The sequence below is a fragment of the Tursiops truncatus genome, chromosome 18 (genome assembly GCF_011762595.2).
Source record: "Tursiops truncatus isolate mTurTru1 chromosome 18, mTurTru1.mat.Y, whole genome shotgun sequence".
NCBI lineage: Eukaryota > Metazoa > Chordata > Mammalia > Artiodactyla > Delphinidae > Tursiops > Tursiops truncatus.
This window is the reverse complement of record NC_047051.1, coordinates 64052087-65205519: the sequence shown is the minus strand read 5'-3', so window position 1 is coordinate 65205519 and position 1153433 is coordinate 64052087. Positions and strand designations below refer to the sequence as shown.

Sequence of the window (1153433 nt, the reverse complement as noted above, 5' to 3'; positions counted from 1 at the left end):
AATACCAATCAAACGCTAATCAAACCCACTTAGTCAGAGGCGGCCAAGTTGCAGTCAGAGATGGTATCTGGCAGAGTTTCCAGACTGAGAGCACATGCCAAGCATAATTGAACGTGAGTATGATAAACAATGATGGGCCTCTGACAGACTGCTATGCTGTCAGGACAATGTTCCCAGCCGTTCTGGAGTTACGGTGAGATGCAGGGAGGTCCAGCTGCAACGCCCCAAATGCTGTCATCCCAGCTTAGAGAAAACTCCCGCTCCTATTTCCTTAAAAATAAATACATAAGTCACCACTCCATTCTGGTTTTCTGTTTGTTTATTGCGTGTTTTTTTGTCCCATGCACTATTTTCCCTATTAACACTGAATTTCTGTGGCTTGTCTTTTATTTCATACCAGGTGGAGAAACAAAACTATACAGGAATGCACAGCCCCTGCAGGGTGCTTGGAAGCGAGGGGGCGGGGCAGGGGCATTCTTGAAGCCCCAGGATGAACTTGGCCTACGTTCCAGGAACATATTTATAACTCACAGCTTTTATTTTTTGTGGGGGAAGGAGAAAGAGATGACACTGATGCATTACGGAGTAGCGAGTACATTTTACATGGATTTTTAAAGCACAAGATTTTAAGGAAATTCCTCGTTTGTAGCTGATGGCTTCTAGCTCTTGACCCCCTGAGCTCTTGGGGGACCACGTATGAAAAATATAAGATTAGACATTTCGTTCCATCTACAGTTTTTGCCTTGGAGATATGCTTATTACTACTGCTACCAGGACTGCTTCTACTACTTACTAGTCTTACTACTAGTACAACTACTGCTTCTACTACTACAACTACTTCTCCAACTACTACTACTGCTCATAATAACATGCACGCCCATTTTCTTCTATTTTAGAATTTGGAGAAATCCCAGGTCTCCAAGAGGATGGGACTGCTGCTAGGTTCTGTAGAGCCTGAAAATACGATGCTTCCTTAGATTTCCCTCCTAAAGACACGTCTACATAAGAACTAATAATGGCTAAAAATAATAATTAGTCATACAGGCCAATCTGCCAACATAGTGGCCATGAGTGCTTGCAAGCTTGTTCAAACCCACCATAGACGTCCCATGCTAATGTTTGCGTGACACACTGGGGTAAGTAGATGAGGCTGTGCACGGCCGGCAACCTTGGGCAGGGGTCCAGCTGCCCCAGGCCTTCTCACGCTGAACTGAAGGGGCCAACGTCACACCTGTAATCCATCTGTGGCACACCAGAGCATGATCTAATTTACCCTCCTCGTGACAGCAAACAATTTTAACAGTTTTTCAGTTAAGAAAACAGAAGACTTCGCTTTGGACTGATTAATCACAGATGTGAAGGCACTTTTATTGGGAGAAGTCTGCACGTGACAGTGATCACACAGAAGTCCGGGAGAGGTCTGCATGTGACGGCGATCACACAGAAGTCCGTTGTTTTCTCTTCTGGGTCCTGAGATGCCACTTGCTGGTGTTTCCAAAGGGCTCAGGCTGGGTCTGCTCTTTACTGGAAAAGAACGTCATTTGTTCATTCATTCAGCAAACACTTATTGAATTCCCCCCACGTGAGTGAACAACCAGGACATGTTTCCTCCCTCCGTGGAGCTTTTCACTTAGAGAAGGACACGAATACACAAGCGATTTGAAGTAGAAGAAATAAAGAGGGATACGTGGCACGTGAAAACAGTGGAGGCCTGACTTTGGGAATCAGGAAAGACTTCTGGAAGGAAGTACCGCGCCCAACCCAAGAGCTGGCAGCATTAGGCAAGTTAGATGAGCTTGGTGGCGAGAAGGGTGCAGGCAAAGATGGCAGGGGTTGGAAACCACTGGGGATGCTAAGGGCGGGAGGTCAGGAAGACAGCGGAAAGAGGTAAAGACTGGGGTTCTGGCAAGGGTGGGAACCAGAACCTGCATCATCAGTGTCACCCCAGCCCAGAGCAGCAGGGTCCGTCCTCGCTGTTCTCGGCTGGATAGGCCAGGCCCACCTCGCTGCTGGCACTTAATTTAACCAGGGGCTGTTCTACAGATACACTCCCAGTTGTTGGGATCAGGAGACTTCATGTGAATAAATAGGTCTACTGGTAGCTGGACTAATGTTGGCCACTTTCCCCCCGAGCCAGCCATCCAGGCGAAGCCCAGGTCCAGGTTGTCACCCAGGCTAGACCAAGGGGAGGGGAAGGTGTGCTATCCAAGCAGAAACACGCTTCCAGAGCAGCAATGCACGTGGATAGGGCTACGGTGCTCCCTTTTTTGCTTTCTAAAACGTATTTCTAGATCTTCATGATCTCAAAAACTTTATCACAAAGTGGATATATGCGTGCGTGTGTGCGCGCACGTGTGCGTGTGTGTGTGTACATTTATGTGACGTGGCCTTCCAGTGATGGGAAGTATTAGGACCAGAGTCTCAAGAAGTCTGAACATCCCTGCTCCTGTAGATTCAGATTTGACTCCATGAAATCAAAACAGAAACCTGAAGGCTAAATAGAGAACATCCAGCTTGAACTGGAGGGGCTGCGTGCCCAAAGCCATCCAGACATCGGTAGACTCTGGGTGCCGTAGCCTGGCCCCTGCCTGATGCTGGAAGAGCCACAGTCACACTCTTCTCTAAATTCAACTTTTTCACAGCCAACACGAACTTCTATATGAATGCCCGTTTCCCTTTTCTTCTGGTCTTCCATACATATTTTTTGAGAACATCCTGTGCACCAGATACTACGTGGGCAGCTGGAGACCACCTCATACATGGCTGGTGGGGATGTTCACAGTGGTGCAGCTGCTGTGGAAAGGGTCTCGCAGGCGGTAAGTTTGACTACATTAGAATGAAGAACTATTGTTCACCAAAAAACTCTACAGAGACCGAGACAAACCACTAGCTGGCACACATACACACACACTCACACACAAACCTACCTATAACTGGAGAAAGACTTTGTATCCAGAAAATACAAAAAACACACATGAATCAATACGAAAATGACAAATAATGAAGCAAAATGGACACAGGATTTTGACCAAAGGGGAAACATGAATATCCAATTAAAATCTGAAAAAAATGACAAGCTTTTTAGTAATAATGGAAATGTAAATTAAAACCACAATGAACTACATTTTCCTGCTATCAGATTGGTAAATATTCAAATGCCTGATCAATGCCAAGTGTTGGTGAGGACGGTGGGCTGGCAAGAGTTCATGGTACAAACAATCTGGGAAACAATTTGACATTATCTAGGCATCTGGAGACATATATCCCCTAAAATCCAGCCTTTTCACCCCCATATGTGAGAGGTAAGAAAAATTCTTGAATACTTGCATGAAGGACACATAAAAATAGTCATAGAAGCCTTTTCTGTAATAGGTAACACTAGAAACACCAAAACCAACGGTGGAATGAGTAAATAAGCGTGATGTATTCTTACAGTAGAATATTAGACAGCAGTGAAAAATTATAGCTACACGCATCGACATAAATGGATCTTAAAACTTAATGTTGATTTCCAACACCAAATAATAAAGAAATATATGCAGTTGATTCAATTTATATAAAGGTCAAAAATAGGCAAACCTAAAGAATTTATGCAACATAGATGGTGATACAGAAAGGCAGCATAAATGGATCCTCTTTTTATTCTTTTCCGCACTTGGAGGTCCTAAAATGGGCATTCATTACCTACACAATAAGAAAAACGATGTTTGATGGATATTCCTCCAGAGGTGTCACTAGTAGGAGGACTTGGTCCTTCTGCTGTTCCACTTCTCAGGGCCCCTCTTCTGCCCCTGACCCTGGATGCCATACTAAGACCTCTCGCCCTCCGTGAAGTTTCTTTCTTTTGGCCTCTACGCGAGGCTTTAGGGTCTTGGGGAAATCTCAGTTTACACAGGACTTAACTGAGAGGAAGTGAGAAAAGACATGTGAAGTCACTCGTTCCTCTGATTTGGGGAATGTTGTAGCAATGAGCAAGGAGATCTCTTCCTGGCACAGAAACATGGATACATTCAGCGGTTAAGTTCAAGAGGACCCCAGTGGTTTCTGAAACTCATGCATCTGAAACACAAGAGAACACTTTGAAAATGGGGACACTGCTTGTTCTTCCAACTACACTTTCCATTTTTTCTGGTTCTATTAGGGTCTGTTTTGCATATCAAAAGCTTGTCCTGTTGCTTCAGAGGCAGGAACTCTAGGAAGCTTAAACTAATCTTGCCTTGAAACCTAACAGTTTGATTCTTTACTTAGCACTGATATAAATCCACATCAGCTCATAATGAAAGTTGTTTCATTATATAAGAAATGGGAACCCTTCACCCTTCTGTATCTTTGATCTTGATATAGTTTTGGAGTGTTTTTCAGATATTTAAATACATTTATTTTTAGTTATTTTAAGCACATCTTAAGGAATGCCTTTAATTTTTTAAAAAACATTTTTTATTATTGCAGAAGTTAAAGTATTAAGGAAATGTGTGTGTGTAGATTAGGGGTTCGCAATTGGGAGTGAACATGCTCCCCAGGGAACATTGGTAATGTCTGGAGACAATTTTGGTGGTCCCCACCGGGGAAGGAGTGCTACTGGCATCTAGTGGGTAAAAACTAGAGATGCTGCTAAACATCTGACAATGCACATAACGGGTCCTTGCAACAAAGAATATTCCAGCCACAAATATCAGTAGGACAGATGTTGAGAATCGCTGGTCTGTTTTGTTTTGTGACCGTACCGCACACCTTGCAAGATCTTTAGTTCCCTGACCAGGGATTGCACCTGAGCCCTCGACAGTGAAAGTGTGGAGCCCTAACCACTGGCCAACCAAGGAATTCCCTGAGAATCTCTGGTCTTGATAGAGCTGATTGGTGTGCATGAGTTTTTTTGGGTTTTTTTTTCTTCCTGTTTTTATTGTTTGTAAGAGACCCATTTTATTTAACACCTTTATTGGAGTATAATTGCTTTACAATGTTGTGTTAGTTTCTGCTGTATAACAAAATGAATCAGCTATATGTATACATATATCCCCATATCTCCTCCCTTTAGCGTCTCCCTCCCACCCTCCCTATCCCACCCCTTTAGGTGGTCACAAAGCACCAAGATGATCTCCCTGTGCTATGCGACTGCTTCCCACTAGCTATCTGTTTTACATTTGGTGGTATATATATGTCCATGCCACTCTCTCACTTTGTCCCAGCTTACCCTTCCCCTGCCCGGGTCCTCAAGTCCATTCTCTAGTGGGTCAGTGTCTTTGCTCCCGTCCTGCCCCTAGGTTCTTCATAACTCTTTTCTTTTCTTTTCTTTTCTTTTTACATTCCATATGTGTGTGTAAGCATATGGTATTTGTTTTTCTCTTTCTGACTTACTTCACTGTGTATGACAGACTCTAGGTCCATCCACCTCACTACAAATAACTCAATTTTGTTTCTTCTTATGGTTGAGTAATATTCCATTGTATATATGTGCCACATCTTCTTTATCCATTCATCTGTCAATGGACACTCAATTTGCTTCCATGTCCTGGCTATTGTAAATAGTGCTGCAATGAACATTGTGGTACATGACTCTTTTTGAATTATGGTTTGCTCAGGGTATATGCGCAGTAGTGGGATTGCTGGGTCCTATGGTAGTTCTATTTTTACTTTCTTAAGGAACCTCCATACTGTTCTCCATAGTGGCTGTATCCATTTACATTCCCAGCAACAGTGCAAGAGGGTTCCCTTTTCTCCACACCTTCTCCAGCATTTATCGTTTGTAGATATTTTGATGATGGCCAGTCTCACTGGTGTGAGATGATACCTCACTGTAGTTTTGATTTACATTTCTCTGATGATTAGTGATGTTGAGCATCCTTTCATGTGTTTGTTGGCAGCCTGTATATCTTCTTTGGAGAAATGTCTATTTAGGTCTTCTGCCCATTTTTGGATTGGGTTGTTTGTTTTTTGATATTGAGCTGCATGAACTGCTTGTAATATTTGGAGATTAATCCTTTGTCAGTTGCTTCATTTGCAAAAATTTTCTCCCATTTTGAGGGTTGTCTTTTCATCTTGTTTATGGTTTCCTTTGCTGTGCAAAAGCTTTTAAGTTTCATTAGGTCCCATTTGTTTATTTTTGTTTTTATTTCCACTTCTCTAGGAGGTGGGTCAAAAAGGATCTTGCTGTGATTTATGTCATAGAGTGTTCTGCCTATGTTTTCCTCTAAGAGTTTGATAGTGTCTGGCCTTACATTTAGGTCTTTAATCCATTTTGAGTTTATTTTTGTGTATGGTGTTAGGAAGTGTTCTAATTTCATTCTTTGACATACAGCTGTCCAGTTTTCCCAGCACTACTTATTGAAGAGACTGTCTTTTCTCCATTGTATATTCTTGCCTCCTTTATCAAAGATGAGGTGACCATATGTGGGTGGGTTTATCTCTGGGCTTCCTATCCTGTTCCATTGATCTATATTTCTGTTTTTGTGCCAGTACCATACTGTCTTGATTACTGTAGCTTTGTAGTATAGTCTGAAGTCAGGGAGCCTGATTCCTCCAGCTCCATTTTTCTTTCTCAAGATTGCTTTTGCTATTCAGGGTGTTTTGTGGTTCCATACAAATTGTGACTTTTTTTGTTCTAGTTCTGTGAAAATTGCCATTGGTAGTTTGACAGGGATTTCATTGAATCTGTAGATTGCTTGGGGTAGTATAGTCATTTTCACAATGTTGATTCTTCCATTCCAAGAACATAGTATATCTCTCCATCTGTTTGTATCATCTTCAATTTCTTTCATCAGTGCCTTATAATTTTCTGCATACAGGTCTTTTGTCTCCTTAGGTAGGTTTATTCTTAGATATTTTATTCTTTTTGTTGCAATGGCAAATGGGAGTGTTTTCTTAATTTCACTTTCAGATTTTTCATCATTAGTGTATAGGAATGCCAGAGATTTCTGTGCATTAATTTTGTACCCTGCTACTTTACCAAATTCATTGATTAGCTCTAGTAGTTTTCTGGTAGCATCTTTAGGTTTCTTTATGTATCGTATCATGTCATCTGCTAACAGTGACAGTTTTACTTCTTCTTTTCCATTTTGGATCCCTTTTATTTCTTTTTCTTCTCTGACTGTTGTAGCTAAAACTTCCAAAACTATGTTGACAATAGTGGTGAGAGTGGGCAACCTTGTCTTGTTCCTGATCTTAGTGGAAATGGTTTCATGTTTTCAACACTGAGAATGATGTTTGCTGTGGGTTTGTCATATATGGGCTTTATTATATTGAGGTAATTTCCCTCTATGCCTATGTTCTGGAGAGTTTTTATCATTAATGGGTGTTGAATTTTGTCAAAAGCGTTTTCTGCATCTATTGAGATGATCATCTGGTTTTTATCCTTCAGTTTGTTAATATGGTTTATCACATTGATTGATTTGCGTATAATGAGGAATCCTTGCATTCCTGGGATAAACCCCACTTGATCATGGTGTATGATCCATTTAATGTGCTGTTGGATTCTGTTTGCTAGTATTTTATTGAGGGATTTTGCATCTATGTTGATACGTGATATTGGTCTGTAGTTTCCTTTTTTTGTGATATCTTTGCCTGGTTTTGGTATCAGGGTGATGGTGGCCTCATTTAATGAGTTTGGGAGTGTTCCTGCCTCTGCTATATTTTGGAAGAGTTTGCAAAGGATAGGTGTTAGCTCTTCTCTAAATGTTTGATAGAATTTGCCTGTGAAGCCATCTGGTCCTGGGTTTTTGTTTCTTGGAAGATTTTTAATCACAGTTTCAATTTCAGTGCTTGTCATTGGTCTGTTTATATTTTCTATTTCTTCCTGGTTCAGTCTCAGAATGTTGTGCTTTTCTAAGAATTTGTCCATTTCTTCCAGGTTGTCCATTTTATTGGCATAGAGCTGCTTGTAGTAATCTCTCATGATCTTTTGTATTTCTGCAGTGTCAGTTGTTACTTCTTCTTTTTCATTTCTAATTCTGTTGATTTGAGTCTTTTCCCTTTTTTTCTTGATGAGTCTTGTTAATGATTTATCAATTTTGTTTATCTTCTCAAAGAACCAGCTTCTAGTTTTATTGATTTTTGCCATTGCGCCCTTCATTTCTTTTTCATTTATTTCTGATCTGATTTTTACGATTTCTTTCTTTCTACTAACTTTGGGTTATTTTGTTCTTCTTTCTCTAATTGCTTTAGGTGTAAGGTTAGATGGTTTATTTGAGATTTTTCTTGTTTCTTGAGGTAGGATTGTATTGCTAATAACTTTCCTCTTAGAACTGCTTTTGCTGCATCCCATAGGTTTTGGGTCATCACGCTTTCATTGCCATTTGTTTCTAGGTATTTTTTGATTTCCTCTTTGATTTCTTCAGTGATCTCTTGGTTATTTAGTAGTGTATTGTTTAGCCTCTATGTGTTTGTATTTTTTACAGTTTTTTTTTCCTGTAATTGATACCTAGTGTCATAGCGTTGTGTTCGGAAATGATACTTGATAAGATTTCAATTTTCTTAAATTTCCCAAGGCTTGATTTGTGATCCAAGATATGCTCTATCCTGGAGAATGTTCCATAAGCACTTGAGAAGAAAGTGTATTCTGTTGTTTTTGGATGGAATGTCCTATAAATATAAATTAAGTCCACGTTGTTTAATGTGTCATTTAAAGCTTGTTTTTCCTTATTTATTTTCATTGTGGATGATCTGTCCATTGGTGAAAGTGGGGTGTTAAAGTCCCCTACTATTATTTTGTTACTGTTGATTTCCCCTTTTATGGCTGTTAGCATTTGCCTTATGTATTGAGGTGCTCCTATGTTGGGTGCATAAATATTTACAACTGTTATATCTTCTTCTTGGATTGATCCCTTGATCATTATGTAGTGTCCTCCTTTGTCTTGAAATAGTCTTTATTTTAAAGTCTATTTTGCCTTTTGCCTTATATGAGAGTTGCTAGTCCAGCTTTCATTTGATTTCCATTTGCATGGAATATCTTTTTCCATTCCCTCACTTTCAGTCTGTATGTGTCCCTAAGTCTGAAGTGGGTTTCTTAGAGACACCATACATATGGGTCTTGTTTTTGTATCCCTTCAGCCAGTCTGTGTCTTTTGGTGGGAGCATTTAATCCATTTACATTTAAGGTAATTATCAATATGTATGTTCCTATTACCATTTTTTAAATTGTTTTGGGTTTGTTATTGTAGGTCTTTTCCTTCTCTTGTGTTTCCTGCCTAGAGAAGTTCCTTTAGCATTTGTTGTAAAGCTGGTTTGGTGGTGCTGAATTCTCTCAGCTTTTGCTTGTCTGTAAAGGTTTTAATTTCTCCATCAAATCTGAATGAGATCCTGCCAGGTAGAGTAATCTTGTAGTTTTTCCCCTTTTATCACTTTAAATATGTCCTGCCACTCCCTTCTGGCTTGCAGAGTTTCTGCTGAAAGATCAGCTTTTAACCTTAAAGGGATTCCCTTGTATGTTATTTGTTGCTTTTCCCTTGCTGCTTTTAATTTTTTTTCTTTGTATTTAATTTTTGATAGTTTGACTAATATGTGTGTTAACATGTTTCTCCTTGGATTTATCCTGTATGGGACTCTCTGCAGTTCCTGGACTTGGTTGACTATTTCCTTTTCCATGTTGGGGAAGTTTTCAACTATAATCTCTTCAAATATTTTCTCAGTCCCTTTCTTTTTCTCTTCTTCTTCTGTGACCCCTATAATTCGAATGTTGGTGCATTTAATGTTGTCCCAGAAGTCTCTGAGACTGTCCTCAATTCTTTTCTTTCTTTTTTCTTTATTCTGCTCTGCAGTAGTTTTTTCCACTATTTTATCTTCCAAGTCACTTATCAATTCTTCTGCCTCTGTTATTCTGCTATTGATTCCTTCTAGAGAATTTTTAATTTCACTTATTATGTTGTTCATCATTGTTTGTTTGGTCTTTAGTTCTTCTAGGTCCTTGTTAAATGTTTCTTGTATTTTCTCCATTCTATTTTCAAGATTTTGGATCATCTTTACTATCATTATTCTGAATTATTTTTCAGGTAGACTGCCTGTTTCCTCTTCATTATCTTGGTCTGGTGGGTTTTTACCTTGCTTCCATCTGCTTCATATTTGTGTGTCTTCTCATTTTGCTTAACTTACTGTGTTTGTGGTCTCCTTTTCACAGGCTGCAGGTTCGTAGTTCCTGTTGTTTTTGGTGTCGCCCCCAGTGGCTAAGCTTGGTTCAGTGGGCTGTGTAGGATTTCTGGTGGAGGGGACTGGTGCTTGTGTTCTGGTGGATGAGGCTGGATCTTGTCTTTCTGGTAGGCAGGACCGTGTCCAGTGGTGTGTTTTTAGGTGTCTGTGAACTTATTATGATTTTAGGCAGCATCTCTGCTAACAAGTGGGATTGTGTTCCTGTCTTGCTAGTTGTTTGTCATGGGGTGTCCAGCACTGGAGCTTCTGGTTGTTGAGTGGAGCTTGCTGGTTGTTGAGTGGAGCTGGGTCTTAGCATTGAGACTGAGATCTCTGGGACAGCTCTCACTTATTGATATTACATGGGGCCGGGAGGTCTCCAGTGGTCCAGTGTCCTGAACTCAGCTCTCCCACCTCAGAGGCTTAGGCCTGACACCCAGACAGAGCACCAAGACCCTGTCAGCCACATGGCTGCTAGTATTGGAGGGTCTACTGCAGAGGCGGAGGTGGGTGTGGCTCACCACGGTGACAAAGACACTGGCAGCAGAATTTCTGGGAATTACTCCTTGGCGTGAGCCCCTCCAGAGTCCCTTTTGGTTTGTTTTGAATATTGGAGTCTGTTTTATGCTTTTAGGTTCCCTTCTACATAATAGACCTTTTGTTATGGTGGTGGTTAGTCAAGTGGTTCAAGACTATGTTTCTGAACAACCAAGATATCTCTTTACCTAGTAGAACACCCTATTTGAGAATTTTTCCTTTTGTCCTACACTACTTCACCTGTTGTCTTAGCTGCGTAACCAAATTTAGCTGCATTAACTCTCTAGGAGTCATAGAGCTAAATGTGTTTCATTTTATGTCACTGATGAAATTTAATTCAAAGACCTAGTGTGTATCAATGTCCCAGTGATTAAGGATTTCTCCTTTTTCCTTCAAAATCTAAGCATTTCCATTTCCCAAAGCAATCTAGTTGTGTTAATTTTGGATAATGCATGGAAAATATTCCAATTAAAAATAACCCAAAATCCATGTGAGTGTTAGTACTCAGGCTATAAGTAAACTAATCAGAGACCACAGCCGCTTCAGAAAGACAGTTATACTCTATGTAGCCTAAAATCAATTCTTTTATTTTGATTAACTCTTTTAGGGGGTCTGGTAGAATAGTCACCTGGGTCTCAGTGAGTTGAATAATGCAGATCATGGAAAATAGCACCAGAAGGACTTTAAGACGTTGTTTTGGACCACAGCCTCCATGTTAATCCTGATAAAAATAGTCTATGAAAGATTCACGGGACAGCTTTTTAAAACAGTGCAGATTTCCAGGCTTCACCTTGAGAGCCTCAGATTAGTAGGTCTGGGATGGGAGCCCAGAATACATAACAAGCCCCCCAAGGTGCTCCGAAGCAGGGTGAGAAGCCATGGTTTAGAACAGCGTGCTTAGGCTTCCTTTTTTTCCTGTCAGTAAGTTATTAAAGGCATTTCTCTTTCATGTCTGTCCTTTACTGCAGAGATATGTAATAATGATTTAAAAGAAGTAACCTTGATTAACCACTGCTGTGGGAATGTTTGGCCTCAGCACCACCTTTTTTGCCAAGGTAAAATAAAATTAGATGCTGCGTGTGAAAATGCTTTATAAATGGTAAAGGGGAAAATAAGCTATTTTCATGCACTCAGCAAATAGCTTATATGTTGCCTCTCACAAGACAAGGTGTGTAGAGGCATGACTAAGCAGAGCAAGCTACAGGGTATCGGGAGGTGACTCTGCATTGTTCTCTCTCATTTGAACCTTCGGAAACAAGGAGCGGTCACAAGAGACTGACTGTTGACATTCAACAGCATGAAAGGAGCCCCCAGTTGAAAGAAGTTTTGAATCCTTGCAGTCTGTCAAAGTGGAAGGTCATCATTCTGCAGAAGACTCAGCAGAAATATGCAACCTTGCTAAGAGCACAACGGCAGATTTTTCCAGGAAGACTCACACATTTGGATTTAGAATGTTCTAGAAGGCTTAGGGGCCTGGCCTGGCCACTTACTCTCTTCAGTTCCACTCAGAAAATTACTACATGTCTGACCTTGACAAGATCCTTAAATCCTCTAATATTACTTCCCCCTTTTGTGGCAATGAGGACGATTGTTTTTACCTGAGACAGTTGCTATGAGGATTAAAAGAAATAATGTGTGATAAGAAACATCTACACAATACAGCACCTGTTTCCCTCTGCTTGAGACTATGTACCAGTGCATAGAATCGAGCAAGGCTCAAAAAGGACTGGGAAGCCATATAGTACCTCAAATCCAATTTATTATTACACATCATAGCCAACTGTCATGGGAGCTTGACAGAGGGGTACTGAGTATATGTAGTGCTAAAGGTCTAAGTGTCGTACTTGAAGTCATACTCAATCCACCTAGTCCATCTCGGTGAGGTCTCCTGCTCTACCCTTCAACACCCACAAACACACACACACACACACACACACGCACACGCACACGCACACGCACACGCACACACGCACACGTGGGGGGAGAAAGGAGAGAGAGGGAGAGGGCTTTGGTCTCATTCTCCCCAGCAAAGTCATTCCACCTTTGCAGTAGTGTTCATTCTACCTCTGAAGTCTTGATTACCATCTTTTATCATCTTTTAGCTTCACCGAGAGGTCACAGCATCCTAAAACTTGTCAATAAAAACCTGAACAGGGCTATCCCAGAGGTCAGCTTCACTCATTCAGTCAATTAGCATAGCTGCCCTGGAATTAGCAAGGCTTCATGTGTGTTGTAAATCACACATTTTTCTTGCCTTTATTGGCAAAGGACAGTGGGAGTAAAGTGAAGAGTGGCACAAAGCAGCACACGAGCTGGATGAAGATTCCCATAGAAATCTTGCGATTAATCTTGCCAATTAATATGTGTCCGTGAGCTCTGCCTGTGTAGGAGGGGGCTCTTCCCACCAGGAATCAGAACTGTAGCATTTATTTAAAACTACCTTCAGAAATAGCTTAAAATCAATAGGAAAATTGAGTCTCCTGATTCTACTTGCACCTTTTTTTTTTTTTTTTTTTTTTGCGGTACACGGACCTCCCACCGCCGTGGCCTCTCCCGCTGCGGAGCACAGGCTCCGGACGCGTAGGCTCAGCGGCCATGGCTCACGGGCCCAGCCGCTCCGCGGCACGTGGGATCTTCCCGGACTGGGGCACGAACCTGCGCCCCCTGCATCGCCAGGCGGACTCTCAACCACTGCGCCACCAGGGAAGCCCTATTTATACATTTTAATGCACTGACATTCCCCTAAAATGGTTTACCCACAGTTGGTAAAGAAGAAAATCAAAAATCATTTATGTTGACTAAATCAGAAGAATTTTTAAAAATCTTAATGAGAAATAAGTTAGGGGAGATGGTCAAAGGTTATCTCCCAATTTTCTAACCTAGGAGCTTAAAATAACAATGATATACTTCGAAAATGGTTTGTTGTAGGGAAAGTTGATGAGTTATGTTTTAGCTGTGTTGATAAGTGTAGAAATATGATATGTAGAAATATCATGTCAGCTTTTGGAAACAAAGAATATTAGTGAGAAATCATCCCACTATACTTTTACTTATCACTGTCTCTTCTTATGACATCATCCTATTATGACATTATTGATTACCTAGTCTGTTTCAAACAAATGTTGTATCTCTGTAAATATGGTGAATGCAGGATCCATGTCTAGTTTACCTTTGTAAATAAAGTACTACTTTATCTTCCTCAAAATATTAGCATAGTGAATTGTACATGATAGATTTTCAATAAACATTAGTTCTATGAATGAGCAGATTGACAAATGTTTATCAGGGTTTCTCGACCTCAGCTGTACTAACATTTTGGGCTGGTTAGTTCTTTGTTGTGGTGCTGACCTGTGTATTGTAGGTCGTTTAGCACCATCTCTAGCTCCTGTCCACTAGATGCCAATCCTATCCTCACTCCCCAGGTTCTGACAATTAAAAATGTATCCAGACATTGATAAATGTTGTCCCCTGGGGGGTGACATTGGCCCTGGTTGGAGAACCCCTGGTTGAGATAGATGCTGGATTACATATATCAATTTAGGAGTCAACTGATTAAAGATTATGCTTCGAGTCTTGGTTCCAATAAGAAATGGAACATTGAGAAGAAATGGCTGGTGGCTAAGAACAAAGCTTTGTAATGAGTATGAAATTAGGTTTGGGGGCTCGTAAGGGGGTTTCCAAACAAATTGCTAATTCCATGATCCATCTACCTATACCTTGTACTCAGTGTCAGCCAGCACTGTCCAATAGAAATATGTGAGCCACAAATGTAATTTTAAATTTCGTAGTAGTTCTATTTTAAAAAGTAAAAATAAACCGATGAAATTAATTTTAATGATTAGTCATTTCATTTATTTATGTATGTCCAGAATATTACTACGTCAACATGTAATCAATATGTAAAAACTATTAATGAGCTACTTTGCATTTTTTTGTATGAAGTCTTTGAGATGTGGTGTGTACTTTACACTTACAGCACACAATTTGATTGTCTGTTCAAGTGCTCTACGGCCACATGTGACTACGGGCTACCACACTGGATGGATCAGGACAATTCAGTCAATTTAAATAAATGTTTATTTGTCCCTTTAATTTACATTATTATCCTTTTCATAGAGGAAGCTACAAGGGCTAGTGATGTATCTGAAAATTTTTATAAATTTACTTTGTAAACAGCAGGTGTTACTTTTTTGGCATAAAGTTCTGTGAATTTTGATAAACACATGGAAGCATGTGACCATCCCCACAGTCATATACCGAACAATTTTCTTACCCCAATAATTCCCTTGTGCTGTTCTTTTGTAGTCAATTTCTCCCCCACCCTTACTTCCAATTTTTTCTTTTCTTTTCTTTTCTTTTTTTAGGAGTAAGATTTCCCCCTATTACCACCAACAACTATATGTATGTATATATGGAAGAAAAAACAGAGGGGAAACAGAAACACACGAGAGAAGATAGAACCCCACTCCCCCGGGCATTGGGAGCATACCGTTTCCAAAGCTCATTGCTCAAAGTACAATAAGCCCTGCTTTACTTGTGGTCACAGGAGCCTCCTCAGACTGGGGGCCATGTGTGCTCCCTTCCCCCACCTTCATCTGTCATTCCTCTGCAGGTTACTGGAATAGGAAGTTCTCTTCCAGAATACTGCATGACACATGACAGATTACTCCAGGACAGACCCAGAGGAGGAACACAGGCAAGCCCTCCACAGGTCGGGGGAGACCCCCATTGCCAGCTAGATATTCCTGACACTCCAGTTTATGGATTCTCAGCTATCTCCATCTTTCCATGGCCTCTTTGCTTTACTAAGGAGAGAAACTCATGAAAAATAGCCCTTTAGTGCAGGTGCAGCTCCTGTAGTGGACAGGCCTGGGCTGCTGCTCTCATCAAAGCATAGATGACCTGGGTTGTGCCAGACACCATGAGAGCAGGTAACCTTGGGCCAACTGACAGCAGTGGCCCTGGCTTTGCCATGCCTCTCAGCAGTCCATTCTGTTCACAAAGCCCAGGGAGCAGATGGGAAGAGGCATGAGGAAGCACCTCCCTCACATGTATGTCACCATTGGCATCCAGGTTGGGAAGGAGAACGTTGCCTGCTTGCTTGATGTCATTCCAGGAGCACATGCCTACTGTGCCGTCCTTAGAATCATGCTACAGAAATTGAGTTCTGCAAGCCACTCACACACCCACAAACACACACAGACACACAATACACACATGCAGGCACATTGCCGTAGTTCATGTGGTTGAACACTTTGCAATTTGCGATTGTAACAATGCAATTATGGTTCTTAGGGTACCTATTCTTGGACAGCTCTTTAGTATTATCCATATTTTATATACTTCTCCTATTGCTTCTTTTTATCTCCCACCCTCCCTCACATAAAATTTTGAAAAAAAAATCAAGAGATTGCACTCACCCTTCCTCATATAAACATAAAGTTTTGAAAAAAAATCAAGAGATTGCAATGAAATAAAGGAAGGCACTGACCTAAATGTATATGCATTAATTGGCCAAGTTCTTTGAGTAATTATCTTGTAAAATTTAAGTAGGAAAGCATTTCTATCAGAACCAAAAAATCCTTTTAACCTCATATCTCATCCCTTCCACAATCCTCCAGTCACATGCTTATACTGGAAAACCTGGGGACCGTCTGAAAGCATGCTGTGTTCAGTGGATGGCTATCCACTAGTTTATCCAAGTCATTTCAGGTTTACCATGCAGTTCAGCAAAGTCAAGCATCCTCTTTGGCATGTACTTAAAAGGGGGGAATGTCGTGTGGTCGCTGGGACTTTGTAGACCAAGAAGAAAAAGAGGGAAGTAGTGGCAGAGGGAAGAAAGACTATGTGTTCACAGATTCTCATTTCATTTTCCTGCTGGGCATGTGGGAAGGCCACATTTTCCCAGTCTGCCCTGACAACTGAATTCTGGCTAGGACATGTGGACTGGAAGTGACCCATGTCCCATCCAGATCTAGCCCAGAAAACCACCTACCAAAATCTCCATGCACTCTCCTTGTGGGCCGGCCAGACACAAGACATACCATGAAGTCTCAGAGGCCCCTGGAGATGGTGGAGCCATTCAATGGAAGGAGCCTGGATTTCTGCTTAAGCAGAGCCTCTACCTCTAGTCCTCAAACCACACTGGACTGTGAGATGGGCAAGAAATAAAACTCTGTGAGTCACTGAGCTTCTGGAGTTGTCTGTAACAGCGTTTTTTGTTTCCTACAGTTACCAAACACCTGACTCCCAGCTGTCCTCACCTCTGGTCTCAAGATAGGTTCATTGTGCCAGGTGCTCCTTCACTGGGATGTAGCTATGAAGGATATGATGTTTATGACTCTTCAGGGACTAGGGCTTGTCTACTGCCCCATCCAATTTTACTACTGTTCAATTTACTACTGTCTACTGTTCAACTTTTATTTGCTTAGTCCGGTCTCCAGGGGAAATCACTAGTGACAAGCTGGGTCTCCTAACATCACCGGGGTAAACAGCAGTTACACACTTGTTGGAGCCTGATTGGTGGTGAGCTGTCAATGTTTAACAATTGGTTCTCTGGAAAAAATCACAGGCATATATATATATATATATATATACATACACACTATATATATATATATATATATACACAAACTATATATATATATACACACACCATATATATATGTGTGTGTATATATATATATATATACTAGTCTATTATTAATTTTACCGATAATAATTTGTAGCACACAATTTACAAAAAATAAAATGTATAATACTTTTTAGTGTACGTTTTGTGTAGCCAATTGATTCTCATGGAATGCTTTCATCGCTTTTTGCCAAACTCTTGCATCCGTGGCAACCTATTATTGCAATTCAATCATGATTTGACAAAGTTATGTACCAATCTGCTAATTCTTTTCCTGATACATAGTCTACTACTTCTCAGACTTGAACAAATTACATTCACTAAAATGAAACTTCTTTCAACTTCAGCACTGCCTATATGGGAACTTCACTCATTTGTCAATTACTGAGCAACTTTTTTTGCTGAATTGGTTCATAGTTTTTGACTCCAAGAATATTTTTACAAGTTTTTATGCTAGTCACAATGTCATGGCTGTATGTTTGACCTATATTATTGTCTCCATTAGTTTCTTTTCTTTTTTTTTTTTAAAATTATTTATTTATTTATGGCTGTGTTGGGTCTTCGTTTCTGTGCGAGGGCTTTCTCTAGTTGTGGCAAGTGGGGGGCCACTCTTCATCGCGGTGCGCGGGCCTCTCACTATCGCGGCCTCTCTTGTTGTGGAGCACTGGCTCCAGATGCGCAGGCTCAGTAATTGTGACGCACGGGCCTAGTTGCTCCGCGGCATGTGGGATCTTCCCAGACCAGGGCTCGAACCCGTGTCCCCTGCATTGGCAGGCAGATTCTCAACCACTGCGCCACCAGGGAAGCCCTCCATTAGTTTCTTAAATCTAGATTAGGGGTTGGCAAAAATTTTCTGTAAAGGGCCAGATAGTTAAAATTTTAGGATTTGTGGGCCAGATGGTCACTCTCACCACTACTCAATTCTGTCACTGTACAAAAGTAGTTGTAGACAACACGTAAACACCTGGGCATGGCTGTTTTCCAATAAAACTTTATAAAAACAGACCATAGGCTGAATTTGCCCCACTGGCTGTAGTTTGCCAAACCCTCAATCAGTGCTTGATATATAGCGTTTGCCAGTTTGTTTGGAGTAAGTACTCCCACCATGGTCAATTTCAGACTACTGCTATGACGTCACTGAATGCAGAGCTGTGAAGAGAGGCACAGTAGCAGAACACTGTGGGATATTTCCACCAAACAGATACAGTAGAGATAACAAGACCATCAATAATACTAAAGTGTAATAAAATAATTAGGAAGTGACACTGGGTATTTATCACCTTTGTTTTTAATGCAATTAAACTGTAAGACTATATAATTTGATTTTTAATAATGGCTGCATTTAACAACTCGCTTACAAAATTCCTGAATATTTATTAATCAGATCTCACAAGACAGTATGAAATGTTTCCAACACAGCAGTTGATCCTGAACAGTTTCTCTTCTCCATGGCTGCTGGATCAGAGTAGGGGCATATCTCCCACTGATTTATTTTCTCCTGAGGCACAGTTAGAGTTGTTGGCAAGTAACTATTATTGAAACAGTTAACCTGCTCAAAAGATAACCTTGTCAACACTTAAAACTCAAAGCACCCATCAGTTCTTACTCACATCTTCAAAATTATTACAGATTCGTTGCACATTTTAAACCAAAACATGCTCAATGTTTTCCTTAAACACAGTGTGACTTTAACCTATCTGTACTTAAAAGCGTAGATACGATAGATTATGACATTGCATGAAAAATCCTTATGCACAGCCTTTTACCCTTTCTATACATCCATCTCAAGGTGAGGAAATCAAAAACTCAAATGTAAATTCACTACAGCAAAAGAGATCCTTACACTGAAGGTCTATGCATGAGGCAACATGGCTAACTTGAAAAGGATACCATTAGAATCAGAAAAACATAGGTTCAAATCCCTGCTTTGATATGTGCTCACAATGTGATCTAAAGTAAAATTTCTAACCATTTTAAAGTCTCATTCTCCTATTCTGTAAAGTTGATCATGAGATTGTTACGCGGCTTAAATAAGGAAAAAAATGATGTGAAGTACCCCAGTGTTCATGTCTTACAAAGCACTCAGTAAATGGTAGCTATTACTGTTGTTCACTGAAATGTTCATCCCACCCCATTCTGTTTTCTAATCATGAAGTTGATGATCACAATAGCTACTTAAATGCCAATGATTATTCACACTTTTAATTGTTCAAAATTTGGATGGGGGGCCCTGTATTTCAGACACATCTGCATCCATCATGCATTGGGTACCAGCAGTTGTGCTGAATGTTCACAGTTTTTCAGATCTGCAAGGCTGAATTGGCAGTTACCAATTACCCATGTGGTACACTGAGCTTCTTCTGCTTTTCAGCTATATATAAGAAGCCCAAAGTGGCATGCTACCATTGAAAAGAACGTAGTGGCTTACCATCGCAATGATTTGTCCCTACTTGGTAAGGCTTTCTAAGGTGGCTGGCCATAGCTGAGTGGAGGCATTCAGCTTCGAATTAGCTTTACCTTTCCCATTCTGTCTCATGAATGGGTCACACTAGATATTAAGATTGAAGTCTCTGTTGCCTTTTGCACTTCTAAACTATCTCCACAAATGTTCACATAATTCTTTAGGAAGATTTCTCTTACTAACTCCAATATGGGGAAAACATGATGCCATCATATGCACTTGAGGGTTCTAACCCAGTACTTAAGGAGCAGATAGGCATCTGTTGGTATTGCCCAGTATTGTCTTTCCCCAATAATCTCTTTATCTCCTACAGCTCTTAACGGTGATGACACAGCCACATTAAAATTTTGATTCACTATTGCACTTCGAATCTTCCCAAGTTCCCACTGAAATGTCCAAAAGTATAGAGGTGATCCCGGACTTCCAACACAATCATCTGATCTTATTAATTTAGACAACCCTGCAGTGAGCAAAACTCATATTCTTGGCCATTTAAGAGTGGCTGGTGACATCAAGCTTATGTCATCATAGCGATCAACTCGATACATTTGGTGAAAGTATTTTCTTCACCATACTTAGCACCCATAGTTGAGAAATAACTGTGTGCTCATTTGCTTTGATTTCTTTTAACAGGCTAAATAAAACAGTCACCAGGCCCAATATTCGTCTAAGAGCTTTCTGAAAGGAAGGCATAAGTGACTTTCTTTCTTTATGATTCTTTTCTTATTTCCTTTTTCCTTTCAAGCAATATGTACTTAAACATGACCTCTATTAGCTATATTTTGATAATCACATACCTTAAAGCAAAATATCTTTATTAAGCTGAGTTGTATTTTGCTCTCTGTATATTTTAATTCTCCAGCTTCAAGCACATAGCAAAGCCCTGCCCTCAGCTCTTCCTGCACTGCGTGAAAACCTAAACACACAGAAGAGGTTATACTGGGCTTCCCAGAGGGAACTGGAGGAAATGCAGTACTTAAGAGAGAACATGGGTGAGCTGAACAGGGGAAATATTCTTTAGCAATGGGCTTTGTGAGACATAATCAGAAATGTTTAGTGTGGGCAAAACTGGGTTGGCAGTTTGAGGAAGACTGGTTTTCTTTCTTTCTTTTTTTTTTTTAACATCTTTATAGAAGTATAATTGCTTTACAATGGTGTGTTAGTTTCTGCTTTATAACAAAGTGAATCAGCTACACATATACATATATCCCCATATATCCTCCCTCTTGAGTCTCCCTCCCACCCTCCCTATCCTACCCCTCTAGGTGGTCACAAAGCACCGAGCTGATCTCCCTGTGAGAAGACTGGTATTCATAGCCCCAGAGATGATTAGGCTGGAGCAAGGGCTCCACTAAGTCGCAGGGGTCCCTAATGAGAGCAGGGCAGTGGCAAACACAGACAAGAAACTCCTCAACAAGCAGTGGAATTCTCTTCTGAACAGCTCTCTTCACAGGCAGATGAAACTCTACCTAGGCAAAAAGATAGATGATAGATGATAGATAGATAAGATAGATAGATAGATAGGCAGATTTCCCCCCTTCTTTAAGGATAAAAAGATTTGAATATATAAATACATATTCAATATATTCAATACATATTCATTTTCAAGACAACTTGTTTAAGCTCCACATACTTGATGTATATAAGCATCTGAAAGGATAGGAAAACAAAGAAAACATTATACAGAAAAAAAAATCCTGTAGTTCAAAAGAAGGCATGCATCTGAGTTATCAGAGGAAACAGCCTATGATGAAACAGATTATGCACCAGGCAAAATCCAGGAGAAAACTGTTTTTAAAATCTAATTTATATTCTCAATATGATTCCCTAAGATATTATATAAATGAAAAAAAATTGAGAGCAGGGAAGATTACTTTTGGAGGGAAATTGTTATACTAAAAGTGACAAATATAGCAGATGCCCTAAAGAACAGAATGAATAGTAAATCAAGAAATTAGATAAATAGCTCAAAAAATCCTCCTAGGGCTTCCCTGGTGGCGCCGTGGTTGAGAGTCCGCCTGCCGATGCAGGGGACACGGGTTCGTGCCCCGGTCCGGGAAGATCCCACATGCCACAGAGCAACTAAGCCCGTGTGCCACAACTCCTGAGCCTGTGCTCTAGAGCCCACGAGCTACAACTACTGAACCCACACGCCGCAGCTACCAAAGCCTGCGTGCTCTAGGGCCCACGTGCCACAGCTACTGAGCCCGCGTGCTGCAACTACTGAAGCCTGCACCCCTAGAGCCCGTGCTCTGCAACAAGAGAAGCCCGCGCACCGCAAGGAAACGTAGCCCCCGCTCACCGCAACTAGAGAAAGCCCATGCGCAGCAACAAAGACCCAACGCAGCCAAAAATAAATAAATATTAAAAAAGGACTGTTGGTAATATTTTAATAAACCTGCTGCTTCTGCACAAAGCAGTCCCCTGTGTAACCTAGAGACTCTCAAGATAAGCCTTGCTAGCCATTGACTAGATAAATCCCCTTTGCTTCTGAGCTGTTACATGAGTTGCTAACAAGAAGCTGCTCAGTTCCAGGTGTTGTCACCTCCACCAGCGACCTTGATTTGGGGCCTGTGTCTGAAGACGCTGTTGTTTACCTGATCCATGGCCTCTCTAATTACCCTGGCCTGACTTGGCCAGTTGGTAGTCACATCACTTGCTTTTTGCCTCACATCAATTGCAAATCTCTCTGCTATGCTCCACCCCAGCCCCAAACTCTAATAATGTGAATTTTGAGTATATTCAAGACCTATATTTTAAGTTAAATCAGCCCACTGCTATCTCCCAATTTTTATAAAATTTAGTAGCAGGTAGAAAATTGTATTTATAGAGAATTTTCCCATTAAACATGTTTCTCCATTAAACATTTTGAAAAGAGTAAAAAGAAATACCCCCTGATATGATAAAATGGGTAATATCTGAGTGATAAAATTACAGATGGTGACTCCAGATTTTATTAAATGTTAGATTATTTTAGTAATGGTAAGTTTGAATAAGTAAGAAAGCAACCTGGTTCTTTCACAGAAAGTTTTATGATTGTTAATAAATGAATCTTAAGATTATATTTTTATATATGCTTATACACACAAAAATGTGTTATATGTATGTGAGTATGTGTATGTCTGCAAGTGTACATATTGATATATATGTGCTTATATATACATCATATATACATACCAAGTCTTAGAGCTAGAAGGACCTTAAAAATAATCTTGCTTCCTTCACAAAATCTAAAATTATCTGCTGTGGCCTGTGGTCATTTTAAACCTATTTATATTTTAATTTTTATATTAATCAGCTGGTTTGCTGGGAATTGCAGAGAAGCAGGGAGTCATTGGATATTAGAGCCAGAGGAAACTTAATAGCCTCAATTCAGGCCCCTGCCAGGAAAATGATGAATTTATAATCATTAACAAGAGGTGACTAAGGAAATCAAGCCCAATTTCATTAACAGGTGTATCTTGGGAATAATTATGTCTGGGCCAGAAGCCCATTTCAAGATTACTCTCTTCTTCTAAGTAGAGTTTCACGTTCAGTCCCTCGCTATGTTTTTGCCAAACTGACAACTGAACCATTTCAGTCCAAATGTCAAAATATCATTCATTTCGTTGGTCAACGTGATACCAAACCATCACATTAAGAGATTTGTTTGCCCTAAATTGAACATGTTTTGGTATCTACTGGCATAGTCTTTCTACGTGAAGATTTAGGACTTTCTCCTTCAGATGGCCTACGCTCCAAAGTATTATCCAGGTCAGTTTTAACTCATATAGATACGCCACTCAAAAGTCAATTAGTCAATCAATTAGTCAGTTTTAACTCATATAGATACGCCACTCAAAAATCAATTAGTCAATTTCAGATAGATTGAAGACTGACTTAACTGTCAGAGATAAAATAGTGAAGCTTCCGAAAGATAATATGGGGGAATATTTTCATGACCCAGAGATAGGCAAAGATTTCTCAACAGTACACAAAAAAGCACTGATCGGAAGGTAAAGATGAATACATTGAAAATTTCTCATCTAAAGACATCATTTGGAGTGAAAAGGCAAAGCCACAACAAGGAAGAGACAATTATTTTCAGTGACAGAGAGCTCATATCCAAAATATTTGTCACTTCTATGTATTAGTGAGAAATGAATAGATGACTTGAACAAAATACAGACGAAAGATTTGAACAGATACCTCACAAAGAAGGATATCCAAAAGGCCAATAAACATGGAAAGTTATTCAGCATCATTAATCATCAGACAAATGCAAGTTAAAAACTAAAACACTGTAGCATCGCACATGTAGCAGACCGGCTATAATAATTGGATGACCTGACATTACCAGGTGTTGGTAAGAATGTGGAACAACAGGAATTCAGGCACACTGTGCACGGTGGGGGGGGGGGGTAAATTGATACAGTGCCTTTTAGCAGCACCTAGTAAAGCTGCATATCGGTACACCCTATAACCCAGCAATCCCACTCTTATATAGGCTGACACATATACCAAAAAACGACACTTACAAAAATCACCATAGCAACAATATTCATGATAACCATCAACTGGAAATAATACAAATGTCCAGGAGTAGTAAAACGGATAGATGAATTGTGGCATATTCATATAATGTAATACTACAAGGCAATGAAAGAATAAATGACAGCTATACACAGTGTCTGGATAAATCTCACAAAGATGTTGAGAAAATAAACCAAACACACACAAAAATACAGTACGGTTCCACTTATATAAAGTTCAATTCTACATCAATAAGCAATATTTACAAACAAACTAACACGAGCAATATGCCCAGGTATGTTATAGGCTTGGTCTCAACACAAACCACTTAAAAAGCATGGGTCGTATAAATACAGAACAAACGTATTACTTAGATCTATAACTCATTAATGAGGGAACCAGCTAAAAGGTAAAGCTGGCTCAAATAAGAACTAGAAGAACAGATTATACAATCCACCAGGAAAGACATACTGAGATAACTTTCTGAGTTGCAGACAAATCATTCAACGTCCAACAGGGTAATAAAACTAACGTTTATGATGATCAGCTCCATCAGACTGAAATATGCTCCAGTATGACACTGAAGCACCCCGAGCTATCCTTTGTGGGTATCGGTGCTATTACGCATTTGATTGATCATGTTGAAGGACTGTATGAAAGGAAGTCAAGACTGAAGAAATAGATATTTTAAATATTTGGAACTACTATAGGTAGTCAAAAATAAAGTTGAAATTTGGTAAACATGGATTCACATTCCAAATTTTCTACAATTCCTCCTGGGCCATCTGCTTGTATATCTGAATGAGTGATATACCAGTAGAAAATGGTACTTGATAAGGGGGTAGAGAAAAATAGGAACTTCTTGCTTTGCTGAGAAAGAAACATGAACTAAGTGGGCTATGTGATTTTTGTGGAGACAAGTGTCTGATGAGTATAAAAGCCATGCAGACCCCTCACCTCTCTGCATCCACATATAACTTCCGTGAAATGTCTGAGGATGTCCTGTCACTTAAATTGTTTTTAATTTATAAAATTAAGTTACCCTTTCTGTGTGGTCTCAAGTCATTCAGTACTCAACAGACAGAGAATTCTTTCAACGTGGCAGGCACTGTTCAAACGCTGGGTGGCAGGAGTCAATGCGTAAGAAGTGAGTGGATACAGTTTGGATATATTTTGATGGTAGAGGCCCAGGTCAACGTATAAGGAAACGTCATCCAGGTGGAGGACTTGGTGGGGTCTGATACGTGGGCATTCAAGATGAAAGGGGGGGGATGGTCTGAAAGCAACAGTGAAGAGGCCAGGCCCAGGGCTGAGAGGACAGAGGAAGAGGAAACCACCAGAGGGGCTGTGGGCAATGCACCATCCTCAGGGGAGACTGTCGCATCTCCTTAGAATGACAGCTTGAGAACACAGTGGCTTTTGCTACTGAGGGCATAGTGGAGCGCAGGGGTCTGTGATGGGGTCAGGTTAGGGGGCCCCATAGGAATGGGGGTCCAGGTGCTGAAGAAGGACATGTGACCTTGGGGCTCAGGACACAATGGGCTTGGTGCTGGGCTCTGCCCCTCTTTGGTGAGGCTGAGGGCTTGAGAGGGGCATCGAGTTAGAAGGCTCTGGGCCCTTCTTCACTCTGCCCGGGGCAGGGCTGCAGGCTAACGGAGCAGTGGAGTTAGAGGAATTGACTATTGATTATCCCTTCCTCTACAGAGAAGTAAAAATAGGCCTACTAAGTTTTCGAAAGAAGCATTAAGAGCTGAGAAAGAGGAAGAGCAGGTATCCGCCCCAAACTCTACCACTGTCGCTAACATTTCTAGATCAGGTGGAAGTTTAAGCAGCTCGCAGCACAATAAGCCCATGTCGTCAGTGACTAGAATGGCCATCAGGCAATAAAAGAGACGAGACTCCTTTCTGCTGGGGGCTGAGAATAGGGATGGGAATTTTAAACCTTCCCTGTTTGTATGAAAAATCAGGGCACTGGCGAAGAGGACTTTGGACACTGACCGTTGGTCAAGGGGCGGCCATTGGCAAATGGGTCCACCTGTTGTGTTTTCAACACATCACGAGACACGTGGAGAATAAATATCTTGCTTATGCAGAAGCCAGGGCGTTCTTATGGATGGCGAGGAAGAAAGGACACCAAATTCAGGTGTGCCCGTGGCTGCTGGTACGGAAAGTAAAACAGTCTGAAGCGTAATGGGAAGTGGTGAAGAATGGAAACCCAGCCAAGAACAGAAAACTGCACTTTAAGTGGATAATGGATAATGGAGACCACTACTGTCCTAAGATGCTCTCCTACAAACAGAGGCACCTTTTAAGTGATTTGATTTCACCACTAAATTGTTTGCCCGTAAGATAAGTGGTCAATTAAGGCAGAGAGGGAGCTGCATTTGAAGAGATTAATGTTTCAGGCTCTTAGATGCCATGCAGAAAAGAAAAAAATTAGGAACCAACTGTTTCTTTTACCTGCCAGAATGATGCTTCCTTTCCTCCAAGTAATTGCTGCTGAGAGAGTCCAGCCTCCCTGCATTAGCATTCAACCTGGACCACTTTCCTTAAAGATAATTACTGGTAGGGCAGCTTTGGAGAAGGCCTGAAATGGATTCACAGTGTTGCCTTACATGGAAGGCACACTTTGCCCCAGATAAATCAGAGGGTAATTTGTCTATAATACTTCTTGGCTGGCTGGAAATGTCTACTTGGTTTTTAAACCATAGGTCAGGTTCCCCAGGTCCTGGCATCTCATCTCTAGAAAGCAAGGTCAGTTTTAATGGTGGAAATTAGAATGAGGGAGAGAGGATGTGCTTCAAGGTGACAGGAAGTAGCTGTTTAAATATCTACAATGTTTACCTTCCCCTGATGGTTTCCCAGGCATTCCTGTTTATTCTGGGGAGTGGGCTGGAAATAGTCCCCCTGGCAGGGGGAATTGGAAGACACCGCTGCACACAAGAGTGAAGATATTAAATTCCACTTAAACACTGGCTGCATTAGTCTCCAGGTTGTTCTGGGCACGGCTACCCCTGCTCCCTTGTCTGGGGAGCTCATTTTGTGGAAGGTCCCAAAGAACCATTGATTGTAGTGGCTTTCCTTGTGCTCATCCCTTGTCAAGGTGAAAGGTCAAAAGCAAACTGAACATTAGTGATGCTATGCCCCACCCACCAGGTTTCTTCAGTGCTGGAGGAGGGCGAGTGGGCACGATGAACACATGTTCTGAGAACTGTCCAGATGCTGAGTGAGCAGGTGATTTACTCCTGCAGAAAGCCAAGAAGAGATGACTAAAGCGAGCAGGACCCAGGAGATCGGTGACTAAATGATTTCCTAATGACCTGAGACAGTGCCTTCCTCCGTACCTAACGTAATAGCAGGGATGTCCTTTGGACCGGGGAGAGAATCTGGATCATTAACCCTAGCTGGATGACATTTTTTTCCCTAGTTAGATGACTTTTAAGAGGAAAGAGGATGGAAGCTACGGGGAACTGCAGATGGTTGGGAAATTCATTTGTACCGATACGGATGCATCACTAATTTATATTTGTGGTTTCTTTTTTTTTTTTTTTTTGCGGTACGCGGGCCTCTCACTGTTGTGGCCTCTCCCGTTGTGGAGCACAGGCTGCGGACGCGCAGGCTCAGCGGCCATGGCTCACGGGCCCAGTCGCTCCGCAGCATGTGGGATCTTCCCGGACCGGGGCACGAACCCGTGTCCCCTGCATCGGCAGGCGGACTCTCAACCACTGCGCCACCAGGGAAGCCCTATATTTGTGGTTTCTTGAATCATGGAACACCTCCTTGCAAAACATAACGTCTTGGACTCGCTCACACTCCAAGGGATGTGCATGTGTGTACATATACACATATCAGACTTGACATACAATTTCAGAGAATTTTTGTGCTCCTAAACTTACCCATTAAGCCCAGTTTAGGAAATTCTGCCTTATATAGAGTATGAGGGAAATGCTCTAAGAACAAAATTCCCCTTTTCAGAAAGTTTAAATATATTTAATTAAGGGGGGGATGGAGTGAGTATTCCTCATGAAAACAAATAGGTAAATATGAGTTTTTAATCTCTGAAGTTAAATTCCTTAATATTTGCTTTTAGTTTCTCTTCCAGGCTTCCCTTGTCAATTTGTCACTTTCATAATTAAATATGGGTAAAACTTAGACATCTATTAACAAAGTATGTATTTAGCATTTATAATATTCAAACAAATACGCTAAGAGTCCTGCCAGGTGTGTAGAGATGAACACGGCACATTCTAGATGCTCAAAGAGAATCTGAAAATGCTGTAGAAATGAGATATTTTCAAAAGCAGCTCTGATACTACATAGAATGTGGCTACAAGACAGGAATCCAAGAAGATCAAAGGGGGAGGTTCATTTCTGGATGACATAAGCTGGGAAAGTTTCATAAATGACATGCAATTTAAACTGATGTTAAAAGTTGTTTTCAAACTCTTTTATCCTGAAACTTCAATGAGAAATACATTTCATATCACAATGTAGTGCACATAGTCATATATCTATCTGAAATTAAAATTTCACAAAGAGATATTTTCTCTTATTGTGGGTCAGTATACTCTGTTATGTCCTGTTCTCTATTCTACTGTTCTCCACTTATTTTAGTTTAGCCAAAAATCACGATTGGAACCCGTGAAGTTTATTTCACAACCCAACTGTTGTCAACAATTTGATAAACACTGCCTTAATGGATAGAAGGGGTGGGGATACTTTGATTGATTAATTGATTGATTAATATCAATTGATATTTTCAGAAATCCTATGCTGGGTACGATTATCATCCCTAATGAGGAAACTGGGATTTGGAGAGATTAAGTAACGTGTTGGAGATCATGCAGCTCTTTGGTAAGTGCAATAGGAACTGAACCCAGCTCAGTCTGACTGTGTCAAAGCCCGAGATCATGAAAAGGCCCAGAGGGAGGAAACAGTGTTTGGGGCAATGTTCATTTTGGCTGTAGTGCAGGGGTTAAGTAGGAAAGTTGGGAGAGATGATTATAAAAAGGAATCAGAGTATTATTTTTTAAAAATAATTTAAGTAAAATTCTTCTTTGTCTTTAATTCCTTGTCTCATTCTCAAAATCCTCCTGGAAAATCTCCCTGCAGCCTTAGTTTAATTTTCCCATGCTTGATTTGTAGTTACATCCGTTAAGAAAGACAATTGGACTCATAGGAGATAGTTGAAAACTTATGTGCTTTAATGCTAGGAAAACAGAAGAAGAAAATATGACAAGAAGCCTGTTCTCAAAAAGTCTTACTGGGCAGACAGAACTTACAAAGGTGAAACAAATATAGGTATATTAAACATACGCACATAAAGTGAAACATTATTTTTAAAAATAAAATGTATACGCTCTATCACAGGTACAGTCTGGTGTCAAGAAAGGGAGAAAACATTTTTAGCTGGCTGTTGGAAGGCTTTCGGAAGTAGATGGGATTTAGAAGGGCAATATAGGAGGAAGGCATTCCAGGTAAGGTGATGACAAGGTGAAGCCCAGAGAGCGCTTGGGTAACGGGCAGGGGTAGGGGTGGCAGGCAGAGCGGGAAAGGGGGTGAGAGGTGGAAGGAACTGCAAGCGATTAGAAGGGTGGTGAAGAGAGTCGAGGCTGGGCCCAGGCTGCTGAGGACCGCCAATGCCGTCTTCATTAAATTATCATCTTCTGTAACTAATAGTCAACGTAGACTCTACACCTGATATATCTAAAGTGAGAATTTCATCCTTATAACAGTAGAGACAAAAAGTCGAGGATTAAAATCAAACCCCAAAACCTAACTTGTGTTCATCGTTTGAAACGTTATGTATTGCATCTTTTAAGTTATCATTAGTATTATTTAGATGAGAGCACCCACATCTTGAACTGATCTGGGGACACTTCAGAGTTAATATACAGTGATTGCTGTATTTACAATCTGAAGAAATAATGAAACCCTCTCATTTTCCCCCCCAATGTTTCACCAAATACCTTCTAAAGTAACGGAAGGCATATATAATACTTTCAAAAGAAAGCACAGGACTTTGGATAGCTGGCCTTGGGTTCTTAATTATGACTATTACTGCAACGTTCATGATACCACAGATAACAACCCCCTTTCTACTCCAAAAGTAAGCATTTTGTTCTGTGTTAAAATGTGCTGGATTATTTGCCTTTTTAAAAATATATTGCCTGCTCAATAGAAAATAGATCTCAACATATCCTTTCTGATTATTTGTGCTTTACATTCAACATCAATATCATAGAAAGAATAATTCATGAAATAGATTCCACTTTGGCTGGCTATTTGCAGAAAGCAAAGGAATTCCAAAAGGTATCTTTAATATCATCCAAATTCTAAGACAACATCCTCAGTTTCAATTGGAAATATGTTTCCAATAGCCCAGTACTCTCCTTCCAGAACTGGTCCAGTAGAAAAGAGGCAAAGAGGTTCTTAGCTAATATTAAAGCACTAATTTGGTTACCAGTTGGGGAGAGGGGTGTGTGTGTGTGTGTGTGTGTGTGTGTGTGTGCACGCGCGTGTGTGTGTGATTTTGAAGAAAGTAACTACTCAGACCTTATTTTATCTATTTTATATGAATACAGCTAAAAATGGTTGACCATCAAGTATTATACTTGTTCTCAAAATCTGCACCTGTCTGAAACACAATCAGTTCTTGTTTTATGGTAGTTATGATTTACAAAGTCCCTGTGAATACTGAATTAGTGAATACTGAATCATTGTTCCTAGGAGAAATACAGGGTTATGTTCCTTTGAGCCTTTGGTAACATTTTTTTTTAATAGTTTCCAATTTATTTTTTCTCTTCATATATAAGTTAAGCTTTATGGGCTAAGGTGTACGTCTCCTTTGTGTCTATAGCAGATACCCCAAAGTCATATAGACAGGGTAACTTAATAAGTATTGCTGAAGACTGACCAGATTTTATTAAAGAAAGCTATATTAAGCCTCTGGTAACATTTTTGTCAACTGATTAATATATAACTGTGTTTTATGTGTGTTTCTGTTTAAAGACATCTTTTTTTTTTTTTTTTGCGGTACGCAGGCCTCTCACTGTTGTGGCCTCTCCCATTGCGGAGCACAGGCTCCGGATGTGCAGGCTCAGTGGCCATGGCTCACGGGCCCAGCCGCTCTGCGGCACGTGGGATCTTCCCGGACCGGGGCACGAACCCGTGTCCCCTGCATCGGCAGGCGGACTCTCAACCACTGCACCACCAGGGAAGCCCAAGACATCTTGTTTTAATATATATTACTGATTCATTAACATTGAACTTAGCCAATAGCACTATCACGCATGCCTAAACAAAGATTACTAACTTGAAGGGGTGTCCAATATACCTAAATACTGAAAACTGGAAGTTAAAGAATAATGTGTTTAGTGTATCCTTTTCTTGTAAAAACAAAAATATGTGCATATATGTGTGTGTTTGTGTTTGCACAAGCATGCAGAACAGAGTTGAAATATAATAGCACCAGGCTGTTAGCATTATCTTAGGGCAGTAAAGGGGGAAATGGGGAGAAGAGTATTAACTTTTTCTTTATGCATTTTATATTTTTTACATGACACATAAAATAAACAGGTTTTACTAATGTGTTTAAAATAAATTAAAATGTGTTTTATAAAATTTAATTCCAATTTATTTATTTGTAAAGAATAAGAGTGTTAATAAAATTAATAAACCGCTGGCTCTCTTTAGTTAGGCAGAAGAAACCATAAATTAATCTGAGGAGGCATTATATCTGTGACTACTAACGAGGGGTTTTAATGGTCAAATTAGAATTAGACTAAAATAACGCTAACAGATTTGCAAATCTTGGTAAAAGTTCGGTTTTACAGAAAATATAAATGATCAAAATGACTTGAGAAAAAATAGAAAACCTGGAAAAATAGTAACTTAAAAAATGAAAAAATTATCAAAGAATTACTTCTCCAAAGGGACTAGGCTCTGATGATTTTAGCAGCCAATGCTTTTAAACACATGATTTCAATACCATAAAAACAGTAGAGGGAAGGAAAAATCTATAAAACTACTTTATTCATTCCATTGAAATAGAAATACATATGTGTGTGTCAAACACACACACACACACACACACACACACACACACACACACACACATTATAAAAAAGAATGCATCTATCACCTTGCTGGGAAAGAAGTGTGAAACTAGAGAGCTGGAAGCATTGAACATTTGGAAGAAAAAGCAGACTGGATCGGTAGGGCATGGAAACCAGAGAAAGAAATATATCACACACGGAAAAGAAATGTATAGACTAAAACCATACTTTCCCCCCTTGAAGCCCTCAGGCTACTTAAACTTGGAAGGGTTCATGCAATTCACAGAGCAAAATTTGACTTTGAGTTCCAACCTGAAAAATGCAACAATTTTAATCCTGTATGCATTGAATAATATACATTAATAAAATTTATAGAACTAATAATAAATAATAAAATAAATAAATAAATACTAATAAAAGTGACAGAAGTATAAGGAGAGATTGACGAAACTGCCAAAACAATGGAAAACTTTTCACCTCAAATAATGGATAGACCGCAGACCAAAAAACAAAGCAAAACAAAAAATCCGAAAAGACACACAGGATTTAAACAACACAACTAAGAAATGCAATCTAATGGATATTTTGATATTACTAAAATACTCACCCACATATCTGTCAGTCAGGAGCCAATCAAGAAAAGAGAAGCCACATTAAGTCTTTAAAACAGGGGTGAGGGGATTTAGTGCAAGAAATGGGTAACATATGTGATGGAAGAGTCGCAGTGACAGATGTGTGTAGTTGAGCCAAGAGATGAGCAACACCAGGAAGCCACCACCACGCCAAAGCCGGGATCAGTAATAACACACAGCTTTGTCAAGCAGCTTTACCGTAATTATTTGGAGAAGGATTTGGGGTCAGGGTTTGGTTTGCTTTTGCTTTTTTAAGGGATCTCTTCCCTTGCCCCTGGAGGAAGAGGTTTTAGGGCTCCTCTTCACAGCTGCTGGAGGCTGAGGTCCAAGGAGAGAGCAACTTAATAAAGAGCACGTGGTGGTCCAAGTCCGCTTCTTCACTTTCTCAGAAAACAAAAATGCCTAAATATATTATATAAGGATCATTCTCCGAAACAAATCTGCAGACTGAAGCAGCAACATACTGTGTTCCAAAAACACTGTCATGCAGAAAGCTTAACACAGAGGCACATCCTGGTGAAGTGGCTGAACTTCAAAGATGAAGGATTTCTTCAGGCATCCAGACAACAGTATCATACCACCAAAACAGAGAAAGCTGTCAGGCTGGCCTCCAGCTCTCCATGATGATGCTGAATGCCAGAAGATGTCGGTGCTGTGTTCTCAAGGAAGGAGTAACTAAGAACAAGCATCGCAACATGGATGGACCTAGAGAGTGTCACGCTGAGTGAAGTAAGTCGGACAGAGAAAGACAAATATCGTATGATATCTCTTATACGTGGAATCTTTAAAAATGGTACAAATGAACCTATTTACAAAACAGAGATAGAGTCACAGATGTGGAAGACAAACTTATGGTTACCAAGAGGGAAAGTGCGGGGCGGGGGGATAAATTGGGAGATTGGGATTGACACATACACACTACTGTCCGTACATAGAATAGATAACTAATGAGAACCTACTGTAGAGCACAGGGAACTCTACTCAGTACTCTGTAATGACCTATATGGGAATAGAATCTAAAAAAGAGTGGATCTATGTGTATGTATAACTGATTCACTTTGCTGTACTGCAGAAACTAACACAACACTGTAAAGCAACTACACTCCAATCAAAAATTAATAATAATAAAAAAAATAACTAGCATCACCAAATACCTTGTCTTTCAAGCCAACAGCTACATAATTTGAGGGGTCCCAAAGCAAAATGAAAATGTGGGGTCCCTTATTTAAAAGCATATTAAGAACTTCAAGACTGTGACAGCACAGCGTTAAGACAAGCACGGGGTCCTTCTCAGGGCAGGACCCTTACAGGCCCTGCTTTCCAGCATAGAGGAAACACTCAGGCCTACATACAAAGTACAGTGCGAACACTCTTCAGCAAATTCCAGAGTGAAGTAAAACAAAGAAGTTAGAGATGAAGAGACTGCACTGGCGGGGAGCACTGACTTTATCTCTATGTAAAGCAAATACTAAACAGCTTTGGGAATTATGGTTACAGAATATAAATATTTGACAATTAGAGGAAGGAGAAAGTGGCTAATGCACTTATCTAGCCCTGCAGGTAATCAGCCGATACTGCCTAAAATTGTATTATGTATTTAATGAGACATAATGACTCCACACTCTCAAGATTTTCTTTAGTACCTTTGCTTAATTTTAGAGGGATCTTTTGTTGGGAAATATCTCATGGAATGAAGAAACGTTTAGGTAAAGCTTAAGGGATCTCCCTTGTTTTATTCAGTTTCTTTTTCTTCTCTTAAATTCAGATAAATTACATTTAATATTGTTTATTGAAAAATATATGACTGTTTTATGAAAGTCCAAGTGTTAATGATTATTCATAGATGATGGGATCTGAGTATTTAACTTTCATCTTTGCCTTTTCTGCAATAATTGAATTCTTTGTAAGTGGCATGTGTAAACAAAAGCTAAATGTATTTTGATTTTATTTAAAAGATTTAGTCAGGGCTTCCCTGGTGGCACAGTGGTTGAGAGTCCGCCTGCTGATGCAGGGGACACGGGTTCATGCCCCGGTCCGGGAGGATCCCACATGCCGTGGAGCAGCTAGGCCCGTGAGCCATGGCCGCTGAGCCTGTGCGTCCGGAGCCTGTGCTCTGCAATGGGAAGAGGCCACAACACTGAGAGGCCCACGTACCACAAAAAATAAATAAATAAAATAAATAAATAATAAACAAATTTAAAATGTAGTCAAATATTCTTCCAACAAAAATCTCCAGGCCAGAGGATTTTATTGGTAAGGTCTAAAACTTCAAGAAACAGAACTGCTATATTTAGGTTGTTTCAAAGCACAGAGAGCTAGAAAATTTCCGACTCGTTCTACAATATATCACTGACACCAAAACAAGACAATCTATTACAAAAAACTATACAGCAATCATTTTGAATATAAATATAAATTGCTTGGAATATAAATGAATATAATAATGCTAAATAAAATACTTCCAGCAGGCTGGACCCCTTCTGACCTGTGTGTGCATGTGTGGTTGTGTGTAACTGAGAGCTATGCCACTAAGTTGGATGTTGAGACCGAAGCCTCCTTTGGCCTGGAAGTGATGTGATGGAGGTGTTCTCTGCACCCACCTGACCCACTGAAGGACATGGAGAGGGACATGAGGGACATGGAGAGCCATGAGCAACAAAGAAATCTCAGAGATGAGCAGAGCCTAGATTGGGTTCAAACTGTGGAGTCTTAATTATCACAGTGCTTCTTCAGAGAGGGGATACTGTCCTGCGTTCCTGAAGATGGTGAATCAAGGAGAGGGGGTGGGAGCAATCCACCCAGAGTGCAGGCAAATAAGAGAGTGCGTTCTGCAGACTGTTTGAAAAACTATAAGAAAAACAGCTTCAGCTACAGGTTAGTCTGCTTTGTATTATCACCATGTGTTTCCAGTTCTACACAATGTCAGCGATCAAATGCTCGTTTGTGAAAAAATCAGCTCCTTTCGGAACTAATTTTATACATATGTACATTTTAATTACCCTTCATTTAATAAACATAGCATTTTACATGGAATTTAAGTCAGAGATCTCTAAGTCAGCCATAAACATGCAGAATTAGCTACCTAGGACTTTTTCAGAGTAAGTTTCTAATGGTCTGGAAACTTTGAGCTTGTTTCAGGAACAAGCTGTATTAACAACCCCGTTAGTGATATAGATCCCTATGTTTAAACAGCAAATTATAAATAAATAATGATACACAATGATTATGAAGACAAAGAAACAAAATGCTATTTCAATTCTATCAATCATGTGATCTCTTGGATTTTTGTTTGGTTTTAAAACTGTGTGAAACAGAGAACTCATTGAAAGGTGTAATATCTTTGGTAAGTGCACATTTTAATTCACATCTGAAATAAACGCATTTTTCTTCGTGATTATTACTAAAGATAATTTTCTAGTACAGAGATGGGGTGATAAAAAGGAATCTCTCTCAGTGTGAAACACTTGCCTGATACCGAAACCCCTGTTACAATGGTGACATGACGGAGAAATTACAGCAGCAGCAGGGGAAGAGAGGGGAGGAGAAACGTCTCCAAGGCATGGAGCACATTTCCTGTTCTTCATATCTCAGGTGACAGAAGTCAGTACTGAGCCCTCTGGACTGAATAAGAGCCCCAGATTATTATAAGAAGGGGATCCCAGGGAAAAAAGAATGAATTTCTCTTGATTAGTTGGGTAGAGGCTGGTGTTCTTGTTAATTGGATTTTCTGTGAAGGCTTCTGCTTCAGCCATAATACAGGAACTGGAAATGAACTTGCTTTCCCACTATAACCAAGTAGAAAACCAGACAAAATGAGTAAGGCAACTATGTTCAGAGACTGGACAGCAGGCAGTGCAGAACTGCGATTCCTGCAATTAGGGAAACAAATGACGTGAGCCTCAGCTTTCTTCTCGGAAAGACTTTCTGAATAACAATGCAGAGAGCGAGGACTGGGAGGCTGGTTCTAAACGAGAGCGCCAGGGTCCCTCTGAGGTGAGGCAACAGAGACGGGAGTTTGGGAAAGAAGAAGCATCTGGAATTTGTGGGGAAAGTACGGAGAGGAAAGGGCTACATAGAATAAAAGCCCATGCGGAGGTTTTTCCCAGTGTCTGAGGATGAATATGAAGTTTTGGATGCATCGAAAATGCTATGAATTGACCAAAGAACTACCAGGGAGCTTTAATCTGAAGAAGTCTCAGAGCTCACAGAGTGAGAGAACTTCCGGTGCCAACCAGCTAGGGTGGAAATCTGCACACCCAGGCATTCAATAAAGACACCAGAAGAGTCAAGCCTTAGTGGTGGGACTTAGCTGGACCAAGAGGAAAGACTGCTTTAAATGTATGGAAAAAATTGCAAATTCTATATCTGTTAAGGGATTTGTATCTAGTTTATATAAATAACTAACGACTCAGTAATAAAAAGACAACTCAACCTTTGCTAAAGGATGAGCAAAGGATCTGAATAGTCATTTCTCCAAAGAAAAAAAATGCAAATAACCAATAAGCACATGAAAAATGTTCAGCATTATTAGTCACTAGGAAAAAGAAAATCAAAACCGTATTGAGATACCACTTCACACCCTCTAGGGTGGATATAATTAAAAAGTTAAATAATAACAAGTGTTGGTGAGGACGTGGAGAAATCAGAACAAAACTATTACACTTGGGCTTCCCTGGTGGCGCAGCGGTTGGGAGTCCGCCGGCCGATGCAGGGGATGCGGGTTCGTGTCCTGGTCCGGGAGGATCCCACATGCCGCGGAGCGGCTGGGCCCGTGAGCCGTGGCCGCTGAGCCTGCGCGTCCGGAGCCTGTGCTCCGCAACAGGAGAGGCAACAGCAGTGAGAGACCCGCCTACCGCAAAAAACAAAAAAACAACAAAAAAGCTATTACACTTATACTTTATACCCTGCTGTGGGAATGTAAAATGCTGCAGGCACTTTGAAAAACAGTCTGGCAGTTCCCCAAAAGGTTAAAGACAGCCTATCATTTGACCCAGCAGTTCCATTTCTAGGTATATGCCCAAGAGAAATTAATGCATATGTTCACAAAAAATCTTGTATACAAATGTTTATAGGAGCATTATTCATAATATCCAAGAAGGTAGAAACACCCAAACGTCCATCAACTAATGAATAAGATCAACCAAATATGGTAAACTTATACAGTTGAATTTTGGAGGGTACACTCATGTTCACAGCAGCATTTATTCATAACAGTCAAAAAGTGGAAACAATGCAAACATCCATCAATGAATGAATGAATAAACAAAATGTAGTCTCTTCATACGATGGATTTGGCCAAGAAAAGGGACTAAGTAGTTACATGCCACCACCTGGATGAACCCTGAAAACGTGACGCCAGTCACAAAAGGGTACACATTGTATGATTCTGTTCAGATGAAAGTCCAGAGCAGGGAAATCTTTAGAGAAGGTGGATTAGTCGTTGCTTAGGGCTGGGGGAGGGAATGAGGGGATGGTGGGTTAGTGGGGTGATAGCTAAAGGGTATGGGGTTTCTTTTTGAGGTGATGAAAATGTTCTAAAACTGACTGTGGCGATGGCTGCATATCTGTGAAAATAGTAAAAACCACTGAATTGTACACTTTAAAGAGGTGAACTGTATGGTATATGAAATTCTATCTCAGTAAAGCTGTTTTTTAAAAAGTCTGTTTTCTGAAGTCTGTTATTGGAACCGAGGCATGTGTTGTCAGAGAAATAACACTCTACCTGCAAGTGTCAGGTTCCTACACCACCTGCAAAGGACTCTGGCCAAGAAACAGCTGTGCCCCTGAGAAGCCAACATTGTACCCTGAACTGCAGCCTAAATCCTTGTTTTTATGAGAAATCATGTGAGGTCAGAAGTCAAGAAGCTGGGGACACCCTGACCTAGACTCCTTCCCAGGACAACAGCTGCCTGTATAGATGGGCACTGGGGGCTCAGAGGTGCCCCAGGAGGTGGCCTGGGTGAGATTCTGGGCCTGCAGTGCCCCCCTCCCTCACTGGGCAGCCTCCCAGAAGCTGGAACCAGGAGCCTCAAGGGCACCTCCGACGGTGTGGCCGGGCCACAACTGACCTCTGGAAGGCCACACTGCGAGTGTCCAGTTGGGTGGAGACAATGGACGGTGAAATTACTGGCCACGTGCTCCTCTCTGGGCCTCAGGGCAGCGAGCAGTGCTTGTAGCACCTGCGGGGGAGGGGGGAGCCCAAGCATCTCTGTGGGTCACTTCCTGGGTCATATCCAACCCCCAGGCTCCTGCCTCCTGGCCCTTGAAGGAGAAGCTTCTCAGCCTGAGCTGCCAGGTCTCGTGCTCAGAGCCCAGGAGACTGGGGGAAGGATATGACCCAGTGGTCACATCCACACATGGTCCACGTCACCGGGCACACCCTGGACAGGAGGGGCACCCAGCTGGTGAACCTGCATTTCATCTCCTCCTAGCAATCTGGGGTCTGGAGGAGTCTGTTGAGTAATTCTAGAATTCCAGCCGGCCTCTGCGCGGTCCTCTAAGTCTCATTACTAGAGCACCAGATGCAGCATCTCAGGGTCCCCAGGGCTGACCACCTCCTGCAGGAACGCCCGGACACATTGCCACGTGTCCAAGTGAAACTGAGGGTAATTCTCAGTTAAATCCATCATGTCACCGCCAAAGCCCACTAAGGATGCAGAGGGAGGGTGGTAAACAAATACGATAGGTCTAACCTCTTCTTTTGAGCTTAGCCTAGTTTCACTTGCTTCTAGGGGGCTGGGTGCAGAGGCCTTGCACCTAACATGTCAGATTAGAGTTCCCAAAACAGAACCGCTGCACCCATCACCTCGGCCCAGGGGGCATGTGCAAGAGCGCTGAGCATGACACCTCAATTCAAGATGGTGGCAGCGGCAGACCACGTGCAGAGATGCTGTGCACGACACTGCGATCTGAAGCTTGAGCGGCACAGCTCCGCCCAGCCCGCAAGATCTCCGCCCCCTCCCCGGCTGATGAGGCCCCTATAACGCAGCCCTGCGCTGGCCTGAGGCGGAGAGCCTGTGCGCTAGAGCGGGAGCTCCTACCTCCATTCTTTGATCACAGACTAAAGCTTTCCTTTGCTTCTGAACCGAACTGGGTCTCATTCTATTGGCGCCAGCGACACCGGCAGAAGTACACTTGTTGGGGCCTGACTCTGCAGGGTAGGTAACAATTAGACTTTAACCTGCCTTCCCTGATCAAGCTCGCTTTAATTGTGGCTACAAAAGACTTGCAAGTTCTCCAAGCCTCGTGCAGCCTAGGCAATGTTTGCCTGAGTTGTTTTCTAGGAACTTGGAGTTTTCTGTGTCCAGTTCGAGCTGGAGCCCCTTAAGACTGGTTAGGACCACCCACCCTCCAACTGGGCACGTGTGAGTGTCCAGTGACCTTTTGACATCAGAGGGCCCCAAACTCCACCCTCAGCAAACGGGGCCATTTTCATCAACCCCTCCTGCCCAAAAGACTCATACCCTTTCGCTATCCAGTGTCCTTGCTTGGCTGCCTCGTGAACAAACGTTTTCTCTACCTCAGGAGTCTCAGCGCTGGGCTTGCTGTGGGTCAAGCAGACCAACCCGGCTCCGTAATGGAAGGAGGACTCTCAGGGACTCCAGGCTCCCCAGGACACAGCCAGCCCAGGAAGGTAGGCCCCCGGGGCCCTCTAGTTAAATGTCACACTGGCAGGCAGCTGTGCAGCACTGCCTCCAGCCCACAGTGCCGGTTAACCCATACCAGGAGGTGCAGCGGGAAGGCGGCCCCAGGGCTGGGCAAGCAGGGGAAGCTCGGCTCCCAGTGGAATATTATTTGACTGTAAAAGGAGTGAAGTAATGACACATACTACGACCTGGATGACTCTTGTAGATGTTACAACTAAGTGAAAGAAAGCAGTCACGAAAGACGACATACCCTATGAGTCTGTGTATATGAAATGTCCAGAACGGGCAAATCTGTGAAGACAGAAAGTAAATTAGTGGTTGAGTAGGGATTGGGGGAATGAGATGGTTGGGGTAGGCGTGATAGCTAAAAGGTATGGGTTTTTGGGGGGATGGTGACGAAAATATTCTAAAATGGATTGCGGTGATAGTTGCATAACTGTGAATATAGTAAAAACCACTGACTTGTACAGTTTAAATGGGTGAATTGTGTGGTATGTGAATTATATCTCAGTCAAGATGTAATAAACAAATATCAAAAAAAGAGTGGGTAAGAGTGTGAAAAAAAACGAGACGTTTCAGATGCTCTGTGTGTAAATTGGGACAGTTTCGTAGCACATAGTAAATTGAAAAACCACATACTCTATGACCCAGAAATTCCACTTGTATGTGTGTCGTCTGCAGCACTACTCAATCTGTGTTTAGATAAAGGGCTTTGCACCAGAATATAAATCAATGCATCACTTCCGTTCTCTCAGAAGTCTTGTTGTGAAATGTCAAATGAACTAAAAAGTGTGCTTTGTGACATAGATGACCTTTTCTGTCACAGACTCCCTATCTTGCCAAGGACTCTAATAATTTGTGGGTGAATGGCCAGGGTGTGGACACACTTTAAGCAGCACCAGTCTGGAGACACTTGCTCATGTGCACAAAGAAATATTACAAACAATTACAGCAGTTATGGTAGTGAAAAACTAGAAACCATCTAATAATCAATAGTGAATGAATAAATAAATTGTGGAATATTGATTCAATTAAATACCATATAGTTACCGAAGGAGTTTAATACATACTTATATACGAATAGGTCTCAAAGTGTGGAATTTTGAATATATAAAGAGTATAATGTCATTTATATTAATAAAAAAGTCCCACACAAATCAATGCTCTTTTATGTTCCTGGAAGCTTAAAATCATTTTTTTGATGGATGAGAAGATAGATAGTAAATTCATGACAACAGCTACCTTTGGAGAGGAAAGGAGAGAATTCAGGCTGTGAATAGAGAGCAAAATGACTTCAATTTTATCCATACTTTATTATATTTACTTTTTTAAAAAAAGATTCAAATCAAATGTGTCAAAAATATTAACAACTTTCAATATTGGGTGGTAGGTTCATGGATACTTGATATGTGTTATTTGTACCTTTCTGTATTTTTAAATTTCTCAAGAAAAGCAACACAATAAGGTGGCTATACTTTAGTAAATTACGGCTGCATGTTACCCAGATATCTGCTCCAGTTATATTGAGAAACTGGAAGTGTGAAACCCCACCATCTGTTAAAGAAAGCTTGACATCCACGAAAAGCATGGAAACGTCAAAGGCTGACGTTTAAGCCAGGTAACAGAGCAGATATAGTTGAGGACATTTGGACAACTGTAACCATTTGGGCAACAAATCCGGGAAACAGAAATCAGATTCCGTCACAGAACCGGAAAGGAGCATTTAGATCTTCAAGATGAAATTATCAATGATATCGATTAAGGTTTCATTTATGACTTTTCATTAATTTTCTGGCTGGGCGGGACTGAAGAGCTTTCTTTAGTGGAATTAAACTTGTTCAAAGTGCAAGCCCTTCCAAGGAATCCTTATGTCTATTCCAGTCTGTTATTACGGGATTAAAGTGTTAAGTGTGGGGAAGAGCCCAGCGCCGTTTGAAGAATCACAGCTTAAGCCCAGCAGCCCCCCTCCACTAGAAGTGAATTGTCTCTCTGACTCATCTTTGTGCAGACAAATGCGTTAAAAGGCACTTGCATGACTGTGAGGTTATTTCCTCGCTGAACTTTTGACCTGGAGACCTGCTAAGTACTGACCATGGTGCTTGCTAAGTACTTCCTTTGGTAAATAATGCCCCAGTTAAGAAGTATTTGTTCAATCGTGACGTCTTCTTTTTCCATTAAAAATATCCGATGCACTTATGTTCCAATTCCATCCATTGGTTTAAGGCAGACACATCTACAAATTATAAGTCACACTATTGTTCTCCATGAGCTCATAGATCTTAGAAATTTTAGATAAAGTAAAGCTTTGGACTTTATTTACTAATTCAGTTCAACCAACTTTTATGTAGTGTTTACTGAGTCTCAGGTACTGTGTAAGGCACTGAAAATAAATAAATGAAAATTACATTCCCTACCTTATACTGGTTGTCAAATAGTAAGGAAAACAGGTATGTAAACATATAGTTATAGTTCAATGAGATGCTAAAAGATAACTGTGAAGACTTTTAAGCCCCATAAGGACCACCTTTTCCTTTTTCACAGCTATATTCTCAGAACTTATCTTAACACCTAAAGCATTGAATATACTGAATGAATGTCTTATTTATTAAGGAGAAAAAGTACTGCAGAAGAGAAAGTGATTATGATAAAAGCTCTCTTTTTTTAATCAGATGTTATCAAAGACAGTTGGCTAATCAAAAAGTTTGGACAAAGTGAGTACTTAAGAAAAGAACACCTAACGAAACTCAAGCATTTTATTTGAAACAAAACATCCCTTTGGGGGTTGCTGTTGTTTTTTCTTTGTCAATCTTCTGAGAAAGAGTCAAGCCTTTTTCGTGTCTAAGCCCACAGTTTGGAAAACTGAGGCCTCCTTCTTGTGTCAAACCATGTTTCTAATGAATCTTCGATGATTCCAAGTTTCAGTGTTTTTACAGACCAGTGAACCCGAAATGACTCGTATGAAACATCCAAGTTCCCTATCCCTCTAGATTTTTTATTGTTTTCCAAAGATGCACTTTTTCACACTCCTTTTGCCTATTAGTTTTTGCATACTTTTTGTATTTTTGAAGACTTACCCTCAACGAGTCTTCTCAACAGGGCATCCAAATTGTTTTTCGGAGAGATATATCTTTCCCTATTTACATTCTCTTGGTTTGTGTAAGCTTTAATTAAATTACATGATTACAATAATGTGCACAACTGGTACAAGTGGTTTGAAGTGACTCTTGGTGAGCACATGCTGAGATGAAGGGAGAAACCAGCTGGAGCATCGAAGAGCATCCGGAAAGAAGGCTGCCCTGAGTGTGCTGTGGGCATTTTACAGAGCAAGGGACATGCTAGTTAATATGAAAAGCTAGGGATTGGAGAATGTTTAGAGAGACTAGCTAATGTCAGGTGAGTTGATGCCGCAGCCAAATTTAAAAGATGATTAAGATTTGCTAGACTAGGAAGAAAACCGTCCCAGACAAGGAGACGAGTCATGAGAAGATACAAAGTTCGTAAATAGGACTATGCTTAGGGGGAATCTGGTTGATTGGGATGTATCCTAATAAGAGCTTTTCTGAACCAGGAATTGCTTTTCCAAGAGAGCTACAACCAGGATTATCAAACACTCTTTATTAAGGTGATTCACTGAGATAATTAATATATCTGCTATCTGTATGATCCTATTATCAGACATACCCTCTCTGCAGAGTTAACATTTGACTTTGCATGGGGATAAAAGGGAGGAAAAAAGAGAAGAAGTAGGGGGAGGTAGGGAGGGAGTATATATAAATTGATTCAAAACAAAAACTTTCTACAAGAAAATTTCTGACTTTTCATTATGTCAGAACCTTACCCTGGTATCTTTATCTAGGGGGTCTTTCATTTCACTAAAATTGAAAGAGCAGCTTCCCAACATACACACACATTCATACATACATACTCAATCCCTTTTTAAAATATTATTTTATTTTAAAATATGACCGTAAGATCTATCATAACCTCATAATTTCAATATTATAGTATTGTAACAAATGATCATTATATTCCAATACCATATGTAAATTTCCGTGAAGAGCCTTTCCCTCAGAAAAATGGTATTTCATTATGAGGGCTCGTGAGATTTGTAGAATTATTATCGTCCAGTCGTTAAAGAGCTATACAAGAGTGGAGATCATCCCTTAGTTGAAAGTTTTTCTTTCACTGAGAAGTTATAATTTTGTATTCCAAAATAGGAAGGTACATGAGATGACTGAAAGCTGACTGTACAGGTTGCTAGATTTTTTAAAGGTTTTTCCGGCAAATTCTTCTCTTACGGTGCTTAAATTCTCCTGTCACAAACCTCTCTCATGTTTCAAAACACCTAGTTTTTGTAGTGGGTTTTAACAGGCTCATTTCAAACTGTACAGAAATATTTTCTCAACAACCATGGAAACAAGCAAATAGAAAATAGAAAAAAATATCATTTTTGCTTTTAGAATTCCTTTATTGCAGCTAGAGAGGGTCTATCTTAATGCTTTCCTCAATTTTTTATGGATAAATATGTATTTTAGTTTCATTGTTACCAAAGTAAGACACACACATGCTTTTAAAAGTTAAAATTTCCATTGAGAGAAAACAGCTCTTCTGTCCATTTTTTCCCCTTCATTTAGAAATCGTATAGGCATTTTTTTCAGGGATTTACCTCATGTTGTTTGTTTTTTTTCTTTGAAGTATAGTTGATTTACAATGTTGTGTTCATTTCAGGTGCACAGCAAAGTGATTCAGTTATACATATATATGTATCTATTCATGTTCAGATCCTTTTCCTTTATAGGTTATTACAAAATATTCTGTACAGTTCCCTGTGCTATACAGTAGGTCTGTGTTGTTTATTTTAAATGTTGTAGTGTGTGTATGTTCATCCTAAACTCCTAATTCACGCCTCCTTACCCCTTTGGTAACCATAAGTTTGTTTTCTATGTCTGTGGGTCTATTTCTGTTTTGTATATAAGTTCATTTGTATCATTTTTTAAGATTCCACATCTAAGCAATATCATATTTGTGTTTTTCTGTGTGGCTAAGTTCACTTCGTATGATATTCTCTAGGTCCATCCATGTTGCTGCAAATGTCATTATTTCATTCTTTTTTATGGCTGCATAGTATTCCAGTGGGGTGTGTGTGTGTGTGTGTGTGTGTGTGTGTGTGTGTGTGTGTGTATCACATCTTCTTTTATTTGTTGATGGACATTTAGGTTGTTTCTGTGTCTTGGTTATTGTAAATAGTGATTTTCAAAAATATATGCTTTCTTTGACAAACGTATTTTCTGACTGGATATGTAGTCAAAGTTACCGTTAAATTCTAAGGGAAAACAGGGAGGAAACCTCTTACGAGCCTGGAAATAATCACGTCACGTTAAAACCGGCTCTTTTTCAAGTTTTCTACTTGTAAGCAGCATGAGAAAGGAAGATTATGTTGTATCCCCACCTTGTGGCTATAATATGTACCATGAGGCATAAAGAGCTAAAATCCATGCTGGAGATATATATTTTTTCCATTGACTCAGTCTAAAATGTGTCACCCAAATCATCCCCCTTCACCAGACCCCTCATCTGCATACACTACACCACACTCACACACACACACAAACACACACACACACACAAACAGCCTTAATTCTTGTTAATGACCTCACCGATTTATAGCTTTTCCAATTTTCAGTGGGCTAATATTTATACTTCACACAGATTGCAATTTGGAATATAAAATTCAAAAGGTTACCTTAAGACACTCCTCTTTTCCACAAGCTTTTTTCCACCCCTCTCCCCACCCCCAATCTCCTATTTTTGAAAGCTTAGGATTTAACCAGTTGAGTTTTGGAGTGTTTGAAACTTTCACCTTCTCAAAAATTGAATCTCCGACTTAATAGGTAGCTATCACAGGATAACGTAAATTTCAATCCTCCTCTATTCAGCGTTGATCAACTACTGTGCAAATCGGGAAACCCTCACTTTGTCATCCCTGAGCCTCCCACCATCACCAGGATGGGAATGGAAAAAACAGAGGGTCAGGCACCATCTGGCAGACAAATCTTAAAGGCTGTAGTCATGTACCTACCAAGCCCATTGATCAATATACTGAATAAAAATAAACATAGCATAGACTGTGTTTCTTTGAGAGAGATGTCGGAGATTTGGAGGTGCCTATCGTGCATGATACCCAAGAATGTGCAGGTTATTTGGCTTAGAACTGTTCATAGCACCTCCTGAGGTCAGCAAGCGCAGAGAGATCTGTAGCTAATGAAACCATAATTTTAAATCAATCTGAGTGATATGCTTTGGGTTGTGTGGAAGTGGGGAGGGTCAGGGGTAGGTAAGACAAGAATCAGTACAGTTTTGTATTTAAAAAAGAGAAAGGAGATTATTGTTTTGTCAAAGTAGAGCTTGAAAGGAAACTCTTTCTGGATGGCAGCTGTGAATCTCTAGGAAGGACTATAGATTTTGAGACGTTCATGTTTATCAAATTGAGCCAAGGATTAAAACTGTAATGAAACACTTGTCTAAGCGTGGGGAACCCGCTCCTTACTTTAGGTTCCCTATTCAAAACATTCATTAGATTGGATAGATATTAGAAAGTGGGTTGCTGCCAGGTTCAAAAAGAGTTATTGGACAATAAACATGATCTCTTATTCATATTTACCAACTGCACAAGAAATAATTTAATGTTTACATGGCTTCCTCTGTGTTATGACATGTCTTATTTTAAGTCTTAAAACGCCTCTATGGCAAAGGTTTTGTGGGACAGACCTCCTTAAGACCAAAGCTGTTATAAAAAGTTATTTAAACAAATATTTTCCATTTCACTTTTTCACAATGAAGGTAATAAGTACTTAGTATAAACAAATAAATTCAAACATTGATAAAGAGGAAAGTGAATGTCCTCTTTATGTAGGGTGAAGATGAGACATGCAATGAGGCTCAGGGCCTGGAGGTCAGAACACTCCCTACCACCATACACAAAAATAAACTCAAAATGGATCAAAGACCTAAATGTAAGGCCAGAAACTATCAAACTCTTAGAGGAAAACATAGGCAGAAACTCTATGCCATAAATCACAGCAAGGTCCTGTTTGACCCACCTCCTAGAGAAATGGAAATAAAAACAAAAATAAACAAATGGGACCTAATGAAACTTAAAAGCTTCTGCACAGCAAAGGAAACTATGAACAAGACCAAAAGACAGCCCTCAGAATGGGAGAAAATATTTGCAAATGAAGCAACTGACAAAGGATTAATCTCCAAAATTTACAAGCAGCTCAATAACAAAAAAACAAACAACCCAATCCAAAAAAGGGCAGAAGACCTAAATAGACATTTCTCCAAAGAAGATATACAGATTGCCAAAAAACACATGAAAGAATGCTCAACATCATTAATCATTAGAGAAATGCAAATCAAAACTACAATGAGATATCATCTCACACCAGTCAGAATGGCCATCATCAAAAAATCTAGAAACAATAAATGCTGGAGAGGGTGTGGAGAAAAGGGAACCCTCTTGCACTGTTGGTGGGAATGTAAATTGATACAGCCACTATGCAGAACAGTATGGAGATTCCTTAAAAAAACTACAAATAGAACTACCATACGACCCAGCAATCCCACTACTGGGCATATACCCTGAGCAAACCATAATTCAAAAAGAGTCATGTACCAATATGTTCATTGCAGCTCTATTTACAGTAGCCAGGACATGGAAGCAACCTAAGATGAATGGATAAAGAAGATGTGGCACATATATACAATGGAATATTACTCAGCCATAAAAAGAAACAAAATTGAATTATTTGTAGTGAGGCAGATGGACCTAGAGTCTGTCATACAGAGTGAAGCAAGTCAGAAAGAGAAAAACAAATACCGTATGCTAACACATATATATGGAATCTAAGAAAAAAAAAGAACAGGTCATGAAGAACCTAGGGGTAAGACAGGAATAAAGACACAGACCTACTAGAGGATGGACTTGAGGATATGGGGACGGGGAAGGGTAAGCTGTGACAAAGTGAGAGAGTGGCATGGACATATATACACTACCAAACATAAAATAGATAGCTAGTGGGAATCAGCCGCATAGCACAGGGAGATCAGCTCGGTGCTTTGTGACCACCTAGAGGGGTGGGATAGGGAGGGTGGGAGGGAGGGAGACGCGAGAGGGAAGAGATATGGAAACATATGTATATGTATAACTGATTCACTTTGTTATAAAGCAGAAACTAACACACCATTATAAAGCAATTATACTCCAATAAAGATGTTAAAACAAACAAACAAAAAAACACCCAGGAGTTTCACACTCCGACAGGACGGTTTTGTGGCAACTCCAACAGAAAGCCAGTGTACAAATATTCACAAGGCCTGCCACTAGGGGGCAGAGAAGACTAACTTTGTGGTTGAGTCTTCCCTGTGCCTACTTTCAGGAGAGTTTTTATCATAAATGGGTGTTGAAATTTGTTGAAACATTTTTCTGCATCTATTGAGATGATCATATGGTTTTTATCCTTCACTTTGTTAATATGGTGTATCTCATTGATTGATTTGCGTATATTGAAGCATCCTTGCATTCCTGGGATAACCCCACTTGATCACGGTGTATGATCCTTTTAATGTGCTGTTGGATTCTGTTTGCTAGTATTTTGCTGAGGATTTTTGCATCTATGTACATCAGTGATACTGGCCTGTAGTTTGCTTTTTCTGTGACATCTTTGTCTGCTTTTGGTATCAGGGTGATGGTGGCCTCGTAGAATGAGTTTGGGAGTGTTCCTCCCTCTGTTATATTTTGGAAGAGTTTGAGAAGGATAGGTGTTAGCTCTTCTCTAAATGTTTGATAGAATTTGCCTGTGAAGCCATCTGGTCCTGGGCTTTTGTTTGTTGGAAGATTTTTAATCACAGTTTCAATTTCAGTGCTTGTGATTGGTCTGTTGATATTTTCTATTTCTTCCTGGTTCAGTCTCGGAAGGTTGTGCTTTTCTAAGAATTTGTCCATTCCTTCCAGGTTGTCCATTTTATTGGCATACAGTTGCTTGTAGTAATCTCTCATGATCCTTTGTATTTCTGCAGTGTCAGTTGTTACTTCTCCTTTTTCATTTCTAATTCTATTGATTTGAGTCTTCTCCCTTTTCTTCTTGATGAGTCTGGCTAATGGTTTATCAATTTTGTTTATCTCCTCAAAGGACCATCTTTTAGTTTTATTGATCTTTGCTATCGTTTCCTTCATTTCTTTTTCATTTATTTCTATTCTGATCTTTATGATTTCTTTCCTTCTGCTAACTTTGGGGTTTTTAAAAATTCTTCTTTCTCTAATTGCTTTAGGTGCAAGGTTAGGTTTTTTAGTTGAGATTTTTCTTGTTTCTTGAGGTAGGATTGATTGCAATAAACTTCCCTCTTAGAACTGCTTTTGCTGCATCCCATAGGTTTTGGGTTGTCGTGTTTTCATTGTCATCTGTTTCTAGGTAATTTTTGATTTCCTCGTTGATTTCTTCAGTGATCTCTTGGTTATTTAGTAGTGTATTGTTTAGCCTCTATGTGTTTGTATTTTTTACAGTTTTTTTCCCTGTAATTGATACCTAGTGTCATAGCGTTGTGTTCGGAAATTATACTTGGTAAGATTTCAATTTTCTTAAATTTCCCAAGGCTTGATTTGTGATCCAAGATATGCTCTATCCTGGAGAATGTTCCGTAAGCACTTGAGAAGAAAGTGTATTCTGTTGTTTTTGGATGGAATGTACTATAAATATCAATTAAGTCCACGTTGTTTAATGTGTCCTTTAAAGCTTGTGTTTCCTTATTTATTTTCATTGTGGATGATCTGTCCATTGGTGAAAGTGGGGTGTTAAAGTCCCCGACTATGATTGTGTTATTGTCGATTTCCCCTTTTATGGCTGTTAGTATTTGCCTTATGTATTGAGGTGCTCCTATGTTGGGTGCATAAATATTTACAACTGTTATATCTTCTTCTTGGATTGATCCCTTGATCATTATGTAATGTCCTTCTTTGTCTCTTGTAATAGTCTTTATTTTAAAGTCTATTTTGTCTGATATGAGAATTGCTACTCCAGCTTTCTTTTGATTTCCATTTGCATGGAATATCTTTTTCCATCCCCTCACTTTCAGTCTGTATGTGTCCCTAGGTCTGAAGTGAGTCTCTTGTAGAGAGAGTATATATGGGCCTTGTTTTTGTATCCATTCAGCCAGTCTATGTCTTTTGGTTGGGACACGTAATCCATTTACATTTTAGGTAATTATCCATATTTATGTTCCTATTACCATTTTTTAATTGTTTTGGGTTTGTTATTGTAGGTCTTTTCCTTCTCTTGTGTTTCCTGCCTAGAGAAGTTCCTTTAGCATTTACTGTAGAGCTGGTTTGGTGGTGCTGAATTTACTTAGCTTTTGCTTGTCTGTAAAGGTTTTAATTTCTCCGTCGAATCTGAATGAGATCCTTGCTGGGTAGAGTAATCTTGGTTGTAGGTTTTTCCCTTTCATCACTTTAAATGTGTCCTGCCAGTCCCTGCTGGCTTGCAGAGTTTCAGCTGAAAGATCAGCTGTTAACCTTACGGGGATTCCCTTACATGTTATTTGTTGCTTTTCCCTTGCTGCTTTTAATATTTTTTCTTTGTATTTAATTTTTGATAGTTTGATTAATATGAGTCTTAGCATGTTTCTCCTTGGATTTATCCTGTATGGGATTCTCTGCACTTCCTGGACTTGGCTGACTATTTCCTTTCCTATATTAGGGAATTTTTCAACTATAATCTCTTCAAATATTTCTCAGTCCCTTTCTTTCTTTCTTCTTCCTCTGGGACCCCTATAATTTGAATGTTGGTGCATTTAATGTTGTCCCAGAGGTCTCTGAGCCTGTCCTCATTTCTTTTCATTCGTTTTCTTTATTCTGCTTGTGGTAGTTATTTCTACTCTTTTATCTTCCAGGTCACTTATCCTCAGTTATTCTGCTATTGATTCCTTCTAGAGAATTTTTACTTTCATTTATTGTGTTGTTCATCATTGGTTGTTTGCTCTTTAGTTCTTCTAGGTCCTTGTTAAACATTTCTTGTATTTTCTCCATTCTGTTTCGAAGATTTTGGACCATCTTTACTATCATTACTCTGAATTCTTTTTCAGGTAGACTGCCTATTTCCTCTTCATTTGTTTGGTCTGGTGGGTTTTTACCTTGCTCCTTCATCTGCTGCATATTTCTCTGTCTTCTCATTTCACTTAACTTATTGTCTTTGGGGTCATTTTTTCGCAGGCTGCAGGTTCATAGTTTCCATTGTTTTTGGTGTCTGCCCCCAGTGGGTAAAGTTGGTTCAGTGGGTTGTGTAGGCTTCCTGGTGGAGGGGACTGGTGCCTGTGTTCTGGTGGATGAGGCTGGATTTTGTCTTTCTGTTGGGCAGGACCACGTTTGGTGGTGTGCTTTGAGGTGTCTGTGAACTTATTATGATTTTAGGCAGCCTCTCTGCTAATGCATGTGTTTGTGTTACTGTCTTGCTAGTCATTTGGCGTGGAGCATCCAGCACTGTAGCTTGCTGGTCATTGAGTGGAGCTGGGTCTTAGCGTTGAGATGGAGATCTCTGGGAGAGCTCTCATTGATTGATATTACATGGGGCCAGGAGGTCTCTGGTGGTCCAATGTCCTGAACGCGGCTCTCTCACCTCAGAGGTTCAGGCCTGACACCCGGCTGGAGCACCAAGACCCTGTCAGCCACACAGCCAGGTATGTGGTGATTTTCTTGCCTTTTGAGAAGTCTGAGGTCTTCTGCCAGCATTCAGTTGGTATTCTGTCAGAGTTGTTCCATCTGTAGATGTATTTTTGATGTATTTGTGGTGAGGAAGGTGATCTGTACATCTTACTCCTCCACCATCTTGAAGGTCCTCTGGTAATTTATTAAAATAAAAGATAAATAAACAAAGGAAAGCTGTGCTGTGTATTTTCATTCATTTCATTAAAAACACTGACAGCTGTGCATTTTTACATGTATGCAGAAGAGCAAAACACACTAGTGAAATAGTGTCTAAGAGTGGAGATCCCAGGACAGCCCAGGGGGTTGTTTCTAGGACCCCTGTGCATACCAAAATTCAAGGATGTGCAAGTCCCTTATATAGAATGTGGTAGTATTTGCATATAACCTATGCACACCCTCCTGCATACTTTTAATCATCTCTAGATGACTTATACTATCTAATGCAATGTAAATGCTATGTAGATCATTGTAAATATCATGTAAATACTTGCCAGTATGCAGCAGCAAGTTCAAGTTTTGCTCTTTGGAACTTTCTGGATTTTTTTTTTTCTGAACATTTTTGATCCATGGTTGGTTGAATCCAAGGCTGTGGAACCTGCAGATACAAAGGGCCAACTGTATAGGATGAGCGAGGTGAAAGAGTCAGGCAGCAGGGCACTGAGGACACTGTTGGAAGACAGTGTGTTGGTGTGAGCGGCCACGTGAGGTTGGAGAGGTAGTTGCCTTGCAAGATCTTGTAATACAATGTGACTAACAGTCCCTGTAATGTCCAGGTATTCCCCTTTCCCGCTGTATTGTTACCTTTGTAAATGGCAGTAGGCTCCTTTGGGAAAGGACAGGGGTGATATTGCTACTGACAGGAAGCATTGTCACAGCCCCTGCTGGAGTGAGAACACATAGGAGGACTTAAATGGAGTCCTGGTACAGGGCCAGCTCTCAGTGGCCCATGGACCACACAGCGACAGTTTCCTCAGTCCCAAATTGTAATGGGAGTGGACACAGGTAGGTTGAAAGAAAAGATATGGGGAAAGTTATACCATGAAAATGCTAAGGGACTTCCCTGGCAGTCCAGTGGTTAAGACTCTATGCTTCCACTGCAAGGGACATGGGTTTGATCCCTGGTCGGCGAACTAAGATCTTGCATGCTGTGCAGCGTGGCCAAAAAAAAGAGAAAAATGCTAAGAATAGGAACGCTGGTGTGACTACGTTAATGCCAGACAAAGTAGACTTGGAGACAAGGAGTAATGTCAGAGGTATGCAAGGAAATGTCATGAAGATGAAAGAGTCATTTCATCAGAACATAAAAATCATACGCGTATATGCCTCAATAACAGAGCTTCAAAGTACATGAAACAAAAAGTGACAGAATTAAAAGGAGAATAGAGACCATACAATCAAATTTCGGGACTTAACACACTCTCTCAGAAGTTGATGAAACCAGACAAAAAAAATTGGTAAGGATGTTGAAGATTTTAACAACATTACTAACCTTGCCTTATACTCACAATGGCAGAATATTCAATCTTTTCAAGACAACATAAAATATTCCCCCAAATAGACCACATGCTGGTTATTAGATACATTTTAATACATTTCAAAAGATTGCAGAGTATGTTCTCTGACCACAACACAACTAAATTAAAAATCAGTGACAGGGCTTCCCTGGTGGTGCAGTGGTTGAGAGTGTGCCTGCTAATGCAGGGGACACAGGTTCGAGCCCTGGTCTGGGAAGATCCCACATGCCGCGGAGCAACTAGGCCTGTGAGCCACAACTACTGAGCCTGCGCGTCTGGAGCCTGTGCTCCGCAACAAGAGAGGCCGTGATAGTGAGAGGCCCGCGCAGCGCGATGAAGAGTGGCCCCCGCTTGCCACAACTAGAGAAAGCCCTCGCACACAAACGAAGACCCAGCACAGCAAAATAAATAAATTAATTAATAAACTCCTACCCCCAACATCTTCTTTAAAAAAAAAAAAAATCAGTGACAATAATATATGTTAAAAAGCCCCAAATATTTGGACCCTATTGGTCAAAGAAGAAATCTCAAGGGAAATCAGAATATTTCAAACTGAATAATGATAGAAGTACAGTATATAAAAAATTGAGGGATGCAACTAAAGTAGTGTTAAGTGGGAAATGCTTATATTAGATAATGAGGTAAATTTAAAACCAGTGATGTAAATGCATCTTACGAGACTAGAAACAGAATAGCATCTTAAACCTAAATCATAAGAAATGAAATAGTAAAGATAAGAGCAGAAATCACAGAAAAAAGAAAAGGGCAACAATAGAGAAAATTAAAGCCAGAAAATAGTTCTCTGAACAGATTAACAAAGTTGAGAAATAGTAATACTCAGGACAAAAAAGAGAAAACAAAAATTGTAAACATCGAGAATGAAAGAGCATGTTACTACAGATCCTACAATAATGAAAAGGATAGAAAGGGAACAATATGAATACCTTTATGCCAATACGTTTTAAAAACTCAGATGAAAAATAAAATCTCCCAAACCTGGTACAAAAGAAATAGAAAATTTTATTAAGGATATTGGATTTGCTATCAAAAACTTTCTCACAAAGAAAACCTCAGGTCCAGATCATTTCGCTGGTGAATTCTATTAAACATTTAAAGATGAAATCGTGCCAATCTTACATGCTCTTTTAGAAAGTAGAAGGAATACTTCCTAACTCATTTTATGAGGCCACCATCACCTAGATATCAAAACCCTAAAAAAAAAAAGAGCTTGCAAGAAAAAGAAGTTACAGGGCAAAATCCCCGAAGAACATACAAGTGAAAATCCTTAACATAATGTTAGCAAATTGAATCCAACAGTATAAAATAAGAATACTTATGAAGTATATATGCTTATACTCAAAAGTTTTCTTTGTTATCTGAAATCCAATTTTAACTGGGCATTACTGTAGTCTAAAGACCAAGGCAGGGCAGTCACAGTGAATTTTAAAATTTTGCTAGAAAATCATTCCACAAGGGAGGCATCACCCTCTCGTTTCAAACTATTTGTGACCTAGGAATTAGTGTTCCTTAGGAGATATAATTGTGAATCTCAGCTTGAGTTGAAGGGGTCCTTTTGCTTCCCTCACAGCACTGAGGGTCAGCCTTTAGCTGTCTTCTCATTACCAACCAGACTGACCAAAGCATAGCCCACATCCAGAAGCAAAGGCTGACGTCATATCCTTTTTGTCAATGAGCTTCCAAAATCATCGGACCAAGTTAGAAGAATGTGCAGATTGATCGTAGAAAAGTTTTCCATAATGACCTCCAAAACAAAATCTTAAAATTTAGCTAGAATATATTTCCCGACTACCACAGGCAAGAGAATTTACTAGAGTACGGTTGACCCTTGAACAATAAGGGTTTGAATTGCACAGGTCTACTTACACACGGGTACTTTTCAATAAATATGATACCTGTATTTTCATTTTACGATCTATATATTAACTAGGTGTAGGGGAAGGTTTGTGTTTGATTAGAGATTGCAATATGTGGAATCAAAAGAACTAGCGTTTGAGTCCTGATTGTATCCAAACTGTTTTAGCTTTCTGCCCTTGGATTTGTTTTTTTTTTTTTTTTTTTTTTGCCCTTGGATTTTTGACACAGAGAATGCAGTACCTGGATTTTGGACTGCATGGGAGGTCGGTATCTCTAACCCCCAAGTTTGTTCAAGGGTCACCTGTATAAGTAAACCTTTTTGAGGAGCAGATATTTTTAGCACCCCAAATAATTGATACAGCTGTAGACAATTACAATTTAAAAGGTATCATATTACTTGATTATGGAATCATTCAAATGGCTAATGATTTTATCCTAATGTTACTGAAAGCAATGATCATGGCAATTTTTCAGAGTAGTGGGATATTTTTGGGGCACGGGGGAATGCACAAAAGTCACAGCCATACTTTCTGGTTTGCCAGGATTGTTCGTGCTTTCCTGCTACCTTCAGGGTGAAGGCAGGGTGCAGAGCAGTGTTTGGTTACTTCTGCATCCCCAGACCCAGCAGAGGTGCTCAGAATGTCTTTATGCGAGCCTCTTGTGAGCCTCATTTCCATTGGTTTGCACACACACACACACACACACACACACACACACACCCCGCCCCCCGCCAATGCAGTACCTCCAGCCTCTTCAAATTCTCTCCCAATTATTTCTAGGCATTGCTAGAGAGTGCCTTAGCATGTGCTCACCAACAAGTTCTGTTTACCACCGCCCTGTGACTCTGGCTTTCTGTTTCCTAGAACTCGGGCTTCGCTTGAATCCTACTGGCCACGTGGAATGAGAATGGCTCTGTGCTGACTGCACAGGAATTCCTTCCACGTATGCCCAGCCTCCCTCCAGGTGCTGCTGCCTGAGGTAGCAGAGGGGGACCAGGTTGTCTGAAATCCACTGGGCTCTCTGTAAAAGTGTGGAAACACACTCCCTCCATCTTTTGTATAATTCTTTGTCTTCATGCCAAAGCAATATTGGCTTGTATCCAAAGACTTACAGAGATTTTAGTAAAATAGCTCTCATCTTCTCCATCAAGTTGATCGCCAGTGGATGGTAAACGTTCCATGCTAAGAGGCAACAGAGACATCTGCTGGTGAAGGGAAACATTTTCAGCCACATCTAATTTTTTTTCCCCTTTTTCAGCGTTTATGAAACTTTGTACTCTGGTCAAGACAACACTGACAAATACGAACAGGTCTAATCTCTGATTGGCCAGAAATATTTTATTTTTAAAGTGTTGTTCTGTATATTTCTTTTTTTTTTTAAGATTTGTTTTTGATGTGGACCTTTTCAAAGTCTTTATTGAATTTGTTACAATATTGCTTCTGTTTTATGTTTTGGTTTTTTGGCCGTGAGGCCTGTGGGATCTTAGTTCCCCAACCAGAGATCGAACCCACACCCCCTGCACTGGAAAGTGAAGTCTTAACCACTAGACCGCCAGGGAAGTCCTGTGATCTGTGTATTTTCAGTGCTGAGTATATGATATTTACTATTTAAGTAACTTTAGGAGATTCTAACCTAAATGGGTGAGCAGGTCAGGGAATGGTCTAGAAGACCTCTCCTTTCTAGGATTTTTTAACATGGAGAAATATTAATTTGCCAGCTGTTCTCATACTCTGGAGAGCAAATTTCCACCTCCAGTTCTACAAAGGCACAAAATAAACAAATGGACAACAAACCTGTATCACACTGAACCACGGTGATATAGAATCATGATTCGACATGGGACCTTTAGAGCTATGGAGCGTGGGTTCGAATCGCAACTCTGCCACTAGCAGCCATAACCTTGGGCAAGTAACTGAATTTCTCTGTGGCTCACTTTTCTTATCTATAAAGTGGGAATAAAGATAATAAAACCTATCGCATAAGAGGCAGTCTTGAGCTAGTGTGTGTCAATATGAGCAAATATGGTCTCTGGAATTTAGTAAACACTCTGAGTTTTTGTTTGTTTGTTTGTTTGTTTGTTTTTTTGCGGTACGCGGGCCTCTCACTGTTGTGGCCTCTCCCGTTGCGGAGCACAGGCTCCGGACGCGCAGGCTCAGCGGCCATGGCTCACGGGCCCAGCCGCTCCGCGGCATGTGGGATCTTCCCAGACCGGGGCACGAACCCGCGTCCCCTGCATCGGTAGGCGGACTCTCAACCACTGCGCCACCAGGGAAGCCCAACACTCTGAGTTTTAAGGATTATTTTGCTATTTAAGTAGTGTTATGAAATGCTTCATATTAATCCTGAATGATTTTCTGGAGAAGACTCGGGAGTGAAAGAAATAAAACAAAGAACTTCAAACATGTCAGATATTTCATCATAATCAATATGAAAGCAAAATGAATCCGTCAGGTAATCCTAAAATTTACAAACCTTCCTGCAAATTTAAAGCAAGAAATTTTTTGCTGTTTTAAAAGTTTTACCAATTGTTTTATTTTCACTAGCCATTGAATATACTGAAAAAAAAAATCAAGAGAAAAAATAGAAAGTCATCTTCGCGTTAAGATAGAGTTCTCTTTCTTTTAGAATTCCAAATGAATGGTTTTATTTTAGAGTTTAAAAATAGCTTTATGTTTTAAGTATTCATGGATATTAAATCCTAAATGAAATATAAGCAGATCCTGCGTGAGGACTCACATGTGACTCACACGGTTGCAGATCCTGAATTACAATTGTCTACTTCTCCAGGAAAATAAATAAATATAAGCAGATCCCCAAGACTAGCATATTACATGGCATTACTTAAGCAGCATTAATTGAAACTTTACCTAATACTAACAACCACTACAAGAGTGTTTCTTGATTAAGAATATTTTGTTCCCTATATTAAGAGGCAAAAAATAAATAACAATGACAACATAATACAAAGAGTTGCCCTGTGGTCAGTACAGATTCAGCCTATACCTCTTTACTGTTTTAAAACAGAGGTTTGGGGCTTCCCTGGTGGCACAGTGGTTAAGAATCTGCCTGCCAATATACGAGACACGGGTTCGATCCCTGGTCCTGGAAGATCCCACATGCCGCAAAGCAACTAATCCTATGCGCCATAACTACTGAAGCCCACACGCCCTAGAGAGAACAAGAGAAGTGCACTCTGCAACAAGAGAAGCCACAGCAATGAGAAGCCTGCGCACCACAATGAAGAGTAGCCCCCGCTCGCTGCAACTAGAGAAAGCCCGCGTGCAGCAATGAAGACCCAACACAGCCAAAAATAGATAAATAAAATTAATTTTAAAAATTAAAAAAAATATAAAACAGAGGTTTGCACATCTTCTAGGGCCAGAACTATGTTGGAGGGACACAGACTCACAGGAAAACAAAGCGACATTAACAATTGGGGGAAAATTTTTTTTCGTGTTTTTTTAATCATTAAATTATTATATAATTTAGACAGTAAATATGGTCTATTTTTGCTTCTTTCCAATAGAATACATTTGATCACTTATTTTTTTATATACAGCATGTTCTTATTAGTCATCAATTTTGTACACATCAGTGTATAAGTTTTTGTTTTGTTTTGTTTGTTTTGCGGTACACGGGCCTCTCACTGTTGTGGCCTCTCCCGTTGTGGAGCACAGGCTCCGGACGCGCAGGCTCAGCGGCCATGGCTCACGGGCCCAGCCGCTCCACGGCACGTGGGATCTTCCCGGACCGGGGCATGAACCCGTGTCCCCTGCATCGGCAGGCGGACTCTCAACCACTGCTCCACCAGGGAAGCCCAGTGTGTAAGTTTTTATCAAAAATATGCACAAGTAAAATTAGCAGAATTCCACATCTACACGTTTTCTAATGGAGTAATTCAGGTCAGTTTCAGAATTACTTTGAAAGACAAACTAACATAAGAGAGCAAGCATTGACGAAAGTTTGTATTAAAGTGCCTTCAAATCTGTTTCAGGTCAAAAAGAGGCGGCCTATCAAAAAAAAAAAACTTGTCCTATAAAAAACCTTAAATTTTAATGCGCTGCAAGGACATACTTGAACATCTGACTGATAAACTGAGGTTAATTCAATTTTTACAATATTTGGATGAGAGCAGGGGAATGAAGTACTAAGTGCTTTGCTGATTTTTGTTTTACATGTGAAACAGTTTTGATCCATTTGCAGGGAATTTCATGGTAAAATACCCAAATATGTGAGTTGGTTGCCTGTTTCTAATTAAACTCATTTTCAAATGAGAAAAACGTAAGAGAGATTTGCAGATGGGGCCTACCTTGCATCAACACAGTCTACCTATCATTGCTTTCTCCATCAGAAAATGTCTCTCTTGATTTTTTTGGTAAATTCAATGGCTAGTAAAAACAGAAAAATTCATAAAACGTTTTGAAAGCAACTAAAAATATCTCTGGTTGAGATGCTCAACTAAGGCTGTAAGTTCTCCTGCACATTCAGCCCAGCCCTGAAGATGCCTGAAGAGAGATGGGAGGTTGATGGAAGATACAGCCACACAAAATGCAGAATCAAAGAGTGAAATAAAGTAAAATATAACAGAAACTCTCTCTAGATATATACTTATCTATAAGAGAGATGAAATCACTATAACCTTGAAAATCAAGATGAAAAAGATAAATTTCTAGCAAAAATGTTTTTTTTTAATTGGCATAAGAAGAAATAGAAAATAAAAGTGGACTAAAAACCATGTTATATATTGATGCTGTAGTAACTAAAAAAAGCTCCAGGCCAAAAAGGTTGTACAGGTACATCCCACCAAGCTTTTAAGAGGCAGAGAGTCATTGTCTTCTACGGTGTTCTTTTCACTGTGCCATGCAGCCATCTTTGAATCTCAAATAGACATAACAAACAAAATAAATTATAACTTATATTGAAGGATTATCCCAATTTTCTCGACAACTGGTCTCTTAATGTCTGACTGATGTACCCTATCTGAGTGCCTACCACCAGCCTGGGCTTATGTCTCCTTTACTCAATCCTGGTCCACTTGAAGCACTGAGTCCTTGGCCACTCCCTGAACTGAGCTGCTGACCCAACTAAAGCCGATTAGATGAGACCACAACCTTCTGCCTCTATCAACTTTTATTCAGGCACGGTTATTGATCTGCAGACAGACATGCTGAGAAGTTTCTTAGCAGGAGGATTTTATGGAATCCTAATTATTTCAGAAAACTGCACTTATGTACTATACCAGCTCAGCCTAACTTTCACAATACACTTGTGAAACCTTGGAACTGTGGGCTGAGTTCTTGCTAATTCATAGGTGGATCAATACAGACAATTTTCAAGTGGTCTTTGATATAAAACACATTATCTAAACCACTTACAGCTGTGGCCCACAAAAGACATGTGCTAAAATATTGCCTGAACCAAGCAATTTTCTTTGTGCAGAACTGCCCGTGGCCCTAATTCATCTAGATATGTAAGATAGTACTGTGCTATTACTAGCCATTAAAATGCCTTTGAAGTTATAAACATTTACTCACTCATTCCACAGTCCTTTATTTGACCAGCTATAGACTAGATGGAGTTCAAGGTGCCAGGGAGAAACTGATGAACAAGACAGACAAGGTCCTTGCCTTTATGGAATTTGTATTCTAATGGAAGGAGACAAACAAGTAGCAAATAACACAGTTTCATATAACAAAAAAAATGTAGAAAAGAAGCAGGGTGATGAGATTTATTGGGCTTGGGGGGAAGTTTAGTAGAGTGATATGGGAAGACTTCTTGGACAAGGCACTTGGACCAAACAGAATATGTAGATGAATTGGGAGATTGGGATTGACATTATACACTAATATGTGTAAAATGGATAACTAATAAGAACCTGCTGTATAAAAAAATAAATAAAATAAAATTCAAAAAAAAAGATGCCCCCCCCCCCCCAAAAAAAAGAATGTGTAGTACTTGAGTCATGGGAAGATCAGGGAACATTTCAGGCAGAACAAGACCTACTATATAGACAGGGAACTCTACTCAATATTCTGTAGTAACCTATACCGGAAAAGCATCTGAAAAAGAATGGATGCATGTGTATTTGTGTAACTGGATCACTTTGCTGTACACCTGAAACTAACACAATGTTGTAAATCAACTATACTCCAATATAAAATAAAAAGTTTAAAAAGAAGTTTAGGAAACATTAACAAAAGCATAAGGTCGAAATTATCAACATATTGAATAAATCTGAAAAGGCCAAATATTTATGAGGGATGCTTACAAGTTTGTGGTGATTAGTTAACAAATTTAAGCCTGTTGTTAAAAGATGCTAAAATATCCCAGAAAAAAAAATCAAAAACCAAAAAACCACCAAGCCTAACGGGCCTAAGATTGGAATGAGCTTGCAGTGTTCTAGAAACAACAAGGCCAAAGTACCTGGAGATAGTGGATGAGGAAACAGGAAAAAAGGACAGAGAGGTAGATGGTGGTCCAGTCACATAGGGCCTTGGAAGCCAAGGTAGGGAATACTGTGAAAGAGACACTAAGTAATGCTTTTTAATGAACACTTATTTTAAAACAATCTATTATTACTTACAAATTATTACAAGGAAGAAATGCTTCTTAAATTTCTTCCTAGGTTGAAAAGAATCTGCAATAGTCGTTTTATATGAGTTGGTTTTATTAGAGATGGATGAGGGAGGTCAGAGTGAAATGATTATCCCAAGATTGTAGGTGAAAATCAATCTCCCATGACAAAACTAGTTAACACCTTAGGTGAACAAACATTTTTTTTTTTACAACAAAATAATCTTATAAGTGTGACATCTTATAGTAGACATTTTTAATCTTTTAAGAACACACGCCAACAGTCTCGGAACTTTTAAGAATCCTTTTAAGATTACAGGAAAGTTCTTTGACCTCCTCAGTAAAAAGACAAATGCAGATTCACCCATGAGTTTGTAGGTAGCTAGTATGTGTATATACTAGCTACAGTTTCCTCTTACTTACCTGACAACAAGTAATGAGAGTTGAACAATTTGTCTTCTCAAGCGCCCAAATCAACAGTCTCCCATTCTTGTAAGATTTCTTACGACACTCTGAAAGGAGGCCTGTGGCTTCTGACTTCAGTTACATTTTCTAAATGAACAGCTATGGGGTTTATAATTTACCTTTTCTACAGGTGTTTGATTGTATTCTAAGTGTAGCAGAAAGCCTTTGGAGGTTACCAAAGTAGAGGAGCAATAGGATGTAATTCATATTTTAAAAAGAATACTATAGCTGCTGTGTGGAAAATGGATGTGAGTAGTCTAAGAGTGAAAGCAGAAAGATCAGTTAAGAGGTTGCAGTTTACTAGTTCTCAGATTGGTGACTCTGACGACGGGGCAGAAGCGGTGATAAGCAGTCAGATTTGGTAAAAGTTTGGGGACCGGAGCCAGTAGGACCTAGTGATGGATTGCGTGGGGACCTGGTAGAGAGAACAGAATCAGAAATGACTTCCAGGTTTGAAGTTTGAGCGATTGGATGAATGCTGGTATGATTATTTGAGATGGAGAAGATTTCCTGTGGGTGTGGAGCAGAATCAAACTTTCTGTTAGGTATCTGAAATTTAAAGTGGTCCATGAGACGTCAAGAGGGAGATGATTACAAGGTAGTTCATGATATGTGTTTGGTAATTAGGGCCAATTTCTGGGCAGATATAAATTTATTCCATGGGATGGAATGAGATTTTTCTAGGGCGAGAGTATAAATAGAAGAGAAAAGAGGACTGAAGTTACAGCCCTGATGCACCTTAGCATTTCCAGAAGAGCGTGGCAGAAGGACCCAGCAAAGCTGCAACGAAGGAGACACCCATGGGGGTGAAGGAATACCAGGCAAGCACAAAGTCCCAGGAGACAAATGAATAAACTATCAAAAATGTATGAGCTTAAGAGATTGCCCCTAGACACAGGAATCTGTGTGAACTAAACAGGACAGGCTCTGGCGTGCTGCAGGGACGAATGGTCCAACAAACCTTTATTTCTCTCTCATGCTGCATGTGCAGCTCACGTTGGCTGGGTGCTTTGTTCATTGTGGTCACCCAGGGACATGGGCTTGTAGAAGTTCTGTTTTGAGATATGGTTCCATGACTGACAGGGCGGGGGATAGGAACATAGTGCTCATGCATTGACCCTTAAAGCCCAACTTGGAAATGACACAGGCCACTCCCCTTCACATTTCACTGGCCAGAGGAAGACATGGCCACGGCTAACTTCAAAAGAGGTAAACAAAGGCAATGTCATCGTGTGCCCAGAAGGAGATGAAAACGGGGTACCTATAAACAGCCCTAATGATTCCCATGCAGTGGGGTGCTGGTAATAAGTAGGAGTAGGACAGTAGTGAATGTCCATGACTCGTGGACATTTAGAGATCAGAGCAGACTTTAAAGATGGTTCTAAGATTGCTTTGCCCTTTCACTGGCTTCAAAACTAACTAGGATAGGTGACTTTCATCCATGTCATTTCACAATGACAGTAGAAAATTGAGGATTGGGGAAAGATGCCAGTGCTTTCTCCTAAGACGTAACTCAGATGCAACAGGACACTGGCTTAAGTGTGAGTTCCCCGTCCATCACCCATGTCAAGGTCCAGTAAGGAAACCAATATCTGAACAGAGAGAATTTAATAGGAAGAATTGTTGACTAAGTACAAGATGATTAACTACAAGAAGAAGCAAAATAGAACTTTAAGGTTTAACAGGGCTAGCACCTGAAGACGGCAGTTACGAGCACGAGGGCTGAGGAAAAGTGACCAAGGAAGGGATTTGGAAGCATTGAGGAGGGCCCGGCAGGGCTGAAGGAATGGTGGGTAGAGGAACATGCTGCCCGAGCCTGAGAGACAAAAAAAGGGTCTGGAGACTATGTGCTTTGGAATCTTTAGAACCACGGCCACCGCAGTGAATTCTGCGGCTCTGCTAGGACCACCACTTGCCTCGTAAGTGAATCCTACAAGGAAAACAAAAACAGCAGAAGAAGACTAGTCCTGTTGCGGGTAGAACTGTATCCCCCCAAAAGATGTATTAAAGTCGTAACCCCTGGTTCCTGTGAATGTGATCTTATTTGGAAATAGGGTTTCTGCAGATTCATTAAGGTGTGAGATTAGATGAGGTCCTACTGGCGTAGGGTGGCCCCTTATTCCAATAGGACTGGTGTCCCTAGAGAAGAGAAGGGACACAGAGTCAGACGCACACAAAGCGAATGCCATGTGAAGATGGCCATGCAGTGATGGAGACAGAGACTGGGTGACGCATGTGCAAACCAAGACATGCCAAGGACTGCCGGCAATACCAGAAGCCAAGAGAAAGGCATGGGACAGACTGTCTTCTAGACCCTTCGTTGACAGTGGGCCCTGCCGACACCTTGAGTTCAGACTTCTATGCGAGAGACTACTTTTCTGTTGTGTTAAGCTACCGGGTGTGTGGGACTTGATTAAGACAGTCTTTCGTAACTAATACAAGTCGCTGCTGCCTCTTGCAGCCTTGCTGCTCCCCTCCAGGGCTACCTGTTGGAAGGCAAAGGGGAAATGAGGCTTGTGGCGACCTCAGCTCACAAAGCAGGACAAAAAAAGTGTGAGCTAAGAAACACGAAAATAATAACTGGTACAGCCTCTGAGACCTTGGATAAGTTGAAAAATTTCTGTGATGCTCAGTTTCCCCACATATAAGCTAGGAGAATAATATTCTGGGACCTCGCGAGGATGTCCTGAAAATAAATGCAAAAATGCATATAGCTGACTTAGTTTAGTACCTGCAAAAAGAAAGCACTTAATAAGATACTTCTTAATATACTGAACATTTTCAACATGAGTTGAAATGGAAAGAAAATGTGCTTTATTTCCTGAGGAGGTTTATGTTATGCCCACCCTTCTTTTGGAGAAATAACAGCATGATAAAATTTCAAGTCTCATGACAATTTAAAACCCTTACATTTGGAGATGCCGGAGAACACATTTGTAACCCCTAAAAATCTATCCAACCAAAAGATACTACCTTTGAAATAACTTCGCAAATATCCAAATTACCGTAAATCCTTAATCTTTTCAGCATCCCTACTAACAACCTGAAACTGAGGAGGAAAACAGAGCAGTCAATTAAAAAAAGAGAGAATTGGGACTTCCCTGGTGGTGCAGTGGTTAAGAATCCGCCTGCCAATGCAGGGGACATGGGTTCGAGCCCTGGTCTGGGAAGATCCTGCATGCCGCAGAGCAACGAAGCCCAGCCACCACAACTACTGAGCCTGCGCTCTAGAGCCCGCGAGCCACAACTACTGAGCCCACGTGCCACAACTACTGAGCCCACGTGCCTAGAACCCATGCTCTGCAACAAGAGAAGCCACCACAATGAGAAGCTCGCGCACCGCAATGAAGAGTAGCCCCTGCTCGCAACTAGAGAAAGCCCGCGTGCAGCAACGAAGACCCAACACAAACAAAAATTAAATAAATAAAATAAATAAATTTTAAAAATAATAATGTTATATAACAAACATCAACAATGCCAATACCAAAAACACTGGGCTGCTTTAGTTCTTCAAGGAAGTGCCTTCTGCTGCCTCTAACTTGTCTGGGTTGGAATTTTTTATTGCTCCCTGGTCACACAGCACATTTCTTACAAAGCTAAGGGTCATTGCTGAATCCATTTCATTCTCTTCTATTTATGTTAACAAGCTAAGTTTTAAAATGAAAAATAAAAAGTTGAAAACAAATTTGGACTTATTCTAGGAGACAGCTGGAGCAAGTTTGCTCAAGGGAACAACTTTAAAGAGGCTACAGAAATACAGATTCATCTGTGTTTTTCTTAAGCATGTCCATGTTCAGAATTCACAAGGGTTGACTCCAAGGAGAGGGGCAGCATGAAAATTTGGGATCTACTAATGTACTATGTATATTACAGGGCAATTGCTGGGTCCTGATGATGCCTCACTTGGTCAGGTCCCATAGCTTGATCCCTAAAGACCCCACCTCCCGGCCCCCAAAATAATAACTCTGACTTGTTCAGTGGCTGCTGTGCACCAGACCCTGTACCAGGCATAGGGAAAACAATGGTTAACACAGACTTATAGCCTAGTGGGGAAGACATGTGATGATTCTTTAGGACTTCCAGAAAGCACTTGTGTTCAGGTCATCCTGGGACTGGCCTCTGGTTACTTGTTAGAGCCTTTAAGGGTTTTCCTTAGTCCAAACTTATTCTTGTGGAGCACAGACATCCAAGACTTGGCGTGCACAGCATGGCTATATGCTGCAGAGTGTCTGGCTTCTGCTGGCCTCTAGGGGCTCTGTGACCAAATCCCTGGCTGGATGTCACATGTTGAGTTGCTCCAAATCTATTAGAAATTTACCCAAGAAAATGTTCTGCAAACGTCTGATTCTGAGTCATCCGGCTGTGATGCCTGGGGTTCTGAAGGAGAACTCTGCCAAAAGCAAAAATCTCTTAGGGATCTCTTAGAAGTCTAATGGTGAATGTCCACCAACACGTGGCCACCCAAACACACCAAGTTCAGCTGCACAGGACTGGTGTCCAGTGAGGAGTGCTGGGAGCCTGGTTGAACTGTCCACTCACTCTTCAACACTTAAACATCAAATGAAAACTCATGAGCAAACTTATGAAAAAAGCCATTCAGAGAAAAATACCCCATTTTCTGATATCAAGCGGAGATCTGTAGGGTTTCAGCCTTACTATCTCAAACTCTTAGACTATGGCCTCTTTGTTGCACGTGGCCATGTTGGGGGGGAGTCAGCTGAAATGAATCCAAGATAGTCATTAGCAGAGGCAGAAATAGGGGCAGGCACGTTAAGATTCTATTATTTTTGGATAGAAGTGTCAAAAGACATAAGGGAAGATTCACGAACCAGTGAGTTCTATCAGATTCGAAGAAGGAATAAGTTTGTCATTTTCTTCTCCAGAGCAGCCTTCTCACTAAGACCTCATCTTTTATTTTTCAATTGTGCTGCCCCTTGGTGTGTTTAAATTGCTCTTTATCATCTGACATATACTTTTGACCCTGCAAGAGCCAGAAATGCTATTAGATTCTATTTCATTTATGGGACCGGCATTGTTTCAAAGGAATGATGCAAAGTTCGGTTGTTTAGAGCAAGGGGCCATGAGGAAAGAGAGACATAAACTATACTAGCAAATATGGTGTCCTTGGCAGAATCAGTCCCATGTGTGGGCAGAGCTATTGGCATCTGTAGGACCTGCTTTGAGATTTCCTGAAAGACACCTTCTCCACTAGGCATCCAAGTCTCCAGTCCTGAGTGTTCCATAAAGACTTTCCTAAGGAGCTCTTCAATTTAAATAGACTGACGGATTTTGAGAACTTCAGAGGTGGGAGCACATTAAGGAGGCTTAGTTTTTATATTTAGACTATTACTATGGCTTTTCATAAAGTTAAAAATAGAGCTCTGAGGGAAAGATACTCACAGAGGATCTTTGAAAGGATTACTATATTGATCTCTTCCATAACTAATTCTACATAATTATTGTCTGTACTAGATATTTGGTACCAGTAAAAGGAGATGGCATGGTGTCAAAGTGAAGTTTGGGCTCTGAAGTTAGACTTCAAGGGTTTCATATTTTGGGGTTTCTTTGTATTTTTTTTAATTGAAGTATAGTTGATTGACAATGTTGTGTTAATTTCTACTGTACAGCAAAGTGATTCAGTTATACATATGTATACATTCTTTTTTATATTCTTTTCCATTCTGGTTTATCACAGGGTGTTGAATATAGTTCCCTGTGCTATACAGTAGGACCTTGTTGTTTATCCATTCTATATGTAATAGTTCACATCTACTAACTCCAAACTCCCACTCCATCCCCCCCGCCCTCTGGCAACCACAAGTCTGTTCTCTATATCTGTGAGTCTGTTTCTGTTTCATAGATAGGTTCAGTTTTTAAATAGATCTTTATTGGAGTATAATTGCTTCACAATACTGTGTTAGTTTCTGTTGTACAACAAAGTGAATTAGCTACATGTATACATCTATCCCCATATCCCCTCCCTCTTGAGCCTCCCTCCCACCCTCCCTATCCCACCCCTCTAGGTGGTCACAGAGCACCGAGCTGATCTCCTTGTGCTATGCTGCTGCTTCCAACTAGCTATCTATTTTACATTTGGTGGTGTACATATGTCGATGCTATTCTCACTTCACCCCAGCTTCCCCGCCCCCTGCCGTATCCTCAAGTCCATTCTCTATGTCTATGTCTTTATTCCTGCCCTGCCACCAGGTTCATCAGTACCTTTTTTTTTTTTTTTTTTAGATTCCATATATATGTGTTAGCATATGGTATTTGTTTTTCTCTTTCTGACTTACTTCACTCTGTATGACAGACTCTAGGTCCATCCACTCACTACAAATAACTCAATTTCGTTTCTTTCTATGGCTGAGTAATATTCCATTGTATATACGTGCCACAGCTTCCTTATCCATTCATCTGTTGATGGACACTTAGGTTGCTTCCATGTCCTGGCTATTGTAAATAGTGCTGCAATGAACATTGTGCTACATGACTCTTATTGAATTATGATTTTCTCAGGGTAAATGCCCAGTAGTGGGATTGCTGGGTCATAAGGTAATTCTATTTTTAGATTTTAAGGAACCTCCATACTGTTCTCCATAGTTGCTGTATCAATTTACATTCCCACCAACAGTGCAGGAGGGTTCCCTTTTCTCCACACCCTCTCCAGCATTTATTGTTTCTGGTTTTTTTGATAATGGCCATTCTGACGTGTGAGGTGATATCTCACTGTAGTTTTGATTTGCATTGTTCTAATAATTAGTGATGTTGAACATCTTTTCATGTGCCTCTTGGCTGTCTGTATGTCTTCTTCAATAAGTGGTGCTGGGAAAACTGGACAGCTACATGTCAAAGAATGAAATTAGAACACTCCCTAACACCGTACACAAAAATAAACTCCAAATGGGTTAAAGACCTGAATGTAAGAGCAGACACTATAAAACTCTTAGAAGAAAACATAGGAAAAACACTCTATGACATAAACCACAGCAAGCTCCTTTATGACCTGCCTCCTAGAGTGTTGGAAATAAAAACAAAAATAAACAAATGGGACCTAATGAAACTTCAAAGCTTTTGCACAGTGAAGGAAACCATAAAGAGGATGAAAAGACAGCCCTCAGAATGGGAGAAACTATCTGCAAATGAAATAATGGAAAAAGGATTAATCTCCAAAATATACAAATAGCTCATGGAGCTCGATATCGAAAAAACAAACAATCCAATTAAAAAAATCGGTGGAAGACCTAAATAGATAGGTTCATTAGTGTCATCTTTTATATTTCACATATAAGTGATATATGGTATTTGTCTTTCTCTTTCTGACTTACTTCACCTAGTATGATAGTCTCTAGGCCCATCCATGTTGCTGCAAGTGACATTATTTCATTCTTTTTTATGGCTGAGTAGTATTCCATTGTATATATGTACCACATCTTTATCTGTTCATCCGTCAATGGACATTTAGGTTGTTTCCATGTCTTGGCTATTGTGAATAGTGCTGCTATGCACACAGGGGTACATGTATGTTTTTGAATTACAGTTTTGTCCAGATGGGTTTCATAGTTTTGACCTGCCATTTCCCCACTTTCCTACAGCTATATGACCTACAGAATTATTCAAGATCCCTGCATTTCATTACCTCATACGTAAAATGGAAAGATGAACAGAACCAACTTTCTAGCGTGAAGTGTTGTTTGTCCTTAGCAATGTATAATGTGGGGACCTAAAAGAGCATATTTGTACCATGTACAGCGTCTTTCCTCCCCACTAGGCTGTGAGCTTACTTCTGATAGGCATGACATCTTAGATACTGTGATTCCACATTGCCTGGCATGGTATTAGGCACTTGCGGGTAATGCCTGACTTTTCAATAGCCCTAAATAGTTTCTTTTAGGGCATATTATTATATGTGCAGTTTTAAAACTTGTTCAGTTTCCCCACGAACCATGAGGTAGGCAAGGAGGTATTTTCGTCTCTAATTTATTATTGAGAAAACAGTAGCCTCCGGAATTAAGTAACTTGTCTCAGCTCATCCAGTTAAAATATGCATAGTCAAATGCTGAACTATGGTTGTTGTTTCAAACTCAGTGGTGCCCTGTCCGTGTCACCGGGATGTTTTTAGGAGGCTCCCTGTGAATATCTGTGGCCTGGTTTGGTTGATGGATGGGGTCACAGGTCATAGTGAAAGCTGGGCGCCTGGGGAGGTCCCGTAAAGAGAATTTGCAAGACACTGAGGGTGTAGTGCCTTTCTACTATGTTCTAGACGCAACCGTGCCCACTGGACTCACTCAGCTTCAGGCACGATGCCTCTGGCACATGCTCCAGCCGAAGGGAGGAGAGACAGCAGAGAGAGACTGATGGCGAGAGCAGAGGCACAGCCAAACTGGTCTTTGTTTACCCTGGCACACGTGTGGTGCCGAGGTCAGCGCCCAAGGACAAGGAGAGGAGGAGGGTCCTTACTGATCGCACTTAAGAACCGGCATACTGCGCCCCTGCGGGCAGCAGACTCGCTCTCATTCCTTGCTGCTAGAAAAGCGGCAGGGCGGTGAGGGTTCATTTCCTCAGCCCTCCACAGTACACAAAGAGAAAAATGTGACTGGAATGCTGTTTGCTAGAGAAACAGGTGCATTTGGCCCCAAGGTTATTTCTGTTGATATGCAGGTTCGCTCTCTGAAATAAGTTAGAGAAATAAGGAGTGGTTGGCAACTTTCCTATTAAGTCTGAGGGGTCCAGATTATTGGCAAAGTCCTTGTCTCCAGTAACTTAATAAGATAAAAGTCTGAAGTGTGCACAGAGTCAGCTTAAAAAATGTCACTTACAAACAGACAACTTGCCATCTTCGTCCTTGAGGTGGGAAACCATGTTACTGCTTCCTCTCCCTCCTTGTGTGTGTGTGTGTGTGTGTGTGTGTGTGTGTGTGTGTGTGTGTGTGTTTGTACTCAATGCTGCATGGCTCCTTTTAGGCAAATTTGTAAAGGTCTTTCTCCAGTTCCCCTTTTGCCTCTCACAGCATTATTATCTGTGTATTATCCCCGTTGTGGATGGAAGGCCATCACTGAAAACCTCTGATACATCACATATGTACAAATGCCATGTGCAAAAGACGGCATCACTCAAGGCTCTGAGCTAGAATGACCCAGCATAAATCAGAGGTGGAGGTTCTGTAGCCTGAGACTCATTGAGTTGAGAAGGTTAGGTGCGTGCAGTCGTTCAGACAGAAAACTCTACTAGAAGCTAGAGATAATCCAGCGCGTTCAGAGTTTATGAAATTATTTTGTGACATAGAACAGGGAGCAGTTCATCCTGATTAGCTCAATCAAGAAACCAAATTTTGAAGTCTCCCATGGTTTATAAACACGGGGAATAATAACTATGTTTCTTCCCAACTGACACTTCTGAAAACTTCACATAACTTTTCCAAGGTTGAGTCTGTGTCAGTCAAACTAGTGATTTCCTAGTTCAACGGCAGGGCTGACTTCATGGGCATGTGACTCGTGTGGTAGCCCAGGGCCCATGCTCCAAAGACCCCCTCTTTGGGCTTCATGTTCGCTCTTCCTGTCTTGAAAATCTCCACAATGTTACCTTTGAGTTCATGCTTTGTGAGTGAAATACGACGGACAATGGAGTAGTTGTCTGAGCAGGGGAGTTAGATGCGATGCGTGTCCATTGTCACTCCTTGCAGCCCATGAAACAGCATTCACGATGCTCGATAATCAAGGAACACTGGGGGACCTATGGGGCATAGGAGTTCAGTGATTCAAAGCAAGTGCAAGGTCAGTGTTACATCTATGACTAAGTAAGAGGGGGCATTGACAGCCCCTAGAGGCTATGCTTTCTGTTTGAGCCAGAACTTGCTTTGCACCCAGAAAGAAGGCACTGGTGCTCTAATAAACACTAATGAGCAAGGAACCATAACATGTTATTTTTTTAACTTGTGTTATTTCCCTGAGTGAGCCAGTGAATTATACTGAAAACGATGGCATAGGAAGAAAGGAAAAAATAGGACGGCCCATGATTACTTTCCTTTCAGTCTTCCCTTACTCATCAATATCTGCAGATAGAGTACATAGAAGGTGTGTGTGGAAAAGAATAAAGTAAAACAGCTGGGTTGGTTTTGTGTCATGCTTCCACGGTTACGGTAAAACCAAAATACACATCCATGTAGGTATGAGCTTTGGAATATGGCTTGTGTAATTTTTTTTTTTTTTTGCGGTACGCGGGCCTCTTACTGTTGCGGACTCTCCCATTGCGGAGCACAGGCTCCGGACGCGCAGGCTCAGCGGCCATGGCTCACGGGCCCAGCCGCTCCGCGGCATGTGGGATCTTCCCGGACCGGGGCATGAACCCGCGTCCCCTGCATCGGCTGGCGGACTCTCAACCACTGCGCCACCAGGGAAGCCCGGCTTGTGTAATTTTGAGGGTGCTTCATGTAAGTTGGATGCTCTTATATTTGCATTTAAAACTAACACTGCATCATATAAAGACGAATGGTACATTTCATGCTAATAATTTAACATGTTAATTTTTTCTTTACTTAGAATGACATTAAATAGCAACAACAACAAAAAACACCATGACATCAAGAGAGACTGTGGAAGAAAGGAAAAAGATTTATATTTTAAAACCTTTAAAGACATTTTTCTCCCGTTTTTTAAGCACGGAGCCCACATTTTCCTTTTGCAATGGCCCTGCGAATTATAGAGCTGGCCATGCTCAAGGGCTAATAAGTGCGTCATCCATGGTAAAAAAAAGAGGCTGCATTAAGTGTCCACTCCAGGGAATAAAATCAGGCAAGAACACTGTTCAAGAGCTCAGCCTTTAAAGGGCAAGTGACTACAATCGCTGGGTACATGTGTGATAAAGCCTAGGCATCCCTGGAGCTGTTCCTTTATCATGACTGGTCTGCAAGGTTGCCTTTAGGAGGAAAGTCTACCAGCACTCACATCCCTCTCACAGCCCCTCACACCCCCTGCTTTCCCCCCACCTGGGCATCACTCTGCTATGACCTCAGAGACCAAAGGTAATCAGGTTGGAAAGCGGTCATGAGGCAACAAAGTGGCAATATTTCTTTTTCAAATAAATGCATAATAACATAACCAAATGCAGATGTATTTCTTCAAAGAATATCACTGAGATTTGGGCAACCTATTTGCCCCTGGTTAAAAATAAAATAAAACAGAAAGCTCAGATATAAGGGCTCAAAGGACATCTAAAACCACAGAACCAGCGATCAGTATATTTTGACATGGGGAGGGTTAAGGGAAGCTTGCAAAGGTCAGGAATAAACCACCTTTGAAGATGGGGTAGAGGTGAGTGAGTCACTTTTTCTCCAAGTATAGGTTACCCAAATGGAGCTTACACTGTCTCTTCAGTTATCAATGGACAATTGTAAGAATTTCACAAAAGTCTGGGTACAGTTAAACTCACAGTTGGGATTAAAGCAGGATTTACAATTAAAGAGGTTAAAAATTTTTCCAATTTAATGAAATATCAGTTTGGTATAATTAGGAAGGGAGGAACAATAAACAGCTTAACGATTTTAACTAACAAGCATACATCAGACACAAAGCAGGAAGGGCAGACTCTGGAGGACTGTCTATGAAAAATGGAAGAAGGAAGACACAGCTGTTATCATTAAATTACTTATGTTTTCATTTTCTCCCTGAAAGTGAGCATGAAGACCAGCCACTCTAAGATTAGACACAATGCTAACTTTCCATTTTAGTTGCATTGCACTGCATTTCAATCTCCTTTTCTTCGTACCAACTCCTCCACACACAGAGCCTGTCCATCACGGAGATGAACTTGTCTGCCCTATTGTTCATAAAGCCCAGGCTAGCCGAAAAATATTTTGGTTCCCTTACTCAAGTCAGATTTCAACTTTGATTTTTCAAAGGTTAATAGGTTAGTACAGTGGTCTGTTGTGTCAACAGGGCCCTGGAAAAAAATTAATCGTGAAAGCAATACCAAAAGGTCAAAAGGAAGAGATTGAAAATGCTATAATAAAGAAATTACAGAGCCTGTTATGGTTTTTTTTTTTTTTGAGGCATTTTAATTCAAATGCAGAAGCATGACAGATATAATAAGATAGTATTGTGCAATGTGGTCGCTGAAGGGGAAAAGTGACATAAGACTTTAGCAGGGTAGAGAAACAAATTTCAAAAAATGTGAACAATCATTACTTCAGCACCAAAGAATTTGAATCCCTGGACTTCCATCAGCGTGTAAGAGGGATTAATCTTCTGTTCACATGGTGAATAGAACAAGGTGAGGTACAGAAGTCGAGGGCAATCCTGAAACAATTTTCTCCTATCTGCTTCAGACTTAACCATTCTGTCCTTAGTCATGTCATTGGGGCTCACAAAAGTCACAAGTAGCCTTATGGGGACCTCAGCAAAGGAGAGGGTATGGCGGTATTTTACATGGTGAATGGCCGTGTGTGTGCATTATGGCGATGGAGGGGTGCATTCCTTCATGGTCTTAAGAGGTAAAGACAAAGATAATGTTTGTGTGGCATGCTGGTATAATAAAGTTTCCCTTATGCTGGCAAGAGACTTGGCATTGACCCCTGAATCTACTTGTCTTTCATAAAACAAGAAGATAGCTTAAGGAACCATGTGATTCTGGTCCAACATTCTTTTTATAATTTCAAAGGTTCCAAAGAAAAAAATGAGGTAATAAAACCTTAACCACAAGAGTAAACAGCAGAAGATGAAAACCTAAAAACCTAAAATATAATATATAATAAATATAACTTGATACATAAATAATATAAGAAATATGAATGACTAACCCTTTAAAGTAAAAAAAAGGACAAAAAACACAAAGTTGGTTCTTTTTTTCACAGTTTCCTGGGATTTCCTTTTTTCTTGGTGGAAACTTGCTGATCAACAATTGAACTGAACACCTGCCCAAGAGAAAAAATAGTAGATGATAAGGTGCTGAGCACGTTTACTCCACTTCCCAGCTCAAACACTTCTCATGGCTCCCCACTGCCTGTGTAATTAGATAAAGACAGCTTACCAAAATCTACATCCTTTCCCTGTTGCTGTATAACAAATGACCACATCTTAGTGGCTTAGAACAACACATGTTTATTATCTTATAGTTTCTGTGAGTCCGGGGTTAGGAGTCCAAGCACAGCTTAGCTGGTTCTCTGCTCAGGGTCTCACCAGGCTGCAATGAAGCTGTTGTCCAGGGCTGAGTTCTTACCAGAGGCTCAGCATGGAAGGACCTACTTCCATTCTCCCTGGGCTGTTAGCAGAAATGGCTTCCTTGGAGGCTGCTGGACTCATGATTCATGGCAGCTTGCTTCTTCAGAGCCAGGGCTGGAGAAAGCGAATTTAGTCTCACCAAAATGTGCTCCCATTCTACTTTTTAGGACTTACCTGTCCCTGCCACTACTCTTCTAGATGTAGTTTTTATTTAATATTTCAGGAGAACTGGACCTCAGGTTATTACCTGAACACTTCCTTCAATCCTCAGCCACCGTGTTTTTATATAGACTGACCTCTCTTCCTGAAAATCCTCCTTAAAAACATCTACCTTCTTATTTGGCTGCACTGCAGGGCTTGTATCATCTCAGTTCCCCTACTAGGGATTGAACCCGGGCCACGGCAGTGAAAGCATCGAATCCTACCACTAGACCACCAGGAAGCTTCTCTGACATCTACCTTGGTCTAAATCCTACCCAAAGTCCTTCTCAAATGTGTGCTGTATTCCTTTTTGAAATGTTAACACTTTGCTAATACCTCCCATGAAAATTGTCAATCCAGACATATATTTTTGGTTCATTTCAGAGGAATCAACTTTAAGAAGCTCTGGCTGCTGTCCAAAAGGTACATCCCAAGAGGATCATTGGTCCAAGGGCTGAGCCTCAGACTCCAGAGCAGATCCATACTTTACTACTCCTTTTGTTTCTCTTGGTTTTCCAGGCTTGTTTTGTTTTTGCGTTACAGCTGCACATCACCTCCTCAACTTTATGTGGGTACCTGGCAGTCCAGATTGTCATGTGATTGGTTTTCCAAATACTTTCTCTGCTGTGAGTTAAGGCTGCCCTCCCCTGCTAGGAATTGCTCTCCATCCAATCCTCCTCTCCAGTGAAATGCTGGTCCCTTTATTCAGGAATTGCTGTAACTTTAGAGTATAAAAATCACCCGGAGAAAACTTGTTAATATGCAAAACCCTGGAACTTACTCCCAAAGTATGTATCAGTACATCTGTTGTGGGCCCCAGGAATGAACATTTTTTCAAGCACCGTAGGGGTCTCTGATGCAGATAGTCCACGGGCATACCCTGAGAACAAAGGTTGTACCCATTCAACCCACTTTCTAATTTCAAACTTTTCTCAAGGTCGCTTCTTCACAATCTCAGTCTCAATCTCAGCAGATGATTTAGCCCGGTGGTTCTCAAACTTTTCTTTATATTATAATCGCCAGGGCAGCTTATAAAAATCCCAATTTCCAATCCACTTCCCATACCAATTAAATCAAATCTTCCTTTGGGGTTAATTATTTTTTAATCAAAGTATAAATACATAGAGTATTTTTACACAGATTTTAAGTATCCAGTTCAGTGAGTTTTAACAAATGTATTCATCTCAGTAACCAACATCCTAATCAAGATATAGGACATCTACATCAACCTGGAAAGTTTTTTCTTTGCCCATTTGGGTCAACCCTCGTCTCCTTCCAGAAGCAACTACTACTGTAATTTTTATCCTCATAGATGTTGATGATGATGATGATGATGATGATGATGATGATTTTTGCCTGATCTTGATGGAATCATACAAAGTGCGTTCATTGTTTCTGGCTTTTTTTTTTTTTCTCAATGTAATGCTTTTGAAATTCAGCCATGGTTGGCATGAGTATTTTTAAACTTTTTAAAGTATTTACAATGTATAGTCAACTTTGAGAATCAAAATTTATCCTAATCATTTTCAACTTTGTATGGTGTGTTAACAAGTTTGACAAATGAACAAAATGAGGTTTAAAGAAAGAAATTATACAGCTTATAAAGGTAGGAGCCAGAATTCAAACACGTTTATTATTTGCTGAGTCATACCTCACAGCCAGTATTATCGTGTCATGTTCTTGTCCATTAATTATACCACCTCAATCTTTTCTTCACCATTGGCTTTCTTATTTCCCTCACTCTACAATAATGCTTAGGGTTTCTCTAACCTAAAAATAAATAAATAAATAAAATCTTTCCTTTAAACATGTCAGCCTTCAAGCTACATCCTTGCTTCTTTCTTCCCATCCCTCCTAATTCACTTGTAACTTCCCGCTTTACTGCTCTACCCACTGCACAAACGAGCTTCAGCCCCTACCACGTGACTGAACTGTTCTCGGGCCAGCAGTGATTTCCTAATTGCCCCATTCAGTCTTTCAGCTTAGTGTTCATTCTGTTAAATTCTTGGCTACTCTTTCCCCACGTCCTTTTTCATATGTTCAACTGACTGGACAGAGGCCAGTGGGAGACAGCTTAGTCTCAACTAGTAACTAAAACCTATTTTAGTATTAATCAAGGTCAAATGAGGAATCAGATTCATGGTTATAGTAATAATTGCCTAACAACAGTAGGCAGTTGTAATAGTCTACTATACACAGATTGATCGTGCGGCAATATCCAAAGAGGAGAATATAAACTCCTCTCTCAAGATAGAGACAATTTTGTTGATTAGACAAGACTCAAGTTTTAAAACCATTGTAGTTTATCATACTATTAAACAGTTTCAAATGAATACATGCTAGACTGTATGGTACATACTATAAGTACAGTAAGTATTCAGAGAAGAAAATATATTTCTGGGCAAAGATAGTCACAGACTAGTGGTGTATTTTGTTAAGATTCAAGCCAGAAAGATGAGATGGGAAGGATGGTCCAAGCAGAGGACCAGCACCACCAAAAAGAGGACTTTGCACCAGCAAAGGCAAAGCGCTCATTTTCTTGATAATGGTTTTCTCCATTCCTTGGCTTTTCTATATGACATTTTCCTTAGTCTCGAATCTCCATTTCTCCCTGCTTCCATTGGTTACCATACTTCACATTAAAGCTCCTCCTGGGAAGACTGGGAGCCCTGCTTGGCTGTGCCCATCCACTAGCTCTACTGACCGCCTGGCTCTTTACCCACCTAGAAGACCCATGCCATCTTCCAGATTATACTGGGATTGGGTCTAAGGTTGGACGACCTAGGCCACCCCTTTCCTAATAGTTCTCTAAATTCCCCAGAAGAGCCTCTTTTCAAAGAACATATCATTGTGAAAACATTTAAAAATCATCAAAAGATGTTCACATAGAAGCATAGCGGGGACTCACGTTAGCACAGCAATACCATACAAGTCGTCTAAGCAACGAAGCTTGGAGTTTCTCTTAAGTTTTCAAAACTGAGATCCCTTTAATCTGGAACTGACCTGCCCAACGTCTGCTTTTCCTAGATGGAGAACTAGAAAGGGAATTTCCTCTCCCACCTAATTGAGTTGCTTTCCGAACACTACAATTCAGGTCTCAAACTTCGGGGACTCTCTCTGCTGTACCATAAAGTCTTCCTCCGCACTGAAGAAATATTGCAGGCATCTGGAAGGCATTGCAATAGCTGAATTTGTTGCCTAGTATAGATCAAAACCTTGCTTTAGGGCTTCCCTGGTGGCGCAGTGGTTGGGAGTCCGCCTGCAGATGCGGGGGATGCTGGTTCGTGCCCCGGTCCGGGAAGATCCCACATGCTGTGGAGCGGCTGGGCCCGTGAGCCATGGCCGCTGAACCTGCGCGTCTGGAGCCTGTGCTCCGCAATGGGAGAGGCCACAGCAGTGAGAGGCCCGCATACCGCAAAAAAAAAACCAAAAAAAACCCTTGCTTTATCTAAATGACGCATCTTCACTGAGCAATCCATTTTAAAGGCATTAGAAAAAAAGTTAACCTTTTTTCTTTTTTAAGTCAAGACAATTCATCTCATGAGAGTACTGCTATCCTACCAAGACGTATCATATTGTGGCCAAAGTTACAAAAAAGCCTGACGAGGCCATGAACAGTGTTTCAAAATATAAGTTTTATTATCATTCAGGTGTGGTGAGACCAAGATACCAGGGGATGATTGCCATTGAAAAGGTAGTTTGTTATACTCGCAGATCCCAAGAGGAGGGGGTACACCACACCTCAGGAGGTCACACAGGGAAGCACCAGTGTGGGTCAGGAGGCAGAAGGAGAGGGGGAAATACGGCAAGAACCTTTACTGTGGTTTCTGTGGGAAGGACCAGGCAAGGCAGGGAATCAGGCTTAGGACTGGCTAGTTTGGATAATTTCAGCAGGCTCTGGGGAATAGGGGCTGACCCTAGTTGTCTGGTACCTGGTCCTGGGATGATTAGGGCAGGGGGATGGTGGACCAGAGTGTGACAGCCCAATAAAGAAGGTGGTTGGGCTATGGGCTCTGGACTGGTTGGTTTGCATTTGAGAGTACACTCTCTGATGAGTTTACTAACTCTAGGAATTGGCTAACTCTGGGAGAGGCAGTCTCTCCCCATCCGCAAAGCCCCACATATCAAAGCATCAGAATAAAAGAACAGAAATGGTTAATACAAATGGTCGGGAATGATGGGGAATGATAACCAGGGGAGAGAGAAACTGTAGGGCCCACATTATCACCAATGACTTTTTCCTTTCTCACTCAACCCTGAAGAAGAGGATAGTTGTAATATGTTACTCCTTCTTCTTCCTCCTGCCTTTGGAGGATGCTCCTTGAATCTGCCTTCTCTGCAGAGTCTCACAGGGCTTTTGGAGGTGCTTCCTAATTAGAGAAATTCTGAGTAGCCAGATTATCGTGGAGCTAAACCCCGTCCCCTGCTTCAGAGGACCAATTGCAGCACACTGCAGGTGGCACCTGTACTGCTCAAATAGCTATGAATCTAAGTGCTGGAATTCTGTTCTATTGGGTGCTCATTTTAAAGAAGGAAAAGCATTTCTGAATCTGGGCAAGAGACCAATTTTAAAGGGAAGTTGAATTCTACCCTTATATGAGTCTTTGACTTAGGGTTGGTAAAAGACTACTTCCAGATCCAAAATTTGAAGTTTAAAACATAGTCTAAATTAGTGATATCATTTTTCTAAGGCAAGTTGTTTTGAAGACGTATAAACTATATCATTCTCTTTAATCAGAGATGTTTAAGATCTATCAGTTAGTATTTTATTTTATTTTCTATTTTCCTGGAAATGACTACTTTATTGGTGAGGACTTCAAATTGTAGTAAGAAACAATATTTATAGATAAATATTAAAAGATAAAAAAGACAATTGCTCATGATCACCTTGTTGATGGAGCCATTTTAGAGTGTTGGGTTGAAGCACATTGTTTTCTGACAGAGCAATGGCTTCCATCAAGTGGTCCAGCTACCAACAGCACGGTGCAGTGAGAACAGAGGGCTGATGCCTTGGTCTTCCACAGGCCTCCCTGGCTGTGTGCTCAGGCTTGTCACCTGGACGTCTCTAATTCTCAGTGACCTCCTTTGTAAAGTGAGACCGTAACTATGGGCTTGTTAACAGAATTTTAAAAATTGTGGTAAAATACACATGACATAAAAGCTACCGTCTTAACCATTTTTAGACGTACAGTTGAGCGGCATTAAGTACATTCATGTGTCATGCTCCCACATTATCGTCATCCTCTGGGCGTGAAGACCTATGCCATCTTCAGAGAGTTTCACACAGAACTGTTTTCATCTTTCAAAACTGAACTCTATGCCCATTAAACAAACACTTCCCATTCCTTCTACTTCCAGCCTCTGGCCAACACCAGTCTATTTTCTGTCTCTATAAATTTGACTACTCTCAACACCCCATGTAAACAGAATCCTACAGTATTTGTCCTTTTAAGACTGGCCTATTTTACTGAATGTAATGTCCTCAAGGTTCATCCATGTTGTAGCATGTGTCAGAACCTCCTTCTTCTCTAAAGCCTGAATAAGGGTCCCTTGTAGGTACATGCTACATCTTATTTATCCATTCATCCACCTGTGGACATTTGAGTTGCTTCCCCATTTTGGCTCTTGTGAATGAGGCTGCTATGAACATGAGTGTACAAATATCTCTTTGAATCTCTGACCTTGATTCATTGGGGAATATACCCAGAGTGGAATTGCTGGATCATACGGTAATTTTATTTTTAATTTTTTGAGGAGCAATCGTACTGTTTTCCATAGTAGCTGCACCATTTTACATTCCCAGGACTGGATATTTTTAAACGTCCTTTCCACATCTAAAATGCTAGGACCCAATACCTGTTTTCAAATAATCCCTCTAAGCCATTTCCTCTTTATATGGACATCTTGATCACCAAGGGAAAATGCTCAAACATCTTTTACTCTGAAAGCTTCTTGCGATCTCTCTCTCTCTCTCTCTCTTACAACTGACTTATATTCCCTCATAGCACCCTTATTTTCCAGGGTCAAACCCTAATCACTTTTTAAATTAACTGTTTATTTTTTTCAGGAATACGAGCTCCTGGAAGGCAGAGATCAAGTTTTATTCTTCTTCAGCTCCCCAGTGCCTGATACAGAATAATTGAGCAGCAAATGTCTGTTGAATGAATGTGTGGATGGATTGGAAATAAATAGGATCAAATAATTCCAAATGAGGAATTGAGGAAGTGATTAAAGATAGTAAAATTGGAGAATAATTTTTCTCTGATGCAAAATATTTCCTGGGAGAGTCTGGGACTCAAATAATGATAAGCATACTAATAAAAATACCTAATATAGTACTGTCCCAACCATCAGCAAGGGAGGATCTTCTCACTTGGGCTCTGGGATGCCTAGTTTAACATTTTTGCTCCTGCAGGCTGGCCCGCCCAGAGGATGGACTGGTTGCTTTAATGCCCATCAACATGATAGTGCAAAAGGGGCATTCAGTGCCCATTCACGGTGGAGCGGAGAGGGGGCTTTCTCCACGCGTCCCCATCAGGCAATACAGAAAACTTGTCTCTGATGCTGTCAGGGACCCCAGGATCCAATGATTCAGAGCCCGGTTCTCTTGGATGGCGTAGCCGGGTTTCAGAGAAGGGAGAATGCTGTTCTCAGGTTATGGCAACAGGGCTGCGTCCTAGATCTGGAGATTCCGACAGGTGCTCTCCCCACACAGTTACAAACTATTTTTACACCACTTTGCTGAGCTGTGGAGGGCAGGCCTGTAATTGCATACAGTGAAAAGACCCTCTGGCGGAGGTCTTCAATTTAGAGAGCCGGAATTTAAGTTGCTTCCACTCTATACTAAATGAAAGGCCGTGAACTGTGGACAAGCAGGTGATAGTTCTGGACCCAGACGACAGGACCCAGGACCGCAACTGTCCTGGTGCAAGAGCCCTCCTGCCAGGCTGTGTTTGCTCCTGGGAATACTGCCCAAAGGGAATACTCCCTTTGGCCAGTTTCGCGCAAAACAGACATGGAGGATGTCCAGCGATCCCCGGGAGAGGAAGCTGCTATTCCTGTGTTGGCCATGAAAGTGAGCGAGGGAGGATGCTGTCCTCTGACTGCTGGGCGGGACCGGGGCGCACCTGCTGCGTGGGCTCCGAGCGGTGGGAGGGGCAGGGGCGGCGCGCTGGCCTCTGCTCCTGACTGTCCGGCCGCCAGGGCGCAGCCGCGCTCCGACGGCCACTCGGGGCGCACGGCGGCCGCGCCTGGGGTGCCAGGTGAGCCGCGATCTGGGGGAAGCGGGCCCCGCGGGGGGGAGGGAGCCGGGTATGGGGGACCTGCGCTGATCCGGGAGCGGGGACCCAGGGTGCGGGACGCCCTGAGCCAGCGGGAACAGAGCCTCCCGTCCCCAGCTTCTTATCTCGGGGCAGCAGTAGCAACCCCGCATCCTGGCAGGGGGCAGGGGCGCATCTGGGCAAAATAAAAGCCTAGAATGGCCAGAGATTTGTCTGAGGAAGGCCTGGAGAAGTGCCAGACTATGGATTTCTCCTACCTTTTTCACGACCAAGCGTGGGGACTTTGGGGGCAGAGAGTTCATCTCTGACATCGATTGATTCCGCCCTCCGGATGCGTACTTAGATCACACCGTATGCTTCTGGGCTTCATGGTGTTAGCAAAACCCAGAGACGCTGCCCCACAAACCCCTCAGCAAGCACACCAAAAAAACATTTCCCTTTATTATGCCTTTATTGTATCTTGTTTTGTGTCTTTGCTATAGATTAAGCAAACAAGTTTAGGATTGTCTCTAAACCTCCAAATTGGATGTAAAACTTTTGTGTGTCTGTGTGTGCATTTCCATAGATTTTATTTGATTGGAGAATGTCAAAGATCGAATAGCTAAAATCATACCTTTGGGCCCCATCAATGTGGCAGGTCCTAAGACTCGTCAGGGTACCTGAGTTGCAGATTCTTATTTGAAATTTGGGTCTGAGGGAAGAGTTGGGGAGAGGGGTCCTTCAGGGTCCAGGGAGGACAACGTTCACTCTCTTCACAAGTATGTCTGGGCTGAGAACTGGTCTGCTTTCCACAAGTACGAAATTAAATTAGTTTACAAATAGGTAGATGAGGAAACCAAGATGAATCTTTGTGAATGAAAGGTCTATCCAAGGTTCTTCTTGGTAACCACATGCAACCCTAGCTGCGGGGTTTCCAAGGCCTCTGAGGGAGGGCGAGAGGAGCAGTGTTCCAAGTTTATCCCTCCCTGGTCCACTGGAAATTTGGGAAAAGGAGGAGAGAACGGGTGTTAACTTAGCCTTGGGTTTTCAGCACCAGAAGAGCCCAGGGTGTGGCAGGGGGAGCTGCAGAGCAGTTGGGGGCTGTTGGATAAGGAGTTTATTACAAAATTATCAGATACCCTAGAAAAATCACATTGCTTCATTAATCCCACCTGACTTGTTCCCACCAAGTGGGCAAGAATCCTCTATGGACACAAAGTAGCATCTGCTGCACCTGAATAGATACCACGTCCCGCGTCCTGCCATCTTTATCCTCAGAAGCTTGCAATCCCAGTCTGTGAGGTTCATATGCGGGCTGGCCTTAGGATGACGGTCCTGAGCTGTGCATCCCCAAAACACTGACATCCTGCAGCTAGGCTCAAACACTCCCAATGTCTTCCCAATTTCAGAGAAAAAAGTAGAGGCTAAAATGATGGAGTTTTTTTTCCATCATAAAAAATTCCCAAATCTTTGGTCCTTGCTTTTATTTGTGTGGCATCTACTTTAGTGCAAATGTATCCATCTGGCTATGTTGAAGCTTCATAGATCATTCTTTCGAGTTCATACAGTAGTCCTTGGGGGTCTGTAACTGCCCTATGACTGAGATCCACAGTGGGGAATACAGCACATCATTCCACAGTGTCCTCTGAATGGAAATGGTGCCTTTGTGGTCAGCCGGTGCTCTGGTGGCAGCAGTGAATTGCACAGGACTCTGGAACTGTCGAGGAAAGAAACTGCCTCGTTCTACTTCGCTCACAGCCCTGACCAGTTTTTGTCTCCTGTTCTTAACTTCACACGTATTTTGTAAACTCAAACCATTCTTTCAGTGAGATTTAGGGGGAGGGGTGACTCTTCTTGGTCAACCCCGGCTCCCTTACAAGTGGTCAGTCATTGTTCAGTAAATCCCAAGCTGCTGTTGTTTTTCAAAACAATAAGGTGGTTGTTTCTACCTACAGCCTGCCTTTTCCTGATACGATTACGGTTTAAAATGGCCCCATAACATGCCAGGCGTTTATTTGCAATGACAGAAATTAATTTTGCACCTTATTTTAAAATCCAGGAAAGAATCAAACTTTTTTTTTTTTTGAATAACCATTGCTGCTTTACTAGCTTTGCGGCACAAGATATATATTTGGTTCTTTTATTCAACAATATTTATTGAGGCCCACACAATAAATATGTGTGTCGGCCCCTGGGGTACGAGGTGACTTCCTGCTTCTGCTTTCAAGGAGCTGACGGATAAGCAGTCTTGAATCTTGACTTGCTAAGAACAGACTTCAGAAAGTGCTACTTCAGTGACTCCCTGACCCTGACCATTTTCTTTTGGGTTTAAATGACTGCCTTCTCTCCATGCATAAGCCCATTATGGCTTTTGGTCAAGGGAAAAGCTCTCCACTGTGGTTTTCTGGCTTCACAGCACCCTTGCTGGTCAGCAGTGCCTAACTCCTGTCACCCTTAGTTCTGTGTCTGTGGTAGTTCTACAAATAGCGATACCAGTGAGAGTAAATTAACTGAACCAGGAGAGAAACATTCGCTTTTGATTGGTAATACTTGGTCCCAGGGAGCGCTGGCCTCTCACGTGTGGGTCCTGACAGCTGCCCTCTCGGACTCTGTCACACCTCAGTGCCTGGCAGGCTTCCTATCCCTGAACTATTCTTTCCCCAATTCATTCAGAATAAAAGTAATAAATGTTTAAATGCATTCTGAGATTTCTCTTGAAACCTCTTGAACTCTGTCACACCTCAGTGCCTTTGCACACGCTATTCCCTTTGCCTGGAAGGCCTTTCCTCTCTTCTTGCTAGTTTCAGATGAAATGTTCCCTCCTAAATGATGTTCCTTTAGTGCCCTCTCCTATTCTCTAAGTAGCTGTTCCCTCCCTTCTTTGTAATATCAGTAGCCTTGTACTATTCATCTATCAAAGGACTTAGTGATTAACACCTAACATTTATTGAGCACTTATTATGTGCCCAGTAGTGTTCCAAGTGTTTTTCGTGTCTTTTTTGGGGGGGATATATTGACAGTTCCATGAGATAGCGTTGTATTTTGTTAAAATAATTTCTCTGTCCATCTCCCCGAGTAGACTGAGATAGTGGCTTGTACATCTGTGCATGTTATTCATTTGGTATCTGTAGGACCTGGCAGAGTGCCTAACTAATACACAGTGGGTGCTTCATAAATATGTAAGTGGATGCATTTTACCAACAGCGTTTACATCCGAATAATAACCTAATCGTAAGTCATTCTTCTTTTAAATGATCTTCATGCAGAAATTCACAGTCAAAATTTTAGAAAACACTGAGAAGCAAGAAGAAGAAAGGTTAAAATCCCACTCCTCTCAGCCCTGGAGAGTTAGCAACTTGCTTAGGGACACACAACTACTCTTTGGCTAAACAGAGTCAAGGTCAGGGCCTCTGGCGATAGCACCCTAGCTCTTAACACTGCATGAAGCTATTGTTCCTCTTCCCCCTGCAAACACCCCCCCCACAACGTGAGCAAATTATGTTGCCTGTTAAAATGGGTTGGAAGAGCTGAAATTTGAAAATGAAATCTACCAGACATATGATGTTGGAATGCACGAAATCTACATTTTAGAAATGTCTGGTATTCAGTCCCGTCGTGCCTTTGCACTTCCCATTGCATCCCTCATTTAGGGTCATCCAGATGGACAGGCAGCACAGTGAGGCAGTTTGGAAAGAGAATGGGTTCTAAGTCAGACAAACATAGGTTCAAATCCCAGCTGTGCCACTAGTTGTGTTACCAGGAACAGGTCGCGGTTTTAGTCTCTTCTGTAAAATAGAGATAAGAAGAAATGTCCTCAGCGTTTTGTCAAGTTTAGAGGTAACACATTGGTGAGGTGCCTCACACGTGATTAGTGGTAGAGATTGCTGTGGTCAAGTCTCTAATGGTGACACTCTAGGGCATACCTCAACAGCAACCTGGCCAAGTCGTCTTCTACAGCTACAACGTGGGGTTTTCCACCCCAGTCCTTCATTTTACTTCTCATAGTATTTAACTTTTATATTATTGTTAGATGTCTTTAGTAACTTGCCTTACAGTCATTTTCTTTGAAATTCAATTTCTTCCTCAGGGTCTCTTTGGAGATTAAAGAGAAAGAGTGGCAAATTTAGGCTGTTAGAGCAATTTTCATTGAAAAGTGGATCATTGTTTTCATTACCCTACCAGTAATGTTTTCTATTTTCCTTTATCAGCGAGTTACTTTCTCTCGATTCGTATCGCCAAACTGCACTCTCTTGTTTTCTTGCAAAATGAAAGGAGACAACCATGAATGAGCCACTAGATGATGTTGCAAATGCTTCTGATTTCCCCAATTATGCAGCTGCTCTTGGAAACTGCACTGATGAAAAGATCCCACTCAAGACGCACTACCTCCCAGTTATTTATAGCATCATCTTCCTGGTGGGCTTTCCCGGGAACGCAGTAGCAATTTCCACGTACATCTTCAAGATGCGGCCCTGGAGAAGCAGTACGATCATCATGCTGAACCTGGCCTGCACGGACCTGCTGTACCTCACCAGCCTGCCCTTCCTGATTCACTACTACGCCAGCGGAGAAAACTGGATCTTTGGGGATTTCATGTGCAAGTTCATCCGCTTCGGCTTCCATTTTAACCTGTATAGCAGCATCCTCTTTCTCACCTGTTTCAGCATCTTCCGCTACTTTGTCATTATTCACCCGATGAGCTGCTTTTCCATCCATAAAACTCGATGGGCCGTGGTGGCCTGTGGGGTGGTGTGGACCATTTCACTGGTGGCCGTCATGCCCATAACCTTTCTGATCACATCAACCACCAGGACCAACAGATCCGCCTGCCTCGACCTCACCAGTTCAGATGACCTCACGACCATCAAATGGTACAATCTAATTTTGACGGCGACCACCTTCTGCCTCCCCTTGGTAATTGTGACACTTTGCTATACGATGATTATCTACACCCTAACACAAGGACCTCAGACGCACAGCTGCCTTAAGCAGAAAGCTCGAAGACTAACCATTCTGCTGCTCCTCGTGTTTTATATATGCTTTTTGCCTTTCCATATCTTGAGGGTCATTCGGATTGAATCTCGCCTGCTTTCAATCAGCTGCTCCATTGAGAATCAGATCCACGAGGCGTACATCGTTTCTAGACCGCTGGCTGCCCTGAACACCTTTGGCAACCTGTTACTGTATGTGGTGGTCAGCAACAACTTCCAGCAGGCCGTCTGCTCGATGGTGAGATGCAAAGCAGGTGGGGACCTAGAGCAAGGGAAGAAAGTCAGTCACTCAAACAACCCTTGAAACGTTTCACATGCTCAGCCAAAAAGAAATGCTGGTATTTCACCTATAACTTCTACGAAGTCCAGACTATCTCCCTCGGTGGAACTCTTAGGACATACTGTGCACTCAGGTAATGACGTGCCGGAGCCAGGGCAGGGCTGCTGCGAGTTCTTTGCAACCTGTCTATTGAGATCCTCAATACTGATACATGCGTATCAGTAAAGAATTCAGATTCAGAATTGGAACTGTGGGAGGAAATCTAGTCTCACCATCTTTATATATATAAATTTATAAAATTATATATAGTGTATATATATATAAATTGATGTTCACCTCCTTGCCCTAAATCTCTCAGTATTTAATGCCACAACAAGAGAAAGCCAATCTTTTCATTCACAGTTTCTTGCTTCTTTATACACAGGTCTATTTGTATTGAGGCCCTACACTACTCAAGGCATTATTTGTATATTTTTCAATATTCGCTTTTAAAAAAATTTCATATCTTTAATTTTTTTTCAAACTTTGCTTTGAGATTATTAAACTGTGTTTTTCACTAGGCTTTAGTCAGTTGTGTAGATGAAAGCAACCCAGTTACAACACCCTTGAGACAATTCAAAGATGTCCATACAGATAGCTGTCCCTACATAATTATGTATGGACATAATGGATGTCCATCCGTAATTCCCAAATAGGGGAATTATGTCTTTATTGTTGTAGATCATTTTTAAAATTGTTATTGAATTTATAAAAATGATCAAGTTGTACTAGTAATTATCAACATGTCCTGGGGAAGGAAGGAGCACTTTTAGGGGAACAGAAGTACTTTTCATGTATTTATTGGGTATTAAATAAAATCTAACATTGTTTTGATTTCTGTGGGAAAATATTCCAGGAAACACTAATTCTCTTTAGCTACCTTCTCTTTTGTGCCTCTCTTGAAAATATGTTCTCTACTATAACAGCCAGAGCTATTTTTGAACTGTGTGTATTTAATTATCATTGAATGTAAATATTTGAGAAAATGCCTAGTGTGGATATTCAAAACCCTGGTAAATATGTTGATACAATTAATAAACTAATTTAAAATCACCGAATAGGCTGGTAATAGTTTTCTCTGAAAATGTAGCTTTACCGCTATTATACTTACTGGAAGCTTATGTTCTCCATGTTTACAGAATAAAAATAATTTTAAGAATCAGTTATGGAATAAGGCCGGAAGAGATGATTTAAACAAAGAAAAGGGTATCATAGGAACTCTTCATGATTTTCAGGCTTTTCTAGGACTTAACATCTGACTTAGACCTAAGTGAGGATGCTTGGAGCCAGGAGACCCCAGGCGTGTGGAGGAGAAAGAGGAAAGCCAGCGGCTCTGTGCATGAACTTCTCTGGATGATGGCATTCTCTCTACCCACTACCTTCTGAGCCATCTTTTCCTGGGCTTTCTCTTCTTTTTTATTTTTGGCCGCAATGCAAGGCCTGTGGGATCTTAGTTCCCTGACCAGGGATTGAACCCAGGTCCGGGACAGTAGAAGCGTGGAGTCCTATCCGAGGCTTTTTTATAGCATGTAGAATGAGCTCTTTCACTAGAGGGCCCAACTTGGCCCTCTGTGCAGGTGCACAGTGTGGAACTGCGTTCAAAATTCCACTTGGAACCGAGAAGCTGGGTAGCTCTCCTCCCCACACCCACACCCCTGATGCGCAGCTCAGCTCTTGGGCCATCACCAAAGCGTGGCCAGAATAGCCTTTATAGTAATACCACTGTTTTTATTCTAGCCCTTTCCTTTCTGTCTCTCCCTCTCTCTCTTTCTTATTCCAAAGATTTCACCCACCAGAGAAAAGCTGCCTCAATCTCCTTCATCCCAATCTCAACTTGTCGCTATAGATTCTTTTATCCTTTTCCTTCTTCCCTCCAGTTTACAGACCAACAAATCATCTCTTTCTTTTTTTTAAGAATTTATTTATTTATTTGTTTGTTTATTTATTTATGGCTGCGTTGAGTCTTCGTTGCTGCACGCGGGCTTTCTCTAGTTGCGGCGAGAGGGGGCTACTCTTCGTTGCGGTGTGCGGGCTTCTCACTGCGGTGGCTTCTCTTGTTGCAGAGCGCGGGCTCTAGGCGCGCGGACTTCAGGAGTTGTGATTCTTCCCACCGTGTTTTAGGTCCTTATTCTGCTCTCTTAGGGACTTGCTCCAACACTCAATCCTACTTTCTCAAATTTTTAACGTTTCTCTTACCCTGGATAGTTGACCTTAGTTTGGGAGCATGCATCATTTTCCTTTATCCTCAGAATACCCTCCCTTGACTCAGCAGTTCTGTCATTCTCTTATCTGACTGGTTCCCTGCACTCATGGGTCAGGTGCAGATGACTGTCTGCCCTCCTGCGTTCTGCTGATAGAATATAATAACAAAGATCCAAGCTAAATTAGATTCCAAGGGTCAGTTTCCTTTTCCAAAGTAAAGACTTTTGGGCTAATTGTGCTGGAGGATGCAGTTTGGAACTGAGGCCAAAAAAGAGATTGATGATACTTCTGAGAATAGAGTGGGACCTGAACGCCCTTTGCCCAGTTCTCCCAGGTGTAGGCAGAGAAAGTACGAGAACAAAAGAGCAGAGCTCTGACTGTCTGCCAGAGAGGGACCTGCCTGTTCTGCTCGCAGCCTAGGAATGAGAAGCAAGTCAGATTCCCTGAACCTGCAGGCGGGGAACCCAGACACACCTGCTCTGACAGTAATCCCCCCACTTCATTTTTAACTTTATATCATGGAAGTTTTCAAATAATTACAAAATTAGAGAAATTAGCAAATGACCTCACATACCCATGGCTTAATTTCATCTATAATCAACACCTTACCATTCTTGTTTCCTCTATCCCTTCACACAGTTTTTTCTAGAATATTCAAAAGCAAATCCTGGAAAACATAGTAGTTTCACCAATAAATGCTTCAACATTGATCTCTTTCAAAACATACGTAACCAAAACAAAATAAAACATGGTTCCCTCACATTATTTAATATCTAATCCATATTTTCTTTCCACTGGTTGCCTCAGAAGTGCCTTTTACAGTTGCTTTTTTTTTTTTTTTCCTGAAATCAAGATCCAAACAAGGTCTATGTGTTACATTTGGTTGATATGTCGGTTAAATTTCTTTTAATCTATTAGAACTACCCCTCCCTTTATGTATCACTGTTTATTTACTGAAGAAATCAAGCTGTTTGTCCTGTGCAATTTCCCACATTGTGGGTGTGGCTGTTTGCATTCCATTTTGTTGTTTATCATGATCCTCCACACCTTGTATTTGCTGTAACTTGGAAGGCAGAGCTAGAGGTTAGATTAGATACAGATTAGATACTTCCTCCCTCCCTCTCTTCCTCCCTCCCTCCATCATCAGATTCTCCAGCCATTTTTGCTTTCATAGTTTTCCAGTCGTTGCTTCTTGTTGTCATGACCCACTAGGCTTTTCCCAATGGTGACTTTGAAAATGCTAACGTTCTTCTGCTTTTGTTAGTCATGGCTTTTCTGTAAAGATCTTTGACTCGTCAACGACCTTTACCCGTTCCACTCTGAACATAGCTCCCACTCCTCCACCTTTGGGAAGACACAAGGAAGGGATAGAAAGAGATATGGAAGCTGCCTCTCCATTATTTCCTCCATGAGACAGAAATTTCGACAGAATTTCCTTTTAATATGAGACAAAGTTTTGTCCTTTAACTCTCTGGGGTTGACAGCCATGCCTGTGATCTACAGGGTTGGAGCTGCCCCCTTGGGGAAGGAGGTTATCAGGGGAGCTTTCTTGCTGCTGCCAGGTTTCTCCTCCGTACCACCTGAGTGCCTTTGTGTGTCCTCTTGGGCCAGTGCAGGCCGTTTCGGTCTTCCCCCAGAGGTTCTGAGAAGGAGTAGAACAAGACATTAATAACTGCAAGGCCATGTAACGTTTGGGGTCAAGCTTCCTTTCCTGTTCTAATTTTATTCTTAAATTTTACCCAGCAACATCACTCAATATAATCCACCTGATATTAGATATTAGATGAGCCCAAGTGATATCAAGTGATAGAAGAATAACAACATAAAAATGCCTGAAGGGTGAGAGCCCCTTGTGTTACTGAGTTCCCAGGAAGAACTTAAATCATAATACGCACTGATCTTTTTTTTTTTTTTTCAATTCTATTTTCTTTTCTGTGCTTCTAGCTGAACATTTTCTATTGATCCTGCCTTGTACTGTATGCAGTTTGCTACTAAGCCTATCCATTGAATTCCTAGTGTGACATATTGCATTGTTTTCATTTATAGGATGTACATTAGGTTCCCTTTATTAATTCTACCATGTCAGTGAATTGCTTTGTCTTTTAATCTATGTTGTCCACCTATTCCAATATTTTCTAGAACTGAATAATCGTAGTTATTTTAATGTCCTCATCTTTCCATATCTGGATAACCTTCAGGTCTGCTTCCACTGACTGCCATCTTCCCCGTATTTATTGGTCACATGATCCTGTCTCCTGGCATATCTATTAATTTTGACTAAATGACAGAAATTGCATGTGAAAGAATCAAAGAGGCTTCCCTGAGAGGTTTTTCTTTCAGTTGTTTTACTTTTCAATTGTCAAATTTCTATTTCTCTCCACTGCTCTCTGAAGTTTGGCTACTCTTTTATTCACTAAATAAATCATTTTTTCCTTTAATTCTTTGAACATATTTAAATAGCTGCTTTAACATCTTTGTCTATTAAGTCCAGCATCTGGCTTGTATTACTTTCCTCTGGATGCTATAACAGTTACCACAAATTTAGTGGCTTCAGGCCACACAAGCCTACTCCCTTTCAGAGGTCAGAAGTCTGAAACCAGTTTCACTGGGCTAACGTCTAGGAGCTGGCAGTCCTGCCTCACTTCTGGAAACTCCACAGGGGAAACCATTTCCTTGTGCTTTCCGTCTTCTATAAGCTACCCGCATTCCTTGGTTCATGGCCCCTCTTTCCTCTTCAAAGCCAACAGCGTATCATCTTCAAATCTCTCTGACCTGGGCTTTTACCTGAATATCTCCTCTCTCTGACTCTGATTCTCTTGCCTTCTTTTTCATTGTAACTTTTGCAGTTATGCAGGTAATTCAGAATAATCTCCTCATCTCAAAGTTTGTAATTGAATCACGTCTGCAAAGTCCATTTTACTATGGCATGTAACATGTTTACAGGTTCTGGGGATTAAGATGAGGACGTTTTGGAAAGGTTATCGTGCAGCCTATCACAGTGGTTTCTTAAGGGACAACAAGTTAAAACAACAATAATAACAATATAAAGTGACCTAGAGGTCAGTTTCTAATTGCTTTTTCTTCCTTTGGCTGTGGGACACAATTTTGTTTTGTGTGTCTATCAATTTTTTACTGAATACTGGATATTGTGAATAAATCATTGTAGAGACTCTATATTCTATTATTGTCCTTTGAAGACTGTTGACTTTTCCTCTAACAGACACATCAATTACTTGCTAAGCACCTTGAAATTGTGTTGACTTGTTTTTACAATTTAAGGACAGATTTGTGAAAAGCCCAAGATGTTTTCCAAGCCCTTTTTTTTTTTTTTTTTTTTGCGGTACGCGGGCCTCTCACGGTTGTGGCCTCTCCCGTTGTGGAGCACAGGCTCAGGACGCACAGGTCCAGCGGCCATGGCTCACGGGCCCAGCCACTCCACTGCATGTGGGGTCTTCCCGGACCGGGGCACGAACCTGCGTCCCCTGCATCGGCAGGCGGACTCTCAACCATTGCACCACCAGGGAAGCCCTTCCAAGCCCTTTTAAGAAGCAGGACCCAATTGCCAAATTCTGTTTTTCCTATGGTTTTGTCCAGACCTGGTTTTAGAGTTTTTTTCAAAGCATGTCTAGAGTAGACCTTACTCTAGGGTGTGGTCTTTATTCCTAAGGTACAGTTTTCTGTTGTCTCTGCAAAATGAATTCACGGGGCGTTAGGAGGTTTTTCCTCTCTAGTTGGGCATGAACACCAATGTTGACCACTAGTATCTCTGATGCCATAACAGCCTCTTTGTGGTTAATCTCAAGAAGGTTCTCCATGCAAGCATGGCCCTTGGTCCAGGAGTCACAGGGAACCTCCGTATATCTCTGCCCCTTCTCTCTCTATCACTGGTGCTCTGCTTCAAACATTTTAGACACGCTGGCAATGTCAGACTGTGCCCTCTGCCTCCTCGGCTCAGTGGGACCACTGTGCTCTGGTTAGACTCCAGATCTCTACACCACGGTCAGGAAATTCAGCCTAAACAGCACGCTGGGGTGATTGTGGGGCTCACAGTCTTGCTTTGTCTGTTGTCCCACGCCTGAAAACCCTGAGTGCATATACTTTGCCCAGTTGTATTTTGTCAACAGCAAGAGAACCTCTCCCTTATGTCCTACTATAGTCTACAGCAGCTGAGGGAGCAGGACCCACATGGAACACTTCCTGCCTTTTCCACACCAAGAGAATGCTAAGCATTTGAGGTTGAACCAGAAAGATTCTTGACACGAGGACAATGTCAAAAAACCTATAATTAATACTCTCAGAAACATCCTTGAAACAAGCCAGGAGGTTCTAAAGGAATGATCATTCAAAGAACAAAAAAGAGCTCTTGTATACTAAGCTGAAGGAGATGAGCGAGGTTATTCCAAATGCCCTTCACTAACTGCCTACAACTTGATACGTCCTTTGCACCTTTGCACGGGGAGTTGGGGGTATTCCTGGCATCTTCTTTCAATCTATCCTAACTGTTGGATATCTAGAAGAAAGTCTTAGAGGCTGGTAGTATGATGCCAGAGTTGTTTCCTGATTTCAGGGCAGGTGAAGCATTCTCTGATTTTTATTATTTTGTGTGCATTTGAGTTTAGGAAAGTGGGATTTTTCAAGGTGCACTTAAACCACTGAGTTTTCTTGGAGTTGCTCTGTTTCCTTATTCTTATTTTGTCTCTATGATTGCATATTATATGACACGTATAGGAGTATATGTTATATGATAACATAATAGCATATAATTTGTTCTCCATGATCTGGGAATGTGCCCATAGCCTGATCATATTGTTTTTCTTTTTGGAAATGCTTGCTAACACTACATTAATACTCCTAAATGAGGCTTTTTGGATTAATCACAGTACCTTCCACAAACATTTGAAAAGTAAATATAGATGCATAAAATATTCTCTATTCAGTTTATATCTTTGCTCGTTGAATGCAGGGATTTAAAGAACAGAGGAATGCACAGCCTACTTGTTTAGGATTATTTTAAATTTCTATTCAGGTTAACTAACACCAGCATCTTCTAAAGCCCTACTATGTTCAAAGTACTGTGCTATGCCCTGGATATATAAACCTTAGTAATAAACAATTCTGCTTTCAAAGATACTACAATCTTGCAAACTAACTGTGTTATTCATATGTGCCTTTTAGGTTGAGTATTTATGTCATGCTGCAAGCAAATCTCAATGAAAAGTTTATCAAGTTCTTTTCACCATTATAGTTTATCATTATTCCAGTTATATCTAAAGAGCTCAACCCAAAAGGAGCATTTCAGGAACATATATGATTATCTAAATCCCTCTCACCAATAACCCTAAAGTGTGTTCTAAGTGGCAAATCCACAGAAATTTCCTAGGGTGCTAATTGTACATGGTTAAATGTCCCATTTATCTGTTTAAATCCACCTAGGAGATGAACAACACCACAGTATTTGGTATTAAATACTTAATGTTATCCCATTATCGGAGGCAACATTTTTTAGGGGGGGGGAAGGCAACATTTTAAATATCTTAATCTCACATCACAAAGCCAAGAAAAAAATCTACATGTGCACCACAAATGATGCCCTTGGTATCTAATAAGCTACCTCCATCTTGCAAAACATTTCTGATTCACATAACCCACCTAACAGTTTGAATAATCGTGCTGGTTTTTTCTCTAAACTCCGGGGCAAATCTGAATATTATTCATATTAAAGAATTCAGACAAGGCCAATCTTAAAGCTTCTATTCAAATTTTAACCATTCACTGTATATATGTACCACATCTTCTTTATCTGTTCATCTGTCAATGGACATTTAGGTTGCTTCCATGTCCTAGCTATTGTAAATACTGCTGCAATGAACATTGGTATATATATACAATAGAATATTACTCAGCCATAAAAAGGAATGACATTGGGTCATTTGTAGAGATGTGGATGGACCTAGAGTCTGTCATACAGAGTGAAGTAAGTCAGAAAGAGAAAAACAAATATTGTATGTTAAATATTTGTGGAATCTAGAAAAATGGTACAGATGAACCAATCTGCAGGGAAGGAATAGAGATGCAGACACAGAAAATGGACGTGTGGACACAGGAGGGGAAGCGGGGATGGGATGAATTGGGAGATTACGTTTGACATATCTACACTACCAGGTGTAAAACAGATAGCTAGTGGGACCGTGCTATATAGCACAGGGAGCTCAGCTCGGTGCTCTGTGATGACCTAGATGAGTGGGATGGGGGGGTGGGAGGGAGGTCCAAGAGGCAGGGGATGTCTGTATACATAGAGTTGATTTGTTTCGTTGTATAGCAGGAACTGACACAGCATCGTAAAGCAACTATACTCCAATTAAAAAATATTTCTTCTAACCATTCATGAAAGGACTGCTGAAGTTCAGCTTTCGTGAATTTTTCTCTAACCACTCATTCTAAGATAGTCAGTCCTGCAAATTCTTTTTCTTATTCATGAAGCCCTTTGGGCACTTTGTCTTATAGGACTTGGATTATCACTCTTCCGTGTCCATGTGTTCTTTTTCTCCCCAGTGAGATTATTAACTCCTCCAGCGCAAGGTCACATCGCGTTTCCAGCTCTTAGCAATATGCTAGAAGGCATGAATATAGAACAACAACAAGCGCAAGCCTCTTTTAGAATGTGAAATACCTGCTTTTTAATCCCTATTCTTACTCAACCAATTTCTGGATATAGGAAATTCATGCTTAAATTGAGCCTTTGGGTTGCCTTTGAAGGCAAAGGGAAAAGACTTCTGTTTCTGGTAACACAGTAGATTAAATCTACTGCACAACCTTCCAATTGGAACTGGTGAAAATGGCTAAATAAAATATTTTCATAAACACCTATAAAATGCTCACTGAGCTGGTACGAAACTAAAGAAAAATTAAATATAAAAATGGAAAACTAGAAGTTGGCAGGCAGCAAAAGCAGCAATTTTCCAAATAGTATCTGCTTTTGAGTCTAAGTTTTTGAGCCTAAGAAATCCGTGTCGGGAAGAGTAGGGTGATCAGACCTCCTGATTTACCCAGGACAGTACTAGTTAACTTCTGCTGCTCAGGTGTAATCATTCACTGAACCCACTTTCATTCTTAAAAGTGTATGGAATGATACATGCTCATCCTAAGTATAAAAGACAGGACATAATGTATGGAGCTCAAAAAGGTAGGGGTTCTAATAGGAGAGCTTTGCAAAATTCTGCACATCAGTGTTAGGGGGAATATTAAATAAGACTACAGGGCTTCCCTGGTGGCGCAGTGGTTGAGACTCCGCCTGCCGATGCAGGGGACGCGGGTTCGTGCCCCGGTCTGGGGGGATCCCACATGCCGCGGAGCGGCTGCGCCCGTGGGCCGTGGCCGCTGAGCATGCGCGTTCGGAGCCTGTGCTCTGCAACGGGAGAGGCCACAGCAGTGAGAGTCCCGCGTACCGCGAAAATAAATAAATAAATAAAATGAATAAATAAATAAATAAGACTACAAAGCAGAAAGGAACAGCATGTAAAATAGTCTGCATTTACTTTGACACTGGATGGAAGGAAAATGAATTTGCCCCTGAGAAATCATCGTCAGCATCAAGCGCTCATGTAAATTTGTTACCTGCATGTTAAAACTGAAGTTCAAGGGGAGAATTAAATTTAAAGTAATTTCCAGATGGGTAGGACTACCAGGCAACTGGCAGAAGCATATGCAACAACTCTCTGAGGGAACACGACTTTAACCTAGGTCTCCAAGAATTCCTATTGGTAAAATTTCCAAGGAAAATGAGAAGCACATGTAAAAATAAATCACAGGAAGTGTCAACAAAAAGGCACAATGGGCGAAATACATCAGAATTAGAGGACAGAAGAAGCAGACTGTCAAAGATTTCATATGTGGGAAATATCAGACATTAATTGCAAGATGGAATGTTTATTTTCTGTAAAAAATTGAGTCTTGAGAAGAAGAGAGATGGAAGTGAGACTATAATATTATTAAGCAAAAACCCCCCAGACCTCTAGAACTAACAAACATAATCAATTAAAATAAAAATTTTAGGGCTTCCCTGGTGGTGCAGTGGTTGAGAGTCCGCCTGCCGATGCAGGGGATACGGGTTCATGCCCCAGTCCGGGAAGATCCCACATACCACGGAGCGGCTGGGCCCGTGAGACGTGGCCGCTGAGCCTGCGCGTCCGGAGCTTGTGCTCCGCAACGGGAGAGGCCACAGCAGTGAGAGGCCCGCGTACCGCAAAAAATAAATAAATAAAAATAAAAATTTGGATGGATAGGTAAAACAGGAGACCTGACACAGAAAAAGAAAATTAATAAATTGGACATGAAATAAGAAAAAAACTATCTGGAATGCAACCCAAAGCAGCAAGGAAATGAAAAATTTGAAAGAGTTTGGCCTCGAGGAGAAGGTGAGAAGGCCCAGTGTGTATCTGAGCAGATTTTCAGAAGGTGATGCCAAAGAGGCTGGGGAAAATAACAAAAGCAGTTGGGTAATGAGGTCACATGTTTATTGTATTAATTGACAAGCAAACCAATAGATTACAGAAAGGAAGGCTTTGTATAGAACAGCGATGACAACCTAAATCATATCCTTCTAAAGCAAGGATATGATTAATTCAATTCTGTTCACCTGGGAGTTATAAAAGATGATAGATAGATATCAATTAATCCAAATGAAATCAAGAAAGAGGAAGGAAGAAGAAACAGAAAAGGGGGACAAATAAGGCCATAAAATACAATGGAAAAACAAATATGTCAATAATCACAATAAATGTGAAAAAACGACATATTCCAATCTAATGTGTAGATTTTCAGACCACACTTTAGTATAATCTATTCTCTTTTATTTATTTATTTTATTTTAATTAATAAGTTAATTTATTTGGCCATGCCGTGCAGCATGTGGGATCTTAGTTCCCTGACCAAGGATCAAACCCATGCCCCCTGCGTTGGAATCACAGAGTCTTAACCACTGGACTGCCAGGGATGTCCCTCTCTGCTCTTTTAAAGAGACACATCTACAATATAAAACAACTTACTAACTTACAAAGGAATGAAAAAATGAAACATACTTGTAACAATGAAAGCAATAGAAATTGTCCCAATACAATAGAAGTTCATTACTCATGTAAAAATTCATTATAGGTGTTCCTGGTCAGCTAATGTCCACACAGTGATTCAGGGACCCAAATGCCTTTCAACTCATTACTTCTGCACTGCCTAGGGCTTTGGGGTCTTCTTCTTAACTCCCCTTTTCTAACCACCTTTCTCACATTCCATTGGCAGTAACTGATCACAGCTCTTTTCCAAATGGTCTGGTTGTAGATCCTCATTATCTATTTAGGAATTAAAAGGCTAGTTATCTGGCAACTGTCCCAACCTTAATATGTAAAGACAGAGCAAATGAAAGATAACTTCAACATAAAAACTCCTTCAGAAAAAGGAAAGGATAGAGACAATAGTCATAAGAATTCTGAAATCCTGCCGTGGATGCGTTGTAAAGGCCCTGTGCCTTCACTGTGGTGGACACTGCTTGATGAAAACTCAATTCTTCTCTTTAGAAGCAACTTCCTTTCCACTGTTCCCCACTGTCCTGGAAATTCTATTTGATTCTCCTCTAAGGCAGTGGTTTCCAGGTTTAGCAAGCATCAGAGTCCCCTGGAGGGCTTGTTACAACACAGATTGGTGGGCACCATCCTTAGAATTTCCGGATAATTTGTATTTCTAACAAGTTCCTGGGTGATGGCGAGGCTGCTTGTTTGGGGACCACACTTTGGGAGAAACCAGTGCCCTAAGTCTCCATCTGAAACGGGCTGAGGAATATGTCCTCTTTGAGGGCACACCCTCTTCACTACCAGCTTCCCACTGGGACAAGTTTGGACACATGAGGGCTATTTCATAGTCCCAGGCTTTTTAAAGCCAGACTGCATTTTATTTAGCAAAACAGTTCTCACAGATGCTTAGCAGGCTTCCAGTAAATCCCATGTGTGGATAACCACGTTAGTGCTTTCCCAGACACAATTCTCACCCTGATTCGTATGTTTGCTTTCTGCTCCCCACCTCCCATGATTGTGTCTTTCACTGCAGTGGGAGGTGCCTTGGGGCCGTCTCATAAAAGAACCAACCTTGAGTCGGAAAAAAGTAACCTTAATCAGTTCTGTGGCACGAGATCAAATCCCTTCATGTAACTGAGAATTCCTAGTGGACTTTTGTTGCTCAAAGTTCTTTTCATTCTAATTTTTAAATCCTGGTTTAAAGTGCAGAAACAGTCAGCTTTGCCAATTCTTGTAACTCTATAGTTCTGGACTCTTTCCATTCCTTTCCATCTCTGCTCCCAAGCCAACCACTTCTTGCTGGGACTCATCTTTTCCTTTTTACACCTTGCTATAAGCAGTGAGTAGAAACCAACACATACACTAACATTTCTAGCTCTTTCCAGATAGTTCTTGCAGAGCTATACATCCGCTAGGCACTTAATCTGCTTTAAAAATTACAGCAGGCAAATTTTTATGCTGCCATAAAAAAAAGCTCTGTACGTCTGTCTTGCTTTATTTTTCCTTGCTGCCTGCCACCCGTCCACAGTGCCAATGCTGCACATTTTAGAATTTTTTAAGGCAACTTCCCACTTCAAGATACTAATTTCCGGATCAGTTAGGGTAACAGCAGCCGATGAAACAAAATGGCCCCTCAGCGTAGCGGCTCGCGGAATAGAATTCTTTTCTTGCTCAAGCGACTGCCCAACATAGGGGTTCCTGGTTGGCAGGCTATTTACCTACGTGCAGTGATTCAAACATCTATGTTCTTTCCACCTGTGGCTTCACCAAATCCAGAGTCCTTGCATCTCTGTGGATGAGGAAAGAGAGAAGGCACACACTGGTTTTTTTTGCGATACGCGGACCTCTCACTGTTGTGGCCTCTCCCGTTGCGGAGCACAGGCTCCGGACGCGCAGGCTCAGCGGCCATGGCTCACGGGCCCAGCCGCTCCGCGGCATGTGGGATCTTCCCGGACCGGGGCACAAACCCGCGTCCCCTGCATCGGCAGGCGGACTCTCAACCACTGCGCCACCAGGGAAGCCCGGCACACACTTCTTATGTAAGTACCACACCACTTCTACACACAGTCCATTGGCAAGAACTAGTCATGTGGATCCTTCTATCACTGGTTCTTTTTTTTTTTTTTCCTTTGGCCATACTGCTCAGCTCGTGGGATCTTAGTTCCCCAGCCAGGGTTCGAACCCAGACTCTCTGCAGTGGAAACGTGGAGTCTTAACCACTGGACTGTCAGGGAAGTCCCATATGGCTCCATCTAGATGCAGAAATGGATTAACCAATTGCTGACTGAGCAGCTGTTTCCCAACAACAATTCTATCCTCTGGAGAGGGGCAGGGGCATGGAATCTTGGCCGGCAGTTAACTTTCTTTGCCACAAATATGAAAGACAATACAGAAACACCTTAGCAGATTTAGGAGCCTATCTTTAAAATTTGAGGAAGAGCAGGATTTTTAAATAAGCCACAAAAAAATACAAACCATAAATAAAATGATAAATTCAACTACATACAAAATTAAGAGCTTCTGTTCATCAAGATACACCATAAAGAGAGCAAAAAGACAAGTCTCAAACTGTCTTTGAAGGCTGTCTGCCAAAGATTTTGGCTATATTAACAGCTGACCCTACATATCCAAAATATATTAAAAACTCTTACAAGTGAATAAAAGATAATTCAGTAGAAACAATAAGTAAAAATGCATAGATAGCTATTTCCAGAAGACATAGCATGAATGGCCAACAGATATATGGAAAGCTCTTTAACTCGCTAGAACTCAGAGGAATGCAAAATTGAACTGCAGTGAGTTGCCATCTTACTTCTATCAGATGGGTAAGTGTTTAAAAGTTGGATAATAAGAAGTATCAGTAAGGAGATGTAGTGAAGTGAATTCTCTGACAGTACTGTTAGGAAAGGACATTTACACACTAATTTGTAAAACAGTTTGGCATTACATCTTAAAGGTAGTGCGTACAAGGGTGTTTGCTTTTTCATTATTCAATAGTAAACTCTGTGTGTGTGTGTGTGTGTGTGTGTGTGAGAGAGAGAGAGAGAGAGAGAGAGAGAGAGAGATCTATTTCACAATTAAACATTTTAAACAATAATCTTTTGAAATTACACTGTAAGAATTATGGAAAAGATGGTCTTGGTGGTCCCACCTTAATCGCATTGGACACATTCTGTAACATATTATCTTGCTTCTTCCTCCTGCCCACATATTTAGAAATGGTCTTCTGTTTCATCACTGTACAAGCAGTGGATAGCATTACTTCTTAGATTAACGTGAAATGCCAATCTGAACAAATCCACCTCATTATTTTAATCTTTTGAGGATTGGTAGATAAAGGGGTGTGAGGGTAGAGCAATGAAATCTTTTCCATCCCTACATGCTATCCTCTGGAGGAAACTCACAGAGGAAGCATACCTTCTGTTTATGTCAGAGGGGTTAATTAAGAAGAGTTGGTGTCATTTCTAATAATTACTAGGGATCAAAATTTACAGAAGGCATGATGAGGGCCTGGCAGCTCTACCAAAAATAAATCTTCCTTGAACCACACAGCCGCAGCTGTTACCTCTCAGAACATATTTTCCAAATCACCTTGGCTTTCTGAAAGCCCAACCATGAGAATAGCCTCATTTCTACAGGGTTCACTGGACAGGAAGAAGGGCCCCAGCAAATGCCATACGGCTCTACCCAGTGGCTTTAAAAACTGACATGACTCTTCCCATTTCTCCAGGAGTGAATTCTGAAGCTTCTTCTCTAGGATCCAGAATTTAAGGACAGAAATAGGCTCTTCTTTGTTAACTTTCAAAAGAAATAACCAATTCTCATAATAAACTATCAAGCATACTGTAAATGGGACAGAACTTCAAAGAGCTCCATGTTGGGAAGCACAGGAAAAGAGGTTGGAAAAATAAAGCAAAGTCTGAAACTGTCTTTGTGGAATGGGAGGTAACGTCGTCCGAGAATCCCCCTCTCTCAGAGAAGACATCCCCAGAAACCACTTCCAGTACTACAGTGAGTGCACAGCAATCCCCCTCAGGTGAAATTTTGCTACCTAATTGCACATGACCTTGCTTCCAATGCCAGAAACAAAACACTAACCACTAGAGGGCATAGAAAACCTTATTAGAAATAAAAGTGCCTCAGAGAAAACAATCAGTACCTGAAAACATGAAACGCTTGAAATGTTCTCTTAGCCAGGTACAGCTGGGAAAGGCAAAGTGAGGATGCATTTTTAAAAAGCAATCCCTTCTGGACTTCCCTGGTGGCGCAGTGGCTAAGAAACCGCCTGCCAATGCAGGGGACACGGGTTCGAGCCCTGGTCTGGGAAAATCCCACATGATGCAGAGCAACTAAGCCCGTGCACCACAACTACTGAGCCCGCGTGCCACAACTACTGAAGCCGGCGTGCCTAGAGCCCATGCTCCGCAACAAGAGAAGCCACCGCAGTGAGAAGCCTGTGCACCGCAAGGAAGAGTAGCTCCGGCTCGCCACAACCAGAGAAAGCCCGCGCGCAGTAACGAAGACCCAGTGCAGCCAAAAATAAATAAATAAATAATTTTTTAAAAGATCCAATCTCTTCCTATAAAATCTGATTCTCCTTTTGGAATATGAATTAAATAAGCAAAATCAGTACATGTACCTATTTTCCCATTGATGTGAAGCAATTTCTAACCTACCTTACAATTTAGATTAACCCACAGACATCAGTGTCTTTTTCAAAAGAATTTCATCCAGAAAGGTCCTTTGTAAAAAGTAATGTAGTGGCTATTAAAGATTAATTTGATTGTGCCCTGCGCTCACTGGGCTATAAGGTCATGATCATGTGGCTGGCTAATCCTTCCACTGGTTGGTTTTTGGCCCTGGTTTGCGTTGTGATGCATAGGTGATGGTGGCTGTTGGTGATGTTTGTCTTGTCTGTGGGTCTCTCTCCAGAATGTAAGAAATGCATATCAGCTTTGGAGTCCTGCTTTGCGATAAAAATGAATTATTAGGTCACACTACAACTTCCTTTGCCAGCCACATTCCTCCTGTGTCTGCTGAAGTACCAATTATCTCCATATTACCAAAACCACTGGGGACTACCAGCTAACTCTTAATAAACATTGATGCACAAGGAAGACGTGAGCCTTCCCGGGGACCACACCTGCCTGGGAAAGGATGGAGAAGAGTACGTGGGCTGGAAGGAGACGCGGAAGGAAATTTTGTTTATTCCAACAGAACGTCATTAGTTTTAAACCTGCAGGAAGAAGTCAAGGGAGAGTAAAAAATTAACTTGTGAGTTATTTGGTTAACTTGTGAGTTATTTGGTTAAATGGAGCTTGTGGCAGATTCGAAGGAAAAGGAAGAGTGAAGAATGAACCAAATGAGATAACTCATTGTAATAGAGCTTATGTTGATAACGTTTCAACATGGACACTGCTGTTCTCTTTTATCTTTGTGAAAAGAGATGTAGATGAAGGGCCAATGGGAGCTTTTGGGTGACACGCTCATCTCTAGCAACAGGTACAGTTTCTAGACCAAAGAATTCAGTGGAATCTCACCCAAATTCCCTTAGGGGTCATAGGGATCCCGAGTTAGCAGAAACTGTGAGAATTAAGCTCTCTCCTTGCGAGGCAGTCCTCACACTTATCTACTGTATACTTGCCTTGGCTGTGCTATGGTGGAGACATTTCAAACCAGAATTAAGAGAAACCATTAAACCATATGATAATGATGATGGCAATGATGATGATGATGGTGATGGTGACAGCAAACTCTTTATAATGCTTGATTGTAAGCACCTTACATATATTAACTCATTTATTCCTTACAATAACCCTGTGAATTAGTAATTATTATCAACGTCCCCATTTTATAGATAGAGTTGAAGCACAGAGAGTTTAGGAGACTCATCCAAGGTCATAGAAGTAGTAAATGGTGGAAATGGAGTGGAACTCAAATAATTCATCTCAGAATCTACAAATGTTAACCACTGGTCGAACTGGATAAATGGATAAATATGTTTTGCTAGCATTTTTATCGCCCATTATTTTATTTTATTATATTCTACAATTATATTACTTTATTGCCCATTAGCACTTATTATTGTACGAATGAAATGTAGAAATGAAGTGGTCTGTACACCCTTGTCATTCAGGTGTCCCATGCTAGCTACTTGGATCCCTGGTTAAGAAGATTTCCTCATATCACAGTGAGTGCTACAATCATGTTAGCTCTTGTTATCTGTACACTTTTCATCCAGATTGGATATCTTAAAATATACTGTAGTACTTCAAATAGTTAATTTCAAGGAAACAAATCTCAACAGTGTTCTTCATGTGAAAAGGAAATCTTCCATGATTTTTCAGGTTCCTGGTCACCTGGGTGGAGTTGTTTGGAGCGATAGGAAGAAGGCAAGTTCAGCCACTGGTGTCTCCAGCTTAACAGCTCACCTCCTCCTTTCTCTCATTCCCCCTTTTTCCTTTTCCTTTTCTAGGCCTTTCCTCATACATAGGACTGTATAAAATTTGCTCTCACCAGGAAGTTCAGAAACCGTAATAGGACTGATACCGTGCAGTGTTGACTCTTTCTCTAAAGGTAAGTTTCCTCCCATTAAGAATTTTTATTAGCACTTTTATTTAATAGTTTTTATTAATTTAATTAATTTTAATGAAGAATTCTATGACTTTGATCAAACCTAAAGAAACTCCTCAACCGGAAAATACTGAGGACGTGCTCACGCAGCACTGCTTGAATTGGCATAATTTGCCTATTTATGTACATCCTGCCACGAGTGAAATAGTTTAAAATGTAGGTTTTATATTTAGTCACATCATGAATTCAGGCCATTTGCTTACCAAGTGTATCTGAGCAACAGCCTGAAATTTTTAAATCATTTCTTTCAGGTAATACTTTAGACATTAAGTATTAAGGAGGTCAGAAAAAAACTGTAAAGAAAAAAAACTGTAAAACAATGCCACTCTTCTCACAAATATTTTCTGCTTTGGTAAACATAGTTATTTTTCAGAAATATACATTATCTGTGTCAACATGTGATGGGTTTATTGTTGTCATTTTAAATTAATAAATAAAATGTTTTTCAGCTTTAATTTCTAATCTTCTACGTATTGAAAGATATTATCTACATAACCAAAGCTCTTTAAGTACTCAGTACTTTTTTTATGAGTGTAAAATGGTCCTGAGACCAAAGAGTTTAAAGGCCTCTGCTTTGAACAGCTGGCCTTAGTGGCCACAACCTTCATGTCTGCTTTTAGGCAGGTGCCCTGCTGTAGTGCAAAGACCACAGGGTGGTCCCATCGTGACTCACCCATTTCTGAGCTCTGTGCTCTCCGCTAAGTAACTTAACATCCCTGAGCCCCCCGTCACTTCACCTGTAAGTTGCAGATAATAATAACTATTTCCCCGATTGTTAGAAGGCTTATATGAGTTGCCACAGGTAAGGTGCCTAGCCTGGTGTCTAGAATATAGTAGGCAAGAAATATGTAGTAGCTTCTCTGTTTACCCAGGTGCCTTGTGTCCATCCTACCATTGCATCATATTGTCTCTAATTGTGTAACAAAGAACACTTGCTTATCTCTTTCCTAATCAATACTCTTTCTAAATTTCTCCCCGTGACAAAATCTTCTAACAAAAATTATAGCTTACATTTATGTAGTGCTTGCTATGTGTTAGGCATTGGTCTACATACTTCATCTGTATTAATTCATGTAATCCCCACAACAAACCCAAGAGTTAGGAGTTATATATTATATATATATAGTTATAATAATATTATAATATATAGCTATATATATTATATTATATATATAATTTTTCATATTAATAAACTGAAGTGCAGATAGCAACTGAGATCACACAACCAATAAATGTTGGAGTCCAGGCTTGAACCCAGTGTCTGTGGGCTTAACTTCTACACATGGTGCCAAAGATTCTATGATGGTTCCTAAGGAACTCTGTCCAGGACTCCACTGGTTCTATGTGCATCCAGTTAATATATGACTAATGGCAAATTGACTTAAAGGCATCAATATTTGCTCATTTTAGAAGTAACAACCATGCCTTCTCTCACCTTGCCTCAGTCTCCCCACTTCAAAACAGGCAGAGCTACCATCGTTTAAATAGGTTCGAAACAACCAACCCACTCCTGTTCTTCAAAAAGATAGCTCTTCGTGACTGGAGTTTCTTAAACACAATCAGATAATCACCTCTAGCAGATAAACAGAAACAATTTAATATTTTCCTTCCAAATAATCGCATTTTAATCAATTGATTGGACTGAGCCTTCATTGTCATTTGCTACTCGATAGCTCGTGTTGACCACCTTTAAAGTGCCAGATATGGAGAGAATGGGATGTTGATATTTTTTGCTTATATTGGCATGTTTGTGTCCACAGACACTGGAAAGTTTTTTTAATCACATAATTACATAAATGTCTGCACACATTGTATATACCCCCAAGTAGTAATTTCAAAACACATCATAATTTTTAGAACAGATGCAACACAACTGCCAGATGAATCAGAACAAGCCATTGTTTGGTGCCATGAGCATATGTCTCTTAATTTGCTTTTTTTTCTCACCTAGGCATTAAACGACTGTCATTATTTGTGTCGTCTCCAGAGCCTAAACAAGCTCATCACAGCACGCAATATCCTTCCACAACAGGACATAACTTTTATTAATTTCCGTAAGCTTGGTGAAAAGCTTAGATTCATAGAATATTAAAGCTGGAGAGGCCCGGAGGGACCACCTAGTTTATCCCCCTAATTTTACAGGTGGGGAAATTACTGGTATATGGTTCACAGTGGGGAAGGGAGGCAAGGATCTGGAATGGGGGAAAGACGGTATTTCTATTTCTTTTTCTAAATTTCCTTGCCAATTCTGGTAACTCACTTTCTCTGGAATTCTTTTTTCTTCTATCTTCTTTGATCTCCATCCCTTTCTCTCAATCTTGGCATCAACTGAAATACGGGTCACAGATCTGTCTCCTTCATACTCCAAAAGTTCCAATCATATGATGCTCCCACGAGAGGGAAGAGATTTTCACTGGGGAGAAGTGGAGAATGCCATGGTGGGGTTACGTCTCCTGACCACACGGTAGATGAATTTAAATTGAACCTAAGATTCCTCTTTCATAAGAGTCTCTCTGCCGATTCTGGCGATGTCCATCTCCACTTCCCACCATACTCCCTTTATCTCTTCAGCCCACTTTTGACCTCTCTCCCCTCTGTTCTCTCCCAGCTCTATATGTCTTTTTAGGGTCACTGTCTCTGTGTTGCTTTTGCTAACCCGTCCCCTCCGGGGCCTTACTTTCTGTTAGCTTCAGCTTTTCAGTGCATTTTCCTAAATAAAAACACTTCTTTCCCAAACAGAAACTCTGGTGCCAACAGCAAAGCAATAATAATTTTTTTTTTACCCTGTTGTATCATAACTGAAATATATTTAACAGGCCTTTTGAATAACTAGGTGAAAGTGCTTAACTCTACTAAGGAAAGCTGGGTAAGGCAACATTTACCCTGGAAAATGAAGGAGGCAAGACTGGGGAGGAAATCATACCAGGCAAATAGAGCCATCTGGAGGTGAATACATACAGAACAAGTGGAAAACTGTAGGGCATGGAGGGTGCCTGGATTTCACATTTCCTGCGACAGTGCGAGAAAGTGATGCAGGAGCAGATAGCACAGGGTCTTTTATATCATTGTAAAGTATTTAGATGGGTACCAGGATCTGTTCTTCTGGTTCTTTAACCCCTTTCTTAAGCATACTCACTCTCCATCCACTCTTGTACCACCATAGTCCAGGCTTCCATATCTTTTTCTTGGACTATTACACTGTTTTGAGGTACAGATACAAGTGAGAACATGATACATTAAGAAAATGAATTGTAAACTCAGAGTAAAAATGTGTGGAGGAGTGAGAGTAGATAAGCTGAAGAGATAAACAGGCACCAAGAGTATTTCCAAGGTCAACTTTGCATCTACTCAACTCTCTTTTAGATCCCAGCTAACTAATGATCTACCCAAATCTATCTATTCAACCTCTAGGAGGGAGCATTCCACCACAAAATCTTTTTCCCATGCCCCTCTGAAAAATACACGAATGAATAAAGATTCTAGTAAATTTCCAGTGTAGCATAAAGTTTATTACAAAAACAAATATCAAAATTACAATATTGCATTGATAGAGATCAAAGAAACTAGTAGAGACGCTCCATGTTTACGAGAACGGGTCGTAATGACGTTTAGTTATTCCAGGCCATCTGTGCAAACATGGAAATAGCCTCATTACATGTAAACACACAATAATAGTAGTTATTAAAATTTGATTCTCTTTGTAGTGTACTCAAACAAAATGAGAAACAGAGATGTTAAGGTACATTTTCTATGAATGCAGAATCAGGGAAATAATTAAATGCAAAAAACCCAAACCAAAACAAAAAACCTAGAGTTTGAAAATTCTTTCTAGGATATCTGAAATTTTTATTAGAAAATCCAAGATGCCCCATAGTTTAACCTAACTATTGGCCTAAACTTCATCACCCAGAGTTGACCATGTCTTACACAAGAAGGTCCACAGTCACTGAAATCAGCAGGCTGTCTTTGGAAGGGTTCTCTCCATACCTTGCTGTGCTGTTGTACTGATTGAGTGAGTCTGTCAAAGACCCTGACACTAAGCCCCTAATAAGTGGTAGCTTCCTGCCCTCGATTGGGTGGGGAAAGGGCTCTACTACCTCCACTGGATTTTTACTATTGCATGTTATGTTTTGATTCTCTTGTGGTTGTGTTAAAATATAGCAACACTTTTTTGGGTCCCTAGTCTCTGCCAGATACTCTGCACAGTATTTTTCATATTCAATTTCAATAACCCCAGCTATTGAATGAGTGCTCAGGACTATAGAATTAATAAGATAAAGAGCCAACATTTAGTTCAGCTTTCTGGTTCTCCAAAGCTAGCATCCTTCTCACACCTTCCTGTTCTCATGCTGTCAGGTTTTCCCATGGGACTCATAAGGTAGTTGGAGCCTGAAAGACTTTTCTTTGACATACATTGAAAAAAGATGCCCAATAGTTTGAATCATCTAAGTTTCAGTTTCGTGGTTGAAGCACCCTTCCTACTCACTCATTCACACTTGAAATTCCTATGAATACAGGTAGTCCTCATTTTGCAGATGCAAACTGAAACCATGAAAAGTGATTTTAATAATCAGAGAGGTGAACAGAAAGTCTCCTGTTCCCAGGAGACACACAAGGTCCTGCTCGGTTTCAGTACTCATTTTTTACAGAGGTCCAACTGGTGATAGGATTTGGAGAAAAGGAGAATATACAGACCAGAGGACCTAGCAAGCTGTGAGGATGCAGGGTCTTGGTGCTCCGGCCAGGTGTCAGGCCTGAGCCTCTGAGATGGGAGAGCCAAGTTCAGGACATTGGACCACCAGAAACCTCCCAGCCCCATGTAATATCAATTGGCGAGAGCTCTCACAGAGATCACTGTCTCAATACTAAGACCCAGCTCCACTAACGACCAGCAAACTCCAGTGCTGGACACTCCATGCCAAACAACTAGCAAGACAGGAATACAACCCCACCCATTAGCAGAGAGGCTGCCTAAAATCATAATAAGTTCACAGACACACCAAAACACAGCACCGGAGGCGGTGCTGACCACCAGAAAGACAAGATCCAGCCTCATCCACCAGAACACAGGCACCAGTCCCCTCCAGCAGGAAGCCTACACAACCCACCAAACCAACCTTACCCACTGGGGCAGACACCAAAAACAACAAAAACTACAAACCTGCAGCCTGCAAAGAAGAGACCCCAAAGACAGTAAGTTAAGTGAAATGAGAAGACAGAGAAATATGCAACAGATGAAGGAGCAAGGTAAAAACCCACCAGACCAAACAAATGAAGAGGAAATAGGCAGTCTACCTGAAAAAGACTTCAGAGTAATGATAGTAAAGATGATCCAAAATCTTGGAAATAAAATGGAGAAAATACAAGAAACATTTAACAAGGACCTAGAAGAACTAAAGAGCAAACAACCAATGATGAACAACACAATAAATGAAAGTAAAAATTCTCTAGAAGGAATCAATAGCAGAATAACTGGGGCAGAAGAATGGATAAGTGACCTGGAAGATAAAATAGTGGAAATAACTATCACAGAGCAGAATAAAGAAAAAAGAATGTAAAGACTGGAAGACAGGCTCAGAGACCTCTGGGACAACACAAAATGCACCAAGATTCGAATTATAGGGGTCCCAGATGAAGAAAAAAAAAATAAAGGGACTGAGAAATATTTGAAGAGATTATAGTGGAAAACTTCCCTAATATGGGAAAGGAAATAGTCAACCAAGTCCAGGAAGCGCAGAGAATCCAATACAGGATAAATCCAAGGAGAAACATGCTAAGACACATATTAATCAAACTGTCAAAAATTAAATACAAAGAAAAAATATTAAAAGCAGCAAGGGAAGAGCAACAAATAACATGTAAGGGAATCCCCATAAGGTTAACAACTGATCTTTAAGTCAAAACTCTGCAAGTCAGAAGAGTGGCAGGACATATTTAAAGTGATGAAAGGGAAAAACCTACAGCCAAGATTACTCTACCCAGCAAGGATCTCATTCAGATTCGAAAGAGAGATTAAAACCTTTACTGACAAGCAAAACCTAAGAAAATTCAGCACCACAAAACCAGCTTTACAACAAACGCTAAAGGAACTTCTCTAGGCATGAAACACAAGAGAAGGAAAAGACCTACAAAAACAAACCCCAAACAATTAAGAAAATGGTAATAGGAACATACATATTGATAATTACCTAAAATGTAAATGCATTACGTGCTCCATCCAAAAGGCATAGACTGGCTGAATGGACACAAAAACAAGGCCCATATATATGCTGTCTACAAGAGACCCACTTCAGACCTAGGGACACATACAGACTGCAAGTAAGGGGATGGAAAAAGATATTCCATGCAAATGGAAATCAAAAGAAAGCAGGAGCAGCAGTTCTCATATCAGGCAAAATAGACTTTAAAATAAAGACTCTTACAAGAGACAAAGAAGGATACTACATAATGATCAAGGGATAAATCCAAGATGATATGATCATCTCAATAGATACAGAAAAATGTTTCAACAAATTTCAACACCGATTTATGATTAAAAACCCTCCAGAAAGTAGGCATAGAGGGAACTTACCTCAGCATAATAAATGCCATATATGACAAACCCACAGCCAACATCATTCTCAATGGTGAAAAACTGAAACCATTTCTACTAAGATCAGGAGCAAGACAAGGTTGCCCACTCTCACCACTATTATTCAGCAGAGTTTGGATATTTTAGCCACAGCAATCAGAGAAGAAAAAGAAATAAAAGAAATCCAATTCAGAACAGAAGAAGTAAAACTGTCACTGTTTGCAGATGACATGATACTATACATAGAGAATCCTAAAGAGGCTACCAGAAAACTACTAAAGCTAATCCATGAATTTGGTAAAGTAGCAGGATACAAAATTAATGCACAGAAATCTCTTGCATTCCTATACACTAATGATGAAAATTCTGAAAGAGAAATTAAGGAAACACTCCCATTTACCATTGCAACAAAAAGAATAGAATACCTAGGTATAAACCTACCTAAGGAGACAAAAGACCTCTAGGCAGAAAACTATATGACACTTATGAAAGAAAGATGACACAAACATATGGAGAGATATACCATGTTCTTGGATTGGAAGAGTCAGCATTGTGAAAATGACTGTACTACCCAAAGACATCTACAGATCCAATGCAATCCCTATCAAACTACCAATGGCATTTTTCACAGAACTAGAACAAAAAATTGCACAATTTGTATAGAAACACAAAAGACCCTGAATAGCCAATGCAATCTTGAGAAAGAAAAATGGAGCTGGAGGAAACAGGCTGCCTGACTGCAGACTATACTACAAAGCTACAGTAATCAAGACACTATGATACTGGTACAAAAACAGAAATATAGATCAATGGAACAGGATAGGAAGCCCAGAGATAAACCCACCCACATATGGTCACCTCATCTTTGATAAAGGAAGCAAGAATATACAATGGAGAAAAGACAGCCTCTTCAATAAATGGTGCTGGGAAAACTGGACAGCTACATGTAAAAGAATGAAATTAGAACACTTCCTAACACCATACACAAAAATAAACTCAAAATGGATTAAAGACATAAATGGAAGGCCAGACACTATCAAACTCTTAGAAGAAAACATAGGCAGAACACTCTATGACATAAATCACAGCAAGATCCTTTTTGACCCACCTCCTAGAGAAATGGAAATAAAAACAAAAATAAACAAATGGGACCTCATGAAACTTCAAAGCTTTTGCACAGTAAAGGAAACCATAAACAAGAAGAAAAGGCAACCCTCGGAACGGGAGAAAATATTTGCAAGTGAAGCAACTGACAAAGGATTAATCCCCAAAATATACAAGCAGCTCATGCAGCTCAATATCTAAAAAACAAACAACCTGATCCAATAATGGGCAGGAGACCTAAATCGACATTTCTCCAAAGAAGATATGCAAACTGCCAAAAAACACATGAAAGGATGCCAACAACATTAATCATTAGAGAAATGCAAATCAAACCTGCCATGAGGTATCACCTCACACTGGTCAGAATGGCCAGCATCAAAAAATCTAGAAACAATAAATGCTGGAGAGGGTGTGGAGAAAAGGGAACCCTCTTGCACTGTTGGTAGAAATGTAAATTGGTACAGTCGCTATGGAGAACAGTATGGAGGGTCCTTAAAAAACTAAAAATAGAACTACCATCTGACCCAGCAATCCCACTACTGGGCATATACCCTGAGAAAACATAATTCAAAAAGAGTCATGTACCACAATGTTCGTTGCAGCACTATTTACAGTAGCCAGGACATGGAAGCAACCTAAGTGTCCATCGACCGATGAATGGATAAAGAAGATGTGGCACATATATACAATGGAATGTTACTCAGCCATAAAAGGAAATGAACTTGAATTATTTGTAGTGAGGTGGATGGACCTAGAGACTGTCATATGGAGTGAAGTAAGCCAGAAAGAGAAAAACAAATACAGTATGGTAACACATATATATTGAATCTAAAAAAAAAAAAAACCAAAATGGTTTTGAACAACCTAGGGACAGGACAGGAATAAAGACACAGACATAGAGAATGGACTTGAGGACAGAGAGAGGGGGAAGGGTAAGCTGGGAAGACGTGAGAGAGTGGCATGGACATATACACACTGCCAAACGTAAGGTCGATAGCTAGTGGGAAGCAGCCGCATAGCACAGGGAGATCAGCTCGGTGCTTTGTGACCACCTAGAGGGGTGGGATAGGGAAGGCGGGAGGGAGACGCAGGAGGGAGGGGATATGGAGATATATGTGTACATATAGCTGATTCACTTTGTTATACAGTAGAAACTAACACAATATTGTAAAGCAATTATACTCCAATAAAGATGTTAAAAAATAATCAATGGGGAAAATTATGATTGCTTCTTGATCTTTAATACTTTTTGTTGAAACATTAAAACCTCTCCATGTCACTTGTAAACATAAAGGGAAGTAGTGAAAATATGAATAGTAAAATAGTATGAATTTAGTATACTATAAATGAAAACACTAGACACATTGACAATGAAAATTTTTCATGTTTTTGTAAAAACGTATCAAGAGCAATTTGAACAGAGCTTACTTTCTTCTCATTGTAGAAGTTACAACATGCATGGAGAAAACGTCTTTTCCATACCTTGTTGAATTGTCATACTCCTTTCTAAGACTGGTTCACTTTTCAACATTGTGTTCTTTGTGCCTTCAGTGTCATGAAATATCACTGGGTTTTCCTTTAACGTGAAGGTTTTTTTTTTTTTTTTTTGCCAGCTTCACTTCCTCTGGGACATCTTTATCTTCAAAGAGTTAAAAATAGAACTACCATACGATCCAGCATCCCCATTTGGGGTATATACCAAAAAGAATTGAAATCAGGATCTCTAAGCCATACCTGCATTCTTGTGTCACTGCAGTACTGTTCACAATAGCCAAGTTATGGAAATAGCCAACATTCCCGTCAACATATGAATGGGTACAAAAAAATGTGGTATATATACACACAACGGAATATTTCTCAGCCTTAAAAATAAGGAAACCCTGCCAGTTGTGACAACATGGATGAACCTGGAATAAGATAAGGCAGTCACAAAAGGATACATACTGTATGATTCCACTTCTATAAAGTAGCTACGTAAGTCAAATTCAAAGAAGCAGAGAATAGAATGGCGGTTACCAGGGGCCAGGAAGAAAGGGAAATGGGGAATAGTTGTTCAGTTGGTATAAAGTTTCAATTATGCAAGATGAATAGTTCTAAAGATCTGCTGTACAGCACAGTGCCCATAGTCAACAACACGGTACAATACATGTAACAATTTGTTAAGTTGATAGATTTTATGGTGAGTGTTCTTACCAAAAAAATCCCCAAAGGTACATGAGGAATCTTCGGAGGAGTGGGTTGTATCTATTACCTTGACTGTGGTGATGGTTTTATGGGTATATACAGATATCCAGACTCATCAAGTTGTACATGTTAAATATGTAGTTTACTGTATATCAATTATACAGTTAATATTGTACACCAATTATACAGTTAAAAATTGTTTCTTTTTTTTTTTATATAAAATCTTCTAAGTTCAGAAAAGGAAAAATGAATTTTCTGGGGAATCTCAAAGCTTTGCTCCTGCTTTCAGTACCATGTGGAAGACTCACTTTTAGTCTTTCTCAACACAAATCTTTAAATCTGTTCTTCAGAGAATTATTTCCATGATCATGTATTTGCCCGTTCTTGAAGTCAATGAGAAAACTGCTTTCCCTAATATGTACTTACTACTGTTAACAGATCTAACTGTTGAATGGCAGCTGGCCACCTCAGTATCCACTGGGAGTTTATCTTCTTTTAGAAATGAATTTGTTTGACTATATCATGCCAGACTTTCTTTATGATAAATCAAGATATTTGCTCACATAAATATTTTAGAAAGCAATACAAGGAGCTTCGGAAAGATTTCTTGAAGAGGAGATAGGTTTCAGTCCAGATTCTCCCTGTAAGGCAATTAAACTCTTTCTTCCTGTTCTTTAAACACTGTTCCAAAAAATACTTCAGCAGTGCACTATCTCCAGATTTGAAGTATCTTCTAGAAAGGGTGTAAAATGTGCCCTACCCAGGGAAGACAGAATAGCTGTCCTTTCTGTACAATGTGGCATGACTTTCATTGTCGTGCAAGACTATGCTGTGATGGAACATGGGAGGAAGCATTCAAAATGATTATCTTGGGGTTTTGAAGAGCCTTAATTATGATAAAAGTGGTATTTTGAGGGCTTCCCTGGTGGCGCAGTGGTTGAGAGTCCGCCTGCCGATGCAGGGGACACAGGTTCATGCCCCGGTCCGGGAAGATCCCACATGCCGCAGAGCGACTGGGCCCGTGAGCCATGGCCGCTGAGCCTGCGCATCCGGAGCCTGTGCTCCGCAACGGGAGAGACCACAACAGTGAGAGGCCCGTGTACGCAAAAAAAAAAAAAAAAAGTGGTATTTTGACAATACTTTCAACAATGTGGGAAAAAAAGGAGGCTTTGTACTTAAATGACTTATTGCCTTAATTATTCTAAAGCTTCGCTGTACGTGAAGAGGGTCAACCCAACTCCCAGACAGTTTTGAGTTCCACAAGGCAGATTAGACACAAGGACGTGCTTTAATAAAAGAAACAGTGGAGCTCAAGCTGCACAGTTGTGATTGTAAACTTTATGCTTCCAAATTTCCCCACACTTTAGAATAGATGAAGTTCAGGGCCTGCTATCTGCACAACAAACAGTAATGGTTCCAGCTGTGTCCTCTCCTATACTACCCACTTATTTCTTCAAAGAGCTGAGAACAGGAGTCATAAAAAGCACATGTCCTCTTTCGATAGATTGGGGCATCTTGGTGTGGTGGAGTAAGCCGTGTGCCTTCCCAAATGAAGTTATACAGCAAGCCTGAATTTGTTGTTTGGCAAATGTCAGTATAACCATCTTCAGGGAATTTCATTGTTAAAGGATGCTCTAAAACACTAAAAAGAAAATGTAAAGAGAAAAAGAGGATTAGCAGTAAAACTATCAGTAAGTAAATGTCAAAACCAGGGATAATTAATATTAATTCAACAGCTGTTTAATGAGCAAATACTTTATGCCAGGCAGGGCTGCTACTCGTGCAGTGTGTAGACTGCACAAAAGTACCTGGATACACACAAAGAAACCATGTGGGCTAGAGTCCGGAAAGGTTTTCGACTCTGGGGATAACATGGTGAGCCAAAAAGACAAAGTCTCTCTCCTAACAGAGCTTACATTTCAGCGGAGAATGCAGACACATTAGGAGGCAATTACATACATACCAGTGTGTTGGTTGTTACGTGTATGGAGTGCCATGGGCACACGCAAGAGGACCCTGATTCAGGTAGACGATTCCTGGAGATGGTGGCGAATAGGTTGATACCAGATGGTGAGTAGGATTTAGACAGACCCACACACAGACTCTGGGCAATGGGAGTGTTTCAGACACAGGGAATGAGATTGGCAAAGGCCCAGAAGTGCTACTGAGTTTGGTACTTTCAAGACTGTGAATGAATTCCATTTTAGTTGGAGCATGAGGCTGGAGAGGTGGGCAAAGCCTCGCTCATGCAGAGGCCAGCTGACCTTTGTGAAGCGGCTGGAGCAGTGAGCAAATGTTCTCAAGCAGGAGGGGAGGGGGGCAGGGTGACAGCATTTGTATTTTGAAGAGACCATTCTGAGTACAAGGGCCAGACTGATTTAAGGGGAACGAGAGGAGAGGGAACATATAAGTGAGACTGCTTTGAACATATCTCACGTTGTAGTTTTTACTTTGGAGCCATGTAAATAGTGTGTTTCAACAACATTTAAATAAATTAAAAGGTAATCACTTAGAATTGAAAGTAAAATAAAATGGACCACCTTAACTGTGTATCTATTTGGTGACAAAACCACACCGAGAAGAGTTATTCCAAGTGACTTTAAAGAACAATAGAATGATTGGCCCTAGTGGGATAGATGCAGAGGCAAAAGCACTGTGGAAAAAAACTCTTACACTGTTTTCAGCAATTGTTTTGTTAGAGGAAATGTTAATATGATTATTCCGAGATTTTTCTGTATGTTTTGTGAACAATATCAAATAAGTAATTATGTGAGATTTTCAGCAGAGTTGAAAGGATATACAAATATAAAATTGACGAGGTTAAATGAAAACTTTATAGGCTTAGATTTGAACTATAACTGTATTATGCTGTATTTTTTTGTCCTGAACATAGTATTTATTTAGTTATTTATCTTTTATTTAAGGAAAATATATTATTTCCTACTGTGTCCACTGAAAAGGTTAGAAACAATGCCCAGCCCATTTGCCACGATACAATTATACCCAGAATGTTGTCTGTAAATACTGAAGGGGATCAGGGGATCTTTTTCACACTGAAAGAGCCTGTCTGAACTGGCTCCTACCAGCCAAAGGTGAGAAAATTTGTCCATTAATAAGTACAAAGGATTAAAACACAGTACCTTAGTACGTCTCGGCTGCTGTAACAGAAATACCATAGACTGGGCATCTTATAAACAACAGAAATTTCTCACCGCTCTGGAGGCTGGAAATCCAAAATTGGGGGGTCAGCATGGGCAGGTCTGGAGAGCCTCTTCAGGGTTGCAAACAGCTAACTTTTCCTTGTGTCTTAACACAGTGGAGGACAGAGAGAGGAAGCAAGCTCTCTTGTGAGTCATAAAAGGGCACAAATCCCACTCATTAGGGTTCTACCCTCATGACCTTATCTAGTCCTAATTACCCTCCAAAGGCTCCACCTCTTAATACTATCACATTAGGGGGTAGGATTTCAACATATGAATGTTGGGGAAACACATTCAGTCCATAACACGCTGTAAATATGTTTAAATCCATGAATTCACAATGATACCAGAAATAAACCAATATGGAAACAAACGAAACAAAACCATCATTGGTCAGTATTAGAGGATGAGAATGACCGGCCTAGTGACCAAGTGTCCTTGAAGGTTTTAGCCATATCTAAACTCTTAGAGCCATACAGTGAGTCCCTGGATACAGGGTCAGACCTCAGATTTAAGCAGTATAACAGGTCTATGTGGTTTCTGTTTTGCAATGCTTAAAAATCCCTTTTACACTATGGGCCCGAGAGAAAACTCATTATTACTTAAAGCAATAGGCCTCACTCACCAACGTGATACCACCTTTCCCATTATAAATGGAGCTCTCTTTGGGCTGCTACCAAAAATTTTGTCAGGCACATCCAACACATAAAAGAAATTTCCTAATCGTTTACACACATTCTAAAGAAACTGATTCCTTTAAGTTTAAATAAGTAAATGTGTCTTTTAAAAAATATATAAACAGTGACAGCTACAGAAGTAAATATCAAACACAAAAAGGCATTTCTTCCATTAAGTAACTTCCAAAGATTGCCATTTTCTTAAAGGCAAAACAAACAAACAAAAGAGACTTATACAAATTTTAGCTAACTGGGAAAATCTCAAATTTTGCTAATTTATGACACCATTGTTTCTTTTTTTCCTCTAAAAAATGACAGCAAAAATAAATAAAATTGTGGAGTTCTGCAAGATAAAATAAAAGTTACCATGGAGAAACATATACAGAGTTGCAAATTCTATGCATTTCGTTTGGTTAATTGATTGCTTTTATTATATTTTTAAATGCAGGAAGAGTGACACTAACTTGGGGATACCATAAGACATCGGGTGGTAAACCTTAAAAGTGACCCAGTTTGTATCCAAAACCTCACATCTCCTATCAACCTTTGCTCTCTCTGGTTTAAGAGAATTAGCTACTTGCAACCTAAGCAGAAAAAGGACATCAACTTGCATTCTTAGTGCAAGAGAATATCGTCAATAATATTGTGATAACTTTGTATAGGACAGACGGTAACTAGACTCATAATGGTGATCATTTTGCAATGTTTAGAAATATCGAATCACTGCTGTGTACCTGGAACTAAAGTGGTGTTGCAGGTCAGCTTTACTTCAATAAAAAAAGGCAATAGAATCATTTTTAAAATGCTGGAAGAAAAGCAAGATGAAAAGTAATTTGTGCACTTGGTAAAAAAAAATTAAACTGTGAATAGTAATGAAAAGTCAGTCTCTACCTGATTGCATGATCATGTTATATAGATTGGAGCACTCATCTTGCTTGACTTTCTTGCTCTCTTGCTGGCTTTGAGGAAGCAAACAGCCATACTAGGGAACCCCATGTGGCAAAAAAAACTGCAGGCAGCCTCCAGGAGCTGAGAGTGGCCCCCAACCCCCAATAGTCATTGAGAAATAAAGCCCTCACTCCTACAACCACAAGGACGTGAATTCTGCCAACAGTCATGTGAGTTTGAAAGCAGACCCTTCTCCAGTCACACCTTCAGATGAGAACACAGTCCTGCCTGCCACCTGGGTTGTAGCTTTAGAGAGAGCCTAGCAAAGCCAAGCCCTGATGCCTGACCCACAAAAACTGTGAGATGATAAATGTGCATTGTTCTAGTCACTAAGTGTGTGATAACATTGTTACACAGTGACATAAAATTAATACAGTACCCTCCCACAAATAGGGTACATATGCAAATGACTTATACTTATTTTCCTCCAGTCTTGGAAATTATTCAACATAGTCGTATATATACATCTGTTATCTTAGTTTTTAAGTCTGTCCTATATTCTAGAGTTTCCAAATTTTATTTAACTAGCCCCCATTTAATGGACTTCTAGGTTATTTTCTTGGACCTTCAAAAGATCCCATCCCGTCACCAGGAAAAATATAAAAGTGGCTTCAAATGCCTAAGGACAGTAAACCAATTTTTAACAAACCTCTGCTTGAGTTCCTGGTTACCAGCCCTTTTTGTCTTTCTATCACTGCTTCCAGCTGAGGTTTTAACTAGGGTTACTTAACTTTTGGTTTGCTCAGGACTGATGTTTTTTTCTGGAATGCAGGACTTTTCAGTGTTAAAACTGGGAGAGTCCCAAGGGGAAAAAAAAATGGGATAGTTGATCACCCTGTAACCCCTAAACACCAACCAGTGCCAACAATTGCAGGTGACTTCCACAAACTCAGCCAACAGCGAAGGAAGGACTTGGAAGATGGGCCTGCTCATCTCAGCTTGGAATTCCCTCTGAGGCTTCCGCTAAAAATGATAATGCAGTGTCTTTATCTAATGCAAGAATGAAAAGAAGCCTTTGAATTTTCCGAATAATAGTCTACCTCTTATTATCAGAGCAATAAACCACTCAACCTGAAAGCACAGTATCCACACAAGGGCTTGGATTCACCCCTCACAGAACAGCAGGGTTACAGCTGCGACAAACAGGCCAGGCAGAAAGAGCCTCTGAAAAAGGATAGTCTGTGAATTTCAAAGGCTTCAGAAATGCGCTGCAGAGGGTTTGGAGTCAGGCTGGCTAGAGGCCTTGAGCAAATTACGTCCTGGCTCTGAATCTCAGTTTTCTCATCTGTAGGGCCTTGTATGTAGCAGGAGTTAATGCGTATAGGTCCCAGCCCTCTCCCTCTCCCTCTCCCTCTCCTTGGAGGGGACACCTAGGTCGTGCTGGGTGGACAGAGGTGGGTGTGAATTCCAGGAGGAACAGACAAGCACATTGTGACTTGATGCTGCCCCGCATATCAAGTGCCCTGGGAAGGAGGTGCTGAGGCTGAGGTGCTGACGTGGCCGTGCTCCCTGCACACAGAACGGTGAAGAGCGAGGTTCACTGAGCACCTATATACGATAGACCCAGGGACAGAGACATGGCTGATCTGTTCAGGAGCACATCTGGGTGTTTCCACAAGGAAAATTAGTTAGGAGATGCTTTCTCATGCCCACGGGAAAGATTCCCTGCTCTAAGTTTACTACTTCGTGTTTTGTTGTAGGCATTCAAAGCCATCCTTCTGCTTAGGAGGGAAAAAAAAAACCACTTTCAGATGCTAGAAGACTGTAAATTCAAGCACCTTTTAGTCTTCTCTTTCTTGGACTCAAAAAACGCAATTCACATACCATTTCCTCAGGAACAGCAGACGCATTTGTGCAGCAGCTTCGGGCCCTCCAACCACAGCTGTCATCACGCAGTCACTGTGCTCGAAGGCTCTGAGAGGAAGCTGTTGCCTGCGCTTTTGCCAGTTTAGCAGTCGGGCTAAGGGGAAGGAAAAGGGGCCCCAGGCAACCGGCACCCTCCTTTCACTCACGATACTTCTAAACAGAGACACTGATGCCTATGTGTTTGCTATTATTTATTTGCAAGGGTCCTATCTGCAGAAGGGCATTTACAAACAAACAAACAGGGACTTCCCTGGTGACGCAGTGGTTAAGAATCCGCCTGCCAATGCAGGGGACACGGGTTTGAGCCCTGGTCCGGGAAGATCCCACATGCAGCGGAGCAACTAAACCCGTGTGCCACAACTACTGAGCCTGTGCTCTAGTGCTGGCGAGCCACAACTACTGAGCCCGTGAGCCACAGCTACTGAAGCCCGCGCGCCTAGAGCCCGTGCTCTGCAACAGGAGAAGCCACAGCAATGAGAAGCCTGCACACCACAACGAAGACCCGACGCAGCTAAAAATAAATAAATAAGTTTATAAAAAATAAAATAAAATAAAATGTATCCCTATCTCAGGAGCCCTTGGGGCCCCTCTAATGAAGGCAAAAATAAAAAACAAACAAACAAACATCTGTTGGGGAAGGAAAACAAAACTAGTAGTTGAGAGTAATGAAAGTTCCTGATGGTTTTTAGAATTGACAGGAATCTGGCATCTCACTCATTTCACGTAAGAAGGTGTTATCAAAAAGGGAGATTGTTGGGGACTTCCCTGGTGGTCCAGTGGTTAAGACTTCACCTTCCAATGCAGGGGGTGTGGGTTCGATCCCTGGTCAGGGAGCTAAGATCCCACACGCCTCACAGCCAAAAAACCAAAAACCAAAAACAGAAGCAATATTGTAACAAATTCAATAAAGACTTTAAAAATGGTCCACAGGCAAAAAAAAAAAAACTTTAAAAAAAAGATAGAAGAGAGCTGTCATTAAACCACTGTGCCTGGGCTTCCCTGGTGGCGCAGTGGTTGAGAGTCTGCCTGCCGATGCAGGGGACACGGGTTCGTGCCCCGGTCCGGGAAGATCCCACATGCCGCGGAGCGGCTGGGCCCGTGAGCCATGGCCGCTGAGCCTGCGCGTCCGGAGCCTGTGCTCCGCAACGGGAGAGGCCACAACAGTGAGAGGCCCGCGTACCGCAAAAAAAAAAACCACTGTGCCTGGGCCATGGGGCCAAGGAAAGGAGACAGAAAACTTGGGAAGAGCAGCAGATGAACTTCCATTTGGCCGTTAAGGCAGCAAAGAAGAAACAAAGTGGGGGAGGTGGTCCATTCTGATCCTTCTCTACATTTTGTCCTCTTAGGTCGCTCGTTCTCCACTCTCACACTCTGCCTCTGAGACCTTTTCGTGATGGGCTTCCTGACCCTGCAAACCTATAATTTATAAAGCCGTTTAAGAAGAAGCTAAGATTGCATCCCTGAAAATGTCATTCAAGGTTTTTGCAAGAATCATTCCCGTCTCCTTGGTTACTTCAACCCATCCAGATGACGTGTGCTTCTTTCACAAGTACGTGCAGAGAAGGGGCACTTGAGAACTCCAAGCTTCAGGCAACATTCAATAGCAATCACAGTAGAAAACGCAAACATGTAGAGTTGATAAGTAACCCACTAATGACGCATGTTTCCACTTTTGAAGTTTTTTCTGTCCTAAGTCATTCATTCATTTACAGACATTTCTTCAGCCCTAGCCGTCTTCCCCCTCATGTGCCTGATTTTTGCACAGACACCTTAATTCTCTTGCTCCTCTGCACCATCCTGGTCAATACAATCCTGGAGAAATGAAACATCCACTTATTTCTTTCCTGCAGCTGAGTAGCCAAATATTGGCTTAGCAAAGCACACAGTTTCATGTGTTTGTCTCACTCTAACGCATACATTTCCAATGGGCATACAATGCTGCTTGCTAATCTCATTATAGATCCTTAGCATTCCCTTTCCCACTCCCTAAAGTGACTTTTCAACACATTGCCCTCTCTGCTCAAACGCCTTGCTTCCTCTATGCCCCCTTCACTGTCAACAGATGACCTTGCCCTAAAGCGCTAAGAGAAATTAGGTACAACGAGATAGGTACTCCTTCCCCTTTCCTCCACTAAATTCACCAACCTACAGGATATCAATCTAAATTCTTTACCTGCCCTTCAGCTGGATGAATAATCTATCCCTGCTTCTATCAATCACATATCAACCATCCTCTTTTTCTTTCTCAAGAAGAACCTTACTCTCTGGGTAAGTCACTATCAGAAAACAGGAGTAATTCAATGATTGGGAATGTTTTTTTTTTTTGCGGTCCCTTCTCTCTCCTACATCATTAATTTCTGCTTTGTACCAGATCATACCAACGTGAAACAAGTGGCTCCAGCCTTTAATACGATACAAAACAGAACCATAAAGACCTCTCTTGACAATTTCCCTATAGCTACCAATTCCTTACTCTTTCTTACCCTCCCCAAGCAAACATCCTTGAAGAGTTGTCCTGAGTTCCTATCTTCACTGTACCTTGACATCCAGCTAACACTGCTCATCAAAGTTCCCAGCGACCCTCACTTTGTCACATTCCTTTTCTCTTGTTGCCTCACTTGATTTCTAGGTAGTATTTGGGGCAAATGGATGTTCCTTCCTTCTTCAAACACTTTTTCTCCTTGGCTTCTGTGATATCACTTTCTCGTGATTTTGCCTCTCCTTCACTGGGGCCACTCACTCATGCCCATCACTCCCAGTCTCTTGTTAACTCTTGCTTTTCTGTTTGGCTCTTAAATGTTGGAATGTTCCCAGGGATATGTCCCGGGACCCTTTCTCCTCCCAAACTATACTCTCCCTCGGTAGTTCCTTGTACCCCGTTTAAATGTCACTTATAGGATGAAAAGTCTTGCAACATACCTTCTAGTCTTTCCCATACCAGTAAGTGACACTTGGAACTGAAGGTCAAAAAGGGGATGGAGTCCTTTTTGTTTTCTCTCTTTCCCTTATGTCTCATATCCAATCCATTAGAAGGTTCTGAGGACTCTTCCTCCAGAAGACGTCCTGAATCAATCTGCTTCTCTGAATGCAATCCGCCATCACTACTTCTCTGGATTATTCCATAGCCCCTTAATGTTCTCCCTGCTTCCATGCAGGTATTATCTTTATTTTATGCATGAGGAAACTAAAGCTCAAAGGGCTGAAATGACTTTCTATGTTCATTCAAAAATATTTCTGAGCACCTGCTTTGTCCTGCTGGATGCTTGCCTAAGTTGCATGATGAATAAATGGCAGCTCTAGTTCTATCTGACACTAAAGCCCTATTCTCGGTCTCATATGCTGTACTGCTATCAGGAATGTTCCAGAACATTCTCTCCACTGCAAGAAAGAAATACATAGAAAACAATCCCAGTACATCGTATAGAAATACACTGGTATGTAAATATATCATGTGTTTCCTAAAAGTGAGAACAGACCAACTCAGCCTGAGGGCTTTGGGAAGTTTTCTCAAGGGAGTCAAATTGATCTATGTAAATTTCTCCCAAGGAGCTTGACCATTTTTCCTTTACCAATGTGGCTTCCTCTACAGGGAATACCTTGCAGGTCACATGCCTATCTAATAACTACTCAACTCTGCAGAAGCATCACCTTACCTGGGAAGTCTTCCTTAACCTCAACAAAGGGAACAAAGGGAGGGAACAAAGATTCCCTCCCTTTGTGCTCCTTAGTTGTCTGAGTTCGCTGCTCTCATGATACTTATTGCATTGCATTGCATTTTGGGTTTATACCTGCAAATGACTTGGTCAAATGCTTTTAAAAATATTAGGTACAAATGATAAATCTAGATATAGATACTTGAAAAATCCATAGGGAAATCAGTCACTATACCAGGGTGGAAAACAAATACAATCGCTTTCCTTTGGTTTTTCCAACGAATCACTTAAGACTCCTTTGCCTTTCTTAGCAAAATGGCTGTAGGGTGGTGGTGGTGACATTCCTAAGGGCAAAAGATAAATCTGAAACACTTCTTCCATCCCTTCTGGGAAGTGGAGTCTCTGTAATTGTATTGCTAAACACAGAGCCATCTCAACCCTCAACGGAAGCGGGAACGAGGTGTTTTGTTCTCACATATGGATATACAGACGTATTTTTTTTTATTCAGAATGACTTGAGGTTTAGTTTTAATGGCTGTTGAAACTCTTAATTCAAGGCTCTTCATCTGGAACGCATCTGCATCCTAAGCTGTTTACGGATGCTTGGAGTAGCAAGGGGGACTACACACCATAGGGAACCGTGGGCTATCTCAGTAAGAGAGCGTTAGGAAGACTCCGTTACAGGATTTGGGCTTCTGTGAAGTGATTTGGGGAGATTCAAGGAAATAAGGTTACTCTCTGGGTAAATCACTGTCAGAAAACAGGGGTAATTCAATGATTGGGAATCTTAATAACTTTTATCTAGAAGCAAAAGAATGGAGTTAGGTTAAAATTTTAACTGATAAAGAAGAGGTAGTCACTCAAGTTTGCCAGGAGAAACAGATTGCAATATTGCAATTTATAAGAAATATATGTATCTGGTCACTCAGATAACCAAAATATTTCTCATATATACTTGGTGTTCATCTATAGTTCCTTGGATCCCTGCAGGATGGCGAGGAGGGACCCATCCCACACCTGAACTTAGTGGTTAGGTTTGGAGAACCACTGACTGAAACCACACGCCCTGGCCAGACCGGATAGTAACCGTTTGCATAAGGTATCTTGTAACAGGAGACGCTGGCAAGGAATGCGGAACTAACGAGCTATCACTGACCAGCCGGGAAGAATTCAGGAAATATCAAAAGGAGAAAGGAGACACCAGTCCATAAGTCCTACCAACCTCCCAGAATCCTCCTCGCTGGAATCCATCTCGGCTGAGCGATGCGCCCACCACCAGGAAGGACCCTGAGTCAGAATGTTTGGCCAGAGACGACCCGGAAACTATCCCCATGTCCATAAAACCCGAGAATGTGAGCCCCGTGGCAGAGCAGTTCTCCTGGGTTCCCTCACGCTGCTGCTCTCCTCCCCCAGGCGCCCCTTCCCCATAAAGTCTCCTGCTTTGTCAGCACGTGTGCCTCCTCGGGCAGTTCATTTCCGAGCGTTAGACAAAAGCCCACTCCTGGGCCCTGGAAGGGGTCCCCTTCCTGCAACAGTGAGACAAACCCAGTTAGAGCTCCTGGGGTCGGTCTATTATGTAGTAGCTGTGGACCATGCAGGGAGCAGAGTCTGAATTGGTCCTTCCAGTCCCCCGGGCCCTGCAAGGGGCTGCCTCTAGGGCAGAGGTCTTGGGCCAAATGCAGATAAACACACTCTTGGACGTAGTGTACTGGAAGTACCATTTTCCCATGCCTCTTTCTCTCAAATGTGTACTTTCACACACAATAGATCCCAATATATCCTGCAAAACTACCACGATTTTCCTGTTTTAAGGAGGACCAGCTTCCAATTACAGGGAAGGGCTGTGCACAGCAAGCACTAATGCTGTAACTCACGAGGATGGGCTGCACATACAGGGACTCCTTGCCTATGAGCTTTTAATGTCTTCTTCCGTCACTGAGGAATATGTTCTTTATACTCTCTGCCAGAGCTTTGCCTTCTGCCCTTCCACTGACCATAAAAGTAATAGCCACTGTTTGCACACGATGACAAATCAGACAAGGCAAATATTATACCTATGGAGTACAAACCCACCTGAACTCTTCTTGATCCCTTCTCACGAGGTTATTTGGATGTGTCAGGGTAAGAGGATTTGGTTCTCTTTCCTTATCAGTGCAAATCCTACAAGCGGGTAGAGCAACTAGGCAAATAGAGTTTGATTTGAGAGGCATAGAGAATGGCCTTTGTCCAACTCCCCATCCTCCACAAAGTCTATCTCCCCCATTGCTCTCTTCCCTAATTTCAAATGCTTCCCTTCGTGGGTATTTGCATTCAAGTCTCGACAAGAGTTTAAGTTGAAGGAATACATTCTTGGTTGTGTAATTCTACATCAGTTAGCCTGTGGTGGAGGTACTCGCTTCCGCATGGCTGGTTGAAGTCCAAGGGTATTGAGCTACAATTTACTCTGCATGTGATAGTAGGTTAGGGTCCACTTGGATCTAATAATATAGAAAATTCCTTTTACACCATATGTTCCACTGTGGCCATTGCATTCTACTTTGGCTCCGTTGCCTGCTTATGATTCTATATTATGAGCAAAGAGCTACCAACATGGATCATGATGAAAATAACTTAATTAGCAGCTTGATAAAAAGTCAGAAATTCTAACATCCCACCTCTGAAGAACCTGTGGTCGTTCCTAGGAGCACATCCCCAAGTGGGTAGAATATCTAGGAGGTTGGAGATAGTTTCTCTAGGGCTATGTTCTAAAGGGAAGCCCATGCTCTTGGGAAAGAAACCATGGATCAAGGTCAACTAGTAACCATAGCTTTAACTCCAGGTGCAAGTGATTGCTTCACCATAGAGTACACAGTCTGCAGGCGGTCAGCTGGCTTTATTTGGAAAACGACACATTTCGGAAGCAGCTACTACATGTATTTCCAACAGCCAAACCTCAAGCGAGCTACCCTGTGTTCATTTGCATACTGAATGTCAGAGAAGGGTGTTTATCGGTGAAAAGTATTGATTTGTTGGCTAGTGTGAGGACTGTTAGGAATGGCATCTCATTGGTAAAATCGCAGTTTCTAAGATATATTAGAAATATTTTAGAGACCCCCCTCCCCACCTACCTCTCACAAGGCCACGGTATAAAACCTAGCAATGTCTGTAGCCTGCTTGTATAGGCAAAGCGCCTGAGGTCCCTAAATGTCCCTCGGCCTAGCCATTAGTTAGGAGGGTTTCTGAACGTCTGACTACAGAGCCCGGAATACCATCTCTGCAAAGCTGTTGTGTTTGGCTCAAGAGAAACGTTCCTGCAAAGTAAGGCCAGAAAGCTTAAAAAGACCGAAAGTCAGCACTTCACTGAGCTACTGAATATTTTGTGCAAATAATTGTTGCCTCCTTGCTGATGTTGATTTAATGGATGTCTTGCATGTGCATTAGCGTTTGTGACATGCTTCTTTAGAATCTGGTAGTGAGGTGAGTCACTATTCCTTATGTATCTGAGTCATTTTTGGTAGCCGCTATTCTCTAACAAGCAAACAAAAACACAAAGAGTTGTATATGACCTTTTTTTTTTATAACTGTTCAAGATGTAGTTTGAAATCATTTTCTAGAAGTCTAATTACATAATATGTAAATATCTTTCTAAATATAGGATCTGTGGGAAATTTCTCTAGAGATGTGGGGAACAGGCAAGTGATTACAAAATGGAATAAGAAGGAGCTTTGAGTCCTTGAAGTGGAGATGGCATTCAAAGCAAAAAGACTGCTGGAAGGAGTCAGAGAAACAGATTTTTCCTTTGGTTCAGCCACCAGTTACCTGTGGTTGGATTCTCCTCTCGGACTTCATTATTCTCAGCCGCAAAATAAGGAAGATGAATAGCGAAACTTCAAGGGTTCTCAAGTTCTATGACTCTCATTTCCAGGAGTCCCACAGGGCAGAAGCAAGCAGGCTTCCCTACTTCTCTGGCAAGTCAGCAGGAGGTGATTCTATCCCAAGCAGACTCACCCTTCTGCTTGAAGTTCAGCTAACTGGACCCACATGGAGACAAACAACCCTCCTCTTCAATATGGTATTATTGGAGGAGAGTGGGAAATTTCAAATATTCGCAGCTTAGTGGGAATGAATTTAACTGAATTGCTTTCTTTCTGATGATTGATAGTTCATGAACAAGAACGTGGGTTGCTTTTCCCTGAGGGGGAGGAGAGGTGAGAAGGAAAAGAAGTGAGAGGTCATTTTGATCTATGGTACAGAACTCGTGATGGGAATGAGGGAGGGGGTGTGTGCTGAGAAGTGTGTAGGGCATATGTGAGCAGGAGTGGTGATTAGTCAAAGCTTGGACATCCAAAATTCACAGGTGTTTGGCAAGTGAGAAGGAAAACTCAGGAAAGGAGGGATAACAAAGGCACATGTAATTGATTAGGGGTCCCGTCTCCTTTCACGGGTCCAGGTCCGATGAACCTTGGACCTTGAGTTCTTAGGTTTTAGAGCAGAGAACACTGTCCAGGAGGGAAGTCTTCCCCAACCTTCCAGAAGCTGCTGCTTCTGCCCTCTCTACACTTTATGAGCTGACTCAAAGGGAAGGCCCACCCAGGTTGGTCCTCACCCACTATGCGTGCAGAGCCATTTTTTGTTGAGATCCTCTTCCCTTGTCTGCAGTTCAGGGGGAGCCTTGCTATCTCACGTAGGCACCTCCAACAGAAGCTGACATGGTGTCTTTCTTGACCTGCCAGTGCTTGTGCAAAACTCCAAACACAATTCACAAATCTCGCTCAGAGAGCATGGGTTGACACCGTCTTGGAAACCCAAGTCACTGGAAAATCTTACAGTCCGGGGAGGGCAGCAGCTGTCTTGTTTTCTTACTGATCATCCAACCGGTTGCCTATCACCTTTGCTGAGAACATCTTCCAGCATTTCTCCAAAAAAGGGAGTATGGGAGGGAAAGGAGAAACTTTGCCTGTCTGCGTTTTCTATTATGTTCCCTACTCACTCTTTATTGATCACCTAGTGGGTATAGAATTCTGGATTGAAAATCGTTTCCTGATAGAAATTTCAAGGGGATGTGCCACTCTCTGCTGGCTTGTAATGGCAGTGTTGAGAGTCTAAAGCCCTTCTGACTCCTCACCCTTTGCTGTTTGTCCCTGGAGCATTTCGGGGTGTTGAATGACACTGTGGTGCTTTGAAATTTGGCAAAGATACACACTGGTGTTCTTGTTTTAATTATGCTGGATACTCATTTTCTTCATTGCTTGGAAATTTATCATATTTCATTGATAACTTCTCCCTTTTCTCTATCCTCCCTTTCTAAAAGGTATTTTTAGTTGGTTGTGGTTATGTGCTGGCTTGATTATCTAATTGCTTTTTCCTTCCATTTTTCCAACTTTGTTTTGTTGTTCTGTTTGGCGTTTTGTCAAGAGTATGTTTTCAAAATTCTTTATTAAGTTATGTTTTTATTCTCCTCAAAATACCTCATTTTAGAGTTTACTCCTCACTTTTCTACCTTAGTCTCTGCATTTTTCTTTTCAGTAGCATCATTTCAATCAAGAGTCTTCAGGAGGATCAACAAACTAACCAAGCAGACAAAACCCACAAGACTACAAAAGTGTCTTAAAACTGTTGAAATAAAGATGACACTCTTCTTCTTCAGTCCCCCCTCTGTGGCCACGTGGGTTGAGGTATTCTTGTGGCTCTAGTGGCCCATGTTTAAGGTTTTTATCGTACCTCTAAGATTCTGATTCAACCAGAAGTTTCGGGAAAGAACTGAGTTGTCACTGAATCCTTAAATAGAAGTACACAATCCTTGTAGCCAAATCAATGAGCAAAGCCTTATAGTAACACCTTCAAAATCTAGATTCAGACTGTAGAAAATCAGCATTCCAGAGTGGGAAATTAAACCACCATGATTCTTCTGCTCAGTTCCAGAACTATAAGCCAGGCTGCCTCACTTTCACCAACTCCAGAGGACCAGAAAGGCCATTTAGAATTATCCTTGCTATCAAAAACTTTCTGGCCACTCAAGGTCAAAGTCTAATTGTACCCATGTCTCTGTACCTATACGCTGTTGAGATTAATTTTCACAAGGAAAATTTTTTTTCTGGCTTTTGTTTTCCTTTTGGGTATTAAGATCTGAAATTCCACAGTAACAGAGTAGACAACGCTAAAGTTTTTTTTTTTTTAGCACAGGCTGTTCCCTAATAGGAAAGATATATTAAAAGATACATTCCTAATTTGCATTTATCTCCAGTTCCAGAGCTGGGGAGTGGGTAGCAGCATGTAAGTGCCCCCCTGCCGAAAGCAAAGGGTTCCTCGGGTCCAGGAGACCAGGAGAGATCAAGGACAGAGACTGGCAGTTCGGCTGAGATTTATGGAGTTTTAAATATGCACTTTTCTGTCCTCGTAGATGCAATGGTAAAAGAAGAAGTGTTGGAAAGGCCTCATTCTCTCCGAGTGGGAGGACTCTTCATGGATCGTGACTCTGTCCACTGGGAAATCTGATTCTAGCGGATAAATCGAGTAGGAGGTGTCTTGACAACACTTTCTCATCCATTCTTTAACTTTACCCCAGAGATACAAACTTATTAATTCCATCAAGATTAAATATTTCCATCAGGATGATAATCTCCAGATCCCAGAACTGTGTTATCCCACTTCTGGAATTTAAGGAAATAATTCTAGGCAAGAAAATATAATGTTACCTGTCCTTTATAGAAAATTATTTATAATTGCAGGACCATTGAGCTCAACCTTAGTATCATACAAGAGAAATGATATGGAAACTGTGCTACTTCCCTGGTGGATCATTGATAGTAATAATTATTAAACCCATGTAACAGTAAGAAAAAGGATTTACAGTTAAATTTTAGTAAGAAAACAAGAATAAAAAATATTATATATTATATTATAATTTATATTTATATTATAATTTATATATTATATATTATCATATATAATATATAAATATATTATATTATAATTTATATATTATAATTTATATTATATTATATATTTATAATACATTTATATGTATATTTATAATATAAATATAATATATATTTATAATTTATATAATATAATTTATATTATATTATATATTTATAATACATCTGTAGCCATGCAGATGTATAAATTATATTTATATTATATTAATAATATATATTTATATTATATTATAATATAATTTATATTTATATTATAATTTATATTATAGCTTTATAATATAAAGCTATATTATAACTGCAAATTTTAAAATGTATTAATATGGACCAAGATGAGAAAAAAAAAAGCCCAAACAAAACTATTTATCAGCAGTTGTTGTTGAATGTTTGGTTGACTTTCTTTGCTTTTTATTTGTGCTGTGTGCTTACCGTGTAGTCTAATTCTGGAGCAGCTGCTCTATAGAGAAGCAGCTGAGAACCTCTGACCTCTAACAGGGCTCCCTAGGTGTGTTTCATGGTACACTAGTTAGGTCCGGGATGTTAAGGCATTCCATGAAAACAACACAAAGCAAAATAAAAAAGGCTTTTGACCAAATGCATGTTAAATCTATTTGTTCTGGAAACTGTCACCATAGGGCTCCTTAGAGCCTTTGATATGCAGAATATTTCGCAGGAGTGGCCGTTCCTTAAGGTTGAGAGCAACAGTGAGGTATGGGATTGAAGCAAAACAGAAAACTAATCTTGGTAGGCACCAGAGGTCTTGTCATTCTTCCTCGTGTTCCACAACCTGACCTTTTTTGTTCCTTTTCCCCTCATCTCGTGGACGCTCTGGTATCACATAGAATGAATCTCGCAGAAGGGAAATAAATATGCAGCTTTTTCAAGACACCTCAGGCCACAGATGACGTCCCCCTGCCCCTCCACAGTGTACACGCAGAGGTGTCCTGTATGACCCGGGTCCTGTCGAGAAAGCTGTGGGTAATTTCTGGTTCTGACTTGAGTTGTCTCTGCTTTGACAGAACGAAGCAAACAGTGCCGCAGTGTTCATAGCGTACTGTGGTAGCCTAGCAATTTCTTTTCCTCTTTTGAGGTCTCTCTTAAGTGTCGCATCTTCTGCGAAAACCTTCCCAACCCCTCCAGGCCAACTAATCCTACTTCTACTTTGTTCCCTTTCCACGTTGCCTTTTGCGAGAGCGCACTGTCCTCTTGGACAATTCTTTGTGTCTGCTCTTCAGCTAGGAGAGCGATTTTCCGTCCTCATTTGTGCCTCAGAATCAACTGGGAACCTTAACACAATACAGATGCCCACAGTACTGTTCCCAGAGTTTCAGTTTCACTGGGTCTGGGGTGACACCTCGGCAAGATCTGTTTGGTGACCAGAGAGAGCGCGTCAACTCCTCAAGGCCACGTGCAAGTTTTACTTACTGCTGCATTACTAGTGTCTGTCATTAGTGGGCGGGCACAGACTTTTGCTAAATGCCATCGAGAGAAAAAAGAAACACTTGTAATGCTTTTGCTTAAGCACTGATTGTCTAATTCCTCCTCGTGAGCTAGATTCCTTCATCTGCCATTTTGGTGATGGAAAGATGGCTACCAGAGCATCCACAAGATGGGGGGAAAAGGAACACAAAAGGTCAGCTTGTGGAACACAAGGAAGAATGACAAGTCTGGTGCCTACCAAGATTAGTTTTCTGTTTTGCTTCAATCCCATACCTCACTGTTGCTCTCAACCTTAAGGAACGGCCACTCCTGCGAAATATTCTGCAGTTCAACAGGCCAGGGCCTGGGCTGAGCTGGCCGTCCAATTACTACCCAAAAGGAAGATAGATCAGAGCTTGAATTAGGGCAAGGTGAATGTGGTACTCACCTCAGGGGCCAAAAAAAAAAAAAATCAGTAATCAAGATAAATACTATTTTAATGCAATATTTTAAAAAAACTGAAATGAAAACCAAAAAATCTATGATAAAAAGAATCAACACTTTAACCATATCAGAACTTGAGACAAAAGAAAAAATCGGTCATACTGATTCTTCCTTTATTTAAAACTTGGAAAAGAATGTCTATATGTATATAACGGAGTCACTTTGCTGTACAGCAGAGATTGGCGAAACATTGTAAATCAACCAGACTTCCATTAAATAAAATAAAATAACATTTAAATAAAATCAAAACTGGAGTATTAAGTTCATCATTTTTGCATTAATTTTGATTAACAGGTTGTGTGCGTGCAAACTTTGACTATACGACCAAAAGTAAGGAGAAAAAAATCCACTGTTGTGTTTTCCTATCAGAGAGATCATCGAAAAGGGAACTACAACAGGACTGTCAGATATAGAAGTGGAACTAAAGATTGCTGAAACTATTGTATGTGAAACATTTTGGAATAAAATGAACTAGGGTGGCACAAGAGATTTACAGGCATTCCTGAAGTATTCCTACCAGTGAAGTTAAACTAGGATGAGGGCGTTTGGGAGGCGGTATTGGCCGTTTTTAGGAAAAATCCAAAACAGCTGAGTCAGCGCTAAAGGCCCAAAGCGCCATAGGAGGTAGACGTCATGGTGGGTAAGATCCAGCGACAGGAGACTGTGTTCCAGACACGGCGGGAAGAGGGGCTATGGTGATCTCGACCTCCAGTCAGGGCACTGTCCACTCTCCGCCAGACCTATGAGGCCAATGGACAGGATAGTTGTAACTCACTGGGGCCTCCCTCCTCTCCTACTTAGGAACCCAAGTCTGCACGCAGTAGAAAAATATATGGGAGCATGAGGACAGGGCTACCCAAAGCCTGGGGACTCAGCGTGGCGCCAGAGCTGGTGGGTTAGGGCTCCAGGTATGGAGAGAGCATGCAGAGCTCTGATGCAGAATGCTGGCCTGGCAGAGCACCAGAGTACCAAGAGAACTGTCCTGCTCTCAAGGGGAGTCAAGGAGAGCTTCCTGTAGAGAGGGAGTTGGCCTCTCTCCGCGTGAGGAATGCTCTTGGCTCCGAGCCCCACCTCCAAGTGGGGGCTGAACACCCAGCCTTCCCTCCCAGAGAACCTGCTGGAAACTCCCATTCAGTCTGAAACTAGGACTCCTGAGAAAGAAAGAGAATAAGAGCTGCGATAGAGGAGATCTTGCTTGGGGAGCGTGAGAAATTCGCTTCCTTAAATGCCCTGCTTGTTACGCTTAAATGCACTGCTCATGGTCTACAAAATATGGGTGATGCGTAGACATTGCTTGATGTGTGTAGACCATTTTCTCTTGGGGATCAATGTGAAGCATCATTCAAGTTCCCCAAATAAATGATATGGTCCTGTCTTTCCTCCATTCCCACATATCACATCAGGATGAAAATGTGAGCAGTATTAGATGCCCTTGCAGGGGCTGCAGAGATTCTGCTGAGAGAAGTATGTAGCAGAAAAGGAAAAAAACAAACAGCTATTGGTGGTACATCGTCTGGTGGCAAACTTCCTTCCTAGTGGGATGAGGAAATTTTTTTTCTTGTATCCAGATACTTTGACAAGCTGTTCACGGCCTCGATAGTCAGGGCAAACCAGAGGGACCCACTTTGCTCTGCCTTCTGAAGTGGGAGATGCTGTGGGTTTCAGAAGTCGCTGTGATGGATGAGATGCCCTCGCTGGAGAATGGAGATGAAAGGAGATGTGATAGGGGAGGTTGAAGCAGGGTGAGTGGCTGTGGGGCTTGGGGAGAGAAACCTACCAGGCAGAAACTCGCTCTAGAATCGGGCTGTCCGATGCTCTATTCACAGTTACCTGCTGCAGGGGCTTTGCTGTCACCTACAGCCCCACCCTCACTCGTCCCACCACCAACTTTGTCAGCAAAAGTCTCTCTAACCGCAAGTGGCTTTCACAAATGGTGCTGTGAAGGAAAAGCACAGCAAACCAGGAGGGTTAGTGTTCTGTATTTTGGGTTGAAATACAGTGGGGTGAAAGGGAAATGAAATGAATAGTCACAGAACGGGAGCTACAGGGGAAATTGAGAATGAAACTGAAATAAAACAAGGAAGCAAAAAAGAGAGGAGAAGAAACAAAAGCCCTTGAAATCCCTTGGCCCATGGGAGGTGGGAGATGGAGGATCAGGAATGAAGTTCCTTCCTCCTGTGCGGGTGGAGCTCCAGCCACCTCATTTCACTATTACAGTAAAAGGTGCCCCCGTAAGGCTGGCTGAGGTGAGGACTTCCAGGTGACTGACGTTCAAATGAGAGCTTAAACGCCATCGCGTGTCACATAATGGCATAATAGTTTCTTTTCCCAGAATAATAATAATGCATTTGACAAAAAGCTTTTACATGAGTAAAGAGAACATAATTTCTGAATATTTCATGCAAAATGGCCATAGAATAAAATGATCATTAAATATGTAAATGCTATTAACACATGCTTATTACACTCATAACTCGTCTCTTATATAATCCGATCTCTGTGCCCTCATTTGTCACTTGGTCCTGGGCTCCACGAATCAAAATGTGGTGCAGCGTCTCACAAGGAAGCAAGTTGATGAAATGCACAAAAAATATCTCTTTGTCCACTAACAGGAGGTTTCTACGTTTGGCTTTGTTGGTCTTGAGCAGAGGAGGAAAGACGGCGATCAGCCCCCTACAGAGGATTGATGTGATGCCAGGTGGTAAAGAGCCGTCTAGATGAAAGATAAGCCCAAGTATCCGATCTCAAGTAGAGACCGGTGGTCTCCACAGGCTCCTTTAATGTAGTACTAAGAAAAGATTAAGAAAAAATTTTAAATTACCCTTTGTTCATCATAAGTGAGCCGGTTTGCTAGTTTCTCGTGAGGGCTTCCAACGTGGTATTTATTACTTTAAAAATAAAATAAAATGAACCTGGCAAGAGCAGTCTCCCTTATTCTAACCCTCATTACTGTGCCTTTTTTCCCACTTTCATTAGAGGAACCAAGGCCTGCTGCTCAAAGCGCAGTCTGTGGACCCACAGCCGTGGCATCACACAGAGTATATTCAAGATGCAGAATCTCAGGCCCCACCCAGAGCTACTGCATCAGAGTCTACATCTAAAATTTTTTAAAATTTTATATTGGAGTATAGTTGATTGACAATGTTGCATTAGTTTCAGGTGTACAGCAAAGTGATTTAGATATACATATACATGTATCTATTCTTTTTCAGATTCTTTTCCCATAGAGGTTATTACAGAGTATTGAATAGAGTTCCCTGTGCTATACAGTTGGTCCTTGTTGATTATCTATTTTTTGTATAGTAGTGTGTATATGTTCATTTTAACAGCGTCCACAGGTGTGTTGTATGCACATCGGTGGTGGTTCTACAACAGTGTCAATTTGGATAAGCTCGAAAGACATTGCTCCTGGAGGGCCCCCAGTTAGAGTGGCCAGAGAGGAATTTGCAGGAACTGGACAAGATGGAAGTGGAGCAGTTTCCCTCGCTCTCTGAGAATCCTCGTAGCCGCCGCGAGACACACAAGTGTATGTTGCTGGGTCCAGGTTTTCCTCACTCTCCCCCATTCCACACACAGCTCTCCTTTCTGACTGTCAGCTCTGCTAACCAAAGGAACTCCAAGCCCACATCCCGACACAGAGGCAACAGCCTCCCATAGATTCACCAGCATCCCTTCTCCTTCCCGCTGGCATCTGAGATATTCCTGAAAGCTCTGACTTGTCCACACAGACCAAATCTTCGGGAAGTTTCCTCAGTGACTTTCCTTTGATTCTTCAATTCCACTTACTGGACTTACTTCCCAGATCATCTCATGATTATAATAGGTTCAATTCCTAGACTAGACCCCTTGCTCCATATTATTCAGGGTGGTCCTGCTTCCCTGGTGGCACTCTCATTAATGACACATTAAAGTTTGGGAAGCCCTCGTCTACGTTGCATGTATGATTAACAAGGAACACTGCAAGTTATTCATTTTAAGCAAGCCCACTGGCCCTATTCCTTAGAGGGTTTATCTGAATGAATTATGTGCTTTTCAAGCAGTGATGTAGGGAGCTTTTGGAGTCTCTGGTTACTGTGTGTGAGTGCCCTTTAGTTGCATTATTACAATTAGTTAAGTGGGGACAGTGCAGCCTGGGGAACCTACTGAAGTCCCTTCAGCTTGGTTGAATGTTTTAGCTCAAAAGAGGTAGAAGGTAGGAGTGAGAAGTTCCCACTTTGGACACCTCCTTATTTGATTCTTATGAGTTTTCCTGGTGCATTTCTGAGTGATCAACTGTGAGTTCTTTGAGTTCTGTATTGACTCCTTCTCTTTCATTTGCAAACAATAGAAACTGACTCAAAACCAGCCTAAGATGGTTAAAACTACTGTTTTTTCTCACTTGACCGATTCTTTATTTTCTTTTTGGTTAGGGGGAGGAATCAATCTAGTTTCAGGTGTGACTTGATCCAGGGACTTAGTGATGTCATGAGGACTGAGTTTCTTTCCATCCTTCTGCTCTGTATCCTGTGTTGGCCTCATTTCTGGCAGGATTTCTTTCAGTGGCTGCTAGAGAGACTTCATAGCTCTAAGTCCATAGCTCTAAGTCCAATGGAACAAACAAAGAGAACGCCTTCTTTCTGGTCACCTGGGCAAAGATTCTGAGATTAGCCTGATGGGACAAGATGGACTGGCTTGTGTCCCCTGCTTACGCATGACCCATCCACTTGGCCAGGAGAAGGGATGCTCTGATGGTCCAGGCCTAGGTCATAGGCATCGGGCCACCCTAGCAGCTGCAGCTGGAATATCGCCACCTGAAGTACCTTACAGTCTTGGGGATTGAGTACCAGTATGGCACAAGGCAGTTCTTTGCAGGGAGAATAGGGAATAGCTATAGGCAGGCACAAATAACCACCACTACTGTACGGAAACTAATAGATAGCTACTTCAGGTCTGTGCTGTAAAACACTTCGGATTTTTTTGTATTAGGTTTTCAGAAAGCAAATATAATAGGATATCATGGTTTCTAAATTTTTAATTCACTAAGTGTTCATTGTTGAAATTTTAGAAAGTGCAGGAAAGCATAAAATAGGGAGAAAAAAATCACAATAATCTCACCACCAAGAGAAAATCATTGTAATCAGGTAGGTGTGTAAACTTTTTTCCAAGTAACTTACTAAAGAGTATTTTCCATATCATTAAATGTACTTCTACACTGTGTTTTTCAATAGTTGCATAGTTTTCCATTGTATTTTTATATTATTCCACAAGTCTCATATTGTTAGACCTTTTTTATTGTTTCTAAATTATGAACACTGTGTTTAAAATACTTACTATAAATCTTTGTGACCATCTATAATGATTTCCACAGGATAAATGCCATGCAAAGAACTTGCTGGGTTAAAAGACATGGACGTTTTCCAAATTTCCACCATTTTGCCATCCACAAATGTGTATCAATTTATGTTTCTATCAGATATGCATTTTTCTGCTTCCTCCATGATGATTATTAAAAATATATTTTAAGCTTGCCAATTTGATAAGCAAAAACATGGTCATTGTTTCCTTAGTACCGTTCCATGAAGCTAACACACATTTTTTTGTGAATATTGGTGCTTTTATATCTTTTTTGCTAAACTACTTCTTTAGGTCGCTTGCCCATTCTAAAAACTGGAGTATTTATGTTCCTGATTGTTCTGTTGGACACTTTCTATCCTAGGGATATTACTTCTTTATAATATATGTTAGAAATATATTTCGCAGTTTAACACATACTTTTTAATTATTTTTAATTGAAATTCAGATTTTTCTTTTTCTTTTTTAGACCAAACAATCTTTCTATTTATATAACTTGCCTTTAATACCATTCTTAAAAATGTCTCCTTCACTCCAATAAACAGAAAAAAACAGAAGGAAAAAAAAAAAGGAAATTCCAAAGTCTCTTCCAGGTATTCTGTGCTTTTAAAGAGATATTTAGTTACCGACTGGTACGAATTATACCAGTTCTGCTGCTGTCTCTCCCAATCTCCTTACCCGTGAAGGGGTAAGTTGTTGACAACCATTTCTGATGTAAATAATGTTATTTTGCACTGCATTTCCCATATGAATTTGGGTTTCTTTTCATTTGGATCATTCGTTTCCAATGATATGTGTGTCCTAGTCCCAGAAACACAATGTTTAATAACCACTACTTGGTAGTGTATTGTATTTTCTGCAAGTGCAAGTCACCTCTTATTATTTTGATTATGTAAAATTTGACTATTTTATCATTTTTTGGGATACTTTGTGGGATAATTTCATCCCACAAGTTCTTCTGAGATTTTTATTGAAATTGCTTTAAATTTATGAATTAACTTGGGGAAAAATATTTCTTCCCATCCAATAGAATTGCATGTCCCTTTTTTTTTTCTCCAAGAGCATCATCCCCCATTTTAAGCCCCACAAAACCAGGACACCCTTTGCTCTGACATTTGGAAATCTCATGCCTGGGGCTGTCAGTAGTGCAAAGGCTCATCTTTCTTCTTCCTGGATGACCCAACGATCCCTCTGGCATTGCCAAGGCCTTCCAGTGGAGACTGGGGGCTCCCTGGAAAAGTCTTTGCAGCCAAATGAGATCTGAACTTGGAACTCCAGCCCTGCCATGAGAAAGAGAGAGGATTAATAGGCCCCTCCTATGGTCTTCGCCTTACAGAAAAGAAGACAATTTGCAGACACTCAGCCGGCAGCATTTTCCTCAAGGAAAACTGGCTAGAACTCACAGTGGCAGAACCAGTCATTTTCTTCCACCTCAGAGCAAATTCTTTTAGAGCAGCAGGAAGTGAAATGGTACTCACACTATCAATTACCCCAGCTGTTTACCTAACGGACTCAGCTGCAGAGACAGCCATTTTCAAGACCAAAGGGATATAATAAGCCCATAGTAACCCTGCAGTAACAAGCACCTCGGCAAACTCATGGTCTGAATTCAGGCGATTATGGTCTAGCTGCCAGGAAGATGCCATCCCATTATTGACTTATAATGCCATATTATTTATTGGGATAATTATGCTTTTCTACCCCTCAGGGGCCCAGAATCAGAGAGAGTAAGCAATTTATTCTTATTCATTCAGCATGTGAACCAATTTCAATTTAGAATAGATTTCTCCAAGATCTAGTACACTATGAGGGGGCATCCTGCAGGCTTTCGTCCCTACCCCTAAAGATTACAGGGCCTTAGAAGGCATTGTGTGAATCAGTGGGAACTTGGTTCTCCTAAGTTCAGTGAAACAAATTTCTGTTTTGACAGAGCAACTGTGCCGGAACGCTCACTCCCCACACCCAAATGTTAGCATCTTGTTCCTGCTCTCTGAGCTCCTTTATAATATTGTATGTATATAAATGAAAGTTAAAAGAGCACTGCAGGGCTTCCCTGGTGGCGCAATGGTTAAGAGTCCGCCTGCCGATGCACGGGACACGGGTTTGTGCCCCGGTCCGGGAAGATCCCACATGCCGCGGAGCGGCTGCCCCCGTGAGCCATGGCCGCTGAGCCTGCGCGTCCGGAGCCTGTGCTCCCCAACGCGAGAGGCCACAACAGTAAGAGGCCCGCGTACCGCAAAAAAAAGAGCATTGCATATATTCCACAGGACCCTGCCCAGGCATTATTATTGCAGCTGAGGAAAGAGAGGCTCAGAGTAGTTAAATGACTTCTTTGGTCTACACAAGTGAATAATTTTCTTTTCACTGAACATAATTCAATTATTTATTTATTTAATTTCCTACCAGGCTCCCATGTCCTTGAAATCAGACATCTTCTAGTTAGATCTCAAATGCCCCAGGCTCTGGTATAGTCCTGATATACAATGGGAGTTTAATAATTGTCTGCTGAATAGGGAGAAAATATTGGGCTCGAAGTCAGTAAAATGCTGGGATCCAATCTCAGTTCTAATAAATATTAGCCTTGTGAACTTGGGTCTATCACTTTTCTCTGACCTTCTCTTTCCTCATCTCTAAAGTGGAGGTAATGACACCAAATCCTACTAAACTTTTCTTCCTCTCCTACAGATTTGTTGTAAGAATTAAACGAAATTTAGTGTAGGAAAGGGTTTGAAATAAATGATGAAGTATAGATAAAATAAAATCCATCTTATTAAATACTTGTTAATGGGAACTGATTAGATAAGAAGAGACCTTGATGACTCATTGCTTTCATCCCTCTTAGCGTGCAGATCAGAGCTGTTTTCATGACGTCAGTGTTTACTGAGTCTATCCCAGTGGATCTTTCTTTCTGACCATCTGATCTCTATGCTCTGGACCACTTTGAGTGATGCAGAAGGAAGATCTGTGAATACAAAGGCAAAATATTCAGGTTTGATCGTTGTTTTTCCAGCAATAAGCCATGTGATCAAGTTACTTAAACCCTGGGCTTCAGTTTTTATTTTCTTTCCTATAACGTAGTGATGGTGATGGGGTTGCTGATGGTATATTTGGAGGGAGAGAGTGGGATGGGAGGAAGTTGACTCGATTAGCTCTAAATTATGCTGTAGCTTTATTATTCTGTGATTCTATGATATGTGTGCTTTGAGGTTTCATTGTTACGATCAAACTAGAGTTTAGAGAAAGTGGTGCGAATAAGATGGGATGCAAGGGTTGGAGTCGTATGTATAAGCACACAGGGTCACTGATAAAGAATGAATCCAGAATATCAGCTCACCTTCTGCCCCTACAAGAAGGCATTTTACATATGGCAGTAGGATGTGAATCCTGACCCAGCTTTGGATCTACTTTCCCTGGGGTTAGACTCCGAATCTATCATTAAGTACCATCTAATTGGATGGCTTCCTCCCTAAGGATCCACTGGTGCTTGGGCGGCCAGGCCAGACTATCAGGACTTGAGATGTTGACTTCTTCAATGGGGGGGCGTGATACCCACGGGGATGTTGTCACAGGCATCTGATGGGACGTTCTGTGACCAGCACACACTGTTAGCCCACTGCTGTTTTTGTCCTGCTCTGTCCATTACTCCGGCTCTTTCTCCTCCTGGAGGTGTCCCCAGCTCCGACCTTCTCCTCCATGTCTCTAATGAGCATTGTCCAGAAGTTGCAATTCTCCTGCCATATCTCTGAGAAATTCATCACCTTTTTCTGGCAGGCTTTGAACTTTGCTGCTTATTCAGAGGATGGGATCTAAAATAAAACTGGCTTGCTTAGCAGTGAGAATAATACAAATTTCATAAAAATCGAAGTCCCATTTTCTCTGTTGTATTTCACGTGAGTTTCATGTGATTCACACGAGTTGCCATATTTTACGCAAAGAAATTGATGCTTCGTGTGGGGAATAAAAAAACCATGCGTTCACAAAGTTTTCAATGTCAGCTTTTCCTGTATCAACCATGTTACTGCACCTCCTCAGGACTAGCGAGTTACAGATCCTGCTGAGGCCTGATTCATATTCATGGAAAGAGAAAGCAAGCCTCTTAAGACATCCTTGAACTTTAGAGTGAAGAAAAATACCTTGGGGAGACATTTCAGCACCGGAGTACAGCTCAGAGGCACCAAATCTATGAGAAAGCTGATGATGAAAGACAAAAACATTTTCTAGTCATGGATTTTATAAATTAAACCCTGGGGATTAGTCCTTGGTGCTGGAAGGCTGTGAGAAGCACATGGGCAAACAGAGCGATGAGCAACGTTAATGACCTTTCCTATGAATAAAAGAGTTTTATTACTTTGTACCTTTGCTAAGGACAGGGGCCTAAGAAAAGGCAGGTAGGGCAGAGAAAGAGAGTTAGCTGTGACTTCCCTGGTGGAAAATATATTCCCAAAATAATTGCGCTGGGTGCTGGCATGCCACTGGAAGGGACTATGTTTTAAAACTTGTAAAATACTGAGATCCAGACTCAACTGGGGTCTCAGTACTGCCCAGCAGCCTTCTATGTTTTTTTAGACTGCTGTCTTCCATTGTTCAGAGTGGTTATTTCAAGGTTTCTCTACTTATCTCCAAGCACCCCATGCCACCTCCTCCACAGATGCCCCAAAGATGACATTGGGTCCAAGTTCATAGTAAAAGGTAACAACCATCGTGTCAGAACTCCCTTGACTTCTTGCCTGTCACGTTCAGATTTACTGCCACTGGTACCCTATTAGCCAGCTAGGGCTGCTGTAACAAAATGCCACAAACTGAGTGGCTTCAGTGGCACAAACATATTGCCTCGCAGTGCTGGAGGCCAGAAGTCCAAGATCAAGGCTTGCTTCCGTCTGAAGTTGCTAGTGAGGGACCTGCTCCAGGCTTCTCTCCTGACTCCTGGTGGTTTGCTGGGCATCTTTTTTTTTTTTTTTTTTTGTGGTACGCGGGCCTCTCACTGTTGTGGCCTCTCCCGTTGCGGAGCACAGGCTCCGGACGCGCAGGCTCAGCGGGCATGGCTCACGGGCCCAGCCGCTCTGCAGCACGTGGGATCTTCCCGGACCGGGGCACGAACCCAAGTCCCCTGCATCGGCAGGCGGACTCTCAACCACTGCGCCACCAGGGAAGCCCTGCTGGGAATCTTTGATGGCTTCTGCTGCATCGCCTTGATCTCTGCCTTCATATTCACATGGTGTACTCCTTGTACGTGCATGTCTGTGTCCAAATGCCCCTTTTTTATAAGGACGCCAGACATATTGGATTGGGGCCCACCATACTCCAGTATGACCTCACCTTAACTAATTACATCTGCAATGACCTGTTTCTAAATTATGTCACATTCCGAGGTACTGGGGGGTGGGGTGTTAGGACTTCAATATATGAATTTTAGGGAGATGCAATTTAACTCATAACAGGTACCCTGCCTCATCGTTTCAGAAGTTCTGTTCCTATTCTGTGTGGCTACTCCTTCCACAGCTATTATGACGTCCAACCATTCCTGTCTTTATAGAAACATGGCCCAAGGAGGTATCATTTTTATTTCCAATAACTACAATTGCTCCGTCTATACCAGCTCTTCCCAATCAACATACAAACAAGTTCACTGCTCTCCCAGTTCAAGAAACAAGTGCAACAACACAAGCTCCCCATGGTCTTGCATCCCACGTCAGCTTTGATCCTGCATTCTTTTCCCTGCAGCCTACTTCAGCTCTCTCCATTGCTAGCTCCTATATATTCAGCTCACTCCAACCTGGCCGCCGTTCTCACCTCTTCACTGAAACTGTTCTTGCTAAGAACTGTGAATGACTTCCTTTTTCCTCCATACAATGGCCTCAACAGGCTTCATCTCACCTGACTCTTCATCATGACTTAATATCAGTGACCTACACTGACCCTGGAAGTGATCACCTATTTCAGCCTCCACAGCTCCCCGTTCTCCTGACACGGTGTTGACTTGGTTTTTTTCCTACCTCATGGGCTGCTACATCACAGTCTTGCTTGCTGCCTCATCTTTCTTTGTCAATCCCTTAAAATGTCAGCATTTCTCAGAGTCCCATCCTCAATACTCTGGACTCAAACTCCTCCAAACTCCAGTGCCCATGTGTATGCTGTGACTCTCAAATATAGTTCAAGCTTGGATGGCTCTCCTGAGCTCCAGACCTACATATCTAATATCTATGGTCATCTTCAGGTGAATATCCGCAGCCAGCTCAAACTCGGGTTGTTCCAAATTGAATTCATCACTGATTATTCAGATCTATTTTTCTATCTAAGCCCAATATCTCAATCCATGGTCCTGCAATTTTTCACAGTGTCTAATCCAGAGGCCTTGGATTCTTCTTTACTTTCTTCTTTCCCACACACCACCTCCAACCACACCTATTCTTTAGATTCTCTTTTGTTACCTTTTGGATTCTCCAGTTCTGCTTCTGGCAGTAACTTATTTCAGGCTGAAAGCTAATGATTGAGATAACTGGAATACCACCCTGTGACTTCCTCAACCAATCAGAGGAGGGTTACACACCCTGAAGCCCTCCTCCCAAATTTTGCATATACAAACTTCTTCCCTGAAACCCACTGGAGTGTTCGAGTCTTTTGAGCGTGAGCCACCCATTCTCCTTGCTTAGCCCTTGCAATAAACCATTCTCTGCTGTAAACTCTGACATTTCAGCTTGGCCTCACCATGCATCAGGCACACAAGCTTGGGCTTGATGAAAAAACTACATTTAAAAGCTGTGCATTTTGTTGTGTACCTTTTGTATACCTCTATAATTTTAAAATATTTTTAAAGAAATGCCCCCTCCCCCCATCAATGAGGATGTGAAGTCATAAGATCATGAACTTGAAGCCACAGCATAAGAGGAACATGACGGGTGTGAATCAGGTTCATAGAAATCAGATAGATGATTATCCTGTCTAGATATGTGAACATCTTCCCTCTGGTACATATAAGAAAATGCACACAAGTTGTGAAGATTACTAATTATTGCCCAACGGGAAACACTGACATTTTTAAAGTTTCTAGGGGTTCTTACGTATAGGTTCTACACTTTGTATCCAAGAAAGAAGGGCTTGGGGCTGGGCAGACACTTGCCCAGCTGAGGATTTGATGAAAAATTAAGTGTCAAGCACTTCTTAGATGAGATATATATTCTGCAGCCATTTACTCTACAAGTATTGGCTAAATGACTACCGTCCTCTCGTAGGAGAAAGGGTAAGGTGTCCCTGAAGTAAAAGGAGACAGGTAGGATTTTTGAAACATGATGGTTACATGAGTCTAATATTAGCCTTACATGTGTCCATGTGCCTTAAGTGCAAACAAGAGCACCGGCCACCAATTTTCAATAGTTCTCTGGAGGTTAATGCACTGGCTTTCAGCAAGATCGGACACAGCACAGAACAAGGTGTAGTGTTATTAAATACTCGATAATCACAAATAGGTTTATGGTAGAGAAGATCTGATTTGGAAACTACATAGAATGGAATGATCTGTAACTCGCATTAAAAACAGATATTAAGAAAACACTGCATTTGCCTATAGGCTTTGTCCCGAAGGTCAAATATATCGAATGCTTATTATCCCAGCTCTACCTCTGAAGCCCTGGGCCTTCTGTAGTCAGTGAGTCTCCTATGTTCTGTAGTTAATGGGTGTCAAACACAGGCAGAGGTAAGATGGAGAAATGAGCTGAGATGCAGAGCAGAGGGAATTCTCTGGGCTTCCCTGCTGAGAGGAGATAGTCAGTCTTTTGCGGGTGCGGTGGGGGAGACATGGCAACCAGCCTGCAGAGTTCTGTGGTTCCAATGCAAAAGCATTCTCTGAAGCTCCTCCCCTGTTTACAGCTATACTCTTGCAGATGCCCAGCAGTATTCTCAAAATCCAATGTTCTCCAGCACTCACAGAAGACAAGCCCCAAACAGCTGCCGCCTTTCCCAGTATTAGAATTATCACCAATACGCCAGAGATAAGGAACACAGTATAATACAAACACTATTTACATAAACTCTTGTGAATCAACTATATAACACAAGTAGTTCAGAGAAGCTGGACAAAGAATGCAGACAGATAATTGGCAAAAGAAGAAATGCTAGTCTCTAATTTACATGAACTAGATCCAAGGGTCACTAGTGAGCAATTTAAAGCAACATGAGCTAGGGCTTTTCAGGTCTGGCTGGTGATGATTTGGAAAACAGTCGTGGGAGTACTGCAAGACAAGCCTCGCAGGACATTTCGTCCTGTCCAAAACATCCATAAGACCTTTGGTCCATGCCAAAATATCCTTGATATTTGTTCCTATCCAAAATATCCCTGAGCATATGTAGTCCATGCCAAGTTGTAGAAACAGACAGTGGTGGTGATTGTACATTTTGAATATAATTAATGGCACACTCAAAATGGTTAAAATGGCAAATTTTGTGTTATGTATATTTTAAGACAATACAAATTTTTTTTTAAGTCTGTAGACAAAATATGTAGAAAAGGGTGTTACGAAGTTGTGTCACAGAGTTAATATTAATATTGTGTTATTGTTTTCCTGGTTTTTGTGATGTTTGAGGTAAATTTTAGCTTTTCTATTTTGTACTTTGTTGTGATTTCTCAATTTGAATAAATTTTCATATTGTTAAAAAAAAAAACCTAGATAGAGCCAACGAGTAGCTGATATAGTTGTGGCCCATATGATATACTTGAGGAATAGCTAACTGTTCGACCTCCCTCTGTCTTGTTTAATCCTGCAGCATCCTTGGGCCGTGGGTACCAGTATCCTTTCTCAGTGATTAGGAACGTGAGCTCAGGAGATGAAGGGCCTTGCATCCAGTTCCCTCTGATTCAGAAGCTTGTGCCAATAATCTCTGCATGACACTGCCTCTCATTTGAAAACTAGTTTAGGGCATAATATGGTTGAAGAAAACAAGCTCTGTGCACATTCTATAGTTTTATTTTAAGCAAACATATGCAAATAACTGAACGTTTTAGACTGAAAACAATGAGCTTTCCCTCTGAAAGAAAAAGCTGCTGTCCTGTCCTGGCTTAGTCACTGACAAGTCGGGGAGCGCAGGCAAAGCCATTTAGCCACTTTGGGCCTCAGTGACGGCATCTGTAAAAGCCAAGTCGATAATATTTATTGAGTGGCCACAAGGCTCAAGACCCCGAGTGAAGGTCTGAAGGATGCAGAGGCAGCGTCCACAGCTCTGCTCCCGGCGAACTCAGGATCTAGTTGAAAAGACAGGATCTAGTTGAGCAGAACAGAAACACCCATGAAAGCTGCCGGGAGCCGGAGGACAGACCATCAATTCTGTCCGGCGAGGCAATGCTTGACGAAGTGTGAGAAGGCAATTGATAGGATGTAACTGAGTCACCAGCCTTTGTTTCTTGGGGGCTCGGGGTGAGGGTTCCCAGAAGCAGTCACTGAAATCGGTTTTTCTGGTTAGCTGTTTGGGTGAACCCCTGCTTTGCCCTCTTTAGTTCTCATTATCTGCGTTGAACGATCTCAAGTGCCTGGAGGTGATTTACAAGGGACGGGCGAGGGGAAGGTCTACTCTCCATTCTTATGCACAGTCCAGGGTGGCACACACTCGTGCGCGTGCACACACACATACACACACACTCCAGAAAAGGTGAAGTGCTTTGCTTTCATTTCTCAGTAGAGGAATGGCACTGTACAGCGCATGAGAAAAGTAGGAGGCTAGCAGGGAGACCCTCATGCACACTCAGGTCTGTGCGTGTCCTAACCCAGAGCCTCCCTGCCCCCCGCTACCCCGCTGCTTGCACCGACAGACCAGCATGTGGACTTTCTCTCACTTACAGGCTCCAGGGAGTAACTATCAGACTCTCTCTCTCTCCTCCCCTCTCTCCCTTTCTCCCTCCCTCTTTCCCCTTCATGGCCCCGCCCCTAAAACTTGCTTGCTTCTTCCTTTAAATCCCCTCGTCCCTTGCAGTCTTGACCTCCAGCATTCTCGGGCTGGCCCTCCCTCACTGTTTCTCCTTGGTCTCAGAAAGCTTAGAGTGAGCTGTGAGTCACTCGCTTCCCTTTGCCCTTCGTTTCTGCTGTTGGTTTGGTGGAGGTAGTTGTGAGGGAACTTTGGGTCCTAAGAATGCACGAAGTTACAAGGTCATTTTTAAAGAAAGGGATTCTGAATGGTACCCTTTTTGTCTTTCCCTAACCTTTAATTACACCCCACGTTACGTTATCTTTATTTGTCTGTTATTAATTCTTGACTTTTTTCCAAACTTGACAGCTCAAAGGACCACAGATAAAAGACCGTCCCAGCTCAGATACAAAGGAGAGAAAGGTTTTTTGGCAGAGAGAATAGACATGGCAAAGATGAAGAGATGGGAATGTACACAGTACATTAAAGGTATGGAAATAGTCTAGTCTCTGCAGTGAGTGGGGTCCTGGCGGATGGTGGTAGGAAATGAGTTCTCAGAAATACAGTAGGGACACCCCGCGAGAGATCTTGAGTATTTCAAGTCAACATGGTGGCTTTCACTCTGTAGCAAATGGGAGGTGACCATGAAAAGTTTCTGGACAACTGATGATATGACTGTGTCTTTGTTTTGCTTAATTCTGATGGTTTTGTAGAATGAATTAAAGGGGAGAGAATCTAGGAAAATAGTGTTTTCAGTAATTCAGCAAATATTTATAAATTGCCTACAGTCTGCCAGGTACTGTGCTAAGTGCTGAAATAGATGGTGAACAAAATGGACAAAAATTCCTGCCCTCACAGAGTTGAAGGGTTATGGGTTAGAATACTGTGGGGCTGTTGTGGCCTAAATGTGCCCGGAGTTTGGGAGACAGGCGAGAACTACAGAGCTGAGAGACATCAGAATACAGGTGATAATGAAAACCATTAGTAGAGTCATCCAGAAAGAATATGTAGGGTGAGAAGAAGAGAAAATGAAGCTCAGAACTTTGGAGGAAATACACCTTTAGCATCAAAAAACAAGAAATGAATGAAGGACCGAGAAAGAGTCATCAAAGAAGTAACAGGAGAAGCAGGAGAGGTGGATGCTTTGGAACTCAGAGGAGGCAAGTGTTTCAGGAAGGGATGAGTAGACGTAAGTATAGGAGGGAGCTCAAGGCGGCTCAAGAGAAGGTCGAGCCAGGATAGAAGCCCTGAGCACGCCGCTTCATTAGGGGAGAAAGGGGCAGTGGGGATGCCTGATTGCATGAAAGGAGCAAAATAGATGGGAGGCGAAGAAGTACTATAGGGCATTCACGAACTCTGTACTTCTTGAGTTTAGGTGTATTAGAAAGAGTAGTTTTTAGGTGTTCTGTGACTGACTCTGTGACACGTATTTGACAAAGTTCCTTTTCTATAATTTGCCCCATGAACCCCAAGAGACTAAATGTAGGGGATGCAGAAGAATCGAACCTCTTCCCAAGGCCAGCAGGGAATGTTCGAGAGACGTCTAGCTCTCACTCCTCACTGAGTTGAGCCTGAATCGCTTCCCCACTGTCCACAGAAAGGATTTGAGAACTGCGGTCCCAGCATCTTAGGACATGGCATGGATGTGTTTCCTCTTTCATAGCGCTACAAGGACGTGGCTTCAGATGAAAGACAACATTCCAATAAAGGCTCCTTTGTGGTCAAGACGTCTAGAGGCTCTTGAACATCCTACAGAAAACAGGGACCCTTGGACATTTCAGCATCAGTATTTCTGAGGCATCAGAAATCAGTAAATAATCTTCTTTGGATCATGGTAAACTGAGTGAACCTCAGCGGAGAGTTCTTACTTGGACCAGATTTAAGGGATCAATAACTCAACCTTCCTCCCGTCCACAGGCTGACACAGCTTGATGCTGTCATAGGAACACCCAGCACCCCTTTTTGTTTATTGGCTTCAAATTGCCTCTTCTTTCCTCCCATGGCAGTTTTCAGTGAGGTTTGTGGCCAGCTCACACTAATTTATTTGTTCAAGTCTGTCCCCTTCAGTTTTCCACAGAGGCTGCAAAATTAAATGGTTCTGAAGAACGTAGGGGCAGGACAGGAATAAAGATGCAGACGTAGAGAATGGACTTGAGGACACGGGGAGGGGACAGGGTAAGCTGGGATGAAGTGAGAGAGTGGCATGGACACATATACACTACCAAATGTAAAATAGATAGCTAGTGGGAAGCAGTGGCATAGCACAGGGAGATCAGCTTGGTGCTTTGTGACCACCCAGAGGAGTGGGATAGGGAGGGTGGGAGGGAGACACAAGAGGGAGGGGATATGGGGATATATGTGTACGTATAGTTGATTCACTTTGCTATACAGCAGAAACTGACACAACAATGTAAAGCAATTAGTCTCCAATAAAGATGTTAAAAAAAAAATGTCAGTACCCATAACCGCCTGACCTTTTCAAGTGGAAAAGTTCAGAGACTGGCTGATTGGGACTCAGAGGTAATTCTGCCAGGATCAACTCTGGCCTCAAACAGTCAAGGTAAATATTTCAATAGCTAAATCATCAGTCAGAGAGCTTGGGCCAAAAAACTACAAATGAGGAGCAAGACACAGGATGTCACAGGTAGAGTAAATTTAACAGGAAAGTTACAGAAATGACATTTCTTAAGAATACAACTTTGGGGGCTTCCCTGGTGGCGCAGTGGTTGAGAGTCTGCCTGCCGATGCAAGGGATACGGGTTCGTGCCCCGGTCCGGGAAGATCCCACATGCCGCGGAGCGGCTGCGCCCGTGAGCCATGGCCGCTGAGCCTGCGCGTCCGGAGCCTGTGCTCCGCAACGGGAGAGGCCCACGTACCGCAAAAAAAAAAAAAAAAAAGAATACAACTTTGTCAGAAGAGGAGCTTTGAAGTAGAATAATCTAAGACCCAATAAATGACTGTTTTCAAGGGAACTCAGGAGGATGAATGCAAGAATGTGTGAGGGCTTCCATTCATCCTGGACTTTGCACTGTAAGTGCTACATCATCACAAGGGTCCAATTTATTATTTAAAAATTACTCAAAAAGTTTTTTTCAGTCTTATTGGATTGTTCGGTAGCACCAGTAGAAAACAGGCCAAGAAATGCTTTAGTGGATGAGAAAGGAGAAATAAAGTCCTAATCATATGGCTTGAAAAGCCCTCAAAATTCTAGTATCCAAGAGAAATAAACAAACTGGAACCGACTGTAGCTGAAATCTCCATCGTGAAAGTTCTATAAATATAGAAGGGTATGAGAATAGAGAGTGAAAAATATTCCCATACATCCATGGCCAACTGATCTCAACAAGGGTGCCAAGACCACTCAATAAAGAATAAAAGGGTCTCTTCAAGAAATGGTGCTGGGACAGCTGAACACCCACATGGAGAAAAATGAAGTTGAACACTCACCTCACATCATATACAAAAGTTAACTTCAAATGGATTGATGACCTAAATAGAAGAGCTAAAACACTTTAAAAAAAAACATAGGGGTAAATCTTCATAACCTTGGATTTGGCAATGGAGTCTTAGATATGATACTAAAAGCACAGGAAAAAAGAAAAAAGAAAAAAGAGGTAGATTGGACTTCACCAAAATTGACAACAAAGGACATTATCAAGAAAGTGAAAAGACAACTTACACATGGGAGAAAATATTTGCAAATCATATATTTGATAAGGGTCTAGTTATGCAGAATATATAAAGAAACTTTACAGCTCAAGAGTAAGAAGATAAACAACACAATTTTGTAAACGGCCAAAGGACTTGAATAGATATTTCTCAAAAGAAGCGATCCAAATGGCCAGTAAGCATGTGAAAAACTGCTCAACAACATTAGTCATTAGGTAAATTCAAGTCAAAACCACAGCGAGAGACCACTTTTCATTCACTAGGATGGCTATAATCAGAAACAAGAAAATAACAACTGCTGTTGAGGATGTGGAGACAGAGAAACCCTTGTACATTTGCTGCTGGAAATGTAAAGTGGTACAGCTGCTGTGGAAAGCAATTTGGGCCTCCTCAAAATATTAAGCATAGGGGCTTCCCTGCTGGCGCAGTGGTTAAGAATCCGCCTGCCAATGCAGGGGACACGGGTTCGAGCCCTGGTCTGGGAAGATCCCACATGCCGCGGAGCAACTAAGCCCATGCGCCACAACTACTGAGCATGTGCTCTAGAGCCCACGAGCCACAACTACTGAGCCTGCGTGCCACAACTACTGAAGCCCGTGTGCCTAGAGCCCGTGTTCTGCAACAAGAGAAGCCACAGCAATGAGAAGCCCGCGCGCAGCAATGAAGACCCAATGCAGCCAAAAATTAATTAATTAAATTTAAAAAGTTAAGCATAGAATTATCATATGGCCCAGCAATTTTACTCCTAGGTATCGATATATACCCCAAAGAATTAAAAACAGATACTCACAAATACAGGTACATGCACATTCACAGCAGCACTATTGACAGTAGCCAAAAGTAGCCCAAAATTTGGGAAACAACCCAAATGTCCATCGACGGATGAGTGGATAAACAAACTGTGGTGTATACGTATAATGGAATATTATTCAGCCATAAAAAGGAATGAAGTATGAACACAGGCTACAACATGGATGAACCTTGAAAACATTATGCTAAGGGAAAGAAGTCGGGCACAAAAAGTTACATATTGTATGATTCCGATTATATAAAATATTCAGAATAGGTGAATCTATAGATGCAGAAACTAGTCCAGTAGTTGCCTGGGGCTTGGAGGAGGGGAGATTGGGGAGTAACTGTTGACTGAGTACGAGGTTTCCTTTTGAGTGATGACAATATTTTGGAACTAGATAGAGGTCGTGGTTGCACCATGTTGTGAATGTATTAAATGCCACTGAGTTGTTCACTTTAAATTGTTCATTTTATTTTGTGTGAAGTTCACCTCGAAAAAAAGTTTTTAATAGAGAGGTATGGTTCATAAAATTGAAGTCATGAATTCTATACAAAACGACTTGGACTTTCTCTTTCAGGAAGCATTCAAGCCTTGTAATGTAAAGAAACATGTTCTCATAAAGCTTGGCCCAGGGAAATATGTGAAGTAGCTTTTGAGACTTTTTCCTCTCCATTCCGTCCCACAGAGGCTCTGGGTGGTTTCCAGGACAGTCTTCCCCTCAGTTTCGTCCCCTCAGGAAATCTCACGCGTCTTCCGTGCTTTTAACTTGGGATTCCACGGAGGGACAGCGGATAGTAAAGGGCTCATGAAGTACAGCAGTAAATGCATTCCCACTATAGCCATGTGCTTCTTCAAGGAGTTTATTCAGACCCATTCTTCAAGGCTCTGTTACCCTTCTGGGAAGCCTGTCCAGTGTCCTTGGGCAGAATTCCTCCTTCTCTGAACTAGCTTGGCTTGTTCATGCCATTAGCCTCACTGCTCTAGGCCACCTGTCAAAGCTCAGTGTCTAGCCGAGTGCCTGATATACAAGTCATACCAATGCAATGCACTTAGATGGAACTATCCCTGTCGGATAATAACATGTCTCAAACTCAGTACAAATGCACTTGTTCCATAGTAATATATGCATCAGTGCGAGTGTGTGCATATGTGTGTGTGCATGTGTGTTTGTGTAGGTGGTGAGCTGGGCAGACTATATTGGGTTGGCCAAAAAGTTCATTCGGGTTCTCTGTAGCATCCTGTGGGAAAACCCTGGGAAAACCCGAACAAACTTTTTGGCCACCCCAATATTTGCTTGTGGAAACCTCTTCAAGAACATGGGTCATCTCACCAGAGGACCTCCTGTCAATGCCTGTGGGCATATCAGTCTTGCTGCCACAGAATTTCTGTCCTTCAAAGAGTAAATGTATCATTCAGAAACCAATGAATTTAACCTAATTCTGCCTTCGAAATCAATGGGGAGCTGCTTCACCTGAGGCTGGCTCTCTGAGATGGAGATGGGGAGGGACTGGAGAAAGGTGCTGGACGCATATCCAGTCACTGGTTTCTGGGGGACTGTGGTGACCAGGAGGCAAAGAAAACCACCTACCGCTACCGGAGAGGCTTGGGAGCCATCAGTCTCTGGCAGCATCTGAGAGGGGGAACAGAGAGAGGGAGTGGGGAAATGCAAGAGAGGAAATGCAATCACTAAAGCAGAAATATCTTTTCCTGCCCAGATCCAGAGTCAACCCAGTTACTTCAATTTTTTCATCGTATCAACTCTCTCTGAAAATGTCTGTTCTGAAGGTGAATTCAGAACCTTGTGTGGAAGGTAGCTTGGTGGTGATGGGACTGGAAGAGTCTGAGGAGTGAGCTGGGCCATTAGAGCGTGCGTTCCCAGCACCCAGACGCCATGCTCCACAGGGGAGAGCAAGGGCTAATTTATTTAACCTAAAATTCCAGAAGTGATACATTCCTATTTCACCGAACACTACTGCTGCTGCTACTGCCCACAGCACACTTTGCTTCTAACAGCTTCCAAGGACCTTGTAGTTTATCTCTTCCACTAAACCCTCAGGGGAGGAGTCATCTATCTTGTGTGTGTGTTTTGTTAATATGTTTGCAATTGTTTTCACTCAATTCTTGTGATGGGTCTTACCAGCTCAGACCACTGGAAATCATTTCTTTTTTTTTTTTCTAACATCTTTATTGGAGTATAATTGCTTTACAATGGTGTGTTAGTTTCTGCTGTATAACAAAGTGAATCAGCTATACATATACATATGTTCCCATATCTCCTCCCTTTTGAGTCTCCTTCCCACCCTCCCTATCCCACCCCACTGTAGCTTCCTCTTACCTCATCTAGGTGACTCTTCTGAGGAAAGCTGAGATGAAAAAACTTGACTCAAGTTTGTGATTTTCGTAAGAAAAGATGAGAAGAAGTTGGCGTCTGGGGCATGGGCCACACAGGGTGGTGGGAGCTGCCAGAAAGTGGGTACATTGTTGCTACACAATTTTAAAACTATAGTAAAATCAACACAAAGTCAATTTATTACCACCATGTAGCTGCAATTCTCAATCATGTCAGTGTTATAATACTCCTTCCTGCCAGGGCAAACCCAACAATTGGCTTGGGTGTATGACCACGTTTAGCGTGTTCCTGAACTCCTCACTGTAAAATATTTTTGAATGTAGAAACATAGAGTATTAAGTCCAAAAGGCAGCTTAGGTATTCTTTCATTCTTCTTTCATTACCTTCTTTCATTATTATGTCCACAGGTAGAGATCATGTTTACTAAGACCTGCCCCTGCCCTTGAGAAGCTTGTACGTCAAAGAAAGAGCAGCTAATGACTTTCTCAAGGTCACCTGAATGCTGAAAGGCGGAGACAAAGCAGGATCATGATATTTTCAAATGACCTTCCTTCCTTGAGGCGTTTAGAGAAAGTAGAACCACAGCAATGGCAGGGCCTTGAAACACCTTCCAACTTGGACCCAACAAAAAAAGTTTAAAACTCTTGATATTCTTAATGAAGAATGTGTTCTGCGTTTTGCTTTCCCCCTTAGTATACAGATATTTCCGGAACCTGGCAACGGCTCCTCCGAACACTTAGTATAGGGAGATTTCTCCAGCAGCACAATTGCATTTTGACGTTTCTGCCTCAAAGTTAGTACTAACAGTTGTCTCCCCAGGTGCCTGAGCTGAGGCAAGTCCCATCACAACACCGCCTCCAATGACTTTTAATTAAACCGAACTCAGTCGGTGGTGACTTACGCTTTTTGTGCTTCTGTTTTCTACAACCGAGGTTCTATTTGTAAACCAGCTAGTCATATGGGCCACTGGATTTGGGACCTGATTAGAGCTGTGCATTACGGCAGGTTAATTCATTGCCTGTGAAGTGCAGGCTGCACTTGCCTCTCCAGGTTTGTCTGTTGATTCCATCTTGGGATGCATTTCCTCCAAAAGCCCCAAACCACACACCACTCTGAGGCCATTTCTCTTCGCTTAATGGTCAAAGTGTGTGTTGTGATCCAGGTAGGTGACGACAGCTCCCACACGCCAGCCAGCAGCCATCAGTGACTCGAGATGGGCTTTGGGAAGGTCCCCGGTCAGCACGCCGGGCTCTGATAACCGTACAGCCTGCTGGTGCTAACAGTCTTCAAGGTTAAGGCCCATTCCTCCTCCCATTTTGGATGGAAGCCAGGATTTAAATGAAAGAAAGAAAGAATAGGAAAAAGAAATCCAATAGAAATTCAACCGCGGGAGCCAAGGGCAAGTGAAACTGATTTTAAAGAGCTGGCTTCCAGCCACAGAAACAGAGTTGAGGCGGAAACTGGTCAAATCGCGGCCACTGCTGAGGAGAAGTCTGTAATGAGAACGTGGACAAAAATGCTTCATTTTTAGCTTGCCAGTGTCCTGAAGACTAAGGCAGTGACGCATCCTTTGAAATTAAACATTGCTCCCAGAGTAGTTCTGTCTGCCTGAAATGTAAGAAAGAGGCACTAAAATCAGGGCAAAGTGGGAGGGTGGTGGGAAGAAAAGCACAGCTTGAATTTTATAACTCCACATTACTCTTTAGTATTTGATTTCTCTAAAGTCATATACTTTGCACTGTGTAAATAGGATATCCAAATTTAGACATTATAACCCCACTTACGTAACTGACTGCAAACAATGTAAGATTTATTGAGAGGTGACATTGCCTTGTGATTAAGGGGGTGGTGCTAAAGCCAGAATGCCTGAGTTTGAGTGTTGGCTTTACCACTTCCTAGCTATGTGATTTCAGGCAAATTGCTTGACCTCTCTGAGCCCCAATTTGTTCATCTGTAAAATGGGAATCATACTAATAGTACCTATGTCATAGTGCATAAAATGACTGACATATGTAAGTGGCCTAAGGCAATATTTGAGCATAATAAGTCCTATATAAAGTGTTTTCTTTTTGGTATTAAGTGTTAATAACATTTTCTGCCACCTCTTCTAGTTATCTATTTAATTTTCCTCAAAAATCATCAACACAAAATATCCATGTGGGAAAAAATGAATTTTGAGCCATATTAATATTATATACAAAAATTAATTCCAGGGCTTCCCTGGTGGCGCAGTGGTTGAGGGTCCGCCTGCCGATGCAGGGGACACGGGTTCGTGCCGCGGTCCGGGAAGATCCCGCATGCCGCGGAGCGGCTGGGCCCGTGAGCCATGGCCGCTGGGCCTGTGTGTCCGGAGCCTGTGCTCTGCAACGGGAGAGGCCACAACAGTGAGAGGCCCGTGTACCGCAAAAAAAAAAAAAAAAAAATTAATTCCAGGTAAATTGTAACTATAAATGCTAAAGTTTCCACATAAATCTCTTCTAAAGGAAGTTGAAAAATAAGATCTTCAGGACTGTGGTAAGGGAAAAACAATTTTAAGCAGGACATAAAAACACTAGCTATAAGAAGAAAAAAAAAAACACCAGAAAATTAGACTACTTTAAAATGAAGAACTTCCGTTCGTCAAAAAATATATTGAAAGAGGAAAATACAAGCTGCAGAGTGAGAAAAGAAAGATGCAAAGACAGTTACACAGATTCATATCCAGAATATACAAAGAACTACAATTCAACAAGAAAATATCAGACAATGCAATAGAAAATTGGACAAAAGACTTGCAGAGACACCTTACAGAACATAATATCCAAATGCCCCAGATAAAAAGATGTTCAATGTCACCAGACAAATTTAAATGTTAACCACATTAGGAAATTCCTTAGAACATTCTACAAACATGCTAACGTTATTTTCAAATAAAGTTTTATTCTTCTTTTCAAAAAAAAAAAAAAGTTAACCACATTAAAATCCTTTATATACCTAACCAGAATGGCTAAAAAAAACGCAAAACGCTGAGTGCTGGTGAGGGTATAGAGCAATTGGGACTCTTACACACTACTGGTAGGAGTGTACACGGGAACAACCATTGTGGGAAACTGTTCAGCAGTATCTACTAAAACTGACCCTCTGTATATCCTACGACACAGAAATTTCACTTTTAGATTTTTAGTCACAGGTATATGCCCCAAAATGTATGTATAAAAATGTTTCTATCATTATTATTATTAATAGCCTCAAACTAGAAATAACTCAAATTCCAACAGTAGAAAGAATGAATAAATTATGACATAGTCCTAAAATGAAATACTACAAAATAGCAACAAAAATGAACAAACTATTGTATGCAAAAATGGGGAGAAATCTCAAAAAACCAAACTTGAATGAAATAAGCCAGACATACAAAATAGCGCTTGTTGTATGGTTCCATTTATATAAAGTGTAAAAAACCCCTAAGTTATGATGCTGAAAGTTAGGATGGTGGATATCTTTAGGGAGAGGGGTTCGTTATCAGAGGAGACAAAGAGTGGGGCAGCACTGAGAGGCTAGTAGTGTTTTATATTTATTCAGTGATGGTTTCAATGACGTGTTCTTGAGAAAATTCATTGAAGTATACACTTACATTTTGTGTATTTCTTTTACATATGTTATACTTCATTAAAGAAATTTTACTTGAAATTATTAAGGCTATAGAATTCTAACAAGTAAATGTGTTAAACAACAAATTTAACCCTTCAGGTCTTAACATTTGGTTATAATCTATTTACCTCTAAACTGAGCTGAGCATGTGTATGTATGTGTGTGTGCATTGCGAGAATGTAAATTCCGCGAAGACAGAGGTTTTTGACTGATGATTTGCTTCTCCTGTCTCTGGCTGCTTCAATAGTGTCCGATACGTAGTAGGCACTCAATAAATATTTGGTGAATGCATGAATGAAAAAAATACCTTGCATTTGATAAATTAAAAGAAAGTTCATTTAATACTGTATTTGTGGGCCTGGAAAATAGAATGGGTTACTTCCCAGGAGGTATAAGTATTATGATTGATCTACTTTTATGTTTCCTCCAGCCATTTTTTCTCAAGCAGCATTCATAATTGGAGAGAGTGATATATGAGGAACAGTCAAGAGTGGGAACCAGTGTGCAAGGCCATGAAACATGAAGGAAATTAATTTCTGAGCCCACCAATATATCTCAGTATCCATCATTTAACAGAATACATACATTCCAGTAAAGACAACTCTAAAGCAATTTCTTTGGTAAAAGGAAATCTATTTTCCTATCGGAACTCTCAGAAGAAGTTGAACGGGTGTTTTTACAGGAAAAAATCCTACAAGAAATGAGAGTTAAGAAAAGTCTTCTAGTGGGAAAAGGTACAAGATAGCGGGCAGTCAGCTTCAAGACATACTAGAGTAGACATTGTGGCTGCTGTCAGTCTCACCTTGTTTATTATTTGTTTGCGTAGGTTTCCCAGACTCAGCATTCTCTATACCCAATCAGGGAACACATTTCTGCGAAATTCTGGCTTCTCGATCTTCTCTTTGGGTTTGGGTATTTTCCATATATAATGAAGCTGGGCTGTAGTAGCATGCTTCCCCTGTATCAATAATGATGTCGCATTTTAGCTTTAAAATCCCTCGAGTTTGAAGTTAAGGGTTGTGTGAAAGAAATGTCTAATTTGGTAAATTCAAAATCAGGTAAATCAACCTCAATTTTCCTACTGGCTCAACTTGTACAATTCGTACACATAGATTCTAAAGCAATTGAGTCAGAGCGCCTGAGGGAGCCACGTGGTCCACAATGGTCTTAGCCTCTTAGGAGAGCGGGGGAGTCAAGCCAGAGTCTGAACCCATGTCTGCGGCTCTTGTTTAGGGAGTGACCATAAGCCTCAGTTTCCTCATTTGTAAAAAAGAGATTAAATTTCCTAGCTTGATGCTTTAATGAGTTAGTGTATGTGCCCCACAGATTAGAAGCTCAGTGAGTGGTACCAGCTTCTTCTTCATCATCATCATCACCATTTGCATCCAAACAGTCAGAAAGTAGCCAAGTCCTGTGAACCCCATGAACCAGCAGTTACTGCTGGTTGCAGTCTGGATGGCAGAGAACTTGAATTTAGCTTCGTTCTAGCTGAGTTAGTTTAGCAGCCTGGCCTGAGACGTTACTCAACAGGAGAGACCAGCTATTAGAAAGGCTGTTTCTGGTTCTGTTTTTGAAGAGCAACTCATCACCATGCTTCATCTGCAAAATGGGGATGAGAACCCACCTCCACTCACCCCAGGAAGCATTTCAACACTGCCCATCTTGGAAACTGGCTGTGGACTAAGCAGAATTAGCAAAGCAGGCTGCAGGGAAGTAGGAAGGCCCTTGGGTTGCTTGTTGGAAGCTGAGAGCTGGAAATAATTTTCTCTGATCTATTGCCTAGAGAGCACCATGAGCCAGCTGGCCCGAGAAGATAAGGGAACTGTTCTTCTCCAGCCTGGGTGGTACCATTACCTAACAAGGAGTTGGGAAAGATGCTTAGGGAGCGGTACTTTCACTGTGTGCCAAAGTCTGCCCGCGTTTCATCTGGATTCCAATTTTTATCCTTTGCCATGTTTTAAAAATTATTTTAGATCCTCCCTGGAGGAAGGAACCACAATTTCTCCAGCTCTTCTCGGACAATTTGTTCTAAGTGTAAAGGACTGGAGATGGGGGTGGGAACAGACATGGAATTAGCCAAATTTGAGAATTTAAAAAAATGCCTGTATTTTAAAAAATGACTTGGAATCACTTTGGAAATCACAGTAGCTTTGCATAAATGCTATAATGCCCTGCATCCCCTCCTTGTTCTGTTTGCATGCTTGCTCTTGCAGCCATATTCTGCCCTAATACAAGCAGTGTCTGGAAAACTGAGAGGAAAAAGAGGAAGCAATTGGTTTCCACCTCTGTAGGATGGCGGCATAAGAATGGAATTGAACATTGTGATGGGCAATTTTGGGTCAACTTGACTAGGGCGTGGTGTCCATTTGTTTGTTTTAAGACCGATCTAGATGTTGCTGTGAAGATATTTTTTTAGATGTGATTAACATTTAAATCAGTAGGTACAATTCTGACACCAGTTCCAATGTGTGGGTTTTCCAGCACCACCAAGCAATTCTCCAACACCAGCTGGGTGTCCTACAACTGAACTCAATTCTGATATTATCTACCAGGAGAGAGCAGCAGATCCCACAGGTTAAGGGCTTAGTCCCACAAGATGGCTCCCCGCACCTCCCCAGATGCCAACTGCAAGTTCAGGTTGTTACCTGTGCTTCTGACGACCCACTTATAGATTGGACGTTTCCACGACACCCTTCTTTAATACATTTGCTAGAATGTCTCATAGAACTCAGAGAAACACTTTACTTACTAGATTACTGGTTTATTATAAAAGAATACAATTCAGGGGCTTCCCTGGTGGCGCAGTGGTTGGGAGTCCGCCTGCCGATTCAGGGGACGCGGGTTCGGGCCCCGGCCCGGGAGGATCCCGCGTGCCGCTGGGCCCGTGGGCCACGGCCGCTGAGCCTGTGCGTCCGGAGCCTGTGCGTCCGGAGCCTGTGCTCCGCAATGGGAGAGTCCACAGCAGTGAGAGGCCCGCGTACCGTAAAAAAAAAAAAAAAAAAAGAATATAATTCAGGAACAGCCAGATGGGGAAGAGATGTTTAGGAAAAGGTAAGGGGAAAGGGTGTGGAGCGTCCATGCCCTCTCCTGCTGCTCCACTTTACCCAGATCTCCACGAGTTCACCAACCCGGAAGCTCTCAGAACCACGCCCTTTTGGGTGTTTATGGAAGCTTCATTACACAGGCAAAATTGATTAAACCATTGGCCATTGATGGTTGAACTCAATCTCTAGCCCTTCTCCCTTCACCAGAGGTCAGGGGGTGGGACTGAAAGTTCCAACCCTTTAATCACACGATTGCTTCCTCCGGGGTCACAAGCCCCCATGACAAGCCCCCACCACCATTAGGTGGCATTCAAAAAGCTACCTCATCAACATAACAAAAGATACCTCTATTGTTCTCCTCACTTACAGAAATCCCAAGGGTTATAGCAGCTCTGTGCCAGGAAGGGGTTGAAAATCAAATATGTATTTCTTATTATAAATCACACCTCCTAGGGACCAGCATGTCCCCCTTTTGCTGTAAGAGTGAGATGCTAGTATTAGTCAGTATTCTCCAGAGAAACAGAACTGATAGGAGATGATATATAAATAAGAGTTGATGTTACAGTTTCAAGTCCAAAATCTGCAGGGTAACAGGGAGAACTCTTTGCTTACTAATACCAGCATCTCACTCTTATAGCAAAAGGGGGACATGCTGGTCCCCAGGAGTTGTGATTGAAGGGCTGACATAAGATGGCTCATCCCCAAACATCCCCCCTCCTCTCTTTACCCCCAAGTCTACCAGTCAGCCTGCAAATTCATTTTGGAAAGTCGCCAAGAGGGACAACATTACCTATAGAAGGCCATAGAATTTTCCTTACTATTAGCTTGGCAAATTGCTCAGATTAGCTAGCTGGGCATTGGACCCTGGAAAGAGAGACATAATAATAATATTGACTCCTGAAAATGGAGTCCTATTCTGATACTCACAAACCCTGAGGGTCTGGGGCAGATAAGGTAAGTCTAAAGAGTGGGAACTGGAGCTGGAAGGGATGCTGAGAAGGAAGGTGAAGAGATTCGAGGGAGACCATTTGTTATGTTTAGTAATATTATGAATCATCAGCATTATAATACTGATAAACCCCAGCCCGGGCATCTTGTCACTGGAGACAAATCTCGACGTTCACACCTCCGCAGGCAGCAGTGGCCAGCGGGGCACGAAAATGGCGAAGTGAAGGCCCTCGTCCCTGACCCTTCCGGCCCCCACTGCTCAGCTAAGCAAGGAGCCAGATAACCCCACCCCGTCAGCCACGCCCAAGGACTTCGCTTTCTTGATGTGGGAAAAGGCAGCTCAGAATCTTTCAACTCAACCATTTCTCCTCCCCAAGATCTCATCCCTGTGAACCTAGACCCTATACTGCAGTCGGTCCTTTGCTTGGCAGTAAAACTTTTCCTCTCCCTACTCAATCTTTGGTCTCTTAATGTTCTTTTTCTCCTTAAAAATAATCACCATTGATTCAGTTCCTATTCTCTTATCCTCATTTATAGCCCTTTGGTGTAAATATTGCTCCATCTTGCAAAGGAGGCAACTGAGGCTGAAAGAGCTTTCCCAAGTGTCAGAGGGCAGATTCGAGTCCAGCTTGGTTGAGGGCTGGTACTTAAGCTGACCCACAAGAGATTCCAGAAATGATGGTGACATGCTACAGCTGAGGCACCTTGGAACTGAAAGGGACTCCATGGTCAGGCTCTATGCACAACGGGAAGCAACAGGAGAAAGGAGTTATTTAAAATGAAAATTAAGGGCTCTTTATTCTCTGAATTTAAATGCAGACATGACATTTACAGCATGATAACCCAGGAATACTAACACGCTGCTCGTAATTAGACCTGGCGCGTCTTTACTCTTTGACAGATGCAAAGGATTTCAAAATGTAATTAAACCTTCCAGTACCCTTGTGAGGAGGCGGCATCATATTCATTTTACAGATGGGTGAACTGAGGCCAACAGAAGACAAGTCTCTGAAAGTTAACTCAGGAATTTGTAAGAAAACATTAAGGAAACCCCATGGTTCTCTGCTCCACTGTGCTTCAGCTCCAACCAGCCCAGAGCAGTGGTCTAGAATTTTTAAGGAAGGAATCAAGATTACATGTTGTCAGGAAAACTTTTCACCCATACTTATCCATCAAAATATCTAAAGCAACTAAGTGAGGCAATAGAATGAAAATCAGTTCATAAGTGCTTTAAGCCATTATGTTAGTTGCAGTGGATTTATCCAGGATTTCTGCAAACATGCTTGGTCATAGGATTCTCTCATGGTGTTTGTTAATGATCTAGGTTTTCTGGATTCTTTCTTAGAGAAAGAATGGTCTGGGGTGGATCCTAGGAATCTATATTTTTTAGAAGTTTCCAGGTAACTTTTTATAAGCAGGCAAGTGTGGGAAATGCTGGATTAACCATTCTGTAAGTACTTTGCAAGCCTATAATATGCATGCCTGGAACTGTGTTAGGTTCTGTCAGAGAGACTCAGAGTATAAGAAACAACTTAAAAGCTCCCTTCTTCCCCTTACTCAATGTAATGGAGAAGGCAACAAATGTTTATTGCACATCTATTCTACTGAAAGCCTTAGTTCCCGTTTACGTTGTTATATAACATTGAGCAGAGTTCCCTGTGCTATACAGTAGGTCCTTGTTGGTTGTCCATCTTAAATATAGCAGTGTGTACCTGTCAATCCCAAACTCCCTAACTATCCCTTCGCCGCACCTTTCCCCCCTGTAACCATAAGTTCATTCTCTAAGTCTGTGAGTCTGTTGCTGTTTTGTAAATAAGTTCATTTGTATTATTTCTTTATCTTTGCATTTTTAAAGCATGAAATGGGGATCTTCAGAGAAATCCCCAAATGGGTCTTGAAGTCCTATGAGCCATATGGCATTATTTTTTTCCCATTGTGCTTATAAGATCAGAGGCTATTAATATTGTAAATGTTTTTTTGGTCAAGGTAGGCCAAAATTCAGTGCCCCTTTTCCTATATCTGTGGGTTTACACTGGAGATAAATGAATAATAGATACAAAGTCTTCCTTTGAAGTTGCTTTGTTTGGGAAGCTTGTCCCCTTAATTTGCCTACAGACTTGTCCCTTGTTTCCCAAATGAACCAGAAGAAACACCTAATGGAAAGTTGCTGTGAGCCTCACAGGATTAAGCCATGGGGGAGGTTATTAATAGAGTTCATTGTGGGCAGCAACCTTTGCCCAGGAAAGTTTATTAGAAAAGATCGAGACATGCCCCCAGTTTATGGGAAGAATTCCCCATCGTTCCAGTGATGTGATGGTTGGAGATAAAACTTAGCTACACCCACTCTGGAGTCCAGATCAGTTCAAAGTCGCCAAGAATTTGACCTTTGTTAGAGAGCTGAAAACTGTACGTCATATCTAAAGAGTGAAATTTTCGTCATAGTATAATTAAAAGAATCTAAGCCACTCTAGCCCGGAAAGGGGAGACATCCTTAATTTCGGCAGTCCTAAAACAGTCATCTTCACTCATTTGGAAGCTTTCGCATCACTGACCCATGTGATCCCCTCCCCCCCCCCCCCCGCCAGGATCCGGAAGCAGGACAGTGGGCAGGACTGCAATGCGTTCTGGTGACCTGAGGATCCTGAGGAAGGAAAGGGAACACGGGCTTCAGTCCTGGCTCTGTCACCAGGGCCCTCAAGGAAAATAATCTCAGTGGGGTCTGTAAGCAATAGGGCTACTCTCTCTCACTCCCAGGATTAGAGGAAGGGCAAAGTAAGAAAGTATATCCAAAATCATTTGAAAAGGAATAGTGTCCTTTGATGTTTTCTCAAAGGGGAAAAGAAGAAGATTTTGCTGATAATATTTGGGAGGTAAGGGAGGGTGGAACTAGCTGCAGAATAGGGGAAGTTTTGTGCCCAGAGGGAAATACAGATACATTCAAAGCCAGCAGGCCTGGCTAAATGTGACATGTGACCATCTACAATGCTTTCCGATGGCCCCTCCCTTGATTGGTGACTTGCTTCTAATGACAAAAGATGGCCAAAGTGATGGGACGTCACTTCTGCGATGAGGCTCTATAACACTGTGACTTCCATCTTGCTGGCACTTTCTCACCCCACCTGCTCACGCTGATGAAGCCAGCTGCCCTTCAGAGCGGCTCATGTAGCAAGACCCGGGGTGGCCTCTGGCCAACAGCTCAGGAGGAGCTGAGACCTGGAGTCCAACAGCTCATCAGAAACTGAAGCCTGCCTACCACTGTTGAGTGAGCTTGGAAGCAGATCCTGCCCAGTTGAGCCTGGAGATAACTCCATCCCCCAGGAGAGATACTGATGGCAGAGGCAAGAGTCTCTTGTGAGAGACTGGGGGCAGAGGCACCCAGATCGGCCATGCCCAGATTCCTGACCCGCAGAAATGGTAAGGTAATAAGTGGGTACTGTATTAAGCTGCTAAAACGTGGGATAATTTTCTACTTTTTTTTTTTTTTTGCGGTACGCGGGCCTCTCACTGTTGTGGCCTCTCCCGTCGCGGAGCACAGGCTCCGGACGCGCAGGCTCAGCGGCCATGGCTCACGAGCCCAGCCTCTCTGCGGCATGTGGGATCTTCCCGGACCGCGACACGAACCCGTGTGCCCTGCATTGGCAGGCGGACTCTCAACCGCTGCGCCACCAGGGAAGCACAATGTGGGATAATTTTTTACACTCTAGGTAAGTAATTTACCAGTTAACCTAGGATTACCTGGAATGGTTCTGGAGGAAAAGAAACGAAACCTCTGACATAATGAACCTGTGAAGTTGTTAAACCCTGACATGGAAGAAAAGGGGGAAAAAATGCTCCAGGAAGAACCGGGGCAGAGAGGAGAGAGAGAGGGAAACGTAGAAATAAACAAAGAGCAACCAAATGAGAGAAGCAGAGACTATTGATTCAGCGCCTGCTGTAGCAGGGAGTCAGCCACCATCATTTGTGTTTGGCAGAGACTCAAGGGCAGGCAGGGCAGGGGGAGAGCTTCATACAGGAGAGAAGGGAAGGCTCCACCTGGGCCCTGATTGGAGGCTATTGGCCTGCGGAAGCTGGGGGGCGGGACAACTAGGAAGAGGGCCTCTATGTGATTGGTTGGGGGGCATGTTTGGCTTTCTCTGATTGGCCCCAAGTTGGAAGTGAGGATGGAAATTAGGGAAGCTGGCAGTTATTAAGCAAGTCCCGGCCATTTTTGCCCAAATGCTAGAAGAGTTATTGTTTAGCTTCCTGGACTGTTGCTGGAGATAGTAGTCTGACTTTCCACAAGCCTGACTTAGAGCTGGCTGGCCTCTGGGGCTGCTTAGCCTGGATAATGGGCTGTTCAATGCAGATTGTGGTTCAGGGCTCTATTTTTATATATGGTCTAGCCATTGTCCATTTGTATATTCAATCTCTCAGAAGGAAGAGTAGTTATGAAGAAATGAGGTGCTTGAACTAAATTGAGGGGATTCCAGAAATGGACTTCAGATATCCCTAGTCACAGAAGGGAAAAGTATCAGAGGCATCCTGCTGCTTTTTCACAGACTTATAGATAAATCCATGATGAACACCACAGAGAAAGGTTCGTCCATAACATGCTTCAGAAATGTGGACACATGACAAGTCACTGGTCCAGTTCAGGTTCCTTGTGACCATGTTTAAGCCACACCTGTTTTTACTTTCATTACCTGGATCTGAAAGCAGGTTTGCAAAGCCACTTCTACGGTACGATTTAGAGTCTTTTATATAGTTTGCTTTGCTCTCTGTCACGCTTCCCTCCATAGAGCCAGCATTAAAGTGGACTCTTACATTCCAGGTTTTTTTTAGAACCAACCCCCCCTGCCGGAGAGTCTTTACCTCCATGATCCTGAGTTACAGCCTAGCTTTCTCTGCTGAACTCCTTTTAATACAATCTTTTTCACAGTCAGACTTCGGAGACGGGTTTTTTTTTTCTTTTTTTTTCTTCTTTTGGCTTTGCCTTTTTACCTGCTGTTTAACCAGAAAATTACCCTCCACATAGGAAGGTAAATGCTTTCTTCTCCTGTTGTTAGAATAAAAAATTCTCTTGTAACTTTGCACTGTCGGGCAAAACTACATTCAATCAACACTCCCTCTTAGCAAGCAGTGACTTTCAGAAGGGGGACCGGGGCCTGGATAATAACAGCAGAGCTTGTAATCTTCCGTGTGCTAATGAGGGTCACCTCCTACCTGACTTGCAGGCCTTCTGCAGAAGTTAAAGCTTCTCCTTGCTCTAATTAGCGATGGCCGATGGAGGGGGGAGCCTGCACCTTTAAAGGTACCCATCCTGGCAATTTGAACAATGCAGAGAACAATTATCTGCAGGCCCAATGGCAAAGATGGTTAATTAAAATAGTGATGATGCTGGTAAGAAGAATGACAAACAGGGGTCCCTCGTTAATGAGCGTGGTCGCATTCTCCGCTCCCTTCTCCCCTTGCTCATCAGGAAATAGCAGAGTGGAGCCCCCAGGAGACTCGTGCTCAATTAGGCCCTGCAGGCAGGGGAAGCTGCCACAGGCCCTGTGAAGAGAAAATTGAACCACCTAATTTGGGAGGGAAGGAGGGAGGGCATGGGCTTTAATGGAATATGCCACGGGCACTTCCAGGCTCACAGCGGATGGGACTGCCACTTGAAATCGTTCCCGAAAAGGCAGACGTGTGGCAGGAGGGAGAGACAGGGGTTTTGAAGTCACACAGGCCTGAGTTGGAATCCTGGTTCTAGAGATGTTACTCTACCACTCAAAGCCTGTTTTCCCCATCGAGTGTTGTGTGAGATTATGTGTGTATGTGTGGGAGGATGGCGGGGGGGTGGGGGGTGGGGGAAGGGTGCAGAGCACCCGGATCACACAGGTGAAAACTGGAAGCCTCCCTTCCCACCTTCCCCTGGCCCAACACACCTGCCCCGATGGACCTCATCCATCTGCCATCTCTGTTGCCCTTCACGGCTGATAGGACCTGTGTATCGTGGGCTACACTTTGCCCCATTCAGTGTTAGCTGGAAGGTTGTCCTAAAAACCTTTCTTGGGCATTATGTGTTATTCCGTCTAGGAGTCAGCCTTCTAAGAACAGGCCCTGTTCCTTCTCTGTCTTTGTCATCTTCCCACCATCAGTGCTCAGCAGACCACAGCGGTGGCACATGAGTTGAAACATCTCCCCCTCCCTACACTGCCCCTAACAAGGGAGGGTCCTTGGAGGGACTCAGGGAGCTAAAGAACCCGAAATCTCGCGCTTTCAGGTTGAGGGAAACCCTCCCTGGTGCTAACACCTACATTTGTAGAGCAGAATCGTCTTGCTATATCGATTTTGTTCTTTCCAATGACCCTGTGAAATTGATGGGCTGGGCAGAGATTCCCAGAGTTTAATTGACTTGGCAAAGATCTAACTTTTAGGGAGACGCAGACGTAAAAGCCAGATATTCTGAGGAAAAGCTGGAATATACTTTCCATTCTTCAGGAAGTAACCAACATTGATTGGACTCTGTATCACTCAGGATAGGTTAGGAAACTCTCAGTGGCCTTGGACAACCCAGCTTGATTTCTCTCCCAGGGTGCATGTCCATCCCAGGCCACTTGGGGTCCTCCTCGCTCAGTCACCCCCTGTGGTCGTCTGTACTCTGAGGGCCAGGCCGATGGAGCAGGCACTCCTCGGAGCGTCGCTCATGGCGGGCGCAGAGGGCAAGTCGGGAAGGCTTAAGGACCTGCTTGTTCCTAAAGCATCAGCCTGGGAGGTGACACCCTTCACTGCACTCAGTCTCAGTGACCAGGCCTGAGTTCGGCAGGGCAGGGTGTTGTGACCCTCGCAGAGTGAGGGTTGGACACTTCTGAGGAGCAACACAGTCTCCCATCCACCTCATTGAGCTTTGTCTCCACTCCTGAGTGCTGTTGGAATGAGAGCCGGCTGGGGGAGCTACTCAGCCTGGATAGTCACGGGATACTAGACGGAGGATTGTGGACCCCTCTTCCTGCCCTTTCTTGGAAGCAGAGACCCGGGAAAGATATCTACAATAGTGTTTACTTTGGAGGAGATAATTTAGAAGGTAATGTTTAAGCTTGACCATCAATAACATGCTTAAATCCTGGACCAAAAGTTAATATCTTAGCAATTGCACAGGGAGAGGCTGTATGCCCTCTGTACCCACCTTGGCCTCTCATCACAGGGAGTCAAGCAGGTGTGAGGTGTGAGGTTGCTTCAAAGCCTCAGGCAAAGGTTTACGCTTTTCTCTAAAATGTCCCACATTTTTGTTTGTTTGCTGAAAAGAAAGAGAACAAAGTAACTTGAAAAGAAAGAGAACAAAGTAACTTGCTGGTGACAAAGGCAACATTTCCGCCCTAAGAACAGTAGGAATAGCCTTTCCAGGGTGTTTAGTATTGCCACACAGAACATGGCCAGGGACCTCAAGCAAAGGACCCAGTGACTGGGCTCTCCAGGGCTGGAGCGCTCCCGGGACAGACCACACAGCCTCTCCACTTGTATTTGCAGTGCACAGTTCGTCTTCATCCTATAAAAATGGCTTGTTTGCAAAGAAACAAAAAATAAGAACCCACAGATTCTCCTTCTGGTTCATGCAGCCGGTTCCGTGTGGATAAACATCAAATACATTAACTTACTGACTGAGACTTCCTTTTTCACCTACTTCCGGGAGGGTTTGTGGCAGGGTCAGCTTTAAACTTTGTGTGAACTAGGACAGCCAGAACTGAAACCAGAGCAGACACTGCGGGGTGGGAGCAGAGCAAGTAGAAGTGTCCACATCCCAGAATAGCTAGCGACCTGTCAAGCACCGACTTGCCTCCGTTAAGTTCTGGGCGCTGAGGCACCAAAGGACCACATCAGCCTCCTTGGAAGGGTCGTGCCTCTGACAGCGCAGGTGATTATGCAGGTGAAGTGTCACTTTGAGCGCTGGCCTCTCCTGCGTAGCTGCACGCGACTACCGGTCCCCTGTCTGGAGGCCTAGAAGGCTGGTTTATGACTAGGATAGATGTGCCGTGAAATCTTAGCGCCAGCCTACCCACCAGCAGTGTCCACAGCCCTCTCTCCACTCCGGCCCTGCCTTCCCTCCCAGCTACCTTTCTCGGGAAGAAAAAGTCTGATCCATCTCTGTGTTCGGATGTTAGCTGAGAAGACCTTAAGATATGACCTGACCCAAGGATTTTTGTTCAATTACCTGTATCTAAAATCAATTTATTGATTAGCTATCAGAGCCGGGAAGTACAGAGATGAAGAGGACAGAGGGTCTGAGCATGAAAACCCTCGGGCCCAGGCCACCAGGGCTCCCAGGCTTAGAGGACCCACTCTGCTCCTCCTCCAATCCTGCCCCTCCCAGGCCCAGGAGGGATGTGCCAACTGAAGCTCGTGAACTTCCCTCCTTCTGCTCCACGTTCTGGAGACCCAGCACCCCAGATTCCTTGCCCAAACAACCCGCAACAGCAGGCGGGGCCTGTGCAAGCCCCTCCCCAAAGTCCCACCAGGTCTGGTAGGAGTCCATCCAAGGGGTGAACGTTGGGGGAGAGATGACCACGGCTTGGACTTTCGGCCTGAGCTGTCCACAGACTTGAGACCATCTCCGTCTCAGTGTGGGATGGAACAAGGGGTGGGAGGGGGAGTGGGCTGGTCAGCAGGGCAGGGCCTCTACCAGAATGCTTGTCTTGGTCCTGAAAACGCGGGGATGGCCTCGTGATTGGGCAATCTGGGAGGCGATGGTAGAGCAAAGGTTAGATGCCAGCAGATCCCAAATCTAGAATGGGTTTCTTTCTGCCAGCAAGGGGTTAATCCACGACCGTTACCTATTTCTGATTGTTTACGGGAAGACTTGATCATGAACGGCCAGTGAAAATGTTCAAGAGTCTGATTCTTCTTGTCTATCTAAATTACTATCTCAGGAGGTAAAGCAAACCAATTTACCTCGAGGCTTTCATCAAAGAAATCCATAGACAGTCCCGGAACCACGTGCTAACAAGATAGTGAGTCCTAAAGCAGGAAAACGAACCAAAAAGCCAAGCTCAAACTAAAAGATATTGCTTCATGATAAACTCCCACTTGTTCAGGCTAAAGAATCCAAGGATAGCAGTATCAGGGAACATGCAAATATTCTGGTTAACTGAATGTTAAGTTAGAATTATCTGTCCTCACAGAATTAACTAGGACAACATTAAACGTATACATAATACGTCCCTCTTTCTGTCACTGAGTCAGGAATTTTGACAGATTGCCTTCCCCACCTCCCACCCTACCTCCAACTTTCTTTTCCTTTTTCCTTTTTTTTTTTTAATTGCCAATATGTATTTAGGGTCTCTCCTTCAAAGATTGGCTAGGAAGTAGAAGTAGAACAAGAGGGTCCCAGTTGTCCCATCCTTGTTATGACCAAAGACAGACCCACAAGAACTTTTCCTTAGGGGCCATCAGCAATGTCCCTACAGTCATGGCCTCCTGTATATAGTTTATGGCTTGACTGCTGTGGTGATGCCTCAATATTAGACAGGACTCTTCTCAACTGTTGTCATCAGAGAGAGTGGCACTCACCAGAGAATTCCCTTTAATTAGAGAATTCAGTCTTCTCCACTCTCCCTTCTGCACTGGGGGAAGAACAATAGTTGCCTACTTAGCCAAAATGGCCGTCTTGCTATATGAGGTCCTCCGCCTACAGAACGTGCAAATCCCTGTTGGCATTTAATTTCTTCCTTTACCTTCTTGGTTAACTCCATCCTTATCCACTTGATGATCCCCCTCAGGCATTTTTCCCCCAGACCATTTGAGAGATTTCTCCAGGAATCTACATGACTGTAGAATATAGGACAGATTTGATAGAGATCAAGATGACAGCAAAGAGTGTATGTGGTGGGGATGATGGACTCTAAATGCCCCGCTACAGAGAATGTACTTTGACCTTAAAGTCAACAGATCACTATTCACAAGATTGAACGAGTAAGGGACATGACCTTGTGTTTGAAAAGGCAGAGTCAGGCCAACAGGGAAGGTTTTAGAGGTGGGGGGAGAATTCTTGCACGTAGAACTTGGGCTTTGTGTTGAAGTAAAGCTGACTTCAAATCCTACTTCCAGGGACTTCCCTGGTGGTGCAGTGGTTAAGAATCCTCCTGCCAAAGCAGGGGACACGGGTTCGAGTCCTGGTCCGGGAAGATCCCACATGTCGCAGAGCAGCTAAGCGCATGTGCCACAACCACTGAGCCTGCGCACCACAACTACTGAACTCACGCGCCTAGAGCCCATGCTCTGCAACAAGAGAAGACACCACAATGAGAAGCCCACGCACCGCACCCCCACTCTCTGCAACTAGAGAAAGCCCACGCACAGCAACAGAGACCCAACGCAGCCAAGATAAATAAATAAGTAAATTTCTTTTTAAAAATCCTATTTCCAATATTTATCAACTATGTATCCATTAGGTGCTTGTTATTCACTTTCTCTCTATTTCCTAATTGGAAAAAGTCACAATGCCTCGCAGTATTGCTGTGAAGATTAAATAGGTATAAGGAGCTCCTACCGGCAAACAGGATGAGACAGGAGGCAGGTCTAAACCAGGGCAGTGGTGGTGGGCATGGAGAGGAGGAGATGGGCTTTGGAGACAGCGTCACCGGGATGGGTAAGAGGAATCGAGGGTGGCTAGGTGTTGCATCTTGAGTGACCCGACAAATTGTACACCTCATGGCTAAGTGGGGGTTAAGGAAGGACAGAAGAAGGACAGATCTTTTTCAGATGGAAAAAGGGCAGACAATGAGTTTCATCTTGGACAGTTAAATTGAGAGAGTGAGTGGAAGACATCTAGGTGCCGGTGGTGATTAGTTCACTAAAAACAGGGCTATCCAGAGAGCACTGCCTATTCGGGACTCATCAGAATGTAGGCCCTTATGGTCACTATGGAATTTGCTTGGCTGGCCCAAGAGGACAAGTTGGATCCATTCTCTCATTGATTCTTTCACCTACTAATTCATCAAACATACGCTGGGTGTCTCTTATAAGCCATGCTCAGTGATGTTAAACAATGGTGAACAGGCAGAAGTTGTCCCTGACCCTCAGAAACTTATCCTATCCTAGGGTAGAGGATCTGAGATGGCCACAGATGCCCCAGCCCTTCAATCCTGGGTGACCAGGACCCCAAGCCTGTGTGTGGACTGGATGCCAGGTTGCTGAGTGGGGCACAGAGTGGAGTATCACTTGTCTGTGGTTGTGAGTCATGGCACAAGGAGGAGGGAAGACAGTCTTGGCAAGAGTGTCTGAGAACAGAGCAAAATGCAGATCTGGAATAAACAAGGTACAACACAGGACCAGAAAGGTGGAACGTGCAGGTTGAGAGGGTTGAGGGTGAAGAGATTCCCTGATGTATTTCCAGTGAGGGGAGGCAACAGTCTTTTCTGGGGAACCTGTCACTTAGCTATAGGTGCTAAAGTGATTGCTGAAAACAATCGGAAATTAGTATTTTGGATCAGAAGGACCTTATTCTTTTAAGTACCTAGCATTGTGCCTGGTAGAACATGCTTAGCGAATGTTTTATAGAATGGAAAGAAAAAGGAATAATACAATGAAAGAAAGGAAGGAAACATTGGAAAGAGTTAAATTATGAGTTTTAGAGTTAGAAGGTAATAAAGATATTGTAGAATCTCTACTGACACTATACTGAGTCATAGAAATTTTTATGGGGGTAAAAACTTGATAATCTGAGTTTGGGGACTGCTGAAAATTAATGAAACCATACTCTGATGACTTTGAGTAAAACTGGTCACTAGTAACTCTGTGATGGGCAGCATCAGAATACTATGAGTTAATTGTGTACTTTTCTAAATTTCAGAATCTCACCTAGGGGTGGCTTTGTCTCCTAGAGAGCAAAGAAAATGACATTAGCAGAAGATCATGACTCTTCAGCGGTGACTGAGCTAATACATCGTCCTCAGTGGCTTCCACCTTCACGTGGGGAGTAGTGAGAAGGTGGCTGGGGGGTTACTGCTTAAGACTTAACTGGCAGGCTTCCTGGCAGAGCTTCTGGCAGTGATGCCCTGATTTGCCAGGACTTAATGACTTGTCATTTAATACCTGCAGGTACAGAGACAAGAGGGGAGGGTATTTGTACCTGCCAGTGTCCCCAGAGAGAGTGAGCACCATGGATTTGTGAAGGCACTGTCTTGCCTTTCCAGAAAAGAATTCTTTATGCTATGTTTATTCAATAACTGTTACTTTGATATCAACATTCAGTGTTCTTACTCAGAAATATTTAAAAATGCTATTCTTCAATTTCAAAACTCCTGCTATGTACTACAGAAGATCATTTTCTTTCCTCTCCCCTCTTTTGTGTATATTATGATGGGTTTAGTTAGTCATGAGATAAACTTGAAAACAGTTGTACTTCTAGAGTTCTGATAAAATTTTCACTCCTTTAATTTTCTTTTTTTTCCTCATTGAACGAACATATTATTCACAGGAACAGATGACATCCTGAAAGCTAGATGTCCCCATGGCTTTCAAACACCAAGATGGGAGGTCCCGATTTCCTCTTCATCGTCATATCTTCTTTTCCCACATGCAACAACTGTTTGAATAATTTAAATGATCAGATATGCAAGCATCACCCAGAAGTGTGAGGACTTTGAGTTTGAAATAGCTCAGTATTTCCAGACTAGGATAAGAATAACAGTGTGCCTAATTTACATTTTCTTATCTCTTTTTGATATAGTTATAATGGTAACTGTAGTAATGGTTTAACAGCAGCAATGAAAATGTAAATCTCAAGCCCCAGAGACAATGTAAATCTAAACCCCAGATTACCTCTAATCCAGGGTTCTCACTTCAGGTAATTAAAGCCAACAACTGGAAGTAGGAAGAGGGAAGCATTTAAATGTAAACGACTTCAAATCACACAAAGGAAAGTCAAATAAATATGGTTGGATTCTTAATATTGGTTCCAAGGAAATCATAGCTTATCAGGACAATAGAACATAAAACAGAAAAGAAGCATAAGTAGTAGAAATCATAAAATGAGAACATCAGAGGATAGCAATCTAAAAGTCATAACAATTCTCAAACTAAAAGACAAAGACTCAGACCATGTGAAGAAAAATGAAGCTACACGTTAACTGCAAATTACAAAAATTTGAAAATAATGTTAAAATGAAAGGAAAATTTAAAACAAAAAGTATTACATGACACAAAGGGGTCATTTTATATTGGAAATGGTAGCCCCCTCAGTAAAAATATGGAAGTCGTAAACACTAAATAACAAGTCACAAAAATATATAAACTAAAACTTATGAAAGGATACAAGCACAGTTATAGTGGGAGATTTTAGCAGGCACTCTGTCTTTGATAAATTAAATATTTATATATATGTGTATATACACATATATCATAATTTAAATGATTACATACAAGGATATATATGCAATATATAGTTACCGTATACCTTACATATATTTTTCTATTATATATAGAGAGATTTCTATAGCTATATAATTTAATAATGCAGTACATATTCTTTTCAGGTATCCATGAAATTTTTACAAAAATTGTGTACATACAAAGCCCCCAGAGAACCTCAGTACAGTTCAGAAAGTAGAAATTGTGCAGGCAGAACTACCTGACCACATGTTGATTAAGAAAAACAGGAATAGAACCAGTACCCACCTCTTTGCCCTGGAAGTGCACTTGTAACCTGTTTCTCCAGGACATCCATCCTTTCTTTCCTCCAGAACTGTTCTCAGGCCTTCAGATTTGGGTCTTGGACTGGAACTACACCACCAGCTTTCCTGGGACTTCAGCTTGCAGAGGGACTTCTCAGCCTCCAAAATTGACCATGTGGCTGACAGGGTCTTAGTGCTCCAGTTGGGTGTCAGGCATGAGCCTCTGAGGTGGGAGAGCCAAGTTCAGGACATTGGACCACCAGAGACTTCCTGGGCCCACGTAATATCAATTGGTGAGAGCTCTCCCAGAGATCTCTGTCTCAATGCTAAGACCCACCTCTGCTCAACCACCAACAAGCTCCAGTGCTTGACGCCCCATGCCAAACAACCAACAAGACAGGAACACAACCCCATCCATTAGTAGAGAGGCTGCCTAAAATCATACTAAGTTCACAGAAACCCCAAAATACACCACCGGACGTGGTCCAGCCCATTAGAAAGACAAGAGCCAGCCTCATCCACCAGAACACAGGCACCAGTTCCCTCCACCAGGAAGCCTACAAAATCCACTGAACCAACCTTATCCACTGGGGGCAGACACCAAAAACAACAGGAACTATGAACATGCAACCTGCGGAAAGGAGACCCCAAACACAGTAAGTTAAACAAAATAAGAAGACAGAGAAATATGCAGCAGATGAAGGAGGAAGGTAAAAACCCACCAGACCAAACAAATGAAGAGGAAATAGGCAGTCTACCTGAAAAAGAATTCAGAGTAATGATAGTAAAGATGATCCAAAATCTTGGAAATAAAATGGAGAAAATACAAGAAACATTTAACAAGGACCTAGAAGAACTAAAGAGCAAACAAACAATGATGAACAACACAATAAATGAAAGTAAAAATTCTCTAGAAGGAATCAATAGCAGAATAACTGAGGCAGAAGAACAGGTAAGTGACATGGAACATAAAAATAGTGGAAATAACTACCACAGAGCAGAATAAAGAAAAAAGAATGAAAAGAATTGAGGACAGGCTCAGAGACTTCTGGGACGACATTAAATGTTCCAACATTTGAATTATAGGGGTCCCAAAAGAAGAAGAGAAAAAGAAAGGGACTGAGAAAATATTTGAAGAGATTATAGTTGAAAACATCCCTAATATGGGAAAGGAAATAGTCAGTCAAATCCAGGAAGCGCAGAGAGTCACATACAGGATAAATCCAAAGAGAAATATGCCAAGACACATATTAATCAAACTGTCAAAAATTAAACACAAAGAAAAAAAAAAAGCAGCAAGGGAAAAGCAACAAATAACATACAAGGAAATCCCCATAAACTTAACAGCTGATCTTTCAGCAGAAAATCTGCAAGCCAGAAGGGAGTGGTAGGACATACTTAAAATGATGAAAGGGAAAAACGTACAAATAAGTTTACTCTACCCAGCAAGGATCTCATTCAGATTCGATGGAGAAATTTAAAACTTTACAGACAAGCAAAACCTAAGAGAATTCAGCACCACCAAACCAGCTTTACAACAAATGCTAAAGGAACTTCTCTAGGTAGGAAACACAAGAGAAGGAAAAGACCTACAATAACAAACCCAAAACAATTAAGAAAACGGTAATAGGAACATACATATAGATAATTACCTAAAGTGTAAATGGATTAAATGCTCCTACCAAAAGACATAGACTGGCTGAATGGATGCTGTCTACAAGAGACCCGCTTCAGACCTAGGGACACATACAGACTGAAAGTGAGGGGATGGAAAAAGATATTCCATACAAGTGGAAATGAAAAGGAAGCTGGAGTAGCAATTCTCATATCAGACAAAATGGACTTTAAAATAAAGAATCTTACAAGAGACAAAGAAGGACACTACATAATGCTCAAGGGATCGATCCAAGAAGAAGATATAACAATTGTAAATATTTATGCACCCAATATAAGAGCACCTCAATTCATAGGGCAAATGCTAACAACCATAAAAGGGGAAATCGACAGTAACACAGTAATAGTAGGGGACTTTAACACCCCACTTTCATAAATGGACAGATCATCCACAATGAAAATAAATAAGGAAACACAAGCTTTAAAGGACACATTAAACAAGATGGACTTAATTGATATTTATACGATGTTCCATCCAAAAACAACAGAATACACATTCTTCTCAAGTGCTCATGGAACATTCTCCAGGATAGATCATATCTTGGGTCACAAATCAAGCCTTGGGAAATTTAAGAAAATTGAAATTGTATCAAGTATCTTTTCCGACCACAACGCTATGAGGCTAGATATCAATTACAGGAAAAAACTTGTAAAAAATACAAACAAATGGAGGCTAAACAATATACTACTAAATAACCAAGAGATCACTGAAGAAATCAAAGAGGAAATCAAAAAATACCTAGAAACAAATGACAGTGAAAACACGACAACCCAAAACCTATGGGATGCAACAAAAGCAGTTCTAAGAGGGAAGTTTATAACAATACAGTCCTACCTCAAGAAACAAGAAAAATCTCAACTAAACAATCTAACCTTACACCTAAAACAATTAGAGAAAGAAGAATTAAAAAAACCCCAAAGTTAGCAGAAGGAAAGAAATCATAAATATCAGATCAGAAATAAATGAAAAAGAAATGAAGGAAACGATAGCAAAGATCAATAAAACTAAAAGCTGGTTCTTTGAGGAGATAAACAAAATTGATAAGCTATTAGTCAGACTCATCAAGAAAAAAAGGGAGAAGACTCAAATCGACAGAAATAGAAATGAAAAAGAAGTGGCAACTGACACTGCAGAAATACAAAGGATTATGAGAGATTACTACAAGCAACTATATGCCAATAAAATGGACAAAGTGGAAGAAATGGACAAATCTTAGAAAAGCACAACCTTCCAAGACTGAACCAGGAAGAAACAGAAAATATCAACAGACAAATCACAAGCACTGAAATTAAAACTGTGATTAAAAATCTTCCAACAAACGAAAGCCCAGGACCAGATGACTTCACAGGCGAATCCTATCAAACGTTTAGAGCAGAGCTAACACCTATCCTTCTCAAACTCTTCCAAAATATAGCTGAGGGAGGAACACTCCCAAACTAATTCTACAAGGCCACCGTCACCCTCATTCCAAAACTAGGCAAAGATGTCACAAAAAGCAAACTACAGGCCAATATCACTGATGAACATGGATGCAAAAATCCTCAGCAAAATACTAGCAAACAGAATCCAACAGCACATTAAAAGGACCATACACCCTGATCAAGTGAGGTTTATCCCAGGAATGCAAGGATTCTTCAATATACACAAATCACCCAATGTGATACACCATATTAACAAACTGAAGGATAAAAACCAGATGATCATCTCAATAGATGCAGAAAAATCTTTCGACAAAATTCAACACCCATTTATGATAAAAATCCTAAACAATATACTAAACAGAAAGTAGTCATAGAGGGAACTTGCCTCAACACAATAAAGGCCATATTTGACATCCAACAGCAAACATCATTCTCAATGGTGAAAACCTGAAACCGTTTCCACTAAGATCAGGAACAAGAACAAGTTCCCCACTCTCACCACTACTATTCAACATAGTTTAGGAGTTTTAGCTACAGCAATCAGAGAAGGAAAAGAAATAAAAGGAATCCAGATTGGAAAAGAAGAAGTAAAACTCTCACTGTTTGCAGATGACTTGATACTATACACAGAGAATCCTAATGCTACCAGAAAACTAATAGAGCTAATCAATGAATTTGGTAACGTAGCAGGGTACAAAATTAATGTACAGAAATCTCTTGCATTCCTATACACTAATGATGAAAAATCTGAAAGAGAAATTAAGGAAACACTCCCATTTACCATTACAACAAAAAGAATAAAATACCTAGGAATAAACCTACTTAAGGAGACAAAAGAACTGTATGCAGAAAACTATAATACCCTGCTGAAAGAAATTAAAGATGATACAAATAGATGGAGAGATATATCATGTTCTTGGATTGGAAGAATCAGCATTGTGAAAATGACTATACTACCCAAAGCAATCTACAGATTCAATGCAATCCCTATGAAACTACAAATGGCATTTTTCACAGAACTAGAACAAAAAATTTCACAATTTGTATGGACACATGAGACCCTGAATAGCCAAAGCAATCTTGAGAAAGAAAAACAGAGCTGGAGGAATTAGGCTCGCTGACTTCAGACTATACTACAAAGCTGCAGTAATGAAGACAGTATGATACTGGTACAAAAACAGAAGTATAGATCAATGGAACAGTATAGAAAGCCCAGATATAAACTCATGCACATATGGTCACCTTATCTTTGATAAAGGAGGCAAGAATATACAATGGAGAAAAGACAGTCTCTTCAATAAGTGGTGCTGGGAAAACTGGACAGCTACATGTCAAAGAATGAAATTAGAACACTTCCTAACACCGTACACAAAAATAAACTCAAAATGGATTAAAGATCTAAATGTAGGGCCAGACACTATAAATCTCTTAGAGGAAAACATAGGCAGAACACTCTATGACATAAATCACAGCAAGATGTTTTTGACCCACCTCCTATAGAAATGGAAATAAAAACAAAAATAAACAAATGGGACCTAATGAAACGTAAAAGCTTTTGCACAGCAAAGGAAACCATAAACAAGAAGAAAACACAGTCCTCAGAATGGGAGAAAATATTTGCAAATGAAGCAACTGACAAAGGATTAATCTCCAAAATTTATAAGCAGCTCATGCAGCTCAATATCTAAAAAACAAACAACCCAATCCAAAAATGGGCAGGAGACCTAAATCGACATTTCTCCAAAGAAGATATACAGATTGCCAACAAAGACATGAAAGGATGCTGAACATCACTAATCATTAGAGAAATGCAAATCAAAACTATAGTGAGGTATCACCTGACACCAGTCAGAATGGCCATCATCAAAAAATGCACAAACAATAAATGCTGGAGAGGGTGTGGAGAAAAGGGAACCCTGTTGCACTGTTGGTGGGAACGTAAATTGATACAGCCACTATGGAGAACAGTATGGAGGTTCCTTAAAAAACTACAAATAGAACTACCATATGACCCAGCAATCCCACTACTGGGCATATACCCTGAGAAAACCATAATTCAGAAAGAGTCATGTACCACAATGTTCATTGCAGCACTATTTACATAACCAGGACATGGAAGCAACCTAAGTGTCCATCAACAGATGAATGGATAAAGAAGATGTGGCACATATATACAATATTACTGAATATTACTCAGCCATAAAAAGAACCGAAATTGAGTTATTTGTAGTGAGGTGGATGGACCTAGAGTCTATCATACGGAGTGAAGTAAGTCAGAAAGAGAAAAACAAATACCATATACTAACACATATATGTGGAATCTAAAAAAAAAAGTCATGAAGAACCTAGGGGCAAGACGGGAATAAAGACACAGACCTACTAGAGAATGGACTTGAGGATACGGGGAGGGGGAAGGGTAAGCTTGGACGAAGTGAGAGAGTGGCATGGACATATATACACTACCAACTGTAAAATAGATAGCTAGTCGGAAGCAGCTGCATAGCACAGGGAGATCAGCTCAGTGCTTTGTGACCACCTAGAGGGGTGGGATAGGGAGGGTGGGAGGGAGGGAGACGCAAGAGGGAAGAGATATGGGGATATATGTATATGTATAACTGATTCACTTTGTTATACAGCAGAAACTAACACGCCATTGTAAAGCAGTTATACTCCAATACAGATGCTTAGAAAAAAAAAAAGAAAATTAAGATTAAAAATTCAAGCATAAATGTAAGATTAATAACTGACAACAAACATTAAAAGTGGAAAGGTAAAGTAAAATATATAAAATACATGTGTAAGTGGGAAAATAAATATATTATTGAAGGGAATGAATACAAACAGGTTTTGGAGGAGATAAGCAAACAGAGGGCAAATTCCCTCTGAATAGAAAAGGAGTGAAAGTTAATTGTGAAAATCTGGAGGCTCAAAATAGAAAATGTGATGAAGGGCCGAATAATGGAGAAGCAGTAGAAGCACAGACTCAAAGGAGATTTCAACACTTAAAAGCAGACTCGTTTCTAGAAGCTTGACAGACTGAGCCAGCACAGATTCCTCTTACATCTACAAACAAGTAGAAACGTTGGATCAAATATGCCAAAATAACCTTCCAAAACATAGCTGAGCTCAAAAGATAGGAAGTCTGCAGGTGGCAGAACAAAGAAGAAACACAGCAGAAGGCTGTGGAGGCTAAAACTCGGGGGTCCGTGGCAAGTCTAGGTCCCCGGAGAGCAGAGTCCATGGTAAGATGTGTGTCAAAGCCTGACTGAGGTCACACCTGTGGGGAGAAAGGGCCACAGGATGGGTTGGAAGCAGCCCGTGAACTGAGATGCTTTGCAGTGCTGTCCTCAGCTGAGCCTACAGGGCGTTCTGGAGCTGAGATGTCGCCAGTCAAAAGACCTGACCTTTAGCTCCACAGAAGAGTCATTCTATATGACCTGTTCCCAAAAGGTGGCATGACCCTGGGGGAGGGCAGGTCCTTGAGAGACTCAGCTGGGAGCTGTCAGCCTGCCGCCAGCACCCCCAGCATCTTGGGGAACGAGAGCTTCACTCCAGGGCCAGGAGGGTGGTTTTGGAGACATGCATATAATTTCCTTTGATGCTATGGATAATTTTTATTTATTTCTTTTATTAACCATTCATTTAGCTCCATCTATATAATTTTGACAATCTTGAATAATTTTTCTTTCCGAGTTCTTGGGAAGATACAATCAAGTGGCCCACTGTCCTCTCGCCAATGGGTGTACAATGACACTTAAATCGATGCCACTTATGTACAAATTCACTTCAGTGTTATTTACATTAGTGGAAAAATTGAAAATGAGCAGAATGCCCGCAAATATGGGAATGATAAAATTATATGCAGCTATTAAAATTATGTTTTCAAAGAATGGGTACTAAGATGTTAACCTATGTATTTACATTGCACAGATTGTATGATTCTCATTTTCTAAAACATTTGTTATTTTAAATGTTACTCTAATTGCTGATGCATAAAAAATAGGAAAGAAAATAGATCGAAATAATGTCAGAGTTCGGCTCTATAATTTATGGACATTTCAATGCCTTGTATTTCCCAAATTATCTAAGATCGTATATTACTTTATAATCATAAAAAACAAGTTGTTTATAAAATAAAGAAATAATTATGCTGAATTAGACTCCATTAATTTGCAAATATATATTTGATAGGAAAAGTGATCTCTGAGAGTGAAACAGTACTATATTGTGAGCAGATTTTCAATAATATTTTTGACATTTTTTTCAGTCTTATTTTCAACGATATTTTCAAGGTGAATGAGAGAAAGAAGTAAATCTTGAGTATTCCTCAGTCCTACTCTAACCTGTGTGAGGATTTTCTTGGAAAAGTCCCCCATATGTCTCCATGTGTGTGTGTGTGCGTGTGTGTATTTAACTTCTGCTGTCTTTTGGAGCCTTTCGTAAGACGACTCCAATTGCATTAAAGTCAAGTTCCCTTTGCGTATGATTCTCACTAGATAGAGGAACGTGGTCGAATGACATTTTTCTAAGGCTCCAAATCTCACTAACCCACAAGCAAGGAAGGAATCCGCAGTTCCCGCTTTCACAGAACAAAAAGAAAATGATAAATTGTTTCAATCAAGGGATTTTTGAATGAACGAACTTCTCTCCTAGAAGTTAATTTTGTTTCTTTGCTTGTATTATAGGAGCTAGTCATTAAAAACAATCTGCAAACCATGCACACTGAAACTGTGGAGAGACCCATATTAGATTTCATTATTGCTTGTGTTTTCTTCCTCTCTGTCTCTCTCTCTCTGCCTTTCCTCCCTTCCTCTTTCCTCCTTTCTGTTACCTTGAATTCCAAACTCCTTTCCTCTAATTCCTGTTGTTTTCTTCCATCGCTCTTAAATCGTTCCCCCCTCATCATCTCCAGGTTGTTTCCTGCATTTCACAGTGAATTTCCTTGTGCCGGGTGGGCAGTGACCAAGGAGACTCACTGAGAACCATGGTTTTAGAAGCTCATGTGTTTGAGAGCCTGTGAAATCCTGCCTGGCCTCAGAGATTTGAAATTGCTTCAATCTATATTTTCTCTGTCTTTTATGCTTTTAAAGAAGTTTCACATTTTTATCCAAAGCATGGATTCTGAGAATTTGACAAAGCTGATCCCCTGTCTGCAATTTCCATAAATCCCTTAAAGTATTTAACCCGCTCTTCTCCTTTTGTAAAAAATGTCTAACAAAATCACAGGGGAAAACAGTCGTTCTCGACATCACAACAGTTTAATACATTAACTTGTTCATTAAATTGTGCTTCACATCAATGGGAATCCTCAGTTCTACAAACTATCATCTTTAAACAGCAATAAAGGTTGATAATGTCACAATACAATCTCTGAGTACCCAAGTTCATACATATTATGGCACAGAAACAAAAAGAAATATCTCTTAGGAGAAATCATTTACTATCTATTGGATAACTATCTTTACGTCTAAAATGGGGCACCAGATAAAAGTCCAGATGCTTCTTTCCAGATGCTTTTTCATTTTGGATACGTTAAATGAAAAATGATGCAAGCAAAACCCAGAAAGTACTTCTGGGGAGGGAGGTGGGGAGAAGAAAGGAAAAGAAAATGACAAGTTGGTGGAAGACAAATGTGGCAATGACTAGATCATACACATTCTGCTCCCTCAGACAGTTCCCCAGCAAGAACTGAAGCTTTTCAGCACTGACATCTGGCCCTTTGATGAATTCCCACAGTGCAACAGAACGTGCGACCACAGAGGTTCCACTTAATGTGCCAAAGGATGACAGTTGCAGTCTCGTCCATAAACGACTCAGAACACAGGCTCAAGAAACATCTGTGCTTCTGTGTTCTCAGATCCATAGTTTTGTTAGATGACCTCGAGTCCTGGCTTGGAAGTTCAGGGGCTTTTGTCTTGCAGATGTTGCTGGTGTTCATAGCGAGGCCAGTCCTCAGGAAATCTCAGCACCTCTCCAGGGTAGGTTGGTTCTGTAGATGTGTTGTGAAGATGGGTCCATGTGCATTCTGGTTACAAAACACACAGGTCTCAGAACCCGCCCACTTGCCCAGAAGGGCTAATTCAAAGTTTTATGGAGTTCGTTCAGATGCGTCCAGCTGAATGTGGTGAGGGAAAGCAGGCTTACGTCCAGTAGCGATGGAGGGAGGGGGTTAGAAGAAAAGCCGAAAGTGCTTTGGAGAAAGAACCGTTGCATGCTTCCCAGAGGTGGCACTATTGGGTAGAGTCGTCAGACTCAGCCAGCCCCAATACCCACCTGCAGGCTTTCAGCTGGAGCTCTGCTGACCGGTGGACGTATAGTAACTATGGAAAAGAAAAACCTTAGAGACACAGCTGTGATCAGATCACAGTGCTCTGCCTAAGTCTGCCCCAGCTTTCTCTTTGCTCCAACTCCAATTCAGTCCCTAAAACCATCGCAATGCTCTGGTCCTGTCTCACGAGCCTCATGCCTTTTCCTGCTGTTTTCAGTGGCCCAAAGAATCAGTCCACATGGCTCCAGACTGCCCTTGACCCTGAGGATAGAAACTACATTAAGTTACTTTTCTGTGTTTCCGTATTCCCTGGCACTTACTTAATTCCTCATCTTTCCACCTTTGAAAGACCTGCCCCCTTTTAGAAGGCCTACTTTCCTCCACAGTTACCCCTACTCTCCCAAACCCCACCTCTGCATGATCCCATCCTACGGGCGCTGCTTCTCAGCTAGAGGTCAGGGATGGAGAGGAATCAGATGAAACCTCTGTGCGAAGATGTTAGCTCATGACGACTTAAAGCATTTCCTTTCCCGGGCAAATGTGCAAAGGGACTCATTTAACACCAAATAAAATCAAGAACCCAAACAGTATGTTGCTGATAAAATTCCACGGACCTGGGGAAGAAGTAGAGAAGAAGGGAGAATTTTTGAGCAGGAGTTCTATTGATCTCCCATGAAGCTTCTCTATTCAGGCTGCAGGTGCTTGAGTGGTCGTGCTTCGAGATCTCCCTGCAACACTGTCCATCTCTTGGACATTTCACTCCTAATAAGAGGGTCTCTCCCTGGAGGCAGGGGGTTGAGAGCCAACTCTACCCCCTCCTTAGCACTTTCTAAGTCGCTGCAGCTCCATGAGAAGGTCAGAGAAGATATAAATCAATAAAGATTTAGATTTCATATTCTTGCTATTCTCGATCCCAATACTGATGATGAGCATGAAGTAGTAGAAAATACGAAGTCAGAAGACTGGGGCTCTGAGCACCTGTCTTGTTAGTAAGCTAGACGCTTTAGGAAATCGTTCATCATCCCTGAATCTCCACGTCAAACTGTTGAATGGGATTAATGAATAGAGGTCCTATTTTACATGCAAGAATGTAGTAAAGATCAAATGAGATACTAGATGTAGAAATGTTTTGAAAAGCATTAAATACTATACAAAGTTACAAATTTCAATCTTAGCCTTTGCAAAATAGATGACGAAATAGATGACATTGAAAAGCACTTGAAATATTTTTCAATTTCCTTTTGTGTCAGAGACTGATAGTTTTGATCAGTATTAATTTTCACATTGTTTCTTTAATAACAGAACCCTTATATGTATCAAGGCACATCGCAACCAATAATGATGACATTTCCTGGCCTTCTTTGCAGCTAGATGTATCTAATGGCTAGGTTCTAGCCAACGAGATGTGACTGGAACTGATATGTACAACTTCTCTCCACTTCCTCTCGGCTGTCTTAAATAAAATTGAGATGGCAGGAACTGCAGTAGCCATGTCGGACCTTGAGCTGGAAGCTGCACATTAGTATGAAAGAGCAATGAGAGGGCCTGGGATTCTGGTAAGATCACACACGAGACCAGTTTGTCTTTAAAGCAAGCAATTGCTTCAATCTTTTGAAGTCACTATTATTTTGAGTTTCTCTGTTAAAGCAGCCAAGTAGGAATCCTACTTAATGGACTTGTATTTATTTTTTAATGATCTTTGCTCACCTCCTTGCTAGGTCTATCTGGTAGATCTTCTCCCCCATATTCATATGACCTCCAGTCAGACTTATGAACAAATCCTTATATTTCAAACCCTTGATCAAACCATTTCTGACACAGTTACCTCCTTTAGAGGATAAGGAACAGATTTTTATAATTTTTAATAACATACGTGATAACCTTAACTGTTGCCTAACACTGATTGCTCATGTTAGCAATTATTAGAAAGAGCATTCAGATAATTCTCAGGGCAGGTTTTCTCTATTTGTCAGAAGTAGATTGCCAAAAAGTTAAAAGGAGACAGAATATATAGTATGTACCTCAGACCTTAATAATAATTTAAACACACACACACACAGACATCTTATCCCAGTGTGGTTACTGGAGTTGCCATTGCCAGAGGAGGAAAGGAAGGTCTGTCTGGGAATTGTAGGAGCTGGTAGGACACGGAACTTAGGGATGATTGATTGATTGCCTCTTCTTGGCTTTTAACACTAATGTATCTGGAATTGCTTTGGTTTGGGGTCTTAAGGCTGCTGGCTTCCCATGGTTAGGCCCAGAGGCCTCCTGCTGACTGACATCCCTTCCCTGAGCTGAGCATCACTTGGCATGTAGGTGTGCAGCTGACTTTCAGAGAACAAACTGCATCCCCACCTCTTCATTTCTATCAACGTAGGACCCCAGGGAGAGGATGAGTGTGCTGCTTTAGAATGAAATGATACGAGGGAGGAAGCTCGTGTCTGTCTTTTTAATTTGCTCAGCACTGGCCTCGGGCCAATACAAAGAGAAGGTTTCTCCTCTGAACATCCTGATATCGGGTCTCCAGTGGAGCCCCATACATCACACCTTCAGCAGCAAGGCCGAGGAAAGCCTTTTGATATAAATCCCGAGGTGCCTAAGGAACGGCGTGAAGTTAGCAGAGGCGGCCGCCAAGTCTCAGCTATGTGTGAATTCCCTGCCAAAAATGGAAAGTGAGTTTAAAGGAAACAGTCTAAACGCTTTCTAACTTGTTTGATTTTCCACATGACAAAACACTGGACTGTTACTGTGCACGTGTGTATGCATGTGTGTGTATTCGTGTGTCTCTTTCACAGTGACAGTCAGAACGGTAACGTGCAGCCCTGCCGTTCTAAGCAGCACTAGATCCTAGCATGGAAATGGGAAGACAGAGAAAAGGCTGATCGTGAACCCCAGCTGCAGTCCTCCTTCCCCCACTACCTTAGGAAGAAGTCATCTGGAAGGGAAACGCTAATACTCTGTGAGCCTCATCTCTACCAACTAACAAGCGATAGTTACTCGGCCCCTTTAACTCACCCCATCTACGGCTCAAAAAGTACAATTGCCTATGACGTCATCAGTGTCTCGGCTCCTTGATGGGTCAGTGATCTGGAAGGGGCTGGACTCACCCAAGGCGACACGGCTCTGGGTCCCTGCTGGCTTGGTGCTGTCACACCCACGTGGGTTAGAGACAAACCCTTCTGGGCAAGAACAGGTGGCTTCGAGCATGATTGGCAGGAAGCTTTTATCCCATATGGAAAACATGATGGAGAAAAAAAAGAGCTTGCCCTTTGCAGTCTGCCAGACGTAGCTCACAACCCTTGAGGGAGCTATTTATTGTCTGTGGGCTCACTTTCCTCACCTTATTGGGACTAATATGATCTACCTTCTTGTGACTAGATCTGAGGTATAAAAAGGGTCTCCCAAAGTTTCTGGCACAAGGGAGGCCCCAGGGATGCCTTTTCCCCCAAGACAGATGAAGCCAAGGGTCATGTAAGAAGAAACTAAGCCTCTTCTCCAGATCTCTCTTTGATGGAGATACTGGGCTCCCCTCTGTGCAGGCGAGCACTCCGCGAACGCTTGTGAGCTGATTAACTCTCAACCCCAGAGAGAGTATTCTGGAGGCTGAGACGAGGCTTATGTAAAGCTGGCTTAAACATCAAACATGTTAGATATCAATGAAATAGGCTTTTCAATCTCATTTAGGGGTTTCACTCATTTTGCCTTCGGCTCCTTGAAGGGATTGATCAGATCAATCTGTTCTGAAACTTTCTGCTCACTCTGATCTCCTACTAAATGCTGGGCAAGGATTTTCTATTCCCTCTGCCATAGGTCTCCCCTTATTACTCGAAAATTTTGTTATTGTAGTTGCGATTGGGAAAAGGTGAGCATAAGAAGCGCTTAAGCAATGCAGCATATTTTCCGGTCCTGTTGTAGCCACACTCTCACAACAGATAGAGATCATGTGAGGAGAAAGTGTTATCAGGCCAGAGATATTCGAGCTATCGGGAGGTAGAGTCTTTCTAAACTCCTGGGATAACCACTCCACTGTGTTCCATGTCTCATGGCCTAAATCCGTTATTTTTTAATTTAGTGATCTTGACTATATTTTGTATACATGCTAGCTGAGTTCCTATTCTTCAGGCCACATTCTTTTTAAACGTCTTTTCCTCTGTGACAGCAGTGTTTCAAACGTGGTGGTCCTGTACCAAAGAAGATGACTGCTCCACAGAGGTAAAACTCTGAAAGAGTCCTTAGAAAACTAAGGCTCTGTAGCCAGATTGGAAATGCTAGACATGTAGTTATCCTCCTGCTTTCCCTGCCCCCGTTAATTTATCATTCATTCCTTACGCTGAAAATAAAAATTGGTAAATGGTGATCTCCGTAGGCATTCGTTAATAAGCACGTTTTCTCCCGAATGCCCCTACCAATGTTCATTTCTCTGAGGCATGCCTGTCCTGAATCTACTAGCCTTTCCTTAAAAGATGGGGAAGGAAGCATGGCTCAGGGCTAAGATGCAGGGGATGTGAGTCTCCAGTGATGGTCAGTAGCAGGGTAATCTTGCTGAAAAACAACCGTAACAACAAAACATGTTTACACTATTTATGATTTAACCCACATTCAAATAGAGTCCAAAGATGACAGCCAAGTGCCAAGAGAGAGTTGGCGTTAAACCTCATCTAAAGGCTGAGAAAGCCTTCTCTTCCTCTCTCTTTAAACAGCAGTATTTCCATTAAAGAGGCAGTACGAACAGATCAGTTTCAGCAGAACATCCAAGCCATAATTTGGCTTTTCACGTGTGCCTTGGTGGGTTCCAGTTGCCCAAACTATAACCTATGCCGCCGCCGCAAAAATAAAAGATCCCAAGGGCTCTTTCCTTTTTGGTGCTTCTCCCCTTGACCTTCTAAAGCGGTCTATTATTGGATGCATTCCTACCCTACTTAACATCACAGACTGAAAAATGTCAGGAGAAAAAGAAGACGACGGATCATCTCCAGCTGGATAAAGGTGAAGACAAAGAGGAAGCAGGGGACCCAATCAAGCCACCTACAGCCAGCCAGACGTCCTCAGCATGGTCCCACATTCTCCAAGGTAGGGCAGTGCCCCGGTTAATGCTCCCCCTCCCGTGGAGAGAAGGGGAGGGCAGGGGGTCACCATCTCACCACCTGGCTGTTGTAGTCCTCCGTGACTGCCCCCTCTGGGTTCCCGTCCTGCCTGGGCCACCGGCGGCCCCTGTGCTCCCGCTGCAGCCTCCGCTCCCCGCGCCTCTTTTGCCGGTCCCTCTGGCGCTCCAGCTGCTTGGTACGGTGGTAGCGCTGCTGGAAGAGATCCTTCGCGTACGCGTACAGCTGCACGTCCAAGAAGTTGAGCTCCTCGATGCGCTGGCGGGCGCCCTCGTTGATCTCCACGTTGGAAGCCCGCGTGACGTTGAACTGCGTGAAGGGGGAGATGAACTTGAGGTTGAATGTCCTCTCAAAGAGAAATTGCGTCTTCCGCTGGAACTCCGTGAGCCCGAAGAAAGCCATGTTCTTCAGGTTGCTCTTGGCGCTCTGCAGCAGGATGGCGTTCCTCTCGCTCTCGTTCATGAAAGTCAAGTTGTAGCAGCCCACCAGGCTGAGGTCGGCCAGCATGCGCACCTGGCGGTTGTTAGCCAGGTTGTAGGTGCAATCCATGAATTCCCGTAGGCTGACCCCAGACCAGTCGTCCCCGGGGTAGCAGGTAGGCAGCTCATCGGGGGTGGGGCTCCTCCCATCGCACACGTGGAGGGAGGTTTTCCACGTGGCCCCTCTCTGGACGTGTTTCCACTCGCTCAGGTACCGGGACACCGGATCCCGCAACATGGTGATGTAATAGAAATTCCTGGAAGAGATTAGACGAAGAGCGTCAGTCCGCCGTAACTATAACCCTGGGACCCCGCGCCTCTGTAGCGTCTGTATCAGCATTGACTCAATGGGTTTTTCTGCCAGATGGTCACGTGAGAATATCTGCCTGGATTTGCACCTGTCGGGCCATGTTCCCCTATGTGCGTGTTTCTACGATACAAACACGCATGAATCGGTTTTCAGTACTATTTGCTGGGTTTTTTCTTTCTGCTCCAGGGTGGGGAGGGGCGGGGTTGGGAGAATCGATCAGCAATAATTCATTCAGCAATCATTCACTGTTCAATCGCTACCAGCAATAACAATACCTTACATTAAGAGAACACGCCACGTTTATTGAACGGTATCACCCATCTGATATTTTATTTGATCCTTAAAAGGAACTTTGGTAGTAGACACGGGGGACTATTTGATAGGGAAACAGTGCAAGGGGGTTAGGATGATTTCCCCAAAGTCATGTGACTAGAAAGAGCAAAGCTGGAAGCCAAGTCTCCTTAATCTTTCCTGTTCACAGGGGCGTTCTGGGTTAAGAGGTGGGTGGGGTAGGGGAAGGATGTGTTGTGTGTAGAGACTAATATTTACCGAGCAGTTACTGTGTGCTAGAAACTGGGCTGGGTACTTTATGGACACTGGCACAGATCACCTTCAACATAACTTTGTAAAATGGGTTTTATCATGACTTTTTAAAAAAAAGCTGAGAACACAGAGACTGAGAAAGGTGAAAAATACAGCCCAAGATCCTAGAGCAAATTAATACTTGATGCAAGAAATTTAGGCCTATTTGATTTCAAAGCTTCTGTGCTTTCCTGGGCACCATATTGATATTTTAAAAACAAAAATGTAACTAATATTTATTGAATGCCTACGAGTTGTCAGGTGTGGTGGTTATTATAATCACGGGTCTCATCTCATCTAATGACATCTATTGGAACATTGAGAAGAGATACATTTTATAAATGGCTAGTTTCAGAATGATCAGGTAAAGATTAGGGCACCACTGGCTCAAAAGGGCAAGAGAGGTGTGAAGAGGCCAGAAGAGATGTGGAAAAGTCGACAGATAAAGACACAGCAGTATACATGTGTTAGCATACGGTATTTGTTTTTCTCTTTCTGACTTACTTCACTCTGTATGACAGACTCTAGGTCCATCCACCTCACTACAAATGACTCAATTTTGTTTCTTTTTATGGCTGAGTACTATTCCATTGTACATACGTGCCACATTTTCTTTATCCATTTGTCTGTCAACGGACACTTAGGTTGCTTCCATGTCCTGGCTATTGTAAATAGAGCTGCAGTGAACATTGTGGTACATGACTCTTTTTGAATTATGGTTTTCTCAGGGTGTATGCCCAGTAGTGGGATTGCTGGGCCATATGGTAGTTCTATTTTTAGTTTTTTAAGGAACCTCCATACTCTTCTCCATAGTGGCTGTATCAATTTACATTCCCACCAGCAGTGCAGGAATGTTCCCTTTTCTCCACACCCTCTCCAGCATTTACTGTTTGTAGATTTTTTGACGATGGCCATTCTGACTGGTGTGAGGTGATGCCTCATTTTGCTAGCACATATATATGGAATCTAAAAAAAAAAAAATGTTCTGAAGAACCAGGGGCAGGACAGGAATAAAGATGCAGACGTAGAGAATGGACTTGAGGACACGGGGAGGGGGAAGGGTAAGCTGGGATGAAGTGAGAGAGTGGCATGGACATATATACACTACCAAACGTAAAATAGATAGCTAGTGGGAAGCAGCCGCATAGCACAGGGAGATCAGCTCGGTGCTTTGTGACCACCTAGAGGGGTGGGATAGGGAGGGTGGGAGGGAGACGCACGAGGGAGGGGATATGGGGATATATGTGTACGTATAGCTGATTCACTTTGTTATACAGCAGAAACTAACACAACAATGTAAAGCAATTATACTCCAATAAAGATGTTTTTTTTTTTTTTTTTAAAAAAAAGACACAGCAGTAGGCGTTAGAGGAAAGCAAACATTGATTCCAAGTAAGGAAAATCTTTCTCGTCCTTTGAGCAGCCGCCAATGGAATGGGCTGCCCACTCCACCTTCATCACCAGGGTGACACTCAGGGTGCCCCTGGGCAGACTAAAACTGTGCCACCAGGGAAGCCCCAGACAGATTTTTGAATGCTCAAATAAGATCACAGATGGGGGGGCTGCCCTGGTGGTGCAGTGGTTGAGAGTCCGCCTGCCGATGCAGGGCACACGGGTTCGTGCCCCGGTCCGGGAAGATCCCACATGCCGCGGAGCGGCTGGGCCCGTGAGCCATGGCCGCTGAGCCTGCGCGTCCGGAGCCTGTGCTCCGCAACGGGAGAGGCCACAACAGTGAGGGGCCCGCGTACCGCAGAGAAAACAAAAAAGATCACAGATGGGAAATCTGTAAGTTCCCTTGTTAATTGGACAAAACGGAAAACACAAAAGAGGATTTAAACAAGAAAGATGATGACTATCGATCGATAAGACTCAACCCCATTTATGTGTCTCAAATTTAGACATAATCCAGATTTTTAAAATAATCATAAGAGCTGGAGGATTTTAGGGCTGAGAAGTATAACAGTTTGTGACATAAATGGTTAACTGGAACTTGCTGCTGGAACCTGAGAGGCTTTGGTTTCACTTGGGAAAATTAACTGGCCATACAGTTCCCTGTGCTTTCTTTGCATTGGACCCCACATGGTCTCAAAGCTAACTGAAACTAGCTTACACTTTAAAATGATCTTGGTTTCAAATTTAACTTTATTCAAGGTAACACTGCATTTAACAAAGACTAGCTAAGCTGTAGAGTGCTGTTTACATGAGTAAAATAAGCCCCAAATGTCTGCAAGTTCTACTAGCCAAATAGGACAGAGGTCCATTTGTAATGAAAACAAACTCTGACATCAAGACACAAAAATGGACTAGGGCAACATTCATATTGATGAAGTACAAAGTTGTCCCATCTCATGGTTCTGGAACCAAGTGCCTAATAGCATTTGGGTATTGCTTTAGTCAGACATATTCTCATGTATGTTTTATTTGTTTGTCTCAATCTTGCAAAGCAGTCAAAATAGAAAGCTAGAATAATAGTAAAAAGAAACTAGGGTTGAAGAACACCTAATTATTGAAGAAGAAAACACAATTTGATTCATTAAAAGCATTTTTTTCTCATCTCTATTTTTTTCTCTACTTTCATTTGCTCCTCTACTATCAGACAGAAAACTGCAAAAGTCATTGATGAAATGATGTCTACCTCCAGGCCACACGCCCAACCTTCATTGTGTACAAGCTTCAGTCCAGTTTCATGACTCTCTTCCCTGCTCCCTAACAACGGAAACTCATTTTCTTCTGCTCCCATAACTCCCAATTTAGTTTCTAAGAAAATTCTTTTTTTTTTTTTAGAAAATACAAAATATTTTATTAAAAAATTTTTTATTTTACATTGGGTTATAGTTGATTAACAGTGTTGTGTTAGTTTCAGGTATACGGCAAAGTGATCCGGTTATACATATACATGTGTCTATTCTTTTTCAAATTCTTTTCCCATTTAGGTAATTACAGAATATTGAACAGAGTTCCCTGTGCTATACAGTCCTTGTTGATTATCTGTTTTGAATACAGCAGTGTGTACATGTCAATCCCAAACTTCCAATCTATCCCAAACTAAGGAAAATTCTTAAAATACTCTGAAATCTGCAACTTTCCTTTTCAAACGTTAATTGTTCAACAGCACAATGGAGGGTAAAACAGAGAAGACCAGAGAAGGAGAAGCAGCTCCCAAGCAAAGGCCATGTGGCCACATGCAGAGGCTCTCATCAACACCCGTCCCTTTTTTTTTTTTTTTTTTGCGGTACGCGGGCATCTCACCGCTGCGGCCCCTCCTGCCGCGGAGCGCAGGCTCCGGACGTGCAGGCCCAGCGGCCATGGCTCATGGGCCCAGCCGCTCTGCGGCATGTGGGATCCTCCCAGACCGGGGCACGAACCCGTGTCCCCTGCATCAGCAGGCGGACTCCCAACCACTGCACCACCAGGGAAGCCCAACACCCGTCCCTTTTAACTCAACCTCCTAAGCTGAGGCAGAGTCTCATCTGTTCCAACAATTGTCCTGGCAGTTAAACTTTCCCCAGATTTTGGAAACATTAATAAGCAAACTATTATTTCCTCCTTTCATCCATCCATTCACTCACCTGGTAATTCTCCAAACATTGATTGAGCCCCTGGTATTTGCCACACACTGGGGCTAGGCAGTGGGGACCCCGAGATCACTAAGACATTGTCCTCGAGGAGATCTCAGGCACCCAGTGATTCTGGTAAAGTGGGAGAAATGCTAACCAACAAGTTAAGGGACTATTCTGCATGGATCTGAACGATCCCAAAGACGATAACTTTTTCTGTCTCAGGGACAGCGTGCTACAGCACATCTTCCATTTGCCACCTGCTTCATTGAGAGTTTGGGCGAATTCATTTACGAATGTCTGAAACACAATTACAACTCTTTAGAATTGTTATTCTTGTGGCCTCAGGGTAATGATGGCAAAGCCCTGTGTACTCAGGGGCATTAGGGGACGGGGCACCTTAGGTAGTTCAATGATTATTTTGTTTTGTTTTGTTTTGTTTTGTTTTCGGTACGCGGGCCTCCCGCCGCTGCGGCCTCTCCCGCCGCGGAGCACAGGCTCCAGACGCACAGGCTCAGCGGCCATGGCTCACGGGCCCAGCCGCTCCGCGGCACGTAGGATCCTCCCGGACCGGGGCACGAACCCGTGTGCCCTGCATCGGCAGGCGGACTCTCAACCACTGCGCCACCAGGGAAGCCCAGTTCAATAATTATTTTAACTGATGATTATCACAGGGACCATCATGGCTTACAAAAGCACAAATACACGGAACACACACTTTTCAGTCTCTTGCTCTGCAGTAAGGTAATCCTATTAAAAAATTCTAAACACAGCACAAGGACATGACTGCCTTCCCTCAGTCTTTGCCTTTTCCTTCACTCATCTGCATCCTGCTCGTCTTTCCTGGCCCAGCTCAAGCCTCATTTCCATCTCCTCTGACCTTTCTGGCCTCGAGGATTTACTGCATCACTTACTGTGCTTTTAACGTGCGTATGGAAGTCTTGGTCACATCTACCCTTTAAGTTCCTCTTTGACCACTGGACCTTAGGCCTGGTGTCCCATGACACCTCCACAAATCCTGCTCTCTGCAGGCATTCAATAAACGATGCTGTGGAAAAGAAGTGACCTTCATACAAGATAAGTGTATTTTAATGACTAAGGTTAATATTGCCTTTGATAAATAGACCCTTCTTTTCTCCCCTAAAAAGTAATCTGACATTATTTTTGAATGTCCAAAATGTGTGAAAAGAATAAAAATGCATATAATCTTCTAATACATCCATCATTCGATTGTGATGGTTGATAGGCAGAGAGAGAGAGAGAGAGAGAGAGATAGGGAGAGAGAGAGACAGTCAATACAGACTTTGGGTAAAAAGCAGAATATTTCATACACCAGATAATTAATAGAAATGAGTTTTTTTAATGTTAAACTTAGTAGTTTTCTTCCCCTCTGCTTCAAGAACCTGTATTTCCACAAGCAGTTTATTGTATAATTGCTCATTTCTTTAATTAGCAAGTCATTTAATTAACACATGCTTATTGAGGGTTTGTTGTATGTAAGGAGCTGCTCTAGGAAATGTGGAGAATAAAAAAAAAATAGAACGCACTCAAGTATTGTAGGTGTAAAAGTGGTAGATTAGAAAAAGAGGCATGGATTAGCAAGTCATGGAGGTAAGCAGTAGACAAAGAGTATTTAAGAGAATATTTCAGAAGGTACAGAGAGCAGAGTGGCCTAACGAGACCAGGAAGTTCATGTTGTGCATTTCACTGAAGGTTTGGTCAATAAATGAATGAATGAAAAGAGGGACATAAGCTAGAACAGGAGGCTGAGGCCCAATTGTCATGGGCTCTACATGCACCTGTGAATTGCTAAAATAGGAAAAGTGTTGATTTAGGAAGACGCACGGAGCAACAGAGTTTGGGATGGATAAAAGTAGGCAGAGACCAGGACAGACATTGGACAGCCACGGAGAGAGGCCAGCAGGGAAGAACCCAGAACCGTGGGTACTGATGAGAAAGAATCAGAACTGAAGAACTATCACACACCCAACCTTCACCATTTGTTCCTCTTCCTCAGCTTCCTCTAAACTACCTTTTCCTCCTCCGTATTCCCTTCTTCCTTCTATCTAATCCTTCCCTTTCAAGTCTGTGATGTAAAACAGGCAGTGCTGGCATGTGCATCATAGAAGCCCCTGGAATCACTGTGCCTGTGGTGATTAAAAGATATTCACTTCCATGAGGCTAGGACATGCCTGTCCAGTGAGAACATATTTGAAGGAAGCTACAAGATGCCAGGTTCACAAGGAGGGTTAATAAGTATATCCCTTCCACCACCAGCTTACCTCTTGTAAAATCAAGTAACACAGTTCATCTCCACAATCCACAGTTCGAGGCATTCCTAAAAACCAGTTCAACTAGAAACTCCTCCCATCAGCCTCCTTTGATGTCCTCAGCAGAAGGGATCCTCTCCCTCATCCCCACCTGCTGAAACATGTGCCGCTCATGCTTTTATCTTCATTCCGGGACCAGTGAATATCTTATCCCTTGAACTGGCTTTATGTCTTACTCATCCTTCAGCCTCCAGAGCATATGATACATCACCTTGTACATCATGGATGTTCAGTTGTCCAATGTTCATGGAATTAAAAAATAGATACATTTTATCAGCCACTGTTTTAGGAATTCTCATGGTGATTGTCCCCGGGAAACTTCTGTTGGTGCCTTAGCCAACAGAATTAGCCCAGGCTAATGATTTCCCTTAGCTTAGACCTTGTGAAATGTATAGGAAATAATCTTTCCTCCTTCCTCTTGCCCTGCAGACTTTGAGTTGAGTTTTCTCTACATATAATCAAGTTTTGCCAAAGTTCAGCGTCTCACAAAAGAACACCACGAGTGACTGTAAGGTGGCCTTGGGGGCATCTGAAGGAGCTCTTTGGTCCTCACCAGGGAGTAGGCACAGACAACCAGTCCATCTTAAACTCAAGCTGATGTGTGCATTTTTAAAAAGTGAAACTTAGCTCTCCCTCCACCCTGCTGTATTGTGTGCAGGAGTCATTTTCCAAATTCTCAGAATGGAATTAATTTCTTGACTCTCTTTAGAGCTGCACACTCATTATGGGCTGCCCATTCTTCATTATCTCAGTAGAGTATTATCTGCACTATTCTGTATCTGATAGGGGGAATCACGGCACTTAGAGCTTGGCAATCAGACTGCCCTGTGACAGAGCGATGAAAGGGCCTTTTATTAGAGCCTTGAAAACAAATTAAGGAATTTAAGAATGATGTTCTAAGCAAATGGGAAATTGGGGACGATGATTGTTAAGTGTTGTAATAAAGAACTTTCGGGGGCTGACAATGGTGTGTGTCAGAGCAATTGGTCCCAAGAATGTCGGGCATTGTGATGAGAAAATGGAAACATTCACATGTTCTTATCTTACTTCATCCAGAAACCCTGCATCCCCTACCAAGCTGCCGTCGTCACCTCCTCCCTGACAGTGACTGACTTACAAAGCAGCCAGACCCTTTTGACTAAGGCATGTTTTATCTTACTTATTACCCAGAGATCTTGACACTTTTCAGTTGGTAAGATATTGGGGAGAGGAAAGCCCATTGTGCTTCCCTCAGGAGGGGAGGGGCTCTGCATCCCTTTTCTTCCCTGTGTATCTGGTAACATTAAAGGGAGAATACTTTGGTTGTAGCTGGTCTTTTTTTTTAAATCATTAATCCCCACCCCTAAACCCCAGTGACAATTAATGCAACACACTGTCATTATGGAAAGTATGAGCAATGCAGAACCATAAAAAAAGAAGAAGATGAAAATTACTTATAATTACTTCAATTGGATATAACCACAGTTAAATATCTATTTCTTTCTTTTACAGATTTGAGATCATACTGTACATTATATTTTTAACATGTATTTTAAACTCAAAAATACAAGGAGGATATATTTTCTATTTTATTTAATGTTCTTCCTTAAGAGCATACTATTCCAATTATGGATGTCCCGGAATCTATGTGACCCATCTCCCAGTTTTGGACAATTTAGCTGATTCTGTTTGCAGTGGGGGCTACTATAAACAATAATCTGATGAATCATCCTAAACCATAAGTATTTGTGCAGTGACTAAATTGCTAGGAACAGAATTTCTGAGCCGAGAGAATTGCCCTCATTTCATCATTACAATGCCGAAATATAGCCGACCACGGTCAGTATAGGTGAAGACAGGGCCCTTCCATGAGGTCTGACCTCTCCGGGTGCCAGGAAACAAGTCTACTTGAAAGTCAAGGGAAGGTCATGAAACAGGCTCCTGGCTCTCCCTCCTCCCAGCTGGACCAGGAAGATGCCCTGTTCAGATCATGAGCCTAAGATGGACATTCCAGGACAGCCAGGCGGGGTTTGTGACGTGGTGGTGAGGAAACATACTTCCTAAAAGATTTATTTTACACTTAATGAGTAGCTGGAATATCAAATTAGAGGCTAAACATTTGTGGAATCAAATCCCACTCATCAACACTGCAGCTATATTAAAGCCGACATCTAGATCAGAAAGAGGGAAGTGCATCACCTGATGATGTTCAGGGCCGGTCCTCACAGAAACAGCCTCTTGAGATGGAGCTTTTCTGCAAGTCTAGGTATCAGCTAACTTTAATAATGGGAAGCTGCACACGTTACTAAACCAACCACACAAAAGCAAGAAATAGAGGTTTCCGGACGATACTGGTCATTTCTCCACGAGGATCAGTCCACCCCCCAAATTCCCCAGAGGAAGAAGTGGTATTTATCAATAAGATAACATTTTAAATCTTGTCACATTGCTTCTTAATATTGACACAAATCCTAGGGGCCTCAGACAGAAATGCCATGATTTTCGTTGTCATGTTTGCTTTCAGTTTCCCCCAAGTGGCTGCTACAAGAATAAATTTCAGGAAATGCATGTTCCAGGGACGTGTTTCTGCTAGCTTGCTGAGCACAGTTCCTCCCAGTACAGTTTCAAATGTGCCAGGGAGGGTCCTGCTCTCATGCATTATTCAGGGACTTCTGTGATTATTTGGTTCAGAGGCGCCCTGCTTTGCGTTGCCGCACTGGGACTTGGGCACGAGGACGTTTCCAGGCGCTCTGCTCTGCAAAGCTGTGGTTTATGCATGCGGGCATCCACCTGAAGCCTGGAGCCGCCCCAGAGTGAGATAAGGCCTAATTCAATCTCACTCACAGCTCTACTCCCAGCCAGGCAAAGCAGAACACCAGATAGTACACTCAGATTGTGTTATTAGGCCGCGCGTGTTCAGTCGTGCTCGCTCTTTAGCTAATTTCTCAGGCGCTGCTTTTCAGGAATGTGAGAATTGCAGGGTAGAAGCGAGGAGGTGTCTTCATTGCCATTGTTTTGTAGCAGCCAAGTTGGAAAGGAAAAGTAGTCAATCAGGACATTCAAGGACAAGGCACATGTTTTGACATTTAGGTTTATACCTGGAGCTTTGATACAGGTGTTCCTAAAACATCACAAACCTGAAAAATAAATCTTCTGTGTCCAGATTTTGCCATATTCTTCCATGAGAGATCCTTTTGGGTTAGGATTTTCCTAGATTCTGCTGTCAGGACTGGGCAATCATTTTAGCATATTCAACAAAATACTTAAGAGATTCCCCACCTGATTCCATCCCTTGCCAGTTCTCAAAGAAAGAGTGCCTTGAAGGTCATCCCCAAGCAATGATTAAAAGCAAGCTAACTTAAAATACGGAAAGTTCCGTGTGAAAGAAAAATGGATATTAATAGCAATAATAATAATGGCTAACATTTATTGAGTACCTACTGTGTCCATGTACAGTTCTAAATGCTTTAGGTATTAAAACAAAAATGGAAATTTTTATTGAATTTTTAAATTCAGTGTATCTATTGAAAGAAAAATTGGTACTAATAGCAATAATAATAATTGGCTAACATTTACCGAGTGCATACTATGTCCAAGTACAGTTCTAAGGACTTCCACTAATCAATTTGGTCATCAAAATAACCCTTGAGTTACACAGGCTTTTAGATGATATCTGAAATTTCACAAAGTGATGAGAGTTCCCACAGTCTCTTCCATCGTCTTGTAAGTGGCAGGCTGTCTTAGAGATACTTTGCGACTTACTGCTGCAGGGGTCCAGGCTTTGGTTGAAGTCAAAGCTCCGGAAGCAAAATAAGCAACTCAGAGTGAGGGATTTGTGTTTGCCTGTGGGTCGATGGGAGCGAGGCAGCACATGGCAGGGGCCGGGGAGGCAGGCGTACCTGTCCCCTCTCAGGGTCAGAGGCTCTCTTAGATGCTTAGAACTTGGCAAAAGTCCTAAACACAGTTTTCCTGAGCTCCCTCACAACTACATAACAAATTCACACTTGAGGGAAGGGTGTTAGAGACAAGTGGGAATTACTGCAGTTCTATGCGTTTTTAACACTCCCAGGTAACCTGGAAGCCCAAAGCTGCAGTCGTATCAGGACAGTAAAGGGTATCAGGACAGTAAAGGGTGGTTAGAAATAGCGATGCAAGGGAATTCGGATACAGCCAAACCTCACGCAACGCCATCATTCTGTTCCTGGTTTTAAAATAGGTCTTTTTAAACACAATGCTACAAAGACTCAGAACTGTGTCCCAGAAAGGTTACTGGATCCTGAAGTTGGCTGTTCTGATGCCTTTATTCAGGAAGAGAAGATTCGAGGAAAATGCAAGTCAAGCTCTACCATTCGAACGGAGCATGAACACAAAATTTCAGACATGTTGGGAGCATCACCTAAGGCGCTGTGGAAGGAAAATAAGTTTAAAGTTAGAAAGATCTGGTTTCTATGTCAGGTCCATCTCACGTTTGGGGTGAGCTGGTTAGCTTATATGACCTCTGGGGGCCTTAGTTTCCTCATCTAAATAGCCAGGGTATAAATGCTTACTTCATAGGGTTGTGGGACTTAATGACTAAACTAATGACCATAAAGGGTCCAGCAGTAGCTGAGAAGCAGACTCTCAGCATAGTGCACACCCTCCACTTCAAAAATTTCCCTTTCTCGGGCGTCCCTGGTGGCGCAGTGGTTGAGAGTCCGCCTGCCGATGCAGGGGACGAGGGTTCGTGCCCCGGTCTGGGAAGATCCCACGTGCCGCAGAGTGGCTGGGCCCGTGAGCCATGGCCACTGAGCCTGCGCGTCCGGAGCCTGTGCTACGCAATGGGAGAGGCCACGACAGTGAGAGGCCCGCGTACCGCCAAAAAAAAAAAAAAAAATTTCCCTTTTTCCATGAATGTCAGAGCCTCAGAAACTACCCAATACAGTGAAATTTTAAATATTGAACAAGCTGTGTTAATAATTAAAAAAACCAGCTGATAGCGCTTTTCTATTTGTATAACATACTTATGGTTTTCAAAACACTTTCCTCATCCATTATTTCACTTGGTTCTCAGTACAAAATCATATCAGAGGCAGAATTTACAGATGAAGGAACTGATGCTCACAGATATGAAAGGATGTTCCTGAGATCAAACAACTAGTGAAGCTGAGACTTTCCTTTTTCTTCTTCAGCTACTAGACTAGCTTATTTGTTTATCTAAAAATACCTGTTGATTATGTATTTGATGCCAAACACTATGTTAGATTCTCGGGGTGTAACGGTGCACAAGACACAGCCTGATCGCAAGAGCTGACTGTGGAGTCGTCTTATTTTGCCCAAATGTAGTTAAGAGTTAGAAAGAGAACATGTCATGAGCTCATTATTCTACATTTGGGGTTTCACTGGTTTGTACAATAGCTCATTTTCTCCTTGAAACCCACTGAAAAGGGGGACCCAGAAGAAACAGCCAGAAATGCCAAGACATGGATACACCCTCAGGTAGCATTTAAAGTTGTGGAAGATAATCATTCTGAAATAACAAGCTCGTGCTTCTACAGAGGCAGTGCTGTGCACTTCAATCTGGAGGCACTAATACCTGGTGGTCTGCCCTTTTGTGGTACCACAGCCATTGGTGATCATCCGTTAGAGGACTGCAAATGGTGACAGTCAGAACATCCTTTCTTCTTCAGTTATCAGCTGCCACGCTTCTATGAAGACAAACTTCCCCCATCAACTATCTGATACCCCAAGGCAGTGAATGTTTGACTCATTCTATGTACTGGTTTTCAAAATAACAGTTTGCTTTCCTAGAATCCTCCAAAGGGGTTTTTGTCGAGGTTGGTTTGTTTGTTTGTTTTAATATCATTACGAGCTCATGCATCTAAACATATAGAATGAGTTTCAATACACTGCAGTCATTATTCAATACATTCAATACATTATCCCTACTGATGTTCAAATTATCTAATTTTGGGCCAGTAGGAGCTTATTTAGATGGAACCTTGGTCCTTCTGATGCAATCCTTGTAGATTTATGCATATTCTTCTTCTTATTATTTTTTCTTTTGTGGTACACGGGCCTCTCACTGTTGTGGCCTCTCCCGTTGCGGAGCACAGGCTCCGGACGTGCAGGCTCAGTGGCCATGGCTCACGAGCCCAGCCGCTCTGCGGCATGTGGGATCTTCCCGGACCAGGGCATGAACCCGTGTCCCCTGCATCAGCAGGCGGACTCTCAACCGCTGCACCACCAGGGAAGCCCGATTTATGCATATTCTTAAAGGATCTTGCCCAAAAGATCAAGAAAGATGGTGTTAGAGCTTGAAATTTTCTTCAGTTCCTGAAGAATAAAGTGATTCCTTGGCCAGTGTTACCTGCACACCACAGTCTTCTTTTTCACTCCTACAAAGCCACGTAACTGCAGTTTGTGCTAATTACACCTGTGCATCGAAGGGGAAATAGACTAGACACCATCTTTAACTTTCATAGGTTCTATCGAGGCCCAAACACCAGAGGTTTTCCCTTTCATTTTTCCTTTTCTTTTTCTTCTTAAGCTCACATGCATGACATTTTCCTTGGTGGTAGGAATAAAAGGCAGGGCTAGTGATTCATCTGTGACCAGATGCCAATGCCACTCCACAAACTAATCTAGGAGAAACCAAATTATGCTGGAAGTAACTCGGAGCCCTAATCAGGTTCTCTCCAAAATCCACTTATTCACAATAAGAGCCCGAGTTCCTTCCAGAAGCCCAGCTTACCACATGGACACTCAATGACATCTTTCAGCTGCAGTGGGTTCCGAAGTACAGCTGTAATTCTGCCTAATTAATAATGCAATGACAGAAATTTAGAAAAATATATGCACCATAGTTTAAATCTCCCAGAAAAGAAAATCAATCGGTTCTGTCTCAACTTTGCCTTGGGTGTTCCCTTCGCCAATTCAAGTGTGGAGCACAGTGACCTGAAGTTGCAAATATTTTTCTTGAGGCGTGATTGAAGCATCAGAGAAATAATAGCTTTCAGTATTCACAGAGATTTTAAAACACTCAAACAAGGATACTTATTTTCCCACTTTGCTCTGCTATATGTAAATCAGAGATAATAAGCTTTAAGATGTTCAAAATAATGTAGCTTGGGGCTGTGCTAGAGATGGCATCTCCCTTTGGGCGATCAATACCTGGATTAAAAATAAAGAGGAGGGGCTTCCCTGGTGGCGCAGCGGTTGAGAGTCCGCCTGCCGACGCAGGGGACACGGGTTTCTGCCCCGGTCCGGGAAGATCCCACATGCCGCGGAGCGGCTGGGCCCGTGAGCCATGGCCGCTGAGCCTGCGCGTCCGGAGCCTGTGCTCCGCAACGGGAGAGGCCACAACAGTGAGAGGCCCGCGTACCGCAAAAAAATAAAATAAATAAAATAAAGAGGAGGCATCCCTTAAGAAATGGAATAATGCAACTGCAATTCCCTTGTTTTGTGAACTTTCCCAAACATGTCCCCTCTGCATTTATTATTTCTCTTGGTGATAAGAATCTAAGTTTAATAATCATAAAAGAGAAGTAGCCTGTCCTTTTAAAATTGACACCAGCTACCATCTCTGAGTCCTCCATTGAAATGATGTGGAATATGCTGATGTTAATCTAAAATTTAAAAAATTCAAAACCCTAAAGCAAGCAAACAAATGTAACCGAGAAGAAAGGGGAAAAAATGAACAAAAATGGCAACAAAAAACCAGCTCAAAGCTTCTTTTCATCTGTTTTCAGGTCAGGTTTATGCTAGCCACAAGGGGGACCTCAAATCTTTCCAAACACAAGGTAAGGGCAAGAGCTGTTTTCCTAGTAATTAATTTCCACCAATCAATATTACCTATTAATGTACATTACAGAGACAAGCTATCGACTTCTGACACTTTACACTCAAGTTAAAGAGACTTTCTTATAAAAATTCTACGTGCCCCGCAGTGATCGTAAGTCAAAACCAAAATGAGTTGCACCTGTGATTTCCTGCGTCTGCTCTAGCATAAAAATTTCCAACACTGCAAATTTCATCAAAGGTTAAAACTGAATCTGAAGCACTATGTATAGAATGGAATACATTGACCTCCAATGGATTTTAAAGGCTATTCTGCCTCCTTCTGCCACATCACACCCCCCCAAAACAGCCATGGAGGCTGACACACAGAAGTTAAAATGCAGACCCTCTCTTGGGGCAGAAGTTAAAATGCAGACCCTCTCTTGGGGCAGTGGGAAGTTGCTGGAGCCATTAGCTCTGGAGGTTTTCAACTCACGCTGAGAGCTTGACGGTGTTGACGGTGTTTACAGCCTGTACCACAAAAGACACTTGGAAGAAAGAAGGGATTTTAATTTTCTGTTCAAGCTAGAAGATAGGGCAGAATAGTATAGTATATATAATAGATAGTGCTGCACACAGGCAGAATGGAAGGTTTCAGCAATTAAGGACAGACTGGAAACGTAGCTTTCTCCAAAGCTCCAGCAGAAGACAGAATACCACCTGTCACCCCCTACCACAGGGAAACTACGGGAACAGAAGCACTCCCAGAACATTCCATCAGGTTAGCTAGCTATCAAAATCACCTTGTACAAACCCAGAAAGCCCCTCTGAGCTTTGACATGAAATGACTCTTTGCTGACTGCCTTTTCTCTAATGGTAAAATAATCCCAAAGAAAGGTAAGGATTGCTAACCCTTCTGTTGTCATAGGGCAGGAGTGCTCCCGTGGAATTGCGGGGATGTGGTCTTTCTTTTAGACAGCTCGCTGTCCTGGACCTCAGCACCAGGGGGAGGGCTGAGGAAGACGAGGGACACCGGCTCGGGCAGTGCAATTGTCACTCCTGATCAGAGTCCCCGTACATCATGCTCTCACATTCACTCGTTTCTGAAATTAAGAATTAGCATAGAGTAAACTCCTGGTTCAGAAAGGTCAGTGTTCTGCCTCTGACTCAGGCACCCGGGAGAGGTGTTCTGGAAAATGAAGTTCTCTCTTACGACACCCTACCCTGCTTGACACGTGCCCCCAGTACAAATGGAACCCAACCTTGGTGCAAACTGCGTGGATGTTTAACTTACAGTTTTAGAGCTGGTGCTTCCCCAAGTTTAATTTTCCATTTGAAAAGCAGTAGTCCCTCTTAATGTGCCTTAATCTTTCTTTTCTGAGAATTTCAAAGGGCGCCTTCTAGGAAGCATCGTGTTGTTTTCAGATCTAATCCAGACTTCCGCTTAAATTCTTCCTCTTCGATACTCTGCAAGTTACTTTTGTGCTTTCCCGCATTCACCCCATCTGCCCCATATACTTTTGCTCATTCGTGTACCCCTGGAATAGTGCCCTTCTAGTGGGACAACCCTTGTGAAAGCATTCCGGCCATGACCTGGGATTTACGTTTAGTCTAGGGATTCTGTGCACAGACAAGAGCCCTCAGCTGGGTCCTGACTCAGAGTCCTGCCCTGCCAGAAGGGCAGGTAGGACTGAGGCAGATCCTATGGAGGAGGGGGCATCAAGCATCGAGCAGGTAGAAACATCCAGATCCTTAACAAATCACGGGGCATTTTGGTTTTGGACAAAGCACATCTAGTCAAGTTTATATACGTATCTTTGAAATACATTTTGATTTGTGTGCTTAAAATAACTCAAATAAAGAGAAGGAATTTCCCACCTCTAAAAGGAAGCCAAAAAATGTTATAGGCTGCATGTTTGTGTCCCCCCCCCCAAATTCATATGTTGAAACCCTAACTCGTAATGGATGGTATTAGGACATGGGTCCCTTGGGAGGTGATTAGGTTTATATGAGGTCTTAAGGGTGGAGCCCCACGTTGGGATTAGTGTTTTCACAAGAAGAAAAAGAGACCAGATCTTACTCTCTCTGCCATGTGAGGAAACCAGAAGACAGCTGTCTGCAAACCAGGAGGAAGGTCCTCACCACACACGGAATCTGCTGGCCCCCTGACCTTGAGCTTCCCAGACTCTAGAACTATGAGAAATACATTCCTGTCGTTTAGCTACCCAGTATGTGGTATCTTGTTATAACACCTGAATTGATTATGATAGCAAAGGTGGGTGTTTTAGAGAAAATACGGGAACCCCTTCTCCACCATCCTTCCTCTCTCATCTGGTTACAACAGTATGTGACCACCAGCTCTCTAAAGAAATTAAATGACTAAATAATCCGCTGAGATGAGGGAGGTTGGGAGTGAGGCTTTGGAGGACTAGTTCTTCTCAACTAGTCTTTCTCAATTTACCAGATCAACTGCCAATCTTTACTAATCAACACAAAACCCGTTATTGATCTCCCACCGAGAGATGTTATGGGTTGAATTGTTTCCCCAAAAGATGCTGGAGTCTTAGCTCCCAGTACTTGTGAATATGTCTCATTTGGAAATTGGATCTTTGTAGAGAATCAGGTTAAGGTGAGGTCATTAGGGTGGGCCCTAATCGAATATGACTGGTGTCCTTATACAGAGGGTAAATTTGGACACAGAGACAGACGGTGTGAAGACACAAGAAGATGGCCATCTACAAGCCAGTGAGGTCATTAGGGTGGGCCCTAATCGAATATGACTGGTGTCCTTATACAGAGGGTAAATTTGGACACAGAGACAGACGGTGTGAAGACACAAGAAGATGGCCATCTACAAGCCAAGGCATGTCTGAGACTACCAAAAGCTAGGAGAGAGGCGTGGAATAGATTCTCCCTCGAAGCCCTCAGAAGAACCAACCTTGCCTGCACCTTGCTGTGGACGTCTAGCCTCCAGAGGTGTGAGAGAATCAATTTCTGTTATTTAAGTTTTGTGGTACTTTAACCACAGCAGCCCTGGGAAACTAATGCAAAGGGAGATACTTATTGGAGAAACAGATGAACAGAATGGCAGAGGAATTCTCCCTAGCTGCCTGCATTAATAAGACTAGTTTTTGTCTATAAATATGAATGGAACATTAAGGATTATTAAACATTTGAGAAAAAAATGAATAAACAGAATAACTGCCTAGAAGAAATCCACAATTTAAGAAACAAAAATATTATTACGACTATCCTGAGAAGTTACCATATCCATTAAATAAGAATAGGATTGGGCTTCCCTGGTGGCGCAGTGGTTGAGAGTCTGCCTGCTAATGCAGGAGACACGGGTTTGAGCCCTGGTCTGGGAGGATCCCACATGCCGCTGAGCAGCTAGGCCCATGAGCCACAACTACTGAGCCTGCGTATCTGGAGCCTGTGCTCTGCAACAAGAGAGGCCACGATAGTGAGAGGCCCGTGCACCGCGATGAAGAGTGGCCCCTGCTTGCCACTAGAGAAAGCCCTCGCACAGAAACGAAGAGCCAATACAGCAAAAATAAAATAAATTAATTAATAAACTCCTCCCCCCAACATCTAAAAAAAAAAAAAAAGAATAGGATAGTAGGAAACAAAACATGGAATTCTTAGAAATTAATTTATATTCATATATATGTTGGGCCTGAAAAAAATCAGTAGTCGGAATAAACCTGCCAGATATGATGGGGAGGGGAAGATGTGGAAAATATGAGAAATTCAGTTAAGACAGAAGGAGATGGATTCTATAAGTCTAATGCCCATTTAGAAAAGATTCCCAACAGAGAGTAGAGAAAAACAAGAAATCACCGGGGAAAAATAATAAAAGTAAAAATAGAATATTTCCTAAGCCTGAAAATACATGACTTTTCAAATTGAAAAAGCCTGTGAAATTCAAAGAGTGTGGATAAAATTTTAGAACTTTAAAGATAAAGACCAAAAAGCATCCAGAGAGGAGGGACCTGAAAAGAGTTAAGATGGAATAAAAAGCAAACTGCAAACAATTTTTTTTGTTGTTGTTCTTTCGCGGTACACGGGCCTCTCACTGTTGCGGCCTCTCCCGTTGCGGAACCCAGGCTCCGGACACGCAGGCTCAGCAGCCATGGCTCACGGGTGCAGCTGCTCCGCGACATGTGGGATCTTCCTGGACCGGGGCACGAACCCATGTCCCCTGCATCGGCAGGCGGACTCTCAACCACTGCGCCACCAGGGAAGCCTGCCAACAATCTTTAAAATCAGAACTCTGAAAGCTAGAAACATGGGATCAGTGACTTCAAACTCCTGTGGGAAAATGATTTTAAACGCTGAATTTTCTACCTAGTCAAATTATCAATTAAGGGTAGAATCAAAAATATTGATAGGCTCAGAAAATCTACCTCCTCTACATTTTCTGGAGAAAGAGAATTGTAGTCGAGAGAACATCCCAACATAAGTAAAAAGGAATCCATGAAAAAAGGGTGGGCTCTAAGACACTGGTGTTAATGTCTGCAAGGGAAAGATTTACAAGGATGACAACTGAGATATCTCCAAGAGGAACTTACGTGAGAGAAAAGGGGTTCACTCTCAACAAATACCAGGATTCTTAAATTGAATATTTTGGATAACAGTGATGAAAGAGGCATAGAATTCTTCTCTCCACAAGATAAAAGAAAGGCAATTAGCAATTCCAAGAGAAAAAAGCTGAAAGAGAAAGTTACAAACAGGGGTGAAGCAAACAAAATGTGCATGAATTCCATCTTCCATAGTGGAGAGTCAGGACATCTCTGGGTGATGGAGAAATCGATAAGGCATTTATTCCTTGCATACAAGTACTTGTTGAGCCCTAGAGAGCAGAGGCAAGGGTAGAAGCAGCACACTAGGAAACAGGCTGTGGTTCAGGGGTCTCATTCCTCACCGGACAGTGACAATATCCGTGACAGTCTAGATGGAGTAGATCCTTCTCAAGATGGAAGGTTGCAGGTTGATGCCTTTTACTACCCTTGCATTCAGCCCAAATTACACGACATGGGACAGACTCTCCTAATGCTGAATGTAGAGTTCACACCATCCCCCTCTTCTGTATTTTTAACACTTTTTTACACTTCTGTATTTTTAACACTTATTTTTGCTTTTATTCCTGTTTATCAGATCCTAGAATGGCTGTGGGGCAGGTAAACCTGCACTTATGCTTCAATCTTCCTGGAAGTAAATTGCAAAATTTATCTTGAGACCCAACCAGCCTCAGAAGCAAGGAATTTATATATAGCTGCGCTGCCGGACCAGAAATAAGATAAAAGAGCTGGCAGAGCTGATCTCACAGGCGCTGAGATCAGAGAAGAGGGACAGAAGGAATCAGGCCCCGCTATCACCTGAATCCTAAGAAGCTGAGCACCCTATATCAGATTCCTTCAGGCTCCAATCTGCAGGAGTCCCTGACAACGTGGAACCTTCCAGCAAACCCTAAGTCAGATATCAAAGATATATCTCCAGTGTCCAACACCGATATCTCCCGGGTGTGTGTGTGTGTGTGTGTGTGTGTGTTCATTTTTAAATACAAAGGTAAGTTCTCATATTCAGAAGGAGAAAAGACACCATGATTGGTTGACAACTTTATAATGATCAGAGCTTCAGCTAATAGTTGGAGGAAGCAGTATCTCAAAGCTTCAAGAATGAAATGGGAAGGTTAGCAAGCTAATTAGCAGGAAAACCGCCCTTCGGTGTAGATCTTCATTGTTTTCATGTGCTCTCGAGGAGGGAAAACAATGTCGAAAGGTTGTCTTAAGGGTCAACTTCAGAATTCTTTTCAGGAGAACTGAATTTGCCGAGCAACTTACCTGCATTGGCATGTATTTTTATATAGCAGAAGCTCTGTGCTCAGCATGGAGGGGCTGGGGCCAGATCAAGTGAGGACTCGGACACTTTCTAGAAGCAGCTAACTTGAATTTGGAGTGAGGGGAAGTAGGAAGGAAAAAGAAGTTTCAAGAAAGAGAAAGACAGTGATGGGTCACGCATCAAGGTGGAGGCATGTGGGGAAATGTTAGCCAGCAGGAAGCTTCTGGGGGCACAGTGCTTGAAAGATTTGCAGAAGAGATGACTAATATTAACTTCTGAATTTATTTGTGTGTGATTCTGCCTTGGAAGTCCTCTTTGCTACCCCAAACCATCAGTAAATGCTGCTATACTAACATCTTGCGTGGGTGGTAGATTGGGGCAATCAAAGAAAAGAATGTTTGATCTGGGCCAGAGCTGGGATGCCACTGAATTCCGACTGTCCGCCAAAGGTGACCTCGAAAAGGAATGCAGTCCGCCCTCACAGGGCATAGAAAATCTGGAGAAGGATAGGTGTGCCCCTGCCTGTCCCCCAGGTCCTGATTCCAACTCTAAGACCCCAGCCCATCTGGTCGACCCCAGCCTCACCCCAGCAGGTACATGCACTCTCTGGCCAAGACTCCTCCATTACCTAAGTCTGTTCTAAACATGTTCTTTGATCTAATAAAAATATCTTGAGACCCAGATATTCCTGGTTCTTTCATACCTCCATCGTGAGTTTCAAGCCTCAATATTCTTTGTATTTTAAACAAGGCTTTCTTTCGGTGGTAAAAGACTAAATCACAAAGGTAGGTACAAATGTTATTCATTATATGTGTTCAACTTTCTAATTTGTTTTTAATGAGGTCTCCTAGTCATAGTTTTTATTCATTAATTCATTCAACAGATACTTAGAAACCTACTATGTTGCAGCCAGTGTATGTTCTATTCCATGAAGTAATTCCACCTTTTTTGTACACTGTAATAAATGTATTTGCTTCCTAATACAGAAAAAGTTGAATAATATTAAGCTTTTCTTTGATATCCTTTTTACAAATAACTTCATTTTTCCTGTTTACATAGAGCTCAAGACATTTATTGAACATTTTCCAAAGATTCTTTAACACTCCAGCCAAGTGGGGAAAAAAAGAATTGCTATTCTGACTCAAAGATGATTTAGGAAAAGGGCCCAAATTGTATCAGAAGTAGAAAAGCCGTTTAAAAATAGGACCATTTCTTCTGGGTCTCTGTGCCAAGGCAGCACAGGGCACGTCTCCTGACGAGGCCTTATCACTTCCTAGCTCACACACTGAACGGATATTTCCTTTGCAGCACGGAGGTCAGTAACAAAAATGGCTTTTCATTTCTGCTGTTGGTCTTACGCGAGTAAAAATGTTCACTTTATTTCATTAACCAGAAAAAAGATTCACACTGTCTAGGAACCTGCTGCTCCTTCATATAGAGCATTGTTTTCTTATCACTTGTCCTAAACAGACCCCAGCGAGTTGGGAGGTCTCTAGAGAATGGGGTTCTGGACGGTCCCTATTATTAGTACTTAGTGTACTGTGCACAGCACAGAGGCTATAATTAAGCCGCAGGAGAACCTGAATTGTAATTTCTTCTTTGTGAGTAACACAAGTCACAGAAAAATTAACTAAGCTCTTCAGCTCTATTTTTTGTTGCTGTTTTGTTGTGCGTCTCATGGACCGTTTTTCGTTAGACAAAGGCAAAGCAGATTCTCTCACCCCATGACGTACACCCAAGCTTTAAGTTGGGAGCAAATTCCCCAAATTCAGGGAAACTCAAGTTTTCCTTCTATTTCAATTTAATTACTAATGCATGTTTAACATTGTCCTACATTTGCTCATTAGACAGAACCCAAGTTTTGACACCATTTACTTGAACAAATTATTTAACCTCTCCAAGCGTTACTTTCCCTGTGTCCAAATGGTGATAAAAATAGTACCAACCGGGCTTCCCTGGTGGCTCAGCGGTTGAGAGTCCGCCTGCCGATGCAGGGGACACGGGTTCGCGCCCCGGTTCGGGAAGATCCCACATGCCACGGAGCGGCTGGGCCCGTGAGCCATGGGCGCTGAGCCTGCGCGTCTGGAGCCTGTGCTCCGCAACGGGAGAGGCCACAACAGTGAGAGGCCTGTGTACCGCAAAAAATAAATAAATAAATAAATAAAAAAAAAATAGTACCAACCTCTCAGGGCTTCCTGTGAGGATTTGGTGAGACACAATAGGAAGAAATCTCAGCGCGGTCGACCACACAGTAAGCACTAAATAAAGATCAGCTACTCTCATCATTCACAAAGTTTTATGACAATGATAATAATAAATGATAACAACCCAAATAAATACCTTTGATGGGGAGGGGTCCTTCCATTGTGCCTGGTGAGGGGAGGAGATTGGTCTGCTTCCTCCTTCTCTCTTTACCTCTTTGTCTCCCTTCCTCATGGAAGGAAGAAGAAGGGATTTCTAATAATACTGGATAGAGTCCAGAACGTGACGGAGCTACATTTTTTTGATAGGAAAGGCTACCAAACTGTCAAAGTAAGCCTCCATGGTAAGACCACCTTGTATTTGCTTTTCTCGTGTTAAGGAGTCAGGATGCCTCACTGGGTCATCCAGGTCTATACCACTTTCTCCGAATTAGTCCTTGCCTGATTTCAGCCCTGTGGTGTACTGGATGCAGTCTCAGCCCTGGATGAAGAGGAACTTTGATTCTATTTGGCAGTTCTTCCTTGGTCAGGAACCCCAATGGTAGCAGTTTTGTATGCTGGTCATAATAGCATCATTACAGTACCAAGATCTCACTCCAAATCCCTTGCCCCAGGCACTGTGCCAAGCTCTGTGGAAACATAGCCTCACTGAAGCTCCGTAATCCTTAGGGAGGCAGGTGTCATTGTATTCAACATTCAGAGGACCAAGCCAGGTCTAGAGAGGTTACAGCCCCTATCCCAGAGCTAATAAGTCTTGCAGCCAGCATGTAAATCCAGGTCTATCCGACTGCAAAGCCGGTGTCTGTAAGTCTTATATAGCTCTGTCCTGAATGTGCTAGGAATTATAATAAGTTCAGGGATACCAAGATAATGAAAACACAGCCCTCCCTTCATAGAACTCAAGGATCAATATTGTGTCCCTCCAAGTGAGGTCTGCAGATGCCCTGAACATAAGGCCTGAGCTATTTCTTAATATGTAGGCTCCTAACTCCCTTGTCTTAGACTATTAGGGCTGCTGTAACAACAATAACAACAAAAACAACATAGACTTGGTGGCTTAAACAGCAAGCATTTATTTCTCACAGTTCTGGAGGCTGGCAAGTCCAAGATGAAGGTGCTGGCAGCTTTGGTGTCTGGTGAGGACCCACTTCCTGGTTCATAGAGGGCCATCTTCTTGATGAGTCATCACATAGTAGAAGGGGTGAGAGAACTCTCTGGGGTCTCTCTTATGAAGGCACTAATCCCATTCATGAGTGTTCCACCCTCATGACCTACTCACCTCCCAAAGGCTCTACCCATACCATTCCCATTCAAGATTAGGATTTCAACAAATGAACTTGGCGGGACTCAGGCATTTAGTCTGTAACACCCTTCTTCCCCTATTTATGCTAAATCAGAATCCTTCTGGGGTGGGCCTGAGAATTCTGCATTTTTAATGTGTCTTCAGGTGATTCTTAAAGTAATTAAAAGTTGACAACTACTAGTTTCAAGTTTAAAAGTAAAAGACAAGACAGAATAAGGTATATTCTCAGGAGATCCTCCTAAAACATTAATCTATAACAGTGCTCTTTTCACCAAACGTATCTTTCTAAAATCTTAGCCTGAATATTTTTCTGAGGCTGCTTAAATCCACCAAACATAATTCTTAGAAAGAATCATGTTAGCATTGGAGTACAATAAAAATTTTATTACTACACTTAACTTTAGAAAAAAAGAGGACATTATTATAGGGCTAAAAAGAAGCATTACTCAACTGTGACGAACGCAAAATCAGAGGTCCAAGAGCTCTTTCCTTGAGTCTAAAATATTAAGCCAATAGCTCAAATGGTTAGAGGTGAATCTATAAATTCTCCCCATATTAGCATGTATTTTGCTTTTTTTAAGTATTTAAAAATTTTTTTAATTTATTTTATTTTTGGCTGCTTTGGGTCTTCGTTGCTGTACACTGGCTTTCTCTGGTTGCGGCAAGCGGGGGCTACCCTTATTTGTGGTGCGCGGGCTTCTCATTGCGGTAGCTTCTCTTGTTGCAGAGCTTGGGCTCTAGGCGCACAGGCTTCAGTAGCTGTGGCACACAGGCTCAGTAGTTGTGGCACATGGGCTCAGCAGTTGTGGCTCGTGGGCTCCGGAGCGCAGGCTCAATAGTTGTGGTGCACGGGCTTAGGTGCTCTGTGGCATGTGGGGTCTTCCCAGACCAGGGATCGAACTCTTGTCCCCTGCACTGGCAGGTGGATTCTTAACCACTGCACCACCAGGGAAGCCCTAGCATGTATTTGGTTTTGTTCTTTTTTGTGACTTGAAGGAGAGTAATGCCACCAATTTAGGAAAACTTTTATCTACTCACATCTCATCTGCACCCTGCAGTAGTCAGACTGGGCTCCCTTCTTTAATTCCCATGGACCACTGCCTTGCTATGAATCATCAAATTAACTTCTCACATCTAGCCTCTATTCAAAACGAGTAATAGACTCCTGAAAGAAGTCCCCGCTTCTTACTCTGACATACAAAATTCTCTGCAATCTGGGCTCTCTTTTCTTTATTTTAGAATCCACTTCTTTTCAAAATTAAGTTTTTTCAAAGAGTTAACCTACTTAAGATTCTACATTCCCATATCTACGCTTTCTCTTTTGCCTTTTCTCCTACAAGTTCTGAATCAGTAAGAATAGGCTGGGTTATCTGTAGTAACAAAACAACCCCTTACTCTCAATGGCTCAAAACGACAAAGGCTTATTTTTTGCTTAGGTCGCACGTCTGTTGTAAGTTAGCACGGGCTGGTCTCATCTGTCACACTACAGACTCAGGGGATGAAGCAGCCATTTTGGACATCGCTGGTTGCCATAGCAGAGAATGAAGACAGCTCAGCAAGATTCAGACTGGCAATAAATGCTTTGACCTGGAAGAGGCACATGTCACTTTCACTGTCCACTCACTCATCATAAATAGCCACGGGGCCCCACCCAACTACAATAGAGTCAGGATGTACAATGCCACCAGTGGCTGAAATGGGAAAAAATAGTGGTATATAGCATTTATGAGAGTACTGGTTCAAATTCTATCAGTACTAAAGGCTAAGGTAAAAACTCTCTCCTCTGTTGCTTTTCCCACAGAGCCCAGGTGGATGGCAGTGGTGTTTTTTCCCCTTCACTTTTAGAAACTTTATTTTTTGTTCCATTTATTTAGCGCTATCATATTTAAACATATTTTAAGTTATTATTTCATGCACACGTCTTATCTCCTCTGAGACCAGAAACTCTGTCATTTTGGAAATCATTCACCTGATCTACCACGGTTAAGAGCACATGATAGATGTTTAGTAGCATACTGAGGTATTGATTACCTTTCCAAATTCCATTGAAAATACAGCACCTATCACACTGCACTTTGATTTTGTACCACTATACATTAGAGCTTTGAACTCCTTGTTTAGCCAGTTTAATTTTTACGATAATCATTTCAAATACTATTTCCTTAGTTGTTTTATCAAGCACTTATATTTTATCAAACACTTATTAAGTATTTTTGATGTTTTACATTGTATCCCAAACACATAGGATAGTGCCTGACAAATAATAATCACCCAATAAATATCTCATTGAATAATTCATCCTGTGTTCAAAATGACCCTATGAGAGGGCTTCCCTGGTGGCGCAGTGGTTGAGAGTCCGCCTGCCGATGCAGGGGACGCGGGTTCGTGCCCTGGTCCGGGAAGATCCCACATGCCGCAGAGCGGCTGGGCCCGTGAGCCATGGCCGCTGAGCCTGCGCGTCCGGAGCCTGTGCTCCGCAGCGGGAGAGGCCACAACAGTGAGAGGCCCGCGTACCGCAAAAAAAAAAAAAAAAAAAAAATGACCCTATGAGAAACTGTCCTCATTTTACAGATGAAGAAACTGATTGAGGTTTAGGGATGTCTGGCAGATAAGGCAGGATAGTTTCTGATACAAAATAAAATTTGCGAGCTTTGTTCTTGATGGCAATGGGGAGAAGCCATCTTAGCTAACTTAGGCAGAAAAGGCATTTTGGGGGGCGGTGGTAAAGGAGAGCTTGTAGACTTGATGAACTGGTTAAATAATGGGTTGGGAAAGGAAAAGCAGGATTTAAGAGCAGCAAGGCCCAGTGGTACTTCCACAGCAGGAAGTCTGTTGAGGAAGCCCGCCCTGGTGCCCTTCCCACTGGCCCCTGGCTCCACTACTGCGGGACTTGACACTCTGCTGTAACCCTCTGTCCGTCTTCCACTCACCTTGAACCTGTGAGCCACTTCCTCAAGAACTGAGGGGCTGGTACAAGCCTGGTGGAGCCTTTGTACATGTTTGTACCATAGATGCTCAATTATGCAAGACGGGGCCCTACCTCTCTGCCATCTTGGGAGAGATAAGGACAGCAGCACACGAACCAAGATGGCAAATTTCCAATGAGTTATGTGGGGTTAATTAGACCCCATGAGCCGGATTGGCATTTCTGATCTCAAACCAAAAACTACAATCATCACACTACAGATAAACAACAAGGACCTTACTGTATAGCATAGGAAACTATATTCAATATCCTACAATAACCTATAATGAAAAAGAATCTGTAAAAGAATATATATATTCTGTGTGTTTGCATATATATATATATATATATATATATATATATATATATATATACACACACACACAACATATATATGTATATGTATAACTTCCCATATAGATAGATAGATCTATATATATATCTGATTCACTTTGCTGTACACCTGAAACTAACACAACATTGTAAATCAACAAGAAAAAACAAAAAACTATGACAAACCCTTGTATCAGACATGAGAGTGCGGAAAGTGTTTCCACATAAATGATCCCTTAGGGGTAGGGAGAACTGCTGTTCTCGTGTCACAGTGGGAAAACCGAGACATCCTAGGTTGCCTGACTAGAACAACAGCACAGTAAGTTAGTGGAGGCTGAGCCTAAGCTTATGTCTTCCTCTACCCAGACACTGTGTTCATTTTACCACATAAGACTATGCTTCAATCTATACTGGAATTCAGGGAAGATAAAATGTTTATTTATAAGAAATAGAACCAAATTTTCTTTAGTGAGAACACTGCTCCCCAATTCCTTCATGTAACGGCACATGTAGAAGACAAGCCTTATGATACAGCCCTCTGGGATAAATGGACGAGGCTGCTCGGAGCTGACTCCAGTGAAATCCAGACCCTATCCGGCTCCACAGAAAGCTGAGGGCATCGATATTTTAGATTATACAATGTGGGAAGCTCTGATTTATAAAAGAGCTACATGAAAACAACTGGAGAAAGCATTTTCTAACCAAGGTACCTGGGAGTATAACATTAAATGATACGGCCCATGACCAGGGATAATCCCCCAAACACTGATTTCATATCTAACTATGGGCGAAACTGAGTGGTCAGGGCAGAGAAGACAGGTTCACACACAGGAAGAGCTCAGATTTTCAAAGGAAGCAGAAAATTTCTGTGCAGTGTGGAGGGGCCACAAGCCAAGGAATGCTGGCAGCCACCAGAAACTGGAAGAGGCAACGAACAGATCCTCCCCTGGAGCCTCTAGAAGGAGCATGGCCCTGCCAACACCTTGATTTTGACCCAGGGATACTGATTTCAGACTTCTGCCCTCTAGATCTGCCAGTGAATTAGGCAAGCTAACTAGGAGCAGAGGTAGACTTTGAACCGAGATATTCAGATCCAGAACCCTTGCTCTTAAACTTTATGACATTCCTTCTGCAGGGAAGTCCACGTAAGAGGGGATCTAATAGGCAATTGTATCAGGTGAACATACAGATCTGGCAAATATCAGCTTAGAAGAAGTGTGGACATCCTAGAGTCTGTCCAAATCTAAGAATATATGAAACTCACCTGCAATTAAATAGTCAACGTTAACCTGATTCATGGTTATCTTACCCTATGTGTACATCAACCCACCCAATTAAGACCACACTTCACAGCCTGATAACCAGGAAGACTGAAGGTGCAGTGGGTGCTTTGCTGGCACTGATTATGTTTTTGGTAAAGAATTTCATAATATTTACTTTAATATGTTTCCTCCTAAACTGAGATGGTGTGCCCGTAAGCTGACTAAATCCTAATATTCTCTTCAATTTCAGCTGAAATGCCATTTCCTCAGGAAAGTCTTCTCTCACCTGCTCCCACAATAAAGCAAACACCTGTTAAGGATGCTCCCAGTTTGTGCACCACAAATCTATCTGATCACGGTTCTACTGGGCTTTATTTTAATCATTAATTTCGTTATCAGTATCTGTTAGTAGACGTACGCTCAGTGATGAGAAAGGCTGGATCATTTTGTTTGCATGATGTCTCTAATACCTGCACATCTCAATAAAATTTCTATGAGTGCATGAATACATGAATTGATTGAACTTTGATTATTCATTATTCTGGGACTTGGAAAAATTTCAAAGTTGTTTAATGAGGTACGTTCTAGTTCCACCCACGGATATTCTCTGGGGGAATTTACAGTGACCTTGCTTATGTGTCTGTGTTGGTCTCTACCACATTTATAAGATGGAATCAATCCCACCTCTAGCGATGGGTGGGATTTAACAAGTGTTATAGATATCTACTATTCCAGGTGCTTGTCAGGGAGCATATTTTAAAAAGCTTGAAATAGAATTTGTGGAACATTGCTTTGATGCTAGAACTATTCATACTTCTAGGTACCCTAAAATATATCCTTGGGTTAGACAAAAGCATTAGAGCCCTGTGTACCTGAACAAAGGTGTGTAGTTTTCTTACAGAACTTCTTTAACAAACTTGCACTTGGATAACTGTAGCACTGTAGCAACTTTATAGCTTTTCTAATGCTATCGAACTCGTTTAGATTCACCAGCAGAATATATTTGAGGAAACTGGTCACTACAGTTCATTGTGACTGCTTGTTGACTCAAGTTCCATACTCTACTTCCGTTGGAAAATCTGTTTATTTTGATCATCTCATCAAGTCTTGGTTTCCTTACCTGAAAGATGAGGACAATAGTAGTATCTACCTCAGAGAGTTTGGGACAAGATAAAATGGGGTAACACCAACAAAATGCCTACTTAGCCCAGTACTGGGTGCGTGGTAAGCGATTAATAAGTATTGTCATCATCATCATTGCCGTCATCCCGCTCACCATCACCATCACACTACTTTCTTGGCATCTATGATTGGAAAGCACCAACTCAACCAAGTGAAATTTACTTCACGGACAAAATAACCCTTAACTTCATTCTTCCAGTCCTACTTTTCCCTTGAACTACCTTTTCATTTACATATTTCTAAGTGCATTTTTGTTCATACTCTTAGATGCTGGCTTACAATCTTTGCGGAACAAAGTGAGTTTTTAGTACATACAGACGTACACATAGTGGTTTTCGAAGGGCAATGATGTACCACAGAGAGGTGAAATGACTTGATTCAAAGTAGCAAAACAGGAAGAAGTCCTGTGTTCCAAATCTTAGCTTTAGGTCTTTTTTGGCTAGAAGGACACAAGTTTCCCAATGGCTGAATTTCCACGCAATCCCTTCAAAGAGTTTGATGTGGTTTTTGCCACATTCCAGGCTACTTATTGTTGAAATGAGAGCTTTCCCTCTTATTTGGTGCAGAAACTGCATAGAGAAGGACCTTGAGAGAACGGATCACAATAGCTGGAAAGGAAGAAAGGATTTCTGGAGTGTTGTGTACTGCCTAGGTAACCTAAATATCAACTAGTGAACTGATATAAGCAGGGATGTTCATATTATTAACATGAATCCAGCCAGACACAGAGCCCTTGAGGATTTATGGCTATGTGCATGTGATGAACATAAGTTTATAAATACATTTGTAATCCCCAAGCTCTACCTTTCAATACTGAAAGCATCGCCCACTTCCCTCTTGATACCACGTGGCCTTGTAAGCCGCATAAAGGACATTGGGGGCTGCCACCTGCCCTAAGTTTCTTTACAGAGATTGACTTTGTTCTGACCACTTCAGCTGCGTAGCTGTCCTCCCTCCACCGCTATCACTCCCATCTCTGGCCTTTATGCTTGTATCTTCTCCATGTGGATTTGGTAACTTGACTCCAAAGCATTTGCCTTGGCACAGAGAACCAGAAACCCCACGCGGAACGCTGACACAAGCAACTGCTCCAGTGCCCAGCCTTCAAGTTTATAATCCCAGGTTCCCAGGATTTGCCAGTAAGCATGTCCAGTCTCCTGCAGAGTCAGAGGGAGAGATGGTCCTAGATGTGTTTCCTTCAGATAAACGGCAGCTTTTTGAAGGCGGGGCCCACTTCACTCCCACAGTCTGTAGGTTCTGCAGAGCAGGAATCTTGTTAGAATACCTTTTTCTTTTGGTACGTTCTGCCCCCCACAAAGCCATTTAGGGTTATATTCCACATGATCTGGAAGTGTTTATTTAAGCAGATCATAGGCTAGAAACAAAATCACAATTTCCCACTCCTGTTGTCAAAGGCTCCAGATACTAGAATTACACTCCACCTACCAACACACACAAAACTTCTTGTCTATCCACTCTCAACTGTAAACAAATAAACAAATTCTGGCAAGAGTTCAAATTTGAATATAGGCTGTATGCCAGAAAATACTGAGTTCCAATCTTGGTTTTAACTCAGCGTCTCTTTTTGGTCTTAAAAGAGAAAAACAAAACAAAACACATTTTCTCATCAATTTGTGCAAAGTCATTCTCACCTGCCCCTCCCGGCACAGTGAGGATTAATGACTTCTATTTCCTAACAATACCCCAGACCCTCCCTGGTAGTAACTTAGGGATATGGACCCATTAACTGCAAATGTCGCTCTAGTGGCCTTAAAGGATTAATGTACCTCCCAAAGCCCTTAACTCACTGGGACAAATCTGGCTCGATGAGTTAATGGGCTAATTCGTTAATTGTCAACTCTGCAAAGATGAGAAGTATTGTTATTTTGCACTTTATTAAATTCTCAAGGATTAACAAGTATGGGGGGGAGATGTTAAGAGGATTTGAAAGAGGCTGGATGATCGTGACACACCACAAACTCTTTCCAGCCTCTACTGGGGGAGGGAGGGGACAACGCCTTTAATTATATCCCAGAGTGGCTGCAAAGAGATTGGAATCCACCAAATAAAAATCCTGTTGATGTGAGAATGCCTCTCCTAAAGTAAAACGAAGCATCAGGGTGGTAGAATAATTGTAAGCTTCTATGCTGTTGACTGAGAGAGACATTATGGAGTGATGTGTCAAGAGAGGCAAAGTCTGGCCTGCAGCATAACTGGATGCGCAGAATGGTGAGGTACTTTATAGGGGGGCTTTTTCATGCCCCTTGAAAATATGGTTTACTTTAGAGCCAAAGAAAAGAGCATGGGGAAAGTATTTGAAAATGTGAATATTCCCTAAATAAGAATGAGGTGAGACCAGCACAGGGCATCTGAGTCACAGATACTATTAACAAGGGAAAGCCACCGGAAGACGTTCAAATGGTTAGTTATGACCAGAGATTATATATAGCTCAGGTGACTTGTTTCCAAGGAGAAAACTTTAAAATTGCATGAGCCTCTGGAAGATTTGGGAATGTGTTCAATCCTTTTGCATACCAGTACATCTTGAAAAATTGGAAGTCCTACACATAACAGTCACAGACCAAATGATGGATCATTAAGCATTCCTGGTACCATGGGAAGCATGTTTTATTTAAGGTTCTTGCCAAAAAAGTAGCTCATTAGACGTTTGGAACAGAAGTATGTACAAAGAACAGCTGAAAATTTCTTCTTATCAAAGTGAAGTTTTGTTCAAAGGGAAAAAGGCTTCAAAATGGAACATACAGAAACACAAATGTGCAGTCACAGACACTGTGCCTGAAACGCTCCTTGAGGGATGGAGTAGGTTGTCGGTGCAGTAGCCATCTTCCCTCTTTCGTGATGCCCAAGCCCTGATCTTCTGGTTTGCAATCCAATCCCCTTACCCATGAATCAGGTAGATTTAGATAAGTCTAAGGCATTAGTGATGGTTCCACTGCTACAAAGGTGGGCAGTTTATAGGTAGACATGTAGGCAGTTTTGTCAACAAGATGTGAGAAGATGTATACTGGAGAGCTTCTGAAAGTTTTCCTTCATAACAAATTCCGTAGGTGAAAATTATCTCCTTTTCTACTGCTGGATGGTGTTGTATGTTGGTGTGATTCTGTAACTACTTCAGCCATCTTGCAGTTATAAGAAAAAACAGCCTTTAGACGAAACCAACACAGAGAACAGCAAAACAGAGAGCTGGAAAGAGCTTGGAGGCTCCTTTTGAGCTCTGATCTCACTGTGACATAAGTAATAAGTGCATTGAGATGATAAGTTCCATTATTTATTCTAGTTAACCTTTCTCTGTAGCTTACAGCCAAAGGCACTCTACAAATCCAAAAGGAAGTACCACCTCCTGTCCCCAAATTCCCGTTTGCTCTAGAAATGCTAAATGTAACATTGTACGTGTATTGAGAGTACCAGCAATAGAGTCAGACGCAGGGATGGATCCTGACTCTGCCAGTGACTGTATGAACTTGGATAAGTCACTTAAACTCTCTACACCTCAAGTTTCTGTCAATGAAACTATGTTGAAGAGCACTTGGAAAGATTATGTAAGAGAAGTCCTGCGAAGTGTACTCAAGAAATAATAACCAACCTCCCAACACACATGCATTCTAAAGGTAACTCTGACGGCTGTTGTCAAATAGGAAACATATCAAGTGAGAAAATAAACACCATTCAAGCAGCAGGATTAAATAAAACTAGAAAGGCATATGGGATTATCAGACAGCATATGAGTATAGGACTTAAAGCCTATATATATATATATTTTTATCAGACAGCATATGAGTATAGGACTTAAAGCCTATATATATATATATTTTTTGTGTGGTACGCGGGCCTCTCACTGCTGTGGCCTCTCCCGTTGCGGAGCACAGGCTCTGGACGCGCAGGCTCAGCGGCCATGGCTCACGGGCCCAGCCGCTCCGCGGCATGTGGGATCCTCCCGGATCGGGACACGAACCCGTGTCCCCTGCATCGGCAGGCGGACTCTCAACCACTGTGCCACCAGGGAAGCCCAAAGCCTATTTTTCTGACACCTCGTGCAAGATGAAGTACAAAAATATTTGTATTTTTTTCTGATCTCTTAGGAACCTAGAATCTGATGGGAGGATCCCTTAGGAACATGGGGTCTGAGAGGTACTCAGTGTTTTAGGGCTTTGAGATTGTCAGAGAAGGATCACACAACGAGGCTGAGACGGAGTAGCCAGTGATATAAGTAGGGCAAAAAAAATTGAACATACTGATGCAGAAGCCAAGAAAAGACAGTGTTCCTAAAAGATGGAGTGGACAACGGTGTGGAATGCGGCTAAGACACCAAGTACAGTAAGAATACAGAAGGGAACATAGGGATTTCCAAGGAGGAAGATGATGAAGAGATGAGTGGAGTGGATTGAGGAACCCACGAGGGTTGAGAGTTTGGAGACAATGACCATACATACCTTTTGTATCATATTAGGGCAGGATAAAAAGAAATAGGGCAGTAACTGCAGGCCACCAAAGGTGTTTTTCCTTTCTTTCTTTTAGGGTGAGAGACGCTAGGACCTGCCTGTATGCTGACGCAAATGGTGCACTAAAGGGGGAGAAACTGTCAGAGCCAAGAGAAGAGGGGTGATCACAAGGATAAAGTTCTTGAGGAAAGATAACGATGAAAAATCTGGCCTTAAGTAGGAGCTGGGAAACTGTATACGTTACAATGAGGTAGGAGGTATGACGTGTGCAGAGGGATGCAGGTTCTTTGGTGGATTGGGGAAGATGTCCATCTGTTGGCTTCTATCTTAGACAATGGACAACATGATATAAAAGTCAAAAGATAAAGAACTTTCCAAAAACAGAAAAGTGTTACACATTTACCTTGTTCTGCATTTCAAAGATTTGACCTTGGGTTAAAATTCAGAATTCTGAGAAAGGAGAATCTGCCTCTAACTGGAGACCACTCTAATGATTCAGACGCTGAGCTGCCTGGATGAAGAGCTTCTTTGGAGTAGGTACAGTGCAAATGCTTTGGGACAGGGTAGTCATGCATTTAACAGGAAACCTATTTCTCTGACTGTTGTCCAGCTACTTGGTGGCAGCACAAAGTAGTAGAAAGAAAACAATCTGGGGTCAGAAGAAATGAGGGGCACTCCCAGCATTAAATCTAACACACATCGAATAATACTGGGCTAGTGTTTTACCTTCTCTGCGCTTCAGTTTCTCTAACTACATAGAAAATTATTATGATGATAATTTGCCTCTGATGGATTTGATATGAAAATAAAATTATATGAAAATAATACGAACAATGTCCCTAATAGTAATAGGGACTATTACTTATTGAGCACCTACTATGATGCAGTAATTCTAAACTCTGCTCTCTCTATACATACTGTTATGGACTGAATCCTGTCCCCCGCAAATTCATTTGTTAACAACCTAATGCCCAGTGTCTCAGAATGTGACTGTATTTGGACATAAGGCCTTTACGGAGGTGATTAAGTTAAGATAAGGCTGTTAGGGTGGACCCTAATCCAATCTGTCCATTCTGACTGGTGTTCTCATAAGAAGAGAAAATTGGACATGCAGAGATATGCCAGGCATGCACACGCACAGAGAAAAAGCCATGTGAAGATACAGTGAGAAGGTGGTCATCTGCAAGCCAAGGAGAGAGGCCTCAGAGGAAACCCATTCTGTGGACACCTTGACCTTGACCTTCCAGCCTCCACAACTGTGAGAAAATAAATTTCTGTTGTTTAAGCCACCTAGTCTGTGGTATTTTGTTATATCAGCCCTAGCAAACTAATACATAGTATAGATAGATAGATAGACAGATAGATAGATAGATAGATATAGATATATGTATATATATGTATAATCTCTTAGCCTCACCTTAACTCTACTAGGTTGGCATTATTATCCTCATGTTATAAATGAAGACACTGAATATACTATGATAAAGCATAATGGAAAAGAATATGAAAAAGAATGTTTATATATGTATAACTGAATCATTTTGCTGTACAGCAGGAATTAACACAAACTTGTAAATCAACTATACATCAATAAAATAAGTTCAAAAAATAAATGAAGACACGGAGATTTAGAGAGATTAAGTGACTTCCTCAAGGCCACATATGACAGGTAATTTCTTACAAAGTGCATATTGACTATAGGATCCCTCTTAAAGGTAACTATAAAAACTGAAGTCATAGAAACAGAAATTAAAAAAAAAACCTTTTTATCTGTTTCCCATAACCACTCTCTTAGATTCCTGGCTTATATGCTACGATTTCATAGCTTTTTTTCCGTCGTTATTTTCAGAGGTCCAACTCCACTATCTCTTCAAGGTTATTAGAATTTTTAAACATCCTTCTTATTGCACCTTTTATTGGCCCCTTGCTGCAATTCTATCACTCAAACTCAATCAACCAGATTGTTTATTCCCTCGGCCTTTGTTCCCATCTCAGCTGGATCACTCCAGGGGATTGCAGCTTGCCAGTTCTGAAATGAGGTGCTTAGATCAGAACTCTGAGCTGGACCCCATTTTCTGGGACAGCGTTGCAATCAGATGGCGCCTATGTCAGTGCAGCCTGGGACCTCGTAGCTTGGCCAAACATCTGCGCTCTCTGCTCTCCCCTGCAGCATTTTACTCCCATTAAAAGTGGAGCTTCAAATCTCCCTTGTGCATCCAGGCCTGGGCACTGGGTGACTTCCAGTTAAAGGGTCAATAAATATAATTAAAAGGCTCATCCAACTGGATCTCATGCTCTGAATATCTTCCCTTGGAGGGCCAACTCTCTCCCTCTCATAAATGGATTTTTCAAAAACTGGAGGGCTGTGAAATGTTGCAGATGTCCTCAGCCTACGGAGCTGCATGGCTTTGTGTCTGGCAAGTTGTCTTCGGGGTCCTCAGACTCATAAGAACACATCCGTATGTGCAGAGAGTTAACAGACAGTGTTTACTGCGTTATTGCCTGTCCAATGGTCCCCTGATGAAGAAATGGTCATCCACTCAGATCTCCTCATAGACAGACAAGTAATAATGCCATGACCCACCAGGAACTATCAGTGAGACAATAATGGTCACAGCCAGTTTCTTGAGCAACTAATGTATGACAGAGCATTTCTTCGTATTCTGATATACCTTAGTCCTATTCCTTGCCATAACCAGGCAAGCTGTCAATCATTACTTCTCTCTCATTAATAAGGAGACCAGGGGGAATTCCCCCCTGGTGGTCCAGTGGTAAAGAATCCACCTTCCAATGCAAGGGAGGAGGGTTCAATCCCTGGTCACGGAACTAAGGTACCACATGCCACGGGGCAACTAAGCCCACATGCCACAACTACAGAGCCCACACGCCCTGGAGAGAGAAAACCCGCATGCCACAACTAGAGAGAAGCCCGCACACCACAACGAAGAGCCCGCATGACTCAACGAAGATCCTGCGTGCTGCAACTAAGACCCGACGCGGCCAAAAATAAATAAAATAAATAAATAATAAGTAAATCTTAAAAAAAAAATAAGGAGACCAAAGCTTGGCGAATATAAGTAATGTATCCAAGGCCTCATAATTATGTGTCTGAGATGGTCTCTCCATCTCCAAAGCTCACGTCTTTTCACTCTATTAAACTTTCTCTCAGCCAATCATCACTGGCACTCCCCAAATATGAGTTTTCTTTAAAAAGTTACCCTTTGAAAATTCATTAAGTTGAATGGTGCTTTCTTATACCAACTGTCTGAGCTGCTCTCCCGTTTTAGAAGTCTAGATGTTCAGTGATCCTTTGAATTATTGGTTTATTGCCGTATCATTCAAAAGAAATGACAGTAAGGTTCATTGAAAAAATTTCTTTTACATCTGAGGTTTTGCCAAGATCTGTTTATTGCTGTCATGTGGAAGAGGAAAATACGATGAGGCTTGAGATGTTCAGATGTGAAGTTTTCCTTTTTCCATTCAAATAAGGGCAAGCAACAAATCAAAAGGCGAGGTTTCATTTTCAGTGACTGACTCAGACAAACTAAAGGCGGAATACATGTCAGATGAATTAGACGTGATGACTGCTGCTTAAAATCGTGAATCTTGATACTTTTGAAAGGTAACAGACAGATTGGAAATAGATCTTCTATCAATACTAATGGTGACATCAAGGATCATAATGACGGTAATTTGGGTTTGTGTTACTTTTTCCTTTGCACCATCTCAAAGCTGTCAACAGATGTATCAGGAAGCCCAGACCACAACTGGCCATGTAGAGTGAGCACCCCTGGGCTGGATTACTATGCCTCGTCTCCAACAAACGACAGCCCCTCTAGGATGTGCGGCTCCTTGCCATTTGACGGAGATTGCAAAGGAGAATTCAATCAGATATTTGTTGCTATGGGGATAAGAGTTAGGAAATGAGCTTTTCAATGAAAACTCGTCTCCCAACATAAAACCCTTCCCTTTAGATATGATTCTCTTTGGGTTGTCTGGGGGCCAAGCTGAAAATAATTTGCAAAAAACTCAGAAACTTGAAGGAGTAACAGCATAATCTTTAAAAATATTTTTTATACTTAACATTTCTATTGCATTTTTAAAAACTTTTAATTTTATATTGGAGTCTAGTTGATTACTAATGTTGTAATAGTTTCAGGTGTACAGCAAAGTGATTCAGTTATACATATACATGTACCTATTCTTTTTCAAATTCTTTTCCCATTTAGGTTGTTATATAATATTGGGCAGAGTTCCCTGTGCTATAGAGTAGGTCCTTGTTGGCTATCCATTTTAAATATAGCAGTGCGTACCTGTCAATCCCAAACTCCCTAACTATCCCTTCCCCGCACTCTTCCCCCAGGTAACCATAAGTTCGTTGCATTTTTGTTTGAAGAATGTAAGGCAGATATTAATGAATGAGGAACAGAATCATCGTTTATACAATTTTGATAGCTTAGCAGTCAAGATAATGAGATTGGGATTCAAAGAGACTAGCTTCAAATCCTGCTTCTGCCACATGTTAGTTATGTGGCCTTGGAGAATTTCCTTAACGCCTCTTGTCTTTAGTCTTCTCAACTATGTGAGGGAAACAATGTTTTACTTATAGAGCTGGTGGAAGACTTAAGAGGCAGAATGAATATCCAGCATATTTCAAGTACCTGGCACAAAGATATTAAAAATAGCAGATTTTAATATTAAAATTGATTATTAATATCATTATAGTACTGTGATGACAAGACTGGGTGGTAATGTCATCAGTTAGTTAAAAAGGTAGGTTTATAATATGCATTTCCAAAGCTAAGAAAGAGGATGAAAAAGAGTGAAGGGTTTGAGAGATAATAAAAGGACTTGGGCTTGAATGACTTCGCTATAAATAGATTTCTTTGGAGGGTAGGCTATTTTAAAAGAAACTAAGCTGCACATTTTAAAAAACCACACAGTAGGGTACTAAGGTGGAAATCACAGGAGAAAATCAATATTCTTTGCCAAAATATAAATAAGAAAATTCATCAGCTGGAAGAAGCATTGCTACAATGTGCATGTTGCTTCCATCTGAAAGAGAAATGCCAGAAAGAAACTTAATATTCATGACTGACACATTTTCTTTGTACTGTCAGTCAGCTGGAACCAACATACACAGCTGGTTAGAAAGCCCATCTCTACTTCATGTTTCATCTGATGACCTTATACATCAAATCAAGAATTGTGGGCTGAAACAACGCTCTTCATTCTCATTTATTTTTTTCAGAGGATGGTACAGTGACCAAAATCTGCCACAATGTAGCCTGTTTCCTTTCTTCACCTTTCAAGTTCTTATCAGAAATCAACACCAGAATTCAAAAATAGATGTCCACTTAATAAACCCCTAAAATAAGTGAGAAAAAAATACACACTTGGTCAAATATCTTCTTCACAGGCAAAGTAATTTGTCAAATAGAAGATTCATTTTTGTTTTCAGAGCACTGAAGTTATGTAGTGATATCTTAAATACATTTTTTTGGGAAACTTGGCCATAAATATTCAGGAAATCTACATGTTGGAAAGATCCGATTGTTAAAATACGTCTATGTTTTTTTGTTGTTGTGTTGTTTTTGCGGTACGCGGGCCTCTCACTGTTGTGGCCTCTCCCGTTGCGGAGCACAGGCTCCGGACGCGCAGGCTCAGCGGCCATGGCTCACGAGCCCAGCCACTCCGTGGCACGTGGGATCTTCCCGGACCGGGACACGAACCCGTGTCCCCTGCATCGGCAGGCGGACTCTCAACCACTGCGCCACCAGGGAAGCCCCGTCTATATTTTATAGACTGTAAATTTCTGGCATCAAATTCAACCTTTTATTACACAATTTCCTGGATCTGTAATCTGCATGGAGTATTTATCAGAGAACTTTGCACGAAGTACAAATAACTCATTTACCAAATTATATAAGTTCAGGGCTATACATTTTCGCATTGAAAGGGAGTGTCAAAAGTGTTACTGTTTAATCTGTCATCAGGGATGGAAAGAAGCAAATTGACACATAAAGGATGACACTGAAGCATCTGGTCTCCTCAGAAGAAAATCACTGCCATTTGTCTGAGTGGAAGATGTCATAATTGCAAAATCAGTAGAAACAAAAGCAGTCCGCTAAACGCGCACCTAAGTCTTCCTCCAGAATTCCATTCTTTCTTAGCACGTCACTGTAACCGATCAATAAGAAGATATTTGGGTGATGATGAAAAACTAAAATACGTTATTATCTTTAAACAATATTTTAGGTGGGAGGTAATTCTTAGAACCATAATAATATCCTTATTCCCTTTCCAGGGATTACTTAGCATAGAAGTCCCAGAGCACTGTCGTGGAAATAAATTCCTAGCACTCTGGCCTTCTGAGAATTTACTGCAGATTTATATATATTTTTGCTTGCAGATTTATATATATTTTGCTGCAGATTTATATATATTTTTGCTTGGAGCAGACTGTAAATTCCCAAGATGACAGAGTGTGGTTGTGATTCTGCGGTCCGAGAGATTTAGTCATCAAATGTGCATTGTCTAATGATGGTTGTTTAAATTATCAAGGCACACACTGTAATTCTCATGCCCACATGCCGGAAGATGCATGAGGTAAAAATCCAGTGAATTCCCCTTTGACATAATGGGATGCAGGGAAATACCATGTTACCACCGGCAGGCTCACAGCTCACCAACTTTCCTTCGCTAACGTCTGGGCTGTTTTGTATTTCACAGGTGATTGCTGCTTATTGTCTGTCTCCCAACTACCATGTTTGCTCACCATCACATGGAGCAATTTCGTACCTTGGCTAATTTCACCCTAGAATAATGGTTCTGTTTATGGAAGCCTAGCTTCTGTGGGAAGCAACAACTACTCAGGAGTTTCCAGGGAAGCAATGATAACAGATGCTGGAATGATGAGGAGAGCCTCCCCAATCAGAAACCAGCCCCCACTTGTACGCCCTGTCAGTCCTCACCATCCATCGGGAAGTGGTGATTAGAACCCTGCTGTGCGCAGCTGTACTTCTCAGTACAGCCTGTCGGAGAGTGGGTACAGAGAGGGCACCTCATTACCACGACTTTCAGACTGTAAGGTAAAGAATAATGTAAAATGAATCATTTCAGCTAAAGGTCAGGCGAGGCACAAACTCACTTACTTCTCAGGACTAAGCAATGTGCTTTATTTCCCTCCATCCCTCTCATGTAGAAGGCATGGACCACACGTGACGGAAGAGAAGCGACGCTTGGCCATCGCAATAAACTGGTGTCGTGCCAGGAGGGAAGGAATACTTGATGATCAGAGAAGGATTGATGACTGCAAGTGTTTTCCAGCCATAAACCATCTAGCCAGGTGTCTTTTTTTTTTTTTTTTTTTTGTGATACACGGGCCTCTCACTGTTGTGGCCTCTCCCGTTGCGGAGCACAGGCTCCGGACGCGCAGGCTCAGCGGCCATGGCTCACGGGCCCAGCCGCTCCGCGGCATGTGGGATCTTCCCGGACCGGGGCACGAACCCGTGTCCCCTGCATCGGCAGGCGGACTCTCAACCACTGCGTCACCAGGGAAGCCCTAGGCAGGTGTCTTTTAACTAAGATTAATAAACATATGTCACCAGCAAATGTCTCATTACAAGATGCATGATAATGGAGAATCAAAATTTTCAAGTTGCCAAGCTGCCACAGAGTAAAATCTCTCCAGATAAACAAAGCCGTGCCAGCTCGAATAGGAAGAACTGCCTTTCTACACCTGGAATATTTTATGCCCAAGGTAAATAGTCCCCTTTCTTTCTGGAAATTGAACTTGGACCAGAGGTCTCTCTGTTCAGGCCACAACACAGGTTATAAAATTTCCTCTCAACTGGCAGTCTCTGCTCATAGGGACCCAGGCAACATCCTGGCCTCTAAGTTAATGCCTGAAGCCAAGTAAGGGACTATGTTAGAGACTGTCATCGAAATTGGTAGCCAGGGGGCTGGAGAGAGCAACAATTTCACAGGACAGCTACACAAATATGAAGATGATGGTGACAGGTGTAGGAAACGTTCCATGGAACACCAAAGGGGAACACAAGTGGCCAACTCAAAATTTAGTTTCTCTCGGAATGTCAAAATGGGCCAGGGCTGTGAGTTCTCAGGGAGCCATCTGAGCCATGGTTTGTGTTACAGATTCAGGATCAAAGTGTATTTCCATTCCATAGCTCATGTGTGTAAATCTATCAGTGAACATTAGTTTGAATCTTGCTGTGAAACTCTGGGCAAACTCTTTTCAGAGAGGTAGTTAAGTGCTTTGAAAACAGAGTATCTAAGCTTCTTATCCACAAAAGATAATTTTGCATTCTTCCACTTCCTTGAACTTGTAGTGGGATGGCAATCCATTTTTCACTTGAGACTCAGGGTAAGGTGTATATAATATATAGTATAATATATTATGTAATATATAATAATACTAATATATATTCACATGTATATATGTATATAAAATATCTGTATACATATACATGTACATATATAAATGCAATATATATGTTACCATATACATGGTGAAGTATATATGTGTATACTATTTATGTATAAAAATATATACATAGAGAAATAATAACCATATTATTTTGTCTATAAAACTATTTTGTTGATGAGAAGTAGACAGGCAAGCCCTTAACAAAAACTTATGGGAATTCATCCTTAATTTAAAAGTTATCTTGTTACCTTCCCAGATTACACACATTATTGCTTTTTCTAGCCTGGCATAGTTATGGCAACTAAATTTCACTGCATGCATCAAGTCTGATGGCTTGCTATGGCTGCCTGGACCCCCTGTGTTGAGAAGGATTCTGAAGCTGCATCTGGGCTCAAGAAGACAAGGGATAATCAATAAATAATATCTGCTCTGGCAGATGGTGAGTACATAACATATACTTGTCATGATTCACTCCGTACCTACCAGGTGCTTGTTAAATGTTTATTACTGATAACAAAGAATGGAATGTTAGCATGCAAGATGCCCAAACACCAAAGGTCAGAAGTTAGAGGATGGTGAAAATCAACACAGCAAGGAGAAGCTTCCTCATGAAATTGAGGTTCAACAAGGTTCAATAACTTGAAGAAATGGACTGCTGCCTGAGGAAGTCATCTTCCAATGTAAAAAGAATCTATTTCACATTGCAAAACTTGAGGACCTGGTACTAGAAACAGTTACCAGGAGCTAAATGAAGAAGCTTCTTCAGAACTGCATCTAATATCAGTGGGAATAGCAGGGAGGAAAAGACCTTTAAAAACACTCTTTCATAATAACAATTATGATATTGTTACCTGAATAACAATTCAGGTAATCAAAATGTATATGTACTTTTGTAATATTACAGAAATGTGTTTAAGGGGAGGAAATGGTACATTCAAGGGAAAGTTAGATAATCATTTATCAGAATTTTGTGAGGGAATTAATTCATGAGATAGCCAAAGTCACTCTGAATCAAGGTGGGGCACCAGAACCACCTGTGGAGACAGCTATCGAGCCATATTATACAAACCTCAATGCCTGGGACCCAGGAATGTGTGTTTTATGATGTCCTCAAGAGATTCTGACACATCCTAAATTTGGTAGAAAATAAACTTACAGATTTAAGAAGCTCATAAATCCCAAACAACATAAACTCAAAGAAGTCCATACCCAGACACATCATAATCAAACTGCTGGAAACTAAAGGCAAAGCAACCAGGGGAAAGTGTTGTACTATATACAGAGGCTATGAGTTTCTCATCAGAAACCAAGGAGGCCAGGGGGCAGTGCATTGTTTATTTAATATTGAAAGAAAAGAACCGTCAACTTAGAATTCTATATCCAGCAAAATTATGCTTGAGGAATAAAGGGGAAATGAAGACATTCTCAGAAGGAAAACTAAGAGACTCCATCAGCAGCAGCAGACCTGCTCTAAAAGACAAAAGTTCTTCAAAAGAAAGAGAAATGATATCGGTGGGAAACGTGGAACTTCAGGAATGAAGAAAAACAGAAATGGTAGATATTTGGTTGATATGGTAGACTATTTTTTCTCATATTAGTCTTTAAATATGAATGATGGTTGAAGGCAAAAATTATAATATTGTCTGACTGGGGCTTCAAGGTATAGAGATTATGACTACAATGCAATCAATAATGATGATAACATAAAGGGAGAAGGACTAAAGGACTCCTTTAGGTAAAGTTTCCACATTCCACTAGAAGTGATAAAACATTAATTATAACTAGACTACAAAAAGGGAAGTATGTACGTTATAATCTCTAGCCAAGCACTAAACATTAATGCAAATAGAAATATTAAAAAATTCAATAGATAAACTAAAATGGAATAATAAAAAATTCAAACAATCTAGAATAAGGCAAGACTATGGGGAAAGAGAAGAATGTGAAACCAAGGGAACAAATGAACCAAAGCAAATAATAAAAACGGCAGACCTAAATCTGAGCATATCAATAATTACATCAAATGTAAACAGTTCATGCAGCAATTAAAAGTGAAAGATTATCAGAATGGCCAAAAACAAAAGACTGAATTATATGCTGTCTAAAACGACCTACTTTAAATATTACCAGGGATAAAGAAGGAATTACAGAATGATATGTGGGTCAATTCATCAAAAATATATAACAATCTTCAGGGTGTATGCACCCAACAGTAGAACTTCAAAAATCATGAAGCAAAAAAACTGATAGAGCTGAAAGGAAAAATGGACAATCCACAATTAAACTCTTTTTTTTTTTTTTTTTTTTTTTTTGCGGTACGCGGGCCCCTTACTGTTGTGGCCCCACCCGCTGTGGAGCACAGGCTCCGGACGCGCAGGCTCAGCGGCCATGGCTCACGGGCGCAGGCGCTCCGCAGCATGTGGGATCTTCGCGGACCGGGGCACGAACCCCTGTCCCCTGCATCGGCAGGCGGACTCTCAACCACTGCGCCACCAGGGAAGCCCTAACTCTTTTGAATAGAACTGAACAACATCATCAACCAATGGATCTAAGTGACATTTAAAGAACACTCCAAAAAGAGCAGCAAAACTATATGTGAAAACTACAAAAGGCTGATGAAAGAAATCAAAGAACTAATAATTGACCTGACATACCATGTTCACAGATTAGATGACTCAATATAGTTAAGATACAAATTCTCCTCAAACTGATCTATGCATTTAATGCAATTCTAATCAAAATCCCAGGAGGACGTCTTACAGATATAAGCAGGCTGATTCTAAAATTTAAATGGAAAGGCAAAATAGTATAACCAAAACAATTTGGAAAAAGAAGATTAATGTTGGAGGGATCACACTATTTAAGACATTATAAAGCTATATTAATCAAAACCGTGTAATTTTGGCAAAGGGATAGACATATAGATCAACGGAACAGAAAAGAGCCCAGAAATAGACCCATACAAGTATACTAAACTGAATTTTGACAAAGCTACAAAAGCTTGTCAAAAGTGTTTTCAACAAATGGTGCTGGAGCAATTGGATACCTATAGGCAAAAAAAGAAACTTGACCTCAACCTGACTCCTTATGCAAAAATTAAAACTGGATCATCAACCTAAACATAAATGTAAAGCTAGAAATTTATAGGAGAAAACATAGGTGAAAGCCTTTCTGACGTTGGGTTAGGTAAAGAGTTCTCAGATAAAATACCGAAAGCATGATCCATAAGAGAAAATTGGAAAACATCAAAACTGAAAAATTTTGACAGCGCAAACAACACTGCCAAGAGAAAGAATGGACAAGCTACCATCTGGGAGAAAATATTTGCAAATGACATGCCATAAAAAGAACTTGATTACAAAATATATAAAGAACTCTTACAATGCAATCATAAGACACAGAACTCCATTTTTAAAATGGGCAAAAATATTTGAACAGGCATTTCTGTGAAGAAGATATACAGACGAAAATAAGCATATGAAAAGATTCCCAACATTATTACCCATTGAGGAAATGCAAATTAAAGCCAAATGAGATACCACTACACACCTGGTAGAATGGCTAAAATAAATTAGTATAAATAAATATGTATGTACATACACTGATACATAAATGATAAAGCCAAGAGCTTTAAGAATGAGGAAGCACTGTAATTCTCATGCACTGATGGTGAGAATGAAAACTGGTACAGCCACTCTGGGAAACACTTTAGCAGTTTCTTAAGCTAAACATGCATTTTCCACTCTTGTGGTAAGAATGACCTGACCCAGCCATCCTACTGCTGGGTATTTATGCCAGAGAAATAAAAACTTATCTCCACAAAGAAGACTGCGCACCATGTTTATAGCTGCTCAATCTATAATTGTCAAAAAATTGGAAACAACCCAAATGTCATCAACAGGCGAAGAGATAAACTGTGTTACTGTCATACAATGGAATATTGCTCATTAACAACACAGAACAAACAATCAATACATACAACAAATTGGGCGGCTCTCCGTGGAGTTATGCTAGGTGAATAAACGCCCATCTTAAAAGGTTACACATTGTATGATTCCATTTATGACATTCTGAAAAGACAAAACTCTAGTGATGGAGAACAGATGAGTAGTTATCAGTGGTTGAAGCAGGGGAGGATTTAACTGAGAAAGAGCGCCATGAGGATATTTTCATTCTGTGCCCTAGCTGTAGAGATTGTTTCAAGAATCTACACATGTGCTAAAACTCACAGAATTGCACATCTAAAAAAAGTTAATTTTACTATATGTAAATTTAAAAAATAAAAAAATTAGAAGTCTCTTTTGATCATATGTCAAATGTTCCTGTTTGTAACGTTTTCATGCAAGTGTGTGTGTGTTTTATTGTGTGTTTTGCCTCTGTGTGTAACTCTCTATTTATCTACGTATCCACCAACTGGAGATCCTTTCAGTCTAATGGAAGAAACACGTGCTTTAGGGGCAAATCTGACTTTAAATTCTTGCCCCCAAACTTTATCCATATATATACTGAGCACCTACTGTATGCCAGGTATGTGTTGCGTTCTTGGAATTGAAGGATAAATAAAACAGAGGTTTAGATATCAAGGAACTTACAGTCTTGTGGGGGAAACAAACAGTAAGCAGAAAAACACTAGAATAGGTACTTCAAGATGATTATAGACTGTGGTGAGTGCTACCCAGAAAATAAACAGGCCGATGAGCTGCAGCAGAATGAAGGAGGGGCCGAGGGGACATTTGAGATCTGAAGGATGACAATGAACTGCCCACGGAAAGGGCTAGGAGAAGAGGCACTGCTGCTGCAGGGAACAGCAAGGCTAAGGGAGCAGAGGTAGGGAAGGGCTGGTGCATTCTGGGAACAACAAAGATGCTGATGGGGCTGGAGTGTTGTGAGGGGAAAAGAAAGAGATGAAGTAGCCACATCACAGAGGCTCGTAAGCCATGGCATGAAGTCTGGTTGATGTGAAGAGCAATGGGAAGCCACTGGGTTTTGTTGTGTTTTTGTTTTTTTTTAAGGGAGTGGCCATGGTCTTCTTTATATTATCAGTGTGACCTTTGGAAAGTTCTTTTAACTTTGCATCTCAGTCTCCACATATGCTAAGTGGCGACCATCACACAACAAGCAAAATTTTTGCGAGAATTACATATATTGGCGTCTAGAATTGTGCGGGTTATACTGGGTGCTCAATAAAATTTGAGTTTCTCTTCTTCCATTGTGTGTGTGTGTGTGTGTGTGTCCTTTTATTGCTTTTGTTTGTGTGAACCTCTCAGTTCTGTCTCTTCTTTCTGCCACTCCATCTTTTGCTTTTCTGTCTGACCTCCAGCACAAGCACAGCCAAAGCCTCTGGCTTCTGCTGTCACTGCCCACTTGCGAGAGTGGGCGGGGAGACAGGCAGCTTTGATTCTGTGTGGTTGAACCATACGAAATGGCTATTTCGTAGATCACAACTGATTAAATTAGGGTGAGCCAATTTCACATGATTCAGCTTCGTAGCACACTTAAATGTGACCGTCACCGTTCCGAGGTGTTTCTTCATCTGCTACAAATTAGATGATTTTTGAGATCCATTATTGTCCTAAATTCTGTGATTCTAATCAAGCCCATGTTCATCAAAGACATACCCTATCAGGAGCCTCAGAGGCCAGATGGCATGGGTCGATCTACTTGAAGTGTTGAAGGAAAGAAGCTGTTAACCAAGAATCCTGTATTTAGCAAAACTGTCCTTCAAAAATGAGGGAGAAATTAAGACATTCCCAGTTAATAGAGAGTTGAGAGAGTTCTTAACCACCAGAACTGCCTGCAGCGGGGAGTCCTTCAGGCTGGAGTGAGGGACCCTGCACAGTAACTCAAAGCCTTATGAAGAAATAAAGATCTCTGGTAAAAGTAGACAGACGGGTGATTAGAAAAGCTAGTACGATTGTAACTTTGGTTTGTAGCTCCACTTTCTGGTTTCTGTTTGATTTAAGAGACTAATATATAATTAAAAACAACAAAAAGACATACCCTTTCTCACTAGTATAAGTGAGCATCCTTCTCTCTGGCTCACTGTCTTGGTGACCAACAGATTGCTGGGTTCTCTTTACAGTCAAAACATTAATATACAAAAGAGTTTTCCCAAGCACTGCCTTCTGTGTCAGAAGTGTTCAATCCTTGTCATCTTTTTATTAGGCAAACTTCACGGTTTCATTGCACGAAACGTTATTGCCATCACTTCCTTGAGGATGACCCTGATAGAAGGTACAATAAAATTAGAAAATCAAGACTAATACAGTCAGCTGATAAGTCCTAGTTTGCATGTTCTCTGTGAGGCACCCAATTTATAATTCCTTGAGGATGATATGTAACATCTGTAAAATGCATTTTGTACAATGCTTCTTAAGCTAATCTTCGTTTGAAATAGGAATCCATTCTCTACTGCTTTTTAAACAAAGCCAAGTCATTTTATCTGTCCACAAGCAGGAATAGCATTATGACCCTTACCCGAACACTGCCCTACAAGACGATGTGTGTGCCACATGTTAGATTTCAGCATAGGACATTTTATCCAGCTCTCTGCCTCTCCCTTGACAAAAATAAATAGATAAACATTTAAAAGTTACAAATCCTACAAGCTCATTTCCTGAAAAGCAGATTGCAACTCCTTCCCTTTTCTGCCCTTTGCTGCATCTGCTGACTCCACTTTTGAAACACTGGCTTTCACCAGACTGGTCGGTTACGCAGGTCATATTAATTTCCGTAAGGGTTTTCATTCCCACCTTTAATCTTTCCCCAGATCCTCATGAGGAGATAAAGCAGATATTGATACAAATAAACATGCAACTTATTTATTCGTATCAGATCTCCTCTCTTCTCAGCAGGAAGTGAATTTCAGCCTCAGTCTCCAATCTCCCAATAGTGATGAATCAAAAGCCTACAGCCAGAAGAACTTGAAAATATCAAGATGAAGAGAGGCCTTCAGGGTCTGGTTCTCCTCTGCTCGCTCTTTCTACTGAGTCTTTCTTCGGGGTGTTGTCATTAAGATCCTTGGTAAGTGCTGAGAAGCAGCGTGGTGGGAGTTTCTGAAGATCAATGATGTACCACATATGATGGTTTTAAGGCACCCTCTTCTCGACCCAATCAATAACAGCTTTGATGTGATCCCGTGATGCAAAGTTCTTACACACATTGCTGCCAGGTTCCTCCTAATCACATCTCATGTTGCTATTCAAGAGCTCCTACTGCTGAGAACTGCATTGCTCATCTCCCAGTAAAAGGAATTGGTTTATACTGGCTCAAATTGCCCGACAAAACTTCATTGGTTCCATCCTGTCCATAAATCAAGGTACTGACGCCTAAGCCTCTGGAAGACTTTTTTTTTCTTTTCACAAGAGAGAAGAAATACCTTTATTTTTCTAATACCTCATAGTTGTGGGTGGCGGTGGTGGAATTTACAATTTCTTAATAGAAAAAAAAAACTATTTTGGATTTCAAACTCAGAGACAGAAAGGGAGACAGGTGGAAAATAACAGAGATTGCTACAGCCTGCGGCACGCTAAAATTGGATAAAAAATGAAAACTTCAGGCAGCCTTCTTGATGTTTAGCTGGTAGGCTATCAACGCCCTAATGGGACAAGAAGTAAAGAAAACAGAGTCATGACCCAGTATGGGGGCAAATAGCCAAGTTCGGGAGTACAAAGACCAGCTAAGGCTGTTGATGCCCAAGGAATGGTCCCGACACAAAGCCTTCCTGCGCTAAGCGTACGGGCTCATTCAGCGCCATATATTCTGTTTTTATATTCTGGGGGTCATATCCACGTATCCACCTAAGACTCTTCATTCCTGAGACTCTTCGTTCCTTCAATAAATAATATGCTCCGTTTCATTTGATCACATGGTCTGAAATAACTTACTCAACTTATGAATCATTTCAGGTCTGGCCTCTGCCTATTCTTACAGACCAGAATTCCTGGCCTCTCAGAGTTCATCTTTCCTGCCATACACAGTACCTGGCCATTTATTCTCTCCCTTCCTAACAGGGAACAGAAATTCCAGCTGGAGTTATTTGGAGGGCTTCTCCTCTACTTAAAAATGACTGATTTTAAATGAACATCAGATAAGCCTGTTTAAAGAAGCCTCTCAAATTCTAAAATTCCCTTTGTATGTTCACCATTTTAGAACTGGCTTATGGCCACTTAGCGATTCACTGCCACACATCCATGTGCAAGGAAAGACACGAAAGCTGAATAGGAACAAAGAAAATTCATTCTATCTGGCAATGATGTGACATGTTCATGGCAACCATTCTGGAGACTCTGGAGAAAACTGGCAATGCTTAACTCTGGGATAATTTTACTGTCTTCAGTTTCCTAAATAAATCAATGGCCTTCTTTGCTTGACCATTAACATATATAACCCGTGGAAACTGGGGGCAGCATCAGAGCTAGACGGGTAAATTGATTATATTCTCTGAAGAGAAGCATCAGACTCTGGGAAAAAAAGAAAGAGTAGCTGAGACAAGCTTGAAATTTCGTAATCAATACGGATGCTAATATATCACAAAATATTTCTATGCATTTTCTTAATAGATTTCTAAGTTACCTACAACCATTCCTGTTTCACAGGAAAAATCTATATGAAGGCTAAGTGGCTATTGGACATGAGATAATTATTTGGGAATGTATTTATGAAAATAAGATTACTTTTTCAGGGTTTCAGTCCGTGATTTTTCCTTCAAGGTTTGACAACTAACGAACAATAAGGCCAATGAACACCAGCAGTAACATATTTGTCATTCCACTATAATAGCTAAGTGGAAGCAATTTTAGCTAAACACGATCATCTCTTGCAAACAAGATTTGCATTCACAAGAAGTGAAAAAAGGGTTCATGTTTTCCATAATAATGGAAAAGAGATGATTTTTGAGGCCCAAAGACAACAGAAGTTGTTCTGAATTGGGCTTCATCTCATTATTGATATATTTTCATTTGTTGAACTGCAGCAGAGTTATGATCTGCCCTGGTTTCCTGTTGAGAGTTTTATCTTTCAATTTTTACAGTACATGCTTTTTCAAAAGAGTAAACTTCCAGAGCAATTTATTTAAGAAGATACAGCTACTGAATTTCAAGATCACTGAGCAACTGTCATGAATACACTACAGCTTTTCCTGAGAACAAAGCTTTGTCCTTGGCTCTTCACCTCTGATAGTATTTTAAAAAGACTTGGCTCCAGGCTGCTGTGTAGAGTTGGGCAGGTTGTTCACTGCACAAGAGCATCTAGCCAAGGGGCGAGTGGACTGAAATTCAGCCCATGCTCTGCTTGTTCAGTCGTGTGCCCTGGCATTGGGCTGCCTCCACTTGGAAGAAGGAGGGCCTTTTACTAATCTTCACAGAGGCATTTACATGCTAGTGGAGGCCCTTATTTAGCCTGGCAGCTGACATCGAATAGGAAAACTCCAACATGTTAAGATTAATGTTTGCTCTGAGAAGGGCAGAAGGGAGGGTCTCCACAAGCAAGATGGAGGAATCGGAGATATGGAAGGAAGAATTCCTCAGAGTCAGAAAGATATAGTTATCTGCCTCTGGATAAGTCAAAGCTAACTCCTTCTAGCCTCAGTTTCCTCATCAGTCAATCAGGTGTAATAATGTATACGTGGCAAGGTAAAGTGGACCATATAGTGGCTGCCATTAATAGGCCTGCCTTGCTTGGTGGTAGCTGTTGCCACTGCTACTATTTTATTGTGCTATGATTAATATCTCTTCCTTCCCCCTACTCCTAGGAAGACTATCTCTCCACCAGGATCAGCTCATTCATACTTAAAGTGTGCAACAAGGAATAACCAAGAGGTAAGGACATAGCTCAGCTCTACTCTGTCTTCTGCCTGCCCCCCACATATAAGGGGTAGGCAGAGCCTTTAACTTTGCTCCAGAAGGATGCGCTGCAGGGGAGCTGACTTCTCATCCTGGACTAGCATTCTTAGCAGAGGGCGAGAGCAGTCTATGAATCCTATAATTATAGGAAAACATCTGAGGGTCCGTGAGTCCTAGCAAGTCTCTGCTGAGTGAGTCTGTAGCATTCACTCAATTCCGAAAGTGCCTTCAACACAAAGTTTAAGGAGCTCTAGACTGAGGAAAGAGAGAGGGAAGGAATTAAGGAAGATTATCTCTCCCTTTCTCCAGGAAATAGAGTTCTTCTCTGGAATGAATGTGTCAAGAACTGCCTTGTCTAGCTCTTTGCATCCTGTTTATCTCTTTCTATAAGACTTGGCTGTTCACTGAAGGCTGCTGGTTCTTACTAACGCAGGACAATCACTCCTAACTTGAGCTGAAGCAAATACTTGGCATAGTATCAAGGGTCTATCCTCTTGCTTTCTATAGATGCTGTCAGTCTCTCTGCAGGGATCCTTACTCCCAACTATCCACCTGCTCTTGCCAGCTTCTTAGTTCTCGATGCCTACTTCTGTTTTCTTGCGGTATTCCATTCTCCCCAGTTCTAACTTTCACCGTTCCAGATCTGAGTCCCGCCTTAGGGATTGAGTTCCATGCCTGCCGCTGAGACCAATCTCCCCCATGCTTGCCTTCTACCTGCTCTGCTTTTCGATCTCCTGGTCCTAGTTCCCTGCCCTAGTGTCCTGTTCTACTCACACTGATCGAATCAAGCACAGACTTTTAAAATTAATCATGTTATTCAGCAATACATTCCAATAACTGCATTTCCACTCTGGGATTGAACAAAAGGTCGCTGAGCTCTGCAATTTATGATTCATCTTGGCTTCTTTCCAGACCCTCAACTTGAATCACATTCTTGGTGAGCCAGACAAGAAGGATTCAAATTCCCCTGCAAGAAGCAGTGTAAGTAAGATCAGAAGTTTTAATAAAGCAAATATACCTGCTTGATCTTGGGGCAAGTCCAAAAGTCAAAGAGTCATGAGTTATCTCACCTGTGTTCACTGATCTGACCCCATGTTTACTCTTGCACGGTGTGTGGCCCACTCCACAACTTTGTATTTTCATCTATTCTCTTTTTGCATCCTGTATTTTCAACAACTATCACATCCATCCACACAGGGATGTTCTGTTAGCGCCTCCATACTCAAAATGTCCAAACCCTCAATCCACTGTTTTCCCCCCAAATGACCTCCAAACTCAGATGCATTTTTAACACTATAGTCATAATGATCTTTCCAACATGCAGCTCTGAGGTAGTTGTTGGCTACCTCAGAAAGTTCCATGAACATCCCATTCCCATAGAACAAATTCCAATAGGGGGAATCTATGAGGAATTCTCATAGAACAGATTCCAAACTTCTTCCATTCCTATAGGACAAATTCCAAAGATGACATTCAAGACTATAGTCTATATGAGGGGGAAGGACCATGCTTTAATCAACATTACAGTAACTTGGAAGGGATGCTCTTCTTATTGAATGTTCATTCTGCACCCACTTGTAAACATTGATATACCTACATAACTTGACCTGTATAACTTGGTGCCCCTGATGCTATGCCTGACTCAGTGAAGATGCTTAATAAATATTGTTTTATTTCCTCATACCTGTTCTCTTAGGACAAGAAATATTTAACTCTAATATTTCTCCCTATATAATGTTTATTATAAACATATTTATATTACAATATTCTGAGTATTTGATGACCACGGCCCAACAACCAGATGGCTTTTTTGTTCTGGCGTCCATTTTCTTCCTCTGTCCAACATAACATTGCTCTTTTTGTTTTTCTTTAACTGGATGTGCTTAAGAGTATAGAATAGTGCTGCAGTCTACCATCCATGTTCCTGGTATGCACTGAAATTAGGCATATCACAAACTCTATTAAAATAAGGTAAACCTTTACCTCTGGAAGGTAAACTGGGGATTGGCAGGGAACCAGCAACTGGTAGTCTCAGTAGCACCAATTCTGACAGCCTTGTTGAGTTTCACGTCCCCCTTGGGTCTCGCCCACCTTGGTCAGTATAGGCTGCGCCAACATCTTGGCCGCAAATGTGTGCTATTGTCCATATAAACGCTGTCCTATGCATGAACCCAAATACCTTCCCTCATTATCCCTTAGCAAAGCTGGAACACCGTGGAATAAAAAAAGAAAAAACAGACTTCGCCAAATACGAAAGCAGAACACAAAAACAACAAAGAAAGAATAAGGAGTGTAAACTCGGTCATGAGTATACCATATAGATTTGTAATATTTCATAGCTAGTATTTCACTGTCACTATCCATTGCTCATGCTTGTCAGAACTAGAAGCTCGGGGAAGACGGTCTCCTTGCAAAACACTATATATATTTAGTATCTCCTGGTAGTCTTGCTTCAAGTTGATGCCTGATCAGTTGAGGATTTTTTCTGTCAGAATGTGATTATGAGTATCAAAAGCAGGCATGCCAAGATCTTCTCTAACTGCCTGGGAGAGAATGGAACACCTGCTGTGTAACAGGACACAGCTGCCAAAACCTTGGAAGGCTTGGCACCTTGATGGAGGAAACAATGAACATTTGTTTACTGCAACCTTCCTGAAATGTACATATGCTCTTCGACTGGGGGCTGGAATGACTAGGCTTCTCCTCTTGTAACCCCTCAGCCATTTGTGATCTGCTTATGTTATAGCTCTATGAATAGTTGAGCCATTACATCATTAGAATGCTTATTGAGATTTCCTGAATTATTTCAAAAGATGACTTGCTTTCGACATATCATCAAATTTGCTGATCCAGCAAAAGTCGTCCTGCCAATGGATTAATTACCTATTACAGCACTACCCTCCTTTCAGAGACAATAACTGTTGAAACATGTGTAACCTCATCAAGGCTACTTTTGATACGGTGCCCTGAACACCCCAAAAGTCCCCTAAAGGATGACCACAGACCTCAGATCCCAATTCAAGCTTGATAAAAGTTAGTACTGTTTCAAACTCTTCTATCGACTTCTCACAATTACTACCCAATAATTAATCAATCCATAATTTAATACCAATCTATTGAGTACTCACAGTGCCATAAAATCTACTATTTTTTTCCTCAACATCTCCTTCTATTTCATCCCCACCAAGAAATTCAAGTATGCTTTGTTCTGCCTCACGGTTTTCTATATATTGCGGCAAACAAATTTTTGCCTTACGAAACCACTATTCATATGATATATAATATTCAATTAAGAATCACTTGGTTCTTTAAGGCAGGCATGTACATAAAACATGAAAGTGTTAGGTCTCACTTATATTTGCCTAAGTTTCTGGTCATTTAAAAAATGAGAACATGTCTGCATTAAAGCTACACTCAAGAGAAATGATTGGAGAAGTGCTAAATGGTCAAAATAACAACCAGCATCCACTTTCAATTCAGCTCATCCACGGGAGCTCCAGTCTGGTGTCTATAAATAACTGAACCGCATTGGGCAAGGAAGCCAATATTTAGAGCCAATAGCTGTGCACACACATAGTTCTGGATAATTTATTATTCTGTACAGTAAATGGCTGGCCCATAATTCACAAGCTGAGAGTTAATGAGAATATCTGTCCCTAATACCCATAAGAAAGATAAGGACTGGTATAATGCGGTTTATCCGGGACTTCTGAGCCTTTCAAGGGCAGAAATGAAAGCCTCTGACAGCAAAATGCAACAAGAAATATTGCACTAACCTACATCCTTCCTGTTCTTCCATCAAACCAATCCATGTGTACATGCATTAAGGAGTAATTCATTCTGAATAACTCTTCCCAAATAACTTGATCCCTTTTAATCACTGGTATAATTAACTTAATGATATAATTGTGTAGCTCCAAATAAGAAAGGGGTAGAATAGGGATAGTAATTTATTTCTTCCTCATAACTCAGCTAGCAAAACTAGAATATATATATATATATACACACACACACATATATACACACACATATATATAATACATATTATATACATTTAAAACTATATATAAAATACATATATTCTCTCTCTATATATATATTCATTCAAAACTATCTATCTAATCTACATGGAGGTATATAGGGGTGAGAAACAAATTAAACAGGGAAAAAGTCCCCCAAATGACTAATTGTTTATCAGTATAAGTGCTTTTATTACAAACTTTTAGAAAGTAAATATATGCTGGGGGTTTCATCAGAGTGGTAATAAATATTAATAATTACCAATTGGCTAGAGGTTTTAAATGGCCCTGCTAAAGCAATGTGTCAGTAATGCTGTGTTCCTAGGAAACACAGAATGGATGTCTGCATTCATGGCTTCTCCTCTGTTTGGGGTTTTAAAGTCAGGGATGTGCTCAGCGGTCTATCCTAATGGCCTTCTAACTCTTTCTGCTATTTCCTTGAAGGTAGTTGAAATGTAAAGAAGATGTGTTACCACTCTATCCTGAAATGAACCTACCAAATCCCCTGCCTTAAATAAAAGCAGATTGTGTGTGTGTTTGCGTGTGTTGTCTTAGGTGCTAACAGTAAGGGGTTCTCAGTGTGGGCCCTTTGGCCAGGATCAGTGCTCCCCCAAGTGGCTCATGGGCCAGCAGTATCAGCATCACCTCAGAAACTGTTCGAGCTGAAAATTCTCAGGCCCCTCCCACGGCCCCTCTATTACATTTCTGGAGCAGAGCCCAGGGATCTGTGTTTACAAGCTCTGCAGGTGATGGGTTCGCTCACTAGAGTTTCTGAAGTATTGGTCTAGAATTTTCCTGTGCTGTGAATGAAGTGGGTATAAGCAAGCAGATATTAGAGACTAAATAACGGGACTGCTGGCATTTTAGATTTTATATAAATAGCTCATAGGCTCCATGGCGTTGCTTGTACGTTCACGGAAGAGTGTGGAGGTTGCTTTTTTATGAAGGGCATGTTTCTGGGATCCAAAAAAGTCGTATTAAAAATCTTTTTTCCCCCACCTGTATTGTGGCTTACGTAGCAGGAAAGAATCCATTTTATTCTGAGTTTAAACATGCTTCAGTCAGAATAGAAGAAATGGCGTTTGAGTATTTATGTTAAAATTCTAGCCCCTTGAACAACTGTGTCTGAGGAGAAATGAAGGAAAAGCTAGAGAAGAATGCAAAACTGACATAGTTGGAATTCGGGATCATTTGCTAAGAAAGTCTTGCGTATGTACTCAAATGTTCTGCTTGCAGAAGGCAGGTCCCGAATCACTGTTGGCAATTGCTTTGCTACGTGGTCAACTAGCTGAGGGAGTGACGCTAAGCATCTCTCTTTCATAGACAGTGTTCATTCCCCTTTCCCCTTAATCTATTGCCTCTAAGGCAGTTAAGAGTGGTGTCTGTATGCTGAGCCAGTGTGACCTACCTTCCAAGCATAAGCGAGGTAAACAAAGAGAGGAGGAAGCCCCCGCTAGTGATTGGAAAAATAATGAAAGCATTCTTCTTCCCAGGCCCTCAGAAAGACTGTGAGTCTCTAAGGCTCTACTGTGCCTGCCTGAATGAGAAGCGAAAAAAGAAAACAAGGTATAGGATGACCTCCAGGCTGTTTTCCTTTCCAGGCCCTGGCCTCTTTCTTCTTAGCTAAAACAAGAAAGCAAAAATACTATGGCTTCCAATGGGGGCAGAAGAACAAGGAATTTACCTGATTTTCATATTAGCTCCTTCCAAGGACTCAAGGCATTCCTGGCCCTTAACCAGGCCAGGGTGATGGGTATCTCATTCGATAAAGTTGTGTTGATGCTTTTTTTTTTTTTTTCACTTTTAATTCAGGGCATGTCCAATTTTTTGACCACTTAATAATTAATTTCTAGGCTGATTGAGATTTGGGCAATATATGAAACTGGCTGGCTTCATGCCTCAGCCTGCATTCCTCAATTCCCAGACTAATTTCTTCATCCTGATCCATTTCACATGGCTTTAGGCACTATTTATCACCAAATACCACCCAGACCTCCCACAAGCAGAAATTCTGTCAAAATCCTATCTGCCACCACGTGCATACACCCAGCTTTATTTCAGGGTTGCAATTCAAGAGGTTCTCAGACAAACACGGAAGCAGTGTACAAGATGTGTAACAGGTTACACAAACAGGCAACATTTTTAATGTTTTTGTATTCCCTCCCGCATTTCCCCCCCAAAGTCATAATTTCTCAATATCACACACAGATTGAGACACATGTGACCTTCATTTTCTTAAACCTTACCGTGGGGTGCATGTGTGTTAGTGTGTGCATATACGCATGTGTGTTAATCACAGTGTGTCACATGTCCTGCAGTAGATGTGAAACAAAAGGCCATGGAGAGGATTTTGATGTGGGTCTGAGGATTCCAGGCCTGATGGCCTCACTGCAAGTTTCATAACTAATGGTTATTTATTAACTACAACATAGGAAACTAGCTCAAAGAGTTTGATGGATAGATTGCTGAAAAAATGCAGGGTAATAATTATACTCTGCACAAAAATACACTAAAGTTACAAATACTTGAGACACTCCACTCAGAGAATGGCTCAATTCAAAAGCAAGAGACCCGTTGTGCGACATTATGCCTAGGTTAACAACATTGCTTTGTACATTTAATTTGCTAAGAGGGTAGATCTCATGTTAAGTGTTCTTACGACACTAAATAAAAATAAATACATGAATAAATGTATGTTATTCATAACAATCATTTTTTTTTAAAGCAAGCTATCCCCAGAGTAAATTTGTTAAGAACGTTAATCCTTTCAGATTAGTAGGGTTCTGACAGGACAAAGTGAGTGCTATGTAATTTCTTGTATGAATCAGAAGAAGTCTCAAACAATCTTGTTGAAGGGCAAACATCCTAGCTGGGGATGGTCTTATAGCTATAAACTATATTTTGGTGACAAAGGGGGGATTGTTTTCATCAGAAAATAAACAGACTGAAGCTAACGCAAGGTTCCTCAGAAATATTTCTCTGTGACACCCCAAAGGAAGTTTATCCTTAGAGAAAACTGCAGTTCTTTTGCTGGGCTGCAAGTGAAAGGATTCCTTTTAAAGATGCTAGAGAGTCTCCAAGTCCCTCAAACAGTGAGCTGCAATCACATCATCAGTCATCTCCAAGTGTTATCCCACCTATAGGCGCATAAAACTTCTACTTAATGATTTTCTCAGGCACCTCCCTCCCAAGGGAACTTCTGCCTGAGGGAAGGAGGGGGAAAAATAGACATATGCTAAGAATCTTCCTAGTTAAGGGGTTGAAATAACAAGCAAAAGACAATTAGCACAGATAATCAGCACATAGGAAATTGGCTGCGCTCAAGGTTTTAAAATTCCCCCTTTTATGATGATTAACGCCATATTGTCACAGTTACGTTTCCAAGGGATGTAAACAGAAACTCTGTCTTACATGATTTTTTTAATCATTTGCTTTAGTTTATAAACCGAGGTTCATAAATGTTTCTCACTGGATAATTAAATGTTGCCCTTTCATTGGAAGTCCTGAGGAAAAAAAGGGAAATTCTAGTCTCTACTATTTTAACCCTCTATTTTTCTTGCTTTTTTTCTTTACTACCTCAGGGTGACAAAGAAGAATGGAACAGGGACCAACTTGTGGTTCTGATGGATTGACAACAGGCTCTACTGCCAGTTTATGCTCAGAAGGTATACATGGAAATTTGGAAGAATTTGCCTTGTACAATCAAATAAAAATCAGCTCTACCCTGATTTCATTAACTGTAATAGCGTTTATTACAGTGTCATTGCTACATCTCAGATGAAGCTTTTATCTCAAAATAGAAGGTGTCCTCATCTCTTCCTGAGACCTGTTTCATAGTAAAACAGCTGCCTACACTCAAAAGAAAAAAAAAAAAGCTCTTTAAAACTCTGAGGCTATATTTAGTACACAAAGCTTTTGTTGAATACATTACCATATTCTTTGTCAAGCACTTGGTTCCAACATACAAGGTGAATATAAGAGAGGTGCATTTTGCAAAATGGAGAGAGAGAGAGAGAGAGAGAGAGAGAGATTGGGAGGGAGAGGCTCTGCTCACAGAATCCAAGGCAGTACTGCCAAACCCAAGAAAAGTCCCTGGAAAAATCACAGAACGCTAGTGCCAGAGGGATCTTACCGTCATCTAATCCAATCTCTCCACTCTAGAGATGCGTAGGCTGAGGCTGAAGCTGCGGGAGATAAAGGTAGTGCCTGAAGCAAGGCTAGTGCAACTCAGGGACTGAATTTTTAATTTTGTTTAGTTTGAGTTCCGGCTTCAATTTCAATAGGCTCTTATGGCTAGCGGCCACCCTATTGGACGACCCTATACTGGCTATTCCTATGTCCTTCTCTACAACTAGGTTTAAAGACATGGACGACGGGTTAAAACGCGAAAGAATTAAAAAGACAAAAGTCACTCACAATTAATGAAATCCCCAAAGCTTTCTGAAATCAACCACAAACGTGACAGGCATTCCAAGCGGAAGTGGTCCATAAAACAAAGACCCACGAAAACCAAAACACTCGTGAGGACTTACAAGCTTCCTCCAGAGCTGAAAGGATGAGAAAGTGTGAAAGTGGCACAAGGGAACAGGCAGGGCACACACGTGTCCCTCTCACTTCTTAACTAGCAAGAATCCTGCCTGAACAGAAGTGGTGTGAAGGAAAGCTTGCAGAGATGCAATCAATGATTAATAAGAGGGGAGCCACTAAGCAAGATGGCAGGGCTGGAAAGACGGAGAAGATCATCTTGCCCATCTCCTCTCCCCGTCATGCGCAAACTCGATGCCAAGAGGATGAGCAGGCGGCGGACACGAATCAAGTATATTGGATTTTTATCGCTATGTTAGCAAGTTGGAGTGTGACCTTAGGAATCACACTTAACTGGCTATCTCCCTTGCTTCACCTATTTAAAGAAATGATAATGAGACTTGGTTTCAGGTGCCTTGGGAAGCCTAAGATGAAAGTGTAAGATATAATCATCACTTGTTCCTTTTCCATCAGGCCATACTTCTCTCTCCAGTTAATAAGACCAATCACTTTCAAACCACAGTCCTAGTTTCTTGTTATAAAAGCCTTCTTTGAAAACAGTCAGGCTTCACACTTTTTTAAGCTTTTTTTAAAATATAACAATCGGGGCTAAAATTAGTGTTGTTCATGTACTCAATAGAAAAGACTTTAAAATATTTAAGGATGGAGCAAAACCATGTGAGGAAATCCCTAGACTCTAAAGAAGTGGATGTGAGTAAACATTGTTCTTACACTAGGAACTATTTTTAATTAAAGGACAAATGGTTGTGATTCTGTAGGTATAACTGCCTGTCGTAATTTCTTTCATTTCTACTGTTTTCCTGCATACCACATTTTCCTTTGGAAATCAGCTTATTTTCTAACTTCAAGGTTATCCAAGAATAACTGTCTTCAAAAAAGCATATCGATGCAATAACGCTTGTAACCCTCTTGTCCAATTTTTTCCCATTTATTTATTTTTTATTTTATCTACTGAGGAAACTATATAGTGCTTGCTATATGTCCAACATTATTCTAAGCACTTTACAAATATTACCTCATTTAATCAAGTTACCACTATTACCTCCAATTTATAGAGGAGAAAAATGATGCAAAAGGAGGTTAAAAATCTTGTCCAAGCCATGCAGCTCCTAAAGGTGGAGCCAGAGTTTGAACCCTGCCAGTCTGGGTCTCTTAACCTTTAGGTCGTGTTACTTCATTTTAGATATATACTTATGTCAAATTTTAAAATAACCTTGGTAAAATTAACTGGCTTGGAAAACTTTTTAGTAAGCCACTCCCCCCCCTGCCCCCCACAATGCTGTTTACCCACACCCTGTTTCCTCACTTACACTTTACTTCCAAAGAATCTAAATGGGCAATGTGCTACATCGTCTCACATTTGCAAATCATTTCTCTCGAAAGGAACTAAATCACCACTTGGACAAGGGCGGTGTTAGGACAGAACATCTATTCCTGTATCTCGTTTTTTTGTGTGTGTTGTTGTTGTTTTTTAAGTTTATTGTATTTTTTCTAAAACTTAAAGGACTGAAATGGAGAGAAGGCAGTCTAATGGAAAAGAAAGAGGTGGAGGGATAAGTAAAATACAAGAAAGAACAGTGGAAGGAATGAGGGGACATAGGAAAGATGCAAAACCTCTCAGCTTTGCCAAGCCTTGTAAAATGTTCAGTTCACACAAGATAAATATAGTAAGTGCTAATTCTTTACAATCAGTGACTTGAGTGGTTAAAGAACAGGTTGGACTTCAAATAAAAATATCTTATTCTCCCAGAAAGAAGCAGTCTTGAAGAAGGCCGTTGAGCCAATGAATAATTCTTTGTTAATTTTATTCACAGGGCGACAAGAACAACCTGAAGAGAGAGAATAAGGTTCCAGTTGGAGTCTATACAGACCAGCTTGCAAGAGAGATCAACACGACTGTAAACATCACCTTCTATTGCTAAGTAAACGCAAGGTGAAAGGTTTAGAATTTGTGTCCTAACAACTCTCAATATTTAGAACATTTATAAGTAACTCTTCTCTGACTTGATGGTATATATTTAAATATCTACATATTTCAATTCAAGCAATGTTACTTTAACCTCATATATACACACACCTTATTTTTTCCAGTTTAATTGAGATATAACTGATATACATTACTGTATAAGCTTAAGGTGTACAGCATAACAGTTTAACTTACATATATTGTGAAATGATTACCACGATAAGTTTATTTAGCAACCAGCAACTCATATAGATGCAATAAAAAAGAAAAAAACAAGAAAAAGGAACAAAATTTTTCTTCCTTGTGATGAGAAATCTTAGCGTTTACTATCTTAACAGCTTTCCTATATATCATACAGCAGTGTTAACTATAATCATTGTGTCATACATTAACATCCCTAGTACTTATTTATCTTATAACTGGAAGTCTGTGCCTTTTGACCACCTTCCTCCAATTCCCCAACTCCCCTGCCCCCATCCTTTGCCTCTCTCTGGTAACCACAAATCTGATCTCTCTTTCTATGAGCTTGGTTTTTTGCTGCTGTCATTGTTTTTTGCTTTGTTTTCATTTTAGACTCCAAATATAAGTGATAGTGACTCTGATATATATAAAAAAAGATAATACATCATGGGCACATATGGTTTGTCAGGGAATGGAAGATTTGTTTAGCATGTGAAAATGAATCAATATAATCACACTATTCACTAAAGAAAGAGAAAAATTATATTATCTCAGGTGAAGAAAAGAATTGACAGTATTTAGTACCATTCATCATTTAAAAATTCCCAAAATTACAAAGGGGTTTGACAGTAGAAGTCTCTGCAGACAATTCACCACCTTAATAGATAAAAGGAGAAAAAAAAGTCATATATCCTCTCAGTACATGAAGAAAAATTCATGATAAAATTGCTTTACTCCTAATAAATATCATGAGTAAGCTGGAAATAAAAAAGAACTTCTTGGACCCAGTAAAGAGTAGTTCCAACAACCTAGATCCAAAACATCCTTTAGAGTAAAATGTTAGAAGCAATCACTTTAAAATCAAGAGCAAGAGAAGTATGTCCACTATCTGCTTCTATGCAAGTTGTATTATGGGTCCTTGCTTGCATACTCACACAGGAAAACTAAATTTTAAAATATAATAACTAGAATGGAAAAAACAAAAATGTCATTTCTCACAGTTGATATAATTATATACACAGAAAATCCAAATTAATTATTAAATTAATAAGAGAGTTTAGCAATCTGGCTAGAAATAAGATGAATACACAATCGCTATACCATCAATAACAATTTTAAAAATGTAGTTTTTTTAAGATATCATTTAAAATAGCAACAGAAATATAAAGTACCTAAAAAATCTAACAAAAGATTTGTAAGACCACTATGGACATATTTTTACAGCTTTACTGAAAGACATTAAAGAAGTCATAACTAAATAAAGAGAGTTAGCATCTTCAGGGGAAGGAAGGCTTACCATCATAAAAGGTACATTCCTCTCCAAATTTATCTAAAGATCCAAATCCCATCAGGGTTGTTTTTTGTTTGTTTGTTTTTAAGAAATTTGCCCAGGTGACTGTAACATGTATATTAAAAAGCAAAATGGCAAAGGCTATTGAAAAAGATAAATAGGTGGTGAAGACTTGCCCTATAAGATCAATTTAAGGCTCCAGCAATTAAAACACTGTAGGATAATTACAGGGATAGACTAGGGGAAAAAAAACCAACAATAAAACTGAATAGACACAACAGACTTATGACAGAGATGGCAACACAAATCTCTCGGAAAACAAGTGCTTCTTCAAGAATGTGCCCTGGGACAACTGGTGAGTGACATGAGAAAGAGATTAAATTTGAACACTACCTCTCACACCATTCACAAAAATCAATGTGAAATATTTTAACTATAAAAGGCAAAATTTTGCAGCTTTTTGAAGAAAATATAAGAAAACATCTTTATATCCCTGGAGGTTAGAAACAGTTTTAAAAGGACACGAACAAAAAATTTAAAAATTAATAGGTGCATTGAATTCCATTACATTAAGCTTTCATCATCAAGAGATATTATAAAGATGGTGAAAGACAAGGCACAAACTGAGAGAAGATATTTACAACATATGTAACTGACAATATATCTAGAATACGTATAGAAATCTTAAATATCAATATGAAAAGACATGATTCAGTAGAAAAATGAGCAAAAGATATGAATAAATATCTCACACAGTGGGAAACACAAATGGTCTAAAAACTTATTTTAACATGCTCAACCAATTATCAATCAAAAAAATGCAAAATAAGATCATAAGATCCCATTCTGCGTTTACTAGATTGGCAAAATAAAAGAGTTACACTACCAAGTTTTGGAAAGTACGTGGAGCAACAGAAAACATTCCTACACCACTGGCAGGAGTGTTAATTGGTGTCAACACATTGGAAAACCAATTTGGCATCATTTTCTACACCTAAACTTGTGCACATCCTGAGAATGTGCAAGTCCAGTACGCAGTGGTACATGCACAGGCATGTTACTTAATAGCAAATACTAGCAAATGCTGCATACAGCTCCAGTATGCATCAGTAGAAAAACAGATACACAAACAATGAATGTAGCACATGGATCAATTGTAGAAATGTTCATTGAGTGATGAAAGCATCTCTGAAATGACTACATTGACTGTTATACCATTACATAAACTCAAAAGAAAAACAATATAGTATTTAGGGAAACCTGGCTTTAAAACTTTAAAACACAAGAAGTGATTATTATTTATTTATTTATTTTTTTGCGGTACGCGGGCCTCTCACCGTTGCGGAACACAGACTCCGGACGCGCAGGCTCAGCGGCCATGGCTCACGGGCCCAGCCGCTCCGCAGCATGTGGGATCTTCCCGGACCGGGGCACGAACCCGCGTCCCCTGCATCGGCAGGCGGACTCTCAACCACTGCGCCGCCAGGGAGGCCCAAGAAGTGATTTTTTTAAAGTCAGAGTAGTTACATCTGTAGGCTATTCAGGGGCATGAGGGAGCCAGAAGACCACATAAGGAGCTTCATCTGTATTAGTAATAATCCTGTTCTTAAATTTGACGGTCAGTTAATGAGTCTTTGCTTTTAAAGTATTTGCTTTAAAATTTTTCTGTTTGCATGAATTCCCTGGCCGTCCAGTGGTTAGGACTCAGCGCTTCCACTGTCGGGGCCTGGTTTCACTCCCTGGTCGGGGAACTAAGATCCCGCAAGCCGCTCGGCGCAGTCAAAAATAAATTCTATTTGCAAGTTATGCAAATGATTATAATCTAAATAATTATATATAATTCAATATGTATCTTAGATTATGTGTGTATATATGCAGTATATGTATGTATTATATGTATTATGTATATACCTCACATTTTTTTAAGAGGGGACTTACAGTATACTCTCTCTCTCTCTCTCTCTCTCTCTATATATATATATATATATATATACCCACACACAATATACAATTATACAATATATATCTCTGTCCTGGAAATCAGCTTTCCTTTTTTTTAAACACCATATTCAAGAGAAATCATTGCATTAGCTATGATTAGTTATATACTTACTCTTTTTGAACTATTGGAAATCCAGGCTCCACTTAAACATGTATCCAAATGTATCAATTTCCATGTGTACACAGGTATATTCATTTTCTAGGGCTGATATAACAAATTACCACAAATGTGTTGGCTTAAAACAACAGAAATTCATTCTCTCACAGCGGTGGTGGTCAGAGCCCCAAATCAAGGTGGTGCTGGGTCTATGCTCTTCCTAGGGACTCTGGGGCAGGTCCTGTCCTTTTCCTCTTCAGCTTCCAGGGGTTCCTTGTCAGCTTTCCTGGGCTACATCACTCCAATCTCCACCTCTATCTCATCCAGCCCTCTCTCTGTGTCTTTTTCATTTCCCTCTGCATTCCTGGTATAATGACAAAATTGGATTTATGGCCTACCCAGATAGGCTAGGATGACCTCATCTCAACATCTTTAACTTAATCACATCTGCAAAGACCTTATTTCCAAATAAAGTTATAGTCATAGGTTCCAATGGGTATATCTTGTGGGGAGGGGCATCATTCAACCCACGACAGTAGGTATATCCACATACATTTTATTTTAAATATTATTTATAAATCTGAGATAATATTCACAACATATTATGAGGGGGAAAAATGTTATATGATTCCCTTAATACAAATATACATAGACAGATATCTGAAAAAGTTATGGGCCAGATTATGATTCTCTCCAGGTGGTAGATAATAGGCAATTTTAATTTTACATTTTTCTATATTGTTTGAAAAGGTGTTTCAATGAACCTGTAATTTTTTGTAAACAAAAAAGTAAGCTCTTTTCACTTTGGAACTAAAATGCTATTGACATGTTTCTTTTTTATATTTTAAAACCTTCACCTACATTTCAACTTAGGTTGACAGAATTTTAAAGGAAGCTAATGATATTTCACAGTAGGCTATGTCATGGCTGATCTCCTGCCTGTTGGGCAAAGTTTCCAGTGTCTCTTGAATGTCTTCATGGTTAATCGCTTTCTCTCAACAGAAGGCACACGGGTCAGACTCAGATCTGAGTTCAAGGCCAGCAGAGCAATTCTTCTTTTAAAAATAGCTTCTTCTTCTTCTTCTTCTTTTTTCTTTTTTTTTTGTCAAAGGCATACAAAGCATTTTGAAAGCATTATCTCATTAACAATAACACTCCTGTTGATATAATGAAAGAGTTATAGGAAGGAGGTATGTGGCATGTACCTTTATCTTCACTTCACTGTCAAAGACAGACGGGCTTGTTGAAGATGGGATGTGGCTTCCCAGGGAGGAAGGGGAGGTCTAGGACTGCACCCGGGGTCATGGTACCATTCCTGTATAGGCTGTAGCTGTAGAATATTGCATCTCTTATAATCCCTGATTTTCCCCAGGGCTGGTACAGAGCTAGGCAGCATGTATAGAAGCAATTTCAAAAGATGGTAGTTTTATTTGGGCCATGTAACTATCACTGTGTTATTTATATTTTTACCGACTGCCTGCCTTGCAATGCCTGGTAACTGGTACAAGTCTCTTCAATGGTACCAGGGTAACCTAAATATGTAATTGAGGGAATTTGGAACATCTGATTATTGTCTTCTAGTTATTATGGGCAGAACACTTGTGGGAGATTTCTGCAGCTATTAAGAACCCTTTACACAAAATAATATCTTCTTCCATTTAATTCTAGAAGAGTAGACTGAGAGCCAAGAATTTTAAGTTTGATTTGTTCTTATGCCCATGGAGTAGGGTAATTGATAAATCCATTTAGTTATTAACTCTGGATTATGATACCTAGGGATATTTTGAATTAAATGATAAGTAAAATAAAGCTGAAGAGAGCATAGAGGTAAACTTATAAAAGATAAAAGTAGAAATTAGTTAACTAAAAAACTAAGAGACAGTAGAGCTTAGTAAATATAAGTGTGAGATACACAAAGTTTTGACCAATCTGATAAAGCGGGAAATAAAGATAACATTAGAAAAGGGGCATTTCTGCAGACACAAAGATGATCTTAAAAGTTATGCGAGAGTACTAAGTACAAACGTACTCAACGACTTTTGAAAATATACATGAGAGGAGCAATATTTAAAGAAAATATAAATTACCAAAATTGACTCAAAAAGATTTAAAATTCTTCATTGGACAAATGACCAGAGATGAGATAAAAATTTAGTTAAATTTCTATCCCTAATTTAAAGTACCAACCCAGATTATTTTACACATGAATACCAAAAAAGAAAATAATGGCAATGAAGAATACCGTCTTATTTAAACTATTCCAAAGCTTAGAAAAGGCTGGGAAGTTTCATGCTCATTCTACAATGATCATATAATATTGACCCAAAACTATAAACTAAACGTGAGAATATTAACAAATTAAATCTAGTGGTGTATTGGAAACTTAATATACACATGCATTTATACATATATTTGCCTATATGTATAATTATATATAATTACATATTTATATATAAAACAAGACAGATTATATATTGTGCTTTTTTCACTTAAAATGTAAAAGAAAAATCTTGACTTCTTATCATCTTCAACAATGGTACTTCATCAGTTGCACAGAATTCCATTAAAATCACCATTTTAAGGCAAAATAAAGAAATAATGTACTCGTGTTAATCACAGAGCATTTTTGCAGTGATACTAGGGAAAAAACAAACACCTGACAGTTACTCATTTTATGCTAGTCTCAGGAACTCCCCAAGTAACTGTGGCATCAACTGTTAATTTTCTATTTTAGTGAGAGATTAACACGGCAGAAAGAGAAGGTGGGCAGTGAGAGGTAATTCTAAAGATCTAGTGAACTAAAAGTAGTTCAATGTCTGGGCTATTTATTTCCTAAACTAAAAGGTAATAAGGGAGCCAGGGGGTAGGAGAGAGAAGGATTTTCAGGGAGGCTACCAAGTGCCAACTCAAATAAAGGCAATTTGAAAACGGCAAGAACTTACACTGTTACACAGCACCTAGTGCCAGACTCTACCAGTCTCTCTACAAAGGGAAGAAAAAAGCATGATAATTCATTTCGCAGACATTTCTGAGGTTCTACTATGAGCCAGGCAGAGCAATATGCAAGACACAATCACTTAATGAAGCCTGAAAATGTACATTGTAATGGATGAGACCAGGCAAAAGATTTATGAAAAGAAGGCAGGCATACAAGGAGAGTGTGTAAGGATTGCACGTGAGACCTTTGCAAGCTAGCTCAGCTCTGAGTAGCTAAATATAACAGCATGAGCTATATTGCTCGATTCTGCATAGGATTAGTCATGGTTAATTAATTCACCAGGACCAAGAGCTTTTCCTCTGTATTAATTGAGGACTTTTGCTTTTGGCTTGCGGTCTTCTTTTCCAGCCGTATTAGAAGCTTTTGCCCCAATTACTTCCCTTTTCATAAGACCTCACACCTCCAGGTCACAGGGGTGCACAACCCTGACCCAAGCAAGCAATGCATCTTTATTTCTCCATCCATAGTTATTGAACCAAGAGAGGATACAAGATCCAAGCAGGGCTACAGAAAATCTTGTCCTGGGAGTTGTATATGGGCTTTGTAAGACACAAGTTCTCTTTATTCTTCTTTGCTGAACAAGGAAGTTAGAAATCTGGGGATACCCATGGCCATCTTTCATGCCATATGGAGAACACATGTTTGCAACAGCAGAGGATGAAGTAAACATAAGGGTGAGAGAGACAAGCTAAGATGAGAGATAGGTCAAGAAAAATGACCTACATGTATGAAGTGAGATTCACCTCCAGCCTTCCCACTTGTATGAGCTAACGAATTTGTTTTTTACATTAGTTAAAATTTCTGACACGTAAAATTAAATGCTTCCTGAATGTATCTTCCTAATATCTGCCCTGCTTCTAAGAGATTTCCATATGTGAGTGATTCTGGTGATACCCCCAGCATCACCATGTTTTGATTATACTGTCTCCATGGCCCTGAATCTTAATCTACTTCAAACACCACTGGGCCCTTGTCATTACTCAGAACTGCCACACTATGAAGGGCTATCCTCTAATAATTAGAGAGATACACATATTCATTAGTATCTGGATTACGAAAAATCAGTAGTGACAGATTGCTTAATATAATTAGGTGCTATAAAGTTTTTAAAAGATTCTTTCCTATTTGGGGTAGTAATATTAAAAAAAAAGCTCAAGTGTTCTATCTAATTTCTAGCTAAGCATATGGCACATAAAAGAATAGATCTTGTTAATGATTTTCATGGCCCCTATTTTAAAACACATGGTATTCTTATATATTGATTGGTCTTTAACCAAAATAGACAAAAAGAGAAAACTGTATCATTCCAATCCTGCTGAAAGCTAAATATAATTGATCTTTTTTTTCTTCACATTTCTTTTAGCCTTATGCTGCATTTTTAGAAAGCATATAGAATTAATTGAATGTGATGAGCGACTGAAGTGTTCTGAGATAGCATTAGGATAATAGAGAGGTAAGGAGCTGGGCTACGGTTAATCATAACAACATCCCACTTAAAAACTGGAATGCATCAGCAATCTGCGGTTGCCATATTGATTTCACTTAGCCCTTCTGGATGGAATATCAGGGAGATTTTTCCAATGCAGAATCAAGACAGATGGTAGGGAGGTTGGGGAAAAAAATAGTCTCGCAGTGTAATGGGAGTCAAAGTAAAGCTTTCTGAAAAATATTATTATAATTCCTTGACAAACAACTACATCAAACTAAAAACATCTATTAGTACCATGGCAAGAATCGATGGTGTAAGAACCTTCCAGTCTTCAGCGATGTTCACTAGCTTTTTACTTTTTATCAGTGAAGTTAGACTTTGCAGGGCTATCAGTATGACACTCTTATAGATGAGCTCCTCAGATCATTTTAAAAACCAAATGACATAATGCCATTAATTAGACTGGAGTTTCAGGGGAAATCTTGACCTGAAAATGGAATTTTCAAAATGACATTTAATTACAGAGCAAGTGTTTAAATGTTATATCTTTAATAAAAAGATCATATTCATGAATGAAACATTAATGTTGATGGCTCATGATTTCCTATGAGATCAATATAGAAGCCCAAATCATGTTACTCTTGTGATGCAAAAAAGATGGAAGTCCACTCTTATGTAGGAAGTGCCCAGTTTTCTTCATGTTATCCAAAGCTTTGGAAGTGACTACTTTAAACTAGTTACCTCTATATAGTTACTATACTCTACCTTCCTCAGGTATATCTTTCACCTACTATCATTTTTTTGATCTTTAGAATTTGAGAGGAACCAAGGTAATTATTATTCTATGTACTTGCAAAAAGAGATAGCCTGGTGAAAATAAATAGAATTTTGAGGTCAAGGGTTTTAATCCAATCCTACCACATATTAAGTTTTTGACCTTGGACAGTTTACTTAACCTTTTAAACCTTCAATTCCTCAATGCAAAATTGGAATGATATCAAATAATGTTAAACGTTATTAAGAAGATTAAATACATAATTATATAAAAGTGCCTGGATTAGTCCCCTTACTTTCCCTCATTCTTGGCAAGAAAATCCACTCTCTCTTTAAAGTGGGAGTGGGGCTGGATAATTTTCAAGTGGAATTTCTTGCCTCTTCAATGAGTCTAACGCATTGCTTGGGTCTAGTTGTGATATTGGGGACTGACTCCCTACTTTTTTCTAGAGCTGCCAATTTATGCTGTAAGGAAAGCCAGTTCAACCAGAAATTGCTGCTCCAACTCATTGCTTGGGCTTCGTCTTTCTGCAGCAGTGGAAAGAGCTGAAGATAAAAGTGAGGCACCAGGACCAAGGCCAAAGGAGTAGAAGCCAAGTTTCAAGGGACGCCTGCTTCTGCATCAGGCCAACTGCCAGGGGGCTGCAAGAGCAATCCTGGAGTCAAAGCAGAAAGTTCCAGGGGTGCGTATCCAATGACCTCAAGTGTTGGTCAAGCCAGAGACCTAACTAACTGAATGCACTGCAATCAGTTCTGAGAGATTAAATATACGCTAACTGTAGCAGACCTGCGCTGGAAACTCTTTGCTCTCCACAGGGAGGTGGCCTTGCCCTCGGCCTCCAAGCCAAAGCCAGTTCACTGAAGGAACTAAGATGACTTGCACCACTTTTGGTGCATTGCCAAAACATAGCTGTCTCCAGCTCTGCTCTAATACCCGGCTCCTAGAGAGGTTTGACTCATCTTTTTGAAAGGCCCTGGAGTCACGCATGTCTCCTGAGACGAGGTCATCACTTTTATGACTCGGCTGGGCACTGCCTTAAACCCTAGCACGTGTTGTCACGACCACTGTTTTGCAGTTTATTTGTTCTCTTTTCGCCTTTTGATCTCCTCCTACTTCCCTAGAGGTAGGAAAGGCAAGTTCAATTAAGTTAATCGAGGACATAATGCTTGAGCTGGAAGGTGCATTAGAAAATATTTATTTAAATGTCCTCATTTTTACAAAGGCCAGGAGGTCAGGTGACTTGCAGTGGTCATATGATGAGTGGTAGAGACGAGAGTAGAACTCAGATGTTTGGAGTGATGTTTTGTTCTTATGAAACAACGTATCTTCTCTTGGATACAAATCATGGAATTTGTCGGATGCTTAGTAGGCCTTCAACTATAAATGTTGAATAAGTAGTTGCTTAACAGGTAATTGCCATGTAAGACATGTGATCAGTAACTAGATTCCTCTGTGAAGTTGACGTAAAGTAGAAAATCTGATTTATGTGTCTCCATTTTCTCCCTGTTTCTTTAGATTTGAGAATTGTAAAACACAGCACGAGTGAGTGGAAAGAGCTTAAGTAAACCGTGCTGGCAGATGCACGGGCAACAGATTTGGTTTCGATGGGCAAATGTGGTCGTGTTTTCCCCTGTCATCTTGGCTACCTCGCTGCCTCCGAAAGTTCTGCCCTCTGGACTACAGTGCATTTGCTTATGCGAAGTTGATGTTAAAAATCTGGTTCATCAAAAGAGGAAAAAAAGATGATTGTCACAAGGGGAAGGCTTTTTAGAACTGAAGACAAGCTGCTCCTTTCCAACTGAAAATGTCAAACACTTATTCATATGGTTCTTACCAGACTTGATTTATATGAGCAACTGCCAATCCTCAACTTCCCCCTCATGCAAGTGCAAGTAGGAAGGCTGTTCATTCAGCCATTAATATCACGTTAGTTTTGTTTGATATCCTGAATAGAAAATCACTTTTCTCCTCCATGTAGGAGTTATTGATTTACCCTGTCATTCGCTTTAAAACTCTCGTAGTTTCTAAATATGTTTGTTGTTTACCTGCAGTGTTGTAAAAAAACAGGATTATTTTTCTTATAGTTTTCTAGAAGTTTGGCTTTAAAAAAATAAATGTTGCTTACAACATGACTTGTAAGTGAAATTCATATTCTCCAAGCCCAGTGAAAATTATACTCTTTATAGGAAGAGAAAAAAATCAAAAGAAGATAAAATTTAATTTATACCAAGTTTCCCAGCAATAATATGGCTTGTATACTGAAATCTATGCATTTTCTTAAGGACTCAAATATTTTAAATTTTTTACTTCTTGCATTTCTTAGATGAGATATGACTTTTATAGAAATATTCTTTAAATGAACATTCCCAGATAGTGAGAGAATTAACAGGAAAAATGACATGTACACGATTGGGATAGATGAAAACAAGGTTTTCAGTGAAAATAATAAAGAAATAAAAAGAAAAAGGAGCAAGCTTGGCCCTATAGAATGAGGCACTTATTTCAGAAGGAGAAGAGGGAATCAGAAAGCATGATTTATAGTACCATGGTCCAATAAATCACAGCCAGGAAAAAGAGTTGTAAGGTACAAAACATTTCCTGTGATATGCCTCTTCGAGCACCAGACTGACAAATCTTCAAAAATTAGTCCCTACCCCCAAATGTATATTACAACAGAGAACTCTCTTGAAATCTCCCGATTCACAACATCCTCATTGTCAAACTAACAAAGACAGGACCACAAGCTGTGTTTTGGTTTTATTTCATACAGCACAAGGACTACGAGCTCCAGAAAAACTGTAAAGAAACATGCCCCCATTTCCCCACTTCAAAAAGAATAGAAAGATCAGTTATTCACTGAGCAGGATTTCCACTATTATGGGATTTTACTCACAGTATGTAGCGCTCCTACAAGAGAAGAACAGAGGGTGTTTAATGGCCATGTTCTCCAGGGAAAGCTGGGTCATCACAGAAGCTTTCTCTCCCAGCACAAATGCTCAGTCCAAAGGCTGCCAAAGAGGCGTCAATATCAGAATCACCCGAGTGACTGTTCGATCTCCTTGATATTTTTTTGTTTTTTTGTTTTTTTTTGTGTGTGGTACGCGGGCCTCTCACTCTTGTGGCCTCTCCCGTTGTGGAGCACAGGCTCCAGACGCGCAGGCTCAGCGGCCATGGTTCACGGGCCCAGCCGCTCCGCGGCATGTGGGATCTTCCCGGACCGGGGCACGAACCCGTGTCCCCTGCATCGGCAGGCAGACTCTCAACCACTGCGCCACCAGGGAAGCCCTCCTTGATATTTTTAAAGCACGAATTTTGAGCCTCTCCACTTTTTTCAAACTCACTTTTTCCACATTAAATGACTTTCTTTTGAGACATGCCTGATGTATAACTCAGAACAAAGAATGACTTGAGACAGCATAACTTAACCACTGGTTGGACCATAAGGAAATAAACCACCTCCTATAGGATTAACGAAATCAGACCCGATCATCTAAGGTTGGCAATGAAGCATGGGAAGGATTGGAGGTCTCTTTGGACATCTCGTACTCATTACTGCAGCCCTATGAGGAAATGTATTACCACGTAAAAAACCAACCATGCTTCTCTGTAAGTCCTGGAGGATAAGAAAAAGGTTAAGGGGGACACTACGTATTTCCCGAAGAGATTCTCCCTCCACCCCAACATTGGCAATCTGAACTGGGTTTTATCAAGGATATTGAAAGTCATTCCTTCAATTAGCAAGACAGGATGCAATTTCCTACTGCAATCTCTTTCATATTGAGCGTGTCTTCTTCTTTATCTATAGCATTATAATAAGAAAATGAAATGAATATCGCCAACCATAGGAATGTAACTCTATTTTATGAACATAAACTTAGAAATTGGCATTTTCTAGGAAAAAATAACCCAGAATTTAAAACAAGCCTGGATACTCAGCTGAAATATCATGCACCTGAAACTGTGGTATTTAACTATGTGTTAAATTCCTTCAAGATGTGTAGGAGCTGGAAATCTTACAGCTACAGGTAACAGAATTATATGACTGCAGTGGCCTCAAATACATTTATTGTTAACATCCACCTGGTATATCTTTTTTCCTCCTTTCACTTGCAATCTTTCTCTGTCCTTATATTTTCTCTGTGTCATTTTATGTGTGTCACTTATAAACAGAATATAGTGAATTTCGGTTTTCTTTTATTCAAACTAATATCTCTGCATTTCAAACTAGAGAGTTTGTTCCTCTTATATCAACTGAGACTACTGATACATTTGGAATGAGTTCTAATCATCTTATTTTATTGTTCCCATTTGTCCTGATTTTATCTAGGTTTATTTTTTTCTCTTTTCTGCCATATTTTGGAATCAAATTTTAAAATTTCACTCACCTGCTTTCTGCCACTGGCTAGGACGTGACACACTATTTCCATTCTCTAGTAGCCATTTATATTAACTAGGATTCGTTCAGAGTAAGTGAAGCCCGTTGTACTTTTTTTTTTTTCTTTTTTTTTTTTTTTGCGGTACACGTGCCTCTCACTGTTGTGGCCTTTCCCGTTGCGGAGCATAGGCTCCGGACGCGCAGGCTCAGCGGCCATGGCTCACGGGCCCAGCCGCTCCGCGGCATATGGGATCCTCCCGGACCGGGGCACGAACCCGTATCCCCTGCATCGGCAGGCAGACTCTCAACCACTGCGCCACCAGGGAAGCCCGCCCTTTATACTTTTTAACATTATCATAACTACTGGCTTCATACACCCTCTTTTAGTGGGATGTTGGTATAACTTCAAAGCTGACAAGACCTAATCTTGCTTACAGTGACATGGGATATTTTGTTAAACTTGTGAACCACAGAATCACATGAAGGCAGAGAAGCACAGGAGAAAACCAAGTATATCCACCGCGCTCCCACACTTGGTCTGTGCTGAATTCATTCATCCACTCAGCCACGTACGTAGTCAAAGAGCAGATCTTTGTTGCATGCCCTCATACTGTTGGTATATTACTTGATAATAAAACCAAATCGCTTTATATGCAAGGAGTTTGTCTTCACTGGCTATATTGTGCATTTCAAAGAAACAAAGACACGGTCTTCTATTCATTTTCCATCTTTTCATTCAGTAGTTCTCAAACCTCAGTGAGCATCAGACCCACAGGGGAAGTTTGACAGTCATGGGGGAGATCTGGGGGTCTGCATTTTTAACAAGCACTTTCTCAGATGGAGATGAAGCACAGTCACATGGTCTGTCCAGTCAATTCTGCACTTAGTGGTGATCCATAAATGTTTGCCACTGGGAGGTAGATTGTTGCACTAGAATTGGGGGAGGTAGGAGTCTACATTTCTATAAAGCAGTAGTTCAGGTATTAGTTGACAAGGTCTTGATAGTGTGGTGTGCAGACTAAAAGTTAATCAAGAGTAATAATAACCATGGTTACATTTTATCTTTATATTAGTCTGACCCATTTAATCCTCTAAAGTTGTACCAAGAACCTGATTCTTTCAAAACCATCCTTGGCTGAGAAGCTTGCAAAATAGATGGGGCCGAGTGAGATGGCAAGGGAATCTTTGGGATTGCGAACATGTTGCTCTGTGGCCAGAAAAAAAAAATGCACATTAAGAGAACTTCAAGACTTTAATAATGCCACGTAATGTCAAATGGCAGCCAATTATATGCTTTTCTAAAAGAAGACATATTTCCGGCGGCAGTGAATTGTTTTCCAGACCAAAAGTTACTTTGAAAAATAATAAAGGATGGATTTTTCCCCTTGTAAGTGTATATTTCAGTTGAAGGGGAAAATGCTTAACGTTAACAAGGTGACTTTGCTTAGCAGCATCATAATCATAAGCACTACTTCTAACTCTTTACAGTTACGTGCTAGCTGGTATCTGGCAACGGTTTGATCAAGCATCGTTTCCGTCCCAGTCTTGTTGCCAGAGACACTGGGTGAGCCCATTTTGTGAGCAGCTATCCATCTGCCACCCTAAGGTTGGTCTTTGTCTTCCTCTTAGAAGAGAAGAAGATATAATTTTGCTGTGGCTCGAGCTAATTTGATTTTGATCTCAAGAGCTCTGGCAAGTTCTCTTAAAAAGTGGGGCAATGAAACGAGAAAGAAGGAACTAGGGATGGAGAATATCACCAACACTCCTCCTTACTGACTTCTATTAAAGTACCACGTAACTAGCCCAGAGCAAAAAGAGCGATGCGTGACCCCAAATGGGGAGGGACTATTTCACACTCCTGGCTCAAAATCTGTTACTCCACCCCAACTTGCAGTTGAGATCAGAGCCTTTATCTAGTATTTTACAATTGTTTGTAAATGATCTAGTTTGATTGTTTTAAATATGTAACGAGGCATACAATTCAAAGTTTGAAAATAAATAGATTGTCCATTTGTCCCCCAGAAATCCAATTCCCTTCCACAGAGAAGCCTTTGTCATCATTTGCTTGTGTATGCTTCCAGAACTATGCAATGCCCATATAAGGAATTAATAACCCTTTCAGTAAATATTTACTGAGCACTGAATATATGTCAGGCATTGAATATGTGCATATATAAATGAACAAAAGAGTCAATATTCCTTGCCTTCAAGGAGTCTACATTCTAGTGTGGGGAGACAGGCAATCAAATAAGATAAATGTGCTAATTTTGTAGCCTATTGGAACATGATAAATTGCTATGGAGAAAATTCAAACAGGGAATGGGGGAAGAAAGTCTTGGGAAGATGTAGAAATGGGTGGTCAGAATAAAGCTTTATAGAGTGACACTTGAGCAGACTTAAAGGAGGACAGATAGTGAGTTCTGTGGTTATCAGGGAAGAGCATCCAGGAAGAGTGAGTTTGGAAGCAAAGAATGAGAAATGAGATCAAGGTACCCAGTGGACTACATCAGGCTGAGATGTGTCACTATAATAAACTTGGCTTTGATTCTGAAGGAAATAGGGAGCGAATGGTGGGGGAGGGGAGTTTGAGCAAGGAGTGACATGATCTGACTTACATTTTAACAGGATATCCTGGATGCTCTGTTGAGAAGAGCCTGAAGAGATGCAAGACTTATGAGGGCGCTAAGAAGGACTTGACAAGAATACAGTCAAAAGATGATGACTGGTGGCTTGGACTAGAAGGCAGCAATGGAGGTGGTGAGAAAAGGTCAGATTCTGGATAGACTTTGAAGGCAGAGTCAACAAGAATAGACTATGGCTTGGAAGTGGGCTGAGAAAGGAAGTCGAGAATCAAGCGCGAGTCTAGGGATTTTAGCCAGAACAACTGAGAAAACGGTGGTGTCATTACTGAGATAGGAAGCCTGAAGGGGGAGTAGGCTTTGAGGGGAAAATGAGAAGTGCAGTCTTAGCTACCCTAAGCCCAAGATGCTTATTAGACATCAAACTGGAGATGCTAAGCAAACAGTTGGATATATGAGTATGAAATCGCAGAACAGACCTGAGCTGGAGATACAAATTTGAAAGTCAAGGGCAAATTGATGGTGTTCAAAGCTGTGAGTTTGGAGGAGACCCCGACAGAAGTGAATGCAGGGAAGAAGGGAACAGGGTGGAGCCTTGGGATTCTCCCACAGTTCGTAGTGAAAACGATAAGGAGGAAAAAGCAAGCTGACTGAGAAGAAGCAGCAACGGAGAGGAGGAAAGCAGTGTAAGATGTCCTGGAAGCCAAGGGAAGGAACATATTTCAAGAAGGAGGCATGACAATTGTACCTAATGCTGCTAAACAATTTATCAAGACCAAGGTCAATGGCAATATTGATGAGAAGAGTTTTAGTGGGATCAAAACAAATTAGAATGGATTTAGGAGTTAGGAGCAGAAGAGAAACTTGAGAAAATGTGTATAGATTAAGTCTCTTGAGGAGATTTGCTGTAAAAGGAAGCCAAGAAGAGAGGTAATAACTAGAGGGAGAAAATGTGATCAAAAGGAGATTTTTTTTTAATGGGAGAAATAAAAATTTGTTTGAATGCTGATGGGAATGATCTAATAACAAGGGGAAGTGTGTGCGTGTCTACACACATTCATTCTGTTACACATGATATTGGGTTGGCCAAAAAGTTCCTTTAAACCCGAACAAACTTTTTGGCCAATCCAATACATAGTTACACACAAATCTGAACTATTTTTTCCCCACTTAATGACAGTATTCCATCAAGTTCAAGTTCTCACTGACCAGAACACACACCATTATTATTTTACCGCTCTGAAAGAAACAAATATTCTGCCATTTAAATATGACAGGCCATTATTTGAAAGACACATCCTGATTCCAGAGATGTTAAAATGGGAAAAAAGAAAAAGCACCTCTCATAAACAATGACATATGATCTGCATTTTGGTGATTTTTTCCATCTCAATTCAAAGAGAAAGGCATCTTTCATGAAAGCCTGAAGAATATTCCTTTTAATCAGTGTACCCTAGCTTATTTAACCAGTTCTTTTGGATGATGACTGACTTATTTTCAATTCTTTGATATCATAAAAATGCTGCAGTGAGTATCCTAATATATACAGTCTTCTTTACCCTGTCTAGGTGAATCTGTTAAAGAAATTTCTGGAAGTGCAATTGTCATCTTATGGAGAATCCAAATGGCTGTGCGTAAAGGTTTTACCAGCCTTCAGCAATGTCTGAGCGTGCTTTCTGACCCACCACCAGCCAACATATGGTGCTGTCAAATATATTAATCTTTGGCAATATTGTGTGGGAGACAGAATAGTGGCCTCCCAAAGATGCCTACATACGAATCTACAGAACCTATGACTATATTCCCTTACATGGCAAAGGCGACTTGGTAATTAATTTAAGGATCTTAAAATGGGGAGATTATCCTGGATTATTTTTGTGGGTCCCACGTAATCACAGCGGTTCTTATAAGTGAAGGAGGGAAGCAGGAGAGCCAGAGAAAGGATGTGAAGACATGTCAGAAAAGCAGAGGCAAGCAATATGATTGGTGGCTTTTTGAAGACGGAAGGGGCCACAGGACAAAGATGAATTCCTCTGGAAACTGGAAAGACAAGGAAACAGGCTCTCCCTTAGAAATGAGAGCTTCATTAAAATAACCTAGAAACTTTCCTCCACGGTTCTATACTCTGAAACAGAACAGCATTGGAGTTATCTATTATTTAACATTTCAGTAGAATGGTGCTTTGAAATAATTTGTTATAGAAGTTGGTCTGTATAAAATTTCTATATATTCTATTCTATTTACAAAGTCATCCTCTTCATCCATATTCTTTATTATGTTTGTATAGAGCTGAGCAAAATAGACTGTTATGATTCTTTCAGTTTCTACTGCACTTGTACTCGTCAAATTTTTTTTTTTGTATTTTGCTTTCTCCCTTTTCTCTAAGTCAGCTAATAATTTATCTTTTTTTCTGTTACCTAGCTTTTAGATTTATTTATTAGTTCTATAATTTTTCAATTGTCCCATTCATTAAAATCTGTTTTTATCGTTCTTCACTATTCCTTTGCTTTTCTAAGTTGGAAGTTTAAATTATTTTTCTTGTTCATTATTAAAGTATCTAGTGCTATGACTTTCTCTGAGCATGACTTTAGATGTATGCTATAAGTTCTGGCATGTCATGCTTTCATCAATTCTTCTAGATGTATTACAATTTGAGTTTTGATTTCTTTACGTCTCAAGGATTAAGAGAAAAATTTGAAATTTCCATATGACTGTTTTTGGTTGTTTTTAAATAGTTATATTTTCAAATTTCTCCTTTTATTGCAATTGATCAAAAAATGGTTCTGATTCTATTCCAGCTTTGGTGAATTTGCTGAAGTTACATTAATGGCCAATATATAAATTTTTGCAAAATTAATTAACTTAATTACATTTCCTGAGCAGCTAAGAAAGAAGTATTCTCTATTTTCAGGGTAGTGTGTCTGATATATATATGTGTGTGTGTGTGTGTGTGTGTGTGTATATATATATATATATATATATATACACACACACACATATATATGTATATATATTCCATCTTATAAACTGTTATTTAGGCTTTCTATACCCTTAATCCCTTAATTATTTTTTGTCCATTTGGTCTATTGATGACTGCAATAAGTAACTTAAAGTCTCCAATTTTGCCTTATATTTCTGGTGATTCTTATAATGATCTTGATGTTATATTATTTGGTGACTGGATAGTCACATTGTTTGAGCTTCATTGTGAGCTATACTCTATATCCTTATTAAGGGCCATTCTTTGTCTAGATTTTCTCCGGATTCAGATTCATCTGATAACAACACTGCAGTCAATGCTTTCTTTTTGTTCCTATCTGCCTGGGATGTCCTTGTCTATCCTGTGAGTTCCTCCCCTTGTTGGTCACTTGGTTTTAGGAGTCTGCCTTTTAAACAGAATATAGGTGGGTTCTGAGAGTTGCATGTCTGAGAGTCTTTCTCTTAGATGAGTTTGACCAGTTTAAATTTAATTATATGATAGATATAATTATTTCATCGTTTACAGCTTTTACTTTTTAAAAAATTACTCGGAATATGGTAGGAGAGAATACAGGTTCCATTTATTTAGTGCAGAGAATTTAGGAAGTCTGGAGAAAGGGAGACTCTTAAATGCCAGAAATGAAGGTCTTGGTTTTGTCTACCATTTGTTCCTCAGATACAAGGCAGTGATCTGACTCAACATCCTTTCTATGTTCTGAATACAGTTTTCACATTTTGTATTTAATATCCTTCTTCATATATGTCAACACTTCTTTTATAGTGAATGCTTACAATGTATAAGAATTATTTAATTGGCAATAAGTATAGGTAATACCTATGATGACTTATCGATGTGTTTCTTGATAACTTTCCATTGATTCTCAGCATTTCTAAACCTGCATGGTTTCCTTCCCATAGCTGTGTCCCACCTCTAACACACAAGACACGTCAACCATTCTCTGATGTTTTAAAATAAAAATAAATTTGCCTTTAGAGATCCTGTGTGTTCCTCTGTTTTCTTCTGTAGGTGATTTTCATCATGCATTATCCTGGCCTCTTAAAAAGAATTGTGCAGGTAAATATCGGCTAATGAAATGCACCCAGCTAAGCACTCTACTGAGTTGTTCAACTGAAAGCCCGATGACTTTACTTTCTTTGTCAATTTAATATATTATCTTCCTAACTGGACTGAGTAATAAATGGCAAAATCCTACATCCAAAATAGCCCTGCAGCATCTCAACCTTCAGCTTTTGGGGAGAATGCCAGAGTTTGTTCTATAAGATGATTCTTAACTGCTAATGATTAACACCTCAAAGCCTGGAGGCACTCATGACTCCTCACTGGAAAAAAATACCCAATAGCAGAAGCTGCACGGGTGTGTGTGAACGAAGAAAAACAAATTTCTCCAGACACAGTGTCCTGAAGAGAGAATCAAATGGTGGGTGAGCTGTCACTTGATCATCCTCTGTGTTAATGCTGCTGCAGGCATTGCACATTTTAGTTTTCCGTTAGCAAATAATCTTATTAAAAAGATGGTCATGATAATGCTGACTGATGGACAGGAAGCATGCCTGGTTTAAAATACTCACAATTTATAATCAACTGCGCTTTAACAATGTAAAAATGTCATTTTAAGTGCTGTGTATATTTAATCTACTTCTGAGGGAGCAATTACATCTATACGAAATTCTAATGATTTGAATGTAATGTAATGAATGCAATGTTCATCAAAGGATTCTCCGTTTTCATTCCAGTCCCCTTCTCTTTAACAAATAGTTACTTTCATCTATAAGAACTGCATTCTTGAATACTCAATGATTATGAAATGTCAGTGTCTGGGTAATGAAGGTGGGACCAACGTAGGAGCAATCATAGTTTCACCATTTCTCACAGCTAGATGTCTGAGCAGTCTATTTTAGAACACTGACTTAGAAGTGAAGGATATGATCAAGTTGGGAGAAAAGTCTTTTTCCCTTGCAGCAACGGTACAGAGTATTCCTTCATCCAGCAAATATTTGTGAGTGCCCCCTGTATATTAGGTAATGTGCCAGACACTACCAGGTATGTATTGAAATGACTGGTTGGTCCCTGTCCTCTTAGAGCTTGTGGTCTGAGGGAAGCAGTCAGATCATAAGTAAATAAGGGGGTTGCCTCCTTAGGTAGGTTTATTCCTAGGTATTTTATTCTTTTTGTTGCAATGGTAAATGGGAGTGCTTCCTTAATTTCTCTTTCTGATTTTTCATCATTAGTGTATAAGAATGCAAGAGATTTCTGTGCATTAGTTTTGTATCCTGCTACTTTACCAAATTCATTGATTAGCTCTAGTAGTTTTCTGGTGGCATCTTTAGGATTTTCGATGTATAGTATCATGTCATCTTCAAACAGTGACAGTTTTACTTCTTCTTTTCCAATTTGGATTCCTTTTATTTTTTTTTCTTCTCTGATTGCCACGGCTAAAACTTCCAAAACTATGTTGAATAATAGTGGTGAGAGTGGGCACCCTTCCTAATCTTAGAGGAAATGGTTTCAGTTTTTCACCATTGAGAATGATGTTGGCTGTGGGTGTGTCATATATAGCTTTTACTATGTTGAGGTAGGTTCCCTCTATGCCCACTTTCTGGAGAGTTTTTGTGTAAATGGGTGTTGAATTTTGTCAAAAGCTTTTTCTGCATCTATTGAGATTATCATATGTTTTTTATCCTACAGTTTGTTAATATGGTGTATCACACTGATTGATTTGCATATAGTGAAGATTCCTTGCATTCCTGGGATGAAAGAAATCAAAGACAATACAAACAGATGGAAAGATATACGATGTTCTTGGATTGGAAGAATCAACATTGTGAAAATGACTATACTACCCAAATCAATCTACAGATTCAATGCAATCCCTATCAAATCACCAATGGCATTTTTCACAGAACTAGAACAAAAAATTTACACTTTGTATGGAAACACAAAAGACCCTGAATAGCCAAAGCAAACGTGAGAAAGAAAAATGGAGCGGGAGGAATCAGGCTCCCTGACTGCAGACTATACTACAAAGCTACAGTAACCAAGACAGTATGGTACTGGAACAAAAACAGAAATATAGATCAATGGAACAGGATAGAAAGCCCAGAGATAAACCCATGCACATATGGTTACCCTATCTTTGATAAAGGAGGCAAGAGTATACAATGGAGAAAAGACAGCCTCTTCAATAAGTGGTGCTGGGAAAACTGGACAGCTACATGTGAAAGAATGAAATTAGAACACTCCCTAACACTGTACACAAAAATAAACTCAAAATGGATCAAAGACCTAAAGGTAAGGCCAGACACTCTAAAACTCTTAGAGGAAAACATACACAGAACACTCTATGACATAAATCACAGCAAGATTCTTTTTGACCCACCTCCTAGAGAAATGGAAATAAAAGCAAAAATAAACAACTGGGACCTAATGAAACTTAAAAGTTTTTGCACAGCAAAGGAAACCATAAACAAAACGAAAAGACAACCCTCAGAATGGGAGAAAATATTTGCAAACACGTAAACAGACAAAGGATTAATCTCCAAAATATACAAGCAGCTCATGCAGCTCAATATCAAAAAAACAAACAACCCAATCCAAAAATGGGTGGAAGATCTAAATAGACACTTCTCCAAAGTAGACATACAGATTGCCAACAAACACATGAAAAGATGCTCAACATCACTAATCATTAGAGAAATGCAAATCAAAACTATAGTGAGGTATCACCTGACACCAGTCAGAATGGCCATCATCAAAAAATGCACAAACAATAAATGCTGGAGAGGGTGTGGAGAAAAGGGAACCCTCTTGCACTGTTGGTGGGAATGTAAATTGATACAGCCACTATGGAGAATAGTATGGAGGTTCCTTAAAAGACTAAACATAGAACTACCATATGACCCAGCAATCCCACTACTGGGCATATACCCTGAGAAAACCATAATTCAAAAAGAGTCATGTACCAAAATGTTCATTGCAGCTCTATTTACAATAGCCAGGACATGGAAGCAACCTAAATGTCCATCGACAGATGAATGGATAAAGAAGATGTGGCACATATATACAATGGAATATTACTCATCCATGAAAAGGAATGAAATTGAGTTATTTGTAATGAGGTGGATGGACCTAGATTCTGTCATACAGAGTGAAGTAAGTCAGAAAGAGAAAAGCAAATAACGTATGCTAATGCACATATAGGGAATCTAAAAAAACGGTATGATGAACCTAGTGGCAGGGCAGAAATAAAGACGCAGACATAAAGAATGGACTCGAGGACACAAGGGGGTGAAGGGGAAGCTGGGATGAAGTGAGAGAGTAGCATTGACATATATACACTACCAAATGTAAAATGGATGGCTGGTGGGAAGCTGCCGTATAGCACAGGGAGATCAGCTCGATTCTTTGTGATGACCTACAGGGGTGGGATACGGAGGGTGGAAAGGAGGCTCAAGAGGGAGGGGATATGGGGATATAAGTATACATATAGCTGATTCACTTTGTTGTACAGCAACAAACAGAAACCAACACAACATTGTAAAGCAATTATATGCCAATAAAGCTATAAAAAAATAAATAAAAATTTTTTTTAAATTGGACTAAAAATAAATAAACAGGGAGTTGGATTTTATTTCAAGTCAGGGAGAAGTCCCTGCAAGGTTTAAGCAATGGAGTGTCAGGATCTGACTTGCACTTTTAAAAGGTTAAATCCAGCTTCAGCGTTAACTAAAGGAAGGCTGAGTTGAACCAAGGAGACTTCAAGTCCTTTGCAGTGACCAGGGGCCCGATAGTGAGGTGGCAGTGGGTAAATCTGAGAAAGTGGTAGTGGGACTAGCTATTGTTTGGATGCAGAGGTGAAAGAGGAGGCCTATCACAGGTCTCTTCTAAATTTCATGCTTGTGCTATGCGGCAGAGGGACCATATACTGCAATCAGGGAAAGGGGGTGGGGATAGGTCCAGAGCCCAACATATGCCAAGAGTTTTCCTAGTGCCTTATTATATTCACAAAACCTCATATGGTTAAACATGATCATCCCCATATCCTTGATGAAGACACCGAGGCTGAAAGGGGTCACATTACTTGCTTGAAGCCACTTATCTCATGAGTAATGGAGTCAGAATTCAACCTTATTCTAGCTTCTCCTCTCTTCTCTCTCCTGCCACTCTTGACATAGTTTAGAAGAACTTTAAAGGTATGTTTTCTTCCTTTCTTTCTCTTTTAATTGTGTCCTCTTTTGTCCTATGATGATTTGTTTTCGTCTTACAGTAAATCCAGATTTATTATAAGCTATCTCAAATCTCATTAGAGGAATTCAGTCCAGCTACAAGGACTTCTTTAACACTGATTAATGGTAAACTGACTATAGAATATATATATATGTATATATACATGTGTATAAATATATACATATATGCACATATGTATATGGTATTTGGATATCTCCCTTGTTAATTATCTATATCAGTACCTGGATTAAGATAGCATCTAAACTATAAAAAGAAATGGAGCATTCTTAATTATTTAAAAGGACTAGAAAAGTGCTAAAAGCTGTCTTAAAAAATCTGTTAAAAAAAGATTTATGTTCTTTTTTTTTTCCTTGGTAGGGGTGGGGAGACCCAAACACACGGAATAAATCAAAGAGCTGGCCTAGTGACCCAATTTACTTCTACTAATGTTTATCTAGTGCTTATTTTCTGCAAGGTACTCTACTAGATTCTGAAACAGTCACAAAATTAATTTAAAATGACTGGCTATAAGCAATATCTGGAGGATTGGAAAGTGGCTGGTGAATCCTCAAAAAAAAAAAACCCAGAAAAAACACTGATAAAAGGCAACATAATGAACTGCAAAAAGATGACCGGGGGAGCCAGGGAAGTGAATGTCTGCTGCAGTTCGACCTACAACTTTATTAATCCTCTGGAAGGCGACGAACATTAATGAAATTTCCAGATGATGCTAAATAGGGAATTGTCAAACACACCAGTGAAAACAGAGAAAGACTATTATGTGCAAAGGCTAATAAGAGCAAGAAATAAAGGTCAGGCATACAGAAAAGATGTCACTGCATGTCATTCTACATTAAGAACCACTGTATTCCATATAAAGAGCAAAGATTCAAATAAATAAATAAATAAATGCTAATTGGATTGAGAATGTACCAGAGGTGACAGAGACAAGTAAAACAATAAAATCCAAGGAGAGCAAGGTGTTATATACACAGAAGATGACGAGGCAGCTGGAAAAGCAATTGCTAACCAAATAGACTAAAAATATTTTGGATGTTTTGAATATAGAAAGTATAAACGATTTTTATTTTATTTATTTATTTTGCGGTACGCGGGCCTCTCACTGTTGTGGCCTCTCCCGCTGCGGAGCACAGGCTCCGGATGCGCAGGCCCAGCGGCCATGGCTCACGGGCCCAGCCGCTCCGCGGCATGTGGGATCCTCCCGGACCGGGGCACAAACCCGTGTCCCCTGCATCGGCAGGCAGGCTCTCAACCACTGCACCACCAGGGAAGCCCTAAACGATTTTTAAAAGCCTCAAACAAGCAGTGAAGCAAAAGGCAACCCTGAAAAAGTTTACTGTCTGGAGCATCTTAGGCCATGCAGGTTCTGCCTCCAGCCTCTTGCTGTTCCTAGTTCAGGGTGCAGGATGGCCCACACCTTCTCTCTACTTCTTTGAAGGCAGAGCCTCTTTTTGCATCCTATCAGCTGAAATGATGGAAGAATAGCACTACTTTTTTAAGTCAGTGAAGGCTCTGTGTTCAAAGCACCTCTGGAGGGCTTCCCTGGTGGCGCAGTGGTTAAGAATCCACCTGCCAATGCAGGGGACACGGGTTCGAGCCCTGGTCCGGGAAGATCTCACATGCCGTGGAGCAACTAAGCCCGTGCGCCACAACTACTGAGCCTGCGCTCTAGAGCCCGCAAGGCACAGCTACTGAAGCCCGTGCGCCGAGAGCCTGTGCTCTGCAGCAAGAGAAGCCACTGCAATGAGAAGCCCGCACACCGCAATGAAGAGTAGATCCCGCTCACCACAACTAGAGAAAGCCCGCACATAGCAACAAAGACCCAATGCAGCCAAAAATAAATAAATAAAATAAATAAATTTTTTAAAAAAGAAGCACCTCTGGAGGTTGGTATTCTAGCCCAGAGTGTGCATTCTATTCATTACCCTAGAGGAGAGATGCCCTGCCACACCTCACCCCACCATGGACACTGTCATTAACTACTAAAACTAGAAACCTCTTCTTGTTATCTCCTTCTCGTTCTCAGATATACCAATTTTATCTAAGGTTGTCTTTGGATTAGACAGTGAAAGGAGACCTCAAGCCTTGTTCCTCAAGCACCCAATGTGCATTCTCACAAATGAGTCACAGTGCTTAATAAGACATGTATCGCTCAGCTAAAGATGAAAACTCGCAAGTTGATATTAAGCAAATTATCTAGCTCTTTTGCTCTCTCTCTTTCCATTTATACCAAATGAAGGAGGTAACTTCCACTACCACTACTACTCCGTTTTATAGTTTGGTTGTAGGTTGAATGGCACAAAATACTTTTTCTGAAAGCAGAACTAGCTTTCATTTGGCAATAACTATATGCCAGGCTGCTGGCACACATTAGCTCTTTTATGCTCCATAACAATCCTATGACCTAAAGATCACCAGCTCCATTTTTAGAAAGCACTTCTTTTAGCAAGATCCAGAAAAAAATGTGGCTCTTCTTTGAACATGATTATTTTTCATGTATCTGACCAGGAATGGTTGATTAAAATCATGATTGTAGAAAGGTGCAAGTTTCATTAGGTTCCCAGATAAAACTTTTCAACATTTGAGCCTGTCATACTGTGAATATGGTGACAAAAAAGGTGAAATCATCAACTCTATAACACTGAAAAGGACTCACTATTATATTCATATTTAGCATAATTCAGTAGCTAGAAAAATACTCAAGCAATGGGTGGCCTCCTCCTTCCAGGAGAAGACAATGTTAAATATTAGAAAAAAGACCATTGTCTTTATAAATATTTAAGGCATTCCCTGAGTTACATTTAATCTCAATTCTAGGGTATCTATTTTATCTACATTTTAGGAATACAGAATGATGCCATGGAAACATGAACAGTGAATTTTAGACATAAGCCTAACACAAATTTGGTAAATAGATATAACATTGGGCTTCCTTATTTTTTCAGTAAATATTTATTGAGCACCAACTGGAAGTAATCTCTCTCACATCGGAATTTATATACTGAAAGTATATCTCAGTTATTTATCTTGTATTTTCGGTATTTATGTCCTTGTCCTTTCTACTTTATTTATTTATTCAACAAGTATTTATTGAGTGGGTAAATTTTGTTAGGCTAAGTGCTATGTGGGACTGTTTTTGCCTTCAAGAAGTTTACAATCAGTGGAAGAGACAGAGAAGAAAATAGACAATTACACAACTGGAGTTACGGAGAGGACAATATATGTAAGGAAACTGTCCAAGACCAAGGAGACAGCCACTCTACAAGATTAGAGAAGACATCATTTGGCTTCTCACTCAGGGCTGGGGATTGTACCTGTTCCAGTAGTCAAACTAGATAAACTTAAAATTCACAGGCTATTGAATAAAGTACTATTTTTCTGGCCCCACTTCAAAAAATTAGATGAAAGACTTAATGAATCTATTTCCAAGTAATGTAACTGAATCCAGGTAGAAGGTTTAAGAATATTTATAGGAATACAAAAATATCCAGTCCAACAAAGTAAAAATGACAATGCCTGGAAGACACTCAAAAATTATCAGACATGCAAAGAAGTAACAAAATACCACCCATAATGAGGAGGAAAATCAATCTAACAGAACCAATACTGAGCCAGATATTAGGATTAGCAGACAAGTATACTAAAACTATATTCAGGATACTATCACTGTATTAACATGTTCAAAAACTTAAGTAGAGACATTGAAATTATAAAAATAACCCCAAATGAAAACAATTTACTGGATGAGATTAATCACAACTGATAAAATATATACTGGATGGGATTAACCACAGATTAGAGACTGCAAAAAAAAAAAAAAAAGAAGAAGAAGAAAGAAAGAAAGATTAGCAAACTGGAAGATACAGTAATGGAAACTATCTAAATAAAACAATCCTTCCTTTTTGTTTTTTTCTTTATTTCAGTGAGAAGAGTACCATTGAGCTATGAGACAACCTCAGGAGGCTTAACATGTATGTAATTACAGAGCCTCAAGGAGAAGGCGGAGAAGGGGGAACAAAACATATATTTGAAGAAATATGGGCTGAAACTTTAAACACAGAGATCCAAGAAGCTTGAGGAGTACCAACCAAAACAAAACAAAACAAAAACAAAAACAGAAACAAAATGAAGAAAATGACACCAAAGCATATCACAATCAAATTGCTCAAAGCAAATGATAAAGAAGAAATCTTAAAAGAAAAAAAAAATCACATAAAGCATACAGAGGGTAAAGAAAACAATGACCCTAGATTTCTCTTTGGAAACTATGCAAATGAGAATATAATGGAACTGCAACCTTAAGGTACTGAAAGGAAAATAAATAAATAAATAAAAGTGAAATTTTTTTCAGTCATTCTAAAGGTACAATAATTCATCACCAGCAGACCCTCACTCCAAGAAATGTTAAAGGATGTCTTCCAGACATAACGAAAATGATACTAGAGGGCAATACGGATTAAGAATTAAGACTTAGGAAGTAAATCTGTCTTTATTCTCAGATGACATTATTGTCTACACAGAAAATCTAATAGATTTCCTAATGGATCCAATGGAATCTGAAAGAAAAGCTACAAGAATAATTGAGCTTAGCAAGGTTACCTGATAAAAGTTCAATATTCAAAAATTCATTACTATCCATATATTAGCAACAAACACTGAGGATTCGAAATTTTAAAACATCACCATTTACAATAATATCAAAATATGAAATACTTGGGCACAAATCTGACCAAAGATGTGCAAGACTAGTACCCTGAAAACTGCCAAGTATTTATCAGAGAAATTAAATGAGAGTTATACCATGTTCATGAATAAGAATAATCAGTATTATTAAGATTTCAATTCTCCCCCAACTGAGCTATAGATTTAAAACAATTCAAATTAAAATTCCAGCAGGAATTTTTGTAGACATTTTAAAGTTTTCTAAAATTCATATGGAAATGCAGTGGACCTAGAATAGCCAAAACAGTTTTAGATTAAAAAGAAGTTTGAAAGAGTAGCATCACTTGAACTAACAATGTATGAATCTCAAAATAATTATGCTCAGAAATAGAAACCAGACCAAAAAAAAAAAGAAACATCTATAGTTACAGATAGCAGATCAGTATTTTGTCTGGATGAGAGTGGCAGGGAGGGGTGGAGTTAGGGCCAATGGAAGAATTTACAAAAGGGCACAAGGAGACTCTTGGAGTGAGGAATATGCTCACTATCTTGATTGTGGTGATGGGTTCATGATGCATACATATGTCAACATTTGTCAAATTGTATACTTTAAATATGTATAGTTTATTGTATGTCAATTACATCTCAATTAAACTGCCTAAAAAGTTACAGATGGAACCAAAGTCTCCTATCTTATGCCATTTCCCTCCCTGCTCCCATATATGTAATCACTACTAAAGTCAATTTCTTATGTACTCAGTGCATTTTTTCTTACTTTTTCCACATTGCTGTGTACCCATACAATGTATACTACTGTTCTGTGTGTTTTAAGCGTACATAAATGTTAATATAGTGTGCACATTATATTTTATTGGCTTTAATCTCTCCAGAGTGTTGTGAAGGATATATGAGCTTCACTTCTGAAGCTGTACTGCCTTCTGGGAAGAAACCAATATAATTCCGAGAGGAATAAAGCAATGAAGAGGAAACTTTTTCTGAAATGGAAAAATGAGACTGAAAACAAAACAAAACAAAGAAAAGATGTGATGAAAAGTTTTGGAAGAGAAGAGGCAAAGAGAAAGCCGAAAAAAAGTATTTCACGATGAAACACCAAAAGAGTTCTAGAATCGTAAAATAGGAATTAAAGAAATTTAAGATGAAACCATTAAAAAGATCTTTAAGAGCCTGCAGGAAATGAAAGTAGGATAAAGCAGAAATGGCATGGAAAATGCCTTATGTAACAAACTGCTGGTTAAATCAAGATCCCATTGAAGTGTTGGGGAAAGAAGGCACCTGACAGCCCAGGATATGGGGAGGAGGGACCCACAGCTGGGCTGTGAATGCACTGTAGGAATTAACCAGTAAGCCCAAACTGGTAGGTTCCAAAGACCTGCAAAGAGAGTTTATGAGTGCCAGTAAAAAGCGGACTGAGGGTACAGCTCAAGAGAACCAACATCTATTGAAAGCTTTATCAGTTAGAGTTAGGTTCAGCTGTGTCAGAAATTCCACAATAATTCCATATTAAGCAGAAGAGAACAGGGGGACTGGGCACACAGTTAGCAGTCTTTATCACAAACTCCTTTAGGCTAAGTGCTTTTATACACATAGATTTTTAACTTTCATATAAACGCTACAAGATAAATATTATTACTCCCACTTTACAGGTGAATAAAATGAGGAATCAAGAGTTCAAGTAGTGCGTCCGGAGCCTGTGCTCCGCAACAGGAGAGGCCACAGCAGTGAGAGGCCCGCATACAGCAAAAAAAAAAAAAAAATTTTTTAAATTAAAAAAATAGAAAGAGTTCAAGTAAATTATAGAAAAGTCACAATAGGATTAAAATCTAGATCCATCTGGCTCCACAGCATCTTTTCACGGTTAAAAATGGGAAATTTAAGAGTCAATCCTGAGGATATGGGGAGGGGGAAGGGTGAGCTGTGACAGGGCGAGAGAGAGGCATGGACATATATACACTACCAAACGTAAGGTAGATAGCTAGTGGGAAGCAGCTGCATGGCACAGGGATATCGGCTCGGTGCTTTGTGACCACCTAGAGGGGTGGGATAGGGAGGGTGAGAGGGAGGGAGACACAAGAGGGAAGAGATATAGAACATATGTATATGTCTAACTGATTCACTTTGCTATTAAGCAGAAACTAACACACCAATGTAAAGCAATTATACCCCAATAAAGATGTTAAAAAAAAAAGAGTCAATCCTGAGGGAAAGATTCTTGGGAAAAGCACAAATGTACATGCAAAAATGAGGCAGAAGACCCAAGCAGAATGATTAAAATTTTATAACAAACAGGACAATGTATTGATAATTTGGGGAAATTGTCCTATGTGATGTCTACGGAACATTTTTTGTTTTTGTTAGCGAAAACTTGGGCCTTTAACGTATATTTTGTATAGGTTCACAATCTCTTATTTATATGCCAAATCCTCAATTTCTGAAAACCAAATTTTTTCCCCCAAATCATTTATTGGCAAAATCTGACTTAAACTGATGTGAGTTATTTTGTGTGACTATTCATAAGTTTCACTGCAGCAGTATCAATGAGCTTGACTATAGGGACTGCTATACATCCCTGGGTAATAATGGTATATGTACAATATTACCTTTCAAAGTCTGAAACTTTGTGTAAGAAATATACCCGGCCCCTAGGGTTCAGCTAAGGGAATATAGACTCTATAAAAACCTTTCTAACTATTGAAAATCAGATAAGGTAACATCTGTGAAAGTGCATGGGGATGACTTGAGAAATTCATAAACGTGTAATATATTATTATTAGCTCATGGCCAGACTGGCTCATTTACCTTTGGCTCGGCAGGTCAATACCTGAGGTATATTTTCCTCCATAGAAAAGAATGTGTCTGTAAATTTACTTTGAATATAAATTTCTTAGACATTATTATTATTAGATAAATATTGTGATTTATGCTAATATTCTAATTAGCCTGGTTCAATTTGGTTGTGGAAATATCTTCCTCAGAGACAGCACTTTATGTGAGGTTAATCCCTGAAGGCTCCTGACTAGAACACAAATCAGCTGCAGAGGCAAATATGGGGTCATTAAGTCGAAAAAGATATAAAAACGCCGTGTCATGTTCTAAAATAACATGTCTGAGAACCTTGCACTCAGGTGACATGCACCAGAAAAACACATAAACAGCTCGTTTTTCAACAAGAGGAATTATCATGAGCCTCAGAACACAGGCAATCAGCATGAGAGGGTTTTGAAGAATTTAAAACTTTGCTGCAGTCTGCTTGTTAATTCGCAGCTTCTAGATCCCTACTCTCTGCTCACCATGTGTCTTTCTACAAATGGTATGACTTTTCTTCAGTTTCCTCAGTGGTTATCATTACGTTGTCTTTCACTGAGTGCTTCTGAAGAGATGCAATGAAGACAACAGGAAGATGTGCTAATGTGGATTGTTCTTTTAATGACAACCTTAAACATGTGAGACGAATGACATAAATACTATTTCCTAAGTGAGCAGCGAACTTCCAGATACCACAAGGCATATCCACGTCATCAACTTAGGAGCCAGAGGCCTATCAGGATACAGGGATTATGAATAAAGGGAGAAAATCTTTATTTCCATAGGCTTTTCATCAGTAGAAGAGATTTCCTTTTGCAGCAGATATTGCCTTTTTTTTTTTTTTTTTGCCATTTCAGGATGAGGATAAAAGCAAAGGATAGTGAAATAGCAACAAAACAGGAATAGCAGTGGTTCAGTCAGGTTCGAGAACCATAGCTAACCAGCTATGTTAGCTCACCTAAAAGTCAATTAGCGAGTACACAGAAGACCATGTCACTGAAAATCTTTCTTAGTTCATTCTTTTCCTGACCCCCCCTAAACTCCAAGAGGTAAAAGAAGGCTAGTGGCAAACCCTCGGAAGGTAGAAGAATGGACAGTTGCTTCTCCAGGCCAAGCAGAAGCATCCTGCAGGGTTACTCTCTTCTTTCTGTATTTCATTACCACCTACTATCATGAGTAACACAAAACGAAGGAAGATCACCGTAGACCTTGTGACACTCATAACCTATTTTTCTGAGATAAAAGTACAAGAACAAAACAAATTCTATGGAAGGCAGTGCCCGTAAGTGACGTCTGGGTCTTAGAACCACTATACACTCTAGGCATTGAGAGGAGAGAGAGATTATTTAGGACTTCCCCAGAAGCCAAGTGACTTCTTTTATCATTGTCTCCAGTGTCCCGGTGACCTAAAGAGGCAGGCAGGAAGGAGGAGGGGTGGGGAGAAACAGGTGATCCAGAACGAATGCTTTGGCATCTGGGGCCCCAAGGACACACACCTCCAATTTGTCAGCACCTTGTCAGTGAGGATGAGAGAGCGTCTCCTTGAATGCAAGGAGAAATGTGGCTGCCCGTGGAGGTATGAGGTCAGCAGCAGAGAGGGGAGAAGAAATAGAGAGAGAGGATGTTAGGAAGACTGGGATCTCGAGGTAGTGAGGGTTGCGTGGGTACTCTTGTTCTGGGCTTAACCAAAGACTCTCGAGAACAACTTTGTGGACGTAGGTTCACAGTAATAGGTAACGGCGTAGGTGCTAAATTATTTAACCACATTTTCTTTAGTCCTGCAAGCAAGAGCACCAGTAAACCTGTAGAAAAACTGATTCACCAAAAAAGCCGAGTGCAGATCGCATAATGTAAAACAGTAATTATGCTGGTAATTACTCATTTTAAAGTCTAAGCAAGCTGGCTTCAATAAACCACACACCACGTATCACCAATATTCTCCTTTTTATTACAATAAAATAGCACTTTCAAGCTTGTAATTGCTTTATAGACCTAGGAATAGAATGTTGATGAGATTATTTCCACAGGGTTCAACTAGTTATGAAAATCCTAATAATTTTAAAAGTCAAAACACAAACATTACCAAAAAAAAAGAAAAAAACCTCATAAAATAAAACAGCCTCTCTGTTGCATTTTCTGTTGTCTTTAAACCAAGAATTAACATTGGTCTCACACTTTCTGGCTTCTCCAAGTAGGAGCTTCTTAGTTATCATTTCAAAGAAAAGGTTTCATAGAGAAATTTGGATGGTATATGTCTGGGTTATTTCTAAAGGAACAAGCTTCTTTATAAAGGTGCACCTTTACTAAAGCTTTTTACTGAAAAGCTTTATTACTTAAAGAAAGGTTTATAGGTAAGAGAAAAGAGGGGATAAAAAGCGAAAGACAGAGGAGGTCCAGAGATGGCCGATGAGTGAAGTGGAAATTAATGGCCATAATTGCTAATGTGGGCATTTACCAAATGGGCTGTTATAAGAAACTGCCAGAGACTGGGTGGCTTATAAATAGCAGACAACTATTTTTCATAGATCTGGAGGCTGGAAGTTCAACACCAGGGTCAGGTGCAGCTACTAAACTCTGCTTATGTCCTCAAATGGTAGAGAGCAGAGAGGAAGCAAGCTCTCATGACTTTTATAAGGGCACTAATCCCATTCATTAGGGCTCCACCCTCATGACCTCATCTAACCCTAAATATCTCCCAAAGGCCCCACCTCCCAATACCATCACACTGGGCCCTGAGTTTCAACATTTGAATTTTAGAGGATGCACAGATATTCGGTCCATAATACCAAATATAGCATTCATTCATTCATTTGTTCACTCACTTAATTCACCTAATTAAAAGAGGTTTTAATTAGGGCCTCTTCTGTTACCAGCACTATTTTTTGGAAGTTATATCCGTAGTTATTCAATATTTTTTCAAATTAAATCTCACATTACGTCTTATTATACAAAATAGATTGAAGAGGTATTTTATGAAGCTGGATTGTCATGTCATGAACTCAAGTTTATAATCTTTATTTTCTATGGCTAATCACCAAATACTATGGCTATTTTGATAAGCCCCCCAATTTGACATTGGCAGTTATAGCAGTCAGCATCCAATTTATTTTTTGTCCTTCCCTTTTTGTTGTTGTTGGTTCCATTAAAAATCTTGATTCATGCCAGAAAGGAGTCACAGTTGGTAAGAGTTCCTTAACAGCATGACAGCATGTGTCCTGTAATCTCAGGGTACTCTTCAATTAAATAGAGAGGAAAGGAAGTCTTTGATCTGAGGTCTGCACAAAAATGACTTAACCTGGTATTTATTTATAGACTCAATAAGTCACTGCTAGGGACATAGTGGTGAGAAACTATCTTTGTCAGTCTTGTGAAATTTAAATCCGGCAGGGGAGGTAGACATTAAACAAAATTAATTACACAAGTCATTATTTAATAATCATTGTAATAAATGCTACAGAGTGCTATCTGAGTATGTGGCTGGGATGCTCACTCTGACTGGGGATCCAGGAAATCTCAGGACTGGATGATTGGTTGGGTGTGGAAGGCTGGAATGAGGGAGGTACCAAGGACTGTTGAGTGGAATCTGAGTCAGGGAACTCCAAGGTGGAGCAGGTGTGTTACTCTCATTTTATTTTGCAGGGCAGGGGGAGTCATACGTGGTGATCTCCAATGTGTTAAAATTTGGATATCTTACCTCTGAGTGTATTTTATTATATTTTTAATATACATCTGCCCCCCACACATGTGGAACATAGAAAGCACCTCTCTAGGATCCTCATGCCGCCCTCCCATCAGAGTAGTTTTGAGGACATAACGCCAGGATTAAGTCCAAGTTCACCACCTCTAGCTTGACACCTGGAAAGTTCTGTCCCATTTCTGAGTGTTGATTTCCTCAGCTGTGAAATGAAAGCAATAGGCCTACCTTATGGGGTTGTGAGGAATAAATAAATGTAAATATGAAGGGCCCCTTGAACAGTCCTTAGTAACTAATAGCCATGTAACATATGTCAATATCAATTTCTTTCTCTCTCTCTTCTTTATACCCCTGCAAAACAGGAATGAGGATACACACTTACCAGGGTTAGTGTGAGGATTAAATGCCATGCTCTATGTGGAAGCATGTGGTACACAGTATACGCTCAAAAAGTATCAGGAAGGAAAAAAAAAAACGGGAAAAAGCATGAGAAATACAGTACTTCACACTTGGGACTAGACACTGTTACTCTTCCCAGAACCTACTCCCTCTCAGCACATAACCTATCAGCTATAGAAGAGCCAATACGTTCCCCGTCACCTCCCTAAACACTAGTCCCTGCGATGCATCCTTGGAGATCTGCTTCATGCAAGTGGACGGCAAAAATCATACGATCTGCCACACGAGTATCCCTACTCTACAAAACTACACTTTTTTTTCCCCTTTCTGGACTACATCTCGTTCAGATTTATGGGTTAAAAAACTGAGCGATGTACACTGTTCACAAATTACTCCTGGAAGTTTACTGACATCCCAGACACAGAGACTAGAGGTCCTCAGGCTGCCCGGCTTCCGCGCAATTTCCCATCCGAGCTCCACACTTCGGACTTCGTGATTTGAGGCTGGACCCCAACGTCCGGCTCGCCCGTATGGAGGTAAGTGACACCAGGTATTCTTCCATCACGGTCTGTGTTAGTTCGCTAGTTTAGAGGCTAATGGCTGCTCCTCTGTGTGGCCCACTTACCTGCATTAATGAGGGAGTCAGAGCATATTCTATCTTTACGCATGCTCTTCTCCTTTTGCTTGACTTTTACTGTATGCTGTTTTTTAAAAGTCTGAAAACCCCAGGAACAGAAATAAATGGCATAGATATAGGCATATATTTAGATAGATGGATGGCTAGATAGGTGTTAGATGGAGAGATGAAAAATAGATTAGGTAGGTAGGTAGATAGCTAGAGAGATAGATAGGAAGGAAGGTGAGAGAGCTGTGGACAGAATTCTAAAGGTGCCCCCACCTCCAAGAGTCCCCAAACCTCGTTTATTCAATCAAGCACTAATCTAGGTGCTGCTTTGAAGGAATTTTTACAGACGTAATGAAAGCCCCAGGTGGGTCTGATCTTATCAATGAAGCTCTTCAAAGCAGAGAGCTTTCTTTAGCTGGTAGCAGAAGTCAGAGTTTTGAAGTTGGAAGATGGGCAGACATGCAGGCAGCCACTAGGAGCAGAGAGCAACCCTGGCTGACAAGCAGCAGGGAAATGGGACCTCATTCCTAAAACCGCTGGAAAGAATTCTGTCGACCATCTGAATGACTTGGAAGCAGATTCTTTCTCAGAGCCTCTAGACAACAGCCCAGCCCAGCTCACATCCTAATTTAGGTCTTGTGAGACCCCAAGTTGATAACCCATCTAAGTCCACCCATGCTTCTGACCTACAAATCTATGAGCTAAATTTGTGGTAATTTGTTATGCAGTAACATAGAAATAATGCAGATAGGCAGACAAATAGATATCACTGCCAGCATATTGCATTAATTAAAATATTGGAGAGTTGAAATTACTCAGTGACATGTCATAGGAGGATTATTTGGTGGTGAGTCTAGATCAAGTATACCCTGTTGGTTATTACTAGATCACAGAATTGACATTGTGCCCTTGGTTGCTATTTCTTCCAGAAAGATTTTAACCCCAGTTTAATATAAAACCAAAGATTCAAAAATTCATTTAACATGTCATTTAACAATTATGGGTTATGCTTTCAAGTAGTAAGCTTTAGATTTCTAGTAGGCTACTTCAGTCATCTGTCCAGATTCACTTTTACTTAAAAAAAACTTTCCTAATGGTATCAGCCCCTCACATGGAATGCTTGATATTATGGGACATTTGAACAATTTTCAGAAACAATAATGGTAGCTAATTCAAGAAATAAAGGCAATTAAAATTCCAAGGAAAAGCAAAAAGCAATATGAGAAAAGAAATAAAACCATGATTCACTGTTTGGATCTATTTTAAACTGCATAAAATAATCACAATAATATAAATATTCCTTTTTGATTTTGATCTTTTAGAATTAGCTCAAAGCATGGAGATTTAATTATGATTGTGAAACAGAATGCAGATGTTATTAATCTGAATAGTGTTAAAGCACAAAAGAAAAAGTCTCAAAGGTGGAAGGGGAGGAAAACAGTAAGAAGAACCCATGTTAGGAAGGAAAGGAGCAAGAAACACCATCTGTAATTGATGGAACATGAAATGTAAGATTTAAGTATACACATTTCTTAAAACTCAATATGAACCAATAAAGGAACTAAACATCTTGATATAAATATGTTTAAAAATTGTGGAGGGAAGGTAGGAAGTGGTATAAGTTAGTACAATCATTAACTTTCATCATGGAAAATAGGTAATGTTTCAACTGGTAGGATTTTCATCTTAACTAGAGATAGAGCAGTAACTGCTAGAAGAAATAGCTAAAGGTAGTTAATAACAGTTGCCTCTGGGAAGTGGCACAAGGAATGGAAGGGAGTCTGGATGAGAACCATTGTGTGTGTGTGTTTTGTTGTTGTTGTTTGTTATTTTGTTTTGTTTTTGGCCACACTGTGCGGCATGCGGGACCTTAGTTCCCCAACCAGGGATTGAACCCACGCCCCCTGCATTGGAAGCGCAGAGTCTTAACCACTGGACTGTCAGGGAAGTCCTGTGTATGTGTTTTAATTAGAAATAGTTCAAGAATTCAAAAAAAGGAATAGATAATAACAGAATAAACATCAAAGTAAACACAGTTTTATCAAATTCAGTATTTTCCCACATTTGCTCCAGATTTTTTCTAATTTAAAAAGTGTTTGATTTTTTAAAAAAGTAAAATATAATCAAAGAACCTGATGTACCTCTCTAATCTGTCATCTACCTTCCCTCCCCAGAGTTAAAAACTAATTGGAGGTGAGTGTTTTATTCCCTTGAATGTTTTGTTTTTCCCTTCATATGAATAAATCCATAGCATACACAGTACTATTTCGCGTGTTTTGAAACTTGAAATTTCCAGTTTGCCATTTTTCTCTCCAACGTTACTTCTTGAAGATGCACCCATGTTTTCCATGCTCTACTGCATTCAAGATGTTTGTTTTTGCTATTTAGTATATTTAGCATAATGCTATTTGCATTTTATGACTGCTCTACAATTTTTAAATTAATCCTTCCATCAACGGACAGTTGGGCTGTTTCCAAATCCTCACCATTATAAGCAATCATGAATATCCTTACACATCCACTTGTGTGTTGATTCACCCATGCAAGGGCTCTTCTAGGCTGTGTAGCTAGCAGTGAGTCCTTAGAGAGCAGGGAAGGCACTCTTTCAACATTATCACATCTAGCCAAATTAATACATCAAAAGTAGTGATGCCAATTAAAATTTCTACCATCAATGCATGAGTGTTCCTGTTGCTTCACAATCTTTCCGACTATTGGTATTCCCAAACATTTCAATTTTGCATCCTTGATAAAGTAAAATGGCATTGCTTTGCTTCATTCTGCCTTTACCTGGTCATTAGTGAGGGAGAGCATCATTTTTTTTTTTAATTGGGATATAGTTGCTTTACAATGTTGTGTTAGCTTCTGTTATACAATGAAGTGAGTCAGCTATATGTATACATGTATCCCCTCCGCTTGGACCTCCCTCCCCCGCCATCCCACCCATCTAGGTCACCCCAGAGCACTGAGCTGAGGTCCCTGTACTATACAGCAGGTTCCCACTAGCCATCTGTTTTACACATGGTAGTGTATATATGTCAATCCCAATCTCCCAATTCATCCCATCCCCCCCTTAAAAGGAGAGCATCTTTTGACATATTTGTTGGACATTTGGGTTTCCTCCTTTGTGACTATCCTATTCTACCCTTTTCCCAATTTTCCATTCCATTGTTTGTTTTTTCTTGGTAATATGTAGAAGTGACCTATAGACTCAGGATGCTAACCCTCTGTTATACCTTACAGATATATTTTTATAGATAGTCTTTCTACTTCGTATATGGTGCATTTTATATAGATGTTACACATTTTAATATAGCTTAATTTATCCATCTTTTCCTTTAAAGTTCGTGGGGTTTTGTACCTTAAGAAATCTCTCCCTGAGGCAAGTTCAGGACATTGGACCACCAGAGACTTCTCGGCCCCACCTAATATCAATCAGCGAGAGCTCTCCCAGAGATCTCCGTCTCAATGTTAAGACCCAGCTCCACTCAACGACCAGCAAGCTCCAGTACTGGACACCCCATGCCAAACAACTAGCAAGGCAGGAACACAACCCCACCCATTAGCAGAGAGGCTGCCTAAAATCATAATAAGTTCACAGACACCCCAAAACACACCACAGAATGCCCACCAGAAAGACAAGATACAGCCTCATCCACCAGAACACAGGCACCAGTTCCCTCTACCAGGAAGCCTACACAACCCACTGAACCAACCTTACCCATGTGGGGCAGACACCAAAAACAACAGGAACTATGAACCTACAGCCTGCAAAAAGGAGACCCCAAACACAGTAAGTTAAGCAAACTGAGAAGACAGAGAAATACGCAGCAGATGAAGGAGCAAGGTGAAAACCCACCAGACCAAACAAATGAAGAGGAAATAGGCAGTCTACCTGAAAAAGAATTCAGAGTAAAGATGGTCCAAAATCTTGGAAACAGATAGTAAAGATGGTCCAAAATCTTGGAAACAGAATGGAGAAAGTAAAGATGGTCCAAAATCTTGGAAAGATAGTAGTCCAAAATAGTAGTAAAGATGGTCCAAAATCTTGGAAACAGAATGGAGAAAATACAGTAAATAGTAAAGATGGTCCAAAATCTTGGTAGTAAAGATGGTCCAAAATCTTGGAAACAGAATGGAGAAAATACAAGAAACGTTTAACAAGGACCTAGAAGAACTAAAGAGCAAACAAACAATGATGAACAACACAATAAATGAAAGTAAAATTTCTCTAGAAGGAATCAATAGCAAAATAACTGAGGCAGAAGAATGGATAAGTGACCTGGAAGATAAAAGAGTGGGAATAACTACTGCAGAGCAGAATAAAGAAAAAAGAATGAAAAGAATTGAGGACAGTCTCAGAGACCTCTGGGACATTAAACACACGAACATTTGAATTATAGGGGTCTCAGAAGAAGAAGAGAAAAAGAAAGGGATGGAGAAAATATTTGAAGAGATTATCGTAGAAAACTTCCCTAATTTGGGAAAGGAAATAGTCAATCAAGTCCAAGAAGCACAGAGAGTCCCATACAGGATAAATCCAAAGAGAAACACGCCAAGAAACATATTAATCAAACTATCAAAAATTAGATACAAAGAAAAAATATTAAACACAGCAAGACAAAAGCAACAAATAACATACAAGGGAATTCCCATAAGGTAAACAGCTGATCTTTCAGCAGAAACTCTGCAAGCCAGAAGGGTGTGGCAGGACATATTTAAAGTGATGAAAGGGAAAAACCTACAACCAAGATTACTTTACCCCGCAAGGATGTCATTCAGATTCGATGGAGAAATTAAAACCTTCAGAGACAAGCAAACGCTAAGAGAATCCAGCACCACCAAACAAGCTTTACAACAAGTGCTAAAGGAACCTCCCTAGGCAGGAATCACAAGAGAAGGAAAAGAGCTACAATAACAAACCCAAAACAATTAAATGGATTAAATGCTCCAACCAAAAGACATAGACTGGCTGAATGGATACAAAAACAAGACCTGTATATATGCTGTCTACAAGAGACCCACTTCAGACCTAGGGACACATACAGACTAAAAGTGAGGGGATGGAAAATGATATTCCATACAAATGGAAATCAAAAGAAAGCTGCAGTAGCAATTCTCATATCAGACAAAATAGACTTTAAATAAAGACTATTACAAGACACAAAGAAGGACACTACATAATGATCAAGGGATCAATCCAAGAAGAAGATATAACAATTGTAAATATTTATGCACCCAACCTAAGAGCACCTAATACATAAGGCAAATACTAACAGCCATAAAAGGGGAAATCGACAGTAACACAATAACAGTAGGGAACTTAAATACCCCACTTTCACCAATGGACAGATCAAGCAAAATGAAAATAAATAGGGAAATAAAAGCTTTAAAAGACACATTAAACAAGATGGACTTAACTGATATTTATAGGACATTCCATACAAAAACAGCAGAATAAACTTTCTTCTCAAGTACTCATGGAACATTCTCCAGGATAGATCATATCTTGGGTCACAAATCAAGCCTTGGGAAATTTAAGAAAATTGAAATCTTATCAGGTATCTTTTCTGACCACAACGCTATGAGACTAGATATCAATTACAGCAAAAAAACTGTAAAAAATACAAAAACATGGAGGCTAAGCAATACGCTACTAAATAACCAAGAGATCACTGAAGAAATCAAAGAGGAAATAAAAAAAAAACCCTAGAAACAAATGACAATGAAAACACAACAACCCAAAACCTATGGGATGCAGCAAAAATAGTTCTAAGAGGGAGGTGTATAGAAATACAGTCCTACCTCAAGAAACAAGAAAACTCAAATGAACAACTTAACCTTCCACCTAAAGCAATTAAAGAAAGAAGAATTTAAAAAAACCCAGAGTTAGCAAAGAAGAATTTAAAAAACCCCAAAGTTAGCAGAAGGAAAGAAATCATAAAATCAGATCAGAAATAAATGAAAAAGAAATGAAGGAAATGATTGCAAATATCAATAAAACTAAAAGTTGGTTCTTTGAGAAGCTAACAAAATTGATAAACCATTAGCCAGACTCATGAAGAAAAAAAGGGAGATGACTCAAATCAACAGAATTAGAAATGAAAAAGGAGAAGTAACAACTGACACTGCAGAAATACGAAGGATCATGAGAGATTACTACAAGCAACTATATGCCAATAAAATGGACAACCTGGAAGAAATGGACAAATTCGTAGAAAAGCACAACCTTCCGAGACTGAACCAGGATGAAATAGAAAACATAAAGAAACCAATCACAAACAATGAAATTGAAATTGTGATCAAAAACCTTCCAACAAAAAAAAGCCCAGGACTAGATGGCTTCACAGACAAATTCTATCAAATATTTAGAGAAGAGCTAACACCTATCCTTCTCAAACTCTTCCAAAATATAGTACAGGGAGGAACACACCCAAACTCATTCTATGAGGCCACCATCACCCTGATACCAAAACCAGACAAAGATGTCACAAAGAAAGAAAATTACAGGCCCATATCACTGATGAACATAGATGCAAAAATCCTCAGCAAAATACTAGCAAACAGAATCCAAGAGCACTTTAAAAGGATCATACACCATGATAACCCCAAGTGGGGTTATCCCAGGAATGCAAGGATTCTTCAATATACGCAGATCAATCAATGTGATACACCATATTAACAAATTGAAGGAGAAAAACCATATGATCATTTCAATAGACGCAGAAAAAGCTTTTGACAAAATTCAACACCAATTATAATAAAAACTCTCCATAAAGTAGGTATAGATGGAACCTACCTCAACATAATAAAGCCCATATATGACAAACCCACAGCAAACATCATTCTCAATGGTGAAAAACTGAAACCATTTCCACAAAGATCAGGAACAAGACAAGGTTACCCACTCTCACCACTATTATTCAATAAAGTTTTGGAAGTTTTAGCCACAGCAATCAGAGAAGAAAAGGAAATAAAAGGAATCCAAATTGGAAAGGAAGAAATAAAATAGTCACTGTTTGCAGATGACATGACACTATACATAGAGAATCCTAAAGAGGTAACCAGAAAACTACTAGAGCTAATCAATGAATTTGGTAAAGTAGTAGGATACAAAATTAATGTACAGAAATCTCTTGCATTCCTATACACCTATGATGTAAATTCTGAAAGAGAAATTAAGGAAACACTCTCATTTACCATTGCAACAAAAAGAATAAAATTCCTAGGAATAAACCTACCTAAGGAGACAAAAACCTGTACTCAGAAAACTATAAGACACTGATGAAAGAAATTAAAGATGAGACAAATAGATGGAGAGATATACCATGTTCTTGGATTGGAAGAATCAGCATTGTGAAAATGACTATACTACCCAAAGCAATCTACAGATTCAATGCAATCCTTATGAAACTACCAATGGCATTTTTCACAGAACTAGAACAAAAAATGTCACAATTTGTATGGAAACACAAAAGACCCCGAATAGCCAAAGCAATCTTGAGAAAGAAAAACGTAGCTGGAGGAATCAGGCTCCCTGACTTCTGACTATACTACAAAGCTACAGTAGTCAAGACAGTATGGTACTGGCACAAAAACAGAAAGATAGATCAACGGAACAGGATAGAAAGCCCACAGATAAACCCACGCACATATGGTCACCTTATCTTTGATAAAGGAGGCAAGAGTATACAATGTAGAAAAGACAGCCCCTTCAATGAGTGGTGCTGGGAAAACTGGACAGCTACATGTGAAAGAATGAAATTAGAACACTTCCTAACACCATACACAAAATAAACTCAAAATGGATTAAAGACCTAAATGTAAGGCTAGACACTCTAAAACTCTTAGAGGAAAACATACACAGAACACTCTGTGACATAAATCATAGCAAGATCCTTTCTAACCCACCTCCCAGAGAAACGGAAATAAAAACAAAAATAAACACATGGGACCTAATGAAACTTAAAAAGCTTTTGCACAGCAAAGGAAACCATAAACAAGACAAAAAGACGACCCTCAGAATGGGAGAAAATATTTGCAAAGGAGTCGATGGACAAAGGATTAATCTCCAAAATATACAAGCAGCTCATGCAGCTCAATATGAAAAAAGCAAACAACCCAATCCAAAAATGTGCAGAAGACCTAAATCAACATTTCTCCAAAGAAGATATACAGATAGCCAACAAACACATGAAAGGATGCTCAACATCACTAATCGTTAGAGAAATGCAAATCAAAACTACAATGAGGTATCACTTCACACTGGTCAGAATGGCCATCATCAAAAAATCTACAAAGAATAAATGCTGGAGAGGGTGTGGAGAAAAGTGAACCCTCTTGCACTGTTGGTGGGGATGTAAATTGATAGTCACTATGGAGAACAGTATGGAGGGTCCTTAAAAAACTAAAAATAGAACTACCATATGACCCAGCAATCCCACTCCTGGGCATATACCCTGAGAAAACCATAATCCAAAGAGTCATGTACCACAATGTTCATTGCAGCACTATTTACAGTAGCCAGGACATGGAAGCAACCTAAGTGTCCATCAACAGATGAATGGATAAAGAAGATGTGGCACATATATACAATGGAATATTACTCAGCTATAAAAAGAAATGAAATTGAGTTATTTGTAGTGAAGGGGATGGACCTAGAGTCTGTCATACAGAGTGAAGTAAGTCAGAAAGAGAAAAACAAATTCTATATGCTAACACATATATATGGAGTCTAAAAAACCAATATATATATATGGTTCTGATGAATCTAAGGGCAGTACAGGAATAAAGACGCAAATGTAGAGAATGGACTTGAGGACACGGGGAGGGGGAAGGGTAAGCTGAGATGAAGTGAGAGAGTGGCATGGATATATATACACTACCAAATGTAAAATAGCTAGTGGGAAGCAGCTGCCTCACATGGGGTGATCAGCTAGGTGCTTTGTGACCACCTAGAGGGGTGGGATAGGGAGGGTGGGAGGGAGACGCAAGAGGGAGGGGATACAGGGATATATGTATACGTATAGCTGATTCACTTTGTTATACGGCATGAAACTGACACAACAATGTAAAGCAATTATACTCCAATAAAGATGTTAAAAAATTTTTTTTAATTAAAAATAAATTTAAAAAGGAATCTCTTCCTACCAAGGGGTCATAATATATTCTCTGAGATTTTCTTCTAAAATTTTAAAAGTTTTTTTCATTTTCACATTTAATTCTTTAGCCCGCACGGAAGCTGTTTGGAGTCTAGCGTAAGGTAAGGGTACGATTATCTCCTTGTGGATAACCAGTTATCCCAGCATCATTTGTTGACATGTCCATTCTTTCTCCACTGATTTATATGCTACTCCGTCTTACCACATTTCCACACATGTGTAGGAGCTTTCTAAGGAGCTTTGTTCTGTTCCAGGGATCATCTGTGTTTCATCATCAGGTCTTCTGAAATATTTATTTTAACCATATATGTATATTAACTTCAAAATAATAAATATTAATAAAATAGAAAATCTAAGGGTTTTTTTTTACTGTAAAGGTAGAGAATTTTCCCTTTTCTTTGAGCCTCTATTTTTTTTTAAAGTGCTTTCAGTAAAACCATGGATGGCTGCTTCTATCAAAGCACCACTCAAAGCAAATTACTTTTACAAATAGTCACAAAATTGTTGAACGCACGTGCTTTGGAAAATATATTTTATTTAAAACATTGGCTAAATTACTCAGCAGTGTAATCTCCTCTCTTGGTATAAAATAAACTTCATATATGGGAGGTGTTCAGGACCTACTCTTGGAGAGGAGTTATAAACTGTCTCTAATGCATCTTCTGGAGCCATTAAGCCTCGCCAGGTAAATACTGTGTGTTTTAAACATCCCCGAATCTATATTTACAGTCATATGATAAATGGTAATGGCTCCAAAGAGAAACCTTAAGATCTAACGGGCATTTAAAACAGCCCTTCAATATGTATTTATGCAGGGGATTCAAAGAGACTCAAAAGTGGTTTAGTTCTATTTGATCAATGGCGATCAATGGTTTTGAAAGATGTAGAATGTTTAGAGTCCATATTTAAAACTTCTATAACAAGCAGGCCTACAAGCGTATGGTTATAAATCCTTCTTTGTAGCTTGGGGCAGATGTGGAATTTTGAAAATATCCCAGTAACATCACACCAAAAAAAGGCCAAGAAAATTTAGCACAGAAAAAGATGACATTTCACAATAGTGAAGTTGTAGTACCAAACAAGAAGAGCTGGCTCATCCTTTTTATATCCTCAATTGGATTTTCATTTGAGGTTACTCAGTAGGAGTCATTTTGAAGACAATTTCTCCTGAAAATAAACTTTGAAGCTTTACTGTTTTTAAAAATCTCATTTGATTCAGTTTGCACAGGCCTTGGTTTCTATTTCCATTCTCTTCTCCCTTTAGAATCACTTACTTTTCCATTGTATTGTTTGAATCACACTTACTGAATCCTTTCAATGCACTGGATGTGTGGGGGAGGAAGAGGATGTCCCAGAAAGAGAATTTGCATCATATTCTTAGAAAGCCTTTATCGGCTAAATAAAGAGTGTCAGGAAAATGTGAGGGACATTCGGAAGCTACCCAACAGTTGCTTATCAACATATCACCTTGATTGACTTGGATGGTAAGCCAACACTTCTCACTCTAGAAAAATGGCTATTTGACATCTGTAAAGCGTTAAGGTGCCGTCCTGGCGGCTAGCTCATTCTTTCATTGTCTCACCACACACCACCCCTCAACCCTCACCCTGGAGTAACAGAAACTGTATGCTTTTGCTTGCGTGAGTTTGATATCTCATTGAGTTCAACATACGGAATTCCAATCCAACCCAGCCTATCACCATGGAACTCGAATCCCACAGCTCCAATCATCAGGTGATGCCCATGGAACTCGAATCCCACAGCTCCAATCATCAGGTGATGCCCAACCCACCTGTTCCCTGCTTTATTGGTATTCCAGGTTCTTACAAGGCCGTCACATCAGGAAGTATCTACAGAAATCCTGGTGCCAAGAAAGATATATTTGTACTTCTTAGTGTTCATGCCCTAAAACTGTTTAATTCTACCATTCACCTTAGTTCAATTGTGTTCAATTTAGCCATTTTTCACATATCTCGGCAGCCCTTACACAGTCCCTAAGCTATAGGTCATGGAAGGAAAATCTGAACTGGTTCACACAATAGACAAGAAATGAACTCAGACCACTCCTGGCCTGTAACTTTTGACAAATATTCCATATTAGAGTAAAGCATCTGTTATCCCAGAAAACTAGAGTTCCACCTAAGTTATATATTTTATATTCTACTGGGGCAGAGAATCACAATAAAAAAATCTTAGCTTCACATATAGAATACTAACTGGTCTGCTCAATCTATTACAATTATATTAGATACCATTCTTGATAATAGATATAACTGAGATGATAAAAAATTCAGATTGATCACAATCTGGATTATAAAATCACAAGGTAGGGATATAAATAAGTATGAAGTCATAAAGAAAACCCACAGAGAGAGCGTGGCACAAAATATATTGGGAAACACATGGAAAGTCTGGAATGAGACACGCAACGACACATAAATAGAAAATATGTGGGAAGGCAGCCCCTGAAAAAAGTCCTATGGATATGCAGGTGCTTAACTGATGCTTTAGATGGTGGCTTCATAAGGAGACATCCTTAGAAGTTAGGAGAAAAAAGATACGGATGCAAAGTAGAAACTAAGAGGTTCATGCGAAGTAGAAGCTAAGAGGTTCATAGAAGGACATGAAGTAACAAAAGCCAGAGAGAACGAAGACAGGCAAAAGCGTATCTTGTCTAATTGCTCATATTCTATTTTCATACAGAGAATTACTGAATGAACTTATGTATTTCTCACATAAAAAGGATTCATCTCAATGTTAAAGAGTTTATTTCTTCTTATTTTATTACTACTTATTACTTTATTAATAAATGATATACATATTTGGGAATCATCAGAGTGCCCAGTTACTTTATTTTCACCATGTAATTATATGACTGACAGGTGCTCTGGCTGGTCAGGCTCTGAGAACTTGAGAGAGTGGGTCATTCAGCCTGGGTTATGAGGGGATATAGGCTGAGGTGTGGCCAACCAGGGGGAAGACAGGTCAGCCTGAGTTTACTGGCCTGTGCAGGTAACGGTCAAAGAAAGATGCCCAAGCTGAGAACGGAAAAGCTCAGTTTCTACAGTTTGCTCACCTCCCTTTGGACTGGGCAGTTTACACACAAGGCAGGTTAAGATGTAGGACAGACTCAGGACAAAAGGTAGATTTTTGTTGATGAGACCAGCGAACGACGGAAGTGTGGAATTATTGAGAAGTCTGAGAGAAACGTGCTATTCTGATACCAGCATAGTTCATTCAGGTCCCGCTGGCTACAAACTCCCATTTCATCTTCAAGGGTTGGGACAGGTCTCTAGGCCTGGTTTCCCGAGGGCACAGATAGATTCAGCTTCCATCTAGAATTCTCCAGCAGGTCCTCCTCGCCCCTGGGAGAGACATTTCTCTGCACACAGAGAGCATCTTATGCCTCATCAGGGGTCTCTCAGTCTGAATTTGGGAGGGGCAGTTGCCTGGGAGGCAGTGCCTGCCAGGAGATGGAAAGATGATGCAGGACCCGCTGCAGCGGGGTCAGCCTGGCAAGACGAGGCTGGGGGCTGGGACTGTGCCTGGCTTGGTAGGTATTTGATGGACATGTGTTGCGTAACCAAGGAAAGAATGAGTTATCTGCCTAATCTGTGCATTTGCTTACAGAGAGCATTCCCTCTGTTATTTGCATTCACCTACTAAATGCCAAGACCTCCCAGAGCCCAGTTTTATCACTTTAGTCTCTGGGACCTGAAGCAGCCAGCTCTGGGTGAGCTGTGCCCCCAAAGCCTTGCTGGTGGGTGTGGGGTTCTGGGGAACCCAGAGTCAGCTGCCTTCAGGCAGAACGCTGCTGAGTCAGCCCCCAAATGAACGTGGCCAGTTCAGGCTGGGACCTGCACTGTGGTTTAATTTCTCAATTTATTGTTAAATGATACTGCTTAATATTTCATCCTGTATCTTTTGGCTGTCTTCTTAGCCTTTTTCAAAATCTTAAGCTGTACACTTAGGAGGCTAATTATATATAGCAGGAGCACTAGAATAATAGTCATTACAATAGACATGAATAGCACAAAGTGATTATTTACTCTGTACCAGAACTGTTTCAGCTACTGTGCCTCCCTTATATCTTGCAGTGATTGAGAAAGGGCACAGAGTTGCATTTAAGGACAGGGACTGCAGACACAGGTTCAAATATAGCTCTGCCACTTAGAGCCCTTTGTCTGAATTCTAAATTATTTTCTTTACATCTTCTCCAAGTTACAAAATGGTAATCATAATAAGGAAGATGGAGCTGTTTCAATTTACCACTTCACACAGATATTAAAATTAAACAGTATCTTAAAATGCTTCACCTTGAGTCATCTATTTGACATTTATTTATTGCTTACTATCTTAGCTCAGGCTGCTATAACAAAATACCATAGAGTGGGTGGCTTAAACAACAAACATTTATTTCTCACAGTTCTGGAGGCTGGAAGTCTGAGATCAGGGTGCCAGCATGGTCAGGGTCTTGGTGAGGACCCTCGTCTTAGTTTACAAACAGCCAGCTTCTTGCTGTATGTTTACATAAAATCCATCTCTCTCCTTTCTCTTCTTATAAGGGCACAAATTCCATTCCTGAGGGTTCCACCCTCATGACCTATTTAACTCCCAGAAACCCCATCTCCAAATACCATCACACTGGGGGTTAAGCCCTCAACAAACAAAATTTAGGGGAATCACAAACATCTAGTCTATAGCACTTACCATTGGGAAAGTTTCCAGGGATACAAAGATGAATAAGATAAAATGCTTTCAGCAAAAGAAACTGTACACACGTGCATGTGTGCTCGTATGTGTGAGTTTGAGAAAGAGAGAAAGTAAGAGGGAGACACACAGAAAGAGGGTGGTGATGAAAAGACAGTTTTTAGGAAAAGGGTGGGGGGATGGGTAGTCAAACATTATTTTTTCTCCTATCCTTTCTTTCATCCTATCAACAACTGAACAGCATCTACTTTGTAAAATTTCCTTTCCATTCCCTTGTGCCTCATTGATAGGCATATCATTTTGCATCTTTGTGGCAATGCTGGAGAACTGCTCCACAAATGAGTTGAAGGAGTGATCACATTCCCCCAGCTCAGTTGGCGTGGTCTGACCAGGACCCTTGGGTCCCACACCACTGGGTATTCTCCCTTGGAGACCCACAACTCTCTGAAGAGAATCAGTCTCTGGGCTGTGTATGAGAGCTGCTTAGTTAAATAAAAGCCTGACCTATGTGTATAGAGAGGACAGGGGCCGTCTGAAGAAGGAAAAGAGAGAGGATAGTATTATTGGCGATAAGAAAATAAGTGAAGGATATATTAGCAAATTGAACATTACTGCATCATTATTTTTCTGACCTTCCTCAGTGAGACAATTAGCCTAAGAGAGGCCAGAGAAAGACATTGCATTCTCAAATTAGACTGACCATGCCTTGGGAAGTCAGAATACTATTATTGAAAATTTCATGTTACGTGCTGCGAATATGAGGTCCAGACTTTTACATGGCCTCATGGTTTTCAGAAACTTAATCCAGTCATGAGCTGGTCTCAGATAATTATGGGCAAAAAATGTAAAGTGACTTCTAAGTGCAATGTTTATTCATTTGCCACAAACATACTGTGAAGTAGGGAACGGGTCAATGATTTCTGACTGCTGTTTTCTTGAACTCATGACACCAGCGCTTAGTGTTTTTCTGCAGGCTGGCTGAAAGGTTCACAAATCCAATATCCCCAGGAGTTATTTCATTAGATTTCCGAACTTTAAAGCCCATCTGGAATGCCCTTGTTCCTTTGCAGCTCTTATCGACTGACGTTGATTATGCCATCAGCAAACCTCACTAACTCAGCTTCTTCATTTAGATCATTAATGGTCAATAGAGGGCCTGAGCTGGTTTACTATCAACTGTTTTGCATTCAGAGGACCTTTCATTCAGAGGACTTTCCTTTGTTTTTCACTGCCTGCTTAGGTTGGCTCTCTATAGGGAGAGGAGAAGAGAATGAAATGAACAAATCCTGGATTCTTCCTACATCCTTCCTATGTGGACATGAGCCCTGGGATTGTCAGGGCTCCTCATACGAGCTGAACATGCAAAGGAGGAAGCATCAGGGTGTCTGGCTCCCAGTGCATGTATGTAGAAGCCAGAGGAGGCACGGCCAACATGCAGCACTGCCACAGTCGGCTGCAGTAGTTCTCCAGTGTCAGCTTTTTGGCTCAGGCCTGGCTGGATGCATCTCAATGTCATGGGAAGGCTTGAAAACTGCAGATTCCTGGGTCCCACCTCTAGAGATACTGATACAGTAGAACTGAAGTGGAGCTCAGGAATCTTTTTTTTTTTTTTTACCTTAAAGCTACTCTGGTGGTTCTAATGCAAAGTGAAGTTTGGGAACTGCTGTTCAGGGAAGCTTTCAGCATCTCTCCACTGCCCAAAAGCGGCAAGGGTGGGAGAGAGAAGGAAGATTATCTGTTGGCACTGCCAGAACTACACAGCCACGTGGGTACTCTGAGCAGGTTAATCATTTGCTACTCCTCTAAACTAACTTAAAGCCCGTCTGGAATGCCCTTCATTGGGCATTGCCCCCAAAACTGCCCCAAGAAAACAAATTAAAAAATATTTTGGGGCTTCCCTGGTGGTGCAATGGTTGGGAGTCCGCCTGCCGATGCAGGGGACACGGGTTTGTGCCCCGGTCCGGGAGGATCCCACATGCTGCGGAGTGGCTGGGCCCGTGAGCCATGGCTGCTGGGCCTGCGCGTCCAGAGCCTGTGCTCCGCAACGGGAGAGGCCACAGCAGTGAGAGGCCCACATACCACACACACAAAAAATAAATAATAATAAAACACATCCAATAGTTGATTAAAAAAAAAAATATTTTGTGTGTGTGGGAGAGACAGACTGTTGCGTAAGGAGTGGCAGGATTCTTGGAAACCGTCTTTGTCGTCCTGAGGCTTCAGCTCTGGTCCTAGACTCATAGCATCCCCCCCCAGCCCTGGAAAACAAAAGCCCTCCAGTCACATGGACCCCCTGTCCTGAGAAGAAATGTACTTGACCACTAGTTGTTATCAAAGCCTGCCTTTTGAGAGCCTCAGTATCACCCCATTTAACTCAGCACCTATATTTCTTAACCTACACAGCATTTTGCCTGCTAAATATAAGATATTTCCTTGCTATTATATTTGCACTGATGTTTTAGCTCCCAGAGATTTTTTTTTTCCACACCTTTTTGTTTGAAGACCCAGGCCGCTAACAGTTCTGCCTGTCCCTCAGTCCAGCTCTGGGTGTAACACACGACCCGAACACAGCTTCCAGGGGCTGCCTGCTCAGTTTCTGGGGGGATGATCCTGGGTGAAGAGAAACGTGCTCATTTCCTTTTTGCTCTTTGGGGACGGATGTACTACAAAGAAGTCAATTTCCTTATTTGTAAAGAGTTAAAAAGACGACTCATTATATTTTGTGGAAAAGTGACACAAGGAAAGGAACCCATGGATTATTCCAAAAAGAAAAAAGATACCTAGATGAGCCTGGATTTGGCAAACACCTGTACTAAAAGTAGAGAACTAACCAGATATCTATGAATAAAAGAGGAAAAAGAGGCAGGAGCCAGTGAGAAGTTACCGTCATCTTCCTTTGGGTGAAGTAAGCAAGAGTTTAATGGCCCCTCCAGCTGGAGATCTGATGAGATCGTGGTCACCTGGGCAGGTGTGCAGGTGACCCTTTTCTGCCCACCTGTTAGGTTCCTCATGTGCTGCAGGCAAAGGCTTGCTTTGGGGAAAGAATGCACAAAGCTGATCCCTGAGGACGTGAGTCATGGAGAGGATCCTGAGGCTTCAGCCAGAAGCCACCCACCTTTGGGTTTCAGACGTGGGCCCGTGGGAGGGTCATCAAGATCTGGGTGCAAGAGAGGAGCTGTGAGAGGCGGGGATGGCCAAGCGGGCTCTCTTTTTGTGGCACCCTTATGGAACTTCTGATTCCAGACATGGAAAATTTGCTAAACTGCACAGGAGTCCATGAGTGATATCACCTGGAGGAATTTGAGTAAAAAAAATCACACTGACAGAAGAGTTAACCTGAGTCATTATTTTGGCTACTTTTGTCTTTCTAAAAGTTATACTTACATTGGTTCATAGGCAATTTTAAAAAATCCTAAGAAGTTAGGGGGAGAGGCGGGATAAATAGGCAAAGCACAGAGGATTTTAGGGCAGTGAGACTATTGTATGATACTGTAATAGTGGGTACACGACATTATACATTTGTCCAAACTCATAGAATGTACAACACCAAGACTGAATGCTAATGTAAACCACGGACTTCAGGGGATAATGACATGATGACGTAGGTTCATCTGTCATAATAAACGTCCCGCCCTGGTGGGTGATGCTGATAGTGGAGGGAGCTATGCATGTGTGTGGGCAGGGGTTACATAGGAAATCTCTGTTCTTTTCACTTAATTTTTTTATGAACCTAAAATTGTTTTTAAAACATAACGTCTATTTTATAATGCCGTAACAGAGTCTTTTAACAAATTTATTTGCATTAACAGTTTCTGAAAAAAGGTCAGACAGCACCCCTATGGGATCCCAGGCAACCTGGACCCTTAACAGCTCCCTTCCCATCTCTGATAGAGACCTCAGGGTGCCTATCAGGTTCAGATATTTAGGAACTCGGGAGAATTTCTCACTCGTCCAGTCCTGTGACTCAAGTCTCCCTGAGGCCTGGTGTCCCAGTTCTCAGTGTCCATCCTGCTTCCTCATACCTGGCTGCTTCTCTGCAAAGCGCCACGAGGTTGACTCTTCAGATGGCCTGGGTCTGCTTTCCTTCTCAGCCTGCTTGTAAGCCCAGGCCCCAGAGCATTCAACTCAGGAGCACCATCTTAATTCTAATACAGGCATTTAAGTTTACCGCTTCTAGAGAGATCCAATAATTTTATTTTCTGGTCTTTGCTCTTGATCAAACGATAGCATTAATCTATAATTATCTTTCCACTTGAGACGTCCACATCCATTTGCCCCATCTAACTGCTGACGTTTGTCCTTGGCAAGGTGACTAGGGCAGGCCAGCTTGGGAATGAGTCCTGTAAACCATCCAGACAAGATCCAGATCATTCCTAGAGAACCAAAAGCCTTCCAGGTTGGGATTTCGTCTCGAAAATACCTGGTGCGGAATCCCATCTGATCTGTGTGATACTGACCAGAGACAGAGCTTGCTGTCTGCTGCACTGACCTCTCTTTGCTTCAGGGCAGGTTGTAGAGTTGCCTGAGATACTCAGGGCTAATTAGAAGTACCACCTTAGAGCTACTCAGTCCTGGAGGACAAGAACTGACACCAACACGTTTAAGCCAAGTTGTTTGTTTGTTTGTTTGTTTTAATAACAGAAGACGTCTAGCATCCTTTGTTAAGTGCCCCAGGAGTGAAGTAAGTAATCCCAACAAATGCAGCAAACAGAACGTAAGAGAGAGATGATCAGTAAGTAGTGCTAACACTGATGTCTATGAATTTGCTGCATTTTCTCTGTTACCCCCATTCAGACACATGAAAATATTTGCAGCAATTTTATGCGGAACAAAAAGCAAGCGCTCGAGCAGGCTAAGTGCCTCTGATGAGAGCACACCATTATTTTCATTCTCCATTTTTAATTAGGATGCACCAGAAAATTACAGGTTGGTTACTCTTCTCACAACCTTAACAAATGCCGAGGAGCAGAGCTGCTTCCCGGGTTAATGCTAAAAGTTCTCAATGCCATTTGTTAAATACAGTTCTTAAGCCCAGGGAAAGCCTCAATGATAGGCAATGCCGATGTCAACAGATCATTTAGGAAAGTTAGTGTTTAGTGGAAGCTATCTCATAGGTATACATCGTTTGCTATTTGGAAGCAGAAACTCTTCCTGGTAACAGAATTATGCCCAGTATTAGAATTTGATTTTAACATTAATGGAAGCAATTCAGAGAGCAAATATGTCCAATGTACATGAATGTTTTAAATCAGGACTTGGAGATCCTCAGTTCAACCATTTTATTGGACAAAGAAAGAAGTCTCAGGATAGTTGAATGGGGTAGCTCAAAGAGCAGAAAACCCACAAAATAGCACCTAATGCTTTATTAAATTTTATAGTTTAAAAACACTTTCCAGTATACCATTCCTACTGTGCAAACTGAGGCTCACAGAATTTGATCGACTTGCCCCGGTCACTTACCCCCTTCATCTCCCAGTCCCTTTGTTCCGTGTCCAGCTAGCAAGTCTTGTGAACTCAAATATTCATGGTAATTCTTGGGAGGTATTTCAAAGCCCCTTAAAGAGACGTAAATCCAATGATCTTAGTATTTTTTCTCTTGGGACACTTTTCTGAAATTAAAACGCTGAACCCTCCAAAGTTTCTTTTTTCTGTATATATAAGCAAGTGATTTGTTTTGTAGGTTTTCAGTAGAGAATTGGGCAGTAGGTTTGATACTACCATGCTGATGCCCAAGCTGGTATCAGCAAGAAAGGCGTGGGCGATTCTCATTGCACCCTGACGGTTCCAACATTCGACTTTAAAAGTAAGGTAGGAATATGGCTAATTGTTAATATTATCGATTTGGCTCATTTGTACATACATTGACAGTATTTCCTTTAAAAAGTGCCAACTGAACTACATGGGAATATTGTCCCCAAAGGGCCATTCTGGATCTGAAAACACCAGAACAGTCTGTCTAAAAGGCCCTAAAGACTCTGAATAAAGGCAGAAAAATCCCTATCAGATGCCTTTTGCATCATCTTACTGGGATGACTGCAGACAGCTTTTGCCCAAAGAAGAAGGGACCACATGTTCTTCAATGGTCTCATCTGCAACTATGATTCCTCCCCACAACTAACGTGGAGCAAACAACAGATATTGCCTCTAATTGACTTCACCTAGATATTGAATTCCACAGATTCTGCACAGCCATGCTTACTGTTCCTCTCATCTCCCTCATCACATCCTCTTTCCGTCCCCTGTGAATTCCATTGATCACCTTGATCCAGCCTCTTCCCTTCCATCCATTGTCTATGCTATGTATTGTTTTCTTAATACCCTTTTGCTTATACGTAATTCTTACATTTTTTTGTCTTCCTCATTAAATTATAAACAATTGGATCATGAAGACTCCTTTTTAAGTCCACCAAGTACCCAGAATACAGTAACGTGCTTTGAGTATTAAATTTTGACTAACTTTTCTTCCCAGCTCTGGGAGTTCTGTACTGTTGGATTTTATTTTTGTGCCCAGAAAAAAAAAAAAATTAAGGCCAGTTAAATATGTTTATTTAACCACTTCCAATAGTTATTTAAAATCCAGCCTCTTCTAATTTTATTCTTAACTACCATCATTGGGATTTGTCTAGACATAATGTAGAATCTCAGTGAGCTACGATGGTATTTGATGAGTCATTCTCTACATCTTCAGACCAGTAATTAACATTTCACCTGTCTCTAATTGCGCAAGTGTCGTAGATGAAATGAAAACAAAGTGAAAGGCTGGCTTTAACAATACGCCATGCCAGTTGTCATAATAGAAATGTTGTGACTTTGGTAACTAAGGCTCCAGAATTTAATTGACAAAAGAAGAATAGTACTTCTTTTGTTAGATGGTAATTTTGATTGATAGATCAACCAGCTATTTAAAACAGCTGATGATTATCCAACATGTTTCTTCTCCCCAAATCAGCTAAAATAAAATTGTTCTGCTTATTATGATGATCAAAACAACTCTGTGAGTAAACAATTCCCCCCTTAGATCGTGACCATGTTATTCCAGGAGGTAAATTTCCATTGGTTGGATTGTTTCTTTGGATGAACTAAATGAGACCTGGATGTCCCAGGGCCCCTGCCATATACAAATAAGGAGTTTACACGCATTAAGTCATTATCTAGCCTAACGATCAAACCCAATGAAATAATAGTGAACCATTAGCTCTACGGGAAGTATGTCACCTATTTTAGGCCAAAAAGAAACGATTTTGCAAATGACCTTTTCCAGTGTGACAAGCAGTGCCTATGGAGCCAGGAAGAAGCCAAAAGAAGGCTTCTTGTTCTCTACAGTGGATAATTTTTCCTCCTCTCCTACACAGACCCAGATATAGTAGGACGACAAGCAAAATATTCAAGTTCTTTCTTTAGCTTTAGGAATAACAGATTTATTAGTTTAGGTTTCATAGGTTAAGATAAAAATCAGCATCTGCAAACATGTTGACAACGTACATGATGGGCTTGTTCGAATAAAAAGAATTGAAAAGGGATAATGCAAAGCTTTGGACACAACTACAAACAAACAAATAAGAAAAAATGCTGAGGTCCTGAGCGAGGGAGATATGTTTTAAGGATACAGAAAGGAAAAATAGTTTAGGGGCTTAAACTGCCAATAAGTTCGATAGGATTCCACAAAAGCTATTGTCACCAAAAGGGCTAATGCAATCTTAATCCACTGCTCAGGAGAAGCAAAGTATTTAAAAGGAGTTATGTAATAAACCTGCACTATTAATCAATGATTAGTCTGTATCTGGTATTTTGTGTTTGCTTCTGTGAATCACATTTTTTAATGTATAAAAATATATTATGCCGGTCTCTGGAGAATATTAGAGTAGAATATAAAAATACTCCAAAAAAGAATGAGATAACCCATCACTCCACCATCCAAAAATAACCCCTGGCTGGTAGAATTCTGTGATCCAAACTATTTCCCCTTACAGTTTTAATTTAAAGGCACTATACCATTGTCTTCAAGCATGCATTGCTGCTGAGGAGACCCCTTTCAGAGGTTAGATTTATTTTGTTTAAATTTTCTCTTTTTCTGGAAACTTGAAGGATATTTTCTTTACTGTTGGTGTACTAAAATTTCACATGGATGTGTCTAACTCTGGTGTTATCTCATTTGTCCTAGTCAACACTCAGTGGAAACTTTTAAATGGAAGAAACTTGTCTTCCATTAGCTCTAAAAATGTTCTTGCACTGGCTCTTTCCCAGTTTCTCTGGCTGTATTTTCTCTTCTCTTTGGGTGGACCTTTTACTTGTCATATGTTGGAATGCATGGGTCGATTTTAATGTCTCTAATATTTTAGCTCATACTTTCCTGTTACTATTACTTTTATTATTGTTGCCGTATATTTTCCTTTTTTACACACATACTAATTTCTGAGGGACTGTTTTTGGTCCCTTTATCTTCTTCTTGTTTTATGAATGCATCATCTTCTCAAATCTCTCTGAATATAATAGCTGTACATTATCATCTGTTTCTTGAATATTATGTTTTTTTCTGGGGCAGTTTTTCCATTGTGTTTTCTTCCCTTTTCTCTTTTTTTAAATGCTGCATTCTCCTTCAAGTGCCTAAAGATTTTGACTGGTCATTTATATTTAAGGACGAGGAAACAGAGGGGCTGCCTGAGAGGTGTGTCTGCGTCCGTGGACTGCACTTGTTCATTGTGTTTTGGTTTGATGTGAGCAGATCTTGAGCTCACTGTCAGGCTAGGGGCCTCTTCTCAACGCCAAATGATGCAGGCTTTACCCTCGTCTGCCAACACCTATGTCCTAATTCTTCCCAGATGTTAGTTCTGCTTCCTTAGAGAAAAACTCTGCAATTTTCCACTCGGCTTTAAAGGTTAGTTGTATGATATAGCACAAGAGCACAAGGAAGAAAGATGTGGGGAAATCAATAGGTGTTCAGTAAATATCTACTTTTCTGCCTCACTTCCCAGTCCTGCCTAAAAACTGTCCCTGGGGTTCTGCCAGGCTCCCTCCTCTGCTGTCGCCCTGTCAGTGTATTATACATGCTGCGACTTCCTCCTCTCTGATTTATCAGAAGACATTCTGCCGTGCATTGCCTATCTTCTGGTGTGACAGTCAGCTTTATGTGTCAATGTGGCTTGACTACGCTTCCCAGTTATTCAATCAAACACTAATAGAGCAGTTGCTTCTGAAGGTGTTTGTAGATGAGATTTAAAGTCCCCAATCAGTTGACTTTAAATAAGGCAGATTATCCCAGATAATCTGGGTGGTCCCAATTCAATTAGTTGAAAGGCCTATGGCAAAGCTGGGGCTTCTTTGAGAAAGAAGGTATTCCACCTGTTGACAGCGGCTCAGCCCCTACCTGAGAGCTCCATCCGCCCTTCCTGGCAGCCTGGCCTGTGGATTTTGCAGCGGCCTAGTGAGCCCGGACAGTCATGTAAGCCAATTCCTTGCACTAAAGCTCTTAATATATACTTCCTACTATTTCTCTGTTTGGACCCTGATGGATACATTTAGCAATTTGTTAAGCTCTTCCAACCATTCAGAGACTCCTCCCTACTGTATAGTTCTGCTGTTATGGATTTATATTTTAATAAATTATTATGAAGAAGGTATGAACATATATTCTCAGTCTACCCCTTGGTGCCATTAACCCCTGAAGATTTAATTCACTCGTTAGTTTTGGATAATTCCCTTTTTCCAAGTTTTCATTATTATTATTATTGGTGTTATTATTAATGTTGTGTTCCGTATCATGTGTATGAACCTTGTACCTCTCAATATTTTTCTGCACTAAGTTCCTATAAGAGAAATTGCTGAATCAAAGACTAAGCACATTTTAAAATCTTTTTGTTATATATTGCCGAATTGTCCTGCAGGAATTTTATGCCTATTTCCCTATCCCACCTGCAGCGTGTGAGAGTGACTATCAAACTTTCTGAGGGGCCATGGAACTGGAAAACCTTCAAAGGAGATTGTCCATTACAAAGGAGAGAATCAGACGTTGTCTTATATTCAAAAGAACTAGGGATGATTGACCTAGAGAAGACTGCGACGGTACAGGAGAACCGTCAATATCTTGTCTCAAAGGAGTAAACTAGGATCAATGAGTAGAATTTAAAAGAGAGAGATTTTTTTTTTTTTCTGGGCAACATTCGAAAGAACATTAAATTAAAAAATTTAAAAATGATAATAATTAAAAAATAATTTTAAAAAGGACTACAATAGTACCCTTAGATGAAATGGGTTTTCTCATCACCCATCCTGTTCAAGCACCTAGATGGATGCTATCAGTCATCACATAGCTGGGACTTTGAACCGAAAGATTTTTAAGGATACTTTTAAGCTGGAGTTTCTAGGTGTCTGTGTTTCTGGGCAGATGCATGTGTGTGTGTGTGTGTGCGTGTGTGTGTGTGCGCGCGCGCGTGTGTGTGTGTGTGTATGTGTGTCCCTTATTTTGACACATCAAGTTGGTTTTATTTTCATAAGATTTAATACTATGGACAGGGAAAGAAGAATAGCGGCCTGCAGAGGAGAGAAGGATATTACTGCTTAAGCTCGGTTGCTTTTAGAATGTTACGTCTGTAGGTTACAAACCATTGCTGAGAACAGCATGAATTTAAGGGTCAAATCGGGGCCTGTGTTACTTTAATTTAAAGAGGAGTCTCTGTGACAGGGCTAGAGCCAATTTCCAAATGAAAGATGTTTAGAGATTGAGAAGGTGAATATGAAAGCAGTCACTCTGGCTTCAACCTTCCTGAGGGATGGTCTCACACTAGCTCTGCCTAATTCCCCCCAAATTGTGCTTAGAGCCAATCATCATTTTACCATGAGACTAAATAGCTGAAACAGTTTGGATTATGCAGTAACTCCAATACAACTCTGAAGAATCTAGCTAAATTTTTTTAAATGGCAGAACAAAGTCACATATATCTGACATTAGAGAAGGCTGTTCTATATTCAATAATGAGGATGGGATCTGTTTTCATAATTTTATTTATTTATTTTAATTTTTTGGCCGCGCTGTGTGGCTTGCGGGATCTTAGTTCCTCAACCAGGGATCGAACCTGGGCTCCCTGCAGTGAAAGTGTGGAGTCCTAACCACTGGACCACCAAGGAATTCCCCATATTTTTATTAAAAACAGGTGAAACAGGACAATAAGCTTTCTGTCTGTAACCTGTAGAGAAAGCAGCCTTACCTGCATAAAAGCAGATAATAGATGAAGGGTGAATTCCATCTTAGAGAACTAAAATGAAATTGTAAATTGGGACTGTAGATGGACATCTACCTTTGGGAGTCACTGCAACTGAATATGAAGCTTAATTTTTCCAGTGGGGATTATCATTTGGCCACAAATGCCCTTTTCAAGCAAAAATTCCAAGATGAGCTTGGTAAAATATAGACCAGACCATATTCTTCAAATAGCACGTTAAAAAATGCACCAGGGCTTCCCTGGTGGCGCAGTGGTTAAGAGTCCGCCTGCCGATGCAGGGGACACGGGTTCGTGCCGCGGTCCGGGAAGATCCCACATGCCGCGGAGCGGCTGGGCCCGTGTGCCATGGCCGCTGAGCCAGCGCGTCCGGAGCCTGTGCTGCGCAACGGGAGAGGCCACAACAGTGAGAGGCCCAAGTAACGCAAAAAAAAAAAAAAAAAAAAAAAAAAAAAATGCACCAAACAACAACATATTTTCTCTTACACAGTGATTTTTGAGAATAGTAATTGGATTTGTATAATTCTGAATACAAGATATAGATAAATAAAACACAAAAGAATTAACAGGAGACCAAAATTAGTAAATAAGCAAATGGAAAACTATACATTTTTGTTTACTAATTTGACCAATAATAACTATGCCAGAAAAAGAAAAGATGTGAAAAAGGAACATCTGTTATTCCATGAAACATTATTAATATTCATATAGAAATAGATGCTGCTGAGTCATTCAGTATGGAATCTTAATGCAGTTTAATTATTTTCATCTTCAGGATTTGTACAAGCTCCCTGAAAGCAATCTGTGATTAAAGTTCCCAACAGATTCGGGAATCTGTAGCTGCCTTATAGTACCAAGTGTCCTTGAATATACTATGAAATCAGTGAGGCCCCCAAGGCTACATAATTCTGAAGAAATATGATTTCCCAGAAATATCTGTTGTTTGAATGAGTCTGAAAATTTCAATCTGAGCTGATTACTGAATGATCAATTTTCATTGTTCTAATTATTAGTCTTTCTCTGACTCACAGTAAACATGATTTAGTTCAGTTAGGGCAGTTGTAGTAAAAGGACACTGTATTTGCTCAAGTTTGAATGCCATTTCTCTCAAGTGCAAATTGATCTTGAACATACATTGTTTAACTTCTGCCACTGCTTTCTCTTCTGTAGAGTTGGAATATTAATATGTACCTAATGGTGATTAATGGGGGTAAGAGTTAAATGAGACGAAATAGTGCCTTGATTAAGAATTAGTTAAGAGTTAATTTCTTTAGGGCACACATCCACCAAATTTGCTATTTTTCTTTAAACCCTTCTCTCGGCTGAGTTAGTGTTCAGGTTGTTTTAATGATATAGGATGAGGAAAAAGAAAAAGAAAAGAAAAGAGAAAAGAACTTTTTAAAAAGCATAAAAAAAAAAGAAAGATAAAAGGAAAGAGAAAGAAAAACTCAGCAGAGTTACCTGAGCTGGCTGTCAAACTCTCAGAAGACCAAATCTGCCATCCTACAAAGTCAAAAACTTAAACTATAATATGTTTATTTAAATTCCAACTAATTGTTCCTTTCTTCAGTTCTTTCTATATGACTACCAGTAGTGAGAAAAGATACAACGGGCTTCTTTCATTGGCCAACAAGTTGAGAGATTATGAAGATCAAATGAGCCAGGAGAGGGGCACAGGGAAGCTGGCTACCGGTCTTAGATTTAACAGCCCACTTTAAATCCCTTATCTTCAGTAGCCTGTCACCGGCGCAATCATTTACACATGGCCCTCTGACAACGTATCAATCATGAGACGGCTGCAAATTAAATATTTTGGCTGAAAACACCCCCTCCTTATGTCAGGACACATTAATTTGAAATAAACATTTTGCTGAGATGTGAAATGAAGCAGATCCAGTAAAGGCGACTAGTCACGTGTTTTGATTTATTACTTTCTGATGTAGGAGTTGCTGTTGTGCAGACACAGTTACTGTTGATCAGTGTGATGGACTTTCCATGGGACAGGAAGGGAACTGCAAATTACAGGAGGCATGCTGCATGCCAAGGACAGTGTTAGACACTTTATTTTCCTATTTCCCGATAATAGTCTATTAGGTAGGCACTTATTCCCAATTTAGGAGTTGAAACATTTGAAACCTATCACAGCTGAACAGTGACAATAAGAAGAATAAAAGCCTTATTCAGATTTTTTTTCTTATATCTCTTGTGGGCATTCATTTCACAAGGTATAAGACCTTCCCATGTGCTCTGAATGGATTTTCTCGTTTCCCTATCCCTGAGAGTTTCCATGCAGAGTAATGGTCTCTACACAGAGGCACTTTGAAAGTGATCCAAACACGCATTTCCACGATTTCAGAAGTCCTTGACAGTGCTTGAAGGGTAATCTCTATCCAGGTAAACGGAGGTAAAGGTTACCAGATGCCAAAGGCAAGAGTACTTCTTCGTCACTCCCTCCTGGCCTGGGAGATGACTTTCATTTCAGATGATGCATGAAGGTCCCCAGGTGCACACTAGAGAAGTCTGTGTTGTATTTATAAGATATCCCACTTTCTGGTTTCAAATACCAAGTCGGAAGGGAGCCATGCATTAGTCTAGAAAAGCTTTTGTTATGAAAACGCAAAATACCAATCTATCAAACAAAGATGACTGGATTGCGTTTCGAATAGTAAACCATACACAGTGTACTGGCTGCATATAAATGATAACCTAAGTAATGAAATGCTCTAGTATTCTTGTACTTTAGCCCAATACTTGGAGTTCGTCTATTCTTTGTTTCCAGTTTTTTTAAAGGCTAATTCTCTCCTTTGAATTTCTATTTCATTTAATTCAAAGGTTCATTCATGATTTTAAATCTAATATTTGAAAATGGGATGGTATGAACTTCCTTTGTAAGGACTGAGTCAAATATCTGAAATCTAGGATGCAACAAAGAGGTGATTTCTGTCCATAGATCCGTCACAGGTTTTCTTCACTGTAATTCAAAACGTGAGCAATGAAAGGGCACCCAGGGCCTTTCTCAAAATGGGCCAATTTTCCCTGCTTATACCTTCTCCTCTGTGAATCTTTAAGCTATCAGTTTATGATATGGCTAAATTATTAACATTGAAACAAAACCCAAACTGGAAGCTGCATATTATAATAAAGAAGAAGGTGTCTGTGGCCAGCATGATCTGAAGTTAATAATATATTTCTCGATAAACATCTATTGACAAATACACTCGTGGATGCTAAATAAAGAAGAATAACCAAGGAAGCAGCCTTCTTCTTTCTAGGAGGAAGGTAAACCAAAATTTCTACTGCATTTCTTTCATACTTATAAAGTAGGTGTATTTATATATTTATTTCTATATGTCAGTCAACCACACAGTTACCAAAAAAACCCAAAACAAACAAACAAAAAACCCTACAAACACAAATCCTGCTGACTAAGCAACAAATGAATTCATTTTGTTGGAGACCCTTTTACTAGGTATAAACTACAAAATTGTGCCTATTCTTACATCACTGGGGATACGGGGCATACATGTAAATTACACCAGAATATAGTTTAGAATAAAGCTACATTTGCTACAGATCAGTATTTTAGGAACTTAGATGAGGGAAAGATATGGGAAATAAAGAAGAGCCTGGATTTTATTGCCCAACAAATTTCAATCTAATTTCCAGTTCCTCCACTTACGAGCTGACAAAGACAGTAGTGATTCCTACCTTCCAGGGACCCCTCCGAGGACTGGGAGTGATAAGCGTGTGCCTGGGGCTGACTGTGTACACTCGGCAAACCCTTACAGATGCCATTTCATTTAACCCTCAGAACAGTTCTAAAGGGTTGTAGAAGGTTGTATTTTGATTATCTCCATTGTACATAAGATAAAACTAGGACTCAGAGAAAGTAAATAACTTGCCCAGTCAGACTCATGAATCGATATCCACTGCTCTATACTGTCTCATCACCAGCTTACTTGCAGGGAGTACAAGGACCTCACGCAGGTGGAGATTACTGGCATTCTCTAAACGGTGGCTCTATGGACCAGAGTGAGAGGAAAGGCTTCAAGGACAGAATTTCAGCTGGACTTCGAAGCATAAGTAGGGTTCAAATAAACAGGCAGCAATAGGAGGATGCTTAAAATGGGGGGGGGGTCTTGCTAATAAGGACCTACTGTATAGCACAGGGAACTCTACTCAATACTCTGTAATGTCTTATATGGGAAACAAATCTTAAAAAGATATATGTACATACATAACTGATTCACTTTACTGTACAGCATAAACTAATACAACATTGTAAATCAACTATACTGCAATAAAATTAATTTAAAAAATGGGGGGTCTTGGGTAAATAAGAATTGGCAAATCATCCTTGGTAGGTCCTACGCTGACCACCGTGGCCAGGCAAAAGATATATGCCAGGGACTAGTGGGGCCCTTTACATGGTGACGGACAACTCATTTAATGAAGATTATACATATATTTTATCACACTAAATAGGTCACTGCAGAAGAGAGAGAGTTCACAGACAACTGACAGATTCACAGGTTCAAGAAAAACTCATGAACAAAAGCACACTTAAATTCCGAGGTTGTGAATTTGACAGCTGAGAGGGTTAGAATAAACCTCTCTGTCAAGTGAGCATCTCTTCTCTATTACTCCTTCAGCCATATCCTTCAAGATCTGAAAAGGTGGGGCAGTAATTAAAAACAGAAGGAAGGAAATGCCTTCGATCTACCATCCTTTGGATCCGCACCAAACTAATCCTACCTCTTCATGCTACCAGCTGAAGGAAGTTACATCAATCACAAAGAACAAAATCCATTAAAAAATAAAAGCAAATTTTATTTGCACATAAAAGCATAGCGTCCAGCTGAGCTCCGCAGCCTAGCTTAGTACCACCAGAGGGAGAACCGAAAGGTTTTGGTTGACAAAATTGGAGCCAGAGAGAGTCAATTCATTTCAGAGGTCTATTATCCAAATGACGCAAATGAGGACTAAGCCGGTGTTTGACTGTCTCGTTCATTGTTTTAGCCAATTTTTAATGAGAAATTGCACTGTGTCAGTCACTGTGCCTCACCGGCTTCTTCTTCTTCATCCATTGCCCATCCCCCTAAAAAGACCCTGGGCCTCAATCCTTCCCAGCTTTCCTAACCTTTTACTACTCTGTTTCCAGGGCCACCAATCAACAAGCCTGCCCTCATCCAGGATAATATTTAGACCCATCCAGCCCATTGTGGGAACTCCCTCTTGGATTGACATACACACTACAAGATCATTTTAGAGATAGAAAGTGTTTCACATTTTTCAGAGATTGGCTGATACGTGAGTTGGAAATATATAATCATTTCTGCCCTTCATTTCCTGCAAATCTAAAATACCAAAGTGAGCTCAACTGTGAGCATGTTTAGAGACATTCTGCATATTGTAGTCATTCTTAAAATTCACCCTGTCTAGATGTGTTACAAACATAAGTTGCCTAAATTCAAAGTAATTGACTTTCAGCCAACTGTGACCAAATCAAAAAAAAGAACACGCTGTGTGTTACACCACGAAAACCCACCCCAGACTCAGAACTTTCCACCCCAAAGGAAACTTTTAATAGTCTGCCTTGAAATCACACACATATTCTACAGTGAATAAAAATAATGTGTTCGCTGGGGGTGGAGCATGTAAATTTGTCTCACTGCACAGATTATTTTTTAACAGATTATTTTGTCTATTTGTTATACCGAAAATATTCACAAAAGGAACATTTTACCGTCATGTTTGTAAAAAAAGAAAAAAGATAAATAAAGCCTCTTCTGGCTGTTTCAGAATAAATTTGGTATTTACTCCATGTTTCTTTAACGAAAAGGAGAAAAGAGCCTGGAGGACAGAAAGCAGTAAGCATGCATAAATTAAATTGCACTTTTATCTCTGGTGAATATTAAATACCAAACCCACATTTTAATATATCTGATTATCACATGCATTGGACTCCACAATGGGAAACAGTGTAAAAAGTACCTATAGACAATAGATACCAAATCAAATGTATCTAAACATATGGCTATGAATCCCATTCCTCAACACCAATGTTATACACAGTCATCTTCTAAGTTGGTTTCCACCACGGAAAAATTGAGCGCTGGAGCTATAATTTTACATAGGGACAATGGTTAGAGGACTGGAACAAACATATGGCATTTTAACTTTCCTTGACTGTAAGCATGCTTGCTTTATCAAGGAGCCTTTTCTATTTTACTATTTAGTTGCACAGATCACGAGCTTCTTGATGGAAGGGGCTGTCTTGTACATTCAGTGTCTAAGGAATGGGAGTTATTAGATGTACTAAATTAAAACAACAACAAAGCAATAAAAATGACTATCAATCCTTCTCAGATGTGCCTAGACAACAGAAGATAGAACATTAAACCTGAATAGGTTCAGTTCCTTGTATTCGTTTGAAAACTACAATAACTCAAGACACGTTTTTAGATGGCTTTGGTCTCTGAGCTGGATGTACTGAGCACCATTTCAGCACTATTTACACAGGTAATAAACTATAATTATTAAAAGGGAAGAAACGCAGTGCTGTGGGCTAAACCACAATCTGGTCTTCACATCAATAAAAATGCCTTTTCACTGTGACAGTTATTTTCTTGGCTCGAAAGGTCATCATTTGCTGGAATAAATAGGCGAAGAGGAAGGTTTTCAAGCTGTGTTTGTAAGGAAAATGAGACCCCGAATTGGAGGAGACGTGTATGGTAATGAGAAAGTGTGATGATGAGTTGTGTGTAACTGCAGGCAAACACTTTCCTCCTTGTATGAAAATTTAATGATGGGTTACTTTTCCAATGGGAAAGTAATAACTTAGGTGAGTAACGTTGTACACTCCAAAAATGAAATTATTTTCAGTTTTAAAATATAACCCCAATGCCATATACCTGCAACTTTGTCTGCTACTGTCATTAACCGAGAATCTAAAATGAACGTCTCATTCTCTGAATTCCCTCTGGATCTGGCGGGGGGTTAGGTAACATGACATGGATCACGTCTCTCAGCTCCTTGGAAGTTCTGGGAAATTATTCTGGGCAAATGAGTGAAAACAGGAATGAAATGCAGTCGTTGCCATCTTTCCCATGGTGTGTCTGTGTTTAAGAGGCGATATTTTATGTACTTGGGGTGTAATTCTACTTCTTTTCCCTTCGAACCCCATCATGGAGCAAGCACACTGTAGGATGGGAAGGGGACAAAATTCACCCATGGCACACACCTACGGAGCGGAAGATTTCAACTGCATAATAATACCTCAAATACTGCCTGACGTTCAGCATACGTCGATTGAATTAGTGAATGACCGCCACGTTTATTCTCTACGCAGTATCTAACGCAAATACTATGTGCCTGTTGTATGGAACTCACCACATAAAACGATTAGAAACGTACATTTGTGACGATGTAAACTTGTGTAAAGATACAAAATACAATATGGCCTTTGCTCTTCCACAGTCTTATGCCAGATATTTAAGAATTGACATTCTTTCCACAACCACAAGCATCTGTCCTATTTCCATCTCTTTTATGACCAAAAAAAACCCCCAAAAGAATGAGGTAATGAGAAGTACACTAGCCACATAGAAACCCTATTGACCGAAGTAAAATAATCAATTTCTGGTCTACTTAGTGCCAAAGTGATCGCTTTGACCTGCCTTATCTTTTCATTGGATTGTTTTGGAATCACGGCAGAGAGAATAATGGTTAAATGATATTTCTCTATTAAAAATAGAAGACTGTCAGATGAAGAGAAACAGTCCCCTGCCAAATAGATCGATTCCGTGTGCTGTGTGCTGAATGCTCATTTTATGTATTGATCAGTCTTTTTCACCCATATGTTTTTGTTGAAAGCTAAAGGACCAAATAAAAAATGCCGTATAAGCATGTTTTTGTTGCATATGTGCGTAATACACACACATATGTACATATATATGTATATACACACATATATACACACACACACAGAGCATGTTTCTACGGTAACTGTCCTGGTAAGCAGCTCCTAAATGCACCTGGTAACTTCTTGCTTAGCTGGGTCTTCTGCTAGCGTCCTTGCTGTCATGTGCCACTGTGGAGTGCATTGTAATTAGCTGTACATTTCATGTCATGGAGCTGCACTATCAAGTGATAACAGGTTAGGGCTGTCAGTTCAAGCATCAGGAGTATGAAAGGATATTAAGTGCAGAGATGACAACACAATACGAAGATTTCAAATCCAGGAGTCACTCAACATTTAGGCCTCTATCGATCAACAGGCTACCTTTGCAACAGCATTTATTTGTAGCATCAACTGGTCCTTTTCACGCCCCTCACCAATATGTGCATACGGAGAACTTTAATCTCTGGCTTGAGTTTTGAAGAAGCCTCTAAAATTATACACACAAGTCTCCCAGTCCTATTTCCACTTATATTTCTGACTGCAAGTAAAAACTTCATTGCACAAGTATTGGCTGCTATCAAATATTAACAGCAACAGTTAACTCAACTCCTTAAGATAGCTCAAAAATTAGAAATCCATTGGTCCTGCACATGGTGTCTCTGGATATACAGAAATGCAGTTTAAAACAGACCACCTTTTGGAGCATCCATGTAGAAACAAACAAAAAGGTACATTAAGGGAAAAAAAACTACACAAGAGAGATGAAGAGAAAAGATAATTATTTTACCCAGGTTCCTAGAAATTTTATATCATAGAAAATACAGAACTTTTTACTCTGAGCAAAATAGTTTATAGTTATTGGGACAACAAATGTATGTGTGAGTTCAGTGTTTAACCTGTGCTACCGAGACCTATTGTCTCCAAAACCACACCTGCTTAACTATTTCTAGGTAAGTAAATATTAACGGGCTTGTAGAAAGTGACTTAGCTCTCTGCTTAACCTTTCAGATTCCCCAGTATACAAAGATTGTTTCAATTAGAGAGGTATGCAGAGTAATGTGGCAGAGAAATGCCTATTTCTGTTAAAAACAAACACTAGGGGCTTCCCTGGTGGCGCAGTGGTAGGGGGTCCGCCTGCCGATGCGGGGGACACAGGTTCGTGCCCTGGTCCGGGAGGATCCCACATGCCGCGGAGCGGCTGGAGGGGCCGCAGCAGTGGGAGGCCCGCGTACCGCAAAACAAACAAACAAACAAAACACTAGGTTTCAAATCCATCCACCCACATTTCAGTTGTTTTCAGAGTCTGTGTGGTCGATAATTCTTACACTACAAAGTTTTTATAAACTGAAGATAGCACTAAGTGTGTTCTGTTATGCTAAACGACTTGGAAATTGTTTACATCTTGTTATTATTATTACTGAAGATTTTTCCCCTACAGAAAAATGTTGACTCTTTCTTATGCAAGCAAATAATAGTCCAGTAACACCAACAGAAATGACACATATGATACGAGGGTATTTCCCCCAAACTGAAGACTGTTTAACAACAGTGCAATGACTTCGCCAAATAAACCAAAACCTATAGGTACGAATGGCTACCAATCTTTTTTCCGCAGTGCTTTGGCTAGTACTTGCTTCGAACAAAGTGATGACAATAAAGGAATTATGAACATACTAAGCCAATGATGAAATATCTGCTAGGATTCATGCTCCTACAATGTCTTAATGAACATGCAATAAAAAGGAGAGTGCTTTAGGCAACTGTCTCCATCAGTAAAAATTCTGCTAAGGCACACCAAGGTTTAATTAAAACATCAAGATGCACGGGAGAAACAATTTGACAGATAAATGTGAATATCATGGCATTGTCACTGAGCTTTTCTAATGAGATTAGATTCTTCTTTAATTGACATTTCCGACTGAGGCACAGATAAAACAGATTTAATGGGAGCAGTTATATATATAGCTGGACTCTAGCTGGATGAACAAGTGTTTGACATTTAAATACTGTAAACGATATATTATACGCTCCCCTCACTAACACACTGTCAATATTAAGAAGGATGAAGAGATATGTTAAATACATAAGGCACAGAGAAGAGCACAAGTGATGCAAATAAACCTATGATGACACCGTTGCATCAAACAAACTTGCGTGAAATCAATTTCATTCCGCGCATGTAGGGTCTTCTGTAAGAAATGAAAAAGCCTCGCAAAGAATCACTAAAAGTAATTTAATTTTGTGTTTATAAAAAGGAATGGGAGGATATAAAGTTTCTTCTGAAAGTGTATCAAGGATTTGTTTTTTAAAAGAACGCTTTTCTGGAATTGTTTTCATTTAGTACGAACAAAAGACTGGGCAAAATCCATCAACTAATGCAAGGTTGCATCATGATCAAGACAAAAGAAATAAACCTGTCGTTTATTTTAAAATATCAATACAAGAGCTTCTTCCTCTATTGGCCTTTAAGCAGCGTTCCACCATGAATGCACCTGAAGTACTTTAGCTTAATGAAGGAAATGTGCGCTTATGAGGTCTCTTTTGTACCAGGCCTAGTGTCCAAGTACTGCAGCTCCAGAATCTATGTGTGATCCACTACACTCAGTTCTCCAAGCGTCACTGGTGGCCTCTGGAGTCAAAGCCGTTCTCCTCCATTTGCCCAATTTCTAGCTGGAGTTCCTCTGATAACTCAGCATGCATCAAAGCATCACTGTGTTTCTACAAATCCTTAACCATAACTACACGAGACCAAATGATAGACTGAACATAGAAGACGAAAAAAACATTCAGCCACAGGACGCAAGGTTTTCCTAAGCACAGTGAATAGAAAGAGAATATAAATGATATGAAGGTTGTAAAAAAGTTATTATGCCACCTAAATATTTATGCACAAGCACGATTTCAGTGAGCTTAATACGTATCTGTGAATATGAAGAGGTCATATATTCATGTATAAAGACATACATGTTTGCATATGGACAGGTATCCTGAACATCCAGGCTAAGCCTTGTGTATTAATTAATGTTCTTGGAGAGGAATAATAATAATTACGTTTATACATTTTAGTTTTTTAGTTCCCCAAATATTTATGAAGCACACACTATGGTCTAGACACACAGATGAACAATACATGTCATTGGTCTCCAGAAGCTCAGTCTATGGACTAGATAAGGATATATACCCAAACAAATATAAGAAACAGACCCTTGGTTTTGCTCGGGTAGTCAGCACAGGCTCTGCGGAGGTGGGGGAGGATGCCAGACGGAACCCTGTACTAATGGATGAGGAGGTATTTTTCACACAAAAGGAGATTTCTCGATGAGGCGTGAGAACAAGGATTATTCAACAGAAGGCCACAAGTTAGCAAGCCTAGACGGAGATGGTGTTTAAAAAGTGGGCTACACAGAATCTCTTGCTGCAGGAGGAAAGGAAGAGGGGAGCACATGGAAGAATGAGTGTGGGGGGCTCTTGACCTCGACCCACAGATCAAATAAAGCAGTCTCGTTTCATTCATTTTTCATATCATGCTTGAAATTGGATTTCCTTTGAAGAAGTAGTCTGCTGCTAAGAAAATATATTTGAAAATTAATTCATTAAAAGTACATGTCCACAGTGGGATGTACAGGGGGAATACTAAAAAGAATCTAGGTTAATGAAGCGCCTTGCATGAACATCCAAGGGGTTTGGACTTTAATCTTGACAATGAAGAAAATGAATGCTGTAATAGGGTTACTGATAGGATCACTTTTGCTTTTTTTGGAAGGTAAGTGTAGCGGCAACAGGATGGAGAATAGTTCCTAGTGGGGGTAGAATTACAGAAGCTAAGAGACCGACCCATGAGAGTCTACAGCAAAGGAAACTGGGGTGGAGAAAAGGTATTGTCAAGCATTGTGTAGATGAAAGAACAGTCTACACCAATATCCCAGATTTGACAAAGGTGACTGGTTGAAAACAGGTGTCATAATTCCTTATTTCACAAAATATTCTTACCTTGGACAACATAAAACATACTTTTTGTGTCTAGTTTTATTTCAAATAGTCATACATCTAATCGATTCAAACAAAATGTATATAGTCAAGTGTTATTATTCTTGCTGGGGCCAAAATTGTGGAGAATCCTATAAAGTGGAGCCCAGTATCCCAACTAGGTGAAGGATGCAACTACTTTCATGGCACCTTTTGACGATTTTAGGGAAAAAAAACTAATGATGGCAAGTAGTTTCCCCCCATTTTACAGATTTTAAACTGAGGCCCAGAAAACTTAAATGCGTTACCCAAAGTCATATAGCTAGTTAGTGGTGAAGCCAGCATTCCAAATCACAGTTACGTAGCTCCAAATTCATCACACACTCTCTCTACCTTCTCCCACCCTACATGTTCCCAACTCTTTGCTATTATTTTTTTATGATGCCTGGGATTCCAGTGATGACTTTTATGAAGTACGGAATCTTCTAGAAATTTACATATCCCTGGAGTGGGAAGAAAAGTATGCCCAGGCCTGGAGGAGGGGACAGTTGAACCAAGATGATGGGTCATCTCCTGGTGCAAGAGTCTTCTTGACAAGTTGGCCACGACAGCCCATGCAGATATGACCAAGAACTGTGGTCTAACCTCTTAGGAGAATGGTGGTGCTGGAACCTTCCTCAGCAGTGCTAGCATACTCTCTATACCTCTGCAGAAAGACATTTTACTGCATCTACATAAAGGGAAGTGTCTTCTTCCCTGTGTCTCCAAACTGGTGTGCACTAAAGGGGTCTTATTTCATCACAGGGTAGGGGTCCTTAAGCGTTCCACTGCCTGGCTTCTAATAGCATTTAGTCCAAACCCACTCTCCCTACCCTCTCACAAACCTTAAAAATGTGCAGGAGATTTGCCAGGTTACACTCATCCATATTGTAGGGCTCTAACGTGGTGCCATATCTCTTGGGTTCAAGGAGGGGTTGCTGACCCAATGTGGTGAAGAGACGACAAGATTCAGGGATGCCATCAAGAAGTGCAGAAATCACTCAGAGGTCAAGGGCTGTGTGGCAGCCTGCTTGGGTCAGTTGTCCTTCAGAAAGAGATGCTAAGATGGGCCTAGGGCCTTTCATAGAAATTTTTCCCATCCATAAACACTGGCATCTCACAGGCAGCAAATCCATCCTGGAGGTCTGTGCTGGGATGGGCTCAGGGTGTCTTTCTTCACAACCCAGGGCTGTATTCTATTTCCCTTTCTTGTACTCCTTCCCCATGTTTTTACCACCTCTGCTTTCAAGCTAAGAATAGGGCCTTTGGGGTCTCAGGAACCCCATTTCTTATTATGCCCAAACTATCCCCATGAATTCTAATGCTCTCTAGGCCAGGACCTAGTTTCTTGGACCTTTTGATCCCGTTATTGGATCCCAGTAAATACTAGATCCTTAAATGTTTGATGAATGAATGTCTGACAACTACCTCAAAGAAAGAAATGGCAAAAAAAAACAATCTGCTGCGTACAGCACGGTTGCCACAGTAACCAGTGGTTGATCTCCATGAAAGAAGGGGTCTGTGGAGGCAGAAAACTAGGGGAGAGCAACATTTCAAGTGTGCTACTCACAGGAGAACAAAAAGAAATCACACTACAGAGACTAGTGAGCTGCATAAGCTAAAGGATTAACTGCCTTTGGCTGTGTCTTGCAGCGACTGCTGGGACAGGCTGGGGTCTGAAGGTTGCAGTGGGCGTGGGTGGTAGGCGGGATGAAGAATGGGGGAGTAAATAAAGCTGTCCAAATATACACGTGTGAATGTGTCTGCGCAATTGTTTTCCATTAAGCATTTGTGTGGTTGCTGGGGGGCAGGGTGATAAGGAGTCCCAGGTCCTATCTCCTGGGGTGAGGTAGGCAGAGATGCTGCTGTGGGCCTTAACAAACCTGCTCAGGGCTTTTTAAGGAGATGCTCGTGTTTCTCATCATTCATTGATTAATTAGTTACCTAGTTCAGCCATCAGTCAACTTTTGACTCTTATGTTAAGATGCTGGAATGTGAGCATCTTGTAGATAATATTAAGATGCTCAGAACCCAGAGATAAGTGCTGGTCCTACCCAATAGTCTAATATGGGAACAGGTTGATATCTGAAGATGATGTTGCCTCGTGGAAGTGAAATAAGCACGGAGGAACCTGCCAGATGGATGAGGGTCCTGCATTAACTCCCTTTGTCCTAACAGGAGTGACTTCTTTGTCCTATGACCAGTTGAGAAAATACTTTTCCGATCTTCTCTGCACTCAGGGTGAATTTTTGGGTTGACATTTTAATAAATTGTTTTATAAATAATAAAAGCACCCATTTGAAATTCTGCTTTCTTTGTTCCTTCTTCCTAATGCTGTGCAGGCTGCATGAATAGCTGAATTGATAAGAAAAGTAAATAAATGACGAAGTGCATAGTGTGGTAATTAGTAGGTGCACAGTTCATGAGGTAAATCAGAATCTGAATCAAAAAGACTTGATTCAGAATTATTGTCGATTCTTCACATTGCTTTTGAGTTCAGAAGACCAATCTTGCTTTTATCTGGTTTTCAATATTAGCCAGAAAGCTATAATAATGTATTATATAAATAGGAGTATTACCAAATATTGTAGGCCCAAGTCCTAAAAAATATTTCTCTACATTAAAGAACTCAGTATGAAACAATAAATAAATAAACGTTTTGACCAAGTACAATATTCACTTAAATTTGAAATGAGATTTATGTGAGTCTAGTAGGACTCAAGTTCCCGAGGAGAGGAAAGAGATGTAATCAAATATTTACAACACAATGTCATAAGACATATAAGAGAATTGAGTGCAAAGTGATATGGGCCCAGATTTGCTAATAATATCCCGAAAATAAATCTCTTTTAAAAAGAAATATAGCGTGGGGAATGAAAATGATATGTAACCTTCTCTTTCACTTTAATTTTTCTTGAACAACAACAAAATATGTTCGATACATATGCGCGTACACACACACACGCACACACACGTATATGCCTAAGTGAAATTTAAAATGCTGAGAAACACTCATGACCATTGTAGGAGGACCAGCCCACTCACATCCTATTTAATAGAGAGGATTTCAATCCATCTAGATGCCACAGCTGCTGGCAAAAGTAGGGGGAGACACAAAGCCAGCCAAATGTAATCAACAGAAATCAGACTCATTCACCTCCCCTTTAAATGGTATTTCTCATTTTACATTTTATTTCATCTTTATTTATAGAGAACAGGTATACTATCATAATGCAAACCAACCCAAACAACCTGCTTTAGTACAGAAAACTCTGACCCTCAAGACAAGAACGTAGATAGATGTTCTTGTACTTTACCTCCATATAATGTAATTTAAGACTCAGTTAATGTGATGAGCAATTTTTTCCTTTAATTTGAAAATGTATCCGACCATCCATAAAGATGACCCATGCTCTACCTCAGAGATCTCCTGCACATATCACGATGCAGTATTTGACAAAAGGCAAATAGAAAGCCACCCGGTCTCTACTGACAATGACCATGACCCCTCTTCCATTTCTAGTTCACTTGGAGAGATTTTCTAACTAAAAATACCTGCTGATCACCACCCCCAAGGAGAGGGTGCTGGAAGAACCAAAATAACTTTCTGAGGAACAAATCACAGCCATCTAAATTACTCCTCTGACAGAGTAATGGATCTTACAGATGAAAGGGGAACAGAAGGTGTCATTTATCTTGACTTCACAAGACTTGTCAAATTTTCTTGGTCTTTCCTGAAGAACACAATCATAAATAATTTAGAAAATTATGACTTAGACCTCAAAAACTTTGAGCTAGACAACCACAACCTGGGAATGGGGACTTTCAAAAACATAGTTGTCTGCATCTCTGAGGGGAGGAATGGGAAACATGAAGCAATTTATCAGGGAAATGTATTTAGCCTGGCACTACCTACAATTGATAGGAGGGACTCCTGTCTTGGATAATTCAACTTCATTTAATTCAGTAAGCATACATTTGTTTAATGGAGCTGTGATGAAGTTGAACATCGCACCGGGCATGTCAGTTATAGCGTCTGCACCTTAAGAGGTGGTTTCTGGTTCAAGCAGCTCTGCCCCCATAGACCCTGTTAAGAGTTGAATTCTGTCCCCCGAAAAGTTCAGGATTTGAATGCCTAACCCCCAGTAGCTAAGAATGTGACTATACTTTGGAGATAAGAGTCTTTAAAGAAGTAATTAAAGTATAATGAGTTGCACTCTAATCCAATATTACTGTTGTCCTTCTAGGAAATTAGAACACAGACACAGAGGGAAGATGATGTGAAAACAAAAGGAGAAGATGGCCATCTACAAGCCAAGGAGAGAGGCCTGGAATAGATCCATTTCCTTACAGTTCTCTGAAGGAACTAACCTTACCAACACCTTGGTCTTAGATTTCTAGCCTCTACAATTGTGAGGAAATAAATTTCTGTCATTTAAGCCACCCAGTCTGTGGTACTTTATTACAGCAGCCCTAGCAAATTAATACAAAGGAAGACCTATACTCAGTGAGGAAGACCTACACTCTGTGAAATAACCCAAATGCCCTTTTTTTAGAATGAAATAAAAATGTATCTTTTAGTATTGGAAATTGAGTATAGAGAATATATATAATATTTATTTATAATAGCATATATATATATAATATAATGATGAATTATTCCCCCTCAAAATTAGAAAATACTGCTCTTGATTTTCTCAAATCTGGATTTAGCTTTAGCTTTAGGAAGACCTAAATTTATAGAATTACATTTATACTTAAATTTTCAATTTATACCAGTGTGTGTGTATGTGTGTTGATCTTTTGTTTGCATTCTTGTCCAAGCACTGGCTTCCAAAGATCAGGAGTGGAAACTGAACTCCTGCAGGAAAGGCATGCAAGCCTGAACTTCTCTCCATCTTACCTTGGAAGAAAGGCTGGGCAGGTGCAGCCAAAGCTGGAATAGATTACGCGGATGCTACATTTACTGTGATTTTTGCACTAAGGTTAAACATGGTAAGCTGAATGCATGCATTTATATTTGCCTTCTCCTGAATCATGACTTTTTAAATTAAAAAAGAAAAAAAGGGCATAAATTCACAAGGATATTTCTCTTGAGAATGGAAGAGGAGACAGAATCAAGTAAGAGACGTCAAGAAAAATGTGTAAAGCAGAGCTGAAATAGAAGTCTACAGTGCGTGGGGCTCGGGGAGGGATGGAGATGGGGGCTGGACCGAGAAGAAATGAGCCAGTGAGCACTTCTGAACCCAGGCTCAGAAAACTGGAAGCCATGTGCTTCCAAGGCTCTCCCCCATCTTGAAGAAGGACTGTTTACTTCTGCTGAGGCGAAATCAGAGTGTGAACTCAGGAACAGTGAGTCCACTTGAGGATCGTGGAAGACAGGCCGAATGGAGGGACTCAGTGAAAGTCTGTTCATGAGTGGTGAGAAGCCTGGGTCCTTTCCCCACTCAGCTCCCACAATGCTAGCAGCCTGGCTTAACCCCCTCAGGAGGACGTTAGAGGGTTTCTCTCTAAGAAAAAGGACTACCTATATGAAAAAAAAAAAGAGAGAGAAATTGACACTTGGAAGTCACCCAGCAAAAAAAGCTGACACACTTGGGGATCATCTTATAAAATTTTATTCCCTCACTATTAAGTATGAGCAAATGTCCAGACATTTGGAAAAAATCCTCCCATGTGAAAGAGGGAGGTAAAAGCAGACCATTATTTTTAAAGCACTTGGAAGGAAAAGAGATGATACAAGAAGTTTAAAAAAAACAAATGGAAAAATTCTAAGGGATGAGAAAATACCGTGATCATGAAACAAGAATTGGATGCTATAAAGAGGAGGAACATGATACTAGATATTAAAATTTTAATATCAGACATGTAAAATATTAATAGGAGAATCAGAAGACACAAGTTGAAGAAATCTCTCAGGAACTGGAAGAAAAAGTTCAAGAAACAGAAAACACAAGGGAAAATATAAGTAACTCGGAGGATTCACCTAGAAGGACTTAGGAGTGTCAACAATTGAGAAGTAAGGATTCTTGAAAAAAATAGGTAGGATATAGGAGAAATACATTCAAAGAATCAATAAAGAAAATATTCCTGTAATAAAGGACATGAGTTTCTAGATGAAATTGCCCACAAAGTGCCTACAAAGCAAGATAATTGACAAAAACTAACACCAAAACTCATCAGAAGTGAATTCCCGTTGTTTAAATCACCCAGTCTGTGGTTCTTTGTTATGGCAACTCTAACAGACTAATACGCTTGGGAACTGCGTCATGTCACTTGTTCTATCAAGGGCATGAATCCAGGACACATCCTTGCAGCTAGGCAGAGATTCAGTTGAAGGGAATTGCCACTGTCAGTCATCTTGGGAAGAAGGTAAATCCTGGTGCAGGCAACGAGCAGCCCTTGAAACACATAAGGGAGAAGAGACTTCTTCTGATTTGAGTTCTAAAGGATTTGGGAGACGGGGGAAATGATGGCATTCGGGCCTGGACTCTTACGTTCTGAAAACACTTGCAGTATTCCTAGTAACAAAGTGAGCTACCTGCCGTCAGTGCATGTGGAAGCAGAAAGGGAGCTGACCCAGTAGAAATTCTCAGATTTGGAGAGAGGGGGTCCCTTCTTTTCAAAGTTACAAGCTACTCTCTGGTGGTGTACTTTCATTTTCCCTAAGCATTCAGTAAACTGCTCCTGAAGTTCATAGCTGTTCTTGTTGCAAACAGAGATCTGCTCCCAGGTATAGTAGGCCCAGCCAAGGGACAGTCAAAGAGTGGTCGACCCCCAAGGAAGACAGCTGTGCTCAGCAGAAAGCACTTATAAGATCTTTGGCTGCATAAACGACACAACATTTTCCATTTCTGTTAGCTGAGCTTTACCCACTTGGTACAACAGACTTTCAAGCATCAGTGGATTATTCAAAGGCTTGAGAAAATATTTGATTACCTGAAACAAAAATCTGATTCAAATGTAGAAATAGAACAGTTCAATATTTTATTTAATGAGCCAAATCTCTAAACCTCCTCCATCTGTACCCATATATGCGACTTCTACCCAGCAACCATAGACAGCTCTCCCTACATGGATCTAGGATCAATGCTCCACTTGTGTACTGGATACTATTCCCTGTCTGGAAGTTCCTTTCTCTCTAGGATCACCATTTCTCTCACTTCCCTCTTCTACGGAATTATTTCCACTAGTATAGTCTTGTTGTAAGACCTCATTGCTTAAAAAAATGTACTCTTGATATCACAGTCCCCTCTGCTATCACCCAGCTCTCTGTTCCCCTTTATATTAAACTCCCAGAAAAAGATGTCTATATTCACTCATTTGGCTTTTCATCCACCATTCTCTCTTGAATTTACCTCAAATAGACCTTGTCCCTATTACACCACTAAAAATGACTTTGCCAGGGTCAACAAGGACGTCTTTTTGCTCAACCTCTAAGCAGCATTAAACACAGCTGGCGGCTCCCATGTTTTTAAAGCATTTTCTTTATTTGGTTTCCAGGACACCACATTCTCCCAATATTTTCTATTTCGTCTCTGACCTCACTTCTTCTGAGTCTTCTTTGCTGGCTCATTCCCCTCTTTTCAGACCTCAAAATGCCAGAGTGCCCCAAGGGCTCAGTTCTTTCTATATTAACTTCACTTGCTACATTTACTCCTTAGTTGATCTCATACAATCCCATAGCTTTGAAAATAATCCCTAAAGTGATGGCTCTCAAATTTAAATTTCTAGCCTCAATTTGTCTTCCCAACCCCACAATGGTGTACTCTATGACACTTAAGGCTCAAATCTCTATCCCTCCTCTCAGCCCCACTCCACTCCCCTATCTTAAGTTACTGCAGCACCATTGGCTGAGTCAATAGAACGGCTACGATGACAATTTCCTACTACTTTTGTCTTAAAACGAAAGGTCTTTATTATGTACCTCTCTTATTAGAGAATTTTTAATATTTTTAAAATAATATCACTTTCAGGGCAGGATCCAGAACAAAATAGTGATATGAATATCATTTTTTTAAGTGTTTTTAAAGTGACACTTAAAAAAGTTTTTAAACTTTTTTAAAGTTTTTAAAGTGTTTTTAAAGTGACAAATTAAGTGTTTTTAAAGTGACACATTTCTTTAAGTGACAAAAGGTTACTTCTATCCAAGTAGAACAAAGTTGGAGAGCCATCAAATCATGCATGTCCTCTGGTTACCAACTCTCCAGAGACGGAATAAGAAGATACAGGCTTAAACTACCGCTGGAGAGACGAAGAGAGGCATGAGAGGGAGCTTTCTGGATGTGACCCCAGAGGGGTCCTGGCTAGAAATGGGCCACTAGAGAAGGGAGACACGTTATCCCTCCAGGTCCCCATCTGGAGCTTTCCTGGCGTAGGCAAACTCAGTAGCCATACAGGGTTTACACCCAAGGAGGTTTTCACATATGTATGCCTCCAGCTTATTTTATTTTATTTTATTTTAATACATAATGCCCTTCAAGTTTCCTTGGAAGTCTACTGCAAATAACAGGTTTTAGCACATCAGGTGATATGTTGCTTCCTGAAGCATTTAAATTAATTTTCTATTACCAGTGCAAACGTGTACCTTCCAATTTACCCACTGCACAATAACACCTAATTTAAAGCAATTAATGTTCATTAATGGCCCCATCTGCATGCTTATCGCTTTATCCTTAAATACTTGAGACACGGTATCCGTATTTTAGAGCTCCCTTCTTATCAGCAAGCATTCTTATCCTCGAGGGTAAATGTAAGACTAGTGTACCAGTATCTCATATCTTTATAAGAAAACCACATTGCCTTTTTTTTTCCCCTGGAAAAAGCTAGATGATCAAGGTAAATATGCATTATACCAAATGTAGCTAATAAAAAAAAAAAAGAAAAAGAGGGTTTGTAATGGTGTGCTTAGCTCCCTCCACTATGTTTTCTTTTTTTTCCCTAGAACTGGTGTGGCACAGCAGTACAGGAAGTGCTCTCCGGCCAGTCCTGACAGGATTTTGCCAGGAATGGGTGGAATGCAGCAGCAGCGCCATGAGGTTTTCCTGCCTCGCCCCCTTCAGTAGATCAATGCCTTGTAGGGAAAGGGCAGGTAGGGGGATCTTCTGACATCACAGGGCATTCTGAGCATGCGCGTTAGCAGCTGCCAGGCCTTGCTTTACCACTTGTTAGTTGCTTTAGTTGTGTAACTGGAGGACACTAGCTAAACTTTCTGAACATCTGTTTTCTCAGCCTGACTGATCAGGTTTTTCTCAGGATTGAAGAAGAGAGTATGCTAAAAGATAAAATCATATCGTGATTAAGAGGGTAGTCTCCACCGGTCCAGACTTCCTGAGTTCAGCTACCGGCTTTACCTCTCTCCTGCCTCGGTTTTCTCATCTACAAAATGGGCATCATAACAGTATCTATCTTAAAGGGTTCCTGTAAAAATTAAGATGAGTTAATATCTATAAATAGCTTAAAATAGAGCTTGGCAAATAGTAAAGTCTTGGTGAACATTGGGAAAAAACAAAAACTGTAGATACTTTGGAAACCACAGCTATTTTTATTAAAGGCTTTTCCCTAAAGTCACAGTCTGTGGTGCTAAAATGTGACTTCTGGGCTTAGAGACAAGAATCCTGGCACAAGGGAACATGCAGGTGGCTGGTCTCACACCCCACCCCGTCTTAGAGGAAGGCAGAGTAAGTACCTCTTCTGTGACACTATTATGTCTTAAAGTCCTGACAGCCAATTGCATATGTAATTCTTGAAAGAGAGAGAGAAGGCAAAAACAGAAAAAAAGTTAAAAGTAAATAATATGTTTACACCATTGTAAGAAAAAAAGCAAATGAGTTTGGATGGGATTATTTTTTAATCCTGTTGCTTAACCAAGATAACCCATCTGATTTCTCTACTCCTAAAAAAAAAAAAAAAGAAAGAAAACTTAATAAACGTTCCCACACATGTGATTTCAATGCAGTTTACATTTACGAGTCATTATCATTTTGGTGGAAGGCAAAAAAACGATGTTCAGCTTCTACTGGAGGGGCAGATGGAGATGGAGTTTAGGAAGTTGACACACTAGCTGACAGAGATGAGTAAAATTTACGTTCCAACCCACCTAATGGCAAGCAATTATCTCTGAACTAGGATAACAAATGCGCTTTTTTATCCTCAAAAAGTTGACATGCATTATAGAAATTTCCAGAAGGCGTATTTTCTGTAAAGAAGCAACTGCTTCTGTATTCGGCATTTAGTACAAGAGTTTAATTGGATGCTGACCCTTTCAGAAGATTTTATGACAAGTTAAAGTTAGATATTAAGAGAATAGAAAAATCTACCTGAAGTTGTCTGCTACTTTCTATTATCTATTCCTCTGTTTAAATATTGCCTTACAAATGTACTTTTACTACATATTCAATACGATTGACAGATTTTGCCTTTAGCAAAATACAAATTGCTTTATGCACAACTATTTTATGAGTATCACAAATAAAGGTGGGAATTCGGTGTTTATCGTGGTTTAAAAGACCATCTTAGCATGAGAAAGACATTTTTGATTCCATGATTAGTTGACATCCTACATAACAAAAAAATTGGCAAATACAGTGGTGTAAGTTATCATAGGTGACATTATAGAATTAAAATGTATTGATATAAACGTTAAGACAATTTAAATGTCTTATAGTGTGAATTTTGACTCCTAAGTTTATTCTACATAAAAAAGCAACCAAAGTAGATGCAGTGTCCTATCTACAAATTACATACCCTGAAACAGGATGAAATGACTTTCGTTTACTTATTTTCATGAAGGCATAAAATATAGCTACTACATGATAAAAAGTAAGATTTTGAAAATTAAGTTACACAGAAAGACCAGAAATATGCATCCACAGACTGTGAGAAATGGAAATGACCATAGTTATTGTCTAGTTCAAATCCCTTATATTAGAAATAAGGGAGCTGAAGCTAAAAATATTGCCGTAACATTATAACTGTGGTGATGGTAAAGAAAAAATGAAAATATCTTCAGCCCTTTGAAAATTAACCATAGCTCTATTTTAACAGTATTAAAATCTTAATTTAGCAAATATACTGGAAAGAAAGGCATACCAGAAAAAAAAATCAGCATGAAGGTGATCTAGTCCAATGAATTGATGATAGTCCTGTCAGATCAAAGGAAAGTGTGAAAGAAAGGAATAGGAAGAAAAGAAATAACATTGAGTACCTGCTATATAACAATATCACATTAACATAACTTATTCAAAAGACTGAGTTTAAAATGTCTTAACACTTACTAGTCAGTGTCCTTGAGTGATTCAAGCCCTATCAATCTCTGATCCCACATTTCAAAGCGAAGGAAATAATGCCTAGAACGATGTGAGGACTACACAAGAGATGTCTGTTAAGCATTAAATTATCCATGCAGAATAGAAAGACCATCCTGTACTCTTGGATTCTCAGAATGGTTCTATCACTTAATGCTCATAACCATACCATGGCATAAAGTTAGTGGCAGAACTGGGATTCAAATCAGGCCTGTCTAGTCCCAAAGCCAAGCAATACTCATGTATTTGGCCTCAAGATATCTGTACATTTCTCTGCTGGGAATTCTTCCTCCACTCCCCTCTCCTAAATCTTCAACTGCCTGTTAAATCCTATTCATCCTTTACAGTTCATTTTAAATATAACTTTTTCAGTAAACTTTGCCTGGAGCTTCTATTACATGTTCTCTTAGTATTCTCTCATTTTTCCTTGGTTGTATTAATTAATAATTAAAGTTGTTAATTCATCTTCCAATTATTTTTAACTACTGTTTCTCTACTAGACCGTCAGCTCAAGCAGGGGCCATTTCTTTCTTTCCGACCATCATGTCTCCCATCCCTAGGAGGGCACCTGACACAATGCAGGCATTCAATAAAAATTTGTTGGATACATCAATTAATGGTAAGTGAAGACTGAAAAAGAGTTTTGGGTTGGCAAATAGTTTTGTTTGGTTTTATTTATGGCCGTGCTTCACGGCTTGCAGAATCTCAGTTCCCTGATCAGGGACTGAACCCGGGCCACAGCGATGAAAGCCCGGAATCCTAACCACTAGGCCGCCAGAGATCTCCCTGGTTTTATTTGTTAATGACAGAATGTTAATAAGATCCCTGAGGATTTCAAAGAACTTGATCCAGGGCACGGAAGCAAGAGCTGCCCGAGAAAAGGAGGAGGAACAGTTCTGACACTGTGATAGGAAAGACAACTGTAAGATCATTGTAGATGCAGAAATATTTTCAAAGGAGATCCCTTCATAGACATTCTACTCGGTAGAGGGTGGTATTTACATGTGAGAATGAGTGACTGAAAGGAGATGGGGTTCTGAAGAGCTTAGTGAAGAGAACGGAAGAAGGTAATAAATGAGAGTCCAGAGCTGCCAGAAAGCATCGAGCATTCAGCCAAAGTTAGATTATGAAGGCTTAGCCTTGCCAATCTACACTGACTCGGGTGGCATTTCCTGCTGCATGGCTCAGCAACCAGGGTCTTGAAGACAGATGGTTAGACTCAGTGTAAAGATGATGATGATGGTGTTGACAACATTGATTCACTGTTAACTCCGTCAAGCACTGTGTAAAGCAGTTTCTATGAATTGCTTCATTTCTTACACACACAAAGAATGCTGTGTACATCCATTTGTTTACAAATGAGAATGCTGAGACTTCTTTTTTACACAGTTTTATTAAGGTATTTTTACATGCTATAAAATTCACCCATTGCATATGTAGAATTAAATGATTTTTTATACATTTATACAGTTGGCAATTATCACCACAAGGCAGTTTTAGACCATTTCCATAACTCTAAAAAATTCCCTTGAGCCTGTTTGCACTCAATCCTGCTTTAACCCCCAAACACAGGCAACCACTGATGCACTATCTGTCTCAATAAATTTGCCTTTTCTGGACATCTTATATAAACGGAATCAAAGAATATAGAGATTTGGTTTTTTGTGTGGCTTCTTTCACTTAGGATAATGATTTTGTGGTTCATTCATGCTGTAGTATGTACTGGTATTTTGTTCCTTTTTTATTGCTGAATAGCAATTATATGGCTACACCACATTTTGAAATTCACAGGCATTTTAATTGTTTCCAGTTTTGGACCATTATGAGTAATACTGCTGTGAACATTCACTTACAATTCTTTGTGTGAACATATATTTTTACTTCTCTTGTGTAGATTCCCAGGAGTGGAATTTGGAATTACAACGCTGTGTGATAAGGTTACGTAAGTTTTTAGGAAACTGTCAAAACGTTGTTCAAAGTAGATGTACCATTGTGTATCCCCACCAGAAAGGCATGTGTCAAATGTGCTTTCTGTGTCTATTGAGATGGTCACGTGGTTTCTGCTGTTGATTCTATTTATGTGGTTATTACATTGGTTGATATTCAGATGTAAAACCAACTTTGCATTCCTACGATAAATCCCACATGCTCATGGTACATAATCCTTTTTATATGCTGCTGAATTTGTTTTGTTAATATTTGTTAAGGAGTTTGCATGTATCTTTTTTTTTTTTGTGGTACGCGGGCCTCTCGCTGTTGTGGCCTCTCCCGCTGTGGAGCACAGGCTCTGGACGCGCAGGCTCAGCGGCCATGGCTCACAGGCCCAGCCGCTCTGCGGCATGTGGGATCCTCCTGAACTGGGGCACGAACCCGTGTCCCCTGCGTCGGCAGGCGGACTCTCAACCACTGCGCCACCAGGGAAGCCCAGAGTGCATCTAACTTTACAAGGGATGTTGGTCTGTCGTTTTCTTGTGATGTTTTTATATGGCTTTGGTATTAGGGTAATTCTGGCCCGAAAAAAAAATGAGAAGTGTTCCCTCTTCATCCATTTTCTCAGTTTATAAAAACTGATATTTCTTCTTTAAATATTTGATAGAATGCACTAATTAAGACATGAGAGAACATGGGCTTTTGTTTGTGGGAAGATTTTAAATTACTAATTAGATTTCTTGTTCTGGTCTCAAGATTTTCTATTTCTTCTTGAGTCCATTTTGGTAATTTGTAAACACAATTTTCTGCTCTAATCGTTATTATTTCCTTCCTTCTGATTACTTTGGATTTGGTTTGCTCTTTTCTAGTTTTTTAAAGGTGAAAGCTTAGGTTATTGGGATTGGAAACTCTTTTTTGGTGTCATAAGCATTTAGAGTTATAAATTTCCCTCTATGCATTGCTTTAGTTGCAGTCCATAATTTTCATCTGTTTTTTTTTTAGTTTTCATTCAACTCAGAACAACTTTTGATCCCCTTTTGGTTTCTTCTTTGACCCATGGGTTATTTAGAAGTGTATTTGTACCCAAATATTCGGCACAGATTCCCTTCTATTGTGGATCTCCAATTTAACTTTTTTGTGGTCAGAAAACAACGATTGCATGATTTTAGTTTTTAAAAAATGTACTGAGAATTATTGCAGAGCTCATCCTATAGTCTATTCTGAAGAATATTTCATTCTAAAAATGTGTATTCTGCAGTCCTTGAGTGAAATGTGCAATAATGTCAATTAAGTAACATTGGTTGATAATGTTGTTCAGTCTTTTATACCCTTGCTGATTTTCTGTTGAGTTACCTGTTATATCAATTATTGAAGTGGAGTGCTGAAATCCCCAACTATTACTTCTTTAATTGTCTATTTCTCCTTTCAATTCTGTTAGTTTCTGCTTCAAGCATTTGGGTTTCTGTTATAAGGTGCATATACATTTATAATTGTTATATCTTTCTAATGTATTGATCCTTTTAACATTATGAAATATCTCCCTTTGTTTCTAATAATATTAATATATGAAGGTTTATTTTGCTTTATATTAATATAACTACTCCAGATCCATTATTGTTACTGTTTCATGGTATATCTTTTTCCAGCCTTTACTTTAAAGCTATTTGTGTTTTTGCATCTAAGTTGCATCTCTTCTAGACAGCATATAGACATCACAAAATGCCAAAGAAAACTTGATTTATTTCTCCTTAATTAGCACCTTAAGTGTTTAAATTACGAAGCTAATAAAGACACCATCTACCCTAACCAAGCAATTGTAAGACTAGGTAATGAGATACAGAAATTTCAACACTGTATTCTTAGGAAAGTTTGCACACATTTTCTTTTAGGTAACTCTGAAATTTGGAATTAAATGTTTAACTCTTCTGGGAGACCAGAGATGGATGATTTTGAGTTTCTAGTCACTTTTTGTCTTCTTTCACTGTGGTTTTGATGACTTCAGATACCCTATTAGTTCTAAGGATACAAGGAAAACTTAAAAACATTTCACTATTTATACTAATATTCCTTCACTGAAATTGAAGGAGAATGCAACTTTTTCTTATTGCTCACAATATTATCAACCAGGTAAGCGACTGATGGCAATAGAGCAGGTCTTTCACTTTTATCCTTAACGATTTCATGACTCTTCATAACCTGCCAGTTATGACTCTCTGCTTCTTTACAGCCAACATCACACGTAGATACTTTGTCTTCTTGCTCCCAGTAACACATACTCTTCTCCCAAAGTCTGTGCTTTCAAAATACACGTAATAATATATTGTATTCTCTGTGAATCCAATTGCATCCAATTTCTATCAAGTTTTAGAAAATAACGCTGTTTCCATGTCACTTGGGTTATTATTTCCATGGGCTGACATACAACAGCAGGACACTGAGCTGACTATCATGTCCCAGGGCTGGGACTAGCACACTGAATAAATCCATTTTTCTCTGAACCTCAGGAGGGTGGGACTGAGAGCTGTCCAATGAGCTGAGTGTGAGGAGAAATATCTTGGAATGAGCAGAGGCAGACACATCTCTGTTGAGCTCCACCTTGTGCAAGCTGAAGATGTCAAGGTCATCACGTCTCCTACAGACCATTCTAGAATGTCTAAGAGGACCATCCTTCTGCAGTGTCATTGCTGAAATTGCTAGTGTCCAAGCAATGCATAATTATTATTATTTTTATTATTATTTTTTGTGGTGCGCGGGCCTCTCACCGCTGTGGCCTCTCCCGCTGCGGAGCACAGGCTCCGGATGCGCAGGCACAGCGGCCATGGCTCACGGGCCCAGCCGCTCCGCGGCACGTGGGATCTTCCCAGACCGGGGCACGAACCTGCGTCCCCAGCATCAGCAGGTGGACTCTCAACCACTGCGCCACCTGGGAAACCCAACACATAATTATTTGACTCCGACCATCCTAAATGTATGGACTGTTTTATTCTCATCATTTCCCTAGGTCTTTGAATTTATGTCTGAGACACCTTCATTCGTTTTTGCAATCTAGGCTGCCAAGTCTACCTACCACGCCTCATCAGGTGGATGAAAAGGAGCACAAAGCTCCTCTTGAAACTTCAAAATCATTTATTTGATTAACCCAACAATTACAGATTTAGGAGGGCTCCAATTTTGGAGATAGGGCAAGTACTTAATACTTAAAAGGTTACTACAATTTAAAGTTCCTGAAGACTGGAGATCTCTCCTGAATTAGAGGCTTGTCCCAGATAAGGTCTGTTTTCTTATGAACAGGCTAAAATGATTTTATGTCTGTCAACTAAGCTAACATGATTTTGTTTGTCGAACATTTATTATTTATCAATAACAAAAACGTTTTTATAACAATTTACATTTTTGAAAGCACTTGTCCATTAATAGGCTTTATTCTTATAATATTTCTGGAGGTAAGTGTTATTATACCCAAATTACAGCTGAGACCTATTCTGCACAGTTAATAAGGGGCAGAATCTTGATTGGAATTCAGTTCTTCTGATGCTGTATTAATATACTTCACACTATACAACAGAGGTTCTCTTCATTAAAAATTTAATTCCCTTGCTAGCCTTACTGCACTTGTATGGAACAAGGGTACATAATGGTTCAGTACATGTAAGAAAAAAAATTTAATAATTGAGTTCAAAAGCCATAAGGGATTAAGTAAATTTCAGTGCATCTATAAATTAAATCCTGTCCATTGAAAGGTACTGTGTTGAATATCATTATCATGAGACTATAACCATAATATACAAGCAGAAAAAATTTACAAAAGACTGTGTGTAAACAGAATGGATAGTCCAGAAAGAGACGCACACATATAGAGTAAACTGCCTTATGACAAAGATGCCAAATATTCAGGAGGAAAAGAATTTATTTTCCATAAATGGTTATGGAGCCACTGGGTATCTCTATGAGAAAAAAAAGAACTTTGTGTCAGTATTTCACATCATACTTAAAAATTAACATGAAATGGACCTTGAACCTAAGTATGAAAGAAAAAACTCACAAAATTTCTAGAAGAAAACAAAGAATATTTTCATACTTTAGGGTAGAAAATTATTTCTTAATTAGTACAAAAATTAATATACATCAAAGAAAAAATGAGAAATTGTATTGCATTAAATTTAAGGATTAATTTCTCAAAAGACACCAGGAAGAGAATGAAGAAAATAATCCAAGAATGAGAGGAGATAGTTATACAGTTGGTCCTGGGTATCCACAGGGGATCTGTATCAGGACCCTCCGCAGATATCAGAGTCGGCAGATGCTCAAGTCCGTTAAACAGCCAAAGAACAGTCAGCGCTCCATATCTCATGGATGTGGAGGGCCAACTCTAATACATCTATCCAACAAAAAAGCTTATACATAGTATATCTCAGAAATTCCTTCACGCTAATAAGGAAAAGACAAAGAAACCAATTTTTAAAATTGAACAAAAGATTTAAACAGGCACTATATAAAAGGGAATACCTAAGTGACACATTAGCAAAAATCAATAGAATCGTCAGTGTAATGCAAATTAAAATAACTATGCAATACCACTACATCCTCTTTAGAATAGCTAAACCCAAAAGACTGATAATACCACTTGTTGTCAAGAATGTGGAATAACTGGAACATTCATAGCTTGCTGAAGGAAAACTAAACTGGTGCAACAACTTTAGAAAACTGTTGCCATTACCTACTAAAGCAACATATACCTTTACCCTATGATCCAACGATCACACCCCTAGGCATACACCCAAGAGAAACAAGTGCATATATCTATCAAAAGACATATGCAAGCATATCCACAGAAGCCTTATTCATAATGGCCAGAAACCGGAAACAACCCAAATAATATCAATAGAAGAAGGGATAAGTAAATCGTGGTATAGAATAGAACAGTAGACAGGATTAAAATTTAACAAGTTAATGATGGATGAAATAATAAGCATAAATCTCATAGACATTTTGTTGAGGAGCCAGATGCCAAAAAAGGTTCATACGGTCTGATTCCATTTATATGAACAGCAGGAACAGGCATACTATTGATAGTGTTGATATGGATGTGGGTGACAGTTATATGTAACTACAAAGTCAGGCGTCGCTTCAGCTTCAATGTACCTCCTTATGGCCAGTGCCTCTTAATTTTTATTCTGCAAAAGTCTGACTTCGGCTACTAGCTAAGGTGTGCTGTTTTTCCTTCCCAACTGCTTTGATGGTAATTTTGAACAGAACTTTCCCATCTTCCTCCCTTCACTTCCTTTTTCACATCTACAGACAGGTAAGAGTCTAAAAGATTACACTGAATACTTTTGGTGTTGGCGTGACCATTGCCAGGCGGCTTCTTCATGAAAGCTCTTTCTGCAAAAGTCACCAGTAGCATCTTTAAACCTCCAGCACTCACAGCAAAGCACTTTTCAAACTTCTAAGACATTTCTTTTGAAATAATGATAACAGGATACATCTGGGCACACTGTTCCTGTATTAACATCTTAAAAGTGAGAGTTCTAGATAATGTCTTTTTCTTTTTCTTTTTAACATAATCCTTATTATGTTTGTAACGTTGCTTTGCAATAACTAAAAATAAGGGAAGAACATGTATTTTTGTTTGTGCTGAATAAACATTAGAGCTGGTTGGAGTCTACTTTTCTTCTTTTCTTGGCCACACTAATGCAATTAGTGTGGCCACTTGAGGTATGTCTCAAAAAAACACAGAGACACATGCATTTTTCTCTCCCGCTCTGTCTCTCTCTCTCACTCACACACACACACACGAAGGAAGTCAGAATACTCCATTTTGCCATGAAACATCTAGGTTTGGACAACTGGCACCCAACGGAAAGGCATCCCAAATGTGGCTTTAAAGCAACCATGAGACTGTTTTAGGCATAATATACACAGAACCAATCTGTTTGCTCTGAAATTTAAGGTTTAGAACTCACACAAAGCTTGAGGCACGGACATCAGTCCTAGTTTCTCAGTACCTCCAGTTTGTGGGAGAATCTAACCAGGATTTGTGATTGAAATAAAATGACATTTCCCTTAATAAAGGAAAGGGTATGTGACATAATTGGGATTCTGTAAAACATCCTGAGAAATCATGGATGGAAAGCACTATTGGGGAATAAATCACTAATTGCATTAGTGTTCTGCTCTGCTCAACTTAGCATATAACTTTAAACTATACCTGGCATCTAGGTCCATGACCGTAATTGACTTTCCTTGCATTTAAAAAATATTCACATGAATTATTTTTAACAATGCTTTTTTCAGATGTTCAAAGATAATCTTCATAATTCCCTTAGTTTATGAATAAAGACACAGAAATATTAATAAACTATGCTCAGCCCACTCCTTTGTTCTTGAGATGCAGGATCTCCTCTCAGAAGATGTAGAGAGAACTGAGCAGCCCAACAGAAGGTTGACAAGTACACAAGGTTAGGAGACACATCTCTACTCTTTATCACACTGTGGTCTGACTGTCTCGCCATTTTTCCCCAGCCATCCCCACCCAACTTCCAGGGACAAAATGCACATCTGGTCAGTATGGAAGGAGCATGAGCTGTGGGTTTTGGGTATAGTTTCATTTTACCCTTTATCACCAATGTCCGGCTTTCCACAGCACTAGCTGTAGTAATATTCTTCAGCAAACAATCAGAATTTTTTTCCTGGAGAAGGCTCATCACAGATATACCAGAGGGTCTTTGAACAATCTTGTAAATGAAAGGAGTAGTTCTTTTATCCAGGCTTCCAATAAGACTGACTATTTGGGCATAGATACAAATGAAAAAACCTAAGCAAAAATCAGCTGTCCTCCCATTAACAGCTCCTTCACAAGTTTTGAGTAAGAATTCAAAATGATGATGCCTTCTATGGCATTCATCCTCCTGGAGATGAGCCATAATCGTGTGCATTCCAAGTACTTTGGTATTCCCCGTTGAACTTGACTTTGAAGCACATTTTCCAACACATGTGAAATGTCCCCTGATTTAACCTCCTTAAGAAAAGTTGACCACCCACCTACTATCAGGGGTGGGGTCACAGTTTCTCGAGTCCCTGCCATTATAAGTTAGATTGAGGAATTCAGTTGCACTGAAAAGCATGAAGTAAAGAACTAAGATGGTCATTTTGCTCTCCCCTGACAGATACTGGCAGAGAGAAAATATAAACATAACAATGTCCTAAGGGCTCAGGTGATCTTTTCCCTCCACTGATACACACCTCAAAAAATAACAAAAATTGCTAGTAAGCCGGCCAAGACAGCCAAGAAGTTCCCTGAACTCCTGACGGGGAAAAATTGGTACTGACCTTGTCAAATTGAATAACCACTTCAAACAGGTTAACTCTAGTTTTTTTTCTAATAACGATAGCTTTCAGAATAGGCACATCTAGGATGTGTAAAAGATAAAGATGAGATGTCTGTTCTTACACTAATGATTAAAAATAAACCATAGAGAGTCTGGTTCACTACAGACGTCATTAGTTTCCATCAGGATATTTATTTTTTGCAAGTGGTACTTCTAAAAACAAAAATTTCAAAAGATTTTATACGTTGCCTACTACCCAACCTCTGTTTCTTTGGGAGGGAGTGGAAGACAGGAATCAAATCCACAGTGAACAGACAATTGTGTTTTCTAATCCTCTTGGTTCAAGACCGGTATGAATAAAATGTGAAGCTCCCCTGCCTTTGCATTCACCTCAGAAAAGATTTTAGCAAACACAAGACACCAAATAGTACTGGCATTAAAAAAATTGTTTAAAGCATTTCTATTTTCTTGCAGAGCAAACAGTCAGCCATCAGAGTTTGGTCATCAATTCATTGACAACTACTGTGATGTGATTGGGATTTTGGAGCACCATAAGAAAATCCTCCCCATTTCCTTTATCAGTGCTGCATTTTTTAATGGCATTTCTAAAAAACAGGCAAATAGGAGGATGAAGATAGCCCAGCAACGCCTTTTTACATTTACAGTTTTAGAGTAATTACGAGCGCTATTGCTGACGGCAGCAATATTTTCAGAACCCGTATCCCCACAAAGTTCCTCAAAGACTGGATGCGTAATTCGCATCCAAAGTTACTAAGTATCTGTTTGACTGCATTTAGTCTTCCCTTCAAAGAAACACAGAAAACAATTTGCTCTAAGGCACTGTACAGTCAAGAACAAACAGGTGAGATGCTTTCAAATCTTAAGGCTGTACACCAACAATTCAATACAAAGTGACGATGGTTACTTTCATCATCAGCTCCTTTTACTGTGTGTACCAAGTACATCGAAGCAGAGTCATACCTTAAAAATAAAGAGTGAGAAAGCAACAAACAGACAAACAGAAGGGGGAAGGAAAGGAGGGAAGGGAGGGAGAGAAAAGGGTAGACAAGAGATGGACTAGAACGGGAAAGGCAAGGAAGCAAAAAGTGTGTTTGAGCATCTCTTCCATAGATACTCAGACCATAGATGGAGACTTGATGACGTGAAGACTGATTGGCAGGGAGTGGATTATCTGTGTTTGAAAGAGGGGGATTTGATTCATACTCAGAGAAGTGGGTTTCTCACACAGAAGAGCATCCAGTATGCCCCAGCCCTACCTTTCCCAACACTCCAGAAGGTCTAATCTCTTCCTGGAGAGACAGCTGCTCCCAAGACGAAAAGACAGTTAGTAACGAATAAGGGGGCTGACCCAAGAGGCACAGTGACCTCCCCATTGGGGAGGTCAATGGGACACTCTCACAGCTCACAGCATGTTTCCTGCGCCAAGAGGTGTCCAAGGGGCCTGTGCCGACATGTGTCACTGCTTTCACACACGTGGCCCATGTCTTGCACTCGATGGCCATGACACCGTCTTGCCTGTACTTCCTGCTAGTTAACGAGAGAGCTTCCTCGATACGTTTAGCCCAAGGGAAGGTGATGGTATGACGCTTCTGTTATTGGATTGCATACCAAATTTTATATATATATATTGGACTGCATACCAAATATATAATTTTATCCATTTTATATAATTATATACATACAATATATACACACACATGCAAATATGCATGTATATATCTATTATATTTATACATCAGTTATATACATACAAATGTGTTTACATATATATAAATATAGATATATATAGAGAGAGAGACTATAATATATGACTGCATTATATATACTAGTAGAATTTAATTATATATATGAAATTAAATATATATATGTATTCCTGAGACTATACACCAGGTATTAAGCTTCTACATATCTGATGTGTGTCATGACAGTAATATACGGAGCCAAATACGTATGCATTCTGGGCTTCCCTGGTGGCGCAGTGGTTGAGAGTCCGCCTGCTGATGCAGGGGACACGGGTTCGTGCCCCGGTCCGGGAAGATCCCACATGCCGCGGAGCGGCTGGGCCCGTGAGCCATGGCCGCTGAGCCTGCGCGTCCAGAGCCCGTGCTCCGCAACGGGAGAGGCCACAACAGTGAGAGGCCCGCGTACCGCCAAAAAAAAAAAAAAAAAAAAGTATGCATTCATTCATTCCACAAAAATTTACTAAAGACTTTGTTATGAACAAAGAATCGGACCACATGCTGCTGGGGAAAGAGAGCCAAGGAGAATCTGGTTTCCATAGTCCAAATGAGTTCCAAGCTGCATAAAGGAAAAGACACATAGACAACTCATTGCATACCGAACAGTATGAAGCAAGTGCCCTAACAGAGAGAAAACCAGATGCTGAGAAGACCTGAAGGAAGGAGGGCTTATTATAATATGGTCTGAGGGTAGAAGGAGACGAGGAACTGTTGCTTGAAGGAGATGCCTTTTAGCTAATTTTAATAGCTGGAGAAGGTGTAAGAATTCTGCAAGCCATTAGAGGAATGTGAGCCAGGCCCGCCAGAAGGGAGGAATAACATGCTGAGGAATCACAGGGAGGTTCACCCACCTGAGAGGAGGGTGCAGCAAGGAAGCCATGCCAGGGACAGCAAGAGGGACAAGGTGGCCTATGATGTGGACACTGTGCAGAGTCTAGGTCAGAAGACGAGCAATTACTATACTAATTCAGTCTGAGATGATAATGGGGAAGACAGGGCATTTTAACTAAGTATTGAAAGATAAATATGACTTCTACAGTCAGAAGTGGGATGAAGGGGCTTCCCTGGTGGCGCAGTGCTTAAGAATCCACCTGCCAATGCAGTGGACATGGGTTAGATCCCTGGTCTGGGAAGATCCCACATGCTGCAGAGCAACTAAGCCCGTGCGCCACAACTACTGAGTCCGCGTGCCACAACTACTGAAGCCCCCGTGCCTAGAGCCCGTGCTCTGCAACAAGAGAAACCACCACAATGAGAAGCCCACACACCACAACAAAAAGTAGCCCCCGCTCGCTGCAACTAGAGAAAGCCCGCGCAGCAACAAAGATCCAACGCAGCCACAAACAAATAAATAAAAGAAGTGGGATGGAAAAGAACATTCCAGAAAAACAAGATGGCATTAGGAAAGAACTGGGGATAAGAACATATAATGTGGACTTAGGGAATGGTGAACGTACACTTAGGATAAAACACTTTTGTTCATTCCTGACACATGCTAGGAGTTCAATAAATACGTGTTGAATGAATAAATAAATGATTGATCACAGGGAACTGAGGGAGAAAGAGGTTTCAAAATATGGGCTGGAGTTGAACCTTGAATTCCAGACTAAAATGTTGGGACTTAATCCAGTCGCCAATGGGAGGCGCTCAAGGAATTTCAAAGGAAAGAGTGACAGGGTCAGTACTGTGAGTCCAGAACCGAGATAAACGATGGACTAGAGGGCGGGTAGCAGAAAGAACAGCCTGTCCCTGTATCGCAGACTCAAGATAACAGGGATTTAGGTAATGGTAGGAATTGAACGGATAGAGAGAGAATGAATTTAAGACACATCGGAAAGATGGAGCTATCTACCGCTATTACACAGCTTTCTCAGACGTACCCACTCACAACAGCACGGCTTTGCAGGCCAATATATACACCCCACAAGCCCTTCAGGCTTATTTTGGCCATGGTTTGGGTCTTTACATTTTGCTTCCCCTCCAGCATCATTCTTGTATTTCGGTCTTCTGCCCCATTAGTTCAATTGCCTGTTTCCACACAAGCATCCACATCGCTCTTGGACTTATAGGAAGTTCTACTTCCCTGATTTGCGATTCAGCGTTCATTCTTGTACCTTTTTTGTTCCTGGTTGTTTCAGGTATCCCTCACCCCAGCCTCAGCCTTTGGAGCAAACCCCTAACGGTGACCCACTTGTTCAGAACGTTAAAATAAAAGGTTCCTTAAAATAAAATGTCATCAGGATATCTAAATACTCCAACACATATACCATTGGACTTTCCAAATGGTCAATGTGGTTTCCAAGATGTGCTCAAAAACATTTTTTTTAAGGTCATTTGACATTTGGTACAAGGCATTGCACCAACAGCCAATAGGCCTATTACACTGGTTAATACTAAGAAAAGGCACTAGAAAAAAGGTGGTACCGAGATACTTTATTTTTTGTGTGTGTGCAATCAACTTCATTAAAGAAGAACAGAATCAAAAGATGATGGCTAATTCTTAATTATTTAGAAACAAATCATGCTATAGATAACTAGACATATGTTATAACAATCAGACATATGATACGACTTTTTAAAAGCTTTATTTAGCTTTGAGGTACAGCATATGTATGCTAATCCCATTTCTAAAAATTTTCAGGACAATCTCACTATCCTCATAAATGTGTTTGTAATTGTCAAGCCATGTATTCTAATTTTTTTCATTTGAAAAACATGAACACTGTTAGCAGATTTGCTTTGGGCGAAACTAAATTTAGATCCCACCCCCAGTGTCTGCCGGAGGGTGGAGAGCAGCTTACCCAAATCTAAGAATTCCACTATCTACGGGAAAACGCACCAGAAGCCTAACCCACATGCTCTTTGGGTCTACACTCTTAGGAACGTTCAGCTAGTCCCTGCTTGCTATAATGCTAAATGTTTTCTCAAATTGCTGTTGAATGTTTGCCCTAGTTCTTAGCAGCTGCTCTGATTCAAAAGGGCTCTATGTTCTCAGGACATTGAAATTACGACTTGAAAAGAAAAAAAAAAAAAGCCCGTTATTGCATTTTTCCTGGTTTGAAAAATCAAGTTGAAGACAGTGACCCTCTTCCAAAGAGCAAGAGCATTGCCTCACGGTTTGGGGTCCTTGAGCAACGTCCCTCAAGGCCTATACATGAAATGAGGACGATACGGAGACCCGAGCGTTCACATAATTGATCCACTTTCATCCGCGTAAAGGGATGAGAAAGTCTCAAATTATTAACAGTCCAGTGCTTTTACAGCTCCCACCTACCACACACTTACTGCCTTCAGATTTCTCCTAATTGAATTACTGAGAGCAGACCAAATGACCTTAGTTGTCCAAGCAGTATTTATCACATTTTAAATGAATTTCATTATTAAAAGAAAACATTCTCTTCATTCATTTTCCATCTTAGAGTAATTATATCCGTGGTATCCTAAGTTTTCTGTGACTTTTCTTTTCAAGAAACAACTATTAACTTTCCACAGAGTCAGTGACCTTGTTTGGATGACTCTGTCCCCTCAGGTGACCTTGAGGCAAAAATTACAGGAGCATCAATTGGCAAGTTCGTGAGCATTCAGCAAATCATGAAAAGGGTAAGAGCTCTTCATTTCCCAGCACTGGTATTCATCATGGAAAGACACATAAAAAGAAAGGGCAAATTCCAATGACACGTATCCAGTAAATTGGAGACTCTTGTCACAGTAAATGCCAATTCAGCAGTTTATAATCACAATGCATAACATGCTACATTACTTATTTTTTAACCCTCTAAATTGGGCATTTTATTACTGTTCCTCTGTGTCACCCTTTGTATCATTGAAAATCCTAAGCTTCTTCTGCTATGAGATCATCTTTCTGAGTCTGTTGAATTTCATCTTGGTTATCAGTAACAAGTCCTCTTCGCAATGGCATTCAATCAAGAATCACAGATTTTGAAGAAATCTGAAAGGTCACTTGGTTCCACGTAGACCATTGTACAAAATAAACTAGAAGGGAAGTAAACTGTAAAATTGTTTCTGAACTATTTGCAAATACAACAAACCACAGAACTTCTCTTAACAATTTGCCTGGCATTTCATCCCTTTTAAGCAGGTAAATGGAGTCCAAATTCTCTTGCCTGCATTGGAGTTAATTTCAAAACCAACAATCAAGGTGAATCATCATTCCCAGATATATTTATTTATGAGCTAAAGGAGAGTAGTTCAATACAGATTGCACTGGTGTCAACAGTGTCCACAGTAAGTGATGTTCTCTATTAGATGTGCTTGAATTTTTTCACATGGTAAGAATACTATAACCAAAGTGCAGTTAATAAGGTCAAACACATTTCTGGAGATTTCCACACATGTTCAGGTATTCTCACCTCAATATTACATTTCACCTAAGTGGAATATGTGAGGTGGAGCAGTAACATGGAACAAACACTGGACAAGAGGTATCACGGGTATGGAGTTAAGGTCCAGCTCTCTGACTCATGAATTCCATTAGACAGTCACCCAAACTCCCTGGGCCTTAGTTTCCTCATTCATGAAACTATTTCTGAAGTCATATGATTCTACAGGTCGATGTCAAATACCAGATTAACAGCAGGCTTTTGATGTTTTCTCCTAAACCAAAACAAAGCAACGCAAAAACAAAACAAAAAACAGAAAAGGCAACAAGAACACACCTGGCATTAGTTTATACCTAGGTGGTGTTGAATTTCCATCTTTGCAGTATTACTCCCCCAAGCACAGTGAAGAGTATTTAGTATTTAGCAGCGGAGTTATTAACCTATGTTCAGATGTGTCACGATGACGCTTGAATCCTCTTAAACAATATATTTCTTTAAAAAAAAAGTCTCAGGTTTCTGAATCTCTTCACAGTTTATCTCCAGTGACTGAAGCACATATATTAGAATTGAACAGTTAGTATTTCTGGTAGAGGACTGATCCAGGTTATAAGGCAGAATCTATCCTCTACCTAAAACAGAATCTTCTTTGAGATCATCCTTCAAATGATGGCCATTTATGGAAGTATGTCATCTCTGCAGAAAGAGCCACAGAGGAAAACCAATGCCAGAGATTTCTTTTCTGAAGCATGTTTTGTCTATCTGCTATATCAACAAGCAAACAAGGTGTCTGAAAATTTTGTTTTCTTGAGTAAGATGCTCCTATGACATTACTGATCCTAAGGTACAGCCATGCTATTGATTTTAGTATCCTATTTAGAGTATGCTATACACCTGTTACAAAGCCAGTCCTCACAACATCCCACCAAGAATGTCAATCAGCTTTCCATGCTGCTTCTGCTCTTTGCCCACCACCCCCCTGAGGCAGTGCCCTAAATCATCCCACATAAGCCCTGGCAGATCTCCAGGCCCACGGGCAATGGTGGACTCCAAACTAGAGCCACTAAAATGATTAACGTCTCCTGCCCATATGATGCTATTTCAGGCATCTCAAGGCCTTCCCTGCCTTAAAATCAAAATTCCACTTTTCTCACTGATGCTTCAAATTCCTTTAAAAGAATAAAGAGATGCTTTGACTCAGTACATCAAAGGAAGAGGAAACATCTGACCTGAAATCCATATAATTGATTAATCTGACAAAATTGATTAATATAAAATCCTTTTCTGAGGACAGACATTGATGAGGAGCCTTACTGTAAGGCAGGTGAAATGGGAAAAGTGCAGCAAAAAGAGACGGAAGACACCAAATACTTTGCTTACTTTTTGCTTCATAATCATTTGTAACATAATAATAATGATATTCATCCCATGAGGTTGTTGAGCTAATAATTGATAACAATAAACACCATGTATCGAGTCTTTCAATAGTGAGAGGTAGCATCAGTGAAAATGCTGGTAAGGACATCGAAAAAGCCTCTCCTCTTTATGAAATCAATGAGAACATTGCCAAAAATTGTCAAAGTTGACATTTTTATAACTCCGAAAACTAGCCAAACTCTTGCAGCAATTCATAGAGCATTTTTTTTAAAAAAGGATAAATTTCATTAAGAAGAGCAAGCTTCACGGTGTTTTAACTTGCCCTATTCCCAACCCCCACCCCCCAGATCTGCAGTACCCTTGAAAGCCAAGAGCCACAATCACAGCTAAAGCCAGCAGTCTGGCAGCCTTTGGAAGGGGCAGAATGGGGTTGGAGCATCTTCAAAGCCCCATTCCTAGAGAATCGGCCATTGTTTGACCCGGAAGGATCCCACTTGCAAGACTGTCTTTAAATGAGCTGACTTGAAGCTCACCCTATGCAAAAAAGCCTTTTCCCAGGGGTGTTGGAAATAAATCGGGGGCAATTGTTTAGCACTGCAACTCCCTGAAGCAGTGGGTAACAGTTAATACAATAGGCTAAACAAAAGCTTAAAAGGAAAAGATGGGGAATGAGATGGCCATAGGAGGCTTTGAAAATCCCTAGTATATTCCCGGTAATCTAGAAGCCCGTGCGTGTGTGTCCGGCTGTGCATCCGGCCAGGACTGTGTGCGTGCTCAGGTGGGCCTAAAACACATTAACCTCTTGCTAAACCTGAGGTTCTATGCAAGCAGAAAACGAAGGCTAAGAAGCAACAGCCCAGCTGAGTGCTGAAGGTATTCTCCAGTTACACACACAGAGCCCTTGGCAAAGACTGGGGGACTTATTAATTACAGGCTTTTAAGGAAGTCTTTGTTGAATAATTAGCTGACCGTTAAGATAATTGAGCAGACTTCAGTGGCCACACACAAAAAAGAATACAGAATTTACAGAATTTGTTCAGAAAAGTCACTAAACAAACATCAAATAGCAACAGCAACAAACCCTGTGGAGGATGGAGAATCTGATTTCCAGAGTTGCCGTATTATATTAACTAAAATGTTTAGTTTTCAACAAAAAGTAGGAGACATACAAAGAAACAAGGAAAGATGGACCGTACACACAATCAATAGAAAAACTGTTCCCGAGGCAGGCCAAACACTGGCACTTACAATAATGAATTTAAATGAGCTATTCTAAATATGGTCAAGGACGGCCCGGAGCCAACATCGGCACCCGGGGGGTCCCAGCGTCCCGCCCCCGCCCCTGGCCGCGACACAGTTTCCACAAACAGACACACACGGAGACCGCGCGGGGGCGAGGCGCCACGGCTTCCCCGCCGGGTCCCCCGGAGGCCGGTCCCCCTCAAGCTGAGCGCGCGAATGGGCGCCCGCTGCGCTTTCCCTCCCGAAAGCGGGCTGCAGGGACCCAAGCGTGGACCCTGAGACAGGAACACGCGCACCACGCCGCCACGGGGGACAAGATTCCGTGCATTTCTGGAATCACCGGGACGCCTGTGTAAATTTCCGTTTGACCTGACATTTTCCAAAGGTCACTCAAGATCAGGGGACAAAATGCCTAGTCTCCAAGGGTCCAGCCAGCCTACCCACTGAAATTAGGGGACAGGATGCCTCCGTTCCAAGGGTCCTGCCAGCCCAACCACTGAAAAAAAAAAAATAAAACCAACTAACTAACTAACTAACTAACTAAGGTCAAGGAACTAAAGAAGTTATAAAAAGGAACCAAATAGAAATTCTGGTGATTAAAAGTACAATAAGTGGGGCTTCCCTGGTGGCGCAGTGGTTGAGAGTCCGCCTGCTGATGCGGGGGACGCGGGTTCGTGCCCGGTTCCGGGAAGATCCCACATGCCGCGGAGCGGCTGCGCCCGTGAGCCGTGGCCGCTGAGCCTGCGCCTCCGGAGCCTGTGCTCCGCAACGGGAGAGGCCACAACAGTGAGAGGCCCGCGTACCGCAAAAAAAAAAAAAAAAAGTACAATAAGTGAAATGAAAAATTCACTACAAGAGTTCAACAGCAGATTTGAGCAGGCAGAATTAAAAATGAGTGAACTTGAAGATAGACCAATTGAGATTATCTAGTCTAGGGAACAGAAGGGAAAAAGACTAAAGGAAAATAAACATAGCCTAAGAGCATCAAGCAGACTAATATGTTTATAATGGGAGTCCCAGAGGGAGAGAAGAGGCCAGGAGAAAAGGGCAGAAAGAGAATTTGAAGAATTCACGGCTGAAACTTCCCAAATTTAAGGAAAACTATCAACCTACATATCTACTAAGCCAACTAAAGTCCAAGTAAGATAAACTCAAAAAGATCCACAGCTGGACACTTCATAATCAAACAGCTGAAGCCCAGAGAGAAGTGGCTCATCATATACAAGAAATCCTCCAGAAGACTAACCAACAAGCTGATTTCTCATCAGGAGCCACGGAGGCCAGAATGCAGTGATATGACATAATCAAAATGTTGGAAGAAAAAGAATGTCAACTAAGAATTCTAAATCCAGCAAAACTATCCTTCAAAACTAAAGTAGAGGGGCTTCCCTGGTGGTGCAGTGGTTAAGAATCCGCCTGCCAATGCAAGGGACACGGGTTCGAGCCCTGGTCCGGGAAGATCCCACATGCCGCGGAGCAACTAAGCCCATGCGCCACAACTACTGAGCCTGAGCTCTGGAGCCTTCAAGCCACAGCTACTGAAGCCCGCGTGCCTAGAGCCCATGCTCTGCAACACAAGAAGCCACCGCAATAAGCCCACACACAGCAACGAAGACCCAACGTAGCCATAAATAAATAAATTATATATAAAAAAAAAACTAAAGTAGAAATTAAGATATTCACAGATGAAAACTGTGAAGAATTTTTTGCTTGCTGAGAGCATTTATTTGCTTGCTTTTCTGCCCTACAAGAAATACTACAGGAAGCCCTTCAGGCTGAAATAAAAAGATGCTAGATAGTAACTCGAATCCACATAAAGACATAAAAAAGCACTAGTAAAGGTACCTATATAGGTAAATACAAAAGATGGTATAAACTTTTGGGTTTTTGGCTTGTAACTCATTTTTCCTCCTATTTTATTTAAAAGACAACTGTGTAAAGTAATACTTGTAAATATGTGTTGATGGGCACACAATGGATAAGGATATCATTTCTATAAAAATAATAGCACAAGTCAGGGTGAAGAAATGGACTATAGGAAAAAATATTTGTATACTATGGATATTATATTGGTATAAATCCAAAGTAGATTATTATATATTAAAGTGTTAATTATAATCCCCAGGGCAATCACTAAGACAATCACTCAAATAAAATATAATAAGAGAAATAACAAAGGAATTAAAATAATACACTAGAAAATATCTGTGTAATACAAAAGAAGGTTGTAATGAGAAAAACATTAAAGACATTAGACATATAGAAAACAAATAGCAAAATGACAGATGTAAATCATACCTTATCAGTAATTTTATTTAACGTAAGTGAATTGAACATTCCAATTAAGAGAAAGAGACTGGCAGAATAGATAAGAAAAAAAAAGATCCCATTATATGCTGTCTGCAAAAGACATACTTTTAAAGACACAAATAGATTGGAAGTATAAAAGATATATCATGCAAACAGTAAAAGAGAACTTCAGTGGTTATACTAACATTAGACAAAATAGACCTTAAAACAAAAATTGTTACTAGAAACAAATAAGAACATTTTATAATGATAAAAGGGTAAATCCATCAAAAAGATATGGTCATTATAAACATATATGTTAGGCATAAACATATACCTAACAACAGAGTCCCAAAATACATGTACCAAAAACTGGCAGAATTGAAGAGAGAAATAGACAATTTAATAATAGGTGGAAATTTCAATAACTCATTTTCAATAATGGATAAAACAACTGGTAGACGATCTCAAGAAAATGCAAATCTTGAACAACACTATAAACCTATAGACCTAACAGACATTTTTTAAACACTCTACTCAACACCAGAAGAATACAAATTCTTCTCAAGCGCACATGGAACATTCTCCAGGATATGCCATATGTTAGGCCAAAAAACAAGCCTCAATAATTTTACATGTATATTACTAAAATGTAATGAATTAAAAATCAATGGCCAGGGAATCTTTTAAGTGATTTACAAGCATTATTTTATTTAATTCTCAAAAGTATCCTATGACATATGATATGATTAGGTATAAGAAGTATGGTTAGGTATGGTGAATATCCACTTACTGCAGATGAAGAAACTATAGTAAAGAGGGTTATATACCTTGCCTAAGATTGCACAGTTAATAGGAAACAAAGGTAGGAGCTACAATTAATGTTCTTCTCATGTTTGAGGTCTCAGGGTAAACGTTTCCACCCAATCTGTATAAGGTCCCTTCTATAATTCACTCTGACAGCATCCTATTCTCTTTCTTCATAAAACTTTTCACAATGTGAAATTATAATTCTGGGTCTGAAGACAGACAAGTGGATAATATAAGTAGTGTGAGCAACCTGTTCTTGTTTGCCTGAGACTTTCCTGGGGTTGACACTGATAGTCCCAAGCACTGGAATTCTCTTAGTCCTGAGAAAATCCGGGTGGTTGGTCACACTAAGAAATAAATAAGCTACAAGTGTTAGCTCACTGATGCCACACAACTAGGTGTTCCCTTCGTAAGTCATAAGAGCTATCACCCAGGAGATAAGTGTGCTGCAGCCAACCTTCTTTCCCCCAACAGCCCTAAGTGTCTTATAAACCACAGGAGGGTCTCTGTTTACCCACTACAAGGCACCCTTCTCAGTCACCACGGAAACACCATACAGAAACTAAACAAAGATGAGATTTTTAACCCAGCCTTTGAAAAAAAAAAAAGAGGCTCTCCAAGAAAGCACTACCATTTTGGAAGGAAGGGAGATTGCATTATTGTTTCTTTACTTGTTTATTCTGCTTCTTTCCGGAAGCTATTTACTCCATAAGAGCAGGGGACTCACATTTTCACTCACCATCAAACATTCAGCATCTAGCAAATGCCTGACATCTGGTGCATATTCAATAAATATTTGAGCCAGTGATCATGTAACTTCTAAGTCTTACTCTTAATCACCATCTATTACCTGCCTTGATTTAATACTTTAATTTTCCTGCCTTAATAGAAATACAAACTAACAGTATGAACTATTCACAACATCGCAGGCATGATGTTATCCTAGTAAATTGACAGAATAAGCTTTTGAGGTAATTATCCCCATTTTCCAGATGAAGGAACTGAGGATAAGAGAGATGAAAGAACTTGTCCAAGACCTCAAAGTTTATCTGTATTTGTTCCACAAATGGGTGCTATAACTTCTCAATTCTATCATCCTTCTGGCAAGAAATATTTCTGTACCCACACAATGGAAAACACAGAATATCAGGTGTTTGATATATGCTGCTTTTTTTTTTTTTTTTTTTTTGAAGTACGCGGGCCTGTCACTGTTGTGGCCTCTCCCGTTGCGGAGCACAGGCTCCGGACGTGCAGGCTCAGCGGCCATGGCTCACGGGCCCAGCCGCTCCGCGGCATGTGGGATCTACCCGGACCGGGGCACGAACCCGTGTCCCCTGCATTGGCAGGCGGACTCTCAGCCACTGCGCCACCAGGGAAGCCCTATGCTTCTTATAGAGACCACTTCTCCATGCCTCCAATATTGTTTATCATACCAATCTGGTAAGCTAAATATTTTTCATATCTGACATAAAAAGAGTCCCAGCCGGGCCCCTCTTCTATTAATAAAGTGCAAATTGACACAAAGTTATGTAAGGCTACAGTAGTTGTAATAATAACCTCTGAATTCATTAAGCACTGGCAAATTTTGAGTCCACCATCATATCTTGCCAAAATTTTTTTCTTCTTCTAGTTTTTAGGAGGCAACCAAAAAATGCAATTTCATTCATTATTTTATTTCTTATTTTATTTTATTGTCCATAACCAATATGGCTCTAAAACCTCTCCTTTTTTCTTCTTTTTTAAAGAGAATCCTCCAGTGTACATGCATGCTATTTAAACTAAGCTCCCTAAAGCTGAATACAATTTATCTTCAAACAGCAGAGAAGGAGGGCAGAAATCTTCAAATATATATAAATTCATAGCCAGCTTCTATCGAACTCCTGCCCTTGTCAACTTGTTTAGAACACAATTTTCCAAATGCCACTGCTTTCTGGGATTCAGGAGAGGATAAGAGAGCTCTTTCACTTCACTAGATTTGTGTCAACTCCATCCTGAGTTTCTAGCAATAGGGCCTCTCAGAAAAATATGCTGAGCTTCCCTTCAGGTCTGGGATGCTGTGATTCTGGCATCGCAAAGCACCGAAAGTAAATAAAATGGCTCACGTTGTGTTCCAGGCACAAGGGGGCCCAAGAGATAGGATGAGAAATCCAGCTGATGTGCCCAAGACCCTACCTCCAATTGCATGCTGCTGTTTTCTCAATATTCAGAGCTGCAGCCGTGGCCAAATTGCACACTTGGAGCCAAATTCTCCCCTCAGTTCTGCGTACGCAACTTCATCCAAAGTCGCTAGGTGTAGAGCGCGTATCTGAAAGTGACATTTGGCGATAGCGCCATGGAGTTCTCTTATCTGCCACGTACTAACTATGCAATAAGCGCGTTTCTACCAATTTCTGCACAAACGTGTGCCTGTTTGCTACTCTCAGATGGCAGTGCTTGCTGTACCATTTCCTCACTTTTTAAAGATTTTTGTGTTTTGCCAGTCAGGAACACATTTTGCAAGTCCCTGGCAAACACAAGTGTACTTTCTTCTTGGCTTCAACACTTGTGGAAGCCAGATGAAAGGAACAGCTCGCAGGGAAAGCTTTGGATTTCATCAGTCCATCGATGAAGTAGTCAGCTGCCTCTCAGTCAGGTTTTTAAGGGACTGTGTTTCCTTAACTGAAGAAGTAAAAGTGCAGAAGAGGATAAGTGAAGAAAAGAGTTAAAGGTTTGCCTCATTTGAGGAGTATTTTTAGATCCTTCCCTCTACGCTCCCCCGCCCAGGCTAAGTTGGCGGGTTCCACATCCCATGTGCATCTCATATCTTATTGTGTGTGTGTGTGTGTGGATTTGCTAGGTATTGTCTGATGCTCTCTGAGTCAGAGCCAATATCATGTTTATCTCCATATTTCTAGCCTAGAGCAAGGAGTCTGGCAGTCAGGTCAAGACACATTTATTGTCCACCTACTCTGCGCTAGGCACCGAGCCTCCTCCAGAGATAGAATGTCCTCCCCTGAGGGACTTAGCGTCTAGTCGGGACATGCGTGCATCAGCATAACATTTATGCACGAGGCAACTAGAGGTTACATCGAGTATGACCAAGATGCCAAAGGGAACACAGCAGATGGGTTCGTAATCCTGGTGGTATAGTCAAGAGGACCGCTGGGAGAAGACTATGCCAGAGCTGGGCCCTGAAAAGAAACAGGAATTAAGTCAAGAGCTAGCAGGGAGGGGAGGGAGTTCCAGGCACGGGCAGCAGCATGAACAGAGGCAAGAGGGCATAGAACGCTATGCAGTTGGCCCTGCAAACTTCAAGGCCCAGGCTGGGAATAGCAGGCCATTAAGACCAGAGAGGTGGGCAGTATCCAGGTAACCAAGGATTGTTTTTAACCTTATCATTTTTGAGAAAGTAGACATTGAAAGAGTTCAACCCTAAGGGAAACAAGCTCATATCTATGCTTTAAACTGTTCAAACTGGGAAATTAATAAAGGGGCTGGCTTTTCTTTGTGAAAGATTGAAAACAAAGAGCCCAGCTGGGAGGCAATTTTAATCATCTTGGTGAAAGACCATGGGAGCCTGTATTAGGGCTGAGAGTAAGGCTACGCAAGAACTATTGAAAAGGCAGAATGGGAAGGACATTGTGCTGGGTTAGAGGCAGGAAGTGAGTGGCTTGAGGTACTCATTAGACCTTGAGATATATGAGCTTAAAGCTCAGGGAAGTGTCAGGGATTAAGATTAAACTATGTGACTCCTAATTTTATAGGAGCTGAAATTACCCTTGAAAGTAGATGAGATTTCCCATGAAGAACTCTTGTTAAAAGAGAGACCCAGTAGCTGGGAATCTTTGGGGAAAAACTATCATTTAAGGGGTGAGCTGGGAAGTGGGTGCCCCTGAAAGTGATAAGGGGACATTTCAGAGACCTGCATGTGAGACAAAGAGAGTGTGAGGCCCTGAAGGCTCAGGGACTTGCAAAATGTATAGAGATTTTCATAGAAAAGGCAGAAAACAGTGTCAATGCCCCATTGTGGTGAAGTCAATATAGAGTCATGTCCAATAGCTTTGGCAATAAGGAAGTCTTTGAAGACCTTTTCTGTGTCAGAGACACACATGCATATTGTTTAATAAATACATGAATGAATAAATGAATGAATGGATAAAACCAAGTTTTCAGAGACTCTCTTCCCTTAGGATATAAAAAGTGAGACTTAATTTTTAGGTGAAGGTTGATTTTCAAAGGATCCCAAATCTCTAGCCTTAAAAACTCTTAATTAGTATTGGTGACACAAAAGAAGTCATTCTGTTTCAAGCCTTTTCTAATTGACTTTTCTTCTCCATACCCTTTGCCGTGCATTTTAATAATGATAGATGGTAAAAGTATGAGATTAGATCACTCCCTAACACCATACACAAAAATAAGCTCAAAATGGATTAAAGACCTAAATGTAAGGCCAGAAACTATCAAACTCTTAGAGGAAAACATAGGCAGAACACTCTATGACATTAATCACAGCAAGATCCTTTTTGACCCACCTCCTAGAGAAATGGAAATAAAAACAAAAATAAATAAATATTTGCAAATGAAGCAACTGACAAAGGATTAATCTCCAAAATTTACAAGCAGCTCATGCAGCTCAATAACAAAAAAACAAACAACCCAATACAAAAATGGGCAGAAGACCTAAATAGACATTTCTCCAAAGAAGATATACAGACTGCCAACAAACACGTGAAAGAATGCTCAACATCACTAATCATTAGAGAAATGCAAATCAAAACTAGAATGAGATATCATCTCACACCAGTCAGAATGGCCATCATCAAAAAATCTAGAAACAATAAATGCTGGAGAGGGTGTGGAGAAAAGGGAACACTCTTGCACTGCTGGTGGGAATGTGAATTGGTACAGCCACTATGGAGAACAGTATGGAGGTTCCTTAAAAAACTACAAATAGAACTACCATATGACCCAGCAATCCCACTCCTGGGCATATACCCTGAGAAAACCATAATTCAAAAAGAATCATGTACCAAAATGTTCATTGCAGCTCTATTTACAATAGCCCGGAGATGGAAACAACCTAAGTGTCCATCATCAGATGAACGGATAAAGAAGATGTGGCACATATATACAATGGAATATTACTCAGCCGTAAAAAGAAACGAAATTGAGCTATTTGTAATGAGGTGGATAGACCTAGAGTCTGTCATATAGAGTGAAGTAAGTCAGAAAGAGAAAGACAAATACCGTATGCTAACACATATATATATGGAATTTAAGGAAAAAAATGTCATGAAGAACCTAGGGGTAAGACAGGAAAAGAGACACAAACCTACTAGAGAATGGACTTGAGGATATGGGGAGAGGGAAGGGTAAGCTGTGACAAAGCGAGAGAGAGGCATGGACATATATACACTACCAAACGTAAGGTAGATAGCTAGTGGGACGCAGCCGCATAGCACAGGGAGATCAGCTCGGTGCTTTGTGACCGCCTGGAGGGGTGGGATAGGGAGGGTGGGAGGGAGCGAGATGCAAGAGGGAAGAGATATGGGAACATATGTATATGTATAACTTATTCACTTTGTTATAAAGCAGAAACTAACACACCATTGTAAAGCAATTATACCCCAATAAAGATGTAAAAAAAGAAAAACTTTTCATATGGATGCATAAATGTGATCATATCATATATGCAACTGTTAAAAGTTTTATACAATTAAACTGTTCTAATACAAACGAAAAAAAATGATAGATGAAGCAAGTCTTAAGGTGGAAATGCAGAATCCAAGGATACTCTCCCTTCGTCACTTGCCACGAATAGGACCCACCTCCACATTTACACGTACACTTGGGGTCACAGGTCATCAGAGGTGTTTGGAAGCATGGAAAACTAGATGCCACAGGGTCAGAATTTTAACACCAGCCCTTTCTTGGAGCAGCCCATGTCTTGATTTGAAGTAGTAGCCTAATGGGCTTCAAAACTTTCTTCCACTTTAAGTTTTTTTCTAGAGTCTTCACCCTCAAATGTTTTAGAGCATCCTGGATTCACTCAGTACGTGCTCAACAAAGATTTTGGTTGTTAATTCAGTGCTTTGAGATGAAAAGTTTTATCCTTTAGCAAACAGAACTGTTTGCTGTTTGTTCCAGAACCAAGCTGAGATTTACTTTGCTTTCCGCAGTTGCTCTTCATTTCTGCTTTCCCTGTTTGTACATATGCCTTCACTTTATATTCCTGCCTCTCTCTCTGGACGTCTGAGAAACCCTGGTCCCTGCCAATGCGCACACCCATGCTGACGGGTCCATGGAATGGTACCAAAACCCACTCCTCCATATTTTGACTCACTGCAGAGAGGAGGCATACTGCCAACTTTGTATCTTCCTGTGTTCGAAGAGTGACAGGAAAGCAAGATGAAGGAGTACGAAAAGAAATAGAAGTGTGGTTACAGCTGATTAAAGTGTGGTTCCCAGCACAGTGAGAGGAGAAACACAAACAAATGACCTGGCTGATTTCACCATAAACATGCACATCTCCTTCACGTATTCCCAGATTTTTACATCTACTGATGTCTTGCCTGGTGTATTCAGACGATGCACCATATGGACAGAGGCAATGTTTTCCTTAATCCTTAGTGTAGTGTACAGCCTGAACTATCAAAGTTCCACCACCAACACTAACAATAAAAAGAAATGGTATTGCCACTGCAAAACAGTGATTCGCTTTCAGTATGGAAGCTGCTAAGGGCAAAACTCCTGTGTACGTTATGTACTGTTCTCAGAGCTCAGCGGGCAGTGACTAAATGGCAAAACGAGGGAGCCCATCTTCTTTCACTGATATCATACATCTCAGCCCTTAATGATCACCTAAGTTCCCTGTGCTTCCGAGGGCTGGTGCTTCGGAACGGCTTTGCAAAGGTATTTTAAAAGATTTAATTGCAGGAAACAAGCAGGGTTTTGAAGTTCAGAAATCACGTTTTATTAGCTAATATTCTGGGGCCCCAAAGAAACAACTGTCCACCAGTTGATATTCTAGAAAGAAAAGAACTCTCTGTTAGGTTCAGTCAATGGGACAGTCCCTCACTCCTGTCTCCATAAACCTGAGCTCTAACTTGCATGGATTTTCAGATACATCTCCACTGAATTTGTCAAATGGCAGCCCTTTCCACTCTGGTTTGGCATGCAGAGTCCCTTGGTTTCCTTTCAAGGAGATTTTCAGGAGTCCCAGAGTAGTGATTCTGACATCCTACCATTGCAAGAAACGCTTAAGAAATATATAAAATCTCTACCAATGCAAATTAAAATTAATTGCCTTTTTGAGAAATTTGCAATATTATCTGGATATATCTAGAAAAAAACCTTGAGTTGATGTTTAAGAAATAAGACGAACAACCCAAGAATACTGATGTTAGTTGCATTTTAGGAATTTTGCAACATGTCTGGGATATCAGTAGATAACTGTAAGATGTTACAGACTGGAGCTGAGAACCAGTCCTTAACGATGACAAAATCTCCCAATAGAATTACTGGTAGTAAGGGTTGATGCAGAGAAAAAGAAAAATGGAGTAAGTAGCTATTTCTTTTTCCAAATAAACAACATTGTTTACTCTTAGAACTTTCTTGTTTACCTCATTAAATTTTAAGACTGTTGGATAAAGTCAGTGTCTTATGTTATCAGTCTTTGAGAATGAAATTTACAGCATTCATAGCTGTTATTTCATGATAAAAACATTTATTATTGCTATGCCCTTTGATCTAAATAGGGCCATGGGCTGCTAACCCATTATTTTTAGAAATAGAGAGGAATTAAAAGATGACACCCAGGCACAAAGGAAAGGAAAGGTCCATAATCCATGCGAGAATAAAAGCACTCTGAAGAAACGTTCGAGAAAAGATGAGCTGTTTTGTATATGCCTGACCCTGCCCTTGAAACTAAAGGAGGCTGCCTGACATATTGCCTCTACCTCACAGCTCCTTTGATTACAGCCCAATTCTGTAGACCTTTATTTCCTCAGAGGAAATTAGCAACAAGCTCTATCTCATATGCATTTGCACTCTCACATTTACAATGTTTCTGCCTTGAATTTACATTTAAGAGTACTAAAAACCATTGATTTCTAATTATAATGGTGAGCTGCATTTCTAAAAAAATGTAAAACTCAATAACATGAATGTCATTCATATCCCTTATTCCAATGGGCACTATTAAAAAAAAAAAAGCCCATTTGGAGAGGACTTCCCATTTCTAAAAGTATGGCAGGCTGAATTTTCTGTTTACCTTTGAAAGCTCCCAAAATGAATGAAAAAATCATTTTTAAAGCATAGCTTTTTTTCCTTAACATCTTTATTGGAGTATAATTGCTTTACAAGGGTGTGTTAGTTTCTGCCTTATAACGAAGTGAATCATTTATACATATACATATATCCCCATATCTCCTCCCTCTTGCGTCTCCCTCAGCCATCTTGGAAGTCTTGAGGAAAAAAGGAACCCCAGATGAACTGAATCCCCAAAATGAAGCAAAAGCCAGACCCCAGAGAGGTAAGGTAGCATCAAAGCCTCGATTGTCTTGAGGGTATTGGCCAAATCTTGTGACCTTGACCCTCTTTTTGGATGGATTGTCAGGGCATAGCAGGTAAGAGATAAGAGTCAAGGTCTGCAAAGAAAATATTTAATAGAGTTCTAAACAAAGCTGAGATTCCAAAGTGGAAGAGTAAATAATAAACAATCCTCATCCCAGGAAAGGAGAGTAAAGGAAGTTAAAAGACAGTGCCTGCCATAACTTGCCACTCGGTATGAGAAAAAATAAATCTCCCTGAGAATTCATCATCACAAGTCAATCCTTATGGACACTATGGAGTTTGTGACCCACATTTATGCTTTCTGTATGTATTAAAAAACCACAAGCACAGAAAATAATTAAATATGCATCCAGGTTGGTAGTAAGCTTGGACAGCTTCTCTAGAGGAATTCAACATCAAGTTGGAGCTCTAATAGTTCTCACAGATAATTCTAAGGAAAACAAGGCAATCACAATAAAAAAAAGATCACCACACACAAGAAAAAGCACACCAAGAATGAGAGATGGCAGAATCATCTACAAATTTCTCAGATACTGAACACATAATATTCTTACTATAAAAGAATTATGTTTAATATGATCTAAGAAATAAAAGATTCAGAAGCATGGAAAACAAGATATTTTAAAAAACAAATCAATGTTTAAAAGAATCCATTGGATTAAATTTTTTAAATGAAATTTAAAACTCAGTAAGATAAATTAGCAAATTCAACACAGCTGAAGAGAGAGAATGAATAAACTTAAAGATAAATCTGAAGTAATCAAACCGGAGAGAAAATTATTAAAAGTAGAAAAATGTTGAAAAGATATAGAGAAGATAGGCTGAGAAGGTTTGGAGTACATCTAAATGGAGTTTCAGAGGGACCTAATGAATAAAATTGGGATAAGGAACTATTCAAAAAAATAATAACTAATACTCTCAACAATTTTTGGAAGATACTGAGCTCATATCCAAAAAGCTCAATGATTTCCAAGCAGACTAAATAAAAAGAGATTCACACCTTGTCATACTGAAAGTAAAATTATATAACAATAAAAGTAAAGACCAGGGCTTCCCTGGTGGCGCAGTGGTTGAGAGTCCGCTTGCCGATGCAGGGGACACGGGTTCGTGCCCCGGTCCAGGAGGATCCCACAGGCCGTGGAGCAGCTGGGCCCATGAGCCATGGCTGCTGAGCCTGCACATCCAGAACCTGTGCTCCACAACGGGAGAGGCCACAACAGCGAGAGGCCCGCGTACCACAAAAAAAATAAAATAATAAAAAATAAAGACCAGATATTTAAAGGAAGCAGAGGAAAGAAAGAATATCATTTATAAAGGAACAATTATACTGATGACTGACTTCTCAGCACAGCAATAGATACCAGAAGATATAATGCAATACATTGAGACAAAACAACTATCACTCTAGAATTTCACACGCAGTACAACTAACCTTCAAGAAGAAAGACAAGAGCATTTTAGAAAAGTAAAACCTGTAAGTATTCATCATATACATGCTATCCCTAACTGAAACTCTAACGGATATGTTTCAGGAAGGAAGAAAATTAGTCCAGATGGAAGGTCTAAAATACAAGATAGGATTCTGAGCAAAGATATTAGTAAATATATGATAAAGACAAACATCGATATACAAAACAGTTTATTGGTGAAGATTAAAAAATATAGAAATAATAAGTGGAAAAGAACAGTATGTAAGTTGAGAGGGTGGTGATGAAACCTAAGACATTCAAAGGTTTTTGTACCATTTGAGATGAGAGTAAGGTTATTATTAATTTTAAACTGTGCTAATTAAGCATGTTAAAATATCTACAGTAGCCACTAAAAAAAAGCACAGAGAGTAAACATCAAAAATAAGTACAGAGATAAAGTTCAAAAGGAAGCAAGATATTAGGGAAAAATGTTAAATAAATCAAGACGTAAATTGAACAAGAAAAGGTAAAATAAAATTCCAAAGAAATAACCTAGCCAGTACTTTTTTAAGATGATTAGAGTAAGCATACACATGATCATTATATAAATACACACACACACACACACACACACACATTCTAACAGCTGAGGATGCAAAAGGATTAGTTATGTCAAATACTAACTGAAAATATCACAAAGAGAATAGATTTTAAGGTGGAAAAAGTATGAGCAGAGATAAATAAGGTCTCTTCCTAATGATGAAAAGTTTAACTTACCAGTCAGTTATAACAACTTTAGACTTATGTGAAACATACTAATGTATCTTGAATTACATACATTGAAAATTTACAGGTACATAAGGAGAAATTGAAAAATTCACAGGATATTGGAATCCTTTAATACCATCTCTCATAAATTGTTAGCGCCAGTAAACAAAAAATACCGGTAAGGAGATGAAGGTTTGGACAGCATAAACTTGATTTAAATGGACATATATAATATAGAACACTGCGCCAAAAAACTTCAGAATATACCATCCTTTTAAGAACACATGAGCTATTTTTGAAAATCGTCCATATAAGAGCCCATAAAATGGGACATCCCTGGTGGCACAGTGGTTAAGAATCCGCCTGCCAATGCAGGGGACATGGGTTCAAGCCCTGGTCCGGGAAGATCCCACATGCCGCAGAGCAACTAAGCCCGTGCACCACAACTGCTGAGCCTGTGCTCTAGAGCCTGCAAGCCACAACTACTGAAGCCCGCGTGCCTAGAGCCCATGCTCCGCAACAAGAGAAGCCACTGCAATGAGAAGCCTGCGCACCGCAACGAAGAGTAGCCCCAGCTCACCGCAACTAGAGAAAAGCCTGTGTGCAGCAACAAGACCCAACGCAGCCAAGAATAAACTTTTAAATAATTAATTAATTTTAAAAAAATGCTTTAAAGAAAGAGGCCATAAAATACATCTCAATATATTTCAAAAGTTGGTATCATATAGATCATATTCTATAACATAAATTAAGTTAAAAATCAAAAACAAAAAGATGTCTAGAACAGGAGCTGTATTTGGAAATAGAACACATGCTTCTGAGAAACACATGGATCAAAGAAGAAATCATGATGGAAAATTTTAAATACATTGCTGAATAATAATTAAAGTATACACACACACACACACACACACAATGGAATACTCCTCAGCCATAGAAAAGAATGAAATTTTGCCATTTGCAACAACATGGATGGACTTGGAGGGCATCATGCTTAGTGGAATGTCAGACAGAGAAAGACAAATACTGTATGATATCACTTATATGTGAAATCTAAAAAATAAAACAAACTAGTGAATATAACAAAAGAGAAGCAGACTCACAGATATAGAGAACAAGCTAGTGGTTACCAGTGGGGAGGGGAAGGCGGGAGGTGCAACACAGGGGTAGGGGATAAAGAGGTACAAATTTTTATGTATAAAATAAGCTACAAAGATATTGTACAAAACAGGGTATAGGCCAAGATTTTATAATAACTATAAATGGAGTCTAACTTTTAAAAATTGTGAATCACTATATTGTATGAAACTTTCATACAGTACTGCTGGGAAGGTAAACTGGTATAGTCATTTCAGTAAATGACTTGTTATACCTTGTGAAGCTGGACATGTGCATATGCCTTAAAGCCAGCAATTCTATTCCTTAATATAGACCCAAAGAACCTTCTGTAAACGTGCACCAAAACACTGGTTCGAAAATGTCCACAGACCCATTGTTTGATAGACCAAACTGGAAACAACCTAACATAAATTAACAACAGAAAACCAGAAATTGTGTTATAGTCATTCAATAGTATGTGTTTGCATAAATAAATAATACAGCAGTTGCCTGCACCAGCATGGGTGAATGCTAAAAGCAATACTGACGAAACAAAAGCAAATCAGAAAAATATTGTATAATTCCATTTATATAAAATCCAAAACCAAGCAAAACTAAAACAAATGTATTGCCTACGGTTACATATATGTGTGGAGGTGTAAAGAAACCCAATGGTATTAATAAATACAAAAATCAGCAGTGTTACCTCTGAAAGAAGTATGAGTTCTGAGACGTGATAAGTAGAGAGGGCTTCTAAGGAACTGATACTATATTATTATTATTTTTGCCTATTGTAGTTTTTTTTTAACATCTTTATTGGAGTATAATTGCTTTACAATGTTGTGTTAGTTTCTGCTCTATAACAAAGTGAATCAGCTATACGTATACATGTACCCCCATATCCCCTCCTTCTTGCGTCTCCCTCCCACCCTCCCTATCCCACCCCTCTAGGTGGTCACAAAGCACCGAGCTGATCTCCCTGTGCTGTGTGGCTGCTTCCCACTAGCTACCTATTTTACATTTGGTAGTGTATGTATGTCAATGCTACTCTCTCACTTGGTCCCAGCTTACCCTTCCCCCTCCCCGGGTCCTCAAGTCCATTCTCTATGTCTGTGTCTTTATTCCAAGCTAGGTAATGGCACACAGTTTTTTATCTCCTTATTATTCTTTAAGCGGTATATATATGTGTGTGTGTGTGTGGGTGTATACATATATCCATCTACATTATGCATGTATGTCTATATATTACGTTCTTTTTATATTTGATCTATTTCAACAGTCAAAAAAATATTTCACCAGTAATAACACATCACAAAAAAAGCCAACTCCTCTGTTTTTCAGGTACCTAACAAAATTTGACCTAAGATAGATACTTAGTGGAGGTGTGGTCTTTCCGATTTAAAAAAATGATAATTATGTGATCTCCACAAGCCCCGGGCTGTTTCCTGTCATGCAACAAATAGCACTAAATAAATGTTTGTTGAATTGAACTAAATTAAAATGTGTATAATACAAGGGGCAAATGTGTGACATCAGCTATTTTGAATTGTCCATCTCAGCCGTTCTTTGTAACAGACTCCAATTTTCACTGTATACTTATCCCTCAACCACACAGTCTATATGCTACTGGGGAAAGTGACCCCACTCTTAGCAACCAAGGTGGACTCTGATTGGCTTAAGTAATTTAGTATCTTCCAATTCTTGACAACAGTGTTTGGTTCAAAACAGTTAACAAAATATGAGCCAGTGAGAGACAAGAAATGAGATACAAGAAAATATTTATGAGAGGTTCGGGGTGTGTGTGTGTGTGTGATTTGGGGGTGGGGTGAGGAATCCTCCTAGGTCTTCTGAAAGATACTCAGAGAGGCACTCGCTGTGTTTATTGAACATATGAACAAGACTGGCAACCCATCCCTGCCCCGAGAAGCTGCTAGAGCCACCTATGTGGCATCTGAGGAGCTAGCCTTAAGTGAAGCCCCAGGTAGGTCAGGGCCAGCCCTTCTGGTAATATGGTTGACTAGGTAACCTAGACCACTTGCTACAGAACACTTAGAAATGCCAAATAAAATACAACAAACGTCCTTTTAAGTGCATGGCTGAGCCCAAAAGAAAGTAAGGGAAATCTCTCAGCCAGGCCAGTTGATGAGAGCAGAGTCACCTTCCCCAGCATATGTAGGCTGCAGAGGTAAGAAATGAAAATCCAAATGAAAAATAAAGTGGGAACTGAAGACCAGAGCAGGAAGGGTAGACTGGACAAGGGGCAGAGATTGGTTGCCACTTTCTATAACCAAGAAGCTTGCATTTTATAGCCCATGTAGGGACAGGAGATGGTGGCTTAGGTCTGCAAAAAGTCAGAGAGCTGCAACTGGGACCATATGTAAAGTTTAAGGCCTAACCCTCAGAAAAATGGTGGATTAAATATATATATGTCCTCACCCCCTGTAAAAAAAAATACACACACACACACTCACACACACACACTCACACACACATACCAGCAGCACAGGGTGATATACTGGTGAATGAAAGTTTATACAGGGTTTGTAAAAGTTTCCTCCGAGAATATATACTCACAAATGTGCTCTCACATAGATTTGGAGTCTGCATCTTTCCTACACCATGATACAGGAACCTACAACCCGAAAATTTAACATACAATATTCCTGCCAGTAATCCTCCTGAGATTCATGCCTCCCACCTCCACCCTAATGCTTAACCCAGGAGGCACGAGATTCCAACAAATAAACTCCTAAGAAAAATAAGTTCACCACCCAAAATTACCAAATAACCCCCCCAAAATTCATCATGTAAAAGTCAACAGATATATAGAAACAGATGTCTGAAAATAGATTTCAGATAATAGGACTACAAGATATAGAATAAAAATTTAGTATATTTTAAATTATTGAGGACATAAAAAGAGAAATTAAAAATATCTTAAAATTATGAGCACTATCACAAAGCCAGGGAGATTTGAAAAATTACCACCTGGAATTTCCAGGAGTAAAATAATTGAAATATAAAACCCAAAAGACAGATTAACAGCTAAATAAGACCTAGATGAAGACAAAATCAGTGAACTAAAATATAGAGATAATAAAATTATTAATAAAGCAGGACTAAAAAAAAGTATAAAATATGAAAGCCATGAAAGATAGAATATGAAGGACAACATTTATTCAAGTTCCAAAACAGCTATATATTTAAGATGTGGGCAGACAATATAGAGACCAATGGGAAGAGAGAGAAATAAGATATTTGATGATTTTTAAAAGATGCTTGATCAAACCTTGCCTGAAGCCCTTTCCATTCCTCAGCTTTTATATTGTTAGTCTATACATTTTTTAAATTATTTAATCCCATTTATGTTGAGCATTTTGTTCTTTGCAAGCTAAGTTTTCCTAGCTGATATTGGAAGTAAGAAAATAAAGATTAGACTAAGAAAGTTTTTTTAAAAAGTACCTGACCATTAAGCATCTGGAAAAATAGACTCAGACAAATCCAGCTAAAAGTTAACAGGGGACAACACTCCCCCCATATTGCAGCTGTAAAGTATCATATAACGATCACCTCTTTGGGTGACTACTGCTTTTTTACTAAGATGCTTTGGTTTCTAAAATCATTAACTATCAAAAACTTTGTTTGTTAGAAATTATATCAGTAAAAATGAAACATCCCACTCTTGCCTAGAGGATTTAAGCCACTCTGACACAGAGGCAGCCTCAATTTCCAACCCAAGTGCAGAGCTTCTAATAAGGGGTTTCTGGATACAATATTCCACATTTATCTTAACTTTGTAGTTCCCAAGGAAACAGGACCTTAGATCCACTTCACAGTCCAGAGTTGATGTTAAACCCTTCGCACACAGCCCAGCTTTTCTCTGAGCCTATCCAAACACTGCTTTATTTAAATTTAACCTAAACGCCATTATCCTTCAAAATCCTGGGCTTCCCTCGTGGCGCAGTGGTTAAGAATCTGCCTGCCAATGCAGGGGACACGGGTTCGAGTCCTGGTCCGGAAAGATCCCACATGCCGCAGAGCAGCTGGGCCCCTGCGCCACAACTACTGAGCCTGTGCTCTAGAGCCCACGAGCCACAACTACTGAAGCCCACGCGCCTGGAGCCCATGCGCTGCAGCGGAGAGGCCACTGCAGTGAGAAGCCCACGCACCGCAATGAAGAGTAGCCCCCGCTCACTGCAACTAGAGAAAGCCCGTGCACAGCAACAAAGACCCAAGGCAGCCAAAAATAAATAAATAAATTTATTTTAAAAAATCCTATAATAACCTCTGTCTTTTCCTTTATTTGGTGAGATGCCCCACAGTTCCCCTGGCATGCAGTCTCCCTCATTGCAATGGTGCAATAGAACTGACTTTGCTGAATAAAAGGTCATTTCTGGTGACCTTAGGCTGATTAAGCTAGGACAGGAGACAGGGTGAAGCAAACCAAATAAACCAAAATATAAAATTATATTTTTAGCATTTGCCTAAAGATAGTCATATAGAGAGGAATGGAAAAGAGAGGAACAGAAAAGGTAAATGCTGGTTAGAATCATTTGGTTGGACTGAAACTAGAGAGGGTTTTCACCGATGATAGCTTCTTGGAGAAGGCCAGCCTTGAAGAGAGAGAGAGAAAGAAATTGCTTCATGTTCCATTAAGAACATGGAACTAGTGGCAGAAGTGCTTAAAGAAAAAAAGCCCCTTTGCTTCTCTTTGCAGCTGCACATACCCTTCCAGACCGGGACACTTCCCTGTTCCATGCGGGCGGCCCATGGGGCTCCCAGAAAATTGAGTGCAGCCTAAAACAAGTGCCAAAGCACACTCTGGGATCCAGCTGCCTCCCAGGTCTAGGGCTGAGCTCCTGGGCTGTGTTTTCATCAGTGAACTGGCAGTCATAAATGTCAAGCCCTGATCAGCATAATCCCCTTAGCTCTTCCAGCTTAGTTCACAGCAAGGAAAGGTGGCATCAAGATTTCCTATTTTGGAAAAAAAAAAAATTGCTGAACTTGGGCTGGCCTAATATTAGCAGTGCTAACTTTCTACATGGCTTTTATCTCCAGTAAGTTCGAGATTACTTAAGCATTTGTGGGACTCAGATTTCTTTGTAATCAAGACAAAGCACAACATTTTGGTACCTTCTCTGATTGCTAAGGATGGCTGTTTTTCAGGTGGAGGAACTAAGGAGAACATATCTGGTGTAACGCTGCAGTAAAAATAAATTAAAAAGTGGGGGGCTTCCCTGGTGGCGCAGTGGTTGAGAGTCCGCCTGCCGATGCAGGGGACACGGGTTCGTGCCCCGGTCCGGGAGGATCCCACATGCCGCGGAGCGGCTGGGCCCGTGAGCCATGGCCGCTGGGCCTGCGTGTCTGGAGCCTGTGCTCCGCAGCGGGAGAGGCCACAACAGTGAGAGGCCCGCATACTGCAAATAATAATAATAAAAGTGAAGCATCATGAAGATGTAGCTCTCTGCTAGCCTCTGTTTCAAGAAACCCCTGCTACCCCTCTTGCCTTCTTCAGGTCCTATGGCTTCAACCTTGAAAAATAAAGGTCACCCCCAACCCCACAATGCCTAGGTAGGCAGCTCAGAGTGCCTGGAACTCAGAGTATTTGTACAAGTAAACACAGAGGAAAACTACACAAAGACCAAACACAACTGCATTTTTAACAGCTTGAAAACTGTTCTACCCCTAACTAGATCAAATTTAGATTACTATAGCCTCCTGGGCTCTCCCAGTTCATGTGTATACTTTTCTTGTTTTCTTTTTTATACTAAGTATTTTATTGCTGCCAGTGTATATAAAACAATTACCCTTGTGAAACAGAAATTCATGAATATTCAGAGACGTAGATGTTAAGGACTGACAAAAGTACAAGTTTGTATAGTATGGCACGTGTTATAGAGACAGGCTTTTTACTGGCTTCAAATTCAGCTTCCCGTTGAATATTCACCGGTTTATGAAAAGTGGTTTAGAAAGTCTTGCAAAGATTCATTTTATTACAAAAAGGAACAGACTTTCTGGGGTCTGAAGGGATTTGAAGATACTCCAGTCAGCAGCGGGTTATGTTGAGCATTCTGCAGACAGAATTCTTTCAAATCTGCAGCTGCCTGGGAAACCTTCACAGGGTTGAGTCCAGCCTCCAGCCGGGCCTGTTGGACCACTTTCTTCACAGCAGCGACGCTGGAAGGACCAGACATGGCGCACGCGACGGCTGGGCAGATCGGCACGCCCACGTGTATGCTTTCCTAAGCAATTTTTAATGCCAAATATGTTGATTTTCTTGACTAAAATCATACTGAAGAAAAAGCATTGTAAAGTGTGTGTGCGCATGTGTGTGTGCATGTGTGTGCGTGTGTGTTGGGGGAGAAGCGTGTTGATTCTAAACTGAACACTGAGAGATTGTTTGAGGACACAACTTTATTTTATAGCAATAGTTTTTGGCATTTTAAGTAACTCGATAGGTCATGCATGGATACCCTCTATCCCCAATGGAAAGCATCATCACCAAATTCCATCAGCTTTGCAGAAGCTGCAAAGCTCACCTCACCTGCCAATCTCTACAGGCGTCAGCCTTGCATGAAAACATGACAGCCAGCATCTCAGAAAGGAAAGAGACCTGCCAATTCACCTACCTTGTATATTTCACAGACAGGAAATCTGAAAAGGTTTCAAGTCCCAAAAGTTTGGTTATTTATACTGATCCTGCCACTGATATGTTGCCGGGGCCTGCCACCTGTCAATTTTGTCCAACCTACCCAAAGAAGGAAGCTGGAAGGGTGCGTGTGCCATTCCTGTAGAATATGGGATATTAAAATAAAAAATATTCCAGCTCTTTGATTTCCTTTGATTTTGTGGGTAATACAATAACCAGAATGAGATAGCTGAAACCAATAAAATCTGATTTATAGCATTAAAGGCAATCTTTATAGCACTTATTTATGGTACATTACATCTAAAATCCAATTTCACAGGCTGCTGTTTGAAACTTTCTGTTCAATCATACATACACTACATACACTGTACCTCAGTGCCATAGAGTTAGATTATATAAATGTCTGTACCCCCAGAGGTATTAAAATTCGGTTACCACGGTGGTGAGTGAGCTTGACAGTAATTTTCCTAACCAACTCTTCAACCAAAAAGATCCAGTCAGCACTTGATAAATACTGAAACTGCTAGCACGCCTATCATTAAACCAAAAAAAAAAAAAAAGAAAAAAGAAAAGAAAAAAAATCACTGCTCAGATAACTCTATATTCTGGAATGAAATTAATTGAAAAGAAGTCGCATAGAAATGCGATAATTGGTGATGCTGTAGGATACTTGCGTTAACATTGTGGGGTATATTTTCAAGCCAATGAGCAAAAAGTACTTTCTTGCATGACATCATCGGTATTAAGAAAAGACACATGGCTAGGTCTATACATGCTACTTTGGAAATACAATCTGAAGTGTCTACATTCATACACTTGAATGTAGAAGGCTATATCCTGTTCAATTACTATAATCATTGTCAAAGAGAGGGCAAAGTATACATGCTGACTTTCAGAGAACTGTCATTTGAATCTTAAGCAACTTCCCATTGATTTAAAAAGGGTTTTATCTTAAAAGAAATTCAACTCTCCAAACACTTTGCTTGCCACGCATTAGATAAACGTAAAGGGAGGCTGGGATCCTCGCCTGATCTGATGAGCAAGGGAACTCCTGCTCTGTGAGCGATCACATCCCTCAGCACTGAAGTTTTGTTTCCTAAATACATTTCAGCCTCATTGTCATCCAGAAATGTGTACCATGCACCCATCACCTGGCTTATGTGCTATGCTGATAAGTCATTCGCGAATAAAATTCAGGACTCAAATATATCAATAAATGACAAAAAGTGGCAGAAACAGTGAATAGATTCAATACCCAAATAACTGCTAAGCACTGTCCTATTCCAGGAGTGCATTGGGATACTGTGGGGCTTGAAGCTAATATAATTTGAAGTCCTCCTTAAAAAAAAAAGAATACCAACTTCAAAACTTAATATTATTTATAAGGGACTTGTACAAGTGAAAGCCAGACACTTAAGCCTCATTGGCGACAAAGTAAAAGTATTTCTGGATCTTGTTTTTCCCATATCATTTCTGATCCTCACACAAGCCCAGCGAGGACAGCATTATTCTTCAGATGAGGACCTGAGGCTCAGATGCGTTGCCCCAGAGGACTCTGGTAGGGATCCGTTCATTGGGATGCAAGCTCAAGTTTGTCTCTCTTGAAACCCATGCATACTGCTGCGTTTCGGTTTAAGTTAATTGAGGTTTGGGTTGTTATCACCTGTAGTTCCCCGAGATGGGGTGGTGTTCTTGTTTTAGCCCCCAGAGAATTCTCTACAGCAAGGGAAGGCTTAAGCGTGAATCAGAGTCACCTGGAAGTCTTGTGCAGTCACAGATTGTGAGCCCCACCTCCAGGGTTTCTCAATCAGTAGGTTGGGGTGGGGGGGTGGGGGTCTGAGAATTTCCCAGGTGATGTTGATGCTGTTCAGCCAGCACCATGCATTTAGCTGCTGACCTTGAGAAACTGAGCTAATTCCAGCATTCTGCCCATCTATCTTCTTCCTCCAGTGAAACCAGTTACTGTAGTTCAGGGGTGCTTAACCAGCTCTGCTAAAATGGAGCTAAACCCCACCCCTTCATGAAAGATTTCAGCTGGACTAACAGTAGCTGGAATACAAAATAGGCTGAGAAGGAAAAATGTTAGTGAAGAATTACGTTGGAAGAAAAGATAGTATTAAAATGCAATTCAACAATGAGAAACTCAGTATATTTAAATTAGCCTCACTATAGCACAATTTAAAACTGTTACGTAATGGTAGTTAATGAAAACTCATATAAATACCCTAATTTTTCTGTAAACTAATAGAAAAATAGAATCAATGAATATGGTGAGAAGCCAAGGAAAGAGAATCACCAGGTTGGGGGGGGCGGAGCTAAGGGACTAAGGGCATGAAATGTCATTTGAAATTGAGTTACTAGGGTTTAATCAAGGTATTTAAATGCATTCTACAATAGAGTACAACTTACATTCTGTATTTAAGTGATATTCAATATAATGATGATGGACTTTCATTACAGGAAAGCTATTCAGTGATGCTTATGAAACGACTGTAGACAAATTATCTCTATGACATACTACAAAAGTCACATCCAGAAATTAGTTTAAGATGTGAGCACTAAGTATATTGAGGTTTGAAAGACTTTAGTTCACTCTGAACTCTTAATGACTCGAATATGTTTACAGAGAGAAAAGATGATCCTTTTGCCATTAGTATCTCGTGGATTATTCTGCAGTAAACAACCTGTGTATTTGCTCTTTGGTTGGAAGCCTAGGGGGCTCTTTGTTTATTCAACAAAGAATTATTGACACTTACTAGGTACCAAGGATACACAAATTAATAAGATACTTATTCAAAGAATTAGCCAACTACATTATCCTCTTTCTATTCTACTTGAAGAAAGGAAATAGAATTAATACAACTATCTAGTAATTCATCTCAGAGAAAGAAAAATAATTTGAGCTTTGGGTTCATGGACTTCGTCTTCTGATAGGTGTGCAATCTATAAGAATGGATGGTCAGAGATTCCATAGTTTTCTCACACAGTGATCTTTGTATTGGATAAAAGACTAGTTTTTAAGAAATAATGTGAATATCGGCCCCTTGTTATAATATTTTCTGCTTCCAGGAGCAGAGGTTCTTGGGCAGGGTTTGTGTGCAGTGGAGATTACACAGGAATTGTTCAAAGAGTGGGAATTGATGGCGATTCTGATAATGAGAAGAAATTAAGAGTTTTTCCAAATAGGATCACAGATTTTCAGAAAAGGAACCAGTGATTTTCTGAGGAGCTGGTAATAAAATTTGCCTTTGATCTAAAATGATATAAAAGAAAGTTCTGCATTTTCCTAGAAAATGTACCATCAGTGGCAATAAATCTTAGCTCTAACCTCCTGTCAATTATCTACCTTATGGATCAGTGCACAAGAAAACAATGAATTCCCAACAATGATCATGGGATACAGCTACCTTCACATAAGAGGGATTTCATAAGAAAATAAATATACGCTCTATAATATCAACATTTAATACCACTCTTGCTTTCTAAAAATGACTTCTATAAATTTATTTTTCACTCCACATTTCATAGGCAGATGGTTGAAAAAAATACTCTTTAGCAAAAAAAAAAAAAAAAACCCAAAACAAGAAAGCCAGTTTTTCTTCCCGGTGTCAACTGTATTTCTATTAATTTACAATATCTGAAAATAATTATTTTAATTCTCTTTAATGTTGTTAGCAGAAAAACAACAATTTTCGTGTAGTATAATTAGGGAAATAAAAAATTCCTATTAGAAGCAGATCACTTAAATGATGCAATTGCCTTACCAAGTAAATTTCAGGTCACATATGTCAAATGGTGCTACGGCCAACATGGAACCAGCTTTTGGTACATTCCATCTGAGGAGATGCTGCCCATTTGCAGAATGCCTAGGATAACACGTCCAAATGCACTTCACAGGTGTCACAAGGTCTTAAAACTTCCACGCTTCACCGAAATCTTCTAACCGATTCCTCTAATGGTTGTGTTTATTCTGCTTCATTTACTTTCAAGTTCACATCAAGTCTCAGCACTCTGAACTAGGAGAGACCATGGAGATGATTTAGTCTCTTCCCTTCCAAATCATCTTCACGTGTGATTAACTGAGACCCCAAAAAATCTAGTGAGATGTCCAGTGTCTACGTCTGGGTGATGAAAGGGCCAAGATTGATCGAAACTCTGGTCACATGACTCACTGTCCATCGACGTTGCTCTCACGGTGCCATTTGATCAATGATCTTCAGGGAGCCCTGACACCTTCTTTGGAATTACATGTTCTCAACAGCAATCTGAGTGCGATGCATTTGAAGAGCCAGTAAAAAGAGAAGCAGGAATTTGTACGTGGAATTCTTGAAGTAGCTACCCTTTGTCTAACCCACAGAACTATTACTAGGATCAATTAATATAATGTAGGTAAAGTGATAAAGTGACAGGCTTTGTACATCTGAAAGCATGATACCGATAAAAGGAATTTTCAAGATCATAAAACCTAAGACGTTATTCTGTGAAAGTTTTGTAAAGAAAAACCTAGATGTCTTGCCCAAGATGTATGGAATACCACAAAATATCTATGCCACATTGTACCCACAAATAAAATAACTGGATACATTTTAAAGATATATTATAAACAAATGTTAAGAATAATCTTATTACACAAATGTATCTGAGATGGAAACAAATCTGAAATTCAGCAAAAATTTAACCAGTGTTTGTAGAACTTTGGTTGCTTTCTAAAACTGTAACAAAATGTCAATTCTCAGAGGAAGAAGTTAAAAATAAAACCATAATCTCACATTTTCATAATTAAAAGGAAATGCATTTTCAACTGCCTATAACATGATAACATCATTTCCTGTCAGCAATTTTTATACATATGCAGTTCTGAGCCTTCAAAATTCTTAAAGCTATTTATAGCGCTAATAAGAAATTGGATTCTCACAAATTAACAGACCTTTTTCCCCGTGAAAGACCAAATTGAACAAGGATTTACAACATGGGAAGTTTCTATTATTCATGCTTTTTTTCTGTCTGGGAAGCCTGTAACCCACTATCATCACCAATACCCACCCCGGCCGTCACTCCCAGACCTGAGTCAGCTTTGCAAATACTCGCTAGCCTCGTAAGACACCTAACTTCCTCTCCTCCATCGAGCCTTCCTTGTCACCTCTCTGTCTTTGCCTAGTTCTCCAAACACATAACTCTATGTTCCTGCTGTCCCCTGCTAATAATCTTTGTACTTACTTACTAGTCTATCACAGTTCCCCGGACTTTGAACTCCATAGATGTAGGAGTACCTTACGGATCTGTGTACTCACAGCACAGCACAGTGCCCGGCACTTGTGATGATCAAGATAAGCTTGATTACTTTGATAAAGCTAACCTTCCTCATCAAACATCTTTTTATTGACTATTTCCCACAGTGAAATTAAAAAGAGGAACTTTTAGAGACAAGCTTTCTTTTGATTATTTTGCTCAACTCAGTACATGACCATAGAAAAGCAGTCAAGTATTGAATATTTAGTATTTACTGCTGAGTTTACAATAACAGTGTTCTAATAGAAAATGGCATCATGCAGGCAGATTAAAAAAAATCCAGAAAGCCCACACACAAAAAGTTAAGTGTATTCTCAAGATAAATAGTATACGGTGATTGAACAGAAACAAACTTTCTGATTTTTATCTTTCTGTACTTCCACTGGTTTCTGAACACAGGAGAGATTCTGTACTACCACCTCAACGTAATGTGGTCAAAGTTTATTTATTCATTGAATACTGAGCCAGGCCACGTCCTAGGTACCAGCTCAACAGCAGACAAAACAAAGTCCCTGCTTTCAAAAGACAGCACAACTTAGTAGTGGTGAGGGATGCAGACCACCTGGTTTTGAGGTGGTCTCACCTGGGTTTGAGTTCAAGCTCCATCACATATGAGCTGTGACATCTTCTGTAAGTTACTTAACCTCTCTGGGCTGCAATTTCCTAGTCTATAAAAATGGGAACAATATTACCTACGTCATGGGTTGTTATGAGTATTCAATGAGTTAATATTTGTAAAGTTCTTTAAAGAGCGCCTGGAATGTATGATATACGTAAATGCTTGACAACATTTCAAGGTGCTTCAATTCTACCCAAAAGAGACAGACACAAAACACATACATATGTAATTGGTCACGTGGTGATTACTGCTGCGAAGACAGTAAGAGGGGCCAGGGAACAGAGGATGGAGGTCCTTGCTCGCTCATACAAGGTGGTCTCCCCCAGAAGGCCTCTCTGATAATGTGACTTTTGAGCAGAAATCTTAGTAAGTGAGGAAGGAGCTCTGGAAATCTTGGAGGAGTGTCACAGGCAGAGGAACCAACTGAACTAGCTCTGAGGAGGAAGACAGCTTGGAGCATTGACAGAACCACAGGAGCCTAAGGAGAGGTGCTGAAGCAAAGCCAGTGAGGAGGAGAATGGCCAGGGGCCAGGTCAGAGCAGGAACAGAGAGAGGAACCCCGCAGGGCCTTGAAGAAGCTCACATTTTAACGAAAAACGACTGGAGGATTTAGAATGGAAGGGTAATGCTACTGGATTTTTTTTTTTTTTTTTTTTTTTTTGGTACGCGGGCCTCTCACTGTTGTGGCCTCTCCCGTTGCAGAGCACAGGCTCCGGACGCGCAGGCTCAGTGGCCATTGGCCTGCCAATCAGAGGAACCAAAAACAGCAGCCCGGGCAACAGTGAAGGTCCAGAAACCCACAAAGATGGGGGGAGTCAGAGAACCAAGTGGGCACTTTATTAACCTGGCAAAGGGGCAGCTGGGCAGGCCGAGCAGCCCCCTGCCAGACCCTTCGCTGTGCTCAGGGGCCACTGATAGAGGCAGAGCCGCAGGGCCCAAGCCCTGGACACTAGGAGTCCAAGCTGGGCAAGGGCAAGGCTACGGGTGGGGCTGAAGTTGCCGAAAGCAGGCATCAAGTACCAGCCTGCCGCCCCTTCTGAGGCTGGGGGTGGGTCTGAAATGAGTCCCCTCTCCCGTTCCCCACTCCTTGTACAGCTCACGCTCTTCAGGAAGGGCCATGAGTCCCACATCAGCTGTGGTCTGGAAGGTGATGCCGTCCCCCTGGCAACGGGGAGGCCAGGAAGGGCCAGAGCCAGACAATGACCCAGCGGGGCCCCAAGGCCGCCTGCAGGTTGCGGGAGGGGCCCAGGTCGTAAGAGTGCCGCCCCGAGCCCACTCCCACGTGGTCTGGCCCCTCAGCAGCAACATCCCACCGAAGAGCAGTCCAGCCGCGCACAGCGGTGCACACGCCAGACACGTGTCGGTCACGAAGGCCAGCGCGAACGGCGCCGCAGACACTGCCTGCGAGGCAGCGGGAGGAGGGCGGTGGTGTGCAGGGGTGTGGGGGCTCGCAGCAGGGCTGACGGGTCAGGGCCCGGCAGCGCACAGACGTGCAGCAGGACGCCTGCGGCGTGAAGCAGCAGACACACGCACGGCCGGTAGTTGCGGAAGCGCACGCGGCGGCCCAGCGGGCGGCGTGGTGGTCCCGGCGCAGGATGCAGCGGCGCCAGGCGGAGCAATGCCCGCTGCGCGGTGGCCTCCGGCTTTGGCACTGATAGCAGTAAGCCCAGCCCTGGCCCTGACCACGGCCGGCCAGCATCACAGCCTGGATGCTGGGGTCCGAGCGCAGGAAGAGCCCCCCACGTTGCCCAGTAGGTTGAGCAGCTGGAAGGCTGCCGGCGCAAGCTGCAAGGTCCGGGCCAAGAGTCCCAGCGGGGGCGGCCCGGGACCCAGCACCAGCACGTAGGCCAGTTCCTGGCCCAAGAGGCAGCCGCGCGGACGCCGCCTCCGCGCTCCCCACCGCCCAGGGCTGCCCCATGGCCTGGACCCACTAGCGGTGGATCCCGGGTACCCCGCCGCTTCCCGCTGCTGGAGTTTTGTGGTAAACGGATCACCATAGCTGCTGTATAGAGAAGAAACTCTAAGACGAGGAGTTAAGAGTAAACACAGGAGGATCAGTGAGGAAACAGCAGGCTAGGTGAGTGATGACGTATCTTGATGAAGATGGAGGGGAACATAAGATGTGGCCAGGTTCGGGTTATTTTCTAGGTTAGTCCCCAGCATTTCCTGACTGAGGGATGTTGGGTGAGAGAGAGAGGAGTCCAGGATGACTCCAAGATTTGGGGTCCAAGCTTCTGCAGGGATGAAGCTGCCACCGACTGAGATGTGCAAACTAAGGGGAAGCGTGATCCGTCACAGGTCAGATCATTTTCCTCCTCAGAAATCCTCAGTGGCCGCCGCTTACTTTGTAAAGTCAGTCCCCTGGGCCTTCCATTCAAGGTCCTGTTGACACCACATGCATTTCGTCCATGCTCTTTCTGCTCCAGCCAAGCTCGACCCATTGTCTGGTCCCCAAACCTTCACAATTGGATGACTTTTTCATGATACTCCCTTTCCTGGAAGTACTTCCTCTTCTTGTATGCCTAAGAAAAGGTCACTTAATCCTTCCGTGATTAACCTGGATTTCCAATTCTCTGATGAAGGCTTCTCTGGTATTTCTTGGCAGGTGGCTTTGGGCTTTGTACTTTCGTCACACATATTCCATTTCACCTTAAGCTATTTTATATAGTTGTTTGTTTCATCAAATAGACCGAAACCTCTTGGAAGGTAGAGATCGTATCTTATTTACGTCAGTGGGTCTACAGTTCCTAACACACTGCTTGCATTAAATAAAAATATTTCTGTCCAAATGAAATTAACATGTGTATCACTTCAAATCTTTTGATCTGAAAACAATCAAGTGCTCTCTTTACAATATGTTAATCTTATAATTTTATTTTTCATTTCATCAAATGAAATGAAATGTCTATGTAAAAATTTCCCTTCATTTATAAAACATTGATAGGTAAATCAGAAAAAGAAAAGAAAGTTATAAGAAAGGGAGAATTGATGTGTCTCCGTTTTTTTGCTTTTGTTTTGAAACCTAATATGTTTCTTTGGCTGATTATGAAGGTAATACCCTTGAGCTTTACATGATAAGGTTAAAAATGTCTCTATGATATCCCAGTATATAGTTCAGGCAATATGCCTTAAGATTTTCTTTTTCCCTTTTTTTTTTTTTTTTAGCACAGCTACAAGCTTCTCTGGGGAACCGGCTATAACACAAAGATTTGGTACTATCTGTCTCTTCCATTTCAGAAAACTAGAAATTACGTGCTTTGAGATACAAGGCAGTAAAATATTGATCGTATAGGACATTTCAGTAGAGTAGAAGGTATTCTAATTAACATGATAATCAACACAGGCTTTTTCATGGAACAGATTGTATAATCGAAAATTTTTATGGATTTTGATAAACATACGTCACTCTCAGAGGGATTTCAAGCTTCTGGTGTTATTTCTCCTTCCTGGACACCATGGTACACAATTAAGGCAAAGGAACAAAGGAAGTTAACTTATAAATCAGCTATCAGTGACTGACTGCGTAAGGGAATAACGCCAGTCCCCTGGCATTTCTGAGAGCTATATCATATTGGGGGTGCTGGAAATCACTAATGCCCTGAGAGATTCTCTAGTATTTTTGATATTCATGCGTAAGCCTCATTCTCCATCCAAAATTTTTGCTTATAAATAAATAATTCTACGTGGGACAGGAAGAGCTCAAGCTTTAGTATATGACATAGTTACCTTTTTTTTTTTTTTTTTGGAGCACAAATTCTGCCACTTATGGAACTGAATATTTTATATATAAAATCTTAATTTTCACAATAACCTAGAGGTCATTAACTTTATCCCCAAAGGCACAAACTGAAGCTTGGAGAGATTAAGTCATTTCCCCCAAGGCTACAGAAGCCATTAACTGTAGAAACTGGGGTTTGAACCCAGGCTATCTGATGCCGGAATCCATGCCCAGAGTCATTCCTTTATGTTACTGTCTGTGTCCTGAGATCCGCCTCTGAGCCTGTGTGCCCTGTACTGTGTTCTCACTAGAGATACGTTGGTGAAGAACAGCAGAAAATCTGCTATCATGCAGCTTACCTACGAGCTCTGTAGCAGAGCGAGGAAAAGAACTTCTATCGTGTATGCTTTCTTGAAGATTTAAGGAGAAGGCTGTATTGCCCTTCCTAGAACACTTTCTATCAACATATTTTATTAGAAACATTAAAGTGTTGTATATTTCAAATTAAAGTATGTTCGAATGGAATTATTTCCACTAACCTCATGGGAAAATTTTCATAGAACATAATGATTTTTCCTCTGTTATATTCCCTCTTTGTCATTGAAGAAAATGTCCCTATGATCTTGAAAATACGTAACTGTGTCAGACATGACCTACTGAGGAATCTACTGGCACATACTGGGAGGCAGTGTCAGCTGAGTTCTGCTCCTGACATCGCCATGATGGACTCAGTTCTCTACCATAGATGCACATCATATGCATTTGCATTGTATTGGACTGTTGTCAGTAAACACCCATCTATTATTTATACTTTGTAGGTCATAGAAACATTTTGCACTGTCATTTCTCTGACCACAGGTTCTCAGAAACATTCATAGTCTATTTTGAAACTAAATTTTACAAGGACATTAAAAAAGATAAATAAAAATCCTCCAAGGCATAACCACAGAGAAGTCCTCTCTTTACAGTTTGGTGCTATCTGTCCAAACATTTCTATATTCATATTCCTCCAAACAGAAATCCTTGACTTCTTATATTGAATCATTTAAAACACGGACTCATTTAATTTTTGTTTCTCTTTTGCCTGGTCTTTACATTTTAATGGAACCTTCTCTTGAAAAACTTCATAATGTATCATTTACTTTATGCATCGGGATACAATAGTGCCAATTTTACTAGATACTCTGGTTAGTAATATGGGGGAAAAGTGGCTGTGGGAGATCATATGAACAATATGTGAGGCCCAAGAGACTTACGAAAATCTAAGTATGTACTATTTCATAGACAGGTCTAAGGAGTAAATAAAAAGCTATGGCTTTAATCCATTCTGCTCAGGAGAAAGAAGCTATAAGTGAAATACGGTGGGACTAAAACGTGTGCTTCTAAGACGGTTCATCTACTGTAGACCTGGTGATTGGTACGTTGTCATAATTTTCAGAATTTAGTCATTATTTCAAAATAATATTAATGTAGAAGAGGCTCCTATAATCCACAGGAACATTGTTACTAATTATTTTCCATTCCCTCTGTACAAAATACCCCTTATCTTTAAAGGGAATAATATATCTCTACTGATAGGTAAGAATACCCTCAGGTCCCCAAACCTGTAAGAACTGGAGTAGAGGCTTTTAAAAATCTGTTGATAAATTATTTAAAACTGATTGAGCTAGAAAACCACCAGAAGAGAAAATATTTGGTAAATGATGTAGAAATGTTAAAAATCGTCAATACTGGATTATTTTAAAGCTCTTTCCCTGTTCTTCTCCACCTCTCACCTCATCCATCAATTCTCCAAATGTCAGCTTGAACCCTCTGGCCAAATCCTGTTTCAGGGAATTTACTTGTGGACGTGGCACAGCAGGCATTAAAGATGCCATTAAGCTGACATCTGCTCCTGGACACGTGAACCTTAAGTGGCCTGAAAGCATATAACGTGTGCCATGCCAACTAAAGAGAAATCAAAAGAAAAAGCAAAAACAAACAAAACAAAACAAAACCCAGAAACAAATTTAAAATATACTTAAATGAATTTGTGATTTAAGTGTGTGCCTTTGCGTGCACTCACACATACATACATACACAGTCATATGCTCCACTTGCTTTAGATTCGTAGCACTGAGTACAGAATTGGAAAGCCATAAGCTCCATTCCGATAGTGACATATGTTTTACATTATTTTTAAAGAAGTAATCCTTACACTCTTTTTGCCAAAGTGTTATATTATCATGGATGCTATTTCCATCTCAGCAACCTTTGGCTATACAGAGAAAGGTTCTCTCTATGTTCTATTCAAATAAGCTCAAACACACATATCTTATAAAACAATGATATGCATCACCCAGTATGAACTGTGATCTCAAAGAACTGAAATTCTTTCCCCAGCACCCTGACCCAAAAGATGCTCTCAGTTAGCTCCATCTCTAAAACGCACTTGAAATTAATGGAAAGTTGAATTACACACACTGCCTCTATTTTTAAAAATATTTTTACAAAGTAGCAAATTGTTTCCACTCAGTAAAAATGATGGATTATTGTATAGTTTGAAAAAATTAACAAACAGATGGAATATCAACCCGTTATTCATTAAAATATTTCACTGGGTTAATTCAGCAAATAAAAATGGAGAAGAGAGCAGATGGCCATTTATAGTTCTCTTGATTTCTTAAACTACTTCTTTACAGCCAGAACTGCTCCTATATTTAACTTGAAATGCACAGCTCTCACCATATGCACAGTAAGCAAGCATTCATGTGACCTCATAAACTTTTCATATAACACAGCAATGATTTTTATGATTTAGTTAAAGGAACACTATACACTTACAAAGTAAGTTATTCCCATAGCCCCAATATTCTGGGGATAATGTGAATTTCCTAGACTCAGTAGACACTTACCATCATTATCTGGTCTGAAGTAGGTTCAAGTAGGCACAGGGGTAAAATTTCACAAAAGGAAGTGATCAGCTTCGTTACAGACGCTGAAGTATGCCAAGCGTGCATAAAATTATTACAGAGTAGGCAGTGTTTCTCTTAAGGCAATACTTTTTTTTTCCATCGTATCCTACTCCTGTAAGTTACTGCCTTTTAAAAAAAATTCTGTCCTCATGTAGAGCAAATGGGACTCTCACATATGTAAGTGGAATCAACCACTCTGGAAAACTGCTTGACTGTATCTATTACAGCTGAACATATACATACTCTATAGCCCAACAATTCCACTCCTAGGTATACGCCCCACAGAAATGCATAAATATACTCACAAAAGACACTGATATGAATATTCATAGATGCACTATTTGTAAAAGCTCAAACCAGGAGGCAATCCAGACAGAATCAATAAATAAGTTGTGACATATTTATACAATGGTATAATAAAGACAATGGAAATCAACAAACTTCTGCTATAAAAACAACAGGAGTGGATATTACAAACATAAAGTTGAGCAAAAGAAGGCAAACACAATAGCATATACTCTGCAATTCCATTTATGTAAACGTCAAAGGTTGACAAAATCACTGTGGTGACAGAAATCAGCATAGTGGTCGCTTTGGGGGAAAAGTGGGGAACAGTGACTGAGTCAGGCAGGGGCCGGTTCGGGGTCCTGGCCGCGTTCTTTTTCCTGAACTGGGTGGTTGTTACATGGGTAGTTTCCTATTGTGAAAAGGTACTGCATTGCACACTTATGATTTGTGAACTTCTTAATATGTATGATAGACTTCAATTTTTTTTAAGTTTACTTGAGAAGATAAACACTATGAATAAAGAAAAGAGTCCTCTGTAGCAGTGCCAAGTGTAGTACAGAAATGATACCGTAATTAATAGTGAGAATTATATTTCATCAGAGTTAACCCAAGTGACATAATGCAAAAATATTCTCTAAATATTATTTTCATAAAGTTCTCCAACCTCCACATTCGAAGTCCTTGGTAGCCTCCCACTGATACCTTTCCCCTGTTACAGAAGACGTGTGTTTCTCCCAAGCACTGGACCTTCCTCCTTCCTGTGAAACTCCTTTCCCCAATTCCCCTCCACATGGTCTGTGCCCCATGACAATCTTCCCAGCTCTGCAGGTGAGGCACGGATGGCTCAAGCCTGAGTTTCTCTTAGACACAAAGTTCTCATTCTGGCAGGACAATTCTTTGTTTTATGGGATTGACCCAGGCACTGTCACAAGGTTAGCTTCCCTGAATCTGAACCCAAGATGCCTGTAGCCTGTAGGGCCTGTAATTCTTATTACATATAGCATGGAGTTCACGATTGGGCTTCTCTCTAAGACATCAGAGACAAGAGACCTGGCATAATGTCCTGTTCATTGTTATTCCTCCAAAGCCCAACAGTGCCTGGGTGTGTTACCTTTTCAATAAAGGTCATTTGAAGGTATTTGGCATGTATTCAATAAATGTTTATTGAGCACCTTGATGTGCCAGGCACACCAAGGTCTCTATGAGAAGCAGCTAGGTTGCCCCTCCCCCCAGGACCCACCTGACCCCTTGCAGCCAAGCAGCTACCCCGCTGGGGTGAGGGTGAGGGACTGGACCAAAAATGGGGTTAAGTGAAAATCTACACGTGCTGCTGGGGGAGGGCGGTAGTGGGTAGAGTTGCCAAATAAAATACAGGATATCAAGCTAAACTTGGCTTTCAAATCAACAAAGAATGATTTAATTTTTTTTATATAACAAGTCCCCTGCAATATTTGGCACATACTAATATAAAAAATTATTTGTTGTTTCTCTGAAATCCAAATTTAACTGGGCATCCTTTATTTTTATTTGTAAAAGCTGGCAACTCTATGCATGCATGAATGGACAGATATCTGCATAGGTAAACACAGAATCATATGTACTTGGGAAATGAGCCAACCTGCTATGTTTCTCAAATGCAAAAATACAAGGTTGTGCATGAATGGTTTCTATATGTGAAAGAGGCATGTGTTCAAATATATATTGGTTATACAGGAGATCAATTAAGTACCTAATCAATTTTGACATTTATATCTCTCTCTCATTAGTTTAAAATCTCCAACCAGCTTCAGGTTATCCCTCTAGTATCTTACTAAAAGAAGGAACATATATTATAAATTGGTTCTCATTGCTCCCTAAGCTGTTTTCTGTCCCCATCAACCAGGAACCCCAAGTTCAAAATCTTGGGATAGGCTTCTTGCATGACTTTTATCTTCAAATGTGAACTAATAAAATATACACGTTCTGTCACTTCTTTTACATTTATCTTAAACTAGATTCTCCTTAGGAGTATCAAAGAAAAGGGGGATTGGAACCAGGCAGAACCCTGCAGCACCCCCCAACCACGAAGTCCTCTCCATGTCCCCTGCCTCTTGTTTACAGAGAAGCTGAAGTTTCCCAGGGTCCCCTGAGTCACAAAGTGCAGGGTCAAGCAGCTGATGATTAGCACAATAGAGTCACAGACTCAGTGTCTGATGCACATTCCGGAGTTGTTTTACAGATACTGTAACTGCCACCAGAGGGAAAATGCTAACTGCATGATGACCAGGCTGCAGCCATGACAGAAGGTGCTCCATCTTGATCAGTACTGAGTCTACGGCTAGCACGAGTCCAAGAACAGCCTTAAGAGAATGGCATTAGCACTATTGCTCATAATAATCTATATCTTTGTGGGCATCAAAATAACTGTAGCTTGTTCTGCTCGTATATGTAAACGGGCAACTAAACTGTCAGCAAAGATATGTTACAGACCCACGTAGACATCTTCCACTCTAAGAATACAGCTCCCTATACAGCATGAAGAAGTTACAGAAGATGGACCTTCGCCCATAATCACATAGAAACAGAAAGATGTCCTGACAAGTGGGGATTTGTAAGCAGCTTTTGTCAGGAAAGAGCTCTCCACAGGGGGGCCCCTTTTGTCTTGTTAGTAACCTTAAACAAGTCACACCCATGCTCCACTGATCTCCAGCCCTAGCACACCTTTCAAGTCTTTTGATCACACAATACCTTGCCTAACCTGTTGGTTCTTCCCATCGATCAAAGAAGTAGAAATGAAGAATAAGTAAGCAACAGATGACCAGATCTCCTCCCTAGCTTCCCTTGCAGTAATCTCGCGAACAAACCGTGTGAACAAGACAGCATCTAAGGAAAGGCCAGGAGGAGTCGGGAGTCGACAAGTCTGCGCACAGTGGGGCACGTCAAGGACTCTGACCCCCGATCTCAATGGTTAACTGCGATTACTTCCCTTTTTCCCTTTAAAAACTTTCATGGCCGAGCAGAATCTTCAGAGGTGGTTTTTGAGGGACACTGAGTCCACCATCTCCCCCGATTGTTGGCATTCTGATTAAAAGCAACTTTCCTTTCTACCGAAAACTGCCTGTCGGTTATTGATTTTCAAGTGGCGAGCACCGGACCTGAGTTCAGTAACACTCTCAGGTTTAAACCTTCCAGTCTTCCTTATCATTGTAAAGAATTGTAAATTGGTTGTTCTTAGGCTGTGTCAGGCTAGCAGATATTTAACTTGGCTCACATAGTAGGAACAAAGAATCAATATTTCAGGTTAAGATTTCTTTAAAATCTGGGTGTCTGGCTGCATCTGAAAGATCTGAAGATCTAGCCGCACTGGATCTGCATTTCCCCTTGGCTATAACAGCTGGAGTTGAATAGAAACTTTCTTCTTTACACAGAACATGTAAGTCCTCACCTGCTTAGGTGACTTGGTTGGCATCTAACAGTGTGACCAAGATTGCATTACATGCAAACGCCTCTGTAGCAAACATGAGAGACCTTTCAAAGCTCTTTCCCTGTTCCCCACTTCAGTCCTAGGTCCCAGTTAGGCCAACAGCCCCAAAAGTCTCATTTTTGTTTCCCGCACCTTCACCACATTTTCTCTTCGTCAATGTAGATTGTTTTTTCTTTAATTTGACTTCCTATTTAAATTGTTTCTGTACATCTCACCAACATTGTTCATTACCTTGGTTTTCTTTCTGAAAGTTAACATGCATATATTCTGTAGGTGTTTTGGGGCACTTGTCTTATCTCACCAAGACTCCTGTGTCAGCTCCCTAAGGACAAGAGCCTTCCTTGATACCTCTTTTAGTAATTCTGGGCATCCCCAAAGCACTCAAAAATTAGTGGTTGCATGAAATGACTACACTGCAATCTAATCAGCATATAAAGAGAAAAGTGGACCTGAACTTATTCCTTTTTTGAACAGTATACTAGTACAGTTTGAAACTGTTTATTTTTCCTGAAATCTACTAGTTTAAAAAAATAGCATGTAAGAAATAGAAACTAAGCAAGCTCTTTTAAAGTTCTGTTAAAGGTAATTTAATAAAGCCCCCCAATTAAACCACACTATCTCATTTTATTCCATAAATATATTTGATTCTATGACTAATAAAGACTAAAAATTTCATTCATTTTGTTCTTACTTCTCATGAGATTATTAAAATTCAAAGACCCAATTTTCCATCACTTTAAGGAGGCTGATTATTTAAATGTTAAAGACCTGAAGTATTCTCTGTGTATGTATCTATTAAAACATAAGGGAATAGATGAGAAGCCTGAATTCTAAGAAAAATTTTCTAACTATACGAGCAGATACCAAAATCTATTTAAACAGCTTTGTAAAAAACAGTGAGTTTTAAATAATTTACTTTAGTTACATACCTTAAAAAAGAATAAGATTTAAAGAGAGAGGTCCAAAAAGCTAACATTTCCTCAATCAAAAAAAATTCTTTCCACACAATAATTACCTTTAAAGAAAATTTTAGGAAGGTTCAAAGGAAAAAAATAATTAGTAAGAAATCCACTCACAGTAGGAATTAGCAAACAATCTGTGTTTTCCTAAATCACCTCCTCTTGACGTGTTGTCAGGACCACTAGGCATGACAAATTTTAAGTGGGCTTTTGCTGCCGAGAACTAATCCATAAGGTACAACCATTTCATACACACACACACACACACACACACACACACACACACACACTGCAAAGTGGTGAATAAAGTAGCAAACATGGATTAACTGCTTCCATTATAGCTAGTTAGTGAAGACGAAAATAATATTATAGACAAATCTTTTAGAAAAGGCTCATATGCCAATATGCTTTGCAAAATATGGATTGTATCGTTCATAAACGTATATATATATATATATATATATATACATACACACACACACACATATATTTTTCTTGGAAGATGCTTATGCACTAATAAATAAGAAAAAAAATCATTTCCCAGTCAAATTGAATCTTTGGAGGCAGTAAAAAAGAATTTGGAACGAAAAAATATATAAGGACATTAGTTTCTAATTCAATTATATCATATAGTGAATCAAAATTGAAAAAAATGTGAAAAATCACTCGACAGAGAAAATTCATTATCAACTCAAATATAAGATAGCAGTCCTCAATTATCCAAGGGAGATTATATTGTTCCTAACCCAGCACCTGACTTACTGATAACAGAGCATTTGCATAGACTCATATCATATTACATTAGCACTTGGCATCTTAATGAGTGCCTAAGACCTGTCACTCAAGAAATACCACCAGGGAAACCCCCTACAGTGCCTCCTGCAAGGTTGCTTAATTTGTCAGTGACAGAGGAAGGGCTAAAACGTGGGCTTCTTGCTTTAGAAAAAATACTGATGTTTTTTGAATTAGCTGAGGTTAATGATTTGCCCCGCTGAGATCTTGCTTGTTGTTTGTTGATTTTCTTGTTTGTTTGTTTAAACGAGAAGCTAAATATTCTATCTGTTATATGAAAATTTGAGAGAGGTGTAAAAGGCTCTTTGGTGAGGGATATGAAAGCACTATTCCCATCAAGAGTAAACCGGGAGGGCTTCCCTGGTGGCGCCGTGGTTGGGAGTCCGCCTGCCGATGCAGGGGACACCGGTTCGTGCCCCGGTCTGGGAGGATCCCACGTGCCGCGGAGCGGCTGGGCCCGTGAGCCATGGCCGCTGAGCCAGCGCGTCCGGAGCCTGTGCTCCGCAACGGGAGAGGCCACAGCAGTGAGAGGCCCGCGTACCGCAAAAAAAAAAAAAAAAGTAAACCGGGAGATAGGACTGGAAAGTGACTCTGAGAGATTCTCACGCTCAACCTTATACCTATGAGCAAAGTGAGGTCCAGAGAGGTGATGCAGCTTTCTCCGTGTTACACAGCTTGCTGGTGGCAGGAATCGGACTGGACTCAGTATACCCATATAGTCTAGGGTTCTTTCCTCTGCACCCTGACCTTGAGTTGTGTCTTCAGGGTAAGGCGTCACTATAACATTGAAAAGGAATTCATCGAGCAAGATAATCACATTAAATGTAAACGCAAACACCACAGTTGAAAATCTGAAATAGATGACGTTTTTATTATATGTTGATTTTTCAACGTATCTATTATTGCTCCTTGTAATTACAATGGATAAACAGTCATTGCCTTGGGGTGTTGCTTATGGGTCTGTAATGTTCATCACAGGCCAACAGGGACCCAGGCACGACCAACAGCTCACAGACTGTAGAATTAAAAGCTGTGTCAAGCACTGGCTGAACCGGTGCACTTAAAGCTTCATCGATTCGGACCATTTTGGGGAGAATGGGGTACAAGGTGGGGACAAGCGAATTGGTAAAAAATAAAGTCAGAAAGTAACTATTTTTGAAGAAATACATAACGATTATTTTTAAGTAAGTGAAAGCAACCACTTAAATACTGTCCAATATAAGTCCTGTAGGGCTTATTTTAATAACTGAATAACTCATCTGTAATTAGCAGATAAACTGTTTACATGCAAATGGCATCAGAAAGCATTTGAAAATACTTCTGCACATCAAAAATGTGCCATCTATTTATTCCAAAGTTTGCACGGAAAACATTTGACTACAGAGAGTAGAGAGGTAAATTTTAGTCTAGTTCTAGTTAAACGATCAAGAATTCTCATAGTGCTAATGCTCTTACTGAAGTGATAACGATAGTATAATGATTCATCTCCAACTCCTCATAGGGAGTCCATATGTATTTTCTAATTTGTGCCCAACAGACTTCTGTGATGTGAGGGTAAACAGAGGTGAAGGAACTTGCCCAAGATATAGTAGCAACTAATTTCTACATCCTGGACCAGAACCCAGGGGTCCTCTGACCCCTGCTAAGTACTCTTTCACTCTTCCACATGCTCTCCAGGAAGAGTACAGCATTCTGGGTTAGGCTAGATGAGCTCTAATGTCATTTTTCTTTCATTCTCAGGGTCTATATTTCTTTACGTGCAGTGACCTCAAAGGGGAAAGTATACGTTACACATATGTGCGACTGGGGCTTAAATATACTGGATTCCAGGGACTCTGAATTTCCCTTCAGTGGGTTGTTTCAGTATTTCATGGATCAGTATGTGTGTTCAATACCTTAAATTCTTGTTGATATGAGATGAGCGTAAATACTCAAACTATCTTTGGTTTCTCCAACTCTTTTTCCTAAACACTAGGTTTAATTTATAAATGAAACTGAGTCAAATATCCCTTAGTCATTCTAATGGCAAGAAAAATGACAGCTCCTTTTCAACCATTAACATTACCAAGACCTAAACTCATGGATAATCTTCTCTTCTCAGGCAACAATTACTGTGAGCCTCACTTTGGTGGGGAGAGCAGAGACACCAAAAGAAAGAATCTTGGAGATTAATTTGTTAAATGGAGAAATACATGCATAATAAACGACTCTATGCTATAAAATTATTAATAAAGAGGAAGCTGAAATAAACATGCACTTATGTTCAACTGTAGAGTCTCTTTCTCCTTACCCTACCTGTGTGGCAATATCATGTTTATTATTGGCCTTACATTGCTCTAAATACGAGCTTCAACACGGCTCAGTTGGGAGCTTCTTAGTGGTGAAATGTCACCTTTTAGCCTTTGTATATAATAGAAGGGAGATCTTTTGTGACTGATGTGTGTGCACATGTATAACTGCCCAGTGACAGCAGATTAGGTTGACCAGATGACTTATGACTGATCAACATGTAGAGCTGAGCAATGTACGTGGAGAGGAGGAAAGAAGCCTTGAGTTTTAAATAATGCTGTGAACGGATTAAGTGAGCATTCCTGCCATCACTCTATCAGCCCTTTATCATTTAGAATATTCAGTTAGATTTCTCACCATGCATATCCTCCACCCCCAGACCTCCTGAACTACTTACTCATGGTTACTTCAACAACAATTTTCTGGCTAGTATTCCTTTGCAAATTATGTTTTCTTGGTTGAAATAGTCCCTTTCTCCCTTCGCTTCTCCACCTACAGAATTCTACTCATCTTTTAAATACCCAGCTTATATGTCACTTTCTCAGAGAAGACCTAAGTAAATGTACAGTGGTCCCTCGCTATCTGCAGGGACCCCCGGGGATACCAAAATCTACAGGTGCTCAAATCCTTTGTATAAAATGGCATAGTATTTTCATATAACCTATGCACATCCTCCTATATACTTTAAATCATCTCTAGAGTACTTATAATACCTAATACAATGTAAACGCTTTGTAAATACAATGTAAATGCTGTGTAAACAGTTTCCAGCTTGTGGCAAATTTAAATTCTCCTTTTTGGAACTTTTTGAAAATTTTTTTCAAATACTTACAATTGAAGTTGGTTGAATCCACAGATACGGAACCCACGGACATGCAAGGCCAACTGTACACTCATCTACATTCAAAAGTACTTTGGTCAAGCCATTCCTACATCACCGACCATAATATGCTGTCATTACTTGATGAGCTACCTCACCCGTTAGATTGCACACTCTTCATGGCCAGGGCTGTTGTGTTATTCCTTGTTATACTTCTGCCACTCCTTGGTCCCCTGCCCCTTACACCTGCCAATATGCTCCCCAGTTTCTTGCATACTGTGGGCATAGATTAAGTTCTATAAATGTTTATTGACTGAACTAGTGTGGGAGTGGCCAGTGGATAGTCAGGATCTAATGGGTCGTTAGAGTTGTGGGTGATGAAAACCTTCCTAAACATAATGTGTTGACCCAAAGGCTCAACTCCCTGACCTTTCATTTAGGCTGCGAACCAGAGTGCATGAATCTTTGTTCATCCTTTTAATGTGCTATCCACTTAGATTTCAGCCCTACATTAATCTGGGATATTAATTCCACCAGCACTTCTGATGGAAGCTATAATTTATAGCACTGAAAAACCTTTCTGTAGCTTAATATCCAGAGGTGGAAGAATACAAGTGACATTAAACATTAACTAGGCAAAGAGCTATGAGTGCAGAAACCGTGCTGTGTGAAAACTCAGAGCCAAAATGCAGGCTAAAACATTTCACAATTAAAATAGGATGAAATGAGCAAGTGTCACAGGTCCTCCTGCATTAATCAGAAAGCATGTAAAACAAACCAGAGGCATATTTATTGCTTAAAAAAATCCTCAAATCCCTGAAGTACCTATAATTATTAATTATGTATAAACAACACTGGAAGTGTTGACATTGTATATTCCTATAAAATGAAACAGGTTTTTCCCATCTTTCTGCTCTGACTTCCTGGGTGCCAGTCTCCTCTTCAGATTTGTAGCAAGGTGCTTGTCCTAGGGTACAGTAGAGAATATGAAGACCAGACCTATAACGTCAAATCTCTCAGCAAAGCATCTTCTCCTCTCTGTCATATTATTAAAGTAGTTTGGGAAGTAGCTGTTGAACACCAGTACGATGCTAGGAATTGTTCGCGATACAATAAAAAGAAGTATAAAGGAAAAGCCATTCAGTCTTTCATTGTGGGATCATGACATTCAGAAAATGAAGTACAGTTGCACCACTATTTGGACACCAAAATCGAGGATGCTCAAGTAACTTACATAAAATGGCATAGCGTTCACGTATAATCTATGCACATCCTCCCTATGCTTTAAATCATCTCTAGGTTACTTATAATACCTAATACAATTGCTATGTATACAGCTGCCATTGCATGGCAAATTCAAGTTTTGCTCTTTGAAACTTTCCGGAATTTTTTTTTTGTGTGTGTGCATATTTGCCATCTGAGGTTGGTTGAATTCATGGACGCAGAACCCGCAGATACGGTGAATCAACTGTAAATCTGTTTTAGAACCTTAAACCAGGACAGAAATACTCTTTCCATGAGGTTAGCCCAGCCCTAGCAGAATCTCCAGGTGTGGTTAGACAGTGTGACCTTATTCTTACTTCTGAAGAAAACAAATTCCTTACTTGTAAATTCCATACTTAAGGATGATTTTTCAAAGGAATTTATCATAGACTACACTGACCTTACTTTTTTTTGGCAGTACGCGGGCCTCTCACTGTTGCGGCCTCTCCTGCTGCGGAGCACAGGCTCCGGCCGCACAGGCTCAGCGGTCATGGCTCACGGGCCCAGCCGCTCCGCGGCATGTGGGATCTTCCCGGACCGGGGCACAAATCCATGTCCCTTGCATCGGCAGGTGGACTCTCAACCACTGCACCACCAGGGAAGCCCCTGACCTTACTTTTGAAGTGACTAAAGCTTGGCAAAGCAGAATGCATTTCAGATTGCAGTGGACTGCAGCCAAGGGTTATCTGAGATATTTAGACTAAGGTTTTCAGCAAGATAAGTATAGTGTAACAGTAAAACATAATCATAGCTGCTATAAATTAAAATATATGGCATATGGTATGTACAATGCATTCCTAAATCCACTGTTCTCAGATATACCCTGTTTTTGTACTGGTAATATTATACTATGGTCTAAAATTGGACTGTGTGATGAAATAGTAATCATAGTATCCAGGTACTTGAATTTAGAGATTCACAGAGTCAAATGGTAGAAGCTGTTAAAAGCACTGTAGTATGAATATATTACAGAATACCTAATTGCGTCCCTATTTTATATTTCCGACAATATTGTGGTAATGCCTTCTGCAGCCTATGAGTGACAGTTTCTCTGTGCTGGAGACCTGGTAGTGGAACTCCTTCTGGGTCACAGAGTATATGCACATTCTTCATTTTCATGAATGCTGCCAAATTGCTTCCAAAATGGTTGCACATATTCCCACCAGCTGCATATGAGAGTTTCTGTTTCACTACGTTCTCATAAACACATGATATAAGACATTTTAATTTTTACCAATCTGGTGGGTGAGAAATGGCATCTCATTTTTCTCCTCATTTGCACTTCTCAGATTCCCAATGAGATTAAACTTAAACACTTTCTTCCATGTTCATTAGCCACGATAAGCCTTTCTTCTTCTGAAAAATGCCTATTTGTTCTGTTTGCTCATTTTTCTATTGGGATGTTTTCTATTTCATATTGACATACGCTTTTTCTATATATGTTGGTTCTTGTGGGTTAATGCTTCTTTTACTCCTTTACTCTCATTTTCTTTTTCTCTCTCTTTCTTTCTTTCTCTCTCTTTCTTTCTCTCTCTCTCTTTCTTTCCTTCCTTCCTTTTCTCTCTCCCTCCCTTCCTTCCTTCCTTTTTGGCTGCATTGCGTCTTCGTTGCTGCATGCGGGCTTTCTCTAGTTGGAACGAGCGGGGGCTACTCCATTGCGGTGCGCAGGCTTCTCATTGCGGTGGCTTCTCTTGCTGTGGAGCACGAGCTCTAGGAGCATGGGCTTCAGTAGTTGTGGTGCATGGGCTCAGTAGTTGTGGCTCACGGGCTCTAGAGCGCAGGCTCAGTAGTTGTGGCGCACTGGCTTAGCTGCTCCGCGGCATGTGGGATCTTCCTGGACCAGGGCTCCTTCTCATGTCCCCTGCATTGGCAGGAGGATTCTTACCCACTGAGCCACCAGGGAAGTCCATCTCATTTTATTTTTCCCAACTTTATTGAAATATGAGTCACAAATAAAACTTGCATATATGTTTAGGTTGTACAACGTGATTTTTAAAGGGGTACGACATGATGATTTTATATATAGTGAAACGACTACCACAATCAAATTAATTCACACATCCATCATCTCACAAAGGAGTACTGATATTCCTTTGCCATACTGATTTCATTTCCTTTGGATATATACCCAGAAGTGAGATTGCTGAAATATGCTAATGGTTCGATTTTTTTTAAATTGTGAGGGGAAACTTCATACTGTGTTTCATGATGGCTGTACCAATTTACATTTTTACCAATGATATACAAGGGTGCCCTTTCCTCTACACCCTGACCAATACTCGTTATCTCTTGTCTTTTTGATGATAAGCATTCTAACAGGTGAGAGATGATTATCTCATTCTGGTTTTGATTTGCATTTCCCTGATGGTTGGTGATGCTGGGCACCTTTTCATATACCCACTGACCATATGTATGGCTCTTTTGGAAAAACATCTGTTCAGGTCCTTGCCCATTTTTTAGTCAGGTTACTTGTTTTACCGCGATTGATTTATAGGAGATCCTTATATATTATGGATGTTAACCTTTCATCAGACGTATGGATTGTATATATTCCCCCCCCCGCCCCGCTTCTGCAGGTTGTACTTTTACTCTGTTGACTGTTTCCTTTGCTGTGCAGAAACCTTTTAGTTTGAAGTAGTCTCACTTATTTATTGGTGCTTTTGTTGCCTGTGCTTTTATAGTCATAGCCAAAAAAATCATTGCCAATGTCAAGATTTTCCCCTATGTTTTCTTCCAGGAGTTTTACATTTTCAGGTCTTCATTTAAATTCCTTTGCATGTGATTGATGAGTTGTCTCAATATCATTTTGAAGAGACTATTCTTTCCACATTGTGTATCTTGGCACCACTGACCAAGATTAGTTGCACATGTATGTGTGGGTTTATTTCTGGGCCCTCTATTCTGTTCCATTGGTTTACGTGCCTATTCCCATACCAGAACCCTGCTGTTCTGATTTCTGTAGTTTTGTAATAAAGAAATAAAAGATATCCAAATAAGAAAGGAGGAAGTTAAATAGATAGGATAAATCTCACATACAGAAAACCCTAAATACCCCAACAAAAAACTGTTAGAACTAATAAACGAATTCAGTAAGGTTGCAAGATACAAAATCAATATACGAAAATCAGTTGTTTCTATACACGAACAAGGAACTATCTGAAAAATAAAGTAAGAAAGCAATCCCATTTACAATAGCAACAAAAATCACTTAGGAATAAATTTAACCAAGGAGGTGAAAAATCTATACACTGAAAGCTATAAGACATTGATAAAAACAAGTGAAGAAGACACAAATAAATGGAACGATATCTCATGTTCATGGATTGGAAGAATTAAAATTGTTAAAATGTCCATCTACTGAGGGCAATCTACAGATTCAATACAATCTCTGTCAAAATTCCAATGGCCTTTTTCACAGAAATGGAAAAATAATCCTAATATTCCTATGGAACCACAATAGACACCAACTAGCCAAAGCAATCCTGAGAAAGAACAAAGCTGGAGGCGTCATACTTCATGATTCCCTTTATTCTCATTTTGTAAGTGTTTTGGAAGAGGAAAGAGATAAATGTATGTGGCCAACCACGATGTCAACCAGAAGTCCTGAGCTCTCCACACTTTGGACTCTTCACTCTGTCATACGTGCTGGTTTAGGCACTGTAGCTGCAGCTTGCAATGTCACCATGGCCTCTGACCTTGTCCTTCTAATATAACACCCACCACAGCACTTCTAATTTCTCCTCTCATCAAAGAGACAGGTGGAGAGAATGCTTTTATTCTGCAAGTACACATGAAAAATGGGTATTTTCCCATGGATTTTAGTAGAAAGTTTAATTACTATGAGTTCTTTAAATAATTTGGGTTTTGTGTTTGTTCTATTCTTGATATGTTTGAGCATGATCCCAGAAGTTAACTGAGTAATTATTTAGGGTCATGAGGAATAGCTTGCTTATTTTAAAACTCGGGATGGGGATGAGGGAAGATTCGGTGTAATGAGATAGTCTGTTATTTCTGTGAATTTAATTAAGAGCTCTTTATTTTAGATTTGCCCAGATCTTTTCATGGAGAAAGCATCCCCACACAAATTCTCATGACCTTGTGCTTTCTTTTCCTTTTATTTTCATGTGTATTTGCTATGGTTTTAAAGAGTCACTCCTAGTCAAATAGGGAATTTCTTCTGGTTTCATGACTAAATGGTGCTTAAGCAGTACGCCAACAAGACATTCATTATGCAAGGTACTAAGGCAAAGCACCCAATGATCTGTGAAGGAAACAGAACTTCATATTTGGTTTTTTAAAAGTACTTTCCAAGACAGATTAGAGCAGTTCACCATAAAGGGAAAAAAAATAATCTCAAGTAATTTTATAAGACAAAAGAATAGTAAGTATGTACTTTCTTCACTTAAAAACACATAAACTGCACGCAGTCTGAGGTTTTTCCCAAAGAGTTCCTGAATAGGTAGAAGAAAAGTTCTACAAATGCATCAGCCAGAAGTACTGTGCTAAATTCTCCAATCACTCATGCTCTAAAGAAACTTTCAAAATGCAGTTCGCACCTCTTGCTGAACTTTTTAGTTCATTTTCAATTGCAAGGAACAACAAAGTAGTTTCTTTTTCCTATTTCTGGGCGGTGAAAAATGAGTAAGGTCATAAACTGGATGTGTACCATTATCATTTATATCTGAAGAAGCTACAGCCAATTATATTATTTTTTGTGCTATCTGCAGGGCAATAAATAGAGGCAGGAGAAAAGTCAAGATGTTGTTTGCACACAGGCTGGCCGTACAGATACGGCACAGACCTCACACTTGGGACCAAAGCAATCGGAAGGGGGCGAGTGGGGGGCATGCGTTAATGTCTCCTTGGGCTTACTTCTCTTACAGAAGCCCATCATCTCAGGAAGAGGCTCTATCAGAAAGGAAGGTGATGAGTTTTGGCATCAGGCATGGCTGCCCAAAACACGGCATTAGCAAGTCACTTAACATTACAAGAAAAAAAGGTATGAAAATACATACTTCGGAGGGACTCCATGAAGACATGGCCACACGAGGTATTGCACCTAACAGATGCACAATTAAGTTCTTTCAAATCCCTCCTTGCATTTTCCGTCCCAATCATTAAACTGGTGTCATTACCATGCTGGGATGCTACACTAAAGAGCAGGGCACACTTTCGAAACCATTGAGCAGCTACATAAAGTGACATGATTCTGTGGGACTATTACAGGTCCCCTATGCCTGGACACCCCCTAGAGCATCTGCCAGTCAGGTCTGTGGATTATTACCTGTCCTCCTTTCCCTTTCTTATATACTTCAGTTTCTTCCTCCCAAATGTAACCTGAAGTGGTTTTTTTTTTCCCCCACTGCTTTAAGACTTCTTCAAGCATAAAAGTAAATATTTGAAAATGAAGCAGCTTTAAAGAAAATTTTTTTAAGACTAATGGGTGTTCATTCTAAAGGAGCAGGGATCAAAAATAATAATAACTTTCAAAGCCAAACAAATGCTGTTGCTCTGTCACTATCTGAGACACCTGGGGTTTGATTTCTTTTTAAGTTATTTTTTCAGTCCTTTATAATACACGTAAGTGTGATAGGTTCACCCTTTAATCAGGAACGGATCTGAAACAATGTGATAGAAAGAAATCCCTTGCCTAAGCCATGGCCAGACCTGTGTCACGGAATCCTTTTTATTAAAAGCTCTATGTAAGATCATCACAAGTTTGATTTATTAAAAAAATTAAATTGAGATCAAAAGAAAACATTTCATTGGTTGAATCGCCGACTAGCTTTCCAACCTGAGGCTCCTTTTTCGTTTCGTCTAGTTGAATCATGGCTCAGTACAGCTCCTGCTTTCTCTTTCTTAACCAGGAAACCTGAGAGTTTCTGTCTGGATCCCAGAGCTCCACTTTTGTGGCTTTCTCTCTCTGCTCCCCTCCTGACCATCTGTGAACCAAAAACAAGGTACCTCTTGCAGTTTCCAGAACTATAAGATCTCTGGAACTATAAGACTTCCTTGCTGGTGCAGTAGTTAAGACTGTGCTCCCAATGCACGGGGCCCAGGTTTGATCCCTGGTCAGGGAACTAGATCCCACATGCGTGCCGCAACTAAGAGTTCGCATGCCACAACTAAGGAGCCTGCCTGCCGCAACTAAGGAGCCCGCCTGCCGCAACTAAGGAGCCCACCTGCCACAACAAAGACCCAGTGCAACCAAATAAATAAATAAATAAATATTTTTAAAAAAAGACTCCTGGGTACAAGATCAATATGCAAAACAATTAGCAACAAAATCACGAAAAAAGGTATTTAAAAAACAAAACAAAAAAAACCCTATAAGATCTCTTCTGCCTGAATACCACCTACTGCATGGAGAGCGCCTAGCTCCTTCCCTCTGGGAAATATGGTAATAGTTCTCCTGCCTGTTGTGTGTATACAATGCTACACAAGCCACAGAGGCCCTTGTCTGTAAAACATGTATCTGGAATAATATTGGGAGGAAAGTAAATAATTTTTTCCAAACGAAATAAAAGTTACTTTACTGAAATTCATTGGCTACAAGTTTTCTTTTTTTTCCTGTTATAATTCTGAAAGAAAGAGATTCAACTCACCTGGTCAGACCTTTGACTCTATATTTTTAAAAAATCTGAATGTCAAGAACAGTGTAATAAAGATTGTTTAGAAATTGTGTGGGAAATAAATCTAAATTTCCTGGTTAAATATTATCTGTAATGTTCAGCATCGTACTTATAAAAAGCTACCATTTATTAGGTACTTGCTAAGGGCTCAACGCTAAGGGTTTACTTAATACAAATAATCTCATTTAATTCTCACAAGGTCACATTGTTCTCAGAGGCGATTAAGTAACATGCCCAAACAGGTATAGCCTAGTACTAAGTGCACTGCACATCTTTGAACCCAAGCAAGTACACTCAGGAGCCCACACTCAAACTCTCATACCAACATCTACAACATCTACAATGAACACTGTATCTGTCCTTCATTTACTAGATTAGATAAACGTCAGGGTTGTTTCCAGCTATAAGCCTATGGAGGGCCTGCGCTGAAACTCTCCTAGATCTCAACCCTGGAATATGCACGAAGGAATCTTGAATACATGCTTTTTTATTAGGATGATAATAATTAAAAATAAAATTATATGAATGATCATAGGCAATACTGACTAGACCAATTTAATAAAATCCACATCACCATTCCACTAAAGATACATTTTAGAGTCTTGATGATTTAATAGAAGATTGTTACACTGCAATTCCCAGCTGTACAAAACCTATTCTCAAGCATGATCATTATAATCTCGTGCTTTATTAAACATCTGAGAGGAATGGCATAATGGTCCTTCAAGGACAGCTCCATTAGGGGAAAAAAAAATAGAATAAGCTACAGTATAATGTGTTTAAAATGCTTTTTAAAATAGTGTTGTCATTAAGGTGATCAGCACCTGGGTTATTCTCATTGAAACAGCCTGAGGTCTGCTGATTAAAGAGAGAGCTACACCCCCTTTTCCTGGCTCATTAAATGAACCAAAGATATAATCCACACACCTCTTCCTATAGTCTAGTTTCATTAGGACGAAAATCCGCAAAAAACAGATATCAGTGCAATAAACTAGGTTGAGAAAAGAGGAATGGAAGGATACATAGTTTTATTGACCAATAAAATTTAATTGACTGTCTATATTCTCACTTAGAAATTGGTCAAAATGGCCCCCAAATTCAGTTTGATACTAATAGAGCTTCCTTTTAAAGTCAGGACATGCTTGTCCAAAAGCACAAGCCTACCATTCTTCATCTTTCCTTGGCCAAAATTATATCAGGTCTTCAGAATGCATCTTGTCCAAGAGTTAATTAATATTCCCCAGTCTACATCTTAAATTGCATGTGGAACCTACTGGTCTGAAAAATGATAATAAGATTAATAAAACTTACATATCTATTATAACATAAAGTCTACAATTTTCATGTCTGTTTCCATTTTTAAATTCTCACATCGACAATATTGATTCCCATTTTCCAGACGAGGAAAATGAGGCTCAAAAAGATTACATGACTTGGGCTTCCCTGATGGCGCAGTGGTTGAGAGTCCACCTGCCGATGCAGGGGACACGGGTTCGTGCCCCAGTCCGGGAAGATCCCACATGCCGCGGTGCGGCTGGGCCGGTGAGCCATGGCCGCTGAGCCTGCGCGTCCGGAGCCTGTGCTCCACAGAGGGAGAGGCCACAACAGTGAGAGGCCCGCGTACCGAAGAAGAAAAAACAAAAGATTACATGACTTGCCTGAGCTGACATTGATCTTAAACGGCTAAAAGAGGATTCCAAGCCAGAACTTCCAACTGGCCCTGGGCTCTTTACAGGACTTGGTCTTTTTAAGTTAAAAATTTCCCCTTACCTGGCCCTTGCCATACAGCACAAATTCTCCAGAACATTATTATACTCTTTGTAAATGAATCTGTAAATGGTTTGTGAAAAATGAACCTCTTATGCTCAGCAGGCAGCAGACAGTGATAACTGTTACCTGCCTGCTGGGGAGCTGAAGGCAAGTTAGTAAATCTCTCTGAAACTTAACTTTCTCTTCTTAATGTCAAAATAATAACATACTTGCCTTTGCGAGAAATCAACAAAAGAGCATGTCAGAGGAACTCAGAACTCAGCACGTAGTGAGTTCGCAAGTCCTATTTAATATGCATCTCAGGTTGAGCATTATCAGAACCTACGTGATAATTAAAGCTGTGAATGCAGTTTCTTTCTTTTCAAAGATGGAACTGTTGGAGGTTAAGTAAGTGGAGAGTAGACTTGATGGTTGGTCATTTGTAAAATAGGAAATAAAAGAGCATTGGGAGGAGATTGAGATAGGAAAAGAGCAAAAAGGTAAAGGCTGAGGGAAGTAAAAAAGAAGAATTTAAAGAAAAATGATACTTACACATATATGCACATATCAGCCTCTGGATAATAATTGAATGACCCAAAGCAGGTATAGCATTCATATCCTTATTAAATCTTCTCACTAAACCTATGAGATGATTATTATTATTATTCTTGTCCCCATTTTACAGAAGAGTCAATTGAGGGACAGAGAGGTTAGGTATCTTACCCAACGTCACACAGCTGAGATTCAAACCCTGGCTCTCTGACTCCAAAGTCTGCACTCTTATTCCATACTGTTCTGCTCCTGGTCTGAGCTGGGAGTCAAAAGCAGCAGAGGGGTAGAGTAGATGCTGAAAATACTCAATTACTCAACTACAGGACATCTGTGTTGAAGGCAGAAACCACCTGAGTGTGCTCTGGTTTGGACAGACCTGGCCCAGTGCAGCAGGTCACTAGGGGCTTGGGATGATGAGACACAAAGCAGACACTGTTGTTTGTGCACTTGCCAAGACTGTTGAGGGATCACTTAAGTCGAGAGGCTGTGGCTGAAAGACAGTAAACTTCCCCAGCAATCCATTCTAAACGTTGAGCTTGTGAGGACTGTCCTTTCGCTGAAAGCTCAGGGAGGGCTGGGCTTCCCCCTCAGTGTGGCATCCTCAGGGCTCTTCTTAGGCTCCTCCCTTCCCTCCTTACTCATAAACACAGCCACTTGAGCTCATCCGTCAGCGGCTCCTTTGCCACACAGACCCTATCCGCTGACGCCCTGCAGTACCAGCTCTGCAGTCAGAGGCAGCCCAGGCCAGGCTGTACCATTGCTAGTTGTGTGACCTTTAACCTCCTTGATATTTAACCTCCTTGAGTACATCTCCATCTACAAAAAAAATGGTACAACAGGATCTAACTCCCAGGGTGGGTGCAAAGGTATAACAAAATTATGCCTGTAAAAGTAATCTGGTGTTCTATCAATATGTACTGAATATGGTTGTCAGTAGCAAATATTACTTATGAACGGCGGGACTGACTGTTTCTAGACCCTCATTGTGGGTGAATTCATCTCAACTTTAAGGATGATCTACAAATCACCTGGATTAAGTAGTTTAAGGAATTGGATGTGACATCAGATACAGGGCCACCTCTTTCCAGCACACCCGACCATGGTGCTTTGCTGTAGCTGCTGCTGCCGACATAACCGCATAGAGCCAAAGTACCTGAGCCATTATTATATATCATTAATGTCACTTTTAGCATTGGAAAACTGCTTTTCTGCCCTTTTTATGAGTAATGACTCACCCGTGCCTGGGACACAGTTACTATTGTTAGCTCTTCTCTCATAGAAGTGGATGTTTGGAACACACAAAAGAGTTGGTATCAGAATCAGGATAAAAGCTGCCTCACTTGCATTGCAGAGTCCAATCCTCATTGCCCAGGATTAAAATACACTCATATTTTCAAAGCAAATTATTTTCTCAATTAGCCCAAAAGTACACCCAAGTAGAATTTTTTTTTTTTTTTTTTAAACTGGAGTAATTCCAGTTGACAAATTTAGGGATAATGAATTCTGGCCAAATCTGAGAATGATTATGGAAATTTAAAGGATGCCAGTTTAGATATCAATTTCTAGGAATGGATACCTAAGAATAATGGTAAAACTTAAATAAAATATTGCTTATGATGGAAAGGAACTTTATTTTAAAGCTAAGGAAATGGAGGCCATAACTCAAACGACCTAGTTACACACCTAGTTAGTATAAGAACTAGCGTTAAAACCAAAGTCTCGGGCTTCCCTGGTGGTGCAGTGGTTGAGAGTCCGCCTGCCGATGCAGGGGACACGGGTTCGTGCCCCAGTCCGGGAAGATCCCACATGCCGGGGAGCGGCTAGGCCCGTGAGCCATGGCCGCTGAGCCTGAGAGTCCGGAGCCTGTGCTCCGCAACGGGAGAGGCCACAACAGTGAGAGGTCTGCGTACCGCAAAAAAAAAAAAAAAAAAAAAGTCTCTTTCCTCCAAGTCCAGTGTTATTTTTTTTTAAAGCATTATAAATATACGGGCATGAAAACCTAAGGCATTCCTATTACTTTATGAGCAACCAGGGCCCTCCTAGTCTAATACTGGGAAAGCCCAGATGTATTTCTCTCTAAATTTAAGAATAGCCTAGAGAGGGCATATGGTCCAGTAGTGGTTGATCGTATGGTCACGATCCATTTCCAATGTAGGAAGAATGGTCTAGTTGCAAGGGGTAAAGGCATAGAGCCACCTTGACCTTCAGACCCTTCCTGAAATTTTCCATTTCTCCTTAATTATATACATTAGGAGATCAAGATATAATAATCTATGGTACTAACTTAAGGTGGCTGAGATACTGGGCAAATAAATTGTTTGAAGCAATTTTACTGCTAAAAAATTGAGAATTTATTGTCTCTGTCTGGCATTTATTGTCATTGACATCTGTGAAGATTTTCAGACAAGAATGTATTGTCTTCCACATCCCACTTCAGTTCAGCGCACTGTATTCCATTCAGGACTTTTTTTTTAAGAACCACCTGTTTAAAATGATTTTATTAATTCCTTTTGGTGTATTTTTTGACACGTCTACAAATTACAGATCATAAATTTTCTAATAACAAATCGTTCATAGAGCTCTAGGCAGAACCTAACGTGAGAATCTAAATATAGAATTGGTATTCACCTGTGCACCCAAGTAACTCTTACATAATGGAAGCCATGTTTGCTATCACTGAGATCATCAGTAGACAAACTCCAGTAACACGGAATATAGTGCAGTGGGACAGTTTCTCTTAGGTCTAGTGAACTCTGCAGGAAGGCTATAATTTTACTCTCATTATAGTCTCTATCTTATCTCATTGTTTTCTTAAAAAATATCATATTTAGGAATTCCCTGGTGGTCCAGTGGTTAAGACTTTGCCTTCCAATGCAGTGGGCGCAGGTTCGATCCCCGGCTGGGGAGCGAAGATCCCACATGCCTCGCAGCCAAAAAGCCAAAACATAAAACGGAAGTAATATTGTAACAAATTTAACAAAGACTTTAAAAATGGTCCACATCAGAAAACTCTAAGAAAGATATCATATTTGACTTGAAGCTTAAGGTATATGTTTCCTGGGAAGTTTGCACTCAGACCATTATTCCTTCATTGTGAATTATTGGATCACTGGCCCACTTTCCACTGGTGTTCAGAAGAGCAGAAGGAGAATTAGGTGTAATACTGTTTGTTTACAAATATCTACGCAGCATCTCACTTTATTCTGCAGAACTTTTCGACCATCACCCGCCATTAAATCCCACAGCGCCTCTCCCAGCTCATGACTGGAAGTAACCAAGGGAGGCTGGGACTCCAGTGCTGGGCTATGAGCCTGCAAAAGGGCATGGCTGCTGCTGAAAGAGCGAGGGCTTCGCTGCCACCCTACAGGGCTCCTTCCTCGACCCAAGGCCCACATATAAGGAGACTGTGCCCAGACTCTTCCCCAGAGAACCCAAATAAAAAGTAATTTGTGCAGTGAATGCTGGTTTTGTTGTCGCAGAAACAGGGAACTTCGGTCAGCTATTTTTTAACTATTTACATTCTGAAAATGGATATGAATGGATGTATGTACTTGTTTGGCTATGATACTCTTATTCATCTTAATTGTTGACTTTTACTGTTCTGTCTATACCCCATTGCAGTTAATTACCCAAACACGTTTGTCATTTTAAAAAAGTTTTTTTTTAATCAAGAGCGAGCTATGATACCTTCTCCATGAAACTCTTATCTCTTGGCTTGGTGACACTTGTACTTTCCTGTTCTCATCTATTCTGAATTGTCCTTTCTCTGTTTCTTTCTCTTCTCCCTCATTTTTCTTCTGTCCCTTAAATGAGTATGAATGCAAGGTTCCGACCTCTCTTCTGTCTTAATCCCTAACACATCCCCTGAGCTGTGGCACTACATTCTAATTACTGAACATGTTCACATCTATTTCCAGCTAACTGCCTAATCAGGCTATTTGTATTTCAGCTCTCGGCATTCATTCCATAGCCTAGTCAAGTGCACACACACTCTCACACACACACACACACACACAGGACCAACTCCTCCTTCTAATTTCCCTAATGCTATTTATTGTACCAATATTCTCTGAGTCTACCAGATTCAAACCTGTAGCCATTCTTGATTCTTTTCTCTCCATCAGGAAATTATTCCCATCATGCGTGCTTCGTGTTGGAATCAGGGTTGCACAAGCTTTCTGACATGGCTTTCTTCTTTGAGTCAACATTTAATTTACTTTGGATGAAACCATGCACCTCTTTGGTTGTATTAATCTCATGCATAAAATACTCTGGAACTACCCCATGAAGCTTCAATGTAATTTAGTGCAATTACAGGCAGACCTCATTTGATTGCACTTCACTTTACTGTGCTTCGCAGAAACTGAGTGTCTTACAAATTGACGTTTTTGTGGCAACCCTGCGTCAAGCAAGTTTACTGGCATCAGTTTTCCAACAGCATTTGCTCACTTCCTCTCTCTTCTGTCACATTTTGGTAATTCTTGCAAGATTTCAAGCTTTTTCATTATTATTTGTCCCAGTGATCTGTGATCAGTGATCTCTGATGTTACTATGGTAATTGTTTGGGGGTGCGTGTAAGACGGCAAACTTAATCGAGAAATGTGTGCTCCACGGACTGGCCGTTCCCCCATCTCCCTCCCTCTCCTGGAGCCTCCCTATTCCCTGAGACAGAACAATATTGAAATCAGGCCAGTTAATAACCCTACAATGGCCTCCATGTGTCCTAGTGAAAGGAAGAATCAATCAATTCAGCAAACTTCACTGTTGTCTTATTTTAATAAATTGCCCCCCGCTGTCAGCAACCACTGCCCTCATCAGTCAGAAGCTGTCAAGATGGAGGTGAGACCCTCTGACAACCAAAAGATTACATCTTGCTGAAGGCTCAGATGTTGGGTAGCATTCTTTAGCAATATTTTTAATTAAGGTATGTATATAGTTTTAGACATGATGCTATTGCACACTTAACAGACTGAAGGATAGTGTAAACATAACTTTTCTATGCACTGGAAAACCCCAAGATTCGTGTGGCTCGCTTTATTGCCATATTCTGTAATATTCACGCCATGTGGTGGTCTGGAACCGAACCCACAATATCTCTGAGGTCTGCCTGTAATCTGACACTTAAGACTCTATCAAATGTAGGCATGAGGCATGTCTGTGCAAGCTTACCTTCCCATTCTAAACTTTTGTGTCCTGTTCTCCTAAATGCCCAAGCCTTCCTATCTGAACACCTGCTCTTTCCTTAGGCTTATCTCTTTCCTCTACAGCTACTGAAATGTTACCCCCTTCCAAGGCTCAGCTCAAACGAGATTTCCTCTGAGAAGCCTTCTGTACCTACTCCTGGGAACCCCTTTTTCTGTCCCTGAACTGCTGCAGCACTGTAGACCACTCCTACTACATCTATTCCCTGACTTGTCCCATTTGCATCTGTGTCATAACTCACTGCCTTTGCGTCAGCATCTTGACACTGCACCTATCTGACCACTGTAGCTCCCAGGGCATCCAGCACATGGCCTTGTACACGTAAGGAAAGCATATGTTGAACCTTGAACAATGGGTATTCGAGCTCCCAGGAAGAGGGAGGAGGTGCTATAAACCAAGGAATAGAGGGATCACAACGTAGAACTGACCAGGAATGAGGAAAATAAACTCTGTGTGTGTGGGAGCTGCATGGATCTCTTCAAATGCACTTTGAGTTTCATGAAGTCCGGTACCTTCAGTGACCCAAATGTCCACACACCACGGAGGACTCTCAGATCCCTAATGTCAGGTGATCCTTTCCCAGCCCCTTCCTCACTCCTGTCCCTGTGCCTGGACACCTCAAACCCCTCCCAGATTCCAAGGGCCTTTGCTGCAAGTTTTGCTCTGAATCTTTATCCGAGCCATTAAAACTGGGCTTACCTCTCCTTCCACCTAATATTCCAGGTTGGCAGCTGGATTCTTTGCATTATGCTGTGGCTATACCTTGTTAATCTTTCCTGTCCCCTGAGTTCTGGATTTTAGTTTGGGTTTCTCAGTACTGTCCTCATGCCTCCTCCGACATAAACTCCTACGTTTGAACCTCAGCCAGGAGCCGCCTACCTGCTGAAGGAGCTTTTGATACCAAGTGCCCACCTCCTGCAAAGCCCCTGCCAAGCTCCAGCCACTGGTCCACGTGCCCCTACTGGTCCTTACTGTGAACTATCCCTTGCACTGGCTCTTGCTGCCCTGGATATTTACTTTGGCAGCCCCACTAGATCTGCTCCAAGAGTACGCAACTGGATATCCATCCACAGTGCCCAGAGCAGCCAGGTGAGAAGGTCTGAATTAGGCCCCTGGACCCTTGTTCTCTGGCCCTTTCTGCTCTAGCTGACCTGGATCTGACCACAGATATGACAGGTTGACAGGAGGCCAGCTGCAGAGAACCTAGAAACACGGAGCACAAACGCCATACCACCGTCAGAGCAGTCGGGATCGGCTGTTGCCTCTCTAGCTGCTTCTGCCCTTGGGTGACCCTGTAAGGCTGTGGTCACAAATACATGAAGGAACCTGCTTCAGAGAAGCGGAACATTTTTAAGAGGAAAGACATTGAAAATATCATCCTAAGCTGCTATACTTCTGTAATAGGTACATAGCACGCATCTGAGCAATAAATACTAGCACTTTGAATTGCTCCAAAACCATTGAAATAAACCAAATTTCATTTTTAATGCATGCAATAAACTTTTTCCCTAGGATATCGGTGAAGAGCGCTCCAACTAAAAGAAAAAAATAACAACTGACTTGTTCTGTATATTCCTACGGCTCAGAATAAATAGATCAACTAACTTTAATGCTGGCAGGTTTACAGTTCTCACAGAGAAGGGAAATTAAAGCCAAACTGAAGATAAAAAGTAAGTATTTTTTATATTTATGAAGTCTTAAAATTACAGAGCTGAACATATAAGGTCAATACAGAGCTGGCAGAGAGCTGCAGTTAGACAGCTCCTACGTTAGCTTTCTTTCCTAAAGTGAGAAAGTGTGATCTAGGGGGTGGAGATGTGGGCTGAGCGGAGACAAACGACGAGCTTTGGTTCCAGGGCTGCAGGCAAACTCTTCATCTTGAATAAACGTTTACAGGTAAATCCCCAACTCTCGGCTCTGGCTAAATCCCTTCCCAAAGATATGTCAAAATATGAATTGTGAAATGCAACACTCTCTACAGTATTTGCAAATTATCATCACGTCTTTATTCTGCAATTATTTTGTGTTTATATTCCTAGGTATTTGCATTTCCTCACCCACGCGCGGTAAGCTCCACAGGACAAGATTTCTGAGTGCCGAGAATAAAGCCTGACACGTGGCCGTGTCTCAATAAAAATCTGTTGAATGAATACATTTTTATTCTTACTATGACCCCCTCAAAAGACCTTACTAACCTTAGCACCTATTCAATGTCCCCCAAAAGAAAAAATTTGCTTGTTCACTAAATATATAAGGGCCATAGGAACACTGTAATTTAAGGTGTCACTTTCAAAGGTAACATTTTATTTTATCACTTTGAGAACCTGTCTCTAAAGCATGAGAAAGAATATTAATCTTCCTTTTGTTTATCTCTCTGATCACTAGACGTTTATTAACATTTAATTGTCTTGAATTTGAATTTGTTTTCCAGGAAGCTTCAAAGAAATAGCACACTCTGAGTAAATCCTTGTAAGATATTAGTTTTTGATCTTAAAGGACAGTTAATTTAGCTTGTTTCCATGACAGATTTGGACAGAGTTAAAGGTTAAATTCTACCTTGGAAGTCTAAATATAACTGACAGTTGATATTAATAATTTTATAATTAATGAAACTATGATTAGAATTGTCTAAATATCTTGTGCTAGTAAAAAGTGTCATGATTCTGACTCATCCTCCTGGGATATGACCTGACTTTTGAATTTTCATTACCCCTAGAATTATCAGCTTCAAAACAGCATTTATGAAAAGAAATTAACGTAGACCTTTAAATGAGGTTTTTCTGAAAAGCTACTTGCACGTATAAAATTGAAAGTCAACAATGAAATTACTTAAATTAATCATTCCTGCATTTACTCAGCACATAATTATTGAGTGCCTGGAGTGTGTTGTTCACTCTGCTAAGTTCTAAGGAACGCAAAACTAAAACCAAAGCCAACACCAAAACCAATCCATGAGATACTATCCTTATTCTTGAGGAGTCTAGCGGAGGAGTCACTTTTTGTTGATTTCATAAGCATTGGTATTTACAAATACAACATGGCTTGGGTTCACATTAGGCTGGAAGCTCCGTGAGGGCAGGAGCTAGTCTGTGCTGCTCACCATTGAATCTCTAATGTCAGGAGTATCAATAAGTATGTATTTCTTTGTGGCGCTTTCCAAGGTGCTGATGCATTAGAAAGACAGATGTGAAAACAGAGAACAACATACACTGTGACAAGTGAGATAATAAAAGAATGCACAGGGAGCTTTATTGCTTAATGGAATACCTTAGTTGGCCTCCAGAGGGCAAAGAAATACACACTGTTGGGCTGAAGCCCCATTGGGATGAAGCATTATCATGCCAGGCATGAGAGGGTGCTCCCGGCAGACAGACCCGCAAGTACCAAGGCATGGCAGCGGGAAAGAACTCGGCATACTCTAAATCCACAAATGTTTTGTTACAGCTGACAAGGAAATTTGAAGAGTACTGTGGACATAATCAGAATTTTTCTCAGGTTTCCTTATAAACTGTTACCTAAGCAAAAACAATGCTTTTGCAAGTAATCAAAATGAAAAATTATTATTGATTTATTATAATTATTAAATCAAAGGATAAAGAATCTTTCACTATATCATTTACAAAGTTGAAGAGTTTTCTTTTCCAATATTAGTATTTTTGATGACTTTCACAAAAAGAGTTCAACAAGTTTTATATAAGTCTGGAATTAAATCAGAGTTGCAGCTGTTCCTGATGCAATGAGGATTTAATATTCTAATCTTCTATACTCTGAAGAAGCCAGCAGTGAAACCTCAAACCCCACACCACCATTTCCCCCAGTCTGGTGAACTATCTCAATTGTATATTGAAAAACACAAATAAATTATTACATGCATCCAACCAACAAATAAATGATGATTCTTGGAGGCTGGAGAGTTTCTTTATTTTGTGTGCACACCCAGGAATAACTTCTCCTGAATGCCTTAGGAGAATAAAGCCAAAAACGCAAGTGAGGCTGGTCACCCTTGGAGAAATGGAGAAGGAAAAACAGCTCTTGTCCTTTGGGATAGGACTTCGGGGATGAGGGAGGGTAGGGACAAGACATAGTGCCATTCACAGGAGGGCAACCAGGGTGCTGGTGTATCTGAAACTCAGCTGTATGAGGAATGACTGAAGGTCTAGGGTATTTAGGTTGAAGAACTGCATATTGAAGGGAATAATGAACTGTCTTCAAACGTGGTAGGGAAAGTGTGATGGTTAATTTTACGTGTCAGCTTCACTGGGCCATAGGGTGCTCAGATATTTACCTGCTCAAACATTATTCTGGGTGTTTCTGTAAAGGTATTTTGGATGAGATGAGCATTTAAATCAGTAGACTGAGTAAAGCAGATTGCCCTCTCTTGTGTGGGTGGGCCTCATCCAATCAGTTGAAGGCCTGAATAGAACACAATACTGACCATCCCCCAATTAAGAGAGAATTCTCCAGCCTGACAGCCTTCAGACTGAAAAATATGCTCTTCCTGAAGCTACAGCAGCTTCCAGCCTTTGGACTTGAGCTGGGATACCAGCTCTGCAGATTTTGGACATGCCAGCATCCACAATCATGTGAACCAATTCCTTATAATAAGTCTAGATATATATAGAGAGAGATGGGGAGGGGGGGAGAGAGATAAATGTATCTCCTCCTGGTTCTGTTTCTCTGGAGAACTCTGACTAATATAGAAAGTAATAATGAAGGAGGAACAGCATGAGAAAACATGAAAAGTTAAGTTAGTATAAGACATTTGGGGGTGACAGTGGAGAGGACAGTTTATATAAGCAGAGTTCTTATAGCGGCACTGTGGAGAAGAAGATGGAACAGTTAAATTGGAACCATAAGCTTGATTCCTGCAGGTGTCCACATCACTGGATGTCTTTGAGGGGGTGGGGATATAATTAGCACAATGTTTCAGGAAGATGTGTCTGGATACAAGGCAGAACCTCGTGGAAGAGGAAGCGTCTGGAGGTCCTGGGTCTAGTCACATGCTGAGGAAGAGTAAGCTTCTCTACAGAAACCTAGTTTTCAATCAAAAGAACTGGAAAATATTTTCAGTTAAAAACTGGGTTGGCCAGGGAGGCAAGGGGGAGCCACAGTGCAATGAAAACAAAATCATTGAACAAAATGTAAGAAGACTGGGTTTTGTCCTTCTCTAAACACTACAATTTTGTGATTTTTGTACTTTTTTTGCCATTTCTCCTAAATAAAGCTTCACAGTGGAAGAGAATTGTCATGACTTCCTTGGGTGCTTCAACTTTCAAACAAATTTCTAGGATAAAAAAAGGATTCACAGGCCTTAAAACACCCCGTGGTCTTTTAAACCAAAAGCAAACGACAGAGCAAGCAACACTAAGACCTAAAACTGGAACCTTCCCCACTGCAGCAGATCAACACAACTGCTCATAGGAAACACTGGCCAAATCCCGAAAAACCCAGACTACAAATGAAGACAAGGCAGAAGCAATCATGGCGGCAGATAACGCAGTGAGACTGTATAAAGGGTAGAGTTGATTAAAATGCCTAAGTTGAGGGCTTCCCTGGTGGCGCAGTGGTTGAAAGTCCGCCTGCCGATGCAGGGTACGTGGGTTCGTATCCCGGTCTGGGAGAATCCCACATGCCGCGAAGCGGCTTCTTATGTGAGCCATGGCCGCTGGGCCTGCGCTCCGCAACGGAAGAGGCCACAACAGTGAGAGGCTCGTGTACCGCCAAAAAAAAAAAGAATGCCTAACTCCCTCTCTCTCTCTCTCTCTGGGCCTTTCACTTTTTTGACGACAAGGGAACCACTAAGATTAATCTTAAGGAAAACTATTCTATTATATTTAAGTTTCAAAAGCAATACTAAGAAAGTAATAAATATCTCATTCATATAGTACCTTTAGTTTGTCTCTAATGAAAGATATCTACTGATGGTAGGCTCTGTTTCCAGTGACTTTTAAGGAATAAAAAATACTAGATAGAGGGGCTGGGCAAACCCCAAAAGGAGGAAAGAGACCCTAGAATTGCTGGTGGATTTACTATGAGCTGATCTTGGCACCAAGTTGATATCCTGATGTTCACAGCTGCCTGAGCCGTACGGGACCTTGCCTGAACCTTCACCCGTGCCCTGAACCCCCAGCTGTTCCCTCCAGGTTGAATTTCTTCTAGAGGATGTTTACTGTACCCCTACTGATAGGAGCTCTCCCCAGTATCTCCCCATCTCCACTCTGCTCCCACAGAGCTTGTTAGTAACAGCAAGCTTTCATCTGTTTATTCCCATAAAATAGCCCAACTGTTGCCAGGGACAACCCAGACCACTGTAACTTTTCACTTCTGTAACTTACCATTTTCTCTCTGGCATCAGCCTCGGGCTACCCAGATCATATTCTCCTCCTACTATTACCTGTAAAGGAATTTGCTGGCCCTCTAGGAATTTTCCTTACTTGGTCTCAGGCCAATGCTGAAATATGTATTCTAGGGTAAATGCCCATTGTGACTTGAGAGTTTATTTATTTTTTTATTTTTTTGCGGTACGCGGGCCTCTCACTGTTGCGGCCTCTCCCGTTGTGAAGCTCCGGCCGTGCAGGCTCAGCGGCCATGGCTCCCGTGCCCAGCCGCTCCGCGGCATGTGGGATCTTCCCGGACTGGGGCACGAACCCGCATCCCCTGCATCGGCAGGCGGACTCTCAACCACTGTGCCACCAGGGAAGCCCAGAGAGTTTATTTTAAATTGAATCCTTAATATGCAAATGTGAGATTCACCTGGGGCACCATAAGAATGAAATCTATCGTCCATCCTGTCTTGCGCTCTTACATTAAAGGGAAGAAGAGTAATTATTAACACACCCCTATGACGGTTTTATGCAAATTCTTCAAGCTAGGCAAATTATTTTTGTGTTAGAATTTTTCAACGCCATAAAAACAGGAGTTAATTTACGTGGCATTTTAAAGCGATGTTAGGCACATTGTAAAGCTATTTCATCTCATTTATAAAGAAGAGTGAACATAAAAACAGGCCATGGCATAATTAATCGTGAAATGATTTATGGCATCAACTCTTTCTCCATTCATAGTTATGCGTTTTCTGTAGCTGGTACAAGCTCCTCCCCTCTAGACCCCAATCCCTGCCCTTACCCCAGGAGAGAAACGGTATCAGGCAAAATTCACAATATGGGGCTTAAACTCTCTAACACACCTGCACACATGTACACACACACACCTGCATGCACACCATATCCTATAATAATTTTTCAAACTTTGCTGCACACTAGAATTTCCTGGAGAGCTCTAAAAATAGTGATACCTGGGTTCCACTCCCAGAGGGTCTGCTTTAATTGGCTTGGTGAGCAGCCTGGGGCATTGAGAGTTTTAAAAGTTCCCAGGTGAGGCTAATGTAAAGTCCAGATTGAGATTTACTACATTAAAGAATTTTAAGAGTATTAGGCAAATCTACAAAATGGAATTTAAATCCCCCCAAGTGAAATAACTTGAAGAGTAAACTCGAAGGTTGTTCCACTTCTAATTCACCCTGAAATTTATTATAGCAAGTTCAACAAATATTTCATGAGCACCTACTATGTGCCAGGCGCTGCAGAAGGCCCTGGAGATACAAGAACAAATAAGACAGACATTCCCTGTCTTCACAGAGTATAGGGTTCAGCAGATGTTTGTGGGCAGCGTTTTCTACTTCCTGTATTCCGGCCAATACCTGTTCTTGATATTTAAACTGTATCAGGTGATCCAAGTAGGTATTGGATTTTTCTACTCGGAACTTCTGTTTTTAAATTTCTTATGAATACAGATGAAAACTCGTGAACTCACATATCTTTATAACAGCAATAAGAACGCAGGTCATAACATGATTTTGAAACTAATGAGCACTTCAAAGAATCACCCGAAAGATAAACAGGAAACATCTCTTTATGAAGATTTGATCCTCTATTGTGACGTTTGTAAGAGAAGCACAACTGTACTTCCCACTCTTGATAATAATGGTCTGATCTCCATCAGAAGTACAGTACTGAGTTGCATCACTCTTCTCCTTCCTGTGATTATTGACGTGGGTTTGAACATAATTTTAAATAAGCTCTAAAATATTTCTTAAACTTTTCAAAAGAGTAGTTTGGGCTATAAAGGGAGCACAGGACAGTAGATATGCCAGCATCATTTGTAGAATGTCGTTTTATTTGTCTTGACTATGTTCAGCTGAGAAGTCAGCTCACAGTGGCTGGATGAGGTAACTTGAAATAACTGCTTCATTCTTACATGGGAGAACATGAGCACAAGGGGCTGAGTTATCAAATTCATAATCCAAACACAGAGCAGAAATTTGAGCAGGAATTGATTCAAAAGTAAAACAAATTTTAGTCCTGCATAGAACCCACCACAACTTTCTACACAGGCTGCATAAATAATGCCAGCGAGACTTCGAAAGCAGTATCCAGAGATGTTCTCAAACATTTCCATTACGTATTCACCAGACAAGGAGTGCATTTTCCATTTTGTAATTATCAAAGATTCGTATGATTCTCTCTAGAATACCAATTTTGAAAGAAGTTTCTTCACTGTTATAATTTCCAGATATTCCTCTTAGTACAAGCTTCATTGCAAAGCAATACATGTGTGAATTTCTAACAAGGTTCATTTTTCAATAGTATAATGAGCCGAAGTCAGTCCCTGGTAGACTGCTGTGCCTTCCGGGCCATTAGGGGCCCACTTATCGCATTGCATCAGACATCCACTAGCGAAGACGGCATCGCAGCATTTGATGCAAACGTCATGCATGCGCAAGAAAGCAGAAAGATGAGGGACTCAAAGCTGGAAAATATTCATATTTTCATTTTGTGGGTCAAGAATGAAGACTAACAGAAGATAGTCTTGAAGATCATAACTAAAACAAAATAAAGATACCTAACAGTGATTTACACCTGCTCAAGCCCCTGCTTGATCATTTTCAGGGACAAAGCACTCACCACTTCATTTGGAAGCTTATTCCACGGTTAGACTGTTGCAGTGAAGAATTCCATCTACCCACCATCAGTGCTCTGGTATAACACAGTTTCTATCTACCCGCTCTGCCACATGCTAGCCATATAAATATTTAAAGAAACTTAGCATGCTTATTATAAGCCTTTTCTTTCTGCATTCAGTTCCAGAAACAGTTCCCTGTACTATACAGCTTCAGATGTCCTTCCATTGGATTCAACCTACTTTGAATGCTCTGTGGTTTGCAGTTATCCCTGTCAGTGAGTTAGTCTCCAAATTAGATACAATATTCCAGATTTGAGTTTACCAGGGCAGATGTCTATGAGAATATATCCTCCCCTGTTCTGCCCTTTTGTTGCCATGCTGTGGACATGGGGTAAGTTCACGGTCTGCTGAAGCTCTCAGGGTCTCTTTTAACATTAACTGTTGTGAAGTCACGTTGGGTCTCCCCAAGCCTGAACTAATACAGATAAGGTTTTGAATTCAGTACTTTATATTTATTCCTGTCATATATCATAAGCGTGGTTGAAATACATCATTCCATTCTGTTAAGGAAACGTTTTGATTCTGTCGTCTATTCTTGGCCTTGGCCCGTTCAACATTTTTTTTTCTAAATAACTTCTATGAAGACATGTTTTAAAATGTATTTGCCATCCTTCATACTTTGTGTCTTACACAAAACTCAGAAGTGTGTTTTCCATGTGTAACTGAAGCACAATTTACCCACATTTTCCTAAAATGTTACTTAGACAGAAAAAGAATAGATCCTGAAATTGGTTCCTCTTATACAATGATTATAGGAGAACGTCCTGGTCAAGAAATTGGCTTGGCTCTAAATTTAAGGGAAACTATATTAATTGCAAAGTTTTTGCTCGATATAGCTAAGAGCAAAGAGTTGGCCCACAGGGAATAGGTGGGCCATTTTTTTATATCATTATAGATTTCAGTACAAAGAACAAACATCTGCAAATCAGTAATGGTCTTTCATGGGCAGAGGCAACTGTAAAGGTTATGCTTCTTTTTCTCAACATGTGTTTTGTCTTGTCGCTGAGACAAGGTTCTTGAGTTTGGGTGTCACTACCCAATGGATGAATACCAAAATGAGGAGACCTATTATACCACAGGCTGGCAAGCAGACTTTGAACCAACCAGACCTGGGAGAGGAGGGTAGCTAAGGTCTCCCAGGGAGTTATTCTAGACTGAATAAATCAGGTACTGAGTAATGCACTGCTACGTCCCAGATTGTCTGGAGGGAAGATGGGAAGAGAGACAGAATCCTGTCTGTGAGTAGGGGTTGCATTCCCCATAGGGAGTCAAACTATGGATGTGTGAAGATATGAATATGGGCATGTAATGAATTAAAAGCCATTGTGTCTTTTCCTTCATAGCACTAGTTTCTAACTGAAAGCATCATGATTATTTGATATTTTTTGAGTAGGGTTACCCATCACATTTTTTTCACTTGTGTCCTGGCACCTAGAACAGTGCCTGGAGAGCCTCTCTATGACTATGTGAGGCTACAGGGACATATTGAAAGACAGACCCGGACAGGGCAGGACTTGAAATTAGCAAAGCAAGAACCTAGACCGTGTCCCCAAGAGAAAATCTCTATTAAAGATTAACCTTATTAGTCCTTTTCCCTTTAGTGCACACCTGAAGAGGTCACATGAGCAGTAAAGGGATAGAGAGGTAGAGGTCAATGTAGTCACCTCCATGTTTACCACTCTGCTAAGTTCATAGGAAGGAAGATAGAGCAAACATAGGGGACCGTGGTCAGGAAGTGAGAAAGGGACCAGGAATGAAGTGAATGCCCCTGATTGCATTAGCAACATGACACCAAGCTCCCCTTGCCCAAATACGCCCGAAAAAGTTGACTCTTGAAAGAGTGGGAAGCAGTTACTTTGTTTAATTATGTATTTGCATAATCATGAATAAAAACACCAAATGGGACTCCAGATTACCTTGCAGATGACATGAATCTAATACTTTGCATATAGGTGTTCAATAAGAGTCCATCTGACTCTGTTATCATGACATCCAATTTCTCCCTACTCACCACGAGCACATCCATACCAGTAGAAAAGCAGCTGGATATTGTAATAAAATAAAGATATACTGTATCTATGCTTTATGATTTTTTTCTCCTTCTGCCAGTCCAGTAATCCTAACCACAAATGGGAGAAAGTAACTTTGTCACGTCTTGTTCTTAATGAGCCAGGAACCATCTTTTTCTTATGTAATTGTTCAACGTAATTTGTTAAGTATTTGTCCCAGAGGTTTTGTGCCCCTGGGGATTCTTGAATCAAAAAGGTTTTAGATCTATAAATATGCATAGCGAATCCACAGGAGGTAAAAAATATTTTGATCCAATAAGACTGAGAAAAAAAGTAAAAACAAACCAAAAAAACTATCAGGAAATGCACACCATGTCAAATTTTATTCCTATAGTGTTATACTGGATTTCAACTGACATAAGAAGAACACTTTGTAAATTGTGGAAATGCCTCTAAATCAAATAATACAATGAGTTACAGTCTACCAAGAAAATCACTTCATGAATAATTTAGCACTGATGATGATACCTTATGTGCCGGGCCCCTGGGTGACTATTTTGGGCATCACAGTCGCAAGCCATGACTAATGGACAAACATTCCTAGAGGTTCCATGAGGTCACACAGCATCAGTTGATTGGAAGAGGCACCTCCCATCTGGCCCTGGGCAGACATCATATCATCCCATTTTCAGAGTTTTTTCAGTAAAGTTATTATTCCCATTACATTTTGCATTTTCACAGCCCCTGTAATCATAGCTCCCAGGCACTATCCATTGCTAATTTATTATAGTCATTTCAATTTTGCTAGTTAACTCTCAGGTCTCCTTACGTATGAAGCCCTAAAATCGGTAGGAAGAACTGAAACTCTTAGGCACTCAAACCAGGGTACTTTCTCAGGAACCAGGAGTCCTGGGTTCTAACGCTGGATTTTCCACACATTGTCTCTGTGGCTAAGAGAAGTCACTTCTGATTTCTAGACCTCAGTCTTCTCATGGGTAAACTATCAGGCTTGGACTAAACAGCCTCTGATACCCTCTTCAGCTCTAAGATTTTCTGGTTTTGTACATCAGCGCTCTCAGGAAGATGTATCTGACACGTATCTATGCATAGACATGGATTAATCTGTTCCTGGGGTCACTCTTACTCTATACTCCTTAAGTGCATTATCCATCCTGGTGCTTGCCAGCCTACAGCTCCCCGTGGAGGGCTCCATGTCAAATCTAATTCCTTAAGGTCCTCAGAACCAGAAATAAATAGGAATGCCTAGGGCTAATTTAGATGTCCCAAGCTAAGCAAAGAGAAGTGATTCCTTCATGAGATCTATTTTAGAACAAAAATGGTTTGCAGAGGGAAGTGAGGGAACGACATTACGTCACAAGAGCATCTCAGTAACTGATGGCATAACTTAAAATGTCAATTTAAGAGGCTATCCTCAGAGAGGGATCCAATGACCAAATTTAAATACTGTTGACGAGGTCCCTTTGCCTGAGGAGGAATTGGGGATGCTGGGTTAGATAGTAGGGATCAGATAATGTCCCTAAATACTTCTTGACCTTTACGTGCTTATAATTTAGCAGCTAAAATGAATCAAACATTTAAGTGAAGGGACAAGTTAAAAAAGAAAAAGAGAGAAATGTATGAACTGACAGCACATGATAAATAGTTGGGAAAACTTGAGGAAGTTTTATACCCAAGTACTGTGACGACCTCGGGATGGGCATTCAGAGAAAGTTAGAATTCGTTTTGGAAAGTGGCTTAGAAGAATAACTACAGATCATACATTGGAAAGTACCTGGGAAGAAATGCAATAAAGTTGAATTCACCAGAGTCCTTTGTGTATTAAGGTTTAGAGCACTGCTCACCACACAGCAAGACTCAACTTGCCAGAAGATTTCTGAACTCTGCCTGGCCAGCCTAAAGTTAGTTTTCAATGTTATATCCCCATAAAGGAATTCTCCACAACCACTGGGTTTTAGCCAACAGCAACTACTGTTGTATGGCCCATCAGTGACCTATACTCAACACTCTGCTCTTGTTATCCATCAGAGAGACCCAGGGAGTGAAGGAATAAAGCAGATTCTCATACGGAGAAGGTCCAGTCCCTGGGCTACAGGAAGATAGCAAGCACATTTATGGTGTGGGGAGAGGGTAGGAGTAGGAGGTGTGTAATGCAAACTCACAGCACTAGTTAAGGATATTCAACCAGGGAACCAGTAGAACAAGCAGACATATCAAGATGCGACAGGGAGCCACTGTGGCTTTCTGAACCCAGGAGCAGTTACATGAGGGAACTCAACATCTCTTATTAATCAGTTGATTATCCATCGTAGGCTTTCCCTTTTCAATTCCAGGAATACATTAAAATGGCAGTAAAACAATGAAGAGCCGCCTGGAGATAAACAGACTTTAAAATGAGCACCCAAACCAAGTTGGGCAAATGCCTTTGCTGGTTTGGATTTTATAGTCTTTGTAGTCATATGATAGATACAAATTTGGGCTCAGATTAAAGTTTATAGAGAAAACTAGTAAAACAATACAATGAATGCTAGAACAGGACATAAACTGATAGGGACATTTTTAAGTGTATAATTTCCCTATTTCCCAACGAGTCTGCCCAAAGTATAAAGAACCTATGTTGTGTCAACCACTCTTTTTTCCAGATGGTCTGGGCATCATTCTCTGTTGAGAAAGACCTTCTGAGAAACCTCAGAGGAATAAGCCACTCTCATGCCTTGATGATATCACAACCTACAGAGACATTGGGGAAGGCAAAATGTTAAGAATATGCAAAAAACACAGAACAAGAGACCTGCCCAAATAGGACTCACAGACCAGCTGGAGATGCAGGATCTCCTCTGCCCCAAGTCCTCTGTAACCTACCTTCACCAAGAAACAGTGAACTGGTTTAAAAAAAATCTTCTGAAAATGTGGAGCTGGTAAAAATTTAGAGGTAAGATTTTTGGTAATATAAGTCTTTAGCTTTTGTATGGTCTAAATATTGCTAAAAAATCCATTTCCACGTACTCAAATATTTCACTAAGACATCTCATAATATTTTAAAACAAAACTATTTTCCTCTTCAATTGTTACTAAGTTTATAATGCAAATGATCTCTATAATTAATATATAAGGCATGGAGAGAGGCATGACCACTGTCTTTTCTTTTTTTCTTCAAAGTGTGATTAGAATTACCTCATAAATTATTCACATATTCTGCTAGAATAATAAAACGGCATCTCTTTCTACATAAATCACATCACTTATTTGGAGTGTGTAGTAAAATTAGCTCAAAATGTTGTTTTGATAACACAACAGCATCCTACCAGTCATTAGATAAAGACAAGACACCTCAAGCTATGATCAGCGTTTGGTTCTTCCTATTTTGAAGTCCACAGTGTGAGCATCACACTTGCATTCGCAACTGTTTCATCTGCATCTGTTATACTTGGAGCATAACCTTTAAGGTATGCCAAGCCTTCAGCAGAATTGTGAGGTTGAGGGGAAGAGTCTCTTTATCTCACTCCCTCCACTTTTTCTGGTACCCTCTTTCCCATTTGAAAGCATCACTACCCACACACACTTCCCACCATGCCATACCTGGATCTTAAAATAAACCTCTACAACTGGAAGCAAACCTCTCTCTCTCTCTTGCTCATTTATCAAATATACCTGACATCCAACCTACTATCAAAACTGTATCAGTTCGACCTAGAGATCATCATACTAAGTAAGTCAGAAAGAGAAAGACAAATACTGTATGATATCACTTATGTGTGGAATCTAAAATATGACATAAATGAACTTATCCACGAAGCAGAAACAGACTCACAGACACAGAGAACAGACCCGTGGTTGCCAGGGTGGAGGCGGGGTGGGGAAGGGATGGATTGGGAGTTTGGGGTTAGCAGATGCAAACTAGTATATATAGGATGGATAAACAACAAGGTCCTACTGCAGAGCACAGGGAACTACATTCAATATCCTGTGATAAACCATAATGGAAAAGAATATAAAAAAGAATATGTGTGTACATGTGTGTATATGTGTGTCTGTATATATATGTATATATATATATGTAGAGCTGAATCATTTTGCTGTATAGCACAAACTAACACAACATTATAAATCAACTATACTTCAATGAAATAAATTTTTTAAAATGTATCAGTCCTAGCATTGGTTTATTTATTAGTGCCCTGCCTTGAGACACATTAATGAAATTAACTGATCCAGGCTAAGATGATTTTTCTCTGTTGTATTATAATGAACACTTAACGATGTGAATAGCATCCTACCGGTCATTAGATACGTCAGTGATACAAGGTGTATAAAACATGCTCCCTGTCCTAAGAAAAGCTTATGATTTTATGATCTATAGGGAAGGAAACACACATGTATAAGTAATGGAATGAATGGTTTGAATGAGGGACCAGCACAGAGAAATAAATGCTCAATACAGGATGAACATGGAACAGGGAATGGGAAGCTCTTTTCATCACGGTTAGTAATAGAGAGCGTTACTCAGGTCTCAGAGGCAAGACAGAAGTGCTTTAGTCTCACTTCCAGGGTATAAGCTTCTCAACGGCTCCTCACATCATACACAGAGCAAAGGGCCTACAGATGTTGAAAGAATAATTTTTCAAGTGAGAAGAGGCTAAAAGGGAGGACCATCAAGTATAGGTAAATGGAAGAGTCTCTCCCCAGAAGTAGGCCATTAGCATCCTTCTAAAACCACACGACTTAGGTAGCACCCACATGGGATGGACATTTTTTACATAATCATTCATGGAGAAAGTATTGCTCATCACAGACTCTTTGAGAGGCCCTAGGACCACATTTTACCCGGCTGCTTCAGATCTTCCTAAAAGGAGGATGGCAAGTACCAACGTGTCCCTTGGCGACCATAGTTTTCTACTTTGCTCCGCCAACCAAAGACAGCATGGCAGGCACCTTTTTGCCTCTCCTCCCCCCAGGCACAGATGGAGGAGAGCCACAAGTTCCAGCTGTCTAGAAAGAAACGAATGCCCTCAGAGAAGAAAGCCCTTTATATTTGATCATTCAGGATCTGCACAGTTTTTCTCTAAGCATCCCTGTGTGTGTCACGCATGTGGATAGGGAGCATCTTGTTTTTATGTTGTGTCTCTAATAAATTATAAGTGTAACAGCAGGAGCTTTTTCAATACTCTTTGTAAATGCAGCCAGAGGCTATTAAGTGATTGGTGTATCAAATAAATATAATTACTAAATAGCAAAATAACATGTTTGTAAACTGCCTTTGGAAATATGTGATTAGACCAAAGACAACAATTTCTGCCAAAGCTTCTAAGTGTTTCCAAGAGATACCAGAAAAAAATGCCTTAACAATTTCATAACAACTTTGAACATTTTCTATGTAAATCTGCTAAGAAGGTAGACAGTACATTTACTTAGTCGAAATGATTTCTGAATGCTTCATGTTGAAAATTTAAGTGCAGGGGTATACTTAAGTGCACCATAATTTTTTCAGGGGAGTTAAGATGTGCTTGATTATTGACTCTAAGTTTTTAAATTGGCATTTGATGAGGTTAAAAAGAGTTATAAATATACCTCCACATGCAGAGTGCTCTCAGGTGTAGAGTTATTCTCAATTACTAACACCTCAAATTATTCCAGCAAGTCAATCAATTTGGAGTGAGGGGAACTCATCTGCCTTTCTCTCTTACCAGCTTTATGAAAGGGAGTTTGCTCCCTGCCAGCAATGGGTTCTCACTGTTGGGCAAATGGAAACTGAAGAGTCATCCAGACCCATTTCTTCCTCCTCAGAGAAACGCAGAGAGATGCTCACGTTTGTCCCTCACTCATCTTCCCTTATCTCATCCCTGGTTTCTGCTGCAAACCCTGCCTCTTGCCCCCAATCCACATTCACTACTCTTTCAAGAACCTCATTTCTCTATGTGACTTCCTGGTAAAGGACCTAAAACAGATCTCTGTGCATATGTATCAGGCCACAAATGTAAACCCTACCTCTCTTTCAAAGCTCTCCACAATTGAGCTCCACCCATATCTATACAATTTAATTTTCTACTAACCCCCAATCAAACCTTCTACTCAAGTCAGGCTGGTCTCCTTAATATCCCCCGGGGCCCACCCACTCCCAGGTACATCTCCGTTCCTCATGTCATTCAGGACTCTCTGCTGCAGTGACTTGCCCTCTAAGACCAAGATCCTTTCCTACTAACGCAGATTTCTCCATACACAGCTGAGCAGGCAATATGTTGAAATTCTGTGCGCTTATGGTCTGTTCCGCATTTCCCTGGTATGTTGTTCCTGTATATGTCTTTTCTTTTTTTGTCTTCCCAGGCACTTAGAAATCTCTTCTAGGAAAAGAGCAGATTTTACAAGTCTCTTACCTCCTCTACAACACCAAGACTGAGCTGAGCAAAGAGCATGTAAATAATAACTGTGATGAGGCTCACTTTGACCATGACGGCAACTAATGTATATTGAGTCTTTGCTTATGTGGCAGGCCCTGTGCTACCCAATGGTAATAAATGATTGCATTTAAATCTCATAACAACCACGTGGGATAGATATGGTTAGAAACGCAGTGGTTGGGGGTCCGCCTGCCGATGCAGGGGACACGGGTTCATGCCCCGGTCCGGGAAGATCCCACATGCCGCGGAGCGGCTGGGCCTGTGAGCCATGGCCGCTGAGCCTGTGCGTCCGGAGCCTGTGCTCCGCAACGGGAGAGGCCACAACAGTGAGAGGCCCGCGTACCGCAAACAAACAAACAAAAAAACCCACTTCATTTAAAACATGAGAAAACAGAGGCACATAAAGGTCAGTTTGATTAGCTAGTCAGTTAATCAAACTGAATTTCAGAGAGGCAGGTATACACAATTATTCCTGAGACACTGAGTAATACAATCAGCATACACACCTGGATCAAGTTCAGAACTATACGGCTCCTAATCACAGCATTCTGCTGAGTTTCATAAGCATTTATTTACTATTTACTCATTCATTCAATATACATTAATCAAGCCACCTCCATGTGCCATATGCTAATTTCTAAGTTCTGGTGATTTAAAAAAAATCAATAAAATATAGTTCCTGCCCTCAAACAGCTCACAGTTTTGGCATTCCACAAAATTACGTCTCTAGTCTTATTTCCCATGGGTTGCAGCCTGGGGGAGAATACTGTTAAATGCTAGAGAAGGAGCATTTTAAAAAGCAATCCGGGGCTTCCCCGGTGGCACAGTGGTTGAGAGTCCGCCTGCCGATGCAGCGGACGTGGGTTCGTGTCCTGGTCCGGGAGGATCCCACATGCCACGGAGCGGCTGGGCCCGTGAGCCATGGCCGCTGAGCCTGCGGGTCCCGAGTCTGTGCTCCGCAACGGGAGAGGCCACAACAGTGAGAGGCCTGCGTACCATTAAAAAAAAAAAACAAAAAGCAATCAAGGTCCAATAGTCATTTTAGGGCCTAGATGATCAGTGCCTGGTGGGGTAAAGAAAAATGAGAAAGGAAAGAGGTATATAAGGAAAAGACACATTGGGTAAGTGACTGGGAGAACTGTAATAGAAACTTCTAGAAAAGCAAAGACCAAGTAAAGATTTCTAGAAAAATTATCTCTGGACCCCTGGGGCAGGGCACTAAAGCCCATATTTATCTGTCCATAGCAGGGTGTGAATGTGTGCAAAGACCTCAAGGCCATATCAAATGAGACTGCGCTTCTTTCCAGGCTGGGGGCCTCTGGGGATTACTTTAATACCGAGCACTTAGTCACCACGTTTGATGGCTTCGGCAGCCTCATTTATCAAGGATCTATAGTTAAATTTAATTTTCCTGTGAGTGGAGGACAGCCATGGCAGCTAGACTCCTTGTCGCTGATCTGTCCCGGGTGATGCCTTCTGAAGTGGAAATGATGGATTCCACAAGTTCTGGCTGTGATTAAATTTGCTTTGACAAAGCATCATGGAAATCTGATTTTCAATAGACTTCTGCATTTCACCTAGTGCTGAGTAAACAGATACAGAACATAATGCTTACATGGCTGTCAGGCCGATAGCTAATTCATTGTGCCCATCTAATCAGGCTGTTCATTAAATTATTATTTTTCAATAACATGCAGGATCATTTTTGAAGCTCTTGAGGAATGGGAAGCTTGTTTTTAAGTAAATAAACTTGGAGGTCTTGACACCGTCCGTCCGGGGATCTTCCGAGGAAGGGCCAAATAACTCATCAGTTTCCACGGCCCCTCTCCCCTGAAGAATCAAAGCACCATTTAAGAAGTTTTTAGTTTCACTTCACTTAGCTCCCATTTCAAATGCAAACAACATCATCCAATTACAACAGAAAAAGAAGCTACAAACATGGACACTTTAGCTCCCCAGTTTATCTTTAAAGGAGAATGAAGCAGAAAATCACATTAAGTATGCATCTTATGTTAGAGCTTTTAACCTCCCGCCTAGCAGCGCTGCGGTGCAGACCACCTCCTAGAAGAGCCTTCTACTTTGGGGGAAACACTGAGGAGAGCTGTCTCATCAGGCCAGTAAAAGTGGAAGAAAGTGTGATTGTTAATCCTTGTTTTTTCCTCCAATCAGTGGGGTAAGTATAAAATCTGGGTTCCTTGGAGTATTCAGAAAGGTTCTCTTTTTATCCTCGCACAACTTTTTCCCCTCCAGCCCTGTTCCCACTCAGACCTCTGCACTTTTAGTACTTTTTGACCGACTAAAATTCAGGCCAAGCATTTTCTCCCTCTTCCGTGAGTCCTTCTTAGAACATTGGGGCCTCCATTAACACCCTCCTTTTAAAATGACTCCTTGGGGCTTCCCTGGTGACGCCGTGGTTAAGAATCCGCCTGCCAATGCAGGGGACACGGGTTCAAGCCCTGGACGGGAATATCCCACATGCCGTGGAGCAACTAAGCCCATGTGCCACAACTACTGAGCCTGCGCTCTAGAGCCTGCAAGCCACAACTAATGAGCTCACGCGTCACAACTTCTGAGCCCGCGAGCCACAACTACTGAAGCCCATGCGCCTAGAGACCGTGCTCTGCAACAAGAGAAGCCACTGCAATGAGAAGCCTGTGCACCGCAACGAAGAGTAGCCCCCTCTCGCCCGCAAGTAGAGAAAGCCCGCACACAGAAATGAAGACCCAATGCAGCCAAAGTAAATAAATAAGATAAATAAATTTTAAATAAATAAATGAATGAATAAAATAAAATGACTCCTTGCCAACCACACCCATCTTCCTGAAATATATGTGCCGCTGGAACCCACAGACCTCATACCTTTCATATTACTAAAGGGCTGAAAGCGTGCAGCACACTTGCAAATCCACACTAGCTGAAAGGACTTGAGCAAGTTTCCTAAGTTCTCTAAGCGTTACATATCTCATTGGAAAAATAATGTGTATATTCAAGTGCAGTGGCAAGGGTTAAATGGAATAGTGTATATGTAGAAGAACTCATTATTTCCCTTAGTAGTTACTCCTTGTGACCCATCAAATAGGAATTCCCCTCTCTCAGAAGTCCTGGGGAACTAGCTATCAGCCTCACAGTCATTGTTGCCTTTCCACAGAGAAGGGGTGACTGCAGTGTGAGGTCTGGATGTTCTCTGGCTTCAGCTGGGGCAGGTCCTACCTCATAAGGCTGGGGTTTCTGCAACAGACTGCAGTCACCTATCTGACTCATGGGCTTTGGGAGGCAGGAACTTTTAATTCAAGTGAGAAGGAGAAGAGATGAAACACTGGTCTTGCGTCCAAGTTGTGTTTTTCCACCCAGCTTTACCTGTAATAAAACTGACATCCATAAGTTGTGTTTATTTCTCAAAGGGGAAAGGACTCAGGAGAGAGGCAGCACGAACTATGAGGTACACACATTGCCCCGACGATGAAGACTGGTTCACAGCAGCTACTCCCTTCCCAGTGGCTTTAGTAACAAACAGGTCGTTCTAGGCTATACAGAATTACGGTCTTGCTTCTTCTCTCATTGAGCCCTCATGACACCGCAGGTAGGCAGGGGGGGCAAATAAAATCTTCATTTCCCATGTGAGGAGACTGAGTTTCCTAGATGTCTGGTGATTTGCCTACATTCACAAAAGTAGTAGAACAAGAACCACCAAGCTTCATAATGCATGGAGGGACGGAATCCAGGCAGCAGTCCTCTGGGTTCTGAAGGTCCCTTGGATCTCTCAGTGTAAGCTTTCTTCACAGTTTCCACGACCGCGGGCCACTGTGTTACTTTCCTTTCTCAAAAGCATTTTGTTGCCAAAATACTTGCACCCTCTAGGAAGCTGGCATTTCCATGCCGCTTACGGTAAAGATGGCCATGGATTCGCTGAGAATCCTCTCTTAGCCAGAAGGATGGTTCTAGCTGCGACAGCACTAACAGATCACAGCCCACCCTCTGCCCTGCTGACCTGCACTGGGAGAGCAATAAATATAAGAAACAGTTCAGGCTTTGATGTAATTATCATGAATTGAAATTTATGCTGATTAACACCCAGTCAACACTGAGATGTTCCCACAACACCTTCTAAAGTTTGGGCTTGTAATGATCTCACAGCAACTACTTGGAAAACAATCAAATCCCACTTTGGGACTTCCCTGGCGGTCCAGTGGTTAAGACTTTGCCTTCCAGTGCAGGGGTTGCGGGTTCAATCCCTGGTTGGGGAGCTAAGATCCCACAGGCCTCGCGGTCAAAATACCAAAACATAAAACAGAAGCAATATTGTAACAAATTCAATAAAGACTTTAAAAAAATGATACATATCCCAAAAAATCTTTAAAAAGAAAATCTACAGTTTCTCTGAAAGGCAATGAAGGGACGTCTGTAAAACCATGTGGTTTTTTTCGTTTTCTTTTTTTTTACTACGTGTATTTGTTTTTCATGAGTATTTTTTAAGTGAAGTATAGTTGATTTACAATGTTGTGTTAGTTTCTGGTATACAGCAAAGTGATTCAGTTGTATATACACACACACACACACACACACACACACACATATATATATAGATTATATATATATATTCTCTTTCATATTCTTTTGCATTATAGTTTATTACACGATATTGAGTATAGTTCCCTGTGCTATTCAGTAGATCCTTGTTGTTTATCTATTCTAGATATATAGTAGTTTGTATCTGCTAATCCCAAACTCCTAATTTATCCCTCTCCCTGCCCTTTCCCCTTTGGTAACCATAAGATTGTTTTTTATATCTGTGAGTCAGTTTCTGTTTTGTAAATAAGTTCTTTTGTATCATATCTTAGATTCCACATATAAGTGATATCATATGATACTTGTCTCTCTCTTTCTGACTTACTTCACTTAGTATGATAATCTCTGGGTCCATCCATGTTGCTGCAAATGGCATTATTGCATTCTTTCTTATGGCTGAGTAGTATTCCATTGTATATATTAACATATACCACAGCTTCTTTATCAATTCATCTGTCGATGGACATTTACATTGATTCCATGTCTTGGCTATTGTAAATAGTGCTGCTGCTGTGAACATTAGGGTGCATATATCTTTTCCCATTATAGTCCTGTCCAGATATATGCCCAGGAGTGGGATTGATGGACCATACGGCAACTCTGTTTTCAGTTTTTTAAGGAACCTCCAAACTGTTCTCCACAGTGGCTGCACCAATTTACATTCCCACCAACAGTGTAGGAGGACTCCATTTTCTCCACACCCTCTTCAGCATTAATTATTTGTAGACTTTTTGATGATGGTCATTCTCACTGGTATGAGGTGTTACCTCATTGTGGTTTTGATTAGTGATGTTGAGCATCTTTTCATGTGCCTGTTGGCCATCTGTATGTCTTCTTTGGAGAAATGTCTATTTAGGTCTTCTGCTCATTTTTCAATGTGGGTTGTTTGTTTTGTTGTTGAGTTGTATGAGCTGTTTGTATATCTCAGAAATTAAACCCTCGTCAGTCGCATCATTTGCAAATATTTTCTTCCAGTCCGTAGATTACCTTTTCGTTTTCTTTATGGTTTCCTTTGACGTGCAAAAGCTTGTAAGTTTGATTAGGTCCTATTTCTTTATTTTTGTTTTTATTTCTATTGCCTAGGGAGACTGACCTAAGAAAACATTGCTACTAGCAAACAAAATCCAACAGCATATTAAAAGGATCATACACTATGATCAAGTGAGGTTCGTCCCAGGAATGCAAGGATTCTTCAATATACGTAAATCAATCAACGTGATACACCATATTAACAAATTGAAGGAGAAAAACCATATGATCATCTCAATAGATGTAGAGAAAGCTTTCGACAAAATTCAACACCCATTTATGATAAAAACCCTCCAGAAAGTAGGCATAGAGGGAACTTTCCTCAACATAATACAGGCCATATATGACAAACCCACAGCCAGCATCATCCTCAATGGTGAAAAACTGAAACCATTTCCACTAAGATCAGGAAAAAGACAAGGTTGCCCACTCTCACCACTATAATTCAACATAGTTTTGGAAGTTTTAGCCACAGCAGAGAAGAAAAAGAAATAAAAGGAATCCAAATCAGAAAAGAAGAAGTAAAGCTGTCACTGTTTGAAGATGACATGATACTATACATAGATAATGCTAAACATGCTACCAGAAAACTACTAGAGCCAATCAATGAATCTGGTAAAGTAGCAGGATACAAAATTAATGCACAGAAATCTCTTGCATTCCTATATACTAATGATAAAACATCTGAAAGAGAAATTAAGAAAACACTCCCATTTACCATTGCAACAAAAAGAATAAAATATCTAGGAATAAACCTACCTAAGGAGACAAAAGACCTGTATGCAGAAAATTTTAAGACACTGATGAAAGAAATTAAAGATGATACAAATAGATGGAGAGATATACCATGTTCTTGGATTGGAAGAATCAACATTGTGACAATGACTCTACTACCCAAAGCAATCTACAGATTCAATGCAATCCCTATCAAACTACCACTGGCATTTTTCATAGAACTAGAACAAAAAATTGCACAATTTGTATGGAACCACAAAAGACCCCGAATAGCTAAAGCAATCTTGGGAAAGAAAAACGGAACTGGAGGAATCAGGCTCCCTGACTGCAGACTATACTACAAAGCTACAGTAGTCAAGACAGTATGGTACTGGCACAAAAACAGAAAGATAGATCAATGGAACAGGATAGATAGCCCAGAGATAAACCCACGCACATATGGTCACCTTTGATAAAGGAGGCAAGAATATACAGTGGAGAAAAGACAGCCTCTTCAATAAGTGGTGCTGGGAAAACTGGACAGCTACATGGAAAAGAATGAAATTAGAACACTCCGTAACACCATACACAAAAATAAACTCAAAATGGATTAAAGACATAAATGTAAGGCCAGACACTATCAAACTCTTAGAGGAAAACATAGGCAGAACACTCTATGACACAAATCACAGCAAGATCCTTTCTGACCCACCTCCTAGAGAACTGGAAATAAAAGCAAAAATAAACAAATGGGACCTAATGAAACGTCAAAGCTTTTGCACAGCAAAGGAAACCAGAAACAAGACGAAAAGACAACCCTCAGAATGGGAGAAAATATTTGCAAATGAAGCAAGTGACAAAGGATTAATCTCCAAAACATACAATCAACTCATGCAGCTCAATATCAAAAAAACAAACAACCCAATACAAAAATGGGCAGAAGACCTAAATAGACATTTCTCCAAAGAAGATATACAGACTGCCAACAAACATATGAAAGAATGCTCAACATCATTAATCATTAGAGAAATGCAAATCAAAACTACAATGAGATATCATCTCACACCAGTCAGAATGGCCATCATCAAAAAATCTAGAAACAATAAATGCTGGAGAGGGTGTGGAGAAAAGGGAACACTCTTGCACTGTTGGTGGGAATGTAAATTGATACAGCCACTATGGAGGACAGTATGGAGATTCCTTAAAAAACTACAAATAGAACTACCATACGACCCAGCAATCCCACTACTGGGCATACACCCTGAGAAAATCATAATTCAAAAAGAGTCATGTACCAAAATGTTCATTGCAGCTCTCTTTACAATAGCCAGGACATGGAAGCAACCTAAGTGTCCATCAACAAATGAATGGATAAAGAAGATGTGGCACATATATTCAATGGAATATTACTCAGCCATAAAAAGGAATGAAACTGAGTTATTTGTAGTGAGGTGGATGGACCTAGAGACTGTCATACAGAGTGAAGTAAGTCAGAAAGAGAAAAACAAATACCGTATGCTAACACATATATATGGAATCTTAAAAAGAAAATGTTCAGAAGAACCTGGGGCAAGACGGGAATAAAGGTGCAGACCTAGTAGAGAATGGACATGAGGATATGGGGAGGGGGAAGGGTAAGCTGTGACAAAGTGAGAGAGTGGCATGGACATATATACACTACTAAACGTAAAATAGATAGCTAGTGGGAAGCAGTCTCATAGCACAGGGAGATCAGCTTGGTGCTTTGTGACCACCTAGAGAGGTGGGATAGGGAGGGTGGGAGGGAGGGAGATGCAAGAGGGAAGAGATATGGGGACATATGTATATGTATAACTGATTCACTTTGTTATAAAGCAGAAACTGACACACCACTTTAAAGCAATTATACTCTAATAAAGATGATAAAAAAATAACATTGCTACAATTTATGTCAGAGAATGTTTTGCCTCTGTTCTCTTCTAGGAGTTTTATGGTGTCATGTCTTATATTTCAGACATTTGTAAAACATGGTTTAATCTAAGGAAAATCTTATTTTTCCAAATATCAGTTTGTCACCAAGCCAGGATAATTTGAAGGTCTCAGAGCCCAGCTGTGTGGACAAGATTGGGGCTAGGGGAGCTTGCAAACTTTTACTTTGTCTCAAATAAATTTACTGTTCATCAGAATAATAACTAGAACAATGATGAGGCCAGAGAGGAGGGAGAATGTGAAAAGAGATATGGCTAGCATTAGAGATTGGAGAGTTTCTGATTAGCACTGAATGCCACTGTGAAGACGTGCCATTTATAAACCACATGGAGTGACCTAAACACTTGCTACTCATTGTGGTCCATGGACCAGCAGCATAGTGTTCATGTGAAAGTTGTTAGAAATGCAGAATCATCAGATCTACTCAATCAGAATCTGCGTTTTCATAAGACCCCAGGTGATTCTAACGCACATTAAAATTTGAGAAGCACTCACTGGTTATGGCCTTCTGGATTTTAAAATACAGATTGACAGCATCAGTTCGGTCTTGCAAGTCATGGGGGACCAACAAAAGTAGGGGGATAAATTATTAATAAGGAAAGACCACACCAGGGCAGTCAATTGGGATTCTACTGTGATAGTGCAAGTGAGTGATGATAAAGACCAAACTGATGTTGGAAATAGAATGGAGGGAATAGATTTATTCAGAAGACATATCAGAAATACAAAGAATGGATTTGGAGACTGATCAGATGAAGCACACCTGTGTAAGGGAAGAATTATGATGAAGTTCTAAGGCTTCCATCTTGGGTCATTTGTCAAATAAGGACTTGTTCACCTGGCACAGAGAAGACATGCATTTCATATGAGTTGGATGACCGCATGCACTACCTATGGATTTCAAATCATGTTCCACAAACACCTGGGGATCTGAAGAGGTGTTTCAGGAACCATCATGGTGGGGAGAAAGAAATGTGGGCAGTTCTCCAAGTCCTTGCTCCCAAAATTTATCTGTGAAACACACAACAACAACAACATATCTATCGTGTTTTTCATAATTATCTTATGAATCTCTGAACCATGTAATTTGAGGATCAGTACCAACTCTAATGTCTGGACTATTACCCTCTGTATTCTTGGACTCATGTTATTTTTTGAGGTATTGAGACAAATAAAACTTAGACACGCTCGGCCTTACTACTGGCAACCTCCAGAAAAACAGAGGGGAGAAGTAAACATCGTTTAACTTGGCAAGTTCCTCTTGTTAACTTGATAACTAAAAGGTAAGGGTGATTCTATCTGAATTTATACTAAAGAAATAATTTGCTAGAAGAAAGCAATTGTTAATATATTCAATGTGATCTATCTATATTAAAAAAATAAAATCACCTCAATGTTTTACAAGCAAAAATCATGAAAGTTATGAACATCAGACCTCTACAAGTGGAAAAAGTTTATAATAAAATGATAACCAAATAATGAAGAATATAAAATGTAAGATTACTATGGTTGCAATTATATGAATTCATGTATGCATATGGTTAAAAGGTAGAAAGGCATATGGATAAATAAGGATGAGGTAGAGTATTATAGACATCTGAATCATCACTAAATGTCACAGGTTCTACCTTCAAAGTATACTCTGAATCAAATGTATTCTTACCACATCTACCATCACTACTCTGATCCAAGACTCCATCTCTCCCAACTGGCCTCCATACCCCCTCTTTCAATCTATTCTGATCTCTAGTAGCTACAATAATATTTTGCATATAAATTAGATCTTACACTTAGAATACAATCCAAATTTCTAACTCTGGATCAGCTGTTCTCAAATTGGCCTCAGGAGCTCAAAATTTATCATTAGCAGCAATTAAATTCCTAACATTGAGTATCTCAAGGAGCTTTTGAGGTAATATCTACTGATATCTATTGTATTTTACATTAAAAGTAAGGAATATTAAAAATATTAATTTACTAATATGTTTATAAATAGCAATAATAAATCCATTACATGTTAATATAAATAATGCATTTTTATGGAAACAAAGATACTAACCCACCTCCCAAAAAAATCAGTGAGAGGAATGGCATTGTTTTATATTTTGCATCTTTTTAATGGCTGGCTTAAAAAAGACCGTTAATTCTCATTTTTGCTTCTGGGTTGATACATTATTTTGGTTGAAGGAGATGAGAAAATCTGGCTTCCCACAAATATGTAGTTGGAAAAGGGAGAAATATTTTAATGTCATTTTCAGATAATTCTGGACATGTCTTTGGTACCACATGCAAACTTGATGAGTGGTAGTATCTTCATGTTTAGTTACAACATAGAATCTGAAGCTTTACCAGTGAACTTTTGTAAGGTATCATGGTAAAATATATTGGTCTATCTTGCACTTTGAATGAATCTTCTTCCCAGGTATGATTTTTGACATCACACATTGGTCACTGGAAACTATCAGTTTATTGAGTTATGTAGACCATCCAAACGTTGACATATTTCATTACATAATATTTTAAAAGTCACATTTGTTAATATTACTACCAATCTCATCAGTAAAGTCTTAAAAGACTTCAAGTATTGGGTACCTGCCTTGGAGACTGATACAGGTTTTCCAAAAGTTCTAATTTTCTCCTGAGAGCTCAAAGTTTATCATTAGCACATAATGGTCTTTGTTTCTTTTCAAGTGATAGACTCACTTGCAAAGTGATAGGTTCATTCTTGAGAAAATGTCTGCCAAATACCCAAGTCAGAATAACCGTAAGTTGAAGACATTATATCAAGCAAAAAATGATGTTCCATGAGAAACATTGCCAGTTCAGCTCACCATCAATTGCACCAGTGCTTTTCCTTGGGACAACCATCATATTTGGATCTGTGGCAAAATTCTTTAAAGTGTACTTCCCATTTCATGACAAAGAATGTTAAAGAGATGTGTGCTCACAGCTCAATATAATTAATAATTGCAGTGCTTTAGCAAGCTCATTCTTAAGTGAACTTGATACTATGTACACTGGTCTTGAATGGCAATGAAGTATACAGTGACTAGTACAGTTTAGTGCTCCCGTCTTGATAGACACGAGGGCACCACCCATTGCCTTTCCATCAGGAGTGCAAATATTTAAACAGTTAAATAGTTTTGACCCTGCAGAGGTCCCTGAAAGGTCTTGGGATCTCCAAGGGTCTATGAATCACACTTTGGGAACAATGCAGCCTACCTCTCCAAGGTATCTCTTAACCACTCTCCCACCTTACTCGGCCCAGCCACACAGGCTTTCTTGCTATTTCTTAAACACTCTGAGCTTGTTTCTGCCTCAGGGCTTCTACATTTGCTGTTTCCTCTGCCGGTGAGGCTCCCACTGTGGTTGACCCAGCTGGTTCTTCCTCCTCACATCCGGTTTCTATTTCAGTGATAGCTCCTGCAAGATGTTTTTCCTGATGCTCCTGTCCATGTTAGGCTCCATCTTCCCCAACAGAGCCTCAGGAAAGTCTCTTACACTGTCCAAGTTCTTCATACCACTCAACACTAAGTAGAATTCCATTATGCAACTACTTGCTTACCTCCTGTCTGTGTGCCTCCCCAACTAAATTATAAGCTCCATGAGAGCCAGGATTTTGTTTTATTCACCACTACAGCCCTAATGCCCAGAAAAGTGTTTAACATATCATACTCAACAAATACTTGCTTGATTAATAAATTAATTTACATTTTTAAAAATCCCTTAAATGCTCTTCCTGTGTTATTTTTCAGTGAGTAAAGGAAAGTCTTCTGAGTCATTGCTGTCTAACAAAAATATAATATGAGTCACAGATATAATTTTATATGTTCTGGAAGCCACATTAAAAAAGTAAAAAGAAACAGATGAAAGTAATTTAATAATCTATTTTGTTTAACCTAATAGATTAAAATTATTATGATTTAAACATGTAATCAATATACAGTTATTAATACGTTATACTTTCTTATTTTTCTTACTAAATCTTTCAAATCTGTGTCTATTTTACATTTATAGACCATTTCCACTCAGATTAGCTACACTTTAAGTGCTCAGTAACCATTTGTGACTACAGGCTACTGTATTGGAGAACACAACCCAAGGAAAGATGGGGAGAAACCAAGTCAAAGAACTTTCTTTCTCCCAAGCCTAACAGAACGAAGAAAAATATTATAAACAGTAGCAAATAATAATAATAATTACCAGAAGCAATCAAATAAAGGAAGAGTCCAAGTTCACACTATGAGTTTTGCAAAATGGTGGCCATGAAGGAGGCAAAAATTTTGTCATCGCTCCACACTTCTAACCATCCCCACCTCAATCCCCAGAAATGGAACTAGGCAAAGAAGATGAATTACCAACTTGTTGAGAATTTTCACTAATGCCTCCTGATTTGGAAAGAATTAAATGGAAGAGGTGAGCAGTCAGTCCTTAACTATCACTGCGGGATCTCAGCAGAAATAAAATAAATCCTCCACAGCATCACACTGATTCGAGGGCAGAATTCTAAGTCTCCACACAGCATCCAGAGCGACCTTTCTAGAATGCAGTCCTGATCATGACACTCACTTATTTTAAATCCTTCAGTTGTGTACCTCATTCTTTGGAGAAGTTCCAGGCTCGTCAGCACATCTCTCAAGCTCATCGTGGTTGAGCTCCTGGGCCTCCCCGGTTCTTCATCCACTTTCATCTTAACCTTTCCATCTGCATGACACACTTTCACTACACCAAACAAGTGGCAGTTCTGCAAATCAGGAACGTCTGTGCCTTTCACTGAGCTACTCCATTTGCCCAGAATATATTCTACCTTTCCTTTCCCTGGCTAACTCCAAAACCCCTGCAAATTCAACTCAGCAACTTACCAAAACCCTTCCTCATCCCCAAGGTTAACTAATCATGGGTCCCTGTGTTTACATGGTGGCCTAGGAAGCCTCTGGATTAGTGCACACAAAGCACTGTAATTGTGGCTCTGCGTGTACATCTTGCTGACTGAAGCACAAAATCCTTGAGCTCAGGAATGACGTGTTTCATTGCTTTGTCACCAGAGCCTAACACAATGCCTGGTTCATGGTTTACACAATACATAGTTGTAGAAAAAGTGAATTAATATGTTTAGACTTGCTGTCATTTACTGGTTCTCATCACACTTATAATAGGTACATTACAAAAGAAAATTGAGGCCTTCCCTGCTGGCACAGTGGTTGAGAGTCCGCCTGCCGATGCAGGGGACACGGGTTCGTGCCCCGGTCCGGGAAGATCCCACATGCTGTGGAGAGGCTAGGCCTGTGAGCCTGTGTGTCTGGAGCCTGTGCTCTGCAACAGGAGAGGCCACAACAGTGAGGGGCCCGCATACAGCAAAAAAAAAAGAAAATTGATAATGAAACAAAAACATTCTAACGAGGCAGAATAATAATTCCAGTTGAAGTTCTTTCAGAGTCACAGATTATATATGAAATCATTGATAGCAAAACAGATCATTGAAGACCCCAAATTGAGTTTGGGGTGTGTGTGTGTGTGTGTGTGTGTGTGTGTGTGTGTAGGAGTGAGAGAGAGAGTATGTGTGTGTTTAGTGCTGAAACATTAGGAACACGTTCAAAGCTTCTGTGTCAGTATATTTTCAGTAGCTGGTGTGCTCTGTTGCCTGTAGAGGCAAGAGTCAATATTCCTGGTGAATCCCCAGGTTTAGAGTCCACTGGTGACTGGGAGGGGTGGGGAGTGAAACAGAAACTGATATGGGTAATTTAAAAAACACATTAGTTCCCTAATATCCCATCTCCACCCTAGCAGGTACTGACAGTGAGAAGCTCAGAATTCACCTCAAGGCAAAACAAGCTGAAGACCTCCTTTTTGACAGAAATTAATTTGCCTGTGGAAAACCAGTATGGGTTGAGAGAGCGATTGAGGGTCAATTTGCTAGCCTATTTCATACCCAAACACTCTCAATTAAATTGATGCTCAAGAAACATAATTCAGACAACAAAAGACAACTTTCAAAAGTGTCTTTTGAAAGTAAATATTCATTCAAAAAATAAATATTATTCTTGTAGATATTTAAGAAGATATTGCCACCATAAAATAAAAACAGAATGCTATGAGACAGAAACATATGTGAAAAGAAAAAGAATATAATTATCTTTTATAATTATCAAAATAAAAATCCAAATAAAGAATTACAAATTATTTTTCTTGGAAATCTTCCAGAACAAAGAGGAAAAGCACATAGAAAACATGAGATAAAATTTAAGAGAGAAAAAGATTCAATCTAGGAGAGTCAACATTGAACCAATGGGAGTTCCAAGAAGAGAGAACCCAAAATGAAGGGAAGCATATAATCAAATAAAAAACAGAAGAAAAAATTTAAGACCAGAATGAAAATAAAAAGATTCTGCACCTCGGCACATGCTTGTGAAACTTCAGAACAATCAAGACTAGCAGAAAATCCTCAGTATCTAGAGGAAAGTGAAACATGAAGATTATCTACAAAGTACTGAGTGCTACACTTTTCACTATCAACACTAGATGCTAAAAGGCAATGGAACGGGGCAACCAAAACACTGGAGGGACATTCCATTATCCTAGAGAACGATGCCAATACAAACTGTCAGTTAAGGATGTGGATAAAACACTCACATGCTTGGGCACTCAAGAACTCAGAAAATCTCCCTCCCAGGTATCTTTCATAAGAAGTTATTAGAGTATATGCTCCCGCAAAGTGACCTGCATTGCGCGCCCGATTAAAAACCGCAACCCTCGGTAAACATAAATGAGCTATCAAGCTACCAAAAGACATGGAGGGGCTTCCCTGGTGGCGCAGTGGTTGAGAGTCCGCCTGCCGATGCAGGGGACATGGGTTCGTGCCCTGTCCGGGGGAACCCACATGCCGCGGAGCGGGTGGGCCCGTGAACCACGGCCACTGAGCCTGCATGTCCTGAGCCTCTGCTCCGCAGCGGGAGAGGCCACAACAGTGAGAGCCCCGCGTACTGCAAAAAAAAAAAAAAAAAAAGACGTGGAGGAACCTTAAATGCATATTTCTACCTGAAAGAAGCCAGTCTGAAAAGGCTACCTGCTGTATGATTCCAACCATACGACATTCTGGAAAAGGCAAAACTGCAGAGATGGTAAAAAGATCAGTAGTCTCTGTGGGATTGGGGCAAGGGAGAAAGGGTAAATAGGTGGAGTACAAGGAAGTTTTGGGGTGAAACTGTGTGATACCGTAATGCTGAGTATGGGACACCGTATGTTTATCAAAATCCACAGAACATTCAACAAGAAGAGTGAACTTCAATGTAAACCAAGGACTACAGTTAATAATAATATATAAATATCCATTCATCGACTGTAACACTAACTAATGCAAGATAAAACAGTAAGTCCCCTACGTATGAACGAGTTCTGTTCCAAGAGCATGTTCATAAGTCTAATTTATTTCGTAAGTCCAACAAAGTTAGCCTAGGTACCCAACTAACACAATCGGCTATATAGGACTAACAGTTTTATAATACTTTTCACACAAATAATACACAAAAAACAAACACAAGAAATAAAGAAGATATTTTTAATCTTACAGTACTGTACCTTGAAAAGTACAGTAGTACAGTGCAACAGCTGGCATGCAGGGGCTGGCATCGAGGGAACAGGCAAGAAGAGTCACTGACTGGAGGAGGGAGAGGAGGGGGAGACGGTAGAGCTGAAGGATGGCCAGCAACAGGAGACGGAGGGCGAGCTGCAATGTCACTCACGCCTGACGCTGACGGCACAGGTGCTGGTTCCTTGCTGGATTCAGTTCTATCTACCCTCTTGAAAAAACGATCCAGTGATGTCTGGGTAGTAGCTCTTTTTTTTCTCATCATAGATGATACGGTAGCACTGGATCACATTCTGAATGGCTGCTGCAATCTTCGTGTACCGTCCTACATTCCGGTCCTGTGCCTCAAAATCTAACAGTGCCGCCTCAAATAAAGAAAATCCCTTTGCCATTTTCTGCATCGTGAACCCCTTCGGTTCTTCAGTTACTTCTTCTTTCTCTTGTCTCTCTTTGTCCTTTCTCTGGGCCTCCAATTCCATCAGGCCTTCATTAGTAAGCTCCTCATGTTGCATGGCAAGGAGTTCAGTGAAGTCGTCCTCTTGCAGATCTAGCTCCAGCTTCTCGCTGAGGGTCACTAAGTTGCTGAAGACCTCTTGGACTCCTCATCCACCTTCCCAAATCCATGAAAATCGTGAAGAAACTGCAAGCAAAGGTTCTTCCAAACCCCATTCATGGTGATGGCCATGACCTCACGTTAAGCAAAGTCAATGTTTTTTATGGCCTTGTCGATGTTACAGTCCTTCCAAAATTATCACAAGGCTGCTCCTGATTCGTCACTCACCTTTACTGCCTGACGAAAAGTGTGATGTAAATAATATTTCTTGAAAGTCGCTGTAACTTCCTGGTCCATAGGTTGGATGAGCGACATAGTATTCAGTGGCAGATGCACTCCTTTGACTTTGGGACGAAAGCTGTCCATGACTGCGGCAGGTGGGGGGAGGCCCGGAGCACTGTCGAGCAGCAAAAGAATGTTGAATGGGACGTCCTTCTCCAAGCAATATTGCTCCACCTCCGGGATCAAGTGGTGGAAAAATCAGTCCTGGAACATGGCCTGTGTCACCCAGGCTTTGGGGTTCCTCTTCCACACAACAGGAAGAGAGCCCCTGGCTATGTTTTCAAGGGCTCTTGGGGTTCTCAGCATGATAAACTAAGAAAGGCTTTGGCTTCATGTCACCAGAAGCACTGCCACCAAACAACAGAGTTAGCCTATCCTTTGCTGCTTTATAGCCTGGCATCAACTTTTCCTCCTTCCCGATGTAACCTCGGTCTGGCAGCCTCTTCCAGTGCAGTCCTATCTCACCCACGTTAAAAACCCGCTTGGGTCAATACGCGCCTTCATCAATAATTTCTCGAAGCATGTCAGGAAGTTCCCAGGCATCTACAGTATCTGCACTCGCTGCCTCGCCCCTCACTTTTACGTTGTGAAGGTTGGCTCTAGCCTTGAACCGACGAAACCAGCCATGGCGGGCATTAGAAGATGCGCCCTCGAATTCTTCACCGTGTTTCTTCTTCAAGGCTTCATAAAGGCTTTTAGCTTTCTCTTGAATCAGCATTAAGCTGAGCGGGACTCGCCACTGATGCTGACCCTGCATCCACACACTGAGAAGTTTCTCCGTCTCCTCCATCACTTTTCCACGCTTCTTCACTTTATTGTTGACATCATCGGCAGACTTCACATGTTCCATGATCTTGTCCTTGTCCTTTAGAATTGTGCCGATGGTTGCACGATGCATGGTATAAGAACGAGTGGCGTCTACCATCTTTTCGCCTCGCTCCACTCTCTCAATTATTTTCACTTTTGTTTCCATCGTTGTCACTTGGCACTTCTTAGTACCAGCTACATCACTGCTGCTTTTACATCTGCTTCTGGACATCCTAGGCTTGAAATAAAGATACTGTACTACTGTACTCTATACAGTACTGCACAGTAAAGTACACAAAAGCTCAACCACTTGTAGAGGATGTGCACACATGACGATGTATGCCAGACACGTGAGCTAACTTTAGTGACTGGACATGAGAACCCAGTTCGCATCTTTGAAAGTTCACAACTTGAAGGTTCGTAGGTAGGGGACTTACTGTAGTAGTAAGGGAAACTGTGGCGGGAGATGGTGTATCTACTTACTTGGTATCTCTCTACTTGCTGCTCAGTTTTTTTACAAACCTAAAACTGCTCTAAAGAGAAAGTCTGTTAATTAAAACAATAAATTGCAGCTCTGCTCCTCACAGGTCCTTCTAGCCTCCTTTACCCTGATCTACACTGTCTATTTTTTTCCCATAGCACTCACCACCTTCTAACATACCTATACAAGTTAGCTTTTTTCATTGTTTATTTTCTGTTTTCCTGGCTACAATGAAAGTTCCACAAAGACAGGGATTTTATATGTTTAATCCACCAGTATATCAAAAGTACTCGGAAGAGTGCCTGGCATGGAGGAAGTACTCAAAAAGTACTTGTTGAATAAATATAAAAACAAAGTAAAACAAACAAAAAATAAAGAAAGAAAACTAAGAACAGGGATTCCTGGAAACAAGAGACATTACCCGGCATATCAGTGCATCCTGCGTGACCTTGGGCTGCGGACCTAGAGAGAATCCCATCCACACAGGGGCGGAGGGTGGACAGGCCTTAAGAGAATGTCTTAAGGTTTAAAGTAGATTCAGAAAGAGGTTTAAAGTTTCACAGCTAATAACTTGCATAAGTGAGATATAAACTCACTTGGCCTGACTCCAAAGCTGTGCTTGCATCCATTACACCATACTGCCTGCCTCCTAAGCTATAAATCGACAAATCAACGTTGTCTCCCCAAGTAAGTTTAGACTGCCCAAGGGGGGAACTATTTGTTACTCATACTTATACACCTTTCTGTGGCCAGCTCACCACTGATCACATCGTCAGACCCTGCCCAGAAATATTCATTCATTTGCTCCTCTGTCCCCAGTGGTAGGTCAGCACAGGTAAGAGTTTAGTTTAGACGCAGTCATTCAAAGCACAGGCACAAGAGCTACCTAAAAATAGCCAATCTCTGTCCCACAATTTATGTGGAGTGTATACACGTCACTGACTGAAGCCACAGTTCTTATCTAGCAGACAGACTGTCAAGCACTGCCAATTTCCTACCAGCCAGCTAGGAACAGTCATTAACATCAACAGTTCAAGAAGAACTGGGACCACCAGTCATTAACAAAACGATTCAAATATGGCATTAACCATGTTTAAGCCCCAGAAGATTCTCTAGGTTTCCTCTGCCCAGCCCACTAAGAACACACCTTCTGAAAGCCAGGGAGAATTAACTCCATTACCTTGTGCTAAGTAAATAGCTTTTAAACAAGGGTTTTATCATTTTAGACAACTTACCGATAAAAAATAAAACGGAATGCACATATGTGGATCAATAAACTATCTATTCTAAAGTCATTTTCAGTCAAAATATGAAAATAAATGTTTTCTAAAGGCTTGTACATAGGAAGGATAGGAATAATGTTCCAGAACACAGAAACCTGTCCTTTTTAGAAATAAGTGAGATGATTTGAGCATGAACACCACTATGTAAAACCACTCGAAAACTGTAAGATGACTCTGAATGAAGGACAGGCATTAGAAAATGTAGCCTAGTAAATAAGAAGTGCAAAAATGCTATTAGACATTTTCTTTTCACAAGACAGTTTCATTTAATAGGAACACAATATAGAGGAATAATTATATTATTGCTGCCTTAATGCAGACATTCTAATTTCTATGACTTAAATATCTAGTTAACTACTCATTTAAGATAAATAGTTACTTACACCAAGCAAGTAATACAAAAGAATATTTGCAGACTTTATTTTTACCATCTGAGGGGGAGGAGAGGTAGTGGTGATGTACACAGGATAATACTGTCTTGTGTACTTTTTATAAATAGTTTCAAAAGTTGCATATAACATACCTAATATACTACATAGATTAAATAAATAGTACTGCTTCTCTAAATATCATGCTCCAAGCAACTGAATTAACTAGTACTATTCTAACTTCTTCCCATAAAAAAAGGAAATAAGAATTAATTTGCAGTCATGCCCACTGCCTCATGTAAGACATATTTAATTGACATTTGAATGGTCTTAATCAGAAAGAAATTCGTAATGGTCTAGGTCTCATTGCTTTTCCTTCAATAAAAATCTGTTTAGGAGATGGTGTCTTCATCATGGAAAAGGAAGAATTTCAAGGACACCCAAAATGACTAGAGAAAGGAGAGGCTTTAACAAAGGTCCACGGGTCAGAACCATTACCTAAATTTCTTCATCAAGGAAAATTTAAAAGTCCAATGTGGTAGATTTAATTATTGCCCCTCTGTTCTGGTTCCCAACCCCAGCTCTGACCTCTATGGGTGGCACACACTTCTCTGCCCCACTGATATGGGGTTGGCCATAAGATTTGCTTTGGCCAATGGAATGTAGGAGGAAGTGATGGTATGCCAGTTCAGAGCAAGGCCTCTTGCCCCCTGGTTGCTTCCAATCACCACCATAAAAAAAGCATACAACTGGTAACCACTGGTCACAGAAGAAGGACAAATATGTGGAGATGACCTGGACTTCACCATGGCTTTGAACCAAGACCAGCTAAACCCAGATCTGATTACTGAACTCCAGAAAACCCATAGATCCATTAGTGTGAAAACAAAATGCTACTATTGCATGCCACTAGACTTGGGGGTAGTTCGTCACACCACCTTATTGTGGCAACAGTTAAGGTTAACACCTAATAATTTTGAAAACTATTTAGGTTGTCAATCCACCAAGACTAGAATAAATGTAATTCTTTTCAGTGTGTCCACTGAGGTCCTAACGTAAATGATTATACTGAACAAAATAAGGGTTTTTCAATTTTTTCTTAGGCATAGGAAAAATACTGAAAATATAAATTAAATCTTTTTTCAAAAAATATGCAAAATCAAGAACATTTAAATTTCATCAAAATATATCAGAGATGGAAAATGTTTTGCTATTGAATAGATATTTATTGAGTATCTATTAAGTGCTCAATAGATGTGAATACAGAGATGAGAAGTACAGGTTATGTAAGTAGAGTAGTGTCAGTCACATGGTAAGTATGTCATAAATATTAATGCTGTTACTATCTTCATCATCACCACCTAGACAAAAAATGGCAAATATTATAACAACAATGCAATACAATAATTGCTAAATGGAACTCCACATAGCATTGAAACAGGAGTATAGAGCACAAACAGCTTCTATCTGCTTTAAGGAACCTGACAGTCTCTTAGAGTAGGCAGCATTTAAGGTGAAAGGAGGAAGATGCCTAAGAGTTTGCAAATTCTAGAGCAAGGAAAAGGCATCTGAGCACATATAAAGGCACAAATCATGCATGTACTCAGCATATGCAGAATGAATAAAGCAGAAGTGACTCTACTAAAAGGTAAACAAGGCCATCCCTTCAGGCCTACCATTAGCAAGGACCTCACAAGCTCAACTCCTCAAATGATAGTCTGATCCCTACAATTTGGACTACAGGAACATTCCTACTGGGCTGCATGCCTATTAATTCAATAAATAGAATTGCCTTTTTCAATTCTTATAAAGGCACAAGAAATTCTATGGATCTTATTTTTATTAGAGCTGCATGTTAGTGATTTATTCAAGTTTACCAATATTTGGTATTCAAAAACAAATGCTCTATTATTCCTCGAATTAATGGGAACCCAAGTGAAGAAGTATAGCAAGGAGGCCAGCCGCCACACCAACTGCAAAGCTCCTTCCTCGGAGGCCAAGGAGCACATAAAGATAGATCGAATTCTTAACAGTTTTAGAAAGGATGCTTTGTTTTTAGTGCACAATCGCTATTGCCTTGAGGTAGCTCTGACTTTCAATTGCTATTCCAGGTTTTTTATCATAAATTACTGTTCATTTACCTTCATCATTATTAACGCTTTTCCCCTGAACTGCTTGCTACTAGACAACATCACTTGCATGTCTAATAGAATCTCAAATTTAACTTGTCAAAAATCAAACTCTTTGGTTAACAATACCATATCAAAGTACCTAAGTAAATTAATCAAAGGGGCTTCAGTCAGAGCTTTGTTTTTAGTCCGCTCGGGCTGCTGTAACAAAAACACCACAGATTGGGTAGCTTAAAAGCCAGAAATTTACTTCTTACAGTTCTGAAGGTTGGGAGTCCAAAATCAAGGCGCTGGAAGGGTTAGTTTCTTTCTGAGACCTCTTCTCCTGGCTTGTCAGTGGCCACCATGTGCTTCTTTGCTCACATGACCTCTTCTCTATACTCTAGTAGAGAGATCTCTTTCTCTTCCTCTTCTTATAAGGCCACCAATCCTGTTACACTAAGGCCCCACTCTTATGACCTCACTTAACTTTGATAGCTCCTAAAGGCCCCATCTCTAAATACAGTCCCATTGGGGGTTAGGGTTTCAACATATGAATTTTTGGGGAGACAAAATTCTTTCCATAGCAGTTACTTATGGTAAACTGCATCACCATTCACTCCAATGATCAGGCCAAGAAAAACCTTGAAAGTGGACTCCTTTCAAACTTTTTATATCTCATACTGAAATTTATCACCAAGTCCTGCTGGCTCTACCTTCAATATAAAGCCCAAATCCAGTAAAGTCTACCCTATAAATCTACTGAACTGGGTGTCATCTAGTCTCAGAATTATTACAATGGCTTCCTATCTGTACCCCCCTTCCCAAATTCCACCCCTGCCCTCCCAAAAGCTATTCTCTACACAGCAGCCAGAGTGATCCTTTGAAAAACAACTTATGACCCATCACTACCCTGCTCAGATCCGCACTAGCTTTGCATCCCACTGAGAATGAAATCCAAATCCTGACCACATCCCACAGGCTCATGAGCAGATTCCGGATCAACCGCCTCCTCCCACTAGCTACTCACTGGCCTAAATACAACCACACCATCCTCACTCTCCCCTACACACTTCAAGAACATTCCTGTCTCACGGTTTCTGTACTTATTTGTCCCCCTGCTTGGGAATCTCTCCCCCAGAGCATGGCTCTGTTTCTCATTTTATCTTACTCAGTTTAGGTCTCTGCTCAAAGATGTCCTCCTAAGAGATCACTTCCCTCTTCACCCTGTTTAAAATGTCTGCATACCTTAGTTTTTTCCCAGAGTACTTTTCCCATAGTACTTTGATATTTATGTTTATGTGTGCATTTGTTTATTATGTATCTATTCCCATGAGAATGAAAGTTTTACATAAAAGTTCTCCTTTCTCTTTCCCTCCACCCTTCCTCTACTTCCTCCTTTTTCCCACTGTATTCCCTCCACCTAGAAGAGTACCTAGACTATACTATCTGTTTAAATAATATATATTGGATAAGCTAATGGATTTGGTTGTTATGGTTACTTAGTTCGCCTTACAATATGTGGTGATACATATTCTATCAATATTTTAACCTACAATTTTTCAAAAACTAGACTTTAAGATATCTATGAGTTATGATTCAAGTGTAAACCATCCCATTCCTCAAACCTACAGTAAAGATGCCAACCTAACTCTCCAAATTTGCTCATACCTCATCACTGTATTTTTGTTGTTGTTTTTCCACTGGAAAATAGAACCTGCGAGCATAGACCACAGATAAAATGTCTGAGAACCATTGTGCTAACCAGTAACAAACAAACTCTCAGCAAAAATGAATGAATAATCCTTGATAGTTGCACGTAAATGTGTCCTTATTTACACACATGTCATTTGTATAGAGTATGTAAATATGCAGTATACTTTATGAACACATCAATAATGCAAAATCCCTACCAAGATGCAGATGCATACTTCCTCAGATCTCACGCAGGACACAGATGTTCTCCAATTTACCTGTACAGTCTTGAAAGAAATATTCAGGGATCCTTGGATTAAAGTCATGAGAGAGGTCTAGAGTCATGGCCATACACATGAAAGGTGGGTGAAGATTCTATAAATCACAATTAGAGACTCTGGAAAATCAGGGAAAGATTGCTAAAGGAGAAACCATGACACATATCTGTTTCTATTGTTTACTATCTAGCTTTTCTTCAGGGAGACCATGGCATATAAAGCAGAGGGAATGAAGACGAGAGATATGCAAGAGCCGCATGACAACAGTAAGATATCATAACCACAAGAGTGTTGCTCTGAGCCATGGAGGCCTCTTGAAGGCCCAGTCTGAGACAGATACCCTAGTGAGGCTGAGTGACAAAGAGTTTTCAGATTGTTTCATCTCCCTAAAACACCCAGCTTTCACAGTCCACATGTGCTTTCCTTCAGTAAATAACCATCCCCGTTACTACAGAAGCAACCCCTTAAAAGGCTCCAGTAACACAATTACACATAAAACCTGGGAGAACAGAGGAATAAAGAAACATATACATACATTACAAGAGGCAATACCCGAGGAAACATGGGCAAAGTTCAGATAGCTGTCTGTTGCCTCAAAGAAATTATTAACAGTAGGATGGCTCTAAAGAAAAGAGCTCAGGAAAGAGATACAAGAGTTCAAAGAATAGCTAAGACAACGTAAGAAAATAAAATAAGCCGGTAGAGCTCAGACAAGAAGTGGAAAGGAAAGAAACATAAAAATTCTAACACAAAAATGAGGGTTCATACACATAAAAAAGTCAGAATCATGGTAAAAATCACACAAAATAGAAATTAGCAAAGATATTTAAATGTTGATGGCAATGAGCATAGACAAGAAAACAAAGAAAACTGCAAATGAGTATTATTGGTATTTAGAAAGAAAAAACCAGGGCAAAAATAAATGAAAACAAAAAAGTGTTCAATGATACAAAAAAAAAAAAAATTCCTAAAATAAAGACTTGAATCTTTAGATCTTATCCCAGGGTGAAAAAAAAATGCACAGAAAGATCAAGTCCAAAATATGCTGTGAACAGTCACTGAACTTCAAGAATAAGAAGAGATATTATATAGATATCTATATAATATAGATATTATTATATCCAATAAAGAGTGGTGGGGGGAGAATACATTTAAAAGGGAAAAAATACAGTTTGATCTCAGCAACACACACTGCTGTGTAATAGCAGCCCACAGAATTTCAAGGGGAAAGAAGATTTTACAATAATGTTACAATAATGTTAGAATCATCCAATTGGAGGAGCAGAAAGATAGTCTAAAGCTTACAAGAACAAAGGGAAAACAACTTCCATGAAGCTTTTCTTAAAACCACTGAGTAGTATTATCACTGTTTCTAGTGGAAGTTCTGCCCATACTCTAAGAAACAAACAAAAACCCCATAAAAAACAAACAAAAAAGAAATGAGAGCTTAAAGTTCAGGAAAACGAGAGAAAAAGAAAACGATACATTATTTATAGATGACGTAATTGCCCACACAGATAAAACCAATAGAGTAATCCAACTGCTAGAATAATAAGAGGGTTCTGTGAGGTTGACAGACACAAGATCAACTTTACAAAACCAATATCATTTTTCTACCGCAATGATGAACTACTAGAAAATATAGTTAAGAATCAAGATACAATAACAATAAACTTACGAAATGTCTAGGAATTTTAAAAGAATTAATAAGTCCTTTATATAGAAAAATGTTAAACTTACTGCAGGACTTAAAGAAGACATAACAGATGAACAGTTTATACTCTTAGGAACACAATATTAACAAGAAGTCAATCAATCTTCCCCTCATCAATCTAAACTTCAATACAATCAAAATAAAAATTTGAGCTGAAATTTTGGGGGATTTTGATAAACTCAATATAAAACTTTTTTAAAAATATCAATAAAAATTCCAAGAATAGCCAGTTCAACATTGCAAAAGAAAAGCAGAGATGGGGGACTTGCCCTAAGAGAGATTTTTAAAACACAGTGAAGTCATAGTAATAAATACAATATGATACTGGGGCAAGAAAAAGAGACTATATGTATAATCATATATCTTTGTATACCTTTGGTACCTTAAATATATTGATGGAAATTAGTCTGCATAGTCAGTAATGTTGAGAAGACTGATCCACCATATGGATGAAAAAAAATCTGTATTCCCATCTAACAGTGTGTACAAAAGTAGATTTCATACCAACATGTGGAAATTAAAGCAATAAAGTTAACAGTCAATGAAGTAGAAGAAAACTTCATAACCTAGGGATACAGAAGGAATTCTTGAAAATAAGCCTCAAAGCACTGACATAAAACAATACTGATGGACTTGATTAAATAAAAAGTGAGAATTTCTCTTCAACTAAGGACACCATGTACAAAGTTAGCCACAACAACACGACAGAGTGGGAGATGTGTGCAATCTAACTTCAGTAAGGGAATCATGTTGAGAATGCCCAACACATCAAAATCAAACAAACAAAATCAAAAGACACAATAAAAAATGGGCTGTGCAGATATGTAGGCAATCCAATGGAGGGAGAAACTCAGAGGCTAGGAAGCTCAAACTCATTCGTATTTAGAGAAATTCAAAATAAAAAAAAAAAAACATTGAGCCATTACTTTAAAGCCACTGGATTCGTAAAAACTGGAAAGCTGCAGAGTGTCAGCTGTTGGAGGGATGTGAGGATCTGACAATCCTCCAGCGCTACTGATAGTTTACACAGCTGCAGTCATTCTGGAGCACACCCTGGAGAGTCAAGCAAATCGGTCATATGTATATTTCTGACCCAGCAACCCCTAAGTGTAAATTCCTGAGAAATTCTCAAGTAGTTACGTGAGGGACGCATATAAGCATATCCATCTCAGCATGGTCTGTGGTGGCAGAAAGCTGGATACAATCTAAGTTTCCATGAATACAGCTCTGAAAGTATAAAATGTGGAGAAGGTACACTAAGGATAAGGGGACTGTGCATCTCGGTGGCCTGTGTCAATCCCATTGTATGTCTATTGTGCTGGTATAATTTCTAATAGGGTCTTTTTTGTTGTTGTTGTTTTGTTTTTTGTTTTGCGGTACGCGGGCCTCTCACCGTTGCGGCCTCTCCCGCCGTGGAGCACAGGCTCCGGACGCGCAGGCCCAGCAGCCACGGCCCACGGGCCCAGCCGCTCCGCGGCATGCGGGATCCCCCCGGACTGGGGCACGAACCCGTGTCCCCCGCATCAGCAGGCGGACTCTCAACCACTGCGCCACCAGGGAAGCCCTAATAGGGTCTTTTTTAGCCTCAAAAGTGTCCCATTTCGAACAATAAATTACACATAATACTATGCAGAGATAAAGCAACTAACTAGAATATAGACACAGAAACACGGATAAAAGCTAAAAATATCACGTTAAGTGAAGAAGCTAATTCAATGCCATGAGCACAATATCACTTACGTCAAATACAACAGTACATGTTTGACAAGGAAGCAAACTCGTATGCATCAAACACGTGGGATATTCATCAAATACATCAGAGTGATTATCTATGGGGTAGGGCGAGCAGAATGAAATTAGGGAATAAAAGAGAATAAATAACAATGACAACAATAATAAAATAAAGATAATAATTTTTTTAAAAAAGAGGGATTGTGTCCCATGAACAAAGGAACGGGATTAACTCATCCTCTAGAACCAAAGTCCAAAATGACAGCAGTGGAGGGATGGCTACCGCTTAATGGATTCAGCCAATTATGAAATGAATCAAAGCAAAAGATTAAAAATCAGTAGTAGAAAGGCTTGAGGTGAGCATTCTATTAATTTAAATATCCCCTTACAATTATGAAACCATGGGCATTGCTATTACCCAGCAAAAGGTTAATGTTATAAACACCAATAATGTAAAACCTAATCACGTAACTAATAAAAATACGGGGTGGTAGGGATAAAAGGGAAAAAGTGTGCTAATTTCCTCATCTTTCATAGCAGGGAGTGTATAGATAAAGTCTAACTTTTGAACATGTCGGTCTAATAAGCATTGTAATTTGAACTTAGCAAGTTCTTCATTAACTCTTATTCTCAACTTTGGATTCCTTTAGGTTCCAATGTTCCTTTTGAAGGACTTGCCTGAATTTCAATTCCTTTAGGTTCATTCAGCTTCTTTTGTTAACTTCACATAACATTCAACTGCAGAGTTAATATTAAAATAGTTTACATAGTATAATACAGTCTAAAGTTATTTCAATTTTATTTTTATCAATCTGTTTGCTTAGGGCAATATCTGGAATGTGCTCACCAAATGTTAGTGATGATTATACCTGAATGTTTATGTTCATTTCCTTGTCTTTTTTAGTTGTTTAAAATTTTAAGATGCTTGTAACAGTTTTACCCGAACAATAAAGTTATTATTAATAAAATAGAGGAAAATAGTGAAGTGGTGACACTGACTACAACCCTCTTATTAGCTATTAGGTGATAAAACTATATGGATGGAAAGAGAATTAAGCTCTATGTACCAAGGTTTTCCGGCACCATATACCAATCATAGAAAATTGAAAGCAACAACATGGTATTTTGAGTGAGATCTTAGTTGTAAAACTCTACTCCCCTTCCAGAGATCAGATCCATCTTCTTAGGATTTCAGAAAGGCACAGCCCAATCAGAGTCTGGCCTTCCTCTACTTTTCATTACTGGAAAGGCACAACCCCAAAGGAGAGTAAAGAGCAATGTTGTCAGATTTGTCACTGACAACCAACCACTCTCTATTCTTCTCAGGATACACATCATTACAGTTTACATTAAAAAGTTAACAAAATAGTGCCCAGAACTGATGCACCAGATTGCCACGCAGAATTCCCCAAGAGTGGCTGCAGCGTAGTTGTCCTTCATATCCATAGTTGAGTTAAATGAACTCTGACATATTCCATATGACATATTTCCATATTCGTGGAAATAGCAAGGAGAAACATTTTTCAGTCTAATAAATTTAATTCATTGTGTACATTTTCCTTCTTTATCAGCAGTTCAAATTAATTTTTCTCATTGTCAACAGGCTGACAGTCTCCCACACCTTTAAATCCAAGCACACAGTATTTACTAAGACTATCTATATCCACGGGCATGGAAAACATGTTCATTCCATGAGGTCTTAGCAAGGCTCTAACAATGACACAAAATAATTTATCCCTCGATGAGCAGGTACAGCTGTATCTAACTCCTCCTGTCAATTTCCATTTCAGCAGGAGAAATTGTGATGTTCTTGGGAGCGGCTGGTTTTCGGTTACACACAGCTACAGGTGGAAGTCATCTGAAAACCATAATGCCCGCATATGGATAACCTGTGTGGCAGCATAATGACATTTGTACATACCTTACAAGGGCTCATCCAGGACTATAACAATGTGATCAGTTGCACAGGGGGCAGAAATAACACGGATCTCTCTGTTCACTGATTGCATCGAGCACTGAAAAAATGAATACCATCTAAATGGAAGGGCAGCATTCAATAGGAAAATAAGGGATACGTGCAAAGAAAGATTTCTTATCCTACTGAAGAGATGAATTAATGACGGACACGACTTGTAGAGATAGCCTTCGTGAGAAGTTTGCCCAATCCTCTAGGGTTTGTGGTGGAAATGCGTTTGCCATTATGCAATCAGAAATACTGTTTCTGAAAATTAGTACTCATTCCAACATCTCTCTGCTTCGTTTTCTTACCTGCAAAATGAGAAAGCTGATACTTTCTCATTCTTACCTCTAAAGGGTATTTAGAGGACAAATGGAAGAAGAATATAAAAGTGGTCAGAGCTTTTGGAAGAAAAGTTCTCTGTTAATCCAAGCTATTACTATTACTGTCACTGCCAACTACAGAGTGGTTTCAGATCCTAAACCTGAAAGCTTTTTCAGACATCTATTATTCAAATCTTATAAAAAAATCCCTGCATTATTTAGCTCCTTATTAGAGGTGGGTAAACTGAGACCTGAAAAGAATAAGAAACGTCCTCAAGGTCACACAGGGGCAGAGCAGGTAAAGAAAGCAATATTGATTCTGTGCACAACACCCCATAGATGCAGTGGCGAAGTGAAGCTTAGAACCATTAATATCAGAAAGAGCCCGAAGCAGCAGCTTTTAAATTAAAAAAAAAAAAAATCCAATTAAAAGCACTAGTCCAGCAAGAATCTCAGAGAAACCTTTGCAAAAAGAATATGCAAAGCCACTTTTTTCCCTGCCATTTCCTTAGTTATATTTCTTTTTTTTTTTTTTTTTTTGTGGTACGCGGGCCTCTCACCGTTGTGGCCTCTCCCGTTGCGGAGCACAGGCTCTGGACGTGCAGGCCCAGCGGCCATGGCTCACGGGCCCAGCCACTCGGCGGCATGTGGGATCTTCCCGGTCCGGGGCACGAACCCGTGTCCCATGCATCGGCAGGCGGACTCTCAACCACTGTGCCACCAGGGAAGCCCCTTAGTTATATCTCTTGACGTGACACATACTTTATCGAGAGCAAACAAGAGAGGTGCATTTCTATGCATGTAGTTTTTCTGTGTGCTTAGGAAAGGGTTTTTTAAAAGAGCTCTCAAAATTTCTTCATTGAATAACTCGAGGTCTAACCAGGTGAAGTTGTGTTGATTTGCAAGGTATATCCAGAACAGATGAACTCAAGTAAATATCTTCCTGCAAATCTATTTCCCTCATTTCATTTAAATCCACGTGTTTCCAGAGTGCTCTGCACATGTCAGTATTCTCTGGGTGATGGAGAGGGCTGTTAGGCCAACAGGCATGTTTAAGCTGGACAGCTCCATGGCACAGACTAGACGACACTCAGCCCCACCCCATGGAGCACTCCAACTTGCAGCCTGAGTCGCACTGTGAGAATTCTTAGAAATGTCTTCCAAATGCAGCGTTCCGCCCAAAAGGGCTGATTACTGGGAAGAACAGTCCTAAAAGGGGGCTCCCTTTCACGATGCACTTGCTGTTCTTACTGTGCTTTTTCATTCTAGTGGAAGTCTGCCTGCTCGTATTTCTCTCGCATGTTTTTGATGGATATCAACTGCAGCCTGTCAACCTTTTGCGAATTCTCCCACGTGATTACACGGGATGCAAAGGGGCGATCACAGAGGAATAGATTTGTCCCACATTAAAGATATTTTCAGCTGTGTGGGGAGATCATTTAGAAAATTTTGAAAACATTTCCATCATGTTGGATAAACATTATTTACACCCTCATAGGGAGGATGTCACCAAAATTTAGTACTTGAGTAGATAATACAATACTTTGGGTCGGAGTTTTCTCATTTGGGGAAATAATTCCCTAAAGCGGCAGGCAGAAGAGCTGGACTTTTAGTCATTTATTATTTTGAATTTTATTTGTACATTTTGCAGTTTCACCTTGAAGTTCTGGCATTTTATTACTGTTGCATAAGAATTATAGACAGAAGTTTATATATTCCATACGCTTTTGTAAGCCATTCTATCACGACTGAACTCTTTTGAAGTTGTGGCCTGACATTGTAACATGCTCAAAAGAAACACACTGAAAGCAAAAAATAAAAAATGAGCCCATTTTCTTTTTTTTTCTATTGTATAAGTTACAGGTGTACAATATAGTGGTTCACAATTTTAAAGGTTATACTCCATTTACAGTTATTATAAAATATTGGCTATATTCCCCACGTTGTACAACATATCCTTATAGCTTATTTTACACCTAATAGTTTGTACCGCTTAATCTCCTACCCCTACATTGCCCCTCCCCGCTTCCCTCTCCCCATTGGTAACCACTAGCTTGTTCTCTATACCTGAGTCTGCTTCTTTTTTGTCATGTTCACTAGTTTGTTGCATTTTTTTAGATGCCACATATAAGTGATATCATACAGTATTTCTCTCTCTCTTTCTGACTTATTTCACTTAGCATAACACCCTCCAGGTCCATCCACGCTGTTGCAACTTGAGCCCCATTTTCTAAGGGGGAAAGGTCGTATTTAATTGTGTCAGGTACTTTGGGACTATGTTAAGGCAACAGAGAACAAGAATGCCACTGACTGTCACTGAGGTGAAGGTTTGTGCCTCCCTGTCATTCTGGGGCAAGGGCTCTAAGCACTCTTCTCCCCCTTTCCCTGTCTGTTAACTTACTTTCTCTGTGTGCTTTCTTATTTCTGACTCTGTCTCTCTCTGTCCCTGGATGTTTCCTTCTCCTGTCTACATCCCAAGCCTTACTGCTTAGGATGAACTCTGCTGGCAACACGCGCTGCTAAGCAATTCCTAACACATGTTCAGAATCCGCTTCAGATATCTGCGTTGTCCAAGACTCCCACAGCACCACCAGCTGCCACAGCCACTGGCCATCTGAGGGCAAAACCAGGCAGCAGTCACAGGAGTGAGTGTTCCGAGTCATGTTGCCCCGGTTCAAATCCCACCTCTGTAGCTCTGTGACCCTTGCGCGAGTTACTTACTTAGTTCATCTTCTGTGAAGTGGGAATAATAGTAGCGACTACTTCATAAGGTTTGGAATCAGTAAACGTATTCAGAGATATTCAGCACGTGGCATGACACATAATAAGTGCTCAATAAATGTGAGCTATTATTATGAGTCCGAACCCCCTCTAGTACCCTTTTCAGGTTGGTTTCTTTGCTGTTCCAGAACCTACAATATCCACACACACACCCTCCTCCACAGTGAACACTTATCCCACCAGGCTGGAATGCCTTCCCACGTCCTTCCAGTTATAACGCCTACATTTCCTGTTAGGCTTACTTTCACCATGAGCTGCTCTTGGCATATGTCATATCACAGTGCTTTCCCCCTACTTCTTCCGTATCATTTACACTCTCATGTCCTTTCATTGTGAAATACTCTCGTGTGTGATTTTCTTATTGTTTTCCATGTATTCTTGTTATCTTCGTAGCCTAAACGCCAGCACAGGCACTGCCCTGACCTACGTCTCATGCAGCAGATGCTGACCAATGGGTAGTTCCAAACAGGTGTAGATTTGGTCCTTTGTGAACATCCTAGAGGAGTTTAACCACGAAAAAAGAAGCTTTCCAAATTTTCTCTTTCTTTTCATTTCATTCAATGTTAGCATTTAGAAAACAAGCTATACATGCAGGAGGAATTCTAATCCTCACACAGAATGAAGCTCACTGAAAGCACATTTACTATAAAAAGCTCTTTTGTGTACAGCATAGATAGTAGGTGGATAGAACGGATGCGATTTAGTTAAGTTACACTCAGTTGCAGTCAACTGACCTAATCAGGAATTCTCACCCCTGGGATGGTAGCTCACACCAGTGCAACCACCCTATAGAGGAGATTCTGTGATCTGTACCTGAATCAACAGCAGAAGCTTTGCTAGTTAGTATAATGAATGTCAGAAATGGGTTTTCATTGGTGAAATTCATGGTTTGGTCACCCACATTAAGGATGTTAGAAGTGAGTTCTCTTTGGTGTTTAAGATATGGGTTTGGCTAAAATATTTTAGAAATACACTTGACCCTTGAACAACCTGGGGGTTAATCCTCATAGAACTTACAGTTAGCCTTTTGTATTCCTCCGCATCTGCAGATTCAACCAAATGTGGACCGTGTAGCACTGTAATATTTACTATTGAAAACTATCCACATAGAAGTGGACCCAGGCAGTCCAAATCTGCATTGTTCAAGGGTCAACTGTATTCTCATCTTTGACTGAATAAGGTGTAAAAAGTACTGAGGCTCAGAATCTGCTCTATGAGGAGCAGTGCCTGTTCCTGTTTGCAGACCTGGCATTGGAAGACTTCCAGTTGCATAAAGCCACCTACAGAAACTCCTATAGAATCCTGATTTTGGAATACTGTAATCCGACTCCAGTGACTATTTCCGGCAAGGTCATGGTTGCAGCCCTTAAAGGACTGAGAGCTGGGACTTCTTCAAAATCACAGAGTAGACTGTGTGTCTTCGTTGTCCCTGCTGGCTAATAAATAGGTTCTTTAATAATATTTCAGAAGCTCATTTGTGAGAAAGTGTCAGGAAGAAACGAGTACTTTAAACCATTTCCCTCTTCATGTTGAAACTTTGGATCCATTCCCACTTAGAGTGTCCGAAACAGCCAAATGAAAGAAAAGAAGGTGATATACGTGTGCACACACACGGACAATGTAGGATATGCTGGCCCTTTCCTAACCAGAAAGCTGTGGAAATCAAACCAGTCAGTCACCCAATATTTACTGAGCGTCTGCTAGGTGGCCAGAACCGTGGAACTACAAGATATCAGAGACTGGCATTTCAGATACAACGTAAAATATATCTCCAGTCTGGTCAGGTGTAGTAAGCTAACCAAACACGCAGTCTACACAGTAAGGTTAGGGTCCCTGAGGGTTGCTAGGACATTTTTATTTATTAGTCCAGCTTTCCTTGAGGGGGAGAAGTTAGATATCTGTCATACAGAGGCTTAACAAATGGTCATGATTTATGGTCCATATATTTGGCTACTGGCCTAAGGAGAGAAGGAAAGAGTAGAACAAATGTAAGTAAGAATAAAAGGAGCAGCAAGAATTAAGTCTCATTTTCCTTGAAATTTTGTTTCATTCACCGTTACAATTTTTTGCTAGATTACAAAAGTCCTGTGGTATATGTCAAAGGTCAAGTTCATTACAAAAGTCCTGTGGTATATGTCAAAGGTCAAGTTCACAGATTGACTCCTCAACCAACAAATCCAATTAGACTTATTTGAGGCCTTACAGACTGTAGGTTCCTACATTCATCAGGCTTTCTTGGCATATCAGGAGTATAACAGATAAATTAGGAAAGCAATACATCATGTGTAATGTGCTGTTCTTAGATGTGTTAGGAAGAGGAAGCATGCGAGGCAGATGGAAAGAACCTGGGAATGAACTTAGTTCATATGCCGGTTCATGAAGCCAGGTCCTGCTCTAAGTGCTTTGATCGTATTAATCCTCACAACTGCCCTATGTGGTAGCTTACTGATATTATCCCCATTTACAGGTAAGGAAACAGAGCACAACACAGTTACATAATGTGCCCAAAGTGGAATCTGAAGCCAGGGAGTTTGGCCCCAGAACCCTTAACCACGCTCAAAGGATGTAATGATGGTTAACGTGAAAAAGTATACAAAGTAGTAGGCACTCAATACATTTTTTTTTTTTTTTCGGTACACGGGCATCTCACTGCTGTGGCCCCTCCCGTTGCGGAGCACAGGCTCCGGACGCGCAGGCTCAGCGGCCATGGCTCACAGGCCCAGCCGCTCCGCGGCATGTGGGATCTTCCCGGACCGGGGCACGAACCCGCATCCCCTGCATCGGCAGGCGGACTCTCAACCACTGCGCCACCCGGCACTCAATACATTTTACTTGACTTTCCCTTATATAGAAGCCAACTGTATATGCTGTGGGTGCTCAAAGAATAGACACCCTTCTGTTAAGCTGATCGTTAGGTTCTCAATAGTAGCACAGCCACAGTCTACTAAAGATCCGTCAACCTCGGCATCAGAACTCACCAGATGTGGTTGTGAAACCTCTCTCTCATCACCTCCAGAAGACAGTTTATCATCAGAAGATGTGTCAACGAACAGGTGGCTCTATTTTTTTCCTGTCTTTCTCCATCTCCTCCCATAATTCCTTCCACTCAAACTTTCACGTTACCAAAGAAAAATAGAGATTGCCAAGATGTGTCATAAGTCGTAATGCATTTCATAGCTGAAGAAGACTACAATCGGCAAACGCATGTAAAAAAGGGCCACAAATTCATTCTTCGCAAGCCAACTACAGTTATGTTTTATGGCTCTATTATTGGACTATTGTATTTTAATACATTTCATGTTGGCCCCGTACAATATCATTGGATCGATGAATAGAAAATCTCTCTAGAAAACTACAGAGTGCTAATCCATTAAATATGGGGCTTTTCACACCATTTGCAGGATGGCAGGCAGACTTGCTGATGTGTTGGGATGGCATTCATCCTGAGCAGTGGCTGTCACTAGGGGTCCACGGATCAGTCATCTCCTCGGACTTGTGGTTGGTCGACAAGTTTATCCTGCAATAACCATCCTCGCTCACCTGATTACTGCCATAGCCTCTACCTTTGACTCTCTTCAGTCTATTTTCAACATAGTAGACAGAGTGATACTTTTATTTTTTATTTATTTATTTTTTAATTTTTAAAAATTTATTATTTATTTAAAAATTTATTTATTTTATTTATTTATTTTTGGCTGTACTGGGTCTTTGTTGCTGCACATGGGCTTTCTCTAGTTGCGGCAAGCGGGGGCTGCTTTTCGTTGCAGTGCGCGGGCTTCTCATTGCGGTGGCTTCTCTTGTTGTGGAGCATGGGCTCTAGGTGCGCGGGCTTCAGTAGTTGTGGCACGTGGGCTCAATAATTGTGGCTCATGGGCTCTAGAGCGCAGGCTCAGTCGTTGTGGCGCACGGGCTTAGTTGCTCCGCGGCATGTGGGATCTTCCTGGACCAGGGCTTGAACCCATGTCTCCTGCATTGGCAGGCGAATTCCTAACCACTGTGCCACCAGGGAAGCCCAGAGAGTGATACTTTTAAAACAGAAGTCATCAGTTCACAGGTATATTATCCAAGAAAACTGAAAGCATACATTCATACAAAAACTTGTACATGAATGTTCACAGTATTATTCGTAATAGCCAAAAGGTGGAAATAACCCAAATGTTCATCAACTGATGAACGGCTAAACAAACTACGGTATATCTTACAATGAAATATTACTTGACAATAAAAGAAATGAAGTACTGATATAAGCTGCAACATGGATGGACCCTGAAAACCTGCAACATGGATGCTAAATGAAAGGATCCAGTCACATAGGACTATATATTGTATGATTCCATTTATATGGAACATCTAGAATAGGTAAATCTATTGAGACATTCAACACCAGAAGACACCACGTGGAGCAGAAAATGCACAACCCAGCTGAGCCCATCCTGGATTTTTATTCATGTGTTTGGCATCTCACCTGCGATGACTGGAAAAGTGGGAGAGGGGTGTCGGAGCAGGCATATCTTTTTCTGCATGGCCTCTCCATGAGACTCTTTTGGGCAACACAGTCTCGAGTAATCAGATCTCTTACTTGACAGCTAGCTTCCAAGAGGGAAGAAGACCCAGGCTGTCACAGCTGCCACATTCTACTGGTCAAAGTCAGTCAGAAGGCTAGCCCATTCAAGAAGGCAGAAGACAGACCTGCCCCCCTCATGAGGGGTAAAGTGGCAAGAGTGTACAAGGGGGAAAGAGCTGATAGTGGCATCTTTGGAAACAAGCTCTCAAAGCTTCAGAGTAATTTCTAGGAATTTCAAAGGTTCTCTCCCCACAGTCTACAACTCCATTCCCAGGAAGAATGGAATCTGCCCAAAGGCAAAGATGAATGTATTACCAGGGATAAAACGTGGCCAACGGAATCAGGGGTAGAACATTTAGGAAAGAGATGAAATGGATTTTAGGTGAAATTAGGTTGGAGCCCAGCCCTGTCTTTGGAAATTTCTTTGGAAAGCTTCCTTGGAACTCACTGCAGTGAGCACTCTTTGGCTCACTGCCCTTTCTTCTCGCCCTCTTCCTGCTGTGTCCACCTCCCACTTAGGAGTCCTTCTGCCTGTGCCCATGGCCCACTGACAAGCCAGTTAACCTGGGTGGTCCAGCCAAGGATGTCTTGGACTCGGACCATAGAGCTCACATGTACCCTGTGTCCGGGCCTAATGCTGAAGGGATAAGAGGAACCACTGCCTGTTCATGAGGGTAGCAGGTACGTGAGAAGTCCAAACCTTAATGAGTTTTCTAAAAAGCATGCTTTGCTCCGTATGTTTATTTTTCACAAATCGAGTGTTAGTAGTATACAAAGGGATGTATTCAAAATTACTAAGATTCAGGTCTTGAACACACAGGTACACAACGAACAAAGTGTGGCCCTGTGAAGTCATACCAATTACACTCCCCCTGCCCCGGGCTGGAATGATATTAGATTAAATGGCTCTTTAAGTAAAGAGACAATATGCTCTTTTCATTAAGCTGTTAATAATCTCAGCTTGAACAGGACTAAAGAAATCACTAAAAGAAGGCATCAACAAAACAAATACAATCTCTCCACTTACTCTGTGGCTATTTTCCTCATCAACTCTTTCCACCTAAGATGGAAAACCACAAGCTCTCAGTGTTGAAGGCACTGTTATAATTCTAAGGAGTAATGGTCAAGTAAACGCGTTTTCTCTTAATGAAGCCTATTAAAAGATATTGGCAATAGGGGAACTGCTAACTAGCAAAAAAAGAAAAGAAGAAGGGTGGGATATCTCTTACAAGTCGCTACAGCTCTCAAAACAAAAATCCTCATGACATAGCATCCTCGATACTAGTATTGAAAGAGAAGGAATTTCTCATTCCATTAACAGACTCTGCACCAATAAATTCTTAAATCTATGTAACAAGAACCGGGTGTTATAAATGGGATGCGGAAAAACATAAAAATCTCCCCCAGGGTGATTGTGGAAAAGGAAACAGTATAACATCAGTCAGGAGGAGAGAAACAGAGATCAACACAGAGTAAGAAGAAAAGCAGGAGGCCAGCTGGGAGAAGGAAGAAGCAGGGTGAAAACATGAGAAAAGGAAGGGCTGGAGTATAGTAACCTGGCCCACTACTGTATACAGTCAAACTCCATTTGTCCTTACTGCAAAAATATTCCTAACTATTCTTCATATTGTTATAGCATGCAACAAAGAGAGGGCTCAAAGAAAGGTCTCCCGACACTACTAGCTACATTGCAGCACAGCTTATTAGCGGGACCAGTAACAATATAGCAGTCAGTTTTATGCCATTACTTCTTTGTGAATATCCCGCACTAATGGGTTCCTCCAGTACGTGCGCTCGCGCACGTGCTCAAAAACACACTTTCTCTTTTTCTTATCCCTTTCCCCGTGGGTGTGTATGTGTTTTGGTGATTCTGAAACTTGATATTGCAAAATTTCTAATGGAGTTTGATAAAAGTACTAATTTCCGGACCCCATCTTCAGAGATTGTGATTTAGTAAATATACAGCAATTCCCGGCATCTCTAATTGTAATAAGCTCCAGAGGCTATTCTGATACATCACAAAGACTAAAAATCATTAGCACAGTAGAAAGACGTGAACAGGAATTAAGGATATTATGTTTGAGTCCTGACTCTGAACTAATTGCTTTTAAGTAATGACCATGAGATCTTAGGTAATTAATTATTGTGCAAAATTACAATATTTAGTCCCTATGTTAGTTTAAAAATGTGAGATATTGACATTCATATTTTAATAAATCATACTATTTATCTCATAACTTTTGCATACCTCTCTCTTTTAATCATTCTACAACTCTGTCACTTCCAGCACATGGCATTTAAGTTTAAAAGACATGACCATAAGAAAAAATAAACAACAACAAAGAGAAAACTTACCCTTTTTTCAGAGCTTTTTGACAAAGAAAAACCAGAACACATTTCATACTTTGCTATTGAGGAAACATGTAGTTCAGTTCCTATGTTGGGATGTTAACTTTTTCCCCATGATATATAAAAGTCAAGAGGGTAACATTAATTTATTTAAACTATTGGCACAGAGAGAAAAACCACCTCACACTGTGCCACATAATATCACAAAGAAATATGATAACACTGATCTTGAGAATGGTTGTGAAGAATAAAATAATGAGTCCTCATTTAATAACATTAAACCCTGTAAAACATTCCAAAACCAAAATGATTGTCATTATTAGGCATATATGTAGCAAAGTACTCTGTTGTGATTTTTTATATATGCATTCTGTTGAGAAAGGTGTCAGAGAATTACTCTGAATCCTTGAGGGAACCCTTCAGAAGGATGAATAGAGAGATACCCAGAGTCGTTTAGGTAACCTCCCTTAGAATGATGAACTGTCTGGGAAATGGGTATAGACAAACGTTTTGTGTTTTAAGAACAGAAAGAGAAGAGCTGCCCAACTTCAAGGTACAGGTCTCCAGGGGCAGTAAGAAAACAGTGGTTCTAGTTCTGAAAAGGGATGAAATTAACCGAATATCGAGAACCACGACCTTGGGAAGCCAAGCAAAGAGCAACCTTGTCTGAGCATGGCTCTGAGAAATTAAAGTTGTCCTCGCTCAAAAGTCAACACTGGCAGAGTGCCCTTGGCCAGTATAGAGATGTGAATTGGCAACATCTGTCAGAGCAGGGAGCAGGATGTTGTCGACAGCCACCCGACTTGCCAGCTGCAAGCAATACCATTAACAAACTGAAGAGGATTCAATCTCTCCTCTCTTATAATAGAAATTGAACTGAACTTTCAGCCCCCATCTGGATTGGCTAAGCCCTCAGGTTTCATGGAAATTTTAAGAGAGGGAGGCTCCCTGAAAGGGTAGCTACTGCACTCCTGTCACTATATAAGACTCAGATAAATTTTCATTTACACTGAAAAGTCATGGAGGAGTTCAAATTCAGTTGTATACTCACATCGATGTATTTGGGTCTCAGTAAAGGCCATTCTTTAAAAAAAAAATTCCCTGTTAGAAATGGTGAAGATGTCTTAGGACTGATCGTCATCTCTCTGCAGACACTAAGACTAAGACTCTACGAGGAAGAAGACAGGTAATAGAATGCCCAGAAAGGCAAAGTACTCACTAGGGAGGAGTGAGTAAGGGATATGTACCCTAGCATCAGAGCAGGTCAGGATCAGGGAGGAAGGTGGACCTCGGACACGGAGTCGTCTCACACGATCACTCTAAGGCCAGTCTCTGGACAGCTGGTGCACTTTGCTTAACAGAACAAGTTTTGAAGTAAAATGAGAAGCTAACCTCTCTAAAGGTGGCTGAAAGCACTGTGATCCTGTCCAGTTACTGTAGAAAGAGTGTCACTGCCTGGGAATGTGTGGCTTCAGCAGCAAAAGCAGTGAGAATGTGCCAAGGCCCTGGAGAGTGTGGACTAACAACAAAAGGTACCATCTGCGAAGCAGGAGTTGAGATGCGGTGGCAGGACTGGGCAGAACACCGCCAAAAGCAACCTGACCGGGCTTCCCTGGTGGCGCAGTGGTTGAGAGTCCGCCTGCCAGTGCAGGGGACACGGGTTCGGGCCTCGGTCCGGGAGGATCCCACATGCCGCGGAGCGGCTGGGCCCGTGAGCCATGGCCGCTGAGCCTGCGCGTCCGGAGCCTGTGCTCCGCAACGGGAGAGGCCACAACAGTGAGAGGCCCACGTACCGCAAAAAAATAAATAAAATTAAAAAAAAAAAGAGTGAGATTTCTAGTGCTGGACACGAAAATGTATGAGATTTTCAATTTAGTTGAAGTCCTTTGGAAGTCAATTCATTGTTATGCGCCAGGCACATAAAACGAATTATGGACCAGGTACTTTCAAAGGAGGCACAAGGAAGAAAGACAAGGGGAGATTATAACTCGGGTGAATGCTGAACCCGATAGCCAATTATTGGGTAGAAGTTAGAGTGAGGCGTGACTCTAAGGAAATGTAAGATGTGTAGTTGTTTATATTGGTTACCTGGATAAGGAGGATATTGGGGAAGTAGCATGGAAGAATCTATTAATAAACATTAATTCATATTGTACAATAAATTAATTCTCTGGAAGGGAGGCAAATGAAAGATAACAACGTTGCCCAGGAGATGACTGAGACACATCTATTAGCAAGAGTGACTGGAATTGAAAGGTCTAGAAGTGAGATCAAAATGAGCACAGGTACTGTAACCAGGGTCTCACCGAAGGGTTAGCGTATGACTGAGTCCAGAAGAGGCCATGTATATATGGGTTGTCTGATAGGAGATAACACCAACAGCTAAAGTACAACTTATTGCCAGAACTGTCCCAGTGGGGCTCACAACATAGTAGTATACAAGCAGATGGTGGCAGATAATGTAAATACAAACGATGTCATATTCTGCGGCAGACACCAGGGAACCCCCGGTATATCACCACGTTCTTTTCTAAGTCTCACAACCACACAGCTGTACCGTGCTGGGTGTCTTATGCACATTAATACTACAATGATAACGTCAGTGATAACTCGGTACTAGGACAATTCCCTTCTTCCCTTTGAAAACATAGTTTTTCCTCTACCTTTTCTGCTCTTTTATTAATGGTATTCAGAAATATGTCCCTGAGTCCCTCCAGCCCGCCACAGAGTACTGAAACAATGACCATGGGAAGAAATACCAAATGGTATGCGTATGGCTTTGGGAACAACTTTCAGCAATGGTCACTCTGGGTTTTTGGGGGTTTTTGTTAGCTTTTCCAAATGTGTTTAGTTAGCAAAAAATAATAGGATAATTCCCTCAAAGAATTGAAATCTCCCTTGGACTTAATTAGCTAGAGTATGATACTCAGATTAAGGTGGGTCATCTTGGGAACTGGTCCGAGAAAGTAAGTTACGTTAAGAACTAACTTATACCCTATGGCCCCCCAGCACGATTATCAAGGAAGTCATTATGGCAAGTACTCAGAATGGCTCACAAGCAGCCCCAAGTCACACGCTCATGTTCTAAATACACAGGAGCAGTAAGGGCCCTTGTGTGGTTCAGCATAGATAGCTCAGCCAGGCTGTTCAGATGTGACCCAACATTGACTGCTAGGACAACAAACAGCACAGTATGCTCCACGATGTGAAGCAGCATAGCCTGACTGTGTTAGTACAATAATAGAAGCAGAGGGTGGGGTTATCAACGAGCTTGCCTACTACCCTGTCAATGCTGTGAGAAGACCTATATGTAATAATTTACCACTCTGTAGATATTCTGGGGAGCTCTATTTATAGCCCAGATGATACAGGCGAGCCAATAAAATACGTCTCTCAAGTGACACCATGACCGTGAAATGCAATTGTTTGGTACTTGAAAAGACAGAGACCGTAACCACGTCATTTAAATATCCTCAGCGTTTTCAGCACTGTAATACATGCATTAATATTTTAAATGCATTTGTAGCCTGGTCAATGCAAAATAGTCATTTCATAAACCTTTCAGCATTATAAGACTGTTTTCATTTTAATCATATTAATACCCTTAAAATTCTGCCCTGCACTTTTATTTTTATTTATGACCCTTAAAAACACATTGAAAATATTTATTTATGCTAAATGACTTGTGACAATTCAGACTTCAGTTCATTCTCTGAGGTTTAGATTCACATACAAATGTTCTACTTTCCTCCTTAGGATTCTACCATGAAAACAGATGCCCTTATTCTGTTGTACACCATAAACATGTAACAGTTCTAGAATTAAGATTCTGGGTCTAAACTAATTATGGATGTTTTCCTATTGAATTAAGCTCAGCTGCAGCTAAATCCAAATATGTTTTAAAGGATCTAACTCCATGAAATTATATGATTGATTATAATTATTGCCTATATAACTGAAAGACCTACTCCTCAGAAATTTAATATATTTGTCCCTATATGAAGCTATTGAATGCATCACTAGGTTCCTTTAATATGCAAAGGAAGGCTCAGAGCTGAGCGTGAGGGGAAGGATGGGATGAAACTAATTTGCTCCACACAAGAAAAGAGAATGGAACGTATTTCTGTACATGTGAAGGAAGGAGCAGAAGTGAGAAGAAGAGAGAAAAAAGATTGGCTGAGCTACATGGAGGAAGACATTTTAAGAACAGTATTATTTGATATGTTATGATATAAATGTACTCTTTCCCCCAAACGTTAACAAAATGTGCTCCAAACACGTAAGAAGTATAGGAGTACGTGCATGTGTGATTTAAACAAGTTAACACCAGGGCCTGGCACTTGGGAAACTCAAAGAATATTAGCTCTTATTATGATGCATATTAATGTCATTTACCACTTAAAATATTGCTTAAAGATAGCGACGCAAATATTACAACACACATAAGCAGTGCCGTTAAAGGATGGGTTTTTTAGAAAACATGGAAAAATACTGGGAAAAAAATTTCACCAGGAGCTACAATGAGCTAGTTACTATAATTAGGGACAAATTTTAATTCTGAGTTTCTTAGCTGGTAGTCAAAAATAGAAACACGTTTTTTTTGTTAGTATCTTTTACTAATTTGGGAAAGAACATATATGTTTATATATTCAGAAAAAAATTCCTGGCACAAAATCTTGTGAGTTTATTGTGTGTCTTGATGAATTAAGAGCCACTGAGTAACATGAAGTGCTATTTACTCACTGTAGCTTGTTCTGTAAGTAGTCATTTTACAAAAAAAAAAAAAAAAAAAGCCCGGATAAAAGCTGTTGGTATAACGTTAAATCATAACTTCAAAGGCAGTTCTCTGGGGACAAAAAGCTAATAGAAGCTAGAAATGCTATTTCCTTTACTTTGATAATATAAAGATATATCTTAGAGAACATAAAGGAATGGTTTGGTTAACACGCCTACTGTGATATAATTTATAATTTACTATGTTCATGAATATCATGAGTATCACATACTTTGCTAATGTGCCTCCTCGGTAAGTAAACCACATACCCCTCAAAGGACACACATATTGTATTAGAAGTATAGTGCCATTATACATGTTTTCTTGGAATCTTTTTGTATATATTTTCCCCAAGAAGTAAAGGAAAAAATGCTTTTTAAGGATTCCAAAATTTTGGGGGGAAGTGGTGTGACACATATTCACATGTGCCCAAAGTAAGACTGATACGGAAGCCTTCAAAGTAACCAAGAATATTATTTTAATTACATGTGTGTTCTATTTGAAAAAGGAAAACTACCATACAGATGGTGAGATTATTCACGGTATAAAAGATGATCTGATGAACAAAACTTTTCACGGTCACATTCTTACTCACCAAATGCATTTTTCTGATCTTTATAAACAGCCATTACTTGATGGAGATAAAGCTACGGAACAAAGGAAGCTCAGCTTTGAAAACATCAGGAAGTATTGCCAATGGACATTCAATCAGACGTTACAACAGAAGTCAACAGGCAATGATGAATCAGCTCAGTCTCATTTTCAGGAACTCATCCTTCTTACTAAAAATGTCTTGATATACAAATACCAACACATGATCTAATAACACTGGATAGTGTATAGCATCGATAATCTAAAGATTTCATCTTAGAGGCATCCTAAGAGGTATCAGATTTCAAGTTTAAGAAGATATTCTCAGCATATTAAAATACAGCAATGGAATGGATAAGTAATCTTTTGCACTAAATACAACTGAAGCACAGAAGAAAATAAAAGCAGCAAAACTGTCTTTCTTACCTGTTACAGGAGAGAAGAAGCCAAGTTAACAGGGTCCATATACATCCAAGGAGAGGAAGCCGAAGGGGGAGAAAGAAAAGATAAGAAGGATCATTTGGGGTAAAAATAAAGTGTGGGTAACAATAAAAATGAAACATTTTGCAAAGAAAACCATTCTCCTATTCAAAAAGCACCTGATTGCCTGGATTTGTTCAGTTAAATCATTTCTTTTTCTGCCAAGTAAACTGAAATAATTTGTCTGTAATGTGGCTGATCTCTTACACCAGACACTCTCAGGTGGCATCCAGCTGTGTCTACTCACAGTGAGAGATGTACAGAACCAGTATCATATTTATAACATAATTCTACAATACAGAAAACCCTACCAAAAACACTGAACATGACTTATGATATCAATGGGTACTCATTCAGTTGCAGAAATTCTGCAATCATGTTCAAAATCACAATGAAAAGGGATTCTGAGTCAAATGTGAATACGGTCATACATCAGTGACACTGCGTGTTAGGTTCCAGACCACAGCAATAAAACAAATATCGCAATAAAGTGAGTCACACATTTTTTAGTTTCCCAGTGCATATAAAAGCTATGTTTACACTGTGTTGTAGTCTATTAAGTGTGCAATAGCGTTACGTCTAAAAAACAATGTACCTACCTTAATTTAAAAATACTTTATTGATAAAAAAACACTTAACCATCACCTGAGACTTCAGGGAACCATAACCATTTTGTGATAGTACCATCAAAGATCACTCATCACAAATCATCATAACAAATAAAATAATAATGAAAGAGTTGGAAATATTGCGAGAATTACCAAAACGTGACACAGAGACACAAGGGGTGCAAATGCTGTTGGAAAATTTGATGTGAAAAGACCTGCTTGATGCCGGGTTGCCACAAACCTTCAATTTGTAAAAAGCACTATTATCTGCAAAGCACAACAGAGCAAAGTGCAATAAAAGGAGGTGTGCCTATAGCTTGAATGTAACCCAGGATTTAATTATTTGCTCCACTTTTTAAAAATACTGATTGTACCTCTAAAATATTCTAGAAGCCAAGACTAGGAGCCATGACATCTAGACTCCAAACTCCCTTGCTCCTTAACATCCAATATCTTACATGAACATGACGTTCATATAATGTAAATAGGAATAACTGGAGACCATCCATGAGTCCTAGATTTGACATCACCAAAAGGCTCCCCCAATATCTTCCCTGCCAGAAAGCATTAGTCCCTGTTAAAATTCATTTTTCACTCTACAGGAATATCACATTTGGAAATGAAATTTAAGCACAGAGCATATTCTAAGATTATTTAATGGTCACCTATCAACCTCTTAGACAGTGAGGTCCCACTCACAACCCCAAGCCAACATCATCTCAACACTGCTCTAGGAAACCTCAAGCATCCCCGTGCAATTTTATCTTTCAACATAGTTCTATTAGAATTTTCTATTTTTTTCCATTTTCTTAATTACTTTATGACATTTTGGGGGAGAATAGGAAAGTCCACATGTAAAAAGTCAGATCTTCCTTTTAAGAACACTGAATGCAACTCCGGTGTATTTGAGCTACTTCACAACAAACTGATCTTAATTAACAGGTCCAACCTTATCCACCTTATCCCTGTTCACCTTATATGGATCCTTTCCAAATAATGTCTCACTCTTTAAGTTCCTAGTCACCCTGTCCCTTTATCCAACTTTTGCCAGAATTTGCATTCCCTAAACTGGAAATTCTGTCTACTTGTGGAGTCTGATTCAGTGGCATCTTTGCAACTGAAAAATACTAGTCATCCCAGTTTACTCCCTTTGTACTTGAGAATGTCATATATCAGATGAAGGCTGCTCTAATTCCAGGTTCCCAGTCACTGGTATGAATCACTCTGTATATCTAATCTATCTATTTAAGGGCTCCTACCAAACAGAGAATTCACAAGGAAGTATCAATACATATACTTTGAAAAAGAATCTGAGAGCTATGAAGTATCTTAGACTATTTGAGCTAGGTCAAACAATTCCATACGTGTTCATAACACTAATGTTTATTCATTCATTCAAACCTCTCCCCCCATCCATTCATTTACTCAACAATTTAACGATCACCAGTGTGTTGCAGGCACTGGGTGTTAGGTGCTAATGTATAAAAATATATGAGACTAAAAAATCCTTCTCTCAGGGTGCTCATTTGTTGAGTGAGACAAACACCCTCAAAGATACAAAATAGCGCTTCTCTGGTGGCGCAGTGGTTGAGAATCTGCCTGCTAATGCAGGGGACACGGGTTCGAGCCCTGGTCTGGGAGGATCCCACATGCTGAGGAGCAACTAGGCCCGTGAGCCACAACTACTGAGCCTGCGCGTCTGGAGCCTGTGCTACACAATGAGAGGCCGTGATAGTAAGAGGCCTGCGCAACGCGATGAAGAGTGGTCCCCACTTGCCACAACTAGAGAAAGCCCTCGCACAGAAACGAAGACCCAACACAGCAAAGATAAATAAATTAATTAATAAACTCCTACCAACATCTAAAAAAAAAAGTCTTATTTAAAAAAAAAAGATACAAAATAATATAATGTGATAAATGATATGGTAGTGAGCCAAAGAACCACCTCTCCAAATTTCTCAGAATGAATATATTTCCTAATTATGAGAAAATACTCTATCCTTCTTTCACTATGAACAAGAACATCTTTTTTTAAAATTAAAAATCTGATTGTGTCATAGTCCTATTTAAAATGCTTTAGCCGGGGCTTCCCTGGTGGCGCAGTGGTTGAGAGTCCGCCTGCCGATGCAGGGGACACGGGTTCGTGCCCCGGTCGGGGAAGATCCCACGTGCCGCGGAGCAGCTGCGCCCGTGAGCTATGGCCGCTGAGCCTGCGCGTCCGGAGCCTGTTGCCCCGCAACGGGAGAGGCCACAACAGTGAGAGGCCCGAGTACCACAAAAAAAAAAAAAAAAAAAAAAAAAAATGCTTTAGCCGACTCACATGACCTCCCATAGTTGGTCTATCTGTCATCGGATGCACTGGCTGTATCCACCCCTCTCACTTCATCCCAAACCACTGCCCCCTTGTTCTCCGAGCTCTAAACACGCTGTCCTGCTTTCAGTTCCTCAAAGATGACAGACTCTTTCCACCAATGGGCCTTTGCACCTGCTGTTCCCTCTTAGAGGAACACTCTCCTCACAAGCTCCAGCTTTCATCTGAGTAATTCCTATTCCCCTTCACATCTCTAGGATCACTTCCCTGATGCCATCCCCTCAAAATCTGGTCATCGCCATGGTTAAATGCATTCATAAAACCATATCCCTCTCCTTCAGAACTCAGATCTCAGTTTGCTTTCATATTTTCATTAGTGTAATTAACTCTTTAATGACTAAGTTCTGTGAAATGGAGATTATTTTTGCTTATTAATCTTACCTTCAGTGCCTAGTATCTGGCACGAAGTAACTGCTCAATAAACACTGCTTATTATCAAATCTGTTGATGGATTAAGACATTCTCTAGTCTATGGCATACTTAACGTAATACTAGGGGAAACAAAAGAATATTTGTTGGGGACATTATAGAAGCCAGAAAAAAGTGAACAGTACTTAAGTAATGGCCATACCTATACATTTTGATCTATTTAACAATTTTGCTTAGGCTCTCCTTTGAATGTAATGATATCAACAACCAAAAGGAACATACACATGTGGATTAATCTCTCTGTTTAGTTTTATACTTTCCTAGAGATTTCTATTTCACCTACATCCTTATATGTAATGTTTGATTGAACTTGAAATGGGGCAAGACAACTGCTGTACGGGATTGAAGGGAAGTCATTTTGAAAGCTGCTCAGGATATAGACAGCCTAAGCTTCCTCAGCCCAGGAAATGACCTTAATCAAGTCATTGGATTGTTACCAGCTTCTAACAGTGCTGGCAAGGAGACCAAATAGAGAGTTAGTCCCCATAGGATAGACAGCGCTATATCCAAGCTGAGCTTTACGGAAAATAAAAAAGCAGGAATGTGAATCCTACGATATTGAAAAATATTGTCATATGAGCAGAAAATACATTCTGTTTGGTTTCAAGGAGCCGGATTTGAAAGCTAATGATCTCAGTATCATAACCAGCCTCCCAGTCTCTACTGGGAGGTATGGGAAAGAAAGCAGATTGACAAGACCATCGTAATGAGCCTACATTTGCCCCCGGAGAAAAGACCCTGAAGATCAGTGTTCTAGGTAACTAGTAAATATTATCGCTGGTATAGAAACAGATCGCTCTCTGGGTTATTATTAGTAGGAATACTTATAAAGCATCCACAGAGTATGAGAAGCCCTGTGAATAACACACTTGAGGAGAAGAAGGGAAAAAGAGAAAAGAGCATTTTGCTGAAACTTTCAGCAGTAGTAAGAGATTTTTCCCCATTTGTATTCTTTTATTTGGGGAGCTGATGAAGCACAGAGGGTGAAGATCTAAGGGCGAGGAAGTAAGCTTGTTGGGAAGAGGACAGAGGTGAGTAGGACACAGAGAGAACAGAGAAAGGAACAAAGAAACAAAGGTGAGCCGGGTCAGAGCATGGCCAGAGAAAGAGAATTTTGAAAAATAATTAGTTTCCCTTTAGAGCTTGTCACATAATGCTTTCCAGTTTCCAAAGCACTTCACGCACACAACTTTACCCTGCCTCACGCCAAGCCTGTGAGACAGGCCAGGCAGGGATCACCACCCTGGTTCTTCTTTTTTTAGTTGATTACCCAAGGCTCAGAGTGGATGCAAGTTACCCAAAGTCTCAGGACCAGTGAGGAGAGGAGTGGGATGGATCTCCTTGGTGTTTCTGATAGCAGAACGCATCTGGGGAGGGAGAAAAGAAACTCCACATTTTGAGGTTGGTAAAGCGTGAGCCCGGGTGACTGCTGGTATTACACCAGTCTGGGAGTTAAGCAGAGATGCTTCCGGAAAAGAAGAAACCCTTTAAATCCTGTTTTTCTACTCTTAACTCATTCTACAAACGTTTGCTCCAAACCTACTCTGGAAAAAAGTGGGTCCTGAATCTTCCCTAAAAGGAATACACCACTTCCTTCTCTGCTTATGCAACAGGAAAAGCAAGAGGCACAGCTCTTGTTATGATTGCTTTCTGTAATCAACAGACACATTTACATTCTCCCTTTACATCCTAAGCTTTTCTCAACAGCCTTGACAAGAATTCTAGATCATGTGCTCTTAGATTTCAGAAAGTTCATCTGACTTTGACTTAATTGGTGTCTAAGCACAGGACAGAAATGTGCACGATATACTTGGTTGACTCAGATCCTGAAATTTATTATGTAAAGAAAATAAAGAAATTCTAAGTCCTGCTAAAACCCTGAATTCCATAGTCTAAAACAGAAAATAAGGGTTTTTAGGTGGAGAAGATATTGTTGTGATTAATCCGTCTCATTTATGGTTTGGAACGAATCTGAACAAAAGGCATCTAATTCAGTTAGTTTCTCTTCAGCGTGATGCCCTTTTCAAGTGCATGTAAACACGTCACAAGCACTGGACACTGTGGTCTCCAGAGTACACTGTGGCCACACTCAGACGAATCCACAATCTGGGGCAGTTAACACGAAGACGGAGGATTGATGATGATCCGATACTGCACTAAACTTCCCCATAAAACATTTTTAAAGGGAGACGTACACCATGATGGCAGTGGGTGGGCAGGAGTGGAGTTAGGAGTAGCAAGGTGGAGAAGGCAAGCCCCAGAAGCCTCAAGGACCCAGTAATGGGCCCTCGAATAAACACTGATCGCCTTTAAAACAAAGCAGCCAGGGCTTCCCTGGTGGCGCAGTGGTTGAGAGTCCGCCTGCCGATGCGGGGGACACGGGTTCGTGCTCCGGTCCGGGAAGATCCCACATGCCGTGGAGCGGCTGGGCCCGTGAGCCATGGCCGCTGAGCCTGCGCGTCCGGAGCCTGTGCTCCACAACGGGAGAGGCCACAACAGTGAGAGGTCCGCGTACCATAAAAAAAAAAAGAAAAAAAACACAAAGCAGCCAAATTTGTGAAAGCCGCTGAGATCCGCACCCTGGCTCACTGAGCATGTAAGACAATTACCTGCGAAAGCTGCCTCGACCTACGAGGGACTCTGTATGAAAGAGAGAGAAGCTTTTGTTATGTAAGGAGAGTTGGGTGCTGCTTTTTATAGCAGTGTAACTTAGTTTAACCTGACTAATTCAGTCCCCTTGCCCATATTATTAATCACCAAGTTCTCTTTATTCCATCTCATCAATATTTCTCAAATCCATCTAATTCGAACCATTGTCACTACCTTAAATCAGGTTATCATTCCCTCTTGGCTGTATTAATGGAGCAGGTCTCCCTGCCTGTGGTCTTGATCCATTCTAACCCATTCCCTGCACAGCCAGAGTCATCATTCTAAAGTGCCAGAGCTTTTGTTTCTTTCCCTAAAACCATTCAATGGTTGCCCATTGCTCCCAGGATAAAATAAGAATTCCTTCAAAGCCCTCCATAATCGGACCTCTGTTTACTTCTCCAGTCTCGTCTCTTGACATTTCTCTCTCTCTGCTTCAGTCCCATAACTATCCGATCTCCTTGGAACTACCAAGGTATAGACTCATTGTTTCTTCTTCCTTGCACGCTGTTGTCCACCCTGCTCAACTTTCTCTAGTTAATCGCTTAGAAACCTGTTCAGATAATACCTCCTTTCTTGATGTCTTAAGGCTGGATTGAGTGTTCCAGAGTCAACCTCTGCTCACCCTGTTAGTGGTCACTTCTTCAGGGTATATAACTGCCTGTCTCCTTGACACTCCTCTGCAAGAGTGAGAGCTCCTTGACACAGGGACTGTTTTCTAGTCATCATTGCATCCTCAGGGCTTAGCACACAATAGACCTTTAACAAGTATTTTCAAATGAAAAACGAATGAATGAAGGCTTAAATCTAAGATGCCTCTCTCCCAGCTTCCCTTCCCAGTTATCTCAGGCATAGAACAAAAGCAAAGAGAAGGGACTTCAAGTCTGATCGATCTGGCTTCAGATTCTTCCTCTACCACTTGGAAACTATGTGAACCCAGGCAAATCACTTAATCTTTCTTGGTCCCCAAATCTCCATTTGGGAAATGGGAGTAATCACATCTCCATTTACACAGTTGTAAAAATCGGAGTCGTGAACATAAACCAGCCACTGAGTGAGAGGCACAAAGCAAATGCTAAATATAAAGGGTAGGTATAATATTATTCTTGTTATTATTATTATTGATCACATAAAAACTAGTCCGATGCCAGCGATGGAAATGCACTTACTTGGAAGTGAGATCGGCTTTCATTTCAAGCAGGAACAAAGAGTAAACAATTAGACTGGAAATGAGCCCAGAGAACTGCATGGGGGATAATGGACCTCTACTCAACTCCCCTGCCAGCATCCTCTGTCCTCAGCATCCTTCATATTTTTCTAAAAACATGAATTTTTAAGCTCCTCCCAATGTTCCTTCCTTTCTTGTCTCTTAGGACTCCTGTCATTACTCCCTGCATTCTCCATGTTCTCTTCCTCTGTCATCCTTAAAACTCCTCTCTGCAAATTTCCCTTTTTATATCCCTGGCCAAGAAGATGCAGGCTGTTAACGAGCACAACTGAGACTGAGCAATCCATCCTCACTTAAAATACTAAGTCTTAATCCCAAGTCTTCAAAAGTCCACATCAGTCATTCATTCAACAGATATTGCTCGAGCACCCACAGATTGAGGCCCGAGCCACTGAGCTGGGCACTATTTTTTTTTCTCTGTACAAACATTAATTAGTTACAAACTACTGGCTATATTTAATTAGAATAAAATTTCTTGGAGAAAAGCCAGTCACCTTCCACGCTGAGGCCTCCTTGATACTCAAGCAGAGAGAGGGTGTTTATTTTGCCGTTGTTGTTGTTTTTAATAAATCATGTAGCAAATTGGTTGTACATATGGTATTTCATTTTGGCATGTATGGAAATTGGTAATTATTCATGAAAATTAGGCACTCCTTTGATTGAACCAAAGACATAAGGACATGCATGACTGGATAATGGGGCTGCTACTGAACCTGAATCTGAACCTAACAATACCTAAACGCATTTATCTCTTTAACCTAAAGGTGTCAGAGGTGTCAATAAAGCAAAGAGCACTGTCATATATTAAAGGGCATGGTAATGTCTTTAAGTTTTCTATTGATTATATTTTGAAAGAATATTTGAATATATTCAGTAAAACATATTATTAAAATTAATTTCATTTAGTTTTTCTCTTTTTTTTTTTTTTTTTTTTGCGGTATGCGGGCCTCTCACTGTTGTGGCCTCTCCCGTTGCGGAGCACAGGCTCCGGACGCGCAGGCTCAGCGGCCATGGCTCACGGGCCCAGCCGCTCCGCGGCATGTGGCATCTTCCCAGACCGGGGCACGAACCCGTGTCCCCTGCATCGGCAGGTGGACTCTCAACCACTGCGCCACCAGGGAAGCCCAGTTTTTCCCTTTTTTTTAATTGAAGTAGAGTTGATTTACAATGCTGTGTTAGTTTTAGATGTATAGCAAAGTGGTTCAGTTATTCATATATGGGTGTGTATATATATATTCTTTTTCATATTATTTTCCATTATAGGTTTTTATAAGATATTGACTATAGTTCCCTGTGCTATATAGTAGGTCCTTGTTGTTTATCTGTTTTCGATATAGTAGTGTGCGTATGTTAATCCCAAGCTCCTAATTTATCCCTCCTCCCCTTTCCCCTTTGGTAACCGTAAGTTTGTTTTCTATGTCTGTGAGTCTATTTCTGTTTTGTAAATAAGTTCATTTGTACCATTTTTTTCGATTCCACATATAAGTGATATCATGTGATATTTATCTTTCTCTGTGTGACTTACTTCACTTACTATGATAATCACTAGGTAAGGACATGGTAATTTTTTAACTTTTTCTTTTGTGTAACTTGAGGTTGTCATTGCTAACAAGGTCTGATGAACAAAATAAAAAGTCATGGTTATACTGCTCTCTTCTTCCCCTACCCCATCCTCCCACACTGCCTTCTGTACAAACTAAATGAGGCCGTAGCATCATGGAGAGTATGCTGGTCAGGAATTCCAAAGGCTTACCTTTCTGTACTGCTAGTTAGTTAGAGTGTGACATATGGGGGGAAATTGGCCTCTGTTAGTCTCAGGGTCCTCATGAGGAAAATGAAAAGAAATGCTCCATGACCAACATTTTCCTAAAAGGGGTTTAAGACAACAACAGCACACACAGGAAGTTGATGAGTTACCAACCTTTCTCAGTAGCTCATGTCCAATATTAAACAGCCCTGAGTTTCAGGAAATTCCTCCTTACAACTTATTCCAAACCTCAGTATGTGTGAAATGCTCTGAATGATTTAGAGGTACTCAAGAACATCATCAAAGCAAGGTATTGTCATTGTGAGCGCCAATCCACCATCCTTTGAAATGAACTCTTCCTCAGAGATTGGTTTCCCATCATTGACTGCACAGATACATTTCTCTTCCTATGATTCCAGACACTACACCACAAACGTACCCTATCCTAGTGAACCACATTTGGCGACATTCACAAGATCTAACAATCTCAAGGAATGATTCATGTCTTAGTTCCCTCTCTCCTTGGGCAACCCATCCATCAGATCTGTCTAGGGACCCTGAGTACCTGTGGAAGGAAATTAACCTAATTATCTGTGTTCTTGGAGTGTTAAGGTTCCAGCAAAGATGCAGACAGACTCTTCCTTTCATGTCCATGTCAGATTTATTCCTTACATTTAAGAGTTTTCACTAGCTATGACAAAGCACCACTCGTCCCTTTCAACAAAAGGATAGTTACCTGTTGTGTTCAGATGGTGATTGTTTTCTTCAAGTAGAAATCTACCAGCTGCTGAGGCCACTGTGCATCTCAGCAGGTGAGGGTATGTTCTTCTAAAGCAGTTTGAATATGAGGGCTGAGAGACCAGAATGGGGTTTCTTTGTTTTATTTCATGGTTCTTCCTTCCATTTTTGGATGAGGATTTTTAGATGAGATTAAGCTAATTATCATTAAGTTCCATTTCAACTTCTGGATTCCTCATTTTGGAATATGACCACAGATGTCTTTGTGCCTTACCAGGTTTACCAAGGGACAAAGTTAGAACGATTTCATCAGATCATTTTCCCGTGGCAATGGTTGGATGAGTGAAGTCCCTAATTAACTAGTGCATACCATTAGCAAAACAAATTCAGGAGGGGTTTTTTCTTTTTGTTTTTTATCCTGCATAATACTGGTTGATGGGTGATGCCACTATTTTCTTAGGGCTATATGCTAGCCAGATCGCTTCTGCTGACATGTGCCTTAACAGACTGCTAATGGTCAAGGAGCAGACAGAGGTTTCCAGGGAAATAAAAGAAAACTTGTGAAAACTCGCTTGAAGAACACATTACACATTTATTATCAGGGAACTAAACATCTGTATTAGGTTTATATTAGTGCCCAAGGCCTTAAGGAAAATGTGGAACCCATTTTAATAACTGCTATCAACCTCCTGTCATCCCTGGGGTGTGTGCACAGAGCTACGTGAGCACTGACTGTCCTGTGAAGAGGCATTGCTTAGACCAGGGAGCAGGCTTTTAAGTCACTGCTCACCTTCTTGGTCCAAAAGCAAAAAATTATAAGACTGAAGAGTAATGATAGCTCAGAGAATTAAACACATTCTAAACCCAAGAATGTTCATGACACTTTGGTACTAGATATCGGAGCAAAAGTTTCCTAAGGCAAAATATAAATTAAAGGTCCTATGTAGACCTTAAAGGTCTATATAGGAACAAAATAAATAGCCTCACTGGTGAGAAGACAGGGTTGAATTTTAGCTTTGAACCTTGCCTTTCCCTACTTGGGAAAATTCCAATAAGTGTCGACTGCCTCCCTAGAAGGTAATGTGTTTCAATAGCCAATCGATAGACAAAACGTATAGGATTTTGACTTCTTATCCAACCCTTGCATTTAGCTCCTATTTGATATTAGGCAATTTAAAAAAATATCCTGTGCCTCAGTTCTCATCCAAGAGTTAAAAATATGAAGAGCGATTCAGTGATTATTTGAAAGAAATCACTAAAACAAATTCTAGCCAGAGACAATAACTGTATGTACTAAACTTTTCTTTTCATCCTTTTTGTATTAATTTGAACAAGTCTCCCTTGGGCAAATACTCCAAAGAGATCATGATTTCTGGTTTTCTGATTTCTCTTCATTACGTGCAAATGATTCTTCTACACAGTGTGGTGACCAAAAACATGCCAAGAACTCCAAACGATTAACTTAATATATTAAACTGACATTACTGTAGACCAAATGCTTTTTTTTTTTTTAGCATTCTTACAAAAACATCAGTGCAGTAACTTTGTGTTAAACCAAAGATACCTTCTAAGTCCTATAACTCGCCCCACTACTCACTTCTCTGGGCCCTATATTTGTTCTTCATCAATAGGAGCTGTTACCAGTCCTTTTTTTTTTTCTTTCTTTTAAATGTTTCCTATCCATTTCAATGCAATCCCTCCGGTCTCTAAGCTAATCTACTCAACCCTAATACCATGGCCCCTCATGCATCCATTGTATCAGACACTCTCTAATAAGAAAGGCAAGCATCATCTTCCCCAAGCCGCAGCTTCATCTCTGTGCTGTGCACCAAACTTAGCACGTTGCCATCACTAACAAACCCCTGTGATCCAAGGACCTGTCAGTCTTAGTACCATGCTGGATGGAGGGAGGTAACATTAAGACATGTCCAACAGGGAAAAAAAATTGAAGGAGGCGGGTATATAAAATGAAGATGATTCATTGACTAGCAAAAATCAATGAAGCAAAAATGGACCATTTTCCTCTCACTGATTTTCACTGCTCATTGTATGCTGACAGGCATCTCTGCAACTTTCCACTCCTCTTGGAGCTCCTGAGGAGGCCATGCAAGGACACAGGAACACTCACAACACCTGGCCAGGCTCTTCCCATTCCACCGAGTTATAACAACACACTGGAAAGAAATTCACACTGAGACACTACAGTTTCTCACGTACGAGTAAACTGCAGCCAACACGTTTGTGAGCAACGCTGTCCTCACTGGATTCTGAGGAGGTCACAGCAGGGCCTTCGCTCAGTGGCCTCTTGACTTTGTCTGGCCATGTTCTCAGTTATGCTTTCCTGTGAGAATAAAGACCGACTCTCTTCCGGACTCAACCTCCTAATGTTCTAGAGAAATCGCATTTTACAAAAAGTACCATCCATCATCCGTGAAAGCCAAGAGCAGAGGCAGATACTCCGAGTAACGGATGCTGCCTCTGTAATCTAACTGCCGCCAGCAGCTGGAGACCAGAGGGGAGGTGAGGAGAAACCTTCCCCCGGAAGAGGCTGCGAGCAAGGCCAGACACTTCAGATGCCACCGCCGAAGCATTCAGGTGTGTGTCAGACTCGCTACCTATTTTTAAACAGCACATGCATTCTAAAACAAGTCAGCATGTACTTTTCTAAGGAGTTATTTACCATGAGTTGTCACGCAGTCACTTAGGCTCTAGAGAAGCTCAGAGCTCAGATAAAGATAAACTCCTTTTTTTTTTAAACATCTTTATTGGAGTATAATTGCTTTACAATGGTGTGTTACTTTCTGCTTTATAACAAAGTGAATCAGTTATACATATACATATGTTACCAAACCTCTTCCCTCTTGCGTCTCCCTCCCACCCTCCCTATCCCACCCCTCTAGGTGGTCACAAAGCACCGAGCTGATCTCCCTGTGCTATGCCGCTGCTTCCCACTAGCTATCTACCTTACGTTTGGTAGTGTATATATGTCCATGCCACTCTCTCACTTTGTCGCAGCTTACCCTTCCCCCTCCCCATGTCCTCAAGTCCATGCTCTAGTAGGTCTGTGTCTTTATTCCCATCTTATCCCTAGGTTCTTCATGACCTTTTTTATTTTTTTTCCTTAGATTCCATATATATGTGTTAGCATACGGTACTTGTTTTTCTCTTTATGACTTACTTCACTCTGTATGACAGACTCTAGGTCCATCCATCTCACTACAAATAACTCAATTTCGTTTCTTTTTATGGCTGAGTAATATTCCATTGTATATATGTGCCACATCTTCTTTATCCGTTCATCTGATGATGGACACTTAGGTTGTTTCCATCTCCGGGCTATTGTAAATAGAGCTGCAATGAACATTTTGATACATGACTCTTTTTGAATTATGGTTTTCTCAGGGTATATGCCCAGTAGTGGGATTGCTGGGTCATATGGTAGGTCTATGTGTAGTTTTTTAAGGAACCCCCATACTGTTCTCCATAGTGGCTGTATCAATTTACATTCCCACCAACAGTGCAAGAGGGTTCCCTTTTCTCCACACCCTCTCCAGCATTTATTGTTTCTAGAGTTTTTGATGATGGCCATTCTGACTGGTATGAGATGATATCTCATTGTAGTTTTGATTTGCATTTCTCTAATGATTAATGATGTTGAGCATTCTTTCACGTGTTTGTTGGCAATCTGTATATCTTCTTTGGAGAAATGTCTATTTAGGTCTTCTGCCCATTTTTGGATTGGGTTGTTTGTTTTTTTGTTATTGAGCTGAATGAGCTGCTTGTAAATTTTGGAGATTAATCCTTTGTCAGTTGCTTCATTTGCAAATATTTTCTCCCATTCTGAGGGTTGTCTTTTGGTCTTGTTTATAGTTTCCTTTGCTGTGCAAAAGCTTTGAAGGTTTATTAGGTCCAATTTGTTTATTTTTGTTTTTATTTCCACTTCTCTAGGAGGTGGGTCAAAAAGAATCTTGCTGTGATTTATGTCATAGAGTGTTCTGCCTATGTTTTCCTCTAAGAGTTTGATAGTGTCTGGCCTTACATTTAGGTCTTTAATCCATTTTGAGTTTATTTTTGTGTATGGTGTTAGGGAGTGTTCTAATTTCATACTTTTACATGCACCTGTCCAGTTTTCCCAGCACCACTTATTGAAGAGGCTGTCTTTTCTCCACTGTATATTCTTGCCTCCTTTATCAAAGATAAGGTGACCATATGTGCGTGGGTTTATCTCTGGGCTTTCTATCCTGTTCCATTGATCTATATTTCTGTTTTTGTGCCAGTACCATACTGTCTTGATTACTGTATCTTTGTAGCATAGCCTGAAGTCAGGGAGCCTGATTCCTCCAGCTCTGTTTTTCCTTCTCAAGATTGCTTTGGCTATTCGGGGTCTTTTGTGTTTCCATACAATTGTGCAATTTTTTGTTCTAGTTCTGTGAAAAATGCCATTGGTAGTTTGATAGGGATAGCATTGAATCTGTAGATTGCTTTGGGTAGTAGAGTCATTGTCACAATGCTGATTCTTCCAATCCAAGAACATGGTATATCTCTCTAGCTATTTGTCTCATCTTTAATTTCTTTCATCAGTGTCTTATAATTTTCTGCATACAGGTCTTTTGTCTCCTTAGGTAGGTTTATTCCTAGATATTTTATTCTTTTTGTTGCAATGGTAAATGGGAGTGTTTTCCTAATTTCACTTTCAGATTTTTCATCATTAGTGTATAAGAATGCCAGTGATTTCTGTGCATTAATTTTGTATCCTGCTACTTTACCAAATTCACTGATTAGCTCTAGTAGTTTTCTGGTAGCATCTTTAGGATTCTCTACGTATAGTATCATGTCATCTGCAAACAGTGACAGCTTTACTTCTTCTTTTCCTATTTGGATTCCTTTTATTTCTTTTTCTTCTCTGATTGCTGTGGCTAGAACTTCCAAAACAATGTTGAATAAGAGTGGTGAGAGTGGGCAACCTTGTCTTGTTCCTGATCTTAGTGGAAATGGTTTCAGTTTTCCACCATTGAGGATGATGTTGGCTGTGGGTTTGTCATATATGACCTTTATTATGTTGAGGAAAGTTCCTTCTATGCCTACATTCTGCAGTGTTTTTATCATAAATGGGTGTTGAATTTTGTCAAAAGCTTTCTCTGTATCTATTGAGATGATCATATGGTTTTTCTCCTTCAATTTGTTAATATGGTATATCATATTGATTGATTTGCATATATTGAAGAATAAAGATAAACTCCTTTTGATATGTGCCTAGAATATGGGGGAACTCAGCCTTGGCTACATTCCTCACCCTTTGTTTTTCTAATAAGAAAATGACCTAAGAACAACTAAGTCCCCATTTCCTTATTAGCATTCCACCAGGGGTACTCAAGACCGTGCACCTAACTACATATCAGTCAAACTGATATCAAGTAACCTCGCCCACACTCATGCAGACATCGCTAGGCAAGGTAGGACTCACAAAATACTCACAGGAAACTGAGAAGGGCACAGACTTGGCTTTGGGAAGAGACTTATGGTCTAAGCATGTGCTTACAGTACTAAATATCTAGATGCTGTCAATGGAAGAACAGTGCCTGCAAAACTGAGCTAACTATGCTATATTGTTAAGGTCCAGCATCTCTCAATTATAAAAATAAGATATTCCTAACATAAGCTCACTGGATGAACCCAGTGAATGAGCAGAGCCACAAGTAACGAGCCACCACCTTCCTTTCCTTCCGTCTTTCCCCTCCGCCCTCTCCCTTCCACCTTCTGGCCTTTTCATTCTTCTCTTTTCCTTTCACAGCTTTGACTGAATGCCTTTAACTGTGAGGCACTGTGCTATTCCCTAGGGACACAAGTTGATTAAGGTGTTACCATAGTCCCTGAGGAACTTTCAGTTCTGTCTAGAGGAACAGAGGGTTACAGCAAAGTTATGGCACGGAGTGGGGGGATGGTAAGGACAGAGAGAGAGGGAAACACCAGATGATAAGCACAGAGAAGGGGCCTCAATGCCAGCTTAAGGCAATCATGGGTAGCTTCTAGGGGGAAGTCTTTCCTTGATCTTAGCTTTAAAGTTTAAATAGGAGTTAGCTGATAAAGAAGGGGAGGAAAGTCTGAAAGAATAGCCTATGAGAACGTGAAATACGTGAAATGTGAAAAAAATGTGAAATGTGCCAGGTTCAATAGCGATCCTAATTGGCTTGAGCCACACTGTACATATATGAGGACAAATGAGAGAGAAATGAGGCTCATGACATCAACTAGAGGCAGTTATAGGCCTAGCAATCTAGCATACTGAGCTAAGGAATTGGAACTTTCCCTTAAAAACTGAAAATCCATTGAAATCGTTTAGGCAGTTTAAGACTACGGTAGCTGACGGCCTTGTCTCTGGCTTTAAACAATAGGACAGTTGGCACATCTGAGCCCAGGCCTGCAGAAGCATCCCCTACTCTTACTCAGGATCCCTCCCAGGAGGAGCAAACCCCAGGTAGCCTGCATCCCTTCAGCCCAGGTCCTGAAATGAACAGACCCAAATGCGTTCAGCTAAAATCAGCCAGACCTCAGCTCCTACAGAAGATCCCCAAGCAAAAAAAACCCTAACGCCTGTGGTGGTAAGCCCTAGAGAGGTGGGTCATTGCTCATCACACTCCATTACTGTAGCAATAACTGACTCATATAAGTACTGAGTCCCATTTTTCCCACTTTTTTAACCAAAGTAAGAAGGTGATGGTCAACTCGGACTCCAGAAGGAACTCATTTTAGATAAAAATAGCCCTTTTGGATAAGGACAGTATATGCCACCGTGGGAATAAGAGGAGTGTAGAGGAAGGCTGTAGCTCTGCTGGGTAAAATCACTTTCTTGTCAGTGAGAAGTATTAGTGTTTTGAGAGTTTAGATTGCTTAAGGAAATGAGAGAAGACTGGGAGACAGATGTTCAATCATTCACCCGATTTTTAAGTGAGAGCTGAAATGGGCACATTGGAGTGCCTGCCCAGCTCGTGTGAGCAGCCCACACGCCCTCAGGGGGTGTCTTCCACTCACTCCCACTTCCCTGGCACAGAGGACAGGAGCTGAGGACGTGTAAACTCAGAGGAGCGAAAGGGAAGCCGATAAGCAGGAAAAAAATGGGACCAAAACAGAGAAAGAAGCAGAAGCTCATAGTTATTTGGCCCCAGAGGGCAGGGTACATCTGAGATAAATTGTCTTGGTTCCTACAGTTGTCTCTTCCTGTTCTCAGCCCCCACAAGGCCTGGTGGTACTTCCTGCTTTTTGACCCAAGATGTCACCCCGAATCACAGTAATAAATCCTCCGTTTGCTTAAGCTCAAGAAAAGATGTGCTACTGAACTCAAAAGAAATTTGAGGAAAATAGGTATCTGTTATGTGTCATAGATGTGCTAGGCGTGGGGGGTACAAAGGAGGCAGGACAGATAAATGAACAGACTTTTTTGAACAGTTCCTAAGTTATGATGGAAATGCAGATGCTACGGAAGTACTTTCCCAGACTCGGAAGAGTCCAGCAAATCATCTTGGAGGAACTGGTATTTAAGCTGAATATGAGTTGGATAGTTTACCAGAGAGGGTGTAATCAACAAGATCAAATTCCATCTAGGTGGCCAGGAGGAGTCTGAGAAATGGCCTCTCAGGTGAGCAATAAAGGTCATTGGCTAATATTGAGAGAAATTTTGCGAAGTGGTCAGGACAACAGCCAGACTGCAGTGAATTGAAGAGATGAGAAAGTAGAAACAAGGGAAGACAACTCCACACGCCACTTTCAAGAACCATGGCAATGGAAGAGGCAGGGGGTTAGGTGGAGCGGTAAGCAGGATGGATTGAGAAGTTGTTTGTTGTTGTTGTTGTTGTCTAAGCCAGAAAGGCTTCATACCCCAGATGTGAGTAATAGATGTCACAGGCTGCAACTCTAGAAGAGGACATCTTTTGTGGGAAACAATGAGCACAAGGAACAATACAATGAAATTGGGAAATGATGTATCAAGAAGATAAAGAGAGTCCACTCAGAATGTGTGAGTTTAGTCAAACTAAACTCTTCTTACTATAAACCAACTGCTTGGGAGGAAATTATTTGGGGGGAAAAATGCATTGCCATCCTCAAATGGAATGTCTGAAAACTAATTACTGTTCCTAACTTATTCATACCCAATGCCTCACCAACATGATCCTTCTGTAATAGACTCATATTTCAAAGTGTGGAATGAAAAAAATGTGCCAACTAGCAATGACACAGAGACAATACCCTCGGGTATAACAGCAATTGGAAAAGTGAATATGGGGAGATTTTTAACACTACTAAACTTACAGGGTTGGTTTCCTTTTTATAACTCTCATTCCTCAAGGGTACTAAATGGGTACCAAACAAATAATTGAAATTTCATTGTGCTGACTTTGAAGAATCTTCTATACGTATATAGCATATTTGATAAAGACTTCCCTTGTGAAAATTAATTGTATTTTTAAATACAGAAAAATATTAGCATAGAAAGAGGACCACCTGTTGTGAACTGAGCACAGCATAGAAATAGTCTTGCAGCAACCGTATTTCTTAGAACCTTAACTGGGATGCTTTTAAGTCACTGCCATACCTCCGCCACTACCAGAATCACTACCATTACTATCAACACCACCATCACCATCCCCACCATCACTGACACCATCACCACCACCACCACTACAATCCCATCACCACCTTCATTGCTGCCACCAGCCATCTGAATGATCATTCCTACCCCGCTTCCATCACCCTCACCACCATCTCCTCTATCAATATCATCACCACCAGCTAGTTTCCCAGTATAACTTCTGAACCATGGGTTGCTATTTGAATCAGTAATTTTAGATATGGCTCATCCAGTGGCAACAAAGTTCTGTGCCACTTTTTTCTCCTGAAGCTCCTTTCCTTCTCTATCATTACACAAATGCAAGCCAGTGGCCGGGGCAGAAGTGGAGAATGAAGCCTCAGGATGAGAGGAGGAGTAAGATACCCAGTAACCAGGCTGCAACAATGACTTGGCTCTCAACACACGCTGATGGATTTGGGTTAGGAACTTACAAAAATAGCATGTGCAGCCAGGGCTTTATTTGAAATGTCCCAGCATTGATCAGGAAAAAAAGGGATTCAACTAAGCCAATGATGGAGAAAACTAATTTCATGGTAAAATAATTCTAGAATGTATTTAAGGTGCACTGGCAAGACCATTGTCAAAGAAATCTGCATTACAAAACATGCATGGGAATTGAAGACTCCATTCAGACAGCCTCCAGCTGCTAAAGAAAAACTGTTATTCTTTAGCTCTTTCCTACTGTTTCCTGTAAACAATTTTATGGGGGAGAAAAAGCTTCCTTACCACATCTGCCCTTGTCAAAAGAAAGGCACAGCATGTGTAAATATTTTGTTCTGTTTCTTCCATTAGCAAATATTTCTTTTCTCTAGTGAAACACATGAATAAACAAGAAGAGAACAGTGGTGCTGAACTTATTTACTAGCTTCCTTGAAGGAGATCAATATGGAAAAGTGATCAAAAATGGACTTTTTTAGATCTTGCCAAAGAGAGGAACTCAGTGAAGCCACCTCTTCCTGCAAACTGTTGTATTTTACATTTAATGCCCAAAGATCCAAGATAAATATTTTACCTCTTAAAAACATCTAAAATTCTAAATTATCACTTCATAGCCTCTATAAACAGGGCTCTATAGTACATACACAGATTTTTCTTTTTAAGATGATAGCACCTTGACCCAGCATGTATATGTTGGGTAGACTTAAACTTTCAGTGGGAGCTATCACTTAAAGCAGCTTTGTGTTAGCATGTCTTTTACTTTCAGTTTTCCTATTTTCCTTGCAGAAAAAAGAGATGTGATTGACCACATAATGATGGGGGTGTGTGTGTGTGTGTCTGTTAAAATTCAAATGATCACACAAAATCATTCAATTAAATGACCACAGAACCAAATAAGTGTTCCATCCGTTCAATTTCTGTGTTCTTATTCACACTTTTTTTCAGTTTAAAGACATCCAATTTCTTGCTTTCCGTACTTTCTCATAATTTGTGAGAATTGCCCATTCAAGATGCCTAGCATATCATTCCATATATTGTTTGTACATTTGTTTCTAAGTCTGATTGGTCATTTTTTTAAACTTAAGGCATGAAGTTTTCATTTAGAATTGTGTGCAGCAATTTCTGACATTTTGAAGTGCACATAGTTGCTGGGAAAAGTCAATATTAAGGTATGTTTAAAGAAAACATAAGTTTTTTGTTTTTTTGTTTTGTTTTGCGGTAGGCGGGCCTCTCACTGCTGTGGCCTCTACCGCTGCGGAGCACAGGCTCCAGATGCGCAGGCTCAGCAGCCATGGCTCACGGGCCCAGCCGCTCCATGGCATGTGGGATCTTCCTGGACCGGGGCACGAACCCGTGTCCCCAGCATCGGCAGGTGGGCTCTCAACCACTGCACCACCAGGGAAGCCCGAAAACAGAAGTTTTAATCATTAGGAAGACACAGACCTTGGATGTCAACATAAAGAAACACAGGACTGAATAACACTGACTACACCACTCCGGGAATGGGTGTTTAGTAAAGTCAGTTCCAAATTCCTAGGTTTCAGTTGGAATCTTCACACTGACTAGTACTGCTCTCAGTCCATACCTAGTCCTTGTACCAAGCTTGTTCTTTGCTTTATTTTGCAGTGAACTTGAACACCATGTGTGTAGTGGGTACAGACAGTGCACCTACAGTCAGGCTACCTGGTTTTTAAATTTTGACTACCCTTCAGTAGTACTATAATTTAGGGCCTGTGATTTGACTTCCCTGTCTCAGTTTCCTCATCTACAAAAGGGTACCAAATTGCAACCAGGTGATATAGTTGTTTGAAGACTAGATGACTTAATATATAAAGACTGCTTATATAGGAAATGCTAAATTAGTTCTGTGGTTATTCTCATCATTTATGATAACGATTATTATTTTAAATAAATATTGTATATATTTGAGGTGAACAACAGGATGTTTTGATAAATACATACATAGTGAAATGATTAGTAGAGTCAAACTAACCTTGGCTATTACGAAGGATGCTACTATAATGGTACCAAAAGCTCAGGCACCAAAAGCAAAAATAAACAAAAAGAACTACATTAAACTAAAAAGCTCCCGCACAACCAAGGAAACAATCAACAAAAGGAAAAGGCAATGTATGAATCGGGAGAAAATATCTGATAAAACCTAATATCTGATAAAAAGTTGAATTCAAAATATATTTCCAAAATATATAAGGCACTCCTATAACTCAACAGCACATACACACACAAAAAAAACTCAGTTAAAGAATGGGCAAAGGTCCTGATCAAACATTTTTCCAAAGAAGACATACAAATGGCCAACAAGTACATGCAAAGGTGCTCTACATCACTAATCATCAGGGAAATGCAAATCAAAACCACAGTGAGATATCACCTCACACCTCTTAAAATGGCTATTATCCAAAAGATAACAGATGGTACATGCTGGCCTTGGCAAAGATGTGAAGAAAAGGGAACCACAGTACGCTGTCTGTGGGAACATAGATTGGTGCAGCCACTATGGAAACCAGTACGGAGGTTCCTCAAAAAATTAAAATTAGAACTACCAAATGACCCAGCAATCCCACTTCTGGATATATACCTAAAGGAAATGAAATCAGTACCTCAAAGAGATATCTGTGCTCCCAAGTTCATTGCAGCATTATTCACATTAATTACTATTATTAACATGGCTGCCCATCCCTTGAGATCATGGATTCCTTGAGGAAGAGGAGCTATTTGTATAGTTTGAACTATTTGTATAGTTTGAACAATGCCTTGTATGAGGCAGGTGCTCCATTACCTGTCCAGTCTCTGGTTTTTGCTAGAAACTCTACTGAGGTAAAGATAAAACATGACCAGCGGCGCAATTATAAAAGAATAATGAGAATTCCAGAAATGTCCCATTTTGCAACATGATCTCACTTCTCTTTTCCCATGAGACTAATTAAAGGAAAATGGGACTAAGGAGAGATTTAAGCAGAGGATGGTGCCAACTGCTAATATGGCATTCCTGCAAGTAGTCCTGCAGTCCTTTTCTCTCACATCATATCAAATGGCCATGTTTTGAGAAAGACCTTTCCATTTAAAGACACAGACATAGAGAACGGACTTGAGGACACAGCAGCGGAAGGGGAAGCTGGGACGAAGTGACAGAGTAGCATTGACATATATACACTACCAAATGTAAAATGGATGGCTGGTGGGAAGCTGCCGCATAGCACAGGGAGATCAGCTCGGTGCTCTGTAATGACCTAGAGGGGTGGGATAGGGAGGGTGGGAGGGAGGCTCAAGAGGGAGGGGATACGGGGATATATGTACACTTGTAGCTGATTCACTTTGTTGTACAACAGAAACTAACACAACATTGTGAAGCAAGTATACTCCAATAAAGATATATATAAAAAAATAAAGGCAAATTGAACAACACAAGGAGAGTTGAAAGTACAATCACATTTTGAAACTTACCATAAACAGCAAGGATGAGATCCATATGTAAGACACATTGCATTCTAGCAAACATAATGGACTCAGAGTTAGAAGACAAGGTGGTAAGTACAACCACTAATGTGCAAACAACCCCGTAGACAGACCACTTGATGTCTATATACCCAAAATGAAAAGCATGATGTCAAGTTGAGGGAGAAAAAGCAAAAAGCCCAGAAAACAATCTCACCCCGAGTTCGATAAGCTTGTCTTCCATTTAACTTGCAAATGGGAGTAAGAAAGAAGAAACTGAAAATATACATGTAAAGATGAAATAACTGAAGCAAAGGAAACGAGCTTCAAGTGATACTGCATATTTTTCTAACCTTTTTCCCTAACATGTCTTGCTAAGAAGTATAGAAAAATCAATTTCTACTCAGGGGCACCACCCTTTTCTTCTATGACCAGGAAGTTTTCATACGTGATGCATGTGGCCCCTCTCATCAAATAATTTTTTTCCAGTTTAAAAAATGATAACATGATATGTGTCATTTCTTTTTTTTTAATTTTTTTTCATGTGGACCATTTTTAAAGTCTTTATTGAATTTGTTACAATATTGCTTCTATTTTATGTTTTGGTTTCTTGGCCAGGAGGCATGTGGGATCTCAGCTCCCCGACCAGGGATTGAACCCACACTCCCTGCACTGGAAGGCGAAGTCTTAACCACTGGACCACCAGGGAAGTCCCAGTGTCATTTCTTTTGATTATCATTTTCACTTGAAAATTTTAAGACACAGAAACACTCCAAGAAAAAAATCAAAATTATCTGTAATTCTATAGCTCAGAGCGGAGTATTGTCAATATTTTGGTTTATTGTTTCATTTAAACATTTTTATTATTGCAACATTGACCACGATATATAGATCACAATACAGAGAGAACATATGAAGATTTTTAAAAATTGTAACAAAGTAAGCACCTGTGGAAGCACCACCCAGATTCAAAAGTACCAAATTGTACCACGCTTTAGAAATTCCTTGCTGCTCCAATCCCAGTCACCCTACCCCATGCTTCCTCATCACCTGCATCCTCTCTCCCTGAGCCTAGCGTTTGTTTTACCACCTGTGGGTTGCATCCCTAAATAAAGATTAAAAGTTTTGTTTGGTAAGGATAAATTGTACAGCACAGGGAATTATAGCCATTATCATGTAGTAACATTTAATGGAGTATAATCTGTAAAAATACTGAAGCACTATGCTCTGTACACCTGAAACTAATATAATATTGTAGATGAACTATACTTTAATAAAAAACTAAAAGTTTTGTTTGTTAACTTGACAGAAATGAAATTATACATATGCATTATCAGAGACTCGCTTCTTTTCATTCATCATTACGTCTGTGCAAAACTCGTCCATATTCAGTTATTTTTATTGCTGTGTAGTTTCCCACCGAATGAGTAAGCCCCCGTGTAGATTTCGATTCTAATACTGATGGCCATTTGGGTTGTTTCTATGTTTTGATGTTAAGAATATTTTTATGCATGTGTCCTGGTGAAAATATGCCAATATTCTCGAGGGTTTCTACCTAATAATGAGTCTGCTGGGTTCATAAGTTATGTGCAGGTTCAAATTTACTAAGTAATACCAAAGTGTTTTCCAGAGTAGTTATACCAATTTCTACTCCCAATGAAGTGGATGAGAGTCCCCATCTACAACCTAACACTTAGTGTTACCAGCTTCTTAACTTTTGCCAATCTGGTGGGTATGTATAGTTTAAATACTTAATACTACTGAGTTGGAGCATCTTTTTCTATCAGTTTTGCCATTTGAGTTCCTGCATGTATGTGTGTGTGTGTGTGTGTGTGTGTGTGTGTGTGTGTGTGTGCGCGCGCGCGCACAATAGTGTGAAGTGTCTTGCCAATATCACAGTATATTTATAATGGATACTGTGGATAACCACCTGCTGTTTTCAAATTAAGAGAGACAGGAAGCACTTCTCTGGCCATTTATGCCTTTAAAACTTAAAATAAACACAGAAATTATTAGAAAAAATATCATGGTCAATGGCACCACTACTGACATAACTGCTCAAATTAGAACCAGAAATCACTCACCCCTTATTTTCCATTACTCCACCTTCCTTCCAGAAAGTATGTTCTCCACTATGTTCTGGTAAGTGATCAAATTCTACTGAGACTACTTCTAAACTACACAGTTAGTTCTAGAAAACCTATGATTCCTCTCCTTCCATGATATAAACATATATGTACTTATTCACAAGCTCTACTTTTGTCTCTAGAGTAGCTATTACACTCTATGATGCTATGAACACTTTTGTACAACCGTGTGTAAGCATTTCTCTAACATGTATATTAAAAAGGGGTATTTAGAATTATGGGAGTGTGTGAATGTTTAATTTACTAAGAAATGCGAAAAGTGAATGAGGGTTCTCCACCGCTATCACAACTTCACAACACTTTTTTTAGCTTGGTAGGTGTAGTGAGTGGGTAATGGTATTTCACTGTGTTTTTAATTTTCATTTCCCTGAGTAATAATGCTATTTCACACCCTGTCGTATGTTTGTGTGTCTTTCAATTTTCTCTTCCTTTTTTAAATCTTTTTTATTTTTTCTATTGGACTGTATTTTTCTTACCGATTTGCAGAAGTTCTTTTTGGTATCTGGGTATTAGTTATTTGCCAGTTGTACCGGTTTGTGGCTTGTCTTTTCACTCTGTTTACCAGTGTCTTTTGATAAAGTATAACAATTTTAATATGGTCAAATTAAATCCTCCCTTAACGGTTTGCATTTTTGTGTCTTGCTTTATTTGTGTCTGTTTTAGAAATCTCTTTCTGCCCCCATGGTCATAAAAACATACTCCTATATTTTTTTCTAAATGTTTTATAGTTTTCTCTTTCATTTCTAAAATTTTAATCACTTTTACTTTTTATAAGGAGATGGGCACCCAATTTCAATCCTGTCGTACAATTAACTAATCATTTGCCCCATTGCTATTTACATTTACCCCCGTTCTGCAATGCTACCTCTATAAATAAAGTTTTCATATATGCCTGAGTCTGCATTTTACTCCATATTTCTACATATCCAAACTTGTATATTGTCTAAATATGGACAATGGAATATAGACTTGAATAAACCTGATTATTTAAAAGAATATGCCTCGCCTTGTTCTTCTTCATGGGTGTCTTGGATATTCCTTGTACTTTCTTTTTTCAAATAATTTTATCTATTGATAGTTACACAAATACACACCACTCTGTTGAGGTGTTTCCTAAATTGACATTGAATCTATAAATCAACTAGGGAAAAATTAACGTCTTCTGACCTAGGACTCTAATATATGGCTCTCTATTTATTGAGACTTTCTTTAATTTTTTTGCAATAAAATTTATAATTGTATTTGTTCCTTGGTTCTATTTGTCTAACCTCACACATTGTTTAAATAGGAACACTGTATTACAAAACTGCTGTCAGATTTATTTCTTGTTACTTTATATATATTGTTATACTAACTTCTCCAGTGTTAGCATATAGAAATGCAACTCACTTTCATATATTGATTCTATATCCAGCAACTTGTTAAACTGTCTTATTAATTCTAGTTATTTATTAATATATCTTTTTGAGGTTCCTACATATATAAGCTTTGAACAATGACAGTTTTGCTTCTTGTTTCCAATTCTTATTTTTTATTTGTCATATTACACCAGCAAAAACCTCCAGTACAATATTGAATAGAAGTGGTGACAGTGGGCATTCTTAACTTGTTCTTGACCTTAAAAAGAGCGCTTTCAGGGCTTCCCTGGCAGCGCAGTGGTTGAGAGTCCGCCTGCCGATGCGGGGGACACTGGTTCGTGCCGCGGTCCGCGAGGATCCCACATGCCGCGGAGCGGCTGGGCCCTTGAGCCAAGGCCGCTGAGCCTGCGCGTCTGGAGCCCTTGCTCCGCAACGGGAGAGGCCACAACAGTGAGAGGCCCGCGTACCGCAAAATAAAAAAAATTTAAAAAAATAATAAAAAAAAAAAGAGCGCTTTCAGTATGTCACCATTAGGTGGATATTTGCTGTAGGTTTTGTATAGGTTCCTTTTACTAGAATAATGAAGTTTCATTATTCTCTCAGTTTGCCAAGAATTATTCTTCTAAAGTCAAAAATAGATTCTGAAATTTATAAAATTCTATTTTCCTGAATCCACCGGGAGTTTAAAAAGATTCTTTATTGTGTTTTGTGTGATATATTACATTAATTTGTTAATATTAATATAATTAATATTAATATAAACTTTGTATTCCTGAGATAACATTACATATACACTATCTCTTTCAGATGTATCTGGATTTTGCATGCTACAAGTTTAGATATTTGCATATATTTTCATGAGGAGAGTAGCCTAAAATTTTTCTTCTAATCTACTTGCCTCCTTGCCAGGTTTCTGTATCAAGGTTATGTTTGCTTCATACAAGAAGTTTGGGACTGCCCTCTCTTCCTTCTTCTCGGAAAGAGTTTATGCAACATTGGCATTACCCTTCCCTGACTATCTGGAGAGACACTTGGCCCTGGTGTGAAAGTTCAAGGTCTCACAGATTTGGCAGAAACCTCTGGGGTGTAAGCCAGCTTTGGAGCTCACCCAACTTGCAGAATTCCAGCTCTCGCTTGAGTTTTGGTCTCTTCAGTTTCCTTGTCTTGTGTTAACTCAGCAATACATTTAAAAAAGATTTTAAACTATTTTTTCACCAGCCTGTGGTTATCTTAATCCGGTGGTCTTTCATACCATCAGAAATAGATATGCCAGTGGCTACATTCTTCTAATAACATTTGACCTGTCCTTACTTCTGAGACCAGGTCTACTCAAGCCCACCTACTATATGCCATGTCCACCCTGGCATATAGTAGAGGCTCAAGTAATATTGATTAAATGAGCAAATGAATATTACAACTGTGTTCCACATATTTTGTTATTGTCCTTTTCCCAATACATTATTATTTTTACTTACATGTTTATCACCCAGGCAGAACTGCCAGCTTTTGAAGCATATGAAGCTGTTTCTATCTGTTTATATGTGTTCTTATCCCCAACGTTTAGCACGTAAATTTACTGAATAAATGAGTGAATAAATATACAGATAAATCAATCACTGTACTTAATTCAAATATATGTAGGTTAAATTTTACCCAGATGCTTTTTAATCTGCTAACAAATAGGTAATTAATGCAATGCAGGGAAACCGAGATGTAAATCATTGAATTCTGCAGCAAAGTAAATTTACTGTCATCTAATTGGGTGTATCTCCCATTTCATACAGTTGCTTATGTAAATCTCAGATAATTAAAAGCCTACAGTGAGCTGTTCAATAGCACTCATGATGCTTTTTTTGTTTTTGCCCCCAGGCAGCTTGTTTTTGGCAGGAGATGTCCAGCCCACATGCATTATTTGAACATAAGTTATACTTCTTGACAAGATGCTCTGAACCTCATCGCTGAAAGAGAAGGGATACAAGTAGATGGTGCAGAGCAGGCACGCTGCCAGACCTATTTCCTTAACTGAAAACTACCTGCAAATACCAGTTAGAGTCATATGAGCTGTCTAATCCTTAAAGCCTCTGTTATGTGAAGTGATGGCCTCCTACAGTTTACCACTAAGTATAAAGATATGAAAAATCAATATCAATGCACATATAGTTCTCTGCAGAAAAGCAAATGCTCCTGCAATAACTGACAGCATCCAGTCTTGAACTGTGTAAAGACCAGGTCAATGGCTGATTGACCCTGCTGCATTCCGAGTTGGAAAACAGCAACCTGCTTCCTAAACCTGAAGTTCAGAGAATATAAAACAACTAAATATATATTTAGAAAACATTATGGAGTCTTACAGAAAAATCCATGAGCCCTAGAAGGAAACTGTTCCAGGATGAGGCTTAGTTACCAAACTAAAAGAAACTTCTTTTCTGTACACAAAACCATCAACAACTTAAATAACAAGTGGAAGAATTCCAAACAAATCAACTTACTTTCACAAACTCCTTTCATTTATTTAAGTTGTTGGTAAATGTCTGAGAGTCTGAAGCCAGCTGTGGAAAACAACATCGTTTCACAGAAATCATTTTTTTGGCTCGTGTCATGTACAATATCTTGGCTCTATCTTGAGCTCCAATTAAAAGAATCTAATGAAAGTCTTGCCTTTAATAATTGCAATAGAGTGAATTTAGCTACTCGAAAGTATTTAAAATAAACCAAGTTGCTCATTAATCATCATTACAGTTACAAAGAGAATCAAGTAAATAACTTTTAAAAATGTTTCTCGGGTCGAACTTCAAATTACTCCTGCAATTTTCAAACACTGAATTACAAAGATGGTTAATAAATATATGCACATATGATAACCAGTTAATTAAAGCAGATCTTAATTATTCCACTATCAATTAATCATTTTTAAGTTGCAAAAGCAATTGAACACCGATCTATCCCTTTACAGCTGGGAGGGCATCATTCTCAGAATGAACTTATAGTCGTTTGTGTGCCTAAAGCTAGGAAAAGAACATACTCTGCAATCTTACCAAGAATTGTTAGAAACAAGAGGAAAATTAAAATCACCCTTTTACCCCAGTTAATATGCATGAATGAACACACTGCAACGCTACGTCAAGGGGCACATCAGAGTTCATCTTTATTCCAAAACTACATGACTAGTCCTGATATCAGGGATATAAACTGACCTACTTAGAACTGTACCTGTATTTTTAGATATACCCAGTGTTTCTCCTTATTGCTTTATACTCTACCCTGAAAGCAGTATGACTTCACAGTTTGTTGGACTTTTCCAACGCAATGACCAAGATGATCTTCATTACAGGCAACTCGGTGATGATCCTGACACCCCTTTCTCGAGATCATTCATGTCTGTCGGGTTCAGAACAAGATAAAATGTATATCTTTTCTTCCTTTGCTTGATGACTACTTGAGAAATTTGTTTGTTTTCTCTTCCTTATTTATCATAAAATTAATAAAACTCAAAAGAGTATGAATTATAATCTCACAAGAGCACTGACGACAAGGTTCCAGTGTCTCTCCTGTCAAGACCAGTTACAAAGCATGAATGTTCTCCCCCTTTCACAGCACCTCTTTCTTAAAAATCTCTTCATTTTTATCAGTGTCTACTGCAGTCCTGACTTCCCTGATGATATATATATTTTTTGGCTGCATCACACAGCATGCGGGATTTTAGTTCCCCGACCAGGGATCGAACCCACGTCCCCTGCATTGGAAGTGTGGACCCCTAACCACTGGAACACCAGGGGAGTCCCAATTTCCTGATGATTTTAATAATGTCCCAGCTCCCTCAGAATACGTATAGCAGGAAATGGAAATACGACCTGGGAATTTTAAATCTCAAACTGCAATTCAAAGATCTTTTTTTTTTTTTTTCCTGTCTTGAGAACCTGACAAATGTAACAGATTGGGGAGGCCAGTCTCTTAGACTCTTTTCCAACTGCTAAAAAAGAAAGTTACATCAGAGCCAGAGCACCTTGAGTCTGAAACGCAGGTGCTTGCCAAGGTTTTCTCCCTTCTTGATCACTTCCTACTCCTTTGAGTGAGTCTGAACTCTATCTCAGCACTCAGAGAAATGACTCCATTAGAAGAACTGAGCAGAAAACATCTAGAAAAACTTCTTTGGGTATTTTGTTATAAGATGGAAGTATCATAAATCAGAAGTCACATAGACAATCCATATACCTTATACAATTTTGTTACTGCAAGTGCGACTATATGAATAAATGCTTAAAATAGAAAAATATAATTTGGCATTCCTAATATGCAATGTATTCTTGATTCCAAGTTATCAACCAGTTACCCCTGAGCATAGTAAGGCTCAGTAAATGGGTTTTGAATGAATAAAGGTAAGATGGAAGTATGAGAATACAGAATACAAAACAGAAGTGTGTTAACTGGAAAACAATAAAAGAGAAAAACACTATCACGCTATTAGCCAAATGGTTCTTTTCTTTAAAAAATCGATTTTCTCCCAGTTCCTAAAACTATATGCAATACTACAGAAAAAAGAAAAATGTTTCCATCCTAGCAGAATAGGATGGAAAAGGAGTATTATACACTAGTTAAGGCCCTCTTAGCATTTTTATTCAGGAAACAAGAACCCCAAAAAACCTCAAAGAATCACCTGACATGTTAAAAAATAAAAGAAGAAGAAGATAAAAAAAATTTACTGGTAAAAATGCCTACATGCAATTTATATCTTAACTAAAACATTTTAAATCTTCTTACTCAAGAGCATCCAAGGATGAGATTTCCAGGCCTAAATTAACAGAGCTACTTCTCCTTGATACAGAAATAGGTTCCTATTGATCAAATGCAGCAGAGGGCAAACTAAGCAATCTTGTCTGCCCATCTGTATGTGTTTCGCCAGCTCAGACTATCCCTAAACAGAAGTGCTTGGAATCAATACTGTCCAATCCAATTTTTTTTCATGGCTATCAAAAAGAGTTCTGTAATTACGAAGCAATTCCATTAAAATGTCCAGCACCTATACTATAATCAACAGGGACTTAGATGATTCTCTGTTTCTGAAATACTGTTTATGTGTTCACTTTGTACATCACATTTATGGAATGTTGGCCGTATTGTCACCAAGCAAATAACTGTTTTCTGTTTCTACCACCTGAGTTGCCAGAAGTTGCAAGTTAAGGGAAATCATTTTCTATTGTTTGAGGTTTGAGAGTCTTTTAAAGAGGCCCACCCTGGGATTATAAAGCTTGTGATGTTAAGCATTTCTGCAACTTAAGCTAAGTGTTTCCACTACCTGTGTTAAAGATAAATCTCAATTGGGCCACATTCAAATGACAAAAATTTCCCATTAAAGGAATAAATAAGTGTTTGACCCTTGAAATATAAGTCAGATCAAGGACAAAACAAGAGGAGAGATTCTAACCAGGGCCATTAATCTAATTGTATTCGGCCTCCATGAAATTGTTAGAATTTAAAGTTATACCCATCAACATTTTTTTGCCTATTATTTTGCTACTTTATTAAAATATTGCAATGATAAATGCTAAAGATTAAAAACTATTTGCATATACTAAGGACAGCTCTGGTAATAATTCAAAAAGATTAATTTATTTCATAAATATGCTGTCATTATAACTATATACATTGGCTGCAGTTTCCAAAGAAAAACTCTAGACAGCAACCAAATACTTAACCTGAGACTGAAAAAAAATATTAAAAATTAGGACTGCACAGTCAAATGTATGATTTATGCCAAAAAAATGAGTTGTAAATATAAGTAAAGTTTTAGAATTTCATATGAACTAAGTTATAGGGAAAAGCAGATTAATCCAAGAAAACCTCAAATACCACCATCACTAGGGCAAAAAAAGCCTGCGCAAGTCTCTAATTGTCACGTTCTCAGATGACTTTAAAATAAATGAGGGGGCTTCCCTGGTGGCGCAGTGGTTGAGAGTCCGCCTGCCGATGCAGGGGACACGGGTTCGTGCCCCGGTCCGGGAAGATCCCACATGCCGTGGAGCGGCTGGGCCCGTGAGCCATGGCCGCTGAGCCTGCACGTCCGGAGCCTGTGCTCTGCAACGGGAGAGGCCACAACAGTGAGAGGCCCGCGTATGGCAATAAATAAATAAATAAATAAATAAATAAATAAATAAATAAATGAGACAGAACTGAAACTGTCTTCTGGGAACTTAAAATCTAAGACCACCAGAGCTGACAAAATTAAGGACATGTATAACAGATATACATAATAAATATATACAGAATATATACTGATAAATACGATTAAATATTGTATAACTCATCACTAAGAAAAATACACTTGCTTATCACTTACAAAAATATAATGTGTGTAATTGGAGTGGAGGGCTGCTGGACATTCAAATCTGGATATAGTGGGCCACTTTGCCTCATCTGTAAACTGATTACAAATGGATAATGCATGTTCTGATTAATCTACTCGTCTTTATTTTTACACAGCAGAAATGATTTATAACAAAGGGTCAAAACGCTCATTATATAGCTACATCAATCTAGTATCTTCGGTTTCACATAGCAGTAATCATAACAAAAGGATCAAAACACTGATTATACAATAACTATATACATGTTATCCTTACTGTATTCATCCCAACCATATCTAGATAATAAGAAAGAAAATGAATTTGTTCTTTCAAAAATTTACCTATATTTCAACCACTGTATACTTCAATAAAAAATAAATTAACAAAAAATTTACCTATTGATAGAAAAGCCAAGGTTGTGTGATTACATTGAAGTCTCAGAATCTAACTGAACATACACATAATAAAAAGCGTTCAGAGAAGTTGACTCTTCCACAAAAGATAACACAGTCTCATTACTCTGCCAGGAATAACTCAGAGATTATACTTAACTCAAGAGGCCAAGGTTTAGCCATCAGCTTTAAAAAGATATTTTTCTACAGTAATTCCACTGGCCTGGTTACTTCTGTTTCACAGAAGTACAGGATTTCTGTTTCCACTATAAAACCAGCATTAAAGAGCTTTAAACTGACCTAAAATCCAAGGGATAGCCTGATGGGTAAACAGTTCCCACTGGTTTATAATAAAGACAAAGTTCACAATGATCTAGCCACTAAAATTTTATTTCAAAACTATACTGAAAGTACTAAAAGGAGCCAGTTATTCGAGTTCAAACCCTACAAACACCCAATTTCTTTTAATCTTGTTTCATCTATCAAGTGCAGGGGACTCAAATGTGTCACCTGTACATTCGACACTCAGTAAGTATTTAAGAGACTGGTGGTCAGTCATCCCGTTTCAGTGGTGAAGACATTATTCTTTGGAGCTAATACTTCTTGGGGCTCCTCTTACCCTGTTAAGATGATTGCTTTGTTTTACTTCATTCTAACTCGATGCCACATTAATAAATTTTAAAGCAAAGTGGTCTTGGTTAATATACATTGGTAATATTAGTAGTCAGACTGACAAAAATGTAAAGAAGAACACTAAGTCCTGACTCAGAAAGCAGGAAAGGGGGAATTTATATCACTCATCCTCCCACGCACAGTTAATTCCTTGAACTTCAATTTATTTCATCATATCAAGGATATTGTATACTTCTCTGCTTGGCCGGCATGAAGGTAGATATCATATTTTTTAGGGTTCAATAATATCATTCCCCAGTAATAGCAGAAGTGGCAGAAATAAAACAAGAGGAGGACTAGATAATTAGCTACTAGACTGAAAGTCTTAAAACGCCAGCTCCCCTGCTATTCCTAACCTCTGTCCTCAAGTTATGAGGATTCTACTGTCCATAGTGACCCATAGTCAAACTGTCTACAGACATCTTTTCCAATGCAAATGAGTCTCTCCATCCATTAAAAGACCCCACAGGGGACTTCCCTGGTGGCGCAGTGGTTGGGAGTCCACCTGCCAGTGCAGGGGACATGGGTTTGAGCCCTGGTCTGGGAAGATCCCACATGCCGCGGAGCAGCTAGGCCCGTGCACCACAGCTGTTGAGCCTGAGCTCTAGAGCCCGCGAGCCACAACTGCTGAGCCCACGTGCCACAACTACTGAGACCTGTGCTCCTGGAGTCCGTGCTCCGCAATGGGAGAGGCCGCCGCGATGAGAAGCCCGCGCACCGCAGCGAAGAGCGGCCCCTGCTCGCTTCAACTAGAGAACGCCCACGCGCAGCAACGAAGACCCAGTGCAGCCAAAAACAAATAAATAAATTAAAAAGACCCCAAATGTTTTAGGTTGTAAGCAGAAAGCCCTGCTACTTACTTTAGTAGACGTCCATCCAAGTGAAGATGGAGTATCATGCAGAGCAGATTTCAGTGTGATAATCAATGCAACTTAAAAACATTGATCTGACACATATATAACATTATGAATAATCATTGTGCTGCCTGGTAATTAGGGACAAATGCTAAGTCAGTCACATAAATGACTAAAATTAATGTTAGGTTTGCACAGCAAAATCAAATGTTCATAGTACTACAATTTTCATTAAATTATCCCAAAAATCAACGTCTGCTATCACATACAGTAGCTCTCACACCCACATTGAAAGGGCAAGGGTCTCAAATCCTGGTTCCTCATCTACGGTGGACACCTCCACCCTGCATCACCATAGATCCCACTATGATTTCCTTAACGGCCCAGAGCTGAGGCACATTCATTCCCTAACACACGCCCTGACCTCCAGACCCTTGATCCACCTTGAAAGCACCTAGTGTAACACAGTCAACTCTTGACAGCACTTACTGACCAAAGATCTCAGCATAGTGGTGTCAATGGTGATGCAGGATGGAAATATCCACCAGCCACCAGGAACCACGGCAGAAAGCCTGAGCTCAGAAGGCCACGAGTGAGCTGGCTGGGGGTCAGAGAGTAGGAGTGAGAGTAAAGAAGAGACTCCTCCCCTTTCCTATCACCATATTTTCAAAGATCTTATACAGTTCTTTCCAATAATACTCAACAGGGTAAGATAAAAAGAATAAAGTTAAGGGGAGGAGACCCAGAAAGGGAAGTGTAGTTATCCTTAAGATACTCACTTCTATATTAATGTTTCCTGTTTCTGATTTCCAGGTATGTGATGACTTTTGAGGCCTTTCAAATGAGCAAAGTAACCAGTGGCCAATGAGATGACTTGTGACTGAAATAAAAATATTATACTAGAACCAGTTTTCTTCTATCTCCTTTTGCCACTAAAAGAACGCCACTGCTACACTCTTTGTGGAGTGGACGCACGCAAGGCCCGGACATTTTCCCTTGGTAGTGTTGAGAGACAATTCTCCAAGGTGTTTCTGTATATGTTGTACCAGCTTTTGTCCAGCTTAACTTTTCAAGGGTGTTCGTATGGCAAATAGCCCTAGAAGATAAAAATAATGCTTCCCTCCAGGGCAAAGATTGGTGTGGTTTACACACAGTCCATCATAAAATATTGGATTCCCTATACTCAAGGGTCCTCAGCTGTGCCACAAATCCACTGTGTACACAGCACCTACCTGGTCAGCTCCCCAACACCCCCACGGGGAGACTTGGAGCCGAAGAGGTGGGTGGAGGAGGGGAACAGAAAGAGGGGAACCAGAGGAACCAGGAAGCTCATGCCGCTTGTTGTGCTGTAATCAAGTCCTGTGTCTCTGAGCCAAGCGTCTCACATCTTTGGCCAGCATCCATGAAACTGTGGCAGGCTCACTCGTTAGCATGCCAGTAAGTAAAATCTCATCCCTATAGGAGTGAAGTCTCACCCCTGGAAAGACGAGATCATCCTCCCAGGTATCATGGTAGGCAGGTAATTGCTACGGATTCTCAAACGCCCCCGGGAAAAAAATATAGGAGTATGTCTTATCCCAGCAGAGGTAGTTCTGGTGCTAAAGGGAGAATAAAGAGCCAGGTAAAAAAAGAACTTCTCCAAGACCTGAGAGACAGTCACATTGCTTGCCCCAAATAATCGAACAATTTCCTTTATTGTACATTAGAAAAATGGATATTATTTTAAGACACAGGACACCTGTTTTGATACCTGATAGAATTAGAAAGTAGGTAATTCAAATAAAATTAAGACACATCCAGAAAACAAAGATAATCATCTTAAAACTCATTTTAAGGGCTTCCCTGGTGGCGCAGTGGTTGAGAGTCCGCCTGCCGATGCAGGGGACACGGGTTCGTGCCCCGGTCCGGGAAGATCCCACATGCCGTGGAGCGGCTGGGCCCGTGAGCCATGGCCGCTGAGCCTGCGCGTCCGCAGCCTGCGCTCCGCAACAGGAGAGGCCACAACAGTGAGAGGCCCGCGTACCGCAAACAAAACAAAACACAAAAACTCATTTTAAAAAGAAAACTACAATAGCACTAAAATCAGATATTTTTATTGCCCTATATTATTTGCAGCCTTCCCACAAAATATTAACCTTAAGGTCAGTCATTTTTCTGTCTCTGTTTTTTGATAACCTTTTGATGTAGAAAAGGGGAACCTTTATATTTCCCTGGAATATGAAAAAATGTCTCCTTCAACACTTGAGTTTCTGCTGTTCAGCTGTGTCATTTGGTTGCAGCACAAACTCAATGATATTATTTCAAAACACAGCTATTTTACCCTCAAGTTCTGAGCCTCTATGATTTCACAGGTTTACTATATAGATTCTGCTGATGATTATAGTTCTCCTTGGTTAATTAACGCTCTGCAACATTTAATTTTGCATTACATAAATACCAGTAAAGAGACTGAAAAATAAAACTAGATGCAAATTTTATGCTCATTGCTATGCACAAATTAGGCCACAGAAAAATCCCTGGCTGGATTCAGAGTTTTCTTGTGCCACCTAGCCGCCTCGAAAAATAATCTTAAATTATTTTTCGCCAATTCAACAGAGGTAAAAACGATCGCATAAAAATCAGACTAAACAAAAACAAGGCAATGAGGCTGCTACACATAGAGCTTTATACAAATGAAGTACTGTCAAACATTTCAAAATGTCAGACATTCATTTAGAAATTTGTCCTTTAAAAAAAAACCCCTCCTGGTATAAATTTGCTTTTCTGTAAATTTAGTCCCATCCTCTCATTAGCACAAAAATATCTGTCTTCTTAATTTCTAGAACTGCATCTATAATGTTAATTTGCAGAGTACAAGTGGTCTGCCAGTGTTATGTCCCAAAGGTGGCCTCCCTGATCAGAGTGTTTAAAGAAGATGGCCTAGAAGGACAAAACCATACACAAGAACAATCAACCCTGCACAAGATGGCTTTTCAGAATCGTTTTTAGACGTGCATAAATCAGAGATGCATTTGTGTCACCTAATCACGACTAATGAAGCTTGAACAGAGAATCCAAACTTCAATATTTAGCTAAAATTTCAAAGTGCGGCATCTGAATTAAACTAATACCATTGATTGGAAAGCTAAGATAAGGTATTCTTACATTTTCTAGACAAACACTCAGAGCCGGATAATGGGACCATGTGTGTTACCTTTTAGACTAGAACAAAACTAAAACACAAAGAGATATAAAACCAGCTTTGCTTAATTTGGAAATTCAAAATAAAAAGATATTTTGGCTTTTAAAAATTAAGGATAAAATTATGTTATCTACATCAACAGCATTGAGGGTTTTGTTTTTTAATTGTAGAAAAATGGGTAATGTGACTACCAACTATCCCCCTTCCCCCCCACCCCACTAAAACATCAGGTGATTTTTGATATGTTGGAGACAATCATGTTCTATGAAACACGAAAAAGAGCCAGAAATAAAACTGCATAAGTATAGTTGCAGCCACAAGAGACTAAATCTGCTTTCATAATGCTGGTGGGTCTTTTGACGGGGCAAAAACTGGCTCTTGGTTCCAGTTGGGTCCTTCACACGGGGTTTGAAGGGTCCCCGTTATGACTTCACAAGCCACAACCGAGTGTTTGTCTAGCGCCAGCATACTTGATACCTGCCCAGACTGTTTTGCCAATAACATAATTTTACCTCTTTAGCAGAGATGCCAAATGCTCCATGACAGTCTACAACTGCACTTTTGGCCACATCTATTTCCTAATGTGCAAGAACCGTCACTGCCTCTCCCTCAGCAGAGAAAATATTGCTAGAGCATAATTTCTCATTAATCACAGGCACTGTTTCTAAGGACAAGTTAGCCAGAAACCTCTTGGGAAATTTGTATGCTCAAGACAATCATCTCAACTTCTTGTGGAATTGGTAAATATTTGTACTGAAGGATGAAAGATAGATGGCTAGCCTCCAGGGTATGGAAAAAAATACTCACTAGTCATTCCAATCCAGCTAGAAAAAAACCCCACAAAACTTAGAGGTAGGCAGGCAGGGGTCTCTATTCAACACAAAATGGTTAAAGACATCTTTATCTAAAAATAAGCAGATCTCACAATAATTCTATAAATAGGCAACTATGGTGAGATATTTCACAAACATCAATGTTGTATTGAGATGAATAGACAAGTGTTTAAATGCCTCAAAACAAATCATAAAAGTTCCTATGGTAAATACCAGTGGGGAAACAAGAAAGTAACAGTCTATCAAAAAGCCTCATAAAACTGATAAAAAGTCAATCGTACACCCCCAAAAATATGCTTTTGCTATATGATAGATATAAACATTTTTTATGTATTATACACACACAGGAGTACGGTCTTCTGAAGATAAATAAATATATGCATGTGTGTATTTACATATTTCGGATTTAACATGGGCCCATCCTATAAGGAGGTCTGTTTAGTGGTGGTATTTGGTAACAACAGAGCCTTGTCACGAAGTGGAGGTGAGTAAGGGCGCCAGAAGACTGAGTCACAAGAAGCATCCTCTCTCACAGAAACTCTACAAGAACAGGAATCATGCAGACTCATAGCAGAGGCATAACTTTTATTTCTCCTAGCTTCCATGGTAGATGCCATAAAGAGCATTAGCAGTGTCTTCCTGGGGTGAAAGGAGAAAGAGAATCTTTTTGTACAATAGTTCATACTCAGCATGACCTCTCTAAAGGCTTCCAGACTATACCCATTCATCCCAATGTTGGGGAAAAAAGAAGTAAAATTATACATCGTCCAAAAATTATGCTCATCCCGTACCTGCTAAATTGCTGGGCATGACATATCATATAAAGATGAACAAAACAAATATTCTCATAGTCTAAGAGAGACAGGCAATTAAACTGAATTGCAATACAACCTAAGTGCTACAGAAGAGCTGGAAATAACAAGGAAGCGCACTCTGTTGGGGAGGGCTTGGGCATTGGGTGGGAAGGTTCCCCAGGGGAGACCCCCTAGAGTTGAGTCTAGAAAGTCAAGAGGATGGGGAGGAAGAAAAGCTGCAGGAGCATTAGATGGAGGGAAAAAAGGCACAGGAGTGAAAAAGAACATGATTCATCAGAAGCACAAGTGATTTATTTAGGATGGATAAGAACACGTTTAGCATTTCTTAGGTACCATGCCTTGTAACAGACATGGAAATATCCAGAACAAAGCTGTGCTCAAGAGACCAATGTGAAATAAGGACTGAAAGTTAAGCCAGGGCTTCCCTGGTGGCGCAGTGGTTGAGAGTCCGCCTGCCGATGCAGGGGACACGGGTTCGTGCCCCGGTCTGGGAAGATCCCACATGCTGTGGAGCGGCTGGGTCCGTGAGCCATGGCCGCTGAGCCTGTGCGTCCGGAGCCTGGGCCCCGCAACGGGAGAGGCCACAACAGTGAGAGGCCCGTGTATCGCAAAAAAAAAAAAAAAAGTTAAGCCAGAGGTACAGTGGGATGAGCACTAGATGCCGTTCTAAGTATTTTGGTCTTTAGTGCAGGTGATTAAAAAACCACTGACAAATTTTAAGCAAGGGGGAAATATGATCATATTTGCATTGGAAAGAGACATTTTGGTGCCATATATGGGGATGGTGACAATGGTTGATTATCTAAGAAATACATACAAGTAAGTGGGTCTATCTAAGAAGCATAGAATTTAAGACTGTAAAATGCATGTTTAGTGAGCTGATTTGTAAAGGTAACCCAGAAGCTTTGTGCCAAGAGAGAAAACAAGTTCTATAATCCTCAAGTTTTTAGGCCAGAACTAAAGATAAGGGGATGTGGGAAGAGCAATAGCTCTGGTTCAACCAGCTGCATTTACTGTACCATGGACAGTTCCATAGTGGGAAACTGGATCTTCAGGAAGAAGAGCGCTCCCTCCTCATAGGATAATTAGATGGAAACGAAGATAACACTTTGGAGATAGGACTGCACAAGGGAAGGCCTTCTGAGCTGAGAATTGAGACACAAAAGGGAAGAATGGGGGAGAAAGAAGAGGTGGAAGGGCAGTCGGGGCGTTATAGGCAGTTATGAATGAGGAGAATGCGGGAAAGCTGATGACCCTGTCATGTCAGTGATACCTCCAGGTCTCCCTCAGCTGGTAAACTTGTTGAGTGGGAATAAAGTAGAAGTTGGGGTTTTCCTGAGCATCCTTATCTAGGGACCAGGGGAGGCCCATTATGGAGCACAGAGTATGGAGAATGGAAAGTATGATTATTGCAAGAAGACACGACACGTGATTACTGCAATAGTCCAGATATTGAGGGCTGTAGTGAGGAAATGGACAAGTAGGAGATGAAAGAGGTAGAAGAAAAGAGGACTTGAGGAACACCTAGGAAAAGGACGTGTGGAAATGACAAAGGACTTCTAGGTTTCTGGCTAAATATGAGGTCAATACTAGTCTCACTAACTGAACTAAGGAATGCAGAAGAAGTCCACATCTAGAGGGCAAACTGCTTGCCTTTCTGGACCTTGGTGTCCTTCCCACATCTGTAGAATAACAGCACGGTCCCAGTGGACCCTAATGCCCACACCAGCATTGGCTGTCTCTGCAAATAAGAATTCAACAAGAACATTCCACTTTCAAATAATAGATCTCACCCGCACAACCTCTTATGGATCTATGAAAATGCTTACTCTTTTCCACTGCCAAAGCTGTGTATGACTTCAGTATAAAAGAAACCCCTGGAATAGAAATAATGAAGCCCAGGTCTAGGCAGTTGGGAGTGCAAAGTATTCATTTTTAAGAAGGAGGTCATACCACAGACCTTGTCAATCATGTTCCATTACCATTATGAAAGGAGAAAAATACTCACACTTGTAACCCTGCACCAGCCTTCTCCCACGTAGAGAATTCTTTTATTATTAAATAGCATCTATCATAGAAAAGCATACATATTTCAAGGTGTTACTATTGGATAGGTCAATATGCATAGTAAGATGTTGCTGATTTAATTTAGCTTCAGTTCCCTGGTCTAAAAACAAATCCTAAACATAAAAAAAAAAAAAAACTTCCTCTGGAACTCATTTTTTATAAAAGGTATAGATATTAAGATTGATAGCCACTTTGCATGAATTCCATAAACAAAATATTTTTTAATTAAGAAAATCTAACATCATAATTTTTAAACTATTATTTCTACCAAAGTGATATGAAGGAAAACATAAAACAGAGTACTCTCACAGGGTTAATTTTCAGTCTTTAATAAGTAATGTTTTGGTAATAATGGATTTTAGTTGCCCATTAAAAAAGGTATTTTAGATTTAACAAAATATAATATACAAGATTTCAAGCTATTTTTTTAAAAACCATGAATGTTAAACATAAGCAAACAAAACTTACTTGGTTGTCATAAACTCTGGTTACCAACACTGATGTCAAGCATCCCTCTAACATACTTTTTGCCCAACTGATTGTTTTATTTCATAAAAAACATAATTTTCTTCTTCAGTAAACACTGGGTGACAGTGGTTCAATGCTTTTCAGCACAAAATTACACCAAAGAAAGGCCAATGTAATAGGTTTGACCTATTATTTTTACCTATTTCTTTCCAGTTTCCACAACCTATTGTAGCAGTCAGCATCTCTAATGCAGGGTGATTCATTTCTCACTCCACAATTGATCCCTAACTGTGCTGAGGTCATTCACTACATTTGATACCCCATTCTTTTTACAATTTCTCCTTACATTTAGATTATGCTTCTATTTAGACAGAGTAGAGTATGCTCTAAATCTTCTGGTCTTCAAAGAACATGTTTACAAGCTTCAAGTGCAGTTTGAAACGAGGGAAAAAATCTTTAAAATGCTGTTTCAGCGGACACCATCCATTCGGTCTATTTTTAAGAAATTACCAGATGAAACCCTTGGTCTCACATCACTATTGTGAGAGATGTCACCTATATAAATAGCAGAGTAACAATATCTGTTTTATATACCATATAACTGTATACTTGATCATGTTCAAATCCTTTTATTGCCCATAAAAAGGTGAAGTCTACTAAATATATTCCAACATAAGAAGCCGTATCATTCAGGTGTCATACTGAGCCCAGAAAGTACAGTTTAAAATGTCACTTACATACAAACCTATGTATTCTATATGAAAATTAAAATTTCAAGATTTTAGCATTAAGAAATTAATACTGATTACTTAATCATTAGGGTGTTCTTGATACTTAAATTTTGTTCAGTTCACACACACAAGAGTGAGACCTCACTGTTGAAGTCAATTTTAATTAAACATGCAAATGTCCATTAGTGGGAAGGCCTCGTTACAATACAACTTCCTTTTAGGCCTATTCCCATCTCAGGGCCCATTCCAGAATAACTGGTTAGTGTTCTGAAATCTATGTGCCTTGCGATATAGGCTATCATTTTGGTGATTCCGAACCCATGTGGTCTAACTGCATCAAACTCTTTAGCGCTTCCCCTCATACACCCCAACCCCATGTACCCACTGCATTAGGTAATTCACTTTTCAACTTTGGTCAAAGTGCACACGCCCATGTCTTAGAAAGCAAGCAGCTCAGAAGGATCTATAATATAAAGAAGAGACCCCTGCCCCCCACTCTATTCTTTTCTCCACCTCTCCTCATCTGTTTCTCCCAGCTGTTACGGAAATCTGTAACGTGGGAATAATTACAGTGCAACTAGTTCAGAGTGAGGGGTAAATGAGTTTATCTATGTAACTACCTAGAGCAGGGTCAGGATCATAGTACATACTGATTAAATATAATCTGTAATGATGATGACTTTTTTCAGTATCAGGACTGACAATGTCAAGATCTATGACAGTTATATTCTGTCCTATAACTAGAAATAAGTCTTTGGCTACAGGTCGACTCCAGAAGCTGAACGCTAGTAAAGAGCACTTACTTTATTATAACTGTGGGGAGATTGTTTTCTTTTCCATTCAAGCTGCACATATTTTCTGACTCCCTACTATGGGCCAGACATTCTTCTACCTACTGGTGAACTAGACCAGCACATGGTGCTTGCATTCTAGTTAGGAAGAACAATAAATAAGTAAAAAAATAAATAACACAATTTTAAACGGTTATTTATTTAAATAATGGTTCCGCATCATGCCTTGTGACTTTTGAAAGATGTTCAAAGAGTTTTTCTTTTTTTTTTTAACAGTCCATGATTGCTCAAAATTAGCCAACATTCTAGTTTGCTTCACATTTGCACATGCTTTCCTCAATATTTTTCCATTCTTTGTGGGTTTTCTTAACAACTGATTACCAATTTATTAAAAAGCTTGATTTAAGCATCTGCAATGGTGACTTCAACCCTGACTCCTGGCTCAGTACTGATGGAAGTGATCTGCTTCACAGTCTCAGAAGGACTGGGCAGTGAATCCTCAGTGAATCACTGAGGATCCTCATCTGAAAACCATTCCAAGTCTTAGAACCTTTGTCTCACCCCTTCCTCTTAAAGTCTCTAAGGCTACAGTCTTGCTGGGGCTCTTTAGGTCAAACCACTGTCACCTCTGCTGTTCTAGAGGCCACATATAATCATAATACTTTACATCAGGAAAGGCAGCAGAATTCTGAACCACCGGACCGACCATACAGATGATTTCTCAAGATTCTTGAGAAGTTTCATTAAATCACCTACAGGCATTACTGGTCTGGAACAATCACGAGGTCTTTGAATGGAGTCAATATATTTTTTATTGAAGTGGTGCTCATGGTAAGCCAACTCCTCCGATTAAGAAACGGGAATAACATTGGAATGGCCAAGGAGCTACTCTATGATGAGCTAAAGGGGGTCAAACAAGAACCAAATAAGAAAATGAGAGAGAGAGAAAGAAAAAAGCAATCACAAGACTAGAAGTTACGAGATCTGGATGTGGATTCTAGTTCCATCCCTACGAGATGAGACCTTAAATAGGTCACTTCACCTTTCCGGACCTTATCTGTAAAATAAGAACTTCACATGAGAAAAAGCAGTATGATGAAATACCAAGTCACGCTCCAAGATTTTTGTCAGAACATGGTTAAAACTCATGCATATATTAACCCTTAAAATGTGCTTGTTCTATATACCTAAGGTGAAGGAGGAAGGGACTCAAATTATTATAGAATAAATAGAGTGTACTGATACACAAGAACCAGCTTGAAGTGAAAACAGACACCAGTCCCTTGACACTATGGAGTATGTATTGAATGAATGAACAAGTGGCAAGAAACAGACTTTTAGGGCGGTGAAACTCTTAAAAGATGGATGTTGCTGACATTTGCAAAGAGTAAAAAGTCAGACATCGTAACAGAGCGTCCCCCAGCGAGTTCACTGTTAAGTGTTACTCCTCCCTAAGATGGGTTGGAGATTTCCAATGACATTTGTCCGTGTCTCTGACTGTCAAAGGAATTTATTGTGTATTTACACAAGCAAGAAAGAAAAATTAGAAAAGAGACCAATTCTCATACTTTTTAACGTGAGAAGTATCCCCACTAGAGTTACTGGGAAAACAAAAGTTCCCCTTAAATAATGTAAGCACCTTTTCATCAGTTGCACTGAAGCATCAGTAGCAGTTTTCTTTCCCCTAGCATATCATGAACTGACTACAGCAAGAAAGATCCTGGGCGAGAAAAGGCAAAGGTTCCGTCTAGCATAATAAATCTATCTTTGCATTCAAACATTCCATCATTTCTCAGATGTGGATAATTCCTACCAGCCTTGTTTCTGATCACTTGTTTCCACCCTAAGCAGTCATGAGGAATCAGGGTTGTCAAATCCTCTGAACTTAATTCAAGAATTTAAAATAGATAACCAACAAGGACCTACTGTATAACGCAGGGAACTCTGCTCAATATTCCGTAATAACCTAAATGGAAAAAGAATTTGAAAAAGAATAGATACACGTACATGTAAAAACTGAATCACTTTGCTGTACACCTGAAACTGACAGAACATTGTTAATCAACTATATTCCAATATAAAATAAAAATTTAAAAAAGGAATTAAGCATCCGCCCTGTGTTCAGTGGTCCACTAGCTCCTTTGGGATGCAGACATGGCAGAGATGGTGGGAAAGAGTAGAAATGAGAAAGAAACGATAGCACTTTCCTTGCCTCCAAAATATAAAAAATCTTCACAGCAAAGTAGATAAAACATTGAAGAGGTAGAGTAAGGAAATGAAACTGACAATGATTTCAGCCACTGATGAGCAACCTCCATGAATAACAGGAACAACAAGGAACAGAGGGCAAGAAGGAAGAGATCAGTGCCTACTCAGACTGGGTAGTCAGGGCGATCTCCAGAAAAGAGGGTAAATTAACATTATGCAGGAGAACTCGCCTGGGTTTCATGTGTGTGAAGAAGCAGGGAGGCAACCTGAGTTGGTAAACTCGGCACTCAAAGAGCAGAACCTTAGATTAGTAAAGGGACACACAGGGAATGGACCACAGGGTGGGTTAAGTCGCTTGAGAAACACTCACGGCATATTTGGTAACTACGTTGGCCTTCTAGAACACTGCCCTGAGGACTGTTCCCACAGAGAATCTGAGGATAACAAGAAGAGCTAAAAGAGATATATATATATGGAACTGTCCATGGTACAGTAAATGCAGCTGGTTGAACCAGAGCTATTGCTCTTCCCTCTTTAGTATCCTCCAACTTTATCAATAAGTATATTTGAGTGTTTACTCTTGCTACTGGGTTATTAGTTTGCTAGGGCTGCCATAAAAAAAATACAACAAACTGGGTGGATTAGGCAACAGAAACTTATTTTCTCACAGTTCTGGAGGCTGGACATCCAAGATCAAGGTGTCAGCAGGTTAGTTTCTCCTGAGGCCCTTTCTCCTTGGCTTGCAGACAGCCACCTTCTCACTGTGTTCTCACATGGCCTTTCCTCTCTGTGCCCCCATCCCTAGCAGCTCTTTGTATGTCCAAATTTCCTCTTCTTATAAGGATCCCAGTCTGATTGAATTAGGGCCTTTCCCAAAGGACTCATTTTGACAACTAAGCTCTTTAAAGATCCTATCTCCCAATATAGTCACATTCTAAAATACTGGGGGTAGGGCTCCAACGTCTGAATTTAGGGAAAAACAACTCAGCCAATAACATTTATAACTTACAAGCATTTTTGTAAGATTTTTAATCCTAAGATAAATGACACTATAGCTATACACAGTACTATAAACACAGCATGATAAAATGGGCACAGTTATAAATGTGAAATGTAATTTAAAAATACAGATTTATATAAAAGTACAGATAAATACATTACAATTTAAACAATTAAACTCCAAAATCTTGCAAGATATGGGAGTTACAAATTTAGACCAGGAAATGATAACGCTGACCTTTGATTCCCCTTCCTTCGGGCTGACAAAATATCTCAATAGATACATTTGGTAGTAAGGCTTTTTGATAAAACAAATGACTGTGTCCTAGAAAAATGTAGGGCAGGAGTAAGTAATGCAGTTGAAAGAGCCATAGATTAGGATTTGGGGCATTCTGGATTCCAGTTCAAGAAAGAAAAGGCATCCAAAGAGAATGATAAAGAGAAAAAAGAGGAATTAGGAAAGAGCTACATTTTAGAAGCAAAGAAAATATAAATTGTAAGAAGTCAGCAAGAATCCACTGCTGTGAACAGATCAGACAAATAAGGCCCAAGAAGACTCTAGTGACATTGCACTTTGGAGTTCACTCATGACCCTCAGAAGAGCAGTGCCAGTAAAGTTGAGACAGTCAAAGGCAGATTTCATGGATTGAGAAGTGAATGGGAAATAAGGTATAGAAAATTCGTGATTTCTCTTTTTATACCCGGCTGTTTTTGAAGCCTGAACACTGGAGAAATATGGTGGTGGTTCAGGGGAAAAACAGACAAAAGGAGTGTTTCATTTTTTTCTTCCTTTTTTCTTTTTCTGCTTTTTTATTCTTTCTTTCTTTTTTTGGTTTTAAAGATGAAACTGGGTTTGTTTACAAGTTTAAGGAGAGGGCTCTGCTTAGAAGTACGGTTTAGGGGATCAAAGGAGAGAGGAATCCTCCATGTATTCCTTTAACCCACGTGTGAGAAATCCTAGTACTGTGTTTATCATTCTCTGCCTTCAGAAGCTTTTGGATTAGCTGGGATACAGATAATTACCCTGAGTTGTGTGTTTTAATGGCCATATGTCCAACTTTGAAGAGGACACAGAAAAAGGAGCATCTAAGTGTCAGCCAGGAGTCTGGGAAGAGCTCTCAAACAAGGAAAATTAGAGCTGACGTTTACCAGGTGGTCAGCGTGTCAGGTTATCACAAGAGAGGGGGCATTTCACACAAAAGTGTCTGTGCGAAATCAGAGTCATGGAAAACTCAAACAGACTCCAAGGACGGGTTCACCTTGAAAAGGAATGGAGACAATTCTCTCACAGAGGAAGGAAAAAAGGGAACATGGAAATCCATATGGTCAAGTTTTGCGAATGAGTGGAGGGAAAATGAGGGCCGCCATTTTCTCAGTTGTCTTCTCAAACAACATTAGCTGTTGGTCAAATTTAACCACCACATTTTGAACTTTCACTTTTAAAACTACCAAAGTGCTTCAAGGCATTGTTTAGCATCGAATATTGACACCCCCAGAAACAGAGAAAATAAGATGGATTGGGGTTGAGGGTAGGTTTGAGAATTTACCTAGAAAGAAAGGCAAAAAACTCAAGGCAGGCAGACAAAATGGTTCTGTCCATCAAGACAAACAGCTCAGTTACAGGTATAAAAAGGCATTATTTGATCAAGAAGGGAGGCTTCAAGTCTAGAATTCTTTCAATTAACCTTTTTTATAATTCATAAAGAGAATTAGTTAAGGGACTAATAATCTTACAGGGGAGATAAAACATAAGCAAAAAATGTTGGTGTAGAAATTGGAATATGATAAGTATATAAAAGATAAGGAATGTTCAGTCTTCATAAAAGCAATCAAAGTAAAGTTAATTCTATTTAGAGGCAAGGTCACCCACAAAAGCTCAAGAGGAAGTGTGGAAAGCTTGGGGAAAAAAAATCATAGATCTTGGTAGAGCTGGTGAGGTCAAGATCTGGTAATGTTAGAGGCAGGGCCACCAGCAACAGGGAGAACTGTGATATGGAGCCATCTGGAACAACTCCAGGCACCCTTCAGGACTAGTCTTCAAGTCTGGTGTTGGAAGGGGTTTCTTCTGAGACATCTCTCCATGGACTGTAGATGGCCATCTACTCCCTGTACCTTCACATCATCTTCCCTCTGTGTATGTCTATGTGTTCAAATTTTCTCTTCTTGTAAGGATACTGGTCATATTGGATTAAGACCCACCCTAATGACCTTATTTTAATTTAATTACCTCTTTATAGACTATGTTCAGTCACATTCTGAGGTACTTGGGATTAGGACTTCAACAAATGAATATGGAAGAGGGACAACTCAGCCCACAACGGGTGTTAATTATAAAGTTCTTTTAAAAATGCACCTGGTTAGGGCTTCCCTGGTGGCGCAGTGGTTGGGAGTCTGCCTGCCGATGCAGGGGACGCGGGTTCGTGCCCCGGTCCGGGAAGATCCCACATGCCACGAAGCAGCTGGGCCCGTGAGCCATGGCCGCTGAGCCTGCGCGTCTGGAGCCTGTGCTCCTCAACGGGAGAGGCCACGACAGTGAGAGGCCCGCGTACCGGAAAAAAAAAATGCACCTGGTTATCAGTCTCCTGGGCAAAATTTAGTCATAGGTATACTTGCCTAGCTTTGGAAAACACAGCAATATTTGGATGACATTCTCCACTATATAAAGATGTCTACCTTGCTTGGTTGAGGTACTAGAACACTAAGTACAACACTGTTAAAGTCTTTTTCTTATCAGAACTGAAAATTGTATTACCATCAAATTATTTTACCTCAAATCAAAACAGAATTAGTGGAAAATGCTTTTAAAAAATTTGAATAGTCTGTGGCTTTGGCTACTTCCCAAATTCATTTTTCTTATCATTTATTAGCCAAATAAGACTACTTAGGATTTAAAGTCAAAAAAGGAAGGGAAATTGCCATGCACTCTTCACTTATGATTTTCAATGTTTTAAAAAGAGCTTAAAGACCTTTTATTTTATACAATTGCCAGTAATTGTCTTTATAGTTTTATTGGTATTAATTTCATACAGCTCATTTAGAATGTCAAGCCACATATGCAACATAGTAATAAAGTTATTATTACTGCATAGAGATATAATTATAAGTAATTTTGATTCTCTCACTTTTGTCCTCTCACATTCTTCTCATTCCTGCCCGTGTTTTATAAGAATGAAGATGAGTTTGCTGACCTTTTGCTAAAGAACATTTAGTATGAAGAAACTGATGATCTCATCCTGACTAAGGAGGTCAAAACTTTTATTTTCTAGATCCATTAGCTTTTTCAGAGTAAGTCTGATTATAATATTGCTGCATTACAAATAAACTTCTAAATTCGGAGGAGAATGCAAATGCTACAAAACAGTGAATAATTCAAATAATATGGAGTCTTTTAGCCAATGAACCATAATTCAATACAATGGTTTTCTCTCTTATTAACAAGATACTAGAGAAGATATTATTTAAAAGAAAAGAACAAAGGGGTAAGAGGAAAAATAAGATTTCTCATTATTTGTTAAAGATGCGATAACATACATCATGAAATATAATAAAGTCTCTCAGTATCTGGTAAGTAATTTAAAATATGTAGTAAATGTAATCTACGCCCACTGAGGCAATTTGCATATTTCTACAGGCTTCATTAGCCATAATTTTGAAGGACTTTGTGGATCTATTAATTCTTACCTAAAAGAGCACACTAGCTGGCCAAAGGTAGGGATAAGGTATCATTTGGGCAGATACTTTAGTCCCAAATGTAAAGGGAAAAAGGCAAAAAGAAATGGAAAGTCCTATTTCCAGGCCATGTGCAGGGGAGGGGGCAGAGTAATGCTGGGTAACCTGGAATCTTAAGAGGGGAAAAAACCCCGCTAATTTCAAAGCTTGTACCAAGGGGGAATGAAATGGGATGAGTAGGATGTACTTTAGTGCTGACCATGCCTTTGTTCTGAGAAAGACACAGGTGTAGACCATTAAGTTATGCAAATGTAAAACAAAGGACGTTGCACGGTGGAAAGTTTGAGAAGCTGGGGCTATGAGAAACAAAGTTAGCCAGCAAGAGATGGTTCTGTAATAGGCAAGAGTTGAATCTCTACACACAGTCTTCTAATTGGAGAAATAGTGCTTGCCAAACATTGTTTGTTCTTGTGGGCAAGTATATGTTTTATTCAAACTGTTTGCTCCCAAGTTAGTAGAGCCTGAGAACATTCAGATGCTGGAAGATCTTTGAAAAGGAGCTGAACTAGGCTTGACAAAACTCAGCCTAGAAGTCCAACACATGGTGTATGTAAAAATGAAATCCACAGACACTGAGACATTTCTAAATTAAAGGACCTGTCTTGGGCTTCCCTTCCCTTCGCAGTGGTTGAGAGTCCGCCTGCCGATGCAGGGGACACGGGTTCGTGTCCCAGTCCAGGAAGATCCCACATGCCGCAGAGTGGCTGGGCCCATGAGCCATGGCCGTAGAGCCTGCGCGTCCAGAGCCTGTGCTCTGCAACAGGAGAGGCCACGACAGTGAGAGGCCCGCGTACCGCAAAAAAAAAAAAAAAAAGGACCTGTCTTTGTGCTTGTAATTTAGAAGGAGAAAGTATAAGGAAGAAGTTTAGTATTATAGGATTATAGCCTTCTGGCGTGTTACTGTCTTTGGGGAGGGAAAGGTTAAAGCCATACCCCTGTGAATAGAAGGTGGGATGGGAAGGGATTGGGCACTTCTGCTGTCAATCACCCTGGAGAGACAGACAGTGAGACCTGGAGAAGGGACCAAGCTGGTAAGAGGGGAATTCCATCCTCTCTCTTGGTATGATTTTCTTAGGCCTGGACCCCAAGTAAGATTCCTCAAGGGTAGACATAAATAGTGGAGGAACTATGCCTTTGAAAGATGGAGAAAGGCGGGGTGGGGGGGTTTGGGGGAGTGGGGTTTGGCAAAAGAGCACCCTGTGATCAAGCAGGGCAGTATTATGTGGCTGAGCAGGGAAGAAGCATCAGATGGAATGGTTGGATAGACCTGTAAGCTATGAGAGAAGCCATAGCGAGTGGCCAATGAGAAGTCTGTCTGGGTGGTATACTTCCCCCGGGCCATCTCTGAGCTGCTGCTGTGGGGAATGTCTGGACGTCCAAGGTGGTAAAGAGAAGAGAAGGGCCCTCTGAGACCACCATAGAGGGCAGCAGGAGCCCAGGTGCCAACACAAGCAGATATTTGGGATGGAGGCTCTAATCATGGCAATGGTGAAGACAAGGGCCGTAGCCCCAGGAGAGCCTGAAGTCATCTCTCTGCAGTGGAGCAAAGGGCCAGACAGTGCCCAGTGTGGCATCACAGGCTTACAGAGGCACTGTCAGGGAAAAACACTAGACAAAGGAGGTAATCCTGAAGAATCCAGAAGGAAGAGGTTTCGCCTACTGCAATTTCCTAGGCAAAGGGAGCAGTGTGCATTTAACTTAGAGGTGACATCAGTTGTATTCCTCAAGCTGGTGAGACCTGGGAGACATCTGAATACACTTAAAATCAATAACTCCTATGAAGCCAGAAATTAGGGCTATTCTAAATTCATACATGGGAAATGGAAAGACTGTGAGATCTTCTCAAACTCAAAAGTGTAATACCCCAAATTAGAGCCCAAAGCTAAGCTGAGACCCTAGCTGCAATGTTGTCTTGGAGAGTGGATGCACGGCAGGCAAACTACAGCAAATTGTGAAGGCCCAGTGATCAACATCAATTTGGATTCTATGAATGAGTGCCTAGAGTTTACCATGCCTTTCTGTCAGGGTTTATTATTTGTTAAAGGGTTTAAATCTACAATAGAAAAATATTTCTGTGAAATCCAGTAATACACAGTGGTTAACCATAACTGAATTTTGTAAACTATGATTTGTCAAATGATTCATGCTTTTTCCCAAACACAAGCCCCACATGATTCCAACAGCAAAAGGAGTTTACCTAGTCCCTATAATTTTGCATTGAACTGACGGCCTGTCTGTTTTACCTGGATTCTGAGAGCATTAGGCATTTCAGCCCCAAAATCACTTTGTGATAGAAAATGTAAAGTCTTAGAACTAAAAGCACTGGAAATATCATTTCCTTGGACTTCAGATAATATCACACATGCCAGTTTAGGCTGAGCAGAGAACACTGGCTGCACTCTTCAGACATGTCTAAGAAATGAAATTATACATGGGAGTAACAATCAATCAAACTAACAATGACTGAGTGGCAAGCTCTCTTCTCCATCTGCTAAATTTACATTAAATCTGCTAAAATTATTTATAGTAGCTCATTTCATCCTTAAAAATAAGGAGTCTGATAGTGTTATCATAGGGGTTAAGTTCTTTGTCCAAGATCATAAAGCTGAATGGGGGAGCTTGTAGTTAAAACAGAGGTATCGGGCTTCCCTGGTGGCGCAGTGGTTGGGAGTCCGCCTGCTGATGCAGGGGACGCGGGTTCGTGCCCCGGTCTGGGAGGATCCCACGTGCCGCGGAGTGGCTGGGCCCGTGGGCCGTGGCCGCTGGGCCTGTGCGTCCGGAGCCTGTGCTCCACAACGGAAGAGGCCACAACAGTGAGAGGCCCGCGTACTGCAAACAAAACAAACAACAAACAAAAAAAACAAAAACAGAGGTATCTAACTCCAAATCAATGTTCTTTTTATAATATCATACTTCTTCCATCTGTAAACTTTCTGGTATTTAACCATTGTTTCCTTATGAAAAATTTTATTCTATTCTAATCTAACTCTCATTCATTGCCATTCAAGCCTGTTTACTTGAAATCTGTTCTTGTAAAGTTTTGAAACAGCTGGTCACTGTCCTTGGTTTAAGAACTCCCTCACACACAGTACTCGGAGATAATTAAATCCCCTATCAGCAATTTCTTCTTCTGGCTGAATAAGCCCTTTTCAATGTTTCCTTAAAAGGATTTCTGTCCCTTTAAATATCTTGCAGCATCCCCATATCATGTTGATTTTTACAGCTGGAATACTGGCACATGGGTTTTTTTTAGACTCATTTATAACTCCAAGGACCAACTCTTCCTCCCATCCCCATAATGTTCTTTAACCAACTGTCTTCTATTTAATGCTTAAGCAGCTTGGTTCTCCCATTGAGCATTTTGTCCTCATTGAGTTTCATTATGTTTGCTGTGAGTTTCCTCCAATTTGCCAAGAAGCTGCTTCTATTTCGAAGGAGGACTGCAGATCATTTACCATTCTGGCGAAATCCTTCGTCTCTGCTATTTCAGTGTATGTCCCTGCTTGAGAGGTGCCTGTTATGGGCTAAAATGTGTCATTCCCCCCATCTCGGAAAATCCATATGTTGAAGTCCTAACCCCCAGTCCCTCAGAATATGACTGTGTTTGGAATTAGAGCATTTAAAGTTAATTAAGGTTAAATGAAGTCATTGGGATGGGCTCTAATCCAATATGACTGGTGTCCTTATAGGAAGAGATTAGGACACAGACATGCATAGAGTTAAGACCATGTGAAGACAATAAAAAAAGCCACCTAAAAGTCAAGCAGAAAGGCCTCAAAAGAACCCAACCCTGCCAACACCTCAATCTCAGACTTCTAGCATCCAGAATTGTGACACAAATTTTTGTTGTTTAAACCACCCGGTCTGTGGTAGTTACTATGACAGCCCTAGGAAACGAATACAGCTCCCTATAATGTCTCATTTCACTAACTGTATTATTAATTATGTAAAGAGCCCTATATATACCAATACTGATAGGGGCCTATCACTTTGGCGGTATTCATGCCAAAAATGCATCAACTCTACCCATAAGTAGGCATAAGACAATCTTAAATTGTGAGGCATTCTCCAAAATAACTGACCAGTGCTCTTCAAAATGTCAAAGCCGTGAAAGTAAGGAAAAATCAAGAACTGCCACAGAATGTCCCAGAATGGGAAAAACTAAGGAAACAGGACAATTAAATGCAACGTGGGATCCTGGATTGGATCCTGGCAGAGAAAAAGGATGTTAGTGGAAAACTGGTGAAATTGCAATAAAGCCTATTCTTTAGTTGATAGCATTTTACCTATGTTGATTTCTTACTTTTGATAAAAGTATTATTGTTGTGCAAATGTTTACATTAGGAAAAGCTGAGCAAAGCGTATATGAAAATGCTCAGTTCTATCTTTGTACTATTTTGGTAATCCTAAAATTGTTTCCAAATGTTTTAAAGTAAAATATAAATTCATAATAATAAATAATATATAATATAAATAATGCAAATCATAAATAATGTTTCATAATATTTTATAAAATTACATATTATAAATATATTATAAAATGAGACCTAGTATAAATAATAATATAAATAAATAAAATATATGAAGCACTAAATAACCACCAGGAAAGAAAAAACACATTTAATCATTGAAGTATCCTCTGAAATAAACTCTGTATTAAAGAAGGGAGGAGAGAAAGAAGAAGCTAATATCATTGAGATCTGTTGGATGACAGGCCCAAGCACTTAATCCTCACAACAACACTGTCACCTGTGAAATGTGACAACTGATGAAACAGAAGCTCAGAAGTATTTGAATAACTCATCCAAGGTCACATACCAAGTGAGAGACCTGGATTTCAGACCCAAGACCATTTAAATCCAACATACCATGCTTGTTCTTACGGGTTGGGTAATAATTTATGTCCTCACCCACTAAACATTTATCTAGTTATCTGTTCTAACTCCGTGGTTCCCATTCTTGGCCGCACATTAGGAATCACCGGGGGAGTTTTTAAAACTCTTGAGGTCCAGATCCCACCCCAGGAGATTCTGATGTAATTGTTTTGGGGTTCAACCTGATCTCAGGATCTTAAAAATCTCCCTAGATGATTCAACAAGTAGAGAATAGTAACTCTACTAGTTTTTCAATGTTACGGTCATACAGAACAGAACTGAAATCTTCCCAAAGATAGGGCTGTCATATCTATCATTTGTCTAGGAGTAAGCACGTAACATCAAAATCAATTAAATTCGACTTGTGCAACATATTCCTTATGGTAACAAGAGAAGAAGAAATTCTTTAAAAAACACATGGAGAACAGGGACCAGCTGTAGAAGTGCTATCATCAGCAAACTCACATAGTGCCAAGAATTTAGAGGCAGCTGACTTAAGAGAGAAATCTCAAAACCCTTACAAATACAGAGAAGAAAGTAGCAATCTTTCGACTAGAAGTCAAATGACTTATGTCCCTGATTTTAATTTCCTCGGGTCCCTTTAAAATGGCAGAGGGGAAGTATCAAGCTACGTAAGACTCTAATTGAAAATAAACATTTTCCTACTTTTGAGCGGAATTAAAGCTGGAAAAAACTGAATAGCTTCAAGGTGAGGAATGAAATGGGAACGCACCGTCAAGAAGGCTGCAATGAAGGTATTTGGAAACCATTCCATTTGCTGAATTGTCAGCCATGCAAGCACTTATAGACAATTACAACCTTAGAAAACAAATAAAAAGTGTGTAAGTAGGCACTCTGATACTTCTTCCTAATTATAGGGTTTAGGAGAGTCTAAAAATACAAATAGAGGCAATGCGAACGATAGTAACCCTGAAATGAGGTTATGAAGCTTATTAGCTGTACATAATTACACAGCTGTGACAGGTTGAAGAGACCCCAGCCTGAAGCACAGTTCCTTTCCTCTTCACTATGGGGTCTTAGAGCAAGGGTGCCACCTTTTCATTTTAGCAGAATTTTTGTACTTTAAAAAAATACAGTTCAGGTTCAATCATACGGGACTGCCAATATCTGACCTGCGAAAATGGCAATTCCTTATTCTGAGTGCCAGTATGAAGCTCTCCTTCATCTCCCCTGGTTTTCTCGGGGGCACAGACTTATTTTTCTAGAGCCTTCGAAACATCCACAGCACCAACCAACCACAGAGCTGTGAATCCTAGAGCGCGCTCACTTAGGAAAGGCATATGCGGTAAATGAAAGGAACTCAACTACCTGCAGAGAAAAGCTGTATTTTCTAAAATCTAACCGATTGAAAAGCCCTGGAAACCATTACTTGTGATATTTAGGCCAAATAAAGTTTCATTCTGGTAATTGGCCTGGATACCAAATTGCACGGGCAAATCAGCCGACCGTCTGGGGTTGAGAGAGAATGGTTATTTCCTGTCTCTCCTGATTTTTTTGTACAAAGCTTTGGAAAGTCGTTGGGTTAGAGTTCTCTCCCTCTCTCTTCCCCCTGCTTCAATCTCTGTCACACACATGCACACACAAAAGAAGGCTTGTAATTAACAATTTTACATACCATGACTTACAAAGGCTAATGATTGACTTCTCCTTTTTTTTTTAGATACAAGAAAAAGGAACCTCAGAAAAAAAAAAGAGCAATCCACAAGAGAGGCACAAACTAATTCTGAGTTGTCCATTTTTTTGTTCTTTAGTAATGAAAACCTGTGTATGAACTCTTATGTCACACACACATTTTATCTCTGAAAAGTCAAATATGGGCTTGGCAGATTTTTCTCATATATGCCAAAGAGAGATTTACCTCGGAGGTTTCATTCGAAGGAAGAACTGCGAAGTTCTTCAAGACTTCGGGCAGCAAACTGCAGGACAGAATAATAGAAGCTCACATTTGTTTCGTGCTTGCCACGTTTGCTGTTCTAGTGCTTTAAACATATTACCTATTTCATCCTCACTACGACCATGTTTATTCCATTTAGTGGAGACATGAGAGGCGTCAATAGGTTACTTGCCCAAAACTACATGCTTCTTAAAAAAACACAGCCTGGGCTCTGTCCCGGGTGGCCTCTCCCCAGGATAAGTGTTCAGACTCATGACTCTCCTGCCTCACTTGGGTAGTTTATGGCAGCCAACCTGCTGTCATACATCCACAACAATATGCCAGGATCACATAACCCAGTTGTGTACTATTTTGATGCCTATAGTAGGTTATTAGCATCTTTCTTAAGTATTGTTCAATGAAAAAAAAAAAGGGAGAGGCATTAATCTTCCAAAGAGGCACACATTAGAAGTTTCTTTTATTATGTTTATTGCAAGTTCATTGCGTAAAACACGAGGATGTGCCCAATTCATTTGTGTGTCTAAATGAAATGCTAGCAAACAACTTTAGACTTTATAATTATTGTAATTTATTAAACAATGTTATTGTTTGGTGTTTGAAAACCAATTAGTTGAGATCACTTATAAGTATAATCATTATATAAGAATTGGTTGGACTCATGTTTTATCAAAATAAGAGGGAATATAAAGTGAGATGCCTTCATTTTAATTGGAAATATTCCATTGTTCTGGAATTCATTTGTTGGGTAATGTCAACAATGGGAAAAAAACTTATCTGTAATACATGTGGTCAGTGTAATTGGATTTCATGATACTGACCCAGCCGGAGAATGATGATGCTTTATGGGCAACATACTCTTGTAATATGAACATGGGTAGTCCCCGTGGTAGCTTTGAATCTAGTCTTCACGAAGTGCAAAATTGGGATAACAGGCTTAGAGTATTTAATGCAAGTGAATAATCTGGATTATTGCAGCCAAGATACAACTGCACGTTTGGGAATGAAGTAAGTTTGGAAGCCCACAGGTTCTGTTACCATGCAGTCACCTGGAGGGCTGCAGCAGCCTTCTAATTAGTTTCCCTAATTCCATGTTGTTCGCCCTCTGTAGCCGACTCTCAACACAACAGCCAGCAAAATGCAAGTTACTCCCTTGAAGTGTACCATCACAGGAAGAACACGATATAAAATCCTGACCAGGGCCAACGAGGTCCAGCCTCCTTTCTGCTCCACCCACACTGGCCGCTTGGGCATTGGTCCTCACACTCGCCTCGTGGGCTCCCACGAGGAACAGCAGCCTTTGCACCTGCTGTTCCTTCTGCCTGGCATGCTTTTTCAGAAGAATTTCAAATGGCTGGACTCTCACTTCATCCGGGTGCTCAAATGTCACCTCCTCAGAGGCCCTGCCATTCACCCCATCTCAGAGTTCGCGTCACTCACCCTAGCATACTCTCCAGGAAGTTAACTCATCTTATTTCTCATTTACTTTTCACCACCCGAGGGCATGTACCATTTGTTTGTTTGTTTGTTTCCTATCTTTCCCCCTAGGAAGTGAATTCACTGAGAGCAAGGGCTTTTTTCTGGACCCGGGACCCTGCCAGGTATGTAACAGGCACTCTCTAAAAATTTTTGAATAAACACATGAATCTAAAAAATTGAGTGAAAGCCTATGAATGAACAGCCCATTTTGATTCAAAGTGAAATACGAGAATTCGAATAAAGATGGGGGCCTCATCCCTAAAAGAAAGCAGAGTTTGCAAATTCATCGATTCTATATGGATGTCCACTTTCCAAAAAGCTATAAAACCTTGGAAAAATATATGTGTTCCTAAAACATAAGCAAGGGAGATTTTTTGTATTTTCTCTATCAATCATTGATGATTTTTGTTTCAATTATACATTTATTTCACTTTAGTGCTACTACTTACTGTGAAGTATGTATGCTTCTCTCAATGTCCACATTAGCCATGTATTACCTATAACGTTATGACAGTACTGTGTAAGCTAGGTGGTAGGACCAGATGCTTAAGAAAGCAAGTAGGAAAAAACATGCTTTAAAAATAAAAGATAAATGGGAGTGTTACCTTCTATTATTACCTCTTGCTCGTTTGTTATTTTGGGTCCCTCCTATCATACACTTGACTAGCTTGCACTTGATTCCAAGAGTATACACTCACCTCATTTGGAGGATATAAGTGGGGGGACGGTGTGTGCATTCCTAGATAGGGCTCAAAGAGAATCAGCAGTAATGCAAGTCGCATGACAGGAAGTCCCCATGGAGATGCCTCACACAGTGGCAGTTGCTCCTTCACCCTCCTCCAAACTCTCCTGGAACCGTGAAACACTTTCCTCTATAGATTCCTCCAGATGACATTCTCAACTGTTGAACATCCTGCCCAGTCTGCAGTGACGCACATGGACCCTTCCTAATGTCCAAGGACTTCTACCAATCCCTAACTTACTGACAAATATTATCTTTTTATTTTCTAGAACAACACTTGGAGGACTCTCATGCCACTTTTATAAAACCCACATTTCAACGTCCAAAAGAAGCTCCTGTTTTGCAGAAAAGTTCGCCAAAGTACAAAACATGTGACAAAGAGGGAGAACACTGCAGACCAAAGTTCATGCGTTGCAGAACCCACAACTCAGAACAGCACGGGGGGCTCACTGGCTGGGAGCGTCTGTAGTATGATGTGCTAACACCGCCTGGCCGGGAGCGTACGGTACAGTCTGCCGTAGCTCTCAGAGTACATGGCAAAGAGCACATATTAAGAGTGTGCTGTAATTTTGTTTTAATTACAAAAATACTTCTAAGATAAATAGTGCTAAAAGAAATCAGTGTTAGGCAGGGAAGCATGAAACGTGCAATATATTTAGAAGAAGGTGATAATTATTTCACAAATGATGAAACAAATTATGTAAAGATATGAAAAACTGAATTGTGGAGAAAGTGAGCCAACGCACAAAAACATGCATTCATTCAATAAACATTTACTTATCTTCGTGCCAGCAGGGGGCACTCAGCCAATACCTGAATTTATAAACAAGACATATAAAAACATCTGTAAAACCTTGGGGAAAATATATGTGTTCCTGAAATATAAGTAAGGGAGATTTTTTGTCTTGTTTTCTGTTACTCATTGATTATTTTTGTTCTTGACCTTGAAGAGCCTGCAATCTAGCCTGTTAAGACGGATATGCAAACAAACAATGTGTTGATTGTTTTCCTAGAGCTGTTTGCAAAATATTATGGGAACATGGAGGTGGAAGACATCAAATTCCCTTTGGTGAGTCAAGGACACCTTTACTAAAGATTACTAAGCCAGAACCTAAGGAGATGAGTGCCAGCAATTGGGCAAATCAGGCACAGAACGCTTTCCAGGTAGGAGAAGCAGCACGTGCAAAGGTGAGAAAGAAAATGGCGCATACGTGTGACTGCGTGCCATTGAATGTAGCGGAGGTCGGTCATAAAAGGCCTTATGTACCATGCTAAGGAGGACCTTGGTCTTTATCTTGAGTAAAATGGAGAGGCATTGAAAAATTTTAAATAATGGAGTATTATGATCAGATTTTCAATCCAGCTGTAACAGACTATAAAGCAGTATGGTCCTTTTCCTTTCACTGAGAATTTGGGACGTTGACAATACCCTAAAGTTCTCCACCAAGGAGAGAAGAAGTCATGAATGAATGGATGACTTAGTATTTTACAAATCTCTGCTCTCTTCTGTGGTAACAAAGCAATCCTAATTTTATAGCTAACCTATACAAGGGTGTTTTGTGCAATAATTCAAAAAACTGAGGTTTTAATAATTCAGTGGTAATTAATAGTAACATTTGTTATTAGCTTTCTGATGTAACTCTAATTTCCACCCATAAATAACCTCCAGGGCAGTTGACATAACAGAGTCTAGCATCTGTCAGGAACTCTCAGTAAAGCATCACAAAGGGTAAATTATATGTGGCTAAATTTCCTCAAAAGTGGCAGAAAAACAAGGGTTAAATTGCGTGAAAGGTGTTAGTTTCTACTGTACAGCAAAGTGAATCAGCTATACGTATACATATATCCCCTCTTTTTTGGATTTCCTTCCCATTTAGGTCACCACAGAGCACTGAGTAGAGTTCCCTGAGCTACACAGCAGGTTCTCATTAGTTATCTGTTTTATACGTAGTATTGTAAAGCAACTACACTCCAATAAAAATTAATTTAAAAAAATAATAAAGTCCCAAAACATGCTGGACACTAGAAATGCACTTTGCATTGCATTGTGGAATCTGAAATAAAAATTGCACGAAAGGTGATAGTGGGGTAGAAGAGAAGACCAAACTGGAACTAAAATAACTGAGGTTCAGAACACAACCTCATTCACTAACTGTGAAAATGTCAGCAAAGGGTTCACACGGACTCGACTTCGCTCCATCCAGCCAAAGTGGGAATGACAACACTACTCTCTGACTGTCCAGAGCTGTTTCCCAGACCAAATGAAAGGCATGCTGATAGGTCAAAAGCACCACACATCCATCTATATGGCCTTCCTAGTCTAGGTTATGAAGACCTGCTTATCACATCCGTGTACAGAACATAAGGTGGCATAAAAAGGGCAAATATGGGTTCTGCTGTGATGAAACTGTCAGAAATCCAATACTAGTGCATATTTGATCATCAAGTATGAGCTATTTTTAAATATTTAAGATGTGTATTTGTTGGTTTAAAGATAGCCCTTCCTCAAATAGTCACCTACTGGCAAAAGAAATAAAATAAAATTTTCAAATACAATTCCTTACCCAGCAGAGTCCTTCCCAGTGTTATATTACAGTGCATTCAGTAAATTTCTCATGAATCAGATAAAGAGACAGGATGGGAAATAATGAAGAGGAAGATATACAAAGATCCCCAGGAAAGCAGACATAACACAGGGACCCTTTCAAACTCAAAAATTGGACTTTTTTTTTTCACTTAAAGATGTGTCATGAATCCTTTTATGTAAATGCAAGTACTCATCACGTAGTTTCCAGCACCCTTCCCCTGCCCAGACAGAATGAAGTTGATGAGAGTATAAAGTTCCAGGGCAGGCAGATGTCAGCTGTGTGTGGACTGCTGCTGGTGGCTGGAGGACTTGAGGAAAACCCCCAGCAAGAGAGGAATGGAGAAGCAGGTCACAGACAAGCTGATGGTGCCCCAAAGTTATATACAAGATTGTCATGAATGATACAGCAACCTCTCTGATATCGGTTGATTTGTGTCCCCCAGAAGATATATTGACATTCTAACCCCTGATACCTGTGAAGGTGACCTCATCTGGAAATAGGGTCTTTGCAAATGTCATCAAGTTAAGAGAAGATCATTAGAGGGGCCCTTAATCCAACATGACTGGTGTCATAAGAAGAGGGAAATGCCACGTGGGCACAGAGACACAGGAGGCAAAGACAGCCATGTGACAATGAGGCAGAGGTTGGAGGGATGACTCTACAAGCCAAGGAATGCCAAGGGTGGTTGGCAAACACCAGAAGCTAAAGGAGGCAAGGAAGGATTCTCCCCTACACATTTCAGGGGGAGCCTGGCCCTGCTGACACCTTGACTTTGGACATCTGCACTCGAGGCCTGTGAGCTAATAAAATTCCGTTGTTTTAAGTCACCCAGTCTGTGGTACTTTGTTAAGCAGCCTTAGGAAACGAACACACCCTCATATACAAATTCATCTATCTAGCGATCTATCTCTCTACGCATTTATCTATCTACCATCATCAAAATGCCATGCCAAGTACAGCTGGTGCTTTTGTAAATACTATACCACAGAACCCAGCTATTCTCGGTTCAGGCCCAATCCAGTGCAAACTGATCAAATTTACTTGTTTTTTACATTGGTCGTTCCATTTTCTCCCCCTACTTTTATGCAGTTTTAGTATTAAGGTCTCCTCCTGCTATAAACACTTGAAGGATGATTTCATATCAAAATGGAAAAAGAACTCATAATTAGTAATTTACATTTGTTGATTAATTACATTTTAACTGAAAAGCATTCACACTAAATTGTTACAACTGAATATTTTTATGATCTCTTCCTTGCCTCCATAATTACAGAATGAAAGGCTCTTCTCCTCAATAAAGGAATTTCAGCATCTGCCTATTCAACTGACACTTGAAAAAAAGTCTGATTTAAAATCTGTAAAAAACCTCACGCCAGTTAATCGATCAAGAAGGCATTTAGGGAGGCCCTCCGTGCCCTGGTGCTAAGCTTTAGGCTTCCAGAGATGCAGACCAGTGTCTTTCAAGGCACTCCTGCCTTGAAAGGATTGCCAGTCAGCTGGGAAGAGTATGGTCTCCAGGAGGCTAGGCCAGCAGGATTCTGAAGCGTGTGATGACTCAGGGAAGCCTGGAGTTGCAGCTGAGAAACAGGAATCTGACCCAAAAACAGACAGCAAGGCCCTGCTGCTGCCTGAGAGTTCAAACAGTACATTTTCTCGAGCTTCCACGCACTGTCACTGCTTGCATCCCCTCTTCAAGCCATTTCTTCTCCACTTCAGAATTCAGGGCTCCTGGGAAGTGGTTGGGAGTCACCAAACCATTCGCATCTCTTGTGGCGCTTACCGGGGATACAGGCAGAGAGGGGAGGTCTGGACTGCTGAGCCCTGCACTTGGAGAGAGAGGGGCTTATCTTCCGTCCCGGCTCTGAGCCCGAAACTGCATTCCCAGCTTTGGATTACAATTCATCCAGAGCTAAATCCACAGCTCAGAGCTCACCGAGAAAGACAGAAGATGCAATTTAATGTATATCTCTCTATATAATCAATCGTCACTATTTGCAGATTCCATATTTGCAAAATCACCCACTCGCTAAAATTTATTTGTAATGCCAAAATCAATACTCTTGGTGCTCTTGCGATCATTCATACTGAATGCTCAGAGCAGCAAACATTCTGAGTCACCCAATGGGCATGTTCCAAGCTGAGGTTGAACAGGCGACATTCTGCCTTTTTAGTCCAGCTCTCACACTGCAAATAAGCGTCTTTTTCAAGCTCTATTGAATGCCATGTTTTTTTGGTTTTTGTTTTTACAGTTTTGTGCTTTTTCTTGGTAATTTTACTGCTTAAAATGGTCCCCAAGTGTAGCGCTGAAGTGCTGTCTAGTATCCTAAGCACGAGAAGCACAAAAAGGCTGTGATGTGCCTTATGGAGAAAATATGCGTGTTAGATAAATTTCCTTTCGGGTATGAGTTATAGAGCTGTTGGCTGTGACTTCAATGTTAATGAATCCACAATAGATATTAAATAAAGTGTCTTTAAACAGAAACTTACATAAGACACGGTTGTGTATGGATCAGCTGATGAAAATGCTGTGACCAGAGATTTGCAGGCATCTAAACTTGCAATTAGTATTCAGTAATTCTAGGAGCAATTAGCATTCACTAATTCAGTGTTCACAGCAACTTTATAGAACATAACTACCACAACTAATGAGAATAGACTGTCTGTATACATATGCATACACATATATGTGAAATCGACTCTATATACACATATAAACATACTTATATGTGTATATATTTATAGTTATATATTACACGTCATATACAGGTTATGTTATGTTCTATGATGCTCTATTTTTTCACTACACTGGGCCCTATATAGATGGTGGCTAACAAAACAGATATGGCTCTGCCTCTCATGGACCTTAAAGTCTAATAAAGGAGTAAAATATTAATTAGCAAGGCCCTTTGGGCTGCCAAATTGAAAGACATATTCACTAATCAGCTTCATCAGTAGTAAAAGTTGATGTGTTTATCTTCACTGTTTGATTCCTCTCCCTCTCTCCACTGGCTGTGAGGTAAGGGCAAGAAAGAAGAGTGTACATGAGGATGTAAGCTCAATGTGGCAGGGATCTTTGTTCATTTTGCTCTGAACGCCCAGCTCCTAACATAGGTATCTTGTACCTAGTGGTCACTCAATAAATGAATAATATTATTGGCCCACCAAACACACCAACAACTGTAAGAAGGAGAAGCAAACTGCAAAATAAAACTACAAAACGTATTCACGGATCTGATAATAATTCTATTAATTCCGGTCTCTTTCTAAGAATTTATGAATGTGAACTGGCAGAAGAAAAGTAACCCCATGCCTCTGCTAATAAGCAAGAAGGTCTGCCCTCTAAGGACGGTGGAAATCAGTGAATGAGCTATCCAAAAACACACTTGGTGAGTTTACTCTTCTAAAAGAGGATGCTTCTTTGTGACGACCTAATACCTTTATGTTCTCCAATCAAATTATTGAGTTCAGTTGCTCAATAAATTTGGCCTGCATAACCAGCAATGAAAATACTTTAAGCACTTCAGAGATGATTAATAATGGTAAATGCCATTAATGAAAAAAACCCATCCATAAATTGTTTTTGTTGTTTTTTAAAATCATAACCCTCTGCTTACTGACCGCAAAATTTGTACCATTCCAGCTATTAATCTTAGTATTATGCTAAATAGGGTATCCCCCAATCCAACTCTGAAAATGATTAAAAAATTTAAGAAAGAAAACTATTTTTTTCAGTTGACTGCAAATGTATTTTAATGCATGCATCCCAAGATATTGGCAACACCAACTGGATGAAAAGAGGCAGTTTGGCCAGGTGTCGTTTTGCCAGTAACTAAAAAAGCCAAGGACTGCTTTGCAAATCTCCTAAATAAAAAAGCAATCTAGTTTCTGGCAAGGAGATAAGCAACGGCCATTTCATATAAATGAATCTGTCGTGATTTCATCTGCGCACAAGCTCGATCATCCCAAACAGCAGAAACAACAGGCTGTGGTGTGGCTTTTCTTTATCTGTTTTTGATAGACGGCATCTCCCTCTCCTGCCCCAAGTGATGACTGCCATCAATGAAAAACTGTCCTGTGAAATTGCACGAAAATTATTCTCAATTTTAATAGTCAACTGACTGATTAGCAAAGAGAAACCGTCCTTTTTATTTTGTTAGTGCTTTACAGATTCCTAACACAAGATCAAGTACAAATGAGATCTTCTCTTTATACATCTTCATCAAAATAAGAAAAGTGGAGTATGACAGACGATAAAGCACATTCTTTGCTTATTGGCACTCCCACCTGTTCCAGATCATCTGCAGGGCTGCCAGGAACAGAAGAAGTGGCGTAAATGAAACATGTCTTTTATCATCAAGATTCCCTTGCAAGAGCCGTAGAGAACATCAACCACTATTTTCTAAAGCCAATCAGAGGTCTTCTGTGCCCATATGCGCAGCTCGACAGCTATGCAAAAGCTGGTCTTATTTTCCCCAACTCAGGGTATTCCAGTCACGTGGTACCTAAGCTGCTTCATTAGGCAGAACCAGCAAAGACAGTGTTCAGGAAACGGTGTGCCCTTCATTCCCAATAAAAGCAGAGCACTTTATTTTTTCTTTCCTTTAAAAGGCAATGAAAATTGCTGTAGCTTAGCAAGAGGATAATGGAAGTGCGTCACTGGGCTATGGGAGGCTTAAGAGTTGTATTATACTGTGTCCTTTTTTTTTTTTTTTTTTTGCGGTACACGGGCCTCTCATTGTCGTGGCCTCTCCCGTTGCGGAGCACAGGCTCCAGACGCGCAGGCTCAGCGGCCATGGCTCACGGGCCCAGCCGCTCTGCGGCACGCGGGATCCTCCCGGACCAGGGCACGAACCCGCGTCCCCTGCATCGGCAGGTGGACTCCCAACCACTGCGCCACCAGGGAATCCCTATACTGTGTCCTTTTCATCAACATGACTTGGGAGCTCCTCACCAATTCCTGAGATTTCCCAAGCAAAGGAATCAGGTGACTCTGCCCCCTCCTCATCTGCTCCCACTCCATCTGTACTGAACATCATGTTCCCAGACAACTTTCCTAAGGAGCTGTGATTTTCTGATTGATGTTACACTGTGAGAAAATTCAGAATGGTTGAGCAGGTCACCCCATTCCCTGAAGAACCATAACTGCAAGACAGAAATATCCCAGCCTGAGTTTTTTAAGTTATGTATAAAGTATTCTATTTTTAAATCTACCTTTCTGAGTAGTTAATTTTTTTCTTTTTTTTTTTTTTTTTTGCGGTACACGGGCCTCACTGCTGTGGCCTCTCCCATTGCGGAGCACAGGCTCCGGACGCGCATGCTCAGCAGCCATGGCTCACGGGCCCAGCCGCTCCGAGGCATGTGGGATCTTCCCGGACCGGGGCACGAACCCGTGTCCCCTGCATCGGCAGGCGGACTCTCAACCACTGCGCCACCAGGGAAGCCCTGAGTAGTTAATTATTTATAACTATGAAGGCTCAGTTAAGAAAGAGAAAATTTGTTGAATCCTCAAGTAATGTTTGAGGTTGTGTGTGTATTTTTTTTAAGGAGGGGGAGTTTACTTTCTTGCTCAAATATCACGGGGTTCTAAGAAAGGCTCCATCACTTCTTACAAAACACACTATTCTTTTTGGAACACCTAAGAGTCAGTTCTGTGCAAAATGAAAACAAGCCCATATTTACTCAGCAAGAAGTAGCACTGGGTTGAGGAAGAATACCGAAACATGAATCAAGGGATTTGAGTTGAAATTGAAATCATGAAAGTAGCTAAAATTTAGCTTTGTGTGAATATACCTTTTGGGACCCCATATTTTGCATACACAAATTAACGGGTCAGACTAAATGATGTTAAGATCCCTTCCAACTCTAAAATTCCACTATTCTAATCAACTAAGGAGAAAAGTGATTTAAAATCATGTCTTAATTTGCTATATTTAACACTTGATAAGCCACAATGAAATAAATTTTCTCTCTGAAAAAATGATCTATGTGAAAATTTTATTTTTTTAAACTTATCTCCTTCATACATATTATTAAAACACCTTATCTCTTAAAGGTAGGACTAGGATTAAATAAGGCCATTAGTGGAGAATTAGACAAACTGTAACAAAATAAGCAAAACTAAGTCTCTTTCTTATTTTTTGACTTTGCCATCCTCTGCAGGAAATTTGGCTATTGTCCAGTTTAATTTATGTAACACTTCGTTGCTGTGTTTAACATAACTGCAGACATGATATGCATTCATAATTGAAACCTAAGCTCTAACAGTCTATTTTTCATCCTATCAAAAGCTAGCTGTTAGAAGAAAGGAATCCCACCATGGATTTTGGTAAATCACATGCTAGTCGGCCCCAGGATCCAACATATTCAAAGGACAACTATATGGGGCATCAAGAGCTGATAAGGTGCTAGTCTGATGACGTTTACAAATCGTAAGAGATGGACTTAGACCCAAAACACAAATCATAACCATTATCCCATGACATATATTCAGGCTTTCAATATCCACCAAATACGATATCATCTGCACAACTGTAACCTTCATAAGCCAATTCAAGAAGGATTTGAGAAGTAAAACAAAACCAAACATGCAGTGAATACCTGAATGCTGTTGAAATTAAATAGTAAAGATTCCTTTTGCTGCAATATCCTCTATAAATTCTCAAAATTAAAATTCTGCAAGAATTCATGGATGGCTTGAAAATTCTTCAGTGATATTGTACAAGATAATGCATTGGTTTTTCCATCTCTTTCACCCCCAATTTTCTCTGACCACATTTACTAAGATTATCCTTCATGCCCCGTGGTACCAGGTTTTTTGCTGCTCATTCTAAAGATAAAATTGTATGCCTTCACCTATTGAAGTTCATACTGTGCATACCCATTTGCTTTATTTCCAGAAGTGTTCAAGATACTGTCATTCATAAATTTAAGAAACACTTTGCCTAATCAGTGAATAATATTCATGAAGAGATGAAGCAATATTGAGTCCGAGGCTGGAATCTCAAATTCCAATTAAAAACAGTGTCAGCTGATGGTGAGAGTGAAACACAGAGAACATCCCTTCAAAAGGCCCTTCAAATAAGAGTGGGCTCACATAACATGCTCATATGTCCATGTCTCCACAGTGCATGGATGGACATGTTCTCTGGGCCTGAAACAAAGATAGTCCGTTTTCACTCTCAGTAAGAGAGAGAGAGAGAGGGACTTGGAAAAAGTTGGGAAGAGGGGATACTGCATTTTTTGTACTTTCTTTCTTCAATTGTTTATTCAGTAAATATTGATTAAACACTGTCTAAGGCTTATATTTACATATATACATATAATTTACATATGAAAAACATATTCTGAGTTGGAAATTTGTAGGATTTAATGGGATTTATTTTCTATAAAAACTCCCTTTCAAATTGAGCTGGAGATGTTTCTACTGAGTGCCTACAAATTACTGCAAGAAAGAGATCCAGTCAAAACCGTACTTTTGCCACAGCAGTGAGAGGCCCGCATAACGCAAAAAAAACATCCCAAAAACAAAACCGTACTTTTCTCACTCATCATCTCTGTGGCTTTTCACACTCTCTTCTTATAGAAATTCTCTCTTTTATGACTTCCATAATAGAGTCTCTTAATGCTCCTCTTAGCCCTCTGGCCATTATGCCTGAGCATTTCTATCTAAGTATCTTCTAAATCCATCTTATTCTCTAAATGTCAATGTTTCTCACAATTATATCAGCCACCCCCTTTTCCACAAAAACTCTCCCTAGGATGTACTCTCATTGCCGCCCTTGACTTAGAATCTTCATCTCCGATCTAGATTTTCTTCCTGGGCTCTAAAGACATTTTTAGTCCACTGCTGAACCTCTCATCCTAGTAATTCCTCATGCTTGACCAAGTCCATCACCTTTCTGTTTCCTAATCCGTTTCTCCTTCTACATTTCCTGTCCGTAGAAAGAGCTCCACCACCACCGTGATCCAACCTTGAAACTTCAAGTCATCTTCTCCCTTCCTCTCACTCACCCCTCCCTTATTCATTTACCACCTAGCCTTGTTGTTTCTACCACTTTTTACGTTTCAAATGCATCTTCTATCCATCCCCACTGCCACGTCCTTTGTTTTTGTCTTTATTATTTCTCGTTTGAACATCTGCAGTAGCTAATTGATCGTCCTGCCCCTAATCAGAGTTCCCACCAATCCCTCTTCCAGGTTGGTAGTGAAGCAGCCTTTCTGAAACATAAATCGGAGTGTGTCACTCCTGTTCCCTAAAACCTAAATTGGCTCTTGTACTTTGCAAGATGAAATCTTGGCTCAGCACAGGAATCAGACCTTGTTCACTTTTTGGACTCATCTCCTACCATTCTCTCCACCCCAACCTCTTGGTTCCAGCCCCACCAAAATTCTTGCAGTCCCCAAATTTGCCCTATTACCTCACCCATCTGAGCCTTTGCAAATATCTTGCCTTTGCTTAGAATGGTTTTCTCCCCATTTCAGCCTATTTAAGTCTTAAAATATTTTCCATGTTGGGAGGGGATTTTTATTCTCATCTTCCCCAAATGAAATCTTTTGCCTTTCATTAAATTTTGAAACTAGCTAAGATCGTCAACATGTAGATTATTATTTTAAAAAATAAGTTGTATTTAACTGCTCTGGAATAACTTATCATGCATCTCAGTTTTAGTCTTGAACTCTAGTTGGCTTCACTTGGTTCTTTTGCCTAAATCTCACCACCAGTGGTTTGTGTGTTCTCTGGCAGTGAGGTCAAAGAGCTTCAATCCAGAAATTCAATATCCTCATTCCTAGCTTTGAGCTCCAAGGTTCACATAAAATTTCAAATTGTGCAGCAAAGCATTTCTCACTACTAATTTTTTTAAGATTTACTGTTTTATTCTCCTGTCATTTCTTAATTGTAGTGAATTTGGAAAATATGCCCTTTATAATGTAACTATGATTAGCACTTACATGTGTTTGCTTTCAGTCTTTTTATCTACATTCCTATTTTAACAAGGTGATATTATTCTCAATGTATGTGCTATTTGTTTAATAGTATGTTATGTGGCACCTCCTGTACCATTAAATATTATATCTAAATGTGGCCAACTAATATTCCATTGGCTATAATTGGAATAATTTGATTAACAATAACTATGACTAACAAACCATAATTTAATACTTTCCTATTACAGACATTTAATTTGTTTTTCAATTTTTCACTCTGAGAGGTGACAAGGCAACAAATATTCAAACACTTTATTAGAGTGCTTTTTGCACAATTTCTCCCCAGGACAAAGTTCTGGTGTTTTTTTTTTAATCTTTATCTATTTGGTAGATAATATGAGGCATCTCCTTATGGCTTTAAATTTTTATTTCTTTGAGTATCAGTGAGGTTGTACATATTTTTACATATATATCGTCAATTTGCATTTCTTTGGAAAACTGCTTGTTTATTTCTTCTGCCTATATTTAATTGAGAAATTATAATTTTCTTATTGATTTATAAAACACTTATATTGTATAGTATCATGAATCTTGACCTCCTAATGCATATATTGTTTTGCACAATTTGTCATTTGCTTTTCAACTTTTGATTCTTTTGATTTATAGAAGCTGTAAATATTTACATAGTCAAATCCATCATTATTTTCATTGTTCTTTTTACAGATATTATACACAGAATATCTTTCTACATATGAATGTGACAAAAAATATTAACTTTGGGGGCTTCCCTGGTGGGGCAGTGGTTGAGAGTCCACCTGCCGATGCAGGGGACATGGGTTCGTGCCCCGATCCGGGAAGATCCCACATACCGCAGAGCGGCTGGGCCCGTGAGCCATGGCCGCTGAGCATGCACGTCCAGAGCCTGTGCTCCGCAACGGGAGAGGCCACAACAGTGAGAGGTCCGCGTACCGCAAAAAAAAAAAAAAAAAAAAAAAATTAACCTTGTGGTGCTTTTATGATATGTTTTTTACTTTTTTCCTCTTTTTTTTTTTTTTTACATTTAACTCTATAACATCAATACACCTGGCATTTACACTTAAATACTGTTTAAGGTAGGAATGGAGCTTTTTTTCCCCACTAAAATTAACCTCATTACTACCTATTGAATAAACTTTTATTTTTTGCACTTGTTTTTAAGACTATATTATCATAGACTATTCTATTTTGTGTAATGAATTCTTTTAGGAGCTTTCTGTTTCTAGACTCATTTTCAGGTCTTACTAATTTTGTGTCCTTGAATAAGTCAGTTCACTTCTTGATGTCTAATTCCATTATCTGTAAAACAGAGCTAGACCTACTTGCAAATCATTTTAAAGATCAGAGATGATTCATATGAAATGCTTATCACAGCACAGAGAAATTTAGAAGCATTCAATAAAGAGAAGTTCCTATTTACTATTATTTTTTAATTAATCTATATCTCAGCTTGTGCCAGTGCACAATGACAAACACATTTTGAAGTTTACCATATGCTCTGACATATCAGCCATGGGAAAACTCTGACATGTTTACTTACCACATAAGCCTAATTATCAACACCCTGCATCCAGCAGTCATACATTTAACAAATATTTGGGCACTTACAATGTGCAAAAACCACTGTATTAGGCACCGTAGGGGATACAAAGATAAATGAGAGCTAGGAGTTACTGTTCAGTATTTTTCTAACCTCAATGTGCTTCTGTTATGTACAATATAAATGCAATATTTATTTATTCAACCAAATGTTTATTAGCTCCCGCTATAATAAGACAGTGCTAGGAGCTGAATACTAAAGCATAGAGTATTCTGTGCAGGATTCCCCATATAAATCTGCACATATCAGATGTGAACAAGCATCTCCAATTTGGGGAATTCATTGAGATAATCTCCCAACAATATTCAACTTGAATACCTTCTCCTTCATGAAGTCTTCCCTGATTTCCCCATTAGAGGTCATTACTGTTCACTCAGAATCCTCTTGTTTCTCTCTCATGTATCACATTCCTCTGGCCTCCCAGAGTTTTTTTGTTTTGTATTGTTTTGGCTGCATTAGGTCGTCGTCGTTGCTGCGCGCTGGCTTTCTCTAGCTGCTGCAAGCAGGGGCTACTCTTCCTTGCAGTGCGTGGGCTTCTCATTGCGGTGGCTTCTCTTGTTGCAGAGCACCAGCTCTAGGTGTGCAGGCTTCAGTAGTTGCAGTGCACGGGCTTAAATGCTCCATGGCATGTGGGATCTTCCCAGACCAGGGATCGAACCCATGTCCCCTGCATTGGCAGGCGGATTCTTAACCATTGTGCCACCAGGGACTCTCTCCTCCTCGAGGTCAGATCTATATTTTTTTCACCTTTGCATCCTTAGCAAACACACTGCCCATTCAGTAACGAACACAAACAAATGATGTCCAGTTTCTTTGCTTACTTAGTATATGTTAGTTGAATGAACTTATACTTCATCTCATAGTTAAGTTACGTGCGTATTTGTACAATATGCTCCAGGTTAGGGAACATTTTTCATTCATTTTTGTGTATCCAATAGGCCATGTTGGTCCTCATACAGTGAAACATAAATATTGCACTTTATTTATACACTATATACTTTGAAATATGAATACTGGTGGGGGGAGGATAGAACATACTTACCATTATCAGTATTAAAAATGCATAAAATCCCAAATGTTATCAATATTGAAGTTCTGAGTTGTAAATAAATCTTCCCTGAATTCTGAGACTTGAAATTTCATTTAACTCCTAAGATTCTCATTATCTCCAGCACTTACTAGAATCTTTTTTTCAAATCATTTTCATTAATCATTCAACTGTTATTTAATTCAATATTAATCTTAAACTTTTCAAATGTTCAGGTATTACCCTCCCCACTTAGAAAGTAACGTAAGTTCCTTACAGACAAGGACAGCTTCTTACTCTGCTGTACATGCCCCACGGTGTCTTGATCTTGCTAGGTCATCAAAAATCTTATTTACTGATTTAAGTAATTAGCACTTTACTCACGAATACATTTAATAGATTACCAAAGCGAATATAACTTATCCAGCCAGGTGTTTCAGAATCAATTTTGTTCTCAGAACCCCAAAGGACTTATTTATTCAATAAACAATTTGAGCATCGGCAAGACACTGTGCTAGGTCTGAGATATAAAATATGAACGTTTATTGAGCTCCTAATACGTGCTTGATATGGGGCACTTCACACCCCGTCCTGTTCATTGAAGCAACACAACTCTCTCAGGTGGATATTATTATGATTCCCATTCCACTAGCTTAAAAAAAACAAAAAAACAGGTTTTATAAAGCTGCCTAAATATAAACAGGTAGTGAAGAGCTGAGCAAAGATATGATCCCAATCTATCCAAGAGCCAAGACTAATGTCTTCACCACTGTGCTACACTCCCTGGAGAAGTATATAAGGATTTATTGCTGAGGAGAAAAATGATGGCTTATCTTTGTTTTTGTTTTTTTTTTTTTGAGGTACGCGGACCTCTCACTGTTGTGGCCTCTCCCGTTGTGGAGCACAGGCTCCGGACGCGCAGGCTCAGCGGCCATGGCTCACGGGCCCAGCCGTTCCGCGGCATGTGGGATCTTCCCGGACCGGGGCACGAACCCGTGTCCCCTGCATCGGCAGGCGGACTCTCAACCACTGCGCCACCAGGGAAGCCCTATGGCTTATCTTTGATCACATGAAATTGATAGAAACTTTATAAACAGCTCTTCCCTTTTAAGCTCAAAATTTCACAAAGAATATTTTGTTTCAATATTAACAAATTATTGCAGTGAGTTTCAATATTAACAAATATATCCATTTTAAAGAGATTCCTAGATTTGAAGTCAAACACTTGAAAATAACGTCACTTTTTAAATTCACTACATTGTAGAATGTTAATACAAATATCTAGAGGCTGAAGTGAAGAATAATTATTAGGATGCAACTTCCGTTGAGAACAAGAAAACTCTACTTCAAGTACAGTTGTATATGTATCTTGTCTACAGAAAAGGCTTCATTAAGTGTCGACCTAATGAGTCAATCTGAGAACACAGGAGACTTCCTGTCCATTTTCGTCTCTCCTCCACACATCCCAAGAAAACAGTATGGATGATCCAAATCAAAAGTCTATTTAGGGGCTTCCCTGGTGGCACAGTGGTTGAGAGTCCGCCTGCCGGTGCAGGGGACGCGGGTTCGTGCCCCGGTCCGGGAGGATCCCACATGCCGCGGAGCGGCTGGGCTCATGAGCCATGGCCGCTGAGCCCGCGCGTCCGGAGCCTGTGCTCCGCAACAGGAGAGGCCACAACAGTGACAGGTCCGCAAACCGCAAAAAAAAAAGTCTATTTAGAGTAACCTCTGACAACAAAGATTCTAAATACCTGAGATGCACTTCTATCTGACTCAGAGATCTGCACTCTCCCCACCCCCTGATTCAGGAAAACACACTAGGCTTAAATAAGTTGTAGTGTTGCTCTCTTATATTGTACGTTCTTTCACCTGAAAAGAACACATGCCTTTTTAAAACTGATAAAACATTCCAAAGAAAATTGAGAATACATATAGAGCCAATACCTACCTTCCTGTTAGATTTGTGTCGGTTGAACATCTCCCTGGCTGTGAAGTGCAAATGATAGCTACAACATTCTGACCCCAAGGTTGCAAAGCCAGATGGATCCACAATGCACTTCTGTGCTCCAGTTTATAGCTGATGAACAGCAGTGGTATTTTCACCAATATGAAAACAAAGTACTATAATTTCATGAACCTAAGCAAAATGTACACGAATAAGTAATGGCTGTATTCACTAGTATTTGAGAATAAAGAAATCAGTATCGCTGAGCCTGAGAATTATGGTACAAAGTCTTACACTCTTCAAAGTATTAGTTGAATTTTTTTTCATATTAAGGAGTGTCATAATTATCTGGGTGTAATACCAGATTAATGGCTGAATAAAAATATAAAACGGATCAGAACAGGCTGAGATTATAATTAAACTGAACTAATCCAAAATAAACACAACAGTTTAATGCCATTAGTATTGCAGCTCTTTAAACAGTGGTGGAACCTAGCATAAAAGGATTATAAATTTCAAAAAATTAAATTAATCACATAGCTGAAAAGTGAATTGGGAAAATATTTCCCAGTCTTTCTTTTTTTAAATTAATTAATTTATTTTTGGCTATGTTGGGTCTTCGTTTCCGTGCGAGGGCTTTTCTCTAGTTGTGGCAAGCGGGGGCCACTCTTCATCGCGGTGTGTGGGCCTCTCACTATCGCGGCCTCTCTTGTTGTGGAGCACAGGCTCCAGACGCGCAGGCTCAGTAGTTGTGGCTCACGGGCCTAGTTGCTCCACGGCATGTGGGATCTTCCCAGACCAGGGCTTGAACCCATGTCCCCTGCACTGGCAGGCAGATTCTCAACCACTGCGCCACCAAGGGAAGCCCCCAATATTTCCCCGTCTTATTGAACAGACTTGAGAATTTTATTTTCTATTGTTTTTAAATATTTTTTATTGACATATAGTTAATTTACAATGTTGTGTTAGTTTCAAGGTACAGCAAAGTGACTGTTATACATTTATTTTCTATTGTTTTAAGTTTCTCAAGTTGGAAGGTTCCCTTTCTTGCTTGAAAAGTAAATTGGTTCAAAACTCACCTGAGAGTTTATGAAGGTGAATGACTCTTTTTTGAAAAGTAAAGATCACATCAAAGGCACTTGCAAGAAAATGTAAATAATATTCTGAAATTCTACTGTTCTTCCTAACTTGTCCTTTTCTGTACTGCCAGGCCATTTAATACCAGTAGGTGGAAACAAGCATTCCAAAGATTCTTGTCTTGCTATGCCACAGGTAATCTTTTTGCATCAGAAAAGCAATTTACAGCAACAAACGAGGTAGACAAATGTAGCAACACTGTGGATGCACTTAGAATTTCAGAAAAAGGGTTTACTGCATTCTATCAAGAAAAATCACTATTAATAATTATAATGTCATAATTATTATACTTATAAGTATTATAAGTACAATTATAAATATAATAATTATAGTAAGATATAATACTTATCATTATAGTAAGTACTAGGGATGTAATGTACAACATGATTAAAATAATTAACACTGCTGTATTTTATATACAAAAATTGTTGAGCTCCCATCACAATGAAAAAACATTTTTTTCTTTTATTTTGTATACTTATGAGACGATGGATGTTCACTAAACTTATTGTGGTCATCATTTTATGATGTATGTAGGTCAAATCCTTATGCTGTGCACCTTAAACCTATACAGTAGTACATGTCAATTACATCTCAATAAAGCCAGAAGAAAAAAGAAAAGAAAGGTCATTATTAAGAAGTAGCCAAGTCAAGTAGAAAGGTCCTGAACCTGAATTTATTTCATCAACAGATGTTCCTCGTGTATCTAGAAGCAAGGATGGCATCAGACCCAAAAAATACAAAAATAAAGAGATATAGCTCCTTCTTCCAGGAGCGCCCATCAACCATGACCAAACATGGTCACATCATTTTTCCACATAAAATAGATAAAATCCACTCAAAATAGAACATTAACATTTGTTAACAGTACAAACGCTAATCAATTAAAAATTTGCACAGGGCTTCCCTGGTGGCGCAGTGGCTAAGAGTCCGCCTGCCGATGCAGGGGACACGGGTTCGTGCCCTGGTCCGGGAAGATCCCACATGCCGCGGAGCGGCTGGGCCCGTGAGCCGTGGCCGCTGAGGCTGCGCGTCCGGAGCCTGTGCTCCGCAACGGGAGAGGCCACAACAGTGAGAAGCCCGCGTACAGCAAAAAAACAAAACAAAACAAAAAAACAGATAAATAGAATTGAGAACCGAGAATTAAACCCATTCATATGTGATTAATTAATTTGCAACACACACACACAAAAAAAGTTTGCACAGTTGTCTGCATGAACTAAGTTTTCAAATGCTTATACAAATGATGGTATATATGGGCATAAAATATAGAAAGATCCTGTGGACAAAGAATGTCATCTGCCGTATCAGTAAACAAAGGATGTTTGGACCATCAAGTCATCAGCCTCTGCAGACACCCACAAAGGCGCACCCTGAGGGGATTCAGGATGGAGGAAAACAGGATACTGGCCCTAACTGGCCCAGTTAAGGTGCATATCAAAGGAATTATTTTAAACCCAGACTCTTGCATCTTCCCATATATAGAAAAGCACTAAATTCATTCACTTGAAATGTCTGGTTTTCCTTCAATTAGCAGCAATCTTTTGATGGTTCACTACCTGTCTTTTTTTTTTGCAAAAATTCCTATATATCCTGGCTTCTCCCTTACCTTTTCAGAACAGTCCCTCAAAGCTATCTGAGAGGCTTTTCCTGGGCTTAAGTCCTCAGCAAGTCCACCAAATAAGTCATAATTCTCAACTTTTAGGTTGTGCATTTTTTTCAGCCTCTTGGGGAAAAAATTATATATATACATAATTTGGCTACTCAGATGTTCCCCGCCCTGGGGTCTCTGTGGACATGGTACCACATTTTATGACCTGACCTCCTTGCCCCCAGTCGCCACTGTCCTTCTCTCATTCACTGTGGCTTTACTGTGAGGTACTGGCTGCATTGTCAGTTTTTAAGGTGCTGACCTTTTGCGAGCTTCTTGGCTTCTTGGCCCCATTTGGTACTGAAGAACTCCCCAACGTTTTTTCCAAACTTTTCTTCCTAAATTGCTCTTAAAAATGTCTCCCATGTCTCTCCTGCCACAATTCTCACTTACTCTAATTTTTTTTCCCAATCCTTCATCACACTGACAGATGAGAGACAGCAACAAAAGGTTCAGAAATATATCAGCCCACTCTTTAAAATGTTAAGTAATTTCTCTCACTGTCATCAAGTAAAGAGAAATATTGAGCGGGGTCTTTCCAGGACAGGTGTTGCCTCTTGAGAGCATATTAGGCTCTTCTGGAAACTACCTTAAAATTTTTGGGTCATGGTAGAACACTAAATTGTATCCTGGGGGCATATAAGGCACAGAGCAGCCTCCAAAGGAATTCATCTTCTTCCTAGGGAATAGCTTTTTTTTTTCCTTAAAAAATTAATGTTATTTAAAATGAAATCATTGGAGGATGACTTCTCCAGTCCTTCATATGGGATTTGGAAACAGAGTTGAGTGTTAAAAGGTATGGACTTTTAAAAATGTTTTATGATTGCAAACTTTCTCATATGAACAACAGATGCTGAAAAGAAATCACTGTTCTGCACAAACAGTTTATTTTCAAATAAATCAATTACAAGACGTTACTGAAGACAAATAAAAATATCGAGATATTTCTCATTTATATTCAAAGCTAAGGATTAGAAGAACAACCCAATTACTCATCCAATCTGCCCATTTAAACACCTGTCAACTAAAGGGATTAATATGCCTTATGTTTATGGAATTAGGGGCAGCTCTGTCGCATTCTTTGCCTGAGAACCACTAACAAACACATTTTCTAAGTATGTATTAACATTTCTTAGCTGTCACTACTGTAATGACCCGATACAAGCTAATGAAAGCATTCAAATTTCAGTTACCTTATTGTACATAGAAGGTAATGTGCTCTCCCCACCCCGACAAAAAAGAGACAGTTGCTCTCTCTACCTAAAAAAAGGTATGTTTCAAATACCCAATTCATAGAAACTAATTATTCTCATATTCTCACAGGGATTTTTTTTTTCTCCTTAAACAGACAAATTAAAACAAGTGTAGGAAGGGGATGATTAAGTCACAAAAGCGTAAAAACAGAGAGAACTACATACTGTAGAATCTGAGGTACTAGAGATACCATATGTAGCATCTGCAAATGATTATCACTCTCAGATGGTAACAACACCTGCTTTGGCTCTGGTTTTGGTGTAAAACTCCGCAACAAAGGTATTGCTACTTTACTGAGTCTATTTGAGGATAAGTAAACCACTCTGGCAGTGATTTCCTCCCATTGACAAATGGATTAAATACATAATTAATGTGCTGTACATATACAAATAAGTTGTTATATAAGTATTCAAATTACATTAAAATAATTAATAATGAAAGCAAATGAATTAAACATTGGCAAAAGAGTTGAATAGACGCTTCACAAAGTTAGATGTATGAATGGCCGACAAGCACATGAAAAGAAGCTCTTCTTCATTTGTCAACAGGGAAACAATGGAAATGAAAACTATAATGAGATCCTCTTCACACCCATGAGGACGGCTGAAATGACAGATGGATATCAGTAAACGCATGGAACAACTGGGAATCTCGCACACTGCTGGAAAGAATATGAAAATGGTAAAAACCATCTTAGAAAATGTTAGTTTCTTTAAGAGCTGACATGTGCCTACCCTGCGATCCAGTGGTTCCACTCCTAGGTGTTACCCAAGAGAAATGGAAACATATATCCACAAAAAGATGTATATAAGAATACGCACTGCAGCTTCATTAAGAGCCCCCAACTGGGGCTTCCCTGGTGCCGCAGTGGTTGAGAGTCCGCCTGCCGATGCAGGGGACACAGGTTCGTGCCCCAGTCCGGGAAGATCCCACATGCCGGGGAGCGGCTAGGCCCATGAGCCATGGCCGCTGAGCCTGCGCGTCCGGAGCCTGTGCTCCGCAACGGGAGAGGCCACAACAGTGAGAGGCCAGCGTACCGCAAAAAAAAAAAAAAAGAGCCCCCAACTGGAAACAACCCAAATGTTCATCAATAGAAAAGTGGATAAACAAATTATATATTCATATAATGAAATGCCACTCAGCACATGTAACAACACAGGTGAATGTCCAAAATATGACACAGAAAAGCAACAAGACACAAAAGAGTACATACGCTATGATTCCATTCATCTGAAGTTCTATGACAGACAAAACTCATCTTTGATGATAGAAATCAGAATGATTTTGTTTTCTGGGAGATGTGATTAACTGTAAAGAGGCACAAGGAATTTTCTGGGGTGATTCAAATTCTATATCTTAATTGGAATGTGAATTGCATGAGTGTATACAGTTGCCAAAAGTCATCAAAATGCACATATAAAATTATCCATTTTATCGTATATAAATTATGCCTCAATAAACAAATACAGACCTAAAAATGATCAGACACATTTACATTGACCACTTCAAATCACCTAATGATAAAAACCTAAAACTTATATAACGTGCATATATGCCAGGCTGTTCTAAGCAGCGTATGTACATGATCTCACTTAATGCACCTAACAGTCTTAAGAGCTAAATGCTATTTGGTATCCCCATTACATAGACGAGAACCTGAGGGACTAATAGGCAGTACATCCATCCATATCTTATATAGACAGTTAATAAGCCTAAACATATCTTGCATCAGCTCTAAAAGAGTCCTAAGCAGTTCAGAGTTCGGGTTGATGAGCTCTTTAATTCACGAACTACTGAGTTATTTCACAAGGTTATATGGTAAATAAAAAAGGTCGTTATACAGCATTTCTGATTCATGAATATATATGCTTACGACAACTATAACACTTAAATAAAGATATAGGAAACTGAGAAAGGATAATACTTTACCAAGATTCACTGAGTACATTCAGGCACTATCAGCGTATAGGGGCAGGACAGATGGGCACAGCTCTGGGAAAGTTATCAATTTACTCAGGGACATCCAATGAGGTTTTCTGGGGCCTGATACAGCTGGTATTTTGAAGGGTAACTTGGATGATGAGAAAACAAAGAATGCTTATTAAGGCTGTATTGACATCCAGCTTGAGGGCTTAGAGGGTCGGACACAGTTTCAAACAACCCCTACAAGTTGGAATTAAAAACAGAATGATTTTCAGTAGTAACAAATGTAGGTCATTTCAATTAGGAAAAGAAAGAAAAAAAGTGCAAGAGAAAAGGAAAGTCTTCTGTTGAAGATTCCCAGTACTAGGAGGGTGCAGTGCTCTCCCAGTCACCACACCATTTTAATTACTTTGATGTCTTCCCTATACTTGCTTAAAATAAACATTTAATAGTCAATATATTTTAAATTAGGGATATTCAGTCTCACATTCAAATAATTTCATTCCAGAAAGGTAAGCTTAAAGTAATTTTTTCTAGATTTTAGTTCTTTACATGGTCCATTTCTCCCTTCATTATCTTCAAATTAACACTCTGGATCTAGAAACCACGGGGTAAGGTTACTCTTAGGAAGAGGAATATAAATGCTCTATAATCTTGATGGAGTATATCTCAAGGATATTATAGTGATAGATAGATAAAGGGAGAGAGAGACACACACACACAAATAGACACACAGATATACAGATACTTGCCTAGATACATATAGATAGATGTGAGGGAAGAAACAAATCATATACAAACCACAACAAATTTTTCTGCTGCCGAGGTTGTCAGAGAAACATCCTACTCTCCCAATTCCAAAACCGCAAAGCCCTACACCATTGGTGGGATATTTCTTCAGCCTCAATGCCTCTTCTCTTGTCAGTTCTTCCCTGTGGCCTCATCTTCCCATCAGCATCCCTTTCCTGATATGCTCCTGTTACTAGGTCTCTAATTACAGCTATTACCAACTTCCCACTTCCCATCAACTGTGATACGTTCCCGTTATCAGCCCTCTAATTATATCCAATACCCACTTCCTATCCATACTAACCAATTAATTAATTAATTTACCATCAAATTAATACCTATCAAGGCACATTACTAGATACAGTGGGGGATAAAAATTGGTATACGACACTCTTCCCTGAACTCAAGGAATTTAAAGTCTGTTTAGGGAGCCAAGAGTAAAAGGTGTGTGTGTGTGTGTGTGTGTGTGTGTGTGTGTGTGGTTGTTTGATTTCAGCACTAAATCAAATGGAGCATGCCAGTGTGTTGATATGAGTGGAGATGGAGCGATGGAGAACTCGAGCTTCCCTGTCTGACGGAAGAGCAGAGTTTAAACTTGTAGTGAGTTGTGTGAACAAAACCCAGAGGTGGAAATTTTAAGACCAATCTCCCTTGGAAAGAAAGTTTGAGTCCTGCAGCAGAGGGTCACAGAGCTGAAGCAGTAGATTAGGCCTGACCACTGCGGAAAGACCTTACATAGCAAGGTGTAGAGTTTTTACTTATTCTGCAGGCATAGTGAGTCATGGACTCAACTAAATACTGCATCCTCTACAGTACACAGCAAATACACTTATTAAACTTGGGTCTCCCAGTCCTACATCAGAAGCCAATTTATTGATAGCCCATGAGAAGAGGGATGGCATGACCGATGGTACCAGACAGTGAATATGGGTGATCCTCTGATAAGTCTATGCCTGTATCCACTCCGGCAACTATCGGTAATCCTCTATGATGGGCAGGGCTCTGGCTAACAAAGTTTTTTTTGTATTTGTACAATGCCATTTCGGGCATTTCCTCATTTCTATAAATAAACAATAAAAAGAATATTATAAAAATCTCAGTGAAGGGCTTCCCTGGTGGCGCAGTGGTTGAGAGTCCGCCTGCCGATGCAGGGGATACGGGTTCGTGCCCCGGTCTGGGAAGATCCCACATGCCGCGGAGCGGCTGAGCCTGCGCGTCCGGAGCCTGCGCATCCGGAGCCTGCGCTCCGCAACGGGAGACGCCACAACAGTGAGAGGCCCGCATAGTGCAAAAAAAAAAAAAAAAAAAAAAAAACTCAGTGAAAATTTCACAATGCACAGAGGCAATGGAATGTAGGGTAAAGGTGATTCAGTTTTCTCATCCATAAAAGAAAAGGGTTAGACGAACATGTCTTTGATTCGAAAAGTTTCTGTTTTAGCTCTGTAATCTCACATTTAAATCAGTAATCAAAAATTATTACTACCCTTTAAAACGTGAAAAAACTAGCTTTTATTTTGCTCTAACTACAAATGGAATTTAAAATATACATTAATGTTGAATTCTAATGTGGCAAAAATGAATCAGTTAGACATGTATTCAGAAACTTGAACAGATGTGTGTATTTCATATCAACTGCTGCGTAACGAAGTACCACAAATGTGGCAATACATGGGGCTTAAAACAACACAGTCTGGGCACAGCCTGTTGGGTCCTCTGCTCAAATTCTCACAAGGCTGTCATGGTATCAGCCAGTCTGCATTCATTCCTGGAGCTTGGGGTCCTCTCCCAAGTTCATGTGGTAGTGGGAACATCCAGTTCCTGAGGTCCCTATCCACTTGCTGAATATCATCTGGGGGTCACCATCAGGTCTTAGAGGTTTCTGCAGCTCCATGCCACGTGGTGGTGTTCTCTGTTGCCCAGCGTGACAACTCACTTCTTCAGGGCCAGCATGAGAATCTGGTATTCCTGTCCACTAAGAGAGTCTTACATAATATAACATAATCCACAGGAGGGATAAACCATCACCTCTACCAAGTCTTATTCACTAGAAGCAAGTCACACTTCCATTCACTGCTCAAGGGTGGCAGATGATACACGGGCACGACTCACTGGGGGTCATCTTAGGGTGTGTTTCCAAAATGTGGAATGCAAAACAATTGTGTTACTACAGCAACCTAACTTCCTTCCACCAATTAAAAGCTTTTTTTAATGGATAGTTAAGAACTAAAATGAGAAAAGAAAGACACTACTTATAATAGTTGCTATTCTTGTAATAGTTGCTATTCTTATAATAGCAACCATGACAATTACAAGAGTAGAAAGCTTATGTGCAGCACTTCTAAGTAATGGGCATTGTACACATGCTATTACATTTAACAGTCACATAAGCCTATGAGGTAGATTATTACCCTCATCACACAGTAAGAAAAGTGAGACAGATAGGTTAAGTGGCTTGCACAAGTCCACACATCTAGGAAGAAGCAGAACATGCTCAGAACCCGTAATTCAGTTCCATGTACAGCAGCAAAGGGATTGTCTGCTAGTTTTGTAAATCTAGTAACTAGATTACTCGGCAAATCATAAAAGCCTTAGGCCTCAGTTTTCTCATCTGTCAAATGGGGAGGATGATACCTGCTGTAGAAATTTCCGAAGGTTGTTGTGAGAATAAAATGATAATAGAATATGTAAAGCACTTCACTCAAAAACTGACACTTGCTAAGTGTTTAATATGTGGTAACATTTCTGTTCTGTTGTAAGCCTTGTATAAACTCTAACGTTTTATATGTATGAAAGTACAGGCAAGGATGATGAACTTAATGGATTTTTTAATGTTTTATTTGTTTCTATTGGCAGGAAATTTTCAGGTTCTTCAGTAATCAGCCCATTACTTTTCTATGGTTAAAAGGCCCTCAAGGAATAAAGAGGAATTCCATCTATCTTTCTATAGGAAAAGCAATAAAACTCTCTTATCCATAAATAAATTGAAATGTAAAAGACCTTTTTTAACAATTCATTTTGGTGGGTCAAAGACATGGACTGACTACATGCTTGTTAAGAATGGTTGAGTTAGCCTCTGTTAAAATGTAAAGTATTAAGACAGACAAAAAGGGAATATTCAAAAGAATGAGTGGATCAAAGAGAACAACAAGATATTCAGAAATATTTAATGATGATAATAGCATTATAGGACATTATATAAAGTAAGTCGTTCTTAATAAATCTACAACGTGCTTAAAAATTAGATACCCATATTGTTAATTATCTAGTTTAAAAAGGTAATTATTTCTGAGACACGGGATGACTTATATTTCTCCTTGAATTCCCTGGCTTTGTCTTTGCCATATATTTGCCTTCATTTTTCATTGTTACTGTCAGATCACTGCTGTCAACATGTACAATGTTGAATTAACATAAGAGATATTCACAAATAGGACACCCAGTGCCCATGCCCAAGAGCCACCTACAGGACAGAGGCAGGAAAGACAAGAGTAGTGCTGTGCTGGTAAACGTCTAACATCCAATCTCTGGGAGGAAAACATGTTGGTCAATTTCTAAGCCAATTTCAATCTACCAATAGGATGTCACTGATCAGGAGATGGGAAAAGGTGGCTCCAGCCACATGGCCCTCGTGGAAAGATGAGAAGGAAGCCATCAAGAGAACATTAAAATTCAGTCTAAAGTAGCATAACCTATATATTTACATGCCGAAGCCTTGGAATTTTCAAACTGGGCTGGGCAGGATACATTTGGGAAAACTTCTAGAGGACGTATAGGATTTTTCAAAGGGAAGGACTGGAAAGAAAATAATGAACCATACTGGATATTCTACAAAGGTTCTCTCAGGTACTCCCTGATTAACCACAAAAGGTAGGTGTCATTTCCCCCATTTGACAGATAGGAAAACAGAGGCTCAGGTAGGCTCAGGCAAACAACCCCATGGCTAGTAACTGGCAGATCCGCCCATCCTTTTGTCCCTTCCATACCTCTTCCCTACTTTTCTTCCTTTCTTTCTCCTTCCATTCTTCCCTCCCTCCCTCTCTCTCTCCTTCTCTCTCATGGCCCTCCTTTACTAAACACTCATCTAGTATTGACTGTGCCCAAGATAGTGTGCCTAGAACTAAGTACATAAAAATAAACAAGTATTTTAAAAGTTGGTTAAAAGTATATTTTAAAAGTTCTATCCTCAAGGAGTCAGCACTATTGAGACCAGGAGACGGCAAGGGTCAAGACAGATAGAAAAATATAGTTTTAATGAGATAGGTGCTATGATAGCAATGTGAATAGGCACACTGGGGTAAAGCCCAGGAGGTGGGAGTCACTACCTAAGTCAGTATGCAAAGTCTGGTCCCTGAATGCTTTATGTTGATGTGGTGATGACGGTAGTTTGACACGCTGGGAGGAAAAAGCCATACGGGACCCAAAAGAGACAAAACATATTCGCGTTATAAGAGCAGACTTAGCACTAGATGACCTACTTAGAACTGAGAATAGATTTTAGTCTGCTATTAGAGATAAATTTTACTTAACTAGTTTGTTTTTTTACAAAATTGGGATGATTATAGTTGCTAGAAACTTCACAGGGATGCTAAGAAACACTCCTCTTTGTTGTTCTCCAGAAGTACTATAAAAATTCTACAATAGTATTATTTTTACAAAAACACCATTTATCTTTTTTTTTTTTCAGTACGCGGTTCTCTCACTGTTGTGGCCTCTCCCGTTGCGGAGCACAGGCTCCGGATGCGCAGGCTCAGCGGCCATGGCTCACAGGCCCAGCCACTCCGCGGCATGTGGGATCCTTCCAGACCGGGGCACGAACCTGTGTCCCCCGCATCAGCAGGCAGACTCTCAACCACTGCGCCACCAGGGAAGCCCAACACCATTTATCTTTAAACTCAGATGCTGGAAAAAGGACTAGAGTCTCTCCAACATCCTCTGGAGCAAACAGAAATCTTCCAAACTATGTGACTGCATTAGCCAAAAGTTTTCCTTTTGAGAAGACCACAAAGCAGTAAACGAACAAAGGAAGACATAATAGAAAGATCTTCTGAGTACAAATAGGAAGACACAGTGATAGTTTACTGCTTTTGTCACTTTCATCGCTTAATTTTTTTCCTACAGTTACTAAAATAAAATAATAAAATATGTCCATTAGTTTTCACACAGTATATAAAACTGAATGATTCTGAGTATTTGATATTACAATTCTCTCACCTTTGTGTACGTTTTTTCTTTAAAAGATCTAAGCCTCACTTTGTCCAGAAATGAGTTTGAATTTGTAGTATGCTTATGCTATTCTGTAGCATAGTACTAAACAAAGTATCATAAGGCAAGGAAAATTCAAATAATAGGCTCACACCCTAAGCTCCTTATTACAAAGATTACTGGCAAAAAGCTATATTTATCCCTTTCTTCACGTTCTGCATAATGAGGATTATACAATTTTATACAAACCATATTTCTACCAGACATGCATGGTGTCACCTCTAAAGTTAATTCATCAAACTTCAGGCATAGCTTTACAAAAATGATACCATGCTGATTTAAAACTGAGACCACAAAAGATAGAAGAACCCCTTCCCTGTCAAGAGAGTTAAAATGAAAGCAGGACAGGAGTTAAGGCTGGAAGATAAGCTTAATCTCTTGGTAGAGCCTGAAAGAGGGGCCATACCCCTTGCCCCAAGATGTGCTAGAGCCCTAAATACTACTGAACTCCTCATTACCAGCTGTGGCCACTGCATTCTAGAACAAATCAGGAAGACTGGCTGAGCCTGTCACCAACTAAAGCACTCCTCTCAGCAGGCATTAAGGATCAAAAGAACAGCTGTGGAGAAACTGAAGCAATAAAGGAGCCACAACTACAACCAGACATCTGGTATACCCTGCTTCCTCTGTGCTGACAGTAGGGACAGGAAGCTAAGAACACAGAGACTACAATCTACCAAGACAGGCTGAGAATAGCAGAAAAAAGCATATTTCTCTACATTTGCCTAATCATTTAAAATTGATACCTTATTAAAAAAAACTTCATAGGACGTAGGACTGAGATCATTCCTTCCCCCACAACTACTTTATTGTTGAATAATTTGCTGGCATCACAAGCTCTAAATGGTTAGCAGCATCTGGGATGCTAACATGCTGTCCTCATCCACTAAGAAGAAATCTTGGCCTGTTTAAACTCTGTCCGGCTCATTTTCCTCACCCCAACCCTAAAAATGTATTTTTAACTTGGAAGTTCACTACTAATATTTTATAAGGGATGACAGGAGATTCTAGTCTTGCTGTCTCTCTAAACAAGCCCATCTCCCTTCCTTATCACAGGTTCTGCAGGCTGAGTTCTTTTTCCAAAAGAGTAACTTCAAATTCACTATCACAACCAAAAGGAGCCACAAATTTTAAATTCTTAAGTGCTTAGCTTTTCTATCTTTGAAAAGTGGAATTATCAAGAATTTTACTGGCAAGCAAGCAACCTTTTAATACACTTCAGGTATTACCAAACATACATACTTGTCTATGAGCATTATTTCAAAATTTATAGCATCAGTATGAAGGTAATAATTATTAACTCAGCTTTTGAAATTTAAGGTAAGAAAATGTAACTTTATTTGAACCACTCACTTCCTAAGTTATTATAAATTTTAGAGCAAATCCTGACACATTTAGTAGTTTCCTGGATGATTACAATAGCCTCCTATGTGAGGTCACCTGCAGGTTACTCCAATCCTCTAAGATCCAGTCTCCACCTGGAGGCTGAGTGATCCTTTCAGAACCCAAGTACATTTATGTAACTCCCATGTTTAAATCCCCTGAATGGCTTCCTACTGCTTGTAGGAGGATGATCGAAACCGTCAACATTGTCTTCGAGACCCTGTGGATCTGCTTCCTCCTGTATCTCCAGCTTCTTCACCTATCAATCTCCCATGTACTTACTGCTCTTTGGCCATACCAGTTATTTTCAGTTCCTTAAATGTGTCATGTTCCATCCTGCCACTGGGCCTTTGCACAGGCTGTACACCTATTTGAGACACTCAAAACTCTCTCCTCTCTCCATTGCAACTTCATTCACTAAGTTAGCTCCCACTAATTCTCTTTGGATTTCAGATCACGTGTCACTTCTTCAGGACACCATCAACTCCTTCAAGCCCACTTCTAGGTAAGCTGTCTTTCCTCTCCTTCACTTCCTATTTGTTTCATAATCATGGCTAATTATTGTGTCCACCCCTGCTGTGGATTAGGACAGGGGCTTCACTCTCTCCCTGCTCATCACTCCATCTCCATCACTGACCATCATGCCTGGCACAGAGGAGATGTTCAATAAGTATTTATTGAATGGATCAGTGAGTCAATCTGTCTTTTCTTGTGTGGTTGGACCCAGGTCAAAGGATAACATAATAGTAGAGCTCCAATGGAAATCTGTAAGGCAGTCGGCCTAAGGCAGTCAGTATGAATTGAAGTAAACTGCTTACGCCACACACAAAATGCTTAATGAAGTACTGTTTCTATGAGGGTAGTCCTTCTTCTTTTTTTTTAACATCTTTATTGGAGTATAATTGCTTTACACTGTTATGTTAGTTTCTGCTGTGTAACAAAGTGAATCAGCTATAGGTATACACATATCCCCATATCCCCACCTTCTTGCATCTCCCTCCCAACCTCCCTATCCCACCCCCTAGGTGGTCACAGAGTACCGAGCTGATCTCCCCGGGAGATGCAGCTGCTTCCCACTAGCTACCTATTTTACATTTGGTAGTGTATATATGTCCATGCCATTCTCTCACTTCATCCCAGCTTACCCTTCCCCCTCCCCATGTCCTCAAGTCCATTCTCTACGTCTGCATCTTTATTCCTATCCTGCCCCTAAGTTCTTCAGAACCATTTTTTTTTTTAGATTCCATATATATGTGTTCGCATATGGTATTTGTTTTTCTCTTTCTGACTTACTTCACTCTGTATGACAGACTCTAGGTCCATCCACCTCACTACAAATAACTCAATTTCGTTTCTTTTTATGGCTGAGTAATATTCCATTGTGTATATGTGCCACATCTTCTTTATCCATTCATCTGTCGATGGACACTTAGTAGTCCTTCTTCTTAAGCAGAGAGAGTGTGAATAAAGATGTCAGAAAAAGAACGATGAAGGGAGAGGAATGAGAAAAGTTGGAAAAGCAGTTGCTGTACCAAAGACTGAGCCTTATTCATTCCAGTCAAGCTGTGAATATGTGGTATAATGTGTCTTCACATGTATGCAACATAGTTCAAGTTACACGTCAGTTATTTCACTTTTCAATCTTTCTTCTCAACAATATGGTAAGCGGGGCAGGGTAGGTATTATTCACGTCCATTTTATGAATGATTAAACAGTCTTAAAGAATGATTTATCCAAGGGAAGAGATGCAGGGCTTGAACCAGATCTTCAGTGCCTGGTTCCCTTCTCTTCCCATGCACTATGTTAATTCACAAGTGTGTCTTGTTACTTAATCCGAGAAAAATGTAAAACGACTATCAGTATTTGCAAAAAGGAGTTTTAACAGGTTTCCTCATTGAGATTGTTAGAATGAAACTTGTCCTCTCATGAACCACTAAACTTGGAGGGAGGAGAGCTATGGATGGGACGCATTTATTCATTTGGACTTCCACCAAATATCCAGAGAGTTCTCATTATTCACAGTTCTGTTATATAGTCATTACAAACACTGAAATAGCAAATATTGAATCATTGCTCCTAGGAAAAATACAGGGTTAAGTTCCTATGAGCTCCAGGCACAACATTTTCAACTAAACTACACATAACTTTGTTTTATGTGTGTTTCTGTTTAAAGCCACCTCATTTTAATATATATTCTTGATTTGTTAACTTATGAATTCACAGCTAACAGCGCTATAGATCCTGCCTGAACAAAGCTTATTTTAACACACATATTTTTCCATAAGGTACGTCATAGCCTCCTTGTGCTAGAAACATTAGGTGGTACTTCCGCATTATGTTTTGGGGGCCATTTTAAACAGCAAAATCGCCAAGAAAATGCACAAAAATGTGAAAAGGGTGGCACTGAATAGACTGTTCAAAGGACATGCGTTTACAGTATGAAAGCTGAACCAAGAATGCAGAGTGTCCCCTTATTCATACCGAGCTGGGGATATGCACTTCAGGCCACTCAAATTTTTGCCACTTTGTGCATATCTGTGAATGACCGTGAAAGCACCGTGAGTATTTGTTTTGCAGTTTCAAATAAATTCCTGTGAGTAGGTGAATTCTCAAATACAGAATCCACAAATAACGAAGATCCACTGCATTTGAGCTCCTCAAAATACAAGATGAGGATACATAGGCAAAAAAATAAGTTCCTGAATTTATATATACTGAGAGAAAAATGTAACAAATAAGAATGCAACTATACCAAGTGAACAAAGAGGAAGATGTGCATCTTAAAGATGAAGGCATTTGCCGGCTTCCTTGGCGGGAGTGAGGATGAGGGGGAATTGGAAAGAAAGTCCAAAGGAACAGAGTTGCAGGGTGGGGCTGGGGTGTTAGATATTGGGGATCAGGTTGGGGGAAAAGGTACAACAGGGAGTTAAAGAAGCAAAGAATGTTGTGAGTGGATGCAATGGTGCTAGAACTTTCGCCTCTCGATGGTGGGAGCAAAGGACAGATTTTAAGCCATGCAGTGACTGGAAATTTAAAAAAATAACTCGGTGATGTTAAGAAAGCTGGATTGCATGGGATTAAAAGAAGAGGACAGAGACTGGTGGTCAGTTAAAAAGCTGTTGCAGAAGTCAGCCCAGAGGTGATACAGCCTGAATTATAGCAGTTTGCAGAAAAGCGTAAGGAGGGGGGTATATGTTGCCACATACTTAAGAGGTAAAAACTAACAGTTTGGTGACAGATTGAGTGTGGTCGATGAGAGAGAAGGAAGAATGATCTAAACATATTGCATGGTACCTTTCACGATCTACAAATATTTTTAACACCTATGAGCCCTTGTAAGTAGATTGTGAGCTTCTCATAGTGGAAGATCGTTCAATTCAAATTTATTGGACTGAATTAAATATCTTATGCAGTATTTTGACTAATACTAAAGTTACAGATAACTTTAGATCAATCTTTAAATAAAGTTTGTATCAATACTAAGTACATTCTTACATTTCACTGAATTTAAAATGACAAAGAAAAATACATTGCTTCAGCGCTGAAGAAATACTGTTATCCACACTACAGCAAAGGGTAGGAAGCGAGGAAAGATACTATATCATAAGCCAAGTTCGAAATGACAGTTTGGCTTTGGTGATCTCTACCTGTCTCCTTGCTGAGCTGGTCCTCGGTAAGCATAAAATTATTTAAAATGTTCTGTTATCTCCTGGAATGTGCAAAGAACAATGGTCTAAGAGACAGGAAAACAGAGCTCAAATCTCAACTCTGTCACTGTTAAAATCTTAGGCAAGTCCCTTCAGCTATCTAGTGCTGAGTTTCCTCACCTATAAAATTAAGGGTTTCAGGCAGATGGTTTTTAAGATCCCTTCCATTGCTAACAGTCTTTGTGTTACTTTAGAGCTTAAATATTATATACTCATATTCTCATACATAGTGGCTTTTTGTGGAGAAAAGGTGAGTTTAGGGGACTAAAATTCACTAATTACCTACTAAATAAATGTCTGAATATATGTATTTTTAATGCTAGGTATCTATATCAATGTGTTCCATACAGGGGAGAAAAAAAATCCTATATATATCCCCTGGGGCAGGTTTTTAAAGTAATTAACCATTATTTATATCAATTTAGTATACATGTTTATTTCTAACCTCCAAGCTTATCGAATATTCAACAAATACTTCATATTTCCGCAAATCTCTCTCAGCTATATTAGGTTAAGGATGTAGCCAATTATAAAAAGAAATCAGATCTGTGGTTATCAGAGGTGGGGAGTGGAGGGAGGGGGATTGGAGGAAGGTGGTCAAGAGGTACAAACTTCCAATTATAAGTACTAGAGGTGCAAGGTACATGATAATTATAGTTACCACTGCTGTATATAAAAGTTGTTAACAGTAAATCCTGAGCGTTCTCATCACAAAGAGAAATTTCTTTTCCTTCTTTCTTCTATTCCTTTGTATTGTATCTTTAGAGATTATGTTAACCAAATTTACTGGGGTAATAATTTTTATATATATATGAAAGTCAAACCTTATGCTGTACACTTGAAACTTACACGGTGATGTATGTCAACAAACTGAGGAAAAAAAGGACTGTAGCCAATGGTAAGACGTTTTAGAAACTTTTAAAAGGTATAAGATGAGGGGCTTCCTTTGTGGCACAGTGGTTGGGAGTCTGCCTGCCAATGCAGGGAACACGGGTTCGAGCCCTGGTTCAAAAAGATCTCACATGCCGCAGAGCAGCTAAGTCCGTGCGCCACGGCTGCTGAGCCTGCACTCTAGACCCTGTAAGCCACAACTACTGAAGCCTGTGTGCCACAACTACTGAGGCCCGCACGCCTGGAGCCCATGCTCCGCAACAAGAGAAGCCACCGCAATGAGAAGCCCACGCACCACAAGGAAGAGTAGCCCCCACTCACCACAACTAGAGAAAGCGCGCGCGCAGCAATGAAGACCCAACGCAGCCAAATATAAAATTTAAAAATTAATTAATTACAATACAATAAAATAAAGGGTACAAGATGAATGACATTTTTTCTTTTTCTATTGTCAGAAATTTTAGATATGATCATATTTTTCATCATCTCTAGGCCTATGGGCCCATTCTAATTCAAAGGTTTGTTTATACAATGTGCTTTCTTTGCAGAGGCCTTTGAAATCATTGTAGTTAATTGTTCCTGACAACCACCATCTCATTTAGTAAATTAATATTGCCTTAGCCTATTCACGAAGAATATATTTATTAGGCATCCACATGATGGCAATCCTTCAGAAACTATATGCCACACCATCCTTGTGAATATTAACCTCTTCTAGTTACAATCCATGGACTCACTGCTCTTAAAACCACGTCTAACTTATTACTCAAATAACATGGCTATTTTGACTAATTCTGAATATCCTCATAGAATATTTTCACACCTGCTCCATGATTAACGCTCCATAAATGCAACTGCAACACTTACTGTTTGGATGTAACCAAAAGTATATGATTAAATACCTTGAAGTTTATTTTCCAGCAAACAACCACAGATGAATTTGTGGCAGTCAAGGCAGACCAGAGGGTAGTTGACAGTTTAAAGACCACCAGAGTTGGCCAAATGCTTGTTTTATACCAGAATGGGTGTTAAATTCACTGCTGGGCGCTCTGTGGCTCTAAGACTCGGAAGCCAAGGCTGTACCAGATGGCCAGCAATAGAGAGACCTGGCACAGTCACCTGCAAATGGCCCCTAATGCACAAAGTGGGAGAAAATACAGGCTTTATGGAACTCCCTGTTCAGAGCACCATGCAAAGCTCCTGTGCATTGATGGGTCCAAAATAAATAAATAGATGAATAAACAAACAAGCAAACAAACAGTAAAGCATGAATGTTTCACTTTTAGTAATTGATTAGTTCTGCATGGAGCAGACCATATTGGGGCCTTGGGGTAACTGGAGTGATCCAGTTGGCCCATGACTGTAAACATGTTTTTCCCCCAACGTAGAATAATAAAGTACAATACAAAATTTAAGAACCCTTTATAAAAATACCAGCCTCCCCACTGGATTCTGTTCAATGTGGATTGTGGCAATATCATAATTCTCTACATTCTGAGCTGTCTTTTTGATTTCCAAAAGAAAATGTGTTAACCAACATGCCCAGACAGATGATAAATAGCTCCATGAGAAGACTGATCCCTGTACAGAATAGCATAACGATTCAACCATCTAATCTTACATGTAGACAAAGGGTTTAAGTGATTAATTTTGCAGGTGCGGATTATTTGCTTTGATGATCACCCACGGTTAATTTAAAAATCTGAATCACTCAACACACTCCTGATTATTATGTTTCCACAGTGTTCAAATGTATACTCGAGGAACACAAACTGATCATGGTCCTAGGCAAACATAGTAAGGATGATATAAAAGGATGATTTTTCAAGAGTCCTGTCATGCATTCCAAAGCTATATATTAATGCATTATCTATGCTACAGCTTCTTTTCAATGCAGAAGACTGCTAAGAATTACCTTCATTTGAAAAGGAGGCAAAAGGCTTTCAAATGAAGAAGGCATTAGAAAAACAGAATCAACTCACGAATGATTCTTAAGCACTTGCCTTTGGTCTATCACAGTGCTGAGTTCTGTAACTGACAAGGAAAAACGGCAAAAGGCACACATCTGCCTTAAGGGAACGTAGAATCTTATTGGACAAGAAGACTTGTTCAGTACATTCATATACACTAACACGTTACACCGTATTACAAGGCTGAACATTAGTAATCCAAGTAAGCTTACAGTTTGGAGACCATAGTGCTATAGAAATTCAGGAAGATAAGATCATTGTAAACAGGATTAATCAAAGATTCCTGGGAGGGTGTGGATCGTAAGGCTTCCCTGGAAGGACACTCTTCTGCTTCCTTCATACACCCAGATCACCTAGCACAGTACGAGGATCACATAACAATTTTCTGAATTTAACTGAAGAGAGTAGTAGGGTTTGCAATAACAAAATGGAAGTAGCAGAACTTTCAAGCCAAGAGAGCAACATGAGGAAAGAAGAAGTGAAAAAAGTAACAAGTCACTATCACATATATAGTATTTTTGCTAAAATGTTTAACTGGAACATAATCATAAGGAAACCATCAGACAAATCAAAAGAGGGACATTCTACAAAACACTTCATGTATACTCTTCAAAAATACCAATGTCACAAAACATCATCCAGGAGTGTCCTATATTAAAGGACACTAAAGAGACATAACAACCTAACACAATGCAATTTTTTGATTAGATTCTGGAGAGGGGGACAAACAGACTTTTTCCCCCCCAAATTGGAGAAATGTGAATATATACTATATTTTAGATAATATTATAGATCAGTGCTAAATTCTTAGATGTGATAATGGTTATGTAAGAGAATATCCTTATTTTTAAGAGATGCAACTGAAGTATTTAAAGGTGATGTATCATGTCTGCAATTTAGTCTCAAATGGTTCAGTAAAAAAGAATGAGACAAATCTATAAATAAACACATGCCCAAGAAGAGAGAGAAAAAGCAAATATGGCTTCGGTGAATCTCAGTGAAATAAATAGTTGTGGGGAGAGAAATAATGAGTCAGATGGGAGCAGATTAGGTGGATGGATGGTACTGTGAAGTGATGGAACTGGGGTTGAGATCTGTGAATAGGGAAAGAGTAAACAACTGATAGAGATCTTTGAATTATGAATTGAGGAACTTGGCCTTGACTTGGAAAAACAATAGGGACACAATACTCAATAGTCTTTGGCTGAAAAGTGAAACAATGACTTTTACATGTCAGGAAAATAAATACAGCAGCATTTGGCAGAAAGCACTAAAAAAAGAAGTGATTTGAAGGCCATCTAGAAGAGTCTCTCATAATAACCAAAGAAAACATAATGAAAGCTTGGACTCCATGGAAGCAGATGAACGAAAAGGTAAGGATGGATCTAAGAACCAGTAGGAAATATTGGTTGTGGATGGACGGCTTACATGGATGATGAAGTCCTCTAGGATTGTTTTCACTACCAGCCTCCCCTCAATTCTCAAGGCAGACCTCATCACCTCTCCCGATTCCACTAGAATTTGACATCACCTCTCCTGATTCCACTAGAATTTGACAATAGCAAGACCCCACTCTGGCTAAGATTATTCTGACAGCATTCACAGACTCAGCCAGAAGTAACCCCCAATAAACAGCAAGCTTCAGGAGACAAGGTCTGTGTCCATCTGGTTCAACTTTGATGCCCAGCACCTACACAAGAATTAAAAAGGAAAGTGGCAAACAGGAATCAAAGGAGAGAACGGGGTCAAAAATGCCTGTGAGATGTCCAACACTGTAGCTGGGAGAAATGGAGACATTTGGAAGGAGAACTTCTTGGGGAGAAGGTGTCATTCTCTATGTTATTTCAGAGGCGAGAGTATCTCAGTGGACTGAAGAAGTCCCAAGTTACATCAGGAACTACCTGCAGTAGCAGTTTTCTTCCCAGCTTGTTTTTGGCGCTGCTTTGCTTAAAATACAGTAGATATACTTATTCACATAATTAGTTTGTCTGACTTCCTGTCAAATCAATATTTATTCATACAAATCAATTTTGTTGCTTTGTCCCTGAAGGCATTTGGTCAATCTGTGTCACTAGAAAGCAACTTGCCAGGGATTTTTCAATAAATCTTTTTTTCTTTTTCTACACAATTTACTCCTGTTCCTCTCTACATATTACCTAATTCATTTTTGTTTAGATTTCAGTTTCTTTACAGCCAAATCATGCTAGAACTTTGGTTTGTGTATTTTTCTACATGCACTGTATGTACATGAAAAGAGCTAGATAAATGACTTAACTTACTTAGTCTCCTGTTAAAGACAAGTTACTTAACTTCCACAAAATGGATATACCAACACACACTTCATAAACACCTTAATTAAATAAGATAATTCATGTAAATTACAGTAACATTGAAAAAATAATTATTGTTATTATAGTTGTCATTAGTATTAATTATACCTCACTATATAAGATAATAATCCTTGACCAACAATAGCATTACTATACATTTACAAATTAAGAGATGGACAAAGAATTTCAAAGAATAAATTTTGAGGACCATTGTCCAAACCCTCTAATTCCATAACTGTCCATAGAGATTAAGTTACTTCTCTGTAGTCACACAGCTTATAAGTGGTAAGATTCAGTCCACCCAGCGTCTTCTGTCTTCCAAGCCAATTGAGTGCTCTATCCACTTTCTCACAATGCTATCTGGCTGGTTAAAAGCTGGAATTACTACCAATGTCCATTATGATTCTAACATATTTGTACAACTAACGCTGTGCTGCAGTGTGAACAAGGCAGCAAAGAGGAATGTTAACTGAGGTCTTATAGACATGAAACAGTTGCTGGAGCAGAAGAAGACTTTATTTTTTTAAGGGTAGTGAAACGTCTTTTGACAAATATCGACACATTCTTTTTTGGAGCTAGAGCTTCTCCTTAGGGACAACATTTTAATTTTGAAAGAACCACTTTAAGAGACCTTTTTAATTATACGAATCCAGAGCAAGTTCCCAATGCTTTATCTCTGGGGTCTACAACAGGACTTAAACTTAACGAGAATCTGAGCTTGAGTACTAAGTTCATGGAAGTGCTCACCCACAGCCTTCGGTATATGAAGACTAGAGGCTGCTGGAAAGGGGTTGTACATATTTGCATCTTAGGGGTCTTCTGGGATGGAAGGTATTGAGCCTTCTCCCTGATGCTCTGTCGAGTTAGCCCTGACTAAAGCCAAGTTGGAGAAGTCCCTGAGATCAAATTCGCCATCAGAGAGACGAGCACCTCTGGCAAGGCTTAACACCAGGGTAGGGAAGGCCCGTTCCCACCCATAGCCACAGCAATGGACAGGGTTGCTTAGCAACAGCCAACACTCTCATTGGCAAAGGAAACAACACTCCCAACTTCCTGGACTCAGGAGAAGACAAGACTAACGAAGACTGGCCTTTGGTTTTCAGTTACCACCCTTGCCAGTCTTGGATATAACATCAGAGGAGTTCCTGAGGAGAAGCAACGTTAGACTTAACTGAAAGTAACGTAGGAGCTCAGAGTTATCATTTGAATATTAAAATAAATGTAACTTTACTTGTAGTCACAGGCTGAAAGACTCAGCACACCTCACTGTAACACCATGCAAGGCTATATTAATAAACCCAACGATGGCTCAGGCAGAGAACTCTTTCCACAAACATGACTTCAGGGTCTCAAATAGCCTCCACGCTTCATGGTTCACTTCTGCCTCTGGTAGCTTTAGCAGTTCTCAAAAGGTGTCCACCATGTGGTCCGAGCTCCCTCAGGAGCTGTCTCAATACCACCATCTGCCCTTGACTATCTTCCTTCCCCCAGTGTTTCTTCCTGGGTTGCCCTGGGGCGTGGGAATCTTTCTCCAGATTGTTGATGCCCTCTCAGACTGCACTGACCTGCCTGATAAGGTTCCTGGGCTCCATCCTGACCCCTGACCTCCCTCAGGTACTATCTGTCCACTGACATTCATCCTGAAGCCAGGACTTCATCTTGACCTTTGGTCTCCCTCAGACACTCTCTGTCTACTAACATTCACCCCAAGGCCAAGCAGCCGCTGTCCACTACTTTGTGTCCCCCTCTCTTGGCCAGCTGGGAAATGCCCCTCTTCCTCTGCGTTCTCCTCTCTTTGAGAGGTTGCACTGCAGAGCTGTTCCGCTCCCAGGATTTGGCCCTTTTAGGGTTCCCACCAATAGGTGTTCACCCCTCAGACTGTTCACACACTATCAAGGGCCTGACAAAGAGCAGCATCGGTCAATAACCGCACACCTGACCCAGAAACACAGCTCCCCTCCGAGCTTCAAACTCAGTTGCCAAGTATGACTCATTGTTCCAGAAAATTCTTCTTCCAGGATGGATTCCTGTAGTCTCCTTTGTAGTTGGGCTTTCCTGAGTCCCTCTCTCCCATCCTCACTCCATCCATCACCTCTCAGACTTGCGTCTATGTGGGGCCCTTAGCCCACAAATCAGCTGGTACTAATTTACATCACAGTGTAGGGGTGGATCCTTAGCCTCTCATACCTAGTCTGTATTCATCAAGGATATGCTAGTACATAGGCAAACTCAAACACACACAGCAAAATGTTTTTAAATATATGTATGTGTTATTTCACTTTTGTCTGACTATTCATTCCCACTAATACAATGTATCAAAAAAGAAAAAAACTCAGGGCTTCCCTGGTGGCGCAGTCGTTGAGAGTCCGCCTGCCGATGCAGGGGACAAGGGTTCGTGCCCCGGTCCGGGGGGATCCCACATGCCGTGGAGCGGCTGGGCCTGTGAGCCATGGCCGCTGAGTCTGCGCGTCTGGAGCCTGTGCTCCGCAACGGGAGAGGCCACAACGGTGAGAGGCCCGCGTACCACAAAACAAAAACAAAAAAAGAAAAAAAATCAAGTTATAAATTCATCCTAGTTTGAGGGAGGTAGATAAGTAGAGAGGAGAAATGCCCTTAATTACATAGCTCTTCATAACTGTGACATTATTTGTCAGATACAAATATTGATCTGAGAAGTAAACCAGCATGATCAGCTGGAAACATTAATGGATGTCTGCTATCTACAAGGTAAATGTTATTAAACTCACCCTTTTCTAGACGTGCATGGTCCTTGGGCTGCAATTACTAAAGTGATATGACTAAGTTTGACAGTTATGTTAGTTACATTATCACGAATCTTACTAAAACTCATTAATTTTCTATCTTGAAACATAGTCCTTGACTCTAAAAGAAAGAAAGGAAGTTTCAGTAAGAATGTGAGAAAAACCTTGACTTATGAGGAGTTTACCAAGATATTTTTTTCAAAGCATTATAATCAGCATACAGGCAATACTTTCTAAACCATATTCAGTAATAGCTTATTTAATAACACTGCATATTTGTGGAGTATGTAGTTAATAAGACACATTTATTTTAAGTCGTATCTCTTTTACAGAGAGAGAAACATAGTTACAATGAGAAGAAAGTGAATTTCTCAGAGTCAGAGTGTGGCGTAAGACCTAAAATTAAGGTTCAATATCACATGCTGCCTTGTCATCTGGTAAAATCAAGAGGGGCTTGAACGGCTTCACTGCAAGTTCCCCTCTCCTCTCTGCATCCATAGAAAACTTCCTCTAGCCAAACAGCCCTCCTTATCAAAGGGACCGAGCACAGCTCTTGCTTCTCTCTCAGTAGCAAGTTTCAGTTTCCTGCCAGCCCACAAAATTATTCAAAAAGGCCAATCACATCCTCCATGGGAGAGAGGAGACACCCCACCCTGTTGATACTACAAAGCCTGTCTCCCAGAGTTCCTGACTGTTCATTCTGTTCCTGAGCGCAACCCCGTGTGACTCTGCATAGGGTACTATCCTCCTCCTTGGGCTGTGAGTATATGTAACTAGAGAACTGCTCTCTGTCTCATCTGTCCAGTGTCAGGTGTCCTGTGTTCAGCCATCCCAACAGCCCTGGTTGAGGGGTCCTTCACTCACCAACAGGGTGAAGCAGAAGGTGATCAAAACACAAAGCAAGCACATGGCAGAGAGGATGCCCCAAGTCAGCCTTTCTGACTCCACAACCACTGCTCTTCCACTCCGGCAGAGCTTTCCCTGCCATACAATGACCATTAGCACTGAGGGAGAAATTTCTATGTGCCACTCTCTTTCTGGGCTTTTTACATGTATTGTCTCATCTAAGGCTCACAACTCTCCTGCCCGGTAGGTACCATTATTCTTCCCAATTTACAGACGATGAGACTGAAGTACAGAGAAGCTAAGTAACCAGCTAGTGAGTGATGGAGCTGAGATCCCACTGTCACTGCCAAACCAACGACCAAAGAACTCTTGGCCTCAGAATGAATGAATCCTCATGAAAGGATTTTATAGAAATAGTTTGTCATCAGATGAAAACAGCTGAAAAAATAAGCTTATGAACACAAAATTGAGTTCACAAAAGTCCCTCTGATTTCAGTTCTGTTAACCGTCACTAAGTAAACAGTGGTGTCTATTGAGTGCACAAACTGGAGGATAGGTTTGCTTCAAGCATGGTTTAGAAAGTGCAGCACACCAGATAGTATTATCCTCTACAGTAAAAATTTTTATTAAGAATTTGAAAATAGCTTAGTATATTTTAGGTCCTCTCTTTTTCCTACACTATACTCATTTTCAAAAATAGACAAATATACACAATGACATCTCTAGCACAAGCTACCTCTGCTTAGATTTCTTGATCCAGCTTCTGTCCTTCCATCTACCTGCTGAACATCTCAGGACAATGTAGTACATTTCACTATGCCCTATCTTTCTCCGCAAACTAGAATATGATCTGCTTATTAGTAGTAACCAAGTCATGCATTCCTTTTTTACATGGCCAAAATCTAGCTCAGTCTCTCCATGTTTTTTGAAAATAAACAAATAAATGAATATAAAAGTAAATATAGTCAAACAAGGAACCATTTATTTTAAAAATGTCAAAATGTTAGTAGCTACTTTATTTTATCCAAAACTAGTTCTTCACTTAAAGGTTAGATATTTTTCTGGACATTTTGACAAATGTTTTGAATAGAATTTACAGTTTTCATACAAAGTGATAAAGTAGTTCCCTAAAAATAAATTTTTGAAAACTTGTCATCTTTTAAACAAGTGTGATAATTTGGAACTAATATTTATTATACAATTCATATGTCATTTATGAACACAAACACATGCACATATGCACATGCATGGTCGAACTGTTGATGACCAACACTGAAACAGAATCGTCTAGGGGGACTTCCCTGGTGGTGCAGTGGTTAGGAGTCTGCCTGCCAATGCAGGGGACACGGGTTCGATCCCTGGTCCAGGAGGATCCCACATGCCGCGGAGCAACTAAGCCCGTGTGCCACTACTACCGAGCCTGCGCTCTAGAGCCCATGAGCCACAACTACAGAGCCCGAGTGCCACAGGTACTGAAGCCCGTGTGCCTAGAGCCCGTGCTCCACAACAGAGAGAAGCCACCGCAATGGGAAGCCCGCACAGAGCAACGAAGAGTAGCCCCTGCTCGCCGCAACTAGAGAAAGCCTGCGCGCAGCAACCAAGACCCAAGGCAGCCCAAAAATTAAAATAAACAAAATTAAAAAAAAAAGAATCATCTAGGATGTACCGAGCTCCTCACTGAAAATAAAGTGTTCGATGACCACTCATCAAGGATGTGGAAAAGAACATTTCTGCCTGAGTAAAGGTTGAACCAAATCTCTCTCAAAGCAGTTTTAATCACAAGACCATGGTTTTAAAAAGAAACCACAAACATCTCACTATTCTAATATAAACTGGTTTTAGAATATTTTCCTTCTTTCCCCTTGATTACCTGCTCAAAAAAAAAATTTTATTCTTTTATGTACTGTGCTGTGTCCGAAAATTCTAGAAACTTTCCTTGCAAACTTTTTAATAAATTATAAACTCATTTTAGGCAATAATTACCCTAAGTTTGTAAGAATCCCCTAGGGAAGTTATTAAAATGCAGATCCTAAATCTCACTACAGCCCCCCCCACATACCTCATACCAGAGACTGTAATTCAGTAGATCTGAATGTGGTGAAGAAATCTGCATTTTTATTGGGTACTGCCTGATTGGGTGGGAAGGGGGTTGTATCAACTACATTTGGAAAAACACTGCTTTAGGAAATGTGAAGTCGGTTTGAACAGCAAACTTAAATTTAAGATTTTATGGTGACGTGGAGAATGATTTCAGGGGAAAGAAGCTGCAGTCAAGAAGACCTGATGAAAATGTACGTGGGGTTGTAGAGAGCGTAGGATGGAAGCAGGATGGTAAGAATAATATTTAAGAGGGTCAATATTCGTAAACTAAATCAACAAGACTTGGGGATTCAACAGTTAGGCACAGTGGGGTGGAGAGAGTTGGGGTGAGAGACCAGGAACAGTGAAGGACAAATTAACTTCTAAAACTCAAGCTCTGGAGATGGGAGATCTGGAGGTGCCACTGAGACAGTTTCTTATCATCAGAGTATCAGTCAAGTTTGGAACTTGTGCAAGCCAGCAGGCGTACTGCCGGTTCATAGAGTATCTTCGAAAAAATTAGAAAAATTCATCACTTTCTATGTAGACGTACACCTCTGGGTGCAGCTTGGGAAGTGGAAAACTCCTTTGGGCAAATTAGAAGGTGCTCTTGTCTGTGAGCAGACCTAGCCCTGTGCCAGGACCCACAGCTGGAGAATCAAAACAAAGACTGGATTTAAGCTCCCACTCATCTCTCAACTAAGGACCCTCATGCAAATCATAATGTGCCCAGGGAGACACTAACAAGATTCAGGATGTGGCCTTGGGAATGGATGGTAAAGTCACTGGATGGAACAGTTCCCAGGAATCATGAGGTTCATTGATGGATGGGTTGCCTACATGCATGATGAGTTCTTCTAGGATTGTTTCCCTAAAAGGCCCCCTAATGCCTCATGGGAACCCTCACCACCTCAGCTGATACTAGGTCAGATATTACTGAAGTAAGGATCCATTTGGGGGGAAAGAGGGGTCTTCGTTGTGGGATTCACAGGTAACTCCCACTAGACTGCAAGATGGAACAGGGCAGAGATGGTGTCTCACTCACCGCTGTACCCCCAGCACCTTGGACAGCACCTAGTACATTGTTATCATGATGCCTAAAATCCATCCTTCAATAATATTCTTCATCTCATTTGTGGAAACATGACTTGAGGTTCTCTGTTCTTATTCTAACCTTCCCCAAGACTGTAAAATGGCATGAACAAGACTAACTTTATAAGTGACAATTCAGTCTATCAAGCCCATCAAAACTCAACAAATACAGTAAAAGGGGTTTCCTTTGGAGATTTCCCAACTCTAAGGGAAGACAAATTCTACCAAGCATTTTATCGTACGTCTCTTTCTGTTAACCCAGGTTGCATGTTATTCTATAATAAAATGTTTGTCCAGTGTTGACTACCTTTGGTTCTGTAACATGTTGCTTTGTATACCTGTTCTGGATTTTCTCTTGCTCTTTAATAGTGTCACTTGTTTTGTCATATTCAATTTCCTTGTTCTTTTTAAAACAATGCTTAAATTGTTTTGTCTGAAGACGTGCATCAGAAGGAAACAGCACAGATGTCAGCACGTGTATGCTAAGTCTGTGCCTTAATGTATCATTTGGTTCATTATTTTATAGATTGTACATCCATAGTAGGAATTGTTGCTTCTTTATTGAGAGAAAATATCTGAGGAAATACTGCTTTCGTTCCTTTTATAGGACTCCTACTATTTGTTAGTTCTCATACTCTACACCTAGATCTCATTAAATATAGCAAAAATACGAGATCTACCACCAATAATTATTTATGTATGTGTGTGCTTTTTTTTTTCTTTTAAAGTTAAGCTCCCTTTTCTTAGGAAGAACAAATCCTTAATTTTCAAAAGTCAAAGTTTCTAGGGAAAGGGAAAAGAGGGAAAAAAATAAGCGTTTATGTACCATATTCCAGGAATTTATAATACTTCTCAAAATATTCTCACAATAATTCCTCTATAAAATGTTCTCCCCATTTTATAGATAAGGAACGTCATAAGGGCTAAGGAACTTGCTGAAGATCACAGATAATGTCATAAACTATAAATGTCAAAGATGTCGGTAAAAGGCAGATCGAGAATTTAATCCCTGATACGTCAGGCTCTTGCCAGGTTACCAGTCTTGGACATTTTTGAAGCAATGCAATTTTCCCTAACAAAACATTACAGTCCATTTTGAAAACATGACATATCAGTGTCATGTGAATTTAACACTAAAGAACAAATTTATCTCTGGGTTAAATTACTTTGCTATCTGACCCTTGACATGAAGGATAACACAATGGTTCCCAAGCATTTGTCTATTTACCAAGAGTCTCTTACAGGAGATAACAGTAACATATTAGCATCTGTAGTTAATAACCCCAAAACAATTTTAGATATCAATCCATAAAAAAGCACAAATGGTACTTGTAGCATATGTGCACATTATGTTCTGTAAAAGATAAAATACACTTGTATCTTAGGCCATGAAGGTAAATTTATTTTTCTTTACTTAGCTTAGTCTCTAGATATTATTATCCACCCTTTTTAACTCCATCTGCTCTTGACTCAAGTCACACCACCTACTTGGTGGAAGCCTAGATTATGTTGATCATTTGGGGTTCCAGATGCTTCTGAGGGCATGGTTACCATATTGCCTGACTTGCAAAGCTCAGGAAACAGAGAATTAAGGAAATTAAATGCCAGGAACTCAAAATACTGAAAACAAAATATGTAAATAAATCCAGAGAGAAATGTTGGCTGAAATTATCCTTGAAATATAGCCTTAAAAATATATACACAGCGGGCTTCCCTGGTGGCGCAGTGGTTGGGAGTCCGCCTGCCGATGCAGGGGACGCGGGTTCGTGCCCCGGTCCGGGGGGAATCCCACATGCCGCGGAGCGGCTAGGCTGCTGAGCCATGGCCGCTGAGCCTGCGCGACCGAGGCCTGTGCTCCGCAACGGGAGAAACCGCGGCAGTGAGAGGCCCGCGTACCGCAAAAAAAAAAAAAAAAAATATATATATATATATATATATATATACACAGAGAGAAGCTTTTATCTTCCCAGGGCTTCTGGGAAGCCCTAATTAGATGCTAGTGCAACAAACAGTAATATTCATTAAAAAAATCTTTACCAGTAACATCTAAGTTGTTTAAATCCATAGGATATATTTTCCACATCAAGTAAATACCACCATTCAGTTTTCACTCGAGGTCAAGCATGGTTAGTATATTACAACTTTCTAGAGTTTAGGTGGCACATGTTAATTGGCTTTTATCTCGTGTTGACAGATAGCAATAAGCAATAAGGACAAATAATTGAGAACCAAAATAAACACCCTGCTATACACACTGACCCAGGTCACAGGCTTGAAGATAGAGATTCTTAGAGAGATCATGATAATTTATTAAATGTGCTTTATTCAAGAACAATTTAATCTACTCAGGAAAATTAAGTCATTCAATGAATTTTTTTTTTTTTGGATACCTATCCATATACTCTTCTAGGCATTGGGATACAGCAGAAATAACCCAGAGAAGATTTCTACCCTTTAAGTACTTATATGCTTGGGTGTAGAGTAGAGGTAGACAATAAAAAGGAAACAAGGAAGCAAGATCATTGCGGATCATGATAAAGGCTATAAAGAAAATTAGCAAAGTGATGGGAAGCAACTAGGAGTCGGAGGTAAGTGGATGAAGGGGCAGGTCTTTACAGAGAGGTCAGGCAATGACTACGAGAAAGCGGAGTATTTGCCAAGTCTTGTAGAAAGAGAAGAAAAAACGCAAGATAACAGCCAAAGAACAGTGTGCTGAGCAGAGGAAAGCACAAGTGCAAAGACTCTGAAGCAAGAAAGGGTCTTCTGGGCTTCCCTGGTGGCACAGTGGTTAAGAATCCACCTGCCAATGCAGGGGACACGGGTTCGAGCCCTGGTCTGGGAAGATCCCACATGCCGCGGAGCAGCTAAGCCTGGGCGCCACAACTACTGAGCCTGCGCTCTAGAGCCCATGAGCCACAACTACTGAACCCGCGTGCCACAACTACTGAAGCCCGCGCGCCTAGAGCCCGTGCTCCGCAACAGGAGAAGCCACCGCAATGAGAAGCCCGCTCACCACAACGAAGAGTAGGCCCCCCTTGCTGCAACTAGAGAAAGCTCGCACCCAGCAATGAAGACCCAATGCAGCCAAAATTAAAAACAAATAAAATAAATAAATTAAAATAAAAAAGAAAGGGTCTTCTATGTTAAAAGAAAACAGCGGGTGTCAGGGAGGCTAGAGTGTGATGAGCAAGGAGGAGTTTGGCCTGTGATGAAGTGGAAGAGGTGGGCAGGGGCAGAGCTTCCTGGTGTGACAGGAAAGACTTGGACATGGTAAAGAGAAGTAAAAGGTCCTTGTGACTTAGCTCACCATATAAAATTAATTCAGTCTACCTGGGATAGCTAGTGAGTTAGAAGAAAATAATAATAAAATTTTAGAATTGGAGGGGAATTTATAGATTATCTGTGCCACTCCTTGTTTCATAGATGTTGACCGTGAGGCCCCGTGGGGTCAGTGAAAAGGGGAGCCAGAACTCCACATTCTTTGACATCTAGTGACCTTTTCATGTCATCTGCAGGCTCCCATAGCAAGCATTTGGTGAAGAACACAGCTACTGAAGTTCTTCTCTGAAGATGGAAGTTAAAAAGAACAAGAGAGCAGTTCTACTTGCTTACAGGAGGAATGTCTTGAAGGCCCTTGTGATTTGCTCTTTCTTAGACAAACTACATCTTTGAGTAGGGTCTATAGAAAGAGACAGGGACAAAGATTCAGCAAGTACCACAAGAAGGAGAAAACTGATGAAATTACAGAGAATGGGGAATCCCACAAGGTGAAATAGGCTAAAGTAGCAGATACCAATACGTAAAGCTGGAAAGGACACGAAGTTTGCCAGAGAAGTAAAATAGACATAAAAAACCCATTAAATAATAACTTTAAAAATTCAATATTAAAAAAATCTCCAGGGCTTCCCTGGTGGCGCAGTGGTTGAGAGTCCGCCTGCCGATGCAGGGGACGCGGGTTCGTGCCCCGGTCTGGGAAGATCCCACATGCTGTGGAGCGGCTGGGCCCGTGAGCCATGGCCGCTGGGCCTGCGCGTCCGGAGCCTGTGCTCCACAACGGGAGAGGCCATAACAGTGAGAGGCCCGCGTACCGCAAAAAAAAAAAAATCTCCCATTATTGAGTGTCACTTAGGTCAGATTCTCTTCCCAATATATTTAAAATTTCTCTTCAGTTCTTTTTTTTGACTAACCAAAATAAATGAAAATACTATACAGAGTAAAATGATAATATAATAATGTAAGGACATATGATAGGATACATACTTGAGGAATAGCCTAATAACGATTAAGACTGGCCCTCTCTTTCTGGAGAGACAGAGCTTGGACGGGCCTGGTCAAGGTGTTTGCCTGCTTGGGGACAGAAAGCTACACTAAATAACTTTGTAATTAACGCTCTCCTAACAAAACTGAATCATTTTGTTCTCTCTAAACACACAGCATGATTAACAGGGTCAAAATTCTATAAGGTGTGGAGAAAAGGGAACCCTCATACACTGTTGGTGGGAATGTAAACTGATATAGCCACTATGGAAAACAGTATGAAGATCCCTCAAAAACTTAAAAATAGAACTGCCATGTGATTCAGCTATTCCACTTCAGAAGAATACAAACACACACACACATACAATGCAATACTACTCAGTCAAAAAATAGACGAAATCTTGCCATTTGCGACCACATGGATGGAGCTTGAGGGTATTATACTAAGTGAAATAAGTCATATGGAGAAAGACAGATACTGTATGATTTCACTCATATGTGGAATATAAAAAACAAACTCAAAGACAAAATAAATGAACAAACCAAACAAAAGCACATTTATAGAGAACAGAGTAATGGTTACCAGAGGGGAAGGGGGAGAAAAGAGAGAAACGGGTAAAGGGGGTCAGTTGTATGGTGGCAGATAGAAACTAAGCTTTTCCTGGCGAACACACTGTAGTACATACAGGGGGAGAAATACAGTGTTGCACATGTGAAATTTAAATAATGTTACAAACCAACATTACCAAAATAAATTTTTTTAATGTTTTTAATTCTGGAAGAGAGAAGGAAAACAGATTTAAATTAACATCATGACAAAATGAGATAACTGCAACTCAGAAGTTGTGATAGACATAGCAGTGTTTTTAACGTCGATAAGAGCGTGTCAGGCAAACTGTGATTTGTACACCTCCAGGATTACATTGGGAAAAACCCTGCCACTTATTCCAATCAAATTGATGAGAACAGACATTTTTGAAATAAGCAGAGGATGCTTGAGGAAGATCCTGCTAACATTCACAGCTTCACATAAGAGAGTCCTCTCACATCTCCTTAAATCATATATTTGTTAACAACATGAACAAAAATCTCAATGGCCCTGCTTTCAAACTGGTAAGGAATGCAAGTAAACAGACAACGGAAAATAGAAAGCTTATCCTTCATATCAATGTTGGATTTATAAATTAAGGCACAATTTCTATTTATAATCATTCTTGTCCTTTTCATAAAAATAATACACTGCCAAAATTCTTTTTGAAATATGTTGTCTTAAATGTATATATAGTGCTATCCAATTTATGTGTACGCTATGCATGATCTCCAAATACTGAAATGTGTCAAGATATTGTACTTTAGCTTCAGGAAAGTACGTGTCTTTAGTGGGTTGAATGGTGACCCTCAAAATGATATGTCCACGACCTAACCTCCAGGAACCAGTGAATATGATCTTATCTGGAAAGAAGACCTTTGCAGACATAATTAAGGTAAGGATCTCAGGACGAGATCATCATGGATTATTCACATGGGACCTAAATCCAATGACAAGTGTCTTTAGAAAAGATACATGGAGGTAAAACATGGGGAGAAGAGAATGCCACGTGAAGATGGAAACAGAGACTGGAGGGAAGCAGCCCGAACGAACGTCTGAAGCCACCAGAAGCTGGAAGAAACAAGGAAGGATCCTCCCCCGCTTCGGAGCCTTCAGAGGAAACACAGCCCTACCGACACCTTGATTTTGGACTTGTGGACTCCAGAACCAACTGTGAGAGAACAAATTCCTTTTTTTTAAGCCACCAAGTTTGTGGTAATTTATTACAGGAGCTCTAGAAAACTCATACAGCATCTTTCTTCTCTTTTCCTTAATGACTATAAAAGTATGGCAGCATTAAAGGAAGGTTTGACCAGGAGATGAAGACAAATCATCTATATGCTCAATAATCTAATTAACAGATATTTTCATCTTGGCATACTCCTATTGACTTTTTGTCCATATTGTACCCAGACTGAATACATGATATTTTATTGTCCTTTATTCCCTAATAGCCTTCAAATATATTTTAATTCTGTATAAATTCCACTGAATTAATACACCACATATTACTTAAACATTTTGTATGTTTTAAAGATCTGGGCTGACGCTTATATTACCAATAAATGACTTTCTACTGAGTCAGACATGGTCCTAGATATTTTTGATGCCATATATATTGCTTGAATCATGCTTAGGGAACCATCAGTCAATCCCCCAGAGTATTTCTTGAGCAGCTACTACATACCAGGCACTGTTCCAGGTCTTAGGAATGCTGCAGTAAACATGAAGAAAGTATATGGGCTTTTGTTTATATCACAGCCGAAAGGTAAACTGATAAAACATGGCCAACGTGTTTTATAAACATGGTAAAATGATAAATCAGATCAACAAAGAAAGAAAGAACTCTTAGAAAACTAGAAAGGGAAAGGAATTTCCCTAATTTAATAGAAAGCATCTCTCAAAACACTATAGCAAACATCATGCTTCATTGCTGAAATGTCAGGAGTCTTTCCTTTAAAATTGGTGACAAGAAAATGATGCCACGTGTCACCACTTCTATTTAACATCGTACCAGCAGTCCAAAAAGCACTAAAAGACAAGGAGAAGAAAATACAGGAAAATGTAGGGAAAATGGAATAAGATTATCATAATTTGCAAATGATATGACTATCTATACAGGAAAAACTCCAAAATACCTACAGCCAAATCATTAGAATTAATGAATTTAGCAAGATGACTGGATATAGGGTACAGGACAATTTCTTTCTTTTTTTCCCTGCTCTTTATTTTTATTATTTTTAAACTAATTTTTATTGGAGTATAGTTGATTTACGATGTTGTATTAGTTTCTGCTGTACAGCAAAGTGAATCAGTTATACATATATATATATATATATATATCCACTCTTTTTTACATTCTGTTCCCATATAGGTCATGACAGGGTATTGAGTAGAGTTCCTGTGCTATACAGTAGATTCTTATTAGTTATCTATTTTCTATATAGTTGTGTGTATATGTCAATCCCAATCTCCTAATTCATCCCCCCCCTTCCCCCCTTGGTAATGATCTGAACAATTTCTTAAAGTACAGAAAGCATAGTTAGAAAAGATTGATGATTTTGACTGTTAAAATGAATCACTGCTCATCAAGACACCACAGAATGACATTTGCAACATACAAAATTGATATTTCCACATATATTGCTTGCTAGGAATTAATATTAGAAAGTGGGTAAAGAAGTAATAGCCATTGATAAGGAAATAAAAACAACCGTTAGAAAAATGGGCAAAAAACTTGAACTGAACTTTCATGGAAATAAAAACTCAAACGGTAAATAAACATGTTAAAAGATGTTTCGTAATCAGGGAAATGCCAATTAAGACCATCCTGAAATACCAGTTTATACACATCAGATTGGCAAAAATTCTAAAGGCTTACAATACCATGTGTCCATGATATTCAGTGGAGTAGGGTAACATGTTACCCAATATTCATAGTCAGAAGGATGACTTACCAAACTGTGCTATGTTCACACAAATGGAATATTACACAGCAACGAAAATGAATGAAATACAGCTATGCACAGCAGGAATGACTCAAAAACAACTTCAAGAGAAAAAATTGCATAAGATAACAGAGTATATCATTTTTATAATGCTCAAAATCCAGCAAAAGTCAACGAAACAGATATTATTAGACATGTTTTAGAAATACATGCATAGAGTAATAATAATAAACATGTTTTAAATAGAAATGATGAAGACAAAATTCACAACACTAATTACCCTTGGGTGAATCAGGAGATATAAGGATTTAGAGGAACATATAAGCAAGTTCAAAACTAATGGTGGGACTCTAGTTTTGTTTTTGTTTTGGGGGGTTCTTTTGGCTGCCATGGCTTGTGGGATCTTAGTTCCCCAACCAGGGATTGAACCTGCACTCTCGGCAGTGAAAGCACAGAGTCCTAACCACTGACTGGACCACCAGGGAATTCCTGGGACTCTACTTCTTAAGTTGGATAATTTGTTCATGGGTTTTCATATTACTGTTATGCTTTGTAACTTACACATGTTACAAAAATGTTTCATATATTACAAATATTATACAGAAAACTTTCTAAAGATAATGTAGGAATAAACAAAAGAACTGACAAAATTGTATTATTCTAAGGGGAGAAAGAAAGGTTGCAAATAAACAACTGCAAAACACTGCAGTTGAAAATATCTTTAACTATAGGTCTCTGGTTTTCAACCCTAGCCATCCATTAGCATCACTTGGGGTGGCGGACATTTTTAAGAAGAGCAATGCCTGAACCTTATCTGAGATCAAGTACACAGGGCTGGAAATCAGCCATCAATGTTTTTGTTGGTTTTCTTCTATGTTTGCCTTCACCATTTGCCAGATGATTCTAAGATGCAGCCAGGATGGCAGATCACTGATCTAGACCAAGCCTCCTATTTCCTGTGGAGAAACTGAGGCCAGAGAGAAGTGACTTGCTATATCAGTATTAGTGGAAACCCCAAGTTTCAAACCATCCATTAACTCATCAACAGAATTATACTGTCTGGAAATTTTTACCAAACTTCTAAAAAAAAAATTTTAAAGAGGTGGAAAGAGGACAACATTTAAAAAAATCTCGTTCTGAAAATAGTCACCAGGGCCCTGGCATCCTAGCTCTCCCCACATTTTCTCCAGGCAAAAATTATATAAAACCTCATCTTTTTTCCTTCCCTTTCAATGAGTGGGAGGGGGGAACCCACCTTGCTTCATATCCTTTGCTCCACTTTGTACTTATGGAAGGGCAGCGAAGCCCTAGAAATCACCCTGAAGAGGTGTCTAACAGCCTCATCCCTGCACTCATCAGTCTTCTTGTGCATCCACTGCCCAGATGACAGAGGCCAGTGAGGTCCTGACAAATGTGCAGGGCTGGCTGGAAGGAGAATAGATTTTAAAAATTAACTTTCAGCATCTTCCTTCCCCAGGCTTTGCCAGAAAGGCTTCTGTGTCAGCTCAAACGATGGTCATATTGCAGGATCCCAGATTATACTCACGCGGAGTCATCAGACATCTGTTAACAAGACCTAAGGCAACTGGGTATGCTAAGGCGTCTGCTTTCTGCTTCACTGTGCAGAAAACTGGGCAAGGAGGGGGTGATCTTTTGATTCAATCACCAAATATCCTTCTGTGCACTCCCCTGCAGTTGGTTCTGACCAGGAATCAGTCAGTCTCTGCTTGGTAATTTTGCACAAAGAACTTTTGGATCCTTTCTCTAATATGCTGCAAGAGGGTTAGCTCCTGCTAACGGAGGATTTGGGTTTTGTTCTAGAGGAAGGGCTAGCCGTGCTGAAATGCCCTGGGTCCTTACCCTTCATGATTATGAGTGACACACACCCACACTCCCACATGCCCCGCTTCAAAAGCACAACTTCAGGAGGCACCATTTTTCTTTCACGGATTTAATCCTCCTAAATCCAAACACAGTACGCTGTGATGGAATTGTACACCTCTCCTAGATCCCAGTGATATCAAGATCAATGTTTCCTGGGGGTGAAACGTGTCCTTTACACATGTACACCAAGAAATGGAGTTAGGGAGTTCATAAAGACTTAGATTGTTAGTAATGATAAACACTGGTGTGTGTCAACAGTTTTGACACATCCTGCTCTTGAACCTTTATGCAACCCTTACAATATCATAACTTACTCATTATTTTGTCTCCTTTCATTTCCCTGGCAAATTCAGAATGTTTTGTCTAAACTCAAAAATAAAAGAGAAAGAGGAAAAGGGATGGAACAATCCCTAACGCAGACAAATTCTAACTAATTGATAGTTGACTAAGACAAGAAAATGCATAAATATGACTGGCAAAAATCGAATTTTTACTCAGTTTTATTATGTTTCTGTTCAAATGAAGAATTATACTGTAGATCCTGAATGACACCATGTAATTTAAAACAAAAGAGTAAATGACGGTTTTTTAAAAGCTCTGAACATCAGGCTTTCTGGCTCGAGTCTGGATTAATTCTCATGGTGTAAGAAGTCCTTTTTTCATTGGAACATGTCTACCAGCTGGATGGAAAACACATCTTCTTCAAATAAAGCTTAATCTAATAGGCATTCATAGAAAACATTCTTTGAAACAAAGCAGCCGTTCTCTCATGACTGAGTCCTGAAAATTTTGTTATTTATAAGCACCACATCTTCAGTCCAAATAGGGTAGCCCCCTAACTGGAGAGCCCTGGATTTTGGAGTGGGTTATAGGTTTCAGCCTGCAAGTGCAGAAGAAGAAGCTCAATTTAATGAACTATTGATATTATGCATAATAAAGTAGAGAAAGTTGTGTCCGAGGAAAGTGAAAAAGACGTAGCAAGCGATGTGGGGTGGGATGAGCACGCAGGGGTTGTTGAACAAAATCATGTGGGAAATGTAGGAGTTTGGAGTGAAATATCGTGCTCTGGACACTCTCCCTTTGACCTCATACATTTACGGGGGAAAGAACTAAAATTCATGACACGAGTTTTCAATGAATTATCAATAGAAATTTGCTCAGTATGGAATGGATGTAGTCAGAACAGGTATCAGGGGAAAATAAAAGAGGGGAGTGGGCCACTGGTAAAGGGATTAGATTACAAAGCAAGATCTCAAAACAAGCCCTGTTAATCAAGCCAGATATTAGCAGCTTCTCCTCCTCTGTCCTTTAATGTGACTGAGTCCTAGGACACTCCGAGATGTTTGCATCAACAATAATAATGAGTGATGTGGTTTTGTTCTTACATTTTGCAAAGAGCTTTAACGTTATCTCATTTACATCCCTTTCATTTTCATCATTGTTAACATCTACGAAGTAGACAGGTCTTAAAAAACAGGAAGAAGGGCCAGTAAGAACTGAGAAGCAGGAAATTAAGAGTTTATCTCAGAAAGTAAGCATAGCAAGATCGTACCAGCATCACAGTCAACAGCTATGATTTTAGTAAAGTGGGGATCAATATTTAATTAAACACATTAAGCACAGGGAACAAAACATAGAGACATCAGATTTGCAAAAATATATTTGAACCCTATCATCCTATAACCAAAAGGTTTTAAAATGCAAATCTTTTTATTATTCATTTCTCAATACATATTGCTTTTATAACATCACCATTGTCTAAGAATATAATCGAGTTATATGAAGTTTTGCCATACAGGATTAGAATATTTATTTTACTTCAGCTTTTCTTTTAAAAGTACTTTTAAATATTGCTATTAAGTCTATGTTATAAGAAGTATGTTCTTTTACACAGCAGGAAAATACAAATTGTAATTATTTGAAGGTCAATTTAGCAACTTACTCTTTAAAGCTATGTTTCTTAAATGATGGTTCTTAGACCACCCACACCGGAATCACCTGGGGTACTGATGCCTGGGTCTCAGCCCCAGAATTCTGACATAATAGGTCTGGGGTACAGCCTGGGTGTGGGGAGTTTTTTAAACTCCTTACATGATCTTGATGTGCATTCAAGATTGAGAACTACTACCCTAGACTCACCAAAGAAGAACGTCTGGGCATGGGCCCTGGAATTCAAGGACCCAGGTGATTCTTAAACACAATAAATTATAAGAATATGAAAAAATGTTTTTGATTCACGTGTACCTGAAAAGTGTTCCAAGATATTCAAGTGTATAACAAAATTCAATCTCCTAGAGAAGGAGCAAAACTAATTCAGTAATAAATAAGATCATGTTAAAATAAGCACAGTAAAGCTAATGCCTCTTTAAAGTACGTTAGTGATTTCAAAAGCTCTCTTTGTAATTTATCTCATTTAGGATGATAACGACCTTGTGAGGTAGTCATATTAAGATCCTCACTTGGAAATATTAGCAAATTTAGGTTCAAGTCTTTTGACTCACCCAGACTGAATAGCTAGCCAGTTGTCAAACTGAAACACAAAAATCCCAATTTTTCCTGAAATATCTGCTCTTTCCTCTATAGGCATGATGACCATATTTTTTAAAAGGAAATTACACTTTCTGGCCTGATAAAGATACGAAACTTGAGGGAATTCCCTGGCGGTGCAGTGGTTAACACTCCGAGCTTCCAATGCATGGGGTGTGGGTTCGACCACTGGTCAGGGAACTAAGAGCCCACATACCACGTGTGATGTGTGACCAATAAATAAATAAATAAAAGATATGAAACTTGAAAATACACTTCACACTCACGGCCTCTCCTTAATCTTCTTATTTAGGTAATTACAAATATTAGTTTTAGAAACAATAGCATTAGATAATGTATGCTACATGTCACAGTTGACAAGAGAGTTTTCATAAAGAAGAGTCTTACAGGAGAAATAGAATAGTGCAACAAGTATGATTTTGAACTCCTTATTACATACCTTTCGTTTTTACCTATAACTCTCCAATGCCTAACATAGAGTAGAAAAAGAGAGACAACCCAATCAATACTTGTTAAATGAGGTCAGGCCTAATACTGGTACCCCTACCTCACACCCTTCCCATGCCAATGTGACAGGCTGGCATGGAATACTTGAATAGAACACTATGAGAACATTCATGCCCACAAACCACATCTTTTTAGATTAAACCACACCCAGAATCTCCATGACTGTCTCATGTGGGACAGGGGTGGAATATCTGAGGGTAGCGTAAGAGGGAATTCCGCCTCCTCGCCCCAGCAAACTACATATAAAATATCTCTGCCCAGACTTCTGTCATTCCACAATGGACATTCTGACCCAAAACTTGACCTAAACTTGACCAAGCAAAAGAGAGTGCCTAGCCCAACCCTGCTGGATCACTTTGGGTGGAAAGGAAGAATCTATTTCAAAGAATTTGAAGCATGTCCCTTTAAATAGGTACTTATAAAATTTAAAATCATAGTTATTCAGTCCTTGGCAATTCTGCAGTATGCAATGTTTACTTCAGAATGGAGATTATGAATGACTTTTAAAATAAATGGAGATAATCTATTCTTTCCTCTTGGTCTGACAAAATCCTGTGTTACATATAGGATGAGCACAAACAGTCGTTAACATAAAGTCTTAAAATACTTTCCTTCCAATGTTTTTCATCATATTTTTTTATTGTGGTAAAATATACATAACGTAAAATTTTTTAACCATTTTTAAGTGTACAATTCAGTGGCATTAAGTATATTCATGATGTTGTACAACCAACGCCCTATCCATTTACAGAACTTGTCTATCATCTCAAACAGAAACTCTGTATCCATTAAGCAATAACTCAGCCCCCTCTCTCTCAACCCCTTGTAACCTATACTTTCCGTCTTTATGAATTTGCCTATTCTAGGTACCTCATAGAAGGGGAATCATACAATATTTGTCCTTCTGTGTCCGGCTTCTTTCATGTAGCACAATGTTTTCAAGGTTCACCCACGTTGTAGTATTTTTCAGAATTTTTTCCTTTTTAAGGCTGAATAATATTCCATTGTATGTACATACCACATTTTGTTCATCCATTCATTTGCAGATGAACATTTAGCTTTTTCCAGCTTTTGGCTATTACGAATAATGCTACTAGGAACATGGCATACAAGTATCTCTTTGAGTTCCTAAATTCAATTATTTGGGGTATATGATTAGAAGTGGAACTACTGGATCATATGGTAGTTCTATGTTTATTCTATGCAACCAAATTGTTTTTCACGGCAGCTACTCTATATTGCATTCCCACCAGCAACGCACTAGCATTACAGTTTCTCCACATCCTTGCCAACATTTGCTATTTTCTGTTTTTTAATAATAGCCACCCTATATTTTTATAAATTATTTTATTTCCAGCATGATGAGCAAAATAAATTCTTGACTCATTTAACTTATCCACTAGCCACCAAAATAAAAATTGTAAAGGTTATTTTATGAAAGTGGATTTTCTTTTCATATATATATGAAATCCCTACACTAAAGGATCCCCAAACAGAATGGCTCATTTGATTCCTGTGTTTCACATCTGTCTTCTTCTACTACGCATTACTCTTCCACTAGATTTAATGTGCAGCTTCTACTCTCCTATTACCTAGCAGAGTGGTTCTCAAACTTAAGCTGTATCAGGATCACCTTGAGGGCTTGTTACAACCAGGCTTCTGGTCCCCACCCCCAGAGTCTCCGATTCTCATTTGCATTTTCAACAAGTTTCCCTGGTGATAGCAATGCTGTTGGCCTGGGAACCAACCACTGACCTAGAAAATCAGGAAAATAAGCTTCCAATGTTTTTCCAGAAAGAGCAGCAAGCCCAGATGAGTGTGTCTCTAAGGAGCGAGGGAGTTGCATTAAGCAGCCAGACTTTGCAGCATCTTCTTTGGCTTCAGAGGAACTGGGTTTTGTTGTTCCTGTTTGTTTTGTTTTTCACTTGCTTCCAACTCCTCATGGAATCCTGGCGGTCAGACCTTAAAGGTTATCTAGCTTAACCACTTCCCAAAGCAAGAAACTCCTTTACATCCAAAACAAGTGAGCAGCCCCACTCTGTTTTTAGCCCTTCCGGGGATGGGTAACTCACCCTTGCATTGTTTTCAAGTACAGGTGGCCCTCGAACAATGTGCCGACCCTCCGTGCACTGGAAAACCCTTATAACTTCTAGGTGGCCCTCCACACATACGAGGTTCCTCATCTGGGGATTTAACCAACTTCAGATGGTATAATACTGTACTATTTACTACTGGGAAACAGTCCCTGTATAAATGGACCCTGGAATTTCAAACACCTGTTGTTCAAGGGGCAACTCTAATTGAGACTGTCAGATAAGAAAAGGCTAGTGAGGTGTTACTTTAAAATGATATGACTTGGGATCCAAACTCAGACACGGGAGGATGAAACCATCTTAGCTTTCCCTAACAGCTTTTATAAAGGAATCTTTAAAAATTTCTTACTAACATTTTTTTTCTATTCCACATCATTAGAATAAGAGGAAGTAAAGAAAGTCATTTAAAAGAGAGCCAAAAACATTTTTTAATAGTAGGATCAGCAGAGGCTTGTGATAAACTAAGGCATCACAAGATTAGACTGGAATCATAGTCTTTTCCTGATAAGTCATGACATTTAATTACTGTTAGCCCAAACCTCTGCACTTGCAATATGGAGATAAAAGTGTACCCCTTACTACTCACAGGTGCACCACATCTAATAATGTACAGGAAAGCACTCTCTAAACTGGGATAATCAACTCGTTAGCTATTAATAGCCTAATTATTCATATTATCTACTTTTATTTAACTAATATACCATTCTTACATAGTATTTCCAATAATATTTTAGTCCCTTGGTTAAGCACTCATAAATATCTGGTATATAAATGCCCTTTTGCTTCCTCTTGCATTTTTTAATTATACAAAAACATCATAAATCAAGGTTGCTCTGTCTCCTGGGAATTTCAAAATAATCATGACATTCCCTACCGCTTTTGACCTCCTCACAGCTGTTCATAATGATGGCTGTCCCCATCTTAAGCAACCTTGGTATCAACAGAAGCCGAACCTGACAGGATATTGGCAGCTCTCTTTCTGATAGCAGGTGATTGACATTTTCTCAGCGCCCTCCCCTGGCTCCTCCTACCTGTGTTAGTAACAGAGTTGAGTTTTGCCTTGCTTCTCTGCTGGTTTCCCACAACGAGCTTGAAGGTCTGATCATTCCCAAAGCCCTAGAGGGCATTCAACATTAATCCCACTTGTCCTGCACCCAAGAAAGGAGCACTGAATAAGACATTTCCCCCCTCCCCTATTTTTGTCAATATGTCCTACAAAATACCCAAAGGGTACCCACACTTTTGGCCCAGAAGCTAAGATACCCTGCGTCTTTTTGTTCTCTCCCTACAAAGTGGAGTCTCTTTTAACCTGAAACATCAAACTTCTTTTAACTTCAAAATGGAGTCTATTTTAACCTCCCCAGGAAAGTCCCCAGCTGCTTCTCTTCTTGGACTGTGCCAGCACCCGGTCCTTCAACAATGGGTCCAGCTCCTACTCTCCCAAACTCGTTTGCTTAGGAGCAACTCTGAGCTGGCCAAGCACACTGTACACTTCGTCTCTGCCCTGTCCATCTGAAGCGTGTCCTCACTTTCTCTCTGGAGGACCCAGCCTAGGTCCCTTTCCAGACTAGCCCCGGCCCCTGATCAATGGTGGGATGGGATGGCTCTAGCGTGTCCCTGCCCTTCCACCCCCATGCCCACTCCTCCTTTACTGCTGGCTACTCCTCTAGCAAATCTTCCCTTGGCCCAGGTTGGAGGGGCTCTACCAACCCCTGCTGGGACAGAAAATGGGCAGAATTGTTTGGCAACCTATTCTCTTCGGAGGTATTAATCCACTTTCTGCTGTTCTACCTTATTAGGCCAAACCTCCCAGAATTTTTCAGTGCTTTCGGCACGTTCAGACCAATGGTATGAAGGATCCCAAAATCTGTGTGATGTCCCCCCTCCCTCTCCACAGCAGCAGGACCACTGGTGGCCATTCCCGACAACCTATGTGTCCATAAGGGGACCTGTCAACTTCATTCACGGAAGGCTTATAAAGCCAGATTGCAGGACCCCACTTCCAATGTCTGACTCATCTGCATGTCTAACAAGTTTCCCAGGTGATACTGAAGCTGCTGATCTGAGAACCACACTTTTAGAACCAGTTACCAGTGGTTAAAAAAATTAAAACTTTAATGAGGAAGTAAGGTTTTCTAAAAGTGTACTGATTAATCAATTTGCCCATATAACTAGACAGTTTTCCACATTCCTACACGGAAATCCAATCCAAAAAAATTTAAAGCAAATATGTTTATGATAAGCTGTTTGACACTCTGACTGCCAGTCAGTTATGGAGCACAGATAACCCATCCAATGTAGAAGCGGTTTTAGGAAGAAAAAGGTGACCCTGGGTAAAGCTGCCACGGAACTACATTTATTCCCGTTAACAATCGTCATTTGTTTCTAGTGAAAATAAGAGTCCCGCTCACCTTGCCTCATTAGGTCCTTCCCAAGCACCCTCTCCAAACACTGTAATTTCACCCCGAAGGCAAAGATGAAGTTCGCATCAAGGACCTACTATGGCATCCATCAGAAATAGCGCAAGCCACCAAGCTATGTTTGCAAAGTTTCAAACCTAGAGAATATTATAATAAATAACAGTGTACCCTTCCCCGAGATTCATCGATTATTATTTTACCACATTCACTTCCTCTCTCTATATATACAGTTGACCCTTGAACAACTCGACTTTGACTTGCGCGGGTCCGTTTACACGTGGGTATTTTTCAATAGTAAATACTACAGTACCACATGGTCTGTGGTTGGTTGAATCTGCGGATTGGGAGGAAGCACAGATACAGAGGGCTGCGGACTATAAATTATATTTGGATTAACACCTTCATTGTTTAAGGGTCAACTGTATAGTTTTTTTCCTTCCTACTGCATATTCTAAGAATAAAAATTTTTTTCCTAAGTAACTACAGTACCATTATTATACCTAAGAAACCAACACTAATTCAATTTATGATCCATTATACAGCCTATATTCAAATTGTTCCAATTGCTCTCAAAGCCCCAAAATAGTTTTTGTTGTTTTCTCTCCTTTTTATTTTTAATCCAGCATCCAAATTCCATGCATTGCATCTGGTTGTTAGGTCTCTCCAAATCTTTTAAACTTAAATATTCCCTATGCTTTTTTTAATGAATCATAATATTAACTATTTAAAGAATCCAGGCTAGCTGTCACAATGTCCCACTTTCTGGATTTGTCTCATTGTTTCTTCATGATCAGATCCAGTTTAACATATTTGGCATGGATATTACCTAGGTGACATTAACATCAAATCAGGAGACATAATGTCAGATTGTTCTGCTACTGGCAATACTAGGTTTGATGACATGGATAGGGTAGCTTCTACTGTCCAGGTACATTTTTCACTTTGCAAGAGGTAAGTAATCTGGGAGATGACACCTTGAGACCACGTGAATATTCTGTTCCCAACCACCTTTATCCAAAACGTTTAGTATCGGGGCTTCCCTGGTGGCGCAGTGGTTGAGGGTCCGCCTGCCGATGCAGGGGACGCGGGTTCGTGCCCCGGTCCAGGAAGATCCCACATGCCACGGAGCGGCTGGGCCCGTGAGCCATGGCCGCTGAGCCTGCGCGTCCGGAGCCTGTGCTCTGCAACAGGAGAGGCCACAACAGTGAGGGACCCGCGTAGCGCAAAAAAAGAAAAAAAAGAAAGGTTCAGTATCCACTGATGATCCTCAATCGATCAATTATTGAATTAAGGATTGTAACACTGATTCTATCTTTTCTTCTATAATTACTAGTTAGCATTCTTCTGTTAAAAATGGATCTCTCTTTGTACACTATATATGTAAACACACATATATATATACATATATATCACAACGGACTTATGCTTTTACTTTTTATTTAATGTGTTATGACTCATTATTATAATTATTCTTTTTTGACGTTCATATTGTACAAAATTGGCCTGTTATATCTACTTCATGCCAATTCCCAGAGGCAGACACTTTCTCATTTTGGTTAGTTTTTTGTGGAGTTGCTTAAATTTTTCAATGGACGCTCATTTTAAATGGATTTTAACACTTTCTCCGAGAAAATAGTTACATATTTTAGATGGGTGGGTAAATTATTGGTCATCTTAAGGTAGCTTGAATCATTATACAGTCATCCCTCGGTATCCAAGGGGTACTGGTTCCAGGACACCACACAGATACCGAAGTCCAAGAATGTTCAAGTCCCTTATATAAAATGGTACAGTATTTACATATAACCTATGCAATATCCTCCCGTATACTTTAAATCATCTCCAGACTACTTAGAATACCTGATATCATGTAAATACTATGGAATGGAAGCAGTTGCAAGTACACGGCAAACTCAAGCTTCGATTTTTGAAGCTTTCTGGAATTTTTTTCCCCAAATATTTTCGATCCTCAGTTGGTTGAATCTTCAGATGTGGAACCCTCAGATACAGAGAGTGACTGTAGTCTGGGTTAGTACACTTGGAAATATTGACATATAATATGGTTGTATATTTGATAGCAAGTAGTTCTCTCATTCGATTTTAACAGGGTTTTTTTCAGAGTACTTCACTTAAATAAAACTACAAATGCTAATAGTAAAATGGTATTAAAAATTAAAAATCAGAATCTCACAATCACTACATTACCTTTTCTCTTCCATTTTAAGTCACCTGTATGCATTTTACATTGTGGTAATAATAAAACCTGTATTATTATTTGTTGTTTTCCCCTAAAAAACAGTAACATTATTTAATTTTGCAAAGGAACCAGACATAAACTTGAAGATATATGGAGGTTCACATCATGTATCATAAAACTAAACCCTATCATAGACCAACTTTTTAAATTATTAATTAATTTTTATTAAAAAAAATATAGACAAAACCAAAAAGGAAAATCAAAAAGTACAAGATGCAACATAATGAAATAATGTTTTCCTTCTACTCAAAACCCTGTCTCTGACCCCTCAAATCATCTACTTTCACAGCTTCTTGAGGAAGGAATTCCAGAAATTTTAAATTCATAAAAGTAAATGTAGGGCTTCCCTGGTGGCGCAGTGGGTGAGAATCCACCTGCCGGTGCAGGGGACACGGGTTCGTGCCCCAGTCCGGGAAGATCCCACATGCCACGGAGCGGCTGGGCCTGTGAGCCATGGCCGCTGAGCCTGCGCGTCCGGAGCCTGTGGTCCGCAACGGGAGAGGCCACAACAGTGAGAGACCCACGTACCGCAAAAAAAAAAGTAAATGTAGGTGACTCCTTTGTGGTCAGTGCTGCTAATCAAAGGGAATTTGTAACAATCAGCCTTCTGCATTTGACTGGTTCCCTAAACTGAATCTGAGAAAGTTTTTACATCAGCACACCACTGTCACCTAACTCTCTTTAATGGATATCTGCCTAGTTTTTCACTGTGTACTTATACCATCATTTATTTTTAACCAGTTCCATATTTGTAAACAGTTTTCATTTTTCTATTTGCATATTTTTTACTGTTTCAAGGAATGGTGCAACAGACATAACTCCGCATATATCTTTTGGCACATGTAAGAGTATGCATTTAGAATAAACACTAGTAGTAAAATTACTGGGTTAAAAGATCAGAGTGTACAGTTGACCTTTGAACAACATGGGGGTTAGTGTATGAGAGTTACTTCTCTCTCTACACCCTTAGCAATACTGTAAAGTAGTAAAATTTTAATCTCTGACATATGCCAATATGATAGGTAAAAATTATTTCATTTATTTAAATAGGAGGATGAGCATTTTTCTTGTTTATAAACCCTCAATATTTCTTGCCCATCACCATCTCTGTGATTCTTCATTGAATTATGTTTTTCCTTTTTTATTTTGTAAGAACACTTTATAAATGAGGAAATTAGAGCTGTATCAGTGGCATAAGTGAAGGAATATCTTTTTCCCTAGTTTTTTATTTATCTTTTGATTGCTTATGATAAATTTTGCATATGTAGTCAAATTGATCACTATCTTGTCATATGACTTGTTGGTTATGAGAGCTTTTCCCTACTTGTTATTAAAAACAGTTTGGTAATATTTTCTTCTAGTAATTTTATGTTTTCATTTTTTATATTATAGTACTCTATTCATGGAAGTTTGGTATAGAGAATGATTAAAGCTAGCTTTATTTTTTTCCCCAAATGGCTAGCCAGTTTATCACAATATCATTTACTGAATTTTCCCTACTAATGTGAACTGTCACCCACATTCCATACTGAATTCGCACATGTGTTTGAACCTGTGTCTGGACTCTATTCAGTTCCATTCATTTCTCTTTCTGTTGCTATAACAGAACTATTTTTATTACAGTAGATTTAAATATTACTGAGTCTAGTAGGTACCCACAATCTTTCGCGTTAGAGTTAAGAACTTGGAACTTTAGAGCCACACTTGCTTGGGTTCAAATCCTGCTTCTTCCACTTATCATGAGACCTTCGACAAGTTATTTAAATCTCTCTATGCTTCCATCTCCTCATCTGTAACGAGGATAATAATAAAAGTACCCCTCTTCTGAGGACCTTCAAGATGGCAGAGGAGTAAGATGTGGAGATCACCTTCCTCCCCACAAATACATCAAAAATACATCTACCAAAAAAAAAAAATACATCTACATGTGGAACAACTCCTACTAGAACACCTACTGAACTCTGGCAGAAGACCTCCGACTTCTCAAAAGGCAAGAAACTCCCCACGTACCTGGGTAGGGCAAAAGAAAAAAGAAAAAAAGAGACAAAAGAATACGGAGAGGACCTGCATCTCTGGGAGGGAGCTGTGAAGGAGGAAAAGTTTCCACACACTAGGAAGCCCCTTCACTGGAGGAGACAGGGGTTGGCGGTGGGGGGAAGCTTTGGAGCCACGGAGGAGAGCACAGCAACAGGGGTGCAGAGGGCAAAGTGGAGAGGTTCCCACACAAGGGATCAGTGCCGACCAGCACTCACCAGACTGAGAGGCTTGTCTGCTCACCTGCCAGGGTGGGCAGGGCCTGCAAGCTCAGGCTCTGGCTTTGGAGGTCAGACCCCAGGGAGAGGACTGGGTTGGCTGCGTGAACACAGCCTGCGGGGGCTAGTGCGCCACAGCTAACCGGGAGGGAGTCCGGGAAAAAGTCTGGACCTGCCTAAGAGGCAAGAGACCACTGTTTTGGGGTGCATGAGGAGAGGGGATTCAGAGCACCACCTAAATGAGCTCCAGAGAGGGGCACGAGCTGCGGCTATCGGCGTGGACCCCAGAGACAGGCATGAGATGCTAAGATTGCTGCTGCAGCCACCAAGAATCCTGTGTGCAAGCACAGGTCACTATCCACACCTCCCCTCCCAGAGGACTGTGCAGCCCACCACTGCCAGGGTCCCATGATCGAAGGACAACTTCTCTGGAGAACACACAGCACACCTCACGATGTTGCAATGTCACACTGCCCTCTGTCACCACAGACTCTCCCCACATTCCATACCCCTCCCCATCCCGGCCTGAGTGAGCAGAGGCCCCTAATCAGCTGCTACTTAAACCCCCTCCTCTCTGGAAGAAGAACAGACACCAAAGGGCGACGTACACACAGAGGCAGGGCCAACTCCAAAGCTGAAACCCAGGAGCTGTGCGAACAAAGAAGAGAAAGGGAAATTTCTCCATGCAGCCTCCGAAGCAGTAGATTAAGTCTCCACAATCAACTTGATGTACCTGCATCTGTGGAAACGTGAACAGACAACGATTCAAGCCAAATTTGAAGCAGTGGATTTGGGGAACAACTGTAGACTTGGGGCTCCCTGTATGAGACTGACTAGTTTCTGATTTTTATGTTTATCTTAGTATAGTTTTTACCACTTGCTAACATTGGTGGATTTGTTTAATGGTTTGGTTGCTCTCTTCTTTTTTTTAATTACTATTTAAATTTTTTTATTTAACAATTTTAAAATTTTTTATTTTAATAACTTTATTTTTATCTTTTTCTTTGTTTCTTCTTTTTCTCCCTTTTCTTCTGAGACGTGTGGCTGACAGGGTCTTGGTGCTCCGACTAGGTGTCAGGCTTGAGCCTCTGAAGTGGGAGAGCCGAGATCAGGACATTGGACCACCAGAGACCTCCTGGCTGATGAAACATCAATCACTGAGAGGTCTCCCAGAGATCATCTCAACACTAAGACCCAGTTCCAGTGAACAACCAGCAAGCTCCAGGGCTGGACACCCCATGCCAAACAAGTAGCAAGACAGAAACACAACACCACCCATTGGCAGAGAGGTTGCCTAAAATCATAATAAGGTCACAGACACCCCAAAACACAACACTGGACGCGGTCCTGCCCACCAGAAAGACAAGATCCAGCCTCATCCACCAGAACACAGGCACCATTCCCCTCCACCGGGAAGCCTACACAACCCACAAAACCAACCTTACCCACTGGGGGCAGACACCAAAAACAATGGGAACTACAAACCTGCAGCCTGAGAAAAGGAGATCCCAAATGGAGTAAGTTAAGCAAAATGAGAAGACAGGGAAATACGAAGCAGATGAAAGAGCAAGGTAAAAACCCACCAGATCAAACAAATGAAGAGGAAAGAGGCAGTCTACCTGAAAAAGAATTCAGAGTAATGACAGTAAAGATGATCCAAAATCTTGGAAATAGAATGGGGAAAATACAAGAAACGTTTAACAAGGACCTAGAAGAATAAAGAGCAAACAAACAATGATGAACACCACAATAAATGAAATTAAAAATTCTCGAGAAGGAATCAATAGCAGAATAACTGACGGAGAGGAACAAATAAGTGACATGGAAGATAAAATAGTGGAAATAACTACCGCAGAGCAGAATAAAGAAAAACGAATGAAAAGAATTGAGGACAGTCTCAGAGACTTCTGGGACAACAGCAACTGCACCAATATTCGAATTATAGGGGTTCCAGAAGAAGAAGAGAAAAAGAAAGGGACTGAGAAAATATTTGAAGAGATTATAGTTGAAAACTTCCCTAATATGGGAAAAGAAAGAGGCAATCAAGTCCAGGAAGCACAGAGAGTCCCATACAGGATAAACCCAAAGAGAAACACGCCAAGACACAAATCAAACTATCAAACTATAGTTAATCAAACTATCAAACATTAAATACAAAGAAAAAATATTAAAAGGAGCAAGGGAAAAACAACAAATAACACACAAGGGAATTCCCATAAGGTTAACAACTGATCTTTCAGCAGAAACTCTGAAAGCCATAAGGGAGTGGCAGGACATATTTAAAGTAATGAAAGGGAAAAACGTACAACCAAGATTACTCTACCCAGCAAGGATCTCCTTCAGATTCAACAGGAAAATTAAAAGCTTTACAGACAAACAAAAGCTGAGAGAATTCAGCACCACCAAACCAGCTTTACAACAAATGCTAAAGGAACTTCTCTAGGCAGGAAAAACAAGAGAACGAAAACACCTACAATAACAAACCTAAAACGATTAAGAAAATGGTAATAGGAATATACATATCAATAATTACCTTAAATGTAAATGGATTAAATGCTCCAACCAAAAGACAGAGACTGACTGAATGGATAAAGAAACAAGGCCTGTATATATGCTTTCTACAGGAGACCCACTTCAGACCTAGGGACACAGACAGACTGAAAGTGAGGGGATGGAAAAAGATATTCCATGCAAATGGAAATCAAAAGAAAGCTGGAGTAGCAATTCTCATATCAGACAAAACTGACTATAAAACAAAGACTATTACAAGAGACAAAGAAGGACACTACATAATGATCAAGGGATCAATCCAAAAAGAACATATAACAACTGTAAATATTTATGCACCCCACATAGAAGCACCTCAGTACATAAGGCAAATGCTAACAGCCATAAAAGAGGAAACTGACAGTAACACAATCATACTAGGGGACTTTAACACCCCGATTTCACCAATGGACAGATCATCCTAAATGAACATAAACAAAGAAACACAAGCCTTAAAGGACACATTAAACAAGATGGATTTAATTGACCTTTATATGACATTCCATCCAAAAACAGCAGAACACTTTCTTCTCAAATGCTCATGGAACATTCTCCAGGATAGATCATATCTTGGGTGACAAATCAAGTCTTGGTAAATTTAAGAAAATTGAAATTGTATCAAGTATCTTTTCCGACCACAATGCTATGAAACTAGATATCAATTACAGGGGAAAAAAACTGTCAAAAATACAAACACATGGAGGCTAAACAATACACTACTAAATAACCAATAGATCACTGAAGAAATCAAAAAGGAAATCAAAAAATACCTAGAAACAAATGACAATGAAAACACGATGACCCCAAACCTATGGGATGCAGCAAAAGCAGTTGTAACAGGGACATTTATAGCAATACAATCCGACCTCAAGAAACAAGAAAAATCAAATAAACAACCTAACCTTACACCTAAGGCAATTAGAGAAAGAAGGATTTTAGAAACCTGAAGTTAGCATAAGGAAAGGAATCATTCATAAATATCAGATAAGAAATAAATGAAAAAGAAATGAAGAAAACAATAGCAAAGATCAATAAAACTAAAAGCTGGTTCTTCGAGAAGATAAACAAAACTGATAAACCATTAGCCAGACTCATCAAGAAAAAAAGGGAGAAGACTCAAATCAACAGAATTAGAAATGAAAAAGGAGAAGTAACAACTGACACTGCAGAAATACAAAGGATCATGAGAGATTACTACAAGCAACTATATGCCAATACAATGGACAACCTGGAAGAAATGGACAAATTCTTAGAAAAGCACAACCTTCCAAGATGGAACCAGGAAGAAATAGAAAATATAAGCAGACCAATAACAAGCACTGAAATTGAAACTGTGATTAAAAATCTTCCAACAAACAAAAGTCCAGGACCAGATGGCTTCACAGGCAAATTCTATGAAACATTTAGAGAAGAGCTAACACCTTTCCTTCTCAAACTCTTCCAAAATATAGCAGAGGGAGGAACACTCTCAAACTCATTCTACGAAGCCACCATCACCCTAATACCAAAAGCAGACACAGATGTCACAAAAAAAGCAAACTACAGGCCAATATCATTGATGAACATAGATGCAAAAATCCTCAGCAAAATACTAGCAAACAGAATCCAATAGCACATTAAAAGGATCATACACCATGATCAAGTGGGGTTATCCCTGGAACGCAAGGATTCTTCAGTATATGCAAATCAATCAATGTGATAAACCACATTAACAAATTAAAGGATAAAAAGCATATGATCATCTCAAGAAGAAAAAGGTTTCAACAAAGTTCAACAGCCATTTATAATAAAAGCCCTCCAGAAAGTAGGCACAGTGGGAACTTACCTCAAAATAATAAAGGCCCTATGTGACAAACCCACAGCTAACATCATTCTCAACAGTAAAAAACTGAAACCATTTCCACTAAGATCAAGAACAAGACAATGTTGTCCACTCTCACCACTATTATTCAACACAGTTTTGGAAGTTTTAGCGACAGCAATCAGAGAAGAAAAAGAAATAAAAGGAATCCAAATCAGAAAAGAAGAAGTAAAACTGTCACAGTTTGCAGATGACATGATACTATACATAGAGAATTATAAAGATGCTACCAGAAAACTACTAGAGCTAATCAATGAATTTGGTAAAGTAGCAGGATACAAAATTATTGCACAGAAATCTCTTGCATTCCTATATACTAACGACAAAAATCTGAAAGAGAAATTAAGGAAACACTTCCATTTACCACTGCAACAAAAAGAATAAAATACCTGGGAATAAACCTACCTAAGGAGACAAAAGACCTGTAGGCAGAAAACTGTAAGACACTGATGAAAGAAATTAAAGATGATACAAACAGATGGAGAGGTATACCATGTTCTTGGATTGGAAGAATCAACATTGTGACAGTGACTCTACTACCCAAAGCAATCTACAGATTCAATGCAATCCCTATCAAACTACCACTGGCATTTTTCACAGAACTAGAACAAAAAATTCCACAATTTGTGTGGAAACACAAAAGACCCCAAATATCCAAAGCAGTCTTGAGAAAGAAAAACAGAGCTGGAGGAATTAGGCTCCCTGACTGCAGACTGTACTACAAAGCTACAATAAGCAAGATAGTATGATACTGGCACAAAAACAGAAATATAGAGCAATGGAACAGGAAAGAAAACTCAGAGGTAAACCCATGCACATATGGTCATCTTATCTTTGATAAAGGAGGCAAGAATACACAATGGAGAAAAGACAGCCTCTTCAATGAGTGGTGCTTGGAAAACTGGACAGTTACATGAAAAAGAATGAAATTAGAACAGTCTCTAACACCATACACAAAAATAAACTCAAAATGGATTAAAGACATAAATGTAAGGCCAGACACTATAAAATTCTTAGAGGAAAACATAGGCAGAACACTCTATGACATAAGTCACAGCAAGATCCTTTTTGACCCACCTCCTGGAGAAATACAAATAAAAGCAAAAATAAACAAATGGGACCTAATGAAACTTAAAAGCTTTTGCACAGCAAAGGAAACCATAAACAAGACGAAAAGACAGTTCTCAGAATGTGAGAAAATATTTGTAAATGAAGCAACTGACAAAGGTTAATCTCCAAAATATACAAGCAGCTCATTGAGCTCAATATCAAAAAAACAAACAATCCAATCCAAAAATGGGCAGAAGACCTAAATAGACATTTCTCCAAAGAAGATATACAGATTGCCAACAAACACATGAAAGGATGCTCAACATCACTAATCATTAAAGAAATGCAAATCAAAACTACAATGAGTATATACACTACCAAACGTAAAACAGATAGCTAGTGGGAAGCAGCTGCATAGCACAGGGAGATCAGCTTGGTGGTTTGTGACCACCTAGAGGGGTGGGATAGGGAGGGTGGGAGGGAGGGAGATGCAAAAGGGAAGAGATATGGGAACATATGTGTATGTATAACTGATTCACTTTGTTATAAAGCAGAAACTAACACACCATTGTAAAGCAATTATACTCCAATAAAGATGCTAAAAAAAAAGAAAAAACTACAATGAGGTATCACCTCACACCAGTCAGAATGGTCATCATCAAAATATCTACAAACAATAAATACTGGACAGGGTGTGGAGAAAAGGGAACCCTCTTGCACTGTTGGTGGGAATGTAAATTGATACAGCCACTATGGAGAAGAGTATGGAGGTTCCTTAGAAAACTAAATATAGAACTACCATATGACCCAGCAATTCCACTACTGGGCATATACCCTGAGAAAACCATAATTCAAAAAGAGTCAGGTACCACAATGTTCATTGCAGCAGTATTTACAGTAGCCAGGACATGGAAGCAACCTAAGTGTCCATTGACAGATGAATGGATAAAGAAGATGTGGCACATATATACAATGGAATATTAGCCATAAAAAGAAACGAAATTGAGTTATTTGTAGTGAGGTGGATGGACCTAGAGTCTGTCATACAGAGTAAAGTAAGTCATAAAGAGAAAAACAAATACCATATGCTAACACATATATATGGAATCTAAAAAAAAAGAAAAAGGTTCTAAAGAACCTAGGGGCATGACAGGAATAAAGACACAGAACTAGAGAATGGACCTGAGGACACGGGGAGGGGGAAGGGTAAGCTGGGATGAAGTGAGAGAGTGGCATGGACAGATATACACTACCAAATGTGAAATAGATAGCTAGTGGGAAGCAGCCGCATAGCACAGGGAGATCAGCTCGGTGCTTTGTGACCACCTAGAGGGGTGGGATAGGGAGGGTGGTAGGGAGACACAAGAGGGAGGGGATATGGGGATATATGTATACATATAGCTGATTCACTTTGTTTTACAGCAGAAACTAACACAACATTGTAAAGCAATTATACTCCAATAAAGATGTTAAAAAAAATACCCCTCTTCTCACATTAAATAGGACTGACCTGTGTAACTAGAGGATATTGCAGAAATGACACTGTGTGACATTCGAAACTAGGTCTTAAAAAAACATTGAGGCTTCCATGCTATCCTGTCTCTTGGAGTACTCACTCTGGTAGAAGCCAACTACCACGTTGTGAAGACATTTAAGTTGCCTCTGGAGAGACTCACATGAAAGGAACTGAGGCTTCCTGATGACAACCATGGCCATGAGGATGAACCATCCTGGAAGCAAATCTTCCAGCCCAAGGCTCCCCTTCAAATGACTGGAGCCTGATGAAGGACTCCAGCCCCAAACCATCCAACTAAGCTGCTCCCAAATTCCTGACACACTGAAACTGTGTGAATTAATAAACATTTATTGTTGTTTTAAGTCACTAAGTTTGGGTTAATTGGTTATGCAGCAATATATAACTAATACATCTTCCAGCTAACAATTTTATTGGGAAGGCATTGACTTTATAGACTCGTTTATAAAGAACTGACCTCTTCACAATGTTGGACATTTCTATCCATGTAGAACTTCTTTCTATCCATCAAGTCAAGATTTTTTTTTTTTAAAAAAGTAGATATTTAAAGTCTTGATCATCGAAGTCTGGCACATTTCTCTTATTCATTTTGTTGCTATACTTCTATTTTATTCTCTAAATTGTACTAATACTATCAATTTTAATGCTATTACTCTTCTATTAATTTTGTAACCAGGCAACTCACTGAATAGCATTTTTCTAGTAGCCAGACAACTGATTATTTTGGATTTTTCATGTGTGTAATTATATCATCTAAAAATAATCATAATTTTGCCTCATATTTTCCTTTTTATAGCTATTATTTCTCTACAGCTATTATTATTTTATAGCTATTATTTTGTACTTGCATTGGCTGAAGTAATAAATATTAGCTCTAAAAACATATGATGGCTGAAGATATTATATAGCTGCAATATTTATCAGTTTGATTTCTTCCATTATTCTGAATATTCTTGTAGTTGTAGACTGCCATATCCCCCAATTTGGCTGAAATGGTTAATATTTTTAGTCTATAAAATCTCATTTTTAATAGAAATATTAACAATTAATTTTTAAATTATACCAAATCAAACCTTGTTTTCAAGTTTTTATCAATATGATAAAAAATACTTTAAAATGACTAAAAGATGACAGTCACTGTTGTCATGGTTCACTATCTTTCATTTCCTATCTTTAAACCTCCTTGACCTCTAACCAAAAGACTTAATTATCTTCCTAACCCAAGGAAGGTGGAAATCAAAACTACATAAATAAATAAAAACATGCTTCTAAATGACAAAGGTTAAAATTGAGAAGGAACAAATCTTGATATTGCTTAGGAAAATAAAACCTCTCCAAATAAATTTTCCTTTTTATAACTTTCAAAAGAAAGGCAATTTTTGAAATGTTTAAGTTTTAAAAAAATTTTCAAGGTGAAACAGGTAGGAAGGAAGCAGTGGGGAGTATTTTTGAGGCCCAGGAAAATGAGAACACTACAAGGTAACTGATAAATTGATTTTTAATAACGTTAGACACTTGAAAACCCTCTCTCTTCATTGTGCTGCAGGAAGAGAATACACTAGCAGGTGTTATAACACCCTCCAAGGATTTTCAATTTCATTATTATATCCACGTGAAGGAAAGGAAAGCCAAAATAACACCTAGGTAAGTAAAAGTTCATTATTACCTTGAGTTGTTTAGTGTCCATTTTTTTCCTTATCTATGTCCAACAGAAGAACATCTAGCAATTGATTCAGAGGCAAAATGAACACACAAGTCTGGAGTTGGACTGCTCACATTCTACAGATTCTAATTCTATAAACACTATCTTGCCTATAAATCATAATTCTGCTCCAGAAGACCCTTTTCTGTGCTTTTCAGATGAATCTTATGCCAAGACTTTCCAACGTGACGTATCACAATGCCAGATTGATAAGCAAGTTTGATCAACACTAGCGGAATCATCTCACACCAAACATTACAGGATTTACCAGAGTACAGACCGTGACGGTAACATGGAAGCTGGCTTTTTCTGTGCTTAACTTGGAACGGCAGACGTGTTCAGTTCCAACCTTTTCAAGTCTTAACATCTGTTGTGAACGTGATGAAAAACAATAGACTTGGGAAATTGCATTTATTTCAATACTAATTTCAGTGGCCTGACTCAATGTAGCTACAGGATTGACATGAATAATGGCAAAAACAAGAAAGACTATTTCATCAGGACAAGGAAATCTGGGATTGTTGGGACTCTGCAGATGTGGATCCACCCTTAGGATGCTGCAAAATACTGTTTTCAAATACTCCCTTCAGAAGCACAGTGTAAGAAGATGTGTTACAACAGCCTAGACAACAACCAGGGAGAAAGGGTTTCATCTTTACTTCCTGTACCATCTGAACTGCGGTTATATGGTTTCCCTTGAAATAAATACTTTGTTGATTTTCTGTATCCCTTATTACAACTCCAGTCATCAACAACATTATTTGGTTTTTATGTATAATAGATTCTCCTTAGTCTTTGCTGAACAAACGCATCAAGATCTTGGTATTAAAAATTCAACCACATTTTCTTTGTAAAATTTTCTCTTCCTCTTTTACTTCTACTGAACTGAAATGAACAAGGTGGTTTAAACAGTTGTCTTACGTTGCAATAAAGTCCAATAACACATATTCAAAAACTAAACTTGCTTTAAAGAAAGGCGACTGGCAAGCTAAAGCTTGCACTAAGCTACACTATCAACATACTCTCAGAGGTGGAGTGAATCTCAGTCTTCATGGGGTTGAAATATAAAACCGCTGGATATTTCCTTTGTCAGGAGGTGTGACATTCCATTTATATTTTTGAAAATGGTATATAGCACTTTTGGAGAGAGTCGTTTGGAAAGGGAGACAAATAAACTTAATCAAAGAAAAATATGATTCAAAAACAAACACCACCACAATAAGTTCCTTAAAAATCTAATATAGGGCTTCCCTGGTGGCGCAGTGGTTGAGAATCCGCCTGCCGATGCAGGGGACACGGGTTCGTGCCCCGGTCTGGGAAGATCCCACATGCCACGGAGCAGCTGGGCTCGTGAGCCATGGCCGCTGAGCCTGCGCGTCCAGAGCCTATGCTCCGCACGGGAGAGGCCACAACAGTGAGAGGAGGCCCGCGTACGCAAAAAAAAAAAAAAAAAAAAAAATCTAATACAGAATACACAACACACCTGACTCTTGACTTACTTGTTTCAAATATAGAGAAAAGCTAAAATCCTGAGGACAGATTGGTTTACTTTTTTAACTTAGAGCAATGGCCATCAACAGCAGCAAACAGCTGAATATTGTATTAATACTTGAAGATTATTGCAAATTCAGAAGAAAATTAAAATCAAACACTGGATCGCATGTGAAATCAAATCTTTCATTTAAGTTTACAAATTTCTATTTATAGGGAGCATAACACTTAGGGTATCGGTAATCAGTCAAGGAGAGACTGTTGCAGGATATAAATTGTCATGAAATTTTAATTTTGTAAACCCTAAATTTGTTAAACCTCTTTCCCTGTGTTGCCTGTATTCGAAACATCCCTGACTTTTATCTATAACATAATCAGTAAAAACCAACTGCCACGTGTGACAAAGGACACTTTGATTAGTTATCAGGCTTTTCTTCATTTTTATTCCTCTCTGAGCAAACACTCTAATCTTCAAGAGCATGTGTGACCAAAAGAGATCTAGACATGAAGAGACTGGCTGTTCCTATAAGTGCCCATCACTTTGAAGAGCGCCTTAGGAAATCAGTTAAGACCTTTCTGAAGCTGGGCTATTCTAACTGCCGAGGATACAGGTTCTCTGGATGACAAAACAGATGCCTGCAGTCCTTGTGAAGACAAGTGGCGGTCCCTCTGTGAGAGAACTTTTCACAGCCCAACATTTAGCCATTGTTCATTGAATCCACAAGTTGGTTTCAGTAATCTTGACAAATAGTTCTTTAGGAAAAAATGATATGGAAGGCGTCTTTGCCAATTATGTCACAATCAGAGTTACGTTTCATCTTACATGGTTAGTCATTGATGAGTATGATTTCCAAAGCTGAAGTACTTTCAGGCACATTCCTCAGATTCTCTAAATATGATACAACCACGGCTCTCAGTGTTATGTGAATAGCCAATACCTCCCGATGCTGGGTAACTGGAACTACAGTAATAGGTCCTCAACCTGACTCTAATGGATTTTGAATGTTACACCTCCTTAGATGGCTTTCTCTTTGCAGAATCTATATCCAATGTTCTTGAATTTTCCAGTAAAGTGCTGCTATAATACTGCAGAAAAGCAAGTGTTAGTGGTTCTCCATGACCTGTAGATTTTCTGGGACAAGTACCTCCTCCCACATTTTTGATGATTCCATTGGTAAAAATTCTCTGATTGCATATTATAGATATGTATTTCTTCAATAAATACTTACTGAGTGCTTACTCTATACCAGAGAGGATGCCAGGTGCTAGAGATATGGGATGGATAAGAGCTGTATGCTCCTTGCCTTGTGGGGCCTGAAGCCTATTCAGAGATACCAGCAATTAAACAATAGCTCTTCAGCACAAGCACTTTAGAATAGAAGGCACATAGTGGGGGCCCCTAGCCTAGTCATGAGGAAGGGGAAGTGAATAAGGGAGCCAGGGAAGGTTTTTGGAAAAGGTGTCATTTAATTGGGATCTAAAAGATGATTGGAAAAAAGATAGCAAAAAGAGGCAGAGGATAGGAGTGGAATTTTTCCTAATCATGGAACACGTATAATATGTTCTGTTCTTCTGAATTCTAAGACCAAAAACAACGTGGTATCACTGTCCAGCATCTATTCTGATTGTATTATTAGTTTCTATTAATGTTAACTGTGGTCTAGTCAGAAGGAAAAATTTGTTATAGATTCCAAATATTAGGCAATCCTGCAGTATAAAATTCTTAAATTCCCCCAAATTGCAAAGTTGAAATATGTACACAGGGACGCTTTGATCAGGCTATCGGTTTCACTTATGAGATTTAATTTTCTGAACAATGACTGATGAAACAAAGATAATTTCCTCAAGCTTGAGTCTTAGGAAAAGAGATAGCAAAAGAATGTAATGAGGCATGAATATGGTTGGGATGTATGGTCAACCATTACATGCTTGTGCTGGCAAGCATGTTATGTTTCATGACAGAATGGAAGTGTGAGCAAATCAACCCAGGGAAGCAGGCTATATCAGTTATCTATTTCTGCACAAAAAGTACCACAAAACTTAACAGCTTAAAACAACAATGCACACTTATTATCTCATAGCTTCTGTGGATCATGAATCTAGGCACAGCTCATCTGGGTCCTAGGCTTCAGGATCACTTGCAAGCTGTAATGAAGGCATCCATGTTGAGTCTCATCTATAGACTTGACTTAAGAAGAACTCACTTCGAGCTTATGTAGCTGTTTACAGGATTGAGTTCTTTGCTGGTTGTTGTCTGGAAGCCACCCTCAGCTCCTTACCATGGGGACCTCTCCACCATGATAGCTTGTTTCATCAAAGCATACAAGCAAAGAAATCAATAGAGTTCATTATCAAGATAGAAGTCATGAGCTCTTGAAAATGGCATTCCTTCGATGCTACCATATTCTGTATGTTAGAAGAAAGTTACTCAAAGGTAGGGGATTATACAAGGCCACTAATACCAGGAGGCTGGGATCACCAGCAGCCATCCAAAAGGCTGTCTGCCTTACAGGCTGACTGATGATCCACGTTTGGTATGTCTCTGGTCAGTGTAAAATGTGCTCAAGTTTTAGCATATTTCCAATTTTCTAGCAATAAAGTATCTTTTTTTCTTGAACCTATTTTTTTAATTAATTTATATTTATTGTATAAGTCAAGGTCAGAGACAGAAATTACATATTTAACTTTGCTGTGTAGAAGAAACTAACACAACATTGTAAATCAACTATACGTCGATAAAATAAACTTTATTTTTATTTATTTTTCTTACTTTTTAATTAATTTTTATTGGAGTACAGTTGCTTTACAATGTTTAAAATAAATTTTAAAAAAAGAAATTACACGATTTACTTGACCAGAGAGAATTTACTTGACCAGAGAGAATTTACTTGACATAAATAATTGTTAAGTATATAGTTGTTAACCTGGTAACTAAGAGGTTAAAAAGAGAGAGCGAGAACTTTAAGGTATCATGGAGGTAGCAACTGCAGAATGTAGCTACCAGCCCAAGGGCTGGGGGAAAGAAGAGAAGAGCTTAGAATTATAAAAACGTAGAAATTGAGAGAAGGAACCCCATTCAGGCGAAGCTCAGACCTCTGAAGAGGGGACATTGTTCAGCTGGTGCCAGTGTCTTGGGGGCTGGGGGACAGAGTTGCCCAATGAAGCTGGTCCTGCCAGTGCTGGAAAAACCACAAAATGGAGAGCAAAGAATTGCCACGGCTGGGGTGAGGTAGAGTTCCCAGAATGAGGCTCATGAGAACAGCTAGGAGGCAGGAAGGGGCAAGTCCTTTCTTCCTCCTCCAGCCTCAAAGCATCTCTCTTGGGTCCCCGTTAACAGACACTAAGAGGGTACCAGCTGAAAAAGCAGAAATGTGGTTGGGGAGTTCCAGGCTCAAACTGGCAACAAAGCAGAGGACAGAAGGACCGATTTGGAGCTGAGAGACAACAGCTTAATAACCAGCACAGGCAGGTTATCGATATGGGAGGAAAATAAGGAAATGTGTGTGGCAGGGTGGCTTGGGAAGGGGCTGGGTTGTCCACTCAAAAGAGGAATTTCGTATTAATGTCAATAAATTGTTTGGCTCTATTTTTTGAAGTAATATTTAGTATGGTCACAAGCACAGCTGGTTCCAACAGAAAATTTTATTATAGATGAGGAATCAAAAACACCTTACTCTTTCCATATAGGATTCAAATGAATGACATGGCAAACAATGTCCTCTAGTAGACATGAAGGAAACAGGAGGAAATGCAGATGGTAAATATGGGTATGGCCAAAATGGAGTCTACTAGCCAAATAAATTTCTTGCACACCTAGTGGTGTTTGAAATCCACTGGCAACATAGCATCCTCAGACTGTCCCAGTAAATAATACTGGGCACTAGATCTATGCACACTCACTTAAAACTTAATCTAGTCACTGAGACAAACCTTTAGAGAAAAAGCTATCTAGCCTGATAACAACAAATCTCTGAAACAACATGAATAGGAATATTTCAGGTAAAATTGCTAGAGGCTATGTTTTGTTTTCTAAGTAATTGCATTTCTCAAGGATTGATGATAGCCTTATGAAAAACAAGGCACTGGGAGCTCACTTTAGGGAAAATTTCTCCTGAAGGCTGCCTAATTCAATGCAAATATATCTCTAAAACAAAACAAATAGCAAAATGCCTCTTATCCCTCATTCTACTGTGTTTCTCAAATTCTGCCTTAATCCGAGCGGTGGGGTGAGATTATTACTAACCCAAATGTTTCTTCAACATGAAACCTAAAGATAATTTTACTAGAAAATGTGACTGTGTCCTGTTACTTTTGTTCAAATCTGATCTTCACACAATTGAAAAAGGATTTTCCTGCCCTTATTACTTACATGTGGACAAGCAAATAATAAGAAAGAAAGCCAAAAGATAATGTCATAAGATTCCTCATCTATCTAAGGGCAAAACAGGTTTTTGTATAAGACCTCAATCAGCAGGCTCAGCACACTGATTCTTAGGGTAGTGTTCTAGAAGATCAATGACATTGTTCACAAGCAATGACCTTCACTAAACAGAAACATTTAGTGTGAAAGTAACGTCAAAAGGAGGATGTGAAATACAAAGCAAACACTTCTTTATAGTAGAGGATAGTTCAAGGTCAGTGTATGTTACTAACTACCACAGGAGAGAGTACAAATTTGATAAACATACCCAAATACAATATGCCTATCACCGTGTTTTAAAAGTAGTCATCAATAACAAAGAGAAAGAGCAGTGGCAACGCATAACCAAATCTATAAATATTCATTAGGCAGGATAGTGTCATACGATACAAAGATCATAAGCTTGGCACCCCAAGTACCTGTAAACTACCAACTGTCTGTCCTTGGGCAAGTCTTAATTCTGAGACTCACTCTACGAAATGACAATTATACCTACCCCTCAGTAGCATCCATTCCTTCCTGATTATTTCTATGGATTTTTCTTTTTTTTTCATCATAAGTAAAATGTATAAATAAGAAAGGGTTATATTGATTATTGAAGAATTTGTTAGACAGACTGCTATTTCTTTAAGTCCCAATTTCCTCATCCATAAAATAGGGATGAAAATAGTGCCTGTCATAGGACAGCTTTGTAGAGTCCTTATGAAAATTAAAATGTTAATATTTTTAAAAAGGCTTCATCTACCTACATACACACACCTATATAATATATACTATATAGGTGTATGTTAAATAAAGTAAAAATAAATAAAACATAATAGATGGATGAACAAAAGCTACTATGAATAAGGAGTGACAAGGAAGAAATAAGGGGAGTGGAAGGATAATGAAAAGTCTAAGAGTTAGAAGGAAAAGAGAATGGGAGGTGTGGTCATGAAGATAATAAGCCTGCCCCCTTCCCCAGCAAAGATGTCAATGCCCTATCTCCAGAACCTATATGAATACGTTATGTGATATGGCAAAGGAAAATTAATGTTGCTACTCAGCTGACCTTAAAAGAGAGATTATTCGGGATTATCCAGGTGGGTCCAATGTAATCACAAGTGTCCTTAAACTGGAAGAAAGAGGCATTAGAGGAAGTCAAAGTCATGCAGTGTGAAAAGGACTGGACCGTCCACTGCTGGCTTTGAAGACGGAAGGCAGCCACAAGCCAAGGAATGCAGGCAATTTCTAGAAGCTGGAAAAGACAACAAAAATGGATTCTCTCCTTGAGCCCCAAGAAAAGAATGCAGACTTGCTGACACCTCGATTTAGCCCAGTGAGACAAGTATTGGGCTTTGACCTGTTTTGTTTTAAGCCATTAAATCTGTAGTAATTTTGTACAGCAGAAACAGGAAACTAATACAGGAAGGGTGAGGAAGAGCAAGACAGCTTATCTCTCAGGCAGAAAAGAAACAGACTAAGGAGTCTGGTTGTCATTGATGCTGCAAAGTAAGAAACTCCTTCTATTAGGACATAATTCCTTTCAGATGAAGGGAAAGTTTCCATGACTCTTTGATTAGTTTGGCTATTATGACTAGTCTCTTTAAGAGAAGTGAGAAGCAGTATAATATTGAATACAGAATACAGATGTGGAATCAGAAGACATGGCATTTAGCCCTGAATACTTAGAAACCCTTTCTGAAATATATCAGTGATCTCTAAATTAGAGTCACAGATGGAAGCATTTCTTCTTGAAGAACACAAAACCCAACAATAGTGAGAACAACAGAAATGTACCCAGATAAATGATCTGCACTTGACACAGCATGGCTTCTCTCCAGATAGGGTAAAAAATTTAGCTGATAATTAAGCACCAAATGAACCATCTGAAAATTTCAGTGCCATGAGCAGAAGAAAATTAAATTAAATCAAAATTAACATATTAGGTCTGGGTTGAGTAAAGAGATTATTGCTGTGTCTGGATTCTGTCTTGTTAAGGAGAAGCTATTCTTTAAAACATCCAAGTCTAAAATACAATGATAGGATGGCATTAGCAAGTAAACACGACAACTGAATCATTTAAGTTCAAACTAATGTGCAACACAATGTTCTACTGGTTACAAGGGCAGTGCTTCAGGGGAACTATATGAATGTGTTTGTTATTCAGTTCAACTCAACACCTACTGTTGAGCCAGGCATAGTATTAAATGCTTAGACTTTAAAGCTAATAAGACACAGTCCTTACCCTTCATGGAATTCATAGTCTAGAGGACTGAGATGTGGGTGGTAAACAAGTAACTAAACTATAACAATATGCAGAGAAATATAAACTGCCATTGGATCTCAATGAGTCAAAATATGAAAAGTAACCATTTGCTTATAGAGGCCCCATTCTTTGAATGACGAAGTTAAAAAAATTTTTAATCAATAAGTTCTTAATATTATTTTTACCATCAATCCTTTCATAAATCTGATGAAAATCATGGACCTTTTTTGGTTGGAAGACTAAGGAGTCTGACTGGCACTGATGCTGAAGAGTAAGAAATTCCTTCTATTAGTACATAATTCCCTTTAGATAAAAAAAATTCAGCGGTGGAGAGAGGGTAACAAATACAAACGTACTTACACATGGATGTGTTTAATTTCAGGACGTTCATCTGAATTCCTGATTTAGAGCAAAATATATCAACCAAGACATGTAAATTACAAATCCCTTGCAGGACATGTGGTCCTGTCCAGAATGTCCATAAGACATTTGGTCCACGCTAAAAGGTCCTTGATATCTGCAGGACCATTTGGTCCTGTCCAAAACGTTCATAAAACGTTTGGTCCACTCCAAAAGGTCCTTGATATTTGATCATATTTGGTCCTGTCCAAAATGTCCATGGAGACATTTGGTCCACACCAAAAGGTCTTTGATATTTGGTCCTGTCCAAAACCATTTGGCATGGACCAAATATGCTCATGGCTGTTTTGGACAGGATCAAATTTCAAGGGCCTTTTGGCGTGGACCAAATGTCTTATGGACATTTTGGACAGGACCAAATATCTGCTAACCTACAAATCACTTCTACATATGGTAACTAAAATAGACATATTCAATAATTATTTTTAGCAAAGTTGACTAAAAAATTTATAGTAATCGTAGAGGAGAATGAAAAATGCATCTCATAGAGTTTGGGGACCCTATTCTTAGCAAGCAAGACATATTCCCTAAGTCTCCATTTTTAGTTTTAAAAGTCCATAGAATTTTTATCCAATTCCACAATGTATCTACTTTTTCATTATAAAAATATTTTAATTATTTATCATTGAAGAAACATTTAATATAGCCCTTCAACCTCCACTTCTTAGCCTCTATATCTCTCAAAAAAAAGAATTCCAATAAAGATGACACCCCAGGTAGATACGCCAAGTGCCACATTCATCCTAGGGCTTCACAATAGCCCAGGGCACATTACAGTATATCCCCAGGGTAAGAGTACCTCAGTTTGAAAAGCACCACAAAGAACTTGCTAGTTATCTCTCCATTAAAAGGAATTTGTACATAATATAATTTATAAAATATAACAGATTTATATATGGGCTGCTTCTGATATATTGAAAACTATCTACATATATATATGCACATATATTTATAAATTTCTTCAAGATTCACATAGTGCAAGGTTGCCCACACTGAAGAAAAACTAGCCCTATAGAATGAAATAAGAACCCTTCCCAAACAGCAGACAAGTATCCCCAAGAAAAGTATGCCTCAAGTTTAAAATAAAGTGATTTTCTAATTGGTCTACATTTAAACATTTATTTTATTGTTTTAACCTGTACATTGAAAATGCCATTTAAAAATTAATACCACTAATATTTTAAACCACTTTTTAAACACAGTAAATGCTTTTCAAAATAATGTTTCAGCTTTTCTCTTCCCCATTTGAAAATAGGCCAAATTCTGTGCACAGATCTAAATAAAAAGAACGTTTTATAGATTATTTTTATTCCATAGAAAATGAAGGCCATTTCCCCTCCGAGCTGTAGAAGCTTACTTGGGAATAAATGGCTGATTTTCCCATATATACCCCAAAAAAGCTTAATTTCAAAGACCTTTTAAATTTTTGTTACTTTAGCCATTATATCTGAGAATAATAAAACATCCAATACTTCTGTAAAACATAAGCTGGAAGCTAAGAAAATCCAAAACATTTTTTTTTGCAAATATTGATTTTAGAATGGAATTAGTGATAAGTTGATATTTATTCAAAAACCATTTACTGAACATCTGTTATACAGCACTGTATTCGGCCCTGAGACTAGAGCTCAGAAAGGCTTGGTGATGCACAAAGCAGAGTACAGGGTTTGATAGAAACAGACACGGACAGGAAAGGACACCATGGCAGAGGAGCTGACATGCTTAGGAAACCTTAGACTGATTCCTACGACTCCGAACATGCCCACCTAGTTCTTCATATCTCAGTACCTAGCACGCACAGCAGCATGCCTGCCTCCGCGGCGAGACTGTGGTCAGCATCCGATCGGATTGAGGCAGATGACACGGACTGCATGCTCCCTCTACTCCAGACACGCTGCGAAGCGCTTCAGGTAAGCTACTTCATGGAATCTTTACATCAACCCTGTGAGGCAGGATTATCATCATCCCCTCTTTATCTGAAGAAAATGCAATTTAGAGAGGTTAACGCGCCTAAGGGCACACAGTGTAAATGACGGAGATTAGATTTGCATATCCTGGTCCTTCTGACTCCAAATCCTTGGCCCTGAGTCAGCCAGCAACTGCCCCTGGTATGGAAGGTGACCTTCGGGTTGTGTTGCTTTTGGTTTTCCCACATTGAATTCACTTCTGAAACCCGCTCCAAGTCCAGGACCTCTGGGTGACGTGTTATCCACTTCTTAGACCATGAGAACGTTCTCTACGATTTGAGAACACACCAACATAGCTCATATACAATCGTCAGTAAGGACCCAAAAGCAGCAGCTAAAAAAAAACCTAATTCAGGAAAGGGGAGACTGGGAAACTCTGCACCGGGCTCCCTGGTTCACATTATAAAACATACCCAGCTGGACAGAAAGAGCCAGGACTCTGTCCTGGATGTGAGAGTCAGTTCTTCATCAGCAAACTTGTCAACCCTTGTTCTGCTCTCTGGAAAGACTTTCTTGGGTCCCTGTCTCCCAGAGTCTGTGGTTATACCCACAAGGAACGTCATCCTTTTCCACTGTCCTCCAAATCCGCACACAGATGATGATTAAGAAGCCCCTTCTCCAACCCCTCCTACACTGTTGGTGGGAATCTAAATTGGTGCAGCCTCTATGGAAAACAGTATAGAGGTACCTCAAAAAATTAAAAATAGAGTTGCCATATGATTCAGCAATCCCACTCCTCGGCATGTATCTGGAGAAAACCATAATTTGAAAAGATACATGCACCCCAATGTTCATAGCAACACTATTCACAATAGCCAAGACATGGAAACAACCTAGATGTCCATCGACAGATGAATGGATAAAGAAGATATGGTATATATACACAATGGAATACTACTCAGCCATAAAAAGAATGAAATAATGCCATTTGCAGCAACATGGATGGACCTAGAGATTATCACGCTAAGCGAGGTGCATCAGAAAGACAAAGACAAATACCATATGATATCACTTACATGTGGAATCTAAAATAAGACACACATGAACTTAGCTACAAAACAGAAACAGACTCACAGATATAGAGAACAGACTTGTGGTTGCCAAGGGGTAGGGGTGTTTATATAGAATGGATAAACAACAAAGTCCTACTGTAGAGCACAGGGAACTATATTCAATATCCTGTAATAAACCATAATGGAAAAGAATATGAAAAAGAATGTATGCATATGTATAACTGACTCACTGTGCCGTGCAGCAATTAACACAACACTGTAAATCAACTATACTTTAATAAAATAAATGTAAAACATAACATAAAATTAAATAAACAAATAAAAATAACATAAAATAAAAAACAAACAACAACAAAAGAAACCCCTTATCAAGATTTGAATAACAACAGTAACACACTGTTCAGTTTGAGGAGGGGTTGTGAAGGGAGGACCAAGGATTGTCATAGGAGACGGATACTCATAGGCTATGTGTAATCTACTCATTTGAGTTTCTTTGGCAATCAATTCACTTCTTCAGTTTCTTAATAAACTCCTGGTCTCTTTGATTCCTGGACAGACCTTGCTTCTGGAAACTGCAGTCTCCCTGCCCCAGGGCTCTGGGCCCTGCCCACCCTTGGCTTTCAGTTTAAAGGCCTCTGCTTCTAGGTAGTTACAAACCAGAGCCTTGGGCAAGGAAGCACCACCCATAATGCATTCTCTCCCTCTGGTCTGATCACTTTGCAGGTCCAAAAGCTTAAGAGGAATTTGGGAGGTCCTGACAGCTCAGGCTCATTTTTTGGCCCCATTTCATCTCCTGATAAGCATCCACCGCCCTACCTCTGCTTGCTTTAGGGAGGGAATTTGGCTTTTTAATCAACGGACACAGATTTCAGGCCCTAGCCAAAGTCTGTATCTTTTAGGAAAACTAATTATTCTTGTGCCTCTCTCTTTTTTTTTTTAAATAGACCATTTTCAACCCAGTCTTTTGTCCTTCTTGTAAATTATCACCAAAGGCTTCACGGAGGAGCCAGCATGCTCCACAATCTAAATTTTCCCTACTATTCCCCTAAATGCTAACTTTGGTAGACATGACATCAATATATCCCCAGGTGGAACAGGCAGCAGTTTGAATGACTTCTGCAAACACATAACAAGACCACCAATTTCTGACTTACCCTTGACTATCCAAGACCCCAAAAGCGAGGAGCCTGGTTTTGAAAAAAGAATTTCAGTGTAACATGGTCCCTCCAGAAATACAGGTGGAACTGCAGTGGTATCACCACTCTCTCCTGAGTCCCACCAAATGACGAGAAAGGGGTATCAGTGGTATAGCCCTGCCACTACAAAGAGTGGGGAAGAAACACGCCAGCTTAACTGACAGCTGAGGAAGCCGACACCTAAGCTGGCAGGACGCAGCCCCGAAGTTGGAGATGTCATACCCTCAAACCCTAGGAATTAGAGGCACCAGAGACTCTGAAAGCTGGGACCATCTAGACAGCTGACAGCCATTGGTAAGATCGGTTGAAGGAAACACTCAGGTCTCCAGATCATCGCTCCAACTTTTCCCAGCCTCTCTCACGCTCCAGCAGAAAACTGGAAGGTTATACTGGGGGCAGTGAAAGAGAAGGATTCTGAGCTCAGGTAAGTACCATCCCCTGAAAGCCAGAGATACGTGAAACTCTACAGAGAACTGTGGGCAGCCCCCAGAGCCCTCTGCCCTCACTAGCTCCCGAACACTGCCGTCAGGCAAACACCTACCCCGTGAACTGACGACCTGGGAGAAAAAGACCTATACATCCTGAAAGTTGAAGTCCCACAATTCCATGGCTCATCAATCATTTTTAAAGTTTCTGATTAGCTTTTCATGCCTTGCCCTTAGACTGGAATTTCAGCCAAAGACCATCAGACATTTGAGGAATGCCTCTAGAAAAACTGAGGTCCAAAGCAATCAAAATAAAATAGGAACCCAGAGGTGGCAAAGACAGTGGAGAATAAATCTTTAAAATTCTATTATAAATATCCTCAGAGAGATTTAAAAAAGGTATCACATCTATAAAATTGAAAAAGGTAATAAAGTGTTCCCAGTGTCCTGATGTCCACAACAGAAAAGAATTCTCAAAAATTAAAATGTGATAGCACAAATGAAAAAATTACTTTAAGGGTTGAAGGATAAAGTTAAGAAAATCCTCCAGAAATGGAAGTCAAGCCAAAAACTTGGAAAATAGGGGAGAAATCATAAGGCAATTAGGTAATCAATGCAGGAATTCTACTTCCAAATGACAGCTGCTCCGGAAAAAGAAAGAAGAGAGAAAGTGGAGGAGGAAGAAATTAACAAACAAAAACAAAAACAATATTTTTAAAGATTGTTCCAGATTTCGGAAGATGAATTTTCAAAGTAGGAGAACTCAATGCACATCATTGTGAAATATCAGAACACCAAGAACTACAATGTTCCAAGTGAGAAGATATAGGCAAATTCACAACATAGGCTCAGAAATGAAAATTTCCTCACATATCTCAATAGCAACAATGGAAACATGTTTTCCAAGCCAGAATCGATTGTAGCAGTAGAAGAAAATTTTATATACCATGAACCCGTTCTAAGGATGATACTAGAGGATTTGTTCCACCAAAACAAGGAAGTAAGCCTAGAAAAAGGAATCCAGAAAACGGGATTCAAGGTAAGTGATAGGTCATGGGCATTGCTGGCATCATGGAAAACAAAGACTGCAGTATGAAGCTGACAGCAAAATCAGAAGAAATTTTTTCAAGAGAAAAACAAAACTGATCAATTATTTCATATATATGGATGTATTGAAGAAAGATGCATATTTCTGTCAGAGGTAAGAGTGAAGTAGTGACCGGTCATAGCAAACTGTTCAAATAAGAAATGAGACATTTATTAATTTCAGGAAGAACAAAATATTATATAATTATACTTCTTGGTTGACCTGTGAATAGTAGCTCTTATAATCCCAAACACTGACTCCATCATATTATAACAATATCATAATTTGATTTGTATACATAAATTTAGGATGGGGGTATAATGCTAAAATCTTATCTTTCTTTTATGCAAGTATACATATTGATTTGCTAGGGCTGTGTGAAATAATAGGGAAAAAAAGTATATAGACAGATCGATCGATTGATCTATATCTATATATCTGCCCCTGGTCCTGGCAGAGCTCCTAAAATGCTTGTAATTTCCTACTGGGAGCATCTTTTGTTCTAATGTTTGGTCTTTGACCCTGGTTCCTGACATAGAGCTTCTAAACCCCTTGGAATTCCCTGGGTGATGGGAGGGTCTTTTATTCTTATGAGCTCAGGATGGAGGCTGGTCACCAGAAAGACCAAGCCATGATTAGAAACTTGGAACTTTCCATCCTACCCTTCATCCTCCAGGACGGAGAGAGGGACTGGAGATTGAGTTAATGATCAATCATGCCTGCACGATCGTCTCCATAAAAATCCCGGAAGTATGGGGTTCGGAGGGCTTCCAGGTTGGTGAACACACCCATGTACAGGGAGGGTGATGCACCGCAACTCCACTGCAACAGAAGCTCCTGCTCTTGGTACCCTTCCAGACTTCACCCTATGTAGCTCTTCATCTGGCGGTTCATCTGTATCCTCAATCGTATCCTGTATTACATAATAAACTGGTAAATGTAAATAAGTGTTTCCCTGATTTCTGGGAGCTGTTCAAGCAAATAATTGAATCCAAGGAGGGGGTTCATGGGAACCTCTGATTTGTAGCACAGGAGGAGTATGTTTTTCCTACTCAGGCTGCCTTAACAAATACCGCAGACTGGGGGGCTTAAACAACGGAAGTTTATTCCCTCCCAGTTCTGGAGGCTAGAAGTCTAAGATCAAGGCGTTGGCAGGGTTGGTTTTGTTCTGAAGCTTCTCTCCTCACCTTGTAGATGGCCATCTTCTTCCAGGGTCTTCACATGATCTTCCCCCTGCGAAAGTTCATGCCCTAATCTCTTCTTATAAGGACACCAGCCAGATTGAATTACGGCCCATCCTAATGGTATCATTTTAACTTAATTACCTCTTTAAAGACCCTATCTCTAAATACAGTCACACTTTGAGGTACTGGGGTTAGGGTTTCAGTACATGAATTTTGGAAGGGCATAATTCATCCCAAAACAACCCACAGGTCAGTAGATAATAACTTAAAACTGAAAAATTATGTTATTAGAAACATGAAAGAGTAAAAGTTCAAATAATTTAAAGCAGTTGTCTCTGCAGAGTGAGGCAAACAGAGGATGGAAGTGAACTTTTTTGTTTTAAGTCTTATAGACCTAATTGTGTTTTTTAAAAGCACTATCTAAATACAATAAAAATAAAAAAATCAGAGCTTTTCAATATAAAATAATTTTGAAAATATGAATAATAATTTTAAAATGTTATTACCAATTAGTCAAAACTTTCCGTTTATTACCAGGTGCTTGAGGGTGCCACAATTTATGACATTTAAAGCCTAAATAACTAAGGGAAATGGTGATAAACTAACCAGAATTCACAGTGTTTTAAAATGTCAAACACTTAGGTTTATTACTTCCCAGGCACCAATAATCTAAAGAAAGGCCACATTCATAAGACATCGTGAGCCTGATCACAGAAGAGATTATTCGACCACTGACACGTACAAGGAGTACTTTTCTTTGTTTTCTATACATCTTCTGAAAAAAAACAAGAGTGAATTATGCAAGCCGTTCATACCCTATCAAAGGGGACTCTATCCAAGGGGCTGGAGGAAATAAATCTAGAGAAGAGCGTTACACCAATCCCCCTGTGATTTATAAAACTATGCTCCACAGGCAGCAGTTCAGTCAACTGGGACTATGGGGACCAGCCCAAACTGCCCCCACCTCAACGCCTTATTCCAGAAGTTAGAATCACCATGGAAATCTTTAGCCCAGCTACTGCTAAAGGAGAGCTGGTGTGGGCAGTAAGTAGAGTCCTATTTACCGTGGTACCAGAGAACACAAGGCATAAAAAGAGAGGCCAGTGCTATGAGGACAAGCTGTTGTGCTGCTCAGTTGGCCGGTCAAGCACGTCACTGGGGCCACAACACCACCCAAGCCGATCACTGAGGTCTGTGCAAACCATTGAATGACTGGTATAGCATTTACGCTCAATACACCATCACTTGGGACATGCCTTTGGTCAAGAACAGGCTTGGGTGAATCCAGAGACTTCTCAACCCCTTTCAACCTGCAAGTACTCCAGCAACGGTTTACCCCGAATATGGTTTCTACTCTATCCATTGGCATGGTCCCAAGGCTCTCCTGCTTATGTAGATGGCCCTCAATAAGCACGTGACACCTCCTGCCCCCCCAGCCACCCCCAATTAGCAACAACCAGACCTCTCCCATGTCGCCAAGATCCTCAGCCTCCACGGGATGGCAAGATGCCCAAGGGCCAATTCACACACAAGTTTTGAGTGGTGTTGGTTGGTGCTCTCTAAGCTCTTTCAGTTCCCTGAATACCTGTCCTCCCCTGACACCCACTAACCCATGGCAGAGCTGAGAAGCATCAACTAGGTACTCAAACAATTAAAAAGGCCCTACACCTATTGTAATATAGTTTCTTTCTTTCTCTCTTTTTTTTTTTTTTTTAGTGCCATCTTGATCTTTTTGAGGTCCTGGCTAGAGGCCAGGCAGCTCTCATCCTTGCCCAGCTAATTAAGTCCACATCCCCCACCATTTCCCTTATCAGACTCTCATGCCATGGGCTCCAATACACCTGCCCTAATTGCTCAAAAGCCAGGTACCAGACCCCTAAGGACAGACCCCATGCCCTGGAGCCCGCAGAATTGTTTGAATGATCAAATCCCCAAAGAAGCCCTGACATCTAGCTAACCCCATCCCAGATGTCATCCTGCAGCTCCAGCCGCTGCTGTTCTGTCCCTGGGAACAGCCTCTTTTGCGGCCCCGCCTGGCAGCCTGATATTGTTGGGAGCTGTAAGCAACAAAGAGTTCTGCCTTCATCTATCCGAGGGTCAGTGTGCTGGGTCCCACCGTCAAAAGAAACTTTAAATCTTACGAAACACCTACCCCCAAATCCACGTCTTGCAGAATTTGCTTATAATGACACGCTGTATCTTTCTACCCTGGATACAACTAGGGCTTCCACACTTGTCAATTTCTCCTGCAAATCCCGGAACCACTGTTACTCCAAAAGCTTATCAGCAGCTGGAGGATGCTACAAGCTTCCCCAAAGCCCTCAGTACCATCCAGCACTGCAGGACTCCAAAAAGAGAGGAGGCGCTTGACACCCAGATGGCCACCTCCCTCCCCCGCGCCCCCTGCAGCCCCGTCACCTTTCCTTTGCTAGTACCTGACGTTTACCACAAGTCCTAACAGCACACAACTCTAAAGAGTTATCACCTTAGGTTGACGATCTGCCAAGAGAGGACCTAAGTGTGGAAGCCGCCCTGCACTCTGGACCCAGAATTATCAACATGGACTCTCTGCAGAGAACCTCCTCTGCTGTTTCTGAGCGCAGCTGTCATACATGCAGTTATTCTCCTAAATATCAGCCTGTGACCCAAAATGTGCTATGGGCCTGCATTTCCATTTCCTTTCCTCAAGCAGATGTTGTCAAATGCATGTTTACCCCTGTGTTACTGTCGGAACATTTAAACAGGCACTTTGCAAGTCAATGCATATTTTAGACACCAAGCAACCCCCTGTGCAAAATGTGAAGGGCCAGCAGGCGTGTTTCTTTGCAATCCCTTAAGTCACAACAGTAGTCTCCAAATTCTCACAGATTGAGCAGTACATTCTCAAATGAGATGCCCTAAGGGGGCCTCTGCTAATGAAGGGACACTAAAGCCAGTAGCAGAGCAAGACACAACACCCACATAAACCAGGAGAACATTTCAAAACAGTGCCTGCAGTCTCTAAATTCTTGGGAGAAAGAGCCACACACCTAAACTTTGTCAGGCTCCACAAAGACGTCAGGAGGCAAATTAAACAGATTGTTAGAGTTCTATAGATGCCAAAAACGAAATCAAAAAGGTGAAGAGACTTTCCCAAGGTCACCAGTTAGCTGGTAGTAAAGCTAAAGCTAGAACTGGGATCCAAACTTTACAAGGCCTACAAGAGTCATATATACTCAGACCTTCGGTGCTTTTATGTATTACAAAAAACTGTCAAGTACCTTTAAGTGGAACAAAATTGAAAACTGTGATATAAAAATTGGAGGAAATAAACCTGAAACATGAAAGAAAGTCATCGAATGTATCAGACATGCTTCAAATTACGGATCTTCACAAATGGAGCCAATTGGATAATATTCAAAATTATTACTTGAGTACATTTTTCCCATTGTCTCTAGCCTACAATTCACTTAGTATACAAGGTTCCCTCCAAGTTCATTATCACTACGGAATTTTAAGCCACTGTTCTCTTCTTAGATCTTTTCTCTCTTACAATAATTTCAAACTAAATTAAGTATTTAAAAAACATAGTTCTATGTATATATTACCATATCTTAAGATGCATAATGAATACAGGAGGGAAAAGATTTTAACATAGAAAACCACTTCCTACTAACATTAAAGTCTGTCAATTTAAATGAATTTCACAATGTCTTAAACATTTTCTCAACCAATTTAAATGACAAAATTTAGCCCCTCAAAGCGTAAATAACCCTTTCTTCCAGACTCCACTCATAGTCCCGGTAGTTAATGTTAAATGTTTAAAATTCTGTGAAAACATTACCTTACCTCAGAAAACTCTGAAGGGGTATCATTTTTTATGAATTGCATTTGTAAAGCATTATTTATTAAAAAGACTTCTTACTGTCTAGCATTAAATAGTTAAACATAATGTGTCCTTTTATTTATAAAGTCAGCCCTCTAAATGTTGCATTTAAAAAGCAGCAAAATTATACTTCTTTTCATTAAATGTCCGAGAATGTTACCAATACACACTATGATTTTCCTAGTGAGTAAGTGATAGATGGAAATTTTCTCTAGATAATTAAAATCTAAAGCTCTGGGATTTAAATAAATTATCAGTCCTCAAATAGTATGTCCAAGCTATATACAGTAATAAAACAAAAATAATGTATTATTGATAGTTTCCTAGGGCTGCCATAACAAAGTACCACCAACTAGGTGGCTTCAACAACAGAAATCCATTGTCTTACAGTTCTAGAGTCTAGAAATCTGAATAAAGGTGTTGGCAGGGTTAGTTCCTTCTGAGGGCTGAGTGGGAATCTATTCCAGTCCCTTTTCCTAGTTTCTTGTGGCCTCAGTATTCCTTGGCTTGTGGATGATGCTCTCTCCCTGTGTCTTCACATCATTATCCCTCTGTATATGTCTGTGTTCAAATTTCCCCTTTCTATAAAGACATAGTCCTAATGTTTCATCTTAACCTGATCATCTGCAAAAAAACCCTGTATTCCCAAATAAGGTTCCATTCAGAGGAACTGCAGATCAAGGCTCCAGTACATTCTTTGAAAGGGGACATCATTCAACCCATAACAGGACTAACTACCCTGCTATGGCTAGATACTATCACTCAGCATTGCCAAACGATTCCCTTAGAATTTCTTACTTTACTAAAATTAAAATTAGTAAAGAGGAAGGGTACTTTATGTCCCTATCCTGAAGCTATTTATAAAGCCCTCAACCCTATTGGTGAAGCAGATAGCCACACGATAAAGTTTCTGAAGATGTCTAGAGAAGGAGTTTCGGCAACTTCTGCCAGCCCATTTGCGCTTAGCAGCTGCCTCTGTCCGTTTCCTCCCGGAGTCTAGTCTTCTACCTTCTAGTGCTGCAAATCTCCATGGCTAGCACAGGGGACTGATAAAGTATCCTTCAGTTTCTCAGTGTGGTTCATTTAAAGGAGTTGTCACCTTGTATCGTTTGTGAAAAGAAGTTATGATAAGAAAGAAGGCCCCATTTAAATCCACATGGTATTCACATAGCAAATATTTATTGAGTTCTTTTTATACCAGGCACTGTTCTTGGCATTGAATGAAATGGACAAAAATCCCTGCCCTTATGAAGCTTATTTTCTACTAAGGGAGTGGGGAGAAAATAAACTAGCTGCAAAATATACAGCATGTTAGATGGTTATAAATGTTACACAAAATAAAGAAGAAAGGAAAATAGAAAGTACCAGGAGGCAGCAGATTGTAACTTTAAATAGGTTCTTTAGAGAAGATGATGCCATGGAAAGAAGGGAAGGAGGTATGGGAACACAAGGTAGCAAAAACAAGTAACAGGGGCGAGCTGGTTCCTTACATGGGCTGAAGGCAGAGGCGGATCCGTGGGTCAGGCCAGAACGGTGGCTTCAGTGGTCTGCTCACCCTCCGGTGGTGAGCAAGGGTCACGCACAGTACCCTGCTTTTGTTCGTGACACCTCCCTCAGAAGTGGCCGCTAGTTTCTGGCCTTTTTGCATCGTATCCGTCATAATTTGCCCCAACTGCACACGCATTCAGTTATTTTTAGTCCCTTATAGTTTCTTTGTATTTTGTTGCTTGAGGAGACGTTTGTCCAGGTTCAAGTGCAAGCAGGCTGGTAAAGGGTTCCAGGTCCCAGCCTATCTCATAAGGAGTGATGGAAGGATGTGCAGGCTGGAGATGCTGATTTGGACATGTAAAACACAGATGGTATTTAAAGTCATGAGCCTAGATGAGACCACCAATGGGAGAAATAGAGGAGAGGTCCAAGGACTGAGCCTTGCAATGTGCCAATAAAAGGAGGTTGAAGAGGTGAAGGGGAACTAGCAGGGGAGACCAAAAAGTATCAACTGGGAGGCACAAGGAAAGCCATAAGAGTATGGTGTCCTGGAAGCCAAGTGAAAACGGTGGTTCAAAACCAAGCAAGTGATTGACTATGTCAGCTGCACTGATATGGGCCAGAGGTCATCAATGGCCTTAACAAAGCAATGTCAACGGAGTGGTAGAAAGAAAGACTGACTGTAGTGGCTTCATGAAAGAATGGAAGGAGTGGGATGGAGACAGTAAATTCAGGCAACACTTTTTAGGAGTTTTGCTATAATGTAGAAAAGAGAAGAAGAGCAGATGCTTGAAAGACATGCTGAGTCAAGGGAGGGTTTCTTTTTTTCAATAGGTAAAATAAACAGTATTTTTATCTGTTGATGGAGATGACCAAACAGAGAGGGAAAATTGCTTCTGCACGTCAGAAATTCCTCGAGTTCTTGAAAAGACAAAGCATTAGAAACTACTAAATAGGTTGAGAGATTGGCTCGGTTTAGGTGCTAAAGAGTTTGCCTATGGTCGTTGTTATAAAAGCAGAGTATGTGAGTAGGTAGATGAGATGATGGGAATCTGGAAGTTCTTTTCTGATTGCTTCCTTTTTTTTCAGTTAAGTAGAAATAAAGTCATCAGCTAAGAATGGGGACGGGAGGAAAGGTATTAGGGGTTTGCGGGGGAAAGGTATGAAAGTTGAGAAGGAAAGTAGACATTGAATGGACTAGGGAAGCATGGTACATGCACATCTGAGGTTCATGGTCATGACTTAAAGTGAAACTTAGCAGTATGATTGTTTTTCCCTGGTCACATTCACCTGCATGGGCACAGATGCAGAGAAGTGAATATACCCAGGATTGTGGTTTTACCAAGCAAGTACAATGAAGTGATACAGGAGCCAGATACTGAGGCAAAGGCAAGGGAAAAAATACAATAACTGATCCTGGAATTTACTCGAGTATTAGAGGGAAGGAGAGGCATGAGGTGGGTGAGAGACAGTGAACAGATGGTGGTCGATGGACTGTTGTTCCTGAGAGGTTGAAGAATTACTGGAGTCATGTTACAGAGAAAATAAGTTGGAAACGTAGGACATGGTGATCAGAAAATGGGATTCTTAAAATTAAGATGCGGAGGAGTTGAAATTAACAGTAATAATGACAGCCAGGCTGGACCAGATGAAGAAGACTAGAGGAAAAAATCATCATCGGAGGAGGAGGAGTGGCAATGGAAGTGAGAGGCAAGAATATAGAAAGAATCATCCTCGTGGATACAGAGATCACCAGAAAACATGACAGCAGTAGTGCTGTAAAGACAGACAGTGAGGTGGAGGCTCAGTCTTCAAGGATTGAAGAGAAATAATCTGGGGATAGGGAGACAACTTCAACATGGGCAGATCATGAATGGTTTAGTCTAAGAGCAGGAGATTCAAAGTAGAGGGATTAAAGAACATTTTTCCTTAGTATTTTATGTATTAAATAAGAAAGCCAAAAGAACACTGGCCTGTGTTTCTTTGCTTAAAGGTTGAATTTATTAGACGGAGTCAAAAAGAAAGTATACCAGTTATCCATCATAGCCAGGAAGGCATGAAAAGAGTAATTGTGGAAAACATAGGACGTGGACCAAGGAAATCATCCTTGCTGCACAGCCCAGCCCTAGGTAGGGGGCAGAAATCCACATTATAAAATCCGAAGACATGAGGCAAATGTTGGTCTGATCTGGACCAGCATCAATACCAAACCCGACCTACCATGATGGGCCTTGGCACAAAGGCAGCAGTCTCTACCCAGAAGCAAAGTCACCAAGGCATCAAAGGCTTTAGACCAGATTGATGCAAGATCCCACTCACTACGAGAAATTGGGGTCCCAGCATCTGTTCCCTGACTCAGGGATGCCCTCCAACCAGCTGCAGGGCTGCACTGGGGCTACTGGCTGCTGACAGTGTTGAAGTCAGCTAAATGCTGTCCCGAACAGAAATAAGTAAGACACACTCTCACGTCAGAGAAAACTTAAAATGGGAAATAGCTCTGTGATAAATCTCACCCCAATCTCAAAGACGGCAAAGTTCATCTTCAAACCTTCTGTGTTTCTTTGTCAGTTTCCTGTACATATTTATGCCTCAACACAGTCTATTTCCATAACAACACTGCTATGCACAATTGTGAGGAGTGTGGAAAAGTGATTTGAAATGAATGTTGTCACATCTCAATGCAAACTTCAGGGTTGGAGACAATATAACACCAGAGGCATTGTGAAGCTTTGCGATCTCTTCCTCCAACGTTCAATTTTGTGTCAAGAAACGTGCTCCAATGTACTTGGAGCTTTGAATGAGAAATAAACAACAATTTCAGAATCCAAATGGGGAAGAGCATAAGACAAGCATCTAGCTAAGAAAACAGTGAGTAAAAGATCACAGTGTTCACTTAGGCATAAGAATGACTTTTCAGGACGAAATAAGGAGGATTTCACATGAAGCTGAATATTCATTCTCCAATATACACAGGCCCAAGGCACTATGTCAGGGAGTGCTCTGACAGATTCTTTTTTTTTTTTTTGAAAGGAGTCATTTGAGGAGTAACCGAAAACCCCACTGCCATTAAAGCCCTCAACAGCAAACCTCATCAGAAGTCCTAACCACAGACTCATATCTGATATCCTCAGAGAACAAGGAAAAGCAATTTCTGGGGTAGCACTCATTTTTCCAGTGTTCAGAGAACTCTAGTACTGGTAACTTTTCTGACTCCTAGCAAAGAGCTCTAGGAAGACCATTCTCAAGTTATGTACAGCCAAATCTCAAAATGTACCTGCAGAAGTCCTAACAAGTTTGATAAATATTGGCTCTGGTGTTGACATTGTACTGTTGAGGCTAAGCATAGACTTTTATTCTAATGTGCCTCAACAACAAAAAAACAATTAAAAGTTCAGGACAAGGAGCCCCTGGAACCCTCATACACTGCTGGGGGGAATGGAAAATGTTGCAACAGCCTTGGGAGACAGTTCGGCAGCTCCTCAAAAGGTTACACATAGAATTACCATGTGACTCAGCAATTCTATTCCCAGGTATAGACCCAAGAGGAATGAAAACACAACACCCCCACAAAAACTTGTACATAAGTGCTCATGGCAGCATTATTCATAATGGCCAAAAACATGGAAACAACCTAAACATCTACCAATTGATGAACGGATAAATAAACTGTGGTATATCCATACCGAGGAATATTATTCAGCAATAAAATAAAGTATCAATATACACTACAACATAGGTGAGCCCTGAAAACACTGATAAAGAAGCTAGTAACAAAAAATTTCATATTTTCATTCCATTTATATGAAATGTCTAGAATTGGCAAATCTATAGAGACACAAAGTAGATTGGTGGTTGCCAGGTGCTGGGGGAGGTTGGAGGGAAATTGGGAGTGACTGCTAATGGGCACAGGGTTTCTTTTGGGGCGGATGAAAATGCTCTATTTGTCGTTATCGCTGTAAAACTGTGAATATACTAAAAACCATTGAGTCGTAAACTTGAAATGGATGAAATGTATGATGAGTGAATTATATCTCAGTAAAACTATTATTTTAAAAAGCTAAGGACAAATATTAAGCCAGAATTAACATCTTCCTTTATGAATATCTCTATGCCAAATATTTTTCTTTGTCATCGTTAGAATTTGGAATTCACAGGTGACCAACATCTAAAGAGTGATTCTTTGTGATTTCAGAATGCCTGTCCATTTATTCCATGTTCCTTTATATAGAATATAGAAAGTTGTGAAAAAAGAGAAGAGGGGTAGGTGTGTTTGTTCCTATGAGGAGGAGAAATGTCCAGGAGCCAGAAAAGTAGCATCTGCTCCTGCTGCCTGTGACTAAAATTAAGCTTTAATTTAGCTTTCAACTAAAATTATCATAATTGAAATAAAACTAACAAACTAGATGTGACTTGCAATTTTCTCATCATTTAGGAGAGAAGAGGCCAAATGGTAACCTGAGGATAGTGGGCTTCTCCCCTGCAGGGTGACCTTATGGTTTTGGATAGACGAAGACCATTGATAGAACTGTACTTCTTCCCAGGTCCTCCCAATCCATGATAAATAAGTTGTATATGGAGAAAACCAAAGGAGGCAATGGAGATGAGCACCTTGAAATTGCTTGGAACTTAGGGAATTTATGGGGGCTCTTTTCTTTATTTGATTGTTCTTCGGTTCTTTCTTAAAGAGAGACTTTCACACACAATCACATACACACACACACACACTACACACACCTGGGGGTGGGGGGGGATGTGAGTGTATATAATCTTATACCTCTAGTGGTCCACAAGTACTGATTTAAGAAAACAAAACAGCATTTACCGCAAAAATGTGCTCCAAATATGTGTTTAATACAAACTGTAAATATTAACACAATGGAGATAATTTAAAAAATACAACCAGAAGCGAGCACCCCAGGGTTCTGGGAAGAAGCCAAGTGCTGAAGTATGTCTGGTTTGCTCCATAATAACGTCAACTCCTGTCTTTCTCACAAAAGGAAAAAAGGGAACATGGTCTTGTTATAAAGAAAACCCACTGACTTCATGCACAACTTAGGAGAAGTCACGTCTCCATTGGGTATCGATTTTACCTATTCAAAGCACTAGCGAGCTTCTATTGAAAATACAGAGGGATAGAAATACCCTCACCTGAAAGGTACCAAGTCTGAGAAAACACACATGATTGTATGACTAACACAAACAGTCCTTTATAAACAAAATGGCATTTTCATGTGTCCTATTGGTCGACAAGGAGGATCAAGTAAAAAGAAAAGCTATTAATGTATACAAATGGGGAAATCACACTCCATGTTATATAAAGCAGTAGTTTCACCATGAGCTTTGACACATTCTGCACAGAAAGATTTACCAGATTTTTCTCATTTTAGATCTCTGACAGGGGATCCTATCAAAAACCTAAATGTACATGGTGGCAGTTATCGTTCTGAATGTAAAGATAGTGTTTAAAAGCATATTCTTGCACTTCAAGTAATAGATTCCTAGCTACCAGGTTAGATAATGTGTTATGTTTATCCTTATTTATTCTGCAACTATTAATAATAATTGGCTATATTTTAACTTTTCTATTTCCACAGAAATGATGATGGTCTTTTTCTTTCTGTTTCTCTGGAATGGCCTGGGTCATAACCAACCAATATCTGTTGTCAAGATCTTAGAGAAATATGTCTGAGCCTCCCAAGAATAATTAATCTAAATTCTTTGTGCAGACACTGGGTGTAGTATGATATGAGTCACTGATTTTCTCCTCTACAGTTGATATATTCAGCAAGAAAAAAGCCTTTTTGTTTAGTAGCAACTGTATTTTTTCCCAAGGTCAAATACAGTTAGGTAAGATTTGTTCATCCATAGATGGACCTAATGCCAGACTTTGGAAATTTAAGAATTCTGATACAATCTGCTTTGTTGATATAGGTGTGTTGGTGCACTTTATTTGTTTTATGCTTCTGTTGTCTAACTTATGTCTTTTGTATACTTTGAAGTACAGCATACATACAAAAGAGTATGAAATGTATAAATGTAATTGTATAGTTTAAGGAACAGTAATAAAATAAAATACTTGCATCTGACTTTCAGACCAATAAGTAGAATATTCCCATACATTCCCAAATTATATTTACTACTTTTGTATGTAACATTAAACAATTCATAGTTTGGTTTTACCTATTTTTATACTTTACTTAAATTGAATAATACTAAATATATTCTCTTCTGAGATTTGTTTCTGTCACAGTATTTTTTTTGAAATTCATCTGTGTTGATAAATATAGCTATTGTTCATGATGTTGGTTTATTTTTCACACAAATATCTACCCCTTCCAAAGACACATAGACTGATTTGCCTCTTTGGAATAGAATAAGCATTAGATGAATGGGCCTAGTCTGTTGAGTTACATAATTTCAAAGACAGGAAGTACATAATTCTCCATTTCTTTCTTTCTTCCTCTTCCTCTGCACCCCACCCTCAGAATCCCCCTCCAAAAAAAAAAGCCACAAAAAAAAAAAAAAAAAGCCACTTTTGCAGCGCTATTCCAGTTTTTACCTTGGAAAGTTTAGAACAAAAGGTACAGCACCAGGATTCAGAAAACAGGTAGAGTCAACTGAGAAAATGCTGAAAACATTTTTGCTGCATAGTTCTTTCCTTCTGCTCAATCATGCCGCCAGAAATAGCTAGCAACAGCTGCATCTTGCCACCTGGGTTCTTACCTCCTAGTGACCACATAGCTAAAGGAGGGCTTGCAAGAAAGCACAAAGCTAGCCTCGAGCCGCTAGAAGAAGACAGGTTTGAGCTGCTAGGGCAGAAATGAATGAAAATGCTATCATCTTAACAGCTGCTCCAGAGATTTAGGTTTAGAAAAATACACTGGTAGTTTACTTGATGAATTAGTTAGAGCCTTAGAGTGTGGATCTACAGAAGTAAAGGGGAATTTTTTTCTACTACTTAGCATTAGAAACCACCAGAAATTTGGAGCATTGGAAGAGTCGGGGAAAAGAAAGAGAGAAGCCAGAACGTTGATGTAAGGCTGCAGCAACATTTGGGGTGCGGGTAATCAGGAGACTTACTCCTGGTGATGGGATATATGAGCGATTTTTAAGAAAAGATATGGAAAATAATAAAGTTTAACTGATTTAACTTTATTTTTAAAATAACGTTAACATAGTAAATTGCCTTGCATTGCTGGATACAAATCTCCCAATCTCTAGTAAAGTGTACTGTAGACAATAACTGCCTTTACGTGAGTGGGTTTCCTTGTAGAAATTAAGAGAATGAATTTCATATCTGGATTGATGTGGGGAGAAAAAAAGCAGCAAGTATGGCATGTTAATGTGACCCATAAGCAGATAAACCTGTGAGAACAGGAAACTGAAGACAGAAGGTGAACTGAAGAACCACACTTCTACTCCAGCCTGAAAGGCGAACAGCTTGGGGAGGGTTTTGGACATATGCTCAGTGTGCGGTGGTGATTCAAGTCCATCTTACCTACGATTCAAGAGGCAAGGAGGTTCCAACCATCTGACAGGGTAGGACAAGAATATATTAACCTCCTTCTGGTTTCTATCTGGGAACATCATAAAATTAGAGAATAAAGCAAGCTATGAACCATAATGTGCTCTTTCTGTGACATAAGGTAAGAAGGTAATAGGAGTTCACAAATGAAATACATCAGCAAGGAGTAGAGTATTTGAAACCATCACGTGGGATATGAAATTTGTACCAGACTTGGGAAGAATCTATGGCATTTAGGAAGATGGGGGGCAGACAAGGGAAGACCTTGTTGGAGGGAAGTGGGGAAGAATTGCATGAGCTAAGATATATAAATGATAAGTGACTACAACTGAATGAAAACAGTACTAAGTGAAGGTATAAATAATATGGGGAAATTCAGAGAAAGGATGGTGAATTTTGTCTGATGCTGAAAAGCTCTCTAAAGAGGAAGCTTTAGAGACTTTAAGAATAAGGATTTTTTTTAATAGATCTTTATTGGAGTATAATTGCTTCACAATACCATGTTAGTTTCTGTTGCAAAACAAAGCAAATCAGCCATATGCATACATGTCCCCATATCCCCTCCCTCTTGAGCATCCCTCCCATCCTCCCTATCCCACCCCTCTAGGTCATCGCAAAGCACCAAGCCGATCTCCCTGTGCTATGCTGCTGCTTCCCACCAGCCAACTATTTTACATTCGGTAGTGTATATATGTCGATGCTACTCTCACTTCGCCCCAGCTTCCCCCTCCCACCCCATGTCATCAAGTCCATTCTCTTTATTCCTGCCCTGCAACTAGGTTCATCAGTACTTTTTTTTTTTTTTTTGGATTCCATATATATGCTTTAGCATACGATATTTGTTTTTCTCTTTCTGACTTACTTCACTATGTATGACAGACTCTAGGTCCATCCACCTCACTACAAATAACTCGATTTCATTTCTCTTTATGGCTGAGTAATATTCCATTGTATATATGTGCCACATCTTCTTTATCCATTCATCTGTCAATGGACATTTAGGTTGGTTCCACGTCCTGGCTATGTAAATGGTGCTACAATGAACATTGTGGTGCATGTCTCTTTTTGAATTATGGTTTTCTCAGGGTATACACCCAGTAGCTGGGATTGCTGGGTCATATGGTAGTTCTATTTTTAGTTTTTTAAGGAACCGCCATACTGTTTTCCATAGTGGTTGTATCAATTTACATTCCCTTTTCACCACAACCTTTCCAGCATTTATTGTTTCTAGCTTTTTTGATAATGGCCATTCTGACTGGTGTGAGGTGATACCTCATTGTAGTTTAGATTTGCATTTCTCTAATAATTAGGGATGTTGAGCATCCTTTCATGTGCCTCTTGGCCATCTGTATGTCTTCCTTGGTGAAATGTCTATTTAGGTCTTGTGCCTATTTTTTAAATGGCTTGTTTGCTTTTTTGATATTGAGCTCTATGAGCTCTTTGTATATTTTGGAGATTAATCCTTTGTTTGTTGTTTCATTTGCAAATATTTTCTCCCATTCTGAGGGTTGTCTTTTTGTCTTGTTTTTGGTTTCCTTTGCTGTTCAAAAGCTTTTAACTTTAATTAAGTCCAATTTGTTTATTTTTGTTTTTATTTGTTACTCTAGGTGGTGGGTCAAAAAAGATCTTGCTGTGCTTTACATAAAAGAGTGTTTTTCCTATATTTTCCTCTAAAAGTTTTATAGTGTCTGATCTTACATTTAAGTCTTTAATCCATTTTGAGTTTATTTTTGTGTATGGTGTTAGGGAGTTTTCTACTTTCATTCTTTTACATGTAGCTGTACAGTTTTCCCAGCACCACTTATTGAAGAGGCTGTCTTTTCTCCACTGTATGTTCTTGCTTCCTTTGTCATCACTTAGGTGTCCATATGTGCATGGGTTTATCTCTGGGCTTTCTATCCTGTACCATTGATCTATATTTCTCTTTTTGTGCCAGTACCATACTGTCTTCATTACTGTAGCTTTGTGGTATAGTTTGAAGTTGGGGAGCCTGATTCCTCCAATTCCGTTTTTCTTTCTCAAGATTGTTTGGCTATTCAGGACCTTTTGTGTTTCCATATGAATTGTAAGATTTTTCAGTCTAATTCTGTGAAGAATGCCATTGGTAGTTTGATAGGGATTGCACTGAATCTGTAGATTGCGTTAGGTAGCATAGTCATTTTCACAATATTGATTCTTCCAATCCAAGTACATGGTATATTCCTCCATCTGTTTATGTCATCTTTGATTTCTTTCATCAGTGTTTTATAGTTTTCTGAGTACAAGTCTTTTGCCTCCTTAGGCAGGTTTATTCCTAGGTATTTTATCCTTTTTGTTGCAGTGGTAAATGGGAGTATTTCCTTAATTTCTCCTTCTGATTTTTCGTTGTTGGTATATGGGAATGCCAGAGATTTCTGTGCATTAATTTTGTATCCTGCAACCTTACCAAATTCATTGATTAGTTCTAGTAGTTTTCTGGTGGCGTCTTTAGGATTTTCTATGTATAGTATCATGTCATCAGCAAATAGTGACAGTTTTACTTCTTCTTTTCCAATTTGTATTGCTTTTATTTCTTTTTCTTCTCTGCTTGCTGTGGCTAGGAATTCCAAAACTATGTTGAATAACAGTAGTGAGAGTGGATATCTTTGTCTTGTTCCTGATCCTAGTGGAAATGCTTTCAGTTTTTCACCATTGAGTATGATGCTTGCTGTGGGTTTGTCATACATGGTCTTTATTACGTTGAGGTAGGTTCCCTCTATGTCCATTTTCTGGAGAGTTTTTATCATAAATGAGTGTTGAATTTTGTCAAAAGCTTTTTCTGCATCTATTGAGATGATCATATGGTTTTTATTCCTTAATTTATTAATGTGGTATATCACATTGATTGATTTGTGTATACTGAAGAATCCTTGCATCCCTGGGATAAATCCCATGTGATCATGGTGTATGATCATTTTAATGTGCTGTTGGATTCTGTTTGCTAGTATTTTGTTCAGGATTTTTACATCTATGTTCATCAGTGATATTGGTCTATAATTTTCTTTTTTGTGATATCTTTTTCTGGTTTTGGTATCAGAGTGATGGTGGCTTCGTAGAATGAATTTGGGAGTGTTTCTCCCTCTGCAATTTTTTGGAAGAGTTTGAGAAGGATCAGTGTTAGCTCTTCTCTAAATGTTTGATAGAATTCATCTGTGAAGCCATCTGGTCCTGGACTTTTGTTTGTTGGAAGATTTTTAATTATGGTTTCAATTTCATTACTTGTGATAGGTCTGTTTATATTTTCTAATTCTTCCTGGTTCAGCCTTGGAAAATTGTACCTTTTCAAGAATTTGTCCATTTCTTCATGATGGTCCACTTTACTGGCATATAGTTGTTTGTAGTAGTCTCTTATAATCCTTTCTATTTCTGCAGTGTCAGTTGTGATTTGTCGTTTTTCATTTCTAATTTTACTGATTTGCTTCCTCTCCCTTTTTTTCCTGATGAGTCTGGCTAAGGGTTTATCAATTTTATCTTCTCAAAGAACCAGCTTTTAGTTTTATTGATCTATGCTACTATTTTCTTCATTTCTATTTCATTTATTTCTGCTCTGATCTTTATGATTTCTTTCCTTCTACTGACTTTGGGTTTTCTTTGCTCTTCTTTCTCTAGTTGTTTTAAGTGTAGGGTTAGATTGTTTATTTGAGATGTTTCTTGTTTCATGAGGTAGGATTGTGTTGCTATAAACTTCCCTCTTAGAACTGCTTTTGCTGTGTCCCCATAGGTTTTGGGTCATCATGTTTTTGTTGTCATTTGTTTCTATGTATTTTTTTATTTCTTCTTTGATTTCTTCAGTGATCTCTTGGTTATTTATTAGCACACTGTTTAGCCTCCATGTATTTGTGTTTTTTACAGTTTTTTTTCCTGTAATTGATATCTAGTCTCATAGTGTTGTGGTCAGAAAAGATACTTGATATGATTTCAATTTTCTTAATTTTTCCAAGGCTTGATTTGTGACCCAAGATGTGATCTATCCTGGTGAATGTTCCATGTGCACTTGAAAAGAAAGTGTATTCTGCCACTTTTGCATGGAATGTTCTATAAATATCAATTAGATCTATCTGGTCTATTGTGTCATTTAAAGCTTGTGTTTCCTTATTTATTTTCTCTTTGGATGATCTGTCCATTGGTGTAAGCAGGATGTTAAAGTTCCCTACTATTACTGTGCTACTGTCGATTTCTCCTTTCATTATTGTTAGCATTTGCCTTATGTATTGAGGTGCTCCTATGTTGGATGCATAAACATTTATAAATGTTATGTCTTCTTCCTGGGTTGATCCTTTGATCATTATGTAGTGTCCCTCCTTATCTCTCGTAACAGTCTTTATTTTAAAGTCTATTTTATCTGATAAAAGTATTGCTACTCCAGCTTTCTTTTGATTTCCATTTGCATGGACTATCTTTTTCCATCCCTTCACTTTCAGTCTGTATGTGTCCGTAGGTCTGAAGTGGGTCTCTTGCAGACAGCATATATATGGGTCTTGTTTTTGTGTCCATTCAGCCAGTCTGTGTCTTTTGGTTGGGGCATTTACTTCATTTACATTCAAGGTTATTATCGATATATATGTTCCTATTACTATTTTCTTAATTGTTTTGTGTTTGTTTTTGTGTGTGTTTTTCTTCTCTTGTGTTTCCCGTTTAGAGAAGTTTCTTTAGCATTTGTTGTAAAGCTCATTTGGTGGTGCTGAATTCTCTTAGCTTTTGTTTGTCTGAAAAGCTTTTGACTTCTCCATCGAGTCTGAATGAGATCTTTGCTGGGTAAAGTAATCTTGGTTGTAGGTTTTTCTCTTTCATTACTTTAAGTATATCCTACCACTCCCTTCTGGCCTGCAGAGTTTCCACTGAAAAATCAGCTGATAACTTTATGGGGATTCCTTTGTATGTTATTTGTTGTTTTTCCCTTACTGCTTTTAATATTTTTTCTTTGAATTTAATTTTTGTTAGTTTGATTAATATGTGTCTTGGTGTGTTTTTCCTAGGGTTTATCCTGTATGGGACCTTCTTGTGCTTCCTGGACTTGGGTGACTATTTCCTTTCCCATGTTAGGGAAGTTTTCCACTATAATCTCTTCAAATATTTTCTCAGACCCTTTCTTTTTCTCTTCTTCTTCTGAGACCCACCCCTATAATTCGAATGTTGGTGCGTTTAGTGTTGTCCCAGAGGTCTCTGAGATTGTCTTCAATTCTTTTCATTCTTTTTTTCTTTATTCTGCTTCTCGGCAGTTATTTCCACTATTCTGTTTTCCAGCTCACTTATTCGTTCTTCTGCCTCAGTTATTCTGTTATTGATTCCTTCTAGTGTATTTTTCATTTCAGTTATTGTGTTGTTCATCTCTGTTTGTTTGTTCTTTAGTTCTTCTAGATCTTTGTTAAACATTTCTTGTATTTTCTCAATCCATGCTACCATTCTATTTCCGAGATTCTGGATCATCTTTACTATCATTACTCTGAATTCTTTTTCAGGTAGATTGCCTATTTCCTCTTCATTTATTGGGTCTTGTGGGTTTTTACCTTGCTCCTTCATCTGTGACATATTTTGCTGTCTCTCTTTTTTTTTTTTTATGAGTGGGATTGTGTTCCTGTTTTACTGGTTGTTTGGCCTGAAGCTTCCAACACTGGAGTTTGTAGGCTGTTGGGTAGAGCTGGGTCCTGGTGCTGAGATGAGGAACTCTGTGAGACCTCACTCCAATGAATATTGCCTGGGACCTGAGGTTCTCTGTTAGTCCAGTGGTTCGGACTCGGAACTCCCACAGAAGGAGCTTCTGCTTGACCCCAGGCTCACAAATCAAGATCCTATGAGCCGCATGGGGTGGCAAAACAAAAACAAAAAAAGAACAATAACAAAGTAAAACATAAAATTAGACTAGGAAACTAACAGGTATGTTAGAAAGAATGTAAAAATAAAAATACAGATGAATCAACAACCAGAAGGTAAATCAGTACCACAATAGTAAAAAAGAGGAGGAAGGAAAAGAAAAAAAAAAAGGAGAAGGGGGGAAAGGCCTTGGCTGTGGAGAGTGGGGCCTAAGCAAGGGCAAGGTTTGGGCAGTGGGCAGGGCCAACGCTCAGGACCCACAGGGCTGGAAAAGGCCCTGGGGGTGGTGGGGGGTGGGGCTTAGGCTCAAGGAACAGAAGAGGCCCAGGCGTGCCCCCCATCCCTGGTCTCTGAGGGCAGGGGACCTCACCTGGGAGCCCAGCAGGCTTCCTGGGCTCGAGTGGGGTGGCAAACGCCCTCCTCTCCTCTCCTGCTCCTCCAGTCTGGGGTCTGGGAGGACCCCTCCCACCTTCCTCTCCTGATCTCTCTTGCCTCCCTCCTATGCCCCCAAGGACCCGTACAGCCTGGAGGGGGCTTGGAGGGCAGGGGATCAGCCTGGAAGCTCAGCAGGCTCCCCGGCCCAAGTGGGCCAGGCGATCGCCCTCCACTCTTCTCCCTCTCTTCTTGGAGAGTCCCTCCCACCTGCCTCTTCTGATCTCTCCGGCCTCAGGGGTGCCGATCTTGTCTGGCCTCCACTTCTCCTCCCCCCATCGGTCCCCCTATGTCCTAGCGGTTCACTCTGGGGTTCCTCCCATCTCCTTGGGGGTCAGAGTCCCCCACCAGCGGCCAGCAGGCACCCTAGTTGTGGGGAGATGCTAACTCTGTGTCTTCCCACACCCAGAATGATAAGGATTTAAATGGGCAGATAATGGAGGAGAATTTCTGTTTCTCACAAGATAGCAGATAAAATAAACTTCCTAAAAATGTTAAATACAATTATTTTTTTAAAATCTATTCTAGTGCATGGCTGAGCTTGCAAGACCATAAGAAAATAAATGAGATCCTAAAAAGATAACAGAAAGAAAGTACAAGAATCCAAGGTGGCAAGCAGTCTCTCAATCCAGCAACTCCCTAAGGCACTTGCCAATTTCCAGTAATCCAGATAGAAAGCAATCTATAGGCAAACACTACCCAAAAGGAAAGTGATATTGCTGTTTATATTAACTTAAAATGCACTTACATTCAAAGGCAATAAGAATTTTTAGTGAAAAGTAATATAAATACCTAATGCTAAAAGATTCAGTCCTCCAGGAAGATGTAATAATTCTAAACTTGTATACAGATAATAACAAAAATTCCAAATAAATAAACCAAATTTGACAGAACTAATAAGCAAACTTGAAAGACTCACTATAATATTTGGAGATTTTTTAACAGAGAGCTTTCAGTAACTGTCTGATGACACAGGACAACAACAGCAACAAATAAGCTAAAAGAGATATAAAACAACTTTAATGGAATTAACAAACAATATAAACTATAGTTATAATTTATACACACACTTTCATCTGTGGCACATTTATGAATATTGACCATACAGCATACCATAAAACACGTCCGTACACATTTCAAATGATAGATGTCATACGTATCACATTCTCTGACCATAATGATTCAGTCAAGTGAGAAACAAAGAGAATTAGATTAAAATATTATGATTGGTGATTTTTTAAATCTATATATAAATAACTCATGGGTCAAAAAATGAACCATAATGGAAATTGGAAAATGTTACATATCAAATTCTGGGAAGCCCACGGAATTCCCTGGTGGTCCAATGGTTAAGACTCTGCACTTTCACTGCCAAGGGCCCAGGTTCAGTCCCTGGTCAGGGAATTAAGATCCCGCAAGCAGCGTGGAGCAGCAAAAAAAAAAAAAAAAAAACAACCCTGGGAAATCCAACTAAATCATTACTTAGAAAGAAATGTGTAAACTTAAATGTTTGCATTTGAAAAGAAAGGCTGAACATTATTGGGCTAAGCATCAATTTAAGAATTTAGAAGCTTAACAAGAAAAATTCCAAAGAAGCTGAAAGGCAGCATTGGGTCAGACTCTGCAGTGCTGCTATGGAACATGAGTGTACTGTCCAGCTAATATAGAGTCTGTGCACCTTTTAGGAAAGAACAGGTATTGTATTCATCAGGAAAATTTGTGTTGTATATGACAAAAAAAAAAAATTCAAAGTGGATTAAACAAAAAAGGAACTTAGTGGCTGATGAAAATGAAAAAGCTAACAGAGATTTACTTAGGAGTTCAAACAATGTCCCCAGAACCCAGTCTCTCTCCATCTTGAAACCCACCCTTCTCCACACTGGATTTATTCTCAAGATTCTGTTGGCGGCTAGACTGTTCCCAGGAGCTACAGACCCACATCTTCTGTGGATTTACCCAGCCCCAGAAAAACTGCATTGCATCTCATGCATCTCATGGCATCTCATTGCATCTCATGTGCCACCTCTGAATCAACTTCTCTGCACAGGACATTACAAAATGTTCTATTTGTGTAGGCCTGAATCATATCCACCTCAAATATATGATATATGTGCAGAAGAGTCTGGTTTCTCAAAGGAAATCTAGTTTACTTCTACACGACGAGGGGTGAACACCTTCCAGCCAAAACATGAACAACCATTTCAATCTCCTCTCAACCCGTGTTTCCTGGGACAAGTCTGGTGGTAGAGGCAGAGAGGGGTTGAGCCCATGGCCTCCCCGCTCTGGCTAACACCATCTCCTACCTGCCGTCTTCAGTTAAGACTTCCAGAAAGTGTCTCCCCCCCATCCCCACCCAGCCAAGTGCTGAAGTTTAAATTTCGTGCTTTGATGACTTGATATATATACACTGCCGCTCCACTGCTCCAGAGGCTGTGGGCAGTGAAATGAGAGGGCAGAAATGAAAGAGCACATAGGAGATCAACATTACCAAGGTGCTTCACTAAGCCTTATAAATCTGTCTTCCCTGATGACACTCTGACAATGGGGTGGAGTTCCACCAAGCGCTTACCTGGCCATGCAGATACTTAGATTCCTTTTACAAATATGGTACATAATACGGTGACATTTTACAGTTTAAGGTCAAATTCATTCATTAGGATACTTTTTGTTCATTAGTCCTCTCGGTTTCATTAGACTTGTCTGGATCTGAGGTAATAATAGTTTTGAATTTCCACTTATAAATCTGGTTCCATGATTTTGAGGGGGCTTTTCTGGGTTTTTTTGTTTTGGGTGGGCACTGCTCAGAGGGACCCATTTGACTTATGCTGGGAAGGTAGGAAAGGCAAGTATAGCACGAAGCAACATAATATTTGCTGGGAACTCTCCAGCTTCCAAAACAAAAATATTTTTTAAATTAAACTATAGTTAAATGAATATCCAGGGTAACCCTGTAAGGGAAAAAAGATAGGAAGAACTCTAAAAAGTGTTCATGCAATGTTGAAGGATGTGGAGCATGTCCTTGCTGATGGTATGAATAATATGGGAACCTCTCATTTCATCACTGGCTGGTAAAGTTAACTTACTTTGTCCAGCCCACCTACTTTCTGAATTCTTGCAACTTCCAAACTGTGCCCCAAAAGTTGAGACATCCCTTCAGCCTGATGCAAACCTAGGACTTTTAGGCAAAGGATAGATTCATTGACAATGGAAGCATAGGGTTCTCAAAACACAGTGATAAATAAAATTTTGTTTCAATGATGTTTAAATTATTCTAATGTCATTGAAGAAGATTACTCCTCTGTTTGGTTACACGTATATGTATATATATGTATTTGCATACATGTTTGTGTATAAGTACATGTTTGTATTTATTTTCAAATACTTAAAGAAAAATAATTAGCCTGACAAAATGCAAAGAACAACTTCTAAGAGAAAGACCTTCTAAGAGAAAGACCTAGTCACTATATACATATTTTTAGTGGCGAGGTACTTATAAACAACAAAAATTTATTTCTCACAGTTCTGGAGGCCAGAAGTTCAAGATCAGAGGGCCAGCATAGCCAGTTCTGGTAAAGGCCCTGTTTCGGGTTACAGACTGACAACTTCTCTCTGTGTCCTTACATGGTAGAAGGGGTATATTTTTTAATAAAATCTGAAGAGCAGATTTTAAAATACAGATTTTAATAGCCAAAAGAAAAAAATTAAATCCTACAAGATTCAGCACCTAGGGGGACTTCCATAGTGGTTCAGTGGGTAAGACTTCACCTTGCAATGCAGGGGGTGTGGGTTCGATCCCTAGTGTGGGAGCAAAGATCCCACATGTCTCTGGCTAAAAACATAAAACAGAAGCAATATTGTAACACATTCAATAAAGATTTTAAGAAAAAAGATTCACCACCCAGGAATAATCACCACAGATCTTCTGAGGATATCTTCCTTGTCTTTACACATTTAGACACATATTTCATTTATGTGAAGTATATTTAATTATATACTATATACCTACTGTACATAAGTTTTGTAACATACTTTCCCACTTAATATATTTAGCTGCTGATTTTCTCTACCAGTGTTCCTCTGGTATAAAGTCTCTTCTTATGGTTAAAAGTAAGGGCATTAATGTGTTTTTAAACTTTAAAACATTGAATGCAGTGTTGAACAGGAACATATGTTTTAAATTTTTTATCAAAATTTAATTCAATGATAAAGCACAGAGAGAACATGTGATAGCTGACAAAATCTGGACTGTTCACCAAAACAACTACTCTTTTAACTCAGTCATTTTTTTTTTTTTTCTTTTTTCAGTACGCGGGCCTCTCACTGTTATGGCCTCTCCCGTTGCGGAGCACAGGCTCCGGATGCGCAGGCTCAGTGGCCATGGCTCATGGGCCCAGCCACTCCGCGGCATGTGGGATCTTCCTGGACCGGGGCACGAACCCGTGTCCCCTGCATTGGCAGGCGGACTCTCAACCACTGCACCACCAGGGAAGCCCCAACTCAGTCATTTTTAATCTTGTTTAAGTCACAGACTTCTTTAAGAATCTAATAAAAGCTTTGATCCTCTCTGCATAAAAATGGACATGAATGCAACATTTGCAAATTATTTCAAAGGGTTTCTATTAATATTAAACCCCTCCGTAGAGCCCCAGTGGACTACAGAACTTGGCTTAAGTACCCTGATATTTGTGAAATGTTTGCTGCTAAAGAAACTAACCTTACTCAGAACAGGAATTCAAATAAATGTTTCTAATAAACAAATTAGCACCAACCTCTTAAAATGTTATATTTACATTCTTATCACAATAAAAATGAAGACTCCTATCATTTTGATCATCACTGATGTTTACTATCATCTTTCAATTAAACAGTATTTATCGAGCATGATCTATGTACCATGCTCAGCATGGAACCAAACAGATGATAAAATAAATGCCCTCTCCCTCCAAAATGTATGACTAAGTGAGAAAAATACATAATGAAAACCAGAAGGTGATAAATGCTAAGTTAAGAGTCGATCAAAGTACTAGAGCATCCCAGTGCCCAACCTAAAACAATATAAGAATAAAGTTTGAGGAAAATAAGTATTTGCAAACCATGCTAAGTATATATTTGATCAGAAAATTCACTTAGAAAATAGTTTAAATCAGTTTTTCACAGTGGAAGGCAGTGTAAATATTTTGTACAAATAGAAGAGAAACATGCCAAATATAATTTTTCTTTCTTTCCCTCTAGACAAAGGTTAATTTTCCTAATCTTCCCCGGAAATTCTTAAATTCCTATCAGTAAAACTCTATTCAGTCAACATGTGTATGCAATTTCCCCATTGTAACAGGCTATATCATGCGTGCCACAAGACAGCAAATTGTCATGGACAGAATCTTTGCTTCCCAGAATAGCATGCATATTTATGAAGCTGTGAACTTGAAAAGAACAAGCTAATCTTAACCAAACACGGCTGTTGAGAGCAGTTCTTGCTGGATCCCAGAATTAAGAGTGTACAGGAAGAAAGGAATAGAATGGAATGGAAATGGCAACAAGAATGAAAATGGCACCCCAGAAATTACTTTCACCCCTAACTTCCCAGAGTTAATAACACAGACTTAAATAAATCTTGCTATCTTTTATGTAAGTCTGATGCAATACCTACTAATTAATTATAGAGAAGAGGAAATAATGTTGATTATTTTAATGACCTTTATTTCTAATTTTTAGACTGTCTACAACTCAGGGGCTTATTTGGGATATTGCGCTGCATGTACTTTCTGTTTTCCTAATGCTTCACATCTACAGCATTGTCTTGGTACCAGCAATAAATATTTTCTGTCTCATTATAATTATTTGACTAAGAAGAACTGAAACGAATCTCAATTACTTTTCTAAGTAGGATAATGAATACCAAATTCAAAGATCATCACAAATGCTTTCAAGGAAGCAGTACATAAGGAATCAATTGTGTCCCTTTTAATGTAACGTCTAATGTTGTCAGTTAAATAAAATGAAGATCATCTAAGAAACCGGTCCTCTAAATATAAGAATAACAATTTTCTTAAAGATTGAAAAGTATCTACAAAGTGACATACTAACAGTTTAATAAATGCTTTCTCTCCTCTTACTGATCACCACATTAGAGTAGTAGTTAAATGTCATTACTTCTCCATATTGATGCCCTCAGCTCTTCATCTTATCTCTCTCTTTAAAATAAATTACTTCTTCATTTCTCAACAACTGATGGAAGTAATGTAAATCCAAAAAAGCAGCAGTTATGCAAAAACTAAACTCAAAACCGTTTTCTTTCCCCCGCCCCGCCCCCCCGTCCTGCAACAGCTTGTAAGCATAATTAATCAAATCAAGCTTCCCTCTCATCCTGGAGAGCTGTAATTTCAAAAAGCAAATTGCAGCATTCTTGCAGCAGTACATATAAAGTATATTAAGAAAATATGTATATGAAGTAGGAGTGTGTTCTTGGTGATAAATTTAATTTTATTAAATCTCACTCTGTATCATGAATTCATATTCATATTATATATACTGCCCATTGAAGGAGCTATCTTACTATTAGGAATTTTGAATAATTCAATATACAGTAAATTAAAATATTTCCTATGCCACAATAAATCAGTCAAAAGAATATAATTAATGGACATGCCATCCTCAGGAATAATGTCAAACATATGTAACCAATTATATTGATAAGTACACCTTGGCAGTTCAATTTTTAAGACTCATCACACACATCTAGAAAATTTAGAAGTAGCATTTTTTAAACTGTCTATAGTGTTCCAAAATGTACACAATTAGGATATTACCCACTTCTAGTGAGATAAGTATTTTTTTCAATTTTTCCAGGAAACTGCCTGTAGAAAGAATAGAAACTCCTATTCTTTGCAGAAAGAATGGCTATTACTCCCTCGTTTTGAAGATTCACTATGCCTGTGTATCTAAATAACTGCCCACGATTATGAATGCAAGCAAGACACTGAAACAGTAATTTCCTACCCAATATATGATATTAGAAGGAGCACATTCTTTCACTGAAACATATCTTAAAATCCTTCCTCTTTCTTAAAGCTTCCCTAGACTAACTGAGTGTAGAAGACTAACAGAAATTTCATGGCTTACTTTCATCCTTTCATATATAATTATTCCCCTGGGACTTATAATGCTATTAAATCACCTATTTGACGTACATGTTTTTAATTTTAACATTGATTGAGCTGCCTGCCTCTTCCTTGTATTTATTTGAATCAACGTTGCCCATCAACTTTGCACCCAACCCAGGACCCGCTCCAGATAAGGCACTTTCAAAGACTGCTTGGTATAAATGGTGACAAAAATTATTTGTTAGAATCAAGATTTCTTATCAACTGGAATCCAGTTGTATAAGGAAGTAAATGCATTTTCTCTTAAAAGTTAAAAGGTTATTTATTTCGTTAAACACTTCCTGTCGGAAGTCCTGGAACACAAAAAGAAGCTATCGACTTGCACACTGAAACAAGAAGGGCATATGTGCAGAGCAAGCACTCAGGCTTCCTGACCTGAGAAACTGACTCAGTCAATGGGACTCCTCTGGTCCTCCTGGAAAGGAAAAACTACTAACCAGCACCTTCACTCATAGAGGGATAGTATTTAACTCACCTTCATACAGATCATTTGAAGCAATAATAATGTGGGCTCACTTTAACTAAGGGGGATCAGTAAACCATGAACCTGACAACAGTTCATATGAAGGCAAATAACAAACTGACCTTGAGCCAGGCATGTATATCCAAGGTATATTATGTATATTCTTGTGAGATACATGTAGATTGCAGTATAAATCACTGATAATTATTTTTATGTATAACAATTGCTAAGGATATTAAACTATTAATGATTTATATGGGACTTGGTGTTAGATACTAAAATTAGTTATATATCATTTTATATAAATATGATAATGTGAAAGAACTTATTTTAAAATTTTTCATGTATATTAGAAATTCTATATGCAATATATATATTTACAAGTAGAATCTGTACAGATTCTAAAGCATAAACTGTATAATTTGTGTAAATACTGAGCTGTCTAAAATTTGACAAGAAGAATAAAGAATAATGCAAGTTAGAAAACTCCATAAATGATGCATTTTATATGTTGTTTGTAGTTCGAGAAAAATTTGCTATCAAAGTATATCGTCTATCAAAGAACATAAAAATTAAAACATTCATGAAGTACTTTAAAACTAAATGTTTACTTAGGAGATAAATGTGGATTTTTCAGAAATATTTATAAATATATCAAGCAAATATGAATGAGAATACTTGACAACCACATTTATCACTGTCAACGGTTTTCCCATAAATTTATTTTTTCCAAATAAAAATGCCATTAGATTTTCCAGCCATAAAAATGCCAACAATCTAGAGATGGGAATGAATTTCAGAGGAATGAGTAGAAACCTCTGTTCTCTTGATAAATAAGTAAACGTGGAAGGATAGAAATATGGAATAGTCAGAGCAGGAAAATCATTATAGAAACACCCAGTAGTGACTCTCACGTGGCTGAGCTTTGAAGCCTTCCAACATATACACTGTCTACATGTTATTCTCTCTCCTCTTCCCTAGGCAATCAATGAATTCACAGTGCCTTCCAAAGACATCTCTTGCTCCAAAATGATCAACCCTCCACTCTCCCACCATCATCATTCCCATTAACTAAGGCAGATCTTCATTAGATGGTCACTTGCTCAGATGTTGTCACTAATGTGTAACAAATAATTTAACGTTCCTTAGGTCTAATCACATCTAAACTTCTCTGACTCTTCAATATGAGTCAAGTTGGATCCTGATCTTTCCTGGCCTTGTGAGTTTAACATTCACAAAATTATTTAAATAATGTACAGATCCTTATAGAATTTTAGGCATCAATATTTACCTGAAATAATAATATTAAACTATGTTTTAACTGAGTTAGTTTTTTTAAATGATGGTAATGTCTGATGCAACATTGTAGAAAACGGGTCAGAAAACTTTCTTAAAGGGCCAGAAAATAAATATTTTAGGCTTTGTGCGTCATACAGTCTCTATCAAAACTACTCAACTCTACCACTGTAGCAGGAAAATAGCCACAAGTAATATGTAAACGAATGGGCAGGGTCATGTTACAATAAAACTTTATTCACAAAATCAAGTAGCAAGTCTGAGGGCATAGTTTTCCAACATCTGTTCTAAAACAAAATTATAGGATTCTAGAACCTTAGAACAAGAGCTAGCACTATAAATTATCTAGTTTAGCAACTTTTTTTATAATCAAAATTATTATACAACAATTATTGTCCTTTGTAAAATACATAAACAACAATTCATTTTAGAAAATTTCTAACTGCAAGGAATAAAGAAGAAAGCGAAAGTCACCTCTACTCTCATGACACTGAGATACCTACTGTTAACATTTTGGTGTTTATTCTTCTAGTCATTATGTATAAATCTCATATGTATAAATTTCATATTTTTCATATTATATATGTACTTTCTTGCAAAGTAATTATCATACTATACATGCAAGTTTGTGAACCATTTATCTATTTAACAACTTTACATAAGCATTTAGTCATGTCCTTAAATATTCTTCAAGAGTATAATTTGAAAGGGCTACATAATTTTATCATTAGCTGCATGTGCCGTAAGCTATTTAATCAGTCCCTGAATACTAGACATTTCTTTCCAGTTGCTATGCTATTATAAATAACTAGACAATGGATCTTGTTGTGCATAAATCTGTTTGACAATCTGATTACTTCCCTATGGCAAATTCCTCGAAAGGGAATTCCGAATCAAAAAGCATAAAAACATTTTTTTAAGTTTTGTGACTTTTGATACATATTGCCAGATTGCCTTCCTGAGTGGATTTATCAATTTACACCTCCATCATCAGTAAATTGCAATACTCCCAGCCATGCAATCTTGTGATGTTCTCTCTTCTTCTTCTATTTGCCACCTTGATGACCTTAAAATGCTATCAATAGTTCAACATGCATTTCTCACATGAGTGAAAAGGCATTTTTCCTCACTTTGGGAAATTATTTTCTTATTTTGTGAACTTCGGCACTCATTTGAAAGACAAGAAGGATACTGAGGTTCAGAGAGGTTATGTATTGTCTCATGGTCACAAAGCTAGAGAGAGTCCTTTCCGCTGACTGTGGTATTCCCACATTACCCACCTATAACCTTCACATTTGGATCACTCTAAGAGGGCTCAAAAATTATTTCTGGTTCATTTTATTACCTAGAGAGTTTAAGGGCAAGGTAACCAATAAACTTTCTTTTTCCTTTGTTCTTTCCGCTTGCCAAAGCATTTCAGACCAAGTTCTTGCTGTAAAGGCAAAGTTTATAGTGTGCTGTTTAATATTTTGTTTTGTCTAATTTGTACATTGGAGAAGGATTAAAAGCTACCATTGTGAACACCAAATATATCAAATAAAGTGTATATTTCCAATGCTATATGGGTTGTTCTTAGAGGTGAGAATACGTCTTGGTTTGGCCAGGAACTACCTCAGTTAACACCTCTTATCCAGCATAATAATTAACAGGATCCTCTGTCACTCTCAAAAATGTTCTCATTTGGAAGAGAATGCTAATCATAGGGGTACTTGGGAAGCACTGCACAGAAATAGCAAGTGTCTCTTTCTTCTAGAACACCAGACTTTAACGAGTTCTTTCTAATGGTGCTCCTGGTATTTTTCAACATCTATGCAAAGTATAGTCCAGTCAACTTTCTAAAAAATATTTCTCATGAAGTCACTATCGTTTTACAATTATTAAAAATCTTTCAAAGTAAATTAAATGACACATTGTTATCATTAAATAATTTTTAGTTTTACAACCTAATAGAGCAAATACAACTATTGTGTGAACATATTGAGGTGCGTATGTATGAATATATTTATATACATTTTTTAATATAACACAATAAGTGACTTTTAAAACTACCCCAGATAGTCAATAAATATGTGTCTTGTCTAAGTTTTTCTTTCATGAAAGAAAGACTAATCTGTTCTCCTGAATTAGGAGTTCTGGAAATTTTATCTCTGTAGGTGAGACTTCTTCATGTCACAATTTAGAATATTTTAGTTGTCTGGTCTGCATTATCCCATTATCACCTTCCTTCAAAATATCAATGTCACAGTGATTTTTTTTCCTCAGTGCAAACCTGAGTATGTCACGCTGCTAAAAATACTTCATGGACTCCTGGTAGCCTTCATACCAAAGTGCAATTTCTAGCTTATCTTCTAAGTCCTTCTATAATTTGGACTTGCTGCCGCTACAGTCTTATCCTGGGACAATTCATCTGACACAACCATTGCAGCTTTCTCATGCTATTGTGTTTTCCCATTCTGTTCGGTCATCCTGGTATGCCCTTCAAAATCAGTCCCATCTGGTGGCCATTTTTTCTACGCATGGTGACATTTACATATCCTTCTAGACTCCACTCAAGTAGCACCATCTGTGGGAAGCCCTCTATGAACTGGATCAAGTACCAGTTCTCCAAGTACTTCCTCTGCAAAATCCCCAAAAGTATCTAACATATTTCTTCAGCTTCTGCCACGTACGAGTCATTGTGCTAGACGCCAAGGAAAGCAGCAGTGAATGCAACAGACACTACTCTGCCTCTATGGAGTTTTACATCCAAAGCTTACATTATTCTCATCATTGCTTTATTTGGTTACCTTCGCCAAAAGACTGCAAATTCCATGTAAGTAGAGACTGTCTTATTTGTCTTTGGATTTTCCAAGGTCTGTATTAAGGCTTGGAATTTAGTAGGAGTTCAACCTACCATGAGAAGTACCCCAAAGAAACATGACATCTGGATTTCTAGCTTTTCTAGGGTAACGGATTCAGAAACGATCATTAAAACGTGAGAGTTCGATGAATTAAGTATACTGAAATTTCTAGCTTACTTTAAAAATGAAATATTTTCAAAATATATTTTTCTCTACCACTATTAAACTTATGATTCAATAGATTAAAAATGTATATTATTTTCCCCTGTCTCCAACAGGTATTGCTAATCTTCTTGTTTTTCCTACAATAGGAAATTCCTTCCACTTAATTGCAGGTGTTTGATAGAAGTGAAAGTTGCCACGGCAAAGGATAGGTACGGAGCCTCCCTTCTGCTGAGTTGTTAGTTCCTGCCCTTAAAATAGGCAGAGGACACAAAGGTCAAGCACCGTAACCTCATTCCTTGTGACAGGTCAACTAATATCTATAAAGTTGAAATGGAGTTCAGGAATAAAAACATTTTTGCAATTGCTGTAGAACAATCTGGGTGCTGCTTCATCTTGATTTAGGTAGCAGACTATTAGAGATGTCTCTGGATTCAAAGAATGCGCACAAGAAGGGGGCAAAGTGCCCAGCCTTAGAGGACCCCCTGGGAAATGAAAACATACAAACCCACGTGTTTGATCTCAGAGCCAGTGTGCATTGCCATTGAGCCTAAGGAGAAAACTTACGTTGTAATACTCATCTTAGCACCAAGCCTTCTAATAACCTGTAACTATATTTTTTAATGTCTTTCCCATTTCTCCGTTTCCTTCCTTCCACCACGCACTATGTGTTTTGTCCGTGTACATGCCAAACCATGGTCGTATAAGTGCAAACGTACCTCTGTTCACCTCATCATAAATCCTGACATCTTAGCATTTAAGCACACCAAAGAATTCATGAAATAACCACGGTTAAAACAAGATATCTCCCTATGTTTAAATCTAACAAACTTGACCCCTATCAATAATTGTCTAAACCCACCATATCCAACCAGCTAAAACAAGAAACTAATCACTTCCCCATCCTAATCCGGAGTTCATTAATGCAGCAGCCAATACAGCAGGTTTCTCTAAGAAATTTTCATTTAAAATAGATATAGCTTTGTAAATAACACAATAAAATGTTTAGGCTTGGCAATAAGTGATTCAATTCATTTATTCATTCAAAGTACATTTTGGACCATGCACTGAATACCAGGTTATGTGGTGGGCATTATGGGGAACTGGGAAAGCGAAGTCAGTAATAAATTGTTACCAAGGAGCTTCCCCTCCAGTAGGCGAGATTATGAACGTCAGTGGAAGTAATGATAAAGTGTTCTAGGAAGGCAGATAGGTGTGAGCATCGCACACTGGGGGGAATCAGAAATGCCTTCGTCTGGGACACAGCTTTTGTCTGGATGCTTAAAAATCATTATGGATGAGGGAGAAAAACACGACATTTAGAAGAAAAAGCATCAGACGAGGCCAGGGAGTAAGCAAAGCAAGGCACAGAGAATTAATTCCATCTACAAAAACCACTGCGAGGACTAACCCTGGCAAAGGAGGTTTGAGCCAAATCATGTTGTACCTTGAACGCCAAGCAAAGAGCTTTATTTACTTTAATCTACACTCCATGGGGCAACCACTGAAGTAAGGATTCAGAGTTTGGCTTCAGTTCAGTTATTTGGATAAAAGAAGAGATATTTCTTCCGCTGAGAAGAGAGAAAGGAAAAGAAAACAGACAAAATATAGAGAAATTTAGAGGTAGAAAAGAAGGAAGTTGAGAAAACCACCTCAATTTTTACAGTAAAATAATATTCACTGCAGACAGCAAGTAGACGCAGATGAGGTTGGGAACCTATGCAGAAAAAGGGAAAAGAGAAACGCTGATTATAAAGACCTTTGCATTGATTTAAAACAATGTTAGAATAAGAGGGAAGGAAAAAGAGTTTGTTGGAAATGTAGTTAGGAGGTATATGAGAGCCAGGCTGTGACAGGCCACTGGACAAGTGCTAAGGACTCTGACTCTCATTCAGCCAGCCATGGGAGTACAGCAGGACACGATCGAATGTGCATTTCAGAAAGACAATCCTTATAGCAGCCTTGAGGATCCACCGGAGAGGGGATAAACCGGAGACAACAGACCACTCTGTAGGCTAATGCGATGATAAACTAGGTGAGAGATGAGGCTATGCAATTAATTGTGTTAATAAAGCAAAGAATAATCAATTCAGAATATGGAGAAGGGTAGATCCAGCCCAAGGAGTGAAAGCGTACCTTGTAAAACATTTCAATGAAACTATATAACTTGAAAAGGTATTTCATATTATAAAAGCAATGCAAGTTGGAAAATTAGAAAATACTTGAACCCATTTACTCAAAGTAGGTTAAAAAAAGTGAATTTCAGGGTAAAGTGATCATGATCTCATCCATTTAAGTCATTTGAATAGCTATGTAAATAGAATATTATTAATTAAATAACGTACGAAAAAAGCCTAGAAAATTGTGGTATTTTCTGAACACTGGCAATTTGGGGCCAGTTTTTCTCCCCACAGTTCTGCACGGCACAAAGACATGCAGACCACCATCACCTCAGAAGTCCCTTGTTGAGGGCTGTCCAAGTTTCTAAAAAAAAAAATAGCTATTCCAAGAATTCATTCTTAAATCTCTTAGTATAAACTCTCATCCAATGATTGAAATATTAAGCTAAAAGAAGTGGGAGCTGATCATTCCTCTAGGGAAAAGCTGATACTTTTGATTTTAATAGTATAAATTTAAAGGAAACACAAACCCATTGAAGAAGTCTTTTTAAGGATACAGAGTATAAATGGAAATTCTGTAGCATATGGGTCAGTCAGGTATTTAAAGGTCAGAGCAATGCTGCCCAGTAGAATTTTTTGCAATAATGGAAATGTTCTATGTTTGCATTACCAATACAGTAGCCATTTGCCATAGGTAGTTACTGAGTACTTGAAATGTGACCAGTGTGACTAAGAAACTGAATTTTGAATTTTATTTAATTTTTATTTAAATTTAAAGAACTATTTTTGGCCAGTGGGTCCTGTGTGGAGGGCTCAGAGCTAGACTAGAGTATGGACACACACTTGGAAACCCAATCCCAACAATTGGATAATAGCAGAAAATTCTACTAACACGTCTCCAAAGGAAGCAAAGGAGGTCCTCCATCAGCAACTTGTTTATGGAAGTCAGAGCCCCTCTTATTCGTGTAACTACTGTTATTCTTTCATGACAATCAGCTCATCAAACCATGACGGTTCCCATTTCAAACTCAAGTCAGCAGCGAACATCACACATCCTTGTTAGCGTAAGCTAATGCTTTCCATTTTCTACTTACTAGGCACCAAAACTGTCCGTAGAACACAAAGTATAAACACAAGGTTCAATAAAGCCTGGCAGGCTTTTAATAAGACACATGGGAACATACGAATCCAGATATCTGTAGGCAGATACTTCATCAAAAGTTAATCAAAGTGCTGGGCAATGTGGGAACATCTGTATCAGGCTCAGCACTATTTTTTTTTTTTAAAAGAGAACTCAACATCTGCAATCGGCCAGGATCACTCCTTGGGGAAAACCCTGAGCCTTAAAACGGCAAGATTTGCCACTGCATCAACTGTTGTTATGTTAACATGGCTTCTCTTCAGCCATTACTTCTAAATCACACTGACACCTGGGGGGCGGGGGAGAAAAATGAAAACACCTCGACATTCTTATATTGAATGTTTTTCTTTGTAAAACTAATAAATAACTTCAGTGAGCATAACCTATTAAATACTAAAGATACATTATCACTGTTAAAAAACTAAAAAAGGAAAACATTTGAGATATTATCATCAACTTAATAAGGTCTAAATGGCAGTATTTTCGTTCTATTATATGTATCCTGCTTAAAAGGTACAAAATACCTGGCTGTGGCCACCTGGTGAGACAGCTGAGGAGTACAACCTGCCCAGCGATCACCCTCTGGCGACTGTTACCACAACCCTAGTTTTCACCACAGACTAGTTATTTTTTTAAATTGATTATAAAAATCCAATTGTTTTGTTTCTTGCTAGGACTCCTTTGAAATAACTTTCATTTTATTCATACAACTGACAAAGGGAGTTTTAAATTACAGAGGATTCACAGCAATGCTCTTAAGAACCAGGTATGGCTTCTATCACATGCTTTCATTCTATGTGGTATTTATATAAATGCACACTCCTCATTCAGAAAAAAAGCCCATTTTCATTACCAACATTCACATTTTTACAACCTAAAACACACAGTACGTATTTAAAGAATCTGAAGAGTAAATTAACCCTTCCGGTCACAGAATGAAACAACCTCATTTAGGCCATTTTATATAAGAATCTAAGCTTACAGTTGCAGTATTCGTTCACAAACTCTAATATGAATACTATTTCCACCCATCTATATTCTTCTATTGAGGTTAACTCTACTGGGACAAGAAAATGGTTTTATTCTTTTTCTTTTAACTTAAGGTATTTCTTGGGAACTAAGAAATAATGGTGTAGTAACTTCCGCCACCTTGAATTATGACTTTATACCATAAATTACGAAAATAAATGCACAGACGTATTGCCTGAACTATCAACAGAAGGGGCTCAAGATACACAGGAGCTGTTCTGAAACTAACCTAAATGCTGTATTAGTAACAAATAACTATCATAATATCAGTTCCCTAAACAACCATTCACATTAGAACAATGTAAGTATATAAGTAATTCCCTGTATAGAATTCTCACTGTATAGAATCTTGCCTACAGAGAAGCAGGACAAAATGCCGAAACAGCATTACCAAATCCATCTAAGTTTGAAACCCCAAGAAAGGTAATGTCACTCCTCCAGACATTACTCGTCCTTAAGCCACAAAAGGATTTCTGTCTTGAACAATAAAATTATTATTATTAAAGACCCTGCCCCACCATGGAACCTCAGGAGTCCTGAAAATGCCAAGAAAAGCGTATGGACAAGCAATATCCTCTATCGCCATCTCTCCTCAACCTGGGGAATTTCTAGTGGAGATGATGTGGGTATCATTTTCCTGTGAACACCTTACAGTTCGGCTGCCCCCTTTCTGCATCACAGAGACAGCGGTTTCTGGACAACTTCCAGTTTATTTATCAATACTCTCCAGCAGTGATACCAAAATTAACCTTTAACTACTTAAGAGCCGGTTGTGACATAAATATCTGAGAATCATGTCCCCGTAATATTGTTAAAGGAAAAACATTTAATATTTATTGAATATTATATGAATGACAAACTAGTGACCCTGGATAAATACCTCTATATAGGCAAACATGTGAGTGGGGAGTACATATGAGCATGTGTGCATTAGTGGCTGATCTGAGCTTATATGCCTTATATGTATATATGTATCTGTGCACACATATGGAAAGTTCTTATAAGAGTCATCTAGAGATCAGTTCACCTGAGATCACTATATGAAAATATGATGCTCTCTCTCTCTCTCTCTACCTGAAGGAGTCCCTGAAAAGGTAAATTGGATATAACCAACTGTTAAGTGCTAAAATCTATAATGACCCTTGCTCTGAGCTTCAAAAATAAGGCATAAAATTATAGATAAGCTCTAAAGCACCTGTACTGGAGTAGAAGACCATCAGTAGCCCTGACCTTTAGAAACTGTTATAAGAGTTGTTATTTTTTTCTGAAAACATACCAAATAATTGTTAGATAAAATCCCCAAAATACAGTGAATGGTTAAGCTCCTAATTGAACTTAATTGTTTTATAATTTTACAAGTTGTCCTTGCTCCATTTCAAGGCACTATTGTTTCATAAAATACCTGCATTACCTTTTATTAATCATATAAATCTTGACTGGAGGGAACGGCTTCATACCACCTTAACAGCTCTACATTCTCCCAGTTTTAGAGAGAAACTGCAGGATTTGTTATTACTGAAGGTCATCATACATTAGTTGTAAAATAAATCTGTGGCTTGAAAATTAGAACATGATAACACAGCATATTAAAGCAGCAATCCGCGTTTAGCATAAATTACTTTGTCTAAGAAACATTTTAAGTAATTTAGAATTTTCTGTTTAAAATTTGGAATCATTTGAAATGGAACAAAACAGAAAACTTGTTTTTCTATTATAGCTAATAATTATGAAGAATATTAAAGTTATTCTAATAATCTTGCTATTTATTCACCAAGATGAATTCTGCATTAGAATGAATTCACCTCAGGGACAGAGATTTTCTCTTTCTTCTTCCCCAGTGCCTATATGGTACCTGGCACAGTGGCAAGCTAAGTAAATATTTGCCACTCTATTGACTATTAGCTGAAGTACTGTATATACAGTTTCGTACCTTTAACATAAGTTTAACTGAAATTATGAATTTGAAATACATCCATTTCTTCCTATAGATTAAAAAATGTCCTGAATAATGAAAAGTGGTTTGGTTTTAATAAAGCATTTTTAATTTAAATGGGCTTTTTAAATAACAAACATATGAACAGACATAGCACCCCGTCCCGAAATCCATGATGAATCATCCTATTGTTTGGACGAGGATGAAAATTAAAATTACTTTACCAAAACTTAGTTTGCTAAAATAAAATAATCAGACTACCACTGTCTTTTAGAATGGTCCTAAACTGACTTGCATAGAATACCATTCTCAAATAAGTTAAACGTTATATAATAAAAGTGTACCATGATATGGGAATTATAACATATTCTAGAAGTCCTCTTAGATATTTCAATCTCAGAAGTAAAGGTTTTCTAAACATGCATAATCACAGAAAAAAATTTTTTTGAAGCACAGCTCTTAGCTTCTTGCAATACAGCTTTCCACGGAACATCAGTTTGACAAGTGAGACAAAGGGTATGTACTCAGTACTCCACGGTAGGAAGTGGAATGTGTTTTTTGCAAAAAAAGAAAAAAAAATGATTAGCATCTTTCCTGGATACTGAATCAGATCATTATTTTACATGGGTTTCATGTGAGTGGAATCCTGCCTAGATGAGCTTTCCAAAAGCAATCACGTTTTTGTTTTGGTTTTGCTAGTAGCACTTATCTTTTTAAGTCATTAACAGAAAGCTCCGTTAAAGCACAAAGCGGTATTTCAGTAACTCTTCATGACATCAGATCAAGAAAGTTTTTTCTCTTCGGAGAATATCATCTTTTAAATAAATACATTTATCTTATTTGCTTGTCAGGACCATCGATATTTTTATTAAAAACGGAAGTTTATTATCAAACTAAATCCCAATCAGACACTTTATCTTCCCAACAAGATTTTCCCCACCTTCGCCCAACACATAGATTTTCCTTGTTGCCTAGTACATACCTAAGAAGATAATAGGTCCTATCATATTGCAAAACATGGGCCATGCTGAGAAGTCAGGGGTGCCTCTTCACACAACCACCAATCCTTGCCACCATAACTTTGTCAGACTTCTTCGATTATTATTACGATTATTGTTTACATGCCATATACATTGGAAATAACTTCTCAAGCTATGGTCTGTCTATTTCCTTTGTAGCATCTGCAGTACTCAAATTGTTCATCTTTATGTAGCCAAAAGCTACAGAGTAGCTTCTAGATATCTTGTCTCCGTTTTTAAGGTCTTCACAACCTGTATGTTACTATATGAGCTATTAATTTTCTTCTAGAAGTTTATCTTTAAACTTAAGGCTTTTACTCAGCTGAAATTAATTTATATATGTATGAAGAAGTGATAGCCATTTATTGTGATTTCCAGTTGTGTGAGCACAATTTATGAAATAAACCATTCTTTTCATAGTTAAATAAAATGTCAGCTTTATCACATATTAAATTTCCCCATCCATTCCCACTCCATATTGTTCTTATTGAGGTTGTTTTTTAGCATGTTTTGGTATCCGATAAGAAAAACAGCTCTGCATTATTCTTTTTCATATTCTAATTTTTCTCAGATATTCATTTTTCCTAACCTTGAATTTTAAAATTAAATTCCAAAAATAGCTTGAGATTTTAAAGGAAATTACATCAAATGCATATATTATGATCAGGATATTAGTCCTTCTATTTGTTTATGTCTTGCTTTATATCCTTCAATACTGCTTTGTAATTTCATTTATACGAATTATGTGATTTTCTTGTTAAAAATTATACTTAAGTATCTTATTTTTTTGTCATTCCTGTGATTGAGATACTTTTACTATTTCCATTTTTAAGTGGCTATTAGTAGTATAAAATTTTTAAATTATTTTTCTTATAACTAGACTCCTTATAAAGTTCCCTTATCAATTCTAGGCATTTTTGCTAGTATATCTTGGGGTTTCTAGGTACAGAAAAAATATCTTCAGCAAAAAAAGACATTGCTTTTTCTTTATATTTATAGCTATTATTTTGTCTTCCCAACTTTTTGCACTTACTTCAACCTACAAAGCAATGTTAAATAATAAAAGCAATAGAAGACATCTTTTTCTCTGTTCTGATTTCAGTGGATATGGATTTAGTGTTTTATAACACTATGTAGGATGATGTTTGCTACTGGGCTTAGTAAATAGTCTTTATCATACTGTAGTTCCTTTATTCCCATGTTGCTTAATTTTTTATGAGGGCTGGCTGCGAAATTTGTCAAAAACTTTTTCACTGCATGTATGATTTTTTCTCCTTTAGATCGCCAACGCAGTAAATTATATTAATCGTTTTCTAGACACTGATCCATCCTTATATTCCTCAAATTAACCATAATTGGTCATAGTGTATATTTTTTTAAATACATTACTAGCTGGATTCTAGCTGATAACAGTTTGAGTAATCTAGTCCAAAAATACAATATAATTTCTTAAATAATCACAGGAATAAACTATAAGGAATCTATTTAAACCCAAGAGTTTTCAATAATTTTTTAAGAGGTAAAATAAAATGTAAAACAAACTGCAGGAACAAATTCAAACACGTATACATATAACAAAGGGTAAGCATGGATGAAAATCACTGAAAGGACTTGTTAGAACACAAATTGGCAGGTCCCACCCCCCAGAGTTTCTCGTTCTGTAAATCTAGATGCCTAAGATGCCTAAGAATCTGTGTTTCTAGTAACTTCCTAAGTGATGCCCATGCTACTGGTGCAGGGACTACATTTGGAGAACCGCTGCAGCACAGCACTCTAGCCTTTAAACTTTGAAGCTTCCACCTCAACATCTGATAACCAGCACTCCTCACAGATTACTGTGAGAATTAAATAATCTAGTGTAGGCAAAGGATTTAAATGGAGCCTAGAACTTGGTAAACATTAAGTAAACTTTAGCTGTTATTTTTCATTAAGAAAGGAATAAAGAATAAAAAGAGAGAGGGAACAAATAAGAGCTAAAAAGGCAAACCCAATACCTGCCATTTTATGTCTATACCTACCACATGAAATTCATGGCAAAATAATTAAATTAAGAAGAGTTGGAACACTCATCCCTGTATGCAGTAAGGATAAAAAATATTGTTCTGACTTTCAGCCACTGACTCTTAAATGCCCTGAAGAGAAAAATAAAATAAAACATCAATGTTACTTTAAGTTTGATGTTAGGTATTACTCCATTTTGAAATTTTTACTAAATTACTTTTCACACATAGCTCGATATTAAGTAATGACATATGGAGCTGTATGTGGATAATGCTCTTTAATGATCTTAAAATAGCTCTAAAGAGATAATGCTCCTTAAGGATCTTAAAATAGCCAAATATTCAAATATTTCAAAGTACTAGATAAAAATTTCCTGTATATTTTTATGCTTGAAACTACTTAAAATGAAGTAACTCAGATTTACTTCCTAGATATTAAACATTTGGAAGTATACCTTAATAAAAAAGATTCATTTCGATTTTTAATTAGGAATTGAACAGGAATTTGTAGGATGTTATATAGACGCTCATCTGATTTACTTTACTGAGACACATCGGGGATTAGGGAATATGACCACTGGAGTCAATTTCTACTACATTGTACCCTGGCAACAAAGATCTCTGTGTTCTGAGGCCCTCCAGAGGAGAGGCTTGGCCCTGGGGAGCTGCCAGAGGGGCTGGGGAATTCGATTTCTCTCCCGGATCTCTGTCCCCGCTTTGCACAGTTCAACCAGGCACTTCCCCCCACATACATGCACGCACGCACACACACGCACACACGTGCACACACACGCACATACCCCATCTCTCTTCAGGCAGAGTTAAGGGCAGGTGCTTGTACCATCCTGAAATCAGAAGCATTAAGTGAACGTTTACATACCCAGTATTAAAACCCCCCAGTCTTCCTCTCCACTCAGCTCCTAGGGTAATGGAACCAAATATACAAGCATATCTTCCACTAAGAGAGTGAAGGGACCTTTTCTGGGAAGTGTGAACTGTTCCAGAGAAAAGACTTATGGCTACTAAGCCAAATTTTTGGAATTTACTTGGCTATAATCAATGTTAACTCTTTAGAGTATATCCTACTGGATATCTTTGCTGTTATTTATATATCATTATGCCTATACATCTAGATATTCTACTTGTGTTTTAAAAGATATCATAGTCTATAGCTATTTGGGAATCAGCTTTTTTACTTATAAATTGTGAACATTTTTACATGACATTATATACTATTATATAATAGTATGTTAAATGGCTACATCAACACACACTCTCTCTCCCTAGCCACACACACATCCAGAGCTTTCAACCATCTTAGGTACACAGAGAAAGAGAGGGAGTAATTAAGGAAGGAAGCAGAAAGACATTGTAAATGAGAGCGATTTAAGGGTCAAAGGATTAAGAGTCAAATAGTTAAAGGAGAAGAAGAGAAGAGGTTACCACAAAGGACAAGATGGAAAGCACTAACTGGTTAAGCTACTCGGAAAGCAGCTCACTCTGCTCTCCGAGGTTGGCACTTTGCAGACAATGCCAGGCTCAAGCTGTGGACTGCCAGCTTGGCCACTCCCCGGGAAGAATGAAGCCAACACCAAGGAAAACAGAACTGAGCTTCTGAGAGAGAGAGCTGATAACTTGCTTAAGCCCTGGATCTATCTGCCCCTAAAGCCGGAGAACCGTCAGAATTTACCAGTCATATGAGCACAGACATTCCCCTTTTGGCTTTTGATTTGAGATGGGTTTCTGTCACTTGCAATAAAAAGACACCTTGTCCTTTAATTAAATTTCAACTCTTGTATCTCTAAACAAGCTACAAAGACCCTCAAAACCAGAATAAACTTATCAAATTCATCATTATTTAGAATAATGGTAAATACTGTGTGAAGTAATTCATGACTTTTTCATCAAAACGCTAATTTCTCTCACCAAGGCAGACACCCATTAGAGCCAAAGAGCCCAATTCCCTATTCTCTACCACTTAAGTAACAGGAAATATGTGCCCATACCTTCCATTTCTCAAAGGCTGAATGGCTCTTCTGAAAGTGGAAGGTGATTGTAGATTTACAGTCTAACGTTGTGAATTCAGAAGCAGAATAAACAGCACTAAGTAACAAGAATCTTTTCGTCTCTCTGAAAGTAAAATTATTGCTAAATAGTATATCTTTAAGACGATCAGAAGTGGCAGCTTCTCCTTGAAATTTGTGCTCTGGGGAATACAAGGATGATCAATCATCTGCCTATCAGCTCTGTGGATCTCTCAGCTGAATCACATTGAAGAGGGGCTCAAAGTTGCGTCACACGGCTTTCTGTTCTTCCCTTCCAGGTTGATTGTCTTATACTATTAGGACCTCACCAAAGGCAAAGATTCATGAGGTGAGTGCATGACTAACAAGTAAACGCATACCTTCGGTCCTAAAGCCCTTATATATCAAGCCATACATAGCCAGCACACATTATAATTGCCTGAAAATCCCAGCTTTCAAAAAAATGACCAGTATTCTCCCTACACGACCTGTGATAGAAAAGCATCCAAGCAACCACAGGGGGAAACTTGGTTTAATGTTACCCAAGTGGTTTTTAGACAAGGCCACTGCTCATCATTGTGCTTAGGTCAAAAGGAGCCGGCCCCGTAATTCTTTTCACAACATCCATCTTTCCACTAAGGTTTGGGGGAGAAATAAATGTAATGAAAGTGTATGTTTTCAGACAGGTATGCCTAACCTTATTTAGAGTAAGGCACCATCTATTAATTGGGAATATTCCGTGCCCTCTACAACTTTGTTGATCAAAGTGTAACACAAACCAGCAGCATGAACAAGACCTGGTAGCCTGTTAGAAGTGCAGAGCCTCAGGTCCCTCTATGAATGTACTGAATCAGGACCCCGACGCTAACATGCTCCCAAGGTGAGTTGTGTGCTTGTCAAAAAGCCCTGCTCTATAAGGAGCAAATCATGGAGGTTTCTTAGAAATATAATTTTGTTTAAGAAATAAGCAAACCATAGAAATTACACGCATCAATATCTATTTTGAGATTAAATGAAACTAAATGGTATATTGTTTAGAGATTCAGACTTATGCGATAAAAATAAATAAATTACAAAGCAATTTAGGACATTAGCTACCTCTGGAGGTAGAGGAGGTACAGAGGTACAGTAAGAAAGGAGGACAAGATAAGACAAAACAGTGTCGTTCCAGTTCATAATTGAAAGGGTGGATTTACAGGTGTTTTTTATTATTATGCTACATATATTTTGTATATTCAAATATTACATAATAAACACTTACTAAAGTGAGAAAACATAACCTCAACTAGAATGAATATCATGTTTTGCAGTCATAAAATAACAGCTTTTGCACAGGCCAGGTCTATAAAGAACTGAAAAGGACTTACTTAACAGCGTTGTAGGGCATTATGAAGCAAGAACAATGATTTAATCCAGGTGAGTCATAAAGAATGCTTTATTACTGAAGAATGGAAAGGTAACAATGTAAACTGATAGAGCAAACATTTGTTTGTATTCTTCTTAAATTAAAAAAAAAAAAAACAAACCCATCCTCCATCACTAACATCTCTCTGAAACATGAGAAGCAAATGGCACGTCTGGAACAGCAGATGTTTGGAGCACAGTGAGAAAGAGATACTCAAGAGATGCTGAGCCAGGTTATCCATCAGGGGCTTTTGGAACTAGGGACAGCTGTGGAGCAAATGGATTTTTCCAGCCAACGATGATGCCCTCAGGTAACCAGGCATGTGTTCCTTATTTGCGATTTTGCGTTAAACGATAACACATTTTAAAAATTCATGCTCATAACAGCCCTTCATGCAAATCCTAAATTCTAACACTCTGCTTGCGAGGAAAGCAACCTGAGTAAGCAACCATGCAGCCTCAGGTTTTCATGATACACATCCTACCTTGCACATTGCTTCACAACACTTGCTTTCAGCTCTGGTATCTCATGAGAAAGTGAATCTTCAAACCATGGATCCCAAGTTCCTGATAAAAACTTTACATGAGAATTTACATATTCTTTAACATCCATAGAGTACCTTAATCCTGACAGTGAGAGGTAGAGGAGAAATTAAATAGATATTGTACTCAAAAGATGTAGGTTTAATTCTTGGCATCCCATTTCATGGGGAAGAACACCCTTGGGTAAGCTGGTTGACCCCACTAACCCTCACGTGTTCCTGATTGGTTAACTGAGTAAAGCAAGCTTTTTTTGAACATGTGGACTCCACATTCCTTAGACATAGCTATATCTACTGAAACGTCTTCTCTGATCTTCATCTGCTTCACTCTTTCTTGATCTCTTGGCTATTGACCTTCACCTGTTGTTAGTTTTTGCTTCTGCCAAAGCACACACAGCTGGACTCCTACTGGCTGTCTCACCTTGGCTGGACTTCTTGACCACTGACCTTCTTTCTCTCCGTGGGAGACTGACTCCAGAAGAGTGACCTCATCCTTCCACCCCTATTCAGATCTCCCATGACTAGGTAGAACTGGCTCCAGGTGAGGACTCATGGCGTCCTTTATTCCCAGACTCATTTGTGCAGACTGAAGTCGACGCTAGGTGTGAAGGCATTTTGAAAAATTTAGAATAGGTACTGAGAAGAATTAGGAGATTAAAATACAGCAAAGATTAACTTGTCCATAGCATTCATAAAATTGATTTAAATAAATGACTTTCCTAACTGTGACAGAATTTTAGAACTTCACATAAGTATCATCATGACCAGAGGCCCTAAGTCCAGTTATGTCATCGAGTGGAAGATTCTTATTGCAAATTTTCTAATTTTTTCCTGGAGCATTGATTAGATATAATATTAACTGTTGTGAGAACAACAGGCAGTTATGCAAAATACAATGACCAGAGTTATCTGGTGCTTCATAAGGGAAATCCAAAAGAACTCACAGGTCTAATTAACCTTGGAGAGAATCCAATTTAACTCCCCTGTTTTCCATTTTGGAAATATACCTATGATTATATACCAGAACCAGAAGTAGAATCTAGGTCTCAGTCTAAAATTAATTCAGTAATTTTATGATGTCTAGCAAATACATCCGAATACAGGCAATTTAACCACTTCAGACTGGTGACACTATGCTACTTTTAATGCCATCAGAACAAAACTTCCACAATGTCCCTCTGAATTCTGTTGTAGTGCTAGAGTGCTATTACTACTGGTCTTTCTCCTCACAGTTCTCTAAATGACTCTTATTGCAATTTTACCTATTTATTTCTGTTAGTACTGAAAAAAGTATGCACCTTTGTTTTTATTCCTTACCCATGCAATACTCAGATTTATGAGAAATTGGCTGGTTTTCCTCTCAGAGCTCAAGGTAATAACCACCCTTAAAGATATAAACTTCTGGGCTTCCCTGGTGGCGCAGTGGTTGAGAGTCCGCCTGCCAATGCAGAGGACACGGGTTCGTGCCCCGGTCCGGGAAGATCCCACATGCCATGGAGCGGCTGGGCCCGCTAGCCATGGCCGCTGAGGCTGTGCGTCCGGAGGCTATGCTCCACAACGGGAGAGGCCACAACAGTGAGAGACCCGCATACCACAAAAAAAAAAAAAAAAAATACATCCACCAGGTTTTGTGTTATGTGATACAAGACAGACAAAAACATAATTCACTTTATATTGATTACAAAATATATACTCCCCCACAGCTCTCTGATTGTTCAAACAATTTAGTAGAAATCTACTTTCTATTTCATTTGTTGTTGAATGGAACACATCCTGAATTTGTCATCTCTTTTTTCTCTACTCTAAGTCCCTCATGTTGAAGGTAATCAATCAGTTGGTTTACAATATAATGCCTGATAAATTACAGCTACACATCACTTCATGGATAGAAATAATAAACATAGAATGGAGAAATGGTAGATATTTTTTAAATGAACAGAAAATAAAGAACATTTCATTGGCAATTTTTGGCAAATATAACATCAAAGACTAGAATACACAGCCAAGAAGAAGTGCTTCATTTCTTGAAGGAAAAATATTTCATCACAGCCATTAAGCATCAGGTAAGAGACATGTCAAAAAAGAAAATTTCAGTGACACATCACTTTTGCATAACCATCCAAGAGCTAACACTGAGCACAAAACAAGCTTGTGTTGACAGACGAAAAGAACCTGCCAGTATAGAATGCTGCCAAGCTATTGAGGACACCAAGGCAAAGAACTGACAAACCCAGAAGCTACGTCCTCATACATTTGAAGCCACAAGAGCAAAAATTCACATTTTAGGGAGTTGTCATTCCCTGTCATTTTTTATACAATTTAACCGCTTCCAAACTGTATTAGATCTCTTAGAAAAGTGAAATATGAATAACGTTAAAAAATTAAAATTAAAGTAGCACAAATATATGAATGAGGTGACACTGAGAAGAAACCCCTAAGCACCAAACAACTGCAGGCACAATTGAGAATCTCCAGGCACTGCTAAATTATGCCCAACACAGGATGAAAGACACATCCTGACTGAATGCCAATTACTACCTTTTTTTAAATTGGAGTATAGTTGATGTACAGTATTATGCCAGTTTCAGGTGTACAACCTAGTGATTCAACATTTAAATACATTACAAAATGATCCCCGCAAATCTAGTAACCATCTGGCAGCATATAAAGTTATTACAGTATTATTGATTATATTCCTTATGCTATATATTACATTCCCGTGATATTTCTTTTATAACTGGAAGTTTGTACCTCTTAATCCCATTCACCTGTATCGCCCACCCTCCACCCCTCTGCCTTCTGACAGCTACCAGTTTGTTCTCTGGGTCTGTGAGTCAGTTTCTGTTTTGTTTTGCTTGTTGAAGCACTATTTACAATAGCCAAGATACGGAAGTAACCTAAGTGTCCATCAATAGATGAGTGGATAAAGAAGATGTCGTATATATATATATATATATATATATATATATATATACACACATACACAAAACTATTACTCAGCCATAAAAAAGAATGAGTTGTTGCCATTTGTGACAACATGGATGAATCTAGAAGGTATTATGCTAAGTGAAATAAGTCAGACAGAGAAAGACAAATGACTACCCTTTTATGTGATAGTCAAAAGACAAAAGGGAAGTTATGAGATAAAGAGGACAAGAAAGGAGAATAGAGCAGGGAAGAAAATACACTGGCAGCTAACAGAAGCAGCAGAATTCATTGGAAAGAACTGCCATACCTGGGGTCTAGACAAATCCGACTTGGTTTTAGTTCTCAATTTGGCAATGTACTTTCTGAAACAAACCTTTTCTGGCCCCTCTACACGAGATTAAGTTTTCCACATAACACTTTCAGGATGCTCTCATACAACCTGAAACTTACCCTTTGTATCACTTGTAATTTGTATAATTATTTGTTTAATGTTTATAATCTTCTATCAATTATAAGCTCCACAATGGTAGAGACCATACCTATCTCCAAATCCACAGTACCTAGCATATAGTGTATATGTTCAATAAATATTAGAATACATGAATTAAATATAATCATTAATGTAACTACTTGGAGAGGCAGCATAGCATAATAATTAAAAGCAAAAACTCTAGAGCCTGACTGCCTGGATTTGAATTCTGTTTTGTTTTTTTTAAACAAGGTTTGTTTGTTTTTTTAAATATAAATTTATTTTATTTTTGGCTGCATTGGGTCTTTGCTTTCTCTAGTTGCAGCGAGTGGGGGCTACTCTTCCTTGTGCAAGCTTCTCATTGTGGTGGCTTCTCTTGTTGCGGAGCATGGGCTCCAGGGGCGTGGGCTTCAGCAGTTGGGGCTCGCAGGCTCTAGAGCGCAGGCTCCCTAGTTGCGCGCACGGGCTTATTTGCTCTGCGGCATGTGGGATCTTCCCGGACCAGGGCTCGAACCCATGTGCCCTGTATTGGAAGGCAGATTCTTAACGACTGCGCCACCAGGGAAGCCCCTTAAATTCTGTTTTTGTCATTCACTATCTATATGAACTTTGGAACGTTTTTTAATCTACCTGTGACTTTGTTTCCTTCGTGCAAATGAGGTTAATAATGGTATTTTCCTTACAAAGTTATGAGAATTAAACACATCAATATTTGTAAAGTGATTAGAACAGTAAACAGCCATATTAATCACTAAATGAGTATTAGTTAAGTGATTATATTTGAACGTTATTAAGACATATTTGTAAACAATATGAATTGAATTTTTTAATATATTAACTCTAAACCCAAATTTGGTATTCCCAAGTACAATGGACCACTACTACCAACAACACATGTTCTACCCAATATAATTGTAAAGAATAAAAGTAAAATGCCTCCAATGAGATTTCAAATAACTTGTGAAAAATTACCTCAACATGCCCAAACAATAATAAGTAATACCTAGAAAAAGCCATAAAAGTAGGTGAGAGGGTGACTGTAGCAAAAATGGTAAAGACTTCCAAAAATTCTCTCTTCCATAAAAGTAATGAGAAAACTGGCAAAAAATGTCAAAAATAACTTTCTCAGAACTCTGCAAATTACCCAAATGCTCACAAGAACATGGAAAACATTTCTTCAAGAACAGCTGAATATCAGTAATAACTTTGTGGCATTTTACTTGCCATCCCCTGCCCTCCATTTGTGACAACATGGATGAACTGCCATGTTGCAATTCCCCAACATGGGGAGGTCACATTTGGGTTGAAAATCAGCAGCCTGGCAGCCACCAGAGGAAAGCTGGAGCTCATTCAACACCACATTTCCAAAGAATTGTCCTTATGTGACCGGGGTGGTGCTTCCCTGGAAAACCCACTTGAAAATCTGTCTTCTGTATTTGATCTGACTCAAAACTCACTCAGAGGAAAAAACTTCTCCCCCAACTTCTTTTCTTTTGAGGATGTTTTTCAGCAGCAGTTACAGAAAATTGTTCAACTTTGTGGCTGTCTGAAGTGGTGGACAACAATTGGAGCAAATAAGAGACTAACTAAAAAGCCTAAAAGGATAATCTGGGGAATGAGGTGCCCATAGGGGATTTGAAAAGCTCCAACATATTCCTAGGAAACTAGAAGGCCATGTACATAGGTAGAGCTGTGCATATGTCCAGGGCTGAATGTGTGCTCAGGAAACACACATGAAGATCTCACTTCTGGCTGATGTGGAGGCTCTAAGCAAGCAGGAAGTGAAGACTAAGGCAGAGGTATAAACTGCTAGCTGAGTGGTGAAGGCATACCCAACACGCACGCAGACCACCCAGGCAAAACCTGGGAGACTCATTGATTCCAGGGATTTAAGAAAATCTCTGACCAATCGTTTGCTGATGGCTAAGCTAACGAGGCAGAAACTCCAGAGAATGTACATCACAAAAAATACAGTTTACAGAATTCCTTCAGAAAAATCACTAAACAAACAAATACCACAACAAACAATAACAACAATAATTCCTGGGGAAGGTGGAAGGAATCCAATTTCCTGATTGGCCATATTATAATATATAAATTATTCAATTTTCAACAAAATGTGAAACATTCAAAGAAGTAAGAATGCATGGTGCATACACAGGACAGAAGTCAATCAACAGAAGATGTCTCTGAGATAGGCCAGATGTTGGACTTACTACAAAGATTTTAAGTCAACTATTATACACATGTTTAAAGAATCAGAGGAAACCATGTTTAAAAATTTTTTTTTAATATGAGAATGATGCCTCACCAGGTAGAGTGAGATCAAAATTATAAAAAGGACCACACAGGCATTCTGGAGGTTGAAAACTACAATAACTGAAATGAAAAACTCATTAGAGGAGCTCAACACTAGATTTCAGCAGAAAGAAGAACAAATCAGTGAACTTGAAGATAGGTCAAGTGAAATTATCCAGTCTGAGTAACAGATAGAAAAATAACAAAGAACAATGAACCAGAGCCTCAGAGACCTGTGGGACACCATCAAGCATACGAACATGTGCATATGGAGTGACCCAAAAGGAGAGGAAAGGGGGAGAGAGGCAGAAAGCATATTTGAATAAATAATTGTTTAAAATTTCCCCAATTTAATAAAAAATATTAATCTACACATGCAAGAAACTCAACAAATTTCAAATAGGATACATGCAAAAAGATTCACACCTAGGGCTTCCCTGGTGGTGCAGCGGTTGAGAGTCCGCCTGCCAGTGCAGGGGATACGGGTTCGTGCCGCTGTCTGGGAAGATCCCACATGCCGCGGAGCAGCTGGGCCCGTGAGCCGTGGCCGCTGAGCCTGTGCGTCCGGAGCCTGTGCTCCGCAACGGGAGAGGCCACAGCAGTGAGAGCCCCGCGTATCGCAAGAAAAAAAACAAAAACAAAAAAAAACAAAAAGATTCACACCTAGACACATCATAATCAAACATCTGATAGACAAAGACACAAGCTTGATAGTACTGAGAGAAGTAATTCATCACATATTTACAAAGGAGACTCGATAAGACTAACAGCTAATTCCTCATCAGACACCATGAAGGCTAAAAACAGTGGGGTGACATATTCAGTCAGTGTGTAAAAGACAAAAAAAAAAAAAAACTCTATCAAACAAGAATTCTATGTCCAACAAAACTATCTTCAAAAATAAAGTTGAAATTAAGACATTTGCAGATAAACAAAAACTGGAAGGATTCATCACTAGCAGATTTGCCTTCCAAGAAACACTAAACACTTCAGGCTGAAATAAAAGAAAGAGTAACTCACATCTACATAACTAAATAAAGAATACTGGCAAAGGAAACTACATAAGTAAATATAAAAGCAGAAATGTATTTTTGTTGGCGACACATTTTTTCTTATCTGATTTAAAAGCCAAATACATAAAGCAACGGTTATAAACCTGTGTTAATGGGTACAGTATGTGTGTGTGTGTGTGCACGTACACGCACACGCACATGTGTGCATGTGTATATATATGGAGAACTGCAGAAAAAAGGGCTATATAGGAATAATAGGAGTAAAGTTGTTTTACAATATTGAAATTAAGTTGGTATTAATCCAAATTAGATTGTTATAAATTATGATTTTATAAGCGTAATCCCCAGGCCAACCACTACGAAAGTAATTCAAAAATATACAGTAAAATAAATGACAAGGGAATTAAAATGGTACACTAGAAAAATACTTAACACAAAAGAAGGAAGTAATGGAGGAACAGAGAAACAAAAATGACAAGGCATATAGAAAACTAAAAACTAGAAACAATATTTGCCTTTATTTGGAGGATTCAATCTACTTACATTTAATGTAATTACTCATATGGTAGGGTTTAAATCAAAAGAAAGCTGGAATGACCATACTAATATGAAATAAAATAGATTTAAAACAAAAACTGTTAGTAGAAACAATGCATGATATTTTATAATGGTAAAAGGGTCAATCCATCAAGAAAATATATGAAATTATATGAAATTACACTATATAAATATATGAGAAATTAGAAGCATATATGAACTTAACAGAGCTTCAAACACATGAAGCAAAACCTGACAGAAGTGAAGGGAGAAACAGACAATTCAGCAATAACAGCTGGAGAACTCAATATCCCACTTTCAATAATGGATAGAACAACTAGACAAAAGATAAAGAAACAGAAAATTTTGAGCAATACTGTAAACAAACTAGACCAAGCAGACTCTACAGAACACTCCAGAAAACAACAGCAGAATACACACTGTTCCCCAGTACAGAAGGATAGACCATATGTTAGAACATAAAGCAAGTCTCAATAAATTTTAAAGGATTCAAATTATACAAAGTGTATTCTCTGACCACAATGAAGATAAATAAGTAATAACTATAACTTTCTTCACTCTTTAACATATGTAAAGACACTCTGAGGTAGGAAATAATCCCCATCCAGGGTCTCTGTTCCTGCTGTTTCCTTACATGAAATGTGCCCTCTATTGTTCTGATGATCTACATTCTATCCATCTATACTGGGATATAGGGTTGGCTACTCTAATAGGGAGACCCAAAATAATAATGGCTTACACAAGATATTCATTTATTTCTCTTACATATAAAATTCCCAGCTTACTTGACAATTCTGTTTGATGAGGGTGACGGGGGCTCAGGCTCCATCTTGTTCTCTGCCGTATTCACATGACTCTAATATCATGGCCCGAGATGGCTGCTCCAGCTCTAGCTATTTTATCTGTGTCCCTCCCAGTAAGATGGACAAAAAGCAGTAACAGGTGGACATACTTCTTGCCTTAATGGCATGATCTAAAATTTACATGCTGTTCTGCTTACAACTCACTGCACAGAACTTGGACCCATGGCCACACATATATGCAAGAAGCCTAAGTGTAGCCTTCCTGGCCAGCTAGGTTCTCTTCCTATCTAGGAGGGAAGAACAGATATTGGGGAAAACTAGCAGTCCCAGCCACACTATCCCTCAAGTATCCACTCAAGTTCCATGTCCTCCAAGGAACTCAAAGACTACTCCAGCTTCCTTACTTTTCTGAAATTATTTTATCTACTATCAGTTAACATGACAGTTTGAAAGTCATTTATTCTCTGATTATTTTGTATATGTCCAGTCTGTCTGTTCCTCCATTTATATTGTTCGGTCTTTGAGAATAGGTTCTACACCCTATGATGCTTTTGACTCACTTCTCTGCCTCCATGTATCTGGAAATACACTGGATACTACTATTTTATTCCTTGGCAGTTAAAATAAAACAGGTAAAATACCTGAAGAACACAAAATTACATTAACATTTCAATAAATATGTTCTGCAAAGGTATTGAAAATGTGACTGCTGAAACTCATGAGTAAATTGATAAGTTGTAGTTTCTCCAAAATACAGCTAAAATCATTTACAAGGCTTTGAATAAGGTTAGATAACCAATGCCTTCTATCATTGTAGCTATGTTTTTAAAAACTAAGGTTAAAATTACAGCTGATTCATTTTATTCACAGATGATTAATTATGAGTTGATCAAAATTAATCAGTCGATGTGAAACTTCAAAAGAAATTATTGATTCTTCTCATGAGTAACCACCAATTAAAACAGTAAGGTGTAAGACTGCTCTAGTTCTTAGTAGTCTAATTCTGGATTTTTTCTCTTCATATTTTTTAAACAAAGAACATTATATAAAGGCTTCAAATTAGCTCTTGGCTTTTCCTATTCAATATCAACCACTTACCAAGTGCCAATCATTTCGCTGAACCTTCTTTAAAAAAGAGTTTTGCCAGTGGCACCGCACATGAAAAGAGATGATGAGATAATCATAGCAGAATCTTACTCCAGTGTGCTGCCTTTTCTTCCCTGTTGAAAACCCCATAGGACATTGTTATGTGGGGAAAGAACATGATGATTCAAACACTGGAAACTGTTTCTTGCCACACAAACAAAATACAAGAGTCCTAAAAATATGGGGATCGTGAACAAAAGAAGCTGAAGTAATTAAGATTGTCATAGGTCTTGAATTTCAGATATCTTACTGGCAGTTCTACTTTTGGGGGGAAATTGAAATTGGAGTTATTATATAAATGGCAGGATTACCAAAGGGATCTCCTAAGACATGGTAACCATGTCTTTAAAATATCTCCTATATTGAGTGTTCATTATTGGTTAAGATTAAAAACTAAAGCACAAGGCTATCAGACTTAGCTCATGCACTGAAGGCTCTTGAAGTCTCTATATAACTCATTTTATTTTCCATTTCCAGAAACTGAGTATTTTTTCTCCATAGCTGTCCACAATCCAAACTATCACTGTATGTTTTTTAGTTATTATGAAAATAGCACCCCAGTATTAAAAGAAAGTAATTTATCCATTAATCTATCACCTAAATATAACTGTCTTCATATTTGCATTCTCTCCCAGCCTTTATTCACGTTTTTCCATAGCTGTAATTCTAGTATAAATATAATTTTATGTACTATATTCTTCACTTAAAATTAAAATAGAATCTGTGAAATTTTCATGTTAATATATAACCATCATACTTATAACTTTAATGAATGCATATATTCCATTTTATTAGTACAATATACTTTATCATCAGCCTTTTCCCAGGACACTTGGAAAATCTGTCACCTTCCTGAAGACTTCAGTTCTTTGAAAGATGGTGTTTGCTGAGCACCTAATATAGGCTCCACATTATAACAGAAGTGGTGAGAAGTACCCAAAAGGCTAACACATGATCCCTGATTGCAACCAATTTATAATACAGCAGATGAGATGAGACAAAAGCAGAGGAGAAAACACAACCAAGACTTCAGGGGGAAGCTAGATCCCTTGAGCTAGTAAAGAAAGGCTTCGCTGGGTAGGTTGAAGTTGCGTGGAGCCTGGAAATATGAAGAGAGTGTGTTTGCATGGGTAGAGAGATATAGGAAGGGCATTCCAGAAGGGGAAAAGGTTATTTGAATATGTCAAGACAGGGGCCTTGGCAAGAGTGGTGAAATCTGTCCCAGGCTGAAGCAGAATTGGACTGGTAAGTGGGCATTTCATCCTTTCCAGTTGTGAGGGTTAATGGGACTCAGGGACAGAAAACTGGGTTGGTGAGTAAACCCACTCTCTTGGCAATGTTTGTCCAACAAAAGTGGGCAGGGAGGTAAAGACTCACAAGCAATTCCTCCCCAATTCCTCAGGTCTTTCCCTTCATTGTGTAGTTTCATTACAATCACTGCAATACACAGGCATAACTCACAACACAATTAGGGTACAACCACCTGATGGTCTATTTTTTAGGCATTAAAATATGAAGAATACCACAACATGGAAAATATTCATCATATATTGTTAAATAGAACACAAAATATAAAATGGTGTATAAACTGCTACCACATAAAAGTAAAAATAGACATAAAAATCAAAATGATTATGTTCGGGTCTTGGGTTATGACCTAACCTAAGGAAGGGGGTGAAATAAGGAGAGAGCCCTTTCTCTTGGAGAGCTGCCCCCATCTCGTTTGATTCTTCCCCAGTTCTCCTGTCCTCTTCCCATTCTGTAGGACCTACATCTCTTCTGAGGCAAGAAAAACTTGGTTTCATATCGTAACACATTTTTTCAAATCTATTGTTTGTTTCATATATTTACAGACAAGTCTTTCTAATTATTATATCTTCCATGATTTTCCAATGCCTATGTGTCATCTCTCCTCAACTGTAACAGCCCTCTTCTGAGGCACCCAGCTAAAAGGCTCTAGTTACTTGGCCTAGGTAGGGCCATAGCGTGTGAGGTGGTACATAAGGAGAAACACTTAGGGTATGTTTTAGGTTGAATTATGTCCCCTCAAAATTCATATAATGAAGTCCAAATTTCATATGTTGAAGTCTGCCAGTACCTCAGAAGGTGACATTGTCTGGAAATAGAGTCTATGCAGATGAAGTTAAGAAAGGTCATTTCTAATTTAAAAAAACAACTCTGGCATCTATGTGGCATACAGATTATCAGATAAAAAGAGTCATAGAGGGGGAACAATTTGAAGGTTAATAATATGGTCTGAGATATTGGTGGCCTAGACAAGTTGAGCTGATGAAGATCACAGTTGATAGGAAAGATAGGGTTCATGGATCAGACCAAGGATTTCTGTTCTGAGCAGCTTGGTGAATAGTGGTGGCATTTTCTACTATGTGGACATTGAAGAAAGCCTGTTTGAGGTTGGGGGTTGACAATGAAATATCATAACCATCCTGTTATGTGTCATGGTACTCCTTTTTTTTTAACATACAGACGAAAGGTGGAATAGAGATGTTATGAAGATTGACAAACAAATACCACATGATCTCATTTATGTGTGGAATCTAAAAAACAAAACAAACAAAAGAAAAACAGACTCACAAATACAGAGAACAAATGGGTGGTTACCAAAGGGGAGGGGAGTGGGGGTAGGCAAAATAGATATAGAGGATTAAAAGGTACAAACCTCCAGTTATATAATAAATAAGTCATGGGGATGTAATATACAGCATAAGGAATATGGTCAATGATATTGTAATAACTTTGTATGGAGACAGATGGTTACTAGACTTATTGTGGTGATCATTTCATAATGTATATAAATGTCAAGTTATTATGTAGTACACCTGAAACTAACATAATATTCTATGTCAAGTGTATTTCAAGGAAAAAAAAGAAAGATCATTAGGAGGGGCCCTAATCCAATATGACTGTGTCCTTCTAAAAAGAGGAAATTTTGCACGTCAGGAGAATGCCACGTGAACAGGAAGACGGAGATTGGGGTGACACATCTGCAGGCCAAGGAACACCAAAGATTGCCAGCAGAGCACCAGAAGCCAGAGCAGAGGCCTGGAACAGATTCTCCCTCACAGCCCTAAGAAGGAACCAACCCTACCAACACCTTGGTCTGGGAACTTCTTGACTTCAGACTGAGACAATAAATTTCTGTTGTTCAAACCACCCAGTTCATGCTACCTTGTTGTGGTAAACACAACAGGAAACAAATCTCCTTGGTGCTTGTTAAAAATTCATGTTTCTGAGCCCCAAGGCAAACCTAACACTAGAATTTCTGGGCATGGGACACTGGGATTTACCTCTATAAAGCACCCCAGATGATTCTGATATGCATAAAAGCATAAGAACCTTCTACATAACGTATGCCAAATGTTAAACTATAACACCAGCATACGGTTTTCTAGGAGAAATGACCTGATCAAGATTAGAGATATTATTTTTCAACAGAAATCTAGATGTATACCTCCGATGAAACAAAACAACTAACCTCTATACAGCAGCTGATACAAGATATTTTCACATGGTTTACTGTTTGAGTCCTTACAACATTTGTTGTGAGGTAGATAAGGTGAATGTTTATATTAGTCCCATTTTCTAAATATGAAAACTAAGGTTTAATTTGCTGAGCATCACACAGCCAGTAAGGTGCTGAGCTAGAGCTCCTAGCCAGGTTTGGGTACATGCTTAATAAATGTTTGTTGGGTGTTGAAGGTCAAAGCTAGTCAGTGGGAAAAATTAGGTGATGGGATCAGAGCGTGGCATTATGGTTCCTGATAACTGACCTCATGGGAGTAAGGTACCAGTCAAGGTAGTTTTCTGGGTCCTGTCAGCAACTGAGGGCATCAAGGCATGATGGAACCAGTGGGCTGATCCTATCAGAACCAGTCCAAGTCACTCCTACCCCACACCCACAAGGCTATATCTAGGCTGTGTTTAACAGGCATAAAGAGACTTTGCAGATCTAATTTTATGTGTGTTTGAGAATTAATTCAGAACCACCACCACCAAAAAAAAAAAGAAGAAGAAAAAGAAAAATGTTACTGGCATTTTAGGTTAAACTTCACAGCTACTGACATTTCAGGAAAGCCATGATTGTCACCTTGAGCCTCACATAAAAGCTAGGGAAAACAAAGGAACACGACTTCAGGAAACAAAGACGAATGCTTTTAACCAAAATGATAGCTTCTGGATGTGTGTTTCAGTCCTTTTACATGTTGAACTTTTACTCTAGATACATAATCCATTCTTATCATGTAGATATCTAGAGAAAGTACGATGTAATACTTTTACTTGAGAAACATTATTCTATTGATTAGAAATTTTAATGGAAAGGGAGGGAAATGAATACACAAAATACTCTGAAAATTAGAATGAAAATGCACTGCCTCTTGCTGTATGGCTCAAATTCCCCAAATAATTATTGGTAGGGTCCATTGCCATCTAGTTGTATAAACATAAATGAGCCCAAGATAACACCCAAAGCTCAAAGAGTAATGACAAAGGTGGAAGATATGGTCTAGTCAGGCATGAAATTAATTTTATAATAACAAATATCCGTTGCCTTCCATGTGCTTAAGTAAATAATTCTGAAACAGGGGGTTAAGATAATAAAAACAAAATCATTAACTGCTTCCACTAAATCAAACACAGAAAGAAACCCATTGTCATGTTGACCCCGGAGCCTGTTTAACGGCTAATTAAAGCAATTATTTTCATCATGACACAGACCTTAATCATAGGTACCTTCAGAGCCATAGGAGACTTTGGCTGGTAACTTTGTTGGGAGTAGGCTTTCTACTGTACGCCTCAAATTTACATTGAAAATACGAATGTCACTGCTCAGGTGAAGCAGAAGAGGAGGACAGTAGGTCATGAACCTAGTGCTGGAGCTTTCAACTGAATCATAAACCCCGTAATCTAACCTTTGAAGGCAGACTTAAGATGATGTAATCTAACTCTTCAGCTTTTTTTCCTTTTTTTTTTTTTTTAAGGACTAAGTTAGCTAATTGTAGATAATAGAAGTTTATGATCAGTGACCACCTAGGGGGTGGGATAGGGAGGGTGGGAGAGAGGGAGACGCAAGAGGGAAGAGATATGGGGACATATGTATATGTATAACTTACTTTGTTATACAGCAGAAACTAACACACCATTGTAAAGAAATTATACTCCAATAAAGATGTTTAAAAAAAAATAAAGGTGATCTCAAAAGTTTAGAGAAAAAAAGAAAGTCACTTTGAATGTCACTATGTCATTTATGTTCCCACAGCTCAGCTTGGTTGATTAGAATATAATTCTACCAAGAGCAGAACTTCTGGTTCAGTGCCCAGATGGGTCAGTTAGTTTGACTCAGTCCCTTGGCCCTACAACTCATCATTTTTCCACCCAGCTATTTTCAAATGTGAGGCTTTTATCTGAGGAATCACAGAAGACAGTAGGGGAGTAGGGGAAGAATGCCAAAAATTTTTTACAAGTTTCGGCAATAACCCTAGAAAAGCTCTAAGCGTGTGCCTTACTAATGGTGTCTACCCACATCCATGAGTACAATGAAGTTAAACATCTAGTGTGTTTGTCTTCCTAGCACCCCGTTCTTCTCAAAGCTGTTCTCTCCTTATCCCAATGTAGTTCTCAGGGATACTGCCCTGGTCCTACATGACTCAACTTTCTGGTCTCAGCTGATTGGTTAAAAGGCTGACACCTTTCCAAATCTGAGCCAAACAGAAATCCTTGCTTGGGATTTTTGAAACTGGCTTCAGAGAACATTTGTAAGTCTTTCCCTCTTGATGATGGAAGCAGTCAGATTTAGAATTTAGCAGCCGCTGGTGGCCATGGTTTGCCCTGCAATGGAAGAAATTTGGCTTCAGTGAAAAGCAGGTAGGCTCCACACACAGAGAAGTAGAAACAGAAGGTGGAGGTGAAGGGCCTGACAGCATCCCATCCCATCCCCCACTCTGGGTGTGGCTGAAGCTCAGCTCCATTTGCACCCTAGTATTGTTTTCTTTTTTAGTCTTTCTTGGATTTCGAGTGCTACAAAATTCCTTTGCTTTGCCGCAATGAGTTTCAGTTTCTGTCACTTGCAATCCAACTAACACACATATACTCATTCAAATGCAACAAATCAAAAATGAGATTGTCATTTTCAGTTCTGGCATTGACTCCATGTATCATTACGCTGCAGTAACAAACAACCCCAATCTCAGGAGCTTAAGATAACAGAGAATTAGTTCTAAGTGATTATGTGTCTCTGTTTGCTTAGGACAGTTCTAGTTTACGTGTCTTGTCTCAGCCAAATTATTAACAGAGCCTCCTCTAAGTCTCGAAAGTGATCTGGTTTGAATGAAAAATTCTGTGGTCACATTATTTATTTCTCATTTATTTTACTTATCCATCACATAAGACCCAGGCTGATAGAATGGTCACTATCTGGAACATTGTCAGTCAACACAGTAGAAGGAAAAGAAATTTCTAGTATCTTAAACCAGACTAGAAGCATCAACTAGAAATGTCATGTCTCCTAACAACTCATTGGCCAGAGCTAGGCACAGCCCCATCTCATGGCCTGGGGCCAAGAATTCAACTCTTGTGGTGAAGAGCATTAATTACACCCAAACTCTAACTCCATACTTATTGTAAATCAGTTTTCCTATCTGTAAATCTACAATTCTTACTCATTGTTTCTGATGGTCTATTACATGGGTCCTGAGATTAGATTAGATTATTTTAATTTACGCTTCCTTTTCTATGTTTATCTCCCTGACAACCTGCACTATTTCATTTGACAATCATTGTATGCCTGTTTGTTAAACATAGTGCTAACTCTTGAAGGATAACACAGTGATTAAGGCATGATCCCTGCCGCCAGAAACTTAAAGCACTTTTCTGTATTCTTTAGAGTATATTTTAGTTCATCATACTAGTAATTTACTAAGTGATTTCTTTAAGAACTACCAGAGTTAATAACCCCAAGGTATGGTTCACTCACCTGTTAGGACCTACTATAGAAAATCTCTATGCAAATTTCATATAGCTTATTCTTCCAATTTAATTTTAATATAGCTTATATTCTTTTGCAATGAAAACTCTGATTTTAATTAAATAAGCATAATACAGAAAATCCTAATATAAAGCACTTGCTTTGCTCTATGTAATATCATAGTTCTACGTAAAGTCCCTTACATAGAATTTACTTTTCCATTATAGCCGCTAGAACTCTCTCCTCCACACAGAATTTCTATCTCCTATGACTAGGAACTCAGAACTTAACTTTCCTTGTCATGACTAAAGCTGAATGTACATCAAGATCTTCCTATTCCTGTTGCTTAAAGTCTAAAAAGGAATTGGAGACGAGTAATTCCTATACTTGTTGCCAGAAATGCAAAATCAGAAAATGTGGGTCTGGGCACCATAACTGGAACTTGAAGTACATTTTCTCACAGAATACTCTATAAGGTGGTGAGCTATTATATTATTAGTGTTACAGTTCAGCAACATTATATAAGTTGTGGTATATACTTTCAACACCTGGGAGTTAATCATTTAGCCAACACATACTGAGTACCTCCTAGGCATAAGAGAATATTCTACGTGCTGGTGATATGCAGTGAGCAAGAGAGAAAGATAGAGCAACTTGGTGTCCTCTCTGCTCCCTTCTGCAGATTCTCTGCATTGCAGAGGAGAACCCTGAGGCCAGATTCTTCAGCCCTTCCCAGCAAGGAACCAGGTTAGAGTCATCCAATGAGAGAAGCCCACGTGGGATTTGGTCATCTCTGCTGGAAGCTGCAGGAAGACTCATGGGCAAAAGGCTAGTTCTTGAGAATCCCTAGGATCAGCAGTAGCAGTTCCCACTGAGACTGGGAGAAGTTGAGACAGCTTCTGTGTAGGTTCCTGAGAGTCAACTACACCCAACCATCTGCTTCCATGACCTTCCAAGGTGGTGTAAGCCTCTAGTTCCTTGCATAAAGCCCTTCCTATTTGGATTCCTAGGTGGCTTTTGTTGTCCTTTCTCCAAATTACTGATAGAGCAAGGCAAACACAGTCCCTGCCTTTACATGCTTCCATTCTCATGGAGAAGACAGACATTTAAGCAACCGATTACACACAGAACTATGTAATGGTCAGTGGTGTGCAGAAGCCAGCTTCTGCCAGTTGTCAGAGCTGTTTGCTAAATTTTTAGAATTGTGCAAGCCAGTCATTAAACACAGTCAATATTAGAAATTAAACTATATAAACTTTCAATTAATTATATGAAAAACAAAAGTAATAAATACTTTAAGCTCACCATTTTCTAATTTACTGTTTTCTACACTCTCGAAATTACTTAAATATATATTTGCACCTTTCTCGTGGAAATTCGACATCACGGTTTGCTACTGCACATCTTCTCAACTCCACTTTCAATGACATCACAGTGGTAGCTTGATATCGCTGAACTGAGAGCACTTACATCACTGAAATCAGCAAACACTAGAAACCAAAGCATCCCCTATCCCACAGAGCTGGTTGTTAAACATTTACCAAAACACCACTAGTAACTGTGATAAGTACCAGAAATATAAGTACGTATTAGCCCACAAGGAAGTGATACTTGAGTTGAGCTCTACCAGTTGGTTAGGTGAAGGAGAGGGGAAGAGCACTGCAGGGAAAGGAAGAGCATGTCTGAACTCTGTGACGAGGGAAAGATCTTGGTCCTGGCAAACATCTGAAAAGCTGATGGAGAGACAATGCAAAGAGAGAGGGTCTGTCACTTAGCTCCATTCTGTCCAGACTTCCTTCCTTGCCAGTCACCATGGTCTGCCACATGCTGCTGTTACTTGTGCATTTCTTTTCCCTGTCACCCAGCAGACAATTTTGTTGAAGACAGAGACCATGTCTTCTTCATTTTCCCATTGCCAGGTGCCTACCTCAGCTTCTTACCTCCCCTGAGCATATTTCTAAGTGAGTGACTGGATGAATCCTCGTAACACTAAATTCAGTAAACATGAATAAATTCCCAGAAAAGAAGACAAAATTCGTATTTCAACTTTTTAAATTAAACAAAAAGAATAGGTTTCAAGTGAAAAAAGACAATCAAATATATATAAGCACTAATTATTTATAAGTTAGAAAAATAAAAACTGAACTAATAACTTAAACATATTCAATGTTAAAGGACGATATGTACTTTAGTCTGCTTGGGCTGCCATAACAAAATACCATAGCCCAGAGGGGCTTAAACAACAGAAATCTACTTCTCACAATTCTGAAGGCTGGGAAGTCCAAGATCAAGGTGCTGAAAGGTAGGTTTCAGTTTGAGGCCTCTTCTCGTGGCTTGTAGCAGCCACCTTCTCACCATGTGCTCACAAGACCTCTTCTTAGAGTTTATGCACAAGTGGAAAGAGAGAGGGATCTCTGGTATCTCATTCTCTTTTATAAAGACACCAGCCCTGTCCACTGGATCATGGCTTCGCCCTCATGATCTCATTTAATTTTAATCACCTTCTTAAAGGCCCTATTTCCAATACAGTCACATGGAGGGTTAGGACTTCAACATGTGGATACTGGTGGGTGGGGGGGGACATAATATAAGAACATACATCAGATTATTGGTTCAACAATAGAAAGAGATTGCTTCTAAAATTACATAAATAATCATGATAGCTATTACTGGATATAGATATAAGACATTCTTTATTATACAAAACTGAAATATGCCAGCTTGAAATGTTATAATTTAGTTTTTATATTATATATACTACATCTTTTATATTATATATAACATGAAAAATTTGAAGTAATACAACCCTACACACACACACAAACACACACACACACACACACACACACTTTAAAAACATCACTGAATCACGTCCCTTCAAAGCTGGCAGTAGGCTGACCACAAACAGCATCTCTTTCATTCCCACAAGGTAGCAGCACTTTGGCTGGTAAGCAGAAATATCAGAAATAAAAGTACCCCGTGTACAACACTGGGATTTATAGCCTGGGGACATTCCTGGATTTATTTTGTGACTACTGTACTATTCTTTTAATGTTCAGTGCTATTATAATTTATAATTGTTTTTATATCCCAGAACAGCATCCCAGAATGCACTGAATGGTGATGCTGTTAAATGCAGCCCTCAAATCAAAAGCCATGGAGCGGGAACCTCCCTGGTGGTGCAGTGGTTAAGAATCCGCCTGCCGGTGCAGACAACACGGGTTCAATCCCTGGTCCGGGAAGATCCCACATGCCACAGAGCAACTAAGCCCATGCACCACAACTACTGAGTCTGCGCTCTAGAGCCTGCGCACCACAACTACTGAAATGCGTGTGCCAAACTACTGAAGCCCGTGTGCCTAGAGCCCGTGCACTGCAACAAAGAGTAGCCCTCGCTTGACACAACTAGAGAATGCCCGCACGCAGCAACGAAGACCCAATGCAGCCATTAATAAATAAAATTAAAAAACAAAAGCTATGGAGTGAAATTAGATGTGATAAAAAGTAAAATTACACTAGAAATGTCATTGATTTATGAAGTCTGGGAACATATCCCCCCACGTTACACATTTATCACAATAGGAAAATGAGCGTTGAATTACGTGTGTTTTGAAAAATGCAAGGTCTTTATGAACCTATTCCTCACGTAAGATATGACTGTCTCGCGCATGCATACAGCTGAGAAGCATGGACCTCTTGTTAACCCAGAGACAGGGCGGGGGGAGTCATTGTGCCTCTTTTCATGAAACATTTGTACCTGCCTGTTCAGAAGTGTACATCTCTGTGATTATTTAAGTAATCTATGATAGAAAAATTATGTCTATTTCCTTGAAGTAGCACCAGGATGGAATCGACAAAATGATATAGGAACTATAGACCCACAGGAAAGTTGTCTGTAGCTCTAGCTGAGCTTTTGTTCTAAAGTCATTTGATATGTGAGACACACCTCCTTCCAGAATCATTAATGTGCAATTTTTTGCCAAGAAGCAAGAGGATAAGCGAGATGATCTGATGTACTTTGCAGTCTGATAAATGAAGGTAATTCTTGGCAGTTCAACACACGGCTATGTTCGATTTTATCTTCTGTTGAGGCTGCCCCCTCTGCTCTCATCAACTACCTCAGCCGCTCAGAGAATCACTTGATAAGCCTTGTTGGTCTCTGGCTCCCTGTACACAATCCCCTCCTCCCAGCAAGAGTTATCAAAATGCAGCCAAGGGCAAGCAGACTATGTTCTTAGGTCAATGGCGGGAACCGAGCTATACCTGGTTATCTGTCTTAAAGCCTGATTCTCTCTCTACTCTCACCCTGTCTCTTGATAAGCCCATTCCCTTTTGACTCCTGGACCCAGAATCTGCTTCATCTCCATTCCTTCCTATCAGTAAGGTCCTCACATGATCTTTGCAAAAGTAACCAATCTCCTAGCAGGGACACACACACACACACACATACACACACACACAATTCTTGATGTTTCCGCCTACACAATTTCTCACACTAACTTTCCTAGCATCTTTCAAATGTTACAATATAGCGCTCACAAAATCAGTCTCATACTCTAAATTTTATAAAACTGTTTATATTAGCATGAAGAAAATTAAAAGATGCAGCCTAATAGTTGAGTTCATTATGGTACTTAAGGTAATCACATGGTATTACACAGTGCAGTGCCTTGACAAAGCCTGACAGATTTTTACTAACATAAAAGATATCCATGTAGTCAGAAGAGCAGATTTTCTCCTTTCCCGCTGAGAAAAAGCAGAAAGAAAAATACTTAAGGAGAAACCAGAGGAGTTTTAGTTAGATTTAAAGATTTAGAAACTGTTATATAAGATTAGATGAAGAAATCTAAAATATCCTGTTGATGTATGAGAAGAGACATGCCTGTCTATCAGAAATGCTTAGGAAATATAACTCAGGACAGCCAGGCTGACAATTCCTTTGAGGCAGGCATCATATTTACTTTGTTCACTTTTGATTTATCAGTAACTGGAGTGTATTTGGCAGACAGACATTTACTGAACAGACATACAATAAACATTTGTTGAATGAATAAAGGCCTATTCAAAATCTAAAGTCAAATATGTTGGTTACAGTGTATCCATTTTAGCCAATTTCATAATTATTGAAAGTGAGAATGATCTCAGAAATCTCAAGTGATGTGCCCATAGTCAAACAGGGAGACAGAGGCAGACTTGAAACTTGAGTCTCCCAGTCCTAAGTTCTGTAAATCAAACAACCACGGAGCTCTGTCCAAGGAAGAAGAATTAACAACTTATATTTTCTCTAGAATATCAGATGAATCAACATATGAGTGCGCTGAGTCCCAATAATTGGCAGTAGATTCAGACCAACCAAACTAAAACACTTTGTGCCCACTACTAGCCAAGCATTACCGTGGTGTTCTTGCATACATGCTTATTATGTAAGTATCTGGACTATTCTATGAGGTAGGGATTGTTATCTCCATTTTAGAGATAAAGAAAAAGCCACAGAGAATTTAAGCAAACAGCCTCGTGTCCCTCAGTAGAGATGAGAAGCCAGATAGTTTGATTCTACTTCAGTTCTCCTTGTGAAACCATGGAATTCATTGAACAATTAAATGGGACGACCATCTTTTGGGTCGGCCAAAAAGTTTGTTCAGATTTTTCTGTAACATCTTATGGAAAAACCCAGACGAACTTTTTAGCCAACCCAGTATTTCATCACCCAAATGAGGACACTTTTTGAGAATGAAAGAACTGTGACAACAAGCTTAAGCTGGCTCTGTCCTGGGCAAAACTGGAAGATCACCCTGGTCCTGCCCCTGGATCCCTCCCTCCAAGACAGCATGTCTGCGAGTTCCCCATAATCTTAAATCACTCGATCATAAAGCTTTACTGCTTCTGGTTCAGGCTATATGTCTGTAATTCTTAAGATTCCTAGGTACAAACTTTCCCATTGCGTACTATAAAAGTAGCTGGAGTGTTTCAAGGGATTCTAAGTGAATTAGATCAATAGTGTTGTGGTGTATTAATTAAATTAGAATTGCTGAAAGAAAGTCAATTTCTATTTAAAATTTCCAAGAAACGGTAAACCGTTTTTCTATTTAGGGTGATATCAATAGTGCTCTGCAGGTGGACTGAGAGAGGGGTGGGAATAGGTTAGATGCTAAGACCCCTATTTCCTACCTGGCACCATAATGCCATTCTATATTTATATAGTGGCTTTAGGTTGGGAATTTGAAAAGAGGGGGTTATTAGCTGGGTAACTTCTCAGTGAATGGTAGAAAATGTCAATTCCCACTTATTATTGCTTAATTAGAACTTTTTAAAAGTTCCTTTCAAATTTCAGCATTTTGAAATGTCAACTTGTAACACTTGCAAATAATTTCTTTGAAGCTGTGCAAACTTCAAAGCCTTGTATCTTCACCTTTTAGAAATAACCCATGGTGACACTGGTTGGCTCTGGAGAACTGGAAAGCCTCTCATCTCCCCAGAGCTCACTTCCCTGTACTGTAAAAGAAAACTGAGAAAAGGGCCCGAACTGGAGTTCCACTGGTTTGAGCTCGGAGTTCATCAGTTTACTTTCTGTTTCCAGCCATCCATGAGGGTCAAGCTCTCCTTTACAGATAGGGTGTCTTTAAAGAGAGACCAGCTTGTTCATTATTTGGGAGGACCAGAAATAGAAGTAATCTAATTGGCTGTGATCTATGTGCTTTGTGGATTGCCCCTCAGGTGTGGACAAGCCAGGACCAGTAGAAACACTTCCCTAGAGATCTGAGGGTTTTCTGTAGCTAGGGAGAAGCTGGCACTTGGAGGTACAGCCTTGGGAGCACCTTTCAGTGCAAGTGAGTTTTAAAAAATGTCTGCCCATGAACAGAAGGCACATTTCCTTCCACGATCTTTATTCTGGAGATCTCACACATCTCCTCACCTCCACGCCTCTTCGAGTATTTGTACAGCCAGTTCATGGAGCGATAATGATATTGGTATGAATGTGGAAGGTGGATTCTTAACATTCTTTACTAGGAGAAACTGCATTATCTGAGATTTTAAAAAATTATCATAGGCATGGGTTTGTGTTCCAGGTATGATGTCCACCCCACTACACCTCATCCAACCACCCAGATGAAGCCACTAACTCCCCAACATTCTCAAACGGCTAGAGGTGAGAAGGATGGAGATGCGTCTTCCACCCTGGCTGGCTCACAAAGCGGTTCTCTTCCACAGGACACCAGGCTCCATCCTGAGCCCTGACATGTGGCTGTCACCACAGGGAATTCCCCAGTCTTTCACCGACTAGGAGCTCTTTGTCAAGGAATACATTCCCCTTGGGAACATATTAATCAAGACAACACTGTAAATCAGAATGAAGTATCCAGACCTGGACCTGGGTCAGTGGCTGCTCTGTTCTTGTCCAGATCTGTTGTTCGTAAGCCAATAGTCTACCCCATGTAATTAATGTCTGAATCTTGGCTCCTGACATCTACAGTCTATATCAAGTCTTCTGTGATTCATTAAATATTTAAGAACTCTCCGTCAAATGTAAGAAAGAAATCCTCATTTACTGAAAGTTTGTTCACAATGTTTTTAATAGCCCAAGCTATACTGATGGTCTTGTATCTTAATGAGAATGTTAGGAATAGAGAGGTATACCTAACCACATCAACATTTTCTGTCAGGATCTAGTATTCTGATTATAATAAATAGTAACGGATTGGGCTTCCCTTGTGGCGCAGTGGTTGAGAATGCGCCTGCCAATGCAGGGGAAGCAGGTTCGAGCCCTGGTCCGGGAAGATCCCACATGCTGTGGAGCAACAGAGCCCGTGTGCCACAACTACCAAGCCTGTGCTCCAGTGCCCACGAGCCACAACTACTGAAGCCCGCACACCGCAACTACTGAAGCCCGCGTGCCTAGAGTCCATGCTCTGCAACAAGAGAAGCCACTGCAATGAGAAGCCAACCCCTGCTTGCTACAGCTAGAGAAAGCCCACACACAGCAACGAAGACCCAATGCAGCCATAAATAAATATATTTTTTTAAAATAGTCAAGGATTGATTTACTTTCCATTTATTTTATTAATGTGGGCATTTATACCCACTTTCCCCTCTTCTGTGAAAGTTAAGTCAACTGTAGAGTACAGACTGGGAAATCTTCTAGGCGAATGGTTCTTAACTTGGGGTCCTTGAATTCTTATGGGGTACAGGGATAGAAACCAGGAAATCCATTGATTTGGATAGGAAAAAAAAATTACATCTTTATTTTCTCTACCTCTGGTGGAAATTTAACATTTCTTTCCATTATAAATGTAGGCAACACATCAGCACAGTGTTAGTCAATCCTATAACTGTGTCACCAGTAGAATTCATGTATATTTTCATAACATATTAGGTTGTAACAGCTGTCTCACAATACCAATTATATTATCATTACTTCAAAATCATGGTACTTAAAAGACATCTACTCCATATCACATTTTTATTTTGTACAATATTTTTTATTTATAAATTTTTATTACTTTATAAAAATAATTTTTAAAATTTGCATTTTTATTAAGGTGTAATTAGCATATAACATTAGTTTCCAGTATAAAATATAATAATTTGATATTTGTTTATATAGATAAATGATCACCACATAAGTCTAGTTAACATCCATTACTACACCTAGTTACAAATTTTTTTCTTGTAATGAAAACTTTTAAGATCTACTCTCTTAGCAATTTTCAAATATTCACTATAGTCTTATTAAATTTAGTTACTTGTTTTGTACATTTTGAAAACAATATTTTAATACGTAATGATTTCTTTTGTTATCCTGTGTTTTTATTTTATGCCCTTGAAAACATTATTCTGAGACATCTATAGACCAACACAGAGATCCAAGGTACAGAACAGGTTAAGAATACTGTTAATCACTCATATTTAATAACATAAATAAATGCAGGGAGATAATACACAAAAAACTTTCTATACTCAAATGCTTAAATGAACAATATTTGATAATACCTTGGGACCCGTTATGAGTTAATTGCAGATTTCAATTCTCTTTCGTTCTAGTTCTTTTCAGAGGTATTCTCTCTTGAAAGTTGAAGAGAGACGGACCTTCCCAGCTCTCTGGTGGATGCATGGTACAAGTTAGGTGGGTTGGATAAGGATAAATTTCCGCCGTGATAAACTCAGGATGGGTAAATGAATACATAACTGACCACCCTGCTCATAAAGACTATTTGCAGAGAATCTTCCTCTTGTATTCTTTGCTGCCTGATTTTTCATTTCATTAAAGCTGGTTGAGGACCAAATCACTTATTGTGTAAAGGATCAATTACAATCAAGGTTTGGTCATAATTTCCTTGATGTTTCCCCCAATGAAGCACCTGCTATCCTCAGACTCAGAAGTCACAGAGGGCAAAAATGTACACCTTGACTCTCCATGGGTATCAGAATTACCCAGGCACTTAAAAGCCTGTGTCTGATTGTTCAACCCAAAATTCCAGACTAGGACAAAAGAGTTAAAAAAAAAAGAAAGAAAGAAAAAAAGAAAATGTTTGCCTTCTGTTAATCCTATTTTTCTATTTTTCACCTCCTAAATTTTTTTTTTTCTTCCTCACCTTCATTTCAGTAGAGCCACATAGTTAACTGGCCCTAACGTTCTGGGAATGAAGGTACCTAGTTGTGATGTTGACATCTTACTTCTGAAACATGCCTGAATGACAGTTGTGCTTCACCATTCTGATGACCTCCATTCACCCCAAATAAACATATCAAGGGATAAATCTCACTGTCATGGTAATGTACACTTACTTTCTAAGATGATTCCAGGACTTCCAATAAAGCTTTATAAATGCAGTTGATCCTTCTCTCAGTTTCTTCTATGAGATACTTGGTTCAAGCGACCTCTGTACTTGCTGTAAATTCCTAGCACATTTACCAGCCCTAGCTGAAGTGGGTTAGTCTAGTACCATAAAATACCTCTTTTTTTCATATTTCAATGTCAAAAAAACCCACCAGGAAACATTTTCCATATAGATCCATAGCCTCTACGTATTTCTATCTTCACGCCACTTACCAAGCTTTGAAGAAAAACATTTTTAAAGACCTTAAAGTTCAATTGTTTCATTCTCCTGATTTCATGGACAAGAAAGGTCGCCCTAAGCAGCTTGAGTGACTCATGCAAACTCATTCAGCTGCCACAGCTGAGGAAAACACACTTCTGAGCTTTTTGCACTTCACCACGCCATCTCCTCGCCCTCAACTTAGAACCACTGTGTTTCCTTATATTCGTGCACATTTAATACAGAAAGAAACTATGTATCAAGGATATTTACTAACATTTTAAAAACCGCAGTATATAGCCAATTTTCTTTTCTCATTCACAGGTCCTACCCCCTTTTTTCAAATGGTACTTTCCTATATCTTATTTTTAGCCCCAGTTTGAAGCCTACCATTACTTACAAATATATACCTAAAAAGTATGACTTTAAAGTGTTTATATTAGCTATTTACATTAGCTTTCCAACAACAGAGACTCAATTCCTGTTATATTTTATTAAAACATTCGCATTTACTAACAAATTTCTGTGAAACTGAATATAAAATTTTTATGATACAACTCAAAGACATTTTGAAAGTAATGGATCTGTTAAATCAAACCATCTTCAAGACATAATAATATGTCCAAATATATGAATTTCTGTTCTTACAATTAAATTCCATTTGGCTTTTACTGTAAAGCCCAGGAAGTAACCCACTGTAAATGGGACTAAAATAAGAGGCAAACAGATAAAAATCTAAGAGAATTCACTCAATGAAAAGAAAATGTTTAAAAAGTCACTCAAGCTAAGATCCTAGCAAAGTGGCAACCAAGTGACTTAAGCAAGGACGTTAAAGAATATTCAGATATAGTAGTATTAGTAAAAGATCTGTCTTGGTTTTGGTGGTAGTAACAAAAGATACAATGAATAAAAGGCTCAGATTCTTGACTCTTTTCGTGTATGTAGAGAACTCAGATGGAAACAATATAGTCATCACCCAAGTGAGGGCACCGCCAACAGGACAATATTTTATGGAAAATATTGCTACATATCCAAATAATGGTTTAATATAGCCAACAGTAAATGTTACTGGAACTAATACACGAGAAACAAAAATTTATCTTTCCTCTTTGTCTATGACTACTGACAGAGATGCTAATCACTGATTATTATCCCCAATCAAACAACTACAGGTAGAAAAAGGAAAAGATGGATAGGAAAATCCAAAATTAAATGATCAAAGTTAAACGTCTATAAAGACATGAGCTAGAAAGAACCAAAGAAAAATTAAAAGGAGAGGTAGCACAAAACAGCTTGAGTGACTCATGCAAAATCATTCAGCTCCCAGAGCTAAGGAAAACACATTTCTGTGCTTTTCCCACTTCACCATGCCATCTCCTCACCCTCAACTTAGAACCACTGTGTTTTCTTGTGTTCGTGCACATTTAATACAGAAATGATAAGAGTGGTGGCTTCCGGACGTTAAAACACTATCTTGATAGTTAAATTAGAACATCTTAGATATAAAATATTTTCTATGGCTCTTAAAGTATAGAAGGATCTCACTTGGCACAATTCAAACCACAACTGGACTTCTCTAGATGTTACACGCAATCAGTCCCCAAATCCTATCATTCTTGCACCCTAAGATCTTTTGACTCCTACCCCAATGCTCCTCCCAGAGCCACTGCAGCTCCCATATCCTCCTCCGTCTCACGTGGAAAACCACAATCGTCACCTAGCTGACCCTCCGTGTGGCAGCCAGAGGGCCCTTTCTAAATCTGGTCCTGTCTGTCCTGGCTTGAAATCCTCTGAAGGCTCTCTCCATCACCTTTAGGATAAGGTGTTCAGGTGCCTGAACATGTCTTACAAGAGCTGTCATGACTTGCCCCCCTGCCTAGCTTTCACCCCAGATTCCACCACGTTCCCACCTTCCCCAGCCCCCAAACACACACACACTCTCTCTCTCCTTTCCAGATAAGTGAAAACACCTGCAGTTCACAGAACACAGCATGCTCTTTCCTCCCCCCTGATTTCTTGCACGTGCAGTTCCCTCTGTGTAGAGCACCCTCTCTGTATCTGCTTGGTGGACTTAGGTCAAATATCTCATCTTCTGTGAAACTTTCCCAGACTCCCCATGTTAGAGTAGGGTGCTTCCTCATTCGTACACCCATAGCACCTTATACAAACTCTGCAATGCACTCACGACAATGTATATTCCCTCTTTCCAGCCAATAAGCCCCTGTGGGGAGGGGACCACACCATGTCCATCTCTGTTTCCCAAGTCCTTAGCATAGTCACTAACATAGAGTGGTTACTCAATTAATGGTTGATAAATTAATGGATTTAGTTAGACCATTATTCATTCAGTATTGAATATATATACGTTTAAGATCTACTATATGCAGACATTGTGTGGGATGTTGGAGATTACTAATAAAAAGACATGATCTCTATGATAAAGAAATAGTCTAGTGAATGGTAGGGAAAAGGAAAATGCCTAAACCAAGTGCCACACATGAAGAACAGCTGCTTTGACATATATGATCTCATTTAATCCTTACTCTGACTATATGAGGAAGTGTCAATCCCATTTCAGAGATAGGCTCTAAAAGCTTAACAAGTTATCTAGGCCCATACAATCGATCCCAAAGCCAGCATCTGAATACAATTCTACCTCATGCCAAAGCTCACAGACCTTTCTTCTGTGTCTTTGTATCTTTCTAACGTTTAAGCTTCTTGGGTTCTTTGTTGTTGATTTTTTAAAATCTGACATGAGAACTGGGAACTTGATAATAAAATGACCTTGTTCAGCTCACTCCGAAGCAATGATTCTCGGATCATTCTATCCAGGATTTAGAAGCAGTCCATTGCCAGATTTTGTGCTGTGCTGTCAAATCTATGAATGTTTCCATTTTCTTGTTTCATTCAGAGAACTCAACAATAGACATACTAAATCCACTATGGGCTCATCCAGACTTCAGTAAAGAACTATCATTTCAAAACCTCTGAGTGCTGAGGCTGGAGCACTGTATTTAAATGATATAGTGGATTGCCAAAATCCAATAAGGTTTAATATTTTATAACTGATTAAAATATTGATGATGACAATACTAACAATAACAAAAATGATTTCAGTGGCATCCCTGCAAAACTCAATGGCACCCAAAGAATAAAGCAAAGGAAAAATTACATTTGATTCTCAGGTTCATTATGTCCAATAATATACTGGGTCTTCTCTCAATTACCCCAGTGCTATCTACAGCCCTCACTTTCTTTTGTTCTTTCCTTTACTCCTATATGTACGCCTGTGAGCATCTCAAGCTTAGTATCACCAGCACTGGATTACATGTAGAAGTTTTACTTATATTTTTTGCTTACAAACATTTATATAGTTCTTGCTCGGTATCACACTGTTATAAGCATTTTGCAAGTATTAATTCATTTCATCCCTGCAACATTGCTATGAGGTAAGTACTATTATTATCCCCATATTATTAATGAAGAAACTGAAATTGAAGGGGAGAAATTAAGTCACTTGCCAAGGGTCACAAAATTGATGTGGGCAGAGCAAGGGTTCAAACCCAGGCCATCTGGCAGCTAGAGTCTTGGCTCTAACCACCAGGCTAGTCTATCGCTCGGATAAATGTGCTAATCCTGGAAAGGAATATTAATATGGATCATTGGAAAACTGCAAATAATATCTGAATAATCTTTGGCTTTGAATCATAGAGCTTTATATTCCAGGTGCTACTGCAAGACTAATAAACATCTCTAGTGGATACACAGGAGGTAGATGAGGAAGGCTCTTCAGGGACCAGGGGTATTAGGATTAGGAGAGGGGAATCCTCTGATCTCCTGATAAACTCATTAATCTCAAGGTCCTGGTACCATTGCTCAATTAAGAACAGTCAAGCAGTGCTAAACATTTACCTCCAGAAAGATCACAAACACTTCTGAGAAACACCATCCTCAGGAAGATGTCCACTCATGCTTAGAATGTAGTTATGACATTAGTTCAACGGAAGCAGGAGGTGCTTTGGAGAACTGCTCCACCTTAAATTAAACAAGATTCCAAATGAAGAAGATCACCCACAAATAGAGTGACCATCTATCGATCTCTGTTTGCCTGGGACAATTCCTGATTTCAACAGCAGTCCAGGAGTAAATATCTATAGCACACTCTTTCACTCTGAAAAGCATACCGGTTTGGGTGATAAAACACATTGCAACCCTCACCAAGGATAACCAAGGGTTGGTTGTAACTCAACACATCCACACAAAAATTAGCTCTGCAGATGAAGCTGTACAGCATACTTAAAAATCCCTAAACTTACGATATCTGTTTCACAACTCTTCATCTAAAATTCAATTCAACTGCTAAGTCACCTTACATATCCTGACCATGGAAAATAATAATAAAAAATACTTCTTAACTATGTAACAACCTGTACAAAGCCCCATAAAGAGATGAAAGATGTGGCACCTGCTCTACAGGTGTGCAACATCCTCTGGTTGAGAAGAGGCTGAGGTTCCATTGCCGCTCGCCCCACACAGCCAGTACTGTCTAAACCCTGTCGCACACTACTCAGTCCTCACAGCAACGCTGAGAGGTAGCACTCAGGACTCTCTTTTTAGAAAAAGAGAAAAACTGAGGTTCAGAGGTCACTGTTGAACTGATAAAGTAAGTTAATAATTTGGACCACAGTTGAAATAACATGAAATTTTTAGCTCCCATCCCTACTGCACTGCTGGGATGATAGAATACTTTAATATACACATGGCAAGAGTCTTCAAGATTCATACCAACCTCTACTTTCATTTATTATACAATGAAATTCCATTCCCTCTCTAGCACCAATTCCATATATAGATCACCTGATGAAACACCAGGCAAAGACATGGCCTGATGGCACTACCATTGTCCGTACAGGAGCATTCGTGTATTTGAATATTTAGTTGCTTTCTTCTTCTCTGTTTTTATCCAGTAGACTGGAAGACAGAAAAATGAAAATTCTGATCCTGATACTAATACAATTTATAAAATCTGTGTTATCAGTAAGCAAGCCAAAAGCAAGACATCAAAAGCTCACAAGACATGAACTGGTCAATTATGAGTTTATTTGTGAAGGAAACAGCAGTTATTCAATGACATACATAAAACGATGGAAGTTAGGTCAAACACTATGCCTACAATTTGAGGTGCGGGGGTAAAGAAAATAGAGATATTTGTAAATTTGTGGATTATGAATCAATACCAGGAAAGCATTTAAGCGATTCAGAAATTGCTAGAGCTGTTGATACAGATAAAGTTTTCTACAGATTTCTTATCAAGGGAAGAAAAAGGCTAGTTTTAACCTTTCTTTGAGCAAATTTTGTACAAAAGTTGGTAAATCCTCAGTAAAGGCAGTATCATAATTGCCTGCTGAATCCCCCGACAAATTACAACCAAAAAGCCTGCCCCACTGTTAAAATACATTTCCTCTATCTTCTAAAGCCATGCTAAGTAAGTTGAGAGACCCAAAGCCTTAGGTAGAAAATTATTTTTTAAATACATTCACATACATGTACTCAATATAACACAATTTTTAGTATATTTGACATATACATTGTAAAATTTTAAAAATTTTAATTTAAATTTAAAGAGAAAAACATATACCATACTTGATGCCATAGTTAGGGATTTTATAACATTTTCACTTCTATGGGACTGTTCTCCACAACTCCTTACTCTTAACCTGCCAGTCTATGTTACTCAGCTTTTTTACATGATTTCCATCCATGTTTTCAGAAGACATTCTGTAATAAAATAGGATAAAATGAAAACTGTTTTGCTTTCAAAGCAAGACTGTGGTAGGGGAGGTCCCATTGCCCTAATTTTGACCATAACTCCCTGTGGATGGAGATTCGCTTATCTCTCAGCCTTCAGCATCTCGCCTGTTCCAGCTAGGTGGCAGATATTAATTGCTTCTTGAATAAATTTTAAAAATAGTCTAAAAAGTTAAGAATCTTTACAAAAGTAAGAAAAATAAAACATCTCTTTCTAACCTAGCTTTCACCATTTACTTTGACTCACTCTTCCCGCAACTGGTTTTTAAACAGCTGAAATCCACTTATAATTCTCGCTGAAAGTTGGCTTTCTATTCACTCTGTAGAGACAGCTACAAGGTCAGGAATGAACGTAGTCAGCTTTTTTCTTTAGGTCTTCAGAACATACAACCTTCGCTTTTCTAGAACAACTTGAAGTTCCTTCTTGCAATTTTTCTTTTCCTTTGAGGCAAAAAAGTCTCCTTTCTTTGGTTCCTCTGAGCTAGACAGTTTCTGAGCTTCTCTCTGGAGTCTGTCCATCCCTTTGAGCTTTTCCACATCTTTATACCTTAGAGGCCCCAAATGACATCACCTTCTTAGGCAGATCCCAGCTGAGCTCTTCCGGCAGGAGCTGTGAAGATTAACTACAAATCGTAAAGGACCAGGATTTTTGGAAATCATAAGGTAGACCATAGGACTAATCAGGAGGGCTGTCCATGGTGTATTTAAAAGGACAAAGTATATTGCAGAGTAATGGGCCCTTTTGTGGAAAAAATATGTTTATAATAATCTATATACATCCAAAAAATGGAAGGATATATTCCAAATGATGGAATTAAGGGCAAAACTTGCCCTTTTCACTTTCTATACTCATACAATGTTTGAAATTTTAATAATAAACACAATTTGTGTAATTCAAACAATAAAGAAGAATGGTTAGGTTTTTCCAGTATGCGATGTCTTCTTTACAAAGGCCCTGCCCTAGAGATCAGAGATACAGGGATAAATTAAATGTGGGCCCCCCAGGAAGAGCTCAAGGTCTCAAGGAAACAGACACACACACAATTAGCAACACAATCATCATTTTGGTCTGGAACCCAAAGAGTAAATAAATATTAGCTATTTAAGACCTAGAAAGAAAATGATTCATTCACTGGTGCCACTGAACCCTATAAAGGAATCCAGAGTGAAAAGAGAGATGAAAAGTCAGCTGGTTTTTGGTGCAAAGCATATGCTTTCTAGACAAGTTTTCAAATCCTCGCTGTATCTGTTACCCACCATTAGACATCAACCAAATCACCTAATCACTTAGCGCAGTGGTTCTCAAAATCTAATATATATGAGTATTATTTTAAAAAATTCAGCTTCCTGGAGAATATCCCCGGAGTTTCTGATTCATCAGGTTTGGGACCTAATGAAACAACAAACAAACACCACAGGTGATTCTGGAGCAGATGGTCCACGGGTCACACTCTGATGGGGTACCCTCTCCATTTCCCCATCTGAAAACACACATGTTGATGCCTGCCTTCTCTGGGTTTTGGTGACACATGAATCAGACCTAATAAAACTGGCTCGTTCTTCTTTTTTTCTTTAACCTAGAAGTCAGTAAAGATGCCTTCAAGATGCTCATGGTTTCGGCTGGAAGCCAGCCTTCTCTGCCATGGGAGCTCTTGCAACTGCCCAATGACTAGTCAGATCTTCCACAGCACGGAAGGGCTGGAGGGTATTAGTTTCCTAGAGCTGCCATAACAAATTACGACAAACTTGGCGGCTTAAAACAATAGAAATTTATTCTCTCACAGTTCTGGAGGCTGGAAGTTCGAAATCAAGGTGTTGGCAGGGCCACGCTCCTCTGAAGGCTCTGCAGGAGATTTCTTACCTCCTGCAGCTTCTGGTGGCTCCAGGCATCGCTTGGCATCACTCCAATGTCAGCCTACATCTTTACTTGGCCTTCTCCTCCGGTTCTTCTCTTCTGTCTCTTAAAAGGACACTTGTCACTGGATTTAGGGCCCAATCAGGTAATCTGGTGATCTCATCTCGAGATCCTTAATTTAACAGTACCTGCAGGACTTCCCTGGTGGTGCAGTGGTTAAGAATCCACCTGCCAATCAGGGGACACAGGTTTGAGCCCTGGTCTGGGAACATCCCACATGCTGCGGAGCAACTAAGCCCGTGCGCCACAACTACAGAGCCTGCGCTCTAGAGCACACGAGCCACAACTACTGAGCCCGTGCACTACAACAACTACTGAAACCCATGCGCCTAGAGCCTGTGCTCCATAACAAGAGAAGCCACCGCAATGAGAAGCCCGTGCACCGCAAGGAAGAGTAGCCCCGGCTCGCCACAACTAGAGAAAGCCCGCACGCAGCAACAAAGACCCAACACAGCCATAAATAAATAAATAAATAAATTTACAATAAATAAATAAATAAAAATAAAAATAATTGTATCTGCAAGGACTCTTTATCCAAATCTGATCACATCCATAGGTTCCAGAGGTTAGGCCATGGACATATCTTTTGGGGGCATCATTCAACCCACTACAGGGGTTTTGGGGTTTTTTCTCTCTCTCTGGTTCTGTAACCTGACTTCTGCTGAGGTCATTTAGCTTCTAGATCATCTTTCATCCTGCACAAACTGTAGGGCCCCTGACATAGCATAGAGCCTCTATCTCCACATTAAAAAAAAAAAAATGTTTTTCCTGTAAAAATATATTTTACAGTAAAATATTCATAATATAAAATTCACATTAGCCGCTTTTAAGCGTACAGCTCAGTGGCAGTAAGTACATTCACACTGTTGTGCAAACATCACCACCATCCAGCTCCAGAAGTTTTCCAACATCCCAAACTTAACTCCTTAAACATCTGTACTTCTTAAACATTAACCCCACACTTCACCCTCCTCCCACCTCCTGGTAACCTATAATCTATCTTCTGTCTCTATGAATTTGACTACTTTAGGTACCTCATATAAATGGAATCATACAATATTTGTCCTTTTCCGTCTGGCCTCTTTCACTCAGCATAACGTCTTCAAGATTCATCATGTATAAGGATGTATAAGAATTGTATTGTTGTAATATGTATAAGAATTTCATTCCTTTATAAGCTGAATAATATTCCATTGTATGGCTATACCACACTTTGTTTATCCATTCATCTCCTGATGGACAGTTTGGGTTGTTTCCCCCTTTGGGCTATTGTGAATAATGCTGCTCTAATTTGTCTCTAGATTCTGACATGGAAAACTTCGCCCATAGAAGGCTGTTGCGTGTGTAGCAGATTGTACTGGAGAGATGAAGACATTTATACTGCAAAGAATATAAATAAACTAAATTTGACTATCAAACCAACCTGTCCTTTCAAAGTCCTTTTCTACTGCTCTGTAAGTTTTGCAGCCTTTCCCTCTCTTTACTCTCTCCTACTATTCCTTTTCTCTCCCTCCCTTCTAACCTCAAATTCCTGTTCATTATGTATCCAGGGTGACTCAGCTACCTTTTCTCACCTTGTCAGCTACCAACCTTTTCTCTCAGGGTCTCAATTTGCAGCATCAATTGGCTTACAGGGCATTTTTCTAGACAAAGTCCATGGCCTCCCAAATGGAATTTCTGGGGCCCACTGTTACGTTCATATATTTCCTCCCTGCTACGTTATATTTGAAATGGCATTGGGACACAAATGCAGAAAAGCCACTAGTTGAAAATGGGAGACAGGAGGATGAGAAAGAGAACAGGGTTCCAGATGAAGAGTTCAGCAGAGGAATGAGATCACAAGTTGTCTTCAGGGGAGAGAGGAAAGAGAAGACCCAAGGGCACTGACCCTTTAGAACACAGGTGGAGGGAACACAGCCAGAGATCCAGAAAATTTTCAAGAAATACACAAAAGGTTATAAATGTATTGTCTGATAGAATCGGAAGCCACATGAATTAAACTAGATGACAAATGTGAGGATTTGTCATGCAAAAGGTTTCAAGATAGAGAAAGTACATGCATGTCTGCTTGGAACAGAAATACAGGCATCCCTCATCTGAATCAATTCTTTTCTGAAGACATGTTACACAGCAGTTTTCAGGTGATGTAAGCCTATCACTCTATTATTTTTTTTCATTCTATTATTTTAATCAGGAAAATTAACATGTTCCCAACCCACCCAAACACCCATCCAGTTTCCCCAAATATCAATAAAACACTTGTAAACATCTATACAGCAATCCAAATCCACCCAGGATTTCTGAATGATATAAATTAGATCATTTGAAACACCAATTACCCAATTCTTTAACACATAATGAAGTGTTTGGAGGGTATGTTTGTATGCAGTACATAAGGAATCCCTTCTTACAATATCAAACAGGAATTATATTTTCCTTTTACATGTGCAAAGATATATACCGTAATGTAAGTAGACAATGACATAACATGTTAGAGATACTAACGATCCTATCAAAATTAGACCCTGGTTAGAAGTGCTCCCAGATCCTGGCAGAAAGGAACTGAGACTCAGGAAGGGGCTAATACTCAGGCAACAGGATGAGAAAGATGGTTAGAGACAACGCGAACGCTTTTAAACAACCCGAGCAAAGGACTTAAGACTGCAGCCCACTCACGCTCCATCCTCCTGCCCGATCTCAACAACAACAAATGGTTTTTTATTATACACACAGGCATACTGATTGTGGTGAGATGTTGATTTTGATGGTAAGTCTAGGGTAAAAGTGTCTACAAATCCTCACGGCAAATATTTGAATAATGAGAGTTTACATACACTTGTATACCTTAAAAGGAAAACAAAACTCTAGGGAATTAGGTGATATTCGTAACTGTTCTCATCTTATATCAATTCTGAATTAAATCCAACTTTCAGGTTCTGTCTCTAAAGGATTAATGTTACAGAGTTGACAGAGTGAGAACGCAGCTGGAAGTTATATTAGAAACACAACTATCCCTATTACTATAACCTTAAGAGATTACATAAAATTAAAAGTTCCCTCAAATTAGCTAAATATACTGAAATATGAAGCTGTAGTATGCAGTATGTACTTTAGATCCCCAAATTCAATAAAATTATGTACTGTAGATTCCCAGATTCAACCATATTAAAAATAACCTCTGTTACAAATGAATGGATAAAGAAAATGTGAGGATATGGGGAGGGGGAGGGGTAAGCTGTGACAAACTGAGAGAGTGGCATGGACATATATACACTACCAAACGTAAAATAGATAGCTAGTGGGAAGCAGCCGCATAGCACAGGGAGATCAGCTCGGTGCTTTGTGACCACCTAGAGGGGTGGGATAGGGAGGGTGGGAGGGAGGGAGACGCAAGAGGGAAGAGATATGGGAACATATGTGTATGTATAACTGATTCACTTTGTTATAAAGCAGAAACTAACACACCATTGTAAAGCAGTTATACTCCAATAAAGATGTTAAAAAAAAAAAAGAAAATGTGATACACACACACACACACATATAGAAAACTAGAATATTATTCAACCATAAAAAAGAAGGAAATCTTGGCATTTGCGACAACATGAATGGGCCGTGAGGGCATTATGCTGAGTGAAATAAGTTAGACAGAGAAAGGCAAATACTGTATGATCTCACCTCTTATGTGTAAAATCTATTAAGCTGAACTCATAGAAACAGAGAGTAGAATGGTGGCTGCCGAGGGCTAGGGGGGTGGGGGAAATGGGGGAGATGTTGATCAAAGGGTACAGACTTCCAAGCATATGTTGAATAAGTTCTGGGATGTAATATACAGCATGGTAACTATAGTTAGCAATACTGTATTGTATACGTGAAAGTTGCTAAGAGAGCAGATCTTAAATGTTCTCACTACAAAAAAAAAAAGGTAATTATGTGAGTTGATGTGTGATGTATATGTTAACTAACCTTATTGGCAATAATCATTTTGCAGTATATATGTGCACCAAATCATCACACTGTACATCTTTTTTTTTTTTTTTTTTTTTTTTGGTGTACGCGGGCCTCTCACTGTTGTGGCCTCTCCCGTTGCGGAGCACAGGCTCCGGACGCGCAGGCTCAGCGGCCATGGCTCACGGGCCCAGCTGCTCCGCGGCATGTGGGATCTTCCCGGACCGGGGCACGAACCCACGTCCCCTGCATCGGCAGGCGGACTCTCAACCACTGCGCCACCAGGGAAGCCCTGTACATCTTAAATTTATACAATGTTATATGTCATCTATATCTCAACAAAGCTGGGGAGGGGAATAGGCTGTATTATGATATCATGTTATTTGATGTTGGCAGTTCAAAGTCATTCACTTCAAAACAGGAAGGAAAGGATGGAGAGAGGGAGGGATGGAGAAAAGGAGGGAGAGAGGGATGGAGGAAGGGGTTGGCTGCATTCAAACAGGTGCTTCCCCTACCAAAAAAAAATCCTGTTAAATAGACATACTGCCACCAAAAGGAAAGGAGCCAAGAAGTGGGGAGGTGTCCTGGAGTGCAGAATGAGAAAGAAAAGTTCTTCTGGAAGATTTTTCTTGAAAGCTATAAGATTTTAAATATTACCATAGGAAAAAGGAAGTGTCTGATTGGCTTTCCAAAATGTATCTCTCTCCACCAGGGAGTAATGAAAGACAAAATAATCTCTCTAAAATCTGTCTAAATCTCTACACGTCCTCACAAAAATGTGAATACTTTGCTCTAGATTTTTCTTTTTTATGCAACTCAGTCTTCCAGGTTTGTTTTTAGCAGACACTAAGCAAAATCAATTACCATTGCCAAGAAATAGTCCCACTGAAAAATTATTTTTGAAGCCTGTCACATCTTTTACACTACTTGGCCCATAAAGTTATAAATCCTCTCCCAAAGCAGCCCAATCTTCTCCAGGGATCTGAAGACAATTTCACTAGTCTGTTTTTAAACATCTTGAAAAATCCTTACATTTGCTTGAAAAGGCAGATTGATGTTCCCTGCACACACACACACACACACACACACACACACACACACACACACACACACGGAGGAAATAAACACAGTGAGTTTGGAGAAACTGCAGGGGCAGCTTCTGTGGTAAATATTTCAATCAAGTCTACATTTATAAACCTTTTCTGAAGTATATGCCTTAAAGTCATGTAATCTAAAAACCAGGGTAAAGAAATTGACATCAGTAAGTCACATCATCTCTGATTCCACAGGACTGTCCCCAGGCCAGAGCAAAAATGTAGCTGCCTAACGATTTTTTAAAATAACCACTGCAAATGTCCTTGATAATGTATTTCTGTGTTTCAACCTATTAGTATCAAAAAGTTCATCCTGATAGCTAACCCAATTTTCTTCAATTGCAAAGTAATATCATTCTCAGGCAAGGAGGAAAGAAATGAGCAAAGATTCTGAGTCAGAGGAAATGGCTTCACATCCTATATTTGCTGTGTGGCTTCATGCTAGTTGTGGGTCTCTGTTTCCTAACTGTGAAAAGAAATTACTGCACTGGATCATATTTACAGACACGGTGCTACTCTAAGAGACAGTAACTAACTGGTTAGCAAAAGCCAAACAAAACAGTCATTCATATATGTATTATGACATATATAATTCATATTTTAGATAGCTTTCTTTTACTCTGATTGACTAATCCTAATCTTTTTTTTTAACATTTCCTAAACTCTATTCATTGTGTTTGTTCTTGTAGAGAACATTATTTTTGACATATTAACTGATGCAGTATTTCCCTCTATACAGTCGATCCTTCAACCAACAGGGGTTTGAACTGTATAGGTCCACTTATATGCAGACTTTTTTTCAGTAGTAAATACTACGGTACTACGCAATCCCCTGCTGGTTGAATCCAAGGATACAGAATCCAAGGAATACACAGGAACCATGGATAAGGAGACTGACTGTAAGTCATGCGTGGATTTTCAACTACAGAGAGGGTCAGCACCTCTATACTCTCCCCACCCCACTGTTTTCAAGGTTCCGCTGTATTTCCTATTAGCCCAGGACACTCCCCCACTCCCATGTTATTGCAATCTAGCAGACAGGTAGGCATTCGGGAGTTTCTATTTTAGAGAAGAGCCAAAGAGGCAAATTCTTGACTTCTGCATATAAAATGCCAAGGACCTAGCATGGACAAGAGACTTACTTGAAAAAAAAAATATGCTGTTTTCCAAACCAACCAGGAGACTCCTACAGTTTGCACGGGGTGTTTAGGAACCCTAGAGAAGCCCAGGAAGCACTGGACGGGTGAGGAAATGGGAGACCTAGACCCTATATTCCTTACAATCAAAACAAAGGTTTGCAGCAAACTCTAGGGACCAACACATACGGTCCACAAAGAGGACCAGAATGGATCCTCCTGTCTTGGCATCTGTAAGGTTGCTAGCAATTAGTTGGAACATATGAGAAAGCAGAAACCATAGACTGACTGGGGAAACTCTGAATTGACAGCTATTACCCTGAATTGTCAAAAGACTTGAAATGGAAAATAATTAAGTTACATCTATTGGAGACCCTAAGGTGGGGGTCTTAATGCCATACCGCTTACACTCTTCTCTGATAGATTCAATTCTCTGAATCTTGCATAAGCAGTAAGGTGCAAACTCGACATGATGACCAAGGGGCTGGCTCTAAGACGAATCCAAAAATCACTTCCTTGTTTGCAATGTTATGTGTTGATTCCAAATCAGCCTGATTTCAATCATCTGAGATGATTTGGCAATAGCACACAAAATTAGCGCCACAGTAGCTGATCTCATTCATCTAAGTGGCTTCTGAAGTACAATTTTACTGCTGCTGGAGGAGATTACAATTAATGCTCGGTACATGCGGTGACTTCCTAGCACAGACAAGCGAATGACATTTAAAGTTAATAAGTATTAGCAGCAACAACAATTTTATTTTCAAACACAGTTATACCTACCCTAGAGAGAAAATACAATATATCCAGATTTCCCTTGAGGGAAACTGACAACAGTTCATTATCCCTGTATGGAATATATCATATATGGCAGACTTCTGTTATGGGCCACTCACAGACTTCAATCCCTAGCAGAATGCACCTCAATAATGAGCGCCAGAGGCTTCAAATTTCAATTCAATTTCTTCTGGTAAAAGTTTAAAACTAGCTTGTATAATCCTCTTCCTATCTGTCCATTACCTAGAACTAGATGAAGAACACAGTAGGTTTTTTTCCCCTTTGATTAATACCACAATAGATGGAATGCATAACAACTCAATTTGCTTTGTATTGTGATAGGATTAAGCATTTCTGATTAATCACAATGACATCTCCTATCGCACCCACCCTCACCCCCCACCCCCCGGAAAACTTTTAGGAAATCATGTGCATCAGTTAGAAGTAAATCAGCACACCTTCTTGATCGCTTTAACACAGTGGTCATAATTACAAAAAAAAAATCCTTTCTCATGCAGAAGATCTACACTCTGCAATTGCTACAAGGATTTCTATTACAAAACTGATTTTGAGATCGTAAGTTTATTTTAGCGTAAAGTTATTGGAACAAAGTGATCACTCTTGTCAACCCTCCTCCCTACGCAGTACCCCTCAAAGGTTTTCTAATGTCATAGAGCTGCAGTTCAAAAATTTGCAAGACTGAATTCATACTCCTGCAATCACAATGGTGGAGGCTGAAGAAAAAATTCCTGCCACTGGGAATAATTACTGTTTTTTCACTGACCCTGCATGTAAGGGTGATGTAACTTCCCCGAAGGAATAGTTAAAGTACTATGCTAAAGTTCAGACTAGCTTTTTAAAACAGCTTTATTATCTTCCTACATTCATTTTAGTTTGAACAAATTAAGATTCTCAAGGGGCCCTTTTTCACTTTGTTTATCCTGAAGGCCATAGCTCTCACTGTAAAGGCTTATCGGAAGGAGATAATGACATTTCCAGAATCTAGGCAAACCCCTCTACTCCACCTCCCCTAAGAAAAATGAAAACTTTCTAAGGGACTAGTTGGTACAGCTAAGCCAATTTATTTTTCACCTAGGTTCTCAGAGAAGTCAAATACAAGCATGATAATATTAACCAACTTGGCAAGTACCCCCGGGAAAATTTACACTCATAATTTTTTTAAAGAGCATCTAATACCTTCCAAAGAACTATTAATTTGCATGTAAAGATGTTCGTGCTTAAAATAAAAGCTATTGTGACTGGACGTAGCTTAAAAGACACCACAGTCCCGCCACCAGGATGCTCACAAATTTGAATGATTACCTAATTACACAAGCAACATCTATTAGCAGCCTTGTCAATTATTTAAAACTCTGACGGCTTTGTTGTTCCAAAAAGAGCTATCCTATTCCCAAAGGGCCAGCCAACAGACTGGTATCGTCAAAGTGGTTTAACTTTGGTCAAAGTGGTTTCACTGGTCAAAATAATTCAACAAATGTGGTAGATGCAGATACCGTACCATGGCTGAGGTTAACAGCTGAGCACCTTAAGGATATCAAAGAAATGTGCAATAGGACCTCTGCCCTTAAGGATCTTACAGTCTAAGGAAACCAAAAGCATCCAAGAAAGAATCAGCAAGGAAAAATGGAATTTTTAGCACTAATATTTGTCGTATAGATTTTCACTATCCAATACAGTAGCCACTAGCTTCAAATGGCTATTGGCACTTGAAATGTGCCTAATTCAAACTGAGATGTGCTGTAAATGTAAGATACACACTGGGGTTTGAAGACAGTACCCAAAAAAACCCAGGATATCAAATATCTCTTTTATAATTTTTGTATTGATCACATGTTAAAATGACACTATCTTAGATATAATGGGTTAAATAAAGCATATTAAGATTAATTCCAACTGGTTTTTTTTTTCTACTTTTGTAAATGTGGCTACTAGAAAAATAAAAATTATATAAGTGACTTGCATTTGTCATTTGTATTCTTTTTCTCCTGGGCAGGGCTAGGATAGGGGATAAGCGTCACACTTGTACTTGTTCGAAAAATTCACAGAGGGGCTGGCCTTTAAAGGATCCAGACGACCTTGAAGGTGGAGTTAGGAGGGAGACATGTGCCAGGCGGAAGCTGGAATATTAAATTCTAGGGGGTAGAAGAGAGATTGGCCTGGAAGTGCATTTGGGGGGTTTAGACATCTGGGTTGAGATCGAGTTCTGAAGTCAGACAGGGACACACACACACTTTTCCTAACTTCTCATCTCACTTCTGCCGTGCTTTATAAGCAAACTCGGTGAAAGAGATACCACAGGGAAGTTCAAGGTAAGTTTATAAAATCTTCAGTGTGAAAGCAAGAAGCTGAGATTCCATTTGCCATTCCTGAAAGTAACCTTGGGTAGACGATTTATCGTCTCTGCCTTGGATTACTCTTATTGTCTCTTATTACGTAATTTCTAGTTTTTTTTTAATGTCTATGTTATCTATTGACTTTAAGAATTTCTTACCAATAAGTGCTTGAATAATACCACATACCAAAGAGATTGATATTACTCTAGGATCGTGATCAGCCAACCTCCAGACTAACTTCTCAACCACTGATGGAAGCTCCCATTCTCCACAACAGCTAATTCAAACAATAAACTCTCTTTGGACATCTTCCCGCACCCAGCCTGTGCTCTCATAGATGGCTTAATCCCAATCCTATAGAGACAACCTACAAATTTACACTTAGCAAGCCTTTTCTTGCTTCCTTTCCTTGTTACACTGGTGAAGGTAGAAGGAGCTCTGAATAATGATGCTTCTGGGGACCTAATCTCCTTTCTCTTTTCACCCTAGACCAAGTGGTCCTCCAAACTTTATTCTCAGATACCCGCTAAAATGATTTTGAAAAGCCTCTCTCATATTTTTAGGTTGACATCCAAAAGTTACCATCTAATTTGGTGTAGGATATCACTGGCAAAGGATATAACTGCCTCTATTTTGTAAATTTTGTAACAACGTTTAAAAATATAACTGTTACTTCATTCTTTAAATATGTCCAACATTTAAAACGTGTGAAATCACTACTGATTTTATTCCTACCTTCATCCAGTTAAAAAATACATGAATAAGCTCTTCCTTAACATCAGAAAATGTTATATCGTTCCTTCTACTCTTGGAACTCATTATTCTGTTCTATTTCGCCAACAAAATTTCAACCCAATGTAATATATTTTATGCTTGAAAGTCTTTTATTGTTCGCCTTATCATACCTCTCTGCAAAAAAATATGTCAGTAAATTTAATTTTTTTAATCTCCTGGGTCCATAAGTTTCTAAGTGATAACATTTTTCTTCTGGATTGAGTTCTCATTAAATTACCATTACATCCAACTGATAAACACAATGTAACATATTTTATATTTTGACAGCTATTTATTAATTATAATAAACAGCATTTAGATGGAACTATTAATTAATTAAAATGAGTTTTTTTAATTATTCCATGGGTCCATGGATAATATAACTTATTGCCAAAATTAGACAATGTTCTGCATCAAGTTTATTTCTGTATTTCATTTTTTAATGTAAGTACGTAGAACATTCTTTACATAAATAGGTAGATAGAAATGGAAGGATTTAGTATAACAATGCCACTCAATTCTTTAAACTTCTGAGTTACAGGCCAAAAGTCAAATAGTTATCTAGCAACCAAAAATTATTTTTAATGATCTATCAGCTGACAGTTCTATTAGGCATTTCTTTCATTTCGTGAAAAGCAAACAGAAAAAAAATTACTTGAGTTGCAAAAGGATTTATAACCTTTATTACCCATTTGGGTCGTTCGCTTTCTCCATATAAATGCTACTACTTTTGTGTGGGGCTCACGGAGGCACCATGGCCAGTAAGAATAAATTGCAGGTCTGCCCTTCTTTTGTCAATGGGAGAAGAACTCTGTGAAAGGAGATAGATGGAACTGACCACAGAAGGATTCTCAGGAATATTGATTTTAGGAAGACAACATAAGGAACGTGAGGACCTAACAACTGAATTCCCTTAAAATTCCATTATTTGTGTGCCCACAGAAACCTTGGGGTCTTTATGTACCTACACAAGTACAGGTACCTTGGCTTGAAGACCACAGCTGTAGACCTTTCATTGATTCCCATGACTTCAACTACAACGTGTCTAAATGCTGGTAACTGTCAAACATACGTCAGGTCAGCCCACACTCCGGAGATTCAGAACCACCTACCTACCAACCTACTTGCCATTCTAACTCATCAGCATTTCCTGAATCTATCCACTTGCCTTTATGTCCCCCTGCCCTTGCCCAAGAAAGCCACCGTGCTTTCTTGACTGGATGCCATATTAACGTCCTCCCTCACTCATCTCCCTGCATCCGGTCTTATTTCCTTCCCACCCATTCTCCACACTATAGCTAGAATAGTTTAAAGGATAAAAATAAAAGTGGATCACATTCTGACCCTCCTTAAAAGCTTTAGCGGCCTCCCAGCATTTAGATTAAAGTAAGAACTCCTTTATTATGACTCACAGGGCAATCCAAGGCCATTCTCAATCCATCTCCTGGGCATATCTCTGCCACTTTTCCTCACACTCTAAGCTCCAGCCAGTCTGGACTTCCTTCCATTTTTCAAAGGCTCCAGGACCTAAACCTACATACATGTTGTTTCCTCTGTGCCCTTTGCCTAACTCCTACTTAAATGAAAGGCTTAGTTTAACTGTTACTTCCTCCAGGAAGCCTTTCCTGATTTCTGTGAGGCTGGACCCTCACAGATGAATGCTCCCCCGGTACTCCTAATTCCTCTCAACAGCATATATCACATGTCACTGGAGAAACTTGCTTTATCCTTTGTTTCACCTTGCGATTATCAACTTTATACTGCAAGGACCATATCTATCTTATGTACCTAGTACTGACCCTGAAATATTTTCTATATCTAGTACTGAGCCTGAAATATTGTAAGTGCTACATAACTGGTTGGTGAATTAAAAATGTCTACTTATTAATTCATAACCATAATTTTATTATAGGTATAGTCATCATTCCCTGACCCAAAATTTCTTTGAAATATGTCATTCTCCATTATCACTTGAAGGCAAGTTCATAGTTCCTTTCTGATGACTCATAAAAGCATAAAATATTCCAAAGTGACTAAATATAGAGATCTAAGTACCAACAGTTTGTTCGTCTATTGCATTAAAGATGCTGTTAAGAAAAAAGTCAGCTTTCTTGAGAGGACCCTGATTGTAGCTTTCATCACTATTCCATTTAGATAGAATCATGTCAGCCATCGACATGGACCCAGGTAGGAATTTCATTAATTTAAAGGTTTTCCTTCCCTGAATGCCTAAAGAGACTTAAAATAGAAATTATTAATTTCTGACAAATTTCCATATGCTATATTCATGTCTGCCTTGCCTCTTATATATAAACTTGGTGTGATAACATTCATTATTTTTATCTGCATGCTCACAGTTAATTGACTATTAAGTATTTTAAATTTCTTTCGTACAGTAAAAATGAACAAAAACAAAGGTATAATTGGCCTTAATAAAACAAACGAGTGCATTGAAAGAAGTATTGTATTTGCTAAGAATACAGCTACATTGTATTCTTTAGCAGCGTTTGCCTTATGAAACCACCCATTACAATTGCCTTTATGGACAGCAGCTCTTGTATAAAGTAGTGCAATATGATCAGCCAACTGCTGCTAAATGACTGATTTCATTTATGTAGCCAGATGAAGGGATGTCTTTCATACCAACACTCTTTAAGGCAGAAGACAATCACCAAGGGAATTCTCTGATAATCAATAAGCATCAGTCATGAAAATAACCTTCCTCTTAACCACTTCCTTAGTGTGTTTTCACGTACTCACTGGTATATGTGTAGATACCGAGGACCTAATATCCACACGACCTTTCTCAAGTTTAATGTCTTCGTGGTTTCTGTTCTGTATTCTATCCTGGAGAGTTCTGTGAATTCTATTTTTGAGTCAGGTGGCCTGAAGAGATTTTTTAAGTATAAGATCTCCCACAAAAGGTAGAGAATACCAAGCTCCCAGCGTTTTTTCCTCAGACCTTTCCACTGCCCTATTTCCTTGTCCCCAAAAAGATATAATCATTTTGTCATTTTTCAAGTTCTAAACCTGGCTGTTACATTTTTCATTTCCCCATATTGTGCTGTCAATCCTTACCACTTATCCTGTGTCACCTGGGCATCACAGTAATCATCTTACAGTCTGGATCACTTTTATCCTTTCTCTTCCCATCAGCACCAACTAGAATCAACACCTGGCAAACATTCCATCTATTAATTCTGTTCACAAATACCTACTGAAAGCACACTATCTACTAGGCACAAGCACTGTGCCAGGTTCTGGGGTAAAAGAGGGACCAGAGGAGACTTCAGTTTTGACCTCAGGGGGCTTCCAGCCTAGCAGACGAGACACACAACAAACATGTAAATATACATAATTAGAGATCATGAGTGTTATTAAGAAAACCAAAATAGTTCTGTGCTGGAGAATAATAATGGAAACAAGATCTACTTTTATCAGGAGGTAGAGGAAAGCCTCTTGGAATTAACTACATTTAATCTGAGGTCTCAGTAGCAAAGGGGATAGAGGCACAAAATGAGGTAGGAATGATAGACCAAAGAGCCTTATTGCCCACAGTACGGAGCTCACAGTTCATCCAAGAGGCAAAATCAGATTTCATTTAAAAAAAAGAGAAGAATCAGTCAATAAAAGATGGAAATTTACTCAGCCATAAAAAGGAATGAAGTACTGATTTATGCTATAACGTGGATGAACTATAAAAACATTATGCTAAGTGAATGAAGCCAGTCACAAAAAACTGTATGATTCCAACTATTCGAAATGTCCAGAATAGGGAAATACACATAAACAGAGTGTAGATTAGTGCTTGCCAGGGACTGAGAGGATGTGGGATGCAGAGTGACTACTAATGGGGATGGGGTTTCTCTTCAGGGTGATAAAAATGTTATGATATTAGATAATGGGGATGATGTACAACTTTGTGAATATACTAAAAACCACTGAATTATATGCGTTAAAAGGTGGATTTTATGGTACATGAATTATATATTAATAAAGCTATTACAAAAAAAACTTAAAAAAGAAAGCACTTTCAGCTGAAGAATGAGTAAAAGGTGCTAATACTGGAAGCGGGGAGAGGTAGGGGGCTGTGGCAGTGGTCCAAGTCAGGGACTGTGTGATGTGGCTTAGAAAATTGGACAATAGAAATGGACAGTAGCAGACGGTTTTGAGATACATGGAAGGTGAAAGCTATAGATTTGGGTGATAAATTGGATGTGAAAGTGAAAGGAACAAATTAAGGACGACTCTCAGTGTTTATCTCACACAACTGGGTGGATGGCGGTAGTCCTTATGGAGATAAGGAATACTGAAAGAGGGACAGATTTGGAGGAGGACGAAATCCAGGATTCCATTTCAGACATGATAAGCTTGAAAAGCCTGTAAGACAATCAACTAGAGACTTCAAAACGGCAGTTGGAGACAATATCAAACTCATGGGTAGAGACTGAGATCTGTAAAAGAGAGAAAGCAGAGAGAGAAAGGAGGGGAGAGAGGCCCATGTTTAGTTGAGAGGAACATCAAAATTTTGTAGCAGAGGAGTGATGAAACATCAAGGGGGATAAGAATAAACCAGAAAAAAGTCCAAGGTTAGAGAAATCAAAATGAGATCGTATTTCAAAAAAGCAAGTGGTCAATGGAATCCAGCGCTGAGTGAAGCCTGAGATCAAAAAGAGCGAGGCTGCAGCCACTGAATTAGGCCAAGTGAAGGTCATTCGTGACCTTGACAAGAGCAGTTTCAGCTGAGTGTTGGGTTGAAAACAAGACTGGAGGTAAAGCGTTAGAGACAGTAGGTGTAGACAATTTTTTAAAGAGGGTGATTACCAAGAAAACAGGAATGGAGCAAATGATCAAGAGAAATTTGGGGCCAAGATTTTCAGTTTGATTTTATACACTGATTGGGGACTGGAGAAAAGATCAATGAGGCACAGTGAAGGAATAACTTAGAGAAGCAAGTCCTGCAGAAGGCAGAAAACTAGGACTAGGATCCAGTGGAAAGGAAAAGAACTGGAGTTGATAGGAGAAGGAGGGTATTTCCTCCATCATACTAAGAGGGATATATGCACGTGTGTTCATATATTTGGTAATGAAGACAAGTAAGTGTCTTCCTGATGGCTTCTAACTTTTCAGTGATGTAAGAAGAAGGTCACCAACTACAAGAGACGCAGGAAGTGTTCTGAGAGATTTGAGGAAGGCAGGTAATAGGAAATAGCCATTTCAAGAAGTGAGAAACTGAGTCTGCTAGAGAAATACAGTAGGATAGCAGCTGAGCACTGACTGGCTATTTGAGATTTGTGATCGTGCGTTTAAAATTAAACCAGGCTGGGACTTCTCTGGTGGCGCAGTGGTTAGGAATCCGCCAGCCAATGCAGGGACACAGGTTCGAGCCCTGGTCTGGGAAGATCCCACATGCCACGGAGCAACTAAGCCCGTGCGCCACAACTACTGAGCCTGCGCTCTAGAGCCCATGAGCCACAACTACTGAGCCTGCGAGCCACCACTACTGAGCCCGCGAGCCACCACTACTGAGCCCGTGTGCTGCAACGACTGAAGCCCATGGGCCTAGAGTCCATGCTCTGCAACAAGAAAAGCCACCACAATAAGAAGCCCGCGCACCGCAACAAAGAGTGGCCCCCGCTCACTGCAACTAGAGAAAGCCCGCACACAGCAGTGAAGACCCAACACAGCCATAAATAAATAAATAAATTTACTTAAAAAAATTAAACCAGGCTGCCCTCCCTGTGCTTTTTAATCTAGGAATATTCAGCTGCTTGGGCACCGGCAAGGAGACAGTGAATGGCATATTCATAGCCTCAGAGTTTTTCTAGAGATAAATAACAGAGGGAGAAACGTAAAAGAAGTTGAGGGATTTTTTCAAGAGAGTTATTCGGGTACACAACCATGGAGTCTAAGCTGAGTGAGGAGGCAAATGAAGAGAGTATGGTGGAGGTGATGAGTGGATAGTGAGAATGTATTCAAACAAGACATGACTGTTTGAGAAGGTAGACGAACCAAGCTGGATGAGCAGATGGGTGTTCCAGTCATTGAGGAGAAGATAATGACAGGGTTCAGGGAGGGGAATAAGGCTATGAATTAGGAGCTGAAACCTTCAATGAATGGAGAAGGGTGACCAGGGGATCGACCGATGACAGCATGGGCTTGGGGTGAAGGTGATATATCTATTTTGTGTAACACAAAGGATCAGGGGTTTTGACGTAGGGAAAGGGAAGGATCTGTCTAAAAACAGTAAGACAGAACAAGGAAAAAGAACAACGCATGCCTCCCCATAGTTTTTGTTTTTGTTTTTTTTACATTTTATTGAAAAATATTTTTTGGCCTTTGGATAGAAACAGGAATTTATTTGCCACAAAGGATGATCCCACCATACCTCTGCTGGAACCAGGACATGGCCTCCTCTTTCCTGATTCTGTGTTTAGTGAAAAAGCAGTTTCTGCTTGATGGGGCTGTAGTCCACCTTCAAACATCAACTGAATGTCTACCCTACAAAGGATGAATGCTTGTTATCTTACAGCTCAACCACAGGACTTTTTAAAAGCCAGATTTCCAGACAGTCCTCTAATATACATTTTTCTGTTGGTAACCATACAGACAAAATATTCAGTATCCATCCATACATTCAGATATATATTTTTTTGCCATATTGTACAAGCAGTATGGGTTTGGGAAACTACTTCTTTTCCACTTGATAGCCTATCATAAAGATTTTCTAACAACATTAAATATTTTTCTACAACATGATATTAATAAATGTATTGTATTACATTGGATAAATCAGCTGAGATTTATTTAAGTAACATGCTATTCTTATATGTCTAGGTTGCTTCCAAATTTAGGATACTATAAATAATGCTGTAATGAACATCCATAGGCATAAATCTTTGAAGACATCTGTATCATTGCCTATAATCAACCCCTTGAAGTAGTATAATTTGGTCATAGAAAATGGATGTTTTTAGGGTTTTTGAGACATATCATTCAATCATCTTCAAAGAAAGTTTGTATTACAAGCAGCATCTAAGACTTCCCTTGTACCTTGTCAAGCCTGTCTATACTCTTTGTTTCCTTTCTTTCTTTTTTTCTTTTTTCTTTTTTACTGTAATATGTATTTTTTAATTATTATTGAAATATAGTTGATTTACAACGTTGTGTTAGTTTCAGGTGTACAGTAAAGTGATTCAGTTATACATATATATGTATATATCTGTTTTTTACATTCTCTTCCATTGTAGGTTATAACAAGATACTGAGTATAGTTCCCTGTGCTATACAGTAGGTCCTTATTGGTTATCTATTTTATACATAGTAGCAGGTATATTTTAATCGCTCTCCCTCCCTCCCCCCTTTGGTAACCATAAGTTTGTTTTCTACGTCTGTGAGTCTAATTCTGTTTTGTAAAAAAGTTCATTTGTATCCTGTTTTTAGATTCCACATATAAGCGATATCGTAAGTTTCTGCACAGCAAAGGAAACCATAAACAAAACAAAAAGACAACTTACACAATAGGAAAAAATTTTTGCAAACGATGTGACTGACAAACGATTAATCTCCAAAATATACAAACAGCTCATGTAGCTCAATATCTAAAAAACAAAAAACCCAATCCAAAAACAGGCAGAAGATATAAAGACATTTCTCCAAAGAAGACACACAGATGGCCAAAAGGCACATGAAAAGATGTTCGACATCGCTAATTATTAGAGAAATGCAAATCAAAACTACAATGAGGTATCCCCTCACACCAGTCAGAATGGCCATCATCAAAAAGTCTACAAATAATAATTGCTAGAGAGGGTCTAGAGAAAAGGAACTCTCCTGCACGGTTGGTGGGAATGTAAATTGGTACAGCCACTATGGAGAACAGTATGGAGGACCTTTAGAAACTAAAAATAGAGTTACCATATGATCCAGCAATCCCATTCCTGGGCATATATCCAGAGAAAAACATAATTCAAAAAGACACATGCACCCCAATGTTCACAGCAGCACAATTCACAAGAGCCAGGACATGGAAGAAACCTAAATGTCCGTCAGCAGAGGAATGAATAAAAAAGATGTAGTACATCTATACAATGGAATATTACTCAGCCATAAAAAAATGAAATAATGCCATTTGCAGCAACATGGATGGACCTAGAAATTATCATACTAAGTGAAGTAAGCCAGACAGAGAAGGACAAATATCATATGATATCTTTCTTTTTAATACATGAATAAATAAGGACCCAAAAGGAAGGGTCTTGTTCATGAGTCAGAACCTGGAGTGCTGACGTGCCAAGGCCTTTCGGTTCCAACGTGCAGCAGGTAACATCTCCTGTACTCACCTCCCCTAAGATGCCTTTCTCCAGCCTTTTCCTGCTCCTGTAGCCTGAATGCTAATTATCTTCCCTGCTGTTATTTTGACCAGACCAGTCCTTTAGCACAAAATCCCCCCAGAGCTCCCTGGATTAAATTTAAATTGCTTCCCAATTTTTATTTCCTATTTACAGACTTGCTTAGACCCCATACCTAACCTCCTAGATCCAAGTCATTATTAGCTTGTTCCCAGCCTCTCCAAATCCCCCACTCCTATCAAATTTAATTTCTGGATGAAAACTTCCAGGTAAACACAAATTGCTATCATTTCATCTTTTTCTATTGGGTTTCATTATCTCTTTTATTCTTTTCCCAATTTCCTTCTGTGTTTTCCCTCTTCCTCATAACTGGTTTTATTTTGATTCGTTAGGTATGTTTTCCAGGCCTCATCACTGAATCTCTATCTCAGATTTATTGTGCTGGAGTTCTTCAAGCTATAGCTTCTTTCTTAGGTGTTTCAAACGCTGGATAATAAAATGAATGCTCTATATTTGTCAAGTGCAAAATTACATTTCTCACTGGCTATTGCTTTCAATAGGACAATACCACACAAAACTAAAGGAATAAAAAGAACAGAGAACTAATATTGCAAATTGCAATATTCTACCCATTCTGTAGACATGGCAAGCCTTTTGCATGTGGTATGTTTTATAGTTTCAAAAGAAAAGGGCCTTTTTCTGGATGGAAATTCGACTCTTGATAGCCTGACAGTGGTCCCACTTAGGGCAGGAAGTTAGAACTTCATTCTACTGTAATTTTCTCTTTTCCAGTTTGTAGGAAAAAAGAAATGTGTTCAAGGAGAACACATTATGTAAAAACAAGACAAAACAAAAAAACCAAAAAACCAATGCTTTAATTTAATAAGGGAAAACAGATGTATCAATCAAGCAATAGATTGTTTTGCATCATCATTCAAAAAATCATAATATGCTTGTCAAAATTATAGAATTTATCCTTTACAGTTTTCTTGCTTGTTATACATAAAATAAACAGACCTCTTCTTTACCCAACCAAGACCTCACACTGTATGGAAGATACTGGACCTACACACCCCAACACATCTGCCTTGGGATCAGGTTCGCAGATGCCCTTCCAAACAACTCTACCCCAAGTCTCAGTCAGAACCCCAAGACCAGTCAACAGCATCTCTGTCCCTTTTCCTTGCTGTCATCTTTCAGCAGTGCCCCCAGGTAATTGTCTTTAGGTACCAATCATTTCTCCCCTTCTCATCTTCTTAAGGCTCCTTCCTTCCTTCTAATTCCTGCTGATTCTTCCCACAGCCAATGCCCCTACAATCTTTTTCTCTGGGCTCTCTGGAAACACCCCAGTCCCTCCTACACACTCCCATTCCTGTATTCTCAAGCTCATGTCAGAATGCTCAGATTCTTCCTTACCCTAAATAGATGCCGGTTTCTGAGGATTTGTTTTCCCTTTTTAGCCCTCTCTAGGGGAGCCTGCTCATTTTCTCACACCCATCCACAAGCATCCTTGAGTAGCTTTTTCTCTGCCATTTCTAAACCATGACTCCTCCACCCTTGTACCACACTTCTCCTCTTCAGAGGCTCCTGGCATCTGCCCATCCCATCCCCAGCCCCTTTACCTCGTTACTGTGATCCTGTGATCGCTCTCACAATCGATGAGGGTGTTGGCAAGTGTCTTTCTCTGGTCCTCAGTTCTGCCATCCCTCTGAACGATTCTTTAACAACCACCCTGAGCGCCACTCTTGGATGTTGTCATCTTTCAGGCTACCCCACCTCTGTCACCCCACACTGCGAATTCATACAGCACACAATCCCCTGACATTCCATCTTCTCACTCTTACACCTTTACCTCCATCCCCAGGCTCTGCGCTCTACACTTTTCCAAATCAAGGATACATCAACGTGGCACATTTCTTCAAATGTCCTACCTCACCTGCCCCCTTGGGTCCCACTATCTATACTCACCCTACTTACACCCAAGAAGACAAACTGCTGGATACAGCAGGCATTCCCGTGGGTGTCATCAATGTTTTAACTTCCAGCTTTAGGGAGAAAAACAGCTTTTATGTGCCCTTTATGACTGGGTCAAGGCTGGTTTTAGAGGGCCCTAATCCTCCTATATTCTCTAACAGCATTCCTCAACAAAGCCCATACCCCACGTAAACACATGATCTAAGTAAAAACAAGTGCAGCTTCTAGAAAATGCTCAACTTTCCTTCTACTCAAAGTTTGGTGTGTGGACATGTTGCATCAGCATCATACGGGACTTGGTAGCTTGAGAGAAATTCCTTGACTTCCATGTAGCTCCTCTGCTCATCCCTCGATACCCACCTTCACCAGGGTTTTACCCTTGGACCTCATCTTCTCACATGACTCACCCTCCCACATGACTCACTCTCCCTGCATAGTTTCTTCAGCTCTAAAGGCTTCATCTATAATTTCATGCTCCCCAAATCTACAACTCCAGACCCATATTTCACCCAGGTGGCAGGATACTCGGAACCTCGAATTCAACATCTCCAAAAACTGAATTTACGTTTTCCCCACCAAATCAATCCACTGATCCCCATCTGGTTGATAAGCACATCATCTACACCGTTACCCAAACCAGAACCTCGAGAGCTTTCTAAGAATCCTCAGTCGCCTCCTGCCACCCTCTTCATTCCTATTCTCACCGCCTATTTAACTTCACATCACTTTTCACATGGATCAAAACAACGGATTCTTAACTTGTTTCCCTTACCCACAGGATAAAGTTCAAACTCCTTATTATGACAGGAAAGACCTTTCAGAATCCCAAGCTCAGATACCTTCTTAGACTCTTTTCCTGCCAATCCAACACATTCTTCCCATGCTCTAGCCACGTTGAGTTTCTTGCATTTCCTGAATGTGAACATACCGTATGCTTGCCCAACTCTGCCCCTGATGCTGAGAATATTCTCTCCCACCTGGGTCACTTGTACTCATCATTTGAGACACATTCCAAATGCTGTCTCTTCTATGAATTGTTTCCTTGTCCTAGCCTCCCAAGCACTTTTCCCTATGTGCTTCCGTTGCAAATTATATGTCCCTTTATTTTAGCCCTTATCACTCTATGATACTGAGAGCCTAAATGGGGTCTCCCCTTGAGACAGGAGCTAAAATTATGTTATATTCTACTCTTTATGTTCCTAGTAGCCAGTTATTATGGACTGAATTGTACCCCTTAAAATTCATGTTAAAGCCCTATCTCCTCCCCAGTATGATGGTATTTGGAGATGAGGCCTTTGGGGTTAATTAGACTTAGATGAGGTCACAAGGATGGTGCCCTCGTGATGAGATTAGTAACATTACAAAAAGAGGTATCAGCGCTCGCTCTCTCGCTCTCTCTCCCTCTCTCTCTCTCTCTCTCTCTCTCTCCCTCTCTCTCCCCCACTCCATCCCCCTCTCTCCCTCCCTCCCTCCCTCCCTCCCTCTCTCTCTCTCTCCCTCTCCCTCTCTCCCTCCATCTCTCCCTCTCCCCCTCTCTCCCTCTCCCCTCCCCCCTCTCTCCCTCTCTCTCTCCCTCTCCCCCTCCCCCTCCCCCTCTCTCTCCTTCTCCCCCTCCCCTCCCCCTCTCTCCCTCTCCCCCTCCCCCTCTCTCTCTCCCTCCCTCCCTCCCTCCCTCTCTCTCTCCCTCCCTCCCTCCCTCCCTCCCTCTCTCTCTCTCTCTCTCTCTCTCTCTCTCTCTCTCTCTCTCTCTCTCTCTCTCTTTCTGCCATGTGAGAACAGGGTACTCACCAGGAACCAATCTACTGGCGCCTTGATCCTGGACTTCCCAGCCTCCAGAACTATGAGAAATAAATATCTGTTGCTCAATCCACTCAGGCTATGAGCCGCTGTGGGATTCTGTTGCAGCAGCCTGAGCTGACTAGCGCACCAACAGCTCTTAGCTCACAGAAGGTAGTGTAATGAGTGATTACTGAACGGCCAAATTACACACAGGACTGGAAAACAGCATGTGCTGCCCAACAAAAAAAACGAAAAGCCTTACAAAATCAGAGGGGAAATCCGGATCTCTCCTGGATTTTACAGCATAGATCACAGCACACAAAGGGAACTTATAATTAATCTTGCCTTTTCGTATATTTGCTGCTATAGAAAGGAGCAAAACTAAACTTTGAAGTAGCTTAAATTCTGGTTCTCTCACTATAACCTCCTGAAACTCTTCCTAAGTTCAAAAAGCATCTTCTACCAGTTCTTGTCTGAGCTGCATGTGTCTTAGGACCTCTGCCTTCTCCAGGTTCCGTCTCCACCCACGCTGCTCCCCTCACACCCACTGCCATACTCCCCTGTGACAACGGTTTCTCCTTAACTCATCCTCTCCCTTCCCTGGTCCCTCTTCCTCCTTCCTGGGCTGGCTAAAGAACTACTATGGTTTGGAGTTCAGCCTTATAATTACTTTTTGTTTTATAACATTGATATGTTTTTAAGCAGTTGATGTTTTCTCCATCTGAATGAAAAGTTCCTTGAAGGCAAGGACAACACAGTATTTTCTGTGTGACCACTCCAGCACTAAACACAGCACTAGTTACGTAGCACAGTTTCACGAAATGCATTACAACAGGGTTGACAAGCGGGCCCATGGGCCAAAATTGGCCCACTGTCTATTTTCATAGGACTCACAAGCTAAGAATATCTTTTACATTTCTAATTGGTTGCAAAAAGTAAAAAGAAAAGAAAAGAAGAAGAATACTCATGGTCTGTGAAAAGTATATGAAATTCAAACTTCAGCATTTATAAATAAAGTCATATGGGAACACAGCCATGCTTATTCATGTGTGTATTGTCTGTGGCTGCTTTCACGTCACAACAGCAGGTAAGTACGTCGTTGAGACAGGGACCATATGGCCCACAAAGCCTGATATATCTACTATTTGATCCTTTATGGAAAAAGTTTGCTGATCTCTGCATTAGAAAGTTGAAGCAATTGAATTAAGTTCACTGGATTATTGAAATATTCCCCCAAAATACCTCCCCGTCAAAAAAAAAAAAAAAAACCCAAAATGAATAAGTAAGAAAAAAATAAAATCACAAGTCTTCTCTTGGAGTCCCCAGTTGCAAAACTGTCCATGGCATAACCTGATATTGTGAGAACACAAAGCAACATGAATTCAGGAGATAAGGCCATGTCCCTGTATCATTTTGCACCAAAAGCCTTTCTAAATGGGAAGCAGTGAGCAGTGAGGGCATCCTGGGCATTCTTTACCTGGACAATCTATATCGCAATTAATGTAAGAAGACATAAAAGAGCTTTGTTTCCAGCTTTTCAAACCCATGTTGTGCAGAAGGAATATGAATCATGGATTGGAAACAATGAGGCTTCTGGTCTAATTAATCATGTTTATGCACCTGTCTCTCACTGCAGGCTAGGGATCAGGAAAAAAATGACCTGAAAGAGTGGAAACTTCCGTAGCTGCCTTTCTCTCGCACAATACTGCAAATAAGTGAAAGTTAAAGCCAGTGGTGTCGCAGCACAGAGGTGCTTCGATCAAACGATGGGCAATGCAAAACTTGGAGGCTTGACTACGTTAATCAAGTGGTGTCTTTACCCTGTTGTAACATCTGTACTTGTCAGGTCATGGCCACATAGGTGCCCACGCATTAACTCAATCGGCTTCCCACCTGAAGTCTCTGCTTAATTAGGACCATTTATCAAAATGACACCTGTTTCAGAGGCCAGATCAAATTGATTACTGGTGTTCGGCTAGAGCCCCGCAAATGCTGTTAAGTACCTACTTTTACAGCAAAGATGGGTAAATATTTATCCCAAAGACTGTAGTAAATACAGTATGTTGACAAGAAGAAATACATCTGATACGTGAAGAACAGCCACACTTAAAGAGTAAAACCATATTTTTACTCTTGCATGGAGCCTGCAAAACACGGGGTCCTGCAAAATCGATGTTTTAAGGCTTTTCTTCCAGAGAGATCAGCTAAACACATTTCTGGTTTGTATCAAGGTAAAGGGACGAACCCCAACAACCAGGCATTTAACTAGACACAATGTTCAATATAATAAAAATATGTATGCAGAACACTAGCCAGATAAAGTCACCATGGAGCACCAGGAAGCTACTGACCCGCTAAAGATTAATCAGTTAATGTGAATGACGTCAAGATGAGCTGGCTCCTACCGTAATATCCATTGTTAAAAGGCTTTGCCTATGATGTGCCTAGCAAATATATCCTTTTATATCTTGGTTTAATATTTCATTTTACTTTATGTATGTGTCACTTTGGTGGGGGATAAGTGTGCATTCACACCAAGATGTGCAACACAGATTCAGGCCTCCAAGCCCATAACGGTGCCACTATATTTCTTTAAACAGAAAAATATTGCAGTATGTATGACAAACATTGAAACTAGAAAGTGTGTTGTTCCCTTTAAATAGTATGTGTTTAGAAGAGAGTTCACTTTTTGACAAAAATATAAATAACAACCAAACAAAAGATAATGTCTTAATTTCTTCATCTAAATTCTGAAACTGTTCAAGGTATTTCCCCTATGAAATAGATATAAGTCCAGTTGTTCGTTGTTTTTAAATGCTCTACATTCTTTGGGTTAGTCCATCAAATCCATTTTTAAGAGTGTCATTCCCTCTGCAAAACGAGTCATCCTCTACCAAAGTGACACTTCTGGTTGTGTCTTCACTTAAACCTCATTCCCAGTATCAATGAGGGGGCAACAGAAGCCCAGAGAATCAACAAAAAGCACTCACCAAGATCAGCCAGGTAGTGGCAAGACAATAAACCAAATTTTCTAAGATATTATCTCAGGATTTGCCACAATTAATGATGACATGCTTATTAGGTACCTTCCTACAAAGTCTCCTTGCTCTTTTAATTTTTTTCCCCAGATGAAGTACATTTTCTCCTCTTTCTTAAATCGTAAGAGACTTAATAATCATTTAATAATAACAGTATTATAATAATATATAAGAAAATATAAGTAAATACATAAGTAAAATAACTTAAAATGTAAAAACATAAGTAAAAATAACGTATAGGTAAAAATGACACAATAATAATTTTAGTTGTTCACAACGACCAGATAGAGACAAGAAAACCAAAACATCTGGGTAAATAGAATTGCCAGGCAAAGAGCTAAAATGAAAGAAAAGTACCAATCAATTCGTAAACTGATCAGTTATTAAAACAGGGAAGTAAAGTTCTTCAAATGAAATGTTCTATCAGTGATATCCTGTTGCAAGTAGAGATGGATGTATAAGAACTTTAAGATATATTGGGACTTCCCTGGTGGCACAGTGGTTAAGAGTACGCCTGCCAATGCAGGAGACATGGGTTCGAGCCCTGGTCTGGGAAGATCCCACATGCCATGGGGCAGCTAAGCCCGTGCACCACAACTACTGAGCCTGCGCTCTAGAGCCTGCGAGCCACAACTACTGAAGCCCGTGCACCACAACTACTGAGCCTGTGCTCTAGAGCCTGTGAGCCACAACTACTGAGCCCACGTGCCACAACTGCTGAAGCCCACACGCCTACAGCCCATGCTCCGCAACAAGAGAAGCCACCTCAGTGAGAAGCCCGCACACCACAACGAAGAGTAGCCCCCACTCAGCGCAACTAGAGAAAGCCCATGTGCAGCAGCGAAGACCCAATGCAGCCAAAAATTTTAAAGTAAATAAATAAATTTATTCTTTTTTTAAAAAGATATATTACTTTGCCTTTTCCCAATATTGCTCCTTCTGTTAAAAAATTAAAGGCGAACACAACTAACATGATTACTTAAAATACTCCTATCTATGCAGTGAGGAAAATATTAAAAAGTATTGATGTTCATCTCCAGTAAAAATGTTCCACTTGTGGAAGAAGAATGTTGAAGTCTGCTGTTTCTTAATTTGTGAACTTTGGAAATTATTTGATAATTCATGAAGAGGTTTCCAAGTCCCAGAATAACTCATTGTTTGCACCTCCTAGTATAAATAATTTGTAATGACAGCATCAGTATTTCCACATATGTATGTCCCCTGAATAATTTAGTTACGCCAAATTCCATTTGGTACACATTCACTTCTTTTTTTTTTTTTTTTTTGCGGTATGCGGGCCTTTCACTGTTGTGGCCTCTCCCGTTGCAGAGCACAGGCTCCGGACGCGCAGGCTCAGCGGCCACGGCTCACGGGCCCAGTCGCTCCGTGGCATGTGGGATCTTCCCGGACCGGGACACGAACCCGCATCCCCTGCATCGGCAGGCAGACTCTCAACTACTGCGCCACCACGGAAGTCCCACATTCACTTCTTAAATAGCCTTGTATATGGGAATATTTGTCAGGTACGAGCAATTAAATCTCCTGTCTACATAGGATGTCTGTGACGAAAAATCACATTTTAAGCTCCCAAAATACTTACGATGCTTGGAGGAAATGTTTTATTCTCAGTGACTCCCTCAACTGCCAACTTACAAGCTAATATATTGCTGTGCGTAAACCATGCATTCAACTTGAGAATAATTCAGTTACCCTTTGGAAAAATTAAACTCACTTCCAGTAATAAGGCAAACATGCTCCACTTAAACCAACATAAAAGTCTGCCCAAATTATTTAAGAATAGCCTAAAAGAAATCTAAGTAATGGATGACCGAGAAGATATTCATCTTTAGAGAGTGTTAAGATTCTCACCAGAAGAACCCTGTAGGAAGATCACCGGTCTAGGAAATCAGGAAACAATTAGGGGATCCTGCAAGCTTGGGTCAAGCTAACCCTATCTGGCTATCTCTAACCCTATATTCTTTTATCCTAAAGCAAACATGATTTATATTCTGCCTAGAACATAAGACTGTGAACATATATAAAAAGACAAGGGTGTTTTCCTAATTTCTAATAAATACCAAAGAGCTAATCTCAAGTTTTTCATGTTAAAATTTGGTGCATGCTCCAAAGTTTTACTCTTCCTTGTCCAAACCAGCAGTGCTCACATTCATGGACCTTGGGAGTCTCATTTGCGATCATTAGCCTGAAGAAACACAGCATAACTGAAAGCACCACAGAAGCTAATATCCTGACACAGAAATGAGACCATCTTGAAAAGCCACAGGTAAAATGTAGGAGGAGGTATGTGTGTGTCACTAGGATACACAGCTTGCCGCTACTGGGCTAAGTCACGCTCTTACACATTCAGTTAATTTATATTTTGCCAAGAAGGAGAATAAAAGAGGAGAAGACAGGAGAAGGGAGGGGAGGAGAGAGAAGAATGAAAGTGATTGGGATATTCTGCTTGAGATTATATAGGAAACTAGTTTCCAACTGAAAAAAATTGCCATGGCTTAGAGAGAGTGGAGACCTGGACCAGTTATCCAAGGATAGCATTTTTTAAAGTATTTTAAGGAACCTCCATACTGTCCCCTATAGTGGCTGTATCAATTTACATTCCCACCAACAGTGTAGGAGGGTTCCCTTTCCTCCACACCCTCTCCAGCATGTACTGTTTGTAGATATTTTGATGATGCCATTCTGACCGGTGTGAGGTGATACCTCATTGTACTTTTTGATTTGCATTTCTCTAATGATTAGTGATGTTGAGCATCCTTTCATGTGTTTGTTGGCAATCTATATATCTTCTTTGGAGAAATGTCTGTTTAGGTCTTCTGCCCATTTTTGGGTTGGGTTGCTTTTTTTTTGTTATTGAGATGCCTGAGCTACTTGTAAATTTTGGAGATTAATCCTTTGTCACTTGCTTCATTTGCAAATATTTTCTCCCATTCTGAAGGTTGTCTTCTAGTCTTATTTATGGTTTCCTTTGCTATGCAAAAGCTCTGAAGTTTCATTAGGTCCCATTTGTTTATTTTTGTTTTTATTTCCATTACTCTAGGAGGTGAGTCAAAAGGATCTTGCTGTGATTTATGTCATAGAGTGTTCTGCCTATGTTTTCCTCTAAGAGTTTGATAGTGTCTGGCCTTACATTTAGGGCTTTAATCCAATTTGAGTTTATTTTTGTGTATGGTGTCAAGGACTGTTCTAATTTCATTCTTTTACATGTAGCTGTCCAGTTTTCCCAGCACCACTTACTGAAGAGGCTGTCTTTTCTCCATTGTGAATTCTTGCCTCCTTTATCAAACATAAGGTGACCATATGTGCACGGGTGTATCTCTGGGCTTTCTTTCCTGTTCCATTGATCTATATTTCTGTTTTGTGCCAGTACCATACTGTCTTGATAACTGTAGCTTTGTAGTATACTGTAAAGTCAGGGAGACAGATTCCTCCAGCTCCATTTTTGGTTCTCAAGATTGCTTTGGCTATTCGGGGTCTTTTGTGTTTCCATACAAATTGTGCAATTTTTTGTCCTAGTTCTGTGAAAAATGCCATTGGTAGTTTGATAGGGATTGCACTGAATCTGTAGATTGCTTTGGGTAGTATGGTCATTTTCACAGTGTTGATTCTTCCAATCCAAGAACATGGTATATCTCTCCATCTGTTTGTATCATCTTTAATTTCTTTCGTAAGTGCCTTATAGTTTCCTGAGTACAGGTTTTTGTGTCCTTAGGTAGGCTTATTCCTAGGTATTTTATTCTTTTGGTTGCAATGGTAAATGAGAGTGTTTCCTTAATTTCTCTTTCAGACTTTTCATCATTAGGGTATAAGAATGCAAGAGATTTCTGTGCATTAATTTTGTATCCTGCTACTTTACCAAATTCATTGATTAGCTCTAGCAGCATCTTTAGGATTCCCTATGTATATATCATGTCATCTGCAAACAGTGATAGCTTTACATTTTCTTTTCCAATTTGGATTCCTTTTATTTCTTTTCCTTCTCTGATTGCTGTTGCTAAAACCTCCAAAACTATGTTGAATAATACTGTTGAGACTGGGCAACCTTGTCTTCTTCCTGATCTTAGTGGAAATGGTTTCACTTTTTCATCATTGAGAACAATGTTGGCTGTGGGTTTGTCATATATGGCCTTTATTATGTTGAGGTAAGTTCCCTCTATGCCTACTTTCTGGAGGGTTTTTATCATAAATGAGTGCTGAATTTTGTCAAAATCTTTTTCTACATCTATTGAGATGATCATACGGTTTTTCTACTTCAGTTTGTTAATATGGTGTATCACATTGATTTGCATATATTGAAGAATCCTTGCATTCCTGGGATAAACCTCACTTGATCATGGTGTATGATCCTTTTAATGTGCTGTTGGATTCTGTTTGCTAATATTTTGTTGAGGATTTTTGCATCTATGTTATTCAGTGATATTGGCCTGTAGTTTTCTTTCTTTATGACATCGTTGTCTGGTTTTGGTATCAGGGTGATGGTGGCCTTGTAGAATGAGTTTGGGAGTGTTCCTCCCTCTGCCATATTTTGGAAGAGTTTGAGAAAGAGAGGTGTTACCTCTTCTCTAAATGTTTGATAGAATTCACCTGTGAAGCCATCTGGTCCTAGCCTTTTGTCTGCTGGAAGATTTTAAATCACAGTTTCAATTTCAGTGCTTGTTATTGGTCTGCTTATATTTTCTATTTCCTCCTGGTTCAGTCTTGGAAGGTTGTGCTTTTCTACGAATTTGTCCATTTCTTCCAGGTTGTCCATTTTATTGGCCTATAGTTGCTTGTAGTAATCTCTCACGATCCTTTGTATTTCTGCAGTGTCAGTTGTTACTTCTCCTTTTTCATTTCTAATTCTGTTGCTTTGAGGGTTCTCCCTTTTTTTATTATGAGTCTGGCTAGTGGTTTATCAATTTTGTTTATCTTCTCAGACAACCAGCTTTTAGTTTTATTGATCTTTGCTATCCTTTCCTTCATTTCTTTTTCATTAATTTCTGATCTGATCTTTATGATTGCTTTCCTTTCGCTAACTTTGGGGCTTCCTTTGTTCTTCTTTCTCTAATTGCTTTAGGTGTAAGTTCAGGTTGTTTATTTGAGATTTTTCTTATTTCTTGAGGTAGGATTGTATTGCTATAAACTTCCTTCTTAGAACTGCTTTTGCTGCATCCCATAGGTTTTGGGTTGTCATGTTTTCATTGTCATTTGTTTCTAGGTATTTTTTGATTTCTGCAGTGATCTCTTGGTTATTAAGTAGTGTATTGTTTAGCCTCCATGTGTTTGTATTTTTTACAGATTTTTTCCTGTAATTGATATCTAGTCTCATAGTGTTGTGGTCAGAAAAGATACTTGATACGATTTCAATTTTCTTAAATTTACCAAGGCTTGATTTCTGACCCAAGATAGGATCTATCCTGGAGAATGTTCCATAAGCACTTGAGAACAAAGTGTATTCTGTTGTTTTTGGATGGAAAGTCATATAAATATCAATTAAATCCATGTTGGTTAATGTGTCATGTAAAGCTTGTGTTTCCTTATTCATAATCATTTTGGTTGATCTGTCCATTGGTGAAAGTGGGACATTAAAGTCCCCTACTATGATTGTGTTACTGTCGATTTCCCCTTTTATGGCTGTTAGCATTTGCCTTATGTATTGAGGTGCTCCTATGTTGGGTGCATAAATATTTACAATTGTTATATCTTCTTCTTGGATTGATCCCTTGATCATTATGTAGTGTCCTTCTTTGTCTCTTGTAACAGTCTTTATTTTAACATCTATTTTGTCTGTTATGAGAACTGCTACTCCAGCTTTCTTTTGATTTCCATTTGCATGGAATATCTTTTTTCAGTCCCTCACTTTCAGTCTGCATGTGTTCCTAGGTCTGAAGTGGGTCTCTTGTAGACAGTATATGTACAGGTCTTGTTTTTGTATCCATTCAGCCAGTCTATGTCTTTTGGTGCGAGCATTTAATCCATTTACATTTAAGGTAATTATCCATATGTATGTTCCTATTACCATTTTCTTAATTGTTTTGGGTTTGTTATTGTAGGTCTTTTCCTTCTCTTGTGTTTCCTGCCTAGAGAAGGTCCTTCAGCATTTCTTGTAAAGCTGGTTTTGTAGCGCTGAATTCTCCTAGCTTTTGCTTGTCTGTAAAGGTTTTAATTTCTCTGTCAATACTAAATGAGATCCTTGCTGGGTAGAGGAATCTTGGTTGTAGGTTTTTCCCTTTCATCACTTTAAGTATGTCTTGCCACTCCCTTCTGGCTTGCAGAGTTTCTGCTGAAAGATCAGCTGTTTACCTTATGGGGATTCCCTTGTATGTTATTTGTTGCTTTTTCCCTTGCTGCGTTCAATATTTATTCTTTGTATTTAATATTTGATAGTTTGATTAATATGTGTCTTGGTGTGTTTCTCTTTGGATTTATCCTGTATGGGACTCTCTGCGCTTCCTGGACTTGATTGACTATTGCCTTTCTCATATTAGGGAAGTTTCCAACTATAATCTCTTCAAATATTTTCTCAGTCCCTTTCTTTTTCTCTTCTTCTTCTGGGACCCCTATAATTCGAATGTTGATGCAGTTAATGTTGTCCCAGAGGTCTCTGAGGCTGCCCTCAATGCTTTTCATTCTTTTTTCTTTGCTCTGCTCTGTGGTAGTTATTTCCACTATTCTATCTTCCTGGTCACTTATCTGTTCTTCTGCCCCAGTTATTCTGCTATTGATTCCTTGTAGAGAATTTTTAATTTCATTTATTTTGTTGTTCATCATTGTTTGTTTGCTCTTTAGTTCTTCTAGGTTCTTGTTAAACGTTTCTTGTATTTTCTCCACTCTATTCCCAAGATTTTGGACCATCTTTACTATCACTACTCTGAGTTCTTTTTCAGGTAGACTGCCTATTTCCTCCTCATTTGTTTGGTCTGGTGGGTTTTCATCTTGCTCCTTCATCTGCTGCGTATTCCTCTGTCTTCTCAGTTTGCTTAACTTACTGTGTTTGGGGTCTCCTTTTCGCAGGCTGCAGGTTCGTAGTTCCCGTTGTTTTTGGTGTCTGCACCCAGTGGCTAAGGTTGGTTCATCGGGTTGTGTAGGCTTCCTGGTAGAGGGGACTGGTGCCTGTGTTCTGGTGGATGAGGCTGGATCTTGTCTTTTTGGTGGGAAGGTCCACGTCTGGTGGTGTGTTTTGGGGTGCCTGTGAACCTATAATGATTTTAGGCACCCTCTCTGCTAATGGGTGGGATTGTGTTCCTGTCTTGCTAGCTGTTTGGCATGGGTATCCAGCACTGGAGCTCTCTGGTCTTTGAGTGGAGCTGGGTCTTAGCGTTGAGACGGAGATCTCTGGGAGAGCGCTCGTCAACTGATATTACATAGGGCTGGGAGGTCTCTGGTGGTCCAATGTCCTGAACTTGGCTCTCCTACATCAGAGGCTCAGGCCTAACAGCTGGCCGGAGCACCAAGACCCTGTCAGCAACATGGCCAGGTATGCAGGGAGTTTCTTGCCTTTTGGGAGGACTGAGGTCTTCTGCCAGCGTTCAGTAGGTGTTCTGTAGGAGTGGTTCCACACGGAGATGTATTTTTGATGTATTTGTGGGGAGGCAGGTGATCACCACATCTTACTCCTCTGCCATCTTGAAGGTCCCACCATTACATTTCTGATGGCAAAAGAAGGGTGATTCACCATCCTCTTCATCTCTACTTCCCTCCTCCAACTTCACTCATGATTCATCCCATTCTTGTCCTGATTGGATTTCACAGCTAACATACTAACACTAAACATTCCACCGGGAAAACAATTTTTTTTCTTTGATGAAATAAAATATTTCAAAACAAGTCTGGCTTACAACAATAAGTGGCTACTTACCACACAACAGCATCCTACAGATCATAAACAAATAAAGGGCATATTACATGCTTATACTCCATTTCTACATCAAAACACCGCATACCTTCAATTTTGCCTTTTCAAGACATAACAGTGTCACAGAAGTTCCTGGTTTGACACCTTTTACCAAGCTCATATCCATAAACCCACTGAAATAGATACACAGGAAGAACTAAAGGAAGAGATGTCCCCTCCACAAAAGAGTCCTATCATTAAACTCTGTGAGCTAAAGCATGCTTCAGATAAATGAGGAATTTCTGAAAAGAAGGGATGGAAATCCAAGAAATTCATGACATGGAGGTCCCAAGTTTTAAGCTGCCTAATTATTCATCTAAAATTCACTAACACAGGGACTTCCCTGGTGGCACAGTGGTTAAGAATCCACCTGCCAATGCAGGGGACATGGGTTTAAGCCCTGGTGCGGGAAGATCCCACATGTCGCAGAGCAGCTAAGCCTGTGTGCCACATCTACTGAGCCTGTGCTCTAGAACCCACGAGCCACAACTACTGAGCCCGTGTGCTGCAACTACTGAAGCCCGTGCTCCACAACAAGAGAAGCCAACGCAATGAGAAGCCCATGCATCACAACGAAGAGTAGCCCCCACTCGCCACAGCTAGAGAATGCCCGTGCGCAGCAACGAACCCCAATGCAGCCAATAAATAAATAAATATATAAATAAATTTTAAAAAATAAAATAAAATTCACTAACACACACAGTAATGCTCTGTAAATACATTCATTTTGATTATTCCATTACCGTTCCAGCCATTGGGACAATTACTAATTGTTAGGCCTGAATAGCACACTCCTGTTTAAATATTAGTGCTCTAAGAGTCAACTCCTCCAAGAATGAGGTAAAAACTACCAAGCCCATTTACCTGGTAGGAGTTCAGTGGGCGATTTTCATTAATAATACCTAGGCACTGGTGTTAGCTATCACTGATCTTGTTAACTGCTTGCTTAAATATTAGCCTTCCTTCAGCTATTTTGCCTCTGGTTTTCTCTGAGCTTTACTACACTCTTTAATTTCCTGTTATTAATCTTCAGCCCAGGGAAAATTAAGCTGATGTATCACAAGAAATGTTGCTCATCACCTTTCCACGCAGACATCTGTACCATCTTCTAAGGCCTGGAAATTATTAAAGTCCATTTCAAGGCCGTTACTACTTTGTCTTATGTGATTTGTGCCTTCTTAGAAAGGAAATCAATAAATCCCTGTTACATCATAAAGTGCTAAGAGGAAAATCATATTTACTTCAGCATCTCCAGATTGTCTTAGGAAGTTCTAAATAAAGAATTGAGATGGGTGTTTTACGGTTGCCCATGGAAAAATAACCTTGATTTTATCCCATCATACTGTCAATTTCACCATCTGTATTTCAGAATTTGAGCAATGTTAAAGTTGATGTGCTGCACTTTATAGTGCAACCATCTAGAATCAATTATAAAATTAAGGATAACCGTTTATTATCCTAAAAGGAAATTTAATAGTATAACTAAAGTTGATTTTTTTTTCCATTTTGAGGGACAGACACAGGTTTGAGCTGCACAGGTACACTTAGACGTGAATTTTTTCAATAATAAATACTACAGTACTGCACGATCCATGGCTGGTTGAATCCTTGGATGAGGAAATACAGATACGGAGGAATCACAGACAGGAAGACACAACGATCAGTTTTGCTCAGAATTTCGACTGTGTGGAGAGGCAACATCCCTAACACCCTCTTGTTCAAGGATCAACTGTAATCGTTTTTTTCAGTCATCCATGCTAAAGAGACAAAGAGCCGAATATAAGGGGCCATGCCATACCACCTTTATATCGCATCACCCCAGCACCTGTCATCTGCCAGGTTGCTTCCATCTTACAACCTGCTGATAGACGTTCCAGCTGTTTAGAGTTCCAGGCGGGCAAAAGTCCACGGCCTCTTTCCCTCTGGCCCATGAGATTCTCGGAACCACCTCTTACTTTGCTAGACTCTGAGCCACAGTTTACCCAGGCCACTCCTTGCTATCTGCACCATATCTGCCCTCTACTGTTTGCTGCCTGTTAGATGAACTTTATTTAGTGCATTCACCCGAGTCCGTTCCCCCATGTCCTGACTCCCACTATAATACTGCGGTTCAACAGAAGGTGGATAACAAATTCACTTGACAGATTGAATTTATTGGAAGCTATCATGAGCATTCTTCTCTGTGTCTGGAACACTGTACTATTTAAGACCATCACAATCCCTAGCTTGAACTCTAAGATGGGAATAAGGCACAAGCAATGAAACTAATAAATAAGTGACAATTTCAGCGAGTAGTGATCACCTAGCAATGTTCCGGGATTGGCACTGCTTTGCCCTGACCAGTGATTTGAGTAAGAGTCATATCTGCCTTGCACAGAGAGATGGTAATTTAATTATTATTTCCCCAAAAGACTTCCGCTGACCCTAACTGTTTTCCAATCAATCAAAAGGGAAGAGTGTCACAAACTGGTTTCCCATCCACAAAGCGGCACCTACTTTCCCACATTAAAAAAAAAAAAGTTTTTGTTTTTCTTTTTGTTTTTTTTATGGTGGTAGGAGGAGGGCAGGAGGAGGATTTGAGACACAGGAAAGGTAAATTTTCTTATTAGCTATTTCTGTCTGTTCATGTCAATCTAATATATAATAATATTTCAAAAGTTAAAAGGTTTTAAATTAAGTGTATCGCTCAGGATTGTAGCAGGCAATAGAGGAAATAATGTGAGGGAAGTTGAGTAAAGGGATTTCTTACAAAAATGAATCAGGGCGTGGGACAAACAGGGAAAGCACAGGGATTGCGGTATCCTGAGACCAGTAACTGCAGGACTGTCACCACCACTAGGCCTGAAGGGAAGGAGATGCAGTGGTTACAACAACTGGAGTGAAAGGAAGGGTGGAGAGGGCTGACTGACAGGCAATGTGACCTTGGGTCAAAGGGCACAGCAAGCCCATGACAACCCTTGACTTCATTTCTCTCCCTCTCTCTATCTCCTCCTGATACTCCCCATTGGCCAAACTCAACAGTAAGCCAGAGGCAAGGAATCTCTTGACGTGGGCTGTACAGCTTCCCACCCCAATTCACATGTGAAGCCCTAACTCCCAATGTGATGGTATTTGAAGACGGGGTCTCGGGGAGGTAATTAGCGTTGCATGAGGTTATGCGGGCAGTGTCCTCACCATGGGATTAGTGCCCTTATGAGAGGACACACTAGAGAGTCTGCTCTCTCTCTCCATACACACGCACCAAGAAAAGGCCACGTGAACACACATTGAGAAGGCTGCCATCTGCAAGCCAGGAAAAGAGCTCTCACCATACACCACACCCTGCTGGACGCCGATCTTGGACTTCCCAGACTCCAGACTGTGAGAAAATAAATCTCTGTTGTTTACACCACCCAGTCTACTTTATTTCGTTATGCAGCCCAAGATGAGTAATACACCAGGAGATAAAGCAGCTGGAGGAGGGGAGAAAGGAGACCTCGAGAGGCAAGTAGACAGTACTCAGCATGCTCAGGTAAGTTCTATAAGTTAAAAGTTATCCATAGCATTTCTCAAAGAACGGGTTGGTTGCTACTTAAATTATGAATTCAGTCAGATAACATCTTATGGCTAATATGTTCTGTACTGAGTTTCTTTTAGCCACCTAAAAATTGAAGGCCTCAAAGTTTTTTGGCCAGCTTTCAAACACCAGTAATGGTCAAGTAAAAATTTTTAGAGGAGTTGACAAAACAAACGTTCATTTGTGCTCTAGAATTATTCTGGTTTTAAGAATATTTTTTGATGTTTAATTTCTTAATGAGATTAGTGTCTGGTAGTGGACTGTCATGGTTTCAGTAACAATACATTTACCCTGAACAGAAGGCTTCAACCCTGGGGCATAAAAAGTAGGAAAATCATGACATTGTCAGACCACATTAATATCAACAATTACAGAATTAAATTCATGAAGCCAGTGGAACAGTCTTAAATTTTTACATCGTATGGCTTAGCTATCTAATACATGAATTTATAGAATCCTTGGGTCAGATGAATGTCACAGATTTATTAGGGGATATAAAATTATGAGACGGGAAAGAAGTTAAAATAGAGTTTCCTTAAAGTTTGTTGTTTTTTTTTAAGATAAAGTGTCTGCATAAAACAGATCATCACAAACAACCTAGCTAGCTCGAATAAGCCGATGGTTGAGAGGAAGGAAAAATCACCACCATTTCTAATTAAAGCTCTTTAAGTGGCAGAAAAAAGAAAGGTGACTTTAGATGTCTGTGAGATAACTCCTCTACCTTACACCCTTAAAAAAATGTGTCTTACTTTACAACTTAAAAGCTAAGGAAACAAATCAGAAAATTTAAAGCCTTAGTGATGCTTTAAAATCTTCTATTCTTAAAAGTCTTTCAAAACTATTTTCCCTCCAGATGATCTTTTGCAAGAATCTTAAAACTGTATCTAATATCAAGTTTATTATCCGCAGGGAAAGGATCACAAATGAGATTTATGAAGCAACTACTGTGTGCGAACTTCCATGCTGGTTCCTTTACATATATCGTCTCATCCTACCAACCACCCTCTAGGATAGACATTATTTTCATTATCTCATAAAGGCATCTGCAGTCTGCTTTGTCTATCTCCAATTCGCCAAAGCCTAAAGAAAAGTGCACGGCACTTAAGAGGCATTCAGTAAATGTTGCTGGAATGAATGAATGGTGCTACTATGCTAATGTGAGCTCAGGTCTATCTACCTCCACTATCCATGCTTTTATTAACATGCTATGTTGAAAGAATAGCGTTCAAAATACAGTTACAGGAAATAATCACCACAAAGTAGTATTGTCGCGAAATGCAACCTCTATCACACACAGCAATTCGTTCATGTTATTTAGATGATGTTCCACCTTTAAAATATGGTCACAAGGATGATAAAACTCTATTGGAAGTTAAAATGGACAAGAGAGAAGGAAAGAAAAATGCCAAGAATCTAACAGGGTGATTATCCAAGGTGGGAACTTCAAGTGAAGGTGAAAGAGAATAAGACCACTTATGAGCCAGGTAAGCCATCCAAGATCTGAACACATATACTTGTATGTGAGGGTCTTAATTTAGGTAGACTATTCAAGGCGAAGATGTACAGGAACCTTCCAGAGGTCACAGCTGGTCCCCAGGGCACCTTTGTGTGAAAAGATACAGCCCTGTAAAGGGAAAGCTTAGGGAGTCGTTGGTGCCTTTGTGGGAAAAAGAAAATGGCGCACCAGACCCAACCATGAGCAACCACTCTAAGCTCTTCACTAAAAATGTCTCCTGAGAAGTAGCGTGGGCTGGGGACTGGAGGGAAGAACAAAAGTGGTGATAAAGACCACTCCTGCCAAGAGCAGTCAGAGCTGTGATGAAGACAGAATGGTGCATATTCAGGTTTGGTTGAGCACCAGGAAAGCCCATCTGTCAAGTGATGGACAGCAGTAAGGAATATGAGACGGCACAAGACAAAACTACTCAGAGGCTCTTGAATCCACAGCCCTTTCTTTAACAGATGCCTTCCTAATGAAGTGGGACCATGCTGCATTTCGTCCTTGAAGTCTCCATCACTGGCCAGTTCCTGACTTATGCTTTTAAACAGATCCCAAATGCCTGTCTTCTCCCTACAAGGCAACAGGTGGCTTGGGTATCTGATATTCAGTACCTGGCATGTTCCTGGAGGAAACACGAGGTCCTAGAAATAGCCAGATTAGTAGAGAGAAAGACACGGTACACAGCCACTCTCGGCCAGATCTCATTCCTTGGCCCATCCAGGTCTCTCTCCACTTCTCCACCTTGCTCTCTGTCCTGGAGGCTCACCTGTGTGGACTACAGCAAGGAGGCCCCTCCCCTGGCTCCCACTGGCCTTGGCAGGTGAGGAGCCCTGGCAAAACACTAGAGAAAAGGGAGCAGAGTGAGGCCTGGGGATTTATCCTCCTGACCCCTTCCCTGCAGGGTCCCCTCTAGCTGCTGTGTTCCTCACCTGACAGTCATTGGTTCTCTCAAGTTGGCCTGCTCTGTGCAGCTCTGTCTCCTCTGTCTCAGTAAACCCTTTCCTCCCATCCCTCCACCCTCCCTACCTGGCTTCTTATCACAGTGGACACAGAGATGGTGAAGAGCATGGCTACTGCCAGTCCTGAATCCGCAGATAATCCATGGCTCTTCTATCCTGTATCTTTACAATGAGCCATTTCTTTTTCTTTCTTTCTTCCTTCCTTCCTTTCTTTTTCTTTCTTTCTTTCTTTTTCTTTCTTTCTTTCTTTTTCTTTCTTTCTTCCTTCCTTCCTTCCTTTCTTCCTTTCTTTCTTTCTTTCTTTTTGGCTGTGTTGGGTCTTCGTTGCTGCGCGCAAGCTTTCTCTAGTCTCAGCGAGCAGGGTCTACTCTTTGCTGTGATGCCCGGGCTTCTCATTGCAGTGGCTTCTCTTGTTGCGGAGCACGGACTTTAGGCATGCAGGCTTCAGTAGCTGTGGCATGCGGGCTCAGTAGTTGTGGCTCACGGGCTCTAGAGTGCAGGCTCAGTAGTTGTGGCGCACAGGTTTAGTTGCTCCGCGGCATGTGGGATCTTCCCGGACCAGGGCTCAAACCCATGTCCCCTGCAATGGCAGGCGGATTCTTAACCACTGCGCCACCAGGGAAGTCCCAATAATGAGTCATTTCCTAAATAAATTCACCTCCAATTATTTTAATTTGAGAGCACCGTCCCCTTCATACCCTTCCTACTGAGACCTTGACTTACATAAATTTATTCATTCATTCAACAAATATTTATTAAATACCTACTGTGTGGCAGGCATTATTGTATGTGCTGTAAATTCAGCGGTACATAAAATGGGCAAAGAAATATATATATATACACATATATATTAATATATATTCATATATCCATGCATACACAAATATAGTCACACACACGTATACATACTGCTTCTCTACAATATAACACAGTTATTAATCAACAGTACAGACTCTGAAGTTAAACTGATTTCCAATTCCTGCCCTACTTTTGACCAACTGTAAGATTCTGTGAGAATTTGCTTAACCTCTCCATGCCTCAGTTTATTCACGTGTGTAATAAAAGATAGATAGATAGATAGATAATAGGATCTACTTCCTTAGATTGCTGAGAGGATTAAAATAACACACATGATGTCCTTAGCAATAAGTGCCCAATAAGCTGGGAATAAACACAAACATTTTTTATTGTCTCCTGGAGCTTTCACTCTTTTTTTTTTTTTGGCCTCACATAGTTAAAATTTTATTGGTTCTTTTTTTTTTTTTTTTATTTAGAATGCTTAAGATCTGCTTTCCTAGCAAATCTCAATTATGCAATACAGTACTATTAATTATATTAGTCATGCTGAACATTAGACCCACATAATTTATTCATCTAATAACAAAATTTGTACCTGTTGACTGACATCTCTCCATTTTTCCCATCCCCTAGCCCCTGCATTCTATTCCACTATTTCACTAACCACTATCCCACTTTCAGTTTCTATGAGTTTCACCTTTTTGTTTATGTTTCTGTTTTTATTTTCTTTTAAATTTTTTTATTACGGAAAATTTCAAACATACACAGAAGTGGAAGGAATAGTGTGATAAATCCCCACGAATCTATCAATTAGCTTCAAGAATTATCAACACATGGCCAGTTTCATCTCATCTAGGGGACAAGAGAATGATACAGATGAGATGAGATTGGAGCTTTCATTCTGATGGAGAGGGACAGACAAATAAAATATCTTTGGATATACTATAAACAGGTAATGGTGACTCTGAGCACAGTACCTTAATTCTCTGAGATTCAGTTTTCTCATCCATCAAATGAGGAAAATAAACCCCATCTTGCTGTTTGTGTAAGAATTAAATTAGATTGTATAAATAAAACACCAAGGGGCTTCCCCGGTGGCACAGTGGTTGGGAACCCACCTGCCAATGTAGGGGACACGGGTTCGAGCCCTGGTCCGGGAAGATCCCACATGCCACGGAGCAACTGAGCCCGTGTGCCACAACTTCTGAGCCTGCGCTCTAGAGCCCGTGAGCCACAACTACTGAGTCCATGTGCCACAACAACTGAAACCCACGCTCCTAGAGCCCGTGCTCCACAGCAAGAGAAGCCACCGCAGTGAGAAGCCCGCACACCGCAACGAAGAGTAGTCCACGCTCACCACAACTAGAGAAAGCCCGCGCACAGCAACGAAGACCCAATGCGACCAAAAATAAATAATAAATAAATAAATATTTTTTAAAAAATAAATAAATAAAATAAAACACCAAGTACAATATGTGCTCCTCTTCTACCCCTTTACTTCTTAATTCAGATCTCTTGCTTCTTAGACTAGATACAATGTTCAAAATCAGCTTCTCCTGAACTGACCCCTGAAAAATGCTGCCATCAGTGTTGCTCCCTTAAACCCCACAACTGCACCAGCTGAGTAGGGCTCCAGAAACACAACCCAGCATTGCAGGGGAGCCCAGAATTCCAGAGAGGACAGAGTGGAGACACAGGTGACTGTCGGCAGAGAGGACCGGGGAGCCAGGGCCCAGGGGCAGGAGCGTGGAGGGCAGGGAAAGCAAGGAAGCACTGACAGAAAATCAGGCTTTGCTTCTTGTGTTTTCTTTTCCTTCCCCTTTTTGCTTTCCCTTTATTTTTAGTAAACTTGCCTTTGAGAATTGTAACCCGTTTTAGTGTGCTAAGAAAAAACAGAAAATGGCAGACCATCCATCCTCAGACCAGGATAATACACGGAGAGAGAGGGAGCGGGGAGGGAACTGGCGTGGAGGCAAACCTGCAATCTTTCGAAGAGGAACTGTTGCCAAATTGTGTCCGCCCCCAGCCCCCCAATTCTTACTTCCTCTTCCACCCCGTAACGACAGAGTATCCCCTAGCAAAGGAAAAATCTGAAATATAAATGGTAACCCATTAGCTTGCGTTAATGGTTGTTGAGTCATGGCTGTCTCATATTAGTTTCTATACGTGTTTGTATATATTGTCTTGTAAAAATTAAGACAAAATATCCTCGAAAAAGAATCAGAATTTTCAACAAATCGTAAGCATAATAATATGTCTCTAAGTATTGTTTAACAGTGAGGGAAAAGGAAAGGAAAGAAATCTTAAGCGATCAACATTAAGGCTCAGTGAATCACGGTGCACCCATTCCGCGGAATGTTATACAGTCATTAAAAGAATCGAGTTCATAGTGTGGATTATATGGGGAAAGCAGAGCAAAAAAATTTACATGCAATACAAACAAATACAATATACTAAGATGTCAGTACTGATTGCCCAGAAACCGTACAATAATGATAACATTTACTTACTGTGTATACAGTAGATTTTATTTCATGTTGTTTATGTATGTTAACTTGCTTAATTCTCAAAACAACTCTATGATTAAATACTACTATTATTCCCATTTTATGGATGAGAAAATTGAGAAGTTAAAGAACTTGTCAAAGGTTATACAACTAGCAAGCTGCAGGAATGGGATTTGAGCCCAGGCAGTTAGCTCTGGTAACATGTTCTTAACTACTCTGCTACACTACCTCCCATAAATAGGCTGATAAAAACAATAGCTATCAATTGTTAAAGGCAGCAATCATCTCAGCTAATCCTCACAACAACCCTGTGTGTAGATATTATTAACCTCATTAACAAGATGGAGAACTCAGCATTGGAGTGGGCTGAGTGATTCACCTCAAAAACACAAGGCTACAAACTGAGAAATCAAATCTCACTCCATAGGTCATGTCCTAATCATGACACTATATGTTAATTCTTCTCTGCACTATTTGCTAAATCTTCTGCAATAAGTATATATTACTTTGATAAAAAATAAAGGAACAAAATAAGTCCAAAAAGAAAGCTACCTTTAACAATGAAAACAATTTAAACTACAAAGTTCTGTGCCCTTAATAACTTACCTCCACAGTATTTACTAAACTCCTTTAAAATAATGGTTTGGGGGGAGAGGTAGCCTACCTTAGAGACTAATCTAGTTAATACAGACTCAATAAGCAATAAAGCTTTTCTTGAAAATTGTAATAATATGGTAAATTTTACTTATCAGAACCTCAAGGGGCTGGAGGAAACAGACCACCATGGCAGGACTACTCTTCAAGAGAGACGTGCTCAGAGATGAGGTGAGATTATACTTCCTGGGGGCTTGGTAGGGTGTATGAGCAACTCTATCTCCAAGTAATTCCTCCCTCCCACCTCCAAAATGAAATCTTGCAAAAGTTATTATTAGCTCACAAAAATGCTGAGTGTGAGTAGATTTCTTATAGAAATGGTCCATGGGTGGAATTCTGGATCCTGGTCTGACCAGTGCAGACTTATATACTGGTGACACACGATTCATATTATAAAAGTAGAACATCATCACCAAAAAAAAAAAAAAAAAAAAACCTGCAGAAATGAAAGTGCAGAGAGTAAAGTTCTAGGAAAGTTTCTTAATGTCCATGTGTTAGGGAGTGATTTCTTAAACAAGAAACTAAAAGGAAATGATTGATAAAATAGATGAATAAAATGTAAAAATTACACTGCATTCTTTAAAAGTGAAGAGAGAAGCTACAGGTGAGGGAAAAGATCTTTGCCATGCATGTAACAAAGGATTAGAACCCAGAATATATAACAAAGTCTTACAAATCGATAAGAGAAAGATCACCTGAACGGAGTGAATACTTGTGCCTCCCCACCAAAAAAATTCATATGTTGAAATCCTAACCCCCAATGTGATAGTCGTGGGTGGTAGAGCCCTTGGGAGGTGATTATGTCAAGAAGGTAGAGGCTTCATGAACGGAGTAGTGCCCTTTCAAATTAACCCCAGAGAGCTCTCTAGTTCTCTCCACCAGAGCAGGAAAAATGAGAAGTCAGCAGTCTTCAACCCAGAAGAGAGTCCTCACCAGAACCCGACCATGCTAGCACCCTGACCTCAGACTTCCAGCCTCCAGAAATATGACAGATAAATTTCTATTGTTTATAAACCACCCAGTCTATGGTATACTTGTTATAGCAGCTTGACCTAAGACAACCACCAAAAAAAGAAAAGGCTATTAAAAAATAATTCACTGAAGAAAAAACTTAAATGGCCTTTATGGAAAGATGCTTAACCTTATTAGTTGTCAGGGAAGAGTGAATAAAAAACACAATGAAATATTATTTTATATGCACCAGATGGACACCTAAAATTAAAATTTTAAAGTCTGACAATACCATGGCTGGTGAGGATACGGAGAAACTAGAGTTCTTATACACTGCTGATACAAGCGTAAATTGGAGAGCAATTTGGCAATACCTAGTAAAGTTAAAGTTATGTATGCCTTACGACACAACAATTCTACTCCTACGCAGATGTCCTAGAGAAAATCTCAGACTTGTGCACCTGGAAATATACAACGCATCAACTACCTGCACTGGGAAAATCTAAATGCCCATCAACAAGGGAAAGGATAAATAAAATCTGGTAAATTCATACAATGCAAGTGCATAGTGCGATAAAAATAAACTATATCTATATGTATTAATGTGACGGATCTCTAAAACACAATGTTAAGCTAAAACCAAATTGTGACAGTACAGCAGGCATCATGATACCTCTCCTATAAAGTTTTTTAAATATGTAAATCATCTCACTTTTTTTTATATATGCATGCAAGCGTAATACAAGCATAAAAATATGCAAAAATGATCACACCACACTTAAGCCACTGACTGCAAACAGGAAAAAGATCATGAGACCTGGGAGAATCCACAGGGATCTTCAACTGTATTTGTTAGGTATTATTTCTTAAACCCAGGATTTAAGGAGAATGCTATGTTATTCTCTGTACTTTTTTATAAGTATAAAATATTTCACAATAAAAATCAGACAGCAAAAGAACCCCACCAATCAAGGTAGGTATAATGAGTGAAACAAGGACATAAAGGTCTATGACACACATACTCTGTAATAATATTTCAGTATCGGAATACCCAAGCTTAGCATTTGGGACCCATCTGCAAAAGTGAATACATTTTGCTTCTCTAGGAAAACAACTAAATGTACATAACTTGAACACATATGCACTAGATCTACATACAAAAGTGATTCCAGGAATTTTCCTAAGTTCCTATTCTTTTTAAACAGGTATTGTTTTTGAGAGAGACAGATACACACTAGGATCCACCATTCACTCGTATCAAAAGGCCCTGCACTGAGGCAGGAGTCAGTGGGGACATTAATTCATCCACCCTGGTCTTCACCTCACCAGTCACAGGTAGGAAAAAGGAGACCCCACAGAAGCACAGTGCACAGAATCTTTAGGTCTGGATGGAAGAAATGGATAAGAATATATCCCCAGCAAATGCAAAGAAAACAGCAAAGGAACACAGGGGCCACAGAACAAGTAATATGCGTGGACACAGCAGGGGTGGATTCCAGTACTGAACTGGGCCCTGTTTATGGCTACATGATGGGAAATAAATGACAAGTGCAGGTACAACGTGGCCAAAATTTTAAGGAAAATCTGTGACTGTGTTATGAAAACCACAATGGGTTAAATTAGATTTTTTTTTCCTTTTGAAAAGTCAATATTTGGATTTGTAAAGTCCAAGGTAAAGCCAGTACAAAATAGTATAAAAATCCCTTGACCTATCTCACAGTTTATACATTAAGTCAAACTGAAAATAAGTTATCAGCTGCTCTGTCAGTATAGAAAAATCAATATTTCCTATCATACCATCTGCTTTAGCGGTGCAAGTTAATAAATTTAGCTGGTGAAATTTTCTTCTCTCTTTGGATTCTGGAGAGAGAAAATATATTTTCAATAGTTAATCTAGTCACTTACTGTATAGAGCAATGAAAAATGAAATACTATTATTCGAACCTGTGAGGTTGCCATGTTCAGTAATAGAATTCTTCACTGAAATTCATCACCTGTATTACATCTATGATTCAGTGGTTCCTACCCTGGTCCTCCTGCCTCCCAGCTTCTTGACCTCTTTGGCCTCAAAAAGGGAATCAATCAGTCGAGAGAATAAAATAATCCAAACTCCGGAAAGTAACTTAACATTTGGGACCTGTCTTCAAACCTAAATATATTTTGGTTTTTCTCTGAAAATACAAAATTGACTACCTTTATATAACTTGCACACACATGGACTAGATCTACAAACAGATTCAGAGATTTTCCCAAATTTTCTCAAATTTTGTAGGGAGACATTGTTATTGAAAGAGACAGACATACGCTGAGATTCATTATGCCCTAATAATACATATCTTTTAAAGAAAATAAGTTAAATATGACTTCAACTTTTAAACAACAGTGAAATACTGCAAAACAGAAATAGGCTTTCAAAGGAATTTTCAAAACAATGAAATACGTATTTAGTACCTACTACATGTCTAGGAGGTATAATGACTTCATGTTTTCTTGTATGTATTGCTATAATACCCACGCATTAAAACCAATGCCAGCATTTCAATTCAATTCTTCTTTTATAATATTCCAAAAATTCTACAAAAAGCCTTCTTTTAATTTTTACCCTAGAGATATTTTCCTATTAATGTGCCTGGCAGCAACTGACCAGTCAGATAAAAGCTCCTTTTGATGTAAGTTTTTAAGTTAGTAGGATACTTCCAAATTGGTAGAAATGCTAATTAGGAAATACTCTGGTTTGAGAAATTGTGAAATTAATAAAACTTTCTTGCTTCTGATAAACTCTATGATGTCAGGAAAACTGTCTATCTCTTCTGTAACTTTCTTCCCAGTTGCTATTTGTCTCATCCTCTGGGGTTGTAGAGAATTAATATCTATAAAAGGTTTTGTGTTTTCTTGACCAAAAGAGGGTAAGTGAAAGAAAGGCAGCAGTATATCACTGCAATGTGTAGACATTTAGGTGAGTTCCAGGCAACCAGGATGAAAAAAAAAAAAATTTTTTTTTGAATCACCTTAATAAACATTTTTTTAAACATCTTTATTGGAGTATAATTGCTTTACAATGGTGCGTTAGTTTCTGCTTTATAACAAAGTGAATCAGTTATACATATACATATGTTCCCATATCTCTTCCTTCTTGTGTCTCCCTCCCTCCCACCCTCCCTATCCCACCCCTCTAGGTGGTCACAAAGCACCTAGCTGATCTCCCTGTGCTATGCGGCTGTTTCCCACTAGCTATCAAGTTTACCTTTGGTAGTGTATATATGTCCATGCCACTCTCTCACTTTCTCCCAGCTTACCCTTCCCCCTCCCTGTATCCTCAAGTCCATTCTCTAGTAGGTCTGTGTCTTTGTTCCCGTCTTGCCCCTAGGTTCTTCATGACCATTTTCTTCTTCTTTTTTTTTTAGATTCCATATATATGTGTTAGCATACGGTATTTGTTTTTCTCTTTCTGACTTACTTCACTCTGTATGACAGACTCTAGGTCCATCCACCTCACTACAAATAACTCAATTTCGTTTCTTTTTGTGGCTGAGTAATAATACTCCATTGTATATATGTGCCACATCTTCTTTATCCATTCATCTGTTGATGGACACGTAGGTTGCTTCCATGTCCTGGCTATTGTAAATAGAGCTGCAATGAACATTTTGGTACATGACTCTTTTTGAATTATGGTTTTCTCAGGGTATGTGCCCAGTAGTGGGATTGCTGGGTCATATGGTAGTTCTACTTTTAGTTTTTTAAGGATCCTCCATACTGTTCTCCACAGGAATCAGGCTCCCTGACTTCACAGTATACTACAAAGCTACAGTAATCAAGACAGTATGGTACTGGCACAAAAACAGAAAGATAGAGCAATGGAACAGGATAGATAGCCCAGAGATAAACCCATGCACATATGGTCACCTTATGTTTGATAAAGGAGGCAAGAATTCACAATGGAGAAAAGACAGCCTCTTCAATAAGTGGTGCTGGGAAAACTGGACAGCTACATGTAAAAGAATGAAATTAGAACACTCCCTAACACCATACACAAAAATAAACTCAAAATGGATTAAAGACCTAAATGTAAGGCCAGACACTATAAAACTCTTAGAGGAAAACATAGGCAGAACACTCTGAAATAAATCACAGCAAGATCCTTTTTGACCCACCTCTTAGAAAAATGGAAATAAAAACAAAAATAAACAAATGGGACCTAAAGAAACTTAAAAGCTTTTGCACAGCAAAGGAAACCATAAACAAGACCAAAAGACAACCCTCAGAATGGGAGAAAATATTTGCAAATGAAGCAACTGACAAAGAATTAATCTCCAAAATTTACAAGCAGCTCATGCAACTCAATATCAAAAACACAGACAACCCAATCTAAAAATGGGTAGAAGACCTAAATAGACATTTCTCCAAAGAAGATATACAGATTGCCAACAAACACATGAAAGAATGCTCAACATCACTAATCATTAGAGAAATGCAAATAAAAACTACAATAAGATATCATCTCACACGTGTCAGAATGGCCATCATCAAAAAATCTAGAAATAATAAATGCTGGAGAGGGTGTGGAGAAAAGGGAACCCTCTTGCACTGTTGGTGGGAATGTAAATTGATACGGGATGAAAAATTTTAAGTTTCCCAGAAACACAGTATAAAGAAAGCCACCTCCAGTGCCAAACTTCCACAAGAAAATAGCATCCTCTTTATTATCTTTTTTTTCTCCTCTAGGAGAAGAAATAAAGATTTTTGGAGTAAGAAAGTATCTAATAAAATAACAGAAAACAATAAATTTAAAGGGTTTCAACATTCTCGCAATACAAAAGACATTTAGACGATACATAACTCTGTTCTCTGAAAATTGGCGTAGCTAATTCAGTCCTGCAAAGTACTGAACTGGGATTCAACAAGTCTGTTATACAGCTATTTATACAAACATAAAAGAGTAAGCTGAGAATTGTAACCATGGTGTAGTCACTAGGAGTGGACACTGGTGGCCTAACTCCAGATGGACCGTGGACCATGGTTTGAAGTGGGGTAGGTGGGGAAGACAGGACTGGTTGAGGATTGCTAGTGGTAAGGTTTCCAGAAGCCTAAGCGTCAGAAGTCTGTCTCACCAACCAAATAATAACCATAATAATAAAAATAGAAATAAAAACAGCAATAAGGATAACGATGATATCAACAGGCCATTAAGTTGGTGTCACAGAAGAAAAAAAAATACAGGAAGACAACATTTGTCCACCTTGACTTCTGCTAAGGCTAAGGGTATGTGAGCAGGGAAACTGGTGAATCCTCCTGGGACCAAAAGCGCACCTCGGGACATGCCAAAGATGGCAAAGTTGACTGTGACTCCACAGTGGCTAGCCATGAGGTGCACTCCCAGGAAATTTCTAAGGAAAAGTCACTTCTCTTCCTGGTAACCACAAGCTGGGTGAAGGACATTCAACATCTGAAAGTTTAACAACATAAAAATAGTTTGAAATACAAGCAATCTGGCTTACATTTCTCACTTCCTTCATTCCTGATATAAACTACTTTCTGTTTTGGAAACTTTTTCTGAAAACTTGTCCCGAGTATTAGCAAGGGTTTAGCATATCATTTGTGACCTGCATAGCCAAACAGTACGTGTAGAGGCAGAGTGCTATCCCAACCAAAGCAGTATTCCATTAAGACCATTTGTTCAACCAAAATTTGTTGAGCACCTACTGTTTTCTACAGCAGTAAACAATACCAACAAGGGCTGCTCTCACAGAGGTACAACCTACTAAGAAGAGGCAGACAATTAACAAACAAATAAATAGACCTGATATTTTTAGTCAGTAATAATTCAACAAAAGAATTTAAGAAGAATAATGTGATGGAGTCTGGTAGGAGGAAATGTCACTGTTACAGTATATAGGGTGGTCACAAATGCCCCTTTAAATTGGATCCAAGACCTGAATATTGAGAAGGTGGCAGCCATGCTGCCTCTGGGGCAGAGCATGGCTGGAAGTAGTAACAGCAGGTACCATATCCCTAAGCTGGGTCAAGGTCGGGGTATTTGAGGACATAAAAGCCTGGGTGGGTGAGCGGCATGAGAAGAGGTCAGGGAGGTGGCACAAACCACATGGAAAACTGTATAAGAGCCTGCTGACACCCCTACAGCCAATGTCACTTATTTGCTACAAATTCTCCCCCAAAGAAATCAACTACTTTCAGTACTATCAGACCCGCTATTCCTAAATCCATCTATTCTCCTGGATTTTTGTCCATAACAGACGATGGGCTTGGGGATAGTCTAGGGATAAACAATAACCAAGTAATTTTTTTCTCAAAGGCAACCAGAAAATAGTTGGAAAGCATCAACCACGTGTTACACAATGGTGCCCTAATGTAGCATTAATTCAATGACCTCAGGCCTTCCCTTCAAAATCCAACATGGTTGGGTGGCAAAAACACTGGCTTAGGAGTCAGAGACCTGGTTCTCGTATGAGCTCCACCACTGTCTTTCCATCTTTATTACTATATTGACTTCGCCATTACATCCCTACTGCTACAGTCAACTCCATACCCAAAACTTACTTACTTAGAGTTGAAAGTCTATGGTAGTATGGTATCCCCAGCCAAACTAAAAAAATCAAAAATGATCCGTTACATAATTCTGGAGAGTGTGTAAACTCATGAATGTAATAAGGCACTCAGTGAAGCAGTAACTTAAAAAATGGTAGTTTCACTTCCCAAAAAGGTTTCTTGCTAACTTCCCTACATGTACTATATTTCCAAGAAGATGCCTGTACATGGAAAAACTCTGCCTTATTGTCTGTGGTATAAACAACTAATCTCAAAATAATGGGAATAAACAAAGGACAATGATAATTCTCATTGTGCCCTTTTAGCTGAGGATATCAAAGTACGTAATTTATAATAATAGCAAATAAAAGGACTGCCACCACTTAACACTGGCTAATCTTGTGTTTTGAGTAAAACATCAAATGAAAATCGCATGCTATCCTTATACAGTGGTTCCTCCCAAACTCAACCACATTAAATAAAAAATACAATTACCCATTCTTAGGCCTCAACAATAATCAGCCTAATCATCAAAAGGAAAGAAAATATTTCCTAAAATACTTGAAACTGCTTAGTCTCTGAAGAATCAGTTGAACCCTAGGAAATTAGGAAGGATATTAAAATGTTAAGTGTACATTTCTAGCAATCCCATTTCTGATACTTCATCTTACAGAAATAATTGTTTAGATATGTGCAAATCTAGAGACAATGATGCTTTGTGCAGCACTGCAACTGCCAGCAGAAATTTAAAAACAGCCTGAAAGTCCATCAATCGCAAAATGATTCAATAAAGTGTGACACACACATATAAGAGATGCTTTGTAGCCAGGAAAAGAATGGGTTTTAAGGGGAAGATGTCTATGACATATTAAATGAAAAATGCAAGTTGAGAACCAATATATTTAGCATGGCTGAATGTTGGAGGAAAATAAAAAAGAATATGTGGAAGAGGGTGCTTTAATATTTTATTATTTTAGAATTATAAAAGTAATATATACTTCTGAAATATTCAAAAAAAAGCAACAGATAAAACTATGGCAGTTGTTTGGTGTGTCTCATCTATCCTTTTTTATTAATGATTTGCATTATATGTACATTTTTAACCAAAATTAAATCTTATGACACATATTAATCTGAAACTTGCTTTTAAGCCTTAATACTACCCTCTTTTTTTCCATTTAATTTTTTTTTATTGAGGTATAGTTGACTTACAATATTCTGTTAGTTTCAGGTGTACAGCAAAGTGATTCAGTTATATATATTTTTCAGACTATTTTCCATTATAGGTTATTATAAGAAATTGAATATTGTTCCCTGTTTTATATAGGAAATCCTGGTTGCCTATCTAGTTTATGTATAGTAGTTTGTAGAATACCACCCTCTTTTAATAATCACATAACATTTCATAGTAAGAATGTACTCAAACTTACTCAACTGGTCTCCTTTTGATAGATATGAATATCTAGCTTGCTTCCTTTTTTATGCCTTACAATCATATGTAACATCTTAAGATATGAGTATAAATACTATATATAGTATTTATAAAATATAAATACTATATATTAAATATAAATACTATATTACTATGTATTCATAAATACTATACACAGTAACCTCCTGAGATGTGAGATTAGAGGGATGTATAGAGACTCTGGCTTATTTCATTTCTTCATCTAATACCAAAAAAGAGGTGAAATTCTGTGTAGTATTTCCTACTTTTATGTATTTTGCAGATACTTTAAATTTGAGCCCTACTTTGAACTCAGCTTCACTAGGAAAGTAAGAAAGACTAAATCCACTGCCCGTGTTTTCCTCTAAGCGTCATCCAAGGTATTTGACGTACATGGCTCCCAGCACCCTTCTCACATCAGCAAGCTAGCTCCCAAGAAAGGAGTCCCAGTAAGAAGGGGTATGAGGCTCTAATTTGGAAATATAGAAAGCAGATGGTAGAAATGAATTAATTTTAAAATAGACTAAATCTACTCTAAGATAGTGTAATAGGATTGGGGTTTACATTAAAAGAAAGGATCAAGCCCAAAATGCCTGTATAAGGGGAAATGCGGCTGGCACCATAAGTAAGAGACAAACGGTAAATGAATGAATAAAGGAGTGAATGAATGAATGGCATGAATGAATTGGGTGAATGAATGGGATGAATGAATTGGATGAATGGTAAGAGAGCTTTATCATTGATCCGTCTCTTGAGTCTTCTCCGTAACCCACAGTGAATTTGCCTCCTAATTTCATCTTGGAGCTTACTACATGCCAGAAAAGATCTCTGAAAAGTCAGAGGCACGACAATAAAGGGCAGAACTGAGTATCCTCCAGAAACTGTTCCAGGCTTTCTATGCTGGTGACCTGAGTAATTCCCACAACAGGCAAGTCAGTTCTAAATCCCCAGCAAATCAAGCAGGATTAGACCACCTAACCTTTGAAATTGGTTCCTAAAGTTCTGAAAGGTGAAAACTTCCTGAGAACTCTTGGGATGGAAAAGGTGATGGAAAGAAAGTAACACATTTCAGAGTCATCTGCCTCTTAGGGGAGTCCTGGAAGGAGCAGTTGTAGATGAATGGGAATGGTTGCTCCCAATTCAATATCATAGGGTTGTGTCAGGGATGCTGAAGCACAGCTTAGCATAAGGCAGTGAGCAAGGTGCCACAGCACCACGGGATGGAGGAGATGACGTGTAGCATCATTTAGAGACGGGACACGGGTGTTGATGGTTGCAGATGATGAGGGTAGGGAATAAGGACTGAGGCATTTGAAGAAATCAGTGCAGTTACATAAAGAAGTGGATTGCAGAGAGGATAGTAGGTAGAAAGCATTAAAACCTTTGATGAGGAATTTCAAATGGATGTGAGAAGTACCTGAATAAGGAAAATGCATTTCCCCTTCACCCCCTCTACTCGTTCCATGGGGCATCCAGGCATTAAAATGCAGCTCTCTGATGTGATTCATTATAACAGGTTTCATTAGTGTCAGATCAATTCATTTTTTAAATGACATTAAAAAGAGGATTTAGGGGATGAAACAGTCTTTTATAGCCACTGAAATGTGTCACGGTAACCCAGCAATATGCAGGTGTTAATCTTCGAGGGCTTATTTTAAAATGGATCTATACTGAGATGGTTTGGATGTTTAAACTCATCACAATTTTAATTTTAACTAAATGCTTCGCTTTACTTCACAACATACAAATTCTTAATTTGGAGGTCACAATTCCTTTGATACAAGCATGCAGTATTTGGCACACATAATCTATTGGACAGATAGATAGAGAGATGTGTACATACACATACATATTCAAACAAGTATTTCAGTTCATTTACAGTGCAATGAATATATAGACAGAAATCTATTTTATACTGAAACCTGAAATGAGACTGTGCTACTCTTATTACCTAATAAATATTAAATATCCACCCTCATCAATTTCATGAAAAAGCATTCGTATCGTTTCCACATGGTGCTTGCCAAGTGCTATAAAAGCGAGTGATACAGAGTCCTCAGCTCATTACTTAGTCGCTTTCCATTCATATCTGAAGCTCACACTCTAAGAACAGTGCTAACACCAACGTACTCTACAGTTCATAGAGCCATGTACCTTGAGCGCTGGAGGGATTCTGTGCAACAGGAATTACAAATGAATGCAGCATTATTCATGCAACGGCCCCAAAACACATCTCTCCATAAAAATGATGGATTTTCACGTTCCATATCAATTTCTAAATGTTTCTCTTTTGCTAAATTTCTTGTGGATTTCACAAGTAGAGACCAATATTAGTCACAGAAACCTGGGGTGGAAGATATCATTATTCCAACCAGCCTAATCTGGGATGGCTTCCTCCATGCGAGGGATTTAGAAATTTGAAATGGAAACTAATTGGAAAGCAGATCAGCTCTCATCTGAAATTCTGATGATGCCATTTTATAGGCCAAGCTTCCGTTTAGACAAGGAATTTTGCCCCTTCCATCAGGTCCCAAATCGCTCTATCTATTTAGCTACCATCATCAGAAATTCTGAGACACGCCAGAGCTCAGAGTGAAACAGGTGCATCTGCACAGAGCCGTCTGACGGATGCACACCCAGCCCCATGCACAGCTGGGATGTAGTAATAGATGCTTGGCAGGCTGTCATTTATCAACTGTGTCTCTAGCCTCAGAGATACCCAGGCAGAATACCATGGCCACCTGCCATGAACTCACAGCCGTAAGTGTTCTGGCCTAGGCTTTGTCCTCCCAGACCCATGGGTAGGCCCAGAACACACACAAAAAAGGGGATCATGGGGTTAAGCTGGGAATGAATGAAGGTTAGAGTCCAAAGCAAAGTCAGATCACATATCAAACAAAAGGTAACTTGTGAGGAATTCAAAAGTGAGGCATCATGGATGGGAATATGAAGTATACTCTATAGTCTTCCATTCAGTAAATACAGCCAGGTGATCTTCTAGGTACCTGAGATGTATTAGTGAGCAAACCAAAGATCTTTGCCCTCATGTAACTTGGGGGAGACATATAAAAGCAGGAGATACAATAAATAGGAAAATAATATAGTTATAATATGGTAATATGGCAAAATGAAATAGTAAAGCAGAATAAGGAAGATTGGGTTTGGCAGGGCTTGGGGAGAGGGGAGGAAGATGGCAAGATGTAACTATAGGTAGGAGAGTCAGGGTCAGGGTAGGCCTTACTGTGAGAATGTGACATTTGAGCATAGACTTAAGGAGGACTTAAGAGAATTAGCCATGTGACTATGAAGGGGAAAAGCTTTCCAGGTAGAGGGAGCTGCCACTGCAAAGTCCTAAGGCAGGAGCATGCCAGGACTGTTGAAAGAAACAAGGAGGCCTGGGTGGCTACAGTCAAGAAAGTAGGCGGTAGAGTGGTGGAAGATGAGGTCCCATAGGTAACAGGAGTCAGATCAGGTGGGCCTTGGGAACCACAGTAGGGGTGTTGGATTTTACTGTGAGGGAAATGCGGGGCCACTACAGAGTTGACTCTACACTGTGTCCCAGCGGTTAAGTCTTCTTGTTGGCTCCAACCCCCAAAATATGGGAGACATTTGGGGGCACAGAGATGAAACACCTGTGCAAACTCCAGTTCTCATTCTTTACCTTAAGGGAAATGGATTTTAAGTCAGAGTATGGAACTCAGCATGGTCTGTAGTTCTCAAAGATGTTTTATTGGGAGACTTGAAACATGTGGATGTAATTCATTATCGGTGTCAGAAATATGTTTGCACTCCTAGAAGGGGAATAGAAGTCTGCTACTCGGAGAAAGCTTAATTTTAATCCTATTCTCATTCAACCTACTAGCAAGCTATTCCAATAATCAGAGGAAACCGGAAGCTACATGTCTTTTGACTCCAACACTGACCAATGGGTAATTCCTAGGCTTTTCTCTACCAGAAATGAATAAGACTGTCAACGGGCTGTTTCCTGGTAAGCGTAGCTTCTACACATCAAGTAACGTGTATTACAATTTACGAAAGCCTCAGCCTTGTCTTAGAACAAGATATAGGCCAGCTTTTAAAATTAAAAATAAAATGATACACACAGAAGCAATGCAGAACAGAAGCCAAATAATCCATAGATGTTAATGATTCTCATTTCTTTATAGCTACACAGCTTCAGTTATGAAAATGAATTAATGTTATGAAAATGAATTAATGCTGACTAGGCACTTGGCTACATAATAGCTCACTAATTCCCATCCAGTGAGCTTATAATTAATTTTTAAAATAATATAATTGAGATCCCAGGGAAAATACATAACTATCAAGAGATCCTCTGTGGTTGTTCCTTTTTCAAGTAAAGCAATCTCTACCCTACATACAAAGTCTCACCTTCACTGTAACTGTTCAGCAATATACATGAATACATTTTCCTGTTGCCAAAGCCCTATTTTAACTCAATAAAGTAAATTAATTTATAGACTGTTTGTATTTAGATGTACTTTAGCCCTAAAAGCCAAAGGTAGTTTATATCCTCTACTTATCAAATATATTAGATTACCTGTTCATTGCTGTCAATGAACCAGTCCTGCATGAATCATACAGATCCACCTGGAGGTCACACAGAGAAAGAGTTAACAGAGCCAGCGACATGAGCCTCAGGACAGTGCAGAAACACTGGTCAGAAAGTTGCATTTTGGAGCAAAGAAGGCCCTTCCTAACCCTGAGAAATAAAGGCTGTGAGATGACTGTCAGCTGACCACTGAGAGGGCTGCAGAGAAGCCATGACCTTGGGGACCAGCCAGGTTTCAGTTCAAGTCAAGGAGATGAGGAAAACATCTGGAGAAGGAAAAGGAATAAGGAGAGAGAAGAGTGGAGGGTTGGTTCATGAAGATGATAGCTTGGTCATGGCAAATGACCAGAAGCCTCGGGTTTGTACCTCTGATCAAAGGAAAATAGGACTGTGCAGCATGAAAAAACTCAGCCCCATAGTGTTTGGAAGTGCTGGACAGTCAGACTTGAGAGGACTCCACTGTGGCCCACACTGGGTGCCCACCCAGTGGCCACAGTGCAAAGCTGGGCTTTGGTTTTCCTAGTGTCCATGGCAATGATGGTCAGTAGCAATGAGCAGATACAAGCCACAGGGCCCTTTGCCCAAAACGTAGGTCGTTTGCACATCTGGTTGGTACTTCCCAAAGCTGGGCCAGCTACTGTCACTCTCCGTGGTCTCGGGAATCAGACAATGAATGGGTGAGCCTCTAGCCTAGAGCTGATTCCTATGTCCTGAACACAGCGGTGGCGGGTACAGGAAGCCTGCTCACCTATCCCCTTTATGTCTAGGACTCCTGAGTGGCCAGAGCTCCTCTGTCCTTTCCTCAGGACCCTCGGTCCTTGGGCAGATTTTCTGGTGTTTCTTTGGCCCTTCATGCCTGTTTGCATTGTCCCTTGTGCCTTTTCTCTCCTAGCTTATATTTTTATAGTTTTTTTCTAGATGCTGTTTTCCGTAACTGTAGTCTTAACACAGACTTAACTGTGTTTTGCTATATATATTTAGTGACAAAAAAGACGGAAGTGTCCTTTCTTACATAAAAGTAGTCCAGAGAAGCAGTTCAGGGCTGGTAGGACAGCTTCATGGTGTCACCAGGAACCCAGTTTCCTAGGGCAAGGCTTTCACCCCTCAAGATCATCACAGGGGCTTCCCTGGTGGAGCAGTGGTTGAGAATCCACCTGCCAATGCATGGGACACGTGTTCAAGCCCTGGTCCGGGAAGATCCCAAATGCAGCAGAGCAACTAAGCCTGTGCACCACAACTACTGAGCCTGCGCTCTAGAGCCCGCGAGCCACAACTACTGAGCCCACATGCCGCAGCTACTGAAGCACACGTGCCTAGAGCCCGTGCTCCGCAAGAAGAGAAGCCACCGCAATGAGAAGCCTGCTCACGCAACGAAGAGTAGCCCCCGCTCATCACAACTAGAGAAAGCCCACACGCAGCAACGAAGACCCAATGCAGCCAAAAATAAATAAATAAAATAAATAACATACCAAATGTAAAATAGATAGCTAGTGGGAAGCAGCCGCATAGCACAGGGAGATCACCTCAGGGCTTTGTGACCACCTAGAGGGGTGGGATAGGGAGGGTGGGAGGGAGACGCAAGAGCGAGGAGATATGGGGATAGATGTATACATACAGCTGATTGTTATACAGCAGAAACTAACACAACATTGTAAAGCAATTAAACTCCAATAAAGATGTTAATTAATAAATAAATAAATTTTTTAATCCACGCTACATCATAAAAATAATTGATTTTTTAAAAAAGATCATCAATGTGAGTTGCAGGCCAGCAGGAGGGACATCAGAAAGGAGAAAGGCATCCTGTTCAGTCAGGTACCCTTAGACAACGTTCTCAACAGGCTCACACAACCCTTCACTCACAACTCACCAACCAAATTGTGACATGGCCACATCTAGCTGCAAGGAAGGCTGAGAAAAGCCGTCTGTCTCAGATGGAAAAATGAGTAACTAAAAATTGGGATCCTATAACAAAGAAAGGAGGAGAAATGATTACTGGGTGGGAACCAGCTGTGTTGCCTCATCTGTGGCGCTCCGCTTCACTTGTGTTCCTCTTGAGAAAGGTCCCTCCAAGATCTCTGGGGCTCACCCAGGACAGCTCTCCCCTGATTGGCACCACCATGTTGTGAGGGAACAGTCACATCATTGTCTGCCTAAGTCCCTGCTCTGAGCTGTACAGTTACCAATCACCAACCATCATCAATATGGCCCTCAAGACCCAGCAAAATCACTCATCAGGCCTATGGCCGTGGGAAGTTATTTATTCTCTCTATGCTGTTTAGCATCAGCTGTACAAGAGGATAATAAATGCCTACAGCATAGGACTGTTGTAGGAATTCTGGTCAACGCAGTGCCTTTCCGCTTCCTGTCTGATCTACCCTCCTGACACTAGAGAGCCGAAGGGACATTCTGAGGAGGGTTTTAGGGAGATGCCAATCAAAACCCCAACAGACAATATACATATACATGGGCCATAATCCAAATAGGTGAGGCAAAGAGGGACAGAGCAGCTAAGAAACCAAATGGATGAGGACAGCAAGAGACCAGATAAGGGACAGATTTAAATACAAGAGTGGGTGGGTGGCCCTAGCAATTTTGTGAGCCCCCAGCGGTGGCTTTCTCAGCCTTCTACAGGGATCGCAGAGAGGAAGCGGTTAATGTGCTGACCCAGCGTGACACTCCGCACTAAATGACTCTTCACTTTCACATCTATGCTCTCAGAAACTTACTGGAAGACACTAAAATTACGCCTTCTACTTCAGGAAAAAGCACACAAGTCAAAGCAGATCTAAAATAGAAAGAAATCGTTTGGCTCCTGAGATTGATGAACTTAAGCCTATTCTTAAGAGCAAAGAAAAAAAATCGCTTGAAACTAACACTCGGGAGCGTATTTTATTATGTGCCATGCACCGCTCAGGATGTCCTGGGTGCTTTATTTCATTTAATCTCATAATAACTTTATGTGAGACGTACAGTAATATCCCTGTTTGGCAAAGGAGGAAACCGAGGCACAGAGGTTAAATTATGCTGTCTATGAACCCTTGGAGTTATTGGGGAGTGGAGGAGAATTTATGGAAATGGACCAAGGGATGCTTTTCAGGCACCAGCTCTACAATGAACGTTCAGTGATGGTTGCCAACTTGGCGAGGAGTTCACATAGAACCTTATAACCCTAAAAAACTAAGTACAGAGCAATCACCCAGGGCCATGTTTTACATCAATCCCCACAAACAGTGCTCCTTGCAGTTATTCACAACGAGGTTGTAGTTCCTTCCTGACAGAATTTATGCACACACTTGAAGATATGAAGGGCTGTGAAGATGGATTAAGCATGCCACTGGGAGTGCACTTACGCACAGAGACGAGAAGATGCTCTGGAAAGGATGAACTATTTCTGCAAAGAGTTGGGTTTTTTTTTAAACCTTCGAAGCTATACAGTAGCTCCTTTTTATCAAGCAGAAGCTCAAAGATGGCATTGATGATTTTCTCTGGTATTCACTGCTATTTTCAGGAGGCAGGGAAGTCTGCAAAAAACATGTACCATCTTCCAATCTGACACCCTCAAATAATATAATTTCCTACGTGGGTCTGTTAATGTTATTTTTGTTTCCCTTTTTAGTTTTGACATTTCAAAAAGAAAATCCTTGAAACCGGCAGACAAATCTTGAACTAGTAACAGTGAAGGCATCATTTTTCACCCAGCACATTGCTCTCTTGAAGGAAGTAATGGTTTTATATCTGAAATCAATAAAATTGAATTTTAAAATAACCATCACACACAATAGTCACATTAATTCCATGAGTAGCACATGACCTCTAAGTTTGATCAATAACACACTGTTAATTAAAGTTAGGAAATGGGATCAATTTACCTAATAAGAATGATCGATAACTGTTATAAGGAAGGCTAAGGGGAATTAAAAGAAATAAGAGGAACATAATAAGATTAATTTTCTGGGCGAAAAGATAAGTATAGAAAATAAAGATCTCCATACTTCTCTGGGTTTATAATTGACAAAATATATCAAAGGAATTGTATGAAAAATTCAGAGACCAGGACTAAATATCTTCAAATGTATTCTGTCTTTTCTACTTCTCTCTTTCTGGTTTGGTTTCATGGCCATTGGGTTAAGGCAGACACAATACACAATTTCCTGCAAGCAGATTTCTGGGTCCTCTTCGTTTTACAATTTCATATACATAATGAGATGAGGACGCCAGGGAAACGGATGCAATATGTCTGTAGCAAAATGGCAGCAAATAAGGGGAACAAGGCTTTGGCAATGGGCTGGGGAAATCTTCCAAGTAAGATTGTTGTGCGGATTAATGGGGAATTGTATAAAGCTCTGAGCACAGTACCTAGCACGTTGGAAATGTCAATAGCTCACCTCTACTGTTATTATTACTGAAAAGCAACAAACTTATTCCTAGAATGCACATTTTGAAGCTTCGGGGGCTCCTCAAGGATTTCCACTTAATGAAGTAGCAGATTACCAAGTGTATTAATTAGCTCTGGTGTCCTGAAAGAGCTTATTCAATTTCCAAAATAATAAGATGTCTAGGAAGGGGCTTAATGAAATCCCGTAAGAAACTCCACTACCCTTCTTTCTAAATGCCCTGTGCACTCAATACAGTAATGCACACTCAGGAAGTACCAAAGCAACTACCAACTCAAAGACATGGTCTCGGTCATTATCGTTTTCGGCTTTCGCTCACTCGCTCACTCGCTCTATTTCTCTCTCTCTCTCTCCCCCTTTTAAAAATCTGTAACATCTTCTCCAGTTTTGAAGAGTATGCCCATACTTAGTACCAGCTTACCTTTTTTTTTTTTTTTTTGCGATACGCGGGCTTCTCACTGTTGTGGCCCCTCCCACTGCGGAGCACAGGTTCCGGACGCGCGGGCCCAGCCGCTCCGCGGCATGTGGGATCTTCCCGGACCGGGGCACGAACCCGCGTCCCCTGCATCGGCAGGCAGACTCCCAACCACTGCGCCACAGGGAAGCCCCAGCTTACCTTCTGACACACCCACAACACAGTCTCTGACCTCTTTCAATCAATCGCCATTCAGAGAGTTCAGCACCTTTTTTTACGCTTAGCTTCACCATCACTTGTTTCACAGCTCTCTTAGAAAACTTACACCAAAGCTCCCTTCACTTTTTGTACCCTCTGCTTTTACTAAACCACTTTTTCCCTCCCGTGCTTTAGTTATTTACACGAGCTTACTGACATCTGGAAGAAATACTGAATCAAGTTCCCACTGGGAACTTAAAAATGCTGGAATGGAATTGAACTGTCAAGCAATGTTCCTTCTGATTTCTGTAAACCCTGAGTAGATGATTCTACTCCAGCATTAAAAACCTGAGCATCTTGACAGAATAGAGATGGGAAAATCCATTGGGTTCACCTAAAACCTAAACAGAGAGATCTCTGGGCCACGGCAACCTCTATTTCTCTTGTTTGGCTCTAAACAGAAACCTGGAGCCAAAGGCATCAGAAGGACCAGGGGGTTACTAGACACAGGGCTGGAGTGGAGGAAGTAATGGACTTAGCATTTCTGCAATCTGCTGGAGAGAGAAGCAGCACTGAAGGAGGCAGGAGGAAGTTCAAGGCTTCCCAGAAGACTCTTGAGTGCCGTAATACTTCTAGGAGAGCTCGGAAACACTTTCCTTCAACCTTGCCATGTATTGTCCCATTCTTTACTTCTTCCCAACCTTATACTCATTCTAACTGAATGTATTTCTATACTAATTTACTATCACTGCTGCCTTTTTAAAAACTCATCATATTTGGTGGACATTCTAACCCTTGATGAAAATATTCAAATCTCTGTTTTTACTAATGATAATAGTAGTAATCATTATCAGGCACTTTTCTAAGCACTTTCATTATCTCATTTAATCCTCACAGCAACGCTAAAGTGAAATAAGCCAGACAACAGAAAGACAAATACTACATGGCATCGTTTATATGCAGAATCTAAGAAAGAAAAAAAAAAGTCAAATTTGTAGAAACAGAGAGTAGAAAAGTGGTTGCCAGGGGCTGGGGGGTGGGGGAAATTGACAGGCTGGTAAAAGGGTATGAACTTTCAGCTATGAGATGAATATGGTCTGAGGATCTAATGTAAAGCATGGGGACTATAGTTGACAACACTGTATTGTATAAGTGAAATCTGCTCAGAGAGTACAATATAAATGTTCCCACCAAAAATAGATAGACAGATACATAGATAGATAGATAGATAAATATGTGAATGAAGTTAAAATGGAAAGGAATAACACAAAAGGCCATAAGCACGCATAAGAGAGATAATTAACCCTGACTGAGCTGTCAGGCAAACTAGGACTTGGAGGGTGAATTGAAGTCATTCAGGTATGGGAACGTGGAAAAAACAGAATGCACAGGTTCTAACTGTACCTAGTCACGGAGGTTAAGAGAGACTGTGATACCTTTAGTGAAGGAGTATGCAGTAGGGTGAAAGATACAGCTCCTGAGCGTATCCGTGGCGTGCAGGTGGCGGTAAAGCACAAGACAGTGGAAGCACCGAAGGCCTTTATGCTGGGATTGACTTGACTAAAGTTGCATTTTAGAAAGATCGCGCTAGCAGTGAGGGGGATGCAGGGCTAGCTCTCGAGAGCTGTCTGGTATGGAATTTGTCTAGGAAGTCCTTGTCTTTGAGGTCCATGCTCCTTTACTCTCATTCCAGAAGCATATATATTCCCTTTCATCAACTATATCTAAATAAGAAGCATGTATATTATTTCTGTTTTAATTATAAGGAAAATGACTCAAAAAAGATTAAGAAACTTGACTAAGAAACTTGACTTAATTTTCTAGAAATTTTACGTTGATTTTGAAACAAACACCATGTTATATATAAATTATAACAAAGACTGATATCAACTTTATCTGAAAATTCCTATGAACATCATACTTACTAAACTATAGCCCTATATAACACACTATGTCACGTTCTCTAGTTTGTTAGATGAAATAGAATACGTGGTAAGCAGCACTTAGGATAGCTGATCACCCCAGGGACGTGGACCAGATGCAACTCCCATGACCCAGTGCTACAGAGGGAAAGGGGCACACCAGAGAATAGGTATATACTTGTTTTCTACCATATATACGGTAAGTAATACACTGTATAACCAGCAGCACCCTACAAATGAAATGATGAGAACTTGAATTGCTAAAAGCTGGCGGTTGCCCGAAGAAAATCAACATAGAGACCAACCTCTGCTTAGGAGAATGTACAACTCATTTACAGGTGTTGATTACCAATGGAAAGAAACAAATGGTCACTGAATTCTGCTACCTAGGGAACAAGCTCTTTGACAGATAAAGAAGTAGCCAGCCAAATCAGAAATATCAACATGTCCTTCAGCAGGCTGGCAGACAGACCAGGGCACCAACATGGCAATGATCTACCAATCAAAGGGCACTTCCTGGTGTCAAATCCATGATGCATCAGGGAGGTGGAGATCTGCCATAAATAACACATTTAGTCTTGCAAACTGGTCATGCTTAACTACAGAGAGTCATATAGCCAAGACTCAAGGGCCAGAACCCATCACGTAACCCATAAGCCATAGGGCACTGTCACCATGGAAAATCTGGGCCCTGGCACCTGACACATCTGGGTCCTGAACTGGCTTTGTAAGTATAAGTGTACTAACTGGAAAATGTTGAGCAAACTGACACTAAAAGTCTCCATTTCCTCATCTGTAACATGGGGATAATGCCTTGCCTTCCTGGCAAAGAATAAATGAGATAGCATAGGTAAGGTGCCTGGCATTTAGAAAGTACTCAGTAGATGACAGTTATTTATGTTCTTAATCATTTGATCAGCTTGGAAGTGGTGTTCTCAGCAGTATACTTACCCTTCACCAGATGTGGGATAGAAATGTGATATCACAAAAGTTGCTGCAAGGTGAACAGAATTCAGGCATGTACAAAAGACAGCAGAAAAGTGTTTTAAAAACGCACTGAAGTACAGCCTCAAATAATATGCTTTTCCCTGCAAACCGCTGATAAGTAGCCACTGCCACCGCCACCAAGCCAGAGGACGTGTTAAGATGCCTCCCCCGCAGCGACGGTACTGGACAGATCGCGAGAATGAAAGCCAGGGCCCCCAGGAAATCAGATCTGCTCATAGCTAAGAGAGCCCTGCGCCACAAACCGAGAAACGGTTTTCATAGCAAATTACATCGCAGAAACTGTTCATCACAGTGGCCTCTTCAATCACATCCACCCCCACCACGAGCATCATCACGGACAGCAGCATCCTTGAACCTGATGGACAATAAACTAAAAAATGCTCCATTGGTCCAGTGTGAATAAAGGTGAAGTACACATGCTGAGAGTTATGAGTATTCACACTTAGACCTAAAAAGCAGTAAAAGGGACTGATCTATCAGAGAGGCTGATTAGAAATAGATATTTGAAGAAACATTCGGGGGGGGGGGGGAAGGTAGCTTTCCTCAGAAACGTATTTTACACATTGGCCCTCCTCAGAGTCAAAAGTTAGTAGAAAATAGTGAGTCTAATGTGCACAATTTACTTGGATTTTCAAATATCTTTAGATAAGGCTCTAAGTCTGAGGGTGTTTTATACCCACACACAAAGGTCTCCAGAGTGGACGGCATCCAGGCATTACTTTGAATCACATCAAACTTTCAAGACCTAGGCACATACAACCACTGGGTGCGTGATAATGTAAAGCCAACGTTGGGACTTGTGGACGTGTGCCATGGGGCTCCGCAGGAGAAAGGTCACCAGAGCTAGGTTAGAGAAACATTCAATCATTGTCTACAATCACACGAGCTGTCTCACTCAGGATTCCTGCTGGTCCAGGAGACCCAATAGGGCAAATTCTAATGAAATCCCCGGAGCTTCACCTTTCTTAGACGGAGAACCTTAGATTATGGAGCTCATATTCTTTATGCTCTAAGCCCTCTTACTTTTCTTCTTTCACTTTTCACAAAGGAAACACACTTTGGAGGACCTCGTCTGTTTTCACTGCACATAGGAAAGGTGATGCCTCAAGAAAAACAGCAAGCCTAGGGGCTTCCCTGGTGGCGCAGTGGTTGAGAGTCCGCCTGCCGATGCAGGGGACGTGGGTTCGTGCCCCGGTCCGGGAAGATCCCACATGCCATGGAGCGGCTGGGCCTGTGAGCCATGGCCGCTGAGCCTGCGCATCCGGAGCCTGTGCTCCGCAACGGGAGAGGCCAAAATGGTGAGAGGCCTGCGTATCGCAAAAAAAAAAAAAAATAGCAAGCCTAGTTTGTTCATTGTCAGGAGGAAAACTATATATATATATATATATATATATATATATAGTATATGTATATGGGTGTACACACATACATATGTACATATATCCGTATATATATGCACATGTACGTGTGTGTATTTGTATATATACATACACACATTATATACATATATACAATATATACATGTAAAATATATATGCACACGTGTGTATGTGTATATTTGTGTATATCATATACACACAGTATATGCATACAGTATATACACATAAATATGTACACGTATATGCATATACACACACATATACATAGACACACATATACATACATACACATAGTATATGACTTCATTGAGACTTACTCCACTTTTTTAGCATCTCTGCCCATTTGGGGAGGAACAGATGGACTATATATGTGAATAAATGTTTCCAATCGCTAGCATCACATGGTAAATACCCTCACATGGCCAAAAGCATGTGCAGTAAAAGCAAACAGAAAGAGACATAGAGTCAAATTCAGAAAGTTAAATGATTTCAAGTGACTTTTTCTCTTTATTTTTCTCTAAATTCAAGCAAAATATACAATTCGGCAGTTGAACGACTCCTGTTGAAGAAATTAGATGGAGCATATGTTTGTGTGTTTTTGTATACCGCTCAGGTGCGTAACCATTTAGCACACCGTAAGAAAACACAGCAAACTTATGCAGGCAAAACTCACCAAGATTAAAAACCCTAATGATACGACTCCATGTGTTTATAGCACTTCCGAACGGTCTCCATCCCTCAGCTGGGGTACAGAGAGCAGGCAGCTGTCGTGCCAAAGACAGAATAACAGACACGCAGCCGGCCAATGGGCCTCGGCTTGAGCCCACCCTTGCCACTCGCTAGCTCTGGAATTTCAGCAATGAAGTTCCTCTTCTTTAAAAGGCAGATAATGATACCTACTTCACCTAGTTGCTATGAGGCATAAATAAGAAAACACTTTATAAATGTTAAAGCACTTTACTAACAAGAAATAGAAAAACATGATCTTTATAACTACCCTAAAGTGGATGGGATAGGTATCATTATCCAAATTTCACAGTAAAGAGACTCAGTGTGGTCGCTCATGTGCCAGACGAACTTAACGACCTGCAACATCCAAACTGGTGACTGGCGGAGCGCACTTTGCTTCTCTGAAAACACCATTTCTCATTTCTATAGTTATTAGTTACTAAGGTCACATATTTTAAATACCTTTGAAACAAACTAAAAACCTGATTTCTTCAAATCCATGATATCACGATGAACTATGTAATATATCTCAAACATTTAAGGAAATTATTTTTAATCTGTGAAAGTGAGAAACGTACAAATATACATTGTTGTTCATTCATTCAATAAATTCATAGACTATCTGCCATGTTCTGTACCCTGTACTGGGGCTCTGGGTGTTTAGTAGAGAAGATGAGATCCCTGCCCTCACAGAGCTTCTAGTCTTCTGGAAAAGATAGTCAGTAATCAACCAAAGAAACAAGAAAAGGACATCATGTGATAAGTGTGCTGAATAAAATAAACAGGGATTAAGCAAGCAGCTAGGGAAGAAGGGGAGAGAGGAAGGACATGTAGAAGGGATGGTGAGAGAGGCCCTCTGTGAGATGTGACCTTTGCAGGAAGACCTGAAAGGCCAGCCTAATGAAATGATGGAGAGAGGACATTTCATGCAGAAGGAGCACCCAAAAGGGGCTGGAAAAGACTTAGCTGGAGACCAGTTAGGAGGTTGTAGCAGGAGCCCAGGGGACTCCTATCTAGTAGGACAGTATCTAGTAATAGGATCATTGTGACACAGACCAAAAGCAGCTGACAGAACAGAGATAGATATATTTCAGGAGTAAAAAAAATCACCTGGACTTGGGGATGGACTGGATGTGTGGGATGACAGAAAGGGAGGATACAGGGGCTTCCCCTGGTGGCGCAGTGGTTGAGAGTCCCGCCTGCCGATGCAGGGGACGCGGGTTCGTGCCCCGGTCCGGGAAGATCCCACGTGCCGCGGAGCAGCTGGGCCCATGAGCCATGGCCGCTGAGCCTGCGCGTCCGGAGCCTGTGCTCCGCAACGGGAGTGGCCACAACAGCGAGAGGCCCGCGTACGGCAAAAAAAAAAAAAAAAAAAAAAAGAAAGGGAGGATACAAACTCTGCATTTGAGTACCTGGGTGCATGTTTTGTAGGTAACAATTAGAAAAGGTGAGTTTATCTAGTTGAGAAGAGAAATTCTAGATACAATAGATGGCATGATAGAAGATTTTTTTCATTATTTTTAATTGTGGTAAAATACATGTAACATACAACTTATGATCCTAACCATTTTTAAGTATACAGTTCACTGGCATTAAGTACATTCACATGGCTGTGCAAACATCACCACTTTCCATCTCCAAAACTCTTTTCATCTTGCAAAACTGAAACCCTGTACCAATTAAACACCTCCCATCTCCTTCCCCCCTGCCCTGACAACCCATTCTCCTTTCTGTCTCTATGCATTTGCCTACTCTAGGCACCTCATAGAAGTGGAATCAGACAGTTTTTGTCCTTTTGTGACTGGGTTCTTTCACTGCAAATAATGCCCTCAAATTTCATCCATGTTGTAGCATGTGGCACAATTTTCTTTCGAAGATATTTTTATGATGTGGGCATAGAAAGAGTAATGGAGCCTGGAGCACAGTCTACCTGGGTCTCAAACTGGGAATTTAATGGAAGGAGGATGGGGGCTAATACATAACCCTTAGGACAGGGCAGAAGAATTGAAAAACATCTCCAGGTATCCACAGTAATTTCTCCTAAGACACACTGAGTAAGGTGAAGATTATTCAAAGATTTTTTTCCACCCGAAGCATCTAAGTTTCTCTTAGTCACTGACACTGGGGTGGGACCCTGTGGAAATCAACATGCTTCACTTTAGTTTCTCCCACCAAACATGAAACTGGACCCACACAATGGCAAAGGTGAAGAAAAATCAACTTCTGTACAAGTTCCCCCCCTCCAAAGGCTTTAACATAGACCTCCGTAATTTCCAAGCTTATATTTTCAATTCAATCATTTTCCAAGAAAATGGACGGTATCAAAATGATTGTTATTATCCACAACATTCCGTAACAGAAAAACAGCAGGGCCACGTCCCATGCGAGTCTCTATTGCCATCTAGAATCAGCTCTCAAACAATTTCTATCACTTCTTTAATTCACCCAGGAGGAGCCTCCTGACAACAGCTCTCCTCCACGAAATGGAAATCCTTAATCTCCAAATACTGGATAAAGAAAGAAATTGCAGAAGACTTTGAAAGGAAGCTAATAATTTAGGTTTGAATGACTGGGCTGGCTATTTTTCTGCTACTCTATTTTATTTGATTCCTAATCTCACAGAGTTCTGTAGTTCAGATGGGAGCCTTCAGAAATAAGAAGGTAAGACTATGACACTATTTTGCAACTACTAGTAAGAGGAGTTTTGTTAAGGATTTTATTTGCTTACTCACAACAGGTATATTACATTTGCTGTTACATCAGCTGCAGAGTGCAAAGAATTCTATGCCTTTATTCACAACAGCTACCGAACAAGAAGCAAAGGCAAAGTAAAAATATCAAGTGCTGGGCTTCCCTGGTGGCGCAAGTGGTTGAGAGTCCGCCTGCCGATGCAGGGGACATGGGTTCGTGCCCCGGTCTGGGAAGATCCCACATGCCGCAGAGCAGCTAGGCCCGTGAGCCATGGCCGCTGAGCCTGTGCGTCCGGAGCCTGTGCTCCGCAACGGGAGAGGCCACAACAGTGAGAGGCCCGCATACCACCAAAAAAAAAAAAAAAAAAAAATCAAGTGCTTTACAATCTGCAGCAGATATAACAACAAATGTAGTATAATTAAAGTAAAATAAAATCAATACCCCTCCTCATTAACATTCTACTTCACAAAATTACGAATATTACCTATGAATATCTAGTTGCAGTTTTCCCTCATGAAGTTCTATTTTGAAACCTCTGTCAAACTGAAATTGAGCTCCCTGATCACATTAGTGAGCAGAATTATTTTAGGAATAAAGGATTCTTGTCTTAGATCATTAAGACATTGTCTTTGTGGCCAAGCATACTTTTAGAAACTGCTGGAATCACCGTGCCCTAGAAGTCATAATGAATTGCAGGGTTCGACATCATTTTAGCAAAAGTCAAGGGGTTGACAATACAGCAAAGCCTCAGAAACTCAAGTTAATTGAAGGGATCAATTTACAAAAACTGTTATTCTGAAAGTGTTTTATATCAACAGCGTGGTCTAGTCTCAAGACCACTAGTTACAAATTCTAACTTCCTTCGCCAACTAGTGTGTCATTACATGAGTCCCTGAAGTTCTTCCAGGTTGTAGTTTCTCATCTAGTAGAATTTCTTCTACTAACTCACAGGCTTATGGAGCAGATAAAACAAAATAGGGTAGGTGTAAGTGCTTTTAAATCCAGAAATTACTAAATCTATAAGGTATTATTAAGTAAAAATAACTACTGGGTAAAAATCATCAAGTAAAAAAATATGATAGCCTGTGTAAGATTCAACAGATGAACTGAAACAAAGCAGGAGAGAGGTGTGGGTATAAATCCAGAGGTTGTTTTTACTCTAGAGAAACAGCTTTCAAGGTGTAGGAATTCTAGCCAACCCCCAGCCATTCTCAGTCTGAAAGAACCTAAGGTCGGTTCAGAGGTGTGGATTCTGTTCAAGGAGAGGGCTGGGTGGTCTCCAGAGCTCTGAAATGGAAGTGAACATCTCCATCTAGGACCAGCCTTCCAGAGCACATCTCGCCTCCTGGGACGGGGATTGCCAGCAAGAGGTTCCGAAAAGCAGACCGTCTGCTAAAGAAGGTCTGTGAGGAGGCTGAAGGACAGCTATATAACCTGGAAGCTTCTGGCTACTGAGCTCAAGCCAGGCAGAAAAAAAAGTCTCTTCTTTCCTAAGGAAAATATTTGGAGGGAAGTTCTTCCAGTGATTGCTAACTATGATAATTGCATTTGACATTTTAGGAGCACAACTCAATAGCTAAAACATGGATATGTAAATGACTTGCAGTAAGAAATATAAATGGGCATACATTCAAAACCCAATTGCCCCTCCTCTGAGGAAATGTGCTTCCAAAGTTTCTCATGGTTGCAAGTTAAAAAAATTATGTAATATATCATGAATTTTGAGTAGGAAAATTTTTTTGAATTTTATTAAGTGTATTATGAAAAATAAAATCTCTAAATTCAATTGTGTTGAGTAACTTATGTAATACAATAATGGATGTATTTCTTTACTACATGCAGAGTAAAATTTAGCAACTGAAATCCAGTCAGCTACTACTGTTCACTGAATAATAAATGCATGGGATAATACTGATAGAATATTAATATTATTGCCTTAATCTGAATGTTATTTTTTTTAATTAAGTATGTCATGGTAAATGTACTCTCCATAACACCAGAAGGAGGGAAGGGAGGGAGGAAGTGAGTTAGGAAAGGAAGGAGGGAAGGAAGGAAGGAAGGAAGGAAGGAAGGGGGGGAGGGAGGGAGGGAGGGAGGGTTATATGTGATACAATTGTTATGGTTAGTTCAAATGTCAGACTCACCACTTGATAGCTATGACCATATTATTTAATGTCTTTAAGCTTCAGAGTCTTAATCTGCAGTCAGATGGAGATAGGAAAGGTACCTGCCTCACAGAATTGTTGTGATGACTAAAGAAGTTACACCATATACAGGACTTGGCTCCGTGCCAGGAACATACAAGTACTCAATCATTCTTATTGTTTATATGTCAGATGCTACAAAGCAATCTCATGGTTTTCAAGATTCTACTGATATCATTTAGAACAGTTGAAACTTTTTTATAAATATTTATTAACCCTTTCTGGTTTCTGTCTTTCCAAAAGGAACCCCTAAAGTTTTATGAATAAAGGCATTCAAAAGCAAAAAAAAAAAAAAATTGTAATTTAGGTGGAAGTGTTCTAACAATAACACTCAGTATAAGAGAAGGGAGACAGACATCATTTTCACTCCCCTCCAGGTAGGAGGCTGACGAATATGGAAGAATGCCTCAAGCTGCCAGCTGAGGGACTCACAATGTAGCGTAGGCATCTGGCCACCTGCTTTGGAGCCCTTCACTACTGCACATGACGGGGTTCTGTTGGTTGGCTGGTGTGGGTGTGTGTGTGTGTGTGGGTGTGTGTGTGTGTGTGTGTGTGTGTGTGTGTATGTGTGTAGCTAAGAAGTCACATAATCGCATCCTAATACCAGGAAACATAAAACATATAAACAAGCATTTGGAAGGTGGCAAAGAATAATACGTAATCAATTAATTCTACTCCTAACCTAATGCAAGAGATAGACACCTAACTATAATCTAAGACAGACTTTGATAAGTACTATTCTAGATGAGCCAAGTAAAAAGCGACAAAATTGAGAGAGACTGACTTAGTAGAAGTCACCTGTACAATGACCCAAGAGAGGAGAAGGGCCATGGTGGTCTCTGCAAGCTCTTTATTCCATGAGTGCAAAGACCTTGTTTAGCTCATTTACCACAGTGACTCAGCGCCTAGCATAGAGACTGGTAGATGTAGGCAGTGATAAATGTATGTTGAACAAGTGAGTGAATATATAAATTATTTCAAGGTGATGAGCCCAAGGTGTGAAAAGACAGCATTACCAGGAACTTCAATGGAAAATACAAACATGTTGCTAGTTTGCAGCAGGGAGAATGCAAAAGATAGATTTCAGTTATTGACGCAGCAAGCTTCCTAATGTTTTTGCAGAATACAGAGTTAATGAGACCTGCAACAGTACCATCTTCAACAGCGCAGCGACAGAATCCAGATTAAATGGGATTCAGAATATTAAAATATAGGCTGGATTTCTTTTTTTTAACTCAACTCACACTTTCCTAACCACTCCCATCAAGACTTTCTCCACCTTATCATTTTACTACTTAGTGGAGATTGTCATTTCCCAACCTGAAATTCCACTGTTCAAAACTGTTTCTTGATTGCCTTTGTGAAAATCTAAGAAACTCTGCATTCATATTTTATTAATCTGTTAACCTCATCCACCGAAAGACTCATTTATTTCCTTAGTGTTACCCACTATCACCACTTCTTAATATTCGGCCCGAAGCCAATATAATTCAGCTTTTCAAATATTCCTCTATATTAAAACCTGGTCAATACCTTTCAGAAATCCAAATAAAAGATCCAGCTGTAGTTTTAACTTCATCAGACATGTACTTCATGAGACAACAGTGTCTTTTCCCAGAGAATTCCAACCTTCCCTATTCTCTGCTCCTGCCCGTAAAGAAATATTCCTGGTCTGTAAAAGAGCAAGGGCAAAGCCATTTACCAGCTGTCTTATGGAATGATGCTTGGAGACAGAAAGATTCACTCCAAACTAAGAGATCTCAGGTAGAATGCATCCCCAGTGGGCTATATAATGGTAAGCAAGCTAACTCACTGAAAGACTTATTTTCGGAACACTCCCACCCTCACCTAGAGACCTATAGCCAGACATTTGCTCAAAAATGAAACCTAAGATCTTCTCTGCAAGGAATTTACCAAGGCAGACTATAGTTCCAGGGCAAGAGTGGGGGCCCCCCCAAAGTGAAACCCTCCTTCTTTTGGCCTTTGCATATGCCAAACACCCTCAAGTGCAGTTTGCCAATTAAAACTCCCCACCCACCTACATGGAGCTCAAAGTCAGCCCACCTCACAGGGAAGACGTCTGATGGCTAATACGTACCAATCAATCACCAAAGAAATCCATGCAGCTACGTATTTTTAACCCAAACAAGTTTTCCATTCTCTATTCTTTTATACTTGTAGTTATGAAAAATTCCAAACATACAAAGGTAGAGGATAGTATAACGCACCCCTCTGTGCACACGACACCCAGCTTCAAAAGTATTAATTCAAGAATTCATAGCTAATCTTGTTTTCTTTATAACCCAACCTACTTCCCCAGTCCACACAATTGTTTAAAAATTCCCAGACATTATGCTACTCCATCATTAAACATTTAGGTATGTATCTCTAAAAGACAAAGGTTCCCTTTTCAAATCATAACCACAGTATCTAAATCACAGCCTCCAGAAAACAACAGTTCCTTGATGTCATGACTCAGTGTTCATATACTTGGTTGTTCTAAAAATGATGTTTTTAGGGGCTTCCCGGGTGGCACAGTGGTTGGGAATCCGCCTGCCAGTGCAGGGGACACGGGTTCGAGCCCTGTTCCCGGAAGATCCCACATGCCGCGGAGCAACTGGGCCTGTGCACCACAGCTACTGGGCCTGCGCTCTAGAGCCCGCGAGCCACAACTACTGAGCCCGTGTGCCACAACTACTGAGCCCGCACGCCTAGAGCCCATGCTCCGCAACAAGAAAAGCCACCACAATGAGAGGCCCACGCACTGCAACGACAAGTGGCCCCCGCTCACCACAACTTGAGAAAGTCCATGCATAGCAACAAGGACCCGATGCAGCCAAAATTAATAAAATAAAATACATTTTTAAAAAATGATATTTTGAAAAATGCAATTTGTTTATTTGAATCAGTACCAAAACAAGAAGTATACACTATGACTGGTTGACAAGTCTCTTCATTTCTTATAGGCTATAGATTTCCTGTCTATTTTTGTTTCTTCCCTGCCATTTAAATTTGTCGACAAAATCACACTGTTTGTCCTGTAGAGTTTCTCAAAGTCTAGATTTTACTGACTGCCTCCCACCATGGAGTCACTTAACATGGTCCTTTATTGTCGGTATTTCTTGTACATTGATAGATTTGTTGAAAGCTTGGTCTGTTACTGGTTCTTTTTTTCTGTGGGGTTTTTTTTTTCCGTTTTTTTTTTTTCTTGGCAAGACCACTTCAAACATGGTGTGCGTGCTTTCATCAGGAGGTATAAAATGTCTGCTTGTCTCCTTTTACAAAGTTAGCAACCACTGATAATCACTGCCTAAACCAACTCATTCATTGGAGTTGCATAAAGATGATATTCTCATCCTAGCATTCCTTCTTCACTTATTATCTGGAACACATCTATAAAGATAAGCTTCCTCTCATCAAATATTTGATTATCGTGGTGTACTTTCTATATAAGAAAGTCAAGGTAAATGCTAAATTCTTTCCTTTATTCATCAGTTTCCCCAAAAAAGAGTTTTGTATCTTACAAAGGTGATCGATGAATTTGGGGGATTTTTGGTGGGGACAGTTGTTTGTTTTATTATGAATCCATGGATTTAAACATATGTGATGTATTTTAATTCATTGCAGCTTCTCTTTTTGATGCGTAAACCACCCCAACTTTGTCCACCAGGAGCCTCTACAAGTTGGCTCCTAAACCCTTTTGACGGTCTTTGATAGTTTCCTTGCTTTCTAGAATGACAAGATATTGTAGGTTATCTTGTACATTTCTTACCCTTGACCAGGAATCAAGCTTTTTTTCAAGGAATTCTTTCATTTTAGTGAAAGACAGTATTTAGAAACAACAAGCTAGGCGCTGAGGTTGTTCGTTGCTCTTGGGTTGGTCCTTGTTTCCGCAGTTTTTCACAGAAGAGGGCTAATAATACATATATATATATACACACATGCATAAATACACTTAATACATGTATACACATACACACAAAATACCTCAGGGTTCATAATGATACTTCCACTTCAAAATCAGGGCCACAGAGCTTTAATTTAATCGCATTGAACTTGTATGTCTCAACACCCATCCTCCATGTCAAAAATCCCAGTCCTTAAAAACACCAACATAATTACTACTTTTCCTAATTGTATATTACATAAACAGCAATCTCAGAATACACATTTGGAGACTACCACCAACAATATAATCAGTATAATTGCTGAAACAGTTTAGGATTTTTTACAATTATTTTTTTCCGTGGAGCACATCTCTCTGAGGATATACAAATCACGGTGTTTTAAAGCACTTGGAATAGTTCATCCCTGTTTGGTTATATTGCTAACTGAAAATACAATCAGATTCATTTATTTGTTTTTACTACTGATGTGGGGGGATTATCTTTTAAAATTTAATTTTTTATTATAATCATGTAAAACATGTACATGGTGCAAAGTCAAATTTACAATTAGTATAACCTTATTTCCTCTCTGCCCAAAAGCTAACATTCTTTTTTTTAGATTTCATGGCTTACCCTTCCATTTCTTAAAATATAAGCACATGTGTATATATTTATATTTTTATCTCCCCTTTCGCAGTATATAGTATCATACTATACATACTTTTATCCACCTTGCTTTTTTTTACCTAACAATATATCCTATAAATCACTACATAAATATATATAGATCTTCCTAACATCTTTATAGCATCATATAGTATCCATTCTGAAGATACTTCATTGTTATTCAACCAATCCCTTATTGAGAGACATTTGGGTTATTTGCAACGTTTTTCTACTACAAATAGCGCTGTAAACAATAGCCTTGATAATACATACTTCCAGAACTTTGTCATTTCCTACAAGTGGGTAGCCCTCTGGTTTTAAAAGGTAAACAGAGAAATAAATGTCATCAAAAAAATTGAAAATAAAAAAGCGAAACACAAGAACACTGAGGGACAGGGAGAAAAACTGGCTCCAGTGGAAGTGAAAATAATATGAAAACCTAATTAGTATCCTCAGAGAAATCGAGTGAATACTGCAGTCAGAAAGTAAGAATAAACTGCTTTTAAAATGTGAGAAATGAGAGAAAAGAGTAAAACACAACCAGAAGGATGTATGAGAAAGATTCTTCTTTCATGATTGGGATTCAATAGATACTGCCTAAAGTTGATAAACTAGAGGACAAATAAGTAACCCATTACATACCTACAATATTAACGTATAAACAGAAAACTCTGGAAGCAATTGCCTCTGGGAAGTCGTGCTGGAATTAGGAAATTATGTACTTTTCATTTACTCTCATTCTGCATGCTTAGAATTTTTTCATAATAATATTTTAATTAAACATAAAATATGAGAATAAGTAAATAAATGTGAACCAGTATTTATATGCTTTAATTTGCAACGTTTCCCAGAGCACTGAGGAACTGAAGACTATTCTTATCTGCTGAAAATCTTCCAGGAGTAGTGTTAACAGGTGATAATTTATTCTGATGCCCGAAACACAGTGTGACAAGTGTGATTTACCTATAGCTAACACGTTTCCCTTGGAGCTTTCTCAGTCTCCTTCTGTCCATCACTCTCTTGCTCTATTTTCCACTTTACTGGTCAGAAAAACAATAAGTAAAAAATACATTACTATCCCTTATAAGTCGTCTTTCTTATATGGTCCCTTTTCTATACTGAAAAATTCAGGTGAATGGAATATTTTACTTTTCTTTCACAGAAAATAAAATTAAGTTGTTTAATTTCAAATGTGATTCCCAATTGATGTTTCTCTTATTACTAGCCACCAATCAAAATGAAAATGCTCTCTCTCTCGAACTAAATAAATATTATTTTCCTCCAGACCCCATTTTTTTTTCCACCCTGAGAATTTACCTCTTCAAAGAAGCCAAGTCTTGTTTGTCCTCAGAGAAGTCATTTTGCAGTATCACACCAGGCAATGTTTGCTTGTATTCAATGATTCCACCCTCATGATAATAGGTTTTATCTCCCTGATCAGTATGTAAATGAGACTAATCTTTCTGTAGTTCTCAGTTCTTTACAGGTGGGAGTTAATGTTAGGCTATCTCAGGCACTTATTCATACAATGATACATCAACTCACACATTTTGACAAGAATGTTAATAATTTTATCTTTGAATTCATCCAAGACCCTTGGCTTCATTGTCTCAATTCCTTGATTAGACATATTTGATTCCCAGCTAAAGTCTTTATAGCTGTGCTACCATAGACAAGTCACTTAACCTCTCTGAGATTCGGTTTCATTCTCCCTAAAATGAGGATAATACCACCTATTTCACGGTTATATTCCTGAGCACTCTATCTAAAATAGCATCTCCATCATTCTCTTTCCCCTTTATCTGATTTATTTTTCTTAACCATTGACCTTATCTCTACATGCTATTTATCTATCTATTCTTTCCTTTGTTTATTACCTGTCTCCCATACTAGACTGTAAGTTTCTTAAGGATAGAGTTCCACCTGCTTCGTTCACACCTATAACTTCGTTCACACCTAAAACAAGGCTTAGCACACAGCAGCTGCTCAATGAATGTTGTTGAATGAATACTTGAATAAAGTGTATTGCTGAATGATTAAAATGAAATAATGTATGTAAAATGCTTGGCACTTTGGCAAAAAGTAACTACCTAATGAAAGGTAGCATTAATTTTTTAAATAGCCACAATTGCTAGGACATAAATACTCATTAAGTTGTCTGAACCTAACTACTTAAACAGAATCATTAAGTTTGTTTATTTGGTTGTTTTTGCCTAAGGGCTCCAGGAACCAATGAAGTTTGGGAACCTCTGCTATATGAGTTACAAGCAAACCACATTATCGCATGTAGAAAACAAAAGGTGTAATATGTCAAGAAGTTCGAATATACCGCGAGGTTGGCTGGAGGCCCACGAAGAGAAGAACACTGTCAAAGAAAAGATATCCAAGTAACCAGAGAGGCCTGAGCAAGCTTCCTGGATGCTGAATCACTGTGTGCAAATGAAACTCTCGGAGGGTATTTATGTTCCGTAAGAACAACCCCTGCAGCTCAGGCTGGGCTTCCCTAAGACCGAAGAAAGAAAGAAAAAACATTTGAACACACCGTGCCAGCTCTGAACTGTGAAACTCATGCAGGACAGATGCAAGGGGTGGGAGATGAGAAGAGATAAATGGAGGAAGGGGGAGGGAGGAGGCTGATAATAAATTTGTGGAAATTCAGGATTTTGTGTTCATTGCTACTTTGCCCTCAACTACCTTCTGTAAGGTTTCCTATTAATGAAATAATACTGGCTCTTTAATTTGACATCTGGGCATTTCCTGTCATACTCAATCCTAAAACCCTGAGTTAGCAGTCTTAACCAAAAATCTAACTTCTACATTTCTTCATTAAAAGGTATGCATCTAATCTATACTTAAAGTCCCTTTATTACAGCCTAGGCTGAGATTAAAGCTCTCACAATCTTTTTTTTTTTTTAATAATTTCAATACAATCTCATTGGCCTCTGTGCGGGTGTGTGTGTGTGTGTGTGTGTGTGTGTGTGTGTGTGTGTGTGTGTGTGTGTGTGTGTGTGTGTGTTAAATAATATAAACCCCTTAGTTTATCATTCCTATTTTCAGAAATTCAAGAGTTCCCTCTACCTAGTTTCTGTGCTACATCAAGGCCTCACTTTCTGTCAATTGTCTGATTAATCATTTCGGGGTTTTTAGGCTTCCGGGAGACCAAATCCTTTCTGCCACTTGCCACACTTACCAGATAGGCAGTTCAGTGGTTGCACTACTTTCTCATCCCAATTTTCCATCCCCATCTTCCTCCTCCAGAGCACTGAGTTCCCCCTGACGGTGCCAGTGAGGCCTTTATCAATCTGCATCTTAAGTTTTTCCCCACTCATCGGCTTTTCTAAAAACTTGTTAGCTTTTTTATAAAATCCACTCTCCCACCACTTTTAAACTTTAAGAGATCTGAAACTTAAGAAAATTCCTTAGCTGCATCTTTGCTCTGGCAGGAACAGCTAACTAAGAGGATCACATGAAACGACCGACTTTTAGGCAAGAGGAAGAAAAGGTAAGTAGGCTGAACTGCACTGATATCAAGTTGCTCTTCTGTTTGACGTCTTCTCCACAGACCCAGAGGCAGCAGGCCAGGTTCAAATCCTGCCGTCACCATTTATTAATCCTGCCACCTTAAGAAGGACACAAAACTTCCTGATTCTCAGTGTCCTCATCTGTAAAATGGTGACAATAATACCTTTTTCACCTGATGGTAAAGATTGAATATAAGTGACCCACAGATAGAACACAGCACACAGTGAGCGTCATTCTTCCCTTTTCCCGTCTTGTGTTGTTTACTCTTGATATTGTTATTAACTGCTAAGCAATTCAACACTTAAGTTATCAGGATGGGTTTTGTGATGGATTATGTGCAACAATAACAGTGGAAAGACTAAAATACAAGCCAGATGCTTTTACTTTTATCACAAGCAAGTGCTAATTCTTCCTCATAGCCACGCTCCCATCCTTCAAAAATACTATGGGCGAGCTTCCCTGGTGGCGCAGTGGTTGAGAGTCCGCCTGCCGATGCAGGCGACGTGGGTTCGTGCCCCGGACCGGGAAGATCCCGCATGCCGCGGAGCTGCTGGGCCCGTGAGCCATGGCTGCTGAGCCTGCGCGTCCGGAGCCTGTGCTCCGCGACGGGAGAGGCCACAACGGTGAGAAGTCCGCGTACCGCAGAAAAAAAATAATAATAATAATACTATGAGCAATAATCCTAAATAAGTGGGTTAACAAAAATGGGCTAAATAAGCAAAACAGCTTTGTTTTTACACAGATTCCCTTGCTTCTGAGACCTGCTGTCCTCACATTGTGCCCCACCCATTTTGGGAGCTCACTGTCCGGAAGGGGATGAGCAGAGTGCATGCATGGTATTAGGAGCACTCCTGCTGGAGCCTGGGGCCGGCGTGATGGATTATACACTTGTTCAAGGTTCCTTTCCACTCTGTGATTCCATAACTCTACCAAGACAACTTCTAACATTCCAACGCTACAGAACAATTTTCCTACAGTGGTGGTATTTCAATAAGGGACTTTAATTTATATGGAAAAGGCAGGATTGTCTTCAGTCGCCGCCAGAATGAGAGAAAAACACTACACTGGAAATCAGAAACTCAGAACTGAAATGCCCCTTCTCTCATCATCGGTCACGTGATCTGAAAAATGTGGGCTGAGCTCGGCAAACACTTATGGTTCATTTCAGCTTTGAAATTCTGATTCTGGGATAAGGCTGCCGCCACCACTCGCCGGGGTAGGTACGGCAGCAGGCCTTAAATAAACATGTGGGAACCGCTAGCTTTTCAGAAGTAATCTGTGACCATTGCCCCTTTCAGCAGGTTATCTCTGAGAAAGGGGTGAGGGTGGAGAATGATAATTAAAGAACAAATCCACAGGCGTGGATGAGGATCGCTGGGTGCTCCCTGCTCTATTCTAAAATAGTAACTTTAAATACCCAGTCAAAGATGTGCCTTTGTGCCCCAGAAACATTCAGAAAAGGACTCATGTATGTCAAAGATAAAGATCCTCCATAGCAATGATGTTACTGTCTTTTGGGCTCAGAAATTAACCAAACTGCTGCCTGCCACAGGCATCCTTCCTTCTAGACAGCATGTACGTTTCCCCCTCACCTGCCCTAGGGAGCGGTTAATTAGTACCACCATGGGCCGGAAATAAGTAGGAGACTAGCCCTCACTACCGAAAGGCCCAGATTATTTTAATATTCCAAGAGTAACCAAGGCAACCAGAGTTTAAGAAACAATATTACTTCCAATAAAACTTTCCAATTTGTTCAATTTTGTAAGTTTTCTTTAAAACTGAAAAAAAAAAAACGGTGCTACGTTTCAATGACACTTGGAAAAATTTTTGGTATTCACTTCCAGCTTTATAATCTAACTAAACCCACACCGATAAAATCTTAATCCTCATCAAGCACTTCACACACACACACACACACACACACACACACACACACACACAGTATATTTATATATCAGAGATACCATATCTTTAGGCGTATATTTATAAATAGAGCCAAAGAGAAATGTTCATAGAAATGTTAATAATTTCCATAAAAACCTTCACATACTGCATGGCACCTGCATATAACTGTTTAATTAATTACCTATTCATGAACCACTTGGGTACCTGCACAATTCAGATGATTTAATGAGCACAAGTGTGAGGACACAGTAAAGATTGTCTAATAAACCCTCCTTCCTCAAGATGCTTCCTATTTGCAAAGCACTGCGGCTCAGTAAATGACCCAGTGGCCTGGCAGAAATGCTGCAAAATATTCTGCCCAAGATCAGGCCTCTTCTGGTCCTATTTGACTGAGGCCAGGCGAGTGGCCAGGGAGATCCTTGGGCTATAAGGAAAGATTGAACAAGAGCACATGGCATTCTGCAGCCCCCAGAAGCCAATTCAAAAACAGACCTGTGTTCCTTCCTCATGAACCAATACTGGAAATGTGACTGCTATGGGGAAATAACTCTGGCAGAGGGAAAAGAAGAGTTAGAGATGCCCCTTTCCTAATAATCATTACCATTTGTTTGTTCCTACTAGGAGCTGTGTGCTCTATAGACATTATCCGACATGTTCTCTAAAACTCCTTGCAAAATATGCATGAAAACCCCATTTATCTGATGGGAACCTGGAACGCAGGTAGAAAAGGGAAGGAGATCTAAGCCCTAGTTTTTGCAACTTCAAAGACCACCCTCTGCCCTCTCCTTTAAAGGAACTGTTATAAAAATCTCTCTTAAGAGTATAGACTTCCTATTTGTACTTGATAAACATGAGAGGTTTTGCAAACCTCAGTCATACATTCATTCCATCTTAGTACAAGGAGCTTAGAGGAGAGAGAGCTCTCTCCACAGGGTATTAGAAGAGCATTCAGAGACCTGCGAGGCTGCCCTGGAGAGCCAGGGGGTTCGAGCAGGAATTGGGTGGTCAGAGCAGTCTAGTGGTTTGTTGGCCATCAGAGGTCCCACAGAAGAGATAGGAAAGAAGTGGGGAAACAGTTGTCCCAACTTTCTTCACAACCACACCATCCTTCAGGTGGTGGACATTAGTGGTTACATGTTTCTTCTAGGTTTTGTTTTGCTTTGCTTTGTTTTGTTTTGTCCATCCAACCTTCCCTTTGGGTGGGTGGGAAGGAGGTTATCTCCAGTTATGTTTGGTCTTGGTGGAACTCATTACCCTATTTCCCATTACCAAAGCCCACGTTGGGGCTCACTCCCTCCCCATCACTCAGGGGCCAAGGCCAGGGTGTGTGAGAGAGATAACCCCCTCCTCGTTACCCAGGGTGTGTGGCCTTGGCTCTGCCAATCAGATATTCCAAGCCAGACTTGGCTCTGGACCAAAACTGAAGGAGTGCCCAGCCTTTATTTCCAGCAGCTACAGCAGTGAATGGTGGTGGTCACATCTTTGCCCAGTGGTGGCAAAGTTCTGGCTGTATTGTCCCTGCCAAAAGATGGGGGGCTACCATCTCATGATCTGCCATGCATGTTTTTCAGATCTGGTTCTTCAACTCCCATCAATTCTGTGAGCCCCCAATAGTTTATAAAAAAGGCATTTTTCTGCTTATGGCAGTTAGTATTGATTCCTGTTGTTTATCATCAAGCAAATCACACACACACACACACACACACACATACACACACATGCTCTACACTAAGATAGACTGCGTTATTGTTCTTAAATGTTCACCAAGATGGCCTTAACATTCTCCTCAGCTTCAATAAACTTTACACAGGCTTCTTACTGACTCTAGGCCCCTGACCTTCTGTTACTTACACACATTTAGTTTAGAAAACTTGTAACTGTAAGTTCTTTCTCTGCCCCTTTGAGATGTAAACCTTTCTAAAAGCCTCCTGCCAGTTTTGAAACCCAGGAATGTTTTCTCCAGGGCCTGGGAGCCATCTCTTTGAAATGTAATCATGAGGGAAGACAGGGCCCCTTCTCCCAGCCTCTGGGGGAGGGTAGAAGCTAAAGTCAGTGAGTGCATTGCTCCTCGTTGTAAAAGGACCTCCTGTCATGAAGATATGGGAAAATTTACTTCTCCTTTTGTAAGACCAGTTAACAAACACAGCTGGCCAATGATCCCCCACCCACAACTCCTGCCCTTTGTTTCAGTGGAAATGCCTGCAGACTATGTTCGGGTCTCTTTCTCCTATCTCAATAGCCTTGAATAAAGTTTTCCCTGCCTGTTTAACTCTGCCCAGTGTAAATTTTGCTTTGATAATATTGGCTGGCCCTCCCTAAGAAAGGACCATATTCTTCATCCCCACTGACACCAGGTTTGGCCCATGAACTTGCTCTGATCAATGAAAAGTGAGTTGAAGGCCATGCCACCCCAGGCAAAAGCTCTGGGACCTAACCTGTAGCTGGCCCCCTCCCCTCTTTCCCAAACAGAGGCTGATCCATCTACCTGAATTCTCAAGTGAAGATAACAGAAACACAATCACAGCCCACCCATATGTGCACATGCAGAATGAGCAAGGAATGCATCTTGGCTGTTGTAAGCCACTGAGATGTTGGTATCATTTGTTACCAGAGCACAACCAGCAGTCTTGACTAGTCACATACCCTTTCTGGAACTTGGCACCACAAAAGAGAAGCTCTGGAAAGAACCAACTGTCTCTGGGAAGGCTGCCCTCTGACACTGCCTTCCATCAACTAGCAGTGAGCTTCAGAAGTCCTCCTGGATGAGATATCCCAGAGGAAACACAGGGTGAACAGTGGGGCTTTAAAAGCAGCAAGAATAATCCACCAGAAGAGGTAAGATTGTATGAACAACGGGCCAACTGAGGCCTCCGGAGAATCCCAGGTGATGTTCAAGGAGGCCTTTTTTCAGTGTTATTCAAAATACTCTGCTTGCATTCCCCTTATACAAATTTTGAAAAAAATATGCACCTCCTTTGCACATTTTTTAACTGTCACCCCAAAATTCTCATCATAAGTTTAAAAATTAATTTTTTGTTAGGAGGAGATATGAAATATTAAATGTTTTATAAGACAAAATAAGATGAGGATCGACTTTGAAATCTAATTTCATGACATGCTTTGATAAAATAGGTTTTAACTATCATATTGAAAGCTGCACTGAATCCAAAAGAACCACATGAAAAATGTATTTGTGGTTTTATCCAATGTATCTTTAAAACTTTGGTAGTCCTGGAAAACACAGATTTTTAAAAGAACCGGCCCCACTCACCTATGCGCAAGGCCCAGCTTACCCTTATCAGAATTATATGTAAGATGCAGAAAGGCAAGAAATCCACCAGGTTTAAGTTTCCTTGATTAATCATTAAAGGAGTCCTCCTTCAAAATGAATATTTCTAATTATCCCTTTTTTTTTTCTTTTGAGGCATGGGAGGTTTCTAATGCTGGAGCAAATGTACTATATTTACACATCAGAGGGCCCTTCTCTGTAAAGTCAGGGAAGAAATGTGCAAAGCAGACACTTTCTCAGGCAGTTTTAGAAAAGAATACATGTGGAAGTTGATCATCTTGAAAGTGGCATGTTACTGCAAATCCTGTAAACTAGCCACGCATTAGTACCCTTGGAAGGCGTGCATCCCTCTGTTGCAAGAGTATGTTTCACGCGCATATAAAACATAGTTGGGGGGCGTGTGACAAAGAAGTAGATGGACAGGCTACCTCTCCTGGGTGCTTTCTGGATTCACAAAGCAAGTCTGAGCAGAAAGCCTAATCCCAGGCGAAGTTACTTTTCCCCAAGACCAGGGGACGATGCCTCAATGTGCTGATATTAGCAGCAGTTATAGGAAAACACTGGGAATCATCCCTAGGGCACCGCGGAAGACTAAGAATTGTGTTCCCCGGTACCCAAACCATGTATCTTAGAAGGCCAACCAGACCATAAAATGTTTTCCCAGTTTTATACATATTTAAGAACTTGTGGGTAATATATCTAAACTCTTCTCCTAAAAGGACCCCTGCCAGCAGCTACACTTTGGAATAAAGAACTGTCAACACTGGCAGATTCAGAACTTCTGCTGAGAAGAATTTACCACAGCAGAATGATCTAAGTACATCATGTCATGCAGTGGTAGTTTAATAATGATATATTCCAAGGCTAGAGGGGAAAAAAAGGGTTTTTTTATTCAGCTTTGGATACATTAAATGTCATTATAAATTAATCCTCTACTATTATTTCGATGACATGTTTGGAACATACCACCTGAGGAGGCACCAAAAATATATATATATATACTGTGTAGTGGTCTGGTATTTTAAAAAACTATCTCAGAAAGACTTACATACCAAATGCATTGAAATGGCACAGAAAAAAATTTATATATGCCCACTGTCCCATGAAAGCAGCATTTTACTCCAAACCCAGAAGCGCAACTTCATAAAATCAATCTCTCTCCTGTTTTCTTTAGAATTGATGAAGAAAGTCCTATTCAGTGTGGGGTGAAATCCTAAAATTAGGTTTTATATATGTTATATACATCAGATTTGGGGGTAAGAACGCTTTTTTGAGCAATTTAGTAGCTATGATGATTTAAACACATTTCTTTTGGAAAGAGAGTGCTGGGAGAACAAGAAAAGCCATATTACTGTGTATATGGAAAAGCATTAATAAAAATCAAACATAATGGTTAATTAACATATCAAACATAAACCAAACAACATAATCCAAACACAAAATATGAAAAAGAACTGCCAGATAACAAAACACATTGCTTTTCATCTTCCCTGTGATACATTTTTAATGAGACAGACCTCTTTGTACCACCATCAACTTTGATTTAATAAAGTAAAACCATACAGTACAACAATTGTATATCAAACAGCACATTTTAGCGCATTTTCCATTACATTATGCACTTGAATTCCTTCAAGTACTGCCTCTGGGATCTCTTCCCCACCTCTCTTCTGAGCTTCCAGACTTGGTTTCTAGTACTGGATGAGCATGTCCACAGAGTTATTTTTCCTGAATTTCCAAACCTAATTGAAATATAATTTACCCACAACTTTCTTTTTCTTCCTAAATGCAGTAGCATCATCACCTGTTTACTCCCCTTAGGAGCCTCTTCAACTCTTCCAGCTTCACACTCTATATCCAAACATTTGACAAGTGCTCCAAGTTTCTCATCTATTCAACCATTCAAGACAATGATTCAGTTCATTCTTTTGTATTCCCATACTCCACCTTTCCTCCTTTTTTTGTCTTTTTACCTTCCGTACCTTCATACCATTATATGGATGTTGAAGTTCATGAATTCATCCTCCATGTCTCTTAAATTTTAAATTTTCTATCATTTTTCCATAGCTTTATCCCTGCTGTATGCTGGGGAAATTTTTTAGGTTTATCTTCTAAATCACTGGTTTACTATTAAGCTGCGTCCAAGCTATTATGTAGTCTATCAGCTATGATTTCATTTTAATAATTTTATTGTTTATTTCCAAGATATCTGAATGTCTATTCTTATTTTACAAATACTTGTTTTGGTTTTATAAGCGTGAAGACACTTATCACCCTGAAGATGTTCAATATTTTCATTTTACCGTCTTTTTCAGACTATTCAATTATCTCTATTTCCTCAGGAGCAAATCCTGTGTATGTTAAGTAATTGTGAATTCTTTCAGGATGGAATTCTTTCCCAGGTCTTTATAATTCCCTACTGACTTCATCTTTTATGTGAGATAATCTTCCCTTGTGCTCTTACACTTAACCTCATCTACTTTCTTCTTTTAGCAGAGATATATAATTATTGGTTTTATAATATCTTCTCTTTTACATATTTCTCTGAGTATTGTGTGGGAAGGGAAGATTTCAATATCTGCTTTCTTCATCAATCTTGAATTAAAGGTCTCTTATCACCCATTCAGGGTATTTGGGCAGTAGCCTCCTATCTCATCTCTCCTCCCCAGGCTTTCAAATCACACTGCAACCAGCGCTATTCTTAAAGGTTCTGCTAAGGATCTGATCATTGAGTCTGGTGTTATTCCTCTAACTAAAGTATAGTAAAACAGCTTTTTAGATCCTTCACTCTCAAGAGAAAAAAGAACTCTATAGTAGAGATCTTAGCAGAGGCTACAAAGGGTAAAACCCCTAAATTTTAGCCCCATCTCCTTTTCCAATCTACTCCCCCACTTCATGTTTTCAAAATCACTACCCTCTAGTCATCCCTACTACTCAGAGAATCTATGCAATTTCATGCTTCCCTGCCTTTGCTGAAGCTCAATTCACTTCTATGTCCCATTCACTTGCAAAGATCCAGATAAAATCCTACTATCTATTCTATGAAACCTCACATATGCTGTGGACATTTCATTATCTCAGCCTCATATAGATATTACCCATATCCCTATAGAAGTACTTATCTCATTCTGCCGTAATGCATTAGAATCCCTAACTAGGCCATAACTTCTTAAGGGCAAACATTATTAACCACTTCTTTCCGTATTTCAAGCAGCACCCAACATAATGTTCAGCATATAATAGACACTCAACAACATTTTTGAAATGAAAGATGATGTGACCCTTGTTCCAGTGACTAGAAGTGCTATTTGGCAAATATATATTCATAAAATTAAATTCAAGGAATTAAGGAATTAAACTTAAAGGAAATGAAGACATTCAAACTAGGATTCGGTATCATAGCTTTAGATTGTAGGAAAAAGAAATTTCTGCTTCTTGAAATTCTGAACCTATACCAGCCTCAAGTACCACATCCCTTTCTAAAAAGCCCCCAGTGATAGCCCAATCCTCTGGGCTCTATTGCATGCCTGCATGCCCCTTTCATTGTTTTTACCACCCAAAGTTCAACTGTCTGTGTATCCGTCTACCCTACTAGATTATATTCCCTCTGAGAACAGAAATCAGATACAGTGTTTATCAGAGAATAAATTTAAAAGTGTTGACTAAATAAATGCTTAAATACCACAGTTTTCCCTTAGTTGTCCTCAGAATAGTCCCAAGCTAGAAGGAAAGCTGTCATTCTCATTTTCCAATAAATAACCAAAGTAAATGAATGTTAAATGAACTCATGGTCACAGGAGAAAGGAACCTGGTAGAAGAATTTAGGTCTTCTTGAAATTAATCACCACATTTCTAAATGTTCCTATATAATATGAAGCGTCCATGGTCAGGAATATAAGAAAATGGACAATTTGGAGCTCTTTAAATAAAGGAAATAGCCCTCAATAACACAGTAAGTAAAACCAACCTTTAAATAACCCCCAGAGCTCTGTTCAGAGAGCTTCTGGCACATAACTAATATTATAAACGAAGTCGTCATCCACACACTGATCAGCACAGCAGCATTATCTCTAGGTGCCCAGGGCAACCGTATTAATTTAACCTGTTCAGAAGGACTTTAAAAAGCTATAAATATCACCAGATTTAGTGTATGTTAATTTCTACCAATTCAGCATTTTCATTACACACAATATCCTCTACTACAAACAAGCTGCTTCTACTAAAGTTTCATATAGCTACATAGATTCATTTTATTAGCTGTTTATTGAGTGTTTACTACGTGTCAGGCATGTTGCTAAGAGCCGCATAAACTATCTCATTTACTCCTCATAAAAACATTACGCTAGGGACTATCATTATCACATTTTAAAAATGGAAACGAGGGCTTCCCTGGTGGTGCCGTGGTTAAGAATCTGCCTACCAATGCAGGAGACAAGGGTTCGGATCCCTGGCCCAGGAAGATCCCACATGCTGCGGAGCAACTAAGCTCGTGCACCACAACTACTGAGCCCGCGCTCTAGAGCCCGCGAGCCACAACTACTGAAGCCTGTGCACCTAGAGCCCGTGCTCTGCCACAAGAGAAGCCACCGCAATGAGAAGCCTGCACATCACAACAAAGAGTAGCCCCTCCTCACCGCAACTAGAGAAAGCTCGTGCGCAACAACGAAGACCCAACGCAGCCAAAAATAAATAAATAAATTTATTTGTTTTTAAATGGAAATGAGAGCTCAAAGATATGAAATAACGTGCCCCAGGTCATGCAGCTAGTAAGAGATGGAGGTGGGAACAGTTCCTGGTCCTTTCTGGGGCCACAGTCCTGGCTCCTCCCACTACAGAGACTGACTCACATTAGTGTCCATTGGAAGGATATATTTGTTCAGATATTCTCATAAGTTTAACATTATCATCACACTGAATTGTATGAAACTGCTACTTCTGTATACCAAAAATGGTCAAATGGTTCAACCTAGTAGACTGTTAATATTCTATTCTAATAATATCTGCAGCTTTTGGTTCCTTGCTAATGTACTATTTTCTCTTTATTTTGTATAGTACATGTATTTAATGACTCCTAAAATTATTATTATTACAAATTATGGTATAACCAATAAGATACAAACACCAGTCAATCCCTTAAGTAATTCCTCAATTCTGATCGAAGGTTGATTGTATGAGAAACATATTGAAAAGATGTGGCCAGGAATTCTCCCCCTAAGTAAACCATTTCCAGATCAGCACATTCTAGAGCTTGGACGATGTATGATTTCTGCAAACCTGCAAGATTTATCGGTATGATATCTCCATTTCCTTTAAAATGCAAACAAACCAAAAAACCGAAACAATTCCAATAAAACAGAATAAAATAAAATAAATGTTAGCAAACACTAGCATCTGGGAGCAAATGCTCCCTTTGGTAAGAGAGTTTAGAAAGCAGGGCATTTACAGAATCCACTCTCCTCTTTTTCACCTTCATTGGTCTCTGTGTCTTTCCTTCTTGTCTTAGAGGAAAATGTGTCCCACTTCTCCAAGAACTAATCCTCCCATGTGTGCTCTTGACCCCAGATTCTGTCACCTCCTCTGGAAACTTCCTCTGTAAATTTTCCCTCTCTGTATCCTCACCTGCTCCCTTCCTGGCTGCAGCTCTCAGATCAAACACAAACATGTGCAAATCTTCTGTATCTACTGCACTCCACACCGTCCCTGCAGAACTCTCTTCGCCCTCCTTTCTTCTCTTCTCTGCCAAAGGACCAGCAGAGGGATGTGTTCTTCCTCCACTTCTTCACCTCCCACCCCCCCCTCATCATTCCAAAGTAGCCCGGCTTTTGAGAAGTCATTCTCGGCAATGTCACCAGTGACCCTGACCTACTGGACTCTCACTTCTCATCCCACTTAATCTCCCCCTAGTTTGTGCTAATGCCACCAGCTCCCTCCTCAAATGCTCTCTCTGGGATTCATTCATGCTACACTTTCCCGGTTCTCTTCCTACCTCTAGGATGGTTCCTCTCCAGTCCTTCCTACTTTCTCTGTCTTATTCACGGGTTTCTTCCTTGGCCTTTCCTTCCAAGAGTTCAAGCTTCTCATTTTTCTTCTTGCTCTGCTCTCCCCAATACATACTTCAAACTACACAAAGCCATGGTAGCTTTTCTCTCCTCAAACCCACTCCTTCTTCTTTTTGCCCAAACCTAGATCCACTCCATCTCCCAAACAGAAACCACCCATTTTGAAATCCTTTCCACACCTTCTCCTGCAGCCTCACCTCTTATTACTCCTCACAGCAGCCAAGCAACCACAGAGGCATACCAGGTCCTCATGCTGGACGGCCAATAGCTTTTCTTTTTTTTGAAAGGAGGTCATTTTTCTTTTCACAGATTGTCATATTCCACAAAATCAGGGAAATTAAAAACGGTTCGGAGAAAAGGGCCAAAACCGTTGTCCAATCTGCCACAGCTCCAGGAACATCCAGACTTGTGTAACGTAGACGAGATGGAAAAAGGAGTAAGAATTACATGATGATTCTTTCCAAAGGTTTGTAAGACTAACAAGTGTCCATGTTTGTCAAGAACCAACCTAGAGATAAATGAATTTAAGCTTTAGCCAACCCTTCATCTTCTACCCCTTGACAATTAGGGCAGTGGCAGTTGGGGGAACGAAAAGATTGGTTCTGGACTTCTTTCCAAAGAGGATAGTAAATAGAGCAGATATTGTTCTGAGTTTCTGATACCATCACCTGCCTGAGAAAGAAAGACATGCACCAAAATTCTGCTGCTCTTGCTATGCACTTCTCAGTTTTTTATTCTCTCTGATAGCTTTTATACCTTTATACAAATTGTTTCCTTCACTTGATATAGCCTTTAGCCTTCAGATTTCTGCTCACGTGTCACATACTTTGTGAAGCTTTCTCTATTCTTCCTAAGAATATCCAGTTCTTCCTCGATGTTCCCAGAGCACTCTGTATAAACCAGTAATGTATAGTATTTACTGCTTTGGTACCAGGGTAACTTTGTAAGATCCTGTCCCCCTTCACTCCTGTTCCTGTCTTCATTGTTCCTAGAAAGAAAGGACGGTGCTGTTTTCCCCTCTGTACCTCATGTACTGCTGATCAAGTGCCTGGCTCACAGTAGGTCTTCGAAGATGTCTATTTCGTTAAGTTGATCCATCCGTCAGGTCAGGTTTATATATAATCCTATTCAAGGGTACGGGCTTTTATGAAGTGATTTTTTGAGTCTCTTCGCACTCAAATAATTCATCACGTAAGACACCAAGAAAAATTCAAGAGGTAATGAACATTGTTTTCTTCCTGAAATAAAAAACGTTGTCACAAAATATGACCCTTTAAGGTTCTTGTTAAGGTTACCTCCACTGAATGAAGAAAACAGATTCTCTGAGAACACCAATCAGTTTCCCAAGTCAGCCAACTGCTCACTTGTGCTTTTTTAAGTCCTACTTGAAAAGTCCAAAATGACGAATTATCTCACAGGTCTCTGGGCAAATACTTCATTGCTTTCTGAAATGTCAGTGCTGATACTTATTTCTACTCAGTTTTGACTCATTTTAAAACAATGGAAATATCTCTTCCTGCCAGCTTACATTCTGTTTTATAATCCTTTTTCTCCTCTCTTATTTTTCAGGATATCATTTCTTTGATAAACTTCCCCTAATTTCTAAACTTGGGGGAGTTAAAATCTCTATAATTTCATGACCCCATTGAATGGCAGAAAGAAGAAACAGAGTTCCAGGTAAGGTGGCCATAAAATGAAAACTGGAAAAATTCACAGCCAAAGACCTTTCTATAACATTTACTAACATTTACTAAATTGCTTCAAATACTAAAGAAATAAGAAAGTAGGCTAGCGATTAAAGACATTATTATCTAACTTTAATCTTCATCAAAGTAAATGTCATTATCCTTGTTTAACAGATCAATGAACTGAGGTTCAGAGAGGGTCAATTACTGTCAAAGGTTACCCAGATAATAAGTGGAAGCCTTTTTTTTTTTTTTTGCCATATGTTGGAGTGACATGAAGGAATTTTCTCAGGAAAAACTGACCTGCTTAAAGCTCCCTGCCTCTGGGTTCCTGGTCAGTCACCATTATTTCCATGAGAGAACATCAGTGCTATACTTTGCCTGCATTTATGCTGTGTACTACGCTAAAAGCCTTTATACGTTTTTCATGTAAGTACTGAATGAGTTATGAATGGGACAGTACGATGTATCACCTTGTAAGCAACTGAAGGTCAGGACCTGAAGTTCAGAAACAAACCCAATGTCTCCTAGTTAGTGAAGTTGGCTATCCATGCTCTCAAAACCAACTTTGCTGTTTCCTTTGACCGTCACATGGCCAGTGCTGCCTTAAATCAGCAGGACCTTGTTTGGAAACAGCACCAGGAATTCGGCTCTCCCATTCTGAAATTTAGTTGTAAAAAGTCATACTTGATCCTATGGGTCTTCCAGGGGTTCTAAAAACGTATCTTCCTATCACGTCACCCAATCAGAAAGCCATGTACCTTTCACTCTCTGGGTTTCTCATAGCAATGCCTGCCCTCGCTGAGCCACCTCTGGGTTTTCAGCCACTGAGGGGCACTGTTAAGAAACGGGGTGCAGTGGTAAAGCACCAGGCTCTGAAACCAGGGGACCGGGTTCCAGTCCCAGGTCTCCCTCTTACTGTGTAACTTGGGTCAGTCACTTAGCCTCTCTGTGTCTCAGTTTACTCACCTGTAAAACAGGGACAATAACCCTACCTACCTCAAAGGCTTCTGTGATTATTCAGAATAGTACTTTCTACATAAAAAAGTTCACTAGATATGTGTTAGATATTTTACAGATTGTTAGATGACTCCATATTGTGAGAAGACAGAAACAGAAGGAAAAGCATGAGAATGTAGCTTCGTGGAAGCTGAAAGGAAGGCATATTTAAAGGAAGGAGAAATTATGTGCCTGTCCTTTCAAAGGTCACTGTATTAGTCTGCTTGAGCTGCTATAACAAAATACCACACACTGAAATTTATTTTCCCGCAGTTCTGGAGGCTGGAAAGTCCAAGATCAAGGTGCCAGCAGGGCTGGTACCTGGTGAGAGCTCTCCCCTTGGGTTGAAGTCAGCCACCTTCTCTCTATGTGCTCCCATGGCCTTCCTTTTGGTGTGTTAGTGCAAGGAGAGAGAGTTCCAGTTCTCTGTGTCTCCCCTTATAACACTAATCCTATCAGACCAGGACCCCACCCCTATGACTTCATATAACCTTAATTACTTCCTCAGAGCCCCCATCTCCAAATACAGCCACACTGGGAATTAGAGCTTCAATTTATGAATTTGGGGAAGACATAAACATTCAGTCCACAACAGTAACTGAAAAAGCAACCTTTGCATTTGGATTAGAGGAGGTCTTCAGTGAACATAAAAAAAAGTTTTCATGACTCAATGACTTATTCACCAAACAATGTAGTATGTTTACAATTCTATTTATTCAGGGGAACATTGTTGGAAGATTAAACGCAATCCTAAGTCTCATATGTTTTGACAAAAAAGTAGCATGATAAATTACAGACCAAGATAAACTAACTGTACTTATGTTGTTGGCCATGGAAAATAGAAGTACTTGGTATGTACAGAAACCTTTTTTCTGTTGTCAGTTTTTCATTATTAAAAATTACTACCATTCTTAACTTTAAAAAAAATCCTCAAACTTTTTTAAAGGAAAAATTGCCAGAATAGCACGGACATGAATTTTCATTGTATACATCATCCCAGTCAAAATGTGTATTAACCTTTGACATCTTCATCCTCGCCTACTGCTGAATCTAGGGCTTATTAATACCTATTTAAGCATTCAGCTTTTGCCCTGGAGGCCAAGATAAACGTGTCCACAAGGCAAGAATATATCTGCTCAACAGTCAATCTCTTGTTTTTTGTTTCATAAAACATTTGTATAAAATATAAGTACTACAGCAAAGAAAATTTGGAGAATATGCAAAGGGAAAAAATTCATGATACCACCTCTATTAGGTAATCACAACTGCAATTTGGGCTTTTCCTTCAAGTTTTTTTTTCATGCATATTTTTATAAAACTTTAATTATGGTGTACATGTAACTTTATATTCTGTTTTTCTCCATTAACACTACTATTGGAATATATATGTGTACATAAGTAATATACATGTTGACTACACAATATATAACTAAAATATTAATTTAACCATGGTAGCTGACATTAACATTGTTCCAGTCTTCACAATTTTCAATAACATTTTGATGAACATTTCCTGCATATACCTTTTCCCAACTTTAAGGCCCCTGATACATATTCTCAAACTGAGAGGAAATGGTTGCACCAATTTTACTGCCATCAGTACTCTAGGTGACTAATTAATTTCACTAGATCCCAATTCTCTGTAGCAAAAAGTTTTCCTATCACAATAGGCAAGAAATAAAATAGACACTTTGCTGTATTAATTTCTACTTCCCTTATTACAGAGAACATTTTTCTTCTCATGGTTATTTTCCAGTTTTCCTTTGTGAGTCATCTATTCATTATCTTTATCTGTTCATCTATTAGAACTCTCATTTTTTTTCATTGATTTGTATGAGGCCATCTCCTTTACTCAGAAAATTATTTAATACTACAAGTAAGAATATTAGAAGGATCCTTGACATTTTGCTGATGTTACACTAAGTCAAGTAGTGAAATCACGGTCACTAATAAATGAAAATTAAAGTATAGTAGGAACACTTTACCATCAAGTTGACATTACTTGAGGACAATTTGAAGGCTTTAAAAGTCTTTACCTTCTCTGACACTTACCTGTTATACTTATCTTTTGAAATTAATATAAAGGGCTTTTTCCCAAACATGGCACACCAGCCAATTAAAGACAAATTGTCTCATTCCCTATCCTTCCCTTGGCCTTTTAATGCATTGTTGAATCAATGAATGCAAATAAAACAGATGGTTCTGCCGCTCTAAAACTGATGCTTACACTAAGTCTCAAATTATCTGACATTATTTAATACTAACATTATTACTGATCACCTCCCTTCACTGAAAAATTACTAAGCACCAGATAGTGTGCAAAGTGGTTTAGATAAATTATCTCATTTTATTCTCAAAATAAACCTTTCAGATGGGTATTGGCCTCTCAACTTTACAGTTGAGAAACACGGGTTCAGAATGGCTACCCACCTGGCCAAGACCAGTAAGCTAGCAGGTGATGGAGTGGAATGCAAACCCAGGACCTGTTCCCCTCACCACTAAGCATGTGGCCTTATACTCATGCAGCCCTTACCATGGCAATATTGCGTACTCACTAATACCGATGAAAACAAACTTAGAAACAGACATTTTATCAAGTGCATTTAGTCTATGTATTCTGGTTGGAAATTCCTCAAGCGATAACTCCATTAATAAGGGTCAACACCACTGATTATATTTTTTTTTATTTTTTTTATTTTTTTTTTTTTTGCGGTACGCGGGCCTCTCACTGCTGTGGCCTCTCCCGTTGCGGAGCACAGGCTCCGGACGCGCAGGCTCAGCGGCCATGGCTCACGGGCCCAGCCGCTCCGCGGCATGTGGGATCTTCCCGGACCGGGGCACGAACCCGTGTCCCCTGCATCGGCAGGTGGACTCTCAACCACTGCGCCACCAGGGAAGCCCATTATATTTTTAAAGTTTAGTATACATAACTTACTAAAATTTAAAACAGGATTTTTTTTTTTGGCAGGGGGCTGCATCAGGTCTTAGTTGCGGCATGCAGGATCTTCGTTGTGGCGCACGGGCTTCTCTCTAGTTGTGGCCCACAGGATCCGGAGCACGCAGGCTTAGTTGCCCAGTGGCATGTAGGATCTTAGTTCCCCGACCAGGGATGGAACCCATGTCCCCTGCATTGGAAGGCGGATTCTTAACCACTGGACCACCAGGGAAGACCCAAAACAGAATTTTTGAATACTAGTGGTTATCATAGTAGAACTAAAATTTATGTAAATATTATAAAATTCTCAAAATTAAATACTTTGCTTGTTTTTGACACAGGATGGCTAGCAAATGCCAGAACCCAGAAGAGGCAAAGGAGTATTCTCCCCTACAGGTTTCAGAGAGAGATCACAGCCCTTGGACACCCTGATTTCAGACTTCTGACCTCAGAACTGTGAGACAATAAGGTTCTGATGTTGCAAGCCGCTCACTTTGTAGTAATTTGTTACAGTAGCCCTAGAAAACTAATAGGTGATTTTTTTTTAATATTTACTGGGGTTTTTTCCCTAAGCGCAAAAACAGTCACCTATAATCCCTCCATCAAAGGAGAGCCACTGTTGACACTGGGTACAAATTCACCCAGACCCTGTGTGTGTGCATGTGTGTGTGTGTAATTTTTAAAATGGAATGTGCATTGCTCACATTATTTTGTGTCCAGATATTCTTTATTCAGCAGACTGGCTATCACAAGGATGTCCCATAACTGAATCACTTTCCTACTGAGGGACATCTTCAATGTCTGAGGCATCTACTTAGAAATGTGTTCAAACCATTAACCTACGTGCCAAAGGAAAATGGTGATAGGTCTGCTACCCACATTTCCTCATTCAACTTCCCCTTAAGAATATGGCGATAGATAATACACACACACACACAAAGGTCTGGTACATTTAGATCTTTTATGTACATCCTTTACCACAAATTTTCAAAGAGAGAATTCAAAAGCGAATCAGAGTGCCTGAGAGAGTCCTTCATGGGCACGTAGCCTAGGGCAACAGGAGGACAGAAAGTTGGAGTGTCCTGGCCAAAGTCACCGGAGAACCACCCAGACAGGAATGCACACTTCTCAATGTGCTGCTTTTATGGCATAGGAACTACTTTAAAAACTGGTGTGAACCTTCCTCTAGAGCTTCTAGATAAAGTGTAGACCTTTACCAGAAGCTAAATATATTCAACCAAACTTCCACCACTAGCAGTTTCACCGCTAGTAAAACTAGTTGCCTTCAGGTAACGTGTGTTATCCTCCACGAGACTGATTCATTCTCAGACATCTTAAGGGCAAATACATATCAATATTAAATTACATGTACAGGCATTATTCAGCTACTGATGAGTAATCTTTGCAGCTTTTCATGGAAGCTTGCCAGGTTCTTCAAATCCCTGTAATTGTAGAATATAAAGTTGTACATTGTATTCTGTTATGGACATAATAAAAAGCTGTCTTTAGAAGGGAGGATTATATAATTTTTTAAAATAGCATATATTATATATTTTCTTTAATTGATCCAAATAAGACGTTTGCTTTTTAAAAATAAGACTGGAGTGTGAGCCATTATCTTGTAATAATTTATAATGGAGTATAATCTGTAAAAATACTGCATCACTATACTAAAACACCTAAAACTAATATAATATTGTAAATCAACTATAATTTAAAAAAATGTTTTTAAAGACGGGTGCTGTCCTGGGTTCATCGTTTGGCCCACTCCTCTCTGATGCCCTGGCAGCTTTGGGACACACAGATTGGCTTTTCTCACTTGAGACCGATCTATAATGCTTACTGTGAACACAAGTCACTTTAAATGAGGTGAGCTTTTGTCCCATCGTATGCTGATCCAGGAAAATGGGGAGTCACACTAGATTACAAAGGAAAAAGCTATAAAAATAAGGCACTTAAAAAAAAGACCAGGAACTACGTTCATAATAAAAAAAAATTTCATTTGTGTCCTTTGACATAAAGCATAATGAAGCAGGCACTAAGAGTTCACAGTGATCTAAAAATCACTAAGAATAGTTTTCTACTGTAACAAAAAGGTGTTATTTTTAGCACCTCAGGGCCAGAATCATCAATAATTGGCATTCTAATTTGAATGTCATCAGGATCTGTTTAACTGATCTTTGACCACTCCCTGGCAAGTCTAGTTTGCTTCCCTGCCCTTCAACCACAGTTTCCGATTCCATTTTCCAAATTATACACTATATTCTATCACGAAGGTTAAATTTTCTTAAATAACAACTGAATTCTGCTTTCTGTTTTGGTACCATATCTCTTTTTCTTTGCATCTAATAGAGGATATGTTTTGCTCAGTCTTCCCTGCACCTCATACATACCTAAAGAATTTTTTTTTGTCAATTGGTGTATTTCAGTTCTATTCACCACAGGTTTCCTGGTTGTATTCTTACATGCCATCACCGATATGCCCTGTTTCTGGTCTAACACTCCTTGCTAATCCTTACTCTTTGGCGCCTTTTAAATCTGCAGCTCTGCGTAGCTACCCACGTTTCATCCTGCTTTCCTGTCCTCTTGCTACTTTTACCAGCGCTGCTTTCAGAAATAATCTCGTTTACGTGGATTCTTACACTTATAGATCCTCTTCTTATAATTTATTTAAGTTTACTTAAGTTGACTTTCCAGAAATTCATTTTCTTTACGTTGCCGTTTTCACTTCTTTGAAGTTTACACAAAGATTACCAAACTTTAAATGAAGTTTCTTAATTAACCGAAATGTTCATTAAAGAAATAGCTTTAGTATTCAGGCCAAAAATCAAGAATAGCTAAATACAGCACAATCTCACCTCTCTTTCTGCTCTCTCTCCCCAGAGCCTACTCAGAGGTGTTTCTACCTGACTATGTTCCAGATATACTCTCCTGCCATTAATCCACTGAATGTGCTATAATTCTCTTGTTAAATAAACAGTTATGTCCAATATGCACTTAGGATGATGGTGAGTCTTCAACCTCATTATGACTTATCCATCCAGCTGAAACTTGGCAACATTTGTAAGAGATAGTTAATAAACTGGTCAAAGGGTCAGTAAGTGATTTTTCTTTTAGTAACCTGAAAAATACAGGGTAAAATGGGGGAAGCACACAGCTTTAGTGAAAGTGGATTATTTATGAATGACACTCCCTACAGTGATCAATAATTAAGCTAATCCTTCATTATGTGCTCAGTTGATCACTATCAAGAATGATAAAACACATTTGCCCTTTTTTCCAGTTAAAATAGGGGGTGTATGTACAGTAATTTGAGAAAACAAAAGTTTTACTTTAAAAAGGTCCCTCGGGCTCCCCTGGTGGTGCAGTGGTTTAGAATCTGCCTGCCAATGCAGGGGACACGAGTTTGAGCCCTGGTCTGGGAAGATCCCACATGCCGCGCAGCAACTGGGCCAGTGAGCCACAACTACTGAGCCTGCACGTCTGGAGCCTGTGCTCCGCAACAAGAGAGGCTGCGATAGTGAGAGGCCCGCGCACCACGATGAAGAGTGGCCCCCGCTCACCGCAACTAGAGAAAGCCCTCACACAGAAACGAAGACCCAACACAGCCAAAAATAAATAAATAAATTTATTACAAAAAAAAAAAAAAGGCCCCTCAACCACACTGAGTCACTCCATTGGCTTTTCTGTGTCTCTCAGCATTTCAATTCCTTATCTGGAAAATACAATGAACTCTTCTTGTGTCGTTGATGATAGATGGTAGAGCAACCTTCTCCTGCAGGCATGATTCTCCCAGTCAACACCACCTCCTGCCTGATTCACGGTTCAACTCCATTTAACAATTCAACACTAGCTAATGCAGTTGTGTCCTTTACATTAAAGGAACTAAGCCCTGTGTTCTCTGAATTTTTTAAAATAACTTTAAATAAACTATAACACACTTAAGCCCGTGTGCCACAACTACGGAGCCTGTGCTCTAGAGCCCACAAGCCACATCTACTGAGCCCACATGCCACAACTACTAAGCCCACGCACTACAACTACTGAAGTCTGCATGCCTACAACCCACATGCTCCGCAGCAAGAGAAGCCGCCGCAGTGAGAAGCCCGCGCACAGCAACAAAGAGTAGCCCCCGCTCGCTGCAACTAGAGAAATCCTGCGCACGGCAATGAAGACCCAACGCAGCCAAAAATAAATAAATTTTTTTTAGAAAACTATAACACACTTGAAAAACAATTTTTCCGACAGATTTCTCACAAAGTGATTACACCTGGATATGAATTAGTTTATGAAACTGCTTCGATCCCAGGCAAGCATGAGAGGCCTGGGAAGCAGAGCCTGGCAGGAATGGGAAGAATAAGATGTAAACTCTGTGACATGATTTATAACTGCATCTTGAAGAAACCCAAAATATACTCGGGAGCATCTATCAGAAGTTTCTGATTCCTCTGAACATCAGTGTTTGCTAATATATTTAAACTTCTTCTTTTTAAAAGGAATTTTCTATATAACCAATTCCAGGATCACATCTAGTCCATAAGGTACATAAAGTGAGATCTTTTTATACATGTCTATTTGACAGTGAACACAACCTGAGGAATAACTGAGGTCTCTAGCGTTATCAATTTGAATGTCCTCTTCTGTGTTTGTCTAATTCGTGAAGATCTTCTATACATTAAATAAAACTGGTGCGTGCTTTTCTATGACTTAGAACTGCCATCTTCATAGGATTATGTGAATAATGGACCATTACGTTTATGTGTTGAAACTTTGGTCAATGATATTTCTGATAACCACTTTTCACAATATAGTTGGCAATCTTAATATAATCAAGTAACGTGCCTCTGGTATTGAATCTGCTCTAATAAACTGAGAAACACAACAGGTAAAATTGTGAATATGCTATGTACCAGTTTTTAACATAAATGATTAATAATTCTCAAAATAGGTCTCTATGACAGCTATCTCATCCTCCATGAACCGATGAAGAAATAGAGGCTAATAAATTAAATTATCTTACCATGGTTATTAATGGCCAAACTGGGATTTGAATCCCACTGTGTCTGATTTCAAAGCTTTTCACTATATCGTGCTGCTGTTATTTTTCCATTAAGTTTAGGATTCCCTAAGTTAATGAAAGACACATATACCATAAACTAAAATCAACAGTACATGGAAAACCTGATTTTAACTAACAGCTTTTGGAAAAAACATTTTGCTAAAGTTAAGAAGAAAAACACCATGCACATATGGTCACCTTATTTTTTATAACAGAAGCAAGAATATACAATGGAGAAAAGACAGCCTCTTCAATAAATGGTGCTGGGAAAACTGGACAGCTACATGTGAAAGAAGGAAATGAGAACACTCCCTAACACCATACACAAAAATAAACTCAAAATGGATTAAAGCCCTAAATATAAGGCCAGACACTATCAAACTCTTAGAAGAAAACATAGGCCGAACACTCTATGACATAAATCACAAAGATCCTTTTTGACCCACCTCCTAGAGAAATAGAAATAAAAACAAAAATAAACAAATGGGACCTAAAGAAACTTAAAAGCTTTTGCACAGCAAAGGAAACCAGAAACAAGACAAAAAGACAACCCTCAGAATGGGAGAAAATATTTGCAAACAAAGCAACTGATAAAGGATTAATCTCCAAAATATACAGGCAGCTCATGCAGCTCAATATCAAAAAAACAAACAACCCAATCCAAAAATGGGCAGAAGACCTAAACAGACATTTCTCCAAGGAAGATATACAGATTGCCAACAAACACATGAAAGGATGCTCAACGTCACTAATCATCAGAGAAATGCAAATCAAAACCACAATGAGGTATATCACCTCACACCAGTCAGAATGGCCATCACCAAAAAATCTACAAATAATAAATGCTGGAGAGGGTGTGGATAAAAGGGAACCCTCTTGCACTGTTGGTGGGAATGTAAATCGATACAGCCACTAATGAGAACAGTATGGACGTTCCTTAAAAAACTAAAAATAGAACTACCATATGACCCAGCAATCCCACTACTGGGCATATGCCCCGAGAAAACCAAAAAGAGTCATGTACCACAATGTTCATTGCAGTTCTATTTACAATAGCCAGGACATGGAAGCAACCTAAGTGTCCATCGACAGATGAATGGAAAAAGAAAATGTGGCACATACATACAATGGAATATCACTCAGCCATAAAAAGAAATGAAACTGAGTTATTTGTAGTGAGGTGGATGGACCTAGAGTCTGTCCTACAGAGTGAAGTAAGTCAGAAAGAGAAAAACAAATATCGTATGCTAACACATATATATAGAATCTAAGAAAAAAAAAATGGTCATGAAGAACCTAGGGGCAAGACGGGAAAAAAGACGCAGACCTACTAGAGAATGGAGTTGACGATATGGAGAGGGGGAAGGGTAAGCTGGGACAAAGTGAGAGAGTGGCATGGACATATATATATACTAACAAATGTAAAATAGATAGCTAGTGGGAAGCAGCCGCAGAGCACAGGGAGACCAGCTCGGTGCTTTGTGACCACCTAGAGGGGTGGGATAGGGAAGGTGGGAGGGAGACACAAGAGGGAGGAGATATGGGGATATATGTATATGTATAGCTGATTCACTTTGTTATAAAGCAGAAACTAACACACCATTGTAAAGCAATTATACTCCAATAAAGATGTTTTAAAAAAAAAGAAGAAAAACACTGACTCACTGACTTCTGTTTCTTTAGGCATTTCCTCTCAATCACCCAACCCAATTAGGATGGTGAAAACACTAATATGAACAGAGGGTAGAAAGCAGACAGAAAAAGAAGAGAAACGGAGGATCTGAATAACCTACAAACTGGGTAAGCACCTTGCAAACCATCAGGAGTAAACTGCATTAAATGGTTTGTGCAGAGTGTGTCTAGAAAGGGAGAACAACTCATTTTCAATGCAAAGCAGTCTTCATTATTTTTTCAGTAAACTGTACTCATTTTGAAAGTGAAAAATGACCTCCAGTAGTTCTTAAATCCTACTAAGTAGTTTTTTTATACATTTCTTCAACTTAAATAATTTAGGGATTCAATTCTAGTCACTTGGCAGTAAACCATATCCAAGTATTTAAGGTTATTCTTGAAACTATCCTGTCTGTTAACGTATACATATAGGATCATCTGCGTAAAGATAAAGCAGTTAAGGAATATTGATGTATCACTATTTTTACTCCACGTATTTGTTTTCACCTGTGAAAAGTCTGTGGGAGCTCTGTACATTCTGAAAGCTCATTATCTCATTTCATAGTGATATTAGCTCCATTATGCAAGGAGAGTGAAGCATTCAGTCGTTGCTATCAAGAGGATCTGTGTTCATCCATACAGACATTTCAGATAAAGTGAAAAACATTTGCAGACTACATTATGTTATGACAGTGAATGATTTTAAAAGATGTCAAGTTCTGCTTAAGGAGTTTTCTATGAAATAGCATTTACATTAGAAAAAGGTTTGGGGGAGGTGAAAGACATAAGTCATCAGATTTTCATTTATGTTTAAATACAATTAAGCTCTCAGAGAGCATCAGCAGTTTAACTCTGAAATATCTTTTTTTAAAGACATTAGTGAGATATCGTATTCCTGTTTCTTGATTTTCTAATGCATCCTTCAAAATGAGTTCAGTTTAATAAGTGGGAGGATTTGTGAAGAAAACCAGACCAGAAGCACAAAGGAAGGAGAAAATGTTTAATTGCATTAACTGTACTTTCATGATATGCCTTTGTTTCTGACATATATCTTTACCACATTTATAAACTTCCAGAACAATTCTATGATAAGACATGATCATTTGCATCAGAATTGCCCATAGTCATGATTCACACACCTTCTTGCCACAGGTAAGCGGAAGTACAATACATACCCTTCCGACTGTGCAAAGTATCAGCCATTTCCTTGTGTGTATTACATTGTGTGTAATATTGGTTTACACTTTGGTTGAGGACTGAAATAACTGCCTTAGGAGTTCCTGACCTGATCCCAGATTCAGTCTGGTTTTACCTATACTAATCTGGAATTTGGATGCAAAATAATAAATTATTACTCCTCTGGAAAAAGTGTTTTCCAGGAGAATGACTTACCCGAAGTAGTAAATAATAACACTACTAAAAATAAGTGAGTAAAAAAGTGTGTTGTGATTTTCATTTATTTTTTTATAGAATACATTCTTTTTTAATGACCTAAACACTAAATTTTAATAGAAATTGATAACTGTATTGATCTATGCTGTCACTTTTCACTTCCTTCTGGTATACTAATGGATGAAAAGAAGACTTGTAAATACTCGTTTTCTTCAAGCTCAAAATACATACCTGGCTTAAAGCCTAAGTACGATACCCAAAAGAATACACTAAATTCTATGTGTCTTGTGACCAGGGATACTAGTTGCTCATTTTTGTAATTTTCATAGCACTGAGCAGAAGCCTACTAACACTTGATAGGTAATTACTAGTTTGTTAAACTGAGAAGTAAAAATAAATATACAAACTTTATAATTTTTATTTAGGTTACACATGCTATAAGCCCTATGGAAAATTAAAGAGGAAAAATTACTCTTTACTACAAACATTATTTATAAAACAATGATAATTTGCTTATGTCTAACAACTTATTTTAATTTATGTGTGCTTTTTTTGGCTGAATCTTTCAGGATTTCAGGAAAAAAGTTTTTATTCCCAACTGACAGTCAGAAACAGCAGCTCATAATTAATTCATTAAGTGCCATTGTTTACCTGCTTACTTTTGTCAAATTACAGGATTCATTACAACAGGGACGTAGAGTTATGGCTTTAGCTCTTTTTGTTCTAATACTTTTTTCATATATTCCTTCTTTTGATTTGTGACCCTCATTACCAAAAGAGCTCACTTAATGCTTTCAGTTCACTTCCAGGAGGATAAGCGGTCAGATACTGTAGGAATTATTTTACGTACCATAGTTATTAACATGATTACTCAGAGAAATTATATTAATATGCAAGGCACTCCAATACTTCCCGGAAAAAGAAAATGCTCTTTACCAGAATTTTTCCTTTAGCATAGAGAACACAATTTCAACTATTTACAGTTTAAATCCCTAAGTAAAAGCTTACTCCGCGAAGCAGAAATGCATTATAGAGTTCACTGGAGACTCAGATCACCTTGTTCATAGATTTCTTTATTTTGACTTTATTCTCACTGTAAAGTAATGTATTCTGATTATACTAAATTTAGGAAGTAGACAAGTAGTATAAATTAAATAAAATCACCTGTAACCCCACACACCCAGAAATAACCATCTCATTTTAATGTTTCTTTCATCCTTTTTCTATTCATGTTAAAGGTATTTTGGGTGCGTAAATTTAAGATGATTCTATATTTATAATTTTATATCATTTTATCACCTAGTATATGAGTACTTCCCCTATAATTAAATATTCTTCAAAAGCATTATTTTAACAGAATATAAATGTACCACAACTTATTTTAACAACCTCTTACTAAAACTCTATCAAAGGCAAATTAATATGTAGTGACAGAAAGCTAATCAGCGGTTACTGAGGGTAGGAGAAAGATAGGGCAAGAGAGGAAAATTTTAAAGGGGCACAGGGAAACTTCTGTAGATAATAGATATGTTCATTACCTTGGTTGTGGTGATGGTTTCATGTTGCAAACGTATGTAAAAATGTATCAAATTTCACATTCACAGAACTAAATATTCACAGCTATTGTATGTCAACCATGCTCAATAAAGCTGATAAAAATAATTTTTATAAATTCTCTTATTGCACAGTAGGTTGGTTCCATTGTTTAGCAATTATAAATAAAGTGGTAACAAATATAACTCCCACTTTATTTCAAAGAGAACATAACTTTGCATATTTAAAGCTTATTCATGGATTTGATGAAGAGATTTCAATTCCTGTGCAATTCCCAACAGATTTTATTAAACTTTTCTGAGACTTATTTAACTAACATATTTACTACACCATTAAAGTTTAGGACTAAAAAGTATTTGGGGCAAAATTAGGTAAACTGCTAATTGCTGTCACTAGAGCTCACATTCATTGAAGACTTTCCATAAGCTAGAGACTATTTTAGCATTTTATATTACACAACAATTATCTTGTTTCTTTCAATAAAAATAGCCAAAATGAAGTAAAAATATGACAATATTAAGTAATGAGGTCAGGAGGAAGCTTACTACAGAATGCAAAGTCTTTTGGAAATGTTCAACATTGTTCCTCCAGGTTTCAAAAAACAGAATCTCCGGAGGAGCAAATGGTCAATGAAATACAATAAAAAGGAACAAACTATTGATCCTGTATTAACATGAATGATGGACCTCCAAAACATTATAGTGAGTCAAGAAAGCCAGACACAAATGGTAAAGGTTCTATGATCCATTTATATGAAGCCCTAGAAGAGGCAAAACTACAGCTACGAAAGTCAGAAAATGGTTGATCTATGGGAGTGAGGATGGGGAAGAAATCAATTAAAAAGGGACGTGAAGGAATTTCCAGGCAGTGGCTACACAGGTGTAGACAATTGTCAAAATTCATCACACTAAACATTTAAAATCATGCGTTTTATCATATGTTACTTACCCTCCTTAAAGAAAATTGAGACAAAATAAATCTCCAGATAGCTAAAGATTAGCTCTAAAATTATTCCAATCCAATGCTAGTATCTTTTGCCTCGTATGACCTCAACTTAAATTCAATGCATCCTACTGGATATCAGGACAACAACCACAACCTTGGCGGCATAGAGCCAGTGATGATGCTGAGAAGAAAGCTTTCCTCCTCACTAACAAAAGAAGTAAAATTAGATGAGGAGGGACTTCCCTGGTGGCACAGTGGTTAAGAATCCACCTGCCAATGCAGGGGACACGGGTTCGAGCCCTGGTCCAGGAAGATCCCACATGCCGTGGAGCAACAAAGCCCATGTGCCACAACTACTGAGTCTGTGTTCTACAGCCCACAAGCCACAACTACTGAGCCCGCATGCCGCAACTACTGAAGCCCACACGCTCTAGGGCCCGTGCTCCACAACAAGAGAAGCCACCACAAGGAGAAGCCTGCGCACCGCAATGAAGAGTAGCCCCCGCTCACCGCAACTAGAGAAAACCTGCGGGCAGCAACGAAGACCCAACGCAGCCAAAAAAAAAAACAAATCAGACGAAAAAACCTATTTCAAATTCGAATACTGTGTTTGAAATAAGCTAATCAGATCATTTAAACTCTAATTTAAGGCCAGAGGTAAAAAATGAACATAAGGCCAAAGAGTCACAGAACCTTCTAACTTCCCTCTCGAATTAACCTGTCATGATCCATTTTGAAGCAGTATGGTGTGTGGTTGAACAGTTTCCATATTTAAATTGTTTTCCTTCCACAAACACAGTCAAAGCTGGCTCCCTGTAAATTTCACCCACTGCATCTACTTCTGCCCTAGTGAGCAACCCCCTCTTCCATGGCAGCCCAGGGCTATCTGCCAATAGCAGGCAAATCTCCTTTAAGTTCCTGTTATAATTAAACTAAACAACTCCCTCAACTATTCCTCATGCAGCATGCTTTTTAAGTCGCCTCACCATTCTATTTAAAGTATATGTCCCAGACCAGATTTATGATTCCATATATGGTCTAATGAGAACATAGAGCAGTAGAGTTCTATGAGACTATCCAGCTCCTTCATAAACAATCGGCCAATATGAGATTCAAGGAAAGAAAAACTTACTAATTTTAACGTAAAATGAGCCTCTTCCATAAGGAGGATCATTACTGCCTTTGGATAATAAATTTATCATATGCAATTCTGCAGGTATCAACGATAATACTATTTTTCCTGGAGTAACAACACTGAAGGGAAATGGGGAGATATTCTACGAAGGCAAAGGAGCCACTATTAGGGACAGTCAGAAGAACAACATCCGAACTCTGATTACTAAGAAAAATTTCTTAGAATTTTTGTCTCCAACAAAATGCTTCTGTGTCTGTAATTTTTAAAAAATAATAATAAAAGAAATTAAAGTACTATAATAGGAAAATAAGAAATAGACAAATAATGTGAAAGGATTTGGAAGATTACAATGCAAAGAATTGCTAAAATTAAAATCTATAAAATAGATAAAATCAAAACCTCAAAATAAAAAGAGAAAGAAATATTACACCGCTAAAAATATAAATGGGTAAAAAAGTAATAATCAGGAGAAAAGAGCCAAAGAAAAAAGTATCAAAGATACAAAATTAAAGGAAGATAAATGACAAAAAAAACCAGAGCACCAAGAAAAGAGGGGGTAAAAAATAGGACAAGTGAAAAATAATAATTATATAGAGAATATTGAAAGAATTTAAAAAAGAAATTCAAACATTAAAAATACATAAAACCATAAGCTGAGGCATTTAAGAGTATAAACGTGCTAAGCTAAATATAAAAGAGATTTTGACTTTTTAAAAATTAATATGATAAAACTCTCAACAAACTAAGTATAGAAGGAATGTACTTCAACTTCAATAATAAAGGGCATATATGAGAAGCCCACAGCTGACATTATACTCAATGGTGAAAAATTGAAAAGTTTTTCCCTTAGATCAGGAAAAAGGCAAGGATGCTCACTCTCACTACTTCATCATTGTACTGGAAGTCCTAGCCAGAACAATTAAGTAGGAAAAAGGAATAAAAGGCATTTAAATTAAAAAGAAGAGGTAAAATTGTAAAAAAGTAAAATATACATACGTATCATATGATATGTTATACATGACATATGATATATATGATATGTACAATGGAATACTATTCAGCCTTAAAAAAAATGAAAAGTCTCCAATATGTGATAATATGTATGAACCTTGAGGACATTATGCTAAGTGAAAATAAGCCCATCAGAGAAAGACAAATACTGCATGACTCCACTTACATAAGGTATCCAAAATTGTCAAATTCATAGAATCACAGAGCAGAATGGTGGTTTCCAGAGGCTGAGGGGAGGAGAAATGGAGAGTTAACAAATCAATAGGCATAGTTTCAGTCAAACAAGAGGAATAAGCCCTAGTGACCTGCTGTACAACATTGTACCTACACTCACCAGTAATACATTGTACACTTAAAATTTGTTAAGAGGGTGGATCTCATGTTCAGTGTTCTTTCTACAATAAAATAAAATAACAAAAAATTAATATAATAAAAAATAACAAAATTAAATGGCAAGAAGATTTTTTAAGTTAAACTAGGAAGTTTTTGTTTTAATTTTTAAAGAGAAAACATCATAAGCATTAAGTGGAATAATTAAGACAAACAATGCTAAGGAGAATAAACAGAAACAGTTCAGACAAATAGAAGAGGCTCTTTACTAAAGCAAGATATACACTTCTCTTGGATGCAGTTTAGAACATGTTTTGAGTTCAATGCAAAGGCAGCAGGGCTCCTACAGAGTTGACTTTCCAAGACTTGCAGTCCCTGGCAAAGGATTTCAAGGTGGTTTCAAGGGAAAGCTGAGGTCAGTGAGCTGATGAAGCATAGATCAGAAACAACACACTTTTCACTGCAGATGCTGATCCAGGCCCCGACGTCATCTGCCCCTGAAATACCCTGCTTGGGGGTAAGAAGAGGGAAATGAAGGAATGACTTTTAAAATTCAGGGAGCTGAGATGGGCTGCAGGGAAGGTGTTTTGGGGTTTGGTAAACTTGGTAAAGCTTGAACATTTTGAGTAACTACAGGGAATAAGGCACCAGAGAGGAGAAGGTTGAAAATCCGAGAGCAGTGATAATTGAAGGAGGAAGTTCCAGACTAGATTGGATAGAATAATGAGCTCAGTGAAAGCTGCAGAGAAATTCATTAAATGTAAATCCTTTTATAAGCAGTTTTTAATGCAATACTACAGAGCTCACTGAAAAGCACAAGGCTTAACCAATAGGGCCAATAATGAAGGAAGATTTGGGGATATACTTGCTCCTGGCATAACTTCAAGAAAAAGGAATCAAAGAAAGACAAGTTCACAATGATCGGTTAGCTATTTCTCCCCATGATATTCACCCCATGTTTCAAAGACCCTAAAAGCTTCCCCAACTAGGATCTGGCAACCCCTCCCCCATTATAGCATATATAATGAATCGCTTTTCCCAGAAATAATATTTTGCCTATAGGACAATGTAAGTTGTTTTAATGGCAGCAAATCCTAACCCATGCAAAGAGTCTAATTAACCCCTCAGGCAGGGTTCCTTCTGGGTCAATTCAAAGTAGTAGCCAAGCATAGTCCCACTGTTTTTTTTTTTTTTACATCTTTATTGGAGTATAATTGCTTTACAATGGTGTGTTAGTTTCTGCTTTATAACAAAGTGAATCAGTTATACATATGTTCCCATATCTCTTCCCTCTTGCATCTCCCTCCCTCCCACCCTCCCTATCCCACCCCTCCAGGCGGTCACAAAGCACCGAGCTGATCTCCCTGCGCTATGCGGCTGCTTCCCACTAGCTATCTACCTTACGTTTGGTAGTGTATATATGTCCACGCCTCTCTCTCGCTTCGTCACAGCTTACCCTTCCCCCTCCCCATATCCCCAAGTCCATCCTCTAGTAGGTCTGTGTCTTTATTCCTGTCTTACCCCTAGGTTCTTCATGACATTTTTTTTTCTTAAATTCCATATATATGTGTTAGCATACGGTATTTGTCTTTCTCTTTCTGACTTACTTCACTCTGTATGACAGACTCTAGGTCTATCCACCTCATTACAAATAGCTCAATTTCGTTTCTTTTTATGGCTGAGTAATATTCCATTGTATATATGTGCCACATCTTCTTTATCCATTCATCCGACGATGGACACAGCCACTATGGAGAACAGTATGGAGGTTCCTTAAAAAACTACAAATAGAACTACCATATGACCCAGCAATCCCACTACTGGGCATATACCCTGAGAAAACCATAATTCAAAAAGAGTCACGTACCACAATGTTCATTGCAGCTCTATTTACAATAGCCAGGACATGGAAACAACCTAAGTGCCCACTGTTTCTTAAAAGGCCCAGGGTTCCAGATTGCTTAATGGGGAGAGTGGAGTCGGGGGGGCGGGGGGGGAGGCAGGGGGGAATCACAACCAACCAGCTCCCCCCCGATACACACACATGCCCTTTCAACCAAAGCTAAGCAGTTCTGCTATTATATCTCCTTTAAAGCTCTTAAAAAAAAAACAGAGATTCTCTGCCAAATAAACTTTAGAAAATCCTAGGATAAGTTACTGAATTTACCAAAATTTCTCCATCCTTCTCCCCTAAATTACATACCCTTCATTTTTCGTGGAAATAGTTTTAAAACTTTGGTTTTTCCCCCCTCTCAAACTACAGGGCTAGATTAGGCCATCGAACATTCTGCGTAAGGAACCGTAATTTCAGCCATCCTCCGTTAGTCTGTTAGGGCTGTCATAACAAAGTACCAAAAACTAGGTGGCTTAAACAACAGAAATCTATTGCCTCACAGTTCTGGAGGCTTGAAGTCTGAGATCAAGGTGTAGGGAGGGTTGGTTCTTTCTGAGGGCTGTGAGGGAAGGATCTGTTCCAGGCCTCTCTCCTTGGCTGGCAGATGGCCGTCTTCATGATCACATGGTGTTCTTCCTGTATGCAAGTCTATCTCCAAATTTCCCCTAATTATAAGGCCATCAATCCTACTGGATTAGGGCCCACCATAAAATAACCTCATTTTAACTTAGAAAAGACCCTATCTCCAAATAAGCCCACATTCTGGGTCTTAACTGGGGGGTAAGAATTGCAGTATCTGAATTTTGGGGGAGACACAGTTCAACCCGTAACTATTGTACATATGACTATTACTACTACTCATGATATTAATTCAGGTGAATTTTTTAAAGATAGAACTAAATGCTCCAAATTAATTTTGATGCTTGGTTCCCCGTAATTCTTGGTTTCATACGAACTAATGAAGATACAGATCCCGGGGACTTTAAATGATTTTACTGTAACATAACCACAAGAATCAGAATAGACTGTGTTTCGACAAGTCAAACTCCAAATTATGTAAAGCAAAACTTTATGCTGCAGCTTCCACCCTCTGTAATTTAGTCATCAGATTATCTGGATGCATGCTTGCCTGCCGTAGCATCCTCCTTGAGAAGTAAAAAATGAACTTCCTGCAGAAATGGAACAATCATGGCCAGAATAAACCACTCACAATATTGGCTATAACACCACTACAGTTGTCATGTTTAAGAAACAGCTCTGAAGGAGATGTCTTAGAAAGTGAGAGAGAGAAAATGTTATTTCCAGAATTCCTCTTAGAAAGAGAACAGGAAAAAAAAAAACTCTGAAAAGCCTTTTAGGATGAAGGGGAAAGTCCCAAGCACACTCAGATTTTTAAATGACCATTATTCAGCTGCATTGAACAAGGAGGGGAATGTGTAAAGCTCTTAGCAGATAGATGGAACAGGATTCGGGGAAGACAAAGAAGGGAGAAAAGCAGGGAAAGGGGAGAACTGGGAGATTAGAAAGGCTGCAGGGCACAAGGTGGAATTCCCACCTGAACCCCCAAAGCACCAGTGAACTCGCAAAAACAAGCAGGGGCTCTGGAGCTTGAAAGGAGCTGAGCTTTGCACCCACGTGGGGCAAAACCATTCAGCACTTTCCCGGAGGAGCCAGGGAGGTCAGAGTTCTTCAGCTGACTTCTGGGTTATGGGAAATAACCATCCAGTTATCTCTGGATGCACTTTAAGGCTAACCTACCCTGGGTGCATCACGATCCAGCACTGCTCCAGGTCAGCGATTGCCCGTGAGAGGACATCTACGGGACAATCAGAAAATCCCTCTGTCCTCGAAATATTCTGGGACACCATACTGCTAGTGCCTCATGAGATAGAATCTAAGACGTAATCAATTCCACTAGTTATAAACACATTCGAAACTGGAAATGGGAAGAAAGGGGGATAACCTTGATGGACCTGATCTTCTTGGTGCAGCAGTAAAATAATGTCATTTACTGAGAGTGAGAGGTAAGAGCGAGAGGGAGAGGTTGAAAGGGGAGCCTGAAGGGAGAGGTAAGACTTTGGGCTCATTATAAATGACAGAACAAGTATGGATGATTTGAAAACACAGAGGCTCAGCTGAGACAGAATCGCATGATAATATCATGGCAACAGCCTACACAGTTGTGTGGTTTTCTCTAACAGGGCTCAGCATCAACTGTAGCATCAATCCTGATTCCAGATTTTGCAGCGCTGGGTAAGTCTAAGTCTACTTCTACATTTTGCAGAAGGACAAGGATAGCACAGCTAAAGTTGCTGGTGAAAGAATAGCTTGGATGACAGAACACATGGCCCGTACTAAGCTGGAAAGGAAGAGAGGTCAAGAGGGAACTGATTGGTAGGTGCAGAGAAAGGAGAGAAGCTAAGAGATTAATGGTCTACTTGAAGTCAAGGAGCAGGCATAGTGGGAGTGGAATTATGAGAGATCAGGAAGGAAGGAAGTACACGCCCTTTCAGAACTAAAAATAAATAGGCATGGTCATTGGCCAGAACGGCCTAACAGAATGTTGACCACATGCTGTTACTTGTGTAATTTTATAGTCAATTATAAATGACCACATTAAATAATTCTGCATATATTAGAAAAACTGCAATTGAAGACCCTTCCATCATGTTGCTTATCTTTATTTTGTTTACACTGTACCTTAGGCTATGAGGGATTTGGACGGTTTACAAAGTTATAAAAAGCATAATAGAATAACTTTAAGATAAGTAACAGAGATCATTAGCCACTGGACCTTTACTTAAAACTGCCACCTCCGTAATTAATTTCATACACTAAAAAGCATTTCTCAATTTATCCTATTCTAAAATCTTTTTTCTTACCTTTCTACATACAGCAGAATGTGACATGGTGAAATACCCTGCATGAGTCTAGTTTGGGGTATCACTACATTTATCAGTTTATTTTCAGAAGTGGAGGATCATTGATAACATACTATACATTAGACCTACAATAAGTTGTGCTGCTTCTCAGCACTCTATACTACCTACCACTATTTATCTGTGTCCTGTCATCAAAAGCAAGAATCTTTAATAGCTGGTAGTAAGACAGGCGAGTTAGGAAAGGAAAGTGCTTATTTATACCATCTCTTAATATGGATGACTCATTAGATCAACAAAACACGTTCTTTACCTGGTATGTAACCCACGGGCCTCTGGCTCAACAGCAGAAATCAAAGGTAACCCCCAATACTATACCAAAGGATTATCCATCATCACTGCCGTTAGATGCTTACAGGCCTTGTAAGTCAAAGTTCCTTACACATTCCATTATTTAAAGGGAGTAAAACAATAGCTACTTTATTTTTTCTATCTAATTTTAGTTATTTATTTTATTTTAGTAATTTTAATGAGCCAATAACAAAGGACCACATTAAGTGATTCTGCATTTGCTATGAAAACTGCAGTTGAAAACCCTACCATCACGTTGCTTCCTTTTATGTTGTTTACACTGCATCTTATGCTGTGGAGGATTTGGATGGCTTTCACATATATTCAATTAAACGAGAAATGAGAAGTGTCAAAGTTAGGAAGCAGACTGGTGGGGCCCGTCTGCCAAAGAAGCCTGGCTAAATGATATTGTCCACTGGGACCTTTAATGCCGGAAAGCAGTTCTCCAATTCAAGTCCCCAGTGGTCTCCTTGGGCTAAAGGATAGCCCTCTTGAGATGGTTAATAACGTCCCACGTAAAATCGCTGTTCCTGGCAATTCAGTGGAACAACGGGCTAGAAATGGCCATCAAGAGGGCAATAAGCTCTGCTTCTAAACACTGTTAAGGAAAAGCTCCTGAACGTTTCACTCTCTTTTCTTTTTAATATCTGGGATGATTCAGTCCCTATATGACAAATACGAGAGCTTAAATCCATGATCTTCAACAGGCTTAACCTTATGGTATCAGCCAAACCTCCTAATCGGCCCAGGTATGCAACAACTAATATTTTGATAAGCTCTGCGTTTTTAATTTTCTAAAACAACCAGGTGGTCCTTTTCTATAATGTTTCCAAGAGGGAGGCACAATAAAGGATCCTTATCCACACTATTTTGAATTCTCAGTAAACCAGCTTTTCTGGAATAAGCTTCAAAAGGATTTTTCCATATAAATCTTTTATCTGCATCCTTCACTTGTGAAAATTAAGAGGTAGCTAGGTACAAAGGCAATCAAAACCCTGACTTTGCCCTTTTCATAAAAGCTGTCATGCCAAAACTCCTTTGGTAATAAAACCCAGTTGATAATTCCAGAGCCCTTCAAGGGGAGAGAACTTATATGTACTCTAGTTATACTCAATGCCAGATTTCCAGAAATGTTTTTCCTCAACAATCAAAACTAGTTGAGAAATTTCTTTAACAGGTGTATAGCTTTCAATAAGGGGAACAGAAGGTTTTCATGAGTTGACAAGAAGCAGTTTAAAACAAACTAACCAGTCTGAAGAGCCTAAGCATCGGCTCCAATTCCCCTTTTGCAAAACCTTTTCTGATATTTCCACCAAAAATACCATTCATCCACAAGACCATTTGTCTAATGGTCACTCTGTTCAAAGTACTTTTTACTCACCAGCTGTTGGTAGGAGAGAAAATCTATTGCACTTGAAGAATATGTGCTTGCCCTATTATTTAAGAATACTCAATTCTTCTAAAGAAGACAAGCAAAACAAGCAGAATGTATGGAACTCAAGAAATGTTATGCATAGAAAATAAGTAAGCTAATAGCATAAGTGAAGAGGCAAAATTCACAGGATGCACTAAATATAGATCATGAGGCGCTTATGAGACACAGGCAGATGATGATATAAACAGGAAGTTAGTAACCTGTAAGACATGTTAAAGATAGAATAAATGGAACGTATGATGGAACAAACAAGAGTGTTACTTTTGGATTGGAAGGTTCAGAAAGTCCAAGTCTTAAGGTAAAAATCACACCATTCTGGTCTAACAATTATGTTATCCTTAAATCAGCTGTCTAATATGGTTCAATTGTAGCCCCACAAGTGTTCTCTCCAAAAGAACACAGATAAAACCCAACACTGTTCAGCAGGCTAACTGGCGAGCAAAGTTGTTTGCAGGTGTACTTGCCCTTGTGTCTCTTTGACAGAGCAAGTGTGTGCCCCCAGACACCTTCCATCTGCCTGTCCGGGCCCCTTTCTCAAAACTCACTCATCCTCATTAACACACCACCAGTTTGGAGGCTGATTCAGCAAAGAAAGAGATAAGATATATGAACATGGTGTAGCCTCGAATTCAGGTTGTGGATTTCCTTTCACCCCAATTGAATACTATCCTAAGTGCATTAACTTACCCCACCTTTTTCCTCTTGATTCTCATTATTTATTTTATTTTATTAAAATTTTTATTTATTTTATTTATTTATTTTTGGCTGCACTGGGTCTTCGTTGCTGCACATGGGCTTTCTCTAGTTGCGGCGAGCGGGGACTACTCTTCGTTGCGGTGCGCGGGCTTCTCATTGCAGTGACTTCTCTTGTTGCGGAGCATGGGCTCTAGGCGCGTGGGCTTCAGTAGTTGCGGCATGCGGGCTCAGTAGTGGTGGCTTGCGGGCTCTAGAGCACAGGCTCAGTAGTTGTGGCGCACGGGCTTAGCTACTCCGCGGCATGTGGGACCTTCCCGGATCAGGGCTCGAATCCGTGTCCCCTGCATTGGCAGGCGGATTCTTAACCACTGCACCACCAGGAAAGCCCTGATTATTTATTTTAAATTGATTTAATAAACCATGTGATTGCATCATCTTAATTTTTATCCATGAACCTTTCTGTTCAGTGGTCTCTGTAGTGTATTGAAAGGCTACAGTGTAATTTCCCATACAACAATGTGAGGGGGGGAAACAATGAGGTTAAGCAGAAAATATATATAATATATTTGGCTACAGGGTTTGTAAAAGTATAATCATGAGACTATGTTAATAGAAATATAATATACTATAATAATAGATTTAGAAGAATATGTCTATATATTGTAACATCAGAAGATGATGGTCAAAGACATAATTGGATAGAAACAAATACATATAGCTAAGTTTCTGGGCTATTAAGATGAAACACAAATGCCTATAGGTAAATGTACAGGCTCCTGAGATCAAATCCTGGCTTCACCACTTCCTATCTTTTATGGCCTCGGGAAAATCTCCTCTCTGTGCCTCAATTTCCACACCTGAAAAATAGGGACAATGATAGTAATGAAATAAATAATAGTAACCCTACCTGAAGGGATTATACTGATGATTAAAGGAATTACCAGCATGTAAGTCTCTTACAATAGCTAGATCATGGGAAATGCTTTGAATTTTTTAGCTATTGAAAACGAAAGGGTGAAAGTTAGAGTGTGACCAAAAGGAACAAAATCTTGGGTGACAATGGGTTGCACAAACATTACTTCCCATTGACAAGACCCTCTTCTCATGCTGATGTCATTGTAATGAGTACAAATCACAGCATATAAAGCAATAGTAAGAAATCAATACAGAGTAACATGTAGTCCTGTGAGTTCCTCTTCAGAGTTGGGTTGAATTTTGGGAGAGCATGAGTACCGGACAAACAGTAAGTTCATTTGGGGAAGAGCTTGGGTGGTAAATGAAAGGTGATTCAGGGAGTCTAGCATCTGGAAAATTTGGGGGCCCAGGGCCAGCTGCTTCTCCAAATAGAATGACTGCAGCCAATAAAAATAAGCCAAGTTTTCATGAATATGTAATGTCCTACTCATAACCATTGCTACCAGGAAGGGACCTTGGACTGGAGGAGAACTGAGCTCACTCTTTAGGTGGCTGTTATGAGCTGGCCTGCGCCATCAGCAGTTGTGGCCACCGGCTGCCTCATTTGCTTTCTCCATTTCTTGGTGGCATCAAAGAGGTTCTAGCTGCCCAAAGGGAAGCAGAGTGGCCACAGAGGTCACCGTACATTGCCTTTTCTACAGACATCTCCATTCTGTACCCCTCAGGGCGACACTCACCTCACATATCCCAGCCTCTCTTTGCATGTGCTTGACTCCTTAATGAACCTCTCATAAACTGTACCAGGAAGTCCATAAAACCTACCTACTTGGAGATATCTCAATTCAGCTAAATTAAATTGGTCCAAATTCAAAATGTGAGTAAATCAGTAACTCTGAAATGGCATACATTTAAAACCCCAAAGGGAAATGAAGGCATTTTTAAAACCTTAGGGTGGTTGGGAACACACTTAACAAATAACTAAAAATATTCTTCAGATAGGTGTGCAAACGAATTTAAATCCTCTGTGACCAGTTTTAACAGTATCTATTTTTAAAAGGTCTGGGATTTGGAAAACGAAATTCTTGGTGCCCAAGTTTTATTAGGCACTTTTCCTATCCAGCCCAGGCCGGCTCATTTCATTACAGGCCAATCAATCTCCATTAGTTTCAGAACCTCCTATATTCATCCCAAACTTACCCAGTTTCCAGACAAGACTGACCTGCTACGTCTTAATGTATAACTTTCTAACTTTTTTTGTAATACATGTTCTTTAGATATGTCAGCTTCCTATATTTTATACATTCTAAATGATTTGTTAGTTTAGGCTTCCTGCGTGCCTGAGCTGGTAATAGCTCTGCTGAGCTCCATGCATAGAAATTTAAATTTTAAAAATTGCTTATAGTTCTGTATTTTTCATGAGAGAGCACACTTGCCTAAGTCACAGAAAGATAATACCAAGTAAAAAACATTTTTCTTCAAAAAATTAACACGTACAGATTCTTCTCTCCTTATAAAATTTGAAAACTTCAGAAAAGTATAATGAAAAAAAAATTGTCCTAAATGCCCCTTATCAGAGAAAACAAGTTTTAACAATATGATGTATAGAATACAAACTGGAGGAATATACATAATCCATTTATGTATTTTTTAGATAATAGGAGTTAGAGCACACAGAATATTTTATAAACTGCCTTTGCAGTGATTACTATATTGATTACTTTTCAGTGATTACTATATTACTATAGTGATTTCTATAGTTGATTTCTATATATACAATGATATCTATATTTAGCAACATGAGTCATTCATCTGGTCCTTCATATTTTTTCCACTCATAGTCCTGTGGCAAGCATCTCTAAATACTGTTAATTAGGAGTATTGATAGAAGGCAGTTCAACACTTTTCCTAGTTCTCCTTTCATAATTTCTCCTTTTCCAGGTTAGAAGAAGTCTCTACTTCCTTCCTACGGTTTTCATCATCACTTTTCTTTTGGTGTCTGTATTGGTTTGCTAGGGCTGCCGGAACAAAGTACCACAGACTAGGTGAATTAAACAACAGAAATTTATTTCTTCACAGATCTGGAGGCTAGAAGTCCAAGATCAAGATGTTGGCAGGGTTGATTTCATCCTATGGTCTTTCTCTTTAGCTTGTAGATGGCCATCTTCTCCCTTTGTCTTCACATTGTCTTCTCTCTGTGTGTATCTGTGTCCTAATCTCTTTTATAAGGACACCAGTCATATTAAGTTAGGGCTCCCCAATGACCTCATTTAGCCTTAATTACATCTTTAAAGGCCCCATCTCAAAATACAATCACACTTTGAAGTACCAGGATTAGGACCTCAACATATGAATTTGGCGGGGGGGCGGGGGGACACAATGCAGTCCATAACAGTGTCCCTATTCTTTACAGATTTATCTCCATCTATTTTCTAGATTCATGCAGTCTGTTACATATTTTTAATTCAATCACATAGCGTTACCGTTTATAACTAATGTAATCTTTACTCCAGTGCTCTAAGCCTATCCTTCGCATCCTGTCTTGTTTTTTTGGTATTTCTGCAGCATTTCCATGTGCTGCAGTCTTTCATCATCACTACATGTTTTTATAGATATTATACCTTCTTTTCTGTCTTCTCAAGCGGATATCATCATTCAATCTTGTCTCCTTGTAATTTTTAATATTTGTTTTCCACCTCTACCAGTGCAAATACCTGGTCCTGCAAATATGTTCTTCCTCTATGGTGTTAAAATATTTTCACAGTGAGATATGGTTGTTTTTAAATTTTTACTTTAAATTTTCATTTATTGTTTTCAAAGGTTATTTTCCCTCCATGATACTTGTTATGATTTTTGTAATTCTTTTGCTATTATTTTGATATGCTTAGACCACAGGGGCATCTTACCATGTTAATCCTTTTAGCATTTTCCTGCAAGTCCTTGTCTTATGAAATATTCAGGCCAAAACAGTCTCTTTCATGCTACAGAAATCAAGACTCTTAAGACTCCTTTGAGAACTCTCAAAGCACTTAAGAAGGTAAGAAGCAAGGAGAGAAAAAGGGAAGGGAATTAAATTACTAACACCTACTACATCGTAGAAAATTCATTTCACAATCTCATTTACCATTCAATCCTAAAAATTGGATTAAATTATCTATTTCATTTTACAGATGAGTAAATTGAGGCTCAGAGAACTTAGTGACCTTCTCAAGTACATATATGTAGTAAATGATAAAGCCCAGGTCAAAATTAATTTGTATACTCCAAAACCCATGCTTTTCCCATGACTTCATACAAACTCCCTTTGATCCCTAAATACATTTTGACCTACCTCCAAGTTCCCCTAAGCCTTTCTGCATAAGAGGAATGATTAGAACACAAGTCAGGTGCACCAAAATCACAACAGGACAGGGGTTCTGCCACCTGCACCTCTCTAGATTTCCTTTTTTTTTTTTTTTTTTTTTTTTTTTGGGGTACGCAGGCCTCACACTGTTGTGGCCTCTCCCGCTGCGGAGCACAGGCTCCGGAAGTGCAAGCTCAGCGGCCACGGCTCACGGGCCCAGCCGCTCGGCGGCATGTGGGATCTTCCCGGACCGGGGCACGAACCCGTGTCCCCTGCATCAGCAGGCGTACTCTCAACCACTGTGCCACAGGGAAGCCCAGATTTTTTTATTTTTAAACTTATTAATTAACTTGATAAAAAACTTACAATATTTACGATATTCATTCTTCCGTTGAGAAAACATTTCTCCATTCATGTTCAAGTATATCTCCAATGAAGTGCTGTAGTTTGCTTCACATGGTTCACAGGGATCCCTAATAAAGCTAATTCCTAAGTATTTTATGTCTTTGTCAATATAGTGAATAAGATTTTTTCATTATATTCTTCAGCCACTTACTGCTGATATACCAAAATCTTTGTTTTATAGAGTTGATGTAAGTAACGGCCTTTTGAAGACTGTTCTGTATCTTCTGCAAAACTCTTGTGAAAACATTGTTCCTGGTGTCATCACATGTCCCTTTAAGCAATAAGTTCCTTCCAGAGGTCAGAACGAAAGGTTTTTATCCCTGAGACAAACTTAACCCAATGACAAAAGCTCTCTAAGTATTTTGTTTTTTGTCTTAGCAGGCAAGATATTAAAAGCTTAAGTTCATGTTTAACTGCACAAGTGAACTAAGCTTACATACCTGGCACACACATTTTTCTGCTCCTTTTAAATTGTTTTGGTTTTACTCATATTTTTAATTGTCCTATTTTAATTCTGTAATCCACCTTAAATTGTCTTTGGAGGTAGGCAGTTGGCCTAGGAAGGTTATGCACCTTAATATTCACATTCAAAAGTAATTAAGCTATATGCCAATTGAATAGTATTGTTCATCTGTTCCTAATTATATATGCTAAAAACGGAGTAATCAACCTTTTTCCTTCAGGACGCACTATAAATCTACCCCTTTATATCCTGCTCAAGAAAGTATTACAGAATACGAGAGTAATCCCACGGGTCACCTTAGGTCCTCTGTAATTTAAAAGAAAAATATAATCATTTTTCATAAACTTTGGTACTTCTAACATTTTGGGTAATAAATCACTTATGTAACTGGTCGACATGCAGCAAACAGCATGTCATCAAGACACATCTGGACACAAATGGGTGAAGAATGGTGAGAAAATGATTTTGGAGAAGCTCCTTGACAAGGTAAAGTAAGCCGTGTGCAGTTCCTGAATCATAACTTGTGAAGTCTTTACCGTCCCCTTTAGGCAAAATCATCCACTCTTTATTCTGAGTTCTGATGACTCTTTATAGTTACTCCATTCCCTCCAGGGAAGCCTTTCCTGCCGTGCAGGCTGTGCCTCATCCCTTTACTGTGCTTGCACTGCACCTACCTTACAGCCCATCCCTCGTTATATTACAATTGCCCACCTTTTAGTCTGTCCACGGTAAGGTCCTTGAGAAAAGGGACCATGTCTCAGTCATCCTTTATCTCCAGTGCCCAGCACAGGGCCTAGGCACTTCCCACCTACTCACATTGTATCCTAGTTGTTCATACTGTTGTCTTCCATCAGGAAAGAAAGATAGAGACCTTTTTTTTTTTTTATCAGCAGGGCCTTAGCCACTTCTACATGCCCAAAACTGTCATATTACTGAACATCAAGGGGAAGGGCTTAATAAATACTGAGTGCTGTACCCTCCGCCATTTCTACCTTCCTATTTAAGCTTTCTTGGGCCATTTTTGGATCTTATTCCTAGGCCCGTCCTTGGTCCCTCTAAACCTTTCTGATGCCTCAAAGTCATTAACACCAGTGTAACTATGGTACCACCTCCATCCCTTCTCCAAAAGAGACCAAGAGGCTAACAGATTCTGAACAAATGTCGGTAGTTCTCCAAATGGGGAAAGAAATCAAGCTTTAGACAAAACACAAGCCAATCTATCTATGAACAAGGCTCCTTCCACATATAAGCAATGCGTGATCTTTCGGAAACCATAATAATCACCCCTTAATGCGCCCTTCTCCCAGTGCATCTCATCAAAACCTCTGGTGGGGGCTTCCCTGGTGGCGCAGTGGTTGAGAGTCCGCCTGCCGATGCAGGGGACACGGGTTCGTGCCCCGGTCTGGGAAGATCCCACATCCCGCGGAGCAGCTGGGCCCGTGAGCCATGGCCGCTAAGCCTGCGCGTCCGGAGCCTGTGCTCCGCAACGGGAGAGGCCACAACAGTGAGAGGCCCACGTACCTCAAAAAAAAAAAAAAAAAAAAAAAAAAAAGCTGTCAGACAGCTTACTTCCCTAGGAAATTTGTTTCCCCAACTTCCGAGATAATTATTCATAGGTTCTCTGTTCTCCTCAAATTTCCAACATTCCTTCCTCTCCTCCCCACTCTCAGCTAATGACCTTGCTTCATGACTCACAGAGAAAAGAGATGCAATCAGATTAGAACGACCTCATCCTTCAACTATCAATTCACCAACCTTCCTGTATCTGGTACTCAAATGCTCTGCCTTCATTTCTGTTAAAAAGGGAAGAAGCTAGATGAGATCCTGTGTCCTGTAATCAGATAATCTCTCATCTTCTTAAAAACACCTCTCCTACCATCACCCCTCTTTGCTTTAGCGTTCCTGTGAGCATTCAAACAGGGCTCAGGGCCCCTCGCAAAGTTGCAGTCGAGCAGCTGGCCAAGGCTGCAGTCTCTGAAGACTAGAGGGGGGCTGCCAAGCTCACTCACAGGAGGTTTCGGTTCTTTGCCATGTGGGCCTCCCCATAAGGCTGCACAAAACACGGCTTCACCCAGGACAAGGGATCCGAAAGAGAGAAAGAGGAACACCTACACAGAAGCCATGGTCCTTCTACAACCAAACCTCAGAAGTGGCATCTCACCCTTTCAGTTGTATTCGATTCCTTAGGGTCAAGTTACTGAATTCAACACTGGGGGTGAAGACAGGCATTAGGCTTCACCTCTCGAAGAGAAGAGTACCAGAATTTACAGACATATTGGTACAACCATCCCTGTTTATGAATTTAAAGTCGTTCTAAATTTGGTACTCAATCAAGATCATTTCCTCAGCCTAGCATATATTCAGGGCTCTCCATACACTACCACTCACCCATTCCAGTAGCCCTCAGCTCTTCAGCCAATTCAAACTCTTTATTCTGTGCCTTATTCACTCCTGCAGACAGTCACATGCTTTCTTTTCGCACACCTTCTTCAGAATTTCTAGGTCTACTTCTAATTATAGTACCATGAATTGACTTAAAGGTTGTGATGTAAATATTTCCAGTTCATTTTATCTATGACTTACATACACTGTGATTTCACTCCTTGAGAGCCAGGAACAAGTCTTCTCCCCAGTCTGCATCCTCTGCAGTGCCTGGTATTAGGCTATGTGTAACCATGAATCAACCAATCAATCAAGCTACCTACTAGCTATAGAAAGAAAATGACCTCAAAATAAAAGTACATACGTTATATCTCTCTTGTCAACCAGGCAATGTTTTTACAACATTGTTTAAATTATAAGGGATTGGCTGTCTCAGGTTTTGCTTGGTGTTGCAACCCTTCCCTTCTCTCCCTGCCTCTGCCTACATCCATGTCCACCTATAGCTCAGAACCATTTAGCTTGAAGACTTGCTCCCATCTCTATAACCAATCCGTGATCCTGACCACGGATGTGTGGGCACTGATTAGTTTAATCCTGGACCTCGTCTCAATTTGACCTTGCACCTGTACTCCGAACAACTGGTTTCTACACTGATTCAGAATCCACTTTTTATCACTTGTGTGCTTCTGATTAAGTAGATTCATGGTCCTATGTTTGAGTTCCATTCTTGGTGACTGTTTTAAGGATACCTGGGATTTGTTTAATCAGGTATGGCAGGACAAGCCGACACAGAAATGACTGTCACGAAGAAGTTGTTTATACTCACAGATACCTAGAAATAGGAGGCACAGCCTGCCACACAGGGAAGCAGCAGGGTCATTCAGGAGGCAGAGGAAGCAAGGGGGAAATGTGGGCAAGAGGCCTTATTGTGGATTCCAAAGGAAAGAACAAGGGTAGCAGGGTAAATGGGTTCGGGACTGGCTAGTTTGAATAATTTCTGTGGGCTTTGGGGAATAGGGGTTGTCCCAAGTTGTCTGATACCCGGCCTGGGGTGATTAGGGCAAGGGGGATAGTGGTCTGGAGTATAAGAGCTTGAGAAAGGAAATAGTTGGACGTATGGGCTCTGGATTGGTTGGTTTGCATATGAAGGCATGCTCACAGTCATGCTCATTTACTATCGCAAAAAATTAGCTAACCCTGGGAGGAGCAATCCCTCAAGCATCAGCAAGGCCCCAGATGTCAAAGCACAAAATACAAAAACTAGAAAACGAGGCTATTATAATAGTAGCCCCCCTAGGTCGACCTTGGTCCTGCGTTCCTCCTGCTGACACCCTACTACCTACCCAGACAGCTGTCAAATACACACAGTATCAGCACAACCTAGGGATAAGAGAGATGGTCCTAAAATCAGATACACCTGGGTTAAAATACCTGACTGCTCCACCAGTGATGAGTTCTGCAACCATGGACAAGTCACTTAATATCCCTGAACTTCATCTTCTCATCTGTACAATGGAGATGACAGGAGTACCTACTTGATTCAGGTACTTACATCCATAAAGCACTTTGCCTGGAGCAGAGCAAGCAATCAAAATGTGTCAGCAATAATTACTATTTCTTCTCCCTCTGATTTCCCTAAAACTGTAGTGTGATTGATACATAGTAGATACTCAATAAATGTATGTTGAAGTTGACTTTTTGTTCTGCGGTCCCCATGGGACTCGGGAGGGCAATCCTATCGCCATATTCAGGGACAAACCCTGGAGGGTCCATTCCTATTGCCAGTGACTGGTTTCCAGATGGGAATGTGACCCTTTCCACTGTAGTCACTGTTCATTTGGCAAGGAAATTCTGCCTGTGTGGCTGTAGACTTCTCGCAACCATGAGGGAGGCATCCTATGGCCCAAGTCAGCAAGCGCAGGTGGCAGAGTAAAGATGTAAAACCACCTGGGTCCTCAGTACAATAACAATAGCTAACATCTAATAGGTGCTTACTGTGCTTCAGCTATTCTCCTAAACGTCTGTGTGCATTGACTCACACAATCGTCCTCACTGATACCCGGCAGGAATGTTTTCATTACTGTTTTACACAATGAAAAACCTGAAGAATTTAGCAATTTGTGCAAAGTCTCGTAGCACTACATGGTAGAGTTGGGATCTAACCTATCGTTGGGCTTCAGGATTTATGTTTTTGCTTACCTGGATCTGGAAGATGTGACTAAGACAGAATCAACCAATTCCCTCTGGGCTTGTTATGAGATTTTAAATGTCTTATTCAGGCAATTTGAAGCGTTTTTGCTAAATGCAGCTGATGGCATCCTAATACCTATATTCAGATTCTTCACCTTTAAAATGGGGATACGTCTCTATGTCTCCTAGGGTTGCTGTTAAGATTAAGAAGAGTTCCATAAATGAAAATACCATCCTCAGTTCTTCTGAGGACTCCGACCACAGCCATCACCCCTTTCGCGGTTGTCCATAGGTTTACTGAATGGCAAGTCTTATTCCGAGACTCCACCCTAGCCCGGGAGCTAGGTGTGCTCCTAGGTCTCTGCCCATGCTAATGTACATATCCTCCTGGAAGTAGCCAGGCATTGCCCCATGTATAAAAACTAACTCATTACCAAGGAAAAATATTCTCCTAACAGATATGTATTATAATGCAAACTCTAGACGCAGGAAGATTTTATTTTCTATTCTTTTTTCATAATTAGCTGCAAAATCAAGTTATGTAGTGAAGAGCTCAGTGGATTATCACGTCCTAAATCAGCTCAAATGAAGAAGAGTTACATTCTGAGCTCACTGTCATGACATAGTATTAACTGATACCTATAATTTATAGCCATATGAAAATAATGAAAAAGTATGAATACAAAATTTAAAATATTAACTCCTGGATAACTTTCCCAAAAGGGTAAAGCCATGGAAAAGAAAGAAAACTTTCGTACCTTGATCTGTGCCAAATCCCTGGAGAAAAAGGTCTCCTGATGGTCTAAGGAAAAGACTTATACATTTTGACGAGTCTTTTAAGATCTATTATGTCCTGTTCTAAAAGAAACTGCTCATTCCTTTAACAAGTTGTTCAGCTGCATGTGTATTCTGCATATTTTTCAACTGCATCTTTGTCATTCCCAATTTTTGAAGATGTCTATAAAAGGTGAATTATCTATGCATTGCACTTTCAAAATCCAACTTCCCTTCCTTTTCCATTCTATGTCAAAAGAATTCTCACTGTCAATGTAAATTTAAATTTGTACAGTACTTTATACTTTACGAAGTACCTTCATAGTCATTTTCTTAATCCACAACAACTCTAAAAAAAGAGATAGGACATACATTCTTATCCAAATTGTCCAATAAATTTGTGAATTTATTTATGCTTGTTTTCATGTATTCATTTATTTGACAGCCATTATGTACCAGGTACTATTCTAGGCACTGAGGATGCAGAAGGAAACAAAACAGTCACCATCTTCAGGAAACTTAAATTTTGGCAGGAAAGCCACACAATAAACAAGTAAACAAATCAATGAGGAAGCCTAGATTCAAACCCTGGCTGCTTGATCAAAACTTTAGAGCTCTTTACAGGATACCAATCTGCCTCCCTGGTCCAAATTCACTGATGCAAATGTTCTCTTTGCCATGAATTTTGGCAGTTTGGACTTGAATCTCTTTGGGTTTCCAAAAGGTCTCAGATGTTTTCCACTCCCCTAAAGTAATCCAGTGGACAACAGTCAAAATGGCATTTAATAACCAACACATTCAGAGCACTATTATATTCCCCCAAACAAGAGAATCGTGGAGGGAGTTAAAATTGATTTAAAAAAGAAACATATGGGGGCTTCCCTGGTGGCGCAGTGGTTGAGAGTCCGCCTGCCGTTGCGGGGGACACAGGTTCGTGCCCCGGTCCGGGAAGATCCCACATGCTGCGGAGCGGCTGGGCCCGTGAGCCATGGCCGCTGAGCCTGCGCGTCCGGAGCCTGTGCTCCGCAACGGGAGAGGCCACAACAATGAGAGGCCCGCGTACCGAGAAAAGAAAAAAGAAAAAAGAAAAAAGAAACATACGCACACGTAATTGTTTCTGTGCATTAACTCATATGATCTTCATCGCTAATTCTTGGAGGAGGTCAGCTAAAGGATGCAACCGCTGGCTGACCCAAAAGCGGGCTCGGGCAGTCGGAGGCTCCTGCCCCACTCCCCTGTCCTTGGAATGAATGCTCCATCTACTATTCCCACACTAGAAGCTGTTTCAAGAACGTAGCCTTGAGAGAATAGGGTGCTGTTGAGACCACCTGGAGAGCCTACATGCCTGAACCTCGTTAAAACCTCTATATAAACTCCTAAGATTCTAGCAGGTGGGTGCAGAGGTCTACCCTCATGTGTAAGTTCCCTTGTTTATTACACCTGCCACCTACCCACTTGGACTGATCTGCGTCTTTCTTCCGTCCCTCCCTGCCCTCTGTGTACGGAGCTACCTTCACATTTCACCAGGGGAGTCCCCAAGGTTGCAAACCCACACTAACACCAGGTAGGAATGTTTTATCACCATTTTAGAGATCGAGAACTGAGACCTTGGAGAATGCATGCAATGTGTGCGAGGTCACATAGTAATACATGGTAGAGTCAGGACTTAAACCCAAAGCTGGGTTTCAGAACTTAGGTTCTTTGCCTCTATGCTTTACTGGATCTAGAAAATGCTGCTGAGACAGAATCAGCCAGTGCTAAGACCATTTTTTACCTGGAAAAATAGGTTCACATTAAGTTTTGAAGTACAAATTAATATCCTGCAAGAGTCTGCTCATTTAGTTATCAGCAGTTGTCTGGCTACACAAGGTTTCTACAGGACAGCATCTCAAATGACTGCCCTTGCCTGTTTTCCATCTCACAGCACTCACGAGCAGGTTAACTTGTCCCATGTATCATTAGTAATTCATGACTTATTTGTGAAAGTGCAGGGACAGCACTACTACAGGCCTAATACAATGAATCTCTTACTAGGAAGAAATTAACAAATGAATTGTTGCTGATCAATAAGTGTTGAAGAGAAAATTACAATGATAGTAAAGCCTAAATAATTTATACACGATATTGATTTTTTCATTACATTAATTATTCTTTACAGCACACATAAGGAACTAGGAGAATAAAACTTTCAAAGCAAAGAAATTTATCTACCGTGTTGTATTGTAGGCTTAAGTCTGACTTGAAAAGACAAAGAATGGACCAGGATAGTTGACAAATATTTTTAGACTAAAAATGCATCAGGTAATCAACTGGACACTTCCAATGTAGCTAAGTTCCTTTGTGTTGCCCAACGTTTTTATACACAATACTTTTAATAGTTATTTATCAAGAGAAGTACTGATAGAAATGTTTATAAATAGAAATATTAGAAATAGAATAATCTTTCGTGGCTTATATGAAAGGCACAACGACAAATTCGCTGAAGCCACATGGGAAAGAAAACGTTCTCTGAAACCTCTCCCAGAAGCTTTAAGTTAACTGGACTTAAATCCAGTTGAACAGAGTGCAGGTTCCTTATTGCTAATACCTTTCATAGCCAGCAGAAAACAATTCCCTAAGGCCATTTTCTCACAGCAAGTAACTTTCATACGGAAGTAAGGGCCTGAAGATGACCCTCCTGTTTACACGCTATTGCTGACTTTAACCTTGTCACAAAATGCTGTCCCAGAGAACAACAAAAAAGTATTGTGCATAAGAAGGGCTGTGAAAGAGGACGGAGGTCGCTGTGTTCTTCATGGATGACGCTGTTCCCAGCAACTCAAAATCCCCTCCTACAGATGGGAGAAACGAATTGAACCCATGTGCACCAATCCCAATGGATGTTCTAGGTACAGACATGGCACTCAAAATTGCTTTTGTCATTCATATGCTGAATAGCATCTTGTTCACGGCGTTTTGACTCTAGAAATTAAAGCAGTGAATCGATGGTTCTTTTCTTATCTTTTCTATCGGAGTTTTCTCAGATACCAACTTCACTTAACTATTTTTCAGTATCTAATATTAGGAGATTCCAGGTTCATGATGTTTTATACAGAGTTGCATGAATATATACTTTCAAGCACATCCTATCTCCCCCCAAATAAAGATGGAAATAATGTTTCAAAAGTCCTTTAAAATTAAAACTAAAAACATGAGAATAGTTTCAAGTGTGATATAATTTTTTTCTTCCCTCACCTGTTACCTTCAGTGACTTAAAGCCACATTAATATTATTTTTAATGTGCTTAATGTTCTTGGAAGAAAATCTAAGCAACAGAAAGCATCTCATCTCGGGAATATGCTTTTGCAAACTAGAGCCAGTTTTGCAAATTATTTTGTCATGTCTTAACTAATATTGTTATATAACTTCAAATTTATAAAGTACCTCACACAGATAAAATATATTGATAAAATGTATATTATCCACTCTGTATCAAAATACAGATCCAACTGTCCAAATGTGTCACTCTCACCAGTCAATTCTGGAGCACTACGGGGACAAAACACCCAAATCTAAGATCATTTTTATTACTCAGTGAAAAGTCCCTTGTTATGGTGACGGCTCCACTGCTGAGTGTCCTTTGCTGCAACCACCATTCTTTGGGTGGAGACTAATGGTCCATACAGAAAATATGTGGTACAGGTACTAAAAGAAAGGGTACTTGTTCTTAGTCTCATATGTAGAATTGAATTGGGCATTCATAAAATGAATTAGAGGAAATTTCAAACTATTTTAAGTCACTGTGCAAGTTCTTCTCCATTTTCCTCCCTTCTACCCCTGCAACCCCAAATCCAGTCTCCACCTTTCTCTGCCTTGGTGAACCATGTGGAATGAGGAGCTCGCTTGTCCTCTAGCTTCCAGGTAAATCCAGCCACTGGAAGACAATGGGAGGAGACGGACAGGTGGGAGGAGAAAGGAGTCAAGATATTTATTTCCTTCCCCCCACCTCCCTCAGCTCCTTACTGCTAGCAGTGGCTGCCTTCTACAAACAGCTCCTATGGGGAAGCCCTTCCTACCTCCAAGACTGTAGCTCCTGTCAGGTGCCTGCAGACATGGGAGGCTGACACTGCCTGCCTGGCTCCACCACTTCATGCCCAGGGTGGTTAACTGCTTCCCTTGTTACTAGTTGTAAGGAACCTCATGTTCAATGTCGGTGCCCTTACTCGGTCCGTACCTCTGTAACTAGTCCACTGGCAACACCCGAGGTGGTTGGTACCTCTGTTTGCTGCCAGGACCTACAACACAGCTGCTAATGTTTGAAACAGCAACCTGGTACAGAAGAATAATGTATAAGTAAATAAAAGAACATCGGCCACATTCAAATACACCAGCACTGCGAATCAGACAGCCTCTTAGATAGGTGATGACTTCCCATAAACGTACTACTGAGACAAACCATTGCATACGAGATGCACTTCTGACCTCAACTCTCAATATCACCATGTTTCTGATTCAGTTCTTGAAGGACTTCATTCTTCACCTTGACTACTTTTGTCCTTCTCCTCTCCCTCCTCCGTAGCATCCTTCTAATTTACTCTCTGCATCATCACTGTCTGTTCTCTCTTCCTTGACATGTCACCTTGTTCTTTACTGCGTTACATGGATCCTACCTGCAGATTTCCACACACAGGCCAAGTTACCACATACCTATGTTTAAAGTCATGTTTACTTTTCCTTCTGGATCTGTTTTCATTTTTTTAAGAAAATCTATACAATTCTACAAGTTCCCAATTAGAGTCCACAAAATACAGAAGCTATCATCCAGGTTTACAGTCATACATCCATAACCTTGAATTCTTTGAAAGAAATACTCTGTAAAATGTAATAAATAAATATGGAGGACATCAAGGTGTTTAGCTTTTCTACCCTCTTATGTTTATAAAAAAACTAGAACGCAGGGGCAACTGTGAACATATGGTGTTAAATGCAAGCTTCTGACAATAAATGACCCAGTACTTACCAAAAAAGCATGGTACTGTATTAATAATAGCAATGAACGACAAATATTTATGTGCCCACAGGCGACTAATTCAATTTCACTGCAGGACTGCTTCATTTATGAATTTAATTGTACGTGTTTAAACATTTTTGTTGCTGTTTCATTAATATCCCATAAAAAATAAAATGACATGCTGAAGAAAAGGAAGAACGCAAGTTTCTATTCACAGCATTAATTAAGTGCCCACTGAGTGCCCATGGTATCCCGAGTATTAACATTTACTTTTATCATTTATGGCTTTTCCTTTGCATCACACCTTGCAAGTTCATTTTTGCATTGTTCAGGATGAAAAGTTCCAGATTCAAAGAGGGAAGTACAGCTTTACATATCATTTTATTTTCACACAAAACAATGCAGATGTGTAGGATGACTCCCATGAGAGAATTAAAATAGTGACTTTGTCTGTGTCAGGCTCTGTTTGAAGAGTGCCACATGCATTCTTAGCACTCACCATGAGATAGTACTATTATTCCTCCCATTCTCCAGAGAAGGAAACTGAAGTACAGAGCAGGTGACTGACTTATTCAGGGTTACGTGACAGCAAGTAGTTGAACTGGATTAAAATCGAGCTACCTTGACTTCACAGCCCACGCTGTAAACATGACCCTAATCACATTCACAAACTGGGCATCAGCACGAATTTCAGGAATATTCAGGGGCTGATATATTGGTCATTTTCTCCAATTTCTGTTGAGGACTTTTTTCCTTACTCGGGGTCTCCTTCCACTACTCTCCAATATCACAATCCTTAACCACAACCGCCTCGACCATCGGGCTTTGACCAGTAATAATCCAGAGTCTACGTTACTGGTACTTTTCTCATCCTCCCATCCTACCTCAGAGTTCTCACGCTCTTGGTGTAGGCTGATTTTTCCCTGAAGTGAGAATGAATGATGAGATTAACCTTCCCAAGAGGCAAGAACATCTGTTTGTACCCAAATGAATGTCTGATCTGTGGCATACTAAGAGAAGAAAGCTTCTAGAATGTTCTAAGAAACCTTGGGCTTGATGCTTACTTTGACTCTTCTAGTGAACAAGGGGAGTTGACATCTTGTTAATTATGAAAGGCAATTATTAACAATTCGAAATTGCACGACAAAAGAAGAGAGGGATGACACCAAATGTTTGATAATCCCATCTTTCAAAGAACCAAAGTCTTGTCAAGTTATGACGATATTTTTTAAAGGTAATCTAGAACATAGAGCATATTTTTAGCTGACACTGATTGAACATCTATTGGTCAGTCTCTGTACTGGGAACTTTGCATATGTTTACTGACTAACTGTATTTGCTAGAGGAAGATATAAACAAATAACACTTGTCTAGGTTCAACAAGTATTTAGGATAATTCCCAACACATAAGCAAATGCTTAGCTATAATTAAAACAAAGTTATATTAGCCAATTAAAATCATCAGAGACTTATCTGTGATATCCATAATTTAACAAACTCAAAAACAAGATAATTGATTACTACAAGATATTAATTTGGGTTCCGCATTTACTTGTTTTCATACTAAACCTATTTCTTGGCCTAATAATTTAGTTCATGACTCTTAAAATCACATTAGGATTTGCCAGTCTCAATTAAACCTGTTTAATTCATTATCAAGCATAAATAACTTTCAAATGGCATAAGCTTCTGATTGTCCTTAGTCAAAATGAGACGATAATAATTAGCTTTGGGGAATAATAAGAGTCTAAGATGAAGCAAATCCATATCGCTAGTGGCTAAATTTACCTGCCTTCCAATTATTACATGAACATTTCTATTTTTCTGAAGTCAACCCTTTCAAAAATCCCAAGGTAACCAGCAAGAAAAATGCAGAAAAATAAATCATCTCTTACCATCTACCACTTCCAGTTTTATCTTCACAACTCAAAAAAAAAAAAAAAAAACCACTGAATGGGTTTAGTTCAACCTCCTTCTGATTTATAGCAAATATCATGGTTTGAACCAGAAGCAATACTTTAAGAGACCCTGTACTGAACATATAAGTGGATTTGGCATATAGACAGAATAATCTCTTATCTCCTTGGTTTTATACTGCACACAAACCTGATGGTGAAAATTAACCTTCTTTGCAGTTCCACATTTCTAATTAGAAGAGACATCAAAAAGATTATCCCTTAGAAAGCAGTATGGGCCATAATATTCTAGATAGCCTTGAAACAGAGCTCTGCAGCCTCCTTATATATTTTAGCCTGCTGTCTAAAGGAAAAGTAATAACCAGATGGTGTTCCAAAGTGGTTATGGCTTTTTTGTGGCAAGTTGTGTTATATTTTCTCACCTTACCTTTTCATACTTATTATGAAGAAGCAGACGTTTTAGTATACAGGACCTATTTATTGCTTTTGGCCTTGAATGTGTAAAATAGTCTATACCATCAGACTGTGCTATACTAAAAGTTTCCTTGGTAGAAATGCTGAGAAATCTCTGAGAATTAACTAGCTCATTTTTATAATCCTTTCGTGTGTGTGTGGTGGAGGTTGTTTTGTTTTCTCTGTACAGGGCAAGAAAGAGGACAAGAAAGATACTGTGAACTCAGCTTAGATTAGAACACAGAACCTTAAAATAAAAGGCCACACAGGCTAAGCCCTTCCCCAGGAAGAAATTCCTTCTACAACACCAGTGGTTAATTAGCTACATCTAAAATGTTTACTGCTGGGGAGCACGCCGCTTCACAAAAGAGTTCATTCTCATTGTAGACAGTTATAAATTTTAAGAAATTCTTTCTTACTCTGAGTTGAAATCCTTATCCCATCACTTCTATCCTACTTATCCTAATTCTATCCTTTGGAGAAATACAGAACAACTCTCCTGCACCTTCCACATCTTCCTTCTCTGAGTATTTGAAAGCAATTTTTATGTCTCTCCTATTTTTCCCATCTCCATATTAAATATTACCAGCTCCTTCAATTATTCCTCATACGACATGATTTCCAGATGCTGCGAATAAACTGGAGTAGTAGCTTGACTCAAAATTTTTCTTAGAAGTTTTTTAAAAGAGATCTGAAGGCTTATTTACAACTATAATCGACACAATTACAAGGACTATGCAGAACCCAGTGGTCTTCCAGAAGCTGTATGCTAGCTCCCCTTCTTGTGATACACACACACACACACACACGTACACACTACTGATGGGATGGTTCGTTCTGTGATACAAAGTGGGTCAGAGACCCTCATTTCCCTGGCCACACCGATTGGCTGAAAGAATAGTCACAAGTTCCAAGCTGAGCTAATCTGAGTCATTCCCCAAGGTTTTAAATTGGAACTCAGAGAAGGCCTGCTTTCCTCTTAGCTGGTGGAGCTATTAGAGTTGATAGCCATTTACTCATTTCATGGAATAAGCCAATTTGATATAATGAGTTCAATATGAAAAGGGGTGTGGGGAGAAAGTTCCCAAACCTCCAGTTCCAACCATTCTTAAAACCAACTCTACCCCCATCTTTCCTGTGTTCTGGTTAGTAAGTCAATAATTCCCCTCTGCCTGAATTGAGCCTGAGTCAGGTTTGTATCGTCTGCAACACAGAGGGTCCTATCTAACACCATGCTCATAAGGTTCCTCTAACAGGACCAATAGAATGCGGTCATAAAAGGGAACAACTGCCATCCTACCCTACAAAAGGTATGGATGGACTCTCTTTCCATCATTTTAAGAATGAGAGCGATACCCACTTATTGAAGAAGAGCAAGGCCCATCTTGCCTAATGGCCCAAGCTCAGAGGGCTGACACTATTTGTTCAAAACTGTGTTCCTAGACCTATCACACAGTAGGTGCACACAGTAGGCGCTTAAAACACTCTCCAGTATAGTTGTCATAGTGAACAGAAGAAACAGTAGGCAAAACATTGAATATAAACTATCAAAATGAAGACACGAGTTCCCTGGGGAAACTTTAGACATATTACACCTCCTTAGTATTAGATAACCCATTTGCCATATAAATTATGGAACTAGATTATCTCTTCAGTCTTTTTTTTAGCCATACAATGCTACGATTTTACCCACACTCAACAATGGTAAAGAAGAGTCTTCCAAAGACCTGGGTATGCAGACAAAAAGGGGAAACATACTGCAATGATGAAGGAAGGAGAAAGATAAGGAGAAAGAATATCCTGCCAAATAAATAACAGAGAAAAGAAAGAAAAGGAATGGGAAGAAATCATCACTAATATGATAAAAGAGGTCATTCAGATAAGCCGTCTTCCTCGTAGCTTCCTATCTTACTCTAACCAGTTTCTGTGGTCAGAAATGCCCTCTGTACTGGACCCAAACTGCCAGCCCCAGAGCCTTGCCCCTTCCCGGCCCCTTATAACCCCTATGACAGTTCCTTCCGCTCTACCACAAACCTCCTCCCAGAGTTGGCTCCCTGCTTCTGCCTTTGGTCCTAGATGTTCCCAACTCCTCTCTCACCATTCCAACCAGTTTTTCTTGTCACCAACAGAATGTGTACTCAGTTATATTGTGTCCTCCCACCCCTGTTTCCCATCCTGTCCTCTGCAATGACTGATGCCCAAATGGCCATCCATAATTTTCGATTTATTGCTTAATGTTTTGAACTTAGAATTCCGTCTCCATACAAACAATGATAAAATGGCATCTCTACGAATTAAGGTGACCCATTTACACTGAGCTGCTCTAAGGAACTGACCTCACATCCTTTCGTGGAAGAAGGCCTTGATTAGGGGAAATACTGCTATTACAATGAGCAACTAATATTTAAGTATTACTATACACCTGCATAGTAAGCATTGAGTGCTGTGTACCAGCATATTATACTATGCACAGATACTATACCAAGTATTTTACATGCATTTGCTCATTTAATTCTCATAACACCTCTAAGAGGAAAGTACCAATATTATCCATATTTAAAGATGAAGAATCTGAGGTCAGAAAGGGCAACTCACTAACTTACACAGCTAGTAAGCACAAGAGCCACGTCCATCTGACTCAATAATCCTTGCTCTTACCTATAACATGACCCACAAGGACACTGATCCCTGTGAGAAGTGGGGAAGGAGGGGACATTGGGGGAACCAAAAGCAAAGAGACTAGGGCACCAAAGTCAACATGATCTACTTCTTGATTTTGCTCAGAGTCAGCCCTATTTGAAGTAGAACCTTGTTCCCATTACGTAGCAATAGATTATCTGTCATTTTGCATTGTGGAAATGGACCCTCCATTATCCAAGCTAATCTAGTTGACTGTAGAATGCTGTACACAGACATTCTCATGACAGACAACTAATTCAATCTTCTCTGTGAGGAAGGTGCAGCTGAACATCTCTTCAACTTTTTCCCTATCGCTTCTGATGCAGGGCACTTCGCATAAACCACAGCTATTCCTTCCTAAAGTATCCAGAGAAGAAAAGTAACTGAGAATACCAGGAAAGAAAGAGAGGGTGAGGACAAAGAGGAGGAAGGATTATAAAAAATGGTCCCCCAAAAAATACTACCACAAAATTTTAAAAATTTTTTAAAAAGCAAACCAGTGCAGGTGATTATCTGATAACTTCTGATTCTGAGAGAAATGAGTCCATCACTAAACAAAGAAAAGCACTTGACTGTGCAGTAGAAACCATATGTTCAAATAGCCAAGGTGGCATTTTCCCACATCACACAGCAGAGAGATACTGAGTATTTCCTACAGAAGTAAGACCTCACTGCTGTAATCTGCGCAGGGTCTGTAGCAGCAGCAGCATTTCATCACTAAGCAAAAATCCAATTATTTTTAGATTCCATAATCTCTAATTCCTCTAAAATCTTCATCTATTCACTAACAGTTTTATATACATTGATAGAAAGTAATGCCAATCCCTACTGAAGAATCACTAGATGTTTCTATGTGATAATCAGTCTCTAGTTTAAGTGAAATGGAAGCTGGGAATCAGACTAGTAAACTCTTTGGGGTCACTCAGGAATTAATACATAAAGGTGTAAATACAAAAAGTACCATTTGGGGGGAAATGTAGCAGAGACTCTCTCTCATGAAATAATAATGTCTTTTGGTAGAAAGTTTGTAAGTAATTATCAATTGAAAAATTGTCTTAAACTAAAATAGAAGGGCAGGATCTAAAACACTACACAATTAGAAATCTTTAAAAGTAAAAAGTCCTAAAACCTAAGGAAGGAGCCTAATGCTTTCATTCCAAGTCCAACCAGTTTCTTATTCTAAGCAATTTCCATTAAACAGGGAAAGGAGGAGAGAAAGTATTTGAAAAACTGCCAGAGTAAAAAAAATCCCATAATGAAATTTTGCTCATTCTTGGAGAAATGAAGTAGAATTAGATGCTTCAGTGGTGGTGAATTCCAGAATCTGGGTAGCTTCCAGTAAAGGAAGCTTTTCCATAATGTCAGGTGCAAAAGCTATCTGGTATCAACATGCTGAGCTTGAGTTTTTAAAGTCCTATTTCCTTGCACCAAATTGTTTGAAACCTTTGAGACAAAAACCTCAATAAACTAGTATTCCAAGCTTTTAATATTTTAGTCCTTTGAGCAAGCATGTCAGATTAATCTTCAAATTGCAATGGGCAGAAAGAACATTCAACCAAAATTCTTAAGCCCATGCGTCTCTCAGAGGATGTTAATAAGGTATGCAGTTTCATTGGCTATTAAGATTTCAAACTTTCCTAATTCTCAGCAGCATTACTATTTAAAAGCGGGTATGGATGGGGGTGGGAGAGGAAGCTAGTCTATCCTGAAAGGAAGGGATTTTACTTATTAAATCTTTGAATCCACCTAGCATTTACCACACTTCCAGGCACACAGTAGGCATTTAACACATACTTTCAGAAGGAGTTGATGGATCGGCCTGGGGGAGAGTGGAAATCTTGCTGAGAACAGCATGAGTCCAAACCCTGGCGCTGCTCAGCAACAAAGCCCATCTCCAGAATTAGGGTTATAGAGGTAGAGCAGGAAATTGAACGTGTGTCTTCAAAGTGGCATCAAGAGGACTGTTTCCTGAGCTGGAGAGCAGCCACCCAAGAGCCACTAGACTCGTCTTTGCCTTCTCCATGCCTGGAAAACTCCTGCCCTGCCTCTCTACCTCCAGCTCCCCCTGCCTTTTACCAGGTTTGAGTTTCCACTCACAGCACTTAGGTACAGGATTCGACCTCGCTAGTCTAACCCAGGCCTCCTGGCCATTGCGCGGTTCTCCGAGCATCGGCTGGGAGGGAGGCCACACAGTGCTAGGCAAAAGGAAGGACACACACACGACGATGGTTCCCATCACCTTTGGGGGAGGGGGAGCGGGAATCGACGGGGGGGGAGGGGGGAGCGAGTTCAAGGCCAGGGCACCATCCAAAGGTTCCTTATCGCTCTCCTAAAGCCTCTGGCCGAACCGCTGGAAGATGTTGGGGAACCAGCAGCACGCCGCCCAGTGAGCGCGGGGCCGCCGGGGTCGGGACTTGGGGGAGCTGGGAGGGGGGTGGCAGTTGGCAGGAAGCGAGACGCGGAAGGGGACAGTACCTGGTATGGCTGTGGTTGCGGGGACAGTCTTTCTTCTCCATGATGGCCGGCACACAGTTGGTGAGCTCCGTCCAGTCGGCGTGCAGCCCGCAGCTCCAGCCGGTGGAGAAGCGGGAGAAGAGCCACGTCTCCTTCTTGCCGGGCCGGTGGCAGGTGCACTTCTTCTGGCCGGCTTTGCAGCTGCACGGCTGCTCCAGCCGGATGTTCTTCACCAGGTGCCGCCCGAACGTGGTGCCCCCGGTCTTCTGGATGTGCAGGAACACGATCACGTCGCGCCCCTTGATGTTGAAATCCACGAAGCGGGTCAGGTCCTTCAGGGTGAAGTTGAAGCGCGGCACGAACCGGGGCAGCGACCCGTTCTCCGGGGCCTCGGGGTCCGGCTCTTCTTCCTCCTCCTCTGCCTCGTCCTCCTCCGGGTCCTCCGGCTCCTCGTCCTCGTCCTCCGGCGCCGCGGCCCCCCGAGGTCCCTCGGGCGGCCCCCGGGGTGGCGGGGGCAGCTGAGGCCGTCGCTCCCAGTCCTCGAGCGGCGCCTGTGCCGGGCGGGCGGGACCGGGGGCGGCAGGCTGGCCGGCCTCCCCGGCGCGGGGCTGCTCCCCGAAGTTGGCGCAGGAGCTGGTGCAGGAGGGGGACACGTACTGGTACATGATGACCACGAAGAGAAGAGTGAGTACCGGCGTCAGCAGCCACTTGTTGAACCTTTCATCCATGGTCCCGCTCTCAGGCCGGCAGGCTAAGCGGCGGCGGCAGCGACGTTGTCGGGCTCCCGCTCGGAAGTTTCGGGGGCTCCGGGGCGCGGCTCCGAGCCCGCCGCTCCTCCATGCCCCTGACGCTGAGGCGTGCGGCTGGCTGGCGGCCCCGCGGCACACCGGCGCTCCGGGGCTGACAGAGCCGGGCCTGCGAGTCTAGCGGGGAGGCGGGCGCCGGCGCGCGCGGTGGCGGCTGCGGCGCGGGGCGCCCTGCGCTCCCGGGGGCACCCGGCTCCGCCGGCTCCGCCGGCTCCCTGCTCCCGCCCGGGCGCGGCGCGCGCTCTCAGGCGGCGCAGGGCACCCCGCCGCCGGCGCTCAGTCGCTGGGGAGCGCGGCTCGGGTCCTGGACCTGCCCCGGGGCAGCCGGGCAGCCAGGCAGCTGCGGCCGCGAGCTTGGGGGCTGCATGAGGCTCTCCAGGGCTCCGGCCAAGGGCAAAGGCGCGGCCCGGCCGCCCGCGGGCCCTGCGCCCCGCACGCGCGCCCGGCGCCTCTGCCCTCAGGTCGCGAGGCGCCGGAGCCGCGAGGACGGACGGCGTCCGCCGCAAGTTAGCAGAGGAGCTCCCCGCCCCCGTCCCGCCCCGCCCCGCCCCGCCCCGCCCCGCAGCGGCTGCGGACTAGGCGCCGGTGCGAAGCCGCCTCCCCGGGCGAGGCGCACTGCTGCTCCGGGTCGGTCCGCCCAGGCGCGGGCACGCAGACACACTCGCACACACTGGCTGGCGCCGCCACAACCCGCCAGCCGGTGTGACAGGAGCCCTGCTACCCGGAGCGAAAACCTGCCCTAGGTAAGGAGCATGCGCCAAAGCCTTCCCCAGCCCCCGAAGAGTTTCCAGGGGAGGAGTCCTCGGCTCCGCGGGGCTCGGAGCAGGCAACTGGGGGTGGGAATCTCTTCAGCCTAGAGCCAGGAGAGATTCGGGAGAAAGGCAAAGGCGGAGCGAGGACAGGATCCGAGGAGATCGTCGCTGGCGCTGATCCGAGATCTCCAAATCCTCAGCTTTCTCAATCTGAGAGTGGACAGAAATCTGGCCAGTCTGTCTGCAAGGATAACACCTGCCCACTGCTGGGCAGACTCACCTAGGCAAGACTTGGCAGGAGTTGGCTGGTCCCTCGCCGGCAGGGGATGTTGGCTCTACACTGCTTTTAATCTCGACACAAGACGTTGTAACTGGTGCTCAAGTTTTATTCTGGTCCTTCCGCACGTACAGACTCGGTGTGTTCAACTCTACAACTTTATTCAACCAGCATCCATTCATCAATTACCCATGAGGCGCCTACTGTCTATCAGGCTCTGTATTCGATGCACACTTCGTTTCTTCCAGTACCAGATAAGTCCAGCCCATAACCATGCAGCACTTAGATCATAAGAGGAGTTTAGGGGTCACCTCGTAAAATTCATCCTGCTAACACACGCTGAGCTCCTAGATGTGCGAGATTCACCCCCTCTCCCCGCCCAGGTTGACCCAAGTTGAGAGTGGCAGCGTATTGAAGGTGGACACAATGCAGTTTGATTCCCTGACTCAGGTCAACATGTCCCTCCTGGGTACCCTGCCAGTCCTAGTTTCCCACACCCAAACATCCCAGTCTTCGTAGCATCCAGCCTTCCCACCTGGCCTCTTTATGGATCTATGCGGTATTTGTCTCCATAATAAGTAAATAAATAAATCACTGTGCTGATTTATTTCATTTGTCAGACTGTGTCCTTCACAGCCATTAGTTAAGATCCAGATTTCTTTCAAGGATGCTAACGCTTGCCCAAAGGAAGTTATTTTTATTGTTCTAGGCGGGTTGGATTCTTCTAAGAAAACGTCCCTCCTCTGCTTCCTTTCCTCTTTTCAACTCTATAAACAACCACTGTGTCCTTCCTGAAACTGTATGAGACTATATTAGTAAGAAAGGTGTTAGGTAAGATAAATCAGTTTCCTTAAAGCTTACTTGATTCTGTTTCTCTTTTTCTCACTTAAAGTTTAAAATCCTATTAATGGCATCACATCACTCTCCAAAGCAGGAAACTGTGATAGAACAAAATCCAATAAAATCCAACAATTATTTCCTGAATGCATCTAGTTAATGGCGTTACTTATTTTTTAAATATGCCTTTGCTTTAGCAAAGTAAAAATCTATTATACCTTTTTGTATTACTTTATTTGAGAAGTTTCTTGTTTTCTATAAAATCACTTGATATCCAATGGATCAATACAACCTCATTAGCTACCCAAATGTATAACCTGAGTACTAGCGGCAATTTGTATAGTGGAAAGCACTTTCCTAGCCATTATCTCATTTGCTCCTCAGAACAACACTCTAAGGAGATAAGAGAAGTACAGTCCTCCCTTTTTTATGGCTGGGGGAAAGGGACTGGTTTTAAGATCCCTCTCCCCAATCCTGGGATGCTCAAGTCCTTTATATAAAATGGTGTAGTAGTTGCATATAACCTATGCACATCTTCCCATATACCTTTAAATCGCTCTAGATTACTTATGAAACCTAATACAATGTAAATACTAGGTAAATGGTTGCTGGCACACAGAAAATTCAAGTTTTGCTTTTTGGAACTTTCCGGAATTTTTTTTCAAATGTTTTCTGTCCTTGGTTGAATCGTGGATGCAGAACCTGGGATACAGAAGGCCAGCTGAATAATATCCCATTTTAAAGATGAGGAAACTTAACCAAGGAAAACTAGGTGAAAGCAGAGACAATTAGAAACCACTTACATCCTTGAAATACATTCAAATCGCCATTTAAGAAATCCAATGAACATCAACACAGAGCCCATAATTTCCGCTCTCCTCTCTTGAGATCCTTTGAGTCAAGAGGCAGGAAGAGACACAGAATTGCAATAGAACAATTAAATTATTTTCCCTCTCCCTCTGGCTTTACAGGCAAAGCTGAGAAATCGCTACATCCTGCGTCGTTTTGGAACCTAGTCTGTGACTTTCCAGATAAACAGGGGAAAGACAATGACAACCTTAACATGATTATAATATCATTGTTAAATTATTTAGGAGAATTTCAGGAGAAGATATTATAGCAAACAAATATAACAGCTATGTTGCTAACAAAATGTATGTTTCCATAAATAAGTGCACTTTTAACTTTTTTCAAAGAACATTATCCCAGAAGATCTGTTTCTGCTTTCAGTAAAATAACTAATGGAATGCCATAATTTCCTTGAGGTAAACACAAGGAAAGCAATTCATAGAATCAAGCAATTACGTAGATAATTCAGGGATATACCCAAATATTCTTTTTTTTTAATGATAGGTAACTTTGGTTGTGTTAACGGTCTGCCTCAGGTGTGCTCTTCCTATTATAGTTGTGGAACTTGGCGTGAACCTAATCATAGCTCTTAAATCACACGCAATAAACATGCTTCCTTATCTACAAGGGCAGACCTCACGTTCAGGTGAAAATGAATAGAAAGTTTCTGAAATTGAATGCTCTCCAGGTAAAAGGAAAAACATGTTTGCATTCAGCTCACTACAGTTACTCCACAATGACACCAGCGGGCAATTGTTTCTGGCTAATAGATTGCAGCTACTATGATTCCTACACAAATTATTAAAATAATAAAAATAATGTTTTCAAAGAGCTTTCTTCCACTTCCTTTGCCAGTCTTGCGATGAGCTTGACGCTATCTGCAAAGCAATTTCTTCACCTAATTTTATGCCTTAATAAGCTGTACCACAATTACGTTCTTGCCTGATTCCTTCTCCGCCTTAACTTCAGTACTCTTCCTCCCTGTTCTTCTCAAATATTCTCAAACGCATTAACAACATTGCACTCCCCTAGGATTCAAACTTTTGATTAGAACAGTCCCCATTTAATCAAGTTCAGATGGGAGATGAAATTGCATCTCAACTTCTCCGCTTTCCCTTTGGTGCCAGAAACTGCCTTTGAGAATGCTGAGGAAACCCTGGAGAGATTAACAATCCAAACAATCACAGAGAATAGTTTCGGATCCCCTACATTTGCACACAGGAGTATGTGGATATGAATGCCCTTCAGTACAGATGAAAAACAAACTAGATTGTGTAAGTCATTGGCAGCGTAAACATCTCCTTCAAGGATACAAAGTGCTCTTATACACTGAAATGACTTTTTGGTTTCATTTTTGTAAACAAACAAAAAAAAGACCCCCAGGGTAAGCAGTTTTGCAAATAACCAGCAAAGCAGTAGCTTTCTTTTTCCAGAGGAAGTTGAGCAGAAGAGTCTGTATAGACAGGGCAAACTGCAGAAAGAATGGCGATATTTACTGAATGTATTCCAGTTCATTACATGATTGTAACTTTGGGGCAACCATAATCCTACATACTGCTTCCCATAAAGTTCTATTTATATGAACAGTTCATTCTTTGCTTTATTGTATGATACTCTTCATCCGCCACTGATAGCCGCCTAAAAGTGATGGATGGAAGCTATGCTACCTGTATGCACAATGTATTCATTAAGTCAGTATTGTGTAAGCAGATACAATAGTCTTTTCATAGTAGATATTCACTTATTTCTTTAACAAGAACTTGTTAAGCACTTAATATATACCAGGTGCTCTTCTGAGTGCTTTGGATACTGCATTAAACAAGACCAATAAGTGTAGCTTACATTCCAACGGTGGAAAAATAAACGATGAAAAAGGAAACAAGATTCATCCATTTACTTCAAGGACTTCAAGGATATTTATTGAGCCCCTACTACGTTACCAGGTACTTCTAGGTACTTGGGATAATTTAGTGATCACTAGAGACTATAATTTTCACCCTCAAGGGTTTAAATGTAAGCAGGGTTAAATAGTTGGGCCTTGTGGGCTACTGTACGACATTTACTGTGAAAGAAATGGGGAGGCACTTGGGGGTTTTAACAGTTTTTAAAGGGTCATTTTAACTGTTTTGTTGAGAATAGACTGTAGGAGGGTCAACATAGAAGCAGGAAAACCAGTTAAGTGGTGTTCCATAACCAAGAGAGACGATATGGCTCAGACCAAGACAGGAGGCACTGGGAAGTGGTCAGATTCCGTCCATTTTCAGGACAGAGCCATCGGTGTTTCCTGCTGGATTGAACGAGGGGTGTTAGAGGAAGGCAGAGCCAGGGATGATGCCAAGGTTTGGGGCCCTTGTAGTCAGAGGATGCAGCAGCCATCAACCGGGATGCCAACTGGGACCATTGCAAGTGCTATCAGGGTAAATAAGGAGAGTGATGTTCAAAGCATAGATGACAGGGATGGAGAGAAGGAGGCAGTCATTTCCACTGGGCAGTCAGAACAGACTGTTGCTCTGCAGAGACCAAGGGGCTGAGCCCTGAAGGATTAGAAGGAACCAGCCATGCCATGCGTCCTGGAGAAGAGCTTTCTATGCACAACAACATGTGCTAAGGTCTGGAGTGGGAAAGACGTTGGCAGGCTCAAGGGAGGAATGGGACGTTAGGGACAGCGGTTGGGGCAGATCATTCAGAGCTATGACAGCGGTGCAAAGGAGCCATCGGGGGAATTTTACAGTAAGGACATGATATGACTGATGGATGTTAAAAGCTCACTCAGTGTAGTTTTCCAAGCAAGAGATGATGGAGACTTGGAAGAGGATGGAAGCAGTGAAGGAAATAATTTACAGTCACACAAACTCAGTGTGAAAAGAAGTACCTTTTTTCATTTTTTAATAATAGAAAGAAATTTCGCCTTAAAGATTCCATTTCCTGAGATAGAGGAAAATGAAAGCATCCAACTTAACTCAGTCACTGCTCAGTTACCCTCTGTCTCTTTACAGTAAACAGTGAAGTTGCTCCTTCTCCCCTTCCCTTTCTCTTTGCCTCTCTCTAGGGTGGTCTGAGCTGCGGGAGTTTATGTAGTATCTTCACACTGGCTGCAGGAGATGTGGTCTGTGGGGAGTATCCTGTTTCCACAGCCTTTCCTGGCAATGTATAGTTAGTCTCTCCTGAACGAAGTGTAGGTCTTGATTTCTGCTGGGTCTCCTGCTGCCCTTTTATGACCTCAGCTGTCATGTCCACAGGATCTGTATCTTACTCAACTCTACTATGGGGCCCTTTCTGTCTGTCAGCCCCTTTGGCTCTTCTATGGCCTTTTTCTCAGGGACACATTTGCATCTAAATCAGTGGTTTTCAACCCCACCAGACCCAGCATTCATTTTTATTGAACAGATATTTTTAAATAATCCCTTTAATAATCCAAACTTAAATATCACAGATAATAGAATCTACCCACACACATAATTAACCAAACTAACCTAAAATGCCCTAACTGTAATGTTGAGATACAAAAAGAAAGTACTTAATAATAGAACACTGTATATTTTAACATGTAAATGCTCAGACCTGACTACAGTAGACAACATAAAGAAGTAGTCAGATGCTTGTGTCTCTTAAATATCTTGTTTGAATACACGAGAAGTAAAATCAGAAGCCATCCCTTTCAAGAAGAATTTGAAAGAGCAGAGATGTTAGTGGATACTAGAATTTAAAATAATGTTAGAATAAGTAAGAATACTCCTGATTTATAAATATACATACGATAAGAAAAAGAAGCAAAGGTAATACACCAAGACAAACTGCAGATTTTTGGAGGGAGGAAAATAGGGAAGTGTGGTTTTCATAAATGAGCTAGGTTTTCTTTTTCAATGTTGGGCCAAAATACTTCTCTATAATATCAAATATCTCAAAATAACACACTTTCTATCTTGAAGTCATGCTACACATCAAGGCTAATCCGATTTCTGAATGTAGTGGAATATTTAAAAGTCATGTGGAAGCAAGACAGTTCTATCACTGCAACCACCAAATAAAAGCAGTAGTCTCCCCGTCATTGTGAGAAGCCCAAACACCCCCCTAAGCCTTGTTACTGCTCCCACTGAGAATCTAGTAACTCCCTTTTCTTTCCCCTAACAATATGAATCAGTTTGGGGGAGATAAAGCGACCAAATCAGCACTCATTTTTTCCTCACTCAGTCAGACTTTGGTTCTTGATAGGTAAAGCCACACTTTTAGAATTTTTTTGAAATGATACCTATTTTTTTCTTCAGAAAGTATGGTTTTGCATTTGAAACCAAAACTTGCAGACATTAATTACCCAGGGTCTCATAGCTAGTAAGTGATGGTACTTGGATTTGAACCAGGTGGTTTGCTTCAGCTGGAGAAAGTGACTGCATTCAGATGGATGCTGGAAGCTAAATCAATAGGACTTGCTGATAGATTGCATAAGGGGGAGTGGACAGGGGGCGGCTCAGAGCTGATTCTGAGGTTTTTCATTGGAGCTACTAGAATGCTGACATTCTATTTACTGAAAGGCTAGAAATTAAGGAGAAACCAGTTGGGAGGCTGGGGCTTCAGGAAAGGTGAATTCTAATTTCAGCTTTGGATAAGTAAAGTGTAAAGTACTAATGAGACAGCCAAATGGAGATATTAAATAAACGGCTGTATATAGGATCTGGAGCTCAGCTATGACTGGACAGGAGATAAAATTGTGGTGGTTTTAATAACATAGGTAGCACATAGCCATGAGTGCTCTGTAAATATTTGTTGAAGGAATCTGTGAAAGACTAAGTAAGCAATTACTGTAGTCCAAGAGGGAATTGAGACACAAACAAAAGGAATGGTAGTGGAACAAAAGAGCAGAAATTTGAGAAACATTTCCCAGGTAGAATCAACAGGATCTAGTGACTAAGTCTGAAAGTGTGAGAGAGGAGGAAATTGAGGATGACTGAAAGTATCCTAGCTTGGAAAGCTACAAGGATGGTAATACCATTACTATGAGAGCAGAAATAGATAAAGGATTGGGAGTGAAATCAGTGTAGATAATTATTAATTCTTTCAGCAAACTTAAGTGTTTGCATTTTTGAAAAGGGTTTGAGCCTCAAAACATTTACATTCCATTTTAAGGAAGAAGGCTTTAAAAATTTACTTTCATTTTTCCGCAGTAAGCCAGATAAACTTAGTTTAATTACTAGCTTTGGAAACTAAAGTCTAGATAGAAGTGTATTTTGTAAAGACTATTTTCTCTTTCCTAATGTTTCATATGACGAATCAGGATGCAATGCTCCTTTTTTCCACATTGGCAATGAATTATTATCTTCAGAGCATTTTCTTAAAACTTTCAGTTCTTCTCATTATTGTTTTAGTTTTATATTTCGTCAAGAAAGCATATTCTAAGTGCAAAAACCAACTGTTTAATGTAGGTACAAACCTGCCTACCGAAACCCAAGTCAAGGTCTTACACACAACCTCAGAAGCACATATCTATTTTTATTCAGTTAAAAATATAAGTATTTGTTTTTAAAATCATGCTATGAAATGCATGGGGTTTTATCAATTAATTCTTTTTTTTTACATCTTTATTGGAGTATAATTGCTTTACAATGGTGTGTTAGTTTCTGCTGTATAACAACGTGAATCAGTTATACATATACATATGTTCCCATATCTCTTCCCTCTTGCATCTCCCTCCCTCTCACCCTCCCTGTCCCACCCCTCTAGGTGGTCACAAAGCACCGAGCTGATCTCCCTGTGCTATGCGGCTGCTTCCCACTAGCTATCTATTTTACGTTTGGTAGTGTATATATGTCCATGCCACTCTCTCGCTTTGTCACAGCTTACCCTTCCCCCTCCCCATATCCTCAAGTCCATTCTCTAGTAGGTCTGTGTCTTTATTCCTGTCTTACCCCTAGGTTCTTCTTGACATTTTTTTTTCTTAAATTCCATATATATGTGTTAGCATACGGTATTTGTCTTTCTCTTTCTGACTTACTTCACTCTGTATGACAGACTCTAGGTCTATCCACCTCCTTACAAATAGCTTAATTTCGTTTCTTTTTATGGCTGAGTAATATTCCATTGTATATATGTGCCACATCTTCCTTATCCATTCATCCAATGATGGACACTTAGGTTGTTTCCATGTCCTGGCTATTGTAAATAGAGCTGCAATGAACATTTTGGTACATGATTCTTTTGAATTATGGTTTTCTCAGGGTATAATTGTGCTCCAGACACCCAAATTCAATATACTTTTTTTGCAGAAAAAGCCATTTCAAAACAGTTGCTCTTTCATTTTCCTCCCTCCATGGAGTGGAGCTGTCTACCGATGATTCTTTGCAGTGAATTGCTCTTAAGCATTTAATGCGAATTCTTCCCAATCATTGTTAGTTAAACGTTGTTCTTGTGATTTTATAAGGCAATAATGCGTCATTTAAGTGTCTAACACTAAAGTGCTGTCCTATGTCCTAATGTAGCAAATGCAGAAACATTTCATTCCCCTGAAAAAAAACAAAATTAAAACATCTGTCTTTCTGGGTCTTTGTTGTGAGAAGTTCTATTTGCTAAAAGCACAAAATGGCAGAGCAAGATAAAACGATCATGTGCTTCACACGATGGCTCCTTATCCAAACCGAGTGCCTCACCCACGCTTTGAGAGGAGTGGGCTGGGAGCTTTGTTGTGGAGAGTGAAAACAAACACTAGCTCTTTGACTAGGGCTCTTCCCTGGGTCTGCTTTACCAGCTCCTGTTCTAGCACTTACGTGTTTACGTTATCTGTCTAGACTGGACCATCATCTCCCTTGTCTCACCTCCCCATCACACACACACACACACACACACACACACACACACACACACTTCCTGGCAAAGGTCAATCAGGAATACTCTTCCAACTCAGGATCCATCTCACCCTTCCACATTCAGCTGAAACATCTCTTCCATAAAGCGATTTGGACACGCCACAAGCCTTCTGTTGCAGGTGAAATTAATTGCCCCTTCCTCTTTTCTACCTCGCTACAATTTTGTAGCTCTAGTATTGTACCATTCTGTATTTAAATTATGTTTATATGACTGACTTTTAAGTGAGATCGTGAACTCCTTGTAGGCAGGCACTGTTGATTACTGATCGCTCTATCTATGTAGTTGAGGTAGGCAGAATTCCAAGGTGACCGCCAATGACCATTGCCCTTGTATAATCCAGTCCTGTTGAGTGTGGGCAGAAGCTGTGATTCTGTTATGTTATATGGCAAAAGGGAGATATTTCGAGTTAGACCTGAGTCCTCTAAAAGCAGAAAGTTTTCTCCAGCTGGTTGCAGAGGAAGGAGTCAGAAAACCTCATTCCCACTGACCTGGAGGAAACAGCAGTAATCATATTGTGAATTGTCCATGAGGAGCCGTGTGGAAAAGAATTGCAGGCGAACTCCAAGAGCCGAGAGGGTCCCTGACCAATAGCCAGGGAGAAATCAGGGACCTCAGTCACACAGCCTTAAGGAACCGGATTCTGTCAAAACCTGAATGAGCTTGAAAGCAGATTCTTCCTTGGTCAGGACATCGACCTAGCTGACACCTTGATTTTAGCATTGTGAGATGCTAAGTGCAAAATCCAGCCTGGACTTGTGACCTACAGAACTATGACCTACAAACTGTCTTGTTTTAGGCCAGTATGTTTGTGCTAATTTGTTACATTGCAACAGAAAAGTAATACACTAGCCCAGTGCCTGGTACATAATAACATATTGGCTGGTTAGTTATTAGGTGGATGGTTTCAATTAATGAATGAGGTTATGGAAGGAAGGAAGGAAGGGAGGAAGGGAGGGAGGGAGGAAGGGGAAGGAAAGGAAGAGAAAGAAATATACTAATTAGAAAAAGGGCTTGTAGGGGCTTCCCTGGTGGCACAGTGGTTAAGAATCCACCTGCCAATGCAGGGGACACGGGTTCGAGCCCTGGTCTGGGAAGATCCCACATGCCGCGGAGCAACTAAGCCCGTGTGCCACAACTACTGAGCCTGCACTCTAGGGCGCGCGAGCCACAACTACTGAGCCCACGTACCACAACTACTGAAGCCCACGCGCCTAGAGCCCGTGCTCTGCAACAAGAGAAGCCACCGTAATAAGAAGCCTGCACACCACAATGAAGAGTAGCCCCCGCTCGCCGCAACTAGAGAAAGCGCACGCACGGCAACAAAGACCCGATGCGGCCAAAAAAAAAATAATAATTAATTTTTTTAAAAAGGGCTTGTATTGTGGCCCATTCAAGGACAAGTGAATTTTCAGAGAATGAATAAAGGAATTTCTTAGAATGATTGATGGGCCTTTCTGAGCCGAGCAAGTGTGGCAGACATATTATGTCTGTTTAGATTAGATTTTTTTTCTATTTGTGTTTCCTGACTTCCATCCCATTCTTCATCCTTAATCTATCCTTGACCATTTTGTCATCCCTACCCTGATCTGACCCCAACTTGTCTGGTGAGAAAGAAAAACAGCGCTGAAACCTGTCAGCCGGTAGCTGGCTTAACTGCTACAAGCTAGGCCATGGTGTTTTCCTGTTTTATATAAACAGCTTCCCATACTATCGTCAGATGAGGACTCTGTGATTACAAACAAGACAAAAACAAGACCACCCCATAAACAAGCCTGAACAGAGATCAAAACAAAGACACCATGCAACCACAAAATGACCAAACATCTCCTTCTCCCAGAAAATACAAATGAGAGCTGCTTCTTTTCCAGTGACAGCTCTCCCCTCAACTGCACCTGCATGTAGCCACTGCCTTCTCAATATTTCTATTTGGTTGTTTTACTAATATCTCCAACTCAACATATCTATAACCAAATTCATGATCTTTCCCTTATGGGTGCCCCAAGTCAGTGGCACAATCACCTCAAGCCAGAAACCTGAGAGTCACCCCTGATGATTCTCACCCCTGATATTCAATCCATTTTCAAGCCCTATAGACTTTATCTTTCAAATATTTCTCAGAACACTTTTGTTTCCATTAGCATAATAAGGTAAGTACCATTATCCACTCCTTTGGTTCACAATTCATCCTAAATGGTTTTCCTGTTTCTGTATCTGTCTGACAATCTATTCTTTACCCTGAAGTCATAATATTCTCCTTATATATCTGATCATATCATTCCCCTGTGTACAGTGCTTCAACGGTTTCTCACTGCTTTTAGGATAATGACCTAAATCTTTAAAATAGCCCTCAAGACCCTTCTCATGCCCACCTCACTCACCCCCCTCATTATTTGCACTATAGTCACACTGGTCTTCTTTCATTTTCTAGAATGTACCATGGATATTGTATTTTGCCTCAGGACATTTGCATATACGGTGTCTCTTCTAGAACATGGCACCCCACCCCCAATTCAGCAAGTTAATTTCTGCTTATCCTTCAGATCTCACTTCAAGTGTCACTTCTTCAGAGAAATTCTTCTGGATTCATTCCACCACCATATCTTCTAGCACCTCCTCTTCTAGCACCATGTATCTTCATTCCACGGCATTTTAGCTGCTTTTAATTGTACATTTATTTGTACGTCACTCGATTAATTTCCCTTTTCTTTACTAGACATATGTCCCAAAGGGCGGTGATGATGCTTTTACTCATCACTGTAACTCTGTTGGCTAGCACAGTGGACACTCAATAAATATTTGCAGAATGATTGAATCTAGACTTTCTGAATATCCTTACCCTGCTAGTCTAGAGAGACAACTTTTACTCTGTCTTGAGGTACATACATTAGGAAGACTGACATTCCCTTTTTTGGCAAGAGACAGCTCAATTCACATTTGGATGAAGGACTTTAACAAAGTCTTTCTGCATTTTAAGGATGACTGTTTCTTGTGTCCTAAAGTCTCCTTTTCCTTGCTGATGGCTCTTGTGTCTTAGGTGTGTTATCTGCCCCTATAAACTCTCCAGAACCCCTCACTCACTCTGCTAGAAGTGTCACTAGTAGGTCACTTGAGAACTAGAGGCTGATTTATTACTGTATGCCCAGTAACCTCTAGGGGGCACCAAAAATAATAGCTATTTCAGCAAAGAACTCTAAAGCAATTTGCTCAGTGTTCTCTAAAATAGCAAAAAGGAAGCCAGCTTGTGTACCACCATATGCTACAGGGTTATATTTATAAATACCCCTTTGCTGTGTTCTGAGACAAGGCACGAGTCTACTCTCCCTGCTGGCTCAGGGGACACACCTCTCTTTGACTGCTTGGAACTTCCCAGATCGTTCCCCTGCACCATCCAATACCATGGAGGGCAACGAGTGAGCATCTCACGTAGTGTGCATGGCTCACTGCATACAATGACTTTCTTGGCAAGACTTGTATTTTCTCTTTGAAACCTCATGCAAATGCTTTGTTTTGTTCCATAAAATATTCCAGTATACTTTCATTTGAAAGTGTTGCCCGCAACACTTTGACTAAAAGTGATATTGCCAAATGCTATGTCGACCTTGTACGCCTGCATAGCCCCTTAACACAACTCTCTACTAAGCTGCTATATATACACCAATTTTGCAACAGGGCTGTGAAGTTACAATATATATTTATATTTAAACATTAATAATATCATATACACAAAAGTGGACATAACATATAAGTATAGTTTTACAAAGCCACCCCCCCGCTTACGAGAGAAAATATTATCTGTATCTTTGAAGCCCCATGTTATTCCCTCCTAAATTTACCTTCCCTTCCACCCCTTCAAAAAGGTATAAGGTTCACTTCTTCAACTTGGCATTCACATTCGCTATTTTCTAAGTTTTAACACTATAAATATATTTCTCAACAACATATTGTTTTGTTTGATCTGCTTTTTACCTTGTGTACGGGGACTCATCCCGCCCATTTTCTTCTGTGATTTGCTTTTTCACTCATCAATGTGTTTTTGGAATTCATCTGTGTTGATATATATGGCTGTCGTGCATTCATTTTCTCTGGGATCCTATTATTTCTTCCAAGCAGAGTCTCAAGTCAGAATTTCTCTTCTTACTTTTTGCCAGAGGGCACAGGGACGATATGAAAATGGAGAAATGTGCACAGCCGTAAGCATCCGTTCTTTCCACAAGGGAAATACGAAAACCACCTCTAATTATCACCTCAGGTTACTTACATTTTCTGACTCTGGAGTACTTTGCATTTTACAGTTCTTCTTTTAATTTAAGACAAAGATAGATAACAGCATAAACCCCCTTCCATTGTCATAAAAACCTTGAGAACGACAGTTTTGCTGTCTTTCACTTCCACACAATTTTACTTTGTAAATACATTTCCCAAATGGATGAACACCTATTATAATTTAGTTATTGAAATACAAATAGTATCGTCTAAAGGATGCCTGTTTTAGAACTATATTGACTATTGCCATTTGTGATTGCCAATGTTACCTTTCAGGGTTGTACTCTGGGAAGGAAATTTTACCCGCAAAAGAGCTTTTAAAAAATCCCTATATATTATAAAAGAAGATGCAGGCCAAAAACTATAGTTGGTGAACCAGGCATGTTTTCTTTTATAGATGTTCACTGAGCATCTGCTAAGTGTACTGATCCAGGATCTAGGTGGCACGTGGATGCATAGAACAGGATCCCTTCGTAGGAGGGGTTCACATGCTCAGCAGAGAAATGACCCACCCGTGTGGCTGTAATACAAGGCAGTGGATGATGAGGGAGTTAAAAGAGCTGCAAACAAAGGATAGGAATTAAAGAGGAAAATAATTTCCAGCCATGGAGTCAGAGAAGGCTTTACGGGAAAGAAGCTGTTTAAACTTTGTTAAGGTTAGTAGGATTTTGACAGCCTACTGGAACGGAAGTGACAGGATATGAAGGCTGAGAGCACAAGCACCAAGAGTGCAGAGGTAAGAAGTGGCAAGAAGTTCAGGAAGCAGCGAGTAGTCTCATTTGACTGCAGTAGGTAATTTAGAGCAGCGGTCCCCTACCTTTTTGGCACCAGGGACCAGTTTCGTGGAAGACACTTCTTCCACGGACGCGGGGGCGGGGGCGTTCGGCTGTAACGCGGGTGATGGAGAGTGATGGGCAGCGGCAGGTGAAGCTTCTCTCCCTTGCGCGCTGCTCACTTCCTGCTGTGCGGCTCCGTTCCTAACAGGCTGCGGACCGGTACCGCTCCGGGGCCCAGGGCGTGGGGACCCCTGAAATAGAGGACAGTAAAGGAAGGGATTCCTATATTTAAGTAACGTTTTCATACCCTGTCTTCCTTGGGTCTTAGTGGGTCAGCTCTCCTTTTACCTAATGCTTAATACCTAATGACATAACAGATACACACACACACACACACACTCCTCTCTCTCTCTCTCTCTCACACACACTCACACACAAGCAAAATTCAGTAGTTTGGCTGATATACAGATACGGAGATTACATCACACATCCCATAGCAACAAATCTTTACCGTGCAGTTCCTTTCCCCCCAGAAGTCCCATCTGCCATTTAGCTCCCCACTTCTGTAGACCTCTGCACCTGAACCGACCTCTTCTTCCCTCTCCCTGCCTCCTGTTGGCCATCTCTCCTCTAGCCTTCAACCCCTGAACTAGATTTTCCCTTCTGAATTTCTCCTTCCCTTTTTATCACGAAGACCCATCCGGCTCTCATTTTCTCCAGGTTTTCTTCCCACCCAGCCGCAAAGAAGGCCTCGTAGCTTCAGAAAAAAGAAGAGGAAGATAAGTAGAAAAAAGAGGAGGAGATGGAAAAGGAAGAGAAAAGGAAGTAAGGAAAAAAGAAAGAAAAAGAGAGACAAGAAAGGTAAGTAAAAAGAAAGATGATAGAACAAGAATACAAAAACTTACACTTTCTTACACGAAACTTGGTTTCGTCTCCAGCGTCCAGACAATGTAGATGAATTGGATGTCATCAGGGTCCTCCAAGTATCCAAAAGCACTCATTGATATAACTTCGACACTGGCATCCAGATTTCATTTTGTAAAGACAAGACTTCATTTTGTCTCTACCATTATTCTGGTTTGTCTATGCTTAATTCCTACCACTCCATTTGCAATAGCCTTTGCTGCCCATTGCTTTCTACCAAGTACGTCTCTTCTTGTTGATTTTTCCCATGGGTGGCATTGTTGGGCAGACCATGTTTTGAATATTCATGGCTCAACCTGTGCAATGAAAACATAGAACAAGGAAAACAGCTGTCAAGAACTCTACAAAATTCTGTTTCTGGGATTAAGACCGCAGGATGCACCTGCAGATAAATGTTATTACATCTGTTTTTTCCCTTTGTATACACCTATTAAGCAAAGAGATATTGTAGTCATTGATTCCACAAACTCTGTTAATAACCAACAGCATCAGGTTCATGTAAGTAGAAGGTAGTTAAGCACAACCTGCTCCTGCCAGCAACAGTCCCCTGGAGCCCCTCCTGCCTAATCGTTAACTCCAACAAACACAGAGACAAGAAAGTCAGTGCAGAACGAATGTAAAACCCAGGGGGCGGAAAGTAATAGGAAACTCAACTACTTAAGCTGCCTGGATCGCTGGAGAAAATCACTTCTAAACAATTACAGTATACTTTGTTAGCATCAACTCCTCCAAGCCAAGAAACAGAATCGTTTTTGATTAATAAGCAAAAGGAAAAGCGGATACGGTAAAATTAAAATAGCGAAGTTTGCACTATATCTGTTGATTAAATAATGATCTAGTCCTTTTTCTATGATCAGCTTACTAAGATTTTCCAAATTCAAAGGGAGTGCTTCATATAATATCAACTTTTAGATAGCCTCAATGGGATCCTTGTCATGATTGGTAATCATCGTTTCAAAATACGTATCATCCAGCTGCTATGCGTAAAAAGGCATTCATTGGCATAAGCTGACTTGCTAAGAATATCAAAGGCACCTAGGAAAGTTGGAAATCACCAATTAGCAGATTGTTATCACTTTTATGACTTGTTGGGGGGGTATGTGTGCGCGCATGCGTGCGCATGTGTAACTACCCTAAGAAAAGGGGTCTTAGCTGTTGCAAGATCTGAAGGGAGCAGGATATTTATGGAAATTGTTAAACAAAAATCATTTTGTCCCTGAATAAATATTCTCTTAATATGAGAGTCTGGGTGATGTACTAGAAAAAGCAACTGGCTTGGAGTCAGAGCAAGCTGTCACTGGCTGAGCGATCCTGACTCAGTAAACACCTTCGCTTCTGTAACGTGGAGATACTCCTACTCCCTATATATCACAGTAGGATTGAAAGAATTACAAGAGTTGACCTTTGAAAGATATCTGTTCCCCTTTTTCCCTCTCTTGCCTGTCCTTGACCAGTCATGCGCATTTCCTTGGTGAAGAATGAGAACCTTGTCTCTAGAGTGGGACTAATCTCTGCATAATGTGAGAAGATGCTCAGACGAGCACAGGAGCATTTAGTACAAGAATTTGTGTTTGTTGGCTTGTTAGTTGGTTTGTCTGATATGGGGGCAAAGGTTACAGGTTGGTGCGATTTTTATTCTACCAAAAGAAAACTAGAGGATCCTTTATCTTCCCTTCTCCTCATACAGGAATCAAGCTTATGTCTAATATTCAATTATATTTAAGCGAATGGGACATTCAGAGAATGGGACAAAGACAGTTCGTGACAACACTGAGGTTTCCACCTTTGTTTTGAATCCTCTGTTTAAGGAACAGACTGGCATCAGGGATACGTAGGATGCACATAGGCTAGAAAAGTTAGATTCTTTTCTCATATTTCAAGTAAACGGATGCATATTTCAGGTAAACACTATGGAACTGAATTCTGTGAGTTGTTTTAGGCAAAGTATTAAAAAGGAAATAAGTACTTGATTGTTATCTCCTTACATCTTTTATAATTTCATTTCCCCCAATATTTCCAAAGTATTAGATATAGTAAGACACTCTCCATTTTTTGAGCTATTCTATAAAGATCATAAAGATTAGATTATCCTAAATTTTGTTCCATTCCCTACTAGGACATTTCAGCAAAACATACATACTACAGTAATAAAACTTCCATAGAGACAAGTCCTTCATTGGTCCAACAGGTCACATTCAATGGAGAATATGAGGTCTTTGGCACAGATCTTGTTCCAAATTCAGCCTTAAATATTCACACATATAATCCTCAATACATCCTTTTGCATTTCAAATAATTGTTTTTCTTTACTTTTTTTTTTTGCCTGACTCATAATAAGCTGTGCTTTTATTTATTTTTTTAAATTGTGGTCAAATGCACATAACATAAAATTAATGCGACCTTGAGCAACTCATTTAATCTCTTCTATTTCTCAGATTTTCTCATTATGTGGATTCCAAACTCTGCCACTTACGCCCTAAATTCTTACATGGAGATATGGACTAATCAGGAATTCAGCTGACCCTGCAATTCTACAGGCCTTTGGGACCTAGTCTTTGGAGTTACAAAAGCCCTCAAAGACTTGCCTTTGGTGTACATATTATCTAAGTATCTAGAGATAGCAGGTTATGGCTTAATGAATTCTTCCATCACCACAGAATTCAGGCTACCAGCACTTCATCCGTGATATGGAGGGAACTCTCACTGCCGTTGCTGTCCCTCTTCACCATAACCAGTTCCACGTGTCCTTCGTTTCCCATCAGCCTCTGTTGCGCACAGCCCTATTCCTGATTCCAACTTATACTCATATTTTAGTTGCAAGGAACTTAGAGCCATGTTTGATGGGATTCAGAAATCAGACAACCAGTCTTCCTGAGAGGACAGGAAAATTGGCCGAGGTGACTCCAAGTGACTGATTGGTTTCCTAGGGCTGCCAGAACAAAGTATCACAAACCGAGTGGCTTAAAGCAGCCGAAATGTATCATCTCATAGTTCTGGAGACTAGAAGTCAGAATCTAGGTGTCTGAAAGCAGTAAGGGAGAATCCTTCCTTGCTTCTTCCCAGCATCTGTTTGTTTGCTGGCCATTCCTGGCCTTCCTGGGCTTGCAGCTGCCACATTTCAATCTCTGCCTACATCTTCACAAGGCAATCTTCCCTTCCTGTGAGGACACCAGTCGTATTAGATTAGGGCCCACCCTAATGACCTCATCTTAACCTGATTACATCTGCAAAAACCCTTTTTCCAAATAAGGTCACAATCGCAGGTACCGGGTGTTAGGACTTCAGCATATGTTTTGGGGGGGAAACACAATTCAACTCATCACAGAGTCTGACCTAGAAAGTTGGGTAGGACCAGCTTTAACAACTAACTAGCTTACCTTGCTGCCACCTCAGGGAACAAAATTTTATGGACCCCCCCTTGCAGTATTCCACTATTGACATGTTTCAGCTTCTTTATTCTCATGGTTTTAATAATTTTGTTCCACCTACCAACTGGTCAGCTTTCTCTGAATCTCACATTCAAAATCAATGAGAGAATAGGATTATTCTAATGAGTTATCTGCTCTTCTCTTGTGCAAAACCCTCAATTCTAATCACCACTCAGGCCTTTGACAAGTCGATTCATTGTGGAAAGCTGGGTAGGGTGCCCACCCACCCTTTATCTCACCTGTGGCCAAGGGAACAGGGTCGAGAGATGTTGCTATAGCCATTTAAATTTATGCAGTCATCTAGAGCTACTTTGCTTGGCAGGGGACCCTGTGCAGGAAAGGATTGGCTGTCTAGGACACAAAGAAAGCCTGTAAATATAGAATAGAATTATTAAACATAGAAATCTATGCCTAATACTTTAAGAATGTAAGTTATGAAATTTAAAGAATTCACCAGCTACACCATAAATCCACCTTGCCACAGAAATGTATTGTGATATAAATTTAACAAACAATGCAGTGATTCATAACTATCTTTATGTTAATGCTGCTTAGGGAATCATAATTTTTAATTACCTGAACTTTACACATTTAAATTTGCATATATATTGTTACATTATTTCAGCTTTGAAGACTGTATATGTACAATATATATATGTGAAACATTATAATGTATATGTGTGTAATTATAATTGAACTCAAGGGATCCCTATAATGATTCAATAACAGAGAGGAAAAAAAAATCAAAGCCAAAAGCCATAAATCCATTTTAATTATATGTTTAATAGCTTGTGGCTGCAGTTTTTTTATACTTATTCATGTGTAACTTTTATATTTTGCATTGATTTTAAAGCTGTTTCTTGGCCCCATGACCCCACGTAAATCAACTCAGTCAAAAATTTTACATATTCAAATTAATGGGGAAAGATATGACATGTTCAGTTACATTATGGAAAAGTAATTTTTGCATGTTCACCATAGTTATGCTCAGTATAAGTGATTGCATGGACTCGATGATTAAATGACTGTAACTTAAATGCTATGTTTAGAATCATGAAAATAAGTTGTTATATAGACTCAATGTTTTTGAGAAGGAAGTATTTCACTCAAAACAGATTTTTCAGTCTACCAATTTGAAACGTTATAATCAGAGTGTGATTTACTCTATTTCCCAAAGCATGAATCATATATCCTGATTGCCTGATAATGTTTTGGTCTTAGTTATCAGCATATTTTTTGGTTTTATCTTACTACATTTGAAATATATGAGGATTGATTTTAATATGGGTATAAGCCTCAATCCTCATTTAGTTAAAGCTGAATATAATACAAGAACTGGGGCAATATGTCTTTCTTATGCTCACTGGAAATTCAGCACCCAGAAATCGCAGTGGTGAATTGAATAGCAGCAAATGGAGAATGATGTTATTGCTTGTTTTTGCTTGAGTCTGGTTTAGTCTCCATTTATACATGGCATGAGAGAGCCATCTACAGAAAGTTAAGAAAAGAACTGTCTCCTACAATAAGACCAAAAAGTCTGAGGATGTCTGTTAGAGACATTACCTTGTGGTGACATGTTAAACATTCCGTCACACAGCGGACATAGAATTGGAGCCTGGAGTGGGCTCAGAAGATATTAGGTGGCTCTTAGAAGGATTTAAAACCACCATGTCATAGTAATACAGGTCAACATTCACGCTGGCCTAAAGTCCAGAAAGATCTGATGTCAGGCCAGGGACAGCAGGCGGTCACAAGGAGTTTGGGATAGTAAAATCACGAAGCAAGTCATAGATTTGACACAGGAAGCCCTGGGCAAGCATGAAAAGGACTGTTTAAGACTCCATCTTATCTTCGAAGCAGTATCCTTCTAAGATCAGGAAGCCCCACATTCTGAGGTAGTGCTACTTTGTTTTGGTGGAAATGTGAGTACAACTTCCTCGGAACGCTGGTAGCTTCTCTGTAACGTATCACCTGCTGTCAGCAGCTCTCTCCTGGTTCCCTGAGACATTCAGTTGGGTTTTGGAGAAGTGACTCTGATCACATTTGCTTTATTAGTTATTTTTATCACTGGCTATTTATCTTTTACCCCAGCTGGACTGAACTCCCTGAAAGGAAGAGTTTTTGTATTTGTTTGGTTTGGTTGTTAGCTTGTTTATCTATGTGGTTGGTTGGTTAGTTGGTTGATCATTGAATCCCCATGGGTTTGCTCAGGGTTTGTAGAAGGGACTCAGTAAATTTTGAATGAATGAATCCTTGCAGCACACGATGGAGGTGGCTCCCTAATATGTCTAAAGCTCGAGTGATCCAGGACCTAGACAATTTGACAGGGTAGGCATGATAGCAGTTCCAGATAAACTAAAAGGTAAACACACACAAGGCCTTCTCTGTAAATTCATCTTCCTGTCCCCTAGTTCTGCTTCCAGCCAGATTGCTGTCCCTCTGCCCCTTCTATGTAGAAACTCTAGAGGGGCAGAAATAATCAGAACAATGCTATTTATTTTAAATGATAGTGAACACTTAATGAGGTTTATGTGCTTGAGGTAGCAACTATTATTTTGCCTATTCTACAGATTCATTCATTTGAAAAGTATTATTTGATGTAGATTATGCATTTTCAATGTTATTTACCTGGTTTGGATCATTGTGCTATGGTTTAATAAGAGGTTAACATTTAAGGATTCTTGGTGAAAGGGTAAATGGAACTCTATTATTTTTGCAACTTCTTTGTAAGTCTGAAAAATTTTCAAAATTAAAAGTATTTTAAGTATTATTTGAGCACTCTCTATGGGCCAGGTGTGTTCTAAGCCCAGGGGACACAGTAGTGAAGAGAACAAAGTCCTTGTTCATGGAATTTAGAAACTGAAACAGAAAACTTACTCCAGAGCCCGCATGCATAGTCATTAAGCTACAGTGCACTCATAATACCGTATAAGAAAAATTTAGTATGCCTGTGAAGGAAAATTAAGTTGTGCAAATAGAATTCAAGAAATAACTGGTATGGATAGATGTTATGGTTCATTTATAAACATAATGAGACAGAAATGGCACCAAAATGATTTTGTTAGGATCAAATATCATTTTAAGCTCTCTCCTAGTTTATAATACTTAAAAGTTTTATTTTGAAAAATTTAATCATACAGAAAACTTGAAAGAGTAGTGCAATGAACTCCTATAAACCCTCAATTTCGTTTCAACAGTTTTGCCAAATATATACACCTTCTTTTGTTGAATCATTTGAAAGTGTGTCACAGACATTTTAAACGTCATGCATCTCCAAAGAATAAATCTATTATCCTATATAACCACAGTTTCCTTATCACAACTAAGAAAATTAACTATTTTACAATATAACTAAATATCCAGTTTATATTCAAATTTACTCCCAGTTTTCCCCAAAATGTGCTTAATAACTATTTGTTTTTTTAACAGGGATCCAATCAAGGCTCACACATTGTATTTTGTTGCTGCCTCCCTTGAGCATCTCTTTTAATCTAGGACAGTCCCATCATTTTTCCCCATAAGGCATTAACCTACAAAAGTTCAGGCCAGTTTTATTGCAGAATGCCCCCTCATCCTGAACTTGTTTGACTGTTTCTCACAACATTGTTTAACTTGTTCCTCTCTTCCCTGTACTTTCTATAAAGTGGAAATTAGGTTGAGAGGTTTGACTAGGTTCAGGTTTAACATTTTAGCCAAAAAGACTCCATAAGTGATGTTGTGTACATCTGATTGCACCTCATCAGAAGACACATGACATCACATTGTCTAACTCTGTGAGATGCTAAGTGTGATCACTCAGTTAAGGCAGTGTCCCCAGATCATTCTTATAAAGATACACTTTTCCCTTTGTAATTGATAAGTAAGCTCTGGGGTGATACTTTGGCACTGTTCAAATACCACATTCTCCAAAATCATTTTATGCAGTGGCTTTAGCACCTCTTCATGAGTTGTGTCTGAATGGAATATTACACTAGGGGTTTAAAATGTTGGTTTTCTGATGTTACCATTCCTTTTACATTTTATAGCTTTCTTTCCCCCACCACTTCCACTCCTACCTCTTTTCCCCTTCTCTCTTACTTGAGAATCATTGTGAAGCTGAGGGTATTTTTTATTCAACCTACTACTATTAATTACTGTCATCTTTGACCTCAGGTTATCATAAATCTGTCTGGTAGGAGCCTCTCCAAGCTTTCCTGCCTATTTGAATTCCCACTCATCTCTCTACCCATATCTCATACCATTTTATCTGTCACGTGTTCTTTACTGGGAGTGTTACGTGCCCTCTTCTTCTGTTCTCCTATTGTATGTTGCTTGTATCTCCGTTAACATAACTAATACTTTTGCATGGTAATTATTTATAGGTTTGTCTCTCCACTAATGTATATGGACCCTGAGAGAAGAGACATATTTATACTCAGTGTAGTCTCTATGAATATGAATTTTGACTGGTGGAATGAATCAGTGGTTTCTCTTGTTCAGTTTATCATTCCTCTCCAAGTTTGTTCTTTTCTTTCCTTTTCTTTTTTGCTATTTCTTTTACTTTAGTTTTATTGATGTATAACTGACACATAAAATTATAAGATATTTAAAGTATACATCGTGGTAATTTGATATATGTATACATTGCCAAAGGATTCACCCCATCTACTTAATTAACACATACATCACCTCACATATTTATCTCTTTTCTTTTGGTGAGAACATTTAGGTTCTACTCTCTTAGCAAATTTCAATTATACAATACAGTGTTAAGCTATAGTCACTATGTTATACATTAGATCCTCAGACCTTATTCATCTTATAGCTGAAAGTCTGTACTCTTTTACCAACTTCTCCCTATTTCTTGCGCCTTTTGGCAACAACTTTTCTCCTCTCTGTTTCTATGAGTTTGACTTTCTTTTTCTAGATTCCACATACAAGTGATACCATGCAGTATTTGTTCTTCTCTGTCTGGCTTATTTCACTTAGCATAATGCCCTCAAGGTCCATTCCTGATGTTGCAAATGGCAGGATTTCCTTCTTTCTCATAACTCAATTTTATACATATATATATATATGTACATATATATCCTATATAGAAATATCCTATACATACATTTGAGGTCAGTCTAAAACAATTAGTGATGTTCTTACAGAGATTTTTCAGATTGTTCTATTTAGTCCAAGCACTTCAAACTCAAGCACTACACTGCTTTCTTATTGACGCTTCCCTGGTTTCCAGGTGAGTCACCAGGATCAGAAAATGAAGGTGACAACAATGTCCTATTCTTAGTTTTTTGTGACATAGCAAAAACTTTTTTTTTAATAACAGAGTTTTTCACTCTGGACTATAGAAGAATCCTCAGTTCCAACAACTTACTGGCTCAACTACAGGCATTTCTTAGTGCCACAGTTAATAGTAACCAATTTTAGAGAATAAATTAGTATCCCTTTCTTACGGAATTGAATTGCCTCACAGTTAAAATTTAGGTGAATAATTTCTGACGAACACTGGCTAAAATGGCTTCTAAGACTGGCACGATGCCATTGTTATTGGTGACAAAATGCTGATGTCTTCTTTTACCTCCACAAAACCACAAATGATGTTTCTCTTCCAGCAATTAATCATGGACTGGACTGGTTGGATATCACATTCAGAGCCTTTTTAAACTGCGTCAACAAAAAATAATAGCCAATAGTAGTCTGTGGCGCACACTACACTTTCCACAGTGGTTTAAAATATCTTATTTTATTCAAAAAATAATCCATGTTTCAAGCGCAGATCTATATACCCAACTACCCATATCCTGTCTCTATTTGGATTCCTCACAAATCCCTCAAACGCAGTATGTCCAAAACTCATCAGTTCTCCTGGCTCAGTGATTGTCAACTTGCCCAAGCCAGAGTCCTGAGGCTCAGCGCTCACATAGTTATTTCTTTAATGTGTTCTTCCCCACACATTCAACCAACAAAGATTTTGCATTCTAACATCCTAATATCTTGAATCCTACACACCTCCTTGCCACATTCCACTTCAAATTCAACATGTCCAATACTGAACTCGCCTCTTGTCCCCTAAAACCTGCTCCATCTTCTCAGGTGACTAGAAACCCCTCCATCTAGTTGTCAGAGCTAGAAAACTGTAGGTCAGTCTGGATCCCTCACGCTCCACACAAACCGGACACCCACCCTTTTCCAGCCCTACTCTACCACCTTACTGACCCTTCATCCTCTCTTACCTGCACTATTTCAATCATCTTTTTCCTGATCTTTGGGGCTCAAGTTGGTTCTTCATATTGCTGCAGAATAACCTTTCTATTACATATGTCTGATAATATACTCTTCACTTTAAACCACTCTCAAAAGTGGCATAGAATTATGTTCAAAAACAAATGAAACGAATGTACTGTGCAAAAATTCAGGTTAGTGGCTACCTTTGGAGAGAAAGCTGTGGGTAATGAGTGTTAGGAGGCAGAAGGGCTATTGTCAATATGTACTATTTTTTGATCCTGGTGGAGTTTCCATGAATGTGATAGATATATGAAAATTTATCGACCTGTACAAGTATGATGGGTGCAGTTTTCTGTACATATGTTTTCCTTCAATTAAAAGTTAATAAAATTAAAAAATGATTAATTAGCCAGTTACCTTCCTATTATGGTTGAGCAATAGTTTCAGTTTTTTACAAACACCTTCATCATGGTGAGTTTCTTTTTTTTTTTTTTTTTTTTTTGCGGTACACGGACCTCTCACCGTTGTGGCCTCTCCCGTTGCGGAGCACAGGCTCTGGACGCGCAGGCTCAGCGGCCATGGCTCACGGGCCCAGCCGCTCCACAGCATGTGGGATCTTCCTGGACCGGGGCACGAACCCGTGTCCCCTGCATCGGCAGGCGGACTCTCAACCACTGCGCCACCAGGGAAGCCCCATCATGGTGAGTTTCTGTTTTAATCACACTCAAAATCAAAAGTGTTCTGCTCTCAATAGTTAATCATCAATGACCAGCAGAATGTCAAATGCTCATTTATTATAGATAGTTGGGATCTACTGATGTGTTTCATGTCATTGTGATAATGCACCACCTCACCGTGAAGCATTCTCTCTTCCAACGGGCAACCGTGCATCCACTCTACGGGATGATTCTTATCCACTCCCTTTTGTCACCACACTGTTTAATGCCGATGTGCGGCAGTTCTGTGAGACAGAGAGACATTTTGGTGTCACTAGCATCAATATGCTGACGCAGGAATGTCAATATGCTGATACAGGCTCAACTCTATGCCAGCTGGTATTACTATTCTACTCTTCCAGCCTGGCTGAACTCGAGATAAAAATGAAAGCCAAATGCTTAAACATCAATCCAGACAGAACAGCAGAAAAACTGGTGGGCAAAGAGACACCTTCTGAGTCAACGACAGACATTACTCTGACATTTTGAATTATAGGAACATGGAACATAAATTTTAGGTGAAGGTATGACTTAAAATTCTCAATAGGATTTAATAAAAATCCACACTAATGTAACCACTGATTAGGGACATGTATGAATAGAAAACTCTGCTATGGGAACACGAAGTTATAACAATAAGAAACTGAAAGTCTCATAAAGCACCTATTAATGATGAAGTGATATAATGCATTATAACATGATATAATTGTAATATAATATGATAAATATATAATAGGATAATATGTTTACTTATATATTTGCATTTTAGTGTCTGCCATCTGCTAGGCATGCACAAGGCATTTTATAGAGATTATTTTATTCAATGAAGTTTTACACATACTTCTTGTGATGCATTACAATGAGGTAAACAACAGTGAGAAGTTCTCCCAAGTCAATGCCATTGTTCTTAGAGTTTTTATCCACTCTTTATTGTTTTTTGAGTACCCATAAAGTGCTCACATTGGTAGTTTAATCTTCTCTATAATCACATAAGTTAACATATTAACATAATGCACAAAAATACCTAAGTCCCCAGTAGCCAAGTGTCGGGAAATTTTGCCACACATGACTGACGGTCTCCACCCAGCCAGGGTGTACCCGCTGATCCGTATTTACCTACTGCCTAGCGCCCTCTAAGATGTTTCTGAGAAGTACATTCATATGCATCTCACCTATCTTTAGAAGTCCCAGCCCCACATGTTCTGGATGTAAAATGATTCAAAATAAAAAAAAATTCTGGGGCAAAAGACAAAAGTGCTAGTCCACTGGGTGTTTATACAGTTTGCAAGGAGGAAGCGGGACCACTGAGCTAAAGGTGTTGATGTGAGGAGAGAAGCCTGAACTACAGGGAAAAGCGTATAGAAGCCAAGGATGGATAAAGCGGGGACCCTGTAGAGCACAATAACCTGTGCCCTCTCAGTTTGTGTCCAGGTCCCTTTTTCTTCCAGCATAGCCGCGAGCAGGGGCAGTGAATGACCTTCGAACACACCGAACAGCTCTTCCAAATAGCCCTCTGGCAACTCTAGTTTAGGTTTGGAAATGCATTCACATTCAATTAAAAATGAGTAATATCAGATTAACAGTAGAAGGGAAATGAAAAGAGGGAAGAGGAAAAAAAGACATGGGGCCCCAAAGTGGAATGGAGGTAAAAAAGCAAATAAATAGAAAGGTTAACAAGCCGAAAAGACAACCCTCAGAATGGGAGAAAATATTTGCAAATGAAGCAACTGACAAAGGACTAATCTCCAAAATATACAAACAGCTCATGCAGCTCAATATCAAAAAAACAAACACCCCAAGCCAAAAATGGGCAGAAGACCTAAATAGACATTTCTGCAAAGAAGATATACAGATTGCCAACAAACACATGAAAGGATGCTCAACATCACTAATCACTAGAGAAATGCAAATCAAAACTACCGTGAGGTATCACCTCACACCAGTTAGAATGGCCATCATCAGACAATCTACAAACAACAAATGCTGGAGAGGGTGTGGAGAAAAGGAAACCCTCTTGCATTGTTGGTGGGAATGTAAATCGATACAGCCACTCTGGAGAACAGTATGGAGGTTCCTTAAAAAACTAAAAATAGAAGTACCACGTGACCCAGCAATCCCACTACTGGGCATATACCCTGAGAAAACCATAATTCAAAAAGAGTCATGTACCAAAATGTTCATTGCAGCTCTATTTACAATAGCCAGGACATGGAAACAACCTAAGTGTCCATCAACAGATGAATGGATAAAGATGTGGTACACCTATACAATGGAATATTACTCAGCCATAAAAACAAACGAAATTGAGTTATTTGTAGTGAGGTGGATGGACCTAGAGTCTGTCATACAGAGTGAAGTAAGTCAGAAAGAGAAAAACAAATACCGTATGCTAACACATTTATATGGAATCTAAAAAAAAAAAAGAAAAACAGGTTCTGAAGAACCTAGGGGCAGGACAGGAATAAAGACGCAGATGTAGAGAATGGACTTGCGGACACGGGGAGGGGGAAGGGCAAGTTGGGACGAAGTGAGAAAGTGGCATGGACATATATACACTACCAAATGTAAAATAGCTAGCTAGTGGGAAGCAGCCGCATAGCACAGGGAGATCAGCTCGGTGCTTTGTGACCACCTAGAGGGGTGGGATAGGGAGGGTGGGAGGGAGACGCAAGAGGGAGGAGATATGGGAACATACGTATATGTATAACTGATTCACTTTGTTATAAAGCAGAAACTAACACACCATTGTAAAGCAATTATACTCCACTAAAGATGTTAAATTAATTAATTAATTAATAATAAAAAGGTTTACCAAGTCAGCTAATATTGTAAAATCTCCTCTCACTTTCTTTCCATCCCTGTTTCCCTCTCAGTATCTCCATTGGACACAATATACACATCATATAAATCCCCTGTTTGATGTGCTATTGGAAGTGTCTCTGCGCTTCTTTCTTTTCCTAATTCTAGAGCTGAATTATACACTCAGAATAAGATGAGGAAGTAAATGGGAAGAATGAATTTCTCTGGTCTTCCTTTAGCTAGGCAAAAATAATCCTTTTGGCTTTTGAAATAAAACAAATTGTTATTTAGTTATATCTAGATTAGTTGCTGGGTCAGGAGGATTTTAAACCAAAATAACACAAATGACGTAAGTTTTCTTGGCTCATGATACTTGATACAACTAATTTTAGACAAAGCGATTTTTTAGCACTTGCAGCTGCAAATATAACCGATTCAAGATAAAAGCACTAAATTTTGATATTTTGTTACTTTTCAATTGTAGTATTTTTTAAATAAAGGCATGTCTTAACTTACTGCATTTGACTTTCAAGTGTTTCTTCAACAAATTAAACCCACATTATGGTACTTATATTAGGCTAGAAGGTATTTACTTATGGCAGACCGTCCATTTCCTGATGTTGCCTTACAACTTGTCCTTTGGCTTCTAGAATCTAACTCCCCATAGTTTCCAGGTTAATCCATTGCCTCAAAATGAAACCAGAAGGGATACATGGTGTAGCGAACACAGCCAGCTGTCAACAGGATGCGTATGATATTCTGGTTCCTTTGTAACAGAATCCCAATTTAGTTGGGAGAAATAGGGAAAATGTGCCCAGCATTTCCGACACCAAGATGTGACCAGGTGGCAGAGAACTAGTTAATAGAGGTCAGAGAAAGTCATTCGCTAGGGCTTCCAGGAAAGTTTATTAAATATAGCCAATTCGGTTGGCATCCAGGTTTTACGTTTTGTCCTTTCTCTTTCTTCTTCCTCCTGCCAAGAAAATATAAGTGATGCCTGGAGACATAGGAGTCATCTATGACGGGTTAAAATCCACACAGTAAACATGGCAGAACAAAAAGACACAAAAGATTGGGCACCTTTCAGCTGGCAAGTAGCTCTAGATTGCCTACTGCCAGTTTTATGAGAAAAAATATGATCTCTTACTGGCTTAAGCTACTCTTCTGGGGTTGTTGATATTGTCAGCCTAACTCAATCTCTTAGGTGATACGTTGAGAGATAATCTGAGTGAAGCATTGACGGAGGGACAAAAACAAAGGAGAGTGTCTTGTGCTCACACAATTATGGAAGTTACTTACTTGGGTACTCCTAAATTAGCTCTCGAATTAGTGTCAAACCTTATATTTCAAATATACTTTGAGCGGTTAGTGAAATGTAAATCAAAACCTCAGTGAGTTATCACCTCGTCCTCGTTAGGATGGCTACTATAAAAAACAAAACAAGCAAACAAGCAAAAAACCCAGAAACCTTTGTGCCCTGTTGGTGGAAATGTAAAATAGTTTAGCCACTATGGAAAAGAGTATCAGTTCCTAAAAAATTTTAAAATAGAATTTCCATATGATCCAGTTATTCCACTTCTGGGTATACATTTGTGTGTTCAAAAAAATTAAAAGCAGTGCATCCGAGAGACACTCATGTTCGTAGCAGCACTACTCACAAAAGATGAAAGCCTCCCAAGTGTCCAACAGATGAAGGGTAAACAAATGTTGCATGTAAATACAATGGAATATTATTCAGACTTGAAAAGGTAGGAAATTTTGACACATGCTGCAACATGGATGAACCTTGAGTACATTAATGGAAACCAAGTAAGCCAGCCATAAGATGACAAATACTGCATGATTCCACTTATATTAGGTATCTAGAGTAGTCAAATTCACACAGACAGAAGTAGAATGGTAGTTGAGAGGGCCTGAGGTGGGGGAGAAATGGTGAGGTGTGTTTTAATGGATAAAGGGTTTTGGTTTTCCAAGATGAAAAAGTTCTGGAAATGGGCTATACAACAATGTGACTATACTTACTACTGAACTGCACACTTAAAAATGGTTGAGATGATTATTTTTATGTATGTGTATTTTACCACAATTAAAAAAAATACTTTTACCAGTTGTAGCATCTGATAATGTACATATCCACTGAAGTGGACTTTCTAGGAGGTTTGTTTAAATAGGAAAATTCTGGAATGTTTGTCTGAAAAATTAATTTAATTGCTTTATGGTCATTTTGTGTAGTTGTTTCATTGAAAGCACTGAAAATAATTGACCAAAAGAAAACTGAAATATTCTAGAGAAGTTACAATTCTAATTCATTCCTCACTTAATATTCAGGATATATTAGTTGAGCACTTATTATCAGCTAAACCCCACGCAAGGAACTGGAGATACATGGTGACTAAGACGTTATCTCTACATCCTGGTATAATAGAAAAGGCATGGGCTTTGCTGTTACACCAGATGCAAAAGAATGAAAGTGAATTCTAGCTAAAAGGTATAACATTCACATTAAACAGAGTACACAAAAGGGCCTAGTAAGCTAAGGAAAGGGAAAATAATTTTAAGAATAAGGAACATGGTAATGAGATTGAGGACAAAGGTATGGGTACATGGGATCAGAGTGTTAAATATTTTTAAATGTTTGTTTGCTTTTTAAACACAAGGAAAGTAAAATAGCCATAGAAAGATTCTCTAAAAACTTAGCCATTCCAACAGAGGGTATTTCTGAACAACACTGCAAGATTTAGAACATCAGCAGAGGATCTTCCAGGAAATGAAGAAACCATAGCCAGTATTCAATTAAACATTATAAAAATCTAAGTGTTTCAAGCAGTATATACATAAGGAATTTCATCTTAATTCTGTAGGCAGTGGAGAAGCGTCAGGGTTTTTTAAGGAAGACGTGGACATAATTCATTTTGTGGCTTTTTATTTCGCTTTGTAAAAATTATGAACCACATCACCGGCAAGTAAGATCCATGTACCCACCACCTTTCCTAAGACTTAGACTACTACCAATATCTTTGAAGCTCTCTGTGGGTCCATCTTTGATCTCATCTTTTTTCCTTACCCAGAGATAATAAATATACTGAATTTTGTGTTAATCATTCCCTTACTTTCATTAGAGTTTATATGTCTCCCTAAAGTTTATATCATTTGGTACTATCTCTTTTTGAACCCCATGTAATAGATTCCTAGTACACGTGTGCTTTCGTGACTTGCTTTTTCACTGACATGTTTTCGAGATTCATCTGTTTATCTATATAGCTGTGACTATTGTCACTGCTGTTAGTATTCTATTGAACGAATAAACCACAATTTATTTTGTTATTCTACTTCAATGGATATTTGAGTATTTTGTTATTCTACTTCAACGGATATTTGAGCTGCACCTAGTTTTGTTGTTGGTGTTATTATTATAAACAATAATTCTATGAGCTTTCTTGCATAGATTTCCTGCAAAACTTTCTTAAAACCAAAGGTTGGCATACTATAGCTCATGGGCCAAATATGTATAGCCCGAGAGTTAAGAATTTTTTTTAATTTTACAAAAAGCAAAAGAAGATTTCATGATATGTGAAAATAGGGAATTTGGTGTCCTTAAGTAATGTTCTTTGGAACATATTCACATCCATTTCTTTACATATTGTCTATGGCTGCATTCATGCTGCAATGACAGTGCTGACACCTGAGTCATTTATACTTTCCTCAAAGTGTAGTCACACTACCTATTCTTTGAGGCTTTTCTTAAGATAGTCTCCTCCTTTAATTCCTCTCACAGTTATTGTAATGTGGCAGACCTTCAGATCTTGTCACATAAAACTTATGTACTTTTTATGTACTGTACTACCTTCCTAACCAAATGACAGTGTCACTTAGGGTTTGAGACCGTGTTTCATGACATAAATGTAAAGTAGCTGCTTTACACATGACTATTTTTGTGGTCAATAATCATGACAGTAGTTTTCAGATGCTTCCCTAGGGATTGAAAGAATTTGTACAGCTTCTCAAAGTGCTAGATTTAAACTCAGGAAATAATTTTAATGAGAAAATTTGCTTTTCATTGGTTTATTGGTTCAACAAGATTTCTTAAAAATGTGTCTTCTTCTGGACTTTTATAGAACTTTATTAACTTTTCTCTGTAATAATATATTGATATAAGTTCTTATGTTCTTACTACACTCTAAGGCCTTTGAAGACATTTTATCTCAGTATTTTTCCCAGTTTTTGATACAGTCTTCTTCCCATAGATGATGTACAATATATTTTGAAGAAAATAATGTTTGTGCACATAACTATACAAACTTCTACTAGAAGATGTAAACACAGAATATACTTTTCTTTGTCTTCTACCAACACATTTCAATCCTGGGTGTTTTGCTGAAGAAATAAAACAAATAATAAAAGCAGCAGAATAGTGACTTAGCAACCTTTGAATGCATAATTATAAAATACTGACCACGTATATAAGAACAGAAGGTTGTTACATAGCAGATTTAAAGTTCTAATATCATCCCAAATAATTAATTTAAAAATTATGTATTTCACATAGTTAATTTGCTATTTGAAAATTTCATCAAACACACCTGGAATTAAAGATTTGTGAGGCATTTGTAATCTATTTTAAGTAAAATATTCAAACCTAAAAAATCACGGTTACTGTTGATACGTAAAGGAAACTAAACCATTACTCTTTGGTTATGATTTTGGGGTAATCTGGCTAAGGGAGGAAAAGCATAACAGATTACTTAAGCCTATAAATTCTTCCCACGTGGAATGAAGAGCAGGATTTTCGTGTCCAGTAGCCCCCTCTTATCTGTGGTTTCACCTTCTGAGCTTTCAGTTACCTGCAATCAACTGTGGTCCAAAATATTAAATGGAAAATTCTAGAAATAAGCAATTCATAAGTTTTAAATCATACTCCATTCCCAACGGAGGGATGAAATCTTGAGCCATCCCACTGGAGAAGTGAATCATCCCTTTGTTCAGTGCATCCACTGAACAAAGTCACTTAGTAACCATCTGTCTGGGTTATCAGATCAACTGTTGGGATATCGCAGTGCTTTGTGTTCAAGTAACCCTTAGCTTACTTCACAATGGCCCCGAAGCACAAGAGTAGTGATGCTGGCAAATCAGGTATGCCAAAGAGAAGCCTTAAAGTTATTTTTTTTAAGTGGAAAGGTGAAAGTTCTTGCCCTAATAAGGAAAAAACAATCACATGCTGAGGTTGCTAAGATCTACGGTAAGAACGAATCTTCTATCTGTGAAATTGTGAAGAAGGAAAGAGAAATCTGTGCTAGTGTTGCTGTCGCACCTCAAGCTGCAAACTTTATGGCCACAGTGCATGATAAAGTTAAGATGCAAAAGGCTTTATATTTGTACGATAAGGTATTTTGAGAGGGAGAGAGACCACCTTCACGTAACTTTTATCATAGTATGTTGTTATAATTGTTCTATTTTATTATTAGTTATAGCTGTCAATCTCTGTGTCTCATTTATCATAGGTGTGTGTGTACAGGAAAAAAAATAGTATAGATAGGGTACTATCTATGGTTTCGGGCATTCACTGGGGGCCTTGGAACATATCCCCCGAGGATAAGGGGAAATTGTTGTGTTTAAGATACTCAAATTAAAAAATGAGAATAGAGTCTTTCTTAATAAGGGATATCTGGAAGACCTAGGGGTGATAATTTTTAAAAGCCATTGCAGCTGTGAGACTTTATTTAGGTGGAGAAAATTAAAGTTTTATTCTACTGCATGATAATTTGGCAGTAACAGTAACCACTATTCTCATTAAATAGTCTATGCTGTGCCTAAAAATAATTCAAGATGATTTATTCTATTAAACACAATATTCTTATTATAAAGCATTCATTAATCACTTCTTCCACATACAGTGAAAACTGCTATCCTCATCAATTTCCATTCATATTATCCCGATGTGAATAACTTTGAATAACATTTTGCTAAGAAATATTAAAGTGCAATTGTGTCCCTGAACTACATTCAGTTCACAGCCAATCTGTGCCAAAGGATTATGGATAATAGAGGTTGGAATACTTTGTTGCTCCACTAACTTGAGTGACTTTTACTGAGTCACTTAATTTTTGCATTTTAGTTTTTCTATCTGTCCTTAGAAATGACATATAGAAGAGACCTTAATGTTAGTTCACAGCCTCAGGAGTTCCCCAGGTGAAATTAGAATCCGGCCCCCACATACAGATGGCAAAGAGAGACCAGAGAATTAGGAAGATTACTCCAGATTGGCAGGTGGCAGTTTTCATCAGCAAGGGAAACTTACACACGAGGCTTGTTATAGGGGGCTACAAGAATAATAGAGCTCTGCACCCACCCGCCAGAATCTTAAAAGTTCATATAGAGGTCTTAATGGGGCTCAGGCATGTATACAGTCCAGATGGTCTCAGTAACATTATTCTCTCAGGCTGCTTCCTTGAAGTGGTTCCTAGTGCAGAAGCCGTGAGTGAAATGTACATTCCAAAGAGGGAGTAAGGAGTCTCTGATGGCCCAGGTTCTGCTCAAGGGTCAGCCTGTGGTCATGTCCGCTCAGTGACTTCTTCCAACACTTAAATATCATTCAATCCTACTCTTTCTTTTGTTCTGCAGTAGAGGATTATGCCCAGGGATGCCCAGTCTGAGGAATATTTCAAACCCATTTAAATTTCTAGAAAAATACTATATAAGCTAAAATGTATAATAATTATGTAAACAAATAGCCCTGCATTAGATTAATTTCATTATATTTAAAAGAGAAATATATTCCTCACTATTCTGAACTCAAATGTACTGGAATGTATAATAATATACGTTTTAGTAGTGTCCTTTAATAGTGTATTGCATGTGACTTTTTAAATGGCAAATCAACCCATCAGATATGCTGACATTTAAAACATTCACTGCTAATAGTTTATTTCCTTCATCCCACAAGCTCAGTCAAAAATTCACTCCAAAAATAAGTGGAAATGAGGAGTTAATTAAAGTACATACCTGTGAAGGATTCATAATATGTTCTTTCTTATGCTCTATGCATAGAAATGAAGCTCCTTACTCATCTGCATTAGATCGCTGCCTACCAATCCATAAAACAAGGGCTCTTCAATATTTATTGAGCCTCAGTAACGTACTGTGCTAGGTACTGCAAGGGATGCTAAAAATGAATAAGGCATGAGCCCTCAGGGAATATATCATCTCTAGTAGAATAAATAAGCACTGTGTTCAAATTCTAAAGTGAGAATTATAAGTGGTTTATGACAGTTAAAATCAAGAGCTTATGGGAATTTAAAGGAGGGATAGATCATACCAAGTGGGAGCCATCAGGAAAGGAAGGCTAACCTCAGGAAGTGAGACCTGAGTAGAATTTCCAGAGCAAGGTCTTCCAAGAAAAGGTATATACTTACTAAGCAAATGAGGGGAAAAGAAAAAGTGTAGTGGTCATGTTTCAGCAACTTGGAGAGACCCAGATTCCCTACAGAGCAAGGGAGTCATGGGGGGAAAAAAGGAATAGATCAGTGCATCCCTAAACTAGTTTCCCCGCCTGCTGCGTCTCTTTACCATATATTTTAATATTTACAATAAATTTCCTCTCTTCTGAATAGAAAAAGAATCATTCCTGACTAGCAGCCAGAATCTTGAGGCTTCACCACTGCCCAGTTAAATAAAACGGAGTATTTTGAGTTGATGAGTCATATGTACTGGAAAACCAGTTAACTCTGTTCCAAGGTTTTGTTTTTGAACCTGATGAGTTTTCGGGTCAGACAGTCCTTGGATGAAATCGAGACCCAATCACAGCTGTGTCATTTTGGCTGATAACGACAAAAACAACTATCACTTTTCTATGCATTTTCACCTGTAACCTTCTAAAACAGCTCTTCTCAAAACTTTAACGAGCAAAGCTATCACGTGGGGTGCCTGTTAATCTAGGGGCTTGGAGTCAGTAGGGCTGGGGTGGGGTTTGAGATTCTGCATTTCTAATAAGCTCCCCGGTGATGCTGAAGCTTCTGGTCTGTGGACCACTTTTGAGAACAAAGGCTAAAAGCATAATTCCCAGCCAGCAGTATCAGCATCACCTGGGAACTTGATGGATGTGAAATGCAAATTATCAGCCCCCACACCAAACCTACTTAATCAGAAACACCGGGATGAGGCCCAGAATCCTGGGTTTTAACAAGCCCTCCAGGTGATGTCACTGGTTTTCGCATACTCGAAGCACCTGGGGGGAAGGGCGGATTAAATACTATTGATGCCTGAATCTCACCCCCAGATATTGCCCTGTAATTGGTGCGTGGTGTGGTCTCGGCATAGGACTTTTTAAAAGATCGACCAGGTGACTCGAATATGCAATAAAATTTGAGACTCCCACGAGGTAGGTATTTGAACTTGATCGGCCTTTTTTCCGCCTGTGCAACGTGGATAACAACCACGCTGGTTCGTGCCTTCGCTTCCAGATTTTGCCATCTCCAGCCAGCCTTAGTTGGCCAAAATCCCACTTCAGTCTCCTGGCCGCGTGCCCCAGAGTCTCTGTCCGAGAACCGGAGGTCCCAGTTGTGGACCCGCCGGAGCATCAGCCACACTCCGCATTCCGGCGCCGCCCGCACCTACGTGGCTCAGGGCTCAGTCCTCTGCGGCTCAAGGGACTGCGCCAGAGCGCTCGGCGCATGCGCTCGGCCCAAGCCAGGCCCCGGTCCGAGTAACGGACTCGGGCTCCCTCCACCGGAAGTGGGCGGGCGCGCTGCGGGAGGAGCCGGGGGTAGCTTAGTAGCTGTGGGCTGTGGGCGCCGGGTCTGGGGGGAATCGCGCTTCCTCCGCCGCGCCATGGCGAAGGCCGGCGACGTGGTGCGGCTGCTCCTGGGCTCCACCGCACTCTGGCTCTCGCTGTTCGGCGCGCGGACCGCCTCCGCGTCCAAGGCGGTGACTGCCAACTTGGCCGCGAAGTGGCCGGAGACCCCGCTGCTGCTGGAGGCCAGGTGAGTGCGGGCCGGACCGTCTGCCGAGCCGGCGCGGAGGGAGGGTCCGGGGGGTCCGGAACGCACCGGCGTCCGGGACCCCGACGGCGCCTGGGACGCCGTCTCTTAGCCCGCCGGCAGTCAGCTTCTTGCACCGCCGCTGGTGCTTTGACCCTCAGAGCATCACCTCCTCCCCTGCTACCCTGTGCGTCGCACTCACTTGCAGTTTCTTTCCCCCGCCTTCGTACTTTGCCTCATCCACGGGTTTTAAAACTTTGTTTAATTCGTTTGGATTTTCTTAGCGTTTACGAAAGAGGAAAGGAAGAATGGGAGGTAGACTGTGGCGTTTAATGCAAGCTCTTCAATTGATGTAGGCAGTTCTTTTTAGGAACCGGTATTTGAAGCACCTGGTTTCAAGATGATAACATTATTCGGTCAGCTCCTAGGCTTCCTGTGGAGAAGACAGCTTCGCAAAGCCATTACTTCTTTCTGAATCTCATTCACTGGGTTTAGTGCATAAGGTTTCATTTATTGTGGAGAAACAAAACTTGGAGCTATTGAATTTTGCTCTTAGTATTCCAGGAGTTAAACAAAATTTGAAAGTTTTCTTTTTTTAACCGGCATGAAGTTTTAATGCCGGTTGCATTTGTAGTTCACCAAAGCAACAGCTTTTGGTTCTAAAAAGAGTCTTTGTCGCCCTACGTGACATTACATGTGTAAGATATTGATACTAAAACAGATTTTTAAATTGAGCTATAATTGATGTAGCGTATTAGTTTCAGGTGTACAACATAATGATCTGATGTATTTACATGTTGTGAAATGATCACTCCGTAAGTCCAGTTAACGTCTGTCACCACACGTAGTTACACAAGTTTCTTTTCTTGTGATGAGAACTTTTAAGATCTTTCTTGGCAGCTTTGCAATCTACAGGACAGTATTAAAACTATAGTCATCATGCTGTACATTACATCCCCATGACCTATTTATTTTGTAGCAGAAAATTTGTACTGTTTGACCACCTTCACCCATTTCACCTGCATTCCTGCTTCTGGCACCCAATCTGTTCTCTGTATATGAGCTCATTTGTTTATTGTTTTTGCGTGTGTTTTAAGATTTCATAGGGTATTTGTTCTGTTATTTCACTGAGCAAAATGCCCTCAGGTCCGTCCGCGTTCTCACAAATAGCAGGATTTCCTTTCTTATGGCTGAATGATATTCGTGTGTGTGTACCACATTTTTTGTATTCATTCATCATTCAGTGGATTCTTAGGTTGTTTCCATATCTTGGCCATTGTAGATAATGCTGCACTGAACATAGGAGTGCTTACATTTTTTCCAGTCATAGTGTTTTCACTTCCTTTGCATAAATACCCAGAAGTGGAATTGCTGGATCATGTGATAGTTGCTTTTAAAAATTTTTGACGAACCTCCATACTATTTTCCATAGTGGCTGCACCAGTTTACATTCCCCACAACAGTAAACAAGGGTTCCTTTTTCTCCACATCCTCTCCAACACTTGTTATCTCTTGTCTTTTTTTTTTTTTTTTTTTCCTGTGTTACGTGGGCCTCTCACTGTTGTGGCCTCTCCCGTTGCGGAGCACAGCCTCCGGACGCACAGGCTCTGCGGCCATGGCTTAGGGACCCAGCCGCTCCCCAGCATGTGGGATCTTCCCAGACCGGGGCACGAACTCATGTCCCCTGCATCGGCAGACGGACTCTCAACCACTGCGCCACCAGGGAAGCCCTATCTCTTGTCTTTTTGATAATAGCCCTATTCTAACAGGTGTGAGGTGATATCTCACTGTGGTTTTGATTTGCATATTTCTGATGATTAGTGATGTTGAGCACCTTTTCATGTACCTGTTAGCATTTGTATGTCTTCTTTAGAAAAATGTCTATTCAAATTCTGTCCAGTTTTTAATTGGATTGTTTGGTGTTTTTTTTTCCTATTGAGTTGTATGAGTTCTTTACGTATTTTGATTATTAACCCCTTATCAGATATATGATGTTCAGATATTTTCTCCCATTCAGTAGTTGCTTTTTCATCTTGTTAATGATTTCCTTTGCTGCGCAGAGGCTTTTTAGTTTGATATGGTCCCACTTGTTTATTTTTGCATTTGTTGTCTTTGGTTTTGGTGTGAAATACAAAAAAATCATTGCCAAGAGTGATGTCAAGGAGCTACTGCCTATGTTTTCTTCTAGGAGTTTTATGGTTTCAGGTCTTATGTTCAAGTCTTTAATCTATTTTGAGTTACTTGTGTATGGTGTAAGATAGTGGTCTAGTTTCATTCTTTTGCACACGGCTATCTGGTTTTCCCAAAAGCATTTTATTGAAGAGACTGTCCTTTCCCCGTTGTGTATTCTTGGCTCCTTCATCATAAATTTCCCCATTGTATATTCTTGGCTCCTTCCTCGTAAATTAATTGACCATATATGCATGGATTTGTTTCTGGGCTCTCTATTCTGTCCCATTGATCTATGTGTGCCAATACCATACTGTTTTCATTGTATAGCTTTGTAATATAGTTTGAAGTCAAGGAGCATTTAGCTCTAGCTTTTCTTAAGATTATTTTGAATTTGGGGGTCTTTGTGGTTCCATGCAAATTTTAGGATTGTTTGTTCTATATCTGTGAAAAATGGCATTGAAATTTTGATAGGGGTTGTGTTGAGCCTGGATATTGCTTTGCATTGTATGGAGAACTTTAACAATATTCTTCCAATCCATGGACATAGAATATCTTTCCATTTATTTGTCTTGTCTTCATTTATTTGTGTTGTCTTCAATTTCTTTCATCATTGTCTTATAATTTTCAGTGTACAGGTCTTTCACTGCCTTGGTTAAATTTATTCCTAGGTATTTTTTTGATGCAATTGTAAACAGGATTGTTTTTTAAATTTCTCTTTCTGATAGTTCATTATTAGTGTATAGAAACCCAACAGGTTTTTGTATACTGTTTTGTATACTGAATTCATATATTCTCACAGTTTTTTTGGCAGAGTCTTTAGGGTTTTCTATATATAATGTCATGTCATCTGAAAATAGTGACAGTTTGGTTTCTTCCTTTCTGATTTGGATGCCTTTAATTTCTTTTTCTTGCCTAACTGCTCTGGCTAAGACTTTAAGTACTAAACTGAACAAAAGTGGTGAGAGTGGGCATCCTTGTCTTTTTCCTGATCTTGTGCCTGACTATGATTTTACCTGTGGGCTTGTTGTATATGACCTTTATTATGTTGAGGTACATTTCCTTTATACCCTCTTCGAGTTTTTACTCTTAATGGATGTTGAAATTTTTCAAATGCTTTTTGTTTTTGCATCTATTGAGCAGATCATATGATTTTTATCCTTAATTTGTTAATGTGGTGTTTCACATTTATTGATTTGTGGGTGTTGAACCATCCTTGCATCCCTGGAATAACTTGATTATGGTGTATGATCCTTTTAATGTATTACTGTATTCAGTTTGTTAATATTTTGTTGAGGATTTTTGCATTTATGTTCATCAGGAATATTGACCTGTAATTTTCTTGTGGTGTCCTTTTCTAGTTTTGGTATAAGGATGATGTTGGTCTTGTAAAACGAGTTTGGGAGTGTTCCTTCCTCTTCTCTTTTTGGAAGAGTGTGAGGATTGGTATTAATTCTACTTTAAATGTTTGGTAGAATTCACCAATGAAGCTGTCTGGTTCTGGACTTTTATTTGCTGGGAAGCTTTTGATTACTGATTCAATCTCCTTATTAGTAATAAATCTGTTTGGATTTTTCTGTTTTATGGGTCAGTATTGATACTTTGTATATTTCTAGGAGTTTATTAATTTCTTCTAGGCTGCCTAATTTGTTGATGTATAATTGTTCATAGTAGTCTCTTATGATCCCTTGTACTTCTGTGGTATCAGATGTAATAAAACAGTTTTTATTAAATAAACTATTCTAGTTTAAAATATGTCCCCTTCCTCTACCTTTTCCCCAGTTTCTCCCATAGCTTGCATGGATCTGATCTCATACTCAGTTCCAAATCAGTCTAACTTCTCCCAGTATTAGGCTGATAGTTGCAGTGTTTCAATTTCTGCTTGCCTCAGGAGTCTTAGAACTGAAACTCCTGTAGGATGCTCTTTAAGGCCCTTCACAATCTAGCCACACTCTGATGTACCAACCCCATTACTTTTAGTGGGTTGAATGGTGGCTCCCCAAAAGATATGTCCATATCCTAACCCCTGGAACCTGTGAATGTTACCTTATTTGGAAAAAGTATCTTTGCTGATGTAATTGAGTTAAGGGTCTTGAGACAAGATTGTTATGGATCTGGATGGGTGCTAAATCCAATTTCCTTATAAGATAAAGAAGAGGAGAAGACACATACAAGGAGGAGGAGGACATATGAATAGAGACAGAGATTGGATTGGTGTAGCCACAAGCCAAGGAACACCTTAAGCCTCCAGAAGCTGGAAGAGGCAAGGAAAGGTTCTCCCCTAGAGCCCTTGGAGGGAGTGTAACCCTACCAATACCTTGATTTTGGACTTTTCCAGAACTGTGAGACAGTTTCTGTTGCTTTAAGTCACCAAATTTTTGGTAATTTATTACACCAGCAATAGGAAACTAATTTGATTTTGTACCTTGAAGTGGGGATACTGCTGTAATACCTAAATACCTAAAAATGTAGAAATACCTGTTGAATCTGGAAGGAGCTGGAAGAGGTTTGAGAAACGTAGAAAAAGCCTAGATTGCCTTGAAGAGACTGTTGGCATAAATACGGACATTAAAGGCGATTCTGTTAAGGACTTAGAAGAAAGCGTGAAGCATGATAGGAAAAAGCTTCTGTCATCTTAGAGAATACTTACATGATTATGAATAAAATGTTGGTAGAAATATGAACATTAAAGGCACTTTTGGCAAGGGCTTAGAAGGAACTGAGGGATGTGTTATTGGAAATAAAGAGAGATGACCCTTGTTATATAGGCAGAAATCTAGCTGAATTAGATTGTACAGTTGTGTGGGAAGCAGAACATGTAAGCGATGAACTTGGATAGTTAAGAGGATTTCCAAGCAAAGTGTTAAAGGATTTCCAAGCAAAGTATCATCTGGTTTCTCCTTGTTGCTGTAAAATGCAAGAGGAAAGAGAGAAATTGAAAAAGGAACTGTGAAAGAAAAAGGAAGCAGCCTTTGGTAATTTGGGAGGCTCTCAGCCTATCCAGATTGCAAAGGTTGCTAAAATTAGGAAACTCGGTGTTGGGAATGCATGCTCTGTAAAGAAGGCCAAATGTGTGGCTGGATATCTTTTGTTGTATAGATTAGGTGTGCGACTTGTGGATCCACTCAGCTATCTCGGCAGATGCCAGGAATAAAGAGGGGCTTATCCAGGAGAAGGATCTGGGGAGGATCCTTGTGTAATGGCATGACCCTGGTGAGATACGTAGAAGAACCCCAAGGATTTTGATTGTTGCATCAATAGAAACACTGCCTGCTTGGATCAAAAGGGACAGAGACAGGATGAAATGAGAGAAGGCTGCCAGACTTCCAAAATTCTACAGGCAGGAAGTTGGCTGATAGAACTACATGGCTGCAAATGTGTGCTACACTTCAAGAAAAAGGGAGAATGACACTGAGGGCAAAGCCATGGCAGGCAGCACAGAGGGTGGAGCAATAAGCCACGGAGAGTTATGCTCAAGTCTTAAAAACCTAACAGAATCTTGTGCTGCAATTCGAACTTGCTTGGGATTGATGACTCCTCTACTCTCTACTTTCTCCCTTTTGGAATTGGAATATCTGTCTTTGGGATTTGGAACACCTATCTCACCACTGCATTTTGGAAGCATGTAATTTTTTAGTTCTACAGGTCCACGCGTGGAGGAGAAGTTTGCCTCTGGATGGATCGTACAGGGCCTCCCTCATACATAGTTTAGATAATTCACATGATGATATTTACTCATATGTATAAATTCTGCCATATGGAAGAAGTCTTTTACCTGTGAATGCACAATAAATGAGCATGTCAGTAGTTGTTTGGTCAAGTCAATTAGGGAATAAGTGTTGCGCTCTACTTTTCTCAAGGTTTTGTACCATCCCTGTCCTTTTCAGGTCACATCCTATTTAGTATTCCCCATAGTTTCCTCTGCTTTTAGCCTGTTTGTTTGTTTCAATGCCATTGAGTTGGATACCATTAATAGCAAGAGTTGCTTTGAAGTTGCTTATTGCTTTAAATCCCTATGTCTGTCCTGTTTCTGTTGATGAATTAATCAGTTTTTCTCCTTTTCACCTCCTTTTCCCCCTTTAGTGACCATCTCAGACTCACAAGAATTTATCACTCTGCGTGTGTCTGGAAGTCCTCAATACTTCCCATTTATATTAAGCATTAGTTTAGGTTTACTGAGGTTTAAAAGAAAGATAAGGTGGGGAATAACAAAGTCTGTACTGTCTGTTTGGTGGTTGTGTCTCTTCTGGTTTAAATAGTTAAATCTACTTGTTTTAGTTGTCTTGCACTTTGTTTCATACAGGACTGAATAATCTTTCACTTATTTCATTATTTCCAAAAGGCTTTATATTGCTTTGGCTATTTTTTTTTTTTTATTACTTACACTCTGTGGATAAATGGAAGTTTCTTTGGGCTTCAAGACCAAAGACCTAATGCAATACACCAATTTTCTGTTAATTTTTTGATTAAGATATTTTCTGTTTTAAATAATAAAAATATTGTCGACACAAATACGTAGCTAAATGAAAATAATCGATCATATGACTTTTAAAAAATGTTTATAAAACCAGGTTTTGGTTGTGAAAAATAGGCAGTCTATTTTTTAACTTCTTACTTTTATATAACACTCTCTTTATTGCCGTTAAATTATACTTCTCAGTGGCATTTCACATGAAGACACAAAATAAATTATCCATTTTTTAGCTGTAGCTAATAAAGAGGAAAAGCCAAAAGTAATTCCTCATGTAGTCTTTTCCAGTCATGATTATATGCTTGTAGTTAAGAATGATACCTCAGGGAAGAATCATCAATTTGTTCTCTTTTTGCATTATAGTAAATGGAAATCAGTGACTTTTATTTGAGGAGGTTTTTGTTTTTACCAGAAGTTGTAATTTGGCTCTAAAATATAGTATTGAAACCATTTTTTATTTCCATCGATTAACTGATTACTTTTATTTTTTTTAATAGTGAATTTATGGCAGAAGAAAGTAATGAAAAATTTTGGCAGTTTTTGGAAACTGTACAAGAATTAGCAATTTATAAACAAACAGGTAGGTGATGTACATATTTCAACTTTCAAGATATGTATCAATATTTATGTGCCTATATTAGATATGTTTATTGTTTTTTTGTTGTTTATTGTTTTTAATGGTAAAGTTTAAGTGTAAATGCTTAATTGGGTTAGTAAGTCTGAATATTAAATTTGAAAAAATGTTTTACTGGAAACTATTCCAAGCATCCATTTCCAAAAATATAAGGCTCTAATACTTTGTTATACAAAAACTCATATGATTAGCAGTGTTTGGATATTTCATTATAATCAAGCAGGAATAGAAATTGTTGAATTATGGTTTTCTTTTTACCTAGATTTCTTTGAAATAGTATTAGTTTTGCATCTAGTAATACTAAAATTTTTTTGCCAGAATACGTTTACTCCTGAACTCTTAGAGAGATTTTTAATACTTGCTCTTATTGAGTTAGGTAACCTGTGTGCTTTCATTTCATTATTTAGAAAATGGACTTAGTTATTCCTACTTTTTTAAATATATATGAGAGTATATATCTATGCATACATACATATATTCTTAGAATGAACTAATGTTTATTAATGTGTTTCTTAAGGAAGATCAGATGCTGAAATTAGGTTTTCACGGCAGAGGCTAAAAGGTTAATTACTAATTATTATAAAGAAAGGTTAAAGAAAAAGGTTAGTTTCCTATCTCTACAGAGAATAGAATAAATGATATTAACATGGAATCTCTCAAGAGGCGATTCTTTAGCCTTTTAACTTAGAGAAAATTTACTACGGTGATTAAATAGTTTATGATTTTATTCCTCAGTGTAAATGTAAGATGAACAATGGTTTTGAATGTTTTAAGTGTTCATTTACTAGAGCCTGTTTGGCTTAAGTGGCTTTGAAGTTCAACAGTTTTATGATTTTATGAGATAGGTTTAAGATAAAGGGAGCAGACATGACTTTAATGATATTTTAAACTGAAATATTTCTAAAAACAAGTAATTTGCTCTTTGAAAAAACTTTTACTAAAAAGCTTCATTGTTCATTAATCATGATTTGAGTCACGAGAGACAGTATGCACTGCTTTAGATACTGAGAATACAAAGATGAATAAATGTGATCTGTGTTCTCCAGACCTTATAATATGATAGAGACAACAGAACAGCTACATGTATTATTAGGTGATCAGAACTTTAATGGGGAGGGATAGGTATAACCCGGACGTGCGTTAAGAGGCACCCGTCAGTATTTCAGAGAGAGCAGGACAGCCTTTTCAGTGGTGAATGCTGGCGTGGAGTTTTGGATGATAGGATTTAACGAGGTCGTAGGGACAGGAGACGGGCAGAAGACACCACAGGAATAGATTACGTGGAGAAACTGTGACCACTTAGGAGTCTACTTGGAAAGCAGTGGGTGATTGTTGTCCGTTGGTTTTGTATTTGTCCTGGTGATTTTACTTTTGGTATTTGAGGTAAAAATAAGCTAGATTAATATGTCAGGTTTTCATGAGAGTCAAAAGATCCAACACCAGATTTCCTGGCTCTCACCTAAAATCCTGACTGTACCTTTCCCAAACCTGTTGTTCTCAGTACATGCTTTATGGCCTTATTTGGTGCCATTTTCATTGGAGAAGCAATCTTGAAAGTTACTCTTATAAATTTTGAACCCTTTAAGTTGTTCAAATTTGTCAGCATATTTTATACCTAAATAAAACAGCATGTCTGGACAAACTGGTGGCAGATCATCAACAAGTTGGAATACAAGCTGAGGAGTACCTAAACTCTACTTTAAGCATAGGAGGTGTATGTGTTTCAGGGTTGAACCTAAAATGAAGTGTATTAAATAAGAATTACTAACACAAAACTATAATTCTGTTGAACCTGTTCATAATGGTGAGAGCCAAATGCATATTGCTGCCTCAATGCTGACCTTGTTAGGTGTAGGAAGAAATGGTACATATGAGGAATTAAATATGACACAAGCTATCAGATTTTACTGAATTTGTTTTCAAGGCATTATCCTAGAGGAAACATTTAGAATCCTTAGTTACTTGTAATTTTCTAGGTTGTTGAATCTCCATGAGACCCTCTAAATTCTCTCCACTGGAAAATAATTTCAGTGATGTACTTGCCTAAAAAAATTGTAAAAGTTGAACATTAACTCTTTGAATTCAGGTGCTAGTTTTCCTGCCATTTCGTGAGGACAGTTTACATTATGGGCCAGCATATTCAGACCTTTTAAACATTGAATTGCCTGTTTTTAAATCATTTTGTATGGGTCTGCCACAGAGTTATATATTTATTGATGTCTCAAGATTCGAGTGGCATGATATTAGCTAACCTTTGTAGTTTTGTGTGGTGAATCAGAAATATCAAGCAAGGTTTATCTGACTCCAGAGCCCCTATTTATTTCCCCTTCTCCATGTTCTCAGCATATTAAAATCTCATTCTCAAAGTCCTTCAAGATTTTAATGGTTTCTACACAAGTAAAGTTGCTCGTATATTTTAATGGAAAGATTTTTAGAAAATGCTATGACATTTCTAACTCAGTCACTTATAATTGAGAACCAGGTTTGGGGTAGGCAGATTGCCATCTGGACGTGTCACATTTGAAATGCTTGTGGAATATCCAAGTGAGGATATCCAGTAAGCTGATGTAAGTGAGAGATTTAGGTGAAAAAAAAAAAAATCCAAGCTAAAAGGTAGAATTTGGGGGTTATCAACATCAAGAAGGTAATTGCAGTTATAGGGAAAAGAGATAGAATGAGAAGAAAATAAAGAACACCAGTATTTAAGAGATAACCAGAGGAATAACCTGCAATAGAGACTAGGGAGCACCAGTGGAGGTGGGTGAAAACCTAGAAAGTGTGATGTCATGAAAGCCAGGGGAATATTAAGTGCTACGTGATAGACATTATCAAATACTAAAGAAGAACCAAGTAATATAAATACTAAGATTTAACAAAAGAAAAATTAGTGGTGACTTTGAGAGCACTTTTACTGGTATAGTAATAAAAACTACAGTAGGTTGAGGAAGTAGAGGTAACTATTGTTACGTCTTTAAGATTGACTATAGAGCAAATAAGGTGAATCAGTACGTGATTCATCATGTACTGCTGCCGCTTTTTTTTTTTTAAAGATGAGAGTGATTTATGTATATTAAATGCCAATAGGTAAAAAAACAAGTGAAAGGTGAAAGAAATCGAAAGGGCAAAATCATTATCAGCAGGTTAGTTGGTAAGCATGGATTTAGTTATTTTTAAACATTAGCTAAAATAGTCCAGTGCATCCATGATTATCTTGCAAGTTAAGCCTAAAAATACATAGGCTTACTTTCTGTAACCCCTGAATCCTATATCCATGACTACATTAGAGACAACCTTAACAGTGACCTTGACAAATCTTGGTGTCTGTGGTGAGGCACGACTCACATTTGTTTCTGTTGACCCTCTTCTCTGTTTTCATGTAAAACCAATGTCCTTTTGACTGATGTAGTCTTTGTTTTTGTTATATTATTGCATTAATTTTGACTGTTTTGTTGACCCTACTATAGCTGTTATGTCTTTTTTAAGATCCATTTTTAAGGTAACATCTCTTCTGTAATGGCTTTTGTGTTGCTTTTACTAGTGAAGGCAAGTCTTGCCTTACTTTTTGATTCTTGGGGGGAAACTCACCATAACTTCCTGAGAAAATCACCTACAGTTTGTTAAAGTAGAAGTGAATGAGCACACCTACTCTCATAAGATGACTCTTTGAAATTACTGGATTAGGAAAGTATTATTGGCCTAGAATGAAGAGGTCTATTCACTTCTTAAATATTAATTCCAGAAATGCATTAGATGCCTGTTTTGTGTGCCAAGAGTGGAAAGGCATAATTGAAAGGCTAGAAAAGATTCTCACCTTAACAGTTTATAGCTTAATGGGAAGGACAGCATTAAACAAATAATTATACAGATAATTTTTAATTACTGTGTGAGAATTGATCTAGGGATGGTATAGAGTCCTTTGCTATTCTTGGTCTCCTCTTAAATTGTAAGTAGGGCCTATATCTTATCTACGTATTATAACTCTACAACCTTGGAGTGAATTGGTCTATGTTGGCATCTTCCAAATAGATTTATTTATTTATTTATTTATTTTGCGATACGCGGGCCTCTCACTGTTGTGGCCTCTCCCGTTGCGGAGCACAGGCTCCGGACGCACAGGCTCAGCGGCCATTGCTCACGGCCCCAGCCGTTCCGCGGCATGTGGGATCTTCCCGGATCGGGGCACGAACCCGTATCCCCTACATCGGCAGGCGGACTCTCAACCACTGTGCCACCAGGGAAGCCCCCAAATAGATTTTAATGGCAAGATTATTTTCATCTGGACTTGTATTGATTGCCTGGACTTCACTGGAAGATAAAAATGAATAATAAACTGGAGATCTTGATTTTCCCTTTTGCTCTAACATCTTCTATTCCAAACTTAAAATATGACATCAATTTAATTAGCTATACAGTGAGAGATGTGCCAATGTGTTGAATACAAAATACTAACATCCTTTTCTTTTGAATTCTTTTTGTAGAATCAGATTATTCTTACTACAACTTAATCCTGAGGAAAGCTGGACAGTTTTTAGACAATTTACATATCAATCTCTTAAAGTTTGCTTTCTCTATAAGGGCATACTCTCCAACTATTCAGATGTTTCAACAGGTATGTAAAAATACCCAAACTATATTTGACAAAGAAGCATGCTAGCAATGTACATACATGTATCTTAATGTGAATATCTTTGGCTAAAAATCTCCAAACTTGTAATACCTGGATCCATAGCCTATCATCGATTATATTTTCATTGTTACCATTGTTTATAGTATAATTGAGTATTTTAGGTAATTTTGTAGTTATTTGGGATAAGGCAGTTACGAAGACTAATCACCAGTGAAGTGAACTGTAGTGACAATTTTAACTTAATGGGATGTTTTCAACAATTTCAAAGCATGTTTTCCTCCTGTACAGTTGATTTTGTTAAAATGTTTTATTCTGTCTGTGTATTTTTACTTTAATTAGAGCAATAACTTAATAGTTGGTAAGCTATTTTAATCAAAATAATGTGTAAGTTTTAAAAATGATATTGTAATTATCAACCTCTGTAGCTAAGTGTAATCTTTGAAATCTTAGATTGCAGCTGACGAGCCTCCACCAGATGGCTGTGATGCATTTGTGGTTATCCACGAGAAACACACGTGTAAAGTTAATGAGATTAAAAAGCTGTTGAAGAAGGCTACTTCAAGGTAAATTAATGATCGGCCATAGTGAAAGAAGTGGTTTATAAAAAGAGATGAGGGTGAAATAGAAACTTCTTATAATAAAAGATTTTAATATTCCAAGACATTGTATATTAAAGAATGTGCTCTCAATATATCTAAATCCTTCTCTAAAGTATATAAGTACTTTCAATATTCTATCTTGATTAGCTTTTGATTTTAGAATACCAAAATACTGTAAAATATATAAGAGGTGTATTTTATGTAACGTAAGTTGTTTTTGCAAATACAGGCAGACCTCAAAGATATTGTGGGTTCACTTCCAGACCACCTCAATAAAGTGAATACTGCAATAATTGACACACAGTTTTTGGTATCCCAGTGCATATAAAAGTTACGTCTACACTACACAGTAGTCTGTTGAGTGCCCAACAGCATTATGTCTAAAAAAATGTATACCTTAATTTTAAAATACTTTATTGCTAAAAACTGCTAACCAGCATCTGAGCCTTCAGTGAGTCAATCTTTTTGCTGGTGGAGAGTGTGAAATATTGCAAGAATTACAAAAATGTGACACAGAGACAGGAAGTGAGCAGATGCTGTTGGAAAAATGGTGACCATAGACTTGCTGGACACCATTGCCAAAAATCTTCAATGTGTTAAAAATGAAATATCTGTGAAGCACAGTAAAGCAAAGCACAATAAAGTGAGGTATGCCTGTAAACATACAAAGCTGTGGATTTATCTAAGCTATATCTCTTTAAATAGAAACGGAATGTATACCTTGGGAGTAAAAAATTAATAACAAAAACAGTAGTATAGAATTGCTTTTTTATAATGCATTATTCAAAACCTTTTTCTTCTTCCAAGTATTTAATACAAATGAATATGAGAAGTAGGAAGGAGATTATTAATTTAGTAGTGATTTTTACAGAGTAATGCCTGCCAGTATATGTTTTACTGCCTGATTGTTTATACTTTAAGAAGTATTAAAGTTGTTTCTCTAATTTTGAAAGAGTTCTTTATATATTAAACAGTAACTTCTTTTATTTGTCGGAAACTTTTTCTCATATTTATTTATATTGATTTTAATATAGAGAAGCTTTTATTTTTACGTAGCCAAATTTGTCCTTTATGTATGTATGTTTTTATACTTACACAGTTTTTCCCAAACCTGAGTGAGAGATTTTACTAATATTTCCCAGTAGCTTTCTTAAAGTTTTTGTTTTACCTTAAACTTTTAAACTATCTATAGTTTATTTTCTTAGGAAGGCAAGGATCCAGTCAGATCTTTTTCCCTTCAGGTGGCTAGTCAGTTATTATATTCATTATATTTATATTATGGTCTATTTTATAACTTTGTTCTATACTGTTATGTTTCTTGTAACAGTACCATGTCGTTAGTATTTATTGCTTTACGATTTATTCCGGTACCTCACAGGAGAGTTTCCTCTTCATGGCTGCTTTTTTATCCTCCAGAATTTCTTAGCTCTTTGCACTTGTTGATGCTTTCAAACTAACATTAGAGTCCTTTTTCTCCTACCAAATTGCCTCCCGAAAAAGCCTTGGTTGGGTTTTAATTAGAATTATATTAAACCTATTAGTTAATTTTAAAAGAATTTAAATGTTTATTATGTCGAATCTCTCAACAGATAACATAGTACGTTTTCTGTTCATTCCTTCTTTTAAAACTTTAAAGTTTTATAATTTACTGTGTTTTTAAAATCAGAAATAACTTGTTTTATCAGTTGTTTTGCATCTATTAAGATTAATTCGAAGTTTTTCTCTTTGGACGTACTGTGTATCATGGTAATATATTTTAAACTATTACACCTTTTCATTTCTAGGGAGAACTATTTGTTAATGGCGTGGGATTATCTTAATTTTTGTTGAAGTAAGATTGCTCGTATCTTTATTAAGATTCATTTTTCTACTTTAATGAGATTAGCTATTATTTAAACTATTTATGCCATTTTTTAATGTTATTCTAGCTTCATATAGTGAATTAGGCAGCCATGTCATTCTGTAAGAATTGGTGTAGCATAGCAATTACCTATTTCTCTAAAGCATTAATAGACTATGAAATTGTCAGCCCTAATGTGTTTTTCTTTTCCTAGTGCATTTTTTAAAGTTAACTTTGGTAACTTTATTTTTTAATTTAATTTTATTTATTTATTTATTTTTGGCTGCATTGGGTGTTCGTTGCTGTGCACAGGCTTTCTGTAGTTGCGGTGAGTGGGGGCTACTCTTCGTTGCCGTGCGGTGGCTTCTCTTGTTGCGGAGCACGGGCTCTAGGCACACAGCCTTCAGTAGTTGTGGCACGTGGGCTCAGTAGTTGTGGCTTGCAGGCTCTAGAGCACAGGCTCAATAGTTGTGGCGCACGGGCTTAGTTGCTTCGCGGCATTTGTGATCTTCCCGGACCAGGGATCGAACCCGCGTCCCCTGTGTTGGCAGGTGGATTCTTAACCACTGCGCCACCAGGGAAGTCTGGTAACTTTTAAAGTTTATTATTGTTACTGTTTTCTGGCATCTGATGTCTGATGTTATAATTTTCTTAGAGAAACTAATATTAAAGTTAAATATTTAATATTTAGATATTTAATCTAAAATTAAGCTTAAAAAAAGGTTAACATCAAGCCGTTTGGGAGAGCAACCTGCCATGAATGCTGTGAGTCCTTGCATGTTCTCGCCTGGTCTGACCAGTAAAAAATGCAAGACCTGACCTGCTCTATACCTGAACCATTTCTCAGGGTTGTGTTTGTAGTGAGCAACCTTGAGGAACTAGGTAACGTTTCCTTCTGGAAAGAAGAACGAACTTGTTTACTGCTTGTTATAAAACTGTGGTTCCCCAAGTACAGCGATCCTCAGCTGCAACGTACACCCACTGTGTAGTATCCATTTAGCTCCATATTTTGTCCCATAGCCCGCCTTGTGGAACTTGGGGAGCAGGTATAATGCTCATGCTGCTTGCTATGCTTTGAGCCGTAAAAGTCCTTCCTCTTTGACCCAGGAGTCTCAGGTCTTCTGCCAGAACCCATAAAATGACAAAAGCCTAACTTACTACTCTGTAAGTAGGCTAAAACCAAGCCTTAGACCTTTTATAGTTCTTGACGGTTTTAGAAACAAGAGTGGGATGTTGACAGACGCATAGCTTTCTGAAAGAGGAAGGACAAAGGCCCCCTGGGTTGGGGAGACAAAAGCTCAACACTTGGATTTCTTTGCTACTGCTCCCCTCTCTTCCGCCATTCTGCACTCCCTGTGCTCCTGGCTGGATGACAGCAGTCTTCTTCTGATAACTGCTACTGTGGCTCCTCACACAGGATGTTTGATCTTTGTTCGTACCGGAAAAGGCACCTAACCTCAATTGCTGGGCCTTGGAAGGTGCTCATAATGGGAAAGGGAATTAACATGATCTCTCGACCAATTCATTGCACTTCTATTTTTATTGTTTTGGCTCCCACATCTAAATCTATAACTGGTGTTGATATTGTTTGTGTATATATTTCGAATGCTGATGAAGTCTGAAGCGAGATACTCTCACTGGGAGACTACATATCTACTATCTACTCCCAGGTGGTCCAGCAGACTCAACGTAGAATCCCAGGAGGAGAAGGGGGGAAATCACAACTTCAGTTACAGACCGAATGGCTGCTTGAATGCCCAGAGAGGTAGTTTCCAAGGACAATGTCGCCACCTGCCTGACTCAGCCATCAAGTACACCCGTTTTTAAAAAGAGAAAATTGCTGAGCTTTAGTTGAAACTGAACACCTGACTCAGGCAGTCTTGTTTACATTGTTTACAATGTTTACAATGATGGTTACATTTTGGCACAGGTCAACTAGGATTCAGTGACTAACAGGGTAGAAGGGAGTCAGTGAGCCTCTCTGGTCAAGTGGAAACAGTATATTCAAGAGTTACTTAAACCTTGTGTGATCTTAGGGGTACATGATGAAGTGGCAGCAGCTCCCCTTTGGGACAAACCCAATGCCCCATTCCATTACCTGAAGTAAAATCTCTGACTCAGTGGGGCCCTCAATTCGCAATTGTTTCCTTTAATGCCTGGATCAAGTTACTGATACACTCAGCTAAGTTACAGTCTGGTGGTGACTTAGGGCTGCTGTTGCAGTGCATCCAGGCTGCAGCTATGAAAAACCGAAAGCAGATGTGGTCAGTCCATTCAGTGGGCAGAATTCGAGGTCTGACACTCGAAGACCACCAGATTAGAGGCACCAGTCTTTGGGGCTGTACACTGTGAGAATAAGCTGCACCTGCCCATCTGACAGTCTGGGTTACTTCTGTAGATACACACAGTCCACACCCATTATCCAATGAGTCTGAGTGGAGTCGAGCTGCATGTCAAGATTGCAGCATCCAAATTGCTGCTGTTGCTACCTGGCTCCACCACTGCGTGGAAGATGCACCATTATAGACAGGAGCACAATAAAGGACTACATGCTTCTGATGTAAGATCTACCACAGCATACCGGGCTGTGACCTCTGCCCAGAGATGGTTTCTTTGTCTTGTGGTAAAGGCGCCTGCATTGCACTGGGCCACCACCTGCTTCTGGCAAACTGACTAGGTCAGATGTTCGACCCTGCTCTTGGTGCTGCCTTTGGTGCCTCATCCCTGTTGAGACTTCTTTACGTTATGGTTTCGCTACTTAAGTCCAATCAGCCAACTCTGGCCACACCACTGTAGCCCTTGGATCTAAACTGTTATTTTTCTGGCTTTCCAGATCATCTATAGTCTGACAGCTATGCACCTTATTTCACGGAGGCCAGCAACACTAGATCAGTAGTCAAAGGCATTCACTGAACATTCCACGTTCTCTGCCACCCACAGGCATCTGGTTTCTGAGCATACTAGAATAGCCTCCTCAGAAATTAATTCGAAAAGTTTTGACTCTGCCTCTCTCACCCTCTGATCCATAGGCTTTAGTAAGGCCGTTTGATCTCTGGATGTGACCATGCTCGGAAAGGTTCCATCTCTTGGCCACCTCCTGTGAAATGGTTAGGATGAAAGAGGTAGGAGGTTGTATGGATTTGTTCAGGATTCTACCATGACCATTGCTGGGTGTCGTGTATCTTTCCTTCGGTCAACAGCAGCCTCAGATCATCCTGGTTGGTATGGCCTCCACGTGGTAGCCCAGCCAGAAGGGGCTTGAAGAATTCAAGCTTTAATTTTGGTCTATCCCCCTGGATGGTGTTGTTGGAAAGATGTGGTCCTACATCGTGAAGATAACCAGTTGGTTGAGTCCACTGCTTACCAAGTCTTTCTACGGTGACCACAGGGGCCTAGCTGGGGGCCTATAATGGGTCTTTGTAAGTTTCTTAAAAATGCTCTTGTCTCCCTTGAACCTGATTCTTCCAGATGAAAGGTGTGGGTATAAATAGAGGATGATTCGAAAATAGGTAAAATTGTAGGTATTAGGATGGGACACATTGATTTCATGGCTACTGAGGTAGAACTGCAAGTCTAGCACCTGACCTTAGGCTCTGAAGGTGTGGGAAGGGGAAACATTGTTTTCTTTGATCCTGGATCCAGCACAGCAGCCTGTCAAAAGAGTCGTACAGTCTGCCTGAGTCGCCAGCAGCTGCGGCTGACAATCTGACCTGCTGTGGGGTCTGTCATTCCTCTACATGCTGTGTGAACATGGCCAGTCCTGGGTCTGACTTGTGCCTGACTCCCAGCAGTGGCAGCTCCGAAGCGTAGATTCCTCCCTCCCCCAAATTCATGTGTAAACATGTGGGCTGGACAACCTTCTTTTAACCTTAATGATACAAATGTATATACACACTTCCATCTCCTGAGCAGCCTGGTTGACGCTGCAGCTACTAGGTGCAAGTTTAACAATTTTGGAACTGGAGTGACACGTGCCATTTTGGGATTAAACGTTTGTATTTCTAGAAAGCAGGCACAGAATGTTTTCATTGGGGGTAGCGGTTGCTTTCTTATTATTGGGGGGGGGGGCAGATTCTGCCATAGCCCCGAGTGTCTTTCTGGGTATGGTAAGACTGTGAGGACTTGAATGGTCTGTGCCCAGGCCATTTCTCAGGGTTGTGTGCGGCAGGTGACTTTGAGGGATGAGTTAATGTCTGCCTCTGGGACAAGCAGCAGGTTGTTTACTGCTTCTTATAGGATGAGGGGCTCCCCGCACTCAGTGCTTCTTAGCTGTGGTGCGTACAGCTAAGCATTCTTGTGTAGCATTCTTGTGGGTCCATTTCCACCCTAATGGAATGCGGGGGCCACAGGGAACTGATGCAAACATGCTAAATAATGCTCATGCTGCTTATGTGCCAGGAGTAGTAAAGTTCTTTGGTTTTGACCTAAGAGTTTGTCTTCTGCCAGGATCCATGAAACAACAAAAGGCAAACTTATTAGCTTGTAAGCGGGGTAAAATCAATTCCCTAACCTGACAGAAACTAAATGGGTATACATAGATATATATAGTGTCTTTTATATGTACACACACACACACACACACACACAGAGTTGTTACATATGTGGTATATGTGTGTATGTATATATGTATGTATGTAGCGTTAATCTTTTTTTTCTTTTTTGTGAACCTTATGCACATAATCCTTGGTTTATGTCACACTATCAACATTGGTCCATGGTGGTTGTTTTTTCTCATTTAAGCAAATAATGTATTTACACACACACGCACACACACACAGTAATAGGAACATTTTAATTTTTTCCCTCTCTGTAGATGTTTCTCATTCCTAAGTTTTCTTCAGTTTTCATTTTCTTTCAGTTTTTCCAGATTAGATTTATATTTTTTAAAGAAATAACTGGTACACTTATTATACTTTTTTTTTGTTCTAATGTATTACCATTTGCATTCATATTGTTTCTTATTTTGCCTTTGGTTGAATTAGGAATGTGGTTCTTTTTCTTTTAATCATAACACATTTAGGGCATCAAAGTTATCTTTCTTTACTATATGGTATTCTTGTCCCAATTTCCTAAAAAACTCCTTTTATTTCCTTGTTGGGGGCAGGGGAGGGGAGAAAGTTATACTCATTTAGGATGGTGACGATTGCTGTCACTTTCTCCCAAATAAATAAATGACATTTTAGTGTAATATCTGTCAAGTTTGGGGCGGATTCAGACCATGGATCTTTGAACCATGGAACAGGAAGTAGAGAGAAAAAGAATTACACTATCTTTCTTTTTGTCTAGTACAGTGTTGTATTTCAAGTGGTAAGGTGTATTATGTTTTAAGTAGGAAGACATCAGTTATGATTCTAAGTTAAACGGCATAGATTTTATAATTACTGGGTTTTACTCCCAAATTATAGTATAACGTTATTATTAGCTTTCAGCTTCATTAAGAGTTTTCGTTTTTTTCTGTGTCTTTGAAAATATCATTGGAGATTCTGGGAAATGTAGCATTAAGGTCTGCTCTCCAAATGCCACTTCAAATCTGTGTTACCCTCCTTTTTTTGTCCAAAGTGGAAAGCTGCATTTTTAAAAAATTTTTACTTTTTAAAAAAATTTTATTGGAGTATAGTTGATTTACAAAAGCTGCACTTTAAAAGTTAAAAATATATGTGGTCATTATTTAAAAAATTCAAATAATTCAGAAAAAATACAAAGTAGAAAGGGAAAATGACCCATAATTCTGTTAAGTTTGGTACACTTTTTTCTTTTTAAATACATATATTCACATGCAGATATATTCTTTTTTAAAAAACCTACATGGGATTGTACTATAAAGGATGTCTTAGAACCTTCCCCCACTGAATTATACATCCCTACATTTCTTGCATATAAATAAATATAAATATAGGTCTATGCTTTGTCATTGTGGAGCAGGACCCATTTATATAGTGTTGTATTTCCACCTGACACATAGTAGATGCTCAGATATTTATCAAATGAATAATACTGTGATTAACTGAACAAGTACATTTAATTATCCCACCCCCTGTGATAGATATAAGGTATTTTACATTTTTCCTCTATTATAAACAATATGTAGTTGAATGTCCATGTACATATATTTTTATGTACATGTATCGTTATACTGTTATCTTGATATTATCTTAGATAAATTTCTAGAACTAGAATCACAAGGTAAATAAGTGTATGCATTTAAAATTGGTACATATTTCAAAATTTTTCTTCAGAAAGCTGGTTATGTTTCATACTCCATTTCTAACATTTTCACTAATGCTAATTTGTATGACTTCTCTTTATAATCTTAGTCAATTCAAGAAATGTAATTTCCTATTTTTAAATGTAATCTAGTCGATTTTTAAAAGCTGTTTTCCCTCTTACGGAGTAATTCTCCATACATGTAGTATAATTTTTTATTACCTATGATATATCCATGTGATTCCTGAATTAATTAAAAAAGCAGACTTTGAAAGGTATGTGTTTTAGGGTATAAGAAGGCACTCACCAGGGCTTCCCTTGTGGCGCAGTGGTTGAGAGTCCGCCTGCCGATGCAGGGGACACGGGTTCGTGCCCCGGTACGGGAGGATCCCGCTTGTCGCGGAGCGGCTGGGCCTGTGAGCCATGGCCGCTGGGCCTGCACGTCCGGAGCCTGTGCTCCGCAAAAAAAAAAAAAAAAGGCACTCACCATTACAGACTCATGAACAAACGTTATATTAACCTTTACCTTTGTCTCTGGAAAATCTATTTCATTTCTTCTAATTTTTTTCTTTTATATTCAACCTCAAGATTTATCTAATAGCATTAGCAGCCTTTCCAATTACCAACATTTGAAAACATTTATCTTTAATACTAATATTAATTTCATTGTGAAGATAGAATTTACTAATATGTATAAAGAATCTTGCATAGTGCCTGGAAAATAAGATGTCAAAGTCTGTTTATGATGGTAGGGCCAGACCATAGGACTGCTCTGTTTGTTTGATTATCCTTCGGGATTTAACGAGTTGTTATTCATATTAAGAACTAATAATCTTTGCATGACATAGTACCTTTGTTTTTTAAAGATTTGGAGCCCATTTTCAGGGAATGTGAGCTATAATGAAAGGTTATATTCCTCTAATTGAAGAAAATATAAATTTTATTTCATCAAAAAATATGTTGCCATTTATATTTTATTTTATTTTATTTTTTATTTTTAATTTTTTTGCAGTACGCGGGCCTCTCACTGTTGTGGCCTCTCCCGTTGCGGAGCACACGCTCCGGACGTGCAGGCTCAGCAGCCATGGCTCACGGGCCCAGCCGCTCCGCGGCACGTGGGATCTTCCCGGACCGGGGCGCGAACCTGTGTTCCCTGCATCGGCAGGCGGACTCTCAACCACTGCGCCACCAGGGAAGCCCTATATTTTATTTTTAAAGATAGCAAACATTGATTGAAAATCAAATATTTTTAATATTCAGTGTTGGGCTAACCAAATTTATTTTTTGTCTTTTCTGTCATTAAGAAGTTCTGTTCACAGAGTCACCACAGGAAGTCTAAGTTCTTTTTCTGTGATTTTATGTATGTGTCTGTGTGTATATATATATATACACACAGACACACACACAAATGCATATACATACATTCCTATAAGTTTGATAAGTAAAAATTGTAAAGTTTCACGATATGTTTCTCATATGCTCTGCTTTCAGTTCTTGTTTGTGTTTTGTTTTCATTTTAGGCCCAGACCTTATCTGTATAAAGGAGACCACAAATTTCCTGCAGACAAAGAGAACTTACCAGTGATTATCCTCTATGCAGAAATGGGTACCAGAGCATTTCGTAAATTTCACACGGTGTTGTCTGAAAAAGCTCAAAACGGGGAAATTCTTTATGTTCTTCGGCATTATGTTCAGGTACGTGTTTGTTTTGTCCAAGATTATTTTGGCTATAAAAAATACATTTTATAATAATTTCGTTACTAGATTTTACATGATAATTTCCCCTAGAATAGTTATTTAAAGATTTTTTTTGATTAACACAACTATCACATATGAATTTTATGTGGAAAAATATATTGAGATTCTGTGTCTTTTCTAGAAGTATCATGTTTATATTTCTTTCCTTTATAATATATTTGGAACAGATTTAAAACTTGGATAAAAAACAAAACCGTACAACAATAGCATGGGTAATATCTGCTAGGATTCATAAATGTAGTTATTTTAAATGAAAATGTATTATGATGAGGAAGTCTAATTTACTTGGTATTTTGATAGTATATATTAGTTCAGAGTGCTAAGCTTGGTATGCGAATGCTCTCAAACCTATTTGTTTGAAAGGCTGATTACTTTCTTATGCAAGTTTCAGATCAAATGTGTTGTGTTATCCCCGTCTCCAGAGCTCTCGTTGCAGTCACACTCTATCACATTATTCTGTTTTAATGACTTCGTAGCACTTATTACTGTGCTGTCTCTAATTTTATTTCTTTAACACCTCCACACACACACACACACACACACACACACACACACACAACCAAACTCTCACCATCACACATTAAAATATAATGGCCATTAGAGGAATGACTTTGTTTTTTACTTCTGTATTCTGAACATGGAAAGAGTGTTTTAATTTGCATTTCCCAAAGTATTCATGATGAATTTAATGTTTAAAGTAATAAAAGCATTACAGATATACTTAATTGCCTATCCATATCTTTTGCCTGTTTTTATTATTGGATTCTTTGGGGCTTTCCTCCCCCATTTACGGATTTTTAAAAACATATTCTGAATACTGGTCTTCTACACTCTACAAACATCTTCTGTGTATTTCTGGTCTCCTGGTAATAAAAAATATATATGTCATATTTCATTTAGTGCAAGTATTAATTGCAGTTGTACTCAAATTTATCCAACTTTTCCTTAATGGTTTCCTTCATGATGCCATAAAGACATTTTCTTATATTTTCTTGTGAGAATTAAAGTGCTGTTCTTTGTGTTTTGCTTTTTAATTCATCTGGATATATTTGAATTTGCTGTAAGGTAGAGACATAATTTTAGTTCCATATGGAAATTCATTGGTCTCCACATAATTCATTGGACAGTTAACTCTTTATACTAATCCATCATATGCCAAGTTTTCATAGGCATATATGTTTTTAGACTCTATTCTGTTCCAATAATATATCTAATTCTATACAAATATAGCATTATTTTAATTGTAGTAGCTTTAAAATTTAAAGCAATATTGAAAAAGAGGAACGAAGCTGGAGGCATCACATGTCCTGATTTCAAACTATATTAGAAAGCTGTAGTGATTAAGACTGTATGGTATTGGCATAAAACAGATACATAGAGCAATGGAACAGAACAGAGAGCTGAGAAATAAACCTATGCATATATGATCAACTAATATTTAACAAGGGAGCCAAGAATACTCAATGGGGAATAGATAGTCTCTTCAATAAACGGTGTTGGGAAAACTGACAGCCACATAAAAAAATGAAACTGGACCCCTATCATATAGCACTCAAAAAGATTAAGTCAAAATGGACTAATAACTTAATCATAAAATCTGAAGCCATAAAACACCTAGAGAAAACATAAGGGAAAAGCTTCTTGACATTGGTCTTGGCAGTGAGTTTTTGGATTTGACCCTAAAAGCAAAGGCAATAGAAGCAAAAATAAACAAGTGGGACTACATCCAACTATAAAAGCCTCTGCATAACTAAGGAAGCCATCAACAAAATGAAAAGGCAACTTACCGAATTGGAGGAAATATTTGCAAATCATATATATGATAAGGGGTTAATATCCAAAATACAAGAGGAACTCATACAACTGAAGAGCAAATGAAAAGAAACAGTTCAACTAAAAACTGGGCGAAGGACCTGAATAAACATTTTTCTAAAGGAGACATGCAAATAACCACCAGGTATATGAAAAGGTGCTCAGCATCACTAATTGTCAGGGAAATGCAAATCAAAACCACAGTGAGATGCCACCTCACACCTGTTAGAATAGCTATATGTCAAAAAGACAAGAGTTAACAAGCATTGGTAAGGATGTGGAGAAAAGGAAACCCTAGTGCACTGTTGGTGGGAATGTAAAATGGTACAGCCTCTCTGGAAAACAGTATAGAGGTTCCTCAAAAAGTTAAAAATAGAACTAGCATATGATACAGCAATTCCACTGATGGGTATATATCTCGAGGAAATGGAATCGCCATCTTGAAAAGCTATCTGCACCCCCATACTTGTTGCAGCATTACTTATATAGGAGTAACCTATGTGTCCAGTGATGGATGAATAGATAAATGTGGTGTGTGTGTGTATACATACACACATGCCCAATGAAATATTATTTGGCCTTAAAAAAGAAGGAAATCCTGCCATTTGTAATAACATGGAAGGACTTTGACGGCATTATGCTAAGTCAGACAGAAAAAGGCAAATATCATATGAGCTCATATATGGAATGTGAAAAAAACCAAATGCATAGAAACAGAGAACTGATCGGTGGTTGCTGAAATTGAGGGGTGGGGAGGGTTGATGGGTGAAGGTGGTCAGAAGGTACAAATTTCCAGATATAAGATAAACAAGTTCTGGGGATGTAATGTACAGCATGATGACTATACTTAACAGTACTCTATTGAATATTTGAAAGTTGCTAAGAGAGTAGATCTTAAAGTTCTCATTACAAGAAAAAGAAAACTGTAGCTATGCGAGGCATGGACATTAACTAAATTTACTGTGGTAATCATTTCATAATACAATTGACCCTGAACGACTTGGAAGTTAAGAGCTCCAACACTCTGCACATTCACAAATCTTTGTATAGCTTCTAGCTGGTCCTCCGTATATACGCCATGCCTCTGTATCCACGGTTCAGTATATGCAGATTCAACCAGCCATGGGTTATGCAATAGTGTAGTATTTACTATTGAGAAAAATCCATGTGTAAGTGGACCAGTGCAGTTTACGCAGTTCAAACCCATGCTGTTCCAGGGTTTGATTTGAATTGATATCAAATCATTATGTTGCACACCTTAAACTAATACTGTGTTATATGTCAATTATCAGAAAAGGAATGGGAGATCAAAGTATATGTTTATCTTTTTTAAAAAAGTCCCCCAAGTGGTTTTAATATGCACCCCGCCCCTGGATGATATAGTCATCTATTGGGAATCAGTGTCCCAAGCTATTATTTGGAGAATGTGACCATTAAATATACTTCTGTGAAAGCATATTCACTAGCTATCTGGGTACTTTGTAGCATCAAATTATGGCCTTCTACTTAATTAATGACATATTGTACATCCAAAATAGTTATACTGTAAATCTAGTCAGCATGTAATCCTAATAAAAATAGACTTATTTGTGCTACTTTTTTTAAAATTAATTAATTTATTATTATTATTTTTTTAGTTGCGTTGGGTTTTCATTGCTGGTGCGTGGGCTTCTCATTGCGGTGGCTTCTCTTGTTGCGGAGCGCAGCCTCTAGGCACGCAGGCTTCAGTGGCTGTGGCACGCGGGCTCTAGAGTGCAGGCTAGGTAGTTGTGGTGCACGGGCTTTGTTGCTCCGCAGCATGTGGGATCTTCCCAGACCAGGGCTCGAATCCGTGTACCCTGCATTGGCAGGTGGATTCTTAACCACTGCGCCACCAGGGAAGTCCCTGTGCTACCTTCTGAACAGATGCTTTTTTGTGGGGAAAGAAGAAATAGGATAATGAAGAAAGATTTTTTTCACCAGTTGATTTAGCCTATGAGCATTTTTGGTTTGCAAATCTAAAATTATTAAACTACAATTCAAATTTTTTATCAATACCTTTCAAAAGGAGAAAGTAAGTATGAAGTTAATAAACATTTATCTTTATTATTGAGGAGCTGGTAACATTCCAGAACTGATAATGGAAATTGGTTATGTGAAATTGCATTTCTTTTATGAACTATAACAAGATATGTGGACTTAGAGGTTCAGTTTGCCTAGCCACCAACTGATTGTCTTTTGAGTGGATAGTCAAAATACATTTTTAAATTGAGCTGGATGAAATTGAAAACTCTTTAAAAGATTTTCAACTTTGTCAGATTACTATAATTATAAACAACCCAGTGTCCTCATGCTATCTTTCATTATAGCATGTGCCTGAGAAATTAGCAAATTAAATTTTAGTGTGGGCAGCAATGTTAAACACTTGTCTGCATATCTGAAACTAATTCTTACATCATCTTATTTAGAAATAGAACAGTCCAGGAATAGTCACTATGGTCGTATACTTGTTTTGAAGGCTGAGGGAGAAGTTTAGGGAGGAAAGAAGAGACTAAAAACCGTAGTACACTGTTAAGGTTTTCTTTCTGTTTGTCCTCTGCCTCTTCCTCTGTCATGTTTAGAATTGCAAAACTGCCCTCACGCAATCGTTAGTTAAGCAAAGACACATAACATCTTCACAGGAGTTTGCTGAGTGCTAGATTAGATGCGTTTTCTAACCCATGAAAGAATATGCCAAATGGTAATGATTGTAGCACAGCTGATAGGAATTTCAGTCTAGAAGCTAGAAAGAACCTTAGACATCTTCGAAAATATTACATATATTCATCCAGGTTGCTTACTTTTTTGAAAAAGTGTGAGTGACTTCTCTTCCTTCACAGAGTAGTCTCTAGAAGTACGTTTTATATTTGCACTTTTGGAAAGGTGAAAGAAAAGGTACCAAATGCTGCTCATAAATACTTCAGACAACTCAGGTTTAGGCAAATTGTTACCTCTCACTGCAAGAATAGGTATTAATTTGTGGCATTTGGTATATTTTAATCATTGAGAAACATGAAGAAAGACTTAAATAGGTTGTTCAAGGCACTGAGCATTTTTGTTTCCTTTACCTCTACTTTCTAGTATGTGCTTTTGGGGACACTCTGGATGTCCTACATGCAGACAACTAGCAAATGAATAGCATTTACTGGTTTAGCAAATCTTGTGTAGTTCCCCCAAAAGAGTACAGTTGTGTTGAAACTCAATTGTATGGGATCCTCTGTTAATTAATTCATGGGAAAGATGGCAAAGTTACCATGTTATAACAGAAAAAGATCAGATTTTTTTTTCATTGTAAAAAAGTAATTAAAACATCAGAGTCATGACAAAGATTTTAGAAAGTAAAGAAGTGGTAGTCAACCAAATTCTAGTTCCTTGATAGACTGTCTAGAGAGAGTATAAATATCCCCCAAATAACAATATTTCACAGTGATTACTTCAATATTAGTCATTTACCCTAATGTCCTAATACACAGTCATTCTGAATTCAAAAGCAGATGTTTGACTAAATATTTTCTCTCTCTCTCTTTTTTTTTTTTTTTTTTTTTAAAATAAATGTGTTTGAACAGAAACCAGCCTCACAGAAGAAAATGTACTTGTCTGGCTATGGTGTGGAGCTAGCGATTAAGAGTACAGAATACAAAGCGTTGGATGATACCCAAGTCAAAAGTAAGTTTATTCTCTGTATTCGAGTAGAATGAAAATTTGGAGGCTTACACACTTCAGTTGAAAAAAGAAAATGACTGTAATCTTACACACATTAATTTGAGGCTGGAGACAGGGTAGACATGTTCCTCCTTAGTCGGAATTTAAACTAAAAGAAATACATTTCATATTATTGTGCTCTCAAAAACTTCAGAAAGTGGAAGTAGCATATTTGCTTTTACTCAATGGCTTCCCAACCATTTTCTGCAACATATAAAAATCGATAATATATGTAGGGTATGTAGAAGCAATAGATGAGGCTGCTTACAGCTAGAGGGGACTGACCCAGGAGCTCAGACTGGCCCATGATGTGCCCAGTCACCCCCTGGGAGCAAGGGTGGGGGGGCTCTAAGGGGATCAGTATCTCAGTAAACCTAAAACTCATTGGTAGCACTGCCTTACAAGTCTTGGTCTGAAGTGTTTATATGTAATGAAGTGAGGATGATGGTCTTGTGTTTCTGCTTTTGTTTTTGTTTTGAAGTGGGATGGAGAGGGCTGTGAGTTGATGGTTAGATGAAGTAGATTGAGTTGATCTGTGATCTGCCAGTCCAGTGTCTGTGTTCTGTGTACTGAACGCATGCTCTAGATGAAGGATTCTGGAGACCTAAAAACACTAAAGAACTTCTCAGATTCTTATGGAAATCTTTTGTTACCTGGCTCATTGGAAATGCATTTGTACCTGATTCTTGGTTAAGAGTTTCTAATTCATTCTTTTATATGGTCTCAGATGTTGCTTCTGCTACAATTTTGTTTCTCTATTCAAGATCTGGTCCTGGCAGCCCTACCCTGATCACAGCTTAGCTCTAGCCCTCCTATTGAATGTGCTACAAATCAACATCTGTATTATTGTGATTGAAAATCCTGCTGGTTAAAGAGTTACTGAAAAAGTATAGTAGAAATAATAATGCCCAGATTTTATATATTTCCATATAGCTTGTATATAGCTCTACAATGCTTTATAATGTAGTATCTTGTTTAACAGTCATGGTAGTAACATAAGGCATTTTCTAGCCATCCTTGGGCTTATAGAATTTTTTTTTAAAGTCATGTGATCACATGTATTTCTATATTACGAATTGCACATTAAATTTTGTCGTACATTCGGAATATATTTTCTCTCCATTCTAGTTTCCACTCCTTCAGTTCACTTCTTTTTTTCCCTCTGTATATGGGTGTCAGGCTTCTAACTGGCCTCTTCAGTACCCCTAGTCCCCTCATCCCCCAAATAGAATATTCCATCTGTTCTCCACAGTGCTTTCTGACTGCACTTCTTATGATGAAAATCTGACTTTATGATTCCACCAGTTAAAATCCCGGACTGGTTCCCTGTAACCTCCTCATAAATTCAAGTACTATATAGCATAACAGAGAAAGCTTTTCACATTCTGGCCTCTTTCTGCCTAATCACTGTCCCTCAGCCCTCTCATTTGTACACTGTGGTCCTGTAACACTAAACTACTATACAGAATAATTTTCTGTTCCCTGGACGCCTCCATGTGTGGCTCCATGCCCAGCCCTCGTGACCTCTGTAGAGCTCTCTCATCCCTTAGCATATGCTATTCCTGCTGCCTGAAACCTTCCTCCATTCTCCCACCTCTTTTATTCATCTAAGGCCTATTCATCTTTTAAGGATCATGTGTATCAGTCAGTACCTCTGAGATGGCTGCCCATCTTCCTGCTCTGTCAGAGGAAGGTTTTCCCTTTTCTATATTCCACATATTTTGTGCTTTCTTTTGGAAAAGTTTTAAACAGTCTGTTAAAATTGTCTATTTGTCTCCTTTTCCACCAACTGAGGTTTGCGTCTTTTGCGTCTCTCTTCCTGGTGTCTGTCTGGCAGGCATCGGGCGTCAATAAGGCAGTCGATAAATATTTGCCTGATGAATGAATGAAAGGGAGGGAAAGGAAGACTGGATCAAAGCACCCGGTGTTTTTAGTTGCAGTCCTAGAGGTCCAGACTCTCAGACGAGTAAGAAGGGAGAAGTGTACTTGCTGAGCTCTGATGGAGTGTAGCCCACACTGCTTACGGTCACAGATTCTTAGAATCCCAGGGTACCCTCACGCATACCACTTACCACACTGTACGCTATAATTATTGGTAAGTAAAGGAGAGGGGAAGAGAAATGAACATAAAATATATCCTTGTTCTTTGAGGCCATGAGTTTTGGTGTCTTTCTAAAGATTTCTTGATTACGTCTAAAGGTGTCAGAAAGAATGTGAGAACTCCCGTATCTGTTAGGGTTTGGATTCCTTGCTGGCTTAAGAGCTAAGCCCGGGGTTCGTTGCACACTCCTTGGTTTATCATTCTGGTATAAAATAGAACTTGACTATGAAATGATCTATAGAGCATTTATGATGGTTTTAAAATATTTCATAATCAAGCTTGTTTAAACAGAGAGCACACTCATGTCTCATTAAGCTGATCCATGAAAGGAAAACAAGGTAAAACAAATGGAATTTGATTTTATTTTGAGTTCTTCTAATTTTTTAGTACATATTTTCGAGTCTGAAATATTTTCATTTTGCTTTTGTTTCCAAAATATAGCTGTGACTAATACTACTGTAGAAGATATTACCGAAACAAATGAAGTTCAAGGGTTTCTCTTTGGGAAATTAAAGTAAGTCTGAATCGAAATGAAAGTATTACTACACTTAAGTTTGTTTCTAAAGGACTTGATTCCATATTCTGGGTTGGCATATGTTTCACATTTTAAAAATATACATACTATTGTTTTTATTACAAAAGTAACACATGGTTAATGCAGAAAAGCACAAAATTGAAAAATAATCGCTAATTCCACAGGATAATGAGTATGGTTAGAGATATTGGAATTGAAAGTGATCAGAGTTATCTCTGGCTAAAAACTAAAACAAAAATTTATGGACTCTTTTACAGATCTAATGGGTTACAAAAATCATAGTTAATATTGGATTTTTAACATGAAAAAAATTTCATGTCTCGAAGAGAAAATATTTATTTCCCTAAATTTCTGTGCCATGTATTGCCATATTAAATACCTTTTAACTTCTGGTCTTAATTTCATATACACATATAAGTAACCTTTCAAAAAATTGAAGTTCTGTCCCCCTTCTTTTTTCCTGCATCACTGATTGAGGACAAGGAATAGGACGGTGAGTGCTCGCTGAATGTTCATGGGTGGGGATTGTTGTCTTTTTATGTGTCGTTTCTCTTATTTACAAGAAGGGAAAGTTTATCATTCTATTATAAAGACAACATTAATTAAAAATAAAGAACCATTTTTATTAATATCTTTAGTTCTTATTTAGTATTACAAATATTTATAAAGGACACTTAGGTCCGTTCTCCTGGGGAGTAGATAACTGTACAGAGTGAGGGGAACATTTTTGGACACTATGCTCCTTCATACAGATGACTGAGTTATAGTTCTACGGTTTACTGGACAAGTTGTATACTAGTGGCCTTAAAAAGTTAATGCATCTTTTAAAATGGATTTAAGTAAGATTTTTATTTAGTAGGTAACATTTTTATTCCATTTCCAGCTGTGTCTTGCATCTTAGAATCCATAGTTCTGTTTTTTTTTTTTTTTGCGGGGGGGCAGGTACGCGGGCCTCTCACTGTTGTGGCCTCTCCCGTTGTGGAGCACAGGCTCTGGACACGCAGGCTCAGCGGCCATGGCTCACGGGCCCAGCTGCTCCGCGGCATGTGGGATCTTCCCGGACCGGGGCACGAACCCGTGTCCCCTGCATCAGCAGGCGGACTCTCAACCACTGCGCCACCAGGGAAGCCCTGTTTTTTTTAAACGTAACTATTTATGGGAATAAATTGCATGTCTTTCAGAAAGCCTTTGGAACCCTGGCATATTAGTTTTTTTAGAGAGGAAATACTCAGAATTAGTTTTTACACAGTTAATTGATTTAGGCAAGAACCTTCTGCTTTGAGGTATTGTATGAATAATGTGTTTTTGCCTGAATTACATAAATAATTTTAGCCGTGAAAATTATTGTTAAGCTTATGATTAAACATGAAAAACAATATAACAGCTCTTATAAACTTAGTATTACTCTGTAACTTAAAGTATTGAGAAAGGAGTGGTTAATTTAATTCATAGTGACCTTCTTTTCAAAGAAGTTCTTTTTCTTTCTCACTGTAAGAGCAGACTTGATTCATTTTCAAAATGTGGTCCCACATTGTAATAAAATTGCAAGATATGAAATTGTAGTACATTTATTATTGTTAACTATAAGATTAATCTATTTCTGTATATTTATTTTTCATCTCACATTTTAAAATATTTATTTCTCTTTACTGTTGAAAATATGTATTTGTTTATAAATTGTGCTGATAGCTACGTAAAGTTTTTTTTTTATAACAGTTCTAATAATATGAAATGGTACTGTGTTTTGATTTCACGAGAGATGGAAGAATAAAGATTATAGTTTTTATTGTATGTATAGTAAAATATGCTGCGTTATTTGGCACTCTCTAAAAAATGCTAGATATGTTTAATTAGGCAGAATTATCTTATTTAAGTTTTTTATAAGTTTCAAAGATGGAACTTTTCAGAAATAGAGTAAACTCTAAAATTGTATAGGAAGCATTAATGTCTTTCCTTATAAAATAGTTTTCATTTCTAATTATAAAAGCAAGACTTGTAATTTATAAAATGTTAAATAAAAAGTGTATAACATAAAAACTAATAATTCTGCCCTCACACTTGGATCCCTTACAGGTAATGTTAACAAATGAGAGTCCATCCTTCCAGATTTTGTTTTCTTTTGTTTTGTTTTATACATTGAAAAAAGTAGACATGCATATCTACCTCATTTTTTTTTTAAGTTCTGTGGATATAGCTGCCTCACTATTTATTATTATCTTGATGAACAGTTAGTTTGTGTCTAAATATTTGGAAAAGTTAATTTCAAAAATATACTGCTTGTATAGTAGTAATTTGTAGTAGATGATGATAATTAACATTACTTAATATTCTAATACAGAGAAAGATATTCAGATCTTAGAGATAATCTGACAACATTCCAAAAATACCTGATTGAGAGTAATAACGAAATGATGCCTTTGAAAGTCTGGGAACTACAAGGTATAGTATTTCAGTCCACATTAACATAGCATATTGGTAACTTATCTCTGTTTTGTTAAATAGGCTTTTATATAACATGATATAAATTATTTCATAGGCACTAATAATTACTAATGATGTGACTAATATACATTATTTTTGTGGAAATACAAATTTAATTAAAAGGTTATTCATCAAGCAAACCATATTTTTATGTTTGTGAGATTTAAAATTATATAAAGTACAGTTATTTGATATCATCTAATCATTTTTAAAGTGTACACGAGTTATAGATTCATCTCAGGTATTAAATCACATTTCAGAGAATCTTTAGCATTGATTAGAAATCCTGATTAGTAAGTCAGGAGAAATCAGAACTAAATCTTAGTTTTCTTCTCTTTAAAATTTTGATCTTAACAGACCATTGCATGTTTCATTGCGAACTTAGAATAGCTCCCACACCGACATCCTATAAGCAGATATTTTGAGACTGAACCAAATTTTGAGAATGAACCAAAATTCCTTTTCAGTTTGTAATTTTCTTTCTTATTATTTGTAATGTTTAGTGGGTCATGGGAATACGTCACTTTTCTGTGGAATCTATAATTTTATCACATCTCTCATCAACTTTTTTTTAATATAATAACTTACTGAAATATACTTGATATGCAGTTCACCCATTTAAAGAGTACAATTCAGTGGGGTTTAGTATATTTTTAGAGCTTTTTAGCTGTCAGCAGTCAATTTCAGAGACCCATAATTTAGAAAATTGTAAGTGATAGGGTGCTTCTGAAGGCTGGTAAACAGAACATGCAAAGTTAGCTTACTTGTAATTAACCTCACTGATGTCTGTGGAAGGTATACTTGAATGGACTAGAAACAGGAAATCTAGTTAAGACATCATTGAATTAGTGTAGCGGGAGCTAGAACTATGACTGTGGTAAAAGGCATAGAGAGGGAGGCCAGATTTAGCAAATATTTAGGAGACGAAAAGAGTCAAAGATGAATTTAAAATTTCCAGCTTGGAGCCTGAGTAGAGAGAACATAAAACATGTAAGTGGGTTTGGGGGTTGAATACGGGGCCCAGAAATAATGAGACTGGCGTTAAAAAAGATAGACTTAACGTGATGGTGACATATCCAGATGAGACCAGGTCCAGTGGTGGGGTGAATATAAAGTCCTTATACTAAAAGGAGAAGATTTAAAAGTTGAAAATATTAGCATAGAGGTTTTTTAAAGGTGGGGGGCGCTAACCGAAAGTGTAGGGTGCCCAAATCAGTGCCCAAGGGAGTGTCCGCGTGCTCGTCCGCGTGGGGAAAGTGGACACGGTGGAATGATGAGAGGTGGAGGAAAGAGCACCTTACAGAAGCCGAGGAAGGAGGTCCAGGAGAGGGTAAGTGATCAGGACCTTTTCCTTTGTTGACTGATTTAACAAGTGTTTATCGAGTTTCTACTATGAGTCAGTCATGTCCCTACAGCCATGGTTTTATAATTTTTGGCTGAGACCTGGAGAAGGAAGTATATTTTACATCAAGACCCATACACAAGTATATAATGTGTGAATACACAGATATGCTTAAAACTAAAAAGAAAGCTTCAGCATAGATGTGTATGTTTACCACATTTTATTAATTCTGTAAGACTTGAAAAAAATGTATTTATTTGTTTTTGCCTGTGCTTGGTCTTCGTTGCTGCACGCGGGCTTTCTCTAGTTGCAGTGAGCAGGGACTACTCTTGGCTGCGGTGCGCGGGCTTCTCATTGTGGTGGCTTAGTTGCTCCGCGGCACGCGGGATCTTCCCGGACCAGGGCTCGAACCCTTGTCTCCCGAATTGGCAGGTGGATTCTTAACCACTGCATCACTAGGGAAGCCCAAGACTTTCTTTTACTCTACCCTATTTCATTTGAGAAAAAGAAACCTTCACATTATCCACTAATGTGATTTCACTACTAACTAATGGGTTCCAACTGACACTTTGAAAAAGTGCTGTATTCTGAAGATAAAATAAGAGTTAAAGCAGACACCGCGTTTATTCAAAGGATCTTGGACAAACATAAACAACTTTAAAAACCAATGTAAAAATTAGCATTGTAATTGCTGCAAAGTAAAGGGACGTAAGATGAAGAAGGGCATATACCAGGAAGATCTGACTGGTGGGATGGGGGCAGGGAAGGGGTAACAGAAATGGGAGGGCTCCTCAAGAAGTGGTGATTGAATTGAGATCTGAGGAAGGGCTAGAATAAATTTGAGGGTGGGTTATTTAGGGAGAAGATCAAAGACCCTTTCAAGGGGCTGCAAATGGAGTGTGAGGGAGAGAAGATATCAGGAACAACTGCTGGATTCATGGTTTACCCAGCTGGATGGACAGTGGTGGCTTTTCTGGAAAGAGAAGACTAAAGAGGACCAAATTGGGGCAAAGATGGGTGGGAATATCACAAATGTGTTATTGAACGTGCTGCTTTTGAAGTATCCAAGTGGTGAAACCAGGAAAACAGTTAAATATGGGAATCTGGATTTCAGAGGCAAAGTGAAGGACTTAAACAATTTATGAGTCATCTAGGTAGGGAATAATTTAGAAAAAAGCAAAAGATGTTAATAGACTATGCTACTATTACATTCATTTACTTGTCATTTACAGTTTCTCTGATTTCATGAGTGAATTTTCAGGGGCTTTTGAACAGCATATGTGAAGCAAAATTCCATTCATGTTGTAAAAAGTTTTAAAAGACCAGTTATGCTATCAGACCTGAGTAAAATATAGTTGTCCATGGTCGTGATGATGACGGTGATTGGCGGTGATAAAAATATTAGCTAATACTATTTGTCTGGCACTGTATTAGGCTCTTTATATGCATCATCGTAATTAATTTTTTAAAAAAAACTCATGGGGTATTGATAGATATCCTGCTTTTACAGATGAGGAAACTGAGAAACATACACATAAAATAATTAGTCCGAGGTCACCAGTCTCATAAGGCACAAATCAGCGATACCTAAAATCAGCAGGTCTCTCTCATTTTAGAGCCTAAATTCTTTCTTTCCCTCTATGTTGTACTGTTTTTAAGTATAACATCATGCAGCCAAATGCTCTCAGGCAAGGTCTTTCATCATATGCTATCCTCAAAAGAAAGACTCTTTTGAAATGCAAATCAAAACTACAGTGAGGTACCACCTCACACTGGTCAGAATGGCCATCCTTAAAAAGTCTAAAAGTAACAAATGCTGGAGAGGGTGTGGAGAAAAGGGGAACCCTCCTACACTGTTAGTGGGAGTGTAAGTTGGTGCAGACACTATGGAAAACAGTATGGAGGTTCCAGAAACCTAAAAATAGAATTGCCATAGGATCCAGCAATCCCACTCCTGGGCATATACCTGGACAAGACTGTAATTCGAAAAGATGTATGCACCCCTGTGTTCATAGCAGCACTATTCACAATAGCCAAAACGTGGAAACAACCTAAATGTCCACTGACAGATGAATGGATAAAGAAGATGCAGTACAGGTATACAGTGGGATACTACTCAGCCATAAAAAAGAATGAAATAATGCCATTTGCAGCAACATGGATGCAACTGGAGATTATCACACTAAGTAAGTCAGAAAGAGAAAGACAAATACCAAATGATATCCCTTGTATGTGGAATCTAAAGTATGGCACAAATGAACTTATCTGCAAAGTAGAAGCAGACTCACAGACAGAGATCAGACTTGTGGTTGCCAAGGGTGGGGGAAGAGAGATGGAATGGGAGTTTGGGGTTGGTGGGTGCAAACTATTACATTTAGAATGGATAAGCAACAGGGTCCTACTGTATAGCACAGGGAACTATATTCACTATCTTGTGATAAACCGTAATGGAAAAGAATACCAAAAAAAGGAGGTACCTATGTGGATACCTGAGTCACTTTGCTGTACAGCAGAGATGGGCACAACATTGTAAATCAACTCTACTTCAATTTAAAAAGATACATAAACAAAACAAAACAAGAAATCCTCTTTTATAAGTTGTTATATCAATCATATAAGTAATGACTAAGTTTTCTCATCTAAAAAAGCATAAATATATACACACCAGTTAAAAATTATGTTACTTAAAATTGCCTTTAATAGCAATAGAATAAGAAGACACATAAAGGATCTTATTTGTAAGTTTACTGTTCATTCACCCATTCATTCATCAATATTGAGCACCTACTTATGTATCGGGTACTTTTTTTGAGGTTAGAACATTTAAGTTCTACTCTTTTAATACATTTCAATTATATAATACAATGTTATCAACTATAGTCACCATATTACACATTAAATCCTCCGATTTTATTCAGTCTTAGAGCTGAAGGTTTGTACCCTTTTCCTAGCCTTTCCCTGTCTCTCCCACCCTCAGCCTCTGGCAGCTACTTTTCTACTCTCTGTTTCTATGAGTTTGACGTTTTTTAGATTCCATGTATAAGTGATGCTGTGCAGTGTTTTTTTGTGGTTTTTTTTCTTGTCTGGCTTATTTTACTTAGCATAATGCCCGCACAGTCCATCCACATTGTTGCAAATGGCAGGATTTCCTTCTTTTTTAAGGCTGAATAATATTCCATTGTGTTTATATACACCACAGTTTCTTTATCCATTCATTTGCCCACAGAGATTTAGGTGGTTTACATACCTTGGCTATTGTGACTAACGCTTCAATGAACATGAGAGTGCAGGTATCTCTCAAGATATTGATTTCATTTCCTTTGGATATATACCCAGAAGTGGGATTGCTGGATCATATGGTAGTTCTGTTTAATTTCTTGAGGAATCTCCGTAATGTTTTCAATAGTGGCTGTGGCAGTTTACACGAGTTACTTGTATATTTTGAATAGTAACCCCTTATCAGATATAATGATGTGCAGATATTTTCCCCCGTTACATAGGTTGCCTTTTCATTTTGCTGATGATTTCCTTGCTGTGCAGAAACTTTTTAGTATGATATAGTCCCACTTGTTTATTTTTCCTTTTGTTGTCTTTGTGTTTGATGTCAAATCCAAAAATTCACGGCCAAGACCAGTGCTAAGGAACTTACCCCTCTGTGTTTTCTTCTAGGAGTTTTATGGTTTCAGGTCATAAGTTCAAGTCTTTAAAGTATTTTGAGTTGATTTTTGTATAGAGTGTAAAATAGGGGTCCAGTTTTATTCTTTCGCACGTGGACATCCAGTTTTTCCAGCACCACTTATTGAATAGAAAGTTTTACTTTTTCTTGTCAGGAAGTGATCTCATGGCAGAAGGATCCTGGCAAGATAAGGACTGAAAAGAGTCCATTGTGTTTGCAATTAGGAGATTTTAGTGAGCACTGATAGCTCCACTAGTGCTGGGGAGTGGAAACATTCTTAGGTAGGTTAAGGAAATTCTATTTAGAGTTATTCAGCTAGTAAGTGATGTAGAGCTGGAGTTTGAACCTTGGTCTACTAGACTTTACCAGTCCATGGGAGGCTGCCCTGGGAACATCTTTTCTAGGCTTTGACTCCAACTGGATTCGCCACTGTACACTGAAAAGGTAGAAACAAAACTAGTCTCGCTATGATAAACTGGTCGTTTTACTAGTATTTGACAAGCTAGGATTCCAATTCTGGTGAGATGTTAAAGAGAAACAAAATGCTTCACTATTAGGTAGTGAAAGAATTCAGTTTTAAAATCATTTCTGACTCTTGACAAAGTAATGAGACGCAGATTACTGCTTCTATCATACTTGAGACTGATTACAGGAAGCCACACGCACTTTTCTTTCCGGAGAACTATCATTTCAGGTAAAATCATACCAAGTTTAGGATTTTATTTTTATTGTTGTATAAAGGTAAAACAATGTTGAAAAAGAAAGTGAATGTTTCATATTTACTGAGTTAATGAACACATTAGGTCTTAAAGTTCTTTTCAGAATTGGCTCTTCCGAGCTCTTTGTTCCTTCCTCTTATTTTTTTTTGTCAAAGCTTTTTGTTGCCAGTTTCACTTAACCTAAGAAAAGATAGCTTTGCGTCAGCATTTCTTTTCATATCTCTTTTTTCACATCTCTTTCCACTGTAATTTGTGGAAAACAAAAAATAGGTATTAAATGACAATTATTCATTCATAAAAGTGTAAAACTTACCTTACTGGATGTAAGTGATAGCTTTCCATTTCATTTAAAACTTTTGAATAATGCTAAATTTGAATGTTTGTTAATGTGTCTATAATGAATATATGGCAAGAAAGGTTATTTAAATTACATGGAAATGTCTGTTAAGGTCTAACATTATGCTAGATTCCTTAATGATATTCTTTTCCTTCCAGATCTTAGTTTTCAAGCAGCTTCTCAAATAATGTCCACTCCAGTTTATGATGCCATAAAATTAATGAAGGACATTTCGCAGAACTTCCCCATAAAAGCCAGGTATATTAAAGTTTATTGATTTGATTATAGTCAGAACTCTTTCCGTTAAATAAATTTTATGAAAATAGCCGATTTCATTTAACATAATGATATCAGTTAATTCTGTTATATATAGTGTTTATGAGATCAGGGTCTCTTTTCATTATGTATATTGGGTTTTTTTTTAACTAGAGCAAAATATTGGCTTGTGCATGCATATGTATACATACTACAAAAGAGAACTCTTGAATTAGAGGCAAATGGAAAGGAAAAAATAATGTATTTAAAAAATTATTTAAACGTAAACAGTGAGAGATGGTAATCCAAGAAAAAACTGATTTAAGCAGTATATAATAAGGGGACATTTTTCTCTTTACCCTACAGAGGATGATGAAAAGTATTGCTCTAAGTAGACCTATGCCCAATGTATGGCCAAATCATGTTCTTGCCCTTTCAGATTCCAAACAATTAGTAATGTCTTAATTGTATAGAATATTTTGTGGAATACTTCTTTGCCAATAAGATATCTAATTGAACTGCTTTCAGAAATATTAATATTACATTAAATGCATCTTCCAGTTCAATAGATAATACATTTCCATATCTAGAAGTAACCAGTAGATACAATTCTGGTTACCATGTTTTATAAGGATTTACAAAATAACAAGACTTTGATGCATTTGTAGGAATAATAGTATAAAATTATAAGCAACCAGTAAAACATAAGCTAAGTTAGCTTATATTGAAGATATACAACATGTGACAGGTGCAGCAATAGCGTTTCACCGAGAGGAATTGGAGAGCATCCTTGTGCCCTCAGCATCCCTTCTTAAGCAGTGGATAATCACTACGCCTCTATTTGTTTCAGACACTTTGGTACATTTATCCACAGCACAAATTACTGAATCCTGAATCTAGACAGTCAGTACCTTTGTAAGATAAATAAGTAGTACATGTTTGGCCACAGGATACCAAGAACCTTTTCATGATACCCTGAAAATAGAGAGGTTTGTCACCTTATTTACAGATTAAAAATGAATATATTGGCATGACTCTCAGTTTTAGTTTAAGCAAAATCAAGAATTTGAGAAGTCAGTATATGTATATGAAATATGTATGTGTGTATAAACATAGATGTTTAGCCACACTGCTGTTAACTAACAATAGCTTTTGAAATTACTCTATCAAATAAAGTGAAATAATTTTAGTTTTAGGAAGATAGTCGATTAGCTGTTTTGACGGTAAGTCATTATAATTATTCAGGGATTTTGTGGCTAAACTCTGCTCTTAATTTGTGGTTGGTCGTTAAAAAAAAATTTACCACCTCTGCTAACACTGCTTAATGGCTGAACTGTAGGCTTAAGCATATCTCTACAGTTACTCTGATAAGTCATTACTCCATGAACTTGTGGATGCTTCCTGAATCTTGGGATGAAGCGAGTTGAATTGGTTTCCTCCAGACTCCATCTATGGTGCAACCATAATTGATACCCAAGGCTAAAAATCTCGCCTCCATATATGTTCAGACTTAATAAATGGTTTTTATTTTTCATCAAAAAAAATAAAGTCACTCTGTAGACAGCCAGTAAATGTTCATTGAAATGAAATACTTGATAAATGAATGAAAAATTTGCATTATCAGATTTTCAGTTGCAATTAATCTCAAATGCTGCCAGATTTTAGGAGGTAATACGCACTTATCGTGGGTCGTTCTAAGATACACCCTTCGCTTGCGTTTTACTTAATGCCAGACTTTGCATTAACAATCTTTTAATTTTTAAATCATTTTCTTCTATGTATAAAATTGACAGATAAATAGCTAATTAAGCATTCTTAGTAGTTACTAGGTCAAATAAATATAATTAATAGACTTATTTAAAAGACAGTTTGCTCTGTTTTTAAATTATAAGGGAGTTCTAAGCTTCCTTATAGAGTGAATATATGAAGTCAGCATTATCAGTATTTTAGAACTTACATACTGTGGTAAAGATTTCAGGTTAACCAAAATTCTTTATACACATATTCCGAACATTGCCTATTTGCAGCGCTACATATAATGACATTGGTAATTTCATATAGAATTTCTCCCTATGGGCAAAACAACACAAAACAGCATTTTCAGTCAAGTATTCTTGAAAAATGCGACAGCATGTAATGTGTACAGTTTGTGCACGTGAACTTTTGACAGTCTCTATTCCACCTGAGTCAAATACCCTTGTCAAATGAAAGCCGTAGTACCACCTGTCAAATAGGCTATGTGGAAATGTACACTTCTCAGTCATGATGCCTTTAGAGTTTTTAGTTTCTCGTACAAAGTATTATATTGCATTGAATCATAGATTAGTCCAAACATTTAAGGAAGAATGAATTGTATCTGTATTTATGTTCCCAGATCTCTGACCAGAATTGCTGTAAATCAACGTATGAGGGAGGAAATACAGGAAAATCAAAAGGTTTGTTTGAATTCCTTTTTTAAAAAATTTACTACACTAATAACACTATATTTTAGACTTTGGATCTTCAATTTTCATACAAAAAAGGAAATGTTAACTTGTACTTTCTGATTATTAAAACAGTTCAGGTTTTTCCATTTTTATATTGTCTACTTTATATAGCATACAGTTTGTGATCCTAGCCAATCTTTCCTGACATAGATCCTACTTACTTTCTCATTAACCTTATATACTCCAAATTTTCTGCCCATGCTGTATGGTTTTCTTCACAAAATAGAGAATAAAGGCTATGAGATAATTCTTCTGTTTCTCATTAGTTTTGCTTAAAAGCTTGTGAGGACCAAGCCATGTTTAGACCACTGACACATTACTAGAGTCCTATAACATACAGTACACAGTTGATCACTAGTTTGATAAGATTCTGCTAAATGGTCTCCTAAATTACCTTAAGACCCCAAATGATTCTAACTGTGTTAATACTTAGGAAGTGCTTGAGAACACTTCCTGGCTTTATTACATAGGACTGGTTTGGCTTTAAGTAATATTAATCCCAGGCACACAGGGCCTTAAACAGTAGGAGTTTGTTTTTCTCACATAAAAAGAAGTCCCTTCCCTGGTGGCGCAGTGGTTAAGTATCCACCTGCCGGACAGGAATAAAGATGCAGACATAGAGAATGGACTTGAGGACACAGGGAGGGGCAAGGGTAAGCTGGGACGAAGTGAGAGAGTGGCATGGACATATATACACTACCAAATGTAAAATAGATAGCTAGTGGGAAGCAGCCGCATAGCACAGGGAGATCAGCTCGGTGCTTTGTGTCCACCTAGAGGGGTGGGTTAGGGAGGGTGGGAGGGAGACGCAAGAGGGAGGAGAAATGGGGATAAATTTACATGTATAGCTGATTCACTTTGTTATACAGCAGAAAGTAACACACCATTGAAAAGCAATTATACTCCAATAAAGATGTTTAAAAAAAAAAAAATCCGCCTGCCTGTGCAGGGGACACGGGTTCAAGGCCTGGTCCAGGAAGATCCCACGTGCCGTGGAGCAGCTAAGTCCATGCACCCCAGCTAGTGAATCCTGCACACCCTAGAGCCCATGCGCCGCAACAAGAGAAGCCACCGCAATGAGAAGCTGGCTCACCACAACTAGAGAAAGCCTGTGCACAGCAACGAAGACCCAACGCAGCCAAAAATAAATAAAATTTTAAATATTAAAAAAACCAGAAGTCTCAAAGTAGGTTTCCACAGACATGGTTTTTTCTTTTATGGTTGCAGAATGGCTGCCACAGCTCCAGACTACTTGTCTGGATTCAAAGCAGAAAGAGGCAGGAAGATCAAACCACATTCATCCTGACTGAAGCCTTTCTGGAACACTTCAGCCATCTTTGACTTCTGTCTCATTGGCCAAAATTTTGTAATGTGGATATTCCTAGCCACAAGGGAGACTAGAAAAGTTAGTGTTTACTTTTCTAGTGATCGAGGGGAGCAGAGGCGAAATGGCTTAGAGATAGTGCCAGGTTAGCCCATCAACAGTGCCTCTTACACTGAGACAGTAAGCTCTCAGTAAATATCAGCTGTTTTGATGATGACAGACAACTACAATGATGATAATGAAGTAGATGCACAGTTCATGGGAGACTGAGTGATAGAAGCCGCAGCACATCATCCCTACCTGGGATGTTCTTTGCCTCATTGACCACCTAACAAATTCTCGCTTATCCTTCAAAACTGAGCACTACTCCTTTCAGTAATTTTCCTAATTGCTCTTTACCATTCTTCAAGCAGAATGCATTGTTTTCTTATAAGAATTTTTGTATTTGTTTGTTTGAATAATGCCACTTGCAGTAAGAAATGAAGAGAGGTTGGGAAAGAAAAAGGAGGGAAAAGAAAGGAATGCCAAAATATCAGTGGCATCACATAATCCAGTTTATTTTTTTCTCCGTTAATAGTCCAAAGGGGGTGTTCCTGGTCATCAAAGCTTTGCTCTATGTGATGATTTTGATTCCAGAGGCTGAAGAATTTTATGAGGTTTAAGAGATATTGTGGGAATAAAAGAGATAATTGGAAGGACCAAATGGGATAGCTCCAAAGGTGAACCACTGTGATGACATAATCACAGGATGACAGTCAAAGCTAGCTGCTGAAGTAGAGTGGGAATGAAAGTTAGTGGAAATGAGTAAATCAGGGAACTCTGAACCTAGGGGTTTGAATGAGCACAGTACCTGGCACAGAGCATTCCGTCAGAAATATTTGTTGAATTGAAAACTTTTAATATTTAAATGTTACCTATAATACATTCTATATTCAGCAATGTGTAGTTTTTAAGATGTTCTGGATATTGTAGCAGTTGTTAATATCCTAATGTATAAACTGAGATCCAGTGATTTCTTCTGGGTCACAGAATTGGTACTGATGGAACCAGAATTTGTGCCCTGGTTTACAGCTCATTTCAGAACAATTTAATAAGAATTGTGAGTTTTTCTATTGCCAGTCACCTTGCTAGGTGATTGGAAAGATATTTGATGAAATTAAGAAATTTGATCTAGTCTTCTAAAAAAAATTCTTCAGTGACTCCTATTTCTAAGAGAACAGCATACAAAGGGCTAGACAGATGTGTTTAAGTAAAACCAGGTGAGAGGGGGCAGTCTGGTGTAGACTGTCAGCTCGCCAACAAAAAGCCACCAGGGAAACTTGTTACTCAGGCAAAGCTGAGTTTAATAAACTTGCTGCAATGAGGGAGAGCAACACCTTGATAGACACTTGTTAAGTGTCTCAAAAGGAGGACATTAGGGTAGAGTAATTAGAGGATTGGAGAGGGTCTCTGTTTAGGTGGTTTAAGTTGGGTCTTTCAAGGTGGGGAATTGTTTGGGATTGGGTAGACTTTGTAACACGATAGTTTACATTGTGTTGGTGAACATTAAAGTGATGGATTTGGTGAGCAACAACAAGGGAATGTGAAACTAGAACTGGAAGGACTTTGCAAAGATGTAGAAAGTAAAGATAAAACCATTTCTGAAATAAAAACTAAAGTTATAAAGTGGCACAAAGGAGAACTGACCTTACAGAAAACACAGCAGAAGACATAGTAGATAGAAATAATAAATGCAGAGATAATTTTTAAAAAAAGAAATAGAAAGGACTCAGGAGAAGATGATAAAGTAAAGCCAGGTAAAGGAAATTCAATATACCTAGACTAGAGTCCATGAAATAGAAGAATAAAACAAATGGACAGAACGAATACCTAAAACTACAATCAGAAAATTTTCTGAAATAAAAGAAGTTCCAAATCCACAAATAAAAAGGGTGCACTGTGCAACTTGGGAAAATTGACCAAGAGTGGTCAAATATAAGCTATTGAACTTTATAGGGAACAAAGGAAATTACTTATGCATTTAATAAGAAAGATGATAAGGAAAGAAAATCACATTGGCATCAGACTTCTCAAAAACAAATTCAACACCAAGAAACAGTGAAGCTCCATCTACAAGACATTCAAGGAAAGAAAAACTGTCCTTCAAGAAGATACGTATATACAGGCTACAAAAATGCTGAACATGCAAAAATTCAGGGAATATTGCTCCCAAGAACACTTTCTGCGGAATTTCTCCGACCGAGAACTGATTGAAGATTCTTGGGCAGAGCAACTGCCTGTTGGGCGTTGAATATGTTTATGTGTAGAACTAAAAGTAAAAAGTGAGGGACAGGGTGATAGTATAGTATGTAAACAGTACCTACTCTGACAAAGATAAAATATTGCAACTAATAAATATGGCGGGGGATAGAAAATAAAATGAACTTGTTGATTGCCTTAACTATAATACTCAGGAATCAAAGATATAATTAAAGCTGAAAAGTCAAGCAGTGGAAGCCTCAACTTATTTGAAAGTATATAGTTAACCAGTAATGAATATAAAACTATTGAATAAAATTGGGCTGTGCAAGAGGAAAGGCAGCAGAAAGAGGTTAAAGGCTAATTTTATTATTTTTTGTAACAGAAATCATTAGTTGTTGGTTAAAGAAAGAGATGACTGAGGGTATTAAATGAACATACTTTTTTTTTTTTTTTTTGCGGTACGCGGGCCTCTCACTGTTGTGGTCTCTCCCATCACGGAGCACAGGCTCCGGACGCGCAGGCTCAGTGGCCATGGCTCACGGGCCCAGCCACTCCACGGCATGTGGGATCCTCCCAGACCGGGGCACGAACCTGTGTCCCCTGCATCGGCAGGCGGACTCTCAACCACTGCGCCACCAGGGAAACCCAACATATATGTTTAATAGTAACTAGAGTAACAAAAGTCTAAATCTTCCAAACTGTGAAAAGAACTGAATGCACAAGAAAAGAAAGAGACATTTAAAAAATACATCTAGAAAGAGTAAATACAGCATGAAAGAATGACATTTGAGGCTAACCAGGTCTATGATATCAATAAATGTAAATAAGCTTAACTAGCATATTAGCAAAAATGTTCAGTTTGTTTCATTAGGCATGTACAATGTATGTAAAATAAAAACTCTTAAAGTAATTTAGAAATGTCAAAAATTAAAGGACATGCCAAGGTATACCAAGCGAATACTGTGTGTTAAGGGTAGTGACCTTAAAATGCCATGAAGCCAAATTCAGTTCTGAAAATATTAATGAGCAAAAAATGGCCGTTTATAATGCTTAGGGCTATAATTCACAAGGCTACAATAGCAGTTTAAAATATTTTTACATCAAAACACTGCAGCAACATTCCTGAAACAGACTACAGGAGATGGAAGGAGAAATATAATTTACCTCTCTCAGACTAGTGAAATGGTAAGTAAAGCTATAGAAGACCAAATGACATTATGATTGTATAGATAATAGGTCTTCTGGTTATATAACAAATTTTATATCCTGATAATAGAAAAAATATGCCTTTCTTCAAGTTTTTATGAAGTAGTAATGGCAAAAAATCCAGAAAGTGGGTAAAATAGAAAAAAAATTCTCAATATCAATGCAAACTAGAAATCAATAACAACATCAGAAAAAAAGGGTTTATTCACTTGGAAGTTAAAAACTATTTACTCTTAAGTAGAAGGGAAAATAAAATACACATCAAGGGACTCCCTTGGTGGTGCAGTGGTAAAAAATCCACCTGCCAATGCAGGGGACCAGGTTCGATCCCTGGTCGGGGAACTAAGATCCCACATGCAGTGGGGCAACTAAGCCCGTGTGCCACAACCACTGAGCTCATGCATCTCAACGAGAGACCCCGCGTTCCACAACTACAGAGCCCACGTGCTCTGAAGCCTGTGTGCCACAACTAGAGAGAGAAAACCCGCACACTGCAACTAGAGAGAAACCCGAGGAGACCTCGCGCCGTAACGAAAAAGATCCCACGTGCCTCAACAAAGATCCCATGTGCCACAACTAAGACCCGATTCAGCCAAAAAAATAAATAAATAAGGAAAATAAATAAAATAAACATTTAAAAAAATACACATCAAAATTGCAACAGTTCTTGATAACAACATTTGAAAACATAAGATACTAGAATCTTTGGGACCCAAATAAAACAAAGTTCAGAGAAAAGCCTTGAAGTCTTACATCAATAAAATGAAAAAAAAGTAAATGAATTAAATATCAGACTTAAAATGTTAAGAACAGTAAAGAAAAGCAAAAGCAGAAGAAATTAATACAGGTAAAAATGAGTTAAAAGATAAAAATAGTAAAACTAATGAAATGATAATATATCATAATTGAATGGAGCTTGAGGGATGCAAGAATGGTCAATAGATTAGGAAATCTATTCCTATACTATCGTTAGATCTAAGTGGTAAAATTGTATGATTATCTTTGTACATGCCGAAAAAGCATTTTATAAAATTCAAGACCTATTCCTGAATATAAAAAAAACGCTTTATAACTTTATAAGGAAATTGATTATACTTCCTTAACATGATTAAAAGTGTGCATGTGCATATGTATTTGTGTTTATCTCAGCTTAAAAGTCAGCATCTTACTAATAGAAAATTACTAGAGGTATATTTACCAAAATCAGGAACAAGACAATGAAGCACATTATCATCACGGTAATTATTATTGTATTAGTTATTAGCCCACATCATTAGTCAAGAGAAGGATATTGGAAGTATAAAAATTGGGGGAAGGTGAGGAATATGTAAGAGAATCAACTAAAAACAAAAATTAGATGTAGAAAGGTGTGTTGGTCTGCTTGAGCCGCCATAACAAAGTACCACAGACTGGGTGGCCTACACCACAAAAATTTATTTTCTCTCAGTTCTGGAGGCTGGAAGTCCCAGGTCAGAGTTTCAGCAAATTCTGTATTTGATATGGACTCTTCCTGGCTTGTCAACAGCTGCCTTTTTTCTGTGTCTTCACATGGCCTTTCCTCTGTGTGCACACCCATGTGCTACCCTTACGACCTCATTTAACCTTAATTACCTCCTTAAGCCCCATCTCCAAATACAGTCTCATGGGGGTTTAGGGCTTCAACATATGGATTTGGGGTGGGGCAACACAATTCAGTCCACAGCAAAAGATAATAGAAGGCACAATTAAAATATACAAATCAATAGGCCCCTAATGAAACTTCAAAGCTTTTGCACAGCAAAGGAGACCATAAACAAGAGGAAAAGACAGCCCTCAGAATGGGAGAAAATATTTGCAAATGAAGCAACCGACAAAGGATTACGCTCCAAAATTTACAAGCAGCTCATGCAACTCAATATCAAAAAAACAAACAACCCAATCCAAAAATGGGCAGGAGACCTAAATCGACATTTCTCCAAAGAAGATATACAGATTGCCAACAAACACACGAAAGAATGCTCAACATCATTAATCATTAGAGAAATGCAAATCAAAACTACAGGGGAATATCATCTCACGCCAGTCAGAATGGCCATCATCAAAAAATCTACAAACAAATGCTGGAGAGGATGTGGAGAAAAGGAGACCCTCTTGCACTGTTGGTGGGAATGTAAATGGATACAGCCACTGTGGAGAACAGTATGGAGGTTCCTTAAAAAACTAAAAATAGAACTACCATACGACCCAGCAGTCCTACTGCTGGGCATATACCCTGAGAAAACCATAATTCATAAAGAGTCATGTACCCCAATGTTCATTGCAGCTCTATTTACAATAGCTAGGACATGGAAGCAACCTAAGTGTCCATCAACAGATGAATGGATAAAGAAGATGTGGCACATATATACAATGGAATATTACTCAGCCATAAAAAGAAACAAAATTGAGTTATTTGTAGTGAAGTGGATGGACCTAGAGTCTGTCATACAGAGTGAAGTCAGAAAGAGAAAAATAACATATGGTAACACATATATGTGGAATCTAAAAAAAAAAAAAAGGTTCTGATGAACCTAGGGGCAGGACAGGAATAAAGACACAGACGTAGAGAATGGACTTGAGGACACAGGGAGGGGGAAGGGTAAGCTGGGAAAAAGTGAGAGAGTGGCATGGATATATATACACTACCAAACGTAAGGTAGATAGCTAGTGGGAAGCAGCCGCATAGCACAGGGAGATCAGCTTGGTGCTTTGTGACCACCTAGAGGGGTGGGATAGGGAGGGTGGGAGGGAGGGAGACGTAAGAGGGAAGAGAGATGGGGATAAATGTGTATGTATAGCTGATTCACTTTGTTATAAAGCAGAAACTAACACACCATTGTAAAGCAATTATACTCCAAGAAAGATGTTAAAAAAAAAAAGACAGAAAGATAATTTTTGTAAAGAAAAAACTCTTTGTAACATGAATAAAAGCTAATCAGTTCTATGCATCCAAAAAAAAGAAAAAAAGAATAGTACCAATTTCACTGGATTATTAGGAGGATTAAATGAGAATATAAAGTGACTTAGCACAATGTCCGCCTCAGTAACTGTGGCCCTCTGCTAAGTGTTCACATATTTATATGTAGATATACATAAACCCGCATTTTTATATATACACACACACATAGGGAAAAATACATCATACATAAATATCTATGTATATTTACATATGTAAGGCAGTTGGAGTATGTCAGAAAGAGGGAGAGGATATCATAATCTACTAGACTGATATTAGTGACTTTAAAGGAAAATAATTCTCAATATTTTAAACTATGTCTATCATCTTGTTAAATTATTACTTTACTTGGAGTTATCATCAATTTATGGTAATAATAAGGTTTTACACTTACATTTTGAAAGACTGTTATATAAACAAAATAGTATTAAGTTCTTTTATAATGTTATTTCTGTAGTTCCAATTTTCACAGCAGTGAAATTGCCAGACTTTTCTATAATTCTAACAATCTAGAATGTACTGTGTAGTATCAGAGGAGTGGCATAAAGTTTAACAATAGAAAAAATGAAAAAAAATCTCCAAAATAGACTTTTGGACAAGATGGTGAAATGTGAACTAGAGATATGCCCTCAAACTTTTATACCTGGTACTCATTTCTCCATTAAAGAACCTTGGTAAAAAAAAAAAAATCAGTAGTCTCCATGTATTGCAAGCAACTAGTTAAAAGTTATAATGTAAGAAAAGACTCCATGTACAATAGCAACACAAAAAGTATATAGGAATAAACGTAACAAGTAGGTAAAGCCTATATAAAGAAAAATTTGACAGTCTACTTAAGGGCATGTAGAAGGACGTATCTTGTATTGGAAAATTACAATGAAGTCAATTCTAAGTTAATTTGTAAATATAATCAGAACCTGGGGTGTTTTTTTCCCTCTGAAACTTGACAAGATGAGTCTAAAAATTCATGTGGAAAAAGTAGACAAGGAATAACAGCCAGGATTACTCTGAAAAATTAAAGGAGCAGTAGGAACCTCTGCCCTGTGTGCACAGCAGCACAGACTGTACCTCCTGTATCTATGCTGGCCACCAGGTGCTCCAGCCTGCTTAGGGATGCCGGGGCCACCCACTGCTGTCACCTTGGCCACTTCTCATCTGCTTGGAATTAGCAGTGAAACAGTTTTGAAAGAAGCTTTGATTACTGAGCAAGGAACCTTGAATTTATTCAGTAAGTTACTCTTGACACTGTATATGGCCGTCTTGTTTACTGCCTCTTTCGGAACACGCTGAGAGAAAGACAAGGGAATAATGGCTTTCACGTCACTAATCCCAGGCAAAGGTGTTGGGCTAGTAGTCCCTGTTACTCACTAACACGTGGAGTGTGTGGGAGGTAACTAAACTGGGAGTTCCAACCTTGGAGAAGAAAGGGATGATTGTGATCGGAAAGTGAAAAAATCGTGGAATGTCCCTTGCAGTGTTAATGTAGGCAAAACGGATGGGCTACAGGAACACCTGGAAATATGTCACTGCTCCAACATCTTATCCATACGCACCAAATAGTACAGTTCCTGTAAAACATGTCACTGTTGCAAAACATGTAAACAAAGGGTTTACACACAGAAAAGAAATAATAGTGGTCTTTAAATATACAGAAAGATGATTCATCTTTCTATAATAAGAGAAATGCAGATCAGAGTTAGACTGAGAAAGCAGATTTCAAAAATTCATACGTACGATAGTCACTCTATTGGTGAGTCTTATTTTGCATAAGAAAACAGGGAAAACAAGATATGTGTTTGTATTATATTTGTATAAAGAAACACCAGAAGGATAAACCAGAAACTTTGGGGGAAAAATTTGTCACCTCTGTGGGCCAAGGGTAGGGGCTGGTGAACAGGGTGGAAGGTGCTGGAATGAGAACAAAAATTCTTTGTGAATAGTTTTTACATAGTTTTTGACTTTGGACTCATGCAAAGATTATCCCCAAAATATCATGACTATGCTGAAGTTGTATAAGTGAATTTGAGTTTGGTTTTATTCAGGAAGCAATTGATTCAACTCCAAAGTACAGCAAGTTTCCCTTTGAAGTTCATAATTGTTGTTTTGCTCAGAGACTGGGCAGAATCTACTTTAGATGATTTAAAATTCAATGTCAATGCAATATGTATCTCTTATTGTTTACCATAAGAGCTGTTAAATATATTAATTAAATTGCATGACACTTATTTGTTTTGGTTGGGGGGAAATGGGGAAGGGGGTTAGGTGGTCAGGTAACTTCTTTTGCGTCAGTATTGTGAAACAGATTGTTTCAATTATGTAATTACATAATAAACCAGATGCAGATATTTAAGTACAAAATCCAATTAAAAGATTATACCTAATTCAGATAAAAGCTCACACTTTTCTAATTATGTCAACTAATTACTTAGAATGTGTGAAAATTTTACAGAGTTCTAGAGAAAATTCCTAGGTTAGCATATCTTCTCCAACAGTTCTTCTGTAAAATATATTTTTTCAGAATCTTTGTTTCTCTCATCACTCATCCAGAAAACAGCAAAACCCTTCCTATATTAGATTTACATCTGATTGGACTTCAAATTTTAAGTTCAGAATGCATGTAGTTCCAGCATAGGGACCTCCAGACAAGTTTATAAACCAATTTACCGTTATAACGCTCAACCAGTCTCCTGAAATCCAATCAATTGGAATTTTTTTAGTTTCAACTAATGGCACAGCTCCATTGGTTGTTAAAGGGATACATTTCTGTACATTGTTCCCTCTTTTCTTCAATGAGGTCATATTTGTCCATGGAGATTTGAATTTGTTTCTGCTCAAAGCTTATGAGCACTCCCAACTCAATTCCACTTTTTTTTTTTTAATTTTTTATTTTTTTTGCTGCGCAGCAGGGCATGCAGGATCTTCGTTCCCTGACCATGGATTGAACATATGCCCCCTGCAGTGGAAGCACGGAGTCCTAATTCCACTGGACCACCAGGGAATTCCCCTAATTCCACTTTAAATTAAAAGTCTGTTTATATTTTTTGGACCTTCAAAATAGTGTGAAATTGGGCCTCAAACTCATGTGAAGATAAGCCAGAAGCTGTGAATTCTTATGGAAGACTGTTCTTCCTCCATTAAGAACCGTGGTGAACTCAGCAAGTTTCTATGCTGTTTCTGCAGGACATTTTGTTTTCTAGGTCAACTTTTCACTTCACTGTGAGTGTAGCACTTCCTTATGTGCACAAGGATATCTCTGACCCTGCTGCCTGCCCTTGGTGGGCCCAAGGCGCTGCCTCCTGTCCTTCTGAGACTGACCTTTAAAAACTCACACTTTAGGCCACCTAGGATGAGGATGCTTGAGATTTCCTCAGGGCAGGGCCTTCAGTGTTTGTTATATCCTTGGACTCTTATTCACACTTCTTCTCTACTCTTAAGTGAAATCTTTAATTTAAAAGGTTAAACCATTCTTTTAGAGGGCAATATTAATATTTTAATCTAGCATTTCTGATATTTTCTTTTAGTAGAAGGATTTCAGGATCTCTGGTTCATCGTATTGCTAGAAACTAAATTCTTATTCCTTGATTTGAGAACGGCTGCCTTTAATCATACACTTGGGATAGTTTGCCAGGATTGAAGGCTACCCCCTTTGAGGGGAAAATAATTTGTCACCACCAGTTCCAGTACACATACCTCTCTTTGACATTGTTTCAGCATCAAGTTTACTGAGTTTAACTTATTACCCTTGTTTTGAGCATCTTTTTTGTTCAAGACTCTGTGCTTGGCCTAAAAATTCTTGAGGGAATTAGCAGAGAGGGAATTAGTTTAGTATAGATCAGTGTTTGACATGCTTTCTACTTTCAGATGTGATGCCTAAAACAAAGGAGGTGCTGGAGAGAGCTTGAGACAATGTGTATGATGGTTCCATGCAAATTTTGGGAAAACAGGCAGTGGATTCACTAGACCTCTATAGACGTTGAAGTTTAAATGCAAGTTTCCTAGCAAAAAGTAACTATTTGATAGAAAGGCACAGAAGTAGCTAAAGACAAATCAGAATTTCACCTTTGAATCTCTCATGTTAATCTCTTGCCAGTATTCTGCATAAAGCAAATGGAGATATTTTCTGTACTGTTACAAATTTAGTTCCTCCTCTCCCCTCTCTATATGTAGCTCACCTGTCATGGTGAGTGATAACCATACAGAAAAATTCACCTCTGTAAAGCCTCCTCTGAACTTCTTCAAGTTAGTTGCTTCATCTGTCTTTCCAGAATAATTTATACAAATCTCTCTTAGGTCATTTATTGTGTGATGTCATTGAAATGCACTGTTTTAAAATTGTTTTTCTTCCTAAATCAATTTGCCTACTATGGTAATAGTCATAATGAAAGCTTCATTTGTGAGTACTTTATATGTGACTAGACACAGATATATATTACATTAAACCTTTATAACAGACTTGTGAGTATTCTATTTTACAGATGAGGAAACTGAGACTTATGGAAGATACTAAGTAAATTTGCCTAAATCTTACCACGAGTAAGTAGCAAGACTAGGGTTTAAACCAGATCTGACTCCCTCACCGTGATCTTGCTAACTCTGCTGTATGGCTAGGACATTCCCTTTTTTTCTAGTGCCTGGAGTTGTTTCTAGCACTGAGTAGGCACTTGGGAAATATTTACTTAATAAAAAGTTAGTGAACATTGAAACACTGCTTTAATGAAAACTTATGAATTCATAAATGATTGCTAAATATTTACACATACACCAAGGTTTTGAGTTCTGGGATATCAAACAATAGGATTGTGCCAGCTATTAAATTCTAAGTGTGCGCACACACACACACACACACACACACACACACACACAGTATAAAATGTAATAGGCAAGTAATTGTTGTAGCATTAGAAATTTAATATCACATACTGCAAAATCAAAATCCTCAGGTATCGTGTCTTTAATCTGTTTTAAGATTCCCATCACTTAGATCAGATGTGGGCAGTACTACCCACATATAGGCCAAATGTGGCCTGCTGCCTGTCTTTATACATATAAAGGTTTTATTGGAACATAATCATGCTCATTTGTTAATTATCTGTGACTGCTTTTGTGCTACAAGGGCAGAGTTGAGTGGTTCAACAGAGATGATACAGCTGGCAAAGCCTAAAATATTTACTGTCTGACTCAATAGAAATAGTTGGCCAACTCCTGACATAAATCAGCTATTGTTCTATCACTCGGTTAACTCTTTTCTGTATTTCCAGCATCTTCAAGATAGATTTGAAATTCAGCCAGGCGATGCTGGTCTCTATATAAATGGACTTCATGTTGATATGGATTCTTATGATCCTTTTAGGTAAGTATTGAATTATTGATACAAACTGTGGTTTATATATGAAGGTACACTTTTGTCCTGAATTTAGTATTTGTTAAAATGCAAATAATCACTTTAAAGGTAAAGCAAATATATCTTTTTTTTTTTTTTTTTTGCGGTACGCGGGCCTCTCACTGTTGTGGCCTCTCCCGTTGCGGAGCACAGGCTCCGGATGCGCAGGCTCAGCGGCCATGGCTCACGGGCCCAGCCGCTCCGCGGCATGTGGGATCTTCCCGGACCGGGGCACGAACCCGTGTCCCCTGCATCGGCAGGCGGACTCCCAACCACGGCGCCAGCAGGGAAGCCCTATTTTACTTTTAAAGAGAGTCATAAAACTACTTTAAAATTCATATTTAGAATATAAAATGAATTTAGTAAACACAATACTTTAGTTCAGATATTCAGTTTTAATTGAATTCAATTTGCTTTTATTGAACTTAAATTAATTGATCATTTGTTTCATTTTCTTAGCACCTTGGAAATATATTTGAAAACACAGGGAAGATTGAGAAGTAGGGTTCAAGTGAGGCTTTTATCTTTATTTAGTTGAATTTTTGGACCTAATCTTGGGAAAATACTAATCTGAGATATAAAGGCCAAATACTACACATAGCGAAGAGCAGTTGTCAGCTCCTGGCAGTAAACTTTAGAGGACAGAAATTACATTTGTGTTCAAGAACAGTGAAAATAGATTTAAAAGAGGGCAGAAATGGTAGGTAGATTTTGGAAAGTTCTCTGTGGCAGTGTATGGGGAAATTTTCATAACAGGAACATTGTGACGTGTAACTTGGAAAGGCTACAGGTTATTCAAGAGATAGAGCCCCCTGGGCTTCTCCACCTGGTAATCAGTGATCTGCAGGGCGTGTGATACATTTTTGTTCCTCGTTGATCGGATCACTAGTTAAAACTACTATAATTCCCTTAAAGGAGAAAAAAGAAAATATGTGAGGATATTTATATCTTCTGACATTTTTAGCACAAAATAAAAAATCAAAGAAAGAAGTTCTCAGGAAGGATCAGAGCATGTAGAATCAAAAGTGTGAAAAGGTTGATGAATGAAAGAAAATGATTCAGGAAAGAGGAGAGGAAGGAAATGTCCTATTAAGTTATATCCTGGATCTGGAGAGAGGTGCTTTGCAACCAGTACTTTAACATTGTCGATTTGGGGAAAGAAAGTGAAGGGGGAATTATTTTTCTCTTTCTTCCTATCTCCTACCCTTGTCGCGGTTTGGGTTGTAGAGCTGGTACCACGCCCACGCCCTAACCCTTCTTCCTCTGATCCCGGAGGAGCCAGAGCCTCCATGCCTCAGTGTCAGGTCAGCCCAGGTTCACACAGGCTGTGTCCAAGCCCAGCTCTCACCCCCAGGGAGACTAGGACAGTAGGAGGGAGTGGCAATGACCAGGGAAAAAGGCAGGTAGGACTGAGGAAATTTGACGAGTTCCGTAAATGTGTTTTCTATATCTACCTCAGATGCATTTGCCTTAGAGCTAATTAATAGTCACCCCAGCCACAGGATGGGCCAGACTCTGGTCAGGTCCAAGTGCTCAAGAAACTGACTCTGGTACATACTGGATGTTACTCATTTTGACAGCCAGCCTGTTCCTGCTTGAGTAATATCACTACAGTATAACTACCAGAAAGACAGAGGTAACAAAGGTGTCTTGATATTTGCACTTGTGGAGTTTTTCTATATCTTAATAAAGTGGTCTGGCTCACAGTTCTTTTGCGCTCTGGATTACATATGTATTTGTAATGCAAGCAACATTAAAATTCAATATTATAAAATCAATTCAATATTAAAATTCGATTTGGTTAATATCTGAACGCCTACTATGCTGTAGAGACTGCTAGATATCAGGGGTGTCGTGGTGAACAAGACAGAAACATCTTGCTTAAGCAAAATTTACAGTCTAGGAGGGTAACTGATATTAAATAATTGTATTATGATAAGGTTTGTAAAAGATGAAGTGCAGTGCTTTGAGAGCTTTTAACTCCAGGGATTTAAACTTGCTCTTGATGGAACGTGGGGACAGTGCATATCAGATTTCTTCAAGGAAGTGATATTTAAGGATGAATCAGGCAAAGTGGGGAGTTGAGGTTCTGCAAGCATGACATATTTGAGAAGAATGCATTGTCTAGTATGGCCAGACTCTGCAGTGAGGAAGCATTAGAAGAAGCTGAGGTCGCACAGGTGGGCAAAGATCAGATTGTGAAACCAGGTTCTGGGTTTTGGCCTTTTGTCTCAAGGGCAGGAGAAGCCAGTGAAGGCTTCTAAGCAAATTTAAAGATAGTGACTATTTAAAAGGAGAAAGCATGAGAGGTTATTTAACAATCCAGAGATATAAGTTTTCCTGATAAATAAACCTAGCATATTTCAAGAACCAGATATTTTCTATTGGTATCCAAAATTCAAGATTTGAGAAGAGCAAGGAGGAAACTAATGCTTGTTGAGGGCAACTGTGTGCTCAGCAGTAAATTCATTTAATCGTAATACCCTATCAAGTGATTATTACTATTCTCTTTTTTATTGATGGGGAAACAAAGACTCAGGTCCCACATAAAGATAGGGACATAGCTAGCAAGTAGTTGCAGGATTTGAAATTTCATGCCCTTTTCAACGTACCACGGTATGTAACTCTATCTAGTTTTTCTATTGGTGGTTTTCCTTGGAAACTAGGTTGTGATAACAAAGATGATCGTTACAGAAGCTATGAGGAATACTATAATTCTGTCACACGAAAGTCAATAAGATCAATAAGCATCATAAAATTTTTTAAATGGAGAGAACATTGGCAATACCATCCAAAATTCTTATTTTACAAATGAGAAAATTTAGACTCAAGGAATTAAGAACTTCAAGAAGCCCCACATGAAGAAGTAGTGTTATAGCTCTGACTAAATCTTACTATGATATTCAACCTAGTACTCTTTTTATCACGCTCATCTTCTAATAGATTTGGGGGGAGGGGGTAGAAACTCTCCTTTGTAAAGCAGTGGTCAGAGCTGTCTAGGATACAGACATGCTGAGCTGATGTCATACAGAGCAGCTTGAAATACTTCTAAAACAGCCTTCTTCAGAGTTTAGCTATTAGATCTCTGCTTTTTAAATGTAGATCTCTATTGTCCTCCCCGAGAACTGTACTCTAAAGTCCGTATATTGCTTTATTCTAATTCTTTTCATTTCTGAAAGGTGAAGTGATTTCCAGGAATGGATTTTTGAATGAAGCACTTAGGTTAAATAAAATAAATATAAATTTTAACACTTGGTTTCAAAAAGTAATAATCAAAATTCCTCCTTGCCTAGTAGATTTTTACCTGCTCAAACATGAACATGAACATGCTTTACCATACTCTGTACAGCCTTATCCATCTTTGCAGATACAGGGAAGCACTGCGTGCCTATAGCCTTCACGTCCCGGCTCTTCCACTCTACTGGCTGAGTGACTGGGCAGGAGGCTTCACCTCTCTGAGCCTCATTGGTGTCACTTGAGACTTCCTGAGGTTGTTTTGAGACACAGAATGAACTTGATAAACAGTAGTTTAAAGAATCAAACTGCCCTAACTTTTTGTCAGTAGGGTTATTTATTGATGTTGTTACTTTTAGCAGTAATACTTTCAAACATGTTTAAGAGCTATCAAATTATTATTATATATGTAATTAGAAATTTTAGTATGTATTCTCAACAGATGTGAACTTTCATACTTTAATGGGGTTTCCCCTGCATTAGAATTTTATATTTTAGGTCATGTTTGATTTTACCTTGTTTTTGTAGTAGCTTTATCAAAAGAGCGACGTACTGTATTTTTTCCTTTCATTTTTGACCTGCTCAGTGGTGAGTATATCCTCACTTCTTTAGTGAAGAGTATAATAAATATACCTTGTTGTCTTATCCTTTAAATAAGAAGATTTTGTTACCACTTTAAAAAAAACCTCAGCATAAGTTTACCCTGGATAACTAGACTCCTTGTCTTATTTGTTAATGAGTTTAATAGTGTATTTTCCTGCTATTAATAAAAATACCAGTGAAACTTGTTTCTAATGCTTTGAGAAATCTATAAACTTTACAGGATTTAATTAAAAATTTTGGCAAAACAAATTAAAAATTTTGGCAAAACAAAACATTTCTTTTCTTTAAACATAAAGTCTTTTGGATATGCTGAAACTAGAAGGAAAAGTGATGAATGGCCTTCGCAATCTTGGAATCAAAGAAGAACATATGAGCAAATTTTTAAAGTTAAGCTCGCCTGATTGGGACGATACCTATGCATTAGATATTAGACATCCTTCCATAATGGTAAGTATGCATGTAATTCCTCACTTTAAAACCTTTAGTAGACTTCAGAGTTAACATAATACCAAATATTGGCAGACTTTGGAGTAAATGTAAGCATTTTGAAAGATGTTGTAGGAGAACTCAGTGAGAAGAAAAAGTTAAAACTACAGACTCATCCCCTCTCACCCTTACATCTTCTTTCCCCTTCCTGGTATTCTCTGTACTTCCTCACGAGAATATCTACTCAGCTCCTTCACTATCCTTTCCAGCTTTAAAGATAAAAACAAGTGAGAACAACAGAATAACCACATGAGCAACAACAAAATACCAAATGGTTAAAATCTGAGGAATACACGAATACCACCTTAATATAATGGAAATCTTGCCTAACCATTTGCAGTGGCCTCCTAACGTTCGGTCCATGTATTATAGCCTAAGTGAATTTTTTTGGAAATCTGATCACATCACTTTCCCTTGCTTAAAGCACAAAAAAAGTCCATCATATGGCCTAATAGGTGTAAATGGCCTACTTCCTCCTCTCATATCTTAAACTATGATATATTCTTTTTTACCACTCTCCCTTATCCCGTGCTTGGAAAGCAGTTCTTCCTCTCTTTATCCAGTTGACCCCTACTCTCTTTTCAGACTTCAGCTCCAAAAAATACTTCCTGAGAGAAGCTTTCCTTAACTATCCAAAGTAGACGATTATTTCATATACGCATTGTGTCAAGGAATCCTCAAGTTCACCCTTAGGTTCAGTGGGTTTGCTAAAAGGACTGACAAGGCCTGGAAGTTGTTATACTCATGGTTACGATTTATTAGAGCAAAAGAATACCAAGCAGTATCAGAAGCAGAAAGGGCATGGGGTGAAGTCCAGAGGAAACCAAGTACAAGCTTCCTGGAGTTGCTCCTAGTGGAGCTGTGCAGGACATGCTGAATTGGATGTGTGACAGTCCGTGCAAAGTGCTGCCTACTAGGGGAGCTGACTTGAGCCTGCGAGTTCAGGGTTTTAAGAGGGGTTTAAGAGGGGTCTGGCACTTGAGCATATAGTGGCCATGTGGCTGGTGTTAGTCACTGAAACTCCAGACCTGAGAGAAAAAGCAGGTATTCATTATAAACCATATTGTTTGTAAAAACTCTGTACAAACTGCTAGAGCATGCAGCAGGCCCTCAGCGTGCAAAACACTCTTTATCAGTCAGAACATTCCAAGAGCTCAATTCCCAGGAGCCAACCTAGAGACCCTTTATCAGGAACACAGGCCCTTCTTGGGAATGTGCAAGGTGTGGGCAGCCCAGGCTTGCTGACTTAATCCTCTCTCTCTCTCTCTCTCTCTCTCTCTCTCTCTCTCTCTCTCTCTCTCTCTCTCACTCCCTCTCTCTCCCTCTCTCTCTCTCTCACTCACTCACTCACTCACTCACTCACACACACACACACGTGTGTGTATGTATGTATCTATATTTATTATGTTATAGAACTACCAATCACTCTGTGTACTTAGCACAGTTATAATTTTACATTTATCCTGTGGTTCTTTGTGATGTCTTTGTTTCTTACTTGACTATATAAACTTCATGAAGGTAGGAATTTTTTCATTTTTTCTCTCACCATTATATCCCTGGCTGTAGTAGGTACTCAATAAATATAAATATTCCTTGAATGAATAAGTAAATACTTATCTCAAACCAACATAAAGCATAATTTTAACAGTGAAACTCCGGAAGCATTCCAGTCAGAACATAATATAAGTATGTTCATTCACTGATATGATTTAACATTATTATAAAAAGTATTAACTATTAGAAATGAGAAAATAAAAATGTTGCATAAGATTATGTAACTAAAACTCCTTAAGGGAAGCATTTATAATTAATAAGAGATTTTAGTAATATGGGTTTGAAGTAACTGTAAACAGATCAAAAGCTTTTTTTCCAAAAACCACTTGGAAGACATAATGATTTATTCATAATAACATAAAAATTGAAATACCCTGATAATATCTTAATAACTACTATGTGATAAAATAGTCTTAATAACTAATAATAAAAACTACAACTTAACTGATGAGTTAGAAAAGAAGGGTAAAAGGACACATGGAGAGTGTTAATTGGCATAGCCTTTTAAAAAATTATGGCTGCGGTGCTGTTAAACTGTTCATATATACTTGAGCTAGTAATTTCACTGGAAACTTCCATAAAGAAGTAGGAAATGGAGAAAAATCATTATATCCAAAGATATCATTACTGCATATTTTTGAAACAACTAGAAATGAGTTAGCTATAAACAGAAATGTTGTAAGTTGTATAACCACACAATTATTATTCAGAGATCAAAATTATGTTTATAGATATGTTTTAATAACCAGGGATAATGACTATGTCCTCATGTAAATAAAAAATATAGATTTATATGATATCATCATGTGAAAAGATAGAGGATCAGAAGGAAATCTATCAAAATATTAAGTTACTAATGGGTGATGTGGTTTGGTCGATATTTTTTTTCATGCTTTTCTGTAAATTTCAGATTTTAACAATGGGCATTATTATATGATCAGGAAAAAAGAGGTTTTAAGGGAAAAAAACATAACTTCACTGGATGTCATACTGTTTGTTTTCCTGTAGAAATTTAAGGGATTCGCTCTGAAGTGTTGCAGTTGTTACAGTTATTTTGTCCTGTGGGAACAGCCGTCCCACTTATAGACCTAGTCCACCATCCAAGAATCATGGAACAATAACAGCACCAAAGAACTACCATATTGCCTGAACATCAGAGACCTCAGACTGAGGACAAACCACATATGTTATTAATTAGTTACCATCGTATTTTCCAGAACAATTTTCTAAATGATTTGTTTGTTGATACTGTTTTTTTTACTACTCTTTAGACCATATTCTCTCATTAGCTAGATTTTACTCTTTCTTGGATATATTTAAACTCTATAGCAGATATCTTTTCTAATAATGTTTTATCAGGAAAAGGAATGACCATGTTAGTAATCTTAATACTTTGTGCCTTTTATTTTAAGCATTTATGCTTTTGATCATTTCTAGAAGAATGCTGAGAGTAAGTCACACTGTTAAAATGAGGGAAGTAATTTTCAAGGCTATTCTGGACATAAGAAATAGACCTGTAAAGAAACTGTCCAGCTGCATTTATAAAGTAACATCCTGATCCTCTAAGGTTGGCCGTGGAAGACAGTCACTCACATGGGGGGAGCAGCCCTGATGCTGTTCCCATTGCCTCCACCGCCCACAGAGTCGCAAAGTCTCCTCCTATACTGCTATAAAGTCTCCTTTCTTGCCCAACTCTTCGACACCTTCGGGCGGCTTTCTTTTACAAGGAACTTCTATCTGAGAGTGTCATGAAGTAATTTTTATTGAGATAAAATATAAATAAGATAATGCTTTTTTAACCATTGTAAGTGTGTAATCCATTGGCATTAAGTAGATTCACAGTCTTGTCCAACCATCACCATTATCCATTTCCAGAACTTTTTCATTATTTCAAATAGAAACCCATTCCCTTCTCCTCTAAGTCCCCGGTAACCTCTGTTCTACTTTTTGTCTCTATGAATTTCCTATTCTAAGTACTTCATGTAAGGTTAATCATACAGTATTTGTCCATTTATGCCTGGCTTATTTCACTAGGCATAATGTTTTCAGTGTTCATCCGTATTGTAGCATGTATCAGAATTTCATTCCTTTTTAAAACTAATAATTTTTAAAGTATCTTTTTTACATACTATTAAGGGAAGCTTCGTGTCTCAATTAAATGCTTCTGTTTTTCCACTTGGAAAGTGCCTGCCTGAGTAGAAAATTGTTTCTGGAGCTTAATTCTCTAGATACCTTAAAAATATCAACTGGCACAAATGCAGAGCTCTGAGGTCTCAGTACTCTTCAGCTTGGTCTGTTAGAGCGGCAAAATTAGCTCACACATTAGCTTTATTTTTGTTTCATAGCACTTGCTACCACCCAGTATGATATGTATTTGTTTATAATAATCTTCCAGTGGAATTTAAGTGCCACAAAAACCAGGACTTTGTTAAATATCTTCAACATACATCACGTCCTATTGAATAGGAAGCACTCCAAAAAAAATCATTGACTATCTTAATGTCAAAACAGAGTTATTCATGAATGAAAGCAATACTTTGCTTTTAATTCTTTTTCCCCTGGATCTGTCTCCCCACTTACTTTTTATCTTTACAGAGAAAGCTGAGGCCCTGAGTTAAATCACTTCTGACCTCTGTGTTTATACCCTCCCCCTCAAAAAATCTTGGTGGTTTATTTCTTAAAAGTCTAACTGACAGTTAAGTAAGAATCTGAGGTTCATTGGTATTCTTCCATCCCTGATTTACCATTCCAGCTTTCTCTGTCTCAGACATCAGGAATCACCTCAGGTGTCACTGGAATTTTGTTAAGAGTCAGTAAAAACAATTATAGGATTATATGTTTGGCTCCTTTGGATTGTAATTTCTTTTCAGTTCACTGTGCCAGACCACGAACAGTGACAGAGGCTTTGGTCATATTCTAGCAAAACTACCCCTGCAACTATTTTCTGTACTGTGATGTTGATGATGTAGCTGTATTCCTGGGGCGTTTATTATAACTTTCTTTAATTTTCTTTAATGTTCCCAAGTCACTCTAGCCACTTGTCATTATATAAAAACAATTCTAATTTTTTGTTATTGTCACCAAGATGATAGTGATATGATTTTTTTTAAAAAGGCACCAGTAGGCACAGGCAGAGCTTATAAGTTCTTTAGCTAAGAGTGTAACTTGCCAACCACAGTGGATCCCACAGTCATAAAGGCAAGTTTCCCTGTTCACGTCCAGTCATGATGTTGTAAATCAGTTGACTATAGACATGTGGGTTTATTTCTGGACTTTCAGTTCAATTCTGTTGATCTGTATCTTATCCTTATGCCAGCACCACACTGTTTTTTTTTTTTTTTTTACTGTAGCTTTGTAGTAACTTTAAATATCGGGAATTTTGAGTCCTCCAACTTTATTCTTCTTTTTTAAGATTGTCTTGGCATCCTTGCACCTTTCCCTTTCATTATGAATTATGGAATCAGCTTGTCCATTTCTGTTAAAAAGAAAAAAAAGACAGCTGGAATTTTTATTGAGATTTTGCTGAATCTATAGATCAATTTAAGGAATATTGCTATTGAAATATATTACATCTTCCAATCCATGAACATGGGATGCCTTTCCATTTATTTAGGTCTTCTTTAATTTCTTGCAACAATGTTTTGTAGCTTTCAGTGTAAGTCTCAGACTTGTTAAATTATTTCTAAGTATTTTACCCTTTTTTATGTCCCTATAAATGGAATTGTTTTCGTATGTTTAATTTAGGATTTTTCATTGCCTTTTTTGTTGTTGTTGAAAACTGGACATCTTGAATATTGTACTGTGGCACTTCTGGAAGTCAGATTCTCACCCCTCCCCAGGGTTTGTTATTGCTGTTTGCTGTTGTTTTTGTTATTTGTTTAGTAACTAATTTTATAAAGTCTGTATTCTTTTTCATGTGTGGCCACAGAAGTGTCTGTTATGTTAGCCTAGTCATCTGCTAAGTATTGGACAGAGATTTACTTACATGCCTCGAACCAGAAAATCTCCCAGTCTTTGCACGGGGGCTCTGTGTGTGTGGCACATGGAGGGAGGGGGAGCAGCACACGCTAAACATTCAATCAGGTGGTCTGCATCTCTGCATTAGCCTTCAGTTCTTGTTTGCATAGAGCTTGGAAGTCAGCCAGGGGTGAGAAGAACGTAGGGCCTTCTCAGGTCTTTCCTGAGCATGCACGTGTTCCTGGGCATGCACGTGGCCTTGTAGATTTCCAGGAATACGTCAGAACTTCTCAAAGCCCTGTTTCCCAAAACATCTCATTCCCCAGCCTTTCCTCACTAAGTTTGTGGTTACTCTATTGTGCGTCCCAGCTATTTTCTGTTGTCTCAGGAGTGACTAAAACATTTGCCTGTAAATGTTTTCCATAAATCAGAGTAGCAGCTTTAACACTAGGCGAATCACAAGTTAGGCAGGATAAAGGCAAGACTTTTCAGAAGGTTTTCTAGGGAGTCACCAGACAGTTCAAACAAAAAGTTACAATTCATTCAGAATAAAGTCCATTCTACTGCTTCTGGTAATATTGGTACTGGAATGTGAGCTGTCATTTTCAAGGCTACTGATTAGCTTGGGAGCAGGAGATGGGACTTAGGTAAGTTATAATGCCACACATCTCAGTGTTCTTACTGAGATGCAGCCATTTTTCTTGAATAAACACTCTCAGGGTTGCTGCAAGCTTTTGGTTAGTTTTCATGGTTCTGAAAATATTCATTCCCACAGATTTTCTAGTTTTTCCATTTTCTGTATAAGGACGGAGTTTTGGAGCTCCTTACTCAGCCATTTTAGCTAATGTCACTCCCCAAAGAGAGCCCAGAAATGTGAACTGTAAGTCTTTTAAGTTCTTTGCTTCTCTCAGAGAGAGAGTCAGCCTCTAACAGCATGACCCATTATGTGATTATTTGTTGACCTGTATAGCTCCTTGGATGTTCAGGAAATTGTCTTCCAGGTTCTAATCTATAAATGACAGTATCTTTTTTTCAGTATCTTGGAAGCCTAGTAGATAGAAAGGCCCGAGTTATGACCAACAGAATGGATGGAGGTAGATCACTGGAGTGTCAGTGCCAGTTCTGCATGCGAATTTGTGAGGCGCTCTTCCAGTTACTGTTGCTGCTTTTGTGTATTCACCTGAGACTGGGGAAAGGGGCAGTTCAGTGTCTGTGGGCCTAGTCAATGTGATTTCCAGTGTTGTCTCAGTAGTTCTCCAAAATGGACCCACGTTATTACCTCAATTACTTCCCCCAAAACCCATGGCTGTAAATTAGGCCATTTCTCTAGCTTTCTAACTTTAGTATTTGTGATAAGAATCACGTAGGGCCCTTGTTTTAATTGGGGATGATTTAGCAGACCTGAAGTGGCACCAAGGAGTCTTCATATTAAATAAACACGTGCAGCTGTTTTGATCCACATTAGAAATGACTCTGTCTCCAGTCATTAATTCAAGTTCAGTGGGACTGATACACAGAGCATAATGCCAGTTTATCACCTGAAGTAAAAAATACAACTCACCACCAAGGGGATCGGATATTCACATCCTCTACATGGCGCCGCCTTCTCCTCTGACCCAGGATTCCCGCAGGAGAACAGTTAACTCATCTAGACATTGCTGACTGAGTCTACTGCAAGTTCCAGTTCTCACAGGATCCCCGGCCTATTGTGAGGATCTTTGGAACCGTTCCCATTACCTTCACATCTTGGCAAGCATTACCTCAGAAACATAAATAAGAGACAGTACTACTGATTTTTCCAGGGAGACTAAAGTTCTCCCCTCTATCTCAGTACCACCAAGACAAATTTTAGTGGAAAAAAGCTAATCCCAGAACCCATCATACTTGTTAGCCACTAAAATAGAAATTGTTACAACTGTCAACTGTCATTTATAGACGAGGATGTCTGAAACCGAGTTAACTCCTTCTCTGCTTTCCTGTCCTCTCCCCTGGAAAAGCCTACTTCTTAGAGCTTAATGTCTCTCTGCTGATACAGTGTTCCTCTCTGAAAGCCATGAATTACCCTAGATTTCTCCCTCCTCTTCATCCCTCTTTGTGTGTGTCTCTTAATTCTGCCTTCTCTCTAAAACCACTGCCTCTGGCTTAGGTAAGCCCTCCGGAAATTCATGTCTAGATTAGTGCAAAAGCCTCCTCATTTCTTCAGGTATTGCGTTGTCCCATTTGTCCTCTCCTCTCTGACTTTGAGCTACAGGTACGTTAGACCTTTTGCCTGTGTCACTCATCTCTCTTACACTTTGTTTTGATTTTGCATTATTTTTGTTTGCTTTAGTTAAAATACATTCTGTTGATCTGTCATCCTGTTTCCTAATCCCTGTCTCTTCTTTTGTGTCCGGTCTGCAATTAAAACCACCTGATAAGTTCATCCATTTCTTAATTACGGACACTGTTTTAAATTCTGCAATGTCCCTTTGGTTCTTTTTTTTTAATAGGTTTTAGTTCTCTGTTAAAAGTTTCCGTCTTTCCACCTATTTTTGTTCTTTTTAAAATGTATATGAATTGTTATTTTAAAGTCCTTGCCTAAGTCCCTTTCTATTGTCTGTTTTTTTTTCTCCTGCATTTTGATATTTGGTCCTTTTCTTTTTGTATGACGGTTTTTGGTAAGAACCAGAAGTTGCTGATGAAAAGTTATAGAAGCAAAGAATTGTAAGGTCTGTTCTGGCAGTCCAGGTACCAGACGCTTACTTCATTCTGTTGAGGCTTGATTTTAGGCTGTGTGAGAGTTCTTCTCTTTTGTGTCTTACTCCTAGCGTCTGGCCCTACTGGGTCTCTAATGAAAGTGCAGTGTTTAGCAAAGTCCTTCCACCTTGAACTCCAACCTCTTGTCTCTTCAGTAACATGTTATGCCTGCAGCTTCAACCTCCGCGTTTCTGTTTTCTCCTGGCCTTTTTGCGGGGGGGAGGCGTGTTGCCATGTGTATGTGTAGATGAGTAGGCAGCAAATGAGAGGAGTTTCTGCAGAGATTTCTTTGGTTTCTTCTCTGCGGTTTCCTCCTCTGCTGGACTTGCCCCCATCTCACATCTCATCAGTTTGGCAGCCCTAACTTTCTCTTCTGTCTTTCCCAATATGTAGGAAATATATCTTCCCCACACTGGGACAGCGCAATATGACTGTCACTCTCTGTTGGAATTCTCTTCCTCCAGGCTGCAATTTGGAAAATGCCCCCAGCAACAAAGTTGAGGAGCTTTCCTCCTCTGCCTCCTGCTTTCAAGGATTGTAACTCCTCAGTTGTTAATTGTTGGTTGACCCCTACCTCCATGCCTCTAGACAATGCTTTTCTCTACCTTTTGTCATTGTTTCGGGATGCGGGGGGGAAAGGCTAGTCTAATATAAGCTATTCCATCTTTATTAGAACTGGACGTCCAAAATGTCGGTTTTAAACATTTAACTTTTGTTAAGCGTTTTATTTTCCTTATGTCCAAGCTTTTAAATTTTAGAGGAAAGGTAAATGACCTCATTGCCTCCTGTACCTTAAATGGTTTATCGGAGTAATTTTTATACAATTTTATTTTTTAGTATGAAAAACAAACATATGAGTAAATGGAGTCAATTGTTTCGGAAGGGGAAGGCTTAATGTAGAAGGCTATGGGAATATAAAATTTTTGCACATATATGTTCCTTAAAGAATGTTCAACTAGCTTCTTATACTTAATCAGAAATGTAGAAAATCTTGTGTATATTTCACTTGCTGTTTGACAGAGTGAAATCCGGCTTTGAAAATGATCTAAGTATTAATATAGCTTTCACAGATTTCTGGATTCTTTTCTAGTGGATTAATGACTTAGAAACTGATGATTTGTACGTTATGTGGCCTTCAAGTTGCCAGGAACTCTTGAAGCCAGTGTCCCCTGGAAGTATACCTTTCATAAGGCGTAATTTTCATAATTTGGTAAGTTTTATACTTTGAAATTTTGTATACATCTTTTATAAAGATATCACCATTCTTTTTGGACTACCCTGCTCTTGGTAAGTAGGCATGTGAGTAATAAGGAAAGGAGTATTTGCCTGATGTAACAAGCTTGAGGTGGCATGGCTGACTAGGTATCAAAAGCTAGCAGTGTCACATAACCTGCCTTTTATTATTTAACCCTCATGTGCTTTTATAATACCATCATTAAATTGATGGGTTACTGTTATATTTTCTAAAAGCAATTTATGATCAAACTTTTCTTCCTTCTTTATTATAAAGAACTAATTTAAGTACATTTCAGGGAAAAATACATAAATACTACTATGTCATCTGTGATATAAATATTCATTATTACAATGTTAAATAACCTTATAGAACTTTGTAATGTGGAGAAAACACCTAGGGCTTTATATTTTTTTCACATAGGAATTGAATATCTTAGTTCCTACAGCAGATGTTAATGCTGTTATTTTTTGGATCAAAATTCAATTTCTATTTCCTTTTTTAAAAAACTCATCACAGAAAATCCAACGAACACTTAGAATAAGGTATTTCACTTCTTGTAAAAAATATTTACTTAGTGCTGTGCTTCAAAAAGAGGATGAATAACCTGATTAAGTTTCGTGTATTATATTTTGGTGTGTAGCTTTTAGAAATTTGTAAACTGTGCAACTCTTTCTTATGTACGTTCCTCAAAATTCTTTAAAATTGCTAGAAAATTTAAAAAATTGTACCTTGAATTTCATGCTTTTAGCTACAGAAATTAGATTAAGTTTCAATTTCATGAAAATTATGAAGTGTTAAAACAAAATGGTGATTATAGTCTATCTACTTTTTTTTAGGTTCTGTTTATTGATCCGGCTCAAGAATATACCGTGGACTTTATAAAACTTGCTGAACTTTTCTTTTATCATAAAATTCCTCTTAGGTAATTATCAATTTATAACAGACTGTCAACTGAAGGAAATCCAGTGATGTTCATGTTGTGTCACACGGAGTGTCAATGTTGAATTCAAAGTGATGGTCATCTCTAGGGCCTGACACGACATAGCTGTGTGCTGTGAAAAATCATACACCTTTATGGTCGACTCCAGTAATCAGAGCTGCTTGGTAGTCTTGTTTACCCTGTTACCTTCCTGAGAGAATGATTGTCACTTGGGTACTTAAGGATGGGTCCATTTTCCGTGGTCGTGTTAGGAGTACACTTCCCTCCACTTTTTCTTTCTGGAAAAAAATAGCTATTTGATAATGTCACCACCAGAGAGAGTTTTACATTTTGGAGGAATCCAACAGAGATGAGGATTTTGGTGAAAAGGCATTACAAATCAAAGCTTTTCAAATAATAATACTCCCCTTTACCCCAGATACTAACACATTCCCCCCATCTAGATGTTCTAGTCTAATAATATTTAAAAATCGTGGTTTATTGTGGTTCAAGAGGTAGTTGTAACATCTCTCATTCATCTTCTTTCCTAGAATTGGTTTTGTGTTCATTGTTAATACAGATGATGAAGTTGATGGAAAAAATGATGCTGGAGTTGCTCTTTGGCGAGCTTTCAACTATATTGCAGAAGAGCATGGTGTAGCACAAGCATTTATTTCCATAGTACACGTGAGTTGATGTACTACATATAATTTCTTTAGGATGTTTAGTGGTTTTTGCATTACTATAATTATTATTATTTTAACATTTCAAAGTTTATAAAAACTACCATGGGGATTAGTACACATGATGAATTTGATTCTTGCAGCTCCCAACTGAAGTACATAGTATTGTCCCCATTTTATAAATGAGGCTCTGCCCAAATCTATGAATTTATTTAGGTTTACCCAACCAATAAAGGAACTTAAATTGTATATATAAATTTAGAGGAAGCATATTAATAGAAAATAATTAGTAAGGGAAGAATTCTTGAGCTGGGTTTGGAATAAAATCATGAATAGAAAAGATTATTTCAAACTTAAATGTTCTAAATGACAAAGTATATAGAGACTTCCTAGAGAATTTCAAAGGAGGAAGAAAACTTCACAACAGCAAATTGGTATCAAAATGGTAAGATTGATGCTGAGTCTGACAAAGAGACTATAAGAAATGTCAGAAATTGGTAAGAACCTTATTTAGGAAGAACAAGAGGTAAGAAGATTATTTTATAATGGAGGGTTTGAAACCCTCTTATGGCTCATAATGGAAATATAAATGTATTAAAGAGCTATACTGTTGTTATCAAGAAAGTCAGGTTATAGCTTTAAACAACTATTCATTTTTATATTTATTATTCTTTGGCTTGTCAACCATTATTCTAACAGGGAATGGTTCTTCTTCAAACTGAAAATGAAATTACCGAAGCAGTGTAAATTTCCTGCCCTGTTTCTGGAGCTCCCACGAAAACCACTAAATACTTCACTGAGTCATTGTCCTGAGGTATAGAAGTTACCTACACTTCAGTGACTTGGGGATACACTGTATTCTGTAAAATAGTACCATGGAATAAGTGTCAATATTATATCTCAGTCTATTAGTTTTACTGATTGGTGTAAGAGTTTATAAGGGATTCAGTCAAATTGACTTAAATCTTTTATTAAAGTCCACCTACCTCACTGTGAAAGGATCAGTATGATATTCAACACTAAGAAACTTCAAGACCTTCCAAATTATCTTTACCTTAATTATTTATAATTGAGACCTAAATTACCTTAATTATCTCTACTTAATCTCTCTTCTTTGAGCATTTTGTATTAGACGTTAATTTGCACATGATGGCATATTTGTCAGTACCTTACCTTTTGAATTATCTACTGTGATGTTCAGCACAGTACTGTAATCTCTTGGAAAACTGAATTGCACTCGAAACCATATGATTCAATACAAAGCAGCATAAAAGTAGGTATTGAATATGTGCAATAGCCTATAAGTTGTGCTAAACGAAGAAGAAGAAGGAAAAATCAGTGAGGAAGAGATATTTAGAGAAAGCAGTTAGAATCCACTGGGGTCTGAAGGGTCAGATTGTTCATAGTTTTTCAAACTGTAGGTGCTTGTGACCACAAAATTTTTATATCCCATAGAAAGGTAAAACGTTGTTGAGTTAACATTCTGTTGGGAGAGTATTATGTCCATTAGATCACTTAGCTTCACTAATTTAGAATAATTTGAGCAAAATCTTGTCTTTTAGTAAAATACATGAATTATAAATTCTCTTTAATACTGTTTCGTTACTTTCAATGAGCAAATTATTATATTTAAATTAATTTGAAAATACAGTATCAGGAGAGAGGAAGAATATAACAGAAGGCCAAAGTCATAATAACAGTCTATGAAAGTTATTGAAATATATTGGAGAATTATGGTAGAGTAAGTACATTATTTGTAGTAGAATGATCTTACTTTGTATCTCAGCTCTACTGCATAGTGACTGTACAGACATACAAGTAGTTTAATTTTCTCTCCCTACCTTACAACATTCAGATTCAAAAGTATATGTTACATACTTAATGAATATTTGATGAATTCAGTTAGAGAATGTAAAAGCACTTTAAGACTTTAACTTTTGGCTACAATGGAGTAACAAACAATAGATTAGCCATCCTACAGTAAGCACTTATAAAACTGAACAAAATACATGATATAAGTCTGTTTTCAGATGTTCAACAAGAAGCAACAAGGACTGTCATCCTTGGAAAAAGGTAAAATAATGATATTCACAGAAAAAGAATTTCTGGCCACCTAAAAAGAAACACTAAAAGGAAATGACACCAGATGGTAACTCACATCTACGGGAAGAAATGAAATGGCAACTGTAAATAAAATGTAAATATATAGATAAATACAGAAGGCTGTATGAATATATTTTTCTCTTTAAATTATACAAGATTTAATGAAACATAAATTCTAACTTACTTAGAGGTAATACATGTGACAATAATTGTACAAAGTAGAATGAAATGGACCTATTTTAAATTCTATATTTTGTAATTAGGATTAATAGGAAGTAGATTGTGGTAAGTTCCAATGTATATTGTAATTACTGGAGTAACCACAAAGAAAATAAATTTAAAAATCGTTTAAAAATCAAAAGAAGAATCGAAATGGCACTCTAAGAATTATCTCTTAAGCACAAAAGAAGACAGTAAAGGAAGAATCAATAAACAAAAGACACATATATAGAAAACAAATAGCAAAATGGCACAAGTTAATCCACCCATACCAATACTTATGTTAAGTATGAGTAAATTAAACTTAAGCATACTAGAAGAATGGATAAAGAAAGGTGGGAAATTATTCACAAGCCAAGTATTCAACAATCAGGAAGAAATGGATAAATTGCTAGAAATTACAACCTACCAAGACTGAATCATAAGGAAATAGAAAATCTGACCAATTCCTAGTAAGGAGATTGAATCAGGGATCAAAAACCTCCCAACAAAGAAAACCCAGGACCAGATGGCTTCATTGGCAAATTCTACAAAACATTTAAAGACAGGTTGATACCAATCCTTGTCAAACTTTTCCAAAAAATAGAAGAGGAGAGAATACTTCCAAACTCATTTTACAATCCCAGCATTATCTTGATACCAAAGCCAGTTAAGGACACTACAAGAAAAGAAAATTACAGGCCAGTATCCCTAATGAACATAGATGCAGAAATCCTCAGCAAAGTGTTAAAGAAGTGAATTCAACAGTACCTTAAAAGGATCATATACCACAAGCAAGTGGGATTTATTTCTGGGATGCAAGGATGATTCAACATACACAAATCAATCAGTGTGAAACACCATATTAACAAAAGGAAGGATAAAACTCATATGATCATCTCAATAGATGCAGAAGAAGCATTTGACAAAATTCACAGCCTTTTATGATTAAAAAAAAAAAACTCTCAACAAATTAGGTATAGAAGGAATGTACCTCAACATATAATGAAAGCTATATGTGACAAGCCCACAGCTAACATCATCCTCAACAGTGAAAAGATGAAAGCTTTTTCTCTAAGATCAGGAACAAGGTGAGGTGTCCACTCTCACCACTCTTAATCAGCATAGTATTTGAAATCCTAGCCAGAGAATTAGGCAAAAACAATAAATAAAAGGCATCCAAATTAGAAAGAAGCAAAATTATCTGTTTGCACATGACATGATCTTGTATGTAGAAAACCCTTAAAGACCCCACCAAAAATCTGTTAGAACTAATAAACAAATTCAATAAATTTGCAACAGAAAAAATCAGTTACATTTCTATACACTAACAAAGAACTCTTGGAAAGAGAAACTAAGTAAACAGTCCCATCTACCATAGCATCAAAAAAAGTAAAATGCTTAGGAACAAATTTAACCAAGGAGGTGAAAGATCTTTACACTGAAAATTATAAAACATGGATGAAAGAAATTGAAGAGTACATAGATAAATGGAAAGATATTCCATGTTCGTGGATTAGAGAATTAATACCATTAAATATTCTGTACTACCCAAAGCAATCTACAGATTTAGCGCATTTAAAATTCCAGCATTTTTCACAGAAATAGAAAAAAAATCATAAAATTCATATGGAACCATGAAAGACCCCTAATAGGCAAAGCAGTCTTGAGAAAGAATAAAGTCAGAGACATCACACTTACTGATGTCAAATATATTACAAAATTATAATAATCAAAACAGTATTATACTGGTATAAAAAGAGATAAATAGGGCTTCCCTGGTGGCACAGTGGTTGAGAGTCGGCCTGCCGATGCAGGGGACATGGGTTTGTGCCCCGGTCCGGGAAGATCCCTCATGCCACGGAGCGGCTAGGCCTGTGAGCCATGGCTGCTGAGCCTGCGTGTCCGGAGCCTGTGCTCCGCAACGGGAGAGGCCACAACAGTGAGAAGCCCGCGTACCGCAAAAAAACAAAACAAAACAAAAAAACAGATAAATAGAATTGAGAACTGAGAAAAAAACCCATTCATATGTGATCAATTAATTTGCACCAAAGGAACCAAGAATGTACAATGGGAAAAAGATAGTTTCTTCAATAAATGGTATTGGGACAGCTGGATATCCACATGCAGAATGGTGAAACTGGACCCCTATCTTATTCCATACCCCAAAATCAAGTCATAAGGGATTAAAGAGTTGAACATAAGCTCTGATGCTGTAAAAGAAAAAAAAAAGAAACATTTCATAGAAGAAAACATAGGAGTTAAGCTCCTTGACATTTATCTTGGCAATAATTTTTTGGATTTGACAAAATCAAAGGCAAAAAAACCCAGAATAAACAGGGAGTCTGTATCAAACTAAAATGCTCTGCACAGCAAAGGAAACCATCAACAAAAGCAAATGGCAGCCTATAGAATAGGAGAAAGTATTTACAAACCGCGTATCTGATAAGGGGTTAATACCGAAATATGTAAGAAATTCGGGGGCAGGGATCAAGATGGTGGAATAGAAGGACGTGGAGCTCACCTCCTCCCTCAAATACATTAAATACATCTATTTGTGGAACAATTCTCACAGAAAACCTACTGAACTCTGGAAGAAGACCTCATACAGTCAAAACTGCAAGAAAGATCACCATGTAACTGGTAGGATGAAGAAAAAAAAAAAAAGAATTGGGATGGGACCTGCAACCCTGGGAGGGAGCTATGAAAGAGGAAATGTTCCCTTACCCTGGGAACCCTCTTCAGTGGCTGGGGGATCAGCCAGCTTCAGAGGGTCAGGGGAGAGTACAGAAGCTAGACTGCAACAGGAAAAACAGAGGAGACCACCACAGATGGTTCTTGCCACCTCGTTGCATTCCCCAACATGAGACTTCTGTCTGCTGGTGCATGTGGGGGTGGGGTGCTGAAACTCAGGCTTCAGCAGACAGACCCGGGGAGAGGACTGGGGTTGGCTGTGTGGAGACAGCCTGAAGGGGCGAGAATGCAGTACAGGCCAAAACTGGGAGTGTGTTTAAGGAGCCCAGGTCCACCATAAAAAGCCCCATTCATTGTTAATGTGCAAAGGGAGGGTGGGCCCTCACCATAGCAGCAGCTTTTTTACCGTGAACAGAGCTGGCTCAGCACTGCCTCAAGAGCTCTGGGAGCCTGCAAGTGCAGGGGGTTGCCCCCAAGTGGAGGTGGGCCTGAAATCTGAGCCCTGTCCTGGGCGGCTTTAGTGGATTTATACCACAGGACCTTTGTAAGCTCAGAGCCTACAGGACATGTGAACAGCTCCCTGCAGGAGCTGGGGTCTGGGCTGACTCTCTAGCTCCCACAGTGGGTCCTGGTTCCTGACTTCAGTGGAACTGCACTGATGGCTTTGTGAGCACAGTACCTGAGAGACATCCAGGCTGATTGCCTGCATTCCCATGACTGAGGCAGGGTCAAGGGCAGCGCCAGCAACAGTTTACTTTGTGAGCCCACACAACAGGTGACAGACACCACCACAGATTGCACTTCCCGGTGGACAGCTCCTGCAGAGGCATACTCAACGTCTCATCTACCAGTGGAAGCACTCCAGTCCTGCATACCTCACACCACAGCTTAGAAACGAATCTGGGGGCTTCTATTCCAACAACTATGGAGCAGACCCAGCCCCCAACAGGGCTGTGACAACCACAGAGCAAAGAGGAGGCCCCACTCAACATCCAGTGCACTGGTCACCACAACACCAGTCACACCCTCTATTAAGGAGATAACAGCCAGCACACATGGAGGAAAGACGTGGCAGACATCCATACTACAAACAGCCCTCACACCAAAGATATTAGACTCATGCAGGATACACAGGGATGCTCCCGCATAAAAACAGCCCTTGGAGACCACAGTAGATAATTGTTACTCCCAAATTCATAGCGTCAGAGAAATATAAGTAAAGTGAAGAAGCAGAGGAACTACTCTCAACCAAAAGAACAAGAAGAATCCTCTGAAAGAACAATGAAACAGATCTTTCCAATCTGCCAGGTCCCGAGTTCAAAAAGGGGGTAATAAAAATACTGAAGGAATTAAGAAAGACTATCGATAGAAGTGCAGATCGCTGTAACAAGGAACTAGAAACTGTAAAGGGGAGCCAATTAAAATTAGAAAACTCAATTGCTGAGATGAAAGCTCAGCTAAAGGCAATAAATAGCAAACTAAATAATGCAGAAGAATGAATAAGTGATCTGGAAGATAAAATAATGGAATCACCCAATAAGAACCAGCAGACAGAAGGACAAATGAAAACAAAAAAATAAAAGCAATATAAGAGACCTATGGGATAATATAAAGCATGCCAATCTATGCATAATAGGGATCCCAGAAGGAGAAGAAGAAAAATGGGATTGAAAATGTATTTGAAGAAACTATTGCTGAAAACTTCCCAGACCTAAAGAAGGAAACAGATAAACAGGTACAGGAAACACAGAGGGTCCCAAACAAGAAAAACCAAATAAACCTACACCAAGACATGCTATAATTAAAATGGCAAAAGTTAAAGAGAGGATTGTAAAGGTAGCAAGAGAAAAACAAAGAGTTAGCCTAAGGGCATTCCTTTGTAACTATCAGCTGATTTCTCTACAGAAGTGTTGGAGGCCAGAAGGGAGTGGCAAGATATATTCAAAGTCCTAAAAAGGAAAATCCTGCAACCTAGGATACTCTCTACCCAGCAAGATTATTATTTAGAATGGAAGGTGAGATAAAGAATGTCTCAGACAAGCAAAAACTAAAAGAATACAGCAATGCTAAACGTATCCTAAAAGAAATATTGAAAGGTCTTCTCTAAATAGAAAAGAAGGAAGAATCTATAGAAAAGAGAAGATCACAGTTGGAAATGCGATGATGACTACAATGAACAGCAAAAGAATAAACATGAAGATGTAAAAGAGGACCTCAAAATCATAAAATGTGGGGGAAGGGAATAAGAAAATTTAGATTTTTTTTTTAGAATTTATTTAAACCTGTATGACTACCAGTCTAAATCAAGTAGATATAGTAATGGGATAACATAATTGAAAAACAGAGAAGCCACAAATCAAACACATAAAATAGATTCACAGAAACAAAAAAGAGGAGAACTTAAGCATAGCACAAAAGAAAATCATCAAACTGCAAAAGGGAAAATAAAAAGAAAAGAACAAAGGAGAAATACAAAATCAAGGTTTAAAATTGCAATAAATACATATCTATCAATAATTACCTTAAATGGAAATATTTAAGGGAAACAAGGTTTAAAATGGCAATAAATACATGTCTATCAATAATTACCTTAGGGCTTCCCTGGTGGCGCAGTGGTTGAGAGTCCGCCTGCCGATGCAGGGGACACGGGTTCGTGTCCCGGTCCGGGAAGATCCCACATGCCGTGGAGCGGCTGGGCCCGTGAGCCATGGCCGCCGAGCCTGCGCGTCCGGAGCCTGTGCTCCGCAATGGGAGAGGCCACAACAGTGAGAGGCCCGCGTACCACAAAAAAGAAAAATAATAATAATAATAATAATTACCTTAAATGTCAAAGGACTAAACGCTTCACTCAAAAGACATAGAGTGGCAGATTGGATAATAAAACAAGAGCCTACGATATGCTGCCTATAAGAGACACACTTTAGGGCAAAAGACACACATAGATTGAAAGTGAGGGTATGGAAAAAGATATTTCATGGAAATGGAAATGACAAGAAATCAGGGATAGCAATACTCATATTAGATGAAATAGACTTTAAAACAAAGACCATAAAGGATAAAAAAAGAACACTGCCTAATGATAAGAGGATTAATATAAGAAGAGGATATTGCATTTGTTAACATATATGCACCCAATAAAGGAGCACCTAAATACATAAAAGAAATACTAACAGACATAAAGGGAGGAATTGACAGGAACACGATAATAGTAGACTATAACACCCCATTGATCAGTGGACAGATATTCCAGACAGAGAATCAGTAAGGCAACAGAGATCCTAAATGACACAATAGAACAGTTAGATTTAATTGATATTTTCTGTACATTACACCCAAAAAAACTAGAATATACATTCTTTTCAAGTGCACATGGAACATTCTCTAGGATAGAGCACACACTAGGACACAAAACAGGTCTCAAAAAATTTTAAGAGGATAGAAATTATTTCAAAGATCTTTTCTGACCACAACAGCATGAAACTAGAAATCACAGAAAGAGAAATGAGAAGAAAAGCCTGCATGGCAACTAAACAACATGCTACTAAAAAAACCAATGGGCTGAGTTGTCTCTGAGGGGCGGCAAGGAAAAAGGATTAACCATGTCATCTTTGATCAGAAAGGTGATCAGCACTGCGAAAGCCCCAGCGGCCATTGGTTCCCTACAGTCAGGCTGTGTTAGTCGACAGGACCATTTACATTTCAGGACAGCTAGGCATGGATCCTGCAAGTGGACAGCTTGTGCCAGGAGGGGTGGCAGAAGAGGCTAAACAAGCTCTTACAAACATGGGTGAAATCCTGAAAGCAGCAGGCTGTGACTTCACGAATGTGGTAAGAACAGCTGTTTTGCTGGCTGATATAAACGACTTCAATACTGTCAATGACATCTACAAGCAGTATTTCTAGAGTAGTTTTCCTGCAAGAGCTGCTTACCAGGTTGCTGCTTTGCCCAAAGGAGGCCGTGTTGAGATTGAAGCAGTAGCTGTCCAAGGACCTCTCGTGCCAGCATCGCTCTAAGTGGGCCCCGTGTTATTTAGTCTGGAATTTTAATAATGTTTTTAAATTAACATCTTAATTTTTACAGTATTTGTTGGAAAGTGTAAGGTTGACTGAAATATCTGAAGTTATTATGGAAATACCATATAATAAGGGGAATTGAACATGAGTGGAAGATTAATGATGAATCTAGTTACTGATGTTATAAATTACACTTCTATAACACTCATTACTGGATGTGGGAAAAGAGACACACGTTACATAGTTACTCAGAAAAATAAAAGTAAAGGGAAATAGCATGTAGGAAAGGTGAGTTAGTATTCCTGAGAAATAATGAAGAGCACACCTAATTCAATTAAACTCTGTTAATTTAATGGTATGAACTATTCAGTTCTCATGTCAGATACATGATTCTGCTTTTACTTGAGTAAAATTAAAGCATTTAAGTTTGAATGGTAGAGGTAAAGGAGAAGAAACTGGACCAAGTTTTATATAGATAACATTTTTCTAATGGAAATAAAATAGCATGCAGATTTTCAAAAAATAAAAAAATAATAAAAAAATAAAGTTAACCATTATTTTATTAAGAATCATAACATCTGGTTTGATCAAAATAGAATATAATATACAAATATGATATGGTATTTTGAAAGCCAAAGAATATTCACAAAACCATTTTTACTATAGGATAATAGATTGTATTCTTAAAATGGTTTATTTGTGTATGTGTGGGAATCGTGTGTATATATATATATGTATGTATATAGTATGCTTAGAACTTACAAAATATAAAATATGTTCTTTATTTTATAAATATGCATGCTAAGGGAAAGAAATAAAACTAATTACTGTAAGGTGAAAGTTAATTATAATATCTTTATTTTCACAGATGTACCAAAAAGTAGAGAATCACAATATACTCACTGTGGACAATGTGAAGGGTGTTCTCCAAAATGAATTTCCTCATGCTAACATTTGGGATATTTTGGGAATTTATTCTAAATATGATGGTGAAAGAAAGGTAAGCTGGAATGCAAATTTTTAAAAATGTGATCAAGAAACTTTTATTATAATCTCATGAATAAATGATCTCAGTATAATTAAGTCATGATTTAGATTTTAGACCCTCAGAAAAAAGGGAAATTTATACCTTGGAATGACACAAGTTGTATACAGTATTTAAGTTGCCACTATTGGCTTTTTTAAAAGTACCAAAACAGATACTTCTCAGAATTTACAGTGCAGAAAATTACAAAAAACAACCTTAAAACAATTAAAAAGTGGCAATAAGTACACACCTATCAATAATTAAATGTAAATGGACTAAGTGCTCCAATCAAAAGAGTGGCTGAATGGCTCTACAAACAAGACTCTAACTTTTATGTAGAGATAAATGAATTCATTTATTCATATGTATTCTAGGTAAAGGCAACAGCAACATATGATGTGATACAAATGAATTTTTAAGTTGAGATAATTTTATATAGCCAAAACATACTATTTATATCAGTTGCCATGAAAATATCTAACACCATGTTATCCTCAGATATTGGTGTTCACAACCCAATATTACTGTTTCCTATTAACTACCTTTTTATACATAATATATACCTTTTTATACATAATATATTTGGATGTAAATTTCATTTCCAACTGTATTATAAGTACTTTAAGGAAAGGAATCTTGTCTTCTTATTCTTTTGTATTCCTCAAGTTTGCACGTCTTAATTTTTAGATATTATTTTTTGAGTCTTACAGTAATTGAAGGTTGAGCTCTCTTCCACCTCCTGACCGTCCCTTGGTCTCCTCCAGTCCCAGTGGTAGTACTTGAAATATTTTAAACCTGTTGTGGCTTCAAGAGCAAACAATCAGATGAATCAATCAAAGCACATCCTCGAACTGGAATGGAGTCTTCGAAGGCTTCATTCTGAGGCTGATACTGACTTGCTTATAGCTGTATCATGCTGACATGGATGGTCTGGGAAAGTGGTCAATGTAGTTCTCATGTGGGGAATTGCAGTCCCAAGACAGCAGTTACTTACCAACTGGTGCAAAAGTATTTCAGTACAATAAGAATTGGAAAGTCCTGTTGCAAACCAGCTGATTATCAGATCTGTTTTTAACACATTTTGGTTAAATGAATATTTAGTGTGAGTGTGACTTTTAAAGTGTTCCTTGTTAGTAAGTCAAGTACTATGGTTGTTTTTTAACAACTTTTTTTTTGTAGCTTTAAGGGTTACTCCATTTTTACTCATTCACGTATTTTTCTACCTATTGCAAATATATCAAGATAGTCAAGATATTGGTCAGATAACATATCTAGAATTTTCCTTACACAAACAAAGCCATTAACAAGCCAGCACTTTGCCCCACACACACCAGCCCCAAGAATGCCCTTCTGCAGCCACTCTGCATTTTGTCTAAACTGAACTGGTTGTCCTCTGTACCTGAAAGCACAGCTGTCATTTCTGGATCTGCCTCTGCTGCTTTCCTTCATTGGATCTCTGCTTTTTCTCCGGCTTCATGAACACTGTGCGTTTCCTCTTTTTGATTTATTTTGCTTTTACCGCTTTCTCAAGCAAGTATGAATGAAAAACATTCTTTGATCTCTTTTATATAAAAGTTTTTTATTTTATATTTGCATTTTATTGATGGACTGGGTAATCATTTTTCGTGTGGATTTTGAAGGCTTTCTTTTACTCTCTCCTAGCTCCTAATAAGCTACTGAAATGAATGATACCAATCTGATTTTGACTCCTTTGTCTTTCTTTGATCTATTTATTTATATTTCCTGTTTGAAGGTTTTTAGGATCTTTTTATCCCTGTTGCTTGGAAATTTCATGATATGTCTTTGTCTTGATCCTGTTTCATTTAACACATTGGGTGTTTGGTGGGTCCCTTCTAATGGAGATACGTGTCCATCAATTCTGGGAATTTCTTTGTGTTGTTTTTCAATGCTTTCCTGTATTTTCTCTGTTCTTTCTGAATCTTCTGGATTGAGCAATTATTTACTTTTTCTTCTTCTTTTATTCCTTTTTGGAGTGTCCAGTTTTTCTTTCATGAGCACAGTTTTTTAATCTAAGAATGTTAGCTTTCTGACGTGTTGTTCTGTGCCCTGCGCTATCTCTGCCTTCTATACCTTCCCTTTTTCATCCAGTTTGATTTCCTTTTTTGTGTTTGAAGCATTTGTCAAATGTATTATGATGTCTGGTTGTCTTTGACATGTAAGTATGAAACTGTAAAAAGCTGCTTACAAATAAACGGGTCTTTTCGGCTGGTGGGCCTCACTTGGGGAGTGAGTCAGTTTTTTCAGTTAGATGACCAACAAATGAATGTCTTTTCGAATGCTGGCATTCTGTTGCAGGGTTTGATTTCTTCAAATGAGAATTCTTTATTTTCCTCTTAGAAGGAGTATATGTGGCAAACGAAAGGGTGCAGATGTGGGAAACGAGGCGATAGGATATGTCCAGAAATAGGATGTGGTAATAGGCTGCGTTGAAAGAATGTGAACTTTCCTTCAATCTTCTGTCTTGTTTCCATCCCCTTTCTCAGCCTTCCACTATACCTGGAATCCCCAAATCTAGAGCCTTTGTGATTCAATTTCAACAGAGAGTAAAGGGAAGCAGAATAGTTTAGCCTTTCAGGATTGAGAGAGGGACCTTGGTATACAACTTCTCTGCATACAGACTCTCAACAGGTTTCCGCATTTCATGCTCTGCTCCTTATCTTCTCCTTCTAAGGTAGTCTAGGTTTTTAGCCCTCAGGGGTTCTGAAAACGTTGACGTTCCTTTCTGTCTGCATGGGAGCGACTTCCCTTTCTACTTTGGTCACCTACTCTTTATCTTTTCTCCCGTTTTTCTTTGTGGGCTCATATCTTGTTATTGTTGTTATCATCATCGTTGTCATCATGATTTTTATTATTATACTCTCATTTTAGTTGCTGACTTAAAAAAATGCACGTGAGAGTCACGAGTTAAGTTTTATTGGGGGCAAAATGAGGACTATAGCCCGGGAGACGGCATTTCAGATAGCTCTGAGAAACTGCTCCGAAGAAGTAGGGGGGAAGGTCAGTATACATGTGATTTTGGTGACAGGGGAGTACATGCAATTAAGCACATTTTCTTTGCAGAAGGTTTCCGCTAGTCTAGTGAAGGCTGCTGCTAGTCACGAGGAGCAGATGTCACCATGAAGGATTTTAGTGCTTTTCTAGATAAGAGGAGAAATAAGAATTGGGCTCATAAAATTGGCTTCTGAAAATATCTATCTGAAGACCTGTTCTGCCAGTTTTTCTCAGAGCACAGAGTGCCTCGTCTCTGCTCTCCACCTGAACTCCTTTCAGGGGGTGTTGAAGGTCAGCGGCTGCAGCAGCACATGATTTAATCCTTGTAGAGGTGGGTGGCAAGCGCCATTCTGTAGTTGGCATAGTGAAACTTGCAGAATCGAGATGAGCACGTGTGATAAATCTACCGTATTTATCAGAAATCCACTTTTACTCTTTATCAAGTTAAGCTGCAAAATGAATATTTTTATGGTGTTGCCAGTTTTAAGATACCTGTAGTCATATTCTCCTGAAATTATGAAACACATTAAGGATTTTTGTGAAGATTATGGATTCAGTACACGCCTCAGAAACATTGAATCCCATCTTTTGTGTGTGAGTTCAGTCTTCTGTTTTCTCCTTTTTTACACCTCTCTCCCTTAAGACTGTCTTGTAATGACGGTATCTTCATTTCTTAATTTCTGCATTTTTCTCAAGTCTACTTAATCTCCAGCTTAAATTGGACTCTGTGTTACTTACCGTCCTTTAGTTGTGCCTGGTTTTATTCCTTACCTATTCCTCCCAAGAGTTATTCTAAACATTCATCAGTCCTATAAGCCCTTTTCACCTTTCTCTTCATGCCTCAAAAATCATTCTGATTACTACGTCACAAAGAAAATAAATGTTTCAGACCTTTATTCCCTAAACTCATGTTCCTGTAGTTTTCTCTCTGTATCCAAACTTTATTTTTTCTTTCAACAAACATTTATTACTTACAATATTCTGTCCACAAGAGGTAAAAGAATAGAGTACTTGAGGATCTTTTGAAAATTAAAAATAAAATCAAAATTTAATAGGACAGAGACAAAAAGAGACACATGAAAAGTAAGAAGGTAAACAGTCTTCAATTCACAAGATTCAGAAAGAACAGAGAAAACAAAGGAAAGCATTAGAGGAATACCACAAAGAAATTCCCCAAATTGATGGACATGAGTCTTTATTAGAAGGGGCCCACCCAATACGCAATACATAGACCTTAAAGTGACATTAAAGCCGCGTCCAGAAGTAGGAGGACAGTTGGACAAAAGAAGACAAAGAAGTGGTAGGTAGTCGGCATTCCAGAGAAAAATGTTAGGATGTCCTGAATGTGAAGGAACGAAGAGAGTTGGTGTTACTACTGAGTAGATGTAGCAAGTATGTGTTTGTGTTGTAGAGGGAAGTCCCTAAGATGAGGCTGGAGGTGTAAGCGAGGGGCCTGATTACACAGAGTGTGGTGAGCCGTAGTTAATTAACAAGCTTGTGAACTCAAAACAGTAGAATACCTTTGCAACAGTGAAAAACCTGAGAAGATATTAAGCAAGTGAAGTGACAGTGACATGCATTTTCTCCAAAGAGCATTCTCCGTTGTTGAGAATAGATTGTCAGAGGGTAAAAGTGTACATAGGAAGACGGATTAGGAAGCATTTAGGTGAGAGATGAGAGATGGGCTAGTAGGTTTTTGGAAGAGTAGAGGCAGAGAAAAATGGACACAATTGAGGTATTTGGGAAATACAATCCAGGACCTGCTGCTGGATTGGAAAGGGGAGAGAGGAGAAGAGAAATTGTCAAGGACGGCTCCCGGGCTTCAACTAACTCACTGGGATGGTGGTAATGCCATTGCCAAGATGGAAAGGGTGGAAGAGAAACCAAGTGGGAAATAAGAACAGAAGTTCAGTTTTTCACATGTTGAATTTGAGGTGCCTGTGAGAATTCCATAGGAGATGTGAAGTGTGATTGGATATTTGTGTCTACAGCTCAGAATAGAGATGTAGGCTAAAAGTACAAAATTCAGTGTTATGGCTTATTTGTGGTAATTAAGGCTTTTGTAATAGACAGGTTGCCTAACTGAAAAATCACAGGGGAAAATTGCTGTATTTCTAGCAGCAATATCCTTCTTAAGGTCCAAAGCCATGTATTCAGCTGCCTGGGGGATTGCCCATAAGCGTCTTAAATGAATTTAGAACTATGCCCATCGTCTTTCTTGTTACCCCAAACCTTTTTTTCTTTTTTTGTGCCTTATCCTAGCGGGTAGCGCCATCATTCTCCCAGGGCACTCAGGCTACTAGAAGCCGGATAGTTGTCCAGCTTCTTTTCCCTCACACCCTCCCGAACAGTAGATCATCAAGTTCTGTCAGTTTTGTCAACTAAATATTTCAGAAACTGCCTCATTCTCTCCTTGCTTCTCACCACTGATTTTTGTCTGGCTCTTGCTTTTTCTTTCCTGTATTTTTGCAGTAGCCCCTGACCCACCGCCCCCAGTGCATGCTCTCCGACCCTCTTCCTTCTCTTTGTCGCCACTATATTCTTTTTTTTAAAGAGCAAATCTGATCGTATTTCTTGTCATGAGCCCTCTTCCTAGGTAGAATTGACCGTGCCCTCCCTAGTACCCCTGGATATCTATTCACACTTATTTTTAATGTATCCATCTCTCCCCCTGTTAAACTATGTCTTCTTAGGACAGAGTTTGCATATCATTCTTATGCATTCATTGCCTAATACACAGTAAATGTCCAATAAATGCAGAGATGGTAAGAGTTCAGACTCTTGGTCAAACAGATGTAACTACAAAGTCTGTTTCCCAAGTGTAGTCGTTATGTGGCATTGGAAGTGACTCTCTGTTTTATCATCTGTAAAGTGGATATAATAGTAGTCCTTAGCTTCATAGGGTAATTGTGAATATGTTGGCTATAATGAAAGTTTTAATAATTTGTAGGGTTGAGTAGCGAATGAATTAATTGTTTAGTGATGCTTTATCCCTCACAAGATAAAATCCAGATGTTGAGGACCTTCATGATCTGTCCTCTCTCCCCATCCCCTCTGACTCCACATCTTCTCCCTATGTAACTCCTCCCACTGTAAACACAGAAAAGTACTTGCCATTACCTAAATATACCACCTCTCTCTCCCCTTCTGTTCCTTGCAGTGCTGTCTCTTTTCACTGGGAATGTCTTTCTCCACTTTATCTCCCTAGCATATTTTTGCTCATCCTTTTAAGACTTTTAGTGTCGCTCCCTAACAGAGGCCTTCTGTGATCCCTCCCCTCCACCCTCAAGCTTAGTCATTCCTTTTCTGGGCTCCCATACAATCTGGTATATGCCTCAGTTTTGCTTGTATATATGTGAGCCCCTTGAAGGCAGATTTTTCAGCTGTGTATGCACAAAGTCTAGCCAAATGCTTGAATTCAATAAATGTTAACTAAACAAATGAGTATAGCGAGAAATGAATCTCTTATGCAGGTAAATGCATTTTTTAAAGTAATGTCATACTCTCTATGAGGGGTCAGCAAACTACAGCCCATGAGCCAAATCCAGCCTTTCTACCACGTGTTTTTATAAATACAGGTTTTTGGAGACACAGCCACGTTCACTCATTCATGTGTTGTGTGCCACTGCTTTTGCACTATAACATCACGGTTGAGTAGTTGTGTCAGAGACCAGACGGCTCACAAAGCCTAAAATATGTATCTGGCCCTTTACAGAAAAAGTTTTCTGACTTATTCTATGTAGGTAAATTACTTTCCTTTAAATAATGTTTGGAAAGGACAGATAAAATTAGCAAAATTAACATTTTTTCTATGACATACAAAATGTGGCCGTGTCCCTTTCTTTATTTATGTGTTTCTTTTTCAGACAAACGTATTCTGTTTAACTCTCTGGTATTTTTTAACTGCATAGGCAGGAGCAAGCTATTACAGGATGACTGGCCTGGGTCCTTTGCCTCAAGCTCTTTATAATGGTGAATCCTTTCACCATGAAGAGCTGAATATTAGGGAACTAGAAACGGCTGTTCTTCACAGAATGATGGATGAAACTGCATATTTACAAAAGGAAGTTTTTATGGTAGGTAAGCATGTGTGAGAAAATATCTGATGAATGGTATTTAAAGATGATTTTTATGTTAAAAATATCTTTTAATAGCAAAAGTTAATTGTGTAAAAGTTTCCATTCTGATCGTTTAGTAATGATTTTTAAAGTAGTAATTAAATTTATCTGTGCGTAATTGCATCTAAAAAATTGCTTAATTGGAAAGAAACTTCACAGTTTTATAGGAAAATTTATTATAAGAATCCTGAATTGCATGTTACTTATTGACTTATTTTAGATTCAGTAGTCTTTAAATGTATTCTCTGCATAATTTTAAAACATCTGCATATAAATCACATATGTTACCTAAATAATATTTTATTATTTTAGGGTACATTAAACGATCGAACAAATGCAATTGACTTCCTTATGGATAGAAATAATGTTGTGCCCCGTATAAATCCTTTGATTTTGTACAATAAATGGCAGTACCTTAATTTAATATCTACATCAGGTAATACAATCCTTCCATATACTTTCCTATAAATGTTTATTGAGTTGTGAATGTTTTATTCATTATTTAACATTTAATATTAAAATTTTTAGTAACTGCTGATGTTGAAGATTTCTCTACTTTCTTCTTCTTGGATTCACAAGATAAGAGTGCTGTAATTGCAGAGAACATGTATTATGTAACCCAGGAAGGTAATAAGCATATTTTCCTGAATTTATTCCTAAATAGCAAAAACTTGTAATTTTATTTAATGCTTGCATAATACGTTTCTAGATGTTGATATCTGACTGGAGACCTGGCTTTCAATTTGAGGATTTGAAAATTATTAGGATGTAAGGACTGTGATGAGAAAATGTGATGCCTCCTATCTTAGCTAATCGTATATGCAGAGGGGTTAATCTTGAGGGGTTTTTGCCTTTGTTTTTTTTAAAGCAAGCTATTCCATTTTCCTCCTTTTTAGGAAGGTAGTAAAAACCCTTTCAAGATTAAATAAATTGATAATCTTATCAGGCATGAATAAAAGTGTAATTCCCAGATGAGAGGAGAATAGTTCTGTATTCTGATTAAACAACGTCTAAATGTTTTGCTTAAGTTAAGGGTCATAACCAAAGGAGAGGGAGCCAAGACAGGAACATCTTTGGAAATAAGGACTTAGCCTGGATAGGAAAGTCTTCAGTGTGACCACAGTTCTGTTAGAGACCGTGAACTATTCAGATACATGAAGATAATTGGAGTTTGGTTGGTTTTGGTTTCACTTTGTTTTGTTTGACCTGCTTTGCTCTAGAGAGAACAAAAAGAGCCAATGCATGAAACATAAAAGAAAGCTGATTGTTATTTCAGTATATAAAGCAGTAACTTTCTAACAATGAGTGATCTCAAGATGGAATTACTATGTAATAAGGGGTAAATTTTTATATATGAGAGAGATTTAAGCAGACAGCTAGTTTTTGAGAATGCTGTGGAGTGAATCCAAATTAGGACCATATGGCCCTTGAATTACTTTGGAACAGATCTCTGATTTCATGTTCATAAAGTGGTCTGTCTACAAGAGAACCAACAAATAATAAAATGTAATTCAGTTCCATATTATGGCAGGCTAAGGTCCTGAATGTGTCAAGTGAAGGGAAAAGGAGGCAGAGAAACAGGGAATAAAAAATAGGGCAAACATATTTATCAGGTTCTGGGGTATATTTCAAAAATTGCTTCTGGGCATCAGAATAAGTTAGGCCATAATTAATGCCCTTTGGTTAAATCTCTTGCAATCTAAAAGAAGACTTTATTAACTGAGAAACACCTGATTTCTTTATTTGCATTTATGTAAGTATGTAAAGAAATAAAAGAGTTGGGAGAAATTTGCTTAGCACTTTTGAAATAGTTCTGTTTACTAGTTGTAATGGTAAAAGTGATGACATTAAGAAGGCACGAGAATTCTTTACCTTTCTTCTTTGAGAAGAATGTGCCACTGCCTTACTCTCAAATTGCTTCTGAAGGATTGCAAGTAGAATCGATGTTATCCTTCTTTTTGTTATATTTTTTTCATTAACCAAAGCCAGTTTTTGCACAGTTATATATTACTGAGTATGGTAATAACTGTAGCTTCACATCTATTCAGGTGTAGGTTTTTGGTGTAGCACACATTTTACAGTTGTTTTAAGTGGGTCATAAGATCTAAGGGACTGATTTTTCTATAGGTTTCAATGATGGCCAGACAAGTATTATTTCAGGTGTTATATGCTGAGGCTGGATGAAATTAAACCCATTTAACTGTGATTGCAGAATTAAAAATTATTTCTTCTTGTGGCTTCCAAATTTTCAGATGTTTCTGAAACAAGAATTGCATTGATGTTGGCATAGGATGATGTGAATTAGGCCAAGTTAATAATAGTCAGAATTTTTGAAATACATGAATCATAAGCTAATAAATATTGCTGTTTTCAATATCTGCTAATAATTTATTGTGTCCAGTTTTACATATATGTGAGGTACAAATATCATCATTTTTTACAAGTGTAGCTGGAAGGCATTTTTGCTTGGCAACAGTAGAACTTTGATAAGCATGATACAGTTTTCCCTACTGGCAAAAGTATCTCACATATGTGTTTCTTGGGGACTATTCTTTCTTTTTGGTATCTGAGTTTATATAAAGGTTATTCCTCTTTCAACATTTTTATGTGTATTTCACTCTGTGTGTATGTAATTTTTACCAATATTTGCTTATTTTCAGAAAGATTCATTTTAAAAATTGTTACTGTTTTTATGTATTTTGTTAACTGGAAATGTCCCTGTCTTTAGTTTGATTTTAAGAAGAATTAGTTTGACTAAACTGTTTGAAACTTTCAGATGATGTAATTTCTTCAGTTACTTTCTGGATTATTGCTGATTTTGACAAACCATCTGGGAGAAAACTGCTTTTTAATGCATTAAATCACCTGGTGAGTATTTAGACACTCTTACTACAAAAATTCTAATTTGTTGTAATTTCGAGAAAGCAATATGAAGAACATGCATTAAATCATTATTTCCCTTCATGTTAACATTTTCAGTTGGTTAGAACATGGTGCTAAGGAGATTAAGACAGGCATTCAAATTCTTGACTTGGTTAGAACATGGTGCTAAGGAGATTAAGACAGGCATTCAAATTCTTTCTCCATGTAGAATGGGTAACCTTGCCCAGGAAAAGAAAAACCTACATGTCTTCTGTGATTCATGACCTATATATTCTTTGCTAGTCCTTGCAGTTGGACATACATTTACATACATAGTGTGTATGTACTGAATGTTTGTGTGCCCCCAAAATTTATGTGTTCAAATCTAATCCTCAATGTGATGATATTTGGAGGTGGGGCCTTTAGGAGGTAATTACGTCAAAAGGGTGGAGTCCTCATAAATGGGATTATTGCTCTTACAAGAAGAGGTCAGAGAGGTAGCCCACTCTCTTTCTGTCATGTGAGGATACAAGGAGAAATCGGCAGAATGTAGTGCAGAAGAGGGTCCTCACCAGCACCTGACCATGCTGGCACACTGATCTTGGACTACCAGCCCCCAGTTTGTACTATTTTTTTTTACATACCTCTCTCAATAACAAGTAAACCAAGTACACAGAAAATCAGTAGGGATGTATAGAATGTTTGAATAATAAAATAATCAAACCTGACCTAATGGATATTGATAGAAAAGTACACATAGTATATGTTCTTGCAAAGCACAAATGTAACGTTTAAAAAACATTTGTAGATGCTAGGCTATAAAGCAAATCTCATGAAATTTTCTTTTGCTTTTTTGCATCAGTAGTAACTATTTTTTTAAAATTTTTTATTGGAGTATAGTTGCTTTACAATGTTGTGTGAGTTTCTACTGTACAGCAAAGTGAATCAGCTATACGTGTACATCTATCCCCTCTTTTATGGATTTCCTTCCCATTTAGCTCACCACAGAGCATTGAGTAGAGTCCCCCGTGCTATACAGTAGGTTCTCATTAGTTATCTATTTTATATATAGTATCAATAGTGTATATATGTCAATCCCAATCTCCCAATTCATCCCACCTCCCCCTTCCCCCTTAATATCCATACATTTGTTCTCTACGTCTGTCTCTATTTCTGCTTTGTAAATAAGATTGTCTATACCAGTTCTTTCAGATTCCGCATATATGCGTTAATATACGATATTTGTTTTTCTCCTTCTGACTTACTTCACTCTGTATGACAGTCTCTAGATCCATCCACATCTCTACAAATGACCCAGTTTCATTCCTTTTTATGGCTGAGTAGTATTCCATTGTATGTATGTACCACATCTTCTTTATCCATTCTTCTGTCGATGGACATTTAGGTTGTTTCCATGTCTTGGCTATTGTAAACAGTGCTGCAGTGAACACTGGGGTGCATGTATCTTTTTGAATTATGGTTTTCTTAGGGTATATGCCCAGTAGTGGGATTGCTGGGTCATATGGTAGTTCTATTTTTAGTTTTTTAGGGAACCTCCATACTGTTCTTCACAGTGGCTGTATCAATTTACATTCCTACCAACAGTGCAGAGGGTTCCCTTTTCTCCACACCCTCTCCAGCATTTATTGTTTGTAGATTTTTTGATGATGGCCATTCTGACCTGTGTGAGGTGATAGTTCATTGTAGTTTTGATTTGCATTTGTCTAATAATTAGTGATGTTGAGCGTCTTCTCATGTGTTTGTTGGCCATCTGTATGTCTTCTTTGGAGAAATGTCTATTTAGGTCTTCCACCCGTTTTTTGATTGGGTTGCTTTGTGGTTTTTTTTGATATTGAGCTGCATGTGCTGCTGTTTGTATATTTTGGAGATTAATCCTTTCTCAGTTGCTTCATTTGCAAATATTTTCTCCCATCTAAGGGTTGTCTTTTCATCTTGTTTATGGTTTCCTTTGCTGTGGCTTTAAGTTTCATTAGGTCCCATTTGTTTATTTTACTTTTTATTCTCATTACTCTAGGAGGTGGGTCAAAAAAGATCTTTCTGTGATTTATGTCAAAGAGTGTTCTTCCTATGTTTTCCTCTAAGAGTTTTACAGCGTCTAGCCTTACATTTAGGTCCTTAAACCATTTTGAGTTTATTTTTGTGTATGGTGTTAGGGAGTGTTCTAACTTCATTCTTTTACGAGTAGCTGTCCAGTTTTCCCAGCACCACTTTTTGAAGGGGCTGTCTTTGCTCCATTGTATATCCTTGCCTCCTTTGTCATAGATCAGGTGACCATAGGTGTGTGGGTTTAGCTCTGGGCTTTCTGGCCTATTGCATTGATTTATATTTCTGTTTTTGTGCCAGTACCATACTGTCTTGATTACTGTAGCTTTGTAGTAAAGTCTGAAGTCAGGGAGCCTGATTCCTCCAGCTCTGTTTTTTTCCCTCAACATTGCTTTTGCTATTCAAGGTCTTTTGTGTTTCCATACCAATTGTAAAATTTTTTGTTCCATTTCTGTGAAAATTGCCACTGGTAATTTGTTAGGAATTGCCCTGAATCTGTAGATTGCTTTGGTAGTATAGTCATTTTCACAATATTGATTCTTCCAGTCCAAGAACATGGTATATCTCTCCATCTGTTTGTGTCATCTTTGATTTCTTTCATCAGTGTCTTACAGTTTTCTGCGTACAGGTCTTTTAGCTCCTTAGGTAGGATTATTCCTAGCTATTTTATTCTTTTTGTTGCAGTGGTAAATGGGATTGTTTCCTTAATTTCTCTTTCTGATCTTTCATTGTCAGCGTATAGGAATGCAAGAGATTCCTGTGTATTAATTTTGTATCCTGTGACTTTACTAAATTCATTTATTAGCTCTAGTAGTTTTCTGGTGTATCTAGGATTTTCTATGGATGGTATCATGTCATCTGCAAACAGTGACAGTTTTACTTCTTCTTTTCGGATTTGGATTCCTTTTATTTCTTTTCCTTCTCTGATTGCTGTGGCTAAAACTTCCTAAACTGTGTTGAATAGTGGTGAGAGTGGGCAACTTTGTCTGGTTCCTGATCTTAGTGGAAACGGTTTCAAGTTTTCACCATTGAGAACGATGTTGGCTGTGGGTTTGTCAAATGTGGCCTTTATTATGTTGAGGTAAGTTCCCTCTATGCCTACTTCCTGGAGGGTTTTTATCATAAATGGGTGTTGAATTTTGTCGAAAGCTTTTTCTGCATCCATTGAGATGATGGTATGGTTTTTCTCCTTCAGTTTGTTAATATGGTGTATCACATTGATTGATTTGCGTATATTGAAGAATCCTTGCATTCCTGGGATAAACCCCACTTGATCATGGTGTATGACCCTTTTAATGTGCTGTTGGATTCTGTTTGCTAGTATTTTGTTGAGGATTTTTGCACCTATGTTCATCAGTGATATTGGCCTGTAATTTTCCTTTTTTGGGATATCTTTGTCTGGTTTTGGTATCAGGTGGCTTTGTAGAATGAGTTTGGGAGTGTTCCTCCCTCTGCAGTTTTTTGGAAGAGTTTGAGAAGGATAGGTGTTAGCTCATCTCTAAATGTTTGATAGAATTCACCTGTTAAGCCATCTGGTCCTGGACTTTTGTTTGTTGGAAGATTTTTAATCACAGTTTCAATTTCATTACTTGTGATTGGTCTGTTTATATTTTCTATTTCTTCCTGGTTCAGTCCTAGAAGGTTGTACCTTTCTAAGAATTTGTCCATTTCTTCCACATTGTCCATTTTATTGCCATATAGTTGCTTGTAGTAGTCTCATGATCCTTTGTATTTCTGCAGTGTCCGTTGTGACCTCTCCTTTTTCATTTCTAATTTTATTCGAGTCCTCTCCCTTTTTTCCTTGAGGAGTCTGGCTGAAGGTTTATCAGTTTTGTTTATCTTCTCAAAGAACCAGCTTTTAGTTTTATTGATCTTTGCTATTGTTTTCTTTGTTTCTATTTCATTTATTTCTACTCTGATCTTTATGATTTCTTTCCTTCTACTAACTTTGGGTTTTGTTTGTTCTTTCTAGTTGCTTTAGGTGTCAGTTTAGGTTGTTTGAGATTTTTCTTGTTCCTTGAGGTAGGATTGTATTGCTATAAACTTCCCTCTTAGAACTTCTTTTGCTGCATCCCATAGGTTTTGGATCGTCATGTTTTCTTGTCACTTGTTTCTAGGTATTTTTTTATTTCTCTTTGATTTCTTCAGTGATCTCTTGGTTATTTAGTAGCATATTGTTTAGCCTCCATGTGTTTGTGTTTTTCACAGTTTTTTTTTCTATAATTGATTTCTAATCTCATAGTGTTGTGGTCCAAAAAGATGCTTGATACCATTTCAATTTTCTTAAATTTACTGAGACTTGATTTGTGACCCAAAATATGATCTATCCTGGAGAATGTTCCCTGTGCACTTGAGAAGAAAGTGTATTCTGCTGCTTCGTGTGGAATGTCCTATAAATATGAATTAAGTCTGTCTGGTCTAATGTGTCATTTAAGGCTTGTGTTTCCTTATTAATTTTCAGGCTGGATGATCTATCCATTGGTGTAAGTGTAGTGTTAAAATCCCCCACAATTATTGTGTTACTCTCAATTTCCCCTTTTATGGCTGTTAGCATTTGCTTTATGTATTGAGGTGCTCCTATGTTGGGTGCATAAATATTCACAATTGTTGTATCTTCTTCAATTATGCAAAGTACAGTTGACCCTTGAACAATGCAGGGGTTAGGGCCACTGACCCTCTGAGCAGTCAGAAATCCACTTATAACTTATAGTCAGCCCTCTGTATTCAAGGTTCCACATCTGCAGATTCAACCAACCACAGATCATGTAATATTGTAGTATTTACTACTGAAAAAAAATTGGTTTTAAGTGGACCCATGCTGTTCAAACCTGTGTTGTTGAAAGATCAACTGTATATTCTTTGACCACAGTGTAATTAAGTTAGAAATCAATCACGAAAAGAAAACTAGAACATCTCTGTACATTTGGAAATTAAGAAATGCTTCTGTGTAACCTGTTGATACAAAAATGCACATTTGAAAATATTTTTTGAAAGAATTAAGATTTGAATGACATTAAAACTTGACAGATACAACTAAAACTATGTTATATCTGAAAAAGAGAAAGGTTGAAAAATCAGTCATCTAAGCACAAATCTTAAAATTTAAAAACAGCAACTTAAACTTCTATCGAAGAAAGTAAAGGAAAAGGAAGATAAAGATAAGAACAAAAAGTCATGAAATAGAAGACATACAGTAGTTAAGGTCCACAAAGCCAAAATTTGGTTCTTTGAAAAGACTAATAGAATTGATAGAAACACATGGTAAAACTGGTCAAGAAATATGGAGAAGCAGACCCAATCAATCAGTGCTCTGATAGAAAGAGGGGATGTTACTCAAGATTCTGTGGACATGACAGAGGAAGGAAGAAGGCATTTTTAGTTATCAAAGGAATTAAATCTGTAATTTAAGATATTCAAAAGAGAAAACCCCGGACTTATATGACCATACTAGTAAACTGTACCAAGCATCAATCTAACACAAATTTTTTTCCAGAGAATAGAAAAATAAGCAATACATTTCAACTCATTGTACAAGGTCAGCATTACTTCAAAACCAAATGCATAAAAGGGCATTATATAAGAATGGAAAACTGTAGGCCACTCTTACTCATGGACATAGGTGCAAAAATCCTAAACAAGTGAATAAAGGAATAAGCATTATAAAAATCAAAAAGGAAAAATTAAAATTGTCTTTTTTCCAAATTGTTTATACAGAAAATACATATAAATCCACAAAAAGTTATTAGAATTCATTTTTTAGTTTAACTAGGTTGCTGCCCAACAGGTCAGTATACCAGAATTAAGTCTAAGCGTTGCAACAAATAAGAAATGCATTTTAAATAAAAATATCACTTATAATAGTATCAAAAATATCAAATGCTAGGAATAAATGTAACATAATTGTTTAAGACTTTTACACAATAAAATATTGAGAGAAAATTCAGAAGTCTTACATGAATGGAGAGATATACCATAATCATGAAAGAGTCAGTATTTTAAAGATGTTCTCCCCAAATTGATGCATTGGTTAGGTGCAATTCCAATATGAATCTGAGCGTGTTTTATGGAAATTGTCAAGCTGATTCTCAAATTTATATAGAGATTCAAAGGACCAAGAATAACTAAGTTACTCTTCAAGAAGAGGAAGGTAGGATAATTGCTCTGCTGGGTATCAAGATCTTTCATAAAGCTATACAACTGAAAACAATTTGGATAGAAAAATAGAGCAGTGAAAGAAGAATAGAGAATCCAGAAACAGACCCATGTATATACTACACGTGCTTTATGATAGAGTTGACCTTAAAGAGCAGTAAGGGTGTCTCTTAAACTTTCTTCTTTTCACATCACACTCAGAAATCAATTCCAAATGGATAGAGATCTAAACATAGAAAGCAAAATAATAAAGGTTCTCAAAGGTAACAAAGGTTATCTTTAGGACTTGAGAGAAGAGAAAGATTTGTAAAACAGAACACAAAACCCAGTAGCAATGAAGAAGAATACCAATAAATTCAACTACATTGAAATTAGGGACTGTTTTTTGTCAGAACACACCAGCAAGAGAATAAAAGATCAAGCCACAGACTAGCAGAAGTTATCTGCATACGGGTAACCAAAAAAGCACTCAAGTCTTAGAAATGAAACCCTTATAACTCAGTACATAAAAGGCAATTATCTCCAGTGAAATACTGGCAAAAGATTCAACAGACAAATCAGAAAAGAGGCCAATGAACATGTTAAAGAATGTTTAATATCATTAGTGATGAGAAAAAGCAAATTAAACCTAATGAGATATCTTTACACATCCACCAGAATGATTTAAATTTAAAAATCTGACAATACAAAATGTTTATGAGGCTCTGGGGTAGTGGGACTTTCATATGTTGCTGGTGGGAGTAAAAATTAGTCTAACTCTCCTGAAAAACTCTTTTTAACATCTTCTAAAGTTGAAGATATGTATATTGTGTTTGTAGAGTGCCAAAGTGAAAAAAATTCAAAGGTCTAGCATCAGTAGAATGGATAAAGGAGAGTATATTCATATGGAATTCTGTATGGTACCAAAAAAAAGTAACTATAGCTACTCCAAACAGTGTTGGTGAATCTCACTATCATGTGGAATGGAAAAAGAGTACAAAAGAATATATAGTGTATGATTACATTCATATGACGTTCAAAGTAGATTAAATGTTTAACGATGAAAACATTGGTGGTAAAATATAAAGAAAAGCAAGAATATTATTACTATGAATGACAAGATAGTGGTTGTCTTTAGGAAAGTGGGAAGGTGAAGTAATTGGCAGGGGATATGAAACATGTCTGGGTTGCTGGCAGTGCTTTATTTCTTGACCTGGGCGATATTTTGTGGGTTAATTCACTGAGCTCTACAGTTTTATTTTGTGCATTTTTATGTGTGTTAGTTTACACACACACATCCAAAAAGAGGCCAAAAGAATCATGATGCAAAGAGGAGAGAATTAGTTAATAAAATGATTGTTTTTAGACTATTTCAGTGGTATACCGCATTCAATACATTCAACAGGAAGACAGTGAAAGATGTTGTATAGTAAAGTGAGCAAACTTAATTGGAAAGAAGAAAGTTCAGTTGTAAAAGGATAGGTAAGATACTGATATTTTTCACCTATAAATGTGTTTTGCAGGAAGTAAGTGTTCATGGTCGGTTGGGAGTTATTTATAATCCTACATCAAAAATAGATGAAGATAACACAGCTATTTCCAGAGGAATTCTGGCAGCTTTTCTTACACTAAAAAACAGCTTTTTGAGAAACTTTCTCAGGAAACTGGCAGAGGAAGAAACTGCTACAGCTATTTACTCTGGAGATAAAATTAAAACATTCCTTACTGAGGTCAGTAGCTATTTGTTTGAAATAATAAATAAGTATCTTGCATATTTCAAAAGTATAAGTCAGTGTGCTTAGAGATATCATGTTAAAAAATCATTAAGTATAATCAAACGGGGATAATAAACTTTCCTTTACAGTGGGAAAAGATGCATGTTACATGATACAGCTTTGCATAGAGGCACTTAACAAATCAAATTTCATATATTTCAGCTGCTACTTCATGATCCTTAAAGTTAAAGGCATTCTAGTCAGGATACGTACTTATGTGAAGCATTGGGAGTTAAAGGATTATGTGAATAATCCTCAGTTATTTCACTCAAGGGGTCCAGTACAGGGAAAATTCTAAAGACAGAAGCTGATCCTCTGGAAGAAAGATTCATTAATCCATTCAAAAAATATTTATTGATTGTCTACCAGACAATGGAGATAATACTTATGAACAAGGCAGACAGAGTCCCAGTTCTTATGGAGCTTACATTGTAATGGGAAAGACCAGGTAAGTGGTATTGGAAAGGTATAAAGAAATATAAGAAAGTAAACAGTTTGAGGGATGCTATTTTAGCTGGAGTGGTCAAGGGAAGTCATCTCTAAAGAGCTGATGTCTGAGCAGAGCTCTGAATGAAATGAGAAGTCAAGCCATGGAAAGTCTACAGACTTTCTTACAGAGAAGAATATACCAGGTTCAGAACACAGCAGGTCTAAAGGCTTGACACAGAGACAGTCTTGCCAGGTTTGAGGTATAGGCAGAAGGTCATCATGACCAAAGTAGAGTGATGGGGAGACTAGTAGGAAATGAGTTCACAAACATAATCCCAGATATCCAAGCACTCATAGGCCGTGGTAAGGAATTGAAATTTTTTCTGAGTATAATGGAAAGTCATTGAGGAATCTCGTGAGATAAATAATCTTGAAAAAGATGACTCTGGGTGCCATGTGAAGATTTGATAGTAGGTAAACAAGAGTGGAAATAGGATGAACAATTAGAATGCTATTGCAACAATCCAGGTAAGAAATAATGGTGTCTTGGAGTAGATATTGGTGGTGGACATGGTGAGATGGTATATACGTAATATCTGTTACAACTGTAGTCAGCTTGAAGAGCTGCCAGTTGTATGTGACATGTGAAAGTAATACTCAAGGATTTTGTCTTGAACAGCTAGAATTGTGGTGTCTTTTTTTTGAGATGGGGAAGTCTTGATGAAGAGAAGATTGGGATACATAGGGGATCAAGAGTTAAGTTTTGTATGTGTTAAGTTGGAGATGCCTGTTGGACATTCAAGTGGAGATGTTGAGTTGACAATTTACTTAATAAGTGTAGGAATCAATGGAGGGTACAATGTTTTGTTTTGTTTTGAGAGTCGTCAACATTATATATAATTTAAAGCTAAGAAACTGGACGAAATACCTTAGAAGTGAGTGGGGCAGGGGTTGGAGAACAGAGGGACTGAAAAAGAGCCCTGGAACATTCCAACATGTAGAGGAACGCAAGAAAAGGATGATCCAGTAGAGGGGACAAATGGAACAGCCACTGGGTTGGGAAGATAACCAGGAGAGTGTGATATCCTAGAAGCCACCTGGAGGAAGTATTTCAAGGAGGACATGATAAACTATGCCATATTTCTTGAAATTAGGCTTCATAACGGACCATTTTATTTGTTTAGGTGGTCATTGGTGGCTTTGATAAGAACAGTTTCAGTGAAGTGATAGGTATAAATGTGAACTGGATTCAAGAGAGAATAGGAAATCAGGAAACAGAGACAGCAAGTATAGGTAGCTTTTTAAAGGAATTTTCCTATGTGGGGAACCGAGAAATATTCTGTAGCTAGAATAGGGCTTGAGGTCATGGAAGGATTTCACTTATTTGTGGTATGCTGATGAAAACAGTCCATCCAGAAAATGAGAAAAGATGAAACGGAGCAGAGCAAAGTGGGAGGATAGCTCTTGCGTAGCTAAGAGGTGCTGGGACCCAGTGCACAAGCTGTAAGTATTGGCTGAAGAATGGGGTAGATTTTTTTGGTGGTAGCAAGATGAGTACTTTACTTCTGATTGATTTTGTCCTCAAAAGAAGGTCAAGTCATTAGCTAAGTATTAGAATAGGAGTAGGTGCTTTTAGAGGTTCGAGGGTAGAGGAGAAAATGTCAAATATTTTTCTAGTATTCTGCGAGTGAGAAAGTGAATTAAAAACATTATAGTAAGATTTCTGAGGGCCCACTTGAGGTTGATGACCATAAATTGAAAGTGAGATCAGTGTTGGCTGCATATTTTTCTCCAGCTGCCCTAAAGCTGTGTGGATCCAGTTGCAGAGTAAGCAGAGATGTGTTTAACCAGAGTTGAGGTTTTGCCAGGTGAATAACTGAGGGGAAGCATCCAGGGGAGGTGAGCATGGAATGTTTCTGTTATAGTAAAGGGCTCTGGGGTATAACTTGGTTAGGAGCAAAATGATAATATGGAAAGTGTGATGGACAGTAAATAAGTGGTAGGGTCAGTGGACTAAAGGGTTGAGTAATGGTTGGTCTGGTGACACTGGGATGAATGAGCTAGAAGGTCAGCAGATTGTGGTCAGAGAGGGGTTGACTGAGACAGAGGTTTTGGAAGTAAAGATCTAGAGCTACACTGTCTGATACTATAGCCACTAACTTCATGTGGCTATTTTAAACTTAAATTAAATTTAAATTCAGTTTCTCAGTCATACTAGCCACAATTCAAGCGCTCAGTACCCATCTGTGGCTGTGTGTTGGACAGCGCGGGGGAACATTTCTGACCTTGCAGGAGTACCAGGAACGTGATAGAAAGTCAGAATGTAAGGCCCTCCCTGGATCTACACCCAGGTGATTTGTATGCATATTAAAGTTTGATACACACTGAGATGGCAAAGATTACTTTTGTATTTCAGAGTTTAAATGCACTATTACTAAATTGGTTTCATGGGATTGGTATAATGGAATGAGCAGAGTATTTCTATTTTGAACAGTATTTTTTTAATTGAACAGACCAAAATGGAGGTACTGAATTCAGAATTTAATAAACATTGTATTTCATTGTTTAATGTTAAATTTTATTTAAATTGATGTTTCCTAGCATTTTACTAATCAGTAATCCACCCAAAATTCTCAAAGAATGAGTAGCAAACTGTATCTACTTGTAACAGGATTTACAGATATTGTAATTGCCTTGCCAAAGAAGGATTCTTTTTTTAAATGTGGTTTCAGAACAAAATAGTACTTTTTAAAATCACAAGTTAATATAATTTAAAATTTTATACTAATATATTAAAGTAGGCTATGTTTAAAAAATTATTTAATGTATTTACCGTTCTCTTACTGGTTTTATCATTCTTAACTTATACCTTAGGGAATGGATAAAAATGCCTTCGAGAAAAAATATAATACCATTGGAGTGAATATTTTTCGAACTCACCAGTTATTCTGTCAAGATGTACTTAAATTGCGTCCTGGAGAAATAGGTGTTGTCAGCAATGGGAAAGTAAGTAAAAAAAGCAATTGCTCACTTTTCTCAGTGACACTGTGATACGGGGGTGTCAAGCGTTTTCTGTCACAACACACCTGATGCAACACACACAGAGGACGGTGCTCATGGGCTAGACACGCCAGACAGGTCTCAGCGTAAATAAAATGGCCACTGAGATGTCCAGTTCATGGCACAGTACCTGTTTCTTCACCCCTCCCTCCCATTGGTGATAGCATCGAATGCGGCTAAGGATGTTTTGGGGGATAGCTTTTATAATATAAATATTAGAACAATTTTGTATACATTACAACATTGTGATCGAGCACTGTTGTAAGTAGGTGCAAAAAGTACATTCTGACATCTTTTTCTTCTTGTAGCTTTTTTCTACAATTGATTATGTTAACTAACAATACTGCAAATTTTGAACTATAAAGTAGTATTTATTAATATCATCTTTTAAAATCTATAGTAAAAATCACTCTTACTCCCACCATCCTAATAAAATTTATTATTAATAGTTATTGTTTTACCATCTAACCCTTTTTTCTACTCTACATAGCCATGTCTGTCTTTTTAAATACATAATTGTAATGCTATTATATATATATAATTTTATATCATACTTTTTTCTCTTAGTATATCATAAATGTATATATGATTAATTAGGGAGTTTTAATAGGTATATACAAAATTAGTGGACGATAGCTACTTATTAATATTTTTTAGTATGATAGTCTGGTTTTCTTTCTCAGGAATGGTTTAAGTTTTTAAAAATTGAATCTGGTGCTTAGGTATATTTAGAAATCAGCTAATGCAGTGTGTTTGACATTATCTCTGCTTGAAGTGTCAAATTACGTATCCCTAAATCCTCTTCAAAGCTGTAGTGTCTTCTCTGTTTTCTACATCTTTATGAGCTCTATTCACCTGCGTGCTTCATTCCTGTGTCATCATTCCCTTAAAGTTATGCTTATTTATTCCTTCTTATCTGAATCTATAAATAATAGAAATTGGAGAATAGTGAGGGACTCATATCCACAAGCATCCACAAATCACATATTTCCGCTTCAGTGTAACTGTTCTTGAGCTAATTGTGTTAGCTCCTAAAAATAGTTAGACGCGGGTTCATCTGTGTACAGTGCTGTTTTACAATTGGTGACAACAGTTGCCATTTATTATTACAGTAATATAAAATATTAGTGAATTTTGATAATGAGCTATGTAAAAGCCCAAAAATGGCATTGCTTTTTTTTTTCAACAGTTGCTTTGGGAAGAAATCTAACTTTTTAGAACAGTTTTAAAGTATATGGCTACCTTCGGCTCTGTCAGGCATTTTAAGAGATAAAAAGAAAAAAATTACAGCCTGCTGTATCTGTTACGTTGCCTTTTGGTTATGTTGATACATTACGGAAAAGCTACCCTATGTTTTCTTTTGTCATTGTTTAATATAATTCAGATATTGTTATCAATATTAGTGATAACAAATATAGTTATGTTCAACTTATTTCTCTTAGAACTGTTTTCTTCTCACTGCCCTTGAAATTGACAAAAGCATTTAGATGTAATTTTGCATCCGCCATGAACCAAACATTCTTCTAGAATCTGAGAGTGTAGTAGTGAACAAACATGTTTCTGTGGTGTTTACACTTTGGTGGGCAGGGACCAAAAAAAAATAGTGTCCTTACTGATAAAGTGTTATTTGGACAGAGAACCAGAGGAGGTGAGGGAGCGAGCCATGTTGCATATCTGGAAGGGGAACGTTCTAGGTAGAGGGAACAGTGAGTACAAAGGTCCTGAGATGAGCTCACATCTGTGTGTTCTAGGAACAGCAGATATGAAAAGAACAGGAGAGAGGTACCTGGAGGCCAGATCAGGTAGGGTTTTACTCTGAATGAGTTGAGAAGCCAATGGTCCTGGGCGGGGGATTGACATGAACTGACGTTTCATTTGGATCGCTAGTGGCTGTTACATCAAGGATAGACTGTAGGTGTTAGGAAACCAGTTAGGAGCTATTACAGTAGTCCTAGTGAGATGTGATGGTGGCCTGGACCAGAATGGCTCTAGTGGAAGTAGGGAGAAGTAGAGGTGAGATGTATTTTGGAGGATGACCAGGAATTGCTGACAGATTTACAGTGGGATGTAAGAGAACTACGTGACTGGTAGAATTGAGCTGCCGCTGTTTTAAGGAAAGGAAGACTGCAGGAGGAGTGGGCTTGTTCAGAAGGAGTGGAAAGGGCAGATAGAGAATTCAGTTCTGGACGTATTAAGAGTTCAGTGTTCAGTTCTGGACCTCTGAGTAGACTGGTTGAGATGACAGCTGAACGTATGAGTTAAATTCGGGGAGAGGTTGGGGCTAGAGATAGATATTAAGTCAGATGACATTGACTTTTTGTGTCGACTAATGGAAAATTGTAATTTTGATTATCCTTTTATTTGTAGGACTGTGGTTTGAATACAAAAGTATGATATATTTGAAAATAAGTACTATGGTTTATGAACTATAATGTAATATTATACTGTGTCTCAGAGCAATGCTATGAAACACAATAATCATAACAATTGTAACAGATAGTTATAATTCTGAACCAGATAGTTTAATGATTAAAATAATTCTGACATTTTAGAATCAATCTTCATTTTGAACCTGTCCAAATATTTACGTTAGAATTGAAACATATTCAAAGTTAAAATTGTTCATAAATGATCAAACTGGGGTGTAATGATGATCTCATACTTTCTTACCGCCATGCTAAAGAATTAAAAATCTATATATTTTAAGATTAAACAAAACCCTAAATAATGCTATTGCTATAATTATATTTATTTTTATCATGTTACATATTTACAAATTGATGAAAGACATGGTGTGGCAGAGAGAAGGGAAACAAACAAGGCCTTTTTGTTTTAGCTAGGCGAATCTGGCTTCAAATTCTGGTTGCACCATTAATTGTATAACCTTTGCAAGACTTGGTTTCCTCATTTGCACAATGGAAAAGGTAATAGTCTGTTTTAAAGTTGCCAGAGAGATTAAATATACTTTTACACATAAAACACATAGAACAGCCCCAGACACAGAGTAAATTTTCAGTAAATATTAACTTCTGTTTTCTCTTTAAATATTTGAAGGCTATCATGGGAAATATGGGTACATTTATAGATTTGATTTGCATTGTATTCATTGAGAGTCAGTATAGAATCAAGCCCAGTTGATCCAACTTCCACGAGGGGGGAGAGATTTTTAGCTCAGTATGTGGAAGAACATTCTAACAGAGTTTTCTAAAATTGTAATGATCTGTCAAATGAGGTAATGCATTTCTGTTATAGCAGTTATTCTGTATAACTGAAAAATCACATTTCCAAAACGTTGTAAAGATTTAAGCTCCAGATAGGTTTTATTGTACTATTACGTGATTTTCAAATTTAATGTTCCATTTCCCAGTTTGGCCATTATGTGATTTTATACTATTTAAGTTGCTTTATTCCACAAACATCATATTCATCTTTAAGTAGAAGAACTAAGACACAGAAGAACCAAGTTTCTGCTAGCTGTTTGACACTGAACTTACATAGGTGCAATAGAGCCGGTTTTCTGGTGAATTTAATCAGTAAAGATACCCAATCTTGTTCATCCCTTAGGAAAATTATTTGAGATTTTAGTTTCTTATTCTAAGTTATTAACAAAACTACTCAAGTCACTAGAAGTGGTATAGATAAAATTCAGCTCTTTTCCAGGTCTCTCCTATTCACAGTCAAAAAAATACAGCATTAAAAGTGCTTTGGGGCTTCCCTGGTGGCGCAGTGGTTGAGAGTCTGCCTATCGATGCAGGGGACACGGGTTCGTGCCCTGGTCCGGGAAGATCCCACATGCCGCGGGGTGGCTGTGCCCGTGAGCCATGGCCGCTGAGCCTGTGCGTCCGGAGCCTGTGCTCCGCAACGGGAGAGGCCACAACAGTGAGAGGCCCGCGTACCGCAAAAAAAAAAAAAAAGTGCTTTGAAAGTTACCTTAAAAATGATAGCAGATCTTAAGGAAATGAAATGTTTATATGTGTACTTTTAGTATTACAGTGCCCATTTTTTGTACTTTTAAGAGCCCAGGTTTTATGTTTAAAGTGAACATGGTATTTATTTAGCTGGATGCCAACATTCCAACTAATATCACCTTTGATGTGAGCAAATGAGAAAAGATTCAAGAACTATACTTCATTAATTTTTAGAAAATATTAATTGCAGAAGCGTATGAAGGGGAAGTAAGAAAATGCACTGCAGGGCTTCCCTGGTGGCCCAGTGGTTAAGAATCCGCCTGCCAATGCAGGGACATGGGTTCAAGCCCTGGTCCGGGGAGATCCCACATGCTGCAGAGCAACTAAGCCCGTGCGCCACAGCTACTGAGCCTGCACTCTAGAGGCTGCAAGCCACAACTACTGAGCCCGCATGCTATAGCTACTGAAGCCCGCGCGCCTAAAGACCGCAATGAAGAATAGCCAGCCCCCGCTCGCTGCAGCTAGAGAAAGCCTGCGTGCAGCTACGAAGACCCAACACAGCCAAAAATAAATTAATTAATTAATTTAAGAAAATCCACTGCAACCATTTCATTCTGGTTGACATGTTTTCTAGTTGTTTGTCGTTAAGTCTAATTGTTTAGTGCATAAGACTATGTCAGGGCTCACCTTCTACATCAGGCTTATGTTAATAATTTTATGATGATGCACGTATTAGCTTTTCCAGAAAATGATAACGGTAGCAGAGTTGGGGTGGTTGTGGTGGGATAGCCATCCTGAGAAGTTCAGGTATCTGGGAATTTTACAGCTTCCTCGCTCTGTGGTTACTGGTTTAAAGCTAACCTACAAGACCTTGCTGTGCTCCAGACAGTTTATACAGCATCAGTTAGATGAAGATTGGTTGGTATTATTAAGTAATTATGGGATTTGTTTCTTGGTTTTTGCTCTTTTATGCCTTGTTTATATATTAATTCATATCTGCATAGTGTAGACTACAATTTACAGATTAAATAGGAAAATACTGAAATTAAAAGACTTATGGAATATAGACAGTTGCTTTGATAACTTACTTTAGAATGAAAAGCTTTAGGTTTTTGGAAGCATTATGTCTCAAAGTAAAACTTTCAAATGGAAATAATTTGCTGATTTTTTTGCCACATTGATTTTGGTATTGATGCAAATGTTATTTATAATATCAAAGTGAGGAAATAGTTTTCTCTTGTTTCCCAGGGGACTTAGTAAATGGTGGGATTAATAGCCACCATCTGTTTAATCTCTAATCAATATTTGCTTCAAGAAATATCTATTTGATAAGAAAATACTTGTCCCAAATTGGTATCTTATAGAAGATATACAATAATATAACTGCTTTTAAGTTCTTAGGACCTTTAGATGAAGATTTCTGTGCAGAAGATTTTTACTTGTTGGAAAAGATAACATTGACTAATTTAGTAGAGAAAATTGAAGACATTGTTGAAAATACAGAAGTCAACTCAAAGAAGTAAGTATTTAAAATTGTAAGAGCAATTCATTTTAGAGTTTGGTATTTTGTATCCGATTTTTTCTTTTTAAGATTAGAAAATGTTTCAAATACACACAGAAGATATAATAAAAGACATGTAGAGAATATAAAAAAACAGCGGATGATAACCATTTGCTTACCACTACCAAACTGTAGATGTTAATATTTCGTTTTATTTGTCTTGATTGTCCCATTCTCCTCCCTTCCTAAGAGGTAACCATTTTCTCAAATGTTGTGTGCATGATTCCCATATATGTGCTTATACTTTTGCTTCATATGTAAATATCTATTATTAGTGTTTGTGTTAAAGTCTTGACTTTTTTAGAGATATGGTATTACACATAGGCTCCTTTTGCAGTCTGCCTCCATAAGAGCTTTATCCATGTTCATGTATATAGAGCGAGCTTATTCATTTCAGTTTCTTTTTAGTATTTCATTTTGTGAATATACTGCAGTTCATTTATATACTCCGTTACTGAAGTACAGTTAACTTGGCTTTAGTTTTTTACTATCATGTGAATGCTATCATGAACCTGGTTTACATGTGTCCTTGTACAATGTGTGAGTTTCTCTAGAGTAGACGAGTGTTGTTATTGGGCTGTAGGATAGATGTACCTTCGGCTTTACCAGATGTTGCTAAATTCTATCCTTCAAAGGAGTTGCAACAATTAACACTGCCACCAGAAATGTATAAATGTTCGTTTCCCCAAGTCGTCACCAATACTTGGTGTTACGCAACCTGTTAATTTTTCCTATCTGATGGATGTGAAATTGCATCTTGTTTTAATTTGCACTTCCTTGACTTCTAGTAAAGTTGAGTATCTTTTCATATGATTGTTTTAATTTATGTTTGCTCTTCCTCCAACGTACCTACAATTTTATGTATTAGAGAGTGTGTGGCCAATAAATAAATACCTTAAGAAAGTTTACGAGTAGATTATGGTTTGGATTAACCCATTTATTTTATGTTTATTAAGTGGCCATTAAATGTAATGCTCTGTAAAGATATGGTAGGTATTACGAATAAAAATAATATACAGTGTACAGGACCTGTTGTCCAGCAAAACATGTTATAGTAGAGAGATGCTGACAGTACTGACAAGGTTCTCAACCACTCTGACTCTAAATTTCTTTGTTTATAAAATGGAGATGCCTATCTTTTCTCTCTTTGTTTCTTTCTTTCTTTCTTTTTTTTTTTTTTTGGTGGAGGGGAACATTTCTTAAAGTTCAGCTAACATTTTCTGTTCCAGCGTATCATTGAACATATACATTTTCTCTATTATGGATTTTTTAATTTGGTTATATTTGATCCAGGTATTTATTTTGTACAATTTTAGTTTTCAAATGAATTTGAAACCAAAGAAATCTGGGCTTCTCAACTATATTAAAAGTTCTTTGAAAGTAGTTATTCTATCATTGAATTTTTGTTCTTCCTGCTCTTCTTTCTTTCCTACATGGGTCCCAGTGCTTGGATATATAACCAGCACTCAGCAAATATTGACTTGAATTAAATGATTCTCCATATTCTTATAGACACTATTAGGAACACTTATGTGTTTAAATATCATATCAATGATAAGAAAAAATAGGATGACTTTAAAAGCAGCAGTCATTTTACTTTGACAAATTATACAAGTTTGGAAGAAAGGTCATTTATATACAGTTTGTCTATTGGAGATATTTTACATTAAATTCCCCTTTCTTGAGACATTAATTGTGACATAAAATATGGACCTTTCTTTCCCCCCCAAAACTCATTTATCTTGTTTCTCCAGCCTGAGTGACCTTGTTATGAAAATCGATGCCCTTCTTTCCTCTTTACCTAAACATGCATCTCGGCATGATGTCACATTTCTTGAGGAGAATCACAGGTAAGATGTATTAGTGCTGTTTTTCTCCTGACACTGCATCTTATACTGAATTATGGTTACCATATGTATCACAATATAGCAAAAGTTAAAGTAGAATTAAAAGTTGTTAGAGAATAAATGTATTCGACAAGATAGGGAAAAGAAATTTTAGTTAATTATATTCTAGTAAATAAATGACATATATATATATATATATATACACACACACAGATATATATATAGGATATGAAGTTTCAAGTAAGTTAAATCTAGTATGATTTGTCTTATTCTCATCTTTCTTCCACATTCAAGATCATTTGGAATTTTTGCAGTATAATCTTTATAAATAATAATATCTTTATATTCTCAATGTATAAAAGGCTCAGTTACTGAAGAATTCTGTTTAATAAAGTGTAGACATGTACAACAGAATATCCCAAACTGTGTTTTATGGAACATTACTCTGAAATGTTGACAGATATCTTCTGAGGGAAAAACTGTAGTCAAGTAAATTTAGAGAATACTGAACCTTTTGGGGTGGAGGAGTGAGATTTTCAGTGTGCCTCAACATATTGACGATTATGAGGTGTGGTGTGGCTAAAAGAAAACAAAAGAAAAGTTCATTTTTGGTAAACTCAACAGTTGGGTAACTTATTCATGGAACACTTTTTTTGTTAAAAATTTATTATTTCATAAAAATTAGGTTTCCAAAAAGAGCCATCAGAGAAATAGTGTTTTAGAATAATAAACTAGTTTATAATTTTACTGTATAATACTTCCCCTCTAAGATATTTGAAATAAAATTCATCAAGTTCTATCTACATACGTAAAATAATCTGAGTCCCCAGCAGGAACTTTTTTTTTTTTTAATTTAAAAATTAAGGACCACTTAGAATGGGAAAAAATAATCAGTTAGACATTATGTAACTAAACTATAGACATGTTTTATTTTCTTTTTCTAATCACTGCTCTTATAAAGCTAAAATGAGACAAATTACTTTATCGTAAACTTAAAATGGCTGACACTTCCTTCTAAGTTTTCTGATTTTATGGGAGATGCGATCTTGCATTGCTTCTGTTTACTGTATTACAAGATAACACGTTCTTTGGCTGTAGAAGGTCTATCTTTTGAGGTGTCTTCACACATGTATAGTAGTATCATTCTTAGGAAAAATTACTTTCTAAAGAGAAATTATCTAGCACTATTGGGAATGAAATTTTTATTTTTTTCAGATAACTGAGATTCAATACTTTTAAAGTATTTTAAACACATTTAGTGGAATTCTTTTTGCAAACGTCTTTGATTTCTTAAATACCATATGCTGAAATAATTTAACACAAATTATTCACAACTATCATTGCAAACATTAATCACTATACTGTTACACGGTTATGTTATATTTAGGAATTTTGATATGTTTGGAAATGTTTATTCCCACATTAAATGTCTGAAACATTTGATCTTTCATAGGTTATTGTTGTTGTAGTCTCTGCTTTCTTTCTTTAGCTCTCACATCAATCAATGTGTCCTGCTGCTTTTAAGCCTTCTTTTATGTGGAAGGATATGATGTGACTTTGTGACAGTGGTTTACAATTCTCCAGTTCTTTTCTATTTATTTCTGGGGCATTGTTACAAATATTTATAAGTGGATATGTAGTATATGTGTATTGGTATGCATCTATGTTTATACAATAATACTCATCTAATGCCTGACATTTTTTAAGGCAAAGTCAGTAATCTTCCACTTTTCTGAGTTCATGTGTATAATTTAGGTATCTAACTTTTCCTTCTGTGTGTTTACACACGTTGGCACGATCTATTCATCCACATCAACGTTGGTTGTATGGCATAGCGTGAGCTTTCTTGTCAAAAAAAAAAAAAAAAAGAACAGCTTTTTGATCCCAGTCTACCACTTACCTAGCTATGTGACCTCTCTTAGCCTCAGTTTCTTAGTCTATAAAATATAGATGATGATCCCTACCCTTCAGGGGTTTTATGAGATTCAGGCCTACTGTCTCAAGTATAGTAGATCTTTATTTAATGCGTTGTAGCTATGTGTATTTGTTACACAAATAACGAGGTGCTTCTCCCAACTTGGAAATAAGAGAACTAAGATTGAACCTGAAAGTTAAGCCATAAAATCAACTCGTATTAATCAGGGGAGAAATGTGAATACTTACCTTAAATGTAGGATCCATGTCAGCAAGACTTAATGATAATCTGATTGAAGGTCTTAATTTATTGAAGAAACAATGACTTTGTTGGATTTCGTTTGTGTTGGAAGCCTAGAAAAAGAGAGAAGCACATTAGCAATGCTGGGCTGTGTAGTCTGGGTCAGTCAGAGCAGTAGAATCACTGTTGCACACACACATGCGTGTGTGGTATATATGTATGCATATGTATATTGGGAAGTGTATAGATAAGAATTTATGTACGTATGTATGCGTGAATGAATGAATTGTTATAGGATTTGACGTTACACAATTGTGGGAGCTGGTTAAGTAGTCTCTGTAAGGCTGTTGACTTTTGATACTGGAACTTTAAGTTCACATGGCAGGCAATTAGGAAGAGAGGTAACTGTCAAGAGGGGAGAGAGCAAGGGAGAGTTGTCAAGAGCAAGCTGGAATCCCACAGGTGTGGACTGAAACCTGTGTCAGTTCTTGTTGCCTCTGACCTTCGTGCATAGCAGGTGTCCTGCAGAAGATGGGAGCCCTGTCACAGTGCTAAACACACATACGTGCCCTAGGAGTCAGAGAATAGGAGGAGGATCTTGGAGAAGGTCGAACCAGTGGGGGCCTCATGCCAACGACGTTGAGTCAGCAGATCAGTAACAAAGTGTGTGAGCTAGAGGATGGCTGCCGCCCCCTCCTGCCCTCCAGATATCCTGAGAATCTCTCTTCTGGCCCACCCACCAGAAACGTGAAGGAAAGGGAATTCTGGAAAATGTCCTTCAGCCTAACCAACACACATACTACACAGGTGATAGGAACTATGGGATTCTGATTCACAGAACCTCACAGAATTGGTAGTAGTCTGGGGGAAAAAACTTAAAGTAGCTGTCAACAGATGCCTACTTTAGCCATAGTAATGTCTCATGAAGCATATAGAAAACAACCACTTTTGACTAGTGCTACAAGTATGACAGTAATTTGTAAAATTTTCACCAAGGAAACTAAAGGAATTAACCATTGTAGATAGTCTCTTTAATTTAAAACATCCGATTTGTAGCCCTAGTTTCTAGCAGCAATTATCTACCAGGATTTGTTGTCTGATTCTGACACTCCTGTTTAAACATTATTAACTCTTTATCAACTGCATATAAAATAAAGTGTCTTTCATCTCTCTAGGTCAGAAGACCCATATTTGAAGGGAATTTTAATTAGCTTTTATTTGATTGCTGAGAAGTTATTTCACTGCAGAAGTCTAGATATTTATAGTCTTCTTGTACCAAAGAAGACCAAGATCCCTGTAGTCTCACAGGGGTACAGTTTGATTTGGTAAAATCTTTTTACCTTTGTAATATGTAAGATATTTAATTTATACATCTCCAGAAAAACTGATTTCCTATGTTATTGTAGTGTTAAAACAGTAATCAATTGGACTGTTCTGTACTTTTAATTAAATACATCCTTTAAACTTTTCATTAAATGAAATATAGAATGGATTATCTCCTACTGGCCTTTTCTGTACTTTTAATGATCTTCCCAGCATTTTCCTTAAAAAGATTAGTCCGTCTTCTAACTTAGATCAGTGAAATTCAAAAACGGAAAGGTCAGAGGGGAGGAGGTGTGGAGAGGATGACTTAGGTCAAAATAATATGAAAAATTTGGGTGTTTTTCCCCTGAGCTTTCCTGTTATAATATGTTGGGTTTTTAAAACTAGTAAGTTTAATAGAAGTACTGAATAGTTAATTCTGTCATTCTCAAATCTGAGAAAATATATTTAACACAGAAGCATCTTTGTTTTATTTATTTATTTATTTATTTTATTTATTTATTTTTGGCTGTTTTGGGTCTTCGTTTCTGTGTGAGGGCTTTCTCTAATTGCAGCGAGAGGGGGCCACTCTTCATCGCGGTGCGCGGGCCTCTCACTATCGCAGCCTCTCTTGTTGCGGAGCACAGGCTCCAGATGCGCAGGCTCAGTAGTTGTGGCTCACGGGCCCAGTTGCTGCGCGGCATGTGGGATCTTCCCAGACCAGGAATCAAAGCCATGTCCCCTGCATTGGCAGGCAGATTCTCAACCGCTGTGACACCAGGGAAGCCCCTGTTTTATTTTTTTACGTTGTATGATCCATGAGAATTTGGGGGGCTTAAAATTATAAAGTTTTTTCACTATAATAGTATTGTTCTTTGAAGAGTTTTTAAAAAATCATTTGTCCATAATTTCTTACTTTCATTTTCTCTAATTCTTTGCAGTTTTCTAATTTAGTGAACGCAAACATTAAACTTTTAAATTTGCATTTTCTTCTGTGAAATAACCAGGATTTAATTTAATTTAATTTAATCCAGTGAAAAAGAAAGAAATTTATAAGAATGTATGTCGCTAAGATTAGTTAGGCAATTGAATAAACTTAACTGATCATTGTTCATCTTATTTTCTATTTTTCTAGCATTATAAAGATAAATTCTCAGCAGAATGATATGTCCTTTGATGTCATTGCTATTGTTGATCCATTGACAAGAGAGGCACAGAAGATGGCACAGTTATTGATTGTAAGATATCATATTTTATTAAATATTATGTATATTTATTATATGATATATACTACTTTTATTTTGAAATTTATAATCTTTTCAGGTCTGTTTTCAAGTATAATCAAATGTCTGCTCTTGATTCTTTCATACAGCGTTCTAAATAGATTGTCATATTTCAGTGTAGAAAATGAAATGATAGAGGTATGCCTATGGTGTTATGGCAGTACCAGGTTAGGTGTTAATGTGGATGTAATTGCTGTCCCCATCGCCCCCAAAATTCATATGTTAAAGCCCTATCCCCAATGCGACTGTATTTGGAAATAGGGCCTTGGGGAAGTAGTTAAGGTTAAATGAAATCCTATGGGTTGGGCTGTAATGCAGTAGGATCGATAGCCTTATAAGAAGAGGAGAAGAGAGATCTTTCTCTCCTCACAAACATAAAAAAGAGTTCATGTGAGTACACCACCACCTGGCAGCCGTCTACAAGCCAGGAAAAGAACCCTCTCCAGAAACTGAATATGCCAGCACCCTGACATGAAATAAAGTTCTGTTGTTCAAGCCACCCAGCGTTTTGTTATGGCAGCCTGAGCTAATACAAGCGTCTTCCCATCATCATCTTTCTTACCCCAGGTGTGGAGAATGGCTTCTGGAGAAGCTGATGTCTAAGCGTAATTAGTATAATAAGCTTAAAGTATAATAAGTAACGTTAGCCAAACAGGTGAAGCTAGTGGAAGAAAGAACATGAAGGCTATGTTCGAGAGGTTTGGCCACTGTAACAAGAGCAAAGTAACGGTACCTTCAAGTCTGAAGTTGATTTCTGTCATCTCCCCATCCCACTGTAAGCCACTGGAGTTGCCGAGGCAGCTCCACACGTGAGGGACTCAGACATCTTCTGTACTGTTCCGCCATCCTCATGAAGCAGCTTGTTTCCAGCAGTCTAAGATCACAACATCATCTCTGTATTTGTGCAGCGGGAAGGGGAGAACAAGGGCCGAAGCCCAAACATATTCCATCCAGTTGCATCCCTCTGACCAGAATGTAGCCAGCCAGCCAGCCAGCTGCACCTGGTCACAGGATCCTTCCCCTAGGCAAGTAGAGGAGAATGAGTCTTAGGAGACAGACAGCAGACTCTGAAAGGACATTATGTGGCTTATCTTGTACTGAAAATGTTAAAAATTCAAATTGTGATGCCGCTTTCAGTAGCTTAAATTTGAATAAGCTAGTTATGTTGGAAGGCTCTATTTTTTTTTCTGATGATGTTTAAAATTTTGGGATACTTCTATTTGAAATTACTCAATACTGTTTCTTTTAAAGACACATCACAAAATATTCTCAGAAGAGGAAACTATTTGTTCTTTGACAGTTTACTTTTGGAAACGGGCAAAAGTAATTAGATATTAAGCCTGGTGAAAATGTAGATGATCAAGCTGGGTCACACTGGTGTATATTCTATCAAATTTCAAAATGTTTCTCTCAGAAATTAGTTTGCCTTTTCAAATCAAATAGGAAAAATGGGTGATAGGTATCTGTTATAAATGCATTTATTAATGTGTACAAATAATTTTGGAAACCCGTTGCCATTCTACCTGTTCAGTGTATAATCAGGGCAAACTTCATTCCACAGCTGATTTACTTGCCTCATTCTTTCTTTCTGCATTTGTATACCTTCAAACTTCAACTTCTTTAGACACACTATTCCTATTAGTCTCTAGAAAACAGAGATCAGTAATCATACCTATGAGGAATGGAGGTAGTATGATTCCCTATTCCTATGGGGATTCATTATCCAAAAAAAAAAATTGCTTACCTCTGAAGCTTTTGTGTAAACATAGAATTTAGGAATAAGCAGTATGGGTTATACAGAAATATAAAATATGGAATTGCATTCCAGTTTACATCATTGGTAACAGTAGCATACTTTGTTTCTGAGCAACTCAGAACCTCACATGGCATATTATTTCTTACTATAGAGAAAATGTATGCTGTAAATTCATGCTATAAAGCACAAATTAATTTACTGGAAAAAATGGTCAGTGTCGCATTTAACACTTGGAAGAAACAGTGGCTCAGCAGCCTCCGTTGTAGCTAATAGGACTGATAGAATGGGAATTAAAACTCATAGCTCTTAAATCCTTGGTCTGTACATTCTAATTTCTCCTCAAACCTGTATCCTTTCCCTCCCATGTATCTGTTTTATTCTTCTCCTTTTACCTATGTCCTTTGTTGTCTAATATCTTTCAGATCTTCACTGACTTGTTGCCTCTATGGAGGTGGGGACTATCAACATTAATAATTCTCCTACTTCAGTGCTCTCGGGCAGGGATCCCCAACCCCGGGCCACGGACCAGTAGCGGTCCGTGGCCTGTTAGGAACCAGGCCGCACAGCAGAGGGTGAGCAGCGGGTGAGCTAGCGAAGCTTCCTCTGTATTTACAGCCGCTCCCCATCGCTCACAATACCACCTGAGCGCCGCCTCCTGTCAGGTCAGCGGTGGTATTAGGTTCTCAGGAGCGCGAACCCTACTGTGAACTGCGCGTGAGAGGGGTCTAGGTTGCGCACGCCTTATGAGAATCTAATGCCTGATGATCTGAGGTGGAGCTGAAGCGGTGATGCTAGCGCTGGGGAGTGGCTGCAAATACAGATTATCACTAGCAGACAGGTTTGACTGCACAGAGACCATAATAATCAGTTGCTTGCAGACTCATATCAGAACCCTACCAGTGAGTGGCAAGTGACAACACGCTCAGGGCTCCCACTGATTCTGCATTACGGTGAGTTGTATAATTATTTCACTATATATTACAATGTAATAATAACAGAAATAAAGTGACAGTGAATGCAATGCACTTGGATCATTCCAAAACTACCCCCCACCCCGGTCTGTGGAAAAATTGTCTTCCACGAAACCAGTCCCTGTTGCCAAAAAGGTTGGCAACCGCTGCTCTAGGGAAATAAAAAGAAAAGAGAGTATTTTATCTGTATGTAGCCAAGACCTTCCTACATCTTTTACAGTGTAGATGAAATTCCAAAAGGATCAGGGCACCCTCGCCATCGTTGTTGTGAGGTCACCACTTTGTCTTTCAAGTCAAGGTTCTAATAATTATTTTACTTGTTCTTCAGTAGTAAGGAAATTTGGATACCAGTAAAGAAAGTCACACTAGGCAAAAGGTAGGCAGCATAACCTTTGGGCAGTGAAATCAACTGTGTGGATTCAAATCTTACTTCTGCCATGACTTGCTGTGTGATCTCGGGCAAATTACTACCTCTGTCTGTGCCTCAGCTGTGTAAAAGTAGCTACCTCAAAAGGATGTTGTGTGAATCAGATGAGATAACGGATGTCAAGTATTAATGTAGTAGCTGGTAGATAGTCAATGCGCCGTAAGTGTTAGCTATTAATTTCAAATATGGAAATCTTTTCTAATAGGTACTTGGCAAGATTATCAACATGAAGATAAAATTGTTCATGAACTGTAGGGGTAAGCTTTCAGAAGCCCCTTTAAAGAGGTGGGTCTACGTGAACATAATTTCATTTTGAAAAATTTGCAAATGCTAAAAGGAAAAAAAGGAACATAATTACTGCATCTGTTGTTTTTGTCTTCACAAAATGTTTAACTGAAATAGATCAGAAGATCAGAGATAACTTATTAACCTTAATTGATATAAAACTAAAGTAACCTAACCAGTAAAATTGACCCAATCTAATTACAGAATTTACATGGATTTGTGTTCATCCATGGGTGTTTTTAAAAATGTGATCTAGGAATACCTATTTAGACGTATACAGTGTGGGGCTTCCCTGGTGGCGCAGTGGTTGAGAATCCGCCTGCCGATGCGGGGGACACGGGGGTTTGTGCCCCGGTCCGGGAGGATCCCACATGCCGCAGAGTGGCTGGGCCCGTGAGCCATGGCCGCTGAGCCTGCGCGTCCGGAGCCTGTGCTCTGCAACAGGAGAGGCCACAGCAGTGAGAGGCCCGCGTACCGCAAAAACAAGCAAGCAAACAAACAAACAAAAGAAATATACAGTGGGCTCAGCAACATGGACGGACTTAGAGATTATCATACTAAGTGAAGTAAGTCAGAAAGAGAAAGACAAGTACCATATGATATCATAATATGTGGAATCTAACGTATGATACAAATGAACCTATCTACAAAACGTAGACAGACTCACAGATACAGAGAACAGACTTGTGGTTTTCAAGGAGGAGGAGTTGGGGGAGGGATGGATTGGGAGTTCAGGGTTAGCAGATACGAATTATTATATATGGAATGGATAAACAACAAGGTCCTACTGTGTAGCACAGGGAGCTATATTTAATATCCTGTGATAAACCAGAATGGAAAAGAATATAAAAAAGCATATATATACAGTATATGCATAACTTATCCATTTGTTTTGGATCCTTGCTTTATCACATAGTTCCTGGTTCTGTATCTCTAACCTCTCTACTAGCCCTCTTCTTTCAGTCTTAAGAATTATTCAATTTTTAAAAAGAAATAAACTTACCTTCCTCTCCTCTGGTGCCCTGGCTTTTCCTCCTCTTCTCCAGTCTTTATCATCTCAGCTTTGCAGACGTGTGGCCAAGCCCCCTCTTCATCTCTCATTCACCGGTACCTCCACTGAAGCTGGGCTTTAACTGAATCACAAAGAAATTGCTGTTTGCAACATCCATGGGATACTTCTTACCTAGTGATGTTTCTGCTGCATTTGACAGTACCAGCTACTTGGTTTGGACTGTGTTCTCTCCAGGGTCTCCTCTTACCCACTCTTCTTTTTTGACTCTGCTGGCCTGCCTGCCATAGGCAGCTTCACGGCTGCCAGTGATGAGCGCCCCTGGGGTCACACTCAGCGTACGTTCTCCTTGAGTGCGGGCTGCACCTGGTGATTTGCTTTCAGTGAACAGAATATGGCAAAAGTGATGGAATGTCTCCTCTGCAATTAGGTTGTAAGAGGCTGTGACTTTTGTCTTGCTGGCATTCTCTGTCTCTTGCTCTTGCGTGCTTCTCTACGCTTGCTGGAGATGCCCTTGTGGCAAGGACTGAAGGAGGTCTCCAGCCAACCACTAGTGAGGAGCTACTGCCCTCATGCCAGTGGACCTTGAGGAACTGCAGGAGCCTGGGAGTGGATCCTTCCCCCATGGAGCCTTGAGATAACCACAGCACAGCGGACACCTTGATTGTAGTCCCAGAATAGTGAAAGTCAATGTTCTTAGTATTATAACTATTTCTTATTATGTAAGATACTAGGGCGTGAGGCTAAATACATTAAGATTGCTGGTACTTCTAAAAGCTCTATTAATAAGCAGCTGCTTTAAACTCACTCCTGTTTGTTTTTAATTGCACTTTTTGAATTAGTACCAGAATTTTAGCTTAAATTTTACTTGCTTTCTGGTTATCATTTCTCTTCGTGTTCTTAATGGTGCTAAGAGCTAATAGAAATCACTAAAAATAGACCACGCTCAAACTTTGAAGAAGGATCAGTGAGTGAATACAGATCATAAACTGCTGGAACCCACATAAGTCAGTATATCTTAAAGGGATTCTAATCATGTTCATTAAGAAATAATTAACAAGGGTATATAATATACACAGTCTTAAAATAGATAACAGTGTAAACAAAATAATGATTGCCTACCATTTACATAAGCATTAACTTCAGTATAGCGTGTTTTTAGTCTTTAAGACTTTAGTGTGTTTTAAATCTTTAGTGTGTTTTTAACTTAAGACTTTCTGGTCATGTTTTTAAGCCATTTTCAGTTTTAAAATATTTTAGAAGAAATCTCAGTTTTGGTCACACTATGTATTTTATTTATGTTCTACCAACAGCTTCTACCGTTTTGTTCTGGAACCGGAACTGACATTACCACCTAATGATGTTACTGGACCAGTGGCAAAATTCTTGGATATCCCTGAATCACCCCTTCTAACCCTCAACATGATTACTCCTGAAAGCTGGTTGGTTGAAACAGTACACAGCAACTGTGACCTTGATAATATTCATTTAAAGGATGTAAGTTACAAAGAAAGAGGAATAGGATAAATTCTTATGAGCTATTATTCCTGTACCAAGTGCCTACTCACTGCTCACCAGAATTTTCTCCTTTATGATTCTAGATCCTGATCCAGTCTTTCCTTTGATTTTCGAGTTTCCCTAACTTCCAAATTCAGCTTCTCTGGTTTTATGGGTTCTTAAATGCCCTCACTGTTTTTGTTGCTTCAGAAGTGCTACCCTAAGATGAACAATGTAGAAGCTATGGAGACAGATGAATGGCAGTTTAGGACAAAACCATTAAGTACCTTTGCCCTTCAGGTTTTGTTTTTAACTCAGAGAGGAACAGTTTCATCTGAAATTCTTTTTTGCCCCACAGCTCATAGCCAGAGAAAGCAGTTCTAATGAGATTAGGGTAGAAAGCAGGAAAAAGTTTGCTTATATACTTCGGGCTGAGTGCATTCTTTCCCACCACCTCCAGTGTGACCCTTGTCCAGTAAATGACCGGACTTCTCTTCCCCACCTGTAGTCATTCAATCCACAGCACACACACACACACAAAACAAAACCACTGACAGGAGACTATTTTATAATATTCGGAGTCTTTCCAAACATTCTATTCAAAATTGGAAAGGCATTCAGAAAGCACACAAAAAAAAACAGAAGCATTTTAGGAGAGTTTACCTAGAAGACAGGTATCTAGAAACTGGGGTGGCTGGGGGCAGTGCTTCCTTCTCACTGTCCTCCCCGCTGCCCGGTCCTGCACAGCCTCTGACCTATTTCCAGTTCTGCATTTGACAGCTCCTTCAGAAGGTAGCCATTACCTTGACCCAGGCATAAACATTTTACCTCTAATAATTTGGTTCAGGTTGTTCATTATTTGTTTCTCATGCTTTTCACGTGTCACCTTTTGTCTAAAGATTTTCCTTCTAGGCAGCGTTCTTCTGATTCACTCATGTGTAGATCCTGTGGGATCCTGAGTCACTTCCCTGGAACATACTCACTTATACGACCAACTTTACCCACCCGGAGAAGAACCTAAAACTCAGTCATAGCAATCATCTGAAATCGGTCCTTCAAATTGAGGGAAAAAATAGAAAGAGAGCAAAACAATGAAATCCATGAGGGAAAGTTCAGAAGTGAATTTGGCATGAAGTAAAAAAAATCCTGTTTCCTCCATGATTAGTTCGATCTCTGTTGGTCTATTTGTTCTTCATTAAGAGAGTTCAGCAATATATATCAGTAAATAACTTTAAAGATTCTAACCAAAAGGGTAAAAAGTTTGCGGTGGGAGAATTAATGCAGCTTAAAGTTTTTAAATTGAGTCTGCTGGTAAAAAAATTTTAGTTTCTATTGTACAGTTAATAGAGATTAAACATTTTGTTGTCAGTGGCAAATATAGCAATGCCTTTTTAGAACCTATTTGAATGAACAGTATTTTAGAAGACGAAAATAAACAAATTATTTCCCCTATTGTCGTAGATTATATGAGTGAACAAAAGGAAATTACAAATTCTAGCAGCTGTAAAAGTTAACTACCTCTAAGGCTCTTCTCTTCCACTCTGTGCTGTACATACTTACAGTATTACCTGCAACTATCCTAGAAATATATGAAATAACAAAGACATGTGCTCAAGTAGAAAGAAGGAGTTGTAGGTAAAGGAAAAAAGTGAGACTAATAATGAGAGATGTGTCACTACACACTAGCTTGTATAGTCAGTACTCCTTGCTACATCTAATTCCCGAACATTATATAACCACCTGAAAAAAGCTTGATCTAGAAAGATTCTTCCTTCCCAGGTCTTTGTTCACATGGTTTATTGCCCAGCCGGCATTAATGCCATTATTAAAGGTGACAAAAGTGGTTCTAGGAAAGCTTAAAGTGTGACAGTTACATTTACCTGGAGTTCAGAGGTGGTTCTCAGAGCTTGTAACTAGAACTGCGTCCAAAGACTCTCTGGTTACATTTCATCATAGCCTTTATCTGACAGATGTCAAAATACCTGAAACAATAGTGATTGTTTACCCAGTAAAGAGGAAGTGAGTAAATAAAAGATTGCTGAAGGAAAATGGTATGTGGCTATGTTAAAAGGAATTCACAGAAAAATGCATTAGCCCCTTTTGAAATATAAATAATTTAGACATCAGTTTTATTGACAAGGCATTCATTACCAATGTAAATGTCAAAGAATTCCTATTTGAATGCCATAGATAATATTAATAAACCCAAATGTTAATCTTTATAATCAAACTTATACTTTTATTAAAGGAGGAAGCTAAATTCTTAACTATTCAGTCACAGAACAATACAATAAACACTTCTATTTAGAAATACTAATATGCACCAAAGTTATATTGGAAAGATATTAAATTCATGTCTCATGTCAATAGTTAATATTTAGAACAGATAAATAAAAATATAAAGGAGATGTAAACATCAAAAAAGATCACTAGCTTTCCTATTCTTGCTAAAAATAAACCTTGATAATAGGAACTAATTTAACTGAAATCACCTTTATGAAATTATTATAAAACTTTAAATATTCACAAAATTTTAAATACTCACTAGAAAGTACTCTTTGAAAAATGAATTTGCTATTTTTAGTGTGTGGTTTGAATAAGTCAACACAATTGATGTCTGTTATACAAATATATAAGGAAGAGAAATTTTCACATTAATGGATTATAAATGAAGATATTATTTAGTCACAAACTGATTGAGTGTATTTGAACTCTGCCCTGATATCTAATTCATAATTTAAAATAGTTAAGCTTTACTTCATAATCCCTCTGGGGTAGTTTCCTTGTCTGTAAAGTGAAGGAGTGAAGAAGTGAAGGAGATCATCCTGGATGATCTCTAGGATTTCTCATATTCGGAGACTATCCCATAGAAATCTTTCTATCCAAAATGCTGTAAGGATTGTGGATACAGGTTAATGAAGTATATGAAGTTCATCATTAGAGTAGTAATAACTCAACAACTAATTCAGAGCTCAACTAAAGTCATTGAAACAAATGCTATTTTCAAACAAGTTACTTATTTCATGTTCTTAAAAACAGTAAAATTATAAGAACAGGGCTCAAGAAAGAAATACTGTACACAAGTGCTATAATTATTTCTGTAGTAATTATAGTCAAAGAAAAACAACTATACAGTACAGAATATTTTCAAATACTCTGTATGCTAAACATCATTAAAAGTAGTATCAAAAACCTCGTAGTGTGAAATAAAATTAGAGATAGATAGCATCATTGTCTTATCTGCTCAACAAAATTTGCCAGACTATATAAAAATCACTTATCATTTGATTTATTTTTATGTTTGGTTATGTTTTTCATGTGATGTAGAGAAAAAACTTTCTCCCTAAAATATTTATTATAACATTTGCAATAGAGTAAAATCTGGAAACATTTGGAATGTCCAACCATTTAAAAGGATGTTTTAAAAAGAGGACATGGGGCTTCCCTGTTGGCACAGTGGTTGAGAGTCTGCCTGTCGATGCAGGGGACGCGGGTTCGTGCCCCGGTCCGGGAAGATCCCACATGCCGCGGAGCGGCTAGGCCCGTGAGCCATGGCCGCTGAGCCTGCGCGTCCGGAGCCTGTGCTCCGCAACAGGAGAGGCAACAGCAGTGAGAGGCCCGTGTACCGCAAAAATAAAAAACAATTAAAAAATAAATAAATAAAGGACTTGTTCTTAGAAAACTATATTTAATGAAAAAGGTTATACTTTCTTAGAAAAAAATTATGGAGCAAAAGTAGAAATCAGTGCATTGATGTGTATATGAATGTTTAGTCTGTAGGTAGTTTCTATTTTTTCCCTTTTACACTTCCTTATATTTGCTAAATTTTCTTTAATGAGCATATGTTTTTTTGAGTGCAAAACAATTCACCATTGATTGTTTTTAATTGCAAGAAAGGTGATAATGATGACAAGTTGGCCTTCTTGCCAGGTCTGAAGCAGGAGATCTAGGGCACAGCCAATGAAGCAGATTCTTTGAGCGCTACAACTTACCGAGCCGCCCATCCATTCTCACATCTCTCCTGCTTGTGATTTTGGTGCATGTATCGTGATGTTGGAGTAGCGCTGATGTCATGGGAAAGGAAGACAATTCATCATGAGCTTTAGTGTTCAAGAAATTGATTCAGCTATTAGGTTCACTTGTCTAAAAGAAAGACTTGAGGTTGCCCCAAAAAATATATTGGCTAATATTAAAATAATCACATATATTTATTACAAAATTTACATTATGAGAACTACTAACACCAAAAACAATGACATATTTCCTCCGTAGATTGAGAAAACTGTCACAGCAGAATATGAACTAGAATATCTACTGCTCGAAGGACATTGCTTTGACATAATCACAGAAGAACCTCCTTGGGGTCTGCAGTTTACACTGGGCACAAAAAATAAACCTGTTGTCGTTGATACAATAGTGATGGCCAATCTTGTAAGTATTATACATACTCAATGGATGATACTTAATTAGATGTTTTGGTGAAATCCTCCAAGTTTTCCTAATAATATGAAATAATTTGTATCCTACTGTTACTGAACAGCTCCCAGAAAAAAATCCTTGAATAAGGTAATTAAATAAAGCGAACATGAAGAGAGTCATACTTTCAGAATGTGCTTTTAAGGTTATTGCAGAGTCTTCTTCCTTGGAATTCATTTATAGAAATCATTCGTTCCACAGTTAGTAAACACTTATCTTGGAGTATTCATGAATAATCTTTCTTAAACAATTGGACCTCATTTTCATTCATATAACTATGATCATGTTTTTCTCATCTTAAAAGGGATATTTTCAATTAAAAGCAAACCCAGGTGCTTGGATACTGAAATTACGCCAAGGAAAATCTGAAGACATCTATCAAATAGTTGGGTGAGTTATATAAACCACTTGCAAATTTTTATATATAAATAAGTTTTTAGTGTGATATGACCAAGATCATCAAAACAACTAAAATACTCACAAATACCATTAGTATAAAACAAAAACTTCTTATAAAACTGTGACATTTGTTCCTATCATTGTTTTATTTCAAAATATAAAGGTATGACTGAAGTATACATCTTGTTCTTTACTCCATCTCCTAATTTTCTATAGACTTTTCCATGTGTTAACATAATGAACATATTTATCATTTAATGACTATATAGTATGTATAGCATCTTATATAGCAAAGCCACTATCTGTGAGTTATGTTCAGTTTTTCATTTTTATAAATAAGAATGGTTTCTTTCATAGTAAATTTCCTACTCATTAATGAGTCTAGTATAAAGCAGGGATCATCAAACTTTTTCTATTAGGAGCCAATAGTAAATATTTAATGTTTGAGGGCACATATGATTTTTGTCAATATTTTCTTTTTCAACAACCATGTTCGAATGTAAAAATCATTTTTAGCACAGGGGCCATACAAAAATAAGCCACCAACTTGTTATTGCTCACCAGCCATCGTTTGCCAGCACCTGGTAGACTCTTTTTTGTACCCCTTAATATCTGTAGTGTTCATTTATTTCAATAAGTATTTATTGGGCACCTATGATTATAACAAGCAGTGTGCTTAACAAAGGTAATATATGGGCAGGGGTTATTCAATGCTTTTTTCCCCTTTTCCTTATAGTGCCTAGAACATAGTGTCATTCAACAGACATGCTTAATAATTTAAGCATACAAAGCTGGGAATGCTGAATTCTTCTTTTTAAATCTTTTTTTTTATTGAATGAAAAATTCTTTAAATTCTATAGTGCTTTACAATTTTCAAAAGTTTCACACACACTATTTCATGTAATCCCATAATAACCCTTTTCTTCCCTATCCCTATAGTGCCCCCCTTTCCCTCTCCCCACTGGTAACCACTAGTTTGTTCTCTCTCTATATTTGTCAGTCTGCTTTTTTTAAATATTATTCACTAGTTTATTGTATTTTTTAGATGCCACATATAAGTGATATCATACAATATTTGTCTTTCTCTGACTACTTCACTTAGTATAATGCTCTCCAAGTCTGTCCATGTGCCTGCAAATGGCAAAATTTTATTTGTTTTTAAAGGCTGAATAGTATATGTGTGTGTGTGTATACACACACACACACACACACACAACACAGCTTCTTTATCCATTCATCTGTTGATGGACACTCAGGTTGCTTCCATGTCTTGGCAATTATAAACAATGCTGCTGTGAACACTGGGGTGCCAGGACTGGAATTGCTGGATCATATGGTAATTCTATTTTTAGTTTTCTGAGAAACCTCCATACTGTTTTCCACAGTTGGCTGTACCAATTTACTTTCCCCCCAACAGTGTAGGAGGGTTCCTTTTTCTCCACATCCTTGCCAACATTTGTTATTTGTGTTCTTTTTGATGATGGCCATTCTGACAGGTGTGAGGTGATATCTTGTTGTGGTTTTGATTTGCATTTCCCTGGTGACAAGCGATGTTGAGCATCTTTTCATGTGCCTGTTGGCCATCTGCATTTCCTCTTTAGGAAATGTCTATTTAGTTCCTCTGCCCATTTTTTAATCGGGTTGTTTGTTTATTTGATGCTGAGTTGTATGAGCTGTTTATATATGTAGATTATTAACCCCTTATTGGTCATATCATTTGCAAGTGTTTTCTCCCATTCAGTAGGTTGTCTTGGTTTTGTTGATGGTTTCCTTTGCTGTTCAAAAGCTTTTAAGTATAATTAGGTCCCATTTGTTTATTTTTGCATTTGTTTCCTTTGCTTTAGCAGACAGATCCAAAAATTACTGCTGCAATTTATGTCAAAGAGTGTTCTGCCTGTTTTCTTCTAGGAGTTTTATAACATCTGGCCTTACATTTAGGTCTTTAATCCATTTTGAGGTTATTTTTATATATGGTATTAGAGAATGTTCTAACTTCATTCCTTTACAAGTAGCTCTGCAGTTTTCCCAGCACCACTTATTGAAGAGACTGTCTTTTCTTCATTGTATACTTTTGCCACCCTTGTTATAGATTAAGTGACCATAAGTGTGTGGGTTTATTTCTGGAGTCTCTGTTCTGTTCCGTTGATCTGTGTGTCTGTTTTTGTGCTAGTACCATACTGTTTTGATTACTGTAACTTTGTAGTATAGTCTGAAGTCAGGGAGCATGGGGAATGCTTAATTCTGTGATAGGGTGAAGGGTAGGGGGAAGTCAGTATTGACATTAGAAATGAGATAATACCTCAAGAGAGTTTTGAAGAATTATAGGAACTTACTGCTAGTCATACGACAGCCAGAACATTCCAGGAAGAGGGTGGAGGTACAGATCTCTCATCTAAAACTCTTAGGGCCATATGTGTTTTAGAATATAGCATTTTCCAAATTCTAGAAAGTTAGTATAGTACACATATCATATATTATGATGTATTGAGCAGGATCTAAGAAAGCACTTCTTTAAATATCATTTCTGTCACAAACGTGTGAAAGTCACACTAAAGGAATATATAATGACTGTAAAAGAAAACAAAAAGACAAGACACAGGTGGAGAAAATATTTGCAAAGCATTATTCAACAAAGAATTATATAAAGAACCATCAAAATTCAACAATAAGAAAACTTGATAAAAAATGTGCAAAAAACTTGAGCAGACTCTTCACCAAAGAAGAGACATGGATGTCAAATGAACACGTAAAAAAGATGTTCAACATTGTTAGTTATAAGGAAAATGCACATTAAAACCAAAGTGAGATACTGCCACACATCTATTAGAGTGTGTAACATTAAAAAGACTGACACTAACAAGTGCTGATGAAAATATGGAGCAACAGGAACTATCATACGCTATCATTAGGAATGTAGAATAGTACAGCCACTTTGGTACAGTTTAGCAGGTCCATAAAAATTTAAATACACACTTACCATATGATCCAGGCATTTCACTCATAGGTATTTACCCAACATAAAAGGACATATATGTTCATACAAAGACTTGTACATTAATGTTTATAGCAGCTTTATTTGTAATTGCGAGACACTGGAAAGAACCCAAATGCTAACAAGTGAAGGAATTATCAAAATGTGGTATATCCATCCAATGGAATACTACCCAGCAATATAGAGGAATCAACTATTGATACATGCAGTGACATAGGTGAATCTCAAAATAATTAATGCTGAGTAAAAGAAGTGAGGCAAAAGAAAAAAAGAGAGTCTATACTGTATGATTCCTTTTATAAGTTGTAAAACGGTAGGTAATTAAGACAAACTATGGTGACGGAAGTCAGATCACTTGTTGCTTGGAGATGGAGGGCAGCTGGGGTGGGGAGGGGGCAGGTAAGCAGGCAAAGTGTTGGAGATAAACAGGTGAATAAAACACAGTTCCTACCCTTCCACAATTCATCCCAGTAGGAAAGACAGTTAAGGAAATGAATGACAGTAAAACGTTTTAAGTGCTACAAAAGAGTGCTGTGGTGGTACAGAAAATAAGCAAAATACACTGTTGACTTTCATATTGACCCTTCTTACAAAAATCATGGTTTCAAAGGATAAATTTGCTTCGTCTTCTTTGGTCTTTGCAAACTGTGCTGCCAAGAACTCTGTGTTTCTAAATCTGCCACTATTGTTTCACTGTTGTTTTTTGCAAACAATTAGGTAAGCTGTGATTCAAATTCCTTCTCTGCCACCAACTCTCTGTATGAGTTTGCAAAAGTTTCTGAAGTCTTTATTTCCTCATAACAAGAGGGGATAATCCTACCTATCTTGTGGGGTCTTGGTAAGGACTACATGAGATTAGTGTCTCATGTCCTGAGTAAATGTCCATTTCCTCCTCACTTACTCTTTCTTTCTTCTTTACAGTTACATATATTATTGTATATGTATATTGTATAATACATATGCGATATGTATTATATATAATATGCATAGTATATATTATGTAAAACAGTTACTATATTAGGTTCTATTTTATCTTCTTTACCATTATTTGTTATTATACACAGCCTATAAATGGATGGTTTAGGGAGAAAATAGCCCCTGATTTTGTGTTTAAGTACCACTAACAAATTAGTGCAAAACTGATTTTTCTCATTCACAGTTACCCAACTCTTGGTGATGGAAGGAATTTCAAATTTGTTTATGTTCCTTATAAATGATAATATCATAAATTTCTCTCAGTCATAATTTACTTAACTCCAAATACGATTAATATGTCACTAGATAGCCAGAGTGGAAAAAACATAAATGATGCTACTCTTTGATTTTTTTGAAATTAAAGTTTCAGTAATGAAAAACAGGTCAATATGAAATATGACAAAAATGGAAATTCTATTTATCCCAATTTATGATTTAGTTCTAATTGATATTACATTTATATTTAAGCAAAGTATTCTTGAAATATGCTGAAAAGCTAAGCTAAAGTAATATTGACATGAGTTTCTAAGTTCAGATTTTAAAACCATGACTATATAGTTTGATATTTTTTAATTTGCCTTTTTGTTTATTAGGCATAATCCTCACATATGTACTTTTTATGTCTATCCATGTTTTTGTAATCTTTAACTGCAAATCATCTACCCATACTCTGTGTTGACTGTTATTTACCTTGAATTCAAAAATACTCAATAAAATTATTCTCTCCTAGAAAATTTTTGTAGCTCTACTAAAATCAGACAAATGCTTCTCAGATTTTCCTAATTACAGAGAATAGCAGATGCTTTACATATACATATATATTTTTATATATGCCTTCAACATGCTAAATTATTTTGCTAGTCTTTTTCACTTGAAATCTTCAGGAAAACAGATTACCTAATTCGTAGTTATTTTACACCTTTGAAACTGATCTGCTTCTCCTGTGCTTTATATAGAAGGCAAGAGAGGTTTCAGAGCTCTGCCCACTGGCCCTGGCGGTGGTTATAGCTCACTCTTTGTGAAGCCCTTCTGTGAGCTCTTAGAAGGTCTCTAATTGCTGCACCTCACTCTCGTTTGATTCCCTGGTCCCAGTTGGTGCATCTCTATTCCAGGTGTCTTCTCTAGCATCTTCCTCGGTCTCTGGGCATCCTGGGCTATACCCACAGCGTATTTCTGCCGAGGTCTCCTCATATCTCCAGGTTGCTGTTCTGGCAGGACGCATGACTACCCCATGATAACAAAACCAAATCTCTCCTACTTGGCTACTTCTGATCCATGAGAAGTACTTACACATCACTTGCCTAGCAAACTCTAGGAGTGCAGGCTGGTCTCAAAGGCAGTGAGAGTGGTAATAGGTCAGTCCTCAAATATCAGTCCATGGTCCATTTTAACTTTCCCAGACAAGAGTCAAATGCAGTCCTCTGTGTCTCACAACTTCAGGAAAGTACATTGCAAAGTGCTTTCCCCTTAAAGCATCTGCCTTACTGAGTTTAGGATTAGAAGGTAATGCTCCCCACACTTCCCCAGGGGGCGTGTAGAGGTGCACACTCACAGCCTGGCAACAGCTTTCTCCAGAGACTCTCTTCAGCCTTCATCTCACTCCTTTCCTCCTTTCAAGTGCCTCAGTTGAAGCATTTTAGTATCTTTTTAGTACCCCACCCCCCAAACTTTTAGTTCTTTACCATCACATTGCCGTTAGTTAAATATAAGCTTGACCAAATTCACTATTGATCATAGGTTTTATATGTTTCTTTCATCTTTCACATTCATTTTTGGTCTGGGTGGCTGACTTTCCATATCAGAGACGGAGTTAACACAGGGAAATGGATTCTTGATTGGACCAGGAAGGATTGGAGGAGCTAGCTCTGCAGGAGAGCTGCCTCCCAGGACCAGCCCAGGAACTCACCAGCCAGAAAGAACTGCTACCTCTCCCATGATCAGAAGAGTGAGAAAGCATGAAGCTGCCCCACCAACACGTCAACTCCCTGTCAGTCCCCAGAGAGCTGAGTTTGCACACTGGAACCCTGGCATAGACAATCTCTAGGTCTCCATGACGTCGCTTTCCCAAAGAAAACAGGCATCACTGCATTGACCCTCCCTTACTTGTAAATTCCAAATCACATGCACATGTATCTGTTTAGTAGAATCTAATTATTAACCAGAACCATAGCTGTAAAAGAATCTACAAAGAAAAAAGAGTTTTTAGCTTTCTAACCTCTGCAGTATATGCTAAAAGGTGGAATGGATATTGCCTGCCATATCACGATATGCACCAGATTTCTACAAATATTTTCTATAGAAACTTTAGGGGTATACTCTTGATTTTAAAGGCCTGAAAATGTTTTGCCTTTCTTTGGCTTATTTTCTAAGTCCTGATAATAGTACTGATTATAATTCTCCTCAGAATGCTTGAAACAAGACTTCCTCATCATATTCTGCCATCCAGCGTTTTGGATTCAAAATGAGAGGCGGTGTGATTAACTTTTCCTTTACAAAAAATTAAATGATATTTAGAGTTAGAATTCCAGGACAAATACGTATGCGTCCTTTTTTGTAAAGTAGTACTTCCTGATGTGTAATGAATCCTTTCATTTTGAAGTAAATGGCTTTTACTGAGAAATACTCTCTCACGTCTCTTATTGAGAATATAAATGATTTGAGTGCTCCTTTTTTTCCCCTGTATTAACTCCTTATCAATGAAACCCGTGTCCTCTGACTTCTTGGCTTGTTCCCTTCATTTCAGTGGCTGACTGTCTTCACGTATCCAGTGGTTTTAGTTGCTTAGTGTTACTTACACAGGTGTAACAGTGCAGTCGTGAAGAGCCAGACTACTAGGGCTTAGTCTGGATCTAGGATAATTATTGTACCTTCCTCAGAGGATGGGTGTGTGGATTACATGAGTTAATATCTATAAAGTGCTTAAAATAGTACCCGAAGTAGAACAAGAATCGTCATCACTACCCCCTCTACCATGTGGGATGGAGGAAGTTGCTTTAGATCTTGTACGGGCCTAACTGCAGTGTTGTGCTGCCTCTATTCTGGTCTCAGTGGATGGTGGATCCGACGGCTGAAGTTGCTGATGTCCTTGAGCAACATTTGGTACTGGAAGCTCTTGCACGTTTTTAAGAGATTTGACGCTTCTACTACATAAGTTGGAATACTTTCTTTTTTCCAGTGGTAAATGTTGGCAGGGGCTGTGCCTCGTGCTGCGGGTCAGGCACCTCATCTGAGGAACTGCGAGTGAGAGTCAGAGACGTGTTAGTCGGCATAGCCCTAGAATCCCCAGGTTTTTATTTTAGAAAAATTTTCAAGCGTATGTTATGTCTGACTGAATGCAAAGTATCTACTAATTTGACATCTGATTGCTTTCCCTCTTTGAAAAAAATTCAGTTTTATGGTAAATGCTTTTTACAGTAGCATTTTTCAGTTCATAGTGAAAATAGTATCAAAAAATTTTTGAGCAAAGCTGTCATGTTTGATTTATTTATGCAGTGTTGAAAATTAGACTATGAACTACATAATGTGTAATATAAAATAGATCCAAGTGATGCAGATGGACATGACGGACACATTTTCAGTCTTTTAAGTTTAATGATATACTTCAAATTTTGGCATTTGAAAATGGCTAGTAAATAATGAAAAGTAGTTGTATGGTGTAGCTTTCCTTTGATTATGCTGTATAAACAACTTACTTTAAAGTCTAGAAAATGTTTCATATTTTAATTATCATTACAATGTATGAAAGATCTGACTTTTGTGATAATTTTAGTATACAGTAATAAAGATAAGCTATAATCTGCGCTTTCTGAGTGACTAGGTGATATCAAATTTAGTGAGTTCTTTTTGTACGATCTTAATTTGTATTAAGTATTAATATTAATACTTATTAATTATTAATTAAGTTAAAATTGGATAATTTTGAAAATTGTAGTGTATTGCAGCATATCTTTTTTTTTTTGCGGTACGCGGGCCTCTCACTGTTGTGGCTTCTCCCATTGCGGAGCACAGGCTCCGGACACACAGGCTGAGCGGCCATGGCTCACGGGCCTAGCCGCTCCGCGGCATGTGGGAACTTCCCGGACAGGGGCACGAACCCGTGTCCCCTGCATCGGCAGACGGACTCTCAACCACTGCGCCACCAGGGAAGCCCTGCAGCATATTTTAATTGACTACAGAAACAGCAGATATGACATATACACAAATGATACTATACTTATGTCTATTGCAAAATGAATTTATTCTGTTATTTGTACCATCATAATTGTATGTCTTTTCTTAAATTGATTATAGATATTTACATGTTTTTTCTGCTTCTAGGCATGAAGAAACTGACTCTCAATCAGACCTAGGAGATGTCATTGTTGTGCTAAACAGCTTCAAAAGCAAAATACTGGAAGTACAAGTGTGTGAGGCCAAAGCTCTTTACAGGCTTTGTTCTTAGTATTAAGAATTCTTTTTTTGTCCTTAATTAATTAATTTTTATTTTACTACTGATTTCACAGTTTTAGTACCTAAAATCTCATATTGGAACTCTGGCAGTGAAAGGAAGAAGAGGATTAAATCATGAAGGGAAAGCAGAGAGCTTGAAGATAGAAGAGAAGAAACGATTTTTTTTTTAAGTTATGATGTGTCTACTGTATCTACTATATTTGTAACCAAATTATGTTATAAATTAGGCTTCAGAGATGAGATCAGGAATGCAGGTTGAAAAGTTACCCCTTTCAACAGGAAAAAAACAAAAGTGATGTTTCAAAAACCAGAAAAGTTTTTAATGATGGCAGGTTTAGTTCTTTTGGACAAACTCACCTACTTAAAATCAGTAAAAATGCTGGGCGAAATTTTTTTTAAAAATTTTAAAAGCACTGAGGAGCTGACAAGAATGATAGTAAGGAAATACAAAACCAAAATTAAATGGAAAATGAGAGCCTAGTGAAGTAAGCAGGCACCGAAGCTTCTCTTATCCCAGGAAAGCTGTTGTTGCCCTGAAACATTTGTTCGTCCTGGCGCACTTGAACTATCGTTTTGATTTAATTTGCGAGGTGATGGGGACAGAAATTAAAACCCTAGACCCACATAAAGTGGGTAATCTATTAGAAGACCCTCTCTGCAGTAAGCTGGCTATAGCTTCAGGGTAAGGATGAACCATAGTAAAGTATACCACGCAGTCTTTTAGCTCAAATGGGCATCACCTAAGAAATCAAAGGAACGCTGAGCCTTGAATTTGCACTAAAATGGCTCCAGATTAATAAGGTTTTACAGGCATCTGACAGAAACATCCAGATATCTCTGGAATAAGACTACTATATCCAAATAAACAAGGAAAACCAACAGAAATGGCAAATAACAGAGAGCAGATGCACAAACACTCCATATGTTAGAATTATTGACACAGACACTGAAACAACTATGCCTAAAGTGTTTAAAGAAGTAAAAGACAGGCTTGAAAACAATTGCAGGGAATAAAAAACCATAAAAAGTGCATATCTGATTTTTTTTTAAAGTAAAACTTCTAAAACTGAACAATACAATGACCAAAGAATTCAGTGGGTGGCTTTAACAAGGCCTCAGGAGAGAACTAGTGAGTTGGAAGATAGACCAAAAGACGTATCCGAAATGCAACTGACCTTATAAAAGAGGAAACTACAGCAGAGAGTATATAAAAGGCATAGAGAATAGAGTGAGAAATCTAAGATACCAGGATTGCATTTAAACATGGCTCTGCCACTCATTAGCTGTGTGACCTTGGACAGATTACTTAAACTCTTTCTATCTCATTTTCCTTATCCATAATAGGAGTTAATGATGAAACCCTCCTTATAGGTCTACTATAAGGATAAGATAATTTAGCTTTATGAAGTACTTTATGAGTGTTTAAAAATAAAATCCATTTAAATGGAGTTCCAGAAGGTGACGAAAGACAGAATGAGGTACAGGTATTATTTGAAGCAATAATAGCTGAGAATTTTCATGAGTGATGAAAGGTACTAATTTGCATATTCAGGAAGTCGAGTGATTCCCAAGCAAGATAATGAAAAGGAAATCTACACCTAGACTCTTGTTAATAAAACTGCAGAAAACAAAAGACAGAGAAATCTTGAGAGTAACCAGAAGAAAAAAGAAAAATTACCTTCAAAGAACTGTAGTTAGCCTGACAGTTGGTTTCTCAGCAGTAATAATGGAAGCCAGAAGATAATGAATGATATCTAAAAGCACTGACAGAAAAAAGGAATGACAACCTCGTATAATTCACCCTGAAAAGTATTTTTCAAGAAAAAACATAAGGTATTTTCAGACAAATAAAAAACTGGATTTGCCACCAGTATGCTCACACTAAAGGAAATTCTAAATGGTATACTTCAGGCAGAAAAAGAATTATCTCAGATGGAAGATCTGAGTTTGAAAAAAGAATGAAGAGAAAAGAAAATGGCAACTCTGCGGATGAATCTGTGAACAGTGAATATATAAAACAACAGTTATGTCTTAGGATCTTAAAAATCAATTTTATATATATATATAATCAATTATATATATATATATATATATATATATATAATCAGCAATAGCATTTAAGGTATTATATAAATAAGGGTGTGTATAATAACATATAAGGTTCTTATATTGACCAGGACAAGGATTATGATTACTTTTAGACTTAAGGGCAAATCTGAATGCTTTACATTTCTAAGATAACCACTAAAAGAATAGAAACAAGGCATAATGTCATAGTGAAGAGGAAAATGGAATGAAGCAAATTAATATAAATGGACTAAGAAACAAGAAACAAAGCAGAATACATGCGCCATTGAAGAACCACAAAATAGTAAGTTAGAATTTAACCCAATTACATTAAATGTAAATGGACTACATGTTCCAGTCCAAAGACTAAGATTGTCAGACAGGATTTTTTTTTAAATCCCACTCTATGTTTGCAAGAAGGAACACCTAATATATAACAATACAGTTTCAGAGTAAAGATTAAAATAAAAGTGTGGCAAAAGTATACTAGGCCAATACTAACCTAAACAAAGCTTGTATGGCTATACTAATATCAGAGATATTAAAACAACATTATTAAAGGTAAAGAAGGTTACTTTATATGTGTATATAAGGCGGAAATAGAATTACCAAGAGAAACTGGCAATTCTCTATAATACTGGGATATTTTTAACATACGTCTCTCAGTACTTGGTATAACAGGCAGACCAAAAACTCATTAGAGATGGAGATTTGAGCAGTGTGATTATAAATCTTGACCTAATAGATGTATATAGAACACAATAGCCAATAACACCAAATGAACAATCTTTCAGACACAGACATTAATAAAAATTAGCTTTACGTTTAGTTGAAAAGCAAGTTTCAACAGATTTCAGAAGAATGAACTCATACAGAGTATGTTCTCCGTCTACAGTGCAGTAGAAATTAATATGCAAAGATAACTAGAAAACACCCATTTTGCCAGAATCTCTGTGATGTAATAATGGTAGGCTACCAGAACTCAAGCCTGACATACTGCAGAGATTCTAAACCACCAAATCATCAAAATTGACCTTGCATCCCACATCATAACCTGTTTCTTATCACCTCTGCTCTTTTTCCTGTGATCAGTTATACATGTTTATACTCATATTTGATACTGTTTTTCCTCTACTGGCTTTGGCTTCCTTTCTCAGGAAGAGAAACTTATACTGTGTCCTTCCAGATGAAAAATCCCACAAACTCAGACCAGCTGCTTAAGTTACTAACTCATCCCAAGCCTTTTAGGACCAGCATTCCAGCTAGTTTTATCCTAGCCCTACAAACAGGAGAGAAAAATATTATTTCTGCTGGGAGACTGGGGATGTCTTATCTTTGAGGAATTTTGATCATTGAAAAATTATTTTCTTTTTCTTGAGCTGGTTTTTTTTTCACTGTCTGTATCGGCTCTAATTTTACCTGTTGGTCCCTGGTATAGAGGAGGTCTGACTCTTTCACCAAAGCCACCAAATCTTTGAGGGTGATAATCATGCCTTACCTGAAGCAAACGTTCTACAGCCTAACCTTACCTAGGTGCTTCGGTTGTTTTTTAGTAACAATTTTATCTGCTCACCTTCCATCTGTCAAAATTATACAAAAGGACAGGAAAAAGGGAGGAGAAAAGATAAGCAAGATAAAGGTTCAGCCCATGAACTCCAGTAGCCACTAATAGGAATTCCAGGAAGGAAGAACAGAAAATGGAGGAAGGAAAGTATCCCACAGATAGAGAAATATAAACACATCCATGTCAAGGGGTCCACAAATGAGTGAAAAATGGCCCACACGAGATCCTAAAAACTACCAAGGAGAAGAGGCGGGTCACTGCAATAGAACGACACACTAGCATCAGATGTTTCATTTTCAAGAGAACAAAACAAAGATTTCAGTGTTTTGAGGAAAATTACTTTGAATCTAGGATTCTTCAGGCAAATATTCTCTGAAGGGTGAAGATTTAGAAAAATTATCTTTCACACCCCTTCTTGAAGGTGTTTGCCAGCACGATGAAGATGAAGCAGAAGAAAGAGGAAAATAGGTATTGTAAGAAATGATGAAATCAGTGTGAAAACCAATGCAAAGAAAGCTCGAAAGAGGCAGTTAATTGTTAAGCCCCAAGAAAAATGTCTTCAAGAAGACAGGAATTCCAGACAGTTAAGTAACAAGAATAACAAACTGGAAAATATTAGGTATATGGTAAAGAAGAAGTATATCTCACCACAAGAAAAAATAAATACAATAAAATTCCAAGAAAAATACACTTCTGTATTGGTGAAATGTGAGAAAACAGAATCCATGGGAAGCAGGAGGAGTGTCCTAGGAGGGCGTGGTGGTCACATCATCGTAACTATGTGGAGGAAATGTAACTGTAGTAGCCTTTCAGCTCTTCAGTGCGTTGTGTTTACAGTGTCACAATAAGCACTTCTTACTGATTTTCAAGTTGTAGAATAAACATGGCATAGTGCAAAAGATACAGTTATGTTTACCAAGCTAAATGTAAATATTATCCATACTTACAATGCTAAAGTAAAGTTTTAGCTAATATAAGTTGGGAGGCAGAGGGAAAAGGTAGAGATATTAGTGTCCTTATAACAGGCCATGCAAGAGAAACTTGAATTTGTTGGAATAAAAAATACAGATTTAAGCATTATTTAAAGTTACAAAAATACTCAGTAGAAGAACTAATGACATAGTATTATCAAAACCTCCAGACAGAGGGGAAGGGAAGGGTGATATAAGTAAGCTGTTCATCTTTTGTTACAAAGAATGAATAATGCCTAAACTCTATGAATCAGATATACAGTAGATAACATCCACGGTTGACAATTCAGTAAATACAAGTATAAGCACATTATTCAGCGGTATGGAGGTAGCCACCAAAAACAAGAGGCTGAACTGGTAGTTGAAATCAGATAGTGTCTATAATATACTAAGATCTTTCTTGGCTTCATTTACTACAACTGTCTTAGATTTACAAGGGTCATCTTGTCTATATATTTCTAACCATGCAGCATAATATTTAAATCTACAAAATTCTAAAGTTTTTCTTTACCATGCTATCTAGGTACAAAAAAAGCCAGACAGAATTCAGGAAGATATCCTTTCTGATAAAGATGAAAAAAAAGGAGTGTGGGATTCCATTAAAAGGTGATTACTAATTAATATTTTAACTATAGACCCATCAGGAGTCTAGTTTGTGGAAGCCCTGCAGATGGTAAATATTTAAGTCAAGCACAGATCTTCTCTAGAAAGGATAAGACACATACATAAATGTTACTGATGTAAGACAGGAAACTGGAGCTATAAGACAACTGAACATAAAGGGCTGTTCAAACCAGGGAAGGGAAAGTCTATATCCAGTTAGGAGGAACCTCAGAAAAGACTCTGGAGGAGTGTGTGGCTAAGATACGTTCTAAAGGATGCACAGGAGACAGAGTGAAGGTACCTGGTTACGTGAAGTCAAAAAGATTAGGTGTGTTTCTCAAAGAACAGGAAGTAGCCCAGGTTAGCTGGGATGTTGAATGTAAGGGGGAATCTTTAAGTTAGGTTGGGACCTATATTAGTTAATCAAAAAAGGAGTATTTTGGCTCACATATCTAAAGAGTCCAGGAGTAGAACTGACTTTGGGCATTCAGATGATGTAGTCCAGAAACTCTTTCTCCAACGCCTAGTTCTATTATCTGTGCTTCCTTCATTTTCAGACAAACTTTTACAAGAAAGAACTTGCCATCTATCTCCCATGGGAAGAAATTGCCTCTTTCCAGATAGTTACCAGCACAGTTCCAAGTCTGACTCATTGGCCCAGCTGTTGCCTTGTATACCAGACTGAACTGATCCCTGTGACTTACTGACTAATCTTGGGTCGTGTGGCTACTACCTCTAGAGCCAGCAAGAAGGCCCATCCTGCCTAAACCTCGTAGAATGAAATTAGAGGAGGAACAGCTACTCACCCACCCACCTGCCCACAATACCAAGTTACTGTGACTAGAAGTGTAAAGGGCGTTAGGTGGGCAACACAGAAGTGGGCTGCTGTGGTCCACATTGTAGACAACTCTGAAAGTCCATTTTAGAGATTTAATTTGAATTATGATAGAGAACTATTGATCATTTTTATCAAAGATAAGAAATAGAAACTTCAGGCCAAATAGCTTCAGCAACCTAAGCAGAAGCACTCCCGTCATTTTGGATGTTGCCCAGTTCAGGCCTCTTTTTCTATAGTTGACTCCTTGTTTGATAGGAAGAATCGTGTTACTGTCCCAGTATGTGCATTGAACTGGTTACTGACCAAGAAAGGCTCGAACTCACTACTTTGAGAGGACTTCAGAGCAGGTTCGTTTGACAGGGGATAATGTAACAGGATCTGGGCATTTTAAAGAGTATCTGTTCATGAGCTGCCATTAAAACCAAAGGTAGAGACGAGAAGGAGTAAAGATAACTGTTAGCCTATGGCTTAGCCACTTACTACACAGCGAGGCTACAAAACAAATGCTGCTTTGTTAGAAAGAGAGAGGGTAAGTTTGGGGGATGGTAACTCCTCCAGATGCATAAGTGTGTTACAGTGTTTTCACTTCTTTATCTTAGTTTTAATCCTAACTTCAAGTGATTTTTTTTTTTTTTCCCTCCCTGAATCAACTGTGTATTTTTCTTATTTGGGGGATTACAATGAGAAAACATTGCAAGAATACATCTGCCATAACAATTCTTATTTGGCAAAATATATTCCATGTCAATTGTGAATTGTTTAGTTTTCTAAAGTCAGTCATTTTAAATATCTGTGCGTATAAAAATGAGATTTCTAATTAAATAAACATTTTCAATAGGAAAAAGAAGAAACGATACACTATGGATACCCCAAATAAGATTCAGTCACTTTTATGTATGAGGTGGGGCATATCAAAGGCTGGTCTGGGTCCAGAAAGGGGTGACAGTGACAGCTGGGCCCAGATGAGGCTGTGGCGATGTAAACCACATTGTGAATGGACGCGGCTCCCCAGTGCTGTCTTATCCCTCCTGGAGACACGCCCAAGGCACAGAGGTCCCCGCAGCCTGTGGGGAGGCTGTCCCTGGCCGGAGGAGCTCTAAGCTGCGGGCGCCTCTTAGAGCATCTTGTCCTGGGAAGGCACATCCACAGCACTCAGGGGCCTCCCCTGTTAGCACAGACGGAAGCTCTGGTGTGCCGCTGTTAACACTCGCACATTCTGTTTCTTCGCTCACGACTGGCCTTCCTAAAGCCTCAGTATGTTGCGTATAGCCATAGAACGCCACAGTTCATCCTCTGCTCTTAAAACAACTTTTGTAACTCACAAAGATGCAAAGGTATTATCCCATTAACCTAGAGAAAATAGAATTGCATTCTATGTTGTCCAATTTTAAAAAATCATAAAACTTCAAGTTACATTGTCACATGTTTAAATAATTCATAATTTTTAGGATAAGTACTTGTTTACGGTTTAATAACCATTCAGTTTGAAAAGCCTTCCTATTTTTATTTCTTATCAAATTTAATATTTAGGTATGTAAAGTTTGCAGTTGTGTATTAAGAAAATGACAGTCACTTCTTTTTCATTCAAAGTTTCACAAGGAGCCTGCATAAAAAAGAAGACAATAAGGAAACAGACGTTCTAAACATTTTTTCAGTTGCTTCTGGCCATTTATATGAACGCTTTTTAAGGTAGGTATATTTTTTTATTTAATGTTTTGAAAAGTAATACATTTACATGGTCCAAAAAGAATTTTTAAAGTTTAAAAAAATAAGAAATTACAGTGGAAAAAGAAAAATCTCCCACCTCTGTTTCCTTGATACCCAGTTCCCTTTCCCACAAGAAACCAATGTTATTATTTTCATAGCCTGCCAAATATATGTATAGACAAGCCCAAATATGTATTTTTGCTTTTTTTAACTCCCTTTTCCCAAATAGTAACAAAGTACATAGTGCTTTTGCACCTGGCCTTTTTTATTTTTTTTTTACCTAAAATTATGAGGGAAGTATATTTTCTAAATACAGTGAAATTCCATGTGTTTGATTTGAAATATTGTTATTCTTTAAGGTTAGAAAATGGACATATTTTGTAATAAGATGTGTAAGGAAAAAAAGAATATATAGTAAATTTTCCTTTCCTGGTGAAGAAATACCATGTTTTATAAAAACGGGGAGGAGTCTGAGAGAAGGAAAGCAATATTTATAAACTACAAAGGGCTATTTTTTAACTGCTTCTATAGAAGGATCACAGAGAACGCCTCAAAAATGTTTGAATATGTGTTGATATTTTAAGATGTACTTTAGATACATCTGTATCTTCTCCAATCAGAGGTCTAGGATAGCAAAACAAGTGGCCTGTCCAGTGACTTTATCAAAATACGACATGTTGTTCAGCCCTTCAAGGTTTACACACCTGCTATTAGTGACACAGTAACAGAGCCAAGATTAGACGCTAGTTTAACTAAACAAGACTGTTTCAGACTAGCTTCTTTCTCTTGTCAGCTGGACCAAACAAAAAGCAATCAATTTAGTCTATACCAGGTATATATATGTATATATACACACACACATACTTATGTATATACAATATATGTGTATATATACATATATTCTCATATGTTACATACTTGCTGAGCAGCCATAATATTTGAAGATACGTCACTATTTCTCCATAATTCATAGTGAAAACTACCAACTAATATCTTTAAATATTTAAAAGCCTTAAGAGAAGTAGGATGAACCCCTATTAATGTTAATTCATTGAGTTTATTGTTGTTTTATGCAGAATTATGATGCTTTCTGTTTTACGGAACACCAAAACACCAGTGAAGTTCTGGTTTCTTAAAAATTATCTCTCACCAACATTTAAAGTAAGTACATTAATTTTTTTAATAGAGTAGTTAATATTTCAGAAGTAAATTCTTTATATCATTGTAAGTTCACATAACATTTCTCTTTTCAGAATGAGTCTTTTGAAATGTATATTTACTCAAATTACTATATGTAATCAATTTAAAACCTCAATAATCAGTATTTTTTAATCTAGTTTAAGAAAAAGTCTATGCAGCTTTTATTTAAAGAAGTGATTAAAAACACAGCAGAAGATGGTTTATGTTTAAGTAAACTCAAAATCAGGATTAGTGGGTTTTCATAACAATAAGTAAATAAAAGTTGGCAATGAAAAATATGTACAGATTGTTAATTAAAAGAATTAGATTCTGTCATATTTTGACAAAGAAAGGCAGGAACAGTAGAAAATATGAAAACTGCACCACAGAGAACAGCTTGATAGGACCAAGAAGAGTGGGGCTCTGGTATCACATGCGGTGCATCGGTTGGTGTGGTAATGTGGGCACTATAGGTAGTGTCTCCAGCAATTTGTATTTAGAAGTTTTTCGACGGCCAACATCTGTTACCCTTTACTCAGCCCTACACTCTTGCCACAGAGTGTACCCCGTTTCTTCCTATTAATCAGATTCCAGGCAAGTTAGGGTCTCATTCAACAGCAGTTCAGAGAAATTTTCTTTCTAGAGCAAAACCAGCTGTGAAAGCAGAAATAAAAACAGGCAACCGTGCTTTTATTCCTTGGCGTTGCCAGGCACATTGCTAAGTACTTTACCTACATTATCAGTTGCTCTTCATAAAGTCCTATTCCCAGAAAACCACGACTCAGAAGTTACATAACTGGCCTGCACAGTTGGGAGGTACCCAGGACCACTCTTAAGTTTAGAAACCCACTAGAAGGACACACAGAACTCAGAAAAGCAATTATACTCGCAATTACAGTTGATTACAGCAGAAGGATACAGATTAAAATCAGCAAATCAAAGAGGTGCATGGGGCAGGATCCAGGGGACACCAGACCGAGCTTCCAGTTGTCCTTTCCCAGTGGAGTCATGTGGACAGAGCTTATACCTCCCAGCAAAACTGTGACGGTACACATGGAGTGTTGCCAATTAGGGAAGCCCACTCAGACCTGCTGTCCAGAGTTTTTATTGGGAGTTGGGTACATAGACCCACCTGACGGCCGCCATGACTGACCTTAGCATCTAGCCCCTCCAGAGCTTGAGCTGATATCTTGTGGCCCAAGGTCTCCATCATAAATCACATTGTTGGCACAGACTATCTGGTGTGGCCCTAGGTGGCCAGGTAAATACAGACGTTCTCATCAGGCAGGATATTCCAAGGTTAGCATTTACTTCCCAGGAGCGAAGGGCAAAGGTCCCAACCATGCTTTGAGCAGGATTTGTCCTTTATGGCACAGGCCTTAGATCAAATAGCTAATTAGTAGCTGAGATTTGAGCCCAAGTGTTCTGACCTCAAAGCCCAGGTGCTTAACACTTATGAAACAGCTCCTCTACCCTCCCCACCACCACCAAGAGTGCCGCCTCCTGTACTTACTTGTAAACTGAAAAAGAACCCATAAATCTAGACAAGAAGTCTTACTAGTTTGTTACTAAACTTTTAACACGTGATGCAACACTGCATCGGGGGATTTAACTCTGCATATACTGCGATGATACAATGTGAAGATTCTCTTACCAGGAAATTATATCATTCACTAGAAACGCAGTGCTGTGTGTGGAAAAAAGCCTTGTTCTGCTGCATGGCCAAAGGTGATACCATACCTGAAATAATATTTTCCTTCTTTTTGTAATTTGTTCTTTTTGCTTGAAATTTTTACCTTTTATATTTTTTTCAGGGAAATATAACGTGTACAAACGGTAAATGTGCAACTTTGATGAATTTTTACAAATTTAAAACACCTGTGTAACCAGCAGCCAGCTATGGAAACAGAAATTGCTAGTACCCTAGATCTTTTCCCTTCAATTTTAAAAGCATACCTCCTTTCTTCCTTCAGATCTTCGCTGAATTATACCTACTTTGGGAATAACCCTTTCCTGACTACACTATGTAAAATGACAGTCCCTTCTGATCTTTCATTGTATTTCCCTTCCCCTTTTATTTTTCTCCATAGCACTATCTTCTATAGATACCTTACTAATTTCACTTATTTTATCTAAAATGTAAGCCTCACGAGAGCCATGATTTGTGTCTGTTTTGTTTCATTACTGGATCCCTAGGGCCTAGCATAGTGCCTGGCACATAGTGCATTCTCAGTGAACATATTTTAATACATATTCGTTGAATTAAAAAAAAGTTTTTCTAATTTATCCTAGTTTTTTTTTTTAAGTTTGAAATGAAAGCAGTGACTCCCGGTAACTGTTCTAGCCATAATTTCAACATTTTGCAACTCACAGATAAAACCAATGCTCACAGTAAGGAACATACTTTAAATCTACATCGTTCTTACAAGAGCAGGGAGAAAATTAAACTAAGCATATAACCAGCAACTAGCTACAAGTGAGAATTGAGGAGATGAATGCAAATTCTACATTTGCTGACCCGTCTTTACCCACTCCTTTACCGTCATCCCTCTCAATATTTGGGCTCTTGAGCCAAACTTAGCTAACAGTGTACATATTTAATTAACTGCCCTGTTTTAAACAGAATAAGATACTCTAAGCCTATAAGACACTGAATCAAATATCAAATATTCATGCCACAATAACTACCTTGTATTTTTAATCCTTCAATTAAATAGTCATAAATCTCAAACATGAAACTCATATGGAGAATATAATTTATCAATTTACTACTAATTTTGTGGGTTTTGTACACCCTTTTCATCTTCCTATCTCTCTGACCAACCAGCATGTTGACATGTGCATAAAGTGTTTGATGCACAGGTGTTCCACGATCCAGAGGCTTTCCTTTCTGTCGTCAGGTTTTCTCAGGTCAAACATTAGTAGTAAAAGTAGAGGAACAATTATCTTATTTGATAAGCCTGCTAGCGTACCTATTTTTAATGCCTTTAAACTACAAAGTTTTATGTATACTTCCATCTTTATGTTTGTCAGCATTGTCTTATTTCTGATTAATAGGTGTAAGTTGTAGAAGTACCGTTCAGACATTTTACCGATTCATTTGTAACAACTTGTAAACTCTAACCTTTAAAATGTTAATTTTTTCTCCCAAACAAAAACTGCTTTCTGTTCCTTGAACATAGTCTTTGATTTGTGTGTGTGTTTTAGGAGGTGATCCCTCACATGGCTGAGGAGTATGGATTCCAATATGAACTAGTCCAGTACAGGTGGCCCCAGTGGCTTCATCAACAGACGGAAAAACAAAGGATTATTTGGGGTTATAAGATTCTTTTCCTTGATGTCCTTTTTCCTCTTGCGGTGGACAAAATCATTTTTGTTGATGCTGACCAGGTAATAAGATTAACTATTGTTTTTAAGAGTACTTAAGACTTTTTTACACTTCTGAGTACAGGGATGCAATTTATGTTGCCGCTTCTTATTACTGTCTTTGTTGCCACGCTATGCAAACATAAGACATAATTTTGACATATAAGCAAAGTATCTTTTTTTAAAAAAAAGTCAGTATTCCAGGGGAAAATCAAAGGTGTTGCCAGAAGTACCATTTATTCCTTAGGACGAGGCAGTTTTTTCCTCTGAAGTAGTAGTTTTTTGTTTTTTTTGGGGGCGGGGGGTTGGTAATTAAAAATGAAAGAAATACTTATATTAGTCATAATAAAAGTAGCTATGTGAGTTCCTATGGATATGAGCTGAAATTTGTTTAAAGTGAACTATTTCTTCTTGCTGGAAAAGTTAGCAATTACACACACACTCCTCTCATTTTTCCACCTTTGGCCACATTCTTTGGCAATTAGCCAATAACCAAATCCCATCATTCTGCCACTTAAAGAAAGAGTCCTAAATTTGGCCAGAAAAAATTATGGTCCTCAGCTTTCAAAATTTATATATCCAGAAGGTTTTATGACTTTTCCCCTTTTCTCCTTGCATGCCTTTTTAATCACTAATGGTAAAAAATATTTTTAAAATACACAGAATTTCTCTTAAAAATTTAAAAAAATACACAGAATTTCTAAGAACGATAATATGTAAATATAAATATTACATAAATCAAATGCACAAGTTAGTATTTTTATTTAGGACCAAAAGTATATTTTCAAATCCTACTTTATAATTTACTTGTATTCTAAATTCTATTACTTTTATATTATTTTTCAAATTGATAGATATGAATCATTATAATTAAAAACTAATAGGCAAAAGTGTAATGAAGTAAGCATTTCCAAGCATACTGTCTGACATAAAATTTATTTTTCCTATTTTCCCCCAATATATACAATAATATTTTTCCAGCAGGCTAGAGTCTATTAAAAAATGAAGCATACTAACATTATGTCATTGAAGCCACTGAGAATAATTAAGAGATTTTTCTTTATGATTCAAACTAATATTTGCCAATATATAATAAGGGAGATATATCATAGAAATCATTTTGAAGTATTAATCTATACCTTGAGAAATTAAGAGCTATGTACTTGTATATTTAATTCCTTACCAAAATATATTTTGTTCAAAATACCTTGATTACAAATCAAAACCACAGTGAGATATCACCTCATACCTGTCAGAATGGCCATCATCAAAAAGAACACAAATAACAAACGTTGCCAGGGATGTGGAGGAAACGGAGCCCTCCAGCACTGTTGGTGGGAGTGTAAACTGGTGCAGCCGCTGTGGTAAACAGTAGGGGGGCTCCTCAAAAAACTAAAAATAGAACTAGCATATGACCCAGCAATTCCAGTCCTGGGTGTATATCCGAAAGAAACAAAAACACTGATTCAAAAACATACACGCACCCCAGTGTTCATAGCAGCATTATTTATAGTTACCAAGATATGGAAGCAACCCAAGTGTCCATCCGCAGATGAATGGATACAGAAGATGTGAGCTGTGTGTGTATGTATATAATGGAATACTACTCAGCCTAAAAAATAAAAGAATAAAAAGAAAAAGAATAAAATGTTGCCATTTGGAGCAACATGGATGGACTTGGAGGGCATTATGCTAAGTGAAACAAGTCAGACAGAGAAAGACAAATACTGTATGATATCACTTGTATGTGGGATCTAAAAAATACAACAAACTAGTGGATAAAACAAAAAAGAGGCAGACTCGTAGACAACAAACTAGTGGTTACCACTGGGAAGAGGGAAGGAGGGAGGGGCAATATAAGGGTAGGAGATTAAGAGATACAAACTATGAGGAATAAATAAGCTACAAGGATATACTGTACAACACGAGGAATATAGCCAATATTTTATAATAGCTATAAATGGAGTATAACCCTTAAAATTGTGAGTCACTATATTGTACATCTGTAATATATACTACAGGTATATATCAACTGTACTTTAATTTAAAAAAGAATATTAAAAAATACCTTGATTAAAAATGATGTAACAAGCTATTCTTATTAATGAGTAAGACCACTGTCATACAGACTAGGTATGTAAATTTTAGGCTTCTTTTAATCTGTAAGGGCAAAAGGAAAAAATAGAAATTTGGTAAACTCATGCTACGTGACAGAACTGTGGGGAAAACTCAGTTCTCTGTCTTTCTACAGCAAGGTGATGATGATTTGAGATTCATATTACAGGGGCTTCTATTATTTTATAGTCTTCATCAGAGAAAGTATTCTAATTATTTAGGTTGTGAGACATGACCTAAAAGAACTCCGAGATTTTGATCTGGATGGAGCTCCTTATGGGTATACTCCCTTCTGTGATAGCCGCACGGAAATGGATGGGTATCGTTTCTGGAAGACGGGATACTGGGCATCACATCTTTTAAGAAGGAAGTACCATATCAGGTACGAAGAGTCATACTCTTACCTTTGAGTGAATAAATAACTTGTTGAATTACAATACTCAGTTTTCTTGGAAAATATACAATAATGGCAGCCCATTATCTAGTGCTTATTACATGCCAATCACCCTTACAAGACTTTACATACATTAACTCATAAAATCTCTATGACAGCCTTTTGAGATATTGCTATCATCTCTAGTTTATAGATGAGGAAACCGAGGCATACAGCATTTGTGTACCTTGCCCAGGCTTATGCTGCTAGTTCATAGCTGAGCCCGGAGTTAAACCCAAGTACTATGGCTCAGCTGTATGTTCCTAACTACTGTAGAAGATTTCAACTTGGTTTGTCGCATAACAAAATGAAGATTGTCTTCAAAGCTGTTACTGTTTTGTAGCCCATGAGTTTCAGGAGATCTTGGAAAAACTTAAGGTGACCTTAAGAGGATGTGGATCCTAACAGCGTCATATCAAACTTCAAACTCCTTGGAAACAGTATTAGACATCAGGAGCAAATTATGAAAGGATTCATTATTATTAGACCCAGGGATATCTAACGTTAGTACCAACACTGTAGACAATCACTGGAGGAAAGTAAATCTATGTAAACAACGTAGGCTCTCAAGGAGTCTTCATTTCTTGCAGTGCCTTATACGTGGTGGATCTCAAGAAGTTCAGGAGAATCGCAGCAGGTGACAGGCTCCGGGGCCAGTACCAAACTCTCAGTCAAGATCCAAACAGTCTTTCAAACCTAGATCAGGTAAGTAAAATATTCATGGAATAATTTTCAATACATAGACATAGACTGTTCTATCTCCCTGTTTATAGATGTCAAAATCTTATATTTTTAGCCTCTTTCTTCCCTTTATGCAATTTTGTATTAGCTATCTTGACTTACATATTTTTTCACTTCAAGCCTAACATTTTCAGAATAGCGTTTGATCCTCACCTTTCCATGCTTAAACCTCTTCTTTCCACTATGTGCCCTATCTCACTTTGTTACCCTAAATTTTTCTTACTTGCTTCCATCATCATTTAAACATGTCTGTCTCCCTCCCCCCTCCCTTACTCCCATTTCTCTTTCTCTGTGATTTTTAAGATAAACTCCCTTCATCCTGTGCCCTCCCTGACTACTGCCTTACATTTTGTTTTTCTTCACAAATACTTTTTTTCTCAAATCCCATTATTTCCTCATTATTGTATCCTGCTCATTTCCTCATTTTAGCAATTTAAACAGAAGAAAAAGACCCTGTAGCCTCTTTATTATTATTCCTCTTTCCAGTGACTAAAGAATATAGGTTCTGGATTTCCCTGGTGGCACAGTGGTTAAGAATCCGCCTGCCAATGCAGGAGACACAGGTTCGGATCCCTGGTCCAGAAGGATCCCACATGCCACGGAGCAACTAAGCCCGTGCACCACAACTACTGAGCCTGCACTCTAGAGCCCGTGAGCCACAACTAGTGAAGCCTGCGTGCATAGAGCCCGTGCTCCGCAACAAGAGAAGTCACCGCAATGAGAAGCCCGTGTACCACAACGAAGAGTAGCCCACGCTCTCTGCAACTAAAGAAAGCCCGCATGCAGCAACAAAGACCCAACGCAGCCAAAAATAAATAAGTAAATTAAGAATATAGGCTCTTACTAGAACCTTCCATGTTTGTTAGTTCAGGAAGTATCTGTTGAATACTTGCTATGTGTCAGATACTCTCCTAAGCCCTGGGACATCAGAAAGCAGAACAGAGATCCTTAGCTCATGGTGCTTTCATTCTAGTGGGAAAATAACTAAATAAATTAATGAACAATATTTAAAGGTAATAAGTGCTTTAGAGAAAAACTAAAACACGAAAACATGATAGAGTTCAGAATGGTGAATAGGGGTTAGAGTTTGTTGTTGTAAGCTGAGCGGCCATATGTCTATACGCAGGTGACGTGCAGATGGAGGCTTAAGAGCTGAGCACGCAGGTACCTGTGAGAATCCCAAGCAGAGAGGATATCGAACGCAAAGGTCCCAAGGTGGGCATGGGCCTTACATGTTTGAGGAATAGTACAGAGGGGAAAAACAGTCTGGCATAGGGAAGAGAGGTGACGGAGGGTCTAGATAATATAGAAATTTGAGGCTGTTTGTTTAAAAATTGAGCAAATGGAATATTATAGATCAAAATACTAATGACTGATTCAGGAGCACACTGATGAAGGACTGATTTAAAAAAATCATTCTTGAAAGTTGAGAGAACTCCAAATATGTACGTGTGCAAATGCAAGGTAGCGCCTTTGCAATATTGCCAATTAGTAAAAAACAGACGTAGAGCCCTCAGTAGACCCCAGCAACATTCCAGATTTAAATTGTGAATATCACATTTTTATAATTCTTAGTCATTTCCCCAGTGGATTATTCAGAAGGAACCCTACTGGTTATCTGTGTGTGGGTAACTAAGGAAAGGACCCATTTTTCAAGCAGACCAGCAAACATCTGAGGGACTCTCCCAGTGCTACATCACCACATTTGCGGGATGGTGGTCCTTCTTCGGACACATTTGGCTACCATTCACACCAGTCCACTAAACACTTCTCACTAAAGTGAAAGTGATATCTTCTTATCCAGTGAACACTTCTTGTTTCTTCTTCTTTGCCTTTTTTCTGATGTGGGTGTTTTTGACCTCTCCTTTCTTGAAACTCCCTTGGCTTTCATAATATCAAATCTTCCTGGTTCTTCTCTGATGTCCGTGACTTTCCCAGCACAGTTTATTTGAGGACTACTCTTTTTCTACCTCTTATTTAAATGTTGCTGTCCTCTAAGTTTCTGCCCGTGGCCCACTTCTCATTCTGTACCTGCTCTATTGGCTTCTTACATACACTGGCTTTAATTTCCAGCTTCTCTACCGAGAATTCCCAAACCTTTATCTCACTCTTCTCTCTCCTCTGAATGCCTAACTCATATGTTAAATCTACTGAAATAGACCCAGTAATGCCCAGAACATTTCTCAAATTAAAAGTCAAAAACCTGAGCTATATTCCTCCTCCACTGTTCCTTACATCAGCAGCTACTGCTCAGCTGCCTATTACAGGTTGGGTTACCCAGGAAACAAACTGACTCTAAAGTGGAAATTAGCCTGCAGGAAGTTTATTAGGAAGTGTTCTCAGGACTAACCGCTGTTGGAGAAGGAAAGGAAGCAGAATTAGGCGAATTCTACAAATTCAGCCAAGGCCTCAGACAACCCCCACAGGGAGTTCTGAAGCTGAGATGGCCTTTCCTTGTTGTCACAGTTTGTCGAGGGGCCCAGGTCTTTATTCCTTCACCTAGATTCCCCTAACCTAGTGATACAACCCAGAACCTCCTAGAGTTATGGGGATAATAAGCACAAGTTCCCCAGGAAGGTCACTGGGAGGGATAAGCAGGGTCACTTCTACTTTGCCCCCTTGGACCCACGCCCTTGTCCTTAATCTTCTTTCTGGGCCCCTGACCAATCAACCAAGCCATTCACCATTTCATATGAATTTATATATATTTTAGCCTTAGGCTGCTTCTCTTCTGTATACAACGTGAATGATAAGGTACAGCAGTTAAGACAGTTCTTAGAAAATTCATAGCACTAAGTACATATTAGAAAAGAAAAAGGCTCTCAACCTCAGCTTCTACCTAGAAACTAGAAAAAAAGAGCAAATTTGAAACCAAAGTATGTAGAAAAGAGAGAATAATTAAGAATAGAGTGGAAATCAATGAAATGAAAAAAAACGGAAAAATGGTATGTTTCCATAGATTTTCTTATGAACCAAAGCTGGTTCTTTGATAAAATTAAGAAAACATAAACCTCTAGCCAGACTGATCAGAAAAAAAATAAAAGACATAAATTACTAATATAGAAATGAGAGACATGACAGCACAGTATCTACAGATATTGAAAGAACAATGAGAAACTATTACAGACAACTTTACGGTAATAAATTCAACAACTTCGATGAAATGGACAAATTACTTAAAAGACACAAACTACCAAAATGCACTCCAAATGAAATAGATAACCTGAATAGCCCTATAGCAATTGAAGAAATTAGGTTAAATCTCCAGGCCCAGGTGGCTTCTAAATTCTACCAAACTTATGTGAATTCTACCCAACATTAAAGAAAGAAATAGTATCAATTCTACACAAGCTCTTCCAGAAAACTGACATCACATTACTTTTGCCATATTCTGTTGTCAGAAGGAAGTCACTAGGTCCAGCCACACTCCAGGAGGAATAAGTGCACGAAAGAATGAACACCAGGAGGCACGGATCACCGGGAGCCATACCAGAAACTGCCGACCACAAACCCAGATGGCTATCAACACGAGATCGGACAGAAAGATGGTGGTATATTTACTCAACAGTAAAAAGGAAGGAATCATTCATACATATAGCAACATCGATGAATCTAAAAACCATTACGCTGATCTAAAGAGGCCAAGCCGAAAATATACATATCGTAGGATTCTATTTATACAGAATTCTAGAAAATGTAACCAATCTACATGGACAAAAAGCAGTTCGTGTTTGCCCAGGAGCTAACTGGCTTAGGTGAATGTAGAAAGGACAGGCAGGAAGGATTGCAAAAAGGCACAAGAAAACTTGAGAGTGAGCTTGATTGTGATCGTTGTGTCGCAGGAATATTTGTACGTAAAACTTATCAGACTGTACCCTTTAAATATGAACAGTGGATGGACTGGCATAAGGTTAGACATATATAGATCAACGGTCTAGAACTGAGAGTCCAGAAATAAACCCATGCATCTATGGCCACTGGATTTTTGACAAGCATGCCGGGATAATTTAATGGAGAAAGAATAGCTTCTTCAGCAAAAGTGCCGGAACAACAGCATATCCACGTGTAAAGAATGGATTGGACCCCTTCCTAACACCATATATAAAAACTAACTCAAAATGGATCAAAGGCCTGAATGTAAGAGGGTCATGTATAAAACTCCTAGAAAATACTGGTGTACATCTTTGTAACTTTGGATTAGGCGATGGTTTCTTAGACATGAAACAAAAAGTACCAGCAGCTAAAGAAAAAATAGGACTGCATCAAAATTAAATACTTTGTGCATTAAAGGACACAAGAAAGTGAAAAGACAACCCACAGAATGGGAGAAAATATTTGCAAATCATATATCTGATAAGAGACTAGTATCCGGAACACATAAAGAACTCTTATAATTTAATAATTTAATAACAAAAAGAGAACAATTTTTTTTTTTTTTTTTTGCGGTACGCGGACCTTTCACTGTTGTGGCCTCTCCCATCACGGAGCACAGGCTCCGGACACGCAGGCTCAGCGGCCATGGCTCACGGGCCCAGCCGCTCCACGGCATGTGGGATCTTCCCAGACCGGGGCACAAACCCATGTCCTCTGCATCGGCAGGCGGACTCCCAACCACTGCGCCACCAGGGAAGCCCAAGAGAACCAATTTTTAAATGCTCAAAGGATTTTATTTTTGTTTTTGGATGTGCTGGGTCTTTGTTGCTGCATGCAGGCTTTCTCTAGTTGAAGCGAGCGGTGGCTTCTCTCGTTGCAGAGCACGGGCTCTAGGTGTGCAGTCTTCAGTAGTTGCAGCATGTGGGCTCAGTAGTTGTGGCACGCAGGCTCAGTAGTTGTGGCACACGGGCTTAGTTGCTCTACAGCATGTGGGATCTTCCTGGACCAGGGGTCAAACCCGTGTCCCCTGCATTGGCAGGCAGATTCTTATCCACTGCACCACCAAGGAAGTCCTGCTCAAAGGATTTAAATAGATATTTTTCCAAAGAAGATATACAAATGGCCAATAAATATGTGAAAAGATGCTCAGCATCACTGGTCATTAGGAACTTCAAGTCAAAACTACAGTGAGATACCACATCATACTCACTGGGATGGCTGTAATACAAAAGACAGTAAAAGCTTTGGCAAGGGTATGGAGAATTTGGGAACCATCCTACACTGCTGATGGGAACATAAAATAGTATAGTGTAGTGTATGTGTCTGTGTGTTTCGCCAGCCATGTCTAGTTGCATGGAGGCAGGTGCAGAGTTTGGATTTAACCAGGACTATAATTTTGCCAAGCGAGTACAACTAAATGCAAGAATGGTAAGACAATTGAGAAGATATTCAAGGGATTAAATATAATGATTAACCATGGAAATTAAGGAAGGGGGGAGTGAAGACATCAGGTGGTAAAGGACAGTGAAATAGTGGTAGGATCAGTTGATTGGAGGTCCCAGTGGGGGTCAAAAGATATGGATATCTGAGTACTTGATGGAGTAAGCTGAAAATCAAGAGGTTGTCAGAGAGTGGGAGCATGAAATTGAAATTATAGAGGACTTGGCTAGGATATGACCATGGGAGAAAGTGGCTGAGATAAGATGACAGACCAGGTTGTTTAAGGAATTAAAGAATGGATTCCCAGGAAAAGGGTGTTGGAAGAGGGAACAGTTAACTAGCTTTTATTTATTTTTTTTTAATTAATAGACTATTTTTTTAGAGCAGTATTAGATTTACAGGAAAAAATTGAGCAGAAAATACAAAGAAGTCTCATATTTCTGGGCTCTCGATTCTGTACCGTTGCTGTATTTGTCTGTTCTTTTGCCATTACCAATCTCTTAATTACTATAGAATTTATATGAAGACTTCAAATTCAGTAGTATCGGTCCTCTGACTTTGTTATTCTTCTTCAACACTGTGTTGACTATTCTGGGTCTTCTGCCTTTCATCTAAACTTGAGAATGAGTTGGTTGATACCCACAAAATAATTTTCTGCGACTTTTATTGGGATTGTGTTGAATCTATAAATTGAGTTGGGAGGAATTGACATCTTAACACTATTAAGTCTATCTGTGAACATGAAATATCTCTCCATTTATATAGATGTTCCTAGATTTCTTTCATCAGAATTTTATAGTTTTCCTCATGTAGAGGAACATATTTTGTTAGATTTTTTAACCCAGGTTTATTTGGGGTTTTTTGTTTTTGGCGGGGGCGGTGTTTGGTGCTAATGTAAGTGATGGTGTGCTTTTAATTTCAAATTCCAGTTGCTGGTATATAGCAATTGACCTTTGTATGTTAACCTTGTATCCTGAAACCTTGCTATCATTGCTTATTAGTTCCAGGAGGTTTTTTTTTTTTTTGCGGTATGCGGGCCTCTCACTTTTGTGGCCTCTCCCGTTGTGGAGCACAGGCTCCAGACATGCAGGCTCAGCGGCCATGGCTCACGGGCCCAGCCGCTCCGCGGCATGTGGGATCTTCCCAGACCGGGGCACGAACCTGCGTCCCCTGCACTGGCAGGTGGACTCTCAACCACTGCGCCACCAGGGAAGCCCCAGTTGTTTTTTTTTTTTTTTACTGATTCTTAGGATTTTCTGCGTAAACAATCCTGTCATCCTCAAAGAAAGAGTTTTATTGCTTCCTTTCCAATCTTTATACCATTTATTTCTTTTTCCTGTCTTGCTGCATTGGCTAGAACTTCCAGTATGATGATTAATAGGAGTGTTGAGAGAAGAACCCTAAAATTATGAATCTTGGAGCTTAGATGGGACAGCTAACACAAGTACTGCTGGTACCCTCTGGGAGAGAGAGGAAACATGCCCTTTGCTCTGGAATGTAAACAGATACTCTCTGGGAAGGGCTCTGCAATCCCTGGCATGTATAAGCAGGTATCTCTGGGAAAGGTGTCTTTAAATCTCTGCAGAGGTCTCTGTCTTTAACTTACTAGGCTCATTTGCCATTTACACATCCTTTTACCCAGGTGCCAGCGATCTTTGCTTAGAAAGCTCTGAGTATGCAGAAATGTGAAAATATTTGTGGAGCATAGTTTGCTGATAGGGAAATGATAAGTCGCCTCAGAATCTGGAGAGTGCAGTGTTGACTACATAAACAGTAAGAGCAGACACGGTATAAGTGATTAATCCTGGTGTTTCCAGGCAGATAAGAGGTAGAGAGGGCATGTGGGATGGTGGGTTTCTGGGCCTCTCTCTCCACCTCGGATGCTGGGGGTGAAGCCCAGGGCAGGTGCGGTCTTTGTTCCAGTGCACAGGGTCATTCACGACACAAGACTGTTGGGTCAAATTAAGTATTTAAAGCTTCAAAATACAGACACACCTGAGATGTGCATGTTTTTGTAGGATCTGTTCATAATCTAAATGACATCTTCAACTTCTTTCACTCTGACCCTAATTTCTCTACCTCTATGTTTAAATCATTCTTTTTTTCTGTAGGATCTTCCCAACAATATGATTTACCAAGTTGCCATTAAGTCTCTTCCCCAAGACTGGTTGTGGTGTGAAACCTGGTGTGATGATGAATCCAAACAGAGAGCCAAAACAATTGACCTGGTGAGTGTTTGCATCTTCCTCTGTATAAGCAGATGTGGAAATGTTCCAGTGGAAATAGTTTCTGTCTTACAAACGGAATGGCACACATAGGGCACCCTGCTGCTCAGTCTGTTATTGACTGTTACGTTTACCTAGGTTGGCAAGTAGAGGGCTGTGCTGGGGGCCCCCAAGACCACCCTCAGGTTTGATGATTCAATAAGAGGACTCACAGGACTCAGAATCATGGCTGTGAAGACACTACAGTGAGAGAATGCAAAGCAAAATCAGGAAAAGGCGCATGGGGTGAAGTCCAGAGCAAACCAGGTTCAAGCTTCCCAGAGTCCTCTCCCTGTGAAGTGACCCAGGACCACCCTAATTCCTTAAGCTACAAGAAGTACAACAACCCATGTGAAAGGTGGTCTATCAGGGACGCTTACCAGAAACCCAATGCCCAGGATTCTTATTGGGGGCCTGGTCACGGCAAGACCCCCCTCTGCCTGGCACGTGCCAAGATTCCCAGCATCTGGAAGGAAGGCAGGTGGTCACCGTAAACCACATGTTTGCACAGTTTAGGCACAGTGAGCCATTCTTAGCCGGGAACGGTGGGGACACTCCTGAAACCCAAGTTCCCAGGTGCCAGCCGAGGGCCAGCCTTGCAAGCACGGGCCTAAGAGTGGTGGTCCCGGGCCTGCTGTGCTCACTCTTTCCTGCACAAGGCCTTTCGAAAGAAGGGCCAAGAGCTGGCTGAAATGTTTATGGAGTAGCTGCCATCTCAACATGCCATCAGTTTAGGTGCCCTGCCAATAATTTTCCCAAATAAAGACAACCAAAATAACTCTGTCTACTGAAATTATCCTATACATGTCTATTTTTCTTCATTATTTTTGAGAAGCTTTTTTCTTAGATTTTCATTTTAAGCAGTTTATGCTACACAGTTTAAATCTAGACATGAAATATTTTAAACTAACTTAATTATCCAGCTGTCTAGACATTATATTCCAATACTATATATTATCTTTAATAGTATAAGATATTATTCTTTTTCTGACCATATTGTTTTTATGTGCCAGAAGTGTAGAATAATTGTTTACAAGATCTTCACTGGAGAACAGACTGTCAAAATGTTAGAACTCATAGTTTTGAACAAAATAAGACAGGGCAATAAAATATAGGGATGTTTCTCCAGATATGTATAGAAAGGTATAGAAAGAAAGTAGCATGCCGCAATGTTAGACTGCAATCATAGGGGATAGAATGTAGCAGAAACAAGATGGCATTGGTAAGAAGAAAGCGACGGAAATTTCTAAAGAGAGGTCAAGAACATTACTGAACATAACATAAAATGTTAAGGTTATGTTGTATAAGGTAGTGACTCACATGTTAGTGACATAAGGTCTCCTTGGGCTCTTTAGTACTTAGATTAACATGAGCTGCTCTAACAAATGCCCATGTTTCCATGGTTTCACATACACCCAGGTTCAGACCTAAGTGGGTGTCCTATCAGTGAGCAGCTTCCCTGTACATCATGACTCAGGGACCAGTCTCCATCCATCTTGTGGCTTCTTCATCCTCTAGGGTCCTGTCGTCATCTGTGTCCATCTGGAGCTGATCCATCCAGTATGGCAGCCACATGCCACATGCAGCCATAGAGCACTTAAAATGTGGCCAGTGTAAATTGAGACGTGCCGTAAGGTATGAAACATATCAGATTTTGAAGACTCAGTACAATAACAAGAATGTAAAAATATCTCATTACTAATTTTTATATTGATTACATTTTGACTGATAACATTTTAGAAATATTGGGTTAAACAAAATATAGTATTAAAACTTATTTCACTCGTTCCTTTTACATTTTTATATGCGGCTGCTAGAAAATGTAGAGCTGCGTGTGTGGCTTCCATCCTATTTCTATTGGATAGTGTTGATCTGGAGGGAAAGGAGAAAGGAGTGTGGAGAATGCACCCTGATCCTGAAGGCCTTGGCCCCGTGGTAGGAATTGGTCGTGTGGCCACATCCAGTTGTAACAGGAGCTAAGGATCGTCATTCCTCGATGGGCAGCCACTTCCTAGCAATAGGTCCACATAGAAGAAGAAGGATCGGTGACATAAATTTTGGTGGACAACATCGTCTCTCCCACAGAAACATTTAAAATAAAAATGGAAGAACATGCTATTTTTGGTCATCTTCTTGGGGAAAAAGTTAACAAGAAAAATCCCAAGGAAATGGCCTAATGGAGAGGAAAAAGCATGATTCCTGGTATTGAAGGTGAGGACGAGAGTGTTTGTGAAGGTCATGATACTGTCTCAACTCCCTTTCGATCAAGGTTTCTCAGCTGGGCCATTATTTACATCTGGGACCAAGTAATTCCCTGTTGTGGAGGCGGACCTGTGTAATGTACAGGTGTTTAGCAGCATCCCTGGCCTCTACCCACTAGGTGGCCATAGCCCCCCCCCCCCCCCCCCCCCCGCCATTACGACAATCAGAAATACCTCCAGGCCTGGCCACAGCTCCCCTGTGGGGCGTGGTCACCCCACTTAAGCACCGCTGATAGAGATTGTAGCGGGGGTGGGGGGAATTGTAGAATACACTAAGGACAAACATAGTATTTTTGTTTTAATAGTTTCTGACATAGTTAGAAAATAGTTCCATTGTCTTCTTTATAGAACACATTGCCTGTGAAATTAATTTCTACAAATAAAATACTGTTTTCAAGTTACTTTAGAAAATATTCCACAATGCAATGAACTGAAAATGTTGGATGAGGAAGGGATTAAGACAGCAGGCCCGGGCCTCCCTGGTGGTTAAGAATCCGCCTGCCAATGCAGGGGACATGGGTTCGAGCCCTGGTCTAGGAAGATCCCACATTGCCGCAGAGCAACTAAGCCTGTGTGCCACAACTACTGAGCCCGCAAGCCACAACTACTGAGCCTGCACTCTAGAGCCCACGAGCCACAACTACTGAGCCCGCAAGCCACAACTACTAAAGCCCGCGTGCCTAGAGCCCGTGCTCCGCAACAAGAGAAACCACTGCAATGAGAAGCCCACGCACCACAACAGAAACCCAACGCAGCCATAAATAAATAAATAAGACAACAGGCTCACGGTTCATAACTTAGCTCTCCCATAAGGCATGAAGGATGAAGGGGAAAGCAAGTTGGGGCAACTATAAGAAAATGCCGCGTAGAAGTGAGCTTCAGGACACATTCTTTGTTAATGCTTCGTGAAGAGCAGACAGGATGCTTGTGTAACTCTGTGAAGTTTATGCTCCTCCCATAGTCTTTCCTGTCTCAGCCAGTGGCATCTCCATTCTTTACGTTGCTCAAGCCAAAGACACTAGGGTCATATTTGATGCCTCTCTTTTCTCACAATTCACATCCAGCCCATGAGCAAGCCTTGTCAGCGGTACCTTCAAATACATCCAGAGTCAGAACCTTCTTAAACTCCTCCTCTACTTTTTGCCTTTTAACCTTGATTTAATTTCCCAAGAAACTCTATAACAGGACCAACTGCTAATTAAAATTGATCAAATATTAGAGGAACTTTGTAGATGATCTTGTTTTAACTTCGTCCTTTGCAGATGAAAAACACTAAGATTCTGCCACTGGCCACACCCCCGCCGCCACACACACACAGTTTAGTGACTAGGTCTTACTACCAGTAAGTGTGGACCGTCCAAGTCTTACTACCAGTAAAAACTGGAACCATGAGGACTGAGGATCCAAGTCCATTGCTTCTCCGCTGTGCCTGTTGAGCAGGCTAGTTAAGTACTTTTAAGGTGTGGAGATTTCTGAGCTACTCTGAATTTCACAGCTGTCAGTATTTTGACAAATGAGTTCCAGTTAACTGATTTTTAATATCATAACTGCTAATGAGAACGGAGGCATGTGAAAGAGGATGAATGCTTTTGCCAAAGAAACTCAAGACGTTTCTAAAGGCTGATAAATAGTTTCGTGTATGGAAAACATAAAGTATATACACCCAGGTTTTAGTCTGAAGAAAAGGCAATCAAATATTTATTAATATAGTCTTCTGTGTTCTTTTACAGGATGGTCATATAATTGGGTGTTTTGTGCAAACATTTTACAGAATTGTTTGACAGACTTCTTATGAGCCATCAAAAAGTCTTTAAACAATTTTTGTTTAAAGTTCTGATTGAGGTGTTTGCATTAAATACTTACTGCTTATATAAACTATGATTTGTCATTTCACTTGATGCTTTCTCTATTAAACTAATTCCGGTATTTCAAGTACTTAGTACCTAGGGCCCTGCTTTTTATAAAATGCATTTTGTTTGCTCTAGTGACATAGCAGTGTCCTCAAGTATTTCCTTTATGTTTCCTCGAACATGGTTTTTTTTTATTAACAAAGCTTTATTTAAACTTTCAGTGCAATAACCCCAAAACAAAAGAACCTAAACTAAAAGCTGCTGCCAGGATTGTCCCAGAATGGGTGGAGTATGATACTGAGATACGACAACTATTAGATCACCTTGAAAACAAGAAGAAAAATGCAAGTAAGTTATTCTGCAGTGGTGTACGAACCATATGTTGCATTAAGTGAAATCAGAATAGATTACAGACTCAGTCCTTGGTGAAGTTATCAAATGATTAGGTCAGAATTTCTTTACCAAAGTCCGTGACTTGATTACAAATTTCATTTTTATGTGGAATTAAGCTCGCAAATTTAAAACATGGATAGAGAATCTATTCCCCCATGGATATAGCTTCAGATCATCACATAGTCAGTATAGTATTAACCTCCTGACATAATGTAGAGGTGAAAAAAGTAAAAGAAACACTTGTCTTTAAGACACACTGAATTTCCTAAATATGAAAATCCAAGCCCTGAAGTTTAATAAAAGCCTTACACAGCTAACTACAATATTACCTCCTGTCTCCTAAATTAATCTGGTACATGGTATAGGTTTCCCCATGAAAAGTTGGTTCCTGGATCTAGTAGCCTTGGTCATGACTAGAGGGTGATTTGGATTAATTTGTTTCCATTTCTTAGACTTAAAAAACTGAAAAAAAAAAAAAGTAAAATAAAAAACTGAGGTTACCTTAGCATTTCATCACCACCCTACATAAATCCTCAACACCAATAACTATGTGTGGGATATTCTTCTAAAGCTGATATTAACTTCTTGATCGCTTCATAATCCCCTTTCCTGGTCAGTGCCTGTCTCTATTGTCCTTTGCTCTTTTTTAAAAGTAGTACTGAGCTTCTATTGTGTTCCAGTCAGTAGGTTAGAGACTTTCACAGGTTAGACTAGTTAATCCTCACAGTAATTCTTTCTAGTAGTTCAGAATATAATTCTTATTTTCCTCAGCTTTACTTTTTAGGGAGGCTGAAATGATTATATATAAAATTTCTCATATAAGCATGAAATTCTGTTTCATCTTGACTCTGTTTTCCTTCACAAAATCAGTGTGTGTTGTCTGAGAAGTTCAGTATTTAAAACACACCCAAGCATTTTTAATACTGTAGTATAAAGGTGCCATTTCAATTCAGAAGAAGAAAGATGATTCTCTAAGTGGTGTAACTGTTTTCAAAGGGAGAGAAGGAAAGAAGGCAAAAAAGGAAGGAAGAAAGGAAAATTCGCATAATTACCTCACAAGCAATTTTAAAGGTATAAAACACTGAGATGAAATGTTTCTCTTCTCAAATTGGAAAGAGTTAAAGGATTAATAATACCCAGCATTAGCAAGGGTATTGACAAGTAAGCACTCTCATACCTACAGTAGCTGTATAAATTAAGGAAATTTTATAATATGTATAAAAAATTAAAATAGGCTTCCCTGGTGGCGCAGTGGTTGGGAGTCCGCCTGCCGATGCAGGGGACACGGGTTCGTGCCCCGGTCCGGGAAGATCCCACATGCCGCGGAGCGGCTGGGCCCGTGAGCCATGGCCGCTGAGCCTGCGCGTCCGGAGCCTGTGCTCCGCGATGGGAGAGACCACAACAGTGAGAGGCCCGCATACCGCAAAAAAAAAAAAAAAAAATTAAAATATATGCCCTTTGACCCAGCAATTCACAAGAAACTTACATTTAAACGAGAGAAATTATGCATATATATACATGTTTGTTACAGCATTGTTTTCAATAATGAAATAGAATCTGTCCATCAATAGAGGATCGATTGCATAAACACTGATACATACAATGAAATATAATGTAGCCTTTCAAGAGAATTGAGACAGATTTGTGCTGACAGCAAATTTTTAAGTTAAAAAATAGGTTATAGAATATTTATAATGTTATTGACCCCCATCTTAATTAAAGAAAAATTGCATGTCTGTGTATATATGTTTTTGTATGGTTATATGTATAAATAAGAGAGGTTTTACAGAAGAGATTTTTGGGTTTATTGCTTTTTTTTTTTTTTTTTAACCGGTACGCGGGCCTCTCACTGTTGTGGCCTCTCCCGTTGCGGAGCACAGGCTCCGGACGCGCAGGCTCAGTGGCCATGGCTCACGGGCCCAGCCGCACCGCGGCATGTGGGATCTTCCCAGACCAGGGCGTGAACCCGTGTCCCCGGCATCGGCAGGCGGACTCTCAACCACTGCGCCACCAGGGAAGCCCAAACTGTTCTATTTTTAGCCTTCCACTTTTTATCTTGGAATAAACACCAGGCTGTTTCTTTCTGCAATGCAGAAGAAGGAATGAGAGTGGAGAGCTGAGGTGCACAGATTTTCCATACAGTCCTTCAGTTAATTGCTTCACTGGGTGATATACTCCCCACCAGTGTTTTCTGTTAGGAGGCTTTCCCAGGCTTCTCTGTCAAGAAAATCAACTCATCATCTCAGCTGTGTATTCTGTTTTCCGCGTTCAGAAATTCGTTGATAACTCTGCTCCAGTGTTGTCTCATAACCACTTCTCCCATTGTCTTTATTGCTATTCCCTTTTATATTTCTTATCTTTCCAGTGGAGTTTACTGGAGAGATATAGTCTGCCATCTTGAATTATGGAACAGGATCCATTTTAAATGTATATTAATTAATTTCTGCCTGAAAATATCATTTTGAATTTTCAGTGTTTTTAAATCAGTATGTGACAGCTCAGGGATGCAGAAGGTGAGGAAACCACTTTGATCTCTAAGGGTCTTCGCTAGTACTGATTCTCACATTTGTACAGTATTTGTGTCTGTGTTTGAATGCTCTGTCCTCCCATCTTAGATGAGGACCATATATGTCTTCTGCTTTTTGTTGTTCTGTTACATTAATAACAGGATACTTTGTACGTGGTGAGTAATCTGTTAGTACTGTTCAAGGCCTCTATTGCCAGGCAGGGTGCTAGGCCCCGAAGATAACAAAGATAAATAAGGTGTGGTCCTTGTTCTCATAGACTCATGGGACCTGGCTTCTAGGTGGGTAAAGAGGCAAGGAGTTATGATACAATGTAACAGATACCATAACATAGAAAGAGCTATTCTTATGGCACATAATGAAGCAAGTAGGTACTAAACTAACAAACTAGAGGATCCTCAGGGAGCACCTACGCTTTTTATTGTATTAATTCATACCTCAGTCAGGTTTAAGCTAATGTGATGTTTGAGATTTCAGGAGCTAAATAAACTTTCCTCCCCTACAGTTTTGACACATGATGAACTCTAGCACGGGCCTGTGTAAGAAGATGAGAAAGTATGACGAGAAATCTGCCACCTGCTGGGGAAATGTGGAACTACTGCTAAGACTTCTGAAAGTTTCATTAAGGATCAGTGACATATTCTTCAATTTAAATTATTTAAAAATACATGTGTTTAATGTATTGAATAAGTTTAAGTTTTATAAGCAATGGCCATTGAGTATTTAAAACTAGATTGTTCCTCTTTCCTGATTGCTTAAAACAGTGTTTTCACCAGTTAAAGTGATAATTTTGCCGGATAACCACGTAGAAGAACGTATCTGACTAGCTGGTCCTCATGGGGAATTAGCAAACCATCTACATGTTTGGATATTCCAGCTCTATGTGCATCCATATTTCTTCATTCAAAAGATGCTTTTAAATTAGAGAAATCTATTTTGTGTTTTTTCTTCTGAGAAAGAAGGACTCATGGTTATCTCCGAATAATTTCTTTTTAAAGTAAGCCCCTTTACACCTTAACTGTTGTTTTAAAATGGAAGTAGTGTCACACTGTAATTATTTTGTTTATCCTAAACTATATGATGTTTTAATCCTATGCAGTATTTGTATTTTTTTAATGTTTCTAATTTTTATTTCATAAAACGATATTCATGGGCTTATGGGGGTATATATGTATTCTTTTTAAAAAAGAACTGGCTAGTTTTATAGAAACTTAGTTAAGAGTGTAAACAGTTTGTTTTCCTGTTTTATATTAATAATAGATGAATAGGAATAGTAAATGTTCAAAAACTATCCAACTATTCTAGAATCATAGGATCTTGGGACTGGAGAAGACCTCAATGTCATTTGGACCCTGTCCCCTGAAGAAGCTGGTTGAATAGGGCTGAGGTGAGCGTGGGAAATCATGATTGTCTAAGAAGCTCTCCAGATGACGCCGGTGATAAATGAGGTTTGAGGAACAGCCCCCCCTTACAAGGCCCTGCCAGGTGGACTCTCAAGCCATCTTGGAACCTTCCAGGGCCACATGGAACTGTCTGCCTCTGGAGACTGGCTGGTCCATCTTTGGACAGCTCCGTACAGAGTTCCACAGTGAGCCCGAGGCTGTCTACCGGCGGTCTCTACTCTCGCTCCTTTGAGCTCTTCTGAACGAACCTAATCCTTCTCTATTGGATGGCACAGCCCACAGAGTATTTGAAAATAACTACTTTGCCCCCAGCAGCTTCATTCTTCCTAATGAGAGATCACAAGGCCTCTCCCTCTCCCTGTAACCTTCCCTTTGTTACTTGTTTGGGTTTGTCTGTGATAAAATGGAGTGTTCCAGGTGTGGCCTGGAATGGAAGCAGATTGTTCCTGTGGGTTCCAAGGGTCCTAAGGGATGCTGTCAGAGGCTTGAGTGGTAACTTGGCCTGGGGGGAAGACCCCAGTTCCATGGGGTCTCCGGTTCACTCCTCTTTGGAGTCGGGGCTTGGTGAGAGGTAAGTCTCTGTAAGCTTCTAGCTTAGACCAGATGCTCCAGCCCAGGTCTGCTGTGGTGCTTTAGGCAGAAGCCCCAGCTGACTGTGAGATGGTACTTCACTAGGTAATGGCACCCGATTTCCACACTTAATACTAACTACCATCTCCAATATGCTAGATTCTGTACTTCATAGAATATAAGCTAAAATTGCAGAATAATGTAGTTTGTAGCTTGTGATTTGAATGGCTAAATTTTACATGTCTCATTTCCAGATGAATGATACCTTATATCTAAAAATCCAGACTTATAAATATTTCTTTACAGGGAGATTCTTTTATAAAATGGCTAACTTTTACGTCAAGTGCATGTAGAGCACAGCGCCATACAGAGCTCTGCCCTCCTCGGGGACGCGCTAGGGGAACTGAACCGCAGCCCACCTTGGAGCGCAGGGCAGCCCTCGCAGAGAAGGCCACCAGCTCCGCTGCCCTGAGGGCGCTGGAAGGTAGCCCGAGGCCTCCCACATACATTCCTGACCGTGAATTCTGGTGTTCAGGTGCAGGCCCTATAGCAAATTTTAACAAAAATCAAATCCTAGGAGAGAGCAGAGACAAACGGTATTTCCCATTTTGAGAAGCTGCAGTCCACTTTTCCTTCCTCCTTCTCAGAGGAAAGTCGGAACAGAGCATATCTGAGAATTAGGAGGTTTTGAGTTTTAACCATGAAAAGACATTTAAGTTTGGGGTATAAGTTTTGGTATAAGGTAAACCCAGAATATAAGACTGAAGACAGTCCAAAGTCTTCATGCCTCCCAGATGCTTTGGTACCAGTGGTTAGATGTTGGAAGTGCCCATCCTTCGGCTCCAGTTATCAAGTTCAGGGAACAATGAAGCTCCTAGAGGGAGAGCATAGAATACTTCCAGGAAGCACCACAGGCCGTCAGCCTGGGCTTACAGACAAAATCAGGCTTTTTTTTTTTTTTTTTTTTTTAAGGGAGGTAATTTTTTTTTTAATTAATTAATTAATTTATTTTTGGCTGTGTTGGGTCTTCGTTTCTGTGCGAGGGCTTTCTCTAGTTGCAGCGAGCGGGGGGCCACTCTTCATCGCGGTGCGCGGGCCTCTCGCTGTCGCGGCCTCTCCCGTTGCGGAGCACAGGCTCCACATGCGCAGGCTCAGTGCTGTGGCGCACGGGCTTAGTTGCTCCGCGGCATGTGGGATGTTCCCAGACCAGGGTTCGAACCCATGTCCCCTGCATTGGCAGGCGGACTCTCAACCACTGCGCCACCAGGGAAGCCCCAGGCTTTTCTTTAATAGTAAAAATGTAGTTTGACACAAATGGGAGCCTGCCCAAAGAAACGGCTGCTCCCATGGGTCAGCAACCAGACAGACAGCTGCTACCACCCAGAAGAAGACCCAGATGAATAGTGTTCAAGGCAATAGGTATATGTCAAGTCAGACTATCCTTCAGTAACTAAAGCATAGCTAAGAGAATTTTCTTCTCTGAGATACAGCAGCAAAGAAGTTGGTGGCATTTAACTTCCCGCTGGAACACATTAGGCTGTTCATCGAAGGGCTCTGACGTTATGTCTCAGATCCCTGGTTCAGAGATCAAACGAAAAGTGCTAACGGATCCAGGCTCAGTACCACGACGTCTCAGTCACTTCCCAGCCCCTGTCTTGCCCATTTCTGTTCAGCAGACTTAAGCGGGTCGTCCTTCTTCCAAAGAACCAATTGATTTTAAGACCTTGCTTTTGGTGGCAAAGTGAGGGAGGTGAGGCACAAAGGTTCAGGACTTTGGTGGTGAGCGTGCGAACAGGCAACTCTCTGATGGCAGCACGTGGTCAGGGGTGCCAGCCCACCCTGTAACCACTCAGAACATGAGTCGAAGTGTTAGGTAATGGGACAGCTGTTCCCCATTTTGCTGTTTATTAGCCCAGCTTATCAAATATCAAATTCTATTTTCTGAGAAATTCTAGAGCGAAGTCTCTTTACTTAGAACCTACTGTTAACAGCTTCGTTTACAGACTCCAGATTTGGAGAATCATCTTGTCGCCTACAGTTCATAATTACTTGAATTTAAGTGTATTTCAATCGTGATCCTGCCCAACGGTGTAAGGTTTGCATCCTACGTGATTTCACTTTAAAATGAAAGGTTTTGATTACAGTGGAAGGACAAAAGGTATTCAAATTCTAAAAGACTGGTTCAAGACCAAAAGATTTGAATGACAAAGGCTCTGGGTAGCCCAGTGTTTAAAATTTGGGGCAAAGTCAGAGAAGGAGTAATTTTGGGACTAGCCTTGCTGAGTAAGATGAATTGCGAAGTCAAGGTAACTAACCATACAGTGGAGTACCTAATCTAGTCCAGAGCACCAGGCTCAAACTCCCTTCTAAACAGAAGTCAGCAAACCCACCACTGGTGTGTAGGCTTTCCTTTGTTTTCCCACAGTCTGCTTCCACCAGAGAATGTTTCCAGTTTCGGCCGAAGGCCAGTAATCTAGGTCTTCCTAACCTGAACAAATCCAACAAATATCTAAGTACCTACAGTGCGCGAGGCTGTCCTGTGGAAGTTACTGGGCCAGTTTAAGTGGCATTCACTAAATATCCAAATGAAAATGCTGGGCAGGGAAAGCGTCAGGAAGGCGTGAGAAAGTGACATTTAGGTGCAAAGGGAAGTAGGAGGAAGTGCACACCGGGCGCAGACTAGCAAGGGGGTAGTTTTGTTCCTTTTAGGACGAGGAGAGGAGGGGGTGGGGAGGCTGGAGCCAGGTGCACAAGGTGACCTAGGGGAGTTTATCAAGTACGTGGAGCGCTTTGGTGATCTGACCCTAAAGTGCAGTGAAGGGCTCTCACATTCATCAGTGTTAATCCAGAACCTCTCCGGGAGTATTTCTATGCCTGCATTGTTTCCTAACAGTTATATTTATTCATAACATCATTCCTGACTATATCGGGTAGAAGCTCTTGGATAAGGACAAACAGCCTTATTCGGGATCTGATGATGTGATTTTTCTTCATTGCACAGCGTCCGAGACAAAATTCCCCTGGCCTAAGGCCATGCTGTACAGAGCATTCGCTGCATGTTGACCTACCAAGAGGAAGAGAAGCTAGTTTGCCTGCACTAAAATCTTGCCACTGTAGAATGAGGTCTTTCCACTTTTATGAGGTTTTAGTAACCTGCGGCAACAAAAGCATAAGCACTGCTGGAAATACAACATTGCAACAGGTGGTATGTGTGAAGGAGTATTAATAAAATCCTAAGAAAACTAATACAGTGAAGGATTGTTAGAAGAGTTATCCTTTGCTATCTTTAAAGAATCTTCCAGAGAAAAATCACATCCATTTAGGGCAACCAGTCTTAAAAAATCCATTACATAGATAAATACATACATACAAATGAGACACTATTCTTATAGAAATCTCCTGTAAGAGCAGGGAAACATGCAAATAACACAGACTTAAATCCACCAAGAAATGCTGCAAGCAGTGGTTTCTCCTTCGTGCCTTTTAACAATGTTCAATTCCAATTTCCTCAGGAAGACCTTGGAACTCCTTCTGCCAGTGGCCCTTCCAAATCCAGCTGCTCGGTCCCTCGCGATATTAGAACTGGAGGAGATGCTTCTCCCAGTAGACTGACCTTAGTGAACAGGCTGGAAATGTATTCAAAACAAGACTGCAACCTCGGAGTTGTCACCTGGAGGCCTCCTTGTTAGAAACTGAATCCTAGCGTGAGGCAGTGACAGATGACTGTGCATCTCACGCTTCTGTTGATCATCTGTTGATCTCCAAGGAAGGACTGACTCGGTGGATAGAGGTTTGCGGAGTTCAGGGTCTCTGGGGTGTGACCTATGTGCCTTAAGACTGGAGTGATTGGATTTCTTGGGCGTGAGGGTAGGAAGGGGAGGGGATCAGGGCTTGCAACCCCTGAGGGGCTGGCAGGCTGGGCTCTGCCCTCCTGTGCTCTCCCCTCCTGTGCGCAGGCAGGCAGCCATCAGGCCTGTTGCAGGCGCTTGCAGTATCTTCAGACGAAGGCTCATTGATGACGTGTTGCTAAGGTAGGTATCATGATTATTAAGAATGTGGAAACTGCTTTCTGAGAAAGTTCTCTAAGTATTCTAGCTGTCCTGCAGTTTTAGGACACGCAGAATACAGGAAGAAATCTCCTTTTGTTTGTAGTTAGAGATCTGACTGAGGTAAGCCGCAGTGTCCCCACCACCCCTTTCAGAACTTTTAACAGAAATGTGCATGTTATGATATAAAAGGGAAAGTCCTCAGAGCCAACCTAAGTGTTAGATTTTAATGGTACTGAAAGTGAAGAACCGCCACCTGTTAAGGCCTCACTGTCCTAGGACCTCGGGGGGCTGGGTTACGAGACTGTAATCATTTCTGCTTTTTGCGCTCTTCCTGCAGCTCGTGTCAAGCAGGAGCCCTCTGTCACCTCAGTAGCTGATTACCTGTAAAGCAAAGTTGGAAAACAGACTTCTCCAAAAGACTGAAAGCAAGGAAGTACTCATTTGACCATAAATATTTTTATTAAATGTGAAAATACACGGGCATAAAAATAGTACCCATATTTGTAGACATGTCTGAGACCCATTTCAGTTAATGTTCGGTGGTGTTTTTACTAAGACACTAAATTGAGATGGATTAAGTTACTTCGTCTTGTCTCATTCAAACCAACCACATAGGAGTAACGGCCTAACTGATCAGACATCTCCAGTGCTTCCCCTCCCCGTGCTCTGCTTTCCACTGCACGGAGGAGGTTCAACCCACAGAGGCAGAAACAAAGTCTGTTTACTATACACAAGCCACGCAGTGGCTAATTTTACTCTTAAATCATTCAGCAAATGAGATCATTAAACAAAACGAATTATCCCCACCTATTAACATCATTTGCAATTACAGAATAAACTCTGCTACTAACAAAAAAGGAATGATCTGATTTAGAATAAGGATAATTGTTGGTAAATCAGCATTTGCCTTCCTCCTTCCTTTATAAACATGGAAAAGTCAACTACATTCAACGTAGCTGCATGAATTTCTCTAGGTTAACCACTGGTGTGTACTCGGTGAAAACTGCACGGAGCCAGTCACCGGTGCCCTGTCCCTCTAAGGAGGCGCAAGCCTGACTGAGGAGACATTTTTAACGAAGCATCTTGTGCCCTTTTTTCATGGTAAATGTCACGTACAACTTCTGACCGATTTCATGCTTTACAGGTGAAATCTTTCATTTTCCACCATGAATAGAAAATGGTGCCAACTTAAAACTGCAATTCTTTTAGCTTTTTTCCTTCATACTTGGTTATCAGTAGTATTTTTCTCTTAAGCTGTGGGTAGTTTTTACATTCCATTATCAGAGTCCCAAAAAGTTCTGTTTTCATACTGATACTTAAACTTTTAATACTGCCTGAAGAGAAAAATGTTTTAAAATTAGTATTGTTATATCCAATTCACATTAGTAAACTACTGAAGTCGTTTTCCAGTTTTTATTTTATCCATGTTAAGAAAGCACAAACTTTCAGAAGTGGGCATTAATTTACCCTCTCTTTTTAGAACTTTCTCAGGTTTATAGGCTGATGTGTTGAATACTTGTTGCTGTGGAAGAATATCCATTTACAGGCCAGCGATACTTCACTTCCGGCACTCACTGAAAAGGGAGGGAGGAGTTCAACAGGGAACGTAATTCAGCCACGGCTGGGCGCCCCGCTCCTTTGGCTTTTCCAGAGAGCACCACACCGGTTACCCGGCACCCGCGGGAGCGGTGGCGACCTCCTGCGTCAGGCCGCCAGGACAGACGAGTGTCCCTTCGCACTCCCAGCGCTCTCCTCGGTCACTCTGAAAGAAGCGTGGAGTGACCACCTTCCCAATCACGGGGATGCCAGAAGACCGCTGATGACCCTCACGGCTGGAACTTCAAGGTCGTTATTTTCTTCATTAATTAGCAAAACAACAGAGCCCAGAGAATTTCTGTTCGTGGCGTTGGCGCTGGGCACCATACTTGCTTCTCCCTCTTCACTGAAAACGAGTAACTCTCTGCACATTTCCACTACGATGACTAAAGTCCGTCCACGGTAAGGCTTTAGGAACAGGATTTATAGTTATTACAGGTGGAGAAAAAAGTGAAGCAAACAGCCCTCTCGGCGGCGGGGTGGCAGTCGGCGGGGTGACGGGTGCCCAGGACGTGTGGCCCGCTTCCAGTCCTGCGGACTCCTTCCAGCTCCTCTTCGCTGCAGCCTTGCACCCTCTCCTCCGGACAGAACGGCAAGTGGTTTGATATTTCCCTCCTTCTGATTCTGTGTGAAACTCTTACTTGTGAAAGTCATTAGAGGCCATCGCTAGATTTCAGAGTTCACAGTGACATCATATATGAAAGAACCAGATTGAAAAAAAAGTTGCTGATGTAACTAATGAAGTAACAAGATTAAACAAAAATGAATTTCCCTTGTAAATTACTTTCACACTGACTTGAATTTTGAGACATTAAAACAAAATGAGAGCTGCAAGCTGTTTGCTAGTTTTCAAAATGCAATCTTAAGTTTATTGGTAAGAAATAAACTTCTAAATAGATGCAGAAAGCACTCACGTGTTTTGCTCATCTCAACTATATGTTTTGTCTCAGTTTAAACAACTTTTTTCCACGCGTGTTTCAGGATGACTGTAGAAGAAAACGATTTGTGCTTGGCTGGCTGTTGTGGATATTAGCAGTCAGGACGGTCCCTGCGACTCAAAGAAAATGCTTGATTTCCTGAAAACAATATATTAAGCCTACCCTGCTTAAATTGCTTCAGAATGCTCTGAGGCAAAAACAAAAACCTTTCCAGAATGTAGTAATTTTTATCTAAAGTAATTCTCTTAGATTTTAAATGCAGCATCATAATTCCATAAATATTCCGTGTTCTTGATTAAAGTAACTCATTTTTTTTTTTTTTTTAGGGAAAAAATTATCCAGTATATAAAGAAAGACTGAATAGTTCATTTCTCTTAAGAAGAAGGTATCCCAGGAAGAGATGCCATCTTGATAGTGGACATACAGCTGGAGCTGACTAGATCTGTAAACCTGTTTTCTGTTGTTTTGTTGTTGTTTTCTGGCAGAGAACATCCAGAGGCATCAAGGTCTGAAAAAGGGGCAGGCCTGCTATTTAATGCCCACCTCAAAACAGTCCCACACGAGCACCCACGGGCCAGGTAGGCCAGGACCTAAGAGATACTGTCGGCTGTATTTACTAAAAGTGGGAAACATGGCGTTCTGTTTGTTTATATTGACTGAGCGACTTTACATTTCTAAGCCAATCCTGTTACAGGAAATGCTGTTTAACTCACAACTTCAGTTGTTGTTAAAGTACTTCATTCTGCACTACAGCAATATTATTTTAAATACCACTGCTATATTATCTGAACCTATTTTACATATTACTTTTTCGTTTGTTGTGTTTCATATTAAAAGGGCCAGTAGGATTTACAATTAATTCTATTTCAGTGATTTTCAGCATTCCCCTGCAGGTACTGAACAAAAAAAGCATGCATGCTTAACATCGGTCCAAATCTAACCCTGGCTCCAGCGACTATCGTTCGGTAGCAGGTTTTCTAAAAGACAGGCTCTGCCCACCTTCCATGACAGCCACATTCATGCTCGTAGAGAGATGGGAATGCATGTGGAAATGTAACACATTTACAAATGACTGGACTGACCAGAATCTAAGCAAAGTTGTCCCTAAGAACATACAGCTCAGAATGTTCATTCCTCTGGGAGAATCCTGACACCACAGCTCCTCACAAATGCAGGCACTGACAGACACGTAAGTAAGGATGTGAAGGAAAGAATTGCCACGTGCTCCAGTGTAGAAAAATACAAACTCTGCGCGCCTGTCTCAGACTCCTTCGTCCCGACGTTCACAGCCCAGACACAGGCTGCTCTGCCAGACACAGAACCGAACCGTTCCCCTGCCTCCCGGCCCTCACAAACCCATCAGCCTCAGGTCTAAACGGAGAAGAACAGGTATTTCCTATGAAAACAACTCTTTGGTCATGGACAAACCGAAAGACTGAAATTTTTTTTCATTAAGATCCTGGAACAAGGTTTTTTGTGTTTAATCTTTAAAAAATGAAGAGCAGAAAAACAGCTGGTTTAATTGAAGTGGAATTTAAATCTAAAAGGTCCGCCTGAGCTGAAGGGATTGAACCCTTGCCATGAGTTCCAGCTTCTGTGGAAAGGGTTGCCGCCCCCTCCTTGTTGGCTTTCTGCGTCCAGGGGATCTTCTCCGTCGTCAAACTTCTTCCTCATCTCTGTAAAAGAAAGCAGCGAGCTAAGAGCCAGGCGCTGCCAGAGGTGTGGGCTGAGGCGGGGTCTAAGGACCACACCCCTCGGTTACCGAGACAACCGTGACCGACTGATGCTCAAATCCAGCCTCCCTCTCCCACCCAGATCACAGGTTTCAGGAGAAACCAGTCATGGAGAAGGCGGTGAGGTTCAGGGTTGAAAATGGATATTCATGCAAGTTCGGACCCCCTGAATCTTCTCTCCTCACAAGAAGCTACCCAAGGAAATTCTTCTCTGGGAAAGCCGAGGAGTTGCAGGGAATGAGACCTCAAAGTCACGCACGCTCTTCTGATCAAACGGCCGTGTTCACCGTCCTAACTCCAAGCATCAAGTCAGCCAGGCGAACCTCATCAACCCATGAAGCGTCTAGGGCCTCACTGTTAAATCTAAACAGAAGGAAGGCTCCCCAGACCTGAGGGAGGGAGGCGCCCTATCGTACAGCCCAGGAGGCCACCTCCACTGCTGTGCCTGTCAGTCCGGAGCGAAGCCCGTGATGAGACAGAGGCCAGCGCAGACATGTGGGAGACAGGAACCCTGGAGGCAGCAGACGAGCAAGCTAATATCCTCATAGGAACAGCTGCCATCTTTACAGTAAGGACGGGGGCTGAGAAGAAGGCACAGAGGACAGAGAAGAACTCCTAGTAACCAAGGGTGCAGCTCTCTTCTCGATGCACGTGGCTCTGCCCGCAGGCCCCCTGCTCCCCTCAGGGCTCAGCTCCAGAGCGCCTCAGCTGCCCGCTGCACACGCTGAGGACAGAGCCATTCACGGGCATCGACGTGTGCAGAATAAAAGAACAAACAGTATGTATCCTCCTGTACTCGTTAAGTAACTCCTCCCTCTCTCACTGGATTATAAATTACTTGAGAACAAACATCATTTACTTTCAATTCCATAGCATAAGTAGTTCAGAAACTTGTCAAATGGGCATAAAATGTGATTTCCTTCTATTTTGTTAAATTTGTCTAGCTCAAGTCATAGTTTCTGCTCCCACTGACATGGAAAGCCACAAAAAAGCAGTAGGTAGTAGCTTAACATGAAATTCCCTCTGGAAATGTCAAAGCACTGCTCGGTAATACCTGAATTCTTAAACCGTCTCCCTCATTTTCCAGGTCATTTTAGCTTATGGTGAAATAACATTTATATCAACCAGTAAATCAAATGACCACTAGAGCTCGAGCACGATTCCTGGGGAGCCACTCTCAGAGGATCTGCCCCTGTCCCACCACTGCACATTCCTGCCTGGCGGTCCACATCCTAATCAAGCTCCTTTAAGTTTGGTATAAAAATTCACATTGATCTGTGAAGCTGGAAGGAACGAACCTAAGAGGATCCCTCTTGTTGTACTGGCATTATCATTGGTGAAAAAACCTGAGGCCCAAAAAAGTTCTAGGACCTTATTCAAAGAGAGGTAAGAGTCACCCTCAGGCCTTCTGATTCCACACTTGGTGGCGTCTCCACTGCACTGTGCACATGAGGGTCCCTAGAGTCTGACAAGGGTAGACATGAGAATGGGCTTCAGGGACCATCACCAGCTCCCGAGCTCAGCCCCAGGGGGCCCACCCACCACGCGCCCCACTGTCCACTCCTGACACGGCCTCTGAGACGGGCAAAGGAATAGAGCTAAGAAGTCGCCAGTCACTGACGCGGCCATTTCAGGAGAACAGAAACATTAAAGCAAGCAGTACCTGGATCGGAGAGGACTTCTTTAGCAGCTGCTATGTCAATGAACTTTTTCTCAGCTTTTTTCTTTTCTTCTTCATTCTGGAAGTTATCTGGGTGCCACTGCAGTGCTAATTTTCGGTATGCTTTAATGATTTCTTGTTTTTTGGCATTTCTGAAGGGTGGTAAAGTTAATTCATAATCATTAGTTAAGAAGTGTCCAACATACTGCCAGGAGGAGCTAAGAGGGGCAGTCAGGGAGACCCCACTGGCAGATCCGCAGCCCGGTTTTCTGAACACCGCATCATAACCGGCTGAGCGTCTCCCCCAGCACTCCGCGTGACCCTTACAGGCGCCAGGCTTCCTGATGTCAGAATCTCACCAGGAACAATTTAAGTGCTCCTGAGCTTTACAATTCTCCCTTAAGAAAACTGCACTGATGCATTTTTAAACTTTCGGAATTTCCAAACTACCATGATTCGATTCTTGGCATTAAAAGAGACACTGACTCTTTGAAGCCCACTTTGTATTTTGCTCCTGGCTTATTAGCTTACTCAAAAGAACAAAGTTTCAGACTGTTGATTGAAAGATTGATGGTTCCCCTGTTCAGGGAAGGTGGGTCTAATATAGAAGCAGGTATTGAGTAAATTACATTCTCCCTGTGCCTTCAAGTTCATTCTGAAAGTGCCACTTTATTTTTAGGCCTAGAGAAGTTATCTTTTCCCCAACCCCTCCCTCCCTCCTGCCCCCACCAAAAGAAAGCTCACTCCCACCTCTTTACCCTTCTTAAGAAATCTAGGCCCAGGACCTATTCATGCCACAGTGTCCTTTCTTTGTCACCAACTACTAATTCTCCATCATTGCATGACTAGTCTCTATCAAAGAAATTTATCTGTAATATATTCAAAACAGCTTTATATGTTCAAGATTGTTAGGGTTTAATCTATGACTGAAATTACCTAAGAAAAGGAAATGAATCAGAGGGAAAAAAGAGCAACAATTAGCTTTAAAACAGTTGATTAAAAATAACAATGTGAATTTTAAATTTATAATTCACCTTTTTACTCCCAAGATTTTATAATAATCTCGTTTCTGTGACTGTTTCAGTAGCCTCTGTGCTTTCTCTAGACCTTCTCGAATCTGCTGGTCATTCTCATTGTGTTCCTGAGCAGTTTCATAGTCCTGAATAGCTGTCAAAATACGTTGAAGACAGTGCTGTTAAAATGAATTAAACCTTTACATACCCTGCAAATGTGATACTGAAGTCACCATCCTCAACCCCTTCCTTTGCCATTACTAAGAGCCTAAGAAGAGCCTAATAATTTTGTTCAAAACCACAAAAGGCATAATTAAGGCTGAATTAGGTAGCCTACTGCTCCCGTTCAGTAAAAGCCACACTGCTTGCTTGCCTGCCCACCCTCCCACATTACCTTCCCCACAACCGTAAGGTGTCTTAATATCAGCACTTTAGGCAAAGCAATGAAGTGCCTGTTGCACAGGAAAATACGACAGCAGCCAAGAAAAGCTTCGTGGGTAGCTATGGGGCCATGGTTCAGAAGGGTGCGAGGCTCAGAGACCTGGAGAAACCATCAGCAGTCAGAATGAGCAGGTTCACCCACAGGTTTCAACACAAACTATTACAAACCTGATTTTTTTTTTTTTTTTTTTTTTAAGTATCAATCAAAACAGAAAGACAGGGCTTCCCTGGTGGCGCAGTGGTTGAGAGTCCGCCTGCCAATGCAGGCAGGGGACACGGGTTCGTGCCCCGGTCCGGGAAGATCCCACATGCCGCAGAGTGGCTGGGCCCATGAGCCATGGCCGCTGAGCCTGCGCGGCCACAGCAGTGAGAGGCCCGTGTACCGCGCCAAAAAAAAAAAAAAAAAACCAGAAAGACACATACAGTCCTGGTATGGGAAGTCTGATGACAATTCACATGGCATCTTTCTTTTCATATTATTTTAAATATTTAGAAAATACCAGGCCTCTGGATATCTAACGTCATGCAGAGCAGAGGCCGCTCCTTAGAAGGACCTGCTGGCAAGCCTGGCCCTTGGCTGACGACTGGCAAGTTGGGTTTCAGCAGTGCTCCCACCCTTCCCCGGTAAGAATGGCTGGGCTACCTAAACTGTTTGTATAAACCATGTGGTTTATGCTAAACATCTCGCCTTGTGGGCATTTTGGTGCGGGCTAGGCAGAAGGTGCCTACCTGGCCAGCCCCCAGTAAAGACCCCGGGCCCTGGTTCTCCGAGGAATTAAGCTTGTCTTGCTTGATTTCACAGACTCTTGGAACCTTCCACCCGGTTGCCTCTGGATTTCACCCATGTGCCTTTTCCCTCTGCTGATCTTGTTTGTATCCTTTCATTAGGATAAGTCTTAGCCCTGAGAACAACTGTATGCCGAGTCCCAGTGTCCTCCTTCTGAATCACCTAATCTGGGGGTAGTAATTTTTCTCACTGTCCTCCTTGGACAGAGAACTTAAATAATGGATTGTTGGGTTCAAATTCTCATTTTTTATGGAAGTGCATTTCACTGTGGGAAAGCCATCTCTCTGGATAACAGGCCTGAGCTGAGCATTCATCTTGGCAACAGCTAATCCTGCAAGGGGTTTAAGAAGGCACCTTGGGCAGGTTTAAAATGAGAAAGATATTAGAATAAGGTGGACAAATTTAGTTAGCCTGCACTACAAAGAAAAATGAACCAATATGACCTTCGGCTCATGGCGGAAGGGGGGACGCTTCAAGCTATTATCCTATTTCCTGCCTCAGTGCATTAATATTAAATATTAACATGAAACATTAATATTACTGTCACCCAACCAACAGTGACATCATAAAATACCTTTCCAATTTAGCACACAGACACAAAGCCATTATAAACAGTAGTGAGGTTTAACTTGCAATACGCATAGCACTTGATATCACAACCTAGTAAGGAAATACACTTGAAATTTAGTACAAGGGGAAAATGTTTCAATATACTCAATTTTTCTACTTATGCAAACCCTACATTTAAAACATGTTTTCATTCTTAAATGTTCAGAGTATCTTCCCCAAAGCAGTCTTCTGTCTCCTATCTTTCATTAACACTTAAGGTAGATACATTTTTCCCAGTACAGGAAAGATATAAAATTATAAGTTGTTTCCTAAAATTCACATGATTACAGGTAGTTAACTAATCAGAAACTTAATATGGACGATGTAAGACTTCCCATGGACATAAACTAGACAGCTCATTCATACTTATATTTTCTCACAGTGCACTCTCTAAGGGGGTATCTTCAAAAAAAAAGTAAATGACACCCAATTATGTTCCATATTATATGTCCCATATGACTGAACAGCTGTACAGATTACAATAAGCCAGAAATACTAAGGTCCTTAATGAACAGTATGTTACATATTAGCCAAATCATTTTCTAACCTCTGAACCTAAAAACTCTGATCCTTCCCAAATTCTTTTTCTCCTATGTGCCCCTCACCCAGTTCTTAAGGAGCAGTGAAACAACCAGAGCAAGACGGCAGACGGTAAGTACAGGAATTTCCTGTCTTCCATCCCACTATCCCACAAAAATGACAAAAAATAATATAACCATGGCAGCCCTGAAAACTACAGCGGACCAGAAATTTTGACAAATTTCTGGAAGAGAGAAGGCAAATAGGATCACATTAACCACGAATAAACCTAATAGAACCACAATCCAAATATGCGCTGAAAAGAGGCCCTAGCAGATTTGGGAGCTGTTCTTTTTGGCCCAGGGTTCTGAGTTTAGCAAGCAGGAGGGCCTTTAAGGCAATCATCAGGTTACTTCGCGAGATGACGAAGCAGTGGCTGGGCAGCCTCTGCCCCTGTATGTGGAGCAGCTCGCTGCAGCATTAACCCCAAGAGCTCGTCTCTAAGCAGAACAGAAAATGCGCATGTGGAAGGCCCCTGCCGTGTGCTGCTGGGCCCAGGAAGAGAAGCAGAGCCGAGCCCACGGGTACCCAAGGCCTCCACAGCAGGTCTGGAATACACACAGGAAAAGCAGTCCCACCCAGAATTTAAACACCAAAGGACTCCACCTGGTAAGTTAACTGTGTGAAGTCCTGCTCATTTTGGCAACTGGGCAAGATGACAAGCACGGTAGGGAACGTCTTCCTGTGAACAGGTCCTACCCGCTTAAAGCCGGCGTGAGCTCCCCAGTACAGAGAAGCATTCAAAAAGACAGATACACACAATATGCACAGGTGCAAATGGCTCCCCTCTCTCACACTCCATTATTCCACTAGCAAAAGCCCCGAATCAGCTTCAACACCTATCCAGAGTTGAACCATTCCTCACCACGTCCACACTTAGCACTGTGATGCAGTCCATCATTAATACACCTGAACAGCTATAATAGCTTCAAAAGGTGTTCATAAGGTGTTCCCAGCTTCCACCTTACTCCCCTAAAAGTCTATTCTCAAAACAGGGACCTTAGAGGTCCTTTTAAAGAGTTCATCAGACCTGCAATATAATATGCCCCAGGGAGCTTTCTTCTCCCGCGTATCACACAAAACAAGGTAAACGGCAGGGGTGACGTGGGGGGACACAGCATTCTCAGCACAACAATACAAGGAGACTGTTCAAAGGCTGCTACAATTAGCTAATAGCAGCCATGAATCCAAGATGAGAGGAAGAAGCAAACAGTGAGAGAGCCCTAAGAGAAAAGATCACAGAAAATGCCAGCAAATACACGATGAGTATGGACTCACCCTGAAGTGAGTGACAACCTACATCGTGTACCTAGTACAAGAAGCATGAAATCTGGAGCAGACACGGTGGAGATAAGGCAGAGGCCTTGCTGGGGAGAAGACAAGAAAGGGAGAATACGATGAGTGACAAGAGCACAGAGCCCTGGGCAACACATCCCAGGCAGCTTGGAGACTGTGTGCTCTCTGCAAGTGACGGGCTCACCCAGAAGTGCAAAAGATACACCCCTTCGGTGTAGCAAAGGAAGTGGGCAGAGGGGCAACAGGGCTGGCAGCAGACGACCTCCTGGACACAGTTTGGTTCACAGAAACAGAGAGGGCAGGGCTATAGAGAAAGGCCATTTTAGCAGGAAGCAGAATGTCTGTGGAAACAGTGAAGCAGAAAGTACTGCAACTGTTAAGTATAGAAGCTGCCTGTCCCCAGCACCCCTTACACACACACCCCCGGAGGACTGTCCCACAAATAGCCAGGGCAAGGTAATTCAAGTCACTTTATGATGAGCAATAATGTTTTTTATATGGCACAGTCTCAATTAAAAGCCGTTTAAATTTTAAATTAAAAACAGGAGAAGAACACCAAAACTTGCCTGATGAACATGCATCAAAACAACATAGCCAAAGAATATATGAAAATTCTAAGCAAACGTTATGGCATAAATTTTTAAAACTTAATCCAATCACCTCTATTAAGGGTAATCACAAAGCACAATAAGAACTCAGCAAAGAGGGAGACAAGGAAGAGATAAAAATGTGAGTAATCAGAACTCAAGAAAAATAAGAACAAATTAAAACTATCATGGAAGTGAAGATGAAATGAGAAGAAGCACAAGGGAGAAGCAGCATATGGGGAAAAAATAAGGACCTAATAAAATGAAATGGAAATAGAGTTTAAAAAACTAGAGAAAAAAATCATGGCTATAGATGAGGAGCAAAGAGAATACAGCCAGTACTTAACTGAATCTTTGAAGCAGAAAACCAAACCAATATAACAAAACAATTCAGATTAAATTTAAGAAAACTTTCCTGACATAAAAGATGAATCTAGGTATTGAAAGGGCACAGCAGGTGCACCAGGGCAAAGTGGCTGAGATGGTCAACTCTAAGATATATCCTAGTAAAATCAACACACCCAAAAGATAACTGCTCTTTGGACAGCCAGACCAAAACCAAAAAATCTGGCCCCAGATTTTCCATAGCAATATTCAGTGCAGAAGAAAATGGGAAAATAACTATAAGATATACAGAAAGAGTGTGAACAAAGGATTTTATCATCTAGCCAAGCCATCCTTCAAGTATAAAAGGTACAAACAGCTTTGAACATAGAAGAAATCAGAATTTTCCCAGGAGCCGCTCAAGGAAACTACTACTGGATGAATTCACCAAGAAAAGGCTAGAGAAAGCATGGTCAAAGGAATGATGGTACACATTAAATATATTCAATGTAGAACTGAGACTAAAACAAACCAGGGAATTACAGTGACAGGGTAGAGTGTATGCCCTGCCAATGCAGAAGGGGTACAGCTAACAAAAAGTGAGAAAATAAAGGGGAGAAAAGATGAGAAAGTAAGTGCATTAATTCCCACCAATCACAGCTAAAGCAATCAGGAAACATCACCCACTAGTGAGCAACAGGCAAACAATTAGAATTTCATTAACAAGTCTTAAGTGATAGGGGAAAGGGAAAGAAGAGGAAGAAACATGCTAATATTGTTCCTTGCTGTAGGATACTAATATATATTGCCCAAAGAAAGAGGGCTAAGTTAATAAACCTATAAAAATAACCAAGAAGAGAAATACAAACCTTCTGAAATATTAGAATAGTATATACAAAATAATACAGGCCAAATAACAAATATTCTCTGAAAAATAGAGTAACAGTACTCAGACCAAATATATTTGTCACACCAATAAGTATAAATGTGCTTATTAACTCACCTATTTAAAAGAATTTCATACTGGACCACAAAGCAAAACCCAACTCTACGCAAGAAACACACCTGAAATGAAGTGATTCCAAAAAGTTGAAACTAAAAGTATGGTCAAAGTTTCACCAGGCAAACGCAAATAAAATTTGGTTCACTATCTTAACATCAGATAATTAGAATTTAGGTTAAAAACATTAAACAGAGGGAATTCCCTGGCGGTCCAGTGGTTAGGACTCAGCACTTTCACTGCCATAGTCCTGGATGCAATCCCTGTTCGGTGAACTAAGATCACATAAGCCACTCAGCATGGCCAAAAAAAAAAAAAAGCATTAAACAGAGCAGAAAAGGGGGAGTGTAGAAATCATAGTGAAGACATATTATGAATATCTGTGCATCAAATAAAAAAGCAGCAACCATTTATAAAACAGAAATTATAAGAGGCACTACAGAGATGTAAGGGCACTAGTAGTGGAAGACTTCAACCTCTCTGTTCATATGAGATCAAGTGGCCCAAAAAAAAGGCAAGAAAAGGAAGACCACAATATAAGGTAGATCTGATTGATGTGCCAAACTCTGTCCCAGAAACAAAAGAGCAGATCTATTTTCAAGTCCCTGACTCATGAGCTCAGCCATTTTAGGCCAAAACTAAGACTAATAAATTCCAAAAAATAGTAGTAGTAAAAACATTCTTTGATCAAAATGTTTTAACACTGGAAATTAATAGTAAATGAGAAAATAGGACTTTTCCACCTAGGCTCTGTGCACCATTTTAAAACTCTCCAACAACTCTTATGACAAAGAAATATAAAAATAAGAATTGGAAAATATCTAGAAAATAATAATACTGAAAACACTACCATTCAGAACCTACAGGACATAGCTCAAGCAGTGCTAAGAGGACAATTCATAGCCTTAGTGGTTCAATAAAAATTAAAGATGAAAAATGAATTAATTATGAGATTCAAAGTTAGAAAAAAAATTGTAGAACAAAAATAGAAATTAATGAAACCAAAAAAGATAAAAACTGTTAAGCTTACTTCTTAGCAGAAATCAATAAAAACCTCTAACCTAGTCAAAAAAGCTCAAATACAAAAAGCAATAAGTGAAAAATAATCAAAGAGATAGAAGAAATTAAATTGAGACTACTTTGCTAAATTCTCTACAAATAAATCTGAAAACTCAACGGAGTAACTCAAACCCAGTCCAAAAGAGACAGAAAACCTAAACAGAACAAGTTTCATAGAGAAAGTTGCCAAAACCCCACCTCCCAATAAAGCAGTGGGCTCTCCATGGAGATTCCATAACACTGAAACAGGAAACTTTCCAAATAATCACAAAAAACTACCCTAACAGTTTTCTATATATGAAAGTCCAGGTTAAAAATCATTTTTCCTCAGAATTTTTTGAGAATATTGCAATACTCCTTTCTAGAATTGATAGAAGGACAGGGAGAGGGCGTCATCAGGAGAATTTAACAGTCATAAATGTGCAGGCTGCTAACAGCAGAGCTTCAAAATACATAAAGGAAAAAAGGACAATATTAAAGGGAAAGGTAGGAAAGTCTGCAATTTCCACACCAGGTAAAGTTCCCTCTCAGTAACTGATGAGAAAACTAACAGAAACATTACACCCAGCAACTGCAGAATACACATTATTTTCAAGTGCACATAGAACATTCAGCAACATAGAGCCTATGCTGGGTTACAAAACAAGTCTACATAAATTCAAAAGGAAACAAATCTAATTAAAAGGACAGAACTCATACAGAGTATGCTCCCTATGCACAACAGAATTAAATTAGAAATCAATAATAAGGTACTAAGGAAACCGTGAAATATTTTAAAATTAAACAAAACATCTAAATCATCCATGCATCAAAGAAGTAGCCAGAAGGAAAGTTAGAATACATTTCAAATCAAATAACAATGAAAATAAAACAATGTGAGAGGGCAGCTTTAAATACTTATATTAAAAAAGAAAAGAGGCCTAAAATCATTGATAGTTTAAAATTAAGAAGCTGGAAAAGCAAAAAATAAACCCAAAGGAAGTCTAAAGAGAAGAAATCAATGAAATAATAAAGAAAAATCATGTAAAACATTAACAAATCAATAAGTTGGTTCCTTCAAAAGACCAACAAATTTGACCAAAGTCTAACTATACTGATCAAGAGGAAAAACAACAACAACAACAAAAAAAACCTGTCACTATTAGAAATGAAGAAGGAATCATCATCACTTCAGACCTTACAGACATTAAAAGAATAATAATATTATAAACTTCATAGAACCAAAATCAGCAACGTAGGTAAAACGGACGAATTCATTGACGGACACAACTTACAAAAACTAAAACAAGATGAAACAAACAAAATATATGAATAGCCCTAATTTTTTTTTTTTTTTTTTGGCCACACTGCATGGCATGCAGAGCTTCCACAACCAGGGATCAAACCCACAACCCCTGCACTGGAGTGGAAGCAGACTCTTAACCACTGGACCACCAAGGAAGTCCTGAATAGCCCTGTATTGATTAAAGACACTGAATTAATCATCAAAAACCTTCCTACTAAGAAAACTCTGGGACCCAAGATGGTTTCACTGGTGAATTCTCCCAAACTTTAAAGAAGAAATCACACCAATTTTATACAATTCTTGCAGACAATGCAGGAGACCGGAACAATTTCTAACTAATTGAGTTCAGTACAACCTTAACACTAAAATCTGACAATGATATTACAAAAAAGAAGTTACAGAGCAATGAATACAGATGCACACTTCTTAAAATACTAGCAAATCAAATCCAGCAATATCTAAAAAAGGATAATACATCATGTCCAAGAAAAGTTTATCCCAATAATTCCAGGTTGATTTAACTTCAGAATATCAATGTAATTTTTCACATTAACAGAATAAAGGAGAAAAACAAATATATACATAACACTTCTATAACTCTAACAAAAAGAAACAACAAATTTTAAGTGGGTAAATATTTGAACACTTCACAAAGAGGTATTTGAATAAACAAGCAGCACATGAAAAAGTATTAAACAACCTTAGTCATCAAAGAAACACATATTAAAGCCACAATGAGATACTACTAACACATACCAAAACGTATAAAATTAAAAAGACTCACAACACCAAATGTTTGCAAGGATGTAGCAACTGGAACTCTCATACTTTATTGATGAAAGTGTAAATTTTAAATTACTTTTTAGAAAAGGGTCTAGCAGTTTCTTTAAAACTAAGCATACAGCTTACCCTGTGACCCAACAATTCCACTCCTAGATATTTAGACAAGGTAACTGATAACATGTCTAAAAAAACCTTGCAGAATAATGTTCACAGCAGCTTTTTTCATGCTAACTAAAATCAGCCCAGGTGTCCATTAATATGAGAATGGATAAAGTATGGTATACCCATAAATTGGAATATTCTTCAGGGATAGGATTAATGATGAAATATTGAATGCTTTTCCCTCTTTTACAGTAGAAAAAGAAAGTAACAGCCTTCCAGCCCACTACCTGTCTTTAAAATAAATCTTCACTGGAGTACAGTCTCGTCTACGTGTCTATGGCTGCTCTTGCGCTGCAGTGGCAGAGCTGAGGAGGAGCAACAGAGACTGCACGGCTCACAGAGCCTGGAATTTTTACTCTCTGGACCTTTACAGAAAAAGTTTGCCAGCTTCTGCTCTTCAGCAATAAAAAGGAATGAACTGCCAATGACTATAACAACATGAATAAATCTCAAAAACATGCCGAATGAGAGAAGCCTTATACAAAAGAGGACATACTATATGGTTCTGTTGATATAAAGATCTAGCGTTGGTAAAACCAACCTGTGACGGAGAAAATCAGAATAACGGCTGCCTGTAGGGGTAGGATGGGGACCGCCTGGTAAGGGACAAGAGGATAATGTCCAGTTCTGCATCTTGACAGGAGTCTGGCTTTGACAAAGACTCTCTTATACCAAAACTTTAGACTGGCTCCTGGGAGTAAATCTTCTTTCTGACTAAGGCCCAACCTTGGGCTTCCGTCTCTGTCCTTGCAGAATCCAGGATGAGCAAGAATCCTGCTAAGATTCCCCACCCTTGGTATCTAACCAAACTTGAGTTTGATATCTGATCGAATTCCCCCTCCCCTACTCTGGCCTGCCTTCACCAAGAACTCAGCTGGGTCCATCTAGCAAGAACCTCCCCTCTCCCTAATGCTTCCTCTTTGTAATTTCGCATCCAGTGACCACGTACCAACTCTGCTCCTTGATTAGAAATCCCACTTGTCCTCTCTAGAGTCAGACTTGAGCCCAAACTTTCTCTCTCTCACTGCCAGAGCCCAGGGCAGTGTCCCCTACACCTACCATGATAGCCCCCCCCCCCAATAAAGTCCTCCTTAAGGTCTTTAACAAGGGTCATGAATAATTTTTCTCTTTAACAGGCTGCATGGATATCAGAACTCAGGACTGGTATCCCTAAGATCTGTACCTTTCATTTTATCTATTGGGCTGGCCAAAAATCTCGTTTGGGTTTCTCCGTAAGATGTTACAGAAAAACCCAAACGGACTTTTTGGCCAACCCAATACAATTACCTCCTAGTTAATAAGCAGCAAGGTGAAGTATCTAGGAAAAAGTAAACCAAAATCTACAACTTTTTTTTGAAATGCATCTTAAAAAGATAAACTGATGGATACATGGAAGGACAGAGACAGATAAATGTGATAAAACATAGTAAAATGTTAATTTTAGAATCTAGATGGTGAGGACATGATTGTTCACTGTAAAATTCTTTCAACTTCTATCTTTGAAATTTCTCATAATAAAATGCTGGGGGTAATGCTTACCTGCTGTGAGACTGTCATAATACAGACGATGAAAATAACTCTTCTACCACTGTGTTTTACACATATTCATCCTTAGACTACAAAGGGGAAGTTTTATCCAAGTACCCTTACAATATAGATTCACTATTAGCACAGAAGTATGAAAGAACCGTGAGATATTTCTGACACTACAAAGGGCTGAACAATTTTAAGTCAAACTTCCATCGATGGAACTACCTCCTACAATAGACCACATTCTAGCACTGGACTCTGAGGGCAAGCCTAACCATTATACTTAGACAGTGAAGAGACGAACTATTTTTAATTCTGTACACAGGGGCGTAAGGTGGCCTGCACCCTAACTGAACCTGATACATTACTGTGCTTTATACATGTGTTTTGTTGAAATTTTTATAGTGGAAAAGAGATAATAGTGCTAACAGTAACATACCAAAAGAAAATTCCAGTTTCCGTCAGATTATAAAATTTTAACTCTCGTGCAATAATTTCTCTATCAACAGTTAAATATCACCAACTGTATTCAAAGCACTGTAGTACACAGACACAAATACAAACCATGTACGTAGTCTGTTTCAATTTAAGATGGTAAGAGATTCTTGTTTTTTTCGCTTTTAAAGAAGCCACTTCACTGTTTGAGGTCACACCTGTTTGTCACAGTAATCACTTTCCTGTTAACCAGCAAATAAAAAGCCAAAACAGAAACATACCCACGGCCTACTTCCTCCTCTCTAAAGCTACCCGCTGTCCTAGTCAAATGCTGTCGCCTTTGGGAAGGCAAAACACCCTTTCAATTCCCCTGCCTTCTGGGCTTCCGTTCTGACTACATCTTCTCCCACACCGGCAGTGTCCTTCCCTAATACTTCCTGACTATTTTTTTTTTATTTCCAATACTTTACGCTCTTGACCATTCAGAAATTAGCCTTGTAACATTATCTTTTTCTGCTGAATAATACTGCTTCACTCCCGTGGATGTTTTCTATTTCCCTATCTACATATTAAATTCATGGATTCCTTGGTATTTCCTACAGGAAGTCATAGGGTTGGCACTATAGGGGGTGCAATGTTTTCTGACTGGCATGATAGGCAAGTGTGTTAAATCTAAGCTAACTGGTAGATGTGCTAATCCCCACAGAGCAGGTACCTCTGCAATCTTCCCTGTAACCATGCACTTTTCAAAAGAAAAGAGGAGGCTGCAGCTGTGGCTAAGCAGCCTGGCTGTGAATAAAAACAGAGGCAGGATGCACAGTCATGAAATTTACAGCCAAGGGAATTAAGCAACCCACATACAATATATTACCCTAGTTGTCTTTGCAAAGGAGTAGCCATTTTTCTGTTCTAACTACCTGCTTCCAACTCCTTAGGTGAAGCTAAACTAGGATGCACCTAAGGCAAGATTTGAGTTTCAGAAATAACTGCTTTCTAGATTCTGATTACTTGTCCATGGTTATGACTGGTGTGTAAAAATGTCAATATATAAGCAGCCTCCCAACTTTAGGTATGATCCTAAATAGAGCCAGCATTTTCCAATAAAGACCAACCTCTTCCACTTCTCCTCCCTAAATCAGGAGCCAAGGACCCCTGGCCGACAAACTTGAAAAAAGAAGCAGCCATGAGAAATCTGATCCACTCAGAAAAACATGGTCTCCTTCCTGCCTAGGGATGAGCCCCATAGCCCCATACCTGACCGCCATGCTGCCCAATGTGTGTGCTATCGTAGACACTTGCCTGAAATTCCATTAATCTGATATTCTTTAGGGTTAAATTCCAGTTTATGCTTATATCACAAGGCACAGAAATCTACCAGTGTTTTATACAAATATCTTAAATTTGGCCACTTTTCCTAAAATACAGCTGTTTTGGGGGCATAAGAATGCTGAAGCGAGGAGGTGGTATGAACTTTGAACACAGAATACTTTTGTGGACCAGGGAGGACTTAGCATCACTAGGCAGAGTCCTAGAATAAGCAAGAAGGCACAAGAATCTGGTTACAGAACATCATAGGACGTCAAAGATAAAATACGTCTATTTCACAATTTGGCCCAGGCTGGCCCTTCATCCAGAAAAAAATGCTAGTTGGTTCCTATTCTCAGAATAGGAGATACTATTAGTATCTGGATATTCTGGATACTATTAGTAATACTAAAATAAAAGCCGTGTCAAATGGAGTTAATACAGCAGTCATAGGTCAGACCTAGAAGCTAGCTACCCCACTAAGTACCATTTGTATACAAAAGTCAATGCAAGTTCCAAACAACTATCTAAAAATGAGTACAATGGAAACCATTTACTAGGAGCACTGTACTAATAAGCATCACTTTCTGAGCATCATCTTCTTTAACTGTCACAACAGTCCTATGTAATAGGTACTATTCTCATTCCTATCTTACAGATAAGGAAAGTAAAACATAACAGGTTAAGTTACTTGATTGAAATCACACGGCAAAAATAAACGGCACACTCCAAAGATATACAAATGGCCAACAAGCATATGAAAAGATGTTCAACATCACTAATCATAAGGGTAATGCAAATCAAAAGCACGAGATATCACTTCACATCCATTAGAATGCATACTATTAAAGAAAAAACAAACAAAAAAACAGAAAATGTGTTGAGGAGGACAGAGAGAAACTGGAACCCTTGCAACACTGCTGGTGGGAATGCAAAATAGTACGACCACTATGGATAAAGCAATGTGGTGGTTCTTCAAAAAATTAAAATTACTTTATAATCCAGCAATTTCACTTCTGGGTATATATCCAGAAGAACTGAAAGGTGGGTTGAAGAGGTATTTGTACAGTCATGTTCTAGTAAGCAGAATCCCCTAATATCTTTCCGGATCATTCTATCATAAGCTCCAAATTAATAAACCTCCATGTTCCATTATTCACTAATCTAAACCTATTTTTTCTTCATCCATTATATACCTACCATCATTTTAAACTGCTGATTGAAAAACAAGTAAAACCAGCAAACATAATACAGAAAGGCTTCATATATTAACTCAGGACTTCAACATATTATTTCACCTTTAAGTAAGATTACTACTCAGTTACATCATTTACTAAACCTCTGATTCAAATCCAAACAACTCAAGTAACGCCTTTCAGTTACAACTATACAAACTTACACCCTACCCAGCCCCCAACCCAAAATAAAAGACCTAGCAACCCATTGTCTCTCTCTCCATGAGGCTGCTTGATTTTCATAGTTGTGACTAAACAACCATTTTATTCTTCTAAAACCATAATTCAGAAAGATCCTGCAATGCACAATCTAAACTCCCCAGAAAGACACAGAATAAACTCCTATGTTTTTAAAATTTTTAAATGCTAAAATAGACTTCAAAGACAGACCTATTCTATTAAATCAGTATTAAGGGGCTTCCCTGGTGGCACAGTGGTTGAGAGTCTGCCTGCGGATGCAGGGGACACGGGTTCGTGCCCCGGTCCGGGCGGATCCCACGTGCCGCGGAGCGGCTGGGCCCTGTGAGCCATGGCCGCTGAGCCTGAGTGTCCGGAGCCTGTGCTCCGCAACGCGAGAGGCCGCAGCGGTGAGAGGGCCGCGTACCGCAAAAAAAAAAAAAAAAAAAAATTAGTATTAAGCATCTTTTTCTTCAAGAATTAAGCTGTCAAATTTCTCTAAAAACTGAAGTTGGTTTAATATTCAAGATACAAAGGCATCTTGGGCTTCCCTGGTGGCAGTGGTTGAGAGTCCGCCTGCCGATGCAGGGGACACAGGTTCGTGCCCCGGTCCAGGAAGATCCCACATGCTGCGGAGCGGCTAGGCCTGTGAGCCATGGCCGCTGAGCCTGCGCGTCCGGAGCCTGTGCTCCGCTACAGGAGAGGCCACAACAGTGAGAGGCCCACGTACCGCAAAAAAAAAATAATAATAATAAAAGTAAAAAGATACAAAGGCATCTTTCAACTTATATTTAGCAGCCTACGAGTTTTATTTTTTAATTTATTTATTTTTGGCTGCATTGGGTCTTCGTTGCTGAGCGTGGGCTTTCTCTAGTTGCGGCAAGCAGGGGCTACTCTTCGTTGCAGTGTGCAGGCTTCTCATTGCGGTGGCTTCTCTTGTTGTGGAACACGGGCTCTAGGCACACGGGCTTCAGTAGTTGTGGCACGCAGCTCAGTAGTTGTGGCTCGTGGGCTCTAGAGCGCAGGCTCAGTAGTTGTGGCACACGGGCTTAGTTGCTCTGCGGCATGTGGGATCTTCCCAGACCAGGACTCAAACCCCTGTCTCCTGCATTGGCAAACGGATTCTTAACCACTGTGCCAACAGGGAAGTCCCTTAACCCTTTTTTCTTAACAGCTAAGCTTAAATTCTTCTGCAGCGTCGCTCATTTCACAGTTAGAGCTGAGGGTTCACATACAGATAAGAAAAGTACACTTTGATGAAGCATTCCAATAACTAATTGGAATGCAAAATCCTAGAATATAGCCATCTAGGAGCTCAAAAGTGAAAAGAGCAAGTATGCGAAAGGAATCTATGTAGACCACATGCCTTACTGATGCATTCTTGTGGCTCTGAAAGCTCATCATTTTGATCGCATACATTTCAAGCCTCAATCAGACCTCAAAGACTATAGTATACAAATGTCCCACAGTGCAACCAGAGTTGTCGACACTCCCAGGAAACCATTTAGAAGCAAGATTCTTTTTAAATTAAAGCAGGAAAAAAGTAAATGATCAGTTTGCCTTAAAAATGAGTACCACAAACCTTTCTCAATTATAAGTGTAGTTATCTGTATCTTAGTATAGGTTTTATCATTACTGCAATGCATTCTTACTACATTTAAAATAGCTGCACAGAAGTTGAGACACAGATGTAGAGAACAAACGTATGGACACCAAGGGGTGAAAACCATGGTGGGGTGGAGATGGGGGTGTGCTGAACTGGGTGACTGGGATTGACATATATACACTGATGTGTATAAAATTGATGACTAATAAGAACCTGCAGTATAAAAAAACAAAAACAACTAATACTAAACTTTCTTTAGGTTATTTGTATGGAAATATGTTAATATAAATGTTTCAGACATTACATGAAATTTCTAAAAATCTTATATGTCCTGGTATAATGCTATAAGTCATAATTCCAGTTATTACTTTAAAATGTATATCTCAGAAATAACTAACTTTCCTTGTCAATTGCATTATTATGAACTTTCATCAAATCTTTAACTGTGGTCATTTTTAAGTCTCTTGTCATTTACAGAGTTCTGGGTGTACTCTGATGCTTTTGCAAAAATGTTCCTATAAAAGGGTTTCATCTTCAAGGAATTCATGGAAAAGACTGACAAGAACAGGTTTCTGGTAACTGACTATACTGCTGAACTGAATGAATAAGCATTTTCAGATCTCTAATGGAAAACTGATGAATTCATAAAAGTGCTAACAAAAGATCAAGATGAAAAAAAATTAATTACATGGGACTGAGTGAACTGATGAGGATGATTATAATTTTTGTGACTTTGTTTGAATAAAAAAAAAAAATCCCCCAAGGACTCAGGCAAAAAATACACAAATCAATTTTCACTGCAAAGTAAAGGAGCTGTTACAAAGGACGATTACTGGACTGAATGTCAATATTACGACATTATGAGTGTGTTTCATGTTTGGTAACTGCAATCATTGTTGCTTTTGTTGTGGTCATCCACTTACAATGCTTGGTGTCAGTTTATTTATCTCTTGAAAAAAAAATACAGTGTGTGTATGTGGAAAATATATATATAAACATTGCCAATGTTGTACCTCTTCTCATGGAAATTAATAAAAATATTAAATGTGGGTTTCCCTGGTGGCGCAGTGGTTGAGTCCGCCTGCTGATGCAGGGGACACGGGTTCGTGCCCCGGTGCAGGAAGACCCCACATACCGCGGAGCCACTGGGCCCGTGAGCCATGGCCGCTGAGCCTGCGCTCCACAATGGGAGAGGCCACAACAGTGAGAGGCCCGCGTACCACAAAAAAAAAAAAAATTAAATGTGAAAAAAAATGAAATAAAATAAAATAGCTGCAAACTTCATTAAATAAATATGCAGCAATTAATTGCGGAAAAGAAAAAAGAGTATCACAAACCAAGTTTCACCAGAAAAATACACTTACTGGTTTTGATTTAAAATGCTTTACTTGCTCTCTAACCCCTGCTCCGGCACCACCACCAATACACGCACTCGGCTCTGGGTCACCCCTTACTTGTCTCCCTTCAAGCAGAATCCAGCTACCATTCTGTGAGGACACTCAAGCAGCCCTATGGAGTGGTCTAAGAGGAACTGAGGCCGCCTGCCAACAGTTAGTACTAACCTGCCAGCCATCCGTGTGGCTGACAGGGTCTTCATGCTCCGGCCGGGTCTTCGTGCTACGGCCAGGTGTCAGGCCTGTGCCTCTGAGGTGGGAGAGCCGAGTTCAGGACACTGGTCCACGAAAGACCTCCCGGCTCCACATAATATCAAACAGCAAAAGCTCTCCAAGAGATCTCCATCTCAGAGCTAAGACCCAGCTCCACTCAATAACCAGCAAGCTCCAGTGCTGGACACCCTATGCCAAACAACTAGCAAGACAGAAACAAAACCCCACCCACTGGCAGAGAGGCTGTCTAAAATCATAATAAGGTCACAGACACCCCAAAACACACCACTGGATGTGGTCCTGCCCACCAGAAAGACAAGATCCAGCCTCATCCACCAGAACGCAAGAACCAGTCCCCTCCACCAGGAGGCCTACACAACCCACTGAACCAACCTTAGCCACTGGGGGCAGACACCAAAAAAAACACAGGAACTACGAACCTGCAGCCTGTGAAAAGGAAACCCCCAAACACAGTCAGTTAAGCAAAATGAGAAGACAGAGGAACACACAGCAGATAAAGAAGAAAAGTAAAAACGCACCAGACCTAGCAAATGAAAAGGAAATAGGCAGTCTACCTGAAAAAGAATTCAGAGTAATGATAGTAAAGATGATCCAAAATCTTGGAAATGGAAAGGAGAAAATATAAAAAACGTTTAACAAGGACCTAGAAGAACTAGAGAGCAAACAAACACTGATGAACAACACAATAAATGAAATTAAAACTTCTCTAGGGGCTTCCCTGGTGGCGCAGTGGTTGAGAGTCTGCCTGCCGATGCAGGGGACACGGGTTCGTGCCCCGGTCCAGGAAGATCCCACATGCCACGGAGCGGCTGGGCCCGTGAGCCATGGCCGCTGAGCCTGCGCGTCCGGAGCCTGTGCTCTGCAATGGGAGAGGCCACAACAGTGAGAGGCCCGCGTATAGCAAAAAAAAAAAAAAAAAATCTCTAGAAAGAATCAATAGCAGAATAACTGAGACAGAAGAATGGATAAGTGACCTGGAAGATAAAATAGTGGAAATAACTACTGCAGAGCAGAATACAGAAATAAGAATGAAAAGAATTGAGTAGAGTCTCAGGGACCTCTGGGACAACAATAAATGCACCAACATTTGAATTATAAGGGTCCGAGAAGAAGAAGAGAAAAAGAAAGAGACTGAGAAAACATTTAATTTGAAGAGATTATAGTTGAAAAATTCCCTAATATGGGGAAAAAAATAGTCAATCAAGTCCAGGAAGCACAGAGAGTCCCAAACAGGATAAACCCAAGGGGAAACACCCCAAGACACATATTAATCAAACTATCAAAAACTAAATACAAACAAAAAATATTAAAAGTAGCAAGGGAAGGGCTTCCCTGGTGGCGCAGTGGTTGAGAGTCCGCCTGCCGATGCAGGGGACACGGGTTCGTGCCCCGGTCCGGGAAGATCCCACATGCCGCGGAGCAGCTGGGCCCGTGAGCCATGGTTGCTGAGCCTGTGCGTCTGGAGCCTGTGCTCCGCAACGGGAGAGGCCACAACAGTGAGAGGCCCGTGTACCGCAAAAAAAAAAGAAAAGAAAGAAAAAAAAAGCAGCAAGGGAAAAACATCAAATAACATACCTGGGAATCCCCATATGGTTAACAACTGATCTTTCAGCAGAAACTCTGCAAGCCAGAAGGGAGTGGCAAGACATATTAAACGTGATGAAATGGAAAAACCTACAACCAACATTACTCTACCCAGCAGGATCTCATTCAGATTCGACAGAAAACTTAAAACCTTTATTGACAAGCAAAAGCTAAGAGAATTCAACACCACCACACCAGCTTTACAACAAATGCTAAAGGAACTGCTCTAGGTAGGAAACACAAGAGAAGGAAAAGACCTACAATAACAAACCCAAAACAATTAAGAAAATGGTAATAGGAACACACATATCAATAACTACCTTAAATGTAAATGGATTAAATGCTCCAACCAAAAGACACAGATTGGCTGAATGGATACAAAAAAAGACCCATATATATGATGTCTACAAGAGACCAACTTCAGACCTAGGGACACATACAGACTGAAAGTGAGGGGATGGAAAACGATATTCCACACAAATGGAAATCAAAATAAAGCTGGAGTAGCAAATCTCGTATCAGACAAAATAGACTTTAAAATAAAGACTATTACAAGAGACAAAGAAGGACACTTTGGGATCAATTCAAGAAAGGATCAATTCAAGAAGAAGATATAACAATTGTAAACACTTATGAATCCAATATAAGAGCATCTCAATACATAAGGCAAATGCTAACAGCCATAAAAGGGGATATTGACAGTAACACAATTAACAGTAGGGGAATTAAACACCCCACTTTCACCAATGGACAGATCATCCAAAATGAAAATAAATAAGGAAACACAAACTTTAAATGATACATTAAAAAAAGATGGACCTAATTGATATTTATAGGACATTCCATCCAAAAACAACAGAATACACTTTCTTCTCAAGTGCTCATGGTACATTCTCCAGGATAGATCATATCTTGGGTCACAAATCAAGCCTTGGTAAATTTAAGAAAACTGAAATCGTATCAAGTGTCTTTTCCGACCACAACGCTATAAGACTAGATATCAATTACACGAAAAAATCTGTAAAAAATACAAATACATGGAGGCTAAACAATACACTACTAAATAACCAACAGATCACTGAAGAAATCAAAGGGGAAATCAAAAGGTACCTAGAAACAAATGATAATGAAAGAATGACCCAAAACCCATAGGATGCAGCAAAAGCAGTTCTAAGAGTAAAGTTTATAGCAATACAATCCTACCTCAAGAAAACAAGAAACATCTCAAATAAACAACCTAACCTTACACCTAAAGCAATTAGAGAAAGAAGAACAAAAAAAAGCCAAAGTTAGGCGAAGGAAAGAAATCATAAAGATCAGATCAGAAATAAATGAAAAAACAAATGAAGGAAACAATAGCAAAGATCAATAAAACTAAAGCTGGTTCTTTGAGAAGATAAACAAAGTTCATAAACCATTAGCCAGACTCACCAAGAAAAAAAGGGAGAAGACTCAAATCACTAGAATTAGAAATGAAAAAGGAGAAGTAACAACTGACACTGCAGAAATACAAAGGATCATGAGAGTTTAATACAAGCAACTATATGCCAATAAAATGTACAACCTGGAAGGAATGGACAAATTCTTAGAAAAGCACAACCTTCCGAGACTGAACCAGGAAAAACAGAAAATATAAACAGACAAATCACAAGCACTGAAATTGAAACTGATTAAAAATCTTCCAACAAACAAAAGCCCAGGACAAGATGGCTTCACAGGCGAATTCTATCAAACATTTAGAGAAGAGCTAACACCTATCCTTCTCAAACTCTTCCAAAATACAGCAGAGGGAGGAACACTCCCAAACTCATTCTACGAGGCCACCATCACCCTGATACCAAAACCAGACAAAGATGTCACAAAGAAAGAAAACTACAGGCCAATATCACTGATGAAAATAGATGCAGAAATCCTCAACAAAATACTAGCAAACGGAATCCAGTAGCACATGAAAAGGCTCACACACCATGATCAAGTGGGGTTTATCCCAGGAGTGCAAGGATTCTTCAATATATGCAAATCAATCAATGCAATACTCCATATTAACAAATTGAAGTAGAAAAACCATATGATCATCTCAAAAGATGCAGAAAAAGCTTTTGGCAAAATTCAACACCCATTTATGATAAAAACCCTCCAGAAAGTAGGCATAGAGGGAATTTACCTCAACATAATAAAGGCCATATATGACAAACCCACAGCCAACATTGTTCTCAGTGGTGAAAAACTGAAACCATTTCCTGTAAGATCAGGAACCAGACAAGGTTGTCCAGTCTCACCACTATTATTCAACATAGTTTTGGAAGTTTTAGCCACAGCAATCTGAGAAGAAAAAGAAATAAAAGGAATCCAAATCAGAAAAGAAGATGTAAAGCTGTCACTGTTTGCAGATGACATGATACTATACATAGAGAATCCTAAAGATGCTACCAGAAAACTACTAGAGCCAATCAATGAATTTGGTAAAGGAGCAGGATACAAAATTAATGCCCAGAAATCTCTTGCATTCCTATACACTAATGATAAAAATCTGAAAGAGAAATTAAGGAAACACTCCCATTTACCACTGCAACGAAAAGAATAAAATACCTAGGAATACAGCTACCTAAGGAGACAAAAGACCTGTATGCAGAAAATTATAAGACACTGATGAAAGAAATTAAAGAGGATACAAACAGATGGAGAGATAGACCATGTTCTTGGACTGGAAGGATCAACATTCTGAAAATGACTATACTACACAAAGTAATCTATAGATTCAATGCAATCCCTATCAAACTACCAATGGCATTTTTCACAGAACTAGAACAAAAAAGTGCACAATTTGTATGGAAACACAAAAGACCACGAATAGCCAAAGCAATCTTGAGGAAAAAACAGAGCTGGAGGAATCAGGCTTCCTGACTGCAGACTATACTACAAAGCTACAGTAATCAAGACAGTATGGTACTGGCACAAAAACAGAAATATGGATCAATGGAATAGGATAGAGAGCCCAGAGATAAACACACGAACATACGGTCACCTTATCTTTGATAAAGGAGGCAAGGATATACAATGGAGAAAAGACAGCCTCTTCAATAAGTGGTGCTGGGAAAACTGGACAGCTACATGTAAAAGAATGAAATTAGAACACTCCCTAACACCAAACACAAAAATAAACTCAAAATGGATTAAAGACCTAAATGTAAGGCCAGACACTATAAAACTCTTAAAGGAAAACATAGGCAGAACACTCTATGACATAAATCACAGCAAGATCCTTTTTGACCCACCTCCTAGAAAAATGGAAAAAAATAGACAAATGGAACCTAATGAAACTTAAAAGTTTTTGCACAGCAAAGGAAACCATAAACGGGATGCAAGGCAACCCTCAGAATGGCAGGAAATATTTGCAAATGAAGGAACTGACAGAGGATTAATCTCCAAAATTTATAAGCAGCTCGTGCAGCTCAATATCAAAAAAAACAAACAACCCAATCCAAAAATGGGCAGAAGACCTAAATAGACATTTCTCCAAAGAAGATATACAGATATCCAACAAACACATGAAAGGATGCTCAACATCACTAATCATTAGAGAAATGAAAATCAAAACTACAGTGAGGTATCACCTCATACCAATCAGAATGCCCATCAAAAAATCGACAAACAATACATGCTGGAGAGGGTGTGGAGAAAAGGGAATCCTCTTACACTGCTGGTGGGAATGTAAACTGATACAGCCACTATGAAGAACAGTATGGAGGTTCCTTAAAAAAACTAATAATAGAACTACCATGCGACCCAGCAATCCTACTACTGGGCATATGCCCTGAGTAAACCATAATTCAAAAAGAGTCATGTACCACAATGTTCATTACAGCACTGTTTACAATAGCCAGGACTTGGAAGCAACCTAAGTGTCCATCGACAGATGAATGGATAAAGAAGATGTGGCACATATATACAATGGAGTATTACTCAGCCATAGAAAGAAATGAAATTGAGTTATTTGTAGTGAGGTGGATGGACCTAGAGACTGTCATACAGAGTGAAGTAAGTCAGAAAGAGAAAAAAAAAATACCGTATGCTAACACATATATATGGAAATCTAAAAAAAAAACAAAATGGTTCTGAAGAACCTAGGGGCATGACAGGAATAAAGACACAGACATAGAGTATGGACCTGAGGACACAGGGAGGGGGAAGGGTAAGCTGGGATGAAGTGAGAGAGTGGCATGGACATATATACACTACCAAATGTAAAATAGATAGCTACTGGGAAGCAGCCGCATAGCACATTGAGATCAGCTCGGTGCTTTGTGACCACCTCGAGGGGTGGGATAGGGAGGGTGGGAGGGAGACGCAAGAGGAAGGAGATATGGGGATATAAGTATATGTATAGCTGATTCACTTTGTTATAAAGCAGAAACTAACACACCATTGTAAAGCAATTATACTCCAAGAAAGATGTTAAAAATAAAGAAAAGAAAACGCTTTACTTGATTTGAGACAAAAACTTTTCATTAAGGGCTCTAAGACTCACTTCTTTTCAAAATCATCTCATTTAAATGTTTATAGCATAATGTCACATGAAAAAGATCACAAAACAAAATATATGAAAGATAAAAATATATATATATATATATATGTATATGAAAGGATTCTATACAATTACTGTATTTCCCTTAGTTATCTTCCAAAAATAGGCCACTGCCTTTATTCAAGGTCCTTACAACATCTAGCAGGAATCTCTCTCTCTGCTACTTCAACTTGAACAAAGTTCGGTAAGCAGGTATCCTAACATTTACTAAACAGCTTAGGGGGTCACAGAGGATCATTTTATATTTACGCATATATGTCACATGTATGTCTGCTGTAGGTAGAATATATATACTGCATACATGCGTAGAATATGTATGCATAAAATACACACTCATACATATGCATAAAGTCTGAAAGGTGTAAATCCAAAACAAGCAGTGATTACCTCTGGATGATATGAGATCTATAATTTAAATTGTCTACCTTGTTATATATCTTTTCTAACTTGTCTCCAACAAAGAAAGTTAAAATTTTTATTTTTATATTCCACTGTACTGGTGTCAACAGCAGAACTCTTTCCTTATATGGTATAGTTTTCATGTTCCACCAAGAAAGAATAATTTTCAGGTTCTCTGCCATTTTTCTAAAATTGCCAACATTTCCAGGTACTCTGGTAAACTTGTTCTAAACAAAAGGATGTTAAACAGGTGCTAATTGCACATATAACAACTTTTAGGTATCGCAAATCAAATTCCTCAAAGATTTACCTTCATCGTACATCTCTTCTATTAAATAGGCCTCTGCTCGGTCTTTCAGAGCGTTCACATTGTCAGGTTCCATCTGTAAAACTTCCGAACACACTCGAATAGCTTCAACAGGCTTCTCATCCTAAAGGTAAGTGTGAGAAAAGAATTTATAGTTGTTTTCCACAATGTCAAGTTTTTACAATTCTGGGAGTGAGTCAACAGTTACCTTCGAAAAGCAGTGGCAAATCCTTTCTTTTGAACGAATTGTATACTCAGAAACACTTGGCTCTGTTTTCATGACAGATTCATATTTGCTGGTCGCATCTGTGTATCTGTTAAATGAGCAAATCATGATGAGTAAAAAATGAAATTCTATTTCCAGAGCTAAAGAAACGACCCTCTATTCTTCACTATATGTTACTTAAATCAATTGACCTGAATGAGCACATCCCTTCAAAGACTGCTTCTACCTTATTAATCTACAGTAGCAAGGAAGGTTCTCTCTGCAATTAAGAGTTGGGAGATAACACACATGACCACAGAAAATGTATCTGGATAAATCAAAGCATACCTGTGAGTACCCATCAAACCAAATGATGAATTCTCTACAGAAAAGTGCTCATGATTTTGAAACTGAGGAAAACACTTTGTTAAAGTCCGACTATACAAGGCTTATACTTTCAGCAAAACAGAGATCAGGTTTTCTTTCTTAGTTACTACACACTTTGATGAAATAACGGCGCCCATTACATGTTATTTTATATAACAAATATCAATATTCAAATCTAAGTACATTGTAATTCCTTGCAGAAGAAACCTGCTTTTTATTTTTTTTGGAGATTTCAACAGTTTTCTACTCACTTAGTTGTGTGTGTATATGTATGTGTGTGTGAGTATACGTAGTTTTATATAGTTTTATCACATGTGTAGATTCGTGTAACCATCACCACAATGAAGATACAGCTCTACTCCACCTCTGTAAGGTTCCTTCATGCCATCCCTTTATAGTTACACATCATCCTGCTCCCTAACCCTCAGCAATTTCTCATCTGTTTACCACCTCTATAATTTTATTTCATGAATGCTATATAAATGTAATCATACAGTAGGTAACCTTTTTTTTTTAATTTTATTTATTTTTGGCTGCATTGGGTCTTCGTTGCCACACGTGGACTTTTCTCTAGCTGTGGCGAGCGGGGGCTATTCTTCATTGCGGTGTGCGGGCTTCTCATTGCAGTGGCTTCTCTTGTTGAGGAGCATGGGCTCTAGGCGCACGGGCTTCAGTAGTTGTGGCACGCGGGCTCAGTAGTTGTGGCGCACAGGCTTAGTTACTCCGCGGACAAGAAACCTGCTTAAATTCCCAACATTACTAGCTTTCTAAGAACAATAAAAGCTATTTCAGCATTTTTTTAAACCGGTGGAAAGTACTAGTCATGTTATGCATTGTTACTCTCCTCATTAATGGCAAACTGTTGGGTTGGCCAAAAGGTTCGTTCAGTTTTTTCCATAGATGGCTCTAGTAGCACTTAGTTGTCTTTAACTTCATTTGAAACAATTATGTTAGACTGTATGTGACAGCTGTCATATCAGTGTGCATTTAAAAAAAGATCAAAATTGGTGGGCTTCCCTGGTGGCACAGTGGTTGAGAGTCCGCCTGCCGATGCAGGGGATACGGGTTCGTGCCCTGGTCCGGCAATATCCCACATGCCGCGGAGCAGCTGGGCCCCGCGAGCCATGGCCACTGAGCCTGCGCGTCCGGAGCCTGTGCTCCGCAACGGGAGAGGCCACAACAGTGAGAGGCCCGCGTACCGCCAAAAAAAAAAAAAAAATTGGTGAATTTTTGTGTAGCCATTTTAATGTTGAAGATGGAAGAAAAAAAGCAACATTTTCAGCATATTATGCTTTATTATTTCAAGAAAGGTAAAAATGCAACTGAAATGCACAAAAAGTTTTGTGCAGTGTATGGAGAAGGTGCTGTGACCGACTGAACATGTCAAAAGTGGTTTGCGAAGTTTCATGCTGGAGATTTCTCACTGGATGATGCTCCACGGTCGGGTAGACCAGTTGAAGTTGACAGCGATCAAATAGAAACAAAAACTGAGAGCAGTCAACATTATACCATGCGGGAGATAGCCAACATACTCAAAATATCCAAATCAAATGTTGAAAATCGTTTGCACCAGCTTGGTTGTATGAATCACTTTGATGTTTTGGTTCCACGTAAGTTAAGCGAAAAAAACCTTCTTGACCATATTTCCACATGCAATTCTCAACTGAAACGTAATGAAAACGTTCCATTTTTAAAACAAATTGTGACGGGCGATGAAAAGTGGATACTGTACAGTAATGTGGAACGGAAGAGATCGTGGGGCAAGCGAAATGCATCACCACCAACTACACCAAAGGCCCGTCTTCATCCAAAGAAGATGATGTTGTGTATACGGTGGGATTGGAAGGGGGTCCTCTATTATGAGCTCCTTCTGGAAAACCAAACGATTAATTCCAACAAGTACTGCTCCCAATTAGACCAACTGAAAGCAGCACTCCACGAAAAGCATCCAGAATTAATCAACAGAAAACACATAATCTTCCATCAGGATAACACAAGACCGCATATGTTTCTTTGATGACCAGGCAAAAACTGTTACAGCTTGGCTGGGAAGTCCTGATTCATCCACCATATTCACCAGACATTGCACCTTCAGATTTTCATTTATTCCGGTCTTTACAAAATTCTGTTAACAGAAAAAATTTCAATTTCCTGGAAGACTCTAAAAGGCACCTGGAACAGTTCTTTGCTCAAAAAGATAAAAAGGTTTTGGTAGATGGAATTATGACGTTGCCTGAAAAATGGCAGAAGGTAGTGGAAAAAAAGGGTGAATACGTTGTTCAATAACGTTCTTGGTGAAAATGAAAAATGTGTCTTTTATTTTTAGTTAAAAAACCGAAGGCACTTTTTGGCCCACCCAACGCAAGCTGCATTTACATGCCATTGTGGCACATTATTCCCAAAGTGCTGCAATCTTCAAATTTAAATGCCACTGTATTAAAATATAGGTTTAAATACAAAACTTAAAGCAAAAGCTAGACATCAATGTCAAAATCCTAGTTGGGATACTGTTCTATAGATTTCCAAGATGGTACAATTGTAGGAAATTATACAGAGTATGTGAGACCTCGCTCTATTTCTTAAAACTATGTGTGAAACTACAATTAGAAATTAAAAGTTCAATTAGAAAATAATGCACTTCACTTTAAAAAAACAAAAAAAGGTAGCTTCTGGAAAGGTGGAGTAGATGTACCTTCCCCAATTCCTCTACCTAGATACCTGTGTAAATATCCTGGACATTGTATGTCCTTTTTTTTAATATGAAAAGACTAAAAAAGGGGGAGACAAGAAAATTATGATCCCACCCCCACCAATATCAGCAGGTCAACTGGAGAGCCTAGACTTCTTCCCTGGTGAGCCTGTAATGAGGTGTGTCCACACCCAAGCAAGGTGGTGTCGGAGAATGCCACGTTGGGAGCCAGAACTTTCATCCATGGCCAGAACTGAGTCCCCAAAACTCTTACCCACACCAAGCAGTAGTGGCAATCCCACACCTCGAATAGCAATGAAGGCCAAGTGGGAAACTTCTACCTCAATCTGGCAGTTAACGAGGTTGTGCCTACCCCCCAGGCCCTCATGCTCACTTTGCTGGAACAATGTCAGGAAAAGCCACCCAAAACAGAAGATTTAAATAAAATACAGTATCTTATAAAATGAACATATCCAGGTTTCAATTAAAAACTAATCATCAGGGCTTCCCTGGTGGCGCAGTGGTTGGGGGTCCACCTGCCGATGCAGGGGACACGGGTTCGTACCCCAGTCTGGGAAGATCCCACGTGCCACGGAGTGGCTGGGCCCGTGAGCCATGGCCGCTGAGCCTGCACATCTGGAGCCTGTGCTCCGCAATGGGAGAGGCCACAACAATGAGAGGCCCGTGTACCGCAAAAAAAACAAACTAATCATCATACCAAGAAACAGGAAGATCTCAAACCAACACCAAGAGGACAGAGATGTTAAAGCAGCCATGAAAAAAGCAGCAATTAACAAACATGCTTAAAGCAAATGAAAAAATAGAATGCCTCAGCAAAGAAATGGAAAGTCTCAGCAAAGAAATAGAAGATATGAACATTCCAAATAGAATTTTTAGAACTGAAAAGTATAAAAACTGAAATAAATTGCTCACCACATGTGCTCAAGAGCAGAATGTAGGGGACAGAGAAAAGAATCAGTGAATTGGAAGAATAGAAATTACCAAATCTGAACAACAGAGAAAATGAACTGAAAAAGAAAAATAAACAGAGCCTCAGGGACTGTAGGGCTAAAACAAAAACTCTAACATTTATGTTAATTAGAGTCTAAGAAGGAAAATAGAGAGAGGGCAGGGCTGAAAAAGTATTCCCAGAAATAATGGCTGGAAACTTCCCAAAATTTGACAAGAGACATAAACCTACATATTCTAGAAGCTAAGGATACGCCAAACAGGATAAACACAAAGAAATCCATGCTGAGATATATCATAATTAAACTTCTGAAAACTAAAGACAAGGAAATAATCTGAAAAGCAGTCAGAGGAAAATAACTCCTTATCTTTAGGGAAAAAACAATTAGAATGACAATGGATTTCTCATCAGGAACCATGGAAGCCAGAAAGAAATGGCACAATATTTTTCAGCTGCTGTAACAAAAGAACTGTTAACCCAGAATCCTGTACTGAGAGGAAATGTCTGCATACTCTGTATACATCGCTATCACTCTAGATGTATATTACCTTTTAATAATCAATTTATGTGCCTGTCTCCCACACTAAACTACCAGCGTCTTAAGACCAAACACTACTATTCATATTCATTTCTGCACCCCCCAGTACATAGTCAGTTCCTGATACAGGAAAAATTCAGTAAATAGTTGGTGAAATATAAAATAAATCTGCTGGTAAGAATATTATGCAGGGACTTCCCTGGTGGCACAGTGGTAAGAATCCGTCTGCCAGGACACGGGTTTGAGCCCTGGTTCTGGAAGATCCCACATGCCGCGGAGCAACTAAGCCCGCGTGCCACAACTACTGAGGCCGCGCACCTGGAGCCTGTGCTCTCAACAAAAGAAGCCACCGCAATGAGAAGCCCGCGCACCACAACAACCCCGCTGGCTGCAACTAGAGAAAGCCCACACGCATCAATGAAGACCCAACACAGCTGAAAATAAACAAATAAACAAATTGTAAATAAATTTAAAAAAGAATACTATGTAGTTACCATTATTTATATTCTGCCTTATTCAAAAAGTGTACAATTGTAGTTTTGCTAAGGCTCAATGCCATCTAAGATACTCCACCCTCAACGGCAAGAAGTAAGAGCAAGCAGTTCAGTTGTTCTTTTGTGGCCACAACCAGACATATGAGGGAAGGTGAGATCCTCTGCACAAGCATAGTCTTACCTGCCTTCTTTGATGAGCTCTTCAGCTGACTTAATCAGCTTATTAAGTTTCTTGACTTGTTTATAGTGTGCAAAACACCTTTTATGATCCTGGTCAAGTTTAAGACATTCACGAACTTCACTGTTCATGGATTAAAAAAAGGAAAATACTCCAAGTAAAAATAATCAATAAATGGTTTTTCATACTAAATATAGAAATCACAACAAAAGGTATTTTTTGTCTGTAACAATTAAAATATACTGACAATAATTTATCATACACTGTTATATACGACATTGTATTATGCACACACATTTATTAATTCTAGTTCAAATGACTTAAGTAGAGATATATAACAAACACTATTTTGCTTCTGCAAATGTAATACCCTCCTGTTTATTATTTCATGAAGTATGAAAAGAACTAATGTGGAAGCAGAATAACTTAAGAGATAACACAAAATTATAGATATATAAAAAGGCCTTAACCGTAATTTTATTAAAGTTAAAAAGAAAATGGGAGTATTCTCTTACTGCAAACAATAAAAAGATGAGGAGATGTGTATGTTACTAGAACTGACCTGAGAGATAGTTCATGGTCTCCTAGCTCATAGTACAGTGTGCTGATTTTATAAAATGCCTCAGTATTATCATTCTTCAATTTTGATGCAGCTTTTAAGTCACTTATCGCTTTCCTAGGTTCCCCTTCTTTTATAAAACATTCAGCTCGAAGTTCCCGTAATTCTGCATCCCAAACACAAACCTTGAGAAACAAAAGAACTAGACTTAAAGAAACAGTAAATTATGCACATTCATACTTGCACCTGATATATTTTATCTACATATTTATCAACATAAAACATCCTCAATTAATGTGATGACTCCTATATTGTAAGTAATATTAAAAAGTCTAATACAATTTAGATGTGACAAAAATAATGAGATGTGACAAAATAATTTCTCCACAGATGTCTTAAATAAATTCCAATGGGGTAAGGGATATATGTACTAACAAGGCCCTTTCCCTACCCCTTTCAGTTATATAATTCTAAAACACTGAAAGTAAGAAAACATGGTATTTACTATTAGAAGGTGGTTCCCAGTGAAGTATATTTGATTTTTTTATATAAATTTATTTATTTTATTTAATTTTTTATTTTTGGCCGTGTTGGGTCTTCGTTGCTGCACATGGGCTTTTCTCCAGTTGCGGCGAGTGGGACCACTCTCTGCTGCGTTGTGCAGGCTTCTCATTGCGGTGGCCTCTCCTCTCCTATTGCGAAGCAAGGGCTCTAGGCACGTGGGCTTCAGTAGTTGTGATACGCGGGCTCTAGAGCACAGGCTCAGCAGTTGCGCACAAGCTCAGCTGCTCTGCAGCATGTGGGATCTTCTCAGACCAGGGCTCGAACCCGTGTCCCCTGCATTGGCAGGTGAATTCTTAACCACTGTGCCACCAGGGAAGCCCTACTGTATTTGATTTTGAAGAGAATATTTTCTAACTGGATTTTTGTAGTTAACAATTCTAATTTCTAGTCTCAAAAAATAAAATCTAGGCTCTAAATTCACAAAATATTTTTATTCTACCAGTAACTATATTAAATGATCTTTTAAAATATGTTACCTCTTTGAAATTAAATCCGCATATCACAAAAATAAAGAGAAAAACAATGTGAGAAGGCTGAAGCTTCACTGTTTCCATTTTATCAAAAAGTTGTCAATGTTTAGTACACCACTAGTATTCTTCAAAATGTAAACCCAAATGCTCACCAATAAGACCTGTGTAAGTGTCTTTATATATTTCTTAGAGCTGTATTAAAGTCATGTCAACTTTTCACAATTTGATTTCACTAAATCAATATTGTATATAAACTAAATACAACAAGCTAGGTCAAGATGGATAGTCTCATTACTGGAAGGTGAAAATCATAAATTTATATTTCCTTGATAAAGCATTAACAAAATAATTTAGTAAACCGTGAATTCCACTGGACATCACACAATTTCCTCTATAAAACTATCAAAAAGTGGCCATTCTACATACATCGAGTTTATTGCCAAGATTAGACTACACAAAGTGCTATGAAAATGATAAATAAATATGAATTATGACTGCTTCCATTTGAATATTATTTTAGACTTCCTTCTGAAACCATTACATCCTTTGTCATTAAGTCCTTGCTGAGGCAGACTTAGACTTCCCTATCTAGAACCCTCTGGATCCTATCAACTCTTCATCTGCCTTCTTCCCTAGAAACTTCTCACTCTAAACACTCATCTTTCCTCCCAAACATCATTTTTCCTTTTTCTTCAACCAACTCTTTCATCTTTTACCCCATTAACTAACCCCTAGAGTTTTCTTGCCCTGCCCCCCCAAAATGCAAAATCAAACAGGAAACAGCAAAGCAGGCAATGTACAAAAATATGCAACTCCCACTCCATAGCACCTTCAGTATATTTACTGAAATTTTCAGTCCCAAATTTTGTTCTGTATAAACACCATCTTTCAATTAGGAGCTGAAAACCCCAGGGTCAATCTGATTTTATGCTATCTAGGTTTTTTTATGGTATATAACATGTCAAAGTATATACACATACCTTATAGTAAAAAGCAGTAAGTGTTAGGCATGTCAGCTGCAAGAGCAAAAAAAAACTTACCTCTAAAACCTTATCAAGGAAGGTTATAGCAGCAATATAATCTGAACTTTCAAAAGCATCAAGTGCTTGTGAACGCAAATGCTGCATTTCATCAGATTTGATAAGTTGGGACTGGGCTTCTTTTTCTTCATTTTCACTTGGATTTGATTTGAGCTATAACAATAATAAGAAATTAAACAGGGTTTTCAATCTCTTGAGTGTAACAACCATAATATACAATGATCTGACCCTTCCAAACACTCAAGTTCATCGGGGGAAAGGGGTAAGGAGACACTGGCACAACCGGCTTCTCCAATGACTCGTCCCCTGGTGCTGATCACTGTGGGAAGCAGCAGCAAAGGCATCCTTATTCCCACCAATACGGTGCACGAGAGCAAGCAGTGGAGCTAGAGTCAAAACAGTTGGGTCGCCAAAACTTCCCAGGAAGCAAATATATTTAGGAATGTGAAAAGGTAGAGAAGAATGAAGAAAAGCACCTTTCTCACTTTCTTATATATAGCTGCAGAAAAACTTGAGTTTTATGTGTTTTGCCTTCTAATTATATTTCTTAAGTTTTTTTTTTTTTTTTTTTTTTTTTTGCGGTACACGGGCCTCTCACTGTTGTGGCCTCTCCCATCGCGGAGCACAGGCTCCTCGGCCATGGCTCACGCGCCCAGCCACTCCGCGGCATGTGGGATCTTCCTGGACCGGGACACGAACCCGTGTCCCCTGCATCGGCAGGCAGACTCTCAACCACTGCGCCACCAGGGAAGCCCCTTAAGTATTTATTTTTAAGTATAAAATAATTTTATCACAATAATGAAGAGCATAGGGAAACTGAAGGAGAGGGCAGTTTTTTAGAGGTTATAAGATAAAAAGGATTTGATACCAGAGGGTTTGAGGTATAGTAAGAAAGGAAGACTTTACAGGGAAAAATAAGAGAGTAATATCTTATTTAAAAGGCTTATGACATGATTTTAGGAGGTTCACACATTGACTCTTTTATTAAACATCTTTATCAAGGTATACTCCATATACCATAAAATTCACTCATTTTGACTGTGCAATTTCATGATTTTTAATAAACTTACAAAGTATGCAACCATTATCACAGTTTTAGACCATTTCTGCCACCTCAATAAAATCCCTTGTGTCTGCTTACAGTTCATTCCTGCCCCCAGGTTGGCCTCATATGCACAGTCAACTCTTAACAATTTCTTCCTCCAGATGGAAAAATCTTAAGCCTAATGGCACAGAAAAATTGGATGCCTACATTAAAAAGCTACTGATTTTGGGCTTCCCTGGTGGCGCAGCGGTTGAGAGCCCGCCTGCCAATGCAGGGGACACAGGTTCGTGCCCCGGTCCGGGAAGATCTCACATGCCGCAGAGCGGCTAGGCCCGTGAGCCATGGCCAATGGGCCTGCGCGTCCAGAGCCTGTGCTCTGCAACGGGAGATGCCACAACAGTGACAGGCCCGCGTACCGCAAAAAAAAAATAAATAAAATAAATAAATAAAAAGCTACTGATTTTTTGGAAAGATTTTTCTTTAAGATTAGTTTCTATGTGATAATTCCTGAAATCTAATATTCCTACTAAGATGGGAATTGTAGTTAATGGGCTCCCGTTTTGGGTGAAGTACAGACACCAGTAGGTTATTTCTAGAAATACCTCCCCTTCGGTTGACCGATCACACTGCTTCCCCTTCAGTGGACTCATTTTTAAAAACACCCCCAGTAGCTACCTGGTAGAAGAGAATACTCCGAATGAGAAAACTTAGGAATATTAGTTCTTGGTGAAGGGACTGTATTTCTCCATTTTGTTTTTTGGATATTTTAGGTATTCTTTTCTGTCTGTTTAATCTTTGGCTTTTGAAGGAATGGCTAGGACTCCAAGCATTCATAGGTCACTGGGAAATGGCAACCTTAGCTCACTATGGAGGAGGATTTTCCCTGCATGACTGAATTTACAAGTTGAAGGAAGCTACTTTGGGCTATGGAATACCTGTCTTTGCTTTAGCATCCTCGGGGTAGTCTTGAATATTTTTAATAAACCACGCTGGAAGGAGTATAAGTGTGTATGTGCTGTCACTTTGCTCTGGGTAAAAGTAGATGTTTAGTGATAACTTGTTTCCACGATGATGATGATGATGATGATGATGATGATGATGTGTCAGGTATCCAGCATTATAATTCAACATCTGTATACACTACCAAGTGATCACTCCCACAAGTCTAGTTACCATTCATCATTATACAGCTGACCCCCTTCACCCATTATACCCAACTCCCAACCCCCGTCCCCTCCAGTAACCACTAATCTATTCTCTGCAACTATGAATAAATTTCATTTTGTTTGTTCATTTGTTTGTCTTTTTAGATTCCACATAAGTGAAATCATACAGTATTTGTCTTTCTCCATCTGATTTATTTTACTCAGCCTAATACACTCAAGATCCATCCATATTGTCACAAATGGAAGGATTTCTTTTTTTATAGCTGAATAGTATTCCACTGCATATACATACTACATCTTATTTTTTTATTATTTTTTATTTTTTTGCAGTACACAGGCCTCTCACTGTTGTGGCCCCTCCCGTTGTGGAGCACAGGCTCCAGACGCGCAGGCTCAGTGGCCATGGCTCATGGGCCTAGCCGCTCCGTGGCATGTGGGATCTTCCCAGACCGGGGCACAAACCCGTGTCCCCTGCATCGGCAGGCGAACTCTCAACCACTGCGCCACCAGGGAAGCCCCTACACCTTATTTGTTCATCCATCAATGGACACTTAGGTTGTTTCCATATCTTGGCTATTGTAAATAATGCTGCAGTGGACATAGAGGGGGGCATATATATTGGTAAGTTGTTTCCTATATGTACACTACTGCCCCCTTTTGGACAGAATGTATTAGAGACTGCCTCTTCTGGATGGAATTTGCATCTTTTCTCTCCCAAACTTTTACAGTCTATTCTCTTCAACACAATCTTTCTTGTAGGAAGGTGAGGGAGGGGAAGGCCCTAAACCTCGAGGGTGAGAATGGAGGGCTCAGCCTCACTCCATGGTCAAATAATGGGAATGGGAAAGAAAGAGTGAGCTCTGGTCATCTGGGCTTCTTTGGGGTTGGGAGGGAAGAGGAGAAGAGGGGGAGATTCTTCCAGGGAGGTAAGAAAGGAATCTGAGGAACAAACTAAGGGCATATAACTCAGGAGAGTTTCAAAGAGGGTTAAGTGAGATGAAGCTTTTCACTCTTATCCCAAGGTTGCTGACTCCTCCCAAGTGCCCTCTCATGTTCTGCGATACTTACCCGTGGAGAGTGAACCCTACTGATATTTCCCTCCCTCCTTTTGTCATGTTTCTTGATATCCCTTCTTTTCTTTGGTGCTTTACATTTCTGACTCTTTCAGCCAAACCTCTATCTGTAACAGTACTTTATTTCGTATTAACCACAGTCACTATCTTTTGGAGAAAAAATCGTAATAATGAACATAGATGCAAAAATCGTCCACAAAATGCTAGCAAACTGATTCCACACACTGAAAGGTTCATACACCATGATCAAGTGGGGTTTATTTCAGGGATGCAAGGAGTTTTCAACATCTGCAAATCAACACAATATACCACATTGACAAGTTAAAGAATAAAAACTATATGATCATCTCAATAGATACAGAAAAGATAAAATTCAACATCCACTTGTGATTAAAAAAACTCTTCAGAAAGTGGGCATAGAGGGAACATACCTCAACATAATAAAGGTCACACATGACAAACCCACAGCCAACATCACACGCAATGGTGAAAAGCTGAAAGCATTTCCTCTCAGATTGGGAACAAGACAAGGATGTCCACTCTCACCACTTTTATTCAAGTCCTAACCACAGCAATCAGAGAAAAAAAACAAATAGAAGGAATCCAAAATGGAAAAGAAGAAGTAAAACTGTTGCAGACAACATGAGGCTATACATAGAAAATCCTACAGATGCTACCAGACAACTACTAGAGCTCATCAATGAATTTGGTAAAGTTACTGGATACAAGATTAATATAAATAAATCTGTTGAATTTCTATATACTAGCAATGAAATATCAGAAACAGAAATTAAGGAAACAATCCCATTAACTATCACATCAAAAAGAATAAAATATCTAGGAATAACCCTACCTAAAGAGGCAACAGACCTGTACTCTGAGAACTCTAAGATGTTAGTGAAAGAAACTGAAGACAACATAGATGGAAATATACACCAAGTTCTTGGACTGGAAGAATTAACATGGTTAAAACAACCATAGAACCCAAGGCAATCTACAGATTCAATGCAACCCCTATCAAATTACCAATGGTATTTTTCACAGAACTAGAACAAAAATTTTTTTAATTTGTATAGAAACACAAAAAACCTCGAATAACCAAAACAATCTTGAGAGAGAACGGAGCTGGAGGAATCACACTCCCTAACTTCAGACTATATTAAAAAACTACAGTAATTAAAACAGTGTGGTACTGGCACAAAAAACAGAAATAGAGATCAATGGAACAAGATAGAAAGCCCAGAAATAAACCCATGCACTTATGGTCAATTAATCTACAACAAAGGAGGCAAGAATATACAATGGAGAAAAGACAGCCTCTTCAATAAGTGGTGCTGGGAAAACTGGACAGCTACATGTAAAAGACTGAAATTAGAACATTCCCTAACACTAAATACAAAAATAAACTCAAAATGGATTAAAGACCTAAATGTGAGACCAGATACTATAAAACTCCTGGAGGAAAATGGAGGCAAAACACTCCTTGACATAAATTCCAGCAATACTTCTTGGATCCATCTCCCAGAGTAATGGTAATAAAAACAAAAATAAACAAAAGGAACTCAATTAAACTTAAAAGCTTTTGCACAGCAAAGGAAACCACAAACAAAATGAAAAGACAACCAGCAGACTGGAGGAAAATATTTGCAAATGATGCTACAGACAGGGTATTAATTTCTAAAATGTACAAACAGTTCATACAGCTTAATATGAAAAAAACCAAACAACCCAATGAAAAATGGGCAGAAGACCTAAACAGACATTTCTCCAAAGAAGACATACAGATGCTCAACAGGCACATGAAAGGGTGCTCAACATCACTAATTATTAAAGAAATGCAAACCAAAACTACCATAAGGTATCACTTCACACCAGTCAGAATGGTCAACATTAAGAAGCCTACAAACAATAAATGCTGGAGAGGGTGTGGAGAAAAAGCAATCCTCCTACAAAGTTGGTGGGGATGCAAATTGGTGCAGCCCACTATGAAGAACAGTATGGAGGTTCCTTAAAAAACTAAAAACAGAGTTATCACATGATCCTGCAATCCCACTCCTGGGCATATACCCAGAGAAAACCCTACTCGAAAAGATACATGCATCCAAATATCCACAGCAGCACTGTTTATAATAGCCAAGAAATGGAAGCAACCTAAATGTCCCTCAGCAGATGAATGGATAAAACAGATGTGGTGTGGAGATACACACACACACACACAAAGAATACTACTCAGCCATTAAAAGGACTGAAATCGGGTCATTTGTAGAGACGTGGAAGGACCTAGAGACTGTCTTACAGAGTGAAGGAAGTCAGAAAGAGAAAAATGAATATCATATATTAATGCATATATGTGGAATCTGAAATAATTGGTATAGACGATCTTATTTACAAAGCAGAAATAGAGACAAAGATACAGAGAACAAATGTATGGATACCAAGGGGGAAGGGGGGGTGAATTGGCAAATTGGGATTGACATATATACACTATTGATAATGTGTATAAAATAGGTAACTAGGGGACAACTTCAATATGGTGGAGGAGTAAGACGTAGAAATCACCTTCTTCCCCACAAATACATCAAAACTATACCTACATGTGGAACAACTCCTACAGAACACCTACTGAACACTGGCAGAAGACCTCAGACTTCCCAAAAGGCAAGAAACTCCCCACATACCTGGGTAGGGCAAAAGAAAAAAGAAAAAACAGAGACAAAAGAATAGGAACGAGACCTGCACCTCTGGGAGGGAGCTGTGGAGGAAAAGTTTCCACACACTAGGAAGACCCTTCAGTGGCGGAGACAGGAGGAGGGCGGGGGGAAGCTTCGGAGCTACAGAGGAGAGCACAGCAACAGGGGTGCGGAGGGCAAAGCGGAGAGATTCCCGCACAGAGGATTGGTGCCAACCAGCACTCACCAGCCTGAGAGGCTTGTCTGCTCACCTGCTGGGGCGGGCGGGGGCTGGGAGCTGAGGCTCGGGCTTCAGAGGTCAGATCCCAGAGAGAGGACTGGGGGTGGCTGCATGAACACAGCCTGAAGGGGGCTAGTGTGCCACAGCTAGCAGGGAGGGAGTCCAGGAAAAAGTCTGGACCTGCCTAACAGGCAAGAGACCACTGTTTCAGGGTGCACAAGGCGAGCAGATTCAGAGCACCACCTAAACGAGCTCCAGAGACGGGCGTGAGCTGCAGCTACCAGCACGGACCCCAGAGACAGGCATGAAATGCTAAGGCTGCTGCTGCCGCCACCAAGAAGCCTGTGTGAAGCACAGGTCACTGTCCACACCTCCCGTCTCGGTAGCCTGTGCGGCCCGCCACTGCCAGGGTCCCGTGATCCAGGGACAACTTCCCCGGGAGAACACATGGTGCGCCTCAGGCTGGTGCAACGTCACTCTGGCCTCTGTTGCTGCAGGCTTGCCCCGCATTCCATATCCCTCCCTGCCCCCCTCGGCCTGAGTGAGCCAGAGCCCCCTAATCAACTACTATTTTAACCCCATCCTGTCTGGGTGGGGAACAAACACCCTCAGGCGACCTACATGCAGAGGCGGGGCCAAATACAAAGCCGAACCCTAGGAGCTGTGTCAACAAAGAAGAGAAAGGGAAATTTCTCCATGGAGCCTCAGGAGCAGTGGATTAAATCTCCACAATCAACTTGACGTACCTGCACCTGTGGAAGACCTGAATAGACAATGAATCATCCCAAAATTGAGGCAGTGGACTTTGGGAGCAACTTTAGACTAGGGGTTTGCTTTCTGCGTCTATTTGGTTTCTGGTTTTATGTTTATCTTATTTAGTATTTAGAGCTTATTATCATTGGTAGATATGTTTATTGATTTGGTTGCTCTCTTCCTTTTTTTTTAATATACATTTTTTTTCCCTTTTTCTCTTTTTGTGAGTGTGTATGGGGATGCTTCTTTGTGTGATTTTCTCTGTATAGCTTTGCTTTTGCCATTTGTCATAGGGTTCTGATTGTCCATTTTTAGTTGTTGTTGTTTGGGGTTTTTTTAGTATAGTTTTTAGCACTTGTTATCTTTGGTAGATTTGTTTGTTGGTTTCGTTGGTCACTTTTCTCTTTCTTTTTTTTATTACATTTTATGTTTTCATTTTTATTAATTTTTTTCTATTTTAATACCTTTATTTTATTTATTTTTTCTTTCTTCCTTTCTTCTTTTTTCTCCCTTTTCTTCTGAGCCGTGTGGCTGACAGGGTCTTGGTGCTCTGGCCAGGTGTCAGGCGTGAGCCTCTGAGGTGGGAGAGCTGAGTTCAAGACATTGGTCCCCAGGAGACGTCCCAACCCCACGTAACACCAAACAGCGAAAGCTCTACCAGAGATCTCCGTCTCAACGCTAAAACCCAGCTCCACTCAACGACCAGCAAGCTCCAGTGCTGGACACCCTATGCCGAACAACTAGCAAGACAGGAACACAAGCCAACCATTAACAGAGAGGCTGCCTAAAATCATAAGTTCACAGACACCCCAAAACACACCACTGGATATGGTCCTGGCTCACCAGAAAGACAAGATCCAGCCTCATCCACCAGAACACAGGCACCACTCTCTTCCACCAGAAAGCCTACACAACCCACTGAACCAACCTTACCCACTGGGAGCAAAAACCAAATACAACAGGAACTACAAACCTGCAGCCTGCAAAAAGGAAACCCCAAACACACTGTTAAACAAAATGAGCAGACAGAGAAATACACAGCAGATGAAGGAACAGGGTAAAAACCCACCAGACCAAACAAATGAAGAGGAAATAGGCAGTCTACCTGAAAAAGAATTCAGAGTAATGACAGTAAAGATAATTCAAAATCTTGGAAATAGAAAGGAGAAAATACAAGAAATGTTTAACAAGGACCTAGAAGAACTAAAGATCAAACAAACAATGAAGAACAACACAATAAATGAAACTAAAAATTCTCTAGAAGGAATCAACAGAATAACTGAGGCTGAAGAATGGATGAGTGACCTGGAAGATAAAATAGTGGAAATAACTACCACAGAGCAGAATAAAGAAAAAAGAATGAAAAGAATTGAGGACAGACTCAGAGACCTCTGGGACAAGAGAAACACACCAACATTCCAATTATAGGGGTCCCAGAAGAAGAAGGGGAAAAAAAAGGGACTCAGAAAATATGTGAAGAGATTATAGTTGAAAACTTCCGTAATATGGGTAAGGAAATAGTCAATCAAGTCCAGGAAGCGCAGAGAGTCCCATACAGGATAAATCAAAGGAGAAACATGGCAAGACACATATTAATCAAACTATCAAAAATTAAACACACACAAAAAATATTAAAAGCAGCAACGGAAAAGCAACAATTATCATACACGGGAATCCCCGTAAGGTTAACAGGTGATCTTTCAGCAGAAACTCTGGAAGCCAGAAGGGACTGGCAGGACATATTTAAACTGATGAAAGGGGAAAACCTACAACCAAGATTACTCTACCCAGCAAGGATCTCATTCAGATTCGACAGAGAAATTAAAACCTTTACAGACAAGCAAAAGCTAAGAGAATTCAGCACCACCAAACCAGCTCTACAGTAAATGCTAAAGGAACTTCTCTAGGCAGGAAACACAAGAAAAGGAAAAGACTTACAATAACAAACCCAAAACAATTAAGAAAATGGTACAAGGAACATACATATCGATAAGCACCTTAAACGTAAATGGATTAAATGCTCAAACCAAAAGACACAGACTGGCTGAATGGACACAAAAATAAGACCCATACATACGCTGTCTACAAGAGACCCGCTTCAGACCTAGGGACACGTACAGACTGAAAGTGAGGGGACGGAAAATGATACTCCATGGAAATCAAAAGAAAGCTGGAGTAGCAATTCTCATATCAGACAAAATAGACTTTAAAATAAAGACTATTACAAGAGACAAAAAAGGACACTACATAATGACCAAGGGGTCAATCCAAGAAGAAGATATAACAACTGTAAATATTTATGCGCCCAACATAGGAGCACCTCAATACATTAAAGCACATGCTAACAGCCATAAAAGAGGAAATCAACAATAACACAATCATAGTAGGGAACTTTCTAACACCCCACTTTCATCAGTGGACAGATCATCCAAAATGAAAATATATAAGGACACACAAGCTTAAATGATAAATTAAACAAGATGGACTTAATTGATATTTATAGGACATTCCATCCAAAAATTGCAGATTATACTTTCTTCTCAAGTGCTCATGGAATATTCTCCAGGATAGATCATCTCTTGGGTCACAAATCAAGCCTTGGTAAATTTAAGAAAATTGAATCGTATCAAGTATCTTATCTGACTACAACGCTATGAGACTAGATATCAATTACAGGAAAAAATCTGTAAAAAATACAAACACATGGAGGCTAAACAATACACTACTAAATAACCAACAGATCACTGAAGAAATCAAAGAGGAAATCAAAAAATACCTAGAAACAAATGACAATGAAAACATGATGACCGAAAACATGATGACCCAAAACCTATGGGATGCAGCAAAAGCACTTCTAAGAGGGAAGTTTATAGCAATACAACCCTGTCTCAAAAAACAAGAAACATCTGAAATAAAAAAGCCTAACCTTACATCTAAAGCAGTTAGAGAAAGGAGAACAAAAAGCCCCCCAAGTTAACAGAAGGAAAGAAATCATAAACATCAGGTCAGAATTAAGTGAAAAAGAAATGAAGGAAACGATAGCAAAGATCAATACTACTAAAAGCTGGTTCTGATAAGATAAACAAAATTGATAAACCATTAGCCAGACTCATCAAGAAAAAAAAGGGAAAAGACTTAAATCAATAGAATTAGAAATGAAAAAGGAGAAGTAACAACTGACACTGCAGAAATACAAAGTATCATGAGAGATTACTACAAGCAACCATGTGCCAATAAAATGGACAACCTGGAAGGAATGGACAAATTCTTAGAAATGCACAACCTTATGAGACTGAACCAGGAAAAAATAGAAAATATGAACAGACCAATCACAAGCACTGAAATTGAAACTGTGATTAAAAATCTTCAAACGAGCAAAAGCCCAGGACCAGATGGCTTCACAGGCGAATTCTATCAAACATTTAGAGAAGAGATAACACCTATCCTTCTCAAACTCTTCCAAATATAGGGAAGAAACTCATTCTACGGGGCCAAACTCATTCTATGAGGCCATCATCACCCTGATACCAAAACCAGACAAAGATGTCATAAAGAAAGAAAACTACAGGCCAATATCACTGATGAACATAGATGCAAAAATCCTCAACAAACTACAGGCAAGCAGAATCCAACAGCACATTAAGAGCATCATACACCATGATCAAGTGGCGTTTATCCCAGTAATGCAAGGATTCTTCAATATATGCAAATCAAGCAATGTGATACACCATATTAACAAACTGAAGGAGAAAAACCATATGATCATCTCGATAGATGCAGAGAAAGCTATCAACAAAATTCAACACCCATTTATGATAAAAACCTTCCAGAAAGTAGGCATAGAGGGAACTTACCTCAACATAATAAACGCCATATATGACAAACACACAGCCAACATCGTCCTCAATGGTGAAAAACTGAAACCATTTCCACTAAGATCAGGAACAAGACAAGGTTTCCCACTCTCACTACTATTATTCAACATAGTTTTGGAAGTTTTAGCCACAGCAATCAGAGAAGAAAAAGAAATAAAAGGAATCCAAGGAAAAGAAGATGTAAAGCTGTCACTGTTTGGAGATGACACAATACTATACATAGAGAATCCTAAAGATGCTACCAGAAAACTACTGGAGCTAATCAATGAATTTGGTAAAAGTAGCAGGATACAAAATTAATGCCCAGAAATCTTGGCATTCCTATACACTAATGATGAAAACTCTGAAAGTGAAATTAAGAAAACACTCCCACTGACCACTGCAACAAAAAAAATAAAATAACTAGGAATAAAGTTACAAAAGGAGACAAAAGACCTGTATGCAGAAAATTATAAGACACTGATAAAGTAAATTAAAGATGATACAAATAGATGGAGAGATATACCATGTCCCTGGATTGGAAGAATCAACATTCTGAAAATGACTAAACTACCCAAAGCAATCTACAGACTCAATGCAATCCCTATCAAACTACCAATGGCATTTTTCACAGAACTAGAACAGAAAATCTCACAATCTGTATGTAAACACAAAAGACCACGAATAGCCAAAGCAATCTTGAGAAAGAAATATGGAGCTGGAGGAATCAGGCTCCCAGACTGTAGACTATACTACAAAGCTACAGTAATCAAGACAGTATGGTACTGGCACAAAAACAGAAATAGAGATCAATGGAACAGGATAGAAAGTCCAGAGATAAACCCATGCACCTATGGTCACCTTATCTTTGATAAAGGAGGCAAGAATATACAGTGGAGAAAAGACAGCCTCTTCAATAAGTGGTGCTGGGAAAACTGGACAGCTACATGTAAAAGAATGAAATTAGAACACTCCCTAACACCAAACACAAAAATAAACTCAAAATGGATTAAAGACCTAAATGTAAGGCCAGACACTATAAAACTCTTAGAGGAAAACATAGGCAGAACACTCTATGACATAAATCACAGCAAGATCCTTTTTGACCCACCGCCTAGAGAAATGGAAATAAAAACAAAAATAAACAAATGGGACCTAATGAAACTTAAAAGCTTTTGCACAGCAAAGTAAACAATAAACAAGATGAGAAGACAACCCTCAGAATGGGAGAAAATATTTCCAAATGAGGCAACTGACAAAGGATTAATCTCCAAAATTTACAAGCAGCACATGCAGCTCAATATCAAAAAAACAAACAACCCAATCCAAAAATGGGCAGAAGACCTAAATAGACATTTCTCCAAAGAAGATACACAGACTGCCAACAAACACATGAAAGGATGCTCAGCATCATTAATATTAGAGAAATGCAAATCAAAACTACAACGAGATATCATCTCACACTGGTCAGAATGGCCATCATCAAAAAATCTACAAACAATAAATGCTGGAGAGGGTGTGGAGAAAAGGGAACCTGCTTGCACTGTTGGTGGGAATGTAAATTGATACAGCCACTTGGAGAACAGTATGGAGGTTCCTTAAAAGACTAAAAATAGAACCACCATACGACCCAGCAATCCCACCACTGGGCATATACCCTGAGAAAACCATTATTCAAAAAGAGTCATGTACCACAATGTTCATTGCAGCACTATTTACAACAGCCAGGTCATGGAAGCAACGTAAGTGTCCATCAACAGATGAATGGATAAAGAAGATGTGGCACATATACACAACGGAATATTACTGAGCCATAAAAAGAAATGAAATTGAGTTATTTGTAGTGAGGTGGATGGACCTAGTGTCTGTCATAGAGAGTGAAGTAAGTCAGAAAGAGAAAAACAAATACCGTATGCTAACACATATATACGGAATCTAAGGGAAAAAAAAAAAAGGTCATGAAGAACCTAGGGGCAAGACGGGAATAAAGACGCAGACCTACTACAGAATGGACTTCAGGATATGCGGGGGGAAAGGGTAAGCTGGGACGAAGTGAGAGAGTGGCATGAACATATATACACTACCATATGTAAAATAGATAGCTAGTGGAAAGCAGCCGCATAGCACAGGGAGATCAGCTCGGTGCTTTGTGACCACCTAGAGGGGTGGGATAGGGAGGGTGGGAGGGAGGGAGATGCAAGAGCGAAGAGATATGGGGATATATGTATATGTATAGCTGATTCACTTTGTTATCCAGCAGAAACTAACAAACCATTGTAAAGCAATTATACTTCAATAAAGATATTAAAAATAAATAAATAAAATAAAACAGATAACTAATGAGAACCTACTGTATAGCACAGGCAACTGTACTAAGTGCTCTGTGGTGACCTAAATAGGATGGAAATCCAAAAAAGAGGGGATATATGTATAGCTGATTCACTTTGCTGTACAGTATAAACACAACACTGTAAAGCAACTATACTGCAATAAAAATGTAAAATAAAACAAAAAAACAAAATGTGGTGTGCAGATATACATACATACACGCACACACACACAATGGAATATTACTCAGCCATAAAAAGAATGAAATAATGCCATCGGCAGCCACATGGATGGACCTAGAGGTTATCATACCAAGTGAAGTCAGAGAGAGAAAGACAAATATCATATGATACCACTTACATGTGGAATCTAAAAAAATGATACAAATGAACTTATTTAGAAGACAGAAATAGACTCACAGACATAGAAAACAAACTTATAGCTACCAAAGGGGATAGCGGTGGGAGGGGGGGATAAATTAGGAGTTTGGTATTCACATATACACACTACTATACATAAAACAGATAGACAACAAGGACCTACTGTATAGCACAGGGAACTATTTTCAATATCTTGTAATAATTTATAATGGAAAAGAATCTGAAAAAGAATAGATTTTACACATGTATAACTTAATCAACTTTGCTGTACAACTGAAACTAACATAATTTTGTAAATTAACTGTACTTCAATTATAAAGATGGTTATAAAAAAACAAAAACCCTGTAATAACTATGGGATGGGGACTTGAAAGAGGTAAGTTGCCCTCTAATCTACTCTACTCTAATCTAAATACACCCCTAATTTGGTACCTCAAGTGAAAACAGCAGGTTGTTTGACTTCTGAGATGCACCCCCCCTGGAATTTATTCCTTTGTGTCATCCCCTCCCCTAGAGTATGGGATAGAGCTGGTAACTCCTTTTAACAAACAGAACATGACAAAGGTGACAGGATGTCACTTCCCTGATTATGTACAAAACACTGTGACTTCCATCTTGCTGGCATTCTGTCTCTTGCTGGTAATCTCTCGCCTTCTCACTTGCTCACTTTGATGATGCAAGCCTGCCAGGTAGTGAGATGCTTTATGGAGAGGCCCAGGTAAGAAAGAATCGAGGGAAGCCTCTGGTCAATAGCTTGGAAGAAACCAAAGTCAGTCTAACAGCTCAAGAGGAACCAGCAGTGACCAGGCAGAGACCCAGCCCCCTCCTCAGGGGACTCTCACTCACACACATTTCCAAAGCACAAATGACCAATAAAGCTGATGCTCTTAAAAAAAAAAAAAACTCATCCTGCCAACAACCAAGTGAGTTTGGAAGCAATTCCTTCACCAACTAAGCCTTCAGATAACACTACAGCCCCATCTGGCACTTTGTAGCCTGTGAGAGATGCTAGAGCAGAGGACCCAACTAACCCTGTCCAAATTCCTGACCCCATGAACTGTGAGATCATAAATGCATGCTCTTCCTCCTTTAGGAAAGCCCTTTTTGACCCCAGACCCCCAACTCCCAGCTCAGTTAGGTAACTCTACTGGTATGTTCCCACAGGCTCAATCATAGTACTTATCATACGCTATCCTAAGAGACTAGTTTTCTTTGTCAGCAACCCTCTAACCCTACCGCTCTGACTTGCAAATATGCACTAAAACACTCACTGAACTAAGAAATGACCGTAGGCACTGGTTACAGGAGTCACTGATAGCTTGAAGACAAACTAAACCATCTAAGATCCTTTCCAGGACTACGACAACCAGTATGGACCTGAGGCAACCCTGTTTACAGGAGACCCTCTGGCAGCAGAGTAACCTGTACACTTAACAAATATGAAATTCTCATTGTAGCTCAGAAAGAGATTAAGCATATTCAAACTTCTATTCCAAGGTGTAAAATCTGTAACTGAATGTAGCTACCTGACTGTATATTGTTATTAGTAAGATGAAATCTTTATGGACTTTATAGACTGGTAAACTCTCTTAAATACCACAAAAAGCTCACTTAAGAACATAGAAAGAAAATAAATTATATATCATCTATATTCACAGATCATCAAAAAATAAAATATAAGAATTCTTTAATTGGCAAAGATAAAATATAGTCATAATATAAAATTTATCTTTTCAAACCATTTTATGGTACCAAACAATAAAGATTGGACCATGTCATCTCTTCAATTTCTATGCTTCACAATGAGGAAAATGAGGTCCTCAGAAGGTAAGAACTTCCCAAGGTCACTTTACAGTTCTCCTCCAAGAGGTAACGGATATTATCAGTTGCTTGCATATCTTTCCAAAGGCTTTTATCAATATACAAGCAAATACACATGTTTTCTCACTCTTTCTAATGCAAATATCAACAAATGTTCTACACCATGCAGAACATATACACACATTTCAGACCTGTGCCTACATTCCATAGGAATAGCCTGCAAACGATGCATACTGTGAAAAATTAATAAACAGATCCTCAAAGCCAAGGAAGAAGAGCCTAAGGCTTCAGGAGCCAGTTTACTTTTCTTTAATCATTTGTGTGCCTCAGTTAATCTTAAAATCTTATTTTGCAGAGAAACAATTTTAGGCTTCTGATAACATTAGGAAGCCTCAAAATACCAACTGAAATAGGCATTCCTTTCATTTCTGGATTTCAAAAGTTCTCCATAATGGCCACTGGTATTCTAAACGGTCTTTAGTCAGGTTGGTCCATTTTGTTAGAAATGCACATGAGGAAGGACCATAGTTTTTAAACATGGGGGGGCCCTCAAAATATTTGTGTATTGGGATCCCATTTCTCAGAGATTTTTTTCCTAGAGTAAAGGAACAATTTTCAAACAGCTTAAACAGTTTACAGCTCAAACAGCTCAATTCAGACAGCTTGCAAGCTAATACCAGCCAATTCTAAGGAGATAGCTTGGTGTAGCTTGGTGTTGGAAGAGACAGACCAAAGGCTTTTTCCATCCAGTTTCCAGAGAACAGCCCCTATTCCAAAGCAATGGGCCGATCGCTAAACTGGTTCAGGAGAAACTGCCCCTGTCTCCGAAGGAATGCGCGGAAGGCTAGCCAGCTTCAATAAAACAGTCTGATCTGAAAATCAGACCAAAATGCCAAATGAGTACTCTCATACAGAGCAAGGCCTTAACCGGTAAGACGAAACCTTAAAATAGATCCCAAATAAAGCCTGGAGAGCTTCAAATGCAAAGAGGGCATGAGCTGGGATCAATGAGAAAGATGTACCTTCAAATTCCAGGGTCAGTGAGAAAAGCAGTGAGCAACAATGAGCTCATTTATGGATAATGCACCTGTTTGCTTGCCAGCTCTGGAGCCACTGGGAGTCTTCTCTGATCCCAAAATGTTGACCTAAAACAAATAGATTGCCAAATATTTCTCCAGCAAAGTTGTATTTATTCGGGATCAGCAAAGAACTGCAGTTTGGGGTCTGCGACCATGGCAAGCTATGTGCAACTCCCCAGACAGCAAGGGAAGGAGAGCACTTTTATAGAGGGGAAAAGAAAGTTGGGAGGGCTGTAGTAAACAGAGTCCGTGGCTTTTCATTCACTGAGTCCTTGCCAGGAAAGGAGAGGAAATAACCCAAATGTCTATCAACTGATGAACAGATGAATAAAATGCATCACACACATACCATGCAATACTCAGCAATTAAAAGAAATAGCTAAGTGATATATAATGCAACAGTCTGCGTGAATCTCCAGGGAATTATGCTGAATAAGAAAATTCCAAAAGGTTACATAACATTTGAGACCACATATGTAACATTTTTCAAACGTCAAACTTTAAGAAACAAGTAACAAATTAGTGGTTGCCAGGCGTTATGAATGAGGGGCTGAAGCAGTATGGGAGGGGAGTGGGTGTGGTTATAAAAGGGCAACAGAAGGGATCCTTGTGGCAAGAGGACTGTTCAGTATCTTGACTGTGGTGATGGATACAGGAAAAAGTGTATAGAATTAAATACATATAGAGAAATGAATATTAGTAAGACTGAGGAATCTGAATAGACTGGTAGATTATATCAATGTCAATATCCAGGCCGTAATGCCATAATATAGTTTTAAAAGATGTTATCATTGGGAGAAACTGGGTAGTGAGTAAAGGGTACACAGGACCTCTATGTATTATTAATTACAATTACATGGGCATCTACAATTATCTCAATAAAGATTTCAAGTAAAAGGAAAATATCATTCAATACAGATGCACATTCTCATGGAAGAATCCTATAACAATAATAGCAAGGGTGGTTTTAAGAACACACTAGCAGAAGCACGACTCTCAGAGGACAATCAAAAGTGTAAAGTTTCATGAAAGTCCCCTTCTTATCTCCGAGAGGTTTTAATATTGATGACAGAAAAGACATTAACTCAAGACATATCCACACTTTTCCAAAAGGATATATTCAATACTCAGTAAGGACTAATTTGTGATAAAGCTTTATTCTAAATTGTGGTATTTCTAAAAGGCTACTCTAGCCTTTGTAACTGGAAAAGAATTCTAAGTAATAGATTTAAGTATTTGTTTAAAAGAAGGAAATACATTCTTATGTTTTATCACTCATCCATTTAACAAATTTTTACACGACACTTGCTGGGTACAAAGGACCGAGGCTAGGGAAAGGTCACTCCAGCACTTTACCTCCCCATCACCTGTCCTTCAGCCTCCTCTCTAACACGTTCCCACGTAGCAAGGTAGATTAGATAAACAGAAAATGACATCGAACTTTATTAAGACCATGAGATAGTTTCTGATTCAATACAGTTAACTTCTAATGTATTCTGGATTTGTCTGCACCTGTCTGAATATTATGACAAAGGTTATGAAAACATTAAAAATTTTAGTTTTATTTTCATAGTGGTTATCATCACGGTAACTAAGCATTTTGATAAACTACAAAAATGCAAATAATGAACAATGGGAGATACATATATATATATATACATAGACATACCCTTTCTAGACCTCCAGAATCAAATCCATGTGGAACAAAAAAGCAGGTCTTAAAACAAGTCCCATGAGGGCATAAAGACATTAGCTAGCTGTCTCTCTTCAAATCCTTTTTCAGGATATAACCCCTTCAATTACATGTAATCTCTAACACTTCCCCCAACAAACCCAAAACACTATACTTTTTAAAGTAGTCATGTGGGTGACTGCAAAATTTCCTCTTAAGATCTGTTTCATTATTCCTTTCAAATCAAATAAAGGGTTTCCCAGGTCACCCAGGCAACTTTTAGAATAGCTCAGCTGACATCTTTAGATTCTCATGGAGGACAAGGCAGAACATGAGCTATATAAACTGAGTTAGGGTTACTTATCTATTCCATACACTTTACCTTCCATCTGTTAAAATGATTCTTTGATGGCAGCCACTAAATATTAATTCAGGAACTATGGATCTTACACACATAAATCCAATGATTTTCCCTTTCAGGTATAAAATGATTATTAAATGTCTTAATATAAAAAAATAAGTTCAGTATGTTCACTCAAAATATCTTCACAGAGCCATAAACAAATTGAACTTAACTTACCACTTTTTTAAAATCATCTTCTGCTTCATCAAGTTTTCCTTGTTTGAGTAACAAGTGACCTCTCTGTAATCTTGCCTAGAAAAACAAAAAAAAGTATACTGAGTACTATGAATTTCTAAATTTTCTTTAAACACAAAGAATAAAACTAAATAAGCTAATGAAATATTAATGAAATATTAAATTTTCCTATGCCCATTTGACTTCACACTCTGAGAATAATTCCTGGAACCAATGAATGTGTATAAATTTTGTTAAAGTATGCTTCCTTTAAATATACATTTTACTATATCTCAAAAAAAAAAAGAAAACGTGTCCTCACAAAATCTTGGACATAAATGTTCATAGCAATAGCCAAAAAGTAGAAACAAACCAAATGCCCATCAACTAATAAATCAATAAGCAAATGTGATATGTCCATACAATGGAATATCATTCAGCCATAAAAAGGAATGAACTACTGACACATACTACAATATGGATGAAACTTGAAAACATTATGCTAAGTGAAAGAAGTCAGACACAAAAGGCGACATATTGTATGATTTCGTTTATATGAAATATCCAAGTCAGACAAATCCATAGAGACAGAAGGTGCCAGGGGCTAAGACAGAAATGGGAGGTGACTCCTAATGGGTACAGGGTTTCTTTGGGTGGGGGGTGATAAAAACACTCTGGAACTAGATAATGACGATGTTTGCAGAACCTTGTGAATATAATAAAAACTGCTGAATTGCACACTTTAAAAAAGGGTGAGGGGACTTCCCCGGTGGCGCAGTGGACAAGACTCCGCGCTCCCAATGCAGGGGGCCCAGGTTCGAACCCTGGTCGGAGAACTAGATCCCATACGCATGCCGCAACTAAGAGTTAACATGCCGCAACTAAAGAGCATGCCTGCCGCAACCAAGGAGCCCACCTGCCGCAACTAAGGAACCCACATGCCCCAACTAAGGAGCCCACGTGCCCCAACTAAGGAGCTGGTGAGCCACAACTAAGACCTGATGCAACCAAATAAATAAATATTAAAAAATGGTCACATTCTTTAAAAAAAAAAGGGTGAATTTGATGATATGTGAGTTATATCTCACTTAAAAAGTACTTTAAGCCAGCATGATAACTTTTTACCACTATAATAAAAGTTGTTATAATTTGGGACTCTACCAATCAAAGGACTAGAAATAGTTTTTTTTTTTATTAACTCTTAATGCACATATTTATTCCACTATAACCAGGATAACAATGCCTCTTCCTTTTAACATCCATCAATCATCTCTGATATTCCTCTTCTAATGCGCATAATCCCATCTCTCCCAAGAATACCAACTCTCTGATGATCAATGTCTACCATAAGACAGAAACCACACCAATATTCTACTAAAACTTATATATTACTTTTACAGTACTTAAAAACTTCCCTAATCCTCTGTAAAATGCATCAACACACATAAAAAGCAAGATTAAAGCCACTTCAACTAGCTAATAAGTACTATAATACTAGGAAAATGAGGTACTTAACCTCTGTGGAAGGTTATGCTTAGCTGGGTAAAGTAATAAAGAAAAAACTGACACTTGTGAATTCCATCTTAAAATAATAGTAATATTTCAAACCAAATGTTCACCCATATCTAATCAATCATCTCGAATACTTTCTGGATTATGGCAGGACATAAACAATAAGTGAATTACCAAATTAATTTTGAAACAATATAATTGGGTCCTATTATTTTAAGCTATTACAGTGACCTGCCAATTGTCAAGATATCCTGTTAGACCGTAAATTCCTCCACTTCTGAAGCTTGAGTGTTGGTTCAGGGCAGGACTCTTGTGTCATTCAGCACTGTACTCTCATCACAAACCACTGCTTAATTAAGCTACACCGTCTTCTTTATTCTTCCCACCACACCCTTAATTGAAACTGTCATCAGCCACCTGACAGCCTCTTAGTTCAACAGTCTCTTAATCAGCTCATTTCTCAGCCTCACATCTTGCCCTACACTCCATCCTCCACACAGATATCCTTCTAAACCACAAGGCTAACATCACTACCAACCTTCTAAAAATCACCTAATGTACCCACTCCCCTGTGCCTCCTTCACACAGGCCTTTGATTCCAGGGACTGAGTTTCTCTTGTTGCCTGGTCCACTACATCAGAGTGGCTTTCTACATCCTCCAGCTATGCCTAGCATGCCAGTCTTCACCTTAAGAAACAAATCACCTCTTCCGAGTTTCCTTAAATTTTCCTTTAAAGAAAATTTAGATGAACTTACTGCAGTGAAATCCATCTTCAATTCAATCACTTTAGTTAAATCAGGAAGTGCTGCTTTTGATTTGCCCATAGCTAAGAAGACAGTAGCTCTCCGATAATAAGCAATATAGTTATCAGGGTCACCATCTGAAAATTAAAATAACAAATATTAACTCTCAGTACTTTATTCAAAAAACCAAGTCATCTGAACAGTATTAGAGTTTGCAATTCTACTAGCAAAGGCATTAAGAAAAGAATTTCTTCATCAATACTGGGTCATTTTGCCTAGCAAGATCACTGCAAATAAATCCAGAACAGGGGCTCAGCAAACTGGTAGCCTCTGAGCCCAAAACAACCCACAGACTTCAAGTTAATATTCTTTAAATTTTTAAAGAGTTGTCAAAAAAATAGAAAAATATGCAAGACACTACGTGGCTGCAACGCCTAAAACATTTATTATCTGGTCCCTTAGGGAAAAAAGTTTGCCTACCTTTGGTCTAGAATATTAACTATATTCAACTCTTAACTTTTATAAGTATCCAATTCTGTTTGCAATTCTGTTTGTCTTTGTTGAAATTTTCTTAAGTGAAATTCTGATTGAGAATATGGACTTTGCACTTACTCACAGGATTTTAGAAAATTACAGACTTCCATTTAAACTGATATACTGAATGTGCAACTGCTCTCTCCCAAACTCCAACTAAAATGGCAGTGAAGAAGTAAAGGTACAGACCATGGGACAAAGGAGAATGGAAGAGAGAGTGAGACCAGAGAGTAAGGCTAGAGTCGTTAACAATATCTGAAGGAAGGAAAGCAGACAGATGAGTTAGGTGCTTGAACTAACTCTACTCTGCTCAGCACCTACAAAATGGGGGAAGGAGTAAATTCAATGAGAAGTAAACCTCATGCTGCCAAACAATCCTTCTAAAAAGCAATATATATACATTTTGTTTTCTTAAAAATTATCTTGACCAAATCGTCATGTACCTTAAAAAAATAAATATTTATGCACACAGATATTCACTACCATAAGATTTACAACTAAAATTCCCTAAAAGTTCTATCCCTGAAGGTCTTATCATTTGTAAAACATTACAGTATGGGAACCTATATGGCAGGATAGTATATAATCACTCAAAATTATGATTTTAAGGAGTTGTTAACGGCATTGAAAACTACCTGAAGTACTGCTGGGGGGAGATAAGGCAGGAAGAGAAAACAGGCTATAAAACCATATATGAAAGAAGATACACAAATGGCCAATAAGCACATGAAAAGATGCTCAACATCACTAATCATTAGGAAAATGCAAATCAAAACCACACTGAGATACCACTTCACACCCATTAGGATAAGAAAGGGGAGAAAAAGAAGACAGAAAGGGAGAAGGAAAGGAAAGAAAGAAAGAGAAAAAGAAAAGGAAAAGAAAGGGAAAGAAGAAGGAGAAAGGGAGAATGGGAGAAAGGAAGGAAGGAAGGAAGGAAGGAAGGGAGGGAGGAAGGGAGGGAGGGAGGGAGGATTAGTAAGAGTGTGGAGAACTTGGAGCCCCTGTGCACTGCTGGAGGGAATGTAAACTGGTGTGGCTGCTGTGAAACACAATACGGAGGCTCCTTACACACTGAACACAGAATCACCCTATGAACCACCAATTCTACTTCTGAGTACACATACCCAAAAGAAATGAAAGCTGACTGCCAAGACATGCAAGCAACCTAAGTGTCCATCAGCAGATTAATGGATAAAGAAGATGTGTATATATATACAATGGGATATTAGCCATAAAAATGAAGGAAATTTTGCCATTTATAGCAACATGGATGGACTTGGAGGGCATTATGCTAAGTGAAATAAGTCAGACGGAAAACGACAAATACTGTATGATATCACTTATATGTGGGATCTAAAAAATGCAACAAACTAGTGAATATAACAAAAAAAAGAAGCAGACGCACAGATATAGAGAACAAGCTAGTGGTTACCAGTGGGGGCGAGGGAAAAGGGGAGGGGCAATATAGGGGTAGGGGATTAAGAGGCACAAAATATCAGGTATAAGTTACAAGGATACATTGTACAATATGAGGAATATAGCCAATATTTTATAACTATAAATGAAGTATAACCTTTAAAAAAAAAGAACTGAAAGCTGGTATTTGTACACCCATATTCACAGTGACATTATTCACAATAGCCCAAAGGTGGAAACAACCTAAATGTCCACCGGTGGATGAGTAGATAAATAAAATGTGGTATACACATACAGTGGAATATATTCAGCCTTAAAAAAGGGATGGAATTCTGATGAATGCTACATTACAGAGGAACCCTGAAGACATCATCCTAAGTGAAATAAGCCAGACACAAAAAGACAAATATTGTACAATTCTACTTCTATGAGGTACCTAGAGTAGTCAAATTTATAGAGACAGAAATTAGAATGGTGGTTGCCAAGGAAGGACCGAGAAGAGACGGGGATCAGAAATGGGGAACAATTGTTTAATGGGTATAGAGCTTCAGTCTGGGATGATGAAAAAGTTCTGGAGATGGATGGTGGTAACAGTTGCACAACGATGTGAATGCACTTAATGCCACTGAACTACATGCTTAAAAATGGTTAAAATGGTAAATTTTGTTATGTATATTTTACTACAATAAAAAAAGCAAAAGAATGAGGCAGTCAGGGGAAAAACAGGACTATTTTTGAAAAAATAAGAGAATTGGGCATTTTAACAATATAAGACTTCTTTTCCTTAAATCTAAAATAAAAAAACAAAAAATCCATATATGTTCCCAGCTAAGCATCACTGAACTTTCTTCCCTGATCAATTTCCCTTGGAAGGTAAGGAAAAAAGAGCAAAGTCAGTAGCCTTTGCTAATGACTTTGTGGGAAATACAGGTTATTTCCCACAAAAATTGTAATTAGCTTGAAGAATGAGTAAGAAACAGAGGAACTATATTTAGCGCATACTAGCCAGATATATAATATTTCTGGTTCAATTCATATTTGATTTAGAATGCGCAATAAATGTAAAATATATGGCACTTGGTCAGCACAACTGGCCATAAGAATGATCTGACATCTAAGAATTAGTGAAACTTACAGTGACTGTGTCTGAAAGCAGAAGGAAATTCACTTCAGGTCAACAGTAGTTACGTGGGCAGAGACTGGATTTTCTTCTTTATATAGTTCATATACATATTCCAAAATGTTTCACAATGAACATGGATTACTTTTATATTCATTAATTTTAAAGAAGTTACCCACTCCTACGCATGTATTCGGAGAAAAACATGGTTCAAAAGGATACAGGCACCCCAATGTTCACTGCAGTGCTGTTTACAATAGCCAAGACGTGGAAGCAACCTAAATGTCCATCGACAGATGAACGGATAAAGAAGATGTGGTACATCTATACAATGGTATATTTCTCAGCCATTAAAAAGGATGAAATAATGCCATTTGCAGCACGATGGATGGACCTAGAGATTATCATACTAAGTGGAGTTAAGTCAGAGAGAGAAAGACAAATACATGATATTGCTTATACAAAGAATCTAAGAAAAAAAAAGAATACAAATGAACTTATTTATGAAACAGAAAGAGACTCATAGTCTTAGAGAACAAACTTATGGTTACCAGGGGGGAGGAGGGGGAGGGATAGATTGGGATTGACATGTACACACTGCTATATTTAAAGCAGATAACCAACAAGGACCTACTGCAAAGCACAGGGAATTCTGCTCAATATTCTGTAATAACCTAAACAGGAAAAGAATTTGAAAACGAATAGATACATGTATCTTTATAACTGAATCACCCTGCTATACACCTTAAACTAACACAACATTGTTAATCAATTATACTCCAATATAAAATAAAAAATTTTAAAAAGGAAAAAAAAAGTTAAGTTCTCCATGACTTATTTACACTAATCGAAGAGTAAGAAATACTAGAAATGACATGATTTAAGGCCTAGAGTTTACACCACACATCTTCATATGTCCAAAACCTACTCCATCTCTGAGGCACAGCTCAAATGACTTTTTTGATTACACATGTGAAAATAAACCTTCCATTACTTCGGTTTCCATAACACTCTATAATATATATCTCCCACAGCACCTAACACTTATCACTACCTCCTGATATCAATTATTTATATGCTTACCTCACTCTAGAAAAAAATACATTCCTTGAGTGAATTTATTTTTCGTGTCTCTATAGCACCTTGTAATCAAATGAAAGGAAATGGAAACAAATTCCTGATAACTCCAACAAGGGACAGTCCCACATCCACTCAACACTGAGACCTGCCAGGAATAAGCCAGGGACCCAGAGAAGTCAGCACAGACATGGCTCTCAAAGAGACGTGCCTCACCAGGACACTCAGATCATCTCCCCCACAAAATGAGCAATGGCATTTTCAAAAACAGGTGTTGCTAATTTTGAATACAGTATGACCCTCTTTCAAGAAAAGAAGAATGCTTATTGCTGGCTTCGGGCATTTTATCAAGAAGGCACCTTCAGCAAAAATTGCAATGGACTTCTATTTGGAAAAAACCTGACCATTTCAGTCTATGTAGAAAAACCTCCAAAGATTAAGTATGACAAAGCTTTTTATTAAGTATTTGATTATACATACATAACAAATGTCTATATAAAGTATTTCTGGGGCACTCACTTTCACTTATTTTGCTATTCAGTTTTTAGGTATTTTTAAGATATGAAATGGGATTGGAACCCCAATTTATAACACTGAATCTATAAAAATAAGGAATCAGATGTCAATGGTTCAACCTATGAATCAAGAATCAATGTGCTTAGTGGTATAAGGTCACTTGAATGGCAAACATCAAAATAGCCTTCCCTGGCTCTTCATCTTAAAATACCATCAGTTCCCAGAACTAGTGTCCATTCCTAAATCATTATGCAGGAAGTAGCAACTGAACAAGAATTGGTTTAAGAAACTCATGCTTAGTTTCTCACAATACAAGATTTGATAACCTTGAAAATAATCACTTTTCCTATTATCCATCCGAATATGATACAGTTCATTATTTAAATTATATGCAAGCCTACATCTGCAAACACCAGACTTCATTTGAAAACATGTCAAATTGTTGTACTAGTTTATTCAAAATTTGAATATGAGAAATGAATTTAAGGTGTAATCCTAAAACTATCAAACAATTCAAATGTGAGAAAATTAGCCCTAATAAAGAAAATACAACTACTATCTGGAGAAAAACATCAGAAAGCCAATTACGAATGATTCTGTAAATGGTGGCAGCGGGGTGAACACCACGCTTGCAAAGGTACAGAAAACTTTTCATTCTTTCTCCCAGCGAACGCAACTCTTCCCCTTCATTCATTCAAACTTTTACTGAGCACCACCAGAGACTAAAATAATAATAGTAATAACAATAATAAGATAGTACTTATCCTTAAGAAGTTCACAATCTTCTGAACTGGAATGTGACCTTTGAAGGTCACTAGAATACACTGTGTCCTTTTGTGTAAATGTGAATAGTAATGTCCATCCCCATTTCACAAGTAAAGTTCAAATGCAATGGGAAAGCACCACAATATGTTTAAGTACCAAATTAATGAAGCCATGGATTTTTTTTTTGACTTAGCCAGATTATGTAAAGTGTGATACTGGTTATCTTACCAAGCAATTGGAGAAACCTATCATTTCATTCATGCCCACCATTTAATCCACCACTTTAGACATTCATTCATGCCAGATACACCTAAGACACTCTGTAAGGTCTACCAAAGAAATGTTTCAGACCCTAGGACTCTTTATCCCCATAAGACCATGCTGTAGAAATGAGAGGCAGGGCATCCTCACACCTGCACTGTGGTTTTCTCTGATGATAAAATCTCTAAACAAAACCTGTGTCTGACTACGTCATAATAGTGAAATAGATGCAACTGTTTCAGGAGACTATTTAGAAAGTGATACCAACACTCTTCATTAAATCACAGTTTCCAACAGATCAAGAGTATTTAAGTTCCAAATCTTAAAATTCTTGCCAAAAATTATTTATACACCAGATGCAAAGAAATTTCAAACCAAATAACCAATAGATCTGTACTACAATTATTTGTGTTGCTATTGAGTTTTAATACATAAACCTTTTATTGTGTAAAAATGTAATTATCAAACATACCATGCCTAAGTAGTATTCAAAATGTAACCAAGTAATTTTTCAAATATGAAAATGGGAAAGGGGTGTCACAGCCATAAATCATGTCAGCTATAACATTATAATAAAAAATGAGTCACTGATATGCCCAATGCCACTAGCCAAATTCTATTACAAACTCTAACATCAATTTCTAATCACAGGAAAAGTTAAAGAGATAAAGTACATTACAAAATTCAGAAGTTGGGAAGTATAAACATTTAATGAATTTTTATAGTCAGTTTAAAGCAATGTACTAAAATATGGGTGACACTTTACCACAAAAAATTATTGTACATTTTACAGTAGCGCAGCTCTTTGATCTACTGCAGTAACTAGAGTAACTGCATAACTTATTAGTCTAGAAGTCAGGAGACCTGGACTAATTCACTGTTAGCAAGAGGCTTTCACTAACTCACTGGGTTACCTGAAGCAGTAAACATGGCCATACTAAACTGGATGTTTGGTAAATGAGACAATTGAAATAGAAGATCTACAGTTCTTTTCTGATAAACAAACATCTCATAAGAGACTCAATAGGCCATGACACCACATCACCCTATCACTACCTACCGTATACTCCCATCAACTACAATTTAAACTCTATTTTCTATGGTTAGTTATTTTACATAAACTAAAATGATGACTATCTCAAACTACACAGGTCTTCCTCAAATTATGCTAAGTGTACCATTTGAGAACCACTGTTACTTGCCAAATTACGATGAACAAAATGACACTGCTATTTGAATTCTGAAGGCACTAGCAGTGTCTCACTTTTTCCCTTTACTCAATTTCACAAATAAATTACCATGTTTTAGCTTTACTAATTTACATCTTTCAGTGTAGATAATAATATGTTATTGGTTATTTTTGGGGAAGAGCCATCTCTAGAATTCTTGTATGGCAGTGAAGCTAACAAAAAACAGGCAGTCATTTTAAACGACGTTAACAAGATGCCACAGCCCTTAACGTTCTTATTAATTTGTGAGAGTAAAGAAAGCAAATAATAGGGCTTCCCTGGTGGCGCAGTGGTTGAGAGTCCGCCTGCCGATGCAGGGGACGCGGGTTCGTGCCCCGGTCCGGGAAGATCCCACGTGCCGCGGAGCGGCTGGGCCCGTGAGCCATGGCCGCTGAGCCTGCGCGTCCGGAGCCTGTGCTCCGCAATGGGAGAGGCCACAACAGTGAGAGGCCAGCGTACCGCAAAAGAAGAAAGCAAATATTAAAGTATAAAATAAGTAGAAGGTATATGTTTCTGCAAATATTCTCATGGTAGCAAGGAAGAATCAGTTTTTTTTTTTTAAGACATGCTTTATCTAAGACAATAACTGAAAAAATGTTAATTACCGTGCTGCAGCACTGAAGACAACTCAAATCACCAGAGAAAGTGTGGACTTAGGAATGACCCGGTCACACAGTATACCGTCTCTAGCGAAAAGTAACTACTGCAAATAGTACCAATTAACTACAACTTTCCAAGGTGAGCTAGTCACTGAAATGGAAAAACCTTCCCCTTAGAAGCTCCACATAGTTAAGAAAACCCTATTAACATAGTAAATTTGCTTTTAGAAAAGTCTTAATTTTCGAAGATACAGTATTTCTACATACCTTACACATGTAACTGTCCCCTATTTTCAAAGAAATCTTTATATACATTTCTCTCATCTAATCTTCACAGAAAGTCCTTTTTTCGGTGGCAAAGTGAAACTGCTGGGAATGTGCAGGTCACTTCTTTAAGCCTACACTTTCTTACGTAACTTGACCAATGTCACAGAATTATCAAGTGCAAAGCCAAGATTAAAATCTAGGTTTCCTATTATTCCAGAGAGCTAGTAACGTCAGTAATAAAAATCTAAGTTCAAGAAAAAGCATGAAGAAAAATATCACCAAACCAAAACCTAACTACTTTTTGCTTATATAGTAAGTTACAACAATAGGATAATTCTTCTGGTGAGCAGAACTATATCTTATTAAAAATACACTACTCATTACTCTGCAGGTTGACTTGTCACTCTTAACTATCCCAAATAAAGGTAAGTATATATAAGTAAATAAAAAAGGAATGAGGAGGGCTTCCCTGGTGGCACAGTGGTTGAGAGTCCGCCTGCCAATGCAGGGGACACGGGTTCATGCCCCGGTCCGGGAGGATCCCACATGCCGCGGAGCGGCTGGGCCGGTGAGCCATGGCCGCTGAGCCTGCGTGTCCGGAGCCTGTGCTCCGCAAGGGGAGAGGCCACAGCAGTGAGAGGCCCGCGCACCACAAAAAAAAAAAAAAAAAAAAAAAAAAAAAGAATGAGGAATAACGATATCAAAAAGCTTTAGCAAAGAACTTTATGTAGTGACTCATAAGAAAATCCTCTAAGACCTCATTCACAACCTGTTTACTCTGGTCACCTCGTTTCTCACAGTCCCAACAGATTACACACTGCAAAGATAGTTGATGCTACAGACAGACACAAGTGAGCAATAAGAAAAGCAACAGCCTAAGGGGTAGAGAGAGTCTGACCAACCATGAACAGGAGATGAACTGCAGGATCCCCCAAGGGCCTCAAAGTAACTATTATACTGATCAAGAATCATCAAGAAAATTAAAACTGTATTCAGTGAAATCTGCTTAAGGAGGCAGAAAAATATATACAGTCGGCCCTCTGTACCTACAGGTTCCACAACCACAGACAGAAAATATTCGGGAAAAAATTCGCTGCGCAACTATTCACATAGCATTTGCATTACATTTACAACTGTTTATATAGTATTTGTACTACATTATGTATTATAAGTGATCTAGAGATGATTTAAAGTATACGAGAGGATGTGTGTAGGTTACATGCAAATACTACACTATTCTATATAAGGGACTCGAGTAGCCACAGGTTTAAGCATCCGAGGGGGCCCTGGAACCAATCCTGTGAGGATATCTAGGGATGACTATAATACATTGAGAAAAGTGTTCTGTCAAAATTATCTTGAATTTTTCTTAGTACTTAATAGTTGTTAAGTCTCAATTACGTGGAAAAATCTTACGTTAGATACGTATGTATTCAAATATTGTGCTTTTATTAATCTATTTCACCCAGAACCCTGTATTTTAAAATATTTTATTTAAACAATAAATAATATTTATTTTAAATGTTATCCAGAAAAAGGGTTATAAATTAGAATTCACTAAGATGGCCACTGAGTGTTTTGGTTCTGAGATACAAACCTACTGCAGCATGAAACTGAGATAAGGCATCAGCTAGCTGTCCAGCCGCAAGAAGTTTCTTGCCCAATTCAAGATGTTTCTCAACATCTGCATTTACTCCACATTCAGCACCTAAAAACAAATAAAAATAATAATAAATTAACTTTCCACGAACCAAGACTTAATTCTAAAGAATAAAATGTTTAAAAAATAGCTGTCGGCCTCCTTCATTTACTTAGATGAGAAAAGTCACAGAAGCTGAAAAGCGACCTAGAGAAAGTAACAATAAAGTACAAACAGTGCTTCATTTTATAGAGTAGAAGCCACCCAAAAATATACCCATATCGACCTAGTTAGTCAAAAGAATGTACCCAGTCTACAAAATGCAAGGAAAACTGCCTAACACGGTACTACCAAAAATATTTATAATTTGTTGTTCAACAACAAAATTAGAATTGCTTTGTTAAACTAGAATTTCACTTCAACGAATATTAGAGTCCACTACAATAATCAAGAACTTACTGAGCATCTACAGGGCACCAGGCACTGTTCTAGATACTTGGGATAAGTGAGCAAAACAAAAACCTCTATCACTCATGGCACCTGACATTATAGTAGCAGGAGACAGACATAAGAAAGGAGTGAATTACAAAGTAAGGTAGGTAAAAAGTAGAGCTGCATGAGGGGGGTCAGGAGTGGCGGGGCTTTCAGTATTAACTAAGGTGGTCAAGGGCCTCATTGAGAAGTTGACATCTGAGCAAAGACCTACTTGAAGAAAGTGAGGACTCACCAGGCAGATATCTACTAGGATAAGAGCTTGCCAAGAAGAAGGGCCAGCTAGTGCAAGGGCTCTGGGTCAGGAGCATGCCAGGTATGTCGTGGAAACAGCAGGGAGGTCAGGATGGCTACCACAGAGCCAAAAAGGGAGATAACAAATAAGATGAGGTCAGAGTAGTAGTAGAGGGTCCGACTAGGTACAGCTTTGGCTTCACTCTTAGCAAAATCGGGAGCTGGCGAGGAATCGTGAGTAGAATAATACGATCCGACTGACCAGGCCAATTTTCAACCAACGTGCTGCCTCTCGGCTCTGAATTCATCCTTCAGCTCTTGACTGTAATGACGGGCCGGAGCGTGTAAGCATTCTTCTTTACGCTGAGCACAGTGTTAGGCTTTGTCAGGAAAGGGTGCTGAAGGGGCACTGCAGGAAGGACACCTCCTGGTCCCCACTGCTGCCTTTACTTCCTTCTGGCTCCTGCTGCGTGGCGTGCAGCGGGGAGGACATCCAGTGGTGCCCTGGCCTAGCCGTACACCCAGGGATCCAGTCCCTCAGCCACCTGGAGCCTTGGTCACACACCCCCTCCCAAGCAGGACGCCATGTACTCCAGGCTTCACACCCACAGCAGCACCCCAACTCCCCCCCACACCCAAGCCCACCAGCTGGGGCTCACCTACACCTGAGAAGGTGGTTTCTCGCTTCCGCAGCCACTGTGGACCAGCTCTATCCCCGACAACTCAGCGCACTTTCCTACCAGCAACCCTAGCCTGCAACTATACTGTCTCCGATGAAGTCTGAACCCCAGCCTTGAGGAGAGGGTCCCCCTCCAAGTTGGCCCTTCCTTGGGGAGTGTCTCTCAGTCCTAGACTATCCTGCAGAGTTCTCTCTACATCATTATGGTCACCCTCCCATCATAATAATTCTTTATATTAAACTTCCCCCTTTAAAATCACCTGCGGTTTCTGTCTCCTGCAGGGACCCAGACTTTTATACACAAATGGTACTAGGAGTGGTTCTAAGAGAGCCACAAACATGGGATTTAAGGATTGGTTTGGTCATGCCCTTGAGCTTGAGTGCAGGGCTGAGTTCCCTGTCAATGAGAAACAAGAGGTTAGTCATCTGTAGCAGGCAGTAGAATCAATTAATGAAGATATCGTTTGTGGTTGACAGAAAATGAGTACTAACTGAGGCACATGCCTTGGAAACCGAAGTGGCTGCTGCACTTGACCATCATAGCAGTAATGATGAATATAAGGACTGCAACGTGGGGTGGCTTCCTCTGAGCACACTAGAGCACTTACAGAGAGAAAATAACAAGCTCGGGGCTAACTCCTAGCTCCACTCAGTCTGAGAGATTCCATGGCAGCCTTGAAACCATCTCTCTCTTTTTTTATTTTTTTTGTAGCCACAGAGCTGATTTAGCTGAAAATCAGGCACAAAATTTAATTTTGAGGGCTGTTGAATTAAAACAATAGTCGAATTCAGAGTCTCGCCAAGTTTCGCCTGTGAAATTCAGGACACGTATTAGTAAAGAATGGAATCCTCAAACTTCGAATGGAGACATCTGGTTGTACCTGGATGAAACTGACCAACTTAAACCTCCCAGCCCTTCTGAGCTTCCTTTACCAGTAGAAGCAGCTTGCCTTCCACTATCAGAGAAACCTAGCCTTCCACTGCTTACAATTCCTAGGACTACTTAGGGAAGATGCCATGAAAGGGGATGCTCACTCAGACCCACCCTAACCATTCCAGATGTCACTAGCAGGTATATACACTATGACCTAAGAAAAATAGTTTACACACCAAAAGAACTGCAAGACTTTGCTGATAAACTAGCAGAAACCCATGGAACATGTGGGAATGGATTCTAAAGGTGTTAGAACAAGAAGAGTGGAATATAACACTGTATCTGGTATCATTAACTGATGTGTGCCCACTTACTAGAGCAGAGCTCAGCAAACTGTTTTTGTAAATAAAATTTTACTGGAACACAGTCACGCCCCTTCATTACACACTGCCTAAGGCTGCTTTCATGCTACAATGGCAAACTTGAGTAGCTTTGACAAAAGCCATAGAGCCCACAAAACCTAGGGATGACTATAATACACTGAGAAAAGTGTTCTGTCAAAATTATCTTGAATTTTTCCTGGTACTTACAGTTGTAACTTAAGTTACATGGAAAATTCTCTTATGTTGGATACACACGCATTTGACTGTTATGCATTTATTAACCTACTTCACCCAGAATCCTATATATATTTTTAAATATTTTACTTAAACAGTAAATAATATTTATTTTAAATGTTATCCAAAAAAAAGAACTATAAATTAGAATTCACTAGGACGGCCACTGAGGGTTTTGGCTCCAAGATACAAACCTAATAATGCAGCACGAAACTGAGATAAAGCATCAGCTAGCTGTCCAGCTGCAAGTGGTTGCTTATCAAGGAAAAATGGCGTTTGCTGCTATACAGGAGTGGCAAAGAGGGCTACATCTGGAACCCAGCGGATTCTCTAGGGTGTTAGTACTTCCATGCCCAATACTAAAGGTTAATTAAAAACTACAGCAACCAAAAACAGAACAGTTAAGCACTCAGACCCTTCAGGAACAAAGGTCTGGGTTACGCCATCAGGTAAAGAAGCCAGAGTGGCTGAGGTTCCAGCCGAAGGCATGAGAAGTATGGAACAGGAAGTTGACAAAGGATGCCATATATATCAACTCTGACCTCGTGACTAATTACAGACTCAGGACTGTAGTAGCTTTGCACATTTTCTCTTTGCTTATTTATACACGTTTATTTGTATATACGGTCAATCCTCACAATTCACAGATTCTGTATCTCAGAATTTGCCCACTCCCGAAAATGCATTTGTGACCCCCTCCAATTCATGTGTAATCCCCAAATTAATATTCAGGGTGCCTTGGCAGTCATTTGAGGACATGTGAATGTGCAGAATGGTGGCACACTTGAGTCCCTCAAAGTGCACGTTCCGAGCTGAAGTCAAACAAGGTGATACTTTTTCTTCCTGTGTGAGCTCTCATGTTATAAGCAAGTGTCCTTTCTACAGTGTATTTGGTGTCATTTTTTTATTCTTGTGGGTTTTTTTTTTTTTTGGTTATTTCACTGTTTAAAATGGCCCCCAAGCATAGTGTTGCCTAGTGTTACTAAGGGCAAGAGACTGTACTGTGCCTTTCGAAGAAAATATGTTTAGGGAATTCCCCGGCAGTCCAGTGGTTAGGACTCCGCGCTTCCATTGCAGGGGGCATGGGTTCGCCCCCTGGTCGGGGAACTAAGATCCTGCAAGCCACGCAGAGCGGGCAAAAAACTAAAACAAAATTTTTTAATTAAATAAAAGAAAATAAGTTTGTTAGATAAGCTTCATTCAGACATGAATGATAATGCTGCTGGCCATGAGTTCAATGTTAGTCAATCAATAATATATATTAAATAAGATATTTTTAAACAGAAACATACACAAAACAAAGTTATGTTTTGATCTGCTAACAAACATGTAGTGACCTGAGGCCTTGCAGGATCCTAACCCTGAATTTCCTCCCACGTACAATGGTTCAGTATTTGCTAATTCAACGTTCGTAAAGACATATGGAATATAAGTGCCATGAATAAGGAGAATAAACTGTACTAACCACATTTTCTCTAATTCCCATTTTTATTTTACAATATGCTGTTGGAATTAACTTTACAATTTCGTTTTTATATAAGTGAATACTGAACAGGACAGTGATGGACTCAGAGTAGTAATTAGTAACAGCCAGTAACAGACACAGTGATTGTTGGAAATGTATCTTCTCAACCAGGGTACAGGTGAGAACTTCTTCGCTTATAAGAAGAGCTGTACCTTGTTAGGTAGGAAATAGAGTATTTTTGTTCTGAAGTTCAAACGTGTGTAGAAGGCGCATATGGACACGAAGCAGCCAAAGCACTTCTCTTTTACAGGGAACATGATGTTACGTGTTTCAGTGTGTAAAGGGACATTGCAGGAAAAAAAAATCCGAAGTCACCCCTCAGGAAGGTGCGGGGACCACGGGCAGGAGCTGGAGGGGCTCTCCGGGGCGCTGAGCGCTCGAGCCCTGGTGGAGGCCAGGGTTACACAGGCACACGCGGTTATCAAAGCCCAGCAGATTTATGCTTGGACAAAGTGGACATTTTATTGTATATAAATTTTAATCCCCCCCAAAACTACTGATGATATGCATGTTATTTAGGGACCTGTGTATTGATGTTATTTTGAAAAACATTTTTTAAAAAAGGATTAATGAATGGATGGATAGAGACATGCCCAGATGGATATGTGTTAAAAACAAGCATGCTGGACTTCCCTGGCGGTCCGGTGGTTAAGACTCTCCGCGCTCCCAATGCAGGGGGCACAGGTTCGATCCCTGGTCAGGGAACTAAGATCCTGCATGCTGCGCGACGCAGCCAAAAGAAAACAAAAACCAAGTATACTAATTACATTAATGATAGAGCTTAGGTGATGGGTATAGGACTGGACAGTATAAAACTGTTTCAACTTGCAAATGTTTAGTAACAAAATGTTGGGAAAACATACACTACAGTAAGTGTTTGGATGCGAGGAATACACACAGGGTGCTGTGAGGGCACAAGTGAAGGCGCCTAACACCTGTAGTTAAAATTAAATTTAAAATTCAACTACTCAGTCTCACTAGTCACAGTGTAAATGCTGGATAGCTAGCAGCTAGTGTGTGGGACAGCAAGGATGATACAGAACATTTGCCACCATCACAGAAAGTTCTACGGGACAGTGCTGGGGGTGAGGTGGGGGGTGCGGTCTCCCCGAGGTCCCCCCTGAAACCTGACAGACAAATGGGGAGGATGGACCTGTGGGAATAGGCTGAAGAGAGAAAGCAGCACTCCAAACACAAAGAACATCATACTTAGAAGGCCAGAGCTCAAGATTAATGAGGCTTTCAGAGAACTCCAAGTCCAGGATTTCAGCCAGCTCCCCTCTCCATCATGACTTCATTACTCTGAGTGGGTCACTTTCACTGCTAGAGGATTCCAGTAAACAGCCAGAAGGGACGAGGGAAACCAATAAACTCTCTGTTACAATAACCCAGGCGACATGACGCTGACCTGACCGTGGAGTAGTAGCAATGGAAACAGAGAAGAATACACTGCTTAGAAAAATAAGAGAAAGAAAAAGATGACTACCTGTGACTTATGTCAACTGTCTGGATGCAGAGGTCAAGTGAAGAAAGAGCAGGAGATCAGGAAGACACCCAGAGCGACTATTTGAGCAACTGCCTGCTATTTCAGTCATCAAAAGCTAGTGAATTCCTGATTTCATCGAATAGAGCAAAAAGCCACATGAAACGCACTTTACCTTACTATTTACCCTACTAAACAAAGCAGCTTGCTTTTCCTATTCCTGGTCTGCAGTTTCTGTATAGTGTTTTATTACCTTGGCTGCCTGTTGGAGCCCTCTGTACAACGGAGGAAGGGAAAAAGGGAGAGGGGGAAGGAGGAAACTTTAACTTGGTGGTCTCAAAAATTTGGAGCCCTAAAACTATAATTTAGAGATAAAATGCACCCCTTTGTTCACAGCAGCACTATTCACAACAGCCAAGACATGGAAACAATCTACTGAATGTCCATCAAAAGATGAATGGATAAAGATGTGGTACAGATATACAATGGAATACTACTCTGCCATAAAAATGAATGAGATAATGCCATTTGCAGCAACATGGATGGACCTAGAGACTATCAGAAAGTCAGTCAGAAAAAGACAAATACTATATGATGTCACTTATATGTGGAATCTAAAATATGACACAAATGAACTTATCTACAAAGCAGAAACAGTCACAGACACAGAAAACAGACTTGTGGTTGCCAATGGGGAAAAGGGGGTGGGGGAGGAATGCATTGGGAGTTTGGGATTAGCAGATGCAAACTATTATATATAGAATGGATAAATAAAAAGGTCCTACTGTATAGCATAGGGAACTATATTCAATATCCTGTGATAAACCCTAAAAGAATATGAAAAAGAGTGTGTGTGTGTGTGTGTGTGTGTGTGTGTATATGTATAACTGAATCACTGTGCTGTACAGCAGAAATTAACACATTTTAAGTCAACTGTACTTCAATAAAATTAATTTAAAACAAAAAACTCAGGGTCCTGCACAGCCCTATTTGTTTAGGGCAACAATGTGAAAATATCTAACCTATTTAAGAGCGTGTGGGTAAAATTTGGAGAAATCAGTTGGGGGATCTCAGTGGGCTGGGAAAGTACTGTTATTTTTCCCACTTAAAATGAAGATATAGGCTCCTGCCCTGTGAAAATCCACTATGCAATATAGATTTAGAAACTGATTATATTCAGAATGTGAGGGTCACCTGTTTCCACCTATTCCATACCATTTCCAAAAATATAACCTACTTTTCATAATGAAGATTATGGAAATTAATGTTTCACTTAACAAATGTTACTGAAATCTATATGTAAGGCTGTGGCCATAACAGTAATGAATAAGGCAGCCTCTGCCAAAACAGCACCGAGGAGAACCCAGCAGCCTTTAGCTTTATGAGGACCCCCTAGACGGCAGGTAATCATGGACTCTGGAGAGAGAGGCTACTTTCCAGCATTACATTGGAGTCTCTGCCACATACTGAAGTATTTACAGAATACATAATGTGAAGAACGGGACTGACGTCAAAATCATCTTGGAGAGGAGGATGAAAATATAGATGAAATAGGAGCGACCTGGTATTGGTAATTTTTGAAGCTGGGTGACAGACGGTACACAGTGGTAAATGATACTATTTTCTCTACTTTGGTATATTTTTAAGATTTTTCCAAAAACAAATTTTTTTTAATGTAAATCCTTTCAGTGAGGAAAGACTGGCTGATAAAAACTACCCCTTACATTAAAAAAATTTTTTTTTGAAGAAAGTAGTCCATGGGGACTAGAGTAAGACAGTCACCTAAGCACATGAGCCTACCTCCCAACATGCTCAAATTCTAGAAATGACAGAATTCACTTAAAAAGATAAATGCATAACCTTGCTGGAAAAAAAATGTTTTTAAAGAAGAAGAGGGCCACCTAAAATACAGAAATTTGGGGGAAACTCTCAAAACATAAAAAGGACAGGATTAGATTGGTGGGCAAAATCATATCCAAAGACCCTCTCAGGGGAAATGTACCATGGAGGTGGCTGCAGTTCTCTGAGGGATCCAAACTCTGATACAAGGAAAAGGAAGGGGCCCTGGGGATTTCTCAGCCTCCAGACAGGCAATCGGCCTTCTCCCACAATCAGAATTCAAAGATTAGCAATGAGCAATTCTGAAAAACAAAGCTAATCATAAAATCAATCCATAAGAAACTAACACCAAATAAGAAAATTAAGGAACCAAACTTAGTGGAGCAAAAAAAAAAAAAAAAAATCTAAAAATGAATACAATTGACATTCTTACAGATCCACAGGATGCCACACACATTAAAAAACAGACCAAAGGTATGCACTGACTAATCTAGCAGTAGGAATGCAGTGGAGAAAAAGCTGGATAAACAAGATCATTTCTGCCAGAGGCAAGGAAGAGGAGGACTTAATATAGTCAAGTAAGTCCTCCCTGAGAAGATGTTTGAGTTAAAGCATAAAAGGCGGGAGAGCAGTCCTGAATGACAAGAAGCCTCCAGCATGCCAGAATGTGACCAGGCAAGGAGCAGAAAATAAGCTCAAAGCCAAGCTCAACTCTAAGGAATCAAAAGGAGGCTCCCAGCATGTTAAGAAGGATAGAGGATTCAGGCAATATAGATCACACTGGGCCTTGCAGGCTCTGGTAAGAAATCTGGGTTTTATTTTAAGAGCAAAGGGAAGTCATTAGATAGCTTTTTAGCAAGGAACTGACTATCTGATTTACATTTTAAAAAGATCACTTTGCCTGCGGTGTGGAAAACAGATTAGAGGCGGGAAAGAATGGAAAGGACTGTGGTGGTGTGAACCAAGGACAGCAAGTTTCATTACAGTAAATATACTCAGATTTCATTTATGCTTTAAAAAGAAGATATAGTATGTATTTCTGTACTGTTTAATTTTTTCTAGTAAGAATGTATTCATGCGCTTAAAAAGAAAGTAAACTGAGGAATGTGTTTTGTTAACAATGTACTGATTAAATAATCACTTGCAATTGAAAACTTTTAGAGAGTATTTGTTAACACTAGAGACATATTTTATAATTAAGCAGCCTAATAAGTGAGGAAAGAAGAGCAAAATAACCCTGCCTTAAACGTTTTCGTTAAACTGTAGTTCAAAGATATAGCATTATAATCAGACACTGCGGGGAATATAGATGATACAGGCTCTAAAATTTTAAAGTCCTTATCTTTCATAAATACTAAAATATGTATGAATGAAATGATGTCATGTGAAATGTTCCAAAATAATCCACAGGTATAGATGAAATAAGATTGCTCGTGGGTTGAAAATTGTTAAAGCTGGGAGATTAGTACTTGGGGATTCATGATACCATTCCCCACCTTTGTAAATGTAGAACGTTTCACAAAATAAGGTTTTACTTTAAATCTTTTTAAGAGATAGAGGTGGGGAAATTAAAACAATTAAAGATAGTTCATTTTGATCTTGTAAAGGTAAATTCTAATATAAACTCTACACCCATAAACATTTACAGTTCCTAGTGTAAAATATAAAGGATTGTGCATCACTTATGCAGAAACGTGTGCAGAAACCATGTTAAAATGATACTAGAGAATGAACTAGGGATGCAAATAAGAATGGTGAAAATGCTGTGTGTGGGCTATGGAAGGATCCAGCCTGTTACAGTAAGAACAATTAATTACTAGGGCAAGTTGATGGGTTTATCTATGTGTTCTCAACATGTTGGGGGAAAGGACGTAGTCTTCAAATTAGCAAGAAGATTTCAAACATCTCCCACTTATATTTTCTCAAAAGGGAAGATCAGATCAATGTACTGAATAGAAGATTCCAGATTGCTTGAGGAGGTAAGAAATCTGGATATGAGATAAACCATTAGTCACAGTACTTTCCTTATCCACTCATGAAAATGTCTAACAGGAAAGATGTAACACAGAAAGAAATTAAGAACCTACTATACAGTGGATACTTTCAGTATATTTATTTCACTTAATTTTCACAACAAATGTAGAAAGTAAACATCTTCCATACTTTTATAACTGAGGAATCTGAGGCTCAAAGAAGTTACCCAACCTGCCTGAAGACTCACAGTAACTGTCACAATAAGATTCAATTCCAAAGCCTAGCTTTCTTTGCAGCACAGCTCAGGAAACTTTTCCCCATATAAACCAGGCTAAGCTTTCTTTCCACAGCTACTAAGTCTTGTATGCTTCACTCACCGAACCCATCATTTAATGTAACATTTTAGCCACAATCCTTTCCAACCTCACAAGCGGAGCCTGAAGTCTAGTGGGAACCAAGAACATATTTGTGAAGTTCCCTGAAGTACTCTGTCCAGATGCCCCCAGCCAGACATTCTTCACGGAGAGCCACAGAGGTGTCCTGCTTCAACAGGGCTTGACAGAGCTTGGGTCAAACCGTCGCTGCAACACCTCCCCACAGCACCCTGGAGGCCCCTCCTCAGCCACCTGCCACCATGACCGAGGCCCCCTCGCGGGTGTGCCGGAGCGACCACCAGGACTCGGAGGCCCCCATCGACCACCAGACTGGAGCTCTACGCCTCCTCCGTCTACCTGGCCGTGTCTTGCTGCTTTGACCCCGATGGTGGGGCTGTGAAGGACACTGCCTAATATTTTCTTCAGCAGTGTCATGAGGAGAGAGAATACGCTGAGAAACTGATGAAGCTGCAGAACCAATGAGGTGGCTGAATCCCAAACTCTTCAGGATACCAAGAAACTAAACCATGACGACTGAGCAAGCTGGCTAAATGCAACAGAACATGTGTTACACTTGGAAAACAGTGTGAATCAGTCCCTACTGGAACGGCACAAACTGTTCACTGACAAATGATACCCACCTGTGTGATTTCACTGAGCCTCACTACCTGAATGAGCAGATGAAATCCGAAGAACTGGGTGACCATAACACCAGCTTGCACAAACGGGGGCCCACGAACCTGGCATGGCAAAGTATCTCTCTCACAAGCACACACTGGGAGACAGGGACACTGAGAGCTGAGCCTCAGGCTGGTTTCCCATGGCCACAGGGTCACTTTCCTGGTCACGAAGGCAGTGCATGCAAGTTGGGGTCACCTTTACCTCTTCTATAAGTTGCACCAAAACATCCATCTACATTCTTTCATTTGTACTATTCCTTCAAATAATGTAATGTGGTATCCCTCCAAAAAGTTATGTATACTGTCACCCCAAAGGTTGAGCTCCTCTCCAAACTAACTTTCTCTTGCCTTCTATGATTAAAAGAGGTATCCAGCATTTCTCTGTGCCTTTTAAATAAAACTCAGATCTTTATTATGTTACAATTTTACCCAATATAATTTCTATTTAATAATGTGATAAGTAAATACCACTTCCTCTACAAAAATTTCAATCATCCAGGGAGAATTACTATTCCTCCAGTGCATCTTGGTCACTTTTCCATAACAGAACTTGCCATAGTGTACGTGGCGGTTGTGTAGGCCGCCTTCTCCCCGAAAGAGATGGTGTGCCTCCTAACCGGGATCTTCTCTCACCTTCCTCCAAATCCAGCCCCCATGCTACTGCAAGAGCAATCCTCCCAAGATGCACTCCTAGTAACAATTCTGCAGTATTTTCAGGTCGCTGGCTAGATTCAACCTCAGTCCCTTCAGATCTAAAGGCAAACAAGACCCTTCTTGATCAGGTCCCTTGATGTGGGTCCAGCCTTATCACCCCTCACTCCTTCAACTCTTAATTTATACTCCAATAACATAATGAACTGGCCGAACTTTCCTGAACATACTAGTTCTTATGCTGTATCCCTTTAAACTTGCTATGCCATGAAAAGGCCTCCCCCACTTGCCTACCTGGATAACTCCCACTCCTCTATCAGGATTCTGCCCTCAAATGCTGGTTCCTTTGTGAAACTTTCCCTAACTACCTCAGTGAGAAGGTGGGAAAAGTTCCTCCTATGCTCCTGCTATACTGTGCATCCCTCCACTCACAAGTACATGACTTCACTTTGCAATACCCCAGTCTCAATAAGCTGACCTTCACAGTTTGCCTGCCTCTCACAACCCCCACAGTCCCAAACCTGATCGAAAGCAAGTCGGAGAGAATGAACGGTCTTTTCTTCTTTTTATCACTTAGTTCAGTACCTTTCACAAAGCGGACACTCAATATTTATTGAATAAATGTAACTAAATTCCTTCTTAAATGTATAATTCATCAGAATAATAGAAGCTAAGATATGTAATAACAATTAAAAAATCAAACTGATACTACTACCAAAGACTCATAAATACACTAATACGTTTCTTTAAAAATTGCAAATGTGGCTGTTTTTGCAATATCTCAACTGTGTTATTTTGAGCCATGGATAATTTTTTATTCCATTGCCACATCCCAGGAGACAGTGACAATGAAAGCAGTCTCCTAATTCTGAGAGATGAGGCAACCAAACATCCTGCCATCTCCTGAACAGAATTAAACAATAAGTTTCTCCATAGACAAGTATCAACCAAAGGTCAGCAAAATATACAGGAAGGACAGGAAAAAAGGTGGAGTAGCTCTTTCACTGAAGTTAGTATTAGAATCTGTCATATTTTAGAGAGCAAAATATAAAGAATTTTAAGAAACATAAAGTTGAGGGGTTAAAACTATGATGTGCTGGGCTTCCCTGGTGGCGCAGTGGTTGAGAGTCCGCCTGCCGATGCAGGGGACAGGGGTTCGTGCCCCGGTCCGGGAGGATCCCACGTGCCGTGGGGCAGCTGGGCCCGTGAGCCATGGCCGCTGGGCCTGCGCGTCCAGAGCCTGTGCTCTGCAACGGGAGAGGCCACAACAGTGAGAGGCCCGCGTACTGAAAAAAAAAAAAAAAAAAAAAAGTATGATGTGCTGACAGTCACAATCAAGACTGGAGCAACCAGACTGAAAAAGGCAAGAATAAAAGGTCAGAGATGCTCAGGCTCAAGCCAAGACCAGGTGGCAGAACAGAAGCAAGTTCAGGGTGGTTGTTCAGGTTGGAGCACTTAGAATGTCAGGGAGGAAGAGAACCTTAAGATCATTCTAAAAAGGTACACAAGGGAAAAGAAACGTACTGTCTGTAAAAGGTCCTATCTAAATCCAAGATCAAAGCAAGATGGGGCAGAGTCCGAAAAAAGTCTCATGACAGAAACACAGGAAACTGGAATCTGGCCACAGAAAGAGCAAGAAGTTCATAATCTTCGCAATTCCACAGTCAGTGAGGACCAATGATGAAACAGTTTTAATAAAAATACACTGAGCTGGAAACCCTAAACCTTGTAAGCATCTCTTTCCAATTACTCTAACCTAAAAAGTGTTTTAGTATACAAAGCCAAACTGAAAGGAAGATAAGGCTGAGTAGTTATGTAGCAAGTACATATGAACAATGCCTGCATGAAATCTTCCTGGGTAAACTAGGAAAATAACATCTATTGTAACCAAGTTTGCTCGATTTCAATGGACATGTGTCTTTGTTTCAATTAACTATGGAAGCATAAATGTTGTGATGGGACTCCTTGTTCAAGGAATTTCAACTTGGAAAATAAGTGTGCAATGGTCCTTACCCAAAAAAAAAAAAAAAGTTAAAACAGTCAACCTCACTCATCCATTCTAAAAATATTTACTGCACATCTACTTCACGTCAACATGTTTTAGGTATAGAGACAAGAGTGTTTTCCATAAAGCTTATATTCTAGAGGAACAGACAGACAAGAAATACAAATGAGGTAGTTCAAGACAATATTAAGTTTTATGAAGAAAATACAAAAAGGTAAAGGGAGAGTATTAACTGACCTAGAGCGTGCTTCTTACATAATACGTCAGGATTGAAACATGAATGCTCATTTGGCTGTTCTCTGAAATCTTCAGAGTATAGGAACAACAGGAATAAAGACAGTCAAAAAATGAGCTTGGCATTTGGAAGTAAAGTTGATGTGGTAGGAGCCTAGCGATGGAGAAGATTAAGATGAAAAGAGATATAAGTAAATAGGAGTCATATAAGTCAGGCTTTGCAGTATTAGTGGAGTATTAGGTTGAGAAGAGAACAGAAGACGAGAATATAGCAGTAGAGACTACCAACCACTCTTTAAGTTCTGCTATCAAAACTTTGGAAACACTATAGTGGAAATACTATAGCATGTTGAAGTGCTGATGTCAATGACCCAGAAGAGGAAGAAAATGATGATACAGGAGAAAAACAATAACTGTAGAAGCAATATTTTCAGAAGGCAAGAGGAAATGGAATCCAGGGCATAAGTATAGGAATTGGGTTTTGCCAGGAATAGAGATGCTTTATCCATTAATATAAGAAAATTAGCAGAATGGGTAGAGATGCAAGTAGGCTAGTAAATTCAGAGGTAGAAAGAAGAGGAAATTGCCCTGTGATGGCTTTCATTTTCCCAATAAAGATAAGGTCTAAAAGAATGAGGCAACAGAAGAAAGAAAAGGAGGGTTTAAATTGGAGATTTAAGGAAAGAGGAAGAGGTTTGAGACACTGATTTTCAATAGACATACTAGGGAATTGTAGAAATGTTAGCAGTACTGAGTGTGCATGTGAAATAGAGATTATATGCTTAAAATGAGACCAGTCAGCAAGGTTATCTTCATTTTTCTCCATCCATGTTCAGCTGTGAGGTTTGACAAACAAGTTGGCCAAGTTGGATTTAATCAGTTCAAATTTTGCCAGGTGAGTAAAACAAAAGAGCACAGGAGCAAGAAAATTAAAGGATGTTTTCAGTGGAGTGACTACAAGATGGACTGCTAAATCTACACTGAGAAAGTAGGGAAGAGGACATGGATGCTTCACAAAGCATGTTTTATATCCCCAAGCAGTCTGTAAACTCAAAGGCAAAAACCGAGAGTTCTATACTACATATACCTCACCAAAGAACACTACAGTGAAGCCTCTGCTAACTGATTAAATGAGTCTTCTCCATAGTCCAGAACTCCATATAACATAAACTCATCAGATTTTTTAAACTTATTAAAAAATTTTTTTAAAAAGCAGCATTCCGAAGATCTTGAAAAATCAATTTATGGTTGACATGATGTTTTTGCTCTTAAGAGCAGGTGATTGGGTTCCCATTATTATTTCCATAGAAACAAAGATTAATAGCTGGACAATAACCAAAGGAACACTATGGCAATAGAAATTAAATTAATTAACTTCATATGGGAAAGTAAAGCCTAATTACTACAGGGCACCCATCTCAGAACAACTCCCCCTGTCCCACAGAATCTAATCAACTGCATTTCTGGGCACTTTGCAATGCTAACTAGTCAAGTGAATTGGGACTTGGACACTATTGCTAACTATAGCATATATCATTAAATGAATCTAAAATAATTCTAGAAGCAATCTGATCATCTGCTAAAATACTTAGTTTATAAGAATCTCCCCTTATCCTCAGGGAATACATTCCAAGACTCCCAGTGGATACCAAAACCACAGACAGTACCGAACCCTATATATACACTATGTTTTTTCCTATACATACACACCTATGATAAAGTTTGATTTATAAATTAAACACAGTAAGAGATTGACAACAATAATAGAACAATTATAACAATACACTGTAATAAAAGATGTGAATGTGGTCCCCTCTTCTCAAAATATCTTACTGGACAAATATAATGCCTTTTCCATCTTAACTAAGCACTTAACACACACTGTGGCCGCACCCTTTGCAGTCTGAGTTGCGACAGCCAAGCTAGCACAAATTTCTTTTTCCTTTTTCACAGTTTTACGGATAGAAGATTCGTTCTTACCGTGGATATCAGCAACCTCAGCATACAATTTTTTTTCTTTCCTTACTAAGTCAAGGGCTTCCACTTTTTCACTTAAAGGAAGCACTTTACCGCTTCTCTTTGGCATATCCAAATTTCCGAATTGTCAGCATCACTAGGCTTGCATTTTGGGGCCATCATTAAGTAAAATAAGGGTTACCTGAACACAAGCCCTGAGATACCGCTGATAATCCAGATAGCTACTAAGTGACTAACAGGCAGGATACATGGGACAAAGGGATGATTCATGACCTAAGTGAGACAGCGTGAGATTTCATCATGCTACTCAGAAAAGTTCGCAATTTAAAACTTATGAATTGTTTATTTCTGGAATTTCCCATTTAATATTTTCGGACCACGGTTGACCACAAGTAACTGAAACCAAGAAAAGCGAAACCACAGATAAGGGGGGACTACTGTGTATAAATTACTGAAAGTCCTTTGTTTTCGCTACTTTATTCTTTTCATATTTAAATAATGTCAAGAAAATCCTAGAGAACACAAAACATACTTTTAGTAAGTTAGATTCACATAAGAAGTATCACCATCTTTTGTACTCAGGAGATTTCTAACTATTCTTTTCCCAATGTCCAAAATATATGGTTTAGTCAGATCAGTTCAGTGAAATAAAGAAAAATTGAGTCCTGAAAGAATGTTGAGGAAGAAAAAGAGATAAAAGAAGGTTTGGTTCCCAGGTTGTGTTCCTACTTAAATCACCAAATAGAACACACCATTAGCAGAGAATTAAAATAGCTTCCTTATCTGTAATATGAGAATACTAAAGTAGATACTTATACTAAAGTTTTCTTTCTGCTCCAAAAATTCTATTCCCAAACTAGTGCTTTGGACTTCCCCCTTTCAAAGGCCTTTTTGAAAAGGGATGCTAAAAGATTTAACCTTTCAATTCATGAGCCTATCACATATTTTCTTCCTCTGAATTACATTAACAGAAAAGCCTAGAAAAAAAAAAGATGAATATTTTAAATCAGAAAAAAATAGGCCAGCTAAGCTAATTATTGGCGACAGTCTCCAACATATGCAAGGTCTTGTTTCTCACTCACTCTTCTCACACCCATTCTCATTTATTTCTTCTCTCCCCAAGCCTTAAGCCTAACAGTGGGATCACACAGTCCTGAATGACTCCAGAGGACATTTAGGTTAGAGAACCCAGAGGCAGAACTTATTTGGGAAAACAGGAGCTAACCATTTGCTAATGCAAGTCAGAGGTTCTTTCTTATCTTTATATCCCCATCACCAAATAAAATAATAGATATATAATAACAGATACCTAAGTTAACTCCACTATATAATTTATTACATCAGTGATTCTCACCAGTGATTTCTTTTTAGAAATGCAGAATTTCAGGTCCTACCTGGACTTACTGAATCAAAAGTTTGGGGAGTAAGTTTCAGCACTCTGTTTAAAAAGCTCTCCAGGTGATGCACACTCAGGCTTGAGAACCGCTGTATTAAACATGTCAGGAAATCACCTTCCTGTTCATTATTGCTGGTGGCAAGCAAAGAAACAAACAAAAATGCTGATTTTTCTCAGCTGCCACCACTTACAAATGCTTGGGCCCACATTATGCTGTCAACCACTTAACTTCTGTTTCCAGCCCACACACAAGATGAACTTTAGAGTCAAATAACTTGAGTTAAACTTATGGCTCTTAGAGTTAACAGCTATGTGACCTTATCTAAGTTAATTAAACTCTTGGAGCCTCAGTTCCCTCATCTGTAAAGCAGAAATAACATCACATACCTCCATGAATAAGATACAGATTACAGAAAGGTGTCCAGGACAGTGCCTGGCACACAGCAGACCTTCAATAAATGTAAGATCTTCTTCCTTTCTTCCCTACCACCTGTACCAAGTCCCTGCTGCTTTACACAGACAACACCCTAAAGAAGACAGCACTTTAGCACCCCTCTGAGAAACGTTACCAATGCCTCCCATACCGAAAAGCTCTCTGGCGAGGTTTTTCTTCTGGAAAATACCACAGGAGAGATATGAAGTGTTATGAGTCCTACAGAATCATATACAGAACAGCGATTCTAAAAAGGTGGTCTACAAGCTAGTGGAAAAAGCAAATCATTCAAAAGTGTGTACCTGTGTAACTTAAAAAATAATTGACGTTAAGCACAATATAGGCAACTTTCTCTTAAGTGGCCATAATTAATTAATGACAACTGGGGATTAACGCTAAACTTCACCAGGCAGGAGGTGTTAACATCAGAAAACGCAAAAGAACTGGAATACATGACCTATATTAAAGTGGTCCAGGCATTCCAATTTCACTGTCAAATTCTTTGTCCCAATGTTATCACACTATATATCTTGTTTTGGTGTTCCAAAAAATATATGGTCTCCAGGGGAACCCCTCCTCCAAAAAAAAAACCACTGCCATAAATGACACCTAAAAATTGGAGAGTATTACTCCTTTTTGTAAGTTTATAATTTTGAGGGGATTTTACCGTAAACAATTCCCAACTTCAGCTCCGCACTCCCTCTAATATTAAGGCCAATATTAAAATGTTTAATCTGACTACTAGCCTATTCATGGGGACGAAAATAGGTCAGTGCACGTGGTATGTCATTATACTCGAATATTTCGCAGGGTAACCAAGTTAGCAGCGTCAGTTCAATGAGCGCTTGCAGGTTTCACTCGTACTCCTCAAGTTGACAACTAAGACGGGACAGCCCTCTATTTTTGCTGTTCTGTTAGAGTAGCCAACATTCCCAACTGTAGGACCGTAGGGAAGCTGAAGCATTCGTATCTTCTTACGGGGACATTTTTCCAGAGAACTCGTAATAGGAAAGCTGAACCAACAACAGGCTGCAAAGCCACAAACTTAGTGCCCTGCCCGCCGGGAGCCTCAATGCCTGCACCGGCTACTTAACGACTGCAACCTAACAACTTCTAGACACAAGACAGCAGAGCGGGGTGACGGTTACTCACTTTTAACATTCAACACTGTCCCCCTCACCTTACTCAGCAGGACATCCTCCCCACCGCCAACCCCCGGAACCCCTTGGGCCACCTTTACCGCCTCCTCCCAGCACCACTGCCCTAGAGTCCCCAGGAGCCAAGCGAGGGTCCCGAGCGAGGCCGGGAGCCGACGGCTGCCCGGGTATCCGCGTCCCAGGACGCCCCAGAAGCCGCTGCCCGGTGCCCCGCTTCCCCCCGACCCCATTAGCCCCACTCCTCACTCCAAACCCGCTGTCCCGGCCCCGCGGCCCGCCGGTCCCGCACCTCTTCCCCAGACAAACCCGGAACCGGGAGCCGGCCCCCGCCCAGGGGCGGGCTTAGGCCCAAGCCAGGCCACGGAGTCCCCGGCTCCCGCACCACCGCCCGGGCCGCCCCGAAACTCGTGCCGGGACGGAGGCGGGGAAGCGCTGCGAGGCCTGGCCCGGGAGCCCGCTCCTCCGGCCGGGGCAGGACACGACTCACCTTCGTACTGTAGGTCCACCAGAACCAGCAGGAAGGGGAACACCGAGCCCAGCCGGCTGGTCACAGAGCAGGGGGCCACCATGTCCGAGGGCGCGGGCGCTGAGGAGGAGCAAAGGTGCGGGGCCCACCAGCCCCCGCCGGCGCTCACGCTGCAGCTGCGCCCACCCGCCGTCCGCTCTTGCTCGGGCCTAAGGCGGCTGGCGCCCCGCGGAAGAAGGCAGCGGTAGGCGGGGCCCGGGCGGGGCTACGCCCCGAGCGCCGCCGCCGCCCAATCACCTTCTTCCTGGCCACTTTCCTACTGGGCTCGCCGGGGTCGTGGTTCGCGCTGATAGGCTGTAGGGGCCGCTGCCCCCGCCCCTTATCTGATAGGATAACGTGGAAGCACGAGACAAGACTGCGTCCGCCTGCGGTGGAGCTGTCAGGAGCTCCAAATCGCTGCGGCGGGCCGGAGGGAGGCGGCCGGGCAGCTGTGTGGCAGCCGCCGAGTCCGCATGCGCAGGCCGCGGAAGCCTTTTTGGGCCGGTCCCCGCGCGCTGGGTAGGCGAGGAGGAGGATGTCAGCAATCCGAGGGTTTCCAGTGTGCTGTTTGGCGAAAGGTGAATCCGCCGCTTTCGCAGTGAGAAGCCAAACCTGGTCCCAGGAAGTCTGCGGGGGTGGATCGGGGAACAGGACAAGTGGCAGAGCCTGCTACCTCCCTCTGAGAGTCTCGGAACCTACACGGACCGCCCTGAAGAGCGGTGGCGAAACGATCAGGAGAAGCTCGGGCTCAGTAAAGTAGGGTGAGCCGATGGAGCCGGGAGCATGTCAGGACAACCAGGTACACTAGGGACCTAAGGGAGGTAAGTGAGAATGGCATGGAAGATTGGGACCCATTCCCCAACTGTCCAGTGGACCAGCGTGTCCAGAAAAAGAGCAATTCTGGAAGATTCTGTGCAGAAGAAACCAGGGAAGCACAGCAGCTAAGAGAGCAAAGGGCTCTTGAGAGTGCAGCCAACGTCAACTATAAGGAAAAAAAGAGAGACGTGTTAGGACGGATCTTGTATCTTGTGCTCAACAGAGGAAACTCAACAAGGTAAAATTCAAGTTACACAATTTGGCATTAAACTTGTTCACCGCCACTTCCTCCGGCGTCCTCAACACAACGCACACTATGCACCAGTGATGTTTCACATGGGATGAAACAGTAATGCCTTTCTGTGTTAAGCGCTGTCAAGTGCAAACTTATTACTTTACCAGTGAGTATGCATTTGCTATCTTGGTGCTACTGCACACTTTAGAACTCATGAATGATAAATGGCACAGTGAATTCGTTATTTCCTAAAAATACACTCAGGAGGGTAAAAGCTTTCTAAGCTTTTATTCCAGAGGGAACTAAGCAAAGGAAATGGTTTGGAGAAAGGGAAAACAAACAAAAAACTGAGTCCCTTAGTAGTTGTGGTGGAAAGCAGTGTAACATAATGTGAAGAGCAGAGGATTCAGATCCAAGAAATGTAGTTCCCCACCACAGTTGTTATCTAGGTTATCTTCATCTGTAAAGTGGGTATGATACTGATGGCCTCAAAGGTTTGTTTTGAGGTTTCATGAAGTGGGTAAAAATTCTTGTAAATTATAAAGTATTATACAAATGTTACTTATCCTTCTAACAAGAGCAAATCATGAGACTCCTCTTTGGATTTTTTTTTTTTTTGGTTTGTCCTTTTCCTTATCGACTATCACAAGGTGGTGTTAGTGAAAAAACAGCAATGATTTCAGTGTCTACAAGTAGTGAAGACATCATCCAGATGAGGTACCGTTGCCAAGGCAGCCAACATTGCTGATCAAAATGGAGAAAGTTTTGTAAACAAATAATACTACACCATGAATTATCACCAGAATGCTGCCTGTGATTCTGGTCCTAAGGAAGAAGCAGTGCTAAAGAAGTTCTAAGGATGGAAATTAAAAATGATTAACGAGAGGACAGACCTTGTGCCATAGATAATAAAAATAACAAGGGCCTTCATTGTTGAGTGATTTTGGAAATTCATTGATCAAATTGCATAGCCATGAATCCTAAAGTCTTAAAACTAGGATTTACAAAGTATCTCTTGAAAGAGATAATTTTACAACAAAGAAGGAAACATTTTAAACAGCAATAAGTGTACAGTGCTAAAATTATCCTTATATGTATAAAATGCTTAGGAATGTTTTCTCCAATGTTCATCTGGGCATAGTTTTCACCTGATCACTCTTGCCAATAAAACCAAAGTAATCCAGTGATTGTAGAGAAAATTATAAATATTGTTTGCATTTATCAACATTTATGCAGTCCTTTTTATTTATTTATTTTTAAAATATTTTATGTATGTATGTATTTGTTTATTTGGCTGCACCGGGTCTTAGTTGCAGCACACGGGATCTTTAGTTGTGGCATGTGTGTGAGATCTACTTCCCTGGCCAGGGATCAAACCCAGGCCCCCTGCATTGGGAGCGCAGAGTCTTAGCCACTGGACCACCAGGGAAGTCCTGCAGTCCTTTTAAAATTAAGCATAAACACCATACTGTAATTGATAGAACCTATTCATTATGATAGTAAAAGACAAAATAATGGTAGAATATTTAAATTGCACTATATGCAAAACCAGCAATATTATATAATTTATAATATATAAAAATATATTGATCTAAGTTTATTGACCAGAAAAATAATTTTGGTAGAGAGTAGTGGACAGATCTAGAACACATTTTTTGGAGGAAAGGAGATCAGATTTGCTGATGGATTAGCTCTGGGGAGAAGTAAATGTTCAAAAGCAAATATGATATTTATAACATCTTTTTGCACCACATTAAAAACAAAATAGGCAACATTATAAAGAACATAATGAATGCTGAAGTATACATCCTTCTGCATTTATCTTTATGAACTTGTGCTTTCATTTCTATAAAAGGGATTTCTAAAAGTGGGATTGCTTTGTCAAAGAATGTGTACACTTAAAAATTTAAGATGAGGACGTCCCTGGCGGTCCAGTGGTTAAGACTCCGTGCTTCCACTGAAGGGGGCACGGTTGGATCCCTGATCAGGGAACTAAGACCCCCCCATGCCGTGCTATGCAGTCAAAAAATTTAAAATAAATAAATAAATAAAAATTTCAGATGATTGTCAGATTATTTTCCCTAAAAGTCAGAGTAATTTGTATTCCTAACAACTATTTATCTCCTCACATACTCACCATCACTAGATATAACTGATTTTCATAGTTCTTGACAAGCTGATGGTAAAAAATCTCCCTTCTAAGTCAAGTTTACTACTTGATTGCAGGGATTTGGGAGATCTGATCAAACTTTGGTGTTCTCATGTAAAAATTTGGCTTTAAAACCATGTCCTGTCTTCTGTCTGCTTGTCCACCCATTTATGTTAGTAGGCTTCTGGCCACATCAGTCTCTGCTTCCTTCATCACATCATTTTCTCTTGCTTTTGACCTTCTTCTGTCTTGTAAGGATCTTTGTAATTAATTATTTAGGGCCCACTTGGATAATCCAGGATATTCTCTCCCTGCAAGATCCTCAATTTAGTCACATCTGCAAAATGCCTTTTGCCATAAAAGAGAACACTGTTGGGGGATCAGAATGTCGATATCTTCAGCGGGAACACTATTCAGCTTAACATGGTACTCCCCCCACTTCAGGAGATAGACCTTAAGTCCCCTCTCCCTTGAATGTGGGCTGGACTTAATGACTAACTTTTAAAGACTAGAGTGTGGAAAGGGGAGAGTGGAGTAACTTTACAGTGGAGAAACTGGCAAACACTACCTTGGCCAGGTGGTCAAGGTAAACATTACCAATATTAAGTTATATTGATCCCATATAACCCCCTGATATGAGGTCATGAGAAGGACACTTCACTTCTGTGATGTTCTTTCCATTCTATAACCTAGTCTAAATATGAAAAAAATTCACATAAACCAAAATTGAGGGACAGTCTATAAAATACCTGATCAGTACTCCTCAAAACTTAACAGACCAGAGGAAACTAAGGAGACATGATGACTGACAGGTCTGTCTTAAACCACATCCAGAAATAGAAAATGGATGTTACTGGGAAAACTACTGAAGTCCAGATAAAGTCTCAAGTTTAGTTAATAGTAATGGGCCATTATTAACTTTCTTAGTTTTGACAAATGTACAGTGATTGTATGTAAGATGTTGACAATAGGAGAATAAATGAGGAGTGTTTAGGACTGCTCTGTAGTATCCTTGCAGCTTTACTCTAAAATTATTTCAAAAATAAAAGTTTACTTAATTGTAAAGGGCCTGAGTATTTTTAAATCAACTGTAATGAGTTTTTCTGCATCTGAACTTCCTTTTCCTTGAAGAAGAAAGAGAATTAGTACTTTACAGAAATAGTTTCTTAGTTGTCTGAAACCAGCTCCTCTCTTTTCTTTCCTGTTTTTCCTCTTTTCCCTTCACTTGGGAAATTGTTGATTACTTGATTTAAAATCTGTTATGTACACACTCTAGGAATATTCTAGTCCAGATAATCAAAATATCTATAAGAAAAAGTTCATTAACTGTACTTTTTGTTTTTAAAATATGAACAAGTACATGTAAATGATAGCCTGTATTAAAATAATTATTAGATAAATTTTTGAAGCATAACTTAAAGATTCTTTAACATTGGTCCTGGAATACAAGGTTTTAAATTGTATTTTTTTTTTTTTTTTTTTTTTTGGCCGTACCCAGGCCTCTCACTGTTGTGGCCTCTCCCGTTGCAGAGCACAGGCTCCGGACGTGCAGGCTCAGCGGCCATGGCTCACGGGCCCAGCCACTCCGCGGCACGTGGGATCTTCCCAGACCGGGGCACAAACCCATGTCCCCTGCATCAGCAGGCGGACTCTCAACCACTGCGCCACCAGGGAAGCCCTAAATTGTATTTTTAAAGGTTCATGTACTATTTCTGATAAATAGGTGAATCTTTGGACAATTGGGATGAGTTAATATTGATTTAAAGACAGCTCTATGTCCATCCTCATGTTCACTGCAGCATTATTTACAACAGTCAAGACATGGAAACAACCTAAGTGTCCATCAGCAGATGAATGGATAAAGAAGATGTGGTATGTATATACACACACAATCGACTAGTATTCATCTATGAAAAAGAAGGAAATCCTGCCATTTGAGACAACATGAATGGACCCTGAGGTCATTATGTTAAGTGAAATATCAGACAGAAAAAGACAAATACCACACGATCTCACTTATATATGGAATCTAAAAAACCAAACTCATAGATACAAAGAACAGGGAATTCCCTAGTGGTCCAGTGGTTAGGACTCCTCAATTCCACTGCTGGGGGCCCAGGTTCAATCGCTGTTCAGGAACTAAGATCCCGCAAGCCACGTGGTATGGCCAAAAAAAAACAAGACCAAAGAACAAACTAGTGGCTGCCAGAGATGTGGGAAGGGGAGGGTTGCGAAATAGGTGAAGGTGGTCAAAAGGTACAAACTTCCAGTTATGAGATAAATAAGTCCTGGGGATGTAATGTACAGCATGGTGACTATAGTTAACAACACTGTATTGTATATTTGAAAGCTGCTAAGAGAGTAGATCTTAAAAGTTCTCATTATAAAGAAGAAAATTGTAAATATATGTGGTGATGAAAGTTAACTAAACTTACTGTGGTAATCATTTTGCAACATACACATATACCAAATCATTATGTTGAGCACCTAAAACTAATACAATGTTATATGTCAAATTATATCTCAATAAAAAAAGAGACAGGGGCTTCCCTGGTGGCGCAGTGGTTGAGAGTCCGCCTGCCGATGCAGGGGACACGGGTTCATGCCCCGACCCGGGAGGATCCCACATGCCACGGAGCGGCTGGGCCCGTGAGCCATGGCCGCTGAGCCTGCGCGTCCGGAGCCTGTGCTCCGCAACGGGAGAGGCCACAACAGTGAGAGGCCCACGTACCGCAAAAAAAAAAAAAAAGAGAGACAGGGACTTCCCTGGTGGTGCAGTGGTTAAGAATCCACCTGCCAACGCAGGGGACACGTGTTCAAGCCCTGGTCCGTGAAGATCCCACATGCCGCAGAGCAACTAAGCCCGCAAGCCACAGCTACTGAGCCTGCGCTCTAGAGCCCAAGAGCCACAACTACTGAAGCCCGCGCACCTAGAGCCCATGCTCCGCAACAAGAGAAGCCACCGCAATGAGAAGCCCATGCACCACAATGAAGAGTAGTCCCCACTTGCCACAACGAGAGAAAGCCCATGCACAGCAACAAAGACCCAATGCAGTCAAAAAATAAATAAATGAATAAAAATTTTTTTTTAAATGCCAACCAAAAAGTACTGAGCTAGGTTATCAGGTATGATGCATTAAAAAAAAAAGACAGCTCTATGTCTCCTCCAGATTTTATTTTTAAATATTTATTTATTTATTTGGCTGCACCAGGTCTTAGTTGCAGCATACGGGATCTTTTTCAGTTGTGGCATGTGGGCTCTTAGTTGCAGCATGCGGGATCTAGTTCCCTGACCAGGGATTGAACCTGGGCCCCCTGCGTTGGGAGTGTGGAGTCAAGCACTGGACCACCAGGGAAGTCCCTGTCTTCTCGAGATTTTACTACAATATTATATTTTATATACAATGGGTAAACTCTTCAAAATTTAAACCTTCTAAATTTCTAAGTTAACTAAATGAAATCGTAACAACCAGTCTTGAAAAAGATTTCTTAAGAAATTTCAATAACATAAATCATAAGGGCTTAGTCCTTATTTTCCAGATTCTTACATCTAAATCCAAATATATAAATAATTGCATTAAATTTGAATGTTATAAACACAGTAATTAAAAGAGTGTCAAAATGGATACTAAAAAAAATAACATGAATCAACTATAAACGGTCTACAACAAAGGTAAAACTTCACACTGTGGTCAATTAATTTCAGCAAGGATGCCAAGACAGTTTAATGGAAAAAATATAGTCACTCCAGCAAATGGTGTTGGGACAACTGGATATCTACATGCAAAAGAGTTAAATTGGACCCTTTCCTTAGACCATATACAAAGAATAACTCAAATTACATACACCTAAATGTAAAATCTAAAGCTGTAAAACTCTTACAAGAAAACAGGAGTAAATCTTCATGAGCTTGGGTTGAATAAAACCTTCTTAAATACAACACCGAAAGCACAAGCACAGAGGAAAAATTAGATAAAGCGAATTCCATGAAAATTTAGAAATTTTGTGCTTCAAAGGACACCATCAAGAAAATGAAGACAATGCTCAGAATTGGAGATTCATTGCAAATCGTATCTGGTAAGGGACTTTATCCAGAATATATAAAGAACTCTTAGAACTCAGGAATAAAAAGACAACTCAATTTTAAAAATGGGCAAAGGATCTGAATAGGCATTTTTTCCAAAGAAGATATAAAAATGACCAATAAGTACATGGTTAGCCACTAGGGAAATGCAAATCAGCATGACAACTTCATAGCCACTAGGATGGCTGTAATAAAGATGAGCATTAGCAAGAGTTGGTGAGGGTATGGAAAAATGGGAACACTCACATATTGCTATAGGGAATGTAAAATGGGACAGCCACTTTTAGAAAAGAGTTAGACATCAAAACGTTAAACACAGAGTTACCATGTGACCCAGCAATTCCACTCCTAGGTATATAGTTTAGGGAAATGAAAACATGTTCACACAAAACGTTGTATACAAACATTCCTAGCTATTATATGTTCATAATAGTCAAAACGTGGAAACAGTCCAGGTGTCCAACAAGAGAATGGGCAAACTGTACTAAAAATCATAAAATACTATTTGGCTATAAAAAAGGAATGAAGTATTGATGCATGCTACAACCTGGATTAACCTTGAAAAAGATTATGCTAAGTGAAGGAAGCTGGTCACAAAAGGCCACAAATTGTATGCTTCCATGTATGTGAAATGCCCAGGATAGGTAATTCCATACAGGCAGACAAATGAGTGGTAGCCTGGGGCTTGGAGTAAGTATGAATACTAATGGGTATAGGGTTTCTTCCTGGGATGATGAAATTCTAAAATTAGGTAGTGGTAAAGTTTGCACATATCTGTGAATATACCAAGAGCCACTGAGTTACAGACTTTCAGTGGGTGAATTTTATCTCACGTGAATTATCACTTTAAAAAAAATTTTAAGGACTTCCCTGGTGGCACAGTGGTTAAGAATCCGCCTGCCAATGCAGGGGACATGGGTGTGAATCCTAGTCTGGGAAGATCCCACATGCTGCAGAGCAACTAAGCCCGTGTGCCACAACTACTGAGCCTGTGCTCTAGAGCCTGCGAGCCACAACTACTTAAGCCCGCACGCCCAGAGCCCATGCTCTGCAACAAGAGAAGCCCGCGCACCACAACAAAGAGTAGCCCCCACTGGCCACAACTAGAAAAAGTCTGTATTCAGCAACGAAGACCCAACGCAGCCTAAAATAAATAAATGAATTTTTTAAAATTACATTCGATGCTTAAAAAAATATTATTCAAGTAAAGGAATGGAAACACATTTATCATGCAGACAGTAATCAAAAGAAAGCTGGAGTAGGTACCGAAAATAATCAAATATAGAAACGTAAGGTAGAATAGTGGTTGCCAAGGGCATGGGGGAGGAAGAAGTGGGGAGTTGTCCAAGAGGTATAGAGTTTCAGTTTTACATGATGAAAAAGTTCTAGAGATCTGTTGCACAACAATGTGAATATACTTGACACTACTGAACTACACACTTAAAAAATGGTTAAGATGGTAAATTTTTTACCACAATTTAAAACTTTTTTTTAGATCTCAGCACAGCTGCAGAAAAACACATCTAGAAAAAGAAAGAAAGCTGGAGTGACCAATTACATTAGTATCAAAGTAGAATTCAAAGCAAAGAAATAAAAATTATAAGGGATAAAAAGGGACATTACAAAATGATGAAAGGAAAATAGATAACTGAGAACCTGCTGTATAGCACAGGGAACTCCACTCAGCGCTCTGTGGTGACCTAAATGGGAAGGAAGTCCAAAACAGAGGGGATATATGTATGCGTATAGCTGATTCACTTTGCTGTACAGCAGAAACTAACACAACATTGTAAAGCAACTATACTCCAATTTTTTTTAAAAAAGTCATGAAGGGATCGAGTCACCAAGAAGACATAACAATTCTACATGAAATACTCCTAACAACAGAGCTTCAAAATATATAAGCAAAAACTAGCAGAACTGAAAGGAGAAAGAGACATTCACAATTTTAGTTGGAGAGGTCAATACTCTGAGTAATACATAGAATGAGTAGACAAAATCAGAAAGGAGGGCTTCCCTGGTGGTGCAGTGGTTGGGAGTCCGCCTGCTGATGCGGGGGACATGGGTTCGTGCCCCGGTCCAGGAAGATCCCACATGCCGCGGAGCGGCTGGGCCCGTGAGCCATGGCCGCTGAGCCTGCGCGTCCGGAGCCTGTGCTCCGCGGCGGGAGAGGCCACAGCAGTGAGAGGCCCGCGTACCAAAAAAAAAAAAAAAAAAATCAGTACACAAAATGACCATCAGGCAACTCAATTTAATTGACATTTATAGAACAGCTCACCCAATACACTTTCATTAAGTGCACAAGAAACATTCACCAAGATAGGTCATAAAACAAACCTTAACCAATTT

General features: G+C 39.6%; 4 protein-coding genes, 1 long non-coding RNA gene and 5 pseudogenes across 11 annotated transcripts; 4 read left to right on the top strand and 6 right to left on the bottom strand.

Annotated features, from left to right (window-relative positions):
* Window positions 1-38971: 38971 nt before the first annotated feature.
* LOC109547576 (ankyrin repeat domain-containing protein 13D-like) lies at window positions 38972-39572 on the bottom strand (annotated as a pseudogene).
* Window positions 39573-87723: 48151 nt separating this feature from the next.
* Window positions 87724-88737, top strand: OXGR1 (oxoglutarate receptor 1). The gene has a single exon (XM_004319472.3). The coding sequence runs from the start codon at window positions 87724-87726 to the stop codon at window positions 88735-88737; it is 1014 nt and encodes a 337-aa protein (XP_004319520.1).
* Window positions 88738-187311: 98574 nt separating this feature from the next.
* Window positions 187312-849153, bottom strand: HS6ST3 (heparan sulfate 6-O-sulfotransferase 3). The gene is made up of 2 exons (XM_019920898.3): window positions 847861-849153; window positions 187312-194172 (listed from the first exon to the last, which is right to left on the bottom strand). Exons 1-2 carry the CDS (start codon window positions 848565-848567, stop codon window positions 193464-193466), a joined length of 1416 nt encoding a protein of 471 aa, XP_019776457.1. The 5' UTR covers window positions 848568-849153; the 3' UTR covers window positions 187312-193463.
* On the bottom strand, window positions 342657-346109 carry LOC141276989 (ubiquitin-conjugating enzyme E2 variant 3 pseudogene; annotated as a pseudogene).
* On the bottom strand, window positions 380161-380361 carry LOC101332690 (guanine nucleotide-binding protein G(I)/G(S)/G(O) subunit gamma-5 pseudogene; annotated as a pseudogene).
* On the bottom strand, window positions 387703-388642 carry LOC117308873 (probable palmitoyltransferase ZDHHC24 pseudogene; annotated as a pseudogene).
* Window positions 849154-886060: 36907 nt separating the features above from the next.
* UGGT2 (UDP-glucose glycoprotein glucosyltransferase 2) lies at window positions 886061-1065022 on the top strand. 6 transcript variants are annotated; one of them, XR_012327737.1, is made up of 43 exons: window positions 886061-886306; window positions 893441-893523; window positions 898056-898186; window positions 898655-898767; window positions 908368-908542; window positions 914002-914101; window positions 916680-916752; window positions 919112-919212; window positions 925487-925586; window positions 927958-928018; window positions 941073-941164; window positions 945328-945478; window positions 954855-954974; window positions 955838-955923; window positions 956472-956607; window positions 966481-966612; window positions 973563-973727; window positions 974082-974205; window positions 974298-974396; window positions 976546-976637; window positions 984350-984556; window positions 987905-988036; window positions 993393-993517; window positions 995314-995409; window positions 998737-998886; window positions 999999-1000101; window positions 1003506-1003585; window positions 1005908-1006091; window positions 1010364-1010522; window positions 1010872-1010957; window positions 1019251-1019335; window positions 1024508-1024590; window positions 1027016-1027114; window positions 1028209-1028293; window positions 1031519-1031701; window positions 1034014-1034174; window positions 1034816-1034930; window positions 1042391-1042507; window positions 1046876-1047002; window positions 1050078-1050569; window positions 1050878-1061247; window positions 1063469-1063599; window positions 1064981-1065022. XR_012327737.1 is itself a non-coding variant. In XM_073795359.1 (40 exons), the coding sequence occupies exons 1-40, from the start codon at window positions 886155-886157 to the stop codon at window positions 1050098-1050100; spliced, it is 4686 nt and encodes a 1561-aa protein (XP_073651460.1). In that variant the 5' UTR covers window positions 886061-886154; the 3' UTR covers window positions 1050101-1050728. The 6 variants fall into 6 exon arrangements, 5 of the variants coding, with proteins under 5 accessions (XP_073651460.1, XP_073651461.1, XP_033699539.1 ...); XM_073795359.1 differs by lacking the exons at window positions 1050878-1061247; window positions 1063469-1063599; window positions 1064981-1065022 and having other exon boundaries at window positions 1050078-1050728; XM_073795360.1 differs by lacking the exons at window positions 1050078-1050569; window positions 1050878-1061247; window positions 1063469-1063599; window positions 1064981-1065022 and adding an exon at window positions 1044062-1044178.
* On the top strand, window positions 965198-965841 carry LOC101321881 (2-iminobutanoate/2-iminopropanoate deaminase pseudogene; annotated as a pseudogene).
* Window positions 1056032-1143983, bottom strand: DNAJC3 (DnaJ heat shock protein family (Hsp40) member C3). Of its 2 annotated transcripts, none has more exons than XM_019921063.3 (12): window positions 1143783-1143983; window positions 1124630-1124740; window positions 1115258-1115382; window positions 1112993-1113067; window positions 1094332-1094484; window positions 1092261-1092442; window positions 1091702-1091821; window positions 1086446-1086551; window positions 1086241-1086361; window positions 1062556-1062688; window positions 1061525-1061673; window positions 1056032-1059804 (listed from the first exon to the last, which is right to left on the bottom strand). In XM_019921063.3, exons 1-12 carry the CDS (start codon window positions 1143862-1143864, stop codon window positions 1059647-1059649), a joined length of 1515 nt encoding a protein of 504 aa, XP_019776622.1. In that variant the 5' UTR covers window positions 1143865-1143983; the 3' UTR covers window positions 1056032-1059646. The 2 variants fall into 2 exon arrangements, with proteins under 2 accessions (XP_019776622.1, XP_019776623.1); XM_019921064.3 differs by lacking the exon at window positions 1143783-1143983 and adding an exon at window positions 1125660-1125720.
* Window positions 1143984-1144078: 95 nt separating this feature from the next.
* On the top strand, window positions 1144079-1146078 carry LOC109547606 (uncharacterized). The gene is made up of 2 exons (XR_002173439.3): window positions 1144079-1145017; window positions 1145502-1146078. It is a non-coding gene; the product is annotated as an uncharacterized lncRNA (long non-coding RNA).
* Window positions 1146079-1153433: the final 7355 nt, after the last annotated feature.

What these genes read in the sequence shown, in the direction of transcription:
- OXGR1 (XM_004319472.3), top strand. Translation starts at nt 87,724, where the DNA reads ATGAATGAGCCACTAGATGATGTTGCAAATGCTTCTGATTTCCCCAAT.
- HS6ST3 (XM_019920898.3), bottom strand. Translation starts at nt 848,567, where the DNA reads ATGGATGAAAGGTTCAACAAGTGGCTGCTGACGCCGGTACTCACTCTT. An exon ending in CGCAACCACAGCCATACCAG is followed by an intron (nt 194,173 to 847,860) that starts GTACTGTCCCCT and finishes AATCTCTTCCAG; the next exon opens with GAATTTCTATTACATCACCA.
- UGGT2 (XM_073795359.1), top strand. Translation starts at nt 886,155, where the DNA reads ATGGCGAAGGCCGGCGACGTGGTGCGGCTGCTCCTGGGCTCCACCGCA. An exon ending in TTGAAGAAGGCTACTTCAAG is followed by an intron (nt 898,768 to 908,367) that starts GTAAATTAATGA and finishes TTTTCATTTTAG; the next exon opens with GCCCAGACCTTATCTGTATA. An exon ending in TTAGACATCCTTCCATAATG is followed by an intron (nt 945,479 to 954,854) that starts GTAAGTATGCAT and finishes ATTCTTTTCTAG; the next exon opens with TGGATTAATGACTTAGAAAC.
- DNAJC3 (XM_019921063.3), bottom strand. Translation starts at nt 1,143,864, where the DNA reads ATGGTGGCCCCCTGCTCTGTGACCAGCCGGCTGGGCTCGGTGTTCCCC. An exon ending in TCAGTTTCATGCTGCAGTAG is followed by an intron (nt 1,115,383 to 1,124,629) that starts GTTTGTATCTCA and finishes TTTAATTTTCAG; the next exon opens with ATGGTGACCCTGATAACTAT. An exon ending in GACCATGAACTATCTCTCAG is followed by an intron (nt 1,091,822 to 1,092,260) that starts GTCAGTTCTAGT and finishes ATCCATGAACAG; the next exon opens with TGAAGTTCGTGAATGTCTTA.